Below are 1,153,433 nucleotides of genomic sequence, written 5' to 3' on the forward strand. Positions count from 1 at the left end.
ATTTTGTATTAGTTTCCCAGGAACGGGTAGAAGCAACACAGTGGACAGGCTGCTGTATTTATTGTGTTCGGGTGCTGGCCAGCTGCCTGCCAGGGACCAGGACTCTCCAAGGTGGCTCAGAGCTCTGCAGGTACATCCCAGACCTTGAGCATGGCCTGGGGCACGGGTGGGCAGGGAAACACCTCTGTGGGCCCCAGAAATCCCAGCTACAATGGGTGCTGTGCCCCTGTGTTGGGTGGCAGTGCTGCGGCACGGGTGGGCAAAGAAACACTTCTGTCAGCCCCACTAATCCCAGATAAAATGGGTGGTAGTGCTGGGGCATGGGTGGGCAGGGAAACACCTCTGGCAGCTCCAGTAATCCCAGCTACAATGGGTGCTGTGCCCCTGTGCTTGGGTGGCAGTGCTGGGGCACTCAGCACCAGGGAGGGATGATGACTGCGAGGTGTTGGTGTGTCAGCCGAGTCGGACACAGCGAGACAGAGGAAATGACTCAGAGCACGATGAATTGCTTAGTGCGGGCTGCGGAGAACGTGTCTCAGTGTGAATTACAGCACAAGCCCTGAATGTCTCCGCCGCGCACCATGCGGGGCCATTTTGGGGCGGGGGTGCCCCGGCTGCAGCGGGGGCTCGGCCAGCCCGAGGCTCGGGGGGCTCGGTGTGGGTGCGAGGGGCGGTGTGGGTGCCGGGGGGAGCGGTGTGGGTGCCGGGGGGAGCGGTGTGGGTGCGAGGGGCAGTGTGGGTGCGAGGGGCGGTGTGGGTGCCGGGGGGAGCGGTGTGGGTGCCGGGGGGAGCGGTGTGGGTGCCTGAGGGAGCGGCGGGGCGGGGCGGTCCCGGCTGTTCGCCGAGCTCCCCGAGCGCCCGCCGAGCGCGCCGCCCTCGCCCGCTGATGCAATCCGAGCCCGGCAGCAGCAGCAGCCCCGAGCAGCAGCATCGGCAGGAGCCGCCTCAGCCATCCGAGCAGCCGCCACAGCAGTAGGAGCAGCCCCAGCCGGCCCCGGTCCCCCTCCGCGCCGCTCTCTCCGTCCCCGGGGCTCGGCGATCCCGCTCCATCCCGGCCGGAGCCCGGCGGGACCATCTCCCCCTCCTGCCAGCATGAGCAAGGTAAGCGGAGTTTGCTGCCCAATCCGTCCGTGTGTCCTTCCGGCGGCGCGGAGCGGCTCCGGGGCTGCTCCTCGGCAGCTCGCCGGTTCGTGCTGGCAGATTTTAGTGCCACGATTTGTTTGTGCTGTGAGAAGGGGATTTCTGTCCCTGGCGAGTTTGTTGTTTGAGATTCAGAGGCAGATTGTGTGTGGTTTTGCCTCTTTCCTTGCTCTTTCATTGCAGACAGCACGTGTGGAAGAGAAATAATGAGGGAGGATGGGGAAGGGGAAGCAAAGGTGTATGATTTCCTCTGGGGTGAATTTCATGTTTATGGGACTCTCAATGATTTAAAAAAACCCAAATAAAACTGACAAAAAGACATCAAACCGCGAAGGTTACGGTGTCCTGGCAGACATCAAGGCTTTTTGTTTTGCCTGTGAGTTTGTTAAAGCTCTTATGTCTGCCCTCGTACTAAAATAGACTTTGGGTAAAATCCGGTAACATGTGCTGAGTAATTTCAGAGAAAACTTTGAATCATGGAAGAGGAGTTTTCGGTAGCAAACACTAACGTGGCCGATGAGCATCTATGGGCACTGTCCTTTTATAAATGCCATGTTTATGTTCTTCGGCTTAGTGACCTGATCTGGGGATTAAAACCAAGTCTTGCTGGTCAAGGCAAAGGGCACGGAGTTATCACGGGCGCCTTTCAGCTGGGAGTACCAAGGGAGCATCCCAGCCGCGTTCCACGCTGTGCAGCGGCTCCAGCAGTGCTCGGGTATGAGGCTGGGAGCTGCACAGCTGCAGTCTGTGCCGGAGCTTACAGCTGAGGAAACCACGGCTGAGGTGTTTGCTTTCCTGGGTCACGTTAGCAGATGGGGTACGGGCACAGCAGGTGACTGGTAGGTGTCTCCCCAGCTCCTCTGTGCTGCTGGTGGTGAGTGTTCCTCACACCAGCAGTGCTGCGGTTGCTGCTCCTGGCGGCAGGGCTGGCATGGGGCAGCCTTGGGATGCTGTCCCAGCCCCGAGAGGGGCACACCAGCCGTGGCAGGAAACTGGTCTGAAACTACTCAGGGAAAATACCCAGGAGCTCACCCAGCCACAGTGCTCAGACAGAATGGAGCGTCTCAAGGAAGGGCCAGACTTGTGTTTTCTATCACTTCTGATGTACCTGTTGTGTGTCAAGGAAAGAGGGCAGGGTGCTGCTTTCCAGGGTGTCAGAATTCAAAATTGTGATACTGTGAAATATATAAAGGTAGAATATTAATATATACTAGTGATAATATTAATATATAATATTCTACCTCTATATATTTATAATATCCCGTACCTGCCAGGAATGCTCTGGTCTTACATAAAGAACAAGTAACAGGGAAACCATGGACCTATCAACCTGTCTGCTCAAAGCAGCACTGACATCTCATTGGGTTCTCACCTGCACAAACCCGACCTTCCTTTGTATTTTTCTTGTCTTTTTCTTGTCTTTGCCGTAGCAGTAGCTACAGCAGTGAAAGGACCCTCTTGCCACTTGGAAGTGATGTAGCCTTGGGCAAGTCAGGGCTGTCTGAGCCCTTTACCCTTCCCTTGCCTCATCTGCTCAGATTGTCAGCTCTGCAGGGTTCTGGCTGTCACTGTGTGTTTGTGGAGCATGTGTCAAAGGAACAGAAAATTACAATTTGATTATCACCATACTTACATAAAACCTGATACATTAATAAATAACCCAACAGCATCATTCCATCTCCTTGTCCCTTCATCTCTCCCTTCTCTCCCGTGTTTAGTCACAAGCATCCATTTTTCCTTGAACTATTTCCAGCTCAACCACAGCCCTCCCTTTCTGTGCTGTTTAAAGTGATGTATAAGAAATGAATTGTGCCTCCAGTTTCTGCAGTCTCTGCCTTGTCCACCTCATGCACTGATTGTTACTGACAGGCCTGGCGCTTGTCTGTGATCCAGTGGATATGCTGTTTTTCCCCATGGAAATTGAGCACTGAAATATGCTGCAAAGCCATAGGTAAAAGAGAAGATTGCAGAGTCAGGAGATAGCTTTAACTGATATCTTATTAAAATAGTCCACAGGCTGTATCCTTTGTTTAATTAGACAGATGAAAATAATTCAGGTGGATTTCATTAGTCATTAATTTGTCCCTGGGAGGATAGTGTTAGGAAGGCAGGTAAATCAGTTAATTAACTGTGTAAACACTCAGGTGCTCTGCATTTATTCAGGCATTTTAGAACAAATTAGGAGACCTGGTAAAGTATTGAAACAGACATTTTCATTGCTTCCCTGTGTTATGCCATTTTCTTAAATTAATAATCACAGCTGAATGTATAATGCTGAAAATTACCAGTGGGTTTGAGGGCAGGACCTTCAGTGTCAGAATGAAGGAGCCAGGCTGTAAATTCTCCCAGTGAAATTTGCACAATCAGCCTTCTCAGGCCACGGATGTGGGGACTGGCATGTTCACATCCCCACAGTGACACACCATGGTCTCTGTGATGCTGGGGAGGCTCGTCTCTCAGAGGCAGCTCTGGGAGCTCCAGGCACTCAGCACTGATTGTGGCTTTTGATAATCAATTGTGGCTACCCACATGCAACCATGGCTGCAGTGGAGCCCAAACTGCATCTTAAAAGCCTGGCTGTAGGTGGTGGTTGAGCATAAATCCAATAGTATGTGACCCTAATATACCATCTTTGTGGTCATTTCCATGTTTGCACCGTGATGCCTCCCAATCTAAAACAGGATGAAGTCAATGGGTGGCCCCATTTACCTTGGAAACAACCTCATTTTTTTATGGCTTTACACATTAAAGATCCAGGAAAAATTACATCATAAAACAGAGCACCTGTTGCAGAAGGGCAATTTAGGAAGTATTGCCATATGCTGTTGCAGAGCAAAATCCAGTGTTGCACTTATGGAAAGCACCCTTTGTGTGTACATCACAGCACCCAAAACTTAACATGAGAATAGTTGGAACCATCTTTAAAAATGATCAGTAAGTGTCATCCATCTGGGGCTTCTTTTGCATCTTGGTCCATCTGGGGCTTTTTGTGCATCTTTTGGAAACTAATGTCATAATGTCATTCCAACAGAGCTGCTCATTAACTTCTTCCCTTGAGGTCTGTGGTGTGTTTTGGATTCTATTTTAGAATATACCTGAAACATTAATGAAGGGCAGCATGTAACTTCTCTGCAGGTACACAGCTCCTGCTAATTCAGTGTGTCTGTTAGAGCATATCACACACCACATTAATGAAAACATTTCTAGCAAGCACAGAAAAGTGTTTTGCCTGGTGTACAAACAGGGTTTAATTCCACGAGGTTCTGATCGGAATAACTCCCACTAGGATTCAGAGACATCATGTCCACTTGTTTAATTTCGTTTAGACTGTTGGGTTAAGAGTCATCATCTCTGTAATAAATGTTTGAATTCACATTACTCTTACTGAAAATGGAGTTTTTTTAAACCTTTAGCACTCAGTTTGAAAGAACAGAGTGTGTTCAGTCTGGAGCAGGCTCTGGGGTGCTGAAGCAGCCTTCCACAGTCTAGAGGAAGATGATGGAGATGGGGCCAGGCTCAGCAGGGCTGTGTGGCAGGAGGGCGAGAGATTATGGCATTAGCTGAAACAGGAGAAGTTCACATGGGGTATAAGGAAAAAGCTGTCTCCACAAGCACAACTGAGAGGTGAGTTACCGAGGGAGACTGTGCAGTTTGCACCCTTGGCAGCTCTCAAGACCCAGCTGGGTCGAGCTTAAGAACCTGGTCTGAGCTCAGAGCCTGCCCTGCTTTGAGCAGGAGGTTGAATTAAAGACACCCTCAGGTTCCTTACAGCCTGGGTTTTCCTGTGGTCCTGAAAAAAAGCTTAGAAACTAAATTTTTTAAAATGCAGTCTTAGTTTTTTTGACACACCCAGTGGTGTGGACCTTCAGATATTTGCCCAGAGCCCTGAATGCTTGGCTTTTAACAGCACATAGAAGTCTGTGTAAGGGTGGTGTTAAAAGGCACCACTGTAGGCAGATTGCTTTGCAGAAGGTATATTCTTAACAACTCAGTATAGCAGTGTTATTTTCTTTATTATCTTGAGGAAATCCATGTGCTTAACAGAAGAGTGTAAGCTGGAAAACTATAAAGCACTGAATAAAAGGAGATATTTTTGATTTTCAGGAATGTGAACTTGAAATTGCTGCATCTGAAATACAGTCTATAAGGTTACCACACAAAATTGTATGTTCTACTCTTATAAAGTGATACAATTGCTTATCATCATGCAATTAATTAAAAATTATAAGTAGTCCACCTAAAATCAGCAGTAACAGTACAGTTTCTTTTGATGTAGAGTTTCTCAACCTCCATTAAAATAAAGGAAATTCTTAATCAAACAACTATGGAAAAGAATCTTCAAGTGTTAGCATTTACTATGAAGTTACTGTCAACATAGCTGCCAGGTCAATTGCTATGAAAATTTCTTAGCAGATGCACGATACAGGTTTTACTTCCCTGGTTTTAAAGTTTGAAGAAACTGGTGGAGAGGCTAAGTTTTTGATCCTGGATGAAGGGAAGTTTAAGTATTTTTTAATAGGCTCCATAGTTTACAGTTTGTTTGTTATAAACTGTCTTTATACAATTATAGTTCAGAGTAACATGATTATTTTTTTGAGAACAGAACATGAAGATTTATTATTGAATTATCAATATCACAGTCCTGAATTCTGCCCTGTGGCAATGCCTGCTTAAAATTTGACAAACCTCTTCCTAATTGCTGGAAAGTATTGCCTGAAAAATAGAGCGTAAATATAGAAAAAATGAAGAAATAGCCTTAGCACAAGGTGTTACTACATGTAATGGCTACACAGGCACAGTTTTGCCACAGATGCATGTGTACATGCATGCAGAAAAAAACCATAATTCTATTGACATGCTCATGTATTTGAGGCATTTATACATCTTGAGTATGTCATCGGTGTTTTTAATGTTATCCTTTATCTTTTGACAGTTTTTGAAAGACCATTTTTGGCATTTACACTTTGATTCTCTTCTTGACACCTGAAGATGGAAGTTCAGTAACAGCATTCCTTTCTGATTGTTCACTAAGCTGAAAACTGGCATTTACACTTGTTTTCTTTTGAATTTTCTATTGAGGTGGTGTGCTGTAGCCAGCAATGTTTTCATCATGTTAATTGGGCAAAATATTTCTTAGAGCATACATATGAAATGAATATTTTTTCAGATGCAATTCTAAGCTTTTAAGGGGCTCAAGATTAGCTTCATACCTTCTGAAATGTGAAAAACATTGTTCACGTGCACTGAAGCCTCCCAGACCCTTTGCTCGTGTTATAAGTGAGTCATTTGTCAGTTTAGATTTGTGGAGCTGAGCAGGGCTGTTTGATCATTGATACAGGTGTTGAATTGTAGGAGGACAAGCCTAGAGTACTTGTCATAGGCCAGTTTATTATCTTAATTTCCATTTCTTACCAGTTCAAAGCTGTCATTTTTCTAACAGAGACTGCATCACTCCTGATTTATGTTTTTTATAGCTTTAACCATGCTATGGTTTGGGCAAAGCATTCTCTGCATTTTGTGTGCTCTGTGTGTGCTTAGTGCTGACACTTCTACAAATATCTCATCTGTGCTCGCCCTTTTCTTCCAAGGCCACTTTTCATGTGCTGAGAGATATTTTGCTCTCAAATTCCCTGGGCAGCCTCCAGTTTGCTCTGGGCACTGTCAGCAAATGATAGGGGATTTCAGATGAAGGACTTGCTCATGTTATTTAGAAAGGACACACAGGATAAGGTTAATACAGCTCCAGAATTTTGCAGTTTTATAATCCATTATTTTTCCCTGTCATACCGTTGTTTCACAGTTGAATACGTATTAAATGGGTGGGATATCTGGTTCTGTCACCAGCTTGGAATGTTTTACCTCTTTTAGCAGATGATCTGAAGAAAAACAGTTTCTCGGTGTTATCTTGTTGTTGTACCACATTGAAGAGAGCAGTGTGTGACACTGCAGTGATGCTGTAGTTGTGCCCAGCTTTTCCTGGCTTGTTAGTAAGCATCCATCATGCAGTTATGCTCCCTCTCTGTTATTGGAACAAGAACATTATTGTAGATGCTGTCCTCAGACAAATCCCCAGGTTCTTCCCTTTGGCTTAGCTCTGCTCCTGGTGCCCTTTACATCAAGAGGAAAGCTTCAGTTTCCTTTCTGCTTTGTTGAACTGTGTCCACTTGAAACAGACCAGGGCAGTGTTTGAGCACACAGCAAAACACACATCACGCATTAGGCAGGCTTTGGAGAGCTCTCCCATTGCTTCAAACCGATTATGGCAGGCCTGAACCCCGCTGGAGCTGGTGTGGGCAGGAGTTCTGCAGCCGCCACCTGTGTGCTGTTCGGCAAGAACTGCAATAGGTTACAGCTGTGAGCAGTGAACAGCCAAACCTATTGTAAATCAGTCATTTGCACCTGGTCTTTCTTGAGAAGACCTGGGATGGATTTGATCTTGTATTTTCTGGGACCACCAGAGAAAGGGAGGAATGATGAATCTGACTCCATTTTCTCAGAAGGCTACTTTATTATTTTATTATACTATATTATATTAAAGAATGCTATACTAAACTACACTAAAGAGTACAGAAAGGATACAGACACAAGGTTAAAAAGATAATAATGAAAACTGTGACTCCTTCCAGAGCCCTGACACAGCTTGACACTGATTGACCATTAAGTTAAAACAATTCACATGAAACCAATGAAGCAACCACCTGTTGGATAAACAATCTCCAACCACATTCCGAAGGAGCAAAATACAGGAGAAGCAAATCAAATAATTTTTCTTTTTTTCTTGAGGCTTCTCAGCTTCCCAGGAGAAGAATCCTGGGCAAAAAGATTTTTCCAGAAAATATGACAGTGACAGATTTGTTGTTTTAGTTCCTGGGGAGCTGTGCAGACCCTGTTCTGGCACCCCAGCAGATTCCCTGAAGCAGCTGCTGAGCAGGGTGAAGTGTGCCAGTGGGACAATCTGTGCCTCAGTTTCCTGTTTGTAGAAGAAATAAATATTTCTGCCTTCTTTCACCTGGCTGTTGGGACTGTAGAGCCAGGCTTACAGTGAGAAGATTCCTTTGAAGCTTATAAATAATGAAGGTCTTCATTCTTAATCTGGAGCAAGCAGTTTCAAGCCCACCATCAGAATCCGGGAGAACACAGTATTTGCAGTATTTCTGGAAAGAAATCTTTGCAATATTTCTTGCTGTCCTTCTGGCCTAACAGTGCAGTTAAAAATACATCCTGCTTAATTGTACTATAAATTCTTAAAATTCTGATTTATTACCTGGCTTTTAGAATACATGAGGAAAGGGGAAATGTCAGAGAAAACATAATGACACAAGCTTGTGGTAAAGAGCAAAGCCCTGCTACAGTGGTAGGGGAAAGCATGCAGTAGCATTTATGGCCTTTGTTGTTGCCAGTTTGATGCAGAAGATCTCATATCAAAGAATTGGGCCTAAACACAAGAAAACTGTGGCGTCTTTCAGAATTTAATTTATTTTGAGCAATCAGTGTATCATACAGCCATGAGACACTGTCTAGTTAGAAAACAGGCAGGTATATTTTTAAGTCAGCTGATTGCTTTAACATGTTTTCCTTCATGCCATTCTAGCAAACAATGTGTTTGTTACAAGCCTGATTTCTCCCTAAATTGGTCTAGACTGGGGCAATGACCTGATTAAAGAGATACAGGATAACTTCGCTGCATCTCTGAACAAGAGAATCACTGTGAGCCCTGAAACTGGAGTCAGGGTCCTGCTGCAGCATGGTCCAGGCAGAGCCCACATCTGGGTGTGCAGGGCTGTGCCTGCAAGCAGGGAAATGGGCTTTGCTCAGACATGGGAGAGAAACAACAGCAGAGAACACATTTATAGGAGCACTCTGAGCAGTGGTCTGAGCCCATTCAGATGGCTTAGATAGCTGCTGCCATGCCTTATCAGCCTCGTCTGTTGGGCACTGCAGGGGCACAGCAGCCTCTTGGGAAGCAGGGACAGGAGCCGCAGCCAGCACACTGCACGGTCGTGCTCCTTGTGCTTTTCAGCAGTGGCATTTGGTGATGGGCTGTGATTAAATAGGCCATGCAGAGTCACCAGGGCTAGATGTGGTGTCAGCCCTGTGCACACCAGCAGCCACACATGTGCACTGCATTGAGCCTGCTGTGTCAGTCACAGTTCTGTCATCTCTAGTGGCACTTACACAGCACTTATGGTGGAAAAAGTAACTCCTCCTTCCTCCAAAAGCTCTTCTGTTCTCTTCCTCCACAGAGCCTTTGTGTTCAGTGTGCCATTCATCTTTCCTCAGTGTCTTATGTAAACCTTTATTCCAGGGCAGAATGGGCTTAAATGGGACACGGTCTGAGCACTCTGAGAATAGCTCCAAGTGACCCCTGACACAGGCCAGTGATTCAGGGCTGGCCTCGTGCTCCTCCTGCTGCTGCTGCACTTGTGGGCTGTGTCCTTAAAAACAGGTTTTTGTCTGCTAGCTTTTTTCTTTGGCCATGTCAGTTCTCATTTTGGAATCCATCACTGTCTCTGCTGTGGTTTGGTTGGGTTTTTTCCCCCCCCAGCAGTTTCTAGTGATTTATTTGCAAGAATAATCACTGAAGAGGCTTCGGTCTCCCACACTAAATTGTTTGCTTCCAGTTCTAAGCCCTCAGTAACTCCTCAGACAATGATTTGATTTGTTTTTGCTCTCTATGCCTTCATGTTATTTATATTTTCATTTGGTAATTGCATAAAGCCAATTGCCTTGGTCATCAGCTGCAGAATCTGTGTGGAGTTTCAGGCAATTTCACAAATAAATTGCAAGCTACGTTTTATGCATCTTTAAATCAGATCTGTCACTTTTCGGTGCAGCTGTCTCAGAATAAAAAATATAGCCAGTATAACTGAATCTTCAAGGAAAATAAACAAATTAGTGTTTATTGTGCATAGGCTCATCTTTTCTGGGATAACAGTGCAGTTAAAAATGCATCCTGCCTAATTTTACTATAAATTCTTAAAATGCTGATTTACTACCTGGCTTTTAGAACACATGAGGAAAGGGAAATGTTAGAGAAAACATAATGAGCACAAGCTTGTGGTAAAGAGCAAAGCCCTGCTACAGTGTTAGGGGAAAGCATGCAGTAGCATTTATGGCCTTTCTTGTTGCCAGTTTGATGGAGAAAATCTATCAAAGAACTGGGCCTAAACACAAGAAAACTGTGGTGTCTTTCAGAATTTAATTCATTTTGTTTGAGCAATCAGTGTATCATACAGCCATGAGACACTGTCTATTTAGAAAACAGGCAGGTATATTTTTAGGTCAGCTAGATCCAGCTGGTTGCTTTAACATGTTTTCCTTCATGCCATTCTAGCAAACAATGCATTTGTTAAAACCCTAATTAATGCTGGACGGGACAAACAAACCAACAAAAGAGTCACTTAGAGCACTGCTCACAGGAGTTAGAGATGGAAGAGCTCCATGAGGTCATCTGCCTCTTCCCCTCGTTGTACCAGGCTGTTTTCCCAAATCAGGAGGGCAGTAAACTGTGAAGACAGAGGAAATGGCACGGGGGAGTGACAGAGCAGCAGAAGGGTCACAGGGAGGAAAACAATCAGGAGCAGTGTGAGCAGTGCCTTTAAAATCAATGTTAAAGCACACAGCTCCTGGGGGTCATTGGTGAAGAGGGTTGCTTTAGAGTCCCTGCCTGTTTCTGCTAAGAAAATAGGAAAGAGAATTGTCTGGATGTGCAGGAAATGTATTAGAGCCAAGTGAGTATTGAATAAAGGGGCAGCACACAGATTACAGCTGCTTTATGTCCTGTGGTGGATGGGACTGCTGGGAGGCTGTCAGGGATTTTCACCTGGGAGGGATTACGCTTCAGACTCAATTCACAGCTCAAACTGTAAATTTTTCTGAAATATGTGACAAAATAAATTCAGCCTGAAGCTGAATGGATCCCTGGTCAGGTTCTCCTTAGGGTTAGTTTCAGCAAATTAATTTGTTTTGTGCTTCTGCTGGTCTCTTTTTTTCCTTTAGTGTTCTTGATAGTTCAGCTTTATCAAGCCCATGTTGTTTTTGGACTTCAGGAGTAGATATCCTTCACTTTCCCTAGCCTTGCTGTATTTCAAGTGAACTGAGACAAGCTTTCTTCTGCATCAGTTCAGACATTACTGAGCTTACTCAAATACTCATTTAAGCACTGAGTAAAAAAATTGACATTAGTTCTAGAAGAGGTTTCTCACCAGAGTGCTGCTTGTAATGGCTTTACTTTGCAAACATTGTTCTGCATTTATTTGCTCTTGTGGAACCAAGTTTGTCTGCTTTTACAGATGTGATTCAGCTGTAAATGTTATTAAACATGAATCTTGGGTGGACTAGCTTAATATTTCTGCTTCTTGATGATCTCTGTTCCAAGGCTTTTCTAACCAGCAAGTTGTGCTCATGTAATCTGAATTGTCTTTTATTTAAGCCTCATAAAAACAGTGATGCTTGTTTTAAGAGGAGCGTATTTAAGTTTTATTCAAACCAATTAAACTGGTTTAAATTAAAGCCAATGAACTGCTCAAGTCAGAGATAAGTGCCTGCACAGTTTTTCAGACTAATTTAATTACAATCTATTTCAATTCAGCCTTATTTCATACAATGCAGCTGTCTTGTACATAAAACCTTTGTATTTTCTGTGCCCCAATGCCCTCACTGTGAGGCAGAATGATTATTAAATAGTGTGGAAGCCCTGGTTTTCTGCTACGCTAGTTGCCTTGTGTTTGTTGTGTGCTGTCATTGCACAGCCTCTGTTTAACTAACATTAGTGCCAGCCCAAGGTTGGACAGGCAGCTACAGAGAGGTGACAATGCCAGACTGACAGGGCACCAGGGAGGATCTGTGTGAGGAGGAACAGTCTGAAAAATGTATTGGAAGTGCAGAAATTAGCTTTGTAAATTGTGTGCCACAATTAGCACTGTGGTACAGATGTGTTGGATATGTTCGTGTTCACATACCTGCAGTATAGGGACAGGATTGAAGTGCTTTTATGGCTCTTGGCTTCCATAAATGAGTTTCTTAAACTGTGGGAATCTTTCACAAGATTTAATAAATAAATAAAATAAAAAATAAAAGTAAATTAAAAATAAAAAATTAAAATAAATAAGTAATAACTAACTAAAATAATAAATAAAATAAACTCTAGTTGATAGTAAAAATAATATGCTATCACTTTTTAATATATCACAAAATTAGCAAATTTTCTCTGACTTTGTGTGGGTTTTTTTTTGTTGTTGTTGTTTTGTTTTTGTTTTGTTTTGTTTTTTTGTTTAGCTGTGAACATTGTTAGTGGATTTTTTTCTGCAAATTCATCTTTTATGTGACGTGACTGCCAAATTGTATTACTGTTTCCTAGGGACAGATCAAAGCTGTTTTGAAGTCACGGCAGTGTTCTTGCCTGGCTGTTGCAATACAGAATATTTGGCATTTGTGCACATTGGATTGTGTTTTACCTTGGAGCAGGGGGGCAGCTCTGCTTTGTGTGGCTGTGAGTGACAGGGTACCTGTCACCACACACCTCATGTGGCTTTCCTGTGCCAGTGTGAGTCCTGGATTGGATTTATTGATCTGCTGTGTTCCTGCAGCCTGGCAAGGGCTCTCATTTCATCATCCTTCCAGTGTAAATTAGAGCATGAAATATTTCTTAGACACTTAGTAGCCTGAAGTAAAACTTAGTGTAGTTCTACTATAGTATTCTTTAATATAATATAGGAACATAAAATGCTAAATTAGCCTTCTAAGAACATGGAGTCAGACTCTTTCCTCCCTACGATGGGGGACCCTGAACATACCACAGTGAAGGCGCAGGAGCAGCTGAGGCACACTCGGGCAGTGTAGGAAGCCTGGAGGGTTTAGGGAGGAGATGAGCCTGGTTTTGTAGCAGGAGGCTGAGTGATCTGACTGCACAAAAGTAGAGGAGGTGTGCTAAAGGCATCAGGGAGGGCATGGACTGCAGCACCATGGTGCCAGGAGATGGAGATGTGAATGTCTAAGGCAGCCTGAGCACCAAGTGCAGGAGCTGGATGTCCAGGTTTGGGACAGCTCTAGCAGAAGGCAGGTGACAACTGTTTAGCCCAAGATTGCCCACAAGTGCAGTGTTCCATGCACAAATAGCCACTGAGGCTTTTCCTGTGCCTTGTGGAAGAGTTAGGTTGGAGCTAAGTGCTGATGTGGGGAGCACTGTTATCCAGCTGAGTGCATTGGGATTACTGTGTCAGTGCTAAAGGATTTGTAATGGTCATTAGAGCATTGAGATCCTCAGTTAAAGTAATAACAGAATTACTGCCCAGCAGGTCTTTATTTCAGTGGTGTTTCACAGTGATGAAATTACATATAAACCCTATTTTCCAACCAAGTTTAATCTGTTGTAAGATTTTTACACCTCAGTAATGTTAAAATCAATGTGCGTTTTCAGTATATTCAAAGGAAACCTTTGAAATACTCATCTATTTCCTGTTATATACATCACAGAGAAAACACTGATCTCTCTGCAGCACAACATAGGAAATAATGTCATGCTTGTGTGATTGTACAGCTACTTGAGACACTCTCGAGTGACTTTTGAGAAGTTGTTCACCCAGTGGCTCAAGTGTGTCTTTAGGATAACATCACTGTTTTAATGGGGGCAGGTTTAAATCTACCATGCTATTAAACATAAAAGGCACATTTGTGTTTGGAATATCTCTCTTGGCAACATTGGCACTAAACCAGGGAGCAATTTTCCATATTGCACTTAGCAACATGTTTCAGATTTGTAGGCCATGGAGCCATTAAAATATGACTCTGTTAATTAGAAAGTAATTGTGGTATTTCTTTCTAGTGCTAAGGGATTAACTCAGTTTAATTTCAGTGTGGTTAACAAAGCCAGTTAGCTACTTGCTTTAAATATGAGTTCAATCTGTAAAAATTAATAATGACTTCATGGAGAGCAGGATTGGCCCCATGGCATGTGCCCAAAATGGGGCTGGTGACTTCACTGGGTTCAGTGGTAATGTTGAACTGAAGAGACACGTGATGGACCCCCAGGGGCTGTTCTGTAGGTGGTCTGCACCTCAAATTCACATGCAGCCTTGGTATCTTTAAGAAAGATCATGAAAGAGAATATTAAGCTGTATCCAGCTCACTCCAGTCCTCTGTGCTGATGCCAGCTCTTGCTTTAGGGCAACTCCATGGAGCAGCAACAGGAAGAAAATGAAGCATAGTGGTTAGGTACTTGTCAGTATTTGCTGTCACCAGTAATTATTATTAGCAAATCCAGCTTGGCATGCTGGATGTTAGACAAGAGCCAGCAGTGGAGCTGGAGCTCTCTGAGATATTTTTTTTCCAGAGGTGGGATGATGGCATTAGGGTATTTTTCTTCCAGAGCTGGCAGTTCCCATCCTGTTAGCTGGGAACCAGCAGGTTCTCCATCCTCATTCATTGCAGTGCAGAGAAAAATCAGATGCCTCCATTCATCTGTGGAATGCTTAACTGCTGTCTGCTGATGGTGTCAGAAAGGATTTCTAGGATTTTACCAGTGGGTTTGGAAGTGTTTGAAAAATTACAGGTAAAGCAAGGAGCTGTTACTGTACACTTGGCTTTGGGTGACACTTTAGTCCTGCTTGGGTCTGCCACTCTGCCAAAGTCTTATCTTTCTGGAGTAGAAAACCCTCAGCTCTAAGGCAAATAAAACATGTTTTTAATGAAGGACAAAGCATTCTGGGATATTGTAAAGAGATTTGTGATCTCTCTTGGCCCATTCTCTTTTAGTGCATAGGAAGGGTCCTGTAGCCACAATTGCCTGCCTTGCTGTAGAGAATTACAAAAAAAGAGGAACAGTAGGGTTAAAGCTGAGAAGAGGCAGCAGGAGGGATGTGGGGGGCTCCCTGGGGGGAAGGGGAGAGGAAGTGAGATCTGCTGTGGCTGGGACTTTGCCTTTTATTTTTTGCTGGTAGCAAGGCTGTGATCTGTGGAAGGTCCACTGAAAATACTGCTTCTTTTTTCTTTTCATTTTTTGTCTGTTTACCATATTCCCAAGATCTGTAAAAAGGGAAAAGAATCATGTTATTTGCCCTGTGTGTAAGGCTGTGATCCATGTGGTGCCAGCCCTGACCCCACAGTTTGGTGGCTGCTATGTTGCTGACACTGCCATTCACCTGCCTCCCTGGGAGTGAGGGCTGGGATCTCACAGGCTGACCATGAAAGGTTTTCCTTTCATCTTCTTTCCATCAGGGGATTGTACCTTTGATCTGGGGCTTTCCCGTCTGGACTGGGAGCTCCCACGTGAGATGCAGCAACCAAGTCCTCTCCATCCTTCCAGCTGTGCTCCCTAAAGCCATCATCCCAGCCATCCTCCTTCATGGCCCATCACCCCAGCCTCTTGCTCCTGCTCCTCCTTCCCCCTCCCAGGCCTCTGCACCCACTTCACCTTTTCAGCTCCTTCTCTAAGGCTGCTGGGTTACAAGGAACCTTGTTGTGGCTTTGTCTCCTTTGTTCCATGCTGTAACTGCAGGGAAGGTGCAGGCGCTGCAGGAGGGCCCACAGAGATGCTGAGGTGATGCTGTGGGAAATGGGAATCTTATTTTTAGGTAGATGGCTTCCCCCTGTCTGTTGTTGAACAGAAGGATGTCTGGAACTAGCACTCTTTTTTTTTGTCTTCTTTCCCCTCCCAGTTTCTTTGCAGAAACCTGAAGTTCAACAGTGCAGATTATGCAAAATTATTACTCTCCTTATTACTCTCTTTGGTTAATGAAGGATTTAACAAAACCAGTTCTTTCTTTTTTTCTTCCATTCTGCCTACTCAACCTTCTCTTATAAAAGGCAAAAGCAAACCTGTTAGTTGGATACTTTAGTAGAGAAACCTGAGTAAAAACTCAGTTTATTTATTCAGCTCTGAATGAAAAACTCATGATGTTGTCCATAACCTTCTACAGTACAGAGTAATGATCTAATCTAGGGTATTACGTGTGTATATATTTGTCTCATATATGAAGCCTTGAAGTGCAGTTGCACAAAATAAAGGAACTGAAGTAAAACTGAGAGCCCAGAAGATGGAAAGTTGTGCTAAGAACTCACCAGAGAGTTCTTGCCAATACATTTACTGATGCAAAGCCTGCTGATTCAGTACAGTCTGAAATGAATGAAGTGAATGTGTATCACCTTTCCTGCACTGTGCACTGGATTTGATTTGCTCTGGGTTTGTTTTTCCTAGGGCGGAGGACTCTCGGGAGAAGCAGGAAAGCAAATGACTGAATCTTTCAAGGTATGTGTCAATGGCCTTCATAAAAAAAGGGGTTTCCATTGGATCCCAAAGCTGTAGAGCTGAGGATCACAGAAGGGCTCCAAAGCTCTGCAGCTTGGGAACATTATCAGCACTCCATAACAAACCAGGCTGGGACAGTCAGGAATGCTGAGCAGCTGCCAGGAGCTGATGTGAAATTGCATCCCTCTCTTTTTATTTTAATCTTATGCCTAGAATGAGTGCAGTGAAGATGCCATTCTTTGCCTCTGCCTCCTTCCTGAATGCAGTGCTAGTAACTAAGAGCTCATTTTAAAACTGTATGGGTACAGATGTCAGTTTCCAGTTTTCTGTTGGAAGCGCAGAGCCTGTCAGCATGTGCTTCTTTGAATTCTGCATCTGTACTAATTTCCTTTTTCCTGCCTTTTCTACGTCCTTTGCCTTTATTCTTTATGTCACACATCTGTAATTCCTTTTCTCTTATTCCCTGATTTACAGTCTTCAAAAAAGCCTTATTTATGTTTTGCAGAAATGCAAAAGCAGTACTCAGAAAAACTCATGATTTTTCAGCAGTTCCGTTCCTGTTATTTATGACTATTGTCAGCAGTACATGAGATGAAATTTTGATGATGTGCTTTGTAAGTGTTGTGTTCTTCCTGACTTTTTTGGGCACTGCCACAGCTGTGCAGTCTTCAGAGCTATGCTTAAGTAATTATTTCCCCTTCAGTTGTCAGGCTCTAAACAGATATGAAAAATTAATGCTGCAATAAATATTTGATAACATTTATATTATCAAATATAATATATTTCATATTATTTGATATGATAATATTTATATTATAGATATAATATATGCATATAATATGTATGATATAATATACAATTTTATATTTATATTTAATATATATAATTATATGTAATATGTTATATATACTTTGATAGTGTTTATATTATCATATATTAATAGAATAGAATAGTCTAAAATAAAACTACATTATAAAATAAAAATATAAAAAATATATATTATATAATATATAAAACAATTTAGTTTATTTATTTATTAAAAATAGCTTTGGTAAGGTTTATTCTGATGTTAATCTCATTGAAAACAGCAAGGAATTTTTGATAGTCCATGACTGCAGAATTTCACTGTGTAGCAACATGCCATTTAATTTGTATTTCCTCATTCTCAGCCCTTCCCAGTTCTTCTCTTCCTCATTTCTTCGTGTTGTGTCTCTCTGGCACTTCTGCCCAAGGGAGGAAAATTCAGGATGACTTTTCAGCCTGAAGGTCTGTTTTAAAAAATGCTGACAAAGTCAGGAATGCAGCCAGTTTTGAAACCATAAGAATTCACAAGTCTGGAGTGCAGGGGCTGTTTTGTGGATTCACCTTCAACAAACAGATCTCAGTAGATTCATTCAGCAAAATATGCATGGATATTTGCAAACAAGAATTGCTGTACAGGAGGAGACCCTTGTGTAACCAAATTGACCCAAACTTTCACTCATTGAGGCAGTGTGAGGAAGGACAACAAACTCTTGTGTTTGGCTCACAGGTGAACTTGGCATGAACTAAAGCAGGCTTAAGGCAGATTTAATTATACCAGCAGTCAAGCAGGTGCCTTACCAAAGCTCCAAATACCAAGTGGCACAAAGCTGGATTTAGTCCAGCTTCCTTTGCACTGATATTTGTGTGTCAGCCAGAATGGCAGATCATGGTAGTGGAGATGGTGGGTGAGGGGGAAAACACATTAACAGGTGGGACAGATGGTCATAGAGGGAATAATGCTAGGAGAAAGCAGCTGGCTCAGGCTGAAGTCTAATTTGTGGGACTTCATTCCTGCCTTATGGCTCTGTTTCTGAAGGTGAGCCGAGACTTTTGTAGGAATCTGGAGGTTTCTAGAAAATACTGTACTGTGGGAAGCGTGGGTATGAAAGTTAAGGTGAGAAGATAGGTCCTGGTTGCAGTATCATGCATTATAATAATTATTTTTCAGCCTCTTCAACTTCTTGGTAAAATTAAGAAGGAAAAACTTCATAAATTAAGAAAAAAAACCAGCAACACAAAATGAAAATAAAATAGCCTGGATTCATTCTAGGGGTCTTCTCAAACATTTTTGTGGCAGACAGTTATGGGGTTACAATTTCAGAAACTATAGCTAGTAATATTTCAAAGGCATCAAGCTGACCCGTGGGGCTGAGAAAAGCTGCAATTTTCTGCCAGTGACCTAAGCAATCCAAGATTGTGGGAGTGCAAAAAACAGGGTATGGTTTTGGTTAAAGCTTACATAAAACATACTGTTTCCAGCATTTGAATGCCAGATTAGCCTCTGAAGACATTTCTGTTCAGAATGCCGTGGGGAGCTTTTTAGGTGGGGTGAGCTGCTTTGAGTTCTGCTGCAGTTTCTGCCTGGCTTTGAAGGGTGGAGTTAGAAAGTTCCTGTGCACTGGGGGGAAGGCATGAATGTTACCACAATTTCTGGCAGGCACTGAGCCCCTCTATCTGCTGCTTTTTCTCTGTTCTCATGCTTTTTTAAAAGCAGCAGGTCAGAATTGGCGTTTCCTGCATCCTCACTGCCCCTGAGCTACCTTAATTTGACTCAGTTCTGCAGTTAAAAGTCTCATCCTGGCAGGTTTGTAGTTACATTTAATGTATGGCATTTAGGGCTGCCTTCTGAGCAGTGATCGTGGAACAGCTAAGAAACATTGAAGGAAACAGTGATTATGCTGAGAGTGTCAGATCTCCAGAATTTATCTGCCAAGCTCCTTCCATGGGACTGAAACTTTCTTCCCTCCCTGTTGTATGCACTTATAAATATTTATATAAGTGCATACAACAGCCTTGACTGTAGTATGCACTTATAAATATATAAATAATTATCTAAATTATTTTGTTCATTTAATAGCAGATAGTGATTTGTGGCCACACCCAAGTTGTAGTTTTTGTCTCTAGCCAGCACTGGATCTCTGTGAGGGAGATATCACACCAGTAATGGAGAGTACAGTCATCCTTTGTGCCACTGAGTGGTTTTGTGGGAAGTTGGATCAAGAAATGCACATATCTGGTTTTGTTCTTATACTTGCATCCAGTAATACCACAAAACAGCACACAATTATGTCTAAGGCACTTAATTTTTATGACTAAAAATCTGGTAGTTCCTTTAATGCATTCATTCTGCTCATTGTGCTGTCACAAGACAGAATAAATGTTTGGAGAATGTAGCAGTCTGTTTCCATATGTAACTCTGATTTGGTTTCTTTTAACGTGTGAATTCTGACTTGGAATTCCTAGCACTTGATGTTAAGAAACTAAAGGCATTTGTGATGCCTTTTATTTCTTTCATATCCTGAAAGATGACTTAACGTAGCCTTTTATCTGGGAATTTGTCTTTGTTTTGCCTTTGAGATTGATACATGGAGCACTTCAAAAAGGTTTTACCTACTCCTGTAATGCTTCTCTGACTTTCAGTGATCTGAAGCTCTGGAAAAATTGGCATTGTAATGGTGCAAAGTTCAGTACTTTTGTTTTACTTTTTAACAGCCTGTTTAGTGAGCCAAAGTGGTGCAGACTTTCTAGGAAATTTCTAGGGAATACTGGCTGGTTTGCCACATTGGAGCAGAATGGAGTAGCTGTAGCCTACAAGTGGGCCTGGCTTGAGTTGCTCATGTCAAGGCTTGTGGTGGCAGAAGGAGAAATGTTTAACACTCTATCTCCTCTGCTATATCAGTGATATGTCCAGGAGGAATGATGATGAGGACTCCATCTTATCAGAAAGCTAATAAATTACTTTATTATACTGTATTATTCTGTACTATATTACATTACGTGTAAACTGAATCTGCCAAGCACTCCACTGCACTCACCTTGTGACTGTCCTGATAGTCCTGATGCACACATCTGGATTCAATTGGTCAGTGAATCAAACCACACCAGAATCCAGTTACCAATTCCCTTCAGGTAAACAATCTTCCTCAATGCATTCCACTTGTGAGCAAACACAGGCACAACAAATGAGACAAGAATTGTTTTTCCTTTCTCTGAGGTGCAGAGAATGTGAATCCCAGAATATCCTTGGGAAGTTCTGCCTTGCTTTTGTCTGTGAAGAGAAATGTGGCCACAGTGCCACTCTGAATATGTGTGAGTGCTCCCACAGCTTTCTGCCAGGCTCTGGGCCGGTGAGATGTGAGCCCTGGCAGCTGCTGGAGCAGGCCTGTGCTGCATCCCCTGACCCCTCTGGGCATCTGGGCTTGTTAGGGAAAGTGCAGTGCTCTGCTGATACACCTGCATGGCTTCCAGCCCAGGCTGTCTCTCCTCCAGCCAGGTGAGGTGCTGGATATGCTGAATTTTCCATAGGGATGTATGCCTTATTTGTTTCTTGCATTGCTCTAACATTTTTAATCTGTGAATTAGGTGGTGCTGTGCTAACCATTGTACAAATCTGAACATAAAGATTATTTCTACTCTACATATATAAAGCCCCCCAAAAACTCCAACCAAAATATCTCTGACAATTTTCCCACAGAATCTAAAGCTCCAGTGTATGTTACACGAGAAGAAACTGAAATTCTTTTTCCAGTGCAGGTTCAAATTTCCATTTGTGGTTCAAATTGAGAGACTGCCAGTGACAGTTTTACATTACTGTGAGCCATAATCATTTTTATACTAAGTGAGCCTGTGATTTGTGGTAAATACAGTGGGATATAGTATTCCTTACTCTGAGAATTGGGAGAGAGAACAATCCATTTTGAGAAAATATATAGTTTTAAGCTTTAATTTAGGAAACTATATGGTATGTAAAAGTTTGCTGGCAGTGATAAAAAACAAACAGTTCTCTGATCCTAGGGGTTTTTTAAATGAATGATGAAAATTATTTTTTTATCTATTGTTCTTGTTTCCCATCAAATGCAAAGATCAAAGTGTATAAAATACTGAGTAGTCCAATTTTTGAAACATCATCTTAAAGTCTAAACTAAATGACTTTATCACATTTGCACAGGAGTGTGACAGGGTTAAATTTCCACTTCTGGAAGAGTTTAGGAAGTGCTGAGCAGTTTTCCTCTATTTTCACTTTATAGGAGCAGTAGGTAAAGTTACTGACATACTCAGAGCATATGGATCAAGGAACACTCAAGGATTTTTGGAATGAGGAAATACACAGGCATAGTTACCATATTACCCACAAGGCTAATAAATATAAAGCAATTTACATGGTTTATAGGTTTTCAAATATATATTATTTCCTCCACAGCTTGTCCTCAATTTATCATTTTCTGCTGACATCAGTAAATTATTTACCTGCCAAAGCACATGTGCACCCAGTGAGGCCTTTTGTCACATTGCAGCTGTTGATTCTTCAGGGGTTGTGAGTGTTAGGGGGGGATATTAGAAGAATGCCCTGCATTGGCATTTAAAATTCTCTATTACACTCTATTTTAAATTTTGCTTGGTGATACAGAGCATTTCCTTTCTAATAAATTGTATGAGGAAAGATTTGTTATAGTAGTGACATCTTGATGCTGTGATGAGCAGTAGCTCCCTGGAATGTGTGTATAGAAAATCTGCTGTTACATAAACTGTCTGGAAGCAGTAAAAGAGAAACATCCCAGTGGATGTGTGTGTGTAACAGGATACAGTGAGGATATCCAAATGCTTTGGAGGTGGGGCTCTCATCAGCCCTGGAGAGGCCTCTGTGCCTTTGCTGAATGCAGAGCTGGGCTGCTCTCCTAAAGAATTCCTGTTCTCCTGTGTCTGATCCCCTTCAGCTGAAGCCCCTCAGTTCCCCTGTGGTAGCTCATCTCTGCATCACCTCTGAGGAAGTACAGAGCTGTAGCCACTGTTAGATCAGGGATGCCCAGCTAGAGGCCAGCTCTGTTATTGTTATAAAATATTTAGCTTGTGTGGGCTGGGCACTGCCTTAGAAAAGGTCGTTCTGATTTTAATTTGGTTTCAGCTGAATCTGTTTGCTTTGGGTTATTGTCAGCGGTAACAAAAGTATTTGTTTTTTATGATGTGTTGCATTAAAAAAAGATTGGTGAGTAATAATGCTGTTAAATCACTGTACTTTCATACCACCTGGTTATGCATCCTAGCAGGCATGTGTATGCTGCAGAATTATTTCAGGTGATTTACAGTCAAATCCATTCCCTCATCTTTACCTGCCAATAGGAAAACTTTATCCAGTTCCAGAATAAAGAGTGCTGAATGGTTTCTGTGATATTTTACATCCACGTGGGCATGGCACAAACTCTTGAGTATTACTATTAATAGGTGCACCAGGCTGACACATATCTGCTGCTCTCATTCCAGTTATTAGGAAGGAATTTGGGATCCCTTTGCAGCTCCTTTCACTGTCAGCTCTATGGGAAGTGGTTCTGTGTCTCTCTTCAAGTGGGTAATGTTCTTCAAACAGTTGCAGGCTTTTAGCAAATAGATTTTCTGAGCTGTAGGAGAGGAACTGATGGGTTATCTGGAGCTGGAGGATTTGCAAATAAAGCTAATTGTCTTCGGGTGAGTAACAGGAGCTTTTAGCCAAGATAAAAGGAAACTGCTAAAAAAACAGCCAGGGGCAGTTTGGCTGAGTTGATTTATAGCACTAGAAAGCGATGCTTTATCTTTTTTTCACTAGGAGCTTGAGATGTGTCTGTAAAATCACTGAAATTGCACTGGAATTTTGGAGATTGTGTTTAGCTTGTATCATCTTCTTGATTTGTTTTTCCTAGGGTAAAGAGTTGATTTTAAAATGCAAGGCTTAGCCCCAGTCAGTGATCAAAGAAAATTTATAAACTGACTCCAAAACTTAAAAAATCCATAGTGTCCATACCTTTTTCCAGGATTTCTTAAGTTTTCACGTAATTGTGATTTCTTGTCCCCAGTTTTGATAGTAAATGTTTTCTTTGCTGAGCCACTTGAATAAAAGCTGCAATTTAGGAAGAGAATTTAGTTGGTTGCTTTTTTCCATAGGATTCTCTTTTCCTTCCTGCTTGCTTTTTGGAAGGATATCCTAACTTTCCATGAATTAACAGCTTAGAGAGTTGGAAGAGGTTTATTTTAATCCTGTATTTAGTCCCTGTTTCTAAGAAAATACTGAGTGGAATGAAATGGCAAACTGTGGCATTTTCATTAGCAAATCAGACACTGAATTTCATGGCAATATTTAATTTACCTTCTGTCTGCCAGTGTGAAAGGGAAATGGAATCTGAACAAGGGTCAGGTGTGGTTAACTGAGTGTTTGAAATGGTTCCCATAACCTCTGTACAATATAGAGACTGTACCATGAAAGCATTTTATATTTATATTCCAAAAGGTTTTGGGTGCCTGCATTCCATGAATCCACTTCCCTGCATGTCTGCAAGCTTCTTAAAATCAGGGTAAGAAGATTTAATTGCAACTGCTCAGGACATGGTCATACGAGATTATGGTTCTATTCTTGGCTGCTCCACACAACACGTTTGTGACTGGCCAGGCTACTTAGGCAAAACACTTCCAACTTGTCTGTCTGAAATTTAGGTTTGCAGTTCATTTCTTCCTTCGGCATGGCTACTTCTTTCAGAGAAGGTTAGATGCAATAAATCTCATTTTTTGTTCCAGTTGCTTCATGTGAAGTACAAATGATATTTCCCAAAGCAGGAGACAGAAGTGTCTTGAATCTTGGTGCAAAGATGTGTTACTGGCGAAATGTCAGACCTCTCTATTCCAGTCCTGTGTCACAGGCCAGTGTGAGGCCTCAGCTTGTGTTAGACTCAAACCTTCTCTCAGGCAAACTCTTTCTAAAAATGGAACACTGTGTTTATGCTGCTGTGCAGAAATGCAGTGGTTGTGAGGCAATGAGCAGCACAGCATTAGCAATTGCATTAACCAAGCTGCCAGATCTTTGAGAAAAGCAGTTTGTGTTAATGCTGAACCACACAAATTAGGTAACTAGCTATGATTGCCATTAGTGAAGAATGGTCCTAGTTCTGGTTTTATGGAAATATTTGTGTACAGACATATGAGAGAACTTTCTGCTGTTATGGAATTGTAGTCTGTGTTTCCCTAAATGGAATTGCTTCTTTCTAATCTGAATCCCAGGTGTGTCTGCATTGCAGATGTGAAGTGCAGTTGTATGGCCAAATAGAGTTTTTAGCTGACTTGCCTGAAGGCGACAGAGAGCTTATAGCAGTGTGTTTTTCACACCAGTGTGTTTTTCACACCGGTGCAATGGCTGCATTCAAGCCTGCTCACACTCCCTTCTCACCTCACTCAGTTGATGGGAGCAGCTGTTACCAAAAAAATGATTCATGGCACCAAAATACAGCCAGTGGGTCTGGTTTTATTCTAATGTTTAATACACTCATCAATGTCTTTGTTGTCTGAATTGCATAGAGAGAACCATATTTGAAATGTTTTAGGGAATTTTTTTATAGGGGAGATAAAAAAATTTTTTTTTTTTCAGGATCAGTTTTTTGTAGATCTGAAAATAAAAATAGCTGGAGTAGAGGAGGTAGACCCCACTAAAATAAAGTAGATTTGTTTCTTAAGATTTCCTTAATATCAGGTGGAAGGTTTCCTTAAGATCTGTAGGAACCCCATCCCAGCATCTTTCTTAACCTTAAAAATACATCTTGTGAAATACGTCAGTGGAGAAGAAACTAATCAGTAATGGAGAGAAAAAAAACCCCCAAACCTAGCAATTGTAAATCCATTTTTTTTTCCTCAAGCAGAAGAAAGGGATGAGGTTGTAAAGATTCAGGTAGTTTTTCCTGCCTTACAATCTAGATTCCTACAAAGCTGGAAGAAAGGGTCTTGATTAACTTAAAATGTCTCTGGATCAAATCAGTGGGAAGGCAGGCATTATGCAGGCAGCATTTCAGCAACATGGAAAAACTCTTAAACTAGTGCCATTGAAATTAATGATATGTTTTTAGGGCAAAAGAAATTTATTTTATGCTTTATCATCTAGCCTGACTGTAGCTTTCCAACGTCTTCATTTCCCTTCTGTTGTGTTTTGAGGGCTTCAGAATATATTTTCAGCTGTGCTGCTGCCCTGGGTGCCCTTTTCATTCCTTTAGGCAAGAAGTTTGTGTCAATTCCATCCACTTGTCTATTTTCTTGTCAGAACAGGTTTCCTTCCCTACCTACTGCTGCAGATCAAACATTCCTGCAGCAGAGCTGGAGCCTCTGTCAGAGCAGGGGAAAGGTTAAAGGAGCCAGCAGTGGGTTAGGCTGCCCTCCTTTTCTTGCAGGGTGTAGCAGAATTTCATTCTTTGGTGAGACAGATATCTGAGCAATATCTGTTATGAATAGTTTGGGGGAGATGCCTTGCAGAGGATGGACTGGTCATGGTCCTTCCAGCCATATTTCCTGCTGTTTCCATGTCTGTCTTACAGCTGAGTCAGAGCCTTGACTCTCTTTTGCTTTGTCATTTGTTCTGTGGTTTATTACCCAATGTACAGCCAACCTGATGCAATGGTTCCAGCACTCAGTCCAATTACATGTGCTGACATATCTCAGATGAAGTTTCAAGGAAGCTTTATGTTGAAAGATTTCTGTTATTTTTGATATTTACCCTGGGATTGCAGAAGACTGGTTTTTGTTTTGTTTTGTTTTTCCTTTGGTGATAGTAGTAGTAATAAAAACAGGGCTTTTTTTCCTCCTCAAATCTTATTATAATATCTTGGCACACATTCCATTCTCAAGCCTCAGGCTCTATTGTAAATTTAAAATAGTATTGATTGTAAAGGGATTATAGGATGGCTTATATAAATATTACTTTATTCATTCTCTCCAACTCTCCTCAACTATGCTTTGTTGCCTTTCCCCATCACAGTAATTCCTTGTGCTTTTTGTAATGTCTCCTTCTCAGTATTTGTTCCACTGCTGTTCTCAAGTGCAAGGGCAGACCAAGTTCCTTGATTTTGCCTGTGCTTTTGTGTTTGTTGTTGCGTGAGAAGGCCTTGATCTTTCCTAGGATATGCTCACAAATTCAGCATAAGATAAAAAAATTATTGCAGTTGCTTGTGATCTTGAATTAACCACCTAGACTGGAGGTCAGGGAGGTTACTGTTTTCATCACAGGAGATTGCAGTCAGTCTCACTTGGGTGCATGTTAATGTTTTGGGGATCTCTGCTGAAACTTGCTGCTGTTTTTAGGTGACCTGTGAGTTATTGTACAGCTGGGACTGCCAGGTCTGGTTTTACTCAATTAAGTGATAGAAGTGCCTGGCCTAGCCCAGTGCTTAGAAAAGTTTGGGTGTGTCAAATGAGTTAGAGCTGTTACGGCTTATGGTTTGGGATTTTCAGTGCAGTGCAAATAACTGCAGCCAAGGATCATTTGGAAATGCATTGCCAAGACTTGCTAGAAAGTGTAGGACAAAATATGTCCTTGCCATCTGCACCTACCTGAGATGGCTGTCTAGAGTTAGAAAGGAAGGAATGCAACAAGGAGAGTGGCAACTCTGGCCAGGGCTGCTGTCGGCTCCAAGTCCACTTAAAGCCATTGCAGAGGTGGGGTGGAACAAGCCTTGAAGTGACAGCTCAGCCAGGCACCAGGATGTGGTGTCACAGCCTTGATTAGAACTGACATAGACGAGCACATCACCTTTAATTGGCCCAGCTCGTAATTGAGAAGATCTGTTTTGATCAAATGGTGAATTTTAGTGTCAAAATGTCACAATATGTCTTATTTACTTGGGCTGGGTAAAGCTTTGCCCTGGAAGAAGCTGCACTGGAATGAACAGGCACTTACCAGCTGAGGGCGTTCTCAGAAGGTGTCTCCTGGGGCCAGCAGCCCTGTGTAGGTTTAGTGTTGCCATAAAAGCCCTGAAAATCAACAGAATGCAGCTGTTTCCCTACCACTCCCTTGTGCCTACCATAGGCAGGGCAATTTTGATATTTCCAATTCCTTACTAGGGAGTCCTGGGCTGGGATGTTGGAGGGACATCTTCTACATCCCTTTCTGCTGTGACATGGAGATTTTGCAGGCTTGGAACTGTGTCATTTTACTTTAGAAAACAGGTGCCAAATAGCTGCACTCAGACCATGTGCCACATCATCTTCTTTTTTTAGTCTCCCTTATCCTTTTTGTTTGGCATTTACCAGTTTTCCTTCCAGGTTAATGGTTTTATTGGGCAACAGCATCAGGAGGTGCATTGAGAGCATGTTGGATAAACAAAGCAAACACAACACAAGCCTAGCTGAAAATTCCTCTTTGTGTTAGCAGTGCAAACAGTGGAGATCTGGATGGGTGCTTATGCCAATCCCTAATGCACCCTTAACATGCTGCTTTTAGGGCTTGGGGAATGTTGGCAAAGGAAGAGAGGAAATTGCTGTTTGTAAAGGTCATAGGTGATAGCAGAGTAGTGCTGTGATAATCGTTTAAAGAGGGATGTTAACAGAACAGGCATTGATACTTGATAATACTGTGGCATTTGTCACCTGGCCTTGCTCTGCTCCCCTTCTGTGGGATATTCTGTGTTTGATTTCCCTCCTGGTGCTGCCTGAACAAAGGGTTTGTGAGCCAGGTGAGGTGTTGTGTAGGGTGTCCTACACAGTGACCCAGAAGAAGCTGAGCTAATACTTCATGCAGACCACACTGTGGGAGAGACTTTCCAAGGATGATCCCCAAAACCTCCTCCCAGTGTGTTCTCCTCCGTGGAAAAAGAAGGCCAAATGCATTGCAGCACTTGATGCTGTCTTGACAGAAAAAGAATTTAGATTCTGAAAGATTGTTGCACACTGTTAATTTACACTGCTTGGTAAAAAAAACTGAGAAAAGGACATAATGGGTGAAGGAATAGAGTCCTAGGAAAGGGTATTAAGAAAGTAGTGGCCAAAAAAGTGGATCTCCAGAGAGGTTCACAGGATTATAAGAATGAGAAAATTGCCTTTTTGCCTGTTGAGTGATTGTTGCCCTGCTGGTCAGTGCAGTTCAGCATGTCTCTAAGGTCTTAGCCAGGCTGTTCCTGCTGTTGTTTGAAGGAATTGTTACGGGTCAGGTGCTGTACCTGACTCTGTTGGCTCAGGTGTTGGCACAGTGTCTGAAGGAAAGCTGGCTTGCCCAAATTATGAAAGAACAAATGGGATTCATGGTCAGACTGTGCAGTTCCAGGAAGCTCTGTGGTCTGGGAGCTGTCTGCTTCTTTTCTGGATCAGGGTCAGAGTTCTGCCTCTCTGAACTTTCTGCCTTTGAGGGACTCAAACTGAAATGCAGCGAGTGAGTTTCTCTACCTGTTCAGCTTGCTGCTCCCTCTACACTTCTTGTGGATTTATGAGAAGAGCCAGGTTAAAATCCTTTCTCATCCTTAAATAAAAGCTATTGTTAACCCCAGCAAATTGAATAAACTGTTTTGAAGTGATGCCTTTCAAGTAGTTGTGCTGCCACCACTGAGGAGGCAGCGAAGGGAGTCATGAAAGCAGAAATCAGCACACTGATGGGAATTCTAGGAAAAGAGGCTTCAAATGATAATTATGGTCCCCAGGCCAGTTTATTGTACCATAATTACCCTAATGAAAGTGACCCGAGGAGCCTGGAATCTAGGGAAAGCAGTTGATACCACGGGAACAGGGAATTCTTTAGCAGCTGTGATTCTTTGCAGAGATAAACCCAGAGATACAGCTGTGTTCTACACACTCACTTAAGCCCCACTGACATCCCTGCTCCCCAGTAATTGTTTTCTTGAGCTGTGGATAATTGCAAACACACCTCTGTGGTTTTTATTCTCATCCACATCTTCTCTGATACCTTTTATTCCTAAAGCTTGATAAAAGGGCTAAGAGGTTGCCAGGTAAAATGAGTTTCAGGACATCATTAGGTGGTGCTTCTCCCATTGGAACATTCACTGTCAGAAGAATAAAGGGAAGAGTTAAGCAGAGTAATTGTTGTTTCATCAGATTATGTATTAATTCAACCAGACTAATGCACTGTAATATCTAGACAAGCCTTATAATTGGAGATAGTTGAAACAAGCTTTTAGCTATTCATGTGCTCCTCCTCTAAGTTAATTTCACATCTAAACCATTAAGCAAAAAAACCTCAACCAAAACAGCTAATCAATAAGAAACAGGTCTTTGTTCATTAAAGACATCTTGAAAATTAGGTTATTTACAGAGATGGGGGTACACTTCTTCAAAAGCTTGGGACTGATTTTGTCTCTTTTTCAAAATGCATGCAGAGGGTGAGAAGTCCAAGACACTGAGATGTCTTGCAGAAGCACCTTTTTAGATCAAATAACAATTGTGCAAATCACTTGATCAGTATTCTGGACTACCTCTGTTCCAGTCTATTCCATATGCACCCAGCACAGAGGAGCAGGATTTCACCTGGGAGTCTGCAATAAAGGCCAGTGCTTTCTGGGTTATATTAGGAAGGAAAATGGAGCTTTGAATATGATTCTTTGAACTCTCCCTGGCCTCTGAGCAGCAGTTTAAATGCCCAGAAGGGAAGCACAGGAGGGGAAAGGAGAGGGAGACTCAAGGCTCTGCCTGCTTTGCAGCCCTCTCTGGTTGTTCAGCCCCTACCTGTGGATAAAAGGGGAGTGACATGCCAGAGATCTGCATTCCTAATTTCCCTGCTGTTCTTCAGGATGATTCACACCACAGGAGCTATCATAGAGAAAATTAACTCCATCCCAGGCAGAACCAGTGCAAAACCCTGTGGCACATGTCTGCAGCTAGTTGTGGCTTATAAGAGAGTCTGCAGTCCCTGGTGCAGGGAAGGATTTAGCCTTTTTTGCTAATGGGATCTTTCTAGGGTCAGAAGTGTTTGAATGAGCAAGTTATTGTGGCATAAATGACTTTCTGACTGCTGGCTCTGATCTCTCACATTGGTTTTATATATTAAAGAAAAATCAGTGTGACATGTACTTAGTTGTGATGGTGATTAATTTCTGATGATCAGCTTATGTTCAGAGGTACAGCAATTGGGTGTTAACCTAAGTGTCCAAGAAATTTCATGTGCTCATTTTCTGGGTTTGTACCTTGTACTACTTCTTCAACTTAATTCTTAAACAGAATTTCAAAATATGCTGCTACTTGTACAACAGCACTGTTTGTGTGCCCTTTATGAATATTTTCCCAGCTACTTAGAGGTTAGCTGCCTTTAACCATCATGTCATTAAATATCCCTACAGAGATAATAATAATTTCCTACAGAGAAAATATTGAAGCTTGTCCTTGTTCACTGATGCAGAATAATTTTAAATGAGTCTGACTTCATTATTTTGATACACTTCATTTTTGTCTCTGTGTCCCTTCAGGCTTCTGACTTGGTTATCACCCCGGCCACGACATTCAAGGAGAAGCCAGACCCCACTGGTCTGGTGTTTGGAACTGTGTTCACTGACAATATGCTGACAATTGAATGGTCCTTGGCTTCAGGATGGGAGAAACCCTGCATCAGGCCTCTAGAGAACCTCTCCATACATCCAGCTGCCTCAGCCCTGCACTATGCTGTAGAAGTGAGTAGTACATTGATTTGGAAACCAAATGTTTTTTGTTTTATTAGCTATGGAAGCCACAGCTTTATAATACAAGGAGTATTACTGCCTTTATTTCATTAATATTGAGTTACATCTTGTTCTGTTAAGCGGTGTTCTTCCAGAGTAATTGCAGTATTTACAACAGGGTTATATGTAACACAGAGGCAGCTTGGCCTGGCGATGCCAGCACACTTAAGGTCCTAGCCTAGGGAAGGTGAGCTCATTCTTGAGTGGTGATAAATTTATCTTAAAAACCATTCTTGTTCCCTGACAGTGGGTTGGTCCAGTTTCTGTCTCTGATGTGTGTCAGGGCATCTCAGAGTAGCTTTAATCTGGGGGCTGAACATGCACTCTGTACAAGTCACTTGCAGCTGGTTTAAAGGTTGGTAGCTTGGATTGCAGACAGGCTAGGCAGGTGCTTGTTTGAAACCCTGGAGCTCAGAGCTGGATCTGATGCACTCAGTGTATACAATACAAGTGTGTTTGAGGAGAACAGATAGCAGGGAACTTTGGGAAGTGGGATGTTAGGCTGGAAACCAGCGTGGTTAAAGTTTCTGTGCTTAGCTGACTGTTACCCATAGCTGCCTTTGGTGCCTGCAGAGCAGCTTGGGCTGTGCTCACACCTATGGGAGCCCCAGCAGGGCACAGAACCTGAAATGAAGCCCACTTCTCCCAACTCTGGGTAGGTGGGAGTGTCTCCACCACAGTCTGTGGAGTTGCTTGTGCTGCTTTTATTATTATTTTTCCTTTTTTCCTTTAATTTTTTTTTTAATTTTAACCACTTGTACAAGGGAGGCTTTCCCTGCTTGTTTTCCCTGAGTTCCTGCCTTCATTTTTATTTTGACTGATTTTTTCCTCATCTAGTCACCAAGCCTCCACAGGTCCTGTGTAAATTACAGCAGGCCCTGGGCCTGAGGCTGCAGCTCTTGATCTGCCCAGGAAGTCAGAAACCACGCTGGAGTCCCAAATCTGTATTTCACTCTTAGTAGCACATTGCTTTAATGCTTGGCCTCTGGCCTGGTCTGAAATCATTGCTAATATGAATATGCTCTTTTTTTTTTCCATTTTTTTTATTCTTTTACCCTTATTGCATCACGTTTCCTCTAGCCAAGAGGACAGAGAGAGGAGAATCTGGTGTCATTGCTGTGGCTCAATGAATACACAGTGGGTATAATGAAAGTGATGAGTTTGGCATTCCCTCCCCTTTCTCCTTGCCCTCCATGATGCAGTGTGCTAATCTGGATCTGCTGAACTCCAGATCCAGCTCCTGTGATGTACAGGTGTCAGATAGTGCTGTTCTCACACCACTGTAGCAACCAACCATCAAGCAACCACAGCAGTTGCTTTCATTAAAGATGAACATTTCTGGAACACATCTCTGTCTCCCTTTTTTAATGAGTGGAAGGTTTTACTGAGCTCTGGAAGATGAAAAGTATTTATTTTTGGAGAAAAAGATTTAACATCTTGAGAAGGCTTTGTGTTTCAGTAATGGTGTGATTCTTACTTCTGTCAAACCATTGATCAACTCTTAGTAGTGACATTCCTCCCTTTTCCCTCTCATTAAAAGTTCTGTGAATGTGTTTGGGAGAAGGGTGGGGGGATAAAAAATGTGTTCTGGGATAAGAAAGTATCATTCCAGCCATGTGCTGTCAGTTAGTGACTGGCCCGGTAAAAACCATATCAAAATATCAGCTAGATATCTGTAATATATGTAATGATATCTGATATATGTAATGCTGTTCTTTATTAAAGACTTTTTTTTTTGGTGGCTACAATGTCTACCCTAGGAACAATTTCTTTTTCAAAATTGTGCCAAGCTTTTAATAAGGCTGGCATTGCCATAAGACTAAGACAGGTTTGGAAGGCAAAAAGTTCTGGGTTCTAATTCTGGTTCTGCTACATAATTGGCACACAGCCTGAGGAAAATTGCTGGGATTCTGCAACCCAGTTACAACCCAATTAAAATTTGTCATGTGGAAGGACCTAGCTCTGCCATGGAACTGCACACAAGTTTTCTAAAGATTGCATTTCAGTGATCCTTATGGAAAAGCATAGAATTTGATAACAGTGAAACCTGAAATACTCTGTTCAAATTACTTGGTCACAAATATAGGATTATTTTTTCTGAATAAAAAAGCTGCCTGTCTAGACTTCCAACCACAAGGGATGCAGTTCCAGCCACTTTTTGTGGAACAGTCAGAGAAAGAGAAGCCTGAGGAGACTGACAGCAGTGATGCACTTAAATTCATAGAAATTACACTGAAATTTAATGTACAAAGAAATGCTTTGGAATATAAAATTCTGAGAATGTGACCTCTTGTCTGTAAGCATAAGTGAGCCTTTAATACTTAATCCAAATAAGAGCTGTGTATACATATATATTAATGTGAGCTTATATAGTACATGTGGTTTCTGTCTATAAGTATAACCAGAAATTACCAGTCTGTAGCTGAAAGTAACTGGATATTTGGTGGGTGTGTTTTTTGATGTGGTTAGGAGATGCTGGGAGAGCATTGATAGGATAAGGGTTTCTGATTGTCAACACCAGTTGTCTGGATCCTGCAGTTTGATGGGGTAACTATGTTTAAATTTCCTGTAAAGTATATAGAGAAAATATTTCCATGTATTTTATGTTTAGAGTAAGGCTGCATCTCTCTCATGCAGGCTAAATCCCATTCCACACCATAGGGGCATAAGGGGGAAATAAGTGACCAGCTCCTGCTACAACTACAGCAAGAACTTTACAAGAATTCTCTCCATTACCTTATTCTATACTTCCTAATAAAGATGTGTTTTGGCCAGAGCTCTAAAAATAATTAACATATATATAAAACAAAATGCTATAGATGCCTTATGTAAGCAGAAATGCTGCTTTGACTCAGGTATCAGTCAGTATGTGAAGGAATCGTTAAGTCAAACACATGCTACAAATTTTAATTGCTGTAACCAAATTATGAAAAAAAAATGAGGTTATAATGAGGAATTATTGATTTTCAGTTTTTAAATATTGATATTATTGAAGTTGATATTACAAAGATGACCTGCCTGTACTTTAGATAAATGTCTCACTGGGGTGTATTGCCAGAACTCACTAGTTAGCATTTTGGTGTTCGGGTGCTGTGAGCAGGAGGGTGAAGCTTTTCTTTCCCCAGCTGGCCCGGATCCCCAGGGGTGAGCTGTCTGAGTCACTGTGTGCTTTCTCCCCTCCCTGGCTCGTAGCTGTTCGAAGGGATGAAGGCGTACCGAGGAGTGGATGGCAAAATCCGCCTGTTCCGGCCCACCCTCAACATGGACAGGATGGTACGGTCAGCACTGAGGACAACCCTGCCAGTACGTACCCAGGGCAGCTCCTGCTCCTTCAGACAGCCTCCTCAGGGCAGCTTCTCACTGTCACAGGGCACATCTCTGCAGCTTTGCACTGGTAGCATTTATCAAACACTCTTTAGTCCGATAGCACAGTCAGACTTTGTTAACAGATCTTACTTATTGAAGGAAACCCTTTAAGTGATTGTTTTAAAATCAGAACAGTGATGTTTTGCTGAAATCAGAAACAGGGTGTTTTGCTTTCATTGTTGCCTCCCTGCTGCCTCAGAGTGTTTCTGAGGTATTATTGTATTTGCAGGGTGCCCCATGCAGAAAGGAATGATGGATCTGACTCCATGTTCGCAGAAGGCTAATTTATTATTTTATGTTACTATATTATATTAAAGAATACTGTACTATACTAAAGATTACAGAAAGGATACTTACAGAAGGTTAAAAAGAGAATAATGAAAACTCATGGCTCTTTCCAGAGCCTCAACACAACTTGACCCTGATTGGCCAATAAGTCAAAATAATTGACAGCAGAAACCAATGAAACAATCTCCAAACACATTCCAAAGCAGCAAAACACAAGAGAAGCAATCAGATAATTATTGTTTTCCTTTTTCTCTGAGGCTTTTCAGCTTCCCAGGAGAGAAATCCTGGGTGACGGGATTTTTCCAGAAAATATGACAGTGACAAGGGATGGGTGCTGTTCTGCAGGTATTTGCATGCAGGCAGCTGTCTGATTTGCTCTGGTCCTGATGTTCTCCCTTTTCTTCTTTACACTTTAGTTAAGTTGTTCAGCCTCTTGAGTGCCTTTGGTTTTGGTCATGCCAGTAACTTAACACTGCTTTTAGCAGCTGTATCTTGGCCAGTGAACTTCCTCCCAGACTTGTTAGCTTAATTGCTGTAAGACCTTGGGAGCTTTGGGAGACTTGCTGGCCCTTGGAGCTGTAAAGCAGAGCACTCTCCTGTAGAAGAGGTGGTGCTGTATGCCTGGCTGAGCTGGCTGCACAGGGAGTTCTCCACATGCTTTGGAGGCAAGAAAGGTCAGTGGCTCCTTTTTGCCATCTCAGGAGGACACTGTGGAGCAGAGGAGGTCGCTCAGGATACTGCACAAAAAGGCACAGTATCTAAAACCATGGGATATTAAATTCTGTAAGGAATGAACCCAAAGAAGATGTGAACCTCTGCAGTGTGTCAGTGTTGCATATCCTGAGGAGGTGCTCCCTGGAGCACGTGGATCTGTGGGGACCACAAAGTGTTCCAGCTTTATTTCTCCATTTGTTTTTTCCCTTTCTATTCTTTGCCAGACTTTTGACCAGAAGGAGCTGTTGGAGTGCATCCGTAAGCTTGTGGAGCTGGAGCAGGAGTGGGTGCCCTACTCAACCGATGCCAGCCTCTACATCCGTCCTACCCTCATTGGAACTGAGGTGTGCAATATTTTCTTTCCCTTTTTTTTTTCTTTTTTGTTTATTTAGGTACAAGGCAAAGCCCTCCATCCACACAGGGCAATACTCAGCAGTCAGTAGGTGACAGGATGAAGTTTGAAGGCAGATCGGTTTTGTGGTTTTGCTTGGGAGTCCCCAGCACGAATTTAAGATTGACCACAGTGCCACTCAGTGGGCACACTGGCTCAGAGCACAGAAAATAAACGGAGTTTCCTCCCACTACTCGCGGTGGGAATGGAGCAGTGCTTGTTAATTGGGGTTGTGCTGAAAGGATAGTTGTATCTGACATGGTAATATTAAAACCCTAATAATTCAGAGAGAAGATGATGGATCACAGCTTGCTGTGTACATTTTGTAATTTCAAGTTATTTCTGAACAGAGAAGTTTTTGGAAGATTTTACCCTGTAAATTAAGATGTCTCGGAAGAAACACTTTCAACCGAGCTAAGGACTAGTCCCTGTGTCAATTATTCTTGAAAACTGACCTTCAAAGGGGCTCCTTAGCAAATTGCTGTTAATGAGTCCTCTCTGAGTTTCATGTGTGAGTCATTTCTGTAGCGTTGATAAAGAAACAGAGTTTATTTCATTAAATCCTTCAGGGTTCTTTTTTTTCAGCAGTAGCAAGAGAGAAATATACAATGGTAGAGCATAGGACAAGGAAGCTAAAGAATGTAGGTTCCAAACTATATAAACTAAACTACTACAATATCCCTATCTGTAAGTAGTTACCATAAGTGAGCATTTTACATTTCACACAGGTTCTAGGACTCCATTAATTTAATACTTTTACACTAGTTGCAGATTTTCAGATTAAGGAATCTCCACTCAGTGACTATAAGGTACTGATATTAAAATTGGGGTTTTTACCCCTGGTTTTGTATTTGGAAATTCTTTTGCTCTGAGCTTTGTTTCAGGACAGCCAACCCTTGTGGCCTTTCCATTAACCCAGGTTGCATGTCCTGCTAGGCTTTTATCAATCAGAAACCCAGGCACCACAGTCTTTTGAATGATCACATCAGCAAAAATACCAAGATCTCAGTTAACCCTGTGAGAAGTCTTTCTGAAGCAGCAGGGCAGATAGAAACCAAAGGAGCCCTTTCGGCACCTGGAGAACTTTGGCCAGCACCAGAACTTCTTACCTGCACCTTAATTGATGATGATTTGTAGTGTGAGAACCAATCTCTGAGAGAGGAGGGGCAGAAAAAACTCTGACATTTTTGGTTATTTCCTGGGCTGTTGTGTGAGCTGTTTTTAGTAGGCAAATAATTTTAGCTGTCACTCAGGCATTCAGAGAGCCAGCACTCAGCTCTGGCAATGCCGGCTGGCACTGGACTGTTCTTGTCACTAATGCAGCTGACAGTGGTTTCTCCACTGCTGTTACTGCTGTTGCTGCCACTCCTTCCCCCAGAAGGCTTTGTGAGCTTCTGGTATGATCAATTAATATTATATTCATATATAGTATTATATTCTATTGTATTCCATTCTATTATTTTGTATCATATTGTATTATATTAATATAATTGTATAGCACTTTGTTAAGCTAATCTTTAAGTTCTCAGAAACGTTAAACTATTAGAGAGTTCTAGAATAATATATAGATAAATTGAATGGCTGCAAGTGAATGGTGACAGTATATATAAAATTAGAGTTGGTGTGCTGCTTGGATAAGGGGAAGGTTATAGAAATATTTTTTATTCATTGCAGCACTTTGCAGTGTCCTGGTAAAAGCACTCTCATGCTGCAGTCCCACTGAGAGCAGTGTTTCAGAAGCTGATGGTGCAGCCCCTGATGTTTGAAGGACACCAGTAACTTTGGATTTGTTTGCATTTCTTTATTTTCAGCCTTCCCTTGGAGTGAAGAAGCCATCTAAAGCCCTGCTGTATGTCATTCTGAGCCCTGTGGGCCCTTACTTTGCAAGTGGAACCTTTAATCCAATATCCTTGTGGGCAGATCCAAAGTATGTGAGAGCGTGGAAAGGGGGAACAGGAGACTGCAAGGTGGGAGGGTAAGAAAACATCATCTGCCTTTTCTACACAGCTCCCAAAGCAGATTTGGTCTTTAGTGAAGTATCTAATCCAGCAGAAACATAGACATTAAATTTAGTAGTTAAATAAACATCATACTACAACGAAGAGTTCAAAATTGTACTTTGCTAATATTATTTTTGCAATTCACTTCCATATTTTTGTTTGAATATTATAGCCAGTTGATTTTTTTGCAGCATTTCAAGCGGAAGAAGTGCACCTGGTTGGTGTCCATGTAATATTTTGGCTCTTGCCCTTGCAATTCCTGAAGATGCTAGTTCTCTTAATATCTTTTATTAGAAAAAGTTCTCTTAATATCTTTTATTAGAAAAAAGCCCCCTCACCTCTGGTGTTTTTTGTGCTCCAGGAGTTTCATCTAATGTATATCACCCACCTGACATGAGGTAGATGAATTTAAAAAATCACCAACCAAAAAGCCCAAGAAAAACACCAAAAAAGCCCAAAACCTGGAGGGGAATTGTTGCTCCCTCTCCAGAATGCCAACTGCTAAATAAAGATAAATAATTTCTGAGGGTTTTCAGTTGCAATAATTACAGTGTCCAGAACATGGAACAAGAGGTATGTTTAATACAGTTTGGATGGATATGTTTGAGTTGTTGGTGCTGTTCAGCCCTTCAAAGTTTTTGGGTTGTAGGTACAAACAATCTAATAAAATCCTGTTGGAATATTTCTAGTGAAAATATCCCAGGGCCAAGCAGTGACTGTTGCAGAGCACTTGCTCATGAGGTAGATGCACACAAAATCTTGTTTAAATTGAGAAGATGCCCAGCCAGGTACTCATAACTCTTTGGGTTCTTTTTTCCCCTGAAGGAATTATGGTTCTTCTATTTATGCCCAGCAAGAAGCTGTGGAGTTGGGCTGCCAGCAGGTTTTGTGGCTCTATGGAGAAGATCACCAAATAACTGAAGTTGGAACAATGAATCTCTTTCTCTACTGGATAAATGAAAAGGGAGGTATGGTAACATAAAGTGTGAGAACTTTAACAGAGCAAGTGAATGGGACTGTAATCCACAAAATGATTGTTAGAATGCAGATGATAATCTTTTTAATGAAGATTGTTTAAGTTAGAGGGAATGCCCATTCTGAAAGTTACTGGGTGGCTGTTATTTGTGAGAGAGGAGATCCTGGAGCAGCTGTGAGTGCTGCCTGCTGGTAACAGACCAAACTGCTGGGCTGTCCCCATGCTCAGAAGGACAGAATTCAGCCCTGCACAAGGTCACACATCAGCCTGGGTGCCAGCAGCGTGTTAGGGCTCCAGGAGCTGTTGTTTCAGAAGCAGTGCAGACGTGCTAAAAGGCAGCTCAGGGCTGTGCAACCCTTCAGGCTCTGCAGCTTTGAGTGTGAGTGGCTCTCATCATCACTTGCTGGCCAGTCAGATATTCCTGAACCATCTCCAGAAGTATTGCAGCATCCAGTCCAAAACTCTTTGAAGAATTTGAAGTTCTGTCCAGTGGTGGCACCGAGAGAAACACGTCAGTGGGTGTCAGGTATCAATAATGCTCAAAAGGTGCTTTCAAGATGGATCATCATTCTTTAAGCTGTTTTTACCTCTTTCTACCCACAGTCATCTCTGAGCAAGGTACATGCTGATTAAACTATTAAAACTATTAGAACTAACTATTAAAACCAGCCAACTATATGGGCATCTCAAAAGCACCCATTGGGCATGCCAATATTCGGTGTTTGTGATAGCATGGGTACCTTAGTGAACTGTCAGCTTTCTGCAGAGAACAGGCAGCATTTTGTGGGGAACGCAGTGTGCCTTGGATAGGGATCCAGCTACCTGACTCCTCTTGCTATAGGACCTGAAATAAACTGACATGCACCCTGGAACTTCCAAGGTAAAAAGATGGGAAATTTATTTTCTGACTCCAACATTTATAGACTTTCAAAAGTGACAGTGGATTGGAGGATGAAAGTGCCACCTCTCCAATGACACTGGACAAACCAACAGTCCATCAAATTTCTCCTCCTCCAGAGAAGAATGTAAAAACAATAATTATTTACATAAAAGTGCATGAGAAACTTCTTTACAAGAATGAAAACATCAGAAGGCTTAGAAGAACTTAAAAGAACAAGGCAACATATTCCTATCTCCAGTTCTGTTGCTTGTTCTTCTGCAAAACCTTTACCACATTTCTAAGAAGGGGGATAACAGTCCCTCAGTGCTAAGTGAGTCTGTGAAGCTTTATGAATGAAGTGATAAATATTAGACATGTTCTTGTTGCAGCAGCAGTTGATTTGTCAGTGTTGATAGATGGCCAAATTGGAGCTTAGCTGGAAAAACATGAGAATAGATTTTGGCTCGTTGTGCCCAGGGAAGGACACTGAAGCAAGGACATAATTAGAATTCAATGTTCTCATTGTACTTGAAGCAGGAATATGCTGGAATGGTGCAGCTGCAGCCCTGTGCTGTTCCAAAGAGCTGCCAGGGCAGGGCTCAATGCTGCCATTGTCAGGTGGCTGTGGCAAACAGCTTGGCATTCCTGCCACCCAGGAGGGCTCAATGCTGGCACACCTGTCCTTTCACAGGACATGGGCATTGTCCCCATGGAGCACTTTGCTGTCTCCCAGGGTGCTGAGTCACTCTTCATGTGTGGGATCTTTGGCTGGGAATCACCCAGTGCCATCACATACCTGCCTGTGGCTTGGCACGGGGATTTGGAACTGCTTGTCACTGTGTTCTGTCACTTCACAAAGGACACTCACTCAGGCTGTGCTTTGGTTTTGTTCTGCAAATGCTGCAGCTGAGAGAGATCAAAAAAAGTGAGGCAGAAACTGCAGATCATCATCAAAAGAAAATGCCCATCCTTGTGTGCTCTGAGGTGCTGCTGGGAGCTGAGCTGCTCTCCTTGGTTTATAAGCAGAGGCTTATCCCAGTAAAGCCTGGTCTAGAGGACAGCCATGAGGAGTAGGTTTTCTTGCAGCCTTTGTGCCTAAAGGTGACATCTTGTCCTGCATGGCAGGAGGAGCCTGGAAAAATATTTTGTTTGTAACATAAAGGGGGGAGTAGTGGAAAAAAACTGCTCAGTTTTTGGTGAAACAGCATGACTTGCTCCATACTGTTCATGTATTCCCACTGCTGCTCTGAGGATTATAATACAGCCAAAACTGCATCCCTGCTATTGCAGAAATACCTCATCCATCAAATCCTGTTTATGGTTTATATTCACTAAGTGAAAAATGTAGTCACCCCCTTCCACATGCCTCTTCAGAGCATGTAACTGTCCCAGCAGGCTCTTGACATTGAAACTCACTTCCTCTCACAGTGTCTGTTCTTCTGCCTAGAACATAGGCTTGGCTTTAAAAAAGCCTTAAAAAACCTTAAAATTTAAACATATGTCCAACCTGGAGATTGCTAGCTATGAAATCTGTGTGCAGTTTTGAAAAATTCCCTGCCTTCAAAATGATTTGCAAACATTTGGGCTCTGCTTCTATCTTTAATGTTAAGGCACTGGGAATAGTATTTGGGCATTATTTGATGTTTGTGTGCTGCAATTGAAATGGTGATTAAAGGTCCCCACTTCAGAATGACATAAATAAAAAGTAAATCTTTTAAAAGATTCTCTGAAACAATCAGGTAACATTTAAGGCAAGTTTGCTAAGTATTCTGTAGTTGGAACATGAGTTGTGCCACAGGAATGTCTTGTACAATTACAGTGCTAACAAAATCGGGATTGCAGCTTCTGCTCTAGTAGAGAGCCCCAGCAACAGCGTGGAGGGGAGAGCAGCAAATGCATGAGGTGGCAGATAAAGCAAAGGATGAAAAAGTACTCGTGGAAGGCAAATTAACAGACAGATGCAAAGCGGTGATTGCATGAGGGAAGAGTTGAAGAAAAGCCTGAGGGAAGTAAAGGACAAAGACCCAGGACAAGCTGGTAGAAGAAATTTGCTGTTAATATCAGTGAAAACGGGGCTTTCTGGGTTGTCCTGGATCCTGAAGTTCACTTGGAATGTATCACTTTGGTAAAATACATATTTGGGTGAATTTCTTAGCTTTATTACGGCCTGGCTAGTCCTGAAGGCATCCCAGGAGTGCAGTCTTACCTGCTCTGTGTTCATAGGCAAAGCTGCAGTTGTGTAACATGGAAGAGCTCATTTTAAAAACCCCTTTAAACTCTCTAACGGAATTCTGTTGTTAGAGCAAGCCTGTAGCAGGTGTACCAGGGCACTGGGCAGGCAGTGCTGCTAGCAGAGCAATAACAGGAGGCAGCTGAAGAGAAACCCTGACATTGCCCCTCAGATGCTTTCCTCCTGCTTTTTGCAGCTATACGTCTCAAGCCTATCAAAATAACTCAGAAGGCAAGTGGAGTGTGTGAGCTCACAGTCTGTTTTTTGGGAGATGGACACACTGATGTCATGTGGAGCCTGCTTTGGCATCAGTTCGCAGGGAGGATGAGCTTTGGCATGCCTTGTTGGATGGTGTTACCATCCCTGCCAGATCCCAGGGGAGCAGATGTTCCCTGGCTGGCCCCAGGCTGGGAGGCATCACATGCGTTCTTACAGAATTCTACAGAGCAGCCTGTTGGGAACATTCTGAGACTTTCATGTCCTGTCTGCTCAGTGCTGTTTGGCAGCTGGCTTGACCTGGCACATTTTCAAACTAGCTCAAATCAATTAATATATGTTACTGAGCTTAAACAGGTCCTGGGCAAGATCTGAGGCAACATCACCAGACAGAGAAGTGTAATCAGTCTTTGGTGGCAAAGTCCACAGTATCTGAAGTTTTCTGCTAAAGAAAGGTGTGTATTAGATTGTGACTGGGTCACAAATGCAGAATTTCAGGTTTGCAGTGTTTAGAGTCAGGTGAGTCCTGTGGCTCATGGAAGTTTTCAAAGTCTTTCCCTTGTGATAGTTGTGCCAGAATACGGACCAGGCATGCATCACAAAGAGCAGTGATGGTAGGCAGACTCCAAAAAGGGAATGCTGTCATTCCTGACTGTATGAGGAAGAAGAGATGGCTGATGGAAATAGAAGTCTGGGATAGGTTGTAGAGTGACACTGGGGTAGTGAAACCAGAGCAGAGCATACAGGCTGTTCTAGGGCAGCATTTCTGTACATTCTGGCATGGCAGGTTACACCTATTACTGGTGTGTGTGTGGATCCTCATAAAAGGAACTGGGAAGCACTGATAGGAGAGTCCAAATGAATGAATCCAGAGGTGGCTGCATTAAAAAGTCACACAATTATATACACAATACACTGAGGAATCAAACCACCTCCAAGGCATTAGGCACGTATATATTAATGTATTTAATGTTTCTTCCCTGCCCAAAAGGTGAGGAATAAACATATTTAATACATTAATATCTAAAGGTTATAATAAAAGGTGAATATAAAATGTTCTAAACACTCAACAACAACTTACTGAACTGAGTATCTGTTTGTGTTCTTGCAGAACTCTGAGAAATGTTGCATCTTACAGGGCAGGGATTGTTTTTGGTGGCACAGAATCATGGAATATCCTGAGCTGGAAGGGACCGACGTGTTTGGTGTAATATCAGTAAACTTGTGTTTGTTTCTTAGATTGTTTTTCAACCAATGCTTTTTTATTTGGCAGAAAATGAGCTGGCCACGCCACCTTTAGATGGCATCATCCTTCCAGGAGTGACAAGGCAGAGCATTTTGGAACTGGCACGCAGCTGGGTGAGTGCTTTGGCAGCAGTGGTTTCAATTGTCAGGTTATAACTTCAGCAGAAGTCAACATTTCTGGTTAAAGTTCAGCTGATTTGGTTAAATCATGCAATCATACACCAGTCTGGCTTTCTAGGATCATACAAAGGCCTGGGTTGGAGGGGACCTTAAAGATCATCTCATTCCAGCCCCTGCCATGGCAGGGACACCTTGCACTGTCCCAGGCTGCCCAGAGCCCATCCAGCCTGGCATTGGAAAGGACTTTGAAGGCCATCTATTCCAGCCTCCCTGCAGTGAGCAGGGGCATCTGCCGCTGGCTCAGATTGCTCAGAGCTGTGTCCAGCCTGGCGGAAACCCTGCTTTCAGGGGTTTCATCCCCCTGGATATCCCCTCTTCCCTTCAGCCTGTCAGCCCCTCCACACAGCTTGGTGCTGCTGACAGAACTGGCTGAGCATGCACTCAGTCCTTTAACCTAAGGGAACTCAGGGTGTGCTCATTCAGGGATTCTCAGGAGCATCACCAGAACACCCACACCTGTCACACAGAACAATACCAAGCTTGTTAAAGCAGCTCCATGCAGTATTTAACACTTAGAGCAAGGAAACAAAGAATTACTGTGCATGACCATAGCTGCACTTCAGTCATCAGCTCATTATTTCTGCATTTAGTTCTCATGCTTCCAACCTTGTTTCTGCTAACAAGCATGCAGCCTGCCCAGCCACAGTCTTGCAGTCATCTGTCTGCCTCCTGTTCCTGTTCTGTAGTGCAGCAATCCAAGAGCTTATTTGGACTGGGTCATGTCTTGAAATGCAGCAAACTCTGCCTTGCTGTGTTCAGAGGTTTTATTGCAGCCTGGGTAAGGATGCTGCACAGCCAGAGACTCATCAAGCCCAGGATCCTGTCTCCTAGATTGGGCTGGGGTTATGCTCAGAGTGGGATAACAGGAGTACCATGTACATGAAATAAAAATTGCACAGTCCGACATTCATTTTTTTTCTTGAAACACATCCCTTCAGTTGATTCCTATGCATTCTTCAACCCTTGTAGAAGGTAAAACACTCCCAGTATTAAGACTGCAGTGCAAATGGCTTTACTCATACCTGTAGTACAGTTAATTTTTGTATGTGACAGCTGTGTGCAGGCTACAGTGGAATGTTTCACTAGGGATTAAAAAAATACATCACACAAATTGGCTTGGCAGGTGAAATTAATCAGCGGAATGTATCTTGCTTAGGAGTTATCTGAGAGTGGGATGCAAATTGATATAATTTAGTGATTTTTGGACAAACTCTAACATGCTAGAGACCATGAGGAGAGAGATCCAGTGTCCCATAACAATTGTTCTTTGTTATTCCCTAATGTGATACTCTGCACCAAACCAGAGGGAAGTGCCACTTAATCATCAGCATTGCATCTGGCAAACCACTGGCACCTTTGTAGGGCATTCTTTTGATGAAAATCCGTCTTGTGTGACACTGGCATGACTGAAAATCATCACAAGAACAGAGTCAAAATTTGACTTATTGTCACTAGGCTAAAGTCCTATTGGAAATGTTTCAGAAAACAAAAACAGTAGGTTTTTTTTTAAGTTTTTCTAATTTTGATGGTTGCTGCTTTTTGTGCAGGGAGAATTCAAAGTGTCTGAGCGATACATCACCATGAGTGACCTGACCGCTGCCTTGGAAAAGAACAGAGTGAAGGAGATGTTTGGTGCTGGAACAGCCTGCATTGTATGTCCCATCTCCAAAATTTTATATAAGGGCAAGGTAAGGAAATGTCTCTTTTTTTTTTTTTATCCCTTTCCTTCTTTCTTCTGAATTTTCTCAGAGTTATTTGCAAGTGTGGGAGATTTCTCCTGCACAGGTGGAATTCCCCAGGCATTCAGACTGTAAAGCTGATTTGGTGCTGTTTAGTCTGCACAAAGTTAGTTCAGAGCACATGGGGCAGTGCAGCTGCGTAAAAGGTTGTGCTTTGTCCACTCAACATGATAAGTACAGTAAATATCTCTTAGGTGATACTTCCTGAATTAATAAAGTAGAATAAATGTATTGACATTACCTGGTGCTAACATGAGACATGGAGGTGCTGAGTGAGAAGAACTGTAAATATAAGTGTTGTATTTCTACACAATACACTTTGAAATGAAATGCTGTATATAATGTTACCTCTCCTGCCTGCACAATATTCCCTCCATTTTGGACAGACCTCTTGGAAGGCTTAGGTTGGCCTTTCTTGAACAAGAGCATAACAGTTTAACTCTTTGACTTTTCACTGGCTTAGCAACACCCTCCTGTTTAAAAAAACCAACCAAAAACCCAACACAAAACCCCAAACTAACCACCTTTTCCTATTCATAAGGAGGGCTGGCCAGCATGATAAATATTTATTAAAAATTCTGGCAACCATAAGGTATTCACATATATGTAAGGCTATAAAGAATAACATGTAATAACATGTTGCTCTCTTTCTCTCCCCTTCTTCCTCTCCTTTGTTCCATGCCAGCACTTGCACATCCCAACCATGGAGAATGGGCCTGAAGTCACAACCCGTTTCCTGAATAAGCTAACTGATATCCAGGTAAGGTGTTTCCTCTTCTGTAACCAGGTAAAATAATAAAAGGTGAACGTTTGAAAGGAATGGAAAATAATATTTTTGATAGTGCTGCTAGAGATGGCATTATATAATAGTGTAGATCCTTTGTGTAGTGTGATAATTCTGCCAGTTTTCTTTCCTGGAGAAAGTATGGTAGAGATGAAGTATAGAGATGAAGTATAGTGTGATTTTCCCCTACTTGTCTTGGAAGGTGGGTAAGAGTTGCAAGATGTTACTGTTATCAATGAAATCAAATACTGTTGTTAGAGGTTGCTTTTTAGGGGAAGAAGACAGGATTATGAAGCATCTTAACCACAATCACAAATGAGTACAGGTTAATCAGTGAGGCAGTTAAACACTCACTGGGCACAGCCAGCTCATCACCATTTCCCTTTCTCATTATCTTTCCAATCACACGATCACTTCTCATTCTTAAAGCAATTCCATCCTCTGTCATGTGCTAAATATCAAAGTCTGTTTGGAATCTGTGCTTTATCTCCATGTCTGGGCATTTCAGAAACCATTTCACGTGAAGTCAGTGAGCAGCAGGTGATGGTCCTTTTTATTAAAGTTTCCTGGGTTTTTTTTCCTTATTTAGTGTAGTTTATGATGTGGGGAGTTTGGGGATAGGAGAAGAGCTTGGCAAGTTACAAAGCCCCTTTATTTAAGATCTGATAGGGGTTGCTTGGCAGTATTGACAGGATTTCTTGAAATTGACTCTGATGGTTTCCATTCTACAATTTTGGCTCCAAGTGTTCTTAGATTTGCCACTAAAATTTTTGTGTTCCTGCCAGTAATCCTGTGATCTGTGTCTTTCTCCCTTGAGACAGTGAGCAGTGGAAGACAAAAAGGTATCCAGCCTTTTTCCTGAGGGTCCTTCTGTGCCCTCTCTGATCACAGAGGTCAGAATGGGTCAGGCTGGAAGGGCCCACCAGGGTCATCCCAGAGCACATGGCCCAGGATTGTGTCCAGTTTTGGAATATCCCCAGTGAGAGAGACTCCACACTCTCTCTGGACAATCTGTCCAGTTCTTGGTCACTGCACAATAAAGAAATTCTTCCTCATGTTCAGGTGGAACTTCCTGGGCATCAGTTCCTGTCCATTGCCTCTTGCCTTATCACCTTGGTGTTCCACCACCAGCCAAGGCTCAGGAGGAGGCTGGAAAATGTGGATTGTTGCTGAACATTATCTTTCTGGGACCTTTTCACTTCACTTGCCTGTTGATATGGACTTTTTCACATTTTAGCTGTGCACCCAGTCTGTGTTCATCAGTTACATGCCAGGAGTAAATTTGTTACTCCTGGAAAATGCTGGGCTCTTATGTCTCTGCTAATTTTGGATTCTCTTCCTTCTTTAAAAAAAAAATCAGGAGAGTTAGAACACATAATCATTGAAAACCATTTTTAAAATAATTGATTTAAAGAGGTTGGTGGTTGCTTCCCCATTAAGAGTCAATCAGTGGTTGCTGCTTGTGTTTCTGCACCTTTCTATCTGTGGAGAGCTGGGCTCATATCCAGAAGGACCCCATGATGTTGCACAGAAAGCAATGCTGTGACACAAAAAAGGGACTACATAATAACCTTAAAATGTCAGAGGAGAATCTTCAACCAAGATCTTCTATATTCTCTACCAGGAGGAAAAATGACTGATCTCTTTGCATTATCTCTGGATTATTGTCGAATGATTTGGACAACCTGAGGCTGTTATTCCAAAGAATCTTCCAGTTTTGAAGCATAAAGTGCAATAGAAATCACAGTCAAACACAGCTTTGGTCTGTGTGCTGTTCTGTGGCCTGAACTGGGGCAGTGTATCCATTTCATGTTGAACCATGGGAATTTGTAAAAAAGTGAAAATTCTCAGCACCACCACATTCTGCATGTGAACCTGTGACCAAAGGTGCAGGCTCCATATCCACTGTTTTCATACCAGTTCCCTTGGGTAGACCGCATGCTGCTTTTATTATTTCCATATTCTCTCCATTGTTGTGTTTCCAAGTGTGGTTTCACGCTGCTCTCCTGCAAGTCTGCCCTGTTCAGTGCGATGTCTGTAGATGTGAGCAGCTGCTCAGTGGAACCGGAGCTGGAGTGACAAATTAGAACCTCATGGGCAGAACTGATTCAATTTCTCATGCCACTTGAGAGAGACAGTGGTGGCACTGTCCTTTCTGTCACTGAATGGATATCATGGTTACTAAAGCCTGATAAAGACTTCAAATTGAAGAACATACATTATATAAATTAATGGTGTGCTTATGAATGAATTAGTAACAGTACACTCTCCCATAGCTGTTTGAGTTAGAAGATTTAGGGATGAGGTTTTTTCTGTGGGAATACACTCACTGAAATACCACTCATGTTTCTGTGGGTTTGCACCCATGCTTTGAGAATAAACAAGGTTTTGCTGTGCCCTTTATGACAGGGATTAAGCTGCAACTTGGAAGGGATGGATAGAGAATATGCTATATTGCTTGTGCTACATGATATTAAATACATTTAAACACTGCAGGCAAGACAGCAGAGAAGAGACATTTAATCAAAGCCCCTTTCTTTCTCTGGGCAGTGAAAAACAACCAGGAAAGGACCATGTACGTGTTAATTTTTACAAATTAAAATTTGTTCAAGGAGTGGTGCACAGTGGAAGAGGGACTCGATTGACTAGACTGAGATCACAAAGCCCTTGACAGAATTAAAAATGGAAGCTAAATCTGATTTTATTTGCAGAAAGAAATTATTTTCATTGTGGTATTGCAGCTTCATTCTCCCTTGAATTCTGGGAGCAGGTGCAAACTCTATCAAATGGCAACTCAGACTGGTCCCTGCCACAATTTATGTATTGGAGCATTGGATGATACTGCTGCCTAAAGATAACAAAATTTATAGATAACTGCAGCTGCAGAAAAGGAGCAGCAGAATTAATAATGAAAAGAAGAAGTAGATGTGATAATTTTGAAGGTCAGTTAGAGCCTTGCCTGCTGGAGTAAGGCTAAAACACAAACCCACTGAACACCTTTCCTTTGTGGATCTAGAAGTGTGTTTCTTCTGGCTCATCCTGACTTGGAGCTTTTGTCTTTTCCCTGCTTTAGTGACCTGTTATCACTTTTCCTGCTGATGCAGAGCCTGTACTGGAGGAACTTCCTTTTTTCCACTCTGGAGAAATTAAGTGATCTTTTTGCCTACATAAAGCCTCTAAAATCAGTTTTCATTTCTTGGTTGAAGGTGTTTTTAAGCTCCCTGAATATAACACTCTAAGGGAAAGGACTCCCATCTGCTGCTGTCCCTCCACCTCTGAATTATTTACCTGCTTGAGCCCTGTGTGTGTTTTGGGGTCTCTCTGGAGCATTGTTTGCAGGACTTCTGACAGAGCTTTAGAACATGGAACCAGTCTGGCTGTCAGAAGTGCTGCCTTGGGGCTGAATGCTCCCCTGGAAGTGGATGTGGCTGCATGCCATAGGTTGCCTTCATTTCTGCCTGGTGATCCCATTTGTTTGTGTACAGAAAGACAACTTGTTTTATTTTGGATTACAATTCTCCCTAATTGCACTCTGTGGTATTTGTGATGGTTTTATTTTACATTCAATCAGAATGCTGTAATAAAAAGCCACCTTGACAATAAAAAGAAATAAAATGAAATGTGTTTGTTTATTGGAGCTTGAGCAGAGGCATACTTCTGAGTGAATTAGTGAGCAGGCCTCAGGGAGTAACTGCATTAAACTGATGGAAGTGAAGCAGGGCTGTTCTGTGTCATGTGTGCTGAGTATCATCTCTGCTCCTTCCTAAATCAGCTAGTGTAATATGGGTAAAGCAAGCTGTCTCTAGTCTGTGCCCAAATCAGAGGCAGGTAAAGGCATAAAAAATAATGTAAACTACTATAAGAGCAGTGAAAATGAACATTTCTATGGATAGACCTAAAAAGTTATCATAAACATACACTGATTCTTTTAACTTTTATTCTTAAACTTCATGTTTTGCTTTGTTTCAGTATGGAAGAGAAGAGAGCGACTGGGCAATGGTGGTGCCATGAAGGTGGCAGAGCCTCCGGACACACCTGACATCTGAACAGTGACAAATTCTGTAGCTGCCAGTGTGTAGCATAGTCCCAGTATCAATTTGCTCCCCAGGATGATTGTTTCCACAATCTGGCAAACGTGAACACAATCGTTTTAATTTCTACTGTAATCCTCTTGGTAGAAGCCTGTCTTCTTGGTAGAGGTGCTAAATGTTAGCAATAGAACTTTCCCAATGGTTTTCTTAGTGCCTCCTTATATACAGTCTGGAAACTTGTAAAATGCTCTTCAACTGCTCTTCAGCTTGGTTTGTTTACTGCCTCCACCAACAGAGGATGTTGCCTGTTAGCTGCCCACAGGGTTCTGTTGACATTATTCTGCCTTTTGCTCTGTGTTTGGGAAACAAAATTAGCCATACACTCCATCCTTTCTTACTCTGCTGCTATGGGAGATTGCTGAGTTTGCCTAGCCTGTTAGACGCCCGCCTACTCTATCCAATAACTTTGTTCTTTAGCCCAAAATTCTGCAGGATGGTTCCTGTTGGCCTCTTGCCCTTCCCTCTGTGGGGATTTGCAGTGCCTGCTAGGGCAGTGCATTTCTCTCTGAGAGTTGAGTACATCCTCCTAGGCATGATCTAAAAGGCTGTGTCAGGCTTTTTAAAATGAGATAAAAGTTCCCCTTTGGCCTAGCAGAGCTGGGCTCTGCAGACACAGTGTTACCTTACAGGTGAGTGTCCAGAAAAATGAGATTAGACAACTTTGGCTGTGAAAATTGAACCATTCTTCAAAGAAGCCAAACCTTTGGATTGAGGAGTTTCTTCCATCACCCACTCACGTAATTTAGATCACAAAAATGTTTTCCTTGTCCCTTTCACATACTTGCTGTATCCAGCCTCCATTGCCACATGTACTGCAGAAGGGCCTTCCCATTAAGGAGCAAGCAGTGTTGTCAGCAGAACATGTCTGGGAGAAAAGAGGCTTCATTCAAACCCTGATTTCATTCTAGTTAAGCTGATAATTCATAGACTGCTGCTTTCTCACATGCAGCCTTGATTCTTTGGAAGCAATACAGAGCATGTAGCCACAGTTGGGGAAGTAACTTCTGCAAATGTTCACCAACGACCATCCTGTAATATTTATTAGCTCTCTCCTTCTGCACACAGCTTTGTTGAACAGCTTTAAGATACCTCTTGCCAAAAAGGATAACCATATTCTCTATCAATGTTCCAAAGTGCTACTTCAGTATAAAACTGGTGGAACTTTATTGACACTTTATTGGAGTCCTATAAGAAGTAGAAGTGAAACATTTCTTGTTCTAGTTTGCAGTAGAGATGCACCAGTATTAAGGGAAACATTTAGCACTTTAATTTTTTTAAGACCAACAGTATCTCTCTCTTTTGTAGTTACTGGCATTTGTTAACATAGTTAAAAAGTAAAATATAATTTCTAGTGGACCATCCATGCCTTATGCAGCTGTTAAAGAGCAGCCTTATGGCTTCCTGTTCATTTTTCATCACATTCTGAAGACCCCTCCTTAGCCATCACTTTCTTCTGCTCCCTCAGATGATTTTTCCTGTCTTTGACTGCAGCCCAATCTGATCGTTTAATGAAGAACAGTTGAAGGTTCTCTCTGACAATGTAACTGTTGTTAAAAATTGATGGATAATTTTTTCTTTAGTCTAAAACTGCAAGCACAAAATGTTGTTTCACTCATAGTAGCCATAGTGTTGTGACATTTGAATTTGTATCCCGTGCTGGTCTTTGTTCAGTATCTTATTATGTGTTATAAGCTGCTGGTAGTCTTTCCTTTTATTTAACTAGTAGTCTTTGCTTTTATTTAATTAGATGGCTGGAATATGAACATGGGGAATATGTCAAGGTGCAACATGGGGTAGAGAGTTTTATCCAATGATACCAGTATTGAAATTAAAGTGTGCCTTTGACCAGAGTGTGGAGTGGAGCTCTCTGAAGATTCTGTAATGAGCAGCCATTTGTGGCTTACTGGTACTGAAAAATCTATTCCTTCCCTTAAGTTCATCTTTGATTTATCAGCAAATGGAAAAGTAAAAATATCCTAAGTTCAGATGCATGGCAAAGTGGTTGTGTGATACCTGAACATCTCAGCTTTGACAGAGCTGATAAATGATACCACATATCAGAAATCCCCATGAAGGCCTCAGTATACCAGCAGCAATCTATTCACTAGGCAGAATGAATAAGGACCAGTTAGAAAATTACTTTACTGAAATGTAAACCTGAAAGTTGTTAAATTGTTAAATTGGTTAAGTTGTTAAATTGGTTGCAAGTTATTTAACATGAACCAGGTGGTTTCATTTGTTGTGTTTTGCACTGTTTCCTGCACTGACCAGACAGACACCTCTGTTTTTTCTGCTAATGGAGACTCAAAATAAGGAGATTTGGTAGTGGAATGACCCACAGAAATGAGTGGTCTTTTCTCCCAGGGAAGAATGAAAACGTGGAGTGGGTGTGTGTTGTTGTCTTTAACATCTTGGTTTATTGCCTTGCTCTGTCTGTGTTATCTCAAGGCCATGCTTGTTTCCAAGTGGAATCCAGGGGAATAGGTTTTAGATTCTAAACTTTGAAACCTAAATAAGAGAGCTGACAGATCAGTATAGTACAGGAAATTCTTCTGATGTTGCCTGCTGTCCTACTCTGAATTGTGGCAGTGCATTTTATCCCATTAACCAAAGGAAAGAAATAACATGTGTAAATAACAATCAGTATTTGGTATTGCATTCTCCTTGTTTTTACTTGTAAAATTTAGGAGGGAGCTGTGGTATTCCCTGAGCTAGTAACAGATTGTAAAAGAACATCTGCACATCTTTTCTCCATGTGCCCTATTTGTTTAATTGCAACAGATTTACATAGAAAGAGTATGGTACATCATAACTAGGCAATTATCCATTCTTCATCACTTAGTTATGGTTCTGGTAATTGATCATTTAAGACATAAGACTGTCTAACATTAGGAAAATTTGAAACTGTTAAAAAAAATCAACAAATTAATATTGTTGTGGGATATTAGCATAATTGGATGCGATTATTTAATGTTTAATTGGGTTGATCAAATGAGATTCAGCCTTTCACATGCTTATGTTTTACAAACACTGTACTTTAAAATGATAATACTGAAATCTAATTTTCATATGTTCTTTCTTCTCTGCATTCTTTTGATTATTATTTTCAGTATTGAGCATGTCCTTAATCTTAAGTTTGGTTAGCATGATTGATGACTAAGAAAAAAGTCCTTCAAATAACAGCATTTTCATGAAACTGGCATTTCATGCAAGTTGTTCTGGTGCCAAGAATTATGGCTTCAGCAACTGGCATTATTTAACCAGACTGTTAACTGCAGTGAGGGCAAATTCCTTGAGAATGGCAGGGACAGAGCCAGGTGAGGATGCTGATAAAGGTTCCTGGGGTAGATAACCTGGTCAGTCCAGAGCAGGGCAAAGCAAACAGAATTTTTTCTGGGCTATAGAAAGGAAGAGTGGTAAGACAAAAGCAAGGTAGTGAGATCTCTCTGCCCAGCCATTGTTTACACCTGTTCCACTGTCTCGAGCCAAAATCAGTTATCAGCCACTCCTCCTCTTTGTACATAACCTCTTGTTGGGTTTGCCCAATTCAACACAGAGATATCACAGATCCTTTCCTGTGTATTAGTTTTATTATTTATCCTCAGGCATGAGGAATGGGAATTTGGAAAAATGTGATACTTGAAAGTCATTTGGAGTGCAAGTTATTTGAAATGTCTGTCTTCCAAGAGGTAGACAGAAAAACAGCTGGGACTGATCTCAGAGCTGCTTAATTAGAGGAGGAGCCCTCTTGAATTCAGGGTGGGGTAGAGGAGCTCAGAAGCTTTTCTCAGGTGGTCCTGTCTTGCAGAAACAGATTTGCTGTCCTACAATCCAAGTGATTGAGGTATGAACATGGAGTCTTTTAAACTTTGCACCTTTTATAAAAATTTTGTTTTTAATTTTAGAGTTCTGATGCAGTGTTTGCTGAACTGTTGTCTTACACTATCACATTGCAGTAGCTTAAACATACTTATTCTTTATGTAATCACCTTCTTTGTGTATGCCAAACCCCCTGGTCGTTGTGACTTGGTCACCACTAGAATTGTGATCATTTTGGGTGACATAACTGCACCCTGCTTGTGCTAAACTGAGTACTGAGTGCTGGCAGCAAAGACCAGAGCAGTGAGTGGAAAATCTGCTGTGTCAGGAAGAGGAGCAAGAGGGAAAATGAAAATACCCCTCAGGCCAGTGAGGCAGGAGGGCAGCAGCACATCACATCCACTCTTGGTGAGTCCACTGAGGGACACCACAGGTCTAGCAGGATCAGAGACTGATGTTGGGATTTAAGTTGGTATTAATGCTCTTCACCTGCTCAAACACCTCCATCTGTGCCTACATTTTCAGCTTGGGCCCCTATATCTTCACTGAAAGCTGCAGCACTTCTATATCTTGTAAAACAGTAGAATATTTGGTCAAACAGCTGATGCTCCAAACCGTCTAACAGGTCACTGGTGGATTCTCTTCCCATCATTTGTGTTAAGCCCAGTGGTGGACTGGAGCTGCAAGCAGGAGACAAACACACCATTAACACCATTTCCTAGTCCAGAAAGTTCACAAAGGGTGGATCTGTTCCCTTTGTCTCCTGGACTCACCTTGGCCACTGGGTGACAAAATGCAGAAAGTTCTTTGCCGTAATGAGGACAAGTTACAGTTTCATCTGAAGCTGTTTACAGACCCTTTCTGTTGGAAAGCCAGAAGTCCCAACCTGCTTGAGCTTTGAGGCTTTTAGGAGGGTGCAGAAGTGGTTACTGAAATTGTAGTGGGAAATTAGCAGCCTAGGGAGGGAGAAGTAAACACCTCTGAAGGGTCTCTGTTTTCTCACATGCTGAAAGTTAACTGGGTATTTTACAAGAATCTGAAGCATATAAAAGCAGTAAAGGACAGATGTGTGAAAAAGTACTGGATAAACTAAAGGAAACTCTACCTCATTCTTCTCTAAAGGTTTTTAGAAGCACAATTAAGAGCTCCTAATGGCATTGTTACGTAGTTATCATCTGGCATGAAAGAAGCACTATATTTGTGTGTCTGTACATCCTGTAAGAACTGTATTTTGCTGGCAGTAGAAACAGTCTATACTATTTGCAGTTTTCCTTCATCAGATCTGTATTCAAATGTTCTGTATTCAAATTCAATGTTTCTGTCTCCAATAAAGGAATTTAATTGGCATCTGTTTGTGGCACCTTATGAAATCATGGATGTTGAGTGCAGCTAACTAAGTGTAATTATCCCAGAGATGGGAGCTGCTATGAAATAAATTCTTGAAGGTTGGACTAAAAGAAAAAATAAAATGTGGATGAAGTGTGGCATGTAAGGACAGCAAAGCAAGGCTGCAGTGGCAGACATGTACCTACCCTGCCAAGCCTGCAGGCTGAGCCAGTTCTCTCACTTACAGTAAAATGCTGGACAAATTAAGCAACAAAAGTGCCTACCTGCTAACCATGAAGGAGTTTTTAATATGCCAGGACTGTGTAGCAGTGATTGAATGCAGCTCCCATTCTCAGGGTTTGGGGGTGATGAAGTCAAGGGAGAGAATGCCAGAAAACAGCTTTATACTTGGAGCACTTACTTCACAGGGCATTTTTCAACAGTCATTACTCCCAAATATTTTAACCAGTGGGGAGCCTTTTGAAGATGGAAAGTACTGAAAGTGTGTGTCATTAAAATCTTGACATTTGCCATGTGTGGTGGCTATATTTACAAAAAACTTTTATGTATTCCCCCTTTCCAGAGAAGGGAATACTGTGATTAAAGGTAGTACTGATCCATGCCGTGGTAAATTAGGCATCAGGGTACATTTTCCACCTGGATTGGTTCTCAGTGATTCCAGAGAAAGCTGACACAAGACACTTTAAGGAAGCTGTAGATAGGTAAGTATGATTAATAACTGAGAGTTATTAATTAGTGCTGGGAGAATGAACCTAGTATGTCAGAATAGAATCTGACTTTTTTCCTGTGTAGTAGTAAGTTGAGGACTGATATACAAGGTGCTGAGTAGGCTTCAGGGACCTTTTTTGAAAGACTTTTTGTTTTTCCTCCCATTTGAAACATCTCAGCAGCTGGCAGTAGCTCTATCCAGTGAAGCACTTGCAGTATCACCACCAGCACTGGGTTGTTGGGGCCGCAGAGTAACGATTCTGAGGGCTTTGATCCAGGATACAAACTTGTAAAGTTGATGTGACCAGAAAAAACCAAACCCACAGTTTTAAAATCTTACAGTGAGAGGGCAAAGCAGAAAGCAAATAACGTGCACAATACTACATAAGTAATATAATATTTTAAGTTGTCTTGTGCAGGGATAGAATGTAAGAAAATAAAGATGGTGCAGAAGGTGATCTCACACCTGAGGAGTTGCAGCTGCACTAATCACCAAGATTAGGAACAGACCTGCCCTTAACAGGCCACAGCTGTGTCCAATAAGAAGATTAGTGCTACAAAAGAGTGGGGGAGCTGGGTGAGGAGAGAGTTGGAGTTTGTTGTGCTGTGAGGAGCTGCACATGAGAAATCACTGAGAAGGTATGGGAGCTTTGCAATAAGATGACAACGTTGTCTGAGTTAACTTGTGTGAATAAGGCATGTTTGGATATTCCCAGCATAGAAGACACAGCTTTTCAAAGACAAAGCTGATTAAATACTGATTGGCTGTGTGAGATCTGTGAAGTGGCACTGTGAGAATGCCCAGAACATACCACCCATCCTCAGAACACAGCAAATGTTCATTCAGGGTCTGCCCACAGGAAATGTAGGCAAAGCCCTGCTCTGGATATGCAGCTGGAGCTGTGTGCTCTGCAGGGTTGTTATGTGTGAGGGAGTTGATTTTATATCTGCCCTTTATAGGTGTGCAAATTGAATATCTGCAGGGAGGCTGCCACTGCCAGAAACTCCATCCCTTGTAAAACAGCCAGGCCAGTTCTGACACTCATTGTGACAGGGCTGGAATTCATCCACTGTGTCACACCAGTCCTGTGGGGTACCAGTTGTGGGTTTTTCTGGGTCTGGATTGAAGGCACCTGAGACAGTAGTTCATGTTCACACTCAGGTGTTTATTATTTCTTATCAGTAAAACAGTCTCACTGCTGTGAGTTCAGCAGCTTTTCATTAGAAGGCACAAAATGGCCAACAATCTCTTGGTACGAGGTCTTTTGAACTATCCAGTTAAGAACTGACACCTGGATTATTTCCCCTTTTAATCCAATAACTGATCCCAAAAATCCTGCAATGTGGACTTTTCTGCCCAATTACAAAATGCCACCCAAACCCATGGAGAAGGAGGAAGAAGCAGTGTGAAGAAGAAACCCAGGATGACACCCTGTGCCCTCCATCTTGCTTCCATCCACAACATACTAAAAACCCCAAAACCTCAATTTCTCTCCAAGTGATACACCTACACTGCTCTCTATAATCTATTTCACGCTTTTGTGGATTCCAGTCTGTCTTGAAGTCTGGAAAAAACTTTCTCCATGGATGAGGGTCAGAGTCAGTGCTGCCCTGGGTTCAGGGCACCCCAGAGCAGACAGAGAAGTGTTCCCAGTGCCCTGGGTTTGCATACATAAAACAGACTGGGGCTCAGCTGCCCTTTAGTGATACTTGCACAGCTCATCACCCAGCAGAGCCAGTGGAACACCAATTCCAGCAGAGACTGAACTGGTGTTGGCTCAGAAGCTCACCTGAGGTGATTTCTGTGCTCTGAGGGTGATGAAGGGAACAGCTCCCCTCCTCCCCAGCTGGCCTGTCCCTGCTGTCCCTTCAGGGTGCTGCAGATCCCTGCCTGGCCACAGGAAGCAGAAAGGACATGCCCAGGTGCCCAGCACAGGGAGTGCAGGGCTGCTCTCCTCCCCACAGCAGCATTTGTCTGAAGGACCTGCAGCCAGTCAGAAATCAGCCCCTATGACACATCAGGATTTATATCCCAGGTGCCAGACACTTTTATTATGGCTCTTAAACTTTAATGCACCAGACCTTGCTTAAGTCATTGCTGAATTCTGGGTTAATTTTTTTTTTAACCTTCCTTTAGCTCATACAAACCTTGTGAGTGAAGTCTGTAACATTAGCTTTACTGTGAAGTCCCAGGTTGGATAAGAAAGGACCTTTTGAAGGTTTTGTGTCATGAGGGCATGTCTGAAAACTGACTAGAGCAGACAGTGAAAAATATGCCCATCTGTTTAGGAAACCTTAGTGCTTTAACATTTGCAGAAAAATGTCACAGATCAGCCTGCTGTCCTAGGATTTGTTACCTCTAGGGATGGGGTTCTGACCATCCTGTTGTTCTGGATCCTCCTAAGAATCACATTGCTTTAAATGCTTAAAACCTTCATACCATCCCCACCCTCCACGGCAGAATCTATCCTTGTATCATACAAAGGACAGAAAATCTTGGAAGTTTGTCAGGTGTTCGTATTCCTGTCTTAGAAGTGCACTCCCACATGTACCAATCTGTAAGCACAACTCATAGCACAGGTACCCTTTGCTACTCCCTCCTTTTGCAGGTAGAATATTTTTAAGGGTAAGGTTAGAAAGGTTTCAAGGTTAAAAATCCTCTCTAATCCCATTTCCATGCACAGAAGGAGTGGGTCAGTGGGGACAGATCCCACCTGTGCTCAGTTTGTTGTGGTCAGAATTTTACTTTGTTTACTTTGCTGTCAGGTGGCTGCAATCACCTCACAGTTCCCCTTGCAAAGCCATTATTTTGCTGGTGGAAAGGTGCTTGGAGGGACACCCTGCCCTGCTGAGAGAAATTACATTTCCCTGGGCTCTCTTTGGTGTCTCCATCATCCATTGGTGTCTCTGTCCTGGCTGGGAGGTGCTGGTGGCTGCTCTCAGGTGAGTCTCTAATCCAAATCTGAGTCTCTAATCAAAAACCCTTCAGATTTCTCAGGGGCCTCTCAGACTGCTGAGTTTGTAGGCTCTGTGTGTGCTGAGGTGGGAAGCAAAGTGAGCTGTGTTGTGTGTGTTTTCCTCAGGACCAAAGAAACACAGTTTTGGGGATGTGGGCTTTACTTGTATTGCACACTGGAAGAATTCTGTCTGAGGAACCTTTTGGTCCCCTCACATTGCTGAAATGAGGCTTCTTTTTAAAAAAGAAGTTGAAGACACTATTACCTAGCTTGGCTGCCTGTATTTTTGATGTCATGGAAGGAATCCAGTGAGACCCCAAATGCTGCATTTTTTCCCTTCTGCAGTCTGACTTCCTAAAGAGGCACAATTTGTATATTTAATTTTGTGACTTCAGGGAATCCAGATTGCAATCTGCCAGCCTGGGCAGAGGCTTATTTAACAATATGTGCATGAAAGCCTTGTAACTGAGACTGGTATTGTGCATATGGGCCATCAGCAATCAGCACAGTTTTAGGTCAGATGGCTGCCTGGTTTGGAGAGGTAATTGCTGTTGAGTTCCTACCTTGCAATTTCTTACATCTCCTGGGGTGAATCTTAGAGCTTGATGGTTCCTCTTTGGCTCTCAGGGTCCCTTGAGGACATTCCCTTATGGTATATCTGAGTGGCACAAAGGAAGACTCCTTATTCCACATTTCCTTCATATTTCAACAGCAACAGAACATCAACATCTGTGTTATTTACCCATTTTTGCACGCCTGTAATATTGACAAGCTTTTTAGTACTAACACAAGCCAGGAGTTAAGAGAGGTGTCAATAAATGAAAGTTTCAGCCTGAAAAAAGGGAAAGTTTCCCCAGTTTTACAGGATAAGATCATATTAAAAATCCAACCTTATTTTCTGAACATGTGCATGTCCCTGCCAAGCCTCACAGCCTCTTTATGGCAACTTTTTCCTGGAAAGAGAAAGTAGCATGAACAAGGCTTTATTATCTGTTACTGAAATTTAAGCAGCATGAAGGAGAGCCAATGTTTGACTCAATGAAACTCTCATCAAATTAGATTTGAAGTTCAGGGCAAAATTAATCTGCTGTAGAGTTGTTTAACCTGTTGTTTTCTCTGAGAAAACAGATATCATCAGGAAAAATAATTTTGTGTTTGTGTAGAGCTGGTAGCCAGAAAGTGTTATGGTTTTCATTAAAAAAAAAAAAAAAAGTAATTCAGGGAAAAAAATAACATTATGACCCCCAGATAATCAGTAATCAACCAAGAATATTGTAACAGTTACTACTTCATTCAGTCATCAGATGATAAGTTTGAGATCTTTCATGGAAAACTGAAAATCAAACTGCAATTACAGTAAATTGCAAAAACTAGGATGGCTTGTAACGATTTATTTTTAAAAGACATTGCTTCTCTTGGTGTGCATAATACACACTTCTCTGCAGCCCATAATGTAAGTTTATCGGAGAAGTGATTTTCTTTAAGGAAAAACAACAAGCAATCTGGAAAGGAAGGGAAGATCAGCAGTTATCCCTGCTTGGCTCCTTCCTGTGCCTTCGAGCAGGACAGGTGACCTGTGGGGGTACCAGTTGTTGGTTTTTCTGGGTCTGGATTGAAGGCACCTGAGACAGCAGTTCATGTTCACACTCAGGTGTTTATTATTTCTGATCAGTAAAACAGTCCCACTGCTGTGAATTCAGCAGCTTTTCATTAGAAGGCACAGAATGGCCAACAATCTCTTGGTACAAGGTCTTTTACGACTAAACTACCCAATTAAGAGCTGACACCTGGATTATTTTCCCTTTTAACCCAATAACTGATCCCACAGAGCTGCAATGGGGACTTTTCTGCCCAATCACAAAATGCCACCCAAACCCATGGAGAAGGAGGAAGAAGCAGCACGAAGAAGAAACCCAGGATGACACCCTGTGCCCTCCATCTTGCTTCCATCCTCTACATACTAAAAATCCCAAAACCTCAATTTCTCACCCAGTGACACACCTACACTATTCTCTATAACCTATTTCACACTTTTGTGGGTTCCAGTCTGTCTTGAAGTCTGGGAAACTTTCTCCATGGATGAGGGTCAGAGTCAGTGCTGTCTTGGGGGTCAGGGCACCCCAGAGCAGACACAGGAATATTCCCAGTGCCCTGAGGTTTCCACAGTGACCCTCCTAGCTGCTGTTTCCAGCTGTAAAAGGGGGTAACAGCTCCCTGGAGACAGAGGTGGATGCATGGCAGGCTGGGTGATCCATGAGCAGGGGAGGGCCAGATGGACCTGAATTCAGATTCCACCATGGCTGCCTTCTCCACACTAATTTGTAATAGTAGGCTTATTTTTCAATTAAACCTTGTGATCACATCTCTGCCAAGTTCAGTGTTGCCTCCAGTTTCAGTAAAACTTCACAAGCTGGAGCACTGCCTACAGCTGACAGTGACATTTAAATGCGAGAAAAATCAAGCTCATGCATGGCCAAGCCTTCTAGAATTCCTTGTCAGCCTACAGTATGGATTCTGGCTTAAACAAATAAACAGCCAGCTCATTTTCACCTAACCTTGGGAGAGTTTGCATTGCCTAAATGTTCTGCTCCCAGCCCCAGGTGACATCTTCTGGGATTCTGAGTGTTCAGAAGCAAATTAACGATGCCAGCAGCAGGCATCTGGACACAGAGCTATGATTTTTGCAGAAGAATGTCCATTTTAATCCCTTCTCCTTTGTGCATGGGGACCAAACATAAATTGAACCTCAGGGGAGGAAGGCAAGCTGCAAGGAGGGCTTTGGAGTCTGTTCCAGAAATTCAGGTTTCTAGTGCCCATAATTTTTGCATGTTCACTTTTCCTAATTGAGGACCAGCTGTTTTGCAAATACAAAGATCTTTTATGTCACTGACCAGGACAAAAGAATACACACAGGTGAGACTTGAAGCATTTACTGTGTTCAGCTTTGTGATCTTGACCCAAGCCCACACAATGGGGAAGACCTGCAGACATCTGTGGGAAAAACACTTTAGTTATTGCTTCAGAGAGACAGGATGGGCTGAGCTGCAGTTCAGGGACTTACCCAAAACCTTCCAGCTCCAGAACTGCCTGCCTGCATGTGCAGCTGTTACTGCAGGAGCCCTTTGGTGCCTGTCACTGTCATACTCTCTGAAAAATCCTCTTTGCCAGGTTTTCTTCTCCTGGGAAGATGAGAAGCCTCAGAAAAGAATGAAAACAATAATTATCTGATTGCTTCTCCCTGTTTTGCTGCTTTGGAATGTGGTCTGGAGATTGTTACCAACTGGTCATTGTTTGGTTTCATGTGAATTGTTTTAACTTAATGACCAATCATGTCCAGCTGTGTCAAGGCTCTGGAGAGTCACAAGTTTTCATTATTCTTATTAAGCCTTGTGTATGTATTCTTTCTCTGTTCCTTAGTATAGTTTCAGTATAGCATTCTTTAACATAATATAGTGTAAGAAAATAATAAATTAGCCTTCTAAGAACATGGAGTCAAAATCATCAATTCCTCCTTTATCCTGGGGACCCTGAAAATACCACAGGAGCCTGAGTGTGTTAGTGAAGAATTGGGGATTGTGGCTCTTGCCTGGCTTTGCTCACTGTGCCTGCACAAGGAGGTTATTCCATGGCTGCCTTCTTGCTCCTTTATGCGTCACCACACGTGTCCAACTGACCAGATAATTAATCTCTGGGTGTGCAAGATGTGGGGAAATGGCTGATACAGAGTAGTGGTATTTTTGGGGTCCCCAGGACGAAGGAGAATGGAGGATCTGACTCCATGTTCTTAGAAGGCTAATTTATTATTTTATGTGCTTATATGAAAGAATACTATACTGAAACTATACTAGGGAATAGAGAAAGGATCCTTACAGAAGGCTTAACAAGATACCAATTAAAAACTTGTGACTGCTTCCGGAGTCCCAACACAGCTTGGCTGGGATTGGTCATTAAGTTAAAAGAATTCACATGTTGGATAAGCAATCTCCAGACCACATTCAAAAGCAGAAAACACAGGAGAAGCAATCAGATAATTATTGTTTTCATTTCTCTCTGAGGCTTCTCAGCTTCCCAGGAGCAGAAATCCTGGTGAAGGGATTTTCCAGAAATGTGACAGTGACACAGAGTGAGACCTGTGCTTGGCCTCTTCTTTCCTGCTCACCAGTGAATTATTTTTGTGGCTTAAACACACAATGTAATGCTGGTTTGAAAGAAAAAAGGGGAAAAAAGGATCAGAAAGGTTCTTCTGTGACCTCCACTGCAGAAGCAAGAGCTGGCATCTGCCCTGGAGCCCCTGCAGTCAGTGTCTATTACATCCATGTCTGTCTTGTTCCTGCTTTTGCTTTTCCAGGTTAATGCGATTTTCAAGTGCCTGAACTGCAGGAACATTTGTTCCCTGATGGAACACTGAACTCCCAACTTTTCTTCCTTCAGCTTGCACCTAAAACCTGCCTTGTCTCCAGCAATCATGTTGTGACCCCTCTGATCTCCACCGGCAGGATGACTCTAGGTTCTTTATCACAATTCTAACTCTCTAAGCAAATTATTCCTTTCACTTGAGATGCCTGCTTGGCTCTTCTACGTGAAGAAAGACATCCATGGAAGGCTGTGTGCAGCTGTCTCCTCCCCTAGAAATTGTAGAAGAAAAGATGAAAGAAGTTGTTTCCTGCGTACAAAAGAAAAACAGGATAACCTTGCACATTTTAAGCTCACGACACAACAGCCACAAAGAGAACAGCAAAGCCTCTGTGAGGATTGTGAGACCTGCTGTACATAATCAGCCTTCAGCCCTGCTTACAGCCCAAGCGTGACATTGTGCCAGTGCTTAGGGCCATTCCATCAGTGCCCACAGAGCGCTGCAGATCTGCCACTGGAGCTGCATTTGCTGTTTGCACAGTAAAGCCATACCTGGCCACAGCCCCACACAGGAAAAGTTGTACAAGGAAATGCACTTTTTTGGCTTTTTTCTTCTTTTTTTCTTTGCAAGAACAACAGAGTCATTTGGGGCTTTGGCTGGCACAGCTATGCTGGGGAAATCACAAAAATCACAATTCACCATGCTCCTAGCTGGCATGGCTGTTAGCAGAAGTTTGGAACAGAGTCCCAGTCTCACAGGGCTCTCCCAGCTCAGGAAGAACAGATTGCCTTTAAACTCACTGATCCCAGGCAACTCAGGCCTTTGGTGCTTTCCTGACAGCCCTGGGAGCTTGTGTGAGCTAGAGCAGGCTTTGCAGAGCTTTTCTAATGTTCTGTGATTTGATTCAAACCAGAATATCCTTCCTTCATCCCTAAGTGCTCCTACCACGTTCCTTTCTGGAGCAGACTGCAGTACCTCTCCAGAAGGTCATTTGTAACCATTTTTGCTTTAACCCATAACCAATTATTTATCTGATACCAGAATTTGGAATAGGTTGGGAAATTGGATCTTGTTCTGGTTACCTTCCAGGCTTTAAATGTGCTGTAGAAAAAAAACAGGTCAACTCTCCAAACAAAAAAATATTCTCTTTTCCTTGCCATCCAGCACCCTGTCCTCTTAAAAAAAAAAAAAAAAAAAAAAGAAAAAAAAAAAAAGGCAAAACCAAATACAGAGAACAGAGGTTGTGTATTTCAACATTAAAACTTCTATATTCGTCCTGCCAAGAAACACAACAGTATTAATTAATTTTGTACTTATTTAAAAGCTTTAGTACTATGTTCCTTCCAAACCAAATAAAAACCAATATAAAATTCCTCTTATACTGAAATAACGTACAAAAGGGAGCATTTGAGACAGTCTACCTAAGAGTGGAGCACAAGCACCATCATCTTAACTTCCAGAGTGCTACCTTGTAAATTTATTTTCTTATACCACATTGTCTGTTTTTTCATCGCTACTCCCCAGGTTATTGCCCAGCAGCATTCAGAGTCATAACAAAATAACTTTTAATTCTTTGCTGGTTGGATTTCAGCTAAGTCCAGCCTTTCTCATGGTGTGTTCAGTGATGTTTTCCTGGTGGAAAGACATGGGCTGGGGCTGCTGCTCCTGAGCCCTCTGTGCTTGTCTGCCAGGGAGGAGGATTGGCCAAGCGCCTTTGTGAGGCTGTACCGGCTGTGTGTCACAGCTGGGCCAATGTGTGGTGTCCTGAACACATCCCTGCCCTCCAGAGTCTCCTCATCCCACTGGGGTCCTGTCTAAGGACCACCACTCTCCTTGGCTAGAAGGAGCAGCCACTTAGAGACTGGGATAAAGACTGGGATAAAGACTGGGACAAATTTTCCCTGCAGATCCCCAGTGAAGCTGCCTTTGGTGTTTATAGAAATGCACCAAGTGCAGGTGAATGCTCACACCTGCCTTGTCCCTTGTATTGCTCCAATTCCGGCTGTGGGTGGGTGGGATCTGCCCCTGATGCAGCTGTGCTCACACCTGCTCTGCTCCTGGCACTGCTGGCAGCGCAGTCTGATTGCTGCCCCTGCCACAGGGCACAGGCAAGGAGCTGGGGATGGGGCAGAGTCAGAGCTTGGAAAGGCTCAGCCGCAGGCAAACGTGAGCCAGGCCGTGTTGTCTTAACACATTTTGGGAGATAAAAGTGGTCTCCTACCTTCTAGGCAGCAGTGAACCATTATCTGGGCTACAGGATATAAAACTGAGGGAATCCCAGAGGCTCAAGGAGAACACACCTGAATTTGAACGATTTAATTATTTTTTTAAAATTTCTTGCTTCCCTTTCTGTTATTTATGAGGAAAACCAGTTTCATTCATTTGCAAAAAGCAAGGAGTCATTTCCTGACTTACTATACCTGACTTATTATGCGCTGATTATACAGTTTAAGTTGACTTTTGAATCACTAATAAAGCCTAAGCCAAAATCATAGGCAAGGTTTTAGAACCCTTCAGAACAACCTTGAAAATCCTAAGGATATTTTGCTAAGTAAACCCAACATCTGTCTTCCTTGGCTTCACTGTTTTTAAACTGCCTGATACAAATATTTCACCTTTCATCTCCATCATATGTGCTAAGAAATGATGTTTAAAAATAATTTATTCCCTTCTAAGGCATGTAGAGCTTTAGAAAAAAAGGTAGCAGGTATTATCGAGCTTGCAACAAACACAGCTGTTTACACTGTATCAGGGATATTTTTTTTCTAATTTTGATGATGTCCAAACTTTATGGCTGCAGATACTTTGAAGTGGTGTTGCTCATCTTTTTTGTCATCTTTACCCTCTCCTTTTCTCAGGAATCTTTGCAGCCGGATCATTGGAAACATCACAGAGTTAGACAACATGCTCCTGGTCTTTGCAGCTTGTGTACAGCAGCACTTTGCTTTAGTGTTTTCAGATCTCCTCCCATCAGTTCTCCTAACTTTGTCCCCACTACAAACCTTTGCGTTTTTGTGCAAAAGATTGCATTAGCTGCTTAAAGTGAGAAGCAGAAATTAACAGCATCATCCTCAGTGCTAACAAATAGCATGCCTTCAGATACATTCAAAAGCTGTGAGTGAGACTCAGAAAAGATACAGCTTTTGCTTTTGTCGTGCAATTCTACCCACCCTAGGCTCTTGATAGTCTTTCCAGAGTTTTTGTCCTGTTGGGGATGATTTGTAAATTATTTCATATCATGCAGGGAAGCCCCAAGACCTTTGAGAAGAAAATGACCTTTGGCTTCACATTGAAGCCTTGTTACAAACCAAATCCTCCTCCCAGCAGTGGCAGTGCTGCCCACTGCTCTGTTCCTCAGCTTTTTGGAGTGCTCCTGGGCTGGAAAGAGCCAAGGAAAATGGAAGGGGAAGATGCTTGCCTTGGGGATTACTCCCTTCTTCCACATCAGTTGCTCACAGTTGCAAAGGGGGTACAGCCAGTGTTGGGACTGCAAAGTGTGTAAAGACCAGCTCTATAGTTCACCTGTGTCAAATATAATCACCAGAGAGAGTTTCATGCCATAATATTTCAGGGCAAAAATAATGACATAATTACACAAATATTACGGGAAAGCTGGTTCTCACAATATTTCCAGGTTGAAGAAATTAGCTAGGGACACATCCCGAATGTATGGGTGTATTTTCTGTAAAACAGCAAGGCTTTAAGCATCAGTTGAGAGTGGAATTGTTTCTGGATGCTGCTGCTGGATCGCAGGAGCTCCGTGCTGCTTCTCCATCCCCAGCAGAGCAGCCTTTCCTCTCTCAGTCAGCAATAGATGGCGCTCAGTTTCCACCTGTCCCACGACGGCTGTAGAAAATGTATTTGAAGTAATTAGGGCTGCTAAGAGATAACACTTAAAAGGGTTACTGCTGAAGTTGATGAAAGTGTGTGGGCATGGAGAGGCAGGAGCGCCAAGATGCTTCACCAGCTGGAGAAGTCTTAGGTGAGATAGTCTGGCTGCCAGAACAGGCTGCCAAGATAGTCAGAGGGAAGGAGCCAGGAACTGGAGAAGGATTTGCAAATTCTTGAGAACAGCTCTGCGATCCCCGAGCTGGCTGGGTCAGGTAATGCCTGTCATTATCAGCGATTGAGGATCCCAGGCCAGACACGTTAAAATTCCGCTCGGGATTCTCAGGCTGGCTCTTGGTTTGTCACAAACTCCTCTTGTCCTGGTGATACCTCGGGGTTTTAGCTTTTATTTTATTTTAATTTATTTTTCCTTTTCTGATTCTGTGTTGCTTCGGTGTGTGGGTCTGGGTTTTATATTAGGGGATGGTAAGCTCTGTGCACAGAGCAGGGAGACAAAACAATTCCTGCTCCAGCACCAAGGACAAATGACCCAAATCTCAGCCCAGGAGCACAAACCCCGTGGGCTGGAGAGAGAAAAACAAGCAGGGTGGGACTGCCTGGGCTGAAGCTGGAATGGGACAATGAACTGCAATATACAAATGGACAAAACTTATAAAAATGTGAGATCTTGTGACCAAACCCTCCTTTCCTTCCATCTTGGAACCATCCAGGCAGAGCCACAAGTGTGGCTCTGGTACTGCCAGGGTGTGGCCTTTGAAGGCTCTTCAGTAAATATCCTTTTATTCCCCTTAACTCTGTCTAGCCTCTGTTCCAGCTGTTTAAGGCACCTCTGGGATTAACCCATCCCCAGCCTGGGGGATGTGCTGGGGCTGTGTCAGCTGGGCAAGGCTGGGCTGGCAGAACCAGACAGAAGGGTTTGTGACAAAAGGGTTTTGTCACCATGAGCAGCTTTGTGACAGTCCTGCTGGCCATCACCCCCTGGCTCTGGGAATTTACAGGTGTGGCAGGCACATACAGCCCTTTTCCATGTGAAGAAGAAGGGGCAGGGAAGAGGCTTCCCTAGAGAATTTTGTATTCCTTTTTGGTGGCTCATTTTGGAGCACCATCACAGAGTAGGGCTCACAGTTTTCCTTGCCCTTTCTTTTTCTTTTGTGCCGCAGCTCAGCAGCCCCAAGGTGATGGGTACAGGTGAGGAAAAGGAGAGGAGCAGCTTATTGCAATAGCAGATCGCTCTTGTGCAGGCTGTGGAAATGATATTCATGAGAGGAGAGGCTGTCCTGCTGGGAGGCCGAGCACAGCTGGTGCCATATGGCCTTCCCTCTGCTGCTCTGATAGCTATTCTCACCTGGCCACTCTGAGCAGCTGCCTGCAGCCCCTCATGGGCTCCTTGCTGCTCTGCATTCTGCCCTCATGCAGGATCATGGATCCCTGCACCTTAGTACAGGCATGGAGCTACTTATAGAGAGGTGTGGAGTGTGTTTGCCACGATTAGCTGGGGGTATACCCCATCTTTAGCCCTCAAATGCTTTGCGAAAATCAGATATATCGTGAAAACCTTTGACAAACTGCTTTTCTTAAACAGTATCCCTCCCCTGACACATCTAAACATACCTTTTTTTTTCTCCATCATGGAAAAATCTGTTTCTTCATTTCCCAGCAGGCTTCTCCTCAGAGCTGTTTTGCATAATGGAGTGAGCTAAGTCAGAGTGGTTTGTGGATGATGGCTGCACTGTGCAAGCTTTGCAGTACACTGGCTTCTTTATTAGGTGGGCAGGAGCTGGCACTGCAGGAAGGATGTGCAGAAAGAAAAGGAATAGCCCAAAAAACAAAATCCTGACCAAGGGTGTGAATGAGGCATGGGAGATACAGAAACCCAGTGTCAAAGCAGGAACACAGCAAATTTTGCTCAGACACACCATTTGAAAATTAAAAGCAAAATTGAAATCTTGTGTTAACTTTGCAAAATCAGCAAAACTTGTCAGATCTGACCCTGGGCCGCTCATCAGGACCAGACCAGAGCAGAACCAGACTGGGCCTTGCCTTGTCTGAGGAAAGGCATCCAGGTTTAGGAGGCTCATCTGGACTCTCCATCCTGCATCCTCTGAGCTACCTGAATATTGCAGCGGTTGATAATCCTTCTTCTGAATGATGCCCAATTGTTCTGAAATCGGACAGTTCACTAGTTAGGTACCATTAAAGCAAATTTTGTGCCTGAAATGTTGTCAAAGTTTAAATGTGGAAGCTCTTTTGCCCCTCTCCTTGCCTCTTGTCCTTTGATAGTGCCTTTCAAGGAATCCGGTTCTCCCTCCCTGTTTCTCTAGCAGAACTCATCTTTACAGCAGCGGTGTGAAAATGATTGCACCTCTGTTCAAAGATCTAATTAGAGCTGGTATGGTTATTATTATTACTGCTGTTACTACTGCTGCTCTAATGGCATCTCTCTGCAGTACTTTGCAAAAGAAAATATTGCCATAGATTGGAGTTGAAGGCAGTTAAAGGAGTCCTCCTGCCAGCCGCCCTCTGTTTCCTCCTTGTGCTTGCAAAGCTGTCTTCTAGCAACACTCCCAAAGGGCTGCCTGTCTTTTTTGGCAAAAACGGAGCAGCCCCAATGCCAAAGGCAGCTCAGGGCTCTGCAGGGGCAGAGTTTTTTTGTGAAGACACCAGGAAGGCTGTGGTGCTTATCTGAGGTTGTAAGATAATGCAGGCCACTGCACATCCTTTGCTGGGCTGGGTTTGGGGATGCTCCGAGGCGAGAAGAGGTGGCTGCTGCTTTTTCTGCTTTTTCACATCAGCAGACAAAAGGTGGACAGAGCAGAGACTCACACCCATAAATCTGGTGCAATTAAAACGCTGAATATTAATTGTTAAAAGTACTCTGAATGAAAAGTCTCTGAAAGAGATATTTTTAAAAAAACCTACACAAAGTTTTCAATTACTGCTAAATGAAGCAATAATTGCACATACAGCCAGTGAAGTATTTTAATTATTATTCTGAGCTTCTGCTTTATTAGTAATGTACACTGGCTGGTGAGAGCAACAAGCTGCAAGGATCAGGAAGGATTCCCCAATTCTTCCAGAAGGTGTTGCTATTCTACAGCTCTGCTGCAGACCCACAGGGCCCTGCAGACACAGTGTGGAATAAAATGTGGTGAGGCTGGATAAAAAATGTAAACCATACTGAGTATATAGAATTCCGTCACAAGGATTTCTATTATGCAGGGAAAAGAGAGCCTTTAGTGTAGTGTGTGTCCACAGTATAAATAGTTCAGCAAAATGTAAACACCAAATATTTCCACCAGAGCTCTTTGCAACCTCACATACAGTAGCTCTACTTTTCTTTTTCATTAAGGACTTCTTTTAATAAAGGGGCTTTTGTGGACTGAATTGGGGAAAATAGCAGCCACCTGTAACTTTTTTTAAACCTAACAGTACATACAGTACATCTATCAAAAGGGGAGGAATTTGAAACCTGCAGACTTTTTAAAGAAGCAAGTTCCACACATGATATAAAACAAATGCCATGTGTGCACCAAGCCAAGCAAATTAACAAAAGGGCAGGGGCACTTCCAATATTGCTTAAATAACTCAGGCCTAATAATGGGGTCTTTTCACACAAGCTCACAAAAGTTAAAATGTGTTTAAGAAGAAAAACATGCATTTTTATTGTATCGTATGGCAAGAAACCTGATTTTCAAATTTATTGTTATTTTTTGTTGAAAGCTATTAGCCTAAGCACATGAATTCTCTGAGGGGTTCCTGGGGGTGAGCGTAGCACCTTGGTGTAGAGCTGGGAGAAGGGGAGATGAAGGGGAGAGATTGGTTTTCCTGGAGCCCTGTGTGCTGCTGGTCTGTCAGAAGTGACTCCAGGCATGACAGGAACAGAGCGCTGCTGCTTTGTTTGCTATCAGCACCCAGGGAGAAGCCAAGAGTACGTGGGTGCAGGGAGTGACGCAGTGAGAGCCTGGCTGGGGGAGAAGCAGAGCCTGTTCTGTGACTGTGAGAGCCAGGTTGGTGTCTTTGGATGCTCAGCACTTGTGTGTCAAGCTGTGAAGCGTTCCCAAAGGCAGCACCCTCGGGTTGGGGCGAGTGTGTGCACTTGGGTTATTCCTCAGAGTTAGCAAGTGCCTTGTTTTTCACAGCCCCACATAACTCATGGCAGCCTTGGCACGACCCTTCAGCTCCAGCTCCTGGTGGTGCTGCACAGAGATCTGGAGTCGCTGGGTTTCCTTACAAAGGAAAAGGAGTATTTTTAACATGATCATGCTTTTCAGCTAGGTGGGGAGAGACAAAGACACAGGACAAAAAGATACCCAAAAGTGACTAAGACAGGAAATTTAAAACTAGGTATTGGTTGGTATAAACAATTCTTTGTATGGAGCTGTTGGGCCCCTTCTTCACTGGCTTGGAATAAGCAACAAAACATGTCACATTTTGCTTTTCCTGTTCTCCTCCATTTAAATTCCCCATTTCCTGTAGCCACATCAACATTCAAATGTCTTGTGCATAAAATATTTGTGATCCTTCCATGTAAAAAACAAAGGATCTCTACACAGATCCACTAGAGATGGTCTTCTCTCCCCATGATACAGAATCTGTGTGAACAGAGCATTTAAAAACCCTTTTCCAGCCATGTGTGATTGTCTCTCCAGCCAGAGATGAAATGCTGGGCATGGCTGTGCCAGGGCTGTGCTTGCCAGGTGTCTGGAGCTGCTGGTGCCTTGCTCTGTGTCTCAGGTGTTCCTGAGGCTTCTGCACCAACTGCTCAAATGCAATTGGCATTCAAGAATTCCAGAAAATGCTCCAGAAACCCTCCAGGTGGCATTTTGCCAAAGCCAGGGGCCAAAGGTGTGAATGAGAGCCACCTGCACCCAGCAGAGACTGTCACATCAGGGTAGCCTTGAGCAAACAGCTGGGCTTTATTGTGGTCCTTTTGTGACAACTGAGATTTCCCCTCCAGTCCAAGCTGCTTTGCAACACTTAACAAATAACAGCAAGATTCAAGATTTTTGTTCCCTTTGTAAAACACAGAGATATGTCAGGGAAACTGAGACGACCAAGAATCACAAAGTCATACCAAGGATGTGAATAGAAATCATTTCCCAGTTCCCCTTTTTCCAGCCATGGGGCTTTGCTCTAATTTATTCTTAGTGATCTCCTATTGTCTTGCCATAAAATTAGAGCTTTTTGAGACAGAGGACATAACTTCTCTTTTTCCCTGTCAGGCCCTGCTAATTGCTCTCTGTAGGGACATAATGAGTGCCATGAACATTACTGTGGGGTTGGACTTTCAGCTGTTTGTGATTTCAGTGCACTTCCATCAGAGTCTGAACCTCAGTTCAGCCTTGGTGTACAACCAGGTCACCCTGGGCCCACCAGTGAGTGATGCAGGGATGCTGAGGGTGATGCTGCTGCAATTCCTCAGTTTGCCTGGTCTTTTTGGCATTTCCATCTTACCTGAAGTGCAGCTGTTATGGCTGCTCCCTGCTATCATACCAAAAAGAGACTTCTCTTTATTAAGTATTTTTGGTAATCAAATTGCATCATGATGTATCTGACACATATCTGGCAATCTAATTATTTTAGTGCACCCTATGTGTTTGCACATCAGCCAGTGTAACTAAGCTGGTGGCTCTGCAGCTGGTTGGAATTTGGTTGTTTTCTCCACATGTACTTATTTTTATTTTTATCACTTTTTAAAAACAAACAAACAAAGTTTTAACTGAGAAATAAGTGTCCCTTAGCCTCTCACCACATTCTTCAATAAAAGAAAGGAATAAGAGGAAGTCCAACAGCTAAAAAATTGCTTTAAACTGAAGACTCTTAAAAGAGCAAATAGTTATTTGCAAAATGCTCTGATTTTTAAAGAAAAAAAAAGTTGGTGTGTTTGTTTTTTTTTTTTTTTTTTTTTTTTTTTTTTTTTTTTTAATAAAAGAACAGTTTTCAGGATGAAACATTGCAGCCAGCTTTCCTGCACTGCTGCCTGCACTGGTGCTGCTTCCCCTGACCTGGCTCCACATCACCTGCCTGCCTGGAGAGGCAAGGGGCAGCTCAGATCAAACAGGTTTACTGGCACTTTGTGACAGTCGCTTCCAAAAACAGGCTGAGAATTTCAAAGTCCACTTCTGGGCTGCTGAGTCAATGGATCAGTCAATAAAAATAAAATTTTTTACTACTAAAGATAAACATAGTTTATTCAGCACTAAAGATCAACAGGTTATTCAGTGTCCCTAGGAATACATGGGTCCTCTGTAGCAAGTAGCATTAAAAAATCTGAGAAAAGAAAATTTTATAAAAACATCTAGATTAAGGAAAGTGGGAAATTTGAATGTACAGGATAAAGAGCTTGAACCAGGAAACAACAAAGGAGATTGAGAGTACCAGTTGTAAAGTCTTAATTTATTCTAAGAGATAAATAACGGGCTTTTATGATTGCTCACTCACTCCTAACAAAAATAACTCTTGTGCAGAAGCCTGCTGGATTTGTAAAAATGGTTTGTTTAATGTACAAAGCATTTGTGAAGCATATGATCACTGTGGAATTGTGCTGCTTACAAACACCACCTGTTGAGGAAAGTAAGTGTTAATATTTCCTAATTTCACGGGGAGAAGTGGAGAATGAGGAGATTAGTCTCAGCCTGGATTGTGAAAACTCAGCATTTCTGCTTCCTGAGCCATTGTCTGCAGGCATTGGCCCATGGCATGGAGATGTCCTTCCCTCCACAGGAAATACAGGGTGCAAAAAGGCTCCCAGAGAAGGCATTGAGGGCAGCTCAAAGACCTGCAGATGCTACATCCAGTGCCTGCTGTACTTTGCTTTGCTCATTTATATCAATCCCATCTCTTAAGTTCATGTAATTTTTCAATACACCATGTTGACTTTGGTTCCTTAATTCATCAGAAAAATGTGGGATCTTGACAACCCAGGTACTTGACCACCCAGGAACTCTTTCTCCTTGGTTTTTGTTTTTATTTTTGTTTCCCCTCTCAGGTAGTATATCAAGCCTTACTAAATTGTTGAAAACTCTTTTGCAGCTCAACAAATCAAACAGTTAATTAAATTATGCAGCCAAGCATCTTCTTCTTACTTGCATCTTAGTTAGCAACTCCAGTGGTTTTGGTTTGCTAATTAGAGATTTTACCAATTTTGAGTTTTCCTGGTTAATGTATTAAAGAGTGTGGTGGGTTTAGTGCTGGTTAATCACTTCTTGTTCTGAGGTAGAATTAGGAAAAAGGTAAAGTAGGTTTAAAACTTTAAAAGGGTATAAAGAAAATTTTATTAACAGTAACTAAAAGGAAAAAAGTAGTCGGAATTAAACCCTTCAGAACACTTTTTCTCACCCTATAACCTTTTTTTCCCCACTGATAATGTAAATTTATAATTTTACAACTGCTATGAGTATGCGAAGAGCTCAGATCCTGTAATATTTACATGCTTACTTTGTTTTAAGGGACTGTTCAGTGTGCAATCTGCTGAAAAATCTGATTTCTTGTCTTCTCTGAGCTAGGATAGGTGCTGGATGGTGCTCCCCTGCCCTGGTCATAATTCAGTGTCATATTTAGAGTGACCAGTTTAGCTGAGTACATTTTCATCAAAGCTAGCATGACAATAACTATCTGTTAAGCTAGATGTCCATGATATTTTTTTTAATGGTTAATGTTGGAACAAACAGTATCCCATATTGGTTCTGTAATTAAGATATGCATATGTTGGCTCCAAAGATCCCTAATTGCATCTGCTTGGGGGATGCTGCTAGAGAGAAGAAAATCCTGGACAGTTGCTGCAAAGGCAGCAGAGGAGTTTAATCTGAAATATAGGGAAAGTTTAGAATAGTAGCTTTGGACCTCCATTTAGCTTGTGAGTTCTCATCCACAGAAATTACTGCAAGTGTGCTTTATCCTACATGACCTCTTTAAAAATGATAGATATTTATATTTTGGACGTAGCTTTTCTACTGTGGGCTTCCTCTTCTCAATTAAAACAATGACAGAACTCCCATAGATTTTAGTGACATGGTCTCAAGACCCAAATAATCCATATTGCTCTTGCTGAAAATGGCTTTAATAATGTAATTTAATCTGTCATCCAAAGCACTCGAGACTAGATAACCCAAGTTCAGCATCACCAGGTATTGGTTTTTCTGGGTCTGGATTGAAGGCACCTGAGACAGTAGTTCATGTTTGGACTCAGGTGTTTATTATTTTTTATCAGTAAAACAGTCTCACTGCTGTGAGTTCTGCAGCTTTTCATTAGAAGGCACAGAATGGCCAACAATCTCTTGGTACAAGGTGTTTTACGACTAAACTACCCAATTAAGAGCTGACACCTAGATTATTTTCCCTTTTAACCCAATAACTGATCCCACAGAGCTGCAATGGGGACTTTTCTGCCCCATCACAAAATGCCACCCAAACCCATGGAGAAGGAGGAAGAAGCAGTGTGAAGAAGAAACCCAGGATGACACCCTGTGCCCTCCATCTTGCTTCCATCCTCTACACACTAAAAACCCCAAAACCTCAATTTCTCACCCAGTGATACACCTACACTGCTCTCTATAATCTATTTCACACTTTTGTGGGTTCCAGTCTATCCTAAAGTCCAGGAAGCTTTCTCCATGGATGAGGGTCAGAGTCAGTGCTGCCCTGGGGGTCAGGGCACCCCAGAGCAGACACAGAAATATTCCCTGTGGTGCCCTGGGTTTCCACAATGAGGGACTTTTAGACCAAGCATTCAACTTTGTAAAAAAGACGTGTGGGTGTGTGAGTAAAAACCTCCCCCAGGAGATTTTTGGGGGTGGGATGTTGTTGATGCCCTTTGTGTTGGTGGGATGTCACACACAGGCGCAAGGAGCACAGGGACTAAAGGACAGGATTCCGTGGAGCTCCCAGCCCCAGCCTGCCAGAGGCTGGTGGCAGACTGCAGGAAAAGAGCAGTGGTGAGCTGGGTTAGACACACAAGACAAAATGGCTACAGCCTGCCAATGACTTACAGAGTCTTTTTAAAATTATCCCTGGATGGAAGCTGCCTGGAGTTGTGGGCAGCATTTGAAGGGATGCTTCCCGTCTGCGTGCTGGCACTCGTGCAAACAGCAAGAGTTAAAAATTAACAAGCTGAGGACAAGTCAAAATACACTCCCTGTCTGTAAATCAAAAAGTACTGCTTCAAGTTCAGCCAAATCTGGCTGCTCCCTTATCCCCCACAACCACCATCATAATTACAGCAGCTGATTTTCCTCACACCCACCTCGGAGATTTCTGGGGGTTTTGGCCAGGTTTGCATCCCCATATGATTCAGCCTACTTTTACTTATGTTTAGCTCATTGTGTAATAAGTGAAACTTACATAAGCTGGGGACTGTGGCTCCAGCTCCATAAACCTTGATCAAAAATAGGAGTTTGGAAGCAGAATAACAACTCGTGTCATTTTTTCCTTCAGCACCGATACAGAATCAACTGTCTCTGGACTAAATGCTCAGCTCTTTCTAAGCTGGGCAGAATCATTAATTCCTGCCCAACTAAGCTAATTTACACCTTGCTCAAGGCCTGGTTCTCATCAATAAGTGTCCCAGTGTTGAGATCTCGACAGTAACGAGTCAAAAAGAACAGGGCTGGAATTCTGACACCTTAAATGCACGGGGAATTTTCTCATTACTACCAGATAAACCCTCACCTTAGCCCAGAACAACCAGCTATTCAAAGCAAAAGACAGACCCTGCTGTGTATCTCTGCTCCTGTCCTGAAACTGTTCCCACCAGAACAGCCAGCAGTTCCTGCTCCAGCCCATTTTATCTGGAAAAGGTAAATAGAAACCGCCCGCTCCTCACAAGAAGAGGTCTGAGCTCCTTGCTGAACTGATACAAACTGCAATCACTGAGCTGCACATGCATGGAGCATTTCCACAGGGAATAATAAGATTAACTGTGTTCCACTAACACCTTAGAGCCAAGGATGTGTTTCCCTACAGAAGGAATACATAATATATACTCCAAAAGACGGAGTAAGAAAGCTTATGAAGAAGTCAGTACTATCTACAGGATACCTGCTGGCCTGAATGGTGTTTTCTGAGGATTAAAATAATTCCACTAGTATATTTTGGGGAGATATTACTTCTAAAATTATATATATATATATACTTTCAGTTGTTGGGTGCATATGTGATGGCTGTTAGGTTGATGTAGACCCAGGACTGTGCTGCTGAAGTCAATAGTTATTGCAAAGTGATGCTCTGCTCTTGTATTTTAAACCACATGTGTGTTCTTGTAAATCCAGGGGTTTTACTTTATGAAAAGAAATTGATAAAAGCATGGCTTGTAATGAAGGAGTTAAAAACTACAGTCCCAAAAGGGCTGAGCTACAACCCAGGCTGAGCTTCTGTATTTAAGGATTTATTTTTTCAGTGTCTCTGCGCCTTCAAGTTTTTGTTGTTTATTTTGAGTTTTTTTTTTTTTCTTTTGCTTTTACAATTTAATCTTCTCCATAATGGGACAAACACAAAGCCTTGGTTGGAAATCTCCCCCTAGCCTGTTGCAATATTTATAAAGCTTTGCTTTTTAAACATGCTGAGAGATGGGCTTAGTAAAACAAAAGGCATTATAATTTATTGTTCCAAGATTATTGATTCAATAAATTAACAATAATTTCCGTGGAGGGTAGGAGCCCTGGCACTATAAAAATTTATTTATCTGCACTTTAACTAGCATTGATTAGAGTATTCAAATTGTCCCAGTGCTATATAATTGCTCTTTATAGGTGGAATGTCCTCTGCTGTGCAGGAGACAGTAAAATAAACATTCAGCTAGAAGTGACAATGGCTCTTTTAAAAGCCAGGTTCTTTTTTCTTTTCTTTTTTTTTTTTTTTTGTAAGAGGACAGAAGGAGTTTGTGTCGTGTTTTACAAACACAGCCAGCATTGGCCAAGCTACCTTGCAACATTACAAGGACAGACAAGCAAAGATTGCTAAAGGCTGCCATTGTTCTGGGAGGCACCAGGCATAACCACAGCATTTATATCTTTATATTTGACTATACCCACATGGAGAAGCCTTTTTCTGCTGCTGCTCTAAAGAGCCATTCTGTGTTGCACTGAAGTGCCAGGTGGAATTTTTTGTTGCACATGTTTTTCCCTTTCTCCCCTTTTGTTTCTAACGTGCCCACTGAACCTGTTCAAGGTAACTCTGAAGCTATTGTAGATATGTTAATAATTCAGTCCAAACAAGCCACACTTCCTGATTCACATTCACCAGGCAGGCTTGCTCAGAAAGGAACATTTTGCCACCGTGGAGAACAATAGCTGGTTTAGTTCACAAGCAATTGTGTTTTTCTTATGTAAAATACTTAAGACAGTTACATTTTTCAGACACGGAGCTCTGACAGGTCTATATTCTGATACTTATGATAACCCTGCTTTTATTTTACAGCTCTGTTGATGGAAAAGATTAACAGCACTTTTTTCCTCTTTTGGCTTTAATAAAACATCCAACTGCTAGAAATGTCACTTAGAACCACGAGTTTGCAATAATGAAAACAAATTATGCATCTTAGTAACCCAAGGTGGATGATTAATGCAGGCTTTAAATGATTGTTTGTGTTAAATTGTTTCTCCAAACGCAATTCAGGAATTTGAAGTTGTCAGATTAACTGCTGTATTTACTGGTCTGTTTGATTAGGTGAGCATAGTTTTATATTCCCTCTTGGAGACCTAAATAGCAACCATTTCCTACCAAAACAGCACACAAAACAAAGGCCCCATTCAGAGGGCTCTTCAGAGTGGGCAATGCTCTGTAGCCCTTTGTATCCTGGAACAACATGGTTACTGAAGTGCCTCTAAAAGGTGCAACAGATTTGAAAAAGAAAATAAGAATGGCCATTACAATAATAATAATAGTTGGAATATTATGGTTTTTTCAGAAGTAAATATATTCCATCATCGATTAATGGATTAATTTAATTAATGAGCTTAAAGACGTCTCTCAGGGTCCTTTATGATTAATACTGTAAAATTGGGTTTAATGAATGCTTCTGCAAGGATGGCTGATATTCATTTGAAACTGTAATCCCCACTGCCAGAGTTTGTCCAGTCTGGAGGCTTTTCATGAACATCCATGGAGCTGAATTTTAATAAGTATCCATAGGAAATGGCTTCTAGGCTTGGACATTCCAATTTTAACCAAAGTGAATTTTAATTTCTTCTTCTTTGGGACTTTTGCACCAGAGACTCGTTCATCAGAGACAATCAAGGACAGCAATAATGTCACATGTCCTTTCTCTTTTTACATTCAACAAGTGCACAATGAGCACGGCTTGAACTTTGATCATCACAGTTCAAACATCAAAACAAATGAAGTGTTTGCAGTAGATTTTGATTAAAATTGCATAGTGTCTTTCTATGTCCAGATTAGATACTAAGAATTTTTCTCCTAGTTTGATGATAAGTGGTTTATGCACCTTTCAAGAGCAGCTGGCTACCAGTGGAAAAACACTGAGGAATAATAAATATTTTTAATAACTTCTTGGTATTTCTGGGCAAAGTCAACCTGATTGCCACATCATTCCTGAGCAGGGAGGGAAATCAGAGGCCACAACATCCTTCGCCTTCTCTTGATGCAACTTCTTTTATTCCTTTTCTTTAAGACAGGGCAGGGCCCCACATATCTGACCCACTGCAGGGTTTTTGCTTCTATTTCTCTGGGATTTTCCCTTCTAGACAAGTGGGGTCCCTTCCTCCTTCCCGTGGACACAGCCAGAGCAATGCAACATGAGCAGCATGAGATTCAGGGAGGCCAGAAAATATCTGCCTTCACAGTTACTGGTCTGAGGGACTCACACATCACATGGGCTGAATTCAGGTGAGATTCAGAGGGATTTTTATGCTTTTCCACCTCAGGAAGCTATAAAGTCTTTAGCAGCACTGAATCCAAAGTGTTCTTGGTAAGAAGACAGCTATTGCCTTTCACTCATTGGGTTTGCCTGGCAAGGCTCAGGTAGCAGGGGGCTCCACAAGCGGCTTCTGTGGGAAGCTGCTGAAGCTTCACCCTTGTCTGGTGCAGAAAATGCCAGGCTGGGCAGGCCAAGGACCTCAGGAATGGTGGTGGCACCTCTGGGATAACCTGTTTGAGAAAGGGGGGAAAAAACTGCATGGCAGCACTCACACAGAGCAGGGACAGAGTGAGAGAGCAGCTCTGCATCACTGGGGGCTGGGAGAGGGACAGGCAGGAGATGCTCCAGGAAACAGAGCTGGGATCCACCTGCAGCCCAGGGATGCCCAAAGGAGGCTGTGACCCTGTGGGAAGCCTGCACTGGAGCAGCTCCTGGCAGGAGCTGTGGAGAGAGGAGCCCCCCATGCTGGGGCAGATTTACTGGTGGATTTGTGACCCGGATTTGTGTTCCCGAAGGAACTTCCTCGCCATGGAAAGGTCCTGGAGAGCTGCATTATTATTTTGCAATATAATTATTGGAAGAACTCAGGTTGGACATGTTCATGATGACTGTCTCCTGTTTGAGGGCCCCCATACCAGAGCACGGGAAGGGGTGAGAAGTCCCCCCCTGAGGAAGAATGTGCCATAAACTACTGCTGCTCATTCCCAGAATCCTGCACCACTGTCAGGGGACAGAGGAATGGGCAGTGGAGTTAAGCCTGGAGAAAGGGGGAGGTGGGCAGAAAATGTCTATAGAATTTGGTTTTATTTCCCATTACCCTACTCTGGTTTGATTTGCAATAGATTATGCTGATTTCCTTAAGTCAAGTCTGTTTTTCCAGTGACAGTAATTGGTGAGTGGTCCTGCCCTGTCTTTATCTCAAGCCATGAACCTTTTGTTATATTTTTTCTCCCTGTCCTGCTGAGTAGTGGCTTTTGTGGACACCTGGATCCAGCCAGGGTCAGCCCATCATATCTATCAAAGCATCCAGAGCTGACACAAGGACTAAGGATTTAAACCCCTAAAGACACCTGTTATGTACTGAAGGTTTTCAGTTCATTTCTTTCTCTCTATCAGGGATCTCTGGCAGGACTAAGTGCCACAAAGGATCTCTAGGTCACCGGTGAAACATATCTTCAGTGTCAGAGCTCGAGCCTGTGCTCAGTGAGACCCACTGAAGTTCAGTGCTCAGCTTCTGCTGAGTGCCATCACATTTTGGAAGCTAATTTCCTTTGAAAATCCCAGCACGAAGGAACATCAAAGAGCAATGAGTGAGCATCATTTTATTGTGAAATGAAAGAAGTAGGGAATGTACAGTGAAGTTTTTTTTCCCCTTTTTTTTCCCGCAAGGCTCCATTAGCAGTAGAAAACATAGGCAAAAGTGCAGTCTACCTAGTATAGGTAACCTCAAAATATTTGTGTCTAAAATACTCAAAAGCTTTTTTGTTTTAACAAAGTTCAGATTCTTTTTAAGGAATAAAATAGTAATAAAAGGAATAAATAAGAAATAAATAATAATAAAAATGCTGGCCAGCAAAAAAGTCAGTCTTCTAAAACAGAAGTAACAGTGGAGGTTTTTTGGTTATTTTTTTCCTGCAAGGCTCCATTAGCAGTAGAAAACATAGGCAAAAGTGGAGTCTGTCTAGTATAGGTAACCTCAAAATATTTGTGGCTAAAATACTCAAAGGCTTTTTGTTTTAACAAAGTTCAGTTTCTTTTTAAGGAATAAAATAATAATAAAAAGAATAAATAATAATAAAATAAGGAATAAATAATAATAAAAATGTTGGCTAGCAAAAAATCGGTCTTCTAACACAGAAGTGGCAGCAATGGTTTTTTGGCTAGCTAAAGAAGTACAATTGCACATGAGGCAGGGCCAGGGGACTGAGGCGTTCCTAGCACTAAAATGGAAGGGATGACCCCTTTCTCTGGAGGTGTGAGTTGCACTGGCAGCTGCAAGAGAAGATCCTTCAGCTGCATTTTGTGCCCCTTGCAGAAGATCCTGAGTTAAGGCAATTTGTGTTGGTGGCAGGGCCTCGAGGCTCCTCGCCCAGAGTCCTTCCCCTGTGCCCATGGTGCCACAGCAGGTCTGGTCTCCAGCTCCCACAGCCCTGCCCTGCCCAGCTGTAGCTCCATCCCACACTGGAAATGCTGTCTGTGGTAGCCACACACAGAAATACCTCAGCTACCACTCTACAGGCTGCTTTCGGCCATGCTTAGATTTGAAAAAAATATACATTATTGAGAATTTTTAAAATAAGTATTTCCATTGTTTCCATTCTACTTCCACTGCCTGAAGTGAGATTTTCCTCCCCCTTCAGTGGATCAAAGGCAGGTCAGGATTGAGCACTTTGAGCTCTTGTCCAGTATTGTTGTAAGTTGAAAGCACTTGATACAGAAATCACTGAGGTCTGTTTCCACTGAAGTAGGAACAAGTGCATTGCCCCCAATATCAATCCTGCTGACACAAAAAGCTCCTTCACTATTAATATGAGTTGTCTGGCTTGTTGTGGAAAGGAGGGGGACTTTGCTGTGGTTCACACAGCTCAGCTGTTGCTAACCCTGCAGCAACTCGAGTACTATTTTTCAGTATGGCTTTTCTCACTTAAGCCTCCCTAGCTGTAGAAGTGGGTAGGCAAATGGAGCTAATTCTGTAGCAAATGTATAGCAAGAGATGGTTAATTTTACTGAATTATTTTACACCACAGCATGCTGAATTATAGCTCATGTGGCCTGAGACCAGGTTTATACATTTTTTTTCTTTAAAAATTTTAGAGTAAAAAACCCCAACCCTTGGTGCAGAGCTATATTAGAGTTTGCAAGGAGAATTACTCTGAAGAAAGAAATGATATCTGCAACTGGCCTTATGCTAAAAGGAGCAGACTTTGCATGGCTACTGGAATTTTTGTAGACAACTTGCAGCAATGACTGGATCAGCATCCTGCCTTGCCTTCTGCTGATCTGTTACTCATGACCAAAAATGGTTTTCAGTTGTGGAGTGCTTGCACTGTGCACAGCCCTGGAGCTTGGGAGCTGTGGGTTCACTGGTAGCCATTCACTGGGACTCACTGGTAGCCATTGAACCAGTGAAATTATTTTATTTAGTTAATGAGGCGGGCAGATCTGGCATTGGCATCCCTGAGCTCACGGCAGACAGGAATATGCAGACTCTGTGTGTATACATGCTGAAACTTAATTTGCAATCCTATTTAGAGTGGAAAAAAATGCCACACTTAAAAAACAAGAAGTGCAAACAGAGTTCTTTTCACAGTGGGCAGAGAATACTGTTAAACAGAGGAAGCACAATATCCCTTTTCATAGCAAGAGATCAAATGTCTGCAGAAGAGTTTAATTTATACTTCTTCATGTGCCAGAGCTGTGTCTGAGACATTGCAGCGTTTCAGTTCTTTCAGTCAGGTCATAGTTTCCAGCACAGATGACTTCATCCCTTTTAAAATAGAACAAATAGAATAAAAGGAATTCCACATAATCATGGTAGGACCTGGGATTATAGGAAATTAAACCACATATTTAAAAGCACAGGTCTGTCAGGCAAATAACCACTGGAAGGCAGAGCTGGGTCCCTTCTCAGCAGTTAGGGGGTGACAAAGGCCCCTGGCTCTGCAGCTCTCTGTGGCCTGAGGGTGTGGGTGTGTGCTGGAGGAGGATGAGGAGGGTGCTGGTGGATAATGCCCAGTGTCACAGGCAGTGAGGCTGCTGCCTTTCCAGCAGAATGATTCAGGTGACGCCACCACCACCTTTTCAGGTTTGGTGTTGCTGAAATGGCTCCCAAGTTATTAAAAGTCTTTTTTCCCAGCCCCATGACAGAAGAAGAAGTTGAGATTCCTCAGCTCTGGTTCTCAAGGGTGTTTCTTTTCTCTTATCTATTCCATTCTTTCTCTGACCTGCTGAGATCTGTCCAGCAGGTTGGGCTGTGGCACAGTGACCACCCTTAGGGTGGTGTTGGCTTTTTATACTAAAAACTACATGTACTTTATTTACAACAATTTCCCAATACCTATCACCTATGTTAGACACTGTCTCTACTCTAAACCAACCCAGAAGTGTCACCATCACAGCAGAAGATGGAGGACAAGAAGGAAATGAAGAAGAAGAAGAAGACGAAGGCGATGAAGAAGAAGACGAAGAAGACGAAGAAGACGAAGAGGATGAAGAAGAAGAAGAAGCAGAAGAAGATGAAGAAGAAGAAGAAGAAGAAGAAGAAGAAGAAGAAGAAGAAGAAGAAGAAGAAGAAGAAGAAGAAGGACACACCCAGATTGCTCCATTTTGCCTCCTGAACCCCCATTCTAAATCCCCAAAATTCTACTTTTTCACTCTGTGATGAATTCACTGTCATTCTACTCAAGCCCTTGTGGCTTGTAACTCTTCACACAAAGTTGTTAATTGTTTCCATGGGCTAAAATCAAAGGCACAGGTGTTTGTGACTCTGTGCCAAGGTCTCTGAGCCCCTGCCAGGGTCTGGAGCCCTCCAGGGCAGCCAGAGCAATGTCCTGGGTTCTGACAGCCCCTGGCTCCAGTGTGGCCCTGCCCTGGCTCTGGAGCCCAAGCATCTCCCACTGCCTTCCCCACTCAGGTCCTCTGTTCCCTCACTCTCACAGAACATTTCACATCTCCCAGCCACAGCTCTGCGTTGGCAGTCAGGGAAAAGGTGTTGATGAATTCTGTCTCAAATTTCTGCGTGTCTGAAGAAAAACCCTTATAAAATAGCAGCATGGATTATACTGATATCCCCCAAACAGACAAGTAGCTCACTGCAACCTGGAATGCTTTGAGCTAGTGCTGTGAGACAAGTGTTTGCAGTATTTATTACAACAGGAGAAAATGAAACTAGAAACATGCTGTCCCTTAATTATAGAATTTGCTCTACACTGCCCTCATTGTGATCCATTTTTGGCATTAAAAAAAAAAAAAAAGAACTATCAATAACTTACTTGTGACATGACTAAATGCTAACTCGTGTCAGAGGCTGTTTCATCAGGCAATAGACAATCATGCAGTGAAGAACAGCCTTTGCCCCCAATGGACTGTTTTCTGCCTATAAATGCATGGAGACTAAGATGCTACATGAATCACATGTCCAAGAAGAAGAATTCAGGGGCAAGGCTGGAACTGAATTCTTCTGGAGTCCCAATCCTTTGTTATTAAAGATAAGCCCCCTCAGGTTGTGTGTGTTTTATCTATGTGTCTGTATGCACCAGTACAATCTCATCAGGCTGGACTGTGGGTCTGTAACCTGCATATTTTGTATCCTTTTTTTACATCATGTCTAACTATGGTCAAGATTACCCTGACAGACTCATTCCATTTGCAGAGGTTTCTGTTTAAAAGCAAGTGAAACTCTGGAAGAGAAGGCAAATTCATCACTGGTGAGTTGGCTGAAACCAGTCACATGCTGTATAATATAACTTATCCTTAGGAATTCATGCCTCCACTGGGTCTGCCTACCAGATAAGCTACACTGAGATGAAAGTGAGCTGCATCAGATCCCGGTGCCCAGAGCACAGAGTTCAGGCTCTGCTTCTCCTTTGTTCAGCTGGATGCTGTGTAACAAACAGCATTCCCTCTCTCAGAAAAATAAGTTAATCAAGGGGGAGGAGATCTACAGGTAAAAGTTTTATGCATGGCACTCTTAATAATATCTCTGAAGGTTTCAAAGTGTATGTGAGTTACTTGTGTCGAGTCGGCTTCTTTAAAAGTGTAACCTGGATTGTTTCAGTTGCAGAAAACAGAATTCTCCTGCTTGATTCTGGTGAACGCAGTCTCCTAGTGACATCAAAGATTATAGCAACTGCAAGGCACTAGTTTGCCTTTGTAGTTCCAAGTTGCTCAAAAAACTTTTAATATATTCTTGTAGGTGTAACCATGTGTCATAAATACACCCGCCAACAAGAGATAAACCCCAACTTGAAAACAACTGTTAATCGATTACTGCAGAAAAACTGACAAACTCCAAGTGAATAACGCTAAAAGGTGTTAATTTGTGGATTTCTGTGGGCTTTGAAAAGCAAAATTGAGTCTCTATGGGATTTTGGATGTGTGACATAAACTGTGGGCCATGTGCCTGTTTTGCATAAATCAGCATCATTGCAGGGCGAGCCAGGAGAGCTCTGCCGTGCTCAGCTGAGAAAGTGGCCCTGACTCTGAACACACTCTGAGCAGCACCAGCGTGGATCAGTTTCATTTATCTGGGGAGGGGAAAGAGGATCTAAAGGAGATTTGCTAAACTACAAGTCAATTCTGTAATAATTTTTTCCTTTTCTGCAGTAACTGCTCCAGCCTGGTGCACACTGAGTATGAGCAATGTTTTATGCTTGACTGAGCCCTAGACCCCTGAGCCTTGGGGACCCTGGCAGTGCTGCTGGGAGGTGATTTGATCCACAGCAAAATGATTGCAGGCAGGCAGCAGGCAGCAGCCAACACTGGCAGTCAAGAGGGGCAGCGCTGGCAGCTCTGTCATTGTCCTAGCCTGCTAAACAGCTCCTCTCTCTCCGTGCAAAAATGCAGGCACACACAAAACCACTCATCTTCAGAGCTAGGCAGAATTTCTGCAGTGAAACTTCTTACCAGCTCTGCATATTTAGCTCCAGAAGAAACAAATTCACAAATCTGTCAAAAAAAATTGAAATTTTTAATTTCAGAGAGAAATGTTTTGACTTCTTTTATTTGAAGTGCTTTGCTTTGTTATCTGAAATTTCATTTACAATTATAATTTAAAAAATAATTGTGTCAACAAAATGAAGGGTGCATTCAGGTAGAATGGGACTTGAGGAAAAATGGAATATAAAATTAGGAGAAGAAACTGAGTTGTGTTGTTTAGCCAAGTGAAGGATCACCTTAGTCATGAATGTCACTGCTTGTTTTCCTTTGCTACATCCTTTTCTGCATGATTTTGCAACATGTAGAGGAAGATTAAATGAGAAACAAACTCAGATGGAAGGCAATTGGAATATTTGTTCAGATGGACACCAGATGATAGCTACTCCAGTGTCCTAGAAAGTCAGGTGAACTGCACCTTGCCTTCCTGGGAGGATTGATGTGGGGAAAGGCAGAGGAGAGGGCAAACAAGAATGAAGTTGTATGTGTGTACACATGTATTTTTTTTATTAGTTCAAGCTAGAATTAGAAAGTCTCCTTCAGCCTGCTTTTGGTTTGTACTTCCTGGACCAACCATGCTGCTTTAGCCTGCTCAGTGTGGATTTGGCATAGCCTGCAGCAGCACAAAACACCATCATGCCAAAGCACTTGTGCCTTGGGTTTTGGTCACCTCTGGACCAGGAGACAACTCCTTATTTTGCAGCTGAAATTCCCCCCCAGTGGGGAGTAATTTCAAATTACAAATGACTGAGGTGGCTATCCCGGCAAGCAGGCAATGCCTGCCCATTGCCCCATCAGCTGCCTTCCCAAAACAACAGCAAAGCAGCTCAGCCCCACTCGTCCTGCACTGTTCATTTTAATGTTACTTGCCTGGTTTACAACCCTGATGGCTCTGGGAATTTTTCTTTCCAGTGAGGAAAAAGTCTCATAGTGTAACTGTAAGCTGATCTAACGCTCAAAATGTGCACTGGAAACTAAACCTTCCTACTCAGGCTTTGTTTGCACTCATTGTACTGAACCTCTCATTGTCCTGCCATCAGTGAGAGTTTTTTTTTTTTCCACCATCCTGCATGACTGGGGCTCAGCAAACAGTAAATTTACTTTTCACAAACTGATGCAAAAGATGAGGTGCGTGCAAAGGGGCTGAGTGAATGGTGCAGGAGGAACGTGGGGCCAGGAGCAGGGTGATTATCCATTGAACCCAAGCCAGAGGCTCAGCCCCTTCACTTTTCCAATCTCTGATTTCCTGATGTTGCCTCTCCCTCTGTGTCACTGCATCAGCTCCCAGCGTGGCTGGAACCTTCCACAGCCCCTCACAGAAAAGGATCCGTGTGGGCAGGTGAAGAAGGATGCTGGAGCCGACAGGCAATTCACGGGGAGGGACAGAAAAGAGCTGGAAAAACCAAGAAATAGAAGGAACATAAGGGGAATTGCATCTTGCCCTAATTTGAGTGGGATACTCTTTGGCATTTCTGCCACTGTGAAGTGCTGTGTGAAGTTCTGTATTAACTCACCTTTTATTCAAAAAATTTAAGATGGCATTTCAGAGCAGTCAAGTTTGTCGTTACTCTCTCCCTAAATATGTATTTCTCTATCAATAAATGGTGGTGAAGTAAGTCCATTTAACGCCCTTGGAATGTTGTCTGAAATCTCTTGGAATGTGGATGACATAGTTTTTTGTAATTGGTGTCTGCAAATGTGGTCTTTCAGAAACCCCTTGGCCAATTTGCCTCCGACTTTGTTTAATCAAAAGGGGCTAAAAAACTGAAGGAAAATGCAATTGAAGTGTCTAACTTTGGCCATTTTTTAAAAAGGCATTTGAAACTAGAAGCAAAAGATTTTTCCATCCTGCTCTTGTAGTACAAAATGTCTAAGCAGACTCTTTCTCAAACTTTCTATGTTACCATTGAGACCACACATGGAAAACTTCAGGGCAGAATTTACTTCCTAATACGCACAATAACAAGAGATTAGAGTGGAATTCCAGGGTATTTAACTAAAGCTTCTGCTCTTCTCCAAAGTTTTATGTCTCTCTGACATACGTGTGCAGGCGCACACAGAGAACTACTATAAAAATGTAAAAATCACCATCTGCCAGCAGACATGGCAAGTAATTGCATTTATTTCCTGTTCAGAGCAATTGAGAGGAGCCAGTGGTCTGCCAGGCTCTGGTGTGTGATCAATAATGAACAGCTATCAGTTTCATAAAATGCTAAACTGCTAACTGATAGCTATCAGTTTTATAAAACGATGAGTGGGTGTGCACATGCTCCCAGAGGTGGTGGGCAGCTGCATCTGCTGTGGGATTTTGGAAGCTGTTGGTGTGCACAGAGACAGCCGGGAAGGAAGGTCATTCCCAGAATGTGTGCTGGGGGCAAAGGCTTCCAGAGAACCGCTGTGACCTCCACTGTGGGCTTGAATATTAGATGGTCACCAAGAATGGAGTGTAGCAAAGACAGAGAATCCCCAGATTTGTCTTTATAAACTTCTGATCACCACACAGCAAAAGGTCTGCCTTAGCATGAGTTCTTCCTCTGTAAAATGGTTGGTTTTCTTCCCTACCTAGAAACTCTGGGTCTTAACTGATGCCTGTAAAACACTGTGTGCTGGGATGGGATGTGCTGCAGAAATGCAAAAATTTAATTAATGCCGCTGTCCAGTAGTAGAGCTTGATCCAAAGCCCACGGACTTTGCTCAATATTGGCTCAGGTCAAATGATTTGTGAGTGTAGGCACAGGGTCAGTGGTGACTGGGGTGGGGCTGTGCCCCATCATCCCCAATGGGCCCCAGCTGTGCCCACAGTGAGCAGCATTAACAGCCATGCAGGGCACAGAGGGCACACAGGGGCAGGGCATCAGCAGCAGGGCATCAAAGGCTGGGCTGGGGGACAGGGAGGGCAGATGCTGCAGCCTGCTGGAGTGGAAAGGTGTTCCTGTGTGTGGGGAGGTGCCTGAAGCCTTCTGATGAGGTAAGGTGTTAGGGGATTTGGGTTGAAGCTTTCTGAAGAGGTTTGGTGTTACTGTGTTTATGTTGAAGCTTTCTCATGTTGTGTGGGGATGTTCTGTGTATTGTGGCTGTCTCAACTGTGACATGTAAGTCCTACAGTTGTACTGTAACACTCCCCAGACTCTCTGATGCTTTGAGCCTCAGTTAGGCAGGGGCGAGCAGAAATGCTTCAGGTTCACTGCTGAGCATCTCATAGGAAAAATATCTGTATGAGGCTGCTACTGCCCTGCCACCATCAAACCTGAGCAAGTGGAGCACAGGCCCTGAAATTCCTTTTAGTGTTCCCCATGGTGTTCTCTGCTAGCCCAGGCCCTGATGCTCTGTGACAGCACCTGGAGCAGCCAGGAGCCATCCTGCTGAGCTGCTCCAGGCAGCCCTGGCTCTTGCCAAGCCCAGGCAGCTGTGCCTGGAGCCAGGGGCACCCCCTTTGAAGTGTGGCCACCCTCCCCAGCCCTGCTCCCTCCCCTCTGCTAGGTGTTAACACAGACATCACCCTGGCCAAAAGACTTCTATTATTTATTGGGGGTACTTCTCTGCCAGCTGTGTCCCAGGCTTGAGGAGCTTTGAAGGAGCCAAACAACTGGGTGTATGTCTCCAAAGATATAATAAAAACCTGGTAGAGTGGCCATTGGAGGTGCACACAGGGCACATTGTGAAAGCAATCCCTTGTGTCAGAGTGCCAAGAGAAACACAGGGCAGGCCCCTCTGCAGAGAGGTGCTGATGGTGACAGCCATTTATGCTCACATTACAATGGAAACTTCTGTATATAAATTGCAAACCACTCAGACTTACTCTCCTCCCTGGTTTTCCTTTTAAAAAAAAATTTAGAGGGAAAAAAGGTGGAGGAGGGAGGTTTTCATTACTGCTGATCAGGGAGTATTGCTTGCATCTCTCCCATGGCATATGTTTGTACGCCTGTGGGCTCACACACGGAGCTCTCATTTCAAAGCTGAACAGCTCCCTCAGCTATTTTCCTTTTTCCCATCTTTGGGACTTCAAGGAGTGAGTGGGATGTAATCTCAGAGTGAGGAGGCTTGGTTCTGTGCCAGGCACTACTGGCTTGCCACGTTGTCCCTGAGTAAGTCAGCTCACCTCTGTTCTCCTTCATCCTGCCACCTGTAAAAAAGAGAGTGTGATATTCTCCTTCCTTTGTTTAATTAACTGGCAGTGCTTTAAAAATTCATAGACTGAAAGCCTTCACATCACTCTTTTTTTTTCCTTTTTAATTAAAACCTAATTTACTTCAGGGCATTGTAGAAACCTCCAGAAACATGTGATTTGAGTCTTATCTTACATTATTACTGTAACCTCTCTGCTTTAAATAACTCCCATCACGGTGAGTGCCAGTCTGCCTGTTGCAGCTGTAATAAGAAGGCACTACTGACCCAGCAGGGCTCATCACTGCTTCAACTCTTACCTGGGCCTTTGCTGAGCTCTTCTGGGCAAGTCCAGCCTCCCTGAGGGGTGTGAGAAGGAGATTTTACCTTAGGTCCCAAGAAATGGACGTATTCCCAAAGCAGCGATGGAATTTGTGCCATGTTGTAAAAGAATCCAAGTCATGGGGAAGAGGTGAGGAGCAAACCCCACTGCTGCCTTCTGGTTGTTACCTGTCTTAAGCTTTAATTTGTCTGGATTTATATAATGGAAACTTAAAAATTAGAGATGGAAAAGGACACCTGGGTCTTTCAACTTGCTTTTTTTCACTGCAATGTTGCCTCTTACATCATATCTCCTGTTTTATGTATGGGCAGAAAGCAGCAGAGAGGTGACCAAATTAAGGGCATTTGCCAACCCCAGAGATCCCCATTCACACTTTTTCTGTAAGCCCTTCTTTCAGGTAGCAGCTGGGATCTGATTCTGTGATTCCTGCTCATTTGAATATAAGCCATTTTTGTATGCAAAGGATTGCTGACACCAGCAAGTTTCACTGTAATGATTACTATGGAAACGTTTATCTATAAATATAAAATTCTTTAAAGCTTAGCCTTTTATCTTTATAGAAAAAGGCCTGTTTATGTCACTTCTAAGCTCCCAGCTTTAATGTAGACATGAGCTGTTCTCATGCCAAACAAGATAACCTCAGTGTTAGAGCTGTGTGAGCTTTGAAACATGGGAATTTGAGCTAAAACTATTATTTTTTTAATACAATATTAATAGCTGAATGGAAAAAAAGTATTTTAAAATGCCTTTCTAAGCCCCAAAGCTCTAGTTCACTTGCAGTCTTCTTTTCTATGTTTTATTGTAATGTTTCCTGTGTGGAGCAGCTGCTTTCAAGTGCCAGTCAGTCCTTAAACTCTGTGTCAGTGCGTGCACTTACATGAGTGTGTGCCATGGTGAGGATGGAGGGAGAAGAGTGAAAATGGAGAAACTCCTTGCTCATGAGCCTTTTCCCTTTGTGGTTATGCATTTTGGTCTTCAAAGCCTTCAAATATGGATTATTAGTTTAGGTCTCCAAAATATGTTTTGGTTTTATTGCTGAATGACAAAAAAAAAAAAAAAAAAAAAAGACACGATTTAAAGTCAATAAGATTAAGGGGTTTGTTATTTAAAACCTAGAGTAACAAAGGGCCTATTAGAAAGATGAAGACTAGTATTTCTTCTTTGTATTTCTATCTAAGAATTTTTTAAGACTATTTTTCCTTGACTTTGACAATTATGCTTGGGAAATATCTCTATTAACATAAGGGTTTTTTCAAACATACACACTAAAACCACAAACACCCACATACTCTAAAGCTATTCCATTAAAAGTATTCTCAAATAGGAGGGAATCATGGGGTTAAGTAGTACAGCTTTAGGGTCAAAACTTAAATGTTCCAAAATGTTTGCAGAATTGGGTCCCCACAGACTTTGGGAACAGAATTCATGGCATCCTCAGAGTGAAATCATAGCTGATGATGATCAGAAGGTTAATTTGTTAACCAAGGAGCAATTGACAGCAGCAACCTTGTCTACAAGGGCACAATTCATATATATGTATTAAAACTTCTCTTTGTGTGAGTTTTGATTATTAATACTGATGATTTTTTTTTTTTGGTTCAACTTTTGGGTGGAATGAGAAAATGGCCAGTTAAAGATTTCCTTTAAAATTCAGCACTAGCCTGATGAGCTAGAACTGAGGAGTCAAGTTCAAGGATAGAGGGGGCTTTAAGCTACCTTTTGTTCTTCCAGTTTTATGGGAGAATTAGGGAGATCCTTGGCAGCATTCTGACACTGAGTAATCTTTTACATTAAAACGTCTTTCCTGGGGACTGCAGTCCCCTCCACAGCTCCTCCTGTGCAGGAATTTGTGAGGGCATTCTGTGCTACTGGGCTGAAGAGGCTTCTGGCAGTGAGATATGGTCTGATCCTCCTCTTTGAGCCTCCCTTTGTTCGTCCCCTCTCCTTGCCTTTCCTCCCCAGTGCACTGTTAATAAAGCCCTCTGGAATTTTAGCTGGAAGCACAGCCCAGACAAGGCATCCCAGAGCTCTGCCTGCCCTCCCTGTGCTCTTCCAAGTGCACTCCCAGTGTCCTGCTCTGGGAAGAGCAGCAGTCAGAGGAGTCACTTGGACACTGGCAGAAACTGCACAGAATGCTGGAAATAAAAGATCTGAGAGCCAGCATTAAACTCTCAAATAGGACATGCACCAAAAGCACAACAATACACTGTGGCTCCCATAGGGCTGAGGAAAAAAAAATCAAATGGTAAATATCTCATACTGGATTCAGAGAAATACTCCCAAATTTAGAAGCTCATTTGAAGCCTATCCCAATAATTCAAACTTGTTGGATCTGTAGAATTAGCCTGTAAATCTCACAGGAAGGGCTGTGGGGTATTTCAGCACTTTCATTTGTGCTCCTGGCAGGAGCATGAGTATTAGTATAAAAACATAAAAATGACCATGAAAGTAACTTTTAAAGCAGCAGCAGCTTTTTATTCTCTTTCAAATCCTACAGAAAGGATTAGAGTTGTGGGAAAAGATTTAGCTTACTTTCTATTCAGTCCTAATTGGCTTGCCCAGCCTTGATATATTAAACCATCCATTGTTAATGCCTTTATCACGTCTTTATTTCTGCTTCAAGGTTCAGACCACGGTCATCAACCCTCACCAGGAGAGAGTCTCCTTTCCTAGAGGGTTGCCCTGTAAAGGCAGCAGTGGTTTAAACTGGGAGGGCTGAGGGACTCACCACGGTCACTGGTACCTGCAAGAAGAGGTCTGGATGAGGTTCCCTAAGTCAGGAATTTCTCTTTTCTTCTCACAAGCTCTCCTCACTGTGCTGCTCCAGCAGCACCATCATCAGCACCACAATGTGGTGGAATCTTCGGGATGTTCCCTACTGGAAACCTCTGCAACTTCTCAGAGCCCACCAGGCTGTGGGGAAATAAAAAATCATTGCTTGGAAGGGACTTTGCAGATCATTTAGTTCCAGCTTCCCTGCCTGAGGGCTGGCTAGCATTTGTGGGGGATAAGTGACAGTAACCCCTGCTACCACCAGGTACACTGGTGCCAGTGGGATGCCTTGTCCTTCCTTTAGGAGATGTAGACTGTGTGACAGTAAAGAAAAATCCAACAAATATTGCCGCCTCTGACAGAAATATGTAATACTGCCAGGCAGATTCTGCCAAGAAGGGGTAAAAATGCAAGGCAGGTCTGCCCTGTGTGGTCACACTGGAATATTCTGAGAAGGTTCATGTGCCTTTGGGCATCCTGGAGCTGTTCACACCGTTGTTCTGGCACTACTGTGTCATGCAGAACAAGGTGTGCATCTAGCACAGGTGTATCTGCACCTCCAGAAACAAAAGGAATATTTGGGCTGAGGCTCAGGGGCACAAACAGATCCCAGCTCAGTCATTCCCCTCCTTTGCTGCCACGTGGTAACAAGCACCAACCTTCCTGATGTGCATGGAGCTTGAGGATTTTACCCTTCTTCATCAATGTAGAAGTGATGAATTATCTGAGGAACTAGCCCATAGGGCTGGACAGTTTTACAAGCCAGGAGCTAAAGGTGCTCTTTCTAAATTAAACACGTTGTTGTGTTTCTTTGGGTTCTGTTTCCATGCAGCTTGTGATGGAAGTACCTGTTTCCATTCACAAATAGATAAACATAAGAACACACTTGCTCTTCCAGCTCTCTGCAGAAGTGTTGGCCAGCATGGTTGGCTGACAAGGAGGGGGCCCAGTGTACCTGGAATAATATGAAACACCTTTTTTGTGTGTATTGGTTTACATAGTGTGCTCAGGAAACAGGGCACAGAAACTTCCTTAAAGCTCCAGGAACAATAGCTATTGTTGATTGTTGATGTGGCATGAGCTCATATCCAGGATACAGTGAGAAAGGAACTCCTGACTGCAGTGAATAATAGACTTCTTAACTCCCAGTGTGAAAGAATGCATTTATTGTTTTTCCAATGAGAGATGGAGAAACAGGGCTTTAAAAAGAGGGCATGGTTGGCAGGACAAAATCTCTGGCTTCTTTTTTCCTCTTAAAAACTCAATTAAGGAATTTCTTATGGAAGAAAAAAATTTTATAGTCAGGTTCCCAAAGTCTGTGTTGAAATCTTTTTGAGTTTGACTATATAATATGAAAATGATAAGATTAGTGGGACAGGTCTATAAAGCTTTCCTTTCTGACTGGTTTTTTTCTTGCCTTCATCTGCAGTGGGGGTGGAAAACTCTACACCACACAGAGCTCAAAGCTCTTGGTCAAAGTTATCCAGGAATACATTTCCTTGGATTTTACAAAGTTGATTAGGGTGAAGGAGGTTCTTTAATGCTACTCTGTCACTCCTTTAGGAGCACGGCCTCAGCTGTTTGAAAAAGAAATTTGCAGAACCCTGGCTGTTCTATCTCAAACTGACACTTACACCAGATTTAGTGGATACTCATGGCTAAATTGTGCACTACAAAAGGAAAGGCCTTGAAGGGAGTCTAATCTTTAAATGGAATGTGCCAGTTAAACAGAGCAGTGGGAGTTGGGGGCTCTGCAGCCTCTCTGATACTGCGGCACCACTCATGTCCCTCTGCAGAGGGAAAGGTTCCTGTGCATCCTCCATCCCCAAGGAGCATTACCTCCTTTCATCCCTTTAATGCTTCCCCAGAGAGCCATCTGGAGCACTTTGGGCAAGTAAAACTTGGCCACATACTGCATTTTATGGAAGTGTTATCCTCTGCAAAGCTGTGCTGTGTGGGTGTGGGGGTCACAGGGAGGCCTTGCTGCAGGTCTGGGCTGTTTAACCCTGAGGCCAAATCCCCTCTCCCTGCTTGGGGTGGGTGCTCACCCCTCTGCACTCTGTCCTTTCAAAAGCACCCAGACATTGTGCTAAGGTGGAGTCCCCTGGAAAAGTAAATCACCTCTCCTTGTTCCTAAGATAAAATCAAGTGGACATGCACAATTATTATTATTTTTTAAAAATGTCTCCTGCCCTGAAGTCTGATTTTTAGCTACCCAAATCTCTATATCAGTTGTTCTGTGCATAAATGTTGCTGTCCAGGTGTCTTCTAAGGGCAGCTATTAAGCTTTGCAGTAGCACTTAAATGAAATAGTGAATTAAAAACCCCTATAAAGTCTAAGCACCAGTGTCTAAGAAAAGGTTTTTTTTAAATGGTGATATATATGGTCTGAGGCACCAGTTTCCTGTAGAATTATGCATTACTGGCTGCTGCACTGTCTAGGTGTCCCAGAAATAAAAATGCAATGTCACATGCTCCAATCCAGAGCTGAAAAATGGAGAATGACCTTTGAGGGGTTTTTTAAATTTCTCTTAGTCACTTGTCCTTACTAAACGGAACCACTTTTGGAATATCAAAGTCTTTTGCTAACTTTTTTGATAAATAACTCTTGGTCAGATTTTTCTTTTTAAATGCATGCACTTTGCATGTGCTTAGAAGAGAACATGGCATTCTTTTGGTTCCTTGGTTGCAGGGCTTTAAAAATAAACCCAGTGCAATGTTGCAAATGAGATAAGATACGTTACTTTGACATTCTTCTTTTTTTTTCTCCAAATTTTAATGAGAAATTTAAATAACTTGCTACCAAGCATGCCAAGGAAGTTTCTGCAGCAGGTGGCCTCAAGGAAAAAGGGGTCTATTGTATTTGCTTTCCTCCAGACAAAGGAAGGAATGATGAATCTGACTCCATGTTCTCAGAAGGCCAATTTATTATTTTATGATACTATATTATATTAAAGAATACTATACTAAAGAATACAGGAAGGATACTTAGAGAAGGCTAAAAAGATAATGAAAACTCGTGACTCTTTCCAGAGTCCTGACACAGTTTGGCCCTGATTGGGCAGAGTCAAAAAAATTCACATGAAACCAATGAACAATCTCCAAACACATTCCAAAGCAGCAAAACACAGGAGAAGCAAAAGACACAAGAATTGTTTTCCTTTTTCTCTGAGGGTTCTCAGCTTCCCAGGAGTAAAATCCTGGCAAAGGGATTTTTCAGAGAATGTGAAGGCCACAGGGGTCCAGTTCAAGTTGGTCTCTCCAAAGTGGCCAGGATTTGCTCAAATCAGGCTGGAGCTGCTGGCACACGTAGGCCTAGCTCTTTTCCAGGTGAAAATCAAGAAATTTTGTATGGCACTTGTTGTAGTGGTCTTTTTGACTTTCTCATTTTAAGGGCGCACAGGAAAACCCAATCAAACCCAAATCCCTGCAGGGGAAGTTGTGAAGCTGCTCCACAGCTCAGGGTGCCAAGGCTGTGACCGTGCAGGGCACCTGGGCAGGTGCTGTGCCCTGGTTCAGAGCCCCCAGCACACACAGGACTGCTCTCCACCCTGCCAGCAGTGAGGAAAAATCCCTCTTGCAAACCACACTCACACTTGTAATGAACCCTAGGGCTCCTGAGCCAGGGCTCCCCCAGGAAAAATCAACCCATGAAGGGTTGAACCCCTTGCCAAAGGGACTGTGCCCCTTGCCAAAGCTCCCCCAGCAGAGATGTGTCAAAGCCATCTATCAGAAACGGGGCTGTGTTCTGCTGTCTGCAAGACAGGCACTTGTAAAATTAGCTTGGGTTTGAAGTGAATGATGGAACAAGCATCATCTTCTTCTATTGGTTCATCATCAGCCAATTCCCTGTGGGGTTTTCTTGTAGAAAGTTAGGGGCAGTTTGATTGGTGGTTAAAAATCACACCACTTAGTGCTGAAATAATGAAGACTCTCCAGCCTTATAGCATTCTTCAACACCACTGCTTGTAATACAATGTTTGTAATTCAAGTATGATGGTGAGAAAAATTGTCTAGTTTGAGAAAACCCATCACACTTGACAGACAGAATTAAATGAAATAATCTTTAAGAATGCAGAAACTTTGCTTATTTCAGAGCCCTTCTTTGAGTGTTCATATTCCATGACAGCCAGCTCATGTAGCATGAATCTGAGCAAGGAGAGGAGAAGGTTTAGAACAAATTTTGTAGGATTATGTTTGTTTGGGAAACCACAGAGATGTTGGTTTAGCAAGTTGCAGGAAGGTTATATATTCTGCACTTGCCACTGTATAATCCAGCTACAAAAGCTGCTGCAAAGGCAGCCTCTCAGATGTCCAAGGGCAACACTGCCAGATTAGAATGACAAAACATTCCTTCCTCATGGGATAAGCCTTGCTCTCAAACCTTCTGATGTGTTTGTGTCTCCTCTGGTTCTTTTACAACAAAAAAATAGGAGTTGTTGCACCTAAAGTACTGGAAATCCTTAATCCTCCCATGCCAGGTTTTTCCTGCTGATCTTGTTGCCAGGTCTCTACCAATAGAAAATTCTTCTCTCCCTCTTCTGCTTAGGCTCCCATGAAAGAAATAGAGTGTAGCTCTACAAGTACCCAAACCTGGCTGTTGTGGATAGCACTGAGGCAAATAAATAGTTTACAGAACCCATTTTTATTTTTAGGTAAATAGATCAAGCACTTCTATTAGCACAAATAGCTCCTGTATCAGTGTGTGGGACTGAAGGGGGACTCCATTCACTATGAATCTCTGCAGGGCACACTTGACATCTGGGGCTGAGGCTCTGTCTCTTCAGTATCAGGATCAAGGACTGTGAAGTGCATCACGAGAAGCTTTTTATTTTTCTGCTGTACCACACAGGAGCTTTTGTTACAGGCACAAGCCTGGTGACAAATGGTACTTGCTCATTATGTGTTTGCAAGCCTTCAAATAGTTGTTATCCTCCAGATCCAGCAACTCACATCAGAAAGGAAAAGTATTTTTCTTACCTTCACATTCACTCTTTATTTTTGCAAGTTTCAATGAGGAGATTGAAAGTGATTTCATGCTGCAATCCAGACTGTGGTTGAGTTCTGTAAAGTTCAGAAGAAAAAAAAAAGGAAAGAAAGATGTAAAAAGCAAAGTGACATTTTGTCATCTGGGTTCTGATCCAAAGACACAGCTTAAGGAGCTCTCCCAGAAGAAATTAAAGCAGGATTGAGGGGTGCTGAGATATTAAAAAGATCCTTGTACAGGTTGTCCAGAGTTCCCAGTCCCCTTCGCCCTAACATCTACAGTAGTTATCTGCAGAAAAATGGCCACATTTGTTCTACCCTCTCTTGTGTGATTGTGTACCACAGCTGCCTTGTGAAGAGGCCAGAATGAGTGCTTCTGATTTTTGTTACAACAGCTGCCTTTTTGGGCATGTTTTTAGATGTGTGTTAAATAAACATATTTGGGGTTTATGAGAAGCATTCTAAGTGTACCAGACTTTTAAATTTACTTTCTACCTTGTTGGCTTCATTCTTATGAGTACCAAAATCTTTTAATACACCCTTTATCTATACTTGTACAATCAAATTTTTTTAATTCAAGAATAATTCAGCCTTCCAGACTACCTGAAGGGGTGCTTATCTGCAGTATATTGCACAATTCAGAGCAGACATCGTTTTGCCTTTCTTTACTTTTTAAAGAATACAATAGTTCCCATCCAAAAGAATCCCTTTGGTCAGCCTGGTGTGCTCCAGGATAATCCAGCTGCTGTAGTTATGAGCTTCAACCTAGGTTAAAACAGAGGTGTAGTGAGATAAGCACCAACATGAGCTGTCTCTGTTTGTAGTTTGCAGGAGCTTTGCCAGGACATGGCACAAGCAGGAGGGAATTGCAGGACAGGGCAGGGAGTATTTGGATAGCAGATAATATGACAACACATAACCCAAAACTTCTCTGCCAGTCAATATAGATAAGTGCATGGAAAACTGATAGCAGGGAGGAGGCCTCCTACAGCTTGTTCTGTTTCCTTTAAGTGTCAGACATTCAGATCATCACCACCAGTGGTTGGATGGCTTCAGTTTCATCCAAGCATTGCAATTCCTCTGCAGAGCTGATGCAGACAATTCACAAGGGGAGGTGGATCCACAGAGGCCCTGAGAGGGACTGAAACCAGGTCCATTTGTGGCAGCTGCCCTTCCCAAGGCCATCCCACAAAACAAGGCATGATTTTGCTCAGATTCACCTATTCCCTTTCCTCTAGTCCCTTTAGCTTTCAGATTTAGTGTTGCAAGAAACTTGGAAAAAATTTGTATTTGTGACATAGCTTTATATTGCTATGCCATGTGGTTTTTGGTGGTTTTTTTTTTTTTTTTTTTTTTTTTTTTTTTTTTTTTTTTTTTTTTTTGTAAATGCCAAGCATTTGGAAGCTCTCCAGCATTAGCACTCTTTGCATCCAACTCTATTGCTGCTATTTGGAGCTGTGGAACTCAATCCATTAAATTATAACCCCTTTTTTCAGAGAGAACTGACTCCATTTCAGCAATCAGGTGCCCTTCAGACATGTGAGACTGAGTCTCCAGTGCTATGAATCACTCTATAATTATGGGGAAAATGAAAGAATTTCAGAAGGAAAAGCAAATATCCTTTTCCTCAGCTTTTCTCCCACCTTTAGTTCTGCGTCCACATACCACCACAGACAAGATCAAGCCTATTAGGAGGTAGCTTTTTCAATTACCCCTCTAGAATGGGAGCAATCCATATTAGAATTCCAGAATTTAACTATACAGAGGACGAATAAAAATCCAGAACACTTCAAATCCCAGTTTACCACTCAAATTCAGAAGATACTGGCTGCTTTGTACAGTCAAGATTATTTCTAGCGTTGAGAAGGAAATTGAGATTTGGAATTAGCTGAAAACTTTCAGGTTTGTGTTGGTAAAGAGGAGGATCCTGCATTCCTTGTGACTTTCCTGTGAGGTTTAGTAAAGAACCTGCTTCAGGCTGCTCTGTGAGCTGATAGTGGCCAGTATCAATTTCCTTTTTATAGGGTAGACATCCCTAACAAACAAGGGACTGGAACAGAACAGGATGGGTGAGAAATCAGCAAGTTGAGGGGAAGTTCCCTAATTTCTGGAGGTAGTTTCTGGCATGGCCAGATGGAGGAGGGCAACTGCTCTGCATAACTGTGGTCATGGCTTAGCATTATTTTTGGGTGCTCAGCAGGAAGCTGTGACCAGGGCTTTTTTTAAAATTAGTGTTTCTCAAGGCTCTCCTTTTCCCAAATGGAAGCAAAGGGACAGTTCAGCAGAGACATAAAGCTATGAAACTAATCCAAAATATTTCCTTTGCAGTGCTTTGCACTAGCAGTGTGTCAGAGCACTGGTTTCAAGTTGGGTGAGCACTCCTGTCCTTGTGAGTGGCTGTGTGTGGGGAAAATCCAAATGTTCAGAGACAAATGTTTAAGAGAATGTAGAATAAAGGCCTAACTGGAAATACTTTGGCCGCTTTTTTTTTTTTCTTTTCTTTTTTTTTTCACCTAGCTGGTAATTTTATCCTTTAGTAAGAAGTGGCTCAGGTGGGGCTCCTCCTTTCAAGGTGAGCAGCTGAGTGTGGGAGAGCAGTTTTGGTCAGGTAAGGTGAGTGTGAGGAGCAGGAATGTGGGAGTGGTGCTCAAAGGGCTGAGAGAAGTGTGTGAGCCCCACAGTCAGGTCTCTAGGAATGGGAATGAATGGCTCCTAAGCACCAGAGAGGACTTTTTAACTGCGCAGTTTGCTGCAAAGCACAGCCATTAATTTCTTGGAATCATGCTTGGAAGCAATGACCTACTTGCAGGAAAGTAGCTAACAGGGGAAGACTTGGGCATAAACCTCTTTTAATTCTGTTCTGCTTTGCCTACCCTCTTTTGAGTTTTCCCCACTTAGAGACAGCTAATTAGTTTATAATCTAATTAAATGTGTCTTTTTATTTCAGTTTGGTCATCTTTAGGGAGCTGGCTCTGAGGAGAGGCTCTGGGAAGATGGAGTTCAAAGGCAGAACTGATGAGAATCCCACTGGATTCTGTCCCCTGCCTTGTGCAGGGACACCCAGCCTGCACATCTTGCTGCATCTTGATATTTGGGCAGGGCTAGAGCCCCATCCCACCCCAGTTCTGGCAGGGCAGAGGAAGGAGCTGTGCAGGCCAGCAGCTCCAAGGATGCTGAGCCAGGCTATGATTTTATTCTGAGCGTGAAAAACAGCCCTTGAATTAAAGTTTGCAACTTGTTCTGGTTGTTCTGGGTGGAACATTTTTGTTACAAAACCTGTGAATCCCAGACTTGCCTTTCCCGATGATGCTACTGTTGCATATAATGTCATTATGGAGCTACCTGGGACCTTCAGATAGGGTGGTACCTATGGAAAAGTAACCAAACCATCTGCAATATAGCCGGGCACAGGAATGCCTGCCTGACACCTCAGAAAATGAAAAGGGGATTTTGGAGGAACTCTTCCTATCAATTCATGCTGCCAGTTGGTCCTGGAATTCCTGGTGATATAAATGGGAGTCAGTCATCCAATTATGAAGGGCCTTCAGTGACCCATTGGATTCTCTCACTCAATAATACCTAAAATCACAAATTTCAGGAGCTTTATTTGTCAATTCTGCCTTCCTATAAATTAACTGCTGTCCATCACCTCTAAGAAAGGAATATTTGATATTAAAGACATTAATGCAGGTTTTATTGTTGGGCTTGCTGTTAGTTATTTATTTCTAAAGTAAACTCAGGGTTAGAACTGACTGCAGGCACTAGAGTGGTGATTTCTTACCATAACTAGTATCCAAGCAAAAAATCTCATTTTCATCTGGTTTTGAAAAATCCTGGCCTTCAGATTTTATTGTAAAGTTCTTAGTAGGTCATCCAATTAATAGATTGACCTATATTTATTTCATTTCTCTTGCTACAGGTTAATTTTGACCTCTGGAACTCAGAGAAATAAAGCACAACCTAATGTGTCAGATAAAAGAAACTATTGCAATGTAGGCTGGGAAGCCAAAGCTGCTCAGGGCAAAGGTGGCAGGGAGGAAGGCACAGTACATAATTTCTGGTGCTGATATTCATGGCTTCTCACAGCAAGTGCATTCAAATACATTTCTAGCAACTCACACTTGCTTCTTATGGATGAGGGGGATTAGCAGTAACAGGAGGTAGGACTTTAAAGTGAAAATGTATTAAAATAGCCTGCTTACAAAGGAGCATGGCTCGTGCAATCTTTCCAGGGCTTGCATCTTCACTGCTCTGTGCTGTGTTTGCATCAATACAGAAATTTGTATTTGCAGCCTGGAGGAGTTTAACTTAGCACCTGCTGCCACCTTATTTAGAGGACTGTATGTTTTGTCACTGTGTTTTTTTTTTAACAAAACTAGGTGCTGTTCTTCAGCATATTTCCTATCTCCATAAATAAATAAATATGTTATAGGCTAATTCCATGCTGGAGGAATCACCTGCCTTTGCTCAGTCCAGGAGCAGGGCTATTGGGATGGGCTGGAGCTGCTTTGGGCACCACAGGATTTAGAGCTGCAGCCATTCAGAGGCCATTAGCATTTTGAAAGGTTTAACCAACAAAAGCACACTTGTGGCTGGGGGAATAGAGATGCTGAGAAAATGTTTAAATTCATGTAATGGTTTGGATCTTCAGGACTGCTTGATTCACCCTTGCAACCTTGTCTGCAGACAGTGCCACAGGCTTAACTCACCTGCCAAGAAGTGTGAGTGTTCCTTCCAGTCTGTAAAATGCATCTGTGCGCAGCTCTGATAGCTTTTACAAGGCATAAAATTACTGTTCAGAGCAACTCCCTTCAGCTACTCTCAAGTCAAGTGAAGAGTAAATATTTCTCAGCAGGTTGGAATTCCAAGTGCCACTTCTCTTTCTGTCTTTGGAGTCTCTTTCTATTTTTGTATGCATATATTTTCTGCAGGTTCAAGCTGAGACGTTTAGGGGTCGAGGGAAAAGAAGTCTGGAAAAAATCACAAAACGTTCTTGATAAATATTCACCAATATGAATAAATTCCATGAAAGTATGGATTTATTTTTTTTTAAACTACATATGTATACATGGAGTGCTAAATCCACACGGAGAACTTTTTGTGTGATGATAAAATAAGAAAAATTTACATTTACCTTGAGATTTTGTTGGTACTTATAGTATGCAAAATTTCAATTAAATGTAGAAAAGCAGTCATGGATATGTTGATGAATATGGGTTTTTCTGAGAGGAAAATGAAATGCTGATGATAAGCGGGGCATTGCGCTGTGGTGAAACAAGCCGGGCAGGAGTTGTGTGTGTGGAGCAGAGCTCCTGCAGCCAGGTTTGGCTCTGGAGGTGAGCCAGTGGCTGGGGAGAGGAGCCCCAAAGCAGAACCCAAAGGGAATCCCTCCAGGGTTCTGCGAGAACCCATTCTTGCCCTGACCAGGATCAGATACAGCCTTTGGGGCACAGATCTTGCCCCAGGAGTGTGGGACTGGGTGCTGGAGCATCAGCTCCTCTGTGGTTCTGACTTTGTCTCACCTGGAAAGTGGATTAGGACTGAAATTCTGCCCAACTTCTTTAGTCAGACCATGAAAATGGTGTCCTGTTTTCCCATTTTCAGCCTCAGATCTGAATCCCTCTTCCAAGGATCAGGGTCACAGTGAGCCCAGTGCAGGTGACAGAACTGCCAGGTAACTGCAGCTGCATTTGGATTTCTGCTTGTCCTCAGCAAGCTCCTTCTCCTTTGGAGTCAGCATAATGAAGGTCAGGAAATATGAATTTGTTGTTCCTTGTTCAGAAGGTGTGCTGGCTTTGCCTCTTCTGCCTTAAAAGGAAACTTCATTATCTCATTATATTGCTCTATTCTTGTTCGTATTTCAGATAATGCTTACCTTCTTACAGATCTTTAGGTTTTGTTTTCATTTTTTTTGAAGTCATCTTATCACCTTGTGTTAACTGATTAACACAGAAAAGGGCTGGATGAATAATTCATTGTGTATGATTAAATCAAAGAATTTACGTTTCCTTTTGTTTCATAAAATGTCTGCAAATATATCAAAGCTTTCTTTCAGCTATTTGTTTTTGCAAAGTTATTTTGCCAAATAATTGCAATAAATATTCCTTTGTGCTGAAAGTGAAGCAGTATTTGTGGAAGAATTTGACATGGGTACTTTTACAATGCTGGTAGAGACAAAGGGGAAGGTTGTTTTGGGTTGAGTTTTTTGGGTGTTTGGAGCTCCACTGCAGTAATTTTTGGGCACACCTCACTTGAAGAACCAGGGGAGGACATGACTGCCTTCAAAGTAGGAAAGGAACCAGATTTAGGCAGTTGATTATGCACTACTTACACTTCAATTTCTATTTTGGAGCTAAAAGAACTAGAAATAAGATGTTGTACACTGATCTTCAATATTTGCCCTCCTAATTCCAGATGTTTATCTGAGAGTTGTGTTATTAGGCATGCACCTTGTGATGTCAATAGAGCTGCACAGGCTGGCTTCTCCCCAAAAATATCCTTCTGTCTGTCCTGTCATCGATCTCTTGCAGTCTGTCTAACAAAGCTGGAAAAGGAAATGGCATTTGTTATTTGCAATGTTTCAATCACTCTCTGCAATCCACAGACAAGTACTTCAGCTGGTAGAAGTAGATTGAAAATGGCAGCAGCTTATTTGGTGGAGGAAAGATTTACTAGCTGTACAGAAAAGGCCTGGAATCTGGGGGCAGTGGATGGGCTCAGAGCACTTCTTTGTCTGTAAATGGCTAAACTGATAAGGAAATATTGATATTTGGTGGTTCCTGTCAGTTGGAGACTAAAGCATCTTTTTTGAGAATTTTCCACTACAGATTTCAGGTCTTACAGGCACTTAAAAAAAATGATAAATAAGTATCTATAAGATTATTAATTTTTTAATGTTGCCCACAATGCCTGCCTGCGTGTGTGTTTTATTTTCATAGCCATTCCTAAGGAGACAGAGGGAAGATTTGCCCTCTTAAAATAATGGCAAAAATAGCAAATCAGATGGCAGTGGGGGGGAGGAACAGCCTTGAGGAGACTGTTTATGAAGGCTTTCATTCCATCATGTACCTTGGACATAGCTCAAGTGAGGCAGAATCTGCTATGCCAAATCTAAACTTGGCCCTGGAAGAGGCAGATAAGGACCTGTGCCTAGTGCAAGCCATGGGAAGGATCATCCTTGGAGACAGGCACAGCTGATGGAATCAAAGATAGTGATAACCTGTGGATCAGGCTCTGCATCTTTTTGACAAGCATCAGCTGTTCCTTCCCAGCCTCTGGGTGACTCCTTCATACCAGATGCAGTATTTCAAAAAAACAATTGCTAGTGATGTGGATTAGGAGGGGGAAAAAACGTGAATTGGAAGCGGCCCAAGTTCCGAGCGAGCATGGGTGTCCCCTGGGTCAGATGAGAGAGGCTGTTTCCCAGGAATCACAGGCCAGATGACATTTGCAGAAAATGTGGAGGGAAAGGCTCTTAGAAATGGCATTGTCTGAATGGGAGGAGGCCACATAAGAAGAATGAAAATTTGCTAATGCAGCAGGGTCACCATTAGCAGTGTGGGCAGCTATCCCTGAAGTGGTGCTGTTTTGTTTCTGGCGACATCAGGAGATAACAGATCACAGTGGACAGAGCATCCAAGTTTGGTGATCCCTGGAAAATGGCCAACCCAGAGGACAAGCACACTTCTTACCACAGTAGTTAAATAGGTGGTCCCATGCAGCAGGAGCAATCCAGCTGTTTATCTGATCAAGGCTGCTGCACAGCTACACACTGTGTAAAGCTGGACCAAAAAGCAAACAGGATTACTGTGCAGTCAGGGGGAAAATCGGGTGTCTAAAAGGAGATTCAAAGTCATTCACAAGGGAAAGAAGACATCCACAGCTCTGGGCAGGACTTGCCAGAAGCTTCTGCTGATGACAGCTGACAGCTATGCATAAGCAGTTGCTTTTACAATTTTTTTTCAAGGAACAAGGTCTTTGTAAGATTGTGCTGAAATAAGGGACTGCTCAGGCAGACAGATTTAATGTCTTGTTTTTCAGGAACAGCTACCTGATGTCTACCAGGTGATTTTTAATCCACATGTGTGCTCTGTGCAGCTGCATCCATTCTGGCAATATCTGGTCAGTCAGTTCAGGGAAGGCCTGGATATATTCCTGTGCTACAGAAAAAGAATTTACCAAAGTCCAGAAGGACTTGTTCTTTCTCCCACTCTTTCCCTCTTATTCAGATTCATTTACCTGTGACTTTCCCTCCAAGGTGACTACTGAGAAGTGTAAAATCTGTGCAGGGGCAGGGCAAGAGGCTTCTACAGTCAGCAAAAAGAGCTTTGAAAAGAGCAGGGCAGAGGGCACTTATCCTGATGGGGGTCTGTTGCAGGCCGCCCAACCAGGATGGAGAGGAAGATGAAGGGTTTTGTAAGTGCCTGGCTGCTGTTTTAGGATTGCCAGCTCTGGTTCTTGTGTGAGGCCTGACCTTGGTGGCTGTGTGCTGGAAACTCAGCACAGCAGGGAGGAAGCAGCCTGGGAAGCTCCTGGAATGTGTGGGAGAGAATTCCCAACACCAGTGGTCAGTGAGCCCTCCAGGGCTGGTGGGAGCTCTGGTGGTTTTATATATAAATACCTCAACAACAAAAGGAAGGCCAAGGAAAAAATCCATCCTTTATGGAGACCTTGATGTGAACCAAGCCCAGCCTGCAATGACAGCCAAGCACAACTCTACAGGAATGGCAGAGGCACAAGGCAATTGGGCTGCCAGGCCACTCAAAAGTCACAAACCCCTTCCCTCTGTGCTTGGTCTGGGAGGACAATGAGCAAGTTGAAATATGACAAAGATTCAAAGTGATATGGGAAGATTAACAGATGACTCTGCTCTGTGACATTCTCAGCAAATCTACTCCAACTTTTAAAGTATGCTAAAAAGGAAAGGCTGGTTTTAACATAATCCAGTCAACTGATGGCAGTCATTGCTGTGGGATGGCTATGAGGCCTGAATTTTAATGGATTGGAAAAAGAGAAGTGGGCATATTTAAAGGGATGGGAAGATTAAAAGATTTAAAACAGAACCACAGAGAGTCAGCATCGTGAGGATGAAATCTAAGCACCAATTGACAGGAACTGGCAGATGTTTCTTTTTTGGATGAATCTTTCTATAGTTGTCCACAAGGGTTTCTTTGCCCTTTCCTCTGAAGCTTTAAGGCACGACTCCTGTCAAAGACAGCAGAAGAAGCATTGCTGTAGAAAAGGGTTTAATGCTTGAAAATAACACTTTGCAGTGAGTGTTGGAAAACAGAAGTTCCCAGCCACAGTGGGTAACTGGTGAAAGAAGTTTAAAGCACAACTTTTACCCTTACCAAAGGATCTAATTAAGCCTTCCATCATCAAGATTAGGCTTTTTGTTCTCCAGCAGGAGAACACAGGAGCAGAGTTGTCCATTTGACAACACTGGTGTGGGAGACGAGGGCTGGTGATGTGGAGGAGGAGATTTCAAACTCCAGCACCTCGACCCAGAATGTTTCAGGATGAAAAGTGCACTATTCTGTAAGAGGAGGGATCAGGAAGAAGCAGGTAAAGTTATAACCATTCATTCTGACATGATCCACTTGACACTCTGGAAAGTGTCAAGTGGTTCATGTCAGAATTATGGCAAAGCAAACGAATGGTTATAACTTTCCTCATGTGAGGTTAAGGCGTATATATAAACATGTCTATGTGTATCTATATGTACACATAAATATACATGTGACCTGAATTGTAGTTCTCAAGAGGCCAGGCCAAAACAGCTTCATGAAGGTGCAAATAACTTTGTCAGGTGCAAAGCCAAATAACACAGATTCTTTCCTCTCATTTGGTTTTAGCATGGGAATAGCTGATTTGAAACCCACAGGCAGTTTTATGTCCAGAAGAGTATTAAGTGAGAAGTTTTGATATGAAATCATTATCTTCCCTCTTCTAAATCCAAATACTAATTGCAACCTTGCTGTGAGCCTACAATATTAAGGCTATCATAGCCATGGCAACAGAAAGCAACATTAAATGGAATACATATCCACTGCACAAGATGGGTTTTTTGTTTTGTTTTTTTTTTCTCTATTTGGGCAGTAGGCACACATTTCAGCAGCCATGATGCACAAATCAAAAGAGCTTCCAGTTCTTCAGACTGCTGAGTTATTTTCCCACATATACTTTCCTATCAGTTAATATTTTGTGTATCTGGATAATTAATTTCACTGCAGGATGGTTTGTTAATCCACAGACACAAATGAAAACACAAATGAACATTTCAGCCTGGATTTTACAATGGCCCATTTACATTTCAGGATTAAACTCATAATAAAAACTTTTGTGTAGTTATAATTGAGCTGATTTTTCTTAAAATGAGGAGATAAACATCTATGTAAATAGCCTCAAAAAGATATTGTCTTGAGGAAGAGAGCACTTCAAATGAGCTGCTTAAAGTCACCTTCTATGCTTTGCATGATAATTGTAATGCAAAATAATAAACAGCACAGGGCACCAAGCACAGCACTTCAAGGATGGAGGATGATATTGTGCGATTTATATCAAGATAATTAGGCATTTAAAAGCAACCAATATCACTTTAAAACCTCCCAATTAAAATAAATAAATTAAAAAAGAGAGCGAGCGAGAGTGAAGGGTGCGTGCAAGGTAAGATGATTGGAATAAGTTTCCATTTGCTTTATTTTCCTGAGGGTGTGTGTCCATAATGATCTGCCTGACACCAAAGCATCTGAGTACACTGAAATTAATGGCTGGGGACACTGCAGTGCACCACAGTTCTGCAGGCCACAGGTGATAATTCAGGCCTGAATGTACTTAACCTTTTTTTTATACATGTAAGGTAAGTTTTAACTGGAAAAGATGCTGCCATGCCCAGATTTCCATGTGGAAATGGCACTGAGGAAAACTTATGTTAGCTAAAGATCTTATTGCTTAAATTGCTTATTCTTGTTTTCATGGAGGAAATATGTGAGAGAAAACTGCATCAAAACAAGTGTCTTTATGCAGGTATGATTGTATCCCTTCTAACGAGACCTCTCTACCAGAAAAAGCTCTAAAACATTGCCCTTTAATTCCACACTACCCTGTCAGCAAAAATTTGTATTCTGTAATGTAATATTTATGTGTGTTTATAAATGGTTAAGAAAGGGCTAAATTAGGCAGACATCATTAGCATGGGCAGAAACTACTGGGAGGTGTTAGAGATTGGCTCCTTATGCCTGTGATTTACAGCAGTTGTCCTGCTGGAACCAGTAATTATCCAGCAATTGATTATTAAAACACCCTTTAGCGAATTATTTATGAGGATGCTTTTCATGTAAATTGCACCAGAAGTTGTTGGGAGGAGAGTTTCACATTGATAAATAAATATTTCACTGCAGACAGTTGAGAAAGAGTTTTCAGCAGGTGAAAGTGCTGCTTTTAATGGTAGGGATGTGTTTGGGTGGGTTTGTGTGTAACCAGAAAAACGAGGAGTGTTTCACCTGGAGGAACGAACCTCCCGTGTCCCAGGGCTGCAGCTGCAGAGGGCAGCAGTGGAGGAGGTGAGATAATCCAAACCAGGGATGCCGCAATGCTCAGTGTGTCCTTAGCCATTGGCAAGGGGCTGAGATGGAACTGGAAATGCTTCTCCGAGCTTTGCAGGGCTCTTGATTCTGTGGCTCTGTGCATGGGAGGGAATATTCACCTTTTCAGCTCTGCCTGGCCATTCCCTTGTGCAAAAATGTGAATTAAAAAAAGGATTTTGTGATGAGTCCCACCTGTGATGTGCTCCCAGCTGAACAAAAGATTTGATAGTGGCACAGGTTGTTCAGAAAAGGCATTTCACCTGCAAGCTCTATCTTCATGAGTGCTTTTGGGCTGCCATGGCTCCATTAGTTAATTCCATTTAACTAACCCCACAGGGACAAGTGGAGTGGCCAACTAAGTTACTACAGGGATTTTGTTTGCTCTGGGCAGGCTCAGAACCTTCATAAGAGTTTTCTGTACCTATCCCTTGCTGTTTTGATGCTGGCTCAGTAATTTTTTCCTGTGGTAGCAGTATGACCCCAACTTTGTGTTGCGGTTGTAGTAGGGAGAGTAAAGGTAACCCCCATAAATTCAAATATGCTTAAACCGTTTTGACACAACTTGTAAAAATTAAAAGCTGATTGTACTTTTAATAGCAACCTTGTCAGTAATATTCAAAGCAGTAGGTCTTCCCATATTCTAAAAGCACAGATTACCTGAAGTGACTGAAAGAGGCTTCAAAGAATCTATAATTAAAATCAGTAATACGTGACGTAGGTTTTAAAACCCTGAAATCTGTTTGAGAGATTATTTTCTTTATCTGGCACTTAGGAGCACGTTCAGATATATTGATAGCACAATTGTCTTATTTAATGGCCATTCCTGCTTGGCTGGGTCCTGCCTGTGGGAGTGCAGAGCATTGTGCTGTCCCAGGAGCAGGGCTGACAAAGAAACGTGTCCTGGACACAATGCTGTCCCATTCTGCAGAAAAACACCATAAAAAAGGTGCAGTTTACTTCCTCTGCCTGTCTATGGCTCCCCTGGCAAGCAGGGCCTGAGCACATTCCTCTTAGTCCCCATTCATGTGCAAAGGCACAAAAGGAGAGAACAATATCTGCATTTTCCACTGCGAGCCCATACAATATCTGGGTAGGCAGTGTGGCTAGACAGGGATTTGGGGAATTGTTCCTGTGCTGGGGTCTGAATGACAAACTGTTCTTGCAGAAGCACGTTCTGCTGGTGCTGTTACACTCACCTGAGGGCTCTGAGGGTGAAAGGCACAAAAATACCCATTTATACCCCAAATCTGTGCCCTTCAGAGGGACTTATGAACCATTGGCACCACAGTGTAAATCGAACAGTGCTGATAATAAGCTTTTGGTGGTTTCACTGGCGGTTCTGTGTGGAGAACTGAGGTTTTGAGGTTTACAAAATGGGAAGGGGCTGGCCTGTATCAATCACCTGGGATCCTCTTCTTCCTCCCCATCCTCCACACTCTCTCTAGGGCAGAAACTGCCACAGTAGGATCTTTAGGTGTGCCACAACAAACTTCACCTGGGGACCTGGCTTGAACACCTTCAATTTACTTATTCTTTTAACTCTTTCCCCCCTAGTCTGACATTTACCTTTATTCTATTATCAATGTTAATTTTGTGGACACGTCTTGTCATGACTAGCATTTTGTGTGAAGATGACAGCAAGAAAAGGCATTGGACTGTGTCTTCCTTCTGCAATCCACTTTTTATTGTTAGATAAACAATATTCTGTTGTTTATTCATTACATAATGGAATTAGAATATTCTTTGCCTGTCCCTTCTATTGTTACCAGTAGTAGCAGTAATGAGAAAGATTTTGACTTCTTTCTTGGCAGGCTGCCTTATTAAAAGTTGAATGATACTTTTCATTGTGGAGACAGGTTTTTGATTTTAATTTTTTAAAAAACTTACTTGAATAAAACTAATTTTCAGGCCTCCTCATCATCTGTTCTCAGACGCTTTTAGAAGTCCCCCCTTTGACTTTGAATGAGAAAGGTCTGAAAGCAAAATGGATTCTCTCTCAAACTGTTATCACTGTGTTGTTTGAAATACAGTTTAGACCAGAGAAAAAGTAGTTTTGTTGGCCTGATGGAGAATTAATTCTCCTTTCTCCTTAGTATTAAAGTCCAGAGCTAGAACCAGCAGGTCTGCTAGAAATAAGGAGTAAAGGTGAATTCTCTCCTTTATTTCTCCTTTCATTGTGAGCAATGGGGAGATAATTCCTTATTGCTAGATTTGCTAGCTGGAGGTAGAAGGGAAGGCTGTGTAAAGAGAGTGGTGAGAAAGAAGATTTAGATTTAAATATTCATGTTTTGGGGGCTATTCAATGATATTAGGAATAAATTACCAGCTAAGGACACACTTGATTGATTTTGTCTGAATTTGTTTTATAATAATTTCACATAATTTCATTTATTCTTTCCTTTAACATCTATTAGAGGAAAAAAGAAAAAATAGACAGCATATGAAAAGAACATGGGGAAGTTTTTAATATAATATTAATAATAGTTGATATTTAATTGAGATCGTATCTTTAATCTTTTCTTCTTTTCCCCTGCCAGTGTTTCATCTCTATACTTATTATCTTGTTTTCAGTACAGAATTATCACCCACTGGTTTTCAATTACAGCGATGCCCATATTGATTCTCCTCTTGATTTTAACTCCAAGCTGAAAAATTACTCACTTAAGCCAATAAAAGTAGATGATGTGCTTATTTTTGGGTTCCTTTTTTAAAATAATAAACGAATAAAAAAGAAGAATGAGAAGCTTATAATGATTCTGAGTTACAGCAAATTTGTATGAAAATGCATTTTAAATCATTAAACTCGGAACAGTGTCACAAATTTATATTTATCTCTTCACATTGAAGTGGTCCCTCAGGACATGAAACCTCTGTCTGTGACTCTAAGTTGCATTTGTCTGAGAGTTCTTGGGCACTGAGACCCCTGGCAGATGATGGATTCTGTCTGCACTTCTCTTGGCTCCCAGAAATGAGGTTTGTGTTTGCAAAATGCCCATTGGGAGTGGTCCGTGCTAGCCCACAGAGCCTGGCCAGGAGCTGTCTGGGGCAGGGCCAGCTGGCATGGCCCAAAATCACCACTCCTGTGCCTCAACAGAGAGATGAGCACATTCCCAGGCTTAGGGGGGTTCCCAGGCACTGCTGAATTTGCTGGCAGAGATGCAGCAATGGGAGCATTGTCCCATCAAGAAGCAGCTGCATCCCTCCTCCAAACTCTTGTTTGCATACCTGACTATGTGATTTGTGTTGTGGATGAGAAATTTCAGGAAGCTAAAAGCATCTAAACATTCTCAAAATAAAATTGGTGTGCAATTTACACCATGTCAGAGAAACAAGGCATTGGGTTACTTCTCCCACTTTGGCCAGAACCTTATGGATGTTGTTTCTATTGAATGACTCTTCATTGTCTGTGTTCTCTCTTTGCTCAGCTCACAAAGTGTCCCATTGTGGTGGTGTTTGAGGGAAGAGATGAGAATCCTGAGTTCATGGTTCAGAAGGCTGATTTATTATTTTATGACATTATATTATATTAAAAGGATTATATAACTAAACTATACTAAAGAAAGAGGAGACATCAGAAGGCTAGACAAGAATGATAAAATCTTGTGACAGAGACCCTGACACAGCTGGCTGTGATTGGCCATTAATTAAAAACAATTCACATGCTGGGTAAACAACTCTCCAAATCACATTCTAAAGCAGCAAAACAGGGAGAAGCTGAAACTTTCCAGTTTCCCAGGAGAAAAGATCCTGGCAAAAGGATTTTTCATAAAATATCACAGTAACATCCCACAGTGCAATGATACCAAATTGTGACTTTAAACAGTGCAGGGTTTGACTCTCCAGAGAGGCGAAGGCCATGGCATGGTGGTGGTGGCCATGTGCAGCTGTGAATCAGTTCTTGCTGATGCTGAGGAAGTGTGAGCTCAGGAGCAGCCCAACATTACCTTTCCTACACTGAAGGATCTGGTTCTGCATCAATTGCTGTCAAGGGAAAACTCTTTTACTTTCTGCTGGAGCAGACTGAGAGCTGGCTACAGGGAAAAAAAATCACACAGAGCCATCGGTTTTACACACACAACCCAAAATAGGAATAGCAAAGGGTGAAAGTTACCAAACTGCAAAAATTGAGATCTTTCAGAACCTCTAGCCTAACTATCACAAGGAAGTTTTCTCAAATGCTTCTGACAGAGGGAGTTGTTTGTAAGGGAATCCACACAGGAGCACACATTAAAGTATTGACAGGTATGTGTGTAGGTGAGCCTTCTCCAGAGGAGGAGGAAGGAGGTCTCTCAACTCAGGAAGATGCTAAATATCTATAGAAGGGAATTGCTTTAACTAACATTAACCCCATTGATCTGGGATGATATTCCCAGCTGCATTCAGCTACCTGCATACACACCGTATAAAACCAGTTCTTTCCAGTCTGTCTGAAACACTGGAAAGACAAATCACACAGGTTAATATGCTGTTGGTTAGTCTGCCAGATGTAATCTCTCTTTTTCTTTGACTGTGCTCAGTATTCTTGGCCATGTTTTATTGTAACTAACTTTACATTTAAGACTGCTAATATATAATGATACCTAGAAACATTTGAGTCAAGATTTTCAGGCATGTTCTTGTAGTCCCTTGCCCAAAAGGCCTATTTTGAAGATAATTTTGAAGAGCAGAGCCACCATGAAACTTTTGGTTCCATCCAGGTCCTGGCATCTGTCCTGCCCTAATCTCTGTTGTCCCCTCCTGGCTCCAGACAGACAGTCCTGCTTTCTCAGGGACCTCATATCAACACCCATCTCTCCTGCTTAGAATCACATATTTACCTTAACAAAGTTTTCCCTGTGCTTGTCACTGCACAGTCTTCTTTTTACATGTCTGATTTGTCCACTTTTTCTGCATTGTAGCAGCATTGTCCTTCTTTGGGAATTTCCCAGGAAGAACCTCTACTTACTCACTTGTAAAATGCCAGAATGGTAGGCTGTAATTTGCCAGTCCATTTCTTCCCCAAGAGTAAATTAATTGAGTTGATAGTGGCAGAATTTATGGTTTTATACAGGCTATATTTACATGCTAGGGAAATATTTTAGCATTTGGATGGGGTAAATGAGTCATGACTGATTGCAGAGGAATTCCTGTCTAGGCAGCAATAAGAAGCCAAGGCTTCTCTTTCCTTTCTTTCTGGTTAAGCAGTAGCCTAACTTATCTTCTTTTTCTTTTGCACTTGGTATCACACAGGGCTGGGACCTGAGAAGGATTTCAGAAGCTGCAGAAGACAAAAAATTTTCTGTAGTGGCTCATCATCACTGATGATGTTTTATTGCATTTCCTTTATTTCTAATTTCTGTGTTTTCTGTATTTCAAATTTCTGTGGTTTTTTGTATTTCTAATTTTTATTTCTCATCTGCCAATTATTTACACGAGGGGGTTTTTGGGGTTTTTTTGTTTTTCTTTTTAATGTGGAAAGAGCCACTAGCAGATCTGTGGCTCTTTCCAAACCTGCACAGAGGCTCTACCACCACACCCACTCCCCTCTACCCCTATAATGCTGAAACATTTCTTCAGACTGCAGTACCCTCTATACCATCAAAAAGTTGTTGTTGTTTCCTGTGAAATAGCTCAGGTGCCAAACACAACCCCAGTACAGCCTGTGGAAATGGAGTCTCCCAGAGGGGATGCTGACTGTGCACAAAAGTGGGCTCTGTTTTCCAAGGCACCTGCCAGAACCTTGCTGACATTTTCAGCATAGGAAAATATTTGGCACTGGACAGCTGTCCAAAAAAACTTTCACCCTTGTAGGTAAAAAAATGTTCCCCTTTAAAAACATATTTTTATTATTTTGGGGCCTACACACATGTGAAAAGCTTCATTTTTCCCCCCACTGTGAACTTCAGGGAATTTACCTCCCTGGTTCTTCCCATTTCCTCTATCATTCCCCACTGTGTACACATCCAGCTCTTCTTTTTAGTCTCAGTCTTTCCCAGCAACCTGACTTGCAGGATGGTTCATTGCTTTTACTCTTCCTTCCAGGAATTAGGAGTCTGATTCCAGCATCTATTTATTATTTTTAGGTTCCTCTAAGAAGTGCACCTTGTTGAATGCTTAATATGTTCGGATTTCACACCTCCTCCCTCAGCAGCATTGCAAGTTATTCCTCTTCCACCTTCCTCTTCCATAAAAATGCTGAGGGCAGGATTGTACCTGCAAGCTCTGAGCTGTGCCACTTTCTACATTTTCCATCTCCTGATGTGCACTTGGCTTGTGTTTCAGTGTGACATTACTGAGCAGCCCATTTGTTGTAATCTGAAATGTTAGCAAAGAGGAGGTTGGTGTTTAACTACTGCTCATAGGAAGGGTTTGTGAGAGTGACTGGCCCTGTGTGTCACCTTTGTGTCCTGCACAGGGTGCTGGCTCTGGCAAAGGTGCATCATTCACCCAGGACAGCAAAGAACAATCCCTTGCAGTGCCAAGTGCCAGGCAGGGTCTGAACTTGTGGCAGCAGCTCTGCAGTGTTCAGCTGCATGGGGCTTTGTCCTTCCCCAGGCATCACCTTGCTTCCCTTTTTCTTTCAAATCCCACTGATGCCTTCAGCTTTCATATTTTCCACACTCTGTGCTGCATCAGTACATAACTCTGAACTTTATATAAGTGTCAGCAGTTCTCCTCACAGCTCAGTCACACAGAACAATCCTTTTCCAGTCCAGAACCAAGGTCAGCACTGCAGCTTCAGCCCAAAAAGTGCAAAGAACAGGAATGGAGGAGAGCAACCTGGGAGGGTGGGACTGCATCACCTGGAGCTGGAATTGTAAATAACCCCAATATGGAAATGGAGCAAAACCTATAAAAGTGTGAAAACTGGTGACATCCCATCCATCTTGGGTGTATTCTCAGCCAGGGTCTTGAACTGCCCAAGGTGTGTCCTTTGAAGACCTTTTGACAAATCTCTACTTTATTCTTTAACCCTGTCCCAACTCTGTTCCAGGTAACCTCTTTAGGCATCAGCAGGTAAAGAGCTTTGTAATGCCTTTCAGTCCTTCAGTGCTTTGGATTTTCCACAAAGACTCCTGAATAGATCCTGTGACTGTTACCTGGAGAATATGGTGGTGGTGGCCAGGTCTTCTATAAGCCCTGGGTTATTTACAGACTCTCCTGTTGCTTCTCCTGTTTTGTACCTTGTTCCAATACACAGAATCACAGAAAGGTTTGAGTTGGAAAATGGATGTGCAAAGGGGCTATTTATAGAAGAAATCCCACTCCTTGCACTTGGTTAGAGATAGATGGGCTGTGGTTTAAATAAGTGAGATGAACCAGTTTCCTGAGAATGGCAATGGTGCTCACCACAGCATCCTCATGCAATCAGACTCGCAGGGTACCACATCAAGGTGCTGACCAAGGAGGCTGCTGCAGCCCTGGCTAAGTGTGGTATTTGCTGGCAGGAAGGAATGAATATGACTCCATGGTCTTAGAAGGTCAATTTATTATAATATTTTATTACTATATTTTATTATATTTTATTATAGAATATAATTATAATATCATATCAATATTTTTATTTTATTTTTATTTTATTTTTATGTTATTATTTTTATTTTTTAATTTTATTTTTATTTTATTTTTTATTTATTTATTTTTAATTTTTTTTAATTTTCTATGCTAGGCTAAAACTACACTAAAGAATAGAGAAAGGATGCAGACAGAAGGCTACAAAGAATCATGATGGAAACTTGTGACTCTCTCTTCAGTGTCCAACACAGGCTGACCATGATTGGTCATTAAGTTAAAACAATTCATATGAAACCAATCCAACAATCTCCAAACCACATTCCAAAGCAGCAAAAGGCAGGAAAAGCAAATGAGATAATATTGTTTTCCTTTTTCTCTGGAGTTTCTCAGCTTCCCAGGAGAAGAATCCTGGGCAAGGGGATTTTTCAGGAAATATAATGGTGACTGTTAAGGGCAGAGGGCTCTTTTCATGAAGGTATAACAGGTCTTGTTTTTAATGCGGAAGGTCCTCAGCTTGTTCCCTGATCTCCCAAGCTCATGGTAGCTAACATACTTGTACTAAAGATATTTTATCTCTGGGATAAATACATCAAAAAAGAAGCAGGCAAGGGGGAGAGCTCATGGCAAGAGACATGCCCAGTAAGTGCAGTCAACAGAAGTTATTTGAAGTTGCTTAAGTGGCTTTAAAATAATCCTTACACCAAACCCAAATCCTACCTCCTACCCTTCTATTTGCTGGTGTTTTTAATACTTTAAAAGCCTCACAGATGTCCTGTCCAGTTCTTGAGAGTGTTCAAACAATTCTGGATTTGCCAGGTTTAAACCAGTATTTACTTTTCGTTCATCTTGGACCTAACAAACTTTTTCAGTCCATGATCTCTGCCATGACCTGAATTTGCGGAGTTTTTATGTGATCACTTCAGTGCTGCAGTAGAGTTTCTTTCTTTCAGGTCTCTAATTGCCTTCACAGCCCAGCAAACCTGAGTGGTGGTTGGTATCCAAAGTCCACAGGATGGAACTGTTGTGCCATGTCCACAAAAGAGTGGCAAATTTTGGTCACAATGCTAACAGCAGAAGAATTACAACAGGGCAATACATTTACAGCAGTTAATTTTGTGATATTTTCTGCAAGACACTAAAATGGTTCTGGAATAGCAAACCCATATAACTTCCAGCATTGATTTTGACTGCTTGGATGGTAGCAAATGCTACAGAGGATTTAAAACTCTGTGTATTGTCAGTGTTCTTCTGTTGCAATTTCTGAAATACCCAAGGATAAGAAGCTCTCATTGGTTTTAGGACCTGCAGAGTGAATTTGCCAGCCCTTGCTGGGAATTGTCAGTAGATGCTGAGATGTGTTCTTCCAGGATCCTTAGCAGATTAACAAATGATTAAACAAATTTTCTTTATAGAAGATTTATACCAGTGTGGGCAATCCCTGGACTTTAAACACATAAAATAGGGTGTTTGTGAATGAACAAAGGGCTGGAATAGGTGCATGAAAATCTGGCAGTGAAGAGTGGGCAGCACAGTTGTGCTTTGTAGGAAGCACCAAAGTACTTGGAGACATCAATCCTGATGCATTCCAAATGCAGGAATCACACTGGTGATGGGTGTTTGTGCAAAACTCTGTGCAGACACACAGAAACAATGGAGCACTGGGACTCACAGCCACAAGCCTAGGGAATTCCTGCAATAAATTCCAAGCCAGACAAAAAAGAGGAACCATCACACATTGGCTGCCTTGCTGTCCTTGAGTCCAGTTGGGCATTTGCTTATTTACAAGCTCTGAAGAAAGCTCGTGGTGTCTGACTCCTGCTTGGGGAACTGAGAAGCAGTCCCTCACATGCTAAAGCAGCAGATCTTCCTTGAGAGATCACTTTTTGCCTGGAATGGAATTCCTCAGACTGTAATTCCAGATAATGTAACTCAATTTTCCTGTCAGGGATCTACTATTTGTAGCACCAGCAGAACCAGAGTGTGTCACAGCCCTGCCACGCTCCAGCCAAAGCAGGAGCAGATGTCAGGGCTGCCAAGCATCCTGGGATAAAAGAGAAGGAATTTTTCTACATTATTTGGTGATCAGCAAGCCTGCAGGATTGTTCTGTGTCACACCATGCTTGGATACTGGGGTGCACAAATGCTGCAGCTCAGTCGAGGTCAAAAAGCACTCCATCTGCTGTGGCCTGATTTGCACAGAGAGCTGTAAAACCCAAAGCAGATCCCTCCTCCAGTGAGAAGCTCTGCTGTGCTCAATATGCTGTGTCCAATCCAGCAGCAGCAGCCGAGAACTTGCTGGAATGAGGGTGGACATAATTTATAGTCAGGCTCTCAGAATTAAAACTACACACAAACCCAAACCCTAGGCTGTTTGTTACATTTAAGGATGTTGTATTTGTTCTAATTTGTGCATTTAGCAAATTAGGCCTTTGGCTTTTCCCCCCTCCATTTGCAGTCAAATATTGCCTTCTTGTGATGAGGGCCCAGGAGAAAAGGCAAAGTATGAAATTCTGGGGAGGCACTGAACTTCCAATGCCCAGGACTAAGTAAAACATCATCATTAAAGCAAGCAGAAATGGCAATAAGATTTCTGCTTTAAAAGCTAGCATTCAGGACACCTGCTGTTACTGAATAACATGTATCAAAGATTTTTTTTACCAAATAAAGGTCATCCTTTCTCTTCAATTGACTCTTTGTATTTGCAAAAGCAAAATGAGCTTGACTCAATCAAGACTGGCTTTTCTCCCTTCTGCATTAAGGAATTCAACATATATGCAGAGGTGAATGACATTTACTCAATTTCCGGAAATCCAATGGACATTTGTGACCCCCTTTTAGTTTGGTTCAGGTTAGAGTGATCAGTTGCTGAATCTATCTTTGAGTACCCCCGGTGTTTATCTATCACAGAGTTATTTAAGGCAGAGACATCTTCACCTGCAGCCACCTGCAAAGAGAATCTCCAGTTTGCTATTTCCATCATACCCAGCAATTTTATTCTGAGTGAAGATTAAAATCAGTTTAGAGGAACCTGGGTATTATGCTCCAATGCATGCAGGTGCAATGGCTCTGAAATAGAACTAATAATGCTGTGACAAGTGCCTTGTAATTTCTGGAGATGTCACAGTTCATTTGACATCATTCAGGTGGCATCAAACACAGAAAGAAGCAGTACCCAGGATGTAGATGTTGTTACATGCTGAGGGGAGGGAAAACTGGAACAGATTGATCAGAGAATCTGAAAAATTCAGGTCATAAAGAGTTGGAAATGTTGTTTAATCAGATCTGCTCAGTGCAAGGCCATCTTGATCAGTATTTCAGGGCTGTATTTAGGTTTTGAAAATCTCCTGCAGCTCCTCTGCACCAGCCTCAGAAGGAGATGATTTTTTTTCTCATTTTGTCCACTTAGAATTTCCTTGGAAACAACTTGGTTTTCATAGCTTCTAGGCCTTTTTCAGTGCACCTCTGGGAGGAGTGTGGCTCCCTTTTCTTTCCCTGCAGGACCCCCAAGCCATCTCTTCTGGGGCAGAACCTCAGTGTTTCCTCACAGGGCAGCTCTGCAGCCCCTGGCTGGCCCAGGGGCTCTCTGCTGATACTTTTCCTGCCTGTTGGTGTCCAAAACTACTCTCAAAATACCCAGCAGGGGAATGATCACCTCCTCTGAGCTGCTGCTCAGGATGGGGCTGCCCTGGGCTGGCAGCTGATCCATTCCTGCTGGGCTCTGAAGCCTGGGAGGGCAATATGGATAAATACCAGGTTTGTGGGGGCAAGCAGGGGAAAAGAATTGTTCTGGTGGGAAATTAGGAGCACCTCATCTCATTCAGGAAAGTGTGCAAAACTTGGAGGATAAAAATGGAAGCGGCATACACAGAAGGAAGGGAGTGAGGACCAGCAAGAGCTTCTAGGGTTTAGAGACTTTTTATTCCTCAAATATCTCCAGGCAAAGATCTGAATGCTTCTGGACATGTTTAGGAGTTATGTATGTTGGGTTTGCAAAAATACCTGTGGATTCTGCTTGGATTTGTTTTGGGTTTTTAAAAATTTATTTTATTTCCTGCCTCACACCCACATGTGACTTGTCCATAATGAGGGGTTTATATTCCTGATCAATGAGTACAAACATGTCATTTTTACAAAACATGCATCAAGTATACAGTAGGTCAATCATGGTTTGACCCCATGTTTTGACTGCCCATGCACTTTGACTGTCTGGGATAACTATTCCCCAGCAATCCCAGCAGCTCAGAGCCTGGAAAACTGGTACACCTCTGCCCAAAGCTGCAGTCTCCTCCTTAAATCAGGAGAAAAGGGATGGCAGCTTTTACTAGCAACACAGATTGAAGTTAATCCTTGAACTAAGAGAAAACTCCTATATGTATGTGTGTGTGTGTATAAATATATATATGAGTATATATTTTATATATAGATTTTAAAATATAAATATAAATATAAATATAAATATAAATATAAATATAAATATAAATATAAATATAAATATAAATATAAATATAAATATAAATGTGTTTCTAGATGATGGTGTTCACCTCCTTCAAAAAGCTTTATCTTCTCCGAGAAGATTCCACAAGTAGAGATATACAGAAAGCTTATACAAAAAGGCAAGCTTATTCACAGTGACATCATACTATAAAATTGAATATCACTGTATTATTTTTTTTTTTCCTCTTTAGAAAGATCTGTCTCTGTTTTGCAGTATTTTTGCTGTGGCATTAATGACACAAGTAAAAGAATTGAGTAAGAGATTACTAGACATACTTGGTGCTTCAGTTTGTGAATATAGAAACCAGTAGGTCTTGGTAAGAAAATGTTCATATTTTTAGGTTTGTGTCCCTTGGAAGAAAGTAAAGAAAGCACTGAGAATATATAGCAACATTGAGTCAAATGTGAGGACTTTTTAATGGAACAAAGTAGGAAATATTTTGCAATCCTCAATCATACCTGTTAATGTTGAAGAATCAAAAGTGCAAGTGCAGTGCATTACAATGTATTTATTTTCAAGGACTACCTTCCTGGAGTAGCTTACTTAGCAGTGTGATGTTACTTGGATCCTTTGCCAGAGATAAATGCTTACTCCTTAAGATTTGTGCACAATTGGAAGGTAGCCCTTTCCTCAGCACACCAGCTCTGAATTCATGGGCACGGATGCACTGCCTGACCTGACACTGGAGAACAGAAAGGGAGGGATCCCAGCTCTGCCTTGGAGGCTGGGATTGGGTGTATGAAACAATAAAACTCATCCTCTAACCCAGAACAAGGCTGTTGTAAACCACGGTGGTGTGCAGCGGAGCCAGGGCTCACCCACACTCCATGGGGAGGGGGTTTTGTCCCTCTGCCCCACTCTGCTGAGACCCCACATGGGAGCTGCCCCAGCACAGGAGGAGCTGAGCTGCTGGAGCCAGCCCAGAGGAGGGACACAGAGGGATGGAGCAGCTCTGCTGGGAGGAAAGGTTGGGAGAATTGGGATTGTTGTGCCTGGAGAAGAAAAACTTTGGGGTGACCTCATTGTGGAGTCCACAAGAAGGATGGCAAGGGACCCTTTACAGGGGACAGGGGTGTGGAGTGACAAGGGGGAATGGCTTCAACTTAGAGAGTGGGTTTAAATTAGATATTAGGGAGAAATTCTTTGCGGTGAGGGTGGTGATGCCCTGGCACGGGGTGCCCAGAGAATCTGTGGCTGCCCCTGGATCCCTGGCAGTGCCCAAGGCCAGGCTGGATGGGGCTCTGAGCACCCTGGTGTAATGGAAGGAGGTTGGAAGGAGATGGTTTTTAAGGTCTCTCTGAACCCATTGTGTGACACACAGGAGGGGAGGTTGGTGCCACCCCAGCCTCCACCCTGCTCTGTGTGTCCTTGGCAATCCGTGTACCACGGTCACTGGGCCGGTGTAGCTGTGCCCAGCATGTTTCCAAAGACAGCTGCACAACTTTTTAAAGCAGGAGTATCACTGCATGGAAACACACTGTTTGCATCTAAGATTCTAGCCTGAATGAGTAAGGGAAGACATGAGAAGTGGGAAGGGTAGCTCTCTGTGTTTTTCACAGCCTCTATTTACCTGAGTGAAATGTTCACATTCTTTAAGCCCTCAGGGCACCTGCCACTGCCCCAGTTCCAGCATTTGCTGTCTCTCTCCTCAGGGCACCCTTGAAGCCATGTGGCTCCCCTGCTGTTCCTACATTTCTGTGTGCTAAGGAGTTGGTAGTAGTAGTGGTCCTACTCTTTCTGCTACTTCACTCCATGTCTCATTGGCTTTTTATGTTTTTCCAAATGAAAAAGTGACTGTTGCACTGTCCAGCTTCCCTCTTGCTCAACATTAGAAGGATAAATATGCTTCTACCTGCTCTTTTTCCCATATTAGAGCAACCAAACAGGTACAACTTTGCTTTGTAGTCACAGTATTGGACAAATCCAGCTTCCTAATCTTTTTGTATTGATCTTCTCTTGAGCAAGTTGATGGACTGGATTTTGCTTCCATTATATCCTTACATATCTCTCCAGATCTTTTTATCTGGGACTCTAAGCCTGTGGAGAGAAAAATCTGTTCCCGAAATCAAAGGGGCTGGTTTCCTTAGGAGTGTGCATGTGTGTGTTCAGTGTGACAGAGCTGGCAAAAAATTTCTGAAGAGACTACTGCAGGAAAGGCCTTTTGATAGTGTACAGTACAAGTAGATACATAGTATTTTATGTATTATTAGTATTTTATATGTTTTATATATCATAATATTTTATGTGTTTTATAGATCATGATATATGATATATTTTATATATCATAGTGTTTCATATATTTTATTCATCACAGTATTTTATATATTTTAAATAGCATAGTATTTTCTATATTTCATAGATGTAATATGTGCTGAATATGGTGTAAGTGAAAGAGAGGACACTATGAAATATGGAAATTCCTTGTGAGTGTGTTTACCAGGGAGGGATCCCCATTGGGTTTGCAGGGATGCGTTAGCCTCAGGTAAAGATTTAAAGGGTGAATAACAGCCAGCTGAATTTTAGCCTGTTGTCCGAGGGTGCTGGTGCTCCTGGCTAGACACAATGAATGAAGAAATTCCCCTTCCATGTCTGTGGACTGCTGGTATGCTCATGTTGTAACAAATGAGATTTGGTACAAAGGTTGCATCACATTTAGACTCCACAGGCATGGTCAGTGCCAAAATAACATGAAATGCAGTATCAGCAACAATTCCCACAGCTGCATGATAAGGAATCACCTAGAAATGGCACAGCACTGAGTACTATGGGATGCCAGGGTCAGTGCTGCCTGCTGGAACTGTGGCTCTGTCCTTCAGGATGCAATGGTTTCTTTTCAGAGCACACCATGTTCAGCAGAGGAACAGGAATTCATGGGATGATTGCAGGACAGAATTCTGTCCAAAGTGTTTGTCAATAGCTCTTGAGACAAAGAGCTGCCAGAGGATTCCTGAGAGTCTCCTTCAGCCCGAACCAGTGAACCAATCCGTGCTCCTTCCAAACAACTTGGGCCATGACAAGAGCTTCAAAGAACTGTCTGAACACTAACAATTACACTGAACCTGGAGAATTCAGCGCTGAGAGACATTACAAAGATTAAACTGATTTGTATATCCAGAGGTTTGGCTGTGTAGCTCTCCAGGGGAAGGTATTGGTCACAGAACAGTGTCTTTGCTGCCAAGAACAGAATAATAATTCAAACTGGAAAAGAAAAGGAAAAAAAAAAGAAGAGTTACATTTGTCTTCAATAATGCATTATTTTGGACATTTAAATCTGAAATCTGCTTTTCTATGAATTTCTTTTTCTCCAGGTTCAGACTTGTACTTTAAAATTTTACTGTTCATTCACATTAAAACAGTTTAACATTTAACATTTTTTTCCAACTTAATTTTAATGAAGTTTTTGGAGGAAAAAAGCTGCAGAGGTAAACAGAGATTCTGCAGACCCAAAGTTGTGCATCTGTTGTTGAATCCCTTGCCTAGGAGATGTAATGGATACTAAGGCACCATATCCAGTATTTTAAGGAGCTGGTCACATTATACAGCACATCTGAAAAATGGCTGTGTCATTATTTACATTGCACAGAACAAAGGAGTATTCAGAAAATGTCATGGATGATTAAAGCAGGAAAGAATGAAATCCATTCCCCACACTGACACTTATTTTCCTGGTGTCCTCACACAAGTTCCATCTTGCAGGCTGTTGGAGCACATGTTTTCTGGGTGACTCACCTAGCCCAGTGAGGCTCCAGGACATACCAGGAGCACATATCCAATGCACAGAATGCTTCCAGAAACAAAGGCTTTCCATTCTGCTGCCTCATTTCCCACATCCTCAGCATCAGGAGGATATTGGATTTAATTCTGAGGGACGGAGAGGATATATGATTGTTTGAGATGTCACAGAGACAGCACAATGCTATTACAGAAGGTACATGTGCAGCTGAAATGAAAATCTGAATTTTCAGCTCTGAAACAAAAAGGCATATTTGATTTTTATAAGCAAATAAATAAGGCTGTCTGCTAGAAGAAAAAGAACATCAGAAGAAAAAATGTATTTATACAACAAGCTTTAAAGATATTTAGATCAGCATTTCCCTAAAATGTAGCCCATCCTTAATCACAGCTATAGGTAAAATGAATTATTTATTGTGACACTTCATTGTGTGTCCCACAGAATTCTTGGTTGATTCTCAAATTGATTTGTTTGTTAGGTGTGGGACAGCTGCCCTGATCTAATTTGGTTTGTTGTTAGGTGGACACACCAGTGCGATGGTTGTAGCTAACTCTTACAGGAATGTTCTTTGTCACATAATGTAGGTGCAAGCTGAATGAAGCAAAAACCAGGTTCACTCCACTTCTTTTGGGGAAAAAAAAAATCACTTTATTTATGATTGATTGATCTTTGCCTTACCAACCCCAAATGGGTACATCATACCTGCTCATTGCTCCTAGGCATGCATAAAATCTACCAGAACAAATGGCAAAATGGAGAATCCCTACCATTTTTATGTATTCTGGCTTGGGCTCTGGCATTGCTTGTTTACCTGTGTGAGGCCAGGCAGGTTTTTGGGGGAGATAAAAGCAACAACCTGGCAGCTGTGCTCCTGTGTCACCCAGCAGCTCCAAATTCTGCTCCTTGGACCTCCTGTTGAACAGGCTAATCCTGACAGGATAGCTATAGGTTAAAAAGGGTAAATTGGGTCAGTTTTGTGGAGCTGGGATCTGTTTTGGGGAAAAAGAAGGAGAATTAGTCAGGGAAACCTCTTCTTCACCACACAGCTCACAGAGATTAAATATTCTGTTTTACAGGGGTGATGTGAGGCATCGCACAGCACAAAGCCAGGAGCAGCTGCTCTCATTTTTAGTGGCAATTCCAGAGCAAACTAAATTAATAACCTGTAATGGTAAGGGCTTCTTTATGAAATTCATCCTTTTGAAATTCTGGGCTGCATAGGCAAGGCAGTGGGTGAGATAAAGTATAACATAGATATGAAATACATGATAATGTATTTATCCATGTATAATACATGGATGAAGCACATCTTATAGATACAACAGAGTAAATAATTTAATAGAAATTATATAATTATATATATAAGGGAACATATTAACAAAAATGACACTTGGCTTAAAGCATGTGGGAAATTGGTGGTAGAGCTGGAAATTGGACCACCTGTGTTAGTCAGAAGATCATTCAGCAAAACCTGAAGGAAGGTTTATTTCTGTATTAGCTTTCATTTTTTTTTCAGGCAGCATTGCCCTTCTAAAGATATCCCTTCAAAAGATGGACCTTTTAAGAATGTCGGCAGATCTGGGCTCCCTCAGATTAACTAAGGGCACACATTTCAAAGGGAAGTGGTGTTCATGGGAATTCTCTGCCAGCCACCCAGATCTCAGCTGCAGAAGTAGAGGATAAGTAGTAAAGGAGTTTAAATTTCCTCGAGCTGCCTTCTGTTGTGCTTCAGCTTTGATCTGCCAGGATTACCTTGAGAGGTGAGAAAAGTAGTTAATTTTCCACTTTCACTTGACACTTCCCCTTTCTCTGGGGGCTGCTGAGTGAGTGCCCACTGCCTGCCCAGGTGAGCTGAATGCAGCAGCACAAGTGGCACCTTCTGGGTGCTGCCTGCCTTCCCAGAGTGGCAGATGAGGGATCCAAGGGCTTTCCTTGGCTGCAGTGGAGCTGCCATACAACTACAGACAGAGAGGTGGATTTCTGCTCTGCTCAGCCCACAATGCCACCAGCTTTACTCTGTCTTTTCTCTGTGGTCCCACAGGACTCTCCTGAGCTCCCAGGGAGCGTTCTTTACACAGTTTTACAAGTTATCTTTCTCCAGCTCTAGATTAAAACCATTCTTTGTGGTGATGGCTGCAAAAAAAATTAACTCTGCTTAGGTGACTTCTGCTTTGTTTATAAAGCTAAATATGTTGCCTCCTTGTGTTGTTCTACTCCTTCATCTTCTATCTTTGGAGTTATATTTAGGCTTTTGTTTTATTATTAATTAGACACCATCCTTTTGTTGTCTCCTATCACACCTCAAACAATAGATTCTCAGCCATAGCCAAGGCTTCTGTCCTCTTCAGTAACACAAATATTTGGCAGCAGAGCACAATGTGTGTTTGTTTTTAAACAGCCATCACATGGAAGCTCTCATGTCCTTGCACTGTTGTCAGCTGCTGCAAAGGACAGAGCAGCAGATGGCAAAATGGGCTGGGAAAAATGACTAAGCATGACTTGGGCTGCACTGAGAGGAAGAGGGATCAGGAATAATGATGCCCTCCACTTATCCAGCTTTTTGCAGGCTTTTGGCACTGTTATTCTGGATGAGGCTGTGGCTCTCCTGGACGGAGGGAAGCAGTGCTAGGGCATGGTGGCCAGGGTGCATGAGCCCCTCACTCTGTTGCAGCCCTCAGCTGCAGTGTGCTGGGACAGGGACATGTGCCAGTCCTGTGCACCTCTAATCTACAGCTCACCACACAGCTCAGAGGTGCCCACATGGTGAAAACAACAAAACCTGAGCTGCAGTGGTTGTTTCCCCTGCGGCAGGAAGCAGAAACCTCCGTGACCAGAAGCAGAAACTCTGGTCTGAACTGTTCAGGTGGTCACAGCTATCCTTGAACTTATCAAATCCTGGTGATAAGCCCCAGGACTCACAACAGACTTTATCTCATGGTCATCTGTGTTCAGGGCAGGGATTTTGTACATCAGGCATGCAAAAAGCCAAGGGCAGCTCCTTCCCTGGGCCCAGGCAGAGCTGGCATCATGGTGTGTGCATGGGGCAAGCTGGTGCTGTCCCCCTGCTCCCAGGACACCAAGGGAAGATAAAAGAGCATCAGGCAATTTCTAAGAAACACAATGAGTCAGTTCCTGTTAACATGAGACCTCTGTGAGTCAGATCATTAGCTCTGATTCCCATTTCCATTGCTCTTGCTGTTGTTGGGCTTTTTGGTTTTTTTGTTTTTTTTTGTTTTTTTTTTTTTTTTTTAAAGAAAGAGGATATTTTCATTTTACAACTGTTTTTGCTCTGCAACCACTTTCATAAGGAAATAGGTCTTACCTGGTAATTGATCTCTGTTTGCCCACCCTTCCCCAGAAACTTTTGTGCTCACCATCAAGAAAGGCAGTGTTTTCAAAGTTGCCAAGTCCCTGCAATGTTCATGAAAACTGCTGGCTGGGGAGAAGAAAAAGCCCCTGTTAGTGCTGTGGTGAGAGACGTGCCACTAAGGCAACTCACTCAGTGAGTCACCAGAGAATCCACACCTCTAGATGGCAGGAAAAGCTTCAGAGTTTGCATGTTCTATTAGACCTCAAACAGAGACACATCTATTAGAAACTAAAAATAATCCTCGTCGCTGCTCCCAAGAAAACGGATTTTTCATTGTATGAAATCCATCCTGTACAAGAAGCATTTGTATCTGGCTCTGTATATTCGTGTGCTCCCCTCCCTTCACAGGCATTAAGATTTAAGGTACTCGTCAGTGGGAAACAGGGATAGCCTCCCACAGGACTGCAGCCTCTCCTTCAGTACCAACATATTCAAACTAGACTTCTTAAGCATTCATATTAATTAGTCTGTAAGGAACCATTATCAAAATATGGTGTGAATACATAATTATGAGGGTGTGTTGTCTGGCAGGAAAATGAGGGTCTGATCCTGCCTCCTCCCAAGGAAATGGCAGCCTCACCACTTGTTTTTGTGGAAGCAGCAGCGAGCCCTGAGGCAGCAGAAACGGGAGACAGTTTTCCCCTTCCTGCCTCCCTGGAAGCACTGTCTCACCCGTGCTGAGAAAGCACTTCACCCCTCCTGGGAGGGGACATGGAAAGCGCAGCAGCTATTATCAATATTCATGCACAGCTGCAATTCCCAGGCCTCATTCCCTGCTGAAATGTGCCATTAGCTGCAGCAGGGCTCACCCAGAGTGGCACAGACCCTGGCAGTGCCAGGCAGGGATTCCTGGTGTCCTCTGGGTGCAGACACTGTCCTGCCACAGCAGAGGACAGCCTGGTCCTTCCTGTGTCACGGCTGTTTGTCTCCCGGTCCTGGGAGAAGGGCCAGCAACCTGCTCTGCATGTGATAACTCTTCAGGCAATTGCAGAAGTTCAGATTCTGCCATTTCACTGGGTTTATAGGCAAGATCTTTATTTGCTCCCAATAAATGCAGTAATAAATACCTGACAGGATACAGCAATCTAGGTGTTAATATTAAAATATCAGTCCCACAGCTCATCCCTGATGAGGATCTCATTTGTTTGAGGTTTTTTGTTTGGTCTATTTTGTCCTAAGCAGAAAATGGTATGGTCTAGCAAATGCAGACTGGGACTAGAAAACTGGAAAGAAATCTCAGATCTTGTTTTTCTGCCACAGATTTGTTTGGCAGCCCTGGGAGAATATGAGGATATTATTTCCCCATCCCCAATTAATGTCTTGTTTGTAATCTGGTGGAAGTGCTTTCCCTGCTGTTCCACATCTGAAAGTTTCCCTTCTTGGCTTAGCCACATGCAAAAGCAGTGGTTTATTTGCTAGCACTAGAACACATTCCCTCCTGATCCAGGATTCCTTTCTCTCCTGCAGTTCCCATCTCTCCCATCAGCTGCAGCAAAGTTGCACTGGGTTGGGAATGATGTCTCAGGTTTAGCTTTGATATTTTTCAGGTTCTGTGCTGCTTTAGTGTGTAGTTCTGAGCTTCACATGAGGGGATGGTGAGCTCTGTGCACAGAGCAGGGAGACAAAACAATTCCTGCTCCAGCTGGGCACCAAGGACAAATGACCCAAATCTCAGCCCAGGAGCACAAACAAACAACAGAATGAAGAACAAAATCCAAGAAGGATGGGACTTCATAACCTAAAGCTGCAATGGGACAATGAACTGCAAGGTGCAAATGGAGCAGAGCTGATCCCAGGGACAGAGCCCGTGCCCGGCCGTGCATTTTGGGGCCATTTTGGTTCATCTTGGGTGCAGCCCTGGCTGGGCTCTGGTGCTGCCCAAGGTGCATCCATGGAGGAGATCCTTTGAATAAATCCCTGCTTTGTTCTGTAACTCTGCCCAGCCTCTGCTCCAGGTCAGCCTTCTCAAGGCATCAGCAAGACATCCACAAAGGATTTCCATTTCCCACTTGTGGAACTGTCAGGTGTGCTAAAAACACCATCAGGCAGTTTTTCAGTCATGAGGTTTAGTGACTCTCATTGAAGACAGGCAGCCCAGATGCGGAAATCTCTCAGTGATGCACCTGGACAGTGGCAGCAGGGACCTTCCCTTGGTGCCTTGCTGTAATGAGTTCCTACCCCAAACAACATCAATGACCGTGGTGCTGGAGGGACACTAAAGGCTGGACTGAAACTTCTACTTTATTTTTACCCAACAGCTGTTGGATGTCAGTAAGGGTGAAGGTCAGTTATTGTTTAGAGAAAGCTGGGTCTGCAACAAGGCAGGCATTCAATGAGAATTTCTCCATATGCACAACAGAAAATTTCTACTTCAGAAATTCCTTCTAGGTGCATTGTTATTCTCTTTTTTCCATCTAATTACCTCTAAAAATCTGGCCTTTGGTCTCTGACCACTTGAACTGAATTATTGCTTGTGAGCAAGTGGAAGGGAGAATCTTATCAAGTTAGTAGCCTTTTAACACTCAAACATCACCCTTTTTTATTAGAATTTCGCCCACTTAAATGTTCTATTGGCTTTTAGGAGAATAAGAAGTTGAAATACATTAGGAGCTGAGGGAAAAGGTTATTCTCACCTCCCTATAAATGTTGTATATCCTTGGGATTTCAGAAGTGTCCTGAGACAAACAGTGCCAAAAGCTTTCGTTTGGTTGAGATATACTTAGCCAGAAACTAATTCCCAGGCCTTGGATATTTTCACCAACATCAACCTCTTTGTAAGCAATATTCTTTCTGTGAAAGTAACCAGCTAACAATCCCTGCAAAATGAACATTTTCTAATTGGATTTAGTGAAGTCAGGACTGGGTATTGGTGATGTGCTCAATAAACTGCTTTAACCTGGGACCTTTAGCACAGGATTTGATTACGGCAGTGATTGTTTAACTAGGAATGCCATCCAAAATGCAAGTAAAGCATGTGGCTATAGTGACTGTACCTAGCCACTAGAGAGAGACATTATCCCATGCAGTAAAGTGAAATGTTTCACTTGCTGTCGCGGTTTAACCCCAGATGGCAACTAAGTTCTGCATAGCCCCTCATTCACTGTCCTCTGAGGGAGGTGGAAGAAAATGGGAAGGGTCAAAGTGAGAAAACTCCCAAGTCTGGATAGAAACAGTTGAATAGGTAAAGCGAAGGCTGAATAGGTAAAACACAAGCAAAGAAAAGGAAGGAATGAATTCCCTACTGTCCATCGGCAGGCAGGTGTTCTGCCCTCTCCAGGACAGCAGGGCTCCATCACATGTGGCAGTGAGATGGGAAGACAAACACCATCCCTGCAAACATCCCCCTCTTCTCCTTCTTCCCCAGCTATATATGCTGAGCACGATCCATATGGTCCGGGGCAATTGGTTCACTGGGGTCAGCTGTCCTGGCTGTGTCCCCTCCCAGCCCCCTGTGCACCCCCACTGATGGGTGAGGGGCACAAAAGGCCTTGGATCTGTGCTCCCAGCACAATTCCAAACCACCTTGGCGCTGGGAGCAAGAGCTGAAACATCCCTGTGCTACCAACACTGCTTCCTGCACAATTCCAAACCACAGTCCCACACTATGAAGAAGATTAACACCACTACAGAGTGATGTTTTCAGTTAACTCAAACCCAGCAAAGTTCCAGATGTCTGGGGACCTCAGCTCAGAGTAAAGTGTCCTGTCCCTGTGGAGCAGTGACAGAATGGGCTCCCTGATCAAACCCTGGGAGCTGTGGCCCGTGATGGCATCCCACGCTGCACGTCCAAAACATTGCAGCAATGCTGTGGGAAGGTGGTACATTTACATTTCTGTATTTTCAATCAAATCCCTGTGTGTGCAGCTAGGGAAGTCGTGGGTTAGCTGTTCTGGGATGGAGCAGGGCAATGCTAAAGGTCCCAAGTTAAAGCAGTTTGTTGAGCACATTACCAATACCCAGTCCTGACTTCACTAAATCCAATTAGAAAATGGTCATTTTGCAGGGATTGCTAGCTGGCTACTTTCACAGAAAGAATATTGCTTACAAAGAGGTGGAAGTTGGCGAAAATATCCAAGGCCCGGGAATTAGTTTCTGGCTAAGTAAATCTCAACCAAACAAAAGCTTTTGGCACTGTTTGTCTCAGGACACTTGTGACCAAGCCCTTGCAGGTAACTTCTTGCAGCGTGACGCTTGGGCAGGCACTCAGATTTTTGGGACTCTACAGAAAGATGGAGAGGCAGATTGTACAGAATTCCTGCAAACCCTTCAGCTCCAGAGTGCCTTGTTTAGCCCAGGTGTGTTTGTGTTCAGCTCAGGTGTGTTTTAGTGGCAGACACGGAGTGCCGGTGCGCTATTTGCCCGTAGCCAGCACAGGAATGGTTAACGAGGGCTGCTCAGCCCCGAGATTTACAGGTGCTCGAGTGCTCGGAAAGGAGAACCGGGCAGGCAGCAAACTGCGGTGAGCTGCCCGCGGAAAGGTCCCTAAAGCAGCGCTGGAGCCGGGCTGGTAAATGATGCGCTCGGGTAATGCCCGGCGGGCAGGGCTGCGCTTCTGTCTGTAAAACCTGCCAGGATCGAGCTAAAAACAGCGGTGGGAAACGTGGGGAGCCTGCTCGTGCTAACAACGCACCTGGGTACGAAAATATAATAGTATTTAATAATAATTTCACTTGTGCCGCGAACAAGCGGGACAGTGCTGGGTGTTTAACCCCGTGATTTTCTGCAGGCAGGTACCAGCCCCGAGCCCAGAGGAGCTCCTTGAGAGGGACTGAGCACCGCCCTGCTGTTTTGATCCTTCCCAGAGCACCGAGCAGGGATGCGCTGTTCTGATCAAGTGGTCATTTCCTATGTGATTAGTTCTGTTTTAATGCGGGCGAGGCGCAGCGCGGTTCTCTTGTGCGCTCAGTTATTCGGGAGTCCTGCAGTTCTCCTTTCTGCTGACACGAAAACACCGGATAACACCTACTTGATTTATGCCTTCTAATTATTGTATATCGGCTCTTAAACTTTGAGTTAGAACTTGCATTAGTATCTTTGTTTGCACCTGCACTTGCTCTCGATTTCTCAAAATAGACTAGAGGTTCGCTTGTGAAAATCCCGTTCAATTTCCCAGGCTGATTTGAAAATCTCGGTAGTAGCGCTTTAAAATCCTCTGAAGGTGCGGGTTTCAGCTGTATGCAAACATGCAAGGAGAAGTCTCGGGCTGGGTTTCCACTAGGACTTAACTAGGTGCACGTTGAAAGTGAGCATTCAGTTTTTGTCTTGCAAATTAGCCAGCACTCAGCTGAGGGGAGTCCTCAATCATTATGCAAATAATAAACGGGTAAAATCCCCTTTTCTTTTTATATAGCAGCACACCCTTTAGCGCATCCTCGGAATTAATCACTTTTAAGGATTGATTACTGTAAGGCACCACAATCTGCTGGCATTAAAATATTAAAATGACACCCCTTAAAAGCCCCTTTTAAAAAAGCTAACCAAGCCTGGATTGCAGGCAGGGGTATTTCCTGACCAGCTGTGTCGGTTCCGAGAAGCTTTTCTAGAATCTGGCATGACACTTTCTAGCATCTGATCAGTGTTCAGCACTCATGCTTTTACCATATTTTCTGCATATTGGAAAATTACCTGTACACATTAACATGAAAAAAAAAAGTATGTGATTAATACTCCTGTATCACAGAATGATACATGCACAAACCGCACTTGAAAAGTCTGTAAATCAATAGAGAGTTTTGAGTATACACTGAGTGAAAAACCAGATAATTATATACATTCAACTACCATCTTAATGGTTGATATTAATCCTCTAAAATGAGGAAAAGCTATCCTTAGTTTTCATGGGAGGAAAAGGGGCAAAAAAGGATCCAAGACAGAGTCACAGAAATAATTGTTTTCTGCTGCTCCTCAGTTTTGCAGAAGTGGACAAGGAGAGGTGTCCCTTCTCCTCCTGTCAGCACTGTCCCACTCCAGGGCAGCACAGCAAATTGCAATTTGCATTTGCAATAGGGATCCATCATCCCACTCAAATTCAGCAAGTCCAGACTGCTATGCAAAGGGAGTAGGAAGAGCTTAAAAGAACTGCACGGAGACTTGAGCTTGGCTGTGAAGGGGCTTCAGTTTGCCCCTGAAGGACAGATATTTAAGAATGGAAGTTATTGTCCTGTTATGACAAATTTGTGGCATTGCCTGTCCACCACCTAATTCTAATTTCATTTGGGTTGTGCACAGGCACAACATGATTAACCTCACTTTACAGAGAAGACTTTATTTAAGCTTTTCTTTCAGTTATCACTCTGCTTAATGAACAAAAAGTATTTTCTGCTCTCACCCCAACACAGACGACCTCAGGTCAGTGACCTTCTGGTAGCATGTCTAAAGAGTTATTGACTCTTTTCATTTTGATATGGAGATGATGTAGTGATGAAAGAGTGGCTGTCTTTGCAATACAAGAATTCCTGATGAGGACAAGGAGCACACAATGCTGTGCTTGGTGTGTCTAGGGTGGTTTTTGTCCATGTGTGAAGCTGGGGATTTTGAGAAGCCAGGTGCTGTGTGCTTACACACTCGTGCTGTGTACATAGACTTAATAACTTTCCTTTGCTGCTGAGCATACATTTCAGCTTTGAGGATGTCAGGGTTAAGTATTTTCACTAGTTTGGAAGTGAGGAAGCTGAGACGGGAGAAAGCCAATGGCTGGAATGAGGCCAGAGGTCCTGGCTAGCTCTGGACTGTGGGGATGGAGCTCTGTGCTCAGACCATGCAACCACAGCCCTGTGCACCAATAACAAGTTTCAGTCCATTCCCATTTGTGGAGGAAAATGAGACCATTCAAACCACTCAACAGTCCCTTTCTCTGCAGTGGGAAAGCATCCCACCCAAAGGTGTATCAGAAGAAATGAGGGTACCCTAAGCCTGTACCCTAAGTTACACATCTTTTTTTCTCTGCTGATTGCCCTGTTTCAGCACCCATATTCCAAAGGACTTTCAAACTGACGGGGCTGTTTATTGAAAGGAAACTTCTCAGGGTGGCTCAGCTTAATTGTGTTCTCATTGGAGAGAAACAGGATGCTTGGCCCAAACCTTATTTCCTTCATTTCACCCCATTCTATTGCCAGCACTTTTCCTGCATCCTGCAGTGAAACAGCAGTGACACTGCACTTTTCTGAGCCCAGGGCATCCAAAGGGACACAGGAGCAAGGGAATTTTCATTTATTGATCTTGGAGGAGCTGGGGATGCCCGTGTCTTACCGTGGGCAATTCTTTGGAGCCACTTTTCCCAGTTTCCACTAGAGGGGTTACATGTTCTAGTTCAGAGTGCTGCAACAGCCCAGGATAAGATGGAGCTGCTTCTGGTCCACCTATATTTTTAACTGCTACAGTTAATTCACAAATACAATAATGAGCTGACAGTACTAGGGCTGGAGGCCTTAATAATCATTACAAAAATCATTAATTACCAGGAAATTAGAGAGGTGTCTGTTAAGTGGTTAAATTTGCAACCTTCTGTCCACAAACAAGAAATCCAAACGCTCGCCTGAATCATAGTTAACTTCCCACACATTGCTTATAAGCTATATCTTGTTTATTTCTGCATATATTACTCTCAGTAAATGATTAGATTTGTCACCCATGACCCCGTATGCTGTTTGCAATTATTTCTTTTATTAAATTAATCACCACATATTTACTTTGAGAAATTATGTATGATATCCATCGACGCACGCATGTGGAGGAGAGTATGTGAGCACATGAACTTCCCTGATTGCCTTTCCTCTTGTGCAGCAAATTAAAAATAACAGGCATTAAAGCTGGCAGAGTTACACTGACAGGGAAACCAGCTCAGAGGGAGGGGGGAAATTGCTATATAAAGTTTTTTTTCTTTTGTATTTTAAGTATTCCTACTTATGCATTGAATTTTAATGATCTGGACAGTCTAATCTTCACTAGCAGATGTATAAACACTTGTGGCTCTAAGATTTAAGGGTGCTGGTGTGGACTGCACTCAGCTTTGCTTTTTCCACCTCCCACGTCTCGTGGATGTGCCTGTGCTGGGGGGATCTGCAGACATATGGGCCCTCACCATATCCCTGGCACTTTGTGCAGCACCAATGCTGCCCAATAACTGCTCTGCAGAATCAGAGCCGTTGTGAATTACTTACTGGGAGAGAGGAATTCAAGTGGCTTGCCACTTTTTGCAGGGGAATAGAGAGGCACTCCTTTCTACAATGGCAATTGAAGTAGAAATTCTAGAAAACTAAACTTTGTGGTAGGTATAGAAATAGGGCTTCCATCAGTTTGGGCTGCTGTAAAGTTGGAGTTTTCTTCTTTTTTTGTTGATGTTTGTTCACTTTTCTTTTAATAAAAGCATTTCTATTTCTGTTTAGTTTCCATGTAATCATTTAGATATATCATTCTATCAGATTTGTGTTCTGTCTTGTGCTTTATTTTTCATTGTAATGCTTTCTCTGTCTTCTTTGAACATAATTTCTTCTGAGCAGAGTTCAGCCCCAACAGCTTCTGAGCTGAATTTACAGATCCATTGTATTTGAGCAGGTTCAAAACCAGACAGAAATACTCACTTTTAATCTGTTATATTTCTGAGGTGCTAATTAGTTTGCCACCTCTTGTTTGCCACCCAGTTCAAACTGGCAACCCGAATGCTATGAGAAATTCTTTTAATGATCTTCTAAGAAAATGATATGAAGTAATTTACTTCTGCAACAAGTAACTTGCTTCGGGAAAGGGATCACTGAGACCAAGACAGTCGTGATAATGTGGATTTCAAACCACAAACACTTCAGCTGGTAATGAAACCAGAATTAAAAGGCACAGTTTAAACACCCTTGTAGATTTCGTTACTTTTGTCTGTAAATACCTGATGTTCTTTATGCACACACAGAGGGTGGGTTGGAGCCTCTGCTAGGTACACACACAAATTCCTTTCCTGACCTTCCCACTCTGCTCCTTCTTACCTAACAATGAGCTCAGGGGCGCAGGGTTTCCATCAGCTCATAGAGGATCTGCTCCGTTCCACCTTGCTGCAAAACCACAAGGCAGAGCTGGGAGGGAAGGGATCCTTGGGAGGGGGAGAACGTGCTGAGCCTGCCTGACACCCCAGTGAACCTGGGGTCGGACACCCCAGTGACCTTGGGGTCTGGCACCCCAGTGAACCTGGGGTCGGACACCCCAGTGAACCTGGGCCCTGGCACCCCAGTGAACCTGGGGTCGGACACCCCAGTGAACCTGGGGCCTGATACCCCAATGAACCTGGGGATTGACACCCCAGTGAACCTGGGCCCTGGCACCCCAATGAACCTGGGGCCTGACACCCCAGTGACCTTGGGGTCTGGCACCCCAGTGAACCTGGGGCCTGACACCCCAGTGAACCTGGGGATTGACACCCCAGTGAACCTGGGGCCTGGCACCCCAATGAACCCGGGCCTTGGCACCCCAGTGAACCTGGGGTCGGACACCCCAGTGAACCTGGGGCCTGACACCCCAATGAACCTGGGGATTGACACCCCAGTGACCTTGGGGTCTGGCACCCCAGTGAACCTGGGGCCTGACACCCCAGTGAACCTGGGGATTGACACCCCAGTGACCTTGGGGTCTGGCACCCCAGTGAACCTGGGGCCTGACACCCCAGTGAACCTGGGGCCTGACACCCCAGTGAACCTGGGGATTGACACCCCAGTGAACCTGGGGTCTGACACCCCAGTGACCTTGGGGTCTGACACCCCAGTTAACCATTGGGCCTGACACCCCAGTGAACCTGGGCCCTGGCACCCCAATGAACCCGGGCCTTGGCACCCCAGTGAACCTGGGGCCTGGCACCCCAGTGAACCTGGGGATTGACACCCCAGTGACTTTGGGGTCTGGCACCCCAGTGAACCTGGGGTTGGACACCCCAGTGAACCTAGGGATTGACACCCCAGTGAGCCTGGGGCCTGACACCCCAGTGAACCTGAGCCCTGGCACCCCAGTGACCTTGGGGTCTGGCACCCCAGTGAACCTGGGCCCTGGCACCCCAGTGAACCTGGGGATTGACACCCCAGTGAACCTGGGCCCTGGCACCCCAATGAATCTGGGGCCTGGCACCCCAATGAACCTGGGCTTGAACTTCTGCTTTTCTTTGTCTTCTGGGCTGCCTGGACTGCTTCCAAGCTCACAAAGGCTCGAAGAAAGAACTCAAAACACCACCAGGGAGGGAAATATCTTTGCTAAAGACTCAAATGGGTTTTTTGTGCCCTGCCAGGTGTGCAGGGAAGGCTGCCCAGGGCTGGTGCAGCTGCGGGGAGCCCTGGGCAGGTACCCACATGTCCCCACAGATGTCACCACCTCTGGAGCTCCTGGGCACAGCCTGAGGAGGGGGTTGGCAGGGCAGCAGGTTTGGGGAGAGCACAGGGGACACCCCATCTGGAAAAACCCTTCTGTGGGCACGAGCTGAGGCTTTCTCTTAAGCTCTTTCTTGGTTGCCTCCCTCCCCTCTGCTGCCAACCAAAAATAGGGTTCAGCACAAATGAAAGGACTGCTGGTGCAAACTCTATGGGTAACAGACAGACAGAGAGATGATCTGAGGAGAGATTATTTTCTCTCTCTATACAAGCAAAAAAACCTCTGGGGGTGAACTGTCTTGTCTTTAGAAATAAAGTCAGCAGGAGATCTCTGCAACCCATAGAGCTGTACTCAGGTTTGATATTCAATTCAAATATTCACCTGTAAGATGTTGCTTCCTCTTTTGGATTTAGAGGAGGCTGCTATGACAGTTTTGGTAATAGGTTTCCTTGTAAAATCCCAAACCAATAAACTTCATTTTGGCCCCAAGTCTGCAATACAAGGATTTGGCACAGGGATTCAGTTTATAGTTGATATAATTTATCATGTTCTCTGTCAGTGAAGACACTGTCCATCCTGTGTGGAAGCGTCCCAGCTGCACAAAGGCCGTGGGGTGAGTTCTTAGACAGAAGCACATGGGAACTGCAGCTGCCAGGCAATGCTAACACCAGCTGTGCAGTTGCAACTCTTCAAATGCCCGTGGCACCTTCCTGCAGAGGGATGTCTGGGAAACACCTCCCCTTCCAGCATCAAACATGCCAGGAGCACACCTGAGCAAGGCCAGTTAGCACCTTCCAGGTGTTGGTTTGTGCAGTGCCACATCCCACCAGGCACAGCTGCCAAGGTGATCATCACTTCCAGCCAGTGACATTTTCCATGAATGTCACACATGGAGCAGAGTGTATTTATGATCTGCTGACCTTCCCTCCTCTGTCTGTGAGAAGTTGGTTATCATCAACTGGCACTGGCACAACTCATCTTCCAAACAGCCAAAGATCTTTCAAATAGCTCCACCTACTTCAGTTCTTGCGTTTAGGAGAAGGGATTTTAAGGCCAGAGGAGTTGTGAGGTCTCATTCCAGTTCATACACAGAGATGCAGCTGGAGCTGAGCAGGAGCCCTGTTGGTTCATTTGTTAGGCTGGGTTTTCCCCTGTATTTACCTTAAGCCTTTTTCCTCCTCCCTTTTCTGTCTGACATCCTTTACTAGAACTTTGCTAATCTCAGGATTATGCAAGGGAGCATATTTTCAGTCACAGGATGCTCACATGCTGCAAGGAGCAGGGTGAGCTCCAGCTCCATTGCACACTTGTTGCCTCACACACACACACAGAGGCACACACAAGCACTGATCAGCAGGGAATTTATTACACCAAGAGGGGTGGAGATGATCTTGTGAAATTCAAATTTCAAAATGACAAATAAATTTCAAAAATGACAAATAAAAAAAAGTTTCATTCAAAAATGAGATTCATCTCTGTGCATTGCTCTCTGATGGGCTGTGGCACTGCAAATGGGGATCCTGCCACTTGTCAGCAAGATGCTTTTTAGGAAAACAGTGAGTGAGGAGGGTAAACAGCTGGTAGGGGAAGTTAACATGAGAGTAGGAGGGTGATTAGATTTTAATTCCATCCCAACTCTTCAGCCACTAAATAGATTGTAACTGTGAACAAAGAGAGCTGAAATAAGTAAAGATGGCTTCTCCAGCTCTGGAATGCTTCAGGAGATGCTAGATGCTCCTGAGTAAAAGCATCCTTCCCTGCTATAAAGCAAAGACTAATATTTCATTATTCTGAAAGCCTTGAAAAGCCCCAAAATATGGGAGCAGCCTGCATACTATTAAGCAATGTTAAAACTCCCTACTTGATGAGTGATGCTCCTCAGGATTCCTGTGTCCTCCTTGATGCCTGTTCCTCCTGTCCCATGCCTGATGCTGACCCTTCTCCCTCCCTCCCTCCCCATAGATATTAGTTATCTCACAGTCTCTCTTCTTTTTGAAAGCCTCCTTACTCAAAAAGGAAATTTATTAATCAGCTGCACCAAGGCCTTCACTGTGAAAGCGTCAGTTTGAAGCTATGCAAGAGAAAAGGTAATTCCAGATATAAACAGCTGGAGTCTGGGTGAGAAGGACTTCAAGAATATTATAGTTGGAGAGTCCTTGCTGTGAACTCCTGGATTTGCTCTTTGTCTGCAAGCCTGGCTTCTAATCCCTGCCCTGGATTTACAAATACCAGCCCTGCTCCTGCCTTGGAGGATGAATACAATAGGGCTTTAGTGCAGATTTCTTTCTGAACAAAAGCCCATACTAGAGACCTTTGTTTTCTTCCAAACTTTTTGGTTTGTTTTGAAGTCAGTTGAAAGCCAAAAATGCAAACATCCCCCACCACATACACACATGAATTCAGAGATTTCTAATTGGTCTGACAGGTTCTTAGTGGGGTTTGGGTTTTTTTAATATTTGTTTAATAGATAATTTTCTGCAGGTCCCAGAGTGCCACTTGACTTCTTGTTTCTGTTTTGATTTCATCCTCGTGGCCTGCCATGTTCTCTTCTGGCCTTCTTTCGTGCTCTGACTCTTTGCCCAGGGCCCTGAAGCTGGTGCCAGCAGGAGGCTGAACCTCAGGTGTCCCTGCCAGGAGCTCTCCCTGCATTCCAGCCCGTCCTGGGGCTCTCTGGTGCTCAGCCAGGGCTCCTCACCTGCAGCACAACAGGTGTTGCAGTTACCTGGCCAGAGAGGAAAATCAGCCCACTCAAACCAATCCCACTGAAAAGCTCTTTTTTACTAGTCAAACTTCAATTGTATCAATAACAGCTCTTCACACACACATTTGCAGAAAGAGATCATTGGTTTACTCATCTCTTACTTTATTTTGTCTGAAGAGAGGCAGTTCTATCAAAATAGAAAAAAAGAAAAAAGAAGGATTAAAAAATATTTTCCTGAATGACCTTAATTTTTTGGCAGAAGACTTGCAGCCAAGTCTTATGTTTCAGAATGACTAAGAGTGAATGGATGGTGGAACACCTGTTCCTGAGAGCTTTCATGTTCTGCTGTGTGAACTGGGGAAGCTGGATCACCCGTCACATGGCATATGTTTAAAAATATTATTGAAATGAAACTCTTTTAAAAAATAGCATGTAAGCCTGTAGCAGAAGTGTTTGGGTTTTGGCTGGGTAGTTTGTTTGGTTTTGGGTTGTTGTTAATTTGGGTTCTTTTGTGAGTGTAGGCACATGCATTTTCTTTGTGGGTTTTGTTGGGGTTTTTTGGTGGCTGAAACTGAGCTCCAGAGAAGCAATTTAGGGGCACCTGTAAGGGCTATTGGCTTTCAGTCAGATAGAAGGTATGGAACTGCTTTTTGGATAGTTTTGAATATGTGACAACTAGGATCAATGTATCCAGCATGTGTGCTAAGTTTTGCTTGTCTGCTTTGGATTTTTTGGATGCTGAAATCAGCATGTTGGAGTGGTTTAGGAATATTTGTGCCTATGACTGGATGTGCTGAGATTTGATTCTCCCTGGGTTCAGCATTTGAAACCTCTGAAAGGTTTGCACAGTTTTGTGTGTTGATATATTTGTGCTACTTCGTGTTGCTGGTATCTGGAAATTCCTTATACTGTATGTGATTATTGTTAATGTAATATTAGCTCATATTTCTGATTTAAATGAATCAATTATATGAAGCTGCAAAGTTCCATAAATTAGCTCTGCAGTGTAAAATACCCTGATGTAAATAATGGAATACTGATTTTGTGTTTCTTATGTTGCAGATTTTTTTCTTACACCAGATAAGCACATGAAAACAGTGAGAAAATAATGTTTGTTGTGTTGTTTTCCCTCCTGGTATTATTTATAATTCCTAATGCCCTGTCTTACATCCTGTTTCACAACCAGAGTCAGATACTCTTGTTTAACTGCTGAGGAAGTCTGAACAGTTTGATCCCAAATAAGGGCAGCTCTGACTAGATGCACTGAGAAAATAAAAGGCAAAGCCCACTCTCCTCTCCTGGATGCAGCCTGAGTGCCAGAGCAGCTCCCACAGCACTGCACAGACAGCCAGGTTCATTTTGGAGCATCCAGCTGTGAGGTGACACGCTTAATGCACCACTGATCTGATCCAGTAACGAAAATCTTTGGGGCCTGATTCTCCCTGCCTCTCACCTGGTGCAGTCATTTGTAGTGAGCAGCCTGGATGCCCACACACTGGAAAAGCAGAACAGAGAATATTTTGCAATGTTTATCCTTCACTGCAGACCTGCAGCCACGTGAGCAGGTGTGTGAGGTAAAACAGGCTTTGAGTTCTTATGAAAATTTCATTTTTATGCTGCTGTTTTTGTTATTTTTTTTCTTTAAAAGTAAAATAAAAACCTATTTGAGCCTTCTCGATAGTGATCTTATGAGCATTCCTCTAGGATACATCCAGAGCAACAGAATATGCACACACAGAAATTCGTGCAGGTCTAACAGGGAGCACAGAGCCGAACAAGTGCCAAACCCAAATCCTTCCTTAGAAATTCACATGTTGCCAGTTGAAAGGGTTGTCTTCCTAACCCAGCAATCATTTCACAAAAGGAGCTCCAATGCCAATTTTAAATCAGTGATTGCCCTGTTAGGAACACAAACGACATCTCATTGCAGTGCAACCTCCTCTCCTTTTTGTTTTTATGATAGTAATTTAAGGATATTAGGAGCTGTGTTACTCCACAAAAGATGGTAGTGCACGAAAACAGGTTTGCATGAGAAATGCTGTAGCAAAAATTGTATATGCTCTCTGATTTTTCAAACAATGATCACAAATTCAGAGAACAAACTTCCTACTAAGCAAGAATATTTTTTGGTTGGAAATTTGGCAATTTTTTACTTAATTCTGTTTGATTTTGTTGTGTTTGTTTGCTTTTTTTGAGGGTACTATTATTGCATACATGCTGGAGAGTAATCCTCCAACAATGTGCTAAATTTTAAACAAGGTCACACCATTTTCCCCCCACATTTATTTTAATAAGAATTACTGCACCTAAATATCTATTAAACAAAAAAAAAAAAGCTCTATCTTGTGGCACAAAGCTTGATTATATTGAAAATTAGAGGCTTTTGGCAACGACGGGAAAGTGAGTCATTTTTTCTGTATTTTTACGGCAATTTTTTTTTTCTTTTGTTTTCATTTAAGGAGCACTGCAGAGATAATGATCTTAATAAAACAGTATATACAAATCCCTGTTCCTGTGCTACTGATAAGACACTAACTGTTCAGTCCTGCTAAAACTTACTCACAGGAACTGGCCTCTATTTTCAGAAGTCACAGATTATTTTGACTGCCTCCACTTTTCAGTCAATCACCAGTTTTAGAAAACGTGGCTGGATGTAAAAACTGAAAGACACCTTTCCTTTTGGAAAGGTCTATGCCACAATTTTTTGTCACCTTTTAGAGTGCCCAAAACTTTTGGAAATCACTCTGAAAACTTTGCTGCAGCCTTGGTTTGAGTTTGAAGTGCACACTGTGCACAACCAGGATCCCTTCATCGTCTGAAGTTCCAGGTCTGCACTGCCCCTGATGCCTTGAGAGGCTGCCCTGGAGCAGAGGCTGGGCAGAGTTACAGAACAAAGCAGGGATTTATTCAAAGGATCTCCTCCATGGATGCACCTTGGGCAGCACCAGAGCCCAGCCAGGGCTGCACCCAAGATGAACCAAAATGGCCCCAAAATGCACGGCCGGGCACGGGCTCTGTCCCTGGGATCAGTTCTGCTCCATTTGCACCTTGCAGTTCATTGTCCCATTCCAGCTTTAGCCCAGGCAGTCCCACCCTGCTTGTTTTTCTCTCTCCAGCCCACGGGGTTTGTGCTCCTGGGCTGAGATTTGGGTCATTTGTCCTTGGTGCCCAGCTGGAGCAGGAATTGTTTTGTCTCCCTGCTCTGTGCTCAGAGCTCACCATCCCTGAATGTGAAACTCAGACTCACACACTAAAGCAGCACAGGATGTGAAAAATATCAAAGCTAAAACCTGAGGCATCATCCTAATGGTCTGCCCTCATTAATTAGTCCTGAGTGACCCTCACTGAGCCATGCCAGACACATTCCTGCTGGTGCCCACACCTAGGCAAGCAGCACCACATGGATTCTCATCCTGCAGAGGCTTTCTCCAGTGGAGGCTCCATGGAAAGCACAATTAATTAACCCAGTGGTGGGGTAAACAGCCAAGAAGGAAAGGGGACAGCCAGAATATATGCATGAGACCTCCAGCTGTCATCCTGGGCAGGTTCTCTTACTTCTGGCAGGCACAAAAGTGAAATTAAAGTTTGGGACTTAATTCTTTCCTGTATAAAAATGAATAATCTGTGATTTTGGGATGTTGCTTCTTGGTGGGGAATTCTGGTGTCAATTCTGGTATCATGTTCTTCTATTAGGGCAGAATTGAAGAAGATTAAATGTTTTGATGGTCTCTGTAGCACCACAGAGTCAGGGGTGGGCTAAGAAGCTGGATTTGGAAATGGAATATATGAGAATATACATATTTATTCATCTGTTGGAATGATGGAAAGCTTTATTTTTGCTCATGTTACTGTGGACTAAGGCTGAAATTAAAAAATAAATCTGGAATTTTGCCACTGGATTTGTGCCTAGGAAAGAAGTAAACCTAAAGGAAGTGTTGTGAGGTTTAAGTCCTCCTCCTTTTTCCTGGGGAAGGGTTGAGGGGTGGGCTTCAGATGTGAGCTCATTGTAAAAGAGAGATTAGGGAAGATCTGCCCTAAATTGTAGCTTTGTAATCCCTGAGCTGGGCCCACTTAACTGTTTGACATGTGAAAATATTGTATTAATGAAGTTCCAGCCTGCTTCTTAAATCCATCCTTGTGACTGTCTTTATTCATCTGCATGTCCTGATAGATTATGATTATTTTTATATATACGAGTAATCTCATTGAAATCTATGGGTTACCACTGGTAGCATGATAGATGATTGTGGCCCACACCTTTAATCCATTATTGAAGCTGAAAGCTGTTTACAGATTCTTGTAATACTTAATTTTTGCTCAGCATGGATGACTCAAGCGAGTATCCTAACTTTTTCAGCTGGCTTCCTTTTCTCTTTATCATTCCATGTGCCTGCAGTAGTTTAAATTATAGAACGCCACACTGACATTTAATTTAATCAACATTTCCTGTTTCTTTTAGATTTTGTATGCACCTTCTACTAAAAATAAATGTATTCCTTATTTAGTTAATAGGACCTAAATGTGGGACCCAAACTGCCAGTTGCTCTGCTGAAACATGATTCTATCATTTAATTTCAGGAATCAGCTAACGAGAAACTGGAGAGAGTGCCCTGTTCAGGGACACAACAGCAGCATGTTTTATGTTCCCTGGGAAGTTATTTTAATGTCTTTTTGAAATATTATAGATGGGATTCTCTAGTGCCTCTGGGAGAACAGAGACAAGAGCTGCATAGAACCACATTGCTTTAATTTAAGCAACAGAGGCTTTTCCTACTGGCAGAAATCAGTGCAAGCATCACCCTGATTTTATTATGGAGGAGCAGATAAGGCATGCTGAATGTAAAAGATGAGAGTGCTGCTCGGGCTGATTGGGACCATGGAAGGGTGTTCTTGTGCTGATGCTCTCTGATAGGAAAACAGATGTTTGTAGGTTCCTAAGGGGTTTCTTCATTTTGATATGGCTTTAAGGTTATCTCAGAACCTCAATAATTGGATTACTCTGGCACAAAGATAATGTTGTTTTATAGGACTCAGGCTCTGCTGTTCAATGCTGTCATTTATACCTCTGAGAGGTAGCAACAAAGCATTTCCACGTGAGAAAGGTGGCATTTTACTGCAGCTCTTGTGAAAATGAGTGTGCCAAGACTCAATGGAGTAGAAAACTGGAGCTATGAATTTTCTAGGAGGATGAGGCAAGAAGCAGCTTGTGAGTAGTGGCGGTGAAGGGAAAAAGCCAGGAAAACTAAACACAGATTAGCTCTATGTGAACAGAGATATTTATTTTTTCCTTAGAATCATACATAAAACTTTAACTTGCAGGTTTAGGGGTGGGTGGGGGAAACCAATGTAGAGCTGTGCATAAAACACCTTCACAAAGTGATTGTTAGGTGCACACTGCTCACTGTAAAGATGTGTGATACCTTTCATTTCAGCACAGCCATGTTCCACGAGCACTAGAACAGCACCAGGCTCAGGCCATGCCTCCCTGGTGCTGGGAAACAGAGCTAGCCAGAGCTTTGCAAATTGCAAATTTAAAATAGCTAGCAATTTTTACCCAGTAGCCTACCTTTCACTGGGTAAGTTGCACTGAAAATTTTCTTTTGTGCTTTCTTTAGTTATTCAGGGTGGAAAAGTGGCTTGAAGCTGTGCTCCCAGCTGTGTCCAGCCCGTGTGTGCTAACATTCAACATCCTGTGCACTCAGATATGCAGGGCTAAATAAGGAGATGTCTTTAGGTTCTACTAAAAAGCATTTGGTTGACTGAAAATGTTGAAATGAGTCAATGCAGAAATGGCAACATCCTTCCTCTAAAAAAATAAATACATAAAATCCCCCAGAATTAGTTATTTGCAATAAATAGTAAAAATTAAATTATTATTGGCTTTCACAATTGTTTAAAAAAGTATTTGGAAATAGGATGCTAGAGCCTTTGAGGAATGAAATATCCTCATTATTCTAGACAAACTCAAATGCAGCTGCTAGCAGTCCAATGGGGCTTTTTTTCCTTCCTTTCTTTATTTTTTTTTTTTTTTGTAATTCTCTTTTCCACTGAACACCTTAATCCTATTGTAGAACTAGAAAAATACAGCTCCTGTGGAGAGCATAATACAATCTCACACCATTGTGCTTTTGATCTTAAATAAAATGCACCCGCATTTGGCTTTTTCTCTTTGCACCAGATTAGTTTTGGACCCAGGCACCCTTATTCCTTTCTTGTGCTGAACTGCAAGGAACTTTATCATGATTGTAAGGAGGAGTTGGCACAAAGCAAGTAGTAAAGGGGGGGGCAGTGCTCATGCAAAGAAAAAAAGGTGTGGGCAGGGAATGAATAGAGGAGAGTTCTGGAGGATGTGGGGAGGACACACAAAGCCTGGCAGGCTGACCCCTGGAAGTCTGGCTGCAGTCCCCAGGTCTGAGATGATCTGAGCAGAGCAAAGCCTCGTGCCTGAGCTGTTCCAGTGCCTCCAGCAGCCATCAGCAGCAGGGTTTGCACGAGCAGGAGGGGGCTGAGGAGGTGTAGCTCCGACAGCCAGAGGCAGAACTTGGGCACAGCTGGTGACAGGGATGGTGCAGGGACAAACATCATCATCCCCCATGTGGCCACCTTTATCAAAAGCCTCAATTTCACTCAGAAGAGGCGAGTTTGAGGCTGGCTTAATGCTTGGGTTTTTTGGATACAATCAGGCTGTGGCCCTCGGTCTGTCCACTCCCTGTCTGTCCTGCCTGGCTCACTGCAGGCCCTGAGAGCCACGCTGCCCCCCTGGCACCCCAGCTGGGCAGAAATGCTGCTGCAGAGCTCAGAAGCTCAATTCCTATGCCAGCCTGGCTTTTCCTTGGCTATGAGGAGTTGTGGGGCTGGCTGGAGAGCTGATGCTTGCACCCATACAGAGCTGGCCAAGCTCCCACGTGCCCTGCTCCCATCCCACCCACAGGACTCCCGTGGGAGTTCCTGCCACAGAGGTAGGGAGGAAGCCAAGAAAGAAACATTCTTCCAGCTCTTTTCTTTTTTTCTCCTTTTCCCGTCAGAGTTACCACCCTCTCTCACCACTCCTACAGAGAGGTCTGAAGTCTCACTGAATCAGCAGTTGTGAATATTATCTGTGCTGTTAATGGTTTGCATCTTTTTGCATGAAAGGGTAAAATCACTTAGGGACACACACACAGAGAAAAGATCATATACAGTAACATATCCAAGCATGGGGAAAAAAAAAAGGTTGTAATGTTCATGAATTCCAGATGATGACTTTTTAAATCCCCAAGAAGGCAGTGAAATTGTTTGATTGTTCTTGTTAATTATTGGACTTGTCCCAGTATCAAATATTTGTAGAAGATAAGACTTCCCTCGTGGAGATGAATAATAACCGAACTTGCTCTTCTTTGAGCAATTTGGCTCAGGGCGCAGATTTCTGCGTTTCCCACTCTCAGGCTCGAACCCCGTCCAGCCGGCTTCGGCAAAGCACGTGTACAAACTGCTCCGTTAAAAATAAAAGACCCCGTAAGTAAACAAGCGAGGGAGCGAGCGGGAGGCGAGCCCGGTTCTCGAGAGCGTGGCTTTATCAGCGGCGGGTCCGCCACGCTCCAGCCCCGGGGCAGCGGGCCGGGCTCCGAGCGCCGCGCTGGGCACGGGCAGAGCGGCGGGGCCGGCGCAGCTCCCCCGCAGCACGCAGGAGCCCCGGCAGGGCCGGCCGGCTCCCCGGCAGCCCGGGAGCGGCGGCGGGACAAGGAGGGACCCGCGGGGCCGGGGCAGAGCCGAGCGGGGACCCGGGACACGGCGGGGGCTGCCGAGCCTGGGGCTGCAGCAGCGCGGGGAGCCGCGGTCCCGCCGAGGTAACGCTGGGGCTGCGGGGACACCGGTGGGCTTGGAGCGCCGCGCCTCCTCATCTTCGGAGGGGAAGGGACCCCAAACTTCTGCCTCTGAATGGGCTCCTGCGCCCGGCTGGGTGCCGGGAGTGAAGCGGGGGCTGAGGAGAGGGGATGCAGAGAGGGGGTGCAGCGGGCATCCACGCGTCCGTGCGGCACCGCGGCGCGGTGACACGGGCTGCCGGTGCGGGAGGTGCCGGCGGACACGCACACGCCCACGGCCACGCAACTCTCGGCGTGTTTACTCTCAGCGAAAGGGCGGGAGGGGGGAGCGCCCCTCGGGCAGGACTCGGGGCGGTGTGCCCGGGAGCCGCGGCAGCCCCGCTCGGCGGAGAAGTTGCCGGGCGGAGCAGGGGGCAGGCGGGGAGGGCTCGGTGCCGCCGCTTTGAACCGCGGGCTGTGGCGGCGGGCAGCCCCGCCCCCGCTCCCTGCGCGGCCGGCGAGGATGAGGATGAGGATGGTGCTGGCGGCGATGGCCGAGCGCGGGGGCGGCGGGCGCGGCACTTACCGAGGGCCGCCAGGCAGGGCCGCCCCGGGGCGCGGCGGGAGGAGGTCGGGGACGGTGTGAGGCAGCCCCGCCGTGCCGGGGGGACTCCCCGCGCAGCCCCCTCCCCGCTGTCACCGTATCGCCTTCCTCCTCCGCCTCCTCCTCCTGCCGCTGCCTGCCGGGGTGCCGGCGGCGGCCAGGCGCGGCGCGGCGAGCCTCTCCTCCCCCATTGTTCCCGGTCTCCCTCTCCCTCTCCTTTTCTTTTTTTTTTTTTTTTCTTCCCTTTTGTTATTTGCACTTGCATTGTGTTGTTTGTCTCTGAAGCCGCCTCATGACCAGCCAAGGGATTTCACCTCGTCCTTGAGAGACAGAGAGCGAGAAGGGGGAAGGGGTGGGAAGAAGGGGGGAGAGAAAGGAAGAGCTCACCAAACACCCATCTCCCGGTCCCTCCCCGCACCTCTGGCTCTCCCCACCCCGCCAGTGTCTCACTTAGCACCCCGCGCCCGGAGGAGACATGACAGACAGCGGGTAGGTGCGCGGCTGCCGCCGTTTTAACTTTGTTCCTCGCCGCGGCCGCTCCCGGGGGGCTCCGGGGCCGGGCGGGGTGGGCGCCGCCGGGGGAGGCGGCGGGGCCGGCAGTCAGCCCAGCTCGGCCGGCTCCCTCCCGGCCGCTCGCACACCTCCCGAAGTTTGGCACAACTTGTCACGCCCCCCCTTTCCTCCTCCTCCTGCTGCTGCTGCCGCTGCCGCTCCGCCGCTGCGGGCTGGGGGCGGGCGGGGGCGGTGCGGCCGCGGTGCCCGCGCGTGTGGCGGGGCAGCGGCTGCTCCTGCCTGCCCGGGCATGGCTCAGCCCGCGGGATCCCGGCGGAGCCGGCGGACAGGAAGCTTTAAATTATTGTAATTGCCTCTCCGTGCGTGAGTGCCGAGCGGCGGCGGCCGCCGCTGCCGGGGACGAGCGGGGGGTACGGCGGGCAGCGCACCGGCTCCGGGGTGGGGGCACCGGCGTGAGCATCGTTCCGTGGTTCTGCCGGAAAGCGCCTTCCTCGCTTCTGCCCGAGCAGGAGGGTGGCTCTCTGGAAGGGCGCCGAAGGCTCTCGGTTCGCTCGTTTCGGCTCTTTTCCCCTCGAAAAGAAAGCGGGTCAGGGGGAAAAAGCGACTTCCCCGGCGGGGTGCGGAGCGCGGCCCCGCGGGTCCCCAGGCGCTGGCGCTGGGAGCCAGCGCTGCCTTCTCTGAAAAGTTCGGGGACTTTATTCCAGCCCGACTACGATCCTAGAATAACCGGAGCCGCTCGCCGGGAGGAACGTGATCGGCTTTTCCCAGGGGATGGCATGCTGCCTCAGCCCTGTACTTTGGTCAAGGGTACAACCAATAGCGAGCTGTGGGATTTTGGGTAATAAGTGTGGGAATCTGCAAGAGGAGTAGGTCTAAGAGTGATTTGTTTTCTTACTGCTCATGAATAATGGCCTCGAGCTTTTTTTTTTTTTTTTCTCTTCCTTTTTTATTTATTTTTTTTTTAAAAAAACAAAACAGGCCAACGAAATAGGCACGTGGGAGATTTGTAGGCGTTCAACATCACAATCATCATCATCAACAGCAATACAGTAGGGACGTCCAGGAGGATGGTGTCTGATGAGAACCGTTTTCTCTGAGAGGCCGCTATCACATGCTGGCACAGGTAGCTTTTGCTATCATTGCTGAAACATTGACCTCTTCTAAAAGGAAAGCCAGCAATATCCTAAAATTAGAGAGAAAATGTTTTTTGGTTCTTTTTTTATTTTTAGCCGAGCTGCATTTCACTCCATCTCTGTCAAAGAGTGAAATATTAAGTTTAGTTTAGATTAGGAAAAGAAGTTTGATTCCAGCTGTAGAACTGTAGGATAATGTGTGCTGGCTTTCATCCTCCCAGTTTAAATCCAGCTAGCTGTGCCCAGCCTTGCTGAAGTGAGCCACTCAGATTAAAAGGTGACTTCTTAGAGGAAGCTAGTGCAAAGTTTTTCTTACAAAGAGCCAGTACAAAGATTTTCATCAAAGTATTTTATCACCCGAAATTTACCTGGAAACCGCTACTTGTATCTGCTGCTCTTAATCCTTCCCAGATCTGGAAGATACATTATTGCCTCAGAAATTAAATCTTTGTCCTGCAAGCTGCACTGTTTACAGCTATCACATTGGAATTGCAGAGGGAGATATTTTAAATTTAGCTATAATATCTGTCCAGGTTAGAGCCAGCTTTGTTTTACAAGGCTTCTGCAGCTGAAGAGGGAGAGGCTGGCATGATGTGTTGCATCTTGCAAATGGATAGCATGTCTATTCTGACATGATTTGAACATGAAAACCCAATAAACACATGGTCATTATGCATGGAAATCTCACAGCAGAGCTTTCTGCTTGCACTTAGACTGTTTTGGTTGAGAGTTACACTATGAGGAGCACAAGACTTGAAAGCTGCAAGTGGCTTGTGTAAACAGATGGACATTTGAGACGTATTGATGGCTTCAAGTTAATTCAGTTAACATGTGGGTGCACATGTATTTAATTTAGCCTAGTGTAAGTTTTTGTAAGCAATGGAAGCTCGTATGTGCTTTTTAGAAAGAAAGTGGGAGCCTGTGGGTTTTGTCTTGGAGCTATGGATGTAGAGGCTCTTAGGGACTGTGACCATCCTGTTGTGATAGTCCTGTAGGCCCAGGTGAGACCTGACAGTTTTTCACTGAAGGTAGCTTGCAGATGAATTTTGAAATGGTAAAGCACCCTGTGCTGAGAAAACCTAAAAGTGCTTCAACACATCTCCCTGCCCTCTCCTCGTGCACGCTACTCGCTCGAACCACTTAGGCTGAGCAACACCATTAAACTGCCAGCCCTGCTGTTTGCAGTGGGACAGTTCCTCACGGCTCAGGGTGAGGAAACCCAGCAGTTTTGTGTTGCTGAGCCTTCCAGGGAGGTTTGTGAGTGGCAGAGCTCTCCCTGCGCAGAGCAGGGAGGAGCTGGGATTTGGCATCCCCGGCGGTGCTGCTGCACAGCAGCCTGTGTGCAGGAGCTCTGCTTTTTCCTCCTTACCCTGAGATAAAACACTCTGATGTTGGCAAATGATACACCAAAAAAACACAGATCGTTTGTTGAAAAATAAGGACTCTGCAGCATTTTGGAGAAAGTAAATGAACAGTCCTTCTAAAAATACAGCAGTATGCTAGAATATTGCCAAAGCACTGCTCTGACGCTGTTGTAAGCTGTCATGTTTTTTGACCATTATAAATAGATTAGTATTATTGCAAGGATTTTTTTCCTATTAGCACAGAAGTTTTCTTTTTCCTGTTTTCAACATGAAGATCCTCACATGTTCCCTGAGCAGGCAGAGCTGTTCTCATACAGAAGGCAGTGGGAATCTTGCTGGTGAGGAAGTGGGCACTGCACCCCACTGGAATGGCCCTCATAAAGCCTTTAAGTCTGCTGTGCTGTAAGTTCAGGGTTTTTTTTTTTGCAATCTGTTTTGCTTAATTCTCCTTATCTCAAGATATTAGATAATACAGTCCAGTTGATCACTTAGGATACAGTATATAGTCAAGTTCAGACCCAAATTTGGTTTGAACTGAGGCTTGAAACAAGAGTGAGCTCCTTTCCAGCAGCACTGAAGCGCTGGGGGCTTTGGAAGAGTTTTCTTTCTATTTCATGTTGTGCCCAGACCCAAAGTAAATTTCCTTGCAGGTTTGTGACCAAACAGTAGGACTAGGGAAATCGGCAGCCAGATCTGCTTCCTTTTGGGAAATTTGCTAACAAATAACAACATTCAGGTCAAGATCTGAGCATTGTGGTGCTGGCTGTGCTGCGCTCCACCTGCTTTGGGCACTGTGTGGAGAGCAAAGGCTGCATGTAAAGTGAATTTCCAGTGATTTATGTACAGTGGAGTCCCCATGGTGCTGGCTGCACCATGGCCATCCTGGATAAGTGTCTGAGGATCCCTCTTGCAGTTCCTTGCCCAGGTCCTTGGCCTCTTCAGGCTGGTGCTGAATGCAGAGGGACATGCACAGCACACTCTGTGTATGTAAAGTGCATTGTCTGAACGAGTCCTTCATTGCTTACAGAGCACTCATCCTCTCTGGCTGCACAGGTTTCTGGGTGAGGAGACCATACACTTCATGGCAGCCTGAGGAGGGTCTCCTGTAATATTTCTGACAGCTTTATTTTCTGTCTCCTCCAGCCTCTTTCTTTTCCTTTGAGCTGCAAGTGTAGATTGGAACGCAGGTAATACATAAGAGGATCCTTTAATATTGGCTATTTTCAGAGGCACAAAGGACAATTACTTTCTCTTCCTAGTAACCTCCTGCTGGCTTACTAGCTGCTTGGGAGGCTGGTGATTTTAAGAATACCACTTTACCCAGTGCATCAAATACGGAGCAAATCTTTGCTCACCAAGATCCCAGTTCCTCCATCCAGTGGTAACACCAAAAATTGAACTTGAGTGGCCCAGAGCGCCAGCCCCTACTGTGAAGACTCATACAACCATCAGCACTTTTGAGAGTTAAATTTGATCCATTGGCCCTGAGCTGCGCTGACAATTGCCAGCTAAAAGACCTTTCAGTGAATTGTCCTTTAATAGAACTCTTCCCCTCCCCCATTCCCATTTCCTGTTGTTCTTTTAAATAAAAAGAAATCCTGGTGACAAAGCTAAAGTGTATTCTGTCATTATTGTTTGAAGAATAAAGTATTTGTCTATATTACAAGGAAATTAATTGCCTGAGAAGTGCAGGTCAGAGTTATTTTACAAGGATAGTATTCTTCACTCCTGCAAAATCTCAAGCAAAAATCCTCACACTGTTTAAATGATATATTTTTGTAATAGTATTTGATCCTTTGAATGATTTCAGTTAAAATATATGGGAATTAATGCTGTATTAATGCTGCACTGGTCTGAGAAAGGACACTGAACACTTAGACCAATCTGTTGTGGTTTGTAAGCATGTCCTGAGCGAAACTGAGCAGACTCATTGGGCCAGTGCATTTTGTAGCTTCTGCAAGGAGCAGAGTTTTACAGAAGATGAGCCAAATAAGACCTCATCTTGTAGAGGAGTGACTTTCATTATTGTCTCCTGGTGCCTAGAAAGGGAATCCAGGTTTTACCTGAAATGGGTCTGAAAGGTTTTAGGAATGCTCGTGTCTGACTCAGCAGGCCTAGATTTACCCCATGTACTCAGAACTTGGCTTTGCCAGTCCAAGCCTAGTGGGATGTGCAAGGTAGAACTGGAGGGTTACTAAAATTGTATTTAAGGTCTTACTACTGCTCTTAGTGGCAGTGATCTTAGTTGTTGCATTTAATTAAATTTCTTTTAATTTAATTGAAATCCAGACTCTCAGCACTGCTTTTGGGTTAAGCAGGTTAGAAGGATGGCTAGGACAGCAAGGATGGCATAGGGTGAAATTGCCAGCTCCTAGCTGAGCTCCTCCTCCTTTAAGTTGCTTTGCCCATGTTTTGGTGGACTGGGGACAAAATTCAGTTGAGCTTGCTCTGCTCAGAAGCTTTGAAACAGATTCAAATATGGCTTGCAGTATCTTCAACTTCTACAGGGAGTAAGTGAACAAAACAGCTTTAAATTAAACTGAGTGCCATATTGTGGTTTGTAGCAGTCGGTCTAAAGATACATTTAATTAAATTGGTTCAATTTCTAAACTAGGACCATGGAGTCTACCTTTCACACTGCTATAAAATCCTTGTGTATGAGCAAGCTTTCAGTGTAATGAAAAAGGCTGGGGGACACACTTGTGATCCTCAGCTAACCAATTAAATATTTACTTAATAAGGATCTAGAAGTTAATTTTGCAATCCATTTTTTTTTTAATGAAAGCAAAATACCTATTACATGGCTGAGTCAGTGCCTTTAGTCAGGGAATAGAGGAGTTGCTTTTCTTAGGTGGGAATACCATTTTAATGTCCCAACCGACCTTCCACCAGGAGATTAGTCCTAATAGACCAGGTTTACACTGAAAAAGATTCAGAAGCCATTAGAGAAGAGAATTAGAAAATGATAGAAAATGAATGGTTTTCGAGTGATTTCCGAGCAGATTGAATTAAAGCCAGGTGCTCACTTCTGTATTAAAGAATTTTCTTACTGAAACAGAGAAAGTACCTATTCTGTGACAGTGATTATTGCCCCAGATCTCACACTGGTGGAGTCTCCTCCAGTGACTCTGGAAGGAGCCTGGGGACCGTTGGGGTAGCCAGGGAAAGGCAGCTCTTGTGGCACTCTGTGCTGTCCCTCTGTGACATCCAGGAGCACACAACTGGCTTGTCACTGGGATGAGCTTCCCCCTTATGCTGTGGCATCAAAGATCATGCTGCTCGTGTTGTTATAGATGAGGGCATAAATAATATCAAGAAATGCAATGTATGTGTCCATTGCCCTTCTGTTTAACAACAAATGCCTGGAACCTATGCAAAATATATCAAAAGTGTATTAAGTCACGGAAAAGGGAACGTGTTAATGCAATGTTCTGCTTTACAAATTCAAATCTGGAAGAAGAGCGTGTTCAGCAGGAGATAGTGTGCTCTTTCCTGTGCTGCAGGTTGGTTTGATGTCTGTAGTTGTGGGCAGGCAGCCTCCAGGAGCAGGACAGGAGGACTGGGAGCGAAGAGGTGATTTGTGTGATTCTGTGGTGCATTCAGCACCCTGTGGTTGAGATTTACACGTACAGGATAATTAATTAATTCAGGTTTGAGAGTCACACACTGATTACTCAGGCAGTGTGTGCACAGGTAGGGTAACCGCTGAGTTCCTGATGGAACTTGTTGCTCAGATCCCTTTTGAGCCTCCTGCAGACAGAACAGACAGGGCTGGGATAGAAACAGAGAAGTGCTTGTCACTTCTGCAAAACAGCTTCCAATTGAAACCTGAAATTAGATGTAATGAGGCATTCCCACAAACAGGGCTGCTGTAGGTAAGTAGCAGTTTGCACAGGATGATGGAAGTTCTGCAATAATATTAATTCTCATGAGAGGCTACAAATGAGTAAATGCTGATGAATATGTACCAATGTGTGAGTGTGAGTTTGGTGCTTCTGAAAGGCAGCTGGCAGTTCTGGAAGCTGAAGGATGGAGGAGAGCAGCTCAGGGAATGTGTACAGTGATCCCCTGGGATGTGCTGGGTATGGGGCTCAGCTCTGCAGCCCTTTGAGGCTCTCTCAGTAAAATGTGTGCAGGGGATCCTCCAACACATTTCAAACCCATGCCTGGGCACTCCATGTGGTGCTTTCCTCCCACCCCAGTCCCAGGATGCCATTAGAGCAGTGTCTCACCCTGTGTGAGGCAGAATGAGAACCTCTCTGAATGAGTGCAGTGCCTGTGTTTCCATGAGGAGCCCTGGAGGGGAGGGAAGCACCTTCTAGCACCTTCCACGGATGTCCCACTGTTCTTTTAATAACTCATGCACTGTGCTGGCACAGAAAGGGGCTCCTAGTGAGAGGTAACAAGCTGAATTGGGGTAGAAAATGGAGAAACCAACAGATTCTAATCCTTAAAGTGGATTGGAGGTAAAGGCGTGGGTCCTGTGGTGTGAATAGCAGCAGCAGTTGCATACCCAAGCTCCTCTGCCATGCATGCAAACATAAAGAAGTAGCTGTAAGAGGGAAGATGGAAGAAAAATGCTGTTGCACAATAGTAAAAGGTTTTCAGAATGTGAGATTTTTCTTCTTGCTTTGCTTAGTTTTAAAATCTGTGGTTTTACATGCAAGAAAAAGGGAAATATGTACTTGTATAACTGTACAGTTTTCTGCAATTGTTTTTATCTCAACACCTGAGTATGAGTTGTAGAGGTGTGCTTTATGGCCCTGTTTAAGAACAATATTTAAGTATAGCCTTAGCTTTAAAAATTCATGTAAATTAAGCAAAACATGAGTTTACAAGCATGGTGTTAGTTAGATGAATGAGATTTCAATGCAGCTATGCATTTTTAAGACCATGCAGACAGTGACCCACTGACCTTCAGGGTGATTTAGGTGCCCTAAGTAATTCTAACAGAGGGGAAAAGAAAAAAGTTAATTTTCTAAGTTACCTGTGGTGTTAAACATTGTTCAGAAAAGCTGCAGGGACAGCAACGAGTGGGTGTGAGAGGTGTCCTCCAGCTCCCCCAGGATTTACATGGATTCCAGCTCCAAGGAGTGATACTGAAGACGTTTTAAATTTTTAATAATACTAGCAAAGTTTGGGATCTCTAGGTCCTTCTACACTTTTCTTTTCTTTTGTATCACTGGGGATGTTGGCCAGGTGGGACCATGGGTGGCCACCTGCCTGGGCAAGGCCAGTGCCAGATGGGGACAGTCATGGTTTTGTACAGCTGAGGCTTGAAAACTTTAAGGATGGAGGTTTGTTTAGGGTTGTTTTAGGGTTTGCTAGGGTTGTTTTGGTAGGTTGTATTTGTTTTGAGTTATTTAGGGTTGTTTTAGGGTTTCTTAGGGTTGTTTTGGTAGGTTGTATTTCCCTGATTATATTTCAGTTTGCTTTACGCTCTTGTTAAGAACATCTGAGCATTATGGGCCTGGTTTTCTACCTGCTGCTGTCGAGGCAGAATTTGCTGTTTGTTTTAGTCTATTGATGCTAAAACCTTGAGGCGGTGAGCCTGTGGTTAGCCACTTAAGTGTGCATCCATGTGGGATTTTGAAAAGTGCAGAAAGAAGTTCAGCAGTCAGTGTTCAGTGATGTCTGTTTCCAAATCCAGCTGTTTCAAGTAAAAAAGTAGCAAAAAACTTAAAAAAAATCTGACTGAACCATTGAGTGTTTTGCTGTTGGTTTCCTTTATTTAGCAGGACAGGGTTTTGCCTTCTTAGGCTGTTCAGAAAGCGTGGAGTCTTTTCAGTGCCCTGATAGGCTTTGGCTCAGCCCCTTGTACAGCTTCCCGTGCTGAGCTTTTGTTTGTCACAGCTCCAGCTCAGGAGAGCAATGAGTGGGGTGTTTCTGTGGACCTCTTTGTATTGAGTGTAAAGAAAGTGGGGATGTGTGTCGGGAGGCAAATGAAAGCATATTGTTTTTAATAAAGTGTCACCTGCAATGCGCTTCTAAACAAACCTCTGCACGGCCAGGGATGGGGCTTTTTCACTTGAAAGACACTATCTCCTTCTTCTAAACATTTGCACAGCAAAGTAATGCATTATTGCATTTTCATAAATAATTGAAAAGCAACTTAAAAGAAAGTAGGCCAACTGAAAAAAAAAAAAAAGAGAAAGTGTTGGTTTCAAATTTGAAAGAGGAAAAATATGTTTCCTTCTTGATAGCAAGTCAGTTAAATGTTATTAAATCCCATTTTCCCACCCTGACATGACCAAAGACAAATCTGAAAATTGACAGTTTCATTTGAAAGAGAGAGAAATGGGGGAAAAGGTTTTGAAACGCTGAGTTTGGTTTGGATTGTTTCTCTTTCTTTTTTTTTTTTTTCTTCTTTTTCTTTTTTTAAATCCTCCCCATAAGAAAGGAATGGTGACCCTTTATCAGTTTGCAGGGCGCTGAGGAGCAAGTCTCTTCTGGGTGCCATTTGCCGTGCTGGGCTGTAATAATGCGAGTTATTTTAGAACTGTGCATACGTTAGTGTTCTGGCGCAGCATGATACAATAATGTGTGAAAAAGCATAAGATCACACCTTGGTGAAACTTGCAGATTTCCTGCATAATCCGACAGTGAGCTCTTGTCAGGTTTTGACTATATGTAAAGTGAGAACAAAGTTTCCAGAAGCAAAGCGCGAGCCTTGGATGCGTTTGGAGTGGCTGGGCGGGGACTGTGCCCTGACGTGGCTCCGAGCCTGGCTCTGAGCACTTCAGCCCCACTAAAGTGCCCAGCAGGTCTCCTCTGGGGCTTCAAATTGGGCAAAAGCTTCATCTCTTTGCTGAATGGGAGCTTTCATTTTACTGGTGCTGAGGAAGACCTTTGAGTAAATAATTTTTTACAAACCATCAGTGGCAGGATCAGTTTTCTGTGCCATGCAGTAGGATGGGTCTGGTGACACAGCCAGGCTCTGGGAAAGGTTTATGGCCATGGCTCTCTTCACTGGCCTGAGGGCGTGTTGGTGCCAAGCTGGTTTGGCTGAAGGAAGTGGGAATATTCAGTTTCTATTTCAGTTTTTCTTGCTCTCCATGCAAAATGAGCACCAGCAGGGCCTTTGCCTGGGCCCTGGTTTTGGCTGTACCAGATGTTAGAAGGAATTGCTGGGTGAGGTCCTTCCATCAGGCAGGAGGCCTGACCAGGGAGCCCCAGCAATCCCTGGCATGGAGATCAACAGATCCCATGTATTAATGTGCTTTTTAATATGCTTTTACATTAGTATTGTTCAAAGAGTCTACCCCAGTGAAAATAAGCTTCATGCAACTGATCCGTCCTCCAGAGCAAAAAATGTGCATTCTCTCCTGCTTTCCTCCCAGCTTTACTCTGTCTCCTTTCATTTTTTATAACCAGTGAGGCTGTGTTTCAAGTTCCTGCCCACCATTTCCAAAATGTGTGATATATTTGTTAAGGATTTGGAATTTGGGCTGCTTCGATATAACTTTGTGTAGGTTTTGTAGAAACACCTGACATGTGTGTTTAGTTCCTAAACACCTTCTGTGCTTGATTTATCCTCACAGGTTGTCAAGGTATTCAGATGACCTGAAACTGAGGAAGTGAGAGGGTGCTCAGCTGGCAAAAGTCTGACATTGAGTCTGACTGCGGCTCAAATTTGTTTTGCAGAGTTGAGCCCAGGCTGCGTGGACGGTGAAGAAAGCCTTCTTCACTTCACCATTGTATCCAAAAATCTCTGAGCAGCAGGGATTTTTTGCAGGTGATGAATAACCTAGTTAGCTCACATTGATTGCATGGGTGACAGCTCTCCTTGGAGGAGCCATGGTGGGGATTTGTGTTCCTGGGTTCCTTGGTGGGGATTTGTGTTCCTGGGTTCCTCGGTGGGGATTTGTGAGCCTGGGTTCCTTGGTGGGGATTTGTGTTCCTGGGTTCCTCGGTGGGGATTTGTGTTCCTGGGTTCCTCAGTGGGGATTTGTCTTCCTGGGTTCCCTGGTGGGGATTTGTGAGCCTGGGTTCCTTGGTGAGGATTTGTGTTCCTGAGTTCCCTGGTGGGGATTTGTGTTCCTGGGTTCCTTGGTGGGGATTTGTGTTCCTGAGTTCCTCGGTGGGGATTTGTGAGCCTGGGTTCCTCGGTGGGGATTTGTGAGCCTGGGTTCCTCGGTGGGGATTTGTGTTCCTGAGTTCCTCGGTGGGGATTTGTGTTCCTGGGTTCCTTGGTGGGGATTTGTGTTCCTGGGTTCCTTGGTGGGGATTTGTGAGCCTGGGTTCCTCGGTGGGGATTTCTGAGCCTGGGTTCCTTGGTGGGGATTTGTGTTCCTGAGTTCCTCGGTGGGGATTTGTGTTCCTGGGTTCCTTGGTGGGGATTTGTGTTCCTGGGTTCCTCGGTGGGGATTTGTGTTCCTGGGTTCCTCGGTGGGGATTTGTGTTCCTGGGTTCCTTGGTGGGGATTTGTGAGCCTGGGTTCCTCGGTGGGGATTTGTGTTCCTGGGTTCCTCGGTGGGGATTTGTGTTCCTGGGTTCCCTGGTGGGGATTTGTGTTCCTGGGTTCCCTGGTGGGGATTTGTGAGCCTGGGTTCCTTGGTGAGGATTTGTGTTCCTGAGTTCCTCGGTGGGGATTTGTGTTCCTGGGTTCCTTGGTGGGGATTTGTGTTCCTGGGTTCCTTGGTGGGGATTTGTGAGCCTGGGTTCCCTGGTGGGGATTTGTGTTCCTGAGTTCCCTGGTGGGGATTTGTGTTCCTGGGTTCCCTGGTGGGGATTTGTGTTCCTGGGTTCCCTGGTGGGGATTTGTGAGCCTGGGTTCCTTGGTGAGGATTTGTGTTCCTGGGTTCCCTGGTGGGGATTTGTGTTCCTGGGTTCCTTGGTGGGGATTTGTGTTCCTGGGTTCCTTGGTGGGGATTTGTGTTCCTGGGTTCCCTGGTGGGGATTTGTGAGCCTGGGTTCCTTGGTGAGGATTTGTGTTCCTGAGTTCCTCGGTGGGGATTTGTGTTCCTGGGTTCCTTGGTGGGGATTTGTGTTCCTGGGTTCCTTGGTGGGGATTTGTGAGCCTGGGTTCCTTGGTGAGGATTTGTGTTCCTGGGTTCCTCGGTGGGGATTTGTGTTCCTGGGTTCCCTGGTGGGGATTTGTGTTCCTGGGTTCCCTGGTGGGGATTTGTGAGCCTGGGTTCCTTGGTGGGGATTTGTGAGCCTGGGTTCCTTGGTGGGGATTTGTGTTCCTGGGTTCCCTGGTGGGGATTTGTGAGCCTGGGTTCCCTGGTGGGGACACTGGGTGGGAGCTCCTCTTTGGGAGGACCTTTGGGAGGTTCTTTGGGAGATCCTCTCAGGCAGAGAAACCATGACCTGGACATCTGACCACCATACATGAATTACTTCTTTACATTTGCCATTGCTATTGGCCATGGCTCAGCAGCTTGGCTTCAGAACTTTTACCCCCACTGGATATTTTTAAGGTCCTGTTATCCCCAACTGTGATCACCAGGCAGATCTTGAGGGTAGATATGTGGAGGATGCTCCCAGCCCAGAGTCCCTGTGTGTTGTCACAGAATTTCCCTTCCCTTTGGCTGGCCTGATGGTGTCACCTGGGGTGACAGGCCAGTCCTGTGTGCCCTGGAGGTGCCTTGCTAGGCTGAAGGAGGGTTTCTGGGCAGGAGGCAGAGGTGCTGTTGATGCAGCACAGTGTGCCTCACTGTTTGTGTTATTACTGTTTTACATTTGTATTTGTAAGAGGAGCATATTGATGACTGTGTGTTAAAACTCTGTCTTTTAGTGCCTCGCTTGCTTTCCGAAAAAGGAAGAAAGCTGCGTTCTTACTTGGAAAACCAGAATTGCACTGGAGCTGTGCTCATCCATGATCAAATGCAGGCAGATTAGGGCACGGTGTATAAATTGCCTTCGTGTTCTTTGGGTTAGCAGCTGTCAAATAAGTGATTACAGGCGTTGGCATCGCTTTGCTTCCCATGATGGCTGTGAAACAGGGATGGAAATGGAACAGATGCCATTTAATGTGGACCAGCACCCAGGTTCTGGGTCTGCCTCTTCTTGCCTCATGGCCAAAGTTTCTCAGCATCTTTTTTGCTTTAATTCCTGTGGACTTATAAATAGGGATAATAGTGCTCACTCACTTTACAGGAGACTTCTGAGGCTGTTTGGTATTTGGTACTTTTTTTGGTATTTGGTTTTTGTTTTGGCATTTGAGATGCCAAAGATAGTGAAAGATAGAAAGTATATGCTAGAGCATTAATGGTGAGATTAAACTGAAAAATTCTGTTGAGACTGAGGAGAATTACTTCTCCTAGACAAGCTGTGCTGTGCTGGGTGGTGTTAAACTTCTGCAGGAAGTAATTTTTTCAGGGATTGTTTTGGGGTGTCATTTCCTGGGATTTTTTAATTTCTTAACTGACAAGGCTTTTTGATACCAGGCACTACACTTGAAGTCCTGTTGAAGAGCAAATGAAGTGTTGTGATGCTATTTTTTGCAGCATAGGAGTCTATGGTGACTCATTTGGTGTTTGTAATGCCTGGGACAGATTTAAAAAAAAAATTAAATCAGTTATTCCCAGTGAGATGGATACACTCAGCCAGAGCCATTTGAGAATTATTTGCTGCACTGTTAAGACCAAAGTACACATCTTCCCCTTCCCCCCAAAAGAATCCAGCTTATCATGAAATGTTTATCAGAGCCATGTAAACATTTCTCGACTGCCGAATTTTGCAGGGAAATTCTTTTGGTCTAACATATGTATTGCAAGCAAAACTCTTCACAGATTTTTAAAAAAAATATAATTAACTTGGTTGCAGCCCTACTTATTACCAAGCATGCCAGCATCTGGCAAGGGTTTGGGGATCTGGGAATTCACTGCTTGGAGCCCTGGAACAAAGTGTTCTGATCCGACCCCAGGCAATGAGTCCAGGACTTGAACTGGAATCTTCAGGAGCAGAGAAGTCTTAAGTGTCTGGAAAATTGGCCTGTTGAGTCACCACACAGGCACTAAAACAAAACTAATTTTAAGCAGGTCAGAGTTCAGTGATTCCCTCTGGAATCTAATTTTTTTTCCCTGAAAAAAAAAAGAAGTCTCATGTTTTAAATGAAAAGGGTCAAAGTTGATGCACTGCTACAATTTTTGAATGCTTTCCCTTAAGAACAGCCACCCAGGCTAGGATTAGCATGAAGGGCTGCTAGGCTGGCACTTCAGTGTCTGGGTTAAAAATATTTTAAAGCAGTAAATGCAGTCAGAACAGAGAGAGAGATCCCTGGGAGCCTTCCTATTCAAAAATGTGTAAGCTCAGGGCAGCGACTGCAATGTAATTTAGGGCAGTATATGCTTCATAGCTTTGGAGAATATTGCCTCTTGTTAATGTTGCATTGGAGGACAGTGGGATAGCAGTAATTTCAGAAAGGTGGTGTTCCTGTTTGTTTTACATTGGAAACTTCAGAATAAATGAAGGGAAGCATCAGCTGAGGAAGAAGCGTGACTGCCGAGCGCCAGCAGCGAATGCAGCCCTGAGCAGGCTGTGGGAACCACGGGGAAAGGGGGCACAGGAACATTTTCCTGGGAATGCAGCTGCACAGGGAGCACAGCAGACAAAGGCAGAATCAGGTATGTACTTTAAAGGCATTTGGGCAAACTTCTGTCTGAGAGCCCCCAAGGAGCCTGCTCCGTGAAATGACAGAATGTTTGGGGGATCGAATGTCAGGACCTTTGTATTGCTTTTCCACTGCTGAAGGAGTGGAACAGGACCCTTGTATTGCTTTTCCACTGCTGAAGGAGTGGGACTGTCTTTGAGCAGGGATGATTCAAATAGCTGCTCAGAAAAGCGTGCCTTGCGAGAGGGAGGGAGATTTTCCCTTCCCATTTCTTTATGAAGATCATTTCCTTCTTTTCCCCGTTGGGTCTTGCCAAGTTTGCTTTACATTTGCAAGTGAAAAGGATGGGTCTGGGCTGCCCAAGGAAGCCTGGGTCTGAGCTCTGTTTGTGTCAGGCATCGTGGGCTTGGTGATCTCTGTTTATCTCTGAGGAAATAGCCCTGCTTGCACAACAGGGCAAATGCAATGTGCAGATGTCAGAGCTGCTAGAGCAGAGAGGGCTGTCTAGGAAAAGCCATGCCAAACCTCATGGTGGAGTGCAAAAGGAGCTGCTAGGACTTCTGGCTTCCTCCCTGTGCCTTTCCATGGCTGTAGGAAAATCTCTGGGCCAAACAGAGAGTCCTTGTTCCTTGTGGCGAGCTGTAGCTCATGTGAACTGTTCTGTTGATGGGAGGATATTTTTATGAATGTTTACCCACGCAGGGGTGCAGAGATTTGTGTGCTCTGGTCGCCAGTGCAATAGTCAGAAAGGTCTGTGAAATAAACTGCTTGCAGAGGACTGCCCCTCCAGTGTGCAGGAATAGCCGAGAATGTGGCTTTTGGAGTGAAGGAGCTATAAAGCTTAAATTTATTAGGAGAGCAGCAGCCTGCCTTGCTACTACATGAAGTTATTGGAATGCTTCTCCCGTGTTATTCCTGCAGGTATACAAGGCACAGGGATTTAAATGGGAGGATGTGTGAGGCTCTGAGATCCAATTTGTCTTCCAGGCTACTGCAAGGCTCCATTTTTCCCAGGCTTAACAAGTAGCAACCACAGTTTACTGAAATATTTATTTATATTTAGTGAAAACCGACTGACACACAGTTGGTTGTGCGTTTAAGATCACAGTTTATAGCCCTTTGAAGTCTGAAGGAAAGAGGAATGCTTAGGAGAAGCTGAACTTGAATTAATTGTGGAGGCAGATACAGACCGAGTTTCCTCTGTGGCTCATTTTGCTATGGGAGTAAGTCAAGCAATGAACAATGCTGGGCCAACTTGTATCACAACAGGAGGTGGTGCAGCTTTAGTGCACAATAGCCTGGCTCACTGAATCCAAATTATTGACCACTTCTCCAAACTTCAGGCATGATGCTGGTTCTGAAGGAAAAAAGTTAATTTATGATTTGTACAGCTTTATGATTTGCATAAGGTGGGATAAATCACACAGTCTTCCAGCCCTGAAACTTTAATCTGCAGTGATTTGAAACTTGAAAAGTACAAAACACTTAAAGGTTTGGATTTATATTTTCCTTTTTGAATGATGTGGTTCTTCTCACTAGATTATGAAACTTTGCCATAAGGAAGAATTTTAGGGAGCCAAGAGGCAAAATATGTTTTGGGCAGCTCCCAAATATAGTATTTTTTTGTTTGTTTGAACTCTGCATTTGTAATTCCACAGTTGTCCTTGCATCCAGCCCCTTTAAAATCTTCTCTTTGCACAGAAGAGTTGCAGCATGTGCATGCTGTGCTGATCCTTTTTGTTTAACTCACAGTGCTTTGCTCTCAAACTGGCTATCAGAATATGATGGGTCAACAGGATCATTCTGTTTAGCATGAAGCACACCTGAAATATCTGCTTAGGTAGTGCTTGTGATTTCTCAGCAAATATTCAGCCCAGTGGGGAGCTGCAGGACTCACCTCCATCTCCCAAGGGTTAACAGTAACCTATAATAATAATCTTGTGGCACAAAAATGCTTCTTTTTATGCATTACCTATTTCCAGAGGCCTAATTTAGGTTTTGTATCAAAATGGATATCACAAACGCTTGAGCTTCCTGCTGGGAATGAAAGTGCTACCAGGAGACTCCTTCTCTGTTATTCCCCTGGTGTCCAGGAGGGGTGAGGAGGCGAGGAAGCAATTGCTGATATCTGTAGCAGCGAGTAGAAATAGTAGCAGGATGGGTTGCAAAGGTAAAATGCTTTGGGAGTATTGTTCTTATGAAAGTCTGGCCCTTGCTTTTGGTTAGAATATATCTGTGTGTGTGTGTAAATATGTGTTTTTGTAGCAGGGCCAAATTTACATCTCCACAAGAAGTTGGATTCATTTTATAAATGCACAAAAACTCACCTGCTATCAAAAGAAAAGGGTATGGTTATGGTGTAAAATGAGATTGTGTATTCATGCTTAAATACACAGGCAGCTATACTCAGAGGTCAGCACAGGTGTGTCCCTGCTCTCTCTGTGCATGTTGCATGCCAGATTCTGCTGCAGATCCAGTGGAACTCTTTCCATCACTTACTTTCCTCCAGGATCTTTCTGTTGAATGCTTTCATGTAAAAGAAATCATGTTTGAATATTTTGTTGTTGTTGTAACAAGTTGGAACAAGGAAAGCAAAAGCTGGATTAAGCACATTTTGTGTGTGTGTGTGTGTTCAAAAATGCTTCCTGAACACCCAGATAGTTTCTCTCTCCTTGGTATTGATTTTCCATTGGACATTAGAAAAAAGTTTTTTACACAAAGGGTGAGAAAGTTCTGGAATGGTCTCGGCACAGAGTCAGATTGGTGATTGGGGTGGGGCTGTGCCCCATCAGCCCCAACTGGCCCCAGCTGTGCCCAATCAGCCCCAATTGGCCCCAGCTGTGCACACAGGTGAGCAGCATTGACAGTAACAGCCATGCAGGGCACAGAGGGCACACAGGGGCAGGGCATCAGCAGCAGGGCATAAAAGTCTGGCCTGAGGGACAGAAAGGCTTTCCAAACTGGAATGGTGTTACTGTGTGTGGGCAGGTGCCTGAACCCTTCTGAAGAGGTAAGGTGTTACCCTGTTTGGGTGGAAGCTTTCTGAAATTGTGTGGGGATATTTTGTGTGTTGTGGCCATCTCAGCTGTGACAGTGGCCTGCCCAGGGAGGTGCTGGAGTCACCATCCCTGGATGTGGCACTGGGTGCCAGGGTTCAGTTGGGGTGTTGCCGCTGGCTTGGGCTTGATGATCTTGAAGGTCTCTTCCAACATGGTGATTTGGTGTGTGGTTCTTATTGTTCCAGTTGTAACAAGGGTTCTTGTTGCTCTAGTCTGGCAGGTTCTGATGCTGAAATTTGGAGGGGTGAAAAGTGCTCCCTTGGTCTGCCGGCCCCTGTGAGTGTGGACACCTGGGGTCTGACTGGGCATGAGGGAGAGAACAAAGAATCCTGCTCAGTTTGGGGGGCATGGGTGTGTGTGTGCTGCCTTCAATGCCACGGGAAGGCAGAGCCAAGGGTGGCCTCTATTCCACCAGTTTGGGCCCTGCACAGGTATTTTTGTGTTGGCCATGCCCAGGCTGCCTGGCTGGGCACCCAAGTGGTCCTTGAGGAGGGCAGTGTTGGCCCACCCGAGTGCAGGGTGAGTGGGCAGGGCAGAGAGCTCGAGCACAGTCCCACTCTGCCCTGCTGGGGAAGGCTCTTGACCTTTTGTTCCTTGGTTTTTTGTGTTTAAGGACGTACAGACTTAACCATCACTTGTGGGTTTTGCAAGTATTAATTAATTACTATTCCAACCAATTTGAGGGCTCGTAACCCTAAATAATCACAAGCTTAATCAGTTATTTTTCTTTGTATTTGTGCTATAGGAAAAATCCACTCATTTATTTCCAAGCACATGACACACAAAAACTATCTTCACACTTCTGAGTGGAACTGGGGCTTGATGCCAAGGTTTTTTTTCCCTACAGAATATGGTATACTCATCCACTCAGACTGAATGGCACAACCTTACGGTTTCACTCGGGAGCTGGAGATTTCTGTCTTACTGTGGTTTTGTACTTAGAAACTGTAAATAGCTTCTCTTTGGTCAAGTTCTTTGTCCTCTTGACTGCACCCATTGCCAGTGTCCTTCAGCATGTGAACTTGATTTTTTTGCTGTAGCTCTAACTAGTAAATGGGATGGTTTTCCCCCCATATTTCTTGCTATTGCCTTCTTCATGGGTTATTTGGCTTAAGGAATTTGGGAATTAGGGAAGGAGAATGGAGAAAAAATATAATAGGGGTGCTTTCATCCTCTTTCTTTTGTGTGTGGAGAAGCCCTTGAGTGCATGAATTTGGGAATTAGGAGTAACTTGTGTCCCACACCTGATGCAGCCCTACAGAAAGGCCATACAGTGCCCTGGTTCAATGTGGACCATGGAGGCACAGCAGAGTGAAGGAAGCCAGAGTTTGTGACTGCATTTGCCATCATATAGGAGTTAAATCAGAGCTAAGGGCTTTTTCTTTTGTGTTTTAATTTCCTTTGTCTTAAGCAAGTATTTTTTAAATGAAGTGGGGGAGGAGAGCGCTGTGCCACTGCCATGCTTTGGGATCTGAGGCTCCTGTGGACCCCATAGGATGTCAATGGACTCATTAAGATTTAGCCAAGTTTTATGCATTATTCATAATATACATTCACAGCATGCACCCTAAAGACTGTCTCCTGTGAATGCTTAGTCAGAATCATTTGCATTCTGTATTATGGATCCATAATATAAAATACATTTAGCTACGTTTTGTGTATTATCCTTTACACTTATTTCCAGCCTTTACTCTTCTGGCATATGCAGCAAATGTTTAAACAATAGCATGCAGTTATGTTTTGTTGCTCTATAAAAACTAATGCATAATAAGGGCTCTTATGAAAATTAATTATTGCATAAGAGCAATGGACAGCTTTTTCCTCTTTGTAGCTTCAGTGACATTTTAAACTTACTTTTCGAACATGTTTAAGAAGTGTTTTAAATTCTGGGCTGATATTTTGTAAATTTTGTATTTCAAATACACACAAAAATCATTTTTGATGTGCAAGGTTGGCAGGTGATAAAACATCAAATTGAAGCTGAGATGCTTAATAATCATAAGAGTCTTTTGCTGTGAGTTTACTCTAATCCTATGAACATTATTTCTGCTGTACATGACAAGACGAAAGAATCAACAAAACACCACATCAGAAAATTAATTCTCTTGCTGTCATCTCAAGCATTGAAGCTCCTCTATTTTCTTTTTCTCAGCTGCCAGTACATCATGGTGATGGGTCTGATCTCGGCTTTGCGCTGATCCACAGAGTGGCCCAGACATGTTCCTTGTACACCTCTGCCTTGGTTTCCCCATGGGATGTGGTGCTCTGTAAATTCCTCTGTGGGAGCTGTCTGTCTGGATTTACTCCTGCAGCACCCTGCCACTGCCAGCAGACAGCATTCCTGGTGGGAATGCTGCTCCTGCAAGAAAATGGGATTTCTTTGGGGGCCAAGCTGCACTAGGGGGAGCACAGGGAGGTGTGAGGATTATCCTCCTCATGCAGAGTTGGTTAAGGGATTGCTTTTGTGATGTGTCTTCATTTTGGGGACCGTGGTAATGTTTCTAGTGCAATATCTTTAGCTGGAGCTTGCACATGAGAGCACCAGATGGGCCAAATCCAGGCGCCTGTGGCATCCTTTGCAGATCACTGGGGTGCTGCCCTTGTGTGTGTTCAGGAGGATGGGCTGATGTCAGCCTTTCACCCATTGCATTCTCAGGGAGCTCTGCAGGTTACAGAAAAGCTTTTGGGGTGATGTCCTTGTCTCAGGGCCTGGCTCACACTGGGCTGCAGAGGTGCCTTGAGACTAAGTACACAAAATATAGACTGCATACCCCAGGGATATGAGTGACTTGCTACGTCAAGTTCTCTGCTGATGTTGTAATCCTTGATTAAAAGCCAGTGCTTATCAAAACACTTCAGAAAGTCTTGATAGCACGTAAGATTGAAATGGTTTTTTTCCCATCATAGACTTTAACACAGGAGAATGTTTTGGCCAAGTACAGTCAGGAGGAAAACAGTTGGTATAAAATGAATTTAAAATCCTAAGGATTATTTATATTTACTTTTTTTTTTTTTTTCCCACTGTGTCTTCCAAGGTACCTTTAGACAGCATGCACGCAGCATACCCTGAGGGTACAGCAGAGAGTTGGCAAGGGTTCTTCTGTGGCCCAGGCAAAGTGGGCACATGCTCTCCTTTGGTCCAGAACTGTCTCTTGAGCTCTCAGAGTAACACCTAAAATACAAACATTTTGCTGCCTTTCTGTTCAAGAGAGAGGACCAGTTTTTCATGAGGCTTTTTTAATAAGAGAATTGAGAATTGTAGGTTTGTAAATACATGTATTTTGCAGCATGCCATTGCTGTGACTTGTTTCTTTTGCTTACGTATTTAATTTCTTTTGCTTACATATTAAGAGTAACAGTCCATGATTTTTAAATCTGATGCATAGAAACAAAATATTTATCGTTTCTTTTAGGTAAGATGTGACAGAGTGGGCACTCTTCTCTGTGTGCGTTGAGTGTAATAATGTGAAGTAAGAGTAATCATTGTGGAGGGGAAATAATCTGTGAGATTTTGTTCCTGGATGCATTGGCAGGTCATTTATGTCCTGTGGAGCAGAACTACCTTTCCCTCTTGGCTGCTGCATACCGGGGCAGCAAAGGAAGACTGAGATCCAGGTTTGTGCTGGAAGATTTCTTTATTATCTTCCTTGAATCTTGAGCTTTCCTTCCTTGCCCTCCCACATTCCCTCTCCTTCCCAGCTCTTGCTGCAGCTCTGGCACTTTTCTGCCGTCCCCTTTCCTACTTGCTGCACCCTAAAAGCTCCAAAATAAACCCCAAAATAAATAAATGCATTAGAGTTTGTTAGCTTGGTGTCTGCCACATGGATCTGATGCATTGCTGGTCCATCTCACTGGCTGGGCATCAACACTTGGGACCAGTGAGAACATGTTTTTGCCTCTACAAATCAGCAGAATAGGAATATAAACAAAGCTCAAAAAAAAAATCAAGACATATAAACACCCCTTTCAGATTCATGAATATGCTATATTTAAGCCTAACTTCTGAGATTTCCTTTTATTCTCATGAATATCATTTACATTTGAGCAAATGCAAATTCATTTCCACTTCTGGTGCTCTGGAAGCTGCTCTGGAAAGTGAGTAGGATGTGCCCTTTGGTCCATCCCAGTTCAGGCCCCAGGGCTGTGTGCACAACCTTGGGAGTTCCAGAGCATTCAGCAGTTCTGCTCCATCTGTTTTTCTTTTCAGCAATCTCCATTCTTACTGTGAAATTTGCAGTGCAGGAACAGGGGGTTTATTAGGCTTGTGATGCAGAAAATAAAGAACTTGCTTTCTATTGTTTAGCAAAATTTCTAGGAAGTTCCTAGCAGTTTTATTTAATACTTGGAATAGGTATCTTTATCTTTCTAAATGATCTTGAACAGTTTTTGTTCATGAGCTGCTGTATAAATAGGCACTAGGGTACCTAGAAAATGAGTGCTGTACATGAGCTGGACTCACAAGAGATAGAAAGAGAATTCATTTCTGTAACTCCATGGTAGTACCTGCCCTAAAAGATCACCTCTACACTGGGTTTCAATTCAAGGCTTCCCAGGTACTGGGTTGCCATTATTATCAATTATACTATAGAGGCAGTGGTTTGAATGGGTAGGTTTTAAAGTGTTTCACTGGATTACCTGCTGCACTGTTATTCCATTTTACACTTGGAAAGGTTGTAGGATTTTACTTCTGATTCAGTTCATCCCAGGAAATCCAGACTTTGCAGTTAACTCAGGTTGTTGTGCACTTTGTTCTCTTGGTGCTTTTTCTGTCCTTTGTCCACAATCATCATAGTGTTTCTGCCCATCCCTAGTGATAGAAAATCAGAACTGTTATGCAACATGGGGATTTAAAAGGAACAGATTCTGGTTTCCTCTTTATCAGCTTTAGCTCTCAGTCTTTATAGCTCAGGCTCTTCAACTCAACAGTAAAATTCAGCACTTTTAAAAAAGAAACTGAGATTTTCATCTGATAACAAGCATTGAGGCTTTAAGGTATTCCAAGACAACAGGAAAAGTTCATGGGTGTTTGTATCCCTGGAACACACCATTAGAAGGGGCCACAAGGACTCTCAGGTTTTGTGTTCCTCCCACAAATAAATCCTTTCACCTTGTGGTGCTTCATGGGGTACATGATATCCAAAAGGGAAGAACTGAGACAGTGTCTGTCACATCTCTGTTCTCCACACAGTGGGTTTGGGAGCACAGGGATCCCGAGCATGATGAGCTGCATTTAATGAAGGTAACACTTCTGTTCATGTTGCCTAGATAACTTCAGATTCATTTTCTCAACGTTTTTTTTTGAATTCCCCAAAATTTAATTGAAGAAGAGGTAGAAATCTGCGCATATTTCTGTGCTGTGAATTGCTCAGGCACTTTGACAGACTCTGAAGAGCTGTGCCTGTGAAAGGAGTATTCCTCTCTGAATCTGCTCCTTCCTCTGGTCTCTGCATCATCATCATGAGGGCAGGGCAGGGAACCTCCTCTCTGCCTCCCTGTTTCCTTCCCCACCAGAGCTGCAGAAACCAGCCAACAGGACTTGTCACCTCCCACTGGACAAGGCACTGTCAATATTCTGACTTTTATTGCTTCAGATCTCTGCGTCTCTGATGTGAGTGTGTTCTGAAACCGTTTTCTCTGCTGTTTTTCTGTAACACTTTCTGTTTGCATACAAATCTCTCCCAGGAATTGCACCAAAATTCCTCCACCCCTTTCCTGGTGTTTGCTAGTGAGGCTGAAAGTCGTGTTGGGGCTTGCAGTCCTTGCCAGGCTGTTCCTTTCCCTCTCCTGCTTCTCATTCTCAGGAATTAGCAAGATGTACAGTGGCCAGTCTGTTACCTGTTCCTGAGTTTAAAAACCTCAATTTTCTGGTCACCATCTCCTCACTTTTGCCAGTTCTGCAGCAGTGGCACTGCTCTGACCTCACTGAGTTGTTTCAGCTCTTGGGCCATTTTGTAGTGATGGATGCAAAAGCAAAGATGAGTTTAAAGCTGCATTCATCCATCTCTCTGTTATTTTAACACTAAATCCCAAGGATAAATATTATTGTTAAATCACTGCTGATTACAGTGTACAAGAGAAAAGTCCTGTTTTGAAGATCAGGCTCCTTTAGTGAGGAGAGGGGATGACAGCCCTGTTGAAAAGGGTAAAAGCTGAAGAGCCTGGTAGGTATGTCCATTCTAAATGTGTGCCATGTGTGCTGAGGGTGACTTGGTTCACACAGAATATTTGCAGTCAGTCAAAAATAGAACTCATAACTTGCATGCTTGTGCTTCCTCAGCCCAATCTCTGCAGAAACAAATCTCCATGTTACTGAAAAAGAGCAGAACTGAGACATGACTGTTGGGGTTTGCACCAACTGACCCTTGATGTGGGGTGAAAGGCAAGGGACAAAAGTAAGGAAAATATATAGGGAGGTTTAAGCAGATGTTGTGAATGCTGTACTTGCCCTGCCTTGTGGTACTTTGGTCTTCACAGGTGTCAGTCCAGCATCTCCTTGATTAATACAAACACTGATTAATACAAATATTTAAAACTGGTGCCACTAGTACAATGTATTACTCTGTTCCACTTAGGGCATTGCATGTAGTAAATAAACTGCAGGCATGGCAGTCTTGGTTGCAGCTGGCTTGTTGCCTCAATATTAATACATATACTACACTGAGAAAGTAAAACAATTTAAAAGAACTGATTGCAAAGTCTGTACAGGTGTAAAAGTTAAGCATATGGCAGAGAGGAGATTGCCAATGAAAATGACAGATGATTAGCATTCATTAAAACTTTCAATTAACACCTTGACAAACCCCATAAAATAATACTGCATGTAAATAATGTGTGATTTCTCCAAGCATTCTTCTACATGTTTTTAAGGGAGAGGAAGAGTGAGAAAGAGAAGAAGGGAATTGTATTCCAAAAGTGCTTAGTACTAAGAATTTTTCAGCCCCTGGTTTGTTTTGGAGTTCAGTGCTCTAGTGAGGAGCAAAACAAGCTGGGATTTTACTTCTTTATGTAAGAAAGCATCCATTGGCACTGGCACATGCAATCCTCTTTCTGTGTCATTACTGAGCACTTCTGTGGTCCTGGCTGGACTCAGGTGCTGCAGAGCTCTGGGCTTGTGGAGATCCAAACTTCAGGCTTCGTTTCCTCTCCTCCAATTCCTGTTTGAAGTTCTTGTGTTTGTTTCTTTGTCACTTATATTCATAATTGGATGCAGTCTGGGCATGAGTGTGGCATTTTAAAATAGAACTTCCCTCTCACCTACCGATTTCTCCTTTTCTGAAATGCTATTCCATAGCTTAAGAGTGTATATGTCATTGTTTTCACACTGGTGGTATCTTAGAGCTGCCATTTGTTTGATGTAGCCAAGGAATTGTGAAGAGGATGTGATGGCTGCTAAATTTACCATGAAAAAGCTTCATTTGTGAAGGTCCCTGCCTTCCTGCCTTGGCCTAGACCCATTGTGCTTTGGGCCATGTCCACATTGCAAAGCCTGGGTCTCTATTTCTTGCGGTATCCCTGTGATGGTTTTGTGACACATCTTGAATTTTGGCAATTGAAAATTCAAAAATCGTGATTTTTTCCTACGAAATGCCATTGAGTTGTATGTTTCCTCTCCTGAGCTATTGGTTTGTGGGTGTTAGAGGATAAGAGGTCCACCAGAAAGGTTGGAAGAGCCAAATTTGGCATTCCATGTAGCAAAAGTCTTCATCAGCAGGAATACTGGGATAACTCTTCTGTCAGACTGCTCCTGCTTGGAGCGTTCTCACAGTTTGTTCCAGAAAGGAACAGGGGAAGAAAACTAGACTTCAAAAAAGTGTGAACAATCAGGGCACCTCAGTACAGGAGTACAGTTAAATAAAGCTATAATTAGAAGGAACAGGAGGGAAAAGAAAAGTCCATTATTCTGCTACCTTTCTGCATTTGGCTGCTCTTGGATTGCTGTTCCCAAAAGCGATCTGCAGTGGCATCTCTTGGCTTCCTGGAAGGCAAAGGGAATTTTACAGCTGACGTCAATGGGAGCAGAGTGAGGCTGATGTTAAATGCTCTTTTTATAACCCTGTCCCCAGTGAGTGGTCATTTTCATTGTTTCCCCTGATATTTTTGTGGGTGTTAGATAGATAGATCAAGAAGGAGAAAACAGTGGTTAAGAATGACAAGCTGTGATTGTGAAACCCCAAAACTGTGAGAGGGACTCCGGGGGGCGGCTGTGGGGCTCCGGAGGGCTGTTGTGTGTTTGAGTAGTTTTCAGTGTTCTTTTGAGCACTTTTCACTCCCAGAGGACATCACCCGTAGAGCCCACCCTGCCTCAAACAAGAGAACCCAGAGCAGTTCTGCAGGTCAGTTCATGATGTGAACAGTGCAGCCCTTTGGGTTCCAGGTTGTGCTGCAGTTTCACAGCCCCCTGTGTTCATGCCCTGGGCTCAGGGTGCAGCAGGAATCCATACTTTCCTGCAGAATCTGCCAGGCTGATCCATGGTGAGCCCTTTGGTGTGATTCTGCTGTGCCTTGATCCTGTCTGACATCAGGAACAGGGATGGACAATGAGTCTCTGTGTGTGCACAGGAGCTGCCCAGCGCAGCTCTGACATTGATCTCTCCACTCTGATAAGGCAAGGGCTCAAAAATGACTCCAAAAGCACAGAAAGGGAGGACAGCTTTGAAAATGGATACAGGCAGAACAGACAAAATACCCTGATTTGTAATCTCCCCCTTCCTCTCTTCCCATCCCTCTTGCTTCCCCACTCTCAGGTTATTCATTAAGTAATTTTTGAAATAATGGTAAAAAGGATTTGTTTAACAGCTGAATTGCTGATTTTGGATTAGGCAGTTGGGTAGTGGATTTGAAGAATTCATGTTCATGAAGTGTTTGAGGTCAGCAGTTCCTCCCTTACAGCACATCCCCTCCTCTGCTGCAATACTGCGCTGTTCTCGTGGTACATGGGGGGAAAAAAGGTGGGACATGGGACAAAAAAAGTGATTGGGCTCCTCAGCCCTGGCTGCACCTCCAGGGGGATTGCTTCTCAGGGCAATCAGAAATCTGAGTGGAATGCAATGGCATTTGTTAAGCAACCCAAGTTACCCTTGATCCTACAAACTGCTCTTCTGGTATTAACAAGAATGAAACAAAAATAAAAAAGAGTTAACCTGGGTTGCTTTTTCTTTTTTGGCCTCTCTTTAAGGAATGAATAGATATTTGACTCTGGCAGGAGTGTGCCATGCTGTGGTTATGTTACTGTCTTTGAGTGGCTTAGAAATTGTGTGAGGTGCTGTCTTAGTGTTGCTGAGTTAGAGGATGCAATAAGCCTGTTTTCCAGTAGCCATGTACCATCATATATAACTGAGTGTGTTTTGAATTTGTAAATGCTGCGTAACATATAGGAAGAGGCTGAATCTTGCACTGAAAATGTTGATTTCGTGTGTCGGTGACCATATAGGAAGAAACCAAGTCTTGCATTGACAGTATAGACTTCATGTATCTGTTTTTTATATTTCTTTGTTACAGTCTTTTAACAATACTAGCCAAGAAAAGAACCCCTCTCTTTTTGCTCAGTGCTGTTTTTTAGTATAAAAAAATAATAAGGTTTATGTGTAGGTGTCATCTTGATATCTGCTCTGAAAACCTTACATGAAAAGAGCACTAAAAAGATGATTGAGTGCTGTAGATTTGTAAAAGTGGACTCTTTAAGACAGCATTTAAGTGTGCAAGATGAGAACTTCCTGCTCCAGAGCTCATTTAGGATTTTCCTCGTTCATGAGGAGGCTGATTTTTTTTTTTTCTGCTCTTGCATTTATAAAGCCTGAGATTGCCTTTGTTCAAAAAGAATTTTGGTGTTTCTTGTGTTCAGAGCATGCCATGTCCTAGCATCTTCCAAGTTTAGTGCTGCACTTGCTTTCAGTGTTGGAAAGCCAAAGCTCTTGTAAAGATTTTAAATTATCTGATAATATTTAATCAGTTCCTAGACTGTGTGTGCTTGAATGGTAAGCACTCCTGAAGAGCTTGCACCTTTAAAAAAAAAGTGAAGTACACTGATAATATTGCAGTGTGTGGAGAGGTTTCAAATTATTGGAACACTTAATTTTTTCTATAATTGCTTCAATTTGAAGGGAACTAGGCAAAATACCAAGCTGAAAATGAGTTGCATTAATCGAAAAATTCATCAGTCAGAAAGTAGGATTTAAACCAAAACACCCAATTAGAACAGGGGGGAAAAAAGACACTAAACATCTTGGCATTAAATCCTTAAAGGGATGAGCCTCCCATCCCTCTGTGCTGGACTCAGGGGTTGTTAGGAGAGTTTCACACTTGGATTTCACTGAGAGAGCAGAGGGGCTGAGGTGGGGTCAGGAACACCTGGACTGGAAAGGAAGGGAAGGAGAGCAGTGCTCAGGGAAAGGAGAGAGAAGGAAAGGAAAGCAGTGGGCAGCAGTTGAATGGGAGCACAGATCAGCCCCAGGTTAATGTCTCTTCATAGTAAGATAACAATAAGATAAAAAGATTCAACACCACTGCAGATACCTCACGGCAGGTAAAGAGCTTTTTGGTACTATGCAGTTAGATTTCATAATGATTTAATGAGCCGTTTTTTAAAAAAAAGGGAGAAGTTGTGTCACTTGAAAGGTACCAGAAAAACCAAAGCAAAATTGAGGCATGTTGCTGCAGCTCAGGCTTTTTGATATTTTCAAGTCAGTAAGTTTGCCATTCAAAGTCAAGTCTGGCAAATAGTCTGTTTTTCTGGTCTGACATATCTGGCATAAGCAGTGATTGTTACTAAACAAGGGAGAGCAAAATAGAATATATTTTTGAGAGAGGATGAAATACTAAGGGTGTATATTATATTTCCCTGGAATTCAGCAGTTGCAAATGATTCTTGACTGCATATGGTCCCAGTGCAGTGCAGGGAAGGTTTCCATACACCAGATTTCACTGGGATTTTGGCACTGACACCCAACTTTCAGTGTGTACAGAGTCCTGGGACAGCTCATGGGCTTGCATATCTTTCTGAACCCTGCTCACCCTTTCTCTCCATCATCCAGAATATTCCATGTGCAGTGCTTTGAAAGGATGTGGACAACTAAAAGGATCTTTTAGTAAATCATGGGTGGAGAAAAGCAATGCACTTCCTTTTTATTTGAGTCAAACGATCCAATGGCTCCTTTCCAAGTCCCGTACTCCTTTTGTTCACACAGGAAAATTCTCTGTTGAGTGCTGGAATTGGGCTGGACCCAAATGCCCAAAAGGTTTGAGGGCTGGAAACCTAGAATATTATAACTTATAATATTATATAATAGATGTATATTGTTATATATAATATTTTATATTATATTATCTATTATAACTATCTGATACATAATAGATATAATGTAATAATATAATATTTTATAATAATAAATTGGATAATTTAAATTATCTGTCATCACCTCTCAGTAAATAAGGTAGGATATTTAGAAAATGCAGCTGATCTCAGGCTGTTTTTGCAGCTACAAGGGCTTTCCTTTAATTTGCCTCACAAATTGGGCTCTTGGTCTGAGAGCCCACATTGAGCTCACCTGAACATAGTGGTTCCCTAAAACAAGAGGTGGTTTTGGAAGAGCAGAAGCTCAGTCTGGCTAAAGAACTGAGCACAGATAGTTGAAATCAGATTTTTTTAAGAAACTTGAATGCTACTTCAGTCAGGGCTGGAAGAACTTCTCTGAATCACTGCTGACATTGTGTATGAATTTTTATTGCACCTATTTTGTTTTATCAACTTCCTCATGTCACCAGTCCCCACCTTTGTTGTGGTATCCCCTTTCTGTGCCTCATGCACATTGTTTTCCTCATTCTAATCTTTCAGCTGCAGTCTACCCTGCTAGTATGCTACTATTGGCCTGAGCTAATACTATGAGAAATTATTTTCATTATTAATTTTTATTTTTTTTATTTTTATTATTTTTTATTTTTATTTTTAATTAATTATTTTTTACATTTTTAGTATTATTTTTATATCCTTCTCCCCCGTCAGAAATGTGAGCAGTAAATAGTAATCATTTCAAATTCTAGGGTACTCGATTTCCAATAGAGATGACCCAATTGCATATCAGATTTTTACACCTGATACTCTGCTTCCATTTGTTTCTTCCCCCTTCTTTTTTATCCTCCCTCTTGCTGGTGGTGCTAAAAATCATACTCAGGAGTATGTATACTCTGGAAGTTGCTGTGCTGGAAATTAAGACTTAAAATAGTCAGGGGTTTTGGTTTTTTCCTCTTTTTCTCATCTGCACTTAATCCTGTCTTTGGTGCTGAAGGAAAGTGAGAGGAACGCCAGTGATGGTTGGTTCTATTGTAGTTCCACTGCTTTTGGATTAACCTTAGGCTCAGTTTGCTTGGGTTTCTAGTCCACTCATCAATGTGGGTGCAAACTCACAGAAATGAAACCCCAAATGTGTTTTTTGGTGCAAATTTTCCCTTCTCTTTTTGTACAAATAGTAAAAGTAATGGGAATTAACTTTTCAGTGGGTGCCCATTGCTTTTCAGAGTCCCAAAGCTGGCTCAGGTGATCTGTTACTGTGTTCTGTGTCTGTTAGGGGTGTGTGAATACCAGTGGACATTTCCTAAGATTATTCCTCTTCCTCCAGACATTTCCTAAGATTATTCCTCTTCCTCCAGAAGAGGAATAAGTACCAATAAGTAAAAGTAAATATTTTGGTGCAAATACAGTGCTGAGTCCCAAACATTTGGCCAATCCTCCATTATCCTGCTTTAACATCCCTGCAAGGGCTCCAGTGCCAAGGGCTTCCTGCACCTATTCTCACTCTGTGCTCTGTGGTGTCCACAGCTGAAATGGGTGGTCTCACTCACTCCCTTCTGAAGGCAGATATGGGTTATTTTCATCCACACACTCATTAATCTCTCTGAGCCCTGCCAAGCTCTTTGAGCTACTTTCTCGATTTAATTACATGTTACAGAGTTTCTGGGTCTTTTTTATAGTTCTTGCAAAAGTGTTTTAATTTTAAATGCATTGTATGACATTTAGCTGTGTGTCTGGTGTTAAGAGGAGGAGTAAATACGAGCAAATGATCTCTGCAATTTTGCATTAATGCCCTCTGTGAACTGCAGTTTTTTCAGGATGTCATGTAAACTTACCCACACTGCCAAGTACGGGAATGAGAGGAAAGAGTTGCTTTCCAATTTGTCCATTTTGAGATAGAATAATCATAGATAGACTGGAATAATTTGCACCACTGGCAAACACAGGTTTTAAAACAGGGGCTCAGTCCACACAGGATTTGATGGGAAGTCCTGCCAGTTCTTTTATTTCAGCAAGGGACAATCATGGTACGGGAGTCCTTTTTCCAGCCTTTTAACAAATGGAGAATGAATGTGGGCTCCTTCAAAGAGCCTGTGAATGGCAGCTGGGAAAAGCAAGGGGCTCTGAATAGGCTTGAACTTACCCAGGGGCTGAGATTTTACTGGGAAGCTGTTGAGATTTTTACAGAGTAACGGAGGTCATAACATATTTTGCTGATTATCAATCTGGTTTAGAATCCATGGCCTGAAATGTGCAAACTGCAGCTGAGTAAGCACTTTAAAGAGGTACCAGGATGGGATGTCACAGTGCAGAGCACTCACACATTCTTCCTAGGGCCTGGCAGTGGTGTGAGGAGCCAGAGAAAAGGGCTGGTCTGGCTGCAAATTCAGTTTTGAGTTTTTTAATGACACACCCTGCCACAGAAGCATCAGCTGAGGTTGCTCAGAACCTCTTTTTCTGTGACCGTATGGAGGCAATTGCAGAAATGCAGCATCTATACCTATCTCAGTTTGGGGTTTATGTTTGCTTTTGTTCTTTGTTGTTGTTTTCGGTGGGTTTTTTTTTTTTTTGTTTGGTATTTTGTTTTGGTTTTTTCCACCTGCAATGTCTAAAGTAGATGGAGGGGGTAGTTTAGCAGTCAGATGAATAAAACCCATGGATTCTGCTTGTAGAATTTCCTCTTCAGAGAAGAAAGGCTTCCTGCATACTGAACTGACTCCTGGAGTGCTGTGTCCGCGCCCTTGTTGCAGCCTGCTGGTGCACAGGGAACATCCCGAGTGCTGGGGCAGTGCTGGTGCCTGGAGCTGCCAGTGCCTGCTCTGCATTCGTACCCAGAAGGGACTTTGGGGGAACCTCACTGTGGGGTTTGACACTGTACAGAATGTACAGTTATGGCTGGATCCACTCTGGGGCTAAGGGCAGGCTGGTGTTTTTTATACACTGTGAGACTTTGTCACAGGAGATCCTGGACGGTCTCAAGTCTTGGGTTCCTGTGGTTGAGATGACCCCCAAGGTTTTACACTTCTTTCTCTCAGCCCTGTGACTGAAGAAGTTGAGATTCCTTGGCTCTGCTTTTTATTTTCTCTTATCTATTCCATTCTTTCTCTGGCCTGCTGAGGTCTGTCCAGCAGGTTGGTTTGTGGATCAGTCCCTGCCTTTGGGGTGGTGTTAGCTTTTTATACTAAAAACTATGTGTACTTTATTTACGATAATTTTCCAATACCTATCCCCTATGTTAGACAGTCTGTCTCTACTCTAAACCAATCCAAAAGTGCCACCATCGCAGCAGAAGATGGAGGACAAGAAGGAGAAGGACAGGACATGCCCAGATTCCTCCATCTTGCCTCTTGAACCCCCATTCTAAATCCCCAAAATTCTACTTTTTCACCCTGTGATAAATTCACTATCATTCTACTCAAGCCCTTGTGGCTTGTAACTCTTCACACAAAGTTGGTAATTGTTTCCATGGGCTAAAATTAGAGGCACAGGTGTTTGTGACTCTGTGCCAAGGTCTCTGAGCCCCTGCCAGGGTCTGGAGCCCTCCAGGGCAGCCAGAGCAATGTCCTGGGTCCCAACATAAAGGATGACTGTTGGAAAGCAAATGGACAAGGGGATGGATGCAAAGTCCATCAGGAATGTTGAATACAGAGATGGGGACAAAGCCTTGAGGCTCTGTCGGTGAGTACTCAGGAAATCTGAACTGGAGGTTGCAATGAAGAACCAGAATCCCCCTGACTCCCTTCCACGGTCTTTCCCTGGGTATTTGTTCCCAATTATTGCCAGAGAAGGGAATGCATGGGGCATTCCAAAAGAAGGGTTTTTTCTGACTCTGTATGACATTTTTTGTCCAACCCCTTGAAGTTCTTCTGAAATCTGCTTTATATGGTTGTGAGAATGGAGTGGAGCTGAACTGCTGATACTCTTCATGGTGAGAATTTCCTACTTGAAGTTGAAATAGCTTTGAACTACTTGATGACGTGTGCTGCCATTTAAAAAAAAAGAACCCAGTATACTGAATGCCATTGTTATCTTTTATTATTAGACTTATGTTTGTAGAACCAGCTGTCATTATAAAGCAAACTGAGAACTTGACTGCTTGAGTCAGAGTCCATTAAAATGGGCTAAAGACTGATTATCCTCCACCAGGCTGCTTGCTGTTGTACTCAAGTGTGCTCAGGTACGAGCACTGCTCCTCTGAGACCTTCATAGAAACAAAGTGAGGCTTTAAGACTCTCCTGCTGTGTAAAACTGATCCCCAGAACTGACTGTGCAGCAGGGAAATACGGGTAAGGGATTAATGATTGTTGCAGTTAGTTGCCATTTGTAAACAACAGGACGAAAAAGCTAAACTAAATAATTTTTTCAAAAATTTACCTTTGTTTTCCATTTAAAATGAGCTCTTAGAGTATTTCCTAGGAATGGAGGGTCTGGATTTTGCAGTTTTGTCTCAGGGCTGAAACCAGCAGGGCTGCAGAGCAGCGTGGGGTTTGTCCCCAGGATCCAGCTGCAGCCTGGGAGCAGACTTTGTTTGTGTGTCAGTCTCGGTTTGGGCTGCAGCCAGAGTTTCACTGCTGCTTGAGGACAGAACTGTCGTGCCAGGACTTGTGGTGGTGCAAAAAGCTGCTGGGCTGTGTGCTCTTCAAGCAGGCTTTAAACACATAGTGCAAATTAAGTTGGTGTCTCTAACTTAGCACCCACACCTCAACTTTCCCTCCGGTAGCCTGGTCTTACTCAGCTCTTGCACTGGAGCTGGTGACAAAGCCCTGTTCATCTGTGAGCAGGGCTGGGTTTAAGTGCTTCATCAGGCTCTGTGTGCTGCTTTATGGCTGTGGGCTTGGCACAGACCCCCTTGTTTAACCTTGCACACCAGTTATGGGCTTACATTCTTTTCCAATGTCTGTCTGGTTTGTTTTCTCCAAGTGATGGGCACGCCTTTCCCAAACTGCCCTGATACTCTGATTGATCTGGTTTTGGAGCTCACGCTGAATTCAATAGATGTTCTGGGCATGGAACAATCACAGGATCAGGACAATATCTTTTTAAGTCCAGTAAAGTCATAGAAAAGTGTCTTTTTCCCTCCTTACCAGCAGGAAATTGATTTCATGCTTTTCAGTCTCCCAGTATATTTATTAAGCTATTGTTTATTCATTTGGTTACTTTATTATTTAATTTTGTAACAAAATTTGGCTTTGGTCTTTAGAAGAAAAAATTCAAGTGTTTTCTACTTTTTTTTTCCTCCTCAAAAAATGCATATATTCTTGGCTCTTTTTATGGTACAGTGCTGCTGCGCACCTTGGAACAAAAGTGACTAACAGCTCTCAACAATAGGAGTGGAAATAATGGCAGGGGTAGCAAAGACGTGAAGAGTTTTGAAAAGCAATATTCTTCAGTGTGGGGAAAGTAATAAAAGGTCAGAATGAAGTGCAATAGAAAAGCCATTATGAAGGGAATGGGCAGAAATCTGGTTTTATGTTGATGTCAAGGCTTTGGATTTGTTTTCTTTCTGTTCTGACAAGTTTTATTTAGTTTAATTCAGATTATTATTATTATTTGCCTTAATGCATGCAGCTTTACTAGGTGTGATTTTAATCCTGCACAAGTGTAAATGGCTGGGTTTGAGAGACTTATTTATCTTTCCTTTCTTTATTTGGAACCTTCTGTATAATGAATCCTTAACCAAGAATTATTGTTTAGTATTATTTACTCAGAGCTGGGCCGTGCTACAGAAATACGGACAGAAATACAGAGTTTGCTGCTTATGGAGGAAGGTGGGTGCTCGTCAAAGTATTTCAGGTACCATTGCAAACTCCTTGCCAGTACTTGACTTGCTGGAGTCTGCAGTCAGTGTTGAAATCCCCACTGACCTCCAAAACTAAATCAGCTGTGACTGTTCTTGGTAAATCATCCTAGAATTTGTTCTCTTACCCCTAATTAAGTAAAAGACATTCAGCCCTTTATCAATTATGGCAAAAGTATGTTTTGAAAATAGGAATGGTTAAAAAAAATTCAAGTTTCATACTGGCTATCAGTGCTGAAATCCATCCTCCTTTGCTTTTGTTTTTGACCTGGGAATACAATTTTGTATGATGGGTTGCTGATGTAAAGCACAGTTCTCCTCTTCCCTTTTCCCTTCCCTGTATGTAAAAGGAGCCAAGTTAGCCAATACCATGTGAAATCAGCACCCTTCGGGTAAAGATTTTTGCCAGGATTATCATTGATTGTTAGCAGTCCATATAGCCAGTAATTTGGCCTATTTCAAATCTAAATGATATGTAGTGGCTGTATGTGGGGAGAGCCTGTGCAGCTCAGCTTTATTTCCTTTCTAATAATTTCATTTTTTGTGGTTTTCATTCCTCCCAGCCATGTCTGCTAATCAGATCCCACTGCAGATAGTGCTGGAAGTCTGGAAGGTCTGCAGAAATGTCCTCCCAGAGCTGTTGAAGACAGATCAGGCATCCATCTCAGCAAACCAAGGGTCAGAACCCTGGGCCAGTCCCCTGGGTGGCTTCATCCAGACTTTTTAAAAAGTTTTTAGGGCAGTTATCAGAGGCTTTTCTGGTCTTGTTTTTCAGTAGGAGCTGGTGATCTAAAAGCACTCATGTTTTCTCTCTGCTGCTATGGAATGAGCTGCTGGAGCTGTCCTTTACCTCAGAGGCTGATGAACTTTGCTGAGCTCCTGGAAATCCCCAGCCAGGAGTCCACCCCTGCCAGGGTAGAGGTTAGCCTCAAATATAACCAGAGAGTACAACAGCTGCTCGGAAGATGCAGGTCCCCAAATAAACAGCTTACTCCTTCACCATTTCCTGGTCCATTATGCTCAGGGAGGAGTTTTCTCTTTTCTTTTGTGTGTCTTCATTTGTTTTTGCCAAGTGCACTTAGCAGATGAGAGAGTGCCCTTCCTTGCCTTTGCTGGACATCAGTGTTCTGAAAAATGGACAGAAAAATGCATTTGGACCCTCTTTCAGGTCCAGAGGTTGAAATTTCAAATAGTTGTAATTGAAAGTTTTGCTTACATTTGAATTAAGTTTACCTTTTCCCTCTTGCCATTTTTTTTAAATTTGAAGTTGTTAGACAAACATGTTCCTTGAAAATTGTTTTGCCGCTGGGAAAAGGAAGTGTTTTCAATATTTATATCTAATTGAAGACTGGCTTATCCCTTTCCTTTCCTTTTTTAACCTCTCCAAACATGTACATGTCAGATTCCTTCTTAGCTGTCTCAATTTCCCCTATGCCCTTTCTGGTGGACTTTGCTAGCGTGGTACTTTCCTTTTATGGAGCTGTGCATTTTTCAGTTTTTGTCCTTCAGTGGATTATTCAGATGGGACTCTTGGCTGCAGACATCTGTTTGACTCTGGTACCAGTGTGTGCTGTCATCTCTGTCATGGGAAACTGGGCTGTCCTGAGGGATTCAGCACGGGGGATCAAGGTTTGAAGTTGTCCCTTGCTATGAGCACAGCTCTTCTGCCAGAGGAGGCTTTTTGTGTGCTGTGGCACATGACAGGCCTGGCTTTGGTTGGAATTTCTCATCTGAGGGGGTGTTGGACTGTGTGCCTGGGGTTCTCCACTTGCTGTCCACATCAGGCTTCCAAAAGTTTTGTTTCCTTCTGTGTGCAGGTCAAGCACATTTAAGGTACATAAACCCAACACTTTAAACACTGAATGAGCTGAGCAGAGAGAACATCTCCTTTTAATCTGATAGAGCAATGGATAATGCTCCTGATTGATTGGGAAACTGGAAACCAGGCTGCCAGAAAAAAGAGGGAAGAATAAAATAAACCTCCCGATCTTTGCAGCCTTCCAGTGCCTGAAAGGAGCCTATAGGAACGATGGAGAGAAGTTATTTACAGGGGCCTGGAGTGCCGGGACAGGGGGAATAGCTTCACATTGACAGAGAGTGGGTTTAGATTGGATATTGGGCAGAAATTGTTCCCTGTGAGGGTGGTGAGTACAAGAAACAAGGTGCCCAGAGCAGCAGTGGGTGCCCCAACCCTAGCAGTGCCCAAGGCCAGGCTGGATGGAGCTCTGGGCAGTAGAAGATGTCTCTGCCCTTTGAGGAGGGCTTGGAACAAGATGGTCTTTGGGGTGCCTTCCAAGCCAGGGCTTTCTGTGTTTCTGTGGTTTTGTGGTTGTGTTCAGAGCAGCCTTTTCTGTCACAATGTGCCAGGGAGGTTCAGGTTGGACGCCAGGAAAAGGTTCTTCACTGGGAGGGTGGTCAGCCCAAAGAGGTGGCCATGGTACTGAGTGTGTCAGAGCCCAGGGACTGTCTGTGTGATGCTTCAGGCCATGGTTAGTGTAAGTTAGCCCTGCAGGGAGCTGGGCTCAGCAATCCTTGTGCTCTGCAGCCCTGTGAATAGTTCCCAAGCTGCTGTGAGGAATGACAGACTAAGACTCACCTATACCACAGCCCTGAGGAAACCTCTTGGAAATCATCTTTGCTGTGCCTGCAGGTCAGATGGGATCAGCTCTCAGTGCTCTGTGGAGCAGCTGCTGTTCCATGCAGGCACAGAGTGGGATCTCTGCTTTTCCCATCCTGCAGGCTGCTGAGGGTTTATGGTCCCTCTGTGCTCCTTAACTGGCACACTGATGCCAGCTGGAGGAGTTTACTCACTGTTTACAGCCTGTTGCAAGAGCATTCTTTGCACATGCATGTTAGATCTTCACAGGGATCATGTCATTTCCTAACAAGATAGAAATGATAGGCTTGGTGCTCACAGTGCCCCTCTGCCTTCCTTCCGTTTTCTTTCCACATTTCTTTTTCCTTTCTTTTCCTTGCTGTCATGTGCTAGCTGCATTCTGTTGCCATTGCCACTCATAATTCATTGTTTCAAAGCCATAAACTTGTTATGGAGAGCAGGATGGAGAGGATTAAACAGATTCCAAGCATTTGGCCACTTGCTTGGGCAGGTTTCAGTGCAGTCCTACCAATATCATGAAACACAAAACAGCACAGCAGCAGAGTCTGCTTTGCCACAGGGAAGCCCTTGCAAGCAAAGCCACCCATTGTGAAGTATTCTTGATAACTCTTTCTATCTTTTAGATTAAATAAATAGAATAGGGTTGGAAACTGAGTTCTGTGTTGCAAATACTCTTCATGGCAGTGTCAACTAGGAATCTTTTTTTCTTAGTCCAGAGATGAGCATTTCTCAACTTTTAGTTCACTACAAAGGACATAGCAACCAAAAACATAGTTGAAATTGTAGAGTCATCACTGAAGGCTGGAGTTACTGCTTTAATTTATGGTTTTACTCCCCACCCCTCCCTGAGATTCTTCTGTTTTCTGTCTTTGTCTCTCTCTCTTACAGATTTACTTTTACATTTAGGTAAATTGTTATTCTGCACTGCCTACTTCAAGTATTACAGGAAAACTTACCTTGTGTTTTTAATACATTGAAATGACAGATTCTTAATCTAATTGCAATTTGTTTAACTTTATGTCCAGTTTAGAGCTTTGAACTTGTTGTAAAATACCATATAAAGTACTGGGTGTTCTTGTACTTCCTAATTCTGTCTGGCATTTACAACAATTCTTTCACTATCTCTGAGGGTACAGCTCCTGACTGTGCCAAGACAGACTCTGATCCACTCCACTGCTATGAATAGGAGTCTGTCCATGGCCTTCAGTGAGACTGGGTTCAGACTCTATTGCTTCACCTTTACAAAGTGAATTCCAGGCCATTCTCCATGGTAAAAATCCTGGCAGCATTGAAGTGAAGGGGATATTTGCCATGGTATTCAAAGGAGCCAGGATTTCAGCTAGAATATTTAATATCTCACAATCAAAAATAGCCTATTTTCAGTCCTTGTGTTTGACTTGGGCATTTTGCTTTGCTACAGATGAAGGACATTAAGGTGAATTAAAATTTCTATTTGAAGCTGATTAAGGTCAGAGTTACTATTGGATAATTGGTGTACACTATAAGTGTGGAGGAGAGAATTTACTCAAGTTTGTAATTTGCCCATTCAAGGAAATCCTGTGATTTGCCTGAGTCAAGGGGATCCCATCCAAGTGATAACTGAATCTTGATGTGTGTCAGTACTTGCTTGTCACTAATAAAAGTGCATGCAAAAAGGACACAAACAGTGTGGTTAAATCCAACTGTAGGTTTATTTATTTAAACTGTAGGTTTATTTATTTACATGTGTTTTATGGGGCAATATTTCATACTCTTGTGAGCCAGCCAGTGAACCCTGAGATGTCTGATGGTGACTGTTCTCAGAGAGCCCTTGTGGGGAGATTGTCCATCTGTGAGCTGAGCATTTCTCCTGTAATGTTAATGGCCACAATCAAGTGCAAAATCCAAACAAGAATCTTGGCCACTTAGGAACCAGATGCAGATATGATATCTTGCTTATATCTCCCACACTTAAAATTGCACCTTATATATATATTTTTTTAAGTGTATATCTAGTATTAAATATACTTCAAATAGATATAATATTAAATATACTTTAAAGGGAACCTATTAGGTAGCTAGGTAAGTGGTTTGATCTTGAATCCTTAAATTAATGAAAATAAATATTGGATTTAGTGGAAAGGAATTAGAGTCTTGTCTGAATTGTCCCTGTATTTTTCTGTACATTTGTTTCCAACCCACTGGAAAAAAACTTGTTAGTGTAGTTCATGCATCTAATATAGAAATTCTCATAAGATTTCTCTATGAAAATATGTATTAGATAATATACCTGTGCCTATTTTTATTTATTACATTAGTCTACACGTACAAAAGTCTCCACTTAGACTTTCAGAAAGTCCATCGCTGCTCTGTATTTCATAATGTTTGAATTTTTAATTTTTTTTTTTTAAAAATCCTATTCAGAATAACAGAGTAACTAAACTCTTAAACTGTTTCTGTCTGCCCCAAGGGTTTTTTTCTCTTCCTCTATGTGTTGAAGGGAAATCTGAGCCTAAGAACACTAAAGAGGAAAAACATGTCTCATCTACTTGTCACGGCATCTATACTTTGCCATTTTTTTGCCACCCAAATGTGACAGGGCAGCACATAAATGTGTGAAGTCTGTCACAAATGGCAGCCAGAGCTGGGAATTCAGGAAAATGAGCTTTGCCTTTTTGAGGCTGTTGCACTGAAATCCTGCAAAGTGCTGGGTGCCTCCCGAAAGGTTCCGAGCGCCGGTTGGCAGGAGGTGTTCACCTTGTGGGTACAGCCTGGGAAAGAGCAGCTCCTCGTGGAGCCCCGGGGTGTGGCACTGTCAGATCGTCTGGAAAAATCCCTTTGCCCAGGATTCTTCTCCTGGGAAGCTGGGAAGCCTCAGAGAAAAAGGAAAGCAATAATTATCTCATTTGCTTCTCCTGCGTTTTGTGGCTTTGGAATGCGGTGGAAAATTTTTTCGTTGGTTTCATGTGAATTGTTTTATGGCCAATGAGGCTCTGAAAAGAGTCACAAGCTTTTAATTTTTATCTTTTTAGCCTTCTGTAAGTATCCTTTCTGTATTATTTCATATAGTTTAGTATAGCATTCTTTAATATAATATAGTATTTAAAAATAATAAATTAGCCTTCAGAGAACATGGAGTCAGGTTCATCATTCCTGCATTCATCTGGGAACCTTGCAAATACAATACTGGGGTACCTGTGTGGGCTGGAGAACGTGCTGTGCTGTCTGTGCTCTCTTGTGCCTCTTGGATGGGATGGATCACAGTCAGGAGCCCCAGGTGGGGCTCAGCAGCCACAGCAGCATTGGCAGCACTGAAGTGAAAGGGATATTTGCCGTGGCATTCAAAGAAGCCACTCCAGTGGCAGTGAGGGCTGTAAAGACAGAAAATCTCTCTGCACCCACAGAGCAGGGCGGCAGCAGGGGTGCAGCCCAGCCAGGGCTCTTCTCCCTGGCAATGAGAAGGTGTTGGCAGTTCCATGATGTGCTTTGTGATGGTTCCTTGTCCTGAAGCGCTGCTCAGGATCTCTCTGTGCCCCACATCTGCAGGTGCTCACAGTAGGGTTGAAGATGGTGTGACCACACTGAGCAGGAGCACGAGGCACCACGTTGATCTTACACTCACACTTGAGGGAGAGCACCTGTGCAGTAGGAAAGATGGGCTGTTTTAAAACGGATCACACAAGTTTCCAGGTGTTTTGCCAGCCTGCAGCCATTCAGAGCCTTTCTATTCAAATCCCTCTGTATATGTGTCTGCTTCTCTGTGTGTTCCTCCTACACACATTTTTTATTATTTCACCGTGATCCTCCCTCTTTTACAGCCAGCCCTTCTGAGACACCCAGCTAGAGGCTCTGTTGGGCAGGAGGGCAGCATTGCCACAGAGTTTTTTGCAAGTTGTGACCATATTCCACCTTCCAGGGCACATGGCAGCGTGTTCTCCTTTTGCTCCAGCAGGCAGGGGTAGCTCTGCTCCCTTCCCCTGCCCTGCTTGGAGGGCAGGTTGGGAACCAAGCGCAGCAGCAAGCAGCTTGTCTGGGGTGCCTGGCAGGGTGGGCACAGCCAGGGATGGGCAGCACGAGGTGTGCAGTGGGCAGGGTCCCTCTGCCGCCTGTGCAAAGGCAGGGGAGGTTACAGGGGGAAGGGAGGGGGGAGACTGAAATGCAAACATCACTGCTATCCTCAGTAAGAGATTTAGATCTCTGTGTTGGCATAAAAAGGTCATTTTGGGCCCGAGGGTTTTGACATTGTTCCTTTAAGTTAGACCCACAACATAAACTATTTTCAACACTTGCTATGAAGAACAAATGACCTTTAGTAACTTGCCCAGAAGACAAATGGTACGTTAACACAATAAATGTACTTTGCTAGTATCCTGCTCCTTGCTTTAATTTTCAATTAGAAATGTTACTTTTCCCTCTCCCTTTTACACAAAGGACTGCACTTTCCTACTTTGATTTTGTAACAGATTTCCTCATGCTCTGTGGGATTGGCAATATTCACTGATAATTACTGGCTATACAGTAAATTTCCTTCTGTTCAGGGACAGCATTTTGTGCTCGTGTGCTCTGAATGGTCAGGATGGAGGGATCTGGGAGGGAAGGAGGGGATAGTTAACAAGCATCACCAGCCACGTCGGCTGCAAGGGCACAGAAAGGGAGTCAAAGGGACAAACAGTTCAGAGACCGTGCTGGTGAGTATATTTCTTGTTTGACAGAGCTTTTTTAGCATGTGAAGACAGAAATGAGACTGATAATTAAAGGTGAAATTATTTCAGTTGACATCAGTGGAGGCAGGAGGTGTGGATGTTGGCATGTTGACTCTGTTAGGGGAAATGAAGGGCTATCCCTCCTCTCTGTGCTTGTTTTTATTTTTATTTCAGTGAAGTTTTCCAGGCTTTGTTGTGTAGCTTGCTGCCAAGAGCTCTTTGGAGGACCTGGATGTGCATCCCTGGTTGTGTGAGTGTGGAAAGGCACGCACAGCTCTGCTGGGCTTGCTCAGATGGGGCTGGGCAGCTGCTGCTCCCTGGCAGTGAGGAGGAAAAAGGGAACCCACACCTGTGTGGGTCACCTGGAGAGGAGAGCAGGAAAACAAGGAGTAGGGAAACACCAGCTCTCCTCCATGCAGTGCTGTCTGTGCTAAAAAATAGCAGAGAAAGAAGGTGGGCATTGAGGTTCTTCCAGAGATCTGTACACTTGGGTCAAGGGGATGACAGCAGAGATGTCACTGTCACACCAGCAATAAATGCCCGGAAGAAGGGAGAGGGTGTTGGGGGTGGAATTTAGCAGATGAAGGGATGGCATAACAACCAGAAAATATTTAGGAAAAGGACAGTGATTTGACATCCCTTGGAGTCACAGGCACACTTAGCTTAGCACAAATAGTGTTTGGAAGACAGGAAGATCTGGTGCCTAATGCCAAGGCTCATTTGACATCCCATAAATGTTGGTTAATTATTTCTAGGGCTGACACAGTGCTCTCCATCCCAAAGAGATCCAGAACACTTCACACAAAAGTAGGTTTTTCAATTCCTGATTGGTTTGAGTATTACAATTGCTTCACATCAAATAATAACATTTTGGAGAAGGTGCTTTTTATTCTTTGCTTTGGGGAAAATCTTTTGTTTCAGCTGAACAGAAATTATTTTACAGAAAGAAAAATGAAAGCTGTCTTGTGAGTTGAGGATCATAGATACTTCAGAACTCACCAGCAGTGTGTGTATAAAGAATATTCAAGCAAAGCCTCTGGAAATGAAAAATTTAAATACTTTAAGTTTAAATAGCCGTTTTACATCTCCTGAAGTGTCTGTTTCTTATTTTTCATCAGACTGACAACTGAGTCCTACCTTATTTTAGACATAATTTCATCATCTGATTTCTCTCTAATCAGACTGTTCTAATGTAACAGTCTTCTTTTTTTTTTTAATTTTTATTTTTTTATTTTTTCCCCAGCTATATGTTTATTGCCTTTTATGATCATTGAAGAGGGACTTAACTAAAGCTGGAGAAGTGTGCTGCTTCAAGGCAGCTTTAGCAGGGAAAAGCTGAGCTGGGGAGAAAGGAGCTTGGAGTGGAAGGAAGCAAGGCAGAATGAACTGAAAATGAGGGGAAAACTGTAAAGGGATGGACAATGTGAGTAGTGGTGATAGTTACTCCCCAGAGTAAAAAACAGCAGCAAGGAATAATGATTAGGGATAGGAAAATGAAAAGGGGAGTTGAGAAGGAAATAAAAGCTGCCTAAAGAGCCAAAAATAGGACACTCCACCTTTGGTGACTGCTTTATTTCTCCATTTTCATGAGAAGTGCCATATCTTTCTAAATTTGGAATGGAGGATAGGTGTCTATTTTTAGGAATTACTGATGTTCCTGGCTGCTTATGGTTTTGTAGTTACCTAGAGAAAAAAGGAAAATACAACAGTGTAAAAGTTAAAGAAACTTAACAAAGTACTTGTGAAAAACAGAAACTTAGTAATATCTAAACTTTCAGGTTATGTAGTTCTAAAAGCACAGCATAACACCCGTATTCCTGAAATTTCGTGTGAGTGTTATGGGCATAAACCTGCAAACACTCAGGTGTTTATTTCCTTTTAATGGGAACTGATATTCCTGTGTAATCAGGTGCCTTCAGAATCCAAGGAATTGAGCAAAAGACTCAGTCTTGGTAGACTTGTGATAAGAAATCACAAAGGTTGGGTGGCCTTTTCATGCAGGTCTTTAGTCCCTGGAGAGAATTCACCCTTGGAAGGTTTTTTGGAGTGATTTTTCTTCTTCAGACATTGGAAATAAGCTCCAGCTTATGGAGCCTGGTTTGCAATTGTGCAGCAGAAAAGATGAATGAAAACTGAAAAATTGCTTCTGTCAATTCCTCTATCTTACTTTTAAAAAAAAATTTACTAAAAACTAATCAGTTAAAATGACATACTGCTCTTATTGGCCCTCCCAGGGCCACTGAGGCAGGTTTTGCTCATCTCTTTTGGTTATTCATCCTTTTCTGGAGCAGCACTGAGAGCTTTGAGGATGTATTTGACTGGCACTCATGGTGTGAGGAGGGGAAAGAGAGGGGAAAGGAAAGCCCTGGGTCAGCATTGCAAACAGGGAAGTGACACCAGCATGGTGGTGAGACTGAGGATTTCTGCTCCACTGCTGATTGCTAACTTTCTTTTTAAAGGGCTTTTAGATGTGGATTTCCACATGAGCTCTTTGAAGTAGACACAAGGCTGTGCAATATTTTTTTAATTTTTTTTTTTACAAGAAAAGCTATGAGGGAAAATCAAAATGTTTCTTGCTCTCAATCCCCTCCTCAGTCATTCTCTCTCCCCTCACCATGGTGTGTTTAGACAAGGACATGGATATTGGTCAATATTTCCATGGTCCAGCTGCACCAGAGCTGGGGGAATCCACACTGAGGTTCCCTGTGCAGGGAACACCATTACAGAGCTCTTACTGGCCCCACATGAGGTTGGTGTGCTGTTTTTAATGACATTTTGTGTCACAATCCTTACCCCACATTGGGATATCGGGGGTATTTTGTTACTTAGAGAAATTCTCTCAGCTATTTCCCAGGTGGTTCTGTTCTTGCTTGGGCAGCACATAAATGATTGCTCATGCTCTCCATGTCATTCTTGTCCTTAGGAATTAGGTTTTTTAATACTGCACATATTATTTATGCAGTTGAATATCTTCATTTCAGTTCAGCTCTCCATCCTTGGTATTTCACTTCAAAGTCCCAAATTCCTGCTTCTCTTATAGGTCATTACTGAGGTATTTTTAGACAGCAATGTTAGATGGTAATTATGATAGGGGAAGTAAAAACAGTAGTAATTTTGGTTTATGAAAAGTCTGTAAAAGTTTTAAGTGGAGTTTAAGTTTGCATGTTAAGAATAATTTTCCTTCAGGAGTAAGAAATTAGGAAAACTTAGGTGCAAGTATGATAGAAATATTTATAAATTTGATTCATAGACAATAATTCAGAAAAAGAGATGTCTGCTTGGTCATGGGAAGAAGCTGAAAGCTGGTGATGCTTGTTTACTAGAAATACTGGGAATATGTTTAAATTGTGTGCTTTTGGAAAGGGGTGTCAATGACAGGGAAGAACATCCAGTGCAAATGCTCAGGAGAAGCTGCAGCTTTGTTCTCCAGCAGGCAGTGACCTTCTGAGGAAAATGGGACAAAGGCAGTCCCCACAGACCCAGTCTGGCTGTGCAAGCAGAGAAGAGTGAAACAGAATGAGGGTAGAAAACGGGGCTGCCACCTTGAAGGTGAGGCTGCTCTTCTGAGAGGGAGTCAAACTAAATATTCATCAGCCTAATATGTTTCCCAAATTCTGTATTTTGCCTGAGTTCAGGAGAAAACTTTGGTTTTTGTTTGTTTGGGTTTTTTTAAATAAGTGGCAGAGCTGTAAATAAGTACCATGGCAGTAGTAAATCCTGGGTGATGACTCAATGTCATTGTCTGGAGTGCGAGCCTGGTGTCACAGCAGTCAGCACTGACACGGGAGGGCTCCAGCAAGGCAGGAGTGTGAGCAGGAGCTGCTCAGCCCTGCCAGTGACCTTTCAGTCAGTGTGGGAGAGTGTCATCACAGGGGGTGTGCACCACTTCAACTGGAGACACAGTGGGAAATCCATGCTGTCAAAATTAACTATTGCTCTGCTGGGTGATCCTGGTGCATTTTGGGTTTAAGCAGTCATTGCCCAAACTGGATTAATATACCCCTTCAGGAAACATTTCAGATTCTTCTGACATGGAAACAACTTCCTTTTTTCCCAGATTTCTTTGCAAATTCATTCTCCAGTCCATCTGATTCCCTTTAGCATGTTAATTATTAAGTTGTGCAGTCTCTTTTCATTGATGGCTTCTTTAAGCTTTTATTCTTTCCATTTGCTTGATTTTATACACGAGAAGTTGTCTGGTGTGGCTCTTCAGTGCTGTGAGGCAAAAAGCCATCACTGCCAATGCTGCAGGAAATATTAAATGTTTAAACACACACGGACATGGGGCTGCTCTCACCCAGGTGAAAAGGAGTCTTGAACACGAGCTGGTGCTGTGAGCTAACAGCTGCTTTGCATGCAAGAACAGCTTCCCCCTCAAACTTTATTAACAGTTGTGTGGCTTCATCAGTGGGAGCAGTGGTAGGAGGAGGCCAAGTGTAAACAAGGCACAGGTGTGGGGACTTTGTGAGGGCATCTGGACCTGTTCTGAGCAAAACTTATATAGATAAAATCATCATATATATATATACATCTATGATGGGATTGCACCTATCGATGTCTCTAGGAGCAATCCCATCACTTCTGCCACTGGGGGAAGAGAACTTCTTTTAATAATAGTGGGAAATGATATCGAAAATGTGATAGTGCTGTATGGGGGAAGAGGGACTTGCCAAAGCCTCCATGTGTTTCTGTAGACCATGCTTTACCTCAGAATAAGGAATTTTCTGACATCAGAGTAATTTCAGTCTGGACCTTACAGGTAGTTCATCTTTTTGAACTTGAAATGTCCAAAAATGATAAAAGTAGTCAGGATTGTAACTATTTGCCCTATTGAGCACAAAGCTGAACTATTGAGAGGCCAGAGCTCACTCAACCAACCAGTCCCCAGCCCCAGTTTGACTGCAGAGGAAATCTATTACTCATTTCCTGCCTCTACTTAAAATAAAGAGCACCCTCTGCCCAGGACCGTGTCTAAGCAGTCACATCAGCACTGCTTTTTTTGGTGATAGTAACAAAAGTGACAGAAGGGGATTCCCCTGAGTGTTTGGTGGTTTTCTGCAGGGTGGTTCCAGCAGCCCCAGAATAGCCGTGCAGGGTCTGGGCTGCAGTGCTGGGCCCACGGGTCCCTCTGGCTTCACCCTTCCTGCAAACCTGGGCCCTGGTTTTGGGAAATAACTGCAGGGGCAGAGCAGGAGCAGAGTGCTGTCTGAAATGCAGAAATAGCTGTCGTCAAGGAACAGGAGTGACACTGCCTCTGCTCAAACAAGGGCTGGAGGGGAAGGCACTGGAATGGCCCAGGTACAAATACAGTAACATCAACACTAAAACCCCTGGTCCCAGTGTCAGCTTTTGCAGCTCCTAAAGCTGCTGGAAGTTCTCAGTGGGGATTACACCTCAGAGAAATGCATTACTGATGCTGGAGATCAGGAACAGGACTTCCAATAGTTCTCCATTTAACACGGGGCCCTTCTGCAAAGCTGGAGACATAAATATTCTGATTACTTGTGTAAGTGGAAAACCTTTAAAATGCATTCAGAACTTGCAGTATGCTCCAAAAGGGTGTCATTTCTATGTTGTCATGTTAATAACCAGACAACAGACCAGCACTTAGTTCTGAGAGGAAAGGTGTATTAGTTACCATCATGCTGACAACTCCAACATCATTTTCTAATGATTGAAATTTTAAAAAACCCAGAGCCATAGCCAGCATAAATCATACTAATTTCATAGATAAAATCACATTAATTCCAGAGATACGAGTGAAGCTCCAGTGCCACTCAGTAAGTGCACATCTCATGTGCTATGGTGATCTGTGGTTTATGTTTTAAGAGATGTGATGTGGTGGTTCTGGACTTGACAGCATCTCCAAGCCACAGCAGTATTTAGCAGTACCTGCAGGAGAGAGGAAATCCAGAGGGAAGGTGCTCTGCTGAGGTGGTTCACACTCAGGAAGGATCACATGCAGAGCCATGCCTTCTATGCGAACACAAATGTATTTGCCCTGCAGATCTTGTGTGTCCTTGTGTGAGTGATAAGAGTTTACCATCCAAATAAATAAATAAATATAGGAGAAATAAATACAGAAGTCAGGAAGATCTGTAGGTCTCAGTTAGTATTTTGAGTGGGAGAAGGAAATGGCTGCTCTTTTTACAAAAAAAAGCTTTTAATGGTGCCTGCAATGACTGGTGCATCAAAGTGAGCAGGGTCCGGGTGTTGTCAGTAATCCCAGAGTTGAGGCTTGGGCTGCATCTTTAGTACAGCCTCTCCCACTCAGGAGAATACACCCATGCATGCAGGGAGATGTGTTCCTACATAAGGCATGGCACTGCATGTGATCCTTTGAGTGTGAGCCACCCTAAAATAGCACCTGCCCTTTGGATTTGTTCTCTCCTGCAGAAGCACCAGAAGAGAGGAAATCTCCTGGTGCTTCTGCAAAAATTACAAATTTCTACAAAATCACAAATACTAATTTGTAATTTTACAGTTAATTTGTAATTGTAAAATTACAAATTAGTGCTGTGCTTTTTGTAGGGGAGCCTCTTTCTGGGGATGAGCACCCTCCTGGGTGGCTTCAGGGCTCATTGCTTTGCCATGAGGGCTGGCTCCATCTCTGGCTCCATCCCTGGTGTTGGTGTTGGTTGAGTTCTGCCCTCAGATGCCCTTGACTTTAGGGGCAGAACATGGACCAGGCTTTTCAGGTTCATGTAAATGCTCTTGGAGGCTGAGCAGAGGTCACACAGAGTTGTTGGCTTAGAGCCACGTGTGGTAAAGTAGGCCAAGTTTTATTTTCCTCAGCATCCTTACTTTTAAAGGATTGTGTGTTTTTTATAGATGAGATTTTAAAATTACTTCTAATGTGTTAATTTCTTGCTGTGAGCTGTGCTGCAGCAGCATTGTGTGCTGTTGATCAGCTCCTGGATTCCCCTCTGGAACTGGCTGCATTTTCAGGGGTGAGATGCTATGAAATCTCTGCTAGCTGGAACATGAATGTGTAATTTTAATCTATGTTTTCATTTTGCTAAATCTTAAATCTTTCCAACCCAAGAACCTTAAGATGAGATCAGGAGAAGGAGGAGTATGTAAAATCTCACTGATTTGACTGAAAAATATTTCTGTGTGACCAGAACTGCACTAAAAAGACAATGTTTATGCCAGAGTGTGTCATTAAAATTTTTCCACTTTTCTTACACTGAAAGTATGGAAACAAAATTAACATTCTCAGTAATGTTTGACTTTACATGCTGCAAAATGCTGCTCCTGCATTACATGCTCAGGTTGTTTCTGGAGAACTTGAGATCTGTAGAAGAATCTTTGCTGAGACCTTTGAGGTGCTGCTGAAGTGCTTTGAGAATGACTTTTCAGTTTGCCTATTTAAGTGCTGTTCTGGAGAGCTCTGGATCACTGTGATTAAACCCATTTTAATAAATCTTTAAAATGCAAATCAGCTTCTGAAGTTTGTGAACATCTCGTGGAAGAATGTGTAAGAAACCTGTGTGTGTACAGTACATACATGTGAGTGCATATAAATATTTGTGTGTGTATGTAAACACAGAGTGACAGAGACACATATTATTTTGATATTTGCTGTATTGCTGGTGTTATTCAGTGAGAGGCAGAGATTGTGCAACTCTATTGAAGCTAATTTTGTTGCCTGAAGGTGTGGTCTAAGGCTATGAATCTTCTCACATGTTCGTGTTTAAGTTGTTTTAAACCATATGAAAAATATCTGAAGTGCCAAAATGTTTAGGCATTCTAATCCAAATGATATGAGTAAGAGGGATAAGCATTTTTCATGTAAGAAAAGATTAAAGAGGAAAAAAAACAACCCAGAATTAAATCTGTTATACTTCACAATAAATAGTTTTGCTTCCAAAGTATCTGCTGAAGCCACCTGTGATGCATGCCCAGCCACCTAGCAGGGACTCCAAAGATGTATTTCTGACAAAAAACATTTTCTTGACTATTTGTTCAATCACTTGTTTTCTTTTTTCCTGTCTGTCTTCCTTCAGAAAAATTTTACTTACAGGAGAAATCCTGTTTTCAGACTCTTTTTTTTCTTTTGCTCTTGGCTGAGTGATGAGAGCAGAAATTCCATGCTGGATTTGATTTACTTGGGGCTGTATCTCCAGAAAAGCAGGAGGCCAATTAGGGTCTATGATGGAGTAATTCAGACTGCTGGAGAGAGCTGGGAAGGGGAAAGGACCCTGAGCAAGAGTGGCTGCATTTTACAGCAGCATCAATAGAGGGGAGCTACTGGAGGGGAATTTGGCTGGTGTTGTATTAGGGATTATAACCAGCAATTTGTCTTTATCTTTAGTGTTCATAAACTTATTTTAAGCTGTGGAGTTTGTGTTATATTCAGCTCTGTACTTTGTGAATCCAGCTGTCAGGAAGGGCCTGTGTTGTCCCTTTACTTGCTGAAGTTTTGATAGGACACTGCTCTCCAGTGTAAGAAAGCATCTTCACCTTCACAGACTCGCTTTTGAAATATTCTCTCCAAAAAAAAACCCAAACTGCTCCCTGAGCAATAGTTTTGAGCTGAAATACGATGCCAGTAATCGATTTACAGTGCAATTCCTTTTCCCATGACTTGCTTATCTGACTGTCTTGCTTTGCAAATGAAACCTGCTGCTTCTGTTGCTGATCCTGCCACTGCTGTCATGAGAGAGTTTGGTATGTGCACTTGAAGCTCACTGCTGCTTTCCTCTTGTCCTGTGCCAAAACCTCGTGTTCTGGGTAAAATACAGCCTGAATGGTGGAACTGAGGGAAACATGTTTGTGGCAGCAAACATCAGCACTAGGATGGTGTAAACTTCCCCTAAAACAAGTGGCAGTGCAGGATGTGTATTAGGGAGAGGTCACCTGGGCTGGATGCATGTGTGATAGAATTTTGTGGGATTATTTGTGGTATTATTTTATTTTTTATAAACCTGTGCAGTGTAAAACACTCTGTAAAGCCCTAACTAGCACCAGTGCAGGGCTGGCTGGCTGCCACAGGTGTTTTCTTGTTCTCATTGAACTGCAGAGGTGGCGCATGTCCTTCCTCCCCTTGTCTCTCCACAACAACAATTTACAGATTATCCATGGTGCTGGCTCAGGAACCATCCAGCCCTGGTGCTGAGAAGAAAATAGGGTTTTCTCATGACACAAATTGAGATGAAATTAGGGTTTTCTCATGACAGAAATAACTGTGCTAACTTGGTTTGATTCCACTTTCTGAAGCTGTACCACGATTGGTGTGTCACCCAGATGGATTTATTCAAGCACAGTATGAAAATGGCCATTACAGAAATAGGCACAGTCTCTCCAGTGTTGATGTAAAACCTGACAGGGATGACACTGAGTGGATGTAACTTCGTAAAATCGCATTTACTGTTCTGCGTTCAATAAAATCCTCTTATTTGTATAGGTTTTGGAATGAAAACATGATTTACTGCTTTTGGCGTTTGAATGAACATTAAACCTGAAGGTTTTTCCAATGGAAAACATTAAATATGAAAAATTCAGTGATACTCTATGGAACTTTCAAATTCCAGGATACAGAATTTCTGCAGAGTTCCCAACATATGTTATGTCTTTTTTTTTTTTAAGTAACCGTGGAGTGTTTCTCCTGCTACGGAAAGAATTCTTTGAAAAGCTTTTAGCTACAAAAAAATCCTGCTTTAGAGTGTACATTATTGTTTATTGATTGCCTGTAGTTTGTTTTAAGCTTATCCAGCTTGTGTAATATTATTTTAATAATAGAATTATAATACACTAATATATAACTACAATATAATAATATATATAATATTATAATAATAAAATATAATTATTGCCATACTTCTTGGTAAGGTAAATTATGCCATTGATTTTAACACAATGCCATAACACAGAATTACAGAAAAGTGTACTACTTAGTTGAGACTTCAATTCTGAATTCTTCAAATAAATTTTTTATTTCAAATGTTTAATGCCCAGTTTTGCCACACTTCCCCCCCCCCCCCCAGAACTTACATGTTAGGAATTTGCTCATTATGATGGGCTATTTTTCCTTTACTTCCAAGAAGTGTGATATTTAAACAGGGCAGTCAGGTCTTTGGGGGCAAATTGTTTGTCTTTTGTTGCGCTGCATAAGATTGCAGCTGAAAGCCTTTTTACAAGTGCAGCTGATAGTAGTGGTTAGTTAGGGTTTAACATCTGACTTTAAAGCGTAATTGTCCCTCCGAATAACTCCCAGAAGGGAGAAGAGTGGGCAGAGACACACACATAGAGGAGAGAATGTGAAAGGTTGTGTGCTTATTCTGTATTTATTTTATGGACTTCTGTTTGCTAAAATTGCCCTTTTAGGTAAGTAATTTTCCTTTTTCATCATGTGACTTAGGCAGGAGGAGCTGAAATCAAATGGAAAAGTTGGTAGGTTCTGGTTTCAAAAGCGAAATAGATGCTTTGGAAATGAAGAACCATAGAATGCCCTGAGGTGGAAGGGACCCACAAGGATCATCAAGGAGCTGTGGTTGCATTTTTTGCCAAATTATTTTTTCCTTTGGTACAAAAAGTTGACAGATTTTCCCAATAACAATGCTGTAATAATTCCTGCCTTTAACATTTGTTTTATAACCCGGTACATAAATGTGTGTGTGTTTGGAAGTGTCACTTTGGCAGCAGTGACATGACAAACCAGCTGCACGTGTGTGTCACTCTCAGTATAATTTCTGACTTAGTGCTAGGGGTAGGTTAATGCCAAAACTCACCTTGTTTTCTAACTCCCTTCCCTTTTAATGTCTTATTTCCCACAGTGTATTTCTTGAAGGGGTATTTTGGCAGCCTTGGTTTGTGCTTGGAAAGCTGCTGCATCTCTCTGCCTGCCCTTTCTCAGGCAACACCACCATTGGTCTTTTGGGGCTCTGTGGGGTTTTAATGTTGGAAAAGCAGCAACGTGGCCTTGTGTAAATCAAATTAGCCCAGCTGAAGTCAGTCCTGAAAGCTGCAGTCATTCAGTCTGAGATCCCCAGCCAGCAGTGCATATACATTGCACTGTTTCAGTAGTAATGCAATTCCCCTACAGGATATACTGATGCTTGTTTTTGATAGGGAATATGTCTGATGCTCAGAGTTATATTAACTAAATATTTGAAAGCCAGGGAGATGGCTCTTGTGATGAAATTCTTCTCTGATATGGTTATCATTAAAGCTGGCTGGAAGTGTTTGGTTTGAAACTGGGTTTGGAAAGCTGTGTTCTGAGAAATGCACATAAGATAATTTTTACTTCACAGATTCAGCTGAAAACAGAAAAATCTCTATGTGAATGGTGTTGTGGTACCTTGTGGGGGCAGATCTGTGTGTTCAGTGCCTTGGCTCTCCTGTGCATCCCAGCAAGGAGAAGGACTAACAATGTTTGAGATGTAATCTGTGCTGTCAGAGTCTCACTGTTGTATCTTAATTTCTTTACAGTATCGTGTTCATTAACATGGCTAAGGCGTGGCACTTTTATCTCTGTTGAATCTTTGTTACATGCAAATCCTCGAATGGGGCTTCATTTGTTGTTTTAAATGTACAAGTTGTGGTTGAGGCATTAGGAAAAGCAAGGAGAAGTTCATCCATCAGATGCAATGGGAAATTGAGAGGTTTTTCACAGACTCTTATTCTCTGACCAGGTCCTGCAAATCTCAGTCTCCTGCTGTACCATTATCACAATGGCCTGGAAGCCTGCTGTGCCTAAGCAGAGCAATTTGCTGTGAGTTCAGAATTTTCAGTGGTGTTTTGAATATGCTGAAAACATGCAGTCCATGTGGTGTCCTCAAAATAAGGACCTTGCTCTTATCTCTGAAATAGTGAGGGAGTCAGGATGTGCTGCTGAGGAAGATGCTGCAACAGAGGCTTTGTTATCAATTTGAGTGTGGGGATGTCACACTCTTAAAGTACAGGGAGGCATTTTGGAATGGTGTTATTCTTTGCTTGCATCCTAAAATCTACGAGAGTGGGGGTTTTTTTGGCAGAGGGAGTGTAGATTTTATTACTGGGGAGAAAGGTGAGGGGACTTTTTTACATAAATAGTTTTTAATGTTTTTCCTTCATTGCCTTACTCTGCAATTGAAGATGCACTCAATGCCATGGTTTAGTTGAGCTTGTAGGACATGGGTTGATGATCTTTGACTAGGTTGGAAGAGACCTCATTCTGTGAATGTTGTAAGACACTTGAAAAGCATCTTTGAATTTAGGTTTGAAAGACAGTAAATATAATTTATCTAGTAGATGCCAACAATATCGAGGCAGAAAAGGAAAAAACAAAATCTTCACTGCAACTCCAGGCTGCAGTGCAGGCTCACTGAAGTTAGCTAGGACGCTGAATTGTGTGGCAGCACTGGGACACTGGAGAAAATAAGAGAAAAAGCATGGGAAAGCGAGCACTTCCTCGTGGAAGGCACTGTGGCCATGGATTTCCAGCTTTGGAAGCCATTCCTCCTCTTGCTCTGCTGTCAATCCAGAGAGTCTCAAACTTCATTTGCGCTCATTTCACACAGAGTTTGCTTATCAGCCTGAAAGGCGACTGTCTGATCTTTCCTTTTGCGTGCTTTCACTTTTAAGATCTTCCCTTTCTTATGTAAAAAAGGCAATTAGAGTCGTATCTGTTTATTTTAAACAAAATGGCTGTTAATTAGCGTGATCAAAAACCCTGCCATTGTAGACTATGGGCCTCACTTTGTAGTCTCGCTAAATTGCATACAGTTTGGTGCCAGCTGACATGATAGCAACACAGAGCCTGCCTTTTTTTAACTTAATGAACAAACAGATTTATGAGCCTTTGTTATCTTCTGGTTTAGATCTATAGGTTGGGAATGCATTATTTAGAGTTCTTGTTTCTTAATGACTAATGTCATGTTGTTACTTATTAAGAGTGCTTTAACTTGCTGGAGAAGTTTCCCTCTCTTTTGTATCCCCTTGTTTCCATTTTCCTTTTTTTTTTTTTTCTTTCTTTTTTTTTTTTTTTTTTTTTTTTTTTTGATGGCTTAATTAAACAGTACATTTGTGGTACACAAAACAAGTTGAGATGCACTTCTCTAGTTGCATTCAGATGTTTCAGCACTAACTCCACAGTGCTGTGAGAGCACTGGGTATTTTGTCATCCCTTCAAAGCAGTTCCTCAGTTTTTACCTTGCCTCCATCACTGCCTGATATTTATCATAATTTCTGGGAAAAAATACCCACAGCAATCCATCAGTGTAGCCCTGTTTTGGACTGGAGAAAGTTAAGAATATTGGTGATAAAGCATGATTCCCATCTGCAGACTTGTCATCTTAACTGAATGGCAGTGTGTCCTTCTAAATGGGAAAACGTGTTAAAAAACAAAAAAACATTTCAATGAATAAGTGAACATTCTGTGTGCTTCCTTTTCTATTACTGTGGCTAATACTTTTGCAGGGAAGGTGCTCATTTCAGAGAGTCAGGAAGGTCTGGGTTTTTGTGTTGGGTTTGGCAACTTCTGATGGGTTTGGAAACAGCTCCTGGAACTGGAATGTAGGAAATGTAGAGATGGAATTAATCAGAAGATCCTCTATTCTTGTCACCATTGGGTAGCTGCAGTGCAGCTCCCAGAATTTATTTCCAGGGATGCACAAATCCCCATCACTGAAGTTTCCCTGCACCCCAACACAACCATTTTTATGTTAAATTCCTCTGTATGCTGACACAAGGCCTAATTGACCCATCATTTCCAGGAGTTGCTGATTATTCAGGTATGTCATTATTTCTCTGCTGTTTTATCTGTTGGTCATTATTGAAGGATTCAAGCAAAATCCTTATTTGCATAGAGAAAATCAAAATTGAAGTCAAGTCATAAGCAAAGTCAGTGAGCTGGCATAAATTTGATTAAAAGGAGGTGTGATCAGGCCATTTTATGGGTTTTACTGTCATTTAAAACTTTGCATTGAGCATAATACTTGGCTGTAATTCTTCAAGTACATGTTTAATTTAAAGACATAGGACAATTAATACTTTTTCCTGTGGCTATATTTCAGTGTTAAGCCATACACAATTTCATTTTAAAATATTGAAATAAATGTTATTTGCTATTATGGAAGATTAAGGTAGTTGCAATATATTTCCCCCAAGGGGGAAAAAAACCGAAACAGAAAAAGTGAATCTGAAAACAAATTTAAAGTACTGCAATTTTTAGTGTTACTCTGGTTGAATCACATTTTTTTAACTGTTGTACTTCTAATTTCCAAATGAAAGAGAAATGAAATATATTTGGATTTTCCAGTGGAGAACCATTTTTAGAAAGTTTTTTTTGTTTCATCTGTCACAACATTGCACTGAAATAAAATAAAGGCCTTTTCTATTTCAACATCATAAAATTAAAAAGAAACATCAGGTGAAAATAATTTTTCAGATGGCAATTTGTCTTTGTATATCAAATAGTGCTTTTTAAGGGTAATGGTTAAAATGGAAAATTTTCAACTTTATCAACAGATGTTTTCTAGGTTTTTTCAAATTGAAATCTCATAAAAATTGCTTTAATTTTTAAAAATGGTTCATATAAAAGACAGTAATTTACAGTTGAAATAATTATTTGTAAGTTGTTTTAGTCAGGATGGGTTTTTTTATTAGTGAAGGAAATAATAAGAAAGGCGTATATACAGTTAAAAGAAATAATTCTGGAGAGAATGGGAGTTAAGCATTGTGGTCCATTTCATCCTTAATTCAAGAACAAGGAATTGTTCAATAAAAAAAAAACAAACAAGGAAGATATTTTGATAAAATAGTATTATTAGGCACTACATGCAAATAACTTGCGACTTTAATAAAACTATTCTGATGTTTAAACATTAAGAAATCAAGCTCTTAGATGAAATGCTGAAGTTTGAAGGTAAATGAGATGCGCTTTATTTTCTCCTTTTTGCCTCAGAATGTGAAGTACCTACTCTGGAGATGGTTTATGAGGACAACTCTCTCATGGCAAGTTATTTTGTCGTTGTTCAGTCCCAGGAATTTGTCACTGTGATAAAATGGTTGATATTAGCAGTTATTTTTCATCTTGACTAACCAAAATATTCTATGATTACAAATTATATAGGGTTAAAAACATTTATGCAAGTGCTATTTTTCATGTGCTGGTTAATTTACATATATTTTACGTTTAATTAACATATATAATATTTTTTCTGTAGATGTAATAGAAATGGGGCTTTGATCCATCTGAGTCCTTCAGCAGATGCTTAACCTTAAGCACATAAATAATCCCATTGTTTTCAGTGTCTTTAATCTGTGCTTTTAAGTGCTTTGTTGGATTGTGGCCTAGTATAATTATATGTTTGCAATAACAGTTGCTTATTAAAAGCAGTTGTTAGATCTCAAAAATAATATAAAAGAAATAACATGAGAAAATATGTATCAAACAGTACTGAAAAAATACATAAAAATGGTTTCAAAATCCCTATTTGCTTGTCATTGTCCATCACACTGCAGATTCGGCTTTTTGTGGCATTCCTTTCTTTTAACAGGGCATATTAAGGAAGACATCACATAAATTTATGTAGAAATACAGGCATTTTTAAAAAAATTGTAATTCTAAATTTATAATTTTTAAAAAGTTTAATTGTTCTTAACACTGAATTCTGTAATAAAGGTGAGCTTTTTAAAAATAATTTGCCTTCATGTAATTGTAAAGCTCTGAGTAGATCATTCCTAGCTGTCAGTCAGTCAATCCCACAGAGCTTTGCTGCTTATGAGGAGAAACCTGGTCAGGTTTCTCCTCATAAACCATCTCCTGAGTCAGCCCTTCATGTTCTGAGGCAAAAAGGAGAAACCAGAGACAGAAAGCACATCTCATTTACCTTCAAACTTTAGCAATCCACGGAAGAGCTCAATTTGTTAATTTTTTTGAAAATCAGAATAGTTTTATTAAGAAGATCCACAAGTTATTTGCAGGTAGTGCTTAATAATCCTATTTTATCGAAATATCTTCATTGTTTTTTTGTTGAACAATTCCTTGTTCTTGAATTAATCATTGTGGTCCATTTCATCCTTAACTCCCATTCTGCCCAGAATTATTTATTTTGTGTAATTGTATACCCTTTATATTCTTTCATTCACTAATAAAAAATCCACCTTGACTAAAAAAAATTGCAAATAATTATTTGCACTGTAAATTACTGCCATTTATATTGACCATTAACCACTGTATTTTGCTCTGGTAAAATGCTCTGATGGGACCTGGGTGATGGTGCTCACCTGGCTGCCAGCCCAGCTGCATCTCACAGACACTTGCTAGGAGAGTTTCTGGATTATAAACCCTCTAAAATTTAGTGTTGGTATTCGCAATTTCTACTGACAAGTTTGAGAAACCACTTGTGTGAGTGAAATGTTTCAGCACCAAGTGCTTGTACCTTCCCTCTCCATACATTCATTACTGCTTTCCTGATCTACCTGCTCCTCTGAAATACTTTTTCAGTTTATTTTTCCACGGGAGCTCAAGAAAAAACACAATAGTGTTAATATAAAGGCAATTTTCCTTGGTCTTTTGTGCCTCTGAGTCAGAGCTTACGTAGGTTTTACAGCAAATTGTCGCTTCTGGTCTGCCAGCCAAATTTTTTGAGTGCATTTACAACTCATGTGAGCACGAATAAAGGACCACAAGCATCCAGCAGCACTCAAAGGGTAAAACAAATGTGAAATCATCTGTAAATGTCACTGTTATGTGTGATAAAAAAAAGAGGGCTTGGCTGATCTAAGTTAGAATATCCAGCAGTACTGAGTGAATAGAATACCAGGATAGATTCAGAGTAAATTTATTTCCTTATAAATTAGTTATATATATTATACGTATAATTATATATAAGATAATAAATATATAATTATATATATTATAGGTATAAAATATATATATAATTAATATTATATATAAATACAAATATATTATAAATATAATATATAATTAACTACATAGTTGTATTGTATGTATGTATAATTATTGCATTTATTTACATATATTTCTATTTTAAATATAATTATATTTGTATTTATATATAATTATTGTAGTTGTATATAATTATATCTATAATATATAATTACATAATATATTGTATATACTTATATTATATATGTAACATTATATACTATATATAATTATATATAATTATATATAGTATATATAATGTAATAGGTATAATGTATATTATACCTATTACATATATTATATAATTACATATAAAACTAGCTGTAATATATATTATTTTTTACATATGATATATTTGTATATTATATTATGTATATATTATATATATAATTATAAATATAATTTATTTTTTTTCTTATATAATTCCTCAGGTATAATGTGAGCATGGTGGGGCATGCAGGTACTCTGTTCCCTGGCACAGGAGTGTGTGTGGTTTCACGTACAGGGTGTGGGATGCATCACCCAGAGCTCCCAAGTCCATGGGCTGGGCTGGAGCTGGCTGATTGATTCCGTATTGCTTCAAGGGGACACAGGGTGTGCAGGCCAGGTGAGCAGCCCTGTTTGCGAGAGCCGGAGAGCGGCAGAGGATGGCAGGCAAGGCAGAGCCCTTTCCCGGCCGAGGTGTCGGCAGTGCTCTGCCCCGGGCGGCGAGGAGGTGCCGAGCTCCCGGAATGGGTTCATTAGTGCGCGCTGCTGTTCGCGCAGGAGGGCGCGGGCTGTCCCGGGGCTGTCCCGGGGCTGTCTGCGCTCACCGGCAAATGTCACCTCGCATCAGAGCGGCGGCGCTGCCAGCCCTGCCGGCCCGGGGCAGGGCGTCTCGGAGCTCTCCTGTAATGCACGGCGACTGCCCCAGCGCTGCCTCGCTGGCTGCCAGCACATGGCAATGGGTGCCACCTTCTGCGGCTCGGATAAATGACAGCTCTGGGGAAGGTCACAGCTCCGTGGGAAAATCCTCCACACCTTGCAAGGAAAAGAAAATCCCATAGCCTGCGTAGTGCCTTTCCTGCTCCTGTCTCTTTGCTTACACGGGTGGAAATGTTGAAATGAAATAGCAGAGCGAGGGTGAGGGTGAGACTGTTGTGTTTTGATGTGGCTCTGAAATTGCCCTTCATTGTCAGAAGCTGTTAGGCTGAGGGGTGAAATGCACTCCTTGAGTGGCAGCAGGAATTGGTAATTACCTTTAATTCTCCACAGGGGCACCCAGAGCTCTGGGCTTTGCCCGCATGTGAGAGCTGAGGCACAGAGAGCAGGGCTGGTGCTGGAGTGTGGAGGGGCAGAAATGGGTTTGGGTCCCCTTGTCCAGCAGCCTTTGTGCCCAGAGTGCCACGGGCAGGGCAGCTGCCCCAGCCCCATTGCCATGGAGCTGGACTGAGAAAGGGCTGCAGGCAGCAAGGTGGGAGCATCCCTGATATTTTTTTTCCTGGCGTTTTTCTCCTCAACCCTTGAGCACCCCAGGGCCCTGAGGAAGCAGCAGGGGGAGGGAGGTGCATGCTGGAGCTGGTGGGATGGTGATGCCGTGGGCACTCTGCAGCAGGAGCTGCTCTCAGCCACGATGGAATGACACAAGGAAGCTTTCAGTCATCAGCTCCCCAGTTGGAAGCAAGACTGAAAAATCTAACACGCCATGCCCTAATCCACTTCATATGGACTCTGTGCATAGCTCCCACTGGCTGTCCTGCAGTGGAGCTGCTGGGTTTCCCCGTGCCCAAGCACCAGAGGAGGATTGGGTGCACTGCTGTGCCCTGTGCTTGCTGGCAGAACTTGTGTTCTGCTCCATGGGCTCAAAGATGTGCTTTGTTTTATTGCCTCCCTTTCCTTTGAGAGGTACAAAGTACAGTGACAGAAACTATCATATTCAATTGGACACGCTTTCTCCAGATTTGTTAAGGATTTACTCTACACATTTGTAGCATTTAGTTGCCATGGCAATGACCTCGGTGCAAGAGGGAACAGCCTTTAGGTTGGACCTCAGATTTTCCTTTCATTTCCATTTAATTTGATTTGACTGTGAAATGTCACTTCCATTGCATTGATTAAGCTTCATTGTGGCCACCAGCTCTGTTAGAAAGGTTAAAGGGCAGGCCAGTGGCTGTCATTTTTCTCCCCCCACCCTTTTCTGGTACCAGTACAGGTTTGTTTTGGATTGTTTTTTTCCAGAGGAAGACTAAAGTTTTACCCCATGGTGTTCCACAGCAAAAGCAAAACTAATGCAGCAACAGTTTGAAGTGGTGCTAACCTACAGCTTCGTCAGACAATTTCACAGCACTTCAAAAAACAGGAATTTGTTTCTGTTTTCCTTCCTGACATATGCTCACCCCCCAGATAAATAAGTGGGATTTATTCAATTATCCAACACTAGCCATGTTGGAAGGAGGACAGCCACCTCTTTTGTCCAAATTGCTGTGTCCCTAGGGTGTGCCAGCTCCCATGGGCAGAGAGCCACTGGAGCTGTGTGTGGATCACCCTTTTGCCCAGGCTCTCTCCAGTTAGTTTGAGATTTGTAGGTTTTATGCAACAGGTGCAAAACAGAGAAAGGCAGTGTGTTGGGATGGGAGGCTCCAAAGGAGAACCAGGCAGAAGCAAGAATTGCTTTAAGCAGCTTTATTAGAATCACTACTGTGGTATTCTTCTTTCCCAGTCCAAGGCATTCAACCTTTGTAAGCAATACAGCCCATCTGCAGAATGCAAAGGTGCAAAAAATGGTGCTGCATTTGTAAAGACTTGCCCCTCTTGCTGCCCTCAGACCTCTCTGTGTACTGTGTGGGCTGGAGAAATGTGTACTCAGTGGACTTGGATAAATTAGCTCTGTTCATTTAGGTGCTGCAGAACCTCTTTTGTCTGCATCTCTGTATTAGCAGGCTCAGAAGCCTTCCTGGCAAGCTGGCTTTTTGCTGTGAGCCAGCTTTTCTGCCACATGCTTCAACTAAACATCAGCTAAAATATCATCTTGAAATTTGCATATTGCATGAGAACTGAAGTTAAGATTTCTCCTGCTTAGCTTGGTCAAAACTTAAGGTAAGCCCTATAGTTATGTGTTGTTTTGTTATTTGTTAAATAGATCAGGTGCTCATTTGGAAAACTTTGGTTCTTCTTGCTAGTCCTGCAAATAATTTCTTTTTAAGTTTGTTTAGTTGCTTAGAATTTAAAAAGAAATGAGTAAAGCAGAAATATTAAACAGCTTGGTCTGAAGGGAGGGATGGAAGGAAGGCTCATTAACACAGAAATGTGAGCACAAACTGGTGGGCTGGTGAGGAAGAGGCCTGCAAAAGTCAAGGGAGAAAAAAATGTTTGACCAGGCACAGGGTAAAGGATGCAAGCAGAAACTCAAACCCCAAAGTACTACATATGGCTTGGAAATCTTTGCAGCTGAAGGACTGATTTTCTTTCTTGACTGAGCTGAGCTTCAAATTAAGCCTCTTTCTTTTGGAAAAGAGAGCTGAACTGGTGTGAAGAAAACTGCAGTTCTGGAGCCCATGCATTGGCTGCAGGATGGAGAAATAAATCACACATGTATCAGAGAGGGAATGTATTGAACTTTATTTCCTGTTTTCTGCTCCCATCTCTGTGACATGCAGCATCTGGCATCAGGGCCACCTCTATGGGGACATCATCCCATGGTGGATGGTCAGGGCCAGCTCTGGAAGGGTCCAAATCCCTGGGATAGATCTTTGCTCCTCCTGCATGGCTCACGGGAGAGGGCTTGAGCTGGCAAATATTTTTCAGAGGGAAAATCCCTCCTTCTGTGCCCCTGTGTGCCACAGGAGGGGGTGACTTCAGCTGCCAGCGCTGCAGCTCAGAGCTCCCTGGCAGTGCAGGTGAGACCTGGCTGGAGCCGTGGCTCTGTTATCTGGGCTTTACACAGCTCCTGGGATGGCTGTCAGAGGGAGGGCAGGATCTCCATACTAGGTGCCCTTCCTGAAAGCACTGTTTGCTTCCAAAAACTTTTCTGTTTGCTTCCAAAAATTTACGCGAATAACTGGCGGGAGATAGAAGAGAGGAGAGAGATAAGGATGTAACTTCCTACATAAGCAGTAAGATGAAAAACCCCTCCTGAAGCTGGAGTGGCCCTGAGCTGGTGGCCTGTGGGATGGTGCTGTCTGACAGAGCTTTTCTGCTCCTTGGGACTGGGGGGGAAGTGGAAATGCTGGATGTGAAATCCGTCAGCTGCTGAGTACTTGTGCTTGTCCGTGAAGATTGTCACCACGCCTGTGGAGGGGGAGGTGGAGGTGCCCCCAAAATGGGGATGCTGCTCATGGCTTTGGATGTTCTCTGTTGTCTTAGCCTGGGTTTGTAAAACAGAATGTTAGTTCTGAGTGTGTCTGGTTCTGACTGGGCATCACAGCCACTTTTGGTGCTTTTCACTCCCTGGTAAGGATCCAATTTTAAAGCAAGGTGGTCAGTTCTCCTTTGGAACAGAATAATGGGAGTATTCTCAGAATGTAAATGCACATGCTGTGGATTTCCACAGAAGAAGAGTTCTACTGCAGTAGTGTTTCAAAACCTCCCAAATTCATAATTACTTACACTCTGAGTCAGTGTTTGGAGGTGAAGAAACTGTGGGACCATGGAAAAAACATCAGATTAGGAGAAAATACTTTATTTCTCTGTGTACTCTATGTTTTGGGGTTTTTTTTTAATATGGATCATGGTGTTTCGTTTCCTGTGTAAAAACAATTTGAGGCCTTCAGAGTACGTATTGCTGATTTTTGTTGTAATTTATGAAGAGGTTCATTTTAGAAAAAGTGTTTGACTAAACACTGAATGTGGTGCTTGTTCTTCATGGCAGTTGTGCTGTGTGGTAGAAATCCCATTTTCCAAACTCCCAGCCACACCCTGTGATGGAGACAGAAGAACAGCAAATAGCTTTGTTCAGATGTCTCCTGTGTCATCCTCTCAGCTAAAAATGCTGTATTAAATACCTAAAGCAGGTGGAGAAAGTTAAAAGCTGAATTGTTAACATTGCATTTGATGCCATGTCACAAATCTTTGCTTAAAAATGAGATTAAATGGGGTTTTTTTTTGTTTGGTTTTGTTTTTGTCCATACCCAGTTTCTCCTTCTGTCATCAGAAGTGTCTCTGGCTCGTGGTCTGAGCCCTGGAGATGTTCCAGCAGGAAGGAGCAGCTTCCCCTCCTTTTGGGGCAGGTGTGGAGGGACACAGCACCCAGAGCAGGGCAATCCCCATCTTTCCTTAGGGCAGCCACAGAGGTAAAGTAACACCTCCCTTTCCACCTCAACACATCATTTTACTCCACACCCTCAGAGGAAGGTGTTCTCTCCCCCAGGTAACCAAATGTGCCCTATTTAGGCAGGGAAGGGAGATGCTGTTTAATTCCTCTGCACAAAGTGAGCAGGATTCAGCACAGGATTCAGCAGCTCCAGCTCCAACACATTTTTTTTATTTTTTTTTTCCACTTCTCAGCAGGAGCTGAGTATTGGCATCTCTCCCACAGCATCATGCCTTGTTGTTTTCTCTCAAGCAAAAACAACAGAAAAGGAAGATGAAAAGGAAGGAGCAGACAGATCTGAGAGAGGATTGTTAGCTCCGAGGTCTGGTGGGACCTCCTTGCAAACATTTGCAACTCAGTGTCACCCATGCCAAAGTCACACTCCAGTTTTCTGAACCTTTTATTATCTCCTGCATATGGACACTATCTTTTCCTTCTTCTGCTTGCTGCTCGACAGGAGGAGTTCATAGGAGATTTTGTCTGTTTGCCCCTGGTTTTTGGAATGTGATAATCACATTGTGGCATTCGTAGGTCATGTCATGGTATGCTATTAATACTTTTGTTGTGTGTTAACCTTCTCAAAGCAATTGTATGGAGGCATAAAAGGAGAGGAGCCTTCCCTAGTTTTAGCTGAATTTCCAATTTGAATGTCAGGCCAGGTTCACAAAAATTTCCAAAATAGGTGAGAGTTATAAATAAAACTGAATGTGTTACTGTTTGGGGGGAAAGCTGTGGAACTCAGTTTTTTCTTCCAGCTCAGCCCCAGAATAGACACAGACTGTTTTTCACTTTGAGCTTTTAGATTCCAGCAGACCTCAAACTTAACAAAAAGATCAGAAGAATTTTATGAACTGAAGAGTGAGTTTCATGCAGATATGAATCAGCACTGATATCTTGGCTGCTGTCATCATGTGAGTATGCTGTCATTGCAGCAGATATGATAAATTTGGGAATCTTAAACTGAACATGCTTGTCCAGTATGCCTATGAGGCAAAGCAGGGAAAAGAGAAATTTTCAAATGCCAGCAATAGTTTTTTTAGAGAAAAAATTTTACCTGGTCTTTAAATTTTGGATTTAAATTCCATTCAGATTTTGAGAGGCAGGAGGACTTACTGGGATTTTTGGGGCACTAAGCCAATATAAATATCAGAAATAAGAGGGAAATCATAGAGCTGTTTTCTTATTGTTAATAGCATAATGCATCTTTTGTTGGATTTCCTCCCTGCAGGACCCTCCCTGCTGCAGTAGGGCCATTTACCCTTGTCTTCTTTGATGGTTTCAAAGGGCCTGCTCTGCAGAGCTGCTTACAAACTGTACTGAAGGCTGAAAATTCTTGCAGGGAATCAGACAGTTTTGACTGACCAAGTAAACTTAATTCTCAGTGACAAGAGAAAAATTAATTCAAGCATTTGGAGAGACGAGGTTTGGGGGAGTTTATAGTGTTGGTCTATAATGTGAGTCTTTAATGTCTGAAGGCTTCGAGTCAGTGTTTATAAAGAAGCCTCTTCACTTTGCCCCCATTTTGAAGCACTTATTTTCCTCTCTGCTTGCAAAGATCTTAAAAAGATCTCAAGTCTTTGTACTTGAGATTGCTTTTGTTCAGAGTTGTCCAGCATTTTCTCCCCTTTCATGTTTTTTTGCACTGTTTGCTTTGCTGTGTGCGCATAGTGGGGTTTAATGTGAAATTCTGGTGGGTGAAATTGTGCATATCTCCTCCTGTTTTGCCCTTTCCTTTTAGTACGTGAAGGAACCAGCAAAAAGGAAAATGCTCTTACTAAACATATAAATAAATCATAGATTTGTAGTTTCATAATCAGTTTAGCAGGTTTTATTCTAGTATAATATTGCATGTTTGTATGTGAAAATGAGGAGAAAGTAAAAACAGAATTATATTTACCATCAATTTTGTTAATTATGAGAAACTAGTTCACAAATACACAGGAGTACTATATTCAGCTAACCCTTTGTCTTCTTGTTTGTTTAATAGATTAGATGGATGCACCAAACAGCATGCTGCTGGGGCAGCATTAATTTTATTATAGAATAAAAAGTAGAAGTGTTAGTCTGTGTTCCTGGCACGTTTGTAAGCTATCTGACCTATTTTCTCCTCCTGCCCTCTTCTCGGTGCTGACCAAATTCCCCCTCTCCTATGCCTGACTTAAAACTGGCTTACAATTAAAGCAGCCCTGGAGATGTTGCCCATTAGCCTAGAAATAGAGAAGATATATTGTTTTATATGTTTGAGCAAAAGGGAGAGACAACTTCACTCCTTTAAACAAGGAGATAATCTGTTTACAGCACAGGCTCACTTGGTTTCCATCCCTTCAGTTGTGAAAATAATTTCAGGGGGCAATATTTGCCTTGTGTTTACCAAAAAAAATACCTGGGTGGTTTGTCTTAAATTTATTACATTTTAGGGGAAAAACTAAGCTAGGAGACTACACTTCCCAGAATCCTCAGGAAGCATATGATGTCTGATATGGACTTCTAAAATTAAAACATTGTGATTTTGCAGCTGCTTATGTTGAGGAGTTGGAAATATTTGTTTCTAAATGATGTTCCTCGCAAAAAAATCCCAAACCAACCTCTCAGTATTGTGTTGTCACTGCAGATGAAAACCAGCCTTTAGGTTCCAAAAGTTATCATTAAAAACATAGTCATTCCCCATCTCCAAAAATCATGACAGATGTGAAAAAAAAAAATCTGGTTTGAGTCAAAAATTTTAGACATGCCCAATATCAAGAATCTTCTTTCCCCTGAACAACTCTTATCCTGCTTTTTTTTCTGGGCAGTTGGTGATGACTTTTAGGTTTTGGTATGCTGGAAGATAATACATTATTTAGAATTTTAGGTGTGGAAATAAAAACAACCAATCAATATAGCACTTAATATAACACTACTTGAAGTTTCTCTTTTGACCTTGACCAGTTATTTTTCAGTCAGGGCCCTGTCTGCAGTGAAGGGCTTGCTCAGACTGGCCTGGAAGTAACAAACTAAATTACTGTGTCCCAGCACTGCAGGTGGACAGAGCTAATCCTGCTAATGTGGCCAGGATGGATTCCAGCCAGACAGGTCAGAGGGCAGATAAATATCTCTGTGCACACCCTGAACTGCGCAGGCATTTGGATAGTTGAGTTTGGCACAACTTGGTGTGAGAGAAAGAAGTGTCTCAGTAGCCCGGTTAGAAAGGCAGCCCCAGCTGGGATGACACCCAGCTCAGTGCCTGTGCTGTTTCCTCATTTCAGTCCCCATCAGCCCCTATTTCTCTGTTTTGTCCAGAATTGTGAGCTTTTTGTCACCCATTAGCAGGAACAGTGTGAAATGCTTGGATATGCTTTGTTATTCTAACAATGCTTTTCCACATCTCTGTGACTTTTCCCATTGAAAGTACATTGAAAACTTCATTTTATTAATACTCAAATCTGCATACATAGTGGATTTTTAATGGCAGTGGAGGAACTGCCATTTGAGAAACCTCACAATGTGTTGAAACCTAAAAATACAACATTGTCTTCTTCTGCACCATCCCTCTGGTTCATGCGTTCTTTCAGGATGTGCCAAAACAAGTCTTAATCTCTGTCTTCAAGATCCTGCATTGTAGTGTGTGTTTCAGCCTAGATAAGCTATCTGGGATGCAGTTTTATTGCACTGCAAGGTATTATTATTGTTCATGTAGAATAATAGTGAAAATAGTGGTTTTTCGTTTGTATTTTTGGGGCTTTGTATATGCCCCAGAGGTAGATAAAGAGTTTATGAAGAAAGGTTATATTTAAGAGAAATGGGTATCAGTGCTATGAGATTATACCCATGACAGATGGTTGTAACTAAAGCTTCATCTTGGTGCTGAAAAGCTGAATGAAACAGTATTCAGATTTTGAAGTAATATTGGCTTCATTTCAATGGGACTTTTGCCTGAGTAAGAACAGACTAAAAAACTCACTAATGATTCTAATTTTTTGTGTCAGCTTTGAGTAGATTTTCAAAAATTGAACTTTATTTTTGCCTATTTTGGATTGATACAATTCCAACAACAACATGGAGGGGGGGTTGTTTGTTTGTTTACAGAAATATGTGCAACATTATGCCTTTGTTCACTGGGATGACAAGATATAAAACAACATTGTTTTATTCACACTGTAAAGCAAAACATCTTACTGGGAATCATGAAAGTGTTGTAAAAGTGATTTTTTTTTTTTTGCTATTAGTTTGCAGAGCTGGTTGTGAACCTCAGAATTTTGTGAGGTTCAGTCAGAATAGTTATGTAAAAGTTCAGATGCTAACCTTAAGCAAATCCAAATATCTTGAGGCTGGAAATCTCCACAAGAACATATTTCCCCTTGACTTGTCTAATACAATGAGTTCAGCCAGGCTACACCCTGGGGAGTTTTGGCCCACCATGCAGTGTGTGTGTGCTTTAAGTGCTTACACTCAGCCATGAGGGTATTTTTAATTTCATCTTGAGAAACTAAACTGAGGGACTTCACAAATGAATCCATCAGGAAGACAAGGTTAATTCTGGCCGCTGTTTGTGGGAGTATGGTGCCTTCAAATACCAACACGTTTTTTTTTTTCAGTGGTGGCATTTGGAAGAATAAATGAAGTGTGACTCCCGGCATCTCTTTAGTTGCCCTGAAAATGGAATGTCAAACAGCATATAATCATCTTCCTTGTTTAAAGAAAGAGGAGCAAGTGAGAGACCTAGTTTTCTATTTGTGTCAGTTTTTGGATGTCTTAATATTCTATCTTGTCTAATTTTCCAGAGAGTGATAATAGAGTTCCTGTCAAATTAGAGGTTACAGACTCTTTAACCTTTATGTCACAAAAAACCCCCTACATTCCTTATTATTACCATGAATATAATCCAAATAAAAATTTTGCTTTTAATGCCGTTACGCTGAATGTTGCATTCCAAGCATATAATTTTATTCATTATAAATATTAAAAATATTCAGCCTGACATTAGCCTGCTTGCTCCCCGGTCTCTTTTAAAAAAGGCTGATCTGGATGTGTCACCCCTTGGTCCGGGGAGCAGCCGTTTGGGCTCAGCCCCTGCACTGTCACAGCCCTGCCAAGTGCACTTCTCAGGTTCAGCTGATGTGGCAGAGATGTTTTCAGGTGGACCAGCCTGATGTCACCATCTTCCAGGAGTGGGAATAAGCCAGGGGATAAATTAAATGAATTGCACTTGCCCCACACTGGGGGATTTGCTGTCAGGAGAGCCTGATGTGGTACCACTGGAATTTCATCTCACATCCTGCTAAAGGGCTCTTTCCTTTTGCAGAGAGTGTTGCAAGGGCCTAAGTTCCTTTAAAATTGAAAAGCTGCAGTCCTCTTCAGTGCAAGTAGAGCTGTGGCAAGTATGACCTACTGTTTGGTCAAGTTTTGTTCTCATTTACATGAAATCCAGCAAAGTTAGACCTGCTGTAAAAGGGCCTGACTTTCAAGCTTACAACAAATGAGTAATGAATAAACTCATAATCTCATTCTTACATTGTTTTAGTTCAAAATCCAAAGTGCCTGAGACTTCTGCACCCAAATCTCAGTGCCCAGTGTTCTTGGAGATGCAAATCCAAGGCTGTGTTTTTTGTCTTGTTTTAAATCAGGTGAGTGCCACACGCTTCGGTTTTGTAATGAGAGTTTTTGCACTGTCCTAATTAATACAGTGTGCCTGTCCTGGACCTTTGAAGTAAGTGGGAGTTCTGCCACCAATTTAAATAGGAGAAGGATTTGAGCCAATTTGAACAGAAGTTTTCACTTATCTTAGTGCCTAATCTTCTTTTTAAAGGGATGTGGGAGTATCGGCACCTCCTACGTAACGCTCATCAGCGTGCAGAAGTAAACTAGTCTGGTCACTTATGGAGGCCCACTTAAAACCAGGAGGATTACTCAGGTGAGTGACAAGGCTTGGAGAACAGATTTTAGGCAAGTTAATTCAGAGTGCAAAATGACATTTAACCCATCTGTGTGAATATTACCAGTTGAAGCAGGCCACAAAATCGTTTTGAAATCGTAAGATAAAAAAAAATCCCCCAATCCCCTTCTCTGTTTTTCTTGCATTGGAGTTGTCAGGGTTCACACTTTCAAGGGTGGGTTTTTTTAGGCATCACAGCTTGTAGCTCCATGTCTTTGTTAAATTGGAGCTGATATTCTCCAATAAGCAGAGCAGAACTGTAAGGAGAAGTGCCTGCTATGAATCTCGTGGCAAAATCACAATATTTGACAACACTGGGTCTGTGTAAATATGTATGTTCCTTGCAGTGCTTTGTCCCTGGAGAAGCAGGGTTTGTCTAGACCTCCTGTGCTGTCTCCCTGAGTGGCAATGTATAGCTGCAGAGTGGCTGACCACGTATGGCTGCTTTATCAGGAAACTGGCAGGCTCTGACTGCTGCCTTGGGAGGGTGTTGCAGGAACTAAGGCAGATTTACCGTGAGGTTTCTGCTCTTCACTGGAACACTCCGAGTGAACCTGTGAATGGAAGAGGGTAGAAAACTGATGTTGCCTTCATGCTGCGCCTCTTTTTCTTCCCGGATGCACAGGAGCCCATAAATACTGATTTTTCTCCAGTCTGCCCTGAGGTTTTTGTAGATTAACCCTGGTTTTTGCCAAGCTGCAGTGAGGTGATTGCAGCTGGTGGCACCCATGTGCCTTCAGTGTCCCCCCAGCATTCACCTGGCTGAAGCCTTGCAGACAGCAGCACCAACAACTGGGTGTGTTGTATTCTATTGGAAAGGCTTTTTGTCCTCCAAATAATGCTGTGTCCCAGAACAGGCAACATTTTATTCATTTTTAGTTTAAAGGGAGCCTCTTCTCCTTAGATATTTGTTTTTAGAGGTAATAAAGTAGCCATGACTGTGGGTACTGCTGTGTAAGGACAAAACGGGAAAAAATCCCATTTTCTCTGGTGCATCTGTGGCTACCATTTAAAATAGGGCTGCGTTTTCAAACATGGCAATACAGTTTTATTTATGTGTTTTAAAGTAAAAATTAAAAGATTTATTTTATACGTTGTTTGAAGTAAGTCCAGGGGGACTTTTTCCCCTAAAGTTTTTGTTGTACTCTGTCTCATGGAGGCCAGCTGGTTTGCTAGCTTGAGTGACCTCACATTCCTTAAATGTACTCATAAATCAAGCCAAGGCCATGCATTAAAAGCTCAGTTTTGACATTAATTCAAAGGAGGGAAAGCTTGATACATTGTGGGAGAAGTACAGGGATGGACACTTAGGGCCAGATTTTTCAATCCTCACATTTACCAAACCAGTGTTGTACTGAGTCTCTCAGAGAATTGGAACTCAACTGGACCCTGTATTATCTATGGGAAATAAAAAGTAATTATAATTAAAAATAAACAAAATAATTTTTATAATAATAAAAATTAATATAAAAGTAATAATAACTTAAAAAATAAAATTATTATTAGTTATTGGATCTGCAAGGCATATTTTTTCCCTATTCATTTTAAGTAGTGCGAACAATCTGATTAGAGAGTGAGATGATTAGTTAATACTTAATTATTTGGAGGGTTTGTTCTTGTGAATGTCTCTACTAAAGGAAGTTTGGCAGCATGTTCAATGAGATTGCCACAATGGACCCTTTTGGTGTGATTTAGTGAAAAGTAGGTAAAGCATCAGGTTTGCATTAATAGGTTAGCGTGTCATTGCATTTTTGGAAAGTACTGATGTTTCTGGGTCACACAAGGATTTTTGGTCTGCAGATATTTTGTTCTGACTTCTCAAGGAACGATGAGAAAAACTGGTTTGATTTTTAGAAGCAAGAAAGACAATAATGATTAGAAACATGAAAGTAAAATACTTTTTACAATTCCTTTGCTTTTTGAGGCTTCTTAGGTCCCTAGGAGATTAAAAGTGGTTAATTTAATACCTACTTTAAATATGATCATTTGTTCTTATTTACAGAAAATAACAAAACACTAAAAAATAGTATTTCTAAGGCTCAGAGGTGCAATATTGCTGGCTGCTTATCACTGAGTTTGCTGGGTGCTCCCTGTTAACACAGAGCCACTCATCTTTGGCACAGTGCTCCCACCAGAAGCATCTCCAAGGTTTTACTGTTCCTTGTACCTACCTGTAAGGTACAACATATTAGCACAATATTTATCTGGGGCATTAGAAGGTTTTTAAGGTATTAAGACACTATTTAAGCATAAACTTCATATATGAATCCACAGGGACTGGCTACAAGGTAATAACAGTAAAGTATCTGTGAAATCTGGTTGTAATCAGGTCAATTCTGATTTACCTTAAGCTGAAACAGCATCTATGAGGACCTTAGGTGACTATCAGTGCAGGAGTCCACAAGGATATAGGTGAAGTAAATCATTTTATTCTGCAAATGGATACAAATTTATACCTCTCAAAGCTGAAATTCTTCTGCTTTACAGAGTTATTGAAGCATTTTTAACGGCAAGGCAAAATGAGGTGTTAAAATTTGAGAATATTTCAGTGGGATTTGACTGACAAAATTGAAGCACTTGCAGTTCAAAATAAAACAATGTGTTTTAAACCCTCTGATTAAAGGGATGAAGTAGATGGAAATGCTGTTCACAAACAGGGGTTATTCCAAAAGACTAACTTAAGGCTGGCTTTCATCTCTTCCTCTCTCAGTGGGGAAGGATGTGGGTGGAAGGTGGTTCAGAGACAGTGTTTAGCTTAGGTGCTCTGAATTATTCTGTGAATAAGCTTTTATCTCTTTAGTAGTTATGAATAACCAAAGAAGATTAGCTTCCTGGTGCTTGAAGTAACCTTTTTGAATATGCTCCTCATTATTGTCGATTCCTGACTGATTTCTCCACAAGAATAGAAGTCGACACCTCTTGCAATTAAAAGCACGGTAACAAAAAGAAAATGGAAGTTTTGCTACTTAAAATGTTTGTTGGCCTTTAGCAAGGGGTTGTCCTTTTTCTGTGCTTACTAAATACTCTCTACCCTTTCATTGTCAAATGTCTTTTACACAGTCACTCTCCAAGTAATTGTTTTGTATGTAAAATAGAACATAGCTAACAATACCCTTAACAGTTGTATTTGTTATCTGTTCCTTCAAGAGATGGGAAAAACTCTGCAACAGGGTTTGTAACCATAGGTAAAATGTCCTTTCAGAGAGAAAATAAGGTGGAAGATAAAACATGCCAGCAAAAGAAGAAGACAAGTTATTAGCACTAATATTAAAATACATAATTGTTTAGAAATCAATTTTATAGTACAGATAATAATATATTTTAATATAGATAATATATTATCTATAGTAATATAGATAATAAGCTAAATAATTCTTCAACACAATATCTGACTGCATCTCAAAAGTTTAGTGTCTTAAACCACTTGACAGTGCAGTGGGGAAACTAGCTTATCAACAAGGTTTCTTCCTGCCTTTGCACATCAGTTATTTGCACTTCACCTTGTGCCGCTGCAGTTGCTTGTGAGTCCTTTTAAACTGCAGCCAGGAGCAATTTTCATTGAGTGGCTTCACCACCAAAACCCTACTTGTAAAAGGTGTAAAACCTTAATGTATCTTGAAGGTTAACAAAGGAAACAACCAGGATGTGGATAAGGAGATAGAAGGGATGCATAAAGAAAAATTATAGTAGCCAATATTGGTGACTAGCATTTTGGTTTTAGCATTTTGGCTGACACCACTCCTGTGGTTTTGAAGGAAATCTCCCTGGTCTCTTTTACTTAGCACATGTCAACTTGGATTGAAGGACGGTTTTGGTTTGTGCTGAACTGGATTCCTCTGGAGGAAAGCAAAGCAGAGCTTCTTGCGCTGAAAGACACTGAGCACTGAGGGAAATACAAGGATCTGAACTAGGGGCTGCTCCCTCCAAACCAAAATGAGCTGTTCTCAAGATTCAGTACATCACACAAGGCGGGATGTGGTCAGTAGCCAACCTGGGCCCAGAGAATTGTAGGAATGTGGGTATGGTTGACAGAGTGACAAAAATAGCTTTTGTCTCTTAAGCTTAGAAGTTTCTTTCCTTGATTAGGTGAAAAAAACCACCTCATAGGCCATGGGGACTTCACCTCAAACTTAAGGATAGCTAATTGGACAGGAGCCAAAAAAGTCCCATCTGGGCAATTTAGCAGAAAAAGAAGTCCAAGAAACTAACTTCTTTTGTAGTGTTTTACCAGGAGCAAGAACCTCTGGCAGCTGTCTGGGTTTTTCTGTTTGTCATTTTGCCTTTTATGAAACCTTTTAGTTTCCAACACTGCAACAGAAGCCATCCTGCTGGTTTTTAGTTGAGCTATCTTAGGTGTGTTATAGCCCTCTAAGAGCTCATTAGACCTGGCTAGAGGAGGTCTCTCTCCTCTAACAGAGAATAGAGATGGAGGTGCCCTGGTACCAACTCTGCCTCTGCTGCCCCAAACTGCTCTCTAAAGCAGATACAGATACAATAGGCTGGTCTCTTAACACCCAGCAGCCAAGGCAGCCTTTGGAGACATCAAGGCAAGCCAGGAGCCCTGACAGAAGATTTGCAGGATGCTGGGAGGGCCTGAGTTAATACAATTTAGTGAATTCATTTTGAGGGCGTGCTGGAGAGGAAAATGCTCTCACCCATGCTTCAGGGAAGCTGGTCTAAGGCGGCACAGCTCAGCCTGGAATTCAGAACAGGGAGCCTAGGGTTAGAGCTAGAACTTCTGAGTGCCTGTCTCTCCACTTATTCTCCCTTTTCTAGCTACTTTTGCTAAATGCTGGGCATAGACAGTCTATTTATTTGCAGCTGAGTTCTTAAATGGGATTTAAAGTAACTGTAAATAGATTAGCCATGACCATGTAAGACATCACTTCTCTTACTTCCTTTAGCTGCTTACTTCAGGTTTTGTTTCTGCCTCTGCCCCAGTTTTTCACACCTTGTTTAGACTTGTGTTTACTGTGACTGTTTCAAGTTTCCTACCTCCTTAAGACCACAAAGCACTTCAAGAAAGGATTTCCATGTATTATATTTTGTTCTGAAAGCCTTATCTCATACAGACATATTTGCCATTTTCTTTTTTTCCCCCATATACATAAAAAATATATTTCAAACCCATTATATGTGCAGCATTCTGCTTCCATAGCCTGGGTTAAGATCTCTTTCAGAAACTGCAGACAATAAAGCATTTTCCATAGGAAAAGTTAACAATGTGATAAATACTGATGCAGTGTTTCCCCACACCTAATTGTTTTTTAATTGTTTATCCTAATTTTGTCAACTTTCCATATCATTCCCCACAATGCTTTGTGCTAGATTTTCTTTGAAAATTCCTTTCCTCTGAACTTGCTGTGAACTTGTTTCTAAAACTTGGCCATAAATTGCCACCAACAAAACAAAATCTGCTATTCACTAATAAAAAACACCCTCTCATCCCTCACAAAAGAGACTACAGAGAAAAAGTAAAAGACATGACAGAATTTATATAGAAAAATAACTTTAAATTGCAAGTGTGAAGAAGGATGTGAAGGCTGAGTGGAAAACTAGAGAGGAGCATTTGTGAGGCTTGGTTTAAGCCATGTGCAGAGTTTGTGCTCTGTTCCCTTTGCACTGGTGGCTATTTAGCTGGAATGTCAGGAGGGTTGGGATTAGGCTTGGTGTGACTGAGGGGGAGGAGGAGGATTGTGTTCCTTGAGATGCTCTGTGGGAGGGGAAGGATTATGCATGTGCCTTATGTAATGAGGAAGAGTCTGGAGAACTTGCCTGTCTATGAGGAGGAGGTGGGAGGATTAGCTTTTGATGTAAAGTCAAGGGAACAGCCCGGGTCCTGATCCCCTGGGAAGGAAATCAGAAATGCTTTACTTCCCTGTATATCCTGTTTTGTGTATAGAGGTGGGAGGTTTTGTTTGGATTTGGTTTTTGGGGTGGGAAACAGCTGGATTAGGGGGAGGCAGAGGATGGAGAGGGGCACTGAAGGGATGAGCAGTGAGGATTCAGGAGGGATGGGTCATGGGGTGACCCCCTTTCCATGATCCTAGTGCCTTCTCCTTGTTGGAGCAAGGCACAGTGACAGAGTTAGGGCTCAGGCTAAGCAGCCTTTACCCCAAGAGGGCCCAGACGCAGTTCAGGTGTCCCTGCACACTGACAGTGTCTCCTTCAGGCAGTCTGTTCCCGTGCCTTCTGTCCATCCCCTTGGGCTCCTGTTGCTTGGAGAGCCCCTTGAGAAAGCCCAAATTCCCAGTGTGGTGGCACTGAATGTCCCTCTCTTGATGGACACTTGCTTTTCTTGCCCTGGGAAATCTGATCTCAAGAAAACATAAAAAGAGTGATGAGAATCGTTGTGGGAAAACAGGATGGGTTTTTTTGTTTCTAACTCTGCCCCTGCTTCACCAGCCAACACCAAGTCTGTTGTTTGGTGTTCCAAGGAGGAGTTGGAGCACATCCATCCCAGCAGGCAAGTTATGGGTTAAGGCTTCACCATCAGTGGGGGTTCTGGCTCTTAAAGCTTCATGCAGGAGCTACTTTTTTGGTGAATGAGTGATCAGAGCTTAAAAGGTTTTCAGAGGCAGTTTGAGCAGGCTGGGAACATCCACACAGCTCAGCTGGCACATGGCACCCCATTCCTGTGTGCTGGGTGTCACTGTCACCCATTCCTGTGTGCTGGGTGTCACTGTCACCTCTGCAAGTGCTTCACAGGTGCATTTATCTATCTGAGCCTATCCTCATTCACTCTCTGCAATGCTGTGTCTGTGCTTTGTGCTGCTGGGGGAAGAAGGCAAAGGCAGTCCAAAGGAAAACCCCCAGGATCTATGTTGCAGTAAATCAGAACATGGATGCTTTTATATTCTCTTTATTTTTTGCCAAATGCCAGTAAGACTGCAATAGCACTTAGTAATGGAATTCAGCACCTTCATGGGGCTTTTTACTCACCAAAAAAACATTATCGAAATTACTGGTATTCCTGTTTTGTGGGTGGAGAAATTACAATGGGAGTGGTTAAGGTCACCCATCCAAATAAGGACCAAGCTGGAATAACACATCTCTGGTTTTCCTCTGGATCCATTACACTCTCCAGTGAATTCTCATAGTGTTTTCATGGAGTTTTGAAGAGTTCTGCAGAGAGGACCAAGTCCAGGATTTCCTGGTTATGTGGGGGATCAGAGCTGAGTACAAAGATCCCCTGAAGTCAAGGAGAACTTGCAGACTCCTGGAGCACAAGCAAAGTGTGATTGAACACACTCTCTCTCCCTTTCTCATGCTTTTAGCATGAGCAGGAGGAAAGGGAGCTCGGGTTAGGCTCACTCCCACTGCATCACTTTGTCTGGATTATTTAGAGAATCTCCCCAAGACTGTTCTGGTGTTTGTGGAAGCCAAGCAAAGCCTCAGAGATGGGTACCTTGCAAAAGGAAGGGTTTTCAGTGCTTTCTGGTCCCTGGTTTTGGGTGTTTGAACCCAGGTTTGGAATTATTTCTATTATCTATGTAAACCCCGCAATGCTTATGACTTAGGTTGAGAAGTTGTGGAATACTCCGTTTTAGAGCCTGGGCAATTTCACCCCAACTATTTTGGGAAGAAGGGATATTTCCTTTAAAGAAGTGAAATTATTTATGGGTAGCTACCAAATAGAAATTAGGATTTATTGCATCCTTTCAGTAGCTCAGAGAAAAAGATTGATAAGTAGTTGGGTGCAGGGTGAGGTCAGTGATGGAACAAAGAGATGACAAAGCCCACAACACACCTTTTAATGCCTGTAGATTTACAGGAGCTTCTATTTTCCTGTGCTGTTGGTTTGGGTTTCCCCCCCAAGATAATTTCTCCTTCTTCACCCACTATAGAAAAAAAAAAATTAAAAATTACAAAAGGTTTCAATATACAGTAGTTAATTACTACATTACAGCTCTAATTAAATTCTTGGAGACTCTGCACAGTATGATGTCCATGCCAAGAGGGACATAACCCGTTCTTAAGTGAATACATGTTCTTGTCAAGTTAACTTATCTGCATTTTACTCACATGAAATATTCCTCATCCCTTGCTTCTTGACACACGTGACTGATAAATGTTTTAAAGGTACATTTAACATTGATATTTTTGTCATATGAAATGACAATGGCTTCAATAATTCCCAGATTTTATTTCATAGGAAGTGACACATTGTGTGATACCAAACTCCCCAGATCATGATGTAAGCCATGCACCAGTAAGAATATATTTATATATATATTGTATCAAAACTTGTCCTTTGTGTGGTTCAAACCTAAATGTTTCAGCCACCTGTGAGTAGTTAAAGAGTGTTAATATTACAACACCTTGTACAAATACTGTGGATATTCAGAACAGCCAGATCTCAGCTTTCTCTTCAGTTTGCTTTGAGACATTTAATAATGAGGGATTTTGTCTTACTTTTTGTAATGAAATCATCTGAGAAGGGAGATACAGAAAGATAGATTTTTATCAAGTCATTTGCAGTTTTAAATGAAGTGCCATGTAGGATTTTATTAATTCTTCCACATTTCTTTATCACATATCTGTCAGGGTCATAGGTAATTTTTTTGTTCAGATTTTTAGATACACATTTAGGTCCTTGTACATGTGGACAAGTCTGTCTCAAGAAGTTTTAGTCTTGAGAGAAGTTCAGTAGTCACAAAGCAGTAATGTTGTTTTCACATGGAAATAGATGGGAGCAGTCTGCCTGACCTTAGGGTTCCATTAGATCAGATGTCTCCAGAAATTACATGTATATGTGTAGCTTAATGGCAGGGAAATGCAGCTGAATGTGCTTTGTGCTGGTTTCATTATTCCTTTGATATGGAGCTTTTACATCACACCATGTCAACACTTTGGCTTTGGCCCTGCTTCAGCAGAGTGTTTAAACACCTGCCTGACTTTGAGGGCTTCAATAGGCATTGACTCAAATGTTTAAAACCCAAAACTTGCTGAGGAGGGGCCTGTTTGTGTCACAGCTCAATACTAGAGCAATATTTAACAAGGGTGTGATGCTGGCAGTGAGCTCATGTATGGTTATATCTGTATTATCTCTGCATTTTCATGGGGACACAGAGCAGAGCAGCTCAATACTGAGGGTGGCCCTGATGAGTGGCAAGAATCAGTTCCTGCAGTCAGAACAGTGTATCCCCAGCTTGCTTAAAAGTGCACTTCAGTTTGACTTTTTACCTGAATTTTTAAGTGAGACTTGGACTTAAATACCTGTTCAAAGCTCCCAGAAATTCCTTTTTAAATTTGATGGTACTTAGCAAAGCATCAATTTAAAAAGTGTACAATATTTTGAGGGTTTATTCATTTATTTTACCGAGTCTGTCTGTCTTTTTCCATTCTCTCAATTGTGTGCGTTTTGCTTTATTTCATATATTCCATTCCATATGTTGATAATTTATTTATATATAGTTTATATTCATTATATTAATTCATATTGATGATATTTATTTATGCATATAGTGTGACAGTTTCTGTCTCTGAAGTTAATATTGGTGGGATGTCAGTGTATAAAATGTGTTGTTTCCAAGCTGAAGACATGAGGCCAAGCAGCCTTTTCTTACTCCTGCAAGTAAAGAGGTGGCAATGCTGTCTCGAGCAAGCGAAGCAGAGTTTGGCCTTTTCTGTGTATGCAGTGAAGTGTCCTTGAAGGTGGGGAAAAGCCATCACAGACATCTCTCAGGAGCCTGTGAGGATTCAGCTAGGGCATGGGGCTTGGGTCAATAGCTTTGCATGGACAAATGTTTTAAAGAATTGAATGTGGGAGCTTTTGGGGGATTTTGCCTTCTTATCTCAGGAGAATTTTTGAAAAATTAATTGCTCTCTTTTTCTGGTCAGCTTCACTTCTCAGTTTTCATTGAACACAAGCCTCAATAATTTCTGTTTCTGTTGGGTTAAGCTGAAAAATAGTTAAATCAAGGGGGTTACACTGATTGAAATGCTGGTGTGTTTATTTGTGAAAGCTGAAAGTGTTGGCCTGTTGTACTTTTCAATAACCTCTAAAAATCCCCTCTGTTCTCGTCTTTTTCTGAATCAGAAAGAAAAGAAAGCTTTCAGGAATCTTCACTTAAAAAAAACCCACCCTAAAAGGTCATCCTCCCAGAAGTCACATGTAACCTTGAGAGAAAGACACCATTTGGAGCAGCTCATAGCCCAGGGGTTCACATTCTCCCACAAGACATGAGGAGTTGTGGGCTCTAATCTGAGGCAGGGTTTGAGCACACAGCTTGGGTGAGCATCCATCCTGGCCTGTGGCATCTTCTGGGGGTTTTTCTGGTTCTTTTATTTTTATTTTTCCCCTAACTCAGTTATTCTGGCCTTGAGAACTTTGCTGTTGAAACTAGCAAGGTTCCATTAATTTTTCTTTTTCAATTAAAAGATTTTTAATAAAAAAATTCAGAGGAAGTGGTACTGCTACCCAAATTTGAGTTGCTGTACCCAGTACACCGCTGAGTTGGGAGATGGAAGAGCTGCAGCAACAGAAGGAGTAAATTGTTTTAGCCTGTGAGCAGCACTCTCACCACCCCTTGGGAGTTCCTTGGGCTGCAGAAGAAGGGGAAGGGAGCTGCTCTAGCAAACTGCCTTTGGGGCTGGCATCTGCAAGCTGAATTCTTGCTGTAGGGATGAATCAGCACTAGTAACATTTGTTACTGGAGACCTTTGAGTTTATTATTCCTTACTGTACTTCCACTGGTCTTTTTGGGACTGATTTGATGCAGAAGAAAGCACTTGCAGTTCAAATGATGTGGAACTTCACTGCAAATGTGGTATTGTTTCCTTGTTGTGAGTAGTTTTTTCCTTCCTTTCCATGGAAGTTGTTTGCCCTGGTGGAATGAAATGCCACTTTCAGAAGCGGAGATCTGCATTTGTTGTAGCAGAGCAGCATAAAGGAGATCAATTCTCTTTGCTCAGGGTGTTCTGCACTGCAGAGCTGTCCCACAGGGCAGGGTGAGGTGACTTGGAGGTTCCAGTTTTACTTTTTCAGGAGCAATCTGCTGCTTTGCTTCTTCCACACACCCTGAACGAGGGCAATGATTTTCAGTGACTTGTGGACCCCCTGTATCAAATGCTGCATCCTCAGCTGCTGTCCATAGGAGCTCATGGAAATCCTGACTTGCAGCTAGCTGTCTGTTGGGGATTGGCTGGGGGTAGTAAAGGTGTCTCTGTGCTGTTTGTTTGTGCACAATCTCACAGGCTGAGGCCCTGGGTTTGGTTGAGAACTCTTTAAGAAGTAATAAAATACAAATGATGTCCAGGAGTAGCAATTTCCCCTCCTGTTCTAATACCTGTGAAATTGCTGGACTGAAGTGGGAGCTTTGGCAGAGCTGTCTTAAGTTATGACAGACTAAATCAGAAGCTTTTCCTTCCCTCATTCATTTATCCTTTCCTTCTTGCTTTGCTCTTTCCCTTTGAATATTTTTGATGAAATGAATTATTGCCCCACTCCACCATTTTCAGTGCTGGTTTTCTAAGCCATTGTTCCTTGTTTCAAGGGGAGCATTTCACATGAGGTCCCTATTCAAAGTGAATATATATGATAAATATATATGATAAGACAAATTGTTTCAACACTTGCTTGCAAGGCCAATAAAAAGAAATGCTGTAGTGCAAATTACCCTTGCAAATGCTCTCTAAAAAGCTAATAACATTTTTCCCCCCAAAGGATAGTTCCCAGCCATAAGGAGAGTTTCTCTTTCATGTTCATTTGCCACACAGATTTATAAAATGATCCCAAATCCTTGCATAGGCTGAGAGGGATTGTGGCTTTGAACTGCTGAATTGGAAAAGCTATTAATGGAAGAGGAAAAGTTTTCAATTTCAGTCAGATTGGGTCAGGATGGTATAAACTCAGCCCTCCAAGTTTTGGTGTAAGATGGAAGGCTGTTTAGTCTTTGTTGATAATTTTCCTAGCAAGATTCACAAGGTTTTCTGTTTAAAGGCATGAAATGAGATAAGAATGTAAGAAAAAATCATTAGCATATTCACTGCTTTATTTTATTTTCAAGTAAAGACAGTCATTTTAATTTGCTTTCTGTGGAATATGGTATGATTGGAAACTTTTTATAACCGGAACCATTAGGGCTGCTTTGCCCTGGAGCTGCTCCTCTGTGCAGGGCTGTGGGCAGTGCCAGGGCTGGTCCTGCAGTCCCTGCAGCCTTGGCACGGGGTGTTGTCCCCTCTGTGAGATCCAGGGCACACCAAGGGGCTGCCTGGTGGTTCCCAGCCCCATGGAGCCCCACAGGGGCTGGGGCAGGAGGATGGGGTGCCTCTCTCAGCCCCAGGAGCAGCAGGCTGTGCTCCCAGCACAGAACATCTCCGGAGTGCTTGCACCCAGGGATGGCTTTGTGCACTTTCCCTTTCCAGTGGGACCTGTAGCGGCTGTAAAGGACTTTGGGAACCAGAACGTAGCCAAATGGCTTCTCCTCCATGCCATTTTGACAGAAGGCTTTCACAAAAAGCTAACAGTCAATAACTCCTGTGGAATTGCATCTTTTATTTACTGCTTTTAGAGGTGGTGGGGTAAGGGATGGAACGACCTGGATTTGTGTGTGTGTTTTCACAAAGAATGTGTCTCACCAGCTTCTCCTGGAGAGCTGCTCTGGGTGTGTTGGGAGTGGGACTGTCTGTTAAGGGTGGCTTGCTTGTTTTGGGTTAGTTTCTGTGATGCTGTGCTGGGCTCATGGGATGGTAACTCCTGAGGCTGGGAGAATGGCAGTGTTTAAGAGTGGGACTTGTATGGGGTTTAGGGGTTGGTCATTGTCCTCCTAGTTCTGGTGTAGGGGCTAGGCTTGAGTGGAAGAAAGCTCAGAAGAAGCCAGGAAAGAAGGCGGCCTCTGATGTGATGAATAAGGCTAGTCAATATATTAACCCTTTTTGTAGGAATGTGGTGACCTTGGAATGTGCTTTCTTGTACAATGTCACATCATCATTGGAATATAATGAGGACAGTGGAGAGTAGGCCTAGGATGAGGAGTCGAGGGGAATTGTGGTGAAATCATAATCATATCATTAGTCCTGAAGTAGTCAGGAGGGCAATGGCTGCTCCAAGGATGGGTCAGGGTCTACTCTGTGCTAAGAGTGTACTTGATGTGCCATTGTGAGCGTTTGATGTTTTCAGCAGTAGCACGAAGACATAGGCTTGGATTATTGCTACTGCCACCTCTAGGATGGTTAGTAAGAAGAGGACCAGAAGGGTTAGAAGTGAGGCTGCTGGTATTGTGGAGAAGAGGGCTGTGGTGGCTGTGGAGATGGGTTGGATGAGGAGGTTGGCCTGCTGTGAGGTTGGCTGGTAGGCTTAGGGCCGGTGGATGGATGAGTAGCCTACTTGTTTTGATTAAGATTAGGGCGGGAATTAGTGGGGTTGGAGTGCCTTCTGGTAGGAGGAGGCCTTCCCAGGCCTCCAAGTGACTGTGGAAGGCCCTGGTCACCGAGGCCTGGGCTTGGAGCAGGGACTGAATTTGTACAGGCTCTGACTTACACCCACTCTGACTCAACCCTCAGCTGTTTCCAGCCTGCACAGAGTTTGAAGCAGCAGTGTGGAGATTTGCCTGTGGAAGGCTCCCCAGCCCTACCTTGAGCCAGATGGGGTTGTTGAGGTGGTGGCTGCTGCTTGTCCTCTCCTAAGTGCTCCTGACATGTTTTTGAAGCAGAACACGTGTGGGGCTGTGTCCCTGTGGTGGAGCCAGCCCTGTCTCCTTCCCCCATTTCCTTTCTGCTGTTAATCTGGTAACTGGGCACTTATGCCATTTGTCATCTGTGTAATTGGAGCTGGGGATGCTGCAGCAGGTGAGCCCCGTGCCTGATCCCCCCTCCCACAGCCCCAAACCCTTCCCCCTCTCCCCGCAGCAGCAGCAGTCCCTGAGCACAAATAGCTCTCAGGAGCTGCTGTATATTTGATTTTGTTTGCAAGCTTGTCTTATGACCAGCTCTCAGCGTGGGAAGAAGCAGGGAGTGGGGAGATGGAGAGAGAGAGTTGTTGCAACATATTTTAACATATGTGCTTTAGGCCTCTTGGTGGACTCCCTCTTGGGAAGAGGGGAGGGAGCGTGCCCCTGAGCAGCTGGTTGGCTTTGCTTGTTTCTATAGCAGCCTGGAGGAGGAAAATCGTGTTTTAACAATAATATATTCCACCAAAAAAAACCCCCAACAATTACAGAAGAGTCTTTTTTATTATTATTAAAGAAATTGCATTAAAGATGAATGAGCATATATTGGAATAATTATGTTTTAAGGTGTGTAACATTAAAAGGTGCTGAATGGAATATCGACTGTTTTGTACTAACGGTAATAATGAGATTTCTGTCACTTAATCTTACAATAATTGGGTTATTACTATGCAAATTAAGGTATTACTTAAAAAAAAAGGAGGAGGTAAGACAGATCCTTGAGGCAGCCATTTATCTGTCCTTAAAGCTATGCTGTCGATTCTCTTTAGGCTGAAGATCCTTTTTTAAACAATTTGAAGATGCTAATTTCATTATTTTTTCACCTGTGTTTCCTTCTAGGATGTTTTTTATTCTCCCCAGGTAGCAAATCAGGACTGGTGGTTCTTAAACATTTTCTAGTCTCTTATGGATTCCTTTAGGAATAATTAGATCAAATAACTATGATTATTACCTTTTTGTTCCCTCTTTCGTTTAAATAAAATAATGATTTGTGTATTTTGCCAGAGATTTTTACAGCGGGATCACAGAGAATACACATAAATTATTTTATTTCTCCTTTCCCTTTAGCAAAGAATTATTGAGCAGCTCATTACAGATTTCCTGATTTCCATTAGTTATTCAAGTTTACTTACTCTGGCTTGTTACTGGCCTTGAAGAGGAATTGAGGAGAGCTTAGAATTTGGGGGGGTTTTGGGGGGTTTTTTTGGGTTTTATATTTTTTTTTTTTGTTGGAGACCTTGGTAGCTTCTGTGGGATCCACCAGAGGCCTGCTAGCATTTTGCTCTGTCCTTGAATTTTTAGAGGGAATATTTAAGACAGGGCTGCCAATAGGAATTTCCTCATTTCAGAGTGAGTCCTTTGTAACACATGTATTTGCAGAAATTTTGTTTGTGAGACAAAAGTGCTCCTCTGGTCTTTTTTCCCTAGCGATTCCAGGGTGACTCTGTCTTTCTCCCCTTTTTGCTTCTCTGCTCTCCCCCTCTGTAATGAAGGCTGGCTCTGACTACACTTGGTTTAAGCACTTTCAGCTCTTTTTTGTCCCTTTTATTTTTTTAAATGCACCACTCCCAGGTGGAGAGCTACAGAGAGCTGGAGTGGGCACAGAATTTTCACTTTAGGTCTTATCCCATCACAGGCAGCAGCTTCCTCTGTGCTGCTTTCTGCAAGCATTTCCTACTCATTTTCTTTAGTGCAAGTGGGATGTAAGAATATCAAATTCACCAACCCTATGTGGAGTTAACGGAAAGGATATTTTCTCATGTTTACCTGCTTATGAAATGGGGTGAATAACAGCACACTAAGAGCAAATTTATTGGTGAAAATCCATACATTCATCAGGGCTTGTAAGGTGATTTGTTTCATGAATTAATAACAAGTTTATTAACAACGCTGAGTAATTTTGCACAACTTTGACACTTCCCTGGATTTTTCAACACTGTGAATTATTTTGTATTTCTTGTGGCAGCAGTTGGGAGGTGCTGCCTGTGACAGGGGAGGGCATGTATTTATATTGTGTACAGGTGATTCCCAATCCATTCCTGGTGCCCCAATCACCCCCTGGAAGTGGAAGGGGCATCTGTGGAGGAGAAATCTTGGTGAAAGCTGTGAACTTCCAGCATGGCCTTGGACATAAAAACAACAAATTACACATTACCAGTGAGGTCACACTTTGTTTCATGGCACCTACTCCATCCAAGAGCAAGCTGTTAACCTATTAGGGATCCACAGAGAGGTGAAGTCCTTTTATTGACTCTTCACTGACAATTTCCCCTATGCTTAGTGTATTAATTCCTGCTTGATTAACAGCTCTGGAACAAACCGAGCCATTGACCTTGTGCACCCCAGGTTGTTTGATTTAATAATCAGGAAGAGCCTGCCTGTTCAGGTGGGTGTGCCTGAAAAAATGAGTTGTAATCTTCATTTGGATCTGAACCACCACAGCGTGGGGTCAAAGAAAAATCAACATAATAGAAATAAGATGGCCAGAAAAAAAGACCAGTGCAATTTCTTCCTGGAAGGGCCATGTAAAACACCACTGGTGACCCCTAAGCCTTTGCACCCCTCTTGTTTCTGGGGTGAACATTCCTGTTTCTGAATGGCTGAGCTAGCTGCAGTGAAATCAAATAATAAGCCATTTTCCAGAACTCACAGTTTAAAAAAAATGTTTGAAGCTCAAAAAGATGATTTTGTTTAAGATTTCAGTTTAACACATATGCATCCTGCCCTGGTGATTGCTTGTGGTTGCCAGGAAGTTCTCCAAGAAATCTGCAAAATGTCTAGTCTGTGTAACAGACGGGAGAGCTGGAGAAATTGTGTGCAAGTCCAGAGTTTTAGATTTCTTTCTCTCTTTTTGGACCGCTTAGACAGGATGTGTGAAGCTTGAATTCTCTCTCTACACCCATTTGAACAAAACCTCTGAGCCTTTATTGAGTCTGTTCTTCCCTGACAGTTCCAGGTTGAGAACAGGGTGAGCTCCTTAGCAAGCTGTGCATGGCAGAATTGAAGAGGGAATAACACAAGCGTTCCTTAGGTAGGAACTGAAATTTGAGCAGCTCCTTACCCTATTTTGGTGGAATGTCTATGGGATTAGTAGCTAGAGAAGAACATTTTCTGTCTCTGCCATGGCCTGTGGGATGCATCCTTGGAGCATCAGCACACCTGACAGGATGATGGGGACCCCACAGTGCCATCAATTAATTGATGAAATATGAACAAGGTTGCATTTCCCCTTTATTGAGTGACAAGGGCCATGATTTTCCATGCTGGGGGCTGATCAGAGCAATAGGAGAAATGAAACCCACACATTTTGATTTCCAGGGTCCTCAAGCTTCACATGCCCCAACAGCTGGCTGCACCTTCACCTCTTTTAACCCCTTCTCTTCCAAGGATCCTTTGCCAAACACCTCCCTTCCCTGCATGGCTGGGGGAAGCAGAGCAGCAGGGGCTGCAGTTACCAATCTCTGACTGAGCCAAGGGCCAGCAACTGAGCTGAAGGGAGCTCCTAAAATCTGCCTCTGCCACAGGAGGGCTCTTTGCATGGGTGAGCACTGAGGGCAGACAGTGTGGATGGCAGCAGGAAATCCTGCATGGTGGTTTAAGTATCTATCCGTGCAAATATTTAAATTTATTGCTGTTTCTCTGGGTTTGTTTTGTTGTTGGTCTCCTAAAGCTGTTATTATCTTAGATCTTGGATAGCCATTGCTAGGTAGGAGGTGTGAATGTGGTCATGGCCTCTCATGAGCTGAACTTGGTTTTACTGGCCTGGTGGAAGCAGTTTCATTGTTTTTATCTGTCATTGTTTTTATGTGTTAAAACCCATAATGATGATTTAAAAAAAAACATTTAATGACTATTGTACATACCCAGCCTAGAAGCACTCTGATCCTTTCTAATGCTTTTGACTGTTACTGTAGATATCCATTAGATATTTTATAGTCTTTTAAAATGCAAATACAAAAAAGGGAAAAGTTCTGTCCCATCAGCATGTCTGAAGTCACTGCTGTCAAGTCTTCAGCAGCAGACAAAGAAAAAGATGTTAACATTTGTAAGCTGAAGCAAAAGTGGCTGAAATGTGTGTTTAGATAGAACAAGGTTGGTTGGGAAGGAGATGTGGGAACCATCAGCACAGGGGTGCTGAACTGAAGCCATCGTTCCTCAATGATGTGAAAATACAGAACTATAATGCAAATAATTGCTCAGATACTAGAGGGATATTAAAAACACAGTGTTTTATGTAACATGGCAATTTATAAAAATTCACTAGCAGTTAGTGTGAGGGTAGTGGGAAACCCTATAATTATTTGGGATATGTTAATAGATCCAATAGCAAGCTTGGGTGCTAAGCTCTAAATAATTAATTTTTGTTTTACTTTTTTTGCTGGCTTTCATCTTTCCTCTCCCTTTATATTTCTCCTATGAAACTCTGTAATCTCTTTCAGTTCTCCCTTGCTGGTAGGTGATTTCCCCCTCGTGTGTGATGGCAGGCAGATGGCTCTCTCTGCAAATAATACTTGGTGCTGTTCTGTCACTTGGCCACTGAGCAGCATTGGAGCAGTAGGGTAGTTGGATTCTCTGTGTGAGAAGCAGTGACGTGCTCTGCCTTTCCTGGGAGCAGGTTTGTGATTCCAGGCTTGCTCATGAATGTGCTTTTTCCCAGGAGACTGTGCAAAACACTTGCTGAGGCACCAGGTCAGCTGTTAAAAGCTAATTCTCAAATGGGTTCAGCTCTCAGTCCATATGTGGATAACCTATAAGTGGGAGTAATTGAGACATTTAACCAGACAAAAATCCATGTTGCAAAGTAAATGAAGAGGTTATTATAGATTCATGATGCTTTGTTTTCACTTGTAGTCAAGGATGATGATACTGGGTATAGCTCAAAAGAAAGATGGATGTGAGGTATAAATGTGTATAAGTTTAAACTTGAATGAATAAAATGCTGTTATTTTAATCTTAACTCTTGATGGAAAGTGGATTATATGGAGCCACGTCCTCCCAACTAAAAATCTGAAAAGCTTCATGAACGCAAGTAATTTCTCTTGACCTTGAATTTCTCAGTTGAGTGTGTAGTATGAGGAATGACTTGTCAGAGACAACAACAGTGAAGACGGGAATTAGCACTGTGTGTATGGTGAATTTGCAGCCCCAGACCTGTTTGCTGGTTGGGGCTTTTGCCCTTTTCTCCAGTTCATGAAATTGTCTTTTCAGTGCTCACGCAAGCCTTATTTCAGTTTCATGTTGCATGATTTCATGTCCCTCTAGTTTCCTTCAGAGCTCAGGCTTTGAATAAACCCCAAACCCCAGAATGAAACTCAGCTGAAACCACCACCACATTTTGCATAGTTTCCACCAAAACCCATAAATCGATCAGGCTCACTCTGCCCTAGGCCTGGTTACACCAAAAAGTCTCTGAAGCCTTACTAAACGTTCTGTAAATCTGGATCCCTTGGCCTTCCATATATCCTGATGTACAGCTCTGAGGATGAAGTATAGCCACAAAATTCTGGAACTGCTCTTTAGTATCTTGATTTTGGTGGAGCTAAGTTTTTTTTTTATTGACCTAGAAAATTGATGAAACTGGCCTGAAAAGTCTCTCTGAGGTGCCTCTTTCTTTCTGGCATGGTTTGGTAGAAATATAATCAGCAGAAAGCAGCCCTCACCATGTTCCTGTGACAGGAAGGGTGCTAAGTGCAGGTTCTTCTCAAATGTCCCAGTGAATCATCTCACATTTGAGTATAGCTATGTGAGATCTTTGGGGTTTTTTTCTTTGTTACCTTGTGGGGAACCTCTTGAAGGAGTTAATAGCATTGACAGTAGCATAATCTCCTGGGAGTTCATTTTTACATTGAAAGCACTGCAGTCTTCTGGGAGTTAATGTTTGTAATTTGATGAGCAGTATTTGACTTTTGACATCATGTTCCTTACCCCATTTTCCACTAAAAAAGTCAGTTGTAACGAGACTGCTGGTGTTTAACCATTCCATGAGAAATGTTGAACAAAGATGCACACTGTGTGTATAACCAGTTACTGCCCCATTTCTCACAAAGTAAAACTCCCTGTACCCACCAAGAGCCAGAGCTTTACCTTGGACCAGCTTCCAGAGCTTTCCCCTGTTGGCAGGCCCAGCAGTCAGATTTTGTTCTCTGAGCCCAGCTTCTGTGATTTAATTTTGGTTAGGTTTGTGACCCCAATTGTCAAGGCCTCCAGCTCTGAGTTGGGTGCTCAGGCAGTTTCTGCTTTGGCAAATTGCCATTTGGGTAATTACATGCTCTTTACTTTTGGTATCTTCTTTGACTTCAAATCTGGGAGCAAATCCACTCCATTTCTTTTTGTGAAGTGGTGCCATTCTTGATGGTTACAATCTATTTGGGAACAGGGTTGGGGAAGTGCTGCCTGTCTGTAAATGATCTGTAAATGGTTGCTGGGCGCTTGGGATTGCAGGGAAGTTGGTGGCTGTGGATATGTTCACATATTTTTGTATGCATGTGGTTGTTGAACTTGGCCAGGTAGCAGTCCTAATGAAGCTAGTAACACCAGGGATAGGATCTTTGGTGAATTTGGATGTTGAACTGACCCTTCTGCACCTCCATCCACACCAGTGGAATGCTCTGTAGGGACGCAAGATCTGGTTGGGTTGCAATGGGAAACTTTGTTTGTGGTGCATGTTTCAGGTTGCTTTCATTTATTTGTTTTCTTTCAGAAAAATGTCAGTTTAATTGATATGATTACAACATCTTCCTGGGCAATGGGCATACCACACCTTTTCCTCTGTGCTTTGGGAAAATTTGCTTTATGAATGTTGCTGGGGGATTTCTTTGGCAGTAATCAGTAGATGACAATATTAGAGTTCAAATTAAAATCTTTAATCCCAGACTGTATACTAAATATAAGGAATTATTACTATTTTGGTTTGAACGTTTTCTTTGCAGAGTTTATTCCAAGATTTTCTTCAAACTAGGGAAACAATTTGTAATTTCAATTGGATTTGTAGTTTTAAAGAGGTGACTGCCATATTTATTCTGTTAACACATCAGTATCCAAACTTGAGCAATATTTGATGCTGGCTAGAAACAACAGCCTAAGTCAGCCCTGAAATCTTCCTCCTGACCCATTTGCCACTATTATGATAATAACTGTCATGTATGTAACATCTTTCATCATGCTGAATATCCAAGCAATTTACAAACACGTGCCTTGATTCCTCAGAGGAATCTGCAGTCAGTGGGGTTTAAATTTGTCTGGGGTCAGGGAGGTTAATAACTCCATTCCTTCAGAAGGTGCTGTGGTTTTAATGACCATGAGGCTCTCCTGCCAGAGCAGCGCCTCTGGCTGTGGCTCCCACGGCTCCTGCTGGAATGCTGGGGCTGGGATGCTGCCTGGCTCATGCAGGGCACAGCTCTGCCCCTGGAACTTGTGCTTTCTGCAGGACTTCTGGTGTTCTGCATTTTGTTTCCTCCCCTCTGCAGAGCCCACCCATCTCCATTCTTGCCACTCCGAGTTAGGGGATTTTTGGAGGGGTAGGTGGGCAGGTGTCAGGGTAGCAAGGGGTGTTGTTGTGTGTGGGTTTTGCTTGTGTATAGGTTGTTTTTGTATTAAAATATGGTGAGAGGGGGAAATAGAAAACCACAACACTGTCAAAACTGAATTTTGGTGAGTTTATCCTTTTGGGCTTTATCCTAACATTTCAAATGAATGATGCTTTTAAATTAGTGGAAAGCTGGGGGTGTTTGAGCCTTGGTGGTTCTGAAAATAGATATTTATGCAGATGAGAGTGATGTGTGCATGCTACAATTCACCACTGTCTAACTCCAGATGTCAAGCACTTCACTGTTCCCAGTGCATAGGTCTAAAATATGTTCATGCATAACATAAACTTGGTTTTACAGCCACTCATATTTAGACTGATTACAGGAGCTTAGCTACGTCTGTGTACTTCTTGCATGACTTCTTGTTCAGGAAAGTATCAAAAGGGATTACTAAAAGGCATTTTCATTCATTGCTTGTGAGGTTTAAGAGGTTAGTCTTTGAAGAAATAGGTCTCATTATAACATCTAGCACTTCTTTGTTTCACTTGGACAGATGTATATTTTATTTGGAGGTATTAGGTACTTATGTATTTAAACAGCATTGAAGGATCTTCTTGAGTTGGACCCTAAATTTCAAGCAGATGTAGATGGAGTATTGGAATCAGGTAATATACTTTCAAATGTACCAAATGGAAAAAAGTGCTAGTAGTTAAACTGTGGGTACAATAATTACACATAAGAGATCATGTTTAATGTTTATATTCTCCTGTTAACTTACTTTTATCTGCATTCGCAAGTCATTCATAGATAAGTGCATATTTATCTAGATAACCTGTAAAGCAAACATGCAATTGATGAGATTTTGACTGTGGAAATCATTACAGCAAATCTGGAATATTATACTATATATGCAAGCAGAGAGTATTAGTGTGAGAGCTCTTACAGGATATTCTCATGTGAACTATGCTGTAAAATGTCACAGTAAAATGTAGCTGCAAGGGCATTGGAAATTAGTAATTTAGGTAGTATAAGTATTATTTTACGAGGTTTATCCATTTATCAGTGGTACCCAATTCTGTTGTATCCTAGAGAAATGTCTTAGCAGTGGAGAGACAAGTACATACACATAACTCAGTGTCTCGGGGGGGTGGGGAGTTATGATTTCAGCTGCTCCACAACTGAGTTACTTCTGTGGTTATCTGCTGCCAGTGTGACTGTAGTTTGTAAAACTACTGATATTTTTAATAGATGTACTCCTTTTTTGGCAATTTAGTTCAAAATACAGATGAAATGGAAAAATTGGTACAGTACTTGTCAGTGTGATTACAAGAAAATTTGTCTCCTGCATTTGAGCTTGCACCCTTGATATTGCAGTTTATGATGGCCTTACCTTACAGGTTTTGGGGCAGTTACTAACACTCTTGCCAGGAGTGTTCTGTGTCTTGTTTCTAATTCTGTCCTGAGCTGAGGAGCGTGAGCAGGTTCTGCTGAGCTCTCTGAAACATCAGGCCCTTCAGCACAAGGCAGCAAGTGACAGAGCACAAGCACAACTGCCTTTGAAGGCGCCTGTCATGGAACAGCATTAGGCCACTCCATAAATAGAATCTCTGCAACAAGTCAAGCTGAAGGGAGACCATTTAACAATTCTGGTTTTGGTTCTGTGACATTGGGCATTGTTTATTTAATCATTCACTGCTCCTCCTGCAGCAACCACTGCACCCTGGCACAGTCCTCAAGAGGAAGGGCGGTGCAGTGGTGATGCTGGGGATGAGGCATTTCCCAGGGAGGTTTTGGGGTGACTGTGGGCGAGCAGCCCCATGGCAGCAGTGCTGGAAGCCTTGGGCTGATGTGCTCCAGACACACAGACACATGTGGGCCACAGCTGAACACCCACAGCAGTGCTGGTCATGGCTTTCTCTTGCCTAGATCTTAGGTTTGTTTTGGCTTGTTATTTACTGTCACCAATTCCTGCAAAAAAAACCCCAAACCCAAGTGTGTAGTTCTGCATGAGGAAGGGCTCATTAAGTGCTTGGGGTCAGCTCAAGATTAGCAGGATGCTCACAGGTGTCAGGTGCCAAGCTGTGGTTAAGGGCAGCAGTGTTCCTGCTTGCCTTGAGCATGGAGAACGTCCTTGAGCACTGCTAAATTCTGTTTTATTTCTCTTCTCTGCAAAGTGGTGGAGACTTGAGGGGTTAATATGCCTTTTCCCTAAAGTTCATTAATTGCGAGGAAAAAGCCCAGACAAATATCACCTTGCTGACCTTTGAAACCTGCCTGAGTGTTGGAGACAGAGTGAGCATTGTTGTGACAGCACCAGCAAGGGTTAATCAGCCCTGCCAGCCCGAACAATGGAGCCGGGGCAGCTTTAAACGAAATGAGCTGAATATTTCATTCGGCCACTCAGCTGCCTGCTCCAATTGCCTCCTCTGCTAAAATGAGAGCTTAATCTAAAGTGACAACAACATCAGTTTCTATGTGCTCCAGTCACACAGAACATGACTTCCTTAACATAAACACTATTTACATGGGCCGTGTGCACGGAGCGGGCAATGGGAGCGTGCCCGGCTCGCACAGAGGCTGCAGTGAAGGACGAGGAGCAGGCAGCTGAGAATTAGCGCTGCCAAATGAAAGCCTGACCCGCAGAGGGCATGTCCCTGCTACGTTTTCAAGCTGGAAAGCCTTGCACCAGTAACCTCACTGCCAGTAAAGACTATATAATTTCAAAGAAAATAGCACCTTTTCAGTTTAGACACTTAACCAAACGCGTTGCTTCTGACCCATTTTCCTGCTCTGTGTGACGTGAGATGACAGGCCCCCAGCTGCAATTGCCACTCACTCAAACAGCTGGAACTGAGAAATGTCCCCTGTCCTTGTGCTCTCAGCTCGGAGCAGGACCTTGGTTTGGGGATGCTGCTGGGCAGAGGCATCCAGCATCCCTCCATCAGAGTCCAGCATCCCCATGGCCCCAGAGCTCTGCCTTGGTTCTGTGAGGGGCTGCCGCTGCTGCCGATGGTGTTCTGCTCCCTGAGACACCAACAGGAGTGCCACAGCCCCCTGGGCTCTGGGCACTGCCCCTCTGCAGGAATAAATGCCTGTGCTCCATGCTCCATGGGCAAGCTGTTCCCAAAGAAGGGATCTTGGAGTAGGGGGTTGGATTCTTCCTTCTCTTGCTCTGCTCTAACCATAAAGGCACTTTGTTTATTCCAGCAATCTCTTTCTCTCTCTCTCTCCTTTTCTCTCTCTCCTTTTCTCTCTCTTTCTCTCTCTCTCTCCTTTTCTCTCTCTCCTTTTCTCTCTCTTTCTCTCTCACATTAAAAGTTTATCTTAAAAAACATGAAAGGAAGTGTGGGATAAGTGGGGAGTTGAGCTGAGCAGGACAAGAGGGGTACCTAGGTCCTAACCAGACATTGCAGAAATAGGGAAGGCCTGAGAAATGGGGAAGGATTCTCTTCTGAAGAAGAAAAGGTTTCTTTCCCATCACTGGTCTAACAGCAGAAATTACCAAAAAACTACTGATCCTGAAAGGATTCTTGCTAATCTTGGAGCATTTGCTATGCTGAAAATTCAGAACATGCTGTTTATTCTTTTATTACTGAATGTTACTCTTAAAACTTAGGACATTTATGAAGTGTACAAAATGAATGTTTGCATCAGAATGAGTGGTCCAGTGACTGTAACCCTGTAGCTGAAATCCAGAGCAGTTCCATTTTCATATTAAAGATTATTACTTTTGCCAAGTTAAGTGGACTTTTGTGACATTTCAAAAAACATACTGAAGTTAACTTTGAGCTGCTGCAGCATCACTTCAAAGAAGGAACATAGATCACTTACAGTGTCAATACAAACCTAAAAATAGTAGCCAAAATCTGTGCTTTTTGATGCTGTCTGACTACTGTCTTCCTTTTTCTCCACTTTTGGTTCCAAAAGGGGGTGTAAGCAGTCACAGATTTACAGAATTACAGATGTATCCCCTGCACCATAGGAAAACAAGGTCTACTATTGCAGAGCTGCAAAGCACTGGCTCTGGTTCAGGAACTGACACCTCTTCAGAGAGAGCACTCACTAAAATCAGCTCATCTCTGACGTGCAAGGGGAAAAGGCGAGACAAATGTGACTTATGGGGTGGATCAGGGTCATCTGAGACTCCATCCCACCGGCAGCCCCTGTCAGGCAGTGATGCTGCCCATCAGCTGGGAGGCTTCCAGAGGTGCAGGGTTTGTGTTGGTATTTGTACTGTTTCACGAGAGAGCCCCTGACAGCTTCAACTGAGGGGCCACTGATCGCCTTGTCATGGAATCACAATGTTTTGGGCTGGGAGGGACCTTAAGCTTAATTCCTAAAAGGGTCACTCAGTGCTTTTTATGGCACGGATCATTCTCATAGCTTCAGTCCCAGAAACAGGAATTGGGCCTAAGTGGGTTTGGTACCAGAAGAAAAACAGGATATGCCTCACTGGTTTTCTTTTATTTTCTTTTTTATTATTATTATTTTTTTTTTCTTTTATTCCTTTTTTTTTTTGCATTTTCCTTTTCCTTTTTTTCCTCTTCCTTTTCTCCTCTTCCTTTTCTCTTCCTTTTTTTTCCTTTTTTCCTTCTTCCTTCCCCCCCCCTTTCCCCCCCCTTTTACCCCCCCTTTCCCCCCCCTTTTTCCTTTTCCTTTTTTCCTTTTTCCTTTTTTTGTTTGTTTTTTTTTTCTTTTTATCTTTTTTTTCCTGTTTTTCCTTTTCTCTTTTTCTCTTCTTCCCTTTCCCTGTTTATTTTTTCCAAGATGGCAAAACTAGAAGCAGCATGGGAAATAAAAAGGCGAGCAATGCATGTCTTTGGAGCTGGATAGGCGTTTAGCCTTATGCCCAGGCAGTCCTGTGAGCTCTCTGTTGTTGTCGAGGTTTCTCCTGTAGGATCCCCCGTGTGCCAGCCCAGGCTGCTGGCTGCCCATGGCTGTGGGGATGGTTGGGCTGCTGGGGCTGCTCTCTGCAGAGCTGGGCTCTCAGCTGCTTCAGGCAGTACAGGCTGTGTGGGCAGGTGAACTTCACACGCCCAAAAGGTGGGGATTAGGAGCATTAACCCCTTCCTGGCCTGGGTGTAAGCAGCAAAGGTGCGGCACAGTGCCCTTCATGTTGCAGGGTAGCTCTCGGATGCTAATGCAAGGGATTACTAAAAAAATCTGGTTGCTGAGGATTGCTAATCTCTCTATTAGAAATACGCTTATTACACAGTTATAAAATTAATGAATGTATTTTTTAACATGCAATAATTATCTAATTAAATATAAGGCATTAGTTTAAGTAGACTAGCTCTCTTAGTAAAATGCTGTCTATTACAAGTAGATTTATTGAGGATTAACAACTACATAATAGAACTGTATCTATTTCATGATTGTTAATCCTCAATGAATGTTTTTAATAATTAATTGGCACTTAACTAAAGGATTATGTTCATTGCGATGGAGTTTTTGAAGCCATAGAACATTTTTGTGTATGATGAGGTGCTAAAGGGAATATGCTTATGATATGGTTAAATAATTGGGGGTGGGACATGATAATGACGCATGTGACAGAGCCCCAAAAAAAGAAAAACAAACAAAAAAAAAAGAAAGGGGGGGAGGGATAATGAGAAAATCACATGTTGTAGTAAATTTTTATTTCCATTGTTACTTGACATGTATCTGAAAGTATTGTTGAATTTATGTTACGTAGGAGCAGCAGCAACTGCCTACTTAGACAGCAAGATATTTAATGTTGGAAAATAGGTAAATGGGAATTTTTGGTCTAAAATGGTGAAGTATTTCAGTCTGCCTGGTGAAGATCTTTCAGTATTTAAGTTTCATTCTTAAAGTCTCCACTAGGGACATGAATTAGTGAACTAGAACTTAAACCCAGTGTTAATTGTGACTGAAGGAGTTCCAGGAATGTGTGTCTGTGTGTTGGTTTGGCATGGCCTGGTTTTGGTGGTGAGAGGGTTTATTTTTTACTTCTCATTCTCCTTCTCTGACTTCGTCAGTAATAAACTCACTCTGTATCTCTAACCTGTGTTCTGTCCATGCAGTGTTTTCTCCCAGTCCTTAACTCACGACGCCTTCATTAATTTTTTGTTTTCCCCTGCCCAGCTGTGGCAGGGGAGGGTGAGTGAGTGGCTTTTGGGGGTGCCTGGTGCTTGGCCAGTGTCAAACCATGACCTGTGCCAAAGTGATGCAGAAGGAAGGGTATGTTACTCCAGGATGCAGAAGGAAGTTGTATCTTACACTAGAGCACAAAGAAATGCTGTGAATTTTTCATGGAGTCAGTTATGAAAGCAAACAGGAGAAAACATGTATTTTGTTGGCTTAGCTGACCCCAAGAGAAGGCACTGCTCCTGAAAGAAACTTTAAATTTTAGCTGTTAACAACAGGGAAGGCTGAGTCAGTGCAATTAGTCATCAGTCATTGCTGCAAACACCTTTGGATTTTTTGTCGAAGAAAAAACTCTAACGCAACCATGAAGCTTTCTAGTGAATATTTGGTAAATTCCTGCTATTGAGGCATTAACACAGGTGCCTCAGGTGTCTGCTTTGGGACCTGGGCTCTTGAATGTCACCCTTTATCAGTGACAGGGTGAGGCTGAGCACACCCCCTGCACGTTGGCAGATGATGTGAGATGGGCAGAGCAGCTGACACAACAGAAGGAAGGGATGCCATCCAGACAGACCTTGGACAATTCAAGAATTGGGCCCATGGGAGCATCAGGGAGTTCAACAAGTCCTGCACCTGGGCTGGGGCAATGCCAGACTTGAGTTCTGTCCATGTCCTGCTCTGCTGGGACCCACCTGCAGTGCTGCCTCCAGCCCAGGGTCCCAGCACAGGAGGGACCAGCAGGATGGTCAGAGGGATGGAGGAGCTCTCCTGTGAGGCAAGGCTGGGGAATTGGGGCTGTTCAGCCTGGAAACAGCAGCCTTCCCATTCCTTCTGGAGTGAGTGGCTTTTTACATGGGCTGATAGTGATAGGGTGAGGGGAATGGTTTTAAAGGATAGATTTAGATCCCAGAGGAGCTGTAGATTCCTGGAAGCATCCAAGGAAGCTCAGGCTGGACCCTGAGCTGTCCTAGAGGGTGGCACCCCTGTCCATGACAGCGGTTTTGCTGGAGCTGGATGATCTTTAGTTCCCCTTCCAACCCAAGCCACTCGCTGATGATTCTGTGAGCTGTACACAGATCCACAGGGTTGCTGCAGAAGGAGGTTGTTCCAAATACTGCATATTTTCAAGTGGAAGGTGATAACTTGAAATAAATGGCAAATATTCAATAATGCAAGTTATTGAGAAGTTTGTCAGTGTAACTGGTGACATAGAAATTGTAGCCAGCTTTAGTGTATGAAGACCTTTAACCTCACAATATCCTTGTATATTATATATATATATATCCTTTTAGTCCTCCTGAGTTGCCTCCCCTTCTTCCAAAGGGTATAAAATCCCCCTTTTCCTCCCAAATTCCAGCTAAAGTGAAATTGAAGTAACAATATGCTGTAGCTGTTGGTATGTGTGTTTCCTTGGATGCTCTGTAATCCAGACTTCTTACAACAAATGGTTTTGCCCTGGTTTGTGCTGAGTGTTTTTGGAATTTGATCTTCCCAGATTGGAATAAGCTTGAATCCCATTATTGTTCTGATGAGTTTTGGAAGTGAAGATAATGATGCTGTCCTTTTTATTTTGGCAATGTTTTAAGTGCCAGTACTACACAAGGCTCAGGAAAGTTTGGGGATGGGGAAGGAATCAAGAGGTATTGGATACCCCGTTTCATTTTTGAAACCCATTGTTTGTGGTCTTTTTAAGACAGAAACTTTGGGAGTAATGAGCAGAAGGGAGTTTAGAGCCAGATCTCAGGCTGAGAAGTCCTGTTGTCCCCTTCAAGCTTAGGGGCTCTGAACTCACACAATAATTGGCAAGCTGGGAAGGCCCTGAAGGTTCCAGTTCTGCAGACTCCCAGGAGCTCAGAGTGTGCCATCCTCTTTAAACACAACTCTGCCAGCTCTTTACAAAATGTACAGGTAAAGGCAACAACAAAATGTCATTATCAGGTGAAATGTGCTTTTCAAAGAGTGGCAACCCTAAATGCCCACAGGATTTGGCAGGCTGGGAGACAAAGGCAGCCCTTCCCCTGGAGCTCAGCAGCAGTTGTGCTGCAGCAGCAGCTGCAGGAAGGTGGATGCAGTGAGGATATTGATGAGATTCCTAATTTGTTTAGCAGACAGGGAATGAGGGTTTGTCTGCTGGCTGTCATCATCCATCAGCCGTATGCTGCCCCAGGCAGTGGGTATATGCTGTTAGCCTGTTACTAATTTTACTTTGTTTTTTCTCAGCTTACTTCTTTTCTTTGCTTCATTTCATTCATTTGTTGTGACTGAAAACTAAACAAGAAGGAGGAAAAATAAGAGCCCATTGCTCTGTCTGTTTGTCAGAGCAGGTACCCCCAGCTCCTGCCTGGAGCCTCTTCCACCTGATTTGGCTGAGAGCTCTTGCTGAGAGCTGCTGTGGCCTATAAGGAAAATCTCTTTCATGATCTGAAAAGTTTTCTTTAGAAACTGGGGTCACAGCTATATTTACCCTTCAGAATCAGTAGGACAGAGCTGCACCATCAATACACAGCCTGACAGTGACTTGGTGATGCTTACACATTGCCACACCTGTGTTGATAAAGTGTTGCAGGTGCCATGAATGTTGAGGCTTTGGTTTCCTTTTTTTTTTTTTTGGAGATTTTTGTTCATTTTCTGTTTATGATTTTTGGTTGGGGGTGGGTTTTTTGTATTGCTTTTGTTGTTGTTTTTTTTTTTTTTTACATTTGAGGCATTTTAGATTGTGCTAATCAAACCAACAGTTCTGCAAAGGGCAGAAAGTTCATGCAAAGGAATTTGAGATCAGAAGTATTAATTGGAAGCTCAAGGTTTTATCCCATACTGACTGTAGTTTCTCATTAGGCCAGTTATGAAGGGGGATCTTATTTGGAGCTGCAGATTATTTGATGTGGATTAAGCTTCCAATGCTGAGTCCCTGTCAGAGATGATGTTTAATGTGGTACCTAAGGGGGCTGTTCCCATTAAATCTGTACCACAATGTTGTCTCACTCACTCAAAACACATTTAATATTCTGGTTGTGAGTATCTTCAGCATCTTTTCCAGGTGGAACTCAAAGGAGTGTAAGGAAGTCTGGATTTCCAGGCTCCATTGCAATGTCTCGTTTATTTTCATTCTCATACGTCTAGCACTGATTTTTAGTGGCACTGACCAGTGCTTCAGGTATTTGAGCTTTGCAGCAATCTTGAAAAACACCAAGGAACAATCCTCAGGGAAGTGAGGCTGGTGCTGGTATTGTTATGGAAGATGACACACATGAATTTGAAAAAATGTAGTTAAAAACTCAACAGGAGGTAGATGCTGGTTCACAGTGAAAAAAAATAATTTGTGGCTGTTGTTTTTTAAACTCTTCTTAAATCTTTTCTCCTGTCTATTTTCTCACTCAGTAAAAGTAATTTATGGCTCTCCTCTTTCAGTCTTCCCTCATTCAGAGGGAGCAAATTCTGCTGGTGGCTGTAGTGCCAGCATGGAGTGTACATCTGTTTATTTCCTGCCTGCATGGAGGTGGTGGGAAGCCTGTAGGAACCTCCTGTTGGTGGCTTTGCTGGGCTTCTGGGTCTGAAGTTGGTTTCTCCTGTTCCTTTTCAGCTCAAGGAGTTTTCAGGGAACAGCCAAAGAAATCTTGATAAGATAACATCTGTTTCATTTTGCGTTTGTTTTTTTTTTTTGTTTGTTTGTTTTTTAAGATGTTATAATCTGCTCGCAAAACAAAGGAATTCCACTTATTTTCTAAAAAGAAAAGTGCATTTTTCTAATGAGAACTTTGTATGAGGCTGGTGCTTAGTAATCCATGAGTTGAGTCAAGGGATGACTTCAGGCAGGCTTGAGGATCCTGAGATCCCAGCTTTGAAAACTTGTTAGTTTAATCAGCTTCCCACATGTAAACAATTTCAGCAGGCTTTCTGGGTGGCTTTTAATTTATCTCTTTTTTTAAAAAAAGTTTCTAAATACAGTTGTTGATGAATATCTAACATAGATTTATTTTGCTCTTTTTAACAACTTTCTTTTGCTTGCTTGAGCATTGCTTGATGATTTATCCCAGTCTGTATGGAAACCCTGGACTGGGGAAAAAAATCTACAGAAAATGTTTGAGGTAGCAGTGGCTCACTGGGACCATTGCAATGCCATGATGTGTTTGGTTTGGTTTTTGCTTTTTTTATTTTTTTTTAAATGGGTAGAGGAAGGAAGAACAAAAGAAAAGCAGGACACATTTGATGTTAAATATCATTATGTTAATGATATTGAAATTTGAGATGGAGAAGCACTTTCATAGAATCATCTAGGTTGAAAAAGGCCTTTAAAATCTAGTCCAACCATAAAACTTTTCAATGAGACTCAAGAGTAAACAGAATTCTTGTGGACTATGTGTGAAATTACTGGCTGTTGGGTTTGCCCCTATGTTTTTATAGTCACGAAAGTGTCCATGTGCATTGTGATTTTCTTGTCCAAGGCTGCAAATGGCAGCATTTTTGTGGAATGTGTGGTGATGGTTATGCTGGGAACTTCTGTGGTATCTCATAAATTACTGAGGTCAAAAGAGGCTTTTTTTTTTTTGTCTAGGAACTCATCATGATAGTTTGTTTTTAAATAGGTAGGAGTAAAGTTTTCCTTCTTGCTTTTTGACTGACTTCTGTGAAGAGCAAAAAAACCAGCCAGGAGGTGATGAGAAATGGGAGAGTTGTTTCTGTAAAGCACCAGGGCTAAGAGATGGCAATATTTTGGCTTGCTAGCTGCAAGTCTTTTATCCAAGTGTTGTTTCTGCAGGTTGCACGTGTGTCTGTGTACTTAAAGAGGGCAAATTACACCAAATTACAGCAGGAGGGAAGAAATGCATCCCTGAGGAGGCAGCAGCACAGCCCTGGCCATGGGGGCGTGCTGGGGACCACAGGGGCACATCGTGGGCAAGGGGACAAACCAGTAGAAAGAGGAAAAGGGAAATAAAACAAAGCAAGGGAGGCAGTGCGAGGGGCGTAGGGGTGATTTTGCTGCTGTCAGCCATGCCTGGAGCAGCAGTGGTGGTGCCCAGAGGATCCTGTGTGTCTCTTTAAAAGCAGTGGGGGGCTGGAGCTGGGGGAGGGCTCACAGCAGTATGTATAACACAGCTGTGCTCTGTTTATGCTTAGGCTACAATAAAAAAGCTATAAAATGTGAGATGTCATAGCTCCACTTTGCTTTATTTATACTGTTTCCTCTGAGCTCTGTCACACTGCACATTCATCTGCTAAGTTGCAGCAAGAATGGAGATTAAAATATCACAGCTCAAAATAGGAGTCAAGCGGAAGGAGATTCATCATAGCCCTATTAAAAAATATGTAAATATGGGAATGAAGTCATTTTAAAGCTGTATGGCTCTCCTTCTCAGTGGGCTGGGGAAAGCTGTGAGTGATGTGCTGTGCGAGTGACAGATTTATGGGACTTGTTCTTCTTTCTATTTTTCACTCCATTCCACCAAAGTACTTTTAAGATTAAAAATATCAATTTGAATTGCAAATTTTCTCTCTGTGCCATATATGTATTTCTAAAAAAGGTTTTCTTCTTAACCATTACCTAAACTAATAATGGACAGAAGTATTATTCCCAATTAAAAGGGGTCAGAAGCATGCTCAGATGTTGAAGTTGCAGTAGAGAGGCTTTGCCCTTCTGGAGCACTTTCAGGCATTATGTCAAGCCTCTCATGCCTCTGAGATAGGGGTGCACACCAAAGTACATTGAGCACTTGCAGCTGCAGTTCCTGGAAATGTCCTGTGGCTCTCAAACCACAGCATTTTAACTGGAGGTTGTTCCTTTTCCCTCCTACAGCTGTTCTGAAAGTGGGGCTGGGGTAAGAAGTCTGCAATCCCAATTTCTCATAGTTTTCCACAAGTGCTGTGCAGAGAAAGCTGCCTCTGCTAGCAGGAGCAGTGATCTTTTGAACTTTATGGTCTTTGATGTGGTCACATTTGGGCACGAGTTTTCCCCTGGAAGAACAAAGCACAGATTGTTACAAGATACTTGAGAAATGAGGGATTTTAATTAATGCCCTGAAGATACAAGGAAGCCACCAAAATATCTCACCCGTGTTCAGTTCTGAAGCCTGTTCTTGAGCAAAGGAGGTGAAATGTGCTGCCACTAAATGGAGCTGTGCTTTATAGGTCAGTGTGGGTAGGGTGCAAGGAGAGGGGAGCCAAGGGAGAGGGCTGCTGTCCTTTCCTGCAGTGCTCTGGCAGCTGAGGGGTGAAAAAGAAGCTGGAAATTCTTTAAAGCAAAGTGATGGAGGCAGAGCAGTGATTGTGTCTGCATGGACTTTGTAGCTATTCACTTGGCCTGCCCCTGAAGAAGAATTTTGTGTGTCTGTCCATCCAAGTAGGATGCCTGTTCAGCTTTTGATCAGCAGCTGAACAGTATAGAGAAATTTCATCCAAAGGAGGGATTAAAATTTATATATTATATATTAAAAGTTGCTGGAAATATTTTTTATTTTTTTCTTAAATGGTGGTGTATAGATGCCAGAAGTTAACCAAAACTTAATTGACTAACATCCTCAGAAGCTGGTGCTTTGTAGATAAAAAAAGAGATTCAGCTGAGCAAGACCAGGTCATCTGTCTGTCCTACAGCTGTGTCAAGTTATAGGACAGATATAACTGAGGGAGTCAGACCACAAGTTTCCAATCATTTCATTCCTGGGAATGCCAAAATGCCTTGTGGCTTGTGCCAAGTGAAGTGCTCGTGTGAGTGGAACATTGCCCAGCAGGAATGGGGCTAAACCAACCTCGTTCTTGTGGCATTGGTTTGTGTCCTGCAGTGCTGGCTTCCCTGGTTGGGACTTTTGCCCCATCTCCCACTGAGGTGTAGGAGATCTCCTTGGCAGGAGTGCCCTTGGGTTTGCATGTCAGGCTTTTTGTTTCCTTTCTTCCTAGGTTGCTATGAAATAGAGAAAATGTCAATTATTTTTCCTACTCCAGTGTGTGGTTCTGTAGTAGTGCTGGGATATATTGATGTGTTCATTAAACTCTTATTGTCAGCATAAGACATATTTCCTTGACAAGCTATTCTTGTGCTGTGTGTGTTTGAGAACTGCTGTTTCTGGCTGAGGTTTGGGGTTTTTTGGAGGCTGCTTTGGCCTGTCAGTGTAAGCCCATTGACCCTATAACATTATGTGTATACATGTGTTTTCCTAGGGCAGCTCTTGTGAGCCAACAAAGCTATAAAAATACACTTGAGCATTCACAACTCTGCATCACCTGTGGGTTGTAGTGCACACACAAGCAGTGATCCTCATTCTCCCAAGTCCCTTGTCCATTTTGGGTTTCTTTGCTTCTGTTTGGTTTTGCATCAATCAAATGATGAATTATTTGGCAGAGGAACCAAGAACATTTTTCAAGATGCAGTGTGATTTATAAGCCCAAATCCCATTTCAAAAATGACTTGGGAATAATTTAGGAATGGCAGGCTTGTTGGAAAACAATGGATTTGGGCAAAAAAAAAAAAAAAGTGCTTTGTAATCTATTTTTCTTGTGAAATTTATTGCCTAAGGTAGCAGTGTTCTGGGTGTATGTGTTATTTCATTTAGCTAATGTTTCACTTGATCTATGTTTCTTGCATCAAAGGTTATTGATATATCATGACACAAAGGCTGTCATTTCAGTGCTGTGATATCTGTTCAGCCATGGTTCTTCTGCTGGGGACTCAAGAAGTCCTGCTGCATTTCAAGGGCAAGCAGGTTTGGAAGACCATTTGTCTGTATGTTAAGATGATGGTGGGAAGAAAGCTCATGAACAGGAATTGTGTTTCAGAGGGATACTCAACAGTCTCTGAAAATCAGATTCAACTCATGCTTCTTCAAGTTAAGCTCTTGATTCGTTTCAAAATCTTATCCCTTGCATTTCTGAAGTGCCTGCCTGACTGCACACATAACCTGAAGGATTGTATTTGTCCTTGTACTGGGTGCTGTGAAGTGCAATGTTTAAAACCCATAATTTTTTGTGTAACCAATTCCTTTTTTAAGCATGGCAAACTCCTAAGAAGAAAATACTGCTGTTATATTAACACAGCCAATAATAAATTTAATTGTGAAATTCTGTGAATGAAGGTCTAAAGATTAACAGGTTGAGATGATAAATATACATGATAAATATCAGAAATGTCAGTGAGTTCTGATTTAGATTTAAGTCAAATACTTGTATATACATATATAGGGCTTCACACGGCTTATTGATTGATTGGATTTACATATGAAATCACCAAAGTATTATGCAGGGTTTAAGAAGTGCAGCTATGATTTGGTTAAAATTGGAAATTAACTTTGGAATTAGTTCCTAAATTTGAACATCTTAGCCCGAGCAAGAATGAGATTTAATAATTTGGAAGTCTTTTAAGGAAGTCTTAGCACTGTGAATTCAGTTGATTATGAGAACCTAATTTGAGACTAAGCTATGTTGAGTTTTTGTGATCTAAGTGAGCTCTTGACTGCCCACAGTAATATGTCCAGCTGATATGACCTGCAGCTGTTTTCTTCTTTGTGTAAATCCAAACAAGGAAATACTAGGTAAGAATAATAATAAAATAATAATAATAATAATAATAATAAAAAAATACTATACTAGGTAAGAAGTCAGCATTGCTGCGTGTCTCTTCCTTGCTAGCAATGTCAATTTTCAGCCAAATGCAGAGCAGCTGGGCTGTGCTGAATAATAAAATACAGGTAATCCAGTGAATCCACTGAAGGACTAATATTTACAAAACATAAGGCTCTCCCAGGCATACTGTATCAGCTTGACTAAATATAGCAGACTATTAAAGCTTGACAATATAACAGGGTAAGTCATTTGCTATCAGTTACATTTTAACAAGAGTGTTTCCCAATGCCAATTGGCTGACACTGATGCTTTGCAGCCTTTATAACATTTATTCAGTATATTTAGTTTCAGTCTTAATACTTGCTTGAATGAATATCAAAATTGCTATTAATGCTGGCCTGATTATTTTTTTAAAGCAAACAAGAGTACTGCTGTTTTAAATATTTTGACTGTAAATTTAATTTTCCAAAGCAGCACATTCATACAGTAGTGTTGACTGTGGGGGTGTTTCTAAATGGACTCCTCAGGATTGTTTGACTCATTTCAGTGGTCGCAGGTCAGAGGTTTTGGTTCCTTCCTGAAGTCTCTTGTGGTATCAAAGGTGGCCTCCTCTCCTCCAAGTCATTAGTTCTGTCTTCCACAGAAGTTTCTTGCATCCTTTTCTCTTTGGTTCACTTTTGGTTGGGTTCATTAGTAGCTTACATCTGTCTCCATAGCTGCACTGGGATCCCTTCCCTCTCCTGTTCTGCCAGCCCACGTGGAAATGACAGCCCTTGGTGCTCAGCTTCTTTCCTCCCAGCCTTCTTCTGTGCTTCTTCTTTCCTCTTGGCTGTGGGAAGATCAGGTGAGGGACTGCAAATCCTTCCCAAGTCACCAGACAGGATAAACCCTGTTTTATCCAAATGCCACACTTCCATACTCTATATTTTAATGTGGGTCTCCACTGGCTGCCGACAAAAATTTAAAACAAATTTTAAACCAATTTAAAACCAAGCAAAGAACTGGAACTGGAAGCTTGAGGTGAAGTTAGAAAATTGACCCTTTTATCACTAAGGAGATGCTTTTTTTGAGGTATTTGTAGCTCCTGTAAGCAGAAAAGAACATTAGAAGAACATTCCTCCCTCATTAGGTGCTGAGGTCTCTTTGCCCCCTGTAACTGGAGAGATGCAGGCAGTGGTGGAGCAGCTGCTAATAAAAGCGCAGGGAATGAATCCAGGCAGTGCCTGGAGCAGTCCCACCCCTGCCCAGGAGCACCCTCCTATAGGCTGGGACATCCTCCAGTGGCCCCACATCATTTTGGGGACCACCCAGGTGTGATGGGTGCAGCAAGTGATATTTCTGGCAAAACAGAGGGGTTGCAGAGCAGGTTCAAACAATTTGGGGTTAGTGAGGATGATTGTGAGGCAGGAGAATCTTTTAAAAATACACTTCTGCAGAATTGAGCTAGAAAAAAAAGCCTGAGTAAATCTCATTGCATGTTACTCACCTGCAACCCCTGCAGAGGCACTGAGGTTGCACTTAAATTTACAGCTTAAAGAATAATGAGGAGCAGAGCTACATGGCTGTGCCCTGGAGAAAGAAAAAAGACCAAAGATAATGTACTGCCTAGTAGGTAGCCTAAATAATGGCTAGGAGACTGTTGGTCCCACCATCAGCAACAGTTTATTATTTACTCTCAGTAGAGTCACAGCCACATTTTCTCATTAACTAACATGGGATGGATAAGAAGGCAGATCCTCCCTTTGGATATGGTGGTGTTTGGGTTTTCTTCATTGTCCAGGAAACATCACAGTTGTGAGTCAAGGAGTAAATAAAGTGAAAGTAAATCTCCGCTGAATTTCCTTAGCTGGAGAAGTTTTCAATAGCAACATGGGAGCACAGTGTCAGACTGCAAAAATAAGCAAATAAATGAAAATAAAGCTGCTATTCTAGCTCAGCAGTCTTGTTTTTAAAACAAAGAACTCTTTAGACTTTAAATATTTTATTGACTTCTTTGCTACTGCAATTTTTCTGATATAAAAATATGAATAGGAAAATATTATGTAAATAACTGGGACAACTTTCTAGTGTTGCAAAAGATTACTGACAGAATATTTTGATGGCAGACTAACATGTTATATTATTTCTAAAATTATGCTTGTTACTTGCCTTTAGTACCTTTATTCAAAGAATCTTTAATGCACTCTAATTGTATTATTACTAATAGAACTTGTAACAACAATGATAAAAAATTTATTCGAATTGCAGTAATTACTTTAAGCCATTGTGTCTAATTAAAGTCCAAAGACTTTTAACATCAATGAGAATCTTTTCACCAACTTCAAAGATCTGGGCCCTGCCCTATGAGAATTTTCAGCTATATCCTTAATGCTATTGGTTATGCTATAGTTCACTCTGATAATCATCAAAATTTATAGAATCATCACACTTGCCTGTAATTAAACTTTATTTTCAGAAGTGTGATGATAATTGGATTTCTCAGCTAAGACAACTGGTGACATCAGTGCAAGAACAGCTCAGATTGGGGCTCTTTGGAGTCAGCACAGAATTTAGGCAGCAGCTCTGGGGTTTAATGGAAGCAGTGCCATTTTAAGGATGGTCTATGACAGAGTCTTTCTTCCCCAAATTACAGGTTAAGGACCCAAAGGGCAACAGCCAAGCATATTGGGAAAATGTTTTTCAGTCCCTTGAGAAGGGAATTCAGGATTTGGATGTTGTGTTGTGCTTTTTCTGGGCCTGTTTCCTCCTTGTGAGCCATGCAGATGGCTTGTGCGAGTGACCTGTGCTCAGCACTGTGCCCGTGGTAGTGATTGCTGCTGTTTTTCTGAGGAAACACTACTACTAAATCTCTTTTTTTCCTCCTGGAACCATCAGTATTAGCGGACATTAAACTGCATTTGCTCAGAACTGCAGAAAAGGTTTTTCTTATCAGGGAGAGAAAAGCAGGGAAGAAGTCAAAATCTGTGAGTCAGAATTTTTCCTCCTTGGGTTTGCTGGGGTGAGACAGCTTTGTGCCACTCAAAGACTGAAAATTAATTGTAAAGGCATTGCTGAAGGGGAGGTGCTCTTTGCTTATCAGTCAGCTGGAAAAAGAGTAGAGTGAGAGAATGAACTTACTTTGTATTGATTAAGGGAAGCATATTGAAATAAATGCTGTAATAACTGCTTAGCAAATAATATTTTAAATAGAGATTTTATTACTAAGGCACCTTTTCTGTTCTATACAGATAAAAAAAAACAATGTGTCATGTACAGTTTTATCATTGACACAATAAGCACTTTGGGCTGTGTTATATTTGATGTTGCCACATTAACCAAAGTGCAGTTGAACATTTGACATGTTTCTTGTTCTATAATAATAAAGAAGACTCTTTTCCCTGCCCCCTTTGATGCATATAGAGCTACAAAGCACTAATAAAATTAATTTTATGTTGGTGAATACTGTATTTTAGGGGTAGACTGCAATATACCTGATATCTTACACTACTGAGCTTTTGGGTTCTCTCTGCTCTTTGGGTACTGAAGGCACTACTTGGTCTAGTGAGCAGAATGCATCTTTATTCTTCATTTCCTCAGTAACAATATTGTTTCATGAGCTGACACAGAAGTCTTCATTAGCATTGGTTAGCAAAGATTGTCTGCTCTTTGCTCTGAGCTGGATTTGCTCATGCTCAGCTCGAGGTCCCTGCTGCAGTCCCCTGTGTGCAGGCCAAGAGAGCAGCTGTCATACAACATGAGGCAATAACAATATGTCTTGCAATGTTCCTGCCCTGGAAACACAGAGAGAATATTTAAAATCTCACGAGAGAGAGCTTGTCCTGATGAGCTCTCCTCTTCTAAGGAGATGTGATAGCTGAGTCAGCCGTGGGAATGGATGGGCAGCTTCTGCAGGACGTCTTGGAACAGAAAGCATCTGTGGCCAGCACTGAATTTGAGTTTCACTGGTGCTCACACTAGACCTGAGCTGCTCAGAGGAGTGGAACCAGGCCCTGAGGAAGCACTAGGATGGTGTATGGGGAGAGAGCAGGAATCAGCTGTTGTGGAGATGGAGGTCTTGTAACTGCAGCCCCCAGCAATGGCAGGTGTGCCGCTGCTGAGTGCCCAGGGCATCTCCTTCTGGCCTCTGTTCCCTCCAGAGCCCTGTTCTCTGGGCACAATCCCCCAGGAATAGCACCTTTCCCAAGGGTGCCTGGTCCTGATGGCTGAATCAGCCTGGACTCGGTTCCAGTCACTTGTTTGGCATGTTTTACTCCAAACCTGGGATGGCTTGATGGCTGCTGGACGTCACCAAGTGGAATGGAAGCACAGGCAGCCCATGTGTGTCAATGTGGTGGGAGCAGAGCTGGCTGAGCAAAGCAGCACCCAGGTGCTCCAGGCAGCATCAGGACAAACCTGCATGTTGGCACTCACCTGCCTTCCTGAGAGGCTTCTCCTCAAAGTTGTTAATTCAGGGTGGCAGATAAGGATGAGTACATTTTTATCACTGACCTGCCTTTGCTGTCAGGAGGGCAAAAGGCAGGTGAGGAGTTGTATGCATTGGGATTCTCCCTTGTGTGGGGTAATTCCCCACTATTAGCTCTTCTGTAATTAATAAAGAAGCTCAATGTTAAATAAGCAAAATTTATGGGTAGGTGCCATGCTTCCATATTCGCTCAATAATATCTTTTCACTGTGAGGAAAGATTAAATTTCTTATGGATTTGCTGTTGTCACCAGTCCCCAGCATGAGTAAACAGCTGAATTCAGAGGCCCCTTCCCTTGTGGCTGCCTTTCCTTTAAAAACACACCAAGTGCAACATGCAGAACATCGTCGGGAAGTTGGCTTTCCCTGCTGACACTGTTTAGTGTCCAGGATTTATGATGGTTTTGTGTGTGTAGGCACAACAGGCATTTTATAAATTGGATTGTTTGCAGAGGAGTACAGGACACAAATGGCACTGTTGCTGCATTATATAGAATATATAAGCACTGATGAATTTATAGCTCAGGGGCCTGTCACCCTGTTTCTTTTATGTGCTGTGGGTAAGGTCCATCACTTCTGTAAGTTCATTTATTGCAACAGTTCTCTTTTGTAAGCATTATTGCTTACAGTGACTATGAAAAGGCAGCACCTACAATTTTGCAAAGGCTGTAATGACAATTTCCCAGAAGCTTTGAGATCTGCTTGTGATTTGCATAAAATGTAGCATGTTTACATGGTTTTTCATCTCAGATAAATGTATGCTAATAAGGTATGTATTAACTGGATTGATGGATACTAATATTATTTGCTTCATCAATAATCATTCTGTGACTTGTGCTTTCTACCCATTGTGCCAGCATTTGTTACCATCACGTAGTGTTTAATTCAGAGTTATTTTTGGGAGAGAAGGGAGCTGGTGGTGTTATGCTTGTTTTTGTTTTTTTTTTTTCCCTCAGGTATTTTTAAAAAAGTAGTAAATACTTATTTGACTGATGAATAAAACATTTGATCTGCAGGATTCCACTGTGCATGAGGAGCACATTAGTAAAAAGATGATGAGGATGTAGCTGACACCAGTATCTCTGAAGAAATTTCTTTTCCTGCAGTACAAACCAGAAATGGCATTATCTGGCCTTTCTAAAGGGCATTTTAGCACAATCCCTGTGTTTCAAATCCTGTCTGTAGAGTAGATCAGCAAACAGTAATCAGCAGATGTGGATTCCAGGGAATGGGCAAAGTGTCTAATGACTAACTGCAGTGATTAGTGAAGGTGGGATCAAGACAGAGCCATAATCCCCAGAACAACCAAGATAACTTTTTTCTTCCCAAAGCTAGTTAATACCTTGACCTTCTAATTATCCTAGCATCAGAGGGAAGTGCCATCTTCTACCTGGCTCTCATTACTCCATCAGTCATGTCAATTTAAATACTTGTAAACATAGAAAACAGCCTTCTGAGCAAGAGGCTTTCTTTTGTTCACACACATTTTTGCATCTCTGGGTTTTTTAATGTGTTATAGCCAGATCTGGGGTGTGCTCAGGTGTTCACCACTGCCCCAGGGACCTCCAGGGTCTCAGAGAGTTCAGTGGCCTCACCTGGGAAAGGTTTACTCCTTCCTTCCATCCAAAAATTCCATTGTGTGAAGAGAGAAAGAAGCAGCTAACTGGTTCTGCCTTATTTTTTCTAATCCTGACCAGAACGGCCTTGAGATTAAAAATGATGGGAAAAAAAAGTGGAAGAAAAAGAGGAGGAGAGAAGCAGCAGGGGTAAGCTATGGAAAAAGGAAGTTAAAACAAGGGAGAGAAGTCCTAAGGAATAAGTGTAAGATATTTATATGCTTGTTAAATTCCTGCAGTTTCAGACTTTTTTGTCTGAGACTCAAGCACTGATTTTTGATTTTTTTTTTTCCCCCCCACCCCCTTCAGCTGTATGGATTTTGTCCTTCCAGTTCTTCTGGGAATGATGGTGGTTGTAATTAATACTGCAAATTGTTGATGTTTGCTATGAAAAGTGATGTTGATTCCAACAGGGATTGTAAAGCCCTGTTTGATTTCACTCACCGTTCTGACTTTGCAAACCCATTTGGCATTGATAACACAAGCAGAGCATTTTTGCAGGAGAGAGAATAGTGACATTTTTGGCACTACTGGTTGTGAGGAGTGGTCCTTTCTGAATTTAATGTTTGCCAAAATGAATTGTTGCTTAAAAGTTTACTCCTAACTCTCCTAATGATAGGTTTGGCTGACAGACTCTTCTATGTGCTGGTGTGGAGGAAATAGCAAGGAACTTGGGTTTCCTCTTGCTTTATTGATGTTTTCTTTCATTTTCATTTGTGACATTCAAACCCTCTCAGTGAGTACCTGCTCCTAGCAGGCTGCTGCTTTCATTAATGGTCTTTGGAGGATGACAAAAGGAATGGGTGTGACAGGCTGAAATTCTGCTCTGTGGGACAGCCAAGATGGAAAAACGGTAGCCAAGCCTTTACTGTCTCTAGATGAACACAGTTTTTACTTTTCCACTCAAGCTCTGTTTGCTCTTTGGGGTGATTGAATTTTAGTATTGTCTGTGGTTTAATAGCAACTCTTAGAAAAAAAAATGTTTAGAGAGGGAATGAAATCTCAACAGTGTCACTTACATGGATTTTTCTTTATATACACTGTTGTGTTGTTTTTTGGGTTTTTTATTCATCCCACCTCCACTCCAATCCTTGTGTTGGTGATCACACAGTTGCTTCAAAGGCTGTGTCTCTGGGTCATGATTAGAGATCCCTGAGCTCATGAGAAAGCAGGAGATAAAGAGGAGAGTGAAGTTCTGCTGGGATTCATACCATGGGAGTGTAAAGAGGGCCTTTTTTTGGTTTTGCTCCCTTGCAGCCTTACACCAGCACAGCAGATAACACGAACTGCTTATGTTTATCTAAGCAGAAAATGGTGGTATATGGCAAGGAAGTACAATTATTGAGTTTTTTCACCGAGCTTTTCTTGGTTGTGTGGAACAGCCAGACTTCCCAGACATGGGACATGTTTATGAGTGTCTGCAATACTTTGATTTTTTTTTTTATTTTCCTCCCTGGGTTTTTCCCATAGGCTTGTTCACAGCAACACCCACTGGAGGTAATGAGCAGTGACAGTATCACTGCAACTTTCCCCTGGGGAGCTGCACAGCATTGGCTCCTGCGAGCTGATGCTGGGAGCAGTGGTTTTTATAAAAAGGGTGGGATGCCTCCAGTCTCCAGCAGCATGTTTCCTGTCAACCAGGAGAAAATGCTTAAATAAAAAAGCCTAATAAACCTGGTCAAAGCAAAGCTGGGTTTTGGTTTGCTCAGCTGCAGCAGTGGGTAATGAGAATGACACAAAGTTTAATGCAATATAGTTTATTTTATTCCTGGAGTAGGCTCGTTGTAATCCGAGCAAGCAGTGGAGCTGTCATGTTAATGTGAGCGTTTTCAGCAGAAAAGACTCTGTTCTGAACAGCAATTCAACCCCAGGCATATGAAAATGTGGCACTGAAGGGTACAAACTCAAGAAGCTCCTGGTGAAGACATGGCAATGGCCTTTGTGTGGCCTCGTGATGGGAAGGGAGCTCAGGCTGGATGTGCTGGACTGGAGAGTGGAGTTGCTGTGAGAGCTGGGCTATAATTCAGTGAGCTGACAGGAGGAGTGAAGCATCTCCTCAATATCTGTGTTTGGCACGGGAGATGAATGCATACATGGGGAAACAATGTTTAAGTGTTTTATTTCCTTATTTCAGCCTGTCAAACTGTCACCGTAGTTAATGGCCACCAGGAGAGAGGCAGGGAAGGGAGGAGGAGGATAAATGGGAGGAAACAAAGGTGCTGTGGAGTCTGGAAGAAAGGGAAACTGGGAGAGATTAGCAGGGCACTGAGGCATAATGGTGCCCTGGACACAAACATCCAAACTCAGAGGTCTGTTATGCTCAGAGTTCCAAGGAAATGTGTGCAGACAATGCATGTCCCAGCACACTGCACGCGATAACTTCATTTTACTGTAATAATTTTGCTGTGGTGGCGCTGAAAGGCTCTTCAGCAGGGTCATGTTTCAGCTGGGTGCTTTGCTGAAGCAGCATCCAAACTGAGCAAGATGGAATTGGCTTGCCCACATTTTGTTATCTTGGGGTTCAGGTGCTTGTGTTGTTCTACAAAGTGTCTGTACCTGGACTTGGTCCTTTAAACAAACAAGGCTTGGATTGTTTCTGTGTGAAGTTACAGGGAAATGTAAGGGTTTGGGACTAAATTCTTCTATCTGACACACCCACGCACCTTCCACAAAGTCAGTGCAAATGGAATGTATTTCATAAAAGAAGTATTTTTAAGGCTAAGCCAATATTATGTATTATTTTCATTGCATGGAAACAGAACAAGAGTAAAAATAATTTCTTTTTGTTTAATGCCTGTTTGGCTCAGTAACCACAGGGGAGGATAATACAAAATACTCCTGTACTTTAGGCAAAAATGACACTTTGTTTTCCCTGCCTTGCTGCTCATGGGTTTAAGTGTTCAGCCACGGGAGGTGGGGTTGGCTTTGCCACAGCCCCAGGGAGCTCCTCCTGAGCTGCCTCTGGGAGCTGAGCAGCCAGGCAGGACTGTCCCAAATGGATCAGTGACAGAGCTGGAGCTTTTTGGGCTCTGTGGGGAGTGTGGGGCTCAGCTGCGCCTTAACCTGAGCAGCAAAAATCCTCCCCTTGTGCATCCAGGCTGAGAGCAGAGAATGGAGACAGGGATTAAACCTTAGGATGTGTAGTTGTGAGCTGGAGGAAATCTTTGGGCATTGCTTGGTCATGTCAGAGGAGTTATGAGGCCACAGCTTTACATGGGAAGCCACTCTGGTATCGTGCTGCATGACAAGGTATGGATTTGAATCAGCTTTCCTTTGACAGGTCATTGTTGCAATAGTCGTGTATGCTCCATCAAAATGCACCTTTCTAATTAACTACTTTCAAAGATTCAAGTAGCTTTCAGTTGATTTTGCCTAATGGTTCTTAAAAATTTATCTAGGTCAAACAAATTACTAAAATAAGGAAAGAATGGTGCAATAGTATTCAGCATAATTTAGAGTTTTTTACTATGTGAACAGTCCAAGTTGTTAGTTTTTCTTTAGTCATTTCAGTGCAGGAGAATTTTAAAAGGAGTTTTGAAAGACAGTATAGAAGGCTTTTGAAGCCTTATAGTATGTTTTTGGTTATGAGCAGGGCTCTGAAGAATACTCAGTGTTCATTTCTGAAAATAGTTATTAGGTGTTGGAGGGTGGTGCTGCCTTGAGACACGAGTCAGCCTGGCTGTGCAGAGCTGAGAAGGAAAAAGCAAAATGGCATTAGGCTGGGAGGAAATGAGGAGAGCAGGGGATGGGAAGGATGACTTCTGCTGTGGGAAGAGTAGGGCAAGACTGCTTTTATGAACTCTGAGGTAGCTGTGTGCTTACATCATGTGTTTTATGGCTCTGTGGTGGGACTGGGGCTGGAGTGTCATGGTGTTGGAAGGGGTCTGGTTCAGCACCCTAAGGAAGAGGTGTTACTTATTTGTCCCTGTCATCACATGGCCAGCTGAGAAGGATGAAGGCTGAACCCAACCCTCAGACCTCAGAAACACGATGTCAGCAGGGAACATTAACACTTGTTTAAGGCACATTTAATCAAACCTGTGGTCCCTACTTGGAGCATGTCCAATGATGTGCCTGGGCTCTGTGGTGCAGCAGGGCACAGTGAGTGCTCAAACCTGACCTGGGCATCGCCAGTGCCTCAGGGATCAGTGAGTGCTCAAATCCTGACCTGGGCATCACAGTGAGCGCTCAAATCTGAGCTGGGCATCCCCAGCAGGGCATCCCCAGCAGGGCACAGTGAGAGATCAAACCTAACTTGGGCATCCCCAGTGCCTCAGGGCACAGTGAGAGCTCAAACCTTACCTGGGCATCCCCAGCAGGGCACAGTGAGAGCTCAAACCTGAGCTGGGCATCACAGTGAGAACTCAAACCTGACTTGGGCATCCCCAGTGCCTCAGGGCACAGTGAGAGCTCAAACCTGAGCTGGGCATGGCCAGTGGCTCAGGGCAGGCAGAGCTGCTGGCTCTGTGTGAGCTGAGTGGGACAGCCACTGCGGAGCTGCCAGGGAGCTTTTCCTCCTTCCTTTGTTCATGGTTCATTGGGAAGGAGCGCGCTGCACCTCAGACGTGGAGCAGCATCACTAATATCTGCAATGTGTGTCTCACTATTTACATTTTCCATGCACACGTGAGTTACCTTGCTTTGCTGAGCTCTTCTAGGAGTTCAATATTAAACAGTTGTGTTTCAGCCCTGAATTCTGAGGCTCTTTGGCCTCATTTGGCCACTTCAGCACTGTGCAGGCTTGCGTGGTTGGACAGACTGAAGAAATGAAGCAGAACTCTAAAAAGAAGTGACTTTGTTACTCAGGCAGTTTTTCCAAAGGAAAGAGAGTTTATGTGAATCCCTGGAAACTGCTTCACATTGTTCTCATTCAGGAATCTACATAGGAGACACTTTTTGCCAATAAAAGCATTAATTCATGGGTAATGTGGAGCCCTGGCCATTCCCATGTGAAAGCTCTGCCAGATTGGGTCAGATGCCTCCACCTTCTGAAACTATGTATGTTTATGACATGCACTGCTCTGAGCCATAAATAAATCCGTGGCATTGTGCCTGTAATAATCTTTCTGCAGAGCTGTGCAGCCTATTACCCATTAGCTGATGTATTTATCATGCTTACTGCTCTTTTCCATTATGGCTGTAGGACGAGTGTGATGGTATCTGGTAAAATCATTTAAAAAGTATTGTTTAAAGTACAAAAATACAGATCATGTGAAGAACCCTTGAAGGTAATGGAGCTCCATGTGGGCACAGGGCTAATTATTGTGTTCATTTTGCTGCTCATACAACTGAAATTCATCCATACACAGTGTGTGTGTGCACAAATACATTTATTTGAGACATATTGAAACCTTCATGCTTGTGTACACTCGACTATTATAAAGACAAAGTTAATACAAACACAAAGGATTATAAGATTCCACGTGTGGAGGTGTTCATGGGGAGATACTACTTTGATATGTAGAAGGAGGTGATGATGGAGTGAAAGATTTTGTTACAATCTGTATATCTACACTGGAGCTAAGGAAATGCCAACTGTGCAAGACTAATATTCCTTTGTTCTTAATTATTTCCTTTTTTTAGGAGTAAAGGAATAATTCTGCAATAAAAACACTTTGGAATAATTTAGCTTTAATATTATATCATATTGTTTACCAGTTTTTATATAGAGATACTTTAAAAAGAGGAGGTTTGTAATTAAATGTGACTGTCATCACAACCCCAAATTTGTCACAAACTCTGGCTGTTTGCATATTTTCTTCTGGCATTTCTGCTGGTTCCTAGAGTTTAAAACTAAGTCTTCCTTGAAATTCAAAACTACCTTGAAGCCTTATGATTTTAGAAACCCCACCAATTCTGTATTCAGGTATTATGGAGTGTCCACGAAGAGTGTGGCGTTCTGGCATCTCCCCTCTGGCAGCAGCTGAGCACCATTAATTCCAAAGTAAAGAAATGTTTCAGAGCTGTCCTGGGGCTGCCCTGAAAGAGGAGCAGCAGGGGAATTCAGAGGGCTTTGCTGCTCTCAGCTGTCTCATGCTGCACTCCACCCTGGCAGCTCTTGCTTGTGATGCTGTGCCCACATCCTAGAGCTGCTAATACAGGAGGTCTACAAGTTTGCCAAGAAAATAACTCTGGTTTTTTGGTAGATGTTCTTGTACATCTTGTAGAAGTTCTTTGTTTTTTTTTTGTAGCTGTTCTTTTATGGATTTAAGAAAAAGGCGCTGTTGGTGGAAACCTTGTAGAATTTCTGGTTGATACGTCTCTGGATAATTTTGTGCAGTAGGAAACTATGAAGCTATCAGAAAAATGAAGTCAGTGGTCCTTTCATGTCCCTTTCTCCTGAAATACCAAGTCAAGGAATAACATACAGATTAGAGCTGAGTTTCCCCTCCCAGAATTTATTTCTTCATTCTCCTTCCAGGAGAGGAAGAAGGCAAGATGAAGATTAAAGGCAATCTTCATATTCCTTATTAATTTTGTCAACTGCTGTAGCTGTTGGGGCATAGATTATCTCCAAGCCCGGCCATTGCCAAATATATTGCTGCTTGGCCTGAAAATTGCGTGTGCCAGGTTCTCTGGAGCTCTCCAGTGCAAGAAGTGTGAGCTGACAGGACACAGCACTTAATGTGGGGATGTGTCCTCCTCTCCTGCACACCTGAAACAACAACCAGGAGCTCAGCAGCAGCTTCCAGAAGCAGAAGCTTCTGGAAGTTCAGGAGAAGTCAAGCAGAAGTTCAGGAGACCAGGTCCTGTGCTTCTAGTGACCCTTCTGCTCTGCTGTCACCATGGGATTTATTTGCTGCTCGATTTACCAATCTGCAAAATTGATATTGGTGATATTGATCTTGCAGTTTGCTGGGAATTTACAATCATACTCCACTCAAGTCAGAGGGAGACTCCCATCTATCAGTTCTGGATTTTAGTTTAAGGCCTTTGGCAACACAGCAATTGAAGGCTGCAAGGATTTGCAGTAGAGCGTTCCATCTGCAGAAGCAGAGCTTCACTTCACTGGTATTTCAGTCCTGTGAGATCCTTAGATAAATATAGGTGTGAAACATGAAAATTACTCCTTTATGGACAGCATTAGGACAGTAAGATAAATAGAAATTAAATCTCTTTGACCCTGTTTTTGAACAGTTTACATTAGAATCATGGAATTGTTTGGGTTGGAAGGGACCTTAAAGATGGCCTTGTTCCAACCCCCCTGCCATGGGCAGGGACCCCTTCCACCAGACCAGGTGCCTCAGAGCCCATCTAGACTGGCATTGGACATTTTCAGATGGGGTAGCCATCCCTGGGCAGTCTTTACCAACATCTGAATCAAGAATTTCTTCCTAATTTCTACTCTAAACTTGCCCTCTTTAGGCATTAGGCAAATTAGACACAACACAGCAAGAAGTTATTGGGTTTTTTAAAGTGTGGGTGAGGAATCATAAAATAAGACACAAATGCATTTAAGTCTTCTGGAAGTGCAGCAATAGGATACTTCAGTTGCCAGTTGGTGCCTAATTTTACAGCATTCTGCTCATTTCTGAGACAGAAAAAACGCCAAGGATCAGAAGATCTCTCCATTAGCTCTGTCTGGTGCTCATGTTTGCTGGAATCCCTGAGCACTGGCTGGATCTGTGCTCCAGGGCACTGTGACCCAGCCACTGCTATTGGTCCAGTAAAAATCCAGGAGCAGCACAGGAGCTCTTACTCACTAGCTTTGGATTTGGCCTCAAATACAACATTTAAATAAAAAAGGAAAGGAAAAAAGAAAAAAGAGCTGCCGGGAGGATCTTCCTTTTTGATCATTAAGACAGCAACAACAAATTATCCCTGTTTAGCGTAGGTTTTGAGATTGCTTTGGTGCCAGGAGTTTTGCCACCTGTTCCCAGCAGGATGAGGTGGGGATATGAAGAAAACTGGTAATCTTTGAGAAATAAAATATACATGTGCACTTACAAAGTGAACTTTGATAATCTTTGTAGTCAATGAGGTAAACCATCTCAGCATTACAAATCACTCAGAGGATGAGCTGCTTTAGTGCAGCCCAGACAGCTGGGGACTATTTGTTTTCATTTATTTAAAGGAACCTCAGCAGGCAGATTCAAACAGAAATCTTGCGTTTTCTTGTTTTATTAAAAGCAAAACAAACAAACCCCAAACCCAAAGCAAACAAACAAAACCTCTACCATGGTAAAAGGTCTGTATATGATCTTATTTCTTCTTTATTTTTCACATTCAGCTTTTCCTACAGCTTGTAAATGAGATTGTGAGATCCATTCTAAACCAGAAGTGATGTTGCTTGGAAGAAGTCAGACTAGAAGTGATGAGAAGTCACACAGGTTACATGCTCCTGTGGATGACCACACTTCCAAGCACCTCAGTGTCCTGCAGGACCTGACCTGTCAGGGGCACAACCAAATATTTATAACCATTAATAAATTAGAAGGTGCCCTAAGCAGAAATGCCTTTCCACGCTGGAGCTGGGCTGGCTCCTCAGCAGGAAGGTTTACTTTCCCAAAGGCATTTTCCCCTCCTTGCTTTCTCCAGCAAGTGAAGGGACAAGAGGAAGAAGGGAATTAACCCTTTGCTCAGAAGAGACTAGGCTCCTTCTCATACTTGGCAAATAACAATCAGAAGATACTACCTAAAAAAAGAAATTAAAAATTATCTGCGTTGCTGTATTTAGAGGGATCAGAGGTAACAGATAAGAGCACCGTGCTGTTGAAAATAAGAGGAGCACTGTTAAAATGGTGGCAGTGGGGTCTTGGGTCCTGGCAGCAGTGAAGGGGTTAAATAATTTCTGGCAGCCCATTGATCATGTAAAACCATGAAGCAGTTCCAGTAGAAAGAGATGTGTAGAGGTAGAAAATATCGGACGGAGTGCATGCTCTCTGTAGATAATAAAAATTACCCACTTTCTCACAGATGTCAAATCTGGCAGTTTTCCACTAAAAATTTGGACTGCATATCAACTATCCAAATTATTTTAGTGTCTGTTGAAGAGTGTGTTTGGCAGGGCTTCCAGCAGGAAAATAGGAAGTCGATTTGAAAACATTAATAGTATTTGAATACAACTGCTTAAGCTGATTGTTCCTTAGATGAACTCCAGTGGAAACACGTTCTTCCCTGCAAGTCCCCAGAAAGTCTCCAGGTGGGGAACGGGGGGATGTGAAATAAGTGCTGAAGAGGGCAGGGAGAGGTTTATCTCCAGGGGCTTTGCCTTCCTCTCCCTCCTGTTTTGCTCATTTATACAGATCCTGGTTGAATAAGTGGGGATGTAATAACTGGGCAAGTGTTTGAGAGGAAAGGGGAGCTGAGAAGGAGGGGTATGGACATTGAAGAGAGAAAATATTCAAATAACTAGTGGAGGTTTAGGGTTCTGAATGAACCTCAGTTGTGTGGGAGAGGGAGGGGATGTCACTGAGCCTTTGTTATGGAGTGTGTGCAATGGGCAGGTGCCATCAGAGCAGCAGCTGAGGGATTTGGGGTTAGATGGCCCAAAAATGGGGAAAAAGGACAGCAGAGGAAGCAGTCAGAGGTGTGTTATTTACAATAGTGTGTGTTTCACTAGCCTACTCCTAGAATAGCACAGGATTTTTGGGGTTAAAACTGGACTTCGTGGGCAAGCACTCATGTTGAACACAGGGTTTCCTTCATCTTTTTCTGAAGCAGAGATGGAATAATAAATCAGAGTGTCAGTGCTGCTGTTAGACTAGAACTGAGATGCAGGAGAGTGCATCCAAGAGAGGAAAGCATCAGAAGAATAAACTGAAAATTTCCTGATTGGGAGTTTGGCTAGGAATGGGCTTTTAACTATAGATCATGGATGTCATAAAATACTTGAAAACGAAGTAACAGGAGAGCAATGCACTGCTGAAAGGAAGTGGTGGAAGTCATGTTCTGGCAGGTACTCCCACTGGCTCTGACAGGCTGTTTTAGTGCCAGCAGAAGTAAGTTAGTACCTCTAACTGGGGATGTAATCACAGTAATGTAATCACAGAACAAAAAGTAATAGGAAGCAAATACACTCTGGTCTCCTGGTGCTCTAGACACCTTCTGTCAGATCTTGAAACTGTCTAGTCCTGCCTTGGGCCAGGAGAATGCTGAAATAGAGTTGTTGTACTAATTTCACTTTTTTAAAAGAGGAATCAATTTCAAGCCAGTGCAGCATTAATGGGGCTGCAGACAGAGCAGCACAGTTATTTTTCTTCTTAAATCCTGCAACTCTTTTGTGCCCTTACGAGACTTAAAAGCGCATCAGCAGCAAAGCTCAGCCCTGCCTCCCTATTTAGTGCTGCCCCTGCCCTGCCAGGGAGATTGGCTTGTTGCTATGGCATGAATTGTGCCTGAGAGAGGAGGGAGGTGCTGCTCCAGAGAGCTGATGCTCTGCAGAGGTCAGAGCCGAGCCTCTGATCTGCCACTGCACCGACACGCTTCTTTAAAAACAGCTCTCGTGAAACTCTCAGGCTTTGCCACATCTCATCTGCTCTTTTGGTGCTTGCAGAATCATTGGCCATCCTTATCTGGAGAACAGCAGTGGAAACTGAGTGGTTTTCTGATTTGGTGAAATTCTTGGTGTAGCGGAATTGTTAGAAATTTATTGCTTGGATTTTGGAAGGAAGTCGGGATTTTATCTTTCAGAGGACATTGAGGGCTCTTCCAATAGGTGTTCTCTGTGTTCTCTGTGGTGTTCCTCTCAGGCTGAGTTGGATTCCCAGAGGGATTTTGTCCAGCTGTTGTTTCCTGGGCAGCATGGCGCTCTGTGGGAGAACAGAGCTGGCATTTACTCTGGCAGGGAGAGCACAGCTGGGTCCTTGCCCTGCAGTGGGGCAGAGGGTGAGGCATGGAGAATAGGAAACACACTTGAACTATTAGTCTGGAGCAGCCAAGAGGAGAAACGAAGGCAAGAAAAGAGAGAGAGAGAAAGGTCTTTGAAATCCTTGGTCTTGTTTGTTTGAAGGGAAAAGTGTTCCTGTCAGGTCAGGAGTAGTTAATATCTTTTATTGCTACTTCACCATTGAGTCAGGAAATGTCTCCCCAGATAACAAAATAGCCTGGAAGTGCTGAACTGATCTGTGGAGTATTTTCTTGTGTATCTGTGTTAGAGCACGGTCTATCTTCACCTGTTGTGTTGGCACAGGATGATTGCAGGATCCCGACATGCCCAGTTCTGGCAAGTGTTTGCTTCTCACTGTGCTGCCCCTGCAGGGAATGCCACCAGCTGGGATGCTCAGGGCCATCTGAGGAGGTTTCCTCTTCTTTTCAGGGCATGGCACAGGGAGAATAGGTGAGATAATTAAATATGTGGATGTGAGGCATGTCAACTTGCTGAAGCACTGCCTTATCAGTTTTGAGTATTTAATGTTTTCTAAGAGAAGTTCGGGTCAAACCCAAAGCAGAGCTATGTCTGATCACCTAACCATCAAATAGGAAAATATTTCTTTTTATTATTAAGGGGTGCATCCAACAGCATTGCTTTTGGGTCTCCTAACCTGTGTTTGTGGTATCAAAATTTCAGCAAATCTCAGGTTTTCCTTATGTAATGAAGCTTGTTTCTCTATAAATTCAGTGTTTGCTCTGTATTCTGTGTTGGCCATCATGAAAGAATGGGCAAGTAAGTTCAATTAAAAAGTCTCTCTACTCCTTCTTCAGTGTCAAAATGGGATTTCAATGGACTTTTTGTCTAGATGATTTAGGTGGATCTGCCCATGTGACTGCATTCATCACTTAAAGGCCTGTATTGCTTTTTTGGTGGTTTGTTTGGTTTGATTTTGTTTTATTTTTTGTTTTTTTTCTTAGGGAGAAGGCTTTCAGTACTTCCCCTGTCTTTTAAGTTTTCTCCAGCTGGCAACTGGAAAGGAACTGTCTAGGAAGGAGTCAAATCCTGACACTGTGGTGGAGTCTAGGTCTAAATCCAATCTTTGTGGCTTCACTCTGGTCTGCTCCAAAGATTTTAAGTGAAGAGCCTCTTGTCATTCCTGTCACATGAAAACAGGAAGTTCTGGGAGTTCCATGATTGTCCAGTTTTGTAATATTTCAACCCCAGTTACAGGAACTGTAACTTACTAAAAATTTGATTATTTACTTAAAATTAAAATAAGGCTTTGATTATTATTCTATTTTCTTCAGTTATTTAACAGAACCAAGTTAAATGTTTTACTCACACCTCCAGCTATCCAGTGCTCAAACTTAGACAGTCTTTTAACTTTTGGGCTTACATTTATAGGTAAAATAGGTTGATTTGATGACAGAGACTTCCCCAAAGCCAGAGGCACTTTCTCTTCCTGTTCTTTGGACACAGCTATTTCTTCTGATACCATGGGCATAAATGTCCTTGATCTTCACAAACATATAGCTGGTGGGCATTATAACAAGTCTCAGCTTGCTGGGAGAAGTCTGTAAAACTGAGAATGTTTCCCCGTGTGGATAATAAAATCCTTTCCTGCTCCTTTATATGGCTTTAACACACTGAGCATTGCAGTTCCTCTGAACCTGCTTTCCAGACTCCTTTGGAAGTAAAAGTTGAGAGAACAGGACTGGTTTGGGTCCTGAGTGCCCAGAGCTGGCCAGGACCTGCAGCTGTGCACAGAGTTAAAGAATGTGCAAATCCATTGCTTGAGATACTTCTGCCAATACAGCTTGGATTCATCTCTTAAGGACTTGTAATAGAAATTTCATGAACTCTCCCCTTTTGATCTCAGAGTCTTCTGTGAGATTTGAGCTGTGAGAGGTTCTGTGGCTCAGCAGGAGATCCAGTGGTCAGGATTTTCAGATTGTTTCATTCTTGTTTGTTTGTTTCAAAATGGGTTGGTGTACTTTATTTTTTTAATTAGCTCCCAGTTGAAAATTGCTGGCAGATTAAGTTTACATTGGTGAATCCTAGCATAAGAAAATGACATGACCTTAAGTGAAACACTGACAAGTGTGCAAAGGCAATCCATCATTTTCTGATAGTTCTCCTCTCACTCCCCATTCTGTGCCCAGCTTTGGGTGAAAGTGATAATAACACATGGACTTTGTGAAGCTAAGAGTTTCTATCCTGTGACATTTTCCTGTGGTTATTGTATCTGATTTTTGACTTTGGATAGACTGTAGTGTCAGCTGAGTGTTTGTCTTGGTGGCTGTCTGATATTTTAGCAGGAATTTCTGCTTGCTCCTGTCACTTCAGCATTATTCCCCATTCCTGGAAGTGCTCAAGGCCAGGCTGGATGGGGCTGTAACACAGCAAGGTTTCCCTGCCCATGAGAGGGAGGTTCTAATTAGATGATTTTATAAGGTCCCTTCCAATTCAAACCATTCTAGAATTCAGAATCCATTTGTAAGTCTGTTTCTTCTATGATTTTCCTTTCTCAGGCAGAGTGGTCCCTACTAGCTTTGGAACAAGATTGTCCAAGAAAAGTTAGCAAAAGAAAATAAATAAAGCAGCACATTTAAAATAAACTGCGTTCTGAAAGAAAGCACTTTATTACCCAAACCACCCACATATATGTTAACATACAGAATTAGTCCTAACCTGCCAAAAGAAGAAAATGCACAACACCTTTCAAAGATGCAAATTGACAATTAACAAAACAATAGAGTTCTAGGCTTCCATGGCTGAGGTGCAAATTGATAATCAGATTGCAAGGAGAAACGGGTGGCTGCTATTTGAGGTTTGAGAGAAGGCTGCCTGTGGAAGGAGGGGAGGGAAAGGACTCGGTAATGCAGTCAGTTCTACAGAGGGAAGATGCCCCAGAAGGAGCACAGGGATTCTCCAGGCTCCTTGGCCTGTGTGCTGCTAATTGTGACACCAGCAATCAGAAGGGAGTGGTAACATTTGCTTATGCTGTGGAATTGCAGATATTTTTCTCATATATATCCAATGCCCTACAGTGATGTTGATGGGAGAAAATGCAAACCCTGTGTAATATTTTGTTGTTTCCACTTACCTTTGGCAGTCTTGCCTTCTCTTTGCACATTAAATTCCATCTCCTGTATTTTTCCTAATGTTTCATACACCCATGAGCAGCTGCAGGTAACAGCCAGTTTATTTTACCCCAACTTGTCTCAGATATATTTTATCTTTTCCAAATATGAAATTTTACATAATGATTTCTACTTGAATTTAAGAGGAAATAAATAATGAGAACTGCCATGGGCTTTTCTAATAGGAAATTTTAGTGCTCAGTGCTTGGGCAAAACAGGTTGTTGTACTGCAGGAAATGTTCATGTTGCAAATTAAAAGGGACATGAGGAACTGGAGATTTGTTTGGACAGTTGTAACTTGGATGCAAATTTTGAAGAAATGGTCATAAACTTTTTTTTGTGTTTTCTCACCATCCAAGTTTGTTCTGTGCCCTTGGCTAGCTCCAGTGAAATTGGTGCCTTAGGTTGTGGCCTGTAGTATTTCTGCTGCTGTGTACCTGTTAAAGTTGATGAGTTTTAATGGGATTTTTGCTTAGTTTGATTTTAATTTACCAGTGCTGGTTCCCAATGCTGTTTAATTTTTCCCATCTGATCTCTCCTGAAAGATCTGTATCGTACCATGTGTAGCCCTTTTTAACTTTGTTCTTCTGAATTCTTCTCTCTTGAAGTTTTGTTACTATGGGATCTGCATTTCAAAAGTAGAAGAGTAATTTAAGGATAAGACCTTTTTAATAGTCTGAATAATTTGTTGCATTTGACAAATATCCAGATATATAATCTGGATTTTTTGAGGCTGGTTGAAGTATTGGAGACTTGGTTGATTTGAAACCGAGCCGCGTGATTAAATGTCCTGGGTATCACGGAAAGTTTCAGCCATAATTACACAATTTTAATGAATTTGTTGCTCTTGAAAATGTTGAGTTGACAGCTGCTTAGGATGAAGTCCTGGCTGTGGCAGCACATGATAGGTGGGGGATTGCAGAGCCCCGAGCTGCTCGGCTCCCTCTCCAAAGGAAGCTGAAGATCACTCAGCAAACGAGCAGCTGAGCCCTCCCTTTCCATCAACCGAGCTGCAGCATTTTATTTTGTGGACAGCTGGCTGGTAGAGAATACTTGACATCTCCCTCTGATTTGTGGTCAGCATGTGTCAGGCCACCAGGATGGCTGTGACAGCCCCCATCGTGTCAGGAGGAGTGCAGGAATTTTGGATGCTGACACCGGCAGTGGCAGCACTCTCCAGCCTGGATTCAGGAAACAGATTAATTCCCCTTCCAGGTGCCAAGATTTAGCACCTTTTATGTATTTTGATTAGCACTGAATAGGAGATTTTTATGCTTAGTGGTGTAATGGCTTGTTGCATTCAGATACCACTTATTATGAACTAGATTCTGACATTCAATATTATCTGACTTCTCTGAAAGCCAGCCCCTCTTGAGTGGATGTGATGTTTGACAAGTAAATAATAGACTCTGGTGCCCCATGCATGTGTTTTAACCTGTTCCACTGAAGTTTTTTAAGCACTGATGCATGTGTTTAAAGAGTGCAATATGCAAGGCATAGAAGGATGGAAAAGTTTGTTTATGCATTCAGTAATTTCTTCTTGGGCAAGATTCATGTAGATGTCATTCTACACAGCATTTTATTATCCTGCCTCTGGTACAAAGGGGTCTGCAATCTGAAGGTTGGGGGTGGACTTATTCTGTTCAAATAAAAGCCACTAAGGCCAGTACTTTTGTCCCTTTTCATGTCTTCTGAAGTCTGGGTGATTTCTAACCCTTTATTTCTTTTTTCCAGGCTATTCATGTTTGCTGTCGGGCAGGGCAAATCAATCTTTTCTAAGTACTCTTTAATCATAAATCCAGATGTATTAAGCTTGCTATTACCTAGCCAGTGGTAGTCAGAAGGAGGCAGGGGGGAATGTCTACTCAGTGTGGCTGAGCTGTGATTGGAATCACAGGGCTACTGGCTCTGTCACCTTCACTCTTGGACTGCAGTGATGCTTTTGGTCATGTTGGTGAGCTGCCTTTTTTAAAATTTTGGTTTTATTTTTATTTAAGAGAGGCCGTGTTCGTATTCTGTCTGATTATTGTGTTTTGTGGTGTCTGTTTTGTGTGCACTGAATGTTCATTCCCCTTAGCTTACATTTCCCCTCTGGTTTTCAATAAATCTTGGTGGACCTTTGTATCCTGCCATCTTTTCTGCCCTTTTTCCCTAGAGTGCTAATTCCCCCCCTCCAAATATCTGTAAAATCAGCATTTTATTTTTTTCCCTCCTGAGCAGCTATTGCCATCAGCTGTTATAAAATAATGGCTTTAGATGTGTCCCTTATAATACATTGACCCCTCTGTCTGATTTATCATTAATTTCCAGAGATTTGTTCCAGGCTTGAACTAATACCTTCCCCCCAGGGTCCTGAGTTAAAGACCACACTGAAACCCACTTCCTTTTGCTTTTGTTCCTGGAATATTAATTGTATTGCCACCAGCATCCCTGGCACACAGAGACATCCCACCCCAGTTAACGATAGCTGAGTGCTTTCCACTGGCTTCTACAACAGCATTCAAGCTTCTCACACTTATTTCTGAGCTTCTATTCTGTCTTGCTACTGTTTTCCACTCCAATACCCACACTCTTACCTATTGGAAAACTCATTTTTTCTCCCTGAACTTCTTGCCAGTTGTTTCTTTCTGCTTTCTGCCATTAAATGCAGAAAAGGTACAAGCATTTGCAGTGGAACTTGGTCTCTGCCTAACAGTGCTGGAATAGTTGTAAGGTATGGTTTTACTAGGCTTGGAAGACTTTCTATGCATTAATAATAATAATTAAAATATTGAAAGAGGATAAGCTTACAAGTGCTGCAGCATAGTCAGCAGGAACTGTTGAAACTTGGGGTTTAAGGTTTTTTTCATTTTAATGTATTGCTCTTAAAGTGGGGTGTGTTTGGAACTAGTCTCTAAGTCACTTTCTCTGGGCACTGTGAAAACCATGTTGTCTTTTAAACTAAAAATCAGAAATTTCAGCTAGTCCTTTGGAGATAATTCCCATTCTTGGGGTGCTTTTATTGACGTCCTGTTTGTTCTCAGAATTACAGTCAGCTCTTCCTAATCAAGGACTGAAAAGTTGCTGTGTAGGAACCTGTTCCTTTGTAGCTAAGGCTCATCATTGAGCCTGGCTTAGGCCTCAGCCTAGCTTAGGTCTTAGCCTAGCTTACTATTTTCCTGTTGCTGCAGTACAAACCCTTGCTTAGGACACGTTTACAAACCTGGTGGACCCATAGATCTTCTTGCCAAGGCAAAAGGAGCTGTCAGTCATTGCTCCCTGCAAAAATTAACACCCCAGAAAGCAAATCCACTCTGATCTGTTTATCTGTTTTGAACTTTAGCCCTTTTGATATTGAACAAAAGAAAAAATGGTGTTTTCACAATCTAGAAATCTTAATAATTATTTGCTTGATTTGGAATTGTTTTTTATAGCTACTGAAACGGTTTAGTAGCCTTTGATCATTTAAACAGAGTGTGTGAACATCTATGTATGTGAAGCAAGAATAATGAGATGCATATTCTATGTTGCCTCTAGTCTGCATGCCTATTGCTGTGCAAAATCAGTTTTGACCTATGAGGATCCACTGACACATTTTTTTTTCTACATAGTTGGTGGAGCCAGTAGGTAAAAACAGTGCAGACAAATCTCCAGGCTGGAGAAAGAGACCAACCCCTTTTCTCCAGAAACCAACCCCTCTTTTCTCCAGGCCTGGAGACAGAGCCCAGCCCCAGCTGAGCACAGGCACCTTTCAGGAGCTGTGCAGTGATGGGGGCAGCCCTGAGCCTCCTTTTCTGCAGGCTGAGCACCCCCAGCTCCCTCAGGGGTTCCCCACAGGGTTTGTGCTCCCAGCCCCTCTCCAGCCTCGTTGCCTCCTCTGGATGTGCTCAAGCATCTCAAGTCTTTCCCAAACTGTGAAGCTGCAGCTCCTGCCTGTTTTGGTGGGCCGATGCAGCCTGTGGAGGTCGTTTGGGGTGGACTGGGATGTTCTCCCTCTCGCCATGCACGGCAGAGAGGCTCCTGCAGCCTGCAGTGAACGGGGAGGGAAGGAGCAGATTGTCCTCCCGGAAAGCAAGAGACTCCTTCAGGATTGTGTAGGTTGTGTAATTCGAAGATCAACATTGCTTATGGTGAACAGATGGAGGAGATGATTAGAAGCTACAAGTGCCCTCCTGTGCTATAGGCCCAATGTCAGATAAACTACCTCTACAGAAAATTATCACTTTCTGAAATTCTAGGACAACTGTAGGTTGTATTCTATGAAATTGAGAGAGAAGACTGGTGTGAGGAGGAGGAAAGGATCTAGACTGTTAACTGTGTGAGACTGCAAACTGCCTCTCAGGAAGCTCAGATTCAAGGTGATTTTAGTGCCTGTGAGTGCTCAACGTTGTTTTTATGGAGCTGTACAAGAGGAAATTCCCATTATTTCAGTCCTGGAGCTCTCTGTGTCTATCATTAGGGCAAAGCAGGGTTATTTTTCCCTCAGTGAGGGCAGGCTCACCTGCCTCACGAGGTACAGTAGCAGTGCAGTGTTTGTACACCAGAGAACACATGCAAAAACCTGAACAAGCAGTGCATTTGCACATGGGGCTGGAGGGAAAGCTTATCTGAGAACGCCTGGTTCTCACTGCAGACAGTGTGTGTGTGTATTGCAGGGGTGTGGTGGTGTTTAAAGCTGATCAGGTGAGGTTTTGGGGTTTGTTTTGAAAGATGTGTTTAAGGTATCAGTGAGTAACAAAGATGTGGAACGATGGACAGTGATTGGGGAATAAATGGTGCACGTGGACTGAGTTGGCACATCTTCTCTCTGGGAGTGAAGCACCTTCCCTGGGGCTTAGCTGGCAAAATTACCTGTGTGTTACAGGGATCCCAGCTAGAAGCAGTGCTCCAGGGGCTGGGAGGGCACACAGAGGCAGGCTGGAAAATCCAGGAGCTGCGTAAGCAAGCATCAGGGCCTGGCCAGAGCTTGGCCAGACAAAGCAGGCAATGTCACAAGAGAGCACAGCACTGTGCCCTAATGGAGCTCTTTCTGTCAGTTGTGTAAGGCTGGGATGAAAATTGTGCTCAGGAAGTAGAGAAAATACTGAAATTTGAAGAGGGGAGAAAAAGTGATTTTCGCCAAGGGTAAACCAAACTGAGCTAGCACACGTCAAAAAAAGTTTGGTTGTTCTTGTGGTTAAATCAGAGGCAATGCCATGAGTCAGGAGGGAAGATGGTCAGGGGACATGGCTCTGTATTGTCCTGCCTTTGCAAGGTGTGTGTGTGTCCATAAAAAGATCTCTCCCAAAATCAGAGTGAGCAGCAGTGGGAAGGTGTTCCTGACACGTGCATGTATATGATGTTACATACAGGAATGGTGGGTAAATGAACACTAAGATTGTGAAGTCAGGCTCTTAAAGCATAGGAAATGCCAGAATTACATTTGCCTGCACAACCTTAATTCAGCCCCTTTGTGCATATGCATTATGATACAGTCTTTAATTACATGATCACATATCAGACGGCTGAAATGGCAGTGTTGAGAGAATGAGAAGATATTCCATATTTTTCTTAATCCTTTCTGTGTGTCCCTGTGGCAGGCATATTCTGTACACATTCAAACTCCAGCTTAAAAACAGAAATTCCATAATATTATTGGTATAACCAATAGATGTGAAAATGAATAACATCCTATGGCCTCCTCTGTGATGCTTATCGCTGTGTTATCTGCATGTTGTAAGGATGTTAATTGATTTGCACAACATTATCTTGGTGGTACTCTGCTTTACAGATGAGGGATGTTTTGAAGGGAAAGAAAACAGTTCAGTCAAATCTTACCTTTATAGCCACAGTCATCCTAAATCCTGGCAGCTATCCAGTTCACTGAAGCCTGCTTAATTCTGAATATTTATCTGCCTTAGGGAGTTTCTGGATTACAGGAAAGTGTCTGAACTCTGCTACCCAGAGCTTTGCCCTTGCCACCAGTTTTAGGGGAACCCTGAGGAAAGAAAAAAGGTATTTTCTGCCCTTCTTCCAAAGTGATGCTGCTGTGCACTGGAAGGCAGAGCCCAGTGGCAGTCCAGGCTCCACACTGGCCTGGTGGCAGACCTGTGGAAGGACTGGATTTCAGTGGAGTGGTTGGTCCCAGGTGGATACAGGCCCTTAGCAATCAATGCAGGGTGACCCCAGTGTAGGGAATAATGTGCTCTGACTCCATGATTGAGGAGGCTGAGCAAATGCTTCATTAAGCTATTCTATATTACACTAGTACTATACTATATTAAAGAGGTACTATACCATACTAAAGAAAAGCCCATGACTGTCTGGAGACAGCCACGACAGTTTTGATCTAATTGACCAATCAATCTCAATAATCATCAGCAGAATCTAATTAACAAACTCTTTTTGGTAAACAATCTCCATAACACATTCTATATGTGCCAAACAACAGGAGCAGCAGGTAAAGATAAGAGTTGTTTTCTCTTCTTCTCTGAGCTTCTCACTGCTTTCCCCAGGAAAAATCCTGAGACAGAGAATGATGTCTCTCTGATCAGAGAATGTGAATGCCACACGGAGCCTTTTCTGTCAGCTCCCCATGATGATAATGAAGAGGAGGAGTCTTGCTTCAGCCTCTGTTCAGACAACAGAGAGAAGGAAATGCAGAGTTTACTTGGAATTAAGTTCCCTGTGCAAGTTTCCAGAGGTACCCCTACCTCCATTTGATGTGGAGGGAGGGGAACCCTGTGGTGGGCTTCTAAATGCAACTGGGGCAGATCTGACTTCTCAAAAATGTTGGTTTCACTTTATGTAGCTGTTCATATCTCTAAAATAAAGCAGTTGACTGCAAGATATAGCAAAGTCTGTGTTCAGGTACAGCAGGTCAGAAAGTGGGACATGGGTGACAAAGGGCTTCCTGCAGGATTTCGGGTTCCTGCAGAACTGTCCTCCTTTGGGATTGCAAATCTCTGCTGCCTTCAATTATTGTGTTCCAGCACCTAACACAAATGAGTTCATGGTCCAGCAGACAACTTTGTAATATGTAACTCATGTTCCTTCCCAGAACTGGCTCTTCTGGGGTGATATTCTCCTAGAAAAATTGGAATTTGGTCATACAATTAGAGTATTGCAGTATGTATGCACAAAGACTGAATGTTTCCTTGGGCTTCCAACAGCTAAATAAGGAATGATTGTGAAATCTTAGAGCACAGTATTTTGTTGGATGCTCACTTTGGCTCAATACTTTTTCACCAGAGAATTTTACAGTATTAAACTACAAATATTGTAGAGGTCTACCACCCTTTCCCTCTCACTTAGGTCATCAGGGGCTGTTACTTACAGATACTTAGAGAGTCCTGCTGGTTTCTGTGGGCAGCAGCAGAGGGCTGAGTCAGTCAGAAATCCAGCAGTTACTCCCTGTTGGGAGGATAGTGGCCTCTGGCAGTCTTGGCATATTCTAAATTAATTTTTGTCCTTCTCATCCTCACCCATACTTGTTTCTGCTCAGCTGCTGCCAGCCCATCACTCCATTTCTTCAATTTGTGCGCTTTGCTGTGCTTGAGGTCTTTGCATGGAGTTAAGTTGCCTTTGCAATCTGGCAGCAAGCAGAAGGGTGTGACATTGATTTCACTGCCTCTGCAGCACTTCCAGTGCAAAACCTGGGAGCGCTGGTGACTCACAGGAGCTGCCGGGAGAGGTCTGTGAAGCAGGCTGGCACAATGAGGGTACCGTGCCCAGCCTAGCCGGCCATCCAGCCTGTTGCAGTGATTTCCAGCAACTCTGTTCTGCCTGTGTGTAAAGTGAGAGCTCCCTATTCCTCAGCCTTGGGCAGCATTCCCATCGGTGGTTGTGAAGGGCAAGAGATGTTTTCCTCCATGAACATTTCAAGGTCATCCAAGGATGATTTAAGCTGTGTCAGTGTGGTTCAGGTCATGAATGACAATGTATGAAGCCAAGCAGTTCATTTGTTCAAGTTTTATACTCACTGTTCTTGTGTATTGCATGCTGCACTTATTTCCTCATATATGATATATTATATATATATAGAATACATATAACATGTAAAATATATATCATATATAATAAAATATTATATATATATATTTATTTTATATGTAAGAATATATTATTGTACATTTTATAAGTATAAATACATTATATATAAAATATATTCTTTTATTATATATAATAAATTAGAATGTCTTGCAATTATGATATATCATATATAATAAAATATTATTATAATATTATTATATGAAAATAAAATATAATCTATTATTTTCACTATATATATTAGGCCAACCACAACTAAGATGATGGTGTTTTCAACAGTGGTGGTAGAGGTTTGATCAGTGGTGGTGTGGTTCCTGCTGACATGCTGGATACTTAGAGGGAAAAGCAAAGAACATTAACAGCACCAATTGTTTGGACCTCAGTCCTTTGAAAACCACTACTCCAGAGGTTTAGGGAATTACTCAAAATTTACCTTTGCCTTTATTGTGCTGATTTGTTGCATGTCCCGCTGTTGCTGAAGTAAGAAGGACTGCTTTGCATTCGAGGAAGCAGATTTTCATGTTTGCATCAGGAAAAGAAACAAACTCTTAGCTGAAATAAGCAACATTATCAGCAATATAAATTTTCAAAAGCAATCTGCGTTCTGTAATTCAGGTTTGGGGTATGTAAGGTGCAGCCATATTTGGAGGTTCTGCTCTGCCTGTTGTAGTGGTGATTATGTTCTGCAGGGAGGGATGAGGATTTGCGGCTTTGCCAGTTTAATAGAGGCAAGGTAACTAATTTGATTCGGGATACTCTCATCATGAGTTGCTTGAAGGTGTTCAGATTTGCTTACGAAATAGTCCCTTCTGAGCTAAGGAGATGGAAATGAGACACTAAAAAAGCTTTCTTGAAATGCTTCCATGTTTCTCAACTCAGAACATCCCATTTGATATTAATATTAGGTACTGAGGCAAAGTCATCAGGTAGAAAAGGGAGGAAATGTGGAAATAGTAATTTTCTCGTGTGTTTCCTCAGGATGCTATTTTGAGGCTTTAAAAAAAAAATAAAAAAAGCAATTGCTGCTTTGCTGCTGAGGCTGCTGTAAAGCAGGGAAGTGGCAGATGTAATTGAAGTCCCAGGGCCCTGCCCCAGCAGAGGTCCCATCCTGGCAGCGTGCATATTGCTTATATGAAAGCGAACAGATGGATGCGCTTGGTCAATTCTGCCGGGTTCATATGGAAACCTTCAGAAATCTCTCCTACTCTTTGGAGTGGAATGCTTAAATCTGTTCTCTGCTGGGAGGCTGTGGTTGCCCGGGATGGGTGCTCTGGTGGCTCTGGCTGTGGGTGCCTCCCCATCAGATGTGTTTATCTCCCCCCTCCCCTCCCTGCAGGACCAATTCAGCTCCTGGAGGAGGGAGCTGGATTTTTTTCAACTTCAGTGGCATGAGAACTGTCAGCTGAGTCTTAATCATGGAGCTATTACTGGTAGGGAGGATGAAGGAAAGAGAAGAAATCCAGCTCACTTCTCAGACATGGATTGATTGCAGAAGCACATTTTGATTATTCTTGGGGTGGAGAGAGAAGAGGAAGGAGGAGATTTGGAGAACAAAAACATCACATTTTCTTTAATTTAAAAAACTCACTAATTTTCTGATACTCATTCTCTGTAAATCCTTGCTGACAGTTTCTGATGTTTCCCAATTCAAAACAATTGAAAGCAATGAATTGAAGGGAGAAACATGAAGCATCAAAGAGGAGGGCTGTAGCTGCATTAGGAGGACACATCTTGAAATGCTAATACTTAGTCTGGGAAGGGGGAGGAGATAGGATTTATCTGTAATGCTTGAAATTCGTTGCTTTTGGCTATCCTCAGGTGTGTGTGGGCATGTGTGTAATGATCTAATAATGTGGCAGCAAGGGAAGAATTGGTATGTGGCTAAATTCTAAGAGCCTGGCATGCAGATGTGTCTGCATTGCATCTGCATTGTCATCTAGTTATCTTTTTTCCAAGTGTGTAACCATATAAAAATATACACAGTAAGTATTTGGGCACTATCAATGACAGCTCTGTGCAGTATTAAAGTTCTTAAAGAAACTCATTCTTGCCAGAAAGCTTAAACTTTAAAAAATTATAGGAAAGCTGTTAAAAAAAATAATGGCAGTATTTGATATTAAAAGTGTGTTTCTATGAAGATTGTAGTTGTGAGTGCTCATTTCTGTCTTTTTTTTTTTAAAGAAAAACTTCTATTAACCACTAGTAACAATGACTGTTTTGAAAATGGGGGCTAGACAACAGGAGTGGAAGCTGAAATCATTGGGAGAGAGAGCTAGAGAGCTTGAATTTGACAAAAATAGTTTCTTCTCTATTCCTCTCTCACTCTCTTGAGCTGCATCCTTCCCACAAAAACAACCCCACCCACTGTTGTAGAAAATGGCCATCTCTTGGTTTGCTCTTTGGAGGTCTTGTTTTGATAGTGCTACTGCTACTTTTGGGGTTTAACATGGATAACCCTATCAAATTTTGTTAAGACATGGAAGCAATACAGAAGGACCCATGTATACTATTTAAAATACCCTTGTTAGCAGAGATTTAACAGGCATTTCATTCTCCACTGTTCATCACATTCACACATGTGGGATGGGCATTAACAGATTGAGCTACATCTTTTCATTTCAATTCTGCAGCAGTCTCTCTTTGTAGGAATATTTTATGTAGTAATAATTTCCTTCCTATTACAGACTTTCTAACTGTGTTAATGGCACTAGTCTGGCCACAGAGACATCCGTGAGAACTACCTTTGCAGTGACATTTAAACAATTTATTTGATCTTGCTTTAGCATACCTGCTTATGCCTTTTTTCACTCTCTTGATGACCTCAGGAGAACTTTGTGTATAACCACGGGTCTTTCAATCACATTCAGCTTAACAAAGTGGTATGCAAATTTCTGCAAGTGTTATTTCTGAAATCTTTGGGGTTTGCAGTGAGCCTGCTGGCAGGTGGGTGCCCCTGGACAGCATTGGCATGTCTAAGGAGCAGCTCCAAGGCCAGCTGGAGAGGGCAGAGTGTTTTCACTGAGAATGCTCCCTCTGATGGGGATGCAGTTGTTGGCTGAGCCTTGACTAACCCAAAGGATGAGGTGCTGTTATCAATATAATTTATTTTTCTTGGAGCACGATAAGGGGAAAAGCAGAGCCAAGGAAGGTTGATGGCAAGAGGGCATTTCTGTAGATCTCACATATGCACAATGTTGAATTGATCATCTTATCACCATTTAGAGAAGCTGCAAGTTGTGGATTTGGGGCTGAAATGTGTTACTGGTGTGGGAGTGCTCTTGGCTAAAAGCCTAAAATGAGGAATTTCTCTTTGGGAGGGCATATCTTGTCCTGTGCCTGGTGCAGCTTCTCCTGTACTGGACCATGTGTAAGAGTGCTCTTAGAAAGAGAATAATTTAAAAAAATTACCACTGCCACTATGGCCTTTAACACTTCTATCAGGTTCTATCAGGATCAAAAGCCCTGCCATAAAGCGGTGTTACAAAATCATCCAAGCCAAAACCAGGGGAAGTGAAAGGCAAGAAATGAACTGAATTAACTGGCAAAAAATTTATATTTATCAGCTTGTTGATTTTTAGTATAATTCATGGAAATGAATTCTGTGAAATTGTCATTCCATGACAGCTGATTGGGTGGGAAAGACGTAGGATTGCTGCTGAGTGCTTACATTGACAGGAACATTCCCATTTGCTAAAAATAAAACCCTTGGACAGTAACATCAGACAAATTTGTGTATGTGGGTTACCTGCTGGATGATGTGCCCTATATGGGAAACACTTGAAGCACATGATTAGTCTCTTCAATTTCTTTCTGTTGAACTAAATTATATTTTAGGTTTGATTTGTTGGGGCATTTGGGGTTTGGGGGTTTCTTGGTGTTCGGGTTTTTTTTGTTTTGGTGGGTTTTGGGTTTTTTTTTGTTTTGTGGGTTTTTTTGGGTTTTTTGTTTTGTTGGGGGTTTATAAGTGCGTTTTTTTTTTTTTTTGTTTGTTTGTTTGTTTTTTTTTTTGTTTTTTTTTTTTGTTTTTTTTTTTAAGACCAGAAGGCAAGCCTACATATTTTAAGTTTGGCTTCTTCATAAAGATTTGTAGATTGAGGTGCTGCTGACACTGCTGGCTATCTCTCACGCCTTTCCATTTCCCCATCCCAGTCATGAAAATCAAGTTTCTGCCTCAGAAGTTGTGTGGGGCTGGGTCATGGAGGTGGCCTCAGCATAGGTTTGTGCACATTGTGTGTTCCTGCATCCCTGAGCTGGGTTCCTTGCCTGCCTACAAACAGCAATGATCACTGCATGTGTCACACTCTGTCCTCTGCAGAAGGGAAAATTCAAAGGAAGCATCAGCTCTCCTAAAATTGTCAGCTTTGCTTTTCTGTGGTCATACCAATTTAGTGTCTGGCTCTGATGATTTCCCTCTCTCCTGCCTCTTGCACACAACTCTGACTTGCTGTCGGAATTGAGCACTCCAAGGATCAGACAAGGCAAAATCAAGTTTTCTGTCCCTGGGGTAAGGGAAATTATATGGAGTTCAACTTTCTCAAGTGACAACATTTATTAGGCAGTCACTACAGATGTCTGTATGTAGTTACAGATAGCTTGGTGTTTTCTGGGCACTTCCCCAGTAATAAAATCCCAAATCACTATTTACAGAAGATGTTGAAGTTTTTTTCAGTGGTTCCTTCAAATGTGGCTTTTCTTTAAAGATCTTTAATGGAAATTTGCAGCCAGGGAAAGCTAAGTCATGGATCCACTATGAATTTTTGCAGACATCCTTCTTTTGCCTCCTTTGCCTGCCAGCCTAAAACATCCCCAGCCCATGTGGACATTTTAGGTGCTTCCATGTGGGTTCAGTACAAAGAGTACCTCAGCCATGTCTCTATCAAAAAGAAATAAAACGGAGTTGTAGATAAAGAGTGAGGAGAAAAGAGACTCCTTTCCATTTATTTCTGTATTTCGTTGCATGATTTTTGTTAGGCTTTTTTTTTTTTTTTTAATTTACTTTTATTTGTTTGGGCAAGTTTCCTGCCATTTACCTTTGCATTTGCATTTCCTATTGATTGGCGATTTTTAAACTGTTTATTGTGCTCTTTTGTTTGGCTGTTCAAGAGCTAAAACAAAAGCCACCAGGCCCTGTGAGGGACACATTTGCATGCGGCGAGCGTTGCCCGAGGAAAAAGTAATTGCTAATGCATATTTATGTGGCACAAATTTGCCATTTGTTTATGCATAAAATTATCAATAGTGCAGGGCGGCCCAGCCGTAGAAAATGGTGACCTTTTTAGCTTAATAAAGAGAAATCAGCTGTTATTGTGAAGAGATCAGCCATTTATTCTGTGTTGAGGGACACTGTCGGGAAAATGGAGATTGGTGCTGGCAATATCATTAAATGGAAGGCCAGTGACCCTTTTGGTACAGTCTATTATACTTTATCTAATAGGGGATAAATGACTCTGCTTGGCAAATAGATTAAAAAAAAAAACTGGAGAGAAAAAAAAAGAAAAAAGAGGGAAAAAACCTAAATAAGCAATAAAACCTACTGACTTTGCTCTTACAGGAACAGGTAGGTACTGAGGAGGTAGTCTTGCACAAGCCACCTGGTATTTTTCTAGAACAAAAATTATTTGAAACAAATAAAATAACAAAATAAACAACCAAAACAACAAAACAATATAAATAAATAACAAATAACAATGAAAAAATAACAAAACAACAACCAAAAAACCTCAACCCTAAAACAACCCTCAAGCCCACTCTGTTTACAATAGTTTTCACTGCTTTGGAGTGGGAAAAGCATGCAGAGCCAGCCTGTGACTCTTCCTAGGGCATGTCAAAACCACTCTTCTGAAGGGCCATAATGTGGATTGGATTTTTGGCTTGTGAAATGAGAAATCAGTGTTTGAAATTCGGAGATTTTCTGAAGACAGCAGGTTTTCAAAAGCATTTATGCTTTTTTCTTTTATGCATTCTGTTTTTTAATAGTGAAGAAGAATTTGCTAGATACTGAAGATCTCACCTGCAGGAGTTGCAGCAACAGAGTTTTCTCTATAACACTTGACTAATTAATTTCAAGCTTTAATGGGCAGATTTAGGGTTGAAAATTTTAAAACTAACAGCTGTAAGCCTCAAGGAGTTGTTGTGAAAATGAAAGTGGATGCACAAGACCTCATGTTTCCCTGTTTCTCTCACTCTCTGTAATGCACAGCTGAGTGGAGTTTTAACCACCAGGTGAAATGTGGTGAGCTGTGAGTCACAGTTGCTGGAAAATTCTGCATTTTCTGTGCAAAACGTGTGCTGGGCTGGGGCTTTGCTTTTTAAATTTTATTTTTATCCCTGAGAAATATCCAGCAGAGTAATTGCTAGAGTAATTTTGGGGCTTTTGCTCTCTTTGCTTCCTAAAAATATAACCCAAGCTAATGTCATCATCAGAGAGAAGTCACCACGGTGTTTGTCACTCTGTGTCATCTTCCTGGTGGTCTCAGTAAAAAAAGCACAGGAACAATGGAACTTGCAGACGGTGGAAGCTTTTTCAGGCAGGGCTGTGTGGAGATGGAGCTGTGGTCAGAGGCAGCATTTTGGTCTACTCAAGGCCGTTGCTGTGATTTCGCTCTTATTAAAATTTGGAAAACATTTAAAGAAAAATACTTTATTTCAATGTAAATATAATACAAACATAATACAAATCAGGTATATTTAATTTATATTTACAATATAAATATAGTACAACACATCAAGCTGACTCTGAGAGCTATTATATTCTATGTCATGTATCACTTTCTCTCATATTGTAAAAGTCTTGTAAGGGTGTGTGCTGCAGTTCAGGATTTTTATACCTAAGATTTTCTCCTATTAGGATTTTTTTGGAAAGGGTTAGTTTAATTCCTGTACATGGAGCTGTTGCCTGCCTCTGGAATGGGGCACTCCCAGTCCTCCCAAATAGTGACTCCCAACCGTGTTGCTGTAGAAACAAAAATATTGTAGGACCAGTTATGGAAATAGAGAGAGAGTCAAAGAAATAGGTCCGTCCTATGGAAACGGCATTAAATATGAAAGTGAGTTTAATTTCAGAGCAGGCTCTAGGTTATTTCACATGGCAGCAGGCCCTTTTTTTACTGGTTCTGTCTCTCCACTCAAGGCTGTAGCCAAGAACCATAATTTCAGCAGTCCCTGTTAATGTTTGGTGACTGCTTCATTGCATTGTTAATAAACAGTTGACTTAGGTGGGTTTTTATCTTTAAAAACACATTTTTATTTTTACTTCAGCTAATTAACTAAAGTTTGCTTAGTCCAAGTAAATCTGATATTTTTTTCAAAGGGTCTTTTTCCATACAGATATTTCCAGCTCTGCTCCTGAAAAAGAAAAATCATCTCGTTCCCTTCAAAGTTTGTAGGCAGTTGTTAGCCTAAGTTTTGCTTTGTCTTTTCTTACAGTCACAAAAAAACCCTTTTGAAGCTGCTTGACACCATCTAGAAAGTTGTATGTAGATAAAATTACCAGGAAGAAAATACTTAATTCTGTATGGGAATAAACTGGGGATCACAAACCTGTCCCTGTGGCTGGGCTGTAAGAGCAAAGTCAGTAGGTTTTACTGCTTTTTGGGGTTTTTTTCCTCTCTTTTTTTCCTTTTTTCCTTTTAAGTTTTTTTGTGTTAGTTAGTTGTAAACTAACCCAAATACAACTGAGATTCAAAGTCAGGTGGTGGTGGTTGTTGATGTTACGGCATTTGTTTTTTTTTTTTTAATTTTTGTACCTGTGCCTGCCCAGATTGTGTAAGGTGACTTCTAAGTACAGAGAAATATGTGTGGTCAAAAACCTAGAAATACCTATGGTCATGGAAAATCCTAAGATTTGTAAAGAGTTTGTTAAGGGAGGAGACAGGACAAGGACAAGCAAGTATCGCTGGTCAAAGCAGGTGGCAGCAAACAAGAGAATGAGCAAAATGAGTGTTACTATTTCCTTGTATTCTGCTGACATGAGGAGGTCATGGGTAGCACTCGGTTCCAGGTTGCTGGGAAAGGCTAGAAACATAATGGGGAATATTCTGCCAATGAGTGTTACTTGTTGTGATTGTCCTGTGACCTGTTTTGTCCTGGGGTTTCATCCTAATTAGGGGCGAATTGAGTGGGGCTTGCTCTTTTCTCAGCTCGTGGTCCTTGTCTGCTGTATTGATAATGTGTGGGTCAGGGAAGGAAGATAAAGGACTGGTTTTATATGATGCTGTTTAGTTAATGAATGGCTATTTTGATAACTAAGTAATAAGAGTTAAGAAATTGGTTTATTTCAGTTCTCTGCGACGCTGGTGAACAGGTAGTCTAATAGGTCCCACAAAACTTATCTTTGTAGGAGAAAATGTTGATAACTTCATTGAGGAATGACTTTCCCCCCTCTTTCTTCAGGACAGATTTTAGAGATAGTTATCTTTCTAAGAGCAGAAATTCATGACTGAGGAAATTTCTATACCAAATATACAGAGGACACATTTCTGTTTGTTCATCTGGTTGCTTAAAAATAATATAGGAAATGGAGGTTTGTCTTCAGCAAGTCTGCCTGCATGCAGAGCTCAGCAGGGAGCCAGGGATGGTTGGCTTTTCCACCTTCATGCACCAGCCTGATCTTGGTGGGTCTCACATGCTGCTGCTGCTTTTCCTGGAGCTCTCTGAGCTCTAGGGCTGGAAAAGTAATTCTGTCAATTTAAACCAGTAGGAAGAACCTCCTGGTTTTATATATTAAGGATGTTGATTGTAAAATTTACATGGTTGTGTGTGTGTTTTGTAGTTGAAAAAGAAAAGAAATTCCTGTTGATATTCATGCATTTCTTTCATGCTACAAATTGTTTAGGTTGGACTATCTTGATAATAATACACTGTAGTGAAACTTAGGGACACCAAGCCTGGCTAGAAGGACAAGCACTCCCCATCGGAGATGAACTTTGGCCTGTGTGAGCACAGGGTATCACAGCACAAACTCAGACTTAGGCTTATTTTTGTTAAGCATCCTACCTGCGCACCCCTTGTGCCACTTTGTGCTGATTTCCCCCTCCCTGCTGAAGGCTTGGGGTGACCCCAACCCCAAACTGCAACCGCAGCTGCAGGAGTGCCCAGAGAGCTGTGAGCTGCTCGTGTCCTGAGCTGTGGAGGTGCAGCGGCCTTGGGGCAGTGCCTGAAGCCCTGGGCTGTTCCTGGGGAGATGCCGCTCTGTCCCCTGTGCAGTGCAACTCAGGAGCCTCAGGGCAGTGTGTAAGGGATGGAGTAGGCGTGTGAGTGACCCAGCTACTCCCAGAGGGGCAGCTGAGAGCAGGAGCAGGAGCAGATGCAGAGCACCCTTTGCTCCCAGCACTGGCCCTGCTGGCTGTGCAGGCATGTCAGACACTCTGCGCTTGAGCTGCTCTAGCACTCCAGAGAAACAGGAACATGGAGTCACAGCTGTCTCCTACTTCAGTCTGGGTATTGATTTATCATGATAAGAGGTGCTTCTTCAGTTCTAATAATGTCTACTTTTTTTTCTTTTTGCCATTCCATATTTCTATGGCAGCTTTCCCACGTGATACATGATGGGTCACACGTTAATTTACACCAGCCTGTGTTCTGCAAAAAAGAGTTCATGAACTAAATAAAAAGGAGTGGGGAGGGGAATGTCTAGCAGAGCCCAGGCTTTTGTTTCATGTTTTGGATGTATTTTCTTTTTAAAATAAAATTGTTGATATGCATTTGCTTTTATTTTTCTAGCCTTCCTCTAGCTGATGACCGGGTTCCTGTTTGATCCTGTTTACAAGCTTCCCAAGACTGAAAATAACCCCAGCTCCTCTGCACTGGGTAGGAAAACAAAGCCTTGTAAAGACAGAGTGCAATTATTCTGGCAGTAAGGAAGAGTGTGGTGTGAAGGAAGAGCTTGGGGAGGAAAAGGAGAAGGTTACTAGGTTACCACAAAAGACATTAGTGTGTGCTCAGTTTGCTCACCCACTCTTGGGCTGGGGAGGAGGGGGAGCAGTGGCCATGCCAGCCAGCAAATAACCATTCTCCAGGGTGTGTGTGCTCAGTGTCAATATTGTAATTTGTCTGTGCTTTCTGTTACTCATTCAACTTTGCAGTTCAATCTATTCAAAACATTCAATAATATAACTATGGAAGAGTTTTGGGGTTGGATAGTTGTTTTGTTTTGTTGGTTTTTTTTTGTTGATTTTGTTTGTTTTGTTTTTTTTTTGTGGATATATTGCAATATTTTAGTAGTGTTGCTGTGCAAATATCTACATCCCAAGTACTAAATTTTTACAGATTTGGTGTTTCTTGTCATTAGGGAGACTGGGTGGGGAGGAATCTGGTTAAATGCTGTTGGACTGGGAGGAGACTCAGTTGCAGATAACCCCACCAGTTCTTATATCTTGTTGGTCCTGATGCCAAAATTATTTCTCTTTTATATATTTTTCATATATATTCCTAGCTCTGTAGACTGTTGTTATATGGTTGTAGAGTTTTCTATTTTCAGCACTTGTCCTAATAGACAGTCACATTCCGGAGGGCCTGTTCTAGTCCTGCTTCTTGTGGTAATCAAGGATAAGACTCCTTCCCAAGACCTTTCTGATATAATATGACATAACCAGCAAGCAGGGGGGCTTCAGAGGGTGTTCTACAAGAGGGGGAACTATTCCATTACCTGTCCTTCTAACTGCAGGTTCTTGTCAATTATGCTTCTTTGCTAAACTTATAAAACGTGCTTGCCCTACGTCACAAGGGCATTTTGGACACACTTTTGGCATGTATTTGACATGTGTTTTGGGGTGTTGTGCACCTGGAGGGAACCCTTCATCCAGAATGTAACTGCACTTTGTCACCTCACCCTGTTTGGCTCTTGATTTTAGGGGCTGCAGAGGCAACAATCCTGAAGCAGCTTTTGTGCTTAGTCTGGTTTCCATGAGGAGTAAATGCTGGCAGAATGAGGGTTTCAAAGACAAGCTTTTAGGGTTTCCAGGACAAGCATTTCCCTTAGATAGCCTTGTTTTTACCCTTGTCGTTGTGGAGCTGAGGCTGGCATTGCTGAGTGTGATGGGTTTGCCATGTGTTGGGTGTCACCTGTCTCTGACCAGGTTGCTCTCTTGTTTCTGTGCCATCAGTGGCACTTGCTAAACAGCAGGGTTAGAAATGCAGCCTGGTGACAGGTGACACATCCACTTTTCCTGGCTGGGAATGAGGAGAAGCTGTGCAAATGCTGTGCAGCTGAGACGTTAGGCCTGACTAAGCTGAAACCCAGAGACGGCCTGCTTGATTTCAGTAGGGTTCTGTCCACACGCAGAGGGCTGTGCTGCCGTTGTTTTTCAGGAGAAAAAAAAATTCTAATTAAATTTGAATGCAGTATTATGTCAATGATTGATAATATTATGGTGTAAATCGATGTTTTTCTGCTTGGTGGTGAGGCCTTAGACACACATCTGAGATGACAGCCTAAGTCATGGTATTTTAACATGATTGATTCAGATCTGGAGAAGTTGTACCATTCACTTATATCTTTCTAAATGCCAGGAGTCAGTTGTGACATTCTCATCTTTTCCTCTTCTAAATAAGCTTATCAAAGAAAAATCACTAATTTGCCAGGCAGTGCTTAATAATCAAGGAAGTGAAACTCCTGTTATACAGAAAAAAAAATCTTTTGCTGAGTTGCTGAATAATTTTTAAATAATAAAAGCTTACTATTTACTGAGCAACTAATTTTTTTAAATTACTTTTCTTTTTTTAAGGCCTCATTCTGAGAGGGGTCACTAGCCTTTGAGAATTGAGCCACTTTGTTGACAAATCTGTCCTCTAAATTGAACAGCATTAATTAGAACTTTATGCTGCAGATTCTTACTTTTGAGTGTGGGTGGTGGTATCAACAAAAATGTCTAATGAATTTGAAGCTGATTTTCAAAGGTCTGCCACCTGTAGATAAAAATGTGCATTACTGCACATGGTGATCATCAAGGTCAGAGGCTGTGATATGATCCACTGACCTTTTGAAATCAAAACACTTCCTATAAAGAAGGAAAGGCAGTGATTTCTCTGTCTGTGTTAATGGAGGACGTGTCTGTATGCTCAGCTGTATGGATACACTGTAAAACAGCTACAGGAGAAAAGACACTTCCAATTCTGCTAGCCCCAAATTTCCCATCATTTCCTCTGCAGGCTTGCAAAGCTCTTGCTATTTCTGTATGTGTCGAGGAGCATTTTTTTTTTTTAATCTAATGATATAGATTGCTAAAAATATTCAGGTGTCTGAGACAGCAGCAAAACATCTCTGAGCCACCCTACAAAAATAAACTAGTTTTGTGTGTGCAGGATGAAGAAACAAGTGTACAGGAACAGACTTCAGCTCCAGGCTTTTTTCAGGGGCGTTTGCAATAGGGGAGGGGAGAAACAACCCAGCAACTATCATTGTAAAAATTATGAGCAGCACTTTGATGGTCCTTTTTGAAGTCATTTCACTGAGCAGGGGCCAAAGCAAAAGCCCGAAAGGCAACTTGGAGCTGGATTTTACAGCCCCAGCCCCTCTGTGCTGTGTGCAGTGCAGAGCAGTGCCTGTGCACACAGAAATGCTGAGAAAGGCTAAAGGGAAAGGAAGGACACGAAGGGAGCATTTTCTGTTTTCATCTGAGCACTTGGAAGCCCAAGCCAGTGAAGGAGCAGCAATTTTAGCTAAGCTAATGCAATAGAAGGCCATTGCACCCAAACTGTCTCAGCAGAACTTCCTGCATAATTAGATTGTAAATCTTCTCAACTGAGGAAGTTTTGCCCAGGGTCAGATTGTCTAAGTAATAATCCATTCTACATAAATTAGAAGATTTGAACTGCTGGGATACATTATTACATTAGTTTTGGGGTTTTATTCATAATATAACTAAGGAGAACAAATGCAATGATTCTTTCTCTTTTCTTTTATTTTAATTACCTTATGTCTCCTTAGCTTTAGTTTACCTCAGAAGGCCTTTGCTGTAGGTTTAGGGATTTCTCCTGAGCAATGATGATGAAGTTGTTATATAGGCAAATTAATACATTTTTAATACACTTCAGAAAGTGATGCCACATAATCCTTTGGCCAAGTGATATCACTGCTCCAGTGAAGAATTTAGTCAGAGATGCTGCTGCTCTTTTTGTGCTGTTGGAGTTCTATCTTCCACTATGACCCCCTTTTCAGCAAAGAATAGAAATTCAGCTTTGGGGTAAAATTAATGGGTGAAAATTACTTATAACTGGTTTTAACCAGGTAGGTGTTTAAGTTAATAGTTCAATTATTTTCTTTGGGAAAAGGAAGATTATGGGTACTTCACATGCATATACAGCTACATGGAAAAGTGATGGAGTAAATCCTGAAGTTGTTATTCAGGCAAAAATTGCCATGGAAATGTCAGTATTTGATCTGCTTGAAGAAATCCAAGTTTTCAGTACAGCACAGATGAATTGATATGGTTTGGACTTGGCATTGTGTGTTTGGAGGGTGATGGTTATCTAGTGATTTTTGGTGCTTTTTAGTGTTGGTACATTTGACTTTATTATAAAATGGAGAAGTAGGCAACTGCTCAGGAAAGCCTTTTGGAAATAAAACACCTTTGGGGCTGAATTCTCTTCTTACTGAAAATTCATATGATACATAGTGGTATTTTTTTTTAAGACAAGAAGGAAACTCTGGGGTAAGAGGTACTGCACTGGAAGCCAGAATTTTTTATTTTTTAATTTTTTATATTTTAAAGTTTTTTATTTTTTACTTCTGCTTAAAATTCCAACTTGCTTTCATTGCTGCCATTTATAATCCTTATAAAATTAGTTCTACGTATTTAAAATTTCCATTATTATTGGAATGTACAAGGGGGCTGTGTTTGCTTTTTTTTTTTTTTTTTGTCCTCAGGAGCATCAGATATAAAGAAAATCAGAAACCAGACCTCAAGACTGCTTTTGAGGCAGAAATAATCCAACCATTATTTCTGGTGTAAAAGGTTTGTGAATAGCATCATTTGCCTAGAAGCTGTTTTCCAACCTAATAACTCCTGGAATAATGACTTAAAACTGTTTCCAAGAGGATTAAGGCCCATATAACTATTATGAAGTATAAGTTTCTGAAAAAGCTTCTTTCTGATTGGTGAAGAGGTGAGTTCTGATTTGGGTTAAAGCTGCTTGCTTAGGAGAATCAGTTTCAATCTCTCTGAAGTCAAAAGTGTTGAAGTAATCCTCTAGAGAGGGATTGTCTGAGGGATTTTTTCCCCTTTCTTTATACATGTAATATATATGTGTGTATATAGATATATATTTATTGCCATAATGACCTGGGAGATGGTCATTTAAAGGGGTTTTTAATCCATTTGGGAGGGGCTTTTTAATCCTCTGCCCTTGTGTGCCTTGAGCAAAAGCTGTTCAGAATGGGCTGAGATTGCAGCTGAGCACTTGGCTTGTTGGTTAATCATCACTTGAACACTCTTCATGGGAGAGGCCGTGGAACAGAATTTATTATCTGTGGTGATGTTGTGCTTTTAGGGCTGTGTGTGTGTTGGGTGTTCTGTGCTCTTGCTAATTGCTTTTTCAGCCAGCCTGGGAAGGGGAGGGAGGAGAAGGCATGGGCTGGGATGGTTTGGGAATACCCCACGTACAGGGGTCATTATGCACTAGAGGAGTGCATGGGTTTGCAGCTGAGTTTGTTTGATAAAGAGCTGTGTGCTGAGTTGTGCTTTTGAATTGGCCCAACTTCCCAGCCGTGCCTCAAAATGCACTGGTGACACCAGTTCACCACAGGGAGCACGTGAATTCACACTGAAATGGCTGTTAGCACCCTTGAGTTAGCCAGAGCTCCTGGACAAATCACAGAAATGTCTCAGCAGGTCCCACAGAGAGCCTGGAATCATCAGTGGCTCAGCCAGCTCCATCCTGGGTGCCTCCCCTGCCCTCAGCTGGGACTGGTTCATTCACAGCTGGCCCAAGAGCACACTCTGTGAGAAGGTGAAACAAACAGCTGCTGTTAGCAAAGGAAAAGAGAGTATTGAGGAATCAGTGCCACTCAGAAATCTGTAATAATATGTGTGCTCTGTGTTCATGTTGACCTTTAGAGAAATGTAGCCTTGTGAGCAATTTGGAGGTGATTTAGCAGAGTTTCTCACTAATAAGGTAACAATGAGATCTGGCTGTCGCATCTTGTTGTTATACAAGGCAGAGCCAGTTTTGTGGGACACTGAAATCCATCTTGGAAAAATGCAGGGGGAATATAATCAGTGATGGTACTTAGCATGCAGCTAAACTGGGCCCTGCTTTGAAAAAATTGCTTTAATTTTTACACTGGTTGACTGCAGCCACAATAGAGAAAAGTGAATAAGTGTTTTCTGATTAGGTCTGTGGCCAAATTCTTATTTCTGATGTAGGGTGCACAGCGCCAAAAATCTGATGCATATGCTTATGAAATATTTTTCTGGTTCTATATGTACTATAAATACATTCCACATGGCTTTATACAAAGCTCTCTGTTATTTCAGTAAGTCACACGCTACTAAGCCAGATCCAAAGAAGCTGAAGCTCTGAATAAGGTTCTTTAACATTTTATGACTTTGAAACGCTGGTTTAGAGTATATTTGCTTCATTAACTTGTGGCTTTGATCTCAGTTGGGTAAGCATTGAAAAGATAGGCAAAATTTAATGGGAAAAAAACCCCTTTCCACAAAGGTTTCTTGTTGCCCTTAAGTTAACAGGCTGAAGAAAGTTCCTTTTCATTTTCAGCAGTCTGGGTTCTGATTTTGAACCAGGAATATGTAGTCTTACCTAAAAATACATCATTCAAGGCATACTGCTGCTGAAGATCTTTTTTTGGTGTGACCAGGTTTGGCAAAATTGCTTGTCTAGGGTGAATAGGAGTCTCTCCTGGAATTTTTGGAAGGGAAAAAAAATATCAGAGCTGCCTCTGCTCCCAGCTGTGGTTCCGGAGGAGAGGCTGGGTAGTGTGGTCCTCCCTAGCCCCAGACAGGTCTGGCCAGTGGCCCAGGAGCTCCTTGGGGTGTCCCCGAGTGACAGTGAAATCAAGGCTGGCCTCTGCCTTGCTGGCTTCTCTTTTTTATATTGATACTTGAATTCCAGCATTACAATCAAAAAGATGAGGAGAGAGAGAGAGGATGAGCTGCAGAGAAAGAATTTGCTAAACCCAAGCAGAAAACTCAGATTTGAGCTGCAGAGATATTTTGCTTGTTGCATCAACAGGTAGCTCTAGTTCCTCCTTGTTTGTTTGGGGTTTTTTCAATGACCATTTATATAGACTAAATTCCAGTTAAATAAAGGAATGTTTTTTTTCCTTCCCTCCTTTTTATTTCCTGCCCAGAAGCAGCCTGGTATGACCAATGGGAAGTGCAGCTTTGTTCCCACAACTGATGATACAAATACAGTATCAGCCCATTCATTTGCTTAGTTCTTTGCTCAGCAGCTTCCTTACTGAGCCTTCCTGCCTTCTCTTCCCCACACCCCTGAGTTTTCATCCTTTGCAGCCCTGGGACAGAGCAGAGCAGGCTCCTGTGGCCACCAAATCAAGGGCAGGTGTGAGGAAGGCTGGGGACATCTCTTCCACCTGTGTAACAGCACAGGGATCACTGCCTTGGGGAATTCAGGATGCTGGGAGTGCACTGTGGGCATGGAAGGGTTATTGGGGGGGCAAAGATGGCAGAGCTGGGCTTGGACATCTCAGCAGTGCAGCCAAAAAATTGCTCTGGGTCCCTTTCTTCAGGTGAGGGGGAGAGGAGCATCAAAGGGCACTGACATCCCACAGGGGAGCATCAAAGCTCACTGACATCCCACAGCTGCTTTTTGCTCAGCCTCCCTAAACTCTGGGGAAAGAGGTAGAGGTGACTTTTGTCCCCATGATACTTTATGAAAAATCCCTTCAACAGGATTGCTTCTCCTAGGAAGCTGGGAAGCTTCAGCTTCTCCCTGTTTTGCTGCTTTGGAATGTGATTTGGAGAATTGCTTATCCAGCATGTGAATTGTTTTAATTTAATGACCAATCATGGTCCAGATGTGTTGGGACTCTGGTCAGTCACAAGTTTTTACTATCATTCTTGTTTTAGCCTTCTGATGTCTCCTCTTTCTTTAGTGGAGTTTTAGTGTATAATTTCTTATCATATATATCATATATATCATATACCACATATCATATCAGCCTTCTGAGAACTTGGAGTCCAATTCTCATCTCTCACCTCCTCCTGGGGACCCAACACCACAACTTTTTATAAAGTCTGGTGCTTTGTTCCTTTCTCCAGGAGTCCAGCAGGAGGTCATGGTGGATCTGGGGGTGCTGACCCCTCAGAAAATTCGGTCTCCTTGCAGCCCCTCCAGTGGGGTGTGACACACCTGGAGCCCCCAGGTGCTCCTGAGCCCTTGGATGGGACCCCTCCCAAGGAAAAGGGCAAGGGGCATTCAGCAGCTGGGGCTCCCAGGATGGGGGAGCCATCAGCTTGTGATTCCCCCCCTTGGAAAGGGTTAATGCTGAGGTGCTCCATTGTATTAATGATGGCTGTGTCTCCACAGCCCCGTTGGGCTCTTTCAGGGGCCTCTCAAAACAATGAGTGCAGTGAGGCTGTTCTGTCTAATTACTCCAAGACAGGGATGCTAAAGAGGAATTAATGACAGTTGACAAGTGCAATTAATAATTATAGCAAAGCTGGGAGTCATGCAGCAGGCAGATGACAATAACAGGGTAACTGTACATGACAGCTTTCATCCGTTCCCCCATGCCCCTCCTGCTTCTCCTTTCTTTCACCCTTTCATGTGAGCTGCTGCATGAGCTGGGCCAGGACACGTGTGGACAAGGAAGAAGATCAGTTCCATGGGTTTGTCCAATTCCTGACCCCACTCTCCCCAGCCCCATTCTCTCCTTCCTAAGGAACAGTGGAATTAAAAAAAAAAAAAAAAAAAAAAAAAAAGGAAAAAAATTACAAAAATTATCAACAGCACAAACTTAGCAGCACAGGCTTCTGTTAGCTTTCACGGTCAGGTGTTGACAAGACTACTTAAAATTCATGTTGTGAGATTGGAAGGAGAAGGGGACAGGGAAAGGCAGCAGCAAGCTGGAGTTGAAGTGGGATTTCCATATCAAAGGCCAGGCCTTTGGCTCTGAATGGTAATTAAAGTACCCAGATTTCATCTCCTTGGTCAGCTCATGAAAAGGAAAAAAAAATTAGAGAGAGGATTTTTTCACTCCCTTTAGACTACAGTACAGCAAGCAGTAAATTAAATGAAAGTTGAGCTAAAAGGTGCCTAACGCTTCAATCTTTTGCATCTAATAAAATCTATGATGTTTTTAAAGCATTTATTCAGTTCACATCTTCATCTCGCTGTGATTATAAAGAATATCATGTCTGCTTACATTTATTGGGCACACATCTTGGCCTTCCCAGGGTTGTAAAAGGATTTCACTTTTCATTATGTTGCTGTTGTGTTACGGCCTTTTGGCTTAAAAAAAAAAAAAATAGAAAAGGGGGGGAGAAAAGGAAGGGGGGAAAAAAAGCACATTTTTCTAGCAATTTCTAGTTGGTCATTGTAGGAACCACTAACAGGGTAAAGCAAATAAATGCAAATTTAATGAGGCATGGGCAACTAGTAATGAATTCAGCAGCCTCTCACCTTGAGGTGGTTCGTTCAGACTGGGGCAGTGACACTGCTGGAAGTGGCCGCAAAGCAGCAGGCACGTGGCAGTACCTGCACAAGGCTTTGTCGCTTTGGTCCAGCTCTAGTGGCTCTACAGTGCTGAGATGGCAGCCCTGCTTGCATTTGCTGCAATCCCTCTTAGGCCTGTAGGGCCCTGTCCTCCCTGATTGCTGCCTGTGGCATGTTCGGGTCAGGGTTATGCTGTGGAAATGGGGGAAATGTGGCTTTCCCTGAGCTCCCCCTGGGCTGACCTGGCTCCAGGTCTCCTGGAGGCATGCAGTGGTGTCCAGTCTTTGGTGTTGCTGGGGTCTGGCCCCAGTAGCAGTGGGGGAATCCCAAAATTGGGGGGTTTGACCAGTACTGATGGTGCCTGTCATGCCCTGGAGTTTCTCTTTACATCTGTGCTGTACTTCTCACCCTGGGCTCCTGCCTTTGGGCTTGCACCTCAGTAAACCCATGGCTGCACCCTCTTCTTTTGGCTGAATGCCCTAAGGAGAAAAGTTTCTTTTCTTTTCCCTCTCTTTTTCTCTTTTCAATTCTGCTTCATAACTATGGAAGACTGAAACTCCAAGTCTTGGGGTCAAAATGGGCATGATTGGAGGTGACCAGGCTGGGTCCAACCTGCTACAGACCACTGGAAATATCTCTTCCGGGTGGTGGATCAGTTCTTTGAGCTGAAATGCCAAAGTGCCTCTGGTTTGGTCCATTTTCCTACCATACTAAATATGTGCCTCCTGCCAGGAGCATTTTGGGATGAGTTACTGCAGGTGTGGGCAGCACTGGATGTATGTGGCTGTCCTGTGTGTATTAGTGCAGCAGTTCTGATGGAAGGGGTAGGAAGAGTTCCTTGGAGCCAAGCATGGAATAGATAAAATTAAAATTTAAAAAGGCAGGAAAAGGAGGAGAAAGGCAAAATATTGTTGCTTTAGCAAAGAACTTAGAAATAAGCCAAACTAAATACTTGTTGAACGCTCATGTACCCCAAACTTGAGGCTTACAAATGCAGACTTGTATTCCAAATTCTGAGGTTGTTTTTCTTCCTCCCTTTTTTACTCTCTCTTCCTGCCTTGGTCTTTTCCTTCTCTCTTCCTCTCTAAGGTATGCTTTCCTCCCCGCGTGCCCCCAGCTCGAGTGCATCATTTTCTGCTATTGTGTTTAAGGAAACTCTGCTGCAGGGGCTCTGAAATGAATAAAAATGTAATCCTCAATGTGCCCATTGTGCACTCTCATTTGTTTTTGCTGTATCGATTTATCAGCAGAGGGAAATTACTGGCTGGAAGAGAGGATGCCAGTCAGAATGACATTTATTTCATAGTACAAGGAGGCTCTCCAGCGTGTTTCCATGTAACCCAGATATTGGAGCTGTAAAAGGGCTTGTAACAAGGTTTAGTGCTATGATTAGATTGTGTGGAGCACCTTGCTTTCATAACAGCAGGCACTTGGCAGGAGCCAGGGCCTCAGGTTATGGTCAACTTTTTATTTCCTTTTACCTTAACGCAGCGTATTTGGCTTGCACCTCAAAATGCTCCTGTTAAAAACTCAGGCATGCCAGCTTGTGAAATCTACTTGGTATTTAAAAGGTCTTGAGCATTCATGCCACAGAGTTAAAAAGAGATAGAAAAAAAAGATAAACTATTTACTTGTTAGCATTTCTAGCTTTGTCCTTCCTTGTGCTTCTAGTGAAGCAGTTTTTTTCCCCCAGTGGCTGTAAGCCATGGTTGCTCAAGGTAAAAATGGAGCATATTTTTTACACAAAACCTGTAATAGGTATATATGAGTTGCAAATGGAGATGGGGCTCAGGGGGCTGAATGGTGGTGCAGGGCTGGTTCTTGGCTGCTGCTGCTGGATGGTTTGTGCTGAGGGCTTTGCTGTGCTCAGCTCTCTGGGGTCTGTTCAGCCCCTTTCCAACAGCACTGAAGGGCAGGTGGCTCCAAGCAGGACTCACAGATCCCGGGTGGGTCTGGCTCCGTGGCACAGCAGGTGTGTTCTCCACAGCATTTATGTTCTCCACAGCATTTATGAACCTCTGGAAACCACCTCCCCTGACCACCACAGGGAAGTGGGGAAATAAGCAGTAGCAGGTATGGGAAGTTATGTCTGTGCTGAAGATTGCTTGATGCTTTCCATCCTAAAACTCTCAGTTCAGCTGTTCTTATATTTGCCAAACGATTTCAGCTTTGGCTGATATTTTCCATTTTGGGTGTTTGCCTCAGACATTTTAAAAAAAAAAATTAAAATAATTTTTCAGCCAAAATGGCTCAGCTGTCCCTAAGCTGAGAGGAAAAAAAAAGGTTGTTTTGCTTTTATTATAAATATTCTCACTGTCTCAATGGAAAGCTCAGCTCCCAAGTTACAGGCCTCTGAAATGCTAAATTGTGTATCCAGTAGCAACTTCATTGAGTGATGAAATTAAACAGGTTTACCTAGCCTGTGGAATTTTTTGCTAGACTGTGAAGCCACTGGCTTTCATGTCTCTGCTGTCTTTGTGTTTGGGATGGTGGCTGGGAAGTCATGGCTAAGGTGAGCTTAACTAGAACCAGTTAGATCCATCTGCCTACATTTCTCTTTCTCTTTTAAACAGAGGATAATGCTGTGGGTAAAACTGTTTCCAGCTGGAGTAAAGCTTGGGCTGCATTTGAGCCACAGAACAAGCTGAGGGCATTGCTGGCTAAGCCTGACCTAAACTGAACTGTTCCTTTCTAGTCCAGATGAGACGTGTCATTTTCCTCCTAAAGTTCAGGTCAGAAATGGAGAGCAAAAGAGAGTAGTACTGACCTGTGAAAGAGAAATAAAATCAAATAAGTGGCAGAGGACAAGGCAATTGCAGTTGGTAAAGCTGGGAGCATGCGTTCAGATTGCTCTGATATGTCACCATGATATTTTCTGAAAAATCCGTTCACCAGGATTTCTTCTCCTGGGAAGCTGAGAAACCTCAGAGAAAAATGAAAACAATCATTACCTGATAGCTTCTCCTGTGTTTTGCTGCTTTGGTATGTGGTTGGAGATTGTTTGCCCAACTGGTCATTGTTTGATTGGTTTCATGTGAATTGTTGCGACTTAACGACCAATTAGGGTCAGGCTGTGTCGGGACTCTGGAAGGAGTCACAAGTTTTTTATTGGTATCTTTGCACGAGTTTTCATTATTATCTTTTTAGCCTTCTGTAAGTATATTTTTCTCTATTCTTTAGCATAGTTTTAGTATAGCATAATATAATATAATATAATATAATATAATATAATATAATATAATATAATATAAGCCTTCTAAGAACATGGAGTCAGATTCATCTTTCCTCCCAATGACAGGGGACCCTGCAAATGCCACACTGATGGAACTTGGATGGAACTTGTCACAGCAGAGCAGGAGTGTGGCTCCTCCCTGGGGCACCTGTTATCTGTGTGAGACATCCCCTTCATGCCTCGTGTGGCTTAGGTGTTACCTGCTTTGTCAGTACATTTGATCATGAGAAGATTGATTGATTATATGTATTTTTCCCCCCCTGCACACCCAAGCAGCTATATTTGGAATGAAATATGGATTCTGATAATGAGAAGATAAATGGGTAAAAAAAATGCAGTTTAAATAGTGTTGTTATCCTAAAAGGAATGCTGGAGTACCATGCAGGCTGAAACAATTTAAGTATATGGAAATGTATGTGAAATCCTTACACCACGATGTCACTTTTGCGTCAGAATCAGCATGTGTCTGTGCTGACAAAATGCCATGCATTACCTTGCCCCATCTGCTCAAAGCACATTTAGGAGTGCCTTGAAAAGCTTTTGCAAGTCATGACATAAATACACAACTGGATGGTGCAGTGTAGATAGAGCAGCAGTCTAGCAAAGCTTCCTTTAAAGGGAAATTATTTTAATCCTTTTCAGGCAAGAAATTAATTTTCAAGAAAAAAAAAATGATGCTGGTATAAAAGTATAGTAACATTTACCAGTCATATCCACATTAAGCATTTCTCCCCAACAATATATATCAGAAAATAGCTTTCAACATGGAGAAAATCCAAAATCAATTCAGTTTAAGTTATTTCAGATTTCATTGTTGGTTTTTAAAGAACATCTTCCAGACTGTCTTTAAACTTTGCATGGAAATTAATTTAGTTTGAAGTTTTCTTCCCACTTGCATATTCCAGCCCAGAGAAATTGGAGATTCACAGAGAGCAGCAGTAAAAATAGTACCGTTAATTCCCACACAGTGGTACCTGAGTAGTGCCTCAAATGTCACTTTCTCTGTAATTATTGACTTTTTACTGGTGCTTTAGCAGAGCTTCTCATGCTCTGATATGTAATAAACCCCCACTATTCTCACTTATGAGTGTAGGTAACTACACTCATCCTACAACATGAGTGTAATTGTCCATCCTCACAGCTGTATTGATGATTTTACATAATTTTCTTGTAAGAAATGTCTTTTGCTCATAGGTGTGCAGAAGGCTGGGAGGTAGCTCAGTGTCTGTGTGCTTCCCTAAAATACAGGGCTCTGCTCACACGCCCCAGGTGGTTGCCATTTCTAGGGCAGAGGAGCCTCAATCTTTTAGGCAACTTTTAGGACCACACAAGTTTCAATTTCTTATCTTTGGCTTCCTTCTTATCTGTGTAACCTGATTATAGTTCCATCCATCAGCCCACAGTTTTACTTTAGTAAAACTCTTGGTAAATCTTGATATGCAGCAGCTGGTGGAGTGAGCTCTTTGTGTCCATCTGTGTAATCAGAGGGAACTGTAGATAGCCAGAAGGGAGTGGCTGGAGTGAGAGCTTCTGAGAGAGTCCAAAATGACCATTAATTTTGGGTTTGGTTATTTTATAGGCTGCAAGGCTGTGGAAGTTCTGTGGAGCAAAAGCCTTAGGTACTAGATAGTGCTTTTTCCTGTTTCTGTGGTGTTTCTGTGGCACCTGGTCAATTACTAGGAGAAGGAGATGGAAGTACAAAGGAAGGAATTATTGTTGGAAGGTTTCTCTTCAAAATTGCAATGTAGTTTGAGAACCTTCAAGCTTTGACAGAGTTGAGACCAACAAGAATCATAGAAGTGCTGTCTCATCTGGTTCCTCCTTAGAACAGACCTTAATTCCAAAATTAATGTAGTGAAAATGTTTATAAAAGGGCAAATTGGTAGTAGCTATTTTTGTGACTTTCATCTTCTTATCCTTTGCTTATTATCATGCTATATTTGGAAAGTATTTCAAGCAAGAGCCAAAAGCAATGGAAGGACCTTGCTTTTGAAGCAAAATTAGAAGCATTAGTTGAAAATCTCGCACTGTGGTGTTTGTTCATCTCTTCACCACTGGTGAATTTTGTTGTCTCCTGCAAGTGCGAACCAGCAGCTTAGACACTTCCAAGGGTTCATTCACTGCGAGGTTTGCAGGTGATTTCAGTTTAATGCAACCAGATAATTGTAGCCCTGGGGCTTGGCTAGGTTATAAAGCTGCTAATCCAGACAATATTATCCAATCATATGTTGTGCTTATATGGGAGACCTCTGCCTTTAATAGTCTCTCCCCGTGCTTGTAAGCCGTGGTTTTGGTTTGGGTTTTTGTAGCTTTTTTGTTTTGTTTGGGTTGGTTGTTTTTTTTTTTCTCAGCAGCCCTATAAAAATGAGACTCAGGAGAAGATTAAGCAAGTCACTGGAGACATGCAGTGCTCTATAAATACTGCCCATGATGAAGTGCACATACACCATGGGTGAGCTGGCTCACCGTGCTGCAGTGTGTGCTCACCTCCGCGTTTAGGAGAGGGAGAGGTGGTGGGCACTGACAACTCTGAAAAATAAACTCTATATTTAGTCCTGGGCCCACATGTAGCTGCAGCAAATGTATGGCAATGTTTTATAAGCAGTGCTGTCAAGTAGTCAAAAAACACATATTTTTGTTTTAAAGAAGATTGTGTGTTTGTCAAAACAAAAATTTTTCATGGCAATGAAAAATTGACAAAAGATTTTGAGGGAGAGAAAAAAAGGTGAAATTGCATGTCAGCCTGGAATCTGGCCCTTTCCCATTTGAGAATTATGTTTGCTCACCTATAATGAGATGTACATAATTTAGTTACAAGAGGGACAGTTCCTGCAAGTTTACCATCCAGCCCTTTGAAATATAAGAGGTTGATAGGGGTCACATCAAGCTGTGGCTGCCCCAGTCCTGGGAGTATTGAGGGCCTGCCTGTGACAGTGACAGGTGCCCCTGCCCATGGCAGGGGGTTAGAATGAGATGATCTTTGAGGTCCCTTTGAACCTGAAGTCCTTCCATGATTCCGTAGAAAACCTTAGCTGAAATCTCAGGCCCATCACTGCCTGTGCCATGGGAAAATGAAGCACACTGTCCTGTTGCTGGTACCTGTACAGCATTGCTTTGCCTCAATGACACACAGGAGGAAGAGGGGCTGTCTTCCAAACCAGCCAGCAAAAGGTTTGGTGAGCTACTGTGGCTGGAATGGATGACAGAAATGGGGAGTGGCACTGATAAGACTGGCATTGTAGTGATTTGTCATTTCAGAGATGGAAGAGACCTCTGTACTGCTAATTTTATGAAGTGGGATTGCTTCCACTTACTGAGAAATGAAGAATACGCTCATTATCAGAATATGTTCATGTGAAGGTGTGCAGAATGCGTTGTTTGAGCAAATGTGAGGCCTGGCTGTACAGGATATGTGCTGACAAATGAGGCAGAGTCCCCTCAGCTCACTGGAGGATGTCAGCAGGCTGAGGATCATACCCTTAAAAATGGGAGTGCTGTTTTTTTGTCTGGAAGGGCTGGGTGGATCATTGCTCTCTTCTGTGCTGCAGTACTGCCTACCTGTGCAGCTCATTTCATCTCTTTCTCACCAATTCTTTCTGAGAGACAAACTACAGGAGTAAAATGAGTCAATCAGGATTAAACCATTCACATTTTCCCTCCTTGATGTAAAAGACAATACAGTGCCAGCCAGAACTGTGCCTCTCACTTGAGCCTGCTCTGGTGTCTCTTTGGCCATGTCCAGAGCAGAACCAGCCTGCTGAACTCCAGCCCTGAACAGGCATCAGGCATGTTCTCCCTGCTCTTGCTCCCAGAATAAACTGGAGCACGAGTGCCCGTTTCAAAGAGCTCTGTGTGAAGTGCTGTTCTCTCAAGAAATAGCAGTGGCAGCAGAGAGTTGCTGGAGTGTAGCAATCAACCCTCTTGGCTTCTCTGGATACCTTCATCCTTAACTGGCTGCAAGGAGGGAGGAAATAGATCAATCTAGAGAGATTGTGCAGTATTAACATTTGGTGATCTGTTTCAATAATTTTTTTTAAAGAAGAGAGACCTAGCTATTTCTCCACAAAAACTATGTCAGATATGTTTCTTGGAAAAGGGATTTCATTTCAGGCAGTTGTGGCAAAGTCTATAGTATTCACTGTGATTTTGCAAAGGCTTGGCAAGTTTGCATGTTGGTTTATGCACATGAATTGTCTCTCTACCTTCAGAAAGAACATTGACATGCAGAGCCACAGGCTTGAGGAGTCTCTCTAGGATGAAAGCCTCAGATTTTACACTGGGGAAGAATAATGTCAAATTTGTGATTAGAAATCTTCAGGACAGGCAAATTTCTGAGCATGTGCAGTATCCTTTTGGTGAACCTCAGGATCCCAGCTGGTTTTGGTGAAACACAGAAACACAGAAAGCAATTAGCTTGCATCTTAGAGGCTAATAATAACTGAACCTTTGGCAGATTTTGTGATGGGATGATTCTCTCTGTGTTAGAAGCCAAATGAATTAATAAAACAGATTTTTAACTTATTCTAACACAGTCATTTTCCTGTCAGAGGTGCATAAAAGCAAAGAATTTGCAACCTGGACTCTGTTACTTTTTGCTTTAGTCCTGTTGGTAAAGATTCATCTCATGTATTTGTGCAATGTTAGAGCAGTTTTCCCTTTGGAGTGACAATCTTGGGCATTCTACTTGAGATCTGAACAAATTCCAAAAAGTCAGTCCCCTTTATTCCCTCTCTTTATATCCAGCTGTTTTTCTGGACCTCTTTGGTAGAGGAAAATGTAGTCACACAGAGAAATCATGGTGGCAATGACTTCCAAGTAATGAGAAACAGGTTTTGGGGGAAGAAGCAGGAGCTGCTGGAAGAGAAGAGGGGAGGAGCAGTGAGATGTTCTCCAAGATATTTGAGTTTGATATTTGAGTAGTTCAGTTTACTTAGGGCTCAGTGATATCTAAGCAATGCATAAATGCTGCTGGTTATGTGAAAACATCAGTCTGTGACACAGGAATTAGATGCTTTCTGAAAAAGTATTCATCACTTCCCCCTTTGAAAACATAACTGGCTATATTTTATCATGCTTCAGACCAGATATGGAATCATCCAACCTTCCCTTCACCTTTTATTTCCCACCTGTGGATTCAGCTGGGGAAGGACAGTGCTGACACACTAATTATGGTATCAAAGGACTTTTCCTACTGTCCCCTGCCCTCATTCTCTGTGAGGGGACCAAATGCCAGGGAATTTCTTTTTCTCCTTCATGGCCAAACATGCCTGATGTGCAGTGGGATTTTTAGCTGCTGTTTTGGTTAACTGCAAGCCTAGAAGGTGTTGTCTCTTTTGCTGCGCTGTGAGGCACACACTGATTCTTCTGAACAGGTTGTCTGGAAACCAAATGGTTCTGCCTCTTATTTTCAAAACGCAGGAGTGTAATGTGCTCTTACCTCTGAAAAAGACTGACACCTCCACCAATATTCTCCTAAGCAACCAGAAAATAGTCTAAATGCTTCATCCTCACCTGGGGCTCCTCTTCCTGATCTCATTCCTTATCAAAGCAGTCATGTGCAGAGCACAGGCTGAAACCACTGCTGCCTAGGGCTGCTGCTTAGGCCAAGAATAAACCTGATCAGAGGCAGACTTTAATTTTTCAGTGGAACCTTTGCTTCTCCTGCTCCTTCTTCAACAGAAACATTCCCAAAGACCCTGCAAGGAGGATTGGGCTGTTCCCTTCAGCTTCTCATGATGCACCCATTGCCCCTCTCTGAGGTCTGATGGTTTTGGGGGGAAGCAGTAGCTTCTTAATGCAGGATTTCCTTGTTCAGTGTACTTCTCTAAGCCTTGTTCTCCAGGCTTTCAGTGGAAATGCAGCGCTGCTTTGCATCCTGGGGTTCAGGCTTCTTGAAAACAGCCATCTGACAAAGGAGGTTTTTTGGTTTGTTTGGGTTTTTTTTTTGTTTTGTGGTTTTGTGTGTATGTTTTGGGGTTTGTTTGTTTGGATTTTTGTTTGTTTTTTGGAATTTGTTTTGTTTCATGGTTGGTTTGGGGGGGTTTTGTTGGTGGTTTTTTTTTTGTTTTGTTTTTGTGGGGGTTTTTTGTTTGGTTTTTTTTTTGTTTTGGGGTTTTATGTGTGTGGTTTGGGTTTGTTGTTTGGATTTTTGTTTGTTTTTTGGAATTTATTTTGTTTCATGGTTAGTTTGGGGGCTTTTTGGGGTTTTGTGTTTTTTTTTTTTTTTTGTTTTGGGTTTTTTTTTATTTTTTGGGTTGGTTTTTTTGTTTGGTTTTCTTTTGTTTTGTTTTGGGGATTTTTGGGTTTTTTGTTTTATTTTTTTGGGTTTTTTTGGTGCAAGGTAAGATGAAGGAAATTATCATTTGTTGCTCAGGTGAGCCACTCAAACATAGGCCTACAACGCCAGCAGGGGTGTTTTAGTGTACCCAGTCTTGCAGCCAGGTGCCTGTATGGCAAGGTCTCAGCCTGGTGCCATGTCCCCATTGTCTGGGGGACAGGCACAGCCTAGCACAGCTGGAATTTCAGTTATTGAAGCTGGGGCAGCATTTATCTGTGGGGCTGCTGCCTGGGCTGGCCGCCCCTGTGGTGCCCTGTGGAAGGCCAGGGCAGTGAGGCTGGCTGTGTGCTCAGAGCCCTGCTGGGCTGTGGGCCTCCAGCCCCATCTCCCTGGCTCTGGGGCACTGGGGGAAGCCCATTAAACCCGTCCCTTTGGCTCCATGGCCCTTGCTGTCACCTGTCCTAGAGCCCTCCCTTTCCATCCCAGTGCCCAGAGCGAGTCCTGCCCACGGCGATCCGCCCTACCTGCAGCTGCTTTAGAGAATAACAGCAGGTTCAGAGAGCTCCGAGGGCAGCACAACCTTTTGCTCATCTCTGCCTGGCTCTTTCAAGCAGCTTTGAAGAGGGAAGAGCTCCTCTCCTCCTTCCCCACTGCCCCTGTGCCCCAGCTCCTTCTCCTTGCGGCCTGGCAGCGAGCAGTGGATGCTCCGTGCATTAACACTGAGCTCCAACACAATGCTCCTGGGTGTGCTCTATGTGCAAGTCCCTGGCAGCCCTAAATTAATTAAAAGTAGACAGAAACCCTAGGAAAAAAGCGAGTTCCCTTCCCCCTTCCCCCCTGCCCCTCTGTTCCTTTCTCTCTCTGTGGGTAAATAGCTAATTCCTTTGTTCCTTGCTGCACTATTTCATTCCTGCCATCATTGTCCTCATTGTTCTCTGGAACAGGAGGGGTCTGGGCCAGGAGCAGCCAAGGTCTTGGCTAATGACGGGAAGTCTTTAAAGTTTGCGCTGCATTTCATCTTCTCTGTGGGAGTTTTAGGACGCATCCAGTGTTTGATCCCCACCGTGCAACTTTGCTTCTAGTTAATTAACAGATCCCCATTACACTCTCTCATCTGCAAGCACATGGGAGGCCTATCAGGAGGTAATTCAAGGCCAATCTGAGTGATGGCAGAAATTAGAGAAAACGGTTGTTTTAGGGTTCTAACATGCAGGAATAAAGCTCTCCCTCTGCAGAGGTGCCCTGTAAATTTGGGCTTGTTTTGTTGTATCATTTTAAGTTTTTAAGTGATGTCCCTTGCAATCAGATCTGTCGGGGAGTTTTGTTGGGTTTTTTTTTCACGAAGAGTAGGTGGGAAAGCAGCTTATTTATGTTGCTGCTGCTCTGCTGTGGTGGCAGCCTGCATGGTGTATGGTTTTGAGGGCCAGTTGAAACGAAACCGCAGCGTTATTAGCAAGATGTTTTCACCTTCCTTTCATTCCCAGCTTCCCCATTTCCACCAAGCCTATTATACAGGTTACAAGTATCTTATGGCAAGTTTTTTAGTGTGGAGTAAAACCACCACAGGCCTCCCAGCTGCAGAGCTTTGTCAGGCTTTCAACTAAATACTGCCTCTCTCAGGAGTGCAACCTTCTGTCGGCTTTGAACGTTTAGAGTTGTCTGATATTCCCCCCTTCCTTCCTCTTCCCCACCCTGTGAGCAGTGACCCCCTTTAAGTAACGAATCAGGGGCTGCTCCTGCAGTTGCAATTCTCAGTTCAGCACTTGGCAGGGAGAACCAAGCCAGGCTATTTAGTGCGGCGTTAAATGGCTCACCGCATTAGCCCCCCGGCACGCACAGCTATTAGCTTGTTTTACTGTTGGTAAAGTTACATTTGTTAGCTGCAGTTGCTGCTCCAACAGAAACTTGGTAATGTGGGAAGGCACAGGCAATGTCTCGTGGCTGTGCAGGGACAAGAGAGCAAAGTGTCCCCTCTCCACTTTGCAGAGGAGTTCCCAGCTTGGTTGTGATGGAGTGATCGCGACTGACCACGACACTGTGGTGACAAAATCATAACCAGCTCCTTAACTGCTCCTTGGTCAGCTTCCAGAAGGGTTGCAGAGAGGTGGAATCACCCCAAGAGGGACAGTCCAGCATTTTGAGATCTCCAGGTGATACCACCTTTGGCAGGCTGTGTCCTCAGTGATGGGTCACTGCTGGTACCCTCACCCAGTCCCCTGATTCCTCAGCTCATCTCAGGGGAACAGCAGCAGGTGAGATTATTTATCCTCAGGTGAAAGATGTTGGGCTGAGGTAAGGGCTCTGAGCAACTGTGGCTGTGCAGCTTTTTCCCAGAGTCTTCTCCAGCCTGTGTGCTGTAGCTCCAGAAATGGGGCTTGGCCAGAAATGCTCCAGACTTCCTTCCAAACAGCCTCTCATAGATGAAGGATCTACTATTATCTGATATGAGGGGAAAAGAAGTGTTATTTTGGTCTTGTCATGAGGGCTGTGTGGAAGATCCTGAGCACAGTTCTTGTAGCTGCAGAGGTCACTGATCACACTGGGAGGTGGGACTCATGTCTGGCCATGAACTTAGTGTACACATGTAGAAAATGATGTAAAATGTATGTGCACCTTTGGTTCAGTAGAGCATTCTAGAACATCCACTTTCCAGTCTTGGTCTTTGTCTAAAAACAGCATTAATTGCTTATTTAAAGAATCTACTCTCTTATATTCTACAGAAACTTTAACTAAAATATGTATATTTGTATATAATGCCATATATTAAAGAAATATGCTCTAATATAGAGAAAAAACATAGGGAAAATGTTGTAGCCCCAGAGTCAGTGGTGTTTGGGGTGGGGCTGTGCCCCATCATCCCCAATTGGCCCCAGCTGTGCCCACAGGTGAGCAGCATTGACAGTAACAGCCATGCAGGGCACACAGGTGCAGGGCATCAGCAGCAGGTTATAAAAGGGCTGGAGGACAATTAGGAGCTGCAGATGGTTGAAGTCTTCTTCGGTGTTGGTTGTGCCTCCTCTGTGGTCCCAACAGGAAAACACAGACAGGGTCATTAAAGTGAATTATTTAGTATTTGAGCCTCAAATACTGGTTTGGATCCCGACAGGGTCAGCAAAGCCTTCAGTGTTCCTGATTTTTCTCCAGCCCAGTGAAGATTCCATGGATAAGAGGTAAAGGAGTGGCATCTTTTGTTCCTTGTAAGGCCCAGTGTTCTGTGGAGGGAGCTGCACTTGCAGGAGTTTGCTCAGCCTGCCTGAGTGATGTCTGCTTGTTCTTACTCACATTGCAGTGATTTGCATCCTGTGTTTTTGTAGCAGGAACCCTTCTCCAATGCTGGACACAGAGATACAGCAGAGAACTGAAAATCTGGGAGGGGAAATGGGTGCAACCCCTCTCCATTGCTGGGCACAGAGATACTGCAGAGCACTGAAAATTTGGGAGAGGAATGGAGGCAATCCCTCTGCATTGCTGGGCACAGAGATACTGCAGGGCACTGAATTTTGGGATGGGAATGGAGGCAATCCCCGTCCATTGCTGAACACAGAGATGATAGTGCAGAGCCCTGGTTCTGTGGGAGGGGAATGGGTGCACTGGGGCGAAGGGAAGCTGTTTGATTTGATTTGATTTGGGCTGATGCAATGGGCAGCACGCTCACCGCCAGGGCACCCTGTTGCTGCTGTGAGCGGGACAGACAGGGTGCTCAGCTGCTAGGCAGGGATGCTTGGATGTGCCACAGGGTTTCAGAGAGAATCCCCCTGCACAGGGAAGCCCGTGCCAGCATTGTAGAGCTCTCGTGCCAGCCAGCTTGCAGGGTTGATTTGGCATTTGGCGAATTGGTAGCGGCTGCCAGTGTGTGTGGTGGAAGGGAAGGGAATAGATGAGAAAAACACAGGGGTTTAAAATAAAAATGTAAAATTATTTGCTTTGTGCCATATGGACTTCAATATTTTGACAAAGCTAAGGCCAAAATTAATCATGCCAGGTTAGAGTTTTTGTTCAAAAGCATATGTATAACTGTCCCCCTGAGTGTGTGTTTGAGTTATGATTTTTGTCCAGGAAAACCTTAACCTTTTCAGTTTCTCATTCTCTGCTCCACTACCAATTGTTCCACCTGTATGAACTTTTCCTATTGTGTCAAAGTTTAAAATAGTTTTGCTTTATTGAGAGTTTCTTAGTAAAATCTCTAAGGCTTTGTTGATTTCCTTTTAAAAATTTACTTTGGAAGGTTTTATTTTCTTTTTCTTTTCACAAAGCTAAGTGGATTTTTACAAGAGCTGTCTCGTGTCCAGACTGGACTGTTTGGTCAAAAAGAAGGGAGGAAGGGTTGAAGGAGAAGGGGGAGCCAGGGTGCCAGTAATGGTTGGGGAGCCATTGCATAAAGTGGAAGTCCATTATGCTTTTCCTGACTAAGATGCTATTCTCACTGCATGTATAGCAAAGGGGTTTAAGTTTAAAAATAGAGAATCTGGCCAATTTGGGTATTTAAATTTATAATGTAACCTAACATCTACAGGAATAGAACCTTTTGCACCTGTGAAGCACTGAATTTTTCACTGAAATCCAGCATCTCACTGTAACTGAGGACATTATTCAGGCTTGCCCTGTATTAGGCCATTAATGGACAAGCCTGGCTATGCAATTGAATATTTTTCTGCACTGGTTCCTGTTGGGGCACTTTACTTCCCCACTAAAAATGCCACATGGAGTGTACCTTAATCCACTTGAAAAGCAAAGCTCAGCTGTACAGAGGCACTCCTGAAAGGAAATAAGGATGAGTGTGGAGTGGAGCTGTTCTGTATTAGCTTTTTGGGGCTGGTTTGTTATGTACACAAGCCCACATGATGATAGGAAATCTTGAAAGATCCAGTTTTTGTAGAGTTCAGGTGTGATTGAATTGAGTGGTTTTGTTCATCCCACTATAGAGATATGAGATGGATATGAAATTCAAATACAGATCTCTATCTTTTTAAAGTTTGGAAGTGTTCAAAGGCAGGATTTAGGCAATCTTTAATTCATGTGTGTAAGCAATACTATGACTATGTGAGGACAGTAAATATATCTCTATCTGTGATTGATCTTGAGATCAGCCTATCTATTATCATAAAGCCCCTCCTTTAAGAGTGGGAAGTGGGTGCAAATTTGAAAGAACAAATTTAAGCAACTGGTTTCCTTTCACTTTTAAAACCAAATAGTGAGAGAGGCATAAAAGACCTCCAGTTTGGATGATAGTGAAACATTGCTTTGAAGTTCCAACTAAATTGCATTTCTTGTTCTCTGCTGTCGCCTGTAAGATTCAAAAAAAAAATTGGACAAGCAGTGATTAGTATATAATAATGTATGTTCAAATAGCTTATGGTATTATGAAAACAAAAATTCAAAAGGCCAATACACTGACAGTTAAAATCTGTCTAAGGGGCAATAGGGGAGAACCTTCACAAAAACAATATGCTGATTGCATGCAGCTACCCTGCCGAGTCAAATCTTAAATAAATTATACATACATAACTGTACTGGAGCTGGGAAATGAAGCAGCTGAAAATGTTCCTGGTTCTGTGCTTTAGGCAAAGCCTGCATCCACTCTGTGTCCTTAATGCAGCAGACATTTGGTTTGTTGGTTTGGGTGCTGGGTGCTTTGGAGGCCAGTGGAAAAATACAGTTTGCACTGGGTCAGATCTATGGAGAAGTGTGGGTGATGATAAATAATCCCTCTTGGTTCTTTGGTAAGGAATCCCTTTCTCTCAGCTGCAGCACGCACCCCCAGTCCCCTCCACCCACTCATAAGAAATCCTGATGAAGTACTGAAATGTTGCATATTTGGTAAAGATTTTTCCCACAGAAAAAAATTTATGCGTCCAAAAATTCAGTTTCTAAGCAGCGGAAGTTTTTCAGGAATTTGGGTCAAATCTGATAAGTAGTTTCAGCCAAATTAAAGATGAAAATAAAATTCTGAGCATCAAAATTATTCATTTCAATGCACATGAAACAAAGTATTCTGATTTCTTGAGATTTCCAAGAAGATTCATTAACTACAGTCTAGTGCTAAGGGCTGCTCACAGGTACTTATGTCCTTAAACTAAAGCAGGGTCTTAGATGGAATTTTTCTTCACCTTGCATGCTATTCTTAGTCCATCTGTATGTACATAGATGGTCATGGGAGGAGAAACAGAATAATTCTGTAGGAATGTGAGCAGGCTATTCCCTGTGGAGCAGCTGCTCTCTGGGCTCCTCTCCTAGTGCCAGGGAATGTGTAAGGGCTTATCCAGAACTTGGGCTGAAAAGCTTGATAAGGAGATCCTGGTGTACCTCTGGTTAGGGCAGGTATGAGTGTGGTACACACACAGATCCTTGCTCTAAATCATATTTAATTTAAGTTCAGGTCCTGCTCTCAGTGAATACTTGAATCACTGAGGTGCAATGGTAAGGAGGGTCAGACAGTAGCATCTTGTTCACAGGATCTACTCTCAAACTGCTGGCAGCACGTTCTTTTGCCCAGCAAAATTTTCCTTAATGCACAGTTTTTTGTACAATTCCCCTTTTTAACAGTGGAAACTCAGGTCTGGACCAAAGGCAGCAAAAATAACGCAGAAACATTGTTAATATTAGCAGAGTTTGCTCAGGTTTTTGTGAGTTTCTTGAGATAAATTGTACTTCCTAAACATCAACTAAAATCTCTGCTAAATGAAAAAAAACCAAATTACCTCCTACTCAGGAGATAATCCAGTTTTGGTCTTTGGCTAACAGAATCAATCACATTAGGAATTGTAAACCTAGCACAGGGGGATGCACGCCAAGAATGCTACTGCTCTTTGTGTATTGTCATGAAATTCTGGCTGTTCTACCAAAATCCCCTCTCAAAGATTCACTTAAATTACAGTGAAAAAGAGCAAAATTTGGCCCTTACTTCTGGCACAATATTGATTACTTGCTGCCTTTTTATCAGTTGCATTTGCTAGAATAGACACTCTTTGAACTTATTTTTAGGAAGTATATTTCAATATCATTTGGCCACAAACAGAGGTTAGTGCGTCCAGCCTTCAGTCAGCTTATTGCCATTCAAATACTCTGGAGATAAATTATGTTAAAAGAAAGAGGGGAAAAAAAGATGTTTGAGCTTGTGACTCGTTCTAAATGGAGACTTAGCTCTAAGTAATGAAAATTGCCGTGGTTGTGCAGAGCAGCATTAAAAGCCTCGTGCGCTAATTGAGTGAGGCGGCTGCGGCGCAGCAGCCTTGCCCCTCATTATGGGATCCTGCAGCGCTGCTTGTGCCCACCCTGCCTGCTCCCAGTGTGGCTGTGCTGCTGCAGTTCCCTGGGGCAGGGGTGGCACAGAGGAACCCCAACGCGGGGCTCGTGCCACCCTTGCCCTGCTGGGGTGTGCCCTGCTGGGGCTGCAGGCATGGATGGCACCCCTGCCCTGCTCACACCCTGCAGGAAACACCACGCTCTGCCCCGCAAAGGGCTCAGGACAGGGTGGGTGCCATCGCCCACTGCCCTGCGCAGCCCAGGGACTGCTGGCAGTGTGCTCCAGCTAGCGGGAGGCACCGGTGGGCAGCAGCTTAAAATCAAAGTTAGCTAAAATTTAATTAAAATAAAATAAAATAAAATTTTAAAATAAAATTTTAAAATAAAATTTTCATTACCGTGCTCTCACGCTACTGGGGTTTTATTAATTTATAATATAATATAAATATAACTAATTTATAAATAAATAAAATATAATTATAGTACTATATAAATAAATATAATAAAATTAATATCATTTATAAAGAAATATAATAGAATTTATTTATAATATAATAAAACCCCACTACTGGGGTTTTATTATTTTATTAAATTTCTACTTCCATCCTGCCTCCAAGAAAAGGAGAGTTATTAGCTGGAAGCCTAAACTCAAGAAGTCATGCCTTGCCTTTTTTTTTGCTTTTCCTCAGATTTGTCCCTTTGCAACAGATGCTTATGCTCCCTTTTAATCATCATCTCTTCTTCTCATCTCTTGGTGTTGCTGTCCTTTTGGATTACAGACCGTGCTGTGAGCGCTGTCTGTAGCTTTGTGTGTGTGTGGGGCTCATGCCTGCTTCAGCTGGGGCTCCTGTCCCAGATTCTCAGCTGGTACAAGCTGGCACGATGCCACTGAGGCCACGAGGTGGATGGGAAGGGTCTGTGCCATGTCCTTGTCACTGTTGTTTGCATTGCTGGGGAGAGGGAATCTTCAGCCAGTGCCATCTTAGCCCAGGCCTTGAAGAATCAACACCCAGTTCTCAGGCATGTGCAGTCTTTCCTTGCTTCAGTTATTTTCATTTTTAATTAAAATGAACAACTTTTACGTGAAAATTGAACGCTTGAAAAAAATCTTTGAAGCAAAATATTTATACTCTCGTTGGGAGAAATGTATGGGGTTGTTTTGAAATTAGTGCTTTTTAGTAAATTTTTCACTTAAAATAAACTCACAAACTTCTCACTTTAAAAAAATTATTTTGGGGAGGAAGCAGGAAAAGGAGAGAAATATATGCCAAACCTTAGATTTAGTTGTTGGTTTTTTAAATAGTTCAGAAGAATCTGGACCTGACTGAAATCAAGGTTCCAGCTCCAGGCTCATCCTAACTAATGTTAATCGCTTTTCTAAGATTGGTAGATTTTGAACACTGTCACCTGAGCCTGCCTCTTTAGAGCTGGTGTGTTTCAGCCCCCATTGGGTTTTTACAGCCCTTAAGGCAGCCTGTCCATCTCTGCTGGAGGGATCCTGGGCTGTGTTCTTAACCCAGCTGAGTTGGAGTTGGGTTAGTCATCACTTTTCAACAGGTTGAATGGCTTCTCCCCAGACCATTGGCTCTGGAATTAATTTTTTTTTTTGATGCTAAGAGGTCCCCAAGATGAGCTGTTACCATTGAAATGTAACACAGCCCCATCTGCAGTGCTTTTCATCAGCACCAAGGTTAATGCCATAGTCCCTATTCCAAACAGGAGACACCCAAAGTCAGCTAGGAAAGACAAATTTCCATCCACACCTCAAGGCCCTGGTCTCGTGGTATTTGTTACTACAAAAGAACAAAAATAAGGTTCTTCTCTTAACCTTAAATCCTAGAGTCATTTTGGGCTTCCAGCTTCTTCCCCAGTGTTTTGGAAGCCTGAGGATGTGATTTCTAACAGCTCCAAGCCAAGCAAATAATCTCCTAAAAGAATTTTTGGCTAAAATGTCGCTGTACCTTGTTGCTGATTGCAGGATTTGGGGATTTTGAGGCATGCCTGGCAGCAGCACTTTGAGAGCCTGCAGCATCCCCAAACATCTCCTGTGGCTGCATGGCCTGCTTCATGCCCAGGGTGGATATTTGGGATGCTGGGTCACAGGAGCAGGTCAGACCCTCTGAGCTCATAGAGGCAGGTTTGCTGCTTTTGTGTTCCACACTGAGCTCAGAGAGGCAAGGTTTGCTGCTTTTTCGTGTGTTCCACACTGTGCCCAGCTGACAGGACAAACACAGAGTTTGCTGCTTGAGTGTGAGCTCAGAGATCCCTGTGTTGGGTTGAAATTATGTCTTAGATTTACAGCCTATATATAGCTGGTGGTACAGCCAAAAAACTGTTATAGACACTGCAGGATCAATACTAGAGGTGCAGGTGAATGCTCTCTCAAATAACTGTGGGAAACAAAATAAATCTTAGTTTTGCTGCTTCAGTAAAATAAAATTGTCAAGGTATTTAACTCCCTGCCAGGAGTCTCCATTGAAAGCAGCAGAAATCCTAAGTGATCTCAGAACTCAGGTGTTGCACGACACTTGCATATCCAGTGTGAAAAACTTTGGGTTCTTTGAGCTGGCAAAAAATATCTTTAATTTAGATGATATATAATCATTTCTTATTAGAGCTTTAACTTGGTTAAGTGTAATCAGGTAGCTATTGTATAATTTAAATGGCCACTGATTGTTATTTGATGATAACAACTTACATTTATATAGTGCTGTATATCCCAAAGGGATCCCAGATAATTTTAAAGTCTCAACAATGAAATGCACAACAAATTGAAACATTAAATACTATTACAGCATTACTAGAAAAGATGAGAATATTAAAAATCTGGCTGTCTGTGCCTTGCTTCTGCTCTCCTTTGAATCCATTAGCCAAGCTCACCCAGAGTGCAAATGGAGTATTAGTGTTTCTGCCATATCTGATTTGAGAAATGTTCTGTACAAGTACCTCCTCTGTGCTGGGAGGGCAGTAAAGGGTGTAAATACCCTTCTGTTATTTTAGGAGTCTCTTGAGGGGCCAGAATTCCTCCCTCTCTTGTTTGGGTGGTTGTTGTACACCCTCAGGATGGTTTCCTGTCAGAAGGGAGGAGGCTAAACAAATGCCACACGCCTGCAACATCAGAGTGGGAAGTCAGACAGTGTTTTGTACAAAGAGTTCTTTTTTTCACGTACAAGTCTTGAAACAGTTTAAAATTCAGCCCTGTTACAGTCTGAATTTTTGGGTGAGCAGGGCAGTTGTGCCTCCTGAGCTGCTCTTCCAGGCTTTTGCATGTTTGAGTTTTGTCAAGCACTGGAGCAGAGTGCCCAGGGAAATGCTGGAGTCACCATCCCCTGAGGCTCTTGCAGGATGTGCAGCCATGGCCCTTAAGGTCAGAGTTTAGTGGTGGATTGGCAGCGTTAGACCAGAGTCCAGTCCTAGAGCTTCAGGGTCCTTCCCAGCCCAAGTGATTCTGTGATTGCAGGGCTCCGGCTTTGTTCTTGCACTGCTGAAATTCACATTCAGTGCTGGAGGAGGTGCAGACCTGGGGGATGCTCTCGTGTCCTGCTGCAGCTGGCACTGCCCAGACAGGAGGCATGGACACAGTCCCTGCCCTTTGGAGGCTGCTGTAAAGGACTTAAAACCATAAAAGTGAGAAGCACAGACTTGTTTGGGAGGGGAATGGCTGACCACATTCACTGCTGACCACAAAAACAGAGCCACAAAGGCAAAAGTATATTTGTGGATGGGTAATGTAGGTCACTTGCTTTGTGATGTTTCTTTTCTAATGTCTAATAAACTATAGTCTAATTCTGAAAAATTTCCAGAACCTCTGAATTAATGTTGAATGATGAAGTGTTTTCAACTGCTGAGGCAAGTTGTTTGCACCTGAAGATAAAAACTTACTGTTATTAAACATAAATTTGGGACTATGCAAAATGATGTGTAAACTACTTTTTTTTACTTGTTTGCCAGAGTCCTTGTCCACTGAGATGGTTTTCAGTTTCTGAAAATATTAATTTATCCCTGCCTTTTCACAACATATGAAAACATTCTACTTTGAATAATTTAGTCTTAAAACCATGGTTCTTTCTCAATATCTGAGCTTTTCTTTAGTTTCTGTTTTAACACTCAGAATGATTGTGTGAAAGTTGTTTGCAGATACTGCCTTGTTTTTCAGATTTGTAATGAAGCATGAGGGATTTTTACATTTTGTGGCAAAAGTTTTGCATGGGTCTTACTGTGAAGCTTTCACAATGTCTTTAAGTTGTTTTATTTTTGGGAGATGGAAGAAAGGCAAATAGTGACTTAGAGACAAGTTTTTCTGCTCCATTTCCTCTATGTAGCAGATGATAAATCTCAAGTACAAATGGTGCTACACCCAGGACGCTGAGCTCTAATTTTTGATCCTACACACACTGGTGGCCTATTTACTAATATGTAATCACCAATAAATTTGCTGTAATGTAGTTATAAATTTTCTGTAATATAGTTATAAATTTGCTGTAATATGGTTAAGAGCCTGATTGTGAGTGACATTGAGCACACACTTTCAAATAAAGATGGACCTTCTGAAATTCCTTTCCACAGTGTTGTGGACCATACCTTTGCTGACAGCACTGAAACCAAGCACTGGGAATCAAAACTGCCTGGGAAGTGCTGTGAAAATGTTGTTTCTTTATGAAACTGTATTTAACAGCAGGGTTAATGATGATGATGATGATAATAATAATAGCACTTGTTGTCATTAGACCATGGAAGAGGATGCAAGTCTTTTCCAAGCTGGACAGTGTCTCTTGTGTTCTGCTCTGTTCAACACAAGCCTGTTGTAAATGTTCATATCTTAAAGACAAATTGCCCTTCCATATGGGAAGTGTAGTTTCTCACTTTGTAGAAAAACTCCCTCCTGTTTCTGGTTAAATTTAAACATTTTGAAAATTCTGGATAGATCCTACTGGACTAGAATCCAGCCAAGGACATCATCTTCTCTGGAAAGAAATCAGTATTCTTCCTTAAAGACACTTGAATTTTTTTTTTTTTAATATTTTAAGACATTTCTCAAAAGAAAAAAAGTTTAAACGTGTCTCTTTTTTTTTTAAATGGTCTCATTATTAGTTGGAGTTTCAGGGCTGAACTAGTAATTACTAATCGAAGTTTACCTGTGGGAGCAGAAACTAGATGGAACCTTGTTTCACTTATTCAAACATAAATCTCTACAATTTGAGATTAAATAGGTTTCCCCAGGTTACCAGCAGTACCCTTCTCTGTGCCTGTAGGTCATCCACTAAAAAGTGAAAAAATGCATGTACATGCTGGGGACAGAGATGTCACAAAAATGTGACTGGCATTGTTACACATTGGTGGATTTTGTGGAGCCAGCATGGAAATGAGGGACAGACTGGATGGAATAATTTCTTTATTAGTAATAAAAGGGATTATCTTCAAGTAATTTGAAATCCCAGTGGTGAGGACTTGGGTACAATATCACCATTGCAGTGCTTTTAGGGGGAAACTAGAAGTAAATAAAAGAAAGATTTACTTGAGTCGGAGCTCTAATTTTTATTAAGGTTTGTGGTTTTAGAACAGAGAGTGACATGACATAAGGAATGGCAGTGCATTAGTGAAAGTAGGTGTCTGAAAGAAACTAGTCTGTGTTTGTGGGAGCATGAAACTGTTGAAAAGAAACTGCTACTTTCACACTGTCACATAAAACTCCCGACGAGCCTGGCAGTGAGGCGTGGAGAAACTCTCCCTTGTTTGTCCGAGAAAAACAGTGCATGCAGGAAAAAATACTATAAATGGCTCTGGGCTTAGTTTCTGTAGGGTTTGATAATAGTCCTTAGGATCTAAATGAGAGCAGGAATGAAAGTCCTGGGATTTTGTTATGGAAACTCCTTTCAAAATAATTTTACAAAACACCTTTAAAATGTTGGTGAAATCTGTTAGAACTAATCTCAGGAGTGGGAATAACTGTGAGTTATTATCACTGCAAATTCTATAAAGCATCTCCTTTGTATATGTTTACAGCATGCAGAAAATATAAATAATAGCTGATTAGCAGTCTAGAGTGAGAGCTCTGTTTTCTCCCATATTGGATAAATCTCCTACTGATGGATCAAACATTTAATCAATGTGGTAGCATGGCCTTCAGCACTATAGTATCTGAGTGCCTCCCAGTGTTGGAATGCTCAATAAGGCTTGGTTTGTCTCCAGTTACTCTGTGCTCCTTAATTTGATTTTGTTCTTAGTTACACTGATGTAAATCTAAAACTGCTCTGCTGATATTGAGGGAGTAAGCCACCATTTATGAGCCTGAAAGCAAAATCTGTCCTTCCTCCCCTTGCAATTCCTCAGCTGTTCTTAAGTTGTACTATTAATAATATTTATTTGACTTATTAATCTGCTCCCTCATTTATTTCCCCTGTTCCTGCTGCACCTTTTTTTTTTTTTCTGCCACTTTGGGTGTGATCCAAAGTCCCCTGAAGTGGCTATCAGTCCAACTATGGATTTCAGCTGACTGGGGCTCAGTTTCCCACTTGTCCCTCCCTGCTTTTATCCCCTCTGCAGCTCCTGAAGGGTTCTGTGGTCTGATTAATTAAAGTTACATGTATTCCTACAGTTTTGTGAATAAGCACCTTGCTGTACCGGAATCCTAATCCCCAAATTTGCCTTTAATGCCCACTGCTTCCCTCAGCTTAGTTTTCCTTTCATCAGAGCTCCCTTTCCTCCTCGTGCCACAGGTGTTGGTCTGAGGTTCAGCATCTCATTTTAGGGGGAGCTTTGCTATGAGCCTGTTCGGAGTTCTGTAGAAAACTCAGCAGAAAAACCCCAGGAAACTTCCCTGAGATTTTTGCTCAGGACACTTGTAGTAAATATGGGAAGGGTTTTGAATGAGATAGTTGTGATTTGTCCTTTGATTATTTTTTTTTCTGTTCTTTCCCCTTGCTGCCATCAGCACTTGGAAGCAGAAGGAAGCAAAGAGGAGTTGAGAAGTGAAGCTGGGAGACTTGGCAGGTAAGAGGTGTGTTTGTTCCTTGCCAGGGAGGTGTTTCTGGAGGTGCTGATGCGGGTTGGCAGAGCTGGCTCTGCTCTGGGGGATGAGCCTGGCCCAGAGCTGGCACAGTCCAGCTGAGCTCCTTGAGCCTTCAGTCTTTTTGTGCCAAAGCCTTGGCTTTGCTGGTTCCTCACCTGCAGCAGGGGCAGAAAGGCTTCCCTGTGGCAGGAGGAGAAATGCATTTTATTGAGGAGAAGCGCAGGAAGGGCCGGGGAGTAAGGAGCTGGTGTAAAGAGCTGCTTGGACAAAGGTGCCTGGTTTGAGGGGAGCAGCTGTGCTGTGTGCACAGCTGGGCTGGTGTTTGCATTATTTCAAGAAATGTTTTGCTAAGGGACTCGTGTGCTATCTGTAACTTCACTGCCTTATCTCCTTTGAAGCCTCGTTTGATTACTTTACTCTCATTTCCTGTTCTACATGCCTTTAAATGGGGTGAAGGTGAAATACAGTATAAGCAAGATCCAGCACTTGCTTTCACATAAAAACCACGCTCGAAGTACAATAACAACATTGGGAAACCAAGCACTCCTCACTGGACAACTGCAGTTTGCAAAGGCAGTTCCTCAGGGCTCACTTGAGGCACATCTGGGGACAAAAGGCTTTTCATGGCAACAAAAGCCACAGCCAGGCTGAAGCGCCAAAGTGTTTTCAGAGGAGGAGCTTGAAGAGCTTTCAGTGTAATATTCTGTACCCCTGTTCCTGGAGAGGCTGTCCCATTTCCAGAGCACACAGCCTGAGGCACTCATGCACCAGAGATAAATCAATTGGCACAGGACTGGAGGGCTTTGAGCAGCTACAGGTAGTTGTTCAATCTCTTGTGTCAAGTAATCTCAATAACAGGTATGGCTGCTGATCCAGTCAATTATAGAAATTGCCCTGCTGCCTTTGCTGGGCTCTCAGGGAGGCAGAGCTATTGATATTCACGTTGTGACTGTGCAACTGCAGTGCTGTGGATGTCTTAGCTCACCCAAACAGGGAGGGACTGATCTGTTTCTGCTTCTCTGCCTTTCCTCTGTGTCACACTCTAGTCAGAATCTTGGATGTTCTTCCCCCTCCTCTAAATCTGTGAGGATGCATTTAAATTTTAATATTCAGAGGCCCCAGCGATGTAAATAGCACTAAGATAAGTGTTGCCCTGTTTGAAATTCCCTGCTGGGTCCACCTGTCATGCTTTGTCTGATGTTGGGATAATAAGCTCTGTGGGACAGTAAATGCCTCCGTCACCCATCCCCACAGCCCTTTAGGGCTGCTGCATTTTGGAGGAGCAACATGTCATGGGAAAAACACCAAACTCCCCTGGCTGAGAGTTTGCAGGGACGTGGAGCAAGCCTGGCTCAAACTCACACATCAAGATAAGTTTGTGGCTCTTAAGAGAAGAAATCATTTTCTAATCTGAAATAATCTGGTCCCTAACACTTATGAGAAGACTCATCAGTATTATAAATATAGATTTACTTGCAGAATTTTTTGTCAGAGAATAAATTCTTTGCGTTTTCAGTGTATGTCACTAATTGACCTGTGACAAGCTGGACATGTTTAGCTTGGCAGAATTGATCTTCTGGGTTTGGATATTTGGGTTGGTTTGGTTATTTTATTTGCCAGGGCTTTCTTGGTTTTTTGCAATTTTCAACCCCATATATTGGCATGTGGTTTTTTAATGTGAAGTTATGTGATCTCTAAGCAAACCATGGAATGCATCAGGCTGTCTCCCTGTCCCTGCTGGCTCATGTGTTTACCATTAGAGCTCCGTTTCTGGGCTTTTTCACAGCAGTTCAGCTGTCTGCAGGAGCTGGTAGTTAAAGCATGGCAAGCTGCAGATAATTCTTTAGGCTCAGCCTCTGTTTCCACTGCCTTTGATCACCATACATTCGACTTTCAAATATTACTTATAAATTATTTTTTCACATGCTGCTTTTGATTTTTGTAGATGTGCATTCCCCCACAATAGGGACAGTGAGTGATTCCTTATTGTAGTTCCTTAGCATGTAAACATTGTGTTACTCTAAACTCTGACCAAATTGGAACTGGAAGTGCAGGTAAGAATAGAAAGACATGGATCCCACTACAAAGACATTGCAGTTAGAGTGTAAAAATGACATGGAAAAGGTGGAGAAGACAGCTGTCAAATACAGCATGTTCATGTATATACAAATGTACTTAGAGAGAGATACCCTTGTTTATTTCTGCAGTGTAATTTAACATCATAGTAAAAAAAAATTACAATGGAAGGATCAATGTATAAAAGAATATGAACCATGTGGCAGAACTTGTCTTCCTGATAAAAAGGAAAAGCAGCCAGAGATTCAAAGAGTGGGAATATTGGTATTTTTTAATGCGTAGCTTGTCTTAAAGCCGTTAAAAGAAATTATTCAGCCTTTTTCCAAATAAAGTAGGAATTTTTATGACTTATCCCTCTATATGATTTTAATGAGAATGGGTTGAGTTTCAGTAAAGTTGCAGAAACCTCCTCCACACAAATGTGGTGAAGCTTCTAAGATCTCTGTGGTCTGCAACTTGTACACCCAGTGTGGGCTGGGGAGAGCAGCTCTATGAAACAAGGAAAGGGAATTTCTCTGAGGTTGTATTCTTGCCTCAGATCTCACTTCCAGTTGGTGAATAATATACATTTTCTGGGGCACATTTTTGATGATAATCCCATTTTCTGTTGCAGATACAGTTTTTGTCAACCTGAGAATTCAAGTCTGTTTGTGTGGTGACAATGGGAAGTGGGTTGGGAGGAATTGCTCTTGCTGTATTACTTCCCCTCCAAAAAGGTCTCAAAATGAAACCAGTTGCTAAATTGGTGACCTACAAGCTCACAAAATTTGCATGCACTTCTGAGCATGGGTGTGAGAGGGAGGAAGCCCCCGTTCCTGCACATCATTTATTTTCTGTGTCATCCTGAACTTTGATATATGCATTTCTTACTTGTATTGATGGCTCTGGTTTGGGGGCTTTTTGTGCTAATTTTTGTAAAAATCTAAGACTGAGGCTTGTTTTCAAGAATGGCTTCTGGGTGATTGTCAGACCCACCAGGTCTAAAAAGTATAATATTAATGTTGAGGGAGCAGGTCCAAATGATAACGTGGTGTTTTATTGGAGTGTACATATGTGAGGTTGCTTACTGTTATGCTAGCTGCAAGGACTGTCACCTAAGGGGGAATTAGGATGATTTAATGGCACTGAAGGGGCTTAGGATAAAGGGGTTTTTTGTGCCTTCATTTGTACCCAGCAGTTGCTCAGGTAACTGAGAATCAGTGGATGAATATTCCCAGAAAACACAAGTTAAAATCATGCACATTGTCCACATGTCCATGAAAATGGGATGAAACAGGAAAGGATAACTGAAGAAGCTGAGGGCACCAGAAACATGTGTGAAATGTCCTTTCTGCCTGTTCTGACAGAAACTACAGATTTGCTTCTCCCTTTACACAAAAATTTCAATGCAACCAAGACTAGATTGTTTAACATAATCTGCATGAGTTTGGGTATCGTTAGGTAGGGTGGGTGACCATCTTTTTGCCTAGAAATCACAAGCAGTGAAAATCAAGTAGCTCCAGAAACAGCCAACTGATGAAATGTTGCCTCTTCCTAAAAGCAGTGAGAAAAGGCAGCTGAGATTGGGAATGGGAGGTGGCCCCAGAGTCTTGGAGAAATGCTGTAAAGCTAGAATTGCCTTGGCTTAATCTGCTTGGGATCTGAAGTTATAGCCCAGTGTTTGTTCCTGCCTTCCTCTGTGAACAAATTCTCTGTGTGCATGCCTGGATCCTTTTCACCTTTTTCATTTAGGTTAGAATGGTCCTGGTAACTTTTCTGGTAATGGTTTGGCTTGCTTTTTAGAAAGGCTTTTTCCAATCAAAAACCATCTGTAATTAAAAAGCCAAGCTGTCCCTGATGATAGGTGATTCCTCTGCCATTCTCCTGTGAGGCAGTTTGGGGTTTATATACATGTGCCCTGCACATGGTACACTTTTTATAGGCACATCATTTCCTTTTTTTCTTTAGATAGCGGGAGTAAGTGAATCAGCAGTTTAAAGCTCAAGTATTTAATTTGTGCTCCCCTATGACAGTCCCGTTGCTGTTCCCAGTGCTGATCTGCAGGATCTGGCTGTTCCGGGTGTGCCTGAATGGCAGGGCTTCTGGAAATCTTTGTTTTTCTTTGCCTTTGAGACTGCGGGTGGGTGTTGACTTCTTGTTCACTTTTTCTGAAATGGGAAATGCTCTTTATTTAAGAAAAAAAGAAAAAAATTAGGTAGTTGTGCTTATTTGTCTGCTGTGCTTTCTATGCTTGTTCAGTAATGTCAGTTCCCCTGGGAGGCGTTCCAGGCTGCCAGGACAGGGTGTGCATTTGGACTGTTTGTCTGGGGAGATGGGTCAGGTCTCCTTCTGAAGGTGTTGTGGACACCTCAGAACCTGGGAACACCAGCTAGGGAACGTTTCTCATGGGGTTTTTATTCATCTTTTCAAAGTTAGTTAATATTCCAACAAATGTCAGTCCTGTGGAGCTGGTGAGCTTCTCTAAAATTCAGGCTTGGTGCAGCGGATAAATCCTGCTGTGTCTGCTTGGCCAGTATCATAACATAACTTTGAGAAGTCTTTGCCTCCTTTTCTGCTTCTTGTTAGATAGTTGTTCACCTAAGGAAAGAGACCACTTCATTTAGCAATTTCAGTTCTGATGTGTAAGTAGCATTTTTGGTGCTTGCTCATCTGAGAAAATCATGGTTTTTAATTTCTAGAATTTTGATCCCTTTAAACACAAAGATGTGAAACAGATGAATGGGGCCATATGAGTAAGTCAACACATACAAAAATAGAGTGAATTAATAAAGCGAATTGACTTGGTTGTTGTATGGATGTGAGAAGATAGATGTGCCTGTTTTTCATGGGGAAGCCTTGGTGGCAGTGGTGACACCAAATGAAGCTGAACCCCCTGTGTATAAGAATTATCTGGGTGATTTATCTGCCATATAAGCTCATCATGGAGCAGCTCAGAATAGTTATATTGCTGTAGGTAGTCATATTATATGTATTTGTAATATCTATGTGTATATATATGTAATATATAACACATATGTGTATATATACGTGTATATGTGTAATACAGATGTTATATATGTAATATATAATACAGATATAACCTATGTAATACAGATAGAACATATCTAATACATATATGACATATAATACATATATGACAGATATAATATGTAATGGCTATATAGCTTTTGTATAATATGTAATATATAATACCTACATGTATATATATATAATATACATGTTATATATGCATTCTATATTACATATATATAAGACATCATATGTAATAGTTATATAGTTCTGTAGCTGTTATATATGTAATAAATAATACATAAATATGTAATACATTTATGTGTATATAGATAATGCATGTTATATATGTAATATATAATACATATATAACATAGGTAACATGTAATAGTTATATATTATCTAACAGCTATAGAACTATGTAACATATAATACATTTATATGTGTATATTTGTAATACATATATAACATACATAATATGTGATAGTTATATAGTTATATTGCTGGTTTCACACAGGGAACACCCAATGCTGAGCACAAAAGAGAACAGAGAAATGATGAGTGAGAGCAAACAAAATAATTTCACGCTGGGAGATCTGAAATCAAGTGAAATATTTTTCTGAAATATAAAAACTGAAGTATATTTCAGGTTTGGTGGTGGCTGCTGCTGCTGTCCTAAGCGCAGTGAGAGCTTTCAGTTTGTGTGCCCGTTGCCCTGAGATGCTGCTGCCAGCTTTTGGGAGGCAGGCTGAGTGTTTGTGCCACATCCAAGTGCACAGCTCTGCCTCCTCAGAGCCTGGACCAGCTCCCAGAGTCAGGAGCAGGAGTCAAACGGGCATCCCTGCTCCTCTGCTCACACACACCCCGCCATTAACAGGCTGAAGCAATTTGAATAAAATACATAACCCTGCTGAGCTAGTCGCAGAAGATAAATAAGTGTTGTAGAAAAGAAGCTTTTGTTTAAAAGTAATTATTTAAACTATGCATTACAGGTAATTTTCCTTTACCAGTAAACCAAATGCTATCAGAATTTCAATAATAGCTTTGTGTTACTTATCTAGATAACATGATACTGTCATTTCCAGGAGCTTAAAACGCTGTTTTATTTTCATTTGTGTCAAATGTAAGGGTAAATGAGACCTGAATATATATATGAAAAAAAAATCCCACAACATGAGTTTTGTATAATTTTCTGAAAGCAGCATTTTGTTTTCCAACCTTTTATAGTAAAATAACAATCTAATGATAGTTTCCTAAAATGTGGACTTAAAACAGTAGGGTGAAGAGCATCTTTAGATTTTCTGTTTTGGGTAAACATGCTGCATTTCAGAGTCGACAGCAAAAACAATTCTTTTGAGGAGATTTGTCAATAAAAACATAACACTGTGGCAACTTTATAATGTGTATGCAGACACAGCCAAAGCCTAACTGCTTCAATTCATATATTGCTTAAGACAAAGAGTGGTATAATTTTTTACCCACGAGATTTTTCATTTTCAAAAATTACATGAAAAGCTCAGCCTCTGTGTTTCCTTTCTCTCAGCACCATTCGACAGTGGAAACCTCTCTAATAGTTTATTATGTAAACCTCTCGAAATAGTTTATTGTGAGGAAGATGAAACAAATAAGGGAGGAGAACAAGTTTTTGGGTTTTTTTTTTGTTCTTGAAGGAGAAACATCTCTGTTTCAGGTCTTTAACTGAAAGGATGGCCATTTTGTTTCAATGGAAAGTTTTATTATTATTCCTTTTATTTATGAGTATTTTTAAGCTCTGTTTCAGTGTGGACAAGGAGAGGGCTGCTGCTTTGAGCCCCTGTGAGGCTGGGCTGCAGCCTCACTTTCTGGCCAGGAGCCCCTTGGCATGTTTTGGCTGCAAGGAGGGAAAGCAGGAAAGATACCCAGGTGCATTAAGGCCAATTTTCAACCTCATTTAGGCCTGGATTCCACCTAATCCCCAACCTAGAAGGTTTTTACTGATGTGTCTGTGCCTTCAGAAATGACAGTGGGAAGTGGAGGCCCCAGGATCAGGTGGGTTTTTAGATCATCTGCATCTGGCCATGGTCTGCACCATGGTTTGCAATTACCCAAAATGGTGAAAATAGCATTTCCCTACTTCAGAGAAGATTTGTGAGGATCAGAGTGGTTGAGATTGTGGCAGTAGGATGTATCTGTAACCTACATAGGTGATAGATCTACTTAAATACTTCTAACAGAAGCAGGCACAATAATTCCTTGCTCTGTCCCAGCAATATTGTGACACTTAGTGTTTGTGATCTGTGTGAGAGAGGTTGAGATCTTTGCATTAAAAAGTGCTACTGCTCTAACTGTGTGAATTATGAGCACTCCTGTTTGCATGCTGAATTCACTTCTGGACCTACCCAGGCTGGAATTTAAATTTCTGAGTGGAAATTTTGCCTGTTCAAAATTTCAAGCCGTGCTCGGTTTCTGCTGTTCTGGGGAAGGGCAGTGCTGGGGCTCAGAGCAGAGGCAGCTGGTGGCAGGCAGGAGCTTTGCCACCAAGGAGCCCAGCTGACAGCAAGGCACTGCCACCACTTGGAGCTGGCAGGCAGCAATCAAAATGCCACCCCTTGGCTGCAGAAAGAGCTAAAGATCTGTCTCCAGCAAGCGCCAGGAGCCAAGGTGCTGCCACCAGCTTTCTAATTTTAGCAGGAAGGCTGGCAGGGATCTCACCTAGCCAGACAAGCCTTGCTCCTGCCCTGGCTCCTGTGCCAGGCTGCTGGGCTGGGTGCCTCCCTTGCTGCTGGCAGGGAGAGGGGAGCCCCTGCCCTTGTCCCCAAAGCCTGGGGATGGTTCTAAACCTGCTTGGAGACAGCAGAGCTCATCCCCTGTACCAGCTGTGGGCAAGGAGATGCTCAGAGCAATGTCATTGCTAGTGCAGATTGGGCTGGGGAGCCTTGGGAGCGCCTGTGATGGTACAAGGACTCTCACATGAGAAGCTTGTGGTATTTTCAGGGGCCCCTGTGGCAGGAGGGAAATGATGAATCTGTCTCCATGTTCTTAGAAGACTGATTTATTATTCTATTCTATTCTATTCTATTCTATTCTATTCTATTCTATTCTATTCTATTCTATTCTATTCTATTCTATTCTATTCTATTCTATTCTATTCTATTCTATTCTATTCTATTCTACTCTACTCTACTCTACTCTACTCTACTCTACTCTACTCTACTCTACTCTATTCTATTCTGCTGTACTAAAACTATACTAAAGAATAGAGAAAGGATACTTACAGAAGGCTAGAAGATAATGAAAAACTTGTGACTCCAGAGCCTTGACACAGCTGGCTGTGATTGGTCATTAAGTTAAAATAATTCACATGAAACCAATCCAACAACCACCTGTTGGATAAACAATCTCCAAACCAAATTCCAAAGCAGCAAAACACAGGAGAAGCAATTGGATAATATTGTTTTCCTTCTTGTCTGAGGCTTCTCAGCTTCCCAGGAGAAAATCCTGGTGAAGGGATTTTTCCAGAAAATGTGATGGTGACAGGAGCTCCTGTGTGCCCTCCAGGCTGGAGCCTTGGTGTGGTTCTGGTGCAGGAGCAGAAGAGGAAGAGGTGTTTAGGGGACATCACCAAAGGGGACAGAGAGCAGGTATTCCCCCTGCAAAGTGACTCGGGTGTGTGTGATCATTGCACAGGATTTTCTGCCAAATTGCTCTGATTTTGGCTTTTGACTTTGGAAATAAGTGTCTAGGGAAGGGCTGGAAGGAGTGTGAGATAATCTCATGTCACCTAATTCTTTGATTTACAAGTCACCCTCACAGGTTTAGGCTGTGCACCCACCTCTCTGCCTGTTGCAGAGGGGTGTGAGATTCTCTTTAGGGAGCAGTGAAGCATTTCTGATGGTTTAGCTCACTCAGTTGGTTCTCTGGCAGCTCACACAAATCCCAACAAGGCACTGGCTTGGAGTCTTAGGCAGCAAATGGGATCTGTCACATTTTGGAAATATCTGTGAGGATGCTGCAGCCAATAGTGCAGCTGTGCTTTTCCAATAGCCCAGATTCAGATGGAATGGGACATTGGAAACAGCCTATTGGCACATTTTATTACCATATTATTAACAGTGGATTTTATTAATGTGTTTCTCATTTGTGTATTAATGACATGGGCAGTATTTAGCTATTCTGTGCTTTACACAAATCATTATTGGGAGTGTTCTTTTGTCAAATAGGTCTGGAGGTGGACAATGCAGAATTGATGTTTATCCCATCTTTCAAAGATCATTTTTACCATCCCCACTAAAAGCTATACTTGCTCCAAGCACATGTTTGCCTGATGGAGGATAAGTTCTGCCATTTTAGAGGGGTAGTTTTTATTTCTAATTGTGAATGTGTTTAGCCACATGAGGCTGTCAATCAGTGAGACGAAAGCCCAGTAGGATTGTTCCTGTAAGTGGCCAATTTCCCCCACCCTTTCGCTCCAAATCAAGGACAGATGAAAGGTCATGATTAAAACAGTGATTTTCCCCTAAATTGTAAGTAACAGTTTGCAACTGTTTTTTTTACCAAGATGTCAAAACTGTATTTTATCTTGGGAAAAGGGGGAAGGAAAAAAATTATAAGTTCTTGAAAATGTTGGCAATTTTCCAAGTGGTTGTGTTGAAATTTATTTTAATTATTGTACTTGTGTCAGTTCCTAGCAAGGGTAAAAGGGGGGGAAATAATTCAGTACAGTATTATGCAGCTATGGATTAAACAATTAATGGTGAACCTCTGTATCCTATTAGTATATTTGAGTTCATTATTTCAACAGATTGTTTTATGAGCCAGTGACTAGTGGATTTAACCATTTATTTTATAGTCACAACAGAAAAATAATTGGCTAGTTGTGTTGGTCTTTATGTGTACGAATCCACCCAAGGAATTAGCCTGAGACCATCAAATAATGCAGAATGTCATCAGGAGGTTATTTTGTCCCAAGGGTTTGGTTTTTAGGTTTGCATTCAAGGACATTGCAGTCTGGGAGGGTTTGGCAGCTGTCTGGTGACCATTGCAGCAGCCACCATCACTAAAATTGAGGAGGGCTTTGGGGGAATCAGGAATTCCCTGGGAGTTCTCTCAGCTGGCATTGTGTGTGTGTTTATCCTCCTGGATATGTGCTGAGCACTCAGGACTCAGAAATAAACCTCACTGGCCGCAGAATCCAGGTCATCACCCAAGCAAACACTTCTTCTCAGTTTGCTGTGCCAGATCTGTTAACAATGGCCAGCTACAAAGGCATTCTCAGGAAGTACACCAGGGCAAATCTTCTGAACCTGTGGGGATGTCACTGCCTTTTCTCTTTGCAGTTCACCTCAGAAGTGTGCCGGGTCCTTCATGATACCTTCAAGCTGTTGTAGCTTCATAAATATTATTTTAAATATTCTCAAATTAGGCATGGAACCAAAATGCTGTCTTTCTGTGTTGTTAGGTAGAACATTTATCTTGATAAAGAGGGTTAAATGGGAAATATTCTAATCTCAATAGCTTCTGGTTTGCCATTTCATGCTTTTTCTGTGATGGTAGGATTTCCTTTTTGCCTAAAGGAGCCCTGTGCCTTTGCAATGCCTGATAACATGAGTCACCTTCCACCACAGTGAGGGACGTATAAATGGGTAAATGTGAATGTTATCACTGGTGATGTGTGGTACAAGGAAAACTGGGTGATTTCAGCCCTCTGTGCACTGCTACACAGTTAATCCAAAATTTGATCATGATCAGGACCCATGCACCAGGTTAAGTTGGTTGCTTAAAGGATGGACAGTGAAGTGAGTAATTTCTGGGCTTCTAAAATCCTCTCAAAGAAATATCCTGAACTTAATATACATGCAGTTTTTATGACTGTGTTTTGCCATTTCCTTCCATTTGTCTGTGCTAAGCTATTGTGAGTTACAAATTTAAGCAAAGAGCTTCCCTTTTCTATTTTTTTCATGTGAGCAGATGATGGGGGTGCAACCTTCTTTAAAATACTTTGGGTTAGCTAAGAAAATTGACTGTTGGTTTTACTTGCAGTTTGGCTTTTTTGGGGGTTTTTTTGGGGGGGGTTTTGTTGTTTTGGAGAGTTTTTTTGTTTGTTTGTTTTTTGTTTCTTTGTGGTTTGTTTTTTTTTTTTTTTGTTTTGTTTTTTTGGGAGTTCTCTTTTTTGTTTTTGTTGGGTTTAGTTTAGTTTTTTTCAAAGTATGCAAATATTCCTGCTGCAGTCAGTTATAATGATGGGCAGGAGGCTGGGGCAGCCTCTGCAGGGTCTGTGCTGGCTGATGAGCTGACAGTAAATTCTGCTTTTCTCTTCCTTTCTACTCTGGGTGAGTCCCACAGATACCAAATCCCAGGTGCCTCATGCTCGTAGACCTGGGGGTGCAGCAGGAGATGGCTGAGGTTCTCAGAGATGCTCAGAGGTGCTTTGTGAGCTGTTTGTCACTGCTGGGGAGAAGGGGCAGGAGCAGAGGGGCTCTCCAGGCTGGTTTGCAAAAGGGAGCTCTTTCATTTCCTCTCCTAGCCTGGCTTCATTGAAAGCAAAGCATTTCTTAGCCTAACTCTCCTAACCTTGATTTATTTTTTATCCTCCTTTCAAATGGCAGAACGAGATTAGAGGGATGTGGAAGAGGTGAAAATTTGGGTTCCACCTTAGAATATATCTGGGGTCCTAATTGTCCCTTGTACAGAAATTAGTGCAGGATACAAGTCAGCAAGACAGCTGATGTGAAGAAAACCAAGTGAGTATGGTGTTGGGAACACTTGCAGAGTGTGCCCGTAGAAAATATAATCGGCAGGGCATTCAAAGTGATGAAAACAAGTGGAAAAAGTAAATTTTTACATGCAAACCCCTTCCCTTCTGGTAAAGAAAAAAAGGTTATTTGTTTCAGAACCTTTTCTGGGGCTCTGAACGGATTTATAGACAAGGTGTGCTGTGTACAAGTTTTTACAGTCTGCCTTGCCAATGAATTAGGAATTGAGTAGAACCCTGCTAGAAATGGTGTTCCTATTAGGGTGAGGTTGCTGATGGTAAAGCATGCAGTGGTTGTGGGTAGTATTTTTTGGACTCCTCCTATTTTTCAGATATCTTGTTCGCCATCCCCACAACCACAACAACAAAACTCTATTCTACCCAAAAAAATGATAACTTGAGCAATTCCTCTGCAGCCATCCTGGGCTCCATGGTGTGGACCTCAGGTGTAAATTCTGGCTGAATTGGACCCTTCTGGAGGAATGTTCAAATGGCCTGTGAGGAGAGGAGAAACCATTGAGGCTGGGAGCATCTGCCTGCCTGACAGTCCTTCCGTCATTGCTGTAATTGCCTGAAAGCAAACCAATAAAACTTCCCATTGACTCACACTCGTGTGTGCTTTCAGCAGTTATTTACAGTCTACCAGCAGCAGATTAAAAATCAATTAAAATCCATAGAAGCAGTCAAAGTTACATGCTCCTCTTTGCTGGTAAAATTTTCTTTTTCAAAGATTTTACATTAATACTTGCTGCTTGGCATTACTGAAGATAATGAATCCGATTTGGGCAGAGTCTGTGCGTCTTTAACTCTGCAGAGCTGAGCATCTTTACCTGCTAAGAACCTCTGATCCCCTGTGCCTCTTGGCCTCTATAGAAACAGGAGAATTTGTGCAATTCATTTCACTGAAATGGAGATGTTGAAAACTCTCCAATGCTGTCATGATGGATGCTATTGCAAATGTGCAGGGAAAACAATAATCCTAATGAGAAAATGATAAGTTTAATACCAGTAGCAGTAGTTAAATGATAAGTTTAATATCATTACATCAGAGTGGAAAGGGAATGTTAGTACTGCTTATACATTAAAAAGAAGGGGGGTTTGATTTGTGTTCCAGATTAGTTTGGTTCTGTCCCACCGTTCATGTTTGGGTGGTGCTGATGTGGGGCTGCAGACCCAGTTCTGCCAGTGCCCTGCTCTGGGGATTTGGAGTGTGCAGAGGTATTTTCCTGAGTTTCCTCTCCATCTGTTTGCCTCCATTCTTTGCGAGTCTGATCTGTTTATACCATTAAACACTCAAACACAGGGCTGCTTTTTAATTTCTTTATAAGTGTGTGCTCCAAAGACTATTATACCATTGAATAGTCGTGATACTTGTTCTAATGTAATTCATGTGTAGATTCCAAGGATGTAATCTACATTTCTAATTACTGTTTTTATTCCTCTTTTCTGTTTCTTATCTTAATGCAACTTTCATCTGAAATTTACAGTACCTAGAGGAGCCATGGCTTCAGTGCATGGCAGTGATGCTCAGGGATGAGCCACAGGAGCCAGGGCTGATTGCATGGCTCAGACACAAAGCCCAGGCACTGAGAAACTGGGGGGAGGGAGCGGGGGGAAAATCATAATTTAATTAACTTGTCCTACCTTAATTTAGTCCTCTTAATTTAGTGCTTAAGCTTGTTTGTAGACTGCTTCATTTGATACAGGATAAAGATTATGCTGATGGGTGACTTCAGGAAAGCTAAAAAGGAGCTGCTTTATCAATATGGAGTCAGTGCAACACAGAGTAAATAAGGCCAGGCTCTTCCAACACATGCCGAAAATAAACACAATATGAAGTGACTGTTTGTTAAGCAAGCAGACTCTATGCTGTGGGTGACATTTGATGGAAAAAAGACTGGTGTGATATATTTATATCCCACCATGATACATCTGCACAAGACAACTGAGTTAAGATTGCACAGTGCACCTAAATACCACAGCTCTCTCTCTTGACTCTTTACTTTGCAGCCTGGGTAGCATGTGTGTGTGTGGTGGGGAAAGAGGGGAAATGTCACCCTGGCCATCCCCTTGGCTCTGTGGAGTGTCCTCGTGGGCTGCACTGGCTCCGGGAGAGGGGCAGAGCTGTCAGGGGCTGGGCAGGGAGGGCTCTGCTCCTTCTGAGGGTTTTCCTTGTTGGCCATCCCCAGCAGTCAGTTCAGGGCTGGTCTGTCCTGCCGAGGGGGTCAGTGCATTCCTGTAATGCCTTTTCCCCACTCTGTTAGTTCTGATCTCCCGTTCTCAGCGCATGCTGTCACTCTTTTCCTGGTTAGCCCTGGCCATCAGAGATGGGACATCTGCCCACTGGTCGTGGCATCTCCACACTTACAATTCTTTCTTCATCCAAAGATATCTCCTGACTCTTGTCTGTACCTGCAAAAAATTTCAGGTGTTCTCTGAGCTTTTTGCCCAACTCCCTCTCCAGGTTTGCTCTGTTAGTGCTAAAACATGAATTTGCTGAAGTTATTATATTAGGATACAGAATTTCTTTTGCTTTCCTTTTTGTTACTCTGTATGCCTCCTAAAAATCTGTCAAAAAAAAAAGTCTTTTTGAAGCTGTACAAAAACACCGTTCCTTTTGATAGTGCTACCATTTCATTCTTGGAACATCATATTGCTCCACTGCTTTCAGGATTGATTTGGCTGGATTTTTTATGCTGAGCCCTGACTCATAACAATTAGCATTACCTACGTGCTGAATTTATTTTTCAAGCAGGAATGTTTTTTCTGAGAGGGATTGTACCTCCCAACTGCTCATGTGCTGGAGTATTGGGTAACAGAGGGTCAGAGTCTGTCCTCCAATCTGATCCTGTTCAAAAAGAACCAAAACTGATAAAGTTTTCACTTTTATTTGAATCCCAAGAGCTGTATTTCCAGATAAAATTTAAGGTTCCTACATTTCTGAGTTATTGTAACATAAAATATTAACTGCTGTACTGGAGCTATACACTCTTTCAGTTCTTTCTCAGCATATAATTTCTCTTTTTAGATATCTGACCTTTCTGTAATTCTTCTAATTTATGGAATAGTACAATTTATCTTTTCTTTATCATCTCACTTAGGGTGGCTGGGTGGAACCATGGAGGAGATGCATACATCTTCTTGTTTCTTTTTTCTGACTCAGTGTTTAGTCATTATTTTCAGTATCATTTAATCTGTGGAAAGTTTCCCCATATGTCAGGCGTATTTTAAACACTCAGCTGAGATCTGTGCTGCAGCAAACCCTTTCAGATACGCTGCTCAGCAAAGGGCAGAGTTCAAGCTGCACCATTTATGAAAGTGAAGCTTTTCCAAATGCTGCTCTCTAAACAAATACCCAACCTGGGTATTCCTTTTTTGTTAAACATGGAAATCAGGTCCCTGTGTACGTAATCTCCTTTAGAAGTCCACTTTGTGTTGTCTGCAGAGGAACTCAGAGCTCTTATGTGAGCAAGCTGTACTCTGGTACCCTTTGGTACAAGATATTCTAGGTATTGCAAGTTTTTGAAAGAACTTTTGATGAAGTACTGCTAAGCACAGAGACGCTCCTCCTGTGGCTGAGGAAGGCCCCATGTCAGACATCCCTCCTCCACAATAGTCATCCTCTATTTTTCTGTGCTTATTGAATCTCAAATTTATCAACAATTCTTTTAAAGATCTGCCCTCGGTGTCAAAGATTTTACTTTAAAAAAGTACAGCAAGCAACTGTAAGAATAGTCTGGTACTGCAGAAGCTTTGATTACTGTTGGCTTCCTGCAGAAGTTTGTTATTAGTTTGCTGAGAATGTGGAACCTCAGAGTATTTAGTTTTCTTCAGCAAAAATGTTTTGGATGTTAATTGAATGTAACAGGGTTTGTATGCTAATGGAATGGAGATGATGAGGAAAACAGGTATTCCTTAACGTTCCTCTTTGCTGTAATTACTGAATAATGCTATTTATGGTAAGGTTGTGTACATGTGCATGTCTTGGGAAAAGGATATGGGATTACTTATTAACAAAGAAATGGAATTCCTTTTCACAGGGAATTAGAATTGTGACTGCAGACTTGCTAATTTAAATAACTTGCAGGCTAAACAGACTTTTATAAAGCATTAAATGCTATTATGTCTTGTGAGCATTAAAAACATTTTCTGAAAATATTAATTTCCCGTTGGTTTTCTTGCCTCCTTCTTGTTGCTTTAATTTCAGCCTGCCTGATAATGCATCCTCCACACACCAGAGGTTGGGGATTTCTGGCTCTGCTCTGGTGTGACTTGTGCTTTAAGGACTGCCCAAAGAAGTCATTTACCTTTTTCTTGAGAAGAGGAGGGACTTAGAATAAGTTTAAATTCCATATTTATGCTTCGCCTTCAGCAGCTACAAGCCTGAAAAGTTTGATTCTGATTTTAAATGTTTGTCGCCACGGTTCTGTTCCCAGAGAAAAGCAAGGCCCAATTCTTCCCAAGAATATTTCTGGGTTGCACATTCTCTGAACATCACAGAAAGAAAACACAATTCTTATATTATTTAGTGTGCCTATGTTGTGCCAAAGTAGAATAATATGGTATAATAAAGTAATTAATTAGCCTTCTGATAAGATGGAGTCCTCCTCATCACTTCCCCCTGCCATGGGGGTCGTCCTGTTTCAATAAATGTTATTGTGTAATCAGGTTTATTATTACTATTTGTGGAGAATCACAAAACAATGCAATTTAGAAGGGACCTTGAAAAATTATCTCATCCAGCCTTTCTTATTAGAGAGTTTTAGGATGAGATATTTTTGGGGCAGTCCATGGCAAGCAGTTTTTAGTATGAAGAAAAAGAAAAAGCTTTAAAATGGAGCAGTAAAGCTTACTCTGATCCTGAATCAAACAGTTCTGCAGGCCGTGCTCCACCCTGACAGGTTCATGAAAGTTTGAATGAAATATGATTACAATCTTGGACATTGGTTATACAGCTCCTATTAACTCATATTGGCTACTGATTATGCAATTTCTGTGCTGGTCACTTCGATTAGCCTTGATCATTCGGAAAAAAAAAAATCAATTCACTCTCCTGGTTTTAATTTTGATAATTCAAATTCACAGTGTTCTTCATCTGCTTTGTTTGATGCTCTACATAAATCAAGGTTATGGACGAAACCAATTCCTGAATGAAAAGTTTCAATTTTCTTTTCTTTTTGGCTACAACTATGCAAAGAAATCATCATTTGGGCAACTAATATGCCTAAGTATCCTTCAAAAGGAGCTGTGATATATTAGAGCTGTTCAAATGTCCTCACAAATCATGTTGCCTTGCAGCTTTGATCCTGAAATATGTGAAATGATGTCTGATTTATGCCACTGATCCTTCTTTTAGATAGTTAAGTGTTCTTGCTTAATGTTATTAAATAAGTTCAAAGCAGCAAATAGGCCATTCTGGGCTGAGGACATTTGAAAAATGGCCCGCTCAGCAGGCTGCATATGCCATATATGTTCTTTAGTTTTTTCCTTTGTGGGTTTTTTTGTGTACAGCAAGCCACTAGAACTTTCTTCTGTCCACATCTCTGGTTACAATGCTTTTGGGTTTGTGGTTGAGGTTTTTTGGTTTTTTTCCCCCACCCTCTTGGTAGCTTTTTCCTGCCCTTCGTATTCATTGGGGTGTTTTAGGAGTGTGTGTGTGCTGTGGGGTGCACAGAAAGAAAATTGGGACAATATGGGAGGGACGCAAAGTGCAAACAATGATATAAAACAAGCTGAACCAGTACAAAAAAAAAACCCTCTGAGAGTGTAAATTATTGGGGCAAATTCACACTCAAAGGAGCAGAGGAACTTTGACTGCTTTTAATGAAAAATCTATCCATATATACCACTTTTGTTTTAACATGCAAAAATCTATCCATACATTGCCACTTCTGTTTTAACATGCAAAAAGTAGGAGAGAGATGAGAAAATTCTTGATTCTAAAATATTTATCAGTATAAATATTCTGAACTTGCATCAGAACGCTGAAGTGCAAATCTCTCCAGGCGTAAGGGTTGCATAGGAATCACATCAGCTCTAAATTTAGTAAAGCTTTTAATGGAAATGTCACACAGTTCAGACACAAGATTTAGGGATTCTAGTATGTTATAGGAGCTTTAGAACTAATATTATACTTGGGAAATTTCAGTAGGAAATATTAAATCAGAGTTTCCAGTGGGACATGGTCATGTTGAAGCGATGATCACCATCTCAGTCACCTCCTGCTGGCGAAGAGCTGTTTGTGAGGGAAAACTGCCCAATGCTCTCCAGCAACACCAAGGCCTCAACATCAGCCTTTCAGATAGAAGATAGAAAATAAAGAAAAAATTTGGGCATCAGATGCCATTGCTGTACTTTCTAGTTGCGTTGATTTTGATGTCTACCTTTGTAAGAATAGGAATATTTAAATTTTGTAAGTATAAAAATATTTTCTGTGAAGAAATACATAGGTTTGTACTCGCTCTTTAATTTTTTAAATTTTTTTTTTTATGTGGCACCCTGAGGAAATGCTGAAGAAAGAACAAGACAGCAGGTAGAGCCTCAGCAGTTGGTTATGTTAGTGGCTTTTTATCTGCTCTTCATTTAACTCATCTGCCAGCTATCTAAGTTTCCTTTTGCCTGCTTGAGAGAGTTTATTGCCCTGAGATTTAGGATGTCTGGATTGATGGTCATTCTCTGCCATGAGAAAGCATCACCATTAAATCATTTGATGTCTTCTTTACCCACAGCCGTGGGCTGTGTGTGTGCTAAATCACTTCCAGCTTTTCTGCTTGTGCCCCCACTGAAGGGTCGGAGGAGTTCAGGAACTGCTGTGCCTTCAAAGAGCAGTGGAAGGTGGAGGTGCTTCAGAGGATTCCAACAAGGGAATCCTCAGTCCCATCTCTGACTCTGTGCCAAATACTCCGGTGTTCCCACAGCATTCAGTTCAGCTGTGCGCAGTCCTATTTTCTAATTAGAAATCAGAAATTTCTAATGTGAATTTACAATTAGAAATTTCTAAGGTAAATTTCTAAGGTGAATTTACAATTCACGATTTTCTAATTTTTTTTTTCACAAGGTGTTAGAACGTTACATTCATTGAGAGTGGGTTGTGTTGTTTTAGATGTTTGCCTTTTTATGCTTTAAAAATGAAAAAAAATCTTAAATAATACATGAAAATACAAGCCTGTGAGAGTGTGTTTGTGTGTGTGCTGGAGGTTGTTCCTTTGGATGTTGGGCAGCAGCTTTTCTGCCACCCAAAGGACCCTGAGCACTGGGCTTGTGCTGTGCCTGGACAGACAGATGCAGGCATTAGAGAGAGCAGACATCAGGAGAGGCTGTGCTGAGCTCAGTTTCATTCTGCAGTGTCACATCAATCTGCCCACTTCAGTGACTGAAGGGGAGAAGCGCAGGCTGCAAAAGGAGCTGGGCCCTGATTTGTTCAGGGTCAGCAGCAGTGGTTTCAAACCATCTTGTTTGCAGACGCTGCTTTCATGTTCTGGGGCTGTCAGCTGAGTGCTGGGCTGAGACTGATGGCTGGGAGCACACAGGGATTTTCCTGGGCTCATTGGTGTCTCTGGGTACACAGGGATGCTCCTGGGTGCCATCTGATTTTTTAAGATTTTCTAAGCCTTCTGATGTTCACATTCTTGTAACAAACTTTTTCACACACTCATATAAATAACTCATTGTTTTGCATTCTTTTATAGAAGAAGAGAAATTTGATGGGCTGTTGGTTTCATTGGAGTGTCATTGGAGAGGTGGCACTGTCACCCTCCAATCCACTGGGCACTTTTGGAAATCTATAAATGTTAGAGTCAGAAAAATTCAAGTGCCTTTTCTACCTTAGAATGTGCCTTTCTAAGGTATAAATGTGTGAAAGAAAAGTGCCTTTTCTACCTTAGAAAGAGCAGCAAGTTCACGTTGTGTTGTTTCGTGTCCTGTAGTGGCACCTGGGCACAGGTGATGTCCCTGGGCACAGGTGATGTCCCTGGGCACGCAGGAATTTGGCTCCCTGGCTGGGAAATGCTGCAGGGAACGTGTTCATTGGGCAGGGCCCAGGTTTGACTAGCTGGTGTCTCTCAGGCAGTTTGATTTACTGAAATGTTGTCAAAGCCTTTGGCTGAGTGCTCCCTCGTCTCTGGTATGCTCAGAGGGAAATGTGTTCTTGGAGAGGGAATTTAGAGCTAGCACTGGTTGGCCCTGGGAGTGAAAATGGTTTTTAACAACAAGCAACCCAAACAGAAACAAATATTAAAAACATGAAAAAGGAGAAGGCATGACTTGATCAACCCAACATAAAATTTAAATTAACTTTGGGTGTTTAGCAGGAATTGGAGTTTTTATTTTACGTAAGTCTGAAAATTTTCAAATACTGGATTTTGATAATTCCTTTCTTATTTTGAAAGTTAGTTATAATTTAAAAACAAAAGCAGTTCTCTGGTCTTCTGCTTACCCAGTTCATAGTTGGGCCAAGGTCAAGGCACGCATTATTTTGAAAGATGAGTAAGAAAATGTTCATTTTCATAGGAGTGTCATCTTTCAATTGTGGTGACTTTAATGCCAACAAAGTAAACTTCAGCAGCAGAGGAGTTGGAGAATGTTTCTGAAACAGTGTCACAGGGTTCAGCCATTTCAGTTTTACAACAGAAAGGTTTTTTTGTATTTTGTTGTCCATAGGTTAAAGGAGTAAATAGAAATTGCTGATACGTTGTCATTCATTGAAAAATCAAACTTTATTACTGATCTGGCATAATTTGTGTGCTGGCTTTGTTTCAGCCTAGTCAAGTTAATCAGCTCAGAGGAATAGACTTGTTCATAAAGGGTTTTAATGATCTGCCAGCACCTTTGCTATCATGGTAGGTTTCATGTGCTTGACCATGACTGTGTTCTACCACAACGTGCATAGTTTTCAGATTCAAGTTTAAGAGGTGTTTTTTAGAAAATTAGTTTTTTAAATATCTCATAATTTTTAAGTCCTTCCCTTGTTCTCTAGTTTTTTATTAAATCACCAAGAAAGCACCTGTCCTTTTTATCTGAGATAATCGTGCACATTTTGACCCTACAGTAATCTGATACATTTCACCATAAATGAGATCTTGCTTGTACAGACACAGTGTGCCATTCTTTCTCTATTTATGCAAGGATATTGATGAGAACCTGAGGTTATTAAGCTGAGTAAAATACTGCTTTTCAGTAGAACTTTCTCTAACAAAGTCCTATCAACAGCATGGCTGGAAAAAGTGTCTTTGAGTCATCTTTAAGCCATGTTTAAGTCACAGAACTGAGTCTTGTCAGGCCCTGCTGTGTGACCTTGCACCAGCCCTGTGCTCCCATCTGCTCTCTGTGCTCCTGACACAAAATAGACCATGGGCTGGTTGGAAAACACCTGAGATCCTTAGGTGGAAAGCAGTCTGTAGTAGAACTGCACTTGAATTGAACCACATAGGAGCTAATTTGATTGACAGAACATCTTGAAAATAATAGCCTTTATATAGCTCTTATAGCTTTTATATATAGTCTCACTTTAGTTTTGGTCAAAAGGTAGATGAGGTTTTGGGTAGTTCTGCGCAAAAAATGTTAACAATTATCGTGAAGAGAATTGCATTAAATCCTGAATTCCACCAAAAAGAGAACTTCAGCTCCTTTTGAAAGATGAAGTCGTTCTGATAAACTGTAGGTAAACACAATTTTGGGAATTATAAAGGAGGAGATGAAAAGACTTTGCCTGGGAACACAGGGATGGTGTCAAGGCTGCCAGTTATTTGTTGCGCTGACTAGCAAATAAGATTGCTGGTATAAATAATATTCTGCCTGCTGATAAACATTAAATGTGGAGAGAATTGTTGGTAGAGACTGTTCAGTATGTGTCCTGAACAGTGAAAACTATTCAAAGGGCAGAGTGCCTGGAAAAGAGAAAAGGAGCTGGGATTATTTGGGGCATTTGCTTGATTCAATCAGCTCTTGAAAGCTGTCCTGCCTTCTTTAAATCCATGGCGGCAGTTCCTGCATTGCTTCGTTCCTGATTTTAAATGCTTTCTGCCCCTACTTTTCAGTGGCTCACACTTAGGTGGAATTAGGAAATCTAACTGTTGGGTATTATGTTTTAGACCTGCTGAAATGGCTCTTCCTGCTTGCATCCTTATGGACTCATTAAGAGGATGCTCACAGCATGCCTGGCTCTGGTGAATATTTGCAGACCTCATTTGCCTACATTAGAGACAAAAAGCTGTAAGAAAGCCCTTCTTGAGCAATAAAGGGCTGAGTTTGCCAGTGCCTCTGATCACAGGGCTGGTGTGTCCCAGGGCAAGGGCTGGATGCTGCCCCTGGAGCTCAGTGTCCATTGAAGCCCTGCATCCCAGCCCTGCCCGCTGCTGGGAGCACACTCCAGGGCCCTGCCTCTGAGCTGGGGTTAAAGTGGGAGGGATGCTAAAATCAGTGAGGAACCAAAGTGTGCAGCACTTACAGCAAGTCCTGTGCATCAAGGACTCTTTCAGGCTGTTTCATTCCCATTCCTGCATTGTTAAGACTAATTATAGTGTTTAGGAATTTTAATTTTTTTTTTTAAAGAGCTCCATTTCATTGAGTCAAACTGTGATTGACCATCATAAAGCAAAATGTGAGGCTTTTGCAGCAAACCCCAGATTCCAACAAGTGCAAGTCACCTTCATGGGTTACCTTTGCCATTGTGACTCAGCTGATTTGTGTTCCCTGTGCCCAGACCTCCATCCAGAGATTCCTGTTCTCCAGGGGCTTTAAACAATCCTTGACCTGTTCTATCACACTGAGGTCATGCTTTAATGCCAACAAAAATCTGCATTCCCTCTCCACTTGTGTTGTGTTGTGCTTTGCCTGCCCACCACAGGTGGCTCATTTCATTGTTGAGCTGATAAGAATATATAATGGATATTTTTTAAAACATCACTTTGCAATGGGAGATGTCATATAAATCCAAAGTGGTACTGATGTTATGTTTTTATTCAGCGAAATGGAGCTGGAAATAATAGCAAAAAAATTAATCAAAGGTGATGTAAGTGTCATGTTAATGAGAAGTGCTTGAAGATTACTGAGCTCTACTATAAATAGATGGCACTCTCATGGATTTACAGCCCTTATTTACTCTATGTAAATTTCATGGTCCCAAAGAACTGGGCCAGAAAACTTCAGATGAGAGCCTTTCCCTTGGAGCTATTGAATTTCCCTGACAAAACAGCTTTTAGAGAACAGCATCAGTTTACATACGTATAACATTTTCCCTTGTATTTGAAGCATTTTGCTACTCCTGTGAAAACAGAGAAGAAATTCTAAACATTAACGTCCTTGTTAGAAGGGATAGTGTTCTTGTTTAAATGTCAAAGTAGAATTATCAAATTTTTAGTGAAAATTTAGATTAGCTTTTTTGATGGAATCACTAGTGGAAGTGAAGAAAGAGGTAAAAGGATTTTTTAATCTAGAGATGGGTAAAGTGCCTCTTTATGTGTTTTTCAATTTTATTTTATGTATAAAACTGTTCATATCAAAAAACTCTGATTGGAAGTTTATAAGTTTGTGCAAAACTGTTTCCTCTCTATCTCAAATTTGTTGGTCTTTTTTTTTCTTTTGAAAAGTCATCCTGGAGGAGTACAGAATAATTGCCAATTTGAAAATTTTGAAAAGCTTTTGTTTCTTTGGAGAATTGTCACCCTTACCTTTTGAAGCAGTAACCTGAAATGTAAGAGTAGTGGCTCTTTGAATGGACAGGGAACTTTTATGTCAGGAATGTTCCCGCTCTTATTCCTGTAAGCTTGGAGTTTATTTTAACCCCTATTTTTAAAGTTTTCATCAGAATTTCCCAGATTTTTGCAGACAAACCTCTTACAAATCTTGCTCAAACCTCACACAAGGCCCAATACTGATATTTTTATAAATCTCCTCAGCCTCCCAGGGCAATGGGTCACAAACCATCTCGCTCTTGGTTAACCAAACTTCAGCTGTGTCATTCCCAGGTAGCAGCTACAATCACTCATACTGGGTATTTGCAGTTCCTGCAAATGGACTGGAAATGCACCCTCCATGCAATAAAAAATGCAGTTGCACAGACAGCAGCATTCCCTAGTTTGGGAGATGTTGGTTTTCCAACTCTCCTCATTAATTGCTGCTGCTATCTTCACATCCAGCCTTCAGCTTTTATGTGCAGCATATGTCACTGAAGCAGTTCTTGCAGCCATCCAATCACTTCTGTTTATTTCCATTAGCTGGAAAACTGATTGAAAATAACTGGGTGGTGATGGGCTTCTCCTGAGTTCTCCTTTTAGTGGATATTGGAGTGTTACGTGGTGTGTGTGTAACAAATCTGTCTCACTCAGGGTGCCTTGTTCAAAGAATGCTGGCACTGTGTGGCTTGTGAGGGGCCAAATGAGAGAGCAGAGAACAAGATTTTGGTGTTTCCTTTTTGTTTGAATGACCAGAAATTCCATGAGCATTGGCACCATTCAGATTGCTGTGAGAGCAGTGCATGTTTATGCTGCACACAAAAGGAATTAGAGCCCATTTAACCTAGAACATCTCTGATGGGATGTGGGGCATTTCCCACCCTACTGACTTAGCACAGAGGAGCTGCTGGTAGATACACCATCCTTGAAGACATCAGTGAGTGGTGCAAATCAGTTTTTGTCTGTGTGTCTGTTTAGATCATCAAATTTGGGGCAGAAAAATTCCCACCTGACCACTGCCACAAGATTCCCTCTTTGTGTGTGATCTTCTGACTCTTTTCTTTCCTCCTTTTATATGAACCAAGACATTTAACTTGAGAGTGCATCATCTTAGGTTTCCTGTTTCTGGTCCACCATCATGAATTTCAATAATACTTCTGGAATTTGCTATGTACACTCACTGAAAATTCCAATTCATCTCTTGTCCATCTTCATTTCAGCTCACTGTGAGGGAGTTATGAAAGCCTCTTTGCACACCCCTAAAAATGTTCACTTCCACTTTGTTCTGTGCATCATTGCAGATATAACCATTATCTACCACAAGTTAGGGTTAAAGTTTAGAGGTGGTCAAAGGTTGGGGTTTTTTTCAAATAAAACTTATTTTCCTCTGGAATTTTTCAAGTTAAACCATACGTTTCTGTTGGAATATGTCAAGTCCAATGAAACTTCTGTGGAGAAAAGTTTCTTATCTCCAGGTTCTATTTTCTCATCAAAGCCAGATGAGAAAAATCTGTAAGTTATTTTATTCTTCTGAGAAGTCACAGTGACGTTGCTAACCTGGCTAAGTTCTTGCCCTCCCTGGTTCAAACTTGAGAAGTGCTTTTTGTTTTCCTTCACACCAGATAAGACCCTTTATCTCTCACTTGTTTGGCTGTAGGGGAAGGGACCAAGAGACCCAGCATATGCTCCCACAATGTGATACAGGTAAAGGCTTTTGTCTGAATTAATTTTGGTAGAAACTTAAAGGTTCTCTTATGTTCAAAGTGAGTTCTCTAACTGCCGCTGCCAGGGTAGTTGATTAGTCTGGTTGCTCGTGTATGTTGAAATTCTAACACTGCTGGTGTTTTTTTCATTTTGGAACTTGGATTTTGAAGAATGGAGAAGCTATTCCCTGCCCAGCTAAATTGGGGAATTTTGAGAAAAAATTTGTGCAGAAAAAATCTCATGTACTGCAATAATGCATGGACCTACTGAACTAGCGAAAATGTCTCTTTTTTGGGTGTTTTTTTTTGTTGTTGTTGTTGTTGGGTTTTTTGGTTTTTTTGTTTTTTGGGTTTTTTTTTGTTTGTTTGTTTGTTTTTAATTTGTTGGCATCATAAACAGGTGCTTTGTCCATAGAGGATTGTGATAAGAGAGCTGGCTGCTATAAACTTTCTGGGGTTGCAGTTTTATATGCAATCAGTAGTGGGGCTTCTCTTTTAGGATTTTTGGTAACAGTAGTAGCAGGAAATTAATTTAAAGGTCTCCAGTTGTGTTCCCAGAGTTGAGAGTTCAGAAATTATATAAATCTTGAAGTGTTTATTTTGGGGTGATGTTACTGCTTTTATAATAATATCAAACCTTTCATTTTAGACTACTCCAGAGGATTGTATGGAACCATTAGAGAGAACAAGTTCCCCTTCATGTCCCTTCCTGCACACAGGTCACACATCACCCAAAAACATGGGGAAACCCAAAATCTCTGGGCAGCAATTGTCCCCCTCAGTGAATTTATTCTGGTTGCTTCAATCCCCCTCTGTCAGGCTGCCTGGGAAGTTGTGAGGAGGACAAAGAAGGGCTCAAAGGTGTATGAAGGAAGCAGAATTACTGCAGGGAACAGCACTTGAATGTGCTGACAAGTTTCCAGAAACCTTCCCATCCCACTGGCAAAAGCTGTGTGGGTTTGCAGGGACCCTGGAGGTGAAAGCCAGCTCCACTCAGTCCAGCAAATCATCTTCTCAAAACCATTCCTAAATCTGAACAGGATTTAATTCTTGCAAAGAGCAGGATCCACTCTCTGATGTTGAAGGGCTCTTGGAAAGGGAACCACGTTAGAAGTAGGGGGCAGGGACAGCTTTGGTGAGCTGCCAATTGCCAGGCACAGACTCCTAGAGAAAGATTTCTGGTTTATAACCTGCATGGCCGACACATGGATGGAAGCAAGCAGAACTAAATGAGTTTCAAGTGCTGGGATGCTATTCAGGTTTGTTACCCCATTTTCAGAGGGGTATTTGGGTACAGCACCAGTGTGAGGAACAGAGGATGTGAGTTAATCAGATGGACTAACACTTGTTAGAAATAGAAATAAAAACATGCCAAGTAAATCACTCAGTGCTGGAACTATTACAGACTGCGCAAAGGACCAAAACCAATTCAGTTAATGATGGAATATTTCTTTAAGTGGTGCTCACTTTAGGTGGTGTAAGACCAATGTGATTCACAATTCATGCATTTTTAGGACCCCAGCACGGTGCAGGTTGGAACGGAGCCCTTGTGTAACCCCTGCAGCAGGATGTGGAGCTGCCTTTTCAGTCTTTGCAAGGCTGGAGGCTCCACAGCCCCCCAGCTCAGGTGCTAGCATGGGTGACCATCCTCATGGTAAAAAATTCTTATACTTACCTGATATTTCCATTGCCTCCTGTCCTATTGCTGTGTGTCTCTCACAAAGTTCTGGCCTTTTCTTTTCTTTCTAAGGCACTTAGAGGAGCTCTTCTTGCAGCTCTCTTTTCTAGTTCCATCTCACATCTCTAGCCCCCTGTGTGCTTAGACAACATCTCAATTTGTTCTTTGTACCTTCCTCCATTACCTATAGACCTTGTTTTGCATTTGAGGAGCTCTCTGTCAGCCCTGCTGGCCCTCTGCCACCCTTGATTCACCTTCTACTCCTAGGGATAGACTGCATTTCCTTTAGAGAAGGTTGTGGTCTGGAAATCAAACTCTTCTTGAGCCCCTTTGCTTTCCAGGGAAGTGTCCCTGCGATCCTGACAAGTAAATCCCAGAGCAATCTGAGACCAGCTATGCTGGGGTCCAAACTGTGCTTCTATGTCCTCCTCACTCCACCAGAAGCTTAAAATCCTGATTGTTCATCCTGTCCTGTTCACTGTGGCTGAGGTTCCCCTTGGCTTTCACATTCCTCACCACTTCTTGATGCTTCTTGAGCAGCAGGCTGAGCAGAACATCTTCCTTAGCTGGATTGTACATTTCCTAATTAGTTCTTTGGATATTTTATGGAAAGTTTCAAAACATGTCCCTAATGGTAAATACATTCCTGAGACAATCGAGGACCTTATTCTGGTTCAAGTGATCTAATATTTGCATTGTGTGGTTGTAAAGTGAATCCATAAAATAATGCCCAACCTCCATGTGTGGCAGTGCTGCAATAACCTATGGATTAATTTGGATTAATTGGGTTTAGCAGAACAGTGGGGAGGGGTTTGGTGGCTGGAACAGGATGGAGACCTTTGCTTGGTTTGGTTTGTTTTGTTTTTTTCTTGCAAGGGGAAAAAGTGACCTTGGTAGGGGAACCTTTTTGTCTTTCTTGGATGAGTGTTCTCACTGGAGTTTTCAGAGCTCTTGGTTCAAGCATTTGGAAGTGAAATAATACTGAATATTTGTGATTTACACATAGGTGTAAAAGCAAAAAGTGTTCCTAGTCATGGGGGAGTTGGCACCTGCAAAAGCTACTGCACCAGAACCACGGGTTTACACATTCTAGTACTGATTGTAACCACATGTTTACACACTCTAGTAATGATTCTAACCAGTGTTTGCACACTCTAGTACTGATTGTAAACACAAGTTTACACGCTCTAGTACTGATTGTAACCCTGTGTTTACACACTGTAGTATTAATTCTACTAGTACTGATTCTAACCACGTGTTTGCACACTCTAGTACTGATTCTAACCCCGTATTTACACACTCTAGTACTGGTTCTAACCCTGTGCTTGCACACTCTAGTACTGGTTCTAACCCCGTATTTACACACTCTAGTACTGGTTCTAACCCTGTGTTTGCACACTCTAGTACTGGTTCTAACCCATATTTACACACTCTAGTACTGGTTCTAACCCAGTGTTTGCACACTCTAGTACTGGTTCTAACCCCGTATTTACACACTCTAGTACTGGTTCTAACCCCGTATTTACACACTCTAGTACCGGTTCTAAGCCCGTATTTACACACTCTAGTACTGATTCTAACCAGTGTTTACACACTCTAGTACTGGTTCTAACCCCGTATTTACACACTCTAGTACTGGTTCTAAGCCCGTATTTACACACTCTAGTACTGATTCTAACCCATATTTACACACTCTAGTACTGGTTCTAAGCCCGTATTTACACACTCTAGTACTGGTTCTAACCCCGTATTTACACACTCTAGTACTGGTTCTAACCCTGTGTTTGCACACTCTAGTACTGGTTCTAACCCCATATTTACACACTCTAGTACCGGTTCTAACCCATATTTACACACTCCAGTACCAACTGTGCTGTGCAGACTGTCTCCCCCAAGCAGAGCTGCTCTCCATGGGCTGGCAGTGCTGCCCCTGCCCTGTGCTGGCCACCCACCTCATCTGTGAGGTGTGTGGGAGCCAGAATGGGATGTGCAATAGCAATGTGGGATGTGCCAAGCTTTTAGATCCCTGCCGTTGTGCTAATGTTTGCTTTGGGGGTTTTTGTTCTGCATAATCTTTGCTGCATCCGCTGCTCGCTGATTTGATAACACCTGTGTGCTAATAGAATTACAGAGTTAGTGATTAGCAAAGGTGTCTTTCTTTTACACTCCCTTTTTATGCTTTATTAAAGAACATTTTTAGTACAGATGTTGTGAATGTTTTCCTCTGCTTCCTCCCACACCATAAGAGAATATCAGCCTGTGAAGTCTTGCTTTGTTATTGCACGAGTACAGACAAGGGCATTTCTCTTCTAGACATTAAATGGAAAAACTAAACATGTTAGAAATCATCCTTCTCCCTGAGTTTTAGGAGAGAGCATGCACTTTCAAGGGGACTAACTCAGTCTCTGCAAATAGTAAAGGTTCCAAATTCAGGTGTAGTTCAAAATATGTTTATCCAGCTCCTCAAAGTCTGAAGTGTGCTGATAAAGAATGCTGGCCTGAAATTTCTGTCACAGGGAATTTCTTGTTCCAGTTTCTGAAAACTGAGACCTAAAAATCCTTTAGTGAAACATTTCAGGGTTTAAAAAATTGTGCTGAATGAAATGTTATTAATTTATTTTGCTAATCTTAGCTGATTAATGCACTCTCACTGTCAGTGCTCCCGAGCAGAAACAATACCTTAACTCAGTCTGAAATTCCAAATCATGCAACTAAATGTTACTTGTTTCCTCTTTTCTGGACAAAACTCTTTCTAGTTATGCATTCTTAGGGATTTTGTCCCAGTGTGCTAATGAGGGGTTAAACTAGCAAATTTCCCATCATCTGGCTGTCCCTGTTGTTAAAAGGATGTAAACTGTCCTGTAAAGTAAACCCATCTACAACTGGCACACCAGAACGCTGCTTGTAAGACAAAGTGTTGGTACACCACAAGATTTGAGCAGGAATTCAGAAGAAATAGCAAAGTTTTAGCTATTTTAACATTTTGACCTTTTTCAGAAAATGAACATATTCTCCAAAGCACAGAATATGTTGAATCAGCAGCAGGCGATGTGAAACCAGATTGTGATGTAATCTTCAAGAAAACCATATTTGTAATAAGGTTAATTAAATTTGCTGCAAGCTTGTGACAAGCATGCTGTAAGTTTGCCAGTAAATCTGGTCTTGCTTTATCAAACTGAAGGGCAAGAATTAAAAAAAAAAAAAAAAAAAGAGAGAGAGAGAGATAAAGGGTGGGGGGTGGTGGGGGGAGGGAAAAAAGCTTCCCTTTTCCAGAACAACTAGTGTGTAGCCAGAGGACATGCAGGCTGGCAACAATAACTAATACGTTATGAGAGGTTGAACAAGTTTAAATGGGATTTGTCTCTGAACTGAAAGGCATATTGTAAGAAATGTCTTTGTCTCCTTGTGGTGCTGTTAAATTGAAAGCACGATGGGAGGCTTCAGTAGAGGCAACAAAGGTTGAAATGATAGCCTGCTGTTTGCAGCAAGCATCATGGCTCCACTGATGGTCCAGACATCTGGTAACAACAGCCACTCCTTGTCAGGTTTTGCCCCTCACTGGGCGCCCGAGCACTTTGCTCTGTTTAACTCATCAGGCTCTTCTAGCTCAGTATGCTCTGCATCAAGAATGTTTATGTAATAAAACAGAGCTAATTAAACATTTCAAAGGGAAACATTATTTTAACTCTAATTAGATATGATTACAGTTTCCTTATGCCTGTGCTGGGCTGGTGCTGCAGCTCTCTCCTTTGGCCTCCTCGCTGAATTCTGCAGCATTGTTGTTTCAGAATCATTTCTGCATCTGCTTAAATTGGCTTTGTGCTCCCAGAAATGAACTCTCAGTCCCTCCTGCTCGCCCAGCAATGAACTCTCAATCTCTGAGCCCAGGTCCCCGTATTTAAAGTCACAGCATAGTGCCCCCAGGCACATGAGGTGTGATAATACCTGGGGCAGGCAGGGAAACAGCGAAAGCCCTTTTGCTGGAAACATGAAGGGTGTTGTATCCCTCTTAACGCTGAAGGGCATTCCAGATCTCTTGCAGAAACACTGAAGGGTATTCCGGAGAGCCACAGGTGCTGGCAGGTGTGTTCATGGCACCTAGGAGGCTTTCAGCTCTTGGTGCTGCGTTTCCAGCTTCTCCTGGGGATTAAATCCAGCGGGAGAGGAGGCAGGCAGGTGCCACAGAGCTGTGGTGCTCGCACAGATGGATGCAGGTTCTGTGACCTTCCTGGGAGTCCACGCTGAGGCAAGGCAGTTGTCACAGGCAAGCACGAAGCATTTCCTTCTGTATGTATTTAATCTAGAAAGATAGCATCTGACAGAGCTTTGGAGACACGTCATGTCAGGATACTAAACATCCAAATAGCTGAGAAACAAATACATAGGGAAATCAAAAAGAACAGGCTAATGGCAGTAATAATCAGTGAATATTTTGTCAGTTAAGCAAATGCTGTATAACTTGTTTAGTGTTTTCTAGCTTTTATGACAGAGCCAGTCTGCAGATCATATGGGAGAAGCAGACTGAATATAAGAACCCATCCTTTCTTTGTCATCCCTAAATCCAAGTTTTCACGAGGAATTTCTTCAGCTAAAGAATGTTCAAATGCAAGTTTACTTCAGCGTTTCTTTTGGTTTTCACCCCACCCAAGATTTTTTAAACTCTACCTTGGGTTTCAAAATGAAAAAAAAGGAGGAAAAAAACCAAAAAAAAAAGGGGAAAAAAAAAAAAAGAAGGCAGGCTTTCATTCAGACTGGTTCTCTGCAGCCCTAATTAAAATAGACTTCAATGAGAAGTTTTCTTTTCCTCTTCCAACTGAAGCTTAAGGGCATAGTTCTAGCTGGAGAGTATATTGTGTTCATTTTACTGTTTGAGTGGTTTGCTAGAGAAGCTGTCTTTCAAATGCAGTGACTACCACGATGCCTCAGGACCCAGCTGTCACATCAAGGCTGTTTTCCACATACATGTATTATATAACGAACGTGCATATATCATCACCATCAGGTAGCTAAAGTTTGCACATCTGAACATGGAAGGATCTCACTCTCACATTTCAGAAGTTCTCTCTGCAGTGGCTTTAGAGGTAAACCTGTCTCATTTTTTAAGGGGGATAATGACATGGGTTGTCCCTTTAGAAAGAAAAGAATGATGCAAATCAAAGGACACACATCTAAATCTGTCTCTCCATAAGCTGAGCTGCAGCTCTGGTGCAGGACTCTTGGCTTTGTTCTAGGGAAGCTGAAGGGGGGAATTATTTCCTTTAAGTGTTACAGTCAGCCTAAACGACTGCAAGTTACTAGACTGAGAGCAGCACTGGAGAAAGAAACCTCCCATTTAGCCACAGAGGAAATCTTCCATTTAGCCATTTAATTAAATAGGAAATGGCAGTGCATAGCCCAGGCATTGTCTCAGCCCTCGTGGAGAGGATCAGAAGAAGGTCAGGAGCTTGTTCATTTTCCATGCCCATGGCTCAGTCCTGAGACCACCAGCCAGGATGGCCAATTAACACCAAGTGCTTTAGGGGGTTTTGCCTTGTGGGGTGGTGGGGTTTTTTTGTTTTGTTCTTTTTTTTGCCCACTAGGATCTAGGCTGAGGTTGCAAATCCATTTCAGAGAAGCTGCTCCGCAGTAGGTGAGAAGGGTTTCAGTCTCTGCACCTCTGAGTAAGAATGAGATTTGTCAGTGAAACGTGGGGTCCTGGTGCCTCCTGGGTTTTGTAACTAGCGCTGCCACACCACTGAAAGATGCTTTCTCAAAATCTGTCAAGTTTTGGTTTCACAATTCGGTCTTGTGGCCAAGGCACTGAAAATACAATGTCAAAAACGCAACACTGGAACACTACACGTTTCCTGAGCTTCAAAGAGCTCTGTTCTAGTTTTATTGCCACATTCATTTTGTGAATCACCTGTACCTCTGAGGAGTCTGTACAAAGCCATCTCTGCCTACTTGTAAACTTTTTTAAGCCTCTTCAAAACAGCATTACTGCTGCTGGGCTCTCTGTAGCTCCATCCCATTATCTCCAATTATTAAAGGCTCAACTCGGGGCAGTGAAATTCTGGCAAATTTGAACACTGGGAGCAGCTGCAAGGCAGGCAGCTCTCTGATAGTGTGAGCATCACCTGTAGCTGTCTGCCTGGGTATTTATAGTGTTTGTGGTGGTTTCTCCTGGAAATCAGCCTGACAACCCCAGCTTGGGTTGTGTGCTGTACATCACCAGCAGATTTCAAAGCACAAGAATTATTTTTTGCTCGCAGTTGACCTCAGCTGGATTGACTCTCTCTGAGGATTGAAGTGAGTGATGTTATGAGGGAGGATGCTGTGCTGTGCTGGCTGCTGGCCTCCTCTTGCCTGCTCCAGATGCCAGTGCTGGTGGTGTCTCCCTGCCCTGGCACCACATCTGGGGCTGCACATCAGGGCTGGGGCGCCCCAGGGGAGTTACAGAGACCTGAATGTGCTGAGCTGGGTGTCTGGGCATCACTGCAGCCTCGGGCAGATGAGTGAGGGCTGTCCAGCTCCCACACCAGCCACTCTTCTGCTGGGTTCAGTGGGAGATGGGTTCTCAGTGCTGTTCTCAAAATGTTCTGTGATTCCAGATGAAAAATGCTTGGCTGTCTGTGGCTGTGCTTTTTGCTGCCTGTAAGGGACTAAAGAACTTATATTGAACAAATGTTTGGTTGTGGAGATAATACTGACTTCTATGTGCATTGCCTGTCCTGGTAGGAAAGAAAATGTTGTGAAGGCTTGTAACAAACACAGGTTTTTGGAGGGGCTGGCTTGCCTCTCACCCTGCAGGGTGGGTCACTCCCTGGGGATGTGTGGGTGTGCACACACACAAAACATGTTCCCAGTTTTGGTGGTGGTAACCAGAGTTTTGGAGATAATTGGGATTTTTTTTTTTTTTAAATAATGAAGTTTTCAAATAACCATCTGACTGTACATGTAAGAAAGGCAGGGACAGAGTGTGGAGGTCTGATTTAAGCAGAGCATAAGGTTAGTTGTAGTCTTTAAAAAGAAATTTCAGGAGCCCATCTTTGCAGCTAACCTTCGTATCACATTCAAATTGCCTGTTGGAAACTCGGCTTCACTTAGGCGCTATCTAAATGACAGACCATTGGAAATTCAAAAGCAAGGAGCATGAGGAGGAGCATGAGGAGCTCACACAAGTGCAGGCGAGCAGGGCAGCTGCAGCCTGGGCTGAAGGAGCAAATGTGTAGGTTGGGTTTGTGTGCATAAACCCTGCTCTGGAGTCTGGGGTGTTGGTGTGCTTACACAGGGATTGTCTTGGGGAGCTGAAAGGAGATGGAGGTCTGGAGATTGCTCCTTCCTTATCTTCAGGGCTGCTCTGCCCAGCATCCCAAGGGGTGTGGGATCAACCACCATCGTGAGTTCTATTCAAAATCCACTGGCATCAGGTGCCAGGCGTTTGGGGCTGCTCGGTTGGTGCTGGGAAGGGGAGTGGCTGTCGCCAGGCCCTCTGCAGCCTCAGCCCAGCCCTGCTGGCCAGCAGGAGCTGGGGAGATGCTGCCAGGACGAGCCTTCCTCCTGTCAGCACGCTCACGGGATGGAAATGCAGCCTGACAAGTCTGAAGCCGTGCGCAGAAAGAGACAGATAAACTCCGTTAACCGCAGAAGCAGGTTTTAAATACATTAAAATACTTTATCCCATTATTTGTTTTGACCAATTGACCACAATATTAAAAATTCAATCATGGAGCAGCTGACAAGTGCAGTTGCCTAATTTTATTTAAGGGTTCTCCCCCCCCCTTCCATTTTTCCATCCTGTTAACGCTGCTGCCTGTGCCCAGACAGTAATGGGCTTCTTGTATGCCCACGACTGTTATGATCATGTAAATTTATTGGTGCTTAGAAGAAGCGAGCTATTAAAACATTACAACAACCATTACAGCCAGGCTCGTGTTGGCTTTCGCTCCCAATGAACATATGCTTCCGAGTGAATGCCTAAACTCTTATTTATGGATTTAATTTAATATGCGGAAAGAATTCAAAATTAAATTTTGTGTCTGCCTCCAGAGAGTGTCAGTGTATAATAACATGGTAATTTTTACACATCTTTATGAGAAATGGGAAAATTAATTCTTTCTGACAAGTTGTAATTATTCGACTTGGAACAGTTGCAGCTGAGCAGTTTGCATGCCTGTTGTCTGTTATTGCACAGTGCAAGGGGAAAACGTGGGGATGGAGATATATTGTGTGTCTGAGAGTTTCTAATAGCTTCTGACATTTTAGCCCTGCATATTATCAGGGTGCTCTTTAAAGGAGTGGGGACTGTGATCTGCTGCCTAGCCAGGGACACGGACGGAGCAGGGACTGAGATGGGGCAGGAAGGATTTTGTTCTGGCTGAGGCTGAGGCAGCAGCTCTGCCATTAATTTGCAAATGGTAAAAGCACAAAGTGTGGCCACATTCTTTGTACTCTTTGACCTCACCATTTTTTCCCCTTTAATGAAGACACAGGTGGGAGGAAAGTGTTTGTTTCAGCTGCACAAGCAGAGCTCTCCTGTTCAAGTGTGTCCTTTTCCTTCCTGAGAGTTGAAGGCACTTAGCACCTCTCCACCTCAAGGGACTGGCTCCCCAAAAAGTTGAGCTGTCTTTAACAGTAAGAATATTTAAAAATTAAACACTCTTCTTGTTGAAGCATGAGCTTTCCAGACAGATATTTTCGTGAGGGTAACTTTGTTCTTGGCTAACTTAACTTCTGTTTCAGAGTTTCTGCTGAAAGGTAGGACACGTCCGTGAAGCACAAGCCTGCAGCACCACTGGATGTATTAGATAAAAAGGAAATTTATTCAAGTGTATGAAGTGTGTGTTCATGGCTTTGAAGGCAAACCTGGCAGTAGTGGGTGCTGCATTTTTTTTGTCCTCCTGGAATGGTCCCTTTGGGATAAACACATACTAAAGGCAATGCTTAGAAAACATTTTATCAGGCACACATTAAAGGAAATAGAAGTGCCACAAATGAAAAAACACCGTGCATACTTTCATTCCCAGTGATTTATCATGGTTGTGCTGGCTAGAAGGGTGCTAATGGTTTAGAAGGTGCTACTGCTTCCTGTGAGACACTGAAGAGGTTTTGTTCTCGTGGGTGCTTGGCATAGGAAGATACCGTGGTTTAGAAATATCAATTCGTCTGAAATGTAGCATGCTAGCTTTGATTTATGGTGCCATCCAAACAAATGCTTTCCTGGCCTTTGGGCACTGTGGTGTGGGTGTGCCCAGGGAGCTCTGGTAGAAGGTCCTGTGCCTGTAATCGATGGTGTTAATCAATGGCAGCACAGGGTGGCCTCACTGACCTGGAATCAGGCACCTTTCCTTCAAACCCAGCAGGGAACCTGCACTGGTTTGGCTTTTGGGACTCCCCATGAATCCACAGGGAGAGCAGGCAGTTTGGGAGCTCATCCAGTCAGCGCTGGGTCCTAGAGCAGCCCAGGTGGATCATCCACAGAACGGCTCCCTGGGCAGTGTCAGCAATGGAGGAGTCAAAGGGATTCTCATTGAGGAGCCACAGATCACAGAAAAACATGAAGTTTCCCTGTAAAATTGTCACCTCAATTTTTCTTCATTTTTTCAAACCGATGGAGGTTTTATTTTTCATTGTAGTGAGTCAAGCATTGCACAAAGAGATAGTTTCTCTTTTACATGCATAATAAATAATTTCAACAAAAAAAAATCTGTGTTGGTATGAGAATTAACCCTTGGTATGAGAATTAACCCTTGATATGAGAATTACCCCTTGGCAAGAACACATGCAACTCTTGGGGTGTGCCTTCATTTTTCTTTGCTTTTCTTTTCCTTCTTTCCTTTTCTTTCCATTTTTCTTGCAATTTATTCTCCCTCTGCAGAAACCTTCCTGTCACCTGGCCCTCTTAGAAACTCCTTGTATTTTAAGGAAATAGTGCTCAAAGCTCTGTTTCTGAGAACATGGTCTTGTGCCCCACTCTGCTTTGAGGAAGACAGGAGTGCCAAGGGTCTGTCAGTTTTCTTCCAGCTCCTTTGGAACAACAACAGAAGACAAATTTCATGTTAAGGCAAAGCCTGGGCTTATTTAGCAATAACTTAATAACAGTCTTGTAATTGCAAATTGAAAACAGAAAATCATAAAAATAAAACCCCAACCAAAGCCAAAGAAATGCTGTAGCTCTGTCTGAACAGCTGGATATAATGATATATGTGCAATTTCTGTAGCTGATTGACTTCTTACCTAACCTAGAATCACCTAGAGGGTCCCAGGCTGGTGAGAACTCAAGCCCTGGCAGTGTCCTGTGACCTGGGATTATCCCCTTCAGTTTTCATTGCCCTTGTGTTTTATTACCTGCTTCCTCTCTTACTCCTCTTCGGAATTAAATATTGGCCTACAGTCTTATGTACTTAGCAGTGACTTTGCTTGGTTCACACAGATTAGCCAAGGGTATCTGTGAACTGTGAGATTGCAAATCCACTTCTTTTTTTCTCTTTTTTCTCTTTTTTTTTTTCCTCCCCACATTTAACTTGGACCTGACCAACTTCTTTCCACCTACTTTTACCTATTCCCCTCTCGGGTGCAGAAATGCACCCAGCCCTTTGCTGGGATATCCTGGGAGCCCACAGAGCTTTGCTGTCATGCAGAGGTGACTTTAGCCACATCCCAGGTGCACCAGGGTAGGAGTGAGTTTGGGATGAACTGGTGAGAGACACAAGAAAATCCATTGTGGGCTGGTTTTGGTTCTGCAGTGCACATGAGCCGTGCATGTAAGTATTTAGGAGAGATCTGCTCTTTGTTAAATGGCTCCACCTAATCAAAGCTTGTTGTCTCAACATTTATGTCACCTTATTGCAATATTCTCATGAGGTTTGTGCTGGATGTTTTGTTGCAATCCCCCTCCCTTCCCAAAACAGCACAAAATGAAAAACTCAACCCCAAAATACCCCGAAATATTTCAGCACTGAACTTCTGTTATATGGCACCCTGAATGCTGGCCACAGTTTAGTAAGACAAATGCAGCTTCTGGAGAGGTCACTGCTCATTAAATAACTTTTTTTTTTTTTTTTAATAAGGGGGCATGTCCTTCCCATGTGAGCATAGGTGAAGAGGAATACTTTGAGAGTTCTTTGGGCTGTTTTGGAAAGCTCATTCTAGAAAATACTGCCACATTTCTGATCTCCAAGCTGAGTATAAATGATAGAGAAGCAAGCAAAGACAAGTCACCAAATACATACAATTTATTTTTTTATTCCCAACTATCACCAAGCCCATTTTGAAATGTGTTTTCATGCATGCTGCTCAATATACCCATTTTCTGCTTATGAAAAAGAAAAAAAACTAATCTGTGTTATTTCTTAAGAAGAAGGGGGAGGAAGAGGGATTATTTTGGTTTTATTCCCATAGTTTCCCAAAGTATCAGTCACACAGGGTGTCTGTGCTGTTGCTGGTATTAACATGGTGCTGCTCTGTGTGTTGTGTCCAGAAAGTTATCAAGTATTATTTGGTGTGCTGGCCTGAATTCTGTATCATAAGTTGGAGTTTTGCAAAAAGTCCTGATTATGCAATTTTTTGGTAATTTTTAAAAATTATTTGGGGAACAGACGGTGGCTTAGGACAAATCATAGGGTTTTCATAACTGGTTCATGAAACATAAAAATTGCTATTTAAACATAAGTAAGCTTTATCTGTAATAATGCCTCTCTTCTGTGGGGCATTTTCCACAAACCCAGTTTCTTCACACCACTTCTCTTTTACAGATGGTGAAATGAGACTCAGCTTAATTGCTGTGGGATTCTAAGAAAGATAGCAGCAGATTAAAGAGTAAATCATGTTTCTTAAATTGCAGTCCAGTGTTTGAAAATAGCAGCATCTTTCTTTACTGTGATAGATCAAGCTTAGCAATGAGTGAATGAAATCAGCACCAATAAAGTAAAGGAATCTGGTGCAAATACATGTTCAGAAATTGGGATTTTTAAATTTTTTAAATTATTTTTTTGAAGTTGCCAGACTCATGCAAGATTCTTGCATCACCATACACATGCTTGTGCTCTTCTTGAGTAATCCTCTTCAGAGATGTTCCTGTGCTAACCACATCCAATAAAATATTGTTCGTATTACCAGATCTGGCCATCTCCTGGTGGGTTTTGCTGACTGAGCAGCAAAGTCACTGAGGAAGTTGGGAAGCCAGTGGCTGATCATTGCTGCTGATTGCTCTGTCACTTCTGGCTGCTGAATTCATCCCCCTCTTGGTTTTCCTCCTGCAAGACAGAAATAACACGTCCTTGGGTTTAATGAGTGCTATTGTGTTTGATGAGATAAAGCACTGTAAAAGTTTTATCACACTGCATCTGCTTCCAGTTTGAGCGTGATTCAGGCTTGCTGCTGAAGAGTTCTCTGGGCAAGAGCAGGGATGGGGAATCTTTGGAGCGTGCTAGAATTGGGTTTGGAGGGCAGGTCTGTACATCACGCCTCCTTCCTGGTCTGTAGCTTTCTAGCCTGACCCAGATTCTTCTGCAGTCACAAACCTTGGGGTGCAGGCCCTGTTGGGAGCTCGGTGCCCCAAACCTGCCCATGTTTCCCTGCCCACAGGTGGCATTTCCTCCAGCCTCCCACCGCCGGAGGATCGCGCTTCCCTTCCCCGTCTTTTGTGGTTCTGCATATCAGAACGTGATTAAAATCATTATATCCCTATCTATATCGTGCTGTCTGTTTTCCTTTTAATTAGGTTGTAAAACAATTAGTTACCACCGTGTCTCTCTCTTCCCCCTCTCCTCCTCTTTCTCCGAGTCCCCCTGTGCGCCCAGAGCTGTTTGTTCTCCCCGGGCGGGGAGGAGGGGGCCCTGCCGTCTTGCTTTATTTACAGCAGGGTGAAGGTCAGATATAAACAGTTTTTGTTCTTGTGCTGTTGCTTTCTTTTGTGACCTATCCTGCATTGTTTGGCTTTTTTCCTCCCCCGTGCTTTGAAGTGCCGCACACCAGGTGTTCCTGTTCTGAATTACACATGAAAGGACCACATCCCTGGACTAATTAACTAGTAAACTGCACCCGCCTCCCCTGGGTTTAATTGATGCTGCTCTTAAAAGGGGAAGCCAGTTTCTTATTCCTCCTGATTTCACACCGTAGTCATCTCCTCTTTATCTCCCTAAATACAGAAGATACTCTTGAATTTCTCACTCCCAGGCCACACGGTGCTTAATATGTCTTCTCATTTCACAATTAATAAAACAATTATGCTGTACAAATTTTTTGAAAGAAATCCTCCACATTTTTTTTCCTTTTTTTTTTTCCTTCAGTTTTCCTTTGACTCCTAATTTCTTTGTGTCTGATGGTTGCAACTTCTCTGGGGAGAGCTGCATGCAGTGCATCCAGAGAGATGGAAGATCCAGTATCTTGCTGCTAATTATTTTACTTGATAGTGTTGACCCACCAAAAGCATTGGTGTATACCAACACCTTTGGTGTACAGCCAATGAGCCATTCCATGGCTCACAGTTCCTTTCCTGGGGCAATCTCTTGCAGTGTAATGAGCAGGAGTTATTGGGATTTCTTTGTTCTGTTGGTGGGTGCATCTCGCTCGTCTCTGTGGCAGGGTGGGCTATGCTGATGGCAGAAAACTGTGCAAAGTGGCAAAAACCAGCTTAAAATTAGCAAGTCTGGATCAAAACCAGCTCATTTCTCTGAAAGTGCTCAGTGCAGGCTTTCTGTGGAGTGGATAAAGACCCATCCTAGGGCCAACCACAGCACAATGCTGGAGAAAATGGAGCAGGTTGTCCTGTGGCACTCCCTGTGCCGCCTCTCCAAATTGGGCTCTGTGGGTGCAAAGCTATGTACAGATATTACTCCTCACGTTCCAGCTGTGTCCTGCACAGCTAAATGACATTTTGGGCACAGCTGGTGGGCCCCTGTTGTAGTGGTTTAGGTTCACTAATTTGAGAGAGATCTACTCTTTGTTAAATGGCTTCACCTAATCAAAGCTCGGTGGCTTTTGAGCGTTTTTTAAGATTTGAGATTTTTTTTTATTCTTTTTGTCAGACACAGAGTAAACTGTTACCAACTTCTCTTAAAACATCATTTCTGTGATGCAAAACCTGTGCATTCAGCCTCGAGATCCTTGCACATTGTGGGGCTGTGCCAGCCTTGGGCACAGGATGGTCCCAGAGTGGTGCTGCTCCAGGTGTGGTTGAGGAGCAGAGAGCCACCTGTCATGAGCATTTCCATGAAAAATGTTGATTCCTGGTAGGTATTTTTGAATGTGCCATTTGTATCTTGCTGGTGCTTTGACCTTTAGAGGTGCTGAGCATGATTTAATTCCCAGAAATTACCCAAATAGGTAATGTCCTAAAGGTTGCTGGTTTAGGTTTATGGTTAGGGTATGTTTGTCTGTCTTGGGTATTTTTTCACTCATTCTGAACTTCCTGTATCTTCTGTTAATTGAAGTCCTTGTTAAGTCCAGTGGATTCTTTCCTCTGATTTCAGTCTGAGCTAGTCCCTATTCATTTGATTTGAGCTGTTTTCAACTTGAATTGGAATTTCAAACTTAACAGTCCTTTGAAACAGAAGAAAAGGACTCAGGATACCAGAAAGTGAGTGGGCTGCAACAATATTTCTAATAACTTAAAAGACATTTCTCTAGATAGATATTGTAGTGTAGTAATGAGAGTATCACACGCCTTCCTCTTTCATGGATAGCTGGCAGATGGAAATCTGGAACACTTTGCTGTATGTGCAGGTTTGGTTTCTGATGTGGGACCTGAATATCACTCAGGTGTGTGTTTTCTGCAGGGCAAAAGGCATTTCTTGAAGACAGCAACTACCAAGGAACAAGTTTGGTGCCAAATTAAGGATGGCATAGAGAAATGGGAGCTTTGCTGTCAATGCCACAGAGCTTTGGATTAGGAATTTCGTGGTGCTGATGTAAAATATTTTGTAAATATGTAACATATGATGTAAATTTTTACAATATTTTGTAAAATATGGTGTAAAATGTACTGTTTTCCTTGGAATCATGCACTGTGTTCATTGATGGTGTGAGGTAGGACTGCAGTGGGGCTGCCATGGGGTTCTGTTCATCTCACAGCACTCCCCACTTTCCTCTTCCTTCCCATCATACAGAAGTGGATGGTTTGGGGTTTCTCTAACAATAACCAGCAAAGCCATCACTTTGTTCTCCCTGAGAAGGGCAAGTTTTGCACTTTTGTAGGGTGCAAAGTGACTTTTGTGGATCGTGCAATTTCCCAGTGGGAGCTCAGGCTTTGGAGTAGCCCAGCTGGCACTGGAGGACAGACCTTAGAGCAATTAACTGCAAATTGACTGAAGCTTATATGTCAAAGACAGTCTGAATTTTAATTACACACAGCTTAAGATATTTTAAAGCAGCTAGTTTAAAGCACACATACAAAAAAGAAAAAGCAGGGAAGTCACCTAGTTTTACCAGAAGGTAAATGTAGAACTTTTGCCTTCATAAGCTTCATAGCTCCTTGAAATCCAAGCCTTGCTGTCTTGATTTAAGGGGCTTAAAATCTGGAGCCTCTTTGATTGCTTAGATTTAGTATTTCCAGAATTCTTAATTTTATTTTAATCAATTTCTGCTAAAATTTGCAATAAGTTCCCTTTTAGAGAAATTTTGCTTTAAAAAAATACTCTAAGCCTGGTTATTATTTTCTAGCAAAAATGTTTTCAGCTTAGGGCAGATAAAAATGAAAACTCAAAAAAAAATACATTTTATTGCCAAAAAAGCACTGGTATAATTCAAAAGCACCTCTTGCTAAATCATTTGTGAGTGTCTCATCAAAAGCAGAGGATATGGTCTTGTTAGCACAGATCAGGGCTTTGAGAGTGGTTGTCATGCACCTTCTTAATCTTAGTCATTTTAACCCTTTTCCAGTGTTTTCTACCCTTCCCTCCGAGCTCTGATGTTCTGTAATTTTTTGCTGCCTTCCCCTTCAAAGGCAAGTTTGCCAGTATTTTTATGATTAACTTTTATATGTCTGAGTTTTTCAGAACACTATCAGGTTATAACATAGTGTTTAAAAGCCCATCCTCATCTTTTTTTATTAATCCTACCTTTCTTTATCAAACCTGAAAGTCCTCTTTACATTTCAGCTTTTATTTTATTTCATCCTTCAGGAAAAAAAAAAAGAGAAATATATTGGTGTAGGATTTGAAATTTAAGGAAAAACTTGCAGTGGCTCCCATTGTTCTTGCAACCTGGCAGCTAACTGAGCTACTCCACTTAGTTTCAAAGAAATAACAGGCACAGCAAACATATTTTTCTACCTGTTTTGTTTTTCCTTATCTCTCAATGATATCTGGAGATGTGACATAATGGCTCTATGAACTTAGACAAAAGAAAAAGATTTATGGATTTTGTTGTTGCTGTTTAAAGAAGAAGCTAGTGATGTTTCTGCTTACAAAACATTTTATTTTAAAGTTCCACAAGTTTAGATGTCAGGCTAAGGTTTAGCATTACCACTTGTGTGGTAGTTGGAGAGTGGGAGAATGCTAATTTAACTTAATGTGCAGAAAAGCAAGGTGTAGTTACTGCTGTGCTGCTAGATTTGAATGAGCAAAAGCCAATATTATATATTATATATTATATATTATATATTATATATTATATATTATATATTATATATTATATATTATATATTATATATTATATATTATATATTATATATTATATATTATATATTATACATTATATATTATATATTATATATTATATATTATATATTAATGTTCTTTATTAATATTCTTTATTCTTTATTATATATTTATTATATATCATAGAATATAGAATATATATTATAGAATATATATTATATATGAGTATTTTGGCACTTTACTCTTTTCAAGTGGCCCCTCTCCCTAAATATCTCCTACCTCCTTCCCATCTTTGTTCTCTCCCAGAGCACATTCTCTGCATCTCCAGACTCTATGATATGAGGAGAATGCACGGAGCTCTCACTTGCACTCAGATGAAAGACCTGATTTGTTAATTTGAGCTCTTTTTAAAAACAAGACCTAAATTAACTATTATCTTAATCAGCAATAAAATACATTCTTTCAATTACTTGTTTCGCTGACTTATTAAGAGAACTCTAAATAGTTTCAGCGAGTATTGTTGTAATTGTTTCCTCCTTTGATTTTCATTTCCTCAGTTGTCATCATCTCCTGGCAGCGGCGGCAGCTGTAGAGCAGATCTTTCAGCAGCCTTGTTAATTGTGGAGAAATTAATCTGATTTCAAGCCCTTTATTGATACAGGGATTGGTGTGCCTTAATGTGCCTGCTCACCCCTCACAGCCGTTTCTTCCCATGCCAGCCCAATGTGCAGGTTGGGTCATTATCTCCCCTGGTTAATTGCTGTGTCCCTCTCAGGTGCACTGCCTTCCTCCATGGAGATACAGAAACTTGTCTGAAGCAGCTCCCATGTCTGTAAGAAACATTGGTTTTCAGCCAGCCTGTGTTCCTGTTATTCACTTCCATTCTGTGCATGCAAGAGGAGACTGTAAGTTATATTTATGTGTAATTCCATGGAGCTGTTGCTCTTGTCTTGTGCAGTCACCTACTGCCATAAATCAGGAGGTATCCTCAGGAGGAGCTGGGATACCACTCCCGTGGCCCTGAAATACTGCCCAGCCAAATGGTGGCACCAAAATAGCCCTGAGGTTTTCCCCTTGAGAAGCTCTCAGGTGAGCTGAAACTGCACAATGCCCAGTGTTCATGTTGTGCTGGCTGTGTTTCCTGAGAGGAAAGATAAGACCCCATTGTGGAATAAAAAAAATTAAGAAATTATATATTAAACAGTCTTTTGTAATAAGGGAAAAAGATATTATTATAGATTTCCATAACTCTACAAACAATACTGAAAAACAGTTTTTTCTGCAGCTATTCATATTGGCATATTGGCCAATGCTATTGGCATATTCCAAATTAGAGGGTTATTGTTATGCAATCTGAGTATTAATATGAGATGCATACAACTGAGCAGCAGATTCTTTTTGTAATCCTGTTTGTGATCTTTACAGCTTTTGTAGTGCCACAAATTAATTTTAGCATGGTATCTCAATTTCCAGACTGTCATCTGCCTACCTTAATTGCTCTGCCTGCTATAAAATGTTACCTGTTCCTGTTGTCTGCAGCAGCTCTCTGGTGAAGAGCAGCACCCTCTCCTCATCTTTGTGCCATGATAACTTCCACACCATCCTGGGAATGCTCTGCATTTCTTTGGGATGAGCAGTGACAGATAAGGATAGCATGGCACCATTTTAATGATGACAAAACATCAGGTTTTACTGTCTGTGAGAGCACCAGTGGCGGAGGCAGGCACAGCTTGCCCAGCTGGGGTGGGGTTTGGGTCAGGTTGTGGAAGGAAGTTCAGATGGAAGCTGTGCTCTCTGCACGTGTATCTGCCAGAGGTGTGCAGAGCTCTGCTGTGGGGAGGAGCTGGAGAGCCCTGCACTCTCTGGGTGATGGCTGGGGTGGGATTTGTGTTCCTGTTCTTCAGAGCCCTTGTTCAGGGGCTGGTGGGTGAATGGGAGATGAGGGATGAGTGTTTTCTCCCTCTCTTGCTGTTACCTGAAGTCAGGCAGCTGGGGGACAAATTTCACACGCAGTTCAGGGTTGTGAGTACTTCAAAAATGAAAGTTTTAACAATGGCTTTATTTGCAGAGTTGCTCTTTATCTTGTTGTTTGAAATGCAAACAGCAACATGAGGAAAAAAAATCAAAAACATCCAGCAGAAATGCTGTTTGGGATTCATAAATAAGTTTGTTTATTAAATAAATGAAAATCTCCATGAAAATCTCAGACTCAAATCCCATCAGAACAGACTTAGCCTTTCAGCCCTATGAGACAGACAAATTCAGTATCATGCAGTTTAAAACCAGCATTTCTTCTGAGTGAGAGTTATAAAATCAGCATCCCATCTTTCATTCATTGGCATCAGCCTGCTTGATGCTTTATTTTAACAGTGATTATTTTTATTTGGGAGACTATCAGCTCTTCCTCACACTAGCTCAGTTTTTTTTCAGCGCTTGTATATGTGCTATATATATTTGCAAAAGACCTCACATTTGTTCAGATGAGAAGATAGGTCATAGAATTGAATGATAGAGACAAAAGATGAGACCAGCTGGAAATTCATTCGTATTGTGAAATGCAGCCTTTTGCCAGTGCCTAGTGGTTTAAGCTCTGTGTATAAACTTAAACCAAAGCACAGAACTGGAGAACAACCCCTGTGCAGTCACTGCGCTGAAATGGCATTTTCCTGCAAGCCCTGAATTTTTTATCTCAGTGCTTTTAGCAGTGTAGGTGTGTCTACAGCCTTATGCATATGGAGACTTGCTTGTAGAAAAATATTCTGAAATTATAGTATAAAGGGCAATCCTGGAGTATTGAACTTGCAGTTCAATGTGGGTGAGACCACATGCACACCTGCATGCTCATGCCAAGGCTTAAGGTTCCTTTCAAAGAGTGGAGGGCTTGGGCTCCATAAATGTTTTCAGTGATGTGTTTTTGGTGACAATACTCCAGATCTTGCTGAGGATGATTCTTCTCTTTGCCTCAGCTTCCAGGGACCTTGAGTTCTTCCCTGGACTGACAGAAAACATTCCTGCTCTCATGTTTATGGTGCTGTAAGGTGGCAGAAATGAGGAGGCCTTCTGGTGTGATACTGAAATGTCATTTTTGTCCCAAGTATCATATCTCTCATTGGTCCAGGAAATCTCTTTCAGGTGGTTAAGCTAAGCTAATAATTAAAACTTGTTTTTCCTGAATACAGGTATGTACATGAAGCATTTTCCCTGCTTTAGGTGCTGGATTTCTTGGATGCTTTCTCTGCATTCATTGAAGGGGTAATTGACTGAAACTTGTCACTAAATTGGTAATTGTCACTGAAAGTTTCAGATTGTCAGTTAGACAGAGCCAGGAAAGTCCTTCAGATTCTTCATCTTGAGTGTTTGTATTTTTCCTACCTTCTAGCTGCCATATATGTATTACAAGGCAAAGAGTCTAAAACAAGCCTTCAAATAGTTAGTTCTCTTTTTCAGATAGTAAATTGTGTGTCTTATTTCAGCCACTTTTTCACTAATTCTATGTAAAACCAGAGTTTTCATTAAATCTGTGTAAAACCAGAGCTGCATCCAGCATGTCCACTCAGACAACATCCCTGAGCAGAGGCAAGGTGCTGCTTTGTGACTAATCCATTCTCTGCAGGGTTTGGGAAAGAGTAGAAGCCAAAATTCTCAGAGACTTTGAAGCTCCTGGAGCACATGAGGAGTTTGCAACTTCTCTGTAAGGCTGATTTACCCGTAGTGGCCTATGCTAATGCATTGCTCCTTCCTTGCACACGCCTGCTTCGTGTCTCTGCGGAACACTGGGAAAATTGGAAATATCTTTGAAGGGATCACGAGGGCTGCCAGATGATATCAGATGAGTCAGAGGTCTGTTACTTAAAAGGAATCCTGCAGGACTCCTGTTTCACTGGTTTCCATTCTCCTCTGGTCTCCACTGGAGACTAATGGACTAATTGGGCTAAAATATTACTCAAATGAAGCTGCTGCCCTTTCCTAAACTAAAAGGGGTTACTGAGCCACTGTTGTAATTTAGTTATTCAACAGAGAAGAAATGAAGAATAAATTAGTTATAAATATGCGTGGGATGGCTTTTTAATATACAGTCTGCTCAGTGTTATTTTGCAGTAGGTGCTCTGCTGAAAACAGACAAACTTTGTGAGATGGAGCTGGTGCAAAGAACGGAGCTGGTGCAAAGAACTGAGCTGGGATCTGCATGACAAAGCCTCCATGGCTTTGGGCTTCTCCCACCAGTGCTGTCCTGCTTGTGCCAAAGTCAGGAGTAATTTTCACCTTTAATTTTATTATTGGGCTTAGGTTTTTGAGCACCCAGATTTAGTTTTGTCTGTACTGGGGAGGTCTTGTGTGTTTATCTAAGTGTGTGGGATGCACCAGATAAGACTCTACAGGGTGATTCTGTGAGCACAAATCTGCTGGTACTGCTGACAGAAAATACTCTGGATGTTGTCTGCCAGAACTCTGCTGGGAAAATGAGGGGTGGGGGAAAGTGTCACAGGAGCTGAATTAACTCCCAGTGTCGGTGGGAAAGGAGAGAATTAAATCAACAAAGTGTTGAGCATCAGATTGCCAGGACCAGGCAGTAATCATCCATGACTTGTGAAGGAATTCAGATGGGAAATAGACACCCTAACAGACCATTTGGAGGAAACAGCAGCAAAGAATAGGGTTAGTAAACACAAAGATAAATATGTTATGTTGCAGAAGAGTTACTGTGGTTTGTGTAAACAGAAGTTGTGTTTCACAGATTGCTGCAGCTCTGCAGAGGAGTCAGGGAGAGATCCTGGTGTTATCTGCTCTGATTTGAGAAGGATTCAACAGGTCTCTGACCAAGGGCTGATGGAAAACTGACCTGTCATGAGATCAGGAGTGAGAGTCTCCATGGATAAATAACTGGCTAAAGGAAGGGAACAAAGGGCAGAAATGAACAGACAGTTCTGACAGCGTGAGGAGCCAGTGGTGCGGTTTCACAGGATGAGTGTGCTGCTAGGGTATCTGCTGCTCAACAGATACCATCAATGATCAGAGAAAGGAGAATTTATAAAAGGTTGCAGCTTCTAACAGGTTATTCAAGGAGTTGAAACCAAAACAGATTGCAGAGAAGGATCTCGCTGAAACCAAGACAGATTGCCTAGAAGCATCTCACATTAGTGAGTGACTGGTTGGAAAAATTAATGGCAGGTAAAAATCTGTGTGTATAAATTGTGAAGTAATGCATATGGGGGGAAATAATTCTAATTTTGCATACAGGGTGGTGAGCTGTAAACTAGTTTTCTTCTCAAGAGTGTCAGTTCACTGTGTAGTACCAATGAACAAAACAAGCAGCATGCTAAGAGTTATTAGGAAAGGAGCAGTGAACAGTGTTATTGTGTTTACATAATTATTATGTCCATTAGTGCTGTCTCTGTGATCCACACATGGGAGGCTGTGCTCCTTTCTGGTAGCTCCCTCCCCTGCTCTATCTCCACAACAGAAAAGATGTGAAAGAATTCCAAGGACACCAACATAACCCACTTATTTGTTTGGAAGATAGGAGGTTTCAGACATAATGACACATGCAATTTCAAAGTTAAATGAAGTATTTTGGTGTTCTAATAATAGCCACAGCCAAGAAATGTGAACAAATGAAGGTTTAGATCCAAGAGTTTGTAGAGAACCAGAGAGAAATGACCAGAAGATCTAAAAGAGATCTAAGCTGAGAAATGCCAGGTATAAGTTAAAATAGCTCATTAAAAACATCTATGTTAATAGGACCTTTCATCACCTAACTGAAAGTGTCTTTTATATTTTACCTAGTCATTAACTCATTGTTCATGGTTCTGCTTCTGGTGTAATGGGGGCTTTTAACAGGTTCTTTTCTGAAGGGAATATCATTTTTGCTTTGTTCACATGGTAATGCAGGATAATATAGATTCCCATAATCTTGTTAATGTATTGTCATATTTGAAAGGCAAGATGTTGAAACTGTGTATGAAAATATAAGAATGGAAGGATCTTTGCCATGTTGGCATGCAATGAAACTTATTTTCCATCCCTCAGTTCCTAGACTCTAATTGGAGAGAGCTCCAGAGACTCTACACATGCAGAATAGTTGATTCTTGAGACAGGTCTCAAGCTGAGAGAAGAAATTATGTTCAGAAATACTTTTCAAGGAGTAAAATACACAGATTATTTTAATTCTTAGGTAAGATATATGGTGGGGTCTCAACTGCATGGCTGTAAGTTATTTTGCAAAATGTATTAGACATTTTTTACTCTAATGGCACTGATATAATGTTATTTTTGGTCTTGTTATCATTTTGGTGTTGTCATTTTTGAACTGCAGTTTGAAGAAAAGGAAAGCAATGGCACAAATAATTAGTGAAAGCAGAAGGAGAAATACCCTCCCCCAAATACCCCACCAAAAAACCCCTAAGAGCAACATCTCTGTGGACAAAACTCTTGTCAGTGCTGATAATGCAAGAAATACTTGGAAGAGAGAGTGGAAAAAGCTGGGAGTGCAGCTGTCTGTAATTAATTGAAGGAATGCTATAATCACTGTTATTAGCACAACTCAGACAATAGTTTTGGCAAATATTTTTGTAGCAAGTTAAATCATCAATGAAGATGATAAGGCCCAGCATGAGTGTGCTGGGGATGATCAAAGGCAGCAGTGGGCAGAGGGTGACAGGCACACACCCACAGCAGAAACCTGCCAAAACCCCTCATTCCCCCTCTCCTGCACGGCATTCCTGCTCCTTCAGGTAAAAAATCCACCAAGGACACCAATACAACCCACTGAGGAAACGTGGGCCTTAATTCTGTATTCTGTCCTGACCAAATTGTGGCACTGCACAGGGCAGAAGACGGAGCTCCTGCTCTGCTCCAGCCCCTCCTGTGCCACAATTTCCTGTGGGGGTCAGTGCTTCAGGGGGCATGGAGGTGTTCAAAGTGTTTGCTCAGTCCTTGCCAGTGGATTACAACTCTCAGACTGCTCAGCTGGGTGTTTTTAATGCATGTAATATACCTGAAATACAGCCAGAAAAGCTGTATTAATGTTATACACCTGATGTACAGCCTGAAGAGCTGCATTAATGTATATTAAATACCTGATGTACAGCCAGAAAAGTACCAGCAGCTTATAGCTAGAGCAGCACTTGCTGAGCTTCAGCAGGAGCTGTATGTTATATACCTAATGTACAGCCAGAAAAGCTGTATTATGTATGTTACGTAGCTGATGTGCAGGCAGAAAAGCTGTATTTATGTATGTTATAGCTGTATTATGTATGTTATAGCTGTATTATGTATGTTATAGCTGTATTATGTATGTTATAGCTGTATTAATGCATGTTATAGCTGTATTAATGTATGTTATAGCTGTATTATGTATGTTATAGCTGTATTATGTATGTTATAGTTGTATTAATGCATGTTCTAGCTGTATTATGTATGTTATAGCTGTATTAATGTATGTTATAGCTGTATTATGTATGTTATAATTGTATTATGCATGTTATAGCTGTATTAATGTATGTTATAGCTGTATTATGTATGTTATAGTTGTATTAATGTATGTTATAGCTGTATTAATGTATGTTATAGCTGTGTTATGTATGTTATAATTGTATTATGCATGTTATAGCTGTATTACGTATGTTATAGCTGTATTATGTATGTTATAGTTGTATTAATGCGTGTTGTCGCTGTATTAATGCATGTTATAATTGTATTAATGTAAGGTATAGCTGTACTATGTATGTTATGCTATACACCTGATGCACAGCCAGAAAAGCACCCACAGCCTCTGTGGCTGGTGCAGCCCTGGCTGAGCTCCAGCAGGAGCAGGGCAGGCAGTGCAGAGTGCCCCATCCCAGGGCTCCCAGGTGCGGGCAGCGCCAAGGGTCCTTCCTCACCCTCCTCCTCCTCGCTGCTCCTGCTGCAGGCTGGTCCCGGCCCGGGAGCGGGCAGCAGCTCCAGCTGCGTGGCATTTCAGGGTTTCCATAGCGATGGGCAGCGGCCACGGCCACCTTCCTCTCTTTAATTAAAGAGCAGATGCAGGGAAAGCTGATCTCTCCTGACCCTCTTTAAGCTGACATCAACACGCTAATTGTTCTCAGCGCTGGCCTCCCCCCAGCAGGGCAGCTCTGTCCTTTGTTCCCATCAAGGTCTTGCCTCTGTTTAGGGTAGAGAAGCAGGAACTTCTTCCAGAATCTCCTTGCGGGGACTCTTTCAAGTAGTGGCTGCTTCACAGCAACTAAAATCTCATTTCTCCATTAGCAAGGTGGGTACAGAGGGATGAATGCTCCTCCCTAAGACAGGAAACTTCTGGCAGCACTAGAACTCCTGTTTGTCTGTCACAGAAAATAATTGGGCTTTCTCTAGGTGTTTAAATGCATAAAATATTTTATAAAGAAAAAGTGCTGCTGGAGCAGTCAGTCTTCATCAGCAATTGCTCTGCACCAGTGTCAGAGATTGTTATGGCTTTTCTGTGGGGATTGAAATTGCACATGGTATTCATATTAATGATAGGCAAAAAAAAATACATTATTTAATGGCTTCTGCTGTATTATTTGCCCTTTTTGTTTAGCTTCAGGCTAGAGTCAATAGGCAATTTAGCTCAAGAAAAATAGTCACCAAACAAGAAAAAGGATATTATTCATCCCATGCAGATGTAAGCAGCACGAAAAGAGTGTCAGATACCAAAATCAGACTTGCAGAATGCACATCACATAAGTTAACTGGTGATTGCCACTGGATGTCCTCATTGCTGAAGTGTAGAGTTCAGCTACAAGATCCTAAAGATCATCAGTGACAAGAACCCTTGAAATGCAGGAGGCTATTCAGGCTGTTTGTACAGGGAGGTGGAAGGGCTGATATCCTTTGTTGTTATTGTCTCCTTTATCTCTGGGCTTGCTTGAGTTGGAGCAAGATCTCATTTTCATGATAGCTTTACAAGGCAGGAGGTAATTTATACATACGAAACACATCCTTCTAACACATCCACAACACTCAAAAAAAATAATTACTTCAGCTGTAGAGCCAAGCTATCTGATGAAACAAGATTTACATTTGGGCTCATGAATTGCTTTGTATAGAGTGCACATGACTTCTTCCCATAGCATTTTGTCTTTTGGAGTGTAAAAGAGAAGCACAGAATTTCTCGGTTGGTCCAAGAAGTCCAGATCACTCTGTTGGTCATGTAAATACTCTTTCTATGGCAGTTCTTGGTGTTTGTTGTCTAAGAGGAGCAAAAAACCATAGAAGAAGCTGCTGAATATTGTACTGGCCCCTGGAAGGAAAGAAGGAAGAAATAAAACCATTTTTTTCCTGTTATCTACAACCTCAACTGAGAATTGAGGTTGAATAGTGAAACACTGACTGAGCCTACCCCAAGCCACTGTTCTGTTACCTGTAAGGGATGTGGTCTCTATGAAAATCCCCCAGTTCTGTGGCCTCAGTAAGCGTTTAAAACAAGCCCAGATATTCCTTCCTGTGAAACAGGAAAGAGTGCAGAGCAGTGCTGAGCTGCCCAGGGGCAGCCCTGGTGAGCCTCCCTGCAGTTTCTGGGTTCCAGGGTGTGGGACTGTGCTCTGCTGCATCGTGAGGATGGAATGAAGGTGTGAAGCTCACAGCTGAATGTCAACATCCCACAAGCGCTCCTTAATGCATTATGCTCCCACTTTAATTTGTCTGTAGGCATCTGAATTTTCCTTATCAAGTGAGGGAAGGCTGACAGGCACAGCCCAAAGTGCATGTTGGCCTTCTATTCAATTTAGGCAGTGTGGGGCTGCCTTCCTGCAGAACCAGGAGTCTGGTTTGTTTGACTGCAGCTTAAAAATGGCAGACTATTCATTTAAACCCAAGTGCTAATAATAACACTGATGTAGAAAGAGCTTTAATAATCTCAAACAATGGTGATTTGTGACTTCATTTCTGCCAGGAGCAGGGCTGCAGAGGGGAGTGCTGTGCCCTGTAATAAATGGCAGTGTGAGATCCAGCTTAAGCCAGGACTAAGTGCTCAGTACATCAGATTCTTCTGTCTTCATTTCAGCTCATCCACAGTCAGCCTTTTCTGCAGAAAACCTACCTGAAAGGGCCAGATTTCTTCTAGGGAGGGCCTCTGCATGCTCCTGAGCTTTTCTTGCAAGTTATTTGATGTTTGCTCCATTATGGCAGCGATTTTAGCAATATTTTGCAATGAAAATTACTTGAGCAGATTAGTAATTGGCCCACCCATTTCCTCAGCATCAGGAGGCCAATTTCCCTCAGAGAACTGTCAACTGCAAAGCCACAATGCTTGTGAATTTCTCCAAAGTTGCATGTTTGGTTGTGTTTATTTCCTTTGTCTCTAAATACTGGTTTGGTATTTCCTTTGATATTGACAAGTTGTTGACAACACACCAAAGAAATTGGATATACTGTCTATACCAGGACCCCTGGTTTTTAAGCATTTTTTTAAGATCATTGTCATTAAACATTTGATTTTTTTATGTGCAAAGGTCCTGGAGCCAAGCTCTTTAATATAATACATTCCTATATCTGAAAACCACAAAGAATCTGTCCGGCCCCCTAGCAATGATACAAAGGGTCCTACAGGAGGTTCAGAAGGTTGTTTGCCACTCTGTATTAATATAGGAATGGCTGCTTATATAAGCCAGAAGTTCTTGTGAACTTTTTAAAAACCAGACATTTTCAGTATTTGAAATGGAATTTGGTTTCATCCAACACTTTCCTGGTATAATACGGATTTCTAATGAAAGCATAGAGATCTAAAAGGGAGTCTGCAAAGCTGAGCAGGAGGAACACACTCCCCTTGTGTGTCACAATGCATTATCCTGTCCCTAGTCCTCAGAATGGAAGCAGTTTTATTAAGGCTCTGTGCCAAACATGAGGGGCACTGCTCTGAACAACTGCTGGACTTTGCCTGGGCAGGGCTGATGTGGTGTGGGATGGATGGATGGATGGATGGATGGATGGATGGATGGATGGATGGATGGATGGATGGATGGATGGATGGATGGATGGAGCTGGGATGGATGGATGGATGGAGCTGGGATGGATGGATGGATGGAGCTGGGATGGATGGATGGATGGATGGATGGATGGATGGATGGATGGATGGATGGATGGATGGATGGATGATGGATGGATGGATGATGGATGGATGGATGGATGGATGGATGGATGGATGGATGGAGCTGGGACGGATGGATGGATGGAGCTGGGATGGATGGATGGATGGATGGATGGATGGATGGATGGATGGATGGATGGATGGATGGATGATGGATGGATGGATGGATGGATGGATGGATGGATGGATGGATGGAGCTGGGATGGATGGATGGATGGATGGATGGAGCTGGGATTGATGGATGGATGGATGGATGGATGGATGGATGGATGGATGGATGGATGGATGGAGCTGGGATGGATGGATGGAGCTGGGATGGATGGATGGATGGATGGATGGATGGATGGATGGATGGATGGATGGAGCTGGGATGGATGGGTGGATGGGTGGATGGATGATGGATGGAGCTGGGATGGATGGATGGATGGATGGATGGATGGATGGATGGATGGATGGATGGATGGATGGAGGGATGGATGGATGGAGGGATGGATGGAGCTGGGTGGAGCTGGGATGGATGGATGGAGGGATTTGCTGCCCTCCAGTAGCTGCTGGCAGTGGGGATCCCAGGGAGGAAGCAGGCATTGCACAAGGACGTGCTGAAAAGACAGAAGCCCGTAAAGCTGCAAGGGTTGTTTTGTGAAATGCCTGTGAGTGGCCAAATGGGACAATAGCAACGCTGCTAATTCATTTAATTAATATGTAATTTACTTGGAGTTGTGTTCATTCTAGTCTGTCTTTCTTCAGAAAGATGTTTTCTGCTGTGGTGAGGCTGTGATTCATTTCCATTTCACTACTTTCATTTTCATGGTCTTTTTGTTAATTGTCAGAGCCTGTTTGATGATTACAGTGGCTAGTAAATGCATTGCTAAATTATGGTCATGAACAACAATGGGAAAAAAGACCCATTCATGTAGGGGTTTTTTTTCTTTCTTTTCCTTTTTTTTCTTTTTTTTTTTCCAAGCCATAGACTGTGGTCTGCTCCCTAGCAAAAACAAACAATGTAGTATTTCTCCTGCCCCGCTGCTTTGCTGCTTTCTTGTTTTTCTCTTTCATATATTTTTTCATGGGGTTCTATGTGTTTGCTGTGTGCCAATCTGGAATGGAAAGGAGGAAGCAGAGCAGAAGTTGGAGTTCATTGGATCTCTGATGGTGCAGGGGCATCCAGGAATCCTGGTGGAACACAAACCCCTGGAGCATCCCATTTCTGCTGGGGTGATGCTCAGAGGAGGTTCCCACAAGGAACCTGTCCAGCTAGGACATTAACTAACAGATAATGAATTAATAATTAATTCTGCAGCAGAAAGGGAGGCCAAATTTCAAGGAAATGGAAGCACTACCCCTCTATATTGTGGTTGTTTTCAGTTAAGCTGTGCAGAAGGAAACAGGACTTGAGACTTTTGCCAGCTCGGTGTCACACTGGGCATTGCCACTGGAACTCTGCACGGAGGGTGATATTTGCACACAGGGCTTTACATTTTTCCTTGCTTTTGGTTCTGGTGTTTTGTTCTTGCTCCACAATGGCAGCTATGAAAGCTGCTCTCTTCGGTCTGTCTCTAATTTCAGTCTTCTTCCTTTTTCTTGCAGAATTGTGGCATTTTCAGCTTGAAATCATCTTCCCTTTAGAATTTATGAAAACTTCTTGCACAGACAGAGGTGGGAGATTATTTTTGGCTTGCAGTCAGAAGATGGCTTGGTGCTGTCCAGCCCGTGTGAGGGCTGTTTGATCAGCTAAACTGTGACACAGGAGCTTTCCCAATGCCATGGCTTTTCTCTTATAGACAGGGTCTGCATTGGTCTCAGTGTACTGGAATATTTATTTTGCCTGGTTCAGAAATGCTGTAATTTGAGAATAAATGTCCTGGTAGCAGTGGTTACATCACTTATTCTTGAAAGCAATACAATACTGGATAAATTTAAGATGTTCCAGCTGAGGAGTTGTGTTTGTAAATGAAATCTTTTGTGCTGTCCATTAAATGCAGCTCTGATTGACTCAGCTGAAGGGAGTGGTGCCCAACGTGTGTCATCCAGGCATTTGTCAGATATTTTAGTTCATTTCATTTCATACATCTTGAACTATGCAGGCAACCTTGTCATTGCAATTTTCACACCCTTTCTTTTTCTTTGTTCTATATGTCAGTGAAATCTTATCTCTGCAGTCTTCTGTCATAGGTTAATAGTCTGGAACAAACTTCATTTAAGACTCTTACATAGGAAAAATGGAGAGAGATTATAAAGCAAGTTGGTGGCCACAAGCACTGTTGGAGAGATGGTATCTCAGAGCCTCTGATAGATTTGAAATATCAACCACAAGTGTGGTGGAGGAGGAGAAGAGGCAGCCTCAAAGGATTGACTCACTCAGTTCAGGTGCTGCCTGAACCCTGGCACCTCCTCTCTCATCACAAAGTTCCAGTTTTCTATGGGCTTGCATGGATTTGCCTTTAAGGATGGGGAAAAACCCACAAAGGTCAGGCCTGGATTTGCATTCCTTCGGTGTTGTTGTTGTTATTGTACACAGAAATAAATCTACAGAGGTGTGCAGAGGCTCCTGGAAAATCTGAGACAAAGTTTTCTTGTTTCACAGTCTGACAAAAAGACCTGCACTTATTTTTCTTCAGTGCATCCTTTATTGACAGGTGCAGTTGCCTCTTTTATACAAGTGACTGTCTTGTTTACATGTTCCTCTATTTCCTCCATTTCCAACTGCAGTTTCTGTTTAAAATGTCTCAGAGCAGCTTTTAAAAGCTATTATTTTTGCAAAGAAAGGTAAACTGCTGGGAGACAAAAATGATGCAACAAAAAGGGAAGGTGCGGGGTAAACCCCAGCTGACCTAAAATCTGCTTTTTGCCTGAGAGAAGCCGAGTAACATTTCCCTCAGTCCCTTGCAGCACCTGCTTGATGCCCTCTCTGTTAAATCTGTGAAATTTGCTGTCCCTTTGATCCTGGGCTCAGTCCTGCAAAGAACAAACTTTGCTGGCCAGGATTCAGACCTTGAGGGGGCATTCTGCAATTAATGACTTTCCTACTGTTTCCTCTGGGACACTGCTGTTCTTTTTAACAGAGCGTCGTAACTCCCATCCATTCCCTTTGGTTTAATTGTTTGTGCTCAGCCAGTAATTATGGCACTGTGACTGACATCAGGTTCAGAAAGTGCAGCATGGTTTGGGGTTTTTTGTGAGGTGCACCATGGATCCTGGGCTCAGAGCAGGGGAATCCCTGGAGAATCCTTTCATTCAGACCCTGGCAGAAGAACATCGAATTTGGCCTTTTTTGCTTTACAAAAGTTCAGCAAAGTGGCTCTTGGATAATGCTTCACCAGAGACCCCAGCTGCCCAGTGGGCAGATGTTTACAGGTGCAGTTTGATAAGCAAATCAGGACTGTTTGCTGGTGACAGAATTGGCTTCCTGAAATGGGGCACACTATTCTCCCAAAGGAAAAGAGCTTGGGAACCACTGGTGGACACAAAGCCCAGATTTTTAAGCTGATCTTCACCTGCTGATGCTGGACCAGAGCAGTTCTTGGCTGGACGGTCCAGCTGTGGTGTGAGAGAGCAACATTTCCACCACAGCTGGGGTGTCTGTATCCTGAGTGCCCAAAACCTTTGGGAAGCACAACTTGATACCAGCTGGTCCCCTGGGTCAGGCCTGGCACAAAAGGAATGAATTTACCCTTCCATGGGATGGTTTTACCTTTTCTTTGTAAGATTTAATGAGAAATACCTCTGAGTTAACTGAGACCCTCTAATAGCAGCAGTAGCTCAGGTTTGCAATTTTAGCACTTAGCCAGGGTTGGATGAGTTTGCATCTTCAATACATAACACAAGAGAGCAGACCTGTGACAAGCAGAGCTTTTTCTTTAAAACCAGGCTGATACGAATCTTGTGGGAGTAGGATGCTGAGGTGAATTCTTGAGTATCTTGGGGAAGGAGATAAGTTTGAATGAAAGTCACTTCTTACCAGGATGTTTTGCAAAAACAGAAAGAATGACAGTCCAGGAGGATGGGTGATGTGCCAGAAGTGTTATTATCTGTATTCTTTGAGGAACTTGTTTGTTTTCTCTGATTGTGTGTTATTATCTGATCTCAGGAATTAAGGCTTCTCTGGTGCGGTGGGATTTTCAGAACATAACCAAGATTCATTGGGTGCTGCAGAAGAAAAATATTTTTGAAGTTGTCAAACACTTCCTGCTCTAAGACTGTAAAGTGTTGAATATCTGCCTTAGGCAGATTTATTGATTTATTTAAAGTTACTGTTCCCCAGACATCTGCTTTGGTCACTCAATTGTAGAGAAGATGCTGGGCAAGGTGGACCTTTGGTCTGACCTCACACTCTTATTCTTGTTTGCTTGCTTTTCTTATGTTGAATAATGTGAGAGAAAATAATTGGTTCATCCATTTGAAAAACAAAACAAAAACCCTAAACAAACAAACAAAAAAATTGGTGGGCTTTTTATGAATAGTCTTAATATTCCACAGCAGTGAGGCAAAGACAGAATGTCCCAAGTGATTGACTCTGATTTTCCATGACTTTTGCAGCATGTGCCCATACCTGTCTACTTCAAGTGCTTGTGAGATAAGCTGAGGAAGAGGTGTGAGAATAAAAGGAAAGATTTAGTCTGGACAGGGAAGATTGGGAGTTAATACTGGTAGGCAGGAAGGGTGGGACTGAACTGGAAGAAAAGTGGAGGAAAAATAAAATAGGAAGGATTCAGGGCAAAGGGCAGAAAAATTACTTTTTATTCTGGCCATGGGATGGATGCCCTTTTGCTGGCATCAGATGTCTCTGAGACTTTGGTGGAAGGTTCACTGTGTAAGACCTACACAGACACAAGTTGATTTTTGCCCTTGGTTACTGTCATTAGCAGAAAGGTGCTGGAGGTCCTGAGCCAGGTGACAAAGGTGTTGACAGTGCCATAAATGTGGTGGAACTGCTGCTTCCTCTGCCTTTTTGGGAAGTGCAGGAAATGGCATGCACAAATAGCCTTGCTTGCAAAGTCAAGCACTCTCATTCCATTGCTGTAATTTCATTTCAGGGCTCCCATATCTGTCCATAGGATGCAGTCTACAATTAGATGTTCAGTTTTTGTTCTACAGGGAACCTCACTGACCACACAGAATGAAGGTGGTAAAAAACGAGCAGCTGTTCAATCTTCCCTTATCCTTCCTGATTATTCCTCATGGTACAGGGTGCAGACTATACACACAAATCAATCACAAATCATTCTTGCTCTGGAGATACAATCCCTTACTTTTTCATAGGCTTTTCTTTGTGGAAGAGAACTTCACAAACTTTCTCTTCACTCAATGGGTGTGTTGGGGTCCTGAGAAAGGAGGGCATCCCATTTTCATAGATGGGAAACCAAGAAGCAGGAGTTTTGCTAACACGTTGAATCCAGGACATTTGGGGATACTAGTGGGGTTATAGCTGAGTTTATACATTCCTTTTAAATATTCCTGAGTTTATATATTCCTTTTCAGTAGTAAATATTATCTAGCACTTCTTCTGTTCAGAGTGAAGCCTGGAATGATGCCTGTGGCACCTGTGAGTGACAATGCAGAGCAGCAGGGCAGGTTTGTGTCCCCCACACAGAGTTAGGGACACCTGGGACAGACAGACTGAGGGACACCTGGGGAAGGTCACTGACCAAGGGCACCTCACACCCTGTGGCAGGGAAGGAGATCCAGGCTGCCCGAGCAGGATCCACCTCCTGGCTGCTGGTGGGAGCTTCTGTTCCCTTCCCTCCATCCCTCACCTCGCTCCCAGCACACCGTCAGAGCCTGCAGAAAGCAGCCAAAGGCACATTGTCACTGACAGTCCTTGTTGCTCCAGGAGACTGGTTCTGGGCAGTGGGGCAGGGATCTTGTGGAAGAAATCATCTGGGATTATTTTATTGTTATTGCAGTTGATCTGCATGGTGGGGCTAAACAAAGGTGGTGTAGGTAATTGTTATTCTTTGTGCCCTAACCTCTGAGTAACAGATTTTGCAGCCTTTCTAGCATTTTGTGGGGGTATTATTCTGTCTTCTCAAACTACACGCAGTGGTTACAACAAAATCTTCTTCCTTTCATCTTCACCTTCCCTTCCTTGGCCTTACCATGAATACCAGGTTATCTTTTTATTATTTTTTCCTTTTCTACTTTTTACAGCTCTAGTAGAGACATTTCAATGTCCTGTAATTTATTCTCTCTCTAAATGCCAATTTTCTTGCTGCTGCTGATTTGCTTTCAGATATAATGCCTAGAGCAGGCTGTCAGCCATTCTGAAGGTATTTGATTCCTCCATCTCAATATCACACCAGCCAAGTCTGGCTGGAAGGACAGGGGAAAGCTAAATTGTTCTCATAAAAAAGAAAACATAGCACTAATATATCTTTATACTTATGTGCAGGTACCCCCTTTGTGTTATTAAGGGGACTCATGATCTCGTGTGTTTTCTCTACAGGGGATCACATTAATTTATATTTTAAGGTCTGCTGTAATAGATGCTTTCCAGAAGCCTAAAAGTGAGTCCAAAAGTTCTTTGGATGCTATCAAACCAGGAATAAGCAGGGCATTGTATTATCCAGTTGCAAAGCAGGACCTCAGGATTGAAAGCATGAATTTTAAAGCTGTGTGTAGGAATTAGATGCTGCCACCCTTGTGGAGCTGGCATGATTTCAGTGCCAGGGAGCATTTTCATCAAGCACTGCTGAACACCTGGCTGAGACAGAGGTCAGGGATGTAGATATGTTCTGTGCACTCAAACATTCAAGTCCTCAGACACAAATTATAAATTATTTGCTGTAACTGAGCAGGCTGAGCCAGTGTCCTGTCAGAGTTGTTGCTGGTCCCTGTGTGGGTGCCCATCCCCACAGCTCTGTAATGAACCTTGGTGGAGTAAAAGCAGTTTAAACTGAGCTTCGTTACCTTCTAATTGTGGAGGGCTGAAATTCATGTTGTTCTAGCTTAGCTGCTGGGCTTTCATGCCCAAAAGCACTTCTGACACTCATAAATATAGTTTTCACTTCAGAAAATATGGTTTGGTTGGTTTTTTTTTTTTTTTTAATTTAGAATTTAACTTTCTTCCCTTATCACTGTGTATTATGCACGAGCGATTTTGAAGGTGTCTGTGTTCCATACTAACATTGTGCATGGAGACACTGAAAAAAAATCTTTCAATCAATTTGTGCCCCTATCTGTCTAGCCTGGTGGTGCTTGATATCCTCTTGGATTTTGCTCACTGTGTTTTCAAGCAAGTAATGGGTTATAGAAAAAGCTTTCAGACTCTGCATCCTGGTTTTTCTTCAAGAAACTTTTTCTTAAAGACTCTTTTTTTACATGTGGTTGTATATGTAACTAAAGCTATATTAAAAAAAGGGAAAGATGGCAGAATAATTGCATTAAATGGCATAGAAAACCTGGTTTATGATCAGCTTTCTTCTGACAGAGGGATTCCTGTGGTTTGGACTTGTCCCTTCAGCCTTTCAGCCTGGCAATGCAGTGACTCTGGGAATGCACAGCACCAGGATTTTAGGAAAATAGGCAACTCTTCTCTGTGGGGGCAGCTTATCTGCACTTTGATAGACAGAGCTGTGGGCTAGCACTAAGGGAACAAGGACAGGTGGCACCTTTTTAGCTAAATATTGCAAGATTCTTTCAATATTTTCAATCAGAATCTGAGAAAAAAAACGAAAACTTATATAGGAGACTTAGATTTCTGTTCCATGTATCCCTGTGTTTTCCTCCCCTCGTCCCTCTGGTTTTTGGTTGTTAGATGGAGCATTAATAAGCTTTTTGCAGGATCCAGATTAACTTACTGGAACTGAATACATCCTTCTCTGTAAAACATACTAGATTTAGTAAAAGTGTAGATCACAAAGGGATAGGTAATTAAGGCTTTGTCATGTGTTTTGGGGGTTCAGGAGACATTTCAAAGTCAACTTATCCACTAGGTAGTTAATAAAAGTCCTTATCATGTCTTAGAAAAAGGCCTAATATATAAACTCTGGAAATGGAACTTCCAAAGGTCCATCTTCTGAAGATAATGAGATACCATCTTGGTTTTTTATTGAGAAAAGTGAGCAATTGCAAGTAAAATACATTGGGAAAATATTTACCTAGCTGAGCAATTTTAAAGGCAGGTTCACAACATATATCCCAGTTAAATGCTGTGTTATCATGTGTTGGCAAAGTAGATTTTGTTTTTTGAATTCTTTCATTGCAGAGTCTTTCTTTTTTAAATGCACCTCCTTAACACTTTATGTTGGTTTTTTTAGAACACAGAAATGGTATTGACCAGCAGAAATTTCAGAAAATCCTTTTTGTGGCCTCTTAATTTGTTTTTGCAGTCTGACATAGGCTCCCATTTGCAGGCAGAAACCCTTGGCTACCAGCCTGTAGATGATGCTCACATCTACAATCAGATATTTAAGTTTTACTCTATTAAATAAGAATGTGCTAATGGCACTGACTCATTTCTGGGTCTGCACACAATCAGAATGTGGGGAGCGAATTTGCAAGTAACTTAATGCTATTTCTTTTCCACATGTCTGGAACCCATGAGTCAGTACTCCAACATTTTGCTGCTTGAGTGGAACATGCTATAGTTATTTTTTTATATTAACAATATGGTTCATCATTCTATAGAATTTTTTCCATCCAAAGATCTCATGTAGGTTTACCAGTTAAGTGAGTAATTTATTCTTGATGGATCTTAACACACCATTGGTTTCAGCCTGAATTAGACATTTGCCCTTTGATTCAGATGAACATTCACACTGGGGGAGGTTCTGAAAATGAAATCCATACTTATGGGATTTCCTGAAGTGGGTTGGGATTTGTGTTCTTGGTTGTTTTCCTTGTGAGCCAAAGAGCAGAATTTGGCGCCTGGCATCACACTGGCTGCTGGACATAACTGCTCCAGGGAGCCTCAGTGTCGCAATTCAGTTTATGTTAGATCCTGGTGGGGAAATGACACCCCAAAGCACCACCAAGCAGCCCTCAGTTTGCAGCCCCAGCAACAGTGGGATCTGCCTGGTGAGGCAGTGACGGGGTCTCTGGTGTGGAGATAATCCTGAGGTGTTGGAAAGTCTCTTTTTCCCAGCCCCGAGACCAAAGGAGGAGTCAGGATTCCTCAGCTCTGGTTCTCAAGGTTGTTTATTTGCTCCTATCCAATACATTGTCTGTCTGACCTGCTGAGGTCTGTCCAGCAGGTTGGGTTGTGGCACAGTCCCTGCTCTTGGGGTGGTGTTGGCTTTTTATACTAAGAACTGCGTGTGCTTTATTTACAATAATTTTCCAGTACCTATCACCTATGTTAGACAGTCTGTCTCTGCTCTGAACCAATCCAAAAGTGCCACCATCACAGCAGAAGATGGAGGACAAGAAGCAGGAGGAAGGACAGGACACACCCAAATCCCTCCATCTTGCCTCCTGAACCCCCATTCTAAATCCCCAAAATTCTACTTTTTCACCCTGGGATAAATTCACTGTCATTCTACCCAAACCCTTGTGGCTTGTAACTCTTCACCCAAAGTTGGTAATTGTTTCCATGGGCTAAAATCAAAGGCACAGGTGTCTGTGACTCCGTGCCAAGGGTCTGGAGTCCTGCAGGGCAGCCAGAGCAATGTCCTGGGATCAGATTTTGGGAAGAGCCTGCAGACATGCAATGCCGTGCAAACAGCACAGTGCTAAATGGAACAAAATCGCCAAAAAGGTCAGGAATAGAAATGCAATAAAAGCACCATCCCATGGTAGGATGGAGCAGGCTGCAGTGGTTCTCCAGCCATGCTTTGGTGGCTTTTGCCTGGCTGCAGGTTGGGTTGCTGCTCTCCCTGTTGTCAGGCAGGGGTGGGGGCTTTGCCATCTCTAAAAATGAGCTAAAAAAAGATGTGTGTGTTTTGGAGATGTGTGGGCGAGGCAGTGCAAATGTCAAGTTCAGTACTGGTTATAAACAGTCTTTTTAAACAGCAGCACATTTTCATTCAGATCTTTTTAGGTTGTGAAGAATACTGTATCTGTAGCGCATATTTAAAATTTCAGAAAAAAAAAAAGAATCCTTCCTGGCAGCAAGCTCGCCGTATCTAGTGCAACATTCTCACTCTGTCTCTCTCTCATCCTCATCTGTTGAAAGAGTAAAACTTCTGAGGTAGGTCTTCAGAAATAGCAGCAGTAGCCAGCACAAATGTGCAGTAATTGGTTTGCTGCTGTTGTTGTTTGTGACTGGAGCAGTGGAACCTTCCCCAGCAGAGCCAAGGGTGCAGAGGAGCTCCTGCACCGCTGCTCAAACAAGGATTTTAAAGGAAAGGATGAAAAGTAGTTTTGATTTACCCCTTCTTTCCACTGAAATGTATCCTCAGTCATGCATATGCAATCTATAATGTAGCATATTTAATCTTCCACTCCATCTCTGCAGCTTCTCTCTCAATACCAAAATAGCAAGGAGTGGAGCAGCTCCCCTTTCAAACAGCACTCACTGTTCTTAGACGGGTTTTTTTGTTGTTTTTAAGAGTTTTCCGTTTTTAATCTGAGCTAAGTTTGAACAACTGTAATGGTGGGAAAATCTAGCCAGGGTTCATTCTTTATTACCAGGGAACTGGCAAACCAGGAAGAATAGACTTTGTCATGTGCAAATATAGTGACCATAAATGGTGCTGGAGGCTTTCTCCATTGTCCTGTGACTCTGCCACGAGAGAAAGCGCGCGCAGGGAAGAAAGGCACGTTTGATAGAGCTGTGAAGAAGGCCTGAAAGGCTGTTGGGTGCTGGGCATTGTCTGGCCCTGACCTCAATTCGGTACAGTAGAGACCCTTGAAAGCACTGTCTGAAGTCACAATGCCACCATTCTCCTCCGCTCCCCAAAAGGGATTAGTTAAAAGGGTGACGTTCCGTGCAGAGAGTTCCAAGTATTCCCTGAAACAAAGGGGCCTGAAATGTTTTTGAAGTTATTTTTAATTGAGTTGAACTAATTTAATAAAGGTCCCAAGAAGGAGGGGGGAAGCAAGGAAAAAAAATATAAAGGAATGTGATTGTTTTATGATTCCTCGCAGATGGAATGGACATTTATAGCATACTTCTTCTTTAGTCTTCCAGAGAACAGTAGCCCCATTTACAGCTACTGTTAGCAATTTAAAACTGCTCCAAAATGAAGTCTTTCAAGAAGTTGACAGCTTATAAATAAATCTGTCTGATAAAATTGAACATAAACTGCATCTGTGGTTAGTTTGCCAAAATTAATTCTACATTTAATTAGAGATAGCAGTCAAACATATTTAATAAAAAACAGTCTTGGAGAGTAAATCAAATGAAGTCAGATTTTAGCAGATGCTTTGCTTTTTTCTCCCTTTTTTCCCCCTTTCCTTTTCTTTTCTATTTCTCTTTCCTCCCGAGGAGTGGTGAGGTGACCTCACCTCTGTGATCCTCGGATATTCAGAAGAGCAGGCTGAGGGGAGGCCTGGGCAGCTCATGAGATTATGTAGGAGAAGCCATGAATGAATGGCCTCAGACAAAGGGGGGTAATTATTGTGCTGCAATTTTTACTGATTTCTATAATTAAGATTCTCAGCAATGCCACCATGTTTACTGTAAATGTTGAAATGAATTATTGTACTAATTATTAACCAAACATCCAAATTTGGGTTTGGTCTGGGCTGAAACCCTCTGCAGTTCTGAAGTTCAGGTGTTGGCATAGGTAAGCTGGAAGTTAGGCTGTGCTGCGGTTATTAATTACTGCAACAGTGAATGCAATCTCAAAATTGACAAGCCAGTTCCCCACATGCAAAATTCATATTCACTACTTCACATTCTTTTTCATGTGCTGCTCATTCATGTCTCTTCAGAAATGTGACTTGATGGACTCCTTAAGCTGGTGTAAATAGGTACAGCTCCCACTGAGGTAAGGGAATCTGTCTCTTGGCAACAATTTTAAAAATACAAGAAAATAAAATAATTCCGTGTCCCAGTTCGCCAAACAGAGTCAGTTGAGCGGCATCAAAAACATTTGATCCATCCCGTTTTGAAATTAAGTGGAACATTTTCCTTTTCCAAGCCTCTCTCTCAAAGCAGCTATCTGTCTGCCACCGAAAACAAACCAAACTTTATTTAAAGCCCAGATCTTGTATGGGAGATTTTAGCCCACGCTGTAAAGACATTCAAAACTTGTTAAGGCTACTAGAGAAATCCTGTCTGCTTGGCTTTTTTTTTTTTCTTATGGTGCAGAAAATTACATGATTTCTAGACATAAGTCTGACTGCATGAGCTGATAATAGATTATCTTTCTTTGAGGAGTTTAGCTTGCTTTTGTATATTAAAGTACATAAATATTGTGGGAACTCACTGTTTCCCATGTGGAAGGCATTGATTAACTTTAACTACAGCATTTTTTAATTTTCCTGATTTTTTTTTTCGCTTTGTAATTTTTTTTAATGTAGCCATTGTTTTCAGAACAATATTAAGTTTGTAGAAATACAAAAAGTAAATTAAAAGCTATACAGGAAACCTTGATAGGTAGAGTCAATTAGATATCCCTGGAGGTCACGGTTAAAACCTTATTTGGTTAACCTTGTTAAAGTTCTAATGTTACCAAAGCCCCAAATGACCCAAGTTATGCACAGGAGCCCCTAACAGAGAAATGTGGACCATTTTTCAGACTACTTTCTTGTTAATGTGCTGTTATGGCAGCACAGCAGCTTGCAGACTGAAATAAATATTTGTTTCTGCTTTGAAATGCAGCAGAAAGGGATCTCTTTGCTTTCCTTTTGACCCTTAAATTATGAATGGCAGTGTTGAGCAGGGACTGGTGTTTAATCCCATTTATGAGGGTATCATGCAGGCACACACACGTACATCTCATTTAAAGGAGGCTGCAGCTTGCAGCCTAACAAATCTAACAAATTCTAACAAATCACAGTGCACCCAGCATCTCAAAATAAACCACAGCAGTGCTCACTCGAGCCTTCTAGGAACTGTGGCTGAAATTCCCTGAGCTGCCTCTGGAATCTGAAGTCCCTGGCCTTTTTTAAAACTGCTTGGGCATTTAGATATAGAATTCCACAGGCAGCTCTGACATGCTCCACTCTTTGCTTCCAAAGCACTTTGTGTTAGCCAGGTCCCGAATCCATGGAGTTTGTTAAATCTTGCTTTGATTTAAGCTTGGGTCTGACCCTGCTGACATCTGTGTATGGCATGTGTGTGGTTGTTTTGGAGAGCTCTCCTCCAGTGAGGCAGTTGACTTGAGCATGACTTCATCTGGTCAATTCTGCTGGCACAAAAGGGCTGTGGTGAACAGGGGCTCCAGCACTGCTGAATTTTGAGGAGTTTTAGGAGTGAGGTGTGTGCCTGTGCCCATTACCTGCAGCACACATTCCTACTGAGATGGGGCTTTTTAAGAACCGCTGATTCTCCAGGACTGAATAGATTTCTTTGAATATGGCCTAGTGATGATATATATCATACTTCTCTTTAGCCTTCGTAATTACTTATTCAAATATTTCCTACTTACCCACATTTTAAAGTTTTCAAAGGCTTATCTTTTTAATGTGATGTTCAAAAGTGCTGTGTGAAGGTCATTAAGACTAAAAATTGCCATTTTGAAGCCAAGCTAGAGATTTTACTCTTCACTTAACACAGAGTTACGATTTGAATTCAGAAGGAAAAAATTACTGCTTACATAAAGACATTTTTAAAAGTAGAGCACCTCCTTACAGAAATTAGCTCTTGCTTTTAATTGCATATCTGTGCTTGAATCTGGTGTGGATTTCAGAAGCAATAGGATGCTTTGATGTTTTATTAAATATTTTTAAAAGGTGGGACTTACTGAGAATTAAGCATTCATGTTGTATTTAGTGTACCAAGAACATGATAATTTCTTTCCTGTTGCCAGTACTCAAGGCATCTAATATGGAACTGTTTTTCCAATTTTTAGAGTTTACTTGTAACACTCAATGTTTTCCAAAGGGATTGGCTTAATGTAGGTAAAAGGGAAGGAGTTTCTTTATGCAGAAGAAAGCAAGGATACACTTTCATTTTTCCCCCCAAAATGAGAAGTACATCCTCTGGTGAAGAACAGTTTCTGCACAGGCTGCAGTTGTAGACAGAACGAAAAATCAGAAAGTCTGCCATACCTCTGCAAAGGAGGTGTAAATAGGTGCAGCAGAATCCCTCAGCATCCTCTGGTTTTCTGCCATTAGAACATGATGGAAAATTTCCTGGGGGTTTGGTTTGTGTTTGGGTTTCCTTGTTTGTTTTTTTAAATAATTTGGTGCTTGTTAATCACATACAGTATGGGAATAGATCAGTTCTGCTTCCCAGTGAGAGAAGAGGGCTGAGGATCACTGACAGCCACCTGCCCACCCTGTACCTGTAGCACCTTTGGAAGATTTGCTCCATTGCTCTTTCTCCTTCATCTGCTTCATTCTCTCTCAGGTGTTATGCAGTGGGAATAACTGTTGTGCATCTGAAAGGAAAGGGATGTTTGCTCCTGCTCCCCTTTTAGTTCAGAGGTTGGAACAAAACGAGGTTCTTCATTCTGCTGTTCATGTTGGGCACAGCTTGGAGTGGCAGTAAGAACCTGTCCAAAGACAGGATGGCAAAATATGAATGAAAGCAGCAGAGGATATCACTCTGGCTGGTTTGGATCTTTTGCAAACAGTCTGAATGGAGTCAGTGAAATCATTTTAGGGGCAGATGATCCTGAGCTGGAAAATAAGGAGCTCTTCTCTGCCAAGGTTTTCAGGAAGCTGCAATTCAAGAAAATGTGCCTGCAGGTGCCATAGAACTTGAACCTGATTGCTGTGTTATTATCTGCAGACAACTGGCTTAGAGTATTTCCTCAGAGCTTCCCTTCCTGATTGGCATCACCTAAAAAAGTGGCCAAAAGGCTGACAGAAGGTTTTGGTGGAGGGAAATAAAGAAAGAAAACAAGTTCTCATGCTGTTCTAGCCACCTCACCAATCTTTCTCACACTGTAAGCACTTCTACCTTAAAAGAAAAAGGTTGAAGATTTATGGTGAAGAGGAAGATGATATTTAGGTAAAGGCACACAAGGAACCATCCCTAATAGATTTTTAGTTTCTTTTTCGCTCTGACATCTCTGAGAGTACCAAGATGATTCAAAATCAGAAGGAGGGGGGAAGGTCTTGAAAGTTTTACAGCTTTTTGTACAGAATTTTTTTGGCTGCATTTGGAATTGCTGGAACACTGCTGTTCCTGTGTGAGGGACTTGGAAAAACAGGCAGGAGTGTTCCTCTGCAGCCCTGTGTGAGGGACCATGGTGTTTACCCCATCTGGTGATTTTTGCCTGGCTTGGATGAAAGGGGAGGCAAAAAAAGCAATGCCTGCAGAGTTCTCTGTCTTATCATCATTCCAGCCAGATCACCAGTGGCAAGGATATTATTGCCTAATGTCTCTAAATCAAACAAGACTGTGTCACAGAAATTAGTTAAGAGGATGATTTCAAATCTGTGTAAAGCTGGAGGTTTGATTTAGATAAGAGGCCACCACTGCTGCAAATGCAGAACTGGCTTGTAGCTGTAAAAAGCAGAATTTTTGACTTGGACTGATTTCTGGTTTTCAGGGCTAACTATTATAATTAAATTCCTGCCCTTTCAGGAAGTGCTTTAATGAGAGAAGCATTTTAAATTTTTTTATCTGTAGCAGTATTTTATCTGTATCTGTCCTGTCTGGGATATTTTATCTGTATCTGTCCTGTCTGGGATATTGTCTGCATTTGGTAGCAAATAAGGGGTTCATTTTGAGGGATCTCAGTGTAAACCTTTGATTTGGGGTTTGGAACCAGATGATCTTCAAGGCCCTTTCCAACCCAGATAATTTGTGATTCATTGATATAATTTTGTGTGATTCTGTGGGCAAGGTAAGAGTTTTCAGCAGTTTCATTTGAAAAATGCATCTGTCTGCATAGGACATGCAAAATGTCATTTGTACTGCTGGGCTTGAGCTGTCTCATAAGTTATCATAGATGCCTCTGGATAAAAAACCAACAAAAATAAAATAACAGCCAGCAATCACTTCATCAAGCTGCTGGAGAGTTATTTTGCATTGCAGCTTTGCAGAGAAAGCACCAGTTCCAATGCAGATGTCCACAACCAAAATGATTATTGACTCAGTGCTTGAATCCCTTTTTGGGTTACAACCCCAAGGAAAAAAAAACCAAAACCTTTAGCTTGTCATGGGAAACTTAACAGTCTTATTGCTGGTTTGCCTACTATGAAAAATGACAAAAGTTTTTTTGCTTGTTTGGTTGGGGATTTTTTTGGTTTTGTTTTGTTTTAAAAGAAAAAAAATAGGCTCCTTCTGGGATGGAGTATTTCCAAGCAATCCCTGGGTGTAGATCTTTTTGAAGATTGGAAAGATTGATACAGTTTGATTAAAGTTCACCTAAGAACCCCCATTTTGAGCTGCCTTCTTTCAACTGACGAGAGCCTTCTGAGGATTGCTCATCACACCTGGAAACCAGACAAATTTCACTCCCCTGCACTGGAAACTCCTCTACTTTTGGCTCCTCTCCCACTCTGCATTTAATTATTTTGAATTCCAGCATACCAAGCCAAGTTTAGCTGCTACTTTCCTGCAAGTGCTCTTTATTCTCCAGCTCCTGTGTGTGCAAGTGAGCAGCAGCAGCAGCGAGACAGGGAAGAGGGTTTGTTGAATTCAGACCCTCTCAGGCCCAGAGGAAAAGGGTCACTCACTCTCCCACAGATGAGAAATGACCTCTTCCTCTCCCCTTGCCCCTGGGGGACATTTTGCTGACAGCAACATGAGGGCCTGGCAGGCTCCATGTGTTAGGTGACACTGGGTGTTGGTGAGGAGCATTGCCGTGCTGGCTCAGGGGGCACACAAGATGGAGCTTGGAAGAAAAGGAGAGGGGAGAAGAAAAGGAATTGGATGGGGGTGGAAGGGCAGGGGTCACACAGGCTGCTGGCTGTGACCTGCCAAGGCTTTAAATGTGTGACAAATACCCCAGAGCAGGGACAGCACAGCCAAGGGCAGGGGAGGCAAAAGGCACAGAGGGGATAAGGAATCTGAGGCCTTAGTGTATCATATCAGTTGTATAATATGATTTGTATGAGTGTATCATATGAGTTGTAACCTCGGCCTGGAAATTGTGTTATTTCTGATGTACTTCAGCTTACAGGGTTGCAAAGTGGGAGTGCCAACACGACGGGAAGGGAGGTAAATTTTTACTCTGGATGATTTATGTGTAAGGAAATAGTGCCTGGGTACAATCAAGGATAAAATCCATTTGTGTGGAGCAATTCACAGGCAGGAGGAGGAAAAAAATGCAGTGGCCAACATGGCAGAGACACAGTAATCAAAACTCAGCTAAACAGAATTGGATATGAAGTTAGGAGTATACTTCATAGTGAGGGATAGAGAGCTGTGTGCTCCTGCTAGCAGAGAATAGAGCTGCTGACAGCAAGTACTATTGAGATAAGGGAATTTCTTTCTTCCCTTTTTGTGGAGGGATGAACGTGCGATTGAAAGAGATATTCACATTTTTAAATAGATATTTAACCAGCTCGATCCACTCCTGGTGTAGGTACATTTACATCAGGTTTCACCCAGCAATGCTTTCCTTATTTTCCTGTTTTCCCTTTTTCCCTAGGTTTGCATCTCTGCAGATCTTTCTGTCACTCAGGGCTGATGCTTCGCCAGTGGCTGATGGTGTTTGTGGGGGGAAAGCATCAGTGTCCCAGGGTGGGAGGTGCAGATGGAGCTAACTCATCCCACTGGGACTTTGCTTTGTGCATCCCTTCTGATTCTTTACCATTGTGTTTTTAGAGGACATCAAAGCACACGAAAGCTGAAGGCTCTGGTTTCCAAGCACAATTTTGCCTTTTTTACAATTTCACAAGTACAAATTCATTAATTTCTGTGTGGGCTGAGGAAGTGCTGTCCTCTGAGCCCTGGAGCCAGCACTGGACACTGCTGGTTCCCTGGATGTGATAAGGTGGGGTTGTAGTAATGCTCATTCATTTCCTAAAATACCTGTCTCTGGTTTTTAAAAGGCAATCAGCACAAAACAGTGCCAAGGCAGCTCTAGGCCCCAGGACCCATCCCACCCATCCTTGGGCAGGGGCACAGCCCTGCAGGAGCAGCTCAAGGTGTGGATTGAGGGGTTCCATCTCACAGTGAAGGAAGGGAAAAATCATAAATACCCTTCGTGGGAATTTCACAAGTCAGGGAAACCACTTGTTGCTGATAGTTGCTTTAACAGATGTTGATAAAGGATTCTGTCTTATGAGGCCCCTTCTAACCTGGCTGAGCAATTGGACTTGGAGGTTTGCACATTAGGATTTCCCCCAGATTCCTGACATTTATCGAGTGCTTTTGACATGATAATGGCAAATTGAGTTTTATTTTGTGTGATTGAAAACCAGATGAACTCTTGCTATCCAGCTACATCTGTTGTTTGCTCCTTCCAGAATAAATATGGCAGTTCCTGATGCTGGAACAGCTGGAAATCTTGCATTCATTCATGTTCCTGGAGATGAAGCATATCCTATGGGTTTACCTGGTGATTTTGCTTGGGTGCTATTTATTTAAGATGTGTAGCTATGAGGAAAGTGCAAGATTTCCACCTGGACTTCTGGAGTAATACACCTTGATAATTTTTACCTTAATGTTTCCAAGTGGATTCAGTTTCTGGAAGTGGTGGATATTTCTAATCCCAGGGGGTTTCTAAAGCAGACAAACGAGAGCTCTCCAGCCAAACCAGCTCATCCTGACTTGAAGCAGCAGGATGGGAGTTTGATCTGGGAGACTCTTCTGAGTAACTGGAACACTTTACAGCTGAGGGAGAGTAAAATGTGCAGCGCATTCAATGCGGAGTCCCACAAACACACACATATAACCCTGGCAGAATTTGCAGTCACATTCCAGCTGTGCAGTGGGTGGGGACATGGGCTGAAGGTGCAGGGAGGGAGCTGCAGTGGCACAAACATTTAAACAGTGCAGCAAGGGGGTGCAGAAAGGCACCTTTTGTCTGCCTGCTTGCAGGAGAAGGTCTGGCCTGTGCTGCTGGAGATGAGCTGGAGATTAGAGTGGCTCGGGACAAAGGGAGGCTGTGTCAGGCAGGATCAAGGCTGTTTGCTTAGCAGGGCTCTCTGTCTCCCTGTTGACAGATGTGGCTGGTGCAGCATCAGCCTTTGCAGGCTCCTCCTCTGGATTGTCAAGTGACAATGGCCTGGGAGTAAATGACAGCGTAAAGTACTCCATGAAGCCTTTATTTGTTTGCTAGTTGTAGCCCGGGATGGGGATTTAATGTTGAATGGACTCCAGATTGTCTAAATTGCAATCACAGTGTTTGTTTAAGCAGCCTGTGGGGACTGCTGGAGCACGTTCACTTCTGCTTCTCTCCTCTTGGTGTTGCAAAGCACGGAGGTGGGAATAAAGGGTTAAGGGGTTTGGGAAGGCAAGGTTTGCACTGTGAAAACATGAGGATGCAATTCTCCTGGCTGCTGAGGAATCATCAGGAGTTTCAGGTCACTGAATTAGCACGTGGTGGGAGGGACAAAAAGCCCCCTGCATTCCTTAAAGAAGAGCTTTTCCTTTTGCTGGTGCACTAATCTGTCACAGCCACTATCTCAGCTCACTGAAGCTGCTTTCAGTGCCAGATCTCTCTTCTAATGTCAGCAAATAGCACACACAGTAATTTGTACCTTGATAGTGTTGAGGCCCAGGGAAAGCAAAAAGCCCCAGACAGAGTCAACAAAGCAGAGATGGGGACTATCTGCTGGAGCAATTAAAAATTGCAAAAACTAATCAGCTCTCATTGATTCCTCTTTCAAACCATAAAGGAAAACTTGATCCCCCTCAGGAGACCCTGAATGTAGCCTTGCAACTCTGCAAGCCAAAAAGGTTAGGGAAAACCCCAGCCAGATGTAATGAATCCTGACTATGGAAAAAAGTGTTATTCCAGATTCTGGGACAGAGGAGGGTTCTCCTCAGCAGAAAAGGCCCTTTATTTGCTGTCATGGCCCAGGACACAGGATCACGTTGGAAGTGCTAACACACACATGGCTAACAGCTCCCCCTTGTTCAGCCCATAAAGACCCTTTCTTGCTCCATGTTCTGCAGATCCTGAGGCTCAGGTACCTCTGACAGAGCTGTAAGCAATCCTGTGTGTTTGCACCAGCTGATAAAGAGGGCTCCAACAGCCCTGCTGCCACATCTGGAGCACAATCCATCCCTGCTGCACCAGGATCCTCTGCAGCTCCTCCCCAGCCCAGCAGCTTTCCCCAGCTGCACACTGCTCTGCAGCACTGTCTCCCAAGAAACTTTCCCTCAAAATGTGGGGCTCTGGAGGTTTCAGCCCTGGCCAAGAGGGCGTGCATGCAGCTTGGCTGGAGATTGCTGTCTGAGCCCTCCCTGGTGAGAGGAGGGTTTTAGGAGCATCCTGAGTCCTTTCAGGTGAGCTTCAGAGCACCCTGAGCCCTCCCTGGTGAGCAGGGGAGGTTCAGAGCCTCTGGCTTGCACAAGTGCAGGAACTGCCACTGGGCTGTGTTCATCACCCAGAGGAGAGAACTCTCTCCTTTTCCCAGGGAGCATTTCCTCCTCTGAGCACTCTGTTTTTCCCTTACAGCAATCATCCTTTTCAGAGCCATTGGGGTTTTTCAGTGGGGAAGGAGGTCAGCAGCAATGACTTGATGTGTCAAATGAGACAAGGACCTTCGTGTTTTCCAAGGAAATCTTGGCTATAGAGTCTTGCTGATTGTGTGCATTTTATGGGTAAAGCAGGTGATTTTGTGTGGAGTTCTTGCTTTTGTTTAAAATCTTGGAACACTTGAGCCAGAGTTTACAAATTAATTCTTTTCTTCATTTAATTATGCAAAAAAATTGAAGTGTCTGTTACCGCACTCCTGTGTGTCTGTAAATATGTAATCAAAAACTGGGCAGGTGAAATTTTTTTGAAATTTTATTATTCATTTACCACCAGTCACATCATACAGGCTCATTTTGGGAACCCAGTTTGCAGGAGGCCACAGAACAGGGAGACCCCAGCTGAGAGAAAGAGCCATTTGTGTGAGTGCACCTTTAAGCACATTCCTAGATACAGATCCACTGAAGGTGTCCTGAGGTGCCCTCTCCATTCAGGGACCAAGAGGAGATAATCACTCTTAGGAGGTGGAGGAAAAACCTTGAAACACAACACAGAGTCTGCTTGGGGTTTGGTGGCTGATGATGCTGACAGCATCAGGACTGTTAATTCCTCAGCTGCCATCTTTAAAAACTCAGAAATAGCTCAATGTGGTGACAGACCAGAGCTTTTATTTATAATCACATTGTGCATGCTTTCAGAGTTATATGTCTGCAGTACTTAAGCAAGGATTAAGCCAACTTTACTGTCTGATTATTTGTTTTTATAATTACTCTTGCCATTGTGTATAAGGAAAGCTGACAACCAGTGTAAAGTAGTTTTGAGGTCTGCACAGTCTCTGCTCTGACATCCAAATCAGCCCTTCCTTCTTTTCTCTTTTTTTGTAAAATTTATTTGTGGGGGTTGCCCCACACTGTCCTTTTCTGAAGTGAATGGGAAGAACAAATCCTGCTGTACGCCAGCAGAGATCTTCTCTCCTTTACCATCACACACGTGGTGTTTAATGCTGCAAACATAAACCCCTCCCCAGCCATTCCTTCAATCCCATGGCAACACTTGTGAGCAGGGGAAAAAACCTCCCTACCAGCCCCAGGAGAGATGTTTCATCCTCCAAAATAACTGATGTACATGTGTTTTAAACACATTGAACACGGTGGGAAAAGCTGGCTGTGTGTGTCAGCAGCTCTGTGCAGTGTTTGTGCTTGGGCAGGGAACCTCTGCTTCCAGGAGAGTGGGAGTGCTGAGAGCCTTGTCCCAGCTCTTCTGCAGCTCTGAGAGCCTTGTGGCTGCTTCCCTGGCGGAGCCTGAGTGCCCAGACACCCTCTGGGGGAAGGGTTTCCTCTGGTATCCAACCTCCAGCTACCCCAAGTCAGCTGGGTGACATTTCTGAGCCCTGTTGCTGCTGCCCCTCTGCCTGCCCTGGGGAGTGCCCTCAGTCTCTTCTCTTCTCTTCTCTTCTCTTCTCTTCTCTTCTCTTCTCTTCTCTTCTCTTCTCTTCTCTTCTCTTCTCTTCTCTTCTCTTCTCTTCTCTTCTCTTCTCTTCTCTTCTCTTCTCTTCTCTTCTCTTCTCTTCTCTTCTCTTCTCTTCTCTCACCAGGTGATCTCTCACGTTGGCACAAAAGTGAGAAACAGCTGCTTTTAGGGGCTGTGTGGGACAAACGACACAGGTCTCTCCCCAGAAATCTCTGTGAATTTGCTCAGTGGGGGGATGAGGTTACCCCACTACTGCCAGAAGTGGGTGTGAGGTATATCAGTAGATTCATATCTTTAGCTTAATCTCCAAGTCTCTAGATCTCTAGATTCAGTATCTTTAGGTTAAGAACATACCCAGTGTGTTCAGCAGCAGGGAAATTTTAGGCAATGCTCAGTGCTGAGATCCTGACTCAGTGAAAGACACAAACCCTGTCTTCACTCATGCTGGAGCCAAGCTGAGAGTTTTTCTGTGCTTCGCTGGTCACAAGTCACCAAATTTCTGTAACTTTTGCGCGGCGTTGGTGTGCTCCTTTTATTTCTCCTTTTGAACTGATATTTTTTAAGCATTGTGCCAAAGAGACAGTAGTGCCAGGCAGGATTTTTATTGAGTCAATAGACAACAGCATGAGACTGAGACTCATCTCCAGTCAGCCCCAGCCTTCCCCATCCTGCCCCTGCACACACACACAGATTATTTTATACTAATAGTAATGCCAACAGCAATAGATCTCATCCATTTTAAAGTGGACAAACATTCAGAACATTTTTAGGAATTCAGAACATTTTTATTAATAGTAATTTTAGTAATTTACAAATTGTAATAGCGTTTAAAATATTGTTTGCTTGGTCTGTTGGGGTAATGGGTTTGTCCTTGTTTCAGTCAGTGACTTTGAGGAGCTGCAGAGATCATGCAGAGCCACAAAGAGCCATCACCTGGGCTCTGTATTCTCCATGCCCGATCTGCTCTTTACAGCAGGCCATAAAATTCCACATTATAATTTTATCATCAAACCTAGAACGGTTCTGTCAGCTCCAATGTGTGTTTGAGGAGTCCATTATGTAGCAGAGAGTATGTTTTATAGCACTGGGAAAAGTATTGCCATAGCAGATCACGAATAATAACTTACATGTTATTTAGAGAGAAAATAATATGTTTTAAAACTGTGAATTCTCATATAGAGCTGACCTTTGGCAAAACCTTTTGCCTGATTGGGGACTGCAATTTGAAGCTTTTTTTTAAATTTTATTTTAATCCCTTGCAGTGTAAGCTTTGAAAATGTTCAATCAATCTAAATGTACTGCAAGGGTTAAAAGGAATAAACAACCTAACAGTCTTTCAACAGATAGAGGCTTGGGTCATGACAGTTATGGAATTAACGAATCAGAACTTCACCTGGGTGACTTCTGTTTAAAAAAACAAAACATCAAACCAAACACACAAGAACAACTTGTGATTTATACAGTGAGATTTTCATCACTGATATACCTAAACAAAAGGGGGAAAGAAGACCAGTGAAGAAAGAACAATAGCTGTTCTTACAGTTGTGTTTTAAACAGAAGCCAACCATAAAATTTGAGAGGCACTGTCATTTTAGGGGAGGTTCACAAAGCCATAATGCCAAAATAGATGCCTTTGAAGGGGATTTATAGATTAAACTTTGCAGCACAAACAACAAGGTCATTTGGTTAAGGACTAATGATTGCTATCCCTTGTCATCTCCTCCCTTCCTCAAAGTGTGAGGGAAAGACCGAGGTGATATTTAGGTGATCACAAGATTACTCTGAAATATTAAATGTGAAAATGTGAAAAAGGAAAATTGAGTGCAGGATGTATCAGGTCTGGTATTCCCAGAAGCCATTGTACAATTCACATATAAAGTTTTGTACAGCTCCATTTATGTGTGTTTAAAGGTATTACGTTATTTATTTGGTATTAATACACCAAGAAAGGGAAGAACATTTTAAGAAAAAAAAATGTTCATGCATACAGATGATTAAATTTCTGGTGGACATTAGAAATTGGTGTAATACTCACCCATTAATGTGGTCTGGTTTGGCCTTTGGCGTGTTCAAACAGTTGACCAAAGGAATGTAAATCCTATAATCACTCCTCTTAGACACCCATCCTCAAGCTTTTTGTGTTGAAAATGAATTCCGAGTTTTAAAATTAAGTAGGTAAAAGAATTACTTTCTTTAGAAAGGTTTTGTGGGCTCTTTATTGTTGCTGCTGTTTTTACATTACTTTATGGTTATAAGCCTTACTTTGTGGTTATGAAGCTTACTTTATGGTTATAAATTCCCAGTGAAGGAGGCTGTAACTGGTCCTTGAAATTTTAGAGATGAGATGAGATGATGTGTGTTTGGATTGGAGGGCTCAGGGAGGCTGGGTACTGTCCTGTCTGGAGCTGAAGTGATCATATTGATTTCTGTTCATGGATTCCCTCTGCATCCATTGTGTCCTGAACAGGGAGGTTTTAGTTCTTGTGGCAGCCCAGAGCAGGCAGGCCCTGCCCTGCCCTGTGTGTTTGAAGCAGCAGTAAGGCTGTGTGTGTGTGTGTCCATGTGAAATTCACTGACCTTTGTCAGAGCATCGCTCTTCATGGAGCTCTTCCTCTTTTCACTCCTCTTCTTTTTCCATTTGTCCAGGGGAAAGCGTTCAGCACAAGGGTTCTGTCAGGCTGCTAGAGCAGCCAGGTAGGGCAGGTTTAGTGGCATTAACCCTTTCCCAGCTGCTGCCTGGGCAATCCTGGTGGCTGGAAGCTGGGTACGCAGCTCTGCTGAGGCAGGAGCACACGGTGGGTCCCAGGCACCCACTCTGGCTAGCAGGGTGTACTCAGGAGGAGACAAACACAGACTTTCTCTTCTGCTTTTCACTGAATATGAATCAATTAAGGCTGCTGAGTCCCAGACTTTCACCATTACTCATGGTCCTGCTGCTTCTCCACCGCTGTGCCAAGGCAGTGGGGATTGGGTACTGGGTGGGCAAAGGCACGGAGCAGGAATCACAATAAAGTGTGCCTTTTCTCACTGTAAAAATGAACAGTTTCTTGAACTTGCAGTTGTAACAGAAAAGGGACTAATTGCTTTTCAAACTGTTGGGATTTCCATGCTTCCATGTGATTTGCCCACCCGCAGCAATAAATCTAGGTGGTTATGAGGACATGCATAAGATTAATTTTAAAAGAAAATCAATTGTTCATTTCAAAATTATAGCAGTTCTTAAAGACAGATAGCTGAAAATAAATAATGGCTAAAGTGAATGTTATTTTAAAAGACTGTCTGCATGATGATTTTTCCACAGCATAGAATGAGGCATGATTTCTGTCTCAAAAAGCCTGCATATTTTACATAACAGAATTAAAGTTTCTTAGGCTTAGGTCAGAGCCGAGGGCTCAACCAAGGAACATTCTAAATGAGATATTGTCTTGAATAAGGTGCTAAAATTAGAAGCCTGAACTACTTCCTTTGAGTGGGAAAGCATGTCCTATTCAGTCCCCAAATTTTGGTGCAAAGTTAGTTTCATGTTTCTTTGTTCTCCTGTGCTTGTCGTGTTAAGTGGCAACATTACAATACATGGAAACCAAAAGCATTGATTGTAAGTTGTAGGAAAATAGAGGGGTTTTTGTAAGCACTCCCACCCATCTGGAACTTGCTGCTCCCTTATAATCAGTCACAGATTGTTAAATAAAGTCGACTTTCCATCACCCTGAACTCTCGCTTTATTCTCCAGTGAGCAGTCCAAAATAACTATTGGATCCCTTCATTAGAGCTGAATAATCAATTGGCTTGCATTACCTGCTGGCCTTCGGGGGTCGGCAGCCACTTTCCTGCTTCCTTCTCATCACCCTGTATTAATAAAGGCTCTGCTGGCCAGCTGCCACGGAGGGTGCTGGCATTCCTGGTGGCTGCAGCGAGGGGTTTTGTGCATCGTTTGGGCAGTGCTGATTGAAACATTTCACTGCACAAAATGCCAGCGGTCTCCTTTAGCTGCCCTTTGTGGACAGAGCTGCCTGCCTGACTCTGTACGTGTGTCGCCCTCCCGAGTGACACGCAGCAGTGTGGGATCTCACATTTGGATCCTTCTCACTTGGCGCCGTGCTCATCCTTCCACTTACATTCTCAAGAGTAATTTCGTATTTTCTTCCCCATCATTTTGTTTGCCAGCATGGAAGAGAGCCATTCCTGGAAGGGGGTGTGCATGGGAGCTGGCACTGAGCAAACCACTGGCACAGGGAAGAGAAGCTGTTCCTGTGTCAGGAAGGCTTGGGCATGTCTAGGTTGTGCCGCCTCTTCCACTCTCAGCTCCGTGCCAAAATTCTGTGTGCACCCTTATGCCAAGGCCTGTGGAGAGAGAGACTGTCTGTGAGTGTGTGAATTTATAGATTTTTAATTAATAATGGAGCAGATCATTTTCACAGTGATTGTCTTACCTATAGAGAAAAAATAGGTGAGGTACCTGTGCATGTCCAGTGCTTTACCCTTGGCTGGAACCACAAGTGCATTTCAAACTTGAGAGTGACAGGTGAGGGATTTGTTTGTTTGTTTGTTTGTGCTCTGTTTTTTTTTTTTTGTGAGTGAGGAGTTGTTTGTTTTGCTTAATTGATGCCACACAGGGTTCTTCCAAAGCAGCCCCCTCATCAGGACCCTTTGCTCTATTTCCTACTGAAATAAGGATTTACTGCGCTCAGCCCTGCTGGTGTCACGTGCTGGTGAGAGTGTGCCACAGATACTCCTCTGCACTTGAGCTGAGCATGAATCTCTCAGTCCCCACTGGTGAGCCATGGCTGTTTAGCTTGAGCTGAAGCAGCTTGTGTTTTTAGCTGTAATTCTTTGCTAGTCATTATGAATGTTAGTCATTACAGAGGCTAAAACTAGACTCTGTTTTTTGGCCCCGCTGCAAGGAGGTGAGTCAGGGTAAGGCATTTGTTAAATAAATTTGCTGAAGTTGCTGATTCCTTCTGAAGTGCTGGCAGGGGCTGGCACTGGCTCCAGCCCCAGTGAATGGGTAGGTGCTGCACACCCTCCTCCCTGCTGAAGGGACTGGGAGATGTGGGGTCTGCGAGGGAAGCTGAGGAAGCAGCATGGAGCTGAGACCTGGGCATGTTCCAGACAGAGCTGGCTTATTGTCTGCATCACTTGAGGAGCAGTCATCCCCTGGCTGCTTCACCCACTGCTTGCAGTTGTCCTTCACAATTCACAGCCTGATGGATTTTCTCGTTGGGATTTTTACATAAACTTCAAAGTAGCTATGTAGCTTTGATGCTATCATCATCTTTTGGGTTACTTTGGCATTCCTCAGCAGCAAGGCCGAGTCTCCATATTGTCACAGCAATATTTGCCATTTATTGCCATTTATTTATTTTATTTGCCATTTAGGCAGCCCTGAAGTTCAGGGAGATGAACAAAAGCTTTTCTCTCACCCTTGGTACAGAGCTGCCATAATTCCACTTCCCCTGCAAGACTCAGCTGCTGTGCTAGCACCATGTCAGCTGCCTGTAATTACTATATGAGTGTCCTTCCACCACCCCAGAGCTCACCAGAGCTACAAGAATGAGGAAGAGAGGAAAATGTGGCCGTTCTATTGAGCACTGTATGTGTGGTCAGACCTGCGTTTGCCTGTCAGGCTGGGGATGCTGGGCAGAGCCTGGCAAGGACTCCCAAAAAGCCCATGCAGACCTCAAGGCCAAGTGAGCAGACAGCAGGTAAGAGGTGAGCTGTGAACAAACACCCTTTGCAGAACTTCAGTGTGATTTTGAACAGTTGTAGTCTAGTCACTGACTCATCCCCTCCTCCCCCTTTTCACTTTTCCTGCCACTCCATGAGCAGCATGCGAAAGCACTGAAAGAAAATAAGAATCTTAAACTCATAAACATACCTGCCTCCTATCTGGCACTCGTCCCAGCAGCCTGGTGATCTCCTTAGTTGTCCAGCAGATAGTTGAGAAACAAGAGTCCTGTGAAGATTAGCATGTCACCATATCCCTGCCAGATGGCAGCGAGTAAAACACGGGCAAATTGCATTGGCTCTGCTTCCATCATGACAATCACAACAGAAACACCACAGCCTTGCAACTTCGCTCGTTTTTAAGCTACGAAAATGAAGGGACTGCAAAGTAGGGCAATCGTGGAATGCTAAACACTATTTAAACCTAATTGCAGTGAAAGAAGGAGACCTTGAAGGGTGCAAAGCAAAGTGAAGGTGGCCCACAGGTTTTGGCCAGTCCCTTGAGAAGTATGGGGATGAGCTTCAGGAAGTTGGCACTGGGCATATTTGCCTCCTGATCCCGCTGAAAAGCTCTTGCCAACTTAAATTCAATTTAAAATCAGTTTTTTACTAAATGGCCATTCCTAATTTGAGAAGCTTTTGACTCTTTAGACCTCAGCAATAAAGGAGCAGAACTGGACCATAAAGCGTGACCATGTGTTTTTCAGCTGGTACACAGAGACCAGCCCAGTCTGATGAGGGTAAGCAATTTGGGGTAATGGCATGAAAGAGATGGAAACCAGCATGCAGATTGCTGCTGGTGTTGTGCTGCACCAAAGCAATCGCTCTGCTGGGATTGTCCCCCAGATGGCAAAGGACAATCTCTGCTCTTGTCACTCGTCACACAGCCACTGTAACAAGCTCCTGTAGGAAAGGGAGGCCCTGCTCCTCCCTGCTTGGAGCCCACGCTCTTCATGTACCACATTTTTTAGACCCTTATCTAGCTGTGACCAAGAAAATGAGTTGTTTGAATCAGTGAGCACACAGTCCTTGTGTTTCTGGAATGAGGAGCAAGACCTGATGCAGAGCCCCATCTTCCCTTCAGGGAGAACCTGGCTGGCCATGTGTGGGAAGGTGAGGGGATGCTGGCAGCCCAATTCTGGGATATTGAGGATATATCTGATATATCTTACCTGTGCAGGTCAAAGCATCCCAGGGCACAGCACTGGCTTTGTGTTCACACAGAGGATGTGGCACTGATGCAGTGATGTGATTTAGGGTCTGAGGTACCAAAGGCTTCCGTGAGTGGGTCTGGACTGCTTTTTGGCTTTCAGTGCTGTTCAGGTTGTTTGCAAAGTCATTCTTCCCCTCTGCCAGGCTCCTGGCCCCATCCTGGACTATTTGTTTTGACTGGTATCAGACAAAAGCCATGAAAGCATCAGAACTTGCAGAGTTACCCAAGGACTCTGAACCTCTGTAGATTTGCTGGTTAGCAGTGATTTGTGACTGAGTTCCTCCTGAACCATTGGGGCATAAATGCTGTGGGGATGACCTTGTCAAAAGGATCCTACAAAACAAAATTTGAGATCAGCCTAAGATGAAGGATTTAGTGTGAAAAAGGTACTTCTTCTAGTGTTTAGATATGTTCTGGGCAAAGGTGCCCATTCCCTTGTGCTTATCTGAAGTTGTGGACAATTCCTTGAGTCCAATTTCAGGGATAACACAGTGTGGGCAGGCTGTAGCTGCATTCCCATCCCAGTAAATGCACTGCAGGCTGGGGACTGGCAAGGTGTGTGTCTCTGCTGGCTGAGCGCCAGCTTTGCTCGTTGCTTTGGATTCATTTCAGATCAGGTAAATGGGAGAAATGAGGTTTTTTAGCCCTGTGATGAGTCAAAAAGGAGTTTGGCAACTTCTGGCTGAGGTGCTCAAATAGTATTTTTGTGGTTTGTACCAGTTCTGTTCTGCTCTTGGTTTGAATTTGAGTGGCACAGTTTCAGCAGCCCAGCAATGCCTGGCACAGCTCCTTTTACAAGTTCATTTACTGTGTACTTAATGATACCAGGCAAAGACTTACAAATCCTTGTACAAGCACCAGAGGAACTCGAATATGATTCATGTAAGGAACTTGAATATAATTCATTAAGGACTGATGTCTGGTTTCCAGCATTTTTATGTTTATTTGCATTCAGCTTTGCTCTGGACCAGATTCATTCCACGTTCCTGTGCTGCTGTATCTGCCGAGCGACCAAATACTGAAAATCTTCAGCAACGCATTTAAAATTACTTGTATTTTGGTAACTTTGGTAACTTTTGCATTTTGGTAACAATTTTGATAACTTTTCTTCTCCTTAAATTTGTGGTAAAAAATTACCTGCCAGTATCCTGCTTCATATGATAATGGTAGCATTAGCAGCTTGGCGTGAATCTATATCCAAGAGTTATTCTGTAGTTATTCAGCTTATTGCTGCCTGAAGGGGATCTCCTCCAAATCAGAAGTTTTTAAATTGTGTCTTAATTTCTTACCTGTTTCTCCGTGTGCCTTTTAGTCTGTTTTCTTGCCCTGAAGCCTCATCCCCTCCTCTCCCATTGCTCCTAAGTGTGCCTGCACCCCTCAGGCTCTGACCCTGCCCAGGCAATAAGCACAAAGCTGTGTTATTTCGTGTTATTTCCAGTGAAGTAACACCAGTAGTCAGGAAGGAACAATGCAGTTCAGGCCAGACAAAATAAATCTCGCATTTCCTGTCAAGAATCTGGGCCAAAAGCAATGATGAGAGACAGGGGGCAAACCACGCTGCTCAAAACCAGACACATATGGGTTAGAACAACCACAACCCTCACTTAGAGACAGAAAACAAAGAGCCAGGGCGTTGGGGAAAGAGGAGTAGCACCAGCTCTGAGCAATAAAAACCCCATGACGTGGGGTCCAGCCAGCTCTCAAACCCAGGCTGTGTGCTGCACCAGCAGGGCCTGCGTTTCCTGCTACTGTGCATTAATTGTCCCTTAATTAATCGATTTATTGCATTGACAGCTTGTGCTGCAAATTAGAGAGAGCTGATCTGCCTCTCTAATTCTTCACCAAGAGGATTCTCACCCCTAATTCTCACCCCTCTCTTCACCAAGCTCTCCTCCTGGCCACAGGACAGCCACTGATTAGAAGTTGTCACTACTTTTGTTGTGTTTTAGTAACTCTTGGTGGTTTGCAGAGCCATGAAAACCCCAGAACCTGTGCTGTGACACCCTTATCCCAATGGCCAGACACTCACCCAGCAGATTAATAATAATTAATATTATTAATGTTAATAATATTAATGAGTGCATGGCTAAAGGGTTCATCATCAGTCCTCAAATCCTCAAACCAGGGAGAGTTTTGAGCACGTGTTTGTTTACAGCAAAGGCCTGGCAAACTGCATATTTAGGGTTGGAAAAGCACTTTATTTCCTTTCTGGATATTGTTGTGTGTGTGTGTGGAGTGGTTCCATCTAAGGAGCATCCCAAGGAGGCAGAAATTGAGGGTGGCTCTTTGGGGTGGCTGCTGCTGCATCCTGGTCTGTTCTGAAGGCTGAACCAAAAGCAGCACTCCAGGTGGTGTAAGGATGTTCAAACAGAGACAGCACTTTCTTCTTCAAAGTACTGTGCAAAGATTAACTAATTAGATTGTTTTTCCTCCTTCCTAGGAAGGGTTTGTGAAATGGTGGTCAGGGAACGGCTGGGGATATGATTTATTTAAGTGCTGAAATGCTTTGTATAAAGTTCTTCACAGGAGGCCATTAAGAAGATGCAGTTACTTTAGAATGTGCACAAAAAAAGAAAAAGTCCTTTGGGATGAAGAGGCAGGAAGCAAAGAGCAGGCAGTGTTATTATGGACAAAGATAATATTTGAGCACCTCAGCTTTAAGTGCTGAGAGTTCGAAATGGGTCTTGAAAACGTACTGAAGAGGCAGCACTTTGCAGCCTGAAACGAATTTGGATGAATTCAGCACTGAGGGGGGAGATTTGTGAGGCATTCCATGAGAATTTGCTCATTGTGGAGAGAAGACTGGGAGGAGAGTTGGATATTGATCTGAGGAGAGCATATTGTCTCCTGATTTAAAATCAGGTTGTCAGATACTACTACTACTACTACTACTACTACTACTACTACTACTACTACTACTACTACTACTAATAAACTTATTAATAAATAATAAGATATTAATAAATAAATAATAATTAACAATAATGTTTATATTAATTGTTATTAATAAATAATAAGTTATTTATGATGATAAATTAATAATAATGGTAATAGTAATAGTAATAGTAATAGTAATAGTAATAGTAATAATAATAATAATAATAATAATAATAATAGTAATAAACAACTCCCTAGAAGGCAGCATGAAAAGATGCAAAAGGAAGGAAAAGGAAGGGGCAGTTTGGAGCAGGAGTGCCTTAGGAATGGAATAAAGGCAGCAGAGGATGGGTGGTGGCTGAGTGTCTGTGCTCCCTGTGCAGGGTGGAGCTCCCAGCACACCTGGGTGCAGCTGTGCCCTCACCTGGGCAGCCTGGGCACGGTGGGGACTGCAGGGTTGGTGCTCAGGGATTGGTCCTGGCCGAAATGAGCATCCTGAGAGGAAGCTGGGCCGGTCTGCAGCTGGATATCAGATAGCAGCACACCCCACACGGGTTAGAGCAGCTTATCTTCAAAAGCAGGCTTAGAACAAGGCATCCTCAAACCCTGCAGGTATCCTTGTTCCCAGGTATTCCTGAGAGCTCTCCTCTCTCTCGTAACCCTTTCAGGTGCTGTACCTCCAGCACAGATGGACAGGCTGAAGGCATGCCCTCTGCCTGGCTGAATGTGACACCTGTATCAAAAATAGCGGTCAGCAGGTCCAGGCAGTGATTGTCCCTTTGTACAGAGCACTGCTGAGGCCACACTTTGAGTCCTTATCCAGCTCTGGGCCCCTCAGCACAAGGCAGACCTTGGGGGCTGTGTCCAGAGAAGGAAGCAGCTGGAGAAGGGTCTGTGAGGAGCACTGAGGGAGCTGGGGGGTTTGTCCTGGAGCAAAGGAGGCTCAGAGGGACCCCGTGGTTCTGCACAGCTCCTGGCAGGAGGGACGGACAGGGGGGATCAGGCTCTGCCCCAGGGAACAGGGACAGGACGAGGGGAAACGGCCCAGGGAGGTTCGGGTTGGGCATCAGGATGAACTCTTGACAAAAGGGTGTTCAGCTCTCAAACAGCTGCTCAGGGAAGTGGTGGAGTCTCCATCCCTGCGGTGTGCAGAAGTGACTGCATGTGCCACTCAGGGCTCTGGTTTAGCTGACAAGGTGATCCTCAACCAAAAGCTGGAGCAGATTTCTCAGAGGTCTTTCCAGCCTAAATGATTCTGTGATTCTGATTCCATCCTGGAGGTAAGATTTTCTCAGCTCTAACAGGACTTTGTCTGCTCATTTGAGTTACTATTTCAGAGGACCAAAACTGCAGGAGCAGCTCCAGGCTTGCACTGGAACCAGGAATTGAAGAATCTGAAACCCAAGATTTCCCATGGTTTCACATAGAACATCTTGGATGATGTTATTATTATTATTTTTGATAAATTTTTGAATTTCAGAGTTTAGAATTTCAGAGTTCAACGTGTATTCCTGATCAAATTCAGGATTAAATTCTCACTTTGAACGTGCACATCTGTTAATATTTTAACTCATCATATATCAGAATTCTCCAGATTTGCTGGCAAGTCGTGCTCAGGATGAAGCCTTTCCAACTGTTTGTATTCAAGGATGTGTTTATATATATGTGGGTATACACAAACACACATGCTCTAGACAGTGTGTAGGTGAGAATGCTGTTACAGGGAAAGATTATTCCAAATTATTTATTGCAGGAGACAGTAGAAGTCTGATGCCTCTAGATTGATTCAGTTAATTTTAAATGATCTTGTTGGACCAAAAAAAGTTTAATGTTTGCTTTGCATTGGGCTTGCTTTAAAATTTGGTATTGAAAACATCCCAAGTTTTAGCAGAACTCTGTGATGCTGTGGAATTCCAGGCTTCAGCAGTGAAATTTTGTCACGCCCTGAGGCTCTGTCCAAACCTGGTGATGACACAAGCCTGTGGAACTCTCTGTTCCACTTTGATGGTCATTTTCTAGGCAGGGACTCAGTGTGGGAGAAGCAGGCAGGGGAGTCAGAGGAGCTGAGCTCAGCTGGGACCACAGCAGCTCCTCTCCTGCAGCACAGGAGCTCCTGAACTGGACATTATCCATTATCCGTTATCCATCATCCATCATCCATCCATCCATCCATCCATCCATCCATCCATCCATCCATCCATCCATCCATCATCCATCCATCATCCATCATCCATCCATCCATCCATCCATCCATCCATCCATCATCCATCCATCATCCATCCATCCATCCATCCATCCATCCATCCATCCATCCATCCATCATCCATCCATCCATCCATCCATCCATCCATCCATCATCCATCATCCATCATCCATCCATCCATCCATCCATCCTCCATCATCCATCATCCATCATCCATCCATCCATCCATCCATCCATCCATCCATCCATCCATCCATCCATCCATCATCCATCCTCCATCATCCATCATCCATCATCCATCCATCCATCCATCCATCCTCCATCATCCATCCATCCATCCATCCATCCATCCATCCATCCATCATCCATCCATCCATCATCCATCCATCCATCCATCCATCCATCCATCCATCCATCCATCATCCATTCCATCCATCATCCATCCATCCATCCATCCATCCATCCATCCATCCATCATCCATCCATCATCCATCCATCCATCCATCCATCCATCCATCCATCCATCCATCATCCATCCTCCATCATCCATCCATCCATCCATCCATCCATCCATCCATCCATCCATCCATCATCCATCATCCATCCATCCATCCATCCATCATCCATCCATCCATCCATCCATCCATCATCCATCCATCATCCATCCATCCATCCATCCATCCATCCATCCATCATCCATCCATCCATCCATCCATCCATCCATCCATCCATCCATCCATCATCCATCCATCATCCATCCATCATCCATCCTCCATTCCATCATCCATCCTCCATCCTCCATGATCCCTCATCCATCCTCCATCCTCCATGTAGCTTTCAGAGCAGCTGGAGCAGGGTGGGCAGCTCCTCCTCTCCAGTCTCCTCCAGTGTCTCTGTCCTCCCTCCCCGCTCTGTCAGGAGCTGGAGTTTCCCCTGCAGTGCAGCTGGGAAATGGGAAGGACTGGTGGGGTCTCCTGGCTGGAGAGCAGCCTGTGCCTTGTGTTCTGCAGATTCCAGCCCACAGCCTGAAGCTCACAGAGCAGACGTTTGTGCTAAACCTTGCCAGGGAGGTGTGTTTTGGGAAGCTTCAGCTGTTGTTTGTCATATATTTAGCTTTTATCTTTTTTTGTTTCACCCCCTTTAGAAAAGAAGGAAAGTTCATGCAAATTGCAAAGCCAAAATTGATAATTAAGACCAAATTCAGGTTGTGCCTCCATCCCACTCCTGCCCTCTTGTGTGAGTGCCCTGTGATACACTTTTGAACTGCAGAAACCTGGGCTGGTTTCCCCTCTTCAGTGCAGACAATGGACACACAACAGGACAGAATGAATGGGCAAGTTGAAAACTGGTGTTTCCTAACCTTAAAATGCTTGATTTTCACCTTTTTCTCCCAATGTTTCTTGAATGTTTTCCCCACAGTGTTTCTGTTGTTGCTGATTTCAGAATAAACAGTTAACTAGATCTGAAAATAAGTATTTCTGTCTCATGCAGCTTCTCTGAAGTTACTGGTTTCATCAGGGCTGAATTTGGCCCATTGCATCTAATGAATTGTATATTCCAGAATCAATATTAATAATGCCAGGTGCTCTTTTTAAATAGACTGTAGACATTCACATAGTCTGTGTAAAGTTCATATGAAATGATACTTGCCTATTCTTAATTCATTCTTTTGCTTAAAAAATAATCCTTCAGCCTTTCAGTGGTTGGTTTCTGGGATTCTCTTGGACATCTGTATTTATCATTTAGGAAGTCATCAGCAGTGAATCCTTCCCTTCTCAAGTTTTTGTCGTAAGGCCCAGGGTTTTCAGGATTGTTGACCACTTCTCATTGAATTTGGGGTCTGATTTTGTGGTTTTTCAATATAATTGTCACTCATTTTGTTGGTGAGTTGGCAGTTTATCAGTTGGGGGAAATGTACAGCAGGGTTAAGGCACAAGGAAGGAAAATCAACCTTGCACTTGCTGAAAATCTGCATTTTCTGCAAGGCACCATTTCAAATGGGGATAGGAGTGACTCACAGAGGATGGAGGGACTCACAATTTCCATAGTAGAGCACTGTTTGCTAGGATTTTCTGACTTTTGTATTTATCATTAGAGGCGTCATTACACAATGTGGAAGGAAAAAAAAAATCCTCCAGCCTTCATAATGTGCCTTCCTGATTGTAAATGGGTCTGGATATCCTGTGCTAAAATGTCAGGTTAGATCCTTTGTAAACTCTGAAGCCTGTTCTCAGAATAGAACACTTCTGGAGTGTATTAAATTGGTGTTAATTGAGAAACACATATGCCAATGACATTTTAAGCTCCGCTAAATAAAACCAAACCTTTAGCAGGTCCCTATCACAGAGAGATCCTGAGATTTCACTGAACCTGCTGCTGCCGTCATCTTTTTTCCATCTATGCATATGTTGCTTGCAATGATATATGGTAACTCCTGATGCAAATACCACTCATGCTGTTACAGCTTAAAAGGCCCAGAAATAGAATGCAAACACAATGTCTGGTTTTTTTTCTTCTCCATGTTAGAAAAACCTATGACCAGCAGCCTAAAGTTTGATTCCTTTTTCCTGCAGTTTTCATACCAGCTGAGTTCCAAACATGCGTTTTGCGCTGCGAGTCATGAAGAATTCATCATTTTGTCCCTTTTTCTAAAGGGGGCTGGTTCTGCAGGTGTCCCAGGGCTCTCTGGCTGCTGCCACAGGGCAGCACTGGAGGAGAGGGCCTGTCCTGGGGTGACCCAGTGCCCAGAGCCTGCGCTGACTCCGTTCCCCTGCGTGGCTGCCCCTCTATCAGCCCACAACGTGTGTGCTTTATCTCAGTGCAAACAAAACCACTTGAAAAACACAAAGCAGAACGGGGGCTGAAGTCCCAGTTGTGTCAATACACGCACACGGGATGTGGCAATGTCTTGTTGCACATTTGGTTGGTTGCAGAGCAGAAAGGGCATCCTGGGGGTTTCCTGGGGCTGGCTGTGGGCAGCACTGGGTGTTCAGTGAATTCCTGAATTCACAGTGGATTCCTGCTCTAGTGCAGCAGCACAAACCCTGCCTGGCTCTGCAGGGCTGCTGTTTTTGGAACAGCTGCCTTCTGCTGAAGAGCATTGATGAGGTGTGGTACCTCTGAGCTGGCATGCTACAGCTCAGGTGAAACTCTCACTGCCCTCCCAGGCAGCTCCTGTGCCCTGTTGGGGGGCAGATTTGGGGAAAAATTCCTGTTCTTTACTCAGAAATCAGGCAGCTGAAAGTAACAACACACCAGTTCACTGTGCATGATGCCAGTTGTCACAGACATCTTTTATGGAAAATCTTTTCCTTAAGATTTTTCTTCCTGAGAAGCTGAGAGGCTTCAGGAACAAAATGTAAACATTGATTATCTGCTGCTGTGGAATGCAACAGGTGCATCTGTGATTGGTCTCATGTTGTTGTTTGTAATTAATGGCCAATCACAGTCAGCTGGCTTGGACAGAGTCCGAGCCACAAAGTTTGTTATCATTCTTTGCTATTCCATTCTTAGCCAGCCTGCTGATGAGAACCTTTTCCTCTATTCTTTTAGTATAGTTTTAATGTAATGTATATTATAAAATAATAAATCAAGCCTTCTGAAACATGGAGTCAGATGTTGTCTCTCCCCTCATCCAAGAGCCCCTGTAAACACCGTCGCAGCCAGTCTCCTCTGAAGCTCACCCTTACTCCGGGTGTTTCAGAAAAGCCCTTGGCTTGGGGAAGGTCTGCTGGGGATGTGGCATCATGTAGGACGTGGGAAACCAGTGGCTTTTCTCTGGGTCTCAGTGAGCTGGGTGTTGGCCTGTCAGGAGCAAGGACTGGGGTTTATCATCTACCATTACCTAATAAAAAGAAATGAATGAAGCTACCTATTTTTTGAAGTGGTATCTCCCTTGCAAAGCCTTCTCCTGTGTGAGAAGTACTAGACTGTTTATAGTTCCAAATTCAGGACATGTATTTTTTGAGTCAGCCCTGTTTTCCCGTTCTTTTTGGTTGTGTGCAGTACGGTGCGTGTTTTCAAGATGGATATACAGCACCCTACATAGATGGCAGCATCTGTGCAGATGAGGAAATGCAAAGCCATTGAACTAACCTGGCCTGGGCACCCCTCAGTGAGTGAGTGACAATCTGTGGGTGCGGCACTCAGGCTGTGCAGCTCTAACATAAAATATTCCCTCCTGTCTGTTTGCTTGTCCATCTGCCTCCCGGAGCTCCACGCAAGCAGGAATGGCTCGGGGCAGGTCAGGGGGAGTTCAGGGGCTCGGAGGAAAGGGTCAGTGTGTGTGTGAGTGCAGTGCTGCTCGCTGATGAGGCGTCCTGGCAGGCTGTCCCACTCACAGGCACCCACCGTGCCCTTCTTGTGAAACACGGCCCGCAGTCACTGGCCAGAGGGGACTGTTTTATGGCTTTTTGCTGGCAACATTGCCTCACACATAACTCTGCTGGGAACCTGCAGATATCTCCAGGATTCTGCTGCAGTTGCTGCAGATAAGCATGGAATGCACAGGGGGATGGAGATCTGGGACATCTGCACACTGGCACACGTGGGAAAGAGGGAGCAGAGAGTGTGCAATGCAGCTGGGGGGCCTGAGTGTGCTGGGGTGGTGGCACATCCCTGTGACCGTGCTCACGGGGGTTTGGGGATGAGGGGAGAGACCGAGGTCTATGTTACAGAAGGCTTGATTCATTATTTTATGATATATATTACACTAAAACTATGCTAAAAGAATAGAAGAAAAGGTTTCATCAGAAGGCTGGCTGAGAATACAATAGGAAAGAATGGTAACAAAGGCAGCTGTCTCGGACTCTCTGTCTGAGCCAGCTGGGCTGTGATTGGCCATTAATTATAAACATCCAAGATGGGCTAATCAAAGATCTACCTGTTGCATTCCACAGCAGCAGATAATCAATGTTTATATTTTGCTCCTGAGACCTCTCATCTTCTCAGGAGGAAAAATCGTAAGGAAAGGATTTTTGATAAAACGATGTCTGTGACACATCCCCATACACCCATGGTGTGGTGGAGCAGCCCAAACGGCCTGGAGCTGTTCCACTCCTTGAGCCCAATGCTCTTTTCCACTCTCAGGAAAGCTCTTGTAGGTGAATTGGAGATTAATCCCTGCACACACACGCTCTGAGGATGCTGTGCTGCTGGCGCCTCGTTGCTTTGGAGCCATCAGTGGGAAGGCAGCAGCCAGGTTTGCAGGGGGACTGTCAGCAAGGAGGAAGCCCCAGCAGGGCTGGGGACCAGACAGTCTCTCCCAGGGCAGGTCAGAGGGTGAGCTTGCTGTTTACAAAGTGGGTAAACAGGCAATTATTCAGCCTGGCAGCAGGCAGAACACCCCACAGGATGTAGATCCTTGCCAAGTCAGCGTTATCTGGCGGGGAAGGGGTTGGAGATCCAAGGATCCCTTGCAGCAGCAAAAGGGAGCTCTCTGCACTCTGGAACCTTTGAGGGTCACTCTAGGATGCCATGGAGCCTTTAGGGAGCCCTCACGTGCCAGAAGCAGTTTAACAGGCCCAGTGTTGGGCACTTAATTGTGTCAATAATTATTCACGCATTAGCACCGGCTCCTCCTTAAAGTGTGTGCTGCAGTGACTCATTAACTTATTGCTGGTATTCATTACCAATAAAATTAGCCTTTTTTTTCAAAGTGTAAAACTTATGTTTTATGGAAAAATATTGCTGCAAGTACCACAGCTTTGCTCTACTCCCTGCTTGGTGCAGAGAAAAGCAAGAGATGAAGCAATATTTTTTGTCCTGAAAGAGGCCCTCAAATTATAAAGAGTTGTGTGCTTTTTTTTGATTTTCTTTTCCCTACAGTGGGTTTTATGTGCTTTAATTGGGGCAGGGGAGAGGCCTGGCTTTGGCTGTCATTCCTGTGTGCATAAGTGCTATTTCCTGGTTATCAGAGGGAGGAAGATAACCCGTGTCTTTGGATGAATCAAGTGTTAATGTATATGCAGCTGTCTGTATGTGAAATTTGCCACAGTGCACTTTGTTTCTTGCAATGCTGATCATTTCCAGTGAGCCTGTACAGTATATGTGCCTGGAAGGAGAGCAATTGTTACACAACTCCTTAATCCCAGCCGTGATTAAAACCCCTTTTGTTCCCCCCTCCCTGCATCACCCCAGCCTATCATCTTCTCTGAGAAATCATTTGGCAAGTAGAAACATGTGTATTTTAGGAGAATAACTCCTTTTCAAGCATCAGTTTTGCTTTTGTTCTGCTTTTAGAACTTAGGTTTTTTGCATTCCAACATACAGCGCCGTTCCCAAGGCGTGGGAGGGTCATAGCCATTTTTTGAGTGAATAAGGTGTAATTGAAATATGATGTATGCAGATACCATCCCTTGCACTGCAATTATCGAGATTGTTTGTTTGGTGGGAGCATACTTTCAGCCAGGGCTTGGTCAGTGGCGTGACACAGCTGAGAGAAATGGCAAAGGGCATGTAAAAAGTGTCCCAGTGTGAAATTTCCCATTGCACTGGGTGCCCACGGGGGGAATCACTGGGAATTCTGGAGGTGAGGGCCGGGGCAGTTTCAGAGAGAAATGTAAAGGACAGGGGGGGCTGGTGCTTAGGGGTTTGACAGCCTGTTTCATGTGGAGACCAGCAGTGAATGTGGTCTTGTTGAAACTTGAAACAGCTCTATTAGCAGCTTGATTGGGGAAAGGAGAGGAGACCAAAAGTAAACAGAAATGTGCGCTCTGGAGATGGGCTTAATTGTGCACAATGCATCTTGCCTCTGTGCAGCTTACTCTAATCACTCCAAATGGCAGCACACACACAAATTTGATCTGCTCAAGCAGATAAAACTGCTATGTGTATAATACTGCCAGGCTAGGAGGGAAAAAAATGGACATCTGTTTAACAATTCTCCATTGTAGACAGGATCATAGAAGCGCTGTTGCCTGCCTGTCGTGTTCAATCAAAATGAATAAAATGCTGATTTAAAAAGAGAAAAGAAATCAGGCAGAAGACCACCTCAAAGTATTTGCTTACACTATTTTTTTTTCTGTTCTCATTTCGGCAGCAAATGAGGAAGGGGAATCCCAGGGGCAGAGGAGGTTTCAGGAACAGTGAGGGGAAGATATTTGTTTTGTTTTGGTATTTATCCTCAGCGCAGCCGAGAGAGAGGCGTGCAGCAGTCGGAACTAATTGTGGCTCACTCAGGAAAGTCTTCATTAGCACTTGCCACACATGGTTACCAGATGTGCTGAGGAAGGGCTGGGAGCAGGGAGGAAAGGCTACGTGGAGAATGGGCTACACACTTCAGCCTAATAATCTGCCTTTTGTTTTCGGCTCCATTGTGCTGGGGAGGGGAAGAATGGGGAGAGGGAGAAATCCTGTCCGGCTTTTGATGCAGCCAGTTGCTCCCAGCTGAATGGCATTCCTTGTGCTGCAGCCTCCTCCAAGGGAGGAAGAAGCCCTCAATCACAGCCAAGCAAAGAGGGATTTATCCATTTATTTATTTATTTATTTATTTATTTATTTATTTATTTATTTATTTATTTATCTAAAGGGCTGTCAGTGAAACATTATTCCGCTGAACTCAGCTGGAAGCGCTCGGACACCCAAACTGGGGAAGCAGTATCTTTCTGACCAGCCTGTGGATTTGAGCTGGGGTGAGGATTTTTGTGGGCTCATGGGCTCCCAGAGCATCAGTGGGTCTGGCAAACCTCACAGCCCAGCAGCAGCAGCATCTCTGCTCACCTGTACCTTTCCAGGGAGTGTGGGATGCAGGCAGGAAAGCCCAGTCCAGCAGGAAGGCAGGAGCAGCTCTGTGCTCCTGGTAGTCACCCTGAGGGTTGTCAGATGTTTAACCTCCTGTTTAGTTAAAACAAATTCAGCAGATTAGAAATTAGAAAAAATTAGAACAAACTTTCCATGCATGGTGGCTGTTGCTGCTGCAGACCAAGTCCCGGCCTTGCTGCTCGCAGAGGGGGCTCTCACAGGAACCAATGTTAATTTTACTGCAGATTCTGAGAGAAATTTTGCTGGTTACTTTTTAGGGAAAAAAAAGCCCTCTTCTTCTTATTTTAAGCTGGCCATCTTCAGGGGACCCTGTGTTACCCGTGTTACCCTGCCATCTCCCCTGTTTCAGCAGCACTGCTCCCCTCTCACAGCCCCTCACTGCTCCCACAAGGTGAGCATTTTTCATGCTGGCATCAAGGGAGAAAGATCTCCTCCTCTCCTCCTGCACTCCCCTCTCCATCCCAGTGGTAGGAGGACATCACTGTGTGTGCATGACAGGGCTTGGATGACTCTCCAAGGCCTGAATAATCAGGGCTGAAGGTTTAATTATGGCACTACACATGATGGCCACAAGATTTGTCACTCTGGTCATGTGAAAGAACAGCACTAGATGAACTTCTACTAATTAAGCACTCTGTTTCTCTTCCTTCTCAAAACTGGAAGGAGGTATAAATATGGGAAATCACTTATGTTAATGTGAAATAGAGACATTTTTGGAATCTTAAATAATCGGAGTTGAACCTAAATCTTTGTGGCTCTGGCCTTGTTTTATCCAGCTCAGTTTGCCAGTCTGTAATCTCATCCTGCTTTGGAGCCTGGAAATGTTCTTGCTCACAATCTCAAAGCAGAGCAGATGTTGCATAAATAGAAAATAGGTTGTGTGCACAACCTAATCTAAGCACAGGGCACAGAAGGAGGTTTGGATGAATGTAAGCTAATCAGGGCACAGATCTGCTATACTTTGGGACTTAGGACCAAATTTTTTTCCAGCTATATTCTACTTGGCAGATCCCAAATATGCCATTCATGTTTCCCCACTGCATGGTTTGTGGGTGTTTTTAATTTGTTGAGAATAAAGCAATGCTCATCAGCTCAAGCTCACTGAACAAATGGGTGGTAAAAGTTGTTCTCATCCTTTCTTCCATGTTTGACAGATTTCTGCATCCACTGGTGTTATTCCAGGTCCACAATAATCAAAATTCAGAAATTCATCTTTTGGATTCCCTCAAATGAATTAATAAAGCCAAATTAGCTGACTTATTTGTATCTACCTCTCCTGCTGTGGGATGTAGAGCCTCCTTCAGCCTGACTGTATGGCTTCAATAAAATATCTTTATTAACTATCAGAAAGGCCCAAGGAGAAATTTGGCAAACCCCCCAGCCTATTTACCATCCCGTTTTTGCAATAGCTGCTATTGCATCAGTTGTTTTCTTAATAAAATTGAGTGCCATATTTGCAATTTTTCTAATGCTATCCCCAATTATTTACACAAGAATGAACTGTGATTGTGCCAAAGTGTATTGTGTAGGGACAATGTGTCTGCCTACAATATTGTGTGTTTAGAAAACACAGCACTGCAAACTTGATGTTTCTGTCAAGTTTGTTTTCTTCTGGAGATGCATATACATATATTTATTTTTTCAAGTGTTGCCCACAGAATGAGTTTCACGTGTAAATGTTCCTGCCTTCGTGGTGAAACCACAGCCATCTACAGCAGGTATCATCACAGGTGATTTTCATAGTCAGGTATTGCACAGACACAGACATTAAGATTTGGAAGGGCTATTTGGAGGAGTGAGTGAGTTTTTGGCTCAGATGCCTGTGCTCACTGCTCAACAGGTTTGCAGTTACTTGGGGCTCCAGCAGAACTCAGAAGAGCTTCCAGAAATCTGACACACAAAATGCAATTTTAAGACATTCTTTGTATTAACAACTTCATCTTTAATTATTGTGAGTAAATTGTTTTAAGCACTGATCAGCTTGGAGCTGGAAAGCAGAAAGATCAGATTTATTTCCTGCTTTTTGTGCATTTCCATGCTGAAGTCCTGGTTTCAGGCAACGAGGCAAATATTTTTATGCAGATGCAAAACTAATCAACCAAACATGAAAATACTCCTGTGGGGCTTCCTGGAGGCCTTGCCGGGGATACTGCAATGCAAATAATATACAATGCAAATAATAAATAATCCAGTATCAGTATTGTAGGACAGCAGGATTCAGCTAGGGATGGAATATACTGGGTGGTCTGTATGGGCTGGTACCACCTCCCTTTTTATGATGCTCAAAATCTCATGGTTTTGCTGCCTGGATCTACTGTCAGGCTTTTTGCACTCTCCCAAAGTTCTTCTGTACAGTGCTCCATTAAAATGCATGTTTCCTCACAGATGATGTAATTGAAGTGCAAGACAATTGGAAATTTGGCCTTCTGTAGGTTTTTCCTCTGTAGCTGGCTGAGCTCGAACTACTTCTCTTTCCAATAGGATATGTATAATAATAATAATAATAATAATAATAATAATAATAATAATAATAATAATAATAATAATAACAACAATATAGTCAGTAGTAGCAGTAGTAGTAGTAGTAGTCTCATTTAGATTAATGATATATATGAATATATAATTAATTAATATATACTTATATAATTTTATAATACTTATATAATAATAATAATACTTATATAATAATATAAGTATATATACTTAATATAAGTATATATACTTATATAACAATATCATATAATAATACTTGTATAATTATATTAATATTAATATATGTATATATTAATTATATTATCTTAATTACATGATATTATATAATGATAATAATAAATATGATTATTTTTATAGTGATTTGATCAGTATTTATCAGTAATTTGATTATTTTTATCAGCAGTTCTCTGTGTAATAATAGAGTATCCAGCACTAATTAATGCTGTACAGTGAGGGCATCTTGCAGCCTTTTCCTCCTGTGATTTGCCACTTTTCCAGTACCAAGCAAGCGACCACCACAGCAAGGCAGGGTGGAAACTCAGGTGCAAAAAGAGGGGCTGGTAAAGTATAAAAGACCTTGGCAGTTATACCACACAAAACCCTTTTCTTTTTCCTCCTCCATCCCCAAATCTGCTGAAAAAGATAAGGGATCAGATTGATACATTTGAGTGATTTATGTCTTTTTAATTTTTAATGATTGGGCATTTAGTTTCATCATACACAGAAGAAGAAACATGACTATGAAGGAAGAAGCATTCCCAACTGAATAAATTTGGTTTTATTTTGTTTGTTTTTATTTGTTTGACTTTGACGTCATTCTGTTTCAGGGGCAGAACCGATTAGCTTCCCAACACAATGTCTGCAATTTTATCAGGAAGCTTACAATATGTAACAAGCCTTGCAGAGCCCTGTTATGAGATAACATGAATGTGAAGGAATCTCTACCTCCACTTACCAAAAAAATACATTTTTGCTACAAGGAATTGCAGTGAAAAACTTGAAAATATGACATGGGGGCAGCCTGGAGAAGTAAGAGAATGATAAAAGGATCTCAAAGGCATTGGGAGGCATTGTTTGTATGTTTCTAAGCATGATTGTTGTGGTAAATCTTAGGACTTTAGGTCTGGTCTGTGACTTTTGGGTACTTGGGAGAGGTACAATATCTTTCAGACCTTCTCCCCAAGTTGTTTATTTTCTCTGCTTTCTAGAGGGGAGGCCATGCTGTAATCCAAACTAGGAGAAGAAATCATGTCCTTGCCTAGCCTGGTATTAGTTTCAAATTCTATGCAAAAGTTTCAACACCAGACAATGCAACTATGACCTTTACTCATCAAAAGGAAAGAACCAAAACCAGCAATAATTTACACCAGTGCAATGCCATTCTTTGTACCATTGGTGAATTTGAAACAACTTTAAAAATGAAAAACAAACAAACCCAACCAAAACCGATGTGACTATATGAACAGTAATTTCCAGATCGTTTCTTAACTTCTGTGAGCAAGTTTCCTCCAGCTGAGGAAACTCAGAATAGTTTCCATTTTGATAAGAATGGAACATCCATTCAGCAGACAATAGGAGCTGTTTAAACCTGTTAAATACTATGAAATAGATGTGTACAGCTAATTAAGGAATGTGTTGAATAGTAATTATGTCATCCTGAGGGATTTACAAATAGACTCTAGTTAAAATTTGATTCAATCTTTTATCATTCACAGAAGGTGCAAATTATTATTCATTTTACGTGCTCTGATTTCAGTTCTAAAGGTAATCCAGAAAAAAGGGAGAGGGATTTCTGTTTTATCAGCATTGTTTAAGAACTAAGATCCCTTAATTATCACACTGTACCAATAGTCTGCTACCCAACTCACTGAAGCAGTCATTCAGCTTTGAAACTAACAATTTACCCTCCAAGCAAAGGGAGATCCAAGGAAAAGTGTTTAGTCAGCAGGCAAAGACACCAAATTGTATGTTTTGGCTTTTGTTGGTGTTCCTGTTTCAGAGCTGTGCAAACGTGAGTCATTTACACAATGCCTCTCAATCAAAGGCATCAAAGCAAAGGAGACAGATTTCACAAGGAAATTTAAAAAAAAAGAAAGGCAAAGGTGAAATTATTTATGGGATCCAGTTCTTTTAAGCTTCTGGAACCTCTTTCCAGGCTTATACAACATGAATAGACTCTCAGTCTTGCTCCTTTATGCAATATCTCATCAGAGCAATGAAGAATTAGATAAGATTCCTGATAACTTTGTTAAAGTGTATTATAAATTCTTTCACAAGGAAGTTACTGCAGTGTTTCTAGATTTATAACAATAATTGGCAATCCCCATAATTACCATTAAAGCTGGCCAAAAATGAAAATGAAAAAGAAAGTGTTTCATGAAATATTTTTACGTCTTGGAAGGAAAGCTGTATCTTTCAAGGAAATTATATCTTGCACCTCTAAGAGGGAGAGCAGCAGCTACCCAGCAACACTTAGAAATGGTGTGCAGTCCTTTAAGTTGAGCTTAAACAAAGGTGCTGGACTTCTTGGGAAAGATTATCCAGGTGTAAAACCTAATTTGCTGTGCCATGATTTTATCCTTCCAGTGGAAGTGGCATTTTGGTAAGGTGGATAGAAGAACCCACATTATCTTTGCTTGGTCGGCTTGGTTTTCTTTGGGAGAGACAAATGGGCTCGACATAACTGGTTTTCTCTGCACACCCCATCATATTTAATCTTTTGACACAGCTGCTTGCTCGCAGTACAGTTTGGAGTGCTATCCACCGAAAAACTGCTTGCTTGGAATCTATCAGAGAACTACCAGATTTATGCATAATTTTTTTTTTTCATGCAGGCTCTCAGAGTGTTTAATAGGGGTGGCAAACACTGTAATAGAAGTGGAAAGTGTTCCCGGTTCTTAGCAAGATAAGGAAATGTTGTTTCTTATCTGTGATTCGAAAGGAGATGAAGGGTCAGTGAGGTAAAGATATGTGAAAGCTCTTTCACACTTGGGAAGAGCTACAGAGGAGGAATGTTTCTCACTGGTGCCTGGTTTGAGGGAAAAGGAAGAGAAAGAGGCAGCTCCTACGTAAAGGGAAAGGATAAGAAAAAATGTCAAGTAAAATCAGGGAAACGTGTTGGTTTATTTGCTTAAAGATACAGGTGCACAGCTCTGAGATTATTGCCACAAAGGAAAGAGCAAGTCAAGCTGAGGGCACCTTTCAGTGCCCAATGTTGTGGGTGCTTTGGGATTTATAAAAATCCATGAGGCTTCAGAGATAGCTGAGAGGAGCGAGGAGAGTGTGATGGGCTCCAAGCATGGTCAGTTTTGGGGATTGCACAGGAATTTAGGGCAGCCTGCTGTTTGAGGCTGTGCCGGTGCCATCCAGTGCAGCCCCTTGGAAGTTGTTTTTCACTGTGGTGTTTGCAGGAGTTATGAGGATGGGCAAAGTTTGATTTCAAGACTGAGCATGCACGTGCCAAACTTAATAGTGGGGCTTGCAGGGTCTGCAGCCACTTAAATAAATTATTTTCCTCCTCATCCTCAGCAGATTTTGTAGGCTATCATCTGATGTGGGCTGTAGGAACCTTTGCATGGCTGGCCTGTGCTGGCGTTTGGGCTGGGAGAGAGCAGATGCCCCCAAATCTTTCTGTGGAAAGCAGAAGAAAACTATCCTGAGGTGTTTTTTTTGGTATTGGTTTTGTTGTTGGGGGTTTATGGTTTTTGGGCTTTGGGTTTTTTTCTTTTTTTGCGGGGGGGTTGGGGGTTTTTTGGAGTTTTGTTTGTTTTGGTTTTGTAGCATTACAGCAGCAGGGGACGTATTTCATCACTGTGCTGAGCTATTTTTTAGCACATCATCTTTCATCTGCACACAATTTTTTAAAAATTATTTTGTTTATTTGCCCACAACTGGCTGGTGAGTGAGAGATGCATGTCCTGTGTTGAGAGGAGGAATGTCATCTCATGGACCTGGGGACCAGCACTGTGGAGTGAGAGCCTGAACAACTCCCGAGTGTGCTATCCATAGAGCAAGGCCTGTGAGGAGCTGCTGAGGGAGCTGGGGTGCTTATCCTGGAGAAAAGGGGGCTCACAGGGACTTTATAATTCTTTAAACTCCCTGATGGGAAGGTACAGCCAGCTGGAGCCAGCCTCTTCTCCCAGGACAAGAGCACATGGCTTTAGGCTGCACCAAGGGAGGTGCAGGTTGGACATCAGGAGGAATTTCCTGACAGAAAAGGTTGTTAAGCGTTGGAATGGGCTGCCCCAGGAGGTGGCAGAGTCAAGGTCTCTGGAGGGTGTTCAAGAAATGACTGCATGTGGCACTTAATGCCACGGCCGAGTTGACAAAGTGGTGATCAAAGCTTGGACTTGGTGATCTCAGAGGTCTTTTCCACCCTGAATGGGTCTGTGATTCTTTCACTATTGAGAAGAAACTGATTTGCTCTTTAGTAATCGGAATGCATGAGAAATGTGTGCCCAGTCCTTCTCCCTTTGGACTGAAGGCTGCAAGCCAAACTGATGGTGCTCACAGGGGTTTTGGGATGAGGGAAGAGGTGAGGATCTGACTCCATGTTTCAGAAGGCTGATTTATTATTTTATGGTATATATTACATCAAAACTACACTAAAAGAATAGAAGAAAAGGTTTATCAGAAGGCTGGCTAAGAATAGAATAGAAAGCAAAGAATGATAACAAAGGCTCTGTCTCAGGCTCTCTGTCTGAGCCGGCTGACTGTGATTGGCCATTAATTATAAACATCCAACATGGGCCAATCAAAGATTTACCTGTTGCATCCCACATAGCAGCAGATAACCATTGCTTACATTTTGTTCCTGAGGCCTCTCAGCTTGTCAGGAGGAAAAATCCTAAGGAAAGGATTTTTCATGAAAAGGTCTGCGACACTAAACTGGCTTTCAGCATGAATGGGAAGGGAAATTGTGTCAGCCTGCTGCTCTTACTGGGATATGTGCACCCATTTCCTTCTTGACAGATGAATACATGGGCTAAACTTTTGGAGCTGCAGACTTAAAACTTGCATTTTACTTTTGTGCTGAAGAGTGAAAGTAGCTAAAATAGCTGGTAGTGCATGGAAGTTAATTCGTTGCTGAGCTTCTAATAGTAACAGATTTCAAAACTTATTTTTTGAATACATTTTGGAGCTGGTGGAATGCTTGAAAGATTCATTTCTAACAGAATTTGCATTCTGTGTAATTTGGATTTAATAGCTTGGTATAACACAGGCAAAAGGGTTTCTGAGTATATGACTCTCTTTTTCCATGGCACAGTAGGTATTTCATCTTAATTTTTGGTTGCATGCTAAGAAATCAATATGTAAAGCATGAGAGTATGGATACTTGAAAGGAAAGCATCAGAGAAGTTGAATAGTCATGTATTGGGTTAATATTTAAAACTGGAATATTTCTGGGTGGGAAAGGGCAATTCACAAACAGCTTCTTCCCCTCCAACAGCTAATTCAGAGGCACAATTGTGTGAGCAGCCCCTTGGCAAGAGGACCCAGCGCAGCCTGTGACAGAACTGAGTGGAGATGATCCCAAGCTGAGAGTCACAAAGGATCTGCTTTGAGTTCACCCAGCGCCCTGCAGGTTCATCCAGCACCCGGCACAGGTAAGAGACCTCCACAGAGCCTGCATTTCCCCAGGTGTTGTACCATCCCAGCCACAACCCCTGCTCTGCAGTGCCTGCAGGTTTGGAACCTGCTGGTGCAGTGCCAGGTGCCAGTGCCAGGTTTTGTGGGGCTTCTTTGGGCTTTGGGTGTCTCTTGGTAAGGTCAGCTCAAAGTCCTGGTGCATTTATCAGCAATCCTGCACCAAGGAGCTCATACACAGAATATGGTCTGAACCAGAATTTGAGATTAGAGAAGTGTTGCTTGAGCCTTTCTGTCTCATGTCCATGTAAATCAGGAGAGGTTTGTTAGAGTTAAGCAGGAGGTCTAGGTCAAGGTGGGGAGTGTGATGGTTCCTGGCCTCTTGCTGCAGCCAGCTCCTGGGGACAGCAAATTTGGTCCCAAACTGTGTTCTTTTTACAGAATATACAACAAACCCCAATGAATTAAACCCTGAGACATTCCAGGCTGCCTTTTGAGCTGTGTGCAAACAACCGGGATCTGGCTGAGAGGGGTACCTGCTCATCCAGGCTGCTGGGCTGAGCCCTTCCAGAAGGCACCGAGGGTGGGGATGGACCCCCTGAAGCTTCTTCCTTGCTCTTTTTCCCTTTCTATAGGCTTGTTCTTGGTGCAAGGTGCCAGATTCCCAAGCAGACCCCAACTTTCCTTTTTTTAAAATACAGAATAACTGCACAGTCCATATAAAATGCTCTGCCATGTGAGTTATGAGAAGTCATGTTCCATGGGAACAGGGGGACATGCCCTGCTCCTGCTAACTATATCCAAGGTCATGAAAACTGAGGGCTGTTCTGCTCCATCGTCATTTCACTGGGGGCAAGAAAATATGGGATTTTATTCTTTGTGGCTTAGTTTTGGTCAGACATGGAGTTTCAGACTGGTAATATCCTTTCTCACCTAACATCCCCAAAAGACCTCTGCATGAAGATGTAGGCAGCACGCTGGGGGTGTCCCAAGCACGCTGTTTTACGCCCCAAGTTTGGGGTGAGTGACTGTGTGGTGTGCAATGGAGCACAGCAGTTGTGACTCTCCCCCAAAATGAGGGGCTGCCCCTGCAGCTGCATGGGCACTGAGAGCCAGGGTGCTGCCATGGGGCAGCAGCCACAAAAGGCACTTTCCCACAGATACTATCCTGTCCTGGCTTCAGATTATTCCTGAATCATTAGCCCTAATGAAGGGCTTTTGTCATAATGGGGAAAACGAAAAAAAAAAAAAAAAGGAAAAGAAAAAAAAAAAAAAGAAAAGGAAGAGACAAGAAGGAGCAAAGATGGGGAATAGCTGGGATTATCTGTGTGCTGTCTCTCAGGTCCAGTGACAACAGCACTACAATGGGGAGCTTTCAGGGCTGCATATGGTCTTCCTTCCGAGGGAGTTGATTAAGCGACTCCGGATGAAATTGAAATCCTGTGATTTGACCTTTGTCTGGCCTGGGAGGGCTGCAATTCGCATAACAATTTCCTTTTGTTCTTTGTTTGGAGTTATTAATCCAACATGAGCCTCGAATTAATCAGGGGTAGTGCGTTGTTACATTTCTAATTCACAGCTCCACTGCTTGTGTCTTTTTTAATTAAGGCCGAATGATAGCAGGCCTTAGCCCCTGATTGCAACACTTACTAACCACACATTGAGGGATGAAGAGGCTAAATAGGCAGAATGAGATTACTTCAAGGTTTCACTTAATTGTTTTTGCCTTTAAGTAAAGAGCACTGAATGAACATTGTTAATGCCAGGCTGCCAGCATTTCTTTTCTATATGTGTTGTGTGCGTGCAGGCTGGGGGAGGCTGGGGCTGGTGCACCAAGGACTCCGATGGCTCAGGGGTTTGTAAAACTGGAGCCTTTGGTTATTGATTTCAACCATTCCTCCCACCTCCCCTGGGGCAAGCCAGGGAGGAATGGAGTTGGGTAGCATTAAACTTCAGTTGGATGCATGGATTTCCTTGTGTCCTGAGCAAATCCATGGTTTGTGTGGCTTTTCTCGCTGTTTGTACCTGGTTCAAAGGTATAAAAGGCAGGGAGATTGAAGGCTATCAGAGACGCTGAAGAAATGTGCTGACACACACAAAGCTTCCCAAAGGCTGGGAGTGGTAATAATCATAATAAAACCAAGGCCGGGCGGTTGTGTCGCAGCAGATTGTGCTCATGGGAAGGATGTTTGGGTAATTTTCAAAAGCCATTTGTAAATTTGTGTTGTGAGGGCCACTCAGGGCCACGAGGGCGCAGGTGCTATTGCAGGGGAATGGTGTGGATGATCTCAGACAGACCCTGGGTCACACAGTCTGTGCCAGACACTCGGGATGCCAGAGAAGGAAACACGCTGAGTGTCCAGCCTTGCAGCGCTGGTTTGCACAAACAGTTCTGGTAACTTAGAAAAGAAAAAGGAAAGAAATAACAGGATTCATATTGCAGGTTTATGCCAGTGTTTTAACCTCCTGTGGTGCAGTGCTTTGGATGGCATTGTTGGGGAGAAAAGGTTAATATTCAGGCTCCCAAACCTTGAGATGCTGAATGTACAGAAATCCAATTCCATTTGTGCCACGCAGCTGCAATATCAGCTAGAGCTCTGTAATTGTGGGGAACTAACTCTCTCTGAGCTGTTTCATCCGTCCAAGGAGCTGGAGGAGCTCCTTGGGTGTTTTCTGTGTAAAATGGAGAGCTGGTGTTAGGCACACCAGGTGCGGATCCAGAGCTGCTGTTCTCACTCTGCCATGGCACGTCCTGGCCACAACCCTGCTCTCAATTCCTGGGGTCTGGAGGCTGCTCCACGCAGGATTATCTAGGCAATGATGAAACCTCCAGGTAGATTAAGCAAAACTACAGTGTAAGCTCCAAAGGAGAAAAATGTGCCAGGTTAAACGCTTACTTCTGAATTTTAAACTGGGTCCGCTTTTTCAGATGAGCCTGAAAGGAACAGGTTATATTTAGCCTTCCATAGAAATGTATATAGCATGTGAAAACAAAAAAAAGCTAACACACCAATCTTTAGATCTGGCTTTCAGCTGGCCACTAGTGACTTCTATGGTCAGTGATGTCAACACAGGATTTACACTGAACTGGGTTCACAGGTTCAAAGCCATTTTCTGCACTTTGCTGCTCTTTTCCTGGGTGCTGCCTGATCCTGTGTGTCAGCACACTGCTGGTGGATTGCCAGCCCCCGTGCTGGGAGAAGTCAATGGGATAAGAAGATGCTCAGCATTAGTTGGATAGGGCTGCCTGACAGGCAGTTCAAGTACCTCACACATCATTTTGTTTTTCAGAGGCAGTTTTGATGCTGTTACATTAAATGACACCTTATTCTGCAGCTGAATCACACTTTGCATGGAGAGAATAGGATTAAGCACACAAGGATCTGACCATCTATTTCTTGCTGTTTATTTCTATTTAAAGACTGAATGCTTCACATTTGTCCATCTTGTTCTCTTTTTCCTAGAAATCTTTGCTGTGTTTGTTTACAGCAGACCCAATTCCAAAACTGAAATCTATTTTCAGTGCTGTTCTGTGTCTCAAACCTACATTCTTCTTTTTTTTAATTATATTATTGTTTGAATGTTCACTGCTGTTGATTTAAAGGTGTCCCATTACACTTCTAAAGGCTGCCAGGATCAATATGTTTCTTATGTGAGAGTTTTGAAGAATATCTCAAACCCCAAAGCCCAGTTGCCCTGTGTCCTGTTTAAACCTCACGGCAGTGGTCATTCAAAGTGGTATATTTGGGGGGCTTGTAAAATCATCTTTTCCTCACTCTTGCACATAATGTTCAGCATTGATGTATTCAGGCTCTCCCCAACTAACCAACAATGCCATGTAGAGCTCTGAGAAGGATGAAAGAAGGTGTATGGACAGATGGCAGTGGAGTTGCAGTGGTTCTGGAGAAGGTTAACCCTTGCTGTGAACTGTCCTGCAGGACCTGGCTGGAGCCACATCTCCTGTCAGGACGTCTCAGCACTTGGCTTGCTCTGTGTAATACGGCATTACTCAATCCTTTCAGTTACTCTGTGAGGGAAATCAGGCTTCTTGCCATTCTCAGGAACAAGACCAGGTCAGGGTACATGATAATGCTCTTCCATCCTTGCCCAAAATGGGCACTTCTTTGAGGGACAGTCCTGTAAGATCTATAGGTCACTTGCAGCCACACCAATCAACGCTGCTGAGCCCACAGATCAAATCAGGAGTGGCTTTGGCTGCTGCTGCTCTTGCTGGCAGTTTCAGGCAATCTGTTGCTATTCCCGAAACCTCTCTGTTGGGATCAGAGCTGCCCTGAGCTCGACGCGCTCCCCACATGGCAGCGAGCCTCGTGCAGGCCCACGCCCATCCAGGCCCGTGCCCGTCCCTTGGAGCTGCTCCCTTTGGAGCTGGGGAGCCCGGCTGGCCCCAGCCAGCTCTGCCTCCCTCTCTGCTGCCGGGACATAAGGTAGAGATTAGGGTTTAATGGTGCTTTGAGCTGCCCAGCGCTCCTCCCTCGGCGCTGTCTCCCCCTGCCCGCCCTCCCTGCCATCAATGGGAGCCTTTGATGTGGCACAAGGGAAGACTGTTGGCTAACAGTCTGGAGCTGCCTCGTTTGAGCCAACCACCACATGAAAACAAATGCGAGCCATCATATTTCATTAACGGGCTGCCCCCCGCTCAAGTGCCCTTTTTGATGTGGGAGCTCATCCTGACAGGAATCAGGGAGATATCAGTGTGATTAAGGCCAGCAATAATAGTTAGTGCATTGTATTGTAAATTACCTTTCTGGGCCCTGCTACTTTATCAGCCCCACTGGCCTTGGCTTGGGTACATTTTTGACTACTCTGTATATACAGTGTATTAGCGCAATGGAGATCATTATGTGGCCTGTATTTGAGTCATTTTTATTTAAGATGCCAAACAATAAGCTGTTGATTGGGGGAACAAGAGGCGAACAATAATGTTCTGTGTCACATAATACACCACCATTTTCCAGCTTTGCTTTAGAAGGGCCCTCTTTATTGTTTTTGTATAAAAATGGTTCTTAGGAGGAGGAATATTTTGCTGAGGTATGTCATTATTTTGCAAATTTCTATTATCTCATCATGTTGTCTTCATTGTAAATTGCAGCTAATTAGGAACCTAGTTAGAGCCCCAGCTTTGAGGCTGGCTTTTTTGTGAAAAGAGCCCACCGATTACCGCACTACAAGAGAGGAAGGGAGAGAAAAAGGAGATTAATCTGGTTACCTAGGCGACACTCGCTTCCATCTGCGAGGAACAATACATTTTTGTTTCCTTGGCTCAGTTCAGATCTGTTTTGTTTAGGGGGGAAGAAAGCGAGAGAGAGAGAGGGAGAGGCAGAGGGAGAGAGAAGGGGAAGGAGGGAGAGGCAGAGGAGGCAGCCCCCCGACAATGCCGGACTCTGTCTGGCCCCGGCTTACCCGCTTCCAGCCCTCCGCAAGCTCGGGCTCTCGGGGGAGTGGCGACATGAAAGAGATAAGCTCCAAAGTTGTCAAAGGTCACAACCTCGCCACACAAAGCCAGCAGTTTTACTTCTAAATCCCCTTCTCCCAAAAAGCACTTAATGAAATAATATACTGTGCTTCTCAACACCCTGTAGTCTCTATTAGGCAGCCAGGCCCCAGCGATGCTGAATTTCAGGAGTCGCTCAAACTTTGGGCTGAACAGTTGCTGAGATGTGATGGGGATTTGCTTGGAGACACAGACAACTTTTCTTCTACTTTCTTTCACTAGCACTCTTCTGGCTTCCCTGACACATGTTTTAAAGGAACAAAACTGTGAAGGCACAGCATTCTTATATTTTTTTTTTAATTTTTTATTTTAAATTTCTTTTTGGTCACCCTCACAAGGTCGTGCCATAACAGTGACCTGTATCCCTCTTGCCGTGCATCACACTGTTAAACCCTGGTGTGGCTTTTGCATAGGGCAGACAATGCAGGCACATTATTTGCTCCTTGCCAGAAAAAGGACAGAGCAATAACCAGAGCTGATAGAGCCTGGCTGAGAGCTCAGAAATGCTCACGAGGTCTTGAGCGGAGCTGGCTGAACCCACAGCCTTGCTGATAAGCACAATGCTTTCTCCAGGTGTTATGTCATCATGTATAATGCTTTACTGTACAGCAGTGTTATGGATGATGACACAAAGTCACAAAAATATCAAAGTTACCAATTTTAGCTTGTCTGAGCTTTCCAAACCTGGGCTGTGCTGATCAAATCAGAGCAAGTATCAGGTTAACAACCCTAAACCTCTTATTCTGCATTGCTCTGGAGTACTGTACTTATATTTTCCTCCTCTAAAGAAGAGTCTAAGAGCTGCTTCAGTGCTGTGTTGCTCACTCTAACTGGAAATGATGGTCATTGAGTTACAAAATTACAAATGTTCAGGAGGAAGGAATGAATGAAGGTAGGACGGATTTTTGGGTGGGGAATGTGAGACATCTCGGCAGGGAGGTCACAGTTGAATTTCCAGTTCTGCTGCGTGCTTTCTCTTGGATCTTGGCCAATTAACTTGGCCTATTTCTGCCTGGGACCTTGACCTACATAAAGCAGGCAAAGCTGTGTTTCTCCACCACGGAGAATAACTTGAGTCTTAATTAATTAATTAGTGTTTTAGGAAGAGTCTGAGGTGCAGGGCTCTGGCTATAGGCAGGACATTTAATCCTTACCTGCTCTGTTTCAGAATAGGTATGTACCTCGTTGGGTACACCTGAATGAGTTATTCTCAGAACTCTCAAGTGAGAATTGAATCAAACATTCCAGACTTTGTTCATTGGAGTGACTTGCTTAGATGTTCTGCAGATGTGTGGATGGAGCAGTTGTCACCTCACAGACAATTAGCCCAGTTCCCCAAGCTCTGAGGAGAATGTCCACAGTAATTCTGCAAGGCCATAAAATGAGGAGAGGGAGGAAAAATGGCTCTGTGTGACTTTTTGCAAAAATGGCTTTTTGCATCTGTTTGCAAAAAGCAGAAGGACAGCGCCCTTCAGAACAAGATTGGCACTGTGTGAGGGAAAGATTTGGAGAGTGAGGTATCAATCAGATATTCAGCAGTATAAATAAAGGAAGAGGAATATTTTGCAAGTTTTTTAAATGGCAATTTTCTATTTTAGTAGCAATTTTAATTCTGGAGAAACCAGAAATTTAGAATGCTCCAAAATTGTAAGGGACAGAGGGGTAGAAATCTTCACCCATTATTAGAAAGAACCAGAATTACTCCACATAACAAGTTAAAAGTGTTACTTTGAGCTACATGATAATTTGAGGAGACTCTAGAGTTAGCCTTCCTGTTCTTAGAGATGGGTGGAGAGTGGGAATTTAGTAACTTCTGTTGGCCTGCATTGCTCTTGCATCTTGTGGAAAGTGATGGGGTGTGGACAAGTAATGGGGCCCATCACTTGTTAAATAGACATCATAACATAAATAAAGTCATATTGCTCCTCCTGGGGTGTGCTACACATGCATTTGGTCACCAAAGAGCAGTATCTCCCGCTAAGAATTATCAAGGAAAGAAATAAAGGGAGGCCAGGAATCAAGAATCAAAAAAAAAAAAAATTTTAGAAAACATTTGCAGCGTGACCAAGAGCTTTTCTGAATGCTGAAGCTACAGAGGTGGAAGATTATTCACAGAGAATTGTTAAGTTCTCAGGAAAGGTCAATGTCTACTTCAGCCCCAGCATAAAGGGTGGAGCATTTATGGTCAATTCTGGCATTTATTGTCCCCACAGCAGTGTCTTGGTGTGCACTTGTAAGGACATATTTAGATGTTTTGTACTTTTCAAGAGAAGGAGCGTGACAGTGCTCACAGGGGTTCCTGGATTAGGGAAGAGATGAGGTTCTGACTCCATGTTTCAGAAGGCTGATTTATCATTTCATGATATCGATTATATTAAAACTATACTAAAAGAATAGAAGAAAAGGTTTCATCAGAAGGCTGGCTAAGAATAGAAAGGAATGATAACAAAGGTTTGTGGCTCGGCTCTGTGTCCGAGCCAGCTGACTGTGTTGGCCATTAATTACAAACAACCACATGAGACCAATCCCAGATGCACCTGTTGCATCCCACAGCAGCAGATAATCAATGTTTGCATTTTGTTCCTGAGGCCTCGCAGCTTCTCAGCAGGAAAAATCCCAAAGAAAGGATTTTCCATAAAAGTTGTCTGTGACAGGTTCCCAGCGCTCCAGGACCTCTCTTTCTCCTGGGGACTCCTCCCTTCCCTGGGAGGCTTTCCATCCTCATTGCTGAGCCCTGGGCACTCTGCTTGGCTCCATCAAATCTGACAAAGCAAAAGCCAGAGGGGAATGCTTCTCCAGCCTCACGTCCCAACTTTTGTGTTGGGTTTGCAGCAGTGCAGTGTCATCTTGTGAGTCTGAAAGCTCCTCGAATGGTTTCTGTTCAGCTAGTCCCTCCTCAGAGCCAGTTAAAGAAATTTAGCTCTTAAACTCCCTTTTTTTTTGAAACTCTTTTTGCTCTGTTCTGTAACGGTTTCCCTGTGTTTCCAGTCCATTACTGTCAGTTCTTTTTGGAATGTCAGATTGCATAAAAGTTGCTCTAAACATTCAAGCAGAGCTTGAAGCAACCCCTGAATGAATTTTGTCTTCGCAAACAAAGTCTTTGCTCCTGCACCAAAATAATTTCTGAATAATCATTGGAAGCATGAAGATCTGTGTTTATTCTAAGTATTGGTAATTATTTTTCATATAGGACTTTGAGGAGGTGGGAAGAACTTGGAGGGACAAGTTACAGTAGTTCATGTTCCTTGGTCTGGCACTTTAAATTATTTTAATTGTTAAATTCTCTTCACCTTAATGAGAAATTTCCCTGGGAGAATGGGATGCATGGCAAATGTTTGCCACTTCAGCAGCCCTCAAGTAGCCACTAGCAGAGGGCAGTTTGGCCATTTAAACCACACTGAGAGTCAGAATTTATGTTGGAACAAACCCTCTGGAAGCCCTCTGGTTCAACCCTTCACTCAAAGGAGGTGCAGCTGGAAGTTTATTCAGGTTGTTCAGGATCTTGTTCCATTTCTAAGCACATGGTCCAGTGCCGTTATCACCCTCACTCCCATTATTTTTTTCAATATGTTTATCTTTTTGTTTTCTTTTGTGGTATGTGTATTGGTGAACAGCCTGGGCTGGATTTCAGTCACATCCCAGTCACATTTCAGGACCATATCAGGTGTATCTGCTTGATGGAGGGAATTTACCTGGCACAGGATTGAACATCAGTGCATTTTTTGGCAAACATGGGGGATGCTCACAGTGGCTGGGTGCCCTGAGATGACAGAATTATTGGTGCACCTTGGCTGCCAGAGAACCTGTTGCTCATCAGTGACCTCCTGTCACCAGCACAACTCTCTGGCTTGACTTCTGGCCGTGGAGAAGGAATGAGGGAGGAAAAGAGAGAGAGAATCCTCCTGTTCCTTAGGAATCAATGTCCAGTCTAAGGCAGCAGTGTTCCACACAGAAATACACAAATGAGCTGGAGAGCTCCTTGTGCTTTGTCCCTTTCTGGGCCACACCACATCAATGCCTTGACTGGGGGCGCTTGAAAGGACTTGAAAGCAAACAGTTTCTGACCACTTTCACTTCTTCCTTGCTTTATTTTATCCTGCCCCAAAATGAGAGGGCTTTTGTGTCCATTTGTGTTTTCTCTGTGAGCTATGTTTAGATTCTCATGACTGAATAATATTTTACAGGTAAGAGCTTTCCTTAAGACAGGCCCTATCATGTGGGCACTCCATGAGACTCTTTCTCCATTCTACTTCATCCTTTTTTCTGCTCCTTCAAAAGTGAAAAGGACCTGTAGAAAGAGATTTTGAGGAAATATCTGTGGTTTAAAGGCTTTCCCAGGTTAATATGGAACCAGCAGAAAAACTGTGCCCTCCTCTGCAAATGGAGCCGTTCCCTATTAGCTCTTGAGAGAAGCTGACAGATTTCTATTTCTTATAAAAAACAGACTGGGTGTCTTGTAGGATTTCTTTTTATATTTCTTATATTATATATCTTATATAATATTATATTTATTTTTAAAATATTTCTTATAAAAATATAGACTAGGAGTCTTTGAGGAGGACTTCAGTCCAGTGCACAGAGATTTTGTTGGCTGCTTTGTTAAATCCTTCAGTTCAACAGTGCAGAGAATAAAACAGATGTGTTGCCAGCAGATACAATTGGAAACAATAATTTGAAATTAATAAATTAATACAATTAATCAATACAATTGAAAATATATTGAAAGTAATAAATGAAACTCCAAAATGCAAGCTTGGCATAATGGTCCTGGTATTATAAAATAATGAGTCCTGCATCTTTTTTTTCTTTGACTTTTTGTTTCTGGACTTCTTCAGTGCATTCAGCTGGGCATTAACAGTAAATCTCAATTTTTTTTAAAAGTGAATCCCAATGTGATCTAATGCGATCATTGATTGAAGGAGTTGCAGCTTTGAGAGAAGCACAGGGTGGAAGATTTGTGAGCAATGAAGGCTAATAGAAGATTCAGAAAGTTGAGGTTGGATCAGCTCATGCAATCTTGGCTATGTGTAGGTCAATAGTTCAGAGGTCTGGATTACAAGTTAATGTCATTTTTGCTGAAAACACCCCTTTAGACAAAAAGGGAAGAGCAAAATTAACAAGAAAAGGATGTTAAACACAGGTGTTTAAAGTGGGTGCAGCATTTATCTGGGACTCAATTAGAAACAATTCATATATGTATTTTTTTGAGCCATTTAAAAATGCGAAGTTGATTGGCTGCCTTTCAGAAAGAAAGGTATTTCCTTTGCTAGTGCCCCCTATGGACCAGCCTAGGGGGGACTAGTGAAGAAAATTCACACTTTCAGCTGTAAAGAGCACGTTGATTGCTCTTTCTTCAGCCTTTCCCTCTGGAACTTCTCATCACATTGATGAGTAGTAATTAAAAGAATAAATAAATTGAGGGAAATTGAAGGACTGATGTTTGAAAAATGTGGCATTGTAAGATTGCAACAGAAGAAGACAAGGAAATCAAGATGTCTCAAGAGTTTTTCCTTCTCAGCTGTGCGTGTACGTGGTGTTACAGTGAAACTGCCCAAACTGGGCTGATTGCAGACACTGGATTGACTGAGGGCTGTTATAATTTAGTGTAAAAGTCAAGTACACTGTGCACTATTCTGCACACTTTCTCAGCTCTGCCATCTCATGCATATTCTGGCCTTCAAGGACACCCTTTCTATAGATAGTGCTCTGTTGTATGTAAATGGTTCAGCAGCCAGATGAAGGCTTTGGCCAGCAAGTCAATAAAACTTGCTGTGAATCTGCACATTTTCTATTGCATTCAACTTTTATGCTTCCAGAGTGAAGATGATTAACTTTTAAAAAGTTTGGAGAAGTTGACTTTAAACGTTGTTGACAGTTTCAGGAATCATTGGGCAGACTGACATAATGTTATTCATGATGAGAGTGCTGTCAGCACAGATCAGGAGTGATACCAGACAGAAATGGAAGGCAATATTTTTCTTATAGGTTGTGGGGATTTAGCTGTGTGGCTTCTATTAATAATGGGAGTTTTGCAGTTAACTCCCCAAGCATCATCTCCCCCTACAAGAAAATGCTGAAAACGTGCCCTGTGGTGTGGCTTGGATGAAATTTTTTGTTGGTTGTTGTTTGGACATTGAAGATCATCTCATCTGAGCAGTCACTCTGCTTCCACTTTCCTCCAGGTGCTGCTGGGGAGCAGGCAGGGAATTGGCTGTGGTTTAACCCCAGATACAACAAAGCACTGCACAGGCTCCTCTTCCCCTTCCAGAGGGGCTGGGAAAGGGAAAAGTGAGAAAACTTGTGAGTTAAGAACAGTTTAATAATTGAATTAAAGTGAAATAATCAATTGCTGTAATGAAAAGGAAAGTAACGAAAGAGATAAAAATAAACCCCAAGGAAAACAAGAGATGCAAATAAAGTTCAGTTGTGATGCTGGGTGTTCCTGAACCATTGGCCACCGTTCCTCCTGAGGTCCTGGCTGTGCCCTGGTGCTCCTCAGCCCCTCCCAGGCAGGGCACTGGCCTGGAAAAGCCAACATGAGGGAAAGGATGAGATGATCTACCCTGCAATCACTTTCTTGCATTTTTACTCTCCAACTAAGCACTCTCCAAGATCTGCAATGTTTGGGTGGTTAGGCAAAGGAGAGGACACTTTGTATGAGGAGTCCCTCTGTGCTGTCATTCTGGGTTTGTTACGGCTCAGGGAGGAGTGGAAGGGCGCTGGGGTTGAGGGGAATCCATGGGAAAATGTCTGAATTTTCTTTTAAATTAATTTATTTCTACTCCTCTTTAGAGCCGATAGAAATGTAGGGACTTGGAGAACTTCTTTCTCCAGCAGCAGCGTGGAAGAAACAAGTTTAAAAAATGAAGCCAGTTTAAAAATATTTCATAACTGCCATCACATCCCTGAGTTAATGCATTTCCATGCAGAAAGAGCCGTGCCATAAAGCCATGGCTGTACAGGGTTCCCTGTTTGCCTGCACATCTCAGTGCTGAATAAAGCCACAGGTGTTGTTAAACCCAGCCCAGCAAGGAGGTCCAGCTCCTCCTGCTCATTGGCTTCCAATGTCAACTCTTTTTTAGGATGAGATTGTATCTCTGTGTTTGTAAAGTGGGCATTATTTTGTCATTGCTAATGTAATATAAATAGTAATAATGGCATCTTTGCATTTTTTTGGCCACTAAGTGTTTTCTGTCTTACTGTATCCATAATTATTTTTCCTTTCCCATACATTTTTTTCACTCAATTTTGATGCAATTTGAAGGGGGAGAGAATAGAGGAAGCAGAATGTAGTAAGCCATCCAAATCTGTGCTGAAAATGTTTGCATGCTCTTACTGAAAGGTCTTGCATCTCATTTTTAACCCACAGCTTCAATCCACTCTTGTTTCTGTTTGCCTTTAAAGTATTTCCAGTCATTGTATACTTATAAAATAATTAGCATACTTCAGAAACTCCTATTTCTGTAAAGCCAAGGTTTCTATGGTACAAATTTTTCCCAGCTGTGCTAAAACACTCCTGAAATTAACATCAGCTTGATGAGATTTATAGGGGACTTGGTAAACAGGAGCAGCCTTTGTGCTGCTCTAGCTGAGCTACCTCAGCACTTCCCATACAACCTGAGTTTTCGGTTTTTTGGCTGTCCCCACATGTGTTGCAGTGATGATTATTGCAATAATTTCAGGGGTTTTCTATCCTTTCAGATTCAAATTTAAGATATTGGAATGATTTTCTCCTGGAAGGTTTGTTTTGGGTTTTTTTTTTTTTTTTCCTTAATACCATTATGCAGACCTCCTTTCTTTTGAAGCAATTTGTTGGGCCATTCCTGATGGCAGTTACCTTTGTTTTTGCATGAACATCTCTTCAATATTTCATGGGGGCTGGGTCTTGCAGAGCCCAGAGCGGTTGCAGGGTGGAAAGGGAGTGAGTGCTGTGTGGGAGAGCTGGGGCAGGGGTAGAGCAGGGTGAGCCCTGGCTGAGCTCTACCGCTTACTGCAGACTGGGGATGGGAACATTTGTGTCCTTCCTGCAGTTTCCTGTGCTTAATCAACCCCTGCCTGAAAAATCCTCTGAATTCTTATACAGAAGTGCATGTTTGACTTTGTTTATGGGCGCTTATAAGCATGCAAAATATTTATTTATTCCAATTTGATGGAGTGGTAGTCCCAGCTTGACTGCAGATGTACTACAAAATGACTGAGAAACCCCTTTGTAATGCATCAGACACTGTAATGTGCAATCCATGCCCCATCCTTTAAACTCCTATGATGCTAAAACTTGGAATTGCTGCAGAATGCCAGGTGAAACTCATCTTTTTATGTAGGAGTTTAGGACAGTTATACATCTTTATGCTGATTATGAACAGCTCTGGTCTCTGTTGCAAATGTTTTAATTTATAAAACTTCTGAGACAAACTTGAAGTGTTCTAAAAAATGCAAATACAAAGGAACCTGGTGTTCTTCAAATGCTTCTCCCCAGGGTAAGGTTGGGTAACCACTGATTGTTAAAAATATAAGTGTGGCCTCCAAGCCTGAGCTATGTCAGGGGATCAGCCACAGGGGCACTGTCACAGACATCTTTATGGAAAATCCTTTCCTTGGGGTTTTTCCTGCTGAGAAGCTATGAGGCCTCAGGAACAAAATGCAAACAATGGTTATCTGCTGCTGTGGGATGCAACAGGTGCATCTGGGATTGGGCTCATGTGGTTCTTTCTAATTAATGGCCAATCTCAGTCAGCTGGCTTGGACAGAGAGCCGAGCCACAAACCTTTGTTATCATTCCTTCTTTTCCTATGCTTAGCTAACCTTCTGATGAAATCCTTTCTTCTATTCTTTTAGTACAGTTTTAATGTAATATATGCCATAAAATAACAAATCAAGCCTTCTGGAACATGGAGTCAGATCCTCGTCTCTTCCCTCCTCCTGGGCCCCTGTGAGCACGGGCACAGGGGCACACTCTGACAGGGTCTGAGAGCAGCCCCAGTGTGGCATTGCCAGGTGCCTGTGGGGCTCCCACCCGTGCTGAGCCCTGTTCTGACAGAGCACAGGGCTCTGGGGCTCCTGCACAGCTTTGCCATCTCCTGTCTGTGAGCCTCCCCTCCCCGTGGCTCCCCATCTCTGATAAAAGTGATTAAAGTGCTGATAAAACTCCAGATGAGGGTTTCTCACACAGCTCCGGAGGGCGAGGGCCCAGCCAGCCCAGCAACAACGAGTGTCACAAGCAGAGGAAGTGACTCTGAATCTCCCTTTTATGTTTCTAGCTCCTTGAAGCCGCTCATGCCTTTCTGCTGAGCACTTTGTTGTGGCCAGCTCAGCTGATCTCCTTTTCCCTGGGTGCATGAGAAAATGGCATGATGCAGCCTGACTGCATTGAGGCCCAGGGCTATGGTGTTCAGCTTCTTATATTGCCTCTCAAAATGTGCTTTCGCTGCTGTCCTGATGAACAAACTGCCAAAGGAGTCTTGAGTGTCGGGAGACACTCCCAAATTTCATGTACTTGGCTTTAATCCTGTTAGTCAGCAGCAAACTGAAATTCCTGACTTTATTTTGGTTAGTGTCCAGGGGATAAAGAGGATGATTCTTCACCTACACCACACATGGCAAGGGTTGTGTTTTGCAAGGTTTTCTTCCTTCTGGCACGACTCTGGCACTGGATGTGAATTAATTCCTTTGTGGATCTGGGTGATGATTTGATCTTTGCAGACAATTCTGGGTGATTAATCCACGTGCAATTACTGCACTCAAACTGGATGCATCTTCCCCAGAGACCGAAAAAAACCTGCTTGTATTAATTCCAGGTGAAGTGAGGGTCTTTGTGATAAACACTACAATGCATTAGGCACTAAGGGATTCCTGTTTTACCCTGTCCAGCACTTGTTTCCTTGCTGCTGCCATCCTAATTACCAAATTCATGCAGATATTTGCTGAAGTTTATCCAGGTACATGGAGCACTGAGGTGTGAAGGTTTGCATTATGGAGTGACTTGCTTATTATGGGGAACTTGGTGACATGGATTCCTTGTTCCATATATATTCATTTCCTTTATGCTTTTATTTTATTTTATTTATTTTATGCTCAATACAACTTGCATTGAGCTCCTAATCCCACAGCCATTAATGGTTTCAATCTGGCTATGAAAAGCACACACATGAGGCAAGTTTTATTCTTCAGTTCATGTTGGTGTGCATGAGAGATAACCCCCTCAGGGGTTCTGTCTACAAGCACCAGGGACTTCTCAGAGGAAACTGCACTGACAGATCTCAGGTCAATACCATAATCATCCCTCACAGAGATTGATTCCAGGCATACTGTAGGTAATGGATATATTTTTGTTCTGTTGGGATTTATGTCACTTTGTGGTCCAATTGTGCCAGACATTTTGTCCATCAAAGTAGGAGCATCTACACAAAGCAATAAAATAACAGCTTGTCTCCTTGGATCTAGCAAATAAAAAACCAAAAATACTTTCGGATCCTTCAGGCTTTTCCAGATCTGGAGCACTGCAAAAAATTTATTGTTTGTTGGCAAAAGTTGGCTGCTTGTGGTTTTCTGAATTTCCTAAATAAGCATCTGTAAGAGGTGGTGGTTTCACCTGGCTCCTTCCTGGTGATTTCCCCTCCTTGCTCTGTCCCACCTGAGGATGGCACATTGCTGCAGAAATCTAGAGGTGTGACACAAAACAAGGAAAAAAGGCAAACTGCTGGCATGGAAAGGAACTGCTCAGAGGGTTAGGCCTGAAGCAAAAGAGCTTGGGTGGCCTCTGTGCCTCTGGATGTAGTGGAGGGAATCTCTTTGGGAAAAGCCAGGCAGGGGAATGGCAGAGCAATCTGTGTTTATGGGGCTGGGTAAAACAAGAGACTGAAAATCTGATGGATTTGGGTATAAACTCAGTCACCCACAGCTCAAATTCCTGTCCTGTCCTTCCTTGCCACCAACACATCCCATGGCTTTGTTTATCCTCTTTCCTTCTGCATTTCCCTTTTGACTTCTTCCAGCATCCCTCCCTGCACATCAAGTCCTCTCCCCCTTTGCTGGTCCTTCCTGTCTCCCTTGTTTTCCCTGAGGAACATCCCTTTTGTGGCTATTCCCATCCAGCCCTGGGAGTCCCTGGCCCTCGGGGTATCCCTTGGCATGCTGGCCCTGTGGGATGGAGTTGTCAGGACGGCTGCTCAGAGCCCTGGCTCGTCTGACACTGTTTGCTCTCCCTGCAGTCTGGGTGCAAAACAAAACCCGTGTGGCTGGGGAGTAAGGCTGCAGCTCGCTCCTAAAAACCCTCATAATTTCATAAAAACACACTGAAATAGTTAGCCATCACAAAAGATAACATTAGCGATCTGTGAGAATTTTCTGAGGCTCTTAAACTTCCAGGTGATTTGTAAAAAATCTTCAATTGTTAAATCAGAACTTTTAGGCAAGAGTAACTTATTTATGATGGTAAATATTCCCTGTTAATAGCCAGATATCCAGCTAAAGTATACAAATGCAGTTTATTGTAAATGAGGCAAATACTACTTGTGGAATAGTCTCCCTGTGCTTCAAAGAAATACCATTAATGCTTGTACAGGCTAATGAATTGAGCTCCTGGACTGAAATTCTCTGTCCATTCACACTCAGCAGCAAACTTCAGCTGTATTACAGAAATGCCTGAATTTATGGTGGATTTCTGACATCCCTACATAGGTGGCTCTCAATACAATTCATTTCTTGGCCCATTTAGCTCCTTGCACAAAATCAGGCTTGTCAGGCCCAATCCTGAATATAATTTGCTGAATGTTGCAAACAAGCAACGGTCCTTCTGAAATCACTGAATCTCAGAATAGAGATGTTTGCTTTGGAGTGTTCTCAGCCAAGCCTTCTCCCAGTCCTGCCACTTGTGCAAGACAGGTTAAAGAAAAGAACTGCAGCTGAATGCTGTGTCACATCTTCATTTCTAGTACAAGCCATGCTCCTTTTCTCAGTCCTGGGAAAAAAAAAAAAAAAAAGATTTGAATCATTTGAGCAGGGGGAATATCTAATTAATGTAATATCAATAGATAATACGAATCCTTAAACGGTGCCAACTGCAAATTCCTGCCTCTTTTGATGTGTTACTTAGGCATAATTTCATTTCAGCTGGAAAAAAAAGGAAAGGGTCAGATTTTGCCCTCACAGGCAAATCCAAAGGCAACATTTACATCTAAATATACAATTAGGTCATAACAAATCACTGGATCAGTCGGTGAGCTGCCTGATCTTTTCTGCCTGGCAATCAAAGGGCAGATTCTGATACCGTTTTGGTAAGTAGCCAAATTGGTTCCATCTACAGGAGCAGGTTCACAGGAACTTTAATGTGAGGGAACTTCTTAGCTCCTATTTCGTACATGCATGAAAGCCTGTGGCTCCCTTCTAACCCGAGCCCTCAGATCTGAGTGTTGCAGAAGGGCTCCAGTCCTGGCAGCCCACAGAGCTTCACGTGGATATGAAAGGTGGCTGGGACTGCAGCCCTCAGCAGTAACACCTTACATCATAAAAAACAACAAAAAAAGTAAAAGATTTATCCCCCAGATTCCCACATTTATCCAGCTGCACTTCCAGGGTTTTCCAGAATTCTGCTAATTCCTCTGTTAGTTGCTAACTCTCCAGCTGTTGACAGTGACTTTCTCCTCCAGTACCCACTCTAACCAGAACCTAAGAGCACACTTTAAATACTTTTAAATTGCTCTTTGATGCTGCTCTGACACAGAACTCCAGTGAGGGCAATCAGAAAGCCGGGGGCTCCTTATCCTCACAAACCTCCCGGGGTGCCAGCTCCTACTCTGCTGTGTGCTGCTCTAAACTTTACCATGTTTTATAATCTGTTCAGCTGCGTGCTCTCCTGTCATCTGCACACATTAAATATTTACCTTAAAATTCTAATGCACATCCCAGGAGCAGGGGAGGCTGTTAAATCCTCACGGAGAGAACTGCTGAAGTGGTGGGGGAACCTCGGAGAGGGCAATAACCACCAGGACTCTCCTCTCCTGTTCTCTGGGACTTGCTGGATTGCCCAGGCTGCAGTGCAGTGCATGCAAAGCAGGTGCAGGATATCAGATATGTGGAGAGTTACCTGCTGTGTGAATGGAACTGGCCTGTGCTGTTGGATCACAGGAATTCAGGGGAAATCAGGATGTGCTGCCTGCCCCACTCAGGGCACAGGGACTGCTTATCCTGAGTTACACTTCCACTTTTTTAATTGAAAGGGTCAACTTCTGGAGCATAACATTTATTAAAATAGGTAAATATTGCTACAAAGAGTGCTCTAAAGAGCAGCAAGAATAGATGCCATCCTCAATTTCCCACCTTTTCTGTCCCCATGCAATCCATTTCATGATATTGCACACTGGCTGGTATTTCCACCCTGGAAATACTGACTGGTATTTCCACCTTGTTGTTGCATTAGCCATCCCTCTTGTTGAGATCAACTTCATGCAATGCTTTTCAGAGGTGGTGCTCTTGATGTGCTCCATTTTCTATCCATTGTGCATTGGCTGCTGACCTGCCATCAATCAGCTCAAATGCCTCCGTGCCCTTTCCAGCCATTTTGTTTTCTCTCTGTGTGCTGAGAATGAGATTTAAAGCAATGTGCCAGTGATTAAACAATTACTCTGTCCTGTCCCTTTCATATCAACAATTTGAAAGAGGAAAAAAGCCAGCTATTCTTTTGTGTGTGTGACTGTGGCCTCGAGCTTTGAATCCAGTCTATGACAAAGTGGTGTCTGCTTAAAAAATATTAACAATAATATTGTAACACAGGTGGCCTTTTCAATTCTATCTGGGGACCTTTAACCATCCCAAGACAAAGACAGCAGTTTAATGCAGACTTTGATAATGTCAGTTATGGTCACCTGTTAATTAATGAACATGAAAAGCCTGAAATTGGATAGATCTTCTGAGCTAATAATGGCAGCAGTGTGAACTCATTGCCAAAGACAATTTTAAGGGTACTTGAAGGTTTAGGCAGCTCTCCTTCTTGACAAGAGCTGTTCCCAAACTGCCCCTTTGCAGGAGTTCATAAAGCAAGGGAGGAGGATGGCTGTGGCACTGGAAATGACTCCCCATTGCTCTTCCATTTCTCTCTTGGGCAAACATGCCCTTCCACCTGCAGCTGTGACCTGCCAGGGCTTAGGTCCTGGTGTTTTGGCAAATGTAAGTTTGGATCAGGTTCCTGCTTTGGGCTACAACACACAGAGGAGCTGCAATGCAATAGGGAAAGCAGAAGGGCTGTTTCAGTTTACAGCCTTCTGGAGAAAGGATGTTCAATGGCATTAACTGGAATATCAAGTGATGATTGTGATTATCAGGGTAGCTTGTCTCTTAACAATGGCAGAGCTGTAACTGTGAGAGCCTTGTTCTTCTGTTGCTGAGGATCTGTGTTTTGCCAAGTGGCAAAAAAGATGCCACTTTAAGTTGTGAATATCTTGCAAAACTTGGCAAAAAAGTTTTCTCATCCAGTTTTTAAATGCTTCAAAATTCTCTTCATTCCCATCACTGAATTCTACAAATTACACGACAGAAAATCCATCCAAGTCCATCTCATTGAGCAATAGTAACCTGAAGTGTGATCTCTGTGTCCCAGTGCTCTCCTTTTGAGTGGAATGGGAAGAGCCAGTGCCTTTTGCTGTCATGGCCTGAAGAGGATCTGTTCCGTGTACTGCTAGGGGAGCAGATGAGGATGTCCTGAACCAGCAAAATACCTGTTGCCATTCTTCCATCTTTCCAAAACAGGTTAAATTTGAATCCATCTGCTGCCCAAAACTGTGAGGTTGGCACATGGGGAAGGTGCTGCCTTGTGTCAAAGGTGATCACCTTCAGAGGGCATCAGTGACACCAACTCTTCCTAAAATGTGAGATATGTGAGGCTTTGCTTGTAAAATAAGCAGGAATATTCTACACTGACTGTATTTGCCAGTTGGTTTCAAAGTAAAATACCTTTACAATTCTTTATATTAGACTATTCCTTAAAGAGATTCAGGATTTCATCCATCTTTGGGGTGCCCAAAAGAAGAAGGATGTAGGTAGAAGTCCAGAGAAGAGCAGCTAAGCTGGTCACAGGACTGAGAGCACCTCTCCAAGGGGACAGACTGACAGAGCTGGGTTCAGCCTGCCAAGGGAAGGCTCCAGAAGACCCTAAAGGGGCTACAAGAAACCCAGAGAGGGACTATTCACAAGGGCCTGTAGTGACAGGGCAAAGGGGAATGGCTTCACACTGACAGAGAGAGGGTTGGCATGGGATATGGGGGAGAATTCTTTACCAGGAGGGTGGACAGGCCCTGGCACAGGTGCCCAGAGCAGTTGTGGCTGTGTCCCATCCCTGGAAATGTTCAAAGCCAGGTTGGACAGGGCTTGGAGCAGCCTGGGACAGTGAAAGGTGTCCCTGCCATGGCAAGGTGTTTGGAATTACAAGATCTTCAAGTTCACCATGAGATGATGTCCAACCCAAACTGTGCTATGATTCCATTATTTAAATTCCTGAATTTACTAGTTTTGGTGGAGGTTAGCGCCTCACAGAGCATTATCATGGATTTCTAAGTGAATATGGTGTTGATGCTCATAGCACAGGTTTCATTGGAAATGGGAGGTGATTCTCTGCCTGGGAAGAATGAAAGACAACTAAGGAAACTCAAAGGATGTGCACCATCCATTCCCACCAGAAAAGAGCACGTTTAGTGTGCCACAGCCTTGAGTTGAAAATGCTTCCCAGATACTCAGGAGTGCAATTTGGCTGAGCCACTGATGGAACACAGGGGTGGAAATGTCACGGAACGGAATGGACAGGCACAAAGAACTGAAGGGAAATGCCATGTCAGCTGCAAGTAGCAGGCACAATTTAAACCCCAGATTTTCCCCAGCAGTGTATCTACCTGCATTCCCACTGGTGAACTGGCAAGAGCACATCCCAGAGCAATCCATTTGCAGGCATCTTTTCTGAAGTGAAAAAAAAAAGAGCAGTTAATGCATATGCAGAAAGGAAAATATTCTTATCTCATTAACAGACTTTCTTTAAGCTTGCTAAGATTAGAATACTTAGTTGTTTCAAATTGGTAAAACATGCATTCATTATAAACATGATTATAATGATAACTTTGTAGATAATAATCAATTATTTAAATATGAATTATTTCCCTACATTAGAGTCATGTTTTCAGCTATAATCACCTCGGGTGCTCAATTCCTCCCTCCTTTACAGCACCTCTGGCTGCATGTGGAACATTAACTATTTGCTTCCAGGCACAGGCCAGGAGACAGCCAGACACAGAACCAAAATTTACTGTATTGTCCTGACCAAGAAGTTAAACATGTGCTCCTTTAGACTTTCTGAGGTGGGAAATAAATGCCATGCAGATGGACATCTTACCTCACCGTTTTTCCCCTTTCATTTTTGTGAAAAAGCCTGCACCAGGAGCAATGCTCACAGGAATAATAAATAAAAAACCGATGTCCTGGCTGTTTGGAAGCACATCCATTTTTAATAAGAGTTCTGGGAAGATCAGCACCCTGCCACAAGGGCTTCACTCCCAGCATTGCCAGGCTGAGGGGCACAACCAGCTCTCCTGGCTGGAATGTGCTCCTGAGCTCCACAGGAGGATTTAACCAAGCTCTTCTCTTCTCCTCGTGCTGTGGAGAAAATCCACCCTGGAATATTAGCTCTCCTGTAACATGCTAAACATTTGTAAGGTGGGCTATTCACAGCATTTATGTGCAGCCAGTGGAATTTAATCTCTTTTATTTCTTGCTCCAAGTCTTGTCAGTTGTTTCCCCCCATTCTTTAGTAGTCTCTTTAATATGGTTTGCACATACTTAATATATTCCCTCTGAGGTTCTCAGCACACTTTCAAGAGCTACTTTTGCCCTGCTATGACTCTGCAGCCTATCTAGAATGTAATAGCACCATAATATACCTTTTTTATAGATATATAAACTGAAACATTGAGAAGTTAAATGATTTGCTGGTGGTTATGTTCAATGACAGGAAGGAAGGAATTCATAGAACTGGACTATCAATATCCTGCTTTAACCTGCAGACACAGTGGTGCAATCCATCTCACCCAGCTTCAGCTGCCTTCAAAGCAGATGCTGGGGCAAAATGAGTTATCTGTTCTTTTTTCCTTTTCCTTTTCCTTTTCCTTTTCCTTTTCCTTTTCCTTTTCCTTTTCCTTTTCCTTTTCCTTTTCCTTTTCCTTTTCCTTTTCCTTTCCCTTTCCCTTTCCCTTTCCCTTTCCCCTTCCTTTCTCCTTCCTTTCCTTTCTTTCTGCCAAAGCAGAGATGCAACTCACTGAACCCTTTGGTAGTTATTTAGGAGGTGTCACATTAATTCTGTCCTGTGAGACCCCACTTCTCCCTGCTAGCCATGAATGGAGTGTAGATGTGATATTAGCATGTGTACCATTAGGTGAGACGGATCCCATCCGAGCTTCCCTTCCCATCCATTTGAATTCTGAGTGCTGAGTGGCTCTTTATCAAGGTTTCAAGAAGAATACTTTGGCAATGAGATTAATTAAATACTTAAAGGGAAAGCTTGGCTGCTACCAGGTTTAGCCCAGGGAGAAAGGGTTTATTGTCACAGAGCACTGAGATGTGCATGGGGAGAGGAGGAACTTTGGAGCAAAGTTTTAAGCACGATGGGTCAGGGCCTAGGTTATTTAGGCACAGGAAGGTTCATCTGGAATTTTAGAATGTGCTTAAGCACTACTTCTGTAAGCAGTTCTGAATGCTACAGAGTGATTGTCTATTTACATTTTAAGGCATTTTTAGAATCCATCCCCAGGTACTTCAGGAAAAAAAATCCACGGATATGATAAGGCAGGCTGAAGAGAAATTCATATTTCAGAGGGGGAGTAAAACATGCTAGAGAAACTGTAGTGTATTTGGGCACGGTGATTTATATGCTTGTAGGGATTAATAACTCCTTTATTCATAAGTGCTCCCGAGCACAGCTGTGTCTGAGGCTGCTCTCCCATTCCAGAGCAGCACAGACAGCCCTGGACCCGAGTCCATTCCTGCACGAGGGGAAATGCTACCAATAAACCACAAAACAAGGCCTGCAAAGCCTGACAAAGAGGGGGGTGAAGCTGTTGAAACTCTGCCTGGACTGATAGTTTGTCTTAATGTCTAAAATAACTTGTTAGGTCTCTGTGAGACCACGGCATAATAATCTTGAGCAAATGTATTTCATTACTTCCATGCTGCTGCAGTCTAACTGCTGCCTCTTGTTTCATAACTTGCCAAGTGCCTGGGGCAGGAACTAGGATTTTTCACAGTAGCAGCTACCATCCACTGGTGGCTGAGGTTCCCGGGCACTACATTACAACAGTTCTGTTCTGATAATTGCATAGGTAAAGAGGCAGATGCTCAAAATTTCACATATTCCTAGAGGCTCACTGAATTGCAGGAATACAGAGGCAGAGAAAAGGGGGGGAAGGAAGGAAGGGAAGGAAGTGAAGGGTGTTATTGTATAATTTGTCATTTTTTTTAACAATCTCAAGCCCTAAAAATAGGCACCCATCTTTAGAAAGTTCAGGATTGGAGCAGAGTGGGGAAGGATCCTGTGCTGATGTCTGAAAATGTTTCTAATGGAATTTGGCTTGCTCCAACAGAACACAATGATAGGTGTGTTTTATGTTGGGCTGGGAAAAGAAGGTAAGAATTTAATTATGAATATCTTTGTAAATAGACCATTTATCATCACGATGGATATAAAGGACAGAATTCCATGGCAGTGCTGCTGGTCATGCACAGTTTGGGAGCCTTCAGAGCACGACAGCCGCTCACTGAAAATCTCAGAGGGCTGGGATGGCTCCTCTCCCCTTTACAGCTTTTTGAATGAGAGTAGGGATGGCAGGTTTCATGTCTCAGTTAAGCTCAGAAACCTGCCTTGCCAAAAACCTCACAAAATTACTGTTTGTTTTCTCGGGCGTTTTTAATTTTAAAATGTGCACTTGCTCTCCATTATCCATCGCGCCCTCACCACCGTGCTGTATTTATGTGTATTTGCTCTCTGGCTAATTGAAAATGTTTGTCTGCTCCTGGAAGTGAAAGAGATGGGTGAGTTTGTAGCAAGGGCATGTGTGAGGAGCCCAGAATACAAGCCCACAGCAGGGGCCATGTATTTGAGGAGTTTCTTTATTCTAAAGTGTTTTTTAGGTGTTTCTTTAGGTGTCCTCTTCTTTAGGCCATGAATTTTAGGTGTTTCTTGTCTCTAAGTCTGTGTTCAGGCCATGTATTTTAGGTATTTCTTTTCTCTAAGTCTGTGTTCTGGAATTTCTGTTCTAGACAGAAATTCAAGAGTTAAAAATAAACTGGCACCACTGAGGAAGTCTGTATTTCCTGTCACGGTGCAAGTTTCAGGGAATGTGAAATGCTATTTGCCTTTGGTGCTTTGCCTCCATGGGATGGCACACAGGTTATGGGGGTGGCACACAGGTTACAGGATGGCACAGAGGTAATGGGGTGGCACACAGGTTACAGGGTGGTACACAGGTCATGGGATGGCACACAGGTTATAGGATGGCACAGAGGTAATGGGATGGCACACAGGTTACAGGGTGGCACACAGGTTATAGGATGGCACAGAGGTAATGGGATGGCACACAGGTTATGGGGTGGCACACATTTAATGGGATGGCACACAGGTTACAGGGTGGCACACAGGTCATGGGATGGCACACAGGTTATAGGATGGCACAGAGGTAATGGGATGGCACACAGGTTTCAGGGTGGCGCACAGGTTGTGGGGTGGCACACAGGTAATGGGGTGGCACACAGGTTACAGGGTGGCACACAGGTTATAGGATGGCACAGAGGTAATGGGGTGGCACACAGGTTACGGGGTGGCACACAGGTTACAGGGTGGCACACAGGTTATAGGATGGCACACAGGTAATGGGGTGGCACACAGGTTACAGGGTGGCACACATTTAATGGGGTGGCGCACAGGTTACAGGGTGGCACACATTTAATGGGTGGCACACAGGCCAGGGCAGGAGGCAGCCCAGGCTCCTGCTCAGCTCCTGGCTCCCCGTTTCCCCTGGCTCACCCAGAGGCAAGGCAGTGCCAATCAGCTGATTGGCAGCACGGCTCCTCTCTGAGCGGCAGCGTCTGTTGGCTCCTGCAAAGTTCCTGCCAAAGCATTCTTAAACTCTAATTTGGGAAAGAAAATTGCAATCTGGCATATCCCTGCTGGAAGGGTGCCGACCCCTGCTCCGGGCTGGCAGAGCAGGGCATGAGGCTCCCTCTGCTCAGGGCACCAGGGGATGAGGCTCCCATTTCTCAGGGCACCAGGGGGATGAGGCTCCCTCTGCTCAGGAGAGCAGGGCTTGAGGCTCCCCTTTTTCAGGGCACCAGGGATTGAGGCTCCCCATGTTCAGGGCGCCAGCACTGGGATGTGAGCCTGGCTCCTCTGAGGGCAGTGGAGCTGCCCACGTGGTGACAAGTGAACAAATTGTCCCTGCCCATTGTTGCTGGATGAGGCACTAGGTAACCAGATTGATTTTATGATCCCTCGCTGAGTGTTCAGGGCTGCTGCTTGAAAAAGACATCTTTTATCTGTCAGCCAGTAAATCTCACATGGAGCTGCAAACATGCTGGAGAGCTCGAGCTCAGCAATGCCATTTTTATGAATAGAAACATTTTCAGAATAGACGCTCTCCTGAACACACAGTTGTTTTACAGGAATTAAAGAAGTCCTTATGGTGGAGGGAGAAGCCAACTCTGGATAAAATAAGAACCAGTCTATACTTTATCTGCTGTTTGAACAGAACCATTTTGAAGAAATTAAAAAGTTCAGACTTTTGTTGGTCTTTTCGCCTTCCTCCTTGCTTTTCTCTTTCCAGGTTTACCTGGAAGCAAATAGCAATACAACACAAGATAAGAGGCTTGTTTGCCCTATTATTGACATGAAATCTACAAGATTTGCAACAAATGGCTTTTCTGATTTATCAACATTACCAAAGATCTTGGATATTTGACATGCATATAAAGCAAAATGCTCTGGTGACCAAAATCCAAATAGCACACAAAGAACATGTCAGCTGTATGGCCATCACTGTGAGCCTCATCTCTTAAAAACAGCCATAAATTTGCAAGAATACAAACTAAGCATGAGGTTTATTTTTAATTTTATTTTTTTCTCAATAAAACTTGATTTTTATTTATTTTTTTCTCAAATGAATGTTCATAACATTTCCAGGTCACCCAGCGTTCCATGCCTTGCCCCATCTCTGCCATTTCAGTAACAGATGATTGATGAGAGTGCATCAGAGGAAGGTGCACAGTGTAGTCCCACTGAAATCCACTCCAGTCTCAACTTTTCTCTTGTTTTCTACATTGCTTGCTGAGTATTAGAGGAGCCAATAACATACTAACCGTGGCTCAAAGAAAATAGCCTCCCAATGAGAGAAATTTTGGCTGTAGAAACAACAGTTTCACCCAAGACCCATTGGTGAGTTTTTGTAGCAATTCTGTGCATTTATGCACTACTCTCTATTTTGAAAGTGCTGTAAAAAAAATTAACTGGTCTTGGAAGCCCCCTAAAAAAACGAATGGCTTTTTTTTTTTTAGGATTGGGATGCTTAAGAGGTTGACCTTAAAGATCTGAAAGGAGCTGGACCAACAGTGGCCTTGTGAATTGGGGAATTACTGCCCTGTGCCACCTGTTTGAATTATCAGGCAGCCGATCCTTGCTCAGGGATGCTTCTGTACCCAGAGGTGACAGGGTGTGTAGGTTTGGGTGCTGCCCACTGGAATCAGAGTGCTCATGATGCAGTCACAGTTGTTCAGAGGTAACCAAGTGTCTCTGAGGCGTTTTTAGAGAGAGCCCTGATGATCCCCCAGTGCTCAGCCCATGCACAGAGTGCTGCTGTCTGATGTTCTCTTGGCTCAGTGTGCTGTTTAACTGCACTGCGAGGGCCCTGTGATGGGTCCTGCACATATCCGGGTGTGGTTTGACAGTAACCCTTCACAAAAATTAACTTTTGCCTCTCCTTGAGTGTTTGAGTGGCTTTGAGCAGACATTAAAGGTGTTTATATTTTTCAGAATCAAAGATTGCTCAATACCAGATTCAAGCTCTGGGTTTACATGTATTTGCAGCCTGTTTCCTGTCAGGGAGCTTTATTCCAACCACATCCATTTTCTTTACACAGGGAATATCTTGTTCCCTTGAACTGGAGCTGCACTCGGGCTCAGATCTGCGAGTGTTTAATGTGAGCAGTGACAGAGCCTAAGTGCCTAAATGAAATCTTGTGATCCCAAGAAGCCCCTCTTTAGCTCCTGCCTGCCCTGATTGTGCTGAAACTTCCCAATTGCGAGAGATCCTTCACTTAGGATAAAGTGCACTCAGCAGAGCAGCTTTCTGGGCTGAAACGAGCAGCATTTGTGGCACTTACCAGCCTCAGAGATCTCTGTGGGTCCAGGCATGGGGGGCTGCCCTCTTCCCCTGCACAGGGGGATGAAATGTGATTCCCACTTTGGGGAGAATGCTGGGGCTGCCAGCATGGACCTCCCCATGTTTTTAATGAAATCGTTCAAATTGGCCAGAAAGAATGAAACAGTAATTTGGCTGCAGAAAGGTATTTCTCTTCTAGCTTATTGAATTAGATAATGAAACCCTTTTAATGCTTCATCCGTGGTCATTTTCCTGTGAAGGGAGTGTGGAAATGGGAGTGCCATCTACTCAGGTGTGTGTTTTATTTGCAGTGCTAGTCATTGTAAGTAAAATACACTTTTTTTTTGTGTTTTATCATTGCATCATTGCCATCGTCATTGTGCTACTCACATTTCCCACCAAAGTGTTTTTTGCACTTTGTACCACTTTCTACACAGACTCTGGGTCAGTGGTTGCGGCTTTAGCACCTGGTGGTTGGGATAAACCTTTTTTTACCCTAAAAGCAGCAGCCTGATAATGTCCAAAGGGACAGGACAGCCTTGAGTTGTGAGGCCCAAGGAGAAGGAGCAGTGAATTCACACACCAGTGGGGGTAGGGTTTAAATTCTGTGCCCTCATCTTTAATGAGCTTCATTCAAAGATCGGACTGCAAAATGCCTGAGACACCTAGCAGAGTGCATGGAGAGCCTACAGACAGACAGACAGACAGACAGGGTATATGGAAAGTGGGATGTGTTCATGTATGAGGGCTGTGCTCCCACTCGCATCTCCCTAAGGAAGGTGCTGCTGATGTTGGTATTTATTTATTTGCTGTGGGTATTGCAGGCTGTAGGATGGGATGTTGGTATTTATTTGCTGCAAGTATTGCAGGCTGTAGGGTGGGATGTTGGTTTTTATTTGCTGTGGGTATTGCAGGCTGTTGGTTGGGATGTTGGTTTCCTTCCTGTGGGTATTGCAGGCTGTAGGGTGGGTTTGTAATGGGTGGCTGATGAAGTAAGGATTATTTTCAGGGTGCCAGCAGGGCCTGGGCAGCAGCTTCACCTGTGGAAAATGGCTCATTCCTTCCTGCTCTGCATTTTCTGAGCAGCCTAACCATGGGTTTGCTTTCACATCCTTTGAGATTAGTCTTTATTTCAGACAATGCTTTCAACACTAAAAGGGTCATAAAAATAGGCATTTCCTGAGAGCTTAGAAAGAAAAACTGTTAGTCTCCCATCCTTCTCCCTCCCCCAAATTATTTGATAATGGAATGGGAAGCTTTCCCATAATCTTTTGCTTGATTTTGCTAATATGAACCTGTCAAAGATCGTGGCATTTCCTTACTGTGTGATGTGGAGCCAGCTGGAACCAAATAATCCACCCACGTTTTTCATCATCTTTGTATTCTGATAGGAGCTTCTGCCTAGCAGAAAGGAGAAAATACCTGTTATTCCTTCCTTGCTGTCATGGTGGTCACACTGAGGCTGTTTCCTCCTGGCTGAAACCTGACTAAACCTCAATAAATGTGACCACACCAAAAACAAAGGGTTTTCTGCCTGGAACCAACACCTTACTCTTATGGTAGTTCAGACAGAAAGCAAATTAAGGAATGACACTTTCCTTTCCACTCAGTATCCCAAATAAATATTTTCTAGGATGAGTAAGGAACATTCCTCCTTTGGCTTGAAGGTACAGAGGCTTGGGTCTGAAAAAACACCTTCCTTTATCCTTAACCTTCTTTTCTCACACAAAGGAGAGCTTTATGTGAGCATCTGGACCTCAGAGAGAACATGAGCAATTTCTGCTGTTACATGAATTGTTCTCTTCTCAACAAAAGCCATCTGAAGGATGGGCAGCCAGTGCAAAAGCAGCTCCTCAGCCCTTGGCTCCCAGGCCTGATGCTCCTGCAGGAAAGATTCTCTCCCATTTCACTCCTCCATTTCCTCCTCCTCTCTCAGTCCATATTGCATCTGTTTTAATAATCAGGGTTCTGAATGTAACATCTCTCAAATCTAATCCATTGCTATGGACCCACCTAGTGACGGCTTTACAGATCCTTTATATTCATAAAGGCACTCGTAAAAATCTTCTCATTATTTTTGTTAGGCTTGGGTGGTTTGGGTTTGGGGGTTTTTTTTTGGTGTTTGAAGTATATCTCAGTAGCCAAAATGAACACTTTGAATTCTTCCTTCAGTGAGAAAGCAATGGTACTTAGGTGGTTACACGTGAATAAATAAGCCTGAGTGCAAGGAGTGTGAATAAAGACCCTGAGTGCAAGGAGTGTGGTCACACTTGTCAGAAAATGACCACAAATTCCATGTAAAACACATCACAACTTCACAGGATTGTCTGTGGTCTGAGTGTGAGGGAGCTTTTATTCACTCCATGGGGATGGAGGAGATCTGTCCAGTCTGGAGTGATGTAGTAAACCCCCTGTGTTATGTTAATAACTGAATATTCACACGTGAGCATTCACTGTGATACACAGATCTAGTGTGTAACAACCTTTAAAAACACAGTTCTAGGAATTTTGCATTGACTATCCTGTGTTTTAGGGATAGGCTGCAGGCCCTGTATGGACATTGGAGAGAATGGAAGAGATTATGAGCATTTACCAGGAATGAAACTGTGTCTGCAGGTGAATTTTTAGTGCAGTGAGTTATTTAGTAAGGTTTATAAGAAATATGTCTTTAGTTCAGTTTTCAAAAACCCCAACTGATAAGGTTTTGATTAAGAGTAAAATTCTTCCATCTCATGCTTATGAAAATACTGAAGCCATGCACAGCAGCCACACAAAACTCTGCAGTCAGATTTGTAAATGCAAGTCATTGGATAATTTCTAAAAAAACCCAGTATTTTTCTTATATGGACTAGTCCAACCATGTGCAAACTATCAAAACTCTTCCATGGTACAAAATGTACGTCTTGTGCAACCTGTGATCCAATTCCTGTAGCTCCCTGAGTTCTGGAGAGCTGATGCCATTCCATAGCACCTTTCACATCAAAGACAGGCTCTGAATTTCTAGATAACCTTCTTATCAATGCATGGTTCATTATCCCATTAAGGCTCCCCAGGTCTGCAGTATGGACTGGGCTCCAAGCTGCTGGAAAAACTAATTTGCACAGCTCAATATTACAAGTGTGGCATTGGAATAGGTGCGGCTTAAAATGGGAGGACAACAGGATTATTGCTATTACTATATTATTATTATTTTTACTATTATTATTACTATTACTATTATTATTAATTTATTCTAGCTAGAAATGTGGGAAAACCCCATCCAAAACAAGCATCATGTCTTGGATCTATTGAAGTTACACAGAAGAAATTCAGGTGTTTTCTAAAAGGGTATCCACGTCACATTTGTAATTTTTTCCCTCTGTACTGTAACACAGAATAATAGTTCAGGTTTTCTTCCTTGCTGTTGTAACACAGAATAAAAGGTAAAAAGGGTAACAGTTTGCTGAAAAATCAAATTATTTCCTAGTCATATTCAATTGTATAAGGCTGAAGAGGGAAATCTAACCTGAAGCCATTCTTTTGCAATATTGAGGATTACAACTGTCAGAGAAAAAAGTGAGGGAAAAGCAGATGCTAAACTCATCAAATGAAGAGAAACAGAGCAGTGGGAAAAGTTGGACATATCAAAATGTGCACCTGGAAATTGATGATGAGCTGAAATAGGGCTGCTAAATTAATATCTATTCTTTCCTTTTAATATTGGCTTCTAACCTGTGAGGTTGGAGAAAGCCATTTTTCTGCTTCTCTTTAATTGAACAGCAGAATTGATGCTGAGAATTAGTCTAATGACTTTTCTTTCCTTACTTGATAAATTGGTTGAAGTGGTAATAAAAAATAAAATTAGGAGACATATAGATGAGTGTTGTGATACAATAGCTATCCATCAGCACAGCTTTTGTAGAGAAAAAAATAGGGATAAAGATAATTGCTTGAGCTTGTCAACAAATAATAAAATACAATCATTAGATTTTTTTTCCCTTTTAATGGCGGTTTTTGAAAAAGACCTTAACAAGGTGCTTGAAGAGATTGACTTCTATATGAGGAAAAAGCCACGAGACTTTTTAGAGGAAAGATAAATAATGAAAATAGAAGTTTATGAAATAAAAGAAAGGGAGATCAGTTCCTTTTTATTTTTTCAGTTATAAGAACAAGTCAGTCAATTGCAAACACACAAAATAGGAAACAGTCTTTTATGTAACTTGAGATTTACTTCTGGCTCAGAAGTAACATGTCTTTGGATTTATATACTTTTACGAAGCAGTAAAGCAGTTAAAGCATTCAGCAGGGGGTGAGGGACAGGAATGAATTTCCCTCCTCCATGACAGAACCCTTGTCCAGCCTGGGCCCCCTTGTTTGAAATACCTGGGAGATAAAATAATGCACACCTGACCCTCACTGTGACCAGGCTGTGCTTTGTGTCTGAGGCAGAGCCCTCACTGAAATTCAGGGGGCATTTTTCAAACTAACGTAAGAAAAAGTTGCTTTATTAAGTGATGTACAGTGTGGTTTTTTTTCATGCAATGAAACACAAATCCTGGCAAAGTCATGTTTTGGTGGCCCTGTGTGTCATGGCCCACAAATCACCCTGAAGCTGTGATCTTTGTACAGATTATAGGCACGAGGCTCTGTGTGGTTGCCTCTGTGCCAAATGCCTGTCCTGGCTGCACACAGCAGCTTTCAACTTTCACTACAATATTGGGACCCTTCTGAAAAACTTACGGCAAGTTGTAAAATAAATGAAAAACGTCGGGCCAGTTAAAAAGCAAACAAACAAAAAACTGAAGAAGAATAAAGTATCTGTCTCCTTCTCCTTTTAATTTCACCCAATTTGCACTTGTGGAAACACCTGCTGCCAGTCTGTGGCAGGCTCAGCCTTCCTTAAGAGAACAAAATTCACCTGTGCCATTGTGGAACCCCTGCCCAGAGGCTGAGCCACATTGCTCCCAAAAAGGAGAGCAGCCACAGCTGCCAGGGAAATGGTGACAGGAATCACCCACTGGGGACAAACATTAAAAAAAGGTATGTACAAATGTTATTTCATTTCTTGAAAAAGTGTTAAAAGACTGTCTTATAGCTGATGTGATATTACATTATTTCTGCATTTTGATGTTTTTCTCTGTATGGCTCAGACTGTTAGCATTCAGAAGCTGTCTAATTTATTTTATTTTATTTATTGGATGGGGTCAGGCACTTTGTAAATTATGGGCTGCATTCTCAGTGAATCAAAATATTTAGGTTGCTTGTGTGCTTCAGTCCTTGGCATCGTGTCACTAATTACTTTAGCACAGCTCTGAAATAATGACAAAAAGAAAATGCATCGAAAAGAAAGAGAAATTAAACTTTGTACAACAAAACAAAAGCCACATTAGAAATAGAAAATGTTATTGAAAGCAAAAAGTGGGTGACCAAATGTGCAGTCTGGATTCAGTACAATGTTACATGGCAAGAGAAGAGACACTCAGCTCTGGATCTTCTCCAGGCAGAGGAAAATTTATGACACAAATTTTCTTTGATAAACATTCCTGAGAAACTTCTTTGTGTTTTTATCTTAATGAATGTCTGTTTGCCTCAGCCCAGTGGTCCTTTTTTTTCCTGCGTTTTTATATTCTTTTATATCTCCTTTCTGATTCTTTTATACTCTAATATACCTCGATGGCAGGTGCTGAGGATCTGTCTTGGCAGCTAATTGGTACTAGCAAGCAGTCAGCCCTGGGCCTGGGCTGCATTAGGGCTTCTCCAGAGCGTCCCCAGATATTCTGATTTCCCCATATTTATGCTTCAGGCCTCTGTGGCAGTATTTCCTCTGTTTTTCCCTGCACAAGGCACAGAAGCATTCCCAGGGGCCTTTAGCATTCCACCCTGGCAATGTTTCTGTCCCAGGTAATGAGAGATGAGGAGCAAGAGTTAAGCCTCCATAGAAAGAGCAATAACAAGCCATTGCTCTGCTTTATGCCATACTTAGGTGTTTATTTCTCTGTAATAGTGGCTGAATTGAAGTCTGTGTGCTGAAAGTAGGAGTTTGGATTTTGCTCTTACTCAGAAGTGGAAAATCACTTATGAAACTTCATCAGAGCCCCGTTAAAATAAATTAAGGGTTGCATATGCTTTTGTAACTTTTTAAGTGATAAGTGAGCTGTAACTCTACTTACTCATTGATTGCTGATCACTGCTCAAGGTGTAAGATGGCAATGTGTTTTATATCTCCTTCCCTTGCATTTAATGGCATTAGAATCACTGCTTAATTTAGAGTTTGATCTTCACAGGGACTCATATAACAAGTTAAATATCAATTGACTGCATTTAATAAACACTGATTTGTGTTTATCTCATCACAGACTGTATACATAATGTAGGGGTCTCATGCATGGCATGCTAGAAAGGGATATAGTTCCAGATTTGTTCGGAATTTGACATTTCAGTATTTCTATTTGTGAAACATTTTCTAGATAGCAGTTACACGAGTCCTTATGATTATACAGATTAGAAGAGAATAGAATAGATAAAGAGTTTACAGAAGGTAGAAATGGCGCTTCTTTCTGTGTTCTCTGTCAAAAGTGAATATGTAATGGTCATATTATTTGAAAGAACTTTATGTTGCTACTCTTTGTAATCCAGTGAAGGGAGGGCAGCCATGGATTAATCCCAGCTTGAGTCGTGCACACCTGCAAGGAGTTCAGTCTGGTTTGCAGCTCTGTGCTGCAAGTGTCCCCAGTGACGGCGGGGGCACTCGGGGCAGCCACTGCTGCAGGGGCAGCAGACATCAGTGTGTGTGTGGGTGTGGAATCTGCACAGCAAACACCACAGCAAGCCTCGGGGCCGCAAGGGGAAGGCTGGAATGCCCTCACAAAACGCACTTCTGGGTGATGGGGACTGTTCCAAAAACAGCCCCGCGCTTCTGGTTGCGCGTTGCTTGATGATCCATGGAAGCAAAGCTGCTTGCTTCAAACCCAGCATCCTTGGTGTACGAGCTAGAGCAGAGCAGAGTGGGATCAGACATACAGAGACACAATGTGATGACTATCCTGATTCCGTGTATCAGTCAAAGAAAGAGACAGAACTGTTGTCGTGGGAGTGATGAGGATGGGGTGGGATAAGCACTGTGAGAGCCATGAAGAAAGGCCCAGGGGATCGAGCAGGGAGATCTCAGTTTCAGTGCACTGGGAAACTGCTCCACAATTATTATTTTTTGCAAATTATTATCCATTGCAAATGGAATCAGCTCCACAATTATTGTCCACCATTGCAGAGGGAATCAGCTCCACAATTATTGTCCACCATTGCAGATGGAATTAGCTCCACAATTATTGTCCACCATTGCAAATAGACCGAAGCTGTGGGTTTGGGATTCTCAGGTTCATCACCTTCCACTGCAAATGCTTCAAACAGCTTCTGTGCAGACCAAGGATATGAAGACAAACAGTAAAGAGACCTTGTATACAGAAATAATAGAACAATATTAACCCCTAAAACAGAGGAGGTAGGGAGTGTGAGAGACAAAACACACGACAAAACCAGGATTGTGCCACCTCACTAATATTTCTCAGTTCTACAATTAAAAGTTACTTATTGCTAAAATAGACATGTAATTTAATTTTCAATGTGTTTATGTGTACTATTTTAATTTCTGAAAATCCCTATTTGTATTATAATTTGAAAATATATTAATGTTGAGATTCCTTTAGCCTGGCTGATTCAGAGTGGACAGGATAAAAGAGTGAGATTCAACCTCCTTTAAAAAAATAAATAGGGACTTTATTGTAATATTCAGGGAAGTTTGAATTTAGATGAAGGTTCAGATTTCTTTTTAAGGGTAGCATCAGTCCCTTTTTACAGGGAGGGTTGCAGATGGTAGGGCCTTGCTAAAAGTGCAAGTGAATAACTGATAAATGAGGGCTTCCCACTTACAAATGAGATGGTTTTACTTTTCCTTGAAGAAATGCAGTAAATTGAAAAACTCTAAATAGCACAGAAATTTCAGTCCTCCAGACCGCCTTCTCCTTCTCAGATTTTGCTATACTATATTCAGCATTCAGTTTTGCCAACACTGAACATGCCTGATGTGGCATTTACATTCTTTAAAAAAGGCATAGATTAGTTTTATTCCTAAGAGTTAACTTCTCCTCTTGACACATGTACTTAATTCCCATTAATGGAAATGGCAGCTAGGCATGCACACTGGAAGGAAAAATCTGTTCCTAAGCATATGATCCAAACTGCATTGTAGCTAAACATTTCCATGCTCTGAAGTCAGCACTCATTATTTGCAAGATATTTTTCATAATAAATGCATCAGCCCCACTCCATTCTCCCTCCACTCTCCCATAGAGTGTTGCAAACACCTTTCTCAGGAGTCTTACAGATTCATCCTTAATGCTGCAGTTGTTTGGAGTGTGTGCCTAAAAAAGAAAATCCATTTAGGATCTTCGGAGTTTTGCATATTTTCTGTGAGAATTTTCCAGCAAATCGTTCTGTGGAACATCTTACATTGCCTTGGACTTGGTAGGTCTCTGTTATTAAAACATACAGTGGAAATAACAAAACCCAAAAACCTCTTCTTTTTCCCCCCCCAGATCTTCCTTTGCTTACATATTGCAGTATCTGCCAAAAGCACTAGACTGAAGTGATATCATTTAAGGATTTTAAAAAAAATGTTTCATTTAAGGTTTCCCTTCTTCCAGTACGCTTGTGTAAAGACTTGAGGATTCTGCCTGTGCAATATTCAGGAGTTACAGGTTTTCTAACTTGAGCTGGGTGGATAATTGATTTTTTGGTTCACTTCTTGAACTGGAGAACCACAATAGCAAAAAAAAAAAAAAAAAACTCAGTTAAGCACAAAAAATTCTTATAGGAGTTTATGATTTCAGTTGTGTCCTCTCACCCAAATGAAAATCAGAGCTTTTTTTTTTAGTTCAACCCAAATTGTCCTCATTTACTGGGCCTTTTTTGTTTGGTACCCCTTAAAGGAAGCAAATCAGGAGAAATGAAGATTCACTGAATTGTTAGGGGAGTAGTAAGTAAGAGGGTTTTCATTTTTCTCATCAGTTAAAGACATTCGAACTTGTGTCTGAAATCCCAGTTTGAGAAGAAAGAACTGTGAGCATTAAATGTGGATGGGTTTTGTAACTACCACCCACTCAGTATAAAGGGCCACCAGAGCTGCCTATTAGTAGTCAAAAGTTTCAGAACAAGATAAAATTTCTTACGTTAAAAACTGGACATGCAGTTGCGTGTCATGTACATTTTTTCTTTCTCGGTGGTTATTTATCCAAATTTCTCAGTTTTTCCACTCTCTGATGTGCTAGCAGACTCTGTGACATGTCCTGGCAATTTCTAAAAATTCAAGTCAATATGAAATGATTTTCAGAAGGGTTTCGAGATTCCCTTGCCTTTTCTCCATCTTGCAATTGCAGCTGAACTTCTTATGGGAAAGTAATTTCATCAGAAGGTCTATACTTAACTGTCTATATTGCAGTAATATATATGTTATCCACATAATCCAGTATAGGACAAGGATACCACAATGCAGAATTACTACAACAGCAAGTTGTTTTTTTCTCCTCTCTGGACACCACTGTTTCCCCCCAGTTACCTGGGAGCAGGGGCTCAGTAGTTGCAAATAACTCAGTTATCTTAGTTTTCTCTCCCACGCTTTTATTTTTCTATTTTTCCTCCTTTTCATATGATTCTTCCTCATCTATCCCATTTCTCCTTCTGTAACTCCTGATGCTGATGGTGGCTGCTTTGGTTTATAATCGCATTAGCAGAGAGCCAGCAAACCAGGAGCCCCAGTGTGCTGGGAATAGCACCAGCTTGGATGGGTGTGTGATCACTGTCCTGCAAAAGCTCAGGTGGGAAATTACCTGGGGAAGGGGTAAATACACAACAGACAAAGGAAGGACATGGTGGGAGAAGGGCAGTTGTGGAACTGAGTCGCTAAAAGGATGTGGGGTTAGAGCTAAGATGCAAAGTATGGTTCAACCCAAATGCTCGAGATTTATCCTTCTCTTAATAAAAGGTGCTCCTCATTTTCTTCCCGACGTGGCTTCTGTGCAGCTTCACTCTGTGAACCCCTCGCAGGGCCAGGTGTGAGGGGAGGCAAAGCAAGGGCTGGGACAGAAGGAGCAGTGCTTGTGGATGGGCAGTGGTGCATCCAGGGGAAAATGAAACACCAAGAAGAGGGGCCCTACAGAGCGGGAACACAGAAACCAAGCATGTTTTAAACAACACAGTAAAAGTAAAACAATCTGTGGGGAAAAAAGCTGAAATACACGTGTACATTAAAAATATATATGTCTGTTTCAGCAGCATTGACAGTGAGGCATGTGGGGTCTTGGTTTTTCATCCTTCTGCTGGAGTTGGCTAACTGTGTCAACTTGGGCAAGCTCCTAAGCCTGCCTGCATCTCAGTTTCCTTATTTGAGGCCAAATTCTCTTACTAAGTAGCCTCCTACTCCACACAGAGATTTGCTGATTTGAATGGAGCCCCTGCGGAGTGAAATACTTTTCAATACAAATAAAGTTTTGGAATCGGCCCTAATTATATTTATTACCTGCAGAGGAGTAATGCGATACTTAACGTGGTTTGAGACCCTCAGATGAAAGAGAAAGTATTGGGAATTGTTCTTTTTAATCATCTGCTGCCTTTTCAAAGTCTAAAAAGGGATAGCCACTAAAAATCAAATGAAAAATGCGTGTGGACATTAACGGGTTTGTCAGTCTCCCATGAATGGATCTCTGTGGGAAATATTATTTGCTGGGGGCTGCAGAAGGGAGCTGGTTTGCCCTGCCCCGCGGTAGGAGCCAGGAGATCGGGGTGATGCTGAGCAGGCAGGCTGGAGGCGCCTGTGCTCCTCATCCCCTTTGAGCCTGGGCAGAGCTGTGTGCCGGGCCGGGCCGGGGATGCCGATGGATGCTGATGAGCACGACTTGGGAGTGGGGTTGCTGCCGGTGATTAAAGGAGCAGCCCCGGCTCCCAGCTGGCAGTGCCTTTATACCAGCGCGGGGCTGGCCGGCCTCCGCATGAGCCTGCTGCTTTCTACATGTGCACCGAGCAGCAAATTAAACACTGGAGCTGTTGGATATTAAAAATAATAAGCTTTCCTATTTTGGCGTTTTTCTCCAGCCAGCGGGCATGAAAATGTTGAAAGTTTTATGGATGCTCCGCGCAAATACGTGTGTGTATTTCAAAAAGTAAACTCGCAGCCTCCGCGCCACTGGGAGGCAGGGATGAGAGGGGTGGCAATGGAGCTCATCAAGCCGCTCTGGGGTCAGAACCACGTGCGTTTGTAAGGCCCTTAATGCTGTCCAGCTGCAGATGAAAGCGGGGGGGCAGAGAGAAAAGAGTGAGGGCAGGGGAGCTGCAGAGAATGGGCTATGATCCGTGCTCCTGCGTGGGTGTGTGCGCGCGTGTGTGCGAAAGAACAGGGCGCACAACTTTTTTTCTCCTTTTTCTTTTTTCCTTTCCCCTGCCGGCCCTTGCGGGGAGTTGAGTGCCAGGGCCGGGCCGGGCAGGGCAGCCCCGGCTCGCTCGGGAGCTTTTCCCCGTTCGCTGCCCCGTTCCCGGGAGCGCCGTGCCCGGCCGGGGTGCGGGGGATGCCGGGCCCGATCCCGATCCCTGCCTGCCTCCCGATGCGGGCATGCCGGGGTGTCCGGGGCCCGATCCCGACCCCCGCCTGCCTGCCTTCTCCGGGGCCCGATCCCGACCCCCGCCTGCCTTCCCGGCCCCGCAGAATCCCATCGGGATAACTGGAGTGCTGCGCTCCGCCAGGCAGCCCAGGGGCTCCGCGCCCCGTCCACCTTGTTATCAGCGATTGTCTGGGCAGGGAATGGCAGGGAGCGCGACCCAGGGGCTTTGCTGCCCGCCCGGAGAGCTGGGGGGGGAAAGGGGGTGTGATTAAACGAGAAAAGCCGCAGCAGACGAACGGAAAGTTTATTTTTTTTGTTGTTTGAGCATCCGTGTGTGTGCGTCCGTGTGCGCGCCCGCTGTTTTGGCATGTGGCTACCTTTTCCCTCGCACACAACAGGGCTGTTTGATGGAGTTTGGAGCTGAGGAAACTTTGGGTTGGTTGCCAGGACGGTTCGCAGCACTTTGTGGAAAGCAAGAGCTAACAGTGAGACCGACAGAGTGAGTGACAAGTTGTTTACAGGTTTCCTTGAAGGGGCCTCTGCTATATTTCAATCTGTCAAAGTTGCTTTTCTTCCCTCAGAACAATGCCTGATTGTTGTGCGGGTGATTATTTTTTTTTTTTCTTTCCCCTACCCAAAGAGAGAGAGAGAAAGAGGGAGAGAGAAAGCCAGAGACCGGGAAGGGTGGGGGGGAAAGGAATGAAAATTCTTCGGAGCACAAATGCCTTTGGTAACATTTTTATGTGTTTAATCTCTTCTCTCGGAGTTGAAATAGGGGAGTTGATAACTGTTTCCATTTAATCAGTCTGCTCTTGTTTTATCTTCTTTCTCCACTGATCTTCCTCAGCGCAGGGGATTTGCTCCTGCCTCGCCGCTTTAGGTGGATTGTCGGGACTGCTTTTTGTTGTGTTTTTTTTTTTCCCCTCCTCCCCCCGCCGCCCCCCAGCCCCGTTTATCCCTGCCCCGCTCGGCGGTGCTCGGGGCACCGAGGAGTTGACTTTTGCCGTTGGGCGGCGGGCGCGGAGGGAAGGCAAGGGCCGGGCAGCCGCGGAGGTCGCGGCGGGGGGAGCGGAGCCGAGCGGAGCCGAGCGGAGCGCGCTGCCCCTTTAAGAGACTGGTCAAGGAGCCCTCGCTCAGAGCGAGCGAGCCGGGAGGGAGGGAGGGAGAGGGAGGGAGGGAGAGAGCGAGCGGAGAGAAAATCAATCGCTTTAGAAGGTTTGGACTCACTTGACAGGTTCAGTTGGAGGCGACCATAGGTGGCTGCTGTGACAAAGGGAAATTGTGCTTTTCCAGCATGCTAACTGACCCTGATTTACCTCAGGAGTTTGAAAGGTGAGTCGAGTTCTTGGGGCGGGGGTGTGCGTATGCGTGTGGGGGTGTCTCTTCCCGGTTTTTTTTTTTTTTTATTATTTTTTTCCCTCCCGTTCTGTTTCGTGCTTTGTTTGTTATCGCACTGTTATTTCTATTATTATTTTTTAATTCATCCGAGCTCGGCTGCCGGCGCGCGTGTGCGCGGGTGGGCAGCACGGACGGACGCACGGACACGCGGGGCCGGGCGCGCAGCTCGGGCCGGAGGCCGGGCGGCGGGAGAGGATCGCGCTGTCCCCTCCGCGTCCCCGCGGTGCGTGTCTGTGGCGAGCCCCGGCCCCGGGCGGCGCTCAGCCTTGCTCGGCCCGCGGGGCTGCCGTGCCCTGCTGCCGCTCAGCGCCGCCGCTCCGGCCCGGCACGGCGCTCCGGGGATGCCCGGCGGCGGCCGGAGCCCGGGCATCCTCCAGCTCGCAGCCCCGGGCTCCCGTCAAACTTGGGAAGGCGCCGTGCGAGCACATGACCTTTTGTTGATCTAGCAGGAGCTGGTATTTTTGGGCGAGTTAACATCGCAGCCCTCCGTCAGGAGGAGAACATCCTTCTGCCGGAGGAGAGAGGGGGGGAAGGCGAACGCGAGCCGAAGGGAAAAGTGAAACTCTTGCCTCCAAGTTTTGGCCGTCGCGTCTCGCGGAGTGTCAGGAGCCGGGTCTGGGGATGACGAGCGGGCTGCGGGTGTGACGTAGCGGGCCCGACTCCCCCTGCCCGAAACGGGAGCCTTCCCCGCCTGGAACCGAGTTTGCTGTCACTGCCGGGGCCGTGCGACCTCCGGGAGCTCGCTCCTGCTTCCACACGCTCTGCTTCTCCCGAGATGGTCGGAAGCGTCCATCCCGGGCTCTCTCGTACGTCCGCGCCTCGATGGTCCCGCATCCTCCCCTCCGGCTTCTTCTGGAGAGGTTATTAATAGCCCCTTGTGCGCTGCAGTAAACAACCCAAACTTTCATTTCCAAGCAGTAAATGAAAGAATGCCAGGATGCGCGTTACTGAGGTTTTTCTCATCTTCGTGAAAGCTACCTCCTGTATAAACATTTGGTTGTATCTGACTATGCAATACAAGCTAGGTGCTAGACCAGCTGGTTAAAAATATGCTAAGTCAAGCTGTTCATCGTTCAAACCTACTGAATTTGATAGTAAAGGCATAGAAAAGAAGGCAAGATAAAAACATTTTAAGTGGGCTGAGGAACACGCATGCAAAGGAAGGACAGGAAAGAACACTTGAATTAAAAGATCGGAGAAAATTAAAATTTGGAAACGCGGAAAAGAACTATTTTAACATTTTCAATCCTTGTTCTGAAACTAGAACGCTTCCCTACTAGAAAGTGAAATTGGCTAGGTTGCTCCACTCCAAGGTTGTCTTTAATGCAATTAATTTTCCAGACTTGGAGTACTTGGCGTTTTCCTTTGGTTTGTTAGCATTACAATAATAGGACAAAATTGGTTTTGTTCACGTGCGCTGCATTAACTTAGTTCAACTACCTGAGGAAACTCTTACTGTTTCTGATGTCAAATTTGGTCTGGCATCATGCTCATGTATTTGTCTTTTTCGTGCAATTGATAGATTCGCGTATTTCATGTGCCTCACTAAGTTTACACGTAGAAATTTATAAGCGAGCGATTTTGATCATTCTTTGAACTTCGTGATGCACACAATGCTTGTAAACTCTCTGAAGCAGAAAGAAGTCCTTTCATTTTCCTGCTGGGCGACTTTTTTTAACTGAAGTCTCTCTGCATTATAAATATAGATATTTATATAAATTTTGTATATAAACAAGTCATTTGGGACAACCATCATCCTTAGAATGAGCTTCTCTACTCCCTTCTTTTTTTCCTTTTTTTTTTTTTTTTTTGCCCCAGGCATACGTTTCATTTTCAGAGATCCCAGCTTTGCTCTTGTAAACATTCTAGTTAAATAATCAATACGCTGCTCTCCTTTTGCCATGCAGATAATAGCAAGCAGCAGAAATGGGAAGCAATAAAAATGAACCTCAGGACGTGCAGTCTTTTGGAAATTTATTTTTTTTTAAACAATTTTCCCTCTGCAGTTGAAATTGGGGGATAGAGAGCAGTGTTTTTGTTAATCATTACCATTTGTTTACATTGTGTGTGTTTGACTACAGTCACACACACACACAGGCACTGTCCATGTCATACGAGTGTGTTTGTCAGGGAGCAGCCACGAGGACACGCTTCCTCCTGCCCGGGGCTCTCAGACCCACCAACGCCTGCAGAGTTCCGTGTGTATGTGTGTGTGCACGGTGCACAGATCATTGCTTTCTGGGTGTTTGAGCAGGTTCTTCCCTCGGGTTCCCAGTCAGCACACATCCTGGAGCACATTTCTGCAGTCTCTTGGCGTCCAGCTTGTCGTGGCAGCGTGTCCCACTTGAGCTCTGTTCCTATGACCCGTCTCCCACTGCTCGTTTTGGAGCTCGAGCGGCGAATGACAAGGAGGGGAAGGTTTGTCAGGCAGGGCTGTTGGCAGCTCAGATCTCAGAGCACCCGTGTGTCTCTCAGGAGCTGGCTCCTCTCTCCCTGCTGTCTTTCCCGAGAGCTTTCTGTGTGTCTCAGTGAGCTGCAAACACTTGAGAAACTTTCAGCCACCCCAGCTGAGGAGAGCTGAATTCAGGGGGCTGCTCTGCTGTGTCTGTGGCCATCAGCAGGGGGAATTTACGGCACGCACTTGGAATGAAAATGATCCTCGGTATCAGACAAATAAACACTCATTAATTCATTCAGCACCACTGGTAAATTGCAGTAGGTTTTGTGAATTAACATGTATAATTAATTACCGTGTCAGAATTGTGAGGATTTTCGTCCTTCCCTGAGAAGTTCCTTGCACGCCTTTATTTCTGTTTGTGGTTGTTCAGCTGCCTGATTGAGAGGAGCATCAGAATGCGTACGGTGAGGGGGATGATGTTTGCAGCAACATTGTGGGGAGATATTCTAGCTGGGATGCGCTCCGTGTTTTTCACAGGAAAAGGGAACTTCTGGGATGTGCTGTGTGAGCGCCTGTGGCACCCTGCATTGGCTCTAAAGGTCTTGAAAGGAATAAGTCTTTTGTTGTTTGATTTTTGTCTCTCTCTTTTTTTCTTCTTTTTTTTCCTTTTTTTTTTTTAAAGTTGGGTCATTATGCTTAAATATAACTATAGAAAGAAAGTTTACTTCACTGAGGACAAGGTAGAGACAATGCAGCCAGAACCATTGCGGACAGCTGGGAAATTTACAGAATGATAAAACCTCAGAAATGCCCAACGTAAAGTTTTAATGTCTTAATAAAATCTGATTAATGAAAAATAGATAAAGTGACTGCTTAACAATATCCCTGGCGTACGGAATGTTCTTAAACCCAAATTAATGACTGCATATTTGCATTTCCCTGTAGGCTGAGAGAGAGGCTATGCTAGGCACCCAGACAGAGTGACATCCTTTCTTTTCTCCATGATTTCCTTCACTTTTTTCCCTCTGTTTTCAGCATGCCAGCGGAAGGTGGAGTGGCACGCAGTGCTTGCGGAAGGAGGACGGGTGGGCTGGAGCCTCAGTGGGAAAAAGGCAGAGCTGGGAAGGACAAAAGGCGGGGATGGGGACAGTGGCACAAGTTGAGCGTTGGCAGTCACCGGTGGCGCGCTCTCGGAGCGTTCCCCGTTCGCTCCACAGCCTGGGGAAGGGAAAGGCTCGGGGATGTAAAGCAAGCCTCTGCTGCGAGGAAAAAAATATACTCAGCTGCTTTACTGCTGCACTGCACGAGTCATTTCAGACTCCCACTGAATTTATTTTGGGGTTGTACCAACGCTGTCAAATGGAGAAGTCATTTTCTTAAAAGGAAACTTTGCGTATTCCTAAGTGCTTTTCTTAGCTAAAGTTACCCTAAAAGCTTTATTCTGCTGCATTTGGTGAGAGTTCTGGAGAAAGAATAACACCTTTCCGTAACTTGGCTTGCTCAGAACGCTGTCCCACTCTCTTAAAATCTACCTGTACAGGTAGATTCTTTCATTTCAAAGATTACTATCGAGCTGATTATCTTTTAACTTCATTGAGACATTTTGGGAAAAGGACTCGATTGCTGAAGCTCATGGTTCTAGGGATCTGGGATTTGAAGAATAGATAGAATGCCAGTGTAAACTTGCAGATACTGGTTTTTCGCAGTGACAAAAATGAACAGTTTTATTTCCCTGAGATAATTCTGAAGGAATTACTGCGTTTGCAGACTATTCATTAACGTCCTGCATGCACTAATTTAATTTGTTGTGCTTATGCTTGGCTAGGAAGAAGTTGACTGTTACAGATTACAGATTTTAATGAACATCTCAATAATTTACCAGTTGCTGAAATTGTGAACTAATCTTGGAAGGCAAAAGCCCAAATGAGAGAGCTGATGAGTGACACACCAGCCTGCACAATTCGACTGTTGTATTCATTGCATTTGAATCAAATTGGGAGTTTGGCATTACTAATTCTGGGTGGCTGGCTCATCATATGCGTTCAAGGAGTTAATTAAAACACACACAAACACATACACAGTCTCCCACCAAGCATCTTGCCGTGTTTATGTGCGTAGTGTGTTTGATTGGTACCTTTACATGGGCGAGGAATTGTTTTTGCTTCTCTTTCTGTCCAGAGATCTTAAATATATAACTAGTTTACAAAATATTTACTGCCTCTCGGGGAGCTTTAACGTGCATTTATGGCTTTATCATTTAGGAGGCACTGAGTATCTGCTTGAGTTCCTTAAATGGGGAGCTGCCTGATAGGATAGAATATGTGTCTGTGCAGTGTGATATATCTGTAGGTGTATAAAATACACTTTAAACAATATTTATACGGGGAAAAAGAGTGTCTCCTCCCAAGGTATAGTTACAGTTTCTTTGCATGCTTTTCATACCGAACTTGAAATATAGGGTAACTTTATGTTCGTGTGAGATACCTGTGCCTTCACAACTGTTGCAGAAGTCAGTCTGACATCCTCTTGACTTGCTGTTTTATTTGATTTTGTTAATTTCTTGCTCGGGCCTGGTTGTAGCATAATTAACTCAGGAGTGGAAGGGGAAAAATGTTGTCGTGCTTTACCAGACTGGAAATATTCAATGCTTGTGAATTCTGCTACTGTAGTCAAGAGAAAAGAGGTGCTCACAGCAATTAATCAATAGCTGTAGTGCCTCTCTGATGATGGCAAGGAGTTTGTTGTTTAACAAGTAGCATCCTTAAAAGCAAGGGGCATTTCCCTCTTAAAGTTCGTATAGATTTTTATCAAATGTGAAAAACTTGTGAAGTCTCCTTCTACAAAAGGTAAAATTACGTTGTACACGAGTATGTTAAAACCCACAAGGCGGCAAAGTTAGCAGATCTCGTCACGTTACTGAACCACCCAAAGCAGAAGTTGTGGAGCTTTGGGCTGTTTTTCTCTGGAGCTTTGGGTGGCTCTGGCCGGCGGTCGCGGGCTGGCCGCATTTACCGGCGGCGTTTGTGCCGTTCCCATCTCCTCCCAGGCCCCGTTGTCACAACACCACCAGCAGCACCCAGTGCTCACCCACGCCCGAGCCGAGGGTGGTGGAGCTGTGCCAGCTCTCCCACAGCCTCCAGAGGGGCTGCCTCGCTCCATGGCCTTGGCCAGCCTGGTCCCAAGGGTAGCACACCAGCCCTGACGCCGCTCGTCACCGCCGTGCCCAGCCCTGGTCACCCCTTCCGTGCCAGCTGGGCGGGCAGGAGTGCCCAGAAGCTGCTCCTGAGCCCACGTGTCCTTGGGACAGCCTGCAGGGCCGTGCTCGGCGGTTCTTGGGAGACAGCACATTCAGACGAGGTTCTGGAAGAGTTTGAGCGAGCCAGCGCTGCCTGCAGGGGCCATGGGGCTTGAAAAGAATGTGAGAAGTGGATGGAAATTGTGAGGTGTACAGGAGTAATTCAGAGAAGCTGCCTGTCTTTTTCCAGGATAGGTGCGAAATTTAATTATTCAATTGTTTTAAACAGACTTAGAAAGAAACATTGAATTCAGTTTGCTAGAACTATCAGATATTGATATGAAGTTCAGGTGCTTCTCATGGTACTGGGGGAGCTGTTTGTTTTGACAGAAATTGGCAAACATTTTCCAATGTCCTCGTGTTGATCTGGCTTGGCACTTCTCTTGAACTTGTCTTTTTGTCACCTCGTTTAAAGAAAAAAATAATTCCAACACGATGATATTATTTTTGTCTTGTGGGACTCAGAGGTAAAGTGAAAATGAGGAAAAGCTTGTGGCTCGCTTTGGCAGTTTGAAATTATATTGACCTTGTTTCCCTTAAAAGTACCGTGGGATTAATCAGGTAGCATTTCTCAATTCTCAAACTGTATTTATATTTTGCTATTTTTAAAATTTATGTTTAGTATTTTGGATTTATGTTTAGTATTCCACATTTTCTTTTCATACTTCAGAGTTTTTAAAGACCAAGTATTGAAATTCATTTTGGCATATGCTTCTTGAGATCTATAATAATTTTATTTTGTTATGCCATGCAGTTCTAGTTTTGTGTCTTCTCAAGTTCATTTAGAGTGTCTTCAGATTTTTGGGCTGTGTTTTTTTCCTGGGATGTGGGTGTCTGACTGCTATTAGACCTAAACATACCATAAAATGTTGCCTTAGTGCTAATTTTCTTTGTGATTTTATTATAGTTTTATCATTACTCATTTGTTTCTGTCATAACATTATTCTGTTACATTTGGGGGCAAAAACATAAGCAGAGTGAATTGATATTTAATTTTGTTGTGTGAATACTCAGAATTCTTTTTAGTGGTGAGGAACTTGTGGGAGAGATGTGTTCTGGTTTTGTAGTCAAGAGCATTGTCTACATCTAGTGTTCTTCTAGTGTTCTTCATGGACCTCTGTAGCTCTAGAGGAAAAAGCTCTTGGAATGTCGTTCATGTAAAAAGAAACCCATACAGTTTGTCATCCTCTTGGTTTCTTTGGTGTCGGGCTTAATTGTTTTCGGAATTTGGGAATGGAAAAACTGACCCAAGTTCCATCGATTCATCTCAGAGGTTGGGCATGGCCAAGGTTGCTGTGTCTGACAGCGAGCTGGACTTACTCACCGTTGCCAGCAAAGAAGACCAAAACTAAAGAAAATATGAATGATTCTAAACAATTTTAAATGATTTTATTGCTTTTTTCCCCACCGTAGTTACATGGAAATATTTCACCTGATATTTTTTGCCGTTTTGACCGGCGAGCCTCCCGGAACGTCGGGGCGTGTGCGCCCATCCGCGCACGTTTGTGTTTGCCCTCGGTGGTTGGGAGGGTCTGCTGGGGCATGGAGGGACTTCACTGCAGCACAGTGGGATGCAGTAAAACCCATCGCAGTCTGAAAGACCCAAGCGCATCTCTGCACGCCATTTTTATACGTTTGGAAGTATTCCTTGATTTAACAGAATGCGTAATGAAGGGCAGGAAGCATGCGGTGTCCTCTGGCCTTCAGGGCTGGCCTGCCTGGGCTGGGACTAAAGCCCTTGAGCAGAGCTTTGTGCTGGGAGGGAGCTGTGGTTCTGAGTGCTGTGTCAGGCTGCAGAGAGGTCTTCTGCTTCCAGATGAATTCCCTTAGCGTCCTCATTGCATTCACTTTGTGAAGCAGGACTGAAAACATCTTCTCCCAAGAATTAGTGAGGTTTCAGTTCATCAGGTTTTATCCCTAAGTTTTGATACCATGGCCTCACCAGGGCAGAGGCTTTTTTGGATAGACATGAGATGTGTGGGAAGGTGATGGTTGGAAAGGGCGGAGGGAAGGATGTTCTTACCCGTTTTGCATGTCTATTAACAAACTGGGTCATTTTGCTGTGTTGTATTTACATGACTTGTTCCTGGGATGGTGTGAAATGTGAATCACCAAAACATGATGATTATTTAAAAAAAAATAGGCTAAATGAAACATAACTGAAATAGAACTGAAAGGCTAAATGAAATCAACTGAAAACAGAACATGCAACATTATTCTTTTGGTACAGTTTCCTTCTGCAGTTGCTGAGTAAAGCCAAATAGTTCTTTTTTTCCATGTCTGTTAAAAATATCTAGGCTTTTGAATTTGAATATAACAGGAACACGGAAAATACATTTCTCTCTTCAGGTTCAGGCTTTGATTTGTTTTTTGCTCTTGGGTTTTGGACACTGAAGTAAAAATTTATGGTGTGTTTTAAAGAAGGCTACTGGTTCTCATCTTTGTCAAAACCCCATGAAGATCAGGCTGATTCTGGTTTTACAACTGAGATTAGAATTTGGCAGAATTTCTCAGTGGAAGGCTCTCCTCCTTTGCTTATGTTTTGTAAGTTCTGCTCACTTTTTCTGCTCTTGCCTAAAGTCTGAAATGAATTGTGTGACTCGGGAATGCGCTTTAGGCGTCTGCATGAAATGCCAGGCAAATTATAGGGAAAATGCTGTGCCCCTCTGCAGTGTGCCATGCATCTCTTATAGATAATCTTCATGTGTATTAGTGTCATTGATTTAGTGTGTTTTTGTAGAGTGCAAGCATCCTGAATCAGGACCCCATTATGCTTGTCACTGTACAAACACAAAAAAAGAAGGTTTCTTTCCATTCCACAGAGCAGCCTTTGTGCTTAGAGCTTAGAGTAATATAAATGTGTCTTTGTATGGGGAAAATTCAGAAACAGGGAGTAGGTAAGAGATCCCTAGCATGGTTCATGAATGAGATTTCAGTCCTGAAGCCATGCTTAACAATTTATAAATTGAGCAATATATGTGTATGGGTATTCTCTTTCTGTTTTTTTTTTTCCTGACGCACGTATGGAGAAGTTGCTTTACTGTTAGAAGTACTGATATTATTAATAATAGATTCATTCTTCCTGTAAAGTCTTTTGATTAGGAATTCAGAGCATTTGGTAAGCATTGATGTACAAATCATGAAGATTTCTGTGCTTTTTAGATTGAGAGGCAGGATTAGCCTCAACCTGTAGATGAGTAAACTGAGGAATTCTGTCACAAAATCTTTTGCATGTGTGAGTTTAAAAAGTAGTGATGCTGACTGGTAGCCCTGTTTTTTAACCTCGAGACACCCTCCTTTTCCCTTCTTGAGAGCCTGAGAACTGCAAATTACAGACTTCTCCCTGTCCAATTATAATTTCTAAAGGTCTCATTCTAGCAAGATGAACTATAGTATTCAAATCGCTTAAGTATGTAAAATAGGGACTGTGGAGTATAATTAATAAAATAAATTAAAGGAATGTTTGCAGCCACAGTTGGATCGTGGAGGGCTGGGAGGGAACACTGTTTGTTTGTAGACCCTCCAGTTATCTGAGTTGCTTCTGAACCAGCTCCCTACCTGGAGGCAGGTTTGGATAGCTGGAGTTGGGCAGCTGTACCTGCTAAATGCAGTAATTATTATTTTGCGGTAATTTGGGAAGCTGTGTGTGATGCAAACAGGTAAACTTTGGTCCTGGGGAGCAGTTAACATCTTCAGCCGTGTGTACCACAGCTGTCATGGGTTTTATAGCCTAAGGACCAGGCATGAGGCGAGCAGGGAAAAATTGTTCACGTGGAGAGTATTGATGTGAGGAACAGACTCCTCTGGAAGTAGGCAGCCACAGGGAGCAAACCAGCCTAAAAGCAAAAAACCCACTGCAGAACACAAAATGCACCGTGATTCTTCCCCAAACGCTTGACATCCACTTTTTAAATGACATCTGAAATGAAGGAAGTGATACAGAGTTATTAAAAGGAAGGAATTATTTTCTTATTCATGTTAAAAGTTGTTCAAGTCTGTTTTTGTGGGTTTTTCCCCTTGTTTCCAAGTGCAGACTCTGTAAGAGTAGAGCTGAAGTGCTGAGGTCTGCAGGTAGCTTTACACCTAGGCTGTGTGCTGCATCCTTTCCTACACACTGTTGAGAAAATGGGTACAAACCGAGGTAGTCCTGGGTGGATTTGATCTCTGCTGCCTTTGAATATCATGACTAAGCTGTTAAGTTATTCTCTTTGATGAGCTTTTATAGAGTGACATTACTTTCAAGATAATGGATTATGATCAGGCCAGTTCCGTGGTGCTTCAGTTGTAGTTTTTCTGCAGTGTGCTCACAAAGCCCTGTTTTGTGATAGGGCCAGTCCAGGCATCCTTTTAAAAAGTGCCCATTCATTCTGAGTGTTTGGGCTCAGCAGCACTGGAGCTCAGTGTCAGGTCCTAAAAACGTTAATTAATTAATTAACTAATGTCCTGCTGAACTCCGTGAGAAAGGCTGGTGTTCTTCACCCCAGTCCTCCAGGATGGCATGGAGATGTGACTCCTGAGGAGCAGAATCCTGACTTTCCTTAAGCTGCAGCAAACATCCATGGGTTGCAGTGACACCAAAGTTTCTGAAGCATCAGGAGGCATTTCTGCAGCTTCAGCAAATGGGGGATCTTGGGAGTTCCCTGTTGCTGTGCTTTGATGACAGGTTAACTATCTTTTTCTCCTAAACCACAAGCATGCCTGGCAGATGAGAATGATCTGAATGGCCATGATGAAAATTTACCTGAGTTCTGCCAGAGCTAACATCTGGCCCTTAGTGGACTTGGCACTGCACAGAAAATCAATCTTTGTTTTGAAACTGTGTGTTTCCTAAGGTACTAATTCCCAGTTGTGGCCAGCAAGGCCCACAGAGAGACTGCTGCACAAAAATGCCTTCTTCCAAATATACATTTGTTTGATAACCCCAGTTTTCCAAAGTGTGACCTCTGTTAATTTGTCACCAGGCAAATTATTGTCACCTGTTCACTGATTCCATGAGAAGCCCAGGCAGACAGCAGAGCCCCATGCTGGTAAGCTTTTCTGGTTTTGCTGTTTGTGGTAATAAGCAACCCACTTAGAGATGGACTGAGGTGAGGCGCATGAGTTGTGCAGGGTAGCAGGAACAGGTTCATCTTGTCTGGAACTGACTCCTCTGGAGAGCCTATCTGATGTTTACTTTTTAAATAAGCTAAATGGTTATCAGATAAGAAAGACAAAGTCTTTGTCTTAAAATTACCTACAGAATTTCCTGCTAGATGTTTCTTAGAAAGATGAGAACAAGATGAATGGAGTTTCTGCTGTTGTATTTGGGTAGAATTTGATGTGGAAGCCTGTGTTTTGAAAAGCTGCTATAAACACTTAAAGCATAACAGAGAATTATTTTAGAAAGGAGATAAATACGATAGATTTTTACATACATGTGCAGTCTATTGAAAAGGCCATCCAGAGCACTGATACCAATTTAAGAAGATGATCTTTTGCCTTAGTTATGCATCTGGGAGGTATTAGCTGAACATTTTGCGGAGAACTGTGAATACCTTGGTTGCCAGTTGTCTAAAGTGCAGCTAATGATTGCTTCAGTGCCAGTGTTTTGATGGCTGGAACCTAGGCCTGAATATGAATACAAAGAACTCCATCTGAAAAAAACGCGTGTGCGCACACACTCCTTGTACAAAACAGATTTCAACCATCTGCTTGGCACTCAGCTTTGCAGCTATAGGCTCTGATATGAAAGGGAGCGCTGTCCAGATTATGAAGGGTATCACTTTCACTGGCACCTTAGTGTTTCAGAAAGCTTGTTTGTCCAGTGGTTTTCTTCGGTGCAATAATGCAAACAACGCCCTTTGAGCCAAAATTCTGTGTGTGCCGTCGTTCCTCTGATGGCAGCATCCACCTTACCCTTGCAAAAGGTATTTTACAGTGAAGGGAAGTTTGTGTTCTGCACCCCAGCCTTTCCAAGCGTATCAGAGGAGGCTGGATGAGTGGCCCTTGGAGCTGACACCCCAGATGGTTTATGACACAAAGCACTGTTTGCTCAGGAATACGTTGTGTGGCAGAGTCTGTTGCCCAAGCACTGCAGAGCGTGTCAAATCAGCGTGGAAGTTAATGGACCAAGAGCTCTTCTGAATTTAACACTTTCCCATTTGATCGGAATTTACAGCTCTGAACCAGGACCACGGGCTTCCTTTAGTGGTGCAGTGCTGGAAAGTACAGTTGATACCATAAATTACAGGAGTATAATACAATCATTTTGATCCAGTTCGTCTGTTGAAAGTTTGAGAATGAGTGAGACTGACTAAAGCCTTTGGTAAAACCCTATTAATGAAATGTATAGCTGTATAAAATAAATTCTGAAAGTTAGGAGATGTGGGTATGTGGGAATTTGGTACTCTGACCAGTTCATGTTTTACCCATAAGCATAAGAGAAAAACAAATAATCTGTGGAGGTTTTGCTCTTTGTTAGCAATTGTCCATAAAATATGCAGGACAAAACAGTTTCTCCTTTCCTTTTCTTCCTTGAAAGTCCTTCTTTGAAAGGGCTTTGATAGTATTTTCCCTTAGGTGCATGTTTGGGAAAAGATGGCGAGAATGGCAGCTCCTGTGTGTGCCCAGGCCCCTGTGTTTGGCCATGCCTTTGCTGCCCTGTCACGTCAGTCCTGCACTGGTGACACCTTGGGACAGGCTGAGGGGTCCTTGCTGCTGTGTCTGGAGAGCTGCTTCTGTCAGTTCATCATTTTCTGGGTGCTTTCCTCAGTTAATGTACTGCTGGTTTATAGGGAGGGCTGGATTGTTTGCTTCCAAGACGTCAGGAGGGTGAATAAAAGGACTGATTGATATTTATGTCCTCATTTTAATAAAAATTTCATTTTCTGTGTGTTACATGGTCTCAAGACAGTGCTGCTTTAAACTATTGCATTTTATTAGCCTGAGCCTGGCTTTTTGTGGAGAAGGTCTGAGATGCTGAAAGACAGATAAAGTTGGATTTCTATGGATAAAATTATGATAATATTGGAAACTCAAAAGCCTCTGCATAGTTTTACTTGAATCGTGCTGTGTGGACAGCAACAATCCAACTCTTTTAAAAAATGTGTGTGAAATAATCCTTAACAGTATTGATGCTTTCAGTCCCAGCAAGAAGATAGACTTGCAGCCCTCTCTCTGTATTACACCCATCCTTTCTCTTCCTCAGCTGCTTCCCTGTCCCATTCTCCCCACTTGCAGTCAGACTTGCTTTCTGTGTTTTTAGGAGAAGTCCTGTTACTCTCCCAGGTGGGGATTGAAACAATAAACGTGTCAGGTTTAAGGGAGCTCTGAGGGCCTTGCAGTGATGATCCGGATGGAAAGCAAGGCAGTTCTGCCACCACAGTGTCACCATGCAGCGGCTCCACTGGAGCTGTTCAACCGTCTGACTGATGAAGAGCTCTTCACGTTGTGTGCCATAAAATGGGTTTCTTCAGGAGTGGGGAACTGCAGCCTGTTGGGCACTAATGATTGCACAAGAATGGGCTCCTGTATTCAGGGATGGGGAGAAGGAGCTCTGTAAAAAAAACACCCCAGTTTTGAGTGAATTCATAATGAGACCTTTGCTGCTCAGCCTTCGCGCTCTTTGAAATTTTAGAGGGGAAAGTTTTCCTGACCAATGTCAACAGTTTGGTAATTTTCGTTGCTTCCCCTCCTCCCTTTAGGTAATATAGTCGTGTTTATTGTCAGTTTGTTTTCTGTAGATTCCTCCAGTCCTCTGTGGTTGGGAGGGATTTCTGGAGTGACTGCATGGCAAGGTAAATTAGAGATGGCAGTTGGTGGTGTGGGAGGAAGGGTTGGGAGAAGGAGGAGGCAGAGGGTAGGAGAATGCAGCTACAGTTTTTAAACAACCTCCCAATTGTCCCCCTTTTTATTAAAATGGCAGCTTTTAAAGCCAGACCCCTGAAATGTTTAATTTGATTTACACTGTTAAGGCTAAGTTTCCCCTATGCTCTAAATATGAGATGAGCAAATATCTTGCCCTTTCTCTTCTTTTTTTTTTTTTTTTCTTCTCTTTTTCATTTCTTGTTTCTTTTGCAGCCCTGAAATTCTGGTTGTCTCTTTCTGGTCTCGTTGTGTTGGTTTTAAGCAAACTGCTGCTTCCCACTAAGTTTAGCCCTCTGACCTGTGGAAATCTTGAGATGGAGAGAGGCTGGTTTTCAGACGAGGATGCTCTGGTGATTTTGGTGTTACCTTCAGGTTACAGCTGCATCTGCATTAAACCTGGGTGCAAATGACCAGGTTTAATGGTTGCACCTCAACCCTGCTTGTGGCCTGTCGTTTCCATAATCCCAAATAAAGTGGGGTTTGCAATATCGGGGTGCCAGATGGCAATGGGATGGCAGCCTGCCAGTGTTGGACTGTGCAGCTCCAGCCTGCAAGGCAAGGTGAGCTCAGGGATGTGGCAGTGCAGGAATTGGGAATCCCTTGGAGGTTTACATTTATCCTGTGCCTTCCAGGAAGCCCCGGACAGGTACAGGTTTGAAAGTCTCCAGAAAAAGTTGTTGCCTGGCTTTAAAAGGCTGCATAATGTAGAAATGGGGAGCAAAGACACATGGACCTCATTCTTTAAAGAATATCATTTATTGCAACAAACCAAGCCTTTTTGTGTTCCAAACTCAACCCAAAGCAAGCTCTCTCTGGCTGCCTGGCACTGCAGTGTTGCTGTTCACACATCCTTTTACCCCATCAGCTTTTGGGTCACCTGGTGTCCCCACGTGTCCCCAAACAATCAGTGTCCCATGCGTGAGGTGACCACGTACAAGCCCCTCTCTGGCTGCGTGCCCTGCTTTGTGCCTGCCAGCTGAGCCTTTCCCACAGGGCTTCCTTCCTGTAGCTTACCAGCAGTGAGCAGGGTTCCTCATCTCCCACAGCACAGCATCTGCACCCTCAGAGATCCTGGTGTCACATCTAACACCAGAAGCGGGAGGAAGGCATGAGCGTGTGTGTAGGAAGAGTGCATGATTTCCATGAAGAAATCAGAAATTGTTTGGGAAAACATTGCGTGTGAGCCAACCATACAAAGCACTTGGGATTCCTTTTGGAATTATGGGGCACTTGTGAGTGTTTTTAATTGTTTGGTTCATGCAGTGTCTTTGGAAATATACCCCTTCCATGGGTGTTTTAGGGAAAAACAAGAGCTCATTTTCCCCTCTCCTTATTTTTGTCTGTGTGAAACATCCAAGTGAGTGCCTGAAATAAACTGTTTGCTGTTTTTCAACCCTGTATCAGGTAGAGTTCAGCAAAGCAAGACAAGTGCATTGTGACTGAGAGCCATTGTGCAGATTACCTGTTTGTTCTTTGAGAAACAATGAGGATGAATAGGAGGCTCCGTGCAGCACCAGGGGTGGGTCTTGTGTTGTGGTTTTTAATTGTAGAAACACCTGGGGGGAGCAGCAGGTGAGTGTTTGGTGTTTGCAGGTTTCGGTGTCAGAGAGGAGAACAGGGGCAGTTTGCCATGGCTCTCCTGGCTGCGGGAGCCCCGCGGGCAGTTTGTCCTTCCTCTCCCTGGTGGCGTGAATGAACAGGGGCTGCGCTTGTGCCCCGGCCGCCGCACAAGCCCCACATCCATGTGCCGCCGTGGGGCTGTGCCCAGCTCCCGCCGCACACAACGCTCAGCTCTCGCTGCCTTCCCTGGCCTTGGACTGGGCCCGTCCGACGGCAGAGGATAAAGTGCGAGCGCTGTTGGCCGCGCCTGTCGATGCTTTCCCTGGCACAAAGTACTGCGGAGAATTGTTCCCGGAGGATGAAATGCAGTTGCATCTCAGTGTCGCATTTATTAGCTTTTCAAAGGAGGGATAACCAAAGTGGACATATGGGGTATTTGAAGTGTGACTGTGTGAGACTAAGATAATTTCAGGAGAATAGCTTAAGTCGCAGGATATGTGTGATGCCCTTTGTATACGAGATGTGGGATTGTGGAATTTATTTTGCACGCGCTGGTTCTCACTGAGAAGGAATCCAGAATACAAATATATAGTCATATTTAGAATATGTGAGGAGTGCAGCCTCGCTGCTGTAGACTTCAAGACCTGTTAATCAGGCCTGATAGTGATGTGATCTCTGGAAATACTTCAGTTAAGTAGGTTTAATCCTTATTAACAGTAAGTTGCTTGAAAACCATTTTGGGTAAAGTCTGGGAGGGAATAGAGTAGATTGAACACATAAATAAAGGCCAGCTCTGTTAGGCTTTGAGTGACTTTGATTCCTTTGAAGTTCTGTAGGTTTTGGGCTTGCTAAAAGCATCGGGCCACGAGCAAAAGAATTTTCACCTCATCTTCAATTTTTTCTGCTGTAATTTTCAGTGTCGTTTTCACATTAAAACGGGGCACTGCTTACGTTTCTGGTGTATTTTAGGTGTTTCCCCAGCCCTCCCCATGACTTGGTTAAGCCGTGTGAGACAGGAGGATTAAACAGTCTGCTCTTCTCACACCTCATTCTGGGGTGCCCAGGTGAAATGGTGGATGCAGTTTCTGCAGGTTTAGGGAAGTTTCCTGTGGACTGCAGAGTGATTTTTAGCTGTGGATGGCTGTGATCAGAGCCTGTTCCTAGCACAGAGGGGCAGAGGGCAGTGCTTGTTTCTGTGCTTCTTTCTGTGCTTGTTTCAATGCTCTTCCCCCATCCACTGTGGGGTGGAGGGAAGGAATGAGGTGTCAGGGCTTTTGTCGCTACTGTTTTTTGGAAATGTGTCCAAAGAGCTATTTTGGAAGATGATGGTGAGCCTGTTCCTACTATTTGCACTGCATGGCCAAAACATTGTGCTCTGGTGTGAGGTAATAGATGTGGTTTGTGGTGGGATTATGAAAACATTGCTTTGTTATGATGATTGCAGGAAAAAAAATCCCAGCTACATGGTAACGTATTTGTAATATTTTATTGAAGTGAAACGTGGAAAATACAGCATAGCTTGGAGTCCCCTTGGAATGACTTCATGTCTGGGGAATGAAGAAGCAATTGTGAAACACTGAAATGGGTGTACATGACATCAGTTAAAGAATAGATTTGGGGCCATTTGAGTATAGTTTAGTCTTTTTGTCATTGTTTGTGCTTCTTTTGGTGTGGAGTTTTTCAGGTTTTTTTAGCATCCCTATTGCTTGTTAATCCAGTGGGTAACAGGATGCACTTTCATCCTGCTAATAATCCGAATTAGAAGGCGTATTTTTATTTTGTCCTGTGAAATGTAGGCAATATTACCTAAAAGATAAAAAAGGTAATTGCTGCTGCTGCAGAGTAAGGAATGGGACATGGTTAACACCTAACAAGTTCTGCACTGCAGTCACTGAAGGATGCCCAGGTAGGACCATAGACTCATTCCTCTCAATATCTAGTCTTGAGGTAAAGCACTCAGAAAAGTAAACAAGAGGAGATTAATGCTGTCACTTCACACACTGCAACTGGGCAGGCTAAACTGCTGTGCTGACCAAGAGGTATGAAATAATTTTTGATTTTTTTTTAAGTTTTTTTTTTTGCCTGGACCTTTTTGTTGTTGTTGTTGTTGTTGTTTTTGTTTGTTTTGTTTTTGTTTACTAAGGGTATACAATTAAAGCAACACATTATGGCCAGCGCACTTGAACATCCTAGTATAAAATGTGTTGTTATCCTACTTTGAGAACATTTTATGCCTGCTTCGTGTGTATTTCAGTTCTAAAGCTGTGCTTCATCTGCATTTGGGGTGTTCAGATAATGAGGTCAGCATCTCTCAGTGTTTAGTTGGAGTGTTTGCATGAGGAATGGGTGCCACTGGAACAGTATGTCACTGAACCAGCTAACCAGCACTGCTGCTTGCTCCATCTTCCTTTTTCTGTGTGACTTTTTTCATCATTTTTGTTGTACACTGTGAAACACTAACATATTTGTCATTCGGAGAGCTAAAACTTGTGCAGTGTTTCCTTACTGCCTCTTGGTAATGACATGTCTCTATAAAGCAGAGCAGGATCTACAGCAGAGATGTAATGAATGACCCCAGTCAGTGGCTGTGATGTGCAATTGATTTCTGTTTTTTGAAAATATACCCTTAATAATTACTCACTTGGCTGAACTACCCTATTCTTCTGTATATGAGCTGTGTACAGACAGGGGCATGATACATGTTATTACTCACATGGCTGTGTCAATAATGATACAAACTATAGAGACATGAAAAATGGACTGGAACAAATCATGGCAGAGAACTCAACTGAAGTATTTTCCTTTGAGTAATTAGTGGCACTTTTTGGTGTGTTAAAAAACCACAATTTCAGAACAATTATATTAAAAAAAAGTCTCTAAATGTGTTATAATCAAGTCCATGGGGCACTTTTTCTCCTTTTCCACTTTATGAAGTGATCTGACCAAAGGTGCAGCATTACATTTATTCTGTGAAGACAGTAGTGATATTTGGGTTCATGTTCTGTTTGCACAGGAATGTCCTTTTATAATGCCACAGGTCATAGCAGACTGGCACAGCAGAGCAGTTGGACTGACAAGGTGTGGGTCTCTAGAAAATCACCACAGATCATTCAAAAGGAGATATTAGTAATTTATGTTGTAAAGCTCAGAATTAAATGCCCGGAGTTTCTGTTGGCATCAGCGGCAGCTGGAAGTGCTGGGATCTTTGCAGGGTGCTGCTGGAGGTACAGAGGGATAGCAGAAATGAGAGAGAAAAGGGAAACAAAGATCGTTTTAGTCTTTTTAAGGTGTATGGCTGTACAGGTTTTGACATCCATCACCAAGTGGAAAACAGTGAGAGACCAAGGGAAACGTTCCCGTTTATTTGCCTAGGCCTTCCCTTGCCTCTGTAAGCCATCATCAGCCTGGTGCTGCTTGTCCTGCAGTGTGTAATTAGCCTGGAAGTGAATGTGGCTGCTGGGTGGGATGGGGAAGTGTTTTTTCAGAAAAAAATAAATAAGGGAAAAACGGGCTGCTGAGGAAGAGAGGCCTTGTGTGGCCTTGTAGATTTTTGGTTTGGACAGTGTGTGCATGTAACTCTGGAAACCAGCAATGTCCTGAATGGAGATGCAGGGAGGCTTCACTGGGAGCAGCCTGGTGGAACATGCCCCAGTTTATTCTGGTGATGGTGACGCTTTGTGCTTCTGCTGTGCCCCGCGTGCTTTGCAAATATTAAGGGATTAACTTGCACAATGCCACTGAAAAACAGGAAAAATTACTGGTGCCCCCTTCCAGTCCTGGGAGTTGGAGTCCCAGCTGTGCTTTGCCTGGAGAGAAGAGCTCACATCCATTTCCCCAGGGCAGAGAGAGGCGTGAATGGGTCAGCAGGAAAAGCTGGGTTTCTATTCAGGAGGAAAAGCTGGGTTTCTGCTCAGGAGGAAAAGCTGGGTTTCTGCTCAGGAGGAAAAGCTGGGTTTCTATTCAGGAGGAAAAGCTGGGTTTCTGCTCAGGAGGAAAAGCTGGGTTTCTATTCAGGAGGAAAAGCTGGGTTTCTGCTCAGGAGGAAAAGCTGGGTTTCTGCTCAGGAGGAAGAGTTGGTCTCTGCAGACTCTGGATTGTTTGAGCTCTTCCCTTCCCTGCCTTCACATTGAGCTTGGTGGACAAGCTTGCAACTTTTGAGGGACAGGAGGCAAAATTGTAATTAATTCACCCCTAATTGGCATAGCAGTGAGTAATTCTGCTTAATCCATTGCTTGCTGTGAGGATGGAGTAAAGCTAAACATGGGAATTGTGGGGAGGACAGGGGGAAGAGGGGGAGTGGGCAGGGAGAGATGGACACAGGCAGACTTTTCTCGGGCCACATGGGGAGAAATACCTATAAAAATCAGAGACCTTTCTTATTTTCTCCTCAGATTGCCTCTTGGCTTAATTGGGTGAAATGCAAAGAAAGAGACAATTACATTTTTTTTTTAAATCACTAAATTTTCTTTTCCCCTTCTTGTCTTTCATTCAGTCCATGAGAGTCTCTGGAGTGTGAAATGTGAAGACACCAAATTGGAATTAATTTTGCTTTTTCATTTAACAGATTGTGTTACATTAACACCACACCATTGCCAAGCAGCAAACCTTTCCTTTCTTCAGATGTTAGCTGCTAATACAGACTAAGAGCTGCTGAAAGAATGCTTATACTGAAATGCTTTATTTAAGTTTCTCCTCCCTTGTGGCTCGAGTGGGCCCTGATTCTGCTAAGATGTATTCACATGAGCAGGCTCACTGAGTTCTCTTTTATTGCTTCCTGGCAAGTGAGCTGGATTCTATTTCATATAACGTGGCCCAAGTTAGAATTTCAAAGCTCACTCAATCCTCAGAGAGACCTTTGCAAGACTCCCTTCTCCCATACCTAGACTGGCACTAAACACACCGAGGGCACAATTGAATTAATCAGGGCTGCTCATGTACAGAAATCATCCAAGATTCTGTTTGAGAGATGACAACTTTGATATCTTAGTGTTCATTACCAGCCCAGGAATTGTTACTGCTCGTGTAACTGGATTATTAAATTGTTTGCTGATGACAAATCTTGTTTCCAATATTAAACATACATTGAGAGTCTTAGTGTACTTCTCCTGGAAAGAATTACCTGTAAATCACATCACAGCATTTCTTTTCTCTCCTTAAACTGTGTTTTGCTTGCACTTGTGAGTGTGGGTTTGGTTTTTTTTATTTTTATTTTCAGTCCTGGAAGTTTAAGCCAGGGTATGAGAGGCAGTGCTCAGTGCTCAGGGCTGTTCACTGAGGTGGTGCCATTTGAATTCCCCCTGTCCAGAACAGAAGCACACCTCAGTAGTTTGGATGGAATATTTTGGATGGATTCCTTGGTTTTCCTTACTCAATATTAAAGTATTTATAGCCCAAGCTCCTAAGAGCAGCCCATTCCTTGGCACCATCTCACTGATAGAAACTCAAGTCTATTCCCTTCTTTTTTGCCAGATTTGTGTCTCATCTCTCGTTAAGGTTCTGTTCCATTTCAGCCTTCCTGCCCTTTGAACTGGAAATTTCATATCTATTATTTAAAGGCTCCCGGGCTGCAACTGTAAACCCAAATTATTTGAATTTGAGAGCATCTGAGCAAAACTATCTTTAAGGGGTGGTTCTTCTTTCAGCTGTGGCACTGTTGTGTTTTTCCATCTTTATGACTGTAATCCCACTGCATTTGGAATTATCAGGACTTGGTGTGGAGTTGCTGCCAATGCACAGGGGTCATGAATCCAGTGAGCAGTAAAAGAGCAGAACTCTTTTACTCTGTGTGTGTGTGTGTGTGTGTGTGTTCAGGATGATGTGGTTGTCCAGCTGTGGAGCTAGCCTGCATCTCAGTTTGTGCATAACCAGAGAGATTGTGCTGCAGTGCTGATGGAAATGCCATCCTCAGGGGTGAAAGGCTTCAGCTGCTGCTCTGTTATACTTACAGCCCATGGAGGTAACAAGTCACCTGGTTCAGGTGGTATTTTTACCTGGTTCAGGGTGTTTTTACCTGTAGACCATCTTCAAGCTAAAGTAAACTTCGTGCTTTATAACCATGAAGCCTTTTCTGGATACTATCTCCAGATACTCTGTCTCTAAAAAATTTCATTACCCGCCTTTATCTTCCCTCTAATATCAATTCTTTGCTTCCTTTTCACTGTGATATGACAATCCACCATTAAATGGTGTCGGACTGGCAGTTTCTTGTGCTCCTCTCTGGGATCCTGGTGGATTTTAAAGGGGTGTGCCAGGTGTGTTTGGTCCTACTAAAGGTGATGATGGGTGTGTGACATCCATGGCTGCTGCGGCAAAGTCAGCTGGGGCTGTCCATTGAAGGGGATTAAATTAGGAGCTTAATCAGTGGAATGATCAACTTAATTAGTGGAATGTCAGGTGTTGTACTCTGGCCACAGTATTTCCCAAAATTCTGAGAACTCTGTTTAGTGTGTGTACTCAGCAACTCTGGAGAGCAGCTGTCAGAATATTTTCTGAATTGGATTTTGACATGCAAACAAAAAAGAAGAATCCTGCTCTGATCCTGTGTGACGAGGACCTGAATGGTGAACCCTTGGTCTGCTCCAGAGTTCATTTTCACAGACAAAGTCTGGAGTGATCTTTCCAAGTTTTTACTGTTGGACTGTAAGCATTGAGTTGCAGAGGAAGAAGGGTGAAGTTTGTGTGTGTCAGCTTGGCTTTGACAGTACCAAACAATGTGCTCTTTGTTAAGCACAGTTGAATGGCTTCAAATTAATTGTGGCTGCTACTATACAGGGGAAGGTAAAGAATGTGAAATATAACATTAGTAAGAAATGCTTTCTTTTGGTGGATAACTCATTTTTAAGCTGCCTGGGAAATGCAGTGGCTGGACAGGATTCCCTTAGCAAGGCAGCTGCCTGCCCTGGAACTTTGCTGGGTTTAATCAGGGCTGCTTGCACAGGTGGCAGTGACAACAATGGCAGATTTCCTGAGAAATCTATTATTTTCACAGTGCTGCTGATGGAAGAAACGCTTAGGAGCAGCTGATAATTAATGATCAATTTGGAGATTATCACCAACAATTTACAAAGGTTGACTTTTCCTTTAGAAGTCCCTTTGGATGAACTGGATGGTAAATTACCTGCCTAAGGCTTTTACTTTACTTGTGCTAATAAGATGAAAATGAATATGTTTGAAGAGCTCTGAACTGAACTTTTCAGACTGCCTGATAATCCATACAACTCTTCTTTAAACATCTTAAGTGAGTGAGCAAATAGAGACTATAATAAAATTGAAAACTGTCACGTGGGCACGTTACCACCCTGTCTGAGTAATGGGGCATGACAAATAGGAGGCACTGCTGCCGAGTTCATACTCTCATTTTATGGCATGCATTAAATATTTGATCATCAGCCAGCAGAGGGGAACAATTGGGCTGAGGGTATCGTTTGCAAATAGAGGGGTGAGGTTTGGATTGTCACAGGATGGAGAGCTTGGTCTGTGCTTCAGTATTCCTCTGTACTTTGTGGTGTGCAGGCCACTTCAGGGCCCCTTCTGTATCTCCTCAGACTGGAAAGAGGAGTTAGTAATCTGTATTTACTTCAGAGGGGATAATAATCCCGATTCCCTTCACAGGAGAAGGGATATGTGAAGGGTAATTAGTATTGGTAAGTGCTGTTAAGGATGCTGAGAAGGGTAGTGCAAGTATGGAATGTTTGCTAGTAAATTGGGTACAAGAAAGGAGAGGAATAAGATGAGTTTATAGATGTGTTGGAGCCAGAGATGGGCTCCCAGTCAGATTTTCAGAAATCTAGAGGTATCTTTATATCTGAAGCATATTTGAAATTCTCTTAGCAGCAAGGCAAACTAGGGTTTTGGCACTTTAACATCTTTTAAAATCTGGCTTGTGCTTTATATTCTGCCATGTGGAGTGGGAAGGAGGTAGGGTGAGGTCAGCAGCTTGGTAACAGCTGCACTTTCTGATCCTCCCCTGTAAAACGGGCATGGAGATGGAGGCTGAGGGAGAAGAGAGGGGAAAGGTAAATTAATGTGCATCTGATGAGCAAATTGTACAAGGGAGGGGTTTACAAAAGCCAGCCAGTGGAACTGGGCACGAGTGAAAAGGGTGCAGTGACACTTTCCTGCTAAACACTGCATTTAGGGGGTTTTGCTTGTTTAGGGTTTATTTTGGGGTTTTTTGTTTTGTTTTTTTTTTGGTTTTTTTTTAATGCGTTTGGTTTTGTTTGTTGCGGTTTTGGTTTTGGGGTTTGAGGCTTTTTGTTCGTTTGGGGTTTTTTGTTGTGTTTTTTTTTTTTTTTTTTTTTGGTTGGGTTGTTTGGTTTCAATTATCACTGCCCAGAAAAGAGGGTTGAATGGATTTTAATGTAAATATAGTCATCAGATTAAAACAAAACATTATTGCAGTCTATTGGCAGGACTCCACGTAGGAACTTCCATGAGAGTCGGACTCAAAGAACCTTGTGGGTCCCTTCCCCACTCAGAATATTCTGTGATTCTGTGAAACTTAGCTCTGCAGCTTCAAAATGCAGTAGCTGATGAGAGAACTTAAATTCTGTCATTCCTGATCAATTGCTTTGGATGCTGCAGCTGTGCCACAGAGTGACCTTGGGCATCTTCCAATACAGAAGTTTTCTTTCTGGTGTTGCCTTCAGATAGATCAAAAGGTTTTCTGTTGCCCTTTTTACATACAATTCAGGTATGTAAAAATGGTCTGCATTTTTACATGGCTGAATTGTTCTCACTGCCAAATCCACGTAGCTCATGTAGGAAAAACAAAAATTGATATCTGTGTGGGGAGTGTAGAAGGGAGGAAAAAAAAAAGTGGGAAGTAAGGAAGTTTGTTGTTCATTTTTGGGTAAGAAATAAGTTAATTTTCTGAGATGCTCAGCACCTTCTGCCTGAAGGAATGCAGAATCCTCCTTCTCCTGGGGGCCAGTGGTGCCTTTGGAATGCCTCATTTCCCAAGCAGTGTTCTCTTTCCTCATGAGCCTTCTGGCTTGGGTTTTAGATCTGAACATCTGGATTCAGACTCACTTACAGTATAATTGTGTATCCCCAGCAGGGAGATGGTTTTTGGTAGGAGAAGTCTTTTCAAGAAAGCTGTAACAGCACTTGTTATGGCAATGGCAGCCAGGTTTACTTTACTGTAATGTGTGTTTATTCTTTTCAGAGGACTGTTGCTGTCATCTCAAGTTGGACTTCATGGCAATGTGTGCCTCAAACTGCTAAATTGTTCTAACACACCTCAGTAAAAGCAGTTGCAGGCCAGACCATTTTAATGGTGGTTTTTAAGTCTGTTTGAAGGCACTGTGATGGAGGGGAAGAGTCAAATGTTTATTTGAAGATGTGTTTGAATGAATCTTCCTACATAAATTTGCCAGTGCTGGGAAAGAGGGGCTCTGCCCCTTTTAGATCACAAAGGCCTCTCAGTGGGGGATGGTTTTGGTAATGGGAAAAACAAAAAAGGGTTCCAGCGTGTGGTGGAGGAGGTAAAATAAACAAACACAATGGATGGTTCCTTCTCTCCTTTATCAAGGCTCCTTTATCCTGGCAGGCTCAGCCAGCGGGCAGCATGTCAGCCAGCTGTCCTGGGTTAGGGCAGGTTTGGGAGAAAACCTCTGAAGGGGGAAGGATGTTCCTTGGAGTTTCCTTGCGGGAAGGATGTTCCCGTCAGGCTTTTTCTCCTCTCTGTCCCACTCTACAGATTGCAGAGCTTTTTTAGGTAGACCGCTTCTTGCAGTGCTGTGCCTGCCACTGCAGCTTTTCTGAATGAATATTTGAGGCCCCCTATGATTCTCAGAGTTGTCTGTTCAGAGGGGTCTCCCATTTTCAGAGGGCGTTCCCATTTTCCTGTCTGTTGGTTTGTTTTTACCTTGCCTGCCAATGTGCACTCGTTTGTGCAGGGATAAATGTGTGTTACATGGCTGTGTTTTTCTTACCTAGCAGCTCCAGCAGTGTCTGGAGTTGGTTTGTTAAGCTGGGTAATTATCAGCTGGTTGTGATTGTTCTTTTCTCTTGCGGTTTTACAGGTGTATCTCAGAATCAAACAAAGCGAAAAATCAGCTTTAAGTCAATCCATGTGCCTGCATGAGGAAGTGTGTTAGCATGTGCAAGCAAGGTTATGTAGCACAGGTTCTGGAAAGTGCCCAGTAGTGCTGGAAATGGAACATGGATGCTCAGAAATCAGAAAATTACAGCTGTGAAAGGGCTTGCACAGCCCTGCTGTGAGTGAGCAGGTGTGTGATTGCACCACCCCTGTTTTCAATGTGGAACTTTAATTCTGACATTTTTCTGAATAAAACCTGGAAAGGAGTACAACAGCTCTGAGGTAGCTGACGCAGATTCTCAGTGCAGTGTGCACAGCCAGTGAGGCAGGAGCCCTCACATCATGCCACACATTTTTCCTGTTTTATCCCCCTTTTGTTGGGCCAGAGATGATCTGTGAGTGTGGATCATCTGAAGTAGGAGATAGGAATGCAAAACCGCCCGAACACTTGAAAAAAGTTCATTTTCTCTCTCGGAATAGCAGAACGTCTGAGTAGAATTATTTTTATTTAAACAATTTTTGTTTTACTCTATTGGTATTTCAGAGTAATTTTCCGAGGCAGCAATTTTCACTGGTTTCTGAAAAGCAACATCTGGGCTTTGGAACAATCTCTTTTCAGCTTTGAAAATCCTACCTCAAATTGCTTGCACGTTATAAATGTTCAAAATTTTTTTTTTTTGGTGGTGTTTTTTTAGCATAATGGAAAGGCAATGATGTATTTATTCCCTGTGATTTTATCTTCAAGTTCAGTTTGATTTTTCTTTCTTGGGGTCTCCAGGATTACTTGTTCCTGGGCCAAGAATGCACCTGCCACGTGCAAACCCTCCAGAAAGGGAGGAGCACGCACATGGATCATGTGAACAAAAAAGAATAATAAAAATTCTGGGCAGCTGGAATTAACCTGTTGGGAAGAAAGGGTTTGCATCCATTAGAGACATTGCTCTGCTTAAGTTTATTTTGTTTTTCATAGCCCCCTTCACCACACACACAGATGCAGAACTGATTTCACTGTGTGTAGTTCTTAAAGGTACAAATGGTTTCTGTGAGGCCTCAGTTCTGCTCCCACCAAACTTTAATTAAAGGCCCAATATTTCAGTGATGCAAGTTTGTGCTATCAGTGATTATCTGCTTTACTGGCATAATCAGTTTGGTCAGGAAACCTGCAGGACTCCTGTGGATGGATGTGTTCATGTTTGCTTGTGGGTTTTTGGGTTTCTTGTTTTTTTTTTTTTTTTTAAGTGCTGACATAGTGCAAATGTGGATGCAAGTGATGGTTGGAGCAGGAGTTGGATGATAAGGTAGAATGATTCTGCAAATTCAGATGTGTAAACACCAGTGGGTACCTTGAAAATCACTTTATTAGTGTAATTATATGTAGATTTACTGGAAGGAAACACAAATGCAATATAAAGTTATTGTGAACTTAACAGTAGAGAAACTGAGAGTGAAATGGAGAAAAAAAGAAACTTTTAAAAGTTTCTGTGTTTCTAGTTTGTGATTACACACAAACTCTGCAGAGGAAGTGCTGCTTAGAAAATAGTTTAAATACCATTTGTTGAGTTTAGAATTTAAATAAATAAAGGGAAAAGGAGAAGGGGGGCTGAAGCTCAGTGGCTGTTTGCTTGGCACTCACATCAGACAATGGTGTGGTGGAGGAGTGGAAAAGCTGTGTCACATTCTACCATGGTCTCAGTCAAAATAATGGCTCCTCTCACTGAAATCTGGGCATCTTTTGCGGGAGTGTTCGTGTTATTGATACTGATTCTACTGAAAGTTATTAATCATTTAACAATGCTTGAAGAAAAATTAGTGTCAGCTTGATTAGACAGGTACTGCAAATGACTGAGAATAAGCTCCCAAAACTGCAAAACTTTTAATATTTACTAACTTTCCAAAATGAGCCCATCTTCCTCACATTTCTCTGTAATAAGTCAGCCATAATTGTCATAATTTCAGAGCCCTTTCAAGTCCTTGCCTTCGTTTCTCTCAGTGGGGATTAGGTGTGCACGTCTGTGTGTGATGTGTGGATTCCCCGTGTCTCCCACTCAGTGTCTGCAGCAGGACTGACCACTTTCCTGTCATTTTCAGGTATTAGTTTGTGCAGTGAAATCTCAAGGCTTGCAATCTCTAATGATTTGACTAGGTCCTCTTTGCAGTTCAGCAGGCAGAGGAGTGGTGATTCCCTGATGTCACAGTGATTGAGGTAGTGCTTTCAGCAGCGAGCCCTTCCTAAAACTTCACGTGAACATAAAAGCAAAGCTCTGCTGTTTTTGTGGCGGCATGATGACAAATTTTACATCATAATAAAAAAAGTATAATAAGTAAATAATTGGAAAAGCAAGATGTATGAGGAGCTGAAGAGTCAGGGTACGTTTCTGAAAGGTTGGGGGCTGGAAGGAAAGGAAGGCAGAGTTAATTTGAGGATGCGCTGGAAAATAAATGAGCTTGTGGATTTAATTCAGAATCATCCAAGCAGAGTCTTTTGCATGAAAGAAGCCAGCGATCGGGCTCAGTTTGCGTGAAACATCAACAGTGGCTGCATCCTGCTGTTTGGGAGTTTGTGCTGGTGGATGCTCGCGGTCCCCGACGCCGCCTCGTGCCTCTCCTGCCCTGGACAGGGGCTCCAGACTCACAGCGTCGGGGGTTGGACCCCTTGGAAACACACTCTGCAGGAGCTCAAATCTCGTCCCGGTTTAAAAACGTTTCGCTGGATTTTTGGCTCTTTTAGATGATATTACAGATGAGTGAAAAAGGAAATGATGATGAAGTTGGCAGGCACCAAACACAAATCATGAGCACACAGGTTCTCCTGCTGAAGCTGCCTTTGAGTTTGTGTCTCTGGGTGAATTGCTGAATGTTCCTGCTTAGCACACACCAGTGAGATGCAAACTGTCTCTGAGATCTATGGAAGAATTAGGTAATATTCCTTACGGTAATACAGCAGATAGGAGCGTGTTCATTACCTTCCAAATTCTGTTTTGGTTGAAGGCTGCTTCCTTTCAGGCCACGGTATTTCACTAAAAACTTGCTCTTGCACAGTCTTTCCTAGTTACCTGCTTCAAAAAGTCCCTGAAAAGCTTTGTGTAGCACATGGTGGGAATGTTCAGCATGAACTTTAAATTTTTGACAATGGATTTTTGCTAGACTTGATTTTACAGTGGTGTTTTTGTGCATAAATTCCTTGCAAGTGCAAGAAAATGCAGATTATAAAATTTCAGTTGATGGTATAGAATTTTTAGAAAGTGTTTTTGGAATTTTTTTCATTTTTCTAATCAAAAAGGACTTTGTTAACTTTTGCTAGAAGGACACTCTTAACAACTTTAGTATTTGAGAGGTTCAAATATTGTCAAATTGAAACTATTTATTTACTTCTGGAACTTGGAGCAATAGCTTTTCTCAAAAACCAGTTTCCACAGTATGTGGAATATCAGGTTTGTGAGCTGGGCTGCTGATATTACACTAAAATTTAAAATGGTTAAGGAATCAAATCCCTAAACCTTCCCATTTTATATTCAGAATCCTCTAAACTGGAGGGGACTGTCTGAGAGTGTTCAAGTTGCCCCATACAGAGGGAAATCTGGAAAGCCAAAGGGAGAAGGTAGGCCAGTGAAATGGAAATTATGGGGTGTCCCTAAGCATAGGATTACTTGTGGCAGCTCCAATAATAGGCAGCTGCACAGAAATGTTACTCAGGTGATGCTGTAGTGATCTTATGTTAACAAAGTTGACTTACTCACCAAAACCCCATTTGAACAGCACCAGTTGTTTGTAGCGCAGGTATGCTTTAAAAGATAAGTGATTGATGTGATCCTAGAAAGTAATAATTAACAGATTATCCCACCTCAGTGTGAGTGACAGATTAGAGCACGTTTCACTCACAGTTTTTACTGATCAGCAGATTACAGACTTTTTCTTCTTTTTCCCTTTTTTCTTTTTTTTTAATTGTGGAATTACTTCAGTGAAGAATTCCAAACCCGGCTGTAAATGACTCAAAGATATTGCCAAATGAAGTCTGTTTTTAGTGATATGTGTAGAAACAAGTCAGGCTTGCAGTTCCCAGTGGGACAGTGTGTGGGAGTCTGCCACCCTTACTCATGTTGAGTAATACCTTATTACACAAGTAATCTTGTCAAAATGAATAGAGTTGGTTTTTTTAGAGGTACTAGTTATTCAGTGTACATAAATAATGAATTACTTTGGGGCCAAAGCAGAATGGAAGCTGTTGTTAGTGTTCACTGGCACCTCTTGCCAGGGCTGTGTGTGAGGAGAGATCACAGTTTCAGTGAACCTGGGAGGAAGAGCTGTTCTATTAGCATTAAATGTGGTCAGGGATGAGGCAGATGCATTGCTGACATTTTGTATGAGCTTGTGTTTATGCATCCATACGTGTGTGTGCTTATACATTAGATACATGCAGCAGTGCTGCTGTCTGCAATCATAATTATTTCCTGCGGAAAGGCAGTCTGCAGCTTCCCAACAAGGGCTGTAATTAGAGGTAAATATCCCTGCAGAGAGGCAGACTGAATCCCAGGCAAGGTTTTGGACTGGTTCAGCTCTCAGTATTTGATTTGGACTCGGGCCGTGTTCAGGAGCAGATTCCTGGTGCTGGGCTGGTGCTGCTCTGCCCCTCATCCCCTGCTCCCATGCCTGGTGCTGCTCTGCTCCTCATCCTCTGCTCCATCCCTGGTGCTGCTCTGCCCCTCATCCTCTGCTCCCATGCCTGGTGCTGCTCTGCTCCTCATCCCCTGCTCCATCCCTGCTCTGCTCCTCATCCTCTGCTCCATCCCTGCTCATCCTCTGCTCCCATCCCTGGTGCTGCTCTGCTCCTCATCCTCTGCTCCCATGCCTGGTGCTGCTCTGCTCCTCATCCCCTGCTCCATCCCTGCTCTGCTCCTCATCCTCTGCTCCATCCCTGCTCATCCTCTGCTCCCATCCCTGGTGCTGCTCTGCTCCTCATCCTCTGCTCCCATCCCTGGTGCTGCTCTGCTCCTCATCCTCTGTTCCATCCCTGCTCTGCTCCTCATCCTCTGCTCCCATCCCTGCTCATCCCCTGCTCCATCCCTGGTGCTGCTCTGCCCCTCATCCTCTGCTCCATCCCTGGTACTGCTTCTGCTCCCATCCCTGGTGCTGCTCTGCTCCTCATCCTCTGCTCCATCCCTGGTACTGCTTCTGCTCCCATCCCTGGTGCTGCTCTGCTCCTCATCCCCTGCTCCATCCCTGCTCTGCTCCTCATCCTCTGCTCCCATCCCTGCTCATCCTCTGCTCCCATCCCTGGTGCTGCTCAGCTCCTCATCCTCTGCTCCCATCCCTGGTGCTGCTCTGCTCCCATCCCTGCTCTGCTCCTCATCCTCTGCTCCCATCCCTGCTCATCCTCTGCTCCATCCCTGGTGCTGCTCTGCCCCTCATCCCCTGCTCCCATCCCTGCTCTGCTCCTCATCCTCTGCTCCCATCCCTGCTCATCCCCTGCTCCATCCCTGGTGCTGCTCTGCCCCTCATCCTCTGCTCCATCCCTGGTACTGCTTCTGCTCCCATCCCTGGTGCTGCTCTGCTCCTCATCCCCTGCTCCATCCCTGCTCTGCTCCTCATCCTCTGCTCCCATCCCTGCTCATCCTCTGCTCCCATCCCTGGTGCTGCTCTGCCCCTCATCCTCTGCTCCATCCCTGGTACTGCTTCTGCTCCCATCCCTGGTGCTGCTCTGCTCCTCATCCCCTGCTCCATCCCTGGTGCTGCTCTGCTCCTCATCCTCTGCTCCATCCCTGCTCTGCTCCTCATCCTCTGCTCCATCCCTGGTGCTGCTTCTGATCCCATCCCTGGTGCTGCTCTGCTCCTCATCCCCTGCTCCATCCCTGCTCTGCTCCTCATCCTCTGCTCCCATCCCTGCTCATCCTCTGCTCCATCCCTGGTGCTGCTCTGCCCCTCATCCCCTGCTCCCATCCCTGCTCTGCTCCTCATCCTCTGCTCCCATCCCTGCTCATCCTCTGCTCCATCCCTGGTGCTGCTCTGCCCCTCATCCCCTGCTCCCATCCCTGCTCTGCTCCTCATCCTCTGCTCCCATCCCTGCTCATCCTCTGCTCCATCCCTGGTGCTGCTCTGCTCCTCATCCCCTGCTCCCATGCCTGCTCTGCCCCTCGTCCTCTGCTCCATCCCTGGTGCTGCTCTGCCCCTCGTCCTCTGCTCCATCCCTGACCCAGGGCTGAGGGGTTTGAACCCAGGAGGGTTTGTGGCTGCCACAGGAGCTCAGAGGTGATGTTCCCATGCTGGTTCACAGCTGGCTGTGCCGCTGCATTCACGCCTGGCTATGGTGAGAGAACAACAATGCCTCCCTTGATAAGGGGGAAAGGGATTCTTGCTCAGAGTTTTGACATACAGTTTAAATCATCCTTCTACATCCTGTGGACTTGGAGCTGTCAGAGAGGTAAAGCCCGTGTTTGAATGGAAAAGCTTTTTATTTCTTTAAAAAGTGTACCAGCTATAATTATCCATAACTTTGCAGGCCTGTTTTAATGCTGGTTTATAATTACAGGTCTTAATGCTAGATTATAGCAAGTCATTTATAAATAGTCAGAAGAGAGGGGCCTGGGGAGTTTTTAACCTGTGGATTGCTGTGGGCTGTGTGATTGCTGTGACGGGATTTTGCCTGTGTGTGTATGGGGTGAGCTGTGCAGTGATTGATGAATCCCTTAATTAACTCCCAACAAGTTAAGATTTATGGCCTCATATCTTTTTCTCCTGACACGTCTGTGTTTGACACTTTTGAAGACATGGATAAGCCCCTTCTCCAAAAGCTTTTGTAGGTATCTGAAATGTTTCTGAGGTATTTTGCTTAATGTAACAAGATTAGAGTTTTATGACACAAAATTTATTAAATTTTATGGCAGGAGCAATCCAATTGGAGAGGATGCAGGTTGTGTGCTAGAGGGCACTATCTCCTTGAGTACTGAACACCACTTCAGGTTTATTTGGGGAGTACGATCATGGATGAAATGAACCAAAACCAATGAACAAATGGAGATGTAGTGGGGGACACTTAAGTGAGGTTCTCTTAAAAATAGTAATAATAAAAAAAATACAGCTATGGCAAGATCACTTTTGTGAGACACTGAATCCAAGGGGAAAAGCAAGCAAGAAAAATAGTCCTATTTAGCAGCCTGGAATTATTTGGATGGAACCAATAAGTGTAGGAAACAATTCATGTGGATGTAGTGAAGCTCTTATTTGCTCCAGTGGGAAAATCCAGCCATGCTGAAGTCAATGCAAAAACTCTGAGATCAACAGACACAGGGTCTCACTTTAGGCCTACAAAGAGTCTGTTACAAACTGCAGGGCATAAAGAAATATTTGGAGAAACTGTTGTAATATGAATCACATAAAATATTTGTTGGATAAGAATGAGTTAGAACAATGAGGTTTTTACTTCCCTGAAAAAACATTCTTCCTACCAGGAAAAGCATTTATTCAATGAAAATTGAACAAAAAGCATACTTGGGTTTTTTGCCTGCAGTTTCTACATATTAAGAAGCCTTTCTGAAAACAGGTCTCTTTACAGGGAACAGTACCAAATTTGAATGCATCACCAGAATTAAATCTTCATTTCCATCTGAACCACTGATAAACTCAAATATGGAGATGCATTTCATAATTCCAGTGTGTCTGTGGAGTGGCCTGGGTGCAGCCTGTGTCCCTGTGCATCAGAACTTTGCAGATTTAGGTCCTCTGAAAGATTTCCACCTACCTGTTTTTGTTCAGTAGAAGTGATTAATGGCATTTCAAAATGCAATTCTTCTTGAAACAATGAAGTTGCAACAGATTTAATCTACGTTTGGAATCTGGTGTGCTGTATTGCTTTTGTACTTTTGTACTTTTCTGGGTTATATCTTAGGGTTTTGGGGGTGCTTTTTTTAATCCTATCCATAAATTGGTGTTTCCTGATCCATTGTAAATTGTCTTTCAGAGTGATGTAACTGAAAACCATGCAGAGTTTAAATTTGAGGAGAAGATCTTGAAGCCCTATGAGCTGTGAACTGTTGTGTTATCACTGAGGGCAGATCCAGGATGTTTGCAGTCCTTTGTTAGGATGGGATAATTCCAGCACTTCATTAGATCTGGTTAAAAGAGCTCGGTTTCAGGTCGTGTTGCTGCTCAGAATTCAGCTGTTTCCCTTTCCTTGTTGTTTGTGGTGGGAACTCTACTTGCATCTTAGATGTGGAATCTGTTAAGAGCTGCCATTAGCTCAGTAGCATAAACAAGATTTATGAAAAGAGGAGTATTAGAGGATGCATGATGTGGGGGCATGTCAGATTTGGGAAATGGACCAATCAAGCTGTAGAAATGATCAAAGACATTTGTAGATGACTTTTCCTTGTTTCACGTTTTCTACTTGGGAACCTCTCAGAGATTTATTTGATCCTTTGCTACTATAGACTTTGATAGTTATTATCCTTTAGGAAGACATTTCCAAAAGTGGATCTATTAATTTATTTATTTAAATCTTCCATTTTCGTGTGGAAGTTTCCTGGTTGTTCATAGGGAGTAAGAAATTTCTGTGAGGGTGATTTTTGTCTGACTCGGGCTGGTTGTGGACTGAGCTGCCTGAACACAAATTGCATTTGATGGCTGAGCTGTCCAGGTTTGTGTGACCATTTCTTTGGGTGTTCTTGGAAGAACAACCCAGATTAAAGCTCAGTTTTGCTGCCTTAGCCATTTTAGTGATTTGTTAATCTCCTAGGCTGGTGATGGGCACGTGGCTTGTAATTTGAACTGGATGTTTTAGAGACAAAAGGAAAAGTTTCTTCTGCACTTTCTGCTTTCACTTTAGTTTGGTCTACAATCCAACGTGTAGGTTTTCGTTTTAGATCAAAAGCAAAATAATCTCTGTTACTGCAAGTGCGTGGAGGTGGACACCTCTATTATCTTCCTTGTCTGTTTATATAAATTCCCTGCAGAAAATTATTTCATCCCTGTTGGGAACAGTGACAAGCAGAGGAAGATGATCTGAAACTCTGTATTCACATCCAAAGTTAACAGAGGAGCTTTATTTCAGCGTGATATTCAAACTTTCCTTGTGAAGCAATGTGACAGAATCTGTGTTATTCTAGGTTAACAGCAGTAGGAGTTCTTGACACAGTTTGAGTATATCATGCATGTATAATCCAAATCATCAATACAAAGCAAGGCATCCTCTCTCTCTAATTTATTGTCAGAGGGAATTGCATGGGGACTTTTGTGCGTGGCTTACAGTATTTTCAGTCATTTTATCAAATATAACTGTTCTAAAGTATAGAAAATTACTGTGGAATAATTGAGTAATGATCTTGTGTCCGTCCCTTTTTGTTTGCCAAAACTGAGACAACTGCTTGGTGCTGATTTTCAGAGAGATTTTGTAAATGCTCGGGCTTCTATTAAAGTACTATTAAAATGAGTAACCAAAAAACTTAAATTCAGCAGCAAATGTCGATCTTGGTGCAGCACAATGCAAAATATGAATAATTCACATTAACTTTAGAAGGGAGCTGTGTGGTTTCTGCAGAAGGTTTGAGATCTGTCACATCAAACGTAGCTGTAAAATGCTGAATTCAGTGGGCTAGTAGCAAACTGCCAGTAAGAGTCTCTCTGGTGATCTCTGTCTTGGTGCATATGCTTTGCTGCAGACACGTAGGTGGGGAAGCCTACAAGACAGAATTCAGGTAGGATGTATGAAGTGTTAGTCTGTTGGACTGAGGCAGACATTAATAGCAAATACAGACTGGTGCTCTGAGCGCTGGCAATAGGTGCTGTTCAGAACAGCCCATGTGCAGCTGCATGTCGGTTCTGGTAGGGATTTTTTTTGTCTGAGTTTTTGTTGGTGGTTTTTCTGGCTTTTTCCCCTTTTTTTCTTTTTTAATATAATCTAACTTGGCTCAGGAGGCAAGGCTCAAAATGAGATCATTAGGAGCAAAATAAGTCTTAACAAAGGGCTGTTTAAAGTGGCTGTTTGTTTTCAGACCCAGTTGACTGCTGCTGAGAACCTTTCCGTGCTCCATGTGCCAAACCCTGTGGACATGCTGCACCCACAGCAGCCCCACACATGGCTCAGGAGCTCCTGGGCCCTTCCAGGGCAGCCCTTTAAGGGCAGAATAAAAAAATGGGGTCATAGGAATCATAAATACGGCATTTTTGAGGAGGAGCAATGTTACTTCAGCCCCTTTTTTAACTTTTGCACACAAATAGTCTTCAGTTTCCTAATTTATAACTTTATTTATTTATTTATTATAGAATTATGTTATTATATAATATATTAATATATTATTTGATTTATTTATTATTTATTTAATTTATTAATTATAATATATTAATATATATATTATATAATTTATTTATTATTTATTTAATTTATTAATTTTTATTTATTTATTTATTTCCCTGTTTTTCACGTCTTCTTTTGGCCGTGCCTGGAGGATTTCTCCTCGTTCTGCTCCTTGCAGATGCCCCTGGTTAGCACAGGGGCCGTCCATGGACATACTCTGATTTTCATGAGCAAGGTTGCTGTAATTAATCCCAGAATTTGTCTGCATTTCACTGTACCCCCTCTATTTTGGAGACCAAGCTGTAAGCATTCTGGGTTCTCTAAGATTTTCAGTGGTGCTTGTCTTGAATGATGCTTGAATTTGCCCATGATTTAGATTTCTTTCAGTGTTTCTAGAAGTTGAAGATAAACATGTTCTATCAGACACTATCAAAAACTTCACAATGTAGGCCTGAATTTCAAGTCAATATTTCTGCATGGGTTTTGCAATGTGTGCTCTAGGTATCTTCCTTGTGTATCCTTTTCTATGGAGGTACAGATATGAATTATATTTTCATGAGGGTTTTTTTTCTGATCCAGCTATAGAAAGGAAAAATTTGATATATAGATAGATTTGATAGCAGATCTTCATTCAACTTGACCTTCATTCAAAGCCCCTGACTTTATTTTGTCAAAAAGCCTAGATTATTAATGTCCAAATGTTTAATTGCTTAACTGTGTCAGGTCTGCAGACCTGGAAAGATCCTTGCAGCATGACTGTAGCGCTCACTTGCTCACATGGGTGAAATTTTGTAAACACAGACGTTTTGGCCCGCTAGCAAGTTCTTTTATTGTGTTGTATTTTATTTTACTTTATTTTTTTTTTATCAGTTGTGGCCGATAATGAGATGCAGATGATTATTCCTTAAAAGCTAGGTTGACAATGGCTTCTATCGGGAGACATTCTGTCTTCATAGAGTCCCTTGCAAATGCAAAACTAGATGGGTATTTTTTAAAAGGAATTGCATTTCATTATGCAGTCTTAGGTGAATTTTCATGTTTAAGAAGCCAGAATACAAGGGAGTGCTATATTAGTGTATTATTCTCACAACAAACAAGGCACTGTTCTGTTGCTACCTGCTTGGCCATTGTTCCCAATTGTGTGTGCTTTGCAGCGGTATTTGGATGGTTTCCTGCTCTCTGCCAGCACAAAAAAGGCATTTCTGTTACAATGGCCCCTAACCACACAATGACGGCATTAAGGATTTATTTGGAGGTTTCATTATTTTCTCCTCTTTTGTTCCTTCCAGGATGTCTTCCAAGCGACCAGCCTCTCCGTATGGGGAAGCAGATGGAGAGGTAGCCATGGTGACAAGCAGACAGAAAGTGGGAGAAGAGGAGAGTGACGGGCTCCCAGCCTTTCACCTTCCCTTGCATGTGAGTTTTCCCAACAAGCCTCACTCTGAGGAATTTCAGCCAGTTTCTCTGCTGACGCAGGAGAACTGTGGCCATAGGACTCCCACTTCCCAGCACAGCACAATGGTAGGTTGGCTTTGCTCTATTGTGCTCTATCTGCTCCCAGCTCTGCAGCAGCCTGGCACCCCGAGCTGCCCGCGGTGGGGAGTGCAGGGCACAGGGCTCCCCTCATCCTGGGCAGCCGTGCAGGCTGTGCCTGCCCTGGCCTGCTGGCATTTCATTTGGGGTGCTGCGAGTGTGAGAGCTGCGCTGCTGTGAGCTGCAAGGGTGTGTGTGTGTGTGTGTTCAGCAAACAGCGAGCGGGTTTGGAGCCCTGCGAGTGAGAGTCACGTTTGGCACAGAGTCTGAAACGTCGCCCTGGTGCCAAGTTTGTGCAACACTGAAGCTTCAAACACTGCGCCAAGGCAAAAGAAAAAAGAAACCGAATTCTGATGACTTAAAAACTTACATCTGAAGCGTGATTCACGTCACAGATACACACAATAAAATTTACTGTGCTTATGAATTAAATCAGCTCACTGCTTTTGGGCCTGTGAGTTCCACTCTACAGCTGACTCTGAGCACTCCATTCATGGCAGGCAGCAGTCCAGGGGAAGCCCAGAACTGGCTGTGTCTTAAAGAACACAAAACAGTGCCCTGTTCTTGCCGGCATTGTAGTGTCACTGAGCTGGGTTTGGGCACATGGAGCACTGATGCATTTTCAGAAAGGTTCAGAGGTGCAGGGAAAGGGCCCCAGCACTGATGCATTTTCAGAAAGGTTCAGAGGTGCAGGGAAAGCTCCCCAGCACTGATGCATTTTCAGAAAGGTTCAGAGGTGCAGGGAAAGCTCCCCAGCACTGATGCATTTTCAGAAAGGTTCAGAGGTGCAGGGAAAGCTCCCCAGCACTGATGCATTTTCAGAAAGGCTGAAAGGAGCAGGGAATGATCCCCAGCACCAGGGACTTGCACAAAGCTCTTCTGTGAGCACAGAGCCTGCACAGCTCTTGCCTGTTTACAAATTGGCTGTAACTTTTCTGTCAGTCCCCCACCTCCACTAGGGCGCTGGTAATTTCACTGGAAGGGAAGATAATAAGTGGACCTGCATATTTGAAGGCTTTTAAAAAGGCATTGCAAAATAGGTGATAGTGTATTCTCATAAAAGCCTGCAAGAGCTCCACAGTGGTATTTAAGCCCTTACAGCTCATTATGCATATGTAACAAGCCCTAAGTAAAAAGCCTTGGGGATTATTATTTCTCATAGGACCAAGTCACTGGATATTCACTGAAGCTGCTCTCCTAGACAGAATAACTCATTGATCCTGATCCATTTCCCTTCCTTTTTTGGGCTAATGCTTAAGCTCAGGCAGTGCTTTGGAATACATAATTTTAGTTTGTGTTATTGCAACTTTACATGGGGAAAGAACATCACTGGAGAAATTACTCATGGCCAGACAATGTCATTATCTTTTTTGAGCTTGTTTATTTCTCATCCTTTATCTTATGTTTTATGGAGATGAAATTCATTAACATAACAGCTCCAGCCAGTGGGATGTGAGGGTATGTAACTAACGTATGGGCTTTGGTATATTGTGGCCTTTTTTAAGAGAGTGTTTTGAAGATAAGGAATTGTTTCTGTCAGCATTTAAGTCAATAGATAAAGTTGTGATGGCACCAGTAGTGTAGAATCAGACCCTAATGAAATGAAAACATACTGTTTCCTAAGCATCCAGCAGGAGTATTTCAGCTACACCTCACTGGGACATTTAACTGCTCTTTAACTGATTTTAACTAACCCCTTTGCTCATTTGGTCATTACAGTTTTTAAGAACAAGAGGTTTCACTGATCTCCTGGTGTAGCTTCCTGCTATGGAGGTTGTGTTTAATGTGATGTCAGAACAGTTTTCTGTCCTTTTGCAGTACAAGGTGCTGAATCAGGGGTGTTTTAGGTAGTTCTGCTGCAGCAGTGACACACTGCAGCCTTACCTGAGGCAGCGTCTGGGGGGCTCTAAGGGTCTTGTTTTTTCTTCATACATATTTAAGAAGATTGGCAGGCTCCCTGAATGTAGCATTTTGGTAATATCTCCCTTTCAGTGAGGACTGTGTTGTGAATCATCACTCAGGTAGTTCAGAAAGGATGGATGCAGCCTGTGTGTCTCCAGACGGAAGGAAGTGATCAGTGTGCATGAGTAAAATAGCCATAATCACTCCCTCTGCTGTTGTGGTATGTAGTTATCAGAAGGAAATCACTGGGAAACGTTTGCATGACTTCAGTTGGTGTGCTTAGCAGTGACAAAAACCATTCCCACAGGGCATTCACTGTCTAACCTGGCAGAGGACATTTTTGTAGTGTCTCCATTGACATTCTGCTGTTTTATCCTCTCTGGGCAGCAGACCAGGTGTGTGCAGGTGTGCACACAGCACCACAGACTGCAGTCTGATGGAGTTTTACTGATAAAGCTCCAGGAGCTTCACACTTCCCAGCTTAGACTCCTGGAAATTCACCCTGTTGCGCTTCACCAAGTTTTAACAGCCTAGTGAGCCAGCTCAAAATTCTGGGTAGATTTTTATAAGAGGAGGGAAAAATTCCTATAAGGACATCTTCAAACCTGATCGAAATTGGCAAAAATCTGCAGAGCCCACCAGAATGAAGAGGGTATTTCTGAGGGTGTTGGAAGTGCAGCTCAGTTGGGCCAGGCCTCCTCGGGACGTTTCCACCAGCCTCAGCCAAGGCAGGGATCCCTGTCTCCAGCTTTCTGGGTACTTATTTCAAGTAGGAAAACTCTTCTCCTGATAAGAAAAGACACAATAACTTATCAGATTTAGAGCAACTACTCAGTAGAAAATAAGAGGCAAATGGTTTGACCTGGAATATATGTGAGATTTTTCCCTGCCACGAGCCTTGCAGGGAAGCACTTGAGGATTACAGTATCAGTCAATGGCTCTTCTGAAGAAACCTATTAAGGCTACAGTATTTGGGCAGCACAGATAGTTGTTAGCTCATCTGAGTTACAAAGGTTTGTTTTACTTGTTTCTATTTGCCTGCCTTTATGTCCTATTTGTCTGCTTTTGCAACTCTCAAGACCACTGATCTCGCCAATAGTGTCTGTGTGCAAATTCTGGAAAATGAGAAATGTCAAGGCTAAAAGCACTGATTAAAGTATTCCACAGGCATGGTGTGTTTAAATCAGACCATCCTTTTTAGCTGTAGAATATCAGTGAAATGTAGGATGGAATTAAAAATAAAATAAATAAAAGAAGTACTGAAGAAAAGGTCAAAGTGGTAAGTCATAATTCTGCCCTTCCCTGGTTGTTCCAGACTGATGACTGTGACTACACTGGTAGCCCACATCTGTCCTGCACTTTCAGGACAAATTGAGAGGGATTTAGAATTCATTTTCAATAGTGCTTTAAATTGATAGGAAATATTCTGGTGCGCTGTTCAATAACTTTGTTGCCTCACACTAGAAGAAGTTGTGTTTCTGTGGTGAATGAAGTCACTCCTGTGTAACTTGGGAATAATATTGATAACGGCAGTAGTGCTGGTCAGAGAGCTTACCAGCACATTGCTTTGTGCTTTTCCTCCACTTGCTCAAGTAAAAGGTTGTTTAATGCTTCATTTGGATTCTGTTATCACATCTCTCCTGGCCTGAGCCTCACCTGTTGGCCTGGAGTTGTCAGCATATGAATGGTGGTGGATGAGAACAACAAGCGCTGGAGCACTCAGCCATTGTTCAGGCCTTCCGAGGAGAATGGAAATCTGAATGCATATAGCTTTTTAAAAAGTCAAATAGGACTCTAATTATACTGAGCTAAAGAATGCATATTTAAAAAAAAATAAAAAACAACCTCACAGTGGTTTTAGAGAAATTTTAATTTCCAGTGTACCTTTGAGCATCAAGCTTAGGATAAGTTATTGTGAAGATACAATGCACAGTGTTGTGAACACCAGTGCCTTTACTGTGCCAGCTCTCATAATGAGAATTTCATTGTTTGGGGAGAGCAGTCTCCTACACTCTAGACAAAAGTGTAATTACTTTTGAACGATGTGGAATGTGCTCAGTTTAATAGCATAGAGAATAGATTCACAAAGATTCAGATAAAGCTAGCTTGGAAGCCATATGTGCAGTGTGGCAGTATGAAATTGTTAGCAGGCACCATAATTACAACACACACACGCACACAATTTCACAGTTTAAACTGGAAACTGTTGTTTTTGTAAGAGATAGGCCTAGCTGAACAGGACTAGTTCAATTAAAATAAACCAGAAACAGTGGTAAGTTGGCCTTTGTCTGCTGTTCTTTCCCTCCTCTCCTAGTGGCAGATTGATATCTATAAGATGATGAAGTTGCACTGTTGCAAACACTGTTGCATTATAAATGTCATCACAAAGGTGGCTGGTGGAAGCAGTTTGTGCAGATACAACTTTAGGCTTTTACCAGGGTTTAATCTTTATGCTTGGAGCATTTCAGGGAGTCACTGTGCGGGCTGTTGGGAAGGGGAACAATGAGAAGGAATCCAGTCAGGACCCTTTGAAGAGCTGCAGAAGTTGCTACTGCACTGTTCAGTGCAGACCCTGGAGAGCTCTCTGGAGTGCTTGAGGCTCAGCTGTGATGGAGCCAGAAGCAGCTTTGATAACTCTTTGGTAACACTCTGATAGCATCTTGCGTTCAGGTTGGGCTGGTCTGTGTGTCCCGGTGTCCTGGTCCCTGTTCTCCCTCCTGTCCCACCCCTGGCATCACCTGCTCCAGGTGCAGCTCCTGTCTGGGCACACAAATGCACTCACCTGCACTCTCCAGGTGAGCCAGGGGTCACAGCCATGGGGCCTTTCAGGAGCACTGTGCTCTTGTGGAAATTTCCCTCTGTTTATTGAACCATCCCTTTACACAGTGACTTTTGCACACTTGTGGAAAACCAGGGTGGGTGCATCATTCCCAGCAGAAACACCTGCTGAAGTCTGAGGTGACCCATTGCTGCTTTGATCAGACTTTGAAAGGTCCAAAGGGACATTAAATAACTAATGAAGTAAGAAAACTTCTTTTTTTAAAATTTTTTCCCCCATTCCCCAAGCAGGAGGGTTAAAACTACATTTAAACCAGTAACTTGACAAATCAAGACCAGACTTACAACACATATTGCCTGGAATACAGGGAGCAGATCAGATGACTGTAGTTTTTAAAGGCCACGAAGAGAAGTGGAAACAGCAGTTGTTTGTTTTTGCTGAAGACCATCTTACTGTGAAGCAGTCATGTTTTTAATGGATTCATTTGAATTCAGTTAAGCAGAAAATAATCAACAGAAAAGTAAACACCTTTGTTTTATGGAAGTGCTGGGAACTGTATGTGTCCATTGTTTGCAAGTGATTATGTGCCTAGGCATCAATTCATTGACTTCATACTGGAAAATGTCTTCATTTAAACTTACTGCATAAATACATGTAAAATCTAATTCAAGTGAGTAGCTGAAAAAATCTGCAGAAAAAAGAGATAGGTAGAACTGTAAAGCCCACATTTGGTAGGAATATTCAAACCAGATGCTCTCTCTTATGAGAAAAAGAAGTATTAAATGGCCTATCAAAAAAACTATGTAAGCAAAAAGCTTGGTCATCTTTCTAAGTAACAAAGATAGCACAGATTTGAAACAAAATTTTGAAGTTATCAATTTGAGGAGCACTGCTGAGGGCTGGGATATGGAGAATGCCCCTCTAGGACTGCAAGTTTATAGCAGCAATCCAAAGAGACTACATTTAAATTTTCCTGCTTCTTTTGCTTCCAACAGTCACTCCCTGTGTGTGACACAGCACAGGTGGGGTCTGTGGGATCTTCTCCATCCTACTGGAAGTCAAACAGTAAATGTGGGATTTGTGTTGTTTCTGCAGTCCAGGTCCATCCCCTGTGGCACTCAGCCCAAATTTATTCTAAAACTCCATTTTTGGTGACAGTGAGTCTTTCTGGTGTTGTAGTGAGACACAAACTCTGCTGCCACTTAAACACCCAGTTCTCCATGGTTCTGAAAACACAAGTCCAGAGAAATGAAGTTTGAAATGTTAGTGCTTTTCCTTCAGTGTCTGTGTGTCCTTTGGCCAGGCTGCTGCACTCATGAGAAGCTTTTGGCTCAGTGTAGCTATAATCAGAGTAGAGAGCAGCATTCCAGGCTCCCATGCTCCTGTCTGACATTCCCCAAGGCAAGGCTGTGGGAATCCTGAGTTAAATGTCTTGCCCCCTACACAGCACAAACTCCTCCTTTTGCACACCACCTTGACTCATTTTTGCTTCAATAGTTGTTAGTTCCTTTAAGAACTTCCAGAAGAGTTTCCCCATGTGCTTTGTGTTTGCTCCACACACTTTTCATACCCCTGGTGGTGCTTCTGAGCAGCTGGTGTGGCTTTCTCCCTTTCCTTTCAGTGCAGGTGCAGATTTCTGTTTGCATCTTTATCAGTTCCTGTCTGCTTGCAGTTGTCCTCTGAAAACCTTTTTCTGCTTTGCCCATTTTCTTCCTCTGCTTGTAGACATATTTAACTTAGTAATTTTTATTATTTAATCCATTCTAAAGCCCTTCAGTAAATGGCTCATATGAAGGTGTTGCACAGTAAGAATGAGCGTTGAGCTATTTGCCTGGACAGAATGTCAGTAAAGTAGGGGATGGTTGGTTTGTGATGTGCAGCACTGCTTAGCACAGGTACACCAAACCTAAAAGGCATTGTGAGGTGTTGGGCAGGGTTTCTTGAATTTCAGGGCTGCAGGGCACCCCTGTGGTTATGAACTGGCTCTGAGCAGTGCCAGAAGCTCCTGCCACCCTCAGTGCTCACAGTTGTGTTGTACAGTCCCTTCTCTCACTGTCAGAGGTTTGTGTCCATGGGAAGTTACCCACTGCAGTTGGGATTTGGAGCATTTCTTTGTTTTCTGTCCTTTCAATGGACAAGAGACTGGTGCTCGTGGTTTTTGCACTGTCTTTTTAAGTGTGATTTCTCAGGTCATGCAGAATTCAGCTGGATTAGTCTGTGCCAAGGCCAGCTTGCTTTCTCTAGTTCTTCTTCCCACTGCTAATGCTTTTTCAGATTCACCAAAAGTAGTGGTGGTTGTAGTGGGAATGAAAATGGCATTTAAAGGCTCATGTCATGCAGTGATGCTTTTTCCCTTTTGTGGAGCTAGCTGCATCCTCTTGCCTTCAGTACATCAGTGAAACTCCACCTCCTTCTCTGCTGTAATACAAGGGCTTATTAATTTTCTCTAGAAATTCATGATGAAGAAGGACCTTTGGCAAGTTAACTGCAGATTTCATTATGTGCTTACTTAGGAATATGTATTTACTTAGGAATGGGGATTTACCAGTGGTGGGTCAGCTCCTAAGATGTGTTCAGAGGAGGAGATGGATGTGCTGCAGCATCTCTGAACCAACCAGTGTTCCAAAGTGTTTAAAAGACAATGAGAGGGAGGAAACAAACTTTCTGAAGCAAAAAGGGTCCTTTATGCCTGGAATGGCAATCATGTCTGAATGGTTTGGCTGGCCTTGTTTCCAGGTTCTCTTTAACACCCTTGAGTTCTTTGTTTCTGGTTTAGGTGCAGGTGTGGGATCAGATAAGGCATTTTTGCTCTTTGCAAGGGAGAAGTAGACTTGGTGAAACCCATTAATTTAGCATCACTAGATAAATCAGCAAAAGTCAGAGTGGAGTTGTGCCCAATGTAACTCGGGACAGCTTTTGCCAGGGCAGTGTAAAAAAGACTGTAGTCATACACGGAAATAGTGGAAATATGGAAATAGTCTGCTTCAGCATCCTTTTCTTACGCTTTTAAAACTGAATCCCCCTCCCAAGGAAAAAATAAGAGCTCTAAAGATTAACTTTCTGTGGTTTGTACAGGCAGCAAGCAAATTACACAGATTGTCTAAAGCATAGGCCAGTAAAATCTAATATCAGACTGTTATTATCTTTATTTATATTGTACCAAGAGCATGATTTATTTTTATAGAGACAGAAAAAAGAAACATTCCTGCCCCAGAATGCTTAGCTTATGACCCTGTTCCTGCAAAATAATCTGGTTGATTGGAACCTAATGCTGGTGGTAGCAAGAGGGAGGGAAGGAGAGGTCACTGGCTATAACTCCTTCTGCACATAGCTTTCTGTGGGATTGGATTTTGATGACAGAAAATAAGAAATATTATAGCAAAAAGGTAAAATCCTTCTGACATCTCAAGTCTGAATTACTGGGGTAGATTGTGTGTGCATCTCTCCACTAAGTCATGTCAGAGGTGGAAGCTTGCACTGCTTGTTAATAGTGCTAGCCACAAATAATGCAAAACATCCGTGCTTCAGACTCTGTGCTGATTTTCAGATTGAATTTAAAGTGTGGCTTTCATCTCTGTAAGTGAAACCTTCCTCTTTCCTTTCACTTTGGAGTGCTGCAGTTGCAATCAGGAGACTGCTCAGCTTTGGATCCCTCTGTGTTCAGTATCTGCTGAGGGTTCCAGAAAACACCCAGACACGAGTGCAGAGCTCAGCACTGAGGATTTAGGGCTCTGCTAGGAGCAGGTTACTGTCTTACACAGTTTTCAGTTGTATTTATGGAGTCCCAGTGATGAATTTCTGGTGATTATTGGACCTTGGTGCAGCATGAGGACATTTTGGCTTTTCTGATAGAGAAGTTATTTCCTCTCACAGAATGGAACTGGCCACTGACACATCATACAGAGCCATGTGAATCTGAATGTCACTTTTGGGGTGCAGATTTGAGGGTGAAGTCTCCCTCAGACTGTCTGTTTAAAAAGTGTACAGTAAATTCACTTTAACTTTGTAGTTAATGGCAGTAAATGGGGAACAGTGGAGTGTGATTCATTTTGTCCTCACAGATCCTGTAAGTAGGTCAGGGAACTCCCACCCCAGAAGTGCCTATTCTTCTTCATAGATTGCAGCTGGAGCTTAGGGTGTTAAGCTCAGCTGTTGATCCCTATAGGTTATAAATCTGTGCTTAGATAACTTCAACCAAAAAAGCTTTGAGTGAGAGGTAATTGCCTGGCCAGAGCATTTAATAATTTGTTGTTGGTAAGTAAAGGTTTGCTGTATAGTGCTTGGCTCTGTTGGGAATAGAAAACATTCTGCATCTCAGAGTTCAAACCACTCAACTCACTTCAGTTTGTGGCCTGCATCTGACTAATGATAGTGAGTGCATGGTATATTCTTTACTTTTATAAATATTAAATCTGCAATCCCCCCGCTTTTGGTTTTTTTTCCAGATTCTTAAATTCATATTGTCTTGACAGAAACAGCAGCAGAGTGTTGGGGAGAGCACATTGCTCAGTCACAATAGTTACATGTATAAGACTTGTGTAAATTCTCTTTAAACCTTTTTGATAAACTCCTCTGGAAAGCAGTTTTCAGAATTTCATAGATCTACCAGCAGAGCTGCAAATAGAGTCATTCAGTCCTGCAAAGAATACATCTGTGGCAGATGATGTACTTTTCCTGTTTGCTTGTGGCCAGTGTAAACTTGGCTTTTGGGCAGTGACCATAGCTTCAGTTCTGAAGCTGTCAACATGAGTATTGGGTAATACATTGACACAGTCAATTCCTGAGCTTTCCTTGAGAATAAACTGATTGGACTGAAACACTTAATTTAATATTTAGGACCTGTATCTTTGTATTGCTCGGTAAAATGTCACGGAGTTGTTGGACTTGTAATTTGATGAATATTAGCAAAGATGGCAAGGTTTTGGTTACTGAGTGAATTTACATATTATTTCCAGGTTCCAGGTTGCTAATTTATCATGGGCACTTCTGTCATCCATGGCTGTGCCAGTACAGTAGAAATTGTCCTTGCCCTTCATCCATGATGGTCTATGATTTATCAGTGATGCCATTCAGTGAGATTGGGGTTCAGCTCAACAAATTTGAGGCACATAAAGTTAGGGCTGTCTGCACAGTTTGTGTGAATAGATAACCACCTGCCTGGAACAACATTTCCAATCTTAAAATAAGCACCCAGGACAGGAGAGATGAATTACCCTCTCAAAGTGCTTGTCTGTTGACTATGGAGGGAGGCTTGATGACTGAGTGTCAAATTTGGGGCCAAAATTAGGTGAGAGTAATCCCATTTGTAGTATGTGGTGTTAAAGGAGTAGCACAGGTTACTGTGCAAAAATCCTCTCATTTTTCTGGAGAAGTAACCGTGTTCTAGGTCATCCTTTTATTTGGGGAGGGGCTAGGGGTGTTGTGTGTGAATATTCCATCAGAATTCCTTTTTAACCAGTACTTATGGTATTTAATGGGGTTTTAAGAATTGGATATTCCCTTAAAACAAACCTTTTGTAGTATATCTATTAAGTAGTTCAGATAATAAATAATGTGTTGGTTAGCAACATGTATTGGAGAATAAAGAAATACAGAACACCTTGAAAAGGCTATTTGGGAAGGTTGTCTTAGTATTGAAAAATGGCATTACTTCTAGCAGGTTTCTCCTTCAAAATTTAGGGAATTATCAAATATTATTAGAAATTCAAACGCTTAATAAAGCATTTTTCTGTTTTAGTATCAGCTGCGATGAACATCAGATTTTATTGTTCAGTTTAATCGATTGCAAAGATCATATGTAACCTGTTGAAGATGTGAGTTAGCCTTGCTTGGTCATTTTTGCAACTCCAAATGCTTTGCACAGGCATTGCAATGTACTGGTTAAGAAAGTGTAGCAAAATTCCAGGCTTACTCTGCAGTAAAATTCCAGGCTTACTCTGTAGTAAAATTCCAGCCTTACTCTGTAGAAACCTGTCTGCTGCGCGTGTTCTAAGTCTACTTATGTCCTCCTCTGTGTTTAATCCAGAAACCGGGGATATGTACATGTGCACAGCTTCACATTTTGGCACCGTGCTTGGTAGATTGTGTGCTGTGACTTGTATCGTGCCTGCAGGCCATAGGAAAACGACACAAATTAAATGTGAAATAGAGGGAGACGCAATTTAAAACTCGCATCTTGTAGGGATGCAGTATGGCATCTGAGAGTTGCGACATATTGCAGAAAATCCCCCCTATTTGCCCAACAAGAAGGGGTGTTTTCAGCTGTGCAGCTCGGCAGCATGGCTGGCGTGGCTGGGATGGCTGTGGCTGTGTTTTATTTCGGATTCCAGCCATGACCACTGCCACGCTCTCTGCCTCCTCCTTGTTCTTGTCTCTGGCTGCACAGGTCCTGCTCTCTCTGCCCTCCTCTGAGGCTCTGTAATTATATTTACTTCACACAGACACGCGAGTTCCCTTTTCCCTTTTACATATGTTGTTTTCCTTCGTGCTGAGAAAACTCCACAGCCTGACAGGGCGCTTTTTTTTTTTTTCTTTCTTTCCCTTTTTTCTTTTTTTTTTTTTTTTTTTAAGCACTCCAAATTCTATCCAGCTTTAAACTCTTATGTTTATAACCCTGAATATCTCTAAAATGTCTTTACCTAAAACACTTTATGGTTTTATTACCAGGTTTATGCCAGTAATAATATTCACATCAGCTTTCTTAGGGATAATCTTTAAGCAGAACCTAGCAAGAAAGGCTTTGAAAACTATCATTCCCAGGAACGCAAATCTGGGAACATGAAACATCGGTTTAATCGCCCTCCCTGACAACTTAACACGACAGATTGAAAAATACAAGCCGATATGGGAGCGGGATCAATGGATTATCAAAGTCCTGAGCATCTTTGCTGGGGCGGGGGGAGCAGGGGGCTCCGGCGCTGAGGCCCCAGGTTTGCGCGGCTTACCCGGATCCCCTGCCTGACGGGCGGCGGCGAGATTTACATGAGGGAACTCGGGGGGCTTTGTCACGGCAATTGTATAAAGTGATATACAGTGCAAATCGACTCGAGCATGTCCCTGGATAGCAGGCGGTTTACAGCCTCTTCAAGCAGAGATTACTGCTTTATCTTGTCATACTAAATTAACGTGGCAGCACACTGTTAAACAGTGGTGACCTCTTCATCTGTGGAAATTGCTGCCTAGAGGAGAGATGGTATTTAAGACTCTCTCTCTCTCTCCTTTTCTCCCCTCCCCACTTTTCTCCATCCTCTTCCCTTCCTCCCTGTCTCCCTCTCTGTATCTTGTCTTTTTTTCTTTTTTTTGCTGTAGGGCCCTGAGGCATTTTTGGGTTAGGTTGTAACATTAAAGACAAAAAGAAAGAAAGAAGGGGGAAGGGAGAGGCTTTTAACATCAAGGTGACAACAGCTATGTGTTAATTGGGCCTTTGTTGTTTGATTAATAGCCACTTTGGTGTAGAATATTAAGACAGTTGTTTGGACAACTTTCTAAAAATGACATGTCCTTTCAGTAAACTGGGATTAAGCGGTGTTCTCTGGTCTGCACATTTTAACTCCTTATTGTTATTGCATTCAGGGCTAGGCTTGCTGCTCTTTTGGAGCCAGCGTTTCCATCCTGGCACCATCCTGGGCTGGCATGGAGTGCCACAGCTCTCTTCCGAGGGTCAAGGTGATGGAAATACCTCTGCAGCGTGGGCCATTTCAGAACTGAATAATGCTCCGAGAAGGGCAGCTGTGTGGGAAAAGGGAAAGAGCCATTTCATTGGGCTGGCAGCGCGGTGCAGAACAGGAAAATTAAATCCCACGTTCCCATCTTTTTCAGTAAACTGAGTCAGTTGAGGAGAGAATGACATTTCTTCTTTAGACAGGTTTTCTTTTCTTGGTTTTTCTATTTACTATGCAGTGCTTCACCGTGGGTCCAATCCAAAGCTCTTTGAAGTCACTATAAAGACTGCTTTGTCTTTAATAGGCTTTGGATCAAGGCCCACATGACCTTAGGCAAATTATTGCAAATCAGTGTTATGAAGTGCTTGGAAATTTGCAGGCATACATGTCCAAAGCATTACTTTTTTATATACTTTAAAAAACAGTTGGGAGGCCAGGTGAAATCAGACTGGCCAGGGTGGCCTTGGAGGTATCTATATGGGCTGAAAATGGAAATGTTATGAGTGCAAGTTTGGGCTAAGGAGGATTTCCCTACCTCCTCCTGTGCTGGCTGATGAGTGTTTAACAGGTTCTCTTCCTGCGCTCTTGCCAGTGGACAAGAGAAAATTATTTCACTTCCAAAACTCAGCACTGGCTCTGGCCTGCCGTAGTACTTTGACCACTGCAGTCCTATGAAGATGGCTGTAGGAATTTAATTATGTGAGATGGAAAACCATGATGATCTATCTTGGATTTTTCCCTGCTGGAGACAATTGTTCCTTACTGTGAATTTCTTGAGCTGCCACCTACACAAGGATTGATGCAAAATTCTGTGCGTTTTGTGTGTAACATTTTCAGAGGCAAGTTTCTATTCGCTTCCCTGGGATGCCAGCACAGCTTATTTTTGCAGCAGAATATTTGCCATTTCAGATGCAGAGTATCTGTGAGCACTGATGTTCCTTTGGTTGAATTTTGAAGGCCGTTGAGCTAAGCAGTTACACCAGAGATATGGAAAGGGCTGACTTCCTGATTTATTATTTGGGGAAATCAATGTGTTTGATAATTTATGTACAGCTTACAGAGGCCACGTTAGTGGCTCATGAATCGATCAGCACCAGCAGAAATGAAAGCTAACGAGCTCGTTTCAATAGCAAGTTGCTCATTAGCAGGTAGGCTCGCTGATTTTCAGGGTTTCCAGTTCAAAGTCACATGTGCTTTTCCCGTGTCCTCGGAAGGAGCATTTTCATTGCAAAGAGCAGAAGCAGAAAAAGAAAGCGTGGCAAGGTTCTGAACGTTTTCTCATTGCTTTGACATAAATGTTTACAGCAAATGCCAGGCTGGAGGGGCAGCTATCCAATGGCCTCAGCCTGGGTCCATCACTGTAGGGACATCAACTTTCTGAAATGGAGTTTACAGGGGAATTAACAGTGGCTATGGGAAGAAGAGGGTAGAGAGAGGCCTTTCCTGTGTTTTGCACAGAAATCTCTGCATCAGCAGGGCACCATTCTCAGATTTCCTCCAGCTCAGGAGCCGTGTGTGGGATGCCAGCCAGCAGGCAGGGTGTCCTTCCCTCCATCCCCAGCCACCACTGTGACCCATCCTGGGTAGATAACACCAGGCTGTGCCTTCCCCTCTCCTGGTAACATCTGAAGGGCTTTGGTGCTTTTGGGAGGTTTTTGTGGTGCGTTAACACACAAACTGGCTTGTTTAGCTCAGTTGTTATCCTACTTGGTGGAGATACCAAGCACTGAAAGAACATGGGATGAACCTTCCTTGAGGAAATACTCTAAGGGTCAGCACTGAGAGGTTTGGTAGATTTTTATGGTGCTAATCCCATAAACATGCCTAAGAGCAGAGAACTGGTTCTAGCTTTGTGCATTAGTAGAGAATCCTGGTGTCCAGCACTACTGGTTGGGTTTTTCTTCTGGTAAAGAAGCACATTCAGTTTTAGCCTTTTTGAAAAGTAAACCCACTGCTTTAATTACCAAACTTCTGATAAAATGTTCTTGAATTCTTATGTTGCTTGTATATAGGAGTATATATGTAAAAATATTTAGGTGTATATGCACAAACACATGTATTTCAGCTATCTCCTTTAGACACGAGGAATACACCACTCCTAATCAGACTGAAAAATCCCAAAAAACAGTTTCTTGACAGAGTTGCCTGAGGCTCTTGCAAAAGAGGGACTCTCAAAACATATTTTTAAAATATTTTAAAAAAAGATTTTCCGAATCTCAGGAATAGATTTTCAACTGCCTGATTTGGCTTGAGATGAGTTGGCTGAATCAGTTTCTTTTTCTTTTAAGTAAGTCTATAAAGCTTTGATGAATCTGGCTCATTGTTTAGCACTTATCTCATGAGTAAAGCTTGAGAGGTTTGGCTTGAAACTTACCAAATCACATCTTGGAAAATGGCCCAAGCCTATTGATTTATCTGAAAAAAGAAAAAATCCAGAGCAAAACACAAGTAAAAAACCCTGATCCAGCTTAGTGAGTAAGTCCCTTGCAGATCTATGGAGCTCCTAGTGAATGAGCACATCCATTTCTCCCCATTTTCAGCCTTGTGCTTGGTGGAGCTGCTGGGCTGGGAGGGATTGGGAGAGGTCACCCAGAGCCAGCTGCAGCCCAGGGATCAGCTGTGCCAGTGTCATTTCCTTCAGAGAATAGTCTGACTTCTTGGAGTCACTCAGACAGGAGGCTCGGAACCTCCCAGACTGTCTGGCCCAGGGTTTGCTGTCTCTGCCTTTAGAAAATAACTCCTGTGTCATGACTCCTGTGGAACCTTTCCTGCATCAGTTTTCTCCCATTAGTTCTTGCCCTAGCTACTGCAGCAAAAGGAAACGTTCTCTTTGCTGCAATAAATGTTTTTGCATTTGAAGAGTGATATCACATTGCCTTGTCCCAAACTGTCCTTTCAGTGTATGGAACTCTTGTCTCCACCATGGTTTTCTAAAACTTTTTTTACTGGTTTGTTGCTTCTCTGGAACTCCTTAGAGTAAAATCATTCACGTTTTAACAGCTGTGTCTCCTGCTTAAAACCAGATGCTTTTCCATTGAGGACAGTGGTGTCTGCAGCAGGTGCATCTGAGGTGCTGCTGAAAAACTCTAATCCCAAGTGAAAACATGCTCTGGGTGGCTCAGGCACCGTTTCATAAATGACGCTGTGGAGATTTGCTCAATTAACTCGCAGTGAAATCCTCTCCTGTGCATTTCCTGGCGCAAGGAGGGCTTTGTGTGCTGCTCTCTTTTGCTTGGGTACCTGAGAGAGGACAAATTCTGGGGCTGCTTAGCTTTGCTGGGCCCTGAGTGCAGAGCTCTCAAATAGCAAAATGGATTATAGTGCCTCCTGCACATCCAAGAATGGTCAGTAAAGTCTGAGTACAGAATCTTAGTGGAAAGAGGAAAAAGAAATGTTGAGTTTCCAAGACAAGGAGTTGGCAAATTTGCAATTTAAGGCATTTCATCTGGAAGTCAATGGGAAAAAATAAACATTAGACCTCAGGATATCAATTTTAGGCGTCGGGTTTAAAAAGCACTCAGTCCCCTAAACATGATTATTTTAATATGTATAAGGTAAAGTGTGCAGAATGTTTAAAATCATAATCCATTTCCTTTTATTATCTTTAAGGAATAAACTGTTTGCACTAGCTGAAATAAGGTAACTAATACAATGAGGATTATGCTTTTCTGTATGTTATGAACGCAATAAATCCTCTGTTAAAAAGGCATTATCAAGTCAATCTTTCCCCTTTATTGGATGACATTTGGTAGGAATTGACCTTGATGTCAGTCATCACTTCCTGTTCCTTTTACTGTGTTTTGGGCTGCTTGATAAGAGAAAAGCCTCTTCACCTTTAAATAATTTTTTCTCCCTTATCTCTTGATTTTTGCATTTTGGGGATCATGCTTTGTGACCTCCAGAGAGAGGCGTGAGCTGTTTGTGTTCATGGCCTTGATGCATTTTTACAAAGCAGGGAGGTAATGCAGAGGGGAGAGCAGAGACAAGGAAGGTGGTTCATTTGCTGCACAGCACTGCTTTCTTTGAGCTCTGCTGTAACACCTGCAGCCCCAGGGGTGAGCACCTGGGGATTGTGAGAGAGGCTGGGGATGAGCCCAGGGTGTGGTGCAATAGCGGAGCGTGCTGCCCTGCCAAAGGAAAACCCCTGTGCAAGACAGGATGGCAGTGATGGGCAGCATTCCCAGTAGATAACGAGAGAATCTTCCTGTGGAAGAGCTGTTTTCTCTTCACTCTCCCTCCTGACCCTTTCACTACAGGATTTTGAACAAGCTTCCCGATCTTTGCAAGTGCCAAGTGCTTCTGCAGTCAAAAATTCAGAGTAGCTGATGGCAGATGACAGCTGCTGATGAGCAGCTCAACCCCTGCTTCAGTGCAGAATTTGGGTAGAATGTCACTACAGAAAGATGTCACAGAAGAGTTCACAACCAGCACACGTCTTGTAATGAAAGAAATAAAGTTCACATGGTGGTGGCATGATGATGGTCACCTCAGCAAATAGGGATTTTGGGAGCAGGTGTCGTCCTTGGGCTACAGAAGAGTTGGTGGTGATTGGGGTGGGGCTGTGCCCCATCATCCCCAATTGGCCCCAGCTGTGCCCCATCATCCCCAATGGGCCCCAGCTGTGCACACAGGTGAGCAGCATTGACAGTAATGAGGGCACAGAGGGCACACAGGTGCAGGGCATCAGCAGCAGGGCATAAAGGGCTGGGCTTTAGGACAAGAAGGGCAGATCCTGCAGCCTGCTGAAGAGGTATGGTGTTACTCTGTTTGGGTTGAAGCTCTCTCAAATTGTATGGTGTTACTGTGTGCATTGTGGCCATCTCAACTGTGCAGGTAGGGCCAACTCTTCAGAAGTCTTCTGAATTTTTTGCACGCATTTCTGAGGGGAGTCTTTAAATACTCCTGTAAATACAGGATATTAGCATGTATTATTTCTGAGAAAGAAGATGGAAAAAAACCCCACAAAATAAAAAAACAAGAAAGTGCTGATATTTTGATAAAGCCAGTGTGATTTAAGGTGCAGCCCTTGAAAATGGATGGCTGTGTTAAAACTGGCCGGAGGACCTGCCACAAGAATTGTGGTAGGAAATAGCTCTTCATCACCAGCAAAAGATCAGTTTGTGCTGTTGCAGTTTCCTTTTTTGCTTCCAGATTTATCAGTTCTCTGTCGGGTAGGCTTTTGAACTGTTTTGATAAATAATTGTGCTTGTGAAGGTTAATGGAGTGTCAGTCCCTTATTTACTCTCAAGTCAAATGTAGTGCATGCTAGTCAGAAGTGTAGGTCATGCTGCATGCCCAGCTGACCTTAGTGCTTTAAAGTGTGGTTATAGTCAGATAAATGACTGGAAAAATGACATTAAAGGGTCCTATGTTTTCTGTCTTCTGTGGCTTTTGAGGTCAAATTTAGTTGCATAAAAATATGATATTTCTATTAATTGCCTGTAATGCTATAACTTAACCCAGGGTTTGAAAATACGCTGTGTCTCTTTTTGCTTCACATCATCCCTAGTAATAAACACTTCGCAAATGCTACTTAACCATTTTTTTGATGATATGTCTGCAAAGCAGAGTCCAATTCTTCTTTTGTAGCTGCATTGACTCCTCTGTGCTGAGGGCAGTTAAAAAGAAATGGTCAATAAAGCAAGCAGATAGACATGACTCAGAAAATACATGGGGAACAGCAGTGTTGAATATAGGTGACAATTTAAAGGCACTGTCCTGTTTATCCCCACACATAGTTGGACATTCTCCTGCTTCAGAAGCAGAACACAGATACTTTCATCTAAACTTGCACTAATCTGTGTCAAATTAATTCAGCCCTGCCGTCAGAAGAATGACCAGCAGTTTCCAAAGGTGTTTGTTGCTGTCTGTTTCCCACTTTATTCTCCTTAGTGTCTTCCCTGGATATTGTGTTTCTTTTCATAGTGCTTATGCCCCAAAGAGAATTTAAGATTCGCTACCAAGATTTGAGGCATTTCAACAGCTAATTCTGACAGTGTTTTGTTTATCACTGTGCATAATCTGAGCTCTTAATTTACTCTGTTACTTCCAGGGAAGAAAGTTTTACTTCATATTGAAGTGAATAATAGCTGACATGAAAATAAATAAACACAAAGGCTTGAAATCAAGTGTGTTCAGGAAGTGAGATTTCCAGAACAGTTTAGTCTTCTGAAAATTTGATCCCTGACAATAAGCTGTGGAGTTAAATGCAGTTTGCTCATGGGGATCTCCTGAAACTCTTGCTGAGCTGCTGTTCAGTGTTCTGGCCAGCTCCTGTAGAAAACAAATGTGCTGAAATCTGGAAAAGCGTGCTGATGGTCAAGATCTTAATGGAAGAAAGTTTACAAAAAGATTGGGGATTTTTGGCAGTCCTCAGTTTTCCATTCAGTCACTGGAAATATAATTTGGATGTTGCTGTTTGAGTCCATGGGCCATTCTAATCCCAGGTGTTCTCCCTTGGATGTTCTGGCTGATTTGGGTAACTGGTTTCTATATCACCAGTCTGGATGAGCATGTGCTGGATTCAGACTGGTTCTGAGCTGTTCAGACTGGATCCAGCCACATCAGACTGGTTCAGACTGGTTCTGAGCTGTTCAAACTGGATCCAGCCACATCAGACCAGTTCTGACTAGCTCAAACCTGCTTGGACCAGTCTGAACTGGCTGGATACAGTTTAGATCACAAGTTGTGACTTGGTGTCATTGTAGCATCTTTTGCCCTTCTATTTTTGAAAGTTTCTCTGAACCTGAAGTTGAGACACTCTGTAGTGTTTGATCAACAAATCAAATAAATGAAAATGTATTGAAAAGGGCATTGTATAAATATAAGAGTACAGCCTCCAGTAGTGCCAGAGGGGCTGTGGGGAGGACTAGGTGCCTTTCAGGAGCATCAGTCTTATGTGTCTCACTTTTACCCCCTTGTAACACACAAATAAACCCTCAGCATAGTTCCCCTTTACAAGTCACGTGCATGTGATTTTCACTTTTTTTATTTCACGTAATTGAGTCTGTCCAGGCAATTTATTTTTCAGATAACTCATCCGCACATAAATGTACATCTGAAGATTAGAAAAACTGAAATAAAAAAAGTTTTTTGTAGCTCTTTTGAGTAAGCTTAAACGTGTGTACTGTAAGGGTAGACACTCATAGCCCAGAATAGAAGGGAAGAGGAAAATAATAAAACCCTTCAAAATGCACTGTAATGTCTTCTAATGTGTATAAATACATATATATGTATTTATATATTTATATATTTTAATTTATATATTAATAATATAAATATTTATTTGTTTATATGTTTATATGAAGTGTGATTCAAAACCAAATACCCTGTCTTTGGGTTCACTCCCTCTCTGTGCTCAAGGTCTCTAGGTGCTCAATAGGAGCTGTTTAATTATTTTTCCCTGTTTGATGTTGCTGGGTTTAATGAATGAATTGCAGAGAACTTTCTGTTAGAAACCCTCTGTGCATCAGCTCAGTGCTGGTGGGCACGGTGGCACCTGGTTGGATCACATCCTGAGACCAAATTTTGATCAATTTAAGAGCAGAAAGAGAGATTTTGTGAAACCACGCTCTGTTAGCCAAGCAGTGCTTCCTCACCATAAAGCAGCCTTACATTCTTTCCAGTCAAAGTGGAGGAAATTGTGCCTTTCCTATTTGGGTTGGGCAATTCTGTGGGTTTTGCAGCATCACTCCATGATGACTGAAAACTACAGGGAATACTCAGAAATCAGTGATTCAAAGAGGAATTTGGAGAAGAAGGGCTATTTCCAGCAAAAGTTATTCATTCTCTGCTGGTGGTGGGTAGTTGGCCGTGCCTGTAGAAGAATTGATGTTCCTTGGGGTTTTTTTGGTTTGTTTGTGAACATGACGTACATCAGTGCACGAAATTAATTGTTGAGGAAAATACGTTGTGCACTTAGTCATCTACAGGAATTTGATTTCTTTAATGAAATGATATAAGAGAATGAGAATGAACTGCTTTAAAGCTAATAATGATCATTTGTATTACTCAGAATAATTTAGGTAAGTGATGAGAAAGGGGAGGGAAATTAGCATTTCTGTGCAGTTTGCTTACTGTGTAATTCTTAATCAGGAATGTCACAACATCCCTTGATATCATCTTATCACAAAGGTCTCTTCATAGTAGGCAATGTATGCTGCTGACTGCAGTTTACAGAAACAGAAGAAAGAATAACTCATCTGCAGAGTGGGAACAACTGTGAACCTGTCATAAATTAGAATTTATTAGGGTATTTTGCATCACTCAGGCACAGTCTGAACTGGTGAGGTCTGTGTACATTTTAAATCTTGTTTAAGCTCTGCTTGGGTGAGCTCTAGAATGGGACTTAAATGGTAAAATGGCACCGTGCTGCTCCCTGGAGTAGAATTTAATGTCCCCATTTGAGGTGTAGTAGGAGCCAGAAGAGTGAGCAGGGAGTTGGTTCCTGATAACCCTTGGGTGCTGAATGGGCTCTGCCTTTCCTGTGCTTTGGGACCTGCCAAGGCAGCTCATGCTCCTGACCTGTCCTATGTGCAATACCACAAAGGTGTTTTGTGACCAAAAAAATTCTGAATAAGCTCTAACTATTCTGTGTTTATATATCAGTGTTGCATTGATTGACTTCTGTCATATTAATTTTTAAAAATTATCCTGATCTGTTTGGCATTTTTGATCAAATACTGTCCTTTGAAGTGTGCAAGATGCAAATAAGTTTGGTTCCTACTCTGTAAGCGTGTTCTGTGGAACAGCCTTTCAGTGAAAGGATTTATTCTCTGTTTATAAGCCCAGAATATGGATATTCCTTTTCTTTTTATATCCTGTGCAATTCTTCCTCCCAAGGTGAGAAAACTACTTTTCCAAAATTCCAAATTCTGTTTCATTAAAATTGTGTAATGGTTGTAGGTAGGAAGAAAATCAAATTATAAAAGAGCAGAATAGGTGAAATGAATTTTGGAGGGAAAGCAAGTTTGTTAATAACTGTTAAAGAAGATTAAACCAGTTACTGCTTGGCCAAGTCGTGTAACATTACTGAAAAAATGTAAGAGAGTTAGTTGTATACAAAGTAATGGAAGTCTGTGAAAAGCAGGTAGCAGAATAAAGAAATCAGGTAAAAGCAGATCCCTCAGTCCTTTGGGCTGGATGATATTCATTGCAAAAATAAATGAGATTAACGTTCTGAACAAAAAAAGTTTCTTTTTTTAAATTCCTGTTCTTATGCTGTAGTAAACTCCAGTGGATACAATGAGGGTATTTCTCAAGTTGCTATTCCATTTTAATAAAGTTATGTTTCCTGGCCCTTCTTGAAAATGAAAACTTCCAGAAGATTGCTTTCAGAAGGAGAAATAGTGTGATGCTAATCTCTGTGGAGGCAAAGACTGTTTTGATGGTTATCATCTTGTAAGTCTTGTTATAATCTAAAAACGCAGAAGAACATACAAAGAAAATACAAAGTAAAAGTAGATAAACAGATGTGAATTGAGAAGGCTCATGAAAAATACACAATGTGTATGAAGCAGAACGTGATTATTTAAGAAATGTAGTGGATTTAGGCACACACCTTTCACAGAATTGATGCCTTGAGAAGGCTGACCTGGAGCAGAGACCAGACAGAGCTAAAAAATAAAGCAGGGATTTATTAAAGGGATCTCCTCCATGGATGCACCTTGGGCAGCACCAGAGCCCAGCCAGGGCTGCACCCAAGATGAACCAAAATGGCCCCAAAATGCACGGCCGGGCATGGGCTCTGTCCCTGGGATCAGTTCTGCTCCATTTGCACCTTGCAGTTCATTGTCCCATTGCAGCTTTAGGTTATGAAGTCCCATCCTTCTTGGATTTTGTTCTTCATTCTGTTGTTTGTTTGTGCTCCTGGGCTGAGATTTGGGTCATTTGTCCTTGGTGCCCAGCTGGAGCAGGAATTGTTTTGTCTCCCTGCTCTGTGCTCACCATCCCCTAATACAAAGTTCAGACCCACACACTAAAGCAGCACAGAATGTGGAAAATATAAAAGCTAAACCTGAGGCATCATAACTATTTCATGTGTGGCTTTTCTTTGCTTTCAGCCCAAGGGATGGAGTGAAATCATCTGCCTGGTACAAGTTTCTGCGGGCTAGCAGGGAGCAGATGAAGTAATGTGCCATCCCTTTCCATCTGCAGGGAGCTGAAGTGTGAACGCTGGGAGCAGTCCAGGAGCCACTGCTGGCCCATGGCGTTCCTTTCATCCCGAGTTCTGTGCAGATAGTCCTCTCCCCTCCTTCCAAGGAATTAGCACAGACAATGGGTTTGTTTCACAGTAACAAAGCTGGTGATCAAACTGGCTTTGACACTCAACATAGGTTTTATTACACTCGCAAGCCAGAGTTGTTGTATCTGGTTAGTAAGCTTGTATTTTTACAAAGATAATCGTTTTATACTGCATGATTTCCAAACTATTAGAAGGATTTAATGTATGCTGAAGCCTCTACCAAGCTGTTTTGATAAGCAGTCTTATTTTTTGTTTAGCAAGGTCTTACGGGCGATCTTTAGTCCCTCAGGGAAGAGCTCATAAAAGTCTTAAAAGTGCTTTTGCAGAGCTTTATTTATTATTTTTAAGCATGAAGATTACTAGCACGAAGATAACAAGGCTCTTGTAGTACAACATGTTCTTTGTTTTTGCAGGTTATTGCTAACATATTAGGAGTTCTCAGAATGCCAGTTTTGTTTGTTAAGTGTTTTGAGAGCAAATAGATGTAATCCTGTGTTGCGTTATTTTCTTGAAATGACTTTAGCCAGAGAAAGAGGCAGTTGGAGAGATCTGGTCTGAGTAAGGGTGTCAGGAATCATGTCACTAACCACATTCACTCATTCCAAGGTATTTCTTACAATTTTACTATACTTAATATCTAAAGATTTGCAAATTACTTTTATATGTGGGGAGCACTTCATTGCTAGAAATGGGCTGAAGAGGTGGGCTAAAAATAAAACCAAAGTATAGACCACAGAAGAAAATAATTTAAAAAACCCATGCTTGGCATTCAATATAAAAAAGTTCTAAAATTTCACTCACAAGATTTTCTCATATATTTTTACTACAAACAGATCCACAGTTTGTGTATAATTCTTTGATTGTTAATAAATCAGGTAGAAATGATGGGATAAGCAGTAAGAAATACTGAACTCGTGCTGTATGTTTGGGGATGGGCTGGAATGCAGAACAGCCAGGGGAGAAATGTTTGTTTTAAGGCATCAGTTATCAGATTGTGCACTGTGCTGGAGATAGGCTGGTAATGGTCTGGTCTGGTGAAGAGGCACTCGGAGTCACCCGTTCCACCTCTTTATTTTCAGACACTTAAAATGAAGTCAGTGAGAATTAACTGAATATACATATTATTGTGCATTTCCAGAAATCCCACTAGGCACCTCCTTCTATCTGTAGATACTTAAATCCCTGAAAAATCTGTTCCTATGCTCTCTAAATCTCAGAGGATAAAGTTAGAAATCAGTGCAAAAACGGATTATAAGTTATTCCTTTTGTGTCAATGTGACCAAACAGTTTCTTGCAGCTCATCTCTAAACCCTGTAAACGTTTGAGATTTTCTCTTGCTCGTGCAGTTGTGGCAGCAGTCTGAGCATTGTGGTGTTTGGAGAAAATCAAGGTGCATTTCAGTGTTGCTGTCAGATATTGTGGGGTGGCACTTGATATATGAGAGAATTCCCAATTTCCGGTTCCAGGTGATTGGGCTGTGGTGCCCCACGGAGTAATGCAAGTGTAATATAAGGGCTGAGTATTTATGGCATCCATAAAAATGAAAACACAACCGCTGTGGGGCTTTTAGCCAGTGATCTCTGGGCTTTTTATATCAATTATATAAAATGCCTCAAGCTGCAGGAGCTGTTCATTAATATCTCAGTTTACATATGGAGGAAAAAGGTAAAAGAAAGCAAAGTGTCTGATGTAGCAGTCCCTATGGTTGTCTTTTTGGGCTTTGAACCATTTTCAGCCAGGTTCTTCATGGGCACCAGGCACTGGAAATACCTGTTAGTCTTCCCACTGAGCCCTCTGCCAGTGTATCTTCTGCTTCATCAAGAAGAGGTTGTTAATTAGATGCAGCGCTTCATGTCAGATAAATACAGACTGAAGGACAAGAGCTAGTAATGATTGCTAAAAATAAGTAATAATCCATTGCAGAGTGAAATTTTAACATTTTAGAGGGAGCACAAGATGGCATCAGGGTTGTATAAGTCTTGGTGGTACCTCCAAGATATGGATCATGGAGTTCCAAATACGTTGTGTCAGTACAGCTAAATCTGTATTTGACTTGAATGTGTTTCTCTAGATGGTAGTAGCATGGTTACAGTAAAAAGAAAACAAAAAGTGCATCTCTGCTCACTGTGTTTAGTTCACCTAATCCAGGTAAAAGTTCTCTGCCACTATTGCCTCTTCAGCTGACTCTTCTGATCCATTCCCTTCCTTCCTCACTCTCTGTTGTGTTTGATTTCCTTGACATCATTAAAACCACAGTGCTAGGGTAAGAAATAATCAGAATAAGGACAGTGGTTGCTTTTCATGGATCTGACTGCAGACCCATAACCTTTGGATATTTATATGATTTCCTTAACCCTTTTATCCCTCTTTGGGTTGTGTGTCACTTCTCACTTCCTAACAGTGTATTTATCCTCTTCCACCTGTTTTTCCATTCTATGACCTTCTGTGGTCTCCTGGTTGCTTATGGTGTCCTCCCCTGTTTCCTTTTCCATCTCCTTGGGGTCATTCCTGTGCACCACTGATGAGCGACTTTACTGCATGTGGGAGACTTACAGACCAAAGACTATTTAAATAAAGATGGAAGGAAGGAAATTCCTACATGTGAAGGGCACAGTGTCCCCTGGGAAGCCTGATGGATTATGGGTTTGTTTCACCTTCCTGAAGGTGCCAGGTTGATATATATACATAAATATATATAAATACAGCCCCCATAAGCCAGGGAGTGTGGTGATCGCTGCTCTGCAGCCCCTGTGACACAGCATCTAGAATGGGACAGTTCTCCACTTAAGTGATTTAAAAATATAATTCCCATTGAAAGACAATGGCACTCAAGCTCTTGAAGTAAGTTATTTACATTATATGAGGCAAAGATTGTAAATGAGAGGTTAAGCAAAAACTGAACATTTGCTTTGTGAAGATTGTGTGTCTGTTTTGTTTCTTTTAAACATTAACAAATACTGGAAATGTCAGGTTGAGTTTTCTTGTAATTGCTGGTGGGTCTCCTGTGGGCAATGGAAGTATTTCTACAGCTTCCAGATTTTCACTTGAAGTAGCTGTGCTGTTGAATCTTACACATAGATACTCATTTCCTAAAATATTGTTGGGGAAAGTAAATTTTGAAAAATAGGAAACGGTACTGAATGGCTGGAGAATCATTTGTCTTCAGAAGAGTGAAGTATTCTGTTTTCTGATTATCTCTTATGTCATACTGTTATCAGCTTCCTGGTCACTATGGAGACTATAAAATAGATAGGCCTACATGTCTAATGTGGAAAGCAGAGAAAAAAACCCTGCCTTTGGTCTTCTTTACACATTCTCAAAGAGTGAAGCATGGGCAAAATTCCAGCTTTGAAAAAAAGAACCTTTTTGGTTGCTTTTAGGATCACAGGCTTCTTAAAATCAGACAATATCTGTGCTTGTTTTAAAGGCACAAGTATTTTATTCCAGGTGTTTTTGGCTGCAAAACCAGCAGCTTGATTCTCATGATATATGTTTTTTTTTTTCCCTGCAGATGCAGACTTCATGCATACCATATGGTGGTAATTAACAGTTTCAGACTTAGTTCTCAGTTTTCTTCTGCTTCGATTCTTGGTTGGTTTGGGACAAAATTTTAATGTCACAGAAGCAGAGTGTCTGAGTTTAATTGCAGACAGAAATAATGTGCATCTCTAGATGAGGAAGGAGAAGATGAGACCTATTTAGAGCACTAAGAGATATTTTGGAGATCTCACTGAGTACAACCTGTTTCTTTTCATTAAGCCTTTAAATGTTCCTCTGCAGAACTGAAATATGCCTCCCTTGGACCCTGGAAACAGAGGGAGACAATTTGAGAGATACAGCTGGAATGAAGAATTTCTTTTAACAGCACAATGTTTGCACTTTTTATGAGAGCAAGGGTAACATTGTGTAATCTTTAAAAAAGATATTGCTCGGTGAGGACAAGTCCATTGTCCAGTGACATGACTTTTCCTGTCAATCACAAAGGTGACAAGGGGGCTAGATTAAGTAAAGCTTGCCCAAGATTAACAAAGGAAGATTATTGACCTCATCCTGAAAGGGCAGAAGCCTGTTTTATCATTAAACCTTGGAAGAGGTATTTCCTCCATAGGTGGAAAGCTGTTTGGCAATATCCAGGCCCTTTCTTGCAAGTTGCTGTGGATTCTGGCTTGGAGCAGAAGGCGCGGGCCGTGGGCTGCTCCCTGTGTGCTGGGAGGAGAGAAGGGGCTGCAGCGTTGGCCCCAGCAGCGTCTGTGCTCTGCCTGTCTGCAGGGATTGAGGAGCAGCAGCCTCAGGGGTCTGGTGAGTACCATCCCAGCTCAGGAGCTGCGGGCCAGCTCCGTCAGCAGAGAATTGGCAGTGCGGGTGAGCACAGAGCCCCGCGCACCTGCAGCTGCTCCTGCACAGAGCTGCCACCGGGATCAGCAGTGCCAGAGGCTGCAGTGTAATCAAACTCGAGCAGGTGAGATGGTTCTGCAGCTGGGAGAGGCTCTTCTCCAGGAATGGTGTTTGTCCTCTGCTCTGCTGGCTCTGAGATGGGTCCTGTGTGTGGCTCTATGGATTTAATTGTACAATGTCACCATTAGATATTGATGTTTCTTAATTCCGCTTTGCAGCGCTGTTGCTGTTCTCTCAGTGGAACTGGGGAAAGTCATGTCAATTTGTCCTTTTAAAAAAACAACCTGCTAAATCTCTCTTGTTGGGAGGGAACTTCTTCTCAGGGGATTGATTTTAAACTGTTGCTGACGTGTCTTTCTTGCCATTGAGCATTTCTCTGAGTGTTTTCAGGGGGACAGTTAAACTTCTGTTTAACTTGACAGTTAAACTTGATACAGTATTTGTTAACGTTTAAAAGAAACAAAACAGACACACAATATTCACAGAGCAAGAACAATCTTCAATTTTTGTTTACCCTTCCATTTACCATCTTTGCCTCATATAATGCAAAATCAGAGGATTTTCTTTACTCAGTTTTTTTGGCTTTATGCAGCCATTGACACGAGCAGGTTTTATGTGGTGGAAGTGTCCTTTATTTTTACATGCTAGTAGTAGAAATTCAGACCCACTGAGAGCTTTTTCACGTCTCCAAGTAATGACATAGGAGAGAACAAAATAAAGGAGAGGGACATGGAGTGAAAGCGAGGTAACTGATGTACGTTTCATGTTGTTGTTGCGAATGGCAGAATGAGAGGATGCTTGTGGGGCAGCAGGCTCTGGAGCTGTGTGCTGCAGGACTCCTGCTGAAGTGTCCTGAGCAGCAGGAGCTGGGCTGAGCTCTCCTCCACGGCGCAGAGCAGAGGATTCCTCTCGGATTGCGCATCACGCGCTGGGGGTGTGATTGCCGCAGATCTTTCTGAATGAATAATTCACTGGTGTACTGTCGTTTAGCCCACTGAGATGTGGTTGCAGCTGTTCCCCTACTGTATATGTGTTTTGATTGAGGCTTAAATCCCATAAGTGTATAAATAGCCATGTATGTGATATGCAAACACTGCATACGTGCACACCTCACCAAGAGCGCCAAAGAAACTTTTTGCAGGGGATGGTTTCTTGATTGTATATTTCAGTATCTAATTTACCTGTTAAAAAAATCTTGTAGAACACTTCCCTTTCTTTTCCTAGCCAGCTATGAAGTCTTTCTAACTGTGGTATTATAAATGCTTTTAACCAACATTGTAATAGGAGAGTATCTCTGTTATTAATGAATTTATCATTCCAAGACCTTTATCATATGAGAGATTACTTGTGCCTGTTCTACAGGTAGGAAACTGAAATGCAGGGGGAAAAAAGTTTTTATTTTCTATGGTTCCACAGTGCACTTGAAAGAACTAGGAATTGAGTATTCAGAGTCCTTCGTGGTGCTTTGTTCACAGACTACTGCATTGTCCCCCTCACAATTCCTTTTCCCAGAAAGCAAGGCAGAGTTTTAAAAATACTTGTGAGCTTCATTTGAAGGCCAAGCAGTTTGTGCTTCTGAAAACCATCTTCTATTACTTTACATAATCGTTCAATCCTTGTGTTCTTGTGCTTCTTCTCTTATAACAATCTGGTTTGATATGACAATATACTTGCAGATACAAAGCCCCACTTGCATATTTGTACCTCAAACGTGCATGGAAACTGCAGTGGTGATTCCTGAGGTTTAGGCAGCTTTTACAAATACTTTGTGTATTTGTAAAATACACAAAGTATTTGTAATAAACAATGTGCGACACACACAAACAGGAGTGAAAGTCTTTGGGCCCTGCTTTGGATTAAAACAAGAAATTTGTTCCTGGTAAAATGAAGAAACACACTGTTCTACACGCATGACTGGTGGCATAGGTAGATTTAAGAACTGTAACTAAGGATGATGATATTTGGCTTATCTGTCTCAAAGTGTGAATAAGAAAGCAGCTTTCAAGATATTTCCTCTTTTAGCATCTCGTGTGTAGGAAAAACAATTGCCACTTGATGATAATGGTTTTGAATTTTGGCTAAAGTCTGAAATGATGCTGAAGTTAACAGTTTTGCTTGTTTAGATTGGTGTTAAAAAATAAGTGTACTCAAGTCTATAGGTGAAAAAAACTGAATTTGGTTTCAACTAAGTTTTGAAGTCCAGTGTTAGCAAGTAGGAATTTTTCAAGTGCAGAATAAAGACGGAGGGAGTTGGAAGGGGGAAAAAAAAGGAGCATTTATGTTGATTTGAGTTGGAAAATTTTTTAGGGCTTGGTCAAAAGCTCATTGACGTCAGTAGAAAGTCTCTCATTAACATCACTGGGTTTGGTTTTTGGGGCATATGATGGCCCAGATTGTAATCTCAGTTAAATCCGATTCTCTTAGGGAATTTATTCACTACTATAACACGTTCAAGCTGCTCCAAACTGTTTGCATTAAAAGTTTTCTTAACCATAGGTAATCTTTTTGCCACAACAAAGTAGCCTGTGAAAACAAATCTATTTTCTTTGTTGCATGTTTTCCATGTAGCTTTACTCAGATTTCATTAAAATAATTTGTAGCAATTTATATTCTTTTATAAAAGTGGGGTTTTTTTCTGAAATATTGTGGTTTATTAGCGCAGACATCATAATTACTCAAAAAATATAAAATTATAACAAAAATCATTAAACAGAGTGTGTGTGTGTATTTACAGACATGTAACACCTCCATACCCTCTGAATTGAAGTGCAAGAATGAAAACAATTAAAAAATTAAGACTTTTTCAACCAAGTCTGTAACTCTTATAACATGATCATACAGTGGTTTATTTAAAAAGCAATATTAATTTAACAGCTAGAGTACAAAATAAGGTAGTGAAAAAAACCCCTGGGAAATGACATCAAAATAAAAGCTACTCATGTTTTACAGCATTGTATTTTATGCAGAGTATTACTCTGCTGCTGTCTTTGTTTGGAGATGTTGACCTGAGTTTTTCAGGTACAGATGGCACACATCAGCAGAGGGAAAAATGGGTTTGGGAGCTGTGTACAGAAGGGAGAGGTACAACAGACATGAAAGCAGGAGGAATTGTGCAGAGAAGGTTGCTTTAAGCTGGAGGAGATGTGGAGGAGAAGGCTCCTGCGTTAATGAAGGCAGGTTTGAAGATGCTGGAGCCAGTTTTGCTTTCCATTAAAATTAATGAGAAGAGCTGTGTGGACTCTCACGTGAGGAGGGCTGTGTGCACGTTCCGGGAAGTCACTGAGTTTTGCCATTGTGCTGCCAGGGAAAGTCATTAGGACCACCTTTGTGAGAAATACTGTTTCTACCAGAAATGAAGGTTTAAGACAGAAGAGAGTAGAATTAGGAAACAGAAAGCAGTTGCTTCATCCTTTATAGATGGGAGAACTGCTTGAACTGTGAGTAAAAATATGGCATATGGTGAAGGACATTTAATGTTCAGTTGCTATTTTATTTCCTAAAACAACTAGCCAATCAAGGCATTAAGTACTTTATAAAGTCAGGAAATTAATGGTCCTTGTAAAAATTGAAGGTTTTTTAGAAAGAGAGCTGTAAAAGAACAAACAATTACAGGTAATCAATACCTTTGTTATTAGGAAACCTATGAGAACAACACTTCTTCTCAATTAGGGAGAAACTGTATTTTATGTTTCTCTCTTGCAAGCTGATCTTTGTTCACTCCAGCCTGTAATCTTGGTTTATGCTTTATGGATAGGCTTTGTTCTGGCTGTTTTTGAAACATTGCTTGCCTTTTTTAAAGGTTTCAACAGAAGAACAAATAGCAATGAACTCCAAGAACAAAGGACCGTTCTTCCTTTCTTTCCGCCGATTTATTTTTTTTTCCCCCCACCATTTCTTCAAGAGAAAAGCAAGGAACGTTTCATCTTGTTGTTTTTTTGTTTTTCTCCCCTCTCAGGAAGTTGATGGCAATAAAGTGATGTCTTCGTTTGCCCCGCACAACTCATCTACCTCACCGCTGAAGGCAGAAGAAGGCGGGCGCCCGGGCGGGGAGTCGCTGTCCGGCGCGGCGCTGGGCACCCCCGAGCGCCGCAAGGGCAGCCTGGCCGACGTCGTGGACACCCTCAAGCAGAGGAAAATGGAGGAGCTCATCAAAAACGAGCCAGAAGGTAAGGCCTGGGAAGCTGGCCAAGACTGCCTGTGTTCTTTTCTTTCCTCCAGATCCTTTGGATCGCGTGTACTTTTTTAATCGTGCCGTGTTTCTGCGCTGCTTGCTTTTCCGTGCCAGCGGAATTAAAGATCTTACAGTTCTTTTCTGCATTAGAGGTAAATTTTATCGGTGTCCCATCATAGCTAACGTTTTTAGCTTTGCCCAAAAAGAGAGTCTAGTGGTCCTTTTGTTACAGTGGCAAGCTCCTCTGTATGCCTGCAGTAAGCCAATTTTAATCACCTGGAGGCTTTTACACCACTACTCCCCTCTCCCCATGTCTAGCACTAGAAGATGTATTAATCATCATCAGTGTCAGTGGTTTTCTGAAATTATCTAGTGTGCAGGTCATTGTTTGAAAGGTGAGAAGGTAAACTGGGAGTTAGTGAAAGCTTTGGTGTGGGACACATCGTGGTGTGTTCGTGTGTAGTGCAGGTGCTGTACAGGCTGGGAATGCTGGTGTTCTCTGCATTATGTGTGGCCAACAACATCATGCAGTGTCCTTTCTGGGGAATGGGTCTTTTAAGGGTCTCTTTGAGACCCTCTCTCCAGCTGGTGGTCATAGGACTTGTGTGCTGTGGGACTCTGTGGGACTTGTGGTCTGGGACTAAGACCAGAGATGAGGATTTTTATTTTTTGCCTGTTTGGGGCAGAGTCCAGGTCCTGAGTGGAAGATGAGGCTCTCGTTGTGCTCTCTGTAGGTACCTCCATGTGTATGTACAGCTCCTTTTTGGGGCACTGAGAGCCAGCTGTGGGAGCCTCCTGAGCCTTGTTGCCTAGGGCACAGTGAGGAGACTCTGTTCTCATTTACACTCACCTGTCCTGTTACAGCAATCTGCCCCATATGTGCAATGGCAGGGCTCTCAGGGCCCCCCTCAGTGCTGAAGCATGAACTCACAGCACCTACAGGAAGATTTCAGGACAATTTCCTGCATACTGGTATGGAAGTAGGGACACAAACACGCTGGCACATCCAGGAGCATGGCAGGATTGTAAATTAGGCTTTTCTTGAGTGGAGCATGCAGTAAGGGTCTGCTGGGAAACAAATTCTTTGAGCATTTTTTTAATATTACTTACAACATTGTTTTTGCATTTAGGTTGAGGTAATGGTCAGTGCCACAGCATACCTTGTGCCTTTGGATGGAAGATTGCAGGGGGAATGGGTGGGAAGGAGAGCAGGCTTTTATCTGCGAGAGGAGAGAACAAGGAGCTCTGGGCAGTGCATAAATACTCTGCTGAGTATGAGGCTGTGCAAGCTGCACAGACTCCATTAGGCAAAGGCCACAGATAGACATGAGAATGGCTACAGAGCTTGTGCATTATCTCAGCTCTGCTAAAATGAAAATATACAGTACAAACAAAAGATCTACAGCTTTGTGAAGAGATTGGGAGGGAGAGGAGGGGGAGCAACTGAATGTTGGGCTTTGCAAATGCGTGCAACAAAAAATCTTTTCTTCCCTCTAGCCATTGTTCTATTGTCTTTCAAAGGCCATTAAATTGAACAGCAGGTTGTGATGAAAATTTCATTAAGCCCTAGTTAAATCATTATGAGGGTGCCATATTCATGTCTCTGCTTACTCTCCATCCAGGAAAAAATGAATAGGAAAGAGTTGAGCTTTTTTCCCCTTTCTCCTTAAAAGCGAACTAACAAAAGTTCAGAAGTTAGAAGAGAATGGGAAATGGGACATGAAACAAAAGGAGGCCAGAGAGGTGAGGTGGCTAGGAAGAAAATTAGACTTGCATAAGAGCATTGAAAGGTGGTGAGGGACAAATAGATCATTTTGACAAGCCTCCCTCCCCCTTCCCTTCACCCAACATGGTTGTTTTTAGAGTGGCTAATTAAAAAATATATATTTCTGGGTGCAGATGGCTAGACTGTTCTTAGAGGTCCTCTGCAAATGTGAGTCTTTTCCCTAAATGAGATATATACCAAATACAGCACAGTGTCTTCTCTGTCTGAACCCCAGCAGAAAATTGTCATGTCTTCTTCATGTAGTGCTAAAGTAAAATTGTCAGTCATCACTGGTTGCTAGTCAGGTAATTAGCATATTAATGAATTTCCCTGTGAATGAGGTGTTACAAGTGGGAATCTTTGATAGTACATGTAGGTAAAACCGCAGCAATTTGTGATAAATGCATATTTCACTAATGATTTTTAGTCTTGCTAGTTTGTAAAGCTTTGTGGGATGAAGATCAAGAATCTTGGTTAAGCTTTGCTGCATTATGTCAACAAGAATAATATAATACTTTATTTCCCTTTGGGAAGAAAGGGAAACATTTGCACCAGTAGTTGAGGTTTAATTAAATCAATTTCCTGTGAATCTTTCAAAGACCAGATACGAGCCGGATTCCCATTTCTCTATGTACTCAGAAGTTTATATATTATTTAACTTGTACAATGGGCTGTGTTTGCTCTCTTTTTATTGTTTGAAATAGTCCTCTGAATTGGTGTGGGAAACATGCTTTTCAAGCATTCTCTCAAATGGCCTGTTTTCCTCAAAATCAGGAAAAAGGGAAGGGCTGCATGGGCAGCTTTAGGTCTCAATCCCAACCTTGTATCAGTCAGGGAAAGGGCTTCTCTTTAAGGACAAGGGAGATATTCCAAATAATTGATTTTTTTGGTTTGACTCTTTCTAGGAAACTTCATTGATACAAGGGAAATGATTTTCTACAATTGTGTTTGTTAAAAAATAAAAGGGAAAATCAGTAAGTTTTGTCGGTACAGGACAAGAATTTTTTTATTTTAAACACAGTGTTCGGAGTGCAGCAGTGTGTAAGCACTTCCCTGTGCTCACACAGGAGCTGCTGAGGGAAGCATCACTCTGCACATAAATGGTTTTCATGTAGATTTGCTGTGTGTGTACCCTTGGTTAATGTGCCCTGCAGGAGCCCGCGCTGCCTGCTCTTCCAAAAGCTCAGCACTGCCTGTTCCTCCTTGGCTATGAGTTTTGGGGGGATTCGGGGGTGTTTTTATAGGGGTTTATACTTAGCTCCAGAGCTCTTTGCTCCTTTTTTCTCCCCCTGATTTTGCCATTTTCCTGCTGCTGGATGGAAGTGTGTGATTGACAATGAGTCACGCTGACACAGAGGCATGAGTGTTCCAGTGGATCTGAAACTCGCCGAATTTTACTCATTACTAATACAGTGCTCACTTTTCTTCTCTCAAATTCTGTGGAAAATCCTTACATGCAGCTTTAGCATGAGGCCCCCAAAGGCATAAACCTATTACTGAAGTCACACAATGTTATTTTACATGAAACATTTCTGTCCTTTCTAACTTGGGCCTCGGCAGAGGAGTCAGCCCCCTTTCATTGCTGGCGCACAATAATGAAGATAATGGAGTGGGTTTGGAGCAGCCTTACGCACTGTGACAGACCCCAGCCCCTGCCCCGAGGGTCGTCTGCCAACCATGGGATTCCTTTTGCAGCTAAAATCATTAGGAGAATGAGATACAGGCATGTTTTTCTTCTGTTTTCTTCAGGCATCAGAGGATGGCAGAGGCTCTCTGTCTGTCTGCTCTCCTCATTTGTAGAAATGAAATGGAAATCTCTTTGAAGTCACTGAGCTTGACACAAGTTTGTGAAAGAAAAGACCAAAGCAACCACTTAGCTTTTCCTTGCACTATTAATGGGATTGGATTGCTGCGTTTTAATTTATGGCCTGTGCTTGTGGAAAATTAAATCTCTGAAATCTCTGTAGCCTTTCCCCTAAACGTATGGCTTGGCTTCTGGATAGCAAAGAGGCAAACAAGTAAATTCCTCCCTATTTTTAGAATAAGCTGGAGTATTCTTTGGCTCTTTACATCTCCTAACTTTTCATTAAGAATAAATTGTCTTTTTCCATGTTGGCAGTTTTAACAGGTTATGTATCTGGTCATCTTTAAAACCTTCAGAGTGGGTTTTCTGAGGCCAGACCTGTGCTGTTGTATGGGATGTGTAGGAATTCTGTATAAAGAAATACCATATGAACACCTACCTGATGAGCATGTGAGGGTGCAGTCATTCATCTGCATGGCTCTTTCCTCCTCAGTCAGGACCTCTGAAACTCAATTCAGTTGGGCTGTTCAGGTGATTACTTTGAGTTTTCCATAAAAACACGTACACAGATGTACACATGTGTATACATGCACACATACAATATATATAATGTATTATATGTATTTATACATAAATATATATGAACACAAACAGACCAAGTATTTATTTATTGTGTTTCATATTTTTCCTGCTCGAAAATTTTGATCTTAGTCTTTAGGTCTTCATAGGGGGAGCAATAATGTCAGCTGTTTGGTAAGAAGGGAATATGTGTGTTTGCAGAGCTTCAGCAGGCAGTGTGGGTACCGGAGCCTCATCTATTATAGTAGGCAGCAGTACTGTAAGTAATTACTTCATGTGAAAAAAAGGGATGAGAAGAGCCTCTTGGGCATGATTTTTGTCTTCTGAACGTCCCCCAAAGGCTGTTTGTATTTGATGTTTAAGTTTACATTATAAATCACAGCGCCTGTTAATGTGGTAATTTAAATGACTGTTGTTTAAGCAGCTCTGTAATCTGTAAAAGCGAGCCATGCTGAATTCAGGCTCTCTGGCTGGGGTATCTCCTAACATTATCAAACTTTTAATGAACAAATCTTGTAAAAAAATCAAGATGTCTCCCTCTTTTTGAGCCTCAGATTCCAAAGCAGGCCATTCGTGGGCACGAGAAGGGTGGCCTTTGAAATGCAGACTCCTCTTTTTAAATCACATCTGATGAGAAGGGAGGAAATCAAGTGCACAGATTCGGGAAGGGCCCAAGGATACTGTAATTGGCTGAGGTTTAAAGTTCTTTCATTTGGTTCCTGGGCGCCCCTTTGACAGAGTGCGTGCTGGAGAGGCTTTGTAAAGCTTTTCCACTGAAGGACAGACAAGGGTACTTTGCAGCTGAGTACTTTCAAGTTTGGCTGGTGCACTGCTGCTGCTGTGGAAGGATGCTTCAGGTGTCTTGTGGTTCCGTGCTCATCTCTGCAGTCTGTCACCACAAAATGTGCCTTTTCTTGTACAGCATCAAACCTCCCTTGCTTCCCTCAAAGACCCTGCCATATGGAAAAATGCCTCCGCATACTGCTGATACAAATAAAAAAATAATTAAAACATTTGAAAGTTTATTTGTGGAGTAGGCCTATGTGGAGAGAAGGCCCTATTAAAGAAGTGTAGCTTAAATTTTTATTAACAAGTGCTTTAACTCTAGAACAGAGGTAGCCTAGTTTGAAGCCGTGCCAGCTCTGACTTGCTTTAAGTGAAGTTTATTCATTTGTTGCCTTCAGTTTTTAAGTGTTTTCCTTCCCAACAGTTTAGCCTGATAGTCACGGTTTGTTTCAATGGATGTTTTCAAAATTTGCTTAGATTCCCTTCCAACTCTCTCTTCTTACAACCTCAAAGGTTTTTAGCTTTTGGATTTTTCTTCTTCCTTTTGATAAAGGCATCTGAGGTGCTGATACAGCATCTTGAATACAGAAGAAAGCATTATGGTCAAGTGAGATACAGGAAGCTTGTGCTTTTGGAGAGAAGATGCAGCCTTTCTCCCCCTCCCTGGTTCAGAATGAAAGTCTCCTGTGATGAATCTCTACAATTAAAATTTCTCTCTGGGTTATCTTCACTCCATAATACTGAGCAAGCAGGAGCCAAAGCAGAATGCTTTCTCTTTTCACTTCTCATCTTTAACAGCACAACATGCAAGTGGTTCAGCAAGACAAAAATAATTATTTGGGCTCCTGTCTGCCCTTTATCCCCCAGACTCCTCACCAGCTGTGCTTCATTTCAGTAAGGTTTTTCAAAATTTGCTGTCACTTTTGACCCCACATCATTTTGCTGTGCGTTTCCCCTGTTGTATTAGCCTTTGCGTTTTTGTGCACTCTTTTAATTTTTTTAAAATTATTATTATTTTATCTGCGTTTCCCCCTCCCCTGTAAAAGCCATTAGCTCTCTGACCCTGGTGTTGGTCCCTGGGGGATTCTGGAGGAGCCTGTGCCCCGTGCAGCCCCAGCTGTAGGTGGGGAGAGTGCCAGCTCCTCGTGCCTCAGGATGTCACTTGTTCGGCAGTGAAGAGCCAGCCACCTGTTCCTCAGCCCTCTTGTCCCTCATATTAAAGGTTCAAGCCCTTGCTGAATAGTAACATCTTAATCTGGGCAGCCTGCACACCATTTAGCTGGAACCCATTTGTCAAGCTAGCAGGATTTGTGGGATTTTTTTCCCCCCTTTCTCTTACCCCTGAGGCGCTTGTCGCGACCGTGCATTTTAAAATTAATCAGACCTCCCAGGCTCGTGTGACGGCGTGGTTTAACGCGGAGAAGTGGATATCGAGTATTTGCCCTAATTAAACAGGCCTGCTTGGGTTTGTTCTAGTGGGTGCTTGGTGTTGTTGTTAATAAGGGCTGCTGACGGAGCGGGCACGGCCGGCCCTGGAGCTGGTGGAGAGCTCACTCCAAAGTTTGCTCGGCACCTGCGCCCCGCGTGCCGCGGCCTGGAGGGCTCCCCGTGTTCCTCCCCGGCAGCACCCAGTGTGGGAAGGGGAAATTCAGCCCAACGAGGAGCTGGGAGGGGCACGTGCGCTGGCTTTGGGAGCTGATTAGGGTGACCTGTCATCCTGTGCGATTAGCTCCAGCTCCCAGCCCGTGCCATCAGCCGTTCACAGGGCTGTCTGGTGTCTGCTGTTTGCCAGAAGCGAGGGAAAGCCTCGAGTACGGCAGGGAGCAACATTTGCAGCAACTCCCACTTGCTTGTTTAGCTAATGAAGTAGCCTTGTAAAAACACTCCTAAGTTTGGAGCTGCTGCTGAGCTTTATTAGATACGTGTCTGCTCAGCACTGGTGTTTTTAAGGTGGTTTGAGGGGTGCCAGCTTTGTGCATCTGTGCACATCTCCTGCATTGTACACAGGCTGCCCTGGGAAGGCAGATTTCCTTCCAGCACCTTCCCTTCTCATGCAGTTTAATTGTACTGTGTTTCTGCATTACTTCAGGAGAAAGCGTGCTGTATGTGCATGATTTCTATCATGTATCAGTTCAAAAAGCGCTCAAAAACCAAATAAAGGAGAGTTGGGGGGATGTATCAATTCAAAAACCAAATAAAGGAGAGTTGGGGGGAACTCTCTGCCCTAAGCACCCTGAAACCTGTTACGCAGTAATTAGGACGGATAGCATTTAGCAATTCAACAACTTAATTTTAGCCAAAAACTAGTGGAAAATTTGGAACGGTCAACGTTTTTAGACAAAATGTTTCTTTGGAAATGATATTTTTTGTTTTTAAATGTTTAAGATGATTAATCTGAAAGAGAAATGAAAACATTTCAATTAGGATTAAATAAAACACTTTGGGTCAGGTGGAAACAGCTTTTCCCCTGACTTGGTTTGGCAGCTGAAATGAAAAGAATGCAAACTAGTCAAACAAAAAGGAGTTGTAAAACCTGGTGAGGTTTTGGGGGTGTTTTTCAATCTAATGACCTGAGAAGGACAAATGAACAGTTGTTTTACAGTCACTTAAATATATCTGAATGTTGCACGCTGTGGTTTTGAGGGCAATCTGTAAAATTAGTCAGGAAAGCTTTCAAAATTCAATTTTCTCCAAACGTAAAAATTTCTGTGCTGTCTGAAGCCTTAAGTCAGCAAAGTTCTGCAGCACCTAGGGCATTGTATTTTGGAGCAGATTTTGGAACATACATTAGATGGGCTTGGCCTGTCTTTGCAGCCAAAACCTGAGTCTGTTCTAGAAGACCTGGGAATCTGCAGTTGGTAACCCCCAGAATTTTACTTTACTTTCTATAAGAATTCCTGCAGCCAGCACACAGTAAAAAGAAAATCTCTATTTATTTATTTATTTCCATAACAGTAGAAATTGCTGCAGTAAAGCCCAGCAGGTAGGTAGGTAGGATGATACTCCACTGATTTAAAAGTTTATTGTACATCCACGCGCTAACTCACTGCCATCTCTCTCTTCCTCTCCCAGCATTATTGTCCCTATTTTATTTTTAATTTCAAACCCTGGCAGAACCCAAAGGTAAAGAACATATTGACACTGCCAAGCATCTGTCTGGTGCTTGACAGCATCATAGAAACCCTTGCAGTGTTTCCTCCGGGTTGCCATTGGTTATTGAACAACACAGTGCAAACGGTGCAGTGTGGGTGTGCGTGAAAAGGAAAGAAGGGTTGGGCTGGGGGGAAGGAGCCCTGAACGAGTAAATATGTCTTTCATCATATCTTTTGTTTGGGCTGTTTGCTGGGTGCTATTCAGCGCTCAATGGGAGTTGTTTGACGGCTCTGCAAAAGGGTAGGAAACCTTTTCTTAAACTTTTATTCTCCTGCTTTTGTCTCAGCCCCTGAAGTTCCCCGCTTTTGTTTTTCCTGCCCCATTTTGATGTCACCTGTCTGTTGTTGAGGGGGTTTGGTGGCTGCTGCTTGGCTGATGGGAGGTAAGCTGATACTCACGTCGTGCTCCTGCTTGGGAGCATTCTTGTGCAGGTGAAGTGGGCTTGAGAGAGCTTAGGAGAGATTTGCTGCTCTGGTCTTTGGGGCCACAGAGCTCTTTCAAGCTGTATTTATATAAATAAATATATTAAACTGAAAGCTTGAAGGAGCTCTATTGGAGGAGGAAAGAGCTCCAGAGGAGGAGAGTGAGAGGTGAATGGAGAGAAAAATCAGGCTCTGCTTTCTGCTGAAGAATGCCCTGTTAGCACTTGTGTGACTGGCTAAGGCTTTCTGAGATGTTTAGCCTTGATTTAATTCGTATTTAAGATTTCTCCTCCCAGCACATTAATATAATGTCAGTGTAGAATGCATTGCATGGTGTAATTACTGGAGAGAGCAGGAGTTGGGCAAGCAGAGGTAATTGAACACATGGCTGTTTATTACAACAGGACAGTGCTCCTACGCTGCTCTTTAGGGCATTAATAGGCACGAATTGATTTGTTGTTTTAAGATGAATTCAATCACTGGTGCTCAGGCCTTTGTTTGCTCAGGCCCAGTTATGCTTTGTTTGTGTTATGTGCCCAAGAGGTTTACACACCACGGCGTGGCATTACTCATGCAGAGGGCTTGGGAGCACACAGCCATTTACATGAACAAAGGACATTTTTCTTTTTGCCTCTGTTTATCTTCCTCTCCAGTTTTGCTGCCCTCTAATCTGTCTCCATCTCCCTCTCCCTCCTTTCCCACCCCAAACATTTCTAATCAATGCAGAGTTCCTCCCACATTCTTCCTTCCTCCTCCTCCCGATTCACCCTCCTGGAGACAAATGGAGCAGTGACTGGCAGCTGGCTGTGCTGTGGACTAAAAGGTGGGAATGAGTGGTGGCACAAGTTTTCCAAGGAATTCTAGGGCTGGATGGGGCATGGATTGCTTCCAGAGTGAGCAGAGGGGAATGAGTTGTGCCTTGTGCGTCTCCACTCTGGACTGGGCTGATCTAGAACAGAAAGAATGAAGTAGGAGATGGAGTCCCAGAATAAAGTAGGGATTTATTGAAAGCATCTCCTCCATGGATGCACCTTGGGCAGCACCAGAGCCCAGCCAGGGCTGCACCCAAGATGAACCAAAATGGCCCCAAAATGCACGGCCGGGCACGGGCTCTGTCCCTGGGATCAGCTCTGCTCCATTTGCACCTTGCAGTTCATTGTCCCATTGCAGCTTTAGCCCAGGCAGTCCCACCCTGCTTGTTTTTCTCTCTCCAGCCCACGGTGTTTGTGCTCTGGGGCTGAGATTTGGGTCATTTGTCCTTGGTGCCCAGCTGGAGCAGGAATTGTTTTGTCTCCCTGCTCTGTGCTCAGAGCTCAGCATCCCTGAATGTGAAGCTCAGAACTGCACACTAAAGCAGCACAGAACGTGGAAAATACAAAAGCTCAGCCTGAGGCATCACAGAAGTTTGGTGTGATGGAATGAGCGCTCCTTTGGTGGCTCCTGCTGGCCTGTGCTCTGGAGGAGCCTTTGCAGGGCCCGTCCTGGGGCAGAAGGAGCATCCTGCCCTCTTCCCACTGCTGCAGGTTGCAGGGAGGAGCACAAAGCCACCTGGCTCCAGGTGAACTCCTGGCCTCCCTGTTGTGAGCAGCAGGGTTTGCATTTCAGGCTCATTGTGCTTGAAGGGAATCTCATCTTGTTTTATTTCTGGGTGTGGGAGAGTTAATGGACACTTCAGGGGGATGTGGGCCCAGTTCTGCTCTCAGATGTGAGTTCTTCACTCCCCCTGGACATGCAGGAGCTTTAGGAAGGCAGTGTTTGACCCACTCCAGGATTGGTAAAGAATCCAACGTGACTTGTTTCTCTATCCCTCTACAGACAGGGATTAGGCCTGTTCCTAGAAGGAACAGGATTAAAAGAACTGAAAGGTAGCAACAACAGCCAAGCCTGTGGGGTCACTAATTGGTGGAAAATTTTATTGCCTAGCTGTAAGGTGCCTGTATCTAAGCCCAGCAGTGCAGGATGAGTTGCCTTTCGGGGTACAGAAGCACTGCTTTAGGCAGCACCAGGAAGGAGAAGCACAGATGTGTGACACAGGGAGCCAGATCCCTCCTGCCAGGGAGAAAAAGCCATTTCCTACACTGCAACGTGCAAGCAACCTCCATTGTTCATCTGAGCCTTTTAGCTCTAATTTATTAAATTATTGAATCTGCAGATAAATAATGGACACACAGGAGATGAGCTCTGTGGATGTCAGGTCCAGCAGGTTGTGTATGGGACGTGCTACTTGGCTACTAATTATTATTGTTTTCCTAAATATCCAGGAATTGCAGTTGCAAAGGCCAGCCCATATGCCCAAAGGAAAATATGATTTCCATCTCAAAAAAAAAAAAAACAGCCCTAAATAATTATTGTGCTGCACTGCTGGTAAACAAGAGTGATAACAGCCAAGATGCAAAAGCCTCCGAGTGGGGAACAGGGTCCCAGTGCTTTATCAGAAAGGAAAGTGCTCTCCTGCCTTGGAAGTGGTTATCCCAGTGTCCTGCTTTTGCAGTGCAGTTTGGAATGTGCCATCAGCCTTGTACTGCAGATTAGCCCACACAGTCCTAAGGGGAATAGTCCAGAGACAAGGATCACATGCAAGAAGAAAGCCTCTTGGTTTTTTCATGCGCCCTGATGGTTTTATGCTGAACTTCTTTTCTGTTTTGCCCACAACACATATCCCATTTCAGTAACTGAGCACCTTATCTCCCACAGAGTCAGACATCAGGGGGAAAAGAAAAAAAGAAAAAGCAAAAAAGTCACCAGCTAACCAGAAAATTGTTTCAGCTGTAGTGATTACTGTGTATTCATTTGATCCTGTAGGTTTGCTGGCTTGTTGCAAAGTGTAAAAGCATGTTAGTGCGTTTTTGCTGAGATATCTATATACAAGGCCTAAATAAAGCCACGTATTTCCAAACAGTTATATTTCCATGTACATGAAATTAATATATGAAGATGAAACTGGAGGACAGCAGGCTCCTGCTAATGATTGTCAGCTGCAAAAATTCTGGGTTCCACACTGAGCTCATGTACAGCTTTAATCAGCAGTGGTGTTTAACTAAATATGGAGACATTTCACTGAAGATTATTTTATTTTAAGTCTTTTTTTTTCTTTTTTTTTTTGTGCATTGCCTCTTGCTGTATCATCTAATTGATTCACAGCTCCCGTGAAGCTTTTGGGTATAGGATGTCTGGGATGGTTCTCCAAACAAAATGCATTCTTCTCATACTGGTCTGGCCAAGTCAGTCCTGTCTGAGTTCACATTAATTACAGAGCTTTCACTGGAGGTCATTCTATAATTAAGAATAAAGTTATTAGATGAATAGTGTATGTATCAGATTTAGTATATGTATCAAGTTTAGGACCTTGTTCTTTCTGCTGAAAAAAAGGCGCAGTCTTTTTGAGCCAATAATGGAGCTTTTTGTTATTGTTATTTTATTGTTAGGTTACTGGATGGGAGAAAGTCTAGTTTCATTATTTATTATCATTTATTATTATTTATTTATTATTTCATTAATTAATATATTAATTAATTTTGTATATATTAAATTAATACATATATTGAAGATGAAACTCGAGTTTCATCTTCATTATTAATTTCATATACATGGAAATATAACTGTTTGGAAATCCATGGGTTTATTTAGCTCTTGTATATAGCACCAGTGGGTGCAGCACAGCACACATGACCCAATATTTTAAATTAATGATGCTCACAAAGACAAAACAATGAGAGGTGCTTTCTTACGTTGCCAGACTGCAGAATTTTCCTAATAGTTCTCTGTGCACTCCTTTGTTGGCTGTTGCTGTTGTTCTGGCCTCGTGCCATAAATACAAACGGTAATAAATAATATAAATACAGCACGGAGCAAAGTGCCATTGGAGTGCTGCAGAGTTCAGGTGCCAGCTCCATCTCATCCTTGGGCTCTCACAGGTTGGTGCTGAGCACTTGTACTGAAAATTGAAAACGTGCACCAGGAATGAGGCTGTGGGTACCAAGCACAGCACTGCTGGGTGTTCTCAGGGGCACAAGGCGCAGTGTGCCTGTTTAGAAAATACACCTTTGCCACCTGATTGATTTTGGGATGGGCAAAATACTAGTGGAGATTTGGTTTTGATGTTTTTATTTGTTTATTTTTTAAACCTTGTTCCTGCTTGGGGAGGGCAGTGGGGTTGTTTAAGCAGGGCTAGGTAGCTTTCCTCCCAGGCTGAATGCAGTCCATAAAGCTGTCACTTCTGTAGCTTAATACTGGGTCTTAATGTATTAATTCAAGGCTTTCAGTGATCTAGGACACAACGTGTGCCAGCAGTGGGAACTAAAATTAGAGGCAGACTTTGGGCTGAGAGAGCTGCTCGAGGCTGCTCGGGGTGAGGGAGGAGGGAGAGCCCTGGTGTCAGTCGCTGTCAGGGGCTCTGTCCAGAGCATCCCCAAAAAGCAGCTTTTCTGCAGGTTTTTCTGCACCACGCCCCGTGGGAACGGCCCTTCCTTTTTCTGTTGATCCCTCTCACTGATACAGCACCCAGTGGTTCATTTCACACTCCAAATCCACAGTGAAAACTGTCTTAGTTCACTTGTTGTACCAACAGCTGGACTTTGCTGAGCTGGTATTGTAATTCCCACGCCCTCCCTCTTCCCTTAAATAATAGCCAATCTTCTATAAAATGCACCTTAAAGGGAAAACATTGTGAAATGTGAAACAAAGTGAAATTCTAGTTAAGCATTCTAAGTTTTCATTCATGGAAAGCAGCTCCTGATGATGTAAAAAAAAAAAAAAAAAAGAGGCTGAGCAACAGAAAAATAGTTTCTTCCTCCTCCACTTCATTGGTTGTGTTTTGTTATGTAAAATTTGACGAGAATCATTTCCCTGTAATTTTTTTTATATGTCATAATTCTGTTAAGGACTCTGAATGAAGACTAATTAGGCATTATTGTTTGGTAATGTGGATTCTCTTGTGCTTCTTTCTTGTTTACTTCCCTCAAACTGTGGGTGCTGTTCTGGCTGTGTGGGAATGATGACTGTGTTACCTCATGAATATGAGACTGCAGGGACCCTGCTTGGATTGCTGTGCCTCTCGTTCCTCCTCTGTGATTATTTCAGGCTATCTGAAACAAATTCCTTCTTTTTGGGTAGAGAAACGCTCAGAAGCACAAGTTCACAGACATTTCATCTTTACTGAAACATCTTCAGTCTCTACCTTATTGTGGCTTGTCTCTAATGAAATGAAGGCTGCACTTTGGCATTTGTGTGGGACTCACAGAAACATAAGGGGGGCCTCATTCAAATGACATACATAGAAATAATTCTGCTATATGGGAATTTTGCCTTATATTCAAGCAAAGAAAGATTTGTAAGTTTTTAATGTTGGGGGTAAACACTTCTCTGAAATCCGGACTGTGAATCTAAACTCTGATATTTTGCTGCTATTCATGTGCAGCACTTCCTTTGATGACTGCTGGAGTTCTGATCTCACCGAGAGCAGAGAATATTGGGGCTGAGATTTCCTGAGCACAGCTTAGGGGACGATGTTGTGTTTCGTTTGTTTCATTAGGTGCAAGCTAATCAGGGAATAATTAACAGTCAAAATGCCAAGGTCCTCGTTCATGTGAAGGATCTGGCATTGAAGTCCTCAATAAAGTAACACTCACATTGAATTCACTGAGACTTTAAACTGCACAAATGCTTCAGGATTTGTCCCCAGCTTTTTTGTCCCTGTCAGTTTTTAATGAGCATCCCATAAAAGTGTTTAACAATTGTACTGACTTTGATTTTTTTTTCAAGGTTTGGGAGAAAATTGCTTTCTCAGGTTGAGGAGGGAAAAAAACATGTTGAAACAAAAAAAAAAAGCACATTTTCTCATCTTGTTGTCTAAGCAGATTCAAAGGGTATCTCACATCTTGCTTTCTGATAGTCAGGGATGTTGCAGAGAGAAAATGCAGAGAGGAAGGATTACACTGATGGATGGAAATGTTTTATCCTAAATTCTGATAATTTTACCTCGATCCCCCAAATAGTTTGGGGTCGAGGTGGAATTTAGACAGCAAGGCAGTCACTGGTGCAAGTTGTTTGTTTGTTTTATAAACAGAGCGGGGTAACGCTCCCATTTGTGAGCTGGCCATGCATGGACAGGGGTGTTTGGTGCCATGGGCTGGTCGTGGGGAGCAGCTCCGTGCTGCTGATCCATCCCTGCCTGTCACCCAGAGCTCCCATCCCAGGCTGAGACAGATGGCTGCTGCCTGAGCTGCCTGCGTGGGAGACAGGAACTTCCACATGTGATTTTTTTACCATTTGGTAGTAATTAGTTTGTTGTATAAATTAACATTAACTGAACCGTTCTCCAGGCATTGTTTGTAATTATTCTCTGAGCCTCCAAGTTGGGTAAAGAAATGGGAAAGTGGGGAAGAAGCTGCTTCTTGTTTTGTGCAGGGAAAGGGCTCTGTCATTAGGCAGAACAGAGCAGCAATTATCATTGCATGCCCAGCAGACTGAAAACTTTGAAAAAGCCCTTTAAAAAGCGAGATTTTTTTCTTTTCCTCTGGAAATATTAATGGAAATTAATGATTTAGATGTGCAGATAGGCTTTATAAAATTTGTAAGAATAAAGCATGGATGTAAGCAAGGGTAATCAGCCCTTCCTGACATCATCATTATTACTGCTGGTACAACTACCACTGCTGCTACTTTGATGTGTATTTATAGGGAGTAGAGGGTTTATTTATTTTTTAAATGCATCTTCTCTCAATATTGTTCCATTTCCCCCCCATTTCTGTAACTCTTCCTGATGTGTTTGTGGTAGGCAGCAGGGATCTTGTGCTGCACATCAGAGATGAGCTGTTGCTGGTTTTCTCAGGGGGTTTCTGTCGTTTCCAGCACCAGCCAAATGGGAATTGTCAGGAGAACAGCCTCTCACATGTTCCTTGGCACTTCTGCTTCCAGGCTTGGGCACGATCCAGGCATGCAGAGGTTCGTGGACATGAAAAATAACAGGGAAAGTGCCCTCTGCTATTAGCCCAATATTTTAGGCACATATTGGGAATCCCTGGGTTCATTTGCTGGAAAAGTTCAACGCTTCAGCAAGTAAGGAAGTTTTATATCTCATTGTGCTGAAGTTTTCCCTTTCTTAGCCAGGAGTAGCCGAGGGCTGGAGCTGGTCTCTGTCCTTCAGTAGAGCTCTGCTGCCCTGGGTACAAAGCTGGCAAGATGGGCAGTGTGGCCCTGGGCAATAAATCCTCTCACACAGAATGGGGTGCAGAAATAAAACTCAGCTACAGCCCATCCCATGGCACTCCCCAGCTTCATGAAAATTAATTTAGTGGCCAGAGTATACCCTCCAGAGAAAGGCTCATGTGGCTTGAGTGTAAAGGTGTCCTGGTGCTTTCTTGTGAAACAGAATGAAGGCAGTTTTACACACAGACTTGAAACTTTGGTGTTTATTGTGGTTTTACTTCAGTTTGTTGCATCCTGGTGAGTTGGGTCTTAATTCTTCTCTCAGAATTGCTATTGATATTTACATTTGTCCAGGCAGGTAATTCAGCCTGGGCAACAAATGCTAAAAGAGGACTTGAAATTCTGAAATGAGTAAATAGATGCAGCTCAGTGAGGGGTTGTTCTGTTTTTCTTGGCACTGTGACTTAGCCTGTATGAGGCTTTGTGCTGTTTGGGGAAGAGGAAGGTGGGAGGGAGTGTGTGGGAGCTTTGGTGGCTGGAAATGCAGGGAGGATCCAAGCTGAGACCTGCAGCTGAGGGACAGCCACCAGGGGTGGTTCTCTTTTTGTCTTGATTTCTGGCAGTGGTTCGTGCTCTAACTGAGGGTGTGTGATTCCCCAACTTTTGATGTTGTGAAAAACGCCAGTCACTTGTTTTTAAAATTTTAAAAGTTTAATAGTAATAAAATGGTTATAAAAATAGTGATACAATTAGAGTAATAATGATTTGGACAATTTGAATTAGGACAATATGAGGCAACAAATACAAAGTGGTATGGACATCCGAGTACCTTTTTCTGGCCCCAAAAAGGACCCACGTTAACACAGGATTAACCCTTAAAAGCAACAGCCTGTTGCATATTCATACACCTCATACATGATGCATAAATTCCATTCAAACTCAGGATTCTGTCTGGTCAGTGCCAGCTTCTTCCTCTGAACCCTAACAGCGCCTTCGAGGCGGGAAGAAGTTCGTTTCTCCTGATAATGGAGCAATAAATTCTCCTTCTCTGAAAGATTCAGGTGTCCTGTGGCTGCTATATCCCTGCAAGCCCTTTCTTTAAAAAAAGTATCCTACATAGCATCGTTTCTACTTTAACAATTTTTATTACCTAAAACTATATTTAACACAGCACTTAAGAGAATTAATCCAGCATTGCTTTCTAACACAACACATATAATATTCATTTTAATATTTGCGAAAAGCCAATCATCAAATACGCATTTTTCACAGGTATCAATGTGTGTAATGAATCAAACCTTTTCTGAGCCGTTCTGTTGAAGCCTTTTCCCCTTGCGCTGCCGGGACAGAGGGTGCTGCCCGTGCTTGGTGCAGGTGTGACGGGGAGGTGCAGGGTGTGCAGCCAGCTCAGGGAGCCCTGAGCAGTGCAGTTCACCCTCCTGGAGGGCTCTGGGCTGTGAGGAAGAGCTGAAGGCTTTGTTGCAAGATGTGTGCAGCTACAGCATCACTGTGCCAGCTCTAGGGCTGGGGTTCCTCCATCCCTGCAGGAATACAGGCAGAAAGGTTCAGTCCTGTGGTGAAGAGCTCAGAGCAGGCTCAGGAAACACAATTTCTTCAGGGTTTTTTGGCTCTGTGGTGTTTTCTCCCCGGTTTCCAACATGAGCTTCACCCTCAGTGTCCAGTTTCTGTGGTTTTCAGGCTTGGTTGGCAGTGGCTGTGTGCCTGTTCATTGCTGCTTGGGAGGCGCAGCCTGACAGAGATTGCTGCTGTACAAGAAGGGACCAGAGGCAAGCTCCCTGGAGATGCTTTTGCAGCTCAGCCCCACGAGCACAGCCAGGAATGAGCCTGCAGGTTGGGTCTGGGAGCCAGGATCAGGAGCAGAGCTCACCTTGCCCCAGTGGAGCAGCTGCAGAGTCAGGCTCGGAGGATTCTCGTGCCTAGAACAAGGTCAGTGGCCTCGTGGGGTGCTTGCACTACCAGGAGATGTGGTTCTAGGTTGCCCTAGATTCCTTGGAGCAGACAGTTCTCCTTGCTGGATCTCCTGGAGCTCTTGTCCAGGGCAAGGGCTGTGCTGGGACAGCCAGCTGTGGTGCTGACACAGGACACTGCAGGATGGTGGCCTGAAAAGCACACACAAAATCAGCCGCTCCTGGCCTGCCGCACAAAGCTTTTCTTGCTGCCTCACATGCCTCTCCTGACAGGCCTTGCAGAATGCATTTGTTTGTTTTGTGGACGCAGAGTTATGAGCTGTGGCATGGCAGGAAGGTGAGGAATTCTTTGCCTTGTTTTTGGTTTGGGGAGGGAGCCCAGGAGGGTGGGAGGGAGCGTGTGGGAGCTCAAAGAGAATGCATTAATTAACCAGGGGGATGTCAGGAGCGAGGAGCTGCAGCTTCACGCCCAGTGATCTCTATCCATGGCTGGCTCTGGGTCACAGGCCCCGGATCAGCCAGGAGGGTGGGCACCCTGGGAAGCAGATGTTGGCCTCTGTGCTGCTGTGTGGCAGGGCAGCAGCCCCCTGCTCTCGGGAGTGTGCCATTGCTCCCTGGAGCCCCTGCCCAGGGCTCACACACGCACACCCATGCGTGCTGCACAGGCAGCCTGGCTCTGCTCCCCTCCCTGCCCTACCTTCCTCAGTGGCCCTGCAAGACTAAACAGGTGTTACCCACTCTTGATTTCAGTGCATTTAAATTAATCCTGTCAGCTCAGCTGTTAAAACAACTGTCATCTCCAGCTGTTAGTAATTTTCGACTGGGCACTTTTGCAGGTTGCCAAGTTCTGAGCCTGCATTGTGAATCTCTCGCTGCCTTTCTCTCTATAGTAACAATTTGGAGCTCTTTTTAAAGGGGACTTGCGTTGCACTGCTTTTACAGAGAACCCTGTTTATTACATATTGAAATAATATCATCACAAAACCCACCATCACCATGCCAGACTTTGGAATAAAGAGCTGAGCCATGTGTGGAGTGCGGTGCATATCAATCTTCTGTGGGCTTGCTGCAGCCTCTCTGTGCATTTTAAATTTGAATGAGAGATGAATCAACCTGAGAGTTTGGGAGGGAGGAGGAGAAGGGGCTCTAAATTTTTATTGCCAAAAATAGAGCTTTCATTTCGGAAGCACTGGTCTCTCTTTTCCCTTTTGTCTTAGCGTGCATTTAATTTTCATGACTGAGTTTACAGGAGGTACCTTGAGCTGAAAACACTTTAAATACCTTTCAGTTGTTAGATTAATGACACGCACCTGGTATGTGTAGAAATTGTGGGGGAAAAGCGGTGCAATAACAGCGGGTACGTGTTATTGGTTATTATTGATTATTATTGGTAATTATTTGTTATATTGATTATTCAGGTGCTTTTTGCCTGAATAATAAACCTGAAGGATTATTCAGGTGTTTTTACCCATTCCTAACAAAATTATAGACTTAAGAAGTGGCTATAGGTAATCTTTTCCTCAGCAGACCAAGTTGCCAAATGAATGGGAATCTTTAAAAAAAACCCCATGTTTTATATAATTTCCCACATAAATAAGGGCAGTGTTTCTATATCTTTTCGTAAAATAGGCTTTCTACTTAAAACCTCCTTTCTTATGGTTTTTGTTATCTTTTACTTTTGAATTTCTTCACAAAAATTCTGGTAAAATAGGAAAACACTCCCCAGATATTACCAGAATAATTGTTTTCCTTTCACTTTTTATTCTTGTGCTTAGACAAAAAAAATTTATTTAAGGAAGGAAAAAAAAAACCACACAAAAAAACCTTTACCAATAATGTAAAAACTAAAAAGAAAAATATTCTGAAGTACCATCTCATTCGCAGGTGCTGATCTATTCCCACCTGAAAATGTATCTCTGCTTTTTGGCATGTTCTGTAATACAGAATGAGCAACATCTCAAATTCCAGCACAGTTCTGGCTGTTTCTGAAGATCCCCACATTAATCCCTTCCTAGAAAAAATTTAATTCTTTATGATAAATAAAGAATTAAAGTAAAGAATTATAAAATAACTGGATTGACATGCTCCAGTCTTTGGGCGTGCCATCACTATCTTTCTTCTCATACAGTGGTGCCATTTCAGTAGAACATGAAGCAACTTTCTCAAATTTCCCGTTTCTTAGTGAACAACTGTAAATTTTTCAGTGAAATGTGAAATGTTCTGTGTCCCTCTTAGCACTGAAATCTGTGGAGTCCACAGTGTGGATGGGTAGGACCAAATGACAGACAGACAGACATCACACAATTGCCATTGTTCCTGTTAGCAGGAGCTGGGGTTGCTTGTCTTGAATTCTGCTCATATTGCATGGCTAAATACTGGAGTTACAGTGGTGCACCAAACCTTTTTCTGTCTGGTTTAGCATTTCCTTAATGCAGGGATTTGACCAATGATATATTCATCTAAAGTTCTGGTTTCACAGAAGCTGCTGCTGGGCAGGAGTGTTGTTAGATCAAAGCAAGTACTTCCTGTAAAAAATATTGCTTTTTTGGAAAACAGGCTGGAATGGCTGAAAATTCAAATAGAGGGAAGATAGACTATGATGGACTTCTCCCCAGAACTGCAAGCAATTTGTTTGAGGGAAGCTGAGGAGTTCAGGCCCTGATGCAGTTTCATCTATAGTGTGTAACACTTTATTGTTTAAACCTGCACCAAGCCCTTCTGGGGGCTGCATTTCCAAATGTCCCTGCTGACAGGGATTTATCAGTGCAGGTTTAGGCTCTGCTTTGCAGGGAGCCCCCAGCTGTGTGGGCAGCAGCTGAATTTTGAAGGCAGGCCCACATTCATGGTCTCTGAGGTGTGGGTGCTGCTGCTTCCTTGCTGCTTTCACCTCCACATCTCAGCCCCACCAAGCCCAGGTACTCATGCTTCTGCAGCAAGCTGTGGCCATTCCTCAGTGCCAAACGCTGTTAAAGGTGCAGCATTTTTTAGGATTAATGCTGCAAAGTCTAATTTGCACGTGTTTTCCGTGTCACCTCGTCTCTTCTGCGCTTTGTTTCCTTGCAGAGCCATAGCTTCCACCTCCTTTGGCATGGCACCATTGGTAATTCCAGTGACATCAGTGAAATCACCTGTGTGCAAAATTGAAGTGACACTGAACCAGTGTCTTCACCACCCAAAATGTGTGTCTGCTTTGCTTGCTCAAATTAAACTGTACTTCCAAGCCTTTGGGGCTTTGTGCAATGTGAAAGATTCCATTAATCTTATCTGTATGCAGTAAAACCTTGTCAATTCACACTAATGATCCTGGGAGTGAACAGGTAAGCACATTTTTCAGCTGGCTTTCCCGTGGGTGAGGGACTGAACCTAAACTCTTGACCCGACACATCTAAATTTAGGGGTGTTGAGAATCTGAATTTTGCAACTCGAGTCAATATTTAAATTTCCGTGGCTTTGCGTGACACAGTTTTGGCCAACTGCTTTGTGTTTGACAATCCAAAGGTGTAGGAGATACCCACAGGAGCCATAATCTCCTGGGAGATAGGCAGAGCACACATTTGAGAGGAGAGGGAAGATTGCTCCATTGCTTTTCACCACTGACCAGAAAAATACATAACACCAGGAGAACCAGACTGTATTTTTATTCCTCTTTCAGTTCCACGTCTTATTTTTCCTTTCTTCACAGTAACTTGTCCAGTCTTTCCACTTGTATTCTTGGAGGAGCTCATTAGCATCTCTTAACCAGATGTGATGGGCATGAACAAGCAAGGAAAGCAACAGGAACAGCAGAAATGGTAGTGAAGATTTGATATCAACGGGAGATGGTTATGTGGAGTGCCCTGCAATGTCAATAGAGTGTGGAATATTGATAGGCTTTTAATTAAGCAGTGATTTCTGCAGATGAGATATTAAATGCAGTTCCTGACTGTTCTCAGAGATCTCTAACCCCAGTATTCAATAAGCTGTGCTTCTCCAGTTCCTGTGTTCATAAAGCCAAGAAAGCAAATTTAAAATTATTTTGCCATGACCCACTGTGTGGTTGTTCTTATTTTGGAGAAACAGTGACATTTTCAATTCAGCTTGTTGTCTAGCAGTGACTATGAGTGAAGCTGAAAAAATCCTCATTTGCATTAAGGCTGTAATGGTAAATGCAGTGCTCAAGTTGATAAAACTTTCCCAAGGAAGGAAGCAGGAAATTCTCTGTCCTGCTGACTATTGCCAACAGCAGATAGATGTTTGATAGATACACCTCAGAGTGAGTAACTGCATGTTTTAACTGCATGTTTTCACTCAGAACAGCCTCTTGGTTAGGTTTGCTTCCAGCACGAGAACAGAGGAGGTTTTTCACTTTCCGTGATGAAGCAGATTTGGTACCTTTGGACAAAACCCCCTTCCTGTGCTGCTGTTGAGTGTTCCTGACAATGCAGTTCAGGGTTTTGTCCTCTCCAGGGGTTCTGCTTGTCCATGGGTGTGTCTGTGGATTTTTCTGATTCCATCTCTGTCAGGAAGATGACGTTTTTCAGCACTTTTGGAAGAACACAGGAGATAAGCACTGCTGGGCTGTCCCAAATAAAGTCAACAGAGTAAAGATTAGACTCTGGATTTCTCTGTGTGCCTGCACATGTGTGTGTATGTTCCTCTGATGTAAATAAGTGCCTATTTCTGCTGTTCTGTGGAGGACAGGAAAGACAAAGCCCCCATGTACATTATTCTTTAAAAAATGGGTTATTGCCTCATTGAGGCAGAGGCGATGCTTGCTTTGTGTTTTCTTTACCAGTAACTATAATGTTATAGTTACTTTCCTATGCTCTTCTGGCTTGTTCAAATAACTTACCTCACATACTGTGCCCCCGTAAAGTTTCACTATGATTTCCTTCAAAATTTTGCTTTAAAATTTTCAAAATTGTAGCATTTTGTGAACAGTTGACGTGACAAAGAACTGCTGGAATTTTACCTTAAATATTATCTTTTTAAGTGAATTTTATTTTCAAAAGAAGCCACAAAAGACATAATTCCAACTTTTGTCCTAGTCCATTTCTGTCTATGTTTTTTCACGGCCAAAAACTTTGGACTTACCCATAAAATATTTTTCCATAAGGGAAATGCTTATAAATATTTCCCCTCAAGCTAGTTAGGGCAGACAGCTTCATGCTAAGATGAGGGGGGAGTAAGTGCAGCTTTTTCCCTGGTGAAAAAATCCCTTTAGAACAAGTTCAGTGTATTACTGCATTTTTTTGTTTGTTTGTTTTTCAGTTTCAAGGTATGGTTATGAGGAATTAAATGTGAGATAAAGTGAATATGAGAATGTGCAGCTTGGCCTCTCTCTGCTCCTTGCCAGGAGGATTTTTTGGGGGCTTGGTTGGTTGCCCTGATGAGGGATCTGCAGCAGGGCTCCTGAGTGCCACTGGAAGGAAGGCTCGTGCAAACCAGAAGGTTGATGTGAAACTGTGAAATGCAGGAAGCACAAACAGTAAAATGTAGGAATTCTCCTTTGGTCCTTTTCCCATAACTGCATAACAGTTTGCAAACTGTCTACTCAGAACTCTCTCTCGCTGCTTTTTTGGACTTACCTGAAAGAAGTTTAATGGTAAATAAAGAAGACAATTACAAGCCCCTTTCTAGACCTCAGCTCCTCCCTGTAGAACTGCTTCTCTTCTGTTTTCTCTCTTTCTCCCAGCTTCCACTGCATTGAAACAAAGTGCTGGAAATGGTTTCTGTGGTTTAGGAGAAGCCATTTAACCCTTTCCATTGATCACAAAAACCTGTGAGGCAAGATGATGACGGTGCTTCCTGGGAAAAGCTCTGCTATTTTGTTCCATATTGCTCTCCCGTATTTTGAGAAGAGGGCTAGGTCAGATTCTGACACCACCTGCCCTGCTTGGTGGAGTCCACGTGAGGTTTAGCCCTCTTAGAGGGTGATGGGAACTCTACATTTGAGGGATGTGTTGAGACTGTGGTAGAAAAATGCTGCTCCAGAATGCAAACATCATCTTTGATTTCAGAGTTTGAACATGAACTTAATATTTTATAGCTCTTTTAATGCTATGAATAGTCAGAGATCACCTGTTGCAGAAGATGAATGAAGATAAAGTCCATGAGTTATCAGAGGGCGCAGGAAGTTGGTTGTATTGACATTCTGTGGATCCTCTAAATTTTTTAGAGCAGTGAATACTTCAGGAGGGGTTTTTGTGTTTTGTCTCTGTTGTCTGTGAGGCAGGGCTGGAGCCTTCAGCCAGTGCAAGACCCCTGGAATTGCTGTATTACACCTGCTGTGAGCTGGCATGGGCACACCTGAGGGGTGCTGCCAAGACACAATACCCTGTCTTAAAAATAATTCCGTGCATGAACCTTCAAATCTGATCCAGTGGAGTTCTGAGGAAGTTTCTGGGTGACTTCTAATGCAAATAATGAGGGAGGCAAGCCCCTGAGTCTCGCTTTGAATGGAAGTGGCAGTGTGTAATTGCAGTTGAAAACAGCACAGGCTAATTTTGCCTTGACAGAATTGAGCCAAAATAAGTTGAGTTAAAAGGATTTGGTGTGCCACTCGGAACTGATAGCTAACAGTTTGGAGGTTTACAGGGTTTCTTTTCATGTGGTTATGTATATCAGACAGCTTCAGGCTATTAAATTACACTCTCCTTGCTAGCACTCACTTCTCAGCTTTTAGAATATTTCCCTTTCTGTTTGTGTATTAGTTAAACACCATCTCAGCAATTCGGAAGCCAACGTGAACCTTCCTCCAGAATGATTTTGGGAGAAGGAGAGTTCAATCCAGAGAGAGATCAATGTTTCATTTTGGTTTTTTCAGCTTTCAGTGCAACTCAGGACCAGGAGTCCTCTGCTTTACCTTAAAACTAGACTTGCTTTCCCACATTATTTAAATATTCTTAAGTTGCATTCTAATAGTTCTTCAGTATTTCTTTCAAGCAAAGTGAAACTTTGTATTTAGCTTACATTAGAAAAAGAAACAAAACTAATATTTTTAAATGTCTATGAAAAAAACCCCGTTTTAAATCAGCAGCATTCTAGAATTGTCGTTCTGTCACTGCATGGTTTAGCCAGCAATAGGATGTTACAGTGACCCTGTGAGAAATAGCACGATTCAGTTCTTCTCTTCTTTACTCTGGTAGTCCCATTTGGAGTCAACAGAAGGAAGTATTTAACAAAAAAGTGCCTAATTTACCCAGTTTCTAATATGATGGACTGGGAAACCTGCCCATATAATTTCTCTTTTTGATTCTATTGCTTTAAACTAAAATTTAGCTTTTTTAAAGAGTGTTCACTTAAATCCCCCAAATCCTTCTTCACAAATTTGCAACAGTTTTAGGAGAAGTTCTATCTAAAATACTAGAATGGTGCTTTTGTAACAACCAGATTAGATCAGTGGTTTTGGTTAAAAAAAAATTATGACAATATTAGTGTAGTATAAAGTTCACTTAAACTGGACTCAGAGCACGCTTTACAAAGGAGGATTTGGGGCCATATGCTAAATTTAGCACATCCTAAATAACTTTATGAATTTGGGCCATGAAATACTCAGCAATCAGAAGAGTGTTGGTAGCTGTTTTCTCATGGTGTAGAGAATGCTGAAGAATTAAAAACTCACCTGTCCTGCTGAAATATTCAGTGTACATATTCCAGTGGCCACACTAAAAGAAAGACTTTGGATTTATTTTAATTTTGAAAAGAACAGATTAGCCATATTCAGGTTGGTTATTGTTTAGCTGCTGGCTTTTGTCTCTGGTAATAGCTGATAGCTGGAGATGAGCAGAGATCTAGCAAAGAAAACTGTAGGGGAAAGGAACATGGGATAAAAGCTTAATGGACCTCTGTGGACAGAGATGCACTGGTTTGTGTGAGTGGGAGCAGGTCCAGGCTGGTTTTGGAAGGCATCCCTCGGTGTCTGAAACATCTCTCCATCCCTTCTGCCATAGCCCACGTGTCCACAGATATCACCCTTGGCCATAAAGGTTCCCAGAGCCTTTGGGCAGCCTTGCAGCCTCAATAGTGCACTTTGCAGCGCCTCTGGAGGGGCAGCCAGGTCCCTGCTGGACAGGGGATGAAGAGCTGAGCTGAAATCCACGCATGACACCAAAAGCTGCGCCCCAGATCAAGGCGCTCGGTGCAAACATTGCCGTTTGTGTTCGTGGAACAGATGAAGGCCTGTGTGTCAAGTTTGAATTTGCAAACTTCTGTGGTTTGTGTGTAAACACCAAAGTAACATAGCATTGCCTTAAACATGGTTTTGTTTGCTTTAATAGCCTATAAATTTGAGTCTGGCATTAAATGTGGCATTGGGTGTGATGGGGCTGGAGGGTGATCTCTCACTCAAGTGCCATTTTTGTCATCGTTCAAAACTATGATGATGCATTTGATGATTCTTCTTCAGTGTCTGTGGTTATCCTTCTTATTTTCATTCTCATACATATCTGAGGTATGTAGGCTGGATCTGGAAGATTGGATTTGCTGCATACGTTGAGAGAGTAGCAAAACTGATCTCTGTTTTTATTTTATTTTCCTGCAATGTTGCAGACCTTGCAATCGAAGCTGGTGCATATGTAAATATCATCTTCTTCCTTGGATCTTTTGAAAGTTGGTTTTCTCCACAGGTGAATTACTATGTGATTGTAACAGTGACTATGACAAAATCAACCCAGTGGGGAATGGGTTTAAGGGTTCTTCAGCCCTCTGCAGTAATAATTCCCTCTGTTCCCATGCATGGGTCTGTCACTGAGCTGGGTGTGCTTGTGGAGCTGACAGAGAGCAAGATTTGCTTGCTAGGACAGATTCTGGCAGAGAACTCAGTGTTTGGGTGGACACTGAATAAGCACTAACTGTCCTGACACTGGTTTAATGATCACCTGCCTGTCTATCCCTGGGAGTTTCTGCGCTGGTGCAAAGTCAGGTAGAATAATTCCACAAAGCCACAAAAGAGTATTTTCAGTCATAATTTTCAGTCATAATTGTTCACGGTAAGGAGCAGTATTGCCCTGCTTGATTTCTGAAGTTATTGTAAGAGCAGAAAGTTTATTCCATGTACAAACATGTAGACATAGTGATGCACTTGAAAGTCTCAATGTATAAAAAAATCTATGTAAAACATGTTTCTCTTACAAAAAAAACCCCATGTCATCCCCTCTTGTTCACATGGGATGGTTATTACTGCAAGGACAGGATGTGTTATGCTAAACCCTTCATGTTGGAACAGAAGTATGTATCAGCTTTATCTATCCCACTTACACTTCCTTATTCTTGCTGGTAAATATTAATAATCTGTTGGAAGTGTGTATGCAAATTCTGGACAGAATAGCAGCATGAACCTTTTTGAAAGTTAATAAAGTTAGGAGTGAATGGTAAAAAAGCTTCTGCATTGTACCATGTACACATTGCTTTTGTGCTACTTCTATTCTAACAGCACAGCCTCGTGTCAGAGTGAAGCAGCATTCAACATTTCCTGTGTGAACATTTATTTCTGTCCCTCAGGTGTCTCCACATGCATGCTAGAGCTGAGCTCTGCTATGCAGTCACAGGTTGGTCATCAGACATTTGGTCTGACTGAATTCAGGTTCTGGTGTGCACGTATCCTGTCAGGTTAGCTCAAGGTTTAAGATAACAATGGAGCCAAACTCTGCAGCTCTCTGAATTACTGATTGTGTTTCTCCATCTCGTTCTGCTCTGGAGCAGGCTGACATGGCAAGGATAGGGCAAATCCTTTTTCTTTTGGGAATTCACTTCAGCTGGGTCTAAAACTGTATGACCTGAGTCAGACTGGATCACTGAAGAAAGCAAAGTCTCAGTGGCTGCACTATTTACTGGACATATTTCTGCTTGGCTGCTGTGGAATTATGGAAAAGGCTGAAGAAATAGGGACCTTCCATAGAACCCTAGTGCCCACCTTTGCTCCACCTGCAGTTCTGCTGATTCTGCTTCTCCTTCATCCTGGTGTGCAGAGCATTTCCCTGCCTGCTCAGCTGCCCACAGCAAAGCCCTCGTTCCTGTCTGGTTCCTCAGCAGCAGCGCTGCCCTGACAGCCTGGGGTGGCTCTTTGGGAGCTTGTACATCGTGGTTTAGGATGGGAATGCATCTCCGTTTGTCTGGGGAAAGCTTCCAGCCTTTTCTTGTGTTCCCACAGCAGGAGAACCAAGCACTCAGCACTGCTGCCCGTACTTTGTTAGATAGCTGTGCTCCAGATCCACAGTTCTCCAAACAGGACAGGGGCTGGAAACTCTTCCTGTGATAACATGCATGACAGCTATTGGTAGTGACTTCTGCTTTGGTTTGATTTCTTTTTGCATTGAAATACAGGGTTCATGAAAGTGCTTCTTGTAGCTTTGCAGACAAATGGCAGCGGATGGCTTTCTTCTGAAATACTTCATTGCTTATCAGAATCTTCCCACTCATTATGAATAACCTTCACTTGCTCTGTTAGCTTTTTTTAGATGTTACCATTGTTAGGGATAATAACCTGATGGCCTGGAGGCCCCACAAAGTGCTGTAGCACTATGCCATGTTCATGTGTGGTTATGAAGAGAAAAAACCTCCACAAGTTGTAGGATTTACTCCGTGTGCTTCCAAAGGGCTTTTCCAAGTCCCAGGGATCAATAACAATACAGAATATTAGAATATTGCATTAGAATATCTATTGCAAGTGGTAAAGCTGTCTGCATTAATCTGACTTCCTCTGAAGACAATGCTGAGCGAGTCTGTACTCATCTCATCTTCACTTGACAAAATTTGGCATTCTCAAGCAGCGTAGCTGTCTTTTACAAAGCACTTGAAGGAAGTTAGACACTTAAATCCAATGCTAATTTTGCTTTAAAATGGCAGCTTAAACTGTCAGATAGCAAGAGAGTAACGTTGCCCTTGTTACTGCTGTGTTTTTGTTTTTTTCCCCAGCTCAGAGGCTGAGCATTTCAGTGTGGACAGTCGAAGTTTGAGAAGTTAAAAGCAATCGAAAACAGAAGGACAGAAGGGGAATTTTCGGCAGTCCAATTAGTACGAATTATTTTCAGCATCTTGTGTGGCATAAATTAAGTTTTTCCTTTGTTGGCACTTGTGAAAAAATAACAGCTATTGATTAGGCCTGTCGAGCCCTCCTGGCCTGACAAGATATTTCACTGGAGTGTTGTGGGCATGGGCTAGAAACGATGCTGAGAGAGTGAGATCCTCCACAATCATCTCCTCTCCTCGTTATTTTTAGTGGGCTTTTTTTTTTTAGATGTACTGTATACAGCAGAACCCTATTAAAGCCTGACTTAAGATGCTCAGATAATCACCCTGAGCGGGCCGCTGCTGCTGGGGAGTGTTCAGGAGGCATTTTTAACTGCAGCCGTGCATTGATGGCTGAGTTTCTGGGGGGCAGTGGGAGGTTGCTAATCTGGGCTCTGGGGTCGGAGCTGGGGCTGTGTCCCCGATTCCCTATTTTGGGGGGAGTGGGCTGCGGGCGTGGGCGCAGCTCTGTCACCATTAGAGCTTGGTTGTGAGCTTGTGGTGCTGGCAGTCTGAAAAACTGTGAATGCTGTCTCAAATGTGGAGCAGATGCAGATTTTTACTCTGATGAGATGAGGGACCGGCGCTGACAGTGGCACAAAGAGGGATTTCAGAGGTGACAGTGAGGAGATCCAGGGTTTTGTTTTTGTTATCTGAGCCGATCAATAAATACTGTAATGTTTGCAAAGAGTTTTTTGGGGGTGAGTACAGGCATCTTAGGGTGAGATGGGCAAATCTAAAGACTTCATGTTGTCAGGTGAAACAGGTGGGAAAGACAAAGTTTTCAACAATTTGGTTTCCTGAATTTTTTTGTCCCTTTTAATTCAGTGTCAAAGACAGCGGACACTGCTGCTGTGTTTTTGAATACCTTTTTACCACCATAGTCCATGTTTAAATGGAGCAGCAGCCTTTGATACTTGAACAGCAGTGTTAAATCGTCAGTAATCCCTGTGCAGCATGGTTGTTATTGCTTTTGGTGCTTCTCTATTACTGAATTCTCAATAATCCCAGACAATTGTGGTCATATGTTCATTTGGCAAGAGGTGTCTTGAGTTTCCTTACTGTTATCTGCTCAGAATTCCTGAAAACCATTTGGACATAGGATGTGATAAAGACCAGAGTCTGCAGACTGAGATTATCAATTATTATACGGGTGGACTGTAGAATTCATTATGTGTTTCTTGCTTTCCTTCATTGGCGTTCCAGCTATTGTCAGGAATGATGGCTTGTGTCAGAGAGGGTTTGAGTTCCAGTGCCAGGGTGTCCAGCTCTGGCTGCCAGGCCAGCTTTGTCAGTGGTCAGGGAATGCATGGAGTGAAGAACAAACCCCCAGACCAGCTCTGAGGAGAGAGCACAAGGGGAAAGGGTTTGGGTTTGGTGAATCACAGAATCATAGAAAGGTTTGGGTTGGAAGGCACCCTAAAGATCACCTTGTTCCAGCCTCCCTGCCATGGACAGGGACACCTGCAGGGCCTGGGCATCCCCAGCTGCTCTGGCAGCCTGTGCCAGTGCCCACCACACCCACAGTCACCCTCAGGATGGTTCCCATCCCCTTCCTCGTTTACCATGCCTTTTTCTCTCCTTTGCCAAGAAATAACCCTTGAGATGTATCTGGTCCATTTTCTGTCTGTAGAGTTTCAGGTGGCTTTGGTTAAAATCTTCCTTTGCTTTTTTGGCTGAAGGATTGAAGCCTTGCCTTTCTTACTGCACCCTACCCCTGTACCCTTAGTCACTGTGGTGGGAGACTGCAATCAGCCTGCAGAGGGGTGAGGTTTGGGCTCTGCAGGGACAATCACTGCTGAGTGTGCTTCAGGCTCCTTAGGAATGGTGTCACAGACATCTTTTATGGAAAATCCTTTCCTCAGGATTTTTCCTCCTGAGAACCTGAGAGGCCTCAGGAACAAAATGCAAACAATGGTTATCTGCTGCTGTGGAATGCAACAGGTGCATCTGTGATTGGCCTCATGTGATTGTTTCTAATTAATGGCCAATCACAGTCAGCTGGCTCAGAATCTCTGTCCGAGACACAAACCTTTGTTATCATTCCTTCTTTTTCTGTTCTTAGCCAGCCTTCTAATGAGAACCTTTTCTTCTATTCTTTTAGTATAGTTTTAATATAATATATATCATAAAACAACAAATCAAGCCTTCTGGAACATGGAGTCAGATCCTCATCTCTTCCCAATCTGACAACCCCTGTGAACACGGTCACAGTTGGCAGGGAAGGGCTTTGGGAAGCTGTGGAGAGGAGATAAAGGCCTTGGGGAGAGCTGGATCTGTCCCCATGAGGGTATCTGGGGACCGGGGGTTGTGTCCTGGCCACCCCTCTCCTGCAGCAGCCAGGATTGCCCATTCAGGCTGGTGTTTCACCTGCTTTCAGGAGGAATTTATCCCCAGGAAAGAATGCTGGTCCCTGGAGCAGGCTGCCCAGGGAGTCACCATCCCTGGAGATGCTCAGGGGACAGCCGGCCGTGCCCTGGGTGCTGTGGTGCTTGCCAAGGTGATGGTGGTTAGTCATCCACCCTGGGGTCTTCTCCAGCCTCACTGACTCTGTGTGACCTTGCCTCTGCCTCTGGGCCCTCCTGGCTGCCTTTGGGCCAGGCCTTTCTTTCCCTGCCTCGTTTTTCCCGCTCGGCAATAGCGATGCCTTTTCAGCTAAAGCTGGAAAATCACACAACTGCTAAGGTGTCCAAAATCATCAGAGATTCAATGGAATTGTCTGGGACCTGCCAGGAGAAGATTTTGTCCTGTGCTGCTCTACAGTTCCAGCTCCCTAAACGTGCTGGTTATCCAAGGCATGGTGCCTGATCGCTAAATTTTCATGCCTGGAGAGTGCTTGGAGCATGGGAGTTTGCTTTATAGGTTTTGAGAGATATGGTAGATACTGAGCCAGAATCCTGGAAGTTACCTGGTTCCGATGCATTTGTCACTAACCCTCCTGCTTTCATTGCTATTGCTGGTCCACGTAGGACTTGGATCCCTCCTGTCCCTACAACTGTTCCCTACAATACTGTGTCCTAGCTAGACATTATTCTGTGTCCATAGCTCTCCTGCTGATATTTTTTGGAAGGGTTCCTTTATTCCTCTCCCCTGTTGATTTTCTGCTCAAAGGACTAGATTGAAATGAAAGGGCATGTCTTTGACTTTAATAAGCTTTTAATAAAATCTGGAAAAAATGCCACCAAGACCCCTGGAGGAGCAGTTTTTACGAGGGTTTGCCTCCCCACTCCAGCCCCTCAAGAGCCCATATTCTGTAAGAGCTGCTACCCTACACACCTGGCCATCATTAAGTGCTCTTTGTTTTTCTTTCAGTCTTGCTCTTGTTTTACAAAACATGGTGTAATGTAGTATTGGGGAGAGCTTATAAAAGTCTTAACTTGAAGTAAAGGAGAGCCTGACTGCCTGGTAAATGTGCCACCCAGAAAGAGACTTACTTATTTCAAGGCAAGCTTTAAAATGTTGACTGTTTTGAAGCTCTGGCTATTTCCCTTTACAGTAGGATCCTTTCTCTTCTCTTTCTCTTCTCTTTCTCTTCTCTTTCTCTTCTCTTTCTCTTCTCTTTCTCTTCTCTTTCTCTTCTCTTTCTCTTCTCTTTCTCTTCTCTTTCTCTTCTCTTTCTCTTCTCTTTCTCTTCTCTTTCTCTTCTCTTTCTCTTCTCTTTCATTCCTTTTCCTTTTCCTGTTATGTTCCCCATCCTGATTTTTTGTTTAAGGAAAGGTTACAGGTGTCTGAGGTTTCTTGCACGCTCCTAGGAACCCTTGGCCATTTCAGGTTGAGCAGGAGATAAACTGTTAATAGGAGCACATCCCCCAGATTTAACCACTTGGGTGGCATCGGACTGAAAAGAAAACCGTGGAGGAGGACAAGAGGGAGGTGCAGTGCGGACATGAGGCGCGATCTTGCCCTCCTTTCAGGTAGGAACGAGCCCAGCAGTGTCGCACAATCAGCCCTTGTGCGTCTGTGTGCTTTCCTTCCCTCCGTGTTGTTCCGCAGTTATCTGTCCGTACCAGCAGCATTATTACACACAGATTAAAAGACAGGCAGCTTTTAGGCTCCCTGACAGTTGGCCAGAGCAGAGATTAGAGATAAAAGTTAATCCCGTGAGGTAATAGCAAAAAAAGAGTACAAAGAGACGAGATGAGCCGATAATGGTTTGTTTAGGTAAGAAGGCTTCCCTTGCCCTGGCGATTGGCTCTCGCTCAGGGCTGCTCCGAGTGAGAGCTTCCCAAATCCTGCCCGAGCTTCGGAGCAGCTAGCAGAGACGAGAGGGGAAAATGGGAGCCAGCAGCGGCAGAGCATCATGAAATCACTGCAGCCATAAATGGAAGGTGCCGCACCATGGGGGAGATGAGAGATGTTTTCTTCCACAGCTGCAGAGCCATTAGTCAGTTAACACTTGGACAGAGCGAGGCTGAAACGGGCTCGAAGTCAGGGTCTAAAATATCAAAGGAACTTTATGTTTATCTTTCTTGTAAAGTGGAAAATAATTTGAAAATGTAGCAACACAAATATGACTTCAGGGTGGTTAAAATGTTAATAGCCTGATGTATTTTGAGCTACATTTCTCTATGCTCAGAGAGAAAAGTTTGCAAAGGTTTTTTGGACTTCATGTATTTTTAGGAATGCTCCTAAATGGTGTGACATCACAAATGAAATTTAAACAAATCCATCCCTTTCTAGTGAAGTTACGAAGGTATTTTAAGCTGCATTTCTCTATGGCATGCTCAGAGAGAAAAGTTTGAAAAGGTTTTCTGGACTTCACGTATTTTTAGGAATGCTCTTAGGTGCGCGTGGCATCACAAATTCAAACAAACCCATCCCTTTCTAGCGAAGTTAATTCAGCAGAAGATTAGGAACGTGAAACACGGGACTCGTTCCTCTGCTCAGCCCTATCACTTTGCAGCTAACACAGATAAATATGTGTTTGAAATGGGAGCTATCTACCAACCACTGGCAATCCAGCGCTGCGCTGCAGTCACAAAATTGGAGAGGTGGAAATTCACATCTTTGTTTTTTTAAACAAAGCCTGATGAAAGCAGTAACATTCTGATTCTTGAGTACAGTAATAATACCATTCTGAAATAACCAATTAGCAAGTACCTGCCTTAAAGCTGGCTGTTGCTGGCTCCAGGCTAAGAGGTGAGCTGTAACAGAAATAAAAGTGTGCCTTATTGTGGCATCCAGCCACTGGAATGGATGGAGGAAGAAATCTGCCCTCACATTTCCTGCTCTGTCCTTCTCTTTTGATGAGGGCAGGGAAGGAGCAGGAATACTAGAAGATAAAATTATAAACAGGGAGAGTTCCAGAGTGACCATAAGAATGAGTTCCATAAGATATAATTTGTTCTGCTCTCTGAATGTCTTCAGTTCCCCTAAGAATCTGTTTCAAGGAGTCAGTGAATCAAACTCTGCTTTATTCTTCTTTTCTGTCAAGGGTAGAATAGCTAGATATTAATTACTATTTCACTTAGAGTGTTAATGGAAATTATTTGTGTGCTCACAATAAGGAGGTCTTGAGAGGAAAAGAGATGAGAAGATTGGAAACTAACCAGTCAAATTTTGTCCTTAAACTTAGAGGGAGGTGCAACTATTTTTTTAAATTATATTTTTTAATAGCATAAGAAAACAGTTTGATGGAGTGTTTGCCGTCGCTCTGTGGGCTGTGGGACAGACAGGGCTTGTCCCACTTGTGGGTTAGTGTTCAGATTCATGGGTTCTCAATCGTGCTTATTCATTGTTCGAGAGGGCTTGAGGTCTGAGGCAGGAGTGTCAGGTAGCAATCAGTCAGCATTGTACTGTGCTCTGTTTCTGGGTTACGCATTACAGAAGTGTTTGCAGAAAGCCACCAAAAAGTGGGATGAGAGCACCACTCCACAGATCAGTAATGTGGTGGTTTCATTGAGAGGTGCAGCATCTTTCAGGGAATATCAGTTTCCTCACAGAGAGGAGCACAGACTGATTTAGGAGCACTGTGGGATGTCACAGGGACAGGATATCCTCCTGCAGAGGCTGGGATGGTGACCAGAGCTGCAGACAGAGCTTGCAAGGTGTGAACCTGTGAATCAAAATGGGTGATAGGAAGGAATTTTCCCTTTCAGAATTTCCTCACAGAAAAAAAAAAAAGAACACTTCTATAACTATATTTTCAAGTTAGACCTTTCTTCATTGTGTCTGTCCAAAATGTGACGCAGTTTTGCATCCTTCTCTGCCTGGGAGCCTGTAAAAAGGGATTTCATGTCCTGTTTTGTTTTTTCTTCTTTTTTTGTTTTGGTTTTGGCCATAGAAATTCCGGCCCCGTTTTCTCCTTTTTTGTGCTTGAATGAGCAGGAAAAAGAAGTCGGAGTTAGGAGAATGTCCTTTTCCAAAGCAGCTCAGATGAGTTGTTCTTCCTTAAACAATTTTGAAGCTCCTTGCTTTGGGCTTGGTTAGGTTAGCACCAAGTCAGATCATCAGAGTTTAAGAAGTTGTAAGAAACTGTGGTAACAAAATTAAGTGTCAGGTTTTTCTTTAGTACAATTAGACAAGAGAAGGAGACAGAAGCCTCTCCACTTGCCAAAAGAATTATCACTTTCGTCTCTTCTGTCAGAGGTTATTCCCATTTCTGGACAACACCTTGCCATAGCATTCATAAACAGTGCTGATATCATTTGTTTCTGATAGAATTTCATGGTGCACAAAGCTTGGAAGTAATTGGTTGGGGGGTAAACTGAGGGGAGGGCTTTCCCCAGTCTTTCTATCACTTGCTGCTCCCGTGTGTCATTAAGAGTGCAGCTCAATCAGGAGTCCATTACTGATAGCTGAACAACGAGGGGCCTGCAGGTCCTTTGTGATGCAAACGTGGCATTGTGAACCCCTCAAAAGGCATTGTATGAAAAAAAGAACAAGGGAAAGGACCTTGCATACAGGCCCTTAGATGGGAACGTGATTCACTGGAAATGGATCTTTGCCGTGATTTTGTTGTTTGGAATCATAAACTGAGTAATGGGAGTTGTTGAAGGATTTGGTTGTTTTATTGAGAGTCAAAGAAGTTTTGTGGAGTTCGGTGTGTCAGGACTGCTGTGCTCCTCCAACCCTGCATGCCAATTCTTCCCAGATCCCTCCTTTTTCAGGCTACAGGGTGAGAAATGAGGTGCTCTGGGCTCCCTGCAGCAGTTTGGAGCCATACATGAGGTGGTCTCGGGGGGCATCAAGGGTTGGTGTGAGAAGGCCCGCTCCTCAGAATGGGAATAGATATTGTACAAAACCTGTGTGAAGGGTTTTTAGAAGCAAACCAAAATATTTTTTGACAGTTTTACCCCAGTGAATGACTTTGTATTGACTGAGTGGGACCAGTGTACAGTTCACATGAGCAGTGTGTTTCATGTTCCTTTGCAGGGGGACATACTGGGGAAAAAATGCTCTGTTTTAATTATTGCAGTCAAACTTCACATACTGATGATGAGTTGATAACACCCTTGGCTTAGATGATTTTCAAATATTTGTGCACTTTTTCCACTAATAATCAGTAAATAAACAATTAGGTGCTACAAAAGTAGTTTTTTAAAAACATTTTTCTGTGTCTGTGGCTTTGACAGTCAGACACCAAAAAAATGAAGTCTCAAGCCCCAGGAAATTGATGGAGAATGAAAAATATCCTCAGGTTCTTTACTTGTCAGGATCAAATTCTTTTTTTCTGAACTGCCCTACTCATAACTGTAAAAAGCCAAAAGGTTAAGTGAAAATCAGTGTTTATGATCAGGAATGAAACTGGGCTTTGTTAAATAAATGCAGCTTTGCTGTGTTACCACTGGAGATCTCCTGCGGAACTGATCATCTCAGAAGCTGCACCTCACTCAAAAGTTGGACCTTCCTGCCAGTGGTACCATGTATGCAAAGAGGAGTCAGTTGTACTGCATAAAATCAGAACGTCAAATTTGGTCTATGATTTCTTGCCCTGTGTTTTATTAATAGGGCAGTAGAAAACAAAAATTTAATAAGTGACACTTATTGAGATAAATTGCTTTATCTCAAATAGTGGACCTGTAGAAGATTTTGAGTAATTATCTTTTCTTAGTGTTTTCTTTTCTTTCTGTTTGTTCACAGAAACAAAATTCTGTGCAGAGATGATCAGTTTGATCGGAGAAAATAATCTTTAGCAAAAGAGAAAAGTAACGAGCAAATTTAAGCCAGATCTCTATCAGTAATTCACAGAAAGATGCAGAAAATTTTGGCTCTGTTTTTTTTTTTTTTTCCAGTCTTTTCCAGCCTCCTACGCATCTGGGTTGTAGGTGGGGTCAAGTTGGGAAGTGCTAAAAATCGGAGAAGAACAGTTAGTGGTGTGTTTAAAGTTTATCTGAAAGTAGGAAAAGCCGCTCAGAGGACTTTGTTAGCGAGTGAGCCTTGCTGGTAATTGAGGAGGCCCAGGTGAGTCTCGCAGCGTGCGCAGGTCGGAGCGGTTCCCCGAGCTTTGGGAGATTTAAAGGTTATTCCCGTCACTGGCGGCGCAGAGCGCTCCCATGACTGGCACCTTGAGGCAGCACGCAGTTTTTACTCCATTGACTCCTGACTACCGTTTTGTCCGTGCTCTGCTCTGTATTCTTGACAGCAAATTGATTTAACTTGCAGCAGGAAAGAGCGCGCGAGCGAGCGGAGCCCGCAGCAGAGGGGGAGAGAAAGGAACGTGTGAATGTGAAATGTAGCGGGGAGCAAGGCGAGGATCCTGAATGGCAACATTTAGGCATTGACTGTGACATTGTATTAACCTTTTTAATGGATGTATGTAATAAAGTGACATGTAAATGGAGCACAAGGGGAGATATGACACTATATCTGGAAAAGGATAAAACAGTCAGTGAATACTGGGCTATTATAGCAGTTTGCAAACCTTGGATAAACTCAGTCAGCGGTTGTATAATTGGTTATTCAATCCCGAGCCTTGTTCACAGCTCCCAGCCAGGAACAGAGGGACCTGTTGCCAATTTGAGTGAATGCAGAGCCTGTGCTCGGCCGGAGCCCCTGGCTGGAGCCAGCCCTTTTCCTGTGGGCTGCCTTCCACCGCGTCTGCCCCTGGCGCGCCCACAGTGGCCCTTTTGTTGCTGGGGCTGGCTGCCGCTCCCCGCTCTGCGCAGCGGCTCGCAGCTACACAAATAGAGCAAAATGGCTAGAGGGACTCGCTGCGGCTTTTCTCTCGCCGAGAAGCTAAATGTGGGGGCTTCGGGAAAGGAGGCAGAGTCCCAGCAACAAGGAAGGCTGGAGCGCGCTATGGCCGGGTGGGGAAAGCGCCATCCTCTCCCAGGGTATGGCAGGAACTGTGAGCTTGTTCCTCCCAAACCATGGCATGGCAGGAGTTGTGAGCTTGTTCCTCCTAAACCATGGCATGGCAGGAGTTGTGAGCTTATTCCTCCTAAACCATGGTATGGCAGGAGTTGTGAGCTTGTTCCTCCCAAACCATGGCATGGCAGGAACTGTGAGCTTGTTCCTCCCAAACCATGGCATGGTAGGAATTGTGAGCTTGTTCCTCCTGAACCATGGCATGGCAGGAATTGTGAGCTTGTTCCTCCCAAACCATGGCATGGCAGGAATTGTGAGCTTGTTCCTCCTGAACCATGGTATGGCAGGAACTGTGAGCTTGTTCCTCCCAAACCATGGCATGGCAGGAACTGTGAGCTTGTTCCTCCTAAACCGTGCCCCAAGCGGGAAAAGCGCCATCCTCTCCCAGGGTATGGTAGGAACTGTGAGCTTGTTCCTCCTAAACCATGGCATGGCAGGAATTGTGAGCTTGTTCCTCCTAAACCGTGCCCCAAGCGGGAAAAGCGCCATCCTCTCCCAGGGTATGGCAGGAACTGTGAGCTTGTTCCTCCCAAACCATGGTATGGTAGGAATTGTGAGCTTGTTCCTCCCAAACCATGGTATGGTAGGAACTGTGAGCTTGTTCCTCCCAAACCATGTCCCAAGCCCTGGGGAGCTCTCTTGGGACAAGGGATCCCTGCCTGGCCTCTTGCACGAGCAGGGCAGCTCCTGCAGGGACCCACTCTGTAAAAAGCTCCCAAACGTCGCAGACGTCTTTTCATGAAAAATCCTTTAAGATTTTTTCCTCTTGAGAAGCTGAAAGGCCTCAAGAGCAAAATGTAAACATTGATTATCTGCTGCTGTGGAATGCAGCAAGTAGATCTGTGATTAGCTCATTTAGTTTGTTTGTAATTAATGGCCAGTCACAGTCAGCTGGCTCGGACTCTCTGTCTGAGACAGAAGCTTTGGTATCATTCTTTGCTATTCTATTCTTAGCTAGCCTTCTGATGAGATCTTTTCCTTGTATTCTTTTGGTCTGGTTTTAATGCAATATATATAATAAAACAATAAATCAGCCTTCTGAAACATGGAGTCAGATCCTCATCTCTTCCCTCATCCAAGAACCCCTGTGAGCACCATCACACCCAAACACCGATGCTGTCCTCGTGGGTTTGTTTGGGAACCACTGGTGTGGAGGTTGTGTGTCTCCAAACAGGGAGGCAGCATCACATCAGCCAGCTGGGGATGAGCAGAGAGAGTGTTTTAAGCACCCTGGTTCCCTCCACCCTCATCCCTGCACACACGACTTTCCAGTAAAAGCAAGGAGATATTTATGGAATGTCCTGACTCAGAGGCCAGCTGTTTCTCTTCTAGTAAAATGGTAGTTAGAAATAAATCAGAGGAAGGTTTGATTTCGGTTGATGAAATAATGAATATTCAGCAATATATATAGAAGATGAGCCTGTATGAGCTAATGGTCCCTTCTGGTTTGCAGCTTTTTGTGAATGAAGCAGCAGTGCTGTGAGTCCACAGTTTGCTCTTCTCCCTCCTTCTTTTCCCCACTTTTCTCTAGTTTCCAGTAGTGGGATCTTGCTCCTTCACAACCTTACAGTTTTTCAGTGTACCTGGTGATACAGCAGTATTTTATAGTGTCCTCATTCCCTATATGTGGAAGGGAATTATTGACACAGTAGATTATGCACAGGCTTTTTAAGTTACAAAATTGAGGTAATGGTGAAAAATTATATGCCTCTAGATCACAAAGAGATGGGCTTGGGGGCTAATCTCTTCACCGTCCTGATTTACTCCAGTTCAGAGAAAATAATACAGAGTGCCTGGTTTAATGAAAGGCTGCAATTCAATCAAGGGGTTCTGCTGAGGTCATATAATTTAAATAGTTACAGCACCTCTTGACTGAGTTACAGCCTTGATAATTCAGTACTTTGTTGTTATTTATGAGGGTAACTTTTCAAAGCAATCTGCATATCTCCCGCTAAAACCTGCTTTGAAAATTTTATACCATGATGTCATTGAAAAAGAATTTTTTTTTCTCTTGGTAAGAAAAGGGAAAAAAAAAAAAAGACAAAACCCCACACCAGCAAAATGAGAGGGGAAAGGAATGCATTGTTTTAGAATAGAAAATTAATCACTTGGAAATGGACTGGTTATTGTGAAGCAAATGCAGAAAGAGTATTGAACTTGAGATACATGAGAAAAACTACAGAAACTCCTGCCAAGGCTTTTAATGGAAAATACACCACACGTTTCACTATAAACACAGCTCTGGGAGCTGAGACTTACAGCACTGGACAGAAAGGGCCATTGTGGAAATACATTTTTTTTGATAATCATAGTTAATGTCGCCCAGCCTTATGGAAGCATTGTGTGGAGTGGCAGGAACACGATGCAGTGGGGGCTGCTGGAACAATTTGGTGTTTGGGGCTCATGTACAGAGGGATGCAGGGGATGCAGTAGTCTGGAGTGGTTTATTCCTCAGGAGAACTGCTCTGTATCTGTAATATGTAAGGAAACAAGTGTTTCAATAAAGTCAGATCAGGGCTTTGCAGAAGCCTATCTTTGTGGAGAGGTCTCAAGAAATGTGTACCTGTGGTGGTATTTTTTTTTTCTTCTCTGGCAAAAGGAGAGGGAAGAAGAATAAAAAGTACAGCTCACTGCCTACCAAGTAACTCACAGGTCACAGCTGAGCTGCACATCTCCAACCCTGAGTTCTTGGAAGGCAAATTAATTTTTCTCTGTTAATTGTTTTAGAATGGAATTTCATTCAGAAGGCTCACAGAGAATTGTAGAATTTCTGTAGCCAAATTTAGAGCCAACTGATAGCTTTCATCTGGCTGTAGTAGGAATTGGAGCACTGGAGGCTGAGTTTCATAAAGATCTGAAAAAAGTTTCCTTTGGGGATTGCTGCATTACGTTTCTACATTTCCCTTTTCTGCCTGAGTTAGAATGAGCTTGAGATTTTTTATTTTTCTTAATTAAGAATCTGTTAGTTGCATTAAGAAATTATGGGTAACTGAGAAATGTGTATTTCTGCCTTTTCTTCCTATTAAAAAAACCCCTCAGTTGTTTAATGTTCTCCTTAATCCTTGAACCACATAATACATGATATCCTGACTCTTCTGCTATTTATACAGCCAAAGCTGATGGTGCCACTTTGAACTCTGCCATCCCTGCAAGGAAAGGTAGAACGTGTTCTGGAAAGGTGGAACATATTCTAGAAAGGTATAACATGCAACATAAGATATTCTGGAAGGGTATAACAATAGAACATAAGATATTCTGGAAAGGTATAATGTATAATACAATATATTCTGGAAAGGTAGAACATGTTCTGCAAATGTATATTATATTCTATATTAAGCCCCAGAGTGTGACCTTTCCTTTTTAATTAGGCTGTGCTTTCTGTATTCTCGATTCAGCTTGTGTTAAAGTAGCTGGAAAAATGCCATTTTTGATGTGCCAGGACTCTCCATCTCCATCATCTGCTGTACCAGGGCTCAAGGAATGGGGAGCTCCCCGAGGCAGGTGATGCTCAGGAGAGCCTTGCAAGGTTCACCAGCATTCTGCACCGTGTCCCTTAGAGCCCTGCAGTTCCTTTGGCCAGGGGGCTGTGTGAAACATTGGTGCTGCAGTGTTCACAGAGCCAGGAAGCGCCAGGAGGAGCTCAGTGGGTAGAACATGGCAGAGAAGGTAAAACCAGCCCTGAAGAATCCTTTCCCTCTGGTCTGCCCTGTAACCACGTGTTTTACATGGCATTTCACCACGTTTGTGTGACTTGTGCCCTGTGTGCCCACAAAGGACATTGGGAAATGCTGCTGAAGGGGGACAGGGGAGGGTGTGATTGTCAGGGTTTGCCAAGTGCAGACTCCTAAGGCTCTGCTGAAAGCTGCAGTCCTCAGTGTGGTTATGTGATACAGAAATTTATTCCACTGGCTTTCAAGGTGGAATGGACTCCTTCCCTTTATGCCATAGCATCCCCCCAGGATTAAGCCATTTGTTTCTCTGGCATTCTCTTAAGGCCTGGCCACAAAAGAAAACTTTGTGAACAATGGGCCTGTTCCCCTATTCAGCCTTTTCTGATCTATTAATTCCCCATTGCTCCATTCTGCAATTACTGCAGAGCCCACCTTCCCAGGCACCCAGTTCTCTGGGAATTCACCCTTGGCATTTGCCTCGCTCCCCAGGAGCCCCACGTCCCTCTGCTCCACCCCACCACTTCAGATATTGACTCTGGGCCCTTTTCTGGCACGCTGACACGTACCTGCTGTGGCTCTCCTTCACATCTGCATGCCAGAGGGACCTTTACACACATTTATTCAAAGATTTCTCTAGCTCACTCAGAGAGAGGTGGGTTTAAGAGAAAATATTTCAGTCTCAGCCCTAGGTTTATCTCAGCATTGAAAAAGAAAAGCTGAATTGCATGTAGTTCTTTTTCCAAGCACCTCTCGCTGGATGTGAAATAAATCTCTGTGTAAACTGTATATTGTTGAGCATTGTGTCTGAAAAAAAGGAAGGGACCATACTGAGATATCAGTGTTAGTCACAGAATTAAATCACAAAAGAAATGATTCCATATAACAGTTTGATAATGGTGTTACTATGCAGAGTCCATCAGCACTAGCTGTTTCACTGTTAAAATTGAGGTGCAATTGATACTGGACTGGGATTGAGTTTTTCCACAGCTGCACCAACAGTTACCTGACTGATTTCCATGCAAACATGAAAATTCAGCTAAGTTTCTTAAGGACTTGGAGGTGGTTTGAGTCAATGTTCAGTTACCCCACAAAGAGTTGGAGCCAGAAATCCCAGCAGCAGAGCTGCACACATGCCTGCACTGATCTGCTCTGTGGCTTCTTTCATGGATCTTTTCCTCATTTTTTTGTGCAATGTGCTCTCTGTTTACAGGGTAGATCTTTATTGCCACTCCCCAGAAGCACCCACCCTTACTGTCAGGTCCTGCAGGCTGCGTTCCTGGTGAGGGTTTGTGTAGCCAGCCAGGCTTTATTCTGTGTGTCCCAGCCCCTGAGCCAGCTGTACCCAGCCAGTGCTTGGGATCCCCATGCTCACACAGCTTTGGGCTTGGCTCTTCTGCCAGGAGGTGCATGGCCCACTGAGCATCTTGCGTTTGAGGCCGGGCTCTTAGGAGACACACCTTGTTTTAACAGAGTTATTCCAGAAGATGCCTTTTTCCTTTTGTGCCATGAAAGGTAGAGATGGTCAAGACGAGAACACCAATGCAGAGATCCCAGGTTTGTCTGACAGAGCAAAGTGCAGCTTCTGCCCATTCACAGCAGAGCCCAGATGTCTTTACACCACTCACAGGTGAAGAACGAGGAGGATCCTGAGCTACAGATGTTGCAGATGTGTTGTATGGTCTCTTCTGAGTGGCTCTTTCTTCACTTAAACCTGCTCATCCTGCTTCAGTTTGGTGTGAGCTTGCACTGATGTCATTGGGGCTGCACAGGTGAATGCTGTGGAACTGCAGGGAGGAGTTGGTTCCTAATTTGAGTGCTAGGGAGCAGGAACTGGAGCAGGCCCTCTCAGATGGGCAGTGAGGGATCTGTGGGATGAGTACACCCAGTCCTGTCGTGTTTTTAGTGGAGCAGATCAGGCCCCACAGTGCCATGGGCAGCTTTGCTGCATGAAGAGGGAAAAGGGTAATGCTGGGTGGCCATTGATGGGGGTGGCAGTGCAGGAGTGAGGGAATTGATTCTTGTTTCAGACTGCATCAGAGGAAATGCTGGCATTCTGTCTGTCTGGGGTCTGTGTTCTCTCCATCAGGAGGAATGCAGTGCCCCCTGATTGTGCTCACTGTGTAAAGGCTGCCCAGTGAATGCCCCTAGCTCTGGAGAAGGGGTTCTGTTCCTGCCCTGCATTCACCTCCCTGCTCCTTGGTCATTCCTGGAGCCATCCCCAATGCAGATCGACCTTCCTGTGGATCTGGGCAATCCACAGAGGAAATTTATCTTCCTAAGGTGAATGAAGGAAGTCCTGATCTTTCTGAAGTAGTCTGAAGAAGTTGTGCTGCAGGGTATGAGTGAGATTCCTCTGTGATAACGAAGATGTTTCTCTTTGGCATGCTGGCAGTGTTGTGAAGGCACAGTTGGTGCTCCAGTGTGAATCTGTTTTCTGGGGAGTGTTGGGGACAGTTTCCAGCCGCCAGGGGGTGGCTGCAGAGCTGCCCTGACTCTCCTCTCCTTCAGTGAACGTGTAATAAAGCACATTTTGGATGTGACAGATGAGGCCCCTTTCTTGGTCTTGTTCTCATTCTCAGCATTGTTTTTCTTCATCTCCCTTGTGTTTTTCCCCCTTTGACTTTTCTGCTTTTACTTTCTGACTTTCCTTTCCCCTTGTCTGGAACCATTATGTTAAAGAGCTGTGCATAATAGACTTCCCCTGATTTCTCTCTGGGTATTTGGGGATTACCTGTCACAGCTGCTGCATGGCTGAACCACCCGTATATCTGGATGCTGTTCTCTACCTCAGAAAGAAAAATGCTTGATCAGAAGGGAGCCCAGAGTATTTCCTCACCCTATTTATGCTGGAAATAACCGAGTCCAACAAAATGGAATGGAGACAAGTGAGGGCAAACAGAGCACGTTGTCAAGGCAGATGGGATGCTGCACTTCAGTGCAGGAACCTGTGTGCAACTCCTGGGAGATTTTTGTGGGCAAGTCCCAGGATGGCATTGGCCTTAGTAATTTCTACCTAATTTGACATAAGGATTTCATGCAAATATCATTTACACCACAGCTAGCAGTGTGATTTACTCTGAAACTCCCTGCACTTCAGAAGCACTGATTTATGGTGTACCTTTTTTAATGTGATTATTAATAATGTTGTTGTCCCTGTCTGTCTGGCATCTGGCAGTGGATGGTTGAGGTTTTGTGGTCACATATGTTGTGCAAGAGGCATTCAGGATGTGGAGTTGTTTAGCATCAGGCGTGTGTGCTTTAATTCTCACTTCCAGGGGTAAAACAGTCTGTCATGCTTTGCAAAAGAATGGAAGTCTGGGCCTAATCTGTGGGGGTTTTGTTGTTTCAGGGGGATAGGCTTTCCATTTTTCTGGTTTCAATTATTAAAATTCCTTCAATGGTTTTATTAACATCCCAAATGAGTGTTTTCTGGTTCTTTCTAATGTTATATTAAGTTCAAATTATAACAGTACACACTTTCTCTGGGAAGCTCATCCACAACCTGATGTCTGTAGCCCTTTCACTACACAGTCGTGTCAACTTATAATGGAAATAAATAGGTGCAGATGATCAAAGATGTACATACTATTACCTCAGTTTGATAGATAACACATGACTAAACCAACCAGTTCCACAATGTGTCAATACTTTGATGGGGTTTAGCTTTGCATTTTCATCTTTCAAGTGAATTTGTGCCTCTGGGTCACTTGCTGGTTTACTGATTTCATTTGGACAAGGAATTGCCTGATTTCCCTTCATATTTACCTGGTTTGCTGGGACAGTGAGAACACAGGGCTTGCATTTGATAGGGTTTATCTGTTGCATTCCATTTATTAATTGAGTAACCTCATCTAGTAAATATATGTGGATCAGAAAACATTCTGGCTCATTTTTTTCTCCTGGCAGTAACACTTCTGAGTGCATTGTTTAAATGGGCGCAGTCATTTTCATTTAAGGGAAAACTAACTTTCCTTCCACCTGCCATTGTTCTCTGAAGGGGATTATGATGCAGTCAGCAAAATGCTAAGGAGGGAAAAGAGAAATTACATCAACTTCAAGAGAGAGGGTGTCATGATTCCCTGCCAGTCCTGTAATTATGCTGAGGAAGAGCCCAGCTCGGGTGAGAGCCCCGGTGTGTCCTGTCGGCCCCGGTGTGTCCTGTCGGCCCCCGTGCTCTCTGTGTCAGGGTGAGCCGTGGCCGTGCGTGGGTGCAGCCCTCCCCGCTCTGCTGGCTGACACCACCATCACCCAGGCCCAAATGCACGGCGTTCATCAGCCGTGCGCTTTGCGGGGAGAGCCGGCTCGCAGCGAGCGCTCGCCCCTTTTCATGGAAACTTAAAAAGCTCCTTGCTGGCACGGCGAGGGGAGGCCGGGGAGGAGGGACAATGGGGGACAGTGCCACGGAGCTAATAAATAAAAATAATAACTATTACCGTTGGCTGAGTGACCCTGGGAGAAGAGCACTACTGAGCCATTTGTTGTTCCCTTTCACTTGTCAACAGCAGTGCCTTAAAAGCCTTGGCCATTGTTCGGGGCCTAATAGCACCTGTTGGGGAGATAGGAAGGCAGCTGTCAAAAAAAAAAAATATAAAAAGGGAAAACAGGGTGGGGGAGGAGGGTGGGAGCTGATGATTGTGATGATTATGCCAGCAAGCAGCACAGCTGCAGCAGGATATTTCCCAATGGGAAGCAGCTCTGCCCAGGGTGGGCACAGGGAGCCGGGGGTGCCTGCGTCCCCCAAAGCAGGGAGAGCTGTCCCAGAATAACCCCAAACCCCAAATAGTGCAAGTTGCAGCTTCCTGATGGGAGCGCTTGTTTGGGTTCCCTTTTCCCCTTTATTTCTCTGTGGCATTGCCAAATCAGACCCTGGGTGAGGAAGGTGAGGAAGGTGAGGAGCCCCTGGCATCCCCAGCTCCTTGGGGAGCCCTTCCTCCCTAGAAGAGCCCAGAGCTGCCTTCCTGCTGTTGGCCAGGGCTGCAAGATGGGCTATTTAGAAAATTGTCTCCCCAGCTTCATCACAGGTAATCCTCGCGTTTTTCATTTGGAGGAAAATTACCGGCGCTTCAGGGCTCAATTTTTTTTTTTTTTCCATTTTTTAAGTAAGTTGCTCTGAGATTTTCAGGTGAGAGCGCTGTGGTGACTGTGTGTGAAGGGTTACATTGCTGCAGTTGAATTTAGGATTTCAGAAGTGGAGTGGTTTTGCTTCACAAGGATTTCACTGGAATTCTAGCCAAACACTGTAGCTCTCAATTTATGTTTTATGGTTATTTAGATTACATACTTCTGGGGGCTCTTGATGCTTTGTTTTAGGGTTTGTTTGAGAATGCACTTACTTACTTTAAAAGTGACAGATCAGCATAAAGATCTTTTTGGTCAAAGGGTAAACCATGGAATCTCCCTAGAACATCCTTGATGGTGTGTCAATACCTATAAAAAAGTTAGTGTGTAGTCGTCTCACTGAATGCCTTTTTTAAATCCCTCTTAGTTATCAAGGATGTGCTGAAGATGTGAAAAATTAGCAGACCAAAACCATGGCCCTCTGTTAATATTAACAAGATATTATGGCCCTTTAATTAGAGCCTGGCTCAGTTGGTAGCACTAATACAAAAATGTATTTCAGGGGAATATGTATTCTGGTGCAGTATCTCTGTCCAACTGAGACGGAAAAACAAAACTCAACTGAAATTTAATGTTATTTAATTATAGATGTCTTTGTTTTTATGCAGTTACTCTTGAAATAGTCTCTGGAAATATTAAAATATCTTAGTGGTTTCAGGGTTTCAGTGAAGCTCAGAATACTACCTCCTTCCGTCATCTGACACACTTTTATTGCTGGGTGGACCACTCCTGAGAAAATCAATTCCTTCTTTCATTTAGAGATGCCAGGAATTAAAGGGGCATTAGAAAGCTGAGAACACAGAATAAGACAGAATTCTTCTTTTTTCATATGTCGGAGAGGATTTTTTAATTTCACTGTTGCCCTCCTTTTCATAAGGATTCCTACTGGTGGAGCTTCAATTAAAAAGGAAGGGGCTGCTGCTCAGGTGTTTGAAAGTGACTTACTCTGTTTCATGTATTTATTTTTCGGTACATCAGGAAAGAACTGGGCACATTTAAAAAATTCATTTTTGTTTTATTTAAAGTTTGACAAGGTTCAAAAACTTACTTCGTTCTTGCATGTTAATTTAATTAGGGGTGAAGAAGATAGTGCTGGCGGGGAGCTGGAATCATCCTAAAGTTACAGAATAAAGCAGGGATTTATTCAAAGCATCTCCTCCATGGCTGCACCTTGGGCAGCACCAGAGCCCAGCCAGGGCTGCACCCAAGATGAACCAAAATGGCCCCAAAATGCACGGCCGGGCACGGGCTCTGTCCCTGGGATCAGTTCTGCTCCATTTGCACCTTGCAGTTCATTGTCCCATTGCAGCTTTAGGTTATGAAGTCCCATCCTTCTTGGTTTTCTCTCTTCATTCTGTTTTTTTGTGCTCTTGGGCTGAGATTTGGGTCATTTGTCCTTGGTGCCCAGCTGGAGCAGGAATTGTTTTGTCTTCCTGCTCTGTGCACAGAGCTCACCATCCATGATGTGAAGCTCACACCCACACACTAAAGCAGCACAGAATATGAAAATATAAAAAGCTAAGGCATCACTGCTGTGGAAATGGGAAGGGCAGTTTGCATCTGAGCAGGGCACATCCTACTGTGCATTTTCAGGACAGACATTTCAATGCAGGGTAACTGAGCAGTGACTACAAACTGCACCATTCTGGGGTGGTTTCAGAATAATTTGGGGTTGTCCTGCCCCAGCTCCACGTCAATCTGAGGCAGCCAGCAGTGGCTCCAGGCTTGGTGTGCAAGGACAGGTTGGTGGAGGTGTGAGTGGAGCACAAATGTGATTTCCAGGCCCTCGGCAGGGGAAGGCGTGGCAATTATACCCAGCAGCTCACAGCCCTGTGTTCTGCAGGGTTATCAGCGCCCAGTTTGTAGCCTTGGTGGGGTCTGTCACTAAGGTGGGCAAGGCAATAGAGTACATACAAGTTAGGATGTTAGACATAACAGAGATAGAGCTGGAATTCCTGTGCTGAGGTGAGAGCAGGAATGCAGGAATGCTTCTCACCTGGCTCAGCAAGGTGCTCTTGAGAGAGGTGGCTTTCTCAGATGGGCTTTTTGCACATCCAGTGTCAATCCAGAAGAGTGTTCAACAGAGGAACTTTGAGAAATGCCTGAATCTTTCACCCCTGGAAGCAGGCTGCCTTCCAGCAGAGGATGGAAGCTGAGAACATCCTGGCTGTGGCCTGTGTATCCCCCACATGACCATGGCTCCATTGCTGTGAGGCTGAGGGACTGGGTGCTGTCCTGGCATTGCACAGCTCTGTGTGAGTGTGACACTGCTCCTGTGTGGGTGTGACACTGCTCCTGTGTGGGTGTGACACTGCTCCTGTGTGAGTGTGACACTGCTGCTGGGGTGGGGACTGCTCAGGGCACACGACAGCCTGAGCAGCACACAGGTGATGGAGCAGAGCTTCAGATAACAGCCTGGCTATTCCTGAGGGCGGCATTCATTGAGATGCTGGTTTGGGTCTCAAATCTAGCTTAACAAGTCTCTTTGCACTTCCAGTCCTGCCTAGCCATGCGTTCCTGCTTTGTGCTGGGGTTTGCCCAAGAGATAACTTGTAGGCACAGAGACAGGGGTGATTGGGGTGGGGCTGTGCCCCATCAGCCCCAATTGGCCCCAGCTGTGCCCACAGGTGAGCAGCACTGACAGTAACAGCCATGCAGGGCACAGAGGGCACACAGGGGCAGGGCATCAGCAGCAGGGCATCAAAGGCTGGGCTGGGGGACAGGGAGGGCAGATGCTGCAGCCTGCTGGAGTGAAAAGGTGCTACTGTGTGTGGGGAGGTGCCTGAAGCCTCCTGAAGAGGTAAGGTGTTAGGGGATTTGGGTTGAAGCTTTCTGAAGAGGTTTGGTGTTATTCTCTATGGGTTGAAGCTTTCTGAAATTGTATGGGGACGCTCTGTGTGTCATGGCCATCTCAGCTGCACAATATGCTGCGACAGTAATTACTTCAACAATTGGTAGTTGACTGTGTCTGAAGGCCATTCTAACCTCTCCTTCCCAGTAAACATCCCTGTGGTTTTAGGTAGCTTTCTTGTGGGACTGGCAGTAGGTGTTGGTGAGCAGTTGAGCAGGCGATCACTTTGTATATTTGTGGATAGAGTAGAATCCTGTTTCTGGTGGCATTCACAGATTATCGACTTGGATATCGAAATATTAAGTAATTTATTTATGGTGCTACAGATCCTTTTCTGGCTGTGTGAATTATTTTTTTCAAGCACAAAAAAGCAGTATTCTTTTACCAGAAATGACAACAAAATATCTCATCATTCACATACAGCATGTGCTTCATCAAAGCAGCACGATGGGCACTGCAAAAGAGAGCAAGCAACTTGAAAAAGTGTTGTATTCCTGAGCAGACAGAGCATGAGGCCCTGTGTGCAGCAGGAATGCAGTGGTGGCCTGGTGTCACTGTGCACCACAGGTGACTGCAGCCAGCTGTGGGTACAGAAGCTGATTTTGGGCTCTGAAATAGAAGCTCTGTGAGCTGACACGTGGCTGGGATGGGGCTGGGCATTCCAGGAGCAGGAGGGCTGGCTTTCCCTGCCAGAGAAGGGAGCTGTTCAGTGGGCTTGGACGCTGCCCATGCACATGTGCAGCCCAGCTGTTTCCTGCACAGTGCTGGTGATGGAGCGGTGCAGTGAGAGCCACACTGAGATGTGCTGGCCACAGCTCCACAGCTCCCTGATACTGGAACTGGGATGTTTGCTCCAGCTCTGGGGAGTCTAACAAACATTCTGGGTATTAAAAAACCCCAAACCCAGCAGCACAGCACTTTGTGGCCAGGCACAGCAGCCCCAGGTAGTGTTGTGCTCAGCACCACATCTTTGCTTCTCACGCCTGAGCAGCCGTGTCCCACATTTGAGCAATATTTACATTCATAGAGGTGTTTCCTAGTGTCTGCTCCAAAAGTTTAAACTGCTTTTAGACTGGTGAAAAACTGCAGTGCTTCCTGGAAGGCAGGAGAAAAAAAAAGTATGTTTTGTGGTCTTTGATTTCCAAATTTAAATACATTCTGTGTTGTGCCTGCTCGTGATTCATAGTGTCTTGCCTAGCTGCAAGTAGTTCCCTCAAAGCATGATTCTGTTGATGGAGAACCATATGTGTATGCAGATGCTGCGTGTCTATGTAACCTGCTGATACCAACCATTCCTTCATAATAGTTGCTTTATTTCCCTTGCTTTGGAAATTGTTTCTGGTTTTGTATTGGTAAGAGCTTCTTAAAAATGGGGGTACAAGCAGAGAAATTTCTTCTGTCTACATGTTTCTCTGCTCTGCTAAAAGCAGAGTGGAAATGTGTCCTTAATTTTGCTTCCTGATTGAGGCCAGAGAGGGTTTGTTGTGCCTGAGCACAGCGCAGGGTGGCATGTTGGCAGGTGAGGGTTGCAGGAGCTGTGCCTGACAGGTGGAATGTATTTATGACCACAGCAGAAGGAAAAGGTGAAGAATGGGTGCCAGCCCAGTGTTGCCAGTGCTTTCTTAATACACAAAGGAAGGTGCTTGCCAGAAGTGGGAGGTGTGTCAGGCAGTGCTGAAGTTCATTCATGATCATTTGTGCCAACCCGATACTCCCTCCTCTAGGGGCGGCTCCTGTTGGCAGGGAACGTTTGGTGGTCTGGCTGGGCACTGAGCAGCCCTTGGCTCCTCTCTGCTCTTGCTGCACTTTGTGTCACCATCCTTGCCCAGGCCAGACATCCTCTGTGGGTGTTCCCAGCTCAAAGAAAGGACAGAGACAGTTTCTCCCAGGAAAATCTTAGAGGAAAAGAATTAAAACAATTACTACCTCTCTTTCTGTGCCCATTGTTTATAGCTGTGGTTCTCCAGAGTGTGCTATTCGTGGCTCACCAATAGTGTGAGACGTTTTCACTTTGAGACCAATCAGCTTAGCGAGTGAGATATAAAGCTCACAACTTCTTGCTAATAAATTATTATTCTTTTCTGGAGGGAATGCTGGCTTTTGAGCTGGGTTTTGGAATGCTCCAAGGCAGGCCCAGGTACGTGTGCATCTGTGCTGCCACTGAACTGAGAGCAGGATTAGGCCCACTCCCAAAGGGGAGCTACAATGCTCAATACAAAAATGAACTTCAGGAAGTAGACTAAATTCAGCACAAGTCTAGCAGTGATAAAAATTGTGCTTCTCTCTTACTGTGGCTCTGTAGCCTCGTCCCTTTCCTGGAAACAAACCACTCCTTTCCCAGAGGGAAAACTTCAGGGCTGTTGAGCAAGTCAGTGAAACTGTATTTAAATACCAAATGCAGGAGTAGAGGGACAGTGACATGCTTGTTGGCACACCAAAAATCAGATGTAAAAGCCCTTTAATGTTAATTTACTGGGATGATTTGCTTTCCAGTAGTGCAGGGGCAGCTCCATGGATGCACAGGCCGAATCTGCTGATTCAGACAGGTGCCTCTTGGCCAGTGTGTAGTTGATGATTCCTGTTCTTTCCATCCCAGTCCTTCTCTTGGTGCTCTCCCTGCAATCCCCTTCTGCAGCTCAGATTTTGCACATAGAAAACACGATTTTGGGGAATGTAAGAGGAAAGGAGCAGTTGGAGTAGGGATCAGGAATGGCAGTTCCTGTGTGCAGGCCTCCTTTCCCTGTTTCAAGCTGCACATCATATGTGCAAGCATTAAAAGTTTTACTGACTTTCCAGAGAATGCCTGCCTTGCAGACAAGAGACAGCGTTTATTTCTTCTCTTAGTTTGAGAGCATCATCTTCCCAATCAGGTCTAAAAAAAGCTGAACAAAGGATGACTTTGTTCCTGTGTAACTCATGGAACCTCTACTGTCGTAACCTTTTAAGCAGTTATTTTTATTTAAGATGTGTAAATTTCAAATCTTTTTTTAATGGGGTACATAAATGACATAATAAATGCTTCTTTCCAAGACATGGTGCATAAGGTATTTCACAAGCAGTTACTGAAATGTGATAGGCTGAGTATATGAATAGCATATTTTATGTAAGTACAAGATGTTAACATGGTATATAATAGAATTAAACAAGCTGTAATCTGATCTAGGTCTTTGGCTCCGTAAAACTGTAGGGGTGGGGAGGCTATTGTCTTTCAGAATTAAAGTTCTTTTTAAGTATTCAGAGAAGGATGATGATTTGCTGATTCTGTGTCAAAATTGTGTTGAAGTGTCTTATGTAAAAATGGCAGTTCAGATCAAGAGAGGTTTGAGACTAAGTTAGGACATCAATTTAATATGATTGCTTGGGGGTTTTTAAAGGAAAAAACATCTATATAATATTATTTTGAATAGTTACCATACAGTATTTCAACAGGGGAAGCACTGATTAGATCACCACAATCTATTTTATGCCATCAGGATTGCTGAGGGGGCTTATAATTGTGTTAAATTTTCATATTACTCATATCCACGCATTAACGAACAGATGCATTGTTACTATTGGGATTTTGCCATTTGGCCTTTCACATCCCTAATCGCGGTTTCCTGCTGCGATCCCCACCGTTCTCGCAGAAACTCAGTCATCGATACACGGCCGTTCTCGGCGTTTATTGCAAGCCCCTTGTTGTGTCGGCATCGCTCGCAGCGCCGGGCTGGGGCGGGAGCGCTGCGGAGCCCCGGGTGCCCCGGGGAGGGACACGGACACCGGGCACGGCAGCCGGGGCATCGGGCAGGCAGCGATGCCGGCAAACAAACTGGGGTCAGGGCAGGCAGGGGTGCAAGGAAACGGGGCTTCCTGCAAGCTGGGATTCGGGCAACAGAGATGCTGGCAAACTGGGATCAGGCAGGGAGAGATGCTGGCAAACAGGGGTTCAGGGAAACTGGGATGCCGGCAAACTGGGATTAGGGCAGACGGGGATGCTGGCAGTCAGGGATTCAGGCAAACGGGTTCGGACAGGCATGGATTAGAGCAGTCAGGGATGCCGGCAAACGGGTTAGGGCAAGGAGGGATGCTGGCAAGCTGGGATTCGGGCAAGCCGGAGTGCTGGCAAACTAGAGTTCAGGCAGCCAGGGATGCCGGCGAACTGGCGTTCGGGCAGGCAGGGATGCCGGCAGACAGACGGGGGTGCCGGCGGGCAGGGATCCCGGCACACTGAGATTCTCCGGGCAAGGAGAGATGCTGGCAAGCACGGGTTCAGGCAGGCAGGGATGCCGGCAGACAGGGGTTCGGGCAGACGGGGGTGCCGGCGGGCAGGGATCCCGGCACACTGAGATTCTCCGGGCAAGGAGAGATGCTGGCAAGCACGGGTTCAGGCAGGCAGGGATGCGGGCAGCGCGGCGGGGCCCCGGCAGCCCCGGCTCCGGAGCGGCTCCTGCGGCTTCAAGGCTTTCAGCGCGGGTTGGGGCCGCCTTGCGCCTCTCCCGGAGCGGAGCGCCGGCCGGCCGCGGGGAGAGCTCTGCTGGCCATGGGCTCCGAAGGGAGGCGGGCTGCTCTCGGGGCCGGCAGGCTCCGGAGCCCGCTGTCAGCTCCCAGCGGAGCCCTGGTGCCGCGTTCCTGCTCTGCTAAGGTTTGTTGGCTTTCGCTGACTGACGGCTCTCCGCCGCAAACGCCGCGCTTGCTCCGGCTGTTTGCACGCCGCTCCGGAGCCTGCAGAAAAGCACGGAGCAATAATAATTAAATATATGTATATTACAGAAAGAAACGAGGAAATGGGGCAGTGTGTGTGCGAGCTATTCGCGCTGTGGGGAATGGTTTCCATCGAGGGGACGGACGGAGCTGGGCAGGGGCCGGAGCCCGGCGGCTGGGCCGGGGCTCCGGGGGGCAGAGAGACCCTCGGGGATGGGTTCCAACGGAGAGATGTCCCCGGGGCAGAGCCACGATCGGGGATGGGTTCCAACGGAGAGATAGCCCGGGGGGGCAGAGCCACGATCGGGGATGGGTTCCAACGGAGAGATGTCCCCGGCGGGGCAGAGCCACGATCGGGGATGGGTTCCAACGGAGAGATGTCCCCGGGGCAGAGCCACGATCGGGGATGGGTTCAACGGAGAGATGTCCCCGGGGCAGAGCCACGATCGGGGATGGGTTCAACGGAGAGATGTCCCGGGGCAGCCCGGATGAGCCCGGGGAACCCCCGAACGCCGGGGGCACAGCAGGAGGAGCTCGGGGCGAGCAGACCCGGAGCGCACCCAGCGCCTCCTGTGCTGCCATCCGCAGCTTGTCGCTGCTCTCCCGCCCGGCTGCCTGTCTGTCTGTCCGTCCGCCCCTCTGCCTGCGGGCGCACGGGCTGATGGATGAGGGATGCGGGAGAGCATCCCTGGCACGGGCATGCCCTGGGCATGGAGGGATGCAGGAGCGCATCCCTGGCACGGGCATGCCCTGGGCATCGGGGCTGTCTGTCTGTCCGTCCGTCCCTCTGCCTGCCTGATGGATGGGAGATGCAGGAGCGCATCCCTGGCATGGGCATGCCCTGGGCATGGAGGGATGCAGGAGCGCATCCCCGGCACGGGCATGCCCTGGGCATGGAGGGATGCAGGAGCGCATCCCTGATCCCTGGCACAGGCATGCCCTGGGCATGGAGGGATGCAGGAGCGCATCCCTGGCACGGGCATGCCCTGGGCATCGAGGGATGCAGGAGCGCATCCCCGGCACGGGCATGCCCTGGGCATCGAGGGATGCAGGAGCGCATCCCTGATCCCTGGCACGGGCATGCCCGGGGCTCTCCCCAGGCAGAGCCGCCCCGAGCTGCGGCGGGGGACGCGAGGTGCAATTAGCCCAAGGAGCTAATGAAGGTGGCTCGCCGTGGTTTTTACTGCGGGGAAAGTTACCCAGTCGCTAATAATGGCGCGGTCTCTAGGCCAGACGGTGCCTTTGATAAGTTAACGTGCGCTCCCTTTATGCTCCTGGTAGGGGGTAAACAAATGCCTGAACAAATACAAATACACATAAACACCAGCGCGAGAATAGCGGTATATGTCTTAGATCCAGATAATAAGGGTGGGTATTGTTATTTAGATGGCACATACTGGGACACTTATCTTTTAGTACACTCCATTTTCTAACTGAATGCAGTGCTAATCGTGGGATTGAAAGCTATTGTAATTGTGTACCCATCTAAATGCTGACAAGAATATACAATTACATTGTTTGGAATTGAGTTTAATGTTCTCTGAATTTTATTAGCATTTACATTTACTTATGCATTAAAATTCTGCACAAAAAGAGGTCAGAACACAAGAGTTGCAGACATAAATATCAGACCCATCCACACCCTCGCTGCATTTTTCCTGAAAATACCGAACAAATATATTTTATTTTATTTTTAAAGGAAGTGATAGAATCTGAAATCAGCAAATAATGGGTTTCCATTCTAAGCGATGCCTTTTCTCCCTCTGGATTTTGCAGTCTTTTAAAGCTTTTTTTTTTTTCCATACCCAACTTTTTATTATTATTTATAATGCGCGTGTTACCGGAAAATCTTTCCACAGTGTGCTTACCACCACACGATGTTTAAACACACATTATAAAGTGGATGTAATTGTAAAGACTCAGAGGGATATAATTACATGTAGCAGATTTAGGAGCTAATTCTTTGCTTCTCTCTCTCTTTCTCTCTCTCGCTCTCTTTACTCCGCATTTTATCAACATAATTATTTTTTGACTGCAGACTAACACCCAGAAACTGACAGGCATCCATTATAGGCAGCAACTTGTTCACCAAATTGAAAAACAATGAACTGCAGGTTTATATGTGCCCATTGTAATACAGAATTACCGGAGCTTTGTTCCACTAGAGGAAAAAGCTAATGGTTTTGAAACAGCAGGTGACAAAACACATTCCGTTTTTTTCTTTTTTGTTCCCTTTTTTTTTCTTTTTTTTTTTTTCTCTTCCCTCCCCTCTTATCAGTTTGTTGATGAAGTCATTACGAACTGGGGGCCCAGAATAGGGTTGGCCTTATTTTTAGCAGATAGACTTTTAATGAGTTCTATTGTGGAGACAGTCATGTTGATTTGCTTACGTTTCTTTTCCCCCCCTTCACTCAGAAACTCCCAGTATTGAAAAGCTACTATCAAAGGACTGGAAAGACAAGCTTCTTGCCATGGGATCAGGGAACTTTGGAGAAATAAAAGGTAACAACGCTGTTTCTCTGCTAAAGGAAATTGAGAATGAATGTGCAGATACCGCTGGCTTTGTGGAACTTTGTCTGCTCCTCTTCCCCTCCCCTTCAAACACGGTAATTCGGGGTTTAAATGAAATGTGTGCACTCCCATCTGTGATCATATAAATCAATGGAATGCTCTGTTGCCCTAAGTGAATGAATTTACATTAAGCTTTTGTTGCCTATATCGTTCTCTGTTATAAACGAGCACATCCTATTGCTGGATAGGGGGAACAAAAAGTCAGTACCAGACATATGTGGTACCAGAGTATAGCAGAGCTCAGTTTCTGAAATTTGAGGGTGATCTGATTTCCTTGTTTATTTTTGGACAGATTTCGATGATGTAGGGGTTTTTAATTTTTTTTCTTTTTTTACTTTTTTTGCATGTAGGGAAGAATAAAAAGAGCAAAGTTTGTGTAATGGTACCTCTAGGTACTGAAATTAGCCAGTGCAGATTTTAAAAGACAGCGTACAACATCTGTGCACTAGAGCATGTTCTTTTAAAGCCGTGCTCCAGAAGGAAAATGACAAAATTTGACCACTCTCCAGCAGCAGTAGTTTCTGCTTTGCCAAGATATTTCCCCATTTTCTATATCCGAGGTTGTTTTAGGGAACCTGTGGTTGTTTGTTTCCGTGTAATTTAATATTTCTATAATTCCTCTGCAGTGCTGCTGATGGGGAACTCACTCAAAACACACGTGTCAGAAATTGCAAGTTTTCAGAGCAGCCATTATCACTCTGAAAGAAGCAGTGACTCTGATTCTTCTCCCGTTTATAGCAGTGTGCATCTGGAGTAGCAAAACCCAGGCCAACGCTGTTTTGGAAATGTGAAAGTAGAACGAAATTAAAATTAAGCCTTTCTCCTCCTGTGTTTATAAACAGGGTTTGGTTTCTGTCCATGACTTTGGGATGTTTGCTTGCTCATGTTATCCCTGCTCTAGAGATGCTCGCTCAGGCACGCTCCCAGACCTTGTGCTGGCAGCTTTAAGGGCCCTGTACATGAGAAGTGTGCAATATTCAGTACAAGGTGCTCTCACAGGTTTGTGGCTTGGTGCAGATGCAGAGAAAGTGTTATTTTAATTTTATGGGCCTTCCAGCCTGTCACTGATAAGCCACCAGCATTAACCTGTGCTGTTCCACTGCCTTACCCAAACAGGAAAATATTCCCTGGTTTACCCAGGCTTCTCCCTAGCAAGCTGTAATTCAATATATATATTCATTACATATGTGGAATAACTTTATATCATTACATCTGTGGGATAACTTTATAACAGAATGCAGTGCTGCAGCCCCCAGCAGGCTGAGATGTTGTTGTGATGATGATGATGGTGATTATTATGGCTCCAGAGGGCCAAACCCTGGGTTATTCATTCCTCCTGCTCCCTGTGTGTAAAGCAACAGGTCTCAAAGGGGAAGGGCAGCCCCTGGGCTTACCTGGCAGGTCTGGGTTTTAAAAACACTTTGTTTCAAGATGAAATCACCCTTTGCCACGACCTGATGCATCTTTAGCATGTTTCTGGGGCAGAGTATGGGGAGACATCGTTGATACCCAATTTTGGGCATGTGTTTCAGCAGATCTGGCACAGTGTGGGGAGCCTCTTCAATTCCTGACACACTGGCACCTTTAGAAGGACTCCCAGTGATTCTCCAGTGCCCGTGCCCGCTGTGGAGCTGCTCTGAAGAGTGCTGTGCACTGAGAAGGTGGTCTGTTCCCGCTGCCTGTGATCTTTTTCTTTTGGAGGGCAATCTTTTTTCTCCCTTCCCCTTTTTCCCTTTCACAAGCTAAACTTGAAAGCAGCAGCAGCCAGCTACATGCTACCACCAGAGAAATTCAACAGTCCTTTCAGTCGTGCCTGGGGGAAAGGATGGGGAGCAGCAGCACAGCCTCAAAGAAGACTTTTCTTTGCTTTAATTTTTGGGTTTTAGCTTTATATTTTGAACACAAGTCGAGTTATTGTTCTGCAGCTCTGTTCAAAAGGCTCACATCTGAGGCTTTTTAGTGTGACTGTGGTTCTGTGGTTGGGGGCATGGTTATTAGGTGTTTGGATCAAGTTTGGCAGTAAGCTGTGAAAACAGGCACTGGTTTATTTTTCCTACTGACTGCCGTGACAGTTGCAATTATTGTCCATTGTTCCTAGGTGGCTGGAAAGGAGGGAGGACACAATGGAGCATTGCCCTCTGGGGGTAAATGAATTTGACTTCCAGATTCTTGGGGGGTCAGGCAGGCTGATTATTTAGTGCCCAGGAATGTGGTTTTCATGGCACCATCAGCCCTAGCAGCCCACAAACAATGGCTCAGCTGTGCTGCAGCTATATTTAGTGGGGCAGCAGGAAAGGTGTGCAAGTTGAGCTGCTCTGTACCCACACACACGTGTACAAACACACGTATATTGTGCTGCAAAATGGTTTTGTCGTTCTGTAGTTACGGAGTTTTCCAGTTGAGATTTTTTAATTAACTTCTTTCTCTGGGCTTGGCCTGGCAGCTGCGCTTTTTCCGCCTCTCATTTCTCTGTTAGTGATATTTGGAAACCCCCATTTAAGCACTGTCTTGTGTTTAATACACCCTGGAATGTGGACAGCGCTAGGAGCCGTGCTGCCCAACTGTCTTACACGCTGAACAGTTTTTTCCATTTAACTGTTCAAAATTTCATTGTGTTTTTCATTAGGTCTGGGGGAGTTTTAGTACATCATGTGCAAAAAGGCTCAGCACCAGGCTACATATTGTTAATGCCCAAGTCTGTGTTATTGCCATTGAGTTTTATTATCTGGGAGAGATTAAAGGAAGGGAGACGAAGAGGAAGACTTTATTTTCTATTAGCGTGATTTCCTTTAAGCTGGAGAGCAGTGATATTTTATTAAAGACAGGGAAATTGGTGAGAGGCTGCGAGTGGCCAGGCTCCCATGTTCTTATTCAGTTGTTTCTCTGGGTTGCTTTGTCACCTTTGGCTGCTGTTTAAACCCCCCTTTCTCCATCTGCACACCCACAAAGCAGGAGAGCCATCCCTGAGTGTCTGCAGAGGCAGCTGCAGATTGAGGATCACACTTAGAAGAGTCTATATCCATCCAGTTGCTAATTGAAAGGGAAATGGGTTGTTTTATTCCACAGCTGGACCCAAAGGTACTGCCAGGGAATGCTCTTAGAAAGGGGCAAAGCCTACAACTTTTTATGTCTGTAGAAACTGTAACTCAAATACCTGAGCTCGTTCAGAGAGACAGGCTGGGGCTAAATTACAATTTTAACACTAGAGGTTTCCTAAGAAATTCTGTTTTGATATCTATGGAATTTTTACTGTGCTCAAAACAAGTTGCTGTACAGCAAAAGCTACAAAAGTGCTGTTTAATTGAAGTATTTATAGTGAAGCTGTAAAACTGTATATTGACTTGGTTAAAGCCTGTTCAAACTTACTTATATCCATCCCATTCAAAAGCAGGGCTCTGGGTTATTCTTGGATAATGCATTTTATTGGATTCAGTGGAGCAGAGAGATCTTCAGGTCTCAAAGTGTAGAGGAAGGAAAATCACCCCCTTTTCTGCTGTCAGTGTAACTGCCTTGTTAGCTGTGCACTGCAGTGGGAGAGGAGCTGCTGTCCTCCAGTGTCACTAGGAAAAGCTATCAAAAATACATTTATTCCTTAATTATCAGTGATCATTCCTATATAAAAAATTAACTTATTGATTCTAAAATGAAGCTTCTCTTTCAGCCCAGCCTTGCTCAGCTTTAACCACGATGAGAACTCCTCTTAAAACTCCCTTGGTGTGCACAAAGCCTTGCTGCTAATCTTGTCCATCTCTCTACTGAAACTTGGCAAGACACAGCAAGGCATGTTTTTTACGTTCCCCACTCAGCTAATTTTGAATAGGTGTGTGGAACAAAAGGTTGAACAGACTTCTGTTTCCAATCTCCCTGAGCTGCTTTTCTCTTGAAGGCATTGTCAACAGAGATTGTGCCTCAAGGAAGAGGGGGCAGGTCTGAACCTGACGTGTTTTTCTTGTAGTTTGAGAGACCTTTTGTATTGAGCAGGCTGGTTTGTAAACAGCTCAGGTGAAGTTCTCTGCAGTCCCTGTGAAAGGGATTGGGTTGAAATCAGCTCTTCATTGTGCCCATGGAAATCTGGGTGACTGGAGGCTGTGCTGGAGTAAACTCAGATGTGTGGACAGTGATATCAGCCTCCTAGCCCTGCTCTGCAGCTCAGCCTGATCTGGTGACTCTGGAGGTTGTGCTGGAGTAAACTCAGAGTTATGGAAAATGAGATTAGCCTCCTAGCCCTGCTCTGCAGCTCAGCCCCATCTGGGTGACTCTGGAGGCTGTTCTGGAGTAAATCAGATGTATGGACAGTGAGACCAGCCTGCCAGCCCTGCTCTGCAGCTCAGCCTGATCTGGTGACTCTGGAGGCTGTGCTGGAGTGGGCACAGATTTATAAACAGTGAGACCAGCCTCCTAGCCCTGCTCAGCAGCTCAGCCCCATCTGGGTAACTCTGGAGGTTGTGCTGGAGTAAACTCAGAGTTATGGAAAATGAGATTAGCCTCCTAGCCCTGCTCTGCAGCTCAGCCCAATCTGGGTGACTCTGGAGGCTGTTCTGGAGTAAACTCAGATGTATGCACAGTGAGACCAGCCCGCCAGCCCTGCTCTGCAGCTCAGCCCCATCTAGGTGACTCTGGAGGCTGTTCTGGAGTAAACTCAGAGGTATGCACAGTGAGATCAGCCCGCCAGCCCTGCTCTGCAGCTCCCCATAGCGCAGAGGTCTGTTCTGCATGGGGAGCTGTGTTCCGGGTCCCAGTGAGTGCCAGAGCAGGTGGTTTGGTGTGAGATGGAGCTGTGCTTGCTGCAGACACTCCTTGTGCCCCTGTGCTCAGGGGATGGGGCTGCAGAGTTGGCAGTGAGGGGTTTAGGGCTGCCAATAATGGCTAAAGAGAAATAATCCATTCAGCGATACTATAGCTCGTCAGAGCCCCTGAATTAAAGACATATGTTATGTAGATTCAATGTATGGATTAAAAGGGATAATCTGGTAGGTGACACACAGAATCTTGAGATAAGTGAGCTGTGCAGATTCCTGTATGGATTGTGAGGGATAATTCCAGTTAAGTAATGCTGCACAAGTTGAAGGCAAGTAAGCTCTGGGTAGTGCTCAGGTTATGTGCAGTAATCCAGTGAGTGACACTTTGGATCACATAATCTGTAAACTAAAGACAAGAAATTCTGCATTTACATGTGGACAGGAAGAAGGAGGGGGGAAAGGGAGAAAGATTATTCATGGGGAATACACTGGCTTTAAACCTTTGACTAATACAGCGCAGATCCCCAAGAGATGTGTCAATTTTGCATTTGCAAATTAATGGTTCAAAAAGTGTTTGCAAACTTGTGTCAGCTCTGGATGTTCTGATTTTTTTTTTCTTTTGTGAGTAATATTGTATGTGGAGTGGCAAGAGCATGGAGCTGCTCCTATTTGACCTAGAATGGGAGGTTAGCTGAGGGTTGTGTATGGGGGAGGGAGGGCTGGAGGAATCTTTTTTAAAGCATCTAAAAATGTTATTTTATGGCAAAGCAGCTAATTCAGGTTGTTCCGGATTTTTGTGCGTAAAGGTATTTAATTTGGTCTCAAAAAGTCAGGTTCTAATTTTATTTTTAAGATGTGATTACTGATAGAGATAACGGAATGAAATTGAATTAATTGAGGTAGTAGTAAATGCCAATGGCTTTGTTTGAACATATGGAGGCCAAACCACTGTATTTAAAAATTGTTCAGAGAGTTGGTTGACAAAAGGGTCCTGAATCTGTGCTTCATGGTTCTAAAATTACCTGATGGAGCTGAATGTCACTGAGCTACAACTGCAGGTTTGTCACAACAAAGCAAACACACACACACGCTTTTTACTCTTTTTCCTGCTGCTGCACGAAATTCCAGCAGCAATTGCTGTTTTCCTAGCCTAGCTCTACCTTGTTGTCTAGACAGTGAAACAATGAGTAACCTCTGAGAAACAGCCTCAGCACAAACAGAGTTGTCTCTGTTCCTTTGTGACCTTGACAATGAGTTGCTAACCTGGTTGAGTACCAAGCCTTGTTTGTGGTCTGCTGTGCCTGAATTTATTTCTGACAGCCAGTGAGGAGTGCTCAGTGACAGCCTCTTTCCAGTGCTGGTTTGGTACAGGACAGGCTGCTGAGCTTCCTTTTCCCCACAGAATATGAATTCTTGAGGCTGGTAACGGCAAAAGAGGGTAATTGCCCATAATTTGGTTTTACTCATTCTTCACCTTGCTCTGAAATAATGAAAGATTAAGAATGTCTGTCTGTTGAAATAAAAACTTTCCTTATATCTCGCTGTCCCACAATGGATTTTTACTTGTCAAACAGAAAAAAAATCATTACATAAATCTGTAGGTACAGGCAAATCAGTTTGAATTGTGCACTTTTTCTTGCCTTGTTTCTGGAGCCTGTGGCTTGCCAAGTAAAAAAGCAGTCAGAAAGTTTTCTCTCATGCTGACTCGCCCCAGCAATAAGATGAAATAATTGCATTTAGCAAGGTGGGTAGTTATAGGATGGCAGTCATTGTGTAGCAAAGGTGGCCTAAATTCCCAGTGAAAAATGCCAGTTTTCAGATGATTTTGTCCTGACAGCTGCAGGATTTAGTGGCCCGAGAAGCTATGGTCTAGTCCATAGTGAAGCATCAGCACAAGTTCCCAAGCACAGATCCTCCCGTCCCAGCAGGTACAGAATTTAAAGTGCAGTTTGGCCATAAACATTTCACATTGCTGTTCAGGAACAGGAGAAAGAAGATGTTAAATTGTGAATTTTCCTCAGCCAGTTAGATGTGTTTATCAGCCTGCTTTTCCTGGAGGAAACATCAGCTCCCCATTGCCTCACGTGTGACTTCAGCAGCACAAATGGGAATGCTCCTCCTTGCATTTATGTTATAAATAGAATTTTAGGTTTTTATTTAGGGAGAGCATGACACAGATTAGTTTGCTTTGAAGCAGAGAAACACTCAGTAGCCTTCTCTCTTTTACTTATTTCCTTACTAAGCAAAGTGTTGTTGGGTTTAGATTTCTAAAATGTCAAGGTTAAAAGTAGCACGAGGAGTTAGGAAAAAATAGTTGAGACTGGGAAGAGAATGATACTGTGGAGGAAAGATGCTGTAAGAAAACCCTCTAGAAAAGACAGTTACTTCATGAACTGCTGATAATTTTATTTATTCTTTGGCTTTGGTACAGTTAGGACTAGTAGGATTTTATTCTTTCTTGGTTAATAGACTGTTCAGTTTGAAAACCTTCACTTTTGCATCAAAACTGTAACCTTTGCTGGCTCAAAAAGGCTGCTGAAAAAGCAGAGCATTGCAGGAAATGCTTGGAGGTGAGTCAGCCTTTAGCTCATGCATGGGCTGCAGCTCAGGGCTGTTACATCAAAGTCACACACAGGCTGTGCTGAGGCAGGGCTGCTGCTCCATGAGCTGGATGACATCAATAATTGCTCCATTCATAAGGGTCCCCTTGGCTGAAACCCTACCTAGTCTCCAACTGGGTCAAACACAGACTTAATTATCTATTTAACGTGTATTACTGTTAAAAGTCAGTGGGGAAATTCTTGGCCTTGCTGCAGTAGTTCTGCTGGTGACTTCATCAGGGCCAGCAATAAAACCTCCTACACCACATAAAGTGCGGAATGACTTTCAGGGAGTTGCTAAAAACTTTGTGCTTCAGTTTGCTCTTGAAAAACATAATGCATGCCATCACCTCAATACCTGCAAACAGTCTTTAAGAAGATCAATTAGGTGGTGCTTTGAAATTAAAAAATGCTTTATACTGCATGCTCTAATTATTATTATAGATCTTAGCATTATTCGAACACAGAGCACTTCAAAATATTCTTATTTCCATTTAATGAGTTTTTCCCCCACAGAAAACTTTGTAGATACAGGAGGCTTTTTTTTCCCTTTTGTAACCACAGCTAACGATACGAACATAATACAATATTATTATGTCTCCCAGCCTTTGTACTGGCACATTGTTTTCTTTGATTTCCCTTTGAAAGGCAGATCCTGGCAGTTCAAAAGCTGTTCAGGCATCCCTGTGACGGTGCAGACTGGCTTGGCAGGTGGATTGCAGTGCCTGGGCGGCTGAGGGTGCTCAGAGCAGCCCCAGCAGTGCCTGGGGAGGGGACAGAGGTTTGGGCACAGGGATGGCCCTGGGCCGTGCACATCCCGGGCTGGCTGGCAGCAAACGCTCCCTGTGCCTCAGCATTGGGGCAGCAAACACTCGCTGTGCCTCAGCATTTGGGGCAGCAAACACTCCCTGTGCCTCAGCATTTGGGCAGCAAACACTCGCTGTGCCTCAGCATTTGGGGCAGCAAACACTCCCTGTGCCTCAGCATTGGGGCAGCAAACGCTCCCTGTGCCTCAGCATTGGGGCAGCAAACACTCCCTGTGCCTCAGCATTTGGGAGGGGACAGAGGTTTGGGCACAGGGATGGCCCTGGGCCGTGCACATCCCCAGTTTGGCTGGCAGCAAGCGCTCCCTGTGCCTCAGCATTGGGGCAGCAAGCGCTCCCTGTGCCTCAGCATTTGGGCAGCAAGCGCTCCCTGTGCCTCAGCATCTGGGCAGCAAACACTCCCTGTGCCTCAGCATCTGGGCAGCAAACACTCCCTGTGCCTCAGCATTGGGGCAGCAAACACTCCCTGTGCCTCAGCATTGGGGCAGCAAACACTCCCTGTGCCTCAGCATTTGCAGCAAAAGCTGGAAGTGCCTGTCACAGAAAATATTGGCTTTCCCAATTTCTCATTTACATTTTCGTTCTGTCTAATAAATTATAACAAAGTATTTACTGTTTTGATCGCAGAAGCAGTTCCTCTGCCTTTTTTTTGCTCTGGTTCTGTTTTGGGTGGGGATGCCAAGGTTTCTCCTGTTCCTTTTCTCACTTTAAGTGTGTCATTTGGTCATATTGGTGTCTTCATTCTAATGTTTATTAAAATGTTACTGTCACTGCCAGTCTGAGGCTGTGAATCAGAACTAAGAATGTGTAATAGTTTATTTCACATTTGAGTAAATTTCTTCTACTACTTAAACACTATTATGGGTAGTGTTGATCTGAGATGGAGTTTAGGTTTGCCTAGAATGCCGCTAATTTGAGTCTTCTTTTATTGCCATCTGCCGTGGGTGCTGCACCCACAAACGTGGGGTTTTTCCCGAGTTCCTGTTCATGGTGACAGGGCACATCTGGAGAGCATCTTTCCTTGGTTCTTTGTGCAGCTGCCACCCTGCAGTGTGTGCTGTGATGGTCCTTTGCCTGAGCTGTTTCCATCTGTGGAAAATCCACATTCTGCCAGGGCAGTAGGAGCGCAGAGAGCGCCCACAGCAGCCTCCTGAAGGGCAGGTGGTTAAAGGCTTGGCTGGACATGGAATGGGCAGTATCTGCTTGTCCTGGCCCTCAGGGTAATTCAGAGCAATTCCTGAGGCACTGTTTGAGCTCTCACTCAGAATCTCTGTGCCGTGGTCCAGCTTGCTGCCAAGGTGTGCCCTGCAGTGATGGGCACTTGGGGTTTCTGTCAGCTGGTGGTGGCTGCTGGGGACAGGGGTCTGCACCCTCCCAGGTTCCAGCAGGGTCAGCAGCCCTGTGGGTAGTTCATTCATTCCCGAGTAGCATCATTTGAGCAGCTGTCTTTACTTCTTGTTGGGTTAGTTGCTTAAAACACTGATGTGTTTTGCCCTGTGAGCTGCAGAACTCTCTAAGTGGAAATCTCCTGGCTGCCAAGACACTTCACACCATGATACAGGTTTGGATCTCATGCAGGTTAACACAGAGAAAATAGTGAGGATAGCACCAAAGTCCCCCATCCTTGTCTACCCCCAGCCTACAGCACCTAGAAAAGGGCACAGAACCAAGTGGAGCTCAACCACAACTCTCCTGTGGTTTTTGATACACCAGGAAAAATTCCTGGGACTGATTGTACTCATGTAGTGACTCCACTGTTGGCCTCACCTCACCAATAAATAAATAACTCTCTCCATGCTTTGGCCTTTGTGGTATGCAAAGGAATACATGATTGGCCATGGCAATGTGAAGTGGCACTTTTGTTGACCATTTTAAGAAAAGTAATTATAGGAAAGGTGTGCTAGGTAATAAGGCTAACATAAAAAATACCAAACTTAAACTAAATGCGAAAACTTAACATTATTATCAAGACTGTCTGATTCAAGTACTTCCCTTTTTTTTTTTCATTTTCACACATTTACAAGCCAGCAGTTACCTGCAAGATTTGTCAAAACTGTGATTCGTCATTAGTGGAGTTTCCATGATGTGTGAGTAAGGGGAAATTGCACAGAGCTCCCCATCTCTCATTAGAGCCACACAGCTGATCCTTTTTTTGCCTCTGGTTTTGTGCAGGTCACTTGAGAGTATGGCTATCCAAGTACTTACTTTGCAAGGAATTATTACCTCAAAGAACTGAAATTATCATTAAGTACTATTCCAGTTACTGGAAGGATGGCTTAGTCCTGGGAAAAAAAGTACCTACTAAGCCATGTTTTCCAGGAAGTATCCTCCAAGAGAATATTTTTTTATAAAGCTGATGCTGATAAATTTTCCCTTTTGGTTTATTAGCAAACTGAAATAGCTCCAGAAATATAATGCGAGAAGTCTGCCTTTTGTCAGACTACTTTCACTCCAGCTGTATAAACCCCAGGAATTATGCATTGTACTTGGTAAGTAGGATATAAAACACCCCTTGTGGGCATTTCAGATCGTCTTTAAGAACAGAATAATAATAATAATGAAGAGAGTGAGTGAATGTGTGCCTGGCTGCAGCGTGGTGCTGGTGTCTGCACTTGCAGTCACTGCTTGCTCTGAGTTGAGTCATGCTTTGGGTTGGAAGGTCAGCAGGTCCAATCCCACTGCACCAGGCTGCTCAAAAGCCCTGAAAATTGAACATTTCCAAGGATGGGGCATCCACCACTCTCTGAGCAACTTATTTCAGTGTTTTACCACCTTCACTGTAAACAACTGCTTCCTTATTTCTAACCTAAATTGACTTTCTTTTAGTTTAAACCACTGCCTCCTACAGCAGGCCCTGCTAACAGGTTTGTCCCCATCTTTATAAGCCCTTTTTAGATGTTGGAAAGTCTCTGGAGCTTTCTCTTCTGCAGGCTGAGCAGCCCAAACTCTCAGAGCCTTTCTGAAAATAGAGAATAGAATAGATATAGAGTAGAGAATAGAATAGATCTAGAAGAGCGAATAGAATAGATCTAGAATAGAGTCGAGAATAGGATAGGAATAGAATAGATTAGATTAGATACTCTGTGGAAATAGAGAGTAGTGCTCCAGCGCCCTGGTGATGCCTGTGGCCTCTGCTGTCCCTCTTGCAGCCCATCCCTGTCCCTGCTGTGCTCAGCACCGAGGGCTGCAGGCTGCCCTTTGCTCCTGGCACTCAGATGCAGCTGCTGAAGGGTTTTGCTGCCCTGGGCCAGCCAGGCAGGCTGGTGGCATGTCCCTGTCCCTGCTCCCTCCCCGCAGCCCAGCCCCAGCCTGCAGAGCAGCACAGCTTTCCTGCCTCTCCTGGGAACTGCGGGCTCTCTGCCTGTCACTTCGCACATGTGGAAACATTTTTCCACCTTTCAGATTAACTTAAAGATGGGGATTAATTTAACTTTACAAAGGGCTTTCTGATTCCCAGCTGAAAGCTGCTGTAGGAGCTGCAAATCCAGGGATGAAGCAGCAGTGCTGTGTGTTGGTGTGTTTGACAGTGATTTCTTTCTGCTTGCCCTCACTCAGGGGCTGAGACAATCCTGTGAGTCTCTTCTGTCTGTAGGAACTTCTTCCCCTCTCTCTCATGCCTGCATCCACCCTCAGTGAAAGTTAGGAATAAAATGCCTTTCTCCTGGGGAACAACAAACAAAGGATGCAAGAGTGGCAGTAGAAACCTCTGATTAATTCCATGGCCAGGTGGCAGATGCATGACTTGTAGCAGCTCTCTGTCTCCAGTGCTGGAAGCAAAGCTCATAGTTAGAAGTGTTTTCTTCAGCCCTGGGAGTGTTTTAGCACTGGCTTCCATTCCCTCTCACAGCTTTTAGCAGAACAGGTTTAAAGGCCTATGCTTTCTGTTGCAGTGTGTTTCTCAAGTTTCCAGCTTGCACCACAGTTTTTCTGGAGGCTTTATCTGAGAATATTCTGCTGTAGCTCTTTGTTGTGTGGTGAGAATATTTTCACAGAAATTTCTAGAACCCTAATGAAAAACAATTCAGTTGCATTTCTTCTGTCACGTTTTTTCTGGTGATTCTGTGTGGTTTTCCACTTGCATGTGGCTGTCTACAAACGGATTTAAGTGCTTGTACTTGGATAATATAACAAATGGTTATATTATCCAGCATCACATCACATCATTGCTCAGCATCATATCATTGCTCAGCATCACATCATTGAAATTAGGTAAAAGTAACAAAAAGAAAGAAGGAAATTAAGGTATCCAGCACAGAGCCCTCCCAGTGGCACCTCAAGGGCTTTCAGAGCAAGAGCAGAGGATGCCCCATCACAGACATTTCAATGCAGACCGGCAGGCTGTATGAAATATATCAGGGAGCATTCCTGCACTGGCAGGGGGGTAGGCTAAATGAGCTGTTACCAGCAGCTCTTTCCATATCTGGCTGATAGTTGGCCAGGAACGTGCTTGTTGGAGTTGCCAGTTTTATTCTTTTTCCCTTTTTTCTTTTCTTTTCTTTTTTTTTTTTTTGGTTTGTTTGTTTGTTTGTTTTTTCACTTGGAGAGCACTGGTGACATTGGCAGAAGAATGCTCCCCTATAACCACTGTCCTTCTGGGCAGAAAAATAATTTCTTCAGCATGGTTGTGAAAGTGAGGTGGTGAGTTCCTCTGTCTGCTGAACTCCACCGTAAAAAACATCTAACAACAGTACAAATGAGAGTGGCGATGAGTTGTGTTTAACTCACATTTTGGATATGTTTATAAAAGATTTTTTCCTTTAAAATTGCACCTTGGTGGCAGCAACAGCAATAGGAGTTACTGACAGTTTAAATACTGTATAATTTAATCCTAATCAGGGATGTGGATGATATAACAGGTTATGGAGGGATGTTAATGCTTGTCCTGCATCAGTGCTTTGACACTACAGAAACTGCATCTTTTTCCTAAGTTTTTGCCATAAATATTGTTGTCTTGCAAACCTGGAAGGGTTGGGGTTTTGATCCCAAGTGTTTAAAACTTAAAACTTCCTCAAAATAGGCAGTATTATTTCCTGCTGTTAACCTGACAGAAAAGCAGTGCAAAACAGATGAAAGGGCAAAGGAGCATTGAAGGGGGACCCCAGATGAAAGCCTGTGTACAGATTTATCTTCCGTGTAGAGGAGCAGGTCTTTGTGTGCAGCACATTGCAATCTGCTGCTGCTCTTTGCCCCTCCTGGAGCTCTGCTTGCAGTAGAGCTGCAAAATGAAGAGAAAATAAAGGGCTGCGTGGCTCTAAACGTTCTCTCTTCTCTTTCTCCCCCACGGTGCGCCGCGCAGGGACTCCGGAGAGCCTGGCTGAGAAGGAGAGGCAGCTCATGGGCATGATCAACCAGCTGACCAGCCTGAGGGAGCAGCTGCTGGCAGCCCACGACGAGCAGAAGAAGCTGGCGGCGTCTCAGATCGAGAAGCAGCGGCAGCAGATGGAGCTGGCCAAGCAGCAGCAGGAGCAGGTGAGTGGGCCCTGCCTGCCCGCAGCTCCAGCCGCTCCTGTGGGGCTGCCCAGCAGCTTGGCTTCGGCCTCCAGACCCTGAAAGTGCTCCCGGGATCTTTCCCGTTTGTGCTCCAAGGTGGAAAGGTTTGAACAAAAACCTATCAGGAGAATGCTGTACGGTTTAATCCTGAATGGAGATGATATCACAGGTTATAGAGGGGCGTTAATGCTTGCAAATTTAATTTGCAATAGATCCATCTTGGAGCTGTTCAGAGCCTGCAATGCCAGCAATGCCAAGGTGTGACCGTGCTCACAGGGGTTTTGGGATGAGGGAAGACACGTAGGTCTGACTCCATGTTTCAGAAGGCTTGATGTATTATTTTAAGATATATGTTACATTAGAACTATACTACAAGAATAGAGGAAAAGGTTCTCCTCAGAAGGTTGGCTAAGAATAGAATAGCAAAGAATGATAACAAAAGTTTGTGGCTCAGCTCTCTGTCCGGGGCTGTGATTGCCCATTAATTCCAAACGTCACATGAGACCAATCCCAGATGCACCAGTTGCAGTCCACAGCAGCAGATAACCATTGCTTGCATTTTGTTCCTGAGGCCTCTCGGCTTCTCAGGAGGAAAAATCCTAAGGAAAGACTTTTCATAAAAGATGTCTGCGACACCAAGGCCGTGGGTTCAGTCTCTTCATTCAGGAGTTGGGCTGGATGCTCCCTGTGAGTCCCTTGCAACTCAGAATATTCTGCAATTCTGTGGTATGCTTCAATACTGTTAGAGTTTTTAAACTCTGTATAAATAAACAGGCACATCCAGCCCTCCTGAATAATCTCCCAAAGCTGCTTTAATTCAGCAATACTGAACAGGTACAGAAAGAACAAAATGCAGCGCTTGGATTGTAATGTGAGACATGAAGAGGCTGGGTTTTGCCAACTGTGGAAAAAAGCAGAGAATAATATGAAGTCAGTGAACAAGTGTGGCTTTTTTTCTTCTACACTTGAGAGGCTTGATTTTCAGTTCTTGCAAATATGCCCTTCACTGGAAATGCAGGCATGGTTTTCACATGTGATCACTTCCAATGGGCACACATTGACACACAACATTTGAGGCAAAAACTTAACTTTTCTCACAGATTTCACTGGGCAGATTTTAACAGAAATTAATGCCTGCTTTTGTACTTGAACGCAAGCAGAGAATATTTAGATATCTAGTTTAAAATTTTATCACACAATTGCAGCTCTGTGAGTTTTAAACTCACTAAATTCTTTGAAATCTGTCATAGTTGTCATATTCAGTGTTGGTATTGTACTTAAGCAAGTCTTAAGATTTCTAAGGCACTGCTGCTACCTTCAGTCATTTAAGCCTTGGTTTTCCCTGGTTTTAATTATTTAAAATTATTAATTTAATTATTTAAAAACCTTGTCTTATTTTGGCCTGAACTCCCACATGGGGAGAACAGGAGTGACTTACCTTGAACTGCAGAATTTATATCCTGCTGTTGTTAGGACAGCAAAGGTGGAGGAAGGAGTGAAGGTGGAATTGGCAAGATTCTTGCACCAGGAGACATCCTGTATGAGCTATTCCCTTCACCCTGCCTCCTAAAGTCACCAGTGCCACAGGGATTTGAAAGCGAAAAAGAAAATTAAACAATAGAAAAAGGCAATGAGAAATTAGGATAACTAGGATTTATTTTAATTGAAGAAATTGTGTATGCTTCTTTATTATGCAGAAATGAAAATATCCAAACTCTGAAAAAAAAATGTAGTGATAAGCCATTATTGAACTTAAAAAGCAAGAATGGAGCCTTTAAGAAAGCAAAATAATTTTTATCTCCGTCCAGGCTTTAGAGCTCATAAGTCCATTCTGTTAATGTCTGCTGTTTCCCTTCATGGGTGTAAAAAGTGTCCACAGCAGCATTTGCAGTCCCTTAGAGAGGGAGGGTGGGATTCCTTCTGGAAAGCTGCGCTGGGCTTTGAGAGCAGCCTCAGGAGGATCCCTGCGCCTCCTTAAGCCAGGCTGGTGTGGAGCCCTGTGGCCTTGCCTGCCCCCTCAGCTCCTTGCAGCTGATACACACGCTGGAGAGCCAGGGATTTTTCCAAGCTCAGTTCCAGTCCCTTTGTGCCTGTTTCTGCATTCATAAAAGTACACTAAGAACCTTCCTCCATGGTGTCACATTGCCATTAAAAAATAAAAAAATTGAGCAGGTGGTGCCAAACAGAAGTGTATTTCTGGCCATCCTACTTTTTTGCTTTTTCTACCATTTTCCACCATTTTTTTGGTTTCCCTGCTGGTGTTGTTCTCTCTGCTGGGAAATTTTGGCAGTGCCATTTCAGTAAGGTTTTTGCATAGGTCCTTGTCTTGTGTGCAGCACAGCATTTTCCATGAGAGTCCCTTTCTCCTTGGGGTGAGCAATGAATTGAACACGTGCCCCTTGCTTCAGCAGCAGCCTCTGCCCTCGGAGGTTCCTTAGCTCAGAGGAGAGGTTTGAGGAACTGAGCAGGGTCAGAGCTTCCTGAGGATGGACTCTGGAATGGTGATCCCCATCTCATGTTTCTTCTGTGCAATTTCTTCACAGATTGCGAGACAGCAGCAGCAGCTTCTGCAGCAGCAGCACAAAATTAACCTTCTTCAGCAGCAGATCCAGGTCAGAGACACGTCTCCTCCCACACCCCTGTTGTTCTTCCCTTCCCTTCCCCATTCCTTCCCTCAGCCATTGTTGCCACAGTTTCTGTAAGAATCCCTGCAGTTGACTGGCGTCTTGTTTATGGAAACACGAGAGGATTTTACCTGTCATTTAGCAAAAAAGGATCAGTTTCTGGAAGACCTGATGTGATTAACATGATTTTTGTAGGGTCAGGAAGAAGCTGTTAGCGCTGGTCATGCAAGCAGGATATAATATAAAATAATTCAGGCATTTACGGGACCGGTCCTCTCTCCTCAGGAGTGACAAAAGCATTGTCAGAAGGAGTTTGTTGGGAACCAGTGTCCTACAGCTCTGGTTTTGAGGCTTTGCTGAGGGGATTGATAATCTTCAGTGGTTGATAATCAAGTGTACCTTCTTCCCTCTGCCTGAGGTGTTGGGAGACTGGAATTTTTTGTTTATGGAGAAGTATTGTGTGAGTGAGAAGCTGGCCAAAGGGTTGGTTAGATTCAGGAGAGCAGCTGTGTAAGTTCCAGGTACCTGCAGATTTGTTCCCAGGAGTAGAAGAATTTGGTAAACCAGCATCCCCAGTAAACTTTATTTAGCCTCTTTCTGCCATACTATATTCAGAAGTTTCTTTTCATGCCGTTGACTGTATTTCATTATTTTTCTGCCACGTGCATGCCCCTGTTTTGGGAACAATGTAAATCAGTTTGCTGGGGAATAACAGGAGTGGTTAATAAACATTATCCATGGAATAACAAAGGAGAGGTTTGACTTTACAGATACCTGGGTGGAATCTCTGGTTGTTCAATCCTGCAGTTTTGTACAGAGCATTGTGAGTTGCTGTAGACTCTATTCTGTTTGTTCAGTAGCAGCAGGATTCTCCTTCCAAAGCTTTTCATCAACATTTCAGAGGGAGTTACCTAAAATTATCAATCACAATTGTAAACCATTTAAGAAAACCTGATTCCACGCAGATCAGAGGAGCTGTATGGCTTCATACTGGAAGAAAACTTGGCTGTATTATTCCAGAGGACATTCTGTCTGTATCTGGAGTTGGCATTTATGAAAAACTCCTCAGAAGGTCCATCCCTCTGTTATAAGGCAACTTCTATACAAGATGTGCTTTGCTGAAAATGATTTTGAGATTGGTAAGGCTTGATTTGACCTGGACCTCTACACTCTTTTCTGCTTCCTAATTTGTGTGTGGGAGGGATTTTTCTTTATTGCTGCATTTTTAATAAGGCTTTAAAAGAAAAACAATAGCAAAACCTGTACAATAGCAAGGAAAATATTTGTATTTTTAGCATTTAGCTATGGCAGCGAGAGAGGAAGTTGTTTTATAAGCAGTGAATAAAAATAAATTGAAGTAATGTAATTTGACCCCAACCCTTTTAAGTTTTAATGCCCTGTAGATAAGAATGAAGTATGTTGTTTTTAGGGTAGTGAAGAAAACCCTGGTTATTGATAATGAGATATAGAGCCTTTCATCTCTTGATCCCTGGTCCAAGTTTGACCTAAGTCAGTAGTAAATGAAAGTCGGCCAAGTCCCATCTGATGGAAGCTGCAATCCTCAGGAATGATTTGGGGCTCAGTCTGAGGGGACTGCAGATGAAATATTGACCCTGCTGGGGTCAGGGTTTCAGCTCCAGGGTCCCCTTCCACAGACCCCATCGGGTTTGTGGCACCCTCCTCTTGGATGGGCAGCAGTGGAGCAGGCAGGGGACAGTGCTGCTCCCTCACGCCCACAGAGCTGGTCTGTGTGCAGGGAAATTTGGGTGATGCTGCACAGGCAGGCTGGGCAGTTCCAGGCATGATCCTCGAGTCTCATGAGCCCTGGCTGGAGCCCATAACTCTGAAGGGAAAAACATCTAAAAATTAAAAATAATCCTTATTGACAGAGAACACAAAGCAACGCATTTCTCCTCAGTTAATGACTGTCAGATAAAAAACAGTTCTTTAAGAAATCACCCTTTGTATCTAAATTAAGGCAATGAAGTCCTCCTAAGATGCCCATGTATAAAACGGTCAGAGAGTTTACAGTCAGCCTATGGGTTATGGGAGGTGGAAGAAAGCTCTGACAGGAATGTAGCTGTGAGTTCAGCTTCCCTGACCTTGCCCTAATTAATCTAACAGGCTTCTGTCACACTGGCCTGAAGTTTTGAAATAGCACGAGATTTATTGACAGGGAAATATTCCTACAAAGAGTGGATAACTGTTTGACTTAGGTGCAGCTGAGTGATTGTGCTGTAGCTATGAACTCAACTTATTTATGACAAAGGAATCGTTTTACTTCAGCCAATTTTTTTCTAAGCTTGTAAGAGTCGCCATAATTCCATATAAATTATTACACAGAAGAAAGCCACTGAAATATTGTATTGAAAGCATAATACCCTAAGGTTAGAAAAAAGCATAACCTGGCTGACCCCGTGATTTATGAGTCCTTTCTCTCAGTGTGCTAACTTGGAAACAGTTCCCTTTCTCCTTAGCCCAGCACACAATCCATAACCAGGGGGGGACTGAGAGTCCCTTTTCTCCTCAGAGGGCTGCAGATGCTCAGTGGAGCTGCAGCTCAGTTAAACCAGCACTTCTGGGATGCTGCAGAAAGATGCTTTAGTTCCTTGGGCTCAGAAAAACGTGCCTGGCATGTGGGTCTGTAAGTGGCATGTGTTTTCCAAGCCCATCTCTGCTGAGTTCATTGGAAGGTGGTGTCACTGAAACAGAAAACAAGGACTTTGTATACAGAGTGGAGTAAACTGGAGGAAAGTTGCAGATTAGATTAAATTTGTGAATCTGTACCACCTCAAAATGCTAAAATAGGATCTAGACGAGATTTTGTGTTTTGGCAAACATTTATAATTTTTTTCTACTTTTCAGGATGTTCTAGAGCTAATTTGTGGAGAGGTTTGAATTTCTCTGAATAATTAACTAACCCTCCCCTGTTTTTATGGCACTTTGGGATGCAGCCCCCCATGCACACTCTCTGCTCTGCCCAGTCTGTGTGTGAGGTTTCTGCCTCTGAGTGTTGGTGCTGTTCTCCCTGCACCCCTGGTCCTGCTGTTCCTCCATAGATGGAGCTGGGATCTGGGTATTTACAGCCCTTGTGCATCCGCACCTCAAAGCTTCTGGCTGTATTTGAGGTAGAAATTGTAGGGCAGGCTGACACCTGCTATCTCAGGCCTCTAGCTGCTCAGAGTTAAGTTGGAAAGTCTGTTTTCCCAGCCTAGTGATCAGAGAAGGAGTCAGAACTTTTCATTTCTCTTTCTCAAGGTTGTTTATTGTTTCTTATCTATAAAATTCTTTCTCCTGTCCAGCCATGGTCCGCTCAGCAGGACAGACAGAGGCACTCTGCCTGCCCCGGGGTGGTGTTATCTTTTATACTAAAAACTGCATGTGCAATATTTCCAATTACTTCCCAATACCTATCCCCTATGTTAGACAGTGAGCTTCTACTCTAAACCAATCTAAAAGTGCCAGAATATGGAGGCCAAGAAGAAAAAGGAGAAAGGCTGGACATGCCAGATCCCTCCATCTTGCCTCCTGAAGCCCCATTCTAAAAACCCCAAAATCTATTTTTCGCCCTGTGACAAATTAACTATCATTCTACTTAAACTTTCGTGGCTCGTAAATCTTCACATGAGGTTGGTAATTGTTTTTTCCAAGGGCTAAATCAAAGGCTCAGGGGTCCTGGGCAGGGGCTTAAGCCCTCCAGGGCAGCCAGAGGAATTTCCTGGGTTCAGATACTGATATAACTGAATAAGTTCTTGGCTTCAGCTCAGTTTTGTCCTCAGTGGAGCTCTCCTGGGTACCCACTCCTCTTCTGTGGGGCCCCAGTCTCTCCCTGGTGCCCTTCCCCTGGAGCCTGGGCATTCTGGGGCTCTGCAGCTCCCACCTCAGCTGGGCACAGAGGGGCAGAGGCTTGGCATGTGCTCATGGGGCTGAGCTGGGCTCCACATGCACCCCAAAGGTGTCACCCCTCCTTCCAGGGTGTCCCTGAGCCTCAGGGCTCCTTGATCCCAGAGACAAAGCCTGGCCCAGGATGCTGATGGAAGGCTTTGCTTTGGAGCTCACTGACAAGTGTCACTTTAATGGAACCGCATTTAAAATGAAATATGGTTGTTAAAATTCATAAAGCGATTCATATTCAGTAGGGCACTGTTGATAAAATAGGTCAACCTTGCAGCCTAAATTGTGATAAAACTGATACTGCTAATCTCACAATTTTGTGGAAAACCTGACAGTGTTTTATGTTTTTCCCTCAAGCCCCAGCTCTTGGAGTCATGTGATGACAAAAATGCCAGCTTTCATTTCTCCCAAATGTAAACTTCCAACTCTCAGATTTCCAGGCAAAATCTGAAACCATGAGCACTACAAGTTCCAAAATTAGAAGGCAAACAAAACAGAGGCCAAATGCTGTTTTCTAATCTGTTCTGATTTTTAGTCAAAATTTTTTTTGGAGAGCCCAGCTCAAGATCTTGGAACACTTCAGGTTGCCAATAATGTAAAACTAAGATCTCAAAGCAGCAGGCAGCAGAAATGCTGCTTTACAATGTTTCTAATGTTCAGGCCACAGTTTTGTTTGACTTTTTTTGTTTGATACTGTCAGTAATTGGTTACTAATTTGTGTTCTTTTCTGAGTGACATACTCAGCCCAAGAACCAAGTGCGTTCTGAAACTGAGGGCAGTTCCTGCCAGACAGCAATCTGTGTTTTAGGAGAGGGTTTTCATTTTCCCTCAGAGCTAGAGCAGATGTTTTAATGGGACCCTTTTTTGGTGAGAAGGTTTGGACCCCGGAGAGTGAGGGGATCCCAGCTAAATTCTGATGCAAAGCTGGAAACTGTGTTTCTGGCCTGCTCTACCTGGTACCAAATGCCTGAAATGTGGGAATTCATCTCTCCAACACTAAAGCTGTGTTTCAGAGGGAATAATTTTTTTCAGGGCTGAAGGTGCACACAGGAGATTCTGCAAGGGGTCCCTCATGTACAATCTCTCATGCATAGAACAGTTTTTATCCCATTACCACCCCATGTTCCCAATTCCCAGTGCTTTTGTCTGTCACTGCATTCTTGGGCCACATGTCTTCTTCTCAGCTCCCAGCTCTGCTTGCTGAAAGCAGCTTTTGCAGGCCTTGCCCCTGTGCTGGAAGTCTCACAGGCACAGCAGAATGGAATTAACCCTTTCAGTGTCAGCCCTGCCAGGGGCATGTGGCTTTGCCAGCTGCTGGGTGGATGAAGAGATGCTGAGTTCTCAAACCAAACTATTCCCAAATTCTCACTGCCTCCTGAGGTTTGAGAAGTCCCAATTTGGAATGCAATAAAAGTCTTGAACTTAGAATTTCCAGCAGGATGGCCATGCCATTTCTCAGCCAGATCTGTTTTTCAAAACGGAGCTGTGTTTTTGGGAAGGAAAGGGGGATTTGGTGTCTCAGTTACACAGAAGTTCAGCAAAATATTTCTTAAGCTTAACATGCAAAGTTTTGAAATGACACAGTTGTTATTGTCAGAACTTTCCAAACAGCAAGAGTTTCTGGGCTGATTCCAGTCTTCCAAAACAGTGGTAGAGACCTGCTTCCAGAGTGCTTCAGTACCACCATTTACCCACCAGTTATGGCAATAATTGTTGTTGTTTAGATAGATTTGCTGTTTGCTCTGCACGCAGGTGAGCAATCCTCTGTTACCCAGAGCTGGCTGTATGATATCTAGGCCCGTTTGTGTTCTTTTTGTTTTTTGTAGAAGGTACCACTTTCTCTCTCTTGTTGAGAGAAGACACAGATTAACTGACTGTACAAAAAGGAACCTGAAGATTTTTTTCCTGCCCCAACAAGTCTGCAGTCTTAAATTATATTTCCAACATGGCTAAGCCTTTAATTTTCTGTCTGCTGCTTCAAAAACAAAAACTCCAGCAGTCCACTATATGAGCTAAATACTTGGAGAACTTTGAGTTTTTAAGAAGGAGGGTAGAGATCTTTACCCCTAATCTTTGCCCCGTCAGTGTCTCCTCAGGCAGCCCCAAGGCCTTGGGGCATTCCTCCTGGTTCCCAGCCACAGTTCTCCAGGGGTTTTAAAGGGCTGGATATTGTAGGTGATGAGTCCTTCACTGGAGACAGGACAATGAGCAGCTGCTACACAAGGGCCTGGTTACAGATCCAGTAATGCCTCTTGCTCCTGGATTCCCATTTTCCCTGGGAATTCTGCTGTTCTGAGAAGGCAGTGGCAGCAGAGCAGTGCTTTGTGCTGCTACAATCACTTTGCAAGGCAGAGCAGAATTAGTTTTTCCCCAACCAGAGTCCTCTTTGCATGTCAGAGAGAGGTGAGGACAGAAGGTTTCCTTGGTAAGACAATAAAACTGCTGAAGTGGCGCCTGATCCAGCCCCCACTGAACATGGAGTAAAAGCTCTTGTTCACATTAGTAGGAGTTTATTGGGACCTTTCTTTGGTAGGAAACTGTGAGAAAGTCTCTTCCTCCTGTCTCTCCAGAGTATTTTTAGAGCAGCTCTGTCCAGTGCAGCGGTTTGTTTTTGCGTTTGCTGTTATTTATTTTTTGCAGCGTGGATGTGACGGGCTGTGAGCGCACGGCCAGGCCGAGCGTGCTGGTGGATGTGGGGACGCTGTGTGCACATCCATCATGTGTCAGGAGCAGCTGTTCTCAGGCTGCAGTCACACTGCAGCCTTTCCCATGGCTCTGCAGGCCCTTCCCGAGCCCTGGGCTGCCCGCACAGAGGCACAGCAATGGCTCCTCACTCACAGGGCCCTGCAGCTGATCTCTGTCGGTTACCAGAGGGACTCGCTGTCCCTTGGGCAGCAGCAATGCCCTGGGAAAGAACTTACCCAAAACTACACACAGGCGTGCACAGAACCAAAAACAAACAAACAAACAAACCCAAAGAGAGCAACAACCCCAAAACACCCCAAACAAACAAACAAACCCAAAGAGAACAACAACCCCAGAAAACCCCCAAACAAACAAACCCAAAGAGAGCAACAACCCCAAAACACCCCAAACAAACAAACAAACAAACCCAAAGAGAGCAACAACCCCAAAACACCCCAAACAAACAAACAAACCCAAAGAGAACAACAACCCCAAAACACCCCAAACAAACCCAAAGAGAGCAACAACCCCAAAACACCCAAACAAACATACAAACAAACCCAAAGAGAGCAACAACCCCAAAACACCCAAACAAACATACAAACAAACCCAAAGAGAACAACAACCCCAAAACACCCCAAACAAACCCAAAGAGAGCAACAACCCCAAAACACCCCAAACAAACAAACCCAAAGAAAACAGCAACCCCAAAACACCCAAACAAACAAACCCAAAGAGAACAGCAACCCCAAAACACCCCAAACAAACAAACAAACCCAAAGAGAACAACAACCCCAGAAAACCCCCAAACAAACAAACCCTTGGGGCTGGTGGGGAAACAGGGAAAAGAAGGGGGAAAAAAGAGAGAAAAATTAGTCAGAATGAGCTAATTGCTTTCTGTCCTCTCAGCTTCAGCTAGAATTTGTGCTGGAGTGGACTTTGAGTAACCTCTTCATTTCCTTACCTTAGCAGGAAAGTTAAGTAAAAGGTTGTTGGGCTCCTTATGTGCACTTATTTAATTGCAGAGGATCAGTTTGCAGCCAGTTTTAACTCCACAGGTAACCCTTAGCAAGTTCCTGCAGGTAGTTTGATCTCAGGCCTTTCCCATACCCTTCTGCCATCCAAATTTGTGTTCTGGTGGTGTTGTGCCAGTGCAAACCAGGTGTATCTGCTTAAAACTTGCATGAGCTCAGCTGGTCAGAGCATGGCTTGGGGGTTTGATCCCCATAAAGGCCGTTTCCTGAAGAATTGAGTCCTTGTTGGTGGGTCCCTTCAAATTCACAGTGTTCTGTGGTTCTGTGAGGTTGAATTTATTGGAAATGCAAGGGCATGTTTGATTGAGGTAAATCAACTTTTTTTTTTTTTTGCCTATGCTGAGCTACTTGATGGCAATAGCACTTGTTTTCTCTAGTGTTACTGGTCCAAATGTTCTCAAATTCTAACACTGTTTTGAACTTCATGACTTCTTTTCTTGCCATTTTAGCATCTTTTCTTAATTTACTTTCTGTTACTGAGCTTTCAGTGTTCCCATTTTCCAGTTCTCTCACACAATCACAAGGAGAGGCCAGAAACTTTTTTTTTGTTAAAATCCAGAGCACTGAAACACCCAAAATAATCTGTAAGGAAAAGGCCAGTGGTCAGATGCAGTTCTCACAGCTGGCAGCACTGTGCTCCAGGGCCTCATCTTGGTCTCTCTCTGCTCAGCAGGCATCTCAGGGCCCTGTCTTTTTTGGTTTGTTTGTTTTCAGATCCCCTCTCCAATTTCTGCGTCTCTCATCATCAACTCTGACCATTTTCTTTCACTTTCAGCTCCCTGGTGCTGAGTAACCTTCCTTAAGCAGCTGCCCACCCTTTCCTGCAGCAGCTTCTCCTCTCTGCCAGCCCTCCTTGTCTGTGTTTCACGGCCTTATTGATGGGTTTGTTTGGCATTTTGCTGCCTGCAGAGCATTCTGTGAGTGTTTGTGCTCAGAGTGGGTGGTGTGGGTGCTGTGTTGGCTCTACCTGTGCAGGTGTGGGCACAGCAGGGGCACAAGGTGCCACCTGGAAGTGCCTGGAGAAGCACAAGCTCTCCATGGCCGTGCTCTTGTCTGTGTAATCCTGAGCACTTCTGCTGTACAGCCAAAAAAAGGCTGCTGCTGCTGCCTCTGCAGCGAGGTGAAGCAGGAGATAACAATAAATTTTTTACTGCTGGCTGGCAGAGGTGTTTAGGATGTGTTTTCTTTATATCTTCATCCGCCCCTAATTGAAGATGCTTTAAAATTGAATGACTAGCAGTCAAAACGTGTTTGCTTCAAACTGAGAAGAAAAATGCTGGTGTCTCTTCGTGCAAGCTGATTGCGCTTTGTACACAGCTGACAGCCACAGTCACTTTGAGTGACTGATAAGTGGGAAGCTTTGCCACTTATCAAGGAATGCACGCTGAAAAGAAAGGACTGGAGCCGTTCAGATGCTTTGGCATGTTCAAAATAACATCTCACATCAGTCAGGCTCAGAAGCACTAGGAGACATTTCAAAATAAACTTTATATCTATCTATCTAGAGGCAAGAATTCAATTTAACAGACAGATCGCTGTGTGGCATCACACTGGCTCTGGAAACAAGAGCATCCTTATGAGGGTCACCAGTGCACAATGGCTCAGATGGCTGCATGGTTGGAGAGCATTTCTTGTAGAGTCTCACCCCCCCAGAACAAAACAAATTTTGAAAATTCACAACTGCATCTTATTCTGGTGATTTCTCCAAATTGAGGGGGTTTGGCCAAGTAATATTTAGTTTATGTGGCGCAGGACATCCTGAAGGTTCCCAAAGAGAATGGCACTCTTAAGTTAAATTCAGATCTCATTTATTTCCTCCTCAACATTATGGAATATGCTTGAGATTGCATGGCTCTTACTCAGAAAACGGTTCTTAAGGTTTCTGTAGGCGTTTTCTGTGTTTTGTAGTGGTGCACAGCATGAACAGAGGATGTAATGTTTTTGGTAAATGTTTGTTAATGCTACTTTTTAGTGATGTGCATAGTGGGAGATTCTGACCTGCAGGAGTGTGAGGTGCATTTCCTTGTCCTGGCTGTAATAGCAGTGCTGTGACCAGTGCAGGGTTTGGGTGTGATGATGTTTCACCTGTTGGATGTGCAAGCACGGGCGATGGGATGGGAATCTCCAGTGGGGGAACAGGGAGACACAGGCAAGCAGTGTGTCATGTCCCACAATGGAATTTGGACAGAACATAGTGTTGGTCTGCATCCATTAGCAGCACTCAAACAAAAAACCATCCATTAGCACTGCTCAAACCAAAAACCTGCTGCCAGGTTCACAACTCTTACTCTAACAACATTGGGCGTGTTAGTGTATAAGGATTATTATCTATTATGTTTTTTTGTGATCCTAAGCACTGGGTATGTCATTCTGCCCAGCTGATCCATCTGAAATGTTGCTTTTCCAGCCAAAATGGCTGCATTTGAGATAGGAATTATGTTTGGCATTCCAGGGTTGCCACCAGCATCCACACCTGTGTCAAGAAGAAGATGATTTAGTTCCTGTTGCCAGCGACTTTCTGTTCTGGTTCACACTTGCAAACACGTGAAGTGGTTCAGCTCTGTTTTGGTGGCGCATTCAAAACATCCTGCTTAAAGTTCTGGAGAAAGAGAGAGAAAGGTGAAAGAAACTGAAACTGACACTTTCACTTGTCTTGTGGAAGTCTCAGTTGAACAAGGATTACCTGCAGGCTCGTGGATCTCGTGTCAGCTTTTTTATTTTGCATCTTGTGTGGAGTCTCCATTAAGTTCACGTTTCATGTGGAAGCTGAATAAAATTTGTAATGGTTAAATAATTTTAAGGAACCATTTCAGATTTTTATTCAGATGGATTTAAAATACACTTTGGAGAGATTTAGAGGTAAATGTCAGAGTTTCTTGTATTTAGAAGTGAATAAAAGAATTTAAGTTCCAAGATAAGCATAATAAACTTATAAAAAATAAAATGAAGACTTAGATGGAAAGTAATAATAATGAAATGAGACAAATTTAATTCACAGTGCTTGGAGCTCATAAATATTTGGTACAATTGTACAAAAAAACATATTTTGCAATGTGTGTGTTATAATGGTTTTTATCAAAATTGGCTTATTTAAAAGATGAGAGTGATACTGTTCAGCAAATTATTCTGAAGTTGGAACTTGGATAGTTTCAACAAAATACCAATTTAAAATGGATTTGACAGAAATGATTGAAACATTTCTATACTCTTGTGTGCTGTGAACACTGTGTGCAAAGAAATACATTACTTAGGTAACAAAGTAAGGCATTAGGAAGTTACAAGTGCCAGAATGAAGTGAAATAAATATCTTTATTTTATTCTCATGTGTCTTGGTCATACATGTTGAATAAGAAAATGTATTCCAGAATTACATGATAATATTATTGTAAACCAAAATCACAAGTGGGAAAATTGAAATTACGTTGACAGCCTTAATTCTGGCGTTCCCTGATGTTCAATTCCTTGGCTTTTCTGGCAGTGTGGCATTATTCTAGCTGGTTTTCTGTGTGGTTTGATCTCTGTAAGAGCTCAGAACGCTGGTCCAGCAGCCCCTTGCAGAATATGTCCAGGTCAGTTTGGAGTGTCAGCATGGGAGAGCTGCCAGCTGGCACTGCACTTACAGGAGAAATGCTGGCTTCTCCTGGGCCAGACAGACAGACACTTCCCTGCCTGGGGTGGACAAGAGCCTGTCCTCTGAAACCCCTCTTTTTCTGTGTCACATTTCCTTCCTTCCTCTAGTTTTGAGTTTAATTTTTTTTAAATTTTGGTCTCCATCAAAATAGAGAAGATTTTTTTTCATATTGCTGTCCTCTTCAGAAAGGCAGATGAGGGCTGGAGTGCCTTTGTTGAATTTGGACTGGTGATGTTGAAAATGGAGTTTGACGCTTTTTTTCAGTACCCTCCATTTGTTCCTCACATTCTCCCTCAGTGTGTTTGGGTCTGGATCAGTTTGTGCCACTCATCAATTATTTTTTCCTAATTTACCACATTCCTTGTGCTTTAGCAAAAAAAAAAACAAACAAAAACAACAAACCTGAGGCTGATGGTAGAGTGTTTGATGGAAGCTGTTGCAGCATTTGTCCCCTTAAAGCTCTGTGTGGTGAGAATTTATTTTCTTCTCTTGCAAACTGTGTGTGGAATCTTGTCTGCCATTTAAGCATTTCTGAGCTGCTGTGAATAAGCAAGAGGGGCTTTTTCATGTGCTGTATGTAATAAGTTTTAAGTAAGGGATATCTCTAAGAATCACACACATCTAAATTGAGCATAATTTCCAATTTCTTTAGGCCTGGAGTTCAGATTTATGGTGCAGGAATCAGTCAGCATCTGTGAGGCAGCTTTTGGTTCCATTCTCACCTTGCACACAGGTGTGAGCTGCCTCAGACACCTTTTAGTGCCTGCATTGGAAATGCCCCATTTTAGATATCAGTTACAAACAGGACTGCTTCACTTTCCTGAGCATCGATTTTCAGGGGCTCTGAAGGAATTTGGGAGCAAGGAAGGATGTTTTTCCAAGTGGGGGCTACAGGTTGTGAATAGTTACTGAATTGCAGCTGGTGGCAGCTGTGAGTTTCTCAGGGCTTTATGAACTCTCCAGCCATGCTGGCAGCTCTGATCTGAGATCATGGCAAATAGAGACAGCCCTGAATTTGAGCATTTAGAAATTTAGAGCAATTTAGAAATTCTGTGGTCATTGAGGACCACAGAATTTCCCAGGGATGCAAACAGACTGATGCATATAAAACAAAATGCAATATAAGCAGAAATGGACTCTAATTCCTTCAAAACAGAAAAAAAATCAGAAATTAAACTTCCGGACTTCTTCTTTTCCCCTTTTGTGATTCTCTGAATGTCGCCATGGCTGTAGACACTCCATAAATGCTGCTTCTGTTTTTCCATAGAACCTGTTTCTGCTCACCAGACACATGATAGATCCAGGAATTTCTTTGCCATTGTACTGGTCAGCAACATTTTGGAGATCTGATCTATTCTTGTGACCAGAATTAGAAGTATACTCTATTTCTTGCATTTATTCTTTACTTGAAATGAAAGGCAGGCTTGAAATTATATTTTTCAAGAATTTTAGCTTTCTGTGTGATGAGTTTCAGGATGTGTTTTAACTCTACTTCCCTTGCATTATTTCTTAGTGCACAGTTCAGAATTCTTGTCTTTTTTGGTACAATCAGAATAAAGAAACTTGAATTGTAATCAATATACTGACATAGAATTCTGTATCCTTTGTTAAGAATATTTGCATTCCTTGTTTTAAACAGAACATCAATTTTGGGAATAGTTCACATCCCCTTTGTGTACTTGGGTGGATTTGTGTAAATCTCTGGTTTGCTCTCTGCACCTTTTGAGAAGGTTGGTTGAGCTTAGCAGAAACTCTTGCAGAGATCCCGTGGGAGGAAAGTTGTCCATTGTGTTCCTCTGAAATCTGGCTATCTTTTTTCCTGGCGCTGGGCTCAGGCAAGTTTATTCTTCCATCAGAGATATCTTAGGAGGTTCCTGTCCTTTCTGGTGCCTAGGAAGCAGAGCTCAGATACATATATTGTATTTGTTGCCATCATATAATCTGTGCAACTTCCCTGCAAATATAGGGAATTGTGCTTTACCCAGCTGTTCATTTGATAGGATTCTGCTCCTGCATTTAGAGCAAACTGTGCTTCTGCAATTCCCATTGTTTGGAGCACGGCCTCCCCTCCATACCTATTGTTAGTTTTGTCTTGTTTTGTTGTGCATAACAGGTGTTTCTTTCAGGCAGCCCAGGCAGCACGGCAAGGGCTTCCTTTATGGCACATCTCCTGAGACTTTGATGAAACTCTTCTTTGTGATAAAAATGCCAGTGCATTTACATGAATTGCACGTGAAATGTGTCCTTGCCCAATTTCTCTGTCCTCCCTGATTCTCTGGCTCTTTTGCTCTAGGAGGGTTTGCCTTTTCTCCTGTTGGCCAAGGAACTGATTCCTTTTTACCTTCCCAGTGCTGTGCTCCCCTCAGAGCCTGGGTGCAGCCACGGGAAAGGTTTAAAAAGAACAAACTGTTCCTGCAGAAAGAGCTTGCTTTCCTCCCAGTGTCCTTGTCACTGCCCCCACAAATGCCATCATCCCCAGAGGAGCCATGGGTAGAGGCCGAGCCCTTTCTGTGCATCCCCTGAAGCTGGCCTTGCTCTGTGGGTTACAGGTACCACAGGCACCTTTCTGCCTGCCCTGCTCATTTCTTTCTCACAACCTCACCTGGAGCTGCGCAGGAGCCACTGCTGTCCATCTGTTTGTGCCTCAGTTGTGGGGATGTTTGGGGAGGTCTGGGGTTGTGGCAGGAGCTGGGGGTGTAGCAGGCAGAATGCCCACATAAATCACAACCTGATGCCACCTTCTCTAGTGTGCATTTAATATTCTTTCAGCTTGTTGTTCAGAGTAGGACTTCCACACTCCAGTACAATCCTGGTGGCTGACTCTCTAGGTGATAGGAAAGGCAGAGAAGGGAAATCCAAAGAGGGGCAAGAGCCTTGTGCTGTGTTTTTGGCTGGTTCATTGGCTCACAGTGTTCAGGTGTCCTGATAGGATATTGCTGACCTGTAATGCATTATTTCCATGCCCTTCTCTCCGTGCCCAGACATTTATTGGTTGAAAGCCCCAGGGGTGAGCAGATACAAAACTGTGTTAGTCACAGGAGATGTAATGGATGTCCTGGGAGCTGTGCCAAACAATTAAGAATATAGGCATGATGATTTACAGGGTAAGGAAAACCTCCAGAGTGTGTTGCATCTGTACAGGCTGCCCTGGGAGGCTGCAGAAGTGGAATTACTGTCACCATTTCAGGGTTCAAAAGGCAGTGCCTATCTGGGGAATGAGCAGAGACGGACTCTTGCTTTCAGTCTGGGACAGAACCTTCTGCTGGTGACTTTCTGTGGCTTTGATCAGTGGTTCAGGCTTCCAGAATGTCACCCACAGTGCCATCAGCTGCCCTCTGCACAAAGAGTGCTTCTCCTGCTGCAGTTACAGTGGCAGGGGTGTCAGCACAGCCTGGATGTGACACTAGCTTTGGATCTATTTTAGTGCTTCACTCCGTGGCACTGGCAGTGGCAGCATCTGTGGAAAATCTGAAGATAACTGTCAGAAAGCGTGTTTGAAGGGTGTTTAATTTAGAAACATTGAGCCCCCCCAGGCTGACATTTGCTTTAGCATGCAGTAGTTAGCAGGGGAAGATGGGACTTTAATAATGCTATATAATACAATTTCCTAAAAGGCTTCTTGCTCGTGAAGGATGTTGTCTGCTTTTGGTGTTTCATTGCTGATTGACTCAAAACCCATGAAGTTTTACTTGATTTTACTATGATAAATGTTTACATGTTGATTGAAGGAGCCTGGAGTTCCCTCCTCTTCTACAAAACAGCACAAAATCCAAACATGAGCGTTTAGAGACACTTTGTGCTGAAATAAATGACCAAGATGAGGAGAATTGATGTTACAATTTTATCAAGTTCAACATGGCTTCTCTTCTATATTATTTTTCTAAATGTTTAAGGAGCCTGAGCCACTGTTTCAATATTTAACTACAAGAGAAGATGGATTGTTTTTAAAGAGCAGGCTGTTCTGAAAGCAGCCCTTTCTCAAGTTCAGACTTCACTCGCAGTTTGAGTGTGGGCACATGTTCTGAGCCTCACACCCGTGGGTTCCTGTGAGACGTCATCTCCCTCTCCTTCAGGAGGTGCCCTTCTGGGGGAGGTTAAGCCTTCTTTCCACCCAAGGAGACTTGGGGAGGCTTCCTTGGCAGCCTGGCACCGCTGTTCCTGCGTTTCACAGGGCAGGGATTGTTGGGGAAAATGAAACGGGAAAGCCTTATAAATACGATTGCCTGGCAAAAGATTTTGGGAATATGGAAACTATAAGCGAGATTGAAATGAAAGCAAGCTTTGAGATACCTCAGTTACTGAGCAACTGGAAAACACTGGTGTGGCTGACTGAAGGTGATCCCCTTTTGATGGAACAACACCCTCTGCTTGCAGACAGGCCCAAGGCTCAGAGCAGACCCTACAGCTTGGCAGAGGGGCCCAAAGAGGAGTTTTTAGGGTTTAAAGTGTAACACAGTGTGGTAATGCAGTGATTCTTATAGGCTGTATGTAAATGCTACGGGAATCGTATCTTGTATGAGATTGGTTAGTGAGAATTAGAATATTCAACACAGAAGATTTATGGTATTGTGATGGGAACTTCATCCTCTTTTTACTCTCTTACCCTCTTTACTCTTCCTCTCATCCTCTTTACCACACTCTTGCCTGCTCTCTCTTTACTTCTCTCAGGCCTGCTCTGAGCTGTGGCTGGCAGCTCCCAGCAGGGCCCTACACCCAGGTCCTTTGCAATAAACCCCATATTCCAAGACTAGAAGAAGATTTATTGTATTGTAATGGGAACCTCGCTCTCTGATCCTCTCTTTTACTCTCTCATTTTCTCTTTACCGCACTCTTGCCTCCTCTCTCTTTACCATTCTTTAACAAACTCTCGGGCCTGCTCCGAGCTGTGGCTGGCAGCTGCCAGCAGGGCCCTGCACCCAGGCCCTGTGCAATAAACCCCAAGTTCCACGCCCTGCCCTTCTGTGGGAGGTTAAGCCTTCTTTGCACCCAAAGAGGCCTTGGGGAGGCTTCCCTGGCAGCCTGTCCCCGCTGTCCCTGTGTTTCACAGGGCAGGGATGCTTCCTGAGCCACGTGTGCGGCTCACCTGCCCGCGAAGATTGCTGCTCACCAGCCTGCCTTAAGACGGCTTTGCATGCCAAAGGCTGATTTTCCCCGTTTTGGGACCATCACTCAGTGGAAGTGTCAGGAAGAGGGAGGATAAATAGCGAGTTCCATTAACCAGGGGGAGGAAAGCGCTCTGGAATTATCTCCTGGCTCCATGTTTGCTGGGGTTTTGCATTAGCAGCAGCCAAGTCACGGTGTGTTGACACAGTCTAATGTGCAATGACATAATACCTGGAGTATGGAGACAGCGAGAGGCGCAAAATCAAACTTATCTGAGTTTTCACAGGGAAAGAAGGGATTAAACTTTGCTGGTTAAAATATGGATTTTTATTTTTTTTAATAGAAACTATCCTAGTTCGATTGAGATAAACCTACTCAGATCTAATTCTATCCAGTCCCTGGGAAAAGTGGGCCTTAAGATGTTGAGCCTATTTGCCCAATCCCTTTTTTTAGAAATAAAGATTAGGGTAGGAAGTTTGGTCCTTATCTCTAAGGTTCTTACTGCTTCAGAAGGAAACTGAAATACTTACATGAAGGACACTTTCTTGAACTTGTGATTTGTCTTCGCTCAGATTATTTCATAAGCTTTGGCAATGTAGATTTCCCACAATGCTTGGCTATTTTTGTTTTACACCTCCTAGAGAAACCGTGATAAATAGTTGTTACTTCCTATTAAATAGCAGAAAGAGATGTCAAAATACTCCAGTGGCTTGAAATTCAAATGTTCTTCCCTGTGCACGGAAACTTTGCCCTGGAAGCATCATCCCTTATTTCATAACTGCCAGGTATGATTCTTCTCTGCCTTTTCATCCCTTGTAGTTACTTATAGCTCTACAAAATAGCATTAAATCACCAATTTCTACTTGCATTTCAGAGTCTATTTGCACGGATATTTGTGCATGATCCAGATCTTACGTAGCACCGTCATCGCTGGATCTTGGAATATTTTTCCTTCCCTCTTTTTTTTTTTTTTCTTTCTTTCTTTTTAAAGCATCCTGTTTTTCAGACCAGGGGAATTGAGGACAGAGGGGAAGCAGCTTGCACATTGTTAGTCGGCAGCTCATTGCCAGAACCAGGAACAGAACCCAGATTGTCAGGCGTCTCCCATTGGGCCACAGCACAGAATGGGAACTGGAGTGCAGTTATCAAAGATTCAGGCCGTCTAGGTTTTTATCTTCTGGCTCCACTTTTGCTGCTTTTCTATGGAATTTCCCATTTTGCTGGAAGAAATTGAATGCAGACTGCAGTGTTTGGGAGAATGAGGCAGGGAAGCAGGCAGAAAAGACTCTCTCTCATTCCCAGAGTCAGATTTATGTTGGTGCCATTCCACTGAATCACATCAATGAAGTTTAATGCAGAAAAACTGATCTGCTCCATCGGTAAAATGTAAGTGAATAAGTGGTAAAAAGTTTATGAGGGTCTGTTTCTGTCCTCTTCAAGGTAGGAAAACAATTTTCCTTGCATTTTCAGCGTTTGCTGTGTTTCAGTTTTTCCAGATCCATTCATTGTAGCAGAGCCAAGGTTCTGTCAGCACATACCTTCCCTTTTGAAGCACCCCTCGGTTCCATGAGAACTGCCCAAACAAAGCGTGTAGGGCCCTTAGCAGTGTCTGTGCACTGCCCTGGAGCACTGCTGGGTCTGTGCTCCGTCCTGGCTGTGCTAAATGCCAGTGGCATGCCTGCCCCTGTGTCTTTTTTCTCCTGCATTGCTCTGCTCCAGCTCACGGTGGTTTGTTCGCAGCCTCGCTTTCTTCTCTCTCCATTTGTGGTTCTTACCCCGCCTCCATGCCATGCTCTGCCTACCTGAGGCCAGCTTGGTGTGTTCAACAGGCACAAATGGCTGTGCCTTTCCCATCTCTCCCCCTTCCTCCCCTGTTTTTCCCATTTAATGGCTCGCTAATAATGGAGCCACAGAGGCGACGGTAGGGGCGGCATAAACACAGCTCACCTACGGCTGAGCTGCTGATGTTTTAGAATTAAAAAACAAAACAGGATTATTATGATAATAAAAGCCAAGGCAGGTGCTGGGCACTTGGTTTATTTGCTGATTAAAACAGTCTCAGTGTGACATCTTTTGGTATAATAAACTAAAGAGGGAGGAGGATTATTGCATCCCCAAGGTATCGGGGCTACTTGAACGGAAAATATTTGAGGGCCATCTCATTTTCAGGGACACCATGTATCCCTGCATGCTGGGAATATACCTGTTTGGCAGGGTGCTGGGCAAGAAGTCAAATATTCAAAATGATGAGTCTGCTGCCAGGGCATTCATTTCCTTCTAATTTGGCTTGGTCCCTAGCAAAGACCCCAAGAAACCAGAGGGAGGACTGCTCAAAGCTGTGCCTCTGCCACTGAATAGATGTCAGGTAGTGGAGGCAAGGTACATGATGCCTTCTTGCTTCTCCCATCTCCATAGCAAGATGCCCAGCTTCTGTTAGGGATTGTGAGCCCTTGTGCTTTCTTAAACCAATATTATAGTGTTTTGGATTAAGTTTGAAAAAATCCTTAATCCTGTTCATCCTCCTCTGAACATATTCTGCTTGTATTTTTATAAAAATGCTTTCCTAGATTTGTCTTTCCTGTTGTTTTTTGGGTTTTTTTTTAATAAATCTGTTACCCTACTAGAATTTTATTTTGTGAAAACAGGTTTTAGCCATAAGTGCCCTCATTTTTCTTTAGACTTGCATGAAGTTTTTGCATAGAAGAAACTTCACTGTTGTGGGAGTTTGATCTTTACACTTTTGTGTGTGTGTGTCACATGAATTCTCTGCATTATGCAATTAACAGTTTCTTCTGGAGCCTGATGCTCTAAATCTGCAAGTGCAGTAGATACTTTCCCTCTGCCAGGCAGCTTCAGGCTAAACGTTTAGACTGCCACTCTGAGTTAATTAAACACCTATTTGAAGTTAAGCTGTTGAATGGCAAATAAAATAAAATGGTTGTTCTAGCCCTGTGAAATGGTTATTGAGGTTGACACTACATTTTCTGCTTTGTTCCTTTCTGCTTTTCAGTCTCTCTATTTGCTCCATATGCTTCTTTAGGAAGGGACACAATATTTGACAGACAAACTACCTTTAGCAAAGGTAATGCTGGCGGATGCTTCAGAAAGTGTGGATGCAGAAGTAATGCTGGTAGTCCTAGTCAAAGTTTGAAATTTTACAGGGTTCCTTGTAAGAACAGCACAGTTTCATCTCTACCAACTGCAGCTGAAAATATCAATCAGAAAAGGCAGCTGTAGATCTGGCCAGAACAGTTGACTGTAATTCTTGTACCTCTGGAATGAAAGAATACAGTGGACTCTGCTTTTATTCCTCATTTGTTTCCATTTTCCATAGTTATTCCAATCTTCTGACAATGGATGTTCACAGGGTAGGCAGCTCTCTTCACAAGACACCTATTCCTGTCTTGTATTGGGTTTTCTTGGGTAAAAATACAATTCACTGAGGTTGTGCAGGTAATTGAGAGATTCAGCATTTGTTTTACAATGGGGAGATATTCTGAGGCATAAAACCTTGTTGCATTGGTAAACTTCTAATATTTTTAGTGAAGGACTGAGATTTTTACCCACAGGTGTTTTAAGCATGAAGTCTTAGAAAGCAGGGAATTGTTACAGCACCCCTTATAAAAGAAATAATAAAATCTTTTGTCTTTAGAACATGTTGTTTCAGGAGAATAAATTTCTCTGGGACAAGTGGTCAAGGCAGAAGTCTCAGGGTGTTTGTTAAAGATTATCACTTTTCTTAAGCTCCTTTTTGTGTTCACATACAAACATACTTTCCTGCATTTCTGGAGTTCACTGAATTGCTTTACAACATCTGATGATTTTATTTAGCAGCCTCGCATACTCTGGGAGAGGGGTGCTCTTGGACTTCAGAGGGAAAACAGAATGAGAATTAATTTCTTGTTCAGTTAGTGTCAGAAGCAGCTAGACATATGAAAGAAATGGGAATCTTCTTAGACTGCCTGTTTGATTTTGGAGGAGGCTTAGATGTTTACTGAAATTCCCAGCCCTTCGGAATTCACTTGTGAGTGCTTTGTTCATCACTGCCTCTGGAAAAAAGTACATGTCACCAAAAGAATAATGCAGGTTTTTGCAGCTGGGCTAATATCTCTCCGCTGAAAATTGTGTGTGTGTGCCTGGGTAAGTCAGCACTGACAATTCAGCAAGGCACTGGGACAGAAATGGGTTTGGTTCTAAGAGTTTCCAGAGTGTATCAAGTGATGCTTAGTTTTTCCTTAGATTTTATCCCAGTAAAACTCTGGTTGGTTTTGTTCACATGGCTGTAGCTTCTTTATCTGCTGAATTCTGCAGGGAAAGCATCTTCTTACTGCACTACTGCTGTTACATGCTGCAGTTTGGCTGAGCATTGGACCTTTGCAGGTTGCAGCAGCTCTCCTTAAAAATGCCATTTTTCAGTTGATTAATTACAAACCTGGGTGGCAGTTTTGGATAAATGTTTGGGAGTGCATCTGCAAAGCCAGCAGAGCTCAGGAGAATGGATTTCACAGGGTCCTGAGCAAGAGAGCCCCCTTGTCCTCAGGTGTGTTTGCACAGAAGTCTGGAAAGGCAAAACCATTTTTAACTTCCCAGACATCACCGAGCATGGGCATTATACTCACACATAAGGGAAGGTGAAGTTTGGAGGAGTTAATCATTAATTATTTTAATACACACAAACCTGATTCTTACAGCTAAGCAAGGCAAGACCATGTTGTTCCTCAGGTGGGACTGATCCAAAAGATCTCTGAAGGATCTCTTCTACCATCATTCCTTTTTGTCAAGCAACGTGCTCATACCATGGTGAGATGGGATTAGGGTTAGAAATCATAAGGCATAATTTGTAAGAAAAATCTTTCCATTGGTTACATCTTTGCTTTTTAATGATGTTGTAAAGTATTGATATATTTTCCCTCTCTTCTTTGAAATACACAGGATGTTCTTTAATAACATTATAATCCTCTCCACACTGCTGCTTGCAGCACATTATAGCCTCTGTATACAGAGTCTCAGACATTCTGAACTCTTAATTATTCAGTGAGATACAGATTAAAAGCAATTGGATTGCGTACTGGCTAAGATGCCAGTTTAGTCCTGTCCTCACTCTATAATCCAGGTTTCTGTGGTACAGAGTTTATCTGGAAGCTGACCTGTGTCTTTTATCAAATTCAGATGGACTCTGTAGACAGTTAGCTGTCAAGGTTCAATATTAGGCACCAGTCTGGAGTACCAGGTGCTTTTTCATGCCCAGCACACCAGAAAAGTGATAAATTAGTTGTGATTCAAGTGCCTTAATCTCTAGCTAGAGGGAACATAAATCTTGGACAGAGTCACTAGCCTCAAATGAACTCATTAGACCTCTTCCCAAAGCTCCTCTGACTTCTCTGTTCTTTAACTTGCAGCACCCTCATCTTCCTCCCTCTCAAGCACCTCCGTATTCCAAGAAACCGTTTTGACTGATTTCTCAAATCTTCTTCTCTAAAATCCAGCTTTTTCTGCTGCCTGAAAATTTCAGCCACTTTTTTTGTCAATCTTACAACTTGATTGCTGAGTCTTGTGTTGTCATTCTGTGTCATTCTGACATTCCATTATCTCCCTGTTCTCTTGGCAGGACGTTCCCCAGACACCATCATCTCTTCACTGCTGTTGATATTCTTGGACCCAGCTCTTCCTTCAGCCTGGGCATTGCTCGCTGTTTTCCATAACATGAAATTGCAGTTTGGTGTTGTTTCCCCAAGATTCCTCACAGGTCTTTCATTTGCATTTCTCCTCTCTATGATTCATGCCAATTCTGATCTGCTCTGTTGGTGACACACACACCCCACACTTCATTGTTTTGTTTCTTCACTTCTCCTGTGCTGTCTTGCACTTTATTCTAAAGTACCTCAAGTCTGCTGAATAACCTTTTCAGAAGTGTCCAGCCTTTCATATTGCCCAAATTATTTATCAGGTTTTACTGCTGCTGTTGCCCACAGACAATTATCAAGCTCATGAAATCTAAACTAGATCCAAGAACAGAACCCTAAATAATATTATAATAGATATAGTAGATATAATGGCTACTCCTCTCTACTATATCATGTTTTCCCCTTGTGGTATCTTGTCTTAAAGAAAGATAGAAAACATGCAGGACTCTCTTTGATCATGCACAGTCAGAGGTTGGACCTCTGGAGTCCTTTGAACTTCCTCACAGTCCAAGTAATAAATGGTGACAATAATAGAAAGATTAATTAACTTCACTTGCTCCCCTGTCTGAACCAAGCTGGATTCTGAGAGTGTTTCTGTGTGTAATTCAGGGGAGCCATGTGATGGTGAGAGTCACATCCCACCAATTACTTGCTATTTTACTGCAGAAATTCCTGAAGTTGTTCCTCTGATGGGTTAATTATCCAAACGAGCCCCATCTCCATAGGCACGGATCAGTCCATCCATGTATGTTCAAGGCTTCTGACATTATTTAGGTTGGGGATTGCTGTGAAATCTGGGCTCAGATTTGGTCTTGCAGCAGCAGTTTCTCGCTGCTTCCCACCATCTGCTCACCAGAATTCTGTTGCTGCTAATGCCTGGACTCAGCAATGCTGAGGAGCTTTTCTGTTCAGAGAGGATGTAACCAAATTTAAACCCACTTGTCCCATTCCCATTCAGTGCAAGTGTGCTTAGAATTGTCACTGTCTCTATCACACACAGCACTCATGCCCCTCATGGCACAGAGAGCAAACAGTGGCAAAAGGCAAGCTGTAAAAACCCAAACCCACCTGATGTGACCTGTTCCCTTTCTGGAGCTCCTGCAGCCTTCAGAACGTTTGTGTGCAGCTGAGCCGAGGCAGGTAGCAGTGGGATTATTAGTGAGGACAGCAGCTTAGGAGAAACATGAGAAGGGGAGCAGTTCTTATTCCGATTCCCTTTTTTCCCATGCAGTTAAAAAGAGAGACTCGTTTCAACGTGCTTCTGTCAGGCTCCTTTCAGTGGCCCCTTTTTCTCAGCAAAGTTACCAGCAGCTTCATTCATGAGATGATCTTGAAGGTTGTTTCAGTGTCACTGGGATACAGTTAAAGTGTTTTCTAAAGGGTACCACTCAAGTGGAAAGGCGCCTGGTAGGAAAAATAAGGCCCTTGCAGAAAAAGAGCAGCAGCCCATCACATCTTGCTTTTTCAATCCAGGCAGGTTCCCCCTTGCAAAGATTAATTACATTCAGGTTTGGAAGACAGCCTTGCTGTGGTTTTCTTCTCGTAGCATTAGGAAAGATAAAGGGCGTGATTAGTGTGCACAAAGGCTCTGATCAAACCAGCCCTGGGGTTTGTGACAGGAGCTTCAAACACTTTATGGATCACTGCTGCTGACAGGTAGATCACACAAGCCTTAAACAGATGTTTAGCAAGAAGATGAATGTGAGATCTCAAACGTGCAGGACTCCTTTGCCTGGCCATAATAGGCTGTGAGGCATTAAAAAATGTGGGGTTTTTTTTGTTTTGTTGGTTTTTTTCAGCTGCCCTGCCCTGCTAAAAAGGGAAAAAAGATCCTACTAACCACCTTGCATTAAATTTTGTAATTTTTTAAAATTGAAATTAAATATGGCCAGATCCTTGAAGCTGTTTAACTTCTTCTTTTAGACGTTAAGGCTGTTCTTTTGGGATGTGTGACCCCACTTTGCCCTCTCTAGGAAACTGCTGCAGTGAGCCAATGCTGAGAATGCTCTAAGGGCCAAGGTGCATATGAGATGCTCAGCTGGAACAGAGATATATTCAAATTAAATTACCAAGGTCTCTTACCAGGGAGCTTCAGAGACAATGGCTTTCCATGGGATGTGTTTTCTGCATCAGCACAATGACTTGGAAATGCAGTAATTATGGAAGGCTTGTTGAACAAACTCTATTTACTAGACCTTTTGAAACATTTTGAGATTTGATATGATGGCAGGAAAATATTGCATCAGTGCCATTTATTATGAAAATTCAGAAGTTCTGGGCATGATTTTAGTACCTTCTCAAGAGAAATCATCTGTGGCCTTGCCCTTTGTAGTCACAGAATCCACTCGTTTGGAGGTGTGAGTGTCCTGTGTGGGGACAAGCAGAGACCCTCCCTGTCTAGCAGGATGTTGAGACCTTGGCAGAGTGTCTGATGGATGTCAGACACCTGGAGGGATCTATTCAATTTGGAAATGGGCTCAAGCCAAACAATTCAGAGCCCAGTTTCAGATTTGAACGCTCCTGAGTTCAAGGAATTTGTTTTTTTACATAAAGTGTTTAAGCCAGTCCATATGATTAATCAAATTGCAGAATTTAGTCTGGGCATGGATTACAAGCACCCCTAAAATGCAGTAATATTTTTTAGTGTTTTATTCAGATGGTCTGGAAAGCATCGATTCAGGGTTTGACCTCTTTGTCATCAGCCTTAAAATAAGTTGGTTCATAAGTGTTGGTTCATAAGTGTGGGGGCTTTATTTTTTCTACTCTCTTCCCCTATTTACTGGTTTTTAATTCTTTTTAAAGACTTGCAGAAGAAAAGGTGTTTGTAAGCAACTTCCCAAATTATTTTTTGCCATCCACAAGTTTAGAGCTGCCTGTTTGAATATTTCCCAGAAAGTATTGTTCTTATGTGACAACAGGTCAGAAAGACTCTGCATTAATTACACTAACATATGGTTATTAACAGATTCTAGCTCAGGGAGCAATACTTTACAATGTTATCTTCCACATAGTCAGATGTTAGCCATATTGTCAGTGCTGGCAGCTATTGTTTCACTCATTTACTTCACAGAGCTAATTACTCCCTAATAATAACTTTACCTTGGAGTTTTTCACTTGCTTGTGCCAGCAAACCTGTTCACACTACATATGCTAATTATTGGCACTTATTCATTATGTTAAGATAGCTTTAAGTTCAAGCTGTGCAGCCTGGCTTTCGGTATGGAGCCAGCTGGCTGCAAAGTTCCACCTTTTTTTTTTTCCTTTTTTTTTCCCCTTTCTTTTTTTTTTGTAACTAAAGTCGTTAAAAGTTTTAATATGGGCCTATCTTGTTCTCTTTACAAGATTCAGCCACTCAGGAATTCAGGCTCGGAGTTGGCTACTCATGGACAATTCCAAGTTTATAAGGAGCTCCTGGTTTTTTTAAACTATTTCTCAGAGCTTGCAGTGAGGTCTTTTCTGTTTAGTGCATTGTAAATTCATTTGTAGTTGGAGCTACGAGGCCGTTTACCAAAATTTAATTTGCCATTAATTTTGTTCCTTCCCTCGCCAGTTCTGTCTCCATGCCTGGTGCATCACTCTTACATTTTTCCCCTGGAAGTCCCAAGGCTTCTCAGTGCCTGGTGATTTTGGGCTTGTGTCTCTGTGCTTTTGGTGTCCAAGGGCCTGAAACATCAATGAGCTTTGTGTGGATGGATTCACTGATTTGCCCTGGGATCAACCTAAGTACAGCAAATCAGATCATTCCGATTTGCAGCCTAAACCAGACAATTTTCATGGGATTTGGTCTGTTCCATCTTTCCAGAGTTCTCAATGATCCTTTTTCACACCCTAGAATAGAGCATATTTTCATAAAACCCAGAGAAATGTGGTGTCTTCTAAAGATAAAATGCTGTCCTTGATTTGCATGAAGAATTTTATGAATCCCAACTGAACATCTACAGGGGAATCAGAGACAATTGATGGCTGATCCTGGTTAATGTTGTGTATAGAATATGGGATGTTAAAAAAGGGCTGCCTTAGCTGTGACTCTTGGGGAGTCCTGTGTCACATCATCATCCAGGGCTTTTCCAGTACCTGCTGAACTGGTTATTTTGTGAAGTTCTTAAAGAAACTGTTTTTATCCAAGAAAAGGGGAACATATGTGACATCCCATTAATTTTAGATCAGTAGAAAGAGGAGACTGAAATTTCCCTGTGTAAGAATTCAGCCCATAGAAGACAAAATTGCCTAAATCTGCCTCTGTGTGAGCTAAGGGTTTTATATTCTGTAAACTGTTGAGCTACCCTGACATTAGAACTAAAAGGGTTGTTTTAAGCTAATTTATGAGGAAAAAAGTGTGCAGAAAGCTGCCATTTGGCCATCTTATCTTCCTGGTGTGCACATTCCACACATTAGGGCTTCTCTCCGTGCTGCTTGCAGTATCAAAGAAAACAGGGAGGAATTAAATAAGATTATTTCATAAACAGGAAAGGTGAAATTTCTCCTCTTCTTTACACATGTGCTTCCCTCCACTGTCAGTGTGATCAGGTTTTGTGTACCTCAGTGCAGAATTTGGCCATAAAATAGGAGAGAAAAATCAGGAAAACCAAAACTGAAAGATAAGATTTAACTGAAATTAAACCACTGTTTCCTGCAGCTTCCCATTTTATGAGTGTTAGATTGGATTCTGCTTCAGCACAATTCCAGTATTAGCAATAAAGTCTCTGAATACAATTCTTGATGAAGCTGAAGCAAGCAGACTTTTAGTTGAGCCATAATAGATGAACTTCACCGATCCTATTGACATGAAAGACACGACTCATTATGTTTGAGAAGGTTTGCTCCAAGCCCTTCAAGCTGTGATACAACTTTCTCAGGAGCTGACCTTTCGTGGGAGGCCAGGCCTAAATGCCAGACCTGATTTCACTGTGCAGGTCTGGACTGGGACTGGGAGCTTTGTGCCTTAGAGGAGTGTTAAAAGAGCCTGGTATCACTGCTGGACTGTCACCTTGGTGGCCTTCTGCTTTCTTGACAGACCTGAAACACTACCAAGGTAGCTATAACACCACAAAATACAGCTATACAAAATATAGCTCTATTTTGCTTTGTAGCAACAAAATATTGCTGCTTTATCCAAGGAGCTGGGGTGGGTCGTGGCTGAAGAACCTGTACTGGGAAGCTATTGGGATATTACAGGGCTGTGACTGGGAATCCTGGTTCTGAGGACAATGGGAACAAGAGCCTGGAGAGCCTCTGTGGGCAGCTGGACTGCTCTTCAAGTTAGTTTTGCCACATTAGGCATGGTGTTTCAGCAATGGTAAGTGATAGCAATTAAGAAAAGACATCCAGAAAAATGCTGTGACAGAACTTAGGAACTTGTTTGCTTTAAAGCTGTTTCCTCAAGGAAAACTGAGAGAGAACACTTCTTTTTTTTCTTCTTTTTTTCTTGTTTTTATTTTTTTTTTTTTTTAATAAAAAGTTAGTTCCTCCTCAGATACTTGGCACTCCTTAAAATCTGCTGGAGCCTGACGGACTGTTCTGGTGTTCCTAATGCACCTGAGAGTTCCTTCCCAAACATGCCTTTCCTCCTGCTAGATCTTGCCAAGATCTTTTGTATAAACCTCATTTGAAGTTTCTAGGACACAGTGACGTGGCATGAAGGAGCCCTGGAAGAATTTTGAAAATATGATTAACACCTCTTTCTAAGTCCCGTATCACAAAAAGATCTTGGCCAAATTGCCTGTAATTCAGCTGCAGGTATGTTCTCTGACAGCTGACCACCTGTAAGGGCTTGGGAGGATGAATGGCCTCTCCAGAGACAGGAGGAATAGGCAAGAAGTATTCAATCTGGGCATTTATCTGCGCTCTGAATTGCTGGTTTGCAGCACACAGCCCGGCTTGCCTGTAGCTGTGGGCAGCTGTGTGTGTTTGCAGGAGGCATGGGGAGAGCAGGGGTCTGCACTGGGGAGGGTTATGGGCTGGCTGAGAGGGATGTGTTACCTGCCACTCGCGTGTTTTGCTTGCTATCTCCAGCTGACAGCAGTGAAACCTTTATGCTGCCTTATATTGTATGAAAGGAGCGTGTTTGTAACTTCTGTTTAAATAGGTTTTGCAGTGGTTTAGGAGAGTTATTGGGTACATTTTTCAGTCCTGCTACTGTTGAACTTTTTTGTGCCATAGTCAAATTAACTTACATAGCTTACATGGATCAGCTTTTCTGTAGATGATGGAGTTTTCTGTTTTGATGGAGTCTTATGTGTGGAGCTGCCTCAAAGCTGCATGCACCTGCTATGGGCCACATCAGGAAGCTCTGAAAAGGCTATTTCTTGTAATAATAATAGAATTAGTCTGGGTTGGAAATGACCTTAAAGATCATCTGGTTCCTGCCATGGCACCTTCCACTGTCGCAGGGTGCTCAGAGCCCATCCAGCCCAGCCTTGGGCACTGCCAGGGATCCAGGGGCAGCCACCGCTGCTCTGGGCACCCTGTGCCAGTGCTCACCAGCCTCACAGGAAGGAATTTCTTTCTGATATCCCATCTAAACCTGCTCTCTGTCAGTGTGAAGCCATTCCTCCTGTCCTGTCACTGCCATCTCCATCTTTCTGGCAGGGTACTTCATGGAAACACTTCCATGAAACAGAAAAGCTCCAAAGTGCCTCTGGCCTAGGACTGGGTGTGGATATTTTTACTGAGAAGCTGGGAAGGAAAAGGCTTTGTGTGTGTCACTGGGCTGCAGAGAAAATGCACCTGGGGCTGCAGGGCGGCATCCTTGCCCAGTGCTGTGCCAGTGGAGCTGTCAGCTGGATGTGCTGAGTGTCTGGGCTGGGTTCTGCCCTGGCAGCAGCATCTCTGCTCTGCTGTGCTGCATGCCTGCTGTGCGTGTGCCTGTGGACCCTGTGCCCGGGGCATGTGCTCCGTGGGAACAGTGTGGGTAAACGTGTGTGTAAATAGCAGCGCGTGTGCACGCACACACACATTTACGTTTGGGAGTGAACGGCAGCGAGGAGGCCCAGAGCTAGCTGCTCTCGGCTGCTGTGTGACGTGTCAGACGTGTGCACACGCTTCTCCTGCAGCAACGTGTGTGTTTGTGTGTCTGTGTGGGTACAGGCAGGCAAACATGCGCACGCTGCAGTGCGTTCGGCGCGCTCCAGGCTGCGGGGCTCCCCGGGAACTTCTGCTGCAATATCAGCAGAGACTTCTTGTGGAGATCATTTAGCTGTTCTCACATTTTCCTGGCTGCGTGCTGAAATGTCTTGGAGACTTAGCCCAGTGGCTGAAGCTGAGGCAGGTTAAATCCCTGGGAAAGTCAAGGTGCACAGCCAGCCCAGCCTGTGGGTGTGCTCAGCATTCAGTCATTTCAGGACATTGTCTGATCCTTCTCTTGACCAGCTGCTGCTCCAGGACAGAGCCAAATCAATCACTGCAGCTCTTGGGAAAAGGCTTCCAAGCTAAACTTCAGGCACTGCAGCACTTCTGGCTGTAAAATAAATATTGAAACCATGTGATGGGCTGAAGATGCTTCTTGATGGGAGTGGCATGGTGGGAGTTTGAAGCTTGTCACCAACATTGTCATTTGTCTGCAGGTGCTGCTGGGCACAGGGCTGAGCAGGCACATGCTTTCACCCTGTGTCTGGGCACGTTGCTCAATTTGCTGCACCAGGACATTGTGCCCTGCAGCCCTGGGGGGCCCCAGGACAGCATCTGCAGCAGGACCTTGGAACGAGCACAGGCTGAGCAGAGCTGCAGCCAGAGGGTCCCAGAGAAGGGCTGTGTGTGTTCACAGACAGTGCCCAGCTGTTCCAAGCAGGATTACCAGGGCTTTAATGGGGAGCACAGATGGAATCAGCACCATTGTCCAAAGTGTGCTGGGGCAGAGGCTAAAGTGTGAAGGATGATCAGCAGAGAGCTGATTGGAAAGGAAAAGGGGAAAAAACCCACAAAGTAAGGAGAAAGAGGAGGGGGAAAATAAAATCCCCTTGTTCTCAAGAAAGCAAAGGGATTGATGCTGTCCAGTGGGGAGGGAGGGGAGGAAATAGTTCCCAAAGCTTGCTTTCATGGTTAGCAGGCATTGTAAGGATGGCACAGGTCATGTGCTGTGTGCAGCTGTTTGGAGGCTCTTACAGAACTGTTAGAGACTTAGCAGGGCCCATTATTCAGGGCAGCAAGGCAGTTTTACTGGATATGGACTGCTGCAATTGTATAAGCTCTCCATTGTGTGAGTACTAATTTAGAGTGCTGCCATAAGCCAGCCATACAAGCCAGGCTGCCCGTGAATGAGTGAGTCATGCTGATGAAAGGGCTCAGAGCACACAGCTCTGACTTTTAGTCTAAAGGGACCCAGTGTGTTCAGAGTGGGTCACAGTTTAATGAACAAACTCGCTGCTGGCTAAATATTTCAGGCTCAAACTGCTGAAATAGTCCTTTTCTTTCTGGAGAGAGGTATTGAACCCAAACACTTGGGATAGTTTTTTATGTGCCTTACCACAGCACAGACGTATCTTTACTTACTGATTTTTTGTGAGATACTCAAGTGTTGCTAATGTGCTTGTGTAAACATGACAGGTTTCAAGGGCACTGGGTAAGGCAGCAGTTTGAGTCCTGAACCACTCCTGTAGGTGCCAGAGAAAACTCCATGATTGTTTTATTAAAAAGCATTTGGCTGCAGGAGGGCAGCTGGCACTTTGTAGATGATGTCCGTGCAAAGATACATGCACAAAGCAAGATGTACTGCTCATGTCACAGATACAGGAAAAATATAGGTGATAATAATAATAATAATAGCTTAGTGTCCTGCTGGTGAGGACATTTGAACCTGTGTTCTCCTCCATAGATACCTTGTCCTTTTTAAAAAAAAATAAATTACAGTAAATTATTGTATATATATTAAAATTAACGATTTTTTTTCATTTTTTTCTGCTGAGTGCCATTGGGATCAATTTGTATTGACTTCAGCAGAGCAAGGACTCAACACAAAGTTCCTACGGGTCAAATTTTCCCTTAAAAAAATTATGATTATTGCAAAGTCCCTTTTCTGAGCTGAATACTTCTTAAAAGCTAAAGACATTTAAAAATCATGTCGTACTTGATGTTTTCATTGTGTTTACTGCTGGTTTCCTTTCTGATCTAACTGTCAAATTAAGTTTATTGAGTCAGTTTTGTTTAATTAGTTTAATTTCACTTGTTCGGCAGCACTGCCAGAGTTGTACTTTTCAGATTCACAGCTCTGAATGAAAATATTCCCAGTGACTGGCAAGACAAAACAAAAAACAAGAGTGGAAATGGAATTACTAAAATATTTTTATTTGCTTGGGTAAAATGCTTCCAGAATAGAAATTTGGAGCAGAAAATTTGTAAGGATCCTGATCACTTGGCTTGCTAGCTTAAATCCTTTCCTGCTGAGGTCTCAGAACTTCTGCTCCCTTTTTTGGAGTCAGGTCCAGCACACAAAGCCTGGGAGGTGCTGGTCTTTCCATGGAATAAATCAATTGATCAGAAAATTCCTTTTATTACTAAAGAGAAATGGATGGGTTCGAGCAGACCTTAAAGCCTGAATGCCCACGGTTTATGCTTAGAAGAGATGGATAATATCCCTGTAATAATTTCAGAGCGTTTTACATTGCTCCCTGGCATCCCCATGTCCCAGACACATCCCCTCCACCTTTCCCTGGGTGTGCAAATGCACAATTAAACACTCAGCAGCTAAAGATGAGCGTGCTAAAAGTTTATTTTCGTCCATGGGGAGCGTGTGGGAGCACCCCAAAGAGCAAAGAGATGCTGGGCAGTGATAACAGATAAGGATCCGCGCTCTGCCTTTGTGGAGGACAATGCATTCTGTGAATATTCTGCTTCCTCTCCAGGCAGCGAGCTGGTATGGTTAACCAAAATTGTTGAGTAATTGTTCTGTGGTTGAGAACAAAATGCTGAATTAAACTGTTCCCAGCACAATAATTGTGTGATTACAGCATTTATGCTGCTGGCCAAAAGAACAGTCATTAGGTTTGGAAGACTTACCAAAACCACAGTCGGAGGGAAAAAAATGCAAATCACATGTAAATTGTCCTCTAATACCTATAGTGGCTGAAAAATTGATCTAGGAGTACGGTATGTGTGTATTTAAAGGCAGAAAAAAAAAGATTGTGCATTCAAGAAGTACTTCAGACTAGGAAGAAAAAACCCAGAGATTGTTGAAGCTCATTGTGCTGTGCTTTCCCCCCTCTGCTGAGATCCTGCTTTCCATGCATTATGCGTGGGCTGTGCCTGTGAAAGCTGCTCTGGCTTCCCTTTGCACACCTGCCAGGGCTGCTCTGGGTGCCAGGTGGGGCTGCCACGCCCTGCCACACCTGGGCCACGCCCAGCCAAGCACAGGTGTTTGTTATTTATTATATTTATTAATGTTAATTATTCAATAGTCATGATTCATTATTTATTAATTGTATTATTATTTATTATTAATTATCATTATTTATTTTATTCTGTTTATTATTTATTATTATTTATTTTAGGATTAGAGCCAGGAAAATTAAAAACTTACTCATGCGGATAGGTGCCCTTGTGAGGTGGGTAATTTCCTTCTCCACTTCATGATCCGCATCTACAAGTGCCAAGAAAACAATTGCATTTACTCTCCTTTGTTTTTTCTTTTTTTTTTTTTTCTTTTTTGTGGTTTTTCTCATATCTTTAATAATAAAAGGGGTGGAGGAAGGCAAGGGAGAAGTGAAGGTGACAGCAAAGGGGAAAAATATACAATGTTTTGGGCAATCAAAATATTTGTAGCTGCAATTCAGTGGAGTAAAAAGCTGCAGGATTTGGCTGGCTGCTTACCTGGCTGTACGCAGAAATCAGATGATGAGATGTCTAAATTTTATCACTCTACCTACAGCTAATTGTGCTTTAGCTGTATTGCTGTCACTGGATTGCAGGCACAAAATTAGAGACTGTCTTCAGCCCTATTCAAGAAATGTTCCCAAACACAATCCTTGTGAATAGCATTTTTTGATGAGGATTTTGGTAACAGGGGCACAAAAAGCATCAGGACGTGAATGGGAGAGGGGTGACGTTTCTGCTGAAATTGTATTTGTTCTGCAACTTGAGTCTGTTTTGCTTTTGAAACCAAACTTTTGATGGCAAACCCGAAGGGTGCTGAGGAGCAGCAGGGACAGTCAGGAACAAGTGTGAGCAGCTGAAAAAGCTCTTTATTGTGCAGTCACTAGAGGCTGTCCAGCACTAAAGCTGTGTTTGCTGCAAGCATTTCTGATAACATGTGCTCAGAGGTGTCCTGGCCATTTGTTCATCCAGCAGGGATTTCTAAGATCCTACAGAAAACAATGAAACTCAGTATACAGCACTAACAGTGACGATGATAATAATAATGACAATATATTGTCTTCAGAAAAGAATGACACTGGGTTGTTTTAACTACTTGTGCTCTGAAAGTGATGCCACTGGAGACCACATGTATCTGATGTAGTAATAATAATAATAATAATAGTAAATGATGATAATAATAAAAATATTATTATTTACAATGACACATGTATCTGATATAATAATAATAATAATAATAATAATAATGATAATAATTAAAAAAAAAAAAACTGGGAGAAGAAGAGGGGTCATTCACACAGTTTAGTCAGTGGATTTCAGTCTCAGATTTTATGAGCAGATCCAGTTCTGCCAGAGTCTAATGATCAAACCATGAAGGATGTTTTTTCCCCTGTAGTTCATTGGTTTGTATACAGATTTATTAACTATGTTTCTGTTTAAAGAAGGCAAGAGGAGGTAATGACTTTTAGTGCAGACACTTTTTTTTTTAGTCCTTTAAGTCTATTTTTTCTCTCTCTTTCTGGATGGTCTGATTTTAAGTGGATGACTTTGATAAGACTTTCTTGTTTGTTTATAGCATGGCACTATTCAGCAGCTGAATGGGTTTTGAATTTCTGCCCACTACATGATATTAAATAACCCCTGTTTCTTCCCCGTCGCCTACACACTGAAATTGCTGTGTTGTTTTTTTGGTTTTTTTTTAATTAATGATATTCCATTTGTCAGAGAGATACTGAGTGAAAAATCCATCTTGAAACCTTAGGGGTTTGTTTGAAAGGATACCCTCAGCACTGTGTCAAAGATGAGGTCATGGAGCTGGCCATCATCCCCTAAGTGCAGTGGTTTCCTAACTGGGAGTGTTCTCCCTGTTTCAGTGTAAGAATCTGGGGTTTTGGAACAGGAAAAGTACTGCTGCAATTTGTACATCAGAATTATTAGTTACTGGTGTTTGGATATATTATGGAAAATCAACAGGGGGTAAAGGGAGAGGTTTAGCAGCTGGCCTTTAGACAGATGCCTCTGAATAACTTCAAGTGGCAAAAAATACACTTTTTAAAGTGTAATGGCATCAGCCGTGCTCTTGCCACCCATTTCATTTTTTCAGGAAAATGCACTAAAGAAATCTTTTGTGGATAGGCTCACTCTCCAAAAGCCGCTTTACTTCAGTCTACACAGGAGTGAGAACCATGGTTAGAATAAATTTAGAGAATATTTAGAAACAATATGGATGTTATTTTAGAAAATTACTTAGAATTAATTACTTAAGCTGCATTCTCAACCTTTTGGGCAGTTTTATAGCTGAGCATTTGATGGTCCTGTTTGCACCCTTTGCACACAAGCATTCACAACAATACTTTGGTGTCAGGATGAAGCCAAAGGTGCCTTGGAGGCACTGAAAAGGTGACAAGGTGGGGCATTTCTCCCAGGTGACAGAACTTACTGTCAGAAAACAGAATTACTGTCAGAAACCAGCCAGGCTCCTGCCTGTGCTGCTGTGTAACTCTAGAGTTTATTTCCTGTTCATTTACTCACCAATTTCCTTGTCCTCAACTGAATCTGTTACTTCCAACATTCATGGAAGTTCTTGCAAAGTCATTTTTGGATTATTCCTCTTCTTCTTCTCACTGTCTTTTAACCCCATGCCAGTTCTGAGCCTTCCCACCCATTCCTACTTGTTTTTATAGTCCAGCCATCGATTGATAATGTTAAGATTTGCAGATTCAAGCTTGAAAAACCCCTGTGCTCTTACAGGAAAAGTCCTCTTGGTTCTACACTCCTTTCTGAAGCCCTCAGACATCCTCAAATAGAAACAGTGCTCTCCCTGCTCCCCACCAGTGCTGCTTTCCAGACCTGCTTTGACAGTGATGCTCTTGCACAAAAACTTTGGTTTTGGTAGCAGGAGAGCACTGAGTCACCAAAGCAGTGACTCTGAACGGAAAGGGAGCTGGGTTAGCACCCACATGGCAAAACTCAGCCTGCTCAGGGTGGAGGAAATCAGGAGGAGAATTCCCCAGGTGACTTCTGAGGGGCTGCTGTCAGCAGTGACAAGGGAGGTGCATTGCTGTGTGTCCCTGATCCTCTCTGGCATGTACAAATAAGCCCAGAGTTCATTATGTTCTGAATAACTGAGCCCATCTATCATAGATGAGCTAGCTGCAGAGGAGGGTGCACGTGCTGCTGGAGGAATTATCCTACATGCTGTCTGGTAAATCACATCAGGAGAGCTCCCACCTGTTTTCCCTTCCCTGACAAATGTTTCGCTGGATGGCTTTGCGCTGCAGCCATCAGCCCGGGCCCAGGGCTCAGGGGGGAGCATCAGCCAGGCATATGGAACCTGTGCTCTGCATATGCTGCAGGCAGCACCAGCCCCTCCTGCAGCTTCAGGCATTGCCCGCTCTCAGGGAAGTGACTTTGTGGCTTCGCTCTTGATCAGGACATTTGCACTTAGGAGCAGCTCGCTGGTAGCCAACAAAAGCACAAGCAGAGAGCAATACAGCGTCTAAATCTGCAGTTCTGACAGCCACAAGTCTGTGGCAGATTTCCCTTACAGTCCTGGTTTATTCCTCCAGGAAGGGCACTAACACTTAAACAAGGTGCTTGGAAGCTGGGCCAGGAGAACTCAGTGTTTGTGTGAATGTTAAGGAAGGTGAAATAAGATCATTTGCCCAAAACTGTGGTCGTTGTGCCTCAAAAGCCCATCTGCTAACTTCAGCCTCTTCATGAAAGAAGGAGCTCAACCCACCAAACAATGAATCTTCTTCTCTTATAGAAATGAAAGGGGCCAATGTTTTTAATGTTGCTCTTGAGCTGGGATTAGGAGGGGCTCTTTGAGAGTGCTGTTCAGTCTTGCAGTGTGGCAGTACCTGAATTCCAGTCACTGGCTCTGGGGGTCCTGATCTGGCCAGAACCCCACTCACTGAGATGTTTTACAGTCTGGGGCAGCCCTCCCTGTGTGAACTCTTGGGCTTTTGTCTAAAAACAGCTGGAATGAGTTCTAGTTTATGTACTTTTAATTTAGGCTGCTTGTTCCAGTACCTTTGTGGCAGAGCTGCTCTCTAGGTAACTTGAATGCCAAGTTGCACGAGCAAGAATACTTGTTAAACTTCATCCTGTGCAAAAAAAATCATCTTACTGCTTTTCTCTCCTCTCTATGCTTCTTCTGTACTAGATCAAATATTTTAAAAAATGTTTTGAAGTTATTTATTTTAGTTACAAAAAAGAGCAACAAATGAACTGGCTTTTTCCTTGGGAAGTGTCCAAGGGCTGTTCCTGAATGTGAAAGGTCCTTTTGGCCTCTGTGCTGCCGAGTGCTGCTGGAGGTCTGTCTGTCTGTCTGTCAGCCTTGCATGTTGTGCTGTGGCAAGAGCTGGAGGAGGGAAGCCCTGGAAGGAAGTTATCAGCATGGAAACAGCTCCTGTCTGTATTGCTTGGCAGTGTCAGCACTTTGCTGCACTTGGTTCAGACGGCTGTGTGTGCTAATTTACAGGCTTTGTGCTGAGGTGAACTGGAGATGGATGCTGCTGGTGACACCCAGGCTCTCCTGCAGGACTGAGCTGAGGTGGAAAGCTTCCAGCCTGGAAAGCCTTGCTTTGTTAAAATGGAGAATGCTTCTGTGTTTCCCTGAGATGCATTCTGCGAGTTTGCTCCTGTGTTTTCCACGTGCCGAGTTGCGCACCTTAGGGACTGTGTCCACATTCCATCAGACTAAGCGTTGTTTGCCCACCAGCCCTCAGGACAGAGCTGTGCTGGGGAGCCTGTGTCAGGTGTGGGGGCTGAGAGAAACCTGGTTCGTTCTCCCTGGATCCCCCCTGTGGGATTTCTGTGCCAGCCCTGTCCCTGTCTGCAGCTGTGGGAGCGCTGGCTGAGCCCAGCTGTGTGCACAGGTACATTTTGGTGAGCTCTGGGGTCAATTCTCCAAGCCTCACACACAGCAAAGGGAAGAAGAATATTTAGGGCCCAAATCATCCACTGCAGAAAAGCTTACAGGAGGTGATTAGGAAAAAAAAATGCACCTGTAATTCGTGGCTCCCAGCTTGTGCTGTGCATTCTGGACACTCGGTGAGCACCCCATAAAATGCACCCCAAACCCAGGAGGAGGGATCATCCCATAGCTGGACAGGCAGGGCTTCCTGCTCTGTGGGCTCAGGACATGCTTGTGGCAACTTAGGGAACTGATACACAGGAGAGCAAAACATTTTCTTGTCTTATTTTAAACATCACTGCAAGGGAAAATAGCAGATTGTAGTTATATGGGGACATATATTTTTATTTCCCTTAAGATAGACACGGGGAGGGGGGTGAGGTAAGGAGGGCCAACACATGTGCTAATTAAAGCATGCAGTCCTTCAGCAGAGTGTGGCACTGGGAGCCGAGTGTTTCTGGAGGAAGGGGGACAAATGCAATTAAACATGTCAGCTTTGAGGGACAGATTTGTGTTGCTGCATGTGAAATGTGCATTGCATTCTTCCCTCAACAGTGGAAGAGATGCTTAACTTCCAGACAAGTCACGAGCAGGAAGATATTCCTACAACACTTTGAAGTTAATCAGATCATTCATGTGCATCCTCTGTTCTAGGAATGAAATATCTGAACTTATTTGGGGCAGCTGAGAATAACTCCAATGAAAATAAAATTTAGCCACGCTTCTGAGCAGTTCAGGAGTGAAGTACTGTGCAGAGTTTGGTCAGGTTGTAGAGAAGAGAATGTTGCTTTTAGCAGCTGCTCTTATCCACACTCAGTAATTCATTATCCATCACCAGTCTCACCAAAAGGAATAGAATTGCTTCTGAAGAGCTAGAGGTGGGTGCATAGCAGCATTTGCCTCTCAGTGGAAAATGTTACTTACAAATATCTATATAGATGCTGGGAAATGCACTGAAATATTTACCTTGGAGAGAGGAAAACTTAGATAAAAGTTGATGCTAATAAATATGTAATGAACAGCTGCAGAAATGAAATTGGGGGAAGTGTACGAGGAGAAAATAGATAGAACTAATAGCAGCTGCTATTTTAGGGGCTTAGGTTTGCTGAAAGTATGGATTTATGTGACTTGAGAAATGGGATAAACCTTCTAGATTAAGAGTCATGTGGAGGGGAAACCCTGAACTTTAAGGATTCTGTCTGGATGCAGGGGCAATGAAGAACCAAAATAAGGTCACGCACGTTTCCCTGATCCTGGCATTCTCTGAGCCACAAATGTCCAACTTTGCCATCTTAATGTTCCTTTAAGCTGCTTTCCCTGTGTAGCTATTTACATAGTGACCCACGGCACACATGACTTTTTACAGAAAATAGAACTGTAGTTGTCAAGTGTTTGCAATCTAAATTTGTGGAAGTCGCAGCAGGAGCTAGTAACAAACAGTGGGGGTAACTGTTAAAAACATGCTGCCTGGTGCTTAGGTAGCTGTGGTAACCATAGTATGTTCCTAAAAGGGGACAGGGGAGCAGAACTGAGGTGGAAATACTACAGTTATAGCGAAGCTGAGAGTCCTGGAGGTATTCACTGTGACGGTGGTGAATGCAGTGTCTCTGTGTGCTTGCATTTGTTATGGTCAGGCCTAAAGGACACGCGCAGATTTGTGGAGATGCTGGCCCAGGCCTCAGCAGCTTGAATTGGCTCAGGTTTGCCAACCCATTCCCTTTGATATGGTAAGCCATTTAGGGCCACACTTTCCAAAGGCACTGGGACAAATAAAGATACATCGAGGCACTTTCCAGAATCAGCAATCTCTGCAGGCAGCTGTGGGTGCTTCCCCCTTGGACAGTAAATTTACTATGGGTTGCTTGTCATGTGCTCACACTGATTTTTGCATTGAGTTCTTCAGGGGGGGCTCTCTTTTGGATTTTCAGTGGCTATGGAGGTTTCCTGGTGTGCTGGTTTGGCACTGGCCAAACATATCTGGGCAGAGGAGAGAAAAAATTAATGAGGGGTTCACAGTGTGCTCAGATAACCCAGTGATAACAATATAGAAAACCAGGAAAATCTTGGAGGATTGTGTCTGTATCCTCCAGAATAGCATCCTAAAGTAGGTAAGAAGTTACAAGGCGAAATTGTGGCTCATTAAATCCAGTGGGAATTTTGTGAGGATTTAAAATACAGTTGTCTCCTTTAGGATGTTACACCTGAGAAGAGGTCACACATAGAGGGACTGGCCAGTGGAGAGTCTTGACAGCTGTGTGAATTATTAGATTGTTGAAGAGGTATTTCTTTTTATGGGCATATGCCCTTTAGCAGAACAAAGTGAAAGGCCTGGAAAACAGCCCTGATTTGCAGTCCATTATATTCAAATTAGAAATGCAGTATCAAGAAGTTACAATCCAGAAAATATTGGAAGGTATGTAAGCTTCCAATAAAAATAAAAAATGTTTGAGAGATTTAACTGGTTATAAAAACATTTGAGAGATTTAACTGATAATGAAAATCATTTGAGAGGTTGAACTGATGTAGTAATACCTTGAAAAGAAAAAAAAAAAGGGAAACACCTTAGATGTAAAACTCAGAAGGAGGGCCTGTATTCAATGCCACTTGAGGCAGTTGTATCCTAGCAATTCCAGTTAATAATAATAATAAACATAATGAGTTAAAATGTAGTAGTTATATGAGCCATAAAAATGAAGAGTCCACAGTTTGTGAGATATTGTGTCAGGTAATCGGATTAAAATGAACGAATGTTTGCATTTATTTGTGTTTAGGGGAAAATGAGTGCTGCTCCATACATTCCATCCTGGAATGAAAATCACATTGTTTTGACTGTGTTATTTCTATATCCAGGCAAACCATCCTCACCACCTCATAGTTCTTACCTCCCTAATGCAAACAGGGTTGTGTCATTTGAAATGAGGGGCTATAAGGCCCCTTGGAGAGTTAAAGAGGAGCAGCAATTTGGGAAAAAAAAAATGAAATGCATCAGTCAGATTTAGGAAGAAAGGGCATTTTCCTGGTAAATGTTTTCCTAAATGGGAATTTTTCAGTGTGGTGTTTTGCTCGTGTGTTTGGCAGTCACTTGGAATCAAGTGCAGACTTAAGCTACATTGTGGGCTTGGCAATGACAATTTGTGTGTGTGTGGTGCTTCAGTTATATTAGCCCTGGAGGCAGAGTTAACACTTGTAGTGGGACAAGAGTATTTGCAGTCATCAGAGAACTTTGCAGTCAGCTTCAATAACATCACTCCATTTTTTTCACTTTTTTTTAACATTTTTTTTGGCAGCAAAGCACTTAGTAGAACCATCTGTCTTTCTATTAGTGTTTTTTGAGTCCTGTTTTGAAGCTTCTTCGCTTGGCAAAGTCACTTTCATCCTTGGAAACCATTTAAAAAAAAAAGTTCTGTGGCTTTTTGCCGAAGAAGAGTACTATGCAAAAATTCCGCATGGCTGTTCATTTTTGTTCTAAAAGAATACAGTTACTTTGTCTTTGTCTTAAAAAAAAAAAAAAAAGGCAAAAAAAAAAAACCACCACAAAACCTCAAACAAAACAAACAAAAAATGAACACGTGAAGAAAAGGCAGGTATTGGACAGCTCTAGGATATCTGTGCAGATAGAGAACAAATCACATTTTGTATGGGTTTTATCCTGTAATTCAGCTGAAAATATGTATGCCTTCTAATTAACAGGATCAGAATAGAAAGGCAAATATTGAAGTAACAAAAAATGGATCAAGCTGGTTCAGTGAGTGGAGCTACATCTACTCTGTGTTTCAGGCTCAATCTTAATCTCTCACTGCAAGAATTTCTGTCAACAGTGCTCTTGAACTCTATCCTTGAAAACTGCTTCAGACCATACAGACACCGTCAGCACACACAGGGGTGTTGCCAGCTCCAGTATAAATTAGAAGGGATGGTAATCCCAAATTTTGTATCACTGTTTTGCCTGGTAACGGTGTTGGGTGAACCAAGACGTGGCCTGGATTTCAAGGAGAATAAATGAAAATAGAATGAAGTGTAAGTGGTGTGTTCTGAGCAGTGGCAGCCAGGGGCTGGGGCAAGTTCTCTTTCCCAGTTCTGTCAGGCAGCAATGAAGAGAGTGACGCCTTTGTGTGCCCCTCAGCATAGGAGGTTCTCTGTTGATACTCTGATTTTCTGAGTTACATAAACCACAAAATAAATTGTAGTTTTCAAAGACATCTCCACCTCCAATGCCTCAGCTTTACAGCGCCATTAAAATCTGGATGAGCTCTCTTAAAAATGGATCAGTCCTTCTAGTGTGACTGATCTGGTCAGTGCAGTGGGGGTTTAAATTTAAACTAGTCATTCAGCATTTTAACCCAGCAAACTTTGTGTTTCTCATCTGTGTGAAATCCAGAGACAGCTATCAATTATAGAAGCTATTAACGGAACAGGGTAAAAGCAGCAGCAGTAGACGTTGTGCCATGGCCCACTTCCAGCTTTGATGACTAATTTCTGCATGGCTTTAGTCCCCTGCAGTATCCACTTACAATATAATATTTTCCACTTCCTGACTTGCATGCTTGTGTAGAGTTGCTGTGCAAAGTTGAACGCCTAACTCTTCAGACATGGCTGTTTGATTTGTGAGTAAAGGCTCTCAGCCTTTTTTTGAGGCTTTATCTTTTCACGTGTACAAATGAGTGCACGTGTATGAGCAGGAAAATAGCACTGGCTGTGCTGTGTGCTACTTGTGCACTTATTTCTCCTTTCTGAGGAGGTGTCTCTGTGTTTGGGCTTGGTCGGGGTGGGAGCTACTGTCTGAGACAGATACTGCTGCTCAGTTCAGTGAAAGAGAAGGAAGCAGCCCCCTACAGCCAGAGATAAGTGAGCCATCATGAGCTGTGGGGGGAATAATTAAGTGGGATGTAGATATGCCTTAGTGAAACATTTCAGTGTATTTTGGGTTCATGTCATTCACATGAAGTGTTTGGTGATGAAGATGAAGCCCCACAGCTGATGCTGCTGGAGCACCCCAACATGAAGAGGTGAATTCAGACCAGCAGTGAAGGAAAGCACATTACAGACCTTGTCCCCCCCAAACTGTGTGTTTGATTGTCGCTCTCTGTTCAGCAGGTCCAGGGTCAGCTGCCTCCATTGATGATCCCCGTGTTCCCTCCAGACCAGCGCACCCTGGCAGCAGCTGCCCAGCAAGGATTCCTCCTTCCTCCTGGCTTCAGCTACAAGGCGGGATGCAGTAAGTGCTGGGGGTTCCTTTACCTGGAGTGGGCACTGCAGGGCACGGGCTGTGTGCAATAGCACCCTGTCCCAGCTCCTGGGGGGTTCCTTTACTGGAGTGGGCACTGCAGGGCACGGGCTGTGTGAAATAGCACCCTGTCCATGCACAGAGCCATCAGCTCCTGGGGAATCCTTTACTGGAGTGGGCACTGCAGGGCACGGGCTGTGTGAAATAGCACCCTGTCCCAGCTCCTGGGGGATTCCTTTACCTGGAGTGGGCACTGCAGGGCTCAGGCTGTGTGCAATAGCACCCTGTCCCAGCTCCTGGGGGTTCCTTTACCTGGAGTGGGCACTGCAGGGCACGGGCTGTGTGCAATAGCACCCTGTCCATGCACAGAGCCATCAGCTCGCAGGGATGAGTGAGGAGCAGGGCATTGGCTGTTACAGCATGAGAAAAGGCTGTCAGGGATGAGGGATGTGTTCCTACACAACAGCCAAACATCTGACACAAGAGCTGCGTTTGTGCACCTTCTCCCTGACAGGTCTTTCTGACAAGTGAACATGCTCATGACCACAACTTGCATCTGAAGAGAAGCTATTTGAAACTTCCCAATAGATTTCAACACTGTTGTAAGAAAACATGTTTTTTCCTGGAGCAGACTGCTTGCTATTTGTGAACTGAGGGCCTATTCTAGTCTCTTTCTTCACACAGAGCTCACATTAATCTCAACGGAGGCTCTGCACAGAGATCAAAGATAGCATATGCCTTTCAGTTTGATGGACTAACACAAACTCTGAGGATATTTGTGAGAGCCTAACACTTAAAAATATAGCATTTACTTGTTTTAATCTTCGAAAGATTTGTATTGTTCTCTGCATTCTGCAGATTTTTTTTATATTTTATTTAGGCCTTCTATAGGATTTCATCTTCCTGTCAACATGATGAGGATAAGTCCAAGTTAAGAAATAATGAAGGAACTTTATTTCTGTGAATAAACTTAGCTAGAGCATGAATTTCACAGACTTGTTTTCATGCACTTGTAGAACTCTTCTGCATCAGTTTTCTATGGAGTTATCCAGGACTTTCTTGTTCCACCCTTCTCTGTCTCTGCTTTGGGTGTTTGTTGTGTCCATGTCACTGTACCCATCTGTATCCTTGACTGACTCATTAATTCATCAGTTGGTTTGAGTTACTCAGCACTTGCCACTGCTGCATTTTTGGTAAACTTAGAACATAAAAAGATTTCTTTAGTTAAGCTGGCTTAGCCCACAATTTCAGATTTCTCTCAGCTTCTGAACATCACAGGCAAGTACTTGAACACTAACTCAGTTTCTTTGGCCACTAACACCTTTTCCTGATATTTTACAGACTGGGACCACTGTTGCAAATACTGTTCCAAACACTTCCCATCCCTCAGAGCTGCAGTGCCAAAACATGGTCTCATTCAGTTCTTCCAGTGATTTCACACACTCAGCCTCTCAGTGATTCACGCTGCAGAATGTGCAGCTGAGAGCCACGCTGAATGTGAGTGCTGCCATCACTGTGGGTCTGGAAAAGGTCAGCAAAGCACACTGTTAGACAGGTCTGGCAGATGATATTGTTTCCATGTTAGTCAGGTCCAGCTTGGCTAAAAGGAGCTGAGGTGGTTTTTCCTTTCTTTGTACTGTGTGCACATGAACTCCATGATGGTCCTGCAGTTCCTCACATCTGTGGAATATCAACTCCATGATGGTCCTGCAATTCCTCACATCTATGGAATAATAACTCCATGATGGTCCTGCAGTTCCTCACATCTATGGAATACTTAATTCATGATAATCCTGTAGTTCCTCACATCTATGGAATATTAATTCCATGATAATCCTGTGGTTCCTCACATCTTTGGAATAATAACTCCATGATAGTCCTGTAGTTCCTCACATCTATGGAATACTAACTCCATCACAGTCCCTTAGTTCCTCACATCCATGAAATACTAACTCCACCATAGTCCTGTAGTTCCTCACATCCATGAAATACTAACTCCATCATAGTCCTGTAGTTCCTCCCATCTATGAAGTATTAAGTCCACCATAGTCCTGTAGTTCCTCACATCTGTGAAATAGATGTGGCGTTAGGTGTTGTTTGTGTAACCCTGAGAATGGAAAGGCAAAAAGAGCAAAGTTTGTGCTGCTTCTGGCAGTGAGGCTTGGATGAGCAGCGTGCCAAGCTGCAGGGCTGAGCAGGAGCCAGTGGAAAAAGGCAGCTCTGTGTTTGGTGCTTGCCTGGCATGTTTGGCTGAGGAGAAGTGATCAGTAGTCCAAAGGGTTTCTTCCTTTCACTCAGCATCTGGAGTAAACAAAACCTCACATTTAGCCACATCTGGAAAGCTCCACCTAGCTGCCTTCAATCCACGATATGTTCACATCAAGTCATGGCTTTGACAGACCACTACAACTGTTTCTCCCAATTTTTTGCTTACCCTACTGTGTGTCAGTCCACTTGGCAAAGTCTGTAAGGCAGAGAGCTTTGGGTACAATTTTGTTAAGCACCACCTGAGTCATTTAGGAGCCTAAACCTCCCTCTTGAGAGTGACAAAGGCACTGGGATCTGAGCCTTAGGGGTATCGACCAGATTCTTGTACTGCAAACTTCAGTGCAGCCACCTGTGCTGGCTTGAACTGAGCTGCAGTGGGTTGCAGCACCAGCATTGAGCTGCAACAGAGAAATTCCAGCAGATCAATTTGCTCAGCTTCTGGCTGGGTGAAATGCCTGATTTTCACTGAGTTTGCTTTTGGGAGCAAAGCCCTCCTAGGAGCTTCCAAAGACCCCACCAAGCATCTTCTGTACATGACTGCCCTTCTGGGATTTAAAATCAGTGTCTGTGCCTGACAAAAATGGATCTCACTTCCACATCTTCCCAGTCCTTTTGGAAAATCTGCCCTTCCTTCTGGACTGATTTCATTTTTCAGAATTGTTTTCTGTGGCTGATTGATGGAAATTCTCTAGTGATGACTCTGTTATTTATTAGCATTAACAACTTGCAGATAGGAATGATAAAAAACTCCACGTGACTATTCAGTTCCAGTCACAAAGAACAAAAAGCTATGAAAGTTTTCACATACTTTTCCTCAAAAAAAAGTGAGATTTGAAAATTTGGGGGAGAGGGAAGAGATCATTATTGCAACAACCAATATTTTCATAAGTAGCTAGTGGTGCAGAGCTCCTTGGCTTTGGAGACACATTCAGAGGGACATTTGTGCTAATTTAACTCATTCAGTGCTTTCTGACCCACCTGTGCCTCCCCAGAGAGGGTGAAATGTGAGTCCCCAGTGATTCCAGAATGAAAAGTGGGCTCCTCAGGCAGTGCTTACCAAAGGACTCATCACTCACCAGACAGGGGATGGAAGAGAAGAGCGCTGCTTTCTCTACACAAACTGTTTTCTGAGCATTTAGACTGAAGAGAACACAAAAATAATCACAACAGTTGATAGCAGTGGTCCCTTTGGACTCCTTTCATGGCAGACACCCAAGGGAGGGCAGAATACACCGATACTTTATCCCCATCCTTTGCCAGGTTGCAGTGACTGAGCACCCAGGGACCTTCTCACCCAGTGGTGGCATCACTCTGAGATGGGCTGTTGGAAACAAAGAGTTTTTCTCTGCTGGGTTCCAGCCTGATGGAAAACATTCTAGAGAGATGAAATGCTCAAAAGAATCCAGCAGTATCAGTCTCTATTATGTGCAGAGCAAATGATTCAATTATGCTTTTCCAAATATTTTTCAAAATTGGGTAAATAAAGGGAGGAGAGGGGTAAATATTTTCTCTGTGGTTACATGGCAGGTCATGGTCTTTGGCTTTCAATTTGATGTACTGCATTTCCTTTTCTTTCTTTTTCCCCATAGCAGATCATGCTTGGGAGTGGCTTGGGTTTTCATTTTGTTTTGTTTTTTTAAACAGATGGTTTGCATTACATAAGGGACAATTTACACAAGTTGACACTTCCCCTCTTTTCTCTATGGCATATTGTGTGGTGGTAAAGTTGGCAGGGATGAAGGGAGGAACTTCTATTAGGATTACATTTCTATTTGAGAAAAAGATTCATATTCTCTGCTTCCAGTTAATTTTTAACCTCCATACCTAGATATAATTGCATATATAAAATATTTAATATTATTATTTACAACTGAAGTACTTTTTCTTTTGAGGAAAAAAAAGTTGGCAGTATGTGATGGGCTAAATAATCCACAGTTAGCAAGGTAGATACTGATTACATACTAACTTGCCCTGTATTTAGTTATTAACGTAAGGTGTGCTATTTGAAATTTAAGGTTTTTGAGTTTTTCATGCACACCTCTTTATATGTATTTTATGATACACCTAATGTGTAATTTTTAGATAGATATATAGGGCAAATCTTTTTCCAAAGGGCTGATGTTTCAAGGTTATTGTAAATGAGTTCACGATTGGCAGCATGAGCAGATTTGAGGAGTTGACCCAGTATCCCAGCTATTTAAACTGGTTGTAGCAGCAGGTGAGCACCTTCCTTTTCAGCTGATGCTGAAATCGAACAGAGTCTGATTGCTGCATTTCCCAAAGCTGCTCCCACATCTGGGCTCCCCACACTGGCTCAGGTCATTGAACCCTTCTTTCCTTCCCATCCCACACCCTGTCACTGGCTGCTGCTGCTGGTTCAGCCCTCCTTGTGGCACTCAGCAGATAATAGACACAGGCCCACATTTCAGCAATGGCAAGGGAAATGTCAGCTCTGCTGAGGTCTCAGGAGCTGTTGCTGTTGACTTCGCTGAAGTCAGATTTCACACCAGATGATACAGATCTGCTAGGGCCACTCTTAGAAATAATTAGAATTTATTTAGAGCTAATTAATATTTGAGAAGTGCTTTGGAAGCATAAAAATGGTGCAAGTGATAGAAGAGAAGAAGTTTTGTATTGTGCCCTTTAAAAACTGCTTAGTTCTGCCTCTGAGCAAGCTGCTCCATCATTTGTAGGTAGTATGATCCTTTTCTTAATGCACACATGTACAGCTCTGTATGATCCTTTTATTAATGCACACATGGATCTGTATGATCCTTTTATTAATGCACACATGTATGGGTCTGTGTGATCCTTTCATTAATGCACATATAAATTTTGATGGGTCTTTTCTGATTAGTGATGCTGAGTAGGATTAATTTAGGAAACTGCACTCCAACATTTCTTAAAAAATTTGGTCACCATGCTAAAAGGGAAGGACATGTTGACCTGTGCCTAAAGCAGTGTGGTGTGTTCTGTCAGTCCTGCAGCTTTTTAGGATGACTGAAGCTGTTGAATTCCACAGAGTTTCTTGTGTAGAAGATGAAGAGCAACTCACCTTGTATTCTAAACTAATGTGTGCAAGAAACTGAGTTATTTGGAGGTTTTTAGGATTTGTTTTCTTTTCTTGGGAAGCAATAGTTGCCAAGTCTGTGTTTCCAGAAATGGGATTTACCCCAAGTACATTTTCCAGGTTATTGGCAAATTCTCAGGGAGCCTTTTATTTGCTGATACCTGTGTTATTTTTATGGTGATATGACAGATTTTGGAAACAAGAATTGTTTTTCTTTGCCCATTTGTCCTGTGCCCTGTGGATAATTTGTTGTAACAAATCATATTTTGTTTGCAGTCAGATGTCATCAACACAAGGTTTTTTTGAAACCACTTTAATCACTATTTCAACCCTATCCAACTGGGGGGGAGATCTGAATATACAATAGGCACATTTTATATGTCTTACATATCGGCTTGTTGCTGCTGGAGGTGTTCAAAGTAATTCACAGAAATTTATTGATGAAATATCTGATTACTTCTTAAAATTGGCAGAATATGAGAGGTGAACAAGTCAAGCCTAACAAAACTGAAATATGCTGAATTTACCATTCATCTATGTTCTGAACAATAGTTCTGATATCTGATAAAAGTGGAGCTCTCAGTTAATTGGCTCCTCACATAATACAATAAAATTAATGTTTAGGAGTTAAATACCATAAAGTTCCTCAGGGAAAATTGCTGATGTGCCCCTGTTTTTCAGTCAGTCACATGTTTCATGTTTAATGGAGTATCATGTGGACTGTCTCGCAATTCTGCTTGTGCTCTGTGTCTGTGTTTCTGTCTTCCAAAGAGACTTGAGTGCTAATTTCTGATTTAGCTGTGTCAGCTGACATGCAGGTCATGACAACCACCAAATCACATGGCAAAAATATTGACATTGAAGGCAAAAACAGAAGCTGTGTGCTGTGAAGACCACATAATGTAGATCCTTTATGAAGATAGATGGTGGTCATCTTCCAGGGCTGCTGTTCATGCCTTGGACAGGGATGAGCATTTGACCCAAGCCTCGTATTCCCCCAGGATGGGGAAGAGCAGTGTGGACAGATGCTGTAATGTGGATGGAGCAGTGTGGATAGACACTGTAATGTGGATGGAGCAGTGTGGATAGACACTGTAATGTGGATGGAGCAAGGTGGATAGACACTGTAATGTGGATGGAGCAAGGTGGACAGACACTGTAATGTGGATGGAGCAGTGTGGACAGACATTGTGATGTGGATGGAGCATTGTGGATAGACATTGTGAGGTGGATAGAGCAGTGTGGACAGACACTGTAATGTGGATAGAGCAGTGTGAATAGACATTGTGATGTGGATGGGGTATTGTGGATAGACACTTTAATGTGGATGGAGCAGTGTGGTTTGACACTATAATGTGGATGGAGCAGTGTGGACAGGCACTGTCATGTGGATGGAGCACTGTGGACAGACACTGTAATATGGATGGAGCAGTGTGGACAGACACTGTAATGTGGATGGAGCAGTGTTGCCAGACACTGGAGCAGTGTAGACAGACACTGTAATGTGGATGGAGCACTGTGGATAGACACTGTAATGTGGATGGAGCAGTGTGGACAGACACTGTAATGTGGATGGAGCACTGTGGATAGACACTGTAATGTGGATGGAGCAGTGTGGACAGACACTGTAATGTGGATGGAGCACTGTGGATAGACACTGTAATGTGGATGGAGCAGTGTGGACAGACACTGTGAGGTGGATGGAGCAGTGTGGATAGACACTGTGAGGTGGATGGAGCAGTGTGGTTTGACACTATATTGTGGATGGAGCAGTGTGGACAGGCACTGTCATGTGGATGGAGCAGTGTGGATAGACACTGTGATGTGGATGGAGCACTGTGGACAGACACTGTAATGTGGATGGAGCAGTGTGGACAGACACTGTAATGTGGATGGAGCAGTGTGGATAGACATTGTGATGTGGATGGAGCAGTGTGGACAGACACTGGAGCAGTGTAGACAGACACTGTGATGTGGATGGAGCACTGTGGATAGGCACAGCAAGGAGGAGCAGGTTTTAGTGCCAGCTCTGCCTCCCAGCATCCATGGGGATGTGATGGCTCTGTGGGGTTGCAGACGTGGAAGGAGGCAGGGATGCAGAATAGAGCACAACTGAAGGCTGTTTCTGAATGGAAGAGTTGCACAGCTCCCCATCTCTGTGTGGCTTCTCCTCACAATTCCAGTGACAACAAAGCTCAGGCAGAACAGTGGGGACCTGTAAAACAGGCTGGGAGTTCCAGCTCAGTTCCCAGGCCATGAACAATGTCTGGTGCTTCACCATTATCCATAGCTGGGCAACGGAATAAAGTCCATGATTTTTTAATTCATGAGCATGTACAAACCTTTGTGGAAATACTTTGGCTTTCCTTGGAAGCTGCAGTTTCTGAATAAGTGTAATTTATTCCATACGTATAGAAAAACATTAAAAAATGTGTATCCTGCAATCATGGATGGTTCTGGTTGGCAGGGGTGTCTGAAGGCTTGCAGTGCACCCTCGTGCTTCAGGCAGGGTCCTCAAGGAGATGGGCTCAGACCACTCGGGGCTTTACTCAGCTTCACAAGCACCAAGGACAGAGTGCAGCTGTTTGCACAGCTCTCCACATCTGGCTGTCCTTGTGGGGCACGTCTGAACCAGCTGGCATTTCCTTTTGGAAGCCACTGGTGGTGTCTTCTTCATACTCTTTTTCTTATTAATTTAAATCCATGAGTCAGGGAGCACTGCTCCTGTCTTCCCATTCCTTTTTGTGCATGTCCACCATCTCACCAAGAGGATGAGAGGAAAATGAGGCTGATAATAAATGAGTGGGGAGAGGAAATGCAGTGCCTTACCTGTCAGCTGGCCATCAGCTGTGATTATTCATTATAAATGCACTTAAGTGATAAATGGAGTGTAAAATTATTGTGGCTTTTTCTAGAATTTGTCAAAAATGGGGGGAAGAGAACATAGCATTCCTTTTCAGTCAACAGAATGTACTGTAAGAAAACAGTTATTTTGGTATTTTTCATGGAATTTAGTTTAGCATGCAGGTCTTGGAAAATATAATTTAGGAGTTAGGTTTTGTTTTGTACCCTTCATATTCTTTACACTGTTTTCTTTTCTCTTCTTCCACGGTCTCCAACTTTTTTTCATTTGCTGTCCCTGAAAGATAGGAAGGAGAAAAGCAATGAGTTTTTAAAAAATCACAGGCAATAAATGCCCTACTTCTCCTCTTCTGGTATCCTTCTTTTAAGAGAAGAAAATTTCAGGGGAAAAAAAAATCAGTGTTCTATTGTTTCATATAATCAGGTTCAACTTTAAAATCCTGTCAAAACATTATAATTTAACATTAGCATGTAACTTGATTTATATAGCAAGTAAGACAATTGTGCCTGCTCTGAAGAGCTTGCAGCCTGTCAGGAGACAAGACAAGACACTAGGGGGGATTACAGCATGAAGGAGAATAAATGAGATGAGTGACAGAAAAAGGAATACAAAAAACATCTTCAGGGTTTTGGTGAATGGTGCAACAGACATCATGTTAACTCTTATGCTTTATTTTCACTTTAAAAAAAAACTCCTAATGTTTTTTAACTTTAAAAACTCCTTTGATAAAATTTTGCAAAACATATAAATGGTTTTAGAGGCATTGTTGTATTTCCACAAGTACAGAATGATTTCATACCTGTGAGCTGGTGGCCAGTCAGCTGAAAATGCAGTTCCTAAACACAGGAATTATTATTTTGTGATTTTGTATGCTGGAACAGGATGTCCCCTTGGCTCTGAACCTCAGCCTAACTCCTGCAGAAAAGGGTTTTCAGGGAGGATCACAGGAGAGTTCATACAAAGAGTGGTTTGGGAGTGAATGTGCTTCATGGAAAATCCTCTTGTAAGCAAGATCTTGGAGGATTATTTTGGGCAAGGATGAAGGTGTGATTTGGAATTGAAAGAAGTTGCAGTGCATAAATTATCAGGAAGGAGGTTCTGGGTATGTTTGTGGAAGATGGACCACAAGAAGGATAGAGAGAGAAATCAAGTATTGGCACAGACCTGAGGACTCAGCCTCGTGCTCTGGCACTGCCCACAGTGGGCACCACTAAGATTCCTCTATATTCTGATATTCCCCATGAATTGTCCCCCCTCAGCTCCCCCAGGCTGGCATTTCCCCTTCCCTTCTGCATCTCCAGTGCACAAATCTGGGTTCTCTTTATGCAGCCAGCCCTGAAGAGTTCTGCTCTTCAAAGTGATGTCACCAGCTAGCTGGGAAATAATTATGTATTAGGCAATAATGCACCAGCTAATGAAATGAATTTTACCTTGTTGTCACCATAAAAATCGCAGCCTTTGATCTGCCCCGTGTTTTACCATATGGCCTACTAAAGGAAAACAACAATAAAACTTCTCTCTGCTGCTTTGTTTGTGCAAAAAGTCCACACATAACAAGAGAGGTAGTTTGGAACATGAAGTGAATGCACAAAATGTTTTTTTTGTGGCTGAAAGATGCTCCTGCCTGCATGCATTTGATTAATAATGAATTTTGGAAATGGGAATGTAATATGGTTGTTTGAGGTTTTATTGGTGTTTTCAGAGTTACAGACTTGTGAGTGGCTTGGGAAATGCCCATTTCTGAGAACTGCCTGTCTTGTCTCACATTCCTGAAATGCTCCTAGAGCTTGGGAAAAAAATGCAGCTGTTTCTTACATCTAAAAATAAGATTTAATGTAATAGTTAAGACATGCATTTCCCAAATTTCAGAGTTAGCTAAAACAGTTTAGTCAATAAATTCACTCTGATATGGGAATAAATTTAAGGATGCAATGGAAGATGCAGCATGTTCTAGAGCGACAGCAGAAAATGTGTATTTATCAGACAAGAGCTGAGCTCTTTGCTGGTATTCTGGGGGCTGGCAGGTGCTCCTGCACTGTGTCGGTGTCTGAGTGCTTCATGGATGGAGTTCCAGAACCTTCCCTGGGTCTTTAGTCCTGGCTCTTCCACTGGGCTGTTGGTGGGAATAGTGGGATTTAGGAATTGGCATGATGGACTGAGGCTGTGTGTGGAGAGGAACGTGGGAGAGTGCATGCAAGTTTGATCTTTTAATATCTGTGTTTTAATACAAATCATTCAGAACTAGAAATTTAATGGGCTGTAAGAATCAGCATCCTACTGAGACAATTTCCCTCATTCCTTCTTTTTGTCAGTTGAAAAACTAAAAATTTTATTTTCTTCCATGGCGGTTTTTGATCAGAACGTCCTCTTTAGGAGGGAGTTTTGGAATGATGCTGAGCTCATTCTGGGGTGCTGTGGGAGCAGCAGAACACCTTTGTCCCTGATTCTCTGGCCACTCTTCCCTTTTCTCTGTGCCTTCACGTGTCTGGGGCCACTGCTCAGGTCACAAGGTAGCTCTGCAGAAAATGCCAGCTCAGAAAGGTTTTGATTCAGTCCTCAGGAAATCTGCTGCCCACTGACAAATAAATAAATGGAATTGTTGTGGCAGAGACCCTTGGGAATGGGGATGCCTGTGGACATTTTGGCTTGCATTGCTTGGCTGGCCAGCCCTGAGTGGCTTCAGGCAACAAAGCATTACTTAAGGTGCTCTTAAATATAAACAGGCACATTTATTTAAGTTAAATATCTGATAAGATGCTTTGCCAGCCCAGTTGCTGCTGGTCCTCCATTACTGGAAGTGGTGGTGTTTGATTCTTAACAGGAGGAGATCAAAATCCTTGAATGACAAAGTCTAACTGAAGAAGGTTGCATTACAAAAAGGGAAAATAAACATTAGCCACTTACCTGAATGTGTGTACAACCAACACAGCTTATTTCTAACATTAAAAAAAAATTACATTACATAGATTTATTTCCCTTTGTTTCCTGTAACTAAGGCTTGATAACATTTGAAACTTTAGTTCAATAATAATTATTAATGATTTCACAGAACACCCTGCATTACGTCCTTAATTGTCTTTTTGTATTTTTTTGCCCAGTTCTTTCAAAAAAGCACAATAAAGGGGAAAACTTTTAATATGTCTTTTTAATGACATGTACAGCAACATTTAGGTAGATTTTCCTGATAGAGTGTTCTGCTTTTTCCGTAGTCTTCTGTAGTGTATTTTTGTGCAACAGAAATCAGGACATAGGGACATACAGAAATGCTCTAGTGAGCCTTATTTGGGTGGAAAGCATTAAAACACTTTATAACTTGAAGAACCAATATAATGTGTGTAACATTTCTTATTATTTTTGCTAGTTTTCTTCATAGTTTTGTGGATGGGGCAGTATGAAGTTTATTTTAACATATCAGAAGTGTTAGAGTTGACCAGAAGTGAGCTCTCCATATCATTAAAACGAGCTGGTCTCCATCTCAATTTTTTGCCATTTCAGGTAATTTTCCTTTATAAATGCCTGCAATTTTTCTTAAAGCCTTTACTGGCTCCCTTTATCTCATTAGGCACAATGCGGTTCTTACTAAAAGTTGAAGTAGTTTTCCTTCAGAAGCAAAATGGAATCTCAAGCCATGAAGTGGAGTTGGTGCAGGGATTTCAAAGGCTGGTATCTGGTTTCCTTAGCTTCACGTGCTTTTTCCTGTTGCAGGATCAAACCCTGCCACTGAAGTGAGATTTTTTTTTCCTCCCCTGAAAGAAAACAGTGTTCAATTGAGTGCCATTTCTGCTCTGCGTGAGGCTCAGTTTGCTAACAGTGAGCGGAGTTTAGTTAACTTCATATTTTGGACAAGCTTGTAAATTTGTTCCCTTCTAATGCTGTGATCTTATCAAGGTTGTACTGTTTTCCTTTTCTTCTCCTCCACCCCCATCTTCTTTCTTTCCTTTTTTTGAAGTGCAGCCTTCTGATCAATGTGCACTTTTTTTTTTTTCCATTTCCCTAAATACATCATGAAAAAGGATGAGGTTTCCGCCTTAATTGCTTGTGCCTTTTATTCACATTCCTCTCCCAGCCAGAATTGTGAAAAGAGTGTTAGTAAAAGGCTGCACAATAGAGCTTTTCATTAGGCCTCAACAAGGCACACAAAGGAAGGCTTTTGGAAGGAGTGAATGCAGGACTTTAATTTGCAGGTGGAGAGCGGATAAAAGGTGCTGACGCCTCTATTATTCTCTTACTTAGGTGACCCCTACCCCGTTCAGCTGATCCCAACTACCATGGCAGCTGCTGCCGCAGCAACGCCGGGCTTAGGCCCTCTCCAACTGCAGGTAAGTCCCGGCTCAATGCAGGGGAGGCAGAGGTTAAGTAAATATGAAAAGCACTTTTCCTTTCCTGTGCAACGCAGCGCAATGAGCAGGGGTCTGCGGGCTGCTCTCCGCGCACGGAATTTGCATCTTGAGCAGAGGAGTCATCAAGTGATAACACGTTGTCCTCTCACCTTGCTGCAAGTTTTTGTTGGTTTTTTGTGTCCCTGTTTCCAAGTTAACTGCCTTTAGGTTTGTACTTTGAGTTTCCTCATAGCAGGACGTTTGCTTTTCTTGCTGGTGTGGTTTAACCCCAGACAACAGCTCAGTGCTCCCCAGCCGCTCTCTGGTTTCCCAAAAGTGGGAATTGGGAAATACAAGGTAAAACCTGGGGACTGAGATAAGAACAGTTCCATAATTGGTATCTAGTAAAATGCAATGCTAGTAATAGCAGTTATTTCAATGGAAAAGAGAGAAGAATGAAACCCAGGAAAACAGTTGCTCTCCACCTGCTGACCAGTGCCCAGCCTGTCCCCAAGCAGTGGTTGACCCCAGTTCATTAACTGAACATGACATTTTCTGCTGTGGAATATTCCTTTGGTCAGCTGTCCCAGCCTTGCTGCCTCCCAGTGCTCTTGTGCAGCTTCTCACAACCTGAGAAATCCTTGGTTTAGGGTAAGGACTACTCAGCAACAGCCCAAACATGGATGTGTTACCAAATACTGTCATCCTAAATCCAAAGCACAGCGCTGTACCAGCTAGAGAAGAAAGGCTGTGCTGTCCCAGCTGAAACCAGGACACCTTTCCATTAGCTCGTTCTCCTGCAGGCTGTAAAACACCAAAATGCTGGAATGGATTGTTGGGCAGAAGAGCTCTGTCCTGACAAGCACTTTTAAACTGCTTAGGAGTCGTTACCATGATTATGTCCTTTCAGGCCATAAGCTCTTCAGAGCAATAACTGCCCCCCCTACTGTGTTTTATGGTGCCCAGAGCATTTTAGGCACTGCTGTAGTGCAGATAATTAGTGATTATTCTAATTTACCATGGACAATGAGAGAACAGGTGGAAAGATACTGAAGGGTTGGAGTTGTTTTCAGCTACAATAGAGAGGTGACCTGGTAGCCAGATGTATCTGATTGAGACTGTCAGTATTCTGATTTTTGGAGGCATTAGGCTGTCCATGGGTCTTAATGCTGGCAAGTCTGGATATTCCTGATCAGCCACAGGAATTAAACAAGTGTGGTGTCCAGTGCCGCAGTGGGAGTTTTGCTGCCTGTTGTGTGTGCTGGGCTGGTGGGAGGAAGCCAAGTAATACTTGGGATTGAGAGGAAGTCAAGACCCAAATGGTCTGAGATTCTGCAGAGTCTGGGTCGCCGCTCTGTCCTAGCACCAGAAAATCCCCACTCTGTGCCCTGCAGTGTGTGTCCCTCACTGCAGTGTGGAGCAGCAGGGCTCTGCCCCTGCAGGGCCAGGCTCAGCCCTCAGCTGGGCTCTGTGCAGCGCATCCTCCAGCCCAGCCTGGCCCACGTCCCTGTGTGTGCAGCACACATCACATATTCCACTTGTTTGGCCGGCCTGCTGGAGCGTGGGACACTGCTCTGGGGAAGATTTTTATTTTTTTGCTTTATTTTATTTTATTTTACCGCAGCCAGCGGAAGTGAGCTGAGTTTCACAGAAATAGCTGCCAGTGTGTAAGCTGACACATTCCATGCACCACGGAGGTTAATACATTCGTTCCCATTGTGCCTTTGTATGAAAAGCAACATTGTCTGTGTGGTAGTTTCTGATTCTCCGAGTTACAAATGCCGTGGGCGGCTCAGGAATCATGGGAGCCACAGAAGTCATCCCTCTGAAATGAGTTTTGAGGCGTTGCAGTATTGATAAAGTGCTTTTAATAGCCAAACACACATGAGCAGACATATGGAAGCAAGAGGGAGGGAAAAAGGGAAAGCAAACATGGAGCCAGCTAGCAATGCAGGAACAACACTGACTCCAATTCTTATCTTTTCAGTCATTCAGTGCTAAAATAATGCCTCGGTGCTCCAGTGAGATGGTAGGATGGTTTACTTTCATTTCAGGAGCAGCTCTGGGCTGTAACTGTGCATGCTGTGGGCTGAAGTAGCCTGGTTAAAGGGGCTCTATCACAATAACAGTTCTCTTGTTAAAAGGGGGGCTTTGTGCAAAAGTGATGCAGTCATGAGGATCTTAGGATGAGTTTAGGTTATGGAAAAGTTGAGAACCTCAAAGGCCTCTTGTTCCTGTGCAGAGGACATTACAATGAAAATATTGACCAAATTCACCTATGTTGTTTTGCTACATGTCTGGAGTTGGAGGGAGAGTTTGGCAGCCAGTCAGTGGGAGAGGCTCAGATTCCTGACTTAGCAGACTCTCTTAAATGTTTCAGATCTGATCTCTAGGGGCATGTATATGCTAGAAATAAACTGAAGCTGATTTTTCTTCACATCTTACCGGTGATTTTTTGCTATCACTGCAGTCTATCTGATAGAAATTGGACATGCCTCTTAACTTGTGGTGCCATTTGAAAGAGTCAGGCTAGATTTGCTTCTGGAAAGGTTTTATCATTGAGGATTCAGAACAGATGCCCACCTATGCTGACATGAATGGAGCTCAGCTTAGCTGCTAGACTAGAAAGACTGTGCCTTCCAAACTCTGTTCAAATCCAGTTTAGCTCAGTGGTGACTTTGTTGATTCATAGAGAAAGATTCATGTTTGGATGGTTTTGGTCCAAACCCACCTTTAAATTGCTTTGCAGTCTCTTTCAAGGAGGAACTCTTCTTACTTCAGACATTCCCCTGCTTATCTTATAATTCTGGTGTTCCCTGCACAGCCTGTGTCATCAGGCAGTAAAAGGTCAGGAAAGTGGCATGTTCCCTCTTTCCTTCTCTCTCTGTCCTCCCTATCACTCATCTTTCAGGCTCTGTGTACTTGAGGCAGGGGAGATCAAAGGACCTGACACAATGCTCAGCTTGTTGCTCCCAGCAAAATCCCATACACCACTTTATCTCAGTGAGGACAAAGCCAAGGAATGTCTCTTGTTTGTTTATGGAACAATAAACACGTCTTTGTTATTTCACTGGAGAATTTTAAGTCGGGTCATGGCTTCAGTGGTGTGCTGTGAGATCAACAGGAAGTGCTTTTTTTATCCCTGCTTGTCAAAATCGAGTTTTTGTTTTTGCAAATGAAGTGCACGCTGTATTTATAGAAGAAGAGCTAGCACCTGGTTGTTCCTGTGGCAGAGGAGCTCTCTGTCAGTGAAGATGCAGTCCCTCATTCTGAGGTCCCAGTGGCTCACAGTGATGGATTTGGAATCCAAGGCTTCCATTCCTCTCCCCACCTCTGAGTCCCCTCTGGGATGTACAGATTAATGATTGTACAGAACACCCTTCATTGCCTCCTTAATTGTCTTTTGGATTTTTTTGCCCAGTTCATTCAAAAAAGCACAATAACCACAATATTTGCCATGTGGGATTGCCTTGATTCCCAGGATCCATCAGTGAGGATGGAAGGTGACCCTGGCATTGTCAGAGGCTGTAAAGGAAGCAGAGGGATGGGGCTGGAAAAGCTGGAACTGCCTTGGTGCAAGCTTGAACCTGTCCTCTGATAAAGCTTTGTCTGTCAGCCCTCTGCATTCACTCATTCCCACTTTCAATGACAAAAATGACATTTGGGGGAAAAAAGTGGTTTTAGCTTTCCACTGTTACTGAGAAGTCATTCCTGAGCATCACTGTGGTGAAATCCCTCTGGGTAAGCACACAGGTTTCTTACATCAGCTTTCCCCCTCATAACCATCCTCTGGTCTTGTTCTTCAGGAGTGGTGCAGGATGGCAGCTATGGCTCAAATGAGAGAAAACTGAACATAAATTGTGACTGTGTTTTACTGAGCAAGGCTAATGACTCAGCAGCATTTTTTTAGTTTTGCGCAAACTAAACTGCAGGGTTTGTTGTGGTGCCAGTCATCGTGGGCATAGCTAATGAAACATCTGAAATAGATGTTACCATAAGTCTGAGCAAATTCTTTATAAACTTGCATCTGAAAGTTTCTTTTCTGATAAAAAGTTTTTTTGTGAGTAGTTTCTGAGCATTAGGGAAGAGGGGAACTAATCACACAGCGTGAAAGCTGAGAGGAATCTGCACCATTGGGAGTGGGAATGGTTCAGATTTCCCAGATTGCTTGTTTGATAACCAGATAGTGACAACAACTGATTAATTGGCAGTGACACAAATGCTCTATATACCCATAACTCCATTGAGAGATAATGCTGGATGAATAATGACAGCTGCCTGTGCAGTCTTACTGTATGGACATTTTGTGTCCTGTCAAAACACCAGAGCAGTCTGATGTCATGCAGACTTCCTGCAAACATCTGCTCTTGGGAAAAAAACACCCCAAAAAGTTGGGAGTGCCAGCACTCAAACTTTCTTCCCTCTTCATCTCAGTGTGAGGCAGGGCTTCAGAATTGTTTGTGCTTGTGCTCAGCGTCGTGTCCAAATCTGTCAGGAGAAGCTGCCATCAGTGTGTGAGTGTGACACCAGTCCTTAGGAGAGTCCTGGATTCTGTATTTGTGTAAAGATGAGGAGCACATTTAGACCTTGAACAGCCTGGCCAAGTTTTTTAGTCTCTATTTCCTATATGAAGTACTTGGGTCAATTAATTTTTTCTTACTACCGACCTGTTCTCTTAGTTGTGCGGTAAGATGCATACCAGGGCCTGGATTTAAATGGAATTTTAGAAACTGACCACAGTTTTGGGAATATTTGGGCCTCAAGCAGGCACTGATGTTAGAGATCAGATTTTGGCCAAAACCTGTTTGGAGTTTGAGGGCGGTGCAGGATTGTTCACCGCGCTGTTATTTAGGTGTCAGCTCAGTACAATTTCCCTGTGGAAAGCCTTGCTTGCAGGTATCCCAAGGAAGCACAGAGCACTCTGACAAGTGTGCAGCCGCTGAAAAGGAGGCAGAGTGCTCCAGTGGTCACACAAGTGTTCCATAAAGCATCTGTTCCTCTGGAACAAAAGTAAAATTAAAGTCTTCTCAGTCAGAAACCTGTTTTTTTCTTACATATCAGCTTCCTTTTGGCTTCTTCACCATTGCAGGGATGAGCTACAGATCTCCACTTACCAGTTCAGGCTTTTTCTCTGGAGTGTCTCCTTGAGTTTCATTTGAAATGTTGCTGAGGACACCACTTCCCCTTGCTCTTAGAAAGATATTGCCATATTGCTGTGCATTAATTGTCAAAACTGGGGTTTTTTCACATATTTCTTTCTGATTTCTTGCTATAATCCCTATTTATAACCAGATTAGGCAGTTGACTTTCCAGCACCTCAAATCTGTGAAAGAAGACTGTGAAGAAGCTGTACAGACACTGGAGTGGTGCATCTGAATATTGAAAATTTCATTCTCCCCTCGTTTTGGGGAGCCAGGTTGCCAAAGCTGCAGAGACATCTGAATTATTTCTGGTGAGGGGAAGTCTAGCACCCCATCATTGTCCCCAGTGAATGCAGCCAAGAGAGGGCAATGCTTCATCCATTATTCCTTCACTCTGCACTGGGGACTCTTTGGGATATTGCTGTAACCAGTTCTTTGCTTACAGGGAACTAAACTGGATTTTGGCAGTGCAGGGTTATTTCTTCTGTTTGCTAGGCAGTGTCTTCCTTTAAATACCATCTAAGCTAATATTTGAAAATATTTATTTCTATTCAACAGCAAGAGTATCCTGTCCCTGTTTGGTTTTTACTTTACCTGTCCTCATTAATTGGACTGTGACTTCATTTGTAGGGATTTAATCATTAGTGCACAGTTTAACTACAACATTATAATACTCATGCAATCCACTTAAGTATTTAAAAAAATAGAATTAGTTTTTCACTGTGAGCACACACATCTGGGGAAAAAAACAAGCAAGTGCAGGAAAAGTGAGATTTCTCATTAGCATAGCCAGGAGATGCAGCTGTCCATCTGCCATTAGCTCAGTGCATGGCTCTGCTATTTGCTGTGGCCATCACAAACAACAATAGCAAGAGGAGTAATAAAACAACAATTTTTGTTGGATACCCTTTAAAATAGCTTTTTACAATTGTTGCATTATGCAGGTTATTATATATATTATATATATTCTATTATATATATAGAATATACATAACAATTATTATAATATCATCTATATAGATAATTATATATATAATATGCATAATAATATATATTATATATTATATATTAAATACATAGAATAGCATGTAGAATATAGTATATTCTGTATATTATTCCATATTCTCTGCTTCTGTCCACCACTTCTTTCTGGCTGTGTACGTGAATTGTTGGCCCCTGGGTATTTGCCACCTGTACTGCCCATGGCAGCCAAGATGGGTATTTCAAAAAGGTCAGTGAAGACCAAGGTCCTTCAGCTAGCAAAGTGTGGGGCCCAGAACTCTGCATGTAAAAGAAGCTGCAGCCATCTAGCCATGTGTTGTTGTGGGGTAAGTTGTCTTCTAAAAATTCTATCTTTCCAAGGTTTCTTGGTGATGATTTTAAGATATTTATTTAACTCTAAAAGTAAGGTGTGGGGTGAGAGGCTGTGGATTGCCAAGAGCACCTCTGAAAAATCTCTACTTTTTTAAATGGAAAAAGTTCTTCTCAATTAACTCCAGAGCACGCCTTGCAACTCCAGCCACTCCTCCCTTTCTGGATACCTGCTGGGCACCTGAGGTTGTGGTAGGTTGTGTAGAAGCCTGAGCCACAGAGCACAGCTCAAATAAATCTTGTTCATGGTGGGTAAGTGTGCTTTGGAGCTGGCATTCAAATAGCCCATCTTGCCTTTGATAGAATCTTACACAATGGTATGGGTAAACCCAATATATTCTATTAAAATAGGTTTGGCTGAAAAGCCTGATCACATCATTTTATCAGAATCCAGTCAGTGTAGGGAAGACAGTGATTCCAGAAGGCTGTATGGAAGTGCTTTGTGTTTTATTGAGCACCGTGGGTATCTGAGAACACACCACAGTGGGCATTTGCAGGCGGTAAATACACCTGGTAAAACAACACCAAGGCTACTCTGTGCCTTGTCACATTAGAGCTGCCTCCGCTCTCCAGGGGAAGGAATTAGCAGGAACAGCACATTCATTTTACCCAGATTTACAGTCCTTTCTGCAGAACTTTCAGCCTCCATCCATACCTGTGAAAAATGGAAAAGGCTGAGCAATGCCCAGCCTGAGTGCCTTGCTGGCAGGGCTCTGTGTGCATGGCTGGGTTGTGCTCCAGGCCAGGCTGAGCCCCTGTCCCCCTCCCCGCAGCCCCGGGCCTGCAGGGCACACACACACCAGCACACATGTGATTAATACAGCACAGCTGCACCGGGGGCTCATTTGCATGTGCATTAACAGAGGCAAAAACAACAATTCAATTACACCCAGAGCCATTCTGCATACTAAGGACGTATGCAAATGGACTGCAAGGAGTGCAGCCAGCCTTCCCCCTGCTCTCCTCAGCTCACATGGGCTCAGCACTGCTCAGCACAGAGAAAACCTGTGAGGAGATGCTCAGGCAGCTCCTGCTCCTCCTGCCCCACTCCTGGAAGGCATTTGGCCAGTGGAAATAACATCTTTTCTGGTTATTTTCTATTTACCAGCCTTCAGCTCCATGCTGCTGTCCCTTTACCTATGAGCCCCAGCACGAGGACAGCAAATCCTGTGGCTTGAGTTCCATATGCACACATTTATAATGTTTTCTTTCACCTCATCACTTGTGTTGTTTCCATTTGGCTTTGTCCTTCTCTGCCACAAGATTTCTCCTCTCATGAATTAGCCCAAAATAACCATTTCTGTGCCTTTTTCTTGTAGTGACCATGTATATCTGATTACAGTATAATTCAGTGATTTTCTGCTAGGGGACCATTGATCCTTTTAGTGGACCCAAAAAGTGTCCCAGAGAAGTTGACCTGCTTTAGGTGGACTGTTCTATCACAATGCATTGGTCTTTGTCTCTGCTAAGAAAGCTGTGGAGTTCTCCAATGGCAAAGGTGAAAACCCCCAGGTGCTCAGTGCCCCATCCTGCAGCTGATAACTGGTACAGAACCTGATTCTGGTGACAGGAGCAGATGTTCTCTGAGCCTTGCAGGATTTAGTGGGCAGGAGTTTAGAGCAGATTTCAGAAGTGCTCTAATGTAATACAGACTTCTTGCAAGTCCAACTTCCAGTTGGAAGTACTGCAGCCCTGGAGCTTATGCTATAGGAACACTTAGGCTGTAAGTTAAGGTTTTTTAGCTGTAAGTTGTTCCCTAACTTGGTGTTTTAACTAACAGCCATCTCTGTCCTCAGTGTGCTTTTCATACAGGCCATTCACATACTGCAAGGTGCTGCAGAATGTTAGGCCCTGATCCATAGCCACTATCCCAATTTTTGGGGAGGTGAGACATTGAACACTGACCTGCATGGACTAGTTAAACAGAGCTCTGTTTCATCTGGAGAAGAGATAACAAAGAACCTTTGGAAAGCTGACATTGGGATGCCCAGCTGCCCTGGGTGGCAGCCCCAGCGTCCCTGAGTTAGTGGCCATTTGTGTGAGACACCTCAGTCCATGGTGTGAGCAGGGAAATCAAGCGGGTCATGCAGGGAGGAGTGTGTGCCTGTCTGGCGAGTGTGCCTTCCCTGCTTCTCTCCTGCAGAAACGTTACCCTTGCTCCTTCTTGGGGTTAGCCTGACAGACGGGAGCAGATCACTCCTTGATTATTTATAAGGCATTAATTTTAGATGAATATTGCTGGAGTAACTGACATCATAAGTAGTTTTAGCAGCGAGCAGAAGAGCCTGCTTGCAGATTGGAATATGACAGGCTTCACTTAGTCAGTGTCCTGAGACAAAATCTGAGTGTTTGAGGGAAGAACAAGGAGTGGAGGTGGCTGTGTAAGCCAGGACATTGTTTTATGTCTGTGCCACAGAACCCCGACTCAGATCAGTGGAACTGTGGTGTCAAAGCTGAGTTCAGCAAGACAAAAGCAGAACAGCAGCAGTGGCAGCCCCTGCCTGCCAGTGTCAGGAAAGACCTTCTGAGAGTTCTTACACTGCCCCAGAGTAACTTCTGTTGTTAAAGAGGCAAATAACAATCCTTGTACACACCTTGAGGTGCTTCCCTTCCTGTACTGGCCACAGTGCAGGTCTGTGAGGTGTCTGTGTTTCCCATTGTTTCTTGGGTTACATTCATTGGGAATTAATGCTCCTGGGAAAGGTCTCTATGAAGAATCTGGTAAGAGAACCAAAAAAACTTCCTTTTTTTTCCCCCCTTACTTTGTGTCCTTTGCACATTCCAGACACTGGGTTTTGAAAGAGTTGGCTGGTGCTGCTGGTTTTCCTATTATGTTGTTTGCTCTTTTCAGAGGGATGTTGCTGAAAAGAAGATTATATAATCATGCAAATCAGATTGTATAATCCTGAGCAAACTGTCCAGAGGGGGGAGAGGAGGGGACTCACACTGCTTGGCTGGCTGGGGGAGCTCTCTCTGCAATCACAGACTGGGCCCTTCTGGGGCTGTGGGAGCTGCAGCCAGCCTGGGAAGTGTTTGTGGATATTTCTGGAGTTCGCTGTCTCCGTGCTGAGCTCTGCCAGCAGTGTGTATTTACACAGGAAAAGTGCAAATCAGTGACGTGCTCACCCTGCAGTGCCTGTGGGACAGGGGGAACCTGACAAACCTGCACTAACAGATAGTGCCTACCGATACAGACCTGCTGCTGTGGGTCCCCAGTCAAATTACTGCAGTTGTTCATCCTAAAGCACAGCTCAGGAAATGCTCTCTGGGACTGTTGCTGTCTGTTGTGCCCACATCAGATGGCATGGTTTGCTGTCAGATTGGTGTAATATCTGAATGTGGAAGGGTTTTGATTTATGCCTCATTTCTCACTGCAGTCCATCTCATGGCCGTTTTTGTTGCCCAAAGTTCAGGTCGCTTTCAGGAGCCAAGGCAGAAGTGAACGAACAGAGCAGTAAATGTGTGCACAAGGAGTGCATCCCTGGCCTGGGACACAAACTGCATATGGCAAGAACTGTGCAAGCCTTTGGAAGTTTCTGAACTCTTCCCCTTTCTTTTAGTAAGTCTGATTGCTTGCCAGGCTTGACTGCTAGCAGCCAGGGTATTAAATCACCTTTTTATGAATGGGGGCTGATATTCGGCACAGTTTGTAACTATGAAATACCTAATTACTGTAGATCAAAGTGTTGGACAAGAAACCACTGAGGTCAGGAGCCTTGCTCTGTTTTCCTTTCCAAATCCATCAGTGGAACTTTTCTCAACAGAAGTTACCAGGTATCTGGAGATGCAGCTTCCACAGTGTCAAACTGAATTATTCTGCTGTGCCAGGATAGCCCAAGCTTGTGCCTGAAGTTGAGTCAAAGTGCGGTTTTCCCCAATACGTAGGCTCAGTTTCCCCAAATTCCTTTTCTCCTTTTAGAGGTTCTCTAGTGAGTTTGTGTCCCCTGGGCGCCCTGCAGGAGCTCCCTGGGGATTTAGGCATTCCAGGTTTGTTTTCACTAAAAGGCATTGTTCCCCAGCAAGTGTGGAGAGAAATGGCTACTGAAAACTGAGGAAATGTTCTATTTTTTTAGAAAAGCTGATGTGTCACTTTCCTCATTGACTATGAGCTGAATAGACATCCAACCCTTAAAATACTTTCTCCCCCCTTTTCCTTTTTATTGCCTGGAATCCTAAGAGCTTTATCATTTGCAGTCATAAAATGAAAATATACACCAAACCCTCAAAGGGCAAGTATGAAATTAAATTATATTTGGGCAGCTGTAACCTTTTAAAACGATCAGATTCCAGTTAATGTATTTCTTCCTGTTCTGAATGCTGCCATGGTGTTTGATGGTGGGAAGCAGTCCAAAGGGCATTGGGAGATAATAAATTCACTGGAAATTTCACCCTGAGGCGAGCCTCCATCCACCAAGGCTTCCATTTAGCAGGACTGACCTAAAAATCTTGTCACATCCAAAGGTCGCCTAGGTTGGGCTTGGTGTGTCCCATCCATCTCTCGTGGTGCAGAGAGTGACAGCAGAGCTCAGTCACAGCATCAGGGTGTGCAGGACAGGCAGGGCAGAGGGAAGCAAGGGAGGAAGGGAGGACGGTTCTGATGGCAATTTTGGGGCTCCTGGGCCAGTTTTGGGAGCAGAGCCCATCTTGGGGGTTCCCTGCTCACTCAGGGCAAGGGGGGACAGCTGACCATGGGCTCTGGGGCAGGGCAGCCCCCAGGTGTGAAAATGCCATGGGATCCTGCTGGGGCACCCTAAACTGGCCCTGAGCATCTCCTGCTTGCTGCCAGCCTGGTCAGGCAAAACAGCTCACAGCTCACGCAGTGCCTTACTTCAGGAGGGGCAGAATCTGAAAAGGTGGCACTGATGACACTGGGAGGTGCCATCTGTAAGAGCAGTGGCTCTAAGGGAACAATTTGACGCTAATTATAAATATAATTTTATAATTATAATTATATAAAAATAAATGTATATTGTACTATAATATTTATCATAATATAATATTATGATAATTGTAATATATAATATTAAAATATATATTATACTATGATATATATTATATTTTGTAGCTAGTTATATATATTAAATATATAATATACAATATAATATATAGTATGTAGTATGTAATATATAATGCATAATACATAAAACATAAAGCATAATATAATATAACATACAATATAATTATAATATAGTATTATAAGTATTATAAGTGTTGTAATATAATAATTATTATATATTGTAAATCTGTATTATAGTATTTATATAATAGTAATATACATTTATAATTATTTATTATTATGTATTATTTATAATTATATATTATTTATTGTTATTATAATTACTCCAGTTAATTTGGTAAGATATTTCCAGTAATAATAATTTGGTAAGATACTTCCAATAATAGTAATTTGGTAAGGTATTTCCAATCTCACGAGGAAAATCTGTGCTGTGCATCCTCTAGGATGTTGCTTATCCTAAGCTCATTAGAATCAGTATAATCCCCTCACACAATAAATGAAGGCAAAGGGCCCTTCAGGATGACTGCTGTCTTTCAGTCAAAGTTCCTCCTTCTGCAGGTGAAAGCTCCCTGTGCTTGCAGTATGTGAAATATTGAGCTCAGGGCCTGGAGTTGCAGAGCAGAAGTGCGTTTGAAGAGATCTGACTCACCATAATTGGTCTGCCCTAATTGGGGATGAGCCCTGCAGCATCTGTCCCTCGTGTGCTGGGGGTGTGAATCTCCTTCTCCCGATTCCCTGGAGGAGGATCACACAGACAGACAGACAGACAGACAGACGGACTGCCAGTCACTGCTGGGCTGAGGAGCCAAGGGCTGCCTGTCCCACAGCCTGGCTGGGGGGCAATGGGAACTGTTCAGGGTCCTTCTGCAGAGTGGAACACCCCACTGCTGAAGGAAACTGCTGTGTGTGCTGCAAGCACCGGGCTGATTCTCTGGGACACATTAAGGTGAAGATAAAAATGGGAAGTGAGTTATTAAATAAAATCTCTGTAACCTTGGCCACGCAATAAAAACCCTCCAGTGAAATACGCAGGTTCCCAAATTCACAGGATATTCACCAAGTTAAGTTTGTAACTCCTCCTGGAAATGTGCTGACGTCTCTCCATGAATTTCAGTAAATCAGATCCTTCTGAGGAGGATTGTAAGTTGTGTGTTCCCATGCTTGTTATTTTCAGAAGTGTTTCACACATTCTTACAAACATACTATATTTGAGGCAAACACAGTAAAGAAGGGCAGGATTGGCCAGCTGTCAGTGTTTGTCTTCATTTTCCTTGGGTTCACACTCCGCTTTATGTTAACATATATGTTCTCCACACAAAGCCAAAGGAATTTGCAGGCAGCTCTGGGGGAGTTGTGTGCCCTTCCCCACATGTTGTGTCCTGAAAATGCAGCTCTGTGCCTTACCCATGGGAGGCTTTGGGGGAGACAGAGCCTCTCTCCATCTGACTTGTACAACAAGAAAAAAGGAAATGTGTGTTTTTCATGAGATGCAGAGAGGACACATACAGTTCACTTTGAATTCAGCTGCTGGCACAAAATTTTTAACAATTACATAGACGTGCTGAGCACAGATTAGCTACTTATTTCCTTTTTTTATTCAGGATAGTGGGATGAGAATAACCTTTAGCCATGGATGCCTAACATGTGTAAATCATCTGGCATAACATTGCGAGTTCCATTCCAGTTTTTATACAGCGAGATGAGGGTGATGAGCTCAGACTGTTCCCACTTTATGTCCCTTTTCTGCTGTGCCTCAGGTTCCTTCTTCATTGTCCTAGGTAATTCCAGTTAGTAACTAGTAATGATGGACCATAAGGTCAGAATATTTCTGTGGTGTCTGGAGCAGCAGGACCAGCTGCCTGTGCAGTTCTGGAGCAGCTGGAATTTGGGAGAGCCGTGGAGAAGGGGTCAGTGTGGACTCCCAGCTCCCTGTGTCAGTGGAGGTGTGGATATCTCAGGACATTGCTTCCCTGTGCTTTCATAGCCACGTTCCTTCCATTGCATGCCAGGTGACTCTGGGCAGTGGTCAGTGATGCTGATGTTAATGTTAACAGAAATATGGGTGGTGGGGGTAAGCATTGCATTTCATGGCTGTGGTGCTGGCAAGTGCCTTCTGCTGCTGCAGCCCTGGTTTTCCTGTGGTGAATGTGATCACTGAGCAGAGGCCTGTGCTGTGCCACGGTGTGAGCTGGAGAAGCTGAGAGATGTCCTGCAGTTGCTGATTTTGGCACAAACAGGGACTGTCCCTGCGTAATGGAGGGCTGCAGTGTTGTGCCTCATTCCTGCCTCCCACGCTGGGGCCCTGGGCAGTGCTGCTGTCTGTCACAGAAAGTTCCATGGCAGGAACGCTCCAGATGTCAGCCGAGGCAGGCACAGACCTTCCCTCTTCTTGTGCTGGATCCTTGTCCCTGGTCTTTACAGAGGAAAGGACTGTGGGGAGGGCATTGCTGCTCTGTGCGGGGAGGCAGGAGATTCCCTGCTTGCCATTCCAGTGTGGGATGGAGATAAAGTTACCAGTGGCTGGTTGAGGAAACATGAGTGCTGCTCACCCTGAGGAGCACCAAGAGGGTCACTCAAACTGTGGAATGGAGATAAATTTACCAGTGGATTGCTGAGGAAGCAATGCCACCCTGAGCAGCTCCGAGAGTCACTCAAACAGGCTGCACATCACCTGAGCAGGCAGATGTTAGAACATCTGCCATGGGCTGCTGTGAGCATGGGCTGGGCGAGTCAGGGCTGGGGCAGAGCAGCCATCAGGGGTGTTTTCTGACCCGGTCACTGGAAATATCCATGTTCTGAGGAGTCTCTGAGCTCAGGAAATGAGAGTGTGACCATTCCATCTCTGTTAGACTGGTGGGCAGAATGCTGGGGGTAGCAAAGGAGCAGAAGCATGAGTTCCTCTCTAATACTCCATAATAATAATAGGAGTAAGTCTAGGTATTGTCCGTGCTTTGCCAAAGTCACTCTTAGCCTTGGGATGTGTATTTCACCTGAAAAAAAATAAAATATCAAGTTCCAGACTGAATTAAACACAGAACTGTTAAAATAGCTTCTATTTGAGTAGTGCCCCTAATTCACACCCACTCAGACACCTCCTCACTCATTAGCTCCATCCTCAGACCCAAGAAACTCAAGTGAAATGAGAAATTTGGGAATGAGGTAATGAACAAAGATTTCTGGAGGATGTTATTGCTTCATGATAGCATTTATTTCTTGTTGGTGTGACTGCAGTAAAAGCTTCTTAGGGTTTCCATTGCAAACTCTTTGGTGCTCCCACCCCTTCTGCTTTGTAGGCAGCTACTCAGCCAGAAGCAATTTAAAATGTGCTTTTACATCAATTTTGACTCATTTTTTTGGATTGAAAAGAGTTTCGTGTTTTGATACTTCATTATAAAACATGAAAATTGCTGGGGTTTTTTCCTCCTAATCCAAATTTCCAGATGAACAATTTAAAGATATGGATTAGCTCTTTTATAACCTAGCTGTATGATTAACAATTGAAAAATGTCTCCTAAGATGATTTCAGTACTTTACATGGTTTTGTACAAGCAGATCCATCTTTCTGTTACAAATTTCCATACTGGAAATTGGTGTGGAGGGCACTTTTCAAAAAGCACTGTTTTCATTCAGGAGTCTATTTCCTTTTTCTTTTCTTTTTTTTCCAGTTTACTCAGTGCCTCAAAAAAAAGTTGTGGAAAACAGATTTAATAAATAATCAGGTGTGGATCTAATGGTTTATAGAGCTTGTTGGTAGTTAATCAGTGGAAATGTAGTTACTGTGGAATTCTTTGGGAGGTAAATGGCAGTGTGTGGCCTTGTGAGGGACATCAGGACATCCTTTTTGCCTCAATAACCAGAATTCAGAGGGGTGAATTTGTGCATTCACTCTTGTCTAGTCCAGAGAGCAAATGCTGAAGAGGCAAAGCAGAGTGTGGGCCCTTTCTTTATGGTGATCTGTGAACACAGAATGGCCCTGTGGCAGGGAGGGATGGTGAGGAGACTCCATGGACATCAGGAGGCTAATTAATCACTTTATTATACTATATTATTCTATATATATATTCTATATATATTATAGGCAATATATAGACTATATATTATACTGTATTATTCTATATATATACTATATATATACTATAGACAATATATATATACTACATATTAGACTATATTATTCTATATGTATATTCTATATCCCATTACATCTAAACTGAATCTGCCAAGCCCTCAACACACTGCCCAGAATCTCATGACTGTCAGCCCACAGTCCCAACACACACACACCTGGCCCTGACAGGCCAAGGAACCAAAACCCCATCACTTTGTGTAAATAATCTCCATATTGCATTCTGCTTTTGCACAAACGCAGGCACAGCAAATGATAAGAATTGTGTTTTCTTTCTCTGAGGTTCAGAGAATGCGAAACCGATAAGTATTCTTGGGAAGAATTGTGCCTTGCTTTTCTCTGGGAGGAGAAATGTGGTGACATAACCCAGATGGGACAGTGGGAGGAGTGGCAGTGCAGAAATGTGGAGAAGGCTGGATTTTCCCTGGCTGGACTGATGGTAGGGACAGAACCTGCCCTTGCAGTGGGAGCAGGAGGCTCCAGCCATTCCTGGCTGTTGTAGCACCAGAGCAGCCCTGCAGAGTTCCAGAGTTCATCTCATGGCTCCTCTTGTGCTTGCACAGCATGAGAGGGACGTGAAAATTAAAGATAAAATCCCCTTTGACTTTCAATTGCGTTGTTGTGCCTACAGCTCCCTAAGGCTCCAGTGCAGGCCGTGCCAAAGAGGAGCATTGGGGTGGGATCCAGCTTTGTGTGCATGGGTGGCAGCCTGGCCCTGCAGCGTGACTGGACCTTGCTGGCTGCAGTTCCTGGTGGTGGGAGTCAGGAACTGAGCCCTCAGGGACCTCACGTGTTTGCAGAGACCACTCTGAGGGAACAGATTCTCCACGAATTAAAGACTGAACTTCCGTACGTGTCCTAATGGAGTATGGAAAGTGTCACTTTTCCCATTACATCAGGGTGAGCATGGAAATAGTGAGATGAACCAAAAAACATCTTCTTATGTTATTTCCTGAGAGGTTTGCCAAAGCTTCACAGAGGTTCCAGGCTCTCTGGAGTTTTATGGGCTCCATTGGAGGGGGAGTTGTACAGAGCACACCCATTTTATCATTAAAATCAAACAACAAATCAAACAGCTATTGGTTCTGTTACTTCATTCTGTTAAAGAGGGACTTTCCTATAGCTAAGCAAACTCCATAATAATTACATTAATTGAGAGCTTTCTGCTCTCTCAGCAGTTCTGTGTTCAGATAATGGCACTCCCATGCTCTAACATCCCCTGGGTGTAGCCTGTGCCCCCCCCCAAGCTCAAGCACCCCAATTAACCAACACACATTTGTGTTTTAAGCATCCAGGTTACCAGCTTCCAGCAGTGGGGTTCATTTGAAATTAGGCCCTCCATGAGTTCCAGGTTGATGGGATTCCCTGTTGAGAGCATCAGAATTCTGACCAAAGCCAAACTCAGCTGCTTTCTGTTTTGGAACACAGATTTCCCCTGACACAGTGAGGCTCAAAATATTCTGGTTCAAAACTGGGAATAATCCCGGTTCCAATCTCTTTGCCAGTGATTGGAATTGCAGTTTCCCGCAGGTCCAACAGGTTTGATGGACTTTGTCTGCAAGGCTTGTCTTTACCAGTGCCCAAAACAAAAGAACTGTGCTCAGAAGAGGGGATTCTGTGTGGGTAAGGCCAGAGGAAAGGTGGGTGTGAGCTGGAGCTCTCCCTAGTCCTTGTGCAATATTCTTTCTATAGAAAGGGATCCCAGTGTGCTGCTGGGGAGGACAGCTGCTGCCCTGAACTGACATCTGACCTCACAGGATCAGGTGGGACTTGTTGGCCTTCTTGGGGACTTGGGAAAGGAGATTTTAAAGCAATGAACATGGAAAAATATTACATGAGAGGTAAATTTATTTGAACGTATTTGAAAATTTTCTGTGCCACAGACGCTCGTAACTGGAAAGGTTATACTGGAGGAGTGACATTCTTCTCCCCCAGTATAATAACCTTGTTCTACTTTGTCCGTCTCCAGAAGTAAAATTAAAGGAAATAAAATAAAATAACTTACACAGCTGAATAAAGATGCTGTGTCACATTCTGTTAGTATTTTTTGCTAAGGAAAGTGGGAAACAGAAAAGAATGTCTTCTGAACTGTTTTAGAAATCAGTTTGGTTTGGTTTAGTTCTCAGAGCAAGTCCATTTTCTTCTGCAGCTCGCATGGTCTGTCCATCCCGGCCTGCGCCTTTCAATGTTCTTCTCCCACCTGTGGTTGCTCCTTGCTGGGCCCTTCCCAGGGAGAATTGGCACGGTGGAGCAGCTCAGACACAGTGCTGAGCTCCCTTCAGGGCACAACCATCCCACTCCTCCTCTCTGGAGGAGAGCAGCCCCGTTTGTGATGGGCTGGGCACGTGTCACTCCCTGCCTCCTGCGCTTTGGCCGCACAGCACAGCTCAGGTCAAAGAGCAAATTAAATTTCCGAGTGAGCTGAGTAGATGTCGCTGAACTCCTGGATGTGTCAGATAAGTGAGGAACAACGTTAATTTGTCCCTCCAAGGACATTGGGTACAGCTGTAGGATACTTCAGGTTCAAAAATGCTCTTAGTGTTGGAATGGAAACAGACAGGAAAGAAAATGTTCCTCGTTTGACTGTTGGATATCACAGTTAATACATAAAGACACAGATATAGGGGGGCAAAAGGTATCCAAAGTGAGTTTTTACATCTGTTTATTTCCCCTCCCAACAAACTAATTTGGCATTGTTTCTTCTGGTAGGTGATTATCATCTCTTTACTTCATTTACTGTCAATTGACGTCATCTTTACTATCATCTCATCTTACTTTAAAGAGGGACTTCGGTATTTTAGGGCTCGCTTCTTACCACAGCTTTTCAAGAAAAGGTTTCCAGAGCAGGCTGAGTGCAGAACACCTTTGTCACTGCTTCATGCCTGAAGAAGAGGGACAAGTCACCAAGGAATCTCAGAATATCATCAGTATATGAGAACCTGATGCCATATCAGCATTCAAGTCAGCAAATCCATGTTCTGAAAATAAGAAATGCAGTTGACCTTAATCTTTCCACTACAAGCTCTGCACTTAACTTCAGGAGACACGGAGTATTCAGATTTGGAGTAATTAATTCAGTATCAGTCCTAAAGCAGGCACAGATTTTCCCCGACTTAATTCCCTGTTGAATACAACAACTTAAAATGCAAACAGAAAATCTATAAATAAAAACTGGAGAAAGAGTTGCTTAAGGAAATGTGTGTAAAATAGTGAAATGCCTTAATTATAGCTCAGCAATCTGAAATATATAGAACCTTATTTACAGTAATTCTGCTGGCAGTGCTTGCTTGTTAACCACTCTGGGCACTTAATGGGTAACAATGAATGATTTTGTACAGCACCAGGCAAGTCAAGGAATGCAATATGAAATAAGGGTTTTGTCAAACGGCCGCTCGGAGAATTTTGGTCTCTCAAATGCAAAATTACACTTACTGGAGTCAGGTGCTCTGAGCTAGTTACAAAAATCTGGATAAATGTATAAAACCCAAGCTCCTGGGAAGCATACCTGTGGTAAACAAATGGGCAGTAGTGAGGTTTTTGCTGTGCAGTGAAATGTCTGGGGCACTTCAGTGACTTGGAGCTGCTGGTTTGGGAGAGCTGTGCTGGAGCAGCCGTGTCCATGTGCAGCCCTCACTCAGACACTTCATGTTGATTACAGAGCAGTGCTCTGCACTGGGGGGTAGCTGCTGACAGAGGCAGTGCAGTTCTCAGAACCCTCCTGGAGCTGCTCCTGCCTGCTGGCACTGCCCACATCACCTCCGGCCATTTTACTGCATCCTGCATGAGCAACGGGCTGTCAGAAGGGTGGCCTTGCTCTAAAGACATTCTTTGGCCATTCTTTCTGACATCAGAAGGTCCATTGGCATAAAAATAATTAATAATAGGGGCAGCAAGAATACATTACATTCTGGCACTGCACAGCAAACTAAAGGAATAAATTGTTGCCAGCTTGGTTTTTTTTTTAATATTTTAGAATATGTACAATATTAATTACTTTCCTCGAAGGGGATGCTTTATCTGCAGCATTTCATCCAACAGGCTTTTTCCATAAGACATTATCAAATTTCCTCTCCAATTGCACTCCACATAGCCACTCTATTTCAATTAGTGTCACATGGTGTGAACATGGGATGTATGAATATGTGGGCCACTTGGGCAGTTTTCCAGCTAAAATCTCTTCACTTGTAAGGAGCAGGCAATCCCAAACACACAGTTTGCAATGATGTTTTATCCCAGAGACGAACACATCTCGTTGGTCTCTGATAGGAAGTGTCCATTGATAAGTTCCTGCAGTTACATCCTGGGCAGGGATTGTCTTCTTGCTGGGGCTGGGACAGAGGAGCCACCAGGTCTGGGCTCTAATCAGGAGCTTCCTTCACCCTTCCTGTGTCACCAGGAGCTGCCAGCTGTGCCGTGGCTGCTGCTTCTCACCTTGTAATAGTTGAGCAGGATTTATCCCCTGGCAGAGTTAAGGATTGCTTTTCAGGGAAAATTCTTCCCGTTTGAGGGTGTTAGAGTTGGTGTCTTTGCCATAGGAGCTCCTGCAAATACAGAGTGGTGCTTTAGCTCAAATGTGTGTCCTACCCATCAAAGTCACACCAGTCTCCAAGAAAGCTCAGAGCTGCCATGAGTTGCACATGCGTGTTTGGCTTTGTTCACGGTTCTAGAGTCAGAGCAAGCATTGTTGGGCCTGGAGGCTGCAGTGGGTTATTCCCAGGAGCAGGGCTGCAGCCTGGAACCCTGGAGATCAGAATCCTGTTCTGGGGAGCCCTGTGGTCCCTGGTTCTAGCAGTGATGTTTTTCTAACATGAGAGGGGTGGTGGTTGCTGGGGCTGTGCCTGGGCACAAGCGGAGCCTTGTTCTCTTCGTGAATGCTGCACAGTTTTTCTAATGAGAACTTGTTTTCCTCAGCGTTTCCTTCTAAGTCTCGGGGCTTTTTCAAGGCTAGAGAGACTATTATGTTGTCTGGTCTGACAGAACAAGATGTCAAATATGACTGAGCACAATAAATCTTGTTCAAAGTTCACCTTCATGGAGCACATCTGATCTTGGTGGAAACATCATGAGTCAGAATTTCTCTAGGTAGAGAATTCCTCTACATGTCACCAATGCTCTCTCATTAGAAGCTGTACATTAATTATCTGTTAACTAGCCCAGTCCCAAATTTCTAATAATTATTATTGTTCCTTGATGTGTGATTTCCTTACCTGTCCTCTTCTCTTTGGCTGAATGCAGGGAACAGCCAGGATGGGAGTTTAAAAGGAAGCCAGCTGGGTTGTGAGGCCAAGGCAAGGAGCACTGCAAAGTTCCAATATTTAGCCTATTTTCTCTGTTGTCTGTGTGGTTCGCACCCACATTTTGGGGTGAATTGGTGCAGTTTGCTGGTTTTTGGTTGGTGAATAAAGGAAACTTTAGTGCAGACAAGGTCCTTTGCCCCAGAGTTTGCACTGGGAGAGGGCAGCTCCTTGTGGGTATTGTTCGGGATTAAGGCAGGTGTGAGGTGCAGCAGCAATAACTCTCATCTGTGCTCAGAACTGTGTGGAACAAACCAAAACAAAATAAATACCCAAATAAACCAAAATACTGTTACATGCCTCTCAGGATCCTGAGCTCTATATGTTATTAATAACATATGTTATATGTTATCGTTGTTATTATTATTGTTATTATCTGAAATGACCCCAAAGTGGAAGCTAGCAAATTCACCTTGCAATGTGTTCTTTGGTGAGTTTTTAGAGGAGCCTGCTGTCCTTGTGTTCCAATATTATCTTTGTATTCTGAAAATCTCCCATTGGATGCAAGCAAGGGGCACTTAGAAGCCTTTGCTGAAGTTTGGATGTACAGTTACTGTGTCCCTTTGAAATGCTTGACTAACAATCTTTGAAGGAAACTCAGACAAAAATAAAATCTGGCATTTCAAATATGTAAATAAAGAACTTTTTTTGGTAGAATATCTAGCAAGCATTGCTACCAATCACTAATGAGTGCAGCTTTAATTCTAATTTCTGTAGCTTTTATCTATGTTGCCAGTAATTTTAAAAACCTGTCTCACAGTAGGACGTACATCAAATGTTTGTTTTCAGTGAATTCTTTTTTCCTTTTCAACTAAAAAACCACCTGAGCAGATTCAAAATTAGGCAAAATTGCAAAATTCTTTTTGCCTTAATGTAAGTTTTCATACCTTATGGAAGCATAAATTTGAGGTAAAGAAAAATGAAATTCATGTATTCTGAGTGAGTCTCATTTTATCCCATTCCCCCCTCCCACCCCTGATTATGCAAAAAAAAAAAAAAAAAAACAAAACCAAAAACAAAGAGCAAGGCCATTCATGTGTATATTTTTAATGATGGGTCTCGGAATGACAAGAAGAAGAAGAAAGAAATTGAAGTGGTGGATCAGTCAACAGTTCAGACACTCAGGGGCTGTGGTTTGTAAATTCATCACTGTGGTATTGTCACTGAAAAATACTTTATCAGAAACAAATTTATTGCAGTCACTGATTCAGTTCCCGCCACCGCCTGTCTCTCTCTGTTTTGTTTTTTTTATGAACAGCTCTTAATCTCCACTGTTCACTAATAAAAATATTTTAATAAGAGATAATACTGTAATCCAAACGCCTATAGGTGCTTGAATCAACTATTGCTGCCTGTGTAATTGCTGGCACTTTGTTCAACCCTTCTGAAAATTGCTGTTAAATCTCATTCTCGTTTTCTGTATTAATAGAACAAGAATTCATTCTGAACGTAGCCTCGGAGCAGTAATGAGCATTGTTAACGCGGAGCAGCAATGCCCACAGGGAGGTTTCCAGAGCTGCCCTCACCTCTGGGTTTGCTGCTGGTGTGACACAGAGTCATCCAGCCAAGAGCTGCTGCTCCATTCACAGAGTGCAGCTGAATATTTCTGCTCCATGTATTGGGAAAATCATAAATGGTTTAGGTGCTGACCTAGGGAGAAAGGATTTCTTTTGTTTGAAACCTTAAAAACAGAGGGGCAGCATTAAACAATTAACAATACCTCCTGCTTGTTTTAAAGTGTATCAAATTGTGCTCTTGTTCGGATGATTTTGCTTCCTTGCAGGTTTTCACAAGAGGTTAATGAGAAAAGATTAACAAAACGTGCAATATTGTTATATTATTATATGTACATATATAATATATACATACTAATATTATTAATATAACATAATATTTATAATATAATATAATATAATATAATATAATATAATATAATATAATATAATATAATATAATATAATATAATATAATATAATATAATATAATATAATATAATATAATATAATATAATATAATATAATATAATATAATATAATATAATATAATATATAGAATAGAATATATATATTATTATAACTATATTGTTATATTGTTATATAATAGATGTTACTTTTTAATTGCTTTTTCAGAAGCCCAGTTCTGCCTTCTTGAATAAGCATTATGTATCTTCTAAAATTCAGAATATTACCCTTATTTATTATGTATAGCAAAAATAAACCTGCCCAAAGTGTAGTGCTTCACTGATTACAAGGGAATGCCTTGGCCACAGTAAAGCAGTCAAGGCCCTATAGATAAAAAGTCCTTAAATCCTACACAGGGTAAAAATTAAGAGGCTCAAACCCTGTGTATACCAGTGTGATAGAGAATAACATTGTTTTCCTTGCTTTTTGAGGTGTTGGTTTCATTACTGTGTAGGATATAAGGACTTTTTATCTGTAGGGTCTTGACTGCTTTATTGTGGCCAAGGCATTCTCTTGCAATCAGTGAAGCACCACAGCTTTAGGCAGGTTTATTTTTGCTAAATATAATAAATAAGGGTCATATTCTGAATTTTAAAAGATACAGAATGCTTCAAGAAGGCAGAATTGGGCTTCTGGAAAAGCAGTTAAAAAGTAACATCTATTGTTTGTTTATAGCTAAACGATTATGGTTCCTCTCCCCTGCCCATATGCAATATTGCATGTTTTCAGATGTATTTTAGGTGATAGTTGAATATTTCTGCAGAGATTTATTGATTGTTCCAAAATCTGATGCCACTAGAGAAGCAGACATAGAGATGTTGTTTTGTTGGAGTTCAGTTTGTCCATTAAATGAATTACAAATTATTGTCATTTAGCTGTCTTTCACAGCACTTGGTCACACCTTTGCCCTTTCCTTGGGTATGGGCTGGAGATGTCCTGAAACATTTAAATATGAATAGACAAATTCAGTAATACAAAAGGTCAAAAAATAGCGAAACTTTAAGAAAAGTTCTGCATGCTGTGTATTTCTTTCCATTTTTTGAAATAGGAGCAATCTTCCTGGTTAAATATGTTTCAGACCTTTACAATTTCATAAACACCTTTTTCATTTGAGAGCTGGGCCTGATACTGCTTTTTCTGTAGAATAGTTGGTTTGTGTGGCAGACAGAGACTTTTAAGAGAGGACTCTAACAAGGGACCTTTTATAACATTTTATTGAATGTTTGGTTTTAATTCTCAAAATAAATCAAATTGAGGTGAGATGTTGGATCTGATAACAGGAGGACAGAAGGTTTTAAAAAGCATGAATGAAGGCTTTATAGATTTTGTTTCACCCCTCCTTCCAGGTTTATCCATACCACACTGTGTGTTTCCTTCTCTTCAGGTGTGTCCATCCCTGAAGTGAGGGCAAAGCATACATTTGAAATTTCATATATTCCATTTTTTCACCTGGAAATAAGGCTTTGCTCTGGGCTGTTGCATGGAAAAATCCCTTCCCCGTATTTATTTCGTCTTTGCATCTATGTAAGGTTTCTTAGAGAGATGCAAAGACCAAATTTGCATCTATCTACGGTTTCTTAGATTTAACTGGGGCTTCTAGTAGTTAATGGACAGCATTTTAGTCACATATCAATACATGTGTATATTTATATTGACTCTAATGGTTCCCCACAATCCCACTGAGAGTGGACTTCTACAGTCATTACTAAATACAATTTTGGCATTCCCTGTCCCAGACACCTTACAGCCTGGTGAAAACAGGGAAAACATGGCAAGTAAAATAAAGAAACAGGGAAAACACAGTGAGTAAAATAAAGAAACATGAAATGGAAGCACAGAACTGTCTCAGAAGGCTTGATTTATTATTTTATGATATATATTACATTAAAACTATACAAGAAGAATAGAAGAAAGGTTTTCATCAGAAGGCTAGCTAAGAATAGAATAGGAAGGAATGAATAACAAAGGTTTGTGGCTTGGCTCTCTGTCTGAGCCAGCTGACTGTGATTGGCCATTAATTACAAACAACAACATGAGACCAATCACAGATGCACCTGTTGCATTCCACAGCAGCAGATAACCATTGCTTGCATTTTGTTCCTGAGGCCTCTCAGCTTCTCAGGAGGAAAAATCCTAAGGAAAGGACTTTTCATAAAAGAAGTCTGTGACTTGTCTTCAGACACACAAGTGCTAAACAAAAAATGCCCATTGGAGGGAAAATGTTTTCTGTGCCGTGGGAGAAGTTTTGGGAAGATGCTTTATTTATATTTATGTATCACAAATAAATATTATAAATATTATTTATAATTATATCTCATAAATAGCTATGATGGTTTCTATGCTGTGTTGCTCCCCATCCCACGTTTTCCCCTGTCTGTTTCTGTCTCCCAGCAGTTGTATGCTGCCCAGCTCGCTGCCATGCAGGTGTCTCCAGGAGGGAAGATCCCTGGCATTGCCCAGGGGAGCCTTGGTGCTGCCGTGTCCCCCACCAGCATCCACACAGACAAGAGCACAACCAGCCCTCCTCCCAAGAGCAAGGTACTGTACCCACCCTGGGCCTCTGGGGATGTCCCCCTGCAATGGGAGAATATTTGTTGTTAAAACATCTGGGAATAATTCAGCTGAGGAATGCGGGGACAGAGCAGCCCTCTGTGGGTGACAGCAGGAGCTGGGTGGAACATGTGTCCTTCCTTTTTGTTAGTGCCCTCCAGCACGCTGTCCGTGTCCTTTATCACGTCAGGAGAGATGCCCTGAGCTGACAGTGGTGTCCTGTTTGTACCCCAACAGTAAAGCAGCACGGATTAAAAATAACCAGACAAATAAATAGTACCATTGTCAGCCCAGTGAGATGCATGTTCAGGGAATGAGAGACATGGCTTGAGATCAGGAGCTGCTGTGTTGGTGGATCAAGCTCTAGGTCGTCTCTTTTCTCTCTCCTCACTGCAGAGTCTCTGACTTCCTGTGGCTTTTCCTTGGCTTGGCCTCTTAGAGCAAGAAATCACCAAGCTGTGCAATACTTGATTGTAGATTTTTGGGTTTTCTAAAAAGTGTTTGGTTACCCAGTTTGTGCATTTTACAAGGGGGGAATCTTGTGTGTGGCTGGCAGCTTGCAGATCTCCTGCACTTTAAGTCTCAGGGTTGAATTTGCTTCTGCTGTGCAGCAGGAGAGTTTCTCAGGAGATCTCAGGGGCACAGTGTGGGTTTTGTGGCAGTTGCAGGATTCCAAGGCCTGCCATGTCTGCTGGTAACATTGGGCATAACCACTTTTGCTGGCAGCTGTCGAGATCAGCTCTGTTTTCTCCTTTGTTGTATTGCTTTTTCATAATTTCAGGAGTGCAGTGCCTTTGCCTTGCAGCTCCGTAGGAGACAAACAGAACTTATTTTTCGAAGAGGAGGGGGGAATAATCTAAAAAAGTGGGCCAGAAGGGAAGGAAGGGGGCTCCAAAAGGCTGTAGAACTGTGCAGAGTAAGTCCTGTGCTGCATGCTGTTTTCAATCTGCTGTGTGCCAGTTGGAGGCTGGGAGGGAGCGCGAGGGAAGGAGAAGGGAGAATGCTGAGAAATGATAGAGTGGCTGTGACCTCCCAGCTCTTGCTGGAAATCCCAGACATTGATTTCACTTAGCATTCCTGCTGAGAGAGCCGGGAGTTCAGCAGGTATGAAAGAAGGAGGCTCTGTTCTAATGGTAATGGTGTGTGACAGACGCATCCCTCTGTCTGTCCTCAGCAGCAGCAGCAGCAAGGTGGGAGCTGCACTCAGGGCACCTGACCTGCCTGGGCTGCTCTCAGCTCTGAACCCAGCCTGGGAGCACAGCTACTTATCATACTAAACGGCAAAGAAACCTTTCTGGAGCCCACAGCAATTAGAACAAGGCTTACACAATAGTGCAGTGGCCTAGCTCAGAAAACAGTGGCAAATCCATCACAATGGCAGAAACTGAGGCTTATGTGTTGGAGCTAAACACCTTCCTCGGTGTCTGTGTGGACCTTTCTGTGCTTTTTCAAAGCTTGTTTGTGTTCAACAGCTCTAAAAGTTTATTTTCTTTGCTGTTTTTTTTATATGTAATTTTTTTCAAACAGTTGTCAGGGAATACGTCTTGAGTTTCGCAGACTTTTTTTTGATTTATTTTTTTTTAATCCCCATAAGCAATTTGGTTCCTGAGGTTAGTTTGTGGTGATCTTTCTCACTCTTACTGTACAGACCTCCACAGAGGAGTAGTTAATGCCTCAGAATAGCTTTCAGTAAAAGCTGTTTACTGAATCTCTGCTTTGAGCCCACAGTTTACACTGGCACAGCTTTGGTAATACCCTCGAGTGTTTGGAGACAAGGAGACAGCCTCACCTGAGAGTGTGTCAAGCTACTGGCAAACATCTAGGTCACTTCTGAAAAGCTATGGCATTTTCTCCTCTCGTGTGGTGTTAAAGTTAGTGTGCTGCTCTTTGCAAGGATTCTTCAAAGTCAGCCTCAGCAGCAGATGGAACAACTGTTGGCTCTAGAAACGCTGAGAAGCATCAGGGGGAGCTTGCCAAGGATCATCCTTTAAATCTAGCAAGACTTGAAAACATCCCTGAAACTCCTCTAAGACCTTGGCACCTCCTGTTCTGGCAGGGCTTTTATCAGTGGCCCAGCAGTGTTTGAGCAGGGCGGCCCTGCTCCCCTTGCAGCAGCTGTGACCCGCAGAGCCCGTCCCTTCCCTTTCGGGGAGCCTTTCAGGGCTGTGTTCTGTGTGCTGCACACGTTCTGGCAGCCCTGGTGAGGAGCTGGGCTGTGCTCCCTTCCAAGGAGGAGCAGAGCCTGCCAGCAGAGCGGAGGGAAGGAGCGGAGCTATGGAGGCTGTCCAAGGAGAGGCGCGCGCGGCCTGCGGAACCGGATTCAGCAATTTGAGCACAGCTCCTCCTGGAGTGCTCGGGGACAGCCGGGGTGCTGAGCACACCGTGCACATCCTGCCTCCCCCTCCTCAGCCCCTGAGAGGCAGCTAGCTCTGGGTTTGCCACATTGGGCTGCATTTCCAGAGCCTGCCCCGTGCTGCCCTGCTCCCAGGTGGAGAGGTGCAGGGAAGGACCAGGCAGAACAACTTCCCAGCCCTCCTTGTGGGGCATTTCAAGCCTTGCTTGCAAGTAATTTCTTGCTTATACAGGGCCAGGCACAAGGTAAAATAGAGCAGTGTTGTGGGCACTATGTTTATCTGAACTGTGACCTGTGCCATGCTGGTAGGCCTCCCACCTGATAGCTCCAGGCCTCAGTGCCCTCAGATCAGGTGTTTTATGCCTGCACAAAGACAGCAGCTCCAGCCTTCAGATCAGGTCCTTTACACCGTGCATGAGGACAGCAGCTCCACCTCTCAGTGCCCTCAGATCAGGTGTTTTATACCTGCAGCTTCACCCCCACCTGTAAATGGTCAGGGCCCTGCTCATTCCTGCCTTTGTGTCTGTTTTTTGATGTGGCATGGGTAAATACAGCATCCAGTGCCTGCACACCATGGAAAGGGCCAATATTAAATAACAGCATAAATACAGCATCCAGTGCCTGCACACTGCAATATTCTGGCCCTTTTCATGGAACCTTTCAAGTGCAATAGTTCTGGAGTGAGTTTGCAGTGCAGCTTGTAAATGCAGCTAAACATTCCCCGTGTTTAGTGGAGCAGAGTGTATTGTCTGTAGCATCTGCTGTAAAACAAGAGCAGTTCAGTGTGAAATGTGACAGGAGAGAATTCCTGGGCACTTCTCTTTTAACCTTACTGTGGCCTCAGCCCTAACCCTGCTCCCACTTGTGTCTCCATCAATGACAAGAGCACACAGATTGTCCAAATCAATTTTTTTTTTCTATTCAAATACCTCTGGCAGTGATGCTCTGCAGCAGCACCTGGGAGTTGTGACAAGGAGAGGAAATGTGTTTCTGACAGGGCAGGAGCAGCACTGAGCAGCTGGATACACACAGTCAGATTCTCCTCAGCTGCAATATTCAGAGAAATATCGATCTGAGTCTTTAACTGAAGAGGGTGCTTTGGTTTCACATTATCTGATCACCAAAGTGAACACTTCTGATGGAATTTTCTTCGTGCCACCTATGGGCAGCAATTCCATGGCCTTTGAAAGTTCTGGTGCTTGTGCAGATGGGCCTGGAGGTGGCCCAGAAGGTTCTGGTTCTCTGCAGAAGAGCTCCTTTTGTGGGGAGCTGGCTGTGGATTTTCCTATCCCAGGCAAAACTGATGGTGGGACTGCCCTGGTTTTGGTAGGAAAGCTTTCTTTATAAAAATATAGTGGAAAAAAGAAAAGGAAATTCCTTTTCCTTGTTTCCTTGTCTGGAGGAAATAAGAAAAAGGCCCTAAAACAGTAAAATCTGTATCAACTCCATGATACTTCTGATTCTACTCCAAGCAAATTGTTGACTTGAACTTCATTTTCGATGGCCACCCTAAGCAGCCGTGTTAAGTGCATTTGTGTCCCTTCCTCTCATCTCTCCTTTCCACATGGTGGTGCAGAATGTGGAATTTTATCCTGGGGAAGCGTTAGTCCCCATTCTGTGCATCACTCCCTTGCCACATGACTGATGTGGAGGAGCCTGGTGGGAAGTGGACGCACAGACTCCCTGTGCCCTCAGAGCTGCTAATTTTGAACGTGCTAATGGAAACCATCTAATTTAAACTGATAAAATGCCTGTGTACAGGTGATTGTGTTGCAGGGGTGCAAATTCTTCTCCCTGAAGAGCAGAGAAGAGGAACCTGTGTGGAACTAACCCACAGCTCAATTAGGCCCCATGTACTGATGGCACTCCTTGTCCTGTTCAGTGGCTGGAGAGCTCAGAGCTGCTGAATGCCTGAATGCCAAGCAGCAGGAAATTCAGGCATTTCTAAAATACTTCAGTATTTTACAGCTAAGGACAGCAGTTCTCACCAAAGCAATGCTAGACACAGCATCCCTGATAAAACACTGGGCTATATTTACACAACTTTTATCTCCAGCACTTGCAAGCTCTTCTATGTTTGAGAGTTTCCAGGCTGGACACAATTCTTCATATGCCACTGATTTAAAAAAAAAATAAAAATCCTTGCTAAATTAATCTATTAATCTTTTCAGCACCGGAATAACAATTATCACCAGAATATTATACATCAGTACATCCAAAACATTCCCAGTGATTGCATTTCCCAATCCCCCTGCCAGAGCATCAAACAGGTCAGAAATAGCTGTGAGATAATCAAGGGAAAGTTTACACACAGAGGCAGTGATGAGCAGGGAGCTGTGTGCTCATCTGTGCTGTGCTCCTTTCTCCTGTCTCCCTGCCCATCTTGTAGGTAATAATCTCCTTACCTGGGAGCCTTTCTCCTTTGCTGCCCGTGCTTTTGATCCTAAATAGTCAAATGGGGAGCTGGTGACAGAATCTTTGAAGTTGTTTTCCTCTCCCTTGCTCCCCTGCCTGTGCATCTGACATGCAGGCCCATAAACAATGACTTTTTAAACCATTTGCTGGAGCACAGGGAAATGATGAGTATTAATGGAACTTCTTAAGGTGCTTTTCTGAAATAGCAAATGGGCTCCAAACAATACAAGCAATGTTAATAGCAGCATCTAAACAGCAGCAGGGCCTTGCACAGCATTCTGCTGCCTAACAGCCCTCCTCACTTTCCTAAAAATAAATCTGATATATGGAGGGGCTGCTAGGATGCTTTTTCAGATGAGCTGTCCACAGCTCCTCTTCCCTGATCCCTGCCAGCCAATTAACCCTTGTCAGGCTCAGCTGGCACTCCTTACAGTGAAAACTGAGAGTAAAATACAACAAAAAGGGGAAAAAACCCTCCAAAATCTCTGCTGGCAAAGCAGAAGTGAGATACCCAGCTATCAATCAAGACTGCTTTATTCCTGAGAGAGAGGTCCTCAAAGCCACTCAGGGAGGAGCAGAGGGGTAAAGCAAGGGGTAAAAACCAGGCACTGTGTCCTTTCTCTGCTGTTCTTGGCTGTTAATGCCTTCTGAACCTGGTGTAAATAAATAAAACCGGTGGGGAGGGCAGCAGGCAGTAGCTCTAATCAGTTTTGTATCAGTGAACTCCATTCAGGTTACTCAGAAATACCTGAGCAATAATTCTCAGAAGCTTTCCTGACAGAGCTGCCCTTCTTCTGTCAGTTGGAACTAAGAAATGAGAAAGAGCAAGAGGAGACTGCATTGGTCCCAAATAAGAAAACAGTGTCACAGAGTCAAGGGTTTTTAATGCCACTGAGAGAGCTGTTGAGCTGGTGGTGCCAGTTGTCCACAAAGTCCTAAAAATAGCATTAAAGGGCTTTAGGAGAGCGTGCAATCTGGAGCTGCATAACACAACAGAGAAAAAAAAAATATTTTTCTGGTTGCAGTGGTTTTTGCTGATGCTCCTTGCATTTGGGCGGCCTTGGTCTCTGGGGAGAGTTAAAAAAATATAAAGAATATTTAGCAGAAGGTCTTTATGCTGAAGAAGGGGAACCTGCCATGAGGAGAAATACATGAAGTTCACTCTTCACTGTGGGCTGCTGAGTGTGGCAGCCCTGAAGAGATGGGGAGCCAATGTTAGCTCTAAGTTAAATACAGATAACAAACCAGGGAGTTATGCCAAATATCAGATCAATGCATCATTTCCTTCAGAATGGGAAATTCTTGTTAGAGGTCATCCTTTATCCCAGGGATTTTTTAGCCATCCTTTATTCCAGAGGTTTGGTTTTCAGCCTCTGGGCTGTTAAGAGTCTCGGAAACATGGGATGTGTTTATCCAGGAGCACAGGTGATAGCAGTGCAGCAATGTCCCTGTCTCATGGACTGGGGGGAGCTTGGAACCAAGCACAGAGCTCTCACTCTCCCAGGTAATTCCAGAATGGAACCAGGTACTTCAGGTCCTGGGAAATTCAATCTTAAAAGGGAATTAACTCTTAATTCCCTTTTGCAGCTCCAGACCAAGTGTTTGAGCATTTCCCTGTGTGTCAACGGCCAGAGAAAGGCTGTGTTGGCAGCTGTGTGTAGGGGCAGCAGCAGAGCCACCTTTTATCAAATGTACAGCTCCTTTTCAGCACAGGAAGGGAATTTCTGAGGTGGAGGAATGAAGTCCCAGTGTGATCAGCCTGCTTGCTTTGTCTGCACAAGGGTTTGCATCCACGCTGCATGCTGGATTTGACGTGAGCTCCTCTTGACGTGCTCTGACAGAATGCAGCTCAAAGGAGCAGCAGGGAAATGCCTTGTGCAGGAAGGGCTCCTGAGTGATAATCACCTAACAAGGCAGCTCCAAAAATATTTTAATCTGAAACATTTTAATCTCTAATCCCTGGTAGCTGTGGGTATCTGAAGAGAAGCAAAATTTAGCAGCAGAGTGGAAAAATCAGTTTGCTTCTCAAATTCAACAAGACAGTTTCTTTTGGATTAGTATTAACTGTAGATTTACATGAAGTGCTTGGCAACTTTTCACTCAGGTTTCTCAGAACTACACATGTGTTGTGCAGAATGGGTTTGAGCTGTTCAGTGTAAAATGAGCTGTTGCAAAAGAGGGATTCAGAGACATTATGTGGAAAGCATCACTTTAGAGTACACATATTTTCCAAAGCAGTGTGGCTTCGTGTTCTTGTTTTATAATGGAGCCTCCTTAAGGTCCAAGGTGCTGAAGTCTTGTGAGTGTGTAAGAATCTCATTTAAACAAAAATCTTCATGTTGTCATGCGTGAAACTTAGAGATTGGTATAAATGTATCTCAAAGGCTTAGGAAGAAGCTAAGAAAATTAATCTGTGAGTTACTTTTTTATTAAAGTGGGATTAATTTTGAGTCTCAAACGATAGAAGATTTCATCTTGACAATTCTGCTAAGACATAAATACCTCACAGCAGAATTAGACTTTCTGGTGTAGAATCTCCCAGTAAAAGTGGCTCAGTAGTACCCAGAGAGAAAATTCAGGAGTATCCGAAGAGAAAATTCAGGGAGTATCCAAAGAACATCAGAGGCTGATGAGACAGGATCTACCATATGAAACTGGTTTAAAATTTCACTCTTGGCCACATGTCCTCATGCGTTAATGCTGTCAGTGTGGATTCCAATGTGAACCTTTTGTCTAATGAATGAGTTCAGTTTCTGTTTGCTACATTTTTCCTTGCTGCTTGTAAAGCAAAGATAAGCTATTGCCAGACCTGCTAAAACAAAACAAAACAAAACAAAAAAATTAGGAAAAAAGTGTTTGATAAGAGATTTCTGAGTACCTTGGAGTGGAAGGCCATGTCTGTGATGGGAGCAGTGCACAGAAAGTTTTTCAATTTAGAGTTGCGATGTTACAAAAGTATTTTAATTTTTGAGGTATTTCATAAGTAAAGCAGCTTTAATTGAGTGTACAATTAGGAGAAGACATATGCATGTAGCAATCCTGGAAAGTGTTTTTGTCATGTTTCTTGTGAATTTCTTTCTTTGCAAAGGTGGCTCTCTCAGGGAGAGCAGTCATTCCAGGTCACTGATTATTTTTATCTTTAGCCATGCTAGGAGCTGTATAGGCTCCAGGTTACAGCTGTAAGTTAATATATTTTGAATTGAGCTTGTTGGTTGCCTCAGTCAATCTTGAGCTCTGCTAATCTAAAATCTTTCCTTTTTTCTGCTTTGCTTGCAGATCAGAGTGACCCCTTTTTGTGCTTATTTCCAATACTTTTAGTCTTCTCTGAAATTATCTTCTTTCCTTTTCTGGGTAGTCTCCTCCTAGTTTCAGATGTCCACAGGAAATAGAGTCTGCAATTAAAACACTGAAATTGATTAATTTATCTCTATTTGCTTATTATTTGTAATTTGTATGAATTATATCTCATTTGTATAAATGAGTGGATAGTCTGTACCTTCAACATTGTCTGTAAAGGCCCAGACCAAAGCTGGGGTGAGGAAAGTTCAGCACATGCACACAGACAGGCCTTGTGCACACTGACACACAGATGAGTGCTGAGGTTTAAAATCTCCCATTTGCACAGCTCTCAGCAGTGGGACATCTGGCATCTCAGATGGATGTGGTGTGTCCTGCTCCTGCCTTTCCTGTGATGGGGATGGTTCAGTGAGGCTGGAAGGATTCCCATGGTGATCTTTGGGACTCCCTTTGCGAACCCCTCTGGGCCCAGGCAGAGCAAATAATGCTGTGTAAATTCGTGTCATTACTGGTGGGGAGATAAAATTATCTCGTGCTTTCCAAGTGCCCCAGTGTCTTGTCTGGAGGTAATTAACTGGTGACATACACATTGAGTCAGTGCTCTAGGATTTGTGCCCAGAATAAGTCACAGAAACACAGCAGCTTTAGCATAGGAGAAAAGGGTGAAGGGTTTTTGTTTTTTTTTTTTTTCTCTTCTGGATAAGATATGAAAACTGCCCAGAGCTGGCCCTGCTCACAAAAAGCAAATCAGTCTCTTAGAATTCTTTTTTTTAAGATGTCAACTTCCCTCTCGTACGCTTCTGTGTGGACAAAGAATGTCTTAACATCTGTATGGAAGTCATCATTAAAATAAAAGGAGATCTGTAGGCATCAGCTCTGAACCATCAAGAAATGGCTCGTGGGTAACCTCTGACACAGCTGGAGCTCCTGGAGATGAGCCAGGGCTGGATTCTGTGCCCTCAGTGGAGCCCGTGGGTGCACTGGGGGTCCCTTCTCCCTGCCTGTCTCCCTTTCCATCTCTGACACTGTCAGCTCCTGGGAGGTACACTGCCCTGCCTGAGTGATGGAAATGCTCTTGGATGTGTTCCTAAATAGACATTTGTTGTATGCCTGAAAAGAATAGGCTGGTCTTAATGGTGTGGTGTGGGGGATTTTAAAGGTATTTTGTGAGGCAGTTGTCAGCATTACAAAAACTATTTTAACCAATTGTTTAGGCTTGAGGAGCAGCATGGAGTAGCTATTGTGTGTGGTTGCATGCATGTTCTCCAGAATTCACAGGGAAGGGCTAGATAAAAATCTGCCTAATTTGACATAATAGAATTTTAGCTTTCCTGTGATCTGACTTCAAATTCCTGCTGGGCTTCTACAGTGTAACAAAAATACTAGTTTGCTGTTGTTAATTTTAATTTCCAAGATGCAAGGTTTTAAAAGGAGCTGAAAGTATTCAGCATCTCGTGGGGACAAACTATGAGTCGTACTAATGAATCCAGCAATTAATGGTTCATTGTGCCTGCCAGCAATTTGGCCCCAGTTCTGGTCCTGATGGTGATTTCATTTCTGCTGGTGTGAGGCAGGAACAGCATCTGAATCCTTGTGCACCAAGGGGGGGCTGAATACTCCTTCAGCGCTCTTCTGCATTCAGCAGCAAATAGAATAAACACAGGTAGTCATTATAAATATATAGATATAGGTTATTAGATATTGATAGATATAGATTATAGATATATAGATATAGATATAGATATAGATATAGATATAGATATAGATATAGATATAGATATAGATATAGATATAGATATAGATATAGATATATAGATATAGATATAGATATAGATATAGATATAGATATAGATATAGATATGGAGAGGAAGAGAGAAAGAGAATTAAGTATATAGCATCAATAGTAGTTCCTAAACTTAAAGGGCTGCAAATGTTGGTGTTGCCATGCAGTTTCACAGCCATGCATGGAATAAACCCTTTTCACAGGTGGAAGGTTGTCTTGTCCCCAGTTTTGTGGGAGAGTTGAGGCAAAGGGTGCCTCTTTGCTTTCTGAGCCATGTACAAAGCACTAGGGTTTATATTTGGTGCCATTTTATGGTAACTTCACAGGGATGTTCGTGGCCTTGCACAGAAGGTTAGGTGAGGAGTGGCTCACTCAAATTCACAGAGAAGGTTTGTTGTAAGGTCAGGAGCTGTACCTGGGTCTCTTTGGGATGACCCGAGGGATCAGCAATTGGAAAAAGGCCTGGCTGCAACAATCCCAACCATTCCCAAAACATTATACAAATAACATTATACATAATATCATTGATATAATTATTAATAATATATACATTATATATTATATATTAATAATGTAACATCATTATTATAATTATTTATTATATTATTATATATTAATTATATATTATATATGGTTATATATTATATATATAGATTATAATAATAATATAATATCATTATTGTAATTATTAATGTCATTCCCAGGAGATGTTCTCTCAAGTGGTTGACCCCACATATGGGATCATGGGTGGGGTACAAGAATTAAACCAATCCTTCTCTGAGTGCAGTATTTACTGAGTTGTGTGTTGGCTTTCAGCATTCCCTAGAGTGCCTTAAACTGCCTCCAGTTTCTGCAGCTGCTGGTTGGATTTCATCTTGCTGCTAAAAGTAGATGAAACATAAAGATATCCAGCAGGATGGAGTGTAAATTCATTCTGATTTTAGTGATCTGGGATGTTTTCAATGGCATGCAAGCATTAAAGACAGATGAGCTTTTTATTGATAGCTTTCCTTAGACAAGCTATTAGTTGGAAAAACAAATTGTCACGCAGGTCATGGCTGTGGTTGCAAAACACATTTTGCCATTTTTGTAGCACTTGTGTGTATCTGTACACAAATGCCGTGTACATTATCCTTGCACTGCACATTCCTAGGCTGTACTTGCTGCCTCTCCCAGTGAGAAATCTGCCTAGGCTGCATGGAGATACCCAGAGTCACAGAACACACAGGTGTTTTTTGAGAAGGAATTTCTGAGCCCCCTGCCAGTTGTCCAAGCTGTTTGAAATCTCTTTTCTTTCAAGGTCTTTGGACTTGTTTCTTCTAAAGTTTTCAACAGCTGGGGGGTTTTTTGTTTTGGTTTTTTTGGGGGTTTTTTTGAGGGGTGGGGGAGGATTGGTTTTGTTTTGTCTTTTTTCCCCCCTGAATCTCAGCAACTGTGAGCATCCCTGCCTCTCCTGCCCGGCCACAGCAGGATGAGGGGTCTGTTGCTAATTTGTTTTGATATGGTTCTCTTTGGTGTGTATTCTTTTTGAAATTAATTCCTTTTGCAGGTGTGGGGTTAGAGGTGGTGGTGTGCTCCCAGCGAAGGTGTCATCCACCACAGAGAGGAGGTGGGAGGCTTTGATCACTGTGGCTTCTGTTTTCTTGTTGTTCATTTAAAATGTACCAGTTTGTAGTGCTGTTTGGCTTTGCAGGTCCTTGTTTTATTTCCTTCCAAGTCTTCCCCATCCTTGCAGGTTTGTTGTTTTTATTGGTGCTCGTTCTGCCTAGCGTTTATGGGGATTATTCCTTGCAAGGTGGTGACTCCAGGTTCAGTTTAGGCAGCAGCAGAATCCAGTCCAATGTCTATTTTCGTTTTTAAACAGCCTTGTTATGGGTGGGAGAGGGCATTAATAAGGACACAACTCCACACATTCAGAATTATGCAGCAAGGATTTAAAAAAGCAATGAACTGGGGCACAGACCACTACAGTTTCTGCCCAGCACAGCTTCAGGAATAGATAACCACAGATCAAGCTGTCTGACCTCTGTCTGCTGTTCTTGCAGCTTGTTTTGAAGCAGCTGGACATTTCAGGAGGTTCAGTGCAGTATCAGAGGAGCTCCCAAAGGCTGCTCTGAGGAAGAGTGGCTCTGCTCTTCCTCCTGACTCAGCTGTTTGCTCATTGTGTGAGGTTAGACACATCACTCGGCCACTTTGTGCCTTATTCTTCCCAGCTGGAAAATAAGGCAAAAGCTGTCAGAGTAATTGTGAGCTCTAATTAATTAATATTTCCTATGGTATACTGGAGAAGTGATTTTTTTCTTTCCCCTCCTGTACTTTACTGGTGCCATGTATTTCAGGGGGGCAGTTTGGGAGAAGCAGTCTTCATAGGAAGAACCCTTTCCCTTCCTTTGCCCCACAATTTTGTGATCCTCTCTAATGATTTTTACTGCATGTGAAGTGATTTTCATGGTGAAAATTGTGAAAGATCAGTTGTCACCTTCCCCTACAGATTTGCAGTGTCTGCATCAGTCCCTGCTGACCTGTGCCTAAATCACTCCTCCTGCTTAGCCCCTGACCTGAGCACTTCATGAACAAATAACATTATACATAATAACATTATTATAATTATCAATGTTATTAATAAATTACATTATTTATTATAGCATTATAAATAAACAGGTGGAGCAGTGCTGTGAGAAATTCAGCTGAACAATAGATGCAAAAAGCCAACAGCAGGGCCCAGGTTTGGCATGAAGCACAGGCAAGGGGAATCCCAAGTGAAGAATAATGTTTCTACCCTGGTTCCTGTTTTATCCTTACTCAACATGGACCCTTCTCATTTCAGGACCAGCTTGGCAAGGTTTGCTCAGCTTCACTGAGGCTTTTCTGTGTATGAGGCTGCTGAGCTGAATTTTCACTCACTCAGAGATGCAGAATGGGAAGGAGGTTTTTCACCATGAGGTGCAAGGCTAAAAGCTCTTTGTTCCTGCAGTTTATTTCCATGCTGTACTGAAAATGCTCTTCCTGGGTCCTCTCAGCAAGGTGGTGAGCAGCTCTCACTTCTGCTGCTTCCAGTCAAACAGAACAGCAAATGCCCAATTAGAAGTGTAATGGTGATAGGACTAAGTAATTTACTTCTGTGTGGATGAAACAAATGCTGAAATTTGGGTCTGCATTGGGATAAGCATCCATAACTCATCTGGTTTCCCTAGAGGTCGGTGGGACTGCAAACTCATGTTCAAGGAAAATGAGCCTGGAAATCTCCTCCTGGCTGCTTTCCTCAAGCACATTGTGCTATTTGTCTGTGGGGATTGCCAGCAGAGTTCACAAGGATGCTTGGGCATTCTGACAGTCCAGAGCCAGCCAGGAGCTGCGGTGTGCTTTGGAGGATTTGTCTCTGCAGATCTGTGAAACCAAACAAGTGAATTTTCAGCAAACACGTAGCAGGCTGTTCATTGTGCTCAGCTACCTGTCCTGCTGTGTTCTCTTGGCCAGGCAGCCACAGCACCCCAGAGAGCAAGGTCCCAGTGCAGGGTTCCCTGGAGACCTTTAAGGAGCTGGGTCTGTTGCAGAGGTGTGAGCAGATGCTGCACAAGGGGAAATCCTTTGTCCCAGGACGTCCCTGCACTCAGACTTTGGAGAGCAGTGCTGCAGTTCTCTCCCTGGGCATGCTTTTAGCTGGAACATCCCACTCTTCATGGCTGGGCAGCAGCAGGACTGGAGTGATCCCAGAGTTTTGTGGTTTCTGTCTGTTGCTCCAGCCTCTGTGCTCTGTGCCTGACAGGACAGGTGCTGCACAGTGAGTGCTGCACAGTGAGTGCTGTGTGTCACACACAGAGGTGTGGGCTGGAGGGAAGGAGTCTGCCACTGTGAACGGCTCACTCTGCATGCTCCCCTTCTGTCCTTCCTGTGTCTGTTGGGGAGTTCTGCATCCAGCTTTGGGGAACAGCACTGCTAAACACAATCCAGCCAGCAGCCCTCTGGTTTTACTGGGACGTTGTGCAGAGCAGGCGAAACCACAGCTTGGGCTCTGCAGGGCAGCACTTTATGGTGTCTGACTTCTTTCCTGGCAACTCCACTTCCTGCAGAGAAAAAGGAGAGGGGAGGGTGCTAGGGATCTCTCTGGGAGGAACAAGTCCCAGGATATCCTCACTGAGTCCCTGGTGCTGCAGAAGAACACTGGGGGAGAACTCCTCTCTGTCCCAGGTGATCCCCTTGCTGTGCTCCTGCACCACTTCTCTCCATGAACAAGGGTGGAGGCTGTGCAGCAATCCTCCCAGTGTGTAAACTGGGGAGTAATTTATTCATTGAGTGGTTCCCTATTTGCAGAGCAGAGAACAGAAAGAGTATTTGTCACAAGTGTAGGGCTGCTCAGTTCCCCCTTTGTTTTGAGTCCCATGAATGAGTATTAGGGCAGTGTCAGTGAAGTACCAACTTGGGTTGAATAACATGCCCCGGATCCAGAAAGTACAAAAAAAATCTGTTCTGGGTATAGAAAAAAATCTGTTGTTCCTCATACCTGCCCTCGTCCTTCTCTTCAGTGCCTTTTCCTTTCTAACCAGAGTCTGGTTCTACTTTATCTGCTAAAACTTGTGTGCAAGCCTATGATGAAGGGACTTCTCTGAACCTGAAGAATAATTCTGCTGTGTTTATTCCAGTATCATAACCAAGATACCTGGTTTTATGTCTCATATGTGTTTTTCTACATAGTTAGAGAAATTTCCACCTTTGCAGGAAGGGACACATTATTCTTAATCAAAACTTGAGAATGTGGCAGGAGGAGGTACAGCTGCAGATGAGCATTATCTAATTCACCCATCCTGTCATGTGAACATCCCTGCTTAATTTAATACAATTATTTCATCAGTGAGGATAATATCAGCAGCATGATTCATTTATACACCATGGTTCACAACTGCCTTTACCTCTTGGCTCCTTATTATCACTGCTGATAGTTGCAGCACGAGTGGCTCCAGGAGCAGGGGAGGTGAAGGAAGCTGCTGTGCCTTTGTGTGAGTGTGTGGACAGCTGTATTCCTGGGGGACACTGGTTCCAGAGGGTTGTCTTTGCATCTCTGCTGTGGTAGCTCAGTTCCTTGTTTTGGTTAGGCATTTTTGGATAAGCAGGAGCCCGGATAAGCCACTGAGTGGCTGCATTGTTCAGTGGGCAACAATAGCATCATTGTCTTCTGCCCCAGACATGCCAGCGAGTGCTCCATATTTTGCATTTCTATTGAAATTAAGATCTCCAGGAAGCAGAACACGGGTGGGGGAATGAGCCTTTGTTTCTGTTGAGGTGGCAGAGGCAATCTTGCAGGCTTCCCCTCCCTGGCTTCTTATTCCTAACTCATTTGGCTGCAATTTGTACTGCCAAGGTCATTGAAACAGGCAGCAAGACGTGGTGAATGTGTTCCCAGAGGTCATGAAAAGCCTCTTTAGCAGAGCAGGCTGGGCTGTGCTGAAGCCAGGTCATTTAAGCACATTTGTACTGCCAGTCAGATGATACCCAGAGCAGCGGATGGTTTTGTAATAAACCCTGCAACCTGGGCCTGCAGCGTGTGCCACAGTGGGATCCAGCACTCGGCTTTAAAGGACAGTGCAGTAATTCAGTATTTTAATAGTGCGCTGCCCTTAAAATGTGTGAACAGGAGTGAGATTATCAAACCCTAGTGAATTGTCTGGGTTCCTCACCACCAGCCCCATCCCCACCCCCCTTTTCATTCTCTAGACTGCTTCATTCATGTGGGATATCGGCCTTTTATTCAGCTCCTGGTGTTGAAATAGTGCCATTTTTAATAAATGGTTTAGAGGGTTTCTCCAAATCAGATTTTATCCCCTTCTTTTCCCATATCTATTCTCTGTGGAGATGAATTAACCTTTTATCCTAGGAGGAAGTAAATAGAGACAGCATGATGGCAAGATTAGCAAAGACATCATTTCAGCCAGATACTCCAAGGCTGCTGACTGGGAGTCAGAGTTCCTGGGTCTGTCTGGAGCTCTGCTGCTGTCCCTGCCTGGCTGTGGCCAAATCCCTTCCTTCTCCCCCTCTTTCACTTTTCCTGCCACGTTAATGAGCGCTCTCTGTTAACCTATAGCATTTTACCTTTCAAAGGACCAAGCAAACCTTTAAAAGCAGTGTGATCCCCACTCAGCCTGCCAGCAGCATTTCTGTGTGTGTGGCATGTCAGGCTCTTGAACTGGAGATTTTCTCTGTCTGAAGTTTGAAGTGTGACAGCTCAGAGTTAAACTAATCCAGGTTGAGTGAAGCTACAAAATACAGCTCTTGAATATTTTACTTACCCCCAAATTCTGGTGTACGTGGAGGGCTCTTTCTTTCCTCAAATACCTAGATACAACCTGGGAAAAAACTGGAGGAAATCAAGGATTTAAAGTTCCTGAATTCAAGTTTTGGTTAGTGAGTCTCCCAGTCCTGGGAAGCAAATCAGTTCTCCCTAAAGCAGCAGCTGCTGTGACCCAGCTGTGATGCAGGGGATGGGAATCTCTTTGCCAGTGCTTTGCTTTCTGTGGGTACACTTTATTATTATTTCTGTGGGTACATCCTGTTAGCCCCTCTTCCTGTGTTTTTGCTTATGCTTTTTTCTCTACATTTATTTTGTGCCTGTGTGTATTTTGTTTCGTAAGACAAATGTGCTACTTTTAAAGAGGCATTTCATAACCTTTAATCAAGATCATATTTTATTTTCATCACATTTGTGTTTATATTATTACAAGCCTTTTGGGTCTTAACGTCTTTTAGTCTCAGCATTAATGTTTTGGCTGATATATAAATAAATGTTTGACTTTAACTCTTTAAGAAATCCTGGCTTGGGAAAAAAACCTTACCTTATCAATGTCATCTTAGAATAGCTGCATTTCAAAAAAAGGCAGGGACCAATCAAATAATTGCTTTCTCTAATAAAAACTGAGTGCAGGGAGTAATTCTACATTCTGTGATCCACTGCATAAAATCAAATCTCCTGGCTGCTGAAAGATACCATCTACCTGAAGGGAAGATGCTACATCTGGGCTTTATCTTTTATGTCTCTTACTTGCCCGAGCAGTCTGGCATAATTGGGAAAACTCGGCTAATCTGTAATGTGGCAGAATGTTAGATGGGAGATTTTATGGATAAAAAATAAAGGTGGGCTAGCATCTAGTTCTTATTGGGGTTACACAGGCTCAGATCAGTAATGAAGACAGCACAGTTCTTGGTTTAAGCTGGAAGAGGAGAGGACTCTGAATTGATGGCTGCAGAAAGGGAAAAGAGTAACTTGTTTCACTGGCTGAAGATCCTAACACTCATCTTCACACTTAGCACAATTGTATGTTATTACTTGTCCTCCAGATATTTTTTAGAGTCCTTTGGAATAAATCAGTGTAGTTGCACTATTGTAAAGGAAATGACTGAAGTTATTACCAAATCCTGATGCAGCGCAGGATTTTTAATGCATTTGACTTCCAGCGAGGATTTGAGAATGCTCTTGGAAATAACAGAAGTAAAAATGTTATGAAGACCAAACAGTGAAGTAGTATCATTTTGTAAATATATATAATAGCTGAAAATTGTTTACTTATCCTCCTTTATGAGAAGCAAGCTTCTGTGACCTCCGATTAATTTACCATTAGCCTGAGCACACAATGAAAGTGAATGAAGGGGCAATTTGGAATGACATTTATCAGCTCTGGAGCTGTCGGCTTCTATTATTTCCACAAGGCCTTATATTTGTTGGCTTCAGAGAAGGCTGTGCTGACTTGAATGAAGAGGAACATTCTTACTCCCAGGAATAGTTGCAGCACAAACAGTCTCATTGCTTGATGCCTACAATGGGGAAAAACCAGTGGCATTAAATGAGAGCAGAGCCACCCTTGAGCAGTGGACTTGGACAGGACCTTGCCTTCACACCAGGTTAAAAAAAGGGAACAGAAGAGCTGAAAGAAGGGAGAGAGGGAGCAAGAGGAGGGAAGGAAATAAGTTTTACAGAGATAGGATGGCTGAGGGACTGAGGATGAGGCTGAAAAGCCTTTCGCAGTGGGATGTGGGTTGGGACCCACGCTGCCCGTGCCATGGTGAGAGACATCTCCACCAGGACTTGCTCCTGAGCTGCTGCTGAGCTGCTGCTGCTCTGTCTCATTTCTCTGGGCAGAGAGCGCCTGGCACCTTTCTGCTCCACATCTGACACAGATCAGCCCCTTCTGGTGGGGCTTCCAGCAGAGGTCAAGAGTCCAACATGCATGGAAACCAAACCCGCTTGGGCTGAGCTGAAACAGGTCTGTGGGCAGGTTTGCTTTGCTGCTCAGGCTGAGTTCCAGATAAATACCTGGCTTGGCTGTTCAGGCATCCTTGTCTGGCCCGGGGTTGCTGTCCTTGGTTGCTTTGTTGGCTCATTTGTACTCAAAACTTTAATGCAACTAACTCAGTACCAATTATACAACTCTATAGTTGGAATGCTGTGAGACTTCTTTATTTTTTAATTGAAATCAGGGGAGCAGCAAAGCAAGTCCCCTTCCATTTGGCTGGTATTTTATTTTATTCTAATTGTATCTTTATCTGTTGTATTCTACTACAATGGATTTGTATTTCTGTAAAGTAACAAATCCCTTCTAAAAATGTCGAATACCAGTTTTACTGGTGACATTTTCAACCCTGCAGCCTAAATCTCCTGGGAGATCAGCAGAACTCTGCCATCTAGGTACCTAATTCACTTCTGGGAGTGTAGTATGTAGGCTCCTAAGGCAATTCTATGCACTGATTTTTTCCCATTTATTTTATGCACAAGTTGCCTCCAGGATGGCTTCAGCATCACTTTAAGGATGACAGCTTTGTCCACTATGCCTCTGATAACGTTTATCTGCTATGACTGCCACAAAACTGTAGAAATATAACCAAATGTAGAAATATAATCACATATAACAAAGGTGCTTTGCTCAGAGGCAATGGAAAAGTTGCATGACAGAGCTTTGCAGAATTTGTCTTTATGTTTGGAGACATCTCCATCGTAGTTCCATGAGCAATAGCAGCTGTAAAATTCCTTCTTTCCTGTGTGGAAAAGAATCACTTTACATGATAGTTACAGAGATTCAGTGGTAACAGTAAAACACTCAAACACCAAAAAAAAAACCCCACAAAAACCAAAAGCTGAGTCTGATCTCACTTAGTTTTGCATTGTTGTAAGTAAGTCAGGAACAATTCTATAAAACTAGATGTAGTTACAATTTGGGGAGGCCAGAATCAGTTTCCTCAGTGCCTAGAGCTGGAGCCCAGCTGTCCATGAGGCACTCCTTGTAGCTAAAAGATGACTTCCCTGAGTCACAGTGTCAGACAATGCCAAGCTATTATGTGATGATTTGATCTAATATCACATCCATTACTTCTGCTTATTTAAAAGTCAGTTAAAATCACTTATAAAATGTTCACCCTGTAGAAAATCCTTTTCTCCCTTCTCTGTTTGTTTTTTTTTTTTCTTTTTCTTATTGTATTTTACTTTGGTTGAACAAAAACACATTACTTGGCATTTTAATGTTTTCTATAGCACTGTCTGTCACTCTTGTCTATAATCAAGCCAGGTTTAGGAATAATTCCATTACCCTGCAAAAAATGTCACCTAATTTGTCCATTTTCACATAATAATAATCATTGCTGAAATCTAGAAGTTCAGCTTTGCAACAGATAAAAACATCTGGAGTTCTGTGTGCACAATTACCCAGGTTACTGTGTCAGGTTTTGTTAAGGTGGAAGAGAAGTATTCATTTCCTATGGTGTTTTTGTACTTGGGATTCTAAGTCTGGGAAGTTCAGGGGAAAATACCAGTTAAAACAAAAGAAAAACCAAAGAGAAGACACACCAAAAAAAAAAAAAAAAAGAACAAAAAAAAACCAACCAAACTGAACCCCCATTCACTTGTTTGCCCAGTTTGGCCAGTGGTGGTTGAGTGTTAAGTGAGGATGGTCTTCAGTTTTTACTTCATTAATGAATATAAGATTGAAAATAAAGTACAACTGTGAAATTGCTGTTTATTTTCACGACAGAAGCGAATGTCTCATTGATGGGAATAATTTCTTCAGAGACAGAGTGGATGATGTTCTCTGACCATGTCACACTAATTTTCCAGTTTATCAGTCACTGCAGTTCCAAGCTGGAGTGACAAGCTGGTATCACATCTGATCTTGCTGTGTGTGCTAGCAGCTCTCAGGTTTGGGTCCATGGGAGCTGCAGCAGCCCCTGCCTTGGCTGGGCAGAGCTGTGCCAGCAGCACTTGGGTGATAACATCTCTGTCTCCTCTGCCTCCACAGGATGAAGTGGCCCAGCCTCTGAACCTTTCAGCCAAACCCAAGACATCTGATGGCAAATCTCCCACGTCCCCCACCTCTCCTCACATGCCAGCTCTGAGAATAAACAGTGGGGCCGGCTCACTAAAGTCCTCGGTGCCAGCAACACTAGCCAGTCCTTCGGCCAGAGCCAACACAATAGGTGAGCTCAGCCCTGTGTGTCCCACTGAGTGCCCTGTGTGTGTCCCCCCAGCCCCGTGTGTCCCCCTCAGAACAAGGGTAGCTCCTGTTGGGAAGGGTTTTTATCAGCCCTGCCCACAGCTGCCCAGGGTGCCCGTGATGCTCCAGCTGGTTGGTGTGGGTGCAGAAACTCAAGAGACTTTCCTTTCAGGAGGGGTTTCTTAGCTTTCACAGACTAAGAAAACAAAGGCCTGTGTTACTTCAGATGTTGCTTTAACTTCTGATAAACGCTGGTTTTTAATGGCACACATTAATGCAGCATTTATCCACAGTGACCTGCTGATGGTGGGCACTGGAAACCCTTGATATTGTACCCTGTCATCCAATAGTGATGCATGAGCTTTCAGAAACATCTCTTAAAGTTAAAAGTCTACATCTTTCCAAAATTACAAGTTTGATTCTCAGTCCATCCAAATCCTGGATGCAATATTATTTCACCTTGGTGTAATAAGCAAAACAATCACCAGGTTCACTCAAGAAAACCCCAGATTTGTTGTTCTATGTTGCAAAGAAAGTCTTGACTGGTTGTTTCTAACATCGTTCCAGAAAATAGTGATAGTTCCTCCTCCTGCCAAAATGATGTCTTTGCCTAAGGACCATCTAAATAGTAACAGTCTTACAGGTAATTTCATAAATCTGATGTGTCACAGGGACTGTCCTCTGTATGTAAGGAAAATGTGCACTCACCCCGTTCCTGATCCTTCCAAATGAAATGGTGTATTCCATGCAGGGATTGAGTATAACCTGGATCAAGGTTTCATTATGTAAACCAAGCTCTGCTTTGGGAGATGAGTGAGGCAGATGTACTACTTCTGCTGTCTCCTAGAGCATCTCCTGCCTGGCCACATTCAGGGGTAGCACAGAAAAGCCCAAAAGAAGCCCTAGGTCAAACCTGTCAGAAGCTGTGTCTGTGATACAGCAGTGCTGTGCAGCAGTGTTTATTTGGTATGACACATTACAGTCATATAAATATTTTTTAAATATCACATTACTAATTGTTAATGTCTGTATTGTTATTAACCCTACAGTCTTTGACTGTGTTGCACAGTAATGTATTTTATATTCACTTTGCTTGACCCTGCTGCTCTCCATGCACAATGCATTGAATTTCATTTTTTTCACATTAGATTTTTGTCCTTAAGCAGAGGGAACATTGTATTTCCATGGGAAGTTAAGCATCTGATTCACATTTCAGTGGCAAGACACCTCTTGTTCTCCCCTCTCCAATCCTCTTTCCCTGCACACCTGCTATTTTCCATAGGTTTGAGACCCCTGCAATTTGCTTCTTCTAACAAGGTGCAGATTTTGAAATGCTGTACCTTTAATGAGTGATAATGTAATTGGATAAAAGCTGTGAGGATGAACAGAGCTTTAAAGGTCACTCTTGTAGGAAGAATTAATGTGTTATACCATTAATAAACCATGGAAAACTGTGGAGCAAAAGATAACATATTTAAGTTATTGTTAATGACACAGAGTTCACTGCTGTATATCTCTCTGCTACAAATATAGAAAGTGACTTTTTGAGGTTGCAGAGCAGTATCACTGTGCATGCTGTGTGTGTAAGATAAGCTGTCTTTAGCTGGTGCTGGATGGACGCTGCTAGCAAAGGTTTATCCTTAATGGAGGACTGCAAGAAGGAAAAGCTCCTGAACTCTCTGCTGGGTCAGATCCAGCCCAGTCACAGCAAGCAGGGCTCGTGGCCATGGTGAAACTCTGGTGAGCTTGGGTGAAATCCCATGTCACCCTCCAGCAGGAGCACACCAGGAGAAACTTGGGAGCGTTTTCAGCAAAGCTACCAAGGTCCCTGACGTGGCAGAGAAGCTGGATCCCTTTCTCATGCTGAGGGATAAATCCTCCACAAAGAGCCCTGGGAAGCACCCAGCCCCTTGTCAGACACCTCCAGCTCTGCAGTGATGGAGCTGTCACTGTGCCCGTGCTCACAGGGGTCCCAGGAGGAGGGAAGAGACATGGAGGATCTGACTCCATGTTTCACAAGGCTGATTTATTATTTTATGATAGATATTACATTAAAACTATACTAAAAGAATAGAAGAAAGGATTTCATCAGAAGGCCAGCTAAGAATAGAAAAGGAAGGAATGATAACAAAGGTTGTGGATCAGCTCTCTGTCCGAGCCAGCTGACTGAGATTGGCCATTAATTACAAACAACCACATGAGACCAATCCCAGATGCACCTGTTGCATCCCACAGCAGCAGATAACCATTGTTTGCATTTTGTTCCCGAGGCCTCTCAGTTTCTCAGGAGGAAGAATCCTAAGGAAAGGATTTTCCATAAAAGATGTCCGAGACATGTCAGCACGAGGCACAGGCTGTCTGTCCTGGGTGTGCACAGCCCTCCTTGCTGCACGCAGCTGGGCTGTCTCTGCTCAGCACCCCTAACTGCAAATTATGTCCCTTTGTACCACCCCTAGCTGCAAATTAGACTTTCTCTGTGCTCAGGCCCCTCGGCTCCCCTGGCAAGGAGAAATGCAGTGTATTGCTCAGCTTTCAGTGGGGACACGAGCCCAGAGCCTCAGGGATTATCAGCAGGGCTGCACTCAGGCATTCCAGCTCCTTAGCCCTTTCCTTAGCCATCCCCACAGCACAGAAATGGTGCTACAGACTGAGCAGTCACAAATGTCATGGCTCCATGGATGACTTTAAATCCAAGCTTTACTTTTTGGGAGCAGGCATATGTCCGTGTACTAAAAACAGAAACAGCTTCTCCCTGCTCTTTGCCATTATCTGCAACATCTCTGTGCTAGTTTGGCAATCCTTGGAACTAAGTTCATTTTATGTAATGCAGTTCCCCTCTCTGTCAATAATTCACCACCTACCCTAAACAACAATAATTTACATTCAACTCGCTTCTATATTAATCATTTCCCTGCACACCAGCATCTTGGCAGCTACTGAAAAACATAAGGAGAGCTTGCTTTTATTCACTGTCATGTGCCAAACTGTCTCAAAGATAGCAGTATTCAGGAAAAGCCAAATAGTCTGGAGAAGGGCATGAATTCCAGCTCCTAGGCAAACTTGGCTCTGTTACAGACTGAAAGTATTATACCTAGACAACAGCAAAAGCAGCACTAATACTGCTGTTTGTTTGTTTATGTGCTTCCTTTTTTAATTTATTCTGACTACATGCAAGGTTGATCAGATGCAAAGGTTAACAGATGCAAAGTGGGGAAGAAACCAGGCAAGTTGGTAAAATGGAGTTAAAAAAAAAAAAAAAGAAAAATCTATATTCTTCCTTATGGTCGAAAAACTGGAATTACAGGAATTCCATTGGCTGGGAATTACTGAACTGGGTCATTTGATAAAAGCAATGTGGATCAAGTTATTTCACACAAAACTCTCAGGGTTCCTGGGGTTTTAGCCAAAGTTAGCTGTTAGTACAATTAGCAACAGTCAAACTGCACAGGAACTTTTCTCTCTAGCTGCTGTTCTCCAAGGAAGATGGGAGTATCAGTCCCAGGCTATCCACAGTCAAGAAAAACCAACAATAAAAGCCCAGACCAAGCTAAAATCCTGACAGCAGCACAGCACTGAACTAATCTGACATCAGCTCCTTCCCCAGAAATGTTCCAAGCAAGCAGCAAGACAATGTCCTGTGTTTTTGGCAATCAGCAGATCAGATAGAAGAGTCTAGCAATACAACAGGGATGTGTAATCTGACATGATTAGACAAGGCTCTTTAGGAGCAGAACATTCATAATTGAGACAAAGAAAGAGTATTAATAACACTTTCCTAACACGGCAGTTAGCCATTTTATATTTCCTTTCTTTAATCTTAGTGTTTTTCAACAAATCATGGGATTTAATAGCGTGTTTTGGCAGATTAGAGGATTTATGGCCCAGATGTTTTTTGTTCTAAAAATGGATTAGGGTGTAAAGTTTGCTGGAATCCATGGAACATGTTGAGGCAAGCCGGTCATTTTGTGTGTGATTAGTGCCTGCCTTCTGTCTCACAGTCCCTCCATCTGTCACAATTCACCAATGGATCTGGTTAGATTTAGCCTCATGTCACAAACAGAAGTCCCTTTTCTGGGCAATTTCATATTACAGATTCATTTTATGCCGTTTTTATGCCCTAGTTAAAAGACAGAAAGAAGTGTGTGTGTCTGTGTGTGTGAGTGTGTGCGTGCACACGTGTGGGGATGTGCAGGGGGAGAGGGAGGTTGATAGATATTAGCCTCTACTTTAATATCTGAGAAATAGACTGGGGCTTGGAGTCTCCCATCAGTATTCTACCCTACAAATCACATGCAGATCATAATAAGTATAATCTACGGTACGCTACAGGAAAAAAAATGACAAAGTGTCACATTTAAAATTAAATAGTATTAGCTGGGCCGGTGATGCTTGTAACATTTTAAAAGGAAATAATTCAGTGACTACTAAGGCTAAGCCCTAGGCTGTGAATTTGCAGCAAAACAGTGGACATTTGACCTACTATTAGCAGCATGAATAGGAGTGGCAGTGTAGGTCCGTGTAGCTGTGGTTCCTTGTACATTTATGAATGACAGGTGGTGGTGGGGAGTGTTCAGTGGATGAGGTTTTTCTTCCCAGCCATTATGCATTTCATATGTATAGCAAACCACCGCCACCTGTGGTTTATTTTAATGTATTCACAAGTTGGCGAAGGGGAAGAATGGAGCGGTCTGTTTTGAAGAGTTTGGGATTGCTGGCATGATCAAAGCTTCCCCAGACTCGTACCCAGCTCCATCCTGCTGCACCCAGAGCACAGGGCCAGCCTCTGCAGTGTCAGGGAAATATTGAGACTGATGGGATCAAATAGCAGCACTGAGCATTTTGGCACTGAGGTTTCCCAGGCTTTGTGTCCAGGTGGCTCTATCATGACAGCAGCACAATTGCAGAGCGCACGCAGGTTGGGGGGCATTGCCTTTTAACTCTTTCTCATTAATTATGATAAACTGCATCCCCCTGGTGGGAGCTGAAGTGTTTTGCTGTGACTTTCTGGTTTTTAAGGCGCCCTTTCTTGTGTCCATGCCAGGTTATTTAAATGACCACGACGCTGTCACCAAGGCCATCCAGGAGGCGCGGCAGATGAAGGAGCAGCTACGGAGAGAGCAGCAGGTGCTGGATGGGAAGGTGGCCGTGGTCAACAGCCTGGGTCTCAATAACTGCAGGACAGAAAAAGTGAGTTCCCCAGACTCCTTCTGCAAAGGGGCAGAGTGCTCTCTTGCCTCTCCCCACAGACACACAGCTTCTTCCTCCCTTCTCGTCCTCCTCATTCTGTTTTTGAAACAGAATAGTTCAAAAAAAGTGAAAAGCCAAAAGATGACATGACAGAGAGACCTGAGACCCCTGGGGGAGAGTTGGGAGGAGGCAGAGATGGTTAAAGCCCTCACGAGAACTTTGGAGACCACTAATTCTCTGTTCCAGCCTGTCAACATGTATTAAGAGAAGGTGATCTTGGAAATCTCTGGGTCTAAGTGGAAATCTTGCTTTATGGAAATGCTTACATGTGTTTGTGAGATGAGCTGGATTTGAAAATATTCAAGCTTCTTTAGGAACATAAGCTTTGCTGATACTCAGGCTCAGCTTCTGGGTATTTAGCCTCGTGAGGTCATCATAGATGATATTTTGTGACCATTGCAATGTAGCACTGTCACGTCACGTTAGATGACTGAACAGAATTGAAAAGCAGAGAATTGACAGCACAAACCGCACCAAATATTTGCAGTGAAACTTAGAGGCAGCAGAATGTACGGGCCTTACCACTGTCTGCTCTTGGACTGGCCGTGAAGCTGTGCTGTAACAAAATACCAACACAGTGGGTACTCTCTAGTGAAATTTGTGTGTGCTCTCATTGCCGTGCCTGTCAGTGAGGTTGTGGGTTGCTTCTTTCCTCAGCGAGTGCACCTTATGGAGCATAAACAGACCTGCCAGCGCTTGCTGCCACGTTCCCTGTGAGCTGTCCTTACAATGCTGCCACCCAGGATACACAGCTCAGCTCTGTTCTCATCTCAGTGTGCTTAGCAAGGCTTCCCCCTGCTCCTCTCCTTCCCTGCAATGTTTTCTGGGCTGATACAGTACAAGGATCACCTTGTCACATTTGGTGTCAGCTGCATTTAACTGGGAGCACTTCCACTGTAAAGTCTTGTGCAGTTCACTGAGACAGGCAGACAAATGCATTGAATAAAAATGATCAGCTATTTAGCAGAAACTTGAAACCCAGTCATCCCGGGAAGCTTGCGAGTCAAACAATATTGTCCAGAACGAGCAGATTGCTGATTTGGATGGCTTTCCATTGTGCCTGGGTTTAGATGGAGTTTGATCAATAAGCTCTGAGAAGCCAGCAGCCTGTGTAATGAATGTTAAGTGTCCATGTGAGCCTCTCACCGCTGCACTGTTGTTTCCATCGGCCTGTCCCGCGTGTCGGTGGTGTAGGAATGACTCCAGTTCCATCCCTTTCTGGAGAGGAAGGAGAAAAGAGGTCAGTGTAGTGGGTATCTGGCAGCACCTCCCCTCTGTCTCAGGAGAGCCAGGGTGCTGCTGTGGGGAGAGAGAAAGAGAGGGCAGGAGCGTGTTTATGGCGTTCCACAGAGAAGAGCACCAGAAGGGAAAAGGGAAAAGCAGAGTGTCAGATATAAGAAGAAGTGATCACAAGCACAAAGGAATTTATATTCAAATATTTAAGCATTCTTGAAAGGATGCTCGGAGCAGAAATTCCTTTTCTGTGCTCCCCATGTAGAAATGACTTTAACACTCAGGCAGATGCTAATGCAAAGTGACTCCAGCTATTCCTCGCAAGCATAGCTAAATTGCCCTTATTTGTTAAGCGCATTGAATTCAGCTGTGGATACAGCAGTTGGTTGCATTCAGAAAGCATCTGTACCCTTTTTTTCTTTTGCCTTTTTTTTTTTAAATCCTCCAAAGCAGAGACAACTCTACCTATCTCCCCCCTCTCCTCCCTTGTGCTGGCTGGGAATTGTCAAGTGACAACCGACCAAATCCTTTTGGACAGGAAGCCTTCATCCTGAGTTCTATATACTTGCAAAGCAGGCCTTGTGGTTGGATCAGGAAGCCCATTAAAAGCACTTTGATGGTATGGAAATTCATCTTCATGAAGCACCCAGGCCCCTAAGCAGCATGCTGTTTAGCTGTGGTTACAGATCAGTCATTCACATCGGAGGGCAGTAATTGTGCTGACGGCTTGTTCGGCAGTGGAAGCACATAAAATAATCCCAGGCCCTCCACCATGGCATTGCCAGTTAATCTTCTTTAATACAGATCAGCTGTTGTTCTAACACATGACTTTATGCTGGCTCTAGTGACTCTGCACAGCCTTTTGATTAAGTAACAGGAGTGGAACCATCTGCATTCACTTTATTCTGTTACTTTCCTATTCTTGGGATTCTCCTTATTCCTTCTGTTTTCACTTCACACCCTCAACCTCAGCTGAAGTTTATTTTCCTCTCTAATTCATACCTCCTGCTAGGCTCGTGGAGGGCAGACAGGAGTTCTTTTACAAGGTAGCAGGGAGAAAAAATGGTTTGCTCAATAGAGAATTTTTCTAAAGCAGCTGTCGGCTTTGGGGGTTTGGATACAATTAATGCCGGAACTTTATTGGGGCTCGCTGATTTGAACTTGCTGATCTCAGAAATGTTTTCCAGCCTAATTGATTCTGTGATTTATTTTAATATGTGAAGTTCATATCCAGACAAACAATCCAACTTCTCTGAAGTTTGTGTATTTTTTGCTCTGGGACATTAAGGTTTTCTTACTAAGAGCAAGATTTGAGAGGAAAGCGAGTATTGCCATTTTAAATTAAACTTTATTCTGGTTCTCTCTGTTTTCAGAGACAGAGAATGAGATAGTTGGGAATTTGGTTGCCAAGATATAGTGCTACAGTTTTTTTACAGTTTCCCTTTTCAGCAGCTCAAGGTCCCACCGCAGGACTTAGTGGCAGCCCCTGAACTTTAGAGACATTCTGTCTGTCACTTTTGCTTCCTGACCAGAGACTTGGAGATGGGGGTGGAATTAAGATGTAATTATTTTATTTTATCCTAATATATATCTATGTATTCCTGTGCATATTAGTACTTAGAAATGCACATTAGTATTTATAGGTAACAAACACTCATTTGGGGCTATCCCAGATGTTTCTCCCTTCTTTGCTGCAGTGGGCAGTGTACTTTTAGAGGCCTCTGATTGCCTGTGGAGCTTTTTGTGGCAAGAATTGCTTCTGCAGCCTTCCAGTGAGGGAGCTCTGTGCCATTCCCAGCATTTATGGGAGACTCTTTGTGGGGATTTGTCTGCCAGGGGTAGCTGGGCAGGCTTGGGGCAGGAAATCACCTTTGGGAGTCTCTGTTGAAGCTCTCTGGGCTCCTCAGATGTGTCCTGTTTTCTTGCTGATGTTCCCAGAGGGGTTGATCCCTGTGGACAGCCAGACATGCCAGCTGAGGCAGGAGTCAGACAGAAATTTGTGCAAGTAGAGAGAAGCTGTATAAAGGGAGTCATACATAAGAAAAGACTTTAAAAATGGCTAAGATGATTTCGGTGAGTCACTTTTTGGGCATCCAACTTGGACCATCTTGACGGCTTTGATTTTCAGAGGATTACAGTAAAAACTTTGAGCATCACTATGAACACGGATTTCACTAAAACCTATTTTAATTGCAAATGCAGTAAAACATATTTTTACATTACTTTTCTTGGAAACACTTCCTTGTATAAATGAGAAGAGCGTGTGTTTTTGTGGTTTCTTGGAAACCCGAGAGCGTAGCTTTATTTGTAATTGTCATCTACAGTTAATTATAGCTTGATGCATCCCATACATAAACAGTGTTACCTGGGGTAAACAGCACGACAGGCAGGGAGCTCTGGCCTCTCTGCTCAGCCCCGGAACAGGCAGGGAGGTGTACACAAGCACAAGGATCCAGCAGGGTGTGCATGCACTCCCAGCTGAGTGCGTCCCAGTACACCCCCCTTCCCTCACTGGGGCTGACCCTGCGCTGCAAGCTCTCCCTGTTACTGCTTGCAGTGTGTCCTTTTAAAAGGCTCTGACATGTACTTGTGTGCTGCCTTGTGACTAAAGAGCTATTTGTACCAATATTTACTGCAGCATTGCGAGCTGAGCCTATTATTCATGCTTGTGGAGCACGGGGCTCAGGATGCCTTTGCTCCCGTTCCCAATCCCCCTCCTCCCTCCATCCTCCCCACTCGCAGCCCCAGCTCTCCCTGTTCCCCTTAAGAAAGTGCCAAACGTGGGCTGACAGTGACCAATGTTGGCTTAATGTGGATGTTTAATAATGAAAGGAGTGTGTCGGTTCCAGCGCTGGTTACAAATGGCAGGAAGTGTATCGGGTGGCAGCCCTGCAATAATTTTACATCCATCATCCCTCTGATGCCTCGCTGCCTGCCTGATGGATGGGGAGAGCACAGTTAACTCTTAGGACACCACTGGGATCCACGGAGCTGAAGTGGATTTAGGCCCTGCTCTCCCCTTGGGAAGAGGGGCAATACTGAGGATCTCAAACCAGCAGCTCCTGCTGCCTGTGAGAAATACAACACTGCAGCTCACTTTACTGAGCACACATGGAGTAGCTGGTTTAACACATGACATTTAAATTTTTCTTGCAGTAGAGAACTTTGCTTCAATAACTTCTTTTCCTTCCCGTAATGGTTAGATTTGAATCAGAAAGTCAAGAGAAAATTGCAGGACAGAAGGGCAGGCAGGAGAAGAAAAGAGAAGGGCTGGCACAGCAGAGGAACCCTGGGCTTGCTGCAGACACTGAGAGGCCAGGGGTCAGGCTGGGCTGAGGAACTTGGGATGATTGAAACTGGGACCAAGATCAAAACTGGTTTTGCCCAACACAAAGCAATAAACACTTTGATTTACTTCACCTGAAAGTTTATCCACTTATTATCTGTCCCCCCTCCTGCCTTTTTTTTCTTTTTTGCCATTTGCTTTGTGGAGCTCGTGTATATTTATATTTACAGCCTCTGCATCTAATGGCCACATGCCTTGTTTTCACAGATGGCCAGTGGAAGAACTCCCCTCCCCCTTTTCCTTTAGCAGAGCCTGCCTTTGGTTTTGCTGCTTTTGTCACAGTGCCACTACTCTCAGTTAGCAAGTGCCTACGCATGGGAGGGAGACAGATTCTGCAGGGAGGACTTCTTTTATTCCCCCAAAGGTTTTAGCTCTTTATTTTAAAACACTGGGGTTTTTTCCCCCTCCTGCTTGACCATCATTTATTAAATGCCCAGATCCATGTTTCAAAGGCATGCTGTGGATATTTTATGGGTGTCCTCGGTGCCTCGTGGTGGCAGGGATGCATGGGCAGGGTTAGCTAATAAAATACAAAGCCTGCAGAGGGAGGGATGGGTTCTGCCCAGGGATGTGTGTGTGTGAAAGCCCAGCTGAGGTTCAGGAGACCAGCAGGCAAGGGGAGAACCCTGGGCCCAGGCAGGTGATGAACTCCAAATGGGGATTCAGGCTGTGTTCACTCCAAGGGGCAGAGATTGGGAACATTCACAGTGTGGGTCAGGGAGCACTGCAGCTGTTTATGCTCCTGTGGAAGTTTTATGAATCCCAATAAAGATGCATCAACTTCCTCCTGAAAGTAAAACCATACAAGTGATGTGGAGTCCTTGTTACGACTTTGGAGCTTTTGGAGTCCTTGGGTTTAAGTTCTAAGCTGTGCCCCACAGCCATGAGATCTTATTACTTCCTGAGATTTTTTTTATTATTTTTATGTGATCACATAAAAATGGGCTTTCAGCTCATTTGTGGACTCGGCATCAGTGCAGTACCTCTCTCCAGTGTAACAGAGGCTGGGCCTGGTTCTTGTGTGGGTTGTGTCCATTTGGGCTCCTGAGGGCTCAGCCTGACCTGTTCAGCAGGGCTGGAGGAAGTGCAAGCAGAGGTACAGCAGCCTTCATCATTTGAGTACCTGCAGAATTTGAATTCCTTCAGAATTTGAATTCCTTCTAGGGAAAACTGGGAAAAAAGTATTCTGTAATGGCTGCATTGGTGCTTGTGCACTTGAGTCACCCATTGTTTATGACACAATTGCCAGGAGAGCAGGGTCTGTGTTCTTGCTTTCTCTCTGCCTGCATGCAGACCCTCCTTCCCAGGAAATCCTGTGTGGGTTGAGATTTTCCTCTTGTTTCACTTTAGTGTGCCACCCCTGTCCCCCAGCTGGTGTTTCCTTTCCAGGCTGACCAGCTGTACCAGCTTCTGACTCGCTGGGAAGCCCCTGGTTAACATTTCCGTGGCACATTTCATCCAGAGACCTCAGAACTCCTCACAGTGGTGGGAAAGCATCACTGTCTCCATCCTGTGGAGTTCAGGAAATTAAGGTGCAGTGGCTGAACAGTTCACAGAGAGTTACAGGCCATGTCAGCCCAAGGAGCAGTCTGGATGAGAAACTGGGTCATGGAACTTTTAACCTATTTGCAGTCAGCAGATTACAGCTGGGTCTGCTTGAGGTCAGTGCCTCTGCCCGTGCTCTAACAACTTTGCTGAGAAGGAAATAGCATCTCAGCATTCTGCTTTCACTCCTTTTCCTTTTTATTCCTTCTTCAAAATACTGGGCTGGGCCAGTCCTGTGTGCTTCCCGTCTGTTTGTTTCCAGGCCAAATAATACACTTCATGAATGAAGTTATTCTTTCATTCTTTCTCAAAGAATTAATAAAATAAAACAAAAAAAAAGAAAAAACAAAACACAACAAAGCCACCTTAGGGGTCTGACCCTTGCCAGGTTCTTGAGGATTTCCCCCTTTTTATTTCAGTGGGCTCTGTCATGCCTTAGGTGCTTTTAAAGATACTGACTAGAGAACTCCTAGAAACTGCAGCCCTGTGTCCACAATACACAACAAAGAGAAATGAGTGTGTGAGTTTCAGCAGATTCCCTCTGTGAATTGGTGTCTGTTCCTGAGAGGGCAGTAGTTAAATGTCTTCATGGTCATTCTGATCTTTTCCCCATAACTCCCCATAAGGAAGCTCCGCTGTGAGTCTGTATGACCCTTCATGTAGATTGAAGATCAGGGGCAGTGATTTCTGGGCACTGTTGAAGCAATTTGGGTTTTAATAAGTACTGTAAACCAAAAGGTATGGTTCCAACTGATGTAGCCCCAACTTAGACTGTCATAATTGTGAAAGGAGTACCATTAAATCAGGAAGAGCCACATATAAAGACTGTTCTTTTATTTTCTTGTTTCTAATGCTGCTTTTAGATTCTGTGGGTGGATTATTCCATGAGAAATAGAGATCTTGGATAAGCAAGATTGAAAGAGCTGAGGGGGTGGTGAATGCATTGTTTCTTCTTACTCAACTTTGATGCAACAACAAAAAATCTCCCAAATGATAACTTGCTATGACATTATAAATAATCTTTCATCTTCTTTGGTGGTCCACAGAGTTTATGTAATTGGAAGGCTAAAGCCCTTCTTTGTTGTTTCTTGCGTTTTCATTAGTACAGTAGAAGACTATAAAATTGTGCAGCCAGAAGGGGTTTAACAATTACTGAGTCAACATTTGAAAGCCTCACTCTATTTTATCATTTATGCATGTGCTTTTTATGAGTTTTACAGCCCTGCAGGCGTTGCTTAAGCAAGGTCCATTGCAGTGGTGGATCTATAACTGCTTTCTTTTATTTTGCTCTCCTTGGTACCATGTGCCATCAGCAAGAGTCACAATTCCACACTCATAAAGAAATTACAGATGGTAATTTCTGTGGAAGATTCAGGAGTGCTAATTTCAGTTACTAAAATGTTTATCAGCCTTACTAAGAACCCTTAGGCAAGTCCCATAACGTGTGACTCAGTTTCCCTTCTGGTAAGCAGTTACTAATCCTGCCTTTCTTTGTGAAATGTTGTGGGTAATTCAGTGAGGAGTGAAGAACACTTGGTGACACAGTCAAAGCAGAAATTTTCTTGCAGCAGGTGGAGGTGTGGCAGGTTCTGGGCCATAGCAAGGCTTGGGCAGAGGGCACAGCACCTGTTGTGGAGCACCATCATGTGCAGGAGCAGAGCCTGCAGTGCAAATAATCCATCCTGTGCAGATAATCCATCCTGTGCCAAGCTCTGGGCACAGCTCTCACTGCTGCCAGCTGTTCCCTGAGTTCTCTCAGCTCTCCACCATCCCTCATGCCTGCCTGCCTGCCTCGTGTGCTCCGCACTTGGTGGGACTCTGGGGAAAAGTTTAGAGCTCAGCCTGTTCTGATGCTTGTTACCACAAGAGGCAGAGGGATTGCACACAAAGATTATCTTTACAAAGTCTTCATTTGTGCTAGATAGAACTCTTCGCCTTCTCAGAGAGCTGAGAAAAATACCACAGGGTTGAATGGATAACACCTTGTGCCACCACCTTGTCTAACAATTCAGTAGGTTTTTCTGTCATAAAGTGAACTTTTATTGTGCAATCATAGCAATTAATCTGCCCAAAAATCTAAGATCTGGTGCATATTGAGCAGGGTATGTGTTGGAAGGGGTGATATTTACAGGCTCTTGCTGGGCTAGGAGATGTGCCTCAGTACCACAAACCCCATCAGATGCTGTTACTGGTCCTGCTCATCAATCTCAGATAAAAACTACCTCTTGAAAACCCAAATCTATTTGAACATAGCGCCTTTAGCATTTAGATATGGGAAATAGCAGGACAAACTGTAGTTAGAGGGGAAGGGAAGAAATGAGGCACACAAAAGGACAGTGACAGGCAACCATCTGTTTCTTTTCAGTTTATTATCATTGAGCAAAGGTAGCAGGCTGTGTCCATCTGTGTATGGGGAATTCCTAGGTGCAAGAGATGATCAACAAGCTTCTCCTTGCAGTCCCTAGGTAACTGTGTTTGCCTCTCTCCACCTTTCTTTTTGCCTGGCCCTTCAGTTCCCTTGGGATGTGGAAAGCAGGAATGTGAAGTTACAGTCCTGAACCAATGTGTGGTTATGGCCCTGGATGTGAAGTTATGGCCCTGAACTCCTCCTCTGGAACTGGCTCTTTCTCTGCAGGCATCAGAGCAGAGAGGAGAAGTGTTCCTGTAAGGGAAAGCAGGGATGGGGTGAGGAGAGCAGCAGAGAGGAGAGTCCTGCTGCAGTGGCAGTGCAAGCCTGGATATGCCATGGGGAAATGGCTCCTGCCAGGGCACTGCAGGGATTGCCCGGCAGCCCAGGCTGGGGGATGGCTCCACAGGGAGCAGGGAGCCATGCTGTGTGCCCAGCCCTCTCAGGATGGCTCCAGAGGGAGCAGAGAGCCAGGCCGTGTGCCCAGGCCGTGTGCCCACCCTCTCGGGATGGCTCTAGAGGGGGCAGGGAGCCATGCTGTGTTCCCAGGCCTTGTGCCCAGCTCTCTCAGGATGGCTCCAGAGCGAGCACGAAGCCAGGCCGTGTGCCCAGGCCGTGTGCCCAGCCCTCTAGGATGGCTCCAGGGGGAGCAGGGAGCCAGGCCTTGTGCCCAGGCCATGTGCCCAGGCCTTGTGCCCAGCCCTCTCAGGATGGCTCCAGAGGGAGCAGGGAGCCAGGCCTTGTGCCCAGGCCTCTAGGATGGCTCCAGGGGGAGCAGGGAGCCAGGCCTTGTGCCCAGGCCTTGTGCCCAGCCCTCTCAGGATGACTCCAGAGGGAGCAGGGAGCCAGGCCTTGTGCCCAGGCCATGTGCCCAGGCCTTGTGCCCAGCCCTCTCAGGATGGCTCCAGAGGGAGCAGGGAGCCATGCTGTGTACCCACCCTCTCAGGATGGCTCCAGAGGGAGCAGGGAGCCATGCTGTGTGCCCACCCTCTCAGGATGGCTCCAGAGGGAGCAGAGTGCCATGCTGTGTGCCCAGCCCTCTCAGGATGGCTCCAGAGGGAGCAGGGAGCCAGGCCTTGTGCCCAGGCCTCTAGGATGGCTCCAGGGGGAGCAGGGAGCCAGGCCTTGTGCCCAGGCCTTGTGCCCAGCCCTCTCAGGATGGCTCCAGAGGGAGCAGGGAGCCAGGCCGTGTGCCCAACCCTCTCAGGATGGCTCCAGAGGGAGCAGGGAGCCAGGCCTTGTGCCCAGGCCTCTAGGATGGCTCCAGGGGGAGCAGGGAGCCAGGCCTTGTGCCCAGGCCTTGTGCCCAGCCCTCTCAGGGCTGCAGACCCCTTGGATGGAGGTGTGGGATGCTCCCAGTGCCCCCTGAGCCCTGGTGCTGAGGGAGGGCAGAGGCAAAGCCAGCAGGATGTTTTTGTTCCTCAGACCTTCCAAGGGCTTGCTTCACTTTCATCTAGTAGTGGGAGGAGTTCTGGCAAACAGGATCAGGCTGTTCTACATATGTTTTGACTCTTCTTGTTTTATGTTTCTTCCATGAAAGAGACGGCAACCAAGTTCTTGTCATTTTTAGATCAATGTTTTGTTAAACTACGACAGCTATCCGTGACAGAGAGCCAAGTAACTTTTGCAGCTGACCACAAAACTGAGTCTGACTTGTGGTGCTTAGTCATTTCTTATATTTTTTTTTTACATGACATACTCCATGTGTGTATGTGTTTTTGTTCTCTTAAATATAATTAGAGCATTTCTAGGAGTTGTGGTACTAGATCAGTCTTCTGTGGCAGGTTAATTTCTTTGATTAATAAAGTTTTAGAAACTTCTCATCACATTGTGGCTGTTGATGAAACCTCTCTGGCTGTACTTTGAACAATTGGGCTATTTTGAGATTGCATGCTCTCTGCACTATTACCTTCTCTGGTTTACCCATTAGAATTTTAAATGATCCAGTCAACAGAGCTCTTGCTGCCCCTCCAAAGAGTCTCTCCTACAATCCAATAGAAATGATGATTGAGAAACCCTTCATAAAGAAATAAAATACTTATAAAATGTCTTTCAGCCTTCTGAGGTCTGATAGAAAATTCAGAAATTTGGAATCCCTTCATGTTTAGCAAGAGATGGCTATGTTACATGTTTCTTCTCCTGGAAGGACAGGAGCGCTCCTTGCTGTTTGTTTTTGCTGCTTTTTTAGAATTTTAGAATGCTGTCTAATTTTTAGAATTGCTTGTCTCACAAGCTGTCAGGCTCTGACCAAGGAAACAAACCTGGGCTAGGTCAGGCTCTCAAAGAGCCATTGCTGGGCTGTGCCTTGCAGGACTCTAGCATTATGAAGTTGACAGTAAATAGATTTTTTTTTTCAGAGGAAAAACTGTTGACTTCCATTATATATCTGGAATCAATTTGGAAGAAATACAAAGTCACCTTCGTCCTGACTTTTTGACTTCGGACAGGCTGCTTTGGAAATGAGAGCTGAGTTAAAAATGGTGCATCAAAGAGTTGGGTGAAGCTAAATGCCTGGCTAGTTCAGGTGCTTGTTTGAAGGTTCTCCAACCTTCCTGGAGCTGCTGTGCCTGTAGTGTTATGGAAACCCTTTTCCTTGGATAGACTGATTGTGCTGCATGAACTTTTCCTGCAAAAACCGAGAGGATAACTCCTCTTGCATGCTTTCCATGCTGAACTGTCAGGGTGGGGACAAAGCACCAGGAGTGTGAAAGGGATTCACAGTGAAAATGAATGTGAGGAATAGGAGAGTTAACCTCGTGTTCCCTAAACTCTGAAAATAAAAAGTGGAGCAGATTAGCTTTGTTTCTAACTGTTCCTGAGAAAATCTTTGTGCAGTGACTTACATGAATTTGAACCATTCTTTGAATTGCAGATGCAGGGACATCACTTTGCAGGAAGCATATCTGTATTCACATTGTTCTCTTTTCTGTTTTCCTGTGTAACGCTTCCCAGAGACATTATTAGGCTACATGAAACAGTTGCCATGTGAAAACTGAAAGTTTTTTTTAGTTTGTTGATCTTTTACAGCCAACAGGAGTAGAATAGAGCAAGGAAACAGAAATCTTTTCTTTCAGGAAGAAGCTCAAAAGAATTTTTTCGACTGCAGCCACTTCATTATCATGCCACATCATTTCATTTTTTTAGCTTTGCAAAAGGCACAGTGCCTGAGATTTTGAAATGTTAGTATTGCTTCCCTGAAAGATTTATTTTTAAACATATGATTGTCAGGAAGAAAGAGCGCTCATGAGCGGGAGTCATTGGGAAAACAAAAACAGTTGGAAAATGGAACACCTTTGTGCTTGTAGAGTCAAACAATTCTGGGGGAGCGAGGTGTTTTGAAGAGGACATTGGAATGAGTTGCCCTAGCATGTTGTTCTGGCAGTCTTTAGACAGATGAATTGGCAGCACACAGCAGCCTGTTGCAATCCAGGGTTCACAGTTAGTTCTGACCACACGAGTGATGGACGGGGTGTTAGCAGGGTTGGACAAAACAGTCTGGACAAGAACACAAACTGCTGCCCAAGGATCATGCTTAATTCAGGCTGAACCTTTCCCAAGGCCTGAGTCAGTTTGAACTGTAGGGTGTTTTTTCTTGCCCTATGGGCTGCTTCCTAAAATACTGCCTTGTAAAAAAGGAGCAGAGCAAAGCCATCCATGTCTTTGCACTGGGATTGCAGGCTAGAAATAGAGTGCTACAGTAAATGCATTGCAAAAGAGCATGTGTCACCTAAACTTCAGGCCAGCTTTGCAGTCCCAGCAACACAGAGAGTTGAAGTATTCTTCAGATGTGCAGCCAGTTTTGTCATGCCTAACTAAGCCAATCTTTTCAACACTATGGAGTTTGCTTATCACTAGCTAATGAGCAAACTTTGAAAAGGACTTTATGGCAGAGTCTGTAACCGCGTCTCTTCCAGAAGAAGCATTGTATTTATTCTTCAAGACATGGCTCAGTAATCTCTTGTGTATAGTTATCTAGCTTCCCTAAAAACCTCCTAAATAATGTCAAAACTTTGGAGTTACAACATTTAATTATTTTCCTGATCCAAATCCTGTCATCCTGCCCATACAGGACAAAACAACACTGGAGACCCTGACCCAGCAGCTGGCAGTAAAGCAGAGTGAAGATGGGAAGTTCAGCCACACAATGATGGATTTCAACATGAGTGGAGATTCTGATGGTTAGTACCAATGATTTTCCTGATTTCCAGGTTTTGTGTGTGTTTCAACAGGATCTGAGGGAGAATCCTGTGCTTTGAAGGCCCATGAGGAATACAAGCTGTTAGCAATAAATGGCTGTGAAACAAGGCAGGAGGAAGTGATTCACTGTGGGGTGTTTTAAGTCTGGAGATGATTTTTAACCTTCCTTCTGTCCACTGAAGGTCTCAAGATGGGACCAAAAATGTATTTCTGATAATACAAGGGGCTAAAGGAGGCAAATTTATGTGGGGTAAGTGAGATCACACAGGGAAGCCATGAAGTGTAGACCTGATCCTCCATAACTGCTGTGTGCTCTGCATTTGTGGGGGCTTCACTGGTTTGATGAAATGAGCACAATGTTTATTTGTTTCTCTGCTATTGCATATATTGTTAAGGAGATGTAAGCACAAAAACAGGCAAGTATGTAAATATTCATTTGCTAGTTAGAGAATTGCTTAAGAAATGCCCAGTATTGCCATCTATCACACCCTTTCTGTCACAGAAACGTGTTGCTCTGGTTTTTAACATTTTCTAAGCCTTCTGATGTTGACATTCTTGTAGTGAACTTTCTCACACACTTTCTGTAAATAACTCATTGTTTTGCATTCCTTTATAGAAGAAGAGAAAGTTGATAGACTGTTGGTTTGACCAGTGTGACTGGAGAGGTGGCACTGTCACCCTCCAATCCACTGCCACTCCTAGAAAACTATAAATGTTAGAGTCAGAAAATAAACTCCCCTTTTCCTTCACCTTGAGAACAGTGGTGTGTGCTGGTGTTTTTTTGTGTCCTACAGTGACAGAAACATAGAAGAAAGGTGACAATATGACCAGCATTCTGTAAGCAAGAAAGGATGAAAATAAAAAGCAAACCTGCTTGATAAGTATAGATTTGGTTTATGTAATTAAGCAGGAAAAGATGGCTTAGAAAAGCTGTGTAATACTTTATGTTTAAAAGCAATGAACACTCCTTATCACTTGTGTGGTGCTGAATAAACCAGGCAATATGGAATGTGTTAACCATTACCTGCTGTGAATGCTGCCTGACGGGGCGTGCAGCAGCTGAGCTGGGTGCCGCAGCAGAGGCAGCAGAGTGCAGCCCGTGTGCCTTGCCTTGCAGGGAGCGCGGGGGTGTCGGAGTCGCGGATCTACCGGGAGTCGCGCGGGCGCGGCAGCAACGAGCCGCACATCAAGCGCCCCATGAACGCCTTCATGGTGTGGGCCAAGGATGAGCGCAGGAAGATCCTGCAGGCCTTCCCCGACATGCACAACTCCAACATCAGCAAGATCCTAGGTAAGAGTCAGCTGGAGAAGGCTCTGACCGAGCTCAGCCCAGCGCCTCACCGAACAGAATTGCTGCTTTTCTCTCTTGCCTTTCAGTCACTGCACCAAGAACAGCGATGGGAGCTTCCCCTGTGTGCCCAGCAGTGTGCATTAACCACACTGAAATATTCTTTGTAATTATTGAGGCTGTGGCAATTTTTCCGAGGAGGAGAGGAGCCTAGAGTTCCCAGTATTTCCTTTTTAGACATGGGGGTTACGTGTCTCCTTTTCCAGAGAGCAGTAACTTCACCAGACTGCCAAAGCTTCTCCAATAGTGGTCATCCAGTTCATCTCTCACTTCTCTCAGGCCCTGTAGATGCATCTCAGCAGGCCCCACAGATTTGTGCACCTCGTTACTCATTCTAGCATTAATTCTCCTATTTAAATATAGATTAGCCTGTTAATGGGGAGGGAGTCATAAAGTTCTTATATTTCTGTAGTGTAGAGCTTTAATGCATTCTTTGTTGGTGGCTGCTTGAGGGCCCACAATGTAATTGGGAAATCAGTATTTATCTGCTTCTAGAGATTGTATTCTTTTTTAAAGGAGCTGTACCCCCTTTATACAGCCCTTAATTTGCTTTATTAGGGTTTGTGGGTTTTCCTTGGAGAAGAATTAAGAGTGAGCTTAGATTCATTTCACAGGCAACCAGCTATCACCCAAACCTGATCTTCTCCTGCACTTGGTGGTTCTTCATTCTATGTACATTGAAAAGAATTTTTAAAAAACCCTGATTTCCATATTGTCTGCTCTTCACGTCCCCATCAATATTTGTCTTGAACATCATCTGCAGAATCTCATGCCAAATTCTTCCAACTGGTCAGTGTTTGATCAGACAGGACCACGTTCTGTCCAAAGTTACTCCTCTGTGCTGTGCTGGAGGATGCAGTAGGTGACTAGTGAGGCTCACTGAGGCCAGTGAATTACTTCTCAGTAGAAAAATAATATATCTGCAACCAAATTAGAGAGATTGTATTTTTACCAATAAAAACAGCTGCAAGTCCTAAGCATCCCTCAGGCCAGTGGCTAAGCAGGGAATGTGTTTACCTGTGCTGCAGACATCACTGGTTTTGCAGGCTGCTCAAGAGATGCAGTGCAGTTCTAATGGCAGCATTAACCAGCTGCAGGGCTGGTAAATATGCCAGGTTTAGACTGGCCAGAGGTTTGAGGCTTCCCTTAATTAGAGTGGTATTATGAAAAGTTAGCAGGGGGCAAGTGGGAACGAGATAAATTGGTTGAAGAAGCAAAATGTATTGCCACGGATGGCAGATGTGATGATATTAACCCATGATTTAAAGGGTGGTACAAGATGATTAGATTAGTTATGGGAACAGGATTAGAAGGCTAAATTGGCTGTGTTGATGGCAATAGAACCTTATACTGGTTAAAAGTGATTATACTGGTCAGAGGTGTATGATGTGATTAGCCGGAGGACAGGGCAGTAATAGTTTTGGTCTGGTTCTAAATTGAGAGTAGACCTGGTTAAACCTGTTTTTAAGTAATCAGCCTCAGAAATCTACAAGATCATTCTGAATGGCCCTTTTCATATAGAAAGTACAAAGGGAGCTTGATGTTTTCCCTCTTAACTGATTGTTTTGGATAACAACCTCCGACAGCACGCTGCTAATTCATTCTGCTTAAAACAGGCGCTTGAGCTGGGCTGACATTTTACGCAGTCTCTGGGGATCCTGGTTGACATTTTAAAGGGCTTCTAAGCATTTTATAATACCCTAAAATCTGGTTTTAATAAGCCATTCTGCTGAAATTGTTAACATAAGGAATCACCTTTTACTATTTGGCGCTAGATCAGGGAGATATGGAGACATCTTTTTCTGATTAGATATACAGTAGTTGGAGTAAAATGTGCAAATTCATTACAGATCCTGTTGAGGTGACAGACAGTATAGCTGACTCCAAACTCTTCTGTTTTGCTGCCAGATATGGGGAAAAGCAAGGTCTGAGACAGTGAAAGATGATGTTTCTATTTCTTTACAGCATCACATTTGATTTTTTTTTCTCATTCTACGTGTGCAATAGAGAGGGATGTCCTGGCATCTTCCTTCTTGACAGAAACATTACAAAGTTCTTCCCTCAGCTGCAAAAGGCCAGGCTTTTGAAGCCAGCAGGGAGCTGTCTGTTAACTGGCACAGGGTGACCAATTAAATCTCACAGTTCAGACAGATATTAGGGTTTCCTTATTAGAAAGCCACAATTTCTCCTTCCCATTTTTCCAGCAGCACCGCTACACAGTTGAGGTCACAGAGCTTGTTGTCACTCAGAGTAACTTAGATAGAGTTCTACCAATCCAGGGTCATTTTTATAGTAAAATGAGAGGAGGTGCCCTTCCCAGCACTAGAATTCTCTAGGGATTATGTTTGACACTGTGGTATTATGTTTTGAGCATAAAAATGAGATACACGGATTTGTCACTAAATTCATCTGTGCATACGTTTGTCATCCATCTGTTCACTGCAACTTAAACTTGTGGATAATGGTTTTTTTAGTAAATTGTTAAAAAAAGTGCTGAAATGGGACTGCTGGACCCTGTCAATTTAATAATGCATTGTTTAGATATTTTAGTAAATATTTTAATTATTTTCACTGAGAAATCTATGTAAAGATTTTAGGAAAAAAATTAATTACTAGCTTCAGAAATTCTCTTGGAATGTACACATGTGTTTACATGAATGTGTACACATACCTATACATTATACAAGGGTTTGTCTATGTGAGAATGTTTTTAAACATAAAATCAGCTTGATTCAGGTACTCAGATTGAAAAATGTCAGTCTAATGCACTGAAAGTTAGAGAATATTGCAAACAGCTGAAAATTCTTGTCGGAGAAACGTGGCTTAAAAGCAGCAGTGAGCAGAGCTCTGAACCTTGCACGTGTGTGTCTGGAGCACAAGTGTCTGGGCGGGGGTGAGGGCATCTCTCTTGTGCCCTGGGCTCAAGGATTTGCCCTCTCCAGATGTGCTGCCAGTCACACACAGCTGTGTGGGCACAGCTCTGGCTGCCCTGGCTCAGCTGAGGGGCAGGAGCTGTGCTTGGTGCTGCAGAGCCTTTGAATTTGGGGTTTTTTCCCTAAATACTCTTCCCACTACATCTTTGCCCCTTCTCAGGACAAAGACATCGTTGTTCATACACTGCTTATCTCTGGATATGAGGGTTGCAGGTACCAGCTCTTCTCTCTGGAAGCCCAGACTGCAGCAGGGAATAAAGATCCAATGGGGAAATGGTGTCAGTAATCAGAGCAGGCCTTTCTAGAGGGAATGAAAGCGTTTTCTTTCCTGGGGAAAGGATAACTGTGCTCCCTCTACTGCGAGTTTTGGGGGTACAGTGGGATAAGACCAGCCTGAGGGGTAGCATGAGCTGACCGTAAAAAATGAGGAACAAGAGGAAGTCAAGTATGACATATGGCATTATGAACCCATTAAATTGAGAAACTATTCAAACATTTTTCCAGTGGGAAACTTGACTATTTTCCAATGAAGTTTTCTTTCTAGGCCACAGGTTTCACAGTTTGAACTATTCCTGTTATTTGAAATGTATCTTACCCTGAAGCACTTCTATATTTAATGGAAAAATAAAATGGGGCAACTGATTCCAGAACTTTTACTTTCTGCTCCCATATTATATCCTTTAAGAAATATTAGTTTATAACTTTCAGCAGGCAGTTGAAAACAACTTTTAAGTCTTTACTATATCCCTATCTAAAATATCCAGGTTAGCGTGGTCAGAAAACAGCAATGAAGCCATAGTGCAGCTCCTGGGAGAGATATGCCAGTGCCCAGTGCTTTTCCCTTCCCTTCAGTAAATTCTTTCAGTTGGGGCTGGCAGTGTTTCCCAGGACTTGGTCTTGCAGTTAAAACCGCACTGACACATCTGGGATAGTTTATAGCTTTTAGAGGCATTGCTTTAGGGTCTTTGCAGGCTCCTGTACCTGACTGCAGAGCATTTCCAGCCAGTTCCTCTCCTGACCACCAGCTTGGGAGCCAGAAAGACGCAGTGTTTGTCAGAAGGATTAGGCTGTGGACTTGTGCAGATCTGATGCCTTGATCCAGCTGTGGATCACAGACAGCAGCCCATGGAGTGGAGCCTTCCATGAGCAGGAGCTGTGAGCAGGCACATGGCCAGGGGAAATGCGGGGCCACAGCAGAGCAGACTCTGTGTGTCCATCCCTCCAAAATACACTGCCTTCTTTCCTGGAACAAAGTGTCAGTGGTGCCATTGTCAGGATCACGCTTTTACTGTCCATCTGAAAGGCTTTGTAAAGTAGACAAATTGCAGTAAAATACAGGGTCAAAATTTCCAGTGCCGCCTCTCTCTGCATCTTGGCCATCCCCTGGAGGTTTATGAGTCAAATACAAACAAGAGCAGAACCCTGTCTAGAAGCTCTGACAGATTCCCAGCCCAAAGCCAAATGGCCTTGGGTATATTCTTCTGGGTGACCTACTTGTTTCCCTGCCTGGCAGCATTTGGGGATGAGTGGCATCTCATCTCTGTTTTTTCTCATTTTCCTGTGTTTTGGTGGCAGGATCTCGCTGGAAAGCTATGACAAACCTAGAGAAGCAGCCATACTACGAGGAGCAGGCCCGGCTGAGCAAGCAGCACCTGGAGAAGTACCCAGACTACAAGTACAAGCCGCGGCCCAAGCGCACGTGCCTGGTGGACGGCAAGAAGCTGCGCATCGGCGAGTACAAGGCCATCATGCGCAACCGGCGCCAGGAGATGAGGCAGTACTTCAACGTCGGGTAGGGCACCTCCCTCACACCCATTCCTTCCAAAAACTAACCAAGATCAGGGGGAAATCTTCATTCTTTATCATAGTTTATTGGAGAGAGCGTTGGGTGTTGCTAACAGGAAATGAGAGCTGTGCTGCGCAGCAAAGTGTTCCAAGAGGAGGTTGGGCAGCTTTAGGAACCCTATTGCTGTCTCTGCTTTACACTCAACACCTCAGCCACCTGTCTCATTTCCACTCTGATCGTGAGAAAAAAGCCTTTAAGATTTTCCAATGAAACTTATTTCTAAAGAAATGTGCCATGTGGGCACAAGCTCTGCTGCCCAGGAGGGTCCCGTAGTGCAGGGGTTTGCAGATGGACACACAGCGGTCGTAGCACATGATGGTCAGGAGATAAAACTCTGCTGAGATGAAGAACAGAAAGAGTAGGAGCTGTGCAGCACATCCTGTGTAGGAGATGGTCCTGGTGTCCCAGAGGGAATTGTGCATGGCTTTGGGGACAGGGGTGCAGATGGAGCCCAGGTCGCTGAGGGCCAGGTTGAAGAAATAAGTCTTCTAGTAATAAGTCGTCTAGAAAGCCTTACAACTATTAGGAGGCCTCAGAGAGAATATCTGGAGGAATCTGTGGTAGTGCCTGAGGATCCAGAAGCCAAAAAAAGAAGTTTGTATTCAGTAGGATCTGTGGCAAGTGGTCTGCAAAAGGACTGCTGAGCACACTGAACTTGAGCTGGAATATGGACATGGCTCACTTGATTGATGCCAAGCTGTATTCCCATCATGTCTGCATTGTTCATTTGTCCTTCCTGGGAGTGTCTTACAGTCCAGCAAGTTAAATGCTTTCTGTTGAGCAGAAATTTTAAGGCCAGTTCTGATAAACAGCTAATAGATCAGTTTGATATGATTAGAATAAAATATGCCTAGAAGAATAGCATATATTTTCCTTCTGCAGATATTCCTTGGTGTTGGTTACAGCAGATCAAAAAGAATCCGAAGTAATCAAATATTCCACGATATTTCTGTATTCACGTGTGAAAATTAAAAGCTACTCAGGGATCAAAAAAAAAACCCCAGCAAAACCAGCAACAAGAGCAACCCCCTGAAATAATGGAATTTGTGTTGTGTTTCATCTGAGTTTGGAATCCTTTCGGTATTAGCTGGGTTGCACATCTCTTCAGTTAATGGCTGGAAGTAGCAATAAAGGAGAGAGCATCTATCCAGTGACTGTTAAGTGTCAGCAGCCTGTGTTTTAAACAGCTACAGTGTGCATTGTTAGAATAAGCTGCTCAGCAGAGAAATTTGAGCTGCTTAACCCTGTGGTGCTGGCAGGTCCAGTGATCCCAGTGGTAAGCACTGAAACAAACACAGGGAAGTCAGCCAACATTTGGCATCAAGAGATTAAAAAAGAGGAGGAGGCCTTATGGAAAAAGAATAGGTGGCAACAGAGCCCCCCCCAAACACTGCTTATCTGGTTAACATGCATGCCTCATCATGGGGAAAAATTAACCTTGTAACATTCTGCCTACAGAAATTCAGCTTTCCAAACAGGGCTGACATTGAAATCAAGCCATTTTGGAGGTAATTTGCACTGGGGCAGAACCCAGGGTGAAGTCTTTCTGGAAGCAACTGGCAGAGTGGCCCGTGGCTGCAGGCACCAGTCACAGCCCTGCATTCCTGCTTTAGATGGGTTATTTAGGTGGCTTTGGGTGCACCCACCAGTACAGGTCATTTAGGGCTAAACTCCCCAACACCAGCCCAGCTCCTGCCTGAGCACCGCAGAAAGTGCTTGGTTTAGCAGGAGCTGTGGCCCTGCTGGAGGCATCCCAGTGGGAAGAATTGGGAATTTTTTATATTCCCTATTTCAGTGTCCTCATCTGCAGTGGTAGTGTGTCAGGCAGGGCCTGCTGAGAGCCCTAATACATTAATGTCTGAGGACTGCTGCAAGATCCTCTGGGCTGGGCATCCCATAGAGGTGGGAAAACACTTTTCTTAAATTATTTAATATTTGAAAAGCACTCTGAAAAGCACCATTTAAGTGCAAAGTGTTCCTATTGTTAAATATTAAAAGCAATTTAAGTGTGCTGAATCTTGTTGCAGGGATGCTGACTCCAGAAAACAAAAGCCTTCCTCCTGAATTAAGAATAAAATGCAAATTAGATCTGCTCCCTACTTTAAGAGCTGTATCTTCAGCTGAGACAGCTTGGATTGTTTCAGAAATGTGGAAACAGGGGCTCTGTGGAGGGAGGCCTTGCTTGGATGGCAGGCAGGAAGCATCTGAAAATGCAGCAAGCAATTCCAAACAAGTGTAAAGCTGCTTGGCAGAGGAGAGCCTTTCAGGATCACTGTGCTGTGTGAGGCTTACTGTGCAGCCAGGGCACAGGCAGGCAGGGGAACAGGGAAGGGTTTCATTCTTAATTAACAATGTTCATCTCAAGAGACTCTGCCCTGTCTCCTGTGGCAAGGCTTTTCAGTGCAGATGGACACACCACTGATGACATTACAATGTGCAGCATGTACTGAACAGAATTACTGCAATGGAATTACTTCATGCAGGAAGGCAACAAAAGCAGCATGAATTTTAAACTCCTGGGCTTGTCGGGGCTCTGAGGCTTCTCAGGGAAACAAACACTGGTACAACACAGCCAGTGTTCTTGATGCTGAGGGAATTTCTGTGCCCTGGAATAATTCTTCTTTCATTACTGCAGACAGGTTTCCGAGGCTTAGACGCTGTGTAAAGGCATCCTGTAGGAAATTTTCTCAAATGGTCGTGTTGTTTCCTTGCTTTTTATTTATTTTTCAGTAATGCCCGCTTCCGTTTTAAGCCTGCCTTTCCCCAGTTTTACCCACCTTCCTTCAGAGAATCTGCTTTTCACAAGGGCTGCTCGCAGTGGAAACTCTCACCTTCCAGTGGAAGGCCTTTAGTGACCCATCCTGTAAACTCATCCTGGCTCTGGAAAGCCCACTGTTCCTCTCCCTGGTAATGAGCAGGTCCCTGAAGGAATGTGGAGGAAGCATTGTCTCTGCTTTCTCCTCACCCAGAGGCATTTTCCTGCAGCACCTTCCCAATCCTGTGCAGACTACCTAGGCCTTGCTGCCTCTCTCCTCTTGGCAGTTGATGTCTAGTTACTGTGACTCTAATGTCCACTCCTGATAGCTGGCCGGATTTTTTAAAAGGAAGCTTTTCAAAGTACATGGGTTTTAAGTTGGACCACAGTTGGTCCAATATTTATTTTTGGGTGGCACCAAGCTGATGCAGAAAGGAAGTTTCCCTCACAAGCAGGCAAGCTGAAGCTGTGTAGCTCAGGTACAGCTGGAGATGCTTTCAGAGGTGGGGTTTTCTTATCAGTGGAATTAATTTGGATTTATTTGTGGAGCATGGCTCGGTGAGTTTTGAATGCTTGTGCAAGAATTCCTGTGCAAGCCCAAGAGTACCTACTCTTGAGCTCGCCCTCCTCCTGTTCCATGCAGCTTTCCAACCCCCTGCATTCCCTCCTGTTGTTTTGGTTTTTTAAGGTTTTTGTTAAGTTTTTTGATGTTTATATTTTTGTAACGAATTTTTTTATGTACTTACATTAAGTAATTTATTGTTTTGAGTTTTGTTATGGAGGAGGAGAAATTTGCGGGATTGTTGGTTAGTTTAGTATCATTGGAGAGATGGCACTGTCATTTTTCAATTTACTGTCACTTTTGGAAATCCATAAATATTGGAGTCAGAAATTAAACTTCCCTCCGTTTTACCGTAGAAAGTCGCGTGTCTGGGTTGTTTTATTTTGTATCCTCTACAACACTCTCCTCCCAGCAGGCAACAGGCACAGCTGCCGCTGTTGTGTACTTAATGTAACAATTTATTGTTTTGTGGTTTTTTATGGAGGAGGAGAAATTTGTTGGATTGTTGGTTAGTTTAGTGTCATTGGAGAGGTTTTGCTGTCGCTTTTGGAAATCCATGAATATTGGAGTCAGAAATTCAAGTTCCCTCTGTTTTACCGTAGGAAGTCGCGTATCCGCGTAGTTCCATTTGCCATGCCGTAACAACGCTCTCTGTCCCGGCAGGCAACAGGCGCAGCTGCCGTTGTTGTGTCATTGGAGAGGTGTCATTTTTTAATGTACTGTCACTTTTGGAAATCCATGAATACTGGAGTCAGAAATTCAAGTTCCCCCTGTTTTACCGTAGGAGGTCGCGTATCCGCGTAGTTCATTTGCCATGCCGTAACAACGCTCTCTGTCCCGGCAGGCAACAGGCGCAGCTGCCGCTGGCCACGGCGGGCGTGGTGTACCCGGGAGCCATCGCCATGGCGGGCATGCCCTCGCCGCACCTGCCCTCGGAGCACTCGAGCGTGTCCAGCAGCCCCGAGCCCGGCCTGCCCGCGCTGCCCGGCACCTACGGGCCCAAGGGCGACGAGCCGCTCGTCAAGGAGGAGCTGCAGCCCGACGAGGCCAACGGCGACGTCTACGACGACTACGACGAGGAGGAGGAGGACCCCGATGCAGACTATGGCAGTGACAGTGAAAACCACATGGCGGGCCAGGCCAACTGATCGGGGCCGCCGCTCGCCCGCGGGACTCCAAGGAGGAAAGGAAACGGATCAATCAATAAAGCCCCGTCTGGTTTATCCTTGCCAGTGGCCAAGCACATTAACTTTCTCATACACTGACTGTTACTTTAACTGTTAGTCTTAACTAGTTGGGACATCAGCTGACTAATAGACATCAGCCTGCATCAGAGGAAAAAAGGCTCAGAAGAAAGGAAACGAAGACGACGACGACAACAACAGAATGATATAAGCTATGGGTAAAATAATGCCAGTAATTCAGCTGCTATACCCAAGCACTGAAGTCTTACCCGTTGACCTTTTATTATTATTATTTTTTTTTTCAAATAAACTTTATGGCTGTTTGTTCTACAATGTTCTAGAAATTCTCACTCAGGTACACAGTGCCAACAAGTGGCTTGTGAATGTGTTTTGTTGTTTTGTGCTACAGTTTAAAGAGAAATAATTTTTTTTTTTTTTGGTAATGCACCTGACAGGAAAAAAAAAAGATAAAATTCCTTTTAACCCCCTCTGTCTCCTCCTCCTCTTCTTCCTCTTCCTCTTCCTCCTCCTCCTCCTCCCTGTCAAATCTGGGTCAGAAGTGTGTGTGTGTGCGTGCCTGTGCGCGTGGCTGGCAAGGAAGGAAGTGGGGAGTCTTTCTGTTAACCCCAACAAGCATTTCCTTTCAAGAGAGGACTTCTCTTCATCAGTTGCACACCATACTGAGTCTTTGAGCAAGTGCCAAATTTGTACTAAAGCGCTGAACTAGTCCAATTTGCTTTTTATAGGTTGGTCTCTTCTCGTTCTGTTTTTCTTTGGCTTTTCATTTGCTTCTTGCTCTGTCTGAAGTTAGGACAGTGTTATATCTTAGACAATCCCTTGAAGAACCTGATATACCAGCAGCTGGTGAGATTAGACATATATTTTTGCTTTTGCTTTTGCTTTTGCTTTTTAAAGGAAACTGTAGGTGCTGTTCTCAGGTGAAAAAAAAAAAAAGAGAGAGACATAAGAAATTTAGAGAAAAAATATTTTATGGTCTTGGATTTTCATGTGTGCGTGTTTATGGTACTAATAAGAATAATCTTGGACTATCATGAGCAAAAAGCATGTTCCAGAATTAAGTCCTGCACCCTCCAAGGGACTTGGTCTGTAAGAAACCTTTACTTTTAGTTTGCACTTCAAGTGGCAGCATAAACAGCATAAAAGGCTTGTCCGAAATGGGGTTTGTTCTGCACGGGACACTGGAAATGTTACCAAGTGCTGAGCATAATTAAGCTACCACCACTTGGGCCCAGTTCTGATGAACTTGTCCCTTCAGGGTGGCTGAGTGCTGATTTCTGATTCAAAAGGCAATTTTTTTTTTCACTGACTTCTTTTTCTCCTGTGCACTGGCAGAAATTCCTCTTTTACCATTGGGATGTTTGTGTGGGAAGGAAGGCTGATGGCTGTGAGGAGATTTCCAAATTGCAGGTGGGGTTACAGGAACTCGGTGCAGTGCTGAGTTTCCCTCACTGCTGCCTCTCACAGCTGAAATGTCATTCTCTGTGCTGAACTATTCCCATTCTTGTTGTGGAGCACTGCCATGGCTTGGCAGCTCTGCCCTCCCTGGGCAGCCACAGCGCGAGGAAGGGGCCTGGGAGCTGCTCTGCAAGGCCTTGGCATCGTGCTGGGGCAAACCCTTCCTCGGAATTGTTTTTCAGCTGAGGATGGCAGCCCCGTGCTGCCTCCCAGTAAATCCCTGTCCCCGAGGGAGCTGCAGCGCTGTTGTTATCCCCTCTAACCTGTACAGTCAGCCCCACGCCGCTCAGTGCACTGAGACCCCAGCCCAGGCACCCACAGAACCCTGTCAGCACTGCTTGGCAGCCCTGGTTTTGCAGTCAGTCCCTCAATCAGGCAAATCCAGCCCTTGGTGCCAGTGCAGGACCATGAACAGGACAGGTGGGAGGGGGGATGCCTTTCTTTGCCTCTGCAATCCCACTTGAAGCGTAACCTGACCTCTGCAGACCTGTGCAAAGCAAAAAGCAAATGCCATTGAGCACTTAGGACAATACTCCCATGTTTGGGCATGTGACAGTTGCACCCTGCTACATCTCTTTTCTTTTTCTCTGTTTTCCCCGTTTTGATTTCCACCTCTGCTTAGAAAAAATCTTTTCTGTTTTCTGTCTCTCAGAAGATTTGCTCTGAAATTATGCTTGGAGTAGCTGATCATATCCTCCGTGTCAGAGAGGGTTCTTTTCTGTTTGTATTTTATGACTGTGTTGGGGTTTTTTTTTTTTCAGTTGAACTGCCTCTTCTTGCTAGTGTTGAATGGTAATTATAATAATAATAATAATGGTCAGCTGTTCCCAGATTAGTAAATTATGTATAATTTATTTACACCCCCCCCCCCCTTTTTTAACTTTATTTTGTTCTGTTCTAATTTGGCAGTGCAGCAAATGAAGCTGTTAGGCTATTTAAAATGGATACCCCTCCCCACCTTACCTTTTTATATATATATAAATATATATATATATACATATGAAAACAAATCGCTTCTTCTTCTGCTCACACCATTTCTCTTTCTTTTATTTTAATTTTGGCCCCAGCCATGTCAACTTCTGATGTTTATTATGATGGAGTGGATTAATGGGAGTGTTGTTTTCAATCTTAATTAACTTCTGCTCTCTCATCACTCATTTTAGTTATTTAATTACACCAGTCATCTAGAGCCAATTTTTTTGAAGCACTCTGTTTGGATAAGAAGGAAGAAAAAAAAAAATAGACAATTGTTTTTATATCATTACTATGTACAATGTGAAAACAGATATTTGCTCCTTTTTATTTTTTTTTTTTAAACTTTCAAATTCGTTCCCTGTCTTTGTGAACAAATGACTCCTGACTCTCGTGGGTTCCCCACACATTTGCTGGATGCTCGATTTCCACCACAGCTGAGCTGAGAGACTCTCTGGTTTAACTGTGTCACTGTGGGCCACTTTGTTTTAGCTCCAGGTAGGTGCCAGCGGGGCTTGGAGCAAGCAAGGGCTCGGTGGGAAGGGGTCCCTGGGCTCCAGTGGGACCCAGCTGCAGCCCTGGATGCCCTGGAGAGGCTGCTGGGGGCACCAGGGGTGGGCAGTGCCAGCTGTGCCCAGCCTGGTGTGCCCAGCCTGGTGTCCCTGGGTTCCGGGGATGGGCAGTGCCCGCTGTCCCCAGCCTGGTGCCCCTGGCACGGTGGGGCAGTGCCCGCTGTGCCCAGCCTGGCGTCCCCAGCCTGGTGTCCCTGGCACAGTGGTGTCACACAAAGCCCTGCCCAGCTGTCCCCCTGCCCCAGCCAGGGCTGGCAATTCCATGCCCATTCCCATGCCCAGCCTGCCCTTCCCTGGGGCTGTAGCAGACTGTCCCCCTCCTCCACCTTTGGGATGCTGAAAATGATGCAGAAATGTTAAAAAGTAAAAAAAAATCAAGAGCCCAAAAGATGAAGACATAAATTTTTCAGAAATGGCTCTGGGGTTCCAAACCAGCAAAATGCTTTTTGTGCCCGTGCTAATGTTTTTTGAGGTCCAAGGATGAGCACCCACATGTCCTTCAGCAGCAGAAGATCAGATTTGAAAATAGGGTACTGTCTGTCCCTCTTGACTTTTCTGGGGAAAAAACGCTAAAAAAACAAAAAAGCAAAGTATGCATTTATAAAAATTATCTTGTCTTCTTTCTTTTTTTTTTTTTTTTTTTTTTTTTCCTGGGCTCTGTTCCCTGGAGCACATAGAAAAACCAGGTTAGAAGAGATGAGGATTTATTAACCTAGAAGGTCACGGAGGCCCTGATGCCAGGGTGGGCTCTGTTCCCTGGGAGCTGGAGAGGCAGGAGGGGATCAGGCACCTCCTCCTGGATGGGGGAAGCCACCGTGCACCCTGGGAGCTTGAGAAACAGCATCTCCAGCAGTGGGGAAAAGGGGAAAAGAAAGGCAAAAACTGAGGCACTTGCTTCTAAGCTCAATTAAATAACACAGAGTATATCCTTTTTTCCATTTATTCATGCCTTATATTAGTAAAATAGGATTTTTAAGTGCATTTAACATCTTTATCTAACCGTTCCGCTGTATTAATCAGGCCCCCAGAAAAGAACACTAGCTATTATTATAGCATTTAATTAGTTTTGTAACCAAATCCTCTTATTATGAATGCATATGGAAGAAATTCTTTCTTCGAAGACATTATTTCAAAGATTTGGTTACTGCAGCAGACTGCCTTTAATTAAATCATTTTTTAGGAAGTAAATTGTCTTTAACCTTTTTACAGCACGTTTTCAGAGCTTTTCCTTTTAATCCAAAGAGATGAGCTGTTACTGTCCCCGAAGAAGGCTCTGCCCCGCGCTGGTGGCCCCAGGAGCAGCGGCGCTCCGTGGGTGTGAGGGGATCCGTGCGCTGCCCGAGGCGGCGTGGGGCAGCGTGGGCACAGGGACCCCTGGGTGACCGCTGCTGTAGAGCTCCCCTCCACCCTGCAGAGAACTCTGCCTTCCCCCGGTGTATCCTCAATCCACAGGGCACGGGCTGTCTGTTTAGCTCCGTTTATATTTACATTTTTTCGACTTTATCCTAACTTGTCAGTTTCCCAGATTGAAGAACGTGTCAAGTTCGTTTTTTCTACTGACTGATTTCTCTACTCCCCAGTGTTTTTTGTCACTGGTTTGCTGAAACAGTATTTATATAGCTCCATTGGCTCTAAAGCTCTTACTCCTTCTAACGTTTTGGATTTTACAAGTGAAATGAAAATAGAAAAGAAATAGAGACAATCAAATGCCTGGAGCTTAAAACAAAGTATGTGCAACCTACCATCTCACTTGAAATTTAATAAAAGAAATAATTATGTAAATATAACATAGAGTTATAGATTTATATTTTGTTCATAACACATAGTGTAATATAAGTTGTATATTTTCATGTTTTGGTTTTATGTTATCATTCATGCCACAATAAATGAAAAAAAACAGGAGTTGATGTACTCTTTAAAAAAAATACGATGTGGATCGCCACCATCCTGGGTTTTTGGTTTTGGTTTTTGGGTTTTTTGTTTCTTTTGCATTCCCCTTTTTCAGTATTACTGCCCTGCAAGGCACCAATAAAACAGCAAATGTGTTCTTTACCTATCCTGTGGTCTGTTTCCCACTTCTTGCAGCAAAGGGCTTGCTGGCCAGCCTTCCTGCCAGGAGAGCAAAACACCTGGGCTCCAGCGGCAGAAAATGAGATTTGGACTCAGCTTAGCAGGCTGCTCCAGGATTGAAGAATTTCATCAAAGCACAGGGCAGAAATGACCCCACCTTTCAAACGCTGTGTCAGAGCAGAGAGGAGCTGGTCCCGAGCAGAGTGGCCAGGGCAGAGGGCAGGACGAGGGGCAGGGCGATGGGCAGGGGTTTGAAACTGCCCAGGCTGGGTTCCCCTGAGCCTGCTGTGCCCAGGGAATACCCAATGACAGACAGGGACACCGAGCCACAGAAAAAATAGCTCTGCTCAGAGTTAGTCACAATGTCCCAACATGCTGCCTAAACAGTTCATGGAGTTTTGACAGCAGCATATGGCACCAAGTGGGATGAAATGAATTTGTACCTGGTTTTGACAGTAAGTTATTCTGATGGGTGCTTACTCTCAAGTGCCTACGGCTTGACAGATGCCACTCTGTGGTTCCAGATTTCCTGGAGGGAAAAGGCAATATTTGGGGAAGCAGGAGGAGAGCCTATGAACCTGTCCCCACTGCTGTGCTGTGCCAGGCTGGGCTCTGTGCTCGTCCTGTCACTGAGGTGGCACCTGGAACTCCCACCAGCAAACCAGGGATCTGCTCTGGCAGCTCCTGAGACAGCCAAGGGCACCTGCAGGGCACCTGGCAGTGGCATGGGAATGGGATTGAGAGAACAATGTGATGGGGCTCAGGCCAGTAAAGTCAGGATGCTGTAACTCCTCAGAATCCCATTTTCTGGGACTGTCAGCAACTTGTGATGTAGGGAGCCCTTCTCTGCTGCCATGGCCCATGCTGCCCACCTGGAGCAGCAGGTGAGATGGAGTGACTTAGAACATTTTTCTTTTTTTTTTTTCTTTTTTTTTCTTCTGTTTTCCTTTTTGGTGGGGCTGGTACCAGGCACAAGAAAAAACGTTCCCTACACCTGTGGTGGAAAAGCGTCAAGGAGAGAAGCTGAGACAATCTAAGCTAAGGATACATCTAAACTGTAGTATGTTTGTGGATAAGGCTGAGCTTTGCAAAACCAGGAATGACAGCTAGTTAAACCCTGAGTGTGCAGCTGAAGTGAAATAAAAGTTTTGGTGTCCTTAAGTGGTATGGCCCAGCCTTGGGAGGGGTACAAGTTCTCTCCCCAGACAAGTTCCGCTTGGGTTTTTTTTCAAAAACTTCTGAAACCCTGCAGCAATTGCCTGCAGCAGGAAGGAAGAAGATGAGGATAATTGTGACATTAGACTATTTTAAAGACAGACGCGTGCCAATTAGCTCTGCAGAAGGGAGCGAGGCAGGCTCCGTGAGTGTGGGAGTGAGGAGCCCCCCCAGCGGCAGCAGGGGCTGTGGGAGCGTGTGTGCCCCCCCCCAGGAGCCCAGCTCGGGGCTCTGCAGCGCTGGGAGCAGGGCAGGAGCTCTGGGGATCAACATTCAGCACTGCACAGCACGGCAACGGGCCATGGAGCAGGCAGCGTCTGTCTGTCTGTCTGTCTGTCTGTCTGTCGGGCCAGCCAGGGGACAGCACGTTCTGCAGAGGGACAGACAGGCCTTGAGCATATTGATCTCAGAATCTGCTGCCTGAGAGCAGCCAGAGGGCTGGAGTGGCTCCTTTCAGTCCCTGGGGTGCTCCCGTGGTGTTCCAGGGGCGCTGGGGCCCTGCAGTCAGGGATTGCTGCTGGCCACAGCCAGGAAGGAGAAGCCAGCCCTGCAGCACCCCTGGCCGGGCTCGGGTGCTGTGGGCAGCCCTGTGAGCCCCAGCTGTGCCCCAGCTGTGCCCCAGCTGTGCCCCAGCTGCAGTCAGGGATCGTTGCTGGCCACAGCCAGGAAGGAGAAGCCAGCCCTGCAGCACCCCTGGCCGGGCTCGGGTGAGATGCTGCTCAGAGCCCTGGACACCCCACAAACTCAGTTCCACAGGGCTGAGGAGGATGTGAGGGGGTTTTCAGAGAGAACTGCCTGACATGAGATTAATAATGCCTTGATTTTGGGGTTGGTTATGTGCAGGTTTACAGCCGTTTGCCTTTTAGGACGCTCCTAAACTGGCTGTCAGAGGCAGCATGGAATGTTAGACTAACATCAGGCATGCCCTCCACCCCTTCCTTGGGGAGACTAATAATTTCTGGATTTTGGGGTTGGTTATTTACACATTTACAGCCATTTACCTTTCAGGATGCCGTCAGAGGCAACATGGAATGTTAGTTAAGCCAAAACCAGGCATGGCCTCCACCCCTTCCTTGGGGAGGCCAAGCCTCTAGGAAGAGGTTAAAGCCAAATGCAGCTCTCCACAAAAACCTAAAGCACTTCAAGCAGGGAGACTCCCAGCAGAGCTGGGCCTAAAGGACAGTGGAATGGTACCCACATCACTGACAACCTAACTACAAGCAGGAATCAGCACCAACTCTGCCAGCATTGCGTGGCAATTCGAGTTTCAAGGGCTTTTTGAGAATGGTTTGGGCTTGGTTTGAATCCCCACTGGGTGTTCAGTCTTAGCAAGGTCAGGAGGAGGGCTGGTGTGTCCCCAGATGTGTGACGAGGGCACAGCTGTACCATAAGGACCCTTTTTGGTGCAATGAGCGCCCCGGGTGATGCTGCTGTCATTCCAGGCAGTCCCTGTGCTCAGGTGGGTCCCAGCCCTGGGCAGGGCTCACTGGGGCTGCCTGAGGGTGGGGCTGAAGCCCAGCCCTGCCCAGCCCCTCCTGTGCTCCCCAGAGCATCCCCACCTGGGATTTGTGTCCCTTCAGCTCCACATCCTCAGCACAGTTCCCCACAGCATTGAGTGCCTCCCCCAGCACAGACAAATCCATGCCTCCCCTTGTATTTAACAGAGACACGGCTTAAACGCAGTCAGTAAATCAAAGTAATTATTTAAAATGAAAATGATTCAAGGGAGTTAATCTGGGAGGATGGCAGGGTGGTTGCAGCAGCAGCTGAGATGCAGGACTTGAGCAGCTATTCCTGACTCTGTCAGGGACTTGCTGTACAACTTCAGGAAAATTGCTCAGCCCATCTCTAAGGCTGCTCTAATAATGCCTACTTCAAAGGGGTGTTATGAGGTTTAATTCATTAATGCCTGCAAAGCACTCTGAGATCTTTGGATTAAAGGCACTACAGTGCAAAGTATTATTAGCTACAGGAAAAGCTCTCAGACAAGCATGGCATTAAGTGTCTGCAGTTTAAAAAAATAGGGAGGAAAAAACCCCGAAGATGAGCAAATTGTGGGTGGCTTGGGTTTGTGTTTTTCTCTCTGTGGCCAGGTTTCCATTAGTCAGATCTGTGCTCTGCTAAACCAGACAGGGATGGGGCAGCTCAGGGTTTCTGATTTCCTTGTCACTTCCAGAGCTCCCATATTTTTAACACAACTGTTTGGATTTGGGGCTCTTTTAGGGGCTTCATTTTATCAAAACCCAGCTTTTGTGCATCAAAAGCCTATTCAGCTTCTCTCTAAGGATATATTTACCCACTGAGTTAAACAAGAAGAAGAAAATAATTTTCCTTTGTATTGACAACTTCAGGGGTTTGTTAATTCAGTTCGTGCATTTACTTTCCCAATGAAAAGTCTATTCCATTTGATTTTTAAAGGCCTAAGATTTTCAATACTGGTAATTATCTGGAATCCAGAGGGATTTTTTTATCACAAAACGGGGTCTGGTTAATTATCTCTGGTGGAGCTGATCCACCTACTGTGAGTGTAATTGCAAACAGACAAATTGGGAGTGACACCCAGAAACGGGCCAAATGGAGGAATTCTGTTTAGTGACTGCCTTGCTCCCAATATGAATTCATTTCTGGTGTTAAGTTTCAGGAGCAAGCAGCCAAAGGGAGCAGGTTGTTCCTGTAGGTCCAGGTTTAAATCTTGCCTGATCTCCTCATTCACTCAGTGCCTTAAAGCTGTCACATGTGCCTCGTTACCTGAATTCATGTGGATCTTACTTCTTTTTTGTTCTCTATACTTTTGAAACTTTTCAAGTGGAACTTATTGGCTTAAAAATAAGCATAACCAACAGCCCACCCCCGCCCCCCTTAATGAAAAGACAGCAACACAACAGCTCAGAATTTTAATTTTTTATAAAAAAAGCATTTCTGCCTGCAGTGAGGGAAACCTTTAAACTTCACTTTGTTTCCCGGTCCCATTGAAAGAGAAGACAGAGGAAGTGAAGTATAAGTGATTGTGGCTCCCAGAGACGCTTTGTTTCTCTCCTGATAGAATGTGAAACTTCATGTAGGTGGTGGGTAGAGCCATGGTAACCTGCTTTCTTCTCGCTGAATGGGGAGGGTCAAGATATTATCGTATCAAGGAGGGAGAAATTACATGGGCATTCCCCCCAGACAATACAGACAGCTCTGACAGCACGATCAAAACAACTGGATAACTTTTTTCTTTCCTCACAGACACACCAATGTTTAAATGACAGCTGAAAGCAGATGATGGACTAAACACATTATTCTCTGTTCCATGTACTTTTTTATAATGGAAGTATATCTTGAAGACTATATTCAAGTTGATCAAATAATAAGTCAATTTGTCAATAAAACAGATTAGGCAACCTGTCTGCCGAGATGATATCTGTCAAACAACATATTTTTGTTAACACAATTTGGAAGCAAATGCCTTCACAAAATACAATGCATAAAAAACCCCTCAATGCCACTTTGAAGTTTATTGAAACAGACTTCTGCCTTGTTTCACTTACAGGCATTTAGACTTCCTTAAAGTTTCAGTAGCTAGCTAACAAACCACGCTTTGGAAAGGACTGGAAGCAAGTGCTCCTGGCCTGGTGGGCACTGCCTGCTGCCAGGATCTGGGTTTATTCCCAAGGCTCTTGGCAATGTCCACTCTGTGGGCACCATCAGAGGGGTTGGTGCAGGGCATTCCCATCTCTCACTCCTGGTTTTGTGCAGGGCATTCCCATCTCTCCATTCCCTGGTTTTTGGTGCAGGTTATTTTATATATATATATATATATACATATATACACATACACATATATAAAATATATGCAGGGAAATTTGCCATGTGCGCTAATGAACAGGCTGATAGTTCAAATAGAGCTGTTCTGAGTTTGATTTATGTTTTGCTGGTTTTTTGGGGATTTTTTCACAGAACTTGGGAAGTATTTTGCTGCTTTGATGCAAAGGGATGCTGAGGGAACCTGGAGCTGCCCTGAGGTGTGAACAGGCTGAACAGGAGGATCAGCTGTGCTGCCTGAAAACCAAGCAAACAAGCAAAAGGAGGGACCAAATCCTGACACAGATTTAAGCACTTTCCCACCCAAGCTTGCCTCTTAACAGGCTGCTGTTGAGAATTAATGACTAATTTGCCATTGCTCTCAATGTTGCATCAACACCTCATGGGACAGAGGAGCTTCCATTCAGAAAAATGATTCCAAAATCCCCAGATATGGAAAGTATATTCTGAAAGGTATAGATTGTTAAAAAATAATGAAATTCTGCAGGAGACGTGTAAAGGCAGCAGAGGAAAGAGATGGGTATTAGAAAGAAAAGAAGTTCAAAAACCCCTGTCAAAAATGCACTTCAAAACATTACTTTTTGCAGTGAAATTATTATAAAAGTCAAAGATCTTCCCATGAAGCCTGCTGAGGAACTCATTGAAGCCCTTGCAGTGGAAATGCCATTCACAGAAGTGACGGGCACACCTGGTAGGAACCTGAGTCCCCCTCCCATTTATTTTTCCAATTCTCTGAGTTTATGTGCTCACATGGTGATGTCAGGAATGCTGAATTATGCACCCAGCCCTACAAACCTTGAAGCAGGAGATAGCCAGCAATCCACTCTCATTCAGAATAACTCCAAACAGTTTGGCATGTCTCCACGTTGTGAGTAACCAGTGTTACCCCTAGCAATTGCTCTTTAAAGCAAAAACATGTGCAAAATGTCTTCATTCAGCCTAGCAGTATCATATGTCAATCAGATTCAGGATGCAGAACTGGCCAGCAATATCCTAAAAAAAAATAAAATAAATCATCTCTCTTTTTGAATCACTTTGAATTAACTTGACTCTGTCATGTTACTGGCAAGAATATTCTCTCTTGAGCATCTGATTTCTAATTTTTTCTCTTTTTTTTTTTTTTTTTTTTTTTTTTTTTTTTTTTTTTTTTTAGTTTGTTGGTTTTTTAGGTCTTGGTCTTTGGATTTGTCTGCAAGTTCCAAGGATCTGGTTTAAGATTTACAGGACCAGCTTAGCCTGAGGCTCTGGCAAGCAATTGAACATTGGCCACAGTGCACTGGGTTACTGACTCCAGTCAGAACCTCTGCAGGTCTGTAAAACAAGCTCATCCTACAGAAATAACAGTTTGTGAATTTATGCAAGCAGAAATGACAGGTATTTATGATAACATTTGTGTATGATGTGCATATGCTTATATTTCAGTGGCATTAGATGTTTGCTTTGTGTCTTAATGATGGCATTGAAACTCATTAGAGAAAGACAGTGTGGATTTAAAATCCTACCAGATCCTCAGAATTCCTCTTTTTTAACAAAAGACGTGGGCTGGTTTTGCTTTGCCCTTAGCAGCCAGGTCTGCTGCTTCTCTGCTGCACGAGGGAATGGCACTGCTGACACCCGATGCTAGCAGGAGGCAAATCCCAAATATCCCAAACAGGGCAGCTTTTGGCACCATTTCCCTGGGATTTCCCTGAAGGGTTTCTCTGTTCCCAAACCCAGCTCTTTTACTTTTTCTCTGCGCTGGATGGCTTTGTTAGGATTCACAGATGCACAGAGAATAACACCAATTCTGCTGTGGTTTTCTTCCAGGTTTCTGGAAAAGGATTATCTGGGCAAACTGGGGTCACACTATTTAGATTTAAATATATAAATATAAATTATATTTATATTGGGGTTGCACTATTTATAATTAAATATATACATATAAATTAAATTATAAATATAAATATACGTATTTATATTTAAATATATACATATAAATTAAGTTATTGAATTTGCTGTACCTCGATGCTGAGCAACTCTTTGTAAAGTTACCAAGAGATGACATCACTGAAAACTCATTTTTGTGTCGTTATCCTCGCCCAAGGCAAACATGGAATGTTGTCACGCCGCTGTGTGATGTAAATATGTCATCATAATTTGTCCTTACACATCATAAATATTTTATTGTATGACATTATTACACCTCCAGATATCTTTTTCCATATGAATAGTAATTACTCAAAGTATTTACTGTAATTATGTCACTTGGTGAAATTACAGTAATTATATCGAAAAATGATAGCCCATGACTAATGAGTTAAAATAGCATGGAAATTCCCATTAAAAAAAATGCATTAAAATGTTAAGGATCTGAGGCAAACTTACAAAAGCAAGGAAATTCACGATTAAGTATGTAATCTCTAGTAACATTTCAGTGCACTACAATTTTACCTTACTTGGCAGAAGAAGGAAAGGAGGGGGAAAACCCCAAAAGAGGCATTGCCTGAATAGGAATAAAGTGGAAAAGTGAACTGTGCAAAGCACAAGCTGTGTATTTTGTACAGGGTGCACAGCAGCACTCCAAGGTGTTTTACCAGGAACAGGGAGCAGAGACAGGGAGAGAAAAGGAGAGGAAAAAAGGAAACGAGGAGAGGGGAAAAGTGAGAAGGAGAAATTCTGTTTCCAGTTAGAACAACCACTAATAATTTAATATATGGTGCCATGTTAGAAAATGTGCTATTCATATTTATGAAAGGCTTAATAGATGCAGCTGCATCCTTTAACAAATGATTCTGAGGCCTGCTATGAAAGGCATTAGTAAGAAATGCTGAACAGATGATGCTGTGACAAGCTGTTACAACGCCTGCTACAAGACGTCAATATTATTAAATCTATGGGCTTGCTTAGCACATGAATATAAATAATTCTTATGCATGCTACAAATTGCCATGCTTTATTAATAATGAAGTGTTTATAAATGGAACCTTGCTGGAAAGCATTATTAAACGCAGCTACTCAGAGGACCTTGGAGTAATGCTGTAGTAGAATTACCGTGCTGGGACACAGCCTAGAAAGGCTGCAGCTTTATTTTACTGTCTGACTCCCCACGGGCTTTGATCCCTGAAAACCCATGGGGCAGGGGCCACCAGTGGTCACTGGATGAAAGCTGCTGTTGTCACATTCTTTGAGATCCCTCTGGCCTCACCTGGATGGGATTTACACCGCGGAGTAACCCCCGATTAACCCTGCTGTAAGGGACACGTGCTGTGGGCCCTTTATTTTCCCTCCTGCCCGGAAAGTGACTGTGTGCTGTAAGGATCCTTCTGGGGGAGAGAAAAAGACAAAAAAACAGCATGTAGGTTTGGGAAGGGACATTCCCTGTGTCTTCCAACAGACCCCTTCCAAAGGAACCAAAACCAACACCTTTGCAGGGCTTTTTACTGCACAAAAACTCCTGCTTTTCCAGAGGTGACCATGACCCAGCAACAGGCAGTGGTGGCTTCATTCCTCTGCTCTGAGCACTGCTGGCTGCCACTCCTTTAACATTTCATGCCTTCATGATGGGTGTTTGGGGCTCCATTCCATCCTCCTGGAATGTCCCCATGCACTTACAGATCTCAGAACTCGTGCCTTGGCCTGCAGAGATTGAACTCCTTTAACAAAATGACATCCTCTATGATGGCAAACAAAGAAACAAAGTTTTTTACATTCTCTGCTACTTTCCTTTTTTTTTCCAAAAGCATTTTAGTTATTGTTTAAAGTGAATTGGTGGAGGGTGGAGTGGTTTCTAATCATCTGCCTATTCTTACCTTTTAAAGCTAACATTTTTTAAAACAGTTTTTCACAAACCCTGTGTTGATGGGACCTGAAATATAATGAGAATTTGTGTAAACGTTCATAGCTGGGCGTTTCAGTGGAGGCAAAACCCCTCAGCTTAGCTGCTGTCATGAACAGCTGGGAACAAAGGTGTGTGAGCACCTTGAGCACCGATGGGCAATCCCAGCCCTGCTCCCCAGTGCCAGCACAGGTGGGAGAGCACAGGTGCACAGAGTTTGGGGTGATTGGGGTGGGGCTGTGTCCCATCAGCCCCAATTGTCCCCAGCTGTGCTCCATCATCCCCAATTGTCCCCAGCTGTGCCCACAGGTGAGCAGCACTGACAGTAACAGCCATGCAGGGCACAGAGGGCACACAGGGGCAGGGCATCAAAGGCTGGGCTGCGGGACAGGCAGGGCAGATGCTGCAGCCTGCTGGAGTGGAAAGGTGCTACTCTGCATGTGCACTCGACTGAGGCCTTCTGAAAAGGTAAGGTGTTACTGTGTTATTGTATTCTGAAGAAATATGGAGTTACTGGGTTTAGGGTGAAGCTTTCTGAGGTTGGAATGGTGTTACTCTGTGTGGGCAGGTGCCCAAAGCCTTCTGAACAGGTTTGGTGTTCCTGGCTGTTGACTGGAGCTTTCTGGAGAGGTTTGGTGTCATTTTGCACGTGCACACAAATGAAGCCCTCTGAAGAGCATTACTGGATTTATGGTGAAGCTTTCTGGAGAGCTTTGGTGTTCCTGTGCTTGGGGTGAAGCCTTCTGGAGAGGTTTGGTGTTATTTTGCACGCGTGCATGACTGAAGCCTTCTGAAGAAATATGGTGTTACTGTGTTTGGGGTGAATCTTCCATAAATTGTGTGGGGACACTCTGTGTACTTGTGGATGCCTCAACTGTGACATGGGCTGTGGCACAAGGGGACGTAGAGCACCTCGTGTATCACCTCTGTTATCACCCAGGAATTGGAAAACAAACCAAAATATTACCTAACTGCGTGAAGCTCATAAATGGTGCAGATGGTTTCATTCTGAGCCCTGGGCAGAAGTTCAAATAGGTTTTTTTCAAACAGATACATACTTATAGTGACCAAAGCCTTGGCCTTCCCTTTTTTTTCTTTCTCACTCCAGTGTTTCATGGCACACATGGATGGATGTGAAACAGGCATGCTGAGGGGCTTGTATTTATCCCTTAGCCTTGCTGTGATTGCAATCTTCTCTGTCTTCATGCAATAGTTTCTGCTCAGTTTACAGTCCCTCCTGCCATAATTCATCTCATATCACTTATTTTCTTTGTTTCCCCATCCTTCATCGTTAACTTCTGAGCCAACTTTTCACTTACTCCATGACTCCTGCGCCCAAAACATTATTATTAACCTTGGATGTGGAACCGTGTCCAAAACCTTCTCTGAAGCGTAAACAGCTCTGGCATTTCCTCACGAAACTTGCCATTGTGTTCCAAAACTCTCCTCACTGTGAGCTTTGGGGTCACTCCCCCGTTCCTGAGAGGGTTTTCAGCCCCAGGTGCAGGGGGAGGTGTGGAAAGCACAGCAGGAACCTCCCCCAGCTCTTCAGGAATATTTCCCTTCTGGCCGGGGTCTGTGCCTGGGGCAATGTGGGGTTTCCACATCACCCAGCTGGCCAGCAACAAGGAGAGGGTCACTGCTTGTGTGTGACCATGGTCACAGGGGTTTTGGATGAGGGAAGAGATGGGGATCTGACTCCAGGTTCCAGAAGGCTTGATTTATTATTTTATCACATATGTTACATTAAAACTATACTAAAAGAATAGAAGAAAAGGTTTAATCAGAAGGCCGGCTAAGAATAGAATAGGAAGGAATGATGACAAAGGCTTCTGGCTCAGACTCTGTCCGAGCCAGCTGACTGAGATTGGCCATGAATTAGAAACAACCACATGAGACCAATCAAGCAGATGCACCTGTTGCATCCCACAGCAGCAGATAACCATTGTTTGCATTTTGTTCCTGAGGCTTCTCAGGAGGAGAAATCCTAAGGAAAGGATTTTCCATACAACTGTCTGTGACACCTGCCCTCCAAAGCCCTGCCTGCTGCCCTTGCTCCCCCTGCTTCCCAGGGCTCACCTGGAGCATCCTCCCTGCTCTGGCTTGTCCCCGGTGTGAGGGACACCTGGGTGACAGCAGGGCCATTCATGCTCAGCCTGCATTTACACACTCAGCCCCTGCAGCGTTTCTGCTTTATACATTTCTCTGCTTAGATGATGTGTGAATTCCTTGTACACTTTTTTTTTCCCCTCAGAGTCATGCAGGGAGTGTTTGTGCATCTGTATTGTGCTCTACTTCTCCTCATGTTCACAGATTTTTATTAAAATGTTTCCATAAAACAGGTTGCTACCAGAAGATACACGAACACATACAAATTAATACATAAAAACAGATGAGTTCTATAGAATATTTACAAACAATGGGAGAGAATTCAAAACTTCTCACAAACACAGCATACAAACAAGCACATACATACCCCGTGTTTACCAGCATTTATTTTAAGGGTTCCTTGGTGGATCTGAGGTAGGCTTAGGCTGGCAGACAATCTTTTCCTTCCCACTGCAGGTTGAGGGGAAAATCAAAAGAGATCTCAGTTAACAGGCAAATGAAAAAAGATCTTATTTTGTGTCCAGCCTGTGTTTCCTCGGGCTGCAGAAAAATATAATATAAGAAAAATATAATATAAGAAAAAAACCCCAGTGTAAAGCTGGGCTGCAGACAGTGCTGGCATGAGCGTGGCTCAGCCCTCACCTGTGGAAAATGGAGCTCCGAGCTCTGAACCCTCTGGGCTGGAGGTGAGGGCTGGTCCCTCACCCTGGCTGCTGGCCCTGCAGCCCTGCTCTCTGTTGGCTGGGACATTGGATGGAGATAAATGTCTTGGTGAATGCAAAAGCACCCAGAGAGCAGGGATGCCACCCAGCTCTGCAGAGGGAGAAAAATCCAGAGCTGATGGGTTTCCTGACCTTCAGTCCAAAAGAAGAGTTAAACGATAGGAAAAGTTAAGCAATAGGAAGCAATGTTAAGTTAAACAATAGGAAGAAGGGGTTGAAATGCAATTGTGGCTTTATTAGATCAGCTCAGCAAAGGCAGAGGAACCAAGTGATTTATTCTGGTTTATTCAGTTGCCATGTGAGCCCCTGGTTTGCCCCAGAGCTGAGGAGCCCTGGTGGGGCTGGCAGGAGCCCCTGGCCGGGGTCACCTTTCCTGCTGAGGCTCCATCTCCCTTTTCCAGTTTGTTCTGGGAGTGTGGAATTGGCCGTTCCTGTGCTGCCTGCACCAGCACTGCAGCCTGAAAGTGAAGGCAATTCATTTCAGTTGTTGACTTAAAGTGCTGTTGAAAGGTACTTCATTTCCCAGCTTTTCCCCCTATAAATAGATCAGGGGTTGCACGGGAGTCAAGTTGTGCTCGTTTGTCCTCCCTCCAGATGGATTTACCATGGCTGCTTATCTGTCAGCTCCCCCCTGCCCTTAGCACAATTTGTTTCTCAAATTAATTTATTTAGCTTGCTCGCTCTCATTGCCCCACAGCCTAAAAAATTTGTCTATTCTTTCAAAAAAAAAAAAAAAAAACAAAAAAAAACCAAACAAATACACAAAAATCCAGAAACTAAAAAAAAAAAAACCAACCAAAAAAAACCAAAAAGAAAACCCCACCACTTCCTTTGGAACCAATATCTTCTGGAAGGGAGCTTGAGCACTGTGTGTGTTGAAGTTATGACTGAGAGAGCTAAAGCAAATGTGCCTTTTGGAGAGGTCACCATTTGTGTCAGCAGTGTGGGAGGTACCAGGGCTGGGAGCTCCATCAGTGCCTCCAGGAGCTGAGTGTGCCCTCACTGTCAATCCCTCTGTCTGTCCATCTTATTTGGGCATTTTCCTCAGTGTTTCTTCCTCATCTAACGCTGCATTTCTTTTTCTTGCTTTCTGTTATGACCCAGGAAGGCACCATAAGATCTAAAACAGCAAAGGATAATTTTTTTTCCTACGGAGGGTTACTTCAAGAAGGAATATTACCAATAGGATGAGATTTCAAGTGCTCAGCTTGAACATTGAGCCTAGACACACAAGCAGCCTGGCTGATGCTCACTGGTGTGCCTTGAGAAGCTCAAGCTCCATCCTGTGTTTAATGCAGATTAATCAGCGCTTGCCCATGGGCTGCACAAGTCCCAGGCCATGAGCACACAGGAACTGTCCAGGACACTCACATTTCCTGCAGATAAGGACATCTGGGCAAGCATGGATCACTGCTCTGAAGGCAACGCTTGTATTTCTCATGGAGTGCATATTTAAAGAACAAGAATGCCTTGATGTAAAAATCCCGTGGTTGTCTTGCTGCCACTCACCTCATCTCTGATCTGGAGCTGCAAAATTCATTTACTCCTCACCATAGAACACAGAGCTGAGCAAAATTAGAACAGGTCTGTGTCTTATCTCTGGAGATGCCAAATCCTTATCTGCTAAGAGATTAGGAGCCCTTGACAAAAGGGGAGGGAAACTACCAGTACTTTGCACATAACAGTGAATAGCTGGAGATCTCTAGGTGTGCTTATCTCTGGGACAATGGTGCTCTGTGGCACAAATAGGAATTTGTGTTTGCTCAAGGTACCCAGAATATTCTGGTAACCCAAAAGGTAGATGGGTGATTTTTAATTTGCGGCGGTTTTAACTCGTGGAAGGGCTGTGCCATTCAGCCAGAACTATCTCACAGAGGCTTCCTGGGCACACTTTGGTTATTTGTGGTGTTAAAATTAAAGGGTTTCAAAGGGCTGGACCACAACTGTTGCACCCACTGCCCTGCTGGCTGTATTGAGGTCTAGGTGGTAAAACACAGATCTTAAATGTTCTTGGAGTCAATCAGTAGGAGGTGTATAAGATAGCATGGTTTGGGCCATTCCTTTTCCTAAACCCTTGAGCTGGGCTGGCAGGAGAATACTGAGCAGCAGCCAATGAACAGTGCACCCAGATGTTTGTGATTGTGTGCTCTAGTGTAAAAACAAACATTTGGTGGGAAGCTGCCCACCAGAACTATCCATGGGACACCCTGGTGTCTTTACAGAGAATTATTATACTTTAAAAGGGCATTATCCTTTTGTTCTAAGAACTGAAGCAAGTCCAACATGCCAGCTGAAGATCCCAGTCACAGCACAGACCCCAGTGGATGCTGAGTGTGACAACTGCAGAAAGGAAGTGCAGAGTGGCTTTTAAATAAGGACTCTTCAAGATAAACAAATAAAACTGCCATTTAGCTGTCACATTGCATGGTTTATATCTCACCCAGTGCTCCTGTAATTGTTGCCAGTGGTTCCACACATGAATTGCATGGTGGGGCACGGAAAATTGTCAAGGTAACAGGTCAGGGTACATCATTGCCACCAGAGGTTTTCAGGAGCTCTCAAGCCCTGCTCAGCACAAGTGTGCATTTAAATGAGACTCACACTGCATTTCAGAGAAGCCTGCTTAACTCTTGCTGGTTCAAAATCCACACTGCAGAAAGTGGCATCAGAACTGAACAGGCATTTTAAACCTGGTTTGGGTGACCCCCACGCTCATCAGGGGTTTGGTGTGCAAAGTTTCCCGACCCCTTTGCTCCTGTGACTTGGATACTGGTCTGTTCTGAGGTGACTATTGCTATTTTGCTGCAGCTGGGTGTAGGAATATTTTTTATTATTAATAATTTTTACTTCAGAAAGAGGAGGAATTCCTCCCTGGTTGGATTTTGGGAGGCTGCCCCGTTCCAGGCCAGAGCCTGTTCATGTGGCAGGTGTCCCAGCCCATGGCAGGCAGGTAGGAACAAGTTGATCCTTAAGGTCTGTAATGGTTTTGCTTTGTTAATTTAGTATTTGTTAAATTTTACAAGTTGTTGGTTAATATATTGATTTTTTTTCCTGTGATATCTAAAGGGGACAAACATCAGTTTTGCTCCCGTCTCTTTGCTGAGGTGTCATGCGCTCTCAGGGCTGCATGAAAACAGACCTGGGCTCTCCCAAACTCCTCTCTCCCTGAGCCCCAATTCATGCACCTCAATGCCAACCAAAGCAAATAATCCTCTTCAATAACCTTTTACATTTCCCTGTCTCCAAAGGGGTTTTTTACAGCTTTGGTAAATACTGTGTTAGCAAAATCAAGAGTTGTTCTTCCTCCGGGCTGCACAACAAGTGCTATAACAGTGTAAAACATCAATTAATAGGGTTTGCATATAGCAAAAAGCATTAACACAATACCAAGTTATATTATGTGATTTTATTAACTGGTATAAGTAAACACAGATTGCATTAAAAGCTGTTCCATTTTTATTTTTTGAATGTTTATATTTGAAAGAATAGCCCAAACTGCAGAAGACAGTTATTTTCTGAGACTACAAAAATTAGCTGCCTGCAGATCAGCTTAATTTAAAGGCTTTCTGTCTTCTTTGAAAAGGTTAGGGAAGCTGTGGCCAAAGAAGACCCTGTGAACCTACTTATTAAGATTTCAAAAGCTTTTTGACAAGTTCCCATAAGATGAGAGCATGAAATAAAATAATTATGAATCAAATGCTAGAAAAAGCTCATAAAGAAATTAAACCCCCTTTAAAGTCAGACAGCCTCACTTTGTTTTAATCATTTTTCTGCCACAGTTACATGCGGCTGCAGCAAAAGTAAAAAAGCAATGACTGTACAGTGTTGTTTCATCTGGGCTTCAGGCTTTGGTGTGGAAAAGTTAATTCAGAAACTTTCCAGGCTGTCTTAGGAAAAGAGTTAAAAGAGCACTGACTTGCTAATGGAAATGCTTTGGCAAAAAAGGAAAAATAAAGGAAAAAAAAAAGAAAACAAAACAAATTTCACTTGAACTTTAGGCTTAGCAGAGTGTCGTGCGGAACACGAATCCAGGCACTGCTGTCACCCACTGTGAGATGTCTTCATCTGCAGAGTCTGCAGAGCAATGGCACTTGACAGTGTCAGGATTTGGGCTGATAGGAGAAATAATGCCCTGTGCACATGCTGCGACATCCGGAGCCACGGAGGGAACTGCAGAGACAGCACTCGTGAAAGATGCTGCGTGTTTGCTGTCAATATGTTGGATGAACATTTGCCCTCTGGACTATATATATTTCAATAGATAATCATCTTTTCCAAGCATTTCCATTCTGCTGTCAGAATTGCACATGACAAGTTTGCATTTTGCTCCTGATGATGGTGGTGCCTCAGTCCGGGCTGCATTTCATGGAGCAAAGTGTCTGCACGGAATGGCTCAGCCAGGATGGACAGACACAGCTCCCACCAGCACAGAAACCCTTTAAAATACAAAGTAGGCACTAATACCTCTATGAAAGGCAGGAGAAGCACATTTCCTTTTATTCACTGTGGGCTTTTTTCATTAATGTTATCTGGGAACAATGTAAAGGTACACAGATATGCACACACACAATTACTCTTCACATAATCACAGTCTCACTGCAGGGACAATGGCCTTGGTATGGAAATCACCTTGACTAAGACAGATAAATGGTTTCTGTGCCTTGAAAAGGCCTCCTTGCTCAGAGAAAATAAGAAGTAACACCAGCTTTCTGTTTACCAGATAGAGCAATGCATTATCAAACCCCAGAAGTCTTTTCAAAACCAAATGATGTGAGCTTTTCTTTAACCCATGGATGCACACATCCCTGAGCTGGGATAGTACTTCACACGTGTTAGAAGATAACAGGATAGCATTGCACACACTAAATTCACTTTTTCCACATCTGCTCCTTCCCTCAGTATATCACAGGGGATCCCAGAGCTGTCAGAAATACCCAGGCCCAGCAAGAAGCTGCAAAATTAACCTCACACCCTGCTTTAAACCAAGGGTTTTGCACACCTGTTGCAGAGCAAAGCCAGGCTTATCTTCCACCCATCCATTTGCATGGCCAGATGTGCCAGGACAGCTGGGAGAGGAGATTCCACCCTGCAGTGCCCCTGGCAGCACTGACCACAGGATCCCTGGTGTAGCTGACAACACTGGTACTCACCAGATTCCCTGGTGTCACTTCATGCTGACAACTTTTTCCTTTTTCTCTAAGCATGCCAGCAAGACATGACAGCGATTAAATAAGGGAAAGTTATAGATTTTATACAGTTATAGATGATTTTTATACAGTTATAGAGGTATGAAAATTCCAGGCACGAAACTGATTCCATCTGAACTGGTAAAATTCTGATTGTCCCCCCAATTATGCTGTTAAAGCAGTCCCAAATTAGGACACCTCTAAATGGCCAAGAGAGCCCCACGTTGTGATGCTCCAGTGAGGCCTGGAAGCCAGGCTGTGTTATGAGAGCATCCACGGCTGCAACTTTTAATGATTGGTGCAGGGCCCTGCTGGGATGGAGGCTGGCGAGATGGCAGCCAGTGTCACTGCGAGTCAGGGAGGGAAACACAGCAAAACAATGTCACTGGATGTCTGCAGAGACACTGTTGTGATCTGAGGAGAGGCAAAATGCTGTCAATGGGAGTCTATATGCTGCAGATAGCATCACCACAGCATGGGAATAAAGGCAAAATGATGTCAGGGCAATACACAATATGCTCAAGACAGAATATATTTAGTCTGAATAGAAAATCTGTCATGTAAAAGAGCTGCATTGATTTCCATCTTCCACAGTGATGTGTTGTCATTCCTTACACTGACTGTCTTTTTTATTTAGATTTACCCTATAGCCCAATCTGAGGGGTTTTTCACATTAACACTTCCCTTACTTGCCATAAGCAAGCCCACTACCACTGACTTTTTAACCTGTGGATTATGTTATTCAAAAGAAAAATGGATTTTATCCAAAACCTCGACTAAAAAAAAACCAACCCAGCTATATCCACACTAGATTTAGCAGGTCCCGGAATTGGATTGGAGAAATTAAACAAGCTTGCCTAGGAAATACATGGCTACATACACACATGTGCACCCAGATGGAATTCTAACCACCTATAATCAGGGCAAGTAAAGGTATTGAGGGGAAAACAGATTATTTTTTTAAAAAATAAATGTATGGTATTTATGCCCAAAAAACTCTTGTCATAACCTTGCATGATTCATACTTCTGTGAAATGTGGTCTCATATCCAAATTAGTCTTATTGGTAGAAAGTAATTATTTTTCTTAGGTATAAGATTATTTAACTCTGCCTCCAAGTGATTTCTGATTTTCTCTATGGTCCTTACAATGTCAGTGACACCTCCATTTTCTGAATTGTCAGCTAATTTCTGACAATTAATAATCAGGGCAGGGATGCTTCAGCTGCCATGGGAAATGAAATGTCTCCTGTGTATTTTGGGCCCTGTTCACTGTGGCTCTATTCTGTCTTTCCTGCAAAAATTTTTACTTTGGTTAGCAGAATTCTTTGGGAAAGATGAATTCTGTATTTGTGCTAAATTCTGTGAATTTTGTATCCGAATTCTGATTATGTGCTGCTCCACCCATATCTTTGCAAGGATGCTCCAGCATGTTGAGTAAAAATACGAATTCAGATCCAGCCCTGATAATCCTGAAGGGTTTGTGTAGACAGTCTTAGCCCAGGTTTTTCCTGCTTGTGCTGTTTTGGATTTCAACCTTTACATTGCAGCAGCAATAGTGTTCCCATGTTTAATCTGCCTCTCATCTGGATAATGATAATGAGCTGTTATTGACTGGCATTTCTAGTTCAGTGCTGCAAACATTGGGTAGGATTCATGAAATGCTCCTCTTGTGCCAGCCAGAATTAGTGGTGGTTTTGAGGCAAAAGGCCAGATTCATCAAAAGGATAATGGGCAGATATATTTTTGGTTGGTTTTTTTAGAATTTTAATGACCAAATTGCATTGCTATTCTTTGTTTATCTATTTTTGAATTCTATCAGATAGCTTTGGTGATAGCTATCTAATTTCTGTATTTATAGGAAACTGGCACGAATTGAGAAAACAGAACAATCCCATGTTTATGAAGCATGAATTCTCACAGTAAATGTCAATATAATGTGCATTAATAGGAAAAATTCTACAGTAAATCACATATAGATTTAATATGTGATTCTTGTGCAGGGAGCCTCCAGCTTGGCTGTTTTGTAATGTGGTGCCCATCTGCAATGATGCTCCAGAATTACCCAGAAACCAAGATTTAAAATTAAATCCTGGTTTGAAATATATCATGCACATGGATATTTGTAAGGTGAGCGTGGTCTGTGTTTGCCAGACTCACAGAAAATAAGGAGTGGAGGTGATTTTGGCAGTTTGAGAGCTCCATTTGTGCTGTGTACATCTTCTGCCAGTGCCCACTTGGATCTCGTGCTTAAATTTAGCATGGGGTTTCCTCTGCTGGTGAATGTCCTGGAAATATGAGAAAATGTGGGGTTGTTTCACACTGAAGTGGTTTGGGAAGCAGACCCCAGAGCATGAATTGGGCACAGGAGGGATGCACAAGGAAAGGGCTCCTGCCTCATACAGGACCAGCCTGTCCTTTGGGGGCTCCAGGGGCGTGCAGAAATGTCCTCTTCAAAAATATCTTTAAAAATTCAGGTAAAATCATCTTTGTCACAGCATCCTGGCATGAAAATCACAGAATGAGAGAATGAGATTGGAAAAGGTCTCAGGTTGCAGGCCTCGGGTTATAGGCCTCAGGAAAAGGCCTCAGGCCTGTGACCCAGCACCATCGTGTCACCCTGACATGGCCCCGAGTGCCACATCCCCTCTTTCCCAAGCAGCTCCAGGGATGGTGACTGCCCCAGCTCCCTGGGCAGCCCAGTCCATCATCTGACCACCCTTTCTGTGAAGGAACTCCTGCTGATGTCCAATCCAAACCCCACCTGGTGCACCTTGGGGCTGTTTACTCTCATCTTGGTTAATGTATTGATTTTTTTTGTCACTTGTCACCTGGAAGTAGAGCCCAGCCCTCACCTGGCTCTGCTTGTGGAGAGTGAGAAGGTTCCCCTGAGCCTCCTTTTCTCCATGTTAAACACCCCCAGCTCCTTCAGCTGCTTCCCACAGGACTTGTGCTCCAGACCCTTCCCTATGGTTGGTTCAGAACTTGGGCTCCTGCAAGCTGAAGCAAAAATATGAAAAGTAGGTCCCCCAGAGACTGAGAGCTTCAGTTATTCGTCCTTTGCCTGGATTCATTAAAGTCAAAGTCTGTTCTGCATGCTTTATGTGAGGCAAGCCCCTGATAACCTATTTGTTCTGCTTCGTGGCAACGTGGCACCTCCAGACTCTTGGTGCTCCAGACAAGAAGACAGAAATTGTGTCTGGATCTCAAAAATCTCCGTGAGAATGTCTGCCCAGGCAGAAGCCTGGCACTTGTAGCTCATAGCACAAATGTGGTTTCTCCTGTCTGGAAATCTGTTTGAAATGAAGATTGTGTCAGGCAGAAAAAATATTCCACCCCTTGGGTGGAGAGATGGCAGAGCATGAGGCACCTCAGAGGAGGAGACATGAGCTGTGCCACACTCTCTGCTCCTCCCTGATGTGCTCCTGTGGCTGTCGCTGCTCTCCCCAGACACCAAACTGCTGCTGTCACCAAAGGCAGGAACAGAGGGAAGGGTCCTGAGGGAGCTGGGTGACCTCTGGTCCATGTGTGGGTGATTTTTTAGAGATCATCTGAGATGATCCCCAGGGCAAGGTCCTTTGGGTTAATCCCTGTGACCTTGGGTCCTGTTTGTCACCTTTGGGGAGGAGGAGCACAGCAGCACAAACCTGTACTTGCCAAAGGTTTACCCTGACAAAGACCAGCCCCAGGCTGTGGTGTGCAGTCATGGAGCTGCCATGCTGGTCCCAGGATCAGGAACCTTGGGGATGGCTGTGAAAATGCTGCACTGCCTCTTTGGTTTGCTTGTTCCTCAACCCTGCCATCTGTACAGCACTGTTCATGAATTCTTTACTTCTCATCTCCTGTTTCTAGGGGTAGCGAGCAAAAATTCCAGGAATCTCAGCACAGCCAACCAGAACTTCTCAATAACTGCAAAAACTCAGGCAAAGCTGATGAAAATTTCCCAACAGCTGCAGGAGTGCAAAGTGGGAGAACAGTTCAGTCATTATGGGGAAGGAGATGGGCAGGAGAGGCAGGAGGCTTTGTGAGGTGTGAAGTCCTCCTTCCAGCTCCATCCATCCATCCATCCATCCATCCATCCATCCATCCATCCATCCATCCCAGCCCCATCCATCCATCCATTCATCCATCCATCCATCCATCCATCCATCCATCCATCCATCCATCCCAGCCCCATCCATCCTAGCTCCATCCATCCATCCATCATCCATCCATCCATCCATCCATCCATCCATCATCCATCCATCCATCCATCCATCCATCCATCCATCCATCCATCCCAGCCCCATCCATCCATCCATCCATCCATCCATCCATCCATCCATCCATCCCAGCCCCATCCATCCTAGCTCCATCCATCCATCCATCCATCCATCCATCCATCCATCCATCCATCCCAGCTCCATCCATCCATCCATCCATCCATCCATCCATCCATCCATCCATCCATCATCCATCCATCCATCCATCCATCCATCCATCCATCCATCCATCCATCCCAGCTCCATCCTTCCATCCATCCATCCATCCATCCGTCCATCCATCCATCCATCCATCCATCCATCCATCCGTCCATCCATCCATCCATCCATCCATCCATCCATCCATCCATCCATCCATCATCCATCCATCCATCCATCCATCCATCCATCCGTCCATCCATCCATCCATCCATCCATCCATCCATCCATCCATCCATCCCTCCCTCCCTCCCTCCCTCCCTCCCTCCCTCCCTCCCAGCTCCCTGAGCTGCAGGAATGTGGCCCTGCAGAACAAGGCAGGGTGAGCTTTTTAACCCAGAGAGGATCTCCAGGAAGGCTGTAGAGTCTGAGGCACTGCTCAGGAGACACCCAGGAAAACAAAACCTAGCCTGAGAGACAGGAAAATTGCTGGGCAGGAAAAGGTCATGTTAAACCCAGCAAAATCATTTCTTTAAAAAGATCCACCCCCCTGAACACGTCTGACACTTACAGGGATATCTGTGCTGCTGCAGAGACGTGCAGCCCTGAGCTCATTTCATGGTGGAGCTTCGGGGGTTCTTTTAGGCTGGTTTTGTAATTAAACCTTGAAAAGAAGGCAAATAGGAAATAAATTCAAAGATTCCTGCCCTCCTGGATGAGGCTTACCTTTCCTTAAATCAGAGTGAGCTCTTCTGCCTTCCTGTGACTGTGGGGAACACATCAATCCACACATCCTCCCAAAACAAGGAGCTGTCTTCAGAGCAACCGGAGTCTGACCCATTTAGGACATTTTCCTACTACTTTTCTATAAAAATAAATTATTTCAAGATAAAACGCTCAGATTATGTTTTAGGAAACATGAATGCTTTCCCAAGAATTTAAATAATAATTGTAGGAAGCAGTTTAGTTGTTTGGTTAATTATCCTTTTTACTCCCAGCTCTTAATGTGATGATGTTGATTTCACTTCTAGAGAAGTGCTAACTGGATATGACTAATAAATGGTGTTAAAAAGATAACAGCTTCAGAAATAAAACCTTCTGAGTGATTTTAACCTCTGTCATGTGTACACAGTAGGTTTTGGCAACTAATTGCTGTCTACTGAGATGTAGATACTGCTCTGACCAAACACCAGGAGCTGTTATTTTGCTTTACTCTGTGTGCAGCACGTCCAGGGCTTCGTGGAAAACTTTGGAAAATTTTACAGATTGATGAAATTCTATTCTGCCAGAGTGCCAAGTATATTCCTTTCTTTTTTTCCCCAAGTGTTTTGCCCCACACCTGCTGCCTGCTGTGTGAAAATGCTGAAGGTGTCAGCTGCTTTCTGAGCACTTGGTCCTAAACAAGGTCCAGATCCTGACAGTAATTATTTTTGGGGCACCTTTTGGGTGTGAGAGGTGCCATTCAGAAATGCAGGTTTTAACCTGATTTTTCTTGACAGGGATTAGAGAGACGGGGATGCTAAACAGTTTAATACACCATTTTTCTAGCTGAAAAGAGGCTAAAAGCTATAGAGCATAACACAAAAACCTAAACATTAAGTCTCTGAAGTTGTAATTCAGACCTCTCTCAAGTGTATACATTCATATTGCCCTTATGTATACAATCAGATCCCTATTTTTCTAAATTCCATGGTTCTCCCACTCCACTGGAGGTGCTGAATATTTTCCATGGAGCTGCTCAGCTAAGTGCCTCTTGAAATCTCTCTTATGGCAGGGTAGAAGCAGCACCTAAATCTTGAATTTCCTAATTTTTTCCACTCCAGACCCTACTGCCTTAGAACTTCAGCTGCCAAAGAGTCCCAATTCTCCATTAGGCTTTGGTTTTAAATGAGATTTTGGGGCTGGGCACAGACTGACATTTTTCTGGGGGTACAGAGCAAACGATTCCCTGGATCCCTGAAATGCCTACTCCAAACCCAAATGCTTTTGAACAAAGCGCTGGTAAGAATTCTCTCAACTGGCTAAACCATGGCATTCCTCCTTAATGGCATTTTCAGAACTGTCTAAAGCTGAAACTTTCCAGAAAAATTTTGCTTGAGACACCTGGCATGGAAAAATTCAGTCTAAGTAATTTAGAGCTGCAAAATTACAAGCAACAAAAAACAAAGTCTTGTAATGGGAAATGTCAGGCAGTTTTGGGTTCTGATGGTACTGACAGCTCTGTCTGTTACAATGTGAAAAATAAAGAGGAACAAGGGGGAAAAAAAGGCATAAAAAATAAATTATAAATTATATTAGGAGAAAGCTTGCTTGCTGGAAGAGTTGGGTTTAGGAGGTTTTTGGATGTGAATGAAAGGATGTTTGACAGATGAGGTCATGGAGACTTTAATGTGTGAGGAGGCACCAGGAGTGAAGGCAAAAAGCTGAGAGATGGCAAGGGGAGGGAAAGAGCAGGATAAGGCTGATGGAGGGTGTTGTGGGAAGCAAAAGGAACACAAAATGCACAATAGTACCAAAAAACCCAAATAGTACCAAAAAGCAGAGTTCTACTGTTCACTAAGAACACTGATCATTAAGAAAACAATCCATGGAGCAGCATCTGGCTCCTCTGGTGTCCTCAGAACAGAACAGAACCAGGAGCCAGGATGAACCTGCTCCTCCTCAAGAGATATCCTGTTTAAATCCAGCTGCTTGTAAACACCAAGGGGAGGCACAGCCTGAGCTCGCTTCTCCTAAGTCATTGCTGCTGCTCATTGCTAAATAAAACATTTCCCAAGGTCCTTATTCCTGCTAGCTGCTGACTCCAGTGGAATGCAGCAAGAAGCAGAAAATATCTCAAAGGCAGAATCTGACTTTGAGATTGTTCTTTAGATCCCAGTGCCCAATTCTGAATTCCTTCATTTCTTTGGGACCTTTTGAAGATCTGTGCACTGCAGAGCCCATGCCAGCTGTCACTCTAAACATTTCTAGACTTGGAAGGGTCCAGCTGAGTTTAATGAGTTTAATACAACACAGTTTAATAACGAGTTTAATGGTTGTAGTTTTTCTTTTCTATCTAATTCTAGTGGCCATAAGATTTTACACAGCAGAGTATTACTCAGAGCTGCATATGTATTTCTATCAGTTCTCCTTGACTATGGGAATACTTTATGGTATAACTATATCCCCCAGCTCTGGAGAAGTGTCTTTATTCATACAGTAAGTCCTTTTGACCAAGGCCAGTCACGTCTAATTTTGTGACAAAAGGTCTGAAGAACCAGCCCTTATTCTCCTTTGTCTTCCAAATAGAAAAGCTCCAGACTTGACTGCATTTTGAACCTCCTACAAGTTTTCATGGTGGGGGATTGGCTCCTCACTGCTCCCCCTGCACCCTTGGGCCAGGGGCTTTGAGCCACCCACCACCACTCGGGGAAAGCATTTTCCTCCAGGAACATGCTAAGATCATATTTATTTGGGAACTGCTTGGGAATCTGTCATTATGGTGCCTGTGACAGCTTGACAAGGCCCGTTGCCATGGAAAAGATTTGTGATGTTGTATAAATATATTCCTAGGTCAGAAGTTCTGTGTGGTTTTTGGACACGGATGTTAAAGGGAAAAAGAATGACTAAACATTTTAAAAAGCAGAATAATACAAAATAACAACAATAACTAACATTTGATACCATGTTTCTGCCCAGTAATGAAACAAAAAATTCCTTAAAGCATTTAATTTATGCTGCAGAAATGAAAGTTCATTTATTTCCAAGGTTCACCCCCATCCTTAAAATATTCTCATTCCCAGTCATGTTGCAGTATTGGTGCCTCCTCCATGAACAGAGCAGCAGACAAGGGAGCTGCTGCTGCTGCCCTCTCTCTGTTTCTCCATTGGGCTGGGTGACAGCCCCTGAGTGCTCTGCAACCTGTTGTGTGCCCAAGGCACTTGTTTTTGGTGAGAATTGTGACTGGCAGGAAAAGAGACAACAAAACCATGGAGAGAATTAAGACAGAAAGCTCAGAATAGGTTTGCCTCCAAAGAGAAGGGGATTTGGCTGGGCAAGTAGTTCTGGCTGGGGCATGTAAGAGCCTAAATGAGGGGTGCAGGACTCCAGGGGCTCGTCAAAAATGCAGTTTATTGTGTCCAAAATGCAGTTTATTCCATCCAAGTGTTGCAGCAGCCCAGGGTCATGGGTGACAGAGCTGTGCCCACAGTGTCAGCTCCAGCTGCAGGCAGGCCTGGAGACCCTCTGGTTTTGGTTACAATGCATTACATTACATATATGTAATGTATTTTATTATATATAAATTGTATATAATATAATTATATATTGTATAATAATATATAGTAGAATATAATTGTATATATAATTGTATATAAAATAATATATGTTATATCATATCATATTATATTGCATTTTGGTTACAATGCATTATTTTCTTTGCTGAGCATCTTAATGCAGTAGAACCAACCCATACCTTAACTTTTACCTATAGCCTATCATAACTACTGTAATTACCATATTCATCTTACTCCAATCACTAAAAGTCGGTACATTACAGTTTAAGCTAGAAGTTGTTTTTCAGTTCTCCTGCAGTGGAGAATTCTGAGACCTTTTTTCTACTTGCAACATTTGCTGCCTTGTTTGCCTGTGCTAACTTTGGGCTTGGTAAAAACATCTTGTTTGGGGTGGGTTTATCCTTTGCTCTAAGGAATAAAAATAAAATAATAATAATAAAGAAAGAATTATAAGAATATTATATTACAATAAATAATGTAGTAATAATAATAATAATAATAATAATAATAATAATAATAATAATAATAATAATAATAGTCCCCTTCTAACTAACACACCCTATGCCTCCTTGGTTATCCAGTGACACTGGCCAGCTCTCCTCACCTGCCCTGGCCAAAGCAGATGGCCCAGAGCTCGCTGGGTTCCCTTAGTCATCCCCCAGGACATGAGTGCTTTGCAGAAATAGAATTATGGTCTTGAAAAAAAAAAGGAAAAAATCACGAAGAATCACGAATCCTCCAGATCTGCTCCTATGCACAGACACTGTGATTAGCCAGTTCTTTTCCCACCACAGGAACTCTCTCTGTTCTATTTCTTCCAGAAGGTTTTTGGCTTCTGTTTGGGTTTTTTTTGTTTGTTTCCTTAATTATATCCCATCAAACCCTGAAGCGCTGTTTTTGAGATCCTCAAACATCAAAATACCGTATATTTTCATTTAAAGTTCCCTGACACTTTATCCAAATTTTTAAGTTCTAACTTCAAACAAGAGGGAAATGTCTGGAGGCAGAGAAATGAGAATTGATCTATAGTTTGAATGCAAGCCACAAATATGCCATGAGAATATAGACACATGCACATAGTGCCATCAAGAAAAAGATCCCAACCCTCCCACACTTTTTACACATTACAACATATTAAAAATTATTTCTGGACATAGTGAAATATGTTAAAATTAAAAAAAAAAACCCTTAGAAAGTTGCAAGTACCTCCAGAATTTTCTACAGTAGCAGGCACAGAATTAAACATGCTTTTTTCCCTCAGAAAAACTTCTATGGCAGTGCAGTGACTTAACCTTGATTTTCAGAGGCTGTGTTGTACCAAAAGGAATGCAAATCAGAGAGGTGGAATCAGCTTCTGCTGCCTGCTCTGGTGGGAAGAGCAGCACTCGTATAATCAGAATTTAGATACCACTGGGCAAACCAGGTGCACATCAGATGCCTGCGTGCAAAGAGCTAAAGGATCGAATTTTTTGTGAATATTTTGTCAATTTTTGGGGGAATATTTTAAGAATTCTGGCTTCAAATCCCTCCAAAATTCAGAATTTAATCCAATTTTTTCCATTTTCCCACAGGAATTTCTCCCCATTCTCAGATTTTTTTTTTTTTTTTTGGACCTTTTAACCCCAAATTTTTTGGGAAGTTTTTTTGTCAATTTTTTCTTAATATTTTGTGAGTTTTGCCTGCCCATTTTGTGAGTTTTGCCTGCCCATGTCACCGCTGTGCTGCTCACCAGCTCAGGAACTCCCCCAGGGGCTGTTTCAGAGTAAAACCAATCGAGCCTTGGCTGGGTAGCACCGACGGCCATGAATACGGAAGGCTGTCATTAATTAATTAATTAATTAATTAATGTGCACACACAGGAGCAGAGAGGATGTGGCTCCTGGTCCCGTTGGAGAGGTGCTGTGGCGCACAGCCCTGCTCAGCAGGCACTGCAAACCTCCCCGTCTGGTAACTCATCCTTCAGCCCGGGGTCCGTGAAGGCTTTTAAGCACGAGATTCTAAATAAGGAACCAGAAATTGTTGCTGTTTCTCACCATAACTGCAAACTGAAAATAAGCACTTATACAGCCTAGCCCAAATATTTAGTTAAAGAACAGGTTTATAACTAAGGACGCCTTAAAAAGTGTTTGAATTATTATATACACTGCTTAAACTGTTAAACTGTCAGCTTAGACTTTTGTATATCTGCCTCATTAACCCACCTCCAGCACCTGTGGTAGGTGCATCTGCATTTTTAAATTTTGTGCTTTGCCATGCTTTATGCGTCCTGTAAAACGCCTTGAGAACTTTATGGGGGATGCTGGGTTAAAATGTGTGATTATAAATATGATTTAAATATGTGGAACATTACAGTGATTATTGTTCAATAAGGCAGCACCCATAACGGGGATGTGCAAAGGCTGAGCAGGGCCATCATGAATTGTGGAGAGCGGTTTGTGGCTGTTTGTCTCGGCTCCTGCCCGGGCCCCAGAGGTGCCCGAGATGCTCCAGCCAGGCTCCCATAAATTGCTGAGCCATAACCAGCCCTGGGGACTCGGGACGGGAGGTGTTGGCGTGTCATCTATCTCCAGGAGCTTGATTTAATGCACAGAGGAGCCTCCCCGGCAGTGTCAGCACTGCCTGAAACTGCTGCTAAATCAATTACGGGCTGTGGGAAAGGGCACTCTGCTCCTGCTCCCCTGGCAATCCCTGAGCAAAACCCCCGAGCAAAACCCCCGAGCAAAACCCCCAAGCAGACCCAGCTCCAGGCACAAAACCTGCCCTCAGCTGCACAGCTCAGGTGCATTGGGCTGGGCCGTGTACCCACAGCTGCCTCCTTTGTGTCACTGCTGTGCCATGGAGGGAGATGCCAGCAGCTCCCTGGTGCCTCCACAGAGAGTGCTGTGGGTTTGTGCTGCTCACTGTCACACACATCTTTTATGGAAAATCCTTTCCTCAGGATTTTTCCTCCTGAGAAGCTCAGAGGCCTCAGGAACAAAATGCAAGCAATGGTTATCTGCTGCTGTGGGATGCAACAGGTGCATCTGGGATTGGTCTTATGTGGTTGTTTGTAATTAATGGCCAATCACAGTCAGCTGGCTTGGACAGAGTCCGAGCCACAAAACTTTGTTATCATTCCTTCCTTTTCTATTCTTAGCCAGCCTTCTGATGAAATCCTTTCTTCTATTCTTTTCGTATAGTTTTAATGTAATATATATCATAAAATAATAAATCAAGCCTTCTAATACTTATTATTTATATCAGACAGTTTGTCTCTATTTTAAATTAATTTAAAAGTGTTACTATCACAGCAGATGATGGAGGATAAGAAGAAGGAGAAAGACAGAACATGCTTAGATTTTTCTATATTGCCTTTTGAACTTTCATTTTAACAACTCTAAAATTTTACATTTCTACTTGGTGATAAATTTACTTTCATTTCATTTAAACTTTTTTAAATTTACTATCATTTTATTTAAACTTTTGGCTTCCAACCTTTGGCACGAAGCTGGTAATTGTTCCTTCGGGTTAAAATTGAAGGCACAGGTGGTTTTGACTTTGTGCTGAGGGTTTTGAGCTTCTGTGTCATTCTTCCAGCCTTAGAAAAGTTGCTTTAGATTTGGCTATCATGTTAGGATTGACTTTAAAAAAAAAAAAAAACACGATGACCATTTAATTTTGACTGCTGTTTAAAAAAAATTCAAGGAGAACTGTTGTGGAAATACAAAATCCTGAAGTCCTACATATAAAATATGTAGGACAGAAGGAATTAAGATTGAAATTCTCATCAAAAGCAGCACAAGAAATAGAATCTAAACAGCGTGGCACTGAGAGGGTTAGAGTCCCACCATTCTGTCATTCTTGATGGGTCTTTTTCTTTTCTTCCAGTTCATCCTTTCCTCAAAATTGTATGCACATTATTTTTACCTTAGGTGTATCTGCTTCACTTGTTGTACTGTTCAGACAGTTACCTGGCTGTGAGCCAGCCCTGCAAAACCAATCCCTGCCATTTATTTTAGGATTTGCTTTTATTATTCTTTCTTGAATTCCATATTTTTTCATTTCTTATTACTTTATGCCATGCCTCCTTTTTTTTTTTTTAATTTTCTTTTCCTTTTCTCTGTTAGCTCTGTTTGGTTTCTGCCACTCACCATTGGTAGCTGAGCTATCAGAGCAGAATGAAAAAGCTGCATAGTAGCTCAAGTTATGGATATATTATATAGATTGTTATTATGTATAATATATATATAATAATATTATATATTATATAGATATATTACTGTCACTTCCCCACCACTGAGAAATGCAAGCAGCAACCAGAAAACCAGGAGTTCTCAGTTAGGCCAGCAATGCAGACTGCAGCTCTTTGAGCTATGCCGCGTCACAAGGAATCTGGGCTTCCAAAGGATACCAGAGGCATTGGGCTTTTTGTAAAAAAATACTCTGTTTATTGGAGCTGAAAGCAATACAATAACAATGAGAATAAGTGTGGACATGATGGAAAGCAAACAAAAGCAGCCCAAGTCTCAGCCTGAGTGTAATATACACATCAATTCTTTTTATTCCTAAAAAGAGCAAACAAGTATTCATAACAGCTGGTCTCAGCCCAAAAGTTTGTTTGGATCACTCAATCATGCCCTCATACTCTTTAGGGCTATACACAGCTGTCACTGGAATGATCCTGGAAAAATCCCCATCAAATGCTAAGAATTATTTATTTTTCCTTGCTGCTAAACATATTTTGCTGTTAGAGATGGGCAGGGAAACAAAAAACTGGCGGAGAAACAAAGGCCAATCTCCTAAAAATGGACACTTCAAATCAGTTTGTTACCCTTGCTAGAAGCAGGCTGGTTTTTCACCAGAGCTGGGCTTCCAGTGTGATCTGGGGGAGCTGTGAAAACCTGTGGGGTTCTCTGGACAGCTGCATTCCCATACTCCTGCTGCTGCTGCTTGCTCTGTGATGGGAAATCCAAGTCACAGCCACCACTTGGGAGATTTTGTCCCTGTTTTTCCCTGTCCATCCTCCTTCCTGGCAGGACCTGAGCTGGGACAGAGAGCAGCCAAGGAGAATGCAGGGTCCTGGGGAAACAGGGACACCCTTCCCAGCGGTGCTTTGATTGTCTGATATCCTCAAGTTTTCTCCTCACTTTCCCATTATTTTTCTCTTGTTTCTCTCTTTGAAGTGCACAGCACACCCAGTGCTGCCTTTCAGACCCTCCTCCCAGCCACACAATTCCCCACTTACACAGAGGCAGTGAAACCCATGGCTGGTGTGACTTTGTTGCTTGGGCCTTTCTGCATTTCATTCCTCTCTCTGGGGTAATTTTCCCTTCTCATGAATGCTAGGAGGGTCACTCACCTGAGCCATGCGCACGGCAGCTTTCCCTGTGTCTGGAGAGAGAGGAAAAGGCAGAGGGTGGCTGGGACAAAAGGGTGGGAGGCAGAGAGCTCCTCCAACCCACCCAAAGAGGCACCTGCAAGGTTTAACAAGGTTTAAAATATGTCTGTGTGTGTGCCGTTCCCCTCTCTCCAGGCCACTGACTCATAACTCCCAAAACAAATCTGCCTCTGGGCAGTGCTGTGAGCAGAACAGGACAATGCTCTCTGTCCTGCATGTCCTGACCTTATGTGCCAGTGCAATATGCACAAGTATGTCAAATGCCATTTAATCTTCATAATCCCAGCAGATTATGCTCAGAACTTCACCTCTATCTGCTCACAGCATTATCTCCTTGCAAAAACGCCACATGGCTTTTTTTAGCCAAGATTCGCCCTTTGCAGGACCCATTTTAGTGACCACGTCTCACATCCCACCTGCCCTGGGGCACTGTTTGGATTTCCACATTTCTTGGGTGCTCCTCTCAAGCTGCAGCATGGCACTGATATTTGCCTGTCTGAAATCTGAGGCCTCCGAAAGCAGCAGTGGGGAATCGGTAATTAATGTCCTGATTATTGTTTTCACAAATATGTATTATTGTATTATTAGTGTCCTGATATTGTTTTATTGGGGTAGCTGAAAGCAGCACTGGGAAAATGGAAATTATTGTCCTGATTATTGTTTTCACTGAGTAGAAAGTTTATTCCTCCTCTTTTAAAATAGTTGTTTCAGTGGCCTGTCTTAATTAAGGAGGCTTGCAGTGGTAGCTAATGTAATGGATCATTTTGATGCAATTATTACAACTTTCCCTTGGTGTCTCATGGAGAATTTCACAGATGTGCCCTTCCTAAACAATGAGGACAGAAATTTGCCTGTCTGCATGTTTAAGTTGCTGAGTTTTCACCAAGATTTTTTAGGGTTCTGATAGCTTAGGACAGCTCTGTCACTGCAATTCTTTCCCTGTGACTCAGGAACAAGCTGCATCACTCACAGTGAGAGCTGGGAAAATGATCTGGGGAACCAAAGCTGCAATGAGCCCTTCATGAACTTGACTTTTTTTTAAATTTTTTCAGATATTTAATCTGCCTACGCACACTTTTATCTCTTTTCATTGTCACTGCTGTTTGATGGTTCCTTGCACCATAGCCAGGGCTGAAATGCTGAGCTCTGAATCAGTTTAAAAGCTGTGCTGTTCCAATGAGTAATGACCACTTTAACAAGAAGCTCATGTCCCATTTTCAAAGCACAAGGAGTGACAGGGATTTCAGTGTGGGCATGTTCAGTTCTTGGGGTTTGGGTCTTTGTGTGACACAGAGATCATCCTGGTGACCTCAAGGCCTCTGAAGGGAAGTCACTCTAGATGGAATATTTAGAAATCACAAAAAGGGACCCTAATTTGAGAGCACAGCCCTGCCATTCAGTTCTTGACCCTGCAGTGGAAAAGTGCAATATACATTGTTAAAACTCTGCCGTGTAGGATAATGTGGTGCATTCATATAATGCATGAAGTAAAATAAGATATCTGACTCACATAGCTGTTAAATTAAATTTTACTCTCATAAATCTATTGTCTCCTACTCACACAATTATTCAAAAAAAAGAAGTCAAAACATCAGGAGAGAGTGTTAAATGCTCATGTCATATTAAGTTGCAGCTGTGCTATTTGTAGTTTACAGTAGATAATGTTACAGCAGACAATAATCTCACCACCTGCTGGAGAAAGCAATTAGAGGAGAGGAGTACTCAATAGCTGCTTTTCTTTGCCACACCATTTTCATTGATGTACATTAGGCTGTGAGACATTTTACTTTGAATGAAATGCAAAATAAACACCCGAAATTTCCAATTCCTTTGGTTTCAGGCACAGTAACATTTGAAGAAATTCCAATTAGACACACTTTGCAGCAGTTCACAGGTTATCTAGCAGAAACTCAAGTCTTGAAATAGGTTAAACATGACTTTAAAATCCTGGTTTCAGTATCTGACTAGCTATACTAGTATTATCCCACCTTTAGAATGATTTGGCCTGTAGACCACCCCCAGCGAGAAAATTGGTTTTCACAGCATTTCCATTATTACTCGTGAGACAAGTTTCCAGAGGTTTAGAAATTAATTCATGGCAATGTTACTGCAGGTTAGGAATGAGTTTAGAACGTTCCTTTCCTGTACTCCTTCCTCAGACATTTTTAACATTTAAATTGATAGTATTGAAAATGAATTGGAGAAATTTTCCATGGTGCAAGATCTGAAAAAAGGAGAGGACAGGAAGGGAAAAGCCCCATCCCTTGCTGACAGCAGTGGCTGTGCCAGCTCTTGGGGGATATATCCAGGAATATCCAACACCAAGGCTCAAACCCGACCCTCAAAAGTGCTGCCAGTAGGAGCTGTGGCAGCATCCTGCAAATACAGATGAATTTTAAATTAAAAAAGAATTTAAACAAACCCAACATAACTTTTTCCTGAACTAGAAACATCACTGGCTCCTAATTACACTCCGCATGCAAATGTCTTTTTTGAAAGAAATCTCTGCTGAATGGGTCCATGAGCAAGGCAGGGGACTGTGCTTGCCATGCCATGTAAATTCTAATCATCCTTTTGGAAGGAGTCTAGATCCATTTACTTTTATTTAACTCTCCTGTGACTGGTAGTTTACTAGTTGTGCCTTTGTTCTTAATGCCTATTCAGCAATTATACATTTATTCTTTATAATATTTATAATATCTATAATATTTATATATATTTATAGTATTTATAACTCATTTTGCATGAACTTATTGCTCAGAAATATTTTTAAGAAAAATGGAGATAAAAAGTAATGAAGAAAGAGTCTTTTTACCCTTGGATGAGAATGCAAGATGTACTGGAAGGAGAACACACGGTGTAGCATTCACATTCTCTAAACAGAGAGAGACATAATTCTCTCTCCCAGGGTTTTTCCTAGAAAAGCACAGAGAGAAGAAGAAAAACCAATTCTTGTGTCTGTCTACTGCTCCTGTTACTTTTACACATATAGAATGTGTTTAAAAGATTATTTACCTGAAAGAATTTAATAATTAGATTCTAGTGATGGTCGTTTATATTAATTAACCAATCACTCAAAGATGTGTCCTGGCTATCCCAAACAGTCACAAGTTTTTCTTTAATACCTTTTCATATCTCTTTAATATAGTATAATATATATATATAAAAATATATAAATATATTTATATATTTATATATATGTATTTATATACCTAGTATAATGTGTATATATATGTATATATAAAATGTAATAGTGTGTGTGTATATATATATATATATATATATATATATATATATATATAAAAAATAATGTTTGGTACTAACTCTGCTCTGCTCACATCTCCTCTCAAGGCTCTCAGCTTTCCCTCTGCTTTCTGAGAGTACCAGAGGCGTGCAAAAGGCACTTTTGCATCCTTGTCTCAGTGCTGCTCCATGCCTTGCTAATTGAAGTGGAGCTCGTTTGCATCCATGGCCCAATCTGCACACACAGGACAGGATGAAGCTCTCTGTGGCAGTGGTGCTGTGCAGAAATTTGGAATTGATCATGTCTTATTTGTCCTCACCAGCTGAAAGCTGTACAGGTCTCAGGGGGAATGGAGAACATTTGTTGCACAGCTTATTTCTGCTTTTCCAGCATTTTTTAGCGAGGAATTCAGTAGGGCTTGGCCAGTGATGCCCCCTACCCAGATATTTCCTCCTGTTGAATTTTGTGCCCAGCTTTTTTCCTTTTTGTGGAATTTCCCTTTTGTGGAATTTCCTAGGATGCAATGAAAAGTGCATGCATTGTGCAGCTTTCCCCACTGCCAGGGCAGGCTAATTACAGGACACACTCTGCAAGTGTCTTATTAACCATTCATCCCACAGAAATGCAGACAGATGGCCTGAGAATCCTTTCAGCACGGTCCGAATTTTATTTTTTATTCTCTGTATCTAAAGTTTCCGTACTTGTTTTTTCGTGTTTTTTTGTCAAATAGCCAGCTCTCAGGAGCAGGACCTGCATGGGAAGCCAGTGCCTCTCCCATCCCCAGTTCTCTGCTGTGAGCAATTTCAGGGTGAGCTCCTGTCTGTTCAGAGGGTTTGTGCCTCTCCTGAGGCCTTAGCAATACCTGTCTGAGCACTGGTGCCTGGAATATTCAAAGTTTGTGCTTGGGCATGTGCTCAGAACGTTTCTATGAAGACAAATCATAATTAATGCAGTCTCTGGTGCTCAGTGCTCCAGTAAGTGCTATCAGCTGCTATCAACAGGCTGCCCTGCTCTGCAAGGCAGCTGACAGACAGACAGACAGACAGACAGACAGACAGACAGACAGAAACCTGTCCAATTAGCACTGCCTGGTGTGTCCAGCTCTCCTCAAGAACAGCAGGTACCCCTCACTGTCTGCTCAGCTCAGTGAACACTGGGTGCCTCAAAGTGTGCTGGATCTCAATTGAAATGAGCAAGTTTTACTCAGTTTCCCCACTGTGGTACTTACAGGCTGCCCTGATTTGATGGATATCCCTTCACACCTTTGAATCTGGCTATCTTTATTTTTGTCTCCCCAAGGATTTACTATACTGGGGATTTTTTCCCCCAGGTGGTTTTAGGGAACCATTCTGCACCAAGGCCTCTCCACATTTAGGATAGAGATGGATAAACAAATACAAACACCCCAAAGACTCATTTGTACACAAGCAAGGGAACGATCCCATGTGCACAATCCGCATTTCAGGCTGGTGCTGAAGCATTCAAAGGCTGTTTCGGTGGGTGAGCAAGGGAGCATCCAGCCCAGGCTCTCCAAGCACTGCAGTCCTGTGTCCTCCAGCTGACACTCGTGACTCTTCTTGCTCCTTGCTGCCTTGCCAAGCCCTCCCAGAGGATTTTCCTGAGAGGAGGAGGAGGATGAGGAGCAGGGCAGTGTCCCCTCAGTGCACACTGCGAGGCAGCTCACCTGGCACACGAGGCACCAGCCCCTTCCTCCCCTGAGCCTGACTCCAGCCTGGGAACAAACAGGGCTGGATCTGCCTCCTCACTTTGAAATTTGCCATCTCCAAGTCAAATCAGCTCCACATTGCCTCTTAAAGACTGAAAAATAAATAGCAGGGGAATGCGCTCTGCTGGATGGATTCCTTTCAGCAGGTAGCTGCATCAACTAAATCTTGGCAGCAGAACTTCAAGTGAATGAAGTATTATGGCTGATGGGCTTAAGCCTTTCTTCTGCTAATGCTGTGCAGGAAAGATTGTGACTGAAATAGGTATAATTAGTAAACCGTGATTGAATTCTCAGCATCAAGAAGACAACAACTCTTTCACAGTTTCTACTTTGATGTCATCTCTCATCTGTAAAGCTGTTCTACTCAGAACCACTTGAAGGTATTTTTCTTTTGAATTGGCTGCTTTAGACTGTCTTTAGTGCTAGATTATCTGTGTCAGGTTTAACACAAGCTGTCTGGATGGAGGATGATTTTTCTTTTCGTGGTAAAACACAGCATCCTTCTAAACTCTGCTTCCAGTTTATGATGAAGGTGCTTCTCGCTTGAATCTCATGTTGCTGATTTCCAAACACCCAGAATCTGGATCAACAATCTTACAATCTTCTGCATTGCTATTTTTGTTTTATTTACACTTCACAGTAACAACTTGGGTGATAATGACTTGCTACAGTCACTGTCTCTCTGCTGACAAGAGCAGAGATCTGTCATCATCTCCTATCTCGTAGCATTTTGCACTTTTGTATCTGCGTGTAGTGTATTACCAGCACTTCACAAGTCCTGAGTCTCAAGCACTTGTTTTTGGGTGGGTTTTTTCCCTGGAAAAGATACTGTTCACATTATATGATGCTTCCTCCACTTGGAGATTTTCTTGGTGCCCTCCTAGCAGGGTCTCCTGAAGCAGAGAGCTGTTTTTTGCTCTTTTGATGTAATAATGCACAAAAGCCTTTTCTTGTAACTGTGCTGCAGAATTGTTGGCAACATAGGTGATATTTCACCAGCATGCAAGTTTCTGCCATAACCACACCATGAATGTGGAGGAAACTGATTCCATGATTTTGTGTCTTAGAATGTTATATTGGCTCGTTGGTCTAAGTGTTTGAAACACACACTGTGTGTGCTTGGAAAGGTGCTGGCTGGTACCACCTTGTTTTCCACTTCTCTCTGCCTCTGCTTCAGAACTGCAATGAAAACTGCAGAAATTTGTGCTTTATGAACGAAATCTTCAGCAGCATTATGGAAGCAGGAGCATGGGTAGCAGGCATACAAAGTAATTGATATTGTGGTACCCAAATGTCATTTCTGCATTCATTCTGGGAAATACAGAAAACTTACCACAAATGAAAAAATCAGGTATGGCAAAGCATACAAACACACATCCCTCAGTCAGGCTTCAACCCCTCCCTAGTGTAACCCAGCTCAGGGATGAAATTCTTATATTCCAAGTGGATATATGGATTGGAAGCACAGAGTTAACACAGGACACACTTCCTGTCTACATCTGAGAAAAAGCATCCACTCATTTTCTGCTGATCATCTTTTAAAGAGAGCTTTGACATCTAATTAGTTATTTTCTTTTTAAATATCATCTTTTGTCTTTGGAGTATTACAATGTCCCTGTGAAATACAAGAAACCTTGTGGGTTTGGGAGCTTTGTGAATGAGGGGAATAATTAAATGAAGTCGCCGTGTTGATGCTTTGTAGCATGACATGGAACTAACACCCACTTCTTGTTTTTTAGAGAAATAAAAAACCACAATCCTTAATCTAATTAGTTCCTTTTATCTGGCAAGCAAAGATACCTCGTCTCCCTTTCTTGTGAATGCAGCACCTTGAAGATGAGAGGTGTTCCATGAGGGACTGTGTTGGGCTAATTGAGGCAAGGCAGGGTTCAGTCTGTCTCTGCTGCGCCCCAGCAATGGCAGTGGCACAAGAGCAGCCAATGAATGCCATCAGGGGAACATTTTTATATACATATATAAAAAGACAGACGGACAGACAGACAGACAGGCAGGCAGGCAGGCAGTGCCCGTGCCCCTGGCGCAGGGAGGGTGCCCGTGCACAGCAGATCCTCCCGCTGCTCCTGTGGCTGGCACATTTCACACACACCTCTCCCCTCGCAGGCACCGGGCTGGATTAGAGGGATTAGGAGCCGCCTGATAAACATGAATGGAGCCGCGGCTTGATGTGGAAAAAGGTTTTCACTGTTTCTTTCACTCTGAATGAATCATCAACCGAAATTTCTTCAACTGCGTTAGAAATTAATTCCTGCAGACTCGTTTTTTTTTTTCTCTCCTCAGGCTGGAAAGCTGAAAACCCAAATTTTGTGATGGGAGGGAAAAAGGCGTTTTAATTTATCTGAGAATCTCTTGCTTCAAAGCCTAATTTCTAACTGCAATATTCACTATGTAGATTATTCCAATGAAACAACATCACATTGCAATCTATTTCAACTAAAAGGATCTGCTTATAGGAAAAAAATTCAGATGTGATAGCAAGTTTTTGCTGCATCAAATGACTCCATCTGATCAACTCTCCCCAGTGCTGTGCTGCACACTTTCACTGGTCTGAAGCTGAGAAAAAATTGTGCTAAGGAATTTGCCTGCAGTTTTGGGTTTTCTTTTTCTTGTGGGTTTTTTGGTTGGTTATTTTTTGTTTGGTTGGTTGGTTTTTTTGGCAGTTTTTTGGTTTGGTTGTTTTTTTTTTTTGCAATAACAGGCTGCTGTGCCAAAGTTTGGGAATGTTGGTTTATCTATTCATAAACTCACAGTCGATCTTACATATGTGGCTATACACATACAGATATTTATGGATATATAAATCTAACAGAGATCTAATTTTATATTGGAAGCACCTTAGAAATTCATAGTTGTTTGTGTAGGATGTCCAGGCACTGTAAATATGTTTTGTTTGGAATTTGTTCATTTTCTTTGCACTGAAGGTGTGCATCAATTCCTGGCTGAAAACAAAAATACCATGAGCACACTCACAAACTTCAGAAAGTCATGTACAAAGAAACTCACATATTATGAGCAAAATCTGGGGAACTTTTGGTGTCATTTTCTGAGGAAATGGGGATTATCTCATTGTCCCACACAGGGATCTGTTGAGCTGTCTGTCTGCCACCACCCCCACGTCCTTCAATAAGGTGTGAACACGTTTCCTGCTGCCAGCCTGGTCTGCTGGAAGTCTGAAGGATCCTGAGAGGGGGAAATCAGCAGTGAAGAGCCCAGCACTGCCTGTCAGACCAGTGAACACTCTATTTCCAGGGTGTGAGTGGCATGGCAGAGCTAGGGACACAAAGGGCAGCACACAGGGCAGGCCAAGGGAGCCCCGGATTGATCCAGCACCCAGAGTCCTTCTGAGTGATGGGGAAAACACCTGGAGGTGACCATGGACAATATGTGTGCCCAGGGACAGAGAGGGAACTCTCTCCTGTGGCTGAGAGAGCAGAAAGGTCCTTGTGGCACAGGACAGAGCTTCCAGGAGGGCTGGAGCTGTTGGGATAGTTGGGATAGAGAAGGGAAGACTCCAGGATTTGGGGAGGAATGCAGGAGATGTGCACAGACCTTTGTAAAACCGGGTTTGCTGTTACTCACAGTATTTGCCCGAAAGGAGGAGAGAGGTTATCTATCCCTTTTAACAGCTCTGAGCTGCCCAGCTACAGCAGCTCCAGCTTCAGTGCAAGGAACTCTCCCTCGGTGTAGTACTGGCTGGGAAGCAGCGCCTGTGGGAGCCCCACCAGAAACCCTTCCAGCTGGTACAGCAGCTGTGGAAACCCTAAACCAACTCAGCAGCGGGAATGGGGCCATTTCTGACCCGCACAGGTGTGGGCTGTGGGCTGGATCCACCTGTGGGCTGGGTGCACCTGGGGGTGTCAGCAGGGCAGAGCAGCAGAGAGAGGGGCCAGAGGAGGAGGAGGAGGAGGAGAGTCCAGCCCAGTGAGCCCAAAGCAAAGCTCTCTCCCATCCCTGCAGGAGCCCGGGGCAGCCCAGGAGCAGCAGCACATCCTCATCCTCACCTTCCTCCCTGCAGAGCCTGTGGCTGCACCCCCTCAGAGGAGGAAGGCTCCGTGCAATTAGGGTGTCCATATGGAGAGGCAGCGCAGCATTGCTGTGCTCTGCAAATGCAGAATTAATTATCCTGCAGGCCAGCCACGTGCCAGTGAAACCCAGTTATGCTGTGTGGAGTGTGAGCTCTTGGAGGAAGGCTGGCCCAGAGAAATGGGGGCTGCAGCTATGATTGGCAAGGGAAATACGTTGGTAAGAAATGCAGCTCCATGCCAAGTCACTCGATTCAAAACAATCTGGCTTGGTTTTCAAACCCACTTCCCCCCATAATCTTGGGCAAACAAAGTAAAATAATCATAAGAAAGAAAACAAGAAAGAAAGAAATGTTATATTTTGGTTTTCTATAGGAAAAAAATAGACTTTTAAAATTAGAATCTAAATTTTAATATGGGAATTTTTGGGTGTATGTGTTGAAATTGGTTCTTCTGTCAAAACAAGGTTTCTATAGAAATTTTTCATTTGGATTTAGTTTAAAAACCTGAGTTGTCCAAAGCTGTATCTGCTGTACCTTCACAGGAGTAAACAACATTGAACCAGAATGAACAATCATCTTACACAACATGCTTTGCAGGAATTACAGACTTTTCTTCCTCCCTGGAATTAAAATATCCCTGGAAGTAAATCTGCATCACCATTGTACCTCTATAGCAAGCATTGTCTTAAAAATTCTTGCGATTTGAAAACTAGGTCAGTCAATTGTCCAAAAGTAATAATAAAAAAAGAAAGAGAGAAGAAGTGTTGGAAACAAATCCATATTTCAAATTTCAGTTATACTGCTCTTGAGGCAGTCAGGCTTGGGTACAGTTAATGAACCTTTGAGATGGAGATTGGGTTGTGCGTCTCTTATCTCCATTCTTTGTGATTTTAGAAAAACATGTGCATGTGTGAGGGCACTTGCTTGTTCCTCTGATGATTTATCAAATCTTTGTGGGATGGTTTTGTTTCCTGCTATGAAATGCAAATGCAGCCTGCAGTGCTCCTGCTGTCTGTATAAAGGTTAAAAAGATATATAGATATACATTTAATGCTATTCTTGCTACTTTGAAATATGATTGTAGCACCATAAAGATTTTTCACTGTCTACATTTCCTGATTTTAGTTGGATGGCTTTTAATTACCTTTTCTTGAAAGTTTGCAGTTTCAGTTTTGAAAGCCTAGCCCAGCTGCAGATAGACCAAGATTGTCTTGGCTGTGACAAAAAGTGGAAGCAAGGTTATGACTGTTGAAAATCAGATGAAATAGAGGTTTTTATATATCCTACAACCATCCTGTGGACCAATCTGAGCACAGATTTTTTTTTTTGCGCATCATCTGATCATATATATTCAATTTTTTCCCCACCCTTTTGCTTGTGGGTTCCATGCCAGTGAAAGAGAATTTCATTTTTTTGGTTGGTTTTCCTTGCTCCAAAGTGGGTTTCATACCAGTCTTGCTCTTGGCCTTCTCAACAGATAAAGATGAAAAATGCTTACCACTTTATTTCTCTTACAAGAAGCCTTCATCATGCATCTGTTCTTTTAGGTCTTTTTTCTCCTCTGACTCATTTTAACACTTACAGCTTCAAGTTCTGGTTCTCCCAGAAATCCTGAGAATGCAGATAAAAATTCCTTTCTCCTAAATCTCAACCCTTTGCTTTCTAACTTGTTGTTAATATAGTTTGGAGCACAGGATAAGCTGGGAAGGAAAATACAATTTCTTAGACTGGCCTGGCCATGTTCTGAGGCTGTTTTCAGCCACGTGCCAAGGTGTGGCAAAGACAAGGCATAGAAATAAAATCTGGATCCCACATGAACAAAACAATAAAATCCCATCTTTTAAAGCAATTTTTTAGCCACGTTTAAAGTTTAAGCTGAGAGAAGTCAAACACATCCATGTGATTCCCATGCCAGCAGATTTGGCTCTAGTGGAGCCAGGGGAGTGGGGACAGCTCAAACAGAGGAGCTGGATGCACAGAACCACACTGGGTGCTTTCCTCGTGCAGGTTCCAATTCCCCATTTGTCACACGCCTCATTCAGGCACACTGGGAGGGTGGGCAGGAATTGCTCCTTCAGGAATTGCTCCTTGCGTTTTTTAAACAGTTGTCATCCTCCGAGACAAAGCTCAGTGTAATTCCCTCTGTTTTTGCTGCTGCTACTTCTCAGCAGGGTTTGCTGCCTGTTCTTGCAGGGGGTCAGCCAGACTTTGTCTTTCTCACAGTTTCACTTTCCTACTGGGATTAAGGGTCTAGCATATTTCTGCAACAAATCAACTGAACCTAAAATAAACAAACCCTCTGAACAACACGGCTCTGGTACGTGCCTGCCTCTTTGGAGCCAGCTGAAAGGCTTTTGTGAGGAGTTCCAGAGGGAAACTGAGGCAAACACGTGGTTTTAGAGAATGCTCATCAAAGTTATGGCACATTTTGTCGTTTGTGAGGCTTATTTTTTAGAATGTGCACCGTTTCCTCAGATGTGTTTTTTTCCAGCCATGCACTCCGTGATTCTTCCCAGAAATGGTACTTTGCATTACTTTGAAGAATCCCAGGGTACCCTGCAGACAATGAATACTAATTTGTCCCTGCAGATTTACGACAGAAAGCAGCACAGATTGAAAACCCCAGATGTTGGTCCGTGCTGTTGCTCCCTCTTTGGCCAGGGACCCTCCCCACAGGCTGCTGCTCCCTGAGGGCTGCTCTGGCTGGGGCTGTGTCCCCACAGTGCCACCAAGGGAGGGGACCGGGGCAGCTTCCACCACACAGTTAATTGCTGCTTCATCGATAAATGGAGAACTTCTGGAGAGAACAGAAATGTCCCCACAGTGCTGAATGCTCTTTAAATGGGAAACAGGGTGAAACTGTCACAGAAATGTGACTAAATAGAGGACTGGCAACAGAAATCAGGTGTTTGACAGTGAAACACAAAGTTATCACTGGCGCTTGATGGGAAAGATTTGTATTGGTCACCTCTGCTTGCTCCTCATGAGCAAAGAAGCCATAAAATGCCCCTGAAATGATGGCCAGGAGTGCTGTGATAGTCACAGCAAATGTGAGGGGTGGGAGAAACAGCACTGAGGCTCTGTGCTGCAGCAGGTGGGACTGGAGCTGCACTCCAGGTGTGCTGGGGTGTGTGTAAGGGTCAGGTACTCTCTGTGCTGAGGAGCTTTGGGGTGCAGAGCTGGCTCCTCTCCCATTCCGCCTTTATTTCTTTATATCTATACATACTACAGAACTTATACTATATTCGACATATACTTTATATCAAAGGATATAATAAAGGGCAAATACACAGGTTTGAGGTGAGATTGAAAGCTGCACTCCAGGTGTGCCTGCGCTGGGGTGTGTGTAAGTACAGCTCAGGTACTCTCTGTGCTGAGGAGCTTTGGGGTGCAGAATTAGTTCCTCTCCTTTCAGGACTTCATTCTCTGGGCAAATGCACAGGTTTGAGAGCAAAGGTATTAAATTTGTCTCAGATATAACTAGTTCCACAGAAATGTTCTGAATTTGAAAGGTCTTTGAGGGAAGTTCTTGACAAACCTTCAAATGATCAAGTGCCACAAAAAGGGGTTCCTTTTGATCTCATTAACGAGCTAAGTGAACCATACTCCAAACGCAGAATGGCATTTTCGTTATTTAAATTTTTATCAGGCCGTTTCAGATTGAAAGGCTGATTAATTTTAATAGGATTTCCACCATAAATGGGAAAACTGTCCAAATTTTGTTACCAATACATTTTTCACTGAAACGCTCTGGAGTAAAAAGATATTTAATCAGGTAACTAAAGCCAAATCAGGCCAGCCTGCACTGTGAGCTTCTGTCTCACTCATAAGACTCCCTTAAATTCACTTCCAGGTGTTTATGGACAAGCAGAGATGTTCAACATGGAATGGCAGCTCTTTGTGCAAGTTTGTGTAAATACTTCTTTATTCATATCAGCTATAAATTACAGCTAATTTGAAGTCCTGTCTGAAAAACTTTGTTACAAAAGCTGTCAGACATTAGTTTAAAAAAAATAGAGAGGAAAAAAAACTCTGTTAGATTAATGTCACTGAATTTAATCAAAAATGTCTACTGCTTAATAGAGAGAGACCTGCAGAAGCTGCAGAATTGTAAGACATGATTTCTCACTTTAAAAAGATGAGTTTCTATTGGCCTGACTCTATAAAGTTCTCCTCAACTAAACATAATTTTGACCCAAAAAGTTTAAAGGGTTGAAATAAAAATGCAAATCTAAGCGCTGGACTTGCAGCACAAAAGGTTCTCTGGAAGGCAATGGAATACTAAATATCACTTTGTATCTTCTTATTTCTATTTACTTATTGGAGAGCTTTGCTTTTTTTTTCCTTGCTTTTCTCCCTTTTTCATTATTTCAGTGTTTCCTTTCACCCTGGAATTCGCTCTGTGCAGTATGAGACAATAATCCTGTGCCTACTTGAAACACAAGGACCTCTCCTAATTAGAAGAGTGGCTTGTGTGTTATGCTGTGTCCTGCATTTGGATAACAATAGAAAATTAATAACAAGCCAGGAAAGGAAGTTAATAGGTAGCTAATATGCTTTGTTTTGTAAGATTATGAAGTTGATCAGCTTTTTTGAAAATAATTTTATCACTGACATCCTGTAGCAATAAATGATCAGATCTATCAAACATAATTAGCTATCATTTGTTATTGTTTGTAACTTCACAGATAATTTCCTATTCATTGTGAGCTAGGACAGACACTCAGCAGGCACAATAATCTGCACAGAGCCAGTTTGTAAATGCAGCCACAGCACCAGGGGAGGCTGAGGGGGCTGGAAACCAAAATCCCCAAAATTTGTTCAATGTGTGGCTGGGTTTCCATGACCCTGGGGGCTGAGGCACACAAAGTGTGTGCCCCATTTTCCTGCTCTGGGTCTGCCAGTGGCACAGCCTGCCTGCCTGAAGGGTTTCCACAGTCCTGCATGAAATTCCAGGGCATTATTACAGTTACAGCTCTCGTACCTGTGCTTTCCCAAGTCTTTGCTAGTTGATAATGCAGTGTGAGCTGCTGCAAATTGAGAAAATTTGCTTGCAAATAATAAAGGATATTTGCTTCAGCAGCCCTACCTTTTCTCATCTTCCTGGTTTTCCTCTAATGGTACTAGGAATATGCATCTTTGCTGCATTAGAGCAAGAGTTATTGGGCCTCTCCAGAAAAGCAACAGATTACTATTCAAAGTTAACTGAGGATGGAATATGTTTTCCCCTTTATGTTCTTTTTTAAAAGAATGTAAAGAACAAGTCTTCTTAATAAAGAAACACAAAGAGCATGTTCTTTTCTATGTTCTTTTGGGAAAACTGTGGGATTGAACATGAACTTGCAGGGTCTGTGGAACAGAAATTCAGTGGGGGAGTAGCACAAATGAAACCAGAGGAGACAGAGCTCTCTCCCATGAGCTGGAGCCTCACAATGATGTTCCTGCATTTTAGTTGTTTAAAACACAAATTTCTAGAGCAAAGTAAAAACAAAGATATTTCAAATGGCAAACAGTAAAGAGAAGATCAAATCAGAAAGGCCTAACTTATATACAGATATCTGCTGGTTGAAAGGTAGAACCATGCCAAAAATAATTTCAAAGCAGCACTGGGACGCACAGAGAGGCACAGAAGGGGGTTGGAATGAACCAGAGGTCATCTGCTCCAGCATCCCCACAGCCAAAATCCAGCATCCCCACAATCCTGTCTGGAGGGAAGATGTTTCAGGATAGAGACTCTGCACAAACTGTTCCTGTGCTCAGTCACCCACACAGCAAAACAGAGCATTTCCTAATGCTCAGGTAGAATCTCCTGTGCATCTCAGAGATTGAGATATCTAAAAAAAAATCTAACTTTTTATCGTCAGCACCTTCATAACAGGGGTTTGTAAAAGCTAGCAGCTTCAGCACAGGTTTTCCTTGAATACCTAAAACACAAAAAAGGGGCTGGTAGAAGAATGTGAATGATTTAAGAATGAGATGCTTTCATCTCCTGAAACATTTCAAACATGCTGAAAAATAGATTGCAGCACTAAAAAAATAAAGACTTAAAAATATTTAAAATAAGTTCATTTTCCTCTTGCTTGAATTACTCTGCAAAACCTGAGACCTAGAACTCCTCAAAGTACTTGCATTGTAATTTCTTGCTTATAAACTTTCAAGAGAAATCCCATTTTCACTTAAAGTGTGTCAAGTAAACATTTATTTATACACTTTAACAGAAGGAACTAGAGCAGGCAGCAAGTAGAATAAAAACACCTGCAAACATTTCAGACTGCTATTCTTACTTAAATTTGAAATATTCACCAAGAACCTGTCAAAATGTCCCACTCAGCATCACTGTCCAGCTCTGCCTCTATTTTAAAGAAAAAGATTTTCAACTTTCCTTCTCTTCTTTTGTTTACAGAGGTTATGTCCCATGAAGATTGCAGCATCAGTCAGTCGTTCATTGATTTTGTGGCACTACTTTTGCTGTCGAAGGTACATGTTTGATTTTTAATTATTTTTTCATAGATACGGCTATTTTTATAAATGTAAGTAAGTATGTACACACACTTAGCAGCCACTTTGAATGGTACATGTCTTTTCCCAAGACTCAGAGCAAAATAAATTAGTGAGGGGGGCTCCTAAAAGAGGATGGTTAACAACCCCAGCAGACAGGAATTTGGAAAATCAGGATTTTCAGTGGCTCCAGTTCAGACATTGATTTCTCTGTTGGAGCAGTTTTGGCATGTTTTGATTTTGCTCTGTGCCCCAGAGTGTGCAGGGAAGTGTGGCAGGGAGCTCCTGAGGTGTTGGACAGCAAATGGCAGGTTTGCTCAGAGTTAGAACGTGGTAATTGGCCAAGGGACTGGTGACATTTTGCCGGTTTGATTTTAATACCTGCCACAGCTGTGGCATCCCCAGACAGCCTATAATTTAGCTAGAACATCATAAAGATATTCAGTGTCATAAACGCACCATTTTATTTAACCTCCCTGTAACAACTTTAAGAACAGTAATCTGTTGGAGTAGGCTGCATGTCTGGCACATGATAGTGGATGAGAATGAGTAATCAAATCTTAAATATGTATTTGTGGCAATATTGCCTCAAAGTTTTTGCAAACATGGCTAAAAAGTATGTGATGGGAAGAAATACAGACAGAGAAAGCAGAATGACATTTCATTGTCCTTAACTGGGAGCTGAAAGAAGAATTTCCCAGTACATCAACAGGTTTTTCATTTGTGGCTGCACATCACTGAAGGCAAGGTAAGCAAAACCAAAACCATAGCACCCCAAATCTAAGTAAAATCTGATTCCACAAGAACTAGCACACAGGGCTTAAATATGGGGGGGACTAATTAAATAGGGGGCAGCTAATTGTATTTTATTATTAATTTTTTTTTTTCCTGGATGTCTGGGGTTTTCTGTGTCTTAAATATCTACTTGATATATTCTCCTGCAAAGTAAAAAGGAGCAAATTATATCTATGCCTCAATTGTGTAAGTACAGAAGCCCAAAGACAATGAAGAACCTCAGGAGAGGACTTTTTATAGTGCTGAAACCCACACTTTGTGTGTTCTGTGTGTTGAAACCCACATTTTGTGTGCTGAAAGCCACACTGTTTGGGGTCTCTGTGTTTCCTCAATTTCCTCCCTTGTTATTCCAACACATCTCAGTGATGTTAAAAGGATAAAATGATAAAACTGATGCAGTGAGGAGCTGCTTTAGCCTGAACAATGTTGGGCTGAAACTGAGAGTCTGAGCTCTCAGAGATCATGCACTCTCACTGTGGGCAGGTTTTTGAGGCTGTCCATGGATTTGATGTCCTGCCCTTTCAGAGCAGCCACTAACTGAGCCTGAGCACCCTCAGCTTTATCCCCTTGCTATACATATCCCTTTATATAATGGTGAGAGAATTAAGATGGGGAAAAAAAGACAATAGCACTGCATCTTTACCTGTGCGAATATGGACCATTCCTCTTTCTCAGACCCATAAAGCACAGGCAGAATCCTGTCACAGTTTTGAAGGGGGAAAGGAGCTCTGAGACCTTTTTTGCCGTGTTTTCCTCTAACTGCTCTTGTGCTCAGTAACATCTGGCTCAACCTGCCTGTAAACCTTGCACCATCTCACACTGGCTGCCATGAGGCTGCTCTGTCCCAGTGCTTGGGATTAGATCTCTCCAGACCAAACTGCTGTGCAAAATTAACCCAAAACTCACCCAGGGCTGGCTGCATTTCCCCTTGCCATAAAAATGCATGTGACCTGGAACCTGGCATTTTCTGGGTTTGAAACAAGGGCCAAGCTCATGGCTGCACGACCTGGCTGATGAGAATTTATCCAGGGAGCTGAGGAAGAAAACGTGTTGGTGCTTACAGCAGGGCTGGTGTTCTGCTTTCTCCCCCAGGTGTCTCAGGGACGCACCAGGGCTCCCTCTGGCATGCCTAGGTATGTTCCCTTTCATGTCTGGGAAATGGAGCTGTGTTTAATCAACTCACACTCTATTTCAACACAAAACCTTTCATATCTGTGCAGTGTAACGTAGTGCATGCCCTTGTGATAATGGGGAATAACCGTGCAATGGGTTAGGGTTTTATTTCAATCAGATGAAATCCAAAAGAACAATAGTGAATCAAGCCACTTTTAAAATTTACCATTAACTTACTATTAATTTAATTAAGACTAGAATTTGCCCCAGTGTCAGATTGTGGAATATTCATAAATAATGCCATAAATAGCAAGCCCAGAATGAAGCAATTAATGAGCTCTCTTTAGCACATGAAAGGCCCTGCTGCATGCACCCCTTTAGCTCCTGCTAATGAGAACAGCAGCCAGACTGTCCCACAGGCAGCCTGTCAGCCCTGCCCAGGCCAAAACTTGGCTCCACAGTTTAGCAAAATTGGCTTAAGGGCTTAGGTGAGTTTATCCTTATTTATCAAACGTAGGTAAAAAACTCCCAGAGTCTTTGGAAACATCAGGTTTTGGTGCTTGATGTCACAGACATGTTTTATGAAAAATCCTTTCCTTAAGATTTTCTCCTCCTGAGAAGCTGAGAAGCCTCAATAATAAACAATAATTATCTGCTGCTGTGGAATGCAGCAAATAGATCTGTGATTGGTCTCATGTGGTTGTTTCTAATTAATGGCCAATCACAATCCAGCTGTCTGGACTGTCAGTCAGTCATAAGCCTTTGTTATCATTCCTTTTCTATTCTTGCTAACTTTCTAATGAAATCCTTTCTTCTATTTTTTAATATAATTATATATAATTAATTATTATATATCATTAATATTAAATAATAATACATATAATAATATACTATTAATTAATATATTAATTATATTATTATAATATATATAATAAAATAATAAATCAGCCTTTCTGAACATAGAACCAAATTCTCCTCTTGTCCATGTTGGGGGTGCCTGCAAAACTCCCCCAGCTTTAAGTTGAGGTTTTCCTCCTTTGCCACATGAATTCACTTGGTGAGAACAGACTTTAGCAGAAGAAAGCCAATTATCTGCCAACTTAAGAGGTGGGGGGAGTTAAAACACTTGCTGAACAATAATGAAACTAATGTTGAATAGCGTTCAATTAATATTTATAACGTGCAGCAATATTAACAGCAGAATTAACTTATTTTTGTATGTCTGACAGCTCTCTAGTTGATTAAGAATTGCATTATGGTACTTTGCATATTTCCCATGCAAATACAGTATTATTTGCAGAATTATTTTTATCCTTAATTGAGGCTTTGTTTGGAAATCACTGTTTTCTCCTCTGCTGAAGCTCTGTAAATGATCTTATTAGGGATGCGATTTTTTTTCCCTATCACTTTCTCACACAAATTTATATTAAAAACATTTACATATCATGTATATCTAAAAGTTTTGGGTCAGACTTCCTCGTGCTCCTTGCTGGCCTCATTTTTAAAACCATTTGGGTTAGGACAGTGGCAGCCAAACCTGAATGAAATCTGGCTGTAATGGCAAGAACAGCTAAGAATAATAACTTACTTCATCCAGAACATCATTTCAGAGGAGGAGTGGGAGCCTCCATGACATCAGTAATTTCAAATTTCCCTGGCAAAAGCCATGAGGCAATAAACAGGCTGAACCCTGCACTGGTTCGGGGTGATGACACCATAAACTCCTCTTCCTCCCACTCCAGGGCTCTGTGCTAAACGTCTGGGAGAGAAAACACCATAAATGTGGAGGGAGACAGAGGGAACAGGCAAGGAGGCACTTTGCTGCTGCTTTTAAATATTTTCCCACCTTTATCATGGCCTTTTCACTTACCTCCAGCCCTGCTTCCAACACGAAGGAAACAAAAAGGATGAATGTGGCAATGAGAGCCTATCTCTGTCTCTGCTTTCTTACTTTTCTCCTTGGATAAAATTCAGATGCCAGGCTGTGAACAAAAAAAAAAAGAAAAAGAAACAAAAAGCATCTTCCTGTTGCCAGTTTTGCAGGCACTGCAGAGACAGCCGGGGTGGCATGTTTTGGATCTACATCTGTATTTTCATGCTCTCTTGGCACTCCTTTTCTTCCAAGTCATTTACATTCTTTTAGATTCTGTAGAAACAGTAACTGCCACGCTATTTAGAACTTTCTATTAAAGAATATAATCAGATTTTCTATAAATCACAGTAAAAAAAACACTGTAAAGGAAAAAAGGAAATCAGCTCACCCTGGCAGATAAGTATAAACTCCAAAGATGTAAATTCCTGCCCTGCTTTGTCAGAAACTCCATTTCTGATGCTGGATGGACCACAGCCTGTGTCCATCTCTGCTCCCAGCCTGCAGGGCAGCAATGTTATGAACATTTGAACATTTCCCTGCTTGATGCAGTAAGGGCTGGGTGAAGGGAAACCCTGGGAGCCTTAGAGGAAACCATGAACTCTTTCTGCAGGACAAAAAGAACAGTTTAACCATGATTAAAAATGCACTCAGAACTGAGAGGCAACAGGAACCTGCTGTAATGCAGACATGGAAGTACCAAATTAAATTGCTGGTCTGGGTGTGACAGTCTGTGAAAGCAAATTTGAGAGTACAATATCCACAGCCTTGGCTTGAGCTAGGTTTTATTTTTATAATGCTTTATAATTTCAGTATGGATGGAGTGACTTCCTGTGTGCAAATCCATGTGTAACTGAAGGGATGAGTCAGTGAGCAGCTCCCCTTATTCCCCTCCATACCCAAATAAGTCTTTTTCCAACATCCTGACATTCAGGCTGTATTCTCATATATTCTCCTATTCTCTGATAGATAGAAACACATGGATAGCACACAATGCTTCCTGTGAGAGATTATGTTTCCTTACTATTATTATTATTATACATTGTTATTATTTTATTATAATATTATTAATATTATATCATTAATATACTATCATATCATTAAAATTTATTATTATTGTTATTATTTTTATTTTTATTTTTATTATTACTATTATTCCCCCACTAGCTTTAAACTGCCCATAAACATGCTCCTGATAAGCAGGCAGGACCTCTCCTCAGAAGTGGGAGCATGGCCTCAAATCCCTTAAGAATAAGAACAATAGAAAAAGAAGTAATATATAAACAAGATATAATTATTAATATAATAATAAATAATATAATGTTAATAATTAATATTATATTAATAATAGTTAATATTATTGGTAATATAGTATATAATTAATAATATAATAATAAATCATATAATATAGAAACAATAGAATAAGAACAAGAGAAAAGAAGTTTCTGACACCGTGGCTGAGTGCCGTCATTCCTGAGCGTTTCCTCATCCTGCTGCAGCCTGAGGGCAATGTGGGCTCCTTCCCTCTCCCAAAAGGAGATGCAGGGTCGGGCAGGGTGGCAATAACACTATGTAAGAAATGTTAGCTTGAAGAAATTGAAGAAAGTACTTGGATGCCTCTTTGGGCATGTTTTGAAAGTGAAATGAAAGGGGCAGCCTCCTGATTTAAATTGTTTAAGAAAAAAAGAGAAATAGTAAGAAAAGTGCACTGTGTATACAAAAAAACCCTCTAAAATTTGCCTGAGTGTAAGTATGCAAACGAGCTCAGAGTTCTCCAAATATGGACTCTGTGCTAGTCAGAGGGGCACAAGCCAGGTCTCATGAGTAAACAGAATAAAAGTACCAGAGGGAATGTTTTAATAGCTCCTTTTAATTCCCAGCTCAAACAGATGCCTTGCTTGGTTTGCCCAAGTGCAGCCATGTCATTGGGGCTGCCGTGGGACTGTGCTCCTGAGCACACCAACAGGGCCTGGGGCGGCCTGCACCACTGAGGGCACCCCAAAGTTCCAGCAGGAGCACAGGAGCTGCCAGCAACACAAACACCAAACCATCGTTCCCAAAGGGCTGCCGTGGGACTGTGCTCCTGAGCACACCAACAGGGCCTGGGGCGGCCTGCAGCACTGAGGGCACCCCAAAATTCCAGCAGGAGCACAGGGAGCTGCCAGCAACACATCCAAACACCAAACCATTGTTCCCAAAGGGTTGCTTTGGAAATAAACATTTTAACTGCTGGAACATCACTGTGAAAGCATAAGATTTAAAGTTTTGCTAAGCTCATGCAAATCTTGGATGCTGAACTTTCCCAGAAAAGCACAATAATCTGTCAGCTAAAGGGGCTACAAAAAGGAATGGTGGCAAGGGGCTGAGCAGGGATTTGGGGTGCCCATGTTTATCTGAGCAGGGATTTGGGGGGTCCATGTTTATCTGAGCAGGGATTTGGGGTGTCCAAGTTCAGCTGAGCAGAGATTTGGGGTGCCCATCTTTATCTGAGCAGAGATCTGGGGTGCCCATGTCTATCTGAGCAGAGATTTGGGGTGCCCATGTTTATCTCAGCAGGGATTTGGGGTGCCCATGTTCAGGTGAGCAGGGATTCGGGGTGCCCACATTTACCTGAGCAGGGATTTGGGGTGCCCACGTTTATCTGAGCAGATTTGGGGTGCCTCAGTTTGCACACTCAGGCACTGGAGGTGATGTAAGTGTGTCCAGCGTTTGCAGCTCTGCTCCCAGGAGCAGATTCCATCATTCCCTGTGAAACCAGGCCCTTCTAGAATCCTCCCTGCTGTTGGATCACCAGATGTCTGTGTGCAGGTCAGGGAACTTTGCTGCTCCCCAATGCCACCTCCTGCCAGCTGGACACACACCATGCACCCACTGTGCAGAGCACCAGTAACAACAAATTACATTTTCAAAGTCCTTTGGAGGCATTCAGCACTGAAAGTGATCATTCAAATCACCACAAAGCACCAGGAAGTTGACCACATGCAGCTAAAATCCAAGGTACTAATTCTCAATCAAATTACTGCCAATTTTCTTAACTTAAATAAATTTTAGTGGCCCAAACCTGACTGAAAAAGTATTGCTTGTGAATGGTACAACCACCTATGGTTTTTAAACCTGATACCTCTCTTTTATCCATGCCTTTTGACTGACTTTCATTTTCAGCTAAATTACTCCAGAGAGATCTATTTCTGCCTGGCTCTATGCCTGCTGTCCCGTTGCACAGAGAGACATTGAGTCAGTAAACTCAGTGCCATTTCTGTGAGGTTTCTGAACAGGGATATGTAGAAAAGCAGAAAAATGTCCCAGTGCCATGAGCTACTGCTCAAATCTCATCAATAATATCTTCACCAGGACCTATAATTTAAGGAGGAAGGTGAGCTGTAGCAATGTGAATTATATTTTGCCTCCACCCCACTGTAATATCCTTTGCTCCTCAGACCCCTTTTTCAGCAGGTGGACAGGCAGGTTGGTAATGGGAGCAGGGCTCTGGCTGGGATCCCAGCTTTACCCTCAGAGCTGGATGGATGTGATCCATTTATCCCTTTCCTGCCCTGTTTGTCTGCTGGCACATCACCAAGCAATTCCCAGCTAGGAAAACGCCACTGTAAGATGATATAGAGGGTGAAATGGAGAGCAGCTCCCCCCTCAACAGAGCTGCTGATGATGTGGTCAGGGATGGGCCTTGAGGTGGAAAATAAAATCCAGCAGCTAGAAGGCAGCTCCCCCCTTGTTTATGCTCCTGGACTGGCACATTCTGTGTGCATGGCCAATGAAAGCTGCTTTAGATGCATTTAAGCCTTGTAGAAGGCAGAGCTTCATTTTTAATGCATCCTTACACTGAAAATGTCCCTGCCAAAGGGCTCCTGTGTGGGGCCAGCACAGGTGAGTCAGAGCAGCTTTTCCTGGATGTCTGGGGTTTTCTACGTCTTAAATATCTACTTGATATATTCATCTGCAAAGTAAGAAGGAGCAAATGATACCCATGCCTCAATGGTGTAAGTACAGTACTTGCTGTCCCTCTGCTCCTGTCTGGAGCCCTCTGGAGCAGCTCCCACCTTGCTGAGGGCACAGATGAGCAGGAGGGAATGTGCGGGGAGGTCTGCTCAGCTGAGTGGGGAATGCTGAACTCAGCCACAAGGCTGCTCAGCCATGGGCACAAGGAGGGCAAAGGCAGGCAGGTAACGCCTCCTGTCTCCCTTTGGGAGCTCAGAGGGCAATCCTTCCCCAGCAGGACCTGTGGTTGTGGCTGTGCACTTTTCTTTGCTACATAACAAATCCAATCCAGCAAGAACCACTGGATCTGCAGAGGACACTGCAGAAAGGTGAGGGAATGACCTGACCACAAATCAGGAAAAGAAATATTCAGGATGTTTCTGGCAGCAATGGCAAGGAAGAGAAGATCTCAAGAAGCTGGAACTGCTTTTTGCACAGATCAGAGTTTATGTGTCTCCGTTTTCTCTCCTCAATGACTGGACAAAGGGACTTCCACCCCTCAGGCTGCCCAAAGATCCCATCATAGCAAGCACAGGGGAAGCAGCACCTCATCCCCAGATGGCAGATGTTGCTGAACAAGCACAAAACAAAGCTAGCATGGAGGAGTCATGAGGACATGAGTCACTAATTCCTCTCAGCCCTCCTTCCAATTGCTGCCTGCCCCTCAACAGGAAAATATCTACCACAGAGCAAAGGCAGGAACATCCATGGACAGAGAGAAAGCTTGGGAGACCACAAATATTATTTAAGAAGCATCTGCTGATTGAAAGAAATTGCATATTGCTTCTTGTGTATTTGCCTATAGAACATCATAAAGGAAAATTCGATGTCAGCCTGCTAATTCAGCCCAGGATAACCAGCTCCATTTCCCAGATTTGCAGGGTGCCCCAGCAAATCCTGCAGCACATTCCTGTTTCCAGACCAACCCCACAGGTGCTGACAAGGGGAGAAATGGTTCTGTGCTGTCCTCACCATGAGGAATCCCTCCCAGGGCTGAGGATTAAACGTGGCTCTTTCAAACAGATTGCCTTCCCTTCACATGGGTGTCAGTTAAACAAAGCTATCTTCTCCTATCACAATATTTATGCTGCTACTGGCTCCTCTCTCTCCAAGGCCCTTGCTAGTGAAAGGTGGTGATCAGGAAGGAGGAAAAGTCTGTGGTCTGAGACTCTTCTATTTATGAAAGAGAATGGAAGAAAGATGAAGTGGCATTAATTCATCTTACAATGTTTTCATAGCAGAAAAAAGAGCTGGCAAAAAGTGCATTATGTAAGCTCAGTCAGCCAGCTCCAGGGCTGTGCTGCCATTTGCCCTAGGCCAATTATATTTTACATGATCAACACACCCAACAATTAAATAATTAATTGGCTTCTTTTGGAAACCCCATAAAACGTCATGGACCAGAGAGTGTTTATCCTGCCTCTGTGATTCCTGCTGAAGAAACATCTGGTTCTTTTTTTCTGCAATCAGCATGAAACCTGAAGGGGCCCGAATTCAAAAGCAATTATATTTGATGTCATTTATGTGCATTACAGGCTGACAAATTTAACTTGTAGGAGTATGTGATCCCACCCTCCCTGCCCAATTTATGTTGATTGCATTTTCAGACAGCCACGGAAAGAGCTGCTGCAGCCTGATAAAAGCTGTTGATCCATCAACTCCTATAACTTCTCCCCAGAGCTCACAATAACAAATTAGTTGTTCTGACCAAAAAGCTGCTGCTAGGCCCTGCTTCCCTTCTAGAGGGATTATTGTGAGGGAAAACCCCTGGAAATGTGCTTTACACGTGCCTTGTGGCAGGTCCTTCATGCTCTCAGCCTTCATCCCTTTAGAAAGAGAAACCTGCTCCCTTTAAAACAGCTTTTACTTGGCCAGCAGCACAAGACTTCCCTGGGAAGAGTCCACAGAGGCAGAATTGGGACGGTGGAAGTTCCCACTTCCCACAGAGGGCATCCTTTGACCCTGAACCTTTGCCGTTTTCCAGTGGTACCCCCTGCAATAAGGCAGGGCTATTGGAGCACATTAATGCCCTTTTTGTGCTATGGTGGCAGAGCTGGAGAGTGACCCTGGCTGGGATACCCTGGGTACCCCTGGTGTCACTGCCATGGTGGTGGCAATTCGGCCAATGGGGACATTCCCTGTGAGCTTTCTCTGAATGAAAATCCTCTCAGTGCACTGTGCTGGGAAGCCTGAACACATCGTGGAATGCTTTCAGTGATGCTCACATTTGTGGGGGCAGTGTCAGGCAGGTGCTGCCTTGGGAAGGACAGAAAACCAAAGGCAACCTCATCTGCTATAGGCACTGTCATGTATGAGAACAGACAAGTTCAGCCTTCCCCAGTTCTAACAGCTGATCTAAAAATTCAGAAGAGTTATAACAACAAAAAGCAATAACACGTGTTGGGACAGCTATTGGGATTTCTCCACCATCACTTTGCACTTTTCTCCCTAAAACTGACTTTAGAAATTTATATGCTGTTTAAAAAAAGGCTGATAATTTAATTTTTTTTTTAATTTAAAAAATTTTATCTGCTTTTGGAAAATTTATCAGTGGGCTGGGATGTGAAACAATGCTGCCAGGGCTTGCCACCTTGTAAAGGGGATGTCTCTGGGGAGAACTGGGAAAATTACTTTATGAGTCCCTTTATGAGTCTAGGAGTCAGTTCCATGATGGGTGATTGCATTTGTCAATGTAACTCCCTGGGGAGCTATTGGGTTTGGGTCTCCCGTTCCCTGGGAGCTCTGAGTCTGCCCCATGCCCCAGCCCCTCTGCAGGGTGCTCACCCTTCCTGCTGAGCTGCCCCAGCCCTTGGACAGGCTGTCCCCCGCAGTTTTGGGGCTGGGACCTGGCCAAGCTTTGGCCATCCCCACCCACGTGCAGCTGCAGGGCCATACATCAGCTGCAGCACCATATAGCCAGACCACAGAGCTCCTTCTTGCCACTAAAAATACCTCAAATACTTTCCTAATGTTCCTTCTCCACACAAACAGCTTCTGTGGGAGGAGGAAGTGGCTTGCACATTTTTGTCTGGTGGGGCGGCTCACGCTGAGAAAATGCTGAAGAACGCCTGGGTGAGACCATGCTGGCAGATGAGCAAAGCAGCTGCCAAATCTGGGCTGAGAAGAAGGAAAATAGGGGAACCCTGAGTGCCTGCTGAAGTTCTGAAAGGTCCTTGAGCTCTACAAATAACTGGAAAACTTTCAGGAGAGGTAAGACCTCACACACCCATCACCTCTTGGGAGTCCCAGCACCCACTGCTTACAAGTATTAGCAGGGACTGATGGTGTCTCAAAATCAGCCCCAAAGCACCTCAAGCTGGTGCTCAAAAAGCAGAAATAATCCCTGCACGTTTTTACTTAAACAAACACCAGTTTCCCAGGCAAGCTTTGCAAGCTCAACCCAAGTGAGGCACCCTTGGTACAGAGAATTTGCAGCAATAGGAACAAGGCCATTTACCTGGGCAGGTAACTTAGCCAAGCCAGCATTCCTCACACCTGTGGAATATTCCTCAGCTCACCCTCAGGCCATGTGCTAGAGGCAGCACACATTCAATTATTTGTAGCACCTCAGGAGGGATTCTCAGACCAAACTTCTGAGCCACAGTGGCAATTCAGGTGGGGAAACTTGTCCTGGTCATGCCTGCATTGCACCTTTTCTGCACAAAGAACACAAATCCCCACAAAACACAAGGCTATTCCCAATAAAAAATGTCTCCTTCCTTGAACTATATGGTTCCTTTTTATCCCCCAAATCACTGTTGTTGCTAAAAGACTCTTGGTGTATTTATTCCAACACCTATCAAATGTAAAAGTCATCAGAAAGATCTCTTATCCTGCTCTACAAACCAAGAGCTTAGAGATACAGTGAGGCTCTGGACAAACACTTTTTTCCTGATTCAGATGTGTTTTAACAAACCCCCCAAACCCAGAAGTTACCACTGGCTGACCAGTTGTTCCCATTTCCTATGGCATTTGAGCTCAGCCACACTATCCGAAACCTTTCCTCAGGCTCTGGGAGCTGAAATCTGCCTGTTCAAGTTAAGAAGTGCTCACAGAAATTAATGAGGGCAGTAGCACCAAAAAAGAGAAGGAGCAAGCAGGCTAATGATGGCAATCTGTTACAGCACACAGTTGTTCCCTAAATTAATATCTGTCCATGGCATAAAGGCACACTCCTGATAGGATTGAGCTGCTTGCATCTTGCCTCATTGCCTCTGTGAATGATGGAGCCTCTAGCCATAGATCTCCTGCTGGCTATCAGTCCTTGCAGCCAAAGGGCACACAGGTTGGCTGTGTTTTCCCAGGAAATCTGCTCTGGGCTTTCCTGGGAATCAAGTTTTCACAGCAACAAACAGCCCAGCCTTTATGGGCTGGAGCTCTGGAGGGGCCCTCCTCTCCCTGCAGTGGGGTTTGGTCTCACAGGGCATCCTGGAGCATCCCTCCTGGACCAAGCTTTCTCAAACCATCCTCAGAAAAGCTGAGAACCCTGGCTTTTCCCCAAACACCCATGACTCAGTGGCTGGGGGTATCCACCAAGGCTTTAGCAGGTTCAGATTTATTTCTCCCCTCTGCTTGGCCAGGTTTGAACCCACACCTTCCACTGTGAATTCTCTAGCCAGGGGATGATGTAGTGTACACAAGGAGGGCTCCTGCAGACTTCTGAAGCCCTTCCAGTGTGCTTGGGCTGATGAAGCATTCACTGGGCAGAGAGAGCTCAAGTGAGAGAATATGCATGACTCCATTGCCTGGTGATGAGGGCACTCCCAAAGGGAGGAGACCTCAGCTTTGTTCCTGCTCTAATGGCCAGTTAATGTTCTACCATTAGATTATATCATTATATAATAATGATTATATCATCCTGTACCAATACCCTTCATATTGCATGCACACATTTGTATTCAAGTGAAATGGAAAACAGCCATTTCAGTGAGACACAGATTTATCCTCCAGCATCCTTCTCACAGGGTGCCATCGGTGCTGCCCTGTGAAGCCATCCTTGTTCTTTCCCTTTCTCTGGACAATCAGCTGTTCACAGGGAGGAGATGAGGATCTGACTCCCTGTTTCAGAAGGCTTGATTAATTATTTTATTATATATATTACATTAAAACTATACTAAAAGAATAGAAGAAAAAGTTTCATCAGAAGGCTAGCTAAGAATACAATAGGAAAGATTGCTAACAAAGGCTTGTAGAATCTGAAGAAGGAATAGAGATGGAAGCAAGTTTTGCTACAGAAGAAAAGAATTGCTGAGCCAGCCTTACTGGATAACCAAGGAGGCAAAGGGTGTGTTAGTTAGAAGGGGTTTTGTGGCTTAGAGCAAAGGATAAACCCACCCCAAACAAGAAGATGTTTCTACCAAGCAGAAAGAGAGCACAGGCAAACAAGTCAGCAATGCTGCAAGTAGAGAAAAGGTCTCAGAATTCTCCACTACAGGAAAACTGAAGAACAACTTCTAGCTTAAACTGTAATGTACTGACTTTCAGTGATTGGAGACCAGTAACATGAATATGGTAATTATAGCAGTTATGATAGGCAATAGATAATAGTTAAGGTATTGATTGGTTCTGCTGTATTAAGATGCTCAGCAAAGAAAAGTAAATAATGCATTGTAACCAAAAGAAAAGTCTATAATGCAATGTAACCAAAACTAAGGGTCTCCAGGCCTGCCTGCAGCAGGGAGCCTAACACAGAATTGCAGATGCCATTATATGGAATAAATGTTGGCTGTTGGTTACCTGAGCCCTCTCCTGCATCCAACTCAAAGCCACCTGCTGAAGGCCACTCCATTCAGCCCAGCAGAGCCCTAAATTGTGGACCAGACTCCCTTCTTTTCCTTAGATCTCCCAATATAAGCAGATCTGTGTCTAGCTAATAAGCAGATGGGCGAGTTCAGAGGAAAAATGAAGTGATAATGTTGCTAGGAGTTTCAGAATTATTTCATAGTGGCTGCAGTGCTTTAGGGAGGGGTATCTGTAATCATGCAGCTTATGATTCATGGTTGGTATGATGAGGTTGTGGCTGAAAACTGCCCAGTCCTTGCCCTGGCCTGGAAATTTATAGATGGGTAAGCCAGGAACAGCTGGGTATCAAAGGGAGAGACCCTTGGACATAGTTATTAAAAGCAGAACAAAGATATCAAGCAGTGAGCGGCTCTAAAATAAATGCCATGCCATAAACAAAGGCCATGCACATAAAGTTAGCAGAATAATGGTCATTCTCTGAAAACTTAAAACTCTTGTGCCTCTGGCCACCTGGATGCTTCAAGCAGGCAATAGAACTTTCTTTAAAAACTGTGAAAGTGAGATGTGGAATGCACTGGGAGCAGGGCATGGGCTACTTGTGCTTCCCTCAGCGTTGTACACAGATTTTCTATTTCTTTTCTTGGCTTTGTGAGAGCTATGAATCAGCCCTGCCATGGATACAGTCTAACAAAGAGGTGTCTGTGTTTTATTGGGGGGGAACATATGTCTTCCTACATCACTCATGGGTAATGTTAACAAAACTGCCTAATGCCAGTAAAAACCTATACATAGAGACACACAGATATACAGAGACATCTTGGGAAAAAATGGAAAAAAATTGAAATTTTTTATGTAAAACTTCAACTTAACAAATCCACTGCAAAAAGATCTCCATCCATTGCTCATCATGGACTGCTGCATCTTGCTTATCTGCCAGAATGTAAAAAAGATCTTAAAATATCCAACTATCTCCATGCTTAGGGGATCATACTCTTATTCACTCAGGCAAATGTTGATTATAGAACATTTATCATTACACATTGGCTGAGTTAGACTGGGTGATGCCTGTAAATCAGAGGAGAGGAGTGCAGGGCTGAGCTGCTCTGACACCTTCTCTGTCCCATTCTCACCTGCCCCTGGGTCACCGTCCCAGCCCTGCTCCTGCAGGATCTCAGCTCTGGGCTGAGCAGGGACTGCCCTGGGGTCTGCATCCCTCCATGCAGTTCATTTCCAATGGGAAAGATGGATTTTAGTGAGTGCATCATGAACCAAACTCTTCTCTGCTTTGAAAATTACTTTAAAATATCATGCACTAAGAAGGTATTCACTTTCATCCAATCAATCTATTCATAAAGCAAAACCTCTAGAATGTAGCACCTATATTAAACAGCTATTTTAATTGGGTAGAAAGCAGACCTAAGCTGAATTCACTGTAGCCAGGAGCCTTTCTTTCTGAGGGAGTGCACCCTGGATGAATTTGAGAGGAATTTTACAATTGCCTTCCCTCCTGACCTCTCATACATGTCTGCACGCAAAATATATACACACACATCTATCCTCCACTTAATTTTTTTAATGGAGATCTGATGCTGGATCAGGCTACAGGATTCAGAACCCCAAAACTTTAAGAAATGGGAGTTGGACATTCTGCCCCCTGACCAGCCTATGGACTTTTTTATTACAGAAAAATGTCAGCAGACCCTCAGCCATAGTAATTTTATGTACACTTTGTTAAAGGCTTTGCTGTAAATCCTGGTTTCAAGAACCTTCCCACTGTTCTGTTGCCTCACTCCTCTGAAAGTCAGCAGTGACATCTCACAGCCCCTCTCCTGCACTGTGGCCATGTGTGAACAGCCTTTAATTTCTTCATGCAGAAAGGAAAAACACTGGTCTCAAGAACAGCGAGATTCTCAAATGCAGAAACATCTGTCTACCAGAATTTAAATCAAGAACAAAGCTCATTTCTTGTAAGCTTTCCCACCAGCAGCAGCAAGAATACACCGTGTTTCCTGTCATGATGACCTTTATCTTTGAGTGAGAGAGCAGCAAAACAAGAAAAGAACAAATACAAAGTTCCTAGAGGAGAGCACAACATGTCCTGCCTCTACAGCACATCACAGGACAAGCAAGAATTAAAAACCTTAAAGAAAGACATCACAAAGGCAGACGCCAGCACAAAAGCAGATAAAGCTAAAGGAAGAAAAAACAATTATTCCACCTACCACATCCTCTGGAACACCAGTTTGGGATTTCCAGGGAGTTTAATGCCATTGTTTGTGGTAAACACCAACCTGGGCACAGCTCAGTACCAGGATCTCTTGTTCCAGTGATTGTTGCATTGTTTAGGAAAACAAACGTGGAAGAGGTGAACCAGGTCCTGGCTCTGTGCTGTCCCTGAAACACAAGAGCGTTGCTGAAGGGAGGGAATAAAGGAAAACACAGAGACACACAAAAAGCCACCAAGCTGCAACAATAATCCAAAGACATTGGCAACAATAGGAGAAGCAGACAGGAGCAAAAAGTCTCAGAAATAAATTAACCTCAAATTCAGAATCTTCCTCTTCTTCCACCAATTTTTGGTGGTGCTTTTTTACTGGTAGCATTCTTTCCAGTGGAGAGTGCTCCACATTAAGCCTGGCTTTCAGAGTATTGTTTTAATATTGTTCTCTAAAACAGAGAAAAGCACTTCATAACAAAAAGCTGTCATTATCTCAGTCAGGAAACGACATATCACCCCTGTGGACAAAAACAAAAGTTTTCAAATGGAAGCTGAAACAGAGGCAGGCCCTGCTGTGGTTAATGCTTCTTTAGTTACCAACAGCACAAACCTTTGTGTGCAATGATATACACAATGCACAGAAACTCTACAAGGCCACCTAAACCTACATCAGGGAGGTCATTTTCAAGATTAGAGCTCAAGTTCCAGCACTCCTTTATGAACATCCCAAGCTTGGAAAAAGTCATGCTGAATCTGTCACCAAATCCTCCTCTCAGGCCTGTGTAAACTCATTGAAATTTGCTGTACTTGCAGCAGAACATGACTTCATTTACCCCAAAACAATTAACACAAACCTTTCACTGCCTGGGGTGGGAGGGCTGTGTGCAAAGAAAGGTCCCCAAGTAAGCTGATTTCCAGGAGAACCAGCTTGAAATCAGTCTTTGCCAAAAGCTCTTCAGAACTTCTGAAAAAAAAAAAAAAAAAGAAAGAAAAAAAAAGTTACATTTTTTAGTATGGAATTCTGAATTTCAGACACTCAGTTCAGGGTGCCTTTCTGCTGGACATTGAGCCAGTGAAATCTGCTGAATTCTCCATCAGTTACCAACTGCAGCCTCTTGGTCTTGTGGAGGCATTTAACTGAAACGTGCAGAATATCTTAAATGTGCAATACCAGGGAATTTAAAATTTTCTCACATTTTGCAGCTTGCTTCAGGTGCAGCCAGTCCCTAGGTTTAGGTAGAACAGGTTCCTACGGAAAACTTGAAAGCAACAGATTTACATTGAGTTGCAGGAAAAAAAGCCCATGTACTGTGATGGAGCTCATATTTCACACCTATTCCATGTCAACACCTGTTTGGCTGTAGGTATTTGAAAAAGCAATGACTTACCCTAACACTTCTGTGGAAACACTTTATTTCTACATACATGATTTATTTTAATTTTATTTCAAGTTATACAACATAAGCTATTTCTAGTATATATCTATAATGCATTGTGTGCAGAAAGAGACTCTGTGATGCACACAGAGCAGTGAGTTCTGGGGAGGCAGATCATTTCCTTCACTTAATAATAGTTTTCTTTCCTCTTGGCTGCAGACTTTCATAACTAGCACCATGCCAAACATTCGGAGGCTGGATTATGGCCTGTCGTACTTGATTATTTTTGTCAGCAGGCTGACCCAGCGTGGCCTTTTCTTGTGTTTTTCCTTCTGTTTCCATTTTTCATGTCATCCAGCTTTTCATCTTGTCAATCAGCTTTTGACTTCCTGATTAAAGTGTCTGTCACACGAGCAGCCTGGTCTCCAGTCAGTTGTTTAATTTGTTCCTCATGGCATCCAATGGAGTTATTCATCTGGCCCAGCTGTTCCCAAGTGCTTCCAGCATCACTTTCTCGCGTGTTTGGGTTTAACCTCTAGATCTATGTACAACAGTGTGAATTGTTCCATTCATTCTGTTGACTGTGGGTTGCTCTGCCTCTGTCTGATGCCTTGACACTGCTAGGAAGGCTGCTACTGTATTCTGTGGCTTAACCAGCTGAGGGAAAAGCACTATTTCACCCTGCTGTTATGGTAACAAGTACAACCAAACACACTCCTACCCCTAGCAGGCCCAGTCTTTAACAATTAGGAACACGTAATGGAAAACTCTGCTCTCAGGGATCTGAATCCACCCAAAAAATAATGTTGATGACACTTGGCAGGAGGAGAGAAACGCTGCTTTGCCAGGAATTTTTAGCATTCACTTGAAACCAGTTCTCTTCATTATCATGAGGGCTGTTTGCTCCGTGCCAAGTCTAGGCCTGGTATGAAGCAGCCATAACTCCCAGTGACTTATGTGGGAGTTGCACAAGCTCACAGCAGGGCTAAATTTGGGGATCTGACTGAAGCCACACAGCTCCTGCTGGAACAATGGAATTTAAATCAATTCGGTGTCATCACAGCAGAATGCTTAAATCTTGTTGTGTTGCGTTAATTGCTGCTTTTCAGCAAGAATTAGGCAAGAAGGATTAGCATTAAATTCTGACTATAGTCCACGTTTTTTCCCTCTGGAACAATAACTGTTGTGCCTCAGTTTCCCTACAGGATACAGCAATGCACACACTACATTGGGATGAAGGAATAATGGTTATTAAATAAGTTAAAGATGAAAAATGCTGAGTATCATTATTTATAACTCATAGAAGCTAACCTAACTGAGGAGAATGCTGGATTGGTTTTGAATTATGTGTTACAGGGGAGGAAGACATTGTCTGATTAACTTCCATATTTTTATGGGGCTCAGGTGAAGTCCATGCCATAGAACACATGCCTATTGTTTTAGGGTTTAGGAGAATGTCTCCTTCTTCTCAATTCCTCCATTGTTTCATCCTTTTGCCCTGTCTTCTACTGCATCACAAAGCATTGCCATCTGCTGCTGGCAGGATGACTCAATTACCCTTCTCAAACAAGAAATCCTCTGCCTTGGTGTAAATTTATATCACATTTACATAAGATTTATCTGATAAAAGTACAGAGCGCAAAATTCCGTCTCAAGCTGGGTAGATTTTCAGCAGACTGCAGCTTTTTCCCCATTGTGCTGACACCAGTTTCTCCACAGACACACCAGGACCCAAAGCGCTGATTCCGTAGCACTGAGTTTTCAGCAGAGTTTTGTGTACCAGGAGAGCTGTATCAGAGCAGAATTAACTCAGACTTTTCCCTTCTCTTACTCTCTCTCCCTTCTTCTTTTTCCTTGGATAAACACCCTAAAGTTCTGTTTGCTTGTTAAGAAAACTTTCCAATTGTGATTTTGCATTTATTCGGAAAACAAAGACGTGCAAAGGTCAGAAAATATCTCCAGCAGCATTTGGAGCTTGAAGCCATGATACATCCAAAAGATTCCTGCTTTCCTCTTCCTTTCCCTCTGACTCTGTAGAGACACCCAAAGGACCTTTTTGATAGAATGCAACCTGCCTTTAATAGTACTAAATGGCTTCCATTCTACTGGAGGTTTGTTTGAGAAGGACTGGTCCTGAAAAACACTACTGTGAAACACATAATAATAGTAATAATAGTAATAGTAATAATAATAATAATAATAATTCGTATGCAAAGTGCATTTTATCTGGTATGAGTTTGTATTTTCTAACTTCTAACTTTTAGGACAGGTTAAAAAATATGACATAACAGAGTGAACATGTGCACTCAGCCTAATCATTTTGCACTTTCTGTCAGTATCTGAGTCTCTCCTGGGTGGAAAATTAGAAGGAGACAGTTATGGAAAACAAGCAGCATCCCTGGGCCACAAGAAATGGATCATTCACAATGGGCTGTGCAGTTTGCTGGCACTGCTGGGCTTGCTTGGAAACTTTGCCCTCAGTCCTGAATTTAGAGCCTTGTACATTTTCCATGTAGCTCGACTCCTTCTTGGTTAGTCAAGAAAATAATTGCAGGATGTCTCAGAGCTGCCCTTCCCCCAGCATCTTGTATCACAAAATAACTCCAGGCGCAATATGTTATGCAAGTCTGTGATCATCCCTCTAATTTCTTATAAAAGATATGACCTCGTTATCAATGAAGATATTTTTAAAGCACTGATCATCTGAGTTAAAACTTCATGGAGAGAAATGCAAAATGCATTCTTATCTCTCTTAAAGGCCAACTCCACGCTGGTGGCACTCAATTCAAATTCTATGTGGTTTTCTTTGCAACCAGAGCCAACTCCACCACTTGTGGAGATGCACAAGATAGAAGCTGAAATTCTGTGGTGCAGTGAAACTCTTAAGAGGTTATGCTATGGGAGCCTGGTGTTCCAACATTATGCTACAATACTTGCGGGGGTACTGACTTTACTAACACCTGAGAAGGACATGTGTCTGCCAGGCACATCATTTTCAGGCTAATTCCAATAGTTTGAGCAGTATATACTATAGATCAGAGTGAGTTATTCAGCTGCATTTCAGGACCCTAACCTGAGCAGGTTATGCAGGAGAATGCAGCTGTCAGATCCTGACACCTTTTGGTTTGTACATTACCCACTGATCAGCCAGGAAGGCATTTTATTCCCAATGCTCAATAAGGACTGCAATAGGAGTACAATCAATACTCTTCAACAGACATTTTACATTTGCTCCCTTTCTTTTTTCCCTCCTTTCCTTTACTTTCAGCCTGAAAGAAAGGTTTCCTCAGGTAAAGGTGAAGCTCTGTGCATACATTTGCTCCTTCTGCACCCACCAAGAGGGTGTCTGTGCTCTGAGCAGACAGAAGATCCGCAGCCCCCTCATTCCTTTTACCTTTGATGTTCTCAAGCAGTGACTGAAATATCAATATGTTTACTGAGCACAGAGGAAGAGCACTTTGCCCAGGGTGAATAACTGGTTTTAGGAAGGCTTACAAGAACCTCCTCTGTGGAAGAGGACGAGCTTCAGGGCACATATAAATATGCAAGCTAGACTGTAGTCATCCTCCCAGCCAGAAGAAATGCCTGTGTTTAACAAGCACATTTCATATGCAACCTGGTTTAGCTTCTGTGCTCTAACGACTCCTGCAATTAAGCTATGCTGGTAGCCAATTAATTCACTTTCTTTTCATATTGAAGGGGCAAACATGGGCAGGTATTTAACCCCTTCTGTGCCCTTGGGCCATCAGCATGCCTAACATGTGGGAGACTGTAATTGTAAACCCTCACAGACACGGTTTTTCTTCTGTTATATTAGGAGGTGACAAGATGAAGCAGCATGATTGAATATTGAAAAGGCTGGAAAACTTTATGGGTATTGCTACTACTAATAGCCACCTTATGTGTAAGTGAAAACTTTGCATGGGAGGATCTAAAAACTTCCCAATATGCATATAAGGATAATTTCACTCATCACTGAACTTCTCTGAGGCAGCCCTAGTGTGTGAAGGGAAGACTCCATCAGACTCACACGCAGCCCAGCACTCAGTGACAATCCTCAGTGCTCCATAACCTCACATCAGGACACGTGCTCTGGTGGGGAGGGACACTGTGTGGTGTTCCCCCGTTATAGGCCACTAGTTGTCACCAGAGGGGTCATCAAAAGTTATTTTATTCTCCTTTGTTCGTCCTGAGTATATGCAGTTGTCAATTTTTCTACAGCTATAAAGAATGGATATTATATACAATATTATTATTGTTGTTATTATTATTAATATACTTCCAGTTTCAGTACATTCAGTTTCAACACATCATCCCATACCTACCTATACTAAACACTGGACTAGGTGATATTTTCATGCACTCTCATTCCTATTTAAAATCCTGCTGGAAAATTGTGAACTATCCTTTTTTTAATGTGTGTGAATAGAGCCTTTAATGCTTGAGGTTAAATGAGTGGTGTAGTTTTTGGCTATGTGTCAAAGACCTAACAGAACTTGTACTATAGTCTTCTCACAGGAAAAAACAAATAGTTTTACACTGAGGTATTTGGGAACAGGTGTGCTGAACAATTACAGAATGTCACAGCTCCTGGAGGCAGCCCTCCAAGAAGTGAGGTCTGAGAATGCATGGCAGCACTACCACATTGATAAAGTGCCTGCTGCCAAATCCCAGTGGGCAGGAGAGAGCCTGAGTGCAGCACCAGGAGGAGATGTGCTCGCTGGTATGGCAGGGCATGGAGCAGCCAGAGCTGCTGCCAAGAGGTCTGGGGGAAAACAAAAGGAAAGTTTCATTTTGCTCCCACTCCAGAGCCACCCCCTGCCCAGAGCAGCAACCCCCCCTGGCCACAGCAATAGGCTGGATGGAGCCATCAGCAGCTCCTGGAGCGTGCCCACACAGCTCTACAAACTGAGCAGCAGCTGCTTCTGCTGGTTCTGCTCTCTCCCAAGCACCCCATCCACATCCCTGGTTTACCTCATCTCCTTCTCCTTCCCATTCTCTGCTGGAAATCCACTCTGCCGTGTTTCTCTTTCCTGGTTATAATCTAAGTCACAACAACTCTTCCATGGAAGTTGCAAAGCCAAGATTTCACTTCCACCTTCTGATTTCTAAAAGACATCTAGAAACAACAGCAACTATCTCAAAGTTGCTATTGGTCCACAAAAAACAAATCCAGCTTCCAAACCATCCCCTGAAATACATTCCTGCTTTTACAAAAATTATTTGTGTCCCCAGGAACATTTGCACAACAGGTCTTTACCAGGATCTCTTAACTTCCCTTGCACTTTTGTACTTTGAGAAAAATACTGTCAGAAACTAATTGGTCTTGTTAATCAATTCTGATTCATCTGCTACCTCGGGACGAGGTGATCCCACCTCTTCACCCCACAAATCCCCCACTTCACACCTGCAGTGCTTCCATGTGGCGTACAGGGGAGTTCCTCTCTGGCTCTCTCCACGGTCAGGTTATGGCCCTGCCATTATTTTATTCCATTTTATTCCTGGTCACGGAATTATTCCTCTCCATTTTCAGATTCAGGGCTCTGTTTGACTCCGTGCCCTCCAGATCCCAGGGACAATTCCCTACCTTTGCCAAGGCTGCCAGGGAACGTTTCATGCTGAAGGATGAAAACACATTAGCTGATCTTTGATGCTTAAAGAGAGGGGAGAGACCTCAGGACCTCTCTGCACATTAGACAGGGTAACACATTTATATGCTCTCAGCAGAGCTGGCATGTCTCACCAAGGTCAGCTCTGCTCCAGCCTGCCCCAGCAAGCTCCCACGCCAGTACTGCACATCCCAGCTGCAAACCAGGGGCTGAAGTGGGCTGAAGAAATAGAAACAAACCCTAATTCTTTGTCCTGCTGCTGTGTTTCTCTGGAAATATGAACTGCATGCACGAAGCAGAGAGAGGGGCTGGAAAGGTGTGCCCATGCTCCCCCTCAGCCCGAGTTCAGAAATGCACACACACTCACCCGAGGTGGGATGGAGAAGAAGTCATTTCACTTTACCATCTAAGGCTGCATTATCTGCTGCTTGAAACACCTAAGAGAGGGGAAAATAAACATTTCAGAAGTGTCCATGGTCCTCTTTGGGCTTGCCAAGGAAAGGATGCTCCCACTCCAGGCAGGTGAGATTTCATTACCTTATTATGGTTTCTAATGGGGCAGAGACTTCCTAACCATTACTTTACATTGTGAATTCTTATCAGATGTTGTTGAAAGAAAAGTATATTTTTATCAAGAAGACAATCCTTTGTTTCTAAAAGAAATCAAAACATAAGACCACTGTCATTCTGTTTTGCACTAACCGAACGGATTTTGGCATTATATCTTTAAAACAAAAGTAATAGAAAAGACATTTTAGCTCTCAATCAAATCATACCCATCTACTGTGTTTGGTAGTTCCTCTTTTTGGGTCTGCCATTCCAGACAACCTCACATTCAGCTGCAGAAGTGCTCACTAGGTCTAGATTGCCACAGATTTTGTTGGTAGTGATCACAGAATATTCTGAGCTGGAAGGGACTCACAAGGGCCACCAAAGCCCAACTCCTGGCCCTGGGCAGGACAGCCTCAAGGGTCACACCAAGAGATCAATGATTATGTGATGAATTGTTAATTTCTTTTGTGCTAGTGGAGGGACGGACCATGAAAATGGAGCCTCTGTACCAACCCCAGTGATACAACATAACTCCCACATGATATTACTGCACTCCAAATGTATAAAATCCATACAAACACACATTCACACACAAGTTCTGTTGCACCAGTTCTTCAGCAATCCTTGTTGTATGTAAATGTAAGTCATTATAATCCCCATACAAAATTAATTACAGTCAGAAATTCCCACATTCCTATTTTCAGAGGGTTACCAGATAGGATTTTAATTTGGCTCTTCTGTCTTTTCAAAATAAAAGCTCTTTCCCTAACATTTATGAGGACTCTAAGATTAATTGCATTCATCTTTATCAAGTCTTGAAACTGGCTGATATATTTAAATGAGCTAAAATTAAAAGGTTTGAGGCAACTGAAGTCTCTTCAATAAACTGAAGAAAATTTTCCAAAAGACTATGGAAGCAGTGTTGACCAAATCTGTAAAGAAGAAAGATTTTAAACTAATGAGTTGCCAAGTGGATCCTTTTCTTAATTATTCTTCCTTCCAATGAATTAGTGAGTGAAAAGCTTAAAGAAGATGAAGAGAAATTGGAATGTTACCCACAGTCTATAAATAAGGCTTAAATTAGTCTTTCATTTGGCCCATGATAATTCTATTGTATATCCTGCCATACTCTAATGCCTTTGTCTCACCTTTCTGTGGCTCTGCACTCCCAAGAAATGTGATTTTGACTGCTGGAGGAGACCTGGGATGTGCTTCAGCCTATAAGAAATTATGAAGTACATTGGTAGTCTTCTCCATTTGGATTTTTTGGGGAATTTGTATTTGTTTAGTTTTGGTTTGGTTGGTTTGGGGAATTTTTATTATTGTTCTTGGCTAAATGTTGTAAGTATTTTAAGGTTCACCCTGCAGAGCATCATCCATGGGTCTGGGCAGCTCAGCCCACACCACCTTGGGAACTCTGGGCTCAGCTTGGGACCACATCAACAATTTGAAATAAATGTAAAACTCTGAGACACTCAGAGCCCTTTCTCCATTGTCCCAGACTCTCTCCCAAGTGGATCTAGAGGGCCAGGATGTGCAGGTCTTTATCAACCATGTGCTAGAGGCCAGGAACCAACCTGTGCTTTACCTCAGAGCTCAGCATTGCCATTGTGTACCACACAGTGGGGTGATGGATGTCTTATTTTTGCTACTTGCCTTATTTTTGCTACTTGTCTTATTTTTGCTACAGCCATTTTCATCATTCCAGCCATTTAAAAGATTACCCAGACTTCTCCCAGCTTTAACAGGAAGAGAGTCCCTGGTCACAAGGCAGAACATAGGAAATTCCAGGCAGATTTGAGGAAGAACTTTTTCAAACTCCAAGCAAACAGCCCAGGAAGTTCAGCTGGTGCCATAGAACCAGATGTAAAAATTAACTCCCATTTAGATCTGTGACAAACTCCCACAGGAGCTGGGTTTGTCTCATGGCTGGGATGAGGAGGTGCAAGCCATGGCAGCTCTAGGCAGATTCTTATTTTGACAGGAGCAATGACTCACTGAGCGACCACGGACAAATCGTTCAATTTTCTTGTGATTTAGTCAACAAAACTATAAAATTATTAAAAGACAAAAAAAAGAAAAACATAAAGTCCCCAGATTTTACTGAAAAACAAATCCTCCTCTGAGCTCAGCTGGTGAATAAATGACAAAAACAACAAGATGAAACATGGGTGTAACCCACAGCTTTGCCAAATATACCACAAAAATATGGAGAAGGAGAGAGGAAGAAAAGGCAGGGGGGAAAAAAGAACAGCAGGCACACTGAAATGCCCCAAAGCACATGAAATCATATGAACAGAAACAAGTCCAACAAAAGAGAGTATGGATGCCCACAGGGTGGTGAGTGGGAGGATGCGTTCCAAAGAAAAACAGCAACCAAATGATCTAATGCTCTTTTCATCACAAGGCAGCCTTTAAACCCAGACAGTCTCATCCTTCCATGGGGTGCAGTGTGACCAGCGCTGAATGTGCCTGCAAGCAAGGCCAGGCAGGCCTTACCCCAGGGGATGTGTGGGGTTTGCCAGCGGGAGCAGCTTGGGCCCCACCGGTGCTGGGCCCCATTTCCACCCTGTCCAGGATTCCCTGTGGAGGATCCAGGGCAGTTTGGGCACCATCACTGACCAGGGGCCTGGGCAGCAGCAGCAGGAGCTGCCCCGGCTCTGCTGCAGCAGCAGGGCAGGGAGGACATGAAACAGGCAGGGAACAATGAGCAGCAACAGTCAAAGTCAGGCCTGCAGCAGCACAGAGCCTACAAAGGTATCTTCAAAGGCTTTTCTGGGGGATAAAAAACACGAGCAGGCAGCATACATATTAATGAACCAGAAACAATATTGAAAAACAACCTATTATCCTCACCCAGATCAAAAGAACACGGAGATTAACACCTCAGACATCAGACCCCTGCAACAGGAGAGTGGGTTTAGCAGCAAGCCTGCCTCGCCCATCTTCCTTTGGTTTTGTGGCTGGGACCAGGCAGAGAGGGGCACGTTTGTTTTGAGGAGCAAATGAGACTACAGCTGCATTGCAGAAGGGTAAAGTAAAAAAAGGCATTAAAACCGAGAAAAGACTCAGTAAAATCTGGATGAGCACGGGAGGAAGGTGAAAATGAAAACTATATGGGCTCCAGTGCAAAGGCAAGATGGCCTTTCCTTGCTTGAGGGGAGTGCTGGAGAACTTGGAGATGGACGTGGAATTACTTGCACATCCGTCACTGAACTGCCCAAGGGGTTCTGGTGGCTGCCAGGTTCCTGTCCACCTCCACCACAGAGCCCTCCTCTCCTACAAGCCTGTGGGGCTGTGTCCATTTGCAGGGGAAAGAGAGGCCACACTGCTCGTCCCCACAAAGGCATTTTAGCCTGAAAATCAGAGCCACTGTCTGCTGGGGCTGTGTCCATTTGCAATGGGAATGGCCCCATGATCTGACAAGTCTTTACCCCATTCAATTTCTTTGATAGATAAAATAGCAACCTGACCAAATTAGATTTTTCTCTTGACAATTTTCCACAGCACAAACTATTCTTTTGGGACTCCTACCCTTTGCATGAAACTATTCCTGCAGAGTTAGGGCATTTGTGATAATGAAACAAGAGCTACTCTAGAAGGGGATACAGTAAGGAAATGTACATTTGTGATGGCAGCAGAGACACCACCATTCTCTGGCACAGACTTCATAACAAAAACCCTTCTTTCTGGACACCCAGCATTTGCTAGCAGCTCTCATCTGCTCAGGGCATTGAACTTCACAACATCTTCTTTCTCATTTTCTGCACTCATTTCCATACGTGCACTGGTGCAGAAATAGGCTCAAAATACAAAGGTAGAATTGAGCACATTCTTCATCACAACTATGATGCTTCAGGAATCAAACAACCTGAAAGCAAACCTAGGTTTGCCACAAGTGGGACTGAACAAAACTTCCACCCCCCTGAGTCCAGCAGAAGCTTTGCTGCTGATGGCAAAGATTTTCACTTTATTTTGTATGCAGGATTCATTAGGTAAGAGACATTTGTCTTATTGTTGCTACAGCCATTTTCAGCATTCCAGCCATTTAAAAGATTACCCAGACTTTTCCCAGCTTTGCTAGGAAGAGAGTCCCTGGTCACAGGGCAGAACATAGGAAATTTCAGGCAGATTTGAGGCAGAACTTTTTCAAAATGAAAGCAAACAGGCACTGGAGCAACTGGCCAGGCAAACTGTGTGGACTCCATCTCTGCCCTCCCAGCCTGCAGACATGACTGGAAACTCTGTCAAACGCTAAGGATAAAGCCAGAGCTGATGAATTCCATCAGCACCACTTGCAGGAAGATGCAGACTTTGGTCCAAAATGCTGTTTTGCTAAAACAGTAGAAATGCTGTTGTGCTAAAAGGCTCATCATTTAACTGGACCCTCATGTACTTTACTGAAACTTGGCATAGGTCGTGTGAAACCCACTCCAAACTGTCCTTTTTGTGCAGCAGTAAGGCCATAAAAGGTTTTGGTTTGCCATCAAGAAGGTGGAGCAGGCTCTGGGCCGAGCTCTGCCTCCTTCACCTCAGCAGTGACCAAATTCCACAGCGAGGAGGGACAGGACCTGTTCCAGGACTCTCCAATCCTGCAAAGCTCCTTCCTCTTCACACTGAGTGGGAAATTTGCATGAACAGACTGATGCCTGACATTTCTAATGATTGCTGGTCAGGCCAGATTCGAAATACCAAAGCCTTTTCTGTAGTATTTTTGTATTTCTGTCTCAAATTTTCCCCCTCTCCAGATTTTCTTACCTCCTTTTCCCATACATTCACCCTCTGCCTCACTCCTAAGAAGGTAAGAAAGAAAGAAGGATGTAGAAACTTGAATTACTGTGTAGGTGGGAGGAATTAACAAACAGTTTTTTAAATTTCCATTCCTGCTGCAATTAGGACTCTTCTAGTTTTATACACAAAATCAGCAGAACCCATTTCCCAGTGCTTCCTAGACCAGTAAGAGGGTTCCAGATGCCTCCTGAAAGCCACTCAAAAAAGCCACTGAAAGCCCCTGAAGTTTTCATGAATTAACCAATCTAAAAGTACCATTTGTTCAATTATGTTTAATGCCAAGCAAGAATAGATAGAAAGTGGTTGAGTGTATGATGGGAAATAATGAAAAGAGGTTTAAGCAGAGGAGTCACAAGAGATGCTTGTTTCCTAAAGTCTAGACAGATCCCCTTGTGGGCCATGAGGAGCTCCCAGTGGGTCACAGAAGATGAGCACTTCACAATGGGTGTGTAATTAACCATGTGGTCATCTAGCAAAAGATTTTTTTTTTTTTTTTTAATGCAGCAGGGCTTGGTTTCCAAAAGTTTGGGACACAATGTGGAACACCATGGTCTGAGGCAGTGGGATGCTACCAGCCCATGGCACAGGGAGTTTCTGGAGGAGTTTCAGGTAATGGTTGTGCCTAATGGAGATTCCTATAGTCACTGAATTTTTGGACAAACACCTGACCCCACTCCTCTGACAAAGTATGCAGTCACTTTCTGAGCTACCTGAGAACTGAAAAACCCCAAAGAACCAACAGAGGTTTGAAAGACAGATGGGAGGGACGATTCCTTCCCACTCTGAATGGAATGGAAATTGTTCCTGGCCTTTGGTCCATGCATCACTCAGGAGATGCAGCTCACTCACCCCTGCTCTGGCTCCAGCAGAGGTTAAATGAGCCAGCCCTCACAGCTGAAACCCAGCAGCTCAGAAATCCCCTAAAGGCTGCACTCCCTCAGCAGCCCAGAGCCACCATCAGGGCTGTTCTCTGCTCTTATTAGAAAGCACATTGCTCTGCAGTGCAAACTGCATTTCTGGATAAAATATGTTGTCACTGTCAGGAGTCAGAGCTTTCAGCTGCCTCCTTAGAATGGATTTTTGAGAGCACCCATCCACAAATCAGCTAAAAAAAGTTATCAGGGTCTCAACACAGTGCAAAGTTTTCTCACAAATAAGAACAAAAGCCTCATAATGGCTGGGGACAGAAAAGTTCTGTTTTGAGCATCAGCCCCGGACAGCCTGGGGCTGCAGTGCATGAGGAATATTCCCCCTTTTGTCTCTCCCATCTATCAGCCTCCAGCCTCACTAGCAGTGACCATAAACTTGAACTTTAAAGAATGAAATCCAGCAATTACTTACATTTATCAAGTTCTGTGTCAGGTGTGTAGGCACTTAGGTGTGACACAGGCTGCATTCCTCCTTCCACCAAAAAAAGAGATCCTTCCTTTCTTTGTTGTTATCCTAACCCAGGGTAATTTTCAAAGCTCCTAAGCCATTTATGGGCTAGGAAATGTAAAGGCCAAATTGTGTTGGCCATTTATTTCTACAGAGAACAGCTAATCAATTCCTAGTTGAATTTATTCCAATATAACAGTTGCAAAATATGTTCTATTAGCTGTTAGTGCTCTCTGGGGATCTGCCATGTGCTCCATGTTTTGAGGTTTTTTTCTTTCAGCTGTGAAATACTTCTCTAAAAGTTAACTTTCAATTAAAAAATAGAGACATGTAATTTAGGTCAGGGACTAGACTGAGATTAAGGAGACTGGGATTTTGTGCTTGGTTGCACAACTGACCTCTTGTGTGGTCTAGGACAAGACACCTTCTCTTTTCTGGCTTATTTTGCTCTGCTTTTGCTGCCTTTTGCCTGCATGAATAAAGAACCCTCAGAGAGGTAAGGCAGGTCTGACCAGCCTGACTGCTACCTACAGTAAAGTGACTGAAACTGTGGAAAAGTACAGAGGAGCAGATGCCATTTACCTTGACTTCAGCCAGAATTTTAGCACTGTACACTTGTATTCAGGTTGAAATCCCACAGCTAGAAAGATGGACAACTTTTTGACTAAAAAACTGGCTGGATGTTCAAGGCTGAGAAGGTTGTGAGCAGTGGGTCATACCCTGAGTGCCTGCAATGGGCCCTGTTTAATGACTCCAATAATGTCATGTTGGACTGTGCTGCTCACTGTCACAGACATCTTTTATGGAAAATCATTTCCTCAGGGTTTTTCCTCCTGAGAGGCTGAGAGGCCTCAGGAACAAAATGCAAGCAATGGTTATCTGCTGCTGTGGGATGCAACAGGTGCATCTGGGATTGTTCTCGTGTGGTTGTTTCTAATTAATGGCCAATCACAGTCAGCTGGCTCAGACTCTCTGGTCAGTCACGAGATTTTATTATCATTCCTTTCCTTTCTTTGCTAGCCTTCTGATGAAATCCTTTCTTCTAGTCTTTAGTATAGTTTTAGTGTATCATTTTCTTTTGTATTTTTTGTATCATTTTCATCATTTTTCTATTTTATGATAATATATATCATAAATAATAAATCAGCCTTCTGAAACATGGAGTCAGATTCTCATCTCCTCCCTCATCATGGGACCCCTGCAAACACCAGCCCAGCGAGGGATCCTGCCCTCTGCCCCCTGTGCCCTGGGCACAGAGCTGCCTTTTGCCTTTTGCCCCTGCAGACCCTGGATTTCTGTCCCTGTGCCAGGGCACACACTGAGCCGGGGGGTCACTTCCCAAGTGTGCACAAATATTCAGCATTCTCCATGGCAGCTGAGAGGTAAAAAGCTGTCACCTCTGAAAACCTGGCAGATCCCAGCCCTTTATTTCCTTTCCTTTTCCCTCCTCTCATGCTTTAAAGTGAACATTTTTGTTTTGGATGAAATGGAATGTATGTTTGCATTTTACACTAAATAAATGTTTTCAGATTTCCATTTTGGCAAGAAAAACAAAAAAAACGAAGTTCCATTTGGTTCGACTCTAACTTATTTTTTTTCCTCCCTCTTTTTTGGTTTCGGCACTCTAGCTGAAAAAAATCACAATTATTCTCACAGCCTCAGTCACACGTTTTCCAGGCAGCGCCTGAAATGTTTCCTTTCAAATCTTTGCAAGCATTTTATAGGTTGTCATTTCACTGCTGCCTCAAGAACAAGAGGCTGCGATTCTTCCAAGTGAACAGCTTCGATGGCTTTCCTGACTGATGCAAATGTGTTACTCTGTTGACAAATACCAACCGCGGAGATGGCTTGGCTGTAGCTGTTTGCTGGAACTGGTGTTTCCCCTGAAAATTCCTCTCCCCCCACCCCGTCAAGCAGAGCATGCTGTTTTAACAAGTTAAAGACTTTATTTTTGTATGCCTTGTCTTTTGTCTAGAGAAATAATAAGGGATTTGTTTACAGGAGTCATGGTTAGTGACTGAAATGGGTATAAATTGGGTATAAATTGGGTACAAATTGGGTACAGATTGGGTACAGATTGGGTACAGACTGGGTATGAATTTGGTATAGATTGGGTATAGATTGAGAATAGATTGGGAGTGAATTGGGAGTGAATTGGGAGCGAATTTGGTATAGATTGGGTATAGATTGTGTAAAAATTGGGCAAAAATTGGGCAAAAATTGGGTATAAACAGGGTATAAAGGGCCCTTCATTCCCTGATGAAGGGCAGGCACTGAGTGCATGGCAGAGCAGCATTTCCCCTGCCATTAAAGCTCACTGAACCCATGGCCAGGGTGACATGGGCAGCCCAGCAGTAAATCCACATGTGCTCATTCCAGAGAGGAAGCACAGAGTGCTCTGGGTGCCCCAAGCCTGGCAGGGTTTGAGACTCAGAGTTTGGGCAATGGCATTGGTGTGCTTTAAGCTGAGCAGCCCTGGAGAGGCCAGGCACCCAGAAATGAGGAATATCCAATGCGTACCAAATTTATACCCAATTTATGCCCAATTTATACCCACTGCAGTCACAAACCATGGCTCCTGGTCCCGAAGCAGCTCCCTAAAAAACACAGATTAACAGAAAGGTAATGGCAGCAATTTGGTCACTGTGGTTCAGCTGCCACAGTCAGTGCCAGCAGGCTTCAAGAGGCAGCAAAGCTGGTGAATCAATCCTAACTCCGTGTTCAAAAGCAGTTCCCAGCCACATCAAAATCACTACAAGGGAAAGAATTAAAACAACAAATAAATTGCTTTTTAGAGCTACTAATCCACATGGATTAACAGCCATAACTCAGTTTTAGAGAGATGACTGGATTTTCATAACACATGCAGACACACACAAAATAGACATCAGGATATTTGGGCTCAGTTAAATATTTAAATAAGATCAAAATAAAATTAAAATAGTTTTTTGTATTTCATATTTGTGTTTTTAATTGAGTGGAAAATGGAAATAAGACATTGAAATACTGTGTTAATATCTACGCTATCTCCACTGGCTACACAAAGATTTGCTTCTGATTTTAAAGTTTCTCAGCTCAAGAAGATGTAGATTTTCTTGGCAACAGCTGCTGTGTAAAATATTCTGAGATAGAATTTTTTATCATAATTAATAATAGATGAAAATTTCTGCGTTTTTGATGTTCTAAACTCTATGCTGTTTGATTTACGATGTCTTTATAGTTGTTTTTCTAGTAATTCTCTGCCTCTTTCTGTTGGTATAAGGGTGGTAGTCTCTTTTATTTCCCTAGTGGAGTTGGTAGGGTACTCTTTTCTTCCTTCTCTCGCCTTCCTTTTCTGTAAATATATTTCATCAAGTTCCCCTTTTTTCCGTAATGAGACTCATTCCTACGTTCTCTAAGTTTGTTGCTGTGGAATTTGTTTCTTTCTATGTTTTTCTATTTTTTGTTAACCCTGCCCAGAGCAGTGATAAAGCCATGGCGGGGACTATTGCAGTGAGGGGCATGTTCTGCCCATGCTCTCTGTAATGAATATTTCACACTGAGGGTGGCTGGAAGGCTCCAGTTTGGTTTGGGGACGGGGTATTTGGCTTGCATTAGGAGCCTTTCCTTTGGCATCGAGGTTTTAGGGATGTGTGCCTTGCAAAATGTACCAGATAAGTATTTATGAAGAGACCACAATCAGTATTAATGAGGAGCTGGCTACAGGAGCCCACAGGTGCTCCTGGGTGAGCAGTGACAGTGGGTCTGTCATGGCTGGGCTGCTTCTGACAGCCGCACTTAAAGGCGTAAAAGAGGCTCGGGACGTTTTTCAGGAAATGTTTACACCTCAAAGGTAAATGTTTGGAACAAGCCTGACCAGTTGTTGATAGGAGAGAATAAATAAAAAACAAAGGAATGAGGAATTTTCTTCAGAACTGCATTGATAGGAGAAGTAGTTACGGATTCTAACTTAAAGAGGGGAAATTTAGGTTGAAAATCCTGTCCTGTGACGGTGTGAGGCCCTAGCAGGGGTGCCCAGGGAAGCTGAGGCTGCCCTGGATCCCTGGCAGTGCCCCAGGCCAGGCACCTGCAGCAGCTTCACTCCTTGAACAGCTGCTTCTCACTCTATTTCCTTCCAGGAGAATAAGCTCTGCCCCTATCTCACTCAGCTCCTGTGCTCTGGGCTCCTTTTGCCCATAAAAGCAGAATATTTCCTATTCTGCAATGTGCCATATGGGTGCACTCAGGGTACTGTGGCTTTTTCTACTGACTGCATTTTATTTGTAACACTGCACTTTCCATAAAAGACTTTGGCAAAGGCAATGGAGAATCACAGTTTAAATATAATAATATTAACTTGCCATCTTTCCTTTCTTCCCTTCCTTTTTTTTATTTTTTTTTTTTTTTTGTTTTCTAATTTTAATTAACAACTGCTAGTGCAGAGACACTAATTTCTCCTTCAATAATGCCAGGAGATAATATTCTGGCATTCCTCAGTAAATTGGGCCTTCTCAAAGCTATGTCTGGGTGGTCCCTGATCACCTTTCTAGAACCAGGCTGTTCTCAGGCAGCATTGTTTTCTCTTTAATTAACAAAAATTGCTGAGAAATAAGTGTCCTTCAAACCAATGCTATTTTCAGTGCTGGTCAGGAAGAGCTAGGCTTATGAAGTAACACTCACTTCCATTTTAGAGCCACTGTCACTACAGTCTTAGAGCCTGACAATTGTTACCTGATACTGCTATTGACACTCTGCTGATCTGTTAATTTGAGAAATGGTATTAGTGCATTCATACCTGGCATTTATACAGCATTCCTCATCCTGTTTGTGCTACTCAGAGCCTGGCCAGGCACAGACTCATCTGCAAGAACAAACCTGGGGTTTGTGCAGGAACACACTTGGGGTTTGTGCAGGAACAAAGTGGGTTCCCGCCCTCACTCCAGCATCCTGCAGCAAGGTCTGTGTGAAATAGGGAGAGGTGAGGAAATCCATCAAATGCACAGTCTGAAGCATCAGGAACTAATTGAGGCAATTAAATACTCCAGGCAAGGATTGGGCCCTTTGTGGCAGTGGAAATACAGTCATGCATCAAAAGAAATTACTGTGTCTGACTGTGGTAAGAGAGAATTCATTTTACACCTGGCATAGCCTCTGGTGTGACAATAGCCCAATGTTTCTGACAGGGATGACTTTGGAAAAGTCTGATTCGGGCAGGATGATATAAAAACAGGTACTAAGCATTACCCACTCTCACAGACCTGCTGCACTGATGCCCAAAACTTGCCACATCCTGCTTTTTAAGCCCATCTAAGATGGGAGGAGCAAAGTGGGCCTCAGAGCTGTCTGTACAGGTGTGTTCAGCCTGCTGGAGAGCAACCAGAGCCAAAGCACAGAAAATGATCACCAGGGCAGGAAACACCAGGGATGGAGCAGGTCACACCTGGGACTGCTGCTAAAGATGGCTCCTAATTCATGGGGTAAGAGCAGCAGCAACAATAATACACACTAACCATGACAAATGATCTCTTCTATAAAGATATGGAAATAAACAACAACAATTATATGTATCCTTACACCAAAACAGAGCAAAAATTAAGTGTATTAAGCATTGGCTACTGCAGCTGATCACACATTACAGGTGCCTTGCAAAAGCAATTAATTATTTCCTCACAGTCCCAGCAATGCAGGAGCTCTCCAACACTGGTTCTCAAATCCAAGCAGGCAGTGCACAAGCACTGCACAGAGCCAGGGGATTCCAGACCTGGTGAATGTGTTTGTCACAGGGAAGCACTCGAGGCATGAAAGGCCTAAAAGTGGCTCACAACACACAAAACCTGTGAGCCTCTGGCTGGGGAGAGCAAGGAGAACAACCCTGCTGAAATTAGAGGAACAAAGCAGAAAAATAGTTCTATAACAGAGCTTGGTCAGGTTAGTAGGATGTCTGTTTGTTAGTGGGATGTCCAAACACCCCATGGTTTTTAATAACCATAGAAAACCAGAAGTTCATTTTGTGTTTTACTTGGAAATATACCTCCTTGGCAGCTGCAGATCCATTGATATAATTTATTCAGCAAAATATTTGCCTACTACTGATTCAGCAGGCAGGTCAAAGGTTCACTTGGCAATCCTCTGTGAGCATTATCCAACCTCAGCCCTCCCTGGGAATTGCTCCATTTACAAGTTCAGATGAGATAACCACCTACAACAGCGGGAGGGATGCCAGAAGAATTCCAGAGGAATTCCAGAGGTGATCACTTAGTCATAAATGCTTTGAACATAAATTTTCGTCAGAGTTAATAATACTGAGAGCATCATTCCACCAGTCCAACAGTTTATGGATAAAAATGCAAGGTTTACCAATAAAAGTGCAAGTTCCATTTGTTCTATTGCACCAACTGAGAGCATTTTTCCATGAAATAGATTTCTTTTATGTGTCCATTAACATAAGATTGGGAGGCAGCTCTTGAGTCATCAAGGCCAAACAACAAAAATCACATCCCACTGTCTCTTACACAGAGCTGGAATTAACTGAATTTTACAGGTAGCTCCACTTTTACTCCTGCTGCATCCCAGAAGATGCTGCTCAAAACTTCTATAATATAATGTTTCAGGACTTTCTTTTGTCTTCTAACTTCCTGAAGCTATTGTGTCTGCTTAAATGCACCTAATCTTCTATCCTGGCACTGAGTTAACTCCACTGGTTAATTATTTTGATGGTGTAAGTACAGAAATTATAAGAAAGACCACACAGCAAAAACATACAGTCTAAAGAGCATCTTATCAGCAGGCATTTTGAAAAAGTTATCTATGTTGCAGGGGAAAGTAGTGTCTCCAAATAGCTATTTTTCCCGGACAAAAATAAGTATTTTTGTAAACTTTTAAAAACACTTTACCTATTTTTTTTTTTGTTTCCTAGTTTAAAGAAATGAAAGAATTTAGAGTTTTAAAGGACAGGAAAAATTAAAATTAAAAAAATAATATAATTAATTTTTTTCAGCTATTGAAAGATTTTATCCAGGCTTACTGCTACATTAAAATACTGAACAGTCTCTATGGCAATTTTCAGTGTTTCTTGTCACTGAAAAAAATTATAGTAAAAAAAAAAGTTGAAAACAAAGTGTTTAAAGAGCAACATTAAGCAGATTACTTCCTTGCCACTAATTAACAGCACAAGTAGTAAATACTTAATAAAGGCAAGCTGGTTATGTAAAAATGTAAAATGTTTTAACATGAATTGGTATATTTTAGGATTATTGATGAAAACTCAACTGACTGGATAGACTGTGTAATTTTATCTGGTGATTCTTGAATCAAAGTATGGAAGGTACAAATGCAGTTGAACACAGATCTGTGTAAATGTATGGTTATATTTATAAAGATGTCAGTCTGGATTTAAAAACTTTAATTAACAGGAAGTTACAACACCTCAAACTTCATCATTTCAGTGCTCACTAAGTAGAATTTGCACCTCCTGAAGAACAGGCACAGAAGGGACACAGTTCTTGCTGGAGAAGAACAAAATTTTCATTAAATAATGCTTTAATGAATTAACAGCTCTGGTCATAAATCCGGAGGAGATATTAGTGTGGCAATTCAGAACAAATGAAGAAATTTCAAGGCAATGTATTGTTTGTACAGTAATTGCCAGTCAAGAGACTGACAAACTCTGCAAACTGCCAGTGGTAGGAAATCCCTGCTCACACAGTAACACACTGCTCCTTGGCTACACCAGATTCTCATAACAGAAATTTATGAAACATCCACAACAAAAGGATGAAACCTTCTTTGGTCACGACACTTCTGCTTCCATCTCACCACATCAGAATTTTCTGAAAACATACTGCCTCATATTTATTAACAATAAATTATCAGTGTTACTTCTTTCTCATGCTATGGATGTCATATGCTATTATGTGTATATGTAATAATACTTTGTTCTGTGCCACATCCAAGCCCTCCTGCTCAATGACAGAGCCATTCAGCAGGATGCCGACCCATTCCTAAATGGAAGACACAATGAGCTTTTCTCAGCTGTAGTTACACTTCACAAGAAGTGCTGAACTATTTTGAACAAAGACATTGTTTGGAAACCTATTCCATCCTTTTTCTAGAAATGTGTTCTTCAGCTAAAGCCACAGCTATATCTATTACACAAGATGAATAAAAAGCACATCTTCACCAAAATGTTCCAAGTGTCCCACTCCCCATACTTGTAACTTGCTGGAAAACAGCAACTCTCACTTTTCCCAAGCCTCATTTATTTAAAAATAAAGGTTACACCCAGGCCCAAGTCCAGCAGTGAAATCAGCAATGTAAACAGGATGGAAAAATCGGTTCTCCTCACAGATGGAGAGTTATACAAGGTATGTGACATATGGAATCTGTATTTCACTTAGGTCACAGCTCTGCTCTAACACTTCCTTTTACTCTTTGACCTATTAAGAAATGGTTTTCAGTCAAGGAGATGGAGATCCAAAAGAAAACCTACTGAGTGCTCAGTCTGAAACCTTCTGAGGACAGCATGTCTGTACCAAGAAAGATGTGGTAAATAACAAATCTGCAGCCTGTGTGCAGGCTAAGTGCTTGGATTAAACAGCAAACAAATAAAAACTCAGAAAAAGTTTATTATGGGAAGCTCCAGGTTCTTTCACATTCTGTATATTCATGAGAGAAGGAAAATATGAAAACTAAAATTTTTGTGGGATGGGAAAACTGTTTCCTGCCCATCTCTGACCTCTCAGTGTGGAACTGCTTAGCGCTTTGCTGTGCAGCACAAATATTTCTGGCTATGGTTCCATCTGTTATGTATTAGTGAAATATTTCTGATATTCAGCATTCTTTTAAACAGCACTATTACAATTTCATCCAGAAAGGTTAATGGCTAAGTAATAGTCTGACAGGCTTGCAGTGGATGGTATTTCTGGAAAGAGTATTTGCTGTTTAGCATTTCTAAAGGAGAGCTGTTAAAATTTCAACCAAGGCATTCCTGAAATTTCAAGATGATGTATCATATGTGGGGTGATTACACAGAGTATTACTTTTAAAACCGTTTCTCAAGGAAATTTGACTATTTTAACACTTAACTTAAGACTTTAAATGGTAATTTTGAGTTCATCATAGTTAACCATAAAGATAACTTGGTATCAGTTTTTGAAATGTTCCTTCTCTGGGGTACATGTTGATTGAGGGTGTTTATTTGCACAGTAAATCTTATAGTCCTTACAGCAATGGAAGAGATCCTGTAATCTTAAGAAGCCAAAAACCACCCAGAACAAGAAAGGAAATGAAAAATCCCAAACTGAAGACGTCCAGGAAATGTCTGCTAAAACAGCAAATGGGTCTCACTCCCATTCCATTCCAGCTCCTTTCTGCATGGAATTCCTGCACTGCAGCTTTCCCTGCCAGCCTCCCCAGCCCCATCTGCACCGACGCCTGGGCAGCTGTTCTCCCAGATGTGCACAGCTGGAGGAGAGCTGCCCTGGCTCAGGCTGAGCCACAGACTCATGCTCTCAGGATCAGGGTCCCAGGGGCTTGCCTCTAGCTGCGTTTGTTCTGAGCTCTAATTACAAGATCTTTAAATAAAATTGTAAGATCTTATTACAAGATCTTTAAATAAAATTGTAAGATCTTATTATGAGATCTTTGAACACCTGGCTCCTTGTCATCATCAAGACATGTGAGCTGAGCTCACCTTTTCCAAAGCAGGCTCTGCCAGCATCCCTGTGTGCCTGGCTGTGCCTTTGGAGTCCCCAGGGGCAGGAGAAAGGACAGCAGGTGCCAAAAGCCTTTTTCCTGTTTCCTGAGGGTGGCTGAGCCCCGGCACAGGTAGCACAGGAAGGCTGGGGAGGCTCCAGCCCTGTTTATATCCCAAATCTGCTGGCCATGGTCCTGGCAAGGCAGAGCCCCAGCCCACCTGAGCAGGAGAAATCAGGAGGGGGACAGGGCTGCTTGCAGAGCTCTGCTGCTTTGCCACAGAGAGGGGAGAGCAGCTCAGGGGAACATTTCCCATTCACCTCTCCCCCAGAGCACTGCTCCTCTCCTCCTGAGCATGGAGCAGTTCAAACCCTGGATGTTGTATCTACAGACACCCGAGGGTGACTGGGCACCATTTGTGCAGCTGCACGGACCTTCAAACCAGGGCTGCTGGGGACAGCAGGAAAGGTCCTGAACACCTCAGCAGCTCTTCTGCTCTGGGGACAGGACGAGGACAGCCAGGCAGAGCCCATGGTGCAGCCCTGAGAGTGGGGAAGAGCCACATGCCCCGCACAGCCCTGCCAGAACAGCTCTGTGCCTCCAGTGCCTGGCTGCATCACAGGATTGCTGACACCGAGGTGCCTTTTCCCCAGCAGGGCTGCCCCTCACCAGGTTCCCCCTTTCTCCAGCTCCAGGTTCAGCTGGAAATGAACCTGCTGCTGCTGCTGCTGCTGAAGGGTTTCCTGAGAAGCTCTGGCTGAGGAGACACCCCCTGCAAGCAGACCCATCTTCATGTAAACTGCAGGCACTGACTTTCCACAAGCTCCTCAGCAAGGCTGACAAACAAACAGGAAATCTCACATGCAGGATTTAGTTTTAAACTAAACCTTGGTTTAAACGTGCATCATTTTAACCCAGGAAGAAAATAAGCAAATATGGCACAAAGGAGAGCTCACATACAGACTGCAATGAATAAATCTGCCATACAGAGAAGTTTGTGTGCAATTCTTGCAGCCCAAAGCTGTCAGTCAGGAGGGACTGGGACAAGTGAGGCAGTGCTCTGTGGTGTGGACTGCAGCTCACCAGAGACCAACTGATGTGCTCCTGTGACCCAGCACAGATTTGAAATTCCTGTCTCCAGAGGTAAAAGGTTAATGGAATAACCTATTTTTCATCTAGCTCCCTACTGCAGAACAACCTTTTAATTATTGCTATTATTTATTGATTTATGGAGTAACGCGCAACATAAGGTACTCAGCAAGGAAATTATGAAGCATATAAAACACAGTTAAAGTGATCAAAGAGATGTCTGATCTGAAGAGATCCGTGGTGACAAATATGGAAAGGCACTTCTCCATCTTGGGGGCAAACACCAACTTCACTGGGTCTGGTTATGCAGACACAGAAAAAAATACACACATAAAAGCATCCATCTGAAAGTTAAAAAAAAAAAAAAAAAAAAAAGAAAAGAAAAAAAAGAAGAAAAAATAAAGAGGGATGTTAGAAACCCACACTTGTTTAGAAATGTGAAAACTGTCATATTAAGGATCTAGCTATGAAGGAATGGACTTAGTAATTCTTAGTAACAGTGAGATAATTGATCAGTGACCCAAACTTCTTTCAGTGTCCCTGAAAATCACTTTGGATGTTTTAAAGCCACAACAGGTGAAGCAGCATTTGCAGCCACAATACCAAAGAACCAAACCCTGCTGGAGTCACAGGTGATGTCCCAGTGCTGCTCTGAGCCACAGCAGGGCTGCCAAAGGATGCGAAGGCGCCTCAAGAAGATGCAGGAGCTGGGAAACACCAGGGATGCTGCTGTGTCCCAGTGCCCAGCAGCAGGAATGGGAGCAGGGAGAGGATAAAGGATGTCCCTGCTGTGGTCGCTGTGCTGCTCTGGCCCCAGGAATGGGAACAGGAGGGGATAAGGGCTGTCCCTGCTGTGGACAGGAGCACAGGGGGTGCCCCAGGTGCCCTGTTCACACTCACACGCACTCTCACAGCCCCCACACACACTGCAGGGCTGCATTTGCTGCTCCCCAGTGCAGCCTGGAGCCAGCAGCTTCAAAGGAGCACATCAAAGCTCCGTGCACAGCACAGAGCAGCCTGGGAAGCAGGGTGGCATCTCTCCTCTCCCCAGCGAATGTGCAACTTCAGGGGCCTTCCCAAAGGACACAGGAGTGATTAAAAAAAGGGAAACTGTCCTTCATGTCCTGGGGAAAGAAGGGTAGGGACCCCGTGGAGGCAGATGGAGGAAGAAATGGAAATTTCTGTCTATTAATGCATCTCCTGCATAGCCTGCCATGCTGGCAAGGGAGGGGGGGGCGTGGTGGGAAAAAAGAAGTTTCATCTTTGTTTCATTGGTACTTTTTCTTTTAATATGAGTCACAAACGCTTAAAATGATGAAATGAGCATGTGCAGCCTGCCTGAGAGGGGAGACAGGCAATTACTGCAGCTCTAGGCCACAACATCAGCTGCCTGCTGACTCCTGCCACTGAATTAAAACAATCGTAGGAACGGCGCAAGGACTTGCCCTTGTCCTGCTTGTCTGCGTGTTTATTTAATTTTCTGTCCAACTGACTCTCAAATAAATTGGGAACAGCTGCCGTGTTCCTGATTCAGTAGCTCCATTACCCCCCAATGACATCATTCTGGGCACGCTCACCAACAATAGGTCATTATGCAGCAATTACTTTATTGATTTATGGAACTTCCTGAGCTCCACCAGGAATATGCACATTCAAGGGAAACAAGGACTTTCCTGCTGCACTGCTGGGAGCTGCTGCAGCGGGCAGGAACAGCAATATGGACACAAAGCAGAATTCAGGTTACAAGGGGAAAAGACATTTTCACTGTTGGTTATGTGGTCAAAGGAAGAAGATCAGGTTTCAGAGGAGGATCCTGCTGTGAGCTGATGTTTAGATTGCATGTGGCAATGCAAGTAAAAGTGCAAAGTAACAGGCTGACAGGAAGAACATGCAATATTTGCTATCATGGGCCTTTTTAGGGACTGCAAAAAGCATTTAGGAATTGTTATCACACGCAAACATTTCCTTTCTTCTGTTCCTACTCATATATTAGATCAGCCACCCCATGTACTTCAGACTCTACTCTAAGGGAGGAATGCAAAAACACACTGTAGTGATCAGTGGTATATGATCTTTCAGCTCCTAATCATCTGCTTGGTCTGAAATCAAGAAATATTGAAGACAACCAATGCTAAAAATTAAAGCAATTTGTCATCTTCTGTATTTAAAAAAAAACAACCTGTTGGAACACACCAAAAGAGTGTCACTGTTAATAATATAAAGTAAATCAAATAGGGGTATACCTTGGATGAATTTAAAATATTTTAAAGCAGAATGGACATTGATCTGTATGGAACACAGACAGAAATATTCCTTTCATAAAACTTGCAGAAGAGGGCAAATACCTGCAGAAATTCTGTCTGAATATGTATTTGAATATAGGAATGAGGTTTATGCTCACACCTCTCAACATTAACTTGTAAAACTTCATTCACCTGCTTTTCTTTGCACTAAAGAACATAAGTTTCTTTGCACTGGAATCTAAAAATGGCTCAGTGCAGTCATCAGGAGAGTAACTGATGTTATTCTATCTAATCACTGGTGCAGTAATTCTGTGACCTGCAGAGCTGAGGCTTGGCTGTGGATTGCCATTGCAAGGGTTCTGACAAGGTATTGGAATTATATTTGTGGTTTTTTCTGTATTTTATAGATGCATTTTGCAATCATTTCATTTGTTGTGATATGGCCAATCATTCTTTCCACATCAAATACATGCTAATGTTTGAAAAGTTGGGTGTTTTTCAGCAAAGTTATCCTGGATGAAAGAAATCTCCTAATTTATAGGAGGTTATGCTTTGAAATGCAAAAATAACTTAAATAGCTCATTAGATCTGCTGGTACCACATTAGCAGGAACGATATAAAATGAAGTAGGATATTATTATTAAAATAATAACATACCTGTATTTGATAATATTTTTTGCATTTCATATATTAAATATAATCAAATTATCTGGATGTTCCAATGGCACAAGTTTAATTCCTTTTTTTCTGCTTGTGCCATTTGCGCTTTGATTGGAAAAAAGTGTTTACTGTCTGATTACTCTTTCAGTTTCTGCAATCCAGCTGTTGGATTTTACCTGCATCACCACCACGAGTTTGCCATGAAGTCAGGCATGGCTGTTCTAGCAGTGCCCTTGGAACAGACTGGAAATGCAAGCCTGGCCTCTGAGATCCCCACAGTGACCAACAGCTACACAAGTTTGGGGTTTTTGCTTATACTCTTTTTATGGCATTCAATACAAATGTGAGATTTCTGTGTGGCCACATCAAATTGCATCACTCTGATCTTTCTGCTTTTGTTCACTTTGCCAGACTTCTCCCATTTATGAGATCAACAAATGAGACAACACCTCTTGAAACCGCAAAATTACTGCAAAGTTACAACAAAAATTGGGATTTAATTTATCAAAGTGGCACTCTCGATGCCACAGCAATGCAAGAAGTCAAAAAGCTGCACTAGAGAGCCAACCCCAGAGACACCAGGGCACCCCAATCTCATTTCTGCTGCGCACGATCCCCCATGGGCAGCACAGTGGGAGCTGTGCTTCAAGCACAGGTACTGAAATTCACATTTCTCACTCTGGCCAGGAGTGTGGAGGCCAGAGAGCCAAGGGTGAGGCCAGCACAGACAGAGCACCCTGGCAATGCCACCCCTTGTGTGTGCCTGCCCTGGCAATGCCACCCCTGTGAGCTGGCAGGGACAGGACAAATCCCTGAGCACCTGGGCATGGAGAGCAGGGCAGGCAGCCCTGGGTGCTGCAATTCCCCTCTGGCTGCTGGAAACCCTTCAAAGGCAGAGGCTGGCGTGCCCCCACAGGCAGCTGCCAGGGCCAGCGCACATTTCCATGGAACATCAAGGAACAGATTTGCAGCCATGCCATGAATAATGCACCTTTTCCTCAGGAGAGGCAGAATGGGGCTCTACAATAGCACTAACTGGATTTGTAGGGGCACAGAATGTGTTTCAGCCTGTTAAGGTGGTGACTCCTGGGTTCAAGTTCTGCCTCCTTAGTTTAAGAATTCCACCTGGAGTTATTGGCAATGGAAAGGGAATTCCTCCCTCTGCCAGCAGCCTGCAGGGGTTACAGCAGTGCCCACTGTGAGCCTCTGCAGGGAGCAGGTTTCTCATGAAATGGACATTCTTCCTGACAGTACTGACTGAGAGAGAACCTCGCATTCTGCAGGGCAGGGAGCTGGATCTTCATCCCAACCCAAACCTTTCCATGATTTCTACCAACTGATGCAATTACCCTGTGTCAGTGGGAAATGCTGAACCTCCATAAAGCCCTCAATGTCACTTTTCCACCTTGAAACCCTGGGTAAACAGTTCTCTCCATCATTATTGATCCCCAAAAGACACAGCAGGTCTGAGAGACAGTAGTTAAATGAATCTGCCCACTGCCACAAAAGATCAGTGCCAGAGGTGGGAGCAGAAGTCAAGTTCTGGATCTTCTGACATGATTTCTCCATGTAATTACATTCACCATTTGCAGATATTAAAGATGTGTATACATTAAAAGATGTCATGAAAACCCCTCCTTGAGAAGGGTCTCTGTGCCATTGCTCCCAGAAAAACACACAAAGCTACAGAGGCAGGCAGCCAGTCAGACAATTACAGACACAGCCAAGGGATGCATTAGCCACAATAATCACTGCCTCTGCCCAAGCAGGGAAGATTTACATTTTGCCCCTTGCCTGGGCAGCCTGGCTTTCACTCCTGTGGGGTTTTTTTTCTCTCTTTGTACAATTTCCAGCCACTCTGGACACTTTCAGCAGCTTTGTGTTGGAACTTGACAGCAAACTGGGGCTGGGCTCAGACACCACCCTGGAGCCACCAGGGCTGGCTCTGGCCCTGTGGCATCCCTGGGGCCCAGACACCACCAGAAAATCTGATTCCTGTGACTTGGCAAAGAGGGTTTCCTACCCTGAACATGGTTTTGCAGCTGAACTTTGCTGTTCTGTGGAGATACATTTCTGAAAAGTAGAGCTGAGCATAAAATCCCATTATTTAAGTGGCGTGTACCAGGGAGGTATGGCCTCAGAAACCTGGCAGTAACTTACCCTGTTTGTGGCTTCTGCTTTGTTAGACTCTGAGGAGCCATGAATCTATCTTGTCCCTAAAAAACTGAAAGAGGGGGCCTTTAAAATGAACATAATGCCTAATTTATGTGCCACAGGAGCAGCATATCAAGGCCTCGGTGCTGATTAGACCCAGATGTTGGTAACAATGTTAGTGTTATGGACCAACTGCAGGTGAGGGAATAAATCCCTTTCCCTGGGACCCTCAGCAATCAGACCAGTGCTTTCTCCTGGCTCCCAGCTCAGTTTTCAATTAGCACCACAATGGTATTGTTGTTCTCCAGCATTAGATCATATGTCATGTAAATGAAGTTGAATATACTCTTTAACTTGACAAGGTGATTAAGGCCAAGGATACATGTGTTCACTATTTTAACACGATCAAGGTTAAAAAATAATAATAAAAAATAGCCCTGACGTGCCATAAAGCTGTTATTATTTTGGCTTATCAGTAGATTTTCACATTTTCTTTTCATAGAACATAGTGCAAAGCAGGGCTAGAGTAGAATTTGAATAAAAGGCAGACAAAAACATTCTACGTGTAAAACTATATGTGTGAGTACAATGCTGAATTATGGACTTGCATGTTTCTGTGTGACAGTCTGACATCTGAAAACCTGGATCCCTCTTTACTTCCTTTGCAGTTTTCTGTGCTCTCCCCTTACCTTTCCCTCTCATGCCAGTGAACAGTGCACGCACCACTGTTTCCACAGGAGAAGGAACAGAAATATTCCTGCAAAGCCATCGATGTTAGAGCAATGAATCCAGCTCATCAGTGCCAGAGCTGCTCTCCCTCTCTCCTCTGGGCTTCATGATATTTAGAACACCACCATGGCTCACTAAAACATCTTAAGGGCTCTGGAAGTAAAGGGGCCACACTCCTCTCCTCACATGCATAATTCCCATTAATGTCAGTGGCCATTACCTCTGCTAAGAGTACAGCTACCAATATTTTTCTTATATGTTCACCTTCATCAGGTTCTTTCTGCCACAGCTCTGGGACTGGGTATTTTTCAGTGGTAACAAAACAAAAATAAAAGGGAAAACCTTGTGAAAGTACAGTTAAGGAATGACATAACCAGCACAGAGAGAGGTTCTGATGTATTGTTTGCAGGACAAGATGATTTCTCTTTTCTGGTGGTATAAGGGAATTACAGACACAACTCCTTTACAGTCCCTGAGGCTGTCAGGTGTTATCAAGGGTTATCAAGCAGCAATTACTTGCCCCCCATGGGCCATCACAAAACTTGTTCTGGGACTTACTCTGAACTCAGGATAAGTGCACAAGGACAAGAACCCACTGCTGTGCAGCCCCAGTGAACCTCCACACAGAAATCTGCATTTGCAGAGCTCAGGGGTTTATTGAAGAAGGAATATCATCTTTGCTTACACCCAGCAGACAACAGTGCAGGTGCTCAGGTGTTCCTGGGCAGCTGGACAGGACCCACACAGAAATGTCCCTGAATGAGGAGCAGCTTGGTGCATCCCCCATGAATTGCAGGTCTGGGATACCACACTCACTCTGTTCCAACCCTTTGCCACTCTGCACATGGAACCTCCTACCTGTCCCTCCTTGCAAGGAAATGGATACAGGAGCTGACAAACAGGAATTGTCCTGATGTACTTTCACTTTTTCAGCAGCTGAAGAAAACTGCATGGCACAGACCACATAAATATTCAATTAATAAAAGGAATTCTGTAAGATTTGATCAGTAACAAATAATTTCTATATCTCATTTGATCCCCAGTAATTCCAAAATATTTTTGTCCTCTTCCCTTAGGTATGTCCCTATGTCTTGCCTCAAACTTTTCCTGTCTTATGAGACAATTGCAGCTCTGCATCCAGCGGCTGTGACAAGGTAAGGAATGAAGCTCTGACTCTGGTGTCATTGTTATATGCCACACACCACTGGCACTATTCACAGAGCCACCATTTGGTACCCAGCTTTTGTCTCAAAAACCACCGACCAACATGTTCCACCTATGAAGAGTGATAGTTCAAGATGGCCAGAGAAAAATAAACCTGGTTAGTGCGGGATCTGAGAACTCAACATTTCTCTGCTGCACAGGTTTGAAACAAAACCTGAGAACTCAAACATTTCTCTCTGAGGAGCTGCAGGTCCTGGGAAGTCTGGGATCCCTGCTTGGGGGAAGATGGGGGAAAAGCCAGCACAGAAGTGGCAAAATTGAAAGCACAACAATGCCAGAAAGACAATCAAGGCAGAATGTCACCTGGGCTTTGCTAGAATTTACAGCTCAGTCCTGGGAAGCCTTTGAATTCCCAGGAGTTCAGGTGTACTGAAAGATGCTGTCTGACCTGTTCCAGCTATTTCTGGTTATAAAAATTGAGAGTAATATTCTACAGTGATGAAATAACCTGGAAACTTGCCTCATACAGTTTTACTCACCCTGCATTGACTCAGGACACTGAAAAACCCCAGAATAGGTAATGTGGGAAATAAAAATAAAAACTTCAGCTTTAATGATTGATCAGTGGGGGCCACTGGCACACTCACTCACGGGTGACAGAGCTCACACAAACAATGCCCTGTTTGTGCCTTGCACACAGGAGATGCATTAAAAATCCTTCACCTCTGTTCAAAAGCACTGCCTTGGTAACCATGTCAACATAAATTAACTTCAGCAGAACTGCAACAACAGAAGTTAATAATGAAATCTAAGATTTCACTTACAGGAGGGTTTCAGAAATTTGTACATTTTTGAGGCAGGAAACCATAAACTTAACTTAGGGACAGAGTTCTTTCTTCTGCCTTTGTCTTCTGACCATTCCCTCAAAGGTGTGCCCTGTATGGTTAACAATTCTGCTGAACAACAATTAACCCATGCTGACAAATCTGTCAGATGTATTGGAGCAACCAGCTTAAGTGTCAACAAGTTATTCCCAATGTGCCTGGACAGAGGCCTTTGTGCACCATTTCAGCAGCAAATTCTCATAATAAGAGTGCTCACACTGGTGTTTAAAAATTGCATTAATGACATTTGACTCCTACGTGGAAGCTTTAGAGTTTGAGGCTGCAAAGATTTCTCTCTCCTCTCATGCAGCTGGATATATTCCTTGAACTGGGGAATGATGCAGGAATTTCTACACAAGATTTGTCTCCAACAAAGATGTTCAGAACAGGAGGGCTCCTCCAGGAATTCATTCTACAAACCTTAAGAGGTTTGTAAACCAAAACTGAGGGTGAGGGGAAGCAGAACAGAAAGGAGCTTCCTCAAGGTCCAGTCCATCTCCAGTAGCATGGCCACAGTGAAGACAGTGGAAATAACCTAGAACTCTGAACATCATTTCTTTTCTTGCCTTTCAACTGTTCCACTTGCTTTTCACTTGTTATCCAGTCAATTTCCTGGACACCAAGTCACTTTTAAACTGGTAAAAACAGAGCCCACAAAGGCAAAGCTAAAGGTGCAGCTGAGTAAAGCAGCAGCAGGGAACAAGCCAAAGTAGTACCAGCTCTAACTTAGACCAAAGTATTAGCCCATGTAGTACTATCTCTAACTCACAGCAAACTGATAACATCATTCAATATTAGCTCTAACTTAGAGCAAACCATTAACCTTGTGCAGTATTAGCTCTTGGAGCAAACTGTAACCTCATTCAGTACTAGCTCTAACTCACAGCAAACTGTTAACTCATGTAGTACTAGTTCTAACTTAGAGCAAACTGTTAACCTTGTGTAGTATTATTCCTAACTCAGAGAAACTGATAACCTCATTTAGTACCAGCTCTAACTCACAGCAGACTGTTAACCTCATGTAATACTAGCTCTAACTTAGAGCAAATTGATAACCTCACGTAGTATCAGCTCTAACTCACAGCAAACTGGTAACCTCATTTAGTATTAGCACTAACTTAGAGCAAACCGTTAACCTTGTGTAGTATTAGCTCTTACAGCAAACTGATAATTCATTTAATATCAGCAGCTCTAACTTAGAGCAAACTGTTAACATTGTGTAGTATTATTCCTAACTCAGAGCAAACTGATAACCTCATTTAGTACCAGCTCTAACTCACAGCAAAGTGTTAACCTCATTTGATATCAGCTCTAATTCACAGGTTTAACATCCTCTCAGCTGCCCCTCAGTCATCGGGTGCTGAAAGTGAGCATGAGCTGCATCTCTGCCAAGTGAGCCTGACCCGCATCTGTGCAAAGTGAGCCTGAGCTCAGCTGCCACACACCCCCCAGTGCAAATTACCCAGGCCCTGGTTTATTGCAGCGCAGCCTGCTGGACCTCCCTGGCTTTAGGGTCACTCGCTGCTCCTTTATGAACCCCCTTTATGGAAGTTTGCAGTGCTTTATGGCACAGCCATTAAATTGTGCTCCAGGCTGAAGCTTCTTACAAAAGGTTTAATTCTAGAAGCTTTTTTTTTTTTTTTATGTATTTTCAAAGGGATCTCAGTGGTCATTTTTAAGGTAGCCAAAAAAAAAAAGCTAATTGGTTTTAGGCCATCTTTAGGGCTCACCATAATTCAGAAACAACTCAGATCTGGCTGGTTTTTTGTGTTTGAAGCCTGTCTACTGAGTGTGTACTGGCACTTTTTATTGCATTTCTAATATGCATGTCTATAAATAAGTAGTCCTACACCTTTTCATGGTTATTACAGTTTCTTTTTCACCCCCATGGGCTGGAATCCTGCTTGTCTGACTCATGGAGAGTAATCCACACAAACATGATAAGCAGTTCTAGGCCTCCATTTTTAGCAATTAAATTCTAGAAAACTAAATCCTCGCTTCATTTAGTTGTGCTTTTTACATTTCATATTAACACAGAACTTCAGTAGCATTAAGTGTGGGAATTCAGTGTTTGTGCTGAAATCAATTCCAGCCCTGGTCACTCTGATGTTTTTAACTGCAGTTTTAGGAAGATGTGTTTGTCAGCAGTGCTGCCTAAAGGTGATCCTGCTCAAACTGCCCAGTTTTGTGCATTTTGTGCTCCTGGAGGCAGGGAAGAGCCCAGTCTGGATGTTTAAAGCCTCTCAAACCCTGTGCACCCTTCCCTCAGCAGCTCCATCGAGGCACCAAACCACATTTACTGCAGAAATCTGCTTCTTAAAAATGTTTCATTTCCTCTGGAAGGACAGGTCCTGCAAGCCCAAAGCAGGAGTAGATAGGACCTGGTATAGGCTGGTTCTTAAATAAAGGGTTCCCTCCATCAGCACTACAGGTTTGCACTAGCAGCTGTTAAATACCAATCTCAGAATTGCTGTGGTGTCCCTGGAACAGAGTCTAACTGAAAAGGGTGGTTAAAACTTGCCTCCTAAATTGTCTAGCCAGAAAATGCAGCCAGAGGTTCTGAACGTGTAAAGCATATGCACATGTTCAATTTCAGATGTTTGCAGAGAAAACTGATTAATCTTCTCTGCAATCTAGTGAAGCAAGCACACAACCCTGTGAAAAGCCACACTGTCAGGGGGAAGGAAGACAGAGAAGAGGAGTCAGCCTAGCATGGTCAAATGATTTGTTCATGAACAAGACCTACAATCAGACTTCGAGAATGACCCAGAGTGACTCTGAGTTCCAAAGGAGGAGTTTAGCACTTCCAAGCCTGATTCTTAACCACAGCAAGTGTGTGATCCCTCTGTACCTGTAATTATTGAGTAGTTCTTTACACAGATCCCATGGGTCAGGCCAAGAATCAAAGTCTCTCAGTTTTGTTATTGAGGATATCTTTCCAACATCGCTGTCTAAAAACAATACCAAAGCAAACACTACAAGAAGTCAAATCATTTGCCTTCCTGCAAACAGATTAGCCAAACACTGATAATACTGTCACTCTGGGTGTCGGTGTTAAAAACAAAACAAAAAAACAAAAAACAAGAACCCAAACAAAACCAAAAGATCCCAAATCCTAAAATGTGGCTGATTTGGAAACACCTTGGCGCTCATGAGCTTGGCTGTTTTCTAGATCATCATCACAACTGCTGCTACAATTACAAATACTTCGATACAGATCCCTCCAGCTTTATCAGCATTTCCTTTGAGGAGGGAGAAAAGGTAACTTGGGCTTTTTCAGTGGTTGAGGCATTTTCTGAGGTGAGGGAATCTTATTTTCTAGTGCAGTTCACCTAGATCTGTTTGTAGCCCCCCAATTATGTGTTTTATATTTTTCTAAGGTTCTCAGCCTATTTATTTCTGCAGGAAAGTGTATCTTTAAACTGTGGAAACCACTCCATAAATTCCGAGTGAGAACAGCCAAGGTCTGATACCTTATCTGTGCTCTGCCTGTATGGAAGGTCACATCATCAGCATGCAGATGTACAGGATATTTCATGACCTATCCATTGCTGACAGGTCATTAATAAAGCTGTGAGAGTAAAAGCGCTCTAATTAGCTCCTGAGGTAACTTTGTGTGTAACACTTTCACCCCAGATCCAGCACCATTAAACAGAATGAGCCAGAGAAACACGGCACTGAGTTAAACCCAGCCAAACTGAGGCAAATTCAGAATATGCTGTGATTTACTGCAACTGAGGCCACAGTCAGACCAATACAGATAGTCCCACAGAAAAAAACATGATGTCTGTACCAATATCAAGGTTACCTTGAAAAGAGCAAAGTGGCACGCCAGAAACATGACTAAAATAGGGTCAGTGCATTCTCTTTAAAGGAACACTTGTTAATTTTTGAGCAATTGGGAGAAAACAGAAAGCACAAATAGCTTATAATTAGGGCAGTACCAAAGGGTCACTAAAGCAGCATGTCAAATGGTTGATTGTCTCAAATTAGGAGGAAGATATTGCATAAAGGTCCAGCACAGGTTTGAGAAGAGCTTCCAGAAAGCATTTGGAGAAACCCAGGTGAGGCTCCCAGGGGTGACCACACTGACTAGAACTGGGCTGGGAGCAGGGAGCCTCTTCTTTTATGTGGAATTGGTTTCTGCACTGCATTGCAGATCACTGGAAGCACATTTTCATCAGCAATTTGTGAGGCAAGGGAAGGCCAAGTGTCCAGGTGTACCAGACAGAAGGAAAAATGCCTTTTTTTAAGGCATTAAAAAAAAAAAAAAAAATAAAAAAAAAAAACCTTTTCATATGAAAGGCAGGAATGCAAGATTCCCTGGGTAAGAGAGACTGGGTTGAAAAGGAGCGAAAAAAATATTTCAGCCTATATCCACCTACATAAAATGCTGTCAGATGTGCTGCTGACAACAACTGCATTCCATTCTTTCATAAATACCATTGGGCAAAAACAAAATAAAATTGGTATTTGTTGCTAAATGTCTATCCTGAGTAGGAACATGGAATTGGGGCACCATAAGGGAAACTCATTAGGATGTTATCCAGATATGATGGAGAGGTTACGTTCCACTATCTCTGAATGTGAGATACACACAGAAATAAATACAAATTCTTAGAACTTACCCCTAAGTAAGATATTTAAAGAAGAAAGTGCTAAAACCACATTCAAAGTTCAATAATGAAATTATTTCTGCATTATTATGGTATTAGCTTGTTAATCACATTAACAATTTTCTGTTTTGTTTAACAAATGAAAGCCCGGTGCTGATTGAGTTGTCAATGGCAGAATACCAACATAACAGCAGAAAGTCAGTGGGTAACTTGAACTTTAAATTGAAAGAAATTGTAATTTAATAGTTACTACTTGACATGCTGAAATTGTTGCTCACAAAAGGTGATTTAGGTAGTGACCAATGCAGAGATAGCATCACCCCTTTTGGTCAGCCATGCTTTTTGTCTCCAGACTCTCTTAATCTGTACCCAGCTCAGCTGGGGGAGAAAGGCTGATAATTTCCAGCCTATCAATCACCCTCACTTCCCCTCATGTTTTGCAGACACGTTTAGATGGTGTTGGTTGCTTGATGAATATGCACAGATATTTACTCCAAAGCTTGCAGCTTGATGTTCTTTGATAGGCACTTCCAGTATTTTCTATTCAAATGAACACAACTCTTCTATAAAAGTAGACTAAATGTCAACTCGCAAGCTGATTAAAAAGAATGTTAAAACAAATTGTAAGTTTTTAGTGCAGAACTGGAGACATGCACCAGGACTTCAGTCTCCTCTACTGAACAGGTTTTATTTTCCTCCTGGAGCTACTGAGATGCAGGGATGCTCAGTCTGGCTCTTTCACTGATAAGCAGGGATATTTTCATGTTGTGTTTTCAGTTGCCCAAAGTGGACAGATGGCTGTTCCAGGAGCCTCATTTCTGCCTCGGTCACTACCAGAAGAATGATCTTTAACATGGATAAAATCCTGAGCAAAACCAGAAGGCAAACACCCCTGAGAGGGACCCACTCAGCACTGGGCACTGCCCTTGAGCTCTCACCTGCAGAGATGCTCTCAGGGAGTGGGTTTGGCACAGCCTGAGAAGGAAAAACGTGTGTGAGCAGATGTAGACATGTTGTGACAATCAGATTTAGCCACAGGAGGCAGCCAAACAAATGGGACCAGGCTGGATGGGAAAGGACCTCAACCACTTCTGTCTCAGCTGGCATTTGTTCCTTTCTTTCATTTTTTTTTCATTATAACTGAAAGCAAAGTATTGCAATTATGGAACACCCAGAGCCAGCTCTCTCTGTCTGGAGGAGCTGAGCCCAAGTGAAGAAATGCACAAACACGAAACTCCACTCTAATATGCAGAAGAAAACAACATGCTGCTCTCTTCACCCAAAGCTAAGCCTTCAGAGAAATCTGATGATCTCATTAGTCCATAGATTAAGATCTCAGCCAGAATGCAATAAAATTACAATAAAGGTTATGTATCAATAAGGTGTCAGTTGTGCACAGGGATGAAGTATTTTAGTCATAATTAAATTTCAAATCTAATTACAATTTGAGGAGTCCTTTTAATTACACTGCAATATTTTGCTTTTGTAGGAAGATGATTGCTATAGCATCTTTTATCTGTAATTTTCTTTTAATTAAAAAATGTAAATAAATCAAAACCAGCTACTTAAAATACTCACAACTTAAATGAAAAACAAACAAAAAAAGCAGAGATTTCACCATCCAGGTCTTATCTAGTGAATCACACCTAGGCACTGTACAGAGGGCAAGGGGGGGGGGTGCCTCCTTCAGTCTGGGTTTGTCTTTGCTGCACAGAACACACAAGAATTTTGTCAGGAGTAAGCAATGCCAGGCAGATTTCCCTCTGCTGTGACATAATCTTCCACTCTTCCTATGATAAAATCTCTTTTACAATGTATTAAGACCAGTTTTACCTGTGCCAAAACTTCTCACTCAGGAGGAGCCCTCCCCAATTATTTCCAGGTGATCCTGTGTGATTTTGCATTCCTGACTGTAAAATATTCCTGCTGGGGTTTTTCCATCAGAAATTTTCTTTGCCACATTCTATACCAAAATTATTCAACCAAATCAGCCCAACACCGGTAGTGGAATTTTATTCTTTAAACTAATGACTCCTTTTCTAAGAAAAACTGCAAATTTTTTGAAAGCTATTAATTTAGTCTGGCTGTTAGAGTTCATGTCAGGACATCACATGAGCCTCCCCAGACAATTTCATTTTTAATCAATATCCCTACTTTTCTGTTAATAGTTCTGGGTTGTTGGCTTTTAACTTTAGCACAAACGTTTTCTAATTTTCAACTGCAATTTATGTGTCTAATGCAGCATCATAATGTCATTGTGCACCAACAGTCTGTGTAGAACCTGAAGATAATTTTTAAAAGTCCTCAATTGGGACTATTTTGTGTCACAGACATCTTTTCATGTAAAATCTTTTCTTCAGGATTTTTTTTCCTCCTGAGAGGCTTCAGGAACAAAATGTAAACAATGATTATCTGCTGCTGTGGAATGCAACAGGTGCATCTGGGAATGGTCTTATGTGGTTGTTTCTAATTAATGGCCAATCACAGCCCAGCTGGCTCAGACTCTCTGTCTGAGACACAAATTTTTGTTATTCCTTGTTCTCTATTTTTAGCTTAGCTAGCCTTCTGAGATGAAACCTTTTCTTCTATTCTTTTAGTATAGTTATAATGTAATATATATCATAAAATAATAAACCAAGCCTTCTGAAATATGGAGTCAGATCTCCGTCTCTTCTTTCAACATAAGACTCCTGTGGCCACCATCACAATTTTGTAACACGTAAATGATGTATTCACATCAGCAGAAGACCACCAAATATTGGCATTCACATGCAGTTTGTGCTCTGGAGATGTTTCTGCAGCATTTATGAACAAGAGCTGGTGTTCTTGGGCAGTGAACACAGGAGCAGTGTTTTACACTTGGTGGGACTGTTCCATTGGTAACACAGCTTCCTAAAGGTGCCATCCCTACAGAACTGAGCTTGCTCTCACATCTTTTCTTTCTGGTTTTATTCCCCCCTCTGGGTCACTTTGATTTCCCTTTCCAGTGTGCCCGTTTGCGGCCAGAGGAGCAGTCAGTGTGGGTGTGCAGCTCGGGCCTGGCCAGGTCCCTGTGTGCTCACAGGCCATGCTTGTGCTGCACAGCTCTCAGCCCTCTGGCCCAGCAGCAGCTCAGCATATCCTGCACTTTCCTGCACCCCTGCAGCAGCACCAGCCAGGCTTTCCTGCAGACTGTGCACATTTTCCACTCCAGCATCCATTGCCAAGCCCTCCCACGGAATTTCCTGACAAGACACACAGCACGACACAGGAGAGGCACCAGAGCAGCTCCCACTGCTGGGACAGGGCATTCCTGGGCACCAAGGTGGCACCTGGCCAGGGGGGTGGCACCAGTGTGACCCGGGCAGGGCATGGCACAGTTCCTGAGGAGGAGTGCCAGGGCACAGCTCCAGCAGCAGCAGGGACCGAGCCAGGCCAGGCCAGCCGCCCTGGGGACACCAGGGGTGACTCACGGACACCTCAGCCTCTGCCTCCCGTCCTTCCCACGCCTGCTCTGCTGGGGACAGCGCCAGCCCCAGACAGCAGCGAGCCCCCGCTGGCCCCCGAGGTCACACAGACATGGACAGACACATGGACAGGGTGTCTGTACCCACACACCCTCTCTGGAGCACCCCTGCCCACATTTGGGCCTGGCAGTGCTGGAACCCAGGGGACACAGCCAAGGGAGAGCCCAAGCCAAGGGAGCCCTGAGGTAAAATCTGGTCTGGCAGGGGACAGGGAACAGCAGAAACTCTCTTTGCTGCCAGGAGACAGAGAGAGGGACCAGCCAGTGCTGGAGCTTGGGAGAATCATAGTCCTGATGCTGTTTGTGGGGGGCTGAGAACAGCGCCCTGCCAGAGCTGCCAATAAAGGGCACAGGCAATGTGAGCCACTGGATCCCCTCATTCTCACTGTAACACAGAGCAAAATCAACAAATAACACCAAGAGTTGGATTCACAAGTTGCATTATTATTGTTTTCCCAAGGAAGCTGGGCAGAGGGGCGACCTGCATCCCACACAGTGAGGTGATGCCTGGCACAGACCTGCAGGACCAGGAGGGCTGCTGTGGGGCTGCCACCTCTGCCATGGCCATGGCCCAGCTCAGCTGGCCACCACGAGCCCCTGTGAGCCCTGAACCAGGCACTGATGGCAGAAATAGGCAGAAACCCACCCAGGAGTGGCACAAACCCTGCTGACAATGCTTTTGGTGCTGGGAAACTTCAAACCCCAACACCTGGAGTTGGGTTTCTGAAAACACCAGAAGGCTTGCATGCTTAACCTACCAGTATTTTGAAAGGTATGCGCACAAAGGACAAATCCACAAAAATCCCAAGCTAACCAATTCTATCAACACTAGTGACTTCTAAATTGGCCTGGAATTTTTCAGGTGGGTCAGCCAGTGATAGCACACACCAAAACACCTCAGAAAAAGCTGCAGCATGCACTGCACTCACTCTTCTGCCAGTCAAAAATATGAAAACTGTGTTCACTTTTAATCACAGCAGTGAGGAAGAGCTGCACATCCTGATAGAGGGAATAATCTCACAGCACTGCAATTCTCTCCGCATTCACTCATTTCACTGCATGCTCCTCCTGCTCAGGCAGCCCCATTTCCCCTGTCCTGTCCCCTGCCCCAGGGTGCTGCTGCCCATGCACACATTGTTTTCCCCCTTGTCCTCTACCAGCCAAAGATCATCCATATAAAGCAATTAAAACACACCATTAAAAAGCCTCCTCGCCACAGTGTTCCCAGTTGTTTTAGTTTTAGGCTTCTATCCTAGATTACTACAATATTTTTTTAAAGTTCATTTTTCCAAGATCAAGTCCAAAAATATCTGATCTGACAGGCTGTGGTAGGACACTGCAGGAATACCTTCACAAAGTCAGGAGCAGCTGCACGATTTACAGCTTCTGTTCCCTGTTTAGTTCAGTGTTTGGGAAGGCTGGGACCTGAACATTTGATCCCAGTGGATTTTGCTAATTTGGTTTTGGCAGAGCTGCTGCCTCCTCCGTGCAGAGGACTGGCAGATAGTGACACTTGCAGAAATCAGGTTACTCAGCACAAGGAAACCGAAGATTTAAGCTGCTATTGAGCAATCTCCAGAGTGAAAAGGACCTGGTATCAGGTCATGGCCAGGGATTTTATTGGGCTGCAGGATCACTGAAGAATGTATTTTAAATGTTGATTAATCCTTTAGACCCTAAGTGTGGACTCCATTCCTTTTGGCATATGTGGTTTGCATCTCTGAATGGGTAATATGACATATTTATGTATGAGATTATCAATTACTGTGTGATGAGTGATTAAATTTATATGTTCAAAACCTGATGGACTTTGACTGTTTTCCATTTAAAGAAATCCGTTCTTGTATGGAAAGCATAAATCACCAGCCTATTCTCAAAAGGCAATGATTGCAGAATAATAATTTATAATAACAACATTAATATCAATTATTCTGCCTGCAAGAACAATCCCTGCATACACTAAAACATGAATGTGAAAGCCATAAGATTATATGTTGTTTTTCTTCTGACTTACAAAGGCTCCTGCACTGCCCTTCCTGGAAGGGGCAAAATCTTTTATAGTCACATCTAACTGCACTTCTGACGGTGCAAATATCACACAGTGTGACATTTTACTGCTGCATACACTGAACTCAGCAGAGTGTTCATCAGAACCAGCAACAACCTGGAACTGGAGCAAGGCTGCAGAGGGAGAGGATCCAGCCAGGAGCTCTGAACCAATCAAGTGATGCAGCAGAAGCCCAGATAATAAACTAAATCTCTTGTTTCAAGGGCAATAGGTGAAATGGGTGTGTGTACTGATAATTCACTGGGATTTTTTGTTCTTGCCAGTAAAGAGGCCTGGGAGATTATAAATTACCCAGACAAAGCCCGTGGTCATTATTCAGTCCCTCTCCCATAAAGTGTTAATGGAAGGTATCTGACAGGAGAACGTGCCCCCTTGGCTTGTTGTGATCACATCAGACACTGCCTTGGCAAACACGTTCCCAAACTCAAACAGCAAAGCTTCAGCAGCAAAAAAGTACAGCCAAGAGCCACGGTGACTTAAGAAATGAGCATGTTCACATAAAGTAAGAGCTGACCCAAACCAGATCATTGCATCCTCCGAGGTTTGTAAAATAAGATATAAAAGAAAATGGTTTTGTATGTCTCTGCACTTCAACACCCACTGGAGAGATGCAGCTATGGGTTCTTTGGAAATGCAAATGAGACAACAGCGCCTGATTTTGCCTGGCACAAGAAAGGGAAGCGCTAAAATATTTTGTGATGGGTCTGAGCCAGAAGTCTAGAAGCCTGGATTTAAAGCTAGAGGTTTAGATTGATCTTTAAAAGAAAAGCTATTGTCACAGATTTTCTATTCCCACGGAATTCAGGACACACTGAAATCTCCTGAAAACTGATATTCTCCTGAGATTTTCCACCTCCCATTTTCCATCAAGTTTGTACAAAAGCACTACCTCATTTCATGGCTAATTTTGAAAACTCGCCTAAGAAATGTGAGACCAAACCACAAAGTTTGGATAGTGATCTGTACTTTCTGCAAGTTTGGGGGGGAGTATTAGAATCACAACTGCACCATTTTGAATAATTCCCACTAGGTCTGAACTGAAAAATAACACTGGGCTTGTCTCTAAACCCTGGAACAAAAACTGCTCCAAGTTATGGCCAGCAAAATAACAGGGGGGCGTTGTTGGCCTGGCTCTCTCTTCCTCCTGGGACCACTTAATGGATATATATCTGTTCCACCAGAGAACATTTGCAAATTAATGTCCTTCCATTTTGCAACGCTTCCCCAGCAGTGCCCTGTCCCTGACGTCAGCACGCACATTTCTATTCAAGAGATCGTTACTATTATTTTAAAACAGATGGTTTGAACATAATCCACATAAATAGTAGATTGGCAGTGCCAGTCATGATGGCATGTGTAGAAAAGAGCTGGCTGATACAACAATATTTAAAGATTAGCAGTCTGGGACACTAGAAATGACAGTGTCTCTTGCCACTGAACCCAATGCTTGTGCTGTGGCATTCAAAGAAAGGCACAGCAGTCATCGTGCCAAGAGATCTGGTAAACTCACAGATTAAAAAAAAAAGTTTGAGTTTTACTGTAGCTCTCTACTGCAAACAGTGGGGAGTGGCACAGAGCCCTTCAGAGAAAGGAGGTTTGAAACTCACACTCCTTCCTGTCCTTGTGCTGGCATCAACAGATGGAGGGCTCACAAAAATCTGTGCCTTGGCCACTTCTGTGAACACGCCAGGCACGGCTCTGACTGTGTCTCTGGGACACTAGGAAATTACCATTCATGTAAAACATGTCATTGTTTAAAATCACCTACAATCAGTGTCCAGCAGAACCGGCAAAACCAGCATGTATTTCAGAATGCACGTCCCCATCGGTGCCTGTGTGCTCTGCAGCTGAGCCTGCTGCAGCTGTGACCATGTCAGGCTGAGCTGACAGGAGCAATGGAACATCACCCCCAGCCATCACTGGTGTGTCCAGGACACTCCATCCAACACCCATTTCACAGCCCACCTCTGTGCTGCAGGCCAAATTATCCCTGAGCCTGGGGTGCCAGGCTGATCATCCCCACTCACACGGAATCACAGGATGGTTTGTGCTGGAAGGGACTCCAAAACCTCCCTGTTCCCACCCCCTGCAAGGGCAGGAGCACATTCCATCAGACCAGGCTGTTCAGAGCCTCATCCAGCCTGGCCTTGGGCACTTCCAGGGACGGGGCCTCCATCCTTCCCTGGGAAACCGTGCCAGAGCTCAGCACCATCACAAGGCAGAATTTCCTCCCAATCTCCACTCCAATGTAAGCTCTGTCCTCAGTTTAAAGCCATTCCCCTTTGTCCTGGCTCTTGCTTGCTTGCAGGACTCTTAAGTCTTCTTAAACAACACAAATTCAGATTTTTCCTACCTACAAGATCAGCTTGGACAAGTCTGGATATTTCATTACTGTTTTGACACACGTCCTCACATTTTAGCTCCAAGTTCTCACTGAAGTCAGGAAGGAGAAGAGAGAGCCTTGCAGCACGCCATAAATAGTAGGGAACAATGAAACTAGCAAGGCTGTCAGAGTGGTTCCCATTGTTGTAAAAGGAAAGGGATAATGTGCTGCTTTGAACACCAGAGCTAACAAACGACACATTTTTAATTTCAGTAGCTTGTCCAGGGACTGAAAGCTCCAAATGCACAGCAAAGCCTCGGAGGTGTCACACGTGATGCACGCTCACAAGTGATGCAGGCTGCCCACAGCTCCTGTTGCAGCACATGACACTTGAGTGAGCACCAGCCTCATGCTCAGAGTGCCACTGCTGCCTCCCCAGCCACTGCTGACATGCCTCAAGGGCATTTACCCAGCATTTATCCAGGGGGGAAAGGAAAAAAAAGATAAATTGGTTGAAAACTTCGCTTGCAGGCTCCTAAGAATGCTACAGCATATGTGGAAATGTAAAACAGCTTCTTGTGCAAGCCATAACGCACTAACAGAAAAACCACTTAAAACATCTTCAAACTATCAAAGGCAGAGATAATTTGATAGAACCTCACAAATCCCATAATCTACTGTAAGTAGTAGCTAAGACTTTGGCTTCACCCGTGTGCCTGCCACTGGGGGAGAAGCAGGAGGATCATTTATCCGAGTCTGGGGTAATGAAGTGTTAACAAAAACCATATGAAGTTATTACCACAGCCACAGGTCGCAGAGCGTGGAGGAAGGAGGATCTCAGGAGAGCCACCTATGCTCAGTCATCTCCTGCTTCATAGCTCATCCAAGGGTGCTCACCAAAACAGGAGGCAAGCAACAGAAATTAAATGATTCATTAGGCCTAATGAACAATGCTGATCATATCTCCTCTAAAACGCAGTCAGCTGACATTGATATATACATGGTTTAACTCGTTCTTCCCAACTTTATTAGGTACATATGTCTACAGCAGATACAAATGGAACATTCTACAGCTAGGCTCCAAGCCAAAAACTAATTTATTCTTTAATGTGCTAGTGATTACTTGGTGGTTCCTTGAGCAGAGATGACAGGTCTGAGCTAATGGAGTTGTACCGTAAGTTAATATAAATCATGACAGAGCAATTAATTACAGAAACCACTGTAAATCCCTTTGTTAGTTTTCCCCATCACCAGAAGGATTTAATAATGTTCATTTTGCTAAGTTCCAGTGACATTTACAAGTCTTAAAACAATTTTTAATCAAATCAATATCTCTGGCTGCTAAATTTAGTTGTGCTTTGCTAGCAAGTGCTGGAATGCATGGATGGTAATGTTTCCTACCTTCTGTTCAAGTAAATGGTGCTGGAGCCCCACACTTCCTCTGCAGCTCCTTACAATGAGTAATTGGGATTATTTTCTTAATGAGCAGCACAAGAAGTAAGTGCATCCAAAGGAATTAGGAGACAGTGAGCGAGACAGATATAAAAATACCAGTGTTTATGATGCATCTCACAGTTCAAAAATTTAACCAAATCTCCCCTAATTAGCAGAAAACTCTGCAAACCAAAGGACTGTGTGGTTTGTTTGGGGAGCAGGGCACTCCAACAGAGCTCTGAACAAGTTCACATGGCAGAGACAGGGTCCAGGGCACAGCAACTTCTCTGTGTCCCTAAATCCAAAATTGCCTAAATTTGTTTCAGTGTGAGCTGAAGAAATCCCTGAACAGCCCAGGGCTCTCACACATTTCTGGGCAGGGGAGAACCTCTCTCTGTCCCTGTAGCTCACATTTATAACCACAATTTAGGATAATCATACTCCCTGTGTTTGTCACACCACTTACATCCTCGATCCTTCAGAGGAGGCACAGGATGTCTATGGTTTTTGTGAATACTATTAACACAAAGGGAGTTGTGAGGCCGACTGCACCACAAGGAAATCAGCAGAATTGGCAATAACAGTTCTGCAGGATTATTGCAGGTAAGTTACTGTGCAGCACTGAATATTCACAGAACATTTTGGAGAGTGTCATTACAAGCATCAAGAGCAACTAGGTCCAGTCTGTGTTTACCTACAAGCTTCTTAGTTTTGAAACTTTTCTAAGAGCAGGATTAAAACTATTATATTTTAGCAGGGCTCTCTTCATTTACATGGGGTTTTATTTAACATTATTGCCATCAGCCCCCCAAAATCAGCTGTTTACTCAATTTTTCAGCAAAGTATCTCTTTAGCAGAGATACTTCATTTTACTCTGCAAAAAACAGAAATTTACCAGCTCTGGATTGTTGTTTTGCTCTGTCCTTAGCAGCAGCAACAACAACAAAATCTGGGCAGCTCTGGCAGGGCTGCATTTAGATCAGTGCCTCTCCCTTTATCCCTAATGAACACAGGCACAACAATGACTCTCAGATCTCTGACATCCCCAAGGGACTGCACAGGGTTGTGGACTCTGAGCACCAGCACATCAGCACAGAATAGCAACAATAATACCAGAAAAAAAAAGAAATAAAACTTCAAAGTCACTGCTGCGTGCAGGGCTCCTTCTTTAGAAACCTCGTAGTGAGTTGTACCTTATTTATTTCATTTCAAGTACTTATTTAATTCATTTGGTGGGTTTCAGCACTAATGTAGTAACACAGTTGCTTACTCTGTGACTTGTTTGCTATTCCCCATGGACAGAATGAATTGTTATAGCTTTTTTCCTTATTCTTTTTTTTCTTCAAGTGTAAAAACAAAACAAGAAGATCTAAAGAAAGAATGGGAGAGAAAAAAAGAAAAATCCAGACTTTAAAAAAATAATTACTCCTACTGAGGTTCAAAGGATGAGCTGGTACAGAGTTCTTCATCTCCAGTTTCCATTTCTGTTGGGTCTTTGTGTAAATAGCACAAATTGGTAACTAGAGTTCATTTCTTTGTTCTTCCTCCGGACAATTGCTTTCCATTTTACCTCAGATGACACCAAATCATTGTGACAGAGGCCCCCAAGACCTTGCTGTGATTCTGTAATAACTTAAATTCCCCACTTTCCCAGAGTGCACCAAGACATTGGGCTTTTATATCTGGAGCTGCTGCATTAAATCCTAATGGAAATTTTCTCTTCTAACTTAGGAACCACCTTATCCCCATGAATAAACAATGGCAGCATATGGATCAAGAATGACCTCTGACAGCTCTGTCTTTAATGCAGGAATCACTGTAAAAATTGATTTCCTTTCACCCTCAAGCAACGAGGTCTTCCCTGTGTAGAATTAAACACACACAAAGCAGAAGATGCATTCAAATGCAGGTCTGTGAGTAAAGGCATTTCATTCAATATGCAGCTATGCTGGAGGCTCAGACCAATCTGAGACTCAATTTGCATTATAATTCTAAAAATAATAATTCTCTAATGAGAATATTTGAGTATATGCAACTGTGCAGACACGAAATTCACTCCAGGAAAAAAAACCCAAACAAGCACAACTGATTTTCTGTAGGGAGCTTAAAGGAAACCAAAGAAAGTCAAAAACCAGAAAACACAACAACATCAAAAGATCCATACCACCAAAACATAAAGAAAATCAAAAGCTGACCTTTTTTGAAACGTTCTTAGTTGACTGTGTGCTTTCTGAAGTAAACACTAAAACTCTAAAAGACATCCAAGCGGGAAAAGCTTCCCTTCTGAGGAAGGACACACAGCACCAGCATGACTGTGCTGATGCAGGGATGGGAAATCATGGGTTGGTGAAGGTGCTGGAATTTTAAAGGTGCTGGAATGGGGCAATCCACAAAATCAGAGGGTTTGGGGAAAGCTGCAAAATCACAGAGAGTTCTCAAAATCTCACAGAGATGGTGGATGAAGGTACAGACATGGAGGAAGGTTTTGAATTAAGACCTTGGAACCAACCAGACTTTTTCAACAATGACTTGTAACTATTGTCAAGCATAATTTATGCTCTTTCCAGTGACTGGACTGTCACAGCATTAAATTGCTGTGTTGTAATATAGCAATGCTCAGTGCAAGCAAGAACATGCTTTAAGCAGGTAATAAGCACAAATATTATAGTAAGGCTACGAAATGCAAGTAATAAACTACATGATTGTGAAGGTTTCTTTTTAGGTGAACAGAGGGGGAATTGTGGGAATCCCCAAAATTAGAGGGTTTTGGGAAAGCTGCAAAAGGCAGGCCTCAGAGACAGCAGAACTGGGATTGGAGCTGAGCAGCAGCCATGAGACAGGTCAGCAGAAAAATTATTTAAACTGCAGAAAAGCAAGGACAAATAGAACAATCGTCTGTGGATTAATGCTTGTCTAGAATAGCTCCCTGAGCTACACAAAACTTTATCTAGCAAGATATTAGGAAGTTGAAGCTTAATAATGGAGCTCTGTGCATTGTGTTTTAGGGCTCACAAGCAGGTATTGTATTTGAAATAAGCAAGCATTGTTTTAACCACAGGTACGTGTGCTTATGGTGATTGGATAGAACTACTGTCAATGTGCTTTTGCTTTGTGTCATTGGTCCAAAAACTCATAGAGTTGTAACACTGAGTTCTGTGTCTGCTGCCTGGGATGTGAGCTGGGGCATCTTCCCATTGTCAATTGTCATACCCATGGAATGAGGCTGATGCTGTAAAATAAACCAGCTCAAGCCACGTTCCAAGCACTCCTGTCCTGTTTGTGATTTGTACACAGACCCCAATCAGCGACACTGGAACTGCTCTGAGTGCCAGGGGCTGCTCCTGTCCCAGCCAGCCCTGCACTGCACAGGGCACTCATTAACAGAAACAACATTTGGTATTGTTGCTGCTGCTGTTTGTCCTTAAGGAAAGCCACAATTCCTCAGAAAAAAGGACAAACCACACCTCTAACCTAATACTAGAAACTATCAATACGCCTCCTCTCTTTTTTCTGAATGCAATATGGACCAAGGAGCAAAACTTATTGTGCCTTCTAAATGTAAATAAAAATGAGCTGAAATATCATGTCCTTCTAAACAGCTGCTTATTCTTTTTTATGGGATACTGAGTCCCTGCTCCCCCAGTCACAACCTATCACATTGCAAACATCAGTAAAACATTTCCTACCAAATTGTTAGAATACTAACTAGGACTAATATTTTTCTTTCTTCATGCCTCTCTAGGATCTGGCCCTCAGAATATTGTGGAGTAAGGTTTCAGCCTACACTATATAAAAAATACCAATTTTGCCACATTCTTTGTCTAGCAATGGCTTCACTTTAAATTCAAAGTTCAGATGTACCTGAGAAGAAGGATGATGGCTAAGCTAAAAGAAGGAACAGAGACAGAAGCACAGAGAGAAGAAGAGAAAAACAATTCTCATCTCTACTTTTTCTGCTCCTGTTGTTCTGCCCCTGTGGAACGCGTTAGGAAGATTGTGTACCTGAAGGGATTGTGTACCTGAAGGGATTGTGTACCTGAAGGGATTTGCCAGTTGGATTCTGCTGAGGTTGTTCTGTTTCCTTGGCCAATTGGAAAAAGCCCTGTCCTGACTGTCAGGAGACAGTCACCCGTTTTCTTTAGTATTTTTTGTATTGTAATACTTCAACACCTGACAGATAAGTAGATAAGTTTCCCTCCAAATAACGATGCTGCACGCCTGAATAAGTTGCTTGTAATGAGATTTACATTTTAACCTTGCAACACTTTTTTTAGTTCAAATAGTGCTGACCATTTGAGGGAGCTGAAAGACTCACAGATCCTCGAACACCCTTTGATTAGAAGTGGTTGTTAAATGTGAAGATCAGAGTGATTTCTCCTGCTCCTTGCTCATTTTCCTGCATTCTTGCTTTACAGGAAGCTCATTAACAGATCAGTTTGCCCAGTTTGTCATCTGTTTCATTATGCAAAATACATTGGTTTCATTTACCTTTCCTGTGAAAAACTCAGTTATCTTCAGCTAGATAAAATGGTTTCTTTGGGTTTCTTTTCAACCCCTGAACAGCTCAAAAACCTCTAAAATCTCGACTGGTGGTAAAATAGGAGGGAACCCTGATGTGTGCCAATTGCAACGTAATGATCTTTATGTTCCCTTTTAAGTGGGAAGTGCAATAGCTTCGAAAGCTGACCACTAGGCAAACCTCACATGGACCTGAAAGGAAAATAAAGTCGTTTAGAAGCTCTCTGAACTTTATCAAAAGATCTATTTGACAGGAAAATTAAAGAAGGAATTCCTAAATGGAGCTTTAGTTCCCAACTCTTTGGTTTTACAATATTGATGGGAATTAAGTGCAAGAAGAGTTTTGGTTACTTTTCTCATTTCTTGACCCTTTAAGAAAAGTTCTGGCGTTCTCTTCACTAAACAGATCAGAAACTCCTAGGCCCATAGATCTGCTTCAGTATTTTTCTGAAATGAAGATCACATCTGTCCAGCCCCAAATAGAACTATGAGGACCCTACAGAGATGGATGGAAAGTTGTAAATAGTGCTGTTTCTTGGAGATGCACGGCAGATTCAGAAAAATACAGGGAAAAATACATGCTTTTCAACTATAAAAAATTCATAGACTCATAGAATGGTCTGGGTTAGAAGGGGCCTGAAAAATCATCTCATTCCCAGCAGTGGGATGAAGCTCAGCCCTTGCAGGGACACCTGAGGACCTGGTGGCTCTGGGCACCTCAGCACCCACTGAATCCCAGCCAGGCTGCTGAGAGCTCTGTGCTTTAAAGTCTTAGTGATGGCAATGAGTGTGAGTGGAATAAACCCTTGTGGGAACACCCTCGAAAATTCAGTGTTCATTTCTTGCCTGCTTGCAAGACCAGGGAGGAAGGCAATCACTAAAGGCAGGAGAAGACTGAAGTGGGGAAGGACATTCCTGTCCTTGATAACTAATCATCAATACTTAATTATTGACATCTACCAAAAGAGCTCACCCTCCTGACACCTCTGGAGTCCTTCATTTCAGCATCACCTCAGCTGCCTCAACATCTGGACACACAACATGCTCCAGAACTGCCCCAAAGAGTGACCCACATGAGGCTTTGTGCACTCACACGCAATTTTGGGTATTTGCTGCTTTGCACACAGTGCTGGAGAGCTCCTGGTTACACAGAGAGAGGGCAAACCAAAAGTTGTCTTGCTTTTGCTTCTCCCTTTTGCCCACAGAAAAGCTCAAAAAGGGAAGTCAGAGGATGCTAACAGCTATGGGAAGTTTTCTTGCTGTCATGCAATGCAACTATCAGAAATCTGAATTATTTCAACCCATGTCTGCCCCCCAAGGCTTCCTCACCCATTGTAAGGCAGCTCTCTGCACTGCAAGGCTGCAGCTCTGTGGTGAATACTCCAAGGGAATCAAGTCAAGGCAAACTATAAAACTCCCGTTTTCCACAGAAAAAACAAACTGTGTAGGAATCTGCATCTTTCAGCTTTGGGGGGTTTTTCAGAGAGACTTTGAAAATGCATTACAAATAGAATTTTCTGCAGCAAAACCTATTATGAAAACTGCTTTGTTTCCATTTTTGCATGCAAAATCAAAGATAACCAGATGAAGAAATTTGCCCCTTCATTTAGTTGTAAATCTTGGTCTTTTACTTAAGCTTGTGTTGCCAAGGTGTTAATAATTCAACCACAGAGATTGCATAAAAATGGAACTCCCAACACATGGAAAAAGCTGAAAAACCAAAAGCTTTTTTTTTCCTTTCATTTTTTTCCCCTTTTCCCCCACAAAGACAGCTCTAGTTTGAAAATTCCAAATTGTTCCCAAGGTGGAACTGTCTGAATATGAATATGCTGCTGGATTTTTGGCTGCTGCCTGCCCAGCTGGCAGGCTGCTCAGCTCTCTGCATTTGGGGAGATGGGGAACCCAGGGAGCACAGCTCCTGGGAAAACCAGAGGAAGGATAACAGGCAGCTCTGCGTTTTCATAATTTCCTTGTCCTTCAGTTTTTCTCCCTATCTTCTTCTAATCCTCTTCTCACAGAACCTTGAAAGGTTCCTATGCCCAATGAGCTGAATCTTTGCTGTGATAAGTGACAAGGTAGTTATTCTTTTGCCAATGTTACTTGATTTTCTGTAGTCTGCCAGTAAACTTTTGTGTGTTTTTACCTCCTGAGAATATTTGAAGTTTTCTCCTTTGCATCTACCCAAGCAAAAGACCTTGGGTTTGGTCTGAGGTGTGAGTGATTGCGGCCCACCTGGTAACCCATGGGACTCATCAACAAATCTGCTGCCTGAAATTCTGGAGATAAACCATTGGATGGGAGGCACGGCTGCTGGAAAACTTGCTAGCAAAAATTGTGGTGTGGAGAATTGAATGATAAATGCAATAATGCAACAGCTTGAGTGATGAGGCAGCTCCTGCTTTGAAGCACCAGAATGCAGAGAAGCTCCTCTGACAATGACTTCACAAAAAGCTGCAACATCTCACATTTGCCTGGGGGTGTTTATTATTTATACTTAGGTATGCACAGATCTTGAGCATGCCATGATCTGTCTTACATCTGCCACCCTCCCAAATTAATTTTTATTGTAGGAATCATTCAGAGTTCATCGCTGCTGGGGAGCCTGTTCATTGAAACTCATTATTGTTCTAATGAATTACACACAAGAGCTGTAAGTGATTACATTATAATAGTCAGAGTCAGCCATTCAATGAAAATTTAATTACAGACTGCAGGGACGTGACAAAAAGGAATCCACGGCTGTGTTCTGGAATGCAGCCTCCCCAGGCACAGCTGGGGATTGAAACTCTGCTTGCACTTGTGCTGTCCCTAATCACAGCCACGTTTGGAGCTCCACAGCAGCAGCTGGAGCAGCTGGAGCAGCTGCCCTGCCCTCTCCTCCAGAGGCAGCTCTGGGCATCTCCTGCTCAGGCTTTGGGTGGCCCAGTCTCTGTCAGCAGTGGGTTAAGAACCCTCACCCTGCAGAGAATCAGGGCTTCAGATTGAAGGGACACTGAGCATCAATCCCTGCCATGGAGCAGCTTCCCCTGCCCCAGCTCTGAGGGGACAATGAGCATCAATCCCAGCCCTGAAGGGACACTGAGCACCAATCCCTGCCATGGAGCAGCTTCCCCTGCCCCAGCTCTGAGGGGACACTGAGCATGAATCCCAGCTCTGAGGGGACACTGAGCACCAATCCCAGCCCTGAAGGGACACTGAGCATCAGTCCCTGCCATGGAGCAGCTTCCCCTGTCCCTGCTCTGAGGGGACGCTGAGCACCAATCCCAGCTCTGAGGGGACACTGAGCACCAATCCCAGCTCTGAGGGGACACTGAGCATCAATCCCAGCTCTGAGGGGACACTGAGCACCAATCCCTGCCATGGAACAGCTTCCCCTGTCCCTGCTCTGAGGGGACACTGAGCACCAATCCCAGCCCTGAAGGGACACTGAGCATCAATCCCAGACATGGAACAGCTTCCCCTGCCCCAGCTCTGAGGGGACACTGAGCACCAATCCCTGCCATGGAGCAGCTTCCCCTGCCCCAGCTCTGAGGGGACACTGAGCATGAATCCCAGCTCTGAGGGGACACTGAGCACCAATCCCAGCCCTGAAGGGACACTGAGCACCAATCCCAGCCCTGAGGGGACACTGAGCATCAATCCCAGACATGGAACAGCTTCCCCTGTCCCTGCTCTGAGGGGACACTGAGCACCAATCCCAGCCCTGAAGGGACACTGAGCATCAATCCCAGACATGGAACAGCTTCCCCTGCCCCAGCTCTGAGGGGACACTGAGCACCAATCCCTGCCATGGAGCAGCTTCCCCTGCCCCAGCTCTGAGGGGACACTGAGCATGAATCCCAGCTCTGAGGGGACACTGAGCACCAATCCCAGCCCTGAAGGGACACTGAGCACCAATCCCAGCCCTGAGGGGACACTGAGCATCAATCCCAGACATGGAACAGCTTCCCCTGTCCCTGCTCTGAGGGGACACTGAGCACCAATCCCAGCCCCTGCCATGGAACACCTTGCACTGTCCCAGGTGCTCAAAGCCCATCCCTCACAGCAAGGAATATTCCTCCAATATCTAATGCAAACCTGCCCTCTTTCAGATTAAAGCCAGATAAATGGACCCCACTCTTTCCTTCTATGAATCATCAACAAGTCCATTTCTTCGCTTCCCTTAAACAAAAAGAGCTGCACATCAGCTGGGATCATTGCAGAAGTTGTGTTTCAGTGCAATGAGATACTGTAAGTGCTAACACGTGCCTGCAGATGATTAAATCCACGTATGCTCCACACTGTGGGGTGCATGTCTGACACCAGCAGGTCAGTGCTGCTGAGATTAAGGGCTGTAGCCTGCCACACTGGCACCCTTGTGGTTCTCCAGTTTATTCTCCTTTATACAAACACACAGAGTTCACACTGCTTTGTCTGTGGGCACTTTAACAGGGTATTTGGCATTACATCTTCACCTTAGCAACATCTGCCTGAGGTGTATCAATGGTGCTCAACATTAAATCCCTTCTGCCTAAATTACACATGCCATAATATGCAAAATGCAAAGACAAATGTACTGAATTCAAGTCACTTTGGGCTTACCTCAGGAAATGAGCCCAACAGAAAACCACTGTGAGCATGAGTGACAATACTGAAAGTCTGGAAACTGGGAAGGTGCTACTGATGCACCATCATCAGATCCCCTTAGAAAGGGCTTCTAATTTTTGGATTAAATGACCTGAAAGCCTGTGCCTGATTCTTGTTTCCACCTGATGTGCAATTACAAATAGCACATTACTTTAAATAACTTTAAATTTCTTTTTATAAGGACCAAATTTTACAAATGAGTTTCCAGGACTTGCAGGGTGTCAGGGATAAATTGCAGAAGTCCAGACCAGCCTCACCAAAGTCAGCTAAGACCTGCTTTAAAACAGGCTGAAGGGTTTTGGGGTGGCTGGGCTTCCGCAATCACTTGCAGATAGGAACTGATTTAGGAAGAGAATTCTTTTTTCCAAGTGAAAATGAAAAGGTTCATGAAAAAAAATTGTAAAAGTCAACATAATGTTTTTGCCTGCAGAAGAAGTTGTTCTGGTCTGTAATATTCCTCAATAAAGGGCTGGGGCCCAGTGATAGCTGACCCCAGAAGGATTTTTCGCAGAGCTGCTGCTTCATGCCATGACTGCTGCCCAGAGCACCTGCCAAACTACACACATAATATATATAAACCCAAATTTTTTTGGGTATCAGAGCTCCCAAACTGGTTCTATATTGGGTATCAGAACATCTGCCAAATTGGTTATATTTTGGGTATCAGAGCACCTGCCAAACTGGTTAAATTTTGGATTTCTCTTGGCCATGTCAGTATATGGCAGGCACCATCACAAAAGGCATTTAAATAAGGAGCAAATCTTTGGGGTGCCAAGACAGACACCAAGGGAGATAAATTTCTAAACTATGGTCTACAAGTGGAACACAAAAAAAACGTACACAGACAATTTCTACCAAGTGGTATCACAGCACGAAATGTTTAGGAAAAAAATCTTCCAAACTACAGAAGAAACTTTTGGTATCAGTAAAACTTAGGAAGTGTCACAACCCTGCAACACTGGGGCAGTGTTTATCCAGCTTGGGAGAAAGCAAAGGTATGTGGGCTGTTACAAGAATATTTTCCACTATCATAAGGGAATCTTAAGTTTGGACAATTTTCATACAAATAGGATTTCACAAGTTGGTTGTGATCCAAAAGAGAATAAGTGAACCACTTCACTTTGCATATGAGCAATTAATTATCCCTCTAACAAAACTGATTGTACCAAGAGCACATTTTTTTTCCCCAAGGAAAAAAACCGTACAAAATTTTAACCAATTAAAATCAAGGAACTAATAAAAACCATCAGCAATTAACATCTAAAATGTGAATATGATTTGCTCTGATTCTATTTGAAAAAGCAATAGAGAGGAAGCAAGCACTTTGCTGTCTCTGGTGGGGAAAGAGATATAAAAGAAATCAAGGAAGGGATGAATGAAAGGGAGGGGAGTTAATGTAGATTTGATACTGTAGTGATAATTCAGCTTGGTTCTAAGTGCACTGGGCAATAAATAGCCTCATAAATGAGCTGGGTAAACTCTGAGGGTGCAGCAAGGAGCCATTTACTGCCTTGTAATCTCAACAGCAAACCAAAATTATCTCCTAAATAACAGGTTTTCTGCTTGCACTGAATCACTGAGAAACAGAGGGACATTAACTTGCCTGCATCTCTCCCCTGGTTACCAGTAAAATGAGCACTGTGAATTAATTCCAGGTAATGTAAACTACCACTATTTTTAGCAAATTCAACCTTGAAAACTTTTTCAAATCGATGGAAGTGAAAGCCAGGCTGGGTTTGGGGCTCATTGATCCCTTAAAAAACACAAGGGAATTGTTGCCTTCTGATGGCACTCCATTTGAAAACCCACCCAAAACAAAGCTGGTACTCAAACTGTGGGGCTCTGGCTGAAAAAACCAACCTGGACACTCCATGGGATTTCTACCAACTCTTCCTCTCACCTGTGTTTGTGTCTCACCTGCAGGAAACACTTTTGAGCTGTGCATGTATTGGTATCATAACCAGGAGTTAACTGGCCTTACAAAATTCCATAAATGGCAAAGACCAACAAACAGTGTAAAAGGGTAGAACAAAATGTTCTTTGTCAAATGCAAGTTCAAGTTTGTGCTCAGAAATACACAAAGATCCATAACAATAATATTTATGTGTCACTTATCTAGTATCTCAGATATTTTACAATGAAATGAAAAATCATCCCCAAGTTACAAGAGTAAAAGTTAGTATAAAAATACCAGTTTGTATAAAAACATAAATAAAATCAAGATACAATGCCAAGAGCTTTCTGGAAAGGAGATGTTTTTATTTCATGCTGTGTTGGTTCGTAGGTCAAAAAGTCAAATGGGCAAAAATGCTGGCAATATGTCGAATGCTCTTGAGTCTGCCAGCTGCCCCCTTTCCTTCTCCTTCAGGGGCTGAATATTGATATAAAACCATTTTGTCCCTTTGAGATGCCCTGGCAGCAGAGGGAATGGAAGATGTCTTTGAACAGGAAGGTAAATCAAGGAGCAGTGAGCTCCTGGTAAAGCAAGGAGCAGTAAAAGCTCCTGGTGCTGGGAACTGGTAAAGCAAGGAGCAGTAAAAGCTCTCACGGCAAACTGAGCTTAGCCAAGCCCTTCAGACACGTTCTGAGCAAGCAAACGGTCTGTGGGCCTTTGGGTAAGCAGTGACACAGTCATCCTCCTGGCAGTGGCATTTGCCAAGCAAAGCCGCTGGATAAACATAACACCCCCTAAATATGAAACACCTCATCAAGGCAAAAGTTTAGGCATGACCTAAGAGATATTCACAATTATATCAGACATGCTGTGCCAAGAACTGGGGGAAAGGCATGGACTGTGGCAAAGAGATGGAGGAACACCTTCCCTGGGGACCCAGACTGTGCAGGGCCAGTCCCTCTGTGCCACAGCTTCAGATGGAAAGTCTGTGTAACATGAAAAAGTCATATAAAAGTATGATAATCTCACAGAATGAGAATACATGGTGAGAAGTTCGCACATAGGTAACTTTACCTTTTTGCCATAAAGCAGTTCAGCATGTATTGAGGGAAAGAAAAATGTATTTATAAAGAAAAGCAATGTGGTCACTGCCTGTTTCTAGTTATCAGTTGAAATGAAAAAATTAACACATTAATACATAAATTTCTCCTGCCAACCAATATAAAATTGCCAAATCCAAAATGCAGATTAGACACTCTTATTGCCAGTCTTTGCCTGTGACATTTTATCTTTTTTTTTTTTTTAAATCTCCTCTTCCAACCTTATCTCAAGGTTCACATCTTGTGCCATTTCCTGTCCTTACACTCCCTTTCCTTAGAACAAGGTTTTTAACGCCTTTTTTCCTTCTGTGAAGAGCAGCACTTCCCCTGACCCATTCTGGCCCTTCAGCCAGAGTTAGCTGCTAATTTACAGGTGTGGACAATTTCCTTCTCTGATTCTCTGTGGTTTTAGGAGGCTGCCAGAGAGCACTGGAAATGCTGAACCCTTAAGGGCTGCAAGCTCTCCTTGAAAAGTCAATCTGTGATTTTCTTCTAGGGGCTCTCAGGATCTCTGTCATCACCACAGCACCAGAACTCTGCAGTCCTGATGCCCTGCTAACCAGGACTGCAGGGAGAAATAAAAAACCCACAAAACTCTGGATCTGAAAATCCCCAGTAAAAAAGAGACCCCCATAAGGGGTGTTGACCAACACAAGTTGGTCTGTATGGGTGGTAATGAGAGTTCTGATTCTGGCATGGTGAGAGACATCTGAAAACATGCATGGGACAGACTCCTGAGAGTCAAACACTCATCCTAATTAAAATCTATTATGAAAAATCTGTATTGCCTTTTTCCTTTCTTCAAAGTTACATTAATTTGATAAAACATGCGTCAATTTTGAATGGTAATCAAAGAAATAACAGTTTCACTGGACAGGTCTTTGAAATTCTCCCTATTTTACTTTCATATAGAAGACTGCAGCTGAAAAACACCCTGAAGAAATGCTTTCCTATTATTGCTTAACAAGAAATAGGCAGCTAATCAAAAGAAGATGCAGTGAAAACAAAAATACACAAAGCCCCACATCTGCTATCTCAATAAAAAAATAGCAGAAGTATAAGAAAAATAGTATCAAGAAAAGTATCAGAAAAATCCTCTCTATTTCTGTGTAATGAGACAGAATATTTTAAAATACAGGAGATGCAGGCGTAATAATCCCTGAACATTGTGGAGATTTGCTTTTGGGAGAAGGCAGAGATGGCCAGAGGTGAGCTGCTGGAAAGCACAGAAATCAAAGGACAGCAGCAACACAGCAATGATTTCCACAAGAAAAAGATTTGTCAAGAGAAATTAAAAACAATGAAAGAGATGATCTGGGTTTCTGACCACCTGTAGGGGAATATTCTGGTAGCCTCTTAAGATCCTGTGTGACTTTGTTTTCACAAACACAGTCCTGCATTATCCTGCTTCCAGATCATTCCAGGTAACTCTGCAAATCTTTTCTTCAGTTTGCCTTTTTGAGTGAATTTTATACACTTTAGAATTTTACTTCGAATTTTTAAAGAATCACGATAGAAACTCATTTTCCACTTCTGGAAGTTGCCTCGTCTCACTTGGGATTACAGAACCAAAACCATGCAATGCTCTATACCTTGCAAATGCTTTTAATCATTTGGATTGAGATTCATGACTGCATTGCTATCTGGTTTCATGATTTGTTGTGAAGATATTCCATGTTATAGACAATTATCAGAGTCAAGACAAGGCAGAGGAGTTCTCAAATCCAAAACAATTCTTTTAGAACAAAACTGTTTATCAACTTCTGAATGGTTTTGGAAAACCTTTAATTACTACAGCATAATAATTTTTACTTTCCTTTCTCTTTTAGATCAGAAAAGCTTAAAGTGGTGGAGGAAAAGTTCTGGGTACATACTTTGGCTAAAGTCAGACAAAAGTGATTGATCACCTCCAGCCCAGTTTTCTCACCCATGTTTGAGGCACACCAGCCCGCTCCCAAAGGGAAGTCAGCCCTAATCCCCAGATCCTAAATAGCAAGCACCAAGTTTTGTTTTCACAGATTAGAAACACGCAAATAAAGGGAAGGTGTCAAAATAACAGCAAACAGAACACTTAAACGTTGGAGTGCCACAAAACTGAAGTGGCAAACTAATATTAAAAGCGGTGCAGAAGCTGCAGCCTTCTCTCCTTCACACAAGGGCTGCTAAATTACCACAGTGCCCAGTCTCAGAAACTGTTAAATAGAACTTCAAACTAAAAATAAGGGCTGCCAGAAACACTGAACTCGGGGAATGAAAATGAGTCCAACACGTAAAGACGTTTCCAAAGGCGCCCCCAGCTCCGTCCCGTTCTGCAGGAGCTCCCAGGAGTTCTCTGCTCCTGCCCAAGAGTCCTTGGGTGTAGAGTGAAATCCTCACCATACTAAATACATTTTTAAAATCACTGATGACTTCAGCAGAACAAATATTTGGCATTTTGCTTTTAAGTTGAACGTTTCAGAGAAATCTTTTTTCCTCCCCCTTCCTGACTAAAGGTTAGGAAGCAAAGTAAAGCTTCTGAAAAGATGAGTAAAATTTCATCACTTGCAGTCCACAGTGACTCTGTCAGAGCATGATGGGGTAAGCTCTGACATTCATGTTAAAAATAGGGTCAACAGAAAAAGCTCGCCTTTCCTAACAATGAGGGGGCAGTGTTTGCTTTCCACTAGCATTTTTTGGAGTGATAGGAACAGCACTGATCTGTACACATTGTACTGGTCAGTAACTGCCCTGCAGCATTGGGGTGCAAAGTTCATTTTCTTGCTCACAAACAAAACCCCATCCAGACTTCCAGGGCTCAGCTCATAAAAGGAGTAGGTTCTCCATGCTAATTCTTCTTCTTCCAGTGTTTCCATCTGTGCCTCTCTTTGTGGAGAATGCCAGCTATTAATACTGCACTGGCAACTCCAGCTCTAATTCCTACAACTCCAGCTTTTCAATGTTTTCAAGATCAAATTATTAACAGAGAAGAATTTACAATTAATAAGTGGCAGGAGAAAAAATTTAAAAAGTAAAAAGAAGAAGCAAAGCACATCTCTAAAAGACAATATTTATAAAAGAGTGTATACACCATCACTTGGGCACACTGAGTCCCAAAAGCAACACAAAGAGACAGTGCTTGTTTTCCTTTTCTTCTGCAAAACTACAATGAAGTGATAATGACCTCAGGAGTGTGAGTGTTTATTCCATCCTTGGCCCATTTGATGTGGTTTTGGCCTATGGAACAGTTAAAGGCTAAATGTATTTTAAGTGGGCTAAACCCAAGATAAACACATGTCCCTGAGGTCATTATTTCCATTATATGACAGCCTGCATAAAACACCAAAAGCATTGTAAAAACAGTGTAAACATTTAAAACATACCCTTTTGTAGACCAGCACATCTTTTAGAAAGTGTATACTGTTTCTAAGCAATTGTTTCTCCTATTGTCAAAGTTTCTTCTTCAGGAACAGAGAAACCAAAGTTTATTTGGACTTTGGCTATACATGAGATAGTCTGGGCTTTGTAAATCCTACCCGTGGCACTGGAGAATGCAAACAGTGTATCCCAGCATTAATCATGCTCATAACAACTGTGTACATGGAAATATCCATCAGCTGCACTGCAGCTTTGGAGATTTGATCTGCATGAAGAACATGGTCAGTGGGTTAAAAGCACACCAAGACTTGATTATGGACACACAAGCAATTGAAAGGACAAGAATCCATTCCTGTAACCAAGTAAATCTTGGAGGAAAAACAACACAAAACCCCCAGAATAATTATTTTTCTCACTTTCTGTTTAAACACCTAATTCTGCATACCCCAAAGTTACCCCGATCATCTTTGTTTCTGCATTCTGAACATCAAAAAGAAACCCAAAATTTTACATGTTTTCTCAAAAGGGTTCTACAGATCTGGGAGGAGGATTTGGGAGGCATTGTGCCTTCAAGATATCAATAGAGCCATCAATATATCCATTGTGCTGCAGTTCATGTACAGCATCTCTGTCCCAGCCACCCAGAGCACAAGCAAGTGAAAAGCACAGACCCTTACCCATGAGCAGGTTACAAGACAGAACCATGGCTGAGTCTAAACCCACACCTGAGTTTCGTCTCTTCTCCTCTGCCTCCTTCTCCTCAGCCCTGTTTGATGCTGTCCAAGATGTCTCTGCTACATTATCAATTACTGTCTGTTCAGGACAAAGGCAGTAATTTTTTAACCCTTTCTGAGTGATCTATAGCAGACCTTTCCCCACTGGGAGCAAGGACACAAGGAGAGCAGGCAGGTTCCAATCATAGCAGCACTTTGTTCCAGAGTGGAACTTTTGGAACATTTGTGTTTGTGGAAGCTGAAACTCTTCTGCCCTCCAGACAAAGACCATTCTCTCTCATTGGAGCATCCATCCATTCAGAGATAATCAAATGCTGCTGAATCATACTGTTAATAACTTATCTTATGCCAGTTAGCAGTGTGTGTTAGTATGTGGATTGATTCCTGTAATGCCTGAAGTGGTTCCATGCAATCAGAAGACACATAAGCATTGCTGTGGGTGAAATAGGGGCTGGATTCCAGAAGGAATTTAAGAATCCAGATTGAAAGATTGAGAAGTTCAGCCATATGAAAAAAACAGAGTTTACATGACCTTAAAAGGCTTAGAGCAGATTTCAATTCTGGTTTCATCTGCTCCTGCCTAGCCAGGGCCTGAGATACCTGCACCTGCCCTGCCACTGCTGCTTGTGATGGTGATAATTTCATTTTTGGGCTTGTTCTGTGGCCAGCTCTGGGCTCTGCCAGGAAATTTTCCTCCTGTCAGTGAATGGAAGGAACCAACACCTGCCTGCAAGTTGTACTGGCAGAGAACAGAGATATTTACTGGAAACTGGTAGGGGAAAACAGAGAAAAAGAATGAAGCAAAGAAAAGGACAAGAAAGAAGTGGTTCAATAGGGAATGTCTTGTGTGGGAGAGGCAGCAAAAAATGGGGCAAAGTGGACAAAGACAATGAAGAGAAAAGGATATTTCATCTCTTACACCAGAGAAAGTCCACTGACTTCAGTGGAGTTACTGTGACTTTTGTCCACATTCTCGTTTTGAAAGAAAGCAGTAAGGAGAGATTAATTGTGGGCAAAAAAAGGTAAGCCAAAGAAAACGCACAGATTTTAGAAAAGAAAGGGAAATCCTGATGGAGTATTAAAAACGAACCCTAGCAACTTCTACAAAACAGTTTCCCTCTCTCCTGTACTCCTCCAGCTGTTTCTTCAAACTAACATTCAAGCATTTTTTTTCCATTTCCCAACATTCTATAGGCATATTTGTGTATCAAAATATCGCAGCCATAAAAACAACTTTCCACCATAGGAAGTGAAGCAAACAAAGTCCTGGTGCTGCTGTGAGCACACCCTGCCTGCCCAGAGCAGGAGCAGGGAGCTGACCCTCAGAGCTTTGCTGGCAGTTCCACATTTAAAGGTGTTTGCATCCCCAGGATTTTGGTAGCTAGGATTCCTGGCCCCCTTCTTCCCCTCCCTCCCCTTCTCCCTGTGCTCCTTATGAAATGACGCTGAAAAAAGGGAGCAGAAACGGCTTCACAGCTTTGATCTTATTTTCCATTCTCTTCCTTCCATGTCTAGTTCTCCTAGCCAGGCATACTTTTCTTCCTGAAACGGTCCCATTCTGTGCCCTTCCAGTGATATCTGTATTTTTTCTTTTATTAGTGGTTCTCTAATCCCTCAATTTCTTTTTACTTTCTGATCTTTGTACCATCTTCCTCTGAGTTTTTTTCTTTTTGACAATGTATACAATTGTGTTATGCGTACAATTGTGTTTATCTTTTTTTATAGGACCACAATATGCAGGGACAAATAAAAACACCTTGGAATAAAAGGATAATTGCACTTATATAACATTACATTTCCTGTGCTCAATTTGCACACTGTATCAATAGTTTTCACAATACTCCCAAGAAACAGCAAAAAGAAGAGGGGTGGTCTGTGCCAAGAACATCCCTAAAGAAAAGAAGCAGCCATTCTTTTTGAACACTAAGAAAACAGTGTTTTACTGCTCAGAGCCCAGGATATCCTCCCTCGGCAGAGAAATCTCTGCAAGCTGTGAGCTGCCTGCCCTGGCAGAGGATTCCAGGGCACAACAGCTCCCAGCCCTGTGGATATTGAATCAGCTCACTGCACACCCAGGGCTGGGCTGGGCAGCTGCTACCTGCCTCACTCCGGTGCCCAGCACTGAGAGATTCTTGGCAGAGCTCCCATCTGCTCCCTCACCAGCCCTCAGCTGGAAAAAGCACAATTCTTGGATGCTCTCACCAAGCCTTAAGTGGGATCCTCTGGCCTGGGGTGCCTGGTCCCTGGGCGACTGACGGGATTTCTCCATGCTCCAGGCCAAAATGAATATTCATGCAGGTAGGAGAAACGTAAATGAGACGAAGAAAGAGCAGAGGGGAACAGCAAAATAGGTGGAGAAATGGCCAATTAAACTTGTGGTGGGCTGAGGAATACATAAGCAGTAACCCCTGCCGGAACATGAATGCAGTTTGGCAAGCACCAGGGCTGAATCCCAACATCTGCCAGCCTGGGTGTTACAGCTTATGCACACCACCCACCACATCTGTGTGAGCAGGGCCTGCCAGGTGTCAGCTCGGATGCTGGGAGAGCAGGAATGTTATACAGGGCTGAATTTGGGAGTGCAGGAATGCTGCAGATGTTGGGAGAGCGGGAATGCTGCACAGGGCTGATGTTGGGAGAGCAGGAATGCTGCACAGGGCTCTGCTGGACACCCCCATGTGGCACTCTGGGCCAGAACCCCTTCCCATGGAGCACAGGCAATGGGCAATGGGCAGCCACACTGAGCTCACAGCAACTTCCACCCACACAGAGCATGGCTTTGCCCAGTAATGAAGAGTTCTGCTGTTTAAATTAATTATTTGTACAGAGCCAGCAGCTTGGGGTACCAGGGTAGGAGCCCAGGCATCCTGCTGTAATACATGGACCCTGATACACATCCCAAATAACATTCCCTTCCTGGTCTCTGTTTGAGTGTACCTAGCTTGGCTCTGTCTGAATTCATTGCCCAAATTTAAATTTAATTATAAAAGAAACATTTTAAATTGCATTATAGAAAAAGGGGCTCGTTCCTTCACAGGAGGACCATGTCGAACATAAACACCATTCTTCACATTAAGGAGGACAAACAAGGGGATCTAACCTGACCAAATCTCTGCCTTTCTATGATACTGGAAAACACAGAACACTAAAACCTAAATGGATAATTTGCCCTGGCACAAGAATTAGAAGCAGAATACCATTGGTCTCATGCTATAAAAGGTGAGGCACCATATTGCTGGAGTGACATATTCTGCTTTTGTGTTTCATTAGAACTCATGGTCACATGAAAGGGGGACTTAAAACTGTGCTTTTAGCTCCAGAGTTGAAAAACTCCAGCTGAATCTTTCTGTAAGCCCAGTCATTTTCTTATTAACCAGAAAGAAAAAGACAGAGCCCATTACCAAGTCCTGGAAAGATTTCATTAATTACATGGCCACCCACTAGGTTCAGTACATACCAAGTGTCTGTACCAGTAGGAAATGGACAGGGACACTTTGATAACTTCTAAGCACATTCCTGTACGTTTTGCAATTTAACACTGCAAAACATATCCTAGAACTATCCCTGAGGAAGTCATTGTGGAATACAACACCTGTTCTCAAAAACAAAGGGGGAACAACCGTCCAGGAGGGTTGGTGTCACCCTGCTCAGGGCAAAATGCAGTGGCAGAAGCCAGCACAGCCAGGTGTCCAGGAGCCAAGCTGTTTACATACAGACTATAACAAAACTAAAGCCTATCTTGTTATTTCTTTTCTGTCGAAAGCTTTCACAGTGCAGACATACATTATTGAAACAAAGCTTGGTGGCAGGTTGGAAATGCAGGGAACACGTTTTAAGAATTTAATTTGATGATGTAAACCACAAGGTTTGCTGTAGCAATTGTATTATTCAGGTGCATATTTAATTCAGTACAAAGGAACTGGACCTGAATTTATTTGTGGCTGCCACGGAACTCCCATTTTACCCCAGGATTCCCCGGGGTGCTGCAGGAACCAGAGGCTCCTGATGCAGAATTCAGATCCAGCACATGGAGCAGTGAAGGGCACACCACGAGCGGGCAGTGAAGTGGATTTTTGTCCATTTACACTGCATTATTGAAGGTAACAGCACTGCACACAGGCACACCTGCCCGAATCCAAAACCAGGCCAATGAACATCATTAAAGACCCTTTAAATTTGAAGCACAGCAGCTAAAACCAAGCAACTCCAGAGGGGCCAGAGATGGTTTTCAGCTTGGGACACAGACCAGAAGTGGAGCCATTTACCCAAAACTCACTCACTTTGTTTGAGCTTCCTCCAGCTCTTGATGAATTTTTAATTTCCCTGAAGTTGCTATTGTTGAGTGTCATGGAACAGACTTCCTGAATTAACCATAGGCATGAACAAAGCACTGTGTTTGTCACAAGAGTTTTTCATGATCTATGAAATGTGCCTGCATTTTGATAGAGATTTACACTAATGAACAATCATTCACTCTTCTTTCACAGAGTGCAGTTGCAGCCTCCCATGCGCACATTTTTGCCTTTTTGTTCTCTAACTAAACCTTGGAAAAGGTCTGGAAAGTGCATTTATAGCAAGGGGTGACAACTAGGGTTGAATGCCTAGAGTTTACTTTATGAAAGGAGGGCAAATTTGATTTTTCCATGACTTGCAACAATAGTAACTTCGGCTAAATGCAAAGAAAGAAAACAGGACAAAACAACATTCCAGTTTTTGTGTTAGTTTGCCTCTGGAAGGGCCCCACAGCAGCAGCAGAAGGAAGGGTCTTCCCTCCCTGGGGGAGCTGAGGGAAGATCTGAGTGCAGAACTGACCAAAGCTCCCACACCCTGCGTCCCTGTGCTGTTGAGGGGAACGAGGGGAAAGGTGTCTGAAAGGTTTATTTTATTCCTCATTATCCTGCTCTGTTAATAATAAATTTATTATAATAAATTTATTATTATTAATATTATATTTATTGTTAGTCTGTGAATAATAAATTAACATACTAATAATAAATATAATATAAACAACATAGTTATTATGTTAATATATTATAATTATTGTCTACTATTAAATAATATATTATACATATTTAATATATATTATTAATAATATATATTGTTAAAACAGTATTAAATTACTGTTAATAATAAATTTACTGTATACCTTTAAGTTTAAGCTGGTTTTGCCCTTGGAGTGTTTTCTCCTAATCTTTATCTCAGCTCACGAGCCCTTCATTTTTGGGTTTTCCCCCTCCTCTGCTCAGCTATAGCAGAAAAAATGAGTGAATGGTTTTTGGTGGGTGCCAGTGCCAAAGCACAGCAAGAGGGGACTTGTGCCATGGAGTGAAGAGAACCCTTAACTGTACAAGCCCAAAGATCTTCAGGCCAAGTAATTTTGTGTGAATGTGCCTGGGGAGTGGTCACCTAAAGGGATGGAACAGCTTCCAGCACTGGGCTACAAAGGTGCAGAGAGCTCCCTTTCCTCCCTCCCAAATCAATGATTCCTGTGGCTGATTTGGGATCCTTTACACACTGAGCACTACAAGTTTGATTGTTGTTGGCTTCAGGGTGTGAGGTGATACATTCGTAGAAATTTCCTGAAATTCAGCCTTGAATTTTGCCAGTGTCAGTCCATTCCTGTCAAAGTACATTCTCAGAACATTCCTGTTCATGCTTTAAGCCTTCATTCTGCAGGAGACGCCTCATCATACAGAGTTTATGATCTATAAATTATCTACAAATTACTTTTAATTAAGTTATCTATTTTTCTGTTTTCAGTGGGACAAACAGCTAAAAATGCCAAAATATTGCAAGAAATGTGATCATCGTTTTGTCATCAATCTGTCCAGGACACAAGATGGAAGGAACCATACAAATCTTTCAAGAACACTGATTTTAACAATTATCTTTTCTTAGAGAAAAGACATGATGGTTTGGACACCTACAAGCAAAACAATATTATTTTTTGCAGTTAAATTATGCCAACCTCTCCTCCCAGGGTTAAGAGCCCTAGTGAGAAGGGTTACCTGAGGTAATTTAAACTGCTCCTTCACTTAGCACCAGATTTAGCCCCATTTTATAAAAGATTTCCCAGCAGGTTATTGGGTGTCTGTTCTTTCAGACTTCTTGTGCCAACCAGAAGCGGGTTGATGATAGTGCCATGGCTGGGAGTGGTGGCAAGACCCACCTGGAAAAAGATCTCCAGCACAAAAACCAAAGCTCTGAGCCACCAGCCCCAAGGCCAAGACTGCAGGGGGGTGCAGAGGACGACCAACACGGGTTTGGGTCATTGAAGAGCAATTTGGGCTCAAATAAAAAGCAGAGTGCATTCCTCTGTCCTCTCAAATGGTCATCTTCTCCAGCAGGCAGGACTGCCACACCTTTGTTCAGGATTTTTACATATTCATTTTTACATTGCCCAAGCCTGTTTATCTCCCATTAAAGTGCATATGGTGGTCAGGAGTCCTCTCCCAAAAAATGCACTCTCATTTGGCCAACTAAATTAATTTCATGCCTGCTACTGAACCCTGCTCAGACGCTTTTAATGTTCTGTGTCTTTTCTGACTGGGAGCAGGTCTGAACAAACAAAAGGAAAGGACTCGTGCTGTTAATAATGGGCCACCTGAGCTGCTAAGTTCCCCGTTTTTTGCACATTTACATTTTTTGGAGACATTGGAGTGATTTAAATAACCTCTCCCTGAGCCCTCCATGCCACGCAAGGCACCCCAGACTGAAAGTCAGGCCCTGACCTTTTATTCTCAGGCTGGGGAATGAGACATGCCAGGCACTCTCAGGATCTGCCCCTGGGCACCATTCTGGGTGAGTTACTTGGACAGCACCTCTGCCAGCTGATCCACAAAGTGCAATCTGCATAAGCTCTTGAAAAGAAACGCTCATTAATATTCCTAGCCAGAGGCAAGTGTGCTGCAGCTCACTGAGAGACAGGGTCAGGGAAAGGGGAAAAAAAAGGAAAAGGAGGGAAAAGATTGGAAGGCCCCATAGAACAAGTCAGTGCCCCAGACAAATGGAGCCTTTGTTGGGGGAAGAAGAACAGACCATTCTGCTCCAGGAAGAACTATGCAAATAGGCTGGAAACAAGGGGCTATTCTCTCTTCTATTTTTATCAGTAACCCAAGAGCATCTGAGAGGCTGAGACAGCCCCTTCCCCAAGGATACTGGGGCAGCTTAATGGGACCAAACAAAAGGAATGGGAACTCCACAGAGCATCCTCCTTCAGCCAGCAAGGCAACTGCAACAGCTCCGAGTTCAGCCCAAAACTTTCTGGGGGTACATTCCCTTTGCCCATTGTGCTCTGTTCCCCAATTTGCCATCTCTGCTCCATCCCTGGAATTAGGCTTCTCCTCAGCTATGGAAATTTCCACCTCACTACAGCAAACACAGGGATTTTGCTAGTACAGGGAATCAATAAGAAGGTTGTGACAGAACATATGTTTTTATCTGAAAACAGGAATCGCCTGCCACTCTCCTCCCCCACTTCAAGAAGAAGGAAAAAAATAGAAGAGAGGTGGTTATGTTATAGTTACTAATTTTCTTTTGATCTAAGTGATATATTGCTTTTCCTATTAGGATTTCATTTGCTTTAGCACGAAGAGATCAGCAAGTAAGTTGTTTTAATTAGACAGGTACTAAAGAGTTTGATAGCAATTTGAATACTGACAAGCTGGAGTGCTCACTGGTCCATGAACAGAAAAGACATTATAGTCTTCAACCTGCCTGAAGAGAAAAACTCCCTTAAATATTTTACAGGCAAGAGAAAAAGAGAGTAGTGCCAAATGGAGAGATGAAACACAGGCAATAGGGTGCCAAGGCTGACCTGAGAGCCACCTGCAACACTTGCTCTCTCCCTGTCTGCAGTTGGAGCTCCTTAAACAGGGCTGGTTAAGGAATAATTGCTGCAGGGAGGGTATAAATAGCTGGATATCCTTAGCAAGAGCCTGGTTTAGCAGCATTTGCTGCAGGTAGGGTACAAATCTAGAGCACAGAGCCTCGAAGGCCATCTCTCACAAACAGGATTTTGGATCATCACTGTAGATGCAGTGTCCAAAAGGGTGAGTCACAAATTTGCCATAAAAAGCAGCTGCATGCACAGAAAAGGAGAGGCACACAGATGTGGGGCTGGTGCAGGTAGGCTTGCTGCTCCTGGCCACAGAGCAGCCTTGGTGTGCCTCCTCTGGGCTGCCCACAGCTGTGGGTTCCTCCTGCCCCACACCATTTCCCAACGGAGCTTTCTCACAGGAACACATCTGTGACAGCAGGTTATCTCACCCAGCACGGCTTAGAAATTATCAATTCCTCGAAATTCCTTTAAAATGGCCACCCAGGAACCTTTTCTGGATTGCAGGGTTATCATCCCTTCACTCATCTCTCTTCCATTGCTGCTGCAGGAACACCTTCTCTCCTCTGCCTTTCTTCAGGCAAAGCATCCCTCCAGGAGCAGGGCTGCTGCCCAGCAAGCAAAGGCTCTGCTTTGTCTGAGCTTCCTCTGTTCCTGCTGCTCAAAAACCCAAACAAAAAGGAGCACTGATAGCCTAACTGAGCCAAACAAACATAAATATATGTATAAATTCACCCATATGCTGACAAGGCAGCTGGATCTCCAGCTCCTGAGCACATGAACAGACCCCTGCACACAGCATGAGTTAATTCTGTGTAATTCTGTCTGCATTGCAGCCACTGAAACCTGGCCTGGAAGAGACTGAATCATCACCCATGTCCCCTGCAGGACAGGCTGTTCTCTCCCTGTCACTGTGTGCAGCAGCAGAGAGATTCCCAGTGGCTCCAGCAATGAGATGGGCAAAGCTAAAGGTGCAACACCAGTAAAAAAGGAAAGCAAAGCTGCAGTGCAAGTGCTGAAGCAATATGAAACACACTGGTTAATGGAAGGTCTCCTCCAAAAATGCCAAACAGCCCCGATCCTCCTCTAGTGGGCAGAAACAGAGGCATGGCTCTGAGAGCCTGGTGTGGTGCCCAGATCCACAAACTCCCCCTCAGCATTTTAAAAGAATAGCACAACAGCTATCATTGGGAGTGAGAGCTGGGATTTCAGAGCTGCCAGGGTCTTTTAATTTCTTTGGGTTATGAATGTTTAACTAGTGCAAATTTCTTTGAAAGCTCAATTAAAATATTCAAAGGTGGGACTTGTTTGAGGATACTGCACAGCATTTGTGAGAGGCAGACTGAAGAGGATTGCAGGGCAATCACCACTATTCATTTTCATTCAGGACTCTTGCCCAAATTGCTGGGCCACCATGGGCAATACACCATTTCCTCAGCTCACACATAGATAAAACAAACATTATTTCCTATTCCCTGAGAATGACATTGTAAACCTTATTTAGTTACAATAGGCATGGTTATGTGTTTTCCATGCAATCGCTCTGATGGAGACCTGCACCATCTCATGCTGCCCTAAACTGCACAGCCAGTGACACAATGACTTCTGAATAACTGAGGGCATAGCTTACAAATCCTTAATTTTCCTATACTTTGGATTTAGGTAGAAACTAAAAATAAATTATTGTTGACACAGCTATTTTCTCTCCCTCTTACTTCATGACCTTAGTAAAGTCCTCATGTCCCTTTCTTCAATTTTTATTGAAATGCACCTTGCTTTGAAATTTTTTCTTTACTATTTAGAACTGCTGGCCAGCCAACTAAAACTCTTCTAGCTAATCCCATCTTTGTGTCCAAAGCACAAACAGGTTGCACTCAATGGAATCAGGAGAAAAAAAGAAAAGCTGTGAAGAAAAGCAAATGCTCTGCTCAGACCCCACTCAAACTGAAGTTACAGAAGGATGTGCTGCTGTTTCTGCTGTCGTGTGCAGGGTTCTGCACACCCATCCTGCAAACACACCTCCTAAAAAGCAGCAGGGCTCTGTGCTGGCTGCTGTAGCAAGGGTCTGACAAGCTGGCATGTTTCTGAAGGGAGGCAGGTATTTATTTTCTGGCTCCAGTAATTTGGTGTTGGTCAGGATTTACAGAACTCGCAGTTCAGTTCACCAAATGCAGAGACAACAGTGACAGTATGCAGGTAGGGCTCTTACAAACACATGCAAAGACATATTTAAATCCAGGGAAGGCAGATAAGAATTGAACTGTGTCAATCATTTTGACTTACATGTTTCTAATACAGCCTTTTCAGCCGCCAGTTCCTCTCCTCCTGGCTTCCCCAAAAACTCCCCTTCTTTTTCTCAGTTCCCTGCTCCTACTTTTTCATTTGCTGGAATTTCTGTTCCATCTCAACACAACCTACTCTAGGTAAAATCTCATCTTCCCACTTCCTTCCTATCTCTGTATTTCTAATGTTGCCTTCCATGTCCACTCTCACGTAGAAGCGCTTGCCCTTCTCTGCCCTTCTCAGTGTGGAGATTTTGCAATGGAGGCCCACAGTTAGAAATCCTCATCCTTGAGCTCTCAGCATTCTCATGTCCTGCCTACCCCACTTGTTTTAGATTTTGCCACTTGTGCTGCTTTTCCCTGGCTTCCAGTGCAGGCTGCCCTGCCCTGTGAGGCACCTGAGGAGCTCAGTGTCTCCCCCAGCTCTCCCCTGCATTTCTGTGCCAGAACCACTTGTCCTGCAGTGCCTGGAGTGAAGCTGTCACACAGGTGGATGGGCAGCATGGATTGCTCAGAGTTTGTGTTTTACACCGCTGGTTTGGTGATTTAGAGCCTCAGGCAGGCTCATCTGCTGCCCCACGCTCTCCCTGGTTTTATTCTCCTGCAAATGTGAGTTTGGAATTGGATGGCAAACACAAACATCCCCACAACTCCTGTATGAAAGTGACTGCAGGAGCTATTCACACTGCTTGAAATCCATCCCAAGATGATAACCAATCTCCATCAGGCTTCAAAAGTGAGTTGGAATTCAGCAGAGTGTAGATTCTTAAGTGCCTGGATCACTTTTGAAAACAGAATTTAGAAGGATTTTTTTAAATATTACCCTCTTTAGATTTGAAATCCTCATTTTTCTGTCTCTGCTCATAGTCAAAGCATAAGTCAGACACCTGTGGTCAGCATTGCAGAGCAAATAACATCAACACTCCTCAGCATTATTTTCCACTCTACAGTATTTAAGATATATAGAAGTCAAACTTCCAAACTGAAGTTTTAGCTACACATCTGTCAGACTCAAAGGTTTCTGTCTAGAAATAATATATTATTGTTAGTCCCTGCACACGTGTAGATTTAATAAACTCCCTTGATTTCTCAGTGCCACACAGTGATGACTGCTGCTTTACCTGTGTGAACTAGGACATCCAGCCTCAAATGAATCAATCCAAATGTTCTCTAAAAATCAACATTCAAAAAAAACCAGGCAGGACTGAGATCCTGTCTGTGCGCAGCTCCCACCCAGCGTGGTGGTCCCCAGCCTTTGCCATGGGATGTGCTGCTTTCTCACATCTTCCTGTGTCATTCCTGATGTTCATGTTTCCTCTGAGACCCAGTGATGGAGTTCCCACAACCTCCCTGCATCATCCCTCTGTTTTGGTGTAGGTGCACATCATTGCCACATTCCCCCAGTCCTTGCTCCTATCTCTTAGGAGGAAATTAATTCCCTTTCCCTTCACAGGTGACATTTCTTGCGCCTCTGGTCACTATCCCTGTTCTCCTCCGTAATTTCTCCAGCCAGTCCACATCTTTCTGACCTGCACCACACAAAAGCAGATACAGCCTGAAAGCTGAAGGATTACAGATGCCAAAAAAGGCAGAAAAGTGTCATGGGCCATGCAGGTTATACTGCTGCTGATCCTTTCCAAAATGACATTTGCCTTTTCCACAAGAGCACGACATTGTTGGCTCACATTTGGCTTTTGCTCTCCTGTCTCTCTCAGGTCCTGCTCCACAGAGCTCCCATCAAGGGCTTTGTCCACACTTGAGCTTGTGATATGAGCCTGAGTGTGACACTTGGAACTCTTCCTATCAAATTGCATTCAATTTCATCTACACTCTGAATCTATGTGTACAAAAAGCACAAAGGGTACAAGGGGTACTTTTTGCTCTGATCTGGCTCTCCTGTGTCTCTCAGTCCCTCCCAGCACCATGTCACATGGGAATTCACTGTGTGCTCTCTTTTGCCACCCAAATTGCATCTGAAGTCCTGACTAGCTCTGCACCCAGGACAGAACTTAAATCCACCCTTTCACTTTGGCAGCAAACCCCTGATAATTCTCTGCATTCAGTCTCCTAACTGATTTTGGGCTCCATAAACAGTAATTTCACCAGTATTAGGTTATTTATCAAAATGTCACAAGACCCTGACAAAAGCCTAAAGAAAGTGAAAATATGTCCTCTGCTGCTTTTCCTTTATCCACAGGGTATGGTAGCCTCTCACAAAAGGAAGTAAGATCACCTTGACATGATTTTTCTCTTGACAAATCCATTTATGGCTATTCACCTACTTAGCTTCTCTCTGCTTACAAAGAATTTTGTTGGTTACTTCTCCCAGAATTTTTCTGGGCCTTAAAGGAAGGCAGCAGGGCCAAAACACCCCAGCTCCTTCTCCTGAGAGTTTTGTGTCTCAAAGCAAGCAGTGACAGCTCTGAGGGTGTTTTACCCATCCCAAGCAGCAGCTCCTCAAAACCACTGACTTTAAATCATTTAGGCATTTTCAGTCATGTTTTAGCAATGAGAGAGACAGCAAGAGTGTTCTTCACTTTGAATTATTGATCACCAAATTGCAGGTTTTGCATGGAAGTATCTCCAAGTATTTCCAGGTCCTCCTGACCCAGAGTGTGATCCTGGACCAGGCTGGAAGTCCCAGCCCAGAGGGTGTCCACCACTCACAAGATTCACTGTAATTAAGCCTGTTTAATTGACCCTGTTGCAGCTCACTTTCTCAGCTCTCTTGTGACTCGAGAGATGATATTTTCCCATTTCATGTCTCTGAAAAGCATGTGAGTGGTATTTGTGGTGGTAGGTCATCTCTCTCCTGACTGTGTGAAGACAACAGCCCAGTGTACTCGCACTGAGTTAATATTTTACTGCTTCCCCAGGAAAAAACCAGAAACAAACAAACAAACAACAACTCCTTTTGTTTGCTGTCCTTGTTGTCAAGTATCAGATCCATCACAAGATGCCTGCAGTTAGCAATAGCAGGGACAATAAAGGCAGACTAATGCCAGCACATCAGTCACATGCCTCCTGCCTCTGCAGGGCCTGGTCATGAGTTGCCTCCTGCACCAGAGAGGATGCAGTTGTGTAGGTGCTTCAGATCTTCCTCTGACTGCTCATCAAAGCTGCTTTGCCCCGAGATTTGTGACCATTACAGGACAGAGATGCTGGCAGCAGTTACTGACTCTGCTCACATGGGAAAAGCCCAGAGGCACTTTTCTACAGTTGGTTTATTTTCCAGCTCTACTTTAATTTGGAAGGTAACCAACTAATGGATTAATTTTTGTTCTCTTAAACTCACTGACTTCAGCCAAGCAGCAAAAGGCTAATCTCTCCCTGGAGTTCTCTTCACCCACTACCATTAAGCAATTTTTTTGCAAACTTCCGTCAAAGCTTGCCTCACTAAAACACAAAGTCACTGAACTGTGGTGCTGTCCAGCAAACATCAAACCTGGTCTGTGAGATGGGCACTCTCCCTAACTGAGGCAGTTCCACGCCTTCCCAGAGACCAGCACATGATCCTGCACAGGGGATCACTGCCCCCTGCCCCTTCCATCTAATTAATATCATCATTTAAGGTCCCAATAACCCAACAAGCAAAAAGTAACTGCAAACCTTGGCAAATCCCAAAAGAAGCAATGCCTGCAGACAGCCTGTGTGATCCTCCACTGCTGGATGGCTTGGGCTGGTTTCTCCCCATACAAAACACCATTAAAGCAGCTGCACAGTGGCTGTGCCTTGAATTAACACAGTGAAAGTCTCCCTTGTCAGGTTCCTAATGACACCTTGCTGGATGGTGCCAGCTGAGGACACTGCCTATAAATGTGTCTGCTTTTCTATCTCGTTCAGACACAGAACAAAATTCCAAGTGGTTGCTGCTTGGTAAACGACACTCAGATGTTGAGAAGAGCAAGTCATCCTGAAAAACCAGCACCAGGGAAGCTGGAAGTCAAACTCCTCATTACTCTAATCCCTAAAGCTTTCTTGGAAATATGATTTTCCATTTTCCATCCTCCCCTGGTTTTGATTCTTTCAAATATTTGAATGCACCACTCATTTTGCAGTCAGAAATGACACCCCATTTGCTCTCTGTCTTCCCCTGGATCAGCATAATTTCCCTTTTACTTTAAAAAGCCAAAGCAGTCTCAGGTTGCAGCTCCTGACAGGCAGCAGTGCTGCATCTCCATCCCTGCATGTGCACCCAGCACGAGCAGCAGCAGCTGCCACTGGGCCCAGACCTCCTCCCCTCAGCCTGACAACCTGTCTTCATGCTGAAAAACAGTTCAAGGTAGCACTTGAGACCAAACATGCCATTTTTCTTGTCAAAATGAAAGCTGTAAATTTTAAGCCTAATGCTTAATGTATCCAGATATTGAACAGAGGGACTTTTATCCTCAGCTTAATGGTCTGTCTAAAATCATCAAAAAAGATTACTTAAAAATTCAAGGTCCTCAGAGGTCCCATAAAAATTGTGTGAACCATTTTTATTTCAGAGCTTTTGGGGAGGCTAGGGGATCCTTTCATATCTTTTTCTTCCCCTTTGCTTTTTTTTTTTCAAATGGAAGGGGAAAGCATGTACAGAAAGATTTCTATCTCCTTTTTTCCCAAGCTTGAAAGACTTGCAGAGAGTTGTGACTGCACTGGGGGAGCCAGAGCTCAGGCTGGAGTGGGTTATCCCAGCTCCAGCAGTTTGCAAGGAGCGAGAACAACTCACACAGGGGATGAGCACAGGGATGTGCCCTGGCTGCTCCCTCTCTGAAATGAGATCCAGCCCTGCTCAGGGTCCCCAGACTCACTCAGCCTGCCTGTTTGTGGGGTTTGTTTGTTCTGCTAACCTGGGTGAGGTGGCTGAGGATTTCTGGTGCTGTTAGCTCAGTGTGCAGATGTTAAATGGGGAGGGTCAGCTGTGATTCTCACAGGGATTTCAGGGAGGGTTTGCACAGTCCCACCCTCACATACAAACCCTGGAATCGCTGGCAGAGCACCCAGTGCCAGTGCAAACCCTCCCTTTCCCCAGAACAGCACAGCATCTCCTGGTCCCTGCAGCCCGTCCAGTGCCAGAGGTGCCTGCCAGGGCTGGAAAGGACAAACAGCACTTAACACAACCCTCACAGCCCTCAGTTTCCATACACACCTACTCAAACCTCCCATGGACCGAAAACCTACAGAAATGTACTGACAAATCATTCCCCCCCACTTCTGCAGCTTTGCAGAACTAAAATCCAAATACACTTTGAATCCATCCCACTGAAAGCTTTTTAAGTGTGTCAACATCTGTCCATACCTACAAGCCACACTGTACTCAAACATTTGTGTTTGCCTGTAACTTGCAATAAAAAGCATTAATAAAATAACAAGTGTACACAGATTATAGGCTGGATTTTGAAATGTTAGTAAACACAGTGTTTATATGTCAGACCGTAAGTTTCCAGACAAGCTGTCGGTAGGAGCCAGCTTTACAAAAACTTTGTAATTGTTTCTTTATTTCTGTTCCCAACTTTCCATTATACTTTCTTTTTACAAAAAAGAGTACACATTGCTCACATTGCGGTAGCCCCTTGGATAAAATATATTCAAATTTAAGGCTGATGTACCATATCTGGAAATGACAGTTCCACGAATAAGTAAAACACAGAAAATTCCTTGCTCAGTTATGCTTTTGCAAAAAGCAAAAATATCAGGCAAGAACTTTGCTTCTTCTGATTTTACACACATGAACTGAAAACTTGCCAAGATTTTAGAAAATGGGGATCTGTAAATACCAAAGTTTTAGGGTATCATTTCTTTAACCAAGCACAGCAGTTGTGCATACATGCAGTTTCAGTGAAAGGACAGAACACACTTCTCTCCCCGTGTTCAGCAGCTGTAAAATCACTTTTTCTCCCCAAACTTTGAGCTAAATCAATTTATATAATCTGTGGATCTGTCCCTGCCACTCCAAAATGGTGCTGCAAACTTTACCAAGATTACAAGTTAGATTTCTAGCACCTCCGCTTTCTATTTTGGGTTAACAGTATCATACAAGCAACCTGATTCTTGTTTTCAAGCCAGTCCTTCAGTCCTTCCGTGTCCAGACTCCTCCAGCACTTTGCTACCTGTTTAAATTGCTAAAGGGATTTGATCTCACCTCAGATCTAGAAAAAGGGCAAAGGTTTGGAAATGTGCTTGTTTGCAATTTGCTGGTTTGGGTTATTTCCCTCTCAAAGGCAATTATGTGTGGCTGTCAGGTTTAACAAAGGACACTACACGAGAAAAAACAAATTTTCCACAGCTTTGGCTCTACAGATAACGCTATCAAAAATATATAAATTTGAGTTTAAAATTAATTGCAACTATTATAACCATTCTGTAAGTTTTTCAACAAAACACAAGATTTAGTAATTAGTTTTTTAAAAGGAAAATTAACTTGTCTTTACAATAACTGTTTCCAGAAGGTGTGAGACATATTCTCATAGTGCCAGATCTCCTATGCTGGGAAATCAGATAATTCCAGGGGAGGCCAACGTGCTGCTCAGCAGTGCCAGGGCAGCCCCAGGCATGCGTTATTCAGGAGGAGGTATCAGGCAAAGAGAGGGGCAAACTGCTCCTGCATCACCTGTGCCCCTCCCTCCCTGTTCAGTGGAGTACTTTTAAAAAAGCAACTCCAATAAATGCATTCAATAATTGTTGGAATAGCTCTGCTCTGCGATCTGTCATAGATGGTTTATGGACAACCATCAATTCATGCTGCTCATCACTCTAACAAGTTCAATGTACTGCTCAGAGCAAAGGATGACTATTTATTTAACAGCTTTTGGCAGGAAAATTTGTTGCGTGCCACAACTTTACAAAGAACATTAAAATCAATGACAATTTATAAACCAAAGGCTTGGAATTGTGCTTTGGATTCCCATAATTCATCAGAATAAAGCTGTCAGATACCTTTTATTATAAATTAATAGCATGCTGTCTGGCAGCCCGGCAGCAGAGCCGTTTTGCCAGGTTAGCAGTGACATCTTGTGGCGTTTTCACCCATTGCTGCTGCTTTCAGCTTCCCTGGAAATTCTGTGTCATGTCCTCATAGCACAGAGTGCAGAAGAGAAATGTACCTCATCGTGCACACATCGACATCAATAAGGTAATAACAAAAAAAGTGATCTTGGCAAGTGTGCTACTAATGTAATCCTGAAATTTGGAATAGAGGAACACGTTTTTATATATTCCTTTTGCCAGTCATGTTGGATATTTATTGGTCTGATGTTACAGTTACTGACAAATTTACTCATCTCCTAATGCACGCTTTGGTACCTTTATAATCAACATTTATTTGGTGTGAAGATGGGCTTCCATGTTATACGGGTTTGGGAAATTCACGTTTTAAAGGTCTGAGATCTAACCTTCCTAAACTATTCCATTGTAAAGTATTCTTTTACCTTTTTCAGATGCCCCCACAAAACCCACACCTCTTATTTCTCTTTTCAGGATCCACTAGAATCATGTACAGAGCAGTAAAAAAGCATCATTGGATGCTAAAGGATGGAAGGTCCCTGTTGTTTCCATGTTCTTGCTTTCATGTCAGTAAAAATGAAGGAGCAGTTCTTTATAAACTCCTGATTTTTATTATTATACATTATAATTATTTTTCTATTTGCTGTGAGTACAAAGTGATATCTGTAAATTGGAAAGGAACTGAGAGCAGCCGTTCCCAGCGAGCAGAGCCCAGCCATGGGAACCTCCTCCCACTCCTGCTGGGAGCTGCTGTTCCTGGTTCCATTCTGGAAACACCCAAACCTCACTGGCACGGCGAGGCATTGTGTCAGAGGAGCTGCATCCCTTGCTATAGCCCACAGCTGCAAACTCTGATTCAAACCAGCCAGGACAAGGAGCAAGCAGCCTGCCTAACTGCAGGCACCTAAAGCCAGGCCTCCAGGCTGAGCTGCCTCTCCAGGATCCCTCTGCTGTCCATAGCAATGGATGCCCATCTCCAAAAGCAGATTTATCTCACCTTCCTGAGATAAGGCACTGCTGGAGGTGCTGATCTCTTTCCATTAACTACAGAGAGGATCCTGAGAACTCCTTCAACTGGATGCTAGAAAGCTTAAATTAAACAAATCTTACCCATGTTTAGGGAGTTGTATGAAAAATAAAAGGTTAAAAGAGGGGGGTTTACAAGGCGCCCAAAATAGGCAGCTGCCTGACAGTCACTTGACTGCCAGCCCCCAAACTTACATTTAAATTCCAGCACAACACTTGTACAGCAGACTTACAATGACCTCTAAAAATACCAGCATTCTACTAACCAAAAATACCCCATCAAAGATTAAAACATAATGCATATTCCAGTACAGAGGCATATCCCTGTATTCTTAGCAGGAATCTACACAAGATAAGAGCTGTTAATATTTAAATCTCAGAGCACTTTGAAATATTGCCTGTTCCTGCATATTTATAACAAATCTTACACAGGGATGTTCATTGTAAACCCCAGGTCTTTTAGCATCGAACAAAGCAAAGTTTTTTGGGAGGGAATGGGGGGACTAATGGAAGGAAAAGAACCAAAATCCCCCTTCACATTACACTGCAAGAATTTTACAATAGGAAGACACTAAATGCACTATGGAACTATGGATACCAATGTTTCAGGTTCAAAGGGCAAGAGAGGAATAGTCCATGCTCTGTAATTTAAAGGATCTCATCTCTGTAATGCAATGTTTTTACACCAACACAGCTGATTTATGATTTTGTTCATACAGCATTCAAAAGAGGTCCCAGAGATTGCTTGCCTGATAGAAGTATGGATTACAATTTCTGGCATGGATTAGGATTTCTAGTGCATCCCTCATTGCTCTCCAAGAGCATCTCTGCTCTAACTTCCCAGGTTTGTTTACAGCTGCTCACACAGTGCTGGAAGTTATTCCCAAAAATGACAACTCCTCTTTGCCACGTTTTCATGAGTTATTTTTACATTAGGCTCCAAACTTGAGCCCACACCAGTCATAAGAACTCTTTTCTCTCTGCTGCCTTCACTGATCCTTCACAATCCATCCTGTTTGCCACTCCAGCACCAACACCTGAGAGCTGGGTTTGGCCTGGTGCCCAAGGTCACTCCCTGGCTGTCCCTGGGAATGTCTGCCACTGCTCTGGCAGGGCTCAGGGGGAATGACCCATGTTCAGGAGCTTGGGAGCAGCTCCCTGCCTTGCTGGGATTGCTGAGTGAAAGTACAGGCTGTTTTAGGAGAGTCCCAGCCCAATAACACAACACTAAATTCACAAACCAAGCTAGTACAGATTAAAATGGGATGGAGCGGCAGTAATCTGCCACAGAGAGGTCACAACACTGCGTCCTCAGCGTGCACACAAGCCTGGTAAGGGCTGTCACAGCATGTCTCAGCAATTGATGTGGCAGAGGTGGTGAAGGCATTGCCCACAGTCCCTGTCTGAGCCACCACAGGGCACAGAGCTCTGTCACACCCCACGCAGGCCTGCTGGGGGACAGGAGGAGCAGCAGCCATCCCACAGAGCACAGCTCTTAGCAGGGGTCACATGCAGCAGCAGTCAAGGGTGAAGTGGACCATGCAGGCCCCTTGGAGCTGTCCATGACCTCTGGCTGCAGGCACACGGAGCCCAGGGCCCCGCAGTGGCACAGGAGGGATGGCACAGGAGGGAGCTGGCAGGGACTCACTGCCACGGCCCCTTCCTGCCCTGTCAGTGCTCTCCTGTTCTCCTACACACACCCAGCCCCTCTGGCCCACCACAATGCCGGGCAGCCTTCTCTATTTAAACTACTTTCATGCCAAGCATCAGTTCCAACTGGTCCCTTAGGCTTGGGTCAGCTCTGTTATAAATTTAGGAGATGGCACAAAGGGAATAAGCTGGGATCAGCTGGCACTGCAGCTCATGCTACCTTTGGCTTCATTCTCAGCCTAGGGTGATCTGGCTGTTTCCACATCTAATTTCAGCCTGGGAGTCAGTCACACTTATCCTAGAAAGCTTTCAATAGGTTATTTTCTCTGGCCTTGTGAATGATGTGTGCAGCCTCACAACTCTCCTCTGGTTCACCACAGCTGGAGGCACCTCAGGGAGTCACATCAGCAAGGCTCACATGCTGGGCTTGGTGAGGCACAGCACCCAGAGAGCAAAGCAAGGAAAAGCAAACACCTGGTTATTCTGCAGAGGGCACTGCCACGAGGGCTACAGAGACACAGGTGTGAAATCACAGTGAGCAAGCAAAGCCTGGTGCTTTCTGCAGCCATCACTCACAAGCTAGCAAAGGAAATGTGGTCTGTGATGGGCAGGACGGCCCAACAGTTGGCTCTTGGGAGCTCCTGCAAATGCCATGAGATTCCTAATTTCCTGTCCTGCCATGGTGCAATGCAGTGATGGATGGACTGCTGCCCAGGACCCGACATGAAGGTGCCTTCATTCCTAAATATGCATCTCAAAGCTTAACAAAGCATGTTCCCAGCATCTGCTCTCTCCAAAAAATCACCACAAATACTGCAAATCTTGGTTCCTCATGAGACTGAGATTTTCTGCACTTCTTGTTCAAGCAGAACTGCAATTACTCTATCACAAAAATAGCTTTATTGTGGTAGAGAACCAACTCAAGAGCTTATGAGGTATCACATACACACACATTGCAGAGCTTCAATTCCTGTAATGCCTTACTTTTGAAAAGTCCTGGAAGTGGATGTCTCTAATTTTCTAAAACCAGACTGAAGATATCTGAAAAGAGCTGCTCGAAGTCAAATGGAGAGTTTGCTACCACTATCAGTACTTAATGCAAGACTTGGGCAGTGACAAACGCTGGAAAGCAAATCAATTGTTGAAATTCAGGCAAACTAAGCAGAAAAAAAATATGTAAAGCCTGTTCCCTAAAACCTGGTTTACATCCACTGTTGCTTCCAAGTCCCTGTGTATTAAGCAGGTCATAAAAGCATGCTGGGAAGCTGTTTGAATTCCTCTGGTGAGGAGTGCCAAAAGCTTTCTCCAAGCTCAGAACTAGAGCTGGTTAGAAAACAGGAAATGTTTTGCATAACATTTTTGCAAGCCAGGGAGCTGAACATTATCCATGATTAAGACAAACATGAAACAAGGGGGTTTTACCTATAACACAAGCAAATGTTGCATACAGGACTCCACCTTCAGAGACAGGCCAAGAAGAAAAAGCTCACTACTCACTACACCTAGTTCCAGCTAAAATAACTTTTTTTTTATCTACTCCAGTCCTATCCTTGCTAATGGATTTTTTTCCCTGGGTCTCCAAGTAGTCAGAATGCTCAAGATTTGCTCTCTGTTGTCACCTAAAGAAAGCTGGAAGGACAAAACTCCCGGGCTTTCTCTGCTGTTGGTTCTGAGCAGCAGCTCTGCCATCTCCATGACTCCCCAGTTCCCCCCATTTCCTGCTATAATTTCACATTACAAATCTGCTACGGAAGGAATTATGACATGGATAACACACCAAAGACTTTATTAAACTAAACACAGCATATGGTGCTCGTTTGCTGGCAACCAGTCACAGCAAGGAAAGGCAGAAATCCCAGCCCCAGCACAGTCCTGTCAGCAAGCCCTGTGACAAGGGAATATTGCAAATACCTGGCTGGGAACAGCAGCCCCACCGCTGCTCCAGAGCTGGGCTAAACACAGGGAGGAAAAGCAGTGCTGGTGTGGAAGCAAAAATGGACCAACCTCAGCAAATAAAGCTACAAAGTGCCAAGGAGAGGCATCCAGTCAGGTTTTCAGCCTTGTAATTTACAGTCCTTTTTGCACAACTGGCACAGAAATGGGCTGAGATGCATCCTGAGCTAGATGAAAATATAGAACAGGTCCAAAATACCTGCTCCAAAGACACTCTGTGCAGAGAAATATTAGCAATCCAGTCTTAAAAATGGCTTTTTGTTTGTATTGGAATCCCTTAGCTGGAATCTGAAGGTGCAATATGCAAAACAAAAAGTGAGTGGGGAAAAAATGCTAATTAACTACCCAATAGGCTGGGCTTAACTCTACGGGAAAAGGTCTGAGTACTGGTTATGTGAATAAGTGCTGAGTAAATAAAAAAAACAGGTCTCCAATTCAAATAATCTAAGCTTAACAGTATTTAAAACACCATAGGAAAAAAAATCTTTCATCCTGTAGCAATGAAGTTCAGTGACAACATGCATTGGTTTTAAATGTAAGGAAAGTACATTAGGTGGTAAAGCTGAGGGGTGCATGCTGTCTCTACACACTGAAATGTTTGTATAAATAAGTATACAAATCAGTATTCATAAGACCCTGAGCAGTGCATAAGTCTGAAGCCTTTCCACCAAATGTGAAGTCATGATAAAAACACTTAAACTGTCTGAGATGCAATAGTCCCTCAGCATGGAAACAGGAAAAAAGGCTCCAGTTCACATGTTCAGAACCTGTGCTTGTCCTCTATACTTTGTGTTGCTTCTCATAAATGTGGTTTTTTAAAATAATCACACTTGAGCACAGAGTGTGCTTTGAGCATAGTTTGCAGAAAGATGACAGGGATGGCCTTATCTTGTAAAGAAAAATAGGGGGAAAAGGAAGAGCTAGCACATATTTATTACCATATGGGCTTGGGAGATATTAGTTACAAGACAAGAATTCAACCCTGTAAACAGAGAAAAATAACTGTGGCAAGAGGAGCTGAACTGAACTGCTTCAGTCAGGAACAAAAAAGAAATATTGCTGTTGCAAATTAGAATGATAAATTCACAGCGAGATTTTACCAAAAAGTAAAATCTTTCATTTAGTTAAAGAACACAAATACTAAAACCCAAGGTGAGGGAAGTTTCAGGCACAAGAAAATGCCTTTTTTCCTTGTCCCTGGATGCCTCTCACTGGGACAAGTCCACAGGGTGGGTAGGGGATGCTTTAGCTAGTAAATGGCTTTGGTGTTCTTTTACCTGTTATATTTAAATGTCCATTGGTCACAACAGTAAAGCAGAGAAAAATGCAGCCCATCCAAGGTATAATAAAGGAGGAAGAACACCTTCAGCAAAAAAGTTCAGATTTCCAATATCTAGACTTTAGTGACTACAAATTGAGAAAACTTAAAGTATTTAGCATTGTACAAACTATATACTCAGGCTTGGAACTGCTGCTGTATTTGTCTCACAGAAAATACTGTCTAACAAGCACACAGAAAGGAGAAAAAAATAGACCTAAAAAGAAAAAAAAAAGGCAAAATTCCCATTGACTTCAGCAGTCAAGACTAGGATTATAGTACATTTTCCTGCCCTATTTCAGGAATAATAATTTAAAAAAAAAAAAAAAAAAACAAAAAAAAACCGACAGATCCCATACAGTATCCACCTGCATAGTCAGAAAAAACCATTTCATTATAACTAGAGAGCACAACAGCTCACACATGATGGGCATACACTAATTGAGGTTAGCTCTCCTAAGCTTTCCTGAGATGTATCTAAAAACACAACTTCAGCTTTTCAAGTTTTAAAGTGTTTAGATGTAACTGGAAGAGGCAAATCACATTCTGCACTCTTAAAGTGTGGAGAAGATGCTTGATTATCTGCATAACTCTGGCATACTTTGCCTGAGCTATGAAAGGATAAATCTTCCCCTCTTCTTTGAAGTCTTTTTTTTAAATAGCATCTTAAAGATTTTACATGTCCCTTCCTCCCCCTGCTTTGTAAAAGAACATAAGTATCCTAGGATTGCTGAGTTTAGAACATGTGAATTATAGAGATCTTTAAGTCTTCACAGCAGCTGTTTTTCAAGCACTGTTCTTAAATCATAAATGATAGAATAAAATGAAAAAAACAAATGGAGCTCTGGGAAGAAAGTGTATTTGATCCTGCAAGACATTTCAGGAAAGCACTTAAGAATCCTCTTAATTAACAGGGATTATTCATTTCTGCAAAAGGAATGCCTAAACACTTAGCTGGGCTAGGCTGGAAGCCTGGAGCTCTGTGATCATGACATCTCTCTCATTTCTGAATGTCCACATCTTGGAGGAGAGATGCTGCAACACTATCAGAGCACAGCACAGACAGGTTGGGGGTTTTTAATCAGAAAAACTGAAACAGAACAGTTTTCATTATGTGTCACACAGAAACAGCAGTGTGAGCAGTGTCAAGGAGTCCATCCAGCCCCTGGCCGAGCACTGCTGGTGCCCAGCCACCGAGCCCATCCACTGTGGTGCCAGGGGAACAAGGGACACCAGGAGCTCCTGATGCCTCCAGGTTCTCCTCTGGTGGGCAATGGTGGGCAGGGTTTGTGCCTTGTGCAGCTTTCTGGGGCAGAAAGATCAGCATCTCCATCCCACTCCACCTCTGCAGGCCCTTGGGATTGTCCCCAGCTCATGCCCTGCCCAGCTGAGCACCCTGTGACACTTCTGCCTTAGGAATAAGACACTGTTTTTCTTATCAAATTGAAGGAAGGAGCTTATCTCCCATAAGAACACATGGAAAAGCTTGAATGCCCTGAATTTGCTCAAGAGAAAAAAAAATTCAAAGCATACAAATATGACCAAAAGCAATAGCAAGGGTAGTCTTGCAGCATCAAAGATTTATATCTCACTGTGTTGGACCTCAGCCTCCCTCCTTCCTGTTTTCCTGAGTGCCAAGATTTTAGCTTTAGCACTTCATTTCCAGCTTGTGAGGGAGGATGTGTGGAATGGGCTTCTCCCCCCTTACAACAAACACAGGAGAAAATAAAGGGTTTTACTGCTTGCTTTTCCTTTGTCCCATAAATGCACCAAGAGCCCAGGGGTCTGGGTGTACCCTGAGGGACAGGAGCACGGGGACAGGGCCCAGGGCTCCTGGAGCCCACATTTACCCTTTGTGCTCTCACATTCCAGGGTACCCTGAGGGACAGGAACAGGGCCCAGGGCTCCTGGAGCCCACATTCAGCCTTTGTGCTCTCACATTCTGGGGTGCCCTGAGGGACAGGAGCACAGGAACAGGGCACAGCAACCCTGGAGCCCACATTTACCCTTTGTGCTCTCACATTCTGGGGTGCCCTGAGGGACAGGAGCACAGGAACAGGGCACAGCAACCCTGGAGCCCACATTTACCCTTTGTGCTCTCACATTCTGGGGTGCCCTGAGGGACAGGAGCACAGGAACAGGGCACAGCAACCCTGGAGCCCACATTTAGCCCTTGTGCTCACACATTCTGGGGTACCCTGAGGAACAGGAACAGGGCCCAGGGCTCCTGGAGCCCACATTTACCCTTTGTGCTCTCACATTCTGGGGTGCCCTGAGGGACAGGAGCACAGGAACAGGGCACAGCAACCCTGGAGCCCACATTTACCCTTTGTGCTCTCACATTCTGGGGTGCCCTGAGCGACAGGAGCATGGGAACAGGGCCCAGGGCTCCTGGAGCCCACATTTACCCCTTGTGCTCTCACATTCTGGGGTGCCCTGAGGAACAGGAGCACAGGAACAGGGCACAGCAACCCTGGAGCCCACATTTACCCTTTGTGCTCTCACATTCTGGGGTGCCCTGAGGGACAGGAGCACAGGAACAGGGCACAGCAACCCTGGAGCCCACATTTACCCTTTGTGCTCTCACATTCTGGGGTACCCTGAGGGACAGGAGCACAGGAACAGGGCCCAGGGCTCCTGGAGCCCACATTTACCCCTTGTGCTCTCACATTCTGGGGTGCCCTGAGGGACAGGAGCACGGGAACAGGGCCCAGGGCTCCTGGAGCCCACATTTACCCTTTGTGCTCTCACATTCCAGGGTACCCTGAGGGACAGGAACAGGGCCCAGGGCTCCTGGAGCCCACATTTACCCTTTGGGGTCTCACATTCTGGGGTGCCCTGAGGGACAGGAGCACAGGAACAGGGCACAGCAACCCTGGAGCCCACATTTACCCTTTGTGCTCTCACATTCTGGGGTGCCCTGAGGGACAGGAGCACAGGAACAGGGCACAGCAACCCTGGAGCCCACATTTACCCTTTGTGCTCTCACATTCTGGGGTACCCTGAGGGACAGGAGCACAGGAACAGGGCCCAGGGCTCCTGGAGCCCACATTTACCCCTTGTGCTCTCACATTCTGGGGTGCCCTGAGGGACAGGAGCACGGGAACAGGGCCCAGGGCTCCTGGAGCCCACATTTACCCTTTGTGCTCTCACATTCCAGGGTACCCTGAGGGACAGGAACAGGGCCCAGGGCTCCTGGAGCCCACATTTACCCTTTGGGGTCTCACATTCTGGGGTGCCCTGAGGGACAGGAGCACAGGAACAGGGCACAGCAACCCTGGAGCCCACATTTAGCCCTTGTGCTCACACATTCTGGGGTGCCCTGAGGGACAGGAGCACAGGAACAGGGCACAGCAACCCTGGAGCCCACATTTAGCCCTTGTGCTCACACATTCTGGGGTACCCTGGGGGACAGGGGCACAGGGCTCCCGGAGCCAACATTTAGCCCTTGTGCTCTCACATTCTGGGAGCCAGTACAGCACAAACCAAAGCAGCTGGAGAAAGCTCTTCCTGGACCCTGCCCAAGTGGAGCAGTTGCATGAAGGATTTCAGCAGCTTCCAAGGAAGAAATTCAAAGACATCAAGGCATGTGACAACCCTGGCAAACTGCTACAGTCTCCTTGGTGGAAAATTATGTTTGAATATTGTTGGAAAAAGTGTCTCTTTCTCTTACCTACAGAAGATGAAACAATTTATGCCATTGAGTTTAATCACACAATTTCCTCAAGAAGCCTACTTAAAATACCTCAAGTTATCCCATTTCTAGTCAAAAAACACTAATAATTTATTTTTATAAAGCAATATCAAGAATCTTTGCACAAATTTAGTGCAAATGAGTGTAAACAGGCACAGCTCCACTGTAGTCAAGGTTACTAAACTGATGTGGAAATGCTCACTGGATAGAAAGCAGAAATATTTGCAGAAGCACACCCTGGAAACCCTACAAACAAAAAGGATCAAATTCTTTTCAGCTGCACAGCTGGACAACAGATAAAACTCACTGACAGCAATGCAAGGGCTGTGATTTGCAGTGAGGTAACAAAGAACTTGGCTCCTGTATTTTTGTGGCTATCATAAAGAAAACAAGTTCTTTGGCTAGGCTATAAAAACAGAATCTTTAACAGGCATCATCCAAAGGAAGTTGGGAGCATCACTGAGTCAAGGCTGCCAGATCCTCTGCAGATGCACATTAAAAGTGGCTTCACTGGAGAGCATTAGCTGTGCTAATTTACAGCACTTGGAGCTGAGTGGCCATCTCAGCAATGCTCCTGGGGAGGAAACAGATTCTGGATTTATAAAGGAATTTTCTTCTTCATGGTGTTTTAATAGCTAATTCCTTCTGTTGCCTTTTCCAGCCCAGGAATGAAACTCAAGATATTTCAGGATGGGAGGTGATATGGTGATATAAAAGTGGATCTTCATTGAGGGCTTTCAGGGGCAGTTATGGAGAGATGTCCACAAATCTCACCCACACAGGGTGAACACAGTTTTTATACTTTTAGCAAATTGTCATGGACAAGACAGCAGCAGTTAGCAGGATGAGTGGGGATGAAATTCCCCCAGTCAAGCCCCTTCTCTGGAGCCCCCTTGACACTGGCTGTACTTTGTCCATGACAATCTCCAAGAGTGGTTCCCAGCCCTGGCAGCCAGGGACACCAAAGGGGCCTTGGAGCCCTGGAATTTGTTTGGTCTCTATGCCTGGGGAAAGGGCATGGAAAATTACTGGGAAAATTAGCCACTAACTCAATAGGCTATAGAGCTAGATATATGTGTGAAGAACACAGAGAACACCTTAAAGAATAAAGGCAAAAACCAAATTGGCATCACTTCAGCCAATATCCCTAAGGTAACCAAACTGCTGGTTGCATTTCCAGTGGTTTCCATATCTCAGCTTCACATATGACAAGAAGATGCTGCCAGCCCTGACAAAAATTAAAATATAGAAATGTATGTGTGAATGCACATTAATGCCTCCCTATTCACCAGGAGCAGTATTTCTTTGAATACACATCCATCACCTGTCCTCCTGAAACTGCCTGCTCTTTCCTAGAGTTCAAAACCCAATGCCATATACCTGCCAGACAGAGTGTTCTTACAGAAACTGTGTGTGGGACAGAACACCACCACACCCAGAAATTATCAACGAGCTCTTAAAATGCAAATCCAAAAGCCCCTTCTGTATTACCTGCAAAGCAAACAAAATACAATTCAACCTTCAACTGTCCATAACTGAAAATGACAATTGCAAGTTGTTATTGTACAGTGCTGGATTAATGGTCCAGTTATGCAATAACATTCTACATGTGCCTCAGCTCCCAGTGATGCAACCATTAAAAAACTTTCTATAAAATAATCAATCCCATAATTAGGCTGACTTCTCCAATTTCTGTTAATTCAAGAGGATGTTTTAATAACCTGGGACTAAGACTGCACATAGCTAGCCTCGCCATGTCAGCATGCTCAGAAAATCACCATAACCAGCAGTCCTGGGTTCTTCTCCTAAAGGTGCTCACACACTGGTTTAGGTGCCCCAAGTAGCTCTGGAATAAACTCAAAGTGGCAGTAAGTTATTTGCTGCATCTCTGCACAATCAGCTCCTTCCACCAGCAAGCTCCAGCTTGAGTTTTAAAGAAAACACAAGGTCACAAGCAGAACCTGGCTACTCTCTTGTGGGTTGGTTTGGTTTTTTCTTTTCCACATCCATAGAAAACCCTCTTAATAGGAAATTTTGCAACGGCATTGCTTGCTTGGATGCCCAAAGGAATTCAAGGGGCTGAAGAGCTCAAGTACCTTTAATTTGTGCTTGGAAATTGTGAAGGGTTCTTTCAGAAAGTGCCACCAATGCCCAAACTATGTACCAGGTTTTGCATTTGCCATTTGGGATGGCAGGAGGCCTTTCACTCCCTTTTAAGCAGATTCTGCTTTTAAAACATACCAGTCAGGTGGAACATTGCAATATTTTACCCCAGCCTTTACAATGTCAGTTCAGAACTTAGAAGTGTGAGTAATCAGCAGTGAACTTGCTGTTTTTAGGAGGAAGAAAGAAGTGAAGACTGTTTCTCCTCTCACAGAAATAATGCTCACAAGTTCCCAAGAGCTCAGAATAACTTGGAGAAGACTCAGAAGGCATTTTTTGTCCTCTGCTACTGGGAAAAAGTACTTTGCAGCTCTCTCGGAGGCTGTGAGTCCAGCAGGTACCTTGGGCTCTGCAGTCTGGCCTTTGCAGTGACCTCAGTGCACCCAAACCCTCACTGCACAGCCACAGCACCACCTGGCACTGCCACGGGAGCTGCTTTTCCTCCCACCTCAAAGAGGTCACCACAAGGCAGAGCTCTGGTCTTATTCACTTAAAAAATGATTCTCAAGATTGACTTTCGGTTTACTCTTCTGGGCTAAGACAAGAGCAAGATCTTTAGCTCAAAATGGGTTCATAGGCCTCAGCATCATGACTTGATAAAAAGCACCATTTTCACAGAGAAAGAAGGAACACAAGGTCACAGGCAGTAATCACATTATTTTAAGTATTTTGTGCTGGATTACAATTTGTGGGTATGTCCATCACCTAGCAGCACAATTTATTGTGGCTGTGAAGAACAGTTTATTTGGAAGAGAAATTCAACAGAATATGTATTTTCTTGAAAAACTGTGTGCCATCAGCATTATTTTGTAGTAGCTTATCCACTAAAGTAAGAATTTATGGCAGTTTAATTCCCTGAGTTAAAGGGGAGAGAAATGTAAATGATGCTGCAAAGGTAACTAGGCTACCAAGAAGCAGATGGCTTTAATTACCTATTTACAGGATTGTTTATACTGGGAATTTGAAAGACACACACAGTTTAGAAACAAAACTCATTGTGGGAATACTCTGTACATTTTAATTAAGCTGGATTTTAAACTGGAATAAAATGAGATTATTGAATGCCACCCAAACTCAAATTGGAACCTGAAAATCAGGTGTGCCTGGCACAGGAGCATTGTGTGGTATCAGAAGTGCCTGCCAGGACTCACTCTCACTAGTCCTGCCGAGAGGCCAGGCTGGGAGAGGCAGCGCCGTGCACAGCGCCAGGCTCACGCGTGTTCCTGAGCTCAGCAGGGCTGGCTGAGGCTAACCCACACTCCCCTGCAGGACCTCAGTGACCTGAGCCTCCCTTGGCAGTGCCCAAACCCGGGGCACCTCCAGCCCTGAGCAGGGCAGCCCTGCTGGCCTGGCCCAGCCCTGATCGGGGCCAAGGCACCTGGAGCTCACAGCAGCGCTGGAGAAGAAGGTTCCACCCAAAAGGGTTCCTGGCCTCTCCCACCTGCTCCCAGACACTTTCCATCTCCCCTCAGGACACGGGCTGACCCCTAGGAGTGTGCATTGCTAACCAGACACAAAAGTAACTCAGCCAGAATAAAAGATTTTTCCAGAGGCAGCAGCAGGAGAGGGCAGGAGCAGGCAGCCCTCCCTGCAGAGCAGAAAGCAGAGCTGCTGGCCATCAAACACCAATATCATATAAATATATTGCACAACAGCTGGAACATCAAGGCCCCCTAGGGCTGCCCAGGGTCTTGGTCAAAGGGTGTTTTCATTCAGATCTCCTGTCCCACCCACTCACCACCCTGTGCTTTCATGGTGCAAACAGACACATGTGGGCACAGACAAAACCAAAACCAGCCGCACCAAACAGCTTGAGGGTGCCCAACCTCTGCACATCCCCTGGCACAGCAGATCCCAGGGAAAAGGGTTCACTACAGCACTCCAACCCGCCTCTCACACCTCTTCACAGATCAGTCTAAAATTACTCCTTAAATTAAGCTGCTTAATCAATGCCAGGCATTGCCTACAACCCAGGCCCACAATGAGCACTTTTTTATAATCAAGATCAAACACAAGGAGCATAAACACACTAATAATTTAAGTGAGCAAATTATGTCTGCACAGAAAATACACTTAAGGAAGGGCCCCTCAGCTTCAGTGACTCAGCACAAACACACCCCTGGGGCAAAGAATTATTATAGTACATTGTCTACAATTTCAAATGTATGCCAGAGGCTCTGAGGTGCTCCCAGGTGAGAAGACATACTGAAAATTTTGCATATAAGACAGAACAAGAGCAGCAGAAGCCCTACCTCTTTGCATTTCCTGGAAAAACTGAAAATATTCCTGACTCCACAGAGAAAAAGCTGAGCCAAGGCATTATTAGAGAGAGAAAAGGTCACCAGGAATTTCCCTGCCAGCTTCTGGTATAACAACATGCCCTCCACATATCCTGCCTGACAGGGACCAGTTCCCTCAGTACCCAGAACAGAGATGCTCCCCCAGAAAGGGATGGCAATTGTTCTTTGGGACTTTACAAATCTGAATTGAAGAATTCTGCTCTTCAAGCTGCTGTTTGTTCTGGAGGCCATTGGGTTAAAATTCATTTCCTTCTGGCTGTGGTCTCAGCAGGACAAACCCAAACTGAGCACCCATGAGTTTTTCTGCCCTTCCAGACTCCCTGGGCACACCTGTACCTCTGTTAAAGCCCAGGGCAATGAGACCAGAGCCAGTCTCTAAAGTGCACCCTGTGAGTGAGGGTTCACTCCAGAGCAGGCTGTCACAACAGCATGGACCAGAGATCACCCGCAAATTCCTCACAAACTGGGAGACTTCCATCTCACAGGTAAGCAATCTAACAAAACTAAAAGGGAAACATCAGTCTAGCAGGCATTTGAAGCTTAGCCTGGTATTTTTTTCCATTGCCAATACAAGTGATTATAGCAACAAGAGGACTGAGTTATTTTCTTTGTCCTGTAAAGTCTGAATGATCCAGCTTGCTCACATTGATATGAAGGAGTGCACAAGGTGCAAAGCCTCAAACTGGGTCCATCCCACATTGTTAAGCCACGTTACAGCTCCATGGAACCCAGAGCTGCAGCAGCCTGTGCCAGCTGGGGCCCACTGCACATCAACAACTCCTGGCCAAAAGGTGGAAGTGGCAGAATTTCCACTGCATACAGCAGGACTGGAGGCTGTCACTGACAGCTCTTCTATTTTTTATCAGTGACCAGGTTCCAAGGCTTATCTTTATCACACTTACAGATTTCAGGTACAGGTTTACTGTCCCTATTTATAAACACTGGCTTTTTATATTTTTTTAATATTTTATTCCCCCTGCCAAAACCATTTTTTGGCATACTGACTGCAGCCTTCTGGACTCTCCTAATCCCTGAGAAGGCTGAGACACAGAACTAACTAAAATTGTCTAGTACAGCCAACACTGTGCTTAAAATAGTTTCCCATGCTTTTAATCTATTTTTACTGGCTAGGGCAGGATTTAATCCTTCAGTTACAGGGTTGTGCCTTAGATTTTATTTTTAAATGTGTTAGAAACTTTTAAATATCTGTTTTACTACATGTATTTTCTGATGTGTGTTAGATAACTTCAAACCAATATAAAATTAGGAGACATGAGTTAGTCCTCAGCAAGCAGAAGTACCACAGAACTTGTCTATTCCAGAAGGGTGCCTTACACTGAAAGTCTGATTATTTTCATGTCAGTGCATGGTTGTCCCTGGAGGACATCCATGTTTGCAATGCATGGTCACCATGGTCTCCATTGTGGTTTATTCTTTTATTTTTCCCACAAACCTGTTGCCCACAGTGGCATTTGTATCTGCCTTATGCTACTAGAAAAAAACCACAATAATTATAGCTCTTAAATATATATATTAAAAAATATTTTAAATTGCTCAAAAGTTTGCTCTGGTTTCTGTTGGCTTTCTGTTTAACTATGGCAATGGGTGAGAGCAAAGACCTGTAGGAATATCTCAGTGGCAATGTAATCAATTTTAAAATTATCTGGAGGACAGAGCTATCAGAGGGTATTGACAGGGACAGAAGTTATGCCATTTAAAAGTGCAGGCTCGTTCTGTCTTTCTCAATCTCCAGAAACTGTTTGTGGTCTTTTGGTTACCAAGCAGCAGCAATGTGGAATAATTTTATGGAGTTTACAATTGTATTTTCGTGCTTAACACTTTTCCCCTCTCAAGGCAGACACAGGCTGAAACCCTGGCAATCCTTGAGAGCAGGATCCCACATTTTAAATGCAGTAACAGGACTGGACAGACACAAGGCTTGTAATGTCTGACCCAACATCCCCAAAACCAGCCCCTGCACCCGTAGCTGGCACATTTCTGGTGTGTTGGGAGTGTTTTGTAAGTCAGGCCTTGCAGGAGAGAACCTGGACATCAGTTACAGGAAACTGAAATAAGAATTTGGAAGGGCTTCCTACAGCCCTGCAGCAGCAGCAAGGGGCAAACAGGAGGGGTCAGACCCACCAAACAGCATTATCCTATCCCATGTCTGCTCTACCCTCCCCTGCAGGGCTGTGCCCTTCCCACAGCCCCCACAAATCACAGAAATTCAACTTTGCAGGCTGCAGAGAGCAGAAGGGCATTTCCTGAGGCACAGAGCACCCAGGGCCAAGGGCGGGACAGAGCAAAGCCCTGACATCCTTCCTTCCAGTGAAAGGCACCCAGCAGGCTCAGTTCCCTTCACTGGGGTGTCAGAATGACAAATTCTGTTCCATTTGGTGCCACATCAGCCTGAGCCTTGCGCTGAAGGGTCTCTGGGTAAATTCCTGCTGTAGAGAGGGCAAGAGTCAAGTCTGAGTCTGCTTCTCATGGCTGGAAAACCAGCCCTGATAACAAGAACCTTGTTCTCCTGCTCTTGGCTCACAGGGCTCAGGTTTAAGGTATACTGACATTTGACCTGTAGCAAGTGACAAGTTTGGCCATTCAGAGCCCTGCACTCATGAACAGCATTTGTTTGAGAGAGTTGTCCTTAAATAACTTAGCTGTCAGTCCCTCCTCAGTGCTGGGCAGGTAATGCCAGCCTCTACCAGAAGGGCAAAAGTGGCTTAATTATTTTTTTAGAAATGCATTTGAGATGTCAGAAGTACTACTTAAATATCAAAAGCTTCGTATGAGCTTCTTCCAGCCTATTAGAAGGGGAAAAGTAATTTGCTCCAGATTTGAGGAATCCTCTAGAAGTGATCCATGACTGAAATGATGAGACATCAGTGATATCTACACAACTAATAGGCAAGCAAACAAGCCTACAACTTCCATTAAATATTTATTAAGGTTTTATTAATTTACAAGTACATACTCATTAGGAAAACTCCTACATTTCTACCACTTGACAAGCAGTGCCTCTAGCATAACACTGTAACTGGGACCTGTGATCAAAGATAGCTGCCTCAAACATATTGGATCCTAATAATAAAGTTAACCATCAGAAACAATCCCAGTTATTGAAACAGACTTGTAAATTAGTCACTTGGATATCCAAAAGTCACTTACATGTAGCATATGCATGAGTCAAAGACGCCCTTTTGCTGCAGCTCCTTCACATGTAGAAAAAAGCAGGGCTGCTCTGCCAGGCAAGTTAAGCAGCTTTCTGCTTTATCACTGTGGGGACCCAACTGTAATCTGACATCTTTTTGGAACTAGAATTGTCTCTTACATCAAATTCTTTCCTGTGAAAAAACGGGTTTTTTTTCAAGGTCAAGGGATGGAGGGAGAGGTGTTTGCTCAATTTTAGGGACACTTTATTTTCTCCTCATGTGTTTTCCATTTTCTTATGTAATTGAAAGAAAGGAAAGAAGACTCCGAGAAAACTTTTTAAAAACAAAATTGCATAAAAACTCAGTACTTAATAATTAAAATGAGAATAATAACTTCTCAAAAACTACCAGGAATACTTGCTGTCCTATTTGCAGGTTCCAAAAGTGCCCCAATGGCTCCTGGATTACAGCTTAATCCATGGGGCACTTACCACTAAATATCCTGGCAGGAGGCACTCAAAACTAGCTATTAGTTTCCATTTGTAGTAATGTAAATTTACCTGATTATGGAAGAGGAAAGCTACTTACAGAACACAGATCAACCCCTAAAATACAATTAATCACTTACTAAAAGCAAATAAAAAGCTGATGCTAACATTTGTGTGCCTTGGAAATGTAAAACATTGCATACAACTAATGCCAAGTATAAACTTGACAATATTTGTTAGCTAAAAATGAAAGAAAACTTTTATTTTTCCTATGTTTCTTGGTGAATCTTCTCTCATTGTTTCAGGTTAACATACTGCTTTGCTAAAAAGATATAATGTAGGTAAGGAAAAAAAGCCCTTCATTTCAACCTTAAAAAATACATATACAACATGGTCTCATGTAGGAGAACTTTCTTCACAGCAGACCAGTAATAGGGACACACTTCACATGTACCTTACAAGCGTATACACAAAGATCCATTTATTTTATTCCTTCTAAAACATCTAATGGTCCCAGACTAATGCACCCACAATCATCCTCCCTAGAAAATGAGGCTCTAACAGTTTTATTGGCAAACTGAATCTGGAACTGTGGCTTCCAGGCTCTCTCTCTTTCCCAGTCCTTAAAGTTCAGAAAAATAATCATGGTTTCTAAAATTAAGAAAAATTTTAAGGCAACTTCTCAAAAACCAGCCTCCCACACGCACACAAAAAAAACCCCAAACCATAAAGTGCTTGCTTCCTTGTTGGTTCTAATAAATGCAACACCAAGTTTCTAACAACACACATGTTTAAACCACAAAACAATCAATACTGCAGAAGTGACTGGCAGCTCAGGTGCACCGACTTCAAGGTGCCCACATGGAGACATCCCCAGCAACTTGGCTTTCATAATGGGGATGTATTTAATAATTTTTCCCATTGAAAATCTTGGCCCAGGCTTCTCCCAAGTGTCAGTGCAGTAGAAGCTGTGCCCTGATTTCTGCCTGAGACAAGATGCCTTTCTTCCCCTGTGCAAGCAGGGGCTCCATCTCCCTGCTGCTGGAGCACACCTTCATCTCCTTGCCCCCATAATTAAGGCTGACTTACCTTATGTGGGCCAATCACCTCTTATTTAACAGGAGCAGCCTGCTAAAAGAGCTGAGAGGAGGTTTACAGGAAGGAAGCAGTTAAATGATAAAAATGTGAAATGTTATGCAGCAAGCTGTGTACAATTAACTGGAATTCAAATATACACCTTGTTCCAATCCAAGCCATTTATGAGATAAAAATAGTCTGCTAGAAGAATGTCATGATTAATGAGGTGAGACTCCAGCTAATTACTGTTTCCTCCAGAAGTAATTAGGTTGGCATTGCTAATCAAGATGAATGAACACTCTGACCCGCTTTTTTAAATGTAAAACTATGAGCTGCAGCAGCAATAACATCATTTAGTTCAGGCAATGTAGTCTTTATTAGGCTTGTAGTTTGATTAAATTCTTTTGTTATACCAGGCTTTCTACACATGAACAGATGAATGCTGTGATGTTCAAAGAGTTTGTCACCCTTAATTAAAGGCTGAAAAGGCTTGTTCAATTCACGGGGCAGTACACAGGACAGCTCTAAATTGATAGCTTTTAAGTGGGGGATAACTGGGGGAGTCAGAGGGTTTCCCATCTGCAAGAGGATCCCTCCCTCCTCACACAGTTTGTCATAGTAGCTGGAAAATCAGATATTTTTGTATTGATTCCATTAGCCAACTCTCATTCCATCCAAGCACCTCTTCATACACAGCTCCGCTTTTACAGAGTGAATCCATTGTGAGTTCATTTACTGCTGTGTCTGACTGTGGCCCTTTTGTGCCTTGCCCCAGAGCAGCCTCCTGTCCCACCATTCCCATTACAACCACACAATTTCACCTGGGAAGGAGGTTGGGAAAGCAACACCTGAATGATGTGGAGATACAACAAGTTATAGTTAACACCTGGTACTTTCCTTTTTTCCTCTTGCTGGCAGATAAAGCACTCCCTTGTCTAAAATCAGGATTTATTGCAGCCAAGCATCAGGTCCACATTTTCAGCTGGCACTTTTAATTTACAGCATAAATGAGCGAGTAAGGACGTGCCACTCAGCCTGGCCCAGCCTGCTGGATGTATTTGCTGCTTGAGCAGCAAAGAACACGAGCAGAGGGACCAGGCCATGGGCACAGGGAGGGACAGGGCTGGTGGCACTGGAGCCCTGGCCTGCCCCAGCAGCAGGGGCAGGTCCCTCCCTTCCCACATGATAAATTCTGTAAACGTGGAGCACAAAGACCTGCCTGAGCCTCCTGCCACACACATTCCTCTGGGCATAGGGTGTGGGATGAGCTGGTGCCAAGGCTGCCAGCCCGGCCTTGCCCCATGGCACTGCAGCCCCTCAGGTGAGGGCACAGCTCCCACCTGGGCACCCCATGGCACTGCAGCCCCTCAGCCCCGGCACACTGTGCCTCAGCTGAGGGCACAGCTCCTATCTGGGCCTTGCCCCATGGCACTGCAGCCCCTCAGCTGAGGGCACAGCTCCCACCTGGGCCCAGCACACACGGGCGCCATGGCCCTTCCTCGGGCCCGGCACACACACACACGGGCGCCATGGCCCTTCCTCGGGCCCGGCACACACACACACGGGCGCCATGGCCCTGCCTCCAGCCCAGCACACACACACACGGGCGCCATGGCCCTTCCTCGGGCCCGGCACACACACACACGGGCGCCATGGCCCTGCCTCAGTGAGGCTTCTCTCAGCCCTCAGCAGCCCAAGAGCCACCCCAGCAGGCAGGAGCTGCTCGCAGCTCCCCGCACCTTCAGCACAGAGTCACCCTTGTTAGCCACAGCACCATGGACAGACAGACAGCAGCACCCTCAGAGATATTTGACTCATTTTTGTTTTACTTAGTGACTCAACTTGCTGGTTACAGATTGCTGCAATGACAAACTAGCTAGGAAACCAGAAAGAGAAACATCCACTATTCCTCAGAGCTCCATTTCCTCTCCCTGCAGTGCCCCTTCATGGCTGTGAGCAGGATGGTGCACAGTCACCCTCTGCCTCCTTAAGGTGCTTGAACAAGTATACAGCGTAGAAAGCTATTTTAAAATACAAAACCAGTGAAAGACACTTTCTACAACTGCACACCTTGTTTCTCAGGCATTCTGAGCTCACAAATCATAGAGCCACTTATGTTGGAAAGACCTTCAAGGTCACCGACCAACATTTAACCCAGCACCACCACACCACAATACTAAGTACCACATCCAAATGTCTTCTGAAAACTCCCCTGGACAGCCGGTTTTGGTGATTTACCAAAATTTCAGTGTAGAAGTTCTTTCTTGTGTCCAACCTAAAGCTCTCCTGGTGCAATTTGAGGGCATTATCTCTCATCATTTCCACCTGTTACTTGGCAGAAGAGACTGATTTCTCTCCCTGCTTCCCTTCTTCTTTTTATAGCCTCCTCTCAAGGAGTTGAAGAGAGTCTAAGGCCCCTTCTGAGGCTCCTTTTCTCCAGACTAAACTCAAGTTCTCTGCCTAAAACCTATGCTCCAGATCTGTTCCCTTCTCTGGACACACTCCAGTACCTTGATGTCTTCCTTGCAGTAAGGCACCCAGACTAAACACAGGATTAAAGGTGCAGCTGTGTCACAGCAAATGGCACAGCACATGTCACAGTTGAGACAGCCACAATACTCAGAATATCCTCACACAATTTCTGAAAGCTTCACCCCAAACCCAGTAACACCAGACCTCCTCAGAAGGTTTCACTCCAAACACAGGAACACCAAACCTCCTCAGAAGGCTTCAGGCACCTGCCCACACATAATAACACTCCAGCTCCAGAAAGCTTCCCCCTAAACCCAGTAACACCATATTTTTTCAGAATAAAGTAACACAATAACACCTGCTGGCTGTGTTCCAGGGCTCTTCAAAAGGTCCTGTTGCACAGAGCAGGGGCAGCATCTCTTCTGCTGCTTGAGTGCAGTCATTTCCATCTCCCAGCCTGCTGCTGCCACAGTGCAGGCATGGCATCAGTGCTTCCCCTGGGCTCCTTCAGATGCATTGCTCTGGGCTGCTTCTTTCCCTGAGAAAGTGTAGTGTATAGGGACTGTTGGATATTTTTTGGCTCTTCCCTTCCCTATATGCCCTCTATATATGTCACAGTGAGGTGTGATGTCCCCTCAAAGGTCTGCCAGGAAACAAACCTGGATAAAAGGGGGATGTAGAGGATGAACTCTCACTTTGTATGAGATCTGATTAGTTTGTTTGGTTTTTTTGTTTCGTTTTGTTTTGTTTTTAAAGTAATTTTTTATTAGTAGAACTACAAACATCTTTGCCAAAGACTGATCTCTACCTTAGCAGTGTAAGCAAAATTATTCTTAGCTCCCCCCTTTTTTTTGGCTGATAATAAGACCCAAGGGTAGCCTAAGAAATACTGAGAGAATTAAAATTTTGGATGGCTAAATGAAAACTTCAAGCAGAAAAAGGCAAATGAAGTAAGAAGAATGAATAAGCCCATGAGGTCACTGCTGGTGCTCATGTCAGGGGCAGGGAGCTTGCAGGCATCCAGCTATCACCCAGCATGCAGAAAGGAGGGTGGAACCACATCCCACATCCCAGTGAGCTCATCTCCATGCTGATCCTGATTCTGGGGCACAACTGCTGCTGTTTGAGCAGGAGCTGAGCTCAGCCCTGCCGGGTCAGGAATTTCCAGGCTCCTCAGGCCAGTCCACCCCCAGCAGCTGATGTTGTTTATAAGTCCCTGTACCCTCTCTGCTTGAAGAGAATCCACCTACACTGCACTTCCTGAGCTGTTGATGCACCACAGAGCTGAACTTGGCCAGCCTGGGGATCCGTCCATACACCAGTAAAATCCGGTTTGCAGGGCCTAGGTGTCTGTGGGTGCCTAAACCACAGGGCAAATAAAGAGATCAGTCACACTTCTCAGACCCAAAGTGTATTAACCTGAAATGAAGAAATATTTATGGGGTATTCGGGGAGGCTCCCAGCTCTCCCCTGCTACCAGCCAGGGCATCACATGTGTTGTATTCATATTGTTGCATAATTATATTTCCTGAGTCTCATACCTTCTTTGTGGTTTTCTCATGGCAGATCTTCACAGCAGTAGTGTTGTTGCTTCTCGGTCAGGGCTCCTCTCCAAGGCTCTCCCTGACCACCCCGCCCCCTTTTATCTCAGCTACCTCCATGGGCTACAGCTGCTGCCCAACCAAGGACATCACAGCTGCAGCCCATTTACAATAACTAGAATCAGGGCAAGGTCACTAATACAATACAAAGATCTTTCACTGCCATACATATATTTACAATATATAAGTTAACTCAGGCCCCTACACACATGCAATGTTTAATGTGCACTGCACTCAGTCTGGTTTGGACAGCAGAGAGCAGAGGGAGCTGGTTGTGAAGAAAGAGCTTGTCCCCATGCACAAATGAGGAAGAGCAGCTTTTAATGTCAGCAGCAGAGCTGGGTGTACAAAAGTGGGTTGGGTGTACAAAAGCAGGCACAAGGACCATGTAGTTCCCTCTTCCCATGTTGTTTTTTGGGCTGGCTTTTTTGGGGGGAGGAGGTAGAGCTGGATTTTTGGTGGGGTTTTTTTTGCCCCTTCCAGCAGTTTTCCAGCCTTCAGAGCTTGTCAGGTTTGTAAAAAGAACAGCTGGGATCTGAACAAAATTGTGCTTTTTCAGAGCCCCCTGCTCTTTGCGCTGCTGCAGTGATGGGTGAGAGAGCATGGGCACACAACTGGGCTTGTCTGCTGCAGCTTTCCTTCAGTTAATTCAGGTTCTGCAAGTCTTGGTGTGAGTTTTTCTCCCTGAAAGAGTAAAATTGAAAAAGTCACTGATGATTTGTTCTTTGGCTCTATTTTGGTGCCAATGCATCATTTAGCACTACAGCAACCATCAATACCCATTCAGGCACTATCACAAAGCTTTTCCCTAACATTCACTGTGTCATTTAGAAAGTGATAAAAATCCCAGTTAGAGCAGTATATTCTTTTGTGGTCCCCCAGTTCCAGCAACCTTTTAAGGTACTGGACAAAATTAGCAACAAATTACTTTATGAATACCGAGTCCTTTTGTTGCAGTGTTCTGAGAGTTTGCAATACTGTCAGATTTGAATTAAATATAACAAAAATTAAGCTACTTTGTGTGGCTGCTTGCTTAGACAGTGAGGTAATTATATATAATAAGGAGATCTGATTAACAATCACTCCTAGTCATGGCAACCTCACACCATTATTGTGCTCAACATGAAGACAGATTGTTATATTGTTTTGGAATGTGGGAAACCAGCAATAGCAGCAGCACACCATCAACTTAATACATAGAGCAGGATTTTTAACATTGCCAGCTGCAGTGAATTAATTGTTACCAATATTTTATTTTTTCAGGGAGCACGGTTTTGCACAAGGGTTAAAGAACTGTAAGATGCTCAGTAGCTTGCACACTGTTCCTTCAGCAAAACCACCATAATGTCCAAGATTTTGTAGCCCAAAATAAAAACAACTCTATGGGTACTGGTTTTTTCTTGTTTTGAAAGGAGACCACAGCACAAAATAGCCATTGTCCTATCATAAGGAATGTGATGGCAGTAGTAACAACAAACATCCTGGAGGAGACATCTTCAGCAGTGAGCCCGGCCCCAGTGCCCTCCTTTGAGCCATGGTGCCATGGGCTAAGATAACTGGAGTGTATGCGACTGTGAATTTACAGTGCCAGGGATTTTCATTTGGGCAGCCTCACAGAAACAGGGGGTTCTGACACAGTATTTCCTTCACACATGGCTCAAGGGCTTCTGTTCCCTCTGCCCGAGCAGCCCTGAGGGCACACACCCTGTTCACCCTGAAGGAGGGAAAGGGGAATTTTATTAATAATGCATTTTCCCTGTGTTGGTAAAGTGTCTCGTCCAGGTTAGAATAAGCAGCTCTATTTTGGGACTCTCCTTCACAGGCATGTGGCATTTTAAATGCAGGGAAGCAGCTGGAAAAGAAAATGTCACGTTCAGTTCTGTTCAGGACTGAGTTTTGGATCTTGGCTAAGCTGATCTTCCATGGGCTGGGGGCTGCAGTGAAGGGCAGCAGGGGGAGATTCGTGGCTCCTTCTCAGTATCTGAGACCTAAGGACACGAAATGAATTATCTTGCAACAGAACTGGAATGAGCGGAGGAAGCACTTTTCCATGTGGCACATAATTAAGCTCAAACACAGATAATTCTGGAAGCCAAAAGTATAATATGGTTGAAAATGTAGTTTGACAAATCCATGGAGGAAAATCAATTACGGGCTGTGCAACACAAAGCCACAAGTCTCCAGCTCAGAAATCCCTAAGCAATGGGGAGGGGAAAGTTGTATGACACATTAGACCCCTTCCTGCACTCCTTTTTTGATTTTCATAGGAAGCAGCAGATGCTGTCTGCTCTGGCACGCTGCTGCCGTCCCGGTGCTCCCGAATTAGCTGCCCAGCCTGCTGTCACTGGAGTGTCCCCAGCCCCAGCTGGGTGGCTCTGTTGGGAAAACTTCCTGTCTGCACCCACTCTCCCCATGGGCAGGGTGTGCCCTGTGCCTTTTATAGCTCAGCCACACCGAGGTTCTTCTGCTCCAGGGGGAAGATTGCATTATTGAGTGCAATAAAATACTCCTTTGAAAAGCTTGATCGGGGTCACATCCTAAATTAAGTAGAAGGAAGATTCCTGTCCAAATCCTGCAGACGGCCGGGGGTGGCAAGCAGTCTGCCTCAGGTTTCAGTCCTATTTTCTCCTAGAGCACACTGAACTCATCATCTCGCTGAACGAGCTTTAGCAGTGAGCGACTGCAAATAAGCTAAATCCAGAGAAGTCTGCATGGATTGGAGGCAAAATGCAGTGTTCTTCTCCAGGGAGCAGAGCTAGCCATGAAAAGTGTAGATGTAATCTAGTCTTTCTCAAAAACAAACAAGGAAACAGAACCCTCCTCTTTTCTTTGATCATAGTGATCTTTAAATAATCACCTTTGGGTGCAAGGCTGGCATGGAAAACTCCAGTCCAAATGGTGAAAGTTTAAGGAAGTTAGAGACATGAAACAAGGAAGATGTAGATGGAACCAGGTTTTAACTACCTCAGGCACATGCAATCAGTCTTTTCATTGAAGGCTGTGAAATCCATTTCCTGAGGAGACAGCTCAGTGAGGCCAAGCTGGAAAAGCTCCGTTCCTGTGCACAGCACCCAGGGTATGCAGGGGCACCCTGTCTGCCACAAGCTGCTGTGCCCACCCTGCTCTTCATCACATTTCACAATTGCAGGGTCTTACTTACAGGTGTAATCAGCTTTTCAGATGGACTGGACTGAAAATGTCCTCTGAGCAACCTTTCACAAGGGCGGGTAGTGATGGGACATGGGGAAGAGTTTTAAACCAAAAGAGGAGAGATTTGGGTTAGATGTTAGGGAGAAATTCCTTACTTGGAGTGTAGGGAGGGACTCAAAGAGCTTACCCAGACAAGCTGTGGCTGCCTCAGCCCTGCAAGTGTTCAGGGCCAGGCTGGATGGGGCTCTGAGCAACCTGGTTTAGTGGAGGGTGTCCCTGCCCAGGGCAGGGGCTTGAATGAGATGATCTTAAAGGTCTCAGCCAACCCAGACCATTCTGTCATTCTGTGACTCTGTGATTTGTAACTCCTCTCCTCTGTGTCCATCTGAAAATGTCAGTTCTGCTCCTGCACTGCCCAGAGACCTTAGGGGGCACCTGGCAGAATTTCTGTTTAGAATTAATTCTGTATTACCGTTTCACACAAATTTTTGCTGTCCTTGGACAGGTTCAACAGGCTGGAAGGCAGCAAAGCCCTGTTTCTGACAATCCAGCTGACAGATAGCTGTGTCTCCACAGGCTGCCTGCTGGGCCCTCTCTGGTGCAGCAGTGAACAGAACCGTGCTGTAAAAGCCTCAACAGCATTCTCCTGAATAAAAGAAGAAAACTGCACATACCTGGTCATGTCACAGTGAGGATAAAGCACAAACCGAGCCATAGAGAGGTTCATATGTTTAATGCTTCCAGGTGTTATGTGGTCTTTCTGCTTACACTTCTCTGCTTCTGTTTCTTCAGTATCTCTTGCTCCATGACTGCTGGTTTTGTTTGGGTTGAATGTTTTACCAATTCTCTTTCATTCCTTGCTTTTTTTGGATTTGTTAGGTATTGCTCTGGGACACAAAGTGAGCAGGAAATCTTTTGAGGCATCTTTTTATCTAGGTCTGTGAAATGCAGTTTGAAAAGCAGAGCCTGTGTCCTCTGTAGATGGAGGAGCCAGAGCAATGGTATTGTGCATTTACAAACTGCACAGTTTGTCACTGAGCCCGTGTACTCTGCTCCCAGCACTGAATATGCTGCCTTAAACACAAAAATCCAGCCCCTGTCTCAGGATCTGTAAGCACCTGAATAAAAATCCAATCACTTTTCCTGTTCTATCAGTGTTCTTTTCAGTCTGAGTGCTGTGAGCAAAGCATCTTCCTTATGCACCACAGGTCCTTGAAGAAAAGTTGGGTTCTCCATCAAAAATGTGATTTATTGAATTTGCATGGGGGATATAAATAAAGTTTAGTGAAATTCTCTTCCTGAAGCAAAAGAGCATCCAGGTCAGTCATTGCTCCTGTTGCTCTGCAGGGCTAATGACAGAAAAAGCAGTAATTTCTTGTCACTTGGAACATGACTCAGAATAAGAGAGAGACAACCTACTGATTAGGAGTTGTTAATTTAATTAAGGAGTCACTTCATGAGTTAAAATGGTACTTTAGATCTAAGTCTCTAAGCCTGCAGAAATTTTAGGAACACTGTAAGCTTTTGTGTTTCAAAAGCAGCTTGGGTTAAGATTATTTTTCCTCCAGAGGTGACATCTCAGCTTTGCAGATGGAGAGAGGACTTGGAGTTCTGGAGAGATTAGTCACTGCCAGTAACATCACCACTATACAATAAAGTATATTTTGGGCATAATGGTACTGCTACACAGGGAGAGCAGTTCCACAGTAAAAGTTTGTTATTTTCAATGAAAAATGTTAACATGGCAGGCAATGAAATTTCTTTTAAATTTTCTTTTGTCCAAAATTTCAAACCATAAAAGTTTGGACGTGTACAAGCTGAAATACTGAAGCTGAAAATAGCATGCCCAATGTTTTAGCCAAATATTTCACCAGGCAGGATGCTTAGTGACTATTACTCCCCTTTTGGCCACGGGCACAGCTCAGCCAGGCCGCAGCAGGGCAGGGAACTGAAAGGGACAGGGAGCACAGAGGCTTCTCCTCCTCAACCACAACCCTTCCAGATGAAGAACTGCAGAAACACAACTTGAACTGCCAAAAGTTAGGAAAAAGAACAACCAAAACTTCAAAATCTATATTATTCCAATTATGAAGTGACAAAATGAGCTCACTTTAGTTGGTGGATAAATATTATTATAACTAAACCACTGTTACTGCTCATCACTTGCAGAGTGGGTGTTAAACAGATCAAACTTACCTTGTGGGAAATTCAGGGCTGTGGAGAGGAGCTGAAAAGGTTTCCAAATCAGAGCAAAATCTTGTGACTTCAAAATTCAGTAATGGATTAAAATTTGCTTTCAGTTTAATTTAGAACAGTGAGCATATTTCCAATATTTCATTTGGATAATGTTTATCCATCTCATTTGAGCATCTCTTATAATGTGTTAGCTGGTGTATTTAATATGAAACATGTTAAAGATAATTTAATATAGAAAGAAATGAAATGAAAACATGATAAAGTCAAAACAATTTTATCTTATATCAAAAAAATGTTTTGATATTATTAAAATAAATCAAGAAAGTAAAAATGAAATGTTTTGACTTTTCCTTGTTAAAAATATTTGTCAAAATTGACACGTTCTTGCAAAACATTTGGACTTTGACAAACAGAATTCTTTTTACAGAAGAATTGTTTTGCTGAGCTCTAATTAAAAACTGGCTAACTCACAGATCTCAAAAAATAGGTGTCAGTGGTGAATTATTACTGGGAGTCATGATGAAAGGGAATAGCTCATGGGCCAGTGCCACTGAACATTCTGACCTGAGATCCTGAAATAAATGCAAAAACCCTTCTGGAAGGCTTCTGGGTGCTGAGGAGGGCAGCAGGGGGACCAGGGCCATCACAGGGTGGTGGGATCTCTTTGGGAGACTGTGACTCCAATTTCAGCTGCTCCAAGCCAGGAAAGCGCAGACCCTGCCCCACAAACAGCCCTGCCTTGTCAGGACAGGCCCAAGGGGTTTCAATGGGAAAATAATGAGCAGGGAGGGAAAGCTGGGGGAAACAAGCAAGGTACTGAGAGAGCAGAGCAGGAATGGGGAGTGCTGCACAGCTGGGGAAACAAGCAAGGTACTGAGAGAGCAGAGCAGGAATGGGGAGTGCTGCACAGCTGGGGAAACAAGGTACTGAGAGAGGAGAGCAGGAATGGGGAGTGCTGCACAGCTGGGGAAACAAGCAAGGTACTGAGAGAGCAGAGCAGGAATGGGGAGCCCTGCACAGCTGGGGAAACAAGCAAGGTACTGAGAGAGGAGAGCAGGAATGGGGAGTGCTGCACAGCTGGGGGAAACAAGGTACTGAGAGAGCAGGAATGGGGAGTGCTGCACAGCTGGGGGAAACAAGCAAGGTACTGAGAGAGCAGAGCAGGAATGGGGAGTGCTGCACAGCTGGGGAAACAAGGTACTGAGAGAGGAGAGCAGGAATGGGGAGCCCTGCACAGCATGGGAAACAAGGTACTGAGAGAGCAGAGCAGGAATGGGGAGCCCTGCACAGCTGGGGAAACAAGCAAAGTACTGAGAGAGCAGAGCAGGAATGGGGAGCCTGCACAGCTGGGGAAACAAGCAAGAAACTGAGAGAGCAGAGCAGGAATGGGGAGTGCTGCACAGCATGGGAAACAAGATACTGAGAGAGGAGAGCAGGAATGGGGAGCCCTGCACAGCTGGGGGAAACAAGCAAGGTACTGAGAGAGCAGAGCAGGAATGGGGAGTGCTGCACAGCATGGGAAACAAGCAAGGTACTGAGAGAGCAGAGCAGGAATGGGGAGCCTGCACAGCTGAGGGAAACAAGCAAGGTACTGAGAGAGCAGAGCAGGAATGGGGAGTGCTGCACAGCATGGGAAACAAGCAAGGTACTGAGAGAGCAGAGCAGGAATGGGGAGCCCTGCACAGCTGGGGGAAACAAGGTACTGAGAGAGCAGGAATGGGGAGTGCTGCACAGCTGGGGAAACAAGCAAGGTACTGAGAGAGCAGAGCAGGAATGGGGAGTGCTGCACAGCATGGGAAACAAGCAAGGTACTGAGAGAGCAGAGCAGGAATGGGGAGCCCTGCACAGCTGGGGGAAACAAGGTACTGAGAGAGCAGGAATGGGGAGTGCTGCACAGCTGGGGAAACAAGCAAGGTACTGAGAGAGCAGAGCAGGAATGGGGAGCCCTGCACAGCTGGGGAAACAAGCAAGAAACTGAGAGAGCAGAGCAGGAATGGGGAGTGCTGCTCTGACACTACCGACTTCAAATGGGAGAGGGCAAAAATCTCTGAGGAAAGGATCAGTCAGTCAGAGCCCTCTGTTATCGTGTCCATCAGAGACTGAAAAGTGATGAGAGAAAATGAGGATAAAAGGTTACTGGGGGCTCTTTAGAGAGAGTTTAAAAAAGAAATTTAAAGCAGACAAGTGCAGAGGGAAAATGAAGCAAATTCTTTTACTGGTGACAGTACAAACATGGTAATTATCAACACGATAAACTCATAATTTCAGGATGTCTTTAATTCAAAACTTTACTGAAGGCACAGGTTACTTTGGTTCAGCCCGGGAGAAGAAGGGGGGAAATTATCTAACCTGAGTCACAGAAAAGAACAGAATAACTGTTTTTTAAATATCCACTACATTTATAATCTAGAGGAGTCTACACATCAATTATTTGAACACGGGGAGTAATCTGAAGATAGCCAAGATTTTTTAACTGAATCAAATTATGCCAAAAATCAGGAATTTATTATCAATGCTGTCAACAGTTGTTGAAAGTGGATGATTGGATTAAAAACACTGTCCTGGACATGGTTTCACAAAATTGTTTCTAACTCCAAATTTTGGTACTAAATCTAATGAGAGTGAGCTTTTAACCTCTGTTTTAGGAATAGAAGAAGGGAGCAGATCTAGAATGACTGCCTGGTGGCAGGGAGACACAGAGGCAAGAGGGATACCTGCTTTCCTTCCTGATCAGAGTTTCCCTGGTGCTCCCTCCGCTGCCCAGGGCCTCAGGATATTTTCAGCAAACAGAACATTTCTGTGGAAACTTTTCACTCTCAGCAAGCACCGTTTCGTCAGGAGAGAAACGAAAACTTGATCAATATAATATCAGTGTTTAATTCCTGCTTGTGCAACAAAACCAACTGTGCAGAACTGGGTTTGCAATTCATATTTCTGTTATGTTCTTCTCTACACACAAAATGGGAATCTGAGCTCCTTCCACCTTTATATCCATGGCTGGAAGAGTTTCTCTCTGCCTGTGTGTGTATACTTACACACAAAGCAAGAAGCACATCAGCTCATTTGTAACATAGATGATGCTTGTCCTTCTTCTGCTCTATTTAAAAAATACAGCCAACAGCTAGGAAGTGCAAGTCAGATTTTATCTGCCATTCGTGACTTGAATATTACATATTTCAATAAAATATAGAGTTATTTGAAGAAATGAATTCATTGTATGCCATGTGTTTCTTTGCAGAACAATGTGACAGTGGGATAACATTTTGCAATTTCAGATCGTTTCCCATGGCAAGGAAATCACATGTGCCAGCCAGCTGGTTCCTGTAACTGCATTTAATGTACACATGGTGGATGCTGGTGAGAGTGGGACACAAGCCCTGCTCACTCCAGCTAGCAGCAAGCACTCTGGGAAAGGTTCAGCTGAGAGTGAGGCACAAACCAGCTCCTGGAACCACAGCTGGCAGCTGCTTGTCACCTCTTCAATATCTCCTCCCCCTCATCTTGGCTGCTCCCTTTCATGCCATGTCCCTGCTTTTAAACCCTCCACTGTCTCCCCCGTCAGTGCACCTTTCCATTAATCCCCTTTTCCCCATCAATCTTCCCTTGCCTTTCTCCTCTTCCCAACAGGGAGTCACATTCTCCTTTCTGATCCCTGCAAATGAAGATGCCCTATTTCAATATATGAGTATCCCTTGATACTCTGGTTAACATTGTTATCTGTGATAAATTAAGAAATTACTTGGCACCCAGTGCTCCAGTTTAGGTGACAAGGTGGTGGTTGGTCTAAGTTTGGTCTTTTCAAGGCTCAATGATTCTGTGGTTCCATGATTTTACTCTTCCCCCCATATAGCTCCTGTTTTAACCACAAACATTAGCATTCACATAGGTCAAGATCACAGTAAAACATTTTGTTGGTCTAGTTTCTTCTATCTCTGCAGAAGATATAGAAAATAGCTTTTCTTTGTGCAGAATTATTAGACACAATTTCATTAGTTTTCTTTGGTTAACAAAGCTTCACTGAATTCTGTGCTAGGAGCCAGGGGAGCCCAGTGGATCCATGTGCAGAGGCTGGATCAACACTGCAGCTCAGAGCAACTTCAGAGCTCTCAGTGTCACCACAGCCCAGAGAGAATGGAGCAGCAGCTGCTCACAAGCTCAAGCTTCAGCACAACTTCCAGAGAGTAGCTGAAGTACTTAAAAGGTCAAATAAAAGTTTTGTGTGTCTCCCTCTCCACTGTCTTTTCTTGTTACTCCACTGATAAAATCTGGGGAGGACATGCTGCTGTTGTTATAGTGCAACAGGATTGGCAAAACCCCACTTTAGAAAAGTGTAGGTTGTAGCATGCATGACTAATGATTAATGATGCTCATTAAAAAATGAAGTTCTGATGAAATTCATTAATGCTTGGCTTGAGTCTTGCTAACAGTTATGCAACATTAAGAGCAAGGCAATTACAGATCTTGGCTGCAACTCATTGAGAGATAAAAGAATACCCTTTTTCCTGTTTAACTCAATGTATGACATGACTACAGAAAAGAGCTGTCTGGAAAAAGCCTCTCCAACAATGAGACACAGCCTGCAGCTCCATTGCCACCTGCGGGTAAGTGCTGGAGTCTGCCATCCTGCTTTATTTCCTGCTGCACGGGGGAAAGAACCGACATGAGCAGTAAAAGCCATGCTTCTAACCCAGCCTGGGGATGAGAAGTCAAAGCCATGCTTCTAACCCAGCCTGGGGATGAGCATTAAACTCATGCTTCTAACCCAGCCTGGGGATGTGCTGAGGCTGAGCAGCAGGCCTCAGCCAGAGCTGCCTCACACGATGCACCCTGGGCAATGTGTGGCTGACACCACCAGTATGACTGAGCTAAAAATCCATGGCTGAGATGCTGCGGCTCTCTGTTTAACACCAAACCCACTGCTTTGGAGACTTTCACATCACCTGTGCAGTTACCTGCAAGAAACGCAGCATTTCAAGAACCCTTCCCAGCTGACATGAGCAGAGACTTGGCTGTGGGGTATTTTATGGGGTATTTTATGGGAAACTCTCCCAGCCACACCCTGGTCCCTGTGTTGGGATGTGTGCTATCAGATCCAGGAGTTTCTGTGGTAAAATGCAATCCAGCCACTTTGATTGCTGGTTTGTGCCCATAAACGCTGGGCCCATTTTGGGGTGAGTTCGGAGACCCCTCCTGTGGGTGGAAGCACTGGATGCAGAGCTTGCTTCCAGCATCATGGATCAGCCTATGAAACGGTCCCCCAGAGGTAAAACAGCACTCATGAGGCATAAATTAAACTACAGTGCAGCCCTAACTTTGCATGCTTTCCTCCGTTTCCTTGGTGGCAGTGATCCCTCCTGACAGCCATGATCCATCTAAATCCTGTCTCCCATGTTAAATTTCAGCAGACAATGACCAAGCCTGTTGAACATACAAAACTGTTAACAAGTCACTTGGTGCAAGGCAAATTCTGGCTCAAGATATTTATTTTTAGCTGCACTGTCAATCCCATGGAGAGGTATGCATTTGGGCACCTGCCAAAACCCTTTAAGAACTCTTGCCTATTCTGTACCAAGAGTTCCCAAACCTGGGGAAACCAAAATCATCACAAAACATACCAACAGTGCCATTAGAAACCAACTTTATTGTTGCACTTTGAAATTATTTACACAATATAAATCTCTTTGAAAGGTACATTACTTCATTTAATCAGTGGTAGAAGGCCTTAGAACAGTTTCAATCACATTTAGCTCAAAAGAAATACAATTCACTCCAATGAATAGATGATGCACCTAAACACCACAACACACACGAGGCAGGGGGACTCTCTGGGGGATGACAAAGGCTCTTTTACAAATTGAGCCCAGTTCACTCACAGGACACGAGTGGACTTGTGTTTAAAAGAACACTGAAAAACCCGCAGTAACGAAGAAAATGACACAAAATGGAAAATATTCCTCCTGTGCTGTGGCCCTGTGTCTGCAAGTGTTCAGAGGGTTTCAGGGGAGAGGCTCAGAACCAAGGGCTCCAACCTGGAGCCACACCTCAAAGATTGGGCACATCCTCCACGCTCACACTATCAAAGCATTGTGCACAAACAGCAGCAGTAACCACCACACTGTGATACAAAATGGAACATGGAAATTTGCTACAAAATAAAAACTCTTTCACACACTGAAGGCTGGACACTTATTTTCTGACAACACTTAGGAATTACCACTACCAAAAATTTAGAAACAGATACTTTTTCTCCAGTTCATGCTGTATTTGATCCATTTTATACGGTATTTTTACATTTCTCCTCCAGGGTCTCTTTCATCTTGCATTTTGTATGGGCCTCTATGTGGGGAAAAACCCAAACCCACTTAATAGAGGAAAAACACAATTGCAATGCCACAAAAATAGGCTGGTGCAGCACCTGAAGTTATTTCAGCATTTAGCATCAAAGTTTGCTTGTTAGATTTCAAGTAATTTGTTTTCCTTTCAATTCCCATGAAGTTTCCCTCTGTCACCTCTCTACAAACACCAAAACCAAAGACATTGGGGAAGTCCATGATCTAAATTCACAGCAGAGGGAACTGCGATAGCAGCCTGACAGCTTCAGAGGGCTGCAGATCAGAGTGTGAAACCTTGAACCAAAACCTTGGTCATCTGGTCAAGTCTGGCCATCTAAGGTCCCAGTGGTCTCCAGGGCCATGCCAGTCAGTTTTCTGACATTTCCCAACAGTAATAAAACCCTTTATGACAGAATCCCGTGCAGAGCACCATCCACATTATTAAATACACAGAAAAGCCCAAACCACAATGAATTGCAAACTAATCAGCTACAAAGGTGCTTCCTTTTGTACAAATGATTTTTGGAACAGTCTCTTCCCTCTCTCCACAGGTTGACTGGTTTCCTAATTACATAATCTCTACAGATCAGACCAACTGTAGAAGTCACTTTAAAAGAAAAACACTTTAAAATCAAGCAATGCCTTATCCAGCGTCTCAGCACTTCACTTGGATGGAGCACCTCCTCACAACCAGCCTGTGCAGACATCTCACACATCTGCCTTCGCACTGAGGGTCTCTGAGCCACAAAGCCTGGTTTGATCCAACCCATTCCATCTGCAGTGCTGCGATTTCCCACTGCTGAGAGCCCCCTTCCCAAAGACCCCGTGCCTGGTTAACAGAACATCTACCCTGCACAGGCTCAAGGGCTTGGCTCCTCCTGCCTTTCACAGCCATCGAAAACAATCAGTGTTTGCCACTCACAGTCATAAAAGGGGAGGAGAAATCATCTGCAAGACTGCTCCACATCAGCCTGGCATTCCCTCCAGGTCTGAAAAAACCCTTTCTGCTCCACTGCCATGATTACAGCCTGCTGGGTGGGGAAGATGGCGGCAGAGCTGCCAAGTGCAGCAGCTCAGCAATCTTAACACACAACAGTAACAAAAACCATGAAAGCAAGGAACACACAAGCACCTGAAGCAGACACTGGGACAGGATCAACCTGCTCTGCTAGCTGGAGCAGGGACTGCCCCAAACAGGAGATCACAGTGTCACTGCGGTTTGGAACAAAGCTTTATTTCAGCAAAAAGTTACCCAATTCCAAGATTTCTTTTGGTATGAGTAACAAAAGAGTATTTGAGATCTTCTGTTACATACCAAAGGCTTGAAAAAATCTGAGCTTCATTCTGAAACAAGCTTCACCCTTTGTAATTTGCTCTTGTCCTTAAACCATGAGAGTAAACAAGCATATTCAACACCTTGCTACAACACAAACTTGAGATTCCAAGTGAGTGATTTCCTTTTACTCACATTGATCAAGCCCATCCCTCCTCTTGACCAGCACTCCTTGGATAAACTCACTTCCCGGGACCTTTGCAACCTCAAGTGTCACCGCAGGTAAGGCTGAGAGGTTGTACAAACTGCACCAAGGTCAATTTGTCAGATGGAGAGCAAGATTTGCAAACCAGAGTTCTCCAGCTGAGGTATTCAACACACCAGTGAGAAGAAGAAACTAAGAGCTTGAAGGACACCATGGAGTTCATAACAGACAGTGAAAGGCAACAGTGATGAAACACAGTCGGGAAAAACTAACCTTTGTTATGTCTGTGTTTCCAAGGTTAAAGGCCTCTTCAGAAAGGGACTTTTACACAAAAAATAATTCTGATGTGGTCAGAAGTCATGCACTGACAAAGCAGAATGTAATTTTAGTCCAAAAGGAACTAGTGATAAGCCAAATATGGAAAGGAAGATTTTAGATTCATGTTTATGCTAAAAGAAGTAGGATTGTGGGCACAAGAAGGAAGGGGAAAGGAACCACACACAGGGAAAATATCTCAGCTATAAGTTTTAAACACTCTGAAGGGGTACCAACAGTTCTAATGTTGAGGTAAATAAATTCACAGAACTCTATGAGTGATTTGGACATTCGGTACAAGCATTCACAAGTTAGTAACTAATGCTATTAGAAGGTTATATCCACCAGAAGCATTGGAGGGCCTCTACCACAGCTACCTCAATCCGTTCCCCATGGGAGCACACACCTCAGGAGGGCTTCAATCCAACCCTTAGTTTACAAGTCAACAGCATTCAGTAATGTATAAAAAACATTTGGAGGTTTAAAGAAACGATTTTAACAGCTTTCCCTGTCCCACTGGTACTGCAGACACCTCTGACACATGGTTTGCACTATTATTAGAACAGATTTTCTCTTCATCTAAGTACTGTACAGATCTCTTCATTCCCAGAATCATTCCCAAGAGCAAGATTTCAAAAAAGCTAATGGAGGGGGAAAGACACTGGGTGTCCAAGGCTATAAATGGATATCTTAACATGAAAGTATTATGCTGCATTATAAATCAATTTAACAAAAGAAGTCCGCACACAGAGTTAGATTTCTTCTTTACAACAAGATTTCTACAAAATAGGAGAGAATACAATGCAATACACAAGTCCAAAAATGCAAGATAGAGTACAATTCACACTAATTTACAAATGGTTATTTACACTGTTGTATATACATTACAGTCAGACCTGGTCAATGCAAACTTCACATCCTTTTAAAAAGCAAATCAACAAGTGGCAATGAAGGGATTTAGGGATTTAACATTATGTGACAGGAGACTAGTGACCGTTCAGAAAGCTTTAGTGCTTGAGTGACCTAAGAAATTAGGTCTGGATTAGCCAGATCTGACTGCAGAAATGAGAAGGAAAAAAAATCACACTATTCTGCTTTACAAAAGCAACCAGGCCACTACAGTCTATTGACTTGATGCTATTTCTGCAAGAATGCCCAGATTAATGATCCTCTTCATATTTACAATATAGCTCTAACTACAGCAAGAATTATTAATTTTGGCATTCGTGCCCTTAGCTTAACGAAGGCAACAGAGTATCTTCTTGGCAAGTCACAGTCAAAACTACTACAGGATGTTTCTAGAGCTCAGTCATTTTGTGTCCTCCTTCCAGTATTTCATGTTGCTACTACAGAGACCCAGATAAATTAAGTGAAACAAGTACATGTTTTCTAGTACCTAACTTACATTCAGAATGTCCTGTATTCACAGTTTCAAGCTACCTTACCATCTGCAATGCAAATTACTGCTTCCAACTGAATGCACGTGCAGATATTCCCCAGGAAAGGAGGATATCCGAGTGCCACTGGCTCAAAAGGATGTGGAACAAGGCTCAAGGCAACTGGCATTGCATTTTGGGAGATGCTTTACAGTATTTCCTCAGAGCTGTCACAAATGGATGTAACCTGCACTCCTCTGGAGGGACAGCTGATGCAGAGCAGTGCAGAAGTGAATTCACTCGTGCAAACTGAAAGCCTTGCCCAGCACTGCAAGCTGGGACAGTCCCTGTGCTCCCAAGTGGCTCAGGAAGGGCTGGGACTGTTTGCTACCTGCCTCAAGGTGCTTTCACAGGGCTCCCTCCACAGGGACAGACTGAGCTGCACTCAGGAAAAGCTTTGGTTCTGCGGAAGCAAACTTCCACTCCTGCAGTTATTGCTACTCGAGCTGTACACACAAAATACTACTGACAAAAACTACAGAAACTCCAAACCTAAGCAGTACTGATAGTACCTGAAAAGGGAATGTGCTCTGCCATTGGGAAACTTAGGATCTGTCAGCTGTTGGATTTCCCAAGACCAAATGAACTTCACAGCCTTCTTTCAAAATATTTCATAAATACAAAGCAACACTGTCAGAAATAAAGCAATTGCTTGGAAGAAAATAGTAACAAAGAGTTCAAAAATCTCTATCAATCTTAGTTCCAGGGACATCTTGCTGAACTTAAAGGAAATACAAGACAGCAGGGTATTATTCATCAAATGTCAGTAAAGTCCATAGGGGGAAAGTACAGTAGATTAAGGACTTCAGTGCCTTCATGAGCTCTAGCAACATCCTTGATAACTGCTACAAAGTAAATGATAAATGTCTATTTAAGCTATTTGTTTCAAATCAAAGAGAGTTTGTCCAGTATAGTAGCCTCCAGCTAATGAAATTCGTTACCTCATTTCAAGTTACAAAAAAACTCCCAGCTCTCCCATTTGTATAAAGATTTTTAAGGTTTTGACTGAATAAAAATAAAATGAAAACATTCATAGATTAATACAAACAAGAGGAAAAAAATCCTAAACGGTGCTTTTGTAAAACAACAGGATACCATTGGAAATGGTCTTTATTGGTGAAGATTTTTCATTCACATGAGTTGTCTTTGTCCTGCCTCACTCCAAGCTTCTGTAAAGCACACGTGTATGTAGGTGTGCACATGCTATACACACGTACACACACTGCCACGTGCCATAAAGCAGTTTTGAATAAATATCTTTGCTGGAGTCTGTACAACAGACTCCCCAGCTAAGTTTGTGTTTGCATGTGCTCGTGCACACGCCAGACTTTGTACACGTGGGCACTTATGTGACCAAAGTGCAAAGTTTTTCAGAGTATCACCAGAGTCTGCCTAGCCCCAAACCGCTTGCTGGGCTTGAGCTTCCTGCTGTGGGCTCCTTCCCAGCTCCTGCCCCCAGCCCCACCCTCCCTTGCACAGTTAAAGCCTCTTTTCCACACAAACTTATGCATTGTTAGGTAAACATTTTCTTTTCAGTTAGCATTTTGTAATCCAGACCATTCTTGGTATAACAGCTTTAAGAAATAAAATGTGTGAGATGATCAAAGCCTCACTGCCAAAGTCATACACTTTCCCATCATGTCCTTCACACTGGAGGCTTTCAAAAGCAATTTGCTGACAGAAAACAAAAAAGAACCACCAGACATACCAGAATTTGCACAACTACGGGCCAGGCAGTTAAGACTTAAGATCCAAGGTGAGAAGGGGACGAAGCAGAAGGTCGCCATCGGGACAGGAGCTGTGAACCTCTCTGGAGGTTCACCGGGAGCTCTGCTCTCCTATCTCGGGTCCAACAGTCCCTTCTGCCACTGCAGCAGACAGACACAGACAGCAGAGTTCAAACCCAGGATCGAGTTGCAAAGAGGAGGAGAGATTTGCAATAGTGGTGCTTTGCACTAAGAGTACATGTAATAAACAAGCAGCTTTCCCAGAAGTTGGGCAGGCTGTCCGCCCAACACCAGTGGTGGGTACAATATCCTCAGAGAACCTTGTGGCCATAGAACTTCAACATTTCTACAGCCCAATCCAGACCAAAAAAAAAATCAAAATCTTATTTATCATTTCAACAAGCTGCTTGATTCTTGTGCAAAAGAAAAGTACCATCCTATGGAAAGCTACCTTTAAAAAAAGGGGGGGAAATAAAGATCATCCTAACCCCTCTCTGCAGCTACACCACACTAGAGATCTCACAAGTCTATGTCACTCCTTTTGCTCACAGGCCTCTAAAAGAACAATTGTCTCTGACATGTCTTCTTCTGCATAAGTGAATGCAACTTCAATAAGTTGTTAAACAAATCCTTTGGAACAACTTCACTGTCTGCACCCAACTTTAACACAAACCGATGAAAGCAGCAATGGAATCATGTTAAACGTATAATAAATAATTCACATACAACATATGTTAAATTACAAAGAAGGATGAAATTGCCATTTCTACAACTTTTGATAGATTTAGCAAGTTTCTAATCCGTTTTATATCAACAGCAGTACGTATGTTCTTCATAATAAATTTAACATTGAAGGACTGTCTAGAGGCATTATTTATAAAGCAAGAACCACCAAGTGAGCATTACAGCACTTCAACAAATGTTTAGCTTTTTTCCAGTATCTGTTCTGAGAAAAGATTCAGGGGGTGTCTATCCACTTGGTAAGAGTCCTCCTCTTCGTTACTCGGGAAGAGTTAACGCCATGACCTCCAGTTTCATTTTGAAATACTGGTTAAACCGAACAATTGCATACCTGGTCAAAGAGAGAGAGACATTCCAGGTTAGGAGCAGCTAACTCTTCAATGACAACAGCCATGCTAAGCAGGACTAGTCAAAATTCCACTGACCCAGCACCCTGTTTAGAAAATTGACTCTTAGCAGCTGCCAAAGGAAGAAATCAGGAACAGAGCAATGATATTATAGAATACATTCTATACAATATATTCTTCTCTACCACCCCCCAGTCCCAGCCTGCAAAAGAGATGCAGCTCCAGGATTACCAAGGGTAGAAGTTTAGTGTTTGACTGTTGTTAAAGGGCTGTCCCCAGGTGCAGTGCCACAGGAACTGGATCCCCACGGTTACACAGAGGTGCCAAGGGCTGTCCCCAGGTGCAGTGCCACAGGAACTGGATCCCCACGGTTACACAGAGGTGCCAAGGGCTGTCCCCAGGTGCAGTGACACAGGAACTGGATCCCCATGGTTACACACAGGTGCCAAGGGCTGTCCCCAGGTGCAGTGCCACAGGAATTTGGATCCCCATGGTTACACAGAGGTGCCAAGGGCTGTCCCCAGGTGCAGTGCCACAGGAACTGGATCCCCACGGTTACACAGAGGTGCCAAGGGCTGTCCCCAGGTGCAGTGCCACAGGAACTGGATCCCCACGGTTACACAGAGGTGCCAAGGGCTGTCCCCAGGTGCAGAGCCGCAGGAATTTGGATCCCCACGGTTACACACAGGTGCCAAGGGCTGTCCCCAGGTGCAGTGCCACAGGAACTGGATCCCCACGGTTACACAGAGGTGCCAAGGGCTGTCCCCAGGTGCAGAGCCGCAGGAATTTGGATCCCCATGCAAACACACAATCCCCAATCTCCCAAGGGTTTGGGCTATCGCCGGTGTTTTCCCGCCCTCCAGCGGTCACCGCCGGGTACTGCAGCCAGCCGGGGGCCCGCATCGGCCTCACCCACAAAAATGACATTATCCGGCCCAGAAAACCCCAGGTGGGACCTCCTGCCAGGTAAAACGATGAACCCTATCACCTTGCTCGGTCCCCAATGGAGAAATTAATTCCTCTGCTTGTCGCCATGAAAGACCACTTTAAAATGGCCAGAGACAGATACCTACCTGAAGCAGAACTTCATGTTCATTGGTGGTACAAAGACTCTTTAAAACAAGAATAGCAACCTCCAGGACCAATATTCCATGCAGTAAGTAATCAAGCTCTTTTGCACTATACCCTTGATCCTCACTGTTGGAAATGTAGGTCTGGCACCAGACAGCACACCTTACTGACCACCTTGGCTTCCATGCCTTTGTCTCCCCAGCAAAAAACACTTGATTCCCAAAAGCATTATGTTCCTTGCCTTGTAAACTATGTGCTTTAGCCCAGCAGGACATAATTTAGAGAGCCTACAGCAACAGAAAACACTGACAGACAGGTTTTGCTGCCTTGCTCTCCCTTACAAATGAAGAGTTTCACTGTATGATCACAAGGTCAGGTGTGTTGCTCAGATCTCAGTTTCTGACAGCTGGGGTGTTGGAATAAATGGCCCCACAAGTCCCTTCCACCCTCTAGTATTCCATGACTGTACACAGCAAGCACACTTACCCTAGAAAATCAAAATCAATGGTGGAATATTTGGCTTGAATTAGAGCCCACAGTCCCCAAAAGAAGTGTGAAGCCTGAAAGAAAAAAGCAATAGCAGCAAAAATTAACCTTACCTTAAATCTAACACATTAACATTCTCACAGAGACAAAACTTCATCTATAAGAGAACACTCAAACCCCAATCTTTTTAAAGTCATTTGAGCTCTTTTTACCAAAGAGATTTATAAGCAGTATTACAGAATAAATTACTCGCAAGCAGACAAGGAAATCCAACTGATTGCTGCTTGTCAAGAGAAACAATGTTCCATTTATAAACTATGTCACCTATTAAGCAGATTGTTGTGTGACTATATACACCATGCTAAAAAGATGCACAGAAATGTAACCACCACCTCTACTGCTGTAAACTTCTATTACTCCACATGTATTGAACTCCAGTGCAAACAGGAAATTCCTTTGAATTTTCAATTACACCCTGAGACCTGTACAATTACACTCACTTTCACTGCTGGCTTGGACAAAGAGAGATGTAATGCTTTAAGAAAAGCTCTATTTCATCAGCATTTACACAAATTTCTCATCTGGTCCAGACTTACTTCCATTAGGAGCCCAGAGAAGCAGTCTGGAGGCCTCTGCTCCCTTTCAGGTTGACAGTATGGATCATATTAATGATATGGTGCTAATACACCTCAAAATGAACATGTGATGGCCATAAGCTTGGCAGTGTCCTGTGGAAGACACTTCTGAACAGACCTTGACCTTCAGCAGATGAACTGCTCACACTAATTACCTAAATGGCTTCCCGAGGCTCGAAAGGAACACCTGACCAGGAATTTAGTAGCCATCCATGGACACAGCTGAAAACACCTCAGAACAGCAACTGCTCTGTGCCCAAGTGAGTCCTGTGCCTCTGGTTCAGGTACCTTGGCCAGAGAGCTGCAGTTCATCACCCTACAACACCAACATCCATGAACTTGTGTCAAGTTTTCCTTACCAAAGCTCCCCACATGAGCTGACACAGCAGTCAGAGTGTTTGTGCACCACAGGTGTTCTACAGGCAGCCCTGACCTGCTCTCTAAACACCTCTCCATCCTCTCAAACATGACTATGGCCACTGTCAGAAACTGACCAAAGAGCGCTGTTTATTTTCAAACAGGCCCCCAGCCTGCTCAGCTGCAGCTCCAAGAGTCCTAAATGAGTGGGCCAGCTGAACTGGACAGTAACAACCAACATTGTAAAACAACAGCAGCATACAAGCCATTGGTTTTAAAGCTGGTTTAATAATCAGCTTCCTGTGAACTCCTGCTCCTCACTGCAGCCAGGGGCTTGTGCCAGAAAACTCAGGGAATTACAGTAACAGAGGAGTGCTTGAATCAGTAGGAAAGAGGACTAACATAAGGCCAAAGTGGCTGCTTGAGCCTCACTCCTCCTACAAATGTTATTCTTCAGAAGAAAAAACATGCAAGCACTTTGGCTGTAACATTTCCTGTCACGGCATCTAGGCAAAACAAGATCAGCAAGAGACCCTAGAGTGACCTACTTCTCTGCAAAAGACAAAATAAATTAAATCCATATATTCTACTTCAACAGAACGTTATCATCTTAGTTTTTGAAAAGCTTTTAAAGCTTGTATGTCTTCATGAAGCACTACCGTGTTCTTCTGCCTTATCACCACTACAAACAAAAATTCAACAAAGACACACCATAAGCTGTGGCCAACTTAAACTTGCCAGGCCAACAGAAATCCTCCCTCTAAGTTCATCTCCTCATTTTCTGAATGCGCAGTGCTTCCTTCACCAGGAATATTCTACAGAGAATATTTAATAGGCAACAGAGAAGCAAGTTTCCATAGAAGAGCAAAGCTTTATTTCTCATGGAAGTTTTCTTTACATGTCACTACATTCAAATTCAAGAAAATAGCAACTACATTTCTTCAAAGAATGTCAGGTTTCTCTGCCTCATTTAAAATATTCTAATCAAGTGTTTGTTACTCACCAGTGCAAACTGATTGACTTGGACATACAGAACTTCAACTTCTTTTTCACTGACTTCTGTGCCAAATCCTTTGTATTCTTTGTATGCCTCAAGGTAAGATCTCAGCCACTGCTCCTGTAATTTTCTGTTGGGATAAAGGCTGTAGTCTACCTCATTTACTCCTAGGAAAAGACAACACTATCAGAACCTTATGCTGCATACAAAGACCATGAGAAACCTTTTAGTACTACCACTAGTAGTTCATTTCTGTGCCCCTTCCCACCCCAACACACAGGCACAGATTGATGTGAACAAATAACCACATTTTCACTTTAACCTCACCTTCAATTACATGCTGCCAAGAATGTCCCACATACAAATCAGAGTGTTCCACATTGCAAATTTATTTTTTCAGTCAGATAGAATCTGCCTGTATTTTGGGATTCAACACCTTGGGCTTTGAGAAAAAGCTTAAGAAAAGGTATTTGCTTTATGAAACAAAACCCCTCACAAATAGATCAAATATGACATATTTTGTAGGAAAAGAGACTTGTGTGCCACAACATCCCAAGCCAAATCCCAAATCCAGATGCACCCCCAGTTATCACTGAGCCCACATCTGAAGAAAACTTCCTGTGAGTCTGCCTCTCTCCTCCACAGGGCACAGGTAGAATTAGGAACCCATAACTCATTTCTATCCTATTTTTCTTCCTATACTGGAGGTGCTTAATCACAGGTTGTAGGGAGTCTGCCAGGAGCCCCAAGCCTGGATCACAGTTCACTTTCAGTGTCACTCTCAGGGAATTCAGGAATTCTCATTAATTTAACTTGCTTTCCAAATCTTTAAATTACCAACTATACAATTCAAATTACCAAGCACACACTCTGACTTTTTCTTTTTTTAGAAGTTATCTAAACTGAACATTGTTTGTAAAGTAACCAGTAGATTAAGGCTCTTCATTTCACCAGGGTGTGCTTTCCATCTGCTCTGATCATTATGTAGGTTTTCCCTGCTGGCCCATGCTCTGAAACAGTACAGCACACACGAGGTCATTTCTCCCTCATGAGTAAGGGGAATGAACGGGCACTTGCTGTAAAAGATTTTAACTAGTTAATAAATTACTCTAAAAGCACCACACTCCTAAAACCCCGCCTTTTCCCTATGACACAGTCTGAGCCTTTACTTCTGGTTTTGGGACAGGCCCAGTACTTGGTGCAGACATTGCAATCCACCCCAAACACAGCATCCTGCCTTTGGCACTGTGCACTCCCACAGGACACTGTCACCACAGCATCTCAGGCAGTGGGCTGTCTGCTGTGCCACCCCACAGGAGGACAGGGTGAAAGCTGTGTGCTCTGAACTCATCTGACTATCAGAACTTGGGATGTGATGCTTCCAGCCCTGGCTTAGAGCACCTGCAAGGGAAGGGCACGACTGCTCTGCACACTGAGACAGCAACACACCCTGAGCTGACAGCTGTAAGCATGCAACCAGATACACAAACAAAAACAGGAATGAGGTAACTGGGGTTTTTAGCAAAACCAGCCAACTCTCACCTCAGAAACCAATTCTTACCTGCAAACTCATTGAAGTGATTTCCAATGTCATAAGCCAGGTAGTTGTAGCCAGAGTACTCATAGTCTATGAACTGCACATCACCTGTGTGAGAGACAACAGCAGACACATCAGAGTCCACATCAAATCAAGCACCAGCCCTGATCCTCTGGTGTCCTTTGAAGAGTTTTGGGGCAAACAAACCACAAACTCATTTGTACCTGGTTGTGTGCACTCAGACATTTCAGGGTAAGGCTGTGACTTCTACAATATGAGATATTTAAAGGTAAACATTCATTCAGCAAAGCTCTTAAATTTAGAGCTCACAATTCTCTCTGCCTCGAGTCCGAGTAGGAGAATTTCAATTTTAAGTTCTACCACATGAGGGCCTCCCTTACTCTCAAAATGAGAAGTACTGGAGCACATTCTTTCTTTAAACTTTATGTAGAAATAGCAGATCAATTTCTCCCTGACTACCAAGTAACAGTCCTGTTTATTCATCACACCAATGTGCAGCCACAGTGGACTAACACATTGCAACACGCTGATGCTTCCTGTTTCCTCTACCACTCCTACAAAGCAAGATTACTCCAAAGTTGCTTTTTTTAGGCTGGATTCAACCAGCCCCATAAACCCTCAGACTGAGGTTGCCAAAGCTACCAAACCATGCAGCATTGTGCAAGCAAGGGCTGATCAAGCAGCAAACACAGCCCCAAATGTTTCCCAATTCTGTTCACCTGCACTGAAGCTGGGGAAAATGCACTGAAGCTGCTCAAGAGTGTCCACAGCACACAGAACAGTCAAAATGTAAATGAGATTGATCAGGTAAAACTAGAGCTCTTGTATTATGAGGGAAACCAGCAGAAATACTAAAAAAACAGGAAATTAGGCAGTGGGTTAACATAAGATCTGTTTGCACTAGAAGATTAAAAAGTAAAACCTTACATTTCTCACTGCTATATTGAAATATGTAATTTTCACCATTGCACCTTTCTCCCTTCTCTATACTCTTTGTTATCACTACCTGCATTATTTAATTAAAAACCTGCATTATTTAATTAACAAAGCACTCATTCTATTATAATGAAAATTCTTTTAACATGACTTAAAACTCTAGGCTAAAAAGAAAATCATGAACAATGTTGAAATTAGGCACATTCTGTATGTATTTCCTGGACTAAGGATTTTAAGTGCCTGTTACACTCCCTCCGTAAGATTCAGGAATATTGTACAGCTCAAGTAAAATAGTTTCACCATGTCCTGACCAAGTTAGCACAGAAGAAGTTTGTTAGAAGTGTTCTTCTAAAGCCAGTTAAAATCCCAACCCTGGCTAATGTCCTGCTACACAGGTGATCTCCTGAGCCCCTTCTGCCCCCCAGACATTTAATATCACTTGTATTGAGAGCTTTGTTTTCTTCCTTCCTTACCTAAAAATCCAAACACAGCAGGTGAAAGTCTGCTAGTAAAATATGGACATAAATACTTTAAATTTTCATTAGCAGATTTCACCTAGAACATCCCTAGGTGCCACCATTAATTTTTAATTACATTTAAACAACTTACTTCCAGATATAAAGAATATTACACAGAAGCAGAAACTGAAGCTGACAAGGTATGGGTGGGGCTGTCCTCACAAAGCAGGAACAAGGACATACCCAGCCCTTGGGCAGCAGATGGAGAAAACCTGGCAAATTTCAATTTGATAAGACAAAAGTTCAAAGCAAAAAAGCTTTGCATTTGCACTGATCCACTTCAGACTCATACTACTGTGCAACTCAACCTTTTAAATTAATTTTTGCACAACTGCTCAAAAAAAATCTGCATAGTTCTTTCTGTGGAACTGAAAGCAAAAACTTTGAAGTTTGTTGCTTCAAAAACGTGCCATATAGATGTACATATACATATAAGTACATACACACACATACATCTGCCCTGCTTTAGGAAAAGCAGAAGAAAGTCTGCAGTCATTGTTTAAATAATCAATGTGTTTTTAAAGATTTACTGCAGTTCATATGAGAAAGCCACTTCTAAAAGCTCTGGCTTACATTACTGGCTTAGCAGGTAGCTGTTTCAAGGTTTCCAAAAGATGAACAAATTGTACATCCCATCAATATTCCTGAGAGCAAGAGACACTGGTCTAAGTGTCTTTGAGCTTCATTGAAACGAGAAAATTTGAAAAGAAGCTCTCTGGAGACTGCTGTTGACAGAAATAGGCATGTCAAGAGTGGGGAATATTTCAAGGTGAAACACATTTCTTTTTTGCAGGCATGTCCTAGGGCAGACAACATGCAACACACCCCACAAAACCCACAGGGAGATGCAGAATTCCATATCCCAGAAATGCACTTTTACATAGACCAAGCAGGAACCAACAAAGCATCTGCTGGACCTCCTCAGGGATCTGACAGGTAGGACACGTCTCTGGCCAGCTGCTTTTCCTTCCCATGGTTTCACAGGGAAAGCACTTCCCCTGCCAAGTCCTGGCTGTGGCTACCAGAGCTGAGGGATGTACCCCGAGTTGTGTCCCCTCCTGCCCACTGAGCCCCTGGAAAACAGCCTCAAAGTCAAGGATCTGTGCTAGGAACACGCTCGGAAACTCACAAACAGCTCACCCACCCAAAGGATAATTTTAGATGCAAATGCCCAAAAGAGCTCTGCAAAACAAAACAGATTTTTAGATCAAAAGCAGAAGCCTCCATCTTCAGAAGCACTGAGCACCCACACACTCCTACCAAGGATCACAGAAAACATTGGGTGGGCAGAGGGAATAAACAGAACAAAACTATCCATCCACCTACACACAACTCCCTGCCAGCTGATTTTCATATATGCAAAAAGAGCACTCAGAAACAGAAAAACCTCTGATGCTGGATCTTGTTGAACAGCAAGTGTCTGAATACTCTTAAAATATCAGGTATTTTTGGAAATTCCCAGGTCACGCTGGGGAAAAAAAAAAACCCACAACCACAAAAACCAAACAAATTTAGGAGCATCAGAACACAAGGTCTATAAATAAGCAGCACCAAGCTTCAAGCATATTTTGAATATTCCTGATGTCAAAACTGCAATAAAAGCAATGTGAAATGCTGAACTATATCCTTCAAGGGGTAGATGACAGTGATAATTATAAGTTATGTAAAGTACCACTTGCAGATTTCCATATCCTGAGTGACTGAGAATGGACATTAGCAAAACAGCAAGGGGCAGAGTTCTCTTAGCCACAGCAGGAACAAATTCAAATCAGATGAGTGAGACTCCATTAAATGAAGTTAACACTCAACATGCTCTTCCAGGCTCATAAACAAGGACAGGAGACTGATTTTCCTTAGAAGCAGTATGTGGCATGACTATGGTTTTTCTTGCGACTCTGAAAACTTGATGTGAATTTAATGCAGAGGACAAGGCTAAGGCAAAGCTCGGGAACAAGCCAAAATTATTCACACTACATTGGACACAAGTCCCAGTACATCCTGATAGTCTGTACCTTAAACACATCCCCACACATCCCTCCAACCAGTAAATGTGCAAATTAAGCATTCCAAAAATTATAAGTACAATATTACTAAAACAAATAAATTATGGTTCCTTTGTGACAGCTTCTGAAAAGCCAGACAATACTACCAGTTTTGCACAGATTTTAGTGAGGAATAAAGAAAAAATAAGGTAGTTAATCTAGAAAATCCATTTTCTCTTGTTTTCAGTTTAGGGTCACCAAGGTCTTTTGGACCTTGGACACACAGAGGCTTTTCTAGATGGAAGAGTGAGTTTAGTCAGAGTATTGCATTCACCAAAAATGTTAACTACCTTCAGACAATTTGGTGCCATGCCTAGTGAGGCTCATCTTTGAAAAGATTACATTTTGTGCTCTTGCACAATTTTCTTTTATACCAAGAAAAGCTTTTGCTCTGCTAACCACAATTCCAGTTATACATGTTTCTTTACAGTTAAAGCTGAGCTTCCTGCTGATGCTCTGTAAAAAGTGTGCCATAAAAAACAGCTTCCAAATGACAACCATCCTCTCTACAGATGGCACTGGGGATTGGTTACTATGAAAGTGGTCCCTGCTGTAGCCAGATTGCACAAGTTTCACAACACAGTACATGTACAGTGTTCAAACATAAGTTTAATAACATATTTACTTCACATCTCCAAGTGTTTCCCCCAGCTGTTTACAGCTTGCTTGAAGCCTCAGTACTTACAAACCTCCCTCTCCCCACCCAGTCTCCAAACCCTAAACACTTACACACTTGTTACTGCAGGATTGCTCACAAGGGATGCACTGCTGGCACTGTTTCTCCCCCATTCTGCTTACAAAAAGAAAAGCACACAGCATTTGTTTTTCCAATCAGGAGCTTCAAGCCTATCCACCACAACTGGGAAGTTTTTAAAGGAATTCCTCAGATCCTTTTCTTTTTGTTGCATGCATCTGCTATGCAAAGTGACTACAAAAATTACTTTTATCTCAGTGGGTCTGCTCTGGGATGCTAAAACCTTAGGTAATTTCAGCACTAAAATAAGCCACATGGTAAAAAGAGATTTAGTTTTTGGTACTACAGTATCACAACTCCAAGTGTTAAAGACTACAAGTCTGGTCTTCTGCACACCTTCCATGCTTTCCCCCCTTTCTCTGTTTAAGCAGAGCTATAGTCCATAATTGAAACTCAGTAAAACCTTTCAAGCTTGGTACTGAACTCACAGAATTCAAAATCTATGTTGCTAGCATTGTTAGGATGCATACACACATACAGGCATATATAAGTGAAAGCAATTCCCTTCAAAGGGGGCATTACTCAGAGGGAAACTTGGACACAAATCACCAAAAGAGTTTATTCCCTCAGTTCACATGGTGATGCAGAATTCACACACGATGCAGAAATGTGTTAGCACATACAGCAGTTTTCATACTGGAACCAGCAGCAGCTTGGTTTTGTTCTTGTTCTTTAGGAGTTAAGGCACATAACTTACATACCAACAATCCTACTCAGCTGGCACAAAAATATGCAGCTACTAGAAGGAATGCGTCATCCTTATTTCAGGAGAAAGCCTTGTAATCTGATTAGTCACATTCAGCTAAGCTCAGGTATTTGAAATGGGAGGAAAACTGTGTATTTTTACTGCACAGTGGCCATTTTAGCGTCACAAGTTTGCCTTGTTAGGTTTAATTCCTGATGGATTCCCTTAGTAAGCGAGCCCCTAACCACTAAAATCAATAAGCTGTGGGTTTATATGGAAACTTTAACAGATCTCAACAACACGAACTATGAGTTAAATGTATAGTAATAGAAACACAACTGTAATTCATTTTTGCCAAGATGTGTGCTGCCTACAACTGTTTAAACAAAGCATGGATCTACAAAAGGAATCTTTCAAGATGTCTGTGTACCTCATGCAGAAAACAAATGGAGCTACTGAATGTAGTAATGAATATCACTAAGATACTTCATTATCAAAGGGTATTCCCCACAACCTCAAACCAGGACAAAATGTTGCAGGAGACCATCTCCATGTTATTTTTTATACCTGCATGATCTTGTTCTCTTCCTAAAAGCTTTATACACTCACAACAGAATTACAGAATTAGCATTCAGTCACACACTTTGAAGCCCAGGCATACAGGCAAGCTGGGGATTAACAAATTCACAAGGTCATTAAAGAAAAGCAGGAACACTGATTTTCTTCCTCTATACAGCAGCATACAGATGAGAATTAGCTAATTAAGCACAGGTATCACTGCCATTACACTGGGTCTCCAAAGCTCCCACTGAGCTCACGCCAACGAGTGAGTAAAACACTACCACTGATGCAGCACAGCAAGTACAGCACAAAGGCCTCACTACTCACACCTACCTCTCTTCTTGTTGTAAATAATATTCTTACACAACAGGTCGTTGTGGCAGAGCACCACTGGTGATCCTAAATTTGACAGTCTCTCCTTCATCCAGGCCATCTCCTCCTGAAGAACTTGAGGACTCGGAATGTCCCTTAAGAACCTTTCCAGGTGTAAGGAAACAGAGTTAACATTGAGCACTCCGGGTTCCACAGCAAGCATTTGTAATGAAGCCCTTGTCTCTACATTCTTCCTGCCAACAGTCCAACAGACCCTCTCCCAAATCAGGGCACTCTTGCCCAAGGCACAACAGCACTCAAATTACGACAATTGCTTTTCTCTGTCCTCCCCAGAAAACAATTTTCTGAAGATGATCTGTGCTGTAAACACAACAGCAGTCCAAGAATCAGGAGCAGGACATGACTACACTCCCACACATCTTAAAGGTGCAAAGATTAAAAGAATTACTGCATGAACTTAATTCACTTTTTGTTCACATTCCAGTACTTCCTCCCAGAAGAACACACAACAGCATTAGGTACCAGATGGATCTGTACTGAGGAAATCAGCACTAAGTTTTAGTCTAGTCACAGGATACACTTCAATGGCCATTTTGTCCTCTACATTTCTACTTACCTATTCATGTTCTCTCCATTTAATAATTTGATGTTGTAAAAGAAAAACCACTTTGCTGGAGCATTCTTTAATTACAATGCAGCAAGTCCATGATTTCAAAGTCACATGAAGAATATTTTTAAGCTGATGTCTACCTTCTGAGCAACAAAGTCTGATGATATTGTACAAAAACAAATTGCAGCAGAAGGAATGTGAAGTCTGGAAATAACATGATGAAATACCCACCTTTTATTCACTTCCTCATCTGCAAATTCTGTGGGTATGAGAGAGAAGTACTTCCCCATTTTCAGCCACAAATTGGATTTAGGGATCCATCCATTGTGTGCATGAATAGTATGGATTTTAGCAAGCTGTCTAGCGATGAGTCTAAAATAAATTAAAATTAAATTAATGTTATATTTAACGGAAAAACTCTAAAAAATACAGCTCAGGAATTCAAAGTGGGTTTAAACAAGAGGAGCACAGCCATAGGGCAGCACACTTTGAGACTCAGAGTTCATTAGGGTCACTACCTAAGGGGGAAGGACTGGAGTTCAGTTACAGCACACAAACTTCACCTGCATTTACAGTCTACTCTTGCTTATTTTTCCAAGTATTCATTTAAATTAGCTGCTATTTTTAGGCAAATACATTTCAGCGCACACATGAAAAACTAAAATCTTACAACATCAGCACTTTCTGCTCACTGCTAACATTTTAAAATAATTTCTCAGCGGAGCTTTCTGGTATCTATTCACAAAAGGAATGTCTTGGAAACAGCTGGCAATACTTTAACCAAGTCAAGCCCCCTGCAACTCCAGCACATTCAATGACCTCTGTAACGGTAATGTGCAAGTGTCAGACACAACAACCAGACCTTTAATGAGTACAGTGTTCTGTGGAGGCAGCAGGGATCACTGTTCAGCACTGAAATACCAGAACTAAGGCAGTGTGAACGTCAGCTTAGCACAGGCTTACAGAAATACCATCTTCTGCTCAAACTCAACTCCAAGTGCTTCAGGCCAGGCAGAACTCCCTAAACACAGAATGAAATGAGATTTCAGAGTTTCAAAGCTCACCTGAAGATGTCAGGATTGCAGACGTGCTCGGGATCCAGGGCCTCTCCCTGCATGAACTCGTAGCACAGGCCGTTGTTGAAGGTGCAGTAGAGCTGTGGGGCACAGCCGTGGGCCTGCAGCACTCGGAAGCTCTTCACCTCCTCGTCCCTGTCCACCAGCAGCTCCGTCTTGTTCCCGTAGATGCGCACCAGCACCACATCGTCCCTCGTGTCCCCCACGTAGCAGCCGATCAGCTTGTTGGTGATGCCATCAGTGAACAGCTGCAGAGCACACACAACACGGTGAGCAACCCAGCTCTGCATCCCCAGCGAGGAGGGGAGTGCTGAGTTATTGGTGATCCCACCATGAGCAACTCAGCTCTGCATCCCCAGCAAGCATGAAGGGAATGCTAAGTTATCCCTTAGCTCCCCAAATACAAAAGCTTACTAGACGGAGCACTAGGAAATAAAAACTTAAAGACAGAGGAGTATCATGAAGAAAACACTTGAATATAAATGGGGGGTGGGTTTTGTATTTACAGTCATGGCTCTTCTTCCACTCTGTGCGCTCAAAACCCTGACTCTTAATTCAACCCTCCCACAAAACATCCTCACAGTAAAACAAGCAAGCAGCCAAAAGCAGCTTCAAGTTGGATAACAAACATTTTCTAGTTGTTAATAGCAGTGAGGTCAGAAAGCCAGCTGAAGAAAGGAAACCAATTTATCAGGATCAGAATACTAAGTGTTCAATGACAACAGTTTGATTTCCTTATTTACTCTTGGCCAGTCATTCATGCACTCTCTGATATGATTTCTGCCTCAAGCCCTAAGTCAGGCCCAGAACAAAAATACTGATAAATGCAGAGATTTGCTGTGTGCCAGACATTACTCTAAGCCATGGTACTTAGTGAAAAACTGCTTCTGCTAAAAACCCACCAACAACAGCAAACATACCTACAGGCATCATCATTCTTTAGAACCTTGGAAAGTCTGGGTGGGGTTCTGTTATGGGCTGGGGGGAGGGAGGTGCCTTTTAACATAAATCCAGAATTAATTTGTTTTAAAAGTATGAAGTTCACTTAGCAGAAGCGATTCTTGTTGAGCTATTCAAGTCAAAAAATCTCTTTGCCATACTTAGATGAAAGCTTCCAAAATGCACTTCAAAGAAAAAAAATGTACTATGAAAAAGAGACAGCTCTAAGGTAATCAGAAACAGTGCTACTACAAAAAAATATGCTCATAGTGCTGGTGCAAAGAAACAGTAAGAATTTGAGTTGTTCTGCAGTTGAACAGAAACTTCTGGGCACATTACACCTTCTGTCATAGGTCTATTATCCCATTAAAACAAGTTTCATTAGCACCAATAAAAAGAAATCTGCAACAAGGAAATTGGACTCCCTCAACTGTTAATTTAGGAACTCTACTGATTAGCATCTATTTGTAACATGCTGCTACAAATAATTATTTACACCCAGGAGCACTTTAGCTCTTGCTTCTGAAAAAGGCAGATGGGTTCACTTACTTTTCTAATAACATAATTCCAAGTAGACAATTTCCATATTCCATCCTAAGAAAACATCTAGTGTTTGCTACCACCAGTAAAAGAACAAAAGTCACTTTACTCTTTTATTCAGAATGCCTTTACCATTTAAAGAATCAGCTTAAAAGGCCTTGCCCAAAACAATCTGAAATGAAGCAGAGCAACACAGGAGTTCTATAGCCCAGGTGTCAGTTGAGCATGAAAAGCAGAGAACAGACTGTGATGATGTGGATAAGATAATCAGTAAAGTATCAAGGCCACGTGGAAGAGGATGGAAGAAACTACAGAATGCAATGAAAGTAGAGGATTCTGGGAATAAATAAAAAAAATACAGAGACAACAGAGGTTTAGAACACAATGCTACACATAAAAAACCTCCAGCAGCAAGGTTCTGACACAGCTGCAATCCACAAAGTTAATTACTGATATGTGCTTATCACAGCTTAATACATACTTTCTCATGAGCTGATACAAAGGTAAAACTAAACTCAGAAACACTTCTGGAAATTATATTTACACTGCCCACAATTAGATCTAGCCTGAATCCAAGGCTTTCTAGAAAAAAATAAACTCTTTGATGAAACGCAGACTTAAGGTGAGAAAGCTACAAATAAGCTTAAGCCACTCAAGTCTCAGAGAGCAGCACATGGTACAAGCAGGACATGAAGCACCTCAGAGACAGCCTACCCTAAAGGCACTGTGGTTGGGTTATTAGATTCCTGAAAGGACATATGATGCATCTGCTTTCATCTCATAAGCAGGTGCTCCATGAAAAGCTCCTCTCTAATCCCTTTGTTCCAAGCGTTCAGAAGAATGAAAACGAAATTGCAATCACATGTAACGAGAACAAACAGACAGAAATAATAAAAGTGTCATGGGGCAAAGTAGAAAGTACTCATGACTCAGAAGGGCTGACTTTTCCCTTCCAGACTGAGTTATGACATCCACAGGAGGAGGAACTCAGGAAGCAGTACTGCAGTGCCATAAAAACACAACAGTGATGTGAAACTGAAGCATAAATCAGCAGAATTCCCCAGATTCTGCTGCTGAACCCCAGACTGCCTTTAGGATCTCCTGAAAGGAACAGAATTCAATAATATGCTTCTTTAATGCTCACAAACCTTCAACTTTGTATTGTAAATCACACTGATCTGTTTTCTGGAAAAGTACAGTCTACACAGTCACATCCACAGGTATACAGGTCAAGAACTGAATTGTTTGGAACAAGGCTAGTTATTTCTCTCTCTGTAGCTACTGTAGCTGCCTTTCTGTAGCTATTCATAAAAGAAAGACAAAGTACAAGTGCAGGAACATGCCTTGGGTAAATTCCCACATGACCAGCCTCACGGAGGGCTCTCCAGGCCATCTCACTCAGCAGGTGAAAGTGGCTGTCTGCAGGATTCAGGGGGTCAGATGATCAGGAGCGACACCGTTTGGTGTTAAAAACACCAGAAAGGCAGGAAGGAAGCAAGAGTGCCCGCTGCTGTGTGCCAAGGTCAGCCAGAGGCTGAGCACAGCTCCTGCTGAGCTCCTGGGGGCTGTGCAGGGCAGCAGGATGGACACACAGCACGGCTGGCAGCAGATGGAGCTGCTGCCACCTTCACAGGGCTCTCCTGGCCTGCAAACCGTGCACACCTGGGTTGTTTGGGTTTTTTGGGTGGGGGGGATTGGTTTGGTTTGGGGTTGGGTCTTTTTATTTCTTTTTGTTGGGTTTTTTTTAATGCCAGGGGAAAAAAATGAGTTTCTTATTTTTCACCCTGTTTCTGAAGAATATTCTTCTACCTGAAAACAGCATCAGGTACCTAGTTAACACTTTGAAAGCGATGGATTGGCTTTACAAATTTTGTGGTACTGACTAAAACAGCTACAGATTTTTAAATAACAATAATAGTTTATAAAGCTAATAGGAAAGGAGCCTAAGACTTGATTCTAAATCAAAGAATGAATTCACTGTTCCTCCCCCAGAAGATTTTGATGTGCAATGCCTGGGGCTGGGGAGGGAGGGGCAGAGGGACAGAACTGAGCTGTCCCGGACCATTCCTTTCCAATGCTACAATTCCCATCCCAAGCTGCAGCATAAGTTCTCTCCCTTGCCGTGGCCCCCTCCACGCTGTGCCCAAACAAACATTGATTCCCTGCAATCACAGCCTCAGCCAGCACCAAGCACCCTCTGCCATGCACAGCTGAATTACCTCAGGCACATCACTCACATGAGGTGCCACCACAGTTCCTGCCCCACAGACACCACACAAGCCTTTAGAAACGGGAATGGAGATTATCAGGCTTCATCAGACACTGAGAGAGACTGGAGAAACCAACCCAGCCTCAAGGACATCCAATCCTGCTGGCATTCCCCCTGACTGTGGCACCGAGGCACACCTCAAATTACAGCTTTTCCACAAAACATCAGTCATGCAGCCCAGGCTGCAGCTCTGACTGTTCTTACTCTTCTCCATTTGGAGCCATCAGCACTTCTCTGTGGATTCAGCCCTTCCTCTTCATGTGGCAACTGCTGAAGGAAGGGGTGATGTGCCAAAACCGGCTGAGCAACAAACATCTCACTTGAAAAATGTTAACAGCGCTGAGATACAAAATAAAGTTGGTTTATTTACTTTGTTTCCCAGACACTAACATTGCAATTATTTCAATGCTTTTAAACCCACGCTCAGCCTGTTTAAATAAACTAACAAATATTCCAACAAGTTCAGAACTCTGAACCAAATGACAGTTTGCTATTGAAAGAAGATCAGGATCAGCACAAGCAAATAAATTCGATCAGCAGACAGAAAATACAGAAAATACTGCCTGAAGAAAAGCTACTGAGCGCAAGTTAGGATGAAAAATCCAAGGGAAAAAAGACAAAAGCCAAGCTGGTAAACATAGCAGCAGGTGGGTGGCTGTTCCACTGGCAAAAACACAATTTTTTGTAAGCCTTGGGTCCATCCCATTCACATTTCATAGCTGCAGGAACAAATCTTTGCAAATTATAAAGTGTTGCAGTAGCAAAATCATGTCAAATATTGAGAAGTGCAAAGACATGTAAATCCAGGAGAAAAAAAAATATTACCAAAAAACAAGGAACGCCCAAATATTTCAAAGAATTTAAAAAAGCAAACAAATCCAACTTATTTGGAGATGATAGCTGCTTGCAGGATTTGCATGGGGAGGTTAAGGAGTGTCTTTATGAAAAATTTAATCCCCTTTGCAAAACAAATTCTTTCCACCTCTGCTCAGGTTTCATCCAGGACAGGAGCACTGTTTGCCAGCCTAAATCTTTCATTATTTTAGATCTTTGAACGATTCCTCACCAAATTTCTTCCCACATATACCATTCTGGTCTACCCAAATAATGGCATAAATTAACATTATTAGTATTAAGCCTTTTCACCAATAAAAACAGAGAGCCTTTATTCTCAACACCAAATATTATTCCAGAATGGTTAGAAATTCTGATAGAGTGCAGGATTTTCCTGCAGAGCAGAAATTGTGCAGTACCCTACTGAACCCTTCTTTCCCACCAGACTTGAAAGGGGCAGACAGGCATGGGACAAAACAATCCTGGATCAGCACTGCTGAAGTGGTAACTAATTCTCCCACACTGTAAGCAAACATTGATCTTCCTTGAATCTCCACAAAAGAGACAAAATAAGGAATTTGTAAGGTGGGCAAAAAAATCCAATCTGTGAGCGCATTTTTACATAGGAAGGGTAATATAACCTCTTTTAAAAAGTAAAGACAATTCAGTTTTCATATTTCATTAAGAATCATGCAGAATATAAAAACTGGAGTGCCCACTGTCAAAATTCAGGCAGTTTACAAAACTCAGAAGGCCTGTTTTGAGCTAGAAAAGCTTTTTTAATTGAAAATTTAAAAGACTCTGTTTCTCATGTTCACAAGAGCCAGTTTCTGAATTTAGCAAGCAGTGAGTCTCTCAGCAGAAGTCTGGGAGAGACCTCCAAAGATTGCTTCCAACCAGAACTACTCAACATTGCAATTACTAAAATACAGCCATTCCAGAACCAAAAGTGCTGCAAAAAGCAGAGGAAGCAAACCTCAATGCTCAGGAGTTAGAAAATCAAGCACCCAGTTCTATGCAGTTCCTAGGACATTTTCAGCTGACAAGTGCATAACATACACGAAGATGAGTGTTCGGGCAGAAAAATTCTGTTTCTCCCTAGCAATGTGGGTTAACTTGAACATTTGTACTGCCCTGTAGGGACAAAACTCACCTATAACTTCATATAAAGTTATATTACAGTATAGCTGCTTTCTTTGCAAAAAGTAACAGCTGATGCTTCTGATGTTATAGCCTTACTGATAAATAATGCAATAAAAATTACTATCTTCAGTGCTTACTTTCATCTTCCATCCTACATTTGTGCTTTATGCTATGGTGCAAAAAAAAAATGCAAATGTTAAAATATATCCCTGACTTCAGGTACTTATAAATCTTAGAGATTAAGCATTAACCTTTACTAACTACAGTCTCAAAGTTGTTTAGCTGACTAAACAAATTATCTCACAACAGTAAATTTTTGCAAGAGAAGTTAATTAACTTTTTCAAATCAAACTCTGGACTCTTCAACTGCTTACTAAGTGTTCTGGCCCAAGAACTACCAAGAGCAAAGGTAGCGAATGGCAGAGTCCACCTGAAGAAGCAGCAGTGGTTCATTAAACCCATCTCCGTGCTATCATCAAACCTATTCTTTGTCCATTTGCTGTTTCAGATTAGTCAGGCATATTTCCCTGACAGGAGTGGCACGCCCACCTGCCTGCTGAGCACACCCTGGTGAAGGGAGGGCTCCAGGGCATCCTCCTGCTCACTGACACGGAGCCAAGAGCTGTGTGAGCCCCGCACAGCACTGCAGCCTCAGCAGCGGCCAGAGGGTTAGAAATAACAGCCCACAGCTGAAGGGCTTTGTCAACAGCACGGGAATGGATCGCTCTTCCGCTGTTCAAAGGGAAAACACCGAGCTGAGAGGCTGTGCTCTCACAGTAACTTGGTAAAAACTGAACTCAAGGTATTCTGTAGACAGAAACCTCTAACCACAGACAGCAATCTCCTGCTTTACTTCCGTGGGACCAGACAACAGAGACTCTGTTCCACACCAATGGTACTGGTGGTTTTTATCCTGTCAATTGTTTCTTGCAAAAGGAGTGCCAGAAGGAAGCAACATTGTTTTTTTTTCTTAAAGCTACTACCCCTTTACCCACACAACCTACCCTGCTTAACAAAATAATGTTTTGGTTCCATTTTTCACCAATTCTGAATGAAACACATAAAATTTTTTTGCTGAGAACTGCAGTCAGAGAACCAAAAGAATAAGACTATTCATAACTTTATGTAGCCCTGCAAGGACCAGCAAGTTAGATTATGGACCTGTCCCAAATCAAGATATTCTATGAACTTTAACAACCTCATATGTTGAAAAAACTATTTTCATTGCACCTCGAAATGTTGGGACTGTGCATAACTTATGGCCACTACTTGAAACAGATTACTTAGGAAAAGCTCATTAGCTTTATTTTCATGCTAACGGGACTGTCATGCATCAAGTAACATTCTTCTTTCAAGACATGAGAAAATTTCAGTCCAATTATACACCATTACCTCAACACGCTCAGCTTCCTATACAAACTAGTTCAGCAGCTCTCCAAAGAGTAACTTCATTGAAATGAGACACCTCCGCGTAATAACAACTGCTGAATAACACAGCTGAGCATATAATAAAATGCTCGACCAACCACAGGCTGAACCGCTATTTCCTCAGGCAAACCGGCGAGAGTTTGTGAGTCCAGGGGCCATGTTCAGCATATTCTAGAAGCACAAAGCAGCCAATGCTCCGGCAGATGACTCGTCACAAGTCCCAGTGCCTGCTCACCTAGAGAGCAGCAGAGACAGCAGCGGCGCTTCTGCCAGGAGCAGCGAGCGCGGGCCTCAGCGGGGCCCAAGCCCAGCCCGGATGCGAGCACAAGGCAGATATTTATTCTGGTTTTATTGCAGGAAGCACCCGACAGGGCTGCACCGCCCGGGGCGGCGGAGGGGCCTGCTGGGCCGGCCCGTGCCCCGCTGTGCCCCGGCTCACCGGCACGGGCACCACGGCCCCCGCTCCCTCCCTCGGCCGGCTCCGGAGCGCTCCCCGCCGCCGGCACGGGCAGCCGGGCTGCGGCGGGCAGGGCACGGCAGGAGGAGGACGGAGGGAAGGGAGGGAGGGAGGGAAGGGAGGGAGGGAAGGAAGGAAGGAAGGAAGGAAGGAAGGAAGGAAGGAAGGAAGGAAGGAAGGAAGGAAGGAAGGAAGGAAGGAAGGAAGGAAGGCGGCAGCCGGGGATGCTGCGCGCCGCCCCGCCCCGCCGCCGGGCCGCCCAGCAAATGGGGCTCCGCGCAGGGGGCTGCGGCGGCGAGCGGGGGAAGGAGGGAGGGAGCGAGGGGAGGAAACAAGGCGGCAGCTCCCCCGCACAATGGCCGCCCGCCCTCGCCCCTGCCTCGCCCGCCGCTCCCCGCCCTGCCTATCAGCCAAGCGGCCGCGGACCCCCGTACCTGCAGCGTCACCTCCTCGGGTCTCCAGTGCGGGCGCAGCCGGCGCAGCAGCTGCAGGGCGCCCTGGCGGTAGCCGGGCCCCTCCCGCTCGCTGACCGTGATGTCCAGCTTGGGCACCTCCGGCGAGCCGGGCGGGACGTGGATGTAGTTGGACATGACAGCGGGCAGGACGCGGCACGACGCGGGGACACGAGAGTAGGCGGCCCTCGCTGGTGCTCCCTCCGCGGCGGAGCCGGCAACTGACGGGGAAATTTCCACTTGGGCTCCCGATAAAGCGGCTCCTCCTCCCCGGCTGCGGCGCGGAGCAGCCTGGGAGAGCGGGCGGAGCCGGGTGGAGTCTGACCCCCGCCCGCCCCTCCAGGGTCCCGCCCGGCCCCTCAGGGTCCCGCTGTCCCGTCTGAAGCCCCGCGGTCTCCTAAGGCGCCCGCCCGGCCCCTCAGGGGCCCGCTGTCCCCTCCGGAGCCCCGCTGTCCCTTCCAGGGTCCCGCTGTCCCTTCCAGGGTCCTGCCCGTCCCCTCCAGGGTCCCGCTGTCCCCTCAGGCACCCTGCCCAGGACGGGATTTACCGATTTTATCCGGGGCTCCTGCGGGACAGCGGCCGTGAAGGAATGCGGGCAGCTCCCGGCTGACCCTCGCTGGCTCGGAGTTACCTGCTGCGGTTCATTTTTTAATTCTTTAATTTGGTCCCGGCTTTTGGAAGCCCTCACTGCGCCTCCCCTCAGGGCGCGCACCTGCTCAGCGCCTTGATCCGCTCTTCCTACACAGCAGCTACCTTCTCTCTTTTTTTTTCCCCCCCCCTCACTTATTTCATGCTGGAAATTTTCTTGCCTTGAAGTTATTTTCGGCGGAAAAAAAAAAATGAAAGAGCTCAGATTACACCATAGCTTGTGTGGTGGAAAAAGGGGGGAGGAAATCCCCTTTTTTTTAGAAATATTTTAATGCTGCCCCTAATAGTCTTACGAGTACCTGCCTCCTTTCACATTCTGTCATTTTCCCGCAGAGGAAGCGCCGACCAAGAAGTTCTTCTGTAAGTACAACTGAATTGAGCAGGACGAAGACACAAAAACTATGTAAGAGTAATGGTCGGGCTCTGAAGAGCCCTGAGGAGCTGTTACTCTGAAACAGACCCAGGTCAGCAAATCTTTGATCTTTGTATTCTTTTCCATCTAAACTTTGATTCAGACCAGGTATTTAAAATCTTCAGAGCCAGGAATCTGCCTGGGAGAGCTCAATAAATAAATTTTCTTTATGATGTATTTTAAATTAAAATATAATGTTTATGGGTTTATGTTATTAGTGTAAATATGTTATTCTACATTTATAGGATTTTTGTATCAAGCATTGAAGGGGAAAGAACATCAGGATCTGAATAAAATTTCAAATCCCATAAAATTTGACCCATTTCTTCCACTAGCCCATTTCACTTTTTCTTCTTTGAAAGTAAGGATATTTTGAAATTTCAATGCTTTGAAAAATAGCTTTGTTTTAACACATTCACCTTCATATACTCCTTAGCCCTATAAGTCAATATTGCCATAGAGGCATGATATCACTCTACTAGATCAAACATATGATTCATAGTGGCCTCTGCTTCTGCTTAGGCAGTTTGGTAGATGATAAACTAAGATTTATTTATAGAAAGGGTCTAAAGAGATATTTTGTTGAAATAAAAAGGTTGAATGCTCCAGCTTCCAAATGTTAATTTCAACAAGAGCTGGTCTAAACAGAGATTCAATCTTGCTAATGCTGAGAATAATAAATACACCCACCAGAAGGTTTCAGTTATTAACTCTGAGAAGCCTTGTGAATTTAGCCAAGTCTGATTAGATTTCCATAAGTTGTTTGTGAGTGTATTTTTAACAGAAAAGGGGGAAGCTGGAGCAGTTCTGGTGCTTAGATTGCTCAGGAATGATCAGACCTGAACTCCTGCAGGCTAACTATTTACAAAGGATGTGAAAGAACTTTGAACATATAGGCAGCGGCACTCTCATCCTTCTTGTCATGTTATAAAGATATATCTTTTTGGCTTGTCCTCATGGTGCATTGGGAAATCTTAATTCCTGGGGTTTTGTTTAAAAATTCCTATTTTTCCTACTTCCTGTTATTTTAATCAATAAAAGTTACAGTTAGCTACTCACCTGCTTTCCTTCCCTTTTAACCTTTTGTTTCCTACAAATATTTGCTGTGTCCAGATCAAACCCCAAAGAAATGTGTTTTCTCTTCATGCTTGGTATGTTTGCAGGTACACCCCACCAAACCAAACCCATTCCAAGGCTGGCAGAGATGTTCACTACAAGGAACTGGAGAAAACAGGATGTTTGCTTCTCTCCCAGGCCTGTGCTCTACCAGTCTGACCTGCTTCTCCTCCTTGCCTTTTCTGCTATTCAGGAACCAGGTTGTGCCATTTAATTTATTCCTACACTTTTCACCTTGCCTCTATGTCAGTGCTGGACGTTTATAAATCCTTTAAAAAAAAAAAAAAGGCATAAAGAGCAACATCAGGATGAGAACCAGTTTTAACTTCCCAGGTGCAGTTCACCTGGCTGCTTTCCAGAGCCAGTAATTCAGTAATTGCTTCAGGCCTCACTGCCTGAAGTGACCAGAAATAGGACCCCTTCTAGCCATAAGTAATTTTAACAGCATTTTGCAGATCAGTGTTTCAGAATGCTTTATGTTGTCCCAATCTCACGAGTGAAAAACTGAGTCACCAAAAGGTTTAAATGTGCCATCAGACCAGACAGTGGGCTTGGACATCATTTTCTGATTTCCAGTCCTGTCCTTTGATCCCAGGATTTCTTCAGTGCATTCAAGCATATCATTTGTGTTCATTGTCCCACGTGTATTACTTGTGTCAGGATGAATCACATCTCTGTACACATGGTACAAAACTGTAAGTCAGCTCTTACATATTTATTTATTTATTATATTTTTGAAGTGCCTGGTGGCGTAGCATCCATCCAGCAGCATTCAACAGCATCCTAGCAACAACTCTTGCCACACAAAGTTGATCATTCTGTCATATTTATTGTGTTCAATAAACAGATTTTTTTTCAGTCTCGGGGAAGATGAGCTTGAAATAGTTTACTTTATAAAATCTTGACAGTTTAAAAATTTCTTAAAGCTGGATACTGTTTGGTATGTTGTTGAAATGGTAGAAAGTCCTCTCTGGTGCAAGTTGCTTGACACAATAATAGGTTATAGCTTTTTCAAGTGTACTTTGAAAGCCATATGAGACAGAGTAAAAAGTCTCAAGGCTCGTTGCAGTTTCACAGCTGGATTTTCCAGCAGGCTCCCGAGTGTCACTCATGTGGCAGGTTCCACAGAAAACCCAGCTCCTGACCCCCTGAGCCCGTTCCAGCATGGCAGTGGTGTGGGGCACCAGGTAACGTGCTCACAGGGGAGAGGGTTCCAGCTGCCTGCTCAGGGTTTCACTGGGAATCTCAGCAGTTCTGCAGGAAGGTACTGTGCTCACAGGGGAGAGGGTTCCAGCTGCCTGCTCAGGGTTTCACTGGGAATCTCAGCAGTTCTGGAGGAAGCCTGGACATCTGTGAATGTCCTTGGTTACCTGCAGGGCCTCTCCAGGTGAGTTCCCTCTGTGCTGTCCCTGCTCATGAGCTGGGTGTGAGCAGTGACCCAGTCACACCCTGCTGGACACCTCAGCAACCTCAACAAGCCCCTGCCCCAGGCCTGCCCATTCAGCTCAACAGTGAGAGACAGACCTGATAAAAGCTGCCCAGCTCACAGGAACAGAGACATGCTTGCACTGAAGCAGCTGCTAGATCCAAACAAGCAGCTGAGAAAGGAATTCTGCAGTTCCTCCATTTTCTCCATGCTGTAGCTTTGTTAGGGCTGTTTATAAAACAATATAGCCATGGCGTTAAAAGAAAGAAGAAAATAAAAATCTTCATTTTAGTTACACTACTCAAAAAATACCTGTACCAAAAAATAGGGATTAAACAAAGCAACACAAAGTCATAATTAAGGCCAGTGCCTGTATTCATTTTAGCATATAAGGCTGTATTTGAAAATCAGTTACAAGCTGACTGATCCTTGACTAACTTGAACTCTACATGTGTCCAATGATTTACCCTATGCTGGTGTTTTTCTCAAGGGCAACAAGTACACATCTTGCATAAGTGCCCAAAAGAGTCTACTTCAGCACATTTAAAATCTCTTGCATTCAAGAAGAAATTCTCCTGCAACAATACAGGAGGAGGCTTTTGAATGGCTTTTGTACTTTCTAGAAATTTATGCTTTTCTAACATTTTATTGACTAATCAAACATTCTCCTACAATGAAAAATTACAAACATCAGCAATTTAAAACACTGTCTGTGAAAAGGACAATATCAACTATGCATTTAAATGACATGCAAGCTGTAAAAGAAGCCTAGAATACTTTTTCCTCTTTCTAAGGTACTACCAGAATGTCATTGTGTATTCTCTAGTGAAATCTCTAATCAATTTTACAGTATAAAGGGGAGCAGGGAGGAGATGGCTGAACTAAATTAAAACAATTAAAAACTGTGTAGGGAATTATCTTGAGGGACTGAGAGCATGGTTATCACACATAAATGATTGCCACTCTACATTCAGCCTGAGTCAGAGAAAGGAGAGAGAAACCTCATGGGCTGGGAGCTGGCTGGGGGGCAGAGTCTGTAACTTGGTGTCCCCAAGGGCCAGCCTTGCTCAAGCCACTCCCCAGGGACCTGCCTGGGTGACCATCAGCACCTCTGCTGGTCAAGGGGGCTTCTCCTCCTGTCCTCAGCCTTGCTGAGGCCACCTCTGGGGGGCTGTGGCCAGTTCTGGGCTCCCCAGGACAAGGAAGGCTGGAAATGCTTGAGACAGCCCAGGGGAGGGCTGTGGAGAGCACTGGGAGCTCCAAAAAGGGCTGGGAGAGCTGGGTCTGTCCAGCCTGGAGAGGGGATGGCTCAGGGGGGACCCCAACAACACCTCTCAAGGACAGAACTGGTGCTCTGGGGCAGCGGCACAAACACACACAGGGAATCTGTGCTTTGGAGGTGACTGGGCACTGGACAGGCTGCCCAGAGAGACCGTGGGCTGTCCTTACCTGGAGGTACTCAAAACTCACCTGGACTTGATCCTGTACAACCTGCTCCAGGTGAGGAGAGAGGTGGGACCAGAGGATCTCCAGAGGTGCCTTCCAACCCCAACCATTTTGTGATTCTGTGAAAGGCAAAGAAAGGTGCCAAAGAGGGGAGATGAGGGACAGAAGGGAAAGAGCAGGAAATTGTTGCAATTCTGTGTTAATGAGAGAAGAAATTGCTAAACTGGTTTATGTGTGTGTTCCTCACAAAACACCATTCCCAGCAATTTTCTTGGTAGTTTCAAGGAGTCAAGGACTAAAAAACCAGCAATGATGCAAAAGGTGCACTGTGTTCTTGTGCTTATGACCAGCTCCTTTCCATGAAATGGACAGATGACCAGGAGGACTCTGGCCAGCACCACAACACCCTTTCCATAAGCACTCCAGGTGCTGTGCTGAGGCCCATGTGTCCAATCTGGATGCTCTTTGGTGCCCCTGTGTGCACCTTCTCTCCAGGTCTCATTCCCACCTTGTCCAAATCCCATTTCCTACAGAATTAAGGTTAATGTGACCAGATTTTGTGTCTGCCCTCCATTACTGATTCAAGAAGGAGCTACTTTAGAATTTCACCAGGTCATTAAATACCAAGGATAGTTTTAAATCCCATCTTTGGGAATTACTGAACAGGCAGAGCCTACAATCTGTAGGTCATCATCTCAGGCTGCTTTTGAAAGGCCTACAGATTATTATTATTGTTTCCAGGATTATTTCATTATTCACCTTAGAGATTTTATTTACCTCAAGGCATTGCTTGTCAGGGGGCTGGCAAAAGGAGTATCGTGGGCACAAGAGAAGAACAGCTCAGAACAGCCTGATATTTAATCATAGGTTGGAAATATCTTTTAGAGACTTGTCTGTTTGCAACTGTCACTAAGCATAGACAATTACTAAATTAGTCAGCTTCATTTATATTTTTCTTAAGGGAGATCTTGGAACATTAGTTACATTACATTTCAGGTTTAAGGATAATAAAGCTATGTATTCCTCTTGGGAAAGTAAAACAATATTATGATTAAAAAATAAATAAAATATAACAAAATTATTGCAACTATACCAAAGGTAAAGGGCTAAACTTTGCCCAATTCTCTTCTTCCCTTCCACAGGGCTCCAGAGCTCTACAGCCACAGGAAGCACTGCTGGGGAGGAGAATTGCTTCCCTGGCTCCTGCAGCTTGGACACCAGCATGAGGCAATCAGGAGGGTAATCAAGGAGAAAGGTATACAGGAATTGCCACGAGAACATTTTGTCTTACTAGGAGTTCCCAGCGCTACTGAGATTCAGAGTCTGTTTTCTCAAAACAGCTTGAAAGAGAGCTGAAGTCTCAGGCAGTGTAAGCAAACACAGAATCTTTACTGGCTTTCCTAGATTCTGCTTCTTGCTCCTCTTCCCTTAAAATATTTTGGATCGAGTAGCAGATCCAGCTCTGCAGTCTGCACTTGAGGATGTGGAACACTAGCAAGGTTTGTGGCTTTGTGAATCCACCGAGCTTTTAACATGTGAAAGGCAAGGAATATTCATTCCGGCTCCCCCCGGGCACCAGGGGTGTGGAGCCTGCCTCTGATTCTTTCTGGCTCCTGGAATTTTGCATTTCTGTGTCAGCTGGGCCTCCCTGCCTGCTCTCCTTGAAGGCTGAGCACACCCAGAGCACTGAAAATCTTGTGCAAGCAGCTGGAGCTGCAGCATTTTGGTTCGGTGTGATGCGTGTGCCTATGGCTTCGGTGTCGTTCTGATAGCTCCATTTTTATCTAGATCTGAAGTTCCTCAGTGAGGAGAGTTTTTGTTTGGAAGATACAGATTTCCCTGGTATTTGTTACAATTGGCTGTATTTCGAGTATGTCAGGCGCTTAGTCAGCTGTTCCTGCAACTGAGACTTGTTTTCCTTCTTTTTATCCCTTTCATGCAGTGGAAAAAGTTTCCTGCTGCTCTCCCTACTGATATTTGATATCCTATCTCCAACTGATGCACATATTTAACTTTTAAAGAACAGCATGTCAGCTAGCTCTGCTAAATAAGACTCTTCCTGGTTTTGAATTGTTTCGTTTTCTTTTGTTGTTTTGTGGTTTTTGTTTTCACTGAAAGATTATTTTGGAGGTATTATTTCTCAGAGGAATGACTTTTTCTAATCCATCTCCCTCTTCTTAGCAATAATAATTTTTAAAAATCAGTTGCTCATGCTTTGTAGCAATTTAATCTTTGTATTTACTTAATCTTCAGCATTAAAGGAATGCTTACAGGGAGCAAAACAGCCAGTCAGCAGCTTTCTTGAATGTCTGCTACAAGTCATTATAATGCAAAAAAGTAGGGAACTTGAGAGATTTGTTTTAGTTTCTCTAGAAGTGTTTTACATTCTAACAGCATTCCTGATAATCATCTTTCCTCCTCTTTTTCTTTTTTTTTTTTTACAGGAAATAATCTTTCTGGCCCCCACCAGCAACAGCTTACAGTGGGAAGCCATTAATACATAGTTATTGATGTTGTTATCAAAATGTATTACTAAGAGAAAGGCTCAAAGCTGTCCACTGATCTTTTTACCATGACTGTGACAAAAAAGCTTCCAAAGCATTCAGTGAACACTGACCTCCCTGCTTACCTTGACACATAATTTTTCCCACTGTCTTTGGGCACAGGAAGCTCCAAGTGAAAACCCCCAGGTACACAAAGGCAGGAGTGCTGAAGGAATGTTGGAAGGGTGGATGGACTGATGCTGTCCTCTGATGGATTCATTGCCCAGGTTCATGTGTTTATATAAAACCTGCAATGCTGTTCATAGCCCCTCATAGCAGTGGAATTGGTGAGAGGGCAGCTCTGGGACAAGCACTTCCAGTTCAGTAAATCTTTGCCTTCCTTTGCTTTGCCAAGTTGCACAAAGTCATTGGTTCAAGGTCAGTTTCTGTGTGCTTCGTAAAGTGTCCCCAAACCAGCTCTGACACAGCCTCAATCAGATCTTTCTTACAGAGCAGCACCACTGCGTGATGAAGGAAGTAGAACAAACCCAAATATCTGAACCTTCAGAAGCTACTTTAAGGGAAAAAGAAAAAAAAAAAAAAAGAAAAAAAAAGAAAAAAAGAAAAAAAAAAAGCAAACCACAAAACCAAACATACAAAAAATTCACCTTTAAAATCTCCTTGATAAATTTCAGGTCACAGCCTATTGGTGGCTCACTTTGTGCCAGTCAGGGTTTTACATTTCCTCCACCAAGAAGGAAAACCTTTCCAACACCAAAGTTGATGCCAAAACCTAAACCTCTGGCCAAAGCTATTTTCCCTACAATAACATCTCCTTTGCTTACTCTTTTGTACAGCAACTCCTTAACTGCTTCCAGAAATATTCTGGGCATTTGCTTCTCTCTGGTGTATTTTAATTTGCCCTTTTTATCTCTGTGTTGTTTTTCAGCATTCTTTCCTCAGTTAGCTGTTCACATTTGATCCTCATAATTCCCTGGATGTTTTCATTAAAAAAAAAAAAAGAAATAACGAAAAAAGAAAAGTTAAAAAAAAATTCTTCTCTTGGACAGAAAAGATCACAAATAAGAGGTTTTACCTGGTCAAAAGAGCATTGGAGAATCACAGAGTAGCGCAGAGTAGAACACAAATACAAGACAAAGCACTTTTGATGCAGTTGCTGAAACTATAACCAAGATCAGAAAAAGGTAAGAAAATTAAATGTAATTAGTACAAGGTTTGGGGGTTTTGAACGCTTTATTGGGAAACACAACCTTAATGGGGCAGGGGGATGGCAGAAAAGCTGCATGGTGGAGAGCTTAGGCTTGGGTTGGGGAAGCAGCTGAAACAGCACAGCAGCAGCAATGGAGAGCACGTGCCATGTCTGTGACCCTCCTCTCCAAAAGCTCAAAGATAATCCCAGCTTGACACGAGGAAAAGCTGCTCCGTGGGAGCACAGGGTGAGGGAAAGCACTACAGGCATTTAAAAAATAAGATATTTCCACAGGTATAGTCTATGGAAACCTTTTCCAAAAACCAGTCATTACTTCTGTGGCCCTTATCAGCAGAACAGGGAATTCACGCAATAAAATCTATGTGAAAAGAATTTAGAACAAGTTAAAGAAAGGCATTTTTTAAGCTGAAATAGGCATATAGAAAATAGTGCTTCAGGCACTTTAGGTAAATTTTGTGGCTGAATAATTTTAGAGCTGATGGTTATACATGCAGTTATTGCACATACCAAGTTTAGGATAATTAAGATAAGGGTGATTAAATGTCATTCTCATATAGTATAAATTAAATTGTCAAAAGTCAGGAGGTAGTATTTTCCTCCAAAGTTTTTTATTGCACACTGTATATTTTTAGGGAATATTAAAATATGTTCGCCTGTTTCTGGAAGCCTCTGCCTCTTGGCTACAGCTGGTAAAAGCAGAGTGGGTCACTGATATCATCTGGCATTGGATTACTTGTGGTGTCTGTGGTGCAAACACACCTCTGCAGGAATTTGCAGTGACACCATATATTGCACTGTGGATATATTCTAAAGTATGCTAAAATACCCACGTAGCCATCTTCAGCACATTTGAAATTTCCTGGTTTGGTGTTGTGTAAGCTCTGGAAGCTTTCCTCCATTGAGTATTCAGAACAAGTGCTGTGAGCATTGGCGTGGAGATCTGAGGGAAGCAGAGTGCTGCCACCAGCCCTTTCTGCTGCCTTAATGAGCTGCCAGCCCTGCAGAGGGACAATTCCCTGAGCTTCCCGTGCCCGGGCACGGCTGGCACCGGCTGCTGCTGGTGTGTGCAGCTCACACAGGGCAGGCTTCACTGCTGCACCTCTGTGCCTGTGACTGCACTGTCCCTGGGCCCTGCTCTGCCCTATGGGCCTGTCTGCCTCACTGGGGTGGCAAACAGGCACAGGGGATCCCAGGTGTGCTAATGTGGTGCCCTTGGCAAACAGGGAATCCCAGGTGTGCTAATGTGGTACCCTTGGCAAACAGGGAATCCCAGGTGTGCTAATGTGGAACCCTTGGCAAACAGGGAATCCCAGGTGTGCTAATGTGGAACCCTTGGCAAACAGGGAATCCCAGGTGTGCTAATGTGGAACCCTTGGCAAACAGGCACAGGGGATCCCAGGTGTGCTAAGGTGGTACCCTTGGCTGGTTCCACCCAGGAGCAGCAGAGCTGTGGGGACAGAACCATTCATCACAATGCACAGATTTGTCCTGAAGGCAAAATGTACATTTGGGCCATAAAACAACACTAGCGTGCAAAAAATAAACCAGGCATAAACTGATACTGGAGTATTGCAGGAAATTTCTAATTGCGCACAGAGGTCCTAAAACAGACTTCAGATATGAGCAGTGGGGACAAGAAATGTCTCAAACAATAACAACAACAACCCACCACAAAAACACACACACCAAAAGAACCCCAAAAACAAAACAAAAAACCAAAACTCCAACCAAACAGCAAGCATGATTAAATCACAAGAATCCTAATCACTGTGTCCTCTTTGAGACTGAGTCAAAAATAGCAGGTTGCTGCATGCTGGGTAGTGTAACGTCTGTAAGGAATACCAGACATTCCCAGGAATGCTGGAGCTGTGCTTTAAATTCAGCATCCCAACATTTTCAGTTGTTGGAATTTGGAATGAGGAGATCTATGCAGAGAAGCATAACCCAGCATGCAGCCAGCCCAGCCCCAGCCAAGGGTTTTGATACTTCTGTGCATCTGACCATCTGGTTGTAACAGAATTATTCTTTTCCCAGATTACTTTTTAGCTGCACCGACTTCAACAACCTGATTTTGTTCATCACTATTTAGATGCTGCCAGTTACCAAGGCTGTGAGTGAGGATTGCATTTTAGTGCATAACAAAGTCCTTTTCAGTGGCTGTGTGAAGAAGGCATGGTGTCTACCACCATGAACAGAAAATGAAAGCGGCACAAAGCTGGTTGAGGAGGGGAAGGAGCCACTCAGAATCACAGAGAGATTTGAGACACAACTTCTCCAACAGCCTGCTCTGGTAGCACAGCCTCAGCTGGGAAGGAGCAGAGCTGCAAAACCTGCATCTAAAGACTGAGCTGCTGCTCCTCTGCTGCAAGCAGATCGCAGAAAGTGTCCATGGAAACCATCTTTATGCTGCTTATCTAACAATCCCTGAGCAAAAACCTGGGAAGATGTGAATTGCAGAGGACAGGCAAGTGCCTGCATGGCAGGGGGGTCATCATCCTTTGCACACCTCTCTGCTGGCTCCCCACCCTGGTGGCATCACTGCCAGAGACATTCTGTACATGGCAGGTACTCAAGAAAAACTCTTCAAATGTTATCTGAGACACTTTGTGCTTTTTTAGACTTGAGGATCTGTGCTATCAAGCTGTTTCCCCACACATGCAAACAAAAACGAGGTTAAAATAATATTGGGTCTGTCTTCATTTCAAAACAATCCTCCAAAACTAAGTGAAGGCTGATGAAGTGATTAATCTATTGATTTGAGGCACCGAAACTTAACACAGTGCTTTGAGATAATCTCTGGCATAAATGGAAAATCACTGGAAAGGAAAGACACAGATAAAGTAGGAAGCTCCACGTACTAGCAGTTAATTTGTTGGATTTAGAATTAGGCTTCCACAGACCACAGCTCTGCTTTGTAACAAATTCTTGGAATGGTTGTCCCTTGCAAACTGATTATGTTCATTTCTTCACTCACAGCAGTAAGATCAGGAGCCCAGTAAGTTTTCATACCACTGAAAAGTCATCTGTGAAATATCTCAAGACTGGGAGTATAAAATTATGACACAAATGTAGTGAACGTGTTCAAAAATGAGGATGGATGTACTGGCGTATTTTTATTCCTCCTTGCCTTTTTCAGAGTTCTAAAATTAGCAAAGGATGGTCTGTTCTTAATCCTGATATTAATAACAGCAAGATAGTGGAGATCTTTCTTACTCCAAGAGCCTAAATTTTGGGATACAGCTCTTCAGAATGGCAGTCCTATACCTGTGTACATGAAAACTCTCAGGTAGCTACTGTAGAGAGGGACTTTTTTTGTTACTTCTTAAAATACAGTCGTGTGTCTCCTTATTTTGGTTTAATATTAGTTTAAGTTTAATTTGGGTAAAGTTTTCCCAGCTGCTAGGTGCTTTGGGGGTAGGAAGATGCACAGTCACTTAGCAGAGTTCTGTATAATTAAGCAATTTATTTAGCAAGCATTTCTCAAGTCGTGCTGTTCATAATAATCCTGGCTAAGAAAATCAAAGCAGCATCTCCCTCAGCGGCTATCAAGAAATGATTCCAAGGTGATGACAATAATTCTCCCTACATAAAAGCAGAGAAAGGCAGCACAGGCCTGACAAATGAGAATTTTGGTGCTTTGAAGGCAGTATGAAGACCCTGTCCTTGCATTTCAAATCCCCATAAATTTCTGTTACCAGGGTCAAATGCAGCACTGGAGACAGCTCTGCCTGCAGTGAATTGAGACACTGCTCAAAGAGCAAGCACCAACGAGAGGTTCCTCCTTTGGCAGCTAGTACTGCACAGGAGCTTTTACCTGAGAATTGGCGTGGTAAACAGAGTTTGTTCAAATGGCTAATAACCAAGAAAGTGAACTGGGTAATTCCTGTTGGATAACAAGGAATGATCCTTCTACCTTCTTTCCACTGTACATAACTCACTTCTATGAATGCACAGAGATATATAAATTAAGAGTTTTTAAAAGGTTTGTGGGGCTATCCTGCAGCTCTTGACCTTTTCTGCTTTGTCTGTGAATGGACAGTCCCTTCTGACCTCAGGTGGGAACGCATTCAGGAATAAAGATAGGTCCGAAGTGAACATTTGCTTTGTTAGAGTTATTCCTCCTGTTAGAATTATTCCTTCCGTTAACCCATCGGCCATGGATAAGGAGACTCAGAATTCAGATCCTGAGCCTCTTCAGTCTCCTCTGGCTTGGCACAACACAAACCCCTCTGTATCACCTTGTGACAACAAACAGGCATCGCTGTGTGGACACAAGCTTGAATTCCACCTTTGTGGGCACCTGGATGTGAGGCATCCCGTGTGAGGCTTCTAAAACCAGAACTCAGTGGTTTGCTTTGTTAATGAGTTTTATTTTTGATATATTTGATACTTGAACATTTAATAACTCACATCACCATGTCCATTTCAAATGGAACACATGAAGCAAAAGCATCACGTGGTTATTGAGCAGCTCTCCCTCCATGTTTTGAATAAGATTATAATCCAGTTTAATGTCGTTAATGCACCAGAGAATGGCTTGCATATCTTGTGAAGTATCTTGAAGACTACTCTAAGGACAGTTTATGCAGTTACCTCAGTTAAATAATCTCCCTGGCAGCCCTGAGGAGCAGCACTTCTGTGCTCCTCCTGCCTGTGCCACAGCTGTGCGTGAGACGGGGACAGTGGCTTAATCAGCATTACAATATTTCAAAAGTGCAGGACCATTACCTTTGATCGTGACATCAATTGCAATATATAAATACAGACATTCATTAATATGCCCATGGTTTGGTGTGGGACCTGAATAAATGATCTATTTATTACATTTAGGCAGGAAAAGGAAAAATACCAACATAACATAACATTACACAATGAAATGTAACATAACCAGCAAATGTAACTGTTTCAATAACTGTGGAAGTGTAATACATTTTACTGGCACAATTAAATATCTCATTGTCTCGACTCTTAAAAGCAAAAAAGGCAGAAATTCTGAAAGTGTCACTGAAGGACTATTTATATTTTAAGGCTATAAATACTGCTGCTGACAAGTGCATGAAATTGAATTATTTACTAGGTGTTGGCTAATTAACTAGGACACTGTACGTGGAAGGACTCCGAGCAGCTATTATTATTCTGGTGTAACTCGAGACGTGTGTGGAGCACGTGCCCGTGGTTCTGATTCTCTGGGAACTGATACCCCCGTTATGCCATTGCCACTCGGAACCAGCACCGAGCCATGAGCAATCTCATTTCCCTCACAGAACTGGGAGAAAGAGAAACGAGATCACATTACTGCCTGAGAACGTGCCATCAGATCCATTGCTTGATTCCCCTGCAGGCAATTGCATTCATTCCTGTGTTACTGAATATTTATTTTATCCAACCTCTTTCAAGGCTAGATGGAAATCGAGACCTTCAGACAGCAATGGTACAATGAAACAGAATTATAATTATTATGATTTGAATGGCTCTATTTTTACAAACTGCTTGATATGGACCAAACCCCACACTGCTGAAGTCCACATGGAATGACATGAGTAGACTGCTGGAAAGGTGTCACATTCAGAGGAATACAGAGTGCTGAGATCTCATTTCCAAAGGAAATAATTTCCTTTGATATACAGGAAAAAAGTGTACATAAAAAAACCCCAGAAATATAATTTTAGGACTATGACATATGGGTTTTATTTTTACCCTCTTGAATGCAAGCCTTGAGAATAATTCTTGGCTTCTTTTTTCCTTAAAGGACAACTATGTTTTATTTAATCCACTAGATCTTCATGGGAATATTACTGTGAGTATTACTGGAATTAGAGTTCATTGGATAAGCTTTTTTCCTACATATTATAGGGTATTTAGAAGACACATAGGCGTGGAACTATTTTGTGGTGGAATCGGCAGTGTGAGGGTAATGGCCAAAATCTGACCCTGCAATTTCCTGTGCTGATGGTAGCTGAGAGATTGCTCTTTCAAAGAGTACTTATGATAGCAACTGCAGTAGAAACAGGGCCAGTATCTTCTGTGGGCCAGAGCTAAAAAGGATTTTTTCTGTGTTTCAACAAACTAAAACCCCTCCAGAAAGTTTCTCATTCGTTTCTGTTGAAATCATCTCAAGGCAATGATATCCAAAAGCACTTTTCCCTGTGGAGAAGAGACAGCCCACCACAGCCCAGGTCCTGCTGTAACCTGAGGAAAACCCAGAGCACCACCTCCTGAACTGCATCTTGAAGGGTGGTAAACCAATACAACTGACACCTGCCCTGATGGGGTGGGTCAGCAGACTGAAGTTACCTCCAGAGATAAGGAAAACCTTATCTCTCAAGTGTCCATTTCCAAACTAAGGGTTCAGCATGCATATCTATCACAAACTCCTACTTGAAACTGGAAAAGAAGGGACACCTGGATCGTTGCCTTTAAGTGGCAAAATCACCCACAAAAAACTCTGCTATTTTTCTGACACTCACCATTCCACACAAGATGCCTTTAGTGCTGTGATCAGCAATATTCTTGTTGATTAGTTGAGTTACAGTGCCATCCAATACGTAGCAACACCTGCTCAAGTGAGACAGTGCTGCTCTGTAAGCACACAGTAGCTGAAACAGGACTTCCATTGCCATGACTTAGCAAAACATCATCACTTGGGCAGAAGGGAAAAGCCTTGTCAAGAGGCCAGGTACTGAAATGCAAAGTCAGGCATCACATCTCATTTTTTCCTTACCATGAAGAAACGCCTTTTAGTATTTTCTGTGCAGTTCTGGCATGTACGCACTACAGCTTTAGTGTCCAGTATATCCATTACGTTGGCCTAGAACCAATGGAGTTTAATGCTGTTTTGGAAGCCCCAGGTAATTTATAAATTCAAGGGGTCTGAGCACACTTTCAGCAGCCCCTGCTACCTTTCCCAAGTCCCTGCTGGCCCTAGGGAACTGGAATGCCATTGGTAGGAAAGGTAGAAAGTAACATGTTAATTTATGGAAAGCCAGTATAGAAAATCTGCCAGTATAGAAAGTCCTCAGCCCCAAGGAAGGTCTAATACACCAAGCAGGTTTCTCACTTCATTAAATCATATCTAATTCATCTTTCCAAGTGCCTGCAAACCAGATTGGAACTGGCTCTTCAAAATAGGCATTTTCTGATTTCTAGTCCTCCAGCTAACAGAATCTTCCATCGAAAAAGCTGGATCCTCAGAAATTTTTCAAGAAAGAAATATGCATTCCATTAATCCCTGTACTTCATAATCCCAGACAAAAGGAGACATTCACTAGGCAACATCTGTGAAGCCAGTTCGCAAAAGCAGCAGATAAACACAAATTTTGCCAGAAAGAAAGAACACATGACAAAGTTTACTTTAATGTTGTTTTTACTTGTTTGAAGTCGAGAATTTATTCTATATTCCCTTATTTTGGGCTCTACAACAGTGTGCCAGAAATGAAAAAATGCCAAACAACGCTGTACCTAGCACGGACAACAGGGAATGTTGGGGTTTTAGTGGTCCCACCTGCTGGCAGTTATTTACTGTAACAGGGAAGTTAATAAAGGTTGTGTTCACAAGTAGTGTAGTGGATCAGTGGCCCCACTTTTGGGGTGAAGCAGTGCTGAGGACCCACCACCCACACCACACACAGTTCTGATGGATTATTTAAGCCTGGCTTAACTTGGTGCCAGGGCCCAAATGCCCTAAAACACCTACAGAGGGTATTTGATGTACTGATGCCTCACACTCCTCTGTCCATATGCTGTGGGACTGCCCGATTATGCTAGAACAACATTTCTATGCCAGAACAACATTTAAGTAGGTGAGATCAGGGGATTCCACTCAAAAAGTTCATTTCTGCTCTAAACCAAACCCTGCACATCAGTAGCACGTTTTGTGCTCCTGACTTCCTTCCTGGGTCTTTGCTCCTCACGGCTGTGCTGGTGTCGGAGTTTGGGACTTTTCCTTTCGTTTCTTTCTCTCACGGGATTCTGCTCCGTCCGTCGCTAAGGTCGAAACCACAACGAGCGATACGAGCCATAGTGCAGAGAGACGAAAGGAGCGGCCACGGGCTGGGGGCGGCTGGCTGGGAACTCACCTGGGGGACGGACAGACGGACAGACTGCGGGATTCGGGCTGGGTATTTGGGCTGGACGCAGGTCCCGCGCTCGGTGCAGGTTCCTGCTGCCTTCTGCCCCGTGAGTGGAGCTGTTGCCCTGGAACCTGATCACGCCACCTCACTGAGAAGGACCCTTCACCATCTGCTCGGGGCCTCGGGGAGAGCCCCGGTTCCTTTCCCCCTCTATGGGAGCCTCTCCCGGCCGTGCTCGGGAGCCGCTGCCCAGCCCCGCCGGTTCTCTCCCCGTGTCCGGTTTTGCGGCACCGTACCCACCCGCCCCCGCCCGTGGGGACCCCCGCAGCTCCGGCCACAGCGGCCGAGTTTCTGCTGCCTCTCGCCTTCTGCCCGGAGGGCCCGGCCCGCCGTTCCGGGGCTCCCGCTGCCGCCATCCCGTCCCTCTGTCCGTCCGTCCCCGCGGACGCCGCCGGTGGCACAGCGCCGCCTGGTGGCGCGGGGCAGCAGCGCAGCCGAGCCCGCAGCGCCCCTGGCGGCGGCGGCCGCAGCTGCAGCCGGGCCGAGCCGGGTCTGTGCCGTGCCGTGCCGTGCCCGCCGGGTCTGTGCCGCGCTTCTCTGCCCCGCTACACCGGCCAAAAACTGCCCGGCCTGCCCGATTTAAAGTTATAATATTCCGAGGGAAGAGGGTCACATTCTGCATCCCCGCCTTCCTTGGCACACACCTGTCTTTCGAAGCAAGGCACCTGCATTTGGAGTAGTCTCAGAATCACAGAATCGTTTAGGTTGGAAAAGACCTCCAAGATTGAGTCAAACCCTGGACCATCACCACCTTGTTAATTAGACTAGAGTGCTGAGTGCCACATCTGTGACTGTGCTCACAGGAGTACGAAGATGAAAGAAGAAACAAAGATCTGACTCCATGTTTCAGAAGGCTTGATTTATTATTTTATGATATATATTACATTAAAACTATACTAAAAGAATAAAAAAATCACCAGAAAGCTAGCTAAGAATAAAATAAAAAAAATAGCAAAAACTTGTGGCTCAGAGAGTCTGAGCCAGCTAACTGTGATTAGCTATTAATTAGAAACAACTACATGAGACTAATCAGAACTCTACTTGTTGCATTCCACAGCTGCAAATAATCATTATTTACATTTTGCTCCTGAAGCCTCTCAGCTTCTCAGGAAGAAAAATCTTAAAGAAAAGATTTTTCCTAAAAGATGTCTGTGACCTCAAGCACCTGCAGCAACAGGGACTCCATCCCTTCCCCGGGCAGCCCATTCCAATGTTTGACCACCCTTTCCATGAAGAAATGCCCAACCTGAGCCTCCCTGGCACAGCCTGAGGCCATTTCCCCCTGTCCGTCCCTCCTGCCAGGAGCTGTGCAGAGCCACAGGGTCCCTCTGAGCCTCCTTTCCCCCAGTCAAACCCCCCAGTTCCCAGTGATATGGTTTGCTTGGTGTATCACACTCCAGCCCACAGCATTATTTAGTCTTTTTGTAAGATTAGAAAGAAGGGGAAACAATCCCAGCAGATCTGGCTCAACACCTGAGGGGCGCTTAGGCAGAGCACAAGGGCTCCTTTCTGCTCCTCTGCTGAGCAGCCCAGCGGCACAGCCACAGGGCTCTTGGGAAAAACGCCAATTGCTTGTTTTTAATTTTTAAAAAAAATTAATAGCAATAAAATGGTTTAAAAAATAGTAACACAATCAGAGTAATAACAATTTGGACAATATGAGATAATAGAGACAAAGGGTTACTATACGTCCAGATACTTTTTTCTGGACAGCACGAGCCCAAAAAAGGACCCACGTTAACACAGGATTAACACTTAAAAGCAACAGCCTGTTGCATATTCATACACCTCATACATGATGCATAAATTCCATTCAAACTCAGGATTCTGTCTGGTCAGTGTCAGCTTCTTCCTCTGAACCCTAACAGCGCCTTCGAAGCGGGAAGAAGTTCGTTTCTCCTGATAATGGAGCAATAAATTCTCCTTCTCTGAAAGATTCAGGTGTCCTGTGGCTGCTATATCCCTGCAAGCCCTTTCTTTAAAAAAAGTATCCTACATAGCATCGTTTCTATTTTAACAATTTTTATTACCTAAAACTATATTTACTACAGCACTTAAGAGAATTGAAACAGCATTACTTTGTAACACAACACACATAATATTAATTTTAAAATTTGCGAAAAGCCAATCATAAAACAGATGCATTTTTCACAGGTCTGACACAGCCCCCAGGGTCTCATCCCACCGGCAGGAGCACTCTGTCCCAGCCCCGGCCCCGCTGCCCTGCTCCGTGCCAAGCTCCCGCAGTGCTATGCCCGAACAAAGGGCTTTTTCAGGCATCACAAAGTTACAATCCTCCTTCTCTGATAGCTAAACTCCATCTAATCTATCCGTAATCCCGCAAATACTGTAAATGTTTGTGTTTCGGTTAAGAAAACAAAACAAAGCGATCCCACGGGCGGGCAGGGGGGGTCGGGGTGCTGTTTTTGGAGCCTTTACAGGAGATTCCCATTGAATGCCTGGGAATGCAGGCGTGCTCCCGGCTGCCTTTGAACTGGAATTCATGGGAGCAGCTCCTTCCCAGGGCGGGCAGGGCACCGGGTGCGGGTTTCGGGGTGCGGAACGGGGAGTGCAGGATGGGGAATACAGGGTGCGGGTTTCGGGGTGCGGGATGGGGCACGCAGGGTGTGGGACGGGCGCATACGGTGCGGGTTTCGGGGTCCCGTCCGCTCTGGTGCCGCCCTCGACAGCTCGGCACTCCACCGGTGCCCATCGAGCAGCCGGAGCGCCGCACGGCCCCGAGGCCGTGGGCGCCATCATGGAGCCAGGCACCGCGGCCCCGCGGGTTTAATAAAGCCGGGCTTAGGGGCCGGGCCTGCCCAGGGACAGCCTCAAATACCGGCACGGGTGGGCGGGCGAGCTCCCAGAGAGCGGCTCTGCGGGGAAAGAGCTGGGAGTGGCGCTGGGGCATGAGCTAGGCACCGTTATCAGCCTGTCCTTAGCTGGGAGCGCCGGTGGCGTCCGGGGTACGGCCGGCAGGTGAGGGGAGCCCTCCTGCCCTTCAGCCCCAGCCAAGGCACACCTGCACGGCTCCCCGGTATGGAGGGACAAAGAGCTGCTGGAGAGGGCCACGCGAATGATGTGGGCTCTGGAGTATCCCTAAGGAGAAAGGACTGGGAGCTGAGCCTGTTTATTCTGGGGAAGACTGAGAGGGGATCCCATCAATGCATGTAAATATCTCTGATGGGGCCAAGAGGACGGGGCCAGACTTGTCAGGGGTGCCAGTGGCAGAAGAAGGAAGTGAAGCATCAGGAGTTCAGCAGTGGCCATGAAGTGAAGCACAAGTTTAATCTCAACAAGAGGAAGCGCCTCCTTATGCTGAGGGTGGCAGAGCCCTGGAACAGCCGCCTATCGCGGAGTCTCCCTCTCCTCAGGAAAACCCCCAAGCCGGTTGCTCTGGGTGGCCGTGCCCCGGGGGGGGCTTGCCCTGGGTGCTCGCCCGAGCTCCCTTCCACCCGGTGATCCCCGGGTGATCGGCCGTCGGAACGAGCTGCCCGGGGCTCCCGCCCCGAGCTCCCTTCCAGTCCCCGGCTCTGGGACTCCCTTCCCGCGCGGCAGGCCCCGGCTCCGGGGCTCCGCTCCCGCCGGCCGGGGCGGTGCGGCCCCGCGCATGCGCGGCGGCGGCCGGCGCTCCATGGCACAGGCGCGGTGGCGCTGCCGCTGCGGCCGCGGGAGGAGGAGGAGGAGGCGGAGAGGGGGGGCGCGGCGGGAGGAAGATGCCGGGGAAGCTGAAGGTCAAGATCGTGGCGGGGCGCCATTTGCCGGTGATGGACCGCGCCAGCGACCTCACCGACGCCTTCGTGGAGGTTGGTGGCGGGGCACGGCGGGCCGGGCCCGCGCGGCGCGGCACCTGCCGGGCCCGAGCGGCGCTCCGGGAAGCGGAGCGGGGCTGTGGGCGCGGGCGGGAGCCGCTCCGGGAAGGGGCACCGGCTGTCGGAACGGGCTGCCCGGGGCTGCAGGGCCGGGAGCCGCTCGGGAAGGGGCACCGGCCATCGAGCAAATGCCCGGGCGGTGCGGCCGCCGGCCCCGGAGATGCCCGGGACGCGGTGCCGGTGTGCCCGTGGTGGTCGGGCACAGCTCGGGCTCGGTGATCCCACAGGGCATTTCCAGCCCAACCGGGTCTCTATCAGACAGACGTGTTGCAAGGAGGGTGGCCAAGGAACAAAACCATCTTTGAATCAGTTGTGTTGCTGAGTATATGACTAACCAGTGCTTTACTTGGACAGGTTTTACTTTTAAAGCCAAATGTTCGTCTTTCCTTTTAAAATATTTGAAATACTAAAATGCTTTCAAAGGGGGCTTTTCATTAACAGATACTAATGTTTGAGTGCTTAAATCACTTTATTGCACCCAGAGTATCTAGCTTTAGCCTTCTTTGCAGTCTCGTAGTTTGCAGGCAATATGTAGGGTCTTACTAGGAAGGGATTGTGAAATAAGCTGAAGTGCAAAGTGGAATTACTGAAGGCCCAGGTTGGATGGGGCTCTGAGCCATGGGCTCCAGTGGGTGACATCCTGTGCCGGGGGTTTGAATGAGATGGACTTTCATCCCATCGGTTTGGGACTCTGAGAAAAATCAGAGCTATTTAAAGATGGTGTGCTCTGGAAATGCATGTCTTGTACCCCAAATACTGATTGAAGTGTATCACAAATGAGTGGTTGAAGTTGGCACAATACTGGAGTTAAATACGAAGACAGAATGCCTTTCTAGACCTGTATACACTGGGAAATATGATGCTATTAATATAAAAATAAAATTTGGGTATGTAAGTCCTGATTTAATTTGGTGCTGAAAAATTTCGTTGTTGTTAGACTCTAAGGGCATTGCTTAATGGGAGAGTAAGCTGGTGGTCAAGTGGGGATGTATTCCAGACTTTCAGAGGAGCAGAAATAGTACATAGTTTTGTTTTATTAAGTGAAACTTAGTGTTTCACTGTTTTGTCAGCTGTTTCACTGGTCAGGTTTTAATTTTTAAAGGCTTCTCTTGCAGGCTGCCCGTTAATCCAGTCTGAAATTACAACAACTCTGATGCTTGCTACTAGGAGACAGGGAAAACAGGACTAGCAAATGCAGTTCTCTGAGTTTCATTGGCCTGGTTTTACTCTGTGTCAGGAGAAACATCTCTCCTCCTCTGTGGATCACTGGCTCCCAGCCCTACTGTCAGTGTAGCAAAGCAGATTCTTGAAATTATATAGTAAAATGCTAGTGTGGCAAAGAAAGAAAATAAACATTTTCATCAAGATCAGTTTAGCTGGGTTGCCCTGCAGTGCCATGGGTGTCTTGGCCCAGAGAAGGGTGTAGAAATACCCAGGTGGGGGCCTTGCTTTCAGGATTGTTAATTAGGAACAGTGTGAAGGAACTTCCCTTTCCCTCTATGGAGTAGGTATTGCAGCAGGTGAGATTTATTGCAAAATAAGTCGGGATTGAAACTCTTGTTTCATTTTTCTGTGTGAGATTGCTGAAAAGCTACAATGTGCTTTTCCTTAAATAAAAATGAAAAGCAGATGTTAAGGTTCTAGTTGTTTACTAACCTTACATTTCCTTGTTAAATATTGCAATATGAACTTAGAACTAGAAAGGGAAATGAGAAGAGACCTCAGAGCTCTTACTTGGCTCAGGTCATGCAAAACTCGGGCTTCACTAGTGTGAGCACAATGATCCTTGTCCCAGCTCAGAATATTCTGTTACAATTTCTTCCATAACGTGCTTTTCGCTTTGCACAGCAGCCAGCAGCGTGCTGTTTTATTATCTGTACCAGCTTCAGTGCCCTGGCTGGAGCACGGGGGAAATTGAGTTACGGCTGCCTGGGGCTCTGAGGGAACTGATTTGCTCCCGAGATAACGCCTTAAAATAGGCTGGGTGGAGCTCGGGGCGTTGGGTCCGGGCAGCCTCTGGAGCCGGAGCTGGCGTTTCGCTGGCAGCTGCCTTGCAGCCCGTGCTGGCATCCCTGATTGCGCTGCAGCAAGGGCAGGGTCCCCTCAGCGCTGGAGATGCACCTGTGCAGGATGGTCACCGTTCCTGGAATGCACCGGGGCGTCACTGCACACTGTCCTGTGCTCGCATCCCGGCCTCAGTTTCCTTTCCAAAATGTGTTTGGCCTTGCAAATGAGAAAAGCTGTCAAAACCTCTGACTCCAGCATTTCTTTTCCATCTGCCTAGGCACTGTTTTCCTTAAGAGTCTTGAATAAATTAGAAAATGTAACTTGGAGTATTTGTAGGTACCCGGTATGAGGTACAGCGCTCATTTCTTTGAGAAGCGGCATTCAGAGAACGGCAGGTGTTTGGGAATGGTTTGCAATGAGAGCTGCAGAGAAATAAAGGCTCTTCCATGTGCTGTGTGGCTTCCTGATGTATGGAGCATCACAGAAATTCAGTTTCACTCTAAAAAAGGAAACGAGAAGCCCCCACAAAACCCAAATGGGCTTAGCCTGAAATAGATGCCTGTGGAGACCATATGGGTACTGCTGAAATGAGTTATTATGTGGTTGCAGGTGAAATAAGAGATAAAAGCGTGGAAAATACTCAATTTTTAGTAGTCCTCTCTCTGTATATATCAAATCCAGTTTGTTTTTATATTTATTTCATCAATTGTCTGTGAAGCTAATTGAGAAATCCTAGAGAGGAGAGTAATAAACTATCAGTGTTTAGAATATTTTTCCTTGTGGAAGGCAAGGAGAGTATGTAACGTGACTTTGAATGGCCAATATAAGTGATATTTTTGCCTCTCAAATGATTGAGAGGACGAAAAGAAACAATTTTAGTAGTATGACAGGATGAGAGAGAGGTTGATTGGAAATGTCATTGACATGTGGATACTGATATATATAAATTGAATTTAAAAGCCACTCAGTGAAAAGAAAATGATTTGTTGAAATTTGTATTTGAAATTGTATATTGACTTGTATATGTCAATTAAATGAGTTCCAAACTCTTTTTATTAATATTTGTAATTGCTAATTAAATGTTTTTGTTTTTAGGTGAAATTTGGAAATACTACATTTAAGACAGATGTGTATCCCAAATCGCTTAATCCTCAGTGGAATTCTGAGTGGTTCAAATTTGAAGTAAGTATTTTTTAAGAGTTGGCCTGTAACTGTATAACTGTATAGACACTCTGGTTTAGCTGCCTTAATGAAGTAATTGCATTTCCAGCAGAGAGCGAGCACTGAAGTGTGTTTGTGTTTGCATGCACAAACCTTTGCAGCAGACCCAGCTCCAGCCAGACCCTGTTTGCCAAGGGCGTCTCTGTGGCTTTTGAGGAGTGCTTGGGAAGATAAAAGCTTGCCAGGCTGGATCCAACTGAATGTTGTTCTGTGACTGTCTGTGAAGGTGGGGAAAGGCCTTTTCAGTGCAGTTATCAGTACAAGTCTGTGTAAATAAACACATAGATATGAAAGTACAGCTGTTCTTGTGGGCTTCTTTTAATTTTAAACAAGGGAAGTTAATTGGTGTTTGGAGTCCTATGTTTGGTGGCAAGGATAATGCAGAGGAGAAAATGGAAAATTCCTCTGTGAAGATGACAAAATAAAGAGCTTGGACAACAATTGCTGTACTCTCTCTTCTGGTTTCCTTATGTAATAATGAGGGCACACAGCATTTTTCTGTAATTGCTTGTTGCTTTTCAGGATCTGATTTGTTGTTGTCCTTTGACATGATGCCCTGAACAAGTGTTTACATGTTTCTTTCATTTTTTTACTACTTAAAAAATGAGGATTATGTTTAGAATAAATTAATTATTGCAACACTTGAATGTGTAGTTCTGGTTCATTTACTGTGCACTAAGGCAATATCACAATTTTGCAAACACTTAGATGAGTCATCCCATTGCAGCTAGCAAACTTAATTCTTGGTTTGTGACATTGAACACAAAAGTTGGTTAAATGGCTGTCTTTGTTCTAAAGAAAATAGTCCTTATCTGTAGATGGATTATTGCATTTGTTTAGGAAACTGCATGTGTAGAATTACTGAACTCTTATGGCAGGCTGTGTAAAATACCTGCTGTTAAGCCACTGACCAGTGATGGGAACACCATAAACTTCAGAGCATAGTGGTCCTCTGAGGTATTTCATCTTAAATTTCCTTCCTTTCTTTTCCTATTTATTTATTTATTTGTCTATCAGTATGCATTATGGAGATAGGTGGAGAGTATTTTAAGTGCAACTTACAATACTGTGGAATTTTAAAATGAATATTCTCTGTAATTGTGCTTTTCTGTTCCTCTGCCAGTGATAGCTCAGTTTCCAGGATCTCACCAGTCTCTGAAGGCTAAAACCAAAATGAGTGAGAGTGCTGTTTAGCTTCAGAAGCTGACATTACAGATCTGTGTGACTGTTCATTACTAACTCTCTCCTCTGCGTTGGTTTTGCAGTGTTTCCCTGCATGTTTTGCAATACTCAGATTTCTGTTAATGTTTGTGCTGCAGGTGGATGATGAGGACCTGCAGGATGAGCCCCTGCAGCAGTGTTTCCCTGCACATTTTGCAATTCTCAGGTTCCTGTTAATGTTGCAGGTGGATGATGAGGAGCTGCAGGACGAGCCCCTGCAGCAGAGTTTCCCTGCACATGTTGCAATTCTCAGGTTCCTGTTAATGTTGCAGGTGGATGATGAGGAGCTGCAGGACGAGCCCCTGCAGATCACAGTCCTGGACCACGACACGTACAGTGCCAACGATGCCATTGGCAAGGTGTACATAGACATCGACCCTCTGCTCTACAGTGAGGCTGCCACAGTCATTTCAGGCTGGTTTCCAATTTATGATACCATTCATGGTAAGCTTTGCTCATTTAAAACAGGCTTCTTTGGGATCTAATCTGCTTCGTACAATCTCATAAGCTGCATTCAGAAATTGTAATAACTTCAGCTTTGGAGTTGGAAAACTACTTTCCTGGCTTTTTTCCCCTGTATTTTCTGACATGACCAAATTTCTGGCAGGGGAGTAAAGACTGCTGCTTGGCAGAATGCCTTCCATAGGACTTGTGACAAGTGGGAAAACATCTTCACTAGTTACTGCAGATTTCTGATTAAAAAAAGGACTCAGACATATTTGTCTAATTACCACATGTTTGCTAAACAAGTGTAATTTTGCTGGGGTTACTTGAAGTGTGCCTTCCTGGGATTTGGGATAACCTTCCCTTGAGATGAAGGAACAAGGATGTGAGATATCTTCAGCAGGATGAAATCCCTTTTCCCTGCAGTAAGTGCTCTCAGTACTGGTGGATTTCATCAGAATGTTTTGAAGGCATGAGAAAATAAACACAATATTTTTGCTTTTGATTTGGATGGAACAGGTTTTGTCTCAGAGAGCCAATGTCAGTTTAGAGCAATTAACTTGGATACCTTTGTGCAGAACATCTCTGTGGCTGCCATTGTCCCCCTCCTTTGTTATTCAGGGTGAATTAAATGACCTAATGATGTTCAAAGCTAATTATAAATCATTGCTGGGAAATAATTAATAGTGTTCACCAGATGCTCATCATAACTGATGCACACTATTTTTTGCATTTAAACCAGTTATAACGAGCAGAAATATTAAGAAATATTGCAAAAATACTGGGGTTTTTAAATTACCTTTTTATCCTATGCACATTCTCCTATCACACATTCTCTTCTGGAGCTAAATTATGCAAACACTTGTTTCAGGATGTGTACAGCTGGTAGGTTAGAGAGTTAGATTTCTCTATATTTTTCCAGATATGTTGGTATTTCATGGCTTTTTTCTATGTAAGTAAAATTATAATTCTTTCATTTTCATGCTCATAGCACTAGATTCTAATTATGTTGGTTCTTGGCAAACATTAATTGAGCTTCCTTAAAAAAGAATAAATATGATGTTCATAAGTTTGTATTTAATTTCTTTTCTTTCATGTCAACATGATTGTTTGTGAAAATGTATAACCCTGGGGCATTTTCTGTTACAATAACTGAAGGCTTCTTCCTGTTGGCATTTTGGAAGGGAGATGCGGCTGATATTATTGCAGCAATGTCTGAGCTGAACAACAAATCCAGTGCTGCTGTTTCAGTGTCATGTGCTGGTGTGATAAAGGCTTCTGAAGACACAGGATATCAGACTCATCAAGAAGTTTAGCCCTCAATATGTCAGAATCTGTAATGTGTGAAATGATTTTGTTACTGGGTGGGGAAAAGAAGAAAAAGCTCAGAACAGGAAAGTAGAGAAGTTGAAAAGGAATTGTTCTGTGTTAGAAAATATTCCATTTCTAGTAAGGTTTAATCATAGTTGAAAATTAACATTTGTCTAAAAGGAGTATAATACCTTATTTTTATGTATTTCTTGTCCTAGTTAAAGTATTTTACAAACACTTCCTGTGTCACTTTGTGGTTCTAGAAAGAACCATAAATATTTCTCCTTGGGCTGAACTTCAGAGGGGAGCTTTGCTGCAGTTCTGAAATGGTTTCAGGCAGGAAACTGAGCAGAGAGAGCCCCCTGCAGCAGAGGCCACTGCAGCATCAAGAAGCTGATGGCTTCTCCTTCCCCAGTCCCCTCTTATTTATAAAGTTGTGTTTGGTGCAGACAGGCATTTGGGGAGTGTTGCTTTCATTGTGCCACAGGCTGGGCAGAACTAGAAACTTCCTCTGCGCCAGTGTCTGTGCGGCAGACCTGAGGCAAGGCTATGGCTCCCTGCTCCTCTGGCATGAATTACTCATAACAGGAAATCATTTATAGGTCTGGTTTTGTATTGATGCAGTTACATTGTTGTAACTTCTGGTGTTGCATGGTTTTTATTGATAGGTATACGTGGGGAGATCAACGTGGTGGTGAAAGTAGATCTCTTCAATGATTTAAACAGATTTAGGCAGTCATCCTGTGGCGTCAAATTTTTTTGCAGTAAGTAGAGGAAAAAAGTTTATTTGAACAAAAACTTTGTCCCTCCTTTTCTTTCTTTGCCTCTTCTGTCTCCCTTCCCATGGCACGGAAGGGAGCTCATTGCATAAACCTAGTGCAGATAACATTAACACAAATGGTGTTTCTTTTTTAACACATTTTTACTGTTCACGTTTCCAAACAATGTAAATAACTGATGGGATTTTTTAATGTCCCTGTGGTGTTATTTTGGGTCCATGTCCTTTTAAAGAGGCCCAAAGGGAAAAGGTTCCATAAAGGTACATGCTGTAATTGGTACACTGGATGGTTACCTTGCCAGGGCGTGTCCACGTTTCCACAGAACGTGGTCTGGATGAAATCCTTGTGAGGTGTAACGTGATGTTTGTGTTGCTGTGCCTGGCTCGGAGGCTGTCTCACCCCTTTGCTGTGTGTCTGTCCCAGCCACGTCCATCCCCAAGTGCTACCGGGCCGTGGTGATCCACGGCTTCGTGGAGGAGCTGGTGGTGAACGAGGACCCCGAGTACCAGTGGATCGACCGCATCCGCACGCCGCGCGCCTCCAACGAGGCCCGCCAGAGGCTCATCTCGCTCATGTCAGGTACTGCCGCCGCCCCTCAGCGTGCAGGGATCAGCTCCTCCTCCTCCTCACTTATTACCAAGGCAGTCCAGCTACACCGAACCCGTAGTTTTTTACTTACGTCCTCCTACAAAAGCATCAGCGACAAACCAGTTTCTTACAGTCACGGCCTTCCGGTCCTCGTGTGCAGTTAGTAGGAGTGGCAGTGTTTGGTTTGCAGCAGAGGGGCCAAAAGTAGGAAATAAGATGAACTATATTAAATAAATTGGTAAATGAAGAAATTATAGGTGCTTGTTCATATAGATTTTAAAGATGTTGCATTGTTTTGATGTATTATATTATGTATTATTAGATTATGTATTTTTGTTGTATTGAAGTACTAAATATGAAGTATTTAGAAACTTATGTGCGTTCCACAGCACATCTTGACCTCTCTCTGAATAAGTAGAAAAAAGGAAAAAAAAGCCTACTGGAAATAAAGACTAGGGGGAAAAACCTCTGAAACGACATGTTGCTTTGGCAGTCAGAGTGGATTTGGAGAGAAGAGCAAAAAGCTGTGTAAGGGATTGGTATCACACAGTGTTGTAGGAAACAGAAGTTGTGCTGGCTCCTTGGCCAGCCATGTAGGATTGGATTTATTACCTGTTCTGCTGACTTGGCTGGCACTCCAAAAGCTGGGTCAAAGACTACAAAAGAGAATAGGAATTCGCTGCAACTCTGAGCTCTTTACCTTTTGTTTTGTAGGTGAATTGCAAAGGAAGATTGGCTTGAAAGTGCTTGAAATGAGAGGAAATGCTGTTGTTGGATATTTGCAGTGTTTTGATTTGGAGGGAGAGTCTGGACTCGTAGTGAGAGCCATAGGAACAGCCTGCACGTTGGATAAATTAAGTAACACATCAGCATTTTTACCTGCATGTAACTCCCCATCCAAAGAAATGAAGGAGTAAGTATGAATTAGCAGCTTGTAGGGAAACAAGTTTCACCTCTCTTCCTTTCATACTCATTCAGTTTTTCATAACCAGTGTGATTTCTTTTTTCCCCAGAATTTGTTTTTCTTTTGTAGTTTTATTTGTCTGCAATAAGTTTTCTATTCCACAATTCTGAAATGTTTTAGGTTGGATGAGTTACTTCGGTAGAGGCTGGAGTGGTAGTTCTTACTTAAGATGACTTTCTTTGTAGTTATGTAGCCATAGTACTACATATCCTTGTGACCCACCAGTTTAGCTCTAATTAGTTCTGCTTTGATGCTGTGTTTGTGCAATGAACATTTCAGTGAGGACCTCTCACAAATATACTTTTGGTTCAAGCTTAAATGTTTATAAGTGTATTTCTAACTGTATAACAGAAGATAAATTTTGAATTCTGATTGTTCTGTCAGTGATTTAGACAATGACCCTGGAGGTCTCATCTTTTGTATGCTTTCCTTTTTACTGTTGTAAAACAAGGAGGACTATGGCAAAACAGGTAGACAGTGAACTTGCAGAGAAATCTTTTTACGATGAGAATTAGAATTTTGTGATTTTTGTCATATGCACTGCAGCACCAAACGGTTTGAATGTTTTGATATGCATACAAATTAATAGAAATATACTTGCAGTCTTCTTTCAACTGTTGCTACATTTTTGCATGGATAAATTAGTTATTTTCTGCTTGGTAGAGCAATACAGGAAGGAAAAATCTGCACCAAGAAGTGTATTACATATCCTGTATTTCTAGATGTATTAATTGAAGTAGCCATTTTCATTAACTTGAACTGTTCCGTCACTGCAAGAGAGGTGAGGCATTTTTGTTGTGCAGGCATCAATTGCTCTGCAAAATTTGCAAAATATGAGCTGACTTTTAAAAATTACTGGTTTCTATTTCACGGCATAGCTTGGTTGACTTGACTTGATTTTAAAAAATTGCCTTTAAAAGAACTTCAGGATGCAGTGCAGCATAGAGCAACAGCATGGTGTTTGAAAACATAAAAGGTAGACCTAGTAATTATCAACTTAAAAAGCACCCATAAATAAACCAGTGGCTTTCACTCTGCAGCAAAATGTGGAAATTCCACCTCCCAAATTATCCGTGTTCAACTTGGTGATGGATATTGTCTCAGTTCAAAAAATGGGAATATTTCTCTAAGGCAGCAAAATCAACTAATTTGACTCTTGTTATTCTTGGCTTTACTAACTCGATGGCCTGTTGCCAGAAATCAATGATGCAGTCGCAAGCAAGTGCTTGAGCTGTTCCTTTCCCTCCTTTTATTTCCTCTGGACTCTTGCATGCTAGGAATTGCAATTCTTAGAGTCTGCTTAGAGTAAGAGATCTCCTGTGTCTAAACTTCCCTGAAAGCATTGGTAACATAACTCTGCAACCTGTTTGTGTGTATTGTTTTCTTTTCTCCCGCCCTGGCTGCAAACTCTCTCAGGTCTCCGCTGGTTCACGCGCCCAGCCACGGATGCCGCTCGACCCACAACAGCCCAATTCACACTGCTACTGGCTCACGGCTCACTCAGAACTTCTCTGTGTCTGTTCCCACTCTCATCTACACCGGTACGAGTCTGCTGACACTCGCAGCCGGGCGGCCGCAGGCACAGTGCCCCCGGGGCAGGCAGGCAGGGCAGGCAGGCACCGCCCGCCCTCGCTGCTCCCGGTTCCCGGGACGCGCCTGCTGCTCCCGGGGTGCTGCAGCTCGCGGAAACGCAGGATAGGCTCTTGGACGCGCCTCGGGTCTCTTCCACAAGGCCACGCTCTTCCCTTTCACACGCTCTTGCTTCTGGGAAATTAACTAAAACAGTAAGGTGATGTGACTGGGGAACGGTGATTTGAGCTCCCAATTGCTTTCAAACATCATTCACATACAGTAGGCTTTGAAATGGTTCTAGGAAGGGTCTGTGCCATTTGTGGAAGAGATGGTTTTAGGGAGCAGGTAAGTCAAGCTGTGCATAAATAAACTGTTTGTCAATAGAGTTGTTCCCATAAAGATTCTCCTCTTTGCTCTGTTTTTAGCTGTGGCATGCTGCTGATGCTATAGGATAAGGAAACAGATCTCTTTTTCTTTTACCTTACAATGCATATGTGTATATACATAAGTGTATAAATATGTATAAACACAGCTATAATTTGAAATAATTTTTCTTTATTGAACTAACTCAAAGCATTGTGTATTCGACCAGATTTTTAAGCCATAAACTTCTCAATTTTTTTATTTTGCATATATATATATTTTTTTGTCACATCTCATGCCTTTCATTTGGCTTAATTGTTTCATTGTAGATGACGAGCATCTGTGTGTAGGATGCTGAGAGGGTAAAACAGCATTTCTTTGCCTCTGGCCTCATTCCCAGCCTCGCTCCTAAGGAATAGCTGCTGGCCCTGCCCCAATCCCATCCTGGTGTTTGGATCATGCTGCTGTCAGCCAGGTCCTTTGGCACAGGATTACTGAATATGTTTCCACCTTCTTCTGGCAGGATTCCTTTCAATGAAGATCCCAATCCCAATACATATTCATCAGGACCCTCCACCCCTCTGAAAAACCAAACCTATTCCTTTTCACCTTCCAAGTCCTACAGTCGACAGTCCTCTTCTTCTGACACAGATTTGAGTTTGACACCCAAAACTGGTAAGGCACTTCCACCCACTTTTTGTTTAAGTTGTTTCTCTTTTTATATTTTCATTCAACCCCTTTTGCTTTTTGGCATTTAAGTTATCAAAATGATGTGAAAATTGGAGACCCCATGCAGCACACCTCAAGCTCTAAAGGTTTCTGCAGGGTCAAAATTTCAGTCCTGCCTGTATTTCCACTGTCCTGGATAACATGAAAATGGCTTTTGTAACACAACTGTGTTGTGTTGAAGTCAAAATAAAACATCTCAGAGCATTAAGGGAGTCCTAAGTAATTGCCTTTTCCTTATTTCCTCCATTTCATATCACAGACCATAGGAGTGTATTTCTCACCACCATATGTTAAGGATGGTGTTACTAAAACCATGTAGCCTTCAAGCCTGCTGTGTTGGGCCCTAAGCTAACTGCATGCATTTGTCTAATTTTGAACTCCCTTTTGCAAATTCAAAACTAGAAATGTAGCAGCCACTGTCTTTTTATTCTCTTGGTACATGGAAATAGCTTTACATACACAGTATACACTTTCAAGGTAGCTTAAATTACATTAGAAGTAATCCAGCCATCTTCAAAAAGCATTTTTCTTTTCCCATTGCTTTATCATAATTTTTTTCAACTTGTTTTGTTCTCCCTCCTTATTTTTTAGTCTGTGGTTAAAATCATGTCAGTAATAATGTCAGCAAAACTCAAATAATTATTGTATGTTTATTTTTCATTCTATGACCAATGCTGTGAATTTTGCTACCCTGGGGCAAAGTATTTTGTAAAACTGTATATAGAAGTATGGTTAGTTTTTAAATGGTGTTTTAAATTGTGGTGTTTGAAGCCCAGAACATCCTTGGCTCCATATAATGAGTCAAATTTTAAGCATATTAAGGTGGTTGATAGCACTCCTTTCAAGAGTTTTTCCTACCAGGTGAATTGATTATTACATACAAATGGAATTGTATTAAATATTTCATGTAGTTTATTCCCTATATGTGTTAAAAATATTCCCAATTAGCAAGCTGTCTTTCTTAGTGCTGTCTTCTGTATCCCATTTTTAAAACAAACAAGCAAGAAAAAGCACACTTTAGTTTTTGTTCTTTTCAAAGGGTGTCTGTCCTCAGGGTAACCTATGGTGGTCACTCAATTAAAGGACCTACAGGTATAACTGGATGCTTATTTCTTGGGAGCACCCCAAATTCAGGTGTTTGGCTTACTGAATGTTTGAAAACTTGTTTCTTTTGATCAGATTTCCGTGATAAAGATGATGTCATGTACAGGATTTAAATGTGACATAGGTGGTCATCTGTCTAGATATGAGAGTTGTGAGTTTAGGCATGTGCAGCTCACTGTGGATGTGTGAAGGTTTTAAAGCAGCAGCCTCATGTATTTCCTGGCAGTGTTAGGTAGGTGATAAATCCCGCTGGTTTTAGTCAGCTCCTTCAGAACTGAAACAGATTGTCATTGGTGCCTCTTGTTTGGAGGGATTTTTCAAGTATGTAAAGATATTTTTAGCTATCTTTCTAGTATTAAAGCAAACAGTGGGCATAGTTTTGCTTATTAGCACTGCCTTTTTGACAACTTTTAACTATGCTGCTGAAACTTGTCCAGAGAGGATTTTCTAGTTTTAGAACTAGAAAACATGCTGTGAACATGTAGAACACATTTAAACATGCTGTGTCTTGCTATGACAAACTCAATTTTGAATCTTAATAGATTAAAGGACAACACCTCATGAGTAATCTGTTTTACCCAAAATTTGGTGATATGCAGAAGATACTTCCATAACATACTAAATTCAGTATGCTGTTCTTAACAATTACTGTATATGTTTAGACCTCTGTTTTCATTTCCTGAGGCTGTTACCAAGTTCAGGTATCTCAGTGTATAAGTTGATCTCAGTAGTTAAATAAGGTTAAAGAAATGCAGTCTTCTCATGTGACACATCTGATGTTACCAGGTTCGAGGTGGCCATTACTCAGGGTGGCTGATGTGCAAAAAGAAGTATTTTCTGCTATTTCTGCAGTATATTGTATTCTCCTTCATTTCTCAGTCAGGCAGTTAGTGTGCTGACATGTCTGAGATGGACATTAACCTGGAGGAGCAGTGCAGATACCACCATTTCCAGTAGGAGTAACAAACACTGGAGGCTGCAACTTGGATCTGCTTAAGCATCTCATTTTCAATAGCTCCAAATCTGCAGAATATTACCTTGATGTCTTCTGTGAAATGCACTTGTGCTTGTGTTACCCATTCTGGTCTATAAATACATTTGCTGAATTTGGGGTTGAAGTTAGAATTCTGGGAGCAGGGATATATTTTATGCCACTGCAAATGGACAGAATCAGGCTGACAAAAAGCATGATATTTTTTAATCAGATAATACATTCTGATGTGCCATAGCATATGTTTGGAGGAAATGGGTAAGGTGGGAACTCCTTTACCTGATGGGAACTTAGAATTCTACAAGATTTGTTACTCTAGAAAATCATAAAACAAATCCATGGCCCCTTTGGAAAATAACCTTTTCTACTGAGATAATCCAAGTAATCAGATTAAGTGTGTGCAGAGACTCTGTTGTTTGGGTTTTACTCCATGCTATTTGCTATCAAATTTTGATTGGCATTTACAATGTTTAATTACCATGTCTCTAAAAATTAATTTCAACATAAAGTTAATCGAGTAATGATTTTTAAAGACATGCTTCTCATGTACGTTGTGGAGCTGTATTGTTGTTCCATTTCTTTGTATGTCAAGAAATAATTTGCATTAAGTGTTGATTCATTTAGAGAAAACAAAAATGCTTCATTTTGATTTCTTTTGTCCGTTTCTTTGGTCATCTTCTGAATCTGCATCTTTGTCTCTATTACTTTCCTCCACAGCACCTTCCCCACAGGGACCTAGGATTTTCCTGTTTCCCAGCTCCCCTACACTCTCTTGTGATTCCCCACATCTAAAAAAGTCCTGTCTCCTCCTCTCGGGGTCTAGCGTTAAACCTCTACACTGTAGCCATGTCAGCCCAGTTGTTCTGAGGAAAAGTGTTTCTTTCACTGAGGAGCTGCTTCTGGCTGCTTCTGGTAGGATCTGTCTATTCTGGCCTTTTGAACAAACTCTGAAGGAAATGTTGTTATTTGATTAACACACAGCTGCTTCTATAACCCTGGGCTTGCTCAGTGAGCCTCTGAAAACTGCTGGCTACATGACTGTGCATTCCATCTCTCACCTCTGCCCCAGAAGCTTGAAACACCTTCAGAACTTCTCAGAGGATTTGAAACAATGCCATTTATGCTACAGAATTACTTCTTTACCCTTGACAAATATCCTTTGCTAATTGGACTGAAATAATTTGCTTTATTTGTAATCCCACACATTGTCCTCACTTTGTTGCTCCTGCATTTTGCATGGAGCAGCTGCCCATTGCACTTGCTCGTGAATTCATTCGTAATTTGCTGAAATAATGGTTGTGAGATGCTACCAACTCTGCTTTTTAATTTAACCTTTTAAACAAAGCCCATGCTTTTTATTTTTACTGCCCACTTTTTCATTTCACTGACATGGATTATTTTTATAGATTTCAATTAAGTAATTGTTGATATTCGCTTTTTTTGTACAAACTCTTTTGGTTAGTTTGTATTTTTTGAGTTTGTGTTGTGTGTAGTATTTATGCTATGTTTGTCTGTATTTAGTCTTGTATAGTCCCTGACAGTGATGTTTAGAACCAATGCTAAATAGTAAAAGCAATTTAATCTTGTTTAATGGGACTATACAGATACTAATAGTTTTGTTTCCTTATCCAAGAACAGCTAAAAATACTCACTGAAAATTGTAGTGGTTTTATATCTAATTACATGGTAATGGTAGCTTAGTAACTCTTGAAAATGAATGAATCAAGTTAGGAATGAATTTACATACGTTATTAAGTCTGGTATTATTTCTAGATCTCCCAGTCTTTGGTAAAACAAATAACTGCACTTGGATCGATATTTACACTCTTGTTCATCCTTACCAGATTCTTGATCAGAAGGGAAAGGAAACTAGCAAGGAATTATTATTATGTTGAATCAGTTAGAAATTCTGGAGAAGAAAGTCTTGGCTTCATTTCTAACTGTTTGCAATGTGCTGTTTGTATTTCATCCTGCTCCTCACACCTTTCTGTTCTTTATGCTCTGCTTTCCTCCGCTGCTTAGGGGCTTCTTTTAGCTCTGATGGCTTTAGACACAAGGAATAGCAAGGAGAATGTGTTTCAGGCATGACATGTTACCAAGAGTCACTAGCGCTGTGTTTGCTTTAGGGAAAGCACACCTTGGCATGTGTTTGCAGTGCTGTGTGAGCACAGAGCCCCCAGGCCACTGTCAGACACATAACCTGCAGCTCAGCACACTCTGTGAGGGGACATGTCCCTGCAAGTAATGCTACAACACAGGTGTTTGTGCACTGAGCAGCTTCCCCTGCACAAACCTGCTGGGCACAGCTAATGGAACAGCAAAGGTGTCAGTGCACAGCGTCAGGTTCCTCTGCACAAACCCCCTGTGCGCAGGTAATGCCACTGCAAGCATGTTGCTGCACTGAGCAGCTTGCTGTGTACAGGTAACGCCCCAGCAAAGGTGTTTGTGCACTGAGCACCTTCCTCTGCACAAACCCCCTGTGCTATGGGGAGGGCTGGAGGTGAAACTCTGAAAGAAGGAAAGAAAGAATTACCGTGTTATGCCAAATTGGAGTTTATCTTGTGTTCATAATCTGCAGGTTATGTGTGTGCCAATCTAGTCATCAAATAAGTGTAGTTTTAAATGCTGAGCAGTAGTAGCCCCTATTTGAATGAATCAGATGAGTATTTCATAGTGTAAAATAATTTCAAATTGTTTTCAGAGTTTATATTCAAATCAAAGAATATGCATTGCCTTTGTGCTTTCTTCTTGCTCCTAAACATGCATTATGTAACTGCTGCTGTAATTATGTGTACAGTCTCCTACTTGTAGTTAGGAAAGGTGGTTCAGTTACCTGAAACTCTCTGAACACCAGATTTTTATTACTTTTATTAAATAAAAATATTGTAATAATATTAGCGAGAGATATACAACTATAGAGTAGTCTGACAGAGAGACTCTTTTTGATAAGGGCAGATAATCTGGTTATATAAAAACTTAAAGTGGAAATTAGATCTCTATTTAAATCATAGGCAAAAAGTCATACAAAAAAATTGTGTTGTAGGAGAGAATTTTAAACCCACATCTTTAAGCTTTTATATTTTAAAATTGATTTTCATTCAGGTTGACAGCAGGAAAAAAAATCTTAGATGGGGGGGTTTGTTCAAATACTATAAAGTCACTGCTAGTTGTGTGAGAAGGAAAACCTACAACAACCCTCAAATCAAAATTAAATTTTTGATGCTTTTTTTTTCTTAGCAATTAAAATTATGGGGAAAATTAGACTGTTTTCAATGACTCATTTTTATCTATTTTGAACTCACTCTTTGATTACAAATTATAATCTATGTTTCTTTGAATGTCATTTGTACTGATATTCTTCAGGAATGGGCAGTGGGAGTGCTGGAAAAGAAGGGGGGCCATTTAAAACTCTTTTAAGACAACAGACTCAGTCAGCTCTGGAACAAAGGGTAAGGCATTGTATACTTCATTTCTGGTTTACTGAAGTGAAAATTTATCTTGTTGTAAGTTAATGTTTGCTGTTACTTGCTGTTTGAAAACATGTAAGTTTTGGTCTGAACTTAGTACAAGTGTTGACTGTTTTATAGCCCTTTTATACACAAATTATTTAAATATTAATTTATTACGAAAGCAGTGGGAAAAGTGGAGCAATTAACTATGCACAGCACTCAAGTAATTCCAGTGGTATTAAGAAGTTACGGGAGAAATTACTGATGTGTGGTCTCTGAGAGGTGCTGATGCATGTTAAGTTTAACACTTGAAAAAAGACATGATGATAAAGTGTTTACAAAAGCCAAATTCAGAAACATTGGCATAGCTTTAAACAAGCTGAAAATCCCATTTAGGTTTGGGAAAAGTTTCAGGTTTTGGGAATGGAGTTGTTACCTTGTGCCCCATTCAATGGAGTAGAAGGTAGCTTTTAATTGGGAACTTGAATCTGAGCTACCTGACAAGCAGTAAAAAGGCATTTATAGATTTAAACTTTTCCTTTATTAGACTAAAAATGTCATCTGTCATTATGCTGAATAGAATATATGATGAAAATAGTGGGTTTAATTGTTTACATTTATAATGAGTAATTGCAACTTTTTTTTATAAGCTATACAGTGCTTTGATCAAAATGTTGATAATGAGGTGTCTTGGAGGAAGAAATGGGAGTATATTCTTACGCAGGAATAAATGTATTGCACCTAAGTGTGGTGGTGTTCACAGGGGTCTTAGGATGAGGGAAGAGATGAGAATGTTGACTCCATGTTTCAGAAGGCTGATTTATTATTTTATGGTATTTATTATATTAAAACAATACTAAAAGAATAGAAGAAAGGATTTCATCAGAAGGCTGGCTAAGAATAGAAAAAGCTTGTGACTGCCTTGACACAGTCAGGACAGCTGGGCTGTGATTGGCCACTAATTAGAAACAGCCACATGAGACCAATCACAGATGCACCTGTTGCATTCCACAGCAGCAGATAACCATGCTGTGGGGTGTGAGTGTGCACACACACAGACACAGGGGCCTGCCTGCAGTGAGGGTGACAGCCCTGCAGCTCTGGGGTGTGAGTGTGCACACACACAGACACAGGGGCCTGCCTGCAGTGAGGGTGACAGCCCTGCAGCTCTGGGGTGTGAGTGTGCATACAGACACAGGGGCCTGCCTGCAGTGAGGGTGACAGCCCTGCAGCTGTGGGGTGTGAGTGTGCACACACACACAGGGGCCTGTCTGCAGTGAGGGTGACAGCCCTGCAGCTGTGGGGTGTGAGTGTGCACACACACAGACACAGGGGCCTGCCTGCAGTGAGGGTGACAGCCCTGCAGCTCTGGGGTGTGAGTGTGCACACACACACAGACACAGGGGCCTGCCAGCAGTGAGGGTGACAGCCCTGCAGCTCTGGGGTGTGAGTGTGCACACACACAGACACAGGGGCCTGCCTGCAGTGAGGGTGACAGCCCTGCAGCTGTGGGGTGTCATGGGCCCTGTGCACACACAGACACAGGGGCCTGCCTGCAGTGAGGGTGACAGCCCTGCAGCTGTGGGGTGTGAGTGTGCACACACACACAGACACAGGGGCCTGCCCGCAGTGAGGGTGACAGCCCTGCAGCTGTGGGGTGTGTGTGCACACACAGACACACAGAGAGGGGCCTGCTTGCAGTGAGGGTGACAGCCCTGCAGCTGTCGGGTGTGTGCACACACACACACACACACAGAGAGGGGCCTGCCAGCAGTGAGGGTGACAGCCCTGCAGCTGTGGGGTGTGAGTGTGCACACACAGACACACAGACAGGGGCCTGCCTGCAGTGAGGGTGACAGCCCTGCAGCTGTGGGGTGTGAGTGTGCACACACAGACACACAGACAGGGGCCTGCCTGCAGTGAGGGTGACAGCCCTGCAGCTCTGGGGTGTGAGTGTGCACACACAGACACAGGGGCCTGCCTGCAGTGAGGGTGACAGCCCTGCAGCTCTGGGGTGTGAGTGTGCGCACACACAGAGAGGGGCCTGCCTGCAGTGAGGGTGACAGCCCTGCAGCTGTGGGGTGTGAGTGTGCACACACAGACACAGGGGCCTGCCTGCAGTGAGGGTGACAGCCCTGCAGCTCTGGGGTGTGAGTGTGCACACACAGACCGACAGGGGCCTGCCTGCAGTGAGGGTGACAGCCCTGCCGCTGTGGGGTGTGAGTGTGCACACACAGACACATGGGCCTGCCTGCAGTGAGGGTGACAGCCCTGCAGCTGTGGGGTGTGAGTGTGCACACACACAGACAGTCAGGGGCCTGCCTGCAGTGAGGGTGACAGCCCTGCAGCTCTGGGGTGTGATGGGCACTGTGCACACACACAGACAGACAGGGGCCTGCCTGCAGTGAGGGTGACAGCCCTGCAGCTGTGGGGTGTGAGTGTGCACACACACACAGACACAGGGGCCTGCCTGCAGTGAGGGTGACAGCCCTGCAGCTCTGGGGTGTGAGTGTGCACACACACACAGACAGGGGCCTGCCTGCAGTGAGGGTGACAGCCCTGCAGCTGTGGGGTGTCATGGGCCCTGTGCACACACAGACACAGGGGCCTGCCTGCAGTGAGGGTGACAGCCCTGCAGCTCTGGGGTGTGAGTGTGCACACACACAGACACAGGGGCCTGCCTGCAGTGAGGGTGACAGCCCTGCCGCTGTGGGGTGTGAGTGTGCACACACACAGACACAGGGGCCTGCCTGCAGTGAGGGTGACAGCCCTGCAGCTCTGGGGTGTCATGGGCACTGTGCACACACACACACACAGACGCAGTGGCCTGCCTGCAGTGAGGGTGACAGCCCTGCAGCTCTGGGGTGTGATGGGCACTGTGCGCACACAGACACAGGGGCCTGCCTGCAGTGAGGGTGACAGCCCTGCAGCTGTGGGGTGTCATGGGCACTGTGCACACACACACACACAGACGCAGTGGCCTGCCTGCAGTGAGGGTGACAGCCCTGCAGCTGTGGGGTGTGATGGGCACTGTGCACACACAGACACATGGGCCTGCCTGCAGTGAGGGTGACAGCCCTGCAGCTGTGGGGTGTGAGTGTGCACACACAGACAGACAGGGGCCTGCCTGCAGTGAGGGTGACAGCCCTGCAGCTCTGGAGTGTCATGGGCTCTGTGCACACACACACACAGACAGGGGCCTGCCTGCAGTGAGGGTGACAGCCCTGCAGCTGTGGGGTGTGATGGGCACTGTGCGCACACAGACACAGGGGCCTGCCTGCAGTGAGGGTGACAGCCCTGCAGCTGTGGGGTGTCATGGGCACTGTGCACACACACACACAGACAGGGGCCTGCCTGCAGTGAGGGTGACTCTGCTCTCCTCTCTTGTGCTCCGTGGCTAAGGGAGGATCGCCCCGCAGGTTCTGTGCCAGGCGGGTACGTTGGAACAAACGGGACCCCTCAGCCCTTCCCTGCTACTGGGGGTTCTTAAAGCACCAGCTCACATATGGGGCTTGGGAGCCTTTGCAGATTCCTTTGGGATTTTGTTCATGCAGAGTTGTTTTAATTTGTTGGTTTTAAGAGTGTTTTTTAGATCGGTGTATTTTGCATGTTTATACATTTCAGTTAATGTTTTAGTTTAGTTATGAATATAAATCCATGGCTTTTTGCTTTTAATTTTTTAATTTGATGGAAGTAATGCATTAAAGCAAGCCTTTTTTCTGTCTGTCTTTGATTTTGCTTGCATTTAGACTTTCCATGGCTGATGTTTTTATTTCCTTAGCAAGCTCTTTGAAGACAATAAAAAATGTAAATTAAGAGCCCTTAATATATTTTTAGAGCCTGAATTATTTGCATGTTATTTTGACAAGGTCTTTGTATCAGCTAGTAGAAAAAAGATACTGTAAAATGGGATGGAGACATATGTCTGTTATTGATGTAACAGCAAAGCAAAATACGTTCATTCTGTCTTCTGAAAATTTCACATTGGATGTGGTTTTCCTGTGGTGTTACCTCTTTTGGTTACCTTGAAGTTGAGTTAACTGGAATGAATAATATCTATAAGTTATTTTGTCAGTTTTAGTGTGCTACACACATAGACAGTGCACTCTACTTGTCTGGATCACTTAGGATAGCAAGTATTTGGGAGAACCAAGAATAAATTCAGTGTATATAATGCAGTTTCACAGGTATTAGATATATCATAAAATCCCAGAATACTTTAAGGGACCTTAATGGTCATCTTATTCCAACCACCCTGCCTTGGGCAGGGATGCATTCCATGAGACCAGCTTGCTCAAACAGTTCTTTTGAGTCCTAGATTATTGGGATATATGGTAGTGCTAAAGTACCTGAAAATAAGTTCATTTAGTTGCATGTGGTTTTTTTTAATCAAATGTGTTTTTGATTTATTACTTGAATAACCCTAACTGCAAACTGAACAGTTAGTTAGAAGGATCATATTCCTCAATTTCTTCCCTGAAAATAAACCTGTAGAAAATACAGCAGTGGAAAACTCAGGTACATGTTATATTGTACATTAAAAACTGGCAAAAATTCCTTGGACATCTGTAGATAGCAAGAGTAACTGTAGCACAGCTGTCTCTCTGTATATTTTTAACTAAAAAGAAATCCATGCTGCATTTCCATCAGTAGGAAAATTTGGTGTTATCTTACTCCTCAAACATTAGCCTGTATTTTTGTAGAAATGACCAAAAGCGGCTGTCAGTGGTATTTTTTGTCTCACTTGCACAAATTCTGGACAAATTCTGGTTTCTTGCTGTTTTTACATTCCGCAAGTGCTTGAGTGATCTCCTCTGCTGCCTTTTCAAAGCAGGGATCTGATGTCCTTCATCTCTGAAGGGCACTGCAGGAAATGTGTTCTGGAATCCTGACCTGAGCATCTTTTCTTTCAGTGACTTCTTACTCACCCATCCCCTCAGTTCAGGTCGAGAAAAGCTGTCAGGTTGTTTGGCCACCTTGGGGGGTGGCACAGTAATTCTGAACTCTTACAGTTTGCAACATGTGTTTGAGGCTGGAACTTGTATTTAAGTAATATAATAATAACATTTTAAAAACCTCTAAATTTAAAAAGAAAGAAGTCTTCATATGAAGTGATGGAGTTCAACGTGTGTCAGAATGAATGAGAGATTAACAGAATTCTGTCAGAATGGTTCAGTGAGTCTGTTACCCAGATTTGTCTGTGACTCAAGTTAACTGCATGATTTTTCTTTTTTGTTTTTTTTTTTTGCTTTCTGCATTTAGGATTGCTGAACATGAGTTATTGCCTTTCCCCCATAAGTGTTCTATTATGTAGATATTAGACATATCACAGAACATCTCTGGAGCGATTAAAATCTGGGTTTGGGCTCAGTTTTTTTCATCAAATGTGTCTTGAAAAATTGCAATTATTACTTACTTACTTTGCCCCTCTTATGAATTAAAAGCTGGAGTAGTTACTGAAAGTTAACTCTTTATTTTACTTATTAACTGGAAGTGAATTATTTTAGTTTAAGAATTTACAGTTGTGTTTCAAGACCTGTGCTTTATTTTAAAAGATGTATATTGACTTGTTACATTTAGAGCTTACTCGCAGAGCAGTCCTTTGATATTTTTTAGGCACGTTTTCCTGTCATAAGACAGTCCTCATTCTTGCAAGACTACAGTTTGTTTCACCCTGTGCTTCAGAATCAAACTGCAGTCAGTTGGAACGAGAGCACCTAAAAATGGAGAAAAATTTTATTTTTTTATCAGCTAATGAAAGAAAAATTCTGGTGTTTAGCAGCCATGGTAAAAGTGGATCAATAGAGACTTTATTAATCTCTTAATGTGTAAAGTTTTGATTGTTTATGTCTGTTGTGCTGAGAAACAACTCTGTGGGGGAAAAGTATTGTTTGAGCGCGTAACCTGTGCTTTTGTGCCGCGGGTCGGTGGGCGCGCGTGGCTCTGGGCGCCCGTGCCCGGGGCAGGGCCGTGCTCGCGCCAGGGCAGCGGTGCAGGGAGCCCTCGGCAGGCCCCTAACGCTGCTTTCCAACGCCCACAGGAGTTCCCCTTCTTCACCCTGACCGCCTTCCCGCCCGGCTTCCTGCTGCACGTCGGGGGCGTCGTCAGCGCGCGCTCCGTCAAGCTCCTGGATCGCATCCACAACCCCGGTACGTGGGCACGGGAGCACGTGGGAGTACATGGGAGCACGTGGGAATGCCTGCCTGGCACGGGCACAGCCTGCCTCCCTGCCCCGGTGGCACCTGGAGGAGGGACAGAGCTGTTCCAGCTGTGCACACCTGCCTGGCACGGGCACAGCCTGCCTCCCTGCCCCGGTGGCACCTGGAGGAGGGACAGAGCTGTTCCAGGAGTGCATTGCAGAGAGCCATGGAGGCTTGGAAAATGAGTTACTCAAAGGTTGTGGTTTTAGTGAGAAACCTTTCAGCAAATTAAACTAGAAAAAAAAATGCTTTGAATCAGTAACTCTACACCGAAAACTAGTTTTTAATTATTGAGGGGTAATTAATTTTTTGCTGCTTTTTGTGATTAAAACTTGATGCAAGTTTTTCAATTCAAACGAAAATGAGATTAAATGCTTGATCTTAACTATGAATGTTTTCCCATTTTCAGCTCCTTGAAATCTTTAAGGACTAATGGCTACAGCTTACAACGTGGTTTTTAACCTTTACAGTATTGTTTCTGTTCTTAAAAGCCTTTACGGAACAGTACTTGAAGATTTTTATTTATTCTTTCCTGGGATCCCCAGCACGAGAACATTTGTGGATTGCATGTTAGTTCTAATGGTAGAGCTGAGTGACTTTTGACTCTGAAGACTTGGGTGGTTTAGTTGCTGAGACCAGATGAGGAATGCTTAGCAAAAAGTTGGAGTTGACAGTGCACTTAAAAATGCAGAGGAGAGAAAAATAGCACCTGTAGTGGTTTTGCATGCACTAGTCAGGAGTAATAAAAGGAAGTTTATGCAAATACATCCCTAAAAACAAGTACAAAAAGCCTAACCTTTTCCTTTTCTTCCTATGGCCCAAGGCAAGCAATTCTTCAGGCAGGAAGATCAGATTGTTGCTGATCTGAAGATTCAGTAAACTGGCAACATGTAATTAAATCCAAGACTTCATTTGAATTAGATCCTCTTTGTTTGAGGAATTTTTTCAAGTATATTAGTACACAATGTTGCTCTTTTGTTTTCCTACTCTAAGATCTATTTACACAATGAAGAAAAGATGAAAAAAAAAGGAACGAGTCTTTTAATTAATAATTAATACATGAGTCTTTCTTTGCCACAAAGTTATTTTATGATTCTGTGCTTTCAATAGATTTCTGACACAGGTCTCTTATGTGCAAAATTTACAGTGGGATAGATGGAAGACAGAATATTTAAACAAAATCAATTTTGCTCAGAAGTTTTAAGAACTAATTTCTTATATTATGCACTCCTTCCTTTTTGCCAGCTGACTGGAGGCAGTATAAGCCATAAGGCAAGAAGAGATGTGTGTTTGCAGAGCTGCCGTGTTTCTGTGAGACTTGCACATTGCTCCTGACCAGTGAATGCAAAATGCCTGATCCTTGGAACTCACACTGCAAAACAGCAGGAACAAAAGGGGAAGGAAGGCACGTGGCTGTGGGAGGGAAGGTGGAGCAGTAGGAAAAAATTCTGATATTATAGTTCAGGTTGTGAAGCATTTGAGTCAAATAAGTGTGTAAAATATTAAAGGAAGCAAACAAACTGGCAGAATGATGAATCAGGAGAAGTGGAAGAGGAGAGAACATTTGCAGGTGCATTAAGAGCTTGCCAATAGGACCCAGCTGCCAGATACTGTCCATGTTGGTCACCAGTGCCAGACTGCTGCAGCATGCTCCTTTTTCCCTTTCTATTTCAGCTCTGATTAACTCTGCTGTCTGTGTCTTTCCAGTTCCTGTGGAGTGGTGTTGTCAATTGTGCTCTTGTTGGTAGTTTTTTCACTATTCTGCTTCTATAACTGATCTACTAATTTGCTGTTTTGAACTCAGCCTTTGTCGGAATTATGGGTAACACAAGATCATACAAACTGCTAGACTGGAATAGTTTCAATTCAGGTATTTTATTAGTCATTCAGTACTACATATGCTGACAGAAATTATGGCAGCTCAGTGAAGTTATTAGAGATGCTCTAGGATATTTAGGTTAATGCCTCAAATTTAAAACTATTTAATAATCAGATGCCTAAATGTCACATTTTAATGCTGTTAAAAACTTTCTTTAAAATTACAAAGCATTGTTTTAGTATCATATAGTATTGCTAAGAATAATTTAAAATATCCATCTGGAAAGCTGAATGTTCAGATGTTTATTTAGTAATCACTTTCAGCTCAGCATCCATGAAGGGAGTAATTTAGGGTAAGAGAAGGGATCCTTCCCTGCACAGTTGGGATCATGTCAGGTGTGGGGTTTATTTTTTGGTTTGGGGATTTTTGTGTAATGAGTTTTGGGTGTTTATTTTGGCCTATTGGTTTGATTTGGGGGGACTCTCGGTTAGTTTTTTTGTTTTGCATTGCCTTGCACTTTCTTCAACAAAGGCTTTCCTCCTGTTAATTTCAGGAAATCAATGAATGTGTTTGTTCTTAGTACTAGCTCTAAAATAATATTTGTACTATAGATAATGATAGATCTAAAAAATATCCAAGAAAAATAGATAACTATCTGTTTAAAGAGAAGGGTAGTATGTAGCCCAGGATTTGTTGGTTCATAAAGCTTGTATTGTAAAATGCACCCAGTTACAGGACTTTAAACAAAAGTATTTGAACTTTTTAATCACTTCATTACCCAGCTAGAAAAAAGCCCCAATATTCTTATATTTTTATGCAGTTTTAGTAATCACAGTGTGTAACTTCCTTATATAGTAGGCCTTGTCAGACTTGGTGTTTATAAAGCTGGCACCATTAAAGGTACAAAGCTGACTCCTTAGGGCTTGCTTTCCCCAGACACTTTCCTTCTTGGTAATTCACTCTTGCCATGCAGCTCTGTGTCATGCTCTAAAATTCACTTTAAATATGCAGTTATTAAAAACCAGACATTTTCCACTGCAAATTGTTCAAAGTAGGGAGAGCTTAAAACCATTGGCTCATTTTTATTGTTCCTTTTATAGTAAGCATCCTTTAAAATTATGATTGTGAGGCTTTTCTGATTTTTTTTCCTTTGCTTTTCTAAAGTCATAATCTTTTAAAATAAACTTTCAGTATATAAAAAAATATTGTCAAATTCTCAGGTCTGTGACTGGTGTGGCATAGTCTGATCCAAGGTGTTAAAAATATGTTGAAATTTTTGTGTATTGTGTACAACCTTGAAAAGTTGGAATTCATTGCTGCTTCTTCCAGATTGTGTAGTGGGATGTTTCTATTGAAAGAATTTTATTGGAATAATGGAGTAAATGAGTTTATGTACTGACACTAAACATGCCTTGAACTAGGCTAGAAAAGTGATCCACAATGTAAGATTAGGAGCAAAGTGCAAGTCAGGAATTCCGTTCTTGGCAGAATATCCAAAACTGTTGTCTAAATTTTTTAGAGATTACAGGAAAATGAATGTGCATTTCTATGTAAATAAAGCATTTTCCCCAGAGGTGTTGGTTGGAGTAGAGAGGTCTCAAACAAGGAGTATGTGTGGAGTTAATCCCTGCTGAGAGCAGTGTTTGTGTAGCCTTGGTGTCTGTAGGAGAGCAGGTCAGCCCTGCTGCTTTGGGAGGAGCAGAGTCCTGCAAGTGTGTAGGGGCTTTAATCACAGCCATAAGTGGGCTAAAATTATTTTCCTTTTGGAAAACGTTCAGGCTTCATTTCAGCTTGCTCAGTAACTGTGTAGTACAGAAGGAGATTTCTTTTTTTTTTTTTTTAATTTGTCTTGCCCATGGTTTAATTGTATGTAAGATACGGCAGGAGCATCCAGTGGTAATGAGATGTCAGAGATTTGAAGGTGCTTGAAAATCAGACATGGAAGTAAAGACTGACTACTTCATGAATGGAAAAGAAGCTGCCTGAATATCTGGGAGTTGCATATAGTTCAATGAAGATTTGTTTAAATGTTTGTAAAATACAAAAAGGTGGATATGAAGATGAATTTGCAAAATGGAAGTAAAGAGTTGAGCAAAAATTCATAGAAAAGAGGGCACATAATACAGTGGGAGATAATCCCTGGGGCTGTCTCAGGGAAAGAATCAACTCTCAGGATAAAAACATGCAGGAATCCTCAATGCAGGAGGCTGGGTCTTTGTTCAAGGGTGGCACTGAGGTTAAACACAGAGCACAAAGGAAGGCAGTGCCAGAACTTGCTGAATGGAGGCTGCTTTTCCACGTGGCTGTTTCACAGCACCAACCTATCATTTCTCACAAAGTTAAATTTTATACTCCTCATTTGGGAAGCTGCTCCAGCAGTGCATCTTCAGCTCCAGCAGTCAGAAATATGGGAAAACAAAAGATGACTAAAACCTTCCTAAGCATCTCCTGAGCTCCCTGTGCGATGCCCAGTCTCACTGTTGGAGTGTGAAATTCTCCAGAGTCAGTTTTGCATATGAGGAAACACAAGAGGAAAGCTTGGCTCTGTTTTGTTTCTGTAACTGAATGCTTTTTTTCCACAGAAATACAGAGACTGTGCAAATGACATTTCCAGCTGCTCTCTGGGGTGTCAGTGTGGCCCAGCTGTGGGAGCACAGCAGGAAATGTCAGAATGTGCCTACTGGTGTCTGCTGTGCTTATCCTTCAGATCCAGTAGTGAAAGCCCCAGCATTTGAAGGTTGGCCTCTTGCCTTTGCTTGGAGAATTTCCAGCTTGGCTTCTTGCCCATCAGTGTGTGTTGAATGAAAATGGGAGGTTCAAGCAGTTGTCAGAGGCTTTTTCTGAAAAGAGCGAGGGGTGTGATGTTCTCCAGTAATAATTGACTCATTTTCTGCAGAGGACTGAATATTGCCAAGTCATTTCTATGGTTAATGTGAATGGTGTTTGAATATTATTTCTGGAAGCAGATACACCCTTATGCTAGTGAAATCATTTTCATTGGGACTGTGCTTTTTTTTTCAGAGCTCTAAGTAGGTGTTTATATAGCTGAAGAAAGGGTGGTCACTGAGCACAGTACAGTATTCACATGTTCTGTTAGAGATTCATTAATGAACTTGGCATTTCAATTCCTTGTTTAGAATTCTTTGCCTGCCTAAGTAATGCTATTTCATACTGCTTTGAAACTCTCCCTAAATTCTGGCTAATGGTGTGAAAGCCAATAGAAAGGGGTTTTTGCACAAGTGCTCCAAAAAAGCCATTGCTTATTGCACAACTACACTTTGGTTTTGAATTGATAGTACACAAGAGAGAGAACCTTGGTCTGGCAAAAATTGCATTTTTGCACATAACTTGTCCTGATTTTAAAATACGGGGCTTGACTAAAACTATTGTCTTCATAAAATTTCTTTCATGGATTGCATTGAGTCTTTTCAGCCTTCTGGTATTTGCTTCTGTGGTTGCAAAGATAGAGTTGTAGAACTTTCTGCCTGGCTCAAAATGTGTTATTGTCAGAAGAGAACCAGAATGGTTCTGGTTGAACCAGCCCCTTCCCAAGTGCTACACAATTACAGCTAAACGTGGCCTTGTAAAATGTCTGCTGGGGTTTGGTAGGAGGATACACAAGTTCTAACTGCAACAGGAGTAACTGATAAATGTCAATGGATAATAAATACCTGGCACAAGAGATTTTCTTTTCGAGTCTCCTTGCATCCAGAAGTTCCGAGAGGCTTCTCTGCCTAGTTTGTCTTAAAGCAGAATAAACAGTTGTGAGTGCACAGAGATAATGAAGGCGGGGGTTCTGCGTGCCTGAGCAGTGCAGACAAGGAACAGGAAACTCGGAGACAGTGTCATTGCACACCAGCTGATGCCACCCCTTCCTGCAGCAATGGAGAGATCAAATGGGCTTCAGAAAGCCCTGTCCTGTTACAGAATACAGTCCCCAGCTCTGGGTAACAGCCCCAGCTGTAGTCACTTGAGGCTGTTCTTTGAAGATTGCTCATGGTTTACAGTAGGTTGTACTGATGGTGCCAAGGTCACAAAGCAACAGAGACACAGAATAAAATAAGTAGTTTCTTTATTACCTGCTGAGTCACCATTCTTGGATGTGTGACTGAAATAATCACTAAAAGCTGGACTAACAAAGGCACATATTTATGCATGGAAATTATTTTCCAGAGGCAAATTTATTTCCTATATTTAATGTTTTCTAATTTCTGGGCAGTATTTTTGAGCTTTTATGATACTAAGTATGACGCAATTTAAACCTTCATTTTTAAGTATTTTAATTTTTAATATATGTTTGTTTAATTTTTAATATATTCTGAAAATCTTTCTTGCTTCAAATGCCTTATATTTTGACATATTTTTCATTTTATTTAAGTTGTATCACATGGTGGTTTCTTTTCTTTTAGCTCTGCACTAAATTATTACTGCTGCTTTCACATTATTACAAGATTATTTTTTTTTTTAGATGATACTTTTTTCAGTTTGTGCTCTTCCTATCAGACTTCCATCTACAATTAAAAGGAAAAGTTACAGCCACTGTTGTGGCTTTATTAAGCCATAAGGGGAACAATCCTTCTGTTTCTCCATCTTGGAGTATAATGTGGGATTAAAGCTATCACTCCCCAACAATGAGCTCCCACTGAAAGGAATGATATATGGAATTTTGTGTATGGCTTCTCTTGGAGTCTTGGTGCTCATGTAGGGATGTGTGAACAGCGAGTGCCTGTTCCCTGTGGGTGTGGTTACACTATTTCCTGCTAGTTTAGTGTATCCTAGTTTTCTTTTGATGTATCCCTAAAATCTGCTTCCTTCATGTGCTGTAACAAAGTTTTCATTTGTACATCTTTTAGTCCTAAAGATGAATATGGGGAGTAGTATTTCTAAACACGGATGGAGTGGCTTGGAAACTGTTTTGAAACTTTTAGGATAATCTGCTACCTGAATTTTGTGTTAATCTTTAAAAACCAGAGGATTTGTGTTTCTGTACAGTTATTTAGTTGTTAAATGTTTTAGAAAATTGATAATGTCAATGTTAATGGGATAACCAGAGAGGATTAAATAAAACTAAAAGGTCCAGGGAAAGTTGCTTATAAACCTAACAAAGGTGTCTGTTAAAAAACCCAACCAGCCAAACCTACAGGAAAATACCACACATCTTTTTGTATAAGCTGTTAGTAGGCTTTTAATTAAGAAGATATAAAAATAAGGGAACATTGAACATGTGGATAATGGCTTTGCCTAGTGAAAGATTCAAAGATTGAGTTTGATAGAATATTGACCTCCATTGCCATGTTTGAAACAGAACAGTGACCCATTTGTAGATGGTGACAATTTTCCTCAGATGGTTGTCCTCCTTCTGTCAGAGTATTGTGTTATACATGTAAATATTTCCTAAATTATGTGATGTAAAATTGGTTGAAATGAATCACACAGTGCCTACTTTGGAGCAATTTCCTCAAGTTGTTTAAGGATACAGCTTTAAGGATACAGCAGATCTTGGGTATGAACAGTATCATCAAGAGGCCACACTTCTTAATCTGTCTTCGGTTTCAAAAATCTATATGGACCAGCAAAATGCAGCTTCTGGGTAAATCTTGAAAGAACCTGTATGAGTGAGCCTCTAGCAAATAAACTTGGGAAAACTTATGAATCAGACAGTGATAGTGTCTAGGGTGAAAGGTTTAGACAGCATATTGTCCCCTGGATAGTGCAGCTCCAGCCTGTATTCTAAGGGAGAGGGTGACTTGGTGGTGGATAGAGCTAGCTCAAAGAACATTCCAGGTACAGAAGTGCTGGCTGTGTCCTATTAAACTGCTGAATAAAATCACTCTGGAAAGCTCCAGTTGGAGGAGGCTTGAGTTGGCACAGTTTTTATAGAACACTGTACTTTTGACAGCGTTGTTTCTCAAATCCTCAACCACAGAAACAGTGTGCTTTGCTTCCACTGGGTTATAAATATCCTGCCAACTTGGAGACATTAATGCAGTAAGTTTAGTGTTCAGCCTTTGGTTTCCCACAAAGGGGACGTAATTAGCAGTGGAATCTCCTGCAAACCTTTCTGCCTCAAGTTGTAGAGAACCCTTGGTCCCAAGGACTGGGTACATTTGCTAGAAAAGCTTGTGATGAGTGCTCTGTATGCTTGCCTTCTTGCTTCCACCTAGAATCCAGGGCCATTACTTTCTGTAACCATTTCAGTGAGCTGCCATAGTTTTCAGTCTGTACTGTCACCTGATCCAAGCATGCGCCAAAGTACCCACCGTTTCTGGCTCCTGTCTGCTGAATCTGCTTTGCAAACCCTCAGCTCTTGAGCTTGTGCCTCAGCCAAACAACCGACAGGCACTCCGTGGAGTGTGCTGGACACATGCCATCCTGCTTCCCTAACTCCTCTAATTGTTGATGTAAATCCTGAGCTTTACTAAACTTGTAAGTGCTACGACGGCATCCCCATGTGAAATCGTGTGGCTCATGTGTCAAAAAGGCTGCTTGTGAAAATATTTGTCAGAGGAATATGAATGCTACACATTGCACTGCATTCAGTGTTTCGTATCAACCTATTATTGCGATGTCATGGTGTTTGATTTGAGTAATAATAATTGTAGACAATTATTTTGTGTTTTAATACGCAAAGGTAAGTTCACGTAAACTGAATGTATAGTATTTATATATAAATATAATAATTATTTTTTGGCCTCTTTCTGGAAGCAAAAAATAGTCAAATATCTTAAGCAGAGGTCACAGTTTTCTTTAAAAACAATTGTTTCTGCATGACTTACAGAAATATTTGTTCTGTAGGATAAGAAATTGTTGGATTCTTTGAAAGATATTGGGCCTGATCCTGTTAACACTGAAGACAATGGCTGGAAAATGCTTCTTACCTCTCAAAAGAATGAAAATGATCCATTATATTTCTGTAGTTAATAGTTTTGTTGGTGAGAATATTGAACAGATTCTTAGACTAAAGGGTTAAATGTTGTTTTAGCAAGACATTGTTGAGCAACTTCACAACAGTGTGTTTGCCATAATGGTAAGGTGTCCTTGTACATGTTAGGTAAGGAAATTAAGTCTCTTAAGTTTAATAATTTAAACTATAATTTCTTGTGGAGGAAAGCTAAATGTTTGCATAGAATTTGGGACCCGTCACTATTTCTACCTTTTATGTTCACTTTAAGGATCCCTGTTTCCTTTCAACATCTCATTCCATTTCAGTTTTCACTACATTCCTTTTTGATGTCATTCTTGTCTTTATCACTCTTACCTTTATTTCACAGCACTAGCACTTTTTGTGTTCATCCTCAGTCACCTCACCTGTTGTTACTCTCAAATCCTCATCATGACTTCACATTTTCTTGCACGTTGACTTTGAAATGTCACTGGTGATAAGTAGAAGCAGGTTTTGCCACATGGAACCAAAAGGTGTAAAAAGTTGTAGTTTTGAGAACTGGCACTTTTTTCTCTAGGAAAAAGGGTATTTCTTCCTTGCAGGTGCTTTTCTGTGAAGTACAAGAATTTGTGTGTCTGTTTAGTCAGTGTTTATAGCCAGCTGCCTGTGACCCAGTCTCATTGAGCAAGTGTTTTTCTTCATGGTCACAGAACCACTTTTGCTGCTGCTTAGACTTTTCATGTATGAGGAGAAACACATTGCTTATCCAAACAATCTCTGGCCCTTGACTGGAGGGGAGAGGAGGAATTGCTCCCAAGATCCATGTCCCTGTCACCAAAAAGAGTTAAAAAGAAATTTGACAGAATGTGCCTGTGCTCTCCCACCCTCCATACCCTGAATTTGTCAGATGTTGCAGCCTGGCCTTACAATCCCCTCCCAGAGACCTCCCTTGGTGCAGGCAGCAGAGCAGCCTCTCTCCAGAGGGGTCCCTGCAGAGAAGGCATTTCCCCCTTTCTGTACCCCTGGTGGTCCTGAGAGCTGAGCTGGGCAGCTCCAGCCCTGTGTGTGATGGATTATTTCTGTAGGAATCCCAGGAATTCCAAAGCTGGCGTGAGCAGGTGCTCCAGGACTCTGAGTCAGGATTGCTGAGCATCATCCTGAGCATTTATTGCCCCAGTCACTGAGAGGATTTAACAGTGTTTTCACCCTGAGAGTGAAGTGCAGCCCCTCAAGAGTCTGCCAGCAGTGCACTGGAGCCTGCTGAAGTGACCTTGGATTGCAGAACACGATTGGTGCGGCTCATGGAAACCCCTTGGTTTGTGTTCTGATGTGTATATTTTTGTTCATTGCAGAGAACGTTCCTAGGAACTCTCACTGTAAGGTTTTTTCTGTTCAGTGTTGGTTTCTTAAAGCAAAGGTTGAATAAACTTCAGTCTGAGCATCCAGGCTGCTGTAATGCTCTGAGTTACACAAGCACTGCCATCTGAAGTTAGGTATAATTGAATATACAGACCTCTGCTCTTCCTTTGAATTAGAAAAAAACATTAGTTTAGTTTAGAGAAATTAGAGCCTAGTTCTAAATGCAAACTTGAGGTAAAGTCATGAATGAATACATCTTACTTTACAATATTTCTGTTTCAGTAACTTTTAAATTCTGTGTATATCTGCATCTTGCATTTTTGTTTGTCATGTTGTCAGAGAAGCAAGTGTATGATAATGTGGTTATCATACACTGTGTTGGTAAATATTCCTGGTAGTACAAAATTGGTTCCAAATAAATTCCAGGTTTTGACTTTGATATTTAAATTATGATTCCGCAAGGAGAACTCAGTAGCCAGAAGTTTGTATCTCTGTTAAGTTCAGTTAATTTCAGAGAAATTCCATAAGAATCTCTCTACTCAGAACACTTGGTAATGGTTGTTACTGGTTTTCCCTTTTTGTATCAACAATTTACACAGTTGCTAACCAAATTCATTGTAACAGGTAAGTTTTGAGAGAAGAAACAGCTGACAAATTCCAGTTGTAAATTCGGTGTTTGTTGGCTTATTTGTAAGACAAGAGCTTTAGTTGTGGGAACTAATTGCTGAGCAGTTAAAAAATAAATGGACTGCATGAACTTATTGTAGCTGCACACTCTTGTTGTATTTTTGTATCTTGTAGTTTTCAAGAAAAGCAGGCAGGATATATTTAACATGTAACCTTGGGGACAATAAAGGTAATTTGAATCCATTCATGGCCATGGAGGGAAGGTGCAGTTTCCAGGATACTGACTCAAAAAAGCACTGACAGCATGCATCCTGTATTTCTTCATGTCGTAAATGTAGAAGTGGTTTCAAATCCTTTTGGCTTCTCACAGCTAGAAGTGCCACAGAACTGTCTGCTTGATTAGTGGTACAGTTTGGAACAAATATTTTCAAAGTCTGGTTAAGAGAGAACTGCTTCCAGTAGGAAAACTTATTGGGGTTATTCCAGAGATAGCAAGTGCACAGCAATGTAAAATCTAATTTTACTGCTAGAAATACTGTTTATTACTGTTAGTTTTTCAGCATTACAGAGTATCTGATGTTACACGCTGCTCTTGTGTTGTGGGAAGCTGAGGCTGTGGTTTGGGACTAAAACCAGGTAGAGACTGGAACAATTTCTACAATATCTTAGTGTTACCTGGCATCTGGACAACAAGGAGAATGCAGTAATTTGTGAGAGTCTGCTTGTGTGGGGGACAAACAAGATAATGAGTGCAAAAGTGCTGTTAGTGTTTCCTTGAAGTTTATAAGTAGGAAGGAAATAAAGTGTCCGCATTGAAAGCATGTGAATGTGAAAACCTCAGCTTTTCAGGTGAATTAATTGCATGCAGCTTTGTGTCAGCCCAGTCCAGAGTAGTGAACTGATTTATGCTTTGTCTTTCAGATGAACCAGAGACACGAGATGCCTGGTGGGCAGAAATCAGACAAGAGATAAAATCCCATGCCAAGGCATTGGGTTGTCATGCTGTAGTGGGCTACAGTGAATCAACCAGCATTTGGTAAATCATGATGATGATTTGATTTTCAAAATGCCACAGAAAACGTGTTTCATCATCAGTGGATTAAGAATTAACTATTCCAGTACAGATGTTGGTACTGTCTATTCTATAACTACAGAGTTTAAGAAGATTATGGAATTTCAGTATTAGGCGTTTTTATACATGTTTAGATCTGGGTTTTAAGTTTTTTCTAATAAATGTTACAATTTTTTTATTTTAAACTAGAACTTACAATTTGTTTTGTAGTATCAGTATTAATTTATCCATGAAGTTTTCTAAATTTAATCTACCTAAATAATTAAGACTATTCCTAAAAGTTTATGTATTGAAGTTTCATTATCGGATAACAACTGGCAGACCAGAACTTAAATGGAAGATTTCACATTTCAGGCCCAAAACAAGCTTGTCCTGGAGCCAGGTGTGTCTGCTGATATTAAACAGAAAATTACTCTGGTTCACTATTTTGAATTGCATTTGGGAAGTAGCAAGCAAATTCCAACATCTGAAATTATTTCCTTTCAAATTGATTTTGCCTAAATTTTTTAAGGTAAAAGCACTAAAAATTTGCTTTTTTAAGGAGAGGAGTTGGAAAAGTTTTGGTTTACCTTATTTTCCTCAATTACTCCATCACTGAGGGATAACACACCAACATGAAGCATTTATTCCTTTGCTTGTCAGTCTCCTTGTAATAAGCATGAATCATTTGTATGCTTTTTCCTACCCTAACTATGGGGAAAGAATGTTTAGAGCATAGGCAGTCAGGTACTGGGTTATTTGGTGCTTGCATTTCTCTAAAGGAATTGAATATGGTAGTGTTTGATTATTGATAAAATATTTATTGGAATTCCTATACTGTATTGCCAGTTCAGCTTTATTCCATGCTCAAAGCACAAACCTGTGTAAGTTCTGGTCTGCCAGACGTGTTATGTATGAAAAATTATTTTGGAAAGAGAAACAAGAACAAAAAATAAAAAGAAAAGTGTATCATTCTAGAAAACATGGGAAAAATTTTCTCTTTTTTTCCATATAGTATTTTATACTGAATGCTAGATGTTTTTTTATTTAACAACTTGAGAATTATTAAAGCTCTGTGGTCATTCTGAGAGCTTGAACTCTGCTAAATCCTAAGTATGGTTGTTTGCCTTACATGCAAAATGTACCATTTTTGTAATTCTTCCTAGTAAAATTTTACTGATTTGCCACTTTTTATCCTTCAAGAAGCACCTTTGTCAGTGTTGAGTTGTGAAAATTGAAAGTTCATTTTGAAAATTGAAAGTTAATAAGATGCTGGGGCTCTCAACTTCCCTTTTACTTTGGTAAAAAATTATGCCTTTTTTTTTTAATGTTTACTTGGTTTGCTGTATTGCTTTGCATTTTTAGCCACAGAACTGAAAACCATACTTAAACCTGGTTAGCCTTTATCTTGTTATATTATTTGTGACATGAGACAAAGCTCTCAAGTCTCTCTGTGCAATCCTCCTTCACCTTGTACTTAGGCAATGGTTATGGTTTAAGTACCAGAAGAGGATTGATATTTTTAATGGGTAAAATTGCACAAGTCCACAGAACTCCACTGAGACTTGTAGTAGCCTTTGGCTCTGATGATTTGCTGTGAAAGCAGCCTCTGAGCAGCAGGAATTCACTGTGTTGTTGTTCTTTTCTCTTATAGTGAAGAGGTCTGTATTTTGTCCGCATCTGGCACAGCAGCTGTACTGAACCCTAGGTTCCTTCAGGATGGCACCATGGAAGGCTGTTTGGAACAAAGGTTGTCATGGCAGCCTGGCTTCTTTTCCATAGGGTCAGAGAAGGGAGAGGTTGATTTTTTTCCTCAGAGCCAAGATAGTTCTTCTCTATTAGGGTAGGTTACAGTGTTACAGTGCAGGATGCGGGACCAACCACTTTACTGCTTTTCACTAACAACAACCACCACAGGAGTAATGGAGCTCTGCACCCACTTAGATACTCTGTTTTTATTTCTAACAGTCTCAATAAGGTAACACGTTTGACTACTAACACAGACCATAACTCAGTTTTCTCCTTCGCTGCGCTTCAGGTCTCTTTTCTCTGTTTTGTATCACACCATAAAAAATGACAGATGTTTGATAACTTACATAAGCCAAAAGTGGCTGTGTCTGTATTGTGTGTATATCTGCTCCATTAAATACTATCTATGTGTGGGAGATAAAGTAGCTTGGTTATTAAACAAATATGATGCCAGGTGTTTCCAAAATATGTATGTGTTTGTTGAAGTTGATGAACAAAAGCATGAAACTGAAGTTTCCCTTTGTTTCTGCTCTTGCAAGTAGAACTTGAACAGTGAGCATTGCCACAAAGTTATTTTTGGGGAAAAAAAGATTAATTAATGCTTATTGGTAATTTATTATGTATTCGTCATGATAGTAATCAAATATTTTAGGGGATAGTTATAGTTGTAAGCAAGGCTATTCCTTACGCTTTAGCACTTGCGCTGCTTTTTCCATAATAAACCAGTCGACATGGTTTATTTAGAATTTATTATTCTTTTATTTTGTTAGCAGAAGACCATTGTCTTCTAGTGTAGATACAGTTTTAAAAACTGTAGCCAGAACTAAACTACTTGGTTTTGTAGTCACTATATGACAAAGAGAAAGAAATACTGTGTTTGTAACATAAAGAAAATATCACTTTTTTCACTTTTTTAAAACATGTATTTTGGGGCTACTAAGAGTTGTGGCATGGATTAGAAGTGCCAGAGGGAGGTAAAACAGACAAAGCTCATGCTCAACACTAAATCTGTTTGCCAAAGTCTTATGATAACTAATGTTCCAAATCTGATAGACTTGATTAAGCACCTCTTCAGAATCCCTGAGGAGAATTGTTGATGTGAAACAGAATCCATTTGCAGTGATGCAGTTGGCCTGTGCTTTCCCTGTTCATAATTTTATAGTGGTCATTCCTGGGTTATAAGGAAATAATTCATTTTACCTTACTGTGCTGCCTCTCTAAAGGATGTTTGGTTTGTTGTTTGTATTCTGCTCTTATGGGGTTTTGGACACAATGAGAAAAAGAGAATTTTTGGTGTGTTTGGCACAGCAAATTCTGTGTACAAGTGTCGTATCGTGGATTATATTTGGAAGTTACACTGCTTCAAGCCAGCTCAGTGATGTTACAGTGATGTTTTTATGAGTTGTTGGTCACTGAATGTCCTTTTTCTCAATCCCTGCATAAGAAGTTTCAATGCAAGTTTTATTGATAGCATTTTAGCAAGTAGTGTGCACCCTTTTCCTGTGGTTGGTGTGTTGTAATACTTGTCAGCCTGGTGTAATGGAGCAGAGTTCAGTTGTGGTGGATGATGTGGGCAGCTCTCTGTAGGTGTTTATTCACATGTGCACTTACTGAGCATGGCTAACAAGATGCGGCTGTTTTAAGCTTTCTCTCCATAATGTGTTTTTAGGATTGAAGAAGCTTCACCACCAGGTTGTGGATTTTGCCATATCCCATATGATGAATTGAACATGCCATTTCCTGCCCACCTCACCTACTGTTACAACTGCAGGAAGCAAAAAGTTCCCGATGTCCTTTTCACCACAATCGACCTTCCTGTAGAGGCAATAGTTGTTGGGAAGGGATGTCTCATTCAAGCCAGGTATCTGTCTAAATAATTCCTTCTAGTCTAGTAAAGTTTTGGAGACCTTTGAAAGAATTCCTGTTGCCAAAATCCAATGTGTCATCAAACCTTATAATATAAAACATACAATTGGCATGTGTTCCTAAATAACATTTCTCTCTCAAAGTATCACTGCACTGGTGTGGGCTTTGAATTTAGCTTGTAGGACTAAACCCAAAGAGTGGAAGATGATTAACATATAGTCAGAGATGGGATTGCTATGCTCTGTTTTATTCTTTTCAGATAAGTATGGCTAATGCTTTAGCTCTGAGGGCACTTGAGTTTGGGATTTTTTCTTCTTTCCAATGTGTGACTTGAATAACTGTATTAATAGGAATTTTAAAAGTTGTACCACTAGAAATTACAGTAGTGATTTTCTGTACTTGTGCCTGAAGTGTTTGAGGGTTGCAGCAAGAGAAGCAGATGTTTGCATGGGAGCTCTTACTAGAAGAAAAGCTGAAAATTGAAGTTTTCAGATGGCACTGTCTCAAGGAGTTTTGTAAAGAGCTGGCACTTTATTGTACTGCTGCAGCAATCTAGAGGAATTGGAAAGAAGCTGCCCTGGGTTGTCCAGTGGGAATTGCAGATGTTAAAGCAGCTGCCCTGGGTCATGCAGTGAGGAGGGAGTTGCAGATGGTTTATGGAGCTGCCCTGGGTTATCCAGTGGGAGTTGCAGATGGTTTATGGAGCTGCCCTGGGTTATCCAGTGGGAATTGCAGATGGTAAAGCAGCTGCCCTGGGTTATCCAGTGAGGAGGGAGTTACAGATGGTTTATGGAGCTGCCCTGGGTTATCCAGTGGGAGTTGCAGATGGTTTATGGAGCTGCCCTGGGTTATCCAGTGGGAGTTGCAGATGGTTTATGGAGCTGCCCTGGGTTATCCAGTGGGAATTGCAGATGGTTTATGGAGCTGCCCTGGGTTATCCAGTGGGAGTTGCAGATGGTTTATGGAGCTGCCCTGGGTTATCCAGTGGGAGTTGCAGATGGTTTATGGAGCTGCCCTGGGTTATCCAGTGGGAATTGCAGATGGTTTATGGAGCTGCCCTGGGTTATCCAGTGGGAATTGCAGATGGTAAAGCAGCTGCCCTGGGTTATCCAGTGAGGAGGGAATTTCAGATGGTTTATGGAGCTGCCCTGGGTTATCCAGTGGGAATTGCAGATGTTAAAGCAGCTGCCCTGGGTTATCCAGTGAGGAGGGAGTTGCAGATGGTTTATGGAGCTGCCCTGGGTTATCCAGTGGGGAGGGAGTTGCAGATGGATTATGGAGCTGCCCTGGGTTATCCAGTGGGAATTGCAGATGGTTTATGGAGCTGCCCTGGGTTATCCAGTGGGAATTGCAGATGGATTATGGAGCTGCCCTGGGTTATCCAGTGGGAGTTGCAGATGGTTTATGGAGCTGCCCTGGGTTATCCAGTGAGGAGGGAATTTCAGATGGTTTATGGAGCTGCCCTGGGTTATGCAGTGGGAGTTGCAGATGGTTTATGGAGCTGCCCTGGGTTATCCAGTGGGGAGGGAGTTGCAGATGTTAAAGCAGCTGCCCTGGGTTATCCAGTGGGGAGGGAGTTGCAGATGGTTTATGGAGCTGCCCTGGGTTATCCAGTGGGAATTGCAGATGGTTTATGGAGCTGCCCTGGGTTATCCAGTGGGAATTGCAGATGGATTATGGAGCTGCCCTGGGTTATCCAGTGGGGAGGGAGTTGCAGATGGTTTATGGAGCTGCCCTGGGTTATTCAGTGGGAATTGCAGATGGATTATGGAGCTGCCCTGGGTTATCCAGTGGGAGTTGCAGATGGATTATGGAGCTGCCCTGGGTTATCCAGTGGGAGTTGCAGATGGTAAAGCAGCTGCCCTGGGTTATCCAGTGGGGAGGGAGTTGCAGATGGTTTATGGAGCTGCCCTGGGTTATCCAGTGGGAATTGCAGATGGTAAAGCAGCTGCCCTGGGTTATCCAGTGGGGAGGGAGTTGCAGATGGTTTATGGAGCTGCCCTGGGTTATCCAGTGGGAATTGCAGATGGTAAAGCAGCTGCCCTGGGTTATCCAGTGGGGAGGGAGTTGCAGAGGCTCCCCCTGGGCCTCCCCAGCCCTGCCAGAGCCCTGTCTCTGCTCCTGTTCCAGGCTGTGCCGGCTGAAGAAGAAAGCTCAGGCTGAGGCCAACGCCACCTCCATCAGCAACCTGCTGCCCTTCATGGAGTATGAAGTGCACACACAGCTGATGAACAAACTCAAGCTGAGGGGAATGAATGCCCTCTTTGGGCTCAGAATTCAGATCACTGTGGGGGAAAACATGCTGATGGGCTTGGCAGTAAGTACTGCTGGGATCCTGGGCTGCTTCTGCTTTATCACAGTATTTTTTCAGGAAAACATGCAAGTGTTGTGGGATTCAGAGTCATCAGACATATTAAAATGTCATTTTAAGAGCCAGTATCTTAATTATTGTAAAATCAGGACAGACTTGTCCTTCATAACCAGCAGAAGAGGATTCAAATAGCTTGAAAATGGTAAAAGATAAGATGAGTAAAAAGAGGATGAGAGAAAAAGAAACTTCAAACAGTTAATTGGCACAAATTGTAGAAAAAGATGGTATTCTTTTAAGGTCCTATCAAAGAGGTCCCTGTTTTTCAAAGTGAATTTGCAGTTCCATGACAAATAAGGTCAATGAAGCCTGTCAGGAAATCTTTTGGTTACAAGGCAACAAGGGGAAGTTCCGTTGCCTCTTCTTTGATGGAGCTGAAGAAATAAATTATAGATTTGAGAAAGTCAAGAGATGTTCATTAACAATATTTTCTAACCCCATTCTTTCATGCTAGATTAGACTAGTGAATTTGCTGCTTCTTCCTGCACCAGGGGATGCTGGGGTAATTCTGGTTGCTGTCTTCTTTTGTCTTCTACTATCTGTCTCCTGAAAATGGAAATGGGGTTCTCACAACCTCACTGATGCTGTACATGGTTTGGCCAAATTTCAGATCTTCAAAAACTCAAACTCTTTACTTATGCAAAGCATACTTGGGCAGGGGCTTTAATTTTTAGTTTGTTTGGAATTTTGAGGCAAGTTTCAGAGTTCCACCGTGAGAAATGAAAAAGAGGAAGTTGTCCAAAAGAATAATGAAGTTTTTTCATAAGTGAACAGAAAAGAAAGATCCATTTGTTTATTTACAAGAGGTGCTGCTGTGATTTGCATGTTACAATGCTGTTGTAGCACAAGGATTATGGAAAGCTTTATATGAAAATATCAGGAATTCATGCTCATATACTTGTCTTTTTCTTTGTGACTTCTGAAAAGTCTGCAACAGGTGTGTATTTAGCAGCTCTGCCCACACCTGGAGGCATTCAGATTGCTGGCAAGACTCCAAATGATGGCACCTACGAGCAGCACATATCCCATATGCAAAAGAAAATAAATGATACAATAGCAAAGAACAAGGAACTCTATGAGATTAATCCTCCAGTAAGTAAATCTTTGATTCTTAAAAAATAAAGCATTCTGATTCAAATATATGCACTGCATATCCATTTTTTCTTACTGAGCCATTCGGAACAGAAATTTATTTACAAATAGAGATACAGACTTCTTTCACTGGATTTTGGAAAGCTGCTGGAATTCTCAGATCCCTTTGCTGCATAGCCAAACCGCTGTGGTATTATTTAGATGTATTTCTCAGTAGAATGGTTTTCAGAATGATCTGATCGTTAGAATTGTTAACAACCTGTGGAGAGTTGAATTTTTTTTAAGCTGGGCAGAACATCTGTTAACTCTTACATTCTTTTTAGGAGTTACCTGAAGAAATTATTGGGTCTCCCATTCCAGAGCCAAGACAGCGTTCCAGGCTGTTGAGATCTCAGTCAGAAAGCTCTGATGAAGTTACGGAGCTTGACCTTTCACATGGCAAGAAGGATGCTTTTGTCTTGGAGGTGATAAACATTTGCCCTATTCATGTTTATGCTTTTCTTCTCCTGAAATATATATTTAAAAAATTTTTCTTGCTCATCTCCAAGAACAGTTCCTTGATTGTATATGATTTTTTCCCTTTTATATCAATAGAAAAAGATTTGCTTTGTCTCTCTTTTCCTTACTCTATTTGCTTAAAGCACAGCTCTGTCTACAGACTCTCTGAAAAAAGATTGCCCTGCTGTTCATGAATATGTAGCAGTCTCGAGATCAATAATTAAGAGCTGTTAAGAAATGTCCTTCTGCTTGCTTCAAGCAGCAGATCAGACTAATCAAAAACTCAAGATCTATTTTCATAAACACTGAGGTTCTGTGTTGCCACACTTGATATCTTGCAAATAAAAAGGTTGTATTTTCCTCCTGTTTCAAAGCTCTTACTGTGGTAGATGAACGTTCAGAATTATTAGTTTCCAGAATGGGATGTATTCAAAGCATTCAAAAAACTGCATGTGCCAAGACAGCACATAAAAGAAGATTTTGTGAATTTCAGCTATTGCTTTTCACAATTTAAGAATTCACAGCTTGTGGCAATACCTTCCAGTTCTTTCTACAGCTGCAAGCAGAAAGAGCAACATGTGCAGACAAATAAAGGGTGTAGATTTCTGTTACCTCTCTCTTCAGTGAAATTCAAAGACAATTGAGCATTGTGTGCTTTGAAGTCTTTAATACTCCAGCAAGTGTTGAAAAAGGGCTGGAGTTTGGTCATCCTGTAGAGACAGACAGTACAAATGCCTATCACTGACTAAAATCCACTTCAAAATGCAGCCTGAGGTACATCTGAGGCTTTGTTAATCCTCACAAATCACCATCCTCATGGAAAATAATCTGGAAGAAAGGTTGTAGATAGGAGGAATGAGGGAGCACTATAACAGGGGTTTGTTTGAAAACAGAAGTATGAAAGGAGAGTGAAAAAATAACAGGTTGGGAGAGTTTGGGATAATAAATTTAGATTGGTTGGTGCTTTTGCAAAAAGGGTCAAATACCTTTGTAAAAAATGGAGGATTTTTGTAAGGCATTTATAGAAAAAAAATTACTTTTTATCTGTGGAATCATTCACTACTGTCTTATTTGAGAAGTTTGGTTTATGACTAATTGGATATCAGAAACAATATTCCAGAAGATTTAGTTGAACTCCTGACCAAGCTTTCAAGAGGAAAATCATTGTTCACTGAGCTATATAAGAAAAAGTAATAAAAATTTCGTTGTGCTGAGGATGTGCTGAAGGAGGCTGAGAAGGCAGTTATGAGAGCTAAAGATACCTGGGTTGGTTTTGGTTAGTTTTTGGGTTGTTTTTTCAAGGAAAGAAAAAGAAAACCCCTTTTACATGGAGAGGGAGGAGGAAACACATCACTTGACAGAAAACCCTTCAGTACTGGAGTTAAATTATAAACCATTTTTCAAACACTGGATAAGGAAATGTTGGCAGCTATTGGTAAATGTGGATCTCTTGGAGGGCAGTAAGACAGGATGGATGTAAAGACACACCAGAATATTTACAGCAGCTAGCAGGGCTCTCAGTCTGATCTGAAATAAGAGTGTTAAAGGTTGAATGGGATGGAGGTTGAGTGATTTCTTCTGGAAGCTTCCTACTGGCACAGCAACCTGATTTTCTCAATTATTCCCTTTTTGCAGATTGATGACACAGATGCAATGGAAGATGTACATTCTTTACTGACAGATGTTCCACCACCTTCTGGTATAGTTACAACCATATTTTTCTCATTTATGCTGTAGGCTGCAAAATGACAAAATATTATAGCTTTATTAAAAATTATTTTAAAAATTCCAAGAGAACTGGCAATATTGCTGTTTCTGAAGGTTTTTAGACTGAATTATGGATTTGCAGGTTTCAGGGTAACGAAAGTAGAATGGAGAACTAATTATTGCCTGCTCTCAGTTGTCTTTATGCTATTTCTTGTTGTATAGATATGTCATACCTTTCCCAGCCTCCTTTCCAGAACTGCTGGATCAGGATAAGAGGCAAATATAGGTGTCTGTTATGTAGGAATTGCTCTGGACATTTGATTTGTCCTTGTCCTTCTGCTTTTCATTGTGAATTTCCCTGTGTTTCTTCTGAGAAAGTCTTGGTTTCCTTCCTAATAACTGATACCAGTGTTGATCTCGTAGTATTGAGCTCAGAACTGTCCTTGTATTATCCATTACTATCACCAGTTCTTTTACTCCTGGCTGATTATCCAGTTCTGCTGCAATTGATTTTACTGCTCTGAATTAAAGCCATCAGCCATCATCTTGCGTTATCCTCTTCTGCATGTGCATTATGAACGTGTGTGAAGCACAAAATCCAGACTTAGAGATGTGTTCACTGTGAAAATGAAGCATTTTGTCCCTCTTTGCCTAGTCCTACATGTACATTTCATTTGTTGGTGCTTCAGTGTTGGTTTGTTAGAGGCCCCTGGTGAGGGGCTGGGAGTGCTTCGGCTGCTCTGGCTGGGCAGTGGCACTCACACCCCTGCCCTGAGGAGCAGGGGGAGCCGGCGCTCGGACACCTCAACTCTTGGAGATCCAACAAACAGTGCTCTCTGCCAGCGGGGTGAGCCGGCGCTCTGACCCCTCATCCCTTGGGGATAAACGGTGCTCTCTGCCAGCGGGGGAGCCGGCGCTCTGGCCCCTCATCCCTTGGACATTAAACGGTGCTCTCTGCCAGCGGGGTGAGCCGGCGCTCTGACCCCTCATCCCTTGGGGATAAACGGTGCTCTCTGCCAGCGGGGTGAGCCGGCGCTCTGACCCCTCATCCCTTGGGGATCCAACAAACGGTGCTCTCTGCCAGCGGGGAGCCGGCGCTCTGGCCCCTCATCCCTTGGGGATCCAACACACGGTGCTCTCTGCCAGCGGGGTGAGCCGGCGCTCTGGCCCCTCATCCCTTGGACATTAAACAGTGCTCTCTGCCAGCGGGGAGCCGGCGCTCTGGCCCCTCATCCCTTGGACATTAAACGGTGCTCTCTGCCAGCGGGGAGCCGGCGCTCTGACCCCTCATCCCTTGGACATTAAACGGTGCTCTCTGCCAGCGGGGAGCCGGCGCTCTGACCCCTCATCCCTTGGGGATAAACGGTGCTCTCTGCCAGCGGGGGAGCCGGCGCTCTGGCCCCTCATCCCTTGGACATTAAACGGTGCTCTCTGCCAGCGGGGAGCCGGCGCTCTGGCCCCTCATCCCTTGGGGATAAACGGTGCTCTCTGCCAGCGGGGAGCCGGCGCTCTGACCCCTCATCCCTTGGGGATCCAACAAACGGTGCTCTCTGCCAGCGGGGTGAGCAGGCACTCTGACCCCTCATCCCTTGGGGATCCAACAAACGGTGCTCTCTGCCAGCGGGGGCAGCCGGCGCTCTGGCCCCTCATCCCTTGGGGATCCAACAAACGGTGCTCTCTGCCAGCGGGGTGAGCCGGCGCTCTGGCCCCTCATCCCTTGGGGATCCAACAAACGGTGCTCTCTGCCAGCGGGGAGCCGGCGCTCTGGCCCCTCATCCCTTGGGGATAAACGGTGCTCTCTGCCAGCGGGGTGAGCAGGCACTCTGACCCCTCATCCCTTGGGGATCCAACAAACGGTGCTCTCTGCCAGCGGGGTGAGCAGGCACTCTGACCCCTCATCCCTTGGGGATCCAACAAACGGTGCTCTCTGCCAGCGGGGGCAGCCGGCGCTCTGACCCCTCATCCCTTGGACATTAAACGGTGCTCTCTGCCAGCGGGGTGAGCCGGCGCTCTGGCCCCTCATCCCTTGGGGATCCAACAAACGGTGCTCTCTGCCAGCGGGGAGCCGGCGCTCTGGCCCCTCATCCCTTGGGGATAAACGGTGCTCTCTGCCAGCGGGGGAGCCAGCGCTCTGGCCCCTCATCCCTTGGGGATAAACGGTGCTCTCTGCCAGCGGGGAGCCGGCGCTCTGACCCCTCATCCCTTGGGGATCCAACAAACGGTGCTCTCTGCCAGCGGGGTGAGCAGGCACTCTGACCCCTCATCCCTTGGGGATCCAACAAACGGTGCTCTCTGCCAGCGGGGGCAGCCGGCGCTCTGACCCCTCATCCCTTGGGGATCCAACAAACGGTGCTCTCTGCCAGCGGGGTGAGCCGGCGCTCTGGCCCCTCATCCCTTGGGGATAAACTGTGCTCTCTGCCAGCGGGGAGCCGGCGCTCTGGCCCCTCATCCCTTGGGGATAAACGGTGCTCTCTGCCAGCGGGGAGCCGGCGCTCTGGCCCCTCATCCCTTGGGGATCCAACAAACGGTGCTCTCTGCCAGCGGGGTGAGCCGGCGCTCTGACCCCTCATCCCTTGGGGATAAACTGTGCTCTCTGCCAGCGGGGAGCCGGCGCTCTGGCCCCTCATCCCTTGGGGATAAACGGTGCTCTCTGCCAGCGGGGAGCCGGCGCTCTGGCCCCTCATCCCTTGGGGATCAAACGAGCTGGCACTTCGGTGCCCATGAGCTGTTTGATTTTTGCCTCTTCTGTGCTTCATAGGAATCCTTATTTTGCATTTGCCTTTTGTTCAGTATCTCCCTCAGACGCTTGTTCAAGACAAATAAACAGGGCACTGCTTTTCTGCTGTTGTGGAAAGCTCTACTACACTAAAAGCATATTTTCTGCTTTCATGATATTGTTTCTGCATGTCCTTTCTAAACCTTATTTGATTCCTCAACAGAATTTTTGCTTTTGATGTTCTGAAAGACAGTCCATTAATATTTATACCGTCTGCAAGCTGCTACACAATTTCTTTTCTAGCTCATTTTGTGCTTTTATGTAGGCCCTACCAGACTGGGCACTTTTCTGCTTATTTAACTTTATATTCAGGATTTCAGAATCACTGACTTGCTGTTAATAAATTATTTTCCTCTGCTGTTTAGGCATTATAATTCTGTTTTTCATTTGCAATCAGTCACTGCTGTAGCTCCTTTACAGCCTTTACTGTGCTCTCTGGTAAAGGTTGGCTTTTGAGCTTTTCATATCACACCTTTTAAAAAATTTCCTCATTTGTGCATAGTTTATCTAATAGAAATAGGTGGAGCAGTTGTGGATTTGGGGTGTTGGCCCCTCCTATAAGGATTCTGTATTTTTTCTTGAATGTTGATCTCATTTCTGGTCTAATATTCAAAACCACAGGAGGGAAAATACTTGCAAAGCCTTGTCACATGTGTTTCCTTTGAGTATTTTTATGTTGCAGTGTATAAAATATAATTTTTTCACAAATATTTTCTTTACAGGTTTCTACAGTTGCAACACAGAAATTATGCCTGGTATAAATAACTGGACACCAGAAATTCAAGTAAGGTTATTCAAAATTGAAACTTTTGCTAAATTGTGTTGAAATATGCTGTAGTAATTTAAATATATATTTTGAAAGCTAAATTCAAAGGACACCCTTGTGACATAAATAAAAGTAGTATTTTGGTATGAACAATAAGGTGTGAGAACCTGGGCTTTTGTTGGTTTTTTTAAATGCTGTCATGTAACAAATAATCTAATATGGAAATACGAAAGTAATTACAGTAAATTTGAACTTCATGGTTTTGGCTTTTTGAAAGGTTTGACTGGGTTTGAAGCCCTTTAAAGGGAACAGATTGTTGATTGTGTTGCTTAGCTAACTTATTTTCTTACTTATTGAACATAAATGTTAACATATTTTACATTATTTTCCTTCTTTATGAATGTGGGTTTAAGACAGTGGATAAAATATATTTGCATATGTTGGCCAAAAATCTCCATGTTTGTTTCTAATTCAGATGTTCACAGCAGTTAGAGTGTCCAGATTAAGCAACATTAACCCAACAAATCAAACACTCAATAAGAACTTTAATGATCTCTGTGAGAATCTGCTGAAGGTAAGAATCTTATTTCAAATACTTTTTTATGTGTTCAAATGGGGGCCAAGGAAAATTCAGCTGCACTGAAATTAACATGTGCCTCATAATTTTGGAAATAGACTGCAGTGTGTCTGTAATTAGCTCATTAGTTTCTGTAAAGATAGGTTCAGCCTGTTTCAGTATATTAGGGAATTCCAGAGCTTGTGGAACCCGAAGGAGTCCTTTGACCAGCAGGATAGTCTAGAAATAGACAGCTCCACAGTAAATGGCATTCTGCCCTGACTTCACAAATGTAATTCTTCTTCAAGAAAAGATTAATATCATTAGATGACTTCTGCTATGAAGAGAGTTGTGATCCCTAATTTCCCTGACATAAACCCCCCTTTTTCCCTGAGTAACACAAATGCTCTCCTGTCTCCATCAGAGTTTGTATTTCAAGCTGCGCTCCATGGTGCCCTGCTGCCTCTGCCACGTCAACTTCACCGTGGCTCTGCCCGAGGATGAGCTGGTTCAGGTGAGGGACTGGGGGGAGCTGGGCTTCAGGTGAGGGATTGGCAATGGGTTCAGGTGAGGGATTGGGAATGGGTTCAGGTGAGGGATTGGGGGGAGCTGGTTCAGGTGAGGGATTGGGGGGAGCTGGTTCGGGTGAGGGATTGGGGGGAGCTGGTTCAGGTGAGGGATTGGGGGGAGATGAGGTGGTTCAGGTGAAGGGACTGGGGGGAGCTGGGGTTCAGGTGAAGGGATTGGGGTGAGCTGGGGTTCAGGTGAGGGATTGGGGTGAGCTGGGGTTCAGCTGAGGGATTGGGGGGAGCTGGGGTTCAGGTGAAGGGATTGGGATGAGCTGGTTCAGGTGAGGGAATTGGGATGGGCTGGTTCAGGTGAAGGGATTGGGATGAGCTGGTTCAGGTGAGGGAATTGGGGTGGACTGGTTCAGGTGAGGGATTGGGGGGAGCTGGGGTTCAGGTGAGGGATTGGGATGGGCTGGTTCAGGTGAGGGAATTGGGATGGGCTGGTTCAGGTGAGGGATTGGGATGGGCTGGTTCAGCTGAGGGAATTGGGGTGGACTGGTTCAGGTGAGGGATTGGGATGAACGGGTTCTGCTGAGGGAATTGCTGCCTCCAGGCACAGCCCTGGGCAGTGTTTGCTGCTCAGGGTAACCTGGGCCAGGGTTTGATTTACTGCTGCCTCTTAATTTCAGCAAAAAATTGCTCCTGAATTCTTAGATGGTTTTTCTTTATTATATTTCTGTGCAAAGAACTGCTTGTTTGCAAAATTATTTTTCAGATTGCACAAGAGATCAATTTAGCTAATATGCCAAATATTCCTGATTTGCAGATTGCAGTCACAGCTGTTGCCATTACATATGACAAAAACCAAGCACTACAAGCCAACAAAGCACCTACAGAAAAATCACAGCAAAGAGGTAAATATTGTGAGGAATCTTTCCTTTTTATCCCCAGTGCCTAATGAGTCTGGATTGTGATTTCAGTTACATGTACAGGTCACAGACCACAGAATATTTTGAGCTGGAAGGGACCCACAAGGATCATCAAGTTCAAATATATGTATTTTTCAGAGACGGTCTTTCAACACATAGAGGTTTTTCAGAGTTCATGTACTTGACCTCCAGCAGAATTACTTACTTATCAAGTATTATGTATTTATTTTCAATAATCAGCAAATTTCTAATACTTTCTTATTCTATGATACTACTTTGATTAAAAGGTTGGTGTAACAGATGATGATATTTCTGTTGTATTTTGGAACATGTGTAACTCATCAGGGAATACTTGTTCTTATAAGTAGAAATTTTGTCTGTACTTGAAGAAGGTGGAAAATAAATTATTTGCAATACTTTTATAAAACCCCAGCCTTCTGCAAACCCTTGGGCAGGCCAGAAATAGTTTTGGAGTTCAGTGGAGCACATGGAATAGACTGCTGTGCTCTGCATATGTCACCTTGCCAATGAAGCAGCAGCTCATGCTAGAAACGCAAGTGTGCAGTCGAGAGTGGGGGTTCAGGCAGAGCTCTGAGCACACTCAGTCTTCAGACTGGAATTAAATACTGGAACAGAGCCACATGTTTCTAAAACATTAGTTATAGCTGACTTCTTCAGTAGAGTGGGGGCTTTCCTATCATGTGAAATAAGTGGTAACCTTTATTATAATAGCTGACATAGATCCAACTGCAGAATCAAAATAAAATGCATGAATGGCCTTCATTTTTCTCCTAAAAACTTCAAATCCTGTTCAGTGGAACACAGGCTCTGCTCAGTGTTGCAGCTGGATTTGTTTTTGCAGAACTGCATCACTTCATGCACATGCTGAAAATACCTGCTCAAGTCAGACCTGGCTAAACTGACTTTGCTTGTAATTACTGGCAAATCTTATTTTGGGGTTAATTATCAGTTGTCCATGTTTTCTTTCCTGAAGCATCTACAGACAATGAAGAACAGCTCCAGTTTCCCTTGGAACTTTCCTCTGATCCCCTTTCTTCTCAACCATTCTCTCCAGCTAAAGGTCAGTTAAGGGGAAGAATATTCAACTGTTGTTTTTTATGGGTTTTGAGTTCTGCTCTTTCATAGTTGTAGAGGCTTTAAAATATCTGTACTTCACAGGCTTTAAATGTGCTTTGCTGCCTCAGCATAATGGGTACATTTACTCCTGTTGTGGAGTTTTTTGAGAGTCACAGAAGATGGCTTGGCTGATCATTCTGTCTATATTTTCTGTCTTTGCATTTAGAATATTGAAGGTGCTGCAAGGCACTGGGTGTTGGGTGTCATCTGACAGAACTATCAATTACCTGACAATTAGCCTTGTCCCATATTGAAATGGCCATATAAAGTACCTCATGTTTTCTTAGCCTCTCAGAATTAATCTCATTGTTTTCATGCTGGGAAATACTTTATCTGCCAGATACTGATTGCATGCAAATTTCCTTTGAGTGAAAGGAGCCTAACCTTGTATAGTAAATAATCTGTCCAGTGCAGCACACTGCAGCTGTTAAACAGCTGCTTTATTTTTCTTGAGATAGAGCTGCAGTTCAAGAATGGCTGTCACAGTTCTTCTATGGCTGCATTAAAAATTCAGTTCATTGAAATCAGCTGTCTTTAATTCCTTCTCCCTTGCTGGATTATCTACCAAAATGGTTACTGGGAGGAAATTAAATATCTGGGAATTACTGTAAATGTCTGAGTTCCCTTTTTTGCCTGTTACTTTTTTTGTGTAAAGAAGAGTGCCTTCCACACTTACTTGTATTTTCAGAGGCCAGATTAGTTTCAGCAAAAAGATTCTTACTGATTTTTTTTTAATGCTTACCTTTTAATTTGCTGCACTTTTTATTCTCAAAACGAGAAGCTCTCCAGAGATTGCTGCTGGTGTCTGTGGCCATGGCTGGGCAGTGACCAGAGGAGGGCAGCCTGTTCCCATGCACCCCTTTTCCTCTGCTCTCCACATCCCGTATCGGGCTGATAGGCAGAGCAGTTCAGCCTGGAAATTATTCCATCTGCCATTTCTTCACAACCTCGTTGTAGTTACATTTGCTTAACAGGTTATTTAACATATCTCTACTTTTCTGTAGGATTGTTGTTTTAGAAATACTGGTTTACAGTCTTATACAGTAGTGACCTTTGATGAATAAACATATTAAAATTGCAAGGTAAATTTAGTAAAGTGAATTATTTACACTAACTCTGTTATCAAAGTACACAGGATACTATGTAGAAGGTGGGATTTTTTCATACTTGCCTTTAAAATCTTTTATAAGTGTCACAGAATCGTGGAGCAGTTTGGGTTGGAAGGGACCTTTAAATCCCATCTCATTCCACCCGTGCCATGGCAGGGACAGTCCCACTGTCCCAGGTGCTCCAGCCCCAGTGTCCAGCCTGGCCTGGGGCACTGCCAGGGATGCAGGGCAGCCCCAGCTGTGCCAGGGCCTGCCCACCCTGCAGGGAACGATTCCCAATTCCCAATCTCCCATCCAGCCCTGCCCTCTGGCCGTGTGAGGCCATTCCCCTGCCCCTCACTCCAGGCCCTTGGAAATATTGGAAATAGTCCCTGCCATCTTTCTTGGAAGCTCTTGTCCTGTAACTGTGCCTAATAGATGATCTGAACGCAATTAATTTTGTTTTGTTAGAAGCCCTGGAGGGTGCAAGTTCCCACACAGGTATTCCTGCTGCTCAGAGAGGTGAGTTTCCTTAATGTAGCCATCTGCCAGAACACAGTGAGCATTCTTGGGATATTGGTATACTCTTTTTGGATGAGTCTTACTCCAGGAAGTGTTTACTACTTAACTGAGAGTGCATGCTCTGGTGTGGCTTAATGAGATCCTAATATTTTGGTGTGGTTTTTCATTATAAAGTTAGAGTTGTGGTAATGACAGCCTCTGTGTCGGGTACATTGATGTAACTTGATGTGACAGACAATGAGTCCCTGGGCAGAGAGCTGTTTTGCCTGTGTTGATTTGAATTAGCATGTGTTCCTCCCGTTTCTTCAGGGTAATGAAGAAACGGTGTTTGCAACCCCCCCTTTTTTTTAAAGATGTGCAAACACCCCTGCAACTAATACCAAAAGTCATAGCAGAAACAACTCTTACTGTTATTGTAATGCCAGTGGGAGGGGTGTTGGAGGGAGGATGTGGGGCAAGGGAGAGTGTTCTCTAAGGCAAACTCATTTGTGTTTAAACAGAGGTGTTGTTTCAGTTTGTGACTCTTATCCTCATCACCGAAGGTTTTTCTTTTTTCACTCTGTAGGTTAGTTATTGATAAAGACATTTGGGAAATTTAAATCCTGATCAGCAGCTCTTTGTAAGGGAAAAAAAGCAATGAAAATTAAAAAAGGCTTAAATCAAGTTTAAAAAGCCATAACTTACATCCTAAATTGAGATTATAAAAAAACCTAATCTAGCATAAGTCCTTACTGACTGTATTTGCATGTTTTTTCAGTGCTGGAGTCCCACTCGGGCAGTGGTTCAGAGCTGGGACACCACCAGAAATGGGTTCTTTGGTACTTTGGTTTGGAGCAGTCCGAGCCCAGCCTGTAACTTTTGCTCTTAGCCAGAGCTGCACACGGATGGTTGTTCTCTCTCAGGCAGGAAGCATTGCCTCCTCAAAAAGGAGCGCTGAGAGGAGCAAGAGACATCATCCATATATTTTTTTCTGTTTTTTTTTCTTTTGTTTTTCTGTCTGTGTTTCCAGCAACGTCAGTTGATTACAGTTCCTTTGCAGACAGATGCAACAGCTGGATAGAGCTCATTAAACTGAAAGCTCAGACCATAAGGCGCGGATCAATTAAGACAAGTAGGCGGCTGTTTCTACCCCGTTCTGATAATCTCAGACATATCTCTGATTTCCCAGTGGTGACTAGGGGAGTGCCCTGCCCGGCAGGAGCACTGCAGGTCTCGTGTGAGGGTGAAAACTGCTGGCATTGTTCTGTAACCTCACGTAGGGTTGATGATGAACCGTAGCATAAAAAGCCAAATGAAGTCTTGCTGTAATTAGTTCTCCATACGTGTGTACGCCTACTAATTGTATAACATCCACTGCATGGATGTAGGTGTATGTATGATCTTGGAAAATTGGGGGTGAGAAACAGGAAGCAATCACCAAGGGGACAGTCAAGGCAATGATCACTAAATTAGCAAGTGGTGAGTTGGTTTTCAGCAGTTCTTTGGCCACAGGTCTGACTATCTTGCTTAAATTAGCAGAGATTAATACCTGTTTTAATGGAAAATGCTGCACTGGGGAAACACAACAACTTTCACACTTCCTATAATTTGTTCTTCCAGCAGAATACATGTTTCAAAATGTTGGCACTTTTTCCTTTACCTTCACATTATAACTGACGGTTGTGTGTGCAGCTGCTCGCCTCAATGTTTTCCTTTCGCAGGAATGCCACTCTCTCAATAAATGCCATTCCAGCTTCTTGTCTCCTTTTGCATGCTTTGCATGATGATTTCCTTTCTCACGTATGTGGCTGAGCATCACAGGCAGCTGAATGTTATCACCAAGCTATTTGGAAAACCATAAAGAAGAGTTTTTGTGTTTTGAGGAGCACTGATGGATCTCGATAGTTATTTCCTGCCATTTTTTCCCGTTTTTCAGCTACTTCCCTTGAAAAGGCAAGTCCGTTGGCTGAGGGGTACTTGAGGCACCGTTCTGTCCCGTCGGGCACCAATTCCACTGTCTCAGTTGTTAAGATGACTCCTCTTTCCTTCCTCCCTGGGGCGAAAATAACCAAATACCTTGGGATAATCAACATGTTTTTTATTCGAGAAACCACTTCTTTGCGCGAGGTGAGCTGCGTGGCAGGGCTGCCTTTTGTGCCAGGGAGCAAGTTTGTGTTACTTGTAGGAATCAGAGGTTTGAGCTGAGCTGTGGCACAGCCAGGGAGTAGAACTTGTGTCCCTTGGGGGAAGGTGCTGAGTGCAGAACGAGTTCCTTTGTGCTGCTCTTGTCACAGAGCACATGAAGCCATTTTCTGTCTGGCACTGTTAGGAAGGGGTTAGTTAACAGTTGCCACTGCTGCTGATTTGGGTAGAACACTAAACCAGTGAGTTCTTAAACAGAACTGTATGGAAAAAATGTGTCTTTGACCAGCAGTGGCAGAAGTTGGGATCATTTGAGCCCAAATTAAATGCTAAAGAAAAACATAAGTCATCTATTCTTCTCTCATTTAGCAAGCTCAGTGAGGAAGGTTCACAGTGTATTTGGTTAATTCTTTGGTTAATATATCATTGCCCATATCATAGATAATGTTATGCTGACTTTTAACATTACGTTCTGTGCATTCTCTGTAACTAAACTTTGTGTTTTGAGCATCAAAAATTACACCATGAGCCTGTGACCATGCAACCAGCTTAGAGGTGAGGTTCAATCCCTGAGCTCCATTCTGCATTGGGAAAACAGATAACCTCTGAGCATGTCAAAATGCAAGCCACGTTCCTTTTAATTTTCCTGTCCTTTTGGGAAGTAGCTGTATCTTAGCTTTTGGCCACAGAAGAAGAGTGTACTTCTTGCCTGGGTTGTCAGAGCTGAAGAGTTTGCTGGTTTTTCCCAATTACACATTGCTGAAATTACAGAGCAGATGTTAATAAAAATGATCAGTCTTCCTGAAAATAGGCTGGGAACTCTGTAGAGAAACTTGGATCAGACAAACATTTTGTTTAGATCTTGCAAGTTACTTTTACCTTCCCCTTCTAACTTGAGAAATCCATGTGTGAAAAGGACAGTGTTTTCAAAAGGATGTCAGCAGGGAAATGGTCACAGGACATTCCTGGACTGAGTGCAGATTGTGTAGGTACAGATTCAGTAGCTGATGAGCTTTGGTGTCTGTGACAGCAGATCCCAGCAAGGATCCCATCCAGTCTGTCACTCCAGGCCCCTGTGAATGGTCTCTCTCCATCTCATTTGGGACTGACCCTTCAAACAGGGAGTGGCTTTAAAGCTCTCCCCACCATGTGGGACTCACTGAGTTTTCCAGCTGATAGATGTGTAAGAGAAGTACCCAGCATGTTGTAGCCAGGCCCAGGGCCATCTGTGATGTGTCTCTTTTCCATTGCAGGAGGGTGGTGTCAGTGGCTTCCTGCACGCTTTCATTGCTGAGGTGTTTGCCATGGTGAGAGCCCACGTTGCAGCTCTGGGAGGGAATGCAGTTGTGTCCTACATAATGAAGCAGTGTGTTTTCATGGAGAACCCAAACAAAAATCAGGTACACTGGGGTGTGAAATGACAAGTGCTCTTGTGGTCAGTATGATACAAATGTGCATTTTATGTCTTAAAAAACTAGTAGTGCTGTAAAGCCAGAGCTGCACAACATTTCTTGATATCTTGGATTATGTTTGAAGAATCCAAGAGTGTTCTTGTATTAACACAAAATTATGAGGATGTTTCATAAATACACAGATAGATAAAAGAACCAAGCTTGCTAGAATAAGTAAATTGCAGGAGAAAGTTGCACAGTAGTGCAGAACTTTCTTGATATTTCTGATGTTGCAGTGTAGGATTTCCATCCTACCTCCATGTAAAGTACCTGGAGTTGGTGATGTAAAATGCTCCATTTTGTACATAAAGGGACAAACCTTGATTTGTGAAGACAATAGCAGAATATTCAGTAAATTAAATTATTCAAAACAGTAAGGAAAGCAGGTACAGATGTGCAGGTATTTCACTGTGCTGGTCTCCCAGGAATCCATCTGCATGTTTGGTAGCACACAAGGGAGCACATAGAAAAGGAGCTGGCACAGGTTCCCTCAGCAATGAATTGCAGTAATTTGTCCTGCTCTGGATCCGTGTTGATTTTTCTGTGCAGGTGCATTAGCAGCTGTAAGCGAGCACAGCCGGTGCCTGTTGGGTGCCTGTTGGGTGCCCGTGGCTGTTGGGTGCCCGTGGCAGGTTGTTGTTGGGTGCCTGTGGCTGTTGGGCGTTGGGTGCCTCTGGCAGGTTGTTGTTGGCTGCTGCCCATGGCAGGTTGGTGCCTGTGGCGGGTTGTTGTTGGGTGCCCATGGCAGGTTGGTGCCCGTGGCAGGCTGGCGCTGGGTGACTGTGGCTGTTGGGCGTTGGGTGACTCTGTGCTGTCCTGTGCAGGCGCAGTGTCTGATCAATGTCAGCGGCGACGCCGTCATCTTCGTGCGCGAGTCGGAGCTGGAGGCGCTGCCCGTGCCGGCTCCTGCGGCCGCGGCCCAGCCCGCGGGCTCTGCCGGGGACGTCACCACGTGAGGGCTCAGCGCTGCCCCGTGCCCTGCCCGGCACCGAGGCCGCTCACAATGGGGAATCGCTGCGTTTGCATCTTCAAAGTCAGTGTCTGTCCGTGGATTCGCAGCCCGACCCCAGGACAGTCACTCTTTTTGTTGTCGTATGACTGAGGGGAGTCAGAGCAGGAGCTGGCAGCTGAGCTCTGCTCCTTTATTCCTCTTCTGGCCTCTGTGAAACCAGGCAGCACGTGAAGCGCTCACAGGAGAACGTGGATTACAACAGCAGGCATCTCATGGAACTGTGGAAGGAAGGATTCTGTTCCTTTTTGAGCTGTTCGGTGGGACCATGCTGAGTTGTCATTTGGAACCATATCTGAGTGTGAGTGTTGTCTGTCTGTCTGTCTCAGGTCAGGGTGGGAGGGAGGTGCCTGAGAAGGCTGGGCTGGAAACCTTTGATGAACAAGCGAGAGATTTGTGTGCAGGCCAAGGAAACGTGGGCTGGACTCTGGAATTCCTTTACATCATAGAGTGTGGAGAGAAAAAGCAGTACCAAAAAGTTACAGCTTGAATTTCTGCTCATTGAAAGTATGTTTTCTTACATTGTTGTTGTTTTTATATTTGGGAGCTGGGGGCTGTTGTTTGTTTCTTTAATTGTTTTTTAAAAGCTGCCAGACCACAATGCTGTGATCCTGGGCATCCCTGTGGTGGGACAAAAAAACCCCAGAACACAACCAAGAGTTCAGAGTGTGTCTGGTGCTAACACAAGAGGTTCCCTTCAGTATTGACAAAGCAGATCTTTTCGTTATTTAAGACTTTGAGAAAGAATTGTCCTAAGGTTCATTTTCCTGAGGCAGGATCTGTTTCAAGGATGACACAAACAGTCCCCCAAAAATCAGTTGTGCAGAGGTTATCCTGCAGCCTCTTCCTGTTTGAGTGCCTGGCTAATTGGAGATTGATTTATGTGTCTGACACTGGTTCCACTGGGGTCTTTTTGTTCTTTTCCAGTGCTGTAGCTGGGAAATAAGGGTACTGCACAGACAGGAAATTTGTCATTTCCAGTAAAAGTCTGAAAGGTGATGATAGTCTATTGTAAAAAAAAACCAACAGAAAACCATTGATTTGAAGATGCATTCTTGCTTAATTCTGACAACATTGTACATGGAACTTGAACAAAGATGTAAACTTGAATGTAAATATTCTGTTTAGAGTTGAAATTAAGCAATGGCATGATAATTTGTTAAAACTAATTATTTCATTGTAAATGAGCATGAAGATCATTCTTGCACAATAAATATCTTTATAAAATTCGCTGTCTTAATGTATGTGCATGAGGTAGGTGTGTAAGCTGGATGTACAAAAGGTGTCCCAGCCCCATTCCCCTCAGAGGAATCTGTTCTGTACAGCATGTTACAGCCTGGGCTGCAAAGAGAGCCTACAGGAAAGGTGGGAGGGACTGTTCACCAAGGGCAATGGCTTCACACTGACGGGAGGGGGTTTGGGTGGGACATTGGGAAGGAATTCCTGCCTGTGAGGGTGGGCAGGCCCTGGCACAGGGGCCCAGAGCAGCTGTGGCTGCCCCTGGATCCCTGCAAGGGTTTCAGTGAGGTTGGATGGGCTCAGAACAACCTGGGACAGTGAGGGTGTCCACTCCCAACATGCACCAACAACCTCCTCAGCACCTCCCCTCTCCTCCCAACAGGTGAACTTTTAAATCTGTTCCAACCCAACCCATTCAACGATCTGAGATTCTGATAGCTCGGGGGTTTGTTATCCTTTGTGTTTGAAGTGTGTGGATTTGGCCCTTTGCAGAACACATCGCTGACACAGTTAAATCATCTTGCTAAATTCTGTAGCTGTTGCAACCAAAGCTGCCCTGAATTAATTTGCCAGTAAATAGTTGCAGCTCTTGATTGTTTTGCGAGGCAAATCTTGTTTCTCTTTGAAGCTAATGGCAGAATGTGAGTAACTTCAAAAGGTCTTGGAGTGGCACAAAAAGTCGTGTGCAGCATGAGCATTGAGCATGAAGTATCTGCAGGAGCACACTGCAGTAGCTGGCTTTGATTCTTTCCCTTCTGAGGGGTGCTGGTTGCTTCTCTGCCATCTTTTCTGTTCTGGCTGTGAAAATGTCACAGCTTCCTCTAGTGGGTTTCTGCGGACACAGAGGAGCTTTCTTATCTAGAAATTTTAATTCTTCTCCAATTATTACTCCACAAGTGACTGATTCAGTTTTTAACTGAGTCACAAAATTGTTACTTCTACTTTCTTTGTCAGTTGTGCAATGACAAAGGAAAAATCCTAACCTCCACCAGATGGACATTGCTTTTTACAGTCTGACATTATTTTAATAATGTAATTAGTGTGGCATCAAATTCAATGAAGTTGTTGTTTACTTCCCTGGAAGAAAGGTTAGTTATGATTTGTCTTAACTCATCATAGACTTTAGACTTCAAAAAATGCAAGCAGGCCCCTCTGAAATAAAAGGGGTCTGTGCTCCAGCAATTAAATCAGAGTCCAAACTAAATGGGAATGTGAAAATAGCCTCGACAGAAATCTGCTCAGATCCCAGCACAAGCAATAAGTCAAATTTCACCTGGTTGATTTTCCCTGATATTGTGCAATAAAACAGCTACATTGTCTCATTGAATTTAAAGAAGCACACAGAGTTTCTGCAGTTACAGAGGTGTGTGGGGCAAGCAGCTGATCTCTCAGGCACCCTGGCTGTACTTTGGAGACAAATCTGACATGAAAGGATGCCCAGGCCATCAGGAGGTGTGAGCCTGGAGCCGGGAGTGATGAATGGCTCGGGTGGGTTTCGCAGGGATCTGTTTGGTATCAGCAGCTGCTCTGGGGCAGGCTCCAGCAGGGTTCCATGAATTCCCTGCAGCGCATTCTATTGCACAGCCCAGCGGCTCCAGGGGCCTCCTGGGCGGGTGGGTGAGTGTGGGGAGCTGCCAGGGAGATCGGGGCTGGCTCGGGGCAGGACTGAGAGCACAGCCCAGCGAACACCAGGGCAGGAGCCACAGCAGCAGCAGAGCAGCAGCACACGGACCCGCTGAGGGAGCAGGAGCTGCCCTCACAAATATCCAGGTCTGGGTAAAAAGGACAGTGCAGCTGGCGCGTGGCTTCAGTGCCTTGTTTGGTTAGGAGTTGGTCAGGATGAACAGTGCCACAGTTCTGCAAGAGCTTTGAGGAAATCAGAATAAATATTTTGGGAGCAAGTTAAAAGGTACTTAAAAAGGAAAAGAGTTTGGTTTTTGTTCTTCCTCTATGCAGTCCTTGCCCGTGGAGTAACACGGGGAGCAGTTTTTCCCTCTGCCTGCCCAGGTTCCATCTGGGATGGGGCACTCTGGTTCTCAGCTGCTGGCTGCCCTTAAACCAAGCACTGCCTGATGATGCTGCTGGGAGGGAAAAATGCACACTCCGATGACAACCACAGATATTTTTGGCTGGCTAGACACAGATCTAATTCATATGATTTGCTTGAATGGTATAATTATGATATTAATTTTCATCATGTTTCCTAAATACAAATGCAAGTGCAGAAACAGAAAACTGAATTGGCAGCCAATGAAATGCAGTGAACACACAGGAAATATCTCAGACTAAAGTAATTTGCAGATTATGAGAATAGGTGGGAGTGAAGCAGCAAGAGAAAAGGAAAGTATGCTATATGGAGATGACAAGAAATCAAATCAAATTAAATTTTACTTCTATGCATTTTACCAGCTATGCTTACTTTTCCCATAAGAAAATCTCATACTATATTAGCCCTGACTACCTTAATGACAGGGAATTCAAATATTTTTTGACTGCTCTCTGGAATCATGTCCAAAATAATTCCTCAGTTGCTAAAATGAGGGGACTGAAGGCACCTGAAGCCTCAGAATAGCCAGAATTAGTGAAAAAATGCAGCCATGCAGAGAATAGAAGTATGTATCGCTGGAAACCAGGGCACAGAACTGGAGACATTGGGAATCAAGCTCTGGTCGGACACAGAGGTAACACAGAAGCCAATAAAACAGTGAGTGGCTGATATAATGGTAACTATGTTATTTTTGGAATATTTAAAGTTATGTTTGGGTTCATTTCTATCCTATGAGAAAGTAGAGTTAAGTGAATTAAGACATTGCTGTACAGTGCTGAAGTGCTCTTCAGTTAACAATCAGGGGAAAGAAAATCTGAACAGACACACTGAAAATCAGCTTAACCTCTAAATGCTCCCCATTTTTTCCCCACATTGTGACCAATGTTTCAGTTCCCTGTGAAATTGGGTAATACACTTGGTTGAAGTTGGTCTAACAGATCCTTCCTTTATTAGAAGGGATGATGGGTAGTTAGCTCAGAAATGTCTTGCTGAATTTCTCTAGGTTAAATATGATCTTCCCATGGTTTTGTAACAGTATTTTAGAGCTACTGAATCGTTTGAGTTGGGAGTGTTTAACCCCTCTGGAAATCTGACACCTGAGGGCATTTCATGTTGAATAACCACAAAGTGAATCACTGGAATTAGGCTTGGATTATTTTGAACTCATCACCCAAAAATCTGGAGACGCTGTTTGGACACAGTGACTGAAAACCCAAGGGAAACTGCTCCTGCAATCTGTGTCATGCAGGACAAAAACCAGGTTTTGAATTAATGTAGATGGCACCCAAGGCAGAGCAGCACAAGGATATAGCTAAATCTGGAATTTTGCCTGAGTGTAGCCCTGATCCCTGCTCCAAAGCCAGCAATCTCAAATGCTCTGAGCCCAGTGACAGAACACCCTCTGTTCCACCAGCATCACTGGCAGAGTGACCCAGCTGTCCTTCCACATTCACCTCCTCAGCCTCCATGAGCAAACTTATCCTTGTAAAGCTACAGACAGATGCAACAAAGCTGCCAGATTTCCATCTGAGCAGTTATCTGCTGATTCAACATTTGCAGTTTGGAAAATCTGCGGAAGGAGAAGAAAGGCAAGATGTTTGATGTTTGTAGTTACTGTAAGTGCAGCACACAGCATTGTTTGCTCCAGGAAAGGCTCTCAGAGCAGCAGAGTTTCTCTGTCCTCCAGGTCTCAGCTGTGGGACGTGTTTTGACAGCTCCATCCACGGTGTGGAACTCCACGTGGGCAGAGCTGTGTTTTCTGGTTGCTGCTGAGGAGAGCCTTTCCAGTTTGCCACAAACCCCAGGCACGTGAGCACGTTCCTGCTGAAACACCTCCTTACACTGCCACTCACTGCCAAGGGAGGGAAGCTGATCCTCGCTGGCACAGCTGGGCACTGTCACCCTCTGGAAATGCTGCCTGCTCCCGGCGGGACACCCCATGCCAGCTCCAGCCTCCCGTCCCACAGCTGTGGCACAGCTGGCACTGGGAGCACACCGAGGCTCCCTCACCCCCTGCCCTGCCCAGCCCTGGGTGTGGGCACTGAGCCCTCCAACCCTGCTGTGCCCTGACCCAGCCTGCAGATCCACAGGGAATGATTGCATCTCCATTTCCTCTCTGAAGGCAGACATGGATATCCCTTTCTGGAGATTTCTTTTCCCTCAATTTGTGATGACAGTGACTAAAACAATAGCTTTTGCCACAATTTACAGCTTTCCATGCCCTGACAGGAAGGAGCTCAGTGGTTTCATGTAGTTTGGTTGAGTGGCCTACATCCCAAAGCTGTCTCAAGGCACTTCACTATGCTTTTTTCCCAGCATTTTTTTTCATGTCTGAATCTTCAGGTCTGCAAAAGTCATCGTGCTATGCAAGTAAGGGCTTTATTTTAATAACTGATTTTTGAATGGCACTCAATAATGTGTTATCTCAATTCAGACTGGTTATTTTACACAGCAATGTGTATTTTGATCCCTCCAGTTCAGCAGAAATCATGTTAATGATGGCAGAATTACACCTACCAGATGACTGATTATTTGCACATCAAAGATTTTGTTCTTTGCTCAATTGCTGATACACTGGCAATTTTCTGTTACCCTCTCCAAAGGTTATTCTTTGTGCAACACTGCTAAAATACTGTAAACTTATGATGTCATATTCCCCACGAAGTGACCAGGCAGTTTGAAAAGTATGCTGAGTCTCCAGGTAAAAGGGCTTTGTTGATATTTATCTTCCCAAGCAGTTTATGCTATCTCTTAGGCTCTCTCCCACCAGCTGGGTGAACTAATGACTTGTGAAACCTCCTGTCCTGCCTGGCACGCCTGGCAGTGTGACATTTTGTGAGACAAAGCCATCCATCTCCCGGGTCTCCTCTCATTTCCCTGCCTCTCAAATGGTTTACAGGACTCCTCTCAAAACAGAGGCAAAGCAGAGCCCCTCAGATCTCTCCAAAGGGATTCACATGTGAGCGAGCACCTTGAGATAAATGGGAATGGCGAAGCTCCCCGGCTGGAGATGTCCGTGTGTCTGCAGTCCGGGCTGGGATCGCGGTATCTGGCAGCCTGTGCTGTGCTCCGGGAGGCACAGCGCGGCTCAGGCTCAGCAGAGCGATGTGCAGGCTGCTCCCCGGCTGCTTTCCTGGGGTTTTAGCCGCGGTGTCGCTGCCGTGTCTGTGCAATAACCGCAGATCCCTGTAGGAGGCTGCTTTCCCTTGGAAACCACACTCGGGCCCGGGTACCTCCCTCCTCCCTCCCTTGCAGTTTGTATTGTCACCCAGCGTGAAAAACAATACTCAGCTGTTTTCAGTTTCATTCAGTTCCGTTCAGTTTTCAGCTGTCCTTCAATGGACAATGTCTGTGTAGAGTCTTGCTTCCATCTTAATTGTATTTGTGAAGACACAGAATACATTCTCACTATTGTTTGCCCATTAACCAAACTTTAAATTTTCTGCCTGGGTCCCAATGAAGTGATGTGCCTAAATTTGGAGTCATAAAAAAAATCATGATGATCTTGAAGCACTTCACTAAGTGTCAGAACTAAGGATAATTTGTGATAAGAAGAGAAGATACAGCAACAACGTTAACAAGCTTTTTGCTCTCTTCTGCTTTTCTTCTACCCACTTCATCCTGGTCTAGAGGGACTACTCATTGTGAGACCAAATTTATGATGTTCCTCTCTACATCAGACACAACCTTCTCACAAACGGGATTCTTAACCAACACTGAGAGGTGAAGGATGGCTTCCTGACAGCAACTGCTCAAATTGAAACCTCAGCAAATGTCAGACTGAGGTCAGGGTCTGTGAGCTCCTAAGGAAAAGGAACTGCACTTACAAGGGAAGAGCCTGTGTGCTTCAGAGATGTGTTTGCAGTCTCTGTGCAGGTGCATGTTCCATTGTGCCTTTTATGTGCATTGTATTGCCTTCACAAATTGTGCATTGTACCACAGGACCTTCCAGCCACAATCTTTGGCATGTCAGTTCTAATGCACAAAGTCAGAGAATAGTTTGGGCTGGAAGAGCCTAAAGGATCATCCAGTTCCACCATCCCAGGTGCTCAGAGCCCATCCAGCCTGGCCTGGAACTTCTAGGGATGCTGCTCTGGGCAGCCCGTGCCAGCGCCTGCCCACCCTCACAGGGAAGGATTTCTTCTGTAAACCTAACCCAATTCTGCCCCTGTTTGAGTCTGAACCCGTTCCCCCTTCTCCCACCACTGCGGCTCCTGATCAAAGTGCCTCTCAGCTTCCTCTTCAGCCTTTTCAGATGCAGGAAGGCTGCCATGAGGTGTTGATGCAACCTCCTGTTCTCTAGGCGGAACAGAACTGGATTGGTACTCCCCCAGCAAGTCCCTTACCCTTCTGAGGAGCTGTTTCTGTGAGTAATCTCATTATTGCAGCACAGCTCCCTCCTGCTAACAGTGAGCACAAACCCATGGAGCTGCACAGGCAGGAATTTCACCCAGAATTTCCCTGTGCTTGCTTGTCTTCACCTTACTGGTGCTCCTGCCCACCCACATCCTACATGGGCACTTTCACCTGCATTAAAACTTGCTAAAGAGGCATCCTGAAGCCAGAGCTGTGGAACAGAAGTCTGGGTGTTATGCCTTACTTCAATAATGTACAGCAGTGATGGAAAGGTTGTGAAAATTGCCTGTGTAGAAACACATAAAATTCCATTTTATGAGAAAGCCTTCTTTCCATGCAGAACCAAAAGCAAAGTACCTGTGGCTAATGCCTTGACACATTCCTTGTCATTACTCCTGCATGTTTTCACTCATTCTCGTTCCGCCTTTTTACCAGGCAGCATCACTGTTGGCAGAAAAAGGTGTTTTGAAAGTCCTTTCCATGCTCTCGTAGAAGAGGTTCTGAGTTTTAGAGAATGAGCTCTGTCTTTCATCAGTAAATGTTTTCCCCCATTTTGTGCTTCACTCTTGTGCATTCTGACTCCTGTGTGCAGCTGGAAGGGTGACTGCAGATGCTGTCACAGCAATGGCACTGTCACAGCATGACAGCTGGGGGGAAAACGTGGCAAAACTGGTCATGTTTTCTCAGAGGACTGGTACAACTGGTACAAGCCAGGTAAAAACTGATCAGCCTCTGGACACCAGGACTTTGCAGGAATTCATTTGATATCATAGTTGCAATTCTCCCCTTTCACAGGACTATATATAAACTGTCTGTCAAATCAGGGGCTTAAAATGCTTTATCAGTGAGAACATACATTTGTGAGTGTTTTCAACAGAGCTGCTGAGTCACTTCTGATAGGGAGAGGCACAGTGGGATTTTGCCACAGCTGTGCACCCATTCACACAGTTGAGTGTTTGTGCTGCTCTTACGGAGTGAGATTCAGGTGCCACCTTCAGATCTGTGTGAGCAGGAGGAGTTCAGAGAAATCAGCCTGTTCATAGGTGACACCACCCCAAAGCTGTCCTACAATGACAGTTCAGGCAGCGATGATTTCTGATTAATTTTGTGTTGTACATTGGGTAAAAAACCCCTGTACCAGAGGAGCACTGGTTATTTGTGGCAGTGGGAAATAAGGGCTGGGGTTCCACAGAGAGCTTACTTTGGTTTCAGCTTCATTTTCCCCTGAAAAATAACATCCAAATTTCACACAGACTCTACTAACACAGCGTGAAATCCTTGCAGAACAGAGGGCACAGCACAGAGCAAGGGATTTTAGCCAGGTGGTAATGGATGCATTGGGAAGGTACTGGGTCTGCCAGGAACAGGGCACGGTGACATTCTCATCACTAAAAGGAAGCCATCCCCTGAAAACTGATTGCAGTGCAACTCCCCTGCTAAATTCTGCAGAGCAGAAAGTGTGTGGGATGCTGCAGTGGAGGGAAATTCCCTGTTATTCCGGGAGCGAGAGAGCTGAGGGAGTGCAAAGACGAGGTACAGGGGATGCCTGTGGGAGTGCACGATGCCTCGAAGGAAAGCAGGCAAAGCTGCATCTTCTGGAGGATGCAGTTCTGATCCTCGCCAGGGCTCTGGGCCGGGAGCGAGGGCAGGAAGGAAACCTGGATTCTGTGGCTGGAAAGGCGATGGCAGAGCAGTGCCAGCTCCACCCGCAGGGCAGCGGAGGAGCGCGGCAGGGAACGCAGGGGATGCTGCTGCTGCTGCCGCTGGTGCGATTTGGGGTGAACCGGGAAATCCTCCTCAGCACGGCGCTTTCCTTCCCACCGAGAACAGCCGCGCCGTGTCACCCGAGCGTTTAAAAGGCGTTTATTCCATGCTGCCACTCTGCTGCTTCTTAAAGGCACCTCTCAGAACAACTTTTTTTTATCTTTTTTTTTTTCTTTTTTTTTTTTTTTTTCTGTTGTGGACAGGCCTGCCCAGGATTACCTGGCCCTTCTGGCTGGGCTCTTACTTGGAACCAAGTGACGGACATGAGCTTAAACTCACCGTCAATCTCACTAAAATGGAGTTCAAAAGAGTGCAATCTTGCCTGAATATCAACTTTCCGCTTCAGTTTAAAGGTGTGGATTGTTGATCACGGCTTCTCTGTATCTCCTCAACAGCTGCAGAGTGTCACTGCAGTGTTTCAGGCTGTTTGCTTGTAAACAGGGCAGGAAACGCTCAGGGATGTCTCACAGGATCACCAATAAAAGATATCCCAAAGTCTTGTGTATATTGGGTGTACTTTAACTTAATTCATTTGCACGCTGAAAGAATAAGTCATTCCTGCTTCCTCTTGCTCTTTTCCACTTTCTCAAGCAGCACAGAGCCTCCAGTCTGTCTCCTCTCAACCAAAGGTGAGCAAACAGTCAGGATCTAATCTGGGATACAGTTCTGTTCACCTTATTTTCAATCACTTTTTCTGTTTTACTTTTAATGGCTCCAGCTCACTATGTTTTGAATTAGTCTCCAGAGACTGAATGGTTCTGTTTGTTTTTAACAGACATGACTGAACAGATTCTGGTTTATTCTGCTGTTTGTAAATAATTTGCTCACCAAAATGAAAATATTTACCTGGTTCTAAATATTTTTTCCTAGAGGCTAACCAAAATGCCTTGCTCAGTTTCTTTTCCCATTTTTTATCATTAGAGAACACCTATAACACTCCAGAAACTGTAGCATGTCAAATATGAATGAAAACAATATTTCTTCTGCAATTACACATTTCTGGCATTTTGATGTTCATCAGACATTATGAAGTGTTCTGTTTGTCAGTGTGTGTTTCTGCACAGCAACACCCTGTGAATGAGAATGTTATTCCTTCTCTCAAGCACTGAAAGTGCATTGAGATGTCCAGGTTTATTTTTGCACTGAGAACTCAGCATGTTGGGATCTCTACCTGAAAACACTGTCGAAACACCCAGCTGGTATTTATGGTATTGTACAGCTGCCTTAGAGCCAGGAGATATCAAACTAACCGTATCAAGCTTTCTTTGTGATTTCCTTCCTTCACCCCATCACCCCCTAACTCCCTAAATTACTGCTCAGCCCTGAAAGCTGCCCCAGAACAGCCACGGCCCCGTGTGCTGAGGGCCTGGAGAGCACTGGCTGCTCACTCGGGGTCCGTGGCAGGCCGCAGCGTTCCCCAGGGGTCTGCAAGGTGTGGCTGACATGGTGAGCCCAGATGGATCTGCCTTTCGTGCAGGGACTAGAGTGGCTCTGAAGGCGGGATCTGCCACCGAGACCCTGAGAGGAGCTGAGCGTGCCTCCCATGTTTCAGCCTGATTATCAGAGAGGTGCTTTCTGTGGCTGGGGTGGCTCTGCTGGCATGAAACCATGGCACTGGGATTTAGGAGGGCTGTGCAGGGGCCCCCTCACCCTGGTATGCGGAGGGATTCCCAGAGGGAAGCCTGAGCTGGGCACTGCCACAGCTGTGCAGGGTCACGCTGCTGCTCCTCGGTTTGTGGGTGGCTTCCCTGCCACCTCTCCCTCTCTCTGAGCACGGCAGCACAGCCCCAGAGTGCTGGGGCACCACCAGCCCCTCACCGCGCTCCCCTCACAGACCCAACCGCCCCAGTGGGCAGAAAACCAGAGAATATCCCCAACTGGAAGAAACCCAAAAGGATCATCGAAATCCTGCTCCTGCACAGGACAGCCCCAAGAACCCACCGTGTGCCCGAGAGCGCTGTCCAAACGCTTCTTGAGCTGTGTCGGGTTTGATCCCAGGAGCACATCCCGGGGAGCCTCTTGCAGGGCCCAGCTCCCTCTGGGTGGTGACACAGACAGGGACACAGCTCCGTGCCCTTCCCTCGGCTCCTTCAGGGGCACCGCGGGGAAGAGAGCGGTGCTTGTCCCTGTGCTTCCCCTCACAGGGAGCTGCGAGGTGTCCTCCAGCCCCCCCAGCTCCAGGCTGCCGAGAGCCAGCGCCCTCAGCGCTCCGTGCAGGGCCGCTGAGGGACGGGCGCTGAGGGACGGGCTCGCTCTGCCCATGGCTCTGCCGTGCCCCGCTTTGCTCCGTCCTCCCGCAGCCCCTGAACCCGCGGATATTTCTGTGGCATGTCCTTCGTGCGGGACACGCTCTGAGCGGGCGGGGATCGCGGCCCGGGGCTCTCGGCTGGGCCCGAGGCCGGTCCGGGGGGCTCCCGGCGGGGGAGGGAGGCCGGGCCGAAGCGGGCGGGGGTCGGTGCCGCCGGGGCGCCTTGGAGAAGCTGCGGCCTCTACCGGGGAAGGGAGCCAGGCGCCGGCAGGGAAGGAGAGGGAGGGAGAGCAGCCGGTGGGACCGAGCCGAGGCCGGAGCGGAGCTGCCGCGTTCCCCCCTCGCTCGGTGCCCGCGGCGGGGCGGGGCGGGCGTGGCGCCGAGCGGAGCCCGCAGCACCGAGGTCTCCGCTCCCTCCCTCCCCCGGCGGAAATTTACCGGGTCGGTGCTCAGCGAGGGGCTCGGCAGGAGGCGGAGGGAGGGCGGGGAGCGGCGGAGCATCATCTGGCGGGGAACGCGAGGGACCAAATGACTGTGAGCAAGGGCGGCAGCCGCCACCGCCGCCGAGAGAGCAGCGAGCCGCAGCGGCAGCAGCAGCCCCGCTCCCCCGCGGCGATGGCGGCGGGCGGCGGCGGGGCTGAGCGGAGCTGAGCCGGGCCGAGCCGCGCCGCGCCGGGCCGGGCCCCCGCCCGCGGCCCCGCATGGCGCGGGCCTGATGTCGGAGCGCGGCCCGGAGCCGCGGCGGCGCTGCGGGAGCAGGAGGAGGATGGCGGGGCTGCCGTGGAAGTGGCCGCGCACCCGCCTGCCCGTGGGCGCCAGCGCCCTGGGCATCTTCGTGCTCTGCTGGCTCTACGTGTTCCCGGTGTACCGGCTGCCCGACGAGAAGGAGATCGTGCAGGGCGTGCTGCTGCAGCAGGGCAAGGCGTGGAGGAGGAACCAGACCGCGGTCGCCCTGTTCAGGTACCGCCGTGCGCGGCCCAAGGGCAGCGGGGACGGGCAGCGGGGGCCGCCAGCCGCGCCCGGAGCCCGCCCGGCCCCGCCGAGCCCCAAACTTTATTTCTTCTGCCCCGACCCTTTGTTCTGTCACGGCGGGCGGGCAGGGCCCCTTCTGCCCCGCAGAACTTTTTTGGGGTGGCTCCGCTGGCTGCGGGGGGGAAGGGGCTCGGCGCGGGGATGGAGGCTCGTCCCCGCAGGGATGCGCTGCCCGCGGGGTGAGGGCTCCGAGGCTGCGGCGGCGCCCGAACAATGGGATGCGTCTGTTGGCGGATATCTGAGGCACCGAACAAAGCTCCGGGGCTGCCAACAAAGCCCGGGGCTGCCCGGAGAGAGCCCGGCCCGTGCGGCTCCCGGGATGTGCAGGGAATGATGTATGTGCAGAGAACTCGTGATGCTCAGGGGTGTCTGTGCAGAGAACTCGGCATGTGCAGGGATGTCTGTGCAGAGAGCCCGTGCGGCTCCCGGGATGCTCAGGGATGGATGTCTGTGCACACAGCCCGGGATGCTCAGGGATGGATGTATGTTTTTGCCGGGAACCCGGGATGCTCAGGGATGGATGTTTTTGCGCACAGCCCGGGATGCTCAGGGAAGGTTTCCGTGGATGTGTATCCGAGCAGCCTCGGGAGGCTCGGCGCTGCTCCTGGGCTCTGTGCGGTTTGTTACAGAAGCCACGTGAAAAGGCACCTTGTCTCTCTCCTCTCTGCTCCTGACGTGGCTGGGAAATGGCGATAATCCCTGGGGCTCGTTTCGCCTTTTGCCCAGCTGCACACGAGAGGGGGAAGCTGCAGCCGAGCTGCCCCCGCCGCCAGCCGAGGAAACACAGCGTGTCCCTGCGCTGGGCAGGAATCTTTAATCACTCTCCGTTAAACGCGGCTGCAGTGGAGACCTGCATCCCCTCAAAAATTCCTCACATGTTTGAGTACAATACAGGCAATTGGAAGAGAGGCAGATCTCCCTCCCTTTCCCGGAGGGAAGCTGGGTTTTTGTCCCTGTAGCAAGTAGCAAAGTATAGATGAGAGTGAGTGGTAATCCGAATGCCTCCAGAAATATCCTCTTCAGTAAAATGAATCAGATCCAAAATCAAGGGACTTATTTTCCTTTTTAAAAATATTTTTGTTTGTTTTTAAGTGGCATACAGTTTTATTTTAAGTTCTTCAGATTTTCTGAATGTATTTACCTTTGTCAGGAACTGGAGCTGATATTAATATCAAGCTTTATATCTTGCCTGCTGGGATAACAGAATCCTAGCAGTTCTTGAAATGCACATGTGTTGGGTAGCCCCCAGAGCCTGGAGGAAGCCTGAGCAGTGGTGGGTGATGAGCAGGAATGTGCTGATACTGTCTCATTAGGCAGGCCTGGAAGAAGTCCTCCCTTTAATGCAGAGGTAGCAATAAGGTCCAGGTCCAGGATCCCTCTCCTGAAGCACTTAACTAACACGAGAAGCTACATTGATCTTCTTGACTATTAGTTAATCTTGATCCTGTGCACCAAATTCCCCCATTTCTGGGGGTAGATGAATCCAGCTTTATAAAAAACTGCCCCATAGGTTATGTAGGAAAGAGTTTGGTCTGTTAGTTGTCATGTTAGTAAACAAAATGTTTGTAAAGTGGCAGTGCTGCTGCAGCTCCAGTTTACAGAACAGTTTCAGATCATTTCCACCACATGGTTTAGTAAGAAACTCTGTGTGGCTTACCAGCTATTCCACTTGCCCACATGTTTTTCTACTCTCCAAGCACAGTGATTATCTCACAGATGCTATTGAGGAGAGTCTCATGCAGTAAAAGGAGCTGTTGTTTCTTGTCTGAGCCTCTTGATGAGTTCTTACAGCGCTAAATACAATGAACTTTAAATCAACCTGCTTTAAAAGTAGTTTTAGAGAGAAATTGTGTGCTGGAGATGTGTAGTGAGTATAGTAAACTGTATTATTCCAACACTTGTGGATTGGAACTCTATTTTTGCTGCTTTAATTTGCTTCTCTTCATGATGGAGGGTTTTGAAGCCCATGTCAGGCAAGCTGCTGTATATTTGAGGTTTACAGAAACTCTTTGCTCTGCTCCTGCTGTCCCTAACCAAGCCAGCTGTAAAAACTCCAAATTTAACTTTCTGCTGGAAAATTCCAGAGAATGTCAGTCTCTGTTGGAATGGGAAAGGAGGGATAGAGCTTCACAGAAAACCTGCATGTGAACTTTCAAGTAATATGGCTTTCCATAATAGTCTAATATTAAGTATTCTTTAATGTATTATTAATAAAGTATTATTGAAGAACAGTGTTAATTGCTGTTCTCCCTAGCCTTTCTGCTACATTCTGGTTAACAGGCAATTTTGGTTTCACTCAGTTTGAAGCATAAATTGGAATTAATCTGGGATAAGAATCCAGTTCTGCTTTGTGTAACAGAGTGGCACTTGTGGCGTAGTGTAGCCAGGCTCTTTCTGCACAGAGCAAACACCTGCTGGGTTTGGGACTTTCTCCTCCCCGAGACTCACTGACTCCCCTTGCTGAAGTGGATCTTGGCTAATTGATTTGATGAAATCATATTTTTCAAGCCTCAGAAAGACTATTCCCCTTCGCCTTCTGTACCAAGGACAACTTCACTGAGTGACTTGGCAAGTTCAGCCAAACCACTGGGGTAATTTGGGGTGGTTTGGGTTGAACCCTGGCAGCTGAGTGCTGCTTTAAGAAGGGCCAAGCTCTTACCTAAAGTCCTTTGCTGTCAGTTGGGAGCAGCCAAAGGCCCCTCAGTCCCCACTGCTGCTTCCTTCTCCTCTCTGCAGAGCCAGAAACCTTCAGGAAAGAGGTGGCCCCTTATGCAGGACCCCAGACTGGCCTGGTTCTCCTGGAATGATTCAGTGGGGGTTTTGTGTTTGAATGCATTTCCAGAACTGCTTTTCACATATAAATACCTGCATGATTAGCCATGGATGCCTTTCAATTTCGAGAGGTTGAGGGTAGTCATACAGTGAAAGCATCTCCTGTCTGACAAATGCTGAGTATTCTGTCAGTCAGATGGTAAAACTGCTCAGTTTTGAGCTGCAAAGTGGTCAAAAGAGGAGTAAGGCCATCATTGGAGCCACTAATAGCTACTGTGTCTAATGTGCCTCTAGTATAATGGCTTGTCATCCTCTGAGGTGGTTAATGTTATTGAGCCCTAATTGTTTTTACAGATTGTTTAAGGGTTTTTTAGTGCCTAGTGCTGCTGGGATTATTTAGGCAAAATGTTTTTACTTGTTGTCTGTTATTTGCAGAAGTAAATTGCATGCAGTAATACCTTTAGGATGATTCTGTTTAAAATACTGCAATTCATTAAAGGCAGACCTGGATCTTTTTATCTGCCTGACAAGCTCCATAGAGCCAGGAATCCCAAGCACAGCACTGCTCATCCTGGATTCATGAGCAGAGGGATGCAATTCCAGGTCACTCCCCCATGGCTGAGTCAGCAAGGTTTCCTTATTCAGATGGGTTTTTCCTTCTCTTTTTATGGCAGCACTGCAAATTACACGAGTCTGGGGATTCTCACTGGCTATTTCCAGGCAAATCTGAGATTAAGCTTTGTATTGCTCGGGCTATCTTTAGATGAGAGTTTGGGCTTCTTAAACAGCTCCACTGGATACAGATTTATCCCTGCTTTCCCTGGATGCATATGAAGGACAGAGCTAGGAACAGACCTGGGAGGTGCTGGATTTGGTTAGTTCTGCCTCTGTGCCCTGAAACTCATGGACATGCCCACGTGTTGAGCCAAATCCAGTTCATTTTTCTGTCCTTGGTGCTGCTTCCTGGCTGTGTTTTCATCAACATTTTACTTGATGATGTTGTTGTTGCTGTAGTATTTGCTTCACTAGTGGTAAATGGAGTATTTGCAATTTGTGTTTCCAGCTGAGATGAATTATTTTGGTGGAGAGGTACAGTTTTGGAGAGCAGGTTAAAGGTGAGAGGAAAGAAATGTTCTTACTGCATGTTACTATTTGGAGGCTGTGATGAGGAAAGCAAGCTGTAGAGAGGCTTGGCTCCATATCTTCAAAGTGGATCCCTGAATGACATGAAAACAATGAGGAATAGTGATCTGAGTTAGCTCACAGTGTCTTTGCAGAGGAGAGCTGTGCTGGCAAGATAGGAACTGATTTAAATTCCCGAGTTCCAGCAGCTCCTGCTGTCTCCTTCCTTGACCCTAAGCAGCATTCTCTTGCAGGCTGTGGTTGTGAGTGCTGATGAAACAGGCTGCTGGGGTCCCTGGTGTCCTGCACCGTGCTGGATTGCTGCTTTCCCCCGGACCGTACAAACCCCGGTGTGCCGTAGGCATGGGGGGCTGTGGCAGCTCCCTGGGGCTCCTTTGCTGTCAGCTGGAGCAGCCAGAGGCCCGGCCAGGCTGTGGGCACTGTGCTGGAATGCAGTTACCCGGCTGGGCCCCCAAGGCTGCTCCGTGCACGCCAGCACCGTGCGTGTGTGGATGCGCCCGTTTAGAGTTCCCCTTCCTCTGCTGTGCGTGGCCACGAGTCACCCACGCAACGGAGCAGCGAGGGATCTGTTCCTTTCTTTGTCATTTCCATCCTCAGGGCAGCCAAGAGTGGTGCTGCCATTTGATGTGTGTTCAGTGGCATGTATGAAAATTCCTATTTTTGAGGCTAGTTGCTGGTAGGTAGATGCATGGAAAATGAATTGCCTTTCACCCTTTAGAATTGGTCTTTGCCCAGTGTGGATGAACCTCACTGAAATGAGGAAGTTGTTTGGACTGCACTCTTCTGTTGTTCTGGTTTTCTGACCACCAAAAAAATACTTAAATTTTAAATCCTTGGGCATATGTTAATCTTTTTCTGTATGCTGCATGGGGTTCTCAGAATGCAAGGAAATTGCTCCTGATGCCAAATCATTTTAACACAGCTGCGCACAGTTGCATTCAGACTGAAGCACATTAATCCAAGCTGAGTGGTGTTTGTAAACCTCAGTGTGGATTCAGCTTTTGTCATGCCACAGTTTTTACATACAGATACCAGAGGTTCTTCTCCCAGGTCTGGGAATTTCACCTGATTAGATAAGCAGCAGATGGGGTGGGACAAGGCACTGATAAGTCCCTGGACCCTGGCAAAGCATTTTTTCTGTGAAGTGTTTGCTACAGAAGCTCTGAGCTTCCTGGAGAAGCTGTGCCCACTGCCTTGACCTTAGTGGTATTTGAAATTTTTAACAAGGTGAATTATATTGTGGAGAATTAAATCCCAGCTTTCAGCAGGGCTTTGGAGGTCACTTTCCCGCTGCTCCATTCAGGATAAAGGTGAAAGTTATGAAATGAGATTGTTATACAATATTTTATGGCTAGCAGAATGGTGTGGGCTTTTTGTTGTTATTGCATTACATCAACAGACTTTTATTTTGACTTTTGTTCCATTTGCTGGAAAATGCCCTCCTTAATTTCTTGGTTTGGAGATGTTCTTTTCAAATGGAGATGTGGCTACAGTGAGGCTTTTAGAGCTGCTGGGAACAGCTGAATAGAAATGGTTAACATTTTTAATGTCTTTCATGTTTGCTGAAAGCATCCTGAACATTTCCTGAAAAACCATTGTGTTTATACTTTTCCCTCTATTTTCCCCTGCTCCTGTTCTTCACTCAATTCCCATTCTTGAGCTGCTTGAGGCCCTCCTCAGCTTCAAGGGCAGCCCCAGACTATTGGAGTGGCACCTTTTATAATTAATGTCCAATTAACGTTCACAGCAGTGATACAGAGAACTCTGTGAAATTATTTACTCCTCTCTCCGTCCCCATCTGAGCTATCAGTACCCTTGTCCTGAGTCCTGCAGCTCCCACTGCTCATCAGGGCATCTGTTGTTTTGCATCCTTGATGTTCCAGCAGTTGGCTGTCAGGCTTTCCAGGTAAATTCCAGACTCTGCCTTCCCCTATCAGCAAGACAAAGGCTTTGCTTATCAGCTTGCCTCTGCTCCGAGGAAGCACCACCAGCTCTCATTTAATAGTTGCTATATAGGTCTCCTGTACTTTAAGGAGTGCTGGGAAAACATCATCAGCTATTTTCCTTGCTTTCTGGTGGGAAAAACTTGCTCTGCGTATTTCTGGAATGCCAGGAGTGGCCGTTGCTGTAATAGGGAAATAACAGGTTTGTATTTCCTGTCAGAGATGGAAGACAAACAAACAAGACATATTTTATTTTCTCCAGTGAAAAGATTTTAGTGGTTTCCTATGTGGTCCACCTTGGCCAAATGTCAGTTCTGGGAATTCTGTTCCATCTGCCTCAGTGTCTGGAGGTTCCCTTGTTGTGCTGGTGCTGAACAAGGTTTGGAGGTTCCCTTGTTCTGGTGGTGTCCCAGGGCAGGGCGAGGAGGGACCCTCTGCTCTGGGCAGTGCTCAGAAATCCAGGAGAGTTGAGGACACCAGTCCAAAAGGCTGAAATACACGGTGAGTGGTGATGCTGAACCCAAAGCTCTCTGCCTTTCTCGTGAGGCAGTCAGATTTAGGTCTAATGGCAAATGGGATGGGGACTATTGGGGTTACTCATCTGGGCTTCACTGCCCCTGCTTTGAGCTGCTGGGACACTGGGCTTTGGTTCCCATGGACTTCTGTACAGCAAAGGAAGTGGAGTTATAAAGGGAATTAAGGAACTATGTGCATGGCATGGTTATCTCTTGTAACTCAACTTCAGGTCTAGGTCACCACTGGTGCTGGTTGGGAATTCTGTGAATAATCATCCTTGCCCAGAAGTTATTATTTTCACAATGCCATAAGGTTGCAGAGAGACATTCTGTGCTCAGAAGGATTTTCCTTGCAGGAACGTGTGCAGTGAGATCCCGGCTGTGCAGATGATGAATTTGGATGGATGGGGTGGGTTTCCCGTGTGTCAGTGCAGTTGTTAATGGGAAGGAATGTTTGTTGTAGGCGCAGAGTCAGTGGTGATTGGGGTGGGGCTGTGTCCATCATCCCCCACTGGCCCCAGCTGTGCCCACAGGCGAGCAGCACTGAGGGGCACAGAGGGCACGCAGGTGCAGGGCATCAGCAGCAGGGCACAAAGCCTGGGCCGGAGGGCGGTGCAGACCCTCGGAGCCTCCCTGGGTGCTGGTTGTGGCTGCCCTGCTGTGCCAAGGAAGGATTCCCTGGTAAGTGCCAGCCTGGGTGGCTGTCCCTGCAGGGTGCCCCAATAACTGAGCTCAGGGTTTGGTGGGTACAGCTCTCCCTGCTGCTACACCCTGGGGCACCAGCTCGCTGCTTGTGGTGTGGGAAATGCATTTGTTTCAGTATTTTTCTTCTTTCTATGACTTCCAGTGAAGCATTTATCTACTTCAGAGAGAATAGGAGAGCTCTGTATTGTGTAGCACTCACTAGGGATATTAATCTTGTTCCTGGATAGTAGCTCACAGTTGCTTACAGTACAAAGAATGAATTGCCAGCTACTGGTGAATTTCAGATTTGCTGCTGCACCTGTGAGCTCTGTCACAACTGAGCCTACAGTAGTGAGTGCTGCAGCCGACATTCCTGATTGGAATGCAGTCTATAGATTATCCCTGCTCCTTGAGGGTGATTTACTGCCATCCACTCAGGCAGCGTTCCCTTCTAATTTGTCTGAGTGAGGTTCAGACCCTGCAGTCTCCTGTGTTGTGTTATTCAGTACCTAATGGCAATGTAAAAAGCATGAGAATTAATTTCTCTAGGGTGTGGCTGTAACATGGGCTAGAAAGGAGATGCAATATTCATGAGGCAGGAGCAGAGGAATGCTGCTGGATCAGATGAAAATGGGAATGATGGAGTGAACACTCTGTATACAGCTTGTTTGGAGATTGATTTGAAAAATAATTGAAAAATTGATTTGAGATAAATATATACTGTTTTTCATTTTTATTTGCTCTTAGACTGTGTAACTTTTATGATAGAATTAAGAAATGGGTTGAGAAGCTTTGGTCTGTCTACCTGTCTGTAAAGCAGATAGCTCACCTGTAAGTTCTCAGAAGGTTTCTATATCTACCACAATTCACAGTTACCTGGAGAGGAGTTTAGGGTTTGTCACTGTGGTGGTCGGTATTTAGGGTTATGAGGAGGGCAGCTTTTGCCAAGGACCAGGATGCCAGCTGTTTTCAGGCCAGGGGATGCCCTGCAGAATTTCCCCTGGCTTGGGGATGCTCACTCCTCCCTCAGAGCAAAGGACGCTGAAGGATGTGAGCTGGGGGCACTCCGTGTAACCTGGAGAATGCCCACCCTTGTAAAGCTGTGCCAGCTCCTGCAGTCAGGACCCTGTGACAGTCCTGCTTTCATGGCGTGGAAATGAAACTGAATGTTCAGCCCTCATAACTGCAGGGAAGTGCTGGAAATGTGAATGGTGGCTTGGCCCCCAAAAGGCAAGTAAAAATCCAGTGTGGGTTGTTGTAACTCAGATGCCTCATTTCTGTGCTTAATCATCATTTAGGGGGCCTGACTCACAGTTTTTAAGTGCTAGGGATTGCCATAGTGAGAATTACATATCAGCCTATAATTAGATGTGTTTTTAATTAAGGAAGCTGCAACAGTGAAGGGAATAAGGAGAAACAAAACCAATCTGGGCATTCCTTCATAGGTCACATTATTGAGCGTTTTGTCTTGGCAGCCAGCAGGCATCCAGCACCAAGACACTTGCTGAGCCTTATGGACAAATGCTGGACCTCTCCAGGTTTGTGTGTGCCCAGCTGGATGAGGCAGTGAAAATGCACATGGGGTTGTTATCCTTCCTGTCCTGTTCCAGCCATTGCCTTCAGTGTATCCAGAAGGGAATGGCAGAGAGCTGTTGGAGCTTTCTGATCCACAAATGGCAACGACAGCAAGGAACTTAGCCTCTCAATAGAGAAATTGTGTGTTTTGATAGATCTGTTTGGACAACAGAACAAGTGGAAAACACTTATTTAATGTAGTTCAGTAGCTGCTAATGGGTCCAGCAGCTGAGAGCATGTTTATTTTTGCCTTGGGTCTTTGATGCTTTCTCTCATTTACAAACTGTTTCTCTCACAAACAAACTGTTTTGTGCTTCGCTTGTCTAACAGGCCATTGCTACTGAAAGTCTTGTACTAAGAGGGTTGAGTTTGTTGTTGTTCCCCACCTTATTTGTGGGAAAATGTTGCGTTGGTTTTACAAATTGAGCACAAATTCAGTTTTCTCATGTGCTGCAGAACAGCAGATCAGCATCAGGGAGAGAAGCAGAGTTCCCTCTGCAGTGTGGGGATGTGGGCTGCTGGGCTCTTCTGTGGCATGGCCAGTGTCTGTCCCTGAAATCAGGGCTCACCCTCGGTGAATTTGAGCTTTCTCAGCACTTTGGAGCTGAATCAGTTCGTTCCCAGAGCTTTCAGCTTTGTGGATTGGTTTCAGGTGGTGTCTGCAGTCTGCCTGGTGAGAATCTTACTCCTTTCCATTCAAGAGCAATCACTTGTTTTGCCTTAGAGAAATTAAAAAGAAACCCCAAAGTCTTGAGAAGTTGTTTCCACTCATGAATTGCTGCCTGTGTAGAGGTGTTTCTCAAAAACCTGGGTAACTGCTAGGAACAGACCAGCTTTAAGCCAGTTTAAGGAAGAAATAGCCAGGAATTGTCATTTCATTGTCACCTTTTTGGCTCTAAAGTGAATGGGCTAAATGTATTGCAGAGGAAGATCTCCCAAAACACTCTGGACAAGTGATTGAGCACCTAAACATGATTTTTAAAGTATTTTCAAACCGACTTTCAGGCAATATTCCTGTCTTAAGATGCCTCGTTGCAGGACTAAGTAGGTTGAATGATTTATTTAGTGGATTTTTACTTTTATCCTCATACTGAGTAGGTATCTTGGATAAATCTCCTGAAGGATGGTTAGGATTTTTGCTTGCTCTTTTTAGCAGCAGCTTTTAAATGTTAATTCTGTAAAAGACCATAAACCTTGAGAAAGTTACCTCCCAGTGGAAAGCACTCTGAGTGCTCTGGGCTTGTGCTATTCCTGAGCAAGCTGATGCACCTCCTCGGGAAGAGGGACACCTTTGGGGGGTTTCCCTGCTTTCCTGGTGCTGCCCGAGCCTGCTGGCCCCTGGGGACTTAGAGGTGACACCACCACAGGCATGCCAGCTCTGGAATAGCTCGTGCCCTGCTGTTCTGGAAAAGGATTGCTTTGGATCCTGTCCAGAGCCACCTCAGCTGTCACCAGCAGCTCTTCCCACTGAAAGAGTAATACATTCTATAAATAGTGCTGCAAATTGGGCCCTGGCTGTGTCCCAGATCCCTCGGCTTCTTCCATCCCTGGTGACAGGAGTGTGGGGTGGGAGGCAGCAGGTGCTGGGCAGGGGCACAGCTCTGCCAGCCCTGGCCTTGTCCTGGCTCTTGGCTGCTCTCTGGGCACAGCTCTGCCAGCTTTAGCCTTGCTCTCAGGGCAGGTGCCTTCCTTCACCCATTCTTATTTAGAAGCTGAATTTTCTCCTGGGAGAAGTGCCAGAGCTCTTCTGTCAGCTGGAAGGAAAGGATTGTGGAAGGGATGCTCCAGAAGCAAGGAAAATGCTCTTGGAGAAGCCTTGGGATGTTGGAAGATTGGTAGAGGGCCTAACACAGTAGAGACAAGGAGTTTGTGGCAGTGGGGACACTGAAGAAGAAGAAACACAAAGAGCAGAGAATAAAATAAAGAAACATTTATGTGAAGCAGAATAGCAGAGAAAGAGCATAGTTTGAAATTTGAGAACAAGTACGTGGCTAAATCAGAGCAGCAATCAAGTGAGGGGGAAACATTCAGTGAAGTGGACAATTTAAGGGCTGCTCTGTTGGTTAAGCAAGGTTACCCAAGGAGGTAACAATTAATTAGAACAGCGTGAGCTAAATGATAATTTCAGTGAGGAAGCTTGAGTGTCAGATGGAAGCAGATCACTTGAGTAAATGGAGGGTCCAGTTTCAATGGCCAGAGCTAGGAGAGAGGCTATGAAACCATAATAGCAGAGGGCATTTTCATGCCACAGCAGAGGAGAATCATTTTGCTCTAGAGATGACTGTGGAAGTGGTGAGCTTTGGAAGTGGAGTGATGAAATATGTGGAGTACAGCCCACTCACTGCAGCTATCTCTGGTACCTGTCCTACTTAGGAGCTGTGCTAGGGAAAATGTCCATATGGTTAGCAAAAAGACAGGAAAACAACATTTGCTGCTCTGTTTTTTTTCATTCTCTGATTGCATTTTGCCAACTAGGCAGGCTTGGCATCCAGTGAACTTTGTTTGCTGAGGGTTAGTTTGTCCTTGGGGCACCAGCAGCTCAGGCTGAGGGATGATGAGTTACAGCAGGCAATTCCTTGACTTCTGTCTCAAAGTGGGGCTGGTCGCTGTGGTTTTGGGGTGAGACTGGAGAACAAGGCACGCTTGGTTCTGGCTGGGTGCAGACACTGCATTTCTGATGGGGTGGCTCCTCACTGTGTGCTCCAGTGGGATCAGGGATGCTGCTGGCACTGCATGGGTACAAAATGTGTGTTCAGAGAGCTCCCAGCCTTCTGTTCTGGGGTTTTCAGCTACTGCAGAGCTCCTGGGCCACTCTGGGTTCCAGGCTTTGGGGCAGCTCTGGGGAGGTCAGGGCTGTGTGGGGCAGATGGGGAGCTGTGCAGGTCTGTGTGCCATGCCAGCCTGTCCCAGGGCAGGGACAGGGAGCTGTGCAGGTCTGTGTGCCATGCCAGCCTGTCCCAGGGCAGGGACAGGGAGCTGTGCAGGTCTGTGTGCCATGCCAGCCTGTCCCCAGTGCCCTGGCTGTGCAGGGACACTCTGGCTCTGGGTGCTGATGTCCTCTCTCTTCTGCCAGCACTTCCATTGTGTAGCTCCTGCTCCAAACGTGCCCACTCCCAGTGGTTTGGGAACCCTGGGGGCATCTGCAGATTTGTGAGAGGTGTGCGGCATAAATCTGCTGATAGTGGACTTTTATTGCAGTGCATGAAAACTCAGAAATGCCTTTAGCAGGACTAATTACTACATCAGGTCCTTTAAGTTTAGTTTCCTGTCTCTGTCAAGGCTAGGCACCAAATGCTGCAGGAAGGTCATGCAGTAAATGCATGGAGGAGTAGTATGATGTTCCAAATAAATCAATGTCTCAGGTTCTGAGCATTTTCAGACTTCATTCAGCCTTCACGAACTTAGTTCAACACCTCGTTGTTACTTACAACAACCTTCCAGGTTCTTGGAGCTTACATTAACAATCAATTCCTTCATTATGCTTAATTAAGGAAGTGCAGGTGTTCTTGGAATGGTTAGTTCATAAATATATTTGTCTTATTCTTAGATTGCTGCTTAATCACTTTAAAAAAATGTGTTTCTTCTTTGGCTCATACACCCTTTTTGTACTAATTTGCTTTTTTTATCTGGTTGATTTTTAGATGTTGACATTGTACCAGAAAACAAAATGTCACCATGCTGTTGAAAACTAAATAGCTCATCTTCAACCCTGTAGTAAACAGTTTAATTGCTGTGGAAACTGAATTATTGCTCTCTAAAATGGTTCAGTTGTTGCTTCTGAACTGATCCTTTTTTTTCACCTAAATAATTCACTGCATAAGTTTCTTGAAATGAGTAGCATCAACCAACTGGTCATGACTCAGTAGAGCTCTGTAACTTGTCATGCATGCTTGAGCTGCGAGGTGAATTTTCAAGAAGAGTTTGAGACCTTAGAAGGTGTCAGTTGGACAGCCCATCTGGAGGGTGCTCTCACATCAGCTTTGTCAGGCTGGGAGCTGAGGCTGTCAAAGGAAAAACCATGTTGGGTTGACTTGTGTGCAGTGCACATCCTGTAGGTGAGGGCGTGGGAGGCTGCTCATGCAGGTCAGGAGCTGACATTTATCTTCCTGATAGGGCACATTCTTATCTTTACTTGGCAGCAGGAAGGAAAACCAGAGGTTCAGTCAGGTCATTGTGGAACAAGCCCAGAGCTGCCCCAGGAAGCTGGGGACAGAGGGGTCAGATGGAGAGCATGTCCTGGGGCAGGGGGTTCCTGTTCCCAGCCCTGCTCCCACAGTGTTCCTGGAGGATTGAGCTTCCTCCAGTGCAGGTGACGAGTTCCAGATCAATCACTAAACTGGAGAGTCTGCCTCCTCCCTTCCTCACTGCCCTGGGCATCCTGAATGCAGTGCTCCGTGGGCCAGTGCTTTTATGGGTGCTATCTCCCCAGTCATGGCTCTCTGCTGGTGAGCAGTGTTTGAGCTGCCCTGACCCATCAATGCCAGCACCAAATCTGATCCCTGGCACACCCAGGGGCTGCCAGGATGCTCACAGCACTGTTAACTGTGACAGGATACAGCATGAAGGTGGGATACAATGTCATCTGATCCCCCAAAGAATTGCAGCTGGACCAATTGCTAAAGATTAGGAGCAGGCCTGATGTTAACAGGCCACAGCTGTAGCCAATAAGAACAGTGTTATGAAAGAGTGGGTTGGTGGGCTCTGGAGTCAGATGGCTGCTGCAAGGACCAGGAGCAGGCAGTGCTTTGAGGAGCTGCCTGCAGACACATCGAGGAGGTGTGAAACTCTGGTGATATGGACTCCGTGCGCCATAATGATAACAGAACTCACACTATGTAAGAGTTAACAACAGTTACCCTTCCTGAAGCTGTCAGGGACAGACATGCAAGTCTCCCAGTGGACCCAGTGTTTGTGATGCAGGGGTTTTCTGGAGTCTCTTAAAGGAGGTTTGTCCCCAGCACTGTGCCTCTTTCTCTGGGAATGGTGGATGTGGGTTCCTGGGTGAAAGCAAACTCAGGGTGGATGCACTAGCCTGGGAGACTGCCTGTGTGAGTTTTGTGTCTTGTTGGAAAGAGCTGGTTTAGAAATTCCTCCCTCAGATCTTTTCAGAGCCCTGTTAAAGTATTTTTAATATTTAGATGTCTTTGGATTACGGGTAGTCTGTGAAATCTTGAGCATGGCAGCTAATTAAACTTAGGAATTCCGACAGTACTTCCCAAAATAGTTTCCTGTGATATGTGTGGCTGTATATGTCAAACTCTTCAGGCTTGGCTTTAATTTAGAATTTCACAGTGCTGCAATATATATAACTCCTGCAGGCATTCCAAGGTGGCGTGTTTTGCTTTGTGGTAGTGTGCTTGGCAGCTCCTGTTTACTACCTTTACTCTAATGCATCCTGTGGCTGTGTTCTCTCAGAATAAAGAAGTCCCTAAAGTCTCCACAAAGAGGAGGGGAAGGTGGAACTCCAGACTTGGTTTGTGCCAGGAGCATTTCCGCGAGCTGTTCCACTGCCCTTGGAAGCCCAGGGTTCCCAGACCCGCCCTGGTGCTGCGCATGAGGGGATGTGTGATGGTGCAGCTGGGGGCGCGAGAGCTGGATGGAAAACAGAACATCGTGGCAAGGTGGGTGGGAGCCAGAGCATGCACTCATCTCTGTGGTGGAGTTTGACAGGCTTTTAGGAGTTCTAATCTCACATGGAGTGTGAGCTTGTTAAGGCCATCAGATTGGGCAGAGGGGGAAGTTGGATACATTATGTTTTCTGCCAGGACTTCAGGCCTGTAAGAACTTAGTACATAAATCATGTTTATCCCCTGGGAAGCTGTTTGATTGCTCTGGGTAATGGGGTTTGTGCATTTCTGATTTATTCACAGCAAACTGGTCAGATTAGGACAGACTCAAACACGCTTCCTCCCTTGTGCTCACCTCTGTGTTTTCCTCTTCTGCTGCTGCCCTGTGCCTGCATAGGAAACCTCCCCACCCCAAAACCACCAAACTTTGTGGTGTGTTGTGAAGCTCGATTGTCATTTGCTGGATGATAATGGCAGCGTGCAGTGGGCTGAAAGCTGTGAACACGTGATGATGGCTGGAGCTGTTTGGATTATACAATATATGATATGTAAGGCCTGTTTCAGAGCCCTCACAAGCTGTAGTGGTGCCTCTGAACATCTGGGTGCTTTGGAAGGGCGAGTTTTGGAAACCCTGCTTTCAGCGCCATGTGAATATTTGTAGTAAAGCCTGGTTTATGCTCCTTGCTTGCACTGGGAAATTCTTTCTTGAGGGTTGGGGGAAGTTCTGCCATCCCTTTGGGTCTGGAATAGCTCAGATGATGAGCCCCAGCGTGTGTTTGTTAGGTGACAGAAATTTGGATCAATGTTTGGACGCCTCAGGAGTGCCCAGAGCCCCGCTGCTGCAGTCCAAGCCAGGGCATTCCCAGTGTTGTGCACCCCTGGAATCCAGGGGGTGTTTGGGGAGCAGGGATGAGCTGGGGCTGAACAGGGGCTTGGCTCGGGTTGGGGCCACTGGAGGAGTGGAGAGGCTCAGGAATGAGGGGCGTGGGAGGGAACTCGGGAAATGTCTCCTGGACCCTTCCCCACCTCCCGTCAGAGACTGCTGGCGTTTCTGTGCCCTAGGACAGAGAGGAGGCTTGGGGATGCTGTGGGCAATCACAGGAGGCATTTTACAGAGTTGTTGGTGAGCTGGCAGCACTGTTAGACCAAATGGCAAGAGACTACTTCTGCACCAGCATTTGTCCTCTCTAATGTGGGGCTAGCAGGAGTGAGGCAGTGTTTGTTACTCACATATGTTCAGAAAGAAAAAAAATCACTTTGCTGAGTGCAGAACGGAGCTGTGACCATCTCAAATCAATTAATGCAGCACACAGCTGCCACTCAGCCCCTGGGAATGGGAGTAGGAGAGGAGCAACAAGAAACTCTGTGACCCAGAATTGCTTCTGCTTTTGTTTCATTGTAAGAGTCCTGACGATCATCAATAAACTCGAATTTTGGGTTCCACGACCTACAGGAGACAAAGGTGTGAAGACAAACAGGGAGTGTGGCCTCTTGTTGTTGGGACAGATATCTGGAGGGGATTTATGAAGGCATCACAGCTGATCTTCCCTGTAAGAACAGACTCATTTACCCAGAGCTGGGGAGATCCCACCTCCTCTCAGTAGCTCTGTAAAGAGGCAAAAGAGTCCAACTATGATGGAGTTCAACATGAATGCAAGATCACTGCCATGGAACTTTCTGTGGCTTCACCAAAAGAGACTTAACAGGATCTGGAATTGGAGTTTCTGATAAAAAGAGGTTCTGCTTTAGATCTGTCTTTCCTTTATTTTAATCTACTCAGTGCCTTTAGCAAAGTGTTTGCATTTGTGACTTTAGCACCCAGTGCTCAGGCAAGGTTTAAAACAGATTAGCAAAATTTCAAAAGTTTATCTTGTAGCTGCAAACAGAGGAGCTGCAAGTTCAAGGGGTGTTTGAGATGAAGAGCTCTGTTTTTATCTGATGATTTTACGGCCCTTGTTTATCTGTTAGGAGCCATCTGCCAGCGCTCAGAGGAGCCCTGAGCTCAGCTCACAAACATCTCTGGGTCCCAGGCCAGCTGGGCTCAGCTGCTGGCAGAGCTGATGCTGGAGGGGGCAGCACCAGGGCTGTGAGTGGAGACCAGTGTCAGTGCTTGGTGGTGCATTAAATCCTGGCTCTCACCCAGAACCAGACCATTACAGCTTAACTGGTGTGTAATTCTGGGCGTACAGGAGCAACAAAGAGCACTCTGTTCTGGCACTGTCCACCTCAACGAGGCTGAAGCAAGGCATTATTTGGCATTTATGGATTATTTTTGCCTTTTCAGTCAGTAGGAAATATGATATGACTGAAATCTCAAATCATAACCCACACACTTTAAGGCATTTCTCTCACTGGCAGATTTCATCCAAATGAAACAGAATTATGGAAGTCTTAAGGGTAGTGAGTTCCTTCCAGTTTAATGAGAAACTGGATAAAAGAGAGAGGTCAAGCCCAAGGTTTCCTATTTTGTTTGGCTGATTTTCTCATCCTGCTGGCTGCTAGGCATCAGATGGATGCTTCCAGCCAGGCAAAACTCATTCCACTCTAACAATTGAGAGTTATGGGATGCGGGAAGCAGTGTCTGAGAAATGAGAGGAACAAGTTTCCCTTCAGATCTGGGCTTCCTTCAGTCTGCTCCTTCAGATTTATTCATCCATCTTTGATGCGTTAAAACTGTTCTCCAGATGTGCACCTCCATATGCCTTTGAAGATATATTGGTTTCTCATGCCTTTTCCTGAGGTATTTTTGCATATTCTTGTCTCTGGCACACGTGTGACAGTGGCTGCTGGGTCGCACACAGATTTGCATCAAAAACCACTCGGAGTGACAAGTGTAAGAGTTTCCTTTGCTCTTCATTTCTGTTGCCTCAGCTTTTAGGAAATCTGTCTAATGAAGGAACTTTTTGTTTCCTTTCTGCCTTGTTCCCCTTCTTTATCAAGGGGCATGACTGAACTGATGAAGTTAGTGAAGAGCACTCGATGGAGTGTTTTGGCTTGGAGCACAGGGGCCCTTTTGCAAGGAGTATTGCTCACAGGGCTCTCATCTGGCTTGCAGAAGCAGGTGGGGAAGTCGCTGTGGTGTGATAATTGACTGCTTGGATCCAGGGGGGACCCATCAGCACTTCAGTGCAAGCTCAAATGTAAGATTAGAGCTGCTCAATTAATTTTTAGTGAATCTCCTTCTCCTGAAAGAAAACAGCCACCCTGTGCCCTTGTTGAGGCCAGATATTTCTTTCTGTGTGCTCGAGGTGGCACAAAGCAAGCCGTGGTTTCCTTGGAAGGAAGGGGGGAGTGGGTGAGAACAGCTGATTTTTGCCTCCTGCAGCAGCACCTCATGCAGTGTAACTTTGTGTCTCCATTGATGGTTCTGCTGCTTTGTGAGACAGCTGGTCATTAATTTCACCCCGTATCTGTGAAATCTGCTCTCCTCCTGCCAGCTTTATAAGATTAAAAAAAAAGGCTAGCGTGTGTAGCAATTAATCTCCTCCCTCTGAATGCTCTGTGACAGAGTCTCCTGTCAGTGCAGCTGCTGCAGCGCATCTGGTGAGGGATGTGTGGGCAGCACCCATCAGCTGGGGCTGCTGGCAGGCAGGATGCTCCCTGGGGGCTGCAGCCCCTCCTCAGAGCTCCCCTCTGACTGCCCAGCATCTGCAGCAGCTGGAATAGAGCATGCAGCTGGCAGACGTGCGTGTGTGTATGGCACACGGGTGTGCGTGTGTGTACCTGGGGCACTCCTGCCTTTGTGGCCATCGGGGAGGTCAGGCTGAGATGGAGCCCACCCTAAGGGTGACCTTTGTGGCCATCAGAGGTGTCATAAATGAGAAGCTTGACTGGGCCAAAATTCAAGTAACAATCAGTTTATTAATTAATAAGATAAAGTATGAGCAATACAGCTCTGGGTCCAGTGGGGGAAGTTTTCCCTCCAGCTGCGCACTGATAGTTGAGGGTTACAGGTATTTATAGGGGTACTCATAAGCTTTCTCAGCAATTTCTATTCCCAATTTTTACTCATCAGCAGTTTCTATTCCCAATTTTTATGTCGCAATTCTGTGCACTATTGTGATTTAGTTTTTCTCAGAATATATCTCAAAGGAGTATCCCCAGGTGGTGGTGGTCCTGTTTCCAAAAGAAGAAAGATGAATCCCATCTGGTGGGGTCCAACTCCCCAGATGTGTGTCCACCTTTTAATTGCAGAGACTATAAATCTCATAACAGGGATGTCCAGCTTCCCTTGGTCAAAACTATTAATCCTTGAGCTGATGTTCATCTTCCTTTCTCAAGCTGTTTTTCTCTGCTTTATTGAGATGTGAGATAAGCATATTTCCTTTATATCTTTATATATATTCCAAAGCTATAGTTTCAAGGATACAAGCGACATTCTAAAATTATACTTCAAAAGGTTATTGCAGAACTCTTTAAGGCTAAACTATAAGCAAAAAGCAACATCCTTAATGCTTTAATTTTGGCACCAGCAAATTATATACAAATTATATATACTCGAGCAGGATGGGACATTTGAAATCAGTGTCTAGAGCTTTTATTTTCTCAGCATCAGTCTAATTACATTGTTATGACAAGGGAGAAGGAAGACGGGTTTGTTTGCTCAAGGCCAAGGCAGCAAGGATAGGGTAACCATATCATCCCACAGCATGGAAATGCAGTTTTCTATTTCTTTTGCAGTCTGGGAAGCAGAACTGTGAACTATACTGTGTGGGTGGCACCACAGATCAGTGATTTTAAAATAGATAATGAAAACCCAAATATTCTCTGGATAAACCAAAGTAGGTAGTGAAAACTATATTCTCATGTTAAGTAAAATACTTTGTTTCCCTTTTGGACACCTCAAAAAAGCCTGGAAAAATTCTAAAAAGATACTGATGATGGAGAAAATGTGCAAGTTCTTGATTTCATAGTTTCCTCCCCAACTATTATCACAATTTGTAGCAAATTATCATGAATTTGTAGTTTAATTTCTTACTTTAAAAAGTCACAGCAGCTCTGTTGCTGAGCTAATGAAGATGTTTTCCATTAATTGCCCTTACTCTGTGGTCTCTGCAGTGCAGCCTGTTGCCTTCATGCAGGTTGCAGTGCCAGGCGTGATTTACTGCCTGCAGCCTTTCTGTTGTCCTGACAACTTTCCTCTCTTGAGGAAGCTGGGGAAATATTGCATGGTCCTTGTAAAGTCCACACTCCAGGAATTGCTGCAGGAGGCATTGGAATAGGCTGAAGGCTTCACACCAAGGAACAATATAATAATAAATGTGAGGAGGAATATGGTCATGACTTCATTCTTCATAAAATCTTCCCATATTGCAGAGCCCTTGGCAGGGGAGTAAAGCAGATTATCTCTGTTCTGCTCTGTGCTCTCCACTCTTCTCATATTTCTTTTTTGTTGCATTGGTAACTGGGTACTTTCAGAAATGAACCTCTGCACAGCAATGTATTCCTGATTTAGGTGTTGGATTTGGCCAAGCTCTGAGTCTCAGCTAGAGCTCCAACTCTGCCTGCTGTCCCAAAATCCCACTTGGGTGTGCTTTTGTGGGTATCCAGAGCTCTTGCACTGGCCATTCTCTCATCCATTTGGTACTTTCCAGCTGATCTTTCTTAGGGGGAGGTTTTGAGATCATGTTCCCAAACAGTTGTGCTGAGGATAATTTTCAATTTCATCTTGAGTGAGGTGGTATGCTGAGGTAGTAAGGTGCTTTAAACACCATGAGAACCTTAAAGTCCCACTGAATTCTTCATGCTAATCCCCAGTTGCAAGGATTAGGTTGAGCTTTTTAGGAAAAGAGAATTCTAGGAAAGAGAAATTCAGTGTGTGTGACCAAACCCAGCAATGTTTGCACAGAATATTCAGAAACCAAATGTCAGCTGCAGCTCCAAGCCCACTGACTGTACTAGAACCAGTGATTTTACTGTTATTGGATGGCTTTGTAGAATTCTGGAGTGCCATAAAATTCCCAGGCTGCCAGCTTGGAGCAAAAAATGGGCAGAAAAATGGTCATTATGTGGTGTTTGAGAGGGCTCTCTCAGAGCTGCAGGCATTGGCTGCTGCCTGCTCTGGGAGATGGGATGTGAGCCCAGATTTTGGTCTGTGCTGGGATGGAGTGGGCTGTGGGAGTAATGAGAGGTCGGTTTGTGCCTGGAGTTAGCAGGGGGTAGCTGCCCTAGAAATAATATTTCCAGGCTGTATTTAGAATGATATATTTAGGGGTGGCTCTTGAAAAAGAGAGAATGGCCACAGGAATTATGGCAAGAGAAAAAAGCTTTGTTCATAGCAAGACATTCAGGAAACTCCAACCCTTTTGCTCATCAGAGGGGAGGTTGAAATTTGAGCAGCCTCCTATAAGGATCTCTTAAAGGAGGGAGGAAAATATATGTAAAAATTAGCCAAGATGTGAAGTGCCAAAAAAATCAGACTCTGATCAGGGTTTGTAAAGACAATACATTATTAAGCAGTGATTTTGGTTTTTCCCCTTGCCACTTGTTGCAAAAACACGGGAATGTGTTATCCTCGTGGAAACATTACAGCAAGGAGATAATGAGGAGAATTCCAGGATTAGATTTTGAGGCTGTTAGAGGTGGTGAAGCTGATGTGTTTCAGAGGCACTGTTTCTTTAGTCCCTGCAGTGTTCCCACAGGGGATGCAGGGGCCTTGGTGGTGTCCCTGCCTCTGCTGGGGCATGGAGGTGGAGGCAATAATAAATTGCCCTGAAAGGGATCTGTGCAACTCCTCCCCAGTGAGCCCGAGTGATCAGTGTGCTCTGGACTCCAGCAGCTCCACAGAACCCTGCTTGGGAGGGAGGGTCTGATGGCTCTGTCTTGGCACCAGCCAAAACTCCAAAACCAGGTATTTCTTTTCCCTGGGCTTTCGTTTGATCCCAAAGCAGAGCAAAGGAGGTTGAGGCGGATGGGAGCTGCCACGAGAAGGGAAGGTTTGTGTCAGGCTGTGCTGCCACATCCTGCTCTGTTCTAGCATGATGCCACCTAACTCCAGGCAGCTGAGCAGAGGCTGACTAAGGCAGTTCACTTCACAGATTATTTTTATCTCAGCCTTGGATGTGAGCCTCAGTCATTATTTTAACGCTCCATTAAAGCCATACTGTAATGAAATATTAAATCTCACGTTAACATTTTTGTGCAGAGGTTGAATCAGTGCCCTTGTTCAGTGAGGGCACTGCTGGCGTTTGCTGGGACACGCAGGAGCAGCATCAAGCTGTAGTCTCTGCTGTCCTCTCCCCATCCATGTGCTCTGGACCATCCTTGTTTTCTGAACACTTCCAGGTGTGGTGACTCCACCTCTGGGATCTGTGTGCAGGTGCCTTGCTGCTGCTGCTGGCTCCCCATCGCTCCGCTCTTTCACATGAATGCAGCACAGCTCCTGTGCATGGCTGTGAAAGGGAAAAGCTGAGAGGAGGAGCTTTGCTCCCCCTGCCTCGCACGGGGCTGGGGGTGCTCCCATGCTCCGTGCAGGACAGCATCCCAGGGCAGCTGCAGAAACGGTGCCCGGCTGGGGAGAGACAGATAAGGAGCTGTGACCCCCTGGCTGACAGCCCCTGGCACGGAACTGTCCATTCTTTCTTTCAGCTGCTATATTCGCTGCGCTTGGGATGTTCAAAATAGCTCCTGTGTCATTGTCGACTGGGGCTTGAGTCACACCAGGGTGCCATTGGGCATTAACTGTCTGCAGGCTGAGATCAGACTGCAAAGTTTGTTAGTTTAAGGCAGAGAATCAGCAGTTTGGGAGTTTTATGAAAGTTTTGTGAAGGAATTCAGACCTCAGAGCTGAGGCTGCCTTTTGCTTAATGACCTCCTGGTGCCCAATTACAGTGGAACTCTGAGGGGCTTGTAGTGGGATTCTCCAAGGAACATTTCTCCTCTCACGAGCAGGGATTTGTCCCCTAACTGCTCTTGGGTCTGGGGGCCCTCAGTGCCTTTCTAATCCCAATATTAATTCCTCTCACATAGAGGTCTTCTCTGAACTGGTGAGAACTTTGAACCAAAAGCAGATTGTTTATTTTGTTTATGTCCTGTGAGTGCGGGAATGCTTGCAGTGAGCTGAGGCTGCTGACTGAAAGCTGCTGCAGTCCTGCACATTCTGCAATAACGTTTATGCCGTATGTTCAAGCTCAGCAAGCAGCTCAGTCTCCCTGATCCTGCACAGTATCCTGCTATAGGTTGGGATTTGAATCTGTTGTGCTTTTCAATTTTCCTATGAAGCTTTTCTTGCTTTGTAACTTTGGGATTTGGATCAGAAAAAGACTTTGGATAAATTATTCTTTTCTGACAGAGAGCACACACGAGTGCTCAAGATTGTTGTGCTCATGCACAGGGCTTCATTCTTGCAGGAGTGGCTGCCTGTTTGTGGCCCCTCCAGGAGACCCCTACTGCTTTTCATACTAGATTAATTAATGAGGCATTCAATGGGAACTGGAAGGAGGCGTTTTAGGGATGGGAAGGAGGAGGGATGTGTATCTCACCTAATAAATAGGGTGGAACTTGTACAAGGAGCTGTTCCTTAGCTCTTCCGTCTGCCCTGCCTAAGAAAAGATTCGTTAGTACAAAACACTCCCTAGATAATTTTCCACTAAGTTTTTGGGGGGTTTCTTTGTGCTTTTTGCTCAGTCCAGACTTTCAGAGGAGGTGTGAGTTGCAGAATTTCACTGGAAAATTTTAGTCGTGTTATACAGCTTTGTAACAAATGGCTCCAGCTGATCTTGGATTAACTTAGGTTTTTCAAAGAGTTGCTGTGGGGATAGAAAAATCTGCAGAATTATTTTCTTTCCATTTGAGAGAGAGAAATCATTTTCCAAAATCTGCAAACTGGTTTTTGGACAGCCAGAAAAATCTCCACTGTCAAATCTTGTGTTTAGAACAGTATTGCATGCCTGTTTTATCGTGTCTTGCAAAGTGAGAGGTTTCAGATTGGCTGTAATTTGTTTTTCACAGTCCTGTGCTGAAGGCTTTGTTTGGAATCAGCAGGAGGGCGATGGGAAGCCTTTCCTTGGCGGGTGTGCATGAAGCCGTTGGTGTTTGGAGTGGGAATTGCTGGCCCAGAGCTGGGTCCTGCTCACACAGGGACAGAGCCAGCTCCAGAGCCCCACACCTGCCAGGTGCTCACCCGTCCCAGCCTTTTGGGAACGTGCAGCAGCTTGTCCTCTTGTCCTGAGGGTCTCCAGCCTTGTGGACTCTCTCACTTTGAGAGATGTTGTTGCTGGGGACTTCTTGTTACTTCATTTGAAGTGTGCCTGAAAAATAATACTCACACATTTGCAGAGAATTATGAACTTATGGCAAAATCAGTTTCTGACAGGGGAAAAATAACCTGTTTTTTCAAATACCAATTTTTAGAGGTGGAAAGTATCGTGAAAACTTTAAGCATTTTTTTAAATTTAAATTTTTGTGGATGACTTTATGGTTTTGAATAAAATCTCTTTTGAAGAGAAGAGCTATATCAAGCATTTTAGTAGTCACTAATAATTGAGGTTTTTCTGCTTCCAGCTCCTGTGCAGCCACTGGAAATGGTTCCAGTCTCTTTGGGTTTACCTTTTGAATATATGGGAAGGCAGCACAAGGACAGCCAGAGAGGGGCCAGCGCTGCCTCACCTGACTGTGCAGCTCTGGGCCTTTAGGAGAACTGCTCCTCATAAATAACCTTTGGTACTGAATGTTTAGGCACCTTGGATGGGGTTTCCAAAGGAGCTTTTCTGATTTCTGTATGTGTTGGAGACCAGTTTTTACTCATGAAAACAGGCTGTATAGGATGGAGTTTCTTTTGCTGAATCTTGGTTTTGTTTCTGTGTCAGTCTGAATGAAAATTTAGATTTTTTTTTCCCTGTTTCTAATATTTTGTGCAATAAAAGCAGGTTTTCTGGCTTTTCTGTAAGCAAAAAGGAGTGCCATGGTTCATGTGCTGGCTGGGAAGTGTGGCTTGGGAGCACCTGAGGGCAGCAGGAATGGGGGTGTGAGGGGTGGTGGTTGACAAAGGTGTGACAGGGCTCCAATTAATGGCCTGTACTCTTTTGTTCCCTTCTCCAGGAAGCTGCTGGAAGAATGCTGTGACCCTGGGCAGCTCTTTGCTATGACAAAGATGAATTCCCCCATGGGAAAGAACCTCTGGTTTGACGGGGAGTTTTTATATTCTGTCACAATTGACAATGCAACTTACTCTCTCTTCCCACAGGTTAGTAACCATGTTTTGTTTTCATTTTAAGTATTGAAATACTAAGTGGTAACATGATTCAAATAAGTATAAATATGCTAAGAAATTCTATCTTCACTTCTCAATACCAAACAGCATCTGATTTGTTACTTCCACTTTCTCAAAATTTTGGTTGTGTGAGCGGTTAATTCTTCTCTGTCTGCGTTTTGGAATGTACACGAGGGATGAACTTGGGTCACCTGTCCCGATTTCTGAAGAGTTTGGTTCTGGCTGTTTCAGGGGGGTGATTTCTGCATTTCAGCATTTCAGCCAGGGGTTGCAGTCACTGAGAGCCCTCACCCTCGCCTGCAGTGGCTGCAGCTCCCACCTGTGCAGCAGGAGGGGACAGAGCTGTGTGTGAATTGTCCCCAGTTACTGCCAGGTTAATTGAGTTCGTTGGTGGCCAACAGTGTAAGCCCAGCAAGAGCCAGCAGCTGGACTTGGCTGATTCTTGCTGTGATTTTGAATGTTGGAAGGGGTTGGTTATTAGTGTCTATCAAAGGTGCTTTGGGTTAAGCAAAGCAATTTGTAATACTGATCTAGGCTGCTTCTTGTATTTCTAATTAACACAGGAACTGATACTAAATAGTGAGTTTGTTGTACTGAATTTTGTATGTTGAACACAAATGCTTTATGTGGTTACACACTTAAAGAAAGCTGACCTTCTCTCTGTATGAATTGATTGCTCAGAGTGTGTGTCCTGCCCAAGGTCTCAGGGAAGCCCCACCTGGGCTGCTCTGCAGAGGGAGGTCACTGGTTTGTGACAGATTGGGGATTTCAGATTTGGGATTCTTTGTGCTTGGCCACAGGGGTGTCCCGCCTCCCTTCACAGCACAGAGCAGCTGCTGGATGGGCTCCTTCACAGAGCTTAGAGAGAAGTCATGGTCTTTGCAGCTCCACTGCTCCCCAGACCCCAATACCTGACCTAAAGCTTATCAGCAGAGATAAAGAGCAGAGATCAGGCAGAGAGAGCAGAGAGAGGCTCCCGGGGGACAGCACGGGCTGAGCAGCTGGGACCTGCTGTCCCGAGGGGCTGCCTGGGGGCTGCTCTGGGCTGGGGGTGCAAAAGGGGAATTTGCAGCGTGCTCCCACCCAGGAATGCTGTCCCTGTAGTGATGGGCACCTTGTTTCTCACAAGTGCTGCTCACTGCTGCTCCTCCTTTCCTTGCCAGTACCACTGCCTCTCATTTGATGTGTTATTTCATGCCCTCTGCCCAGACAAATTTTGCAGGCCGTTATCAGACTAAATCCTGGTGCCCTTAAAAGCCAAGGGGGATTTATTTGAAGTAAATTTTTAAGTGGATTTTTCTGCTTCTCTCTTTGTTTCACGAGCAGTACTTGCCTAAATTTTCCAGGCTCCTTCTTTGAAGAGTGTTGTCTATTATGACCTTGCTTGCAAGCCGTTTTCCTGAGGATGAATATTCCTTTCAAAAGTATCCAGGAGCTTAAAACAATTAAAAAATACGGTTAATACTCTGAAATGCTGTGGGGATGTAACAGGAATGTAAAGGGCCACAGCTGTGTTGATATAATCAAAAAATATTTCCTCTGGAATAAATAAAAATGGCTCCATCCACATTGCTGGGCTTGAGCAATTTGGTGATTGCAGATTTCTCAGTCCTAAACCAGTGACTAACTTACAGGATAATGTAACTCAAAATTCAGTAGGGAACTTGCTGTATTTCATCTTATAGAAAAATAAATATGTCCAAAGTTAACATGTAAAATGTCACTTATTTTGGAATGTGAGCAATACAAAACAGCATAATTTTTCTTCTGAGCAGTCTGTAGATGAAGTTCTTACAGCTGGGTCAACATTTCCCGACAGAGTGCTTTTCCACTAGAAATGCTATTTCATGAAAATATAAATTTAGAATCACTTCATTAGTTTTTCAATTTTTCTTTGAAGTGAAAAGGTTGAAAGGTTTTGATGGTGTTAGGACATTTTCATTTTAACTTTTTTTTAATGTAATACTTCAGTGGTTGGGGTTTCTTTTTATCAGCTCTGTTGCTGCCTCCTTTTTCCTCAGACTTTGAGTGATTATATTACTCCTTTTCTTTTTTCAAGTTTTTGAACCACCAAGGGAGAAATGTGCAAAAGAGAAAAGCTTTTATGTGGAATTAGTCATTCAGTACTGCATTTCAGTTTATGAGGACCAAATAGGATGTGGCAGCAGATGCTGGAAGCAGCTCCCCTCAGCCTGCCCTCTGTGGGGTTTTAGCCCTGGGTGTTGAGAATGAGGTTTTGGGAGCAAAATAAAATTATTCATTGAAAAAAATGCTCTGGCTTCATTGTATTTCACTTAAGCAGTTAGACACTTTTGGTACCAGTAAATTATTTTAAATTACTGAATTATGGTTCCTCAGCTGCTCAGATCCCTTGTAAAGTTTTGCCTGCAGAACCTGTAGTTACAGGAGTGGCTACTTGCACTGAGATCCTCATGAATAGTCATCACAAATACTGCTAGAGACAACCAAAAAATAAAACTGCCAACCACAAAAAAAAATTGGGAAGTGTGGCATCTGTTTCTGGGTACTCTGTGATCAGGAGAAAGGTGACATTTTCCAAATCACACATATAATACAAATATTTATTTACAGTTTAAAATCCCACCTCTAATATAAAAGCAGAGAAAAAGTTGCTCTAATTGTAAATGTAAATTGGAGACATTTTCTGACATTTTCTGAATCGTGTTGGGTAACAGTGACTTACTTACTTGATGATTGTGCTGTGTGATTTGTGTTTTTCATTCAGGGTTCCTGTTAAATTTTGGGAGCTTATGCTCACAACATCTTTTGTTTAGCCATGGATTTTGTGTTGTCCTGCTGGTGCTGTTTCCAGGCAAATTCCCTGCTCCTACAGTTACAGCCTACAGCAAGTAGAATAATTTGTAATTATTTCAGGGGTAAAAAAGGTGTGGACAGGGAGTTGGCTGTAGAGTCTGCAGGCTCTTTATCCCTTTTTGAGTGCTGGGAATACCAGGAAAGCCCAGCAATTGCTGCCCTGCTGGTGATTTTGGATGTGCTCTGTTAATTCTTTGCTAGCAGTGTGCTCTGCTCTCAGTGATGCACTGTAATTAGGAACACTTGGAGAAATACAGTAAAATGTTGGCTGTCATTTGTGATACCTTTTCTTGATGCCTTGAATGTGGACATAAATTTTAGGTCTACAGATGTTCTTTTAAGCAACTTTTATTTCTATTTTCATTAATTCTGCTGCCTAAGTAAGTACCACCTTGTGTGCCTTAGAGTTACATTTAGTTAGGATTTGGGGAAGTTTCTTGCTGCTTTCCCTTTTGGTCCCTTTTTTTTCTTCCTTCATTTTTTTTCCTGCTCCCTGTGCCTACATTAATATGCAAGCTCTATTCTTGATTTGGGCTACATATATTGATGCAAAATGAAGATGTGCTAAACATCTTCATATGAATCTGATAATACGAAAGCTAAAACGCAAGGCGTCACTTTCAGTCCGGGATAATCTTTAGCCATTGGTATTGGTGTGATCCAAACAAAAATGTGGCTTAATACTTAGTCAAGAGAAACCCCTGCCTTCACTATGATTGCATCCTGACTAATGAAGAGCAGTAACTGCTCCAGTTTGTGTGGTGTGTCAGAAATGCTGTAATGGAGCATCCTCTGCTCTGGATGCTCAGTATTTGTGACACTGCCCTGTGGAGACAAGGGGCAGCCATTCCTGATGGTGAAAATCCAATTTGTGCTGGAAAGCTGGAGCGTGTCTAGTGTGGAGTAATTGAATGAAGGAAGGGCAGTGTGCCCTTGTGCGGGTGAGCTGAGTGGGAGCCAGGAGCTGCTGCCCGTCCCCTGTTGAGGTGGCTTTGGTCAGCCTGCCTTGCTTGTGGGCTTGTCTGCAGCAATGCAAGGCCAGGCCAGTGCACACACATGACTAGATGCTGCCCTTCCCACATGCACAGTGCACACACACGACTAGATGCTGCCCTTCCCCACATGCACAGTGCACACACACGAATAGATGCTGCCCTTCCCACATGCACAGTGCACACACATGACTAGATGCTGCCCTTCCCACATGCACAGTGCACACACACGAACAGATGCTGCCCTTCCCATGTGTGCACTGCACACACACGAATAGATGCTGCCCTTCCCACATGCACAGTGCACACACTCGAATAGATGCTGCCCTTCCCACGTGTGCAGTGCACACACACGAACAGATGCTGCCCTTCCCACGTGTGCAGTGCACACACATGAATAGATGCTGCCCTTCCCACGTGTGCAGTGCACACACACGAACAGATGCTGCCCTTCCCACGTGTACAGTGCACACACATGAATAGATGCTGCCCTTCCCACATGCACAGTGCACACACACGAATAGATGCTGCCCTTCCCACATGCACAGTGCACACACATGAACAGATGCTGCCCTTCCCACGTGTACAGTGCACACACACGAATAGATGCTGCCCTTCCCACGTGTACAGTGCACACACACGAATAGATGCTGCCCTTCCCACATGCACAGTGCACACACATGAACAGATGCTGCCCTTCCCACGTGTACAGTGCACACACACGAATAGATGCTGCCCTTCCCACGTGTGACAGAGACAGGGAAGGGCTGGATCTGGCTGCAGTGTCAGTTTGGCCTGCAGGCAGAGGGATGGGCTGCCCTGCCTCGGCCTCTGTGCCTCAATCCACAGTGCCCGAGCATCCATCACTCCCTGTCCTGGGTCCCACAGGAGCTCGTGTCTCTGCCCACTGCCTGCACAGCTGAAATGCTCTCCCTGCAGGATCATTTCTGCACTACCTACTGGGCACAGCTACAGATGTTCTGCTGTGGGGTTGCCAAGCACAGAGCACAAAGGCTGAGCTCCAGGAGGAAGTGGGAGTGCAAGCAATGAGGGACAGAGAGGCCCTGGGCATTTTATGGGCTTTTTGTCAATGCTCATCTGCTTTATAAGGACATAAACTTGCTGCTTTAGAAGCAGGAGCTGTTGTAAGCAAAAGCATAATTAAAGCAAGTGGACACAGATGAGAAGCTGCAGGGACACCAGACTTGTGATGGCTCTAAGTGACTTCAGGGCACATGAACCCGGCTGGGGGTATAGAAATAAGGGTGGGTTTGAGTCTGCCCAAGGGCAGCACAGTTCCATTTGCTTTGTTTGTTTTATTGCAATCGTATATACCTGGTACGATACTAAAAGGAGATTGTTCCTCCATGAACAGGTTTTTCTGGCAGCGAACTTGTTTATATACTCAGACTTCCACCTACAGGTGCAGTGCAACCTTTGCTTCTTGAGAGAGCTTTATCCTTTATATGCTGCTCACCTCTTGGCCTTTATTTTATTTATGAGTTTTGTTATTTAAATTCATCTTGTTCAGTTTAAAGATGTTTTACTGTATATGCGACTAAATATTTTAATTATTCAGTGATCAGCATATTACATTAATTTTCTCTCTGTAGTAGTTGCCTTTTTTGGTAAGATACTTCTTTAAATAGGCTCAATACCTGTGCTGGCTTATCTGAGGCTTAGGTTTGGGTCCATTTTGTACCCAGCTCTTAACACTTGGCAGAATAATGAGTATGAATTTATGGAATGCTACATACCTCTACATAATTTTTTTTCTTTGTGCTGTTATTTGATTTCTTGCTATAGCTCAGGTAATTTTTACTGGAATATAGCAGGATACCAGGTTATGTTCAGAAGATATTTATTGTGTAGCAGAGGTGCAGCCTCCCCTTCTCCCACATATTTCTAAACACAGATGGAGGTGTGGCTTAGTGGTGTCTGCAGGCCTGGACAAAGTCAGAGAAGGTTATGCCGTGCTAAAGCTATTAAGAAGGGGTAGCAAAGTTACACACCTTGTAGGAAGGTTGTGTAGTGACTTTCAGGAAATCCTTTATGTCTTCTTGCTTAGGGGGGAGTGTCAGCCCAGCTGTCCGTGTAATGGGAGCTCTGCTGCATCACAGGTCAGAAAGTGACTCGCTGTAGCCAGGCATTATTGATTTGGAGTCCTTATCACATGATGGGGAGGGGAAGGGCTGTGCTTCTCTCCTGGAGCTGCTTTTATCCCCTGAAGGATTCCCATGCAGCAGGCACTGCCTTCCAAGTGGCATTTTGGGCAGTAGTGCCTCTATTCCATCAGGATGCACTGCATAAATCCTGCATGTGCAGCTTGCTCAGACCAGAATCCAGCCTGCTTTCTCCTTCTTGAGCTACAAAGCTTAATACCCTTTCGGAGTAATTTAAGAAGAAATTTGGCAATTAAGTCTGTGCTGCAGATTGTCTACTGGCCAGTCCCTACCAGCCTGAGGTGGCTGTGGAGTGTGGTGGCCAAGGGTTAGTCTGCAGCGCCAGGCAAAGGCAAGGAAACTGAAAGCACTGCTGTGGACAGAGCCAATATTTGACATTTAATGGCCCAGTAAATCTGGACTTGTGTAATGTAGCTGTGAATCCCAACAGCACAAAGAAATAGTTCTTTTCAGTGCAGAAATGGTGTCCTTTTTTCCCCTTCTTCTTCTGTAATTTCTTTTTCAAAGCCTGTCCTAGAGATTTCTGCCAGCTGTGGGCATTTGGGGCTGGGGGCAGGTGGCAGTGCCAGTCTGGGTGTGCTGTGGAGAAGAGCAGGTTTCATAAAAGCCTAGCTGGCTTTGCAGATGGTTTGAAGCCCGAGGCCATGGCTTCAGCTCAGCTCGTGGACCCTTCAGTGATGTTTTCTCTCCTTGCCCAGCTGTGGCAGGGGAGGGCGAGGGAGTGGCTGCTGTGGGTGCCCGTCTGGCCAGTGCCAAGCCCCAGGAACGAGGCAGGGATGCCCCCAGACACCAGGCAGCAGCAGTTCATGGGGGCACCTCAGTGCCAGCTGTGCCAGGCCAGTGGCTGCAGGGGATGCCCAGAGAGCTCTGCCAGCACACTGCAATGCTTTGGGCTGGAAGGGACCTTAACAATCACCTCGTGCCCCAGGGGCAGGGACACCTCCCACCAGAGCTGGCTGCTCAGAGCCCATCCAGCCTGGCCCTGGGCACTGACAGGGAGCCAGGGCAGCCACAGCTGCTCTGGGCAGCCACAGCTGCTCTGGGCAGCCTCTGCCAGGATCCATGTATTTTAACCTCTAATCTAAGTCTCCCATCTTTCCTGTTTTTCAGAAATATTTATCTAATAATTTTTACAGCTTCTTCATGGAAATTCCACAGCCCACTAGGCTGTCCAGTCTAGTGAATTGCTGGCCTTATGCACAGAATACATTTCCTGACATCTAACTTGAAATTCCCCTTGGCTATAAGTTAAGAGATGTTTTTTTTTCTTCTCTTTTCCACAAATGACTGCTATCAAGTCTCCCCACAGTCTTCTTCTCTAGGCTGAACAACCACAAGTCTTTTACTCAAATAGTTGGGGTTTTTTTAAACTTCTGAATGTTTTTGTTTTTCTGGTGGTCTGTAAGGAAAATATGTGCCAATTAACTGCGTGGTGCCCTCATAAATACATTCTCAGATTTATCCTTTGGATTGGTACAGCACATCAGGACCAAATACTCCAAAGCAGAGCTTAATGTCACCTTTCTGCTTGAACAAGGTTGTGTTTAGTGTTGCTGATCACAGTGTGGCTTGGTACTGTGGAGCAATGCTGCAAATTTAAGTGTTGGGACTGGGCTCAATAGGAGACAGTTGAGGTGCAGGAAGACAATAAAAGCAAAGGCTGCAGAGATCTGTTCTCTGACCCAGCATTCTGCCAGTCACAATGAGAAAGCCAAAGAGAAATAATTCTTGTCTGAGTATGATGCCTTTGTAGCAATTTCCTCAGGCACCTCATGGTCATTCACATTCAATGCATGGTGTTACTGCACAGGTAAATCTATGCCTGAGGACCTCTGGAGAAAATGAAAATAAGGGCTTCTTCCGGTAGAGTTTGTGGGGAAGAAATGTTGCAAAATCCCCTTTTCCCTCACAGTAAACAAATAGAGATGCTGGACCACTATTTATTTTCCTTCACACAAAGAACAAAAAAAAAAGGAAGAGACCTGGAGAGCCCCTGTGATACTCTGGCCAGTGTATGAATACAGAAGGAGCTGTGGTGGCCAAGTGAGTAATAAAGTTTGTGGTAAAACGGGAAGTGAAGCCTGGTTACTTCTGAGTCAACAGAAGTGTTCAGCTGACTTCAGCGCAGCCAGGATTTAGCCCCGTAACCTTTTGCTGAGTGCAACTCTGCTAAGAACTCATAATTTTGGTATTATGTGGCTTCTTGCACAACAAATAATTACCTTCTTTTTCGTTTTCCCCAGTTTCTCAGCCTTGATTAGCCATTGTTTTATGTGGTGAATGAGCTCTCTTTGTCTAGTCTGACTGAAGGAGGATTCCTTCACGGCCAGGGACCTGTTGGAGTGAGTCCAGACTTGATTACAGGGATGGAGCAGCTCTGCTGGGAGCAAAGCAGGGAAAATGGGATTGTTCAGCCTTTGGGGTGACCGCATGGTGGCCTTGCAGTGCCTGAAGGGAGCCTACAACAGAGGGGCAGAGAGACATTTACAGGGCCTGGGGAATGGCTTCACACTGACAGAGAGTGGGTTTGGATGGGATATGAGGGAAAATTCTTTACCATGAGGGAGGTGAGGTACTGAAACAGGCGAGTTCTGCATATCTCATCCCTGGAACTGTTTAAGGATGGGGCTCCTGGTCTAGTGGACAGTGTCCCTGCCCATGGCAGTGGGGTTGGAACTCAGTCTTTAAGGTGAGTTCTGATTCTATATTATTTTCTGCAGCATTCTCTTGAAATATGATCAGATACTGCCATGTTCAGGTGTGCATTTCCACCAGATTGTTGTCATGGAGCCAAGGTAGTCCCTGTGTTTTGTGAATTTAGTGTCAAATATCTGCTTGTTTGAGAGCAGACCCTCTGAGAGACAAGGAAGTTGTAGAAAAACCCTGTCTAGTGATAATTAGCAATGTTGGTTTCCCTCTCAGGTTTGATATGTGCTCCCACTGAGCACTTGTAAGGCTGAGTACTTTTCTGAAACCTGCTGTTATGTGAAGCCTACAAAATAAATAACGTTTCCAAGTAGACCAGAAACTCGCTTTTTATGCTTTCAAAGGGTCTTTGTTCATCAGAGGTAAAAAATGCAGAGGCAAAGTTAGAAAGTGTTCAGCATGGGTCTACTCTAATGTAAATTAGATCCTTCTTGCTTGTTTCATTATTAGCATTTTGATCCTGCAAGGAACTCCTCATTCACAGTAATTAGCTATGCAAGATATAGTACTTGGTTTTATTCTTTTAAACATTAGCTTTTGGACCTTCTTTCCATTTTTCCTGTGCTCTGGAGTTTGATATGCCAGTTACCTCCATGCAATATTACTCTTGCTAACCATGTAAACTTGATTTTCACACTCATTTGGTTTGTAAAATGCATGTTAATAACTATGTCCCTGCTATATTTTCTCTTTCCTTTCCCCTTCCTGTGAGCACTGCTGGCTTTATGGAACAGTGCACTTGGTTCTCTCTGCCAGCTGTGGTTGAGGGTGATATTTGCCCAGGGTAAGGTGACCTGAAAGGCCACTGGGCCTGGCAGGGACCCCAGTGTGGTGGCTGTGCCCACTCTGCTCTGGTGGCTCTGAGGGGATCTGCTGGAGCAGCTCTGTCATGTCAGGCACAGATATTTACAGATCTGTGAGCTAGCAAAAATGCTGCCCTTGTTATTCAGCAGAGCTGCTTCTTTCATACCCTACTTGGTTTTATCTTCCCACTGATGAGCTATATTTGTGTTCCTTCAGAGCATCCCCAGCTGCAGAAAAGCAGGCTGGAATGTAAGTTGCCCTGCTCCTAAATAGTGTCACCAGCTTAATTGGGTTTTTGTCATACATTTGTCAGGGGCTAAGGTTCTGCATGACTCTGCTACCCTTACTTCTCCACGGAGATGACAATATAACAGATCAAAATCAAGCCTGATTTGCCAAGAGACCTCACTGAGGTCTTGATTACACAAGTTCTCATAGGAGACACTTTGTCTCTTGTGCAGGGAGGTGGTACCAGGTGACTCTGTAACCTAGGGATTAGGTTGTTTTGTCATGCAGGGATCCTTACTCAGCCAGGCTGTGACTCTGTAACCTAGAGCAGAACTCCAGTGGAACTGGGTTATAGGATGGGCGTCATTTGTGTGGTTTGCCGCAGCTGAAGGAAAGAGTGCACAGTTCTTTGGGATTTAAAATGCCTCTGTGAGGTTTTGGTACGTGCTGAATTTGCCTGATCTAAGCCGCAGCTGCTTCTAGTCTTACCCAGTAAAATGTAGTGGTGAGAGGACCTCAGATGGTGAAGAGCATGGTGGAGTGACAGCCCTGGAGGTGTTCAAGAAACAGCTGGATGTGGCACTCAGTGCCCTGGGTTAGTTAACAAGTTGGTGACAGCTCAAAGGTTGCACTTGATGACTTTGGAGGTCTTTTCCATCCTAAATTATTCTGTTATTATGTTTTCCTTTACTCCCTCCATTTGTTTCTTTGTGCTGTTTTGATATTTTCCGATCACAGAAATACCCTGGTTCCATTCTCAATCAGCATGTTGGGATTACATTTGTCTGTGGAGTTTTCAAGTCAATTTGATATTTTAATGCTCTGCAGAGCAGGGTTTTGGAACCCTGGAAAATTATTTTGTTAAATATCTTGTTAGTGGGTCAGGTGGGGTTCCTTTTTGAAATCTCCTTAAAACTTGAGTAAATACGGAAAACATAAGTTGTGCAGGATTGCTGACTTGGCAGCAATCCAAGTCAGTCACTTCATAGCCCTTTTCCCTGTACTTAGGAAACTTAGGAAGTTTCTCCTGGCAAATATGTTAATGCCCTGTTGTGTTTCCAAAGAAACTAAATGCAGTACACCTTGTAAAAATGTGAAAGATGTGCATTTGGCTTTGATAAGTAGCCTTGCCACCAGAATTCATAGTCTTTCAAGAAACATTTTCTCTGAAATGAAGCTTTCAGAGTCTTCTTCCTTTCACTAACATATGCCTAACTACCACTTAACTTGCAGTGAGTGCATTCCAAATTCCTGTCAGAAAGAGTAAATTCAAAAACCACAGGTTTTACTGCAGAATTTGTCTTTTGATTGCCACATCTTTGTTTTGCCTTCGGTGGATGTCTAGCTACTTATTTGAGGGATAAAAAAGCTGTCTCTGCAAAAATGATGAGCTGAGTGAAAATTGTTTTTGTCTTTGCTGGTGTGTTAAGAGCAATTTATGCTGTACTTTAATATTCTTCCCACTCTCTTGGGACTTGCAGTAGTTTCATTTGGATGGAGGAGAGAAACTTGGATTTGGGGGAAGGAGCAGGAAACAAAGCAGATGCAGTCGAGGCTGCGTTGCAGCCTGCAGGTTCTCTGGGGTTTGGAGTTCTGTGCTTAGAGTGCCATGGAAAGGCTGCTGGGAGATCAGATCCCAGGCCAAATCCTGGAAAGCTGTGAACAATCAAAACAAATTACACATACCACACATCTGGACTGCAATCAGAGTGCTGAGAAATGCCAGCCCAAGTTATCCTCTGTTTGAAATTCATACATAGAATAGCTCAAATTTAAAATTCACTGTAGAAATTACAGATTTTTATGGAGAAAATAATTTTAATTTCTGTCCTCACAACTGCTTGCGCTGTAAATTCAATGACTGAGCTTTATCCTTGTGCTTTGGGTTCTTTAAGGCACTGCTGTGGCTGTGAAAATGGATATAAATTACAACAGTGTTTAGAGAAAATGAATTCAGGGTTGTCCAATCAGCTGTCTAGGCAATTACCTCATCTGCTGGGTCAGCACTGAGCACTTGCTCTTCTCATAAATTTATTACAAAATCATGGCAGTATTTTTTCATTCATATTTGGAGATCGTTGCTTTCTCTGTTTATTGCTTATTCCCTGATGGTATGGTGTCTAATTGCACTTTTGTTGCTGTGGCCTCTCTTTGTAGGTCTATTTGTGTGATACATAGGAATATACAATTCAGGAATTTGGAAGTAACTGAAAATATTCTGTCTACCAAGGAATTCTCTGTTGAAATCTCTCCATGTTAGGGCTTGGTATATCTTCATATGAACACATGCTTCATGTTGGGGGGTTTTATCTAACTATGGTGTGAGCTTTGCCTTAGAGGTCTGTCCTTCAGAGCAAGCTGTTCTGACACAGGCAGCCAGACAAAAACCCTTTCTTTTGTCTGCCTGCCTGTGTGCCTTCATCCTTGGAATGGGTTGTGTGTGGCAGCTGGGAGAAAGGGAGATGTGCTGGCTGCCTGAAACCTTGCATGCTCCTGTGCAACGCCCTTGGAAGGGGGATTTTCTCACCTTTATACCAAACTGTGAGGAGCTGTTCCTGGTCCACGCCCTGGGATGAGGGGCATTCAGGGTCTGAGGCTGGAGAGGGAAATTCCCGAGGAAGTGTTTCATTTGCACCCAGAGTGGAGCTCCTGCTCTGAAACACGTGGGGATTGTGCTTGTTCTGTGGGGAGTCCTGGTACACAGGAATTTCTGCAAGTTCACTGCGGCTCTGCTGAGATTGCTTTGCTGTATTGAGTGGGGATGGCTGAATTTTAAGTAGGAGTGGGAGAAGTGATTTAAACAAAACAGTGTAGCCTGTGACCCACCACTTTGCCAAACTCGCTGTGAAAGACTTGCCCATTTTGAATTCTGATGTAGAATCATTGCTAATTTATCTTTAGCAAAGTGCTGTAAAACAACCTCCTCTTCACTGGAATATTTGGAGTGCAGAGTCTGCCAGTCAGTTGTGTCTACAAGTGTCCTCCTCAGGCTTAATGAAACCTTGAAAATTCTCACTGCTTAAGTGGAGGCTGTGCCACTAAACTATCTCATGAATGAAAAATGAAGGCCATTAATTTATTAATATACATAAACTTTTCCATTGAATCTGGATTTGATTTATGAAAGATAACAAACTTCACAGGCCTCCAAGATTTTCATACAAAAGCTCAATGAAACTCAATAGTTCTGGTAAGGTTTTCTTTGGGATTTAACTGACATGAATTACCCAAATGTGCCATTGCTTTGCTGACAAAAAGGAGAAGCTGAATGGAAAAGAAGAGGATATGTAGGCTCTGGCAGTCCAAGAGTCACATTTGTTTGTGGTGAGAAGAGTACAGGTCTATGTTGAAAGGTAGGAAAATGCAAGTAACACTACAAGGGGGATGCTGTTAAAAGGAATCTGTTTATTCTGCATATTCTAGAGTCACTAAAATCTTATTTACTGGGGGGAAAAGTACACAATACTGTTGCAGACTTGGTTATCAGTGGGATGGTTGAATATCTGCCATTTCTAGCTGTCATGAATGGCATTGTCAGAGGACCAAGACAAAAGTGGAAGGCCTAGGTGGTCTGCTTGTGTATAATATTTACTAGTGATGCAAAAAAGAAAGAGCCTAATCTGACTTTCTAATTACAGATCATATTATAAGAGATTCTATACCTAGGGGAGAAACATTTTCTCTGTGTGATTTTTTTTTTTTTTTTTTGGATGGACATAATTGAGAAAGAATATATTGTATAGCATTCATAAAGTCATTTTTCAGTCATTTTTGCCTGCCCTTTAAAGGCTATCTATGAGAGCAACAACACTTGAATGTATCTCTTTAATTGACTTGGAGAACTCTAAAAAACAAATTAGAGATGCTGTGGGAAGATGAAACCAGAGGGCACAGTTACATGCAGTGACAGGCCAGGAGGGAATGGCTTCCAGCTAACAGAGAGTAGGTTTACATTGGATGTTGGGAACAAAGTCCTCACTCTGAGGCTGGAGAGGCCCTGGCAGAGGGTGCCCAGAGAAGCCGTGGCTGCCCCATCCCCGGAAGAGTTCAAAGCCAGGTTGGATGGGGCTCTCAGCAACCTGGGAGAGTGGAAGGTGTTGAAATAAGATGACCTTTTAAGGTCCCTTCCAGCCCAGGCCATTCTATGACTTTATACATCTCTTATCAAAAGCCAGCAACCAACCTGTGCTGTCCTCCATGAGATCCATCGCGTGAATAAAGAAAACTAAAAGGAAATGTAGAAGCTTAATTTTGGGGAGTATCAAAGTCAAACAACTCAGTTTTCAAAAGGTGAAAGATGATGACAATTCTTGTATTACATATCTTGGTAACAGGATGAGAAGTAAAGCAGCAGAGTGAGTATAAGAGGCAGAATGGAGTAATTTTCTCAGCCACAGAAACAAGTCTGGCCTAGGGATGTCTTTGGAAATGCAGCCATCGTGTGTGTGTTACTGTTCTGTGTTAGCAGGTACTGAGAGTGGGTTCAGCATGAGCCTAATTGCCAGCCTCTCATCCCTGCTGGGGCTCAGGGACTCCTGCTGGTGCACTGCAAGCTGTTTGCTCCTTTACCCCATCCTCTTCCAGGTCACAAGGCTCAAATGTTTGCAGATAGAAGCTGTCCCTCCTCAGCCTAGCCATTAAACTGCGGCTGAAGGAGGCCCCAAAAGCAAAGTGGAGGGAAAGGCTCTGGGCTTAGGTAGCTTGCTGTCAGGTAGTGCTTATTACTCAGGGAGTATTCCATCCATTCCCATGCTGTTATCAGCTTCCTGCTGCTCTGGGTGTTCATTAATTTGCCCTGCATTTGCAGCAGGTTTGGGAATTGCTTTAAGTGAAAAATAAGATTGGTTTTAGCTTGATAGGAAGCTCAAAACATACTTGCTGGGTCTGACAATACCTTAAAAATAACAAAATAATATGGTGTCCTAGCAGCTACTGTGATTTCACAGAACCATAGAATCACTAAGGTTGGAAAAGACTTCCAAGGTCATCAAGTCCAACCTTTGACCAATCACCCCCTTGTCAATTAAAGCATAGCACTGGGTCATTTCATGACACCTCCAGGGATGGTGACTCCACCACCTCCTTGGCAGTCCATTCCAATGCTTAGCCACCTTTCTGTGGAGGAATTCCATCTGGAACTTCATTTCCATGGCTGTTTGTTCAGCTGGCAGAAGGGAGTTGCAGTTAATTGGAACTGTTCGTTGCGTTCTCCAGGGTGCAGCCTGGGGCAGAGGGTTTGTTTCAGGCCCGTTGTTCAGGGATGCAGTCACCCCTGGCAGAGGGGAGCTGCAGTTTACTGAAGGTGTTTGTTGTGTTCTCCAGGGTGCAGAGAGTTTGTTTCAGGCCCTTTGTTCGGGGATGCGGCCCCGCCTGGCTGAGGGCTCTTCGCTGAGCGCCGCCGTCCCCGCGGCTGAGGGCGGGCCGGGCCCGGCGGGTCCCGGCGCTGTCCAGGGTTCTGCACCCACAAACCGCACACACGGGGATCGCCCGGCTGCAGCAGGAGGTGCGCGGGGTTCTCTGAATTCTCTGGTGCCGAAAGCGAGGGAATCACCGAGTCGGCGAGGAGAGGCCTTTCTTTATGTGAGGTCAGATTTCAGATCCTAATGTGTAATTGAGCTGTCGTGGTTTGGGTTGGGCCCCTCAGGCCTGGCCTCCCTGTCTGGCTGCACTCTCAGTACGGGAGTGAGCCCCAGAGTATTTTCACAGAATCACAGGGTCGTTTAGGTTGGACAAGACCTCCAGGAGCCTTGATTCCAATCTTTGAATGATTCCCATGTTCTCAACTAGACTAGAGTACTGAGTGCCACATCCCAGTGTTTCCTGAGCACTCCCAAGGATGGTGATTGCCCCACCTGCCTGGGCAGCCCATTCTGGTTCCTGGCCAACCCTTCAGTGGAGAAATTCATCCTGATGGCAGCCTGAACCCTCCCTGGCACAGCTTGAGGCCACTTCCTCTTGTGCTGTAGCTCATTACCTGGGGGCAGAGCCTGACCCCCACCTGGCTGCATCCTGCATTACCTGGGAGCAGAGCCTGACCCCCCCAGCTGCATCCTGCATTACCTGGGGGCAGAGCCTGACCCCCCCCAGCTGCATCCTGCATTACCTGGGAGCAGAGCCTGACCCCCACCTGGCTGCATCCTGCATTACCTGGGGGCAGAGCCTGACCCCCCCCAGCTGCATCCTGCATTACCTGGGAGCAGAGCCTGACCCCCACCTGGCTGCATCCTGCATTACCTGGGGGCAGAGCCTGACCCCCCCCAGCTGCATCCTGCATTACCTGGGAGCAGAGCCTGACCCCCACCTGGCTGCATCCTGCATTACCTGGGGGCAGAGCCTGACCCCCCCCAGCTGCATCCTGCATTACCTGGGGGCAGAGCCTGACCCCCACCTGGCTGCATCCTGCATTACCTGGGGGCAGAGCCTGACCCCCCCCCCCCCCAGCTGCATCCTGCATTACCTGGGGGCAGAGCCTGACCCCCCCCCCCCCCCCAGCTGCATCCTGCATTACCTGGGGGCAGAGCCTGACCCCCCCAGCTGCATCCTGCATTACCTGGGGGCAGAGCCTGACCCCCCCCCCCCCCCCCAGCTGCATCCTGCATTACCTGGGGGCAGAGCCTGACCCCCCCCAGCTGCATCCTGCTTTCAGTACTTGTGGAGAGTGAGAAGGTTCCCCTGAGCCTCCTTTTCTCCAGGGTAAGCATCCCCAGCTCCCTCAGCTGCTCCGCACAGGACTTGTGCTCCAGACCCTTCCCCAGCTCTGTTGCTCTTCTCTGGACAAGGCTTCACATAAGCTGGCAAAAAAGTGACATTTTCTGATCCTTATATAATGAAAAAGCACTTTCCCCCACTTAATCTTATGTTGCTAAGTGTTTTATTATTGATGTAGAAGTGACTGCTGTTCATTCAAATCAGTCATGATAAGCTATTCATTAATTATTCTCGTCCCCCTATGTGATAATACATTTTAAGGAGTTCAGTTTTCATTACCAGAAAAATAAATTGCTAATGGAAGCTTCATTGGTTCTGTAATTTCAGTAGTTATTCTCCTTTACCTCCTTGGCCTTCTAGACTTCTGTTTTCATAACCTTTAGAGATGACATTAATGGCACTGCACTTGCCTCTAATTGCTTCCTTATTTGGTAAACATGGCTTTTTAAGCACGTTGGTAGGCACTCATGATGTGTGAATCCTTTGATGCTGCTGCCGTCCTTTCTGACTTCCCAGCAAGGGCTTTTAACCTTGGCTCTGCTGCTCTGCAGAAAGACTGGCCTGAACAGAGTGCTGTACATGCAGACCTGCACCACTGCCTGATGGGCAGTCCTTGAAGGTCTCTGTTGTTCTCTGCTATTTGCTTTTCGCGCCTTTGTGTCAGCTTTTCATGTCCTGTTGGTTACATCAGCCAGATCATGTGCTTCCGCATGAGGGGTAGAATAAAGGTGTGAGATGCAGGCTGATACGTTGTTAATTAACCTCCACATCTGTTGTGAAATTTGCAGTTTTCAAGGGCTGAAATTTGTCTTACAAGTTATGTTTTGCCTCCTTATCAATAAGATAGGTGAAATTTTCTTAAGAGGCTTATTTTTTCTCATTAATAGAGGAGAAAAAAATGGAAGTGTACAAGTACTAACATCAGCAGTGTTTCCATGCTGCTGAGAAACCAATCTCAGTGTTTAAACTCTGCTCAAATTTCCTGGACAGCTCAGTCCTTGCTACTTGGCTTTGTAACCAGTGAATCTCAAAAGATGTCAGTGATTCATCTGAGTTGTTCAAAGGTAACAGGAAGGCAAGGCTCATTTGTTGATGAGAGGATCTTTTCCTTGTAGAGGCTCATTGTCTGAACTTGTCAAAACGGAAGTGTGTTGCTGCTTTGATACCTCCCATGATATCTAAATCCATATTCTGATGCCTGTGTAAGTTGATTAATTACCTTTGCTGTATCTGCATATTCATATCGCTAGGATCAGGAATTCAGGAATCAGTTTCTATAAGTGTTATTGTCCTTTCTGCAATTAGGATTGACAGCCCTTTTTATTTTTTATAAGCTGAAACTAGGCTTATTTATTGCATATACTGTGTCTTGCTAATAAGATTTTGAGGAACATGAAATTGTTGATAAACCCTTAGTAAAACTGGGAAAAGTAAACCGTGTTCTTTCCTGAACAGTAGTTGGTCTTGCAAAATCTGCAGATATCTCCCTTGCTGGCTATGTGCTGTCCCACACTGCCACAGGAGAACAGTTCAACATTCTTTACTTATTCCTACACCAGACATGAGTAAGCAGATAGCCTGCAGTTTTCCCTGTTCTCTTCTGGTTTCTGCTTGCTACTCAAACTGCGCATCTTGAAATCACTGGGGGAGAATGTACAGGCAAGACTTGGAGGACTTTGTCATTTGGCAGTCACATTATTTGGTTTTATCTTCGTTTCTCTACCTGGAATGTAACAGTTATTTACTTTAGCAAAGGCTTTTGTGCATGAGAGTTAGCGTGTGCCTGCAGAGAGAAACTCCCTCAGCCAGGATATTGTGCACTGCAAGGCAGGAGATGAACTGCCTTGAAGTTCATACTGCGCTTTCCCAGACCTGCAGGAGAACTCATTAAACTATCGTAAGATGACTACTTGTGTTGTTTAATAGATTTACATGGCATTAACAAAGTAGTTTTCCACCCAGAAGTGATGATTTGTGTTCATTCTTGTTTCCATGCAACACACAGCCACAACTTGGAAAGGTTTGGGTGCACTTTTTTTGGCTTAGGCTTAGAGCATTTTATTCCCGCAGCCCTGGTTGATAGGCAGCTTTTTATCCTCTGCTCAGACCTGGAGCAGATGGAGCAGCAGGGGAGTAAGCGCTGGAGCAGCTGCTGTGCCTTTGTGCCGCTGGCGCCTGTGGTGTGGGAGGCAGCGCCTGCATCGCTCAGGGGAGGCACCCACGAGTGCAGGAAGGGAGTGAGGGAGGCCAGCAGGGGCACTAGGGTATGGATCCTGGGCATTCCTTGTGTGACCATTCCTCTGCTCCTCAAGGAATCTGTGTGCTCTTTTCCTTCTTCCACCATTTACATGGGGCTGGGTGACTCCACAGAACATTTAAATGCAGCTATTTAGGAGGCAGCATAAGTTCTTCTTGAGGCTTCCCAACTGTGGAAATGTTGGAATAAGAGAAAACCTCCCCACGCCCACAATATCACCAAATGATATTTTCTTTTTATAATTTTTAATTAATGGATTGCAGGTTGTAAAGTTTGGATCCACAAATCTTGCAGATCTTTGGAATTTCTCACCCGTTTATTATTTTTGTCTTGTCAGGGAGGATACCCTTGGCATTGCCAGAGCATTCATTATTTAAACTACTGTCTATGATGTACAGTCAGTAGTCTATTCCCATCTACAGATGTGCTTTTTTTGGTTTATTTTTTCCATAATCCCACACTGTGCTGCCCTGGCTGTACGGAGGCTGACTTTATTGAATTAAATGTCACATCAGCAATGTGAAACGTTTTTAATTCCAAGCAAGTGCTCCCTTGCGGTGACATCATGCTGGGTAGAAAGCTGTTAAAGTTCACACCATTTTGAAGTTCCCACTTAAAGTGCAGCTGGAACTAAAAGTGACTGCCAGCTTAGTCACTGCTGCTCCGTGCTTTAAGTGAATAATGCTGCAAAGTGTTCTCTCTCTCTTTCGCTGTGGCTGCTCTCAGCTCATGGGTCCTTTTGGGTGGCAGAGCTTTTCCTGCAGCAGCCCTGCAATGCATTTAGCCTTCAAGTGATCCACGTGTAAATAGTTCCTGAGCTTCTAGTCTTGTGAAAAACAGTACTGCCTAAAGCAGGTATTTGTGGGGAGCACAAAGTTTGCATATTGGATGTGAATCCCACCTCAGGGCTGAATAAAGACGCTGCTGTCATGGCTGAGGCACGGACACCTGCAGAGGAGCTTGTCCCACCCGGGCAGCTTCTCTTTGGTACAAACACCGAGCTTCAGGTTTCAGCACGTACCAGCTGGCAGTGCCAAAATCAGCCGGAGAAGGCAGCGGGAGCTCCATGTGGGATGTCTTCTTCATCTTCTCTCATGGTCACTGCCACCATTGCTTCTTGTAATAATCACATTTTAATCGGAGTCCCACCTGTTCCAGTGAGAGAGAGTGGGTCTAGACTAGGTATGTGGAATTTGGGATTTATTCCTGTGAGGGGGGTGAGGCAGTGGAACAGCCCGTGCCCGTTTCCCCCCCAGCCGTGCCCGTTTCCCCGCGGCCGTGCCCGTTTCCCCGCTGCCCCGGGGCCACTCGTTGCTCCAGGCTCGTGCACCTGGCTGGAGAGGAGCACATGGGAGCAGCAGAGCCCCCGTTTCCCTGTTGGGACACACCTTCCCTGGCGCCGACGGGTTCTGTGGCCGAGTTCTGTGTCTCACAGCTCTGAGGGTGGCACCAAGGGCCACCAGCCCAAATGTGGCCTGTGCACGCTGGAGAAGGAGCCGCTGCCACCCTGCAGCGCCTGGCAGCTGAAAAGGTACCGGGACTCAGGGTTCAGCTGGCTCCTTGGGGAATTCACTACAGCCTCACCCTCCTCAGCGTGATGCTGCCTGCCCAAAAGGGACAGCAAAATCACAGCATCTTTCCAATTCAAAAGCCTTATTTAAAAGATAAATTATTCTAATTTATGTTCTCAGCATTTTCAACGGTTTTTGTGTCTTCAGCATTAAAGCAGAGGCTGAATACTGTAGATTTTCCTGTTTTTCCAGTAAGAACTTGGTTTCTGATTAAAGTCTTTGGCAGTGAGTGGGCACAAAATTAGTGCATTAACAACCAAACAATGAAATCAAAGTGATTTAGAGTAGCATTATCTAAAATTATTTTTTGTTTCTATGTGTAATGTTCTTTTAACTGATGACAATGATTTATTTGTGCTTAGATGAATGATGAAACTAATCAGTGCATTGCTTGAGAGATGCTTTGTTAAATTAGTCCCATGTTCAACTGGGAGTCTTTAATCCATTGCTCTGTGTGCTTATTTGTCATTGAATTTGCAGGGGGATGTGCAGGTTCTTCTTTGCTTACATGAATATGAACTAGAATACCTTCACTGATTGCCAGTGGAATTTCATTGTTTAAGGAGGGGAAAAGGAGACAATGGGGCCTTCCTGGCTGTGGTGTTGTTGGGAGATACCTTTTTAAAAATTCCTCATGCAATTCATTTAATGAAGTGCTTGACTTATGTTTGCAAGGGAATTCCTCCTGCTTATTTCCAATATGCAAGGTGTTACTATTTAAAAGTATTTGAAATTCTATGGTAATTATTGCTTGATAATGGGGATAAGTTGGGGGGGTTTTGGTACATTTTCTCTATCATACGAAATAAACTGAGGCTGGTTTTTTCCAGTCCACCCACAAGACTGTGGCCATTCATAAAAATTTCATGAATGAAGAAAATAACATGTGTTGACAATGAAAGTAACAGTTTCAGGAAGCTAATATTAGTGGAAATGCTTTTGTTACAACTCTGCTGCCTAAAGCCAGCATTTGTTAGGCTAGCTTAGAATTCTGAGGAGAAAAACAGCTGTGGTTTTTGTGATCATTTAGCATAAATGACAGCTGGGTCCCTTTAATGTGAGAATTTACATATTGTCACCTATGAACTGATAATTTGCCTAGCAAAGTGTTGTCATGTGGAAGGTAAAGAGGGAAAGCATTAGAAGGCTTTGTGGAGAGAGGAAAAAAAGCCGTATATATATTTCATAGTTGCTTATGGGCACCACTTGAGTCTAGGAGTTGTGTCAGTTTTGTGCGAGCAGACAGTTTTGTGTTTGCTTGGACAAAGAGCTCCCGGGATGTCCCTGCAGTCTCAGCAGTAACACAGCAAAGTCAGGTGCCAGATGGCACATGCAGGGTTCTCCCAGCCATTCCTGAGGAATGGCTCTGCTCTGAGCCGTCCCAGAGCACCTGGAATGTCCCCAGGCAGCAGAGACAGCTGATCCTTTGGGCTCTGCATTGCCCCTGCACCGTGCTGTGCTCAGTGCCTGGAGCCAGTGTGACAGGGTGCCCTTGTGGAAAGGAGGCCCTTGGTCCCTTTAAAGGGAGCAATGGTGATGGCCATGGAGCCGTGCCTGGGCTCAGTGCCTGGAGCCAGTGTGACAGGGTGCCCCTGTGGAAAGGAGGCCCGTGGTCATTTTAAAGGGAGCAATGGTGATGGCCATGGAGCCGTGCCTGTGCTCAGTGCTGGAGCCAGTGTGACACGGTGCCCTTGTGGAAAAGAGGCCCTTGGTCCCTTTAAAGGGAGCAATGGTGATGGCCATGGAGCCGTGCCTGGAGCCAGTGTGACAGGGTGCCCTTGTGGAAAAGAGGCCCTTGGTCCCTTTAAAGGGAGCAATGGTGATGGCCATGGAGCCGTGCCTGGAGCCAGTGTGACAGGGTGCCCTTGTGGAAAAGAGGCCCGTGGTCATTTTAAAGGGAGCAATGGTGATGGCCATGGAGCCGTGCCTGGAGCCAGTGTGACAGGGTGCCCTTGTGGAAAAGAGGCCCTTGGTCCCTTTAAAGGGAGCAATGGTGATGGCCATGGAGCCGTGCCTGGAGCCAGTGTGACAGGGTGCCCTTGTGGAAAGGAGACCCGTGGTCCCTTTAAAGGGAGCAATGGTGATGGCCATGGAGCCGTGCTGTGCTCAGTGCCTGGAGCCAGTGTGACAGGGTGCCCCTGTGGAAAAGAGGCCCGTGGTCCCTTTAAAGGGAGCAATGGTGATGGCCATGGAGCCGTGCCTGGAGCCAGTGTGACAGGGTGCCCTTGTGGAAAAGAGGCCCTTGGTCCCTTTAAAGGGAGCAATGGTGATGGCCATGGAGCCGTGCCTGGGCTCAGTGCCTGGAGCCAGTGTGACAGGGTGCCCCTGTGGAAAGGAGGCCCGTGGTCATTTTAAAGGGAGCAATGGTGATGGCCATGGAGCCGTGCCTGTGCTCAGTGCTGGAGCCAGTGTGACACGGTGCCCTTGTGGAAAAGAGGCCCTTGGTCCCTTTAAAGGGAGCAATGGTGATGGCCATGGAGCCGTGCCTGGAGCCAGTGTGACAGGGTGCCCTTGTGGAAAAGAGGCCCTTGGTCCCTTTAAAGGGAGCAATGGTGATGGCCATGGAGCCGTGCCTGGAGCCAGTGTGACAGGGTGCCCTTGTGGAAAAGAGGCCCTTGGTCCCTTTAAAGGGAGCAATGGTGATGGCCATGGAGCCGTGCTGTGCTCAGTGCCTGGAGCCAGTGTGACAGGGTGCCCCTGTGGAAAAGAGGCCCTTGGTCCCTTTAAAGGGAGCAATGGTGATGGCCATGGAGCCGTGCTGTGCTCAGTGCCTGGAGCCAGTGTGACAGGGTGCCCCTGTGGAAAAGAGGCCCGTGGTCCCTTTAAAGGGAGCTGTGTGGGCTCTGGTGTCTGTGCCATGCCCTGAACCTGCAGTGCTGTGCTGGGGGAGGCACAAGTGTCCGTGGGCATGGTGGCTTTCACCAGGAGCTGTGTCCAGCCTGGTTTTCCTCCCTGTGCATAGGGCAGGTGGATCTGCACGGGTCAGGCAGAGGGACACCCACCATGATGATATAATCTGCCCTTCCTGCTTTCCTTTGGCTTCCTCACATCACCCTGCCAGCCCTGAGCTCATTCTTTTGCCTCAGACTCACTGAAGGGATGCCTAGTCCAAGATGTGATCCAAACTTGGGAATTATTTTGTTGTTAATCAGTAGCTATACCTTGGCAGGAGTGATTGAGTAGTTGCATTGTGAAACTTGTGGAAATTCATAGGCTTCGCTAACCCTTTGTTTGAAGGGAAAGGGAGTGCTATTCTGAAATGAATAGCCTACTTGGACGAGAGCCACTAGGAGTGAAGTCACCAGGACTAAGCAGTAATGGGGGGGAGGAAATTAGAATGATAAGCAAGAGATATAGGTGATAAATTAGGGCTTGATTAATGACAAATGAGTGTAATCTGGAACCAATGTGTGTTGATGCCATTGTTTGTTAAAATGTAGAAATTGTCTATTTACACAAAGTGTGGGCTCCCACCAAGCTCCCTACTTTGCACAAACTAAAATAAAACAGAACTACCTCACCTTGGTGTGGGAATTTTCTGCAAGGCTGTGCACAGGATAAACAAAAGGACAAGAGTATCAGAACTTCATAAGCTTCTGGAAACCAAAGTATGTAGGCAAATGAGAACTGGCATTGTCATCTCTGAGCAGAACAGGAAATAAGCTTCCCTTGAGGGACAGCAGGTCATCTCAAGCACTATTAAAGGCTGTCCGCAACTCACAGAATTTGGAAGCATTTAACAACTGCTAAATGTGTGTTTGGGGGGGTCTAAAGGCACAGAATTTGTGACAGTGCCCACTACCCTTAAAAGCTAGAGTTAATGTCTGCTGCCTTTGTGGTTTGGCACATCCTTTGTGTAACCAGCTGTCTTGAGGGGAGCTTTGATGTATCTTTAGGAAAGGTACTGTTATTTATAGAACACATCTAGTCTGCATTTCCTCTGCTTCCCACCCCCATGCCTTTACAGAGAATGCGAGCTCTCAGTGGATCAGGGTCATCTCACAGATGGGATGTTCTTTGAATCTCAAGATATGCTTCAGTAACTGCTACGTTAAAAACTCTTCTTGAGAAGGCAGATGCAGGACAAGAATGCAGCTGCACAGTCAGTATTTCTCTGCTGTGCTATCATGACTGGCTCTCAGGACACGAACATTTACTTTCCTCCTTAAGTATATCTTAAGGCAGAGTTAGTTTTTTCATTACAAAGCAAGTTGTGACTTTATGGAAGCTGAACAGAGTCTAGTTTGCAGAGAAAGGTAGACAAAACAAGTAAATCTAGGAAGAAGATAAATAAGGCAGCAGGCATACGTTGTAAAAACCGCGGAGCGTGTGCTGTAGTCCTGGCTCTGTTTCTGGACTGCGTCCTGTATTGCAGTGCCTGGTGAATACATGAGCGTGGCAGATGTTGCTGTGTACATGTGAGTGAGGCCGCCCAGAGAGAGCTGTTCTGTGCTGCTGCCTCCTCTCTCCTGGCACCCGTGCTCTCTGAGGCCTGGCCAGTAACTCCTGTCTCTGCTGCACAGTCAGGCTGTGGCAGGTGTGATAAATAAAATCCCTGCACAGTTGTTTGTGCTTGAGGAGAATATTAACTCTTGTCTTGTAGACAAATCACATTCTGTAACTAAATCTCGCTGCTTTAAATTCACATGTCTCTTCACCACCTTTCTTTTTCATGTGCTGGGCTGTTCTGAAGTGCTGTGTGCTGCCCCATGCTCACAAGAGGCTTGGGGCTGACAGGAACATGTCCCATCCATAGTCTGAGATCCTCTGGAATGAGGATGTGCAGATCTAATACCTTACTGTGTCTGGTGCATGGGATCCCATGACCATTTGACTTTGCACTTTCATGCCCTGTTCAGCAGCTACAAGAGCTCCTCATCTGAAATGGTCCCATTCTAATTTTAATTTATGCTGATACTAATTTGTAATGTATCTGGGCATCTGGCTGTTTGAGGAGCTGCTGTCAAGCTCCAAATATCTTTGCCTGGAGCTCTGGATTGACCTGTCCCAGCAACACAGCCATGGAGAGAGCCAGGGTGACTCCAGATTCCCAGCACACTTCTGTCATCTCAGCATTCCCTGTTCCTTCCTTGCTCTCCTCCTCAGAAATGTCTGTTGTATATCAGCTCAGGAGGATCACTCTCATGGGTTGTTTGTCCTGTTTTCCTGGTTGTCTTGTTTCTCCTGTGTCCTTGCAGCTTGCCTGGAAGGCTTGTGAGCTGCCTGCCTTTGGCCAGTTCTGCCTCAGGACCAGGCAGTTTTGGTTTTGTAGAAAATCATCTTCTGTATCGCGTTTGTTGCATCCTGCTTTGGGGACCGGGGATCAGACTGGTTCTACGTGTACTTACCAGCTCATTTCTGTGCTTTTTTTTCCTTCACTCCTAATTCTCCCTTTTTCTTTGTCGCCCTGAGCCCCAACAGCTCCCTGGGCTCTCCAGGAGTGGCTGCTCCAAGGATGTTTTTCTCCTGTGTAAAACTGGTGTTGTTTTGTGTTGCTAGGCTACTCCCTTCCAGCTGCCACTGAAGAAGTGCTCCGTGGTGGGAAACGGCGGGATCCTGAAGAAGAGCGGCTGCGGCAAGCAAATCGATCAAGCAGACTTTGTCATGAGGTAAGGCAGAGCCCTTCGTGGCACGTTATCCCCTCCACCTGCTCTGCCTCAGCCTTTCCAGAGCTGTTCCCTTGGCACCAACCCATGGTCTCTTGCCCCGGTGCCCTGCCTTGGCAGGATGCTGCACACAAGCAGTGTGGGTCAGAGTGTGAGGAGAGGCAGGAAAGGAGTTTGGCCTTGGTTCTGCAAGGGGACATGGGTGAGGGGACCCTGTGCTGCTCAGTGAAGTTGTGAGGGCCTGTGCAGGGTCTCAGGGAGGTGCTCAGGGGCTGCTTTGCTCATCATTTCTGCCCTGGTGGCCAGGCTGCTTCACCCTGCTCTGTCCTCTGAAGCTAAATGCCATCCGTGCGACTCATGGAACTCGGAGTGAGCAGGGGCTGATGTAGGGGGCAGGGCTTGAGTTGCTGCAAGCCAAAATCTTCCTCTGTTTTTCTTCCCTCAAGACCGAACTGCGGCTGTCTGAGGAAAGGCCAAAATTCTTCTCTTGAGGTTTTTGTGATTCTTCACATTTCCTTTCCCTCCAGCCTTCCTCAATTTACAAGAACCTGTCAGGAGGGATGCTGAACCTGCTACTGCTTTTGTGATTAAATTTGGCACTTTGTAGGTCTGTGATCCTTAAGGAAAAAAGACAGAAATTAGTTCCTCCCTGATAAACATGAACAAGAGAAACGTTGTGGGGGAGAAACTGGAGGAATGCTCCAAAAGAGATGAGAACTGGAGTTTCTTTGGCTTTCTGATGGATGCATAATGAACACCCACTAGAACAAGTCTCCTCGTTACATCCTGATGGCTTATTATAAAACTATACAAATTTGCTCTAAACCATTCCTGTAATTTCTGGTTTGCAAAGACCAAAAATGCCTTCATTATTAAATGCCTGTTAATGCAAAGAAACAGAACACATTAAAGGCAAACATATGCTTGGAGCACTTAGGGAAGAGAAGATGTAAAGCACAGGGGGAGAGCAGCACTCTGATTGCCATTACTGCAGAACTCCTGAGGTGTTCCATAGACTAAATACCAGAGGCTGCAGTGTATATGTAGATTCTTGCATTCTGTGTTTTACAGAAATTAAAATGCTGTAGGAACAACCAGTTGCAAAAACAACAGAAGTTTAAAAAAAAAAAAAGCCAACAAAACAGCAGCTATTTTAGCTTGATCATAAAACCCTCTTTCTCTGCAGGGAGGGTAAAGCAGCCATTATATGTGCAGAGCTTGTTTTGATTTAGAAGTGATAGGGAGAATCCTGCTAGAATCCCACTTGCTGTCTGCAGGCTCTGTGGTATTAGTGATATGAAATAATTTTAATGGAAAATTTAGTTGATCTTTTCTAAATCTCATTTCTATAATCTTAGACTGAGAGCACAATAGTGACTTCCATAACACTTCTCATTTTTTCAAAAGAAATTTGTGCAATGTCTTCAAAGAGTTTCTGCAGTGTGAAATGTCCTGCCAGGTTTTGCCCTTGTTTGTTAATTCCTTTCATGTGAATTTTATTTCACTTATGTGTATTTCCATAAGCTTTGTGCAGTGAGAGAAGATGGCTGCAGTCATGTGTTGTAATTGCTCAGGGTATTTAATGAGTTTAGACTCATCTGGTTGCTGAGCATCTCCTACCAGCACAGTTGCTCCAACACAGAGATGAGAAGAGCAGCAGTTCTCAGCCCCTGAGGCATAGCAAGCTGCCTATGCAATGACAAAGGTGCATATGGTCCCCATGTTTAGGTATTGTGGGTGTAATGGGCTCTTCTGATTTTCAAGTCTGTAATTCTTATTTCTAAGAAAAAAACAGTTTTTCCCCACTCCCTACCTCCTAATGCTTATTTTAAGAGAAAGGTGTTGGTTAGTAGTCCCAAGCCATGTCTTTAACTCTATTTTCGTGTACTTACTTCTCAGTACCAGATCTAACAGTAAGAGAAATAAAAATAAAATTTCTTAGGATGAGTTTTGTGCTTCAGTGTGCTCCTCACCTGCAGAACACTCAGCACTCTGCTGACCAATCCAAGAAAATAACTGGGAAGATCAGGTAACAGATTTCCCGCAGCTTCCTGTGGATACTCAGCCCATTGCTCAATGTTTCCTGCACTCTCTCTCAGGTGGGAATCAGACTTACAAATGATGTGTTGAAATCATGCATCTGTGACTGGCTTATGCACGAATTGTCATTATCTAGATGCTGAGATGACAAAAACTAGGGTGAGGTCTTAGTCCTTCATAGTGCTTTTAAATCAACTTGAACCAAAAATGGCTTTTTAAAAGTGTGCCCTGTGAGCTTGTGTCTATTCAAAGCAGGGAGCATTAAATTGTATCTGCCAGAGATATCATGCCACCTCTCTGCCCTAGGACAAATCAGCTCTAAATCTTCCTTCACAAATATGTTTGACTTTTATTTTACTTTTTCTTAAGACTTTATAATTTATGTTTGAGAATTAAAATTTCCCTAAGCTTCTGGCCCTTCCCTTTCCCATCAATGACTGCAGTTTCTGAAAACTCTTATTTTGATTTTTTTTCTGTCTTCATTTGAATTTCTCTAGCTTCTCTTAATTTGTGGTACAGTGACCTAGAAGCTGTTTCCTGTCTGAAATCTCAATACATTGTGCACATCTTAACAAGTACAGTCATGAAAATGAGAAAATGTTCCTGGAAATTCTGTATTTCTTGGTGGATGTGATTTATTCATTATGTTTCATGTAGTCAGGACATTGCTGTCCTTTTCCTTGGCATTGCTTGATGATGAGAATTTAAGGGTTTGAGAGCTGGTATTTATATGCAGATAGAGGCTGATGTAACACCACTGTGGTTTTGGTTGGGTTGTTTTGTTGCTGGTTGGCTGGTTTTGGATTGGTTGGTTGGGTTTTTTTCAACTTAACAAAAACTGCAGAGAGAAAACCCCAACAACATTCTAAAAGCCATTCTCTGAAAAAAAAAATCCAAATTCTGCTTGTCTTTGAGAATCATGATTTCATTTTTGCCTTTTAAACATTCCAAATACTCTTCATGTCTTTGTTTTAAAGGAGAAATCTGAAATTAATAGTGTTTGGAAGCCAGTTTTTAGTGCAACTTTTATGTATTGAGTAGATTTCTCCTGACTAGTTTTTGGGGCAGTGCACGGGCTTGGATGCTGTTTGAATGTATCTTCATCTTTGTCTCCTGCACCTTCCTCCTTCTCCGAGGTCTTTACAAAGGAGTTTTTAGGACTGCTCACTGTGTGGATGTTTCCCTCTACTTCTGGTTTATTGAGTCTTGATTCTCTGCTTCCCAAAGTAAATTTGCTCAATTGCTTTGGCTTTATTCCATCCTCACCCTGCCCACCAGAACAAGATTGTGAGCAGAACTCAGATGCACGTGTCTAAAAAGCCATCTGATTTTTTCTTCTGTGTTTTCTCAATGAGTTCTATAAGGTGATGGTATCCCAGAGTGCAATATTAAAAATGCTAGTTTTAGTTAATGCCTTTAGATAATGCCTGCAGTACCACAGAGTGGTAATATCAATCTGAAGCCTGATAGTGGTAAACAAGACAAAACAGGGTGAAAACCAGAACTTGTAAAGAGTTTGGATTTTTAAAAAAAGTTCTTTTGTAGCTAGTAACAGCCCCTTCCACAGCCTGTCAGAAATGTCAAGTGCATGCCTTTGGTTTTCCTTAGCAGCTACACAGAGCTCATCTCTGCAAAAGGTTTTATTTCTGTATTTCCCCACAGTCTGGTACAAAAACGCTTATAGGTGTGGTACAGTAGGGAGCAGTTGTAGCCTGGTGCTGTAATACATGGTTTTTACATTTTCTGAAGCTGTCAGTCCTGAATGTCATCTAAACTCTTGTCTGTCTTTGTGTGCAGGTGCAACCTTCCTCCTCTGTCCAGTGAATACAGCAAGGACGTTGGATCCAAAACCCAGCTGGTGACAGCAAACCCCAGTATCATTCAAAAAAGGTACAGAGCAGGTTTTTTCTTTTCTGGCTGGGGGTAGGAAAAAAAGAAAAATGCTTCATCAGTGTTACAGGAACTGGTGCATCAGAGTTGTGTTCCTAACAATCTGATGCTGGAAGGGGGTCTGGAGAAGGTGCAGCAGGCAATGGCTTGGTGTTAGGTGAAATAATTAAAGCTGACCCTCGGATGCTTTCAGTGTAAGCAGGGAGCTGAGGGAGGAGTGTGTTTGTTGGTGGGTGCCCCACACTGCTGTGCTGGCCAGGCCAGCTCCTGCTGCATCCCACAGTGCAGGAGATGCTGATTTGGGCTGCTCTGTGTTTCAGCACACACAACCCCTGAGTGTCACTGCCTTGGCATTATTTGTTTGATACTGACTCATAAAAGGGGTTAGGATGGAACTGCTTGGCAGGGTGTGATCATACAAGCTTTGCTTTCTTAGCAAACTGGGACAAATTTGCGTTGTTTATTAGAATTGGTTGAAATTTTCCAAATGTCACTTGCTGATGAGAGTGGGGAAAAAAATGTCAGTGCTATCGCTCTGATTTTGTCTTCCTGAATTTTAATTGCCATGTTCTTTGCTTATCCTCTGGAATGAGGTAGGTTGTTCTCAGGCAGAACAAGATCTGGTAGTAACCTGCCATGTTCACTGAAAAACACAAGAGAGAAAATATGAGCCAAGGGGATGAGCAGGAAATGATTAAGCACAAAGAAATGTATAATGTGAGTACTGGCAGGTGAAGGACTGTGAAAGGAAGCAAAGCAGGGAAATTAAATGCATGGTAGAAAGCCAGGTGTTTTAGAAAGAGAGGCACTGGCTTGGAAATGGATGTTTGATGGTATTTAAATGTAATATTTTTCCTCTCTTTCGGGCATTGAAGGGTTCTGTAGTTGAGTGTGTGGAAGACAAGACAGTCTTTGACAGAGTAGAACAGAGAGGACAAGCAAGAGGGAGATGGAGTAATAATAAATAACAATGAGCTTCAAGAGCTGATTGCAGGCAGAGAGTGCTTGAGCAGGGGAAGGCACAGAAATGTTTGTGGGATGAGATGAAAGCAAAGCAAGCAGAGCTGGCAGGGGATGGCACCAGGTGCCAGGCAGAACCAGGGAGTTTCCCAGGGCAGTGATCTGAAAATGCTGTGGTATGTGGATGGCTAAGGGATTTAAGAAGTGGAATGACATGGCCAGAACATCTCATCAAGTAAAGATCAGTTTGGCCACGGCATTTGGGGTGAAATGAAGAGGAGCAGTGTGAAACACAGCCTTTCAGAGGGTTTTACAGTTTGCAAGACAGGATTATTTAACTCAGGCATGTTTGTGTGACACGCTCCCCTCTGTCAAGGTCTGGAGTAGGAAGCTGACTGTAGTCACTATTTTTGAACAGAAAAGGGAAAGAGTGTTGGTGATGCTTGGAGGAGACTGCGGGGCCACACTGGAGAGACCATGGAGTGTTCCAGCAAGAGGGGAGGGTGGAATGAGGAGAGGGTTGAAGAAGCAGAGGGAGGAAGTGAGATGCTGCTTTGTGAGGGGTGGATAGCTCAAGGAGGAGTGGAGGGGGTGGGAAATGGGAAAAAAAGAGCAAAGGGAAACAAGATAGTGATTAATGTCAGCTTTCAAAGTGAGCGGACAGTTACTGTCGTGCAAGATGAGAGAGTATTGTGGAATGTATGTGCATGTATTGATTAGGGGAGATACACAACCAGTAACTGAGAATAACACAGGGAACAAATTCATAGCACTGAAAATTGGCAGAAGCCTCCTTTTAGGCTTTGCTTCCTCTGCCTGGTCAGGAAGAAACATTTTAATTTTTTTAAAATAATTGACTCATGTTTCCTGTGTGCTGCCCAAAGTAATTATTTTATCTCCTGTGTATTAGTTAGAGTGAGGAAATAAAGGTTGTATCTTGAAAGTTAAAATGGAAAAAAAGACTACAACTCTGTCATCACTCCTGTGGAAAAAAGCCTTTTTAGGAATTAGGGTTACTTATACTTTTGATGAAATTCAAAGACATTCATATTTGTGACTGATGTATCTGTTTCTACGCTGAGTGTTATCTAGCATCACATAATGGGATTATTCATTGCCATTCTTCCCCTCTCCTCTTGTCCTTACTTGAAGTATGTTGATATTGATGAGGCTTGACATCTCAGTTATCTCTCAAGTGTCTTATGGCAGGTTTAGTGACTTGGTCCTGCAACACCATTCATGGTTTCTAAAAGATTTACCCTTACTAGATAATTTATGGTGATGCATGTTGAGTAGGGCAAAGTTTTCATACCAGGGATGTGGAAGCAATTTTCTGTGTGGTTCCAAAACCAGAATTAGTGCCTTTAAAAAATAATTGTTGGCAGCAGTTATTGCAGAGATAGCACCATTGCCCTATCAGTTTAGCACCTTAGGATGGAAGAGTCACAATTTTAATTTAGGAGTACCCTGACTTTAAAAATAACTTCTAAATATTGCTTTTTGCAAAACGTAGAGATCAAGTTCCTTGTCTGTTTTCAACAGGAATTGAGACTCTGCAGGTGGTGTAGGCACAGAGTTTGGGGTGATTGGGGTGGGCTGTGCCCAATCAGCCCCAACTGGCCCCAGGTGTGCCCAATCAGCCCCAACTGGCCCCAGGTGTGCACACAGGTGAGCAGCATTGAAGGGAACGAGCCATGGGGTGCCCAGGGGCACTGCAGCAGCAGCAGGGCACAAAAGCCGGGGCTGAGGGACAAGACAGAGCTGCCTGAAGCCTCCCTGGGTGCTGGTTGTGGCTCCACCATCCTTCTGAAAGGTAGTACAGTTTTCACTTGTGAAATATTTTGCTCTGTTCTCATTTGGGTTTGAATGTCCTACTCATTTGGGTTTTGGCAATGTCCTCCCCTAACTTCAATTAGTGTCATATAGAAGAACTGACAACAGATGCACTGTGGTAGAAATTTTCCAGTGTAAGAGGATGTGTGTTGACTGTCCCAGTTTCTTTTTTTGTCTGAAACTTTTTGCAGATGTCTCTCTTCAGTTAATACTGGAACTCACAGTCCTTCACTCCTGTGTGAAACGCCTTTTCCCACTTTGCATTTACAGCATAACTTTTCTGTCAAAGACTGTGTTAGGGTTGCAGTTGGGATGGAAATGTTGCATAAAGGTGCTCCTGGGGCCAAGGTGACCTTTGCCACCCTCTAGCCTGAGTGTTGCTGCGGGACTGCAGTCCCACATTTTTGATGTTTCCAGTTCATTCCCCTACCATCCTACTCAGCTTGGCTTCAGAGGATGCTTTTGTATTTGTCCTGGGTTTTATTTTCTTTCCAAGTCCAGCGGCTCCAAGTCCCTCCTAGGAAAGATGTGCCTACAGCCATTCTTAAGACTCTGGGGAAAATGAGCAAGGTTGTGTCACTTAGAGAAGTTGTTTCCATATTCTGATCCCTTGTCTACAGCCGTGGAGAGGGACGAGTCAGTGAACATAAAATGCTTAAGAGGCAGCGCTGATTTTTGATCAATGGCATAAGAATTGTAACTCAGAAACACAAAGAGTTTGTGGACGTGGATTATTATCTGTTTCTAAAGTCACTGGATCTGGGCTGCTTAGGAGAAGCCAATTTTATGAATTTCTTATCTTCAACAACTCTTGCAAATGTCATGCAGTAATAATTTGTCTGCACTCCTAATTAAATCTGCAGCCAGATGCTGTTTGCAGCAGTGTTCCTTTCTAGTGCCACGTCTGCTTATCTGTTTAACCTATGCACACTTATATCATCAGTAACATGGATATAATACTCCAAATAGATGTTCCCCAGCATTCAGGGAGTTTTAGACCAGCTGGTGATTTTGGGGAGTATTTTATCCATGAGCTGTGTGTCCATGGCCCATGTGGAAGTTTGAACTTCCACCACTGAATGGGAATGTTTTCCTTTCAGTAAATTAATTCACCTTTTTGATCTCTGTGATATTTGACAAGTTTTTGCTGCATCCAGTGTCTTGCACTAAACCATGATGAGGGAATGAGATTAAAGACTAACAAATGTAATGATTCTGCCTCTCAGCTTGGAAATGCCAGTTAAATATCACTGCTGTTTATTAGGCTCCCATGGATTTTGAGTGGGCTTAAATTTGCTTTCCAGTGTCCCCTACATTTTAGAGGCAGCTAATAATCTTTCCTAGATTCAGTCCTGAAGACATCTCTGGATCCAAGTGACTTAGACTATTAGGAATAAAGAAAACTGGAATTGAAGCAATAATTTACTTTGATAAAAGCTTCCTTCATCTTTGATCAAACAAATGTATAGTATTATGCCTGTTGCTTAAACTCATGAAAATGTTTCATGAGAATTCCTCTTCAGTGTGTGTCTGTGTAAAAATGACATATTCTATTCCTATGTAGTTACATTATATTTTGGTAATTGCAAAAGATCAGAAAAAGAAAGGTAGAAACCACCCATAAAATATGTTCCTGATGGAAAACCCTTTGTGCTTATTTTGTCCTTTCTCTGCAAGTCAAGTGATGGGAAGATCTTTCCCTGCAAAGTCAATTAGTCACCAGATATTAAACACTTCATATGGAGTTCCTTTTTTCATTCTTGGTATTTAAATATATCTCAGATGATTTCATTGATGAGAAGTCCAAAATCATCTGCAAGAGTCTCTGAACATCTGTGCCAACAGCAAGGGGGTAACATTTCTGGGAAGTACTTCTTAGGAGTTAGGACTGTGATAACTCTCCTGTATGTGGAGGTTGCTTGAAGCCCCATTTGGTGGTAATCAGTTTTTGCCCTCCTCTAATACAGCGTTTCCTAAAAAACCTTTACGTTTATAAATTTTATCTTATTTTCTCTTTGTGTGGAACATCTATTTCTGTCCTTGTTTGAACAGAAAAGGAAGCTAAACTCTGGGGATGGAGGGGACTGGCCCAGTGCTATCACCAGGCCAAAGGCAGAGCCAGGAAAGAAAAATTCCAGAATTTCTGGTTTGCTTTTGAGTTTCTTAGCTGATGAGCAGAAATACCTGGAGTTGCAAATAAGTCCTGCTGTGACTGGAACAGTTTGTTGCTGTTACAGCCATGCTTTGACCCCATTTAAATCAGGGGCCTTTATTCTCTTACCCATTAGATAATAGCAATGAGCAGGAAGGAGATCCAGGAACCCTCAGCCTAAGGACAGGGCTGGTGGCTCTAGAGGTGTCTCAAAATGCACCTTTGGCTCCAAAGGGAAGGGCCAGGTGCTGCTGCAGTGGGGTGACGTTTTGGGTTAGGGAGAGTTACCCAATCTGGGGGAGGAAAGATGGAGGAGAACAGGAGAGTTTTCTGGGATACACTTAGGGATGGTACCTCATAGCAAAAGCAAGTGCCAGGTGTTAGGGAGAACCTACAGATGTCTCCATCTTACTGTAATTTAAAGGGCAAATTGATGTGGAGATGAAATGGGAAATTCTAAATGAGATCTCATGAAATCATGGTTTGATGCTTTTTCTTGAAAAGAAATGTTTTATTAGTAGTTGTCATAGAGATAGACAATACCAGGATTAAAAGAATCAGTTTGGATTTGTGATTGAAGTAGCCTCAGATTTCAATTCTACTGTGTATTTATTGTAGGATTGGAGAGGAATGGGAGGCATTGCTTTACACATGCATTTGGAAGTTTCCTGTCTGGGAATTTGATGATAATCGTCGTTATCTCCATTGTGAATGACATTTTAATTGCAAAATCTTTGCCTTACCAAAATCACCGGTGCTTGCTCATCTGTGGGGATATTCATTAACACATTGTCTCACACATTTTTATTTTCTTGGCAAGCTGTGGCAGGAAGACTGTTCCTTTTCATTCCTCCCCCCTCTCCCAGCTCCTGGTGTCTTCTTCAGACCACTGTATCCAAGAGTCTGCCAGCACTACCAAACACAGACAGCCAGCTGTCTGATTTTCCATTATTAGGGCTGTGAAATGGGAATGCTATATATGTCCCTGAGCAAATCATGCTTTTAATTAACGTGAGGGGTTTTTCATCCTTGTATTCCTGCAGTAGGACTTGATATGAGAGCTTCTAAATCCTACTACCAATGTGTGGAGTGGTTAATCAAGTGTCTTATATTTAAGTATGTGACTAGTATCTTCAAAGCCATTGGAATACTTTAGTGTCTTATGTGGGAAACCCAGGATTGTTCAGAGTGACTTCTCCAAAGATTTTTAAGCGCCTAATCCATGTTTGGGTAACCAGTCTTTCTTTACAGTCTTTATTGTTAACCTAGATTTTTTTAGCATTTTGCATCTCTTGGGTATTTTCAGATACTGACAGGAAAGCAAATGTGTACATATATATTTTCTTTTAAATGGAGATACGAGGAATCCTGCAATCTGAATGAGTACAGATAATGAGAACACAGAAGATGGCTACTTCTCTGCAATCTGCCCGGTTGTGACATTCCCACTTTTTCTTTTGTTCCTATTTCTAAATAATTCCCATAGTTTGCAGCATCTGCAGCCATGTGATCCCATAAACTTCTGAGAAAACATGCAAATTCAGGAGATGGGCACAGGAGTGTAAAATCCTTATGGATAGCAGGCCAAAAGCTTTAGGGTAAAGCATAATGTCAGAGGGATTAATTAGGGTCTGTTTTCTCATTAAACTGCTGGGGATGGCTGAGAATGAGATCAGCACCTGAGAAGGCTGAATTAATTTTAAGCAGCACTTGGAATAGATGCTGAAGGAAAGGATGAATGGAGAGAGAAACCCTCACGTGGAATCCTTTGGGGGAATAGACTCTGCAGTGTAAATCACTGCAGTGCTTCACAAACTGCAGGGATTTTTAGGTAAACCAGGAGGTAGATGGATCTTGAGAAATGTTTTTTCAGGAGTTTATAAATAAATAGCCAGAGCAATATCAGAACCAATAAGGAAGAATTTCTGGGACTTTTTTCCAAATGTTCGTAGGAGATGGCAAAAAAAGGGCAAAGTATTTTTTTTCACTGAAAGGGGTTTAAAACATGGGAACAGATAGCCATGGGGAGTCACCAGCCCTGAAAGTGTCAAAAAATGTGTGGATATGGCACTTGAGGACGTGGTTTAATGGTGAAAATGGTGGTGGTTGATGGCTGGATTTGATTATGTGAGAGGTTTTTCCAAACCTTAAGGATTCTATGATTCTGTCAGGGGGTGGGGGAAATCAAGGGCAAAATAAATAAATTGCTCTTAGTTTAGTCCACTGAAAGAGAGTGGAAATGGCTAAACATGGAAGAAATGTCTCCATGCTCTGAAGGCCCTTCCCAGGAGGTCACAAAGAAGATAAATGGCACCATCACTGAGGGAGAGGTATTGTCAGGGATTAAAACCTATTTTCAAAGCAAATGTGTGCAAGATATGAGAGCCAGATTTCCAGGTCTGTCTCAAAGTTGTGAGTTGCTGATCCCGATTGATTTATGTTCCATCAGAGTCCTTGTAAACAGCTTAGTTGTGACCATTCTAGAATGTGCTTTTACTCTTAGAGGCAGGCAAGTGGGAGAAGCAAGTGCTGAGCAGCTCTACCCACAGGCTCATTACTGCTCATTGAGAGGTCTCTGGAGGAAATGCTCTCATTTTATTGTCTGGATGTCTGTTTCACTTGCATGCAGGCTGGCAGAATGAGCAATTAGGTAGCTGTGTAAAAGCAGAATGGGTGGAATATTTATGGGAGCAAACATTTCAAAATGGCACAACATGGAGAAAAAGACAAGTTTTGGAGGTCTTTCACCCAAAATCTTTGCTTTTCTCTTCCGAGTTAGTTGAATTTCTGAAGGTGGTCTCCGAGCAGCCAAGGCATTGAGATGTGATTGCAGGCTGTTGCTCTCCTGGTTTCCCTGGGGCTCAGGAGGGATTTTGGAGGCTGTTGGGATTATTTGTAAACAAGGAAGACTCTTATTTCAATTTCTGGTTCTGTTTTCTGACTAAGAAAAATCACAAAGACTTTTCATGAATTCCATCACAGGACATTTCAAGGGATGGTGTGTTGATTTGAGCTTTACCCTCCTGTCAGTTTTGTCACCCCTGTGGGACTGAAAGTTTTCAGTGGATTTGCTTGCATTAATTAAAACCTGAATATCTGAGGAAAAATCATAAAATAAGCTCAGGTTTCCATGAGTTTAAATTTGAAAAATTAGAGTACAAAGCTAGATCAGAGAATGTAGACAGCTTGTAACGTTGAAGTGTGTTATTAACTGCTAATAAAAGATGGAGCTGTAAAGTGGGACTAGAAAATATCTCCAGTAGAGTAATTTTAACACTCTTCCCTGGGTGAGTGTGGAGATAGAGTTGTAAGATTTGGCACTGCTGATTTTGGTAGCTGTCTCTGCATTTGGATCACTTGAGCACTTCTCACTGAGGAAGGATGGGTGCTAAAACCAGACCATAAAGGTTCTGACTCTTTAAGTCAAATTGCACACTAAAATTAAGGGTCTATATCACATCAGTTTTGAAGCAATACACAAGAGACTTCTCAAGTGTCTTAAAATAAGAAATCTTAGCTACTTTAGGAGACTTTAGTACAGGAAATCTTACTATTGTTTTTAACTCAGTTTGTGCCAGCCCCTATAACTGGCTTGTCTAAGGGGGTATGAATACCTTGTATTTAGAAGGAAAAATAAATTCATTTTTCAGACTAGAATGTTCCACTGTGACTGTCCTACCTTTTTTTGCCTTTTCTACAAGGATGGCAAACAATGTGCAAAATGCCAGCCTGGTCTAGTGGAAGGATCCCTGCCCATTGCAGTGGGGCTGGAAACAGATAACCCTCAAGGTCCCTTCCAACCCAAACCATTCCATGATTCTCTAAAAGCATGTGTTATTACACTTCTAATTAATTTATTCTCTTCTGTTGTGGGAGGGTGTTGATTCTTGTGTGGTAATTATTACTTCTGCTACTATTGACAGGCCTTCCTTACAAACAAGAGAGTGTTTCTGCCTGGGTTTATGCCCAGAGCAGCATTTCTAATTAGCAGCAGTGCTGAATTCGTACTCGGAATACTCTGAGCTGAGTTTTTCAGTGCCCTGCCCGTTCCATACAGCAGCTTGGCACTGAGCAACACTGATATGAGGCACAGTGTAGAACAGAGAGCTGAGCCTGTCACTGTTTCCATGGCAAAAGTTCATCCTGTGGTTTAAAAGATCGTGGCTCATTAAAACTTCAGTCAGGATTTCCTTCCTCATTCTGATCTCTCATCAGCTTCAGTCCCCGCTCTCCTGTACTATCCAGTAATGAAGTACTGTAAATCAGTAATGCAGGCTTACACCAGATGGTTGTATTTACTATCCAGCCAAGAGGGACTCACCTAATGCCACCTTTTCTAACCCCATTCCAGGCAGAGACTGGCTAAACACTGTAGGCAGACTTTTAAATCCCCACATCTAAGCACATAACTTGTAAAATTCATCTTACTCTCTGGAGACTTGATTGCTGAGATGACTTACCCAAGTCTTGGCAGTGCTGCAGATACACAATGAAAGCAGCTGCCACCTTGGCAGGTTTGGGTTGAAATCTTTGTGTAAAGCTAAGTTTGAGAGGGATTCACAAAATCATGGAATGGCATAATTGTGAGGGACCCCTGGAGATGAGCCTCTGCTCAAGCAAGGCCACCCAGTCCTGGCAGCTCCTGGATTGCTGCAGCAGTTCTTAGAAAAAACTTGAAATGTGGTCTGTAGACACACTCACAGCACTTCTCTATTCACTCCCAATGACAACAGGAAAGACTTTCCAAAAGAATAAAAGACAAAATGGAGTAATCGGATAAAATGATGAAACGTGACTCAGTTATCTTTTAATAAAGGTCAGCTCAGTAACTGAGAGATGTACTTACACTCTATGAGGTAAAAGGCTGTGTTCCTTAGATCCATTAGGCTAATTAAACCTGCTCTTGATATGGTAGAGAGTTGCTTTTCAGATATTTCTGACCAATCTGTCCTACCTTCCATTATGGTTATGCCAGACCAGTGTTTGGGCAAGAAGGCAACCCAAGAAGCAGCCAGATTTGTATCCTGGCAGTGGGCTTGCTGAGCAGTAGCAATGGGAAGCAAACAGTAAGAGTTAAGCTTCATTTTTTAAGAAAGCAACTGACTTACAAAAGAAAATTTTAAAAAGCCCTGCAGCCAAACACACCATTGTTTTATAGCAGTCGCAGTGATCAATTTTGTGAGACCTGGGCTTTGTAACACAAGACACAAACTCACTCGGATATCAGAGGCTGCCAGTTAAATACAGTGCAGACAGACCTGGCATCAGTGCTCCTTTATTTGTGCAAGTTAGGGAGGATGAATAGCCAGGGAAAAGCCTTGTCAATCTGAGTCCAAGGTGGAGTTTCTGTGCTGATCAGAATGTGAACAGGCTGCAGGTACAGATCTGAGTGCCCTCATGGGTGTGAAGCACAGCAGAGCTCATTGGGCTCTGAGGGCTCATTCCAGCAGAGGGGCAGCTGATCCTCTGCTCAGGCTCTTCCCAGCAGCCCTGCAAGGGCCAGGTGAGCTCAGTGTGCTCTGGGGTGCCCAGCTGCAGCTTGAGCAGATGGCTGTCCAGGGGTCCCAGCTGTGTTCTGTTCCCAGGTCATCCCCTGCCTGTGGGATGCAGGCATGGACCAGCGGGTGCTTGTAGGTGGAACAGCTCTGAATCCAGGTGTTGCTGTTGGCACAGAGGGGCTGGGTGCTGCTGAGCAAACCAGAGGCACCTCAGAAATGCAGCTCCTTCCCAGCTGTCCACTCCTGTCCTGTCCCAGCCAGCCCCCCCAGGGAATGATGCCTGAATCTCCCCTTCTGTGTCAGGCAGGAAGGAACCTGCAGAAAAGCTGTGGAGCTTGGGGGATGAAGGCGTGTGTGACAGCAAGGGGCAAGCTTTGAGTTGGCCTTTGGGAAGGGCTTCTGGTGCTGGTTCTGTAGTGGAGAGCAGGCAGCAAAAGGTTTGTTTGTGGGGTGTGATTTCAAAGATCTGATCTCCCACTTTAGAAGGTGCATTCTTTGTAAGTTGTAAGTCAAGCTGCTGTTTGCAGGCTGGTGCAGAGATGCATTTAGGAAGGTGGATGAAATACTCCTGTCCCTCCTTTTCAGACAGGATAACAGAAACATGAGGGAGCTGTCACAGTCCAGCAGTGAGCCAGAGAAGCCCAGAGCAGTGTATCCCTGGATTTTTGCCCAGTCTTTGATCAGAGGTGTTGGCTGAGTTACCTCACGTGAAGGAGACTTCACGTTCTTGGCCACTCACACAGTTTCTTTCACGACTATTAAATCTGCATAAAGAGATTAATGAGACCTGCCAGAAAATCTGTTTCTGTCCACAGAGTTGCTAATTGCTGTTCACACACTGTCAGGGTATTGCAGTGTCTGGCTCTCGTCTCTGATGCTTCTTCCTCGGGTGCAGGAGTGCACATCAAGTGACAAACTTACTGTCCAAGGCGTTTTCCCCTGGCATGGGGTGGCAGGACCCTGAGCACGCTGCCTGCCTAGGAGCCAGGATCCATCAGGGATCTGTCTCTTTCTGTTAGTTTGCTGCAATCACTGAGGAGCCACAGCACAGAAGCACCTCCACCATCCTCTTTTTATGTTTGTCAGTGTTCCTGGATGTTGCTGGGTCAGCTAAGTTCCACAGTGCTGTTTGCCATTCCTCTCATTCTGCCCTTTGCAACCTTGCATGGAAATAGGTTTCTGTGATGTGAGGCCTTAAATAACCACCATTAGCAACAGCCCTGGGATACCAAGGAAAAAAACAAGTAAATTAATAGTGATGGTGATTAATTATTTAAAATTATTTACTTGGAATAAAGTGGGTGTGAGATATCAATGGGTTTTTTTTCCCTGTGTATGCTTAGCTGTTGCAAAGGAAGATTTTGTCCTGTGGAGTCAACTGCCTTTTAAGGGACTGATTCCTTTTTCACACAAAGGGAATTCATGTTTGACAGGTTCCAAATTGTGTTTTGCTGTCTTCAGGTGGCTCTACTGAGGCTCTGCTGGCAATGTTTAGATAACAGAGGTATAAGAGCTGAAGCCCTGAACCAGAATTTGCTGTATAAATTTTATTTATCTTGCAGTATTCATAAAGGCTTCTCATTCCCTGAAGGACAGTCAGTGTTCATAGTGGCAGCAGCATTCCAGTGGTCAAGAGCAGAAACTGGGAAGCAAGATTTATGTTGTGTGCTCATGTTCAGATGGCAGTGAAGATGTTTTGCTTTAAATCACTTGTTTAAGAAATTGGCTGTAATGCTACTGGCAAAGAAGGGATTGGTTCTTACAGTGGGCTTGGAGTTCCCAATGGCCTTGGTTAGAAGTCAGATTACATCTTCTGCTTAGAACTAGAGTGAGACTGGTTTTGCCCTTGTAAACAGGGTGAGTTCCTAAGCTGAGCTGGAATATTAGGTAATCCTTCTCCCATTTTCTGGTTTATGCTTTATTCAGCCATTTATTCTGGCTTTCAGTGTAAAGTAACATTGTCTGACTGGGGGTGTGCATGGGGGCTGAATCCCCCCTTTGGCATCCTTCTGTCCAGTCTCACTTTCAGTGCAGGAGTGGGGGATAGTTGGTCCCTCAGCAATGTCTGAGCAGCCAGGTGACTGCTTCCAGCCCAAGAGAGTGGAAATTGCTGCTGCTGGAACCAGTGGGGTGCACTGGCAGGCACAGACCAGGTGCAGGAAGAGCTTGGGGGCAGGGGATGGGGCTCGTGGCAGGGAAGAAAGATTTACACCCCAGATCTGCTTCTGCTCTTTCTTGCATTGTGTTTTCCCCTTTCCTCACTGAAGACACAGCACTAGATCTGTGTGGAGGGCAGCCAAATCCTGTGAGTGCTGCAGGACAGCTGGCCAGGATAACGTGTGGGGCTGGGGTGGGGGTGATGTGTGCCCTTAGGAGGCACCTGCTCCCCCTGTGCTCAGAGCATGGACAGCCTCCTGCAGCCCTTGGCAGGGATGGCTGGCAGTGGCTCAGGGGTGGGGTACCTGGGCCTGTGGGGGCTGCCTGGGCCTGTGGGGGCTGCCTGGGCCTTTGGGGGCGCCGGGCCCGTGCCTTTGGGGGCTGCCCGGGCCTTTGGGGGCTGCCGGGCCTGGGCCTGTGGGGGTACCGTGCCTTTGGGGGCGCCGGGCCCGTTCCTTTGGGGGCTGCCCGTGCCTTTGGGGGCGCCGGGCCCGTGCCTTTGGGGGCTGCCCGTGCCTTTGGGGGCGCCGGGCCCGTGCCTTTGGGGGCTGCCCGTGCCTTTGGGGGCTGCCGGGCCTGGGCCTGTGGGGGCACCGTGCCTTTGCCTGGAGTGCAGTGTGCCAGGGGCTGTGAGCCATGCAGTGACACAGGGGGCTGCGTGCACAGGCTGTGATCAGTAAATGCAGCTCTGGGGCTCTGGCAGCAGCAGCCTCAGGAAGAAGGACAGGATGGAGGGACAGCTTTCAGAAGGGTGGCTCAGTGACAGAGCCAGGTGCACTGGTTTTCTGTGCATGTCCTTCCACTCGGTGAGAAAAGCTGGTTCCAACCTAGATTTTTCCCTCCCTTTGTACACTTGCTCACAAGAAATTACAAGATTTCTTTTTAAAATTTTTGCTGTAAATTTGCCATGAATTTTAGGGTAAATTAAGGAAATGGGGGAAAGAGTGGCTGAATAAAGGTATGATTAAATAAGTGGCTGAATACAGTATAAGTGGCTGAATTTAAGTAAAGTGTTTATAAAGGCAGGAGTTCACAAACTATCTCCCATCTTGCAGCAGCTGTGGAGTTTGAATGAGAACAGCTTGAATATGGAGTGTTCAGTGCTCATAACAAACTGCTTTCAAATTGCACAACATGGGTCATTTCAACAATTAAATAATTCCAATGACTTTTTGATGTGCACATGGATCACTCAGTGGGCTTGGATCACTTAGTAGCCCTCCTAATAACTCTGATCTTGTTTATTTGCTCTGCCATATTCACTTAGCTCTGAGCTGAGGCAGAAATTATCCAGGAGACTCTTCCTGATAAATGATATGATATTAAGCAGCATGCTTTGTGCCATGTAAGCCTTGCCTCAGATCTGTCAGGATTAGCCATGCAGGCACAGCTGGAGCTGCAGATATTGGATAACATGCTCAGCTGCTGCACTATGGCCATATCACTGTAGGGAGGCCAAGGGAGCTGCACTGATTCTCCCCACGTGACAAGGACACTTCTGCAGTTGCTCTCTGTCTCTCAGCTGCCCCAGCTCAGTTTGTGCTTCCCCAGCAGAATTCAGTGAAATCCCTTGTGCCATGGGGGGCAGACTGCTCCCCAAACTGCAGGCTCTGTTTGGAATGATGAGTGTGGTGTTGGGAGCTGCCCTGGCTCCTCCTCAGAGCTGGGGCAAGTGCAGCACCAGATCTACCTCACTTGGGAGCTGCCTGTACCTTTTACTGCACCCTTCATTTGTGACAGCACTGAACTAAGGCTGGTTAGTTAAATTAGCAGTTCATAAGCCCACTTCATACCAGAGCCCTTAATTAGAGACAGATTCCCCATTTCCTTTACCATTTAAATTATCTGCACTTGTGTGTGCTTTCCAGCTGTCCACAGTCAAATACAAATTATTACAGAAGTCTATTACATAAACAAGCCTGTACTTCTTAAAAATGCAGGTCAATAATTTCTGAGTATTTTCCAGAAAAATAGGTGTCCTTGGTAAAATTTTTATTACAAAAATCCTACACTCCAGCATTATTTGTGTTTTTGGCCAAATGTATTAAAAGGAGTAGTTTGAACTGCCTTGGCCCTCCTCCAAAACTCCAATCCTCTCCAGTCTCTCAAAGGCAGGAGAAGCTGCTTTACCCAGTGAACAGTGTTTGCAGATGCTGTATTGCACTTCAGAGAGCATCTCTGCTAACTAGACATGCAGCTCAAGATTTGGAATGGAAGGGCCCATGGAAAATGTTGCCTGATTCCCATCAGTTAAGGTCAGCAAGCAGGAAATCTCTGAATCAAACTCTTAGCAGCCTTTCATTCTCATTGCAGTGTTCTATCTCCCAAATCAGTTACTCTGGATTCGCAATTATGTAATTAAAAGCAGAAATTGAGTTTGTTCTGTAGGAAAACTGAACTTATTAGGAACCAGACGCTACTGGTTATTACCTGAAATTGTAATTTCTTGTTTATATGCAATGATGAACTACAGAATGACTGAGACAAGCTCTTCTGGCGATGATTAACATTTGTAGAAACACTGGTGTTTCCAAAAGCCTCTCACTTGCTGTATGTTTTCCAATGCCTATGCCTTTAAATTCATGTGATTTCTTTAGAGAGTGTGATGGGATATTTTTATGGTGGATAGCAGGGAAGGCTGCCTCATATTTTGTAGCCTGACATGATGAGACTCCCCATAAAGCAGCAATGTGCTTTTGGCCACCAGAACACCAACATTCCTTCCTTGAGGAATCAGTAACGTGTGTGGCAGCACAGTGCATTACAAAAAAAGAACTCTGTCATCCCATTCCTGGTTTCCTGCTGCTTCATTCCCCTTGCCAGGGGACACTCGGAGCAGTGTGAGTATGGGAAAAGCTCCTTTGCCTGTCCTTGGATGTAAATGTCCCGCATGGGTGCAGTCTCACAGCCTCACTGCTAGTGAGAGCAGTTTAACCTGGTCAAAATGTGAGAGAAAATACAAATCTTAGCTGAGCACTGAGAACTGAAAGCAGCACCTGCCAATTGTTGCTCAGACAGAGCAAACGTGTGAAGCCCAAGAGCTGGTGGTGAGCTGGACAGACAGACAGCTGATGTGTGGCAGCAGTGCCCACCTCCTCTTTCACCCTGTTCTAGCAGAAGTAAAACAAGAATTTATAGCCTTCCTGTAGGACATTGGGAGAGCCTAATCTCCAACAGCTGGTCACTCAGTTCTGCTCTGAAATAAGGAAATACTTCTTCCTCTTTATTTACTGTTCTAATGATTTCAAATTGAGCTAATGAGTAAAGCTTTACATCTTTAATTTTGAAGTTTAAAAAAATTCAGATTAAAAGATAATCAACTAATTTAGGGGTGATTAATCATTTTCTGAGGAAAAGTATTTTTATACTAGTTGATGAAATCTCTCAGAATGATTATTCTTCAGGCAACCTTTGGATTTCTGGCCCCTTTCCATAGACACACTAGTGCCTTATGCATTATGTGTGTATTTATTTACCCAGTGCTGTACAGGGATTGAAGTGCCTCATTGCCAGCTGCTTGCTACTGATTTGAGATGGAATTTGTGGAGTTTGGTGCATGTTCCATAGCTCAATTCATCTCCAAGTGTGGCTTTAGCAAAGTTGCAGAGCTTTGGGTTGAACCAGCCTTCTCAAGTTTGATTTCCTGGTTTTCCTTGGAGCCTGTAACCCCTAGCATGAGGTGAGGACAAACACTTGGGAGAGCAGGTCATTCCATTTTGAATCATCTCACAATGACTGTGAGTCAGAGCCTCCAGCAATTCTGAACATCCCTGCAGCTGTTCCTGTTTGGCTTTGTGAGCTGCAGCCTCTTTGCAAGGGACACCCTTTGGTCTTGTCCTTGTCACACATCAGCCCTGGCAGGGCTGTTCTCCTGGAGCTCTGATGTCTGCAGCATCAGCACCCCTGGGTTTCACGAGGAACCACCTCTGAGTGCATTTAGAGTGAGAATCAGGGGTGATTTGGGGAAAGAACCCCAGAGGCGCAGGGAACTGGGAGTTGTTCAGGGAGGGACAGAAGGACAGACGGGCTGGGCCCTGCTTTGGCATCTGGAGGGAACATCACAGCCCACAGTTCTGAGTGCTGCAGAGAGGAGAAGGCTCTCACTCAAGTGCCATCAGCCTGTTTGCCCCAGCACTGCAAAAGCTCTGTGAGAGTTCCCTGGCATGGAATGAGAGGCAGAGCTTACAGTAAAGCTTTTTTTAAATCTGCAAAAGGGGGAAGCTGATCCCTGAATTACACAACAGCCATGCCAGCTAAAAATGGATCAGAAAAGCTGGTTTCAATATCAAGAGCTTTCTCTCCAAAAATGTGCTCTCGTTCACAAAAAAGAAAATGCGGGATTTTTTATTGCCCTGATAACTGGGACAAACACCTGGTTCAGTGTGCTCCAGGACTGAAACAGGGCTCAAGATCCTTGTTTATCTCCCTGTCTGTTACCAGCAGCCCTAGGCCAGAGTAAGAAGTCTGGTACATGTAGCAGGGTCACACAGAAAGGGATGGCGTGTCTGCCTTGCTTCTGGTGCAGAGCTACATCCAGGAAAGAAATATTTCATGTGACATTTCAATGATGATAGAACTGCTTGGCCTTTACCTGCTGTTCTGCACTCACTGCTCCTTGGTCTCTGTGAGGATTAAATGAAAGAAGGTCAATAAATGAGTGCTCAAGAGATCTGAGAGTGGAAGCTGTGGTCTGAAATCCCAGAGATGCTCAAGGCTTATTTCCTCACCGAGTCTGGCCTCAGTTCCAACAGCAGGTTTCAGTTCCTGCCAGGCATGGCTTCCTGGGAAGCAAAGGTAGGAATACCTCGGCTCCACAGGGAATGAGGCAGATCCTTGTTGTTCGTTGAGCTCTTGTTTCCAGCCAGGCAGCAAAATCACTTGATGCAAACACTGTGCGTGTTGCTGTGCATCAGTTTTGTGGTGAAAGCCACCTGTGCATTACTCTACTGTGGAGGATGTCAAAAATAAAAAAAGGAAGTCTTGGAAGACGGTCTCGTGGTGACATCTGAGAGTTGCTGTGACTGCAGGGAAGTGAGGAGGAAGGGCAGCAGGAGATGAGGGAGGGAGAGATGCTGTGTGCTGTGCAGGGCAGGTGCTTGTGTTGTGGTTTGGCACTGCCCAAGGCCAGGCACCCACGGTGTCACTTCTGCCACAGCTGGGCAGAGCAGAGGAAGATTTAATGGAGGGTGCATGAGCTAAGGACTGGAAGCACTCCTGCCCTTCCTTCTGCACTGACCTTTGTGTCTCTAGGTTGTTTCCTTCACATGTTCTCACCTCCTCCTCCTCTTTGGTGAGAAAAAAAGTTGTGCCCCACTTTTTGATTTTGTTCTTCACTCTGTTACCCAGCGGCGTTACCATCATCCCTGACTGGGCCAGCCTTGGCCAGCAGCAGGTCTGTGCTCAGGGCTGTCAGGAATTGGCTCTGCTGGATGTGGTGGGAGCTTCCAGCAGCTTCCCACAGCAGCCACCTCCGTGACCCCCCTGCTACCAAAAACTGAGCTCTGCAAAACCAACACAACCTGCTACTAAAATAGTTTATCATGAAACATGAGGAGATTTTACTTGATGCTGTAAGTCAATTGACAAGGGTGCTTTGGAGAGGTTTGTGGGGAAGGAAGCACGATACTGAGCTGCCTCTGTTTAATTACTGCTTTGCTAGTGTTCCCATAAGCAAAATAAATGCTCTTGCTGTCATGGTTGCAACTTCCATTTAGCACTGAATGAAATGTGAGAAATTAAATCAGAGTATGCATTTATGTATTTATAAATCCGAGTCTTGCAGAATTAGACATCTGAGGTAATGGCTAGGCTTGCCTTCTCTTCCCTAGAGCTTTCCTCTGCAATGGATGTGCCAGAATTGTAAACCTCCACAAGCCCCATCGTCTGTTTGAGCACGGATGCTGGTGTGAGTTTCAGCACTCTGCAGGTTAATCTAAAAGATTTGAAAGGGGAAATGGGAACAGCCCATCTGTAATCATTAAACCACATTATCACAGCAGGTACACAAGCACAGCACATCCACAAGCTGTCCTGCTACACACCTGACCTGTTGGAGAAGCTCTGGTATGAAAAGTACTTTGCAAAGTCTCCTAAAAATGTGGTTTTTCACATGTCTTTGCAGTTGCAGCATTTTAGAGGGTTTAGAGAGTAGGCACTCCGTTGGGTTTTGTATTTGCTGGGCCATAAGAGAGACAGAAACACCTGAGCTGCCTCATATTCTGAGGCTGTAGTTACAGTGTGTGGGGTATGTTTCTTCGATATTATTCTGTGTCTCAGCAGTGTTTATCAGTTTGCTTTGTTTTCCTTCCTGAACTGTCACCTCTTCCTTGCACAGCCTGTATTGGGGCCATACCATGCCAACCATTTCAAACACCTTTACTGGGCACGGTAAGAGTGATAAAACTGTAAAAGAAGGAATGGCATCATTTGCCATGAACAATTTCATACAACTACAGGCACCAGAGGATCTTTCCCTCAGTGAAGCTCTCAGCTGAATGGCCCTGAGGTCCTGGAAATAGGAGGCAGGTGGATGATGGAGGTGGCTGTGCCACGTTGGGTCAGCAGGTGGGTGGCAGGGACAGTGGTGACCTCTGGGGTCTAGATTAATCTTCATTAAGAAAAGAGAGAAAGGATTTTGCTAACAAATGTTAGAAAATCATGAAAACCCTGCTCCTTTGGGAAGGAATCATGGCCTGGAGAAGGGAATGGAGACTTTTGAAAGGTGTTTATGTTTCTACATAAACCTGTGTCATTTTAGGTCACCTTTGTCTTTCTCACCCTCTCATAAACTAAACTCAGTCTGTGACTCCCTTGTGGTTTGCACAGTGCTAGCTTTAAACATTTCTTTCCACATAATTGTTTTTAAATGTTTTATTGGGAGTTTTCTCCCTCTGTTTTCAGGCTCCACCTCTCAAAGCATCCTTCTGTGGCTGTGACCTCAGCCTGTTCCTGGGTGATCTACACAGCCTTTGCATCATTTTTGTCCCTGCCTTTTGCTTGTCTTGCCTTGCCATGCCAGCTTTGCAAGGAGGGCATGATGGACATGTGAATAGTTAGCATCTGCTGGCTGATGTCGGTGCATGCAGCCCCCTCATTGCAGGACTTCCTCAGAGTCCTCCAAGGTAAAGAGGATTTTGCGCAGTGCAATTGTCTCGCAGAGCGAGGGAAGTTAAACAGCTCAAGAAATGTATTAACTATGAAAAGGCCAAAGGCTGGGGCCATCTGCTAGGCAAGACATGGCCTTGGAGAGTCAGAAATGGTCAGGCACTGTTATCTTTGGCCACCTGCACTTGTGCTGCACAAGCAGACTAGGAGGCTGTGCTGATGGGGCTTTGTTTTTATCCACAACTGCAGCTGCAGTGTTTCCCTGAACTGTGGGGAAATTGTTTTCATCATTCCATTTTCTTCATGCATGACAGACAAATCCACACGTGTCCTTTCATTATTTATTCACGGGCCAAAGCATTTAAAGGCCAAGGAAGTTTTTTTGAGTGGTCAACCTTCAGGGATTGTGGCTCATTTCTTGCACAGGTTTTAGCTGAGGCTGCTGCACTGTTGTTGACTCCAAAAGGCTTGAAAAAAGTCCCTCTTCCTTTCCTTTCCTCCTTCCCCTGCCTGTTTCCAAATGCTGCTGCTGGGGTAATTGTGCCCTAATTGAGGGAAGTCTTGGAGTGACTCCACTGGAGTCAGACATGACATCAGCAGCCTGCCCAGGCAGCAGCTCCATCCTTTGTTCCTGTGCCACACACCCTGGCCCAGCCCAGAATATGGGCTGTGTGAGCACATCCAGTGAGCACCATCCTGCCCAGGCAGCAGCTCCATCCTTGGTTCCTGTGCCTCAAACCCTGCCCCAGGCCAGAATATGGGCTGTGTGAGCACATCCAGTGAGCACCATCCTGCAGCAGCTCCATCCTTTGTTCCTGTGCCTCAAACCCTGCCCCAGCCCAGAATATGGGCTGTGTGAGCACATCCAGTGAGCACCATCCTGCAGCAGCTCCATCCTTGGTTCCTGTGCCTCACACCCTGCCCCAGCCCAGAATATGGGCTGTGTGAGCACCATCCTGCAGCAGCTCCATCCTTTGTTCCTGTGCCACACACCCTGCCCCAGCCCAGAATATGGGCTGTGTGAGCACATCCAGTGAGCACCATCCTGCAGCAGAGGTGCAGACCCAGCACCTGGGGCACAGCACAGGCATTGGGCTGTGGTCAGAGTTTGCACTTGCAGAAACAGAGCAGACTTCTTTGTTATCAATGATTTTGTTGTCCAAGCAGCATGTTCAGTGTAAGATCCTGGCATTAGAGAAGGGATTATTCCTTGCTTGTAAGCAGATTACTTGTCATAACATGTTCAGGGTGCACTGCTGGTGCCTAACAGACCCATCTGTCATCCCTGAATTTACAAGGATAAATACAGTGCCTCAGGCTAAGGTGATACATATCATCTCAAAAGTGCATCTGGGATCTCTATCAGGGTGATAGTGAATTCATCTTTGCTAGGTTTAGATAGCTTCATCCCAGAGAGCTTCTTGCTATGATAATGATGCAGCTGGGTTGCAAGTGCTCTTTCATCAAATAACAGCTTCCCTTGCAGAAAATCCATATCCTATTTGATTTGTGCTGTGTGTTGCTGTATGCTGAAGCCAACAGGAGTTTCTTTTGTTGCTCTGTGTGGGATCAGAGCGTTTTGTTTGAAAGAAGTCTCTTCTCTTTGATGGCATCTGTTTCTAGACTGCTTTGGCATGTTCCACGTTTCACCGTCCCTGGGTGTTTATTTCTGCTTGCATCCTGATGACTGCTTCTGGCTGTTTGCCCTTGCTCCCATTAGAGCTTTCCTGATCACCAGTTGAGCTGATGAGACACAGAGTTTATGCAGTGTTTTTCCCATGTCTCATTGAAAATACAGCATACCTGGGGATGTACCTGTCTGCGTGTGCCCTGCCAGAGGCAGCACAGGTGGGCTCCATCTGGGCTCAGCAGTGCAAGGGTTAACAGCACTGTGTGCTCATTAACATTCCCTGTTTGTACACTGAGCATCACAGTGTGTGTGCAGTCTGCCCCAGTGTTAGTACAGCAAAATCCGCTTCTAAAGGTGGTTTGAGTTTCGGGGTACATCTTTCAGAAGAATCATTTATTCATTGAAAAAGAAAATTTACAATTTCTGTGTTTTCAAAAGCAAGTTCTTCTCAGGATAGTATTTTTTTCAATTGAAAAAAAATGGTTGATTTTTATTTTTTCTAAATGGTCTGCAGTGGTGATAACTGAAAGTCTAGAAGCAAATATAAAATAGATCCAAGTATAAACACAAAAATAAGTATGTGAGGTCCCAGGTCAGCAAGTGATTTTATGTTTTATTGCAAACATAAGAGCCCTCTCTGGGATGTAGTTTTTGGTGAAAAGTTGAATGACAGAAGTTAGTTCTGGCTGGTTTATTTGGGTATCACAGTAAATGGCACAGACCTCTTTCCTGTTAGTTTCAGCCACTCTCTGTTTGAGGAAGTTTATTTTAGTTAGTTTTTCATGGCAGTTTTCTGCAATCAGTTCTGTAATATACTACTACAGGCAAGAATTAGTTAATTAGATTATAAATATTATACTTTAACACTTAATTTCTATTCCCTGTCTCCTTTTGCGGGGGGGGGGAGTTACCTCTGGCAATGATGCTTTTTCAGTTTCTCATTTGAAAGAGTAAGTGGTGAAAGGACAGTGGTTTTCAAGACATGAGGAGCAATCTGGTAGGTTAAAGCTGATCCACTGGAATTCTTCATCTTGGTTTAATCCTTAGCCCACAATAGCTTGTTTGCTGGGAGAGGAAACCGAAAGCTGCCAAAAGCTTTCATTGCGCAGAAAGAGAACCAACTGGTGCTGCTGAAAGATAAAGCAGGATGAGGCAAACCGTGCTGTCAGGAGTGCAGTTCAGCAGGGCAGAGAACAACGTGGCTCTCATGGCAGAAAAACTGCCCTAGAAAGAATAAAAAGTAGGACCTGAATCTCTGCATCTTCTCTTAGCAGCAATTTAATAAATTTAACTGTTTCAAGGGACTTGGAGAATAGATGAAGATGGAAAAATGGATTGGAGAGATTTTATTTACTTCTGTAGCCAGTTTCTGGCATGTGGGTCACACAGAGAATTTTCCTAGGAGAAAAAAACCCTTAGCAAAATTCACTCTTCAGCTTTTGTTATTTTTTTAGCTAACGTGTACTTCAGTAAGGACAGTCACCGATTTTTCATCAAACATGCAAAAGCAGTAAAGATGCTTACAAGTTTCAAGGCACTGAAATAGGAGGGTTTGTGGAAGGAAAATGAGGAAGCAGCTTCTTCCATTATGGGTGTAATAAGCTATTCTTGCATACTGGATTTCTTGTTAAGCTACAGCTTAACTGTGAATGCTCAGGGATAATGTTAAAGAAATGTAAATAGGGAGCTTTTTATTGCAATTTGGTTTTTAAGTTATATGGGAGCTTTTTTTAAAATATTGCTGTATATTTAGAAATGTTGGACTGGTAACAACTTTTTTGATTGTGGGTTTGAATATTGTGATCCTAGAATTTTATTCTTTATCATCACTGGCTTTCAAACATGGCAATGATGTTTTTTCATGGGGTATTTCTGTGGAGGGAATGGGCTGCTGATTATATCTGAAAATAGAACATGCTCTCAAGTGTCAGAATGTTGCAGAAGAAAGTGGAGGGCTTTTTTTCCCCAATTCAGGAAGGTAAATCAGAAGGTGGCTACTTGCATCTTGGAGCTTTCCCGAAGGAAATAAAACCTGGGAGGATGACAAGAATATTGTGAGTGGGAACTTGTACTCATGGGGAAGTTGAAAGCATGTGAAAGCACTACAGTCAGCATAAATGTAAAAATAAAGTAGAAAACTGTGGGTAGTGCAGAGATTGTGCTGTAAAAGGTATTATAGGAGACTGCATTCCCTCCTGAGCGCGAGGAGGGCATTGCTGTGACCCTGCAAGGGAGGCCCTGATTCCTGCCCTGCCCTTTTCTTGCAGGCAGGATCTGCAATCCAGCTGGAATCCAGCTCTCCTGCTGGCTTCCAGGTCCTTCTGAATGGAAAGGAGACTCTCAGTTTCTCACAATAGCTGTTATATGGGAAGGCTGTACAAAACCATTGTCCTGGAAAGGGAAACTTGCCCAAGTTCTTGCTGTTCTCTCAGGAAGAATTTTTAGAACAAGGTTTAGAGTGAAGATGGTGTGGCTGCACTCAGTTGTCTGTACATTCGACTTTGAAAGAAAAATGCTCTCTCCTCTGGGCCAAGCAAGAAGTTTTTCTCCATGTCAAGAGTGAATTATGAGTCTGCTCATAGATTTTGCAGTATAGTCAGAGATAGCTGCTTATCATCTGTGAGCTTTTTATATATAGCAAATATAGCAAATATCATCGTAGTTCAGAGGCGAGAGCACACTGGTGATATCCCTGATTTCTTCCACACATTTTATTTTTATTTTTTTCAGCATCTCTCAGTGTAGCATTTGATTATTTTATCCCAGATTTTGTGGTAGTTACTAGACATTATGAAGCATTTTAGGACTGCTGGAAGCTCATTAAGAGCCTTCTGAAGTCAGCATCTCTTACAGTGCTGACACTGCAGGGTTTCCAAGGAGCTTTCTGCATCTTACCTGTTCCTCCTTGGGTTCCCTTGCAGCACCTCAGCTTGGCCAGAGCATCTGTCCCTGACCCAGCCATAGCAGAACCCCCAAACCTAGGTGATCCTCTGCTCCCTGGCTGGTGGGGAGATCTCTAGGTGGTGCTACCTGCAAACGAGCTGTTCCCAAACAATTGGAGTTGGATTGTGCTGGAACAGACCCAGCTGCTGGGCTTAGCCAGGGCTTTACTTGGGTTTGTGCAGCTGAGCTGGGTCAGCCCCTGGGCCTGCCTGCCTGGGAGTGCAGGGATGGCACTGGGCAGATGCAGCCGGGAGCGGGACGGTGTGCATTGCTGATGGTGTGGAGTGCTTCTGCAGCCTGCCTGCCTGCCTGCCTGGGAGTGCAGGGATGGCACTGGGCAGATCCAGCCGGGAGCGGGACGGTGTGCATTGCTGACGGTGTGGAGTGCTTCTGCAGCCTGCCTGCCTGCCTGCCTGGGAGTGCAGGGATGGCACTGGGCAGATCCAGCCGGAAACGGGACGGTGTGCATCGCTAATGGTGTGGAGTGCCTCTGCAGCCTGCCTGCCTGCCTGCCTGGGAGTGCAGAGGTGGCACTGGGCAGATCCAGCCGGAAACGGGACGGTGTGCATTGCTGATGGTGTGCATTGCTGATGGTGTGTGCCGGCCGATGGTGTGCAGCCTGCCTGGGAGTGCAGAGGTGGCACTGAGCAGAGGCAGCCGGGAGCGGGACGGTGTGCATTGCTGATGGTGTGTGCCGGCCGATGGTGTGTGCCGGCCGATGGTGTGTGCCGGCCGATGGTGTGCAGCCTGCCTGGGAGTGCAGAGGTGGCACTGGGCAGAGGCAGCCGGGAGCGGGACGGTGTGCGTTGCTGATGGTGTGTGCCGGCCGATGGTGTGCAGCCTGCCTGGGAGTGCAGAGGTGGCACTGCCCAAATCCAGCCGGGAGTGGACACTGTGCGCCAGCCGATGGTGTGCGTTGCTACTGCAGGCTGCCTTTGGGAAAGGAAATCCCTTAGGCACACCAGCACGCTCTCATGCAAAATGTTGTGCTTTTCACTGCCTGCTCCTAGGCCCATTAAGCTGGAAATGGGACTGGAATGGCTTCTGGAAGCAGCACACAGGACAGATTTTGCCAGAGATCCTGCTCTGTTTATTTTCCTCACTTCATGCTCCAGCACAGTCGCTGCCATCCCTCATTTTCCCCGGTACATTAAACCTGGCTCAGGAATGCAAATGATTGTGCTCGGTGAATCATCTCCGTGGCCCTGTGCATCCAGATGATGTCATTGTCTCTGCTGTGTGTTCACAGTGTGCCTCTTGAATAATGCAGTGTGCTGGTGCTCCCTGAAACTGTCAGTATCTGGCATATGGGATCATCAGGGCTGAGCTATATCCTGATTTGATGGAAGGTGGTGTAAATCCACTGACACCAGGGAATTGTGTCAATTTAAAGACTCCAGGCAGGGTCTTCATGATTGCATCTTTACTCCATGTCAAAGTATATTCAAAGTAAAGGATTTGTCATGTTTGACAGCGCTCCTTAGGATGGTCATTTTGAACATAAAAATGCAGATATGGGGGAAAGTAGAAAAAATGGTCTGATTTTTAGAACAAGTAAGACTAGTTACTGCTAGCAAATAGTTAAGACTAGTTACTACAAGTAAATAGTTGAGACTAGTTACTAGTCCTGCAGAGTAGTTGGTATTGCAAGCCAAGTGCTGGATTTACTGGAGTGTGCAGGGCACTGCTGAGCCTGGTGAAGCAGAGCAGTGCTGTGCACCAGGGCCTGATCTGCTGCAGTGGCAGACTAAGGAAGGGAAATTCTGGCCCTGAGACAAATTCAGATAAAGATATGTCACTGTTAAAAGCTGTATTTGTTTTCCAAACCATTATCTGGGTAAAGCCTGTGGATATAAACCTCAGCAAGGGCTTCCCAGAGTTGCACATCACCAGACGAATGATTCTGGCCCTGGTGTGTGAAAACGTGGAGCTGGATTTCACCACTTGTGCTGAGCTGCTGGGATACAAAGGTCTGTCAGGCATCGTCCCTGAATGACCATTCCAGTGTCTGGAAGTCTTCTGGGGCTGATTCCGCAAGGAGGAGTTGACGGCTGTGACTGTTGCAGTGATTCATGGCCAAGCTCAGGCTCTTTGGAGCTGCTGACATTTATTTATTTCAAACCTACAGTTTGGAGTCATGTGAAACTACTTTGGCTTTCCCTAACAGGTATTGTCTTTTCCTGTGTCTGAGATGTGCTGTGGACACCAGGCCATGCTCCCTCCTCCCTCAAAAAGCCTGGCTTTTAGGTCCACATCCACATTTTTAGGGCAATATGTTACTGCTGCTTCAGGGAGCCAAGGCACTCATGGTAGCTTTTGTTCCTGTTGGGTTAGTCAGTAATACTTGAAAATAGTGGCTTAATCTGTGTTTGTATCTTTGGTGTTTATTGTAACCACATAAAGCACGTGGAACTTATTTAGTATTAATGTGATTGTCTGAAGTCCTTTGATAGAATTTCTGCTGTAATTCAGGATTAAATGCCCTGAGCATTAAAGAAAAGGAGCTTATTTTTGTGCTGCCTGAATCTGAAAGAAGTGCCAGTCCAGTTCTGGCAATTCATTGGGATTGACCATTCCCTGAGGTAGAGAGCAAAATTGAGAAAAGGTATTTTTGCATGGCACTTCAGATTGGGGGCCACATCTGAGTTATACACGTTATACAAAAAAGAAGAGCTGTCGCATCTTTAGATGTGTGACAGGGGAAATCACCAACCACAATTGTCAAGTTTCTCCTAAATAATATAAATATTTCTGCCATTGAATCTTCACTGGCATTTGGAAACTAAGAGAAATGGGGAATTAAATGTTGTGCTCCACTTTGCTCAGGCCATGCATAGAGGGCTCTGTAGTACTCAGTGGCTTTCAAAAGCATCATTTTGTCCTAGCAAATAGTTCTTTCCTGCTACCTTAGAAAAAGGTTTGCTTTTTACTTCTTTTACACTGTGTCTCCTTTAAATGAAGTTAGTGAAGGGTAAAAAGGTACAGGAACTAGAACTTGCACAGATATCAAAATAATTGAGGATATTAGAAAAAGCTCCAGCATATTTCAGCTATCTGTGCTTTGATTCTGTTGTGCTAATTTGGTTAAAATTGTTGTAGCTACAGCAATTGAAATTGAGTACAGGCTGCACTAAGAGTTGAGGGGAAACCTGGGCAGTTTGGTTGTGTTGAAAAGAAGTTTAAAGTGGCATTCTCAGCCTTAAGCACCAAGAAGCATCTTAGGAAATACATCTGGATGATCCACCCAAAACAATGGACTCTCCTAAGGGTATCATACTGGACAAAGTTCCAGAGGCTTCTGTTAAGCCTTAAGGTAACAGGAAGTCACTAAAGACATCACTAAAGGACAGAGAAAAAGGAGATTAATGGAAACAGAGAAACAGCCTACCAAAAGCTGGAGTTGCTTCCAAAGGAAATTGCATCTATAATAAACTCTGGCTGAATAAATATTTTACTCTGTGGCAGGTAGGAAAAGTTTCCAAGAGCAATCAGAGGGGTGGAAGCCCAGTGCTGCAGCTGCTTTCCAGCAGTCACACAAGCCAAAAAGCAGCATAAAACACCCAGCCACACCTGCTCTGTGTGTGTGGTTACTTGTTGGCCAGCTATAAAAAACCGATATAAAAGAGGCTGTGTGAATTATTTGCATCTTTTCTCTCTGTGGAAGACACTGAGATCATCCCCTGTGCCCATGGGGGCACTCCTCAGGCTGAGGCTGAGATAATTCTAAGTGAGTTTAAGGTGTAGATAGGGTGGATGTGAGTTTGTAGGCAGAGCTGGGCTCACCCATGAAAGAAGAGCAGTGTGTGCACTTCCTCACTGAGAGCTGCCTCGGAGGGCGTTAGAAATGGGATCAGTGCTGAAAAACAGCCCAAATATAAAACAGCTCAAGGGTATCTGCAGGCATCACTTCTCTTCCAGCTGATTTGGTGGAGGCTACAGTGAAGGGTAGTATTAGTGAACACCTGGATAAATGTGTGTGCTCCTGCAAAACTTTGGGGACTTTTTGAATAGGTGCATGTGGATGTCCAGTAGATAGAGTGTATTTGAATTTTTAAAAGGCTTTGGACAAAGGCATTGAGGCAATCATGAAGTAAAACAAGTATTGGTAAACTAATTAGTTAGGAGGGTGCAGAGGATAACTGATTAGGCAAATACTTGGAAATCAGAATTACTGGGGTTACTCCATTGACAAACTACAGCAATATCAGGAAATCTGAGCTGAAAGTACTTGGATATGCAGTTGAAAATGTACTGGTGTTGTTCCTACTCTTCCTGAAGGCTCTGTGTGTGAGCTGCAGAAGGGAAGGAAAGCTCTTTCAAAGATCCAATGTGCAGCAACCAACACACCTTGTGCCCTGCTGGCAGCCTGGAGGAGCATCTGATGCTTCCAGCATGACTGTACAGCACCAGGATGGCTGGAAATTGGCATTAGATGGCAGGAAATCCTTTTTGTTCTGCAGGTCTGCGGCTGCAGGCCTTGGGCTGGTTTGAATTCCCCTGGCTTATTCCCAGGAGTTTTACAAATGGCCTGGGCTTTTGTGTGCCAAGGACTGGAAGGGACTTCCTTGTCTGTCTGTTTCTCTCTTTTTTCTCTAATTTCAGCCTGGTGTTTGGATCCAGAGCAGTTTGTCACCGCCTCTGCTCACACTCAGGTGGCCACCACTTGATTGCTCAGTTGCAATGCTTGTCCCCCTAGGAGTGCAGGGGAGGTTGCCCAGTGGGAGCAGCTAACAGAGAAAATTCAGAGATCCTCTTTTATGTGTTTTAGAGTTGTGTGAATTTAGTTTACCCCATTTCAAATACTTTAGATTCACCACATATTCCTATGGGCTCAGAACTTCTGATTTGCTCACCAAGCTTCTAGTTGACAGTTTTTGAGAGGGATTTGTGCTGCAGCTGTGGCATGGTCTCAGAGAGCACCAGTGATTGATGTACCAAAGTTTAAAAGGGTGCTTACATACTCAAAAGAGAGCACATCCCAGTTACAGGTCTTGCCATAATCCCCGTTGAAGCATTTACTGTTTTAAATACCTTCCTGCAGTCCATAATTTTTGTAGCAGAGAGCACCTTTAGAAGGAATACTCATTCAAAAATTGCTGTTTTCCTCTCTTTCCAGTTTTTTTGGAGAGAGCTCCAGGAGTCTGAAGAGAGGATGTAGCTGAATGTCACCTTCACTGATATTTGCAGATTATTAATGTGTGAAGGATGTCATGACATTCAAGAGAGAACTCAGACTCAGCAGAAGTGTTCTCAGCTATGAATAGGTCTTTCACAACGGCAGTCATTTGGTGGGGTTTATGTTTGGGTGACAAAGCACGGGAGGCCAGCACAGTCAGGCAGGTGTGATGTTATTAGCCTTGTGTTTCTGCAGTGCCCCACAGGGACCTGGGCTGGAATGTACTTGAGTGAAAGATCCAGGAGATGAGTCTCTGGTTTGTTGCTGTCCCAAAGACACAGCAGTCTTAGGGACACTGTCTTAATCTCAAGCAAATCTCTCAAAATCTCTGCCTGGGCTTGGTTGGGATTCTTTTTCCATTAAAACCTGAGGAAATGTGTGATCTGGTTCTGTTTCTGCTCAGCTCTTTCTGCCGTGCAGTCCAGTGAAATTCAATGCCAGAGATATCAGACTTAGATAATTCAATGCCAATTCAAAGATATCAGACTTTGTTTTGTGCTATTTGGGGTTTTTCCTAGCTGATTCCATTGCTTCTCCTATTTCCCACCTTCCTGACTTCCAGCTGCAAGAGTTTGCAAGAATTCAGGAGACTTAGAAACACCAGGCAGCAGCAATTTTAACAATACAAGTAATTTACACCCATGCTGTTGTGTCTGTCCTTTTTGATTATTTCCACTTGTGTGTGACTACGGCAGCCACAATTTTCCGAGAGTTAGACTGAGATGAGCAGCTCATCTTCTGGAAGCTGAGATCCAAGCTGTCAGGTAACAGAAAGGATTGAGATTTACCTCTGCTGCTTTTGGAAAGAGTAGCTATTTAAAGCACATTTTAATTTGAGTTGGCAGAATAAGGATCACACACAGTCCCAAAATACCAGTGAACACAGATTTTAATGTTTCATTGTTTTGCTGTGCAGGATAGCTGGCTCTTGGAAAAGTCAGCTTTCCCTTGGCACTATATCCAGTATTTCTAGGGCCACAGAGGAATGGGTGGAGGTTTTTAAAAAGCTCCAATTAATGCTGAATTCAGTCAGAAAAGGAGCTTGCTTCTTCATGAGGATTAAAACATCCCTCTGCCATGTCTCACTGAACCTTCTGAATGCATCAAATTATTCTGAAGGTCACATGCTGAGGACAGTGCCTCATAAAGAAACAGATTAGCCCAGAAAGTCACTGGAAAGAGTGTTTTCCGTGCTTCTGGCCATTTAAAGATGATGGTGGAAGTACCCAGAATCCCTGCCTTGGAAAACACCATTGCAAAGGTCTATGAAAAGGAGAATGAGGCAAATTTGTCTTTAATTCTTGGTGGCAGAGAAGAGCAGGCTCTTGGAGGCTGGGAGCCCCTGTCCATAGGAACAGCAGCGAGGGGATGAGCTGCAGTGAGTCTGGGGTCAGACACCCCTGAGAGAGCAGTGAAATCTGCTCCATGAACAGCCTGCAGGAAGAGGGGCAGAGGGGAAGGAAAATACGGGAACAGCATCATCACCCCACTCGTGCCACGAACTCTCACTGGGTGCCAGAGTGAGAACAGGCCAGAATCACCCTGCAGAAGGTAGCTGGAATGAGGTCGGACAGAACACTGGGATTTGCCATTGACCTTAGTGGGATTACAACTGATCCTTATTTCAGGCAGCCATCCTTAAGGTGAGTAAGCAGTGGCTGCTGTTGTTGGGAAAGCTGGGGTAAAATAAAATGGGGTCCATTTGTAGTGCCCTAAGTGCTCAATTCTGGCTCCCTGTGTGGACAGGCAGGAAGTTTGCCTTGCACCTAAAGCATGCCAGAAGTGCCCACATGTGGAATGAGCACACAGAAACAATGTGTTAATTGGGACACAGCCTGTGTGTCAGTGAGATTGTCTGCTCCAGCCCCAGAGGGGCACATCCTCAGCAGGAGCTGGATCTCAGTGACAGCACAGGGCACAAGACAGCAGAGCAGCTCACGTGTGTGTGTGCAGGCTGACTTCTCGTGACCCCAGGTGTGAGCAGAGTCCAACAGCTGCAGCAAATTGCTAAATCATCCTTGGCTAATGCTGACAGCGAATTACCTACGTAGCTTTTGTGAGGTTATTGTTTGTCATAGGGACATAGCAAATATAAGTCTTTACGCCTTCTGCTCTATTCCCTTGAGCTCTCTGTCATAATTTTAAAATAATATGCTATTTCTTTGGCATCTGAGCTGTTCCCCTCGTTACATAATTTTACTTTTCCCCTCTGGTAAGTCAACTCCCAGTTTCTCCAGAATGCTGAAGCTGTGACTTTGCAGATGCCAGCAGAGGCAGTGCCTGGGATATCATCACAGGCATGAGATAGCAGCTCTCTGGGGAGATCAAAAAGAAACCAAGATGCAAAGGAATGCTGCCATAATTATCTGCAAGGAGGTTAGCTCAATGTCACTGCAGCAAATTCCCTGCGGTTCCTGAGAACTGCCTCTCCGTACCAGAGAGCAGCACAGTCCCTGAGTATCTGCTAAGGAACATTAGAAACAGATTAAAAACAAAACACAAAACACTTAGTGCTCTTAAGTCTTCAGTGGTTCTGTTATGACAGTGTGCCACGGCAGTTTTATCTTGGATGAATATTTCTCTCTGGAAAAGCAGAGCATTTGAGGGAATTCTCCAGCTGCTAGCAAGGAAACAGTTTCTCTGATACCTGTGCAGCTCTGCCTCCCCGTGCTGCTGAAAGTTGCTGGGTTTGAGTTGATCTTTGCTAGGAACCTGACAGAAACACGTGGTGCTGATGGCCTGAGCTGTTCGCTGTCCGCGATGAGTGCAGTGCCAATGGAAGTGCCTGGGCTGGAGCTGCTGGGCTCTGGTTTTGCCAGGGCTCAATCACTCGTGCCTCTCTGGGAGCTGCTGGAACACATCATGGCACATTCCCAAGCTGCTTGTGGAGTCCCCAGGTGCTGCTCAGAGCTTGGAACGTTGCAGCTCCAGTTTTACCCAGATGCTGGCACCTCACCAGGTGTTTGTGTGAGCTTGCCTGCAGAAGGTCAGGCAGGACCCTGAGAGCAGCTCAGCCATTTCTTGCTCCAAGCTGTGCTGGGGAGATAACACCACCTGAGAGGCACTCCTGTGCAATGCTCTGGATCATTGGGTGCATTTCCTTGGAAGCTGTGAGTGTGCTGGAGCTGCACAGCTCCTGTGCCACTGAGAGGGCTGGGTGCTCAGAAGAGACCAGCAGGAACCAGCAGCTCCTCGTCCTGGGTGAGGATTGGCACGAGGGAAGGCATTTGTGCCCGTGCGGATCCAGGGCTGTGCCAGGACAGGCGGGAGACAAACACCTTGGTGCTGCTGTGGGCACCACAGAGCCTCGAGGAAAAGCCTTCCTGGTCTCTCTGCCAAGCGTGGAGCAGCCTTCTGGCTGGCATGGGTGTGCTGTGGTACCTCCAAAGCCTGCAGGACTCCCTGCCTGCATTGGGAGCTAAAGGAAAGCGCACCTGAGCTTCCAGCACCAGCTCCAGAAACTGGCCTGTGCACAGCATTTGTCCCCAGATTTGTCAGCTTCTGTCCAGCCTGGGAAGTGCCAGGATGCTGCAGAGCGCTCCCATTTTTACAAATAGGTAACAGAAATTTTCATTTGTTTCTAATATGTCCCCTCATGAGGTGCTCACGATGGGCAGCAGCTTTTTGGCTGCCAGACTGTCAGCCCAGCCACAATCAGCATGTTTTATGTTTCTCCCTGGGCTCCTGGCCACGTGCTGAGCTGGGCAGGATGCCCGCGGCACTGCCATCCAGACTGCTGCAATGAGCCGTGGGCTGGCAGGAGGTGACGATGTTCCTGAAGGTGACAAACGCTGCTGTCCCTCCCGCAGCGACCCTCCCGTGCACCCGTCACCAATGTTACTTTACAGCTTTTGGGGGCTTTTATCCAGAAGAATTGCAAGTGTTGTGGCAGTGATAGCAAATGAATATTCAGAGACAGTCTCTGGCCCTCTCAGACTGAGGAGTTTTAATGTGTTCATCCTGAGCTGTGTGGGGCTTTTCTAAGAATGGTAAATTTGCTAGAAAATTTAGAATAACCACAACTATTTGCCCTCTGCAGTAAAGTTGGTGGACTGGTTCTAAGTGGGAAAGGACATGGTGCTCCAGGAGAGACAGGGACCGTGCCTCTGGCCCCTCCTCAGCCAAGGGGTTGGCTCAACACCCCTCACTGGGGAAGGAAGGTTGAGCCTGCACTGCCCTGGACTGAACAGGGACCTTTCCAAAGTGATCAGGGATAGCAGGACAGTGTTGGGGGGGTCTCAGCACTCATGTGGATACTGAAAGAATTAAGCTTGAGGTTTCTTTTTTGTTTTTAACCCTTCAGTGAGAGTGTCCTGCTGGAAACAAAATAAGCTTGGTAGGATGGAGCCCACTCATGCACCTTGGAATCTGCAGGCTGTCCTGCTATTCCTTGGGAAGAGAGGCTGTAAAGCTGATTTTGGGGAACAGTCATAGGTCTGATAGTGAGGGAGGGAGAGGCCCATGTGGAGAGCAGACAGTGAATTTCTGCCAAGGCACCTTGGTCTTGGCCAGCCCTCTACACTAAGCTGTGTCTTGGCTGGTTCCACAGAAAAGAATGCCAAATGCAATAAGTTATGAAATTACTGGGGTTTTTTGTAGGTTGGGGTTGAATTGATGCCTTGCTTGGAAGCCAGTGGCTCTGTCTCCATTAGCACCGTGCAGTAGGAGCAGATCTACAGAGAAGCAGGGAGAGCCAGACAGATTTCAGATTTCAAACCAGCTTCATTCTAACACCATGTGCGGGAAGTCTTACAAGGACCTTGTAGCAAATCAAGACACCAAATATTTAATATTAAAAATGTCAACAAAACCTTTCAATTTATCAAGAATATTTCAAGGGATTTTTTTTTTTTGTCAAAACAAAGACTGCAAAAAGACCTGGCATATATTATGAGACATTCCAATGCTGTTGACGCTGTTTGGGTTTTTGTTTCCTGTCATTTCAGCTGAAGTTTTGTTTAATTCTTCTGGAGGTCATCTGGCATTCTATTTAAACCTGTGTCATTCTTGTTGTAGTTTCAAAGAGGTTTATACATAAAATTGATCTCTTTATAACCATTTATAAACATTATTATACCTATTTCTGCCTTTACAAGAGAAAGGAAAAAAAATCCAGTGCTGCTGGCTTAACCTTTTTGTTCTGACTCTTGTGGTGTGTGGCTAGGGAATTAGCCATGATGACACATGTGCCCTGGCTGCAGGGACCGGGGAGAGGAGGCAGCACACAGCACACAGGCATTTGGGAGCTGAGGGAGAATGGGGAGCAGCCTGGCTGCAGTGCAGGCAGCGTGGGAGGCTTGGCCTAAAGGGGATTTTAGTGCGGCAGGCTCTGCGCTCTGGAGGCTTTGGACAGGAAACCGCACCTGTGGGGTACGGCAAGGAAAGGTTACAGCCCGTGATACTGGCTCTGGAGCAGTTGGTCACTCAAACATCAGGAATAAAACAGCCATCAGCAAATAGCCATTGACAATTAAACAAATTGTAATGTGCTGTTTTGCTAGCAAAGAAATAATCTGTACATATACCTTGCTCTCCTAATCTAACTTGGCTTCTTATTTTAGTCTGCCTTCAAGAACAACAACAACACAGATTTGAAAATTTTTTTTATAGATTCCCATACCTGAAAAATCTGAATATTTGGACAGATGAAAAATACTGCTAAAAAGGATTGAGTCTTACGGAATGTTGTCAGTGTTGATTTGTTTTTTTTAAAGAAGATGAAATCAGGAACATTTTTGAGTTAGCAGGGTACCAGATAGCTTTCAACTCTCTATTCAGGTGTCTGTTTTCCACAGAGAGGCAGTGTCAGACAGCCCGGAGTTGGTCTGGACTTTGTCTGGGCTCAGAAAAGGTGCGCATGTTTTGAATTGTAAATATGGGTATGAGGAGCAGCCCTTCGGTGGATTATCAGACATCTGGGAAACCATGTGTGACGTGCCGATTTTGCCTTGTGCCGTTGCAGGTTCCAGAACCTGCTGTGGTCCCGCAAGGCCTTCGTGGACAGCGTGAGGGTGTACAACCGCAGCTACATCTACATGCCAGCCTTCTCCATGCGCACGGGCACGGGGCCCTCGCTGCGCGTCTATTACACGCTGCAGGACTTCGGCGCCCGGCAGTCCGTGCTGTTCGCCAACCCCGCCTTCCTGCGCGACATCGGCCGCTTCTGGAAGGGCAAGGGCATCCACGCCAAGCGCCTCTCCACGGGGCTCTTCCTGGTCAGCGCCGCCCTGGGGCTGTGCGAGGACGTGACCATCTACGGCTTCTGGCCCTTCGCCGTGGACCTGCGCGGCGCCTCCCTCAGCCACCACTACTACGACAACGTGCTGCCCGACGCGGGCTTCCACGCCATGCCCGAGGAGTTCCTGCAGCTCTGGTTCCTGCACAAGAGCGGCGTGCTCCGCATGCAGCTGGAGCCTTGCGAGCAGCCCTCGGCCTGAGCCCGCTCTGGGACACGGGGAGTTTTTCATTTCCGTGCTCTGCAACAGAGAGCTCTGGGTTATGGTGGTTGTTTCTCAAGGGATCTGCACGGACCGTGAAAATGCTCCTTGAAGGCCAAATGGAGTATGTCCTTGTTGTTCAGTGCTTTGTGGAACTGGGAGAGGAGGAATGCATCTCTCCATCAAGTCCATTCAGCAGCGGTGGGAAAACTGTCAGAAGCAGCACAGCTGAACTTTGCAGGGACGTTTTTAAGTGACAAGTGTACAAAGGGCATTAAGGCTCAGAGAGTCACCGGGCCGCTCATAAGCTTTTGCTGACAGTGCCAAATACGACTATCTCTTCCAAATTCCATTTCATACCAGATCAGCATCCTGTAGAACTTTCCTTTTTCCTTGCTTTTCCCCTCTGTTTGGGGGTGGGTGTGTGTGTAGGACAGCATGTGTGTGTCATTGACTCCTTGTTTCTTTTCCTTTTATTCCTTTTATTTTTTATGTGTTGCCCCCTCCTCCGAGGAAGGAAAAGGAAGGGCTTGAAAGCCTCAGGAGCTGAGCACCATCAGCTCCTCTGAAGACTCTGGGGAGAGTGAAGGTGCTGAGAATCTGGTTAGAATGTCCTAGGAATGCCTTGCTACTGGGGACAGACAGAGCTGTGTGTTGTAGGTGTTATCAGGATGGTTCAGGTCGCTGCATTACAGCTGTGCCGGTGCTGTGCTGTGGGCAAGAGCTGGTTAAGGCAAACTGCTCTGAAAGGAAGCATGTTACAAAACCAGCTACAGGGAAGTGCAGCCTGGTTTCAGTGACCCGCTGCAAGATTTCTGCAGTGACTTTCATAGCAGGGATGGTTCCTGACCTGCTTTTCTGTCCAGCCTTAGGGATTAATTCTGTATTCATTTGGACTCCAGATGTTCACGGACTGTTGAGGGTATTTGAGGGGTTCAGTGGAATGTAGAATGAGGTTCTTCATGTGCTTACAGCAGGAAAATTGCAGAAATGAATGTGTCATTTAAAATTAGTCGAAGCTTTGAGAATCGTTTCTCTGCGTGTGACTTGCTCTTCTGCTTGGATTGTAACGTTAGCCTTAAAGACTTGTACTTCTCACACGAGATTGTCTCTGCTTGAGGAGAGTCTGGGAAATAAAACAGCCTTTGGGAGCACCGAGAAGCTGCACAGCCAGCAAGGAAAGGAGAAAAGAGAAGGGCATGCCTGCTGCAAGGCAGCCCTGCTGGCAGTGGAGAATCTGTCAGTGTGCACAGTGCCTGAAGGACTGTTTTATTTTGGGTTGTTACTTGGGCAGCAGATGGTCTCTCACTGTGGAAATGAGAAATCCTTTTGTTTGTTTGCTTTGGTTTAGCACTGGAGGACAAGAGGAGAATCCCAGCTCGGTCTGCAGCACAATTTTGGCTGCGAGATGTTGCCACCGTTAACTTGAAAAATCCAGATCAGTGTTCTCGTTCTTATTATCTTCTTACTGAAAATCTAGCCAAGGTGTTGGAACAACAGAACTGTCATCAACTTTCCACAGCAACTTCCTGTGCTGTTCTAGCCCCAAAGTTCCAGTATTTTGGGGGATGTCTCTTCTCAAGTGTTGATAAGGTCTCTCCTTGTAGACTACCAGCTGCAAGTTCTATAGATATAAATAATTTTTTTAAAAAGTGAAATCCATGGCTCCTTTTTAAATATGAATAGTTCAACACTCTGTAAGAAACTGGGGACAAAATAATAATGTTTTTCTTTTTTTAATTATGTTTGATAATAAAAATTTTCTTTTGGAATATGGATATTCCAAGCATAAAGTGGGCACTGTTTTGTAGGATTACAGGGCAATGCTAAAGGGTAATGTGGATATTTTGGGGTGTTCTAGCTATTGCTCAGATAGAATCTGAATGTACCTCATAGCCCATGATATCTTTGTCCATGCTTTCATTAAAAGTACAGTCAGCACACCGATGGAACCTCACCTGATAATTCATTCTGTTTCATTAGTGCATTACTTGTGATGTGGGGACTCGGTGAGGAAGGGTGTGAAAGTAAAATATTTTCCTTTCTGCTTGTTATGGCAGAATTTGACTGAGCTGCCTTTCTTGGAGACAAAAGAGGTGCCTGTATGGTTTCTATTGGGTGCATCAGGTTTGCACTTGTGAGTGCTTTATAGATTCCATTATATGTGCAAACAACATTTGGAATATGATGTGCTACAAATGGCACATCAGCAGGGTGCCAGCATTTCCTTGAGAGCAGGAGGGAGTGGGAGAGTGAGGGGGAGCTTCCTCTTGGCTGGTCATCTTGTGCTGTTTCACCAGTACTTAGGAATTCACTTCTGAACCTCTCCTACAGCTCTCCAGCCCCTTGGTGATTATTTGTTCTGTGTGTTGGGGAAATAATTGCATGAGAAGAACAAGTGGTTTTGTAGGAAAACTCTTGAGTATTTTGTAATGTCTGGTTGTTCATGTTCAGCCGGTGCCCTGGGTATCTGGAGATGTTGTGTTCCCCACCTGAGTAGGACTGAACCTGAGGCCTTTGCTGGTGTCTGCAGTCCTGGTGTTTGCTAGGAGACAGCTTCCAAGGAACTGTGGGGTTAGGAGGCACCCAGGCCGTGTGTGATGTGCAGCTGATACTGGAGACGTCTGCCGTTCTGGCTCTGGTCACATCTGCATGCAGTGAGTGCGATGGCACACACCGTGCGAGGCAGCCACGCGTGGCGAGGAACTGATGGCTTCAAGGGTGAGCAGTTCTCAATAACTTCCAGCGAACTGGCAGGTGAGAAACAACAAGAAATGCCACTGTTGAGAGGCAAGATCTGGTTGAGCTTGTCAGTCCGTGGAAACGCTGGCCAGCACTCAGCCTTTGCCCAGCAGGTGAAAGGGGAGGCAGGAGAGCACTGCAATTGCTCTGTGGCAGGAGCAGTGAAAAGGGCAGAACCAAGGAGCTGGCAAGGTAAGAGGGGCTGTTAGCTGAGAGAATGCTGCAGTGAAGGCATCCATGGGGACTGTGGGCTGGCCTTGGGGGTGTCCCACAGCAGGGCAGCCCACGTGTAGGAACACTGATATCAAATATGGCATTGCATGGAAGGGCCTGAGAATTTATCCATCTTCAGGAGGGAGGTCATTGCTTGTGTTGCTGTGTTTTTAGTGAAGTCCTTTGAAATCTTACTATTTGTTAGTGAAGTTCCCTCCTGCAGCACCTGTTTCCACTGCCAGTTCCTGAGTTTCCCTGATAGTGTGGCTAAAGCTGCACAAATCTGCCAGGTTGAAAGCCACTGCAGTTCATCTTCAATAAAATCTGGCTCAGGCTGGCCAAATGATTTGTTAATATTCATAGCTATTAATTTTATGATAGAGGTAACAAGGGACAGAAGTGCTGGAATATTGCTCTGCCTGCAGAGCAATCATTGTCCCGTGTCTGTGAGGAGAATAAATTAAATACCTGTACAAGAAGGGCATGCACTGAAATCCCTCTTGATACAATCTTTTTGGGCCTGTATATGTTCTTGAGGAAATCAAGACCAATTTTTGAACTTGTGACAAAATCATGTGAAACTTTCCCTCCTTGTTGATTAGGAAGCCTCTTGGAGCTCTTTCTAGATCAGACAAGCAAAACAGAAACCAGCAAAGCAGAATCCTGGAGAAGGGAGTGGGAGGTGTGCCCATGAGAATAAAAACATCTCTAATTTTGGCACAGACTTTGTTACAGTGCTAAGAACTCCTGCTCATGAATGTGCTTCTTTGATATTTTTGCTGGAATGAAGGTAACAAGTTTGGTGTGAGGCAGCTACTAAAGTCAAAGGTCTAAGCCTCTGTTACAGATGAAGTTTTACAGAATATGGAAATATTGGCTGGTTTTTTGACTTGACCACTTTCATGTTTTTGTTATTTTCCTCAAAATTAATGTTGTTTTCTAGGCAGCTGAGTTAGCCCCTCTGTGAGAGCTGAAACTATGCAAAGTATCTGCTTTCTGAAATGTAGTGTCCTGAGATGTGTCAGTTACAGCAAACCACTCCTGGAAACAGCTTCATGAACACCGACCTGGTATCCAGCTCAGCCTGGCCTGTAATTAAGGTGCAAGGGAACATTTATTGAGGAGTGAGGAAATGCAGGAGGTGACAGCAATCTCAGCATTTGCTGCCTCTCTGACTCTCCTCCAGCCTAACAGATTAGTAAGCACTGGAAGAAGTCCAGGTTATAGGAACGACAGGCTGTTTGTTCCTGCCCATCAAACGCAGATGTAAAATGGACTAACCAGCTGCTGTCCTGAACCATGGCCTCCTTCTAAAGCTCACATGGTGCGGTTTCCATTAGCTGACTCTTCCAGGGAAGCCAAACTCACCAGGCTTTGTCCAGAAATGCCTGTTCCCCATCTCCATGGTTGTTTGAGGAATGTTCTGGGTGCAGTGACCTCCTCTTAGTGTGGATTTGTATTTCTGCCCCAAGCCATCATCCTGAAGGATCTCTCTTCCCTGCCCTTCCAGATGACCATTCCCTTTGGGGACTGAGGTGTGACTTTAAAAATCCTGCCAGAAGGCAGCTAATATGTTTTGTAGTTTGAACAAGCTTTTTTTTTAAACTGTTGACAAATCCGCCAAGAGCTCCAAATAGAAAATATGGCTTCAGCCAGGTGTTGGTAATTCCCTCACTGGAGAAGAGCAAGAGGATACATGATAGAAGGATGTGGTTTTCAACTGTTGTAAAATAATACCTGTTACCTTGAATTCCCGTATTTTATCTCTTGGAATCTATCATATGTTTGACTTTTTTGTAGTTTCTGAACAGAACAATTAGTAAAAGATTTAAAGTTGTTTTTGTTAAATATTAACAGACTCGTTTCCCTGAGTGGAATGCCAAGACCCAACAGGAGGCTTAGCCTATCCTCCCTGGCTAATATTTTTTGGCAGCAGCGAGACCTTAAACAGCTACTCATTCCTCTCTGATTATTCATTTCCATCAGTTTTATTGCAGCAGGCTGGGCCCTGGTGTATTCAGCCTCTTCAGCTTAATGCATGTGCTTTAGAATGAATTTCACTCTGCTTTTCAGCTACGGTGGGGGGAAGAAATGTGTTGCTAATTGAAAATGCTTGGTTTGGTGCAGCCAGGAGAGAGGCACTGCCAGGTTCAGGCTGCTCTGGGCTGTCTGCAGCTGTGGCTGTGCAGGGCAGAGCAGGGCTGGCTCTGCCCCTCTGGAAAAGGCTGATTGTTCCTCTGTGGCTGTGCCCAGCAATGCCCCCGCCTGGGCCCAGGGCCAGGGGATGCAGCTCCAGGGGCAGCAGTGGAATCGGCACCCCGGGCATGCTGAGCCCTGTCCCGATTCACAGTCAGCAGTGCTGGCAACGGTGGGAGCTCATCCTCATCCCTCGGGAGCCCAGCCTGCTCCCAGCAGCACCTGAGATCCCTGCAAGGCTCAGGAAGGCCCATTAATTATTGCATCTTTAATTATTGGCTGTGTGCTCCCTCTGCTGTGGGGTCAGCTCTCTGCTGAGCTCAATGTTCATCCTGCCTGGGACCCTCTCAAGCAAGGGAACCTTTAGCACCCCGACCATGTGGAAATTACTGTGGGATTTGAGGCCTTCATCTTCCAAGTTAAACTCTTTTTTTCCCCCTTTTATGCTGGATTTAACTCCTGTGAGGGACTCCAGAGTGAGTTTAAGAAAGCAGTGCCACTAGTACTTGTTCTGTGGGTTTGTGAAGATGATGATGTTCAGTAAAACGCTGGAGTACCTTTTGGACAGTTCCTTCTGATTTCTAATTGTATATTCAATGAATTGTTTCAGTCAGATGGGACCCATAGCAGAGATGAGTTGCATCATTTTCTGTTAATTGGAAGGAAACAATTACAGAACTGTATTACATTTCAAGCTGAATCTTACCAACAACTCAAGGAATCTTCCTTGTGCAGGAAGCTTTGCTATTGGGTGATTATCTTGATAGTAAATGAAAATTCTTCACTGAAAATAAAAGCATCATTTGGAGTACTGAGACACTAATTTGAGTCTCTACTCTGGTATCTCCAGCAAAGATTTTGGTGTTCTGTAAAAGTGCCATAATCGCAACTTATTTTTTTCTTCTGTGCATGTGTTCTTATAGGAAATGCTTGAAATTTTTTTATGAGCCCTCCATGTGCTGAAAGCAAACACTCCTTCATCAGGAACAGGAGTTTGTTTTTGGGTACCTATGGTATGCAGAGTGAAAGTGCCAGGAGATGTCCAGATTTCAGGAAAATGCTGGTTTGGAATATTCTGGCAGGACTCCCTGGAGCACGTGAGTTGGCTGCTGCCTCCTGAGCTGCAGAGTTTGGGCAGATGATACAGGAAAAAAGCAAAGATATTTTAGCCATTTCAGCTCTGGCTGCTTGAGGCGTCCCACTGTGGAGTGGTGTTTGTTCATTCTGTGGGGCCTTCAAGGGCTCTGATCCTACAGATCAGTCCTGTGTTGGCTGGTTAAAGGCCTGGGCTTGGTGCTGAAAGCTCCAGGAGCATGGAGATGCCTGGGAATTGTCCTTTGGCGTGTTATGGTTTGGACACTGCAGGGTCTGGCCTGTTGCAGAACATGTGCCTGAAAACCATTGTATCTGGGTGCCCAAAGCCACCTTAGCCCAGTTACACCTGCATAACTCGGGCGTAGGGGAGGGCCCTGCAAGGCGGCTGCCTGAGGCTGCTTTCATCTCTGTCAGTAATCCAATCCCTGCTGAGGCAACGCTGGGTTAGGGCAGCTCTCAGTGAAACTCCCCCTCCACAAGCATTTCCAATAATTGTTCCATGCAAAGGCAGAAACAGCAGATTTTTTCTTGTTCACACGTGTCACTCTGCATTGAAAATGGAACAAAAACTCAGAGCTCTTACCCCTTTCAGAGCGCTGTGAGGACTCCCTAAATAATAGATTGGCACAGTTACATAAATATACATAAAATAGCCTGAGGTTTATAGCTCAGATGCTGGTTAGTGTCTTGAATAATTACTTCCAAATCATTTAGAGGAAAAAAAAATTGTAGAAATTTTACATGTGAAAAATATCCCTTTTTTTTTTTCTCCTAAAATGTACTAATAATTAAAGAAACCATGTTAAAAGACATGGGAATTTTCCCTGGTTTCCTTATTTTGCACTTCAAGTTTTGTATTCAAGTCCATACTTGTGCAAACCTTCCAATTCTAGATTGTCCCATGTGGTGTTCATAGACTAAAAAAATATAATTAGAAAAAAAAAGAAAAAGAAACAACAAAAAAGTTATATTCCAAATGTAGTAAAAAAAAACAAAAACAAAAACAAAACAAAACAAAACAAAAAAAAAAAAACAACCAAAAAAACAAAAAAGCTGTGACTGTTTATGTGCTGCCATTTAGTAGTGGTGGCCAAAGAAGCAGGCAAAGGTCAGAAAGGAGATGAATGCACTAAAGGACACAATATTGCTGGTAGAGGTAAAGGGATGGAAGCATAGGTTTAACTGCTTGGAACCCAAAGTTGTTAGTTGTTAATTGATGTTATGTCTTTATTCTTTTGCTTCTCTTTCCCTCAGTTGTTGTACTGGGAAACTTGCCCTGTTCACAAGTTGCTTAAAATTTTCTCTGCACTGCACTGAACTTTCCTCTGGCCCTAAACCTAAAAGTTACCAGAGAGGCAAAAACCACTTCAGGTCTATCAATATTTGTATGCAGCATTTTACCTCTGGTTTATCAATATTTGTATGCAGCATTTCACATCCTCCTAGTACTAATTACTCTATTAACTCATAGTTAAATGAAATAGTGGAAACTACTATTTATCCCAGAGTTTTGAAATCGTTCTTCCTGTGGTGATTTCTTTGTTAGGTGAATGAAGATTACTTTTAGCTCAGGTGTTGTGAGAATTAATTAACTCATGCTTGGGAATTAAAATGGAAAAACCCCAGAAATGTTATTAAGCTTATCTGTTTTGAACAATGCAAACAGGCAAATGAACTACCCTCTTTATCTGAGCGAATTTATCCTTCTGAGTTAAAATCCTCTGCCTTTGTTAGGAAGTACAATAGGAACATTCTGTTCAGGGCACACCTGGATTGCAGGCAGGGAAAAGCTGTGCATTTATAAAGAGAAAAGATTTTCTCCTCTCAGCCACACCCATCAATCTACAAACCAGATTCTCTGCTCTCTTTCACTGTTCTGACTCAATCAGATCAATAGAATTGCCTGGATTTTAACTAGTGGACTGTTCTCAAACCTGAGGGAATTCATCCTATGAGAATCTGAAATTATTTAAAGCACTGTCAGATCATGATAGTTAGTCAAAGTATCATAATTGTGTAATCTGCCAATTCCTTTTTCCCCACACGTTTAGACCTTGAGCAGATTTTGCAGTTTGTTGGGTGCTTCTGTAAGGCAAATCTCTCTCTGCGTTTCAAACTCCTGCCACACTGGAGGCATCCCAGGCTGAAATCCAGTCGTGATCCGTGTCAGGTCCTTGTCTTGTGGAATGATCCATGAGCTGCTCCATTTGTCAAGGGCATTGGCTGAGCCAAGGGAAAATGAAAAAAGGATTTTCAACACTGGCAAGCTTCACCATTCGCTGGCTGGAGCTGTAACCTCAATTCATTATTCTTGATGGATCTGATGTCTGCCAGTGTTTCCTCTCATCAAATAATTTTGTTAGATTTTATTGATGGAATGGGATGATCTTTTCCCCCTGCTTTTTGACTGCAATTCTTCTTTTTTGATACTGTTTGCAAGGAAGAAATACTTCTTTCTTCTCTCTTGTTTTCTAAAATGACAATTTATATTTAAGGCATGATTCGAATCTCAAATGCTGGTTTTCTTTAAAATGTTGGTCTCACACTTTTTTTCTGTCTTGGGCACAATATTTTATTTCATAACAGTACTTATGTTTTCAGTGATGAAATCTCAACAAATTCCTCTTTAAAAATGGAAAGATTTTCTGGCTTTCATAAAACCCAGTTCATGAAACTGTCAAGTGTCTTTGGGTTTTATCCTAAATAAATCAGTGTGGCATCATTCCCCCTGTTATTAGAGACTAACAAGACTCTGCCTTGTCTAGTCTCTACTCCATATTTAACCAGATCCCTGTATCATACAGCCAGCTATTATTTAAGGAATAACTACAGGTATAAGTAGTAGGAACAGTTCCTTTTATCCAGGCCCAGTTCCATAACCATGAGGCCAGAATGTCAAAGATATATTCAAAGTTCAATGGGCCTTTTGAAAGGTACCTGAAGTAGAATATGAGTATGCTTTCAAATTTCAACCAAATCCTGAATAATTCTTTCACCCTGATCTACATAAGAACAACAACCAGTGTTAATGATTTTGCAGCCAGTAGGAAATTTAGAGTCATTCTGTTTTGTAAAACTATACCAGACAAATCATGGACTTCTTGTGGGGCTAAAATTGCATCTGAAATTTGCTTTTCAGTATGTTCGATAACCCTTACTGTGATCAAATATTGTGTTTGGAGTTACAGCTCCATGGGCACAGGCCAACAGCCCAGTCTTTATCTGGGGGCAAAACTTACCAGACCAATTTTCACATATTCAATACCACCCTGGCAGGTTGTTCTCATGAAGAGCTTTTGGATACATTTTGGACTAAAGCTGCATGCACATTCTGGGACCAAATCTGCACTGTGGCCACCAGCTGTGCATTGAGCATGCAGAGAAGAACCATTGAAGTAGCACAGTCCTGATTGGTATCAGTCCCTGTTTTCCAGTTGTTTCAGGTCTTTCCTTTGGAGCAGGGAATTCGGGGTTCCCTGCCAGCAGCCCTGGCTTGTGGGAGCAGTCAGGGCTTTGAATGCTCCTCCCCACCTGGTTTGGGGGGTACCTGTCCCACCACTTCACACAGAGCCAGCCTCCAGGCTGGAGCAGGGCGCGAGTGCCCAGTGCTGCTGGGATGGGTAACAGGATCCATCTCTGGACCCTCTGCAAAGTGGGACTTAAAGCCAACCCTAGCCCCAAATACTAAAAACACCTGGCACCAATACAAGCATTATTTATTTTAATTTTGTGTCTCATAGAAGTTACGAGGACTTGTAAACTTGTTTGTTTTTACACATAGCAGACACTTGGCTTTAACCTGTGTTAATGCTGTTTCCATCTGGCTATTTCTGAAAGCTCCAGCGAGAAGCAAGCAAACAAAGACACCAAGGAAATGAAAGGTGCCTTGCTGTTGATTTCCTAGAGTGGTACACTGCTCTGATAATGAACTGTGAAATGTAGCATGTGATGATGATGAATGTAAACACTTGCATGTCTTGTTATGTGAATGTTGTCTCCCTGAGATGGGTTGTTAGTATGAGCTCTGTAGTGAAAAATACTGGAAAGAGAAGGGAAGTGGAAAGAAGATAGTTGTAGTGGGTTTTGCAGTGAACCACATCCCCTTTTGACTGCTTTTCCTTCTCAGCTTTGGTAACATGGCCCTCACCATTAGGATAGTAATAAACACACTGCTCTGTTCCTAAAGTCAAATCTGCCTCTTTCCAGCACTGGGAGGGACAATCTGTGTGTGTTTCCAGCCCATCTGATGGGTTCCCAGGCGTGGGGCTGCACTGGCTGGATCACTCAGGCTCACTGGTGATGCCACAGTGTGTGTTTGGTGCCCCCAGCCCACACCTGCCTCCCCAGGCTGTGCCTGTGCCAGGAGATAACTCACTGGGCTTTGGTACACTTTGCACTTAGGGCCAGAAGCTGCAGTGCAAACTAAAACTCTGAGAATTCCCTTCCATTTCTGGTAGGCACAGCCACCAGAAAGGAACTTGGGGCAACTTGGGAAGGTTTCATGCTCCAACGAACAGAAATGGGCCGGGCACAGGTTTTTCAAAATTGTTAATTTTGCATTTACCTCACAGAGGTATTTAGGAGAAGTGAGTGATTTCCCAGGGCACCAATATGTGTTGGAGTTGCAGCCATCCTGAACGTGTGCCCTGCCAGGAGAGCAGGGAATGTCACTGGGTTATCCCACTGGTGTTTGACCTTGGGAAGGGGCTGTGCTACCTGAGGGCAGGCAGCCCATGGAGCGCTGCTGGAAGCCTCTGCTGCTGCTCCCTGAGGCTGCAGGGTGCTGTCACCTTCCCTGAGCTGCCATCTGACATCCCAGCCCTGCTGCTGTGCTGGCTCTGCCTGTGGCAAGGGGCAGTGCTCAGGGAAGGGTGCTTGGATCCGTGGTGCCACGAAAACCTCAGCAGGTGCTGGCAAGGAGCTCAGTGTTGGGGTGAAACCAGGTGGTTTGGGGTCACTCTGTGCCTCACAGCACTGCTGCCATGTAGAGCCCTGGCAGGACAGACTCCAGGTTTCTCCTGGCTCTTTAGGGACAGGGCGCAGTTGCCATTTCTGCTCTCTCACACAGTATTCCCAACGGAGCCATGTGATGTGGGATGTCAGTGTTAGCTGGTAAATTCTAGTACTTTTATCTGCATTCCTTCTTCCCTTGCCCAGTTTATTGAAGAAATGTGATGGTAAGTGATAGTTTGATGTCTTGAGGTGATTTTGAAGTAGATAAGCACACCATGATGCCCCTGAGATTGCATAATTCCATGGATTTGTTTTACCTGCAGTGCCCAGCATGTAATGTTTATGTCTCATTTCTGGTGTGTGTAAGCTTTACAGGCTGGATATGGTGCCCAAATGAGAGGAGCACTTGGGTGAACATCTCAAATCACTGGTTTTTGGCATGCTCAGGGGCAGAGGTGCTTGTGTGGAGTGTGTTAAACATCCCAAAGTGTGGTGTTGTTCTGAGTCTTGTGAGTAGGGCTTCGATCTAATTCACTCTCCAATGTAGCAGATGTTTGCTGTCAGCCAACACCGTTCAAGGACTAAGGGAATCTCTTTCTTTGCCCTGCAATAATGTATTTTCTATGATTGTCAGTAGAATTTGTTCATTTCTCAAGTACTGTGCAGTGCTTCTTTGAAGAATGTCCCTTTTTCAGGTGGTTTCATGGTGACTGTACCCCAAAATGTCTAGATGTCTCTTAATTGCAAAAACTGCTTTGTTATTGAATGTATTATTTATTAACAGTATCTTGTCTTTTTCTAGTTGCATTTTGCAAAATGTGCTACAAGCATCTTCTGTGATTTTTTATAAGGAAAGTCTTATTTATAATGTTTGTGCAAGTGGATGGAAACAAATAATGATTTTATAGCAGCCCATGCCTTTTTTCATAGCTGCAGAGTCTTAATGATCATGATCAGAAGGGACAGGCTCATTGTTTTATTTAATTTTGATGAAATTTTTCAGAGTTAACTATTATGTTACTCATTATTTGAAATTCATTATCCTAACAAATAAATATCGCCATTTTAAGAAATGAAAAGAGTATTTGCAGGGCTTCTTTTTCTTCTCTGTTCCTCGCTCTCTAACCCCAGATGTCCAAACAATGCAGGCAATTTCCTGTTGCTCTGTACACGTTAAACCTTCCCTCCTCAGCCCCCTCGAAGGACAGCGAGGATGAAGGGGCAGACAGTGCTGGCCACTGCAGGACAGCTGCAGCAGGGTTCCTCGGCCGGCGGTACCACCGAGCCACCAGCTCTGCTTTCCTTTGTTGGAGGCATTATCCATAGCAAAGGTGCTCTCTTCTGGGGTAAGGGGGGCACACAGACTCTTTCCTTCAGCTGTGATGGTTCCTTTTCAACAACCCATGTTTCAAGATGAGTTAGAGTCCATTTAACTTCCAGTTTTATCAGGTGTGGGCAGATATAAATTGCTGAAGCCAGTCAAGGATGACATCCCAGTGATGATGTTTATGCTAGAAATCCTCAGGTTATGCCTTAGCTTTCCTTGGCTCTGTCACACATGCATTTCCTTTCTCTAAATGCATGTTCCTACACAGTGAGGAGTAAATGAGAGTTCCTCGTTATTCTCTGTTAATAGTTCTTTATTGTTAATGTACCATCTCTATCAAGGTGGCTCTCTAGATTAGTTCCTGTTGCAAGGAGAGTCCAATGTCAGTGAGGGCTCAGAGAATGAGAACTCCCTGAACTCCTGTGCAGGATCTCACTGTGGGTGCTTCCCTGTGGAGGCAGAATTGCCTTGGGATGCAGGAAACCCAGTCCCATACCCAAGTCCTTGAAGGTACACTGCACTTGGAGCTGGTGAATGCTACTTGAAAGTGATGTCTGCAGTTTTTATACCTTCTGGACAGGAATCCTTCCTTAGTTACACCCCTGATCCCAGGTACTTTTGTGTAGCTGTGTGCCTCTTCTTCCTAACCCTTTAACCTTGTACACTGATATTCATTCCTTATAGGAAAATATGCTGGGAAAAGGCAAAATGCTGTCAGTATCAGGGCCTTAGGATTGCTTCTGTCTGACTTTGACAGGAGACGCTTGAATGTCATACGGAAGGACAAGAGAAGCACATCCAGTGCAGAGAATTCTCCTGGGATCTCCCTTCAAATCCTCTTCCACCCACATTTCCAGCACACAGTGACATCCCCAAGGTGGACAGCCTGGTGTGGCTGGGACTTTTTGGCTTCCAAGGATCTGTTTCACTGATGTGCTTTCCAGTCCATCCCTGCATGGCATTTCAGCAGAAGTGCTGCACATTCTCCATGGTTTGATCTGGCTGGCTGGCAGAAAATACACTCTGAAATGCCAAGGTCAGCTGGCAGAGAGAGCTGCAGTGGGGCTGGTGAGGGTGAGTTAATGCAGACATCCCCATCTGGTGCAATTCTGCCTAGCCCTATTGAAGGTACTGTGGAGCTGATGCCGCAGGCACGCCAGGATCTATAGCTGCTGTGGCATTTTGCTGGGCCTGTTCAGCCACAGTGAGCTTTCAGCCTCCATCAGGCAGCACCTGCTGTCCTCCAATGAACACAGAAATCTGTGTTACATGGGTAACACCTTCAAGAAGATCTTGCAGAGAAGACCTGGGGGACTTGGGATAAAACCCTTAATTTGTGATTTTCTGCTGCAGATTTCCTCCTCACCCCCTCAAACTGATCAACCGCTTTATGTCAAGTGCTGTTTGTCGACAAGGTCCAATTCTTTGCAGTCTCTCAAATATTCAGGTAACATATTCTTAAGGAACTGGAGAACTTGTGGCAGGGAGAACTGGAGACTGGAAAGAAGCAAGCTGCCCTGCCCAGCAGTCCCTCCAGCGGGACACAGCTCCCAGGCCGCCGTGACATTTTGTGTTGCCATATCTGCTCAGAGAACATTCCCAGTGTGCCATAACCATGAGGTACTGTGCATTAATTAAACTGCTGCTCCATAAAAGACCCTCCTGCATTGTCCTGTCAGGTGGGTAGTTCACCTTCCCACCATGGAGTGTGGCTTATCTCCATCTGCCAATGCTGAGGCCCTGCATCTCCCCCAGCCAGGACTCCCCATTTATTACTGCTTTGATCAAAGCCACCCAGCAGCTGCACTCTTTACTCTTCCCTGCACTCTTTTCTGCTCCTTCCTCTTTCTTTTTGAGAGAAAAGGCTTGGAATTTCAATTAAAAGGTTTCTTTTCACTGTTTTCAGTGGCTGTTAATTCAGGCCTTACTCATCTCCACCTTTTAGCCTCTTCCCTGAGAACCTCAAGATCTGCAAATCTGGTGGGCTAAGCAGCTGAAATTAAAATTTAAAAGCAGAACATTTTTGTATTTTCTTTAATCTAATTGTTCTATTTAATTTCTGTATACACATATATGTGTGTGTATATATGTACACTTTTGTATCCTGGGGTTTGGTGAGAAGGCTTCAGATATCTGAAGCAGACTTCTTACTAAAGAGGGATTTAAATGCAACCCTTTTGGATATCTGGATATTTTTAAGATTGATTGTTGGGACTCAGCTACTTTCCATTAAAAGGTCTGCATGGGCCCCTTTTGTAAAGAACAAAAATTACTAATTTAATTATTTCAAAACATAAAGGGAGGTGGAATCATTTGCTCTGATCCACTCTGCTACAGACTCCTTTTACTTTGTAGGCATCTAACAGGGGTAAGATTGTAATGTGGTTTAGACCCGGTTCTCGTCTCAAAAATATTCCATCCAGTTCTCAAAAAGATCATTGTAGTATTTTCAATATTTTTATTTCAGTTCATCCACTTTGTATTTTTCCTATATTACATACCCATAACTGAGAAAAAAAACAGGGTTTTTTAACCAGTACCAGCAATGCATATATCCCACAAAATGGTTAAAAAAATCAAGTACCTGTATATGCTTCCAAAGAAAAAGGCAATATCGTGTAAATAAAAAAGAGATTCTAGATAATTTTCAGGTAGGATTTATGCATCAATTTCTTAGAGCTTTGTATTCACCCATTAGGATTACAAGTGGTGATACTTGCAGATCTACGAGTTGAAATTAATCTATATCCATGTTATTATGCAAAAATATTTCACAAGACATAGAGTATCTCCCAAAAAGGTTTTTTTTTTTTTTTTTTTTACTGTGTTATACAGGCTTACTACCAAAAAATATTATAGATGATGAGGAAAAGATATTCAGAATCCCTGCTATAAAAATTATCTGCCATGATACTAAAAATAAAATACAACTGTGTATGCTGAATTGCCATCAGGCTCTGTGTGGTGTTTAAATTTAAAAAGTATTCTAAGACAAAACAAAGTACTTGAAAATCAAGCTAGTGTGAGATTTTCCAGTAAGGAGATGAAACTGAAAATATGCATGTGAGAGAGAAGACAAAGTTCAAATAGTTCAGTTGCATTCTCTCATAACAACCCTGTGCCATAATGAGTGTTTTTATCTTAATGTGTTTTTCAGAGTCTCTTTCAGAAAAGTCTCCCAGAAGTTGTTCCACTCAAGTTATTAACATGAAGATTTGGTTTGAAGGCTTCAGCAGTTCAGAGAAGCAATGTAACAAACTTTCTAAGCCATCCATGTGGATCAGGTGCTCTGCCTTCCTCACATGCCCATCTCCCAGCCCCTCGCTGCCACTGGGACGCCACTGGCTGCCAGCACATGCTGAGTGAGACAGTCCCGCTGTGGCGGCACACCAGACTGGCGGGGGCTGGGAAAGCGGGACAGAAACGTGACAGCAAAAGGAAATTGTGAGTGCCAGCGCCATGGTGGCCTTGGGTCCGTTCAACGGCACCACACCTGGGGCTCAGAGTGCATGTGGGCTGTCCGGTGTGCTTTGGCTCCTGGATTATCAGCTGCTGGCATGGATGATTGTGAGTTACCAGGTGGGTGTCCTCAGAGCTGTGTCTAACAGGGAAATGGCAAGGGCAGCCGTGTTTATGAGGGACAAGAGGGCTTGGGAGGGCAGCAAACCAGGTGTCACGTCAATAATGCAGACCTGCCATGGTCAGGGACCACGGGGTGTGCCAGGAGGCTGAGACAAGGAATTCTGCCATGCAATGAGTGATTGAATCAGTGTCTGCAATCCTGCACCTTGTGGGCACAGAGTGTGTGCTGATTGGGGTGGGCTGTGCCCAGTCATCCCCAACTGGCCCCAGCTGTGCAGCACAGGTGAGCAGCATTGAAGGGAACGAGTCATGGAGTGCCCAGGGGCACACAGGGGCACTGCAGCAGCAGCAGGGCACAAAACCCTGGGCTGAGGGACAAGACAGAGCTCCGGATGCTTGGAGCCTTCTTTGGTGTCAGTTGTACCTCTGCCATCCACATCTGATGCTGGGGTTGGGCCAAATGGCCTTTAAAGCTCCTTCCCACTGGAATGATGACTCTTCAAACTGTGATTCTCCCAACTGTGAGTACTTCCTTTGATCCCTCTGCCCTGCCATCTTGGCACCAGGCTACAGGTGGGAGAGCTGCTGTTTGTTCCCGGCGCGGTTCAGCAGCCCAGGGGCCTCCCTGCTGGCTTTTCCAGGCCCCAGTGTCCCGACTGACGGGCAGGAGGACAAGCAGGCAGCGAGGGTGACCGTGTCCTCGGCTGGGGGCACTGTGGGAACACGCCTGACAGTGGGGACTGGAGCATCTCCTGGTGTTTCTGGGGCCCTGGGGCATGGAGGGTGAGGGCTGCTTTCCCTTTGCCTCCCAGCTCCCTTCCTGCTCCCACCCGCTCTGGCCAAGCCCTCTCAGAACTATCACCTTCCCCAATTGTTTGAGTACTCCACATCTCTTCTTCTTTTCTTCCATTTCATCTCCTCCCTTTCGCTCCTTTCCCAGTCCCTGCAGTTCTGCTTCCCTTTGGGGCCCTGCAGTTTGTGGTGTTCCCTGCCCACTGCCCCACTCTGAGGGATCCTCCAAGCCCCACATTGTCCCCACTCAGATCCCCAGAGGCATTGCTAACGCTGCTGCTCCACATTAAACACCTTGGACAGACTGAAGCAGATGCTGTAGGGAAAATTCCACAAAAGGAGCCTGGAGGAAGCAATTACTTTTTCATCTGTGCATATTTTGATGGTCTGAACTCTAGAAAGCTCGTGACAACCACACTGAATATAAAATAGGTCTAAATAACTATTTATTCAGTGTAAAAAGAAGAGATTCCCGTCTGGCAAGAAAAAAGAAAAGAGTTCAAAAGAGGAAAAGGAGTACAGAAAACCAATACTACTGACAAAGTGCTTTTGAAGATGATGCCAACATCATCCTTCTGACAAATACTGGTATCCATCCATCACTCAGATGGGTATTACCTGCTTCCTGCAATTCTGAGTTCACAGATCCCCATGGCTTAATTCTGCACACCCTGCTGGCACCAGGCAGGGCTCAGAACAGATGTACCCAGAAAATGGAAACAAATATTGTGCAAGCTCTTCCACAAGTACCTGGCACAGGCTGGCCGTGTTGAGGGGTTACTGACAGCAGCACAAACCTGTGGAGCTGGGTGGGATTGCTCATCTGAAATCTCTGGGCAGAAAAAGAAGCCTTGTAAATGAAAATTACTGTTGTTTGGTATCACAGGCAATGTCTGTGACCTGTCCAAGATCACCTGGTCTCTGCTGGTTATGGCCTTGTTGATGCAACTTAGCATCCTGCTGGCTTTTTTGCTTGTTTTCCACCAGGGTTCATGTAAAATTGATAGTGAGATATATTAACTTAGTGGGTAAAGTTTGGAAGGGATTTGCACTGCAGGGAATTGAGCCAGAGGGGGCGTAAATAGAAAAGAGTTCTCCAAGTCCAGGAACTAAAGCTGGTTGGCTTTTTGGGTATGGGTTTTGTTCTTGTTGTTGGGGTTTCTTGTTGGGTTGGTTTTGGTTTGGTTTTTTTGTTTTTGGTTTTCTTTGGTCTCAGGTGTCTGGTTTTGTGGGTTATATAATACTCTGTGTTTGGTTCAGGCTCAGCCTAGGGAATAGTTTGTTTTTCAGTTGCTGAATAAATGAGTAACCAGTGATGGCTTGCTTGGACAGGCTCCTGTCACTGGTCCATGCCACAGAGCAAGAGCCTTGTGTGGGCCCTGCCATCAGCACTGCTCTGCCCGGAGGGAAACAATTCAGCCAAGATCTTTACATCCATGTTTCCTTTCTTCTTTTTGTTTTCTTTTTAGCCTTTTCTAAAAAATATCTTCTCAAACGTGCCTGCTATATGTGTATGTGCACATCTATTTTTCCTTAATAATGGACTAGTATAGGACTATGTTGGTGGAAATGTTCCTCACATGAAGGAATAAGTTCCACTTTTTCTAGTTTGATTACAGAGCAGGACCTTTACTATTTCATAACTTGCCAGAAAATATTTTCTCTTCCCTTCTGCTTCTCATTAAGAAATAATTGTTGAAGTATGTCTCAAGATATAATGTGATTACAAGGAATGTGTTCATGTTTTAATCCATTTTCAATAGTTCATAAGTCTTTTGCCATGCAATTAATGAAACAGAGTATGAACCAGACTTTTCTGCTTTCAGAGGGATGTGTAAGGGGAAAAGTTCAATTCTGTGTTAAAAAAACTTGTGGGCAGATAATGAGAATTTCAAGGGAAGAGTAGCAGGATTCCCAGAAAAATCACACAGGATTAATGAAAATGTAAGATGAGTTCAAGCTCAGTTCACTAAAAATCTCAAGGAGAGGGAACTAGAAACTCTATTTCAGTTTGACTTGAGAAGAGCAGAAATAAAACTGCGCAGAAATAATTATCGAAAAATCTTGCTAGTGGTATACTGTTAAAGTTGTTGGGAATTATCAACATCCCTACAAGACTTTAAAGTTCCTGTCAGACTCAGATCATTGTTCATGAAGGGTTAATATACATTCACCCATGAAATATACAGGTGAATATATATTCACCTATAATCTTCCTCTGGAAGCCATGATCACAAAAAATGGCTTTGAGCTGTGATAAAGAGCAGGCTGAGGGTAAGGCTAAATAGGCTGAAGCCATTGATGAAAAGAAGAGATGGAGTAAAATGGTTTTATTTTTAATATGAGCATCTACCGGGTTCCAGAGAGGAGCACTGTGTGCACTCATTTCTATTCTGAAGCCATCTGAGCTCACAGAAAGGTCCCTGGATCTGCCTGTGCCTCCCTGTTGGCTGAGGAAAGCTCTCCTTGCACTCCTTTCCCTCCCCACAATATCTGAAAGTAGACCTACGATCATCATGCCCTTGCTACCTCACTGCATTTAAATGTAAGTTCATCAAGACTGTCTGCAGACGGTTTTAATTCTTTAACAACTCCTAGATTGTTCTTCTCAGTCTTCTGCTTTTTCACTTTCTTGGAATGTGGGCAGCAAAGCAGCTTGTAATATTCCCAAAGCATTTGTACCAGTATTAATGCAGAATTAATAGAGGAGGGAAAATCACTGCTTGCATTTTATCCTGACAGAAGGCTAGAATTTAATTACATCAATTCAGGAAGAAGGTGGGTTTTTTTGTCCTTCTTCATGTGGTTTATAATTTTTTTAATATGGTGATAGCCTAATATTCTTATAGATTGCATATGTCAAATCAGCTGTAATGGATATGTTTGGAGTGCAGCATTGTTCCACAGATTAAGCCTAGACTTAAACGTTCATCAAGGTACTAAGCAAAAATACAGATCATTGCTCTGGGCAGTTTTATTTTCCAATTTAAATTTAGATTTGTGAAGCCACAGTGGTTGCACATTCCAAAGCAGCACAAGCAGTTCTGTATGCTTTTAGCAGCTATTGGACATTCTGCCCCAGATTTTCTATGCTTAGACACACAGAGTCAAGGTATATTTGTATCATCAGTGATGAAACCAAAAGACACATTTTGACTTAGTTCATTGATTGTCCCCATGGGGAACACTTGGCTATTACCTTTTGGCTAATCAGGCTCTATTCAATGCTCTCTCTTTTCCATGCAGTGGGAACCTTCACGGGAAACCCATCATTTATGGAGCAATTAGTCAGCTGGGGAAGGCTGACTAGAAGGAAAATTAAAAAGCAGGGAACTTTTTCAGCTGTCAAACCATTGACAGCAATTGTATAAATGGGAAAATTACAATTCTTTTGGTAATTCATATTAGTTTGGCCTGGAGCAATGCAGATGTTTTGCTGTTGTGCAAAGCAAACACAAAAAAGATGAGAACAGGCACAAATTAATTGTCTTTTCAAGTGGAAAACATTCTTGGGAAACATATCAAACATTTAACTAAAACCACTCAACAAACTTGCAATTCCCCATGCTGGTGCTATTCCCACTGCATATATAGTAGTTCTAATAAAATGTTGTTTTTCCAAATCAGAAAATGCTTGTGAAGGCTCTCCTTTAGGGAGAGCGTAGCATCAGCATTTGATGAATTCACACGTCATGGGAAACATGCAGGACTGAAGGAAAATAGACCTGTTGGCTCAGAGGATTTCAGCTTGGCTGATTCAGGAGACAACCTCCAGCCAATCTGTCTCTGTTTTCATGGACAAATATAAATTCATCAACGATTAACCACTCGTGATTTTGCTATTACAAACAAAACTGAAGGTCTGGGGATTGGGGGGAAATTACAGGTGACTGCCAGAAGTGTTCACATCTCTGGTAGGTGAATATTTTGGGCAGATGAAATGCACACCTGCTGCAGTGCTCTAAGACACAGGTATGCCAGAGTGGGCTGGCATGGATCATGAGCAATCCAGGATGCTTCAGTGGCAAATGGCAGGGGACCCGAGCCAGGGGATAGAAATATCATCTGCTCACATTGCTTTCAGTTTAAAAAAATTAGGAAAAAACCCTATCTATGACCACTTCCCCATTGCTTTTTCTCCTTTCTCTGCATGGTGAGATCTTGCACCACCTCTTTAGTGCTTCCCTCCAAAAAGCTTGTGAAGGAGTTCCCTCACACACCGTCCCCTTCAGAGACACGTTTGGTGCTCTTTGGTATCGCTTCTCCTGAGTTTTTGTGCTCCTAAAATACAATTTCAGCCCAACAGTGCTTCTTCCTATTAATGTTACTCAGCTTGTACGGAGCCCTGCTATCCTGGGGATGGCAGAACCCCTGCCTGCCCATGGGAAGCAGTGAATTAATTCCTTGTTTTGCTTTGTTTCTGTGCACAGCTTTTGCTTAACCCGTTAAACTGCCTTTATCTCAACCCATAGGTTCTCTCACCTTTGCTCCTCCAACTCTCTCCCTGACCCCACTGAGGGGGGAATGAGCACGCAGCTCTGTGGGGTGTAGCTGCCACCTGGGATGAAACCTAAACCATGACACAAGAGCTGAGGTAATTTCCTCTTCCTTTAGGAACTGGGAATTTACTGCTATAAAAATGTGACTGATGGGTTTTTTCACCCCTCATCTCCTGTTCCTGTCTATGTGAACCTCATATAGAGTCCCAGCAAGCTTTTCTGGTGGAATACCTCATTGTTCATTTGCCACAGCTGAAACCAAGCCACGGTAGGACCAATGTGTCAAATTCATTTTTCCTGGGAGACCTGGTGCATTTTCAGTGCTGCTGGGGCTTCCTGGTGCCCAAAAGAGAAGGAGCAGGTGAGGTGACACGTGATGGAGGACAGATGAAATAGCAGTAGGTGGGATCCATGTGCTGCTGATGTGTCCTTGGAGTAAAGGCAGAGCCACTGTGG

General features: G+C 43.5%; 5 protein-coding genes and 1 long non-coding RNA gene across 46 annotated transcripts; 5 read left to right on the forward strand and 1 right to left on the reverse strand.

Annotated features, from left to right (window-relative positions):
* The first annotated feature begins 894 nt into the window (after positions 1–894).
* Positions 895–55,104, forward strand: BCAT1 (branched chain amino acid transaminase 1). Of its 2 annotated transcripts, none has more exons than XM_058022545.1 (11): positions 895–1,101; positions 16,334–16,384; positions 30,592–30,792; positions 34,033–34,143; positions 35,433–35,552; positions 37,411–37,574; positions 38,425–38,567; positions 43,175–43,260; positions 44,874–45,014; positions 45,751–45,825; positions 49,819–55,104. In XM_058022545.1, the coding sequence occupies exons 1-11, from the start codon at positions 1,093–1,095 to the stop codon at positions 49,858–49,860; spliced, it is 1,143 nt and encodes a 380-aa protein (XP_057878528.1). In that variant the 5' UTR covers positions 895–1,092; the 3' UTR covers positions 49,861–55,104. The 2 variants fall into 2 exon arrangements, with proteins under 2 accessions (XP_057878528.1, XP_057878529.1); XM_058022546.1 differs by having other exon boundaries at positions 34,033–34,113.
* A 95,093-nt stretch (positions 55,105–150,197) lies between these two features.
* On the forward strand, positions 150,198–748,162 carry SOX5 (SRY-box transcription factor 5). Of its 18 annotated transcripts, none has more exons than XM_058022194.1 (19): positions 151,187–151,291; positions 294,494–294,580; positions 327,089–327,147; positions 371,384–371,513; positions 431,494–431,650; positions 509,270–509,501; positions 540,449–540,659; positions 597,278–597,364; positions 610,893–611,065; positions 613,630–613,698; positions 656,056–656,179; positions 668,623–668,708; positions 694,010–694,156; positions 714,288–714,465; positions 719,524–719,669; positions 732,330–732,438; positions 733,575–733,748; positions 738,314–738,530; positions 742,746–748,162. In XM_058022194.1, exons 6-19 carry the CDS (start codon positions 509,271–509,273, stop codon positions 743,047–743,049), a joined length of 2,256 nt encoding a protein of 751 aa, XP_057878177.1. In that variant the 5' UTR covers positions 151,187–151,291; positions 294,494–294,580; positions 327,089–327,147; positions 371,384–371,513; positions 431,494–431,650; position 509,270; the 3' UTR covers positions 743,050–748,162. The 18 variants fall into 18 exon arrangements, with proteins under 18 accessions (XP_057878173.1, XP_057878177.1, XP_057878178.1 ...); XM_058022195.1 differs by lacking the exon at positions 371,384–371,513 and adding an exon at positions 383,276–383,365; XM_058022190.1 differs by lacking the exons at positions 151,187–151,291; positions 371,384–371,513 and adding an exon at positions 150,198–150,243.
* Positions 748,163–923,748: 175,586 nt separating this feature from the next.
* ETNK1 (ethanolamine kinase 1) lies at positions 923,749–951,462 on the reverse strand. Its single transcript, XM_058022270.1, has 8 exons — positions 951,167–951,462; positions 943,111–943,370; positions 942,278–942,418; positions 941,437–941,579; positions 935,611–935,694; positions 934,056–934,216; positions 932,061–932,134; positions 923,749–930,487 (listed from the first exon to the last, which is right to left on the reverse strand). The coding sequence occupies exons 1-8, from the start codon at positions 951,320–951,322 to the stop codon at positions 930,415–930,417; spliced, it is 1,092 nt and encodes a 363-aa protein (XP_057878253.1). The 5' UTR covers positions 951,323–951,462; the 3' UTR covers positions 923,749–930,414.
* Positions 951,463–953,421: 1,959 nt separating this feature from the next.
* On the forward strand, positions 953,422–958,723 carry LOC131083199 (uncharacterized). Its single transcript, XR_009114402.1, has 3 exons — positions 953,422–953,560; positions 957,375–957,487; positions 958,677–958,723. It is a non-coding gene; the product is annotated as an uncharacterized LOC131083199 (long non-coding RNA).
* A 13,035-nt stretch (positions 958,724–971,758) lies between these two features.
* On the forward strand, positions 971,759–1,029,994 carry C2CD5 (C2 calcium dependent domain containing 5). Of its 23 annotated transcripts, none has more exons than XM_058023174.1 (27): positions 971,759–971,881; positions 975,050–975,136; positions 976,669–976,840; positions 978,820–978,915; positions 979,354–979,509; positions 980,233–980,431; positions 981,899–982,023; positions 988,605–988,690; positions 994,731–994,839; positions 996,695–996,760; positions 1,006,500–1,006,614; positions 1,008,284–1,008,472; positions 1,010,048–1,010,239; positions 1,012,375–1,012,561; positions 1,013,540–1,013,704; positions 1,014,028–1,014,168; positions 1,015,838–1,015,901; positions 1,019,408–1,019,469; positions 1,019,927–1,020,025; positions 1,020,432–1,020,521; positions 1,021,343–1,021,430; positions 1,022,440–1,022,526; positions 1,024,142–1,024,192; positions 1,025,202–1,025,303; positions 1,026,108–1,026,298; positions 1,027,567–1,027,713; positions 1,028,589–1,029,994. In XM_058023174.1, exons 1-27 carry the CDS (start codon positions 971,792–971,794, stop codon positions 1,028,718–1,028,720), a joined length of 3,288 nt encoding a protein of 1,095 aa, XP_057879157.1. In that variant the 5' UTR covers positions 971,759–971,791; the 3' UTR covers positions 1,028,721–1,029,994. The 23 variants fall into 23 exon arrangements, with proteins under 23 accessions (XP_057879157.1, XP_057879161.1, XP_057879163.1 ...); XM_058023178.1 differs by having other exon boundaries at positions 1,008,284–1,008,379; XM_058023180.1 differs by having other exon boundaries at positions 1,008,284–1,008,379; positions 1,025,232–1,025,303.
* An 11,139-nt stretch (positions 1,029,995–1,041,133) lies between these two features.
* Positions 1,041,134–1,136,817, forward strand: ST8SIA1 (ST8 alpha-N-acetyl-neuraminide alpha-2,8-sialyltransferase 1). The gene is made up of 5 exons (XM_058022099.1): positions 1,041,134–1,041,387; positions 1,065,697–1,065,841; positions 1,091,652–1,091,761; positions 1,095,596–1,095,688; positions 1,131,104–1,136,817. Exons 1-5 carry the CDS (start codon positions 1,041,143–1,041,145, stop codon positions 1,131,576–1,131,578), a joined length of 1,068 nt encoding a protein of 355 aa, XP_057878082.1. The 5' UTR covers positions 1,041,134–1,041,142; the 3' UTR covers positions 1,131,579–1,136,817.
* Positions 1,136,818–1,153,433: the final 16,616 nt, after the last annotated feature.

The sequence above is a fragment of the Melospiza georgiana genome, chromosome 4, assembly GCF_028018845.1.
Source record: "Melospiza georgiana isolate bMelGeo1 chromosome 4, bMelGeo1.pri, whole genome shotgun sequence".
Lineage (NCBI taxonomy): Eukaryota > Metazoa > Chordata > Aves > Passeriformes > Passerellidae > Melospiza > Melospiza georgiana.

Bases quoted from the DNA above. Each gene is read 5' to 3' on its own strand.
- BCAT1 (XM_058022545.1), top strand. The intron at 30,793-34,032 runs GTGAGTAGTACA...CCTGGCTCGTAG, and splicing joins CCCTGCACTATGCTGTAGAA to CTGTTCGAAGGGATGAAGGC. The intron at 43,261-44,873 runs GTGAGTGCTTTG...CTTTTTGTGCAG, and splicing joins TGGAACTGGCACGCAGCTGG to GGAGAATTCAAAGTGTCTGA.
- SOX5 (XM_058022185.1), top strand. From the start codon at position 472,455: ATGCTAACTGACCCTGATTTACCTCAGGAGTTTGAAAG. The intron at 509,502-540,448 runs GTAGGTTGGCTT...CTCCCCTCTCAG, and splicing joins CTTCCCAGCACAGCACAATG to GAAGTTGATGGCAATAAAGT. The intron at 668,709-694,009 runs GTAAGTCCCGGC...TCTGTCTCCCAG, and splicing joins TAGGCCCTCTCCAACTGCAG to CAGTTGTATGCTGCCCAGCT.
- ETNK1 (XM_058022270.1), bottom strand. From the start codon at position 951,322: ATGTCCAACTACATCCACGTCCCGCCCGGCTCGCCGGAGGTGCCCAAG. The intron at 941,580-942,277 runs GTGGGTATTTCA...ACACCTGGAAAG, and splicing joins GATGAGGAAGTGAATAAAAG to GTTCTTAAGGGACATTCCGA. The intron at 935,695-941,436 runs GTAGGTGTGAGT...TCTCTCACACAG, and splicing joins TATTTACAACAAGAAGAGAG to GTGATGTGCAGTTCATAGAC.
- C2CD5 (XM_058023197.1), top strand. From the start codon at position 971,792: ATGCCGGGGAAGCTGAAGGTCAAGATCGTGGCGGGGCGCCATTTGCCG. The intron at 994,840-1,006,499 runs GTACGTGGGCAC...TTTGTCTTTCAG, and splicing joins GGATCGCATCCACAACCCCG to ATGAACCAGAGACACGAGAT. The intron at 1,020,026-1,020,431 runs GTAAGAATCTTA...TGTCTCCATCAG, and splicing joins TCTGTGAGAATCTGCTGAAG to AGTTTGTATTTCAAGCTGCG.
- ST8SIA1 (XM_058022099.1), top strand. From the start codon at position 1,041,143: ATGTCGGAGCGCGGCCCGGAGCCGCGGCGGCGCTGCGGGAGCAGGAGG. The intron at 1,041,388-1,065,696 runs GTACCGCCGTGC...TCCCTTCTCCAG, and splicing joins ACCGCGGTCGCCCTGTTCAG to GAAGCTGCTGGAAGAATGCT. The intron at 1,091,762-1,095,595 runs GTAAGGCAGAGC...CTTTGTGTGCAG, and splicing joins CAAGCAGACTTTGTCATGAG to GTGCAACCTTCCTCCTCTGT.